The sequence below is a fragment of the Chlorocebus sabaeus genome, chromosome 25 (assembly GCF_047675955.1).
Source record: "Chlorocebus sabaeus isolate Y175 chromosome 25, mChlSab1.0.hap1, whole genome shotgun sequence".
NCBI lineage: Eukaryota > Metazoa > Chordata > Mammalia > Primates > Cercopithecidae > Chlorocebus > Chlorocebus sabaeus.
In genome coordinates, this window is record NC_132928.1 from 83665746 (window position 1) to 84682733 (window position 1016988).

At 42.1% G+C, this 1016988-nt stretch overlaps 4 protein-coding genes, 2 long non-coding RNA genes, 1 other non-coding gene and 1 pseudogene across 19 annotated transcripts; 3 read left to right on the forward strand and 5 right to left on the reverse strand.

Moving 5' to 3' along the window:
* Window positions 1–44545: 44545 nt before the first annotated feature.
* Window positions 44546–796770, reverse strand: SMYD3 (SET and MYND domain containing 3). 5 transcript variants are annotated; one of them, XM_073011909.1, is made up of 12 exons: window positions 796510–796768; window positions 656376–656439; window positions 635889–635996; window positions 629839–629896; window positions 627358–627494; window positions 223082–223149; window positions 221158–221260; window positions 208314–208424; window positions 155601–155688; window positions 150004–150178; window positions 66242–66350; window positions 44546–44863 (listed from the first exon to the last, which is right to left on the reverse strand). In XM_073011909.1, the coding sequence occupies exons 1-12, from the start codon at window positions 796671–796673 to the stop codon at window positions 44762–44764; spliced, it is 1287 nt and encodes a 428-aa protein (XP_072868010.1). In that variant the 5' UTR covers window positions 796674–796768; the 3' UTR covers window positions 44546–44761. The 5 variants fall into 5 exon arrangements, with proteins under 5 accessions (XP_072868010.1, XP_072868014.1, XP_072868011.1 ...); XM_073011913.1 differs by lacking the exon at window positions 796510–796768 and adding an exon at window positions 728970–728988; XM_073011910.1 differs by lacking the exon at window positions 796510–796768 and adding an exon at window positions 726128–726277.
* On the forward strand, window positions 127677–140094 carry LOC140710300 (uncharacterized). Of its 3 annotated transcripts, none has more exons than XR_012091319.1 (3): window positions 127677–128798; window positions 128901–129111; window positions 135285–140094. It is a non-coding gene; the product is annotated as an uncharacterized lncRNA (long non-coding RNA). The 3 variants fall into 3 exon arrangements; XR_012091317.1 differs by lacking the exon at window positions 135285–140094 and adding an exon at window positions 133557–134172; XR_012091318.1 differs by lacking the exon at window positions 135285–140094 and adding an exon at window positions 133557–134172 and having other exon boundaries at window positions 127677–128500.
* LOC103231000 (ferritin heavy chain pseudogene) lies at window positions 316625–332045 on the reverse strand (annotated as a pseudogene).
* LOC119619817 (U6 spliceosomal RNA) lies at window positions 492697–492801 on the reverse strand. Its single transcript, XR_005236271.1, has one exon. It is a non-coding gene; the product is annotated as a U6 spliceosomal RNA (small nuclear RNA).
* A 7880-nt stretch (window positions 796771–804650) lies between the features above and the next one.
* LOC119619751 (uncharacterized) lies at window positions 804651–809961 on the reverse strand. Of its 2 annotated transcripts, XR_012091159.1 has the most exons (4): window positions 809703–809961; window positions 806742–806821; window positions 805763–805885; window positions 804651–804755 (listed from the first exon to the last, which is right to left on the reverse strand). It is a non-coding gene; the product is annotated as an uncharacterized lncRNA (long non-coding RNA). The 2 variants fall into 2 exon arrangements; XR_012091158.1 differs by having other exon boundaries at window positions 804657–805885.
* A 19957-nt stretch (window positions 809962–829918) lies between these two features.
* TFB2M (transcription factor B2, mitochondrial) lies at window positions 829919–857263 on the reverse strand. Of its 3 annotated transcripts, XM_007990033.3 has the most exons (8): window positions 856824–857263; window positions 855368–855456; window positions 847198–847351; window positions 846400–846548; window positions 840537–840626; window positions 837851–837913; window positions 833561–833721; window positions 829919–830553 (listed from the first exon to the last, which is right to left on the reverse strand). In XM_007990033.3, exons 1-8 carry the CDS (start codon window positions 857134–857136, stop codon window positions 830382–830384), a joined length of 1191 nt encoding a protein of 396 aa, XP_007988224.1. In that variant the 5' UTR covers window positions 857137–857263; the 3' UTR covers window positions 829919–830381. The 3 variants fall into 3 exon arrangements, with proteins under 3 accessions (XP_007988224.1, XP_007988225.1, XP_037842034.1); XM_007990034.3 differs by lacking the exon at window positions 840537–840626 and having other exon boundaries at window positions 856824–857261; XM_037986106.2 differs by lacking the exon at window positions 833561–833721 and having other exon boundaries at window positions 830427–830553; window positions 856824–857260.
* A 176-nt stretch (window positions 857264–857439) lies between these two features.
* CNST (consortin, connexin sorting protein) lies at window positions 857440–973464 on the forward strand. Of its 4 annotated transcripts, none has more exons than XM_007990031.3 (11): window positions 857440–857663; window positions 894833–895262; window positions 925091–925296; window positions 935720–935750; window positions 937820–937906; window positions 938665–938779; window positions 946121–946142; window positions 946315–946411; window positions 951313–952184; window positions 964333–964468; window positions 970591–973464. In XM_007990031.3, the coding sequence occupies exons 2-11, from the start codon at window positions 894884–894886 to the stop codon at window positions 970794–970796; spliced, it is 2151 nt and encodes a 716-aa protein (XP_007988222.1). In that variant the 5' UTR covers window positions 857440–857663; window positions 894833–894883; the 3' UTR covers window positions 970797–973464. The 4 variants fall into 4 exon arrangements, with proteins under 4 accessions (XP_007988222.1, XP_007988223.1, XP_072868015.1 ...); XM_073011914.1 differs by lacking the exon at window positions 857440–857663 and adding an exon at window positions 860819–860909; XM_073011915.1 differs by lacking the exon at window positions 857440–857663 and adding an exon at window positions 871656–871789.
* A 24325-nt stretch (window positions 973465–997789) lies between these two features.
* Window positions 997790–998815, forward strand: LOC103230914 (molybdopterin synthase catalytic subunit). The gene is given in 3 exon segments (XM_037986248.2): window positions 997790–997997; window positions 997999–998429; window positions 998432–998815. Coding segments are annotated over 3 exon segments (615 nt in total). The 5' UTR covers window positions 997790–997902; the 3' UTR covers window positions 998521–998815.
* The last annotated feature ends 18173 nt before the right edge of the window (window positions 998816–1016988 follow it).

Consider the following 1016988-nt stretch of genomic DNA (forward strand, 5'->3'; position numbering starts at 1 on the left):
ACAAGAAAGCAAACAACCCTATCAAAAAGTAGGCAAAGGATATGAACAGACACTTCTCAAAAGAAGACATTTATGTGGCCAAGAAACATATGATAAAAAGCTTATCATCACTGGTCATGAGAGAAATGGAAATTAAAACCACAATGAGATACCATCTCACACCAGTAAGAATAGTGATCATTAAAAAGTCTGGAAACAACAGATGCTAGAGAGGATGTGGAGAAATAGGAATGCTTTTACACTGTTGGTGGGAGTGTAAATTAGTTCAACCATTGCAGAAGATACTGTGGTGATACCTCAAGGATCTAGAACCAGAAATACCATTTGATCCAGCAATCCCATTACTGGGTATATAGCCAAAGGATTATAAATCATTCTACTATAAAGACATATACACATGTATGTTTATTGTGGCACTGTTCACAATAACAAAGACTTGGAACCAACCCAAATGCCCATCAATGATAGACTGGATAAAGAAAATATGGCACATATACACCATGGAATACTATGCAGCCATAAAAAAGGATGAGTTCATGTCCTTTGCAGGGACATGAATGAAGCTGGAAACCATCATTCTCAGCAAACTAACACAGGAACAGAAAACCAAACACTGCATGTTCTCACTCATAAGTGGGAGTTGAACAATGAGAACACAAGGACACAGGGAGGGGAATATCACACACCAGGGTCTGTCAGGGGGTGGGGGACCAGAGGAGGGAAAGCATTAGGAGAAATATCTAATATAGATGACGGGTTGATGGGTGCAGTAAACCACCACGGCATGTGTATACCTATGTAACAAACCTGCACGTTCTGCACATGTGCGCCAGAACTTAAAATATAGTAAAAAATAAAAATAAAAAAAATGAGGAGAGTTGATTTCAAACTGGTCTCAAAGAAAGGCAAGAAAGATGGTGACACGCAAATTAGCTTTAGTCATTTTAAATGGTATACGTGTATCAAAACACCACATTGTACCCCATAAATGTAAAACAATTGATTCCTCAGTTAAACTTATATTAATTAAAAAGATAGTGTGGTGTAAGCATGAGGATCAACATACAGAAATAGACTGTAGACTCTCATCTTTAAGGCCAATTGATTTTTGGCAAGGATGCCAAGTCAATTACATGGGGAAAGAAGAGTCATTTTAAAACATGGTGCTGGGACAATTGACTATCCACATGCAAAAGAAGAAGTCTGGACCCAAACATCATTCCATATACAAAAATTAACTCGAAGTTCATCATAAGCCTAAACGTAAGATTTACAGAAGGAAGTATAAATATTCATTTTCATGACATTAGGCAATGGTTTCTTAAATACGACGCCAAAGTGCAAGTGAGGAAGCCAAACCTAAACATTGAGCTTCATCAAAATTTACAACATTTATATCAGAAGATGCTATTCAAAGAGGGGAAGACAATCTGCAGATTGGGAAAATATTGGCAAATCATACATCTGATAAAGAACCAGTATCCAAATACCGAAGGAACCCTTACAGATCCACACAGACAGAATTAAATTAGCAGTAGGAAGCTGTTTTGGTGAGTGGGAGGTAGGAATGGTCCATGCCTGCTAATGGGCCAGGGTTAGTTTTGGGGATGATGGAGATTTTTAAAATTAGATTGTCATGTTGTTTACACAACTCTGTGAATACATTTACAACTACTGAAGTGTTCATGTCAACTAGTTAATTATTAAGGAATCTAAAATTACGGTGGAAAGGGTTTGATCAGCAGGTCTGGTTTCCTCAAACCGGGTATACTCCTGAGACAAAGCTTCTCTGCATGACTGACTTTTGCTTGATCGAGAGTCCTTGAATATTCGGCTTGATGGGAAAGTGTGTCCATTCCCGAGTCTGTGGGCCACTCTGTACCAACTTGATGAGAAAATGTAGGTTAATAATATGATTTATGGTGAACCCCCCTACCCCCGCCGCCCAAAAAAAAAAACCAACTTTGTAAGCCAAGGAGCTCGAAGTGGTCCACAGGCGGTTCCTGTGTGCTGGGTGGAGGCCCCCTCTCCATCCTCAGGCACTCAGAGGAGCATCTGCATGAAGGGCTCTCCGGGACCAGCTCTGGAGGAGCCAGGCCTGCAGCCTGCAGAGGGGACGCCTGGCCGAATGGAGCTCTAGACCTAGGACCAGGTTCCAAAAGGGACAGGTCCCTGGCTTGCTGGATTCTTACACCCACCCATGAAAGGATGGTGGGCTTGTAAGATTTTTGAAGGCAACCACATATCCTTAACTCCACTTCTTTTACCAAAAAGCTCCATTTCTAAATGGCCTATATGTTCATTCCTGAGCCTCCTGGTTAGATTTAGGTAATGATATTTAAAATGCTTACTACAGGGACCTCTGGAGTATCAATTCCTGAAAAGAGACCCTCAGACGCTAACTAACCACTCCTGGATCGTGGATTCCAGATTATTACTGCAGAAGCTGACACACACACACACACACACACACACACACACACACACACACACAGAGTTTATACCAAGTCCTTTACTTTAAAATAAATTACTACCCAAATAATAGACCAGTATTCAGTATTCATTCTACAGCCACCGTACTGGGGAGAGGCACCAGGCCCCATCAGCACACAGCTGTTCCTCACGCCCTGTGCGTCGGTGGGGGGTGGAAAAACCACAGAGGCCATTGCTCAGACCGTCTCCTGCAGCCACCATGTGGGTGTGGACCCAATTTGTCCATTTTCCACGCCAAAATGAAGCAGATAATAATACAGTTTTTGCCTAACACCGTGTCTCTGAGAAATTATGAATTATGGATTTAGGCAGCATTGTGCACTCACACATGCGTATCTGTCGGAAGTCAAGGCAACCCTACCCCGGAGGGAAGTGCGGCTCTCTGGAGAGGAACATGCGCGTTGCACGCATGCCCAGCCTAGCCCTTCCGAGGCTGCCGAGGTGGGTGTCTCACAGGCTTAGCTGTAGATGTTCCTGGGGTGAGTGAAGGTGAAGAGGCAGTGGGAGACATGATGAGAGCTCATGCCCCTGCTAGGAACCACTGCCCTACATCCAAACCAGCCACAAAAGGGGAGCACAGGCAGCCGGGTTACTGGAGCAGGTACACAGCTGTAACGAGCAAGGTGTTCCTAAAGGCAGGCTCAGAATTCTCTGGAATGCCCACCTGCTCCTGACACCAAGGTTAACCAGCTCCTCTGGGAGTGCGGACCCACCCGGGGAGAATCATGGCCAGAGTGGTTTCAATGATGGGCTAAGCAGAAGTCGCCAGCCTAGAGGAGCTGCTGATTTATTTTTTATGTGTATTTTTTTGAGAATGGGTGTTTTAATTCTAGAGGAAAAAGGAAAAGAATATCTAGCTGTAGAAGCTAGACCTGCCTTGAGTGGGCAGTAGGCAAGCTGAGGTCTGGGTTTCTAAGTGGTCGAGAGGAGGCCGGAGGCCAGCAGGGATCAGACGCTGAGAGGAGACAGATTTAACCCTCATCACAATTTTGCTCAAGCCCTGGGGTTCCTGCCCTACAAGTTTCCTTTTCAGAAGCCTGAAAACATAAACCAGGTTTACCAACATCCTCAATTCCCACCGGCCCCTTCTCTCCTGTGTATGTGTTTGGGAAGACAGGCATAGAAAATATTGCCATTCATCTCCTCCTGCTCCTTTCCTTCTCCCGCTTTATTAGCATCACATGAATTTGACGGGTGTGTTGCCAAAGCCAGAACAAGCAGTTTAGACGGTGAGTGCAGCAGCAGCTCAGAGAAGGGAGCAGCTGAAAAACCTCAGAGCTCGTGCACCACCTCTTGAGGCCAGTCAGCCTTGCCCCGTCTCCAGGTAGCTGTGCTCCTCAACCATGACAAATGACTAAGAAGTTTTCTGCTCAGGGGAGTCCTGGGGGAAGGAAGGTGCTCTTTCCCTGCAGGTGCATTTGACACCACTAAGGTGCGGGAGGCGCCTCCCAGCAGCCTCCAGAGCCTGGGTCAGTGATAGCCCGTCTAGTATTCAAGCATGATTCAGCCGCCCTCCCTACTCCCGTGTAAATCTGTGGATATGCACGGAATCCAGCTTCCTCTTTCTACACAACACACATCCTTTTGGCTGTTTCTCTGGAGGACCCTAACACAGACCACTGCCCCTCCATCACTGTGGGCTTCCTTTTTCTCCAGTAAGCACTCCCTTTGGAAGAGTCCAATAAGAAAAAAAGGAAAAAACCTCATTAGGCCCCTCCACGTCAACACTGACTGTGTGAACCCTCATTACTGCACCTGAATTATTCTTTTCTAGTTGCAAAGAAGGAAATCTCTAAGGTCTTTATTAAAACCTACAAAACTTCTAAAGAATGGTAAAATGAGAAGGCTGGAGTCTTTTTTGCATTGGCAGGAGCATAAATAAGTCCTGAAGGCATCTGAACTCAACCAGGTCAGCCCAGCCCAGCTACCCCAACATCCGCCTTGCCAGGGAAGAGGCAGAGAATAGTAACTCAGGTTTACAGACTGTATTGTTGCCTTTGATCTTCAGCACCACCCCACTGAGGTAAGCATTAGCTCATACCTTTGGACAAGGGCGAGTCAGAAAGTGAGAGGGAAAGTGAGACAGGCATTTGGAAAAAAACAGGGAGGAGGACTTGGTTGTTGTTTCATTCGCGTATTCATTGCACAAATATTTACTGGTTACCACAATGTGTCAGGTGTTGTGCTGGAAGTGGAGAGACAACAGCAGATGAGACAGACAAGGTCCAAACCCATACCTTACAGAGCATATAGTCCAGCAAACATTTCTTGAAGGCCTGCACCTAGCAAGGCACTGTTGGCAAAGCCCAAGTGTACAGCAATCCAGCTTAAAGGAAGGTGATCCAACTTTGAAATCTGCCCCTTCTGTGAGCGCCCTCAACCCCTCAAGCTTATTCTGCCTCATTCGTGATTGCTCTCCCTTCCATGGTCTGTTGTATCGTCTTTCTCTCCCTGTTGGCCTGAGAGCTCTTCCAGGGCAGGACCACTCTCCACCCAGCCCAACACAATGTCTGGCGCCTGGTTCTTCAGGCACATTGATCCAAGGATGACCTGCAATGAGCCAAGCATGGTGTCAGCAGCTCAGGCGACAGAGAGGGAAGAAACCCAGGCCCCTTCCTCCAGGGATGTGGAGTCTAGTGGAGGAGAAAGATAAAGAAAGAAGCAATGACTTTGATGTGATAAGTTTCCTGGGGAATGACTAAGTGCCAAGCTGTGCAGAAGAAGAAATGCTGGCTGGGGCTGGTGACTCACACTTGTAATCCCAGCACTTTGGGAAGCCAAGGTGGGAGGACTGATTGAGGCCAGGAGTTTGAGATCAGCCTGAGCAACAGAGCAAGACTCCATCTCTACAAAAAATGTTAAAAATTAGCCAAGTGTGGTGGTGCACAACTGTAGTCCCAGCAACTTGGGAGGCTGATGTGGGAGGATGCGTGAGCCCAGGAGTTCCTGGCTGCAGACTGCGCCACTGCCCTCCAGCCCGGGCGACACAGTGAGACCTTGTCTCAAAAAATAAAAATAAAAAAGCAAAAACGGAGAGAGGAGGGAGGAGGAAGGGGAGGTCGAGGAAGGAGGAGGAGGAACACAGCTGTAATGGGAAAACAGGGAGGAAAAAGGAGGATGGAAGACATGCTCAGATACATCTTCATGGCTAGACAGTAAGTTCCCACTGGGCAGAGACAATGTCTGTTTCCTTAGTACCTAGCAAAGGGTCTTGCATTGGGTAGACATTCAATATATTCTCAGTGGGGAATGAATTCCCATAATGGGGAATCTGAAGTCCTTAAAGAAAACCAGAATAGCAAAGAACCAAATAATGTTTAATGTTTTATATTGATTAGAAATGCATACTCCACATATAGCAAGTACAGACTCCCAGAGTGAAATCCCAGAGAATGGTTTTTACACTTATTTGCAATGTGATCAGTCAATGCTCCTGAAACCTAATATAAATCCAATAACCATTTAATATTAGATGTATGGAGAAGCTACTTAAATCCTAGGGTCATGTTGCTTGTCATTTGAGAGAACACCATTTTCTTGTCCAACTCTTATTTTTATTCACAGTCGTGATCATACATGTATGTGCGGCCACACAAACACCAACATCAATATCTGGTTTCTGGAGTAGATTCTCAAAAGGTAGGAAACCTACCTGCCTTAAGAGCATCTTACAAAACTCAGCACATTACCATGCACAGATGCATTCAAATCATGAAATTTCTCAGAATGAAAAGTATTCTACGGGTGATGCTGTTCCCCCCCCGCCCACCAGGTTTTGCTTATTAATGACCCAGCCAGGCTTTCTCACACTGTCTTGTGCTAGAGGCATTGACTCCTCACATCTGAAAAGTAAAATGCCTAGAAATGCCTAAAGGAGAAATAAAACAATCAAAGTGGTCGATGCTTAGAAAAAAAAGTCGTCCAATTCCCTCACAGTGGGTCACGCTTCTTAACTCAGCCACAAGGAAATCCCAGTTCATGCAAAAATAATTCTGTCTTCATTATTCCACAATCCGGTGGGTGTCTATGATAATTTGAGTACTCCTTTCTTGAAAAGAGAAGATCAGCACATGTGTCTTTAATAATACATTCCTCTTGGTCTTGCTGAAATGCTACATTAGTAACTGCATTTGATTGCGCTGGAACCTGGCTCAGGCCCCCTACTGATGCTCTTACAGGCCATTATTAATGCGTACCCCTTCAGGGGATGTAATTTGGGACTCAATTTGCCATAAAATTGTCCTAAGTGTCACCTTAGTAATCGGAGATCACATGACCCATGAAACACATTGAAATGAAAGATGGCACCTCTTGGAAATGAATGTCAAATTTTCCCCCATAGTAAAAAGGCACTAGCCATTGTATCTGAAGTGGATTTCACTGTGCCTTGAGGTGGGGAGGGGTTACAATGTTCCCTATGCACATTCCTTGAGCGGGGCCTACCAGGCCTCGTAGCCTTCACCTATCACATATCCTGAAGACTCAACACACAGGCTCTGGTAATTCAGCCATCCCTCAGGTGGATTTTGATGGTGCTTATCTTTTTAACCAAAAATCCATATGTGGTCTAGCAGGAGTTTTATCCTAATTCCAGATACAAAAAGGAGGTTAGATGTCAAGTCTGGCAAAACAAAAGGTAGTTTGATTCATCATTATGGAAATGCCAATCAAAACCACAATAAGACACCATTTCACACCTATCAGGATGGCTATTTCCAAAAATGCAGAAAATTACAACGGTTGCCAAGAATGTGGAGAAACTGGAAGCCTTGCACGTTGCTAGTGGGAATGTAAAATGGTGCAGCTGGCATAGAAAACAGTGTGGCGGCTCCTCAAAAAAGCAAACACAGGATCACTATTAGCAGGTGATCCAGCAATTCTACCCCTGAGTACACAACCCAAAGAACTGAAGGCAGGGACTTGAATTGATACCTGTGTATCAGTGTTCATAGCAACATTATTCATCATAGCCAAATGATAGTAAAAATGATCTACGTGTCTACTGGCAGATGAATGGACAAACAAAAGCGGATATAAGACATACGACAGAGTGGTACTGAGTCTTAGAAAGGAATGAAAGTCTGACACAGGCTGCACGTTTGCACATGGATGAACCCTGAAGACATGATGCTCAGTGAAATCAACCAGAGAGAGACAAATAATGTGTGATTCCAGTTATACCAGGTGCGTAGAGGAGTCAGATTCACAGAGACAGAAAGCGGAGCGGGGGTTGCCACAGTGGGGTGGGGTCATTGTTTAACGGTATGTAACCTCAGTTTGGGAAGATGAAAACATCTGGAAAATGGATGGTGGTGACGGCTGGAGAACAACGCGAATGTACCTAATGCCACTGAGCTTTCTATTTTAAAATGGTTAGAATGGTAAAGCGAACATTATGTACATTTTACAACAAAATATTAGAATTTCACATGTAAATGGATGACAGCCAAAATGAATGCAATGTGGGAATACCCTGGAAAACTCTGGGCATTTGGACGGCCACCTTGAAACTGTGCTGTGGATAAGGTAGGTCAAGACCAGGAAGCCCAGGGGAGAAGGTGGCAGGGATATTGAGCCGGAGAGAAGGGGAACTGTCTGCCTCTTTCCTTCAGAAAAGCCTGCAGTGGCAACTTGTTCACCTCCAGCCTCACTGCTCAGACTGCAGAGGACGCTGGCACTAGCACCTCTGTCTATCTCATGGGCTCTGTTGGAAACTGGAGTCAAATCAACTACCTTGCAACCTTATTCTACAGTCGTTATTTTTGTTGTTCCTTCTGTTCCTGGTGAGTCTAGATTCTGAATTCAGTCTAGCAGAATGAGAGGGCCTGCACAGGGGCCCTGCTATAAGTTACCCTCACTCACAAAATGCAGGCATCCCCGCCCCTAGTTACAGCACACAGGGAGCAGCATGTCTTCAAATGTTCTAAAGCAGAGAAAAGAGCCAATGGAACTTACAAGCTATAGCACCTCAAGTACTCTTAGATGATTCTACCATTTTTTAAAAAAATCCCATGATTTATCTGGTCATCTAGAGGGGCCAAAGCGTGATTATGATGCTCTTATGAACTTCAGAGCACTCCCAGAGGCCACTTTTAATGAAGTACAATCCTCCTGACTGGAGATTAAGTCAATATCCTTTATCACACTGTTGAAAGCACTGAATATTTGGGTATCGATTCTCACTACTCTGTCTATTTCAAAAGAGGCTGAAGAAGCCGAAAAGCTGAGCAGCACTTCTCAGTTTCAAGAAACTAGGAAGCAAAAACTGGAGTCTAGGGCTCAACAATGAGTGCCTAATAATTCCCTCTATTTGGAGGCTGAGATCTGAAAGAACTCTACCCTAGGAGTAAGGGTGATGGAAGTCGACTAAAACTCAGCACAAACTATCTCAATTCTTGAAGTGGAATTAAGGTGATCAAGATTGCTAGGCTGGGGGGGGAGGTGGAGCAAAATGGCTGACTAGAAGGCTCCACTGATTGTCCCCTCAGCAGGAACGCCAAATTCAACAACTATCCACATAAAGAAAACATCTTTATGAAACCAACAATCAGGTGAGCAGTCACGGTCCTAGTTTTAACTGTGCATCACTGAAAGAGGCCCCGAAGAAGGTCTCAAGAAGACTTCTGAATTGCCACTGCCGCCCTTCCTCCATCACCCAACAGTGGTCACGTGGCACAGAGCAAGAACCTGCACACTCAGGAGAGAGAACACAGAGATGAGGAGGCTTCACACTGAACTCAGTACCGCCCTGTCACAGTAGGAAGCAAAACCAGACTGAACTCAACTGATGACCACCCAGGGAGGGAGCATTCAGATGAGCCTGGAGCGGAACTGCCATCCCGGGGGTGGGAACCTGAGTTCCTGCAAGCCTCGCCACCAGGGGCTAAAGTGCTCTGGGGACATAAATAAATCTGAAAGGCAGTCTATGCCACAAGGACTGTAACTCTTAGGCAAGTCCTAGTGCTGAGCTGGGCTCGGAGCCAGTGGGCTTGGGGAGCATGTGACCTACTGAGACACCAGCCAATGCAGCTAAGGGAGTGTTTGCACCAGTCCTTCCCCAGCCCCAGGCAGCACAGCTCTTGGCTCCAAAAGAGATCCCTCCATTCTGCTTGAGGAGAGGAGAGGGAAGAGTAAAGAGAACTTTGTCTTGCATCTTGGGTACCAGCTCAGCCAAAGTTGGATAGGGCACTGGTCAGAGTTGTCAAGTCCCCATTTCAGGCCCTTCCTCCTGGATGACATTTCCAGACACACCCAGGGCCAGAAGGGAACCCACTGCTTTGAAAGGAAGGACCCAGTGCTGTCAGGATCCATCACCTGCTGGCTAAAGAGCTCCTGGGTCCTGAATAACCAGCAGTGATATCCAGGTAATATCCAGGTGGTGGTAGCCATGGGCTGCCTGTGGAAAGGGGAGGAGAGAAAGGGAAGAGCTATGACTCGTGGTTTGAGTGCCAGCTTAGCTGCAGTAGAACAGAACACCAGGTATATTTCTAAGGTTTTTGGTTCCAGTACCTGGCTCCTGGACAGCACCTCTGGACCTGCCCAGGGCCTAGGGGAACCCAACGCCCTGAAGAGAAGGACACAAGCCTGGCTGGCTTCACCACCTGCTTACTGTAGAGCCCCAGGGCCTTGACCAGATATAGGCCATAGTCAGGTAGTGGTTATAGCAGGCCTTGGGTGAAACTCACTACTGTGCTGGCTTCAGGTCTGACCAGCGCAGCCCCAGTGACAGCAGTCACAGGGAAGCTTGTGTCACTTTACACCCAGCTCCAAGCAGCTCAGTACAGAGAGAGAGAGAGAGAGAGAGAGAGAGAGAGACTACGTTTGTTTGGGAGAAAGTCAGGGACGAGAACAAGAATCTTTGCCTGGTATCCAGAGAATTCTTGCAGATCTTATCCAAGACCACCAAGGCGGTACCTCTATGAGTCTGCAAGAAGCACAGTGTTACTGGCCTTGGGGTGCCTTGTAATACAAACATGACTTAGATAACACACCCAAGTCCTTTCAAATACCTCATAAGCCTCCCCCAGAAGAACAGGCACAAAAAGCCCGGATTGCAAAGACTGTGACAAGTACCTAACACGTCAATGCCCAGACACCAAAGAACATCCACAAGAACATCCACAAGCATCAAAACCATTCAGGAAAATGCGGCCTCGCCAAATGAACTAAATCGGCCATCGGGGAACGATCCTGGAGAAACACAGATGTGTGACCTTTCAAAGAATTCAAAACAGCCATTTTGAGGAAACTCTGAAAAATTCAAGATAACACAGAAATGGAATTCAGAATTCTATCACATAAATTGAACAAAGAGATTGAAATAATTAAAAAGAATCAAGCGGAAATTCTGGAGCTGAAATTGCAAATGACATACTGAAGGATGCATCCGTTATTGGCCTTAAAGAGGAGGTAGAGAAGGAGATAGGGATAGATTTATTCAAAGGGGTAACAGAGAACACCTCAAACCCAGAAGAAGATATCAATATCTAAGTACAAGACGGCTACAGAACACCATGCAGATTTAACCCAAAGCAGACTACCTCAAAATTTAAAAAATCAAACTCCCAAAGGTCAACAATATAGAAAAGATCCTAAAAGCAGCAAAATAAAAGAAACAAATAACACGTTGGAGTTTCAATATAGCTAGTAGCCGACTTCTCAGTGGAGACCTGATAGTCCAAAAGAGCATATTTAAAGTGCTGAAGGAAAAAAACTTTTACCCTAGAATAGTGTATGTATCGAAAATATCCTTCATACATGAAGGAAGAATACGTTCCCAGATAAACAAAGGCTGAGGGATTTCAACAAAGACTAGACCTGTCCTACAAGGAATGTTAAAGGAAGTATTTCAATCAGAAAGAAAGGGATTTTAATGAGCAATAAGAAATCATCTGAAAACACAAAACTCACTGGTAATAGTTAAGTACACAGAAAAACACAGAATATTAAACATTGTAACTGTGGTGTGTAAACTACTCTTACCTTGAGTAGAAAGACTAAAAGATGAACTAATAATAATAATAAAAAAAACTACAACTATTCAAGAAATGGACAATACAATAATATATACATTTGAAAGTTAAAAATATATACATTTAATATATCAATTTAAAAAGTTGAAAAACAGGGGATGAAATTAAGGTATAGCTAACCTAGCCATTATTAGGATTTTTTGCTTCTTTGTTTATGTGAGCAGTCTTAAAATAATGGGTAATAGATGTTATTTGTAAGCCTAATGGTGACCTCAAATCAAAAAACATACAATGGATATGCAAAAAATAAAAAGCAAGAAATTAAATCCTACCACCAGAGATAATCACCTTCACTAAAAGACAGGAAGGAAGGAAATAAGAAAGAGAAGATCACAAAATAACCATTGCACTGGGACTGCCTGGGTGGTCCGTGTCACCCAAGAGACTGAGGAAAGGCAGGGTGGGGCGACAGCCCACCTGTGAGTGGTGTGGAACCAGGTGAGCCCTCACCCCAGCCAAGAAAGGCAGTGAGTGATCATACGACCCCACCCAGGAAACCATGCTTTTCCCATGGATCTTTGCAACCCGCAGATCAGGAGATCCCCTCATGTGCCCACCAAGGCCTTGGTGCCCAAGCACAGAGGGGTGTGAACTCTTGCAGCCACTTGGCCATGCACAAAGACCAAGGAGTTTCTTGCATACTCCACCCCGGGAATTCCGGTGAGACAGGAGATCTTCTATGCATTCCCCTAGGAAGGGGGCTAAAGCCAGGACACTAAGCAGCTTCATCCTGCAGGCCCCACTCCCACGGCACCTCACAAGTTGAGACCCACTGACTTGGAATTCTAGCCAGCCCATGACAGCAGACTGGAGCTTGCCGGAGACGACCCAGTTCCCAGGTGGAGGGGCAGCTGCCATCTATGTGGCTCAAGTCGGCCACTTTGGCCACCAGCTCCAGGAGTCTGTGAGGTCCAGACCAAAAGGAACTGGGCACCGTGACCCACAGCGAGCTGCCGTGGGAGATCGTGGCCGGGCCGCTCCTTTGAGTGGGACCTCGATCCACCCCTCCTCACTGGGGGCTCCCTATGGGAGTTTTAGAAACTCCAGCCAAGGTTTTACGGACAGAACTCTTATCTCTCCCTGGGATGGAGCCACTGTGGGGAGGGGTGGCCCCTGTATCTGTGGTTCAGCCTTTGCTGGCTCTGGAAAGTGCAGGTGATCTGGGAAAGAGGGGTTCTTCCCAGCACAGCACACCTGCTCTGCCACGGGGTAGCCAGACTGCTTCTTTAAGTGGCTCCGTGATCCCATTCCTCCTGACGGGGCGAGACCTCCCGACAGGGGTCTCCAGATACCTCCTAGAGGAGCATTCAGGCCAGCATCAGGTCGGGGCCCCTGGGATGGAGCTCCCAGAGGAAGGAGCAGGCTGTCATATTTGCTGTTTTGCAGACTTCACCGGTGATATCTCTAGGTGCAGGAGGGTCCAAGACAACTAGGGTCTAGAGAGGACCTCCAGCAAACCACAGTAGCCCTACAAAAAGGGGCCCGTTAAAAGAAAAACAACAACAACACAGACCCCATAAAAACCCCATTCAAAGGTCACTAAACCCAAAGATCAAAGGTAGGTAAGTCCACAAAGATGAGACATAATCAACACAAAGATGTTAAAAACTCAAAAGCCAGAGTGTTTCTTCTCCTTCAAATGATGGCAGCATCTGTCCAGCAAGGACACAGAACTGGGCTGAGATTGAGATGGATAAATTGACAGAAGTAGGCTTCATAAGGTAGGTAATAATGAACTTCTCTGAGCCAAAGGAGTATGTTCTAACCCAATGCAAAAAAGAGAAGAACCATGACAAAACATGACAGGAACTGATAACCAGAATAACCAGTTTAGAGGAGAACATAAATGACCTGATGGAGCTGAAAAACACAGCACAAGAACTTCACGATGCAATCACAAGTATCAACAGCCAAATAGACCATGCAGGGGGAAGAATCTCAGAGCTTGAAAACTATCTTGCTGAATTAAGATAAACAAACAAGAATAGAGGGAAAAAAAAAAAAAAAAAGGAACAAACAAAACCTCCGAGAAATAAGGGATTATGTAAAAAGACTGAACCTATGACTAATTGGGGTACCTGAAAGAGATGAGGAAAATGAAACCAAGTTGGAAAACATACTTCAGGATATCATCCAGGAGAACTTCCCCAACCTAGCAAGACAGGCCAACATTCAAATTCAGTAAATCCAGAGAACCCCAGTAAGATACTCCATGAGAAAATCAACCCTAAGACACATAATCATCAGATTCTCCAAGGCCGAAATGAAAGACAAAATGTTAAGGGCAGCCAGAGAGAAAGGCCAAGTCACCTACAAATGGAAGCCCATCAGACTAATAGCAGACCTCTTAGTGGAAACCCCACAAGCCATAGGAGATTTAGGGCCAATATTCAACTTTCTTAAAGAATTTCCAACCCAGAATTTCATAACTGGCCAAATTAAGCTTCATAACCAAAGGAGAAATAAGATCCTATCCAGATAAGCAAATGCTGAGAGAATTCATCACCACCAGGGTGCCCTGTAAGAGTTCCTGAAGGAAGCACTAAATATGGAAAGAAAGACCATTATCAGCCACTACAAAAATACACTAAAGTACACAGACCAGAGACACTATGAAGCAGATACATACACAAGTCTGCCAAATAACCAGCTAGCATCATGATGACAGGATCAAATTCACACATAACAGTATTAACCTTAAATGTAAATGGGCTAAATGCCCCGATTAAAAGACACAGAATGGCAAGCTGGATAAAGAGTCAAGCCCTATTGGTGTGCTGTATTCAAGAGACCCATCTCACGTGCAAAGACACACACAGGTTCAAAATAAAGGGATGGAGGAAATTTTACCAAGCAAATGGAAAACAGGAAAAAGCAGGAATTGCAATTCTAGTTCTGGCAAAACAGACTTCAAACCAACAAAAAATCAAAAAGGACAAGGCTGGGCACAGTGGCTCACGTCTGTAATCCCAGCACTTTGGGAGGCTGAGGCCAGTGGGTCACTTGAGATCAGGAGCTTGAGACCAGCCTGGACAACATGGCAAATGCCCATCTGTACTAAAAATACAAAAATTAGCTGGGTGTGACAGTGCACACCTGTAATCCCAGCTACTTGGGAGGCTAAGGCACAAGAATCACTTGAACCCAGGAGGTGAAGGTTGCAGTGAGATGAGACTGCACCACTGCCCTGCAGCCTGGGTGACAAAGACTCTGACTCAAAAAACAAAACAAAACAAAACAAAACAAATAAACAAACAAAAAAAGGAAGTAGGGTATTACAGTATGCTAAAGGGCTCAATTCACCAAGAAGAGCTAACTATCCTAAATACATATACATATATATACACACACACACATATAGTGCATATGTATATATATCTATATCTATATATATATCTATATGCAAATATATATAGAGAGAGATATATATATGCACCTAATACAAGAGCACCCAAATTCATAAAGCCAGTTCTTAGAGATCTCCCAAGAGACTTAGACTTCCACACAATAATAGTGGGAGACTTTAACACCCTACTGTCAATATTAGACAGATCAATGAGACAGAAAATTAACAAAGCTATTCAGGACCTGAACTCAGCTCTGGATCAAGTGGACCTGATAGATATCTACAGAACTCTCCACCCAAAAACAACAGAATATACATTCTTCTCATTGCCATGTGGCTCTTGCTCTAAAATCAATCACACAATTGGAAGTAAAACACTCCTTGGCAAATGCAAAATAAATGAAATCATAACAAACGGTCTCTCAGACCACAGCACAATCAAATTAGAACTCAAGATTAAGAAACTCACTCACAACCACACAAAGACATGGAAATTGAACAACTTGCTCTTGAATGGCCCCTGGGTAAACAATGAAATTAAGGCAGAAATCAAGAAGTTCTTTGAAACTAATGAGAACAAAGAGACAACACACCAGAATCTCTGAGAAGCAGCTAAAGCAGTGCTAGCAGGGAAATTTACGGCACTAAATGCCCTCAAAAAGCTAGAAAGATTTCAAATACACAACCTAACATCACAACTAAAAGAACTTGAGAACCAAGAGCAAACAAACCCCAAAGCAGGCAGAAGACAAGAAATAACCAAGATCAGAGAGGAACTGAAGGAAATAGAGACACACACAAAAAAAACTTAAAAAAAAAAAATGAATCTGAGTTGGTTTTTTGAAAAAATAAAATAGACCACTAGCTAGACTAATAAAGAAGAAAACAGAAACGAAGCAAATAGATACAGTCAGAAATGATAAGGGGGATATCACCACTGACCCCACAGAAATAAAAACAACCATCAGAGAATACTATAAATACCTCTATACACATAAACTAGAAAACCTAGAAGAAATGGATAAATTCCTGGACACATATACCCTCCGAAGACTGAACCAGAAAGAAATTGAATCCCTGAATAGACCAACAGTGAGTTCTCAAATTGAGGCAGTAGTAAATAGCCTACCAACCAAAAATAGCCCAGGACCACAGAGATTTACAGCTAAATTCTACCAGAGGTACAAAGAGGAGCTGGTACCATTTCTACTGAAGCTATTCCAAACAATTGAAAAGGAGGGACTCCTCCCTAACTCATCTTATGAGGCCAGCATCACCCTACTACCAAAACCTGGCAGAGGTACAACAAAAAAAAGAAAACTTCCGCCGGGTGCAGTGGCTCATGCCTGTAATCCCAGCACTTTGGGAGGCCAAAGCAGGCAGATCTCGAGGTCAGGAGATTGAGACCATCCTGGCCAACATAGTGAAACCCCATCTCTACTAAAAATAGAAAAAAAAATTAGCCGGGTGTGGTGGCAGGTGTCTGTAGTCCCAGCTACTTGGGAGGCTGAGGCAGGAGAATGGCGTGAATCCAGGAGGCGGAGCTTGCAGTTAGCTGAGATCGCGCCACTGCACTCCAGCCTGGGTGACAGAGCAAGGCTCCATCCCAAAAAAAAAAAAAAAAAGAAAAGAAAATTTCAGGCTGGGCATGGTGGCTCATGCTTGTAATCCCAGCACTTTTGGGAGGCCGAGGTGGGTGGATTGCCTGAGGTCAAGAGCTCGAGATCAGCCTGGCCAACATAGTAAAATCCCATCTCTACTAAAAATACAAAAAATTAGCTGGGTGTGGAGGCAGGTGCCTGTAATCCCAGCTGCTGGGTAGCTGAGGCAAGAGAATCACTTGAACCCAGGAGGCAGAGGTTGCAGTAAGCTGAGATTGTGCCATTGCACTCCAGCCAGCCTGGGCAACAAGCGTGAAACTGTCTCCAAAAAAAAAAAAAAAAAAAGTAAAGAAAAGAAAAGAAAAAAGAAAACTTCAGGCCAATATCCCTGATGAACATCAATGCAAAAATTCTCAATAAAATACTGGCAAACCAAATCCAACAGCACATCAAAAAGTTTATCCACCACAATCAAGTAGGTTTCATCTCTGGGATGCAACGTTGATTCAACACACACAAATCAATAAATGCAATTCATCACACAAACAGAACTAAAAACAAAAACCACATAGTTATCTCAATAGATGCAGACAAGGCCTTTGATAAAAGTAAACATCCCTTCGTGTTAAAAACTCTCAACAAACTAAGTATTGAAGGAACATACTTCAAAATAGTAAGAGCCATATATGACAAAACCACAGCCAATGTCATGCTGAATGGGCAAAAGCTGGAAGCATTCTCCTTGAAAACTGGCACAAGACAAGGATGCCCTCTCTCACTACTCCTATTCAACATAGTATTGAAAGTTCTGGCCAGGGCAATCAGACAAGAGAAAAAAAAAAATGGTACTCAAGTAGGAAGAGAGGAAGTCAAATAGTCTTTGTTTGCAGATGGCATGATCCTATAGCTAGAAAACCCCATTGTCTCAGCCTAAAAGCTTCTTAAGCTGATAAGCAACTTCGGCAAATTCTCAGGATACAAAATCAAGGTGCTTAAATTACTAGCACTCCTATACACCAACAACAGGCATGCAGAGAGCCAAATCGTGAATGAACTTCCATTCACAATTGCTACAAAAAGAATAAAATGCCTAGTAATACAGTTAACAAGGTGAGTGAAGGACCTCTTTAAGGAGAACTACAAACCACTGCTCAGGGAAATCTGAAACTATACAAATGGAAAAACATTCCATGCTCATGGATAGGAAGAATTGATATCATGAAAATGGCCATACTGCCCAAAGTAATTTACAGGTTCAAGGCTATTCCCATTAAACTACCATTGACATTCTTCATAGAAATAGAAAACTATGTTAACATTCATATGGAACTAAAAATGAGCCTGTATAGCCAAGACAATCCTAAGCAAAAAGAACAAAGCTAGAGGCATCACACTACCCAACTTCAAACTATACTACAAGGCTACAGTAATCAAAACAGCATGGTACTAGTACAAAAACAGACACATAGACCAATGAAACAGAACAGAGAATTCAGAAATAAGACCATATACCTACAACCATCTGATCTCTGATAAACCTGACAAAAATTAACTCAAGATGTATCAAAGACCTAAATGTGAAACTCCAAACAATAAAAATCCTAGAATAATATCTAGGCAATATCATTCAGGAGATAGGCACAGGCAAAGATTTCATGACAAAAACAACAAAAGCAATTGCAACAAAAGCAAAAATTGACAAATGGGATCTAATTAAACTAAAGAGCTTCTGCACAGGAAAATAAACTATCATCAGAGTGAATGGACAACTTACAGAATGGGAGAAAATTTTTGCAATCTAGCCATCTGACAAAGATCTACAAGGAACTTAAGAGTCTAAAAGGTCTTAAACAAGTCTTAAGAGTCTACAAGGAACTTAAACAAATTTACAAGAAAAAAACCAAACAACCCCATTAAAAAGTGGGCAAAGGATATGAACAGACAATTCTCAAAAGAAGACATTCATGCAGCCAACAAATATATGAAAAAAAGCTCAGCATCAGTGATCATTGGAGAAATGCAAATCAAAACAACAATAACATACCATTTCATGTCAGTCAGAATGGCAAGTATTAAAAAGTCAAGACACAGCAGATGCTGGCAAGCATGTGAAGAAAAAAGAACACTTTTACACTGTCGGTGGCATTGTGGAAAACAGTGTGGCAACTCCTCAGAGATCTAGAAGCAGAAATACCATTTGACCCAGCAATCCCATTACTGGGTATATGTCCAAAGCAATAGAAATCAGTCTATCATAAAGATATATGCACACATATGTTCACTGCAGCACTATTCACAATAGTAAAGACATGGAATCAATCCAAATGCCCATCAACGATAGAACAGACAAAGAAAATATGGTACATATGTGTCATGGATAAAAAGGAATGAGATCATGTCCTTTGCAGGGCCATGGGTGGAGCTGGAAGCCATTATCCCTCAGCAAACTAACACAGGAATAGAAAAGCAAACATTGCATATTCTCACTTATAAGTGAACACAAGAGAACAAAGAGAACACATGGACACATGGTGGGGGAGAACAACACACACTGGAACCTGTTGGGGGGTATGGGGGAGGGAGAGCATCAGGAAGAATAGCTAATGAATGCTGAGCTTAATACCTAGGTGATGGGTTGATCTGTGCAGCAAACCACCATGGCACACATTTACCTATGTAACAAACCTGCACATACTGTACATGTACCTCAAAACTTAAAATAAAAGTTGATTTAAAAAAAAAGACAGAGTGGCTGAATAGATTTACAAAAAGACCCAATGTTCTGTTGCCTACCAGAAACACACTTCACTGATAAAGACACATACAGACTGAAAATACAGGGATGGATAAAGATATTCTGAGCCAATGGAAACCAAAAAGGGGCACGAATAGCTATACTTACATCAGACAAAACAGATTTCAAGTCAAAAACTATAAAGAGAAATAAAGAAGGTCACTATATAATGATTAAAGGATCAATTTGGCAAGAGAATGATTGTAAATATTACATGCACCCAACACTGGATAACACAGATATATAGAGCAAATATCACTACAGCTACAGGGAGAAAGATAGACCCTAATACAATAATAGATGGAGACTTCAATACCCCACTTTCAGCATTGGACAGATCTTCCTGACAGAAAATCAACAAAGAAATATCAGACTTAATCTGCACTATAGCCAAATGAACCTCATAGATATTTGAAGACTATTTCATCCAATGGCTGCAGGACACACATTCTTTTTCTCAGCACATGGAACATTCTTTTTTTTTTTTTTTTTTTTGAGACGGAGTCTTGCTCTGTAGCCCAGGCTGGAGTGCAGTGGCCAGATCTCAGCTCACTGCAAGCTCTGCCTCCTGGGTTCACGCCATTCTCCGGCCTCAGCCTCCCAAGTAGCTGGGACTACAGGCGCCCGCCACCTCGCCCGGCTAGTTTTTTGTATTTTTAGTAGAGACGGGGTTTCGCCGTATTAGCCAGGATGGTCTCGATCTCCTGACCTCGTGATCCACCCGTCTCGGCCTCCCAAAGTGCTGGGATTACAGGCTTGAGCCACCGCGCCCGGCCTGGAACATTCTTAAAGACAGACCATATGTTAGGTCACCAAGCCAGTCTTAAAACATTCAAAAAAGCTGAAATAATATGAAGTATCTTCTGTGACCACAATAGAATAAACTAGAAATCAATAATAAGAGGAATTTTGGAAACTACATAAACACATGGAAATAAAACGATATGGTCCTGAATGATGAGTGAGTCAATGAAGAAACTAAGAAGGAAATTGAAAAATTTCTTGAAACAAATGAAAATAGAAACACAACATACTAAAACCTATGGGATATAGTGAAAGCAGTACTAAGAGAGAAATTTATAGCTGTAAGTGCTTATGTCAAAAAAGAAGAAAAACTTCAAATAAACAACATAACAATGTATCTTCAATAACTTGAAAAGCAAGAGAAAACCAAAGCCAAAATTAGTAGGAAAAAAAGAAATAAAGATTAGAGCAGAAATAAATGAAACTGAAATAAAGAAAACAATACAAAAGATCAATGAAACAAAAAGCTGGGTTATTTGAAAAGATAAGCAAAATGACAAACCTTTAGCCAGATTAAAGCAAAAAAGAAGACCCAAGTAAATAAAATCAGACATGAAAATAGAGACATTACAACCAATACCACAGAAATTCAAAGGATAATTGGTGGCTACTATAAGCAACTATATGCAAATAAATTGGAAAATCTAGAAGAAATGAATAAATTCCTAGCCACATACAACCCACCAAGATTGAACTATGAAGAAATCCAAAACCTGAACAGACCAATAACAAGTAATGACATTGAAGCTGTAATAAAAAAGTCTCCCGCAGGCTGGGCGCGGTGGCTCACGCCTGTAATCCCAGCACTTTGGGAGGCCGAGGCAGGCGGATCACGAGGTCAGGAGATCGAGACCATCCTGGCTAACCCGGTGAAACTCCGTCTCTACTAAAAAATACAAAAAACTAGAAGGTGAGGTGGCGGCGCCTGTAGTCCCAGCTACTTGGGAGGCTGAGGCAGGAGAAAGGTGGGAACCTGGGAGGCGGAGCTTGCAGTGAGCTGAGATCGCACCACTGCACTCCAGCCTGGGCGATGGGAGCGAGACTCTGTCTCAAAAAAAAAAAAGTCTCCCACAAAGAAAAGCTCAAGACCTAATGGCTGAACTGCTCAATTTTACCAAACATTTCAACAACTAATATCAATCTTACTCAAGCTGATCCAAAAAAAGTGGAGGAGGGAATACTTCCAAATTCATTCTACCAGGCCAATATTATCCTCATACTGAAACCAGACAAAGACACATCAAAAAAAGAAAACTACAGTCCAATATCACTGATGAATATTGATGTAAAAATCCTCAGCAAAATACTAGCAAACCAAATTCAACAATACATTAAAAAGATCATTCATCATTAACAAGTGAGATTTATTCCTGGGATGCAAGGCTGGTTCAACACATGCAAATTAATCAGTGTGACTCATCATATCAACAGAATGAAGCACAAAAACCATATGATTATTTCAATTGATGCTGAAAAAGCATCTGATAAAATTCAACATCCCTTCATGACAAAAACCCTAAAAAATGGCTACAGAAGAAACATACCTTGACATAATAAAAGCCATATATGACAGACCCATAGCAAGTATCTTAACGAATGAGGAAAAACTGAAAGCCTTTCATCTAAGATCTGGAACATGATAAGGATGCCCACTTTCACCACTGTTATTCAACATAGTACTGGAAGTCCTAGCTAGAGCAATCAGACAAGAGAAAGAAATAAATGGCATCCAAATTGGAAAGGAAGAAGTCAATTTATTCTTGTTTGCAGATGACATGATCTTATTATATTTGGAAAAACCTAAAGACTCCACCAAAAAAACCATTAGAACTGATAAATGAATTCAGGGAAGTTTCAGGATACAAAACCAACATACAAAAATTAGTTGGCCGGGTGCAGTGGCTCACGCCTGTAATCCCAGCACTTTGGAAGGCCAAAGCAGGTGGATCACAAGGTCAGGAGATCGAGACCATCCTGGCTAACTCGGTGAAACCCCGTCTCTACTAAAACTACAAAAAATTAGCCGGGCGTGGTGGCGGGCACCTGTAGTTCCAGCTACTCGGGAGGCTGAGACAGGAGAATGGCGTGAACCTGGGAGGCAGAGCTTGCAGTGGGCCGAGATCATGCCACTGCACTCCAGCCTGGGCAACAGAGCAAGACTCCATCTCAAAAAAAAAAAAAAAAAAAAAGGTAGCATTTCTATATGCCAGCAGTGAACAATCTGAAAAAGAAATCAAGAAAACATTCCATTTATAATAGCCATACACAAAATTAAATACCTAGAAATTAACTTAACCAAGGAAGTTGAAGATCTCCGCAATGAAATCTATAAAACGATGATGCAAGAAATTGAAGAGGAAACAAAAGAAGTGGAAAGATATTCCATATTCATGGATTGGAATAATCAATATTGTGAAAATGTCCAGATTTAATGCAATCCCTATCAAAATACCAACGACATTCTTCACAGAAATAGAAGAAACAATACTAAAACTTATAAGGAACTACAGAAGACCTAGAATTGCCAAAGCTATCCTAAGCAAAAAGAACAAAACTGGAGGAATCACATTCACCTGACTTCAAATTATACTACAGAGCTATAGTAACCAAACAGCACAGCACTGGCATAAAAACAGACACACAGAACAGTAGACAAGAACAGAAAATATAGAAATAAATCCATACGTTTGTAGTGAACTCATTTTGACAAAGATGCCAAGAGCACATATTGGGGAAAGGACCATCTCTTCAATAAATAGTGCTGGGAAAACTGGATATCCATATGCAGAACAATGAAACTAGACCTCTTTCTCTTGCCATTTACAAAAATCAAATCAAAATGGATTAAACACTTAAACCTCAGACCTCAAACTATGAATTTCTACCAGAAAACATTGGGGAAACTCTCCAGGACGTTGGACTGGACAAAGATTTCTTGAGGAACACTCTACCAGCATAGGCAACCAAAGCAAAACCGGACAAATGGGATGGCATCAAGTTAAAAGCTTTTGCACAGCAAAAGAAAAAATCAACTAAGTGAAGAGACAATGGGAGAAAATATTTGCAAACGATCCATCTGACAAAGGAATAATAACCAGAATATATAAGAAGCTCAAACAATTCTATAGGAAAAAAATTTAATAATCCAAGTAAAAAACGGGCAAAAAGATCTGAATAGACATTTCTCAAAGGAAGACATACAAATGGCAAATAGGTAAATGAAAAGGCACTCAACATTACTGATCTTCAGAGAAATGCAAATCAAAACCACAATGAGCTATCATTTTACCCCAGTTAAAACAGCTTTTATCCAAAAGACAGACAATAATAAATGCTGACAAGGATGTGGAGAAAAGGGTATTCTCATACAGTTGGTGGAAATATAAATTAACATAACCACTATGGAGAATAGTTTGAAGGTTCCTCAAGAAACTAAAAGTAGAGCTACCATATGATCCACCAATCCCACTGCTGGGTATATATAGCCCCCCAAAATGAAATCACTCTATTGAAGAGATATATACACTCCCATGGTGACTGCAGCACTATTCACAACAGCCAAGCTTTGGAAGCAACCTAAGTGCCATCAACAGGCGAATGGATAAAGAAAATGTGTTAAATACATATACACAATGGAGTATTATTCAGCCATAAAAAAGAATGAGATCCTGTCATTTGCAACAACATAGACAGAGCTAGAGGTCACTATGTTAGGTAAAACAGGCACAGAGAGACAAACTGCCTGTTCTCACTTATTTGTGGGAGCTAAAATTTAAAACAATGGAACTGATAGAGAATAAAATGATGGTTTCCAGAGACCAAGAAGGGCAGTCGGGCAGTGGTAGCGGGGAAGTAGAGATAGCTAATGGGTACAGAAAAAGAGAGAATAAGACCTAGTATTTGCTAGCACAACAGTGTGATTATAGTGAAAAACAATTTATTTTATATTTTAAAATAACTAAAAGAATATACTTGAATCATTTGTAACACAAGGAGAAATGCTTGAGGTGACAGACGCCCCCATTTAACCGGATGTGATTATGATGTATTGCATGCCTGTATCAAAATATCTCATGTAACCCATAACTCTATATACCTACTATGTACCCACAAATTTAAAAATAAAATTTTGTTTAAAGGATTGCTACTTTGACTAGACACATACCAGAAACAAATACAAATCTTATCTGGAAGATGATAACATTTTTCTGTCTTAATTATCTCAGTAATTTTTTATATACAATGTTTAATGCTCAATTAAAACATAATCAAACATACAAAGAGACAAAAATAACATGAAGAAAACTTGAATGAAACACAATGTATGCTTGATACAGTTACACAGAGGCCTAGATAATGAAATTACCAAATAGAGACTTTAAAATAGATATGCTTAATATATCAAAAAGAACAAAGACAAAATTGAGAATTTTCACAGAAACTAGGCTGTTTAAAAAACAAAAATAATTTCCATAAATGAAAAATAAAATAGCTGAAATTAAGAACTAAATGGTTAGGCCTAACAGCAGCTTAGACTCAGCTGAAGATAACACTAATAAACTAGAAGAAAATTCAGAAGAAAATATCTAGAATGAAGTTTTAAAGTCAAAAGAAAAAATAGAAGAGGGTAAGAGACAAGGGGGCAGAGAAAGAAAGTCTAAGGTACATGGAATTGGAATCTTTGAAGAAGCAAGCAAAGGGGGTCAGAAGCATTATTTGAATAAATATTTGCTAAAAATTTTCCATTACAGATGAAATAAATGAAACCACCACTATTCAAGGACCCCTACAAATTCTAAGTAAAATAAATGAAAAGAAGTCTCAAATTAAACATCACAATAAAACTGCTGAAAGAGGAGAAAACAGATTACTATGTGGGGTAACAAAACAGATTACTATCAAAGGAGCAACAAGGCCGGGTGCTGGGGTTCAGGCCTGTAATCCCAGCACTTTGGAAGGCAAAGGCGGGTAGATAGCTTGAGTTGAGGAGTTCAAGACCAGACTGGGCAACATGTGAAATTCTGTCTCTACCAAAAACAACAACAACAACAACAACAACAACAACAAAATATTAGCTGGGTGTGGTGGCACATGCCTCTGGTCCCAGCTACTGGGGAGGCTGAGGCACAAGAATCACTTGAGCCCAGGAGGCAGAGATTGCAGAGAGCTGAGATTGCACCACTGGACTCCAGCCTGGGTGACAGAGTGAGACCCCGTCTCACACACACATACAAAAAAAAAAAAGAAAAAGAAAAAAGCAAAGAAAAAAAGAGGCAATAAAAGAATACCAATTGACTACTCAACCAAAACTATGAAAGTCAAAAAACAAAGGTTATGAGACTAGATTTTTTTTAAAAAGCCATGCTATGCTGTTTACAAGAGACGTATCTGAGTGATAAAAATATCAAAAGTTTAAAAGTAAAAGACTGGAAAATATAACTTTAACTTGACTAGAGATTGACAAACTGCTTGTCAAAGTGGTTGTATAAATTTTACTTCCTTGTATAGGAGATCTTGTTACTCTACATTCTGTTCAACATTTGCACTGTCAGATTTTTTTAACTTCCAGTTTGATGAATGTATAGTAATATCTTATTGTGGTTTAGATTTGCATTTCTCTGATTACTAATGTAGTTGAACACATGCTCATGTTTTTTTGACCGTTTGGATTTCCTCTTTTGCCTGTTTAAATTTTCTGCCATTTGATATATTTACCTTTTTTCATCAAAGTGTAGTTTATTAAACATTCTAAATACTGGTCTTTTGTACCTTGATGGCATGTATTTACATTTTTTAAAGTGTGTTTTTTTCACTATCCTGTCTTCTATGAGAGAATCACATACTGGTCACTGATTCCAAGTCCAAACAATAGCTATGAGAGCGCACAAAACATCCTGGGCTGGTCTCCAAGTTTGTGTTGTAATTGAAACTTAATTAGACCATACCATATTCTGTCAGCCTGGTTACTTCTGCATGATGGGGTGTGCGCATCCATACATATGCATATATATACGACCAGTGAATTCCACGGACTTGGTGGTTCTGGCAGAAACAATGTGGGGATAGAAGACTAATCACACACACACACACACACACAGAGGAATAGAGATATTCTAATCTAGTAGAACAAATAATTTATCCTTCCAGAATGAAAACCATCCAACATAATTCACCTCAACCTGTTTCCAGATGGCAGCCTGGTTCCACTAGGGAATGGTGGACTTTTGGGGTTGGTCTCTGCTGTTGGCAAACTGGGTATTCTGCAGCGACAGCAGGTATATCACCCTTGGTAAGAGGAATCCACATTATCAAATCCACAAATGGTCTCCATTCCTGTCTCCATGGTTACTTTATATATAACTTTATGGTGCTTATATATCATTATTATATATCATGTATGTTAGATAGGAGTCTGTATGTATGTGTAACTTATATAAGTATATGGTACCTATATACTTTGTATATAAGTACATGCCAGGGAGGCTGCCATTCCCAAAATAAATAATCTTGTCCACCTGATGATTGAGAGCCACCTTTATATCTTTTACAGGAAAAATAAATGGGACACAGATATCTGCATATTTTGTCCATTTTAAGAGGCACACCCACATATCTCTTTCCTGTAACTCTTTGTTGAAAATCTTGTAATATTTCTTTCTGGAGATTTTTTCTGAGACAGGGTCTTGCTCTGTCACCCAGGCTGGAGTGCAGTGGCGTGATCTCAGTTGACTGCAACCTCCGCCTCCTGGGTTGAAGTAATTCTGCCTCAGCCTCCCGAGTAGCTGGGACTACAGGCACCCACCACCATGCTCAGCTAATGTTTGTACTTTTAGTAGAGATGGAGTATGTCCATGTTGGCCAGGCTGGTCTCAAACAATCTTATAATATTTATGAAGTATCTGAACATATGGTCTAATCATTAGCCACTCCCATGTGTTAGTGTGGATCTGTACCTCGAGTTTTTTATCCAGATGAGGCAGAAAACTAGATGTACATCTTGACGTTCTGCCCATTGGGAGGATTTACTTTTATGGTCTTTCAGTAACACTCTTGATAGTATAATACAACATCGGTCCACTTCTTGCTGAGGACAGCATATCATAAAGGACAATCTGTAAATGAGCCCATCATTTTTCTTTCTCTGTCAACTTATCATAAAGAATTTTCTATGAGGACAAAAGTGTAAATTAAAGGAGAGACAGCAGTGCAGCAAGAACTGGTGCCAAGAGAACCTGAGTCACCTTCTCATGCAACTTACTCACGTCTTCATGACTGATTCAAACCTGATCTCTATATATACCATTTCCATTTGGTGATGGATTGTTCATATTCCAAATGTTGGGTCTTGATGAATCAGTTAATATCCACTTCATGTTAGACAACTCTGTTGCAAACCAGGTGCTATTTCTCAAAAGAATTATCTGCAGAAGAGGGAGTGCCTTTGCTCCAAAATTCTAGGGATCTTCCTATTGATAAATGCTACTCGGTAGCATGGGTCAGAGTAGCATAGTCAAATGGGGTCTCTAACACCGAAAAATCCAAAGTCCACCAAGTGCTATGTCACTTTCTAATTGGTATAGTCCAAAGGTGCAATAACTCATCTTTCATCCTGAAGGGAATAACCTTAAATTCTCTACAGTATTGTAATTTAGAAACTTTACTTCTGTGATGGGATTTCGGCACACATGGTCTGACTAGATCGGTGAAGGAATTTGCCATTTACTGTTCACCAGGCCAGTTTAGCATAATGTCATCAATGCAGTGAACCAAAGTAATGTTCTGTGGGATGACAAAATGATTCAGATCTGGGAAGACCAGATTTTGGGAACACTGACATAGTCTGAAGGCAAAATTGTGAAGGTGTACTGCTGGTCCTACCACGTAAAAGCAAAGTGCTTCTTTTCGTCCTTGCAAATTGATATAGAAAAAAATAATTGACTGAAGTCAAAAACACTCCGATTTCCACTTTGCCTGTGCTAATTATAATGACTGTTCCCACCTTGTGTTTGGAGGTTAAGTTTGTCCCTCTAAGATCTTATCATTCTCAGTGAAACTAAAGAGCCCATTTCAAGGCTGGCATCTCTCACCATCCTTCCTGGGTTCTGAGGCACCACAGAGTTTTTCAAGGATGAAATGCTCCTCTCATTAAAGCATTTTTTTTTTTTTGAGACGGAGTCTCACTCTATGCCCCAGGCTGGAGTGCAGTGGCGCGACCTCAGCTCACTGCAACCTATGCCTCCTGGGTCCCAGTTCAAGCAATTCTCCTGCCTCAGTCTCCCGAGTGGCTGGGATTACAGGCATGCGCCACCATGTCCAGCTAATTTTTGTATTTTTAGTAAAGACAAGGTTTCACCATGTTAACCAGGCTGGTCTTGAACTCCTGACATCGTGATCCTGCTGCCTTGATCTCCCAAAGTGCTGGGATTACAGGAGTGAGTCATCACACCCACCCACTAAAGTATTTTTTAATGCATTAGTAAATGGAGTGTTCTCTGGGGTATATGATTGAGTGCTACCTTGGAGTTGGGGTGGTTGTGGGGATTTGATAGCCATGATAAAACATTCCAACATTTTAATATCTTTAACTCTTTGTGTTGCCTCCTCTTCAACACACCAGGAAGTTGTGACATCTCAATCTCATTTAATGAGATAAGTTAGTCTAGGTTTCAGTCAAGCAAGCAAGCAAATTGTTAGAGTCAGTCTTAGCTGTCAGGCTACAACATTAAACCCACAATCTTTATTGATAAATTCAGTCTGATCCAGAATTATATTACATCTTCCTGGCTCTAATATCTTTAGACTTATTTCTTACACATATTCCCCAGGATAGACAAGCTATCTCTTCCTGAAGTAGTCTTCATATGGTATGAGAAATATGACTGTAGTTGTTCATCTGGAGGCAATGAAGGGTGGTAGAGGTGGGCCTGGAGAAGAATAAGCATATCCCTTGTGAAGTCAATTGCTTCTGGTGACATTACTACAGAATCTTCAGTCAAGGGAAAGAAAGCAAGTGTCTTCAGATAGGGGAGGTGGAACTGCTTTCTTTTGCAAGGAAGGCTCGAGGATATCTGGGAATTCAAGGTGGTCAGTTTGTCCAATTTCACACAAATATTCCTCTTTTAAACTTGTTCTTTCCCCATCAGTACCATATCGTTTATGTTAGAGACTTGATGGGGCTCTGGATTCAACTTTCATGGAATTCTAGCCACAACTACAAGAAATAATCCTTTTAGGGCTACTTTGGAAGTTTTCTGCTTCCCTGATTGTTTTTCGAGCAGAGAACACTAAGTGTTTAGAACACTAAGTTTGTAATTTTTTTCCTTTGATCTCTCCAGCATAGTCACAAACAGTGATTCCACTCCACAGACTTTAAGTCATCCTGACTACAGTACCAGTGAAATGCAGTGCAACTTCTTTTCCTAAAACCTTTCTTCAGTAGGTACTTTATCCCAGGTGGGCAAAGGGGATAATAAGTATTCATGATGCCACTGCTCTCCATAGATTAACAGTAACTATTTTCACCAGCAATTAGGTCTTCACTACATTCAAGCTCAAAGAAGTCAACAACAGATCCCATAATCACGAGTCTGTTTCCTGGGACCCCCACTCAAGCTATCAGCTATGTATGCTGAAGTACATTTTGGAAAAAAGAGGGGCTTGATACTAGAAATGACTTATAAAAATGTTTGGAAGGTGGTAGTCCAAAATTTAGTAAGAGCAGAAAGCGGGTACCATGCCTAAGCATAGAGGAACAAAATGTAGAAAGTAGTAATTGCCAGATCCCAGGAGCCTCTGCACAGCTTGGAATACTAGTTGTCCATGTTCTTTCTTTTCCATTTCTTCTTGTAACACCAACCTTCTATCTGTGATCATTTCCTTCTGCATGATGTACATACATTCTTAGCATTTTTTTTCCCAGTGCAGGTCTGTTAGTATTCAGCCTTCTCAGGTTTTGTTTTAAAATGTCTTCATTACAACCTCATTCTTGAAAGATACTATTTCAGAGTATACTATTCTATGGTAGAAGTTTTCTTTTTCTTAATTTTTAATTTTGAAGACATGAAAAAAAGTTGCAAAAATAGTACAAAGATTTCCCATATGCCCTTCACCCAGTTTCTCCAAATGTGAACATCTTATATAATCATAGTACAATGATCAAAACCAAGACATTAACACTGATATGCAATACCATTAGCTAAACTACATATTTAGGTGAATTTTACCAATTGGCTCAGGATCCAATCTATAAATTCTCATGACATATAGAGCTCATGTCTCCTTAGTCTTCTCCAGCACAGAGCAGTTCATCAGTCATTATTTTCTTTCACCAACTGAAAACACCATTCCATTGTTTCTGACACCCAGGGAGGCTAATGAGAAATCATCTGTGAATCTAACTGGCATTCTTTTGAAGGTAATCTGGTCTTTTACTCTGGTTGCTTTTTCTTCAGTTTTCTGTAAATTCACAATTGTATTTCTGTTATAGATTTTTTTTTTTTTTATCATGCTTAGGGGGCACTGGACCTTAGAATCTAGGAACTGGTGCTTTTATAAGTTTGGGGAAATTTTCAACAATGATATTCTCAAACTTGACCTCTGCATATTCTTATTTTCTATCCTTATGGGTCTTACTTAGATCAAACGTATGGCAGACCTTATTACTATATCTTCCCTAGTACTTGTTTACAACATTTTTCATATTTTTCTCTCTCTGTGCTGCATGATGGATAATCCCCTCTATCTGGAGTCTACTATTTTCCCTTTCCTATGACTAATCTGCTGCCAAGGATATCCACTGCACTTTTTATTTCTTTTTTTTTTTTTTTTTTTTTTCTGAGGCAGAGTCTCGCTCTGTGGCCCAGGCTGGAGTGCAGTGGCCAGATCTCAGCTCACTGCAAGCTCCGCCTCCCGGATTTTACGCCATTCTCCTGCCTCAGCCTCCCGAATAGCTGGGACTACAGGCGCCCGCCACCTCGCCCGGCTAGTTTTTTGTATTTTTTAGTAGAGACGGGGTTTCACTGTGTTAGCCAGGATGGTCTCGATCTCCTGACCTCGTGATCCGCCCGTCTCGGCCTCCCAAAGTGCTGGGATTACAGGCTTGAGCCACCGCGCCCGGCCACTTTTTATTTCTATTATTGTATTTTTCATGTCTAGAATCTGTATGAGTCTTTTTCTAATGTCACTTTTATTATTATTCTCTGTAGTTCAAAAAGCCTGTCATTTATTTAGTGAACTTAATTTTTTAACATACACATATATTATTTCCAGTTTTTGAAATTTGAGTAAGTTTGTTTCCATTGTCTGTTGCTTTCTTTGTACTCACTCATATTGTTTTTGTTCTTAAGTTTCTAATTATCATTGACCCATCATTTGCTGGTCTGGAAAAACGACTTGCGGGCTTTTCCAGAACCCAAGGTTAGGTATATTCTTCTCCGGTGAGGCTTTTCGTTTGTTTCTTCCAGAGATGTGAAAACTTAACTAGTTGAGAAGCACCTTAAATCAGTTCAGAGATTGAGCTTCCTTGGTCAACCCAGGCTTTGCCCATCTAGATTGCAAATTTACATAAGGTTTGGTCTTTAGGCATTAGTGTTATAGGGTCTTTTTTGGGTCTCTCCTTTTATTAATAACTTATTGTACTTTTCAGCACCAAGATTTCCCTGAGCCATTTCTCCATACAGTGGGCGTTCAGTCATTTTGGGTCCCAGTTCAATATGGACAGGATCTCCTTTAAGTCTGACTACCTTATGGAGCTCATGAGTCTTAACTTCTGACCCTTTTTCCTCTGAAGTTTCTTAAGTTCAAGTACGTAGCACTGACAAACGCCTTTAGTGGACAAGCAGCTTTGGTGCTCTGCCATTGCATAGCTCACTAACCCCTCCGTTACAAGCTTTCATCCAAATATAAGCCTGAAATTTCTCTACTGCCTTTTAATCTCTCCAGTGTTTTACACGTTATTTTGTATTTGTCAGCATTTTTCATCATTTTTGATAGAGAGTTGTACTACAAAACTCAGCATTCTATAATCCGAATCCACAGAGTCTCCAATCAGTTTTATGGAATCTTACTGTAAATTATGAAGAGAGAGCCAATGGTCACCAGATATCTGAGGGAAAAATATATTTTTTTATATATATACACAAGAGATGAAGCCCAATACAAACAAAATAGATGGCAATTTGATAGAAACAAACTATGCAGTGAGGAAAAAAAATCAACCTTTACTCTACTATCATTAGTATCCTTAAAGATATTGAATCCATAAAACAAGAACAAGATGGTAATCTTTTTTTAAAATTGAAAGACAAAATCTCTTGAAAGTTAAAAATAATGCTAGTAAAAGTGAAAAAGTCCTATAAAAAGTTCGAAAGGTAAAATGGAGGGAATCCTTCATAAAGTAAAGAAAAAATACAAACAGAAGAGACAAGAACACTAGAGAACTAAAATTATCAAGTACCTTCGTAAGAAATTATCCAGGGGAAGAAAAATCTGGGAGACTTAGTCTTTATTCTACATTTACTTTCAAAATGCCACGTTGGCATTTATCTTTACAATCCTAGGGTTGTAAATAATTTTCTCTTAGAATTTTAAAGGTTTTTCTCCATTATATTCTAAATTTCATGATTGTTTTTGAGAAATCTGATAGCCTTCTCCTTGATCTTTTGTAAGGAACTCCCCTTCATTTCCTCTGTGGAAACTTGCAAGACTTTTTTGTTTACTGTCTTCTGAAACTTCATGATTATGTGTCTTCATGTGGATTTCATTTTATTCATGGCACTGGACAATCAAGGTCCATTTCAATTTGAAAAAATTACATCCTTTAGTTCTGTGATTTTTGTCTTGCAATTATCTTTATTTCCTTTCCTCCATTTCTCTATTCTCTTTGAAACTCCTATTATTCATAGGATGCTAACAATAGTAGAGTTATATTTTGCTTTGTGAAGATTGTAAGAAAGCATGCTCATGTTTGAGTTCTGAATGGAGGGAAAATAGTAGATATAATCTACTAATTTTTTATTCTTGCATTTAAATTTGTACTAGCATGTGCTGCAAGGATAGAAAGGCAAGAAAGATTAACATATATTCATCTCAGGCTGCTGAGAAAACGAGTCACACAATAGGAGGAAATGAAAAACTCTTGACATGTTTCTCAACCCACGTGACATTTTATACACATGGACACAAACCCAAGCACACTGAAAATAAATTCACAATCAAAATTACAAAGTATGCAAGGAAGCTGTCCACTACAAGCAAAATGCAACAAACACGATAAGCAAGAAGACTACAACACTCCCAAACTTTTTCACAGAAGAAAATTAAAAAAAAATTTAAAGTATACAACTATATGTAAGGAAGAAACCATAAGACCTTATGAAAAGTCAAAAAGAATGTTTAGGAACAAAAATTATAGAGTTGAAGTGAAAGGTTCAGTGAATAGGACAAAAGCAAGTTCAACATATGAAAATCTCACTAGTAAAGTGGAAAACAGAGCTGAAGAAATTAACCATAACGAAAGAGAGGTAGAGATGAAAATTTGAAAGAAACATGAAATGACAATATTTAAAATCGAGTTAATGAATTCTAGAATGAGAGAACAGAAAAAAAGTGAGGCAAGGTATATATTTGAAGAGATGATTTTTGAGAAATGTCTAGAATTGAAGAAAGACTTGAAGCTTCCAATTCAGAAAACTGAAACAAACCCAGAGGAGGTTGTATATTGCTCACAATATAGCTTTGGAGCAAGAAACTAAGTTCACAGCAGAAATGTGGCCACAGAATGCACTGGTCCTGCTGGTATTCCTCCAACCAGAGGCAGCTGACCTGAAAGAATCGTGGAATGATAGGACCCACTTATGTCATTAGCTGGGATTTGCTTATGCTTTGAATCATCAAGTGACATACAAGGCTGTTTCTCTTACAGGCAAAATACACGTTCTAGGAACCAGGAGGGGGAAGGGGCTGAGAGTGGCCTCTCACAGTTACAAATGTATTTGAAGAATTTTTGTTTCCTTTCCCTGTAACCTTTGGGTCTGTTGGTTTAAATGTCTTCGTGCTAAGAGAGGAATGACTCCTCCAAGGAATACAACAATGGTTCCGTTACTATGGAAGTTGAGACTGTCACTTAACTGACACTAGCCACTTTGGGCTCTTCCAGCTTCGGAATCAACAGATAAACAAATTACTGTTCCGGCTGGGTTGATTTTTCCTGCTATTGAATTGCTGCTCTGCAATGGGATGAAGGAGAATCATGCCCGAACCCAGGGGTTCTCAAAAGTACATCTTAGTAATTGTATTAACTAGTTCAATGGAAAATGGAAGCAATCCAAAAAGGTGAGGACGTTAAGGACACAGACAGTTCAGTAAAGAAAACTGAATCGCTTCTCCAGGTAAAAAACCTTAACCAAGCAAGGGGCTAGCTGAAGACTAAAAGGTCAAAGAATTGGTAGTAGAAGAATTTTAAAATGTCAACCCAACTCATGAATATTTAAAAATCAAGGATCGTATGAGGAAAGTTGGTGATGGTTAACTTGACAACTGGATTTTGGTTTATCACACTTTTTTTTGAGACAGGGTCTGGCTCTGTGGCCCAAGTCAGAGTACAGTGGCATGATCTTGGCTCACTGCAACCTCTGCCTCCTGGGCTCAAGTGATCCTCCTGCCTCAGACTCCTGAGTAGCTGAGACTATAGGTGTGTGCCACCACACTTGGTCAATTTTTGTCTATTTTGTAGAGACAGAGTTTTCCCATGCTACCCAAGCTGGTCTTGAACTCCTGTGCTAAAGTGATCCTCCCAACGTGGCCTCCCAAAGGGCTGGGATTACAGGCATGAGGCACCATGCCTGGCCTAGAGTAGAGTTCTTAATGTTTTTGAAAATGCTATTCAAAGGAACTCAGGGCAAAAAATGAAAGCAAAGTCAAAAAATAAATGACAAACTGGGAGCCTAAATACCACAGATAAGGGAAATCTCCCTAATGTACAAGAACTAAAGATCGAGGGGGGAAAAAAGAGCAAAAAACCCGAGAGAAAAATAGACAAAAGACATGTAAAGATTGTTCACAAAAATACAGACACAAGGAAAAGAAACTGTCAACAGCGTAAACAGACAACCTACAGAATGGGAGAAAATACTGGCAAACTATGCATCTGAAAAGGTCTACTATCCAGCATCAGTAAGGAACTTAAAGTTATAAGAAAAAAGAATACCAGTAAAAAGTGGACAAAGGACATGAATAGACACTTTTCTAAAGAAGACATACATGTGGCCAATCATAGGAAAAAAACCCCTCAACATCACTAATCATTAGAGAAATAGAAATCAAAACCACAATGAAATACATCTCTTACTAGTTAGAATGGCTACTACTAAAAAGTAAAAAAATAACAGATCCTGGAGAAGTTGTGGAGAAAAAGGAATACTTATACACTGTTGGTGGGAATGTAAATTAGTTCAACCATTGTGGAAGACAGCATGGTGATTCCTCAAAGACTTAAAAACAGAAATACGATTTGACCCAGCAAATGTACCCAGTATATACTCAAAGGAATATAAATTGTTCTACCATAAAGACACAGGCACGCATATGTTGACCGCAGCACTATTCACAATAGCGAGGACATGGAATCAACCTAACTGCCTATCAGTAGTAGACTGGATAAAGAAAATATGGTACATCTACAACATGGAATACTATGCAGCCATAAAAAAGAACGGGATCATATCCTTTGCAGGAACATGGATGGAGCTGGGGGCTATTATCTTTAGCAAACTCACGCAGGAACAGAAAACCAAATACCATATGTTCTCACTTATAAGTGGGAACTAAATGATGAGAACACACAGACACATAGAGGGGAAAAACACACATTCGGACTTTTCAGAGAGTGGAGGGTGGGAGGAGGGAGAGGATCAGGATAAATAACTAATGGGTATTAGGCTTACTATTAATACCTAAGTGATGACATAATCTGTACAACAATCCCCCATGACGCAAATTTAGCTATATAACAAACCTGCACAAGTACCCCTGAACTTCAAAATTAAATTTTATACAGATAGACAGACAGACACACAGACACACACTCAGCAAAGTATGGTAGCTCATGCCTGTAATCCTAGCACTTTGGGAGGTTGAGGTAGGAGGATAGCTTGAGGCCAGGAGTTCAAGACCAGCCTGGTCAACAGAAGGAGACCCTCCCATCTCTATTTAAAAAATAAAAAAGATTAAAAAGAAAAAGACACTCAACTTCACTAACCATAAAGTGCAAATTAAAATTACATTGAGGGGCCAGACACAGTGGCTCACACTTGTAATCCCAGAACTTTGAGAGTCCAAAGTAGGAGGATTGCTTGAGGCAAGGAGTCTGAGACCAACCTGGGCAACACAGTGAGACACTATTTCTACCAAGAAAAAAAAAAAAATTAGCTGGGCATGGTCACATGCACCTGTAGTCCCAGCTACTCAGGAGGCTGAGGTAGGAGGATAATTTGAGCCCAGGAGTTTGAGGCTGCAGTGAGCTATGATCACACCACTGCACTCCATCCTGGGTGACAGAGCAAGACCCTGTCTCCAAAAACAAACAAACAAAAACCCCCAATAGTGGGCCAGGCATGGTGGCTCATGCCTGTAATCCAAGCACTTTGGGAGGCTGAGGGCAGGTGGATCACTTGAGATCACTAGTTCGAGACCAGCCTGGCCAACATGGTAAAACCCTGTCTCTACTAAAAATACAAAAAAAAAAAAAAAAAAAAAAAAAAAAAGGAAAATTAGCCAGGTGTGGTGGCCCATGCCTGAAATCCCAGCTACTTGGGAGGCTGAGGTACCGGAACTGCTTGAGCCCGGGAGGTGGAGGTTACAATGAGCTGAGATCATAATGCTGCACTCCAGCCTGGGTGACAGAGCAAGACTCTGTCTCAAGAAAACAAACAAAATCAAAAAACTACCTTGAGATCCCATTTCTTACCCATTAGCTTAGCAAAAAATTCAGAAGCTGGACGACTCAATCTGTCGGTAAGGCTGAGAATAAACAGGCATGGTCACACGACTCCTCAGGAGGTGAATTTGACAATACCCTATAAAATGACATATGCATTTACCCTTTGACTCAGCAACTCTACTTGCAGCAAATTATCCTGAAGATGCATTTCCAGCAATGTGAAAAGACAGATGGCCGATATTATTCCTTATGGCATTATGTAAGATAACAAAATATATATCATACCTTTGTATTGACAGATATATGCCAATATAAATCAATAATGGGAAAACCCTAAAACTGAATTCAAAAAGAAACAAACTTAGATATTAAATTGAATATGTAATCATGCAGAAAGTAACAATTCAAGTAACTTTTAAACGTAGTATTCTGATTATAAAAGATTTTTTCTAAGGAAAAAAACACTGGAAAGGAATCTCGAATTTCACTCAGGCTTGTGTTGGTCATGGTTGTAGTATAATAATTTCAAAACTATTTTGTATGTATAAGGTAAGCACAAATATAGAAGGAGAAAGACGAGGAACCATCCCAGGTATTGGATTTTCATTGGTGGATTCATGATCTTAAAAAGGCCCAGGTTACGAGCAACCAGACCAGGGTTTCTAAATACTACTCCTTACCAAAAGAAATGAGATCCGTGAGGAGGTCTTTGCAGTGGCTGAGAAATGAGGTGCTGGGGCTTGCTCAGGGGCTGGGAAACAAGGCTGAAATCCAAAAGAGCACTTTGGGGGATGAACAGATAGAACGTTTCCCTCAGGAAAGGAGAAGAGAGAATCAGTAACTGAGTGTCTGTGATGAAGAGTGGAAGAGCCACGATGGCACTGAGCTACATATGAAAGGCAGAGAACTGGGTTTTAACATGTTTTGAATCAATTTTGAATATGTTGACTTTGAGCCAATAGCTTTCAGATGTCAGATGCTTACGAACCTCCAAAAGTGAAGGGGGTGTCCCAATTTGGGGGTGGTGTTTCTGGTCCTTCTCCTCAACCAGTTTGATCTCTTACTTCAGGGACAGAGAGGGCTCCAGTGGCTTCCTGGTGCGTCTGCCAACGATTGCCTGTCATGGGGGTTACACGATGCTCCACAGACAACGCCCAGAATCTTCTCCCTCCAGGATCCCAGTGGGCTACTCTTGAGTGAGCGAACATCAATTCCCGCTTGAGGCAGAAAAGCATTTTCAAGACCTCACTCAGGGACGGGCCCCCATGCACGGAATTTCTCTTTCATCCCTGCAGCGAAGCCTGACTCGGGGCCGCTGTGGTTTGAGCACCTGGCTTCATCGGGCTCTGGCTGCCTCCCTGCCTGTCCAGCACTCCTGCTTGGCTAGAGCATGTCCTCAGCATCCATTCTGAGCAGGCTTCCCGGGCAGCCTTCCTCCCCCGCACTCCTGGCATTCATGTGGCATGGCTATAAATTATGCCCAGCATGTTCATTTTTAGTTTAAATGTGTTCTCATCCCAGAGGAGCAACTAATGGCATCAAGTTACTGATGTGAAAAAGGACTGCCGCTACAATGACTATGGATTAATGAAACAGCAGTCGTGGAGGCTGGGGTGGCCATAAATTGTTAGCCACTGGTGACACGAATTTTAAATTATGTTCTCCATCCCTTGCCCCCTTCTCCAAAATTATTTTGCGGTAAAGTTGTTTGGTAAATGTTTACCTTTGTGTTAGATGTTTGCTTTCTATTAAAAGTTGCTGCAGACGGGGCCCCTAGCTCTAGAAAACTGGAAGTGGAATGAGAGGGATTTAAAAGCCTATCATGCTTTCTCTAGGAGGCGTGAAGGCAAATCTCTTAATCCAGGATCATCACTGACTGATAAATTTCATTCAGAAAATTTGGCAAACACAAGGTTCTTTCAGTGAACGCTGCTCATCTTGCATGTAAGTTACTATTCCTACCTTCTGTTACGACTTTTTTCCTAATCAGTTTAAAATGAGGAACCAGTACAATTCCCACCAGTGTTTTTGAAAGGTAGCAAGTCTATTTCTCATTTGATGAAGGGCCCCAGGGCATCTACTCATGGGCCATAGGGAGTCTCAGAATCTGACCCTAAAAGCAAATTGTTCATATGTACAGTTGGCCCTCTGTATCTGCAGGTCCCACATCTGTGGATTCAACTAATATCGGATTGAAAATATTCAGAAAAAAACTGCGCTTGTATGGAACAAACTTTTTTCTTGTCATTATTCCTTAAATATAGCATAGCAACTATTTACACAGCATTTACTTTTAGTAAGTATTACAAGCAGTCTACAGATGGTTTAATATACACAAGGATGTGCATGGATTATATGCAAATACTAAGCCATTTTATATCAGGGACTTGAGCACCCATGGATTTTGGTATCCAGGATGTCCTGCGGCCTCTCCCCCATGGATACCAATGGAAAACTGTATGTTCTTCTAGAAGGAAGGTCTGTAGATTCATCAAGTTCACTAAATGTTCTGTAACACCAACAAAAAAAAAAAAAAAAAAAAAAGGAAGGCTAACAATGGTGGAATGCACTGATGGCTCCAGTTTCTTCCCCTCCAAGTGTCCATGCCCTTGCAATGGTGCTCTGCAGCTCCTCTTGAAGAGCTTGTATCCATCCTTTGGTTCTTGGTTCTGGGGTGGCCTTGAGATTGGCTGTGGTCCACGGGATACTAGCAAATGTGATACAAGCAGAGTTGGAAAAGTGTTTGTACACTGGGGCTTGCCTACTTACAGTGCCCAGAACTGCACAGCCACTTGAAATGGGCTGGGCGAACTGATGAGCTACATGGTCCACTCACCTCTGCTTCCCAGACCTACCTTCTAGCAACCACATACGGTGAGTGAGCCCACCAAGACCAGCATGCCTAGGCCAAACCAGAAGGACTGCCCAGTTCAAATTGCTAACTTACAATAACCTAAAAAAAGGTTATTTTAAGTCACTAAGTTCTGGGGTCTTATGCAGTAAAGATAACTGACTTGCTAGGTTGGGGAAGTTCTCCTGGATAATATCCTGCAGAGTGTTGTCCAACTTGGTTCATTCTCCCTGTCACTTTCAGGTACAGCAATCAAACGTAGATCTGGTCTTTTCACATAGTCCCATATTTCTTGGAGGCTTTGTTCATTTCTTTTCATCATTCTTTTTTCTCTAATCTTGTCTTCTTACTTTATTTCATTAAGTTGATCTTCAATCTCTGATATCCTTTCTTCTGCTTAATCGATTTGGCTACTGATACTTGTGTATGCTTCATGAAGTTCTCATGTGTGTTTTTCACCTCTGTCAGATCATTTGTTTTCCTCTAAACTGGTTATCCTAGTTAGCAATTCATCTAACCATTTTTCAATGCTCATAGATTCCTTGCATTGGGTTAGACATGCTCCTTTAGCTTGGAGGAGTTTGTTATTAACCACCTTCTGAAGCCTACTTCTGTCAATTCGTCAAACTCATTCTCCACCCAGTTTAGTTCCCTCGCTGGCAAGGAGTTGTGATCCTTTGGAGAAGAAGAGGCGTTCTGGTTTTTGGAATTTTCAGCCCTTTTTTTTTTTTTTTTCTGGTTTCTCCCCATCTTTGTGGATTTATCTACCTTTGGTCTCTAATGTTGGTGACCTTTGGCTGGGGTCTCTGAGGGGATGTCCTTTTTGTTGATACTGATGGTATTCTTTTCTGTTTGCTTGTTTTCCTTCCAACAGTCAGGCCCCTCTGCTGCAGGTCTGCTGGAGTTTCCTGGAGGTCCACCCCAGACCCTGTTTGCCTGGGTATCACCAGCGGAGGCTGCAGAACAGCAAAGATTGCTACCTGTTCCTTCCTCTGGAAGGTTCATCCCAGAAGGGCACCTGCCAGATGCCACCCAGAGTTCTCCTGTATGAGGTGTCTGTCGACCCCTACCAGGAGGTGTCTCCCAGTTAGGATACACAGGGGTCAGGGGCCCACTTGAGGAGGTAGTCTGACCCTTATCAGAGCTCAAATAGGCAAAAATTTGAAGCATTCCCTTTGAAAACCAGCACAAGACAAGGATGCCCTCTCAGACCACTCCTATTCAACATAGTATTGGAAGTTCTGGCCAGGGCAATTGGGCAAGAGAGAGAAATAAAGCATATTCAAATAGGAAGAGAGGAAGTCAAATTGTCTGTTTGCAGATGACATGATTTTATATTTAGAAAACTCCATCGTCTCAGCTCAAAATCTCCTTAAGCTGATAAGCATCTTCAGCAAAGTCTCAGGATATAAAATCAATGAGCAAAAATCACAAGCATTCCTATACACAAACAGAGAGCCAAATAATGAGTGAACTCCCATTCACAATTGCTACAAGAGAATAAAATACCTAGGAATACAACTTCCAAGAGATGTGAAGGACCTCTTCAAGGAGAACTACAAACCACTGCTCAAGAAAATAAGAGAGGACACACACAAATGGAAAAACATTCCATGCTCATGGATAGGAAGAATCAATATCGTGAAAAGGGCCATACTGCACAAAGTAATCTATAGATTCAGTGCTATCCCCATCAAGCTACCATCGACTTTCTTCACAGAATTGGAAAAAACTACTTTAAATAGCCCACACAGCCAAGACAATCCTAAGCAAAAAGAACAAAGCTGGAGGCATCACGCTACCTGACTTCAAACTATACTATAAGGCTACAGTAACAAAAACAGCATGATACTGGTACCAAAACAGATATACAGACCAACAGAACAGAACAGAGGCCTCAGAAATAACACCACACATCTATAACCATTGTTTTGACAAATCTGGCAAAAACAAGCAATGGGGAAAGGAATACCTATTTAATAAACGGTGTTGGGAAAACTGGCTAGCCATATGCAGAAAACTGAAACTGGACCCCTCCCTTAAACCTTATACAAAAATTAATTCAAGTTGGATTAAAGACTTAAACATAAGACCTAAAATCATAAAAATCCTAGCAGAAAACATAGGCAATACCATTAAGGACATAAGCACGGGCAAAGACTTCATGACTAAAACACCAAAAGCAATGGCAACAAAAGCCAAAATTGACATGTGGAATCTAATTAAACTACAGAGCTTCAGCACAGCAAAAGAAGCTATCATCAGAGTGAACAGGCAACCTACAGAATGAGAGAAAATTTTTGCAATCTATCCATCTGACACAAGGCTAATATCCAGAATCTACAAAGAACTTAAATTTACAAGAAAAAAACAACCCCATCAAAAAGTGGGTGAAGTTTATGAACAGACACTTCTCAAAAGATGACATTTATGTGGCCAACAAACATATGAAAAATTGCTCATCCTCACTGGTCATTAGAGAAATGGAAATCAAAACCACAATGAGATACCATCTCACACCAGTTAGAATAGCCATCATTAAAAAGTCAGGAAACAACAGATGTTGGAGAGGATGTAGAGAAATAGGAATGCTTTTACACTGTTGGTGGGAGTGTAAATTAGTTCAACCATTGTGGAAGACAGTGTGGCAATTCCTCAAGGATCTAGAAGCAGAAATACCATTGGGCCCAGCCATCCCATTACTGGGTATATACCCAAAGTATTATAAATCATGCTACTATGAAGACACATGCACACATATGTTTATTGAGGCACTATTCACAATAGCAAAGACTTGGAACCAATCCAAATGTCCATAAATAATAGACTGGATTAAGAAAATGTGGCACATACATACCATGGAATACTATGCAGCTATAAAAAAGAATGAGTTCATGTTCTTTGCAAGGATATGGATGAAGCTGGAAACTGTCATTCTCAGCAAACTAACACAGGAACACAAAACCCAACACATGTTCTCATTCATAAGTGGGAGTTGAACAACGAGAACACACAGACACAGGGAAGGGAACATCACACAATGGGGCCTGTCGAGGGGGTGGGGGACTAGGGGAAGAATAGCATTACGAGAAATACCTAATGTAGATGACGGGTTGATGGGTGCAGCAAACCACCATGGCATGTGTATACCTATGTAACAAACGTGCATGTTCTGCACACATACCCCAGAACTTAAAGTATAATAATAATAAACTTCGAATGAGAGACAGAAAAAAAAAAGCTAACTGATACAAGTACCAGACCAGACAGTGTCCATTTTGAAGATGGGGATGTGTCTTATTCAGTCTTTGTGTCTCCTTTCCCTAAAAACACTGTAACCATTCAATATGTATATGTTGAACTGGGTAGAAATGGCCCCTTGAAAAGGCTGCAATTAAACCCCTTTTTCTCAAGGCTACTCAGTCAATCAGGAGGGATTCCAGTGCACCCAAGATTCTACTTCCACATTTTTATAAAATGGGCTTCAAAATACCTACCTTGTCATGCTATTGTGGTTGTTAAAGATACTGTGTGCTTTAGAGATATCCCTGATACACAATAGATGGCAGCTCAAGCAGAAACAAGCTTATGGAAAGGCTTTAGAACTCATCAGCATGCAGGAGATTGTGCATTTTGTTTTATATCAAACTGGTCACCATGTGTTCAGCCTAAGAGGACTCCAGTTTCAAGTCATCAGCTTTCTCTGTTGCAGAAGTAAGGCTGGTTCCTTCACGCTCCACCAGACATCCATGTGCCGTTCTAACAGTGCCTGGTCAGAGGACTCGCAGCGCCCTCCATGAAAGATGGGGAGGGCTCCTGAGCAGGACTCAGGAAGGTGGGTTTTGCCGCTCTGGATTCTGCCACCACCCATTTCCTTGCGTGTGAAATAAAGTGTGGATGACTGTATGCTCTGTAAGAATCCTTTCAGCTCTAGGAATCCAAGGGCTTCAGTTACCGCCAGAGTGTCATCTAAGCGTGAGGGACTGCACTGCTCACAGGATCACTGAGCCATAAGAGAATTTACATGTCTAGGAGTGGAGAAAAAAAGGTTTTCTGTATTTGTCTAAAGCAGAAAGGCAGAAAAACAGGCCAAAGAATTAGGAAATAATAAAGAGGAAAAAGAAAGCAAGCAAGTCTGATTTGAGCTGGGATGCGAGAGCCTTGCTTGCTGCAGGATAATGGAGCTTTACGCTCTGCAAACCACACTCACATGCTCACATGCTGAACCACACATTTGGGTAATTACAGAAAAAATTTCAAGGAAAAAAAAGACATACACAAGGAGTTATAAAATGCTGTTGAGAAAGGTTTACACAGGGCTGTGAGACATTCGAAAAACTGGGTTTTGGCATTAAGACTTCCTATCCTTTTCTAATAATATCTAAAATGGCTTCTTCCTTTGTGTTGGAGATGCATTTGGAAGTAAATAACAAACACAAACATCATTTATCACAAAGAAAAAAATACGACATCTCAAAATTCTGCTTCTTGCCAAAATGGACATGAAATTTTTGCTGGGAAGCAAATGTGAAAATAGTGACTTTTATCTAATTATCCCTACATGTATCCAAAAAGAAAGTTAGAACTTATTTTGTCATGCTTGTAATAGGATTTTCTGTCTTGAATGTTGGTATTTTAAACATTAAAATCGCCAATGAGTAAGCAAATAAGACAATTACCAGATGGCATCCTCAACCAAATGTTTTGAATTTATTATAATCGTGCTTCACTACAACTAATGATTCTTGTGGTGTGCAAACAATGTCTGCCTTTATTTACCTACACAAACACAGAAGAGAATTTCCAATAGGAGAGGTTTACACAGCAAACAAAGTATAGAGTGTGTGACCTCAATAAGGCATTCAACGAAGACACACGCCATCCTTCCCTCTGACTGGGTTCCCTTAGGATGCCCTGATGTTGGCGTCGCATTCTTCTAAAAGTAGAATCAAATCTTCAATCAGGCTGTGTTCTCTGCCATGTGTCACTCTCATAATATCAAAAGCCTAAAGAGAAAGGACGGAAGACAGATTAGACCCCAAAATAGGTGAGCTCAGGCCATTCCCCACCTTTACCCCATGATGCCGGGGGCCAGGTGAACCCCATAGGTTTACAGGGTGAACAGTCTTCAATGGGCTCACGGCACTGTGGTTCTCTCAGCTAGAAAGTCACATGACAAGGGTGATTTCTGAATGTGGTATTTGGAAAGTAGACTCACTATTTGAGTCATGCTTGGGCCCAGTGACCATCGATCTTCAAAGACTGTCAGTGCACAGGTTTGGTGGGTAGTTACAAGGGTAAGAAGAGTTACCAAAACGATTGAGTCATATAGAAGACCATGCTGCTACCACCTGAAAATTTTTCTTTATTGCATACTCCATTCAATTCTCATCTATATGCACCGGGATTATTATATACACGTATTCTTGCATTTTTTTTATATTATATTATAGCATTGGCATTTTGACAGTCCTCTCCTTCACTCTCCATATTTAGTCCATTACTAAACCTTGTCAACTCTATCTCCAAAATATTGCTGAAATCTGTGTGGGCCTATAACTACTTCAATAATACAGTACAATAGAAGTAAAGTGACTGACTTGTGAGACTAGGTCAAAAAGGCCTCTGTGTTGTTCACTGGTCAGTATGTTTGCTCCCAGAACCAAGAGACTCCATGCTGTAAGGAAGCCCAAGCCACATAGAGGGAGGCTATGTACAGGCACTCTGGCTGGCAGTCTTAGCCGAGCTCATCTTTCAAGTCATTCTAGACAAGGCACCAGACATGTACACAAATAAACCTTCAGACGATTCCAGCACCCAGCTGAAGACTGCCAGATCTGTCTTCCCAGATGGAATACCAGACATTTTAGAAAAGAAGAAAGCCATTCTTATGCAGTATGCAAATTCCTGACCCACAGAATTTGTGTGATAATTTTGCTGTTGTTCACTCCATTAAGTTTTGGGATGGTTATGGAACAGCAAACAACCAGAGTATCCTCAAAAATACTTTTGTAGGACAGGGTTCCAAGATGGCCGAATAGGAACAGCTCCAGTCTACAGCTCCCCGAGTGAGCAACACAGAAGACGGGTGATTTCTGCATTTTCAACTGAAGTACCGGATTCATTTTGCTGGGGCTTGTCGGACAGTGGGTGCAGTCCACCGAGCATGAGCCAAAGCAGGACGAGGCATTGCCTCACCTGGGAAGTGCAAAGGGTCAGGGAATTCCCTTTCCTAGCCAAGGGAAGATGTGACAGAGGGCACCTGGAAAATCAGGTCACTCTCACCCTAATACTGTGCTTTTCCAACAGTCTTAGCAAATGGCACACCAGGAGATTATATCCCACACCTGGCTTGGAGGGTCCCACGCCCACGGACCCCCGCTCATTGCTAGCACAGCAGTCTGATAGAACTGCAAGGCAGCAGCGAGGCTGGGGGACGGGCGCTTGCCATTGCTGAGGCTTGAGTAGGCAAAAAAAGTGGCCAGGAAGCTCGAACTGGGTGGAGCCCACTGCAGCTCAAGGAAGCCTGCCTGCCTCTGTAGACTCCACCTCTGGGGACAGCGCATAGCTGAACAAAAGGCAGCAGAAACCTCTGCAGACTTAAATGTCCCTGTCTGACAGCTTTGAAGAGAGTAGTGGTTCTCCCAGCATGGAGTTTGAGATCTGAGAACAGCCAGACTGCCTCCTCAAGTGGGTCCCTGACCCCTGAGGAGCCTAACTGGGAGGCACTCCCCAGTAGGGGCAGACTGACACCTCACACGGCCAGGTACCCCTCTGAGACAAAGCTTCCAGAGGAACCATCAGGCAGCAACATTGGCTGTTCAGCAATATTTGCTGTTCTGCAGCCTCCATTGCTGATATCCAGGCAAACAGGGTCTGAAGTGGACCTCCAGCAAACTCCAACAGACCTGCAGCTGATGATCCTGACTGTCAGAAGGAAAACTAACAAACAGAAAGGGTATCCACACCAAAACCCCATCTTTACCATCATCAAAGACCAAAGGTAGATAAAACCACAAAGATAGGGAAAAAACAGAACAGCAAAGCTGAAAATTCTAAAAATCAGAGCGCCTCTCCCCCTCCAAAGGAACGCAGCTCCTCACCAGCAATGGAACAAAGCTGGATGGAGAATGACTGTGACGAGCTGAGAGAAGGCTTCAGACGATCACACTTCTCCAAGCTAAAGGAGGAAGTTCGAACCCATCACAAGAAGCTAAAAACCTTGAAAAAAGATTTGACAAATGGCTAACCAGAATAACCAGTGTAGAGAAGTCCTTAAACGACCTCATGGAGCTGAAAACCACGGCACAAGAGAATGACGTAATGAATGCACAAACTTCAAAGGCCGATTCGATCAACTGGAAGAAAGGGTATCAGTGACTGAAGATCAAATGAATGAAATGAAGCGAGAAGAGAAGTTTAAAGAAAAAAGAGTAAAAAGAAATGAACAAAGCCTCCAAGAAATATGGGACTATGTGCAAAGACCAAATCTATGTCTGATTGGTGTACCTGAAAGTGACAGGGAGAATGGAACCATGCTGGAAAACACTCTGCAGGATGTTATCCAGGAGAACTTCACCAACCTAGCAAGGCAGGCCAACATTCAAATTCAGGAAACAGAGAGAGCCCCACAAAGCTACTCCTTGAGAAGAGCAACTCCAAGACACATAATTGTCAGATTACGAAAGTTGAAATGAAGGAAAAAATGTTAAGGGGACCAGAGAGAAAGGTTGGGTTACTCACAAAGGGAAGCCCATCAGACTAACAGTGGATCTCTCGGCAGAAATTCTACAAGCCAGAAGAAAGTGGGGGCCATTATTCAACATTCTTAAAGGAAAGAATTTTCAACTCCGAATTTCATATCCAGCCAAACTAAGTTTCATAAGTGAAGGAGAAATAAAATCCTTTACAGACAAGCAAATGCTGACAGATTTTGTCACCACCAGGCCTGCCCTACAAGAGCTCCTGAAGGAAGCACTAAACATGGAAAGGATCAACCGGTACTAGCCACGGCAAAAACATGCCAAAACAAAGACCATCAATGCTAGGAATAAGCTACATCAACTAACGAGCAAAATAACTAGCAAACATCATAATGACAGAATCAAATTCACACATAACAATATTAACCTTAAATGTAAATGGACTAAATGCTCCAATTAAAAGACACAGACTGGCAAATTGGATAAAGAGTCAAGACCCATCAGTCTGCTGTATTCAGGAGACCCATCTCACATGCAGAGACACACATAGGCTCAAAATAAAGGGATAGAAGATCTACCAAACAAATGGAAAACAAAAAAAGGCAGGGGTTGCAATCCTAGTCTCTGATAAAACAGACTTTAAACCAACAAACATCAAAAGAGACAAAGGAGGCCATTACATAATGGTAAAGAGATCAATTTAACAAGAAGAGCTAACTATACTAAATATATATGCACCCAATACAGGAGCACCCAGATTCATAAAGCAAATCCTTAGCGATCTATAAAGAGACTCAGATTCTCACACAATAGTAATGGGAGACTTTAACACCCCACGGTCAACATTAGACAGATCGACAAGACAAAGTTAAAAAGGATATCCAGGAATTGAACTCAACTCTGCACCAAGTGGACCTAATAGACATCTACAGAACTCTCCACTCCAAATCCACAGAATATACATTCTTCTCAGCACCACATCACACTTATTCCAAAATTGACCACATAGTTGGAAGTAAAGCACTCCTCAGCAAATGTAAAAGAACAGAAATTATAACAAATTGTCTCTCAGACCACAGTGCAATCAAACCTGAACTCAGGATTAAGAAACTCACTCAAAACTGCTCAACTACATGGAAACTGAACAACCTGCTCCTGAATGACTACTGGGTACATAACGAAATGAAGGCAGAAATAAAGATGTTCTTTGAAACCAATGAGAACAAAGACACAACATACCAGAATCTCTGGGACACATTTAAAGCAGTGTGTAGAGGGAAAAGTAGAGCACTAAATGCCCACAAGAAAAAGCAGAAAAGATCTAAAATTGACACCCTAATATCACAATTAAAATAACTAGAGAAGCAAGAGCAAATACATTCAAAATCTAGCAGAAAGCAAGAAATAACCAAGATCAGAGCAGAACTGAATGAGATAGAGATACAAAAAAACCCTTCAAAAAATCAGTGAATTCAGGAGCTGGTTTTTTGAAAAGATCAACAAAACTGACCAACACTAGCAAGACTAATACAGAAGAAAAGAGAGAAGAATCAAATAGACACAACAAAAAAATGATAAAGGGGATATCACCAGCGACCCCACAGGAAAACAAACTAGAATCAGAGAATACTATAAATACCTCTACGCAAATAAACTAGAAAATCTAGAAGAAATGGGTAAATTCCTGGACACATACACCCTCCCAAGACTAAACCAGGAAGATCCCTGAATAGACCGATAACAGGCTTCAAAATTGAGGCAATAATTAATAGCATACGAGCCAAAAAAAGTCCAGGACCAGACGAATTCACAGCTGAATTCTACCAGAGGTACAAGGTGGAACTGGTACCATCCCTTCTGAAACTATTCCAAACAATAGAAAAAGGGAATCCTCCCTAACTCATTTTATGAGGCCACCATCATCCTGATACCAAAGCCTGGCAGAGACATAACAAAAAAAGAGAATTTTAAACCAATATCCCTGATGAACATTGATGCAAAAATCCTCAATAAAATACTGGCAAACTGAATTCAGCAGCACATCAAAAAGCTTATCCACCATGATCAAGTGGGCTTCATCTCTGGGATGCAAGGCTGGTTCAACATATGCAAATCAATAAACGTAATTCAGCATATAAACAGAACCAAAGACAAAAGCCACATGATTATCTCAATAGATGCAGAAAAGGCCTTTGACAAAATTCAACAGCCCTTCATGCTAAAAACTCTCAATAAATTAGGTGTTGATAGAACATACATCGAAATAATAAGAGCTATTTATGACAAACCCACAGCCAGTATCATACTAAATGGACAAAAACTGGAAGCATTCCCTTCGAAAACTGGCACAAGACAGGGATGCCCTCTCTCACCACTCCTATTCAACATAGTGTTGGAAGTTCTGGCCAGGGCAATCAGGCAGGAGAAAGAAATAAAGGGTATTCAATTAGGAAAAGAGGAAGTCAAATTGTCCCTGTTTGCAGATGACATGATTGTATATTTAGAAAACCCCATTGTCTCAGCCCAAAATCTCCTTAAGTTGATAAGCAACTTCAGCAAAGTCTCAGGATACAAAATCAATGCACAAAATCACAAGCATTCTTATACATCAATAACAGACAGAGAGCCAAATCATGAATGAACTACCATTCACAATTGCTTCAAAGAGAATAAAATACCTAGAAATACAATTTAAAAGGGATGCGAAGGGCCTCTTCAAGGAGAACTACAAACCACTGCTCAATGAAATAAAAGAGGACACAAACAAATGGAAGAACATTCCGTGCTCATGGATAGAAGGATCAACATTGTGAAAATGGCCATGCTGCCCAAGGTAATTTATACATTCAATGCCATTCCCATCAAGCTACTAATGACTTTCTTCACAGAATTGGAAAAAACCACTTTAAAGTTCATATGGAACCAAAAAAGAGCCCACATTGCCAAGACAATCCTAAGTCAAAAGAATAAAGCTGCAGGCATCACTCTAGCTGACTTCAAACTATACTACAAGGCTACAGTAACAAAAACAGCATGGTACTGGTACCAAAACAGAGATATAGACCAATGGAACAGAACAGAGCCCTCAGAAATAATACCACCCATCTACAACCATCAGATCTCTGACAAACCCGACAAAAACAAGCAATGGGGAAAGGATTCCCTATTTAATAAATGGTGCTGGGAAAACTGGCTAGCCATATGTAGAAAGCTGAACCTGGATCCCTTCCTTACACCTTATGCAAAAATTAATTCAAGATAGATTAAAGACTTAAATGTTAGATGTAAAACCATAAAAACCCTAGAAGAAAACCTAGGCAATATCATTCAGGACATAGGCATGGGCAAGGACTTCATGTCTAAAACACCAAAAGCAATGGCAACAAAAGCCAAAACTGACCAATGGCATCTAATTAAACTAAAGAGCTTCTGCACAGCAAAAGAAACTACCATCAGAGTGAACAGGCAACCTACAGAATGGGAGAAAATTTTTGCAACCTACTCATCTGACAAAGGGCTAATATCCAGAACCTACGAAGAACACAAACAAATTTACAAGAAAAAAACAAACAGCCCCATCAAAAAGTGGGCAAAGGATATGAATAGACACTTCTCAAAAGAAGACATTTATGCAGCCAACAGATGCATGAAAAAATGCTCATCATCACTAGCCATCAGAGAAATGCAAAACAAAACCACAGTCAGATACCATCTCACACCAGTTAGAATGGCAATCATTAAAAAGTCAGGAAACAACAGGTGCTGGAGAGGATGTGGAGAAATAGGAACACTTTTACACTGTTGGTGGGACTATAAACTAGTTCAACCATTGTGGAAGACAGTGTGGTGATTCCTCAAGGATTTAGAACAAGAAATACCATATGACCCAGCCATCCCATTACTGGGGATATACCCAAAGGATTATAAATCATGCTGCTATAGACACATACACACGTATGTTTACTGTGGCACTATTCACAATAGCAAAGACTTGGAACCAACCCAAATATCCATCAATGATAGACTGCATTAAGAAAATGTGGCACATATACACCATGGAATACTATGCGGCCATAAAAAAGGATGAGTTCATGTCCTTTGCAGGGACATGGATGCAGCTGGAAACCATCATTCTCAGCAAACTATCACAAGGACCGAAAACCAAACATCACATGTTCTCACTCATAGGTGGGAATTGAACAATGAGATCACTTGGACACAGGAAGGGGAACATCACACACCAGGTCCTATTGTGGGATGGGGGGAAGGGGGATGGGATAGCATTAGGAGATATACCTAATGTAAATGACGAGTTGATGGGTGCAGCACACCAACATGGCACATGTATACATACGTAACAAACCTGCACATTGTGCACATGTACCTTAGAACTTAAAGTATAATATAAAAAAGAAAAAATTTTTTTTGTAACAAGTAAGAGATAAGCAATATGATCCTGCCCTGCCCAAATGGAGGGCGGGGTGGACTTGGGAGAAGGAAGGGACAACAGAACCACTGCATTTGATGTAAACGTGCCCAGGAAACTTGTAAAGATATGACTCTGGTGGCTGTTAACGCACCCAAAGTCCCTGCAAGTGGCACTGAGGCTCTCAGTCTTAGCTACCCAGTAAGATCAGCCAGGGGGCTTCAAAAGAGACACCCAGGCCCAGACCCTACACATTGACAGCTGAAGCCTGCTCTCCAGGAACGAGGCCTGGGCCCCAGGAGATTCCAACATGTCCTCAAAGTTGAAACCAACTGATACAGCAAACTCTCAACAAGTAACAGCAACTACTCATTAATCAATGTTAATTTATAGCCAGCATAATTACCATTTTAATGGTTGTATATAATGAATTCCATCATGTTTATAGACCATTATTTACTAAGCTGCTCCTGGAAATTTAGATCACTTTCAATTGTTTATTATGATATGATGCAGATCTGCCAGAATATATTCTTTGCCTTTCTTGGATATTTGCTAAAGAACAATTCGTAGGAGGTGGAATTCTTGAGCATGAACATCTTGAAAACCACAGAGATTTTAGACCTTGGTGGTGATGTAGTGAGACACCTGCAGTTTACTATTAGGCATGCAGTAAAACTTTCAATTCCATATTGGAAAAAAGCTGAAGCTTCGAGAAACAAAGCATTTCAGGTGGAAGGTACTTTCAACCTCTGTTTCGGGCTGTTTTCACCTCTTTAATCTTCCCTTTAGGCTAGAAGGAAAACAGGCAGACGGGGGGGGCTAGATTTCCTGCAGAGAGAGAGAGAAGAGAGAGAGAGAAGAGAGAGAAAAGAGAGAGAGAGAGAGAAAGAGACAGACACAGAGAGAGAGAAAGAAAGAGACACAGAGAGAGAGAGAGAGAGGAGAGAGAAAAAGAGAGAGAGAGAAAGAGACAGAGAGAGAGAGAGGGAAAGAGACAGAGGGAAAGAGACAGAGAGAGAAAGAGACAGAAAGAGAAAAGTGAGAGAAAGACAGAGAGAAAAGAGAAAGAGAGAGAAAGAGAGAGAGAGAGAGAGAGAGAGAGAGGGAGAGGGAGAGAGAGAGGGAGAGGGGGAGAGAGAGGGGGAGGGGAAGATGGGGGGAAGAGAGAGGGGGAGGGGGAGATGGGGGGGAGAGAGAGGGGGAGGGGGAGATGGGGGGGAGAGGGGGGGGGGACAGGGGGGGAGAGAGGGGGGAGACAGGGAGGGGGGAGAGAGGGAGGGGGGGGAGAGAGAGGGGGAAAGGGGGGAGGGGGGGAAGAGAGGGAGGGGGGAAGAGAGGGAGGGGGGAAGAGAGGGAGGGGGAGAGAGGGAGGGGGGAGAGAGGGAGGGGGGAGAGAGGGAGGGGGGAAGAGAGGGGGGGGGGAGAGAGGGGGAGAGGGGGGAGGGGGGAAGAGAGGGAGGGGGGAGAGAGGGGGGGAGAGGGGGGAGAGAGGGAGGGGGGGAGAGAGAGGGGGGGAGAGAGAGAGAAATTGAGGGGGGGCGGGGAGAGAGAGAGAGAGAGAGAGAGAGAGAGAGAAAGAAAGGGCCAGCACCTCAGACTCTGTCAGCCTGGAAGACAGCTCTGTTCTGAGTCCCTGTGAACCTGCATGGGCAGTCTGACCCCGCCCCCTGTGACACCAGCTGGAAAGCCCAGAAGGTGGCTGGAGCTGAGATGCTGGCGGCGGGAATTCACTTCCTATCTGGGCGAGCAGGTCTGTTCTGTTCGGCGGGTGCAGAGCATCTGCCCGCAAATCCCCAGGCAGGGGGCTGTCCGGGAGTGCAGTGGAGGAGTTGGGACCAGCCCCCACCTTGCAAGCAGCCCAGCTCTAGGAGATTCCTCTGGGCAGATGATTAAAAACAAATGTTTGATGCTATTCATGGAGCACATGCCTCATGTTTTATTCTCTTTTCTCCACACTGCCCTGGATCCTCCGCTGCTCTGGACATCTTAAGGTCTGAGGCAGAGACCTGTGTGACAGCATGATTGAGAAAAGAGAAGGTTTCTCCGATCAGAGAGGCTTCATGGGAAATTCTCTTTCTTGAAAGCACTCTTAGATGTCCTCTTCCCTTTTACTCAACAGAGAGCCAAAACGCTTATGATCTGGCAAAGGAAGATGAATGGGGCAGAATCACTGCCCAGAAAGATCTTTGCAGAGAGGGACATAACTCTCCATGCTGAAAAAGCCCAGGCCTAACCTGCTCAGCTCACCTCCTTCCCTGCCCTCACAGACGCCCTCGGCTGGGTGAGGGCCTGGCCTTGTTGCTCAGAACTTCCAGACCAGCCTCTTTTTTGCCCCCTCCTGGTTACATTCCCCAGGTTGCTCATCTGAAGAATGATCTGTGCTTCTCTCTGACTTGACTCAGAGGCTGAATGACAAAGCCATCTTCTTACCACTTCGACAACGTAAGTTCATCGGCATGCTTCTGAACGTACTACAGACTCCAGTCTTCCTTCCTCGCTCTTTTCTTCCAGTTCCAGTGGTGAGTTTCACTTTCTCCTCTTCTGCAGCTTTAAGAATAAGGTCTACTCCTCAAGGGCCGAAGTTAACTGCCACTGATCCAGTATATTCCTGTTCACGGAAGGGGCAGACCTGCCCATCCCACAGTAGGGTAACTACTTCCAGTTCCTCAGTCATTCTGGAATTAGAGCCACAGCCAGGAAGTGGGAGTTGCCTGGCCTTCCCCCAGCTTCACATCCACTCGTCCCAGTCTGCTTCCTTGAGGAAAGATCAGAACGATCATCCAGTCCAACACCCTCTTGTTATGGAAGGAAGTGCTTCCTGAGGTCACCTGGCCCGAGAGTTAGGAGGAAGATGACCTCCCGGCTCTCAGGACTCAACCCAGTGTGTCCATTCCATGACCACACAGGGGAGCTGTGAGCAGACTGCAGTGACCAGGGAGAGGCGCGGAGGCTGTCCTGGACACAGCTGCTGAAACACCCTGAGGGGACACAGGTGCCTTCCTCGTCAAGATGCTGCTGGTCGTGTTCTGTGTTCTCTTACTTAAAGGTGAATGTATCACCAGTCGCAAAGGGGAGTAGGAGCAACCCTTGGGAATGTGTGTGTAGTCTGAGATACTACGTTTAGAGGATCTTGTCCATAGAGTGGCTAGAAACAGAGTGGAAATGGGTATGGGTAGGGGCAGAGAACTAATCCGAAGCGACTGAAAACAAAAACAAAAACAAACTACTGAATATAGATTTAATTAACAAGCAAACATTGTACTTTGAGTGATGGGCAGATGTAGATGAGAAAGGGAGAGAAAAAAAGAGAAGTAGGATTCAGTAATGAGCAAAATATGTTAGTGACTGTGTGTGCGCATGTGTGCGTGGATGAATGGCGTGACACGGGTCAGCAGGAAGCTGCAATTCAGACCTGGCGATGAGGACATCTGGTCCTTGTCTTGAACATCACCTGGGCCTATGAGTGAGCTGGGGCAGACAGTCCTCAACCATGTACAAAGAGGGCCCTGTGTGGCCCTAGGCACAGCGCTTCAGCACAGCAGGAAGATGAGGAGGGCTTCCCCTCATATTACCATCTCCCAAAAAAGTTACAACAAATTTCTGACAAATCAGAGCAATTGTTGCTAGTAGCTGTGTATGTGTCTCCCTTCTCCTACCGCTCCCATCTGTCACACATGCGCATGTCAGAGAGGACAATTTTGGTTTAATTTCCTGCAGCAGCATATAAAACAGATTAAGGAAATATAAAATTGGAGCAGGCTGCTGTTGGGAAAAGCTTATCTCTTTCCATTAAATTTTATTTTTTTTAATGGTAGCGTTTAAAAAGAGCCTGCACATAATCTTCCACAGAGCACTCACTTGAAGCCTCCAAGGAGGGTGCCTGCTGCACCCACATCCAGACTCTAAACGTCACGAGAAGAGCAGCATAGATGGTCTGCCACATGACAGGCATACAGTTAACTCAGTAATAGAGAAAGAGTCCCCAGACTTGATTTCAATTTCATCACATCTGCTTTTTTTTAAGTAATTTTAGAATTGTGGTCATATATTAAATAAAATGAATTGATTCCAATCATAACATTGGAAACAATATACCTTTCCTATTAATTTTAATATGAATATATTAAGCTCATCAAGGATCTCAAACAGTTTCTACCGTGAGCTTGAGGAATCCAGTAAGTGACTTCCCAAGTATGATTTAAATATGGATATAAAATCAGAGGGAAAAGAAATGTATGCATGATAAGAACCCCTAGAATCAAATCACAACAGGAAAAAATAAAGCAGATTTTCTTATTCTACCCATCTCAGAATGAAAGAAAAGCAGAGATGGCTGGACACGGTGGCTCACGACTGTAATCCCAGCACTTTGGGAGGCCGAGACGGGCGGATCACGAGGTCAGGAGATCGAGACCATCCTGGTTAACACGGTGAAACCCCGTCTCTACTAAAAAAAATACAAAAAACTAGCCAGGCGAGGTGACGGGCACCTGTAGTCCCAGCTACTTGCGAGGCTGAGGCAGGAGAATGGCGTGAACCCGGGAGGCGGAGCTTGCAGTGAGCTGAGATCCGGCCACTGCACGCCAGCCTGGGCGACAGGGCGAGACTCTGTCTCAAAAAATAAAATAAAATAAGATAAAATAATAAAAATAATAATAATAAAAAGAAAAGCAGAGGGTGGGGCACAGGGAGGAGGAAGCTGGTCTGGGGCATTCAAAGGAGGAAATGCAAGAAGCAAGAGGTACAACACGTTAAGCAGCTCTGGAGGCACAAAAAGCCCTTTGCAAGGACAGCAGAGAATCCCAGACTTTGATGACCCACCTCAGCTCAGCAGCACCCCTGGAGACCCCACTCTACACCTAGGATAACCCTCCAAGTGTACATTCTGCTGGAGAAATCTGTCCTCTTGGGAGGCAGAATCTCCTTAGAGATAACATCTACCCATTCATTCACGCAATACTGTCTGAGCAGCTGTAATGAATAAAACGTGGCCCTTGCCCTGGGAGAAGCTCTGGCATAGTCAGAGGGACAGAAAGTAAATACCAGATCATTACAGTGGAACAGTGTGTGTTCAAGAGAGATGCAAAGTGCTGGGGCACCCAGAGGAGGGAGGAACCAGGTGGCCCACGGGACCCTCAGGAGGGCTTACAGATGTGGTGAGCTCAGGTCTGTGCTTTCCAGTGGTAGTAACCATTCCAGAAGTAGCACTACTGTTGTGCCACTGTTCAATCAATCAATTAATCGATCTTTATTAATCCCTGAGAGACCCTGAAGAAGTTATGTTTCCTCAGCTAAATAATAAGACTGGACAAGATAAATTCTAAGAGCAACCCAAGTCCCAATGTGTTGTACAATGTGCTGTGCCAGACACAGAGCTAGAAGGTGTGGATTTGGTTTTGTTTACAAATATTGCTACTGATTTCTAATTTAATTCCATTGTGGTCAGATAACTTACTATGTATTAACTTGAATGTTTTTATGTTTATTGAGATCTGTTTTATGGCACGAAAATGGTCTCTTTTTGTACTATAGTTACTTTAAAAATGTGCGTTCTGTTATTGTTGGATAAAGTGTTTTCTAAACGTCAGATCCCACTGGTTGATGGTGTTACGGAATTATTTTGTATCCTTGCTGAGTTTCTGTCTAGTTGTTCTACCAACTATTGACAGAGGAGGTTTGATGTTCCCAGCTGTGCTTATCTGTCTGTTCATTTCTCCTTTCAGTTCTATCAGTTTTTGTTTCTCATGTTTTGTAACTGTGTTATTTGGTGCATACATATTTAGTACTGCTATGTCTTTTGGTAGACGGGCCTTTTTTCCATTATACAATGTCCCTCTGTCTCTCATAACATTTTCTTTGCTCTGAAGTCTACTTTACTTAATATTGACATAGCTACTCCAGGTTTCTTGTGATTCTGTTTTTATAATATATTTTTTCCATCCTTTTGCTTTCAACCTATTTGTGTAATTCTATTTAAAAAGAATTCTTACAGACAACATATGCTTGGGTCATGTGTTAAAAATCTTTTCTACTAATCTCTGTCTTTTAATTGGTGTATTTAGGCAATTTACACCTTTTACATAGACCACTTACATAATTTACAATGTTATTATTAATATAGTAGGGCTTAAATCTGCCATTTAATTTTTTGTTTTTCATTTGCTCTCTGTTTCTTTTTCCTGCATTCCTGTGGGTTAAACTTTTTTTAGAATTTCATTGCTTTTGAGTGTATTACTTTATATAGTTTTGTGGTTACCCCAGGTCTTATTATTTACATATATTTTATATATATATACACACACACACTATATATATACACATAACTTGTATATAATATACCTATGTATGTATATATGTATATACACACATATATATGCATATACCTTATCATAGTTTACTAGTCTCATTTTACTAGTTGAACTCAAGTGTACAAACCTTACTTTCCTTTACATTTTACCCTCCCCCACTCCCCCATTTGGAATACAATTGCCCTAAATATTTCCACTACATACATTTAGAATCAGATCAGATAGTGTATAATTTTTGCTTCAACTATCAAACAATCTAGAAAATTCAAAGGGAGAAGGAAAGATCATTTTACTTACCCACATTTTTGCTGACCATGTTCTTTCTTCTTTCCTGACGTTCCCAGAACCTTCTTTTATCATTTTCTTTCTGTTTAGAGAATTTCTTTAGCCATTCTTTTACAGTAAGTCTGCTACTGATAAGTTCTTTTAGTTTTCCTTCATCTGAAAATGATTTCTTCTTCATTCCTGAAGGGTATTTTTGCTGGACAAGATAAATTCTAAGGGCAACCCAAGTTTTGGGTTATCAGTTCTTTTCTTTCAGTAGTTGAAAAAAATATGCTACTTTCATCTGGCTTCTGTGGTTTCTGATAAGAAAAATCACTGTCATTCAAATTGTTTTTCCTGTACAGGTAAGTTGTCATTTTTCTTTTGCTTCTTTTAGGACTTATTTTTTGTGTGTGTGTGTTTAGTTTTCAGAAGTTTGAGTATGATCTACAGTCTTGGTGTGAACTGCTTTTGGTTTATACTGTTCGGGGTTCACTTAGCTTCTTGAATCTACAGGTTTATGTCTCCTGCCAAATTTGGAGAGTTTTCCACTATTAATTCTTTTTTTAAAAAACAATGTGGTAAAGTACACAAAACACTAATAGTTACCATTTTAACTATTTTTAACTCTTGAGTAGCATTAAGTACATTCACATTGTTGTGTAACCATTACTACTATCCATAACATTTGCATCATGCTGTACCGAAACTGTGTACCCATTAAACAATAACTTCCCATCCCCTCCTCCCTTCGAACTCTGGTAACCACAGTTCTACTTCGGTCTCGAGGTATTTGACTGTTCTAGGTACCTCATGTAAGTGGAATAGTATGATCTTTGTTCTTCTCTGTCAGGCTCATTTCACTTTGCGTAATGCCTTCAAGGCTCATTTATGGGTAGCGTGTGTCATGATTTTATTCCTTAAGGTTGGACAATATTCCATTGTATGTATATATCCCATTCTATGGGTTGCTTTTTATTCTGTTGATGGTATCCTTTGATGCCCAAAAGTGTTTAATTTTGGTGAAGTCCAATTTGTTTGTATTTTCTTTTGTAGACTGTACCTTTGGTGCCATATCCAAGAAATCATTACTATGTCCAATGTCATGAGGCTTTTTCCTTAATGTGTTCTTCTAAGAGTCTAGTAGAAGCTTTTGATCTTACGTTTAGGTCTTTGATCCTTTATATGGTGTTAGGTAAGGGCCCAACTTTACTCTTTTGCATGTGGATATACAGTTTCCCCAACACTATTTGTTGAAGACACTGTACTTTTTCCATTGAGTGGTCTTGGCATCCATGTTGAAAATCACTTGACCATATATGCGAGGGTTTATTTCTGGGCTCTCTATTCTATTCCATTGGTCTATATGTCCATCTACACCAGTATCACTCTGTTTTGACTACTGTAGCTTTCTCATAAATTTTAAAATCAAGAACTGTGAGTTCTCCATGTTTGTTCTTCTTTTTCAAGACTGCTTTTGGCTATTTGGAATTCCTTGAGGTTCCATATATATTTCAAGATGTATTTTTCTATTTCTTCCCCAAAAAAGCCATTGGGATTTTGATAGAGATTGCATTGAATCTGAAGATCATTCTGGGTAATATTGACATCTTAATAATACTAAGTCTTCCAACTTATGAACATGAGATGTAATTCTCCTTATTTATGCCTTCTTCATGGAGAATAATTGGGTATGTTGCTCAGTTTTGTGTTATTGCAAGTGGCATTATTCTCTTAATTTTGTTTTCGAATTGTTGATTTTTCAACAATTTAGAAATACAACTGATTTTTGTTAGCCAAGATTGCACCACTGCACTCCAGCCTGGGTGACAGAGCAAGATTCCGTCTCAAAAAAAAAAAAAAAGAAAAAGAAATACAACTGATTTTTGTGTGTTGATTTGTATCCTGCTACCTTACTTAATTCACTTATTAGTTGTAACATTTTTTGGGGTGTGTGTGTAATCTATAGAGCTTTCTCCATATGAGATCATATTATCTGTATATAGAGATAATTTTATTTCAACCTTTCCAATTTGGATGCCTCCACCGTTATTTCTTCAAGCACTTTTTCCACCTCGCCCTCTTTTACTTCTCTTTCTGGGACTCCAATGTTAGATCTTTTTGTTATTGATCCTCTGAGGCACCGTTCAATTTTACTTTTTCTTCAGTATTTTTTTCTGTTTTTCAGGTTGGGCAGTTTCAATTGTCTTATCTTCACATTCACCAATTCATTCCTCTGTTTCCTCCATTCTGTTGTGGAGCTCCCTTCTGTTTATTTTGATTATTATATTTATCAGTTCTTAAATTTCTATTTGTGTCTTCTTTATGGCTTCTACTTAACTGAGGTTTTCTACTTTTTCCATTTATTTTGAGGGTGTTTGTAATTCCTTGATGAAGCATTTTTTTCATGGCTGCTTTAAAATCTGTCAGATTATTCTAACATCTCTGTTATCTTGGAATTGGCATCTACTAATTGCTTTGATTTTCATTAAGATTGAGGTATTCCTGGTTCTTGTCACAGTGAGTGATTTTTAACCGAAGCACAGACGTTTTGAGTATTCCGTTATGAGACTCTGAATTTTACCTCACCCTGCTTTAGTGGCTTTCTCTGACATCGCTCTAGCAAGAGAATGAGGTGGTGATACCCTATTACTGCCAGGTGGAGGTACAAGTTCACGTTCCCTAGCTGACTCCTTGTTACTACTGAACTAATACTTCCTGGTAGGTAAATTTCTGCTTATTGCCCATAATACGGCTTAATCACTGTGTTTGCATTTTATCCGTTATTTTCTTTTCTCTTTTTTGGTTCAAAAACACACTCTTGGAACTATTATTCTCTATTTGGAGGTCAGTAGGAACCATTCATAAATATCAGAGCTAGGGGCTTCCAAACAACTCTTTGAAGGTATTAGTGACAACTATGGAACATCGTCTCTGTATGCCTTCTTATTCTATCTCTTTCCCTCCTACCTCCCCACACGGTCAAGTATGATGTTAAGTGTTTAGAGGAGGGCTTTTTAACCTAGACACCACGGACACTTAGTCCATGGAAGGGCTTCAGGGAGCCTCTGAAGCCACCATCCACACCAAATATACAAAAGGTTGTGTATATTTAACCTTTCTCTGGTTAGTCAGTGGCTCTCATTAGATTCCTAAATAGAGACACGACCAAAGAGGTTAAGAATCACTGTAGCAGATTAAGGCATGGGACCAACAGAACTGCATGCTCTAAATCAGCCATTGCTGGGGCTGGAAATCAGGGTGGCTGATGCAGGAATAAAAGAAGCAATCTCTAGGACTTGCGGCCTTGTGCTCTCTATTTAGATGCAGAAAAAGCTTAAAAAATGCTCAAGATATAAAATACTTCAATAAAATTAAAAGAGAAGGGAAAAATTATGATACGAAAAGTTTAAATACAGATTTTAAAAAAATGGATACCGAGGGGAAAGAAGTCTAAGTTTTAGAACCAGACTTTTGCTAAAAAGCAACTCCACTAGGGCCGGGGTGCGGGAGCCTGCAGCATGCAGCGTTCACAGGAAAAAACCAGCTCTGATTAATAAGACAGCCCACATGTGCTATCCTTGAGGTCCAAGAAGTCAAATTAGTAGTAAACAAAAGCCTTCTAAGAAATAAATGGAAAGAAATAAAAGTAGATTAGAGACAGGAGAGGGCAGGAGGGAAGCACTGGGAAGGGACCCGGGGACTGTCCTGTGGCAGCAATCAGAAGAATTTCAGCTGAGCCCAGTGGAAACGGAGACTAAACCAAATCAGAGCTGGGCTAAGTGGATTCCTTTCCTGGAGGAGGCTGGAGCCTAACTGAATCTGTAATAAATTTCTGTTTCTGAAGCTCCTCTGATTTCTGTTCAAACTCAGTCTTCAAAAACCTTATTCAAGTGATTTCATTCCATTATTTCCAGGGTTTCTAAGACAAGAAAGAGCATCCCAGGGGTGCCTGTCTGAAGATGACATCAGTTTCAAAAGGCAAAAGGCCTCCCTTTTCCCTCTCCAGGTTACCCGAGTCCTGAGAAAGCTCAGGAAAGAAAGACTTTCTGCAGGAAGAAACTGACCTGCTTCTAGACTCCCAGGTCATGTGAGTTTTCCTAGGGATGGATACATTCAGGCCATCCCTGTGCTAGCAAATGCTCAGCAAAGGTCATGAGAAGATCTGGTCCATTAACCATAAACAGCTAAACAGCAGGGTCGGGGGAGGCTTTTAAAGTCTTCTATCCATTACCAAAATCCAATCATTCAAGCATGTCTTTAACAGAGCTCGCTGTATTGGGGGCTTGTGTGTCTACGTTAGGTGGCACCAGAAGACACAAAGGGAATGTAAGGTCCATTGAGGAATTCCCACTCACCTTGGGGAGCAGGCATAGAACATAACTGTTCACCAGAGGAACCACCGTGTACCCCAAACTACAAACACAAGTACTGAACAGACCAGCTAGTGGGAGAGTGATCAGAACAAGAGTTCCTGTAACAATACCCATCTTTAATAGTTTCAAAATGCTAGAGATTGGTAAGCACACTCTTGTGCATTGCCTCGCTTACTCCTCAAAACAACTCTGTGGGAGAGCTATCAGCCTCCTTTTACAAATGAAATTATATTCAGAGATTAATGCAAATGGTAGGACTGGAACCTGGACCTAGTGACTCTAAATCCTTGCACTCTTTCTACGACTCTGCCAGGAGTGCATGTTTGCTCCTTGGTTGATCATCAGACCTCGGCAAGAGACCCAATGACTTTTGTAGAGACACACAGCAAGTTTGGGTAAGGCCACCATTTAACCCTAGGCCTCATGACAGATAATCTGATGCTGCTCCCAGAACACCTTTCAACTGGCATCTATCGGGGCGCATGCCTGAGCTCCACCTTGGTACCAAGAACAGAAAAAGCTAACATGATTACCAAGAGAAGCTTCTGAAAGAGGCGATGCAACCTCATCAGAAGGGTATGAGGGCAGCAGAACAGACCTGGGCATGAGGGATGGAAAGGGCAGTAAGAGGGTCATCAGAAGGGCTGGTGATGGTCAGTACCATCAGCCCAGGCCACATTATCCTGATGTGGATAATAGCGAGATGTCTGTCTGGGTTTGTTCAGGCTTGTCCTCATAGCTGGGGGTTTTAGATGTCTCCTTCAAGAGTTCTGTATGCAATGGCAATGAATAAAGCTTCACGGAAAGAAAAGCAGCAATCTAAATCTTCTCTGATTTCTCTCCCTTATTTTCCCCAAGTTGGCAACAGGAGTTCGGCTAGAGCTTAAGGGATTTCTACACACTGATCTTACTAGACAGCCTCATCTATTTAACTGGACCAGTCTAGAGGGAAAGAACAGAGCCTTGGTTTCTGGCCTGGATTTAATGACTTGTACACATGTTTATTTCCTCCATTAAATTGTATACACCATACTGATTTTTTTTTTTTTTTTTTTTTTTTTTTTGAGACGGAGTCTCACACTGTCACCCAGGCTGGAGTGCAATGGTGCAATCTCGGCTCACTGTAACCTCTGCCTCCTGGGTTCAAGCGATTCTCCCACCTCAGCCTCCTGAGCAGCTGGGATTTCAGGCACCTGTTATCATGCTTGGCTAGTTTTTGTATTTTTGTAGAGATGGGGTTTCATCATGTTGGCCAGACTGGTCTTGAACTCCTGACCTCCGGTGATCTGCCTGCCTCGGCCTCCCAAAGTGCTGGGATTATAGATGTGAGCCACTGCACCCAGCCTGGGTCTTATCCAAAGTAGCAGAAGTATCTGATCACCGTGTTGAATTAAACGGAACAAATGCACCTGGCTTTGCCTCGTGTGACTTCAGTGAGCTCTTGCATGTCTCCAAACCTGAGCGCCTTCATTTTCAAATAGGAAGGAATTCCTGTTTGTCCCGCTGACCTCATACAGCTGTCACCTGTCATGAGGACTAAGTATGATCACGTATCATGTATGTACGAGCAGTATTCATAGTTTCTAGTCCCATATAAACACAAAGGTCTAGTTTGATCACTTACAAACATTTGCTTGCAGGTGGCCCTGTGTTGGGTATATCATACATTAGGAAATTTCCTGTACATCGTTTTTCTGCTAAGACTTTCACACAGTAAGCCCTTAATAAGGATCTTCTGCACTTTGCTGATTCGACTGGCTAAGTACCCCCCAAGACCAGAAAAGGAAAGTTCTTCCTGAGGCTGCAACAGACAGTGTGGTGTTCTTCCCCCAGCCTGGGTAAACATGCCAGACATGATAAAAAGAACAGGAAGAGCTGAGTGCCTTCAGGAAATCCAAGTGTTACTCCTGTTGGCCACATGCTGACTTTATTTAAAGATCAAATAAAGGCACTCTGGCTAGCATTCAGCAAAAATGAGCACTGGGGAATCTTATTTTTAAGAATCCCTCAGGCATTTGTCATTTCTCTCAGGTCCATGTGGGCGGCTGCCAATGTTACGGGATCAGCCGGTCCCTGGACACGCCCTGAGCAACCCTGATGCCCAATCCTTGCACCGCCACTCTTCCGCACACAAGGGCATGGCGGCCCAGAGGGTCCTGTTAAAGTGTCAAGTGCTTCCTATGATACCCACACACCAGGTCTCCATATGACCCACCGGTGCCTGGCTAGGTGGGCATGTGAGCTCTCCTTTGGAAGGGTCACGGACTGGAGGAGAGGAAGTTCTGCTGAGGTGGGAAAGCCAGACAGCAGAGAGCCCTGGGCCAGACAGCAGAGAGTCCTGGGCCCCTCTGGGCAGAGGAGACTCCCTAAGCGGGTGAAACTAACCATTGTGTTTTAACAAGGTATTCCAACCCTAAACCAGTTCTCCCGTTTAGTTTCTTGACACTTACTACTAGAACCATATTCACTGACCTCCTTCCCTTCCTCCTTCTCCTTCCCCCAATAATGAATACTTCCTAAGTTCCAGATCCCTTCATGGCACTGAGCTGGTTACCATGATAACCACGAAGCCCTCACGCTCTCCTGGGGGCAGGGGTAGGGGTGGCCATCAGGTATGCCTACTGCGATGTGAAAAGGGCTCTCCTGGCAGGGTGGGCAGAGAGCTGCAGGGGTAGGACGGCAAAGTAACACTGGAGTTAGGCCTTAAAGGATTACAGAGTTCTGTCAAGCCCAGGGGGTTGTGATGGGGAGGGCGTTTAAGGCAGAGGAAATAGCTGTGTGAAGACAGAGGAGTGAGAAGTTCAGGGTCACGGTGGGTCCTGGTGAGCAGCAGTGAGCACTGGGTGGGTGGAAAGGGAGAGAGGAAGGGTGGGGAGAAGAGGCTGCAAAGCTGATCTGCCACAAAGAGGGTCAAGGGCTTGCCATGCAAGGGATATAGACTGTTCTGTGGGCAATGGGGAGGAGGCACAACGAGTTGACCTTGTGGAGAGGGCACGGGAGCGGTGGTGTTCTGAGGCTGGTTTGCACCAGGGTGCAAGAGTAATTGTTAAGATTATTTTTACAAGAAGGTTGATTTTACATTTAAAATCAGCCATGGTTGGCATGCCTGCATCACAGAAATAGGCAAATGTCACAAAGCAGGTTTTTTTTCCAGAGTGGCTGTTAAACATTTACCAGCACACATTGGGCATGCGTGTGTATGCATGCACATACATGTAGAGCTGCTAACCAATAACAAAGGGGTTCAGCAACAGCAGAAAAAAAGGATGCCAGGCAGAACTATGTGAGATCTTGGCACACTCACCAGTCTCAGATTCTTCATTGCTTGGGGAAACATGCCTTGATGTAGCTGCAGTTTGCCAACTTTCATCACTTGAACCCCTCTGACGGGATGGCTTCCTGGGAAAAAAATCCTGGAAGAAACCACACAGCAAACAGTGTCAGCAGCTCTCACCTTTGCAGTCAGCATTTCATCAGGAGACTATGAAAGTAGGAGCAAACACCAGCTGTGAATGTTAATAAGGAAATTAGCTTTACAATCCAGGAGAATGCAGTACTGAGGGGAATTAACACACAATCCACAATCAGTCTCCAGCTCCTCCGCATTTTGTGTTAGGGAAAAAAAATGATAGGACTAGAAGGTCTCCCTCATAAACACTAGAGAAGAGAAACAAAAGTTTGGAGCTCTGCACTGATATTTGGGAGGGATGCGCTGGGGAGAACAGGTGCTAATCTCCTCCAGGCTCTTCCATGAAGCATTAGCACTAGCACTAGCAGAGCCCTAGAACAGAAGATTGCCTCTCAATACATATTTGTTGAATAAATAAAGTTTTCATGATCCCCCAACTAGATACTACCACATCCCCCTTTTAACCGCAAAGCCCTTTGATTGAATCTCAGCTGTGGAGTCCATCATGGAACACCTTTCTTATAAGCACGTGTGTATTTATTTATCATCTCACTGGATTATAATGCTTTTGATTCAGGTACCACATCTGCGTTCTCCATGACGTCTGACGTGCAGGAGGAACTCCATCCATGCTGGATCCCTTCCACATAGAACAGAATAGAATACGGTGTTGTCGTGGACCAAAGAAAGAGGACTGCACACACCTCCAGCCTCGGGGTGTTTCAGACCCTGTGAAGAGCTGTATTACTTCAATTCAACAAGAATTTACCACATTGAATTTAACCAAAAATGAGCAGTTTGGCCTGTTCTGGCACCAATACTCCCTACCCCTACTCTTAGAGAATACTGAGCCCCTGCTGTATATGCACAATTGTCTCTGGGGGAAATGCCTACACACACACACACACACACACACACACACCACAGTTTAAATGAGCTTTTCAGACCAGGTGCGACGGCTCCCACCTGTAATCCCAGCACTTTGGAGGCTGAGGCAGGCGGATTGCTTGAGCTTAGGAGTTTGAGACCAGCCTGGGTAACATGGCAAAACCCTGTCTCTATAAAAAATACCAAAATGAGCCAGGTGTAGTGGAGCATGCCTGTAGTCCCAGCTACCTCGGACGCTGAGGTGGGAGGATCACTCGAGCCCAGGAGGCTGAGGCTGCAGTTTCACACCACTGCACTCCACTCTGAGTGACAGAGTGAGACCCTGTCTCAAAAAAAGAAGTTTTTTCCTTAAGGCTGAATCATCCCATTAGACACAAGACACACATTCCTGCAGAAGTTAAAACAAGGTTACATGATGGAGCATGAGTCAGCGCCCAAGCAAGGCATAACTTAATGTACGCTAGATGTTCAAGTTTGTTGAACTGAACTGAGAAAATGATACAAGTATTGTGAAGACAAAGGGGTGACTGACGGCTGGACCGGGGAAGGCTTCCTGGAGCAGGGAAATTGGACTTACACTGGCTCCCAAGGATTTGGAGAGGCTTGGCTGGGTAGGAGAAGGGAAGTGTATCCCAACTGTCAGAGAGAATGAGCAAGGGCTCACTCTAAATGCGGCTTCTCCAGGGACGGAGGTGCCTGCCCACAGACATCAATAAGATAATCCTAGAATCCATCAGTTTTACAGGGTTTGCCATGTGCCAGGCACTGTTCCAACTGCTTTTCATCCATGAACCCAGAGGACCCCATCTAAGCTCTATTATGTAATAGTGATGAGGCAGATTTACCAGGAGAGACAGGTATGCTCTCTGACAAGTGCACACATATCTGCAAACCATTCCCTCTCGCTGAATCTTAACTCTTCCCCCCACGAACTGTGATATGGAAACATTTGTTTTCATTCATGCTCTTAAAAAAGTAGAAAGCAGTACCTGGGAGGAAAGTATTTAAACCGACAGAAGATTGGGCATTGCATCTTAAAAAGCTGAAAAGGGCCGGGCGCGGTGGCTCACACCTGTAGTCCCAGCACTTTGGGAGGCCGAGGCGGGCAGATCACGAGGTCAGGAGTTTGAGACTAGCCTGGTCAATATGGTGAAACCCCACCTCTACTAAAAATACAAAAATTAGCTGGGCATGGTGGCATGTGCCTGTAGTCCCAGCTACTCGGGAGGCTGAGGCAGAACTGCTTGAACCTGGGAGGTGGAGGTTGCAGTGAGCTGAGATCGCGGCACTGCACTCCAGCCTGGGCAACAAGAGCAAGACTCCATCTTAAAAAAAACAAAAAAAAAAACCAAAAAAAAACAGAAGCTGAAAAGGGAGCAGAAGGGGGAACAACAAAGGAGACACCTGGGTCCTGGATTTTTCTTCATCACTTTACCTCTCACCCCTTACAAAATGAACATCATTATCTATTTGTGTAGAAATAACTGTAAGATTCCCAGACAAAGGGCGTAAGTGCAGGACGCCATTATCAGAGGGTAATTGCCCTGGTCACTTTCCTTGAAAAGCACACCTGGATTTGGGGTGTTATATTATTGCTATGAATGTGGCATCATTAAATTTAAAGGTCAAAAAGTGATTTTACACTAATAATCACTCCACAAAGTGGATGTCTGTCATGTCGGTTAGAAGAAGGAAAGAAAATTTCAGTTCGACGACGGTAGAGAAAGTGGTGCATCATTACGCCATGACAGGTACCTGCCCCGGTCACTCGGATATTTCAAAATGCAGTAGAGCTTACTAAGGAGAGCATGAGGAAGCGCTTGTAACGGGGACTTCCAAATAAATACTTACAGGGCAGTCTCACAGCTCTGTGGGGCTGCCGATTGCGGGCCTGGTTTTGTTTCTGGAGGCCTCCCAGCTGCAATACCGAATAAAAATCATGATTTCTTGCTGGAGTATAGCTCCAAGGAGAACTGGTCAAGCTCACTCCTGCTGGGAGATTCTCCAAGGGTCTGGCCTTCTATCCATTTTCTGGTGTAGAGCAGGGATGGGGAGAGAAGAGGGCCTGGAGGTAGTAGTCTTGACAGGACAAAAAGACAGTCATCTTTTTGATAGGACTGTCAAAAATAAAGACCAGGATTACGGTCCAAAATGAAGCAGCAATCAGGTGTGTCCAAGGACTGTGAGGACTAAAGCAGGAGTCGGAGTGAGAAGGTGAGGGGGTAAGGTGCACCTATGCGATGCTGGATTCTGGGTCCGGCCCCGTAAGCGATCTGCAGAAGTCCGAAGGGAGTCCCTGCCCTCGGTTAGCATGTAGTTTGCAGGTGAAGCAAATGAAATCATGATACAGAAAGGCGTGTGACAGCCACCTGACCAGGGCACAGACAATGTGTGCTCTGGGAGCAGCCAGGACCACAGTGATCAGTGGAGCGGCAGAGTCTCCGCGGGTTTCCACTGGAGATGATGATGGGATCCTGGGATAAGGGAAGGGATGGATGATTGCTCTGGTGATGGGATGGGAGGCTGAATGCCCAGGGGCAGTGAGCATGCTGGTCCGGCCAGCAGAGGAGGGGAGTGTAAAGAATTGTATAGTGGATGGATTAATTTGTTACCACCTGAATCCACTGATCAATCTTAGCCTCACCAAAGTAGGATAACTAGACGCTAAGTGCCATCGGATGCAGAAGGAATTATTTTTGACTACCTATCAACTATCCTTGTGAAACAAAACAAAACCCCACACACTGAAGCTGAATCTAATCAAGCCTGCAAAGTTAAATCCCACTTCATACGGAAAAACAAGGGACAGAGGAACAAGTAAAGCAGTCAGCTGAATCTGGGGTATGGGAAATTCTACAAGCCTGGACCCAGGATCTTCAACAAGTCAATCACAGCAAAAGAAAAAGATGGTAGCAGGAGAAGAATACTATACATTAAAAGAGATGTAGGAGATGTAACAATCACATACGAGGTGTAGACCTCGTGTATCCATACTCAGCCAAGACAACTGTAAAAAGGTATTTCTGAGATAATCCAGGAAATCTGAGCATGAAACAGCATTGTGGATGGAAGAAAAAATGTCCACATATTTCAGAAATACAAAACTGAGGTGCACATGAATTAAATGACCTAAAACCTAATATCTGAGATTTCACTTAAATCTAGTCACTCCTCTGTATGCACAAGATGTTAGTTCCAGGATCCCCACAAATATCAAAGTCTGTGGATGTTTAAGGCTCTTACGGTCAGCCCATGGTATCCCCAGGTGATAAATCCCCGGGTTATAAATCCCCAGGTTCAGCATCTGCAGGTTCAACCAACTGCAGATAAAAAGCACAGTTGGCCCAGCATATCCACATGTTCTGCATCCAGTTCAATCAAGCACAGATCACTCAATGCAGAAGGCATGAATTTGGAGGGCCAACTGTATCTTCAGCAGATTTTCAGCTTCCAACAATGGTGGAGTAGCTTATTTCAGACCAAGCAGCTTATCTGCTGCTGAAAACAGGAAAACAGACCAAAAAGTATTTTTAAGAATCTGTTTGAAGGTATCAAGGAGGCACTGAGGCAGCAAGATCTTGAAAAGTCAGGATCATGGAAAGAATGGAAGGTGAACCTTGTATTCATTGGTGCTTTTCCCTTTGGTGATCTTCTAGTAGACACAGGCTCACCAGCTGAGCAACGTTTCTGGCAATCTCATAGAAAAGGAGACACAGAAACTGGAATTCAGGGATCAACAATGATAACAAGGAGCTCTAGTAAACATCCCTGGCTTTCAATTCTGACCACCAAAGGACTACAATCTATCTAGGCATAGTACAGTAAATTAGAAACAAAGCAGCCACTACAAAGAATGAATCACTTCAAATCCTGATTGGATTACGGTATGGTCTCTTTCTCTCCTGATTCCCAGAAGCAAAAGTAAACATCTCTGAAGGAGACAACATCATCCCCAGCCTCAACTTACCTCACATTTTCTGTATAATGTTCTGCATTTGGTAACATTATAACCCGGCACACGAAAAGACAAGAACTCTCTGAAAACCAAGAGAAACAACACAGACCGCGAGACAGACCTGCAGGTACAGAAACAGCAAGGTTCTCATACACGGCCTTTAACTCAGAAATGTGTTTCAGAACTTAAATAATAGGTAAGAATTTTAGCAGAAAACCAGAAATTATGTAAAAAATAACCAGTGGAAGTTTTAGAACTGAAAAATAGAAAACTAAAATTAAGAATTTAACAGCTTAGCATTAGATTAGTCAGAGCTGAGGAAAGAATTAGTTAACTTCAAGGTAGGTCAAATGAATATCTCCACCAAAAGACACAGAGACAATGGAATGGAAACAAACAGGGGCACAGGTCTCTTATGTGTCAACTGGAATCTCAAATGAGAGAAAGGAGAGAATGGGGCAGAAGCAATATAGATAGATAGACAGATAGCTGTAATGGTGGAACATTTTCAAAACTAAAGACAGCAAGTCACAGATTCCAAAATGCTAAGAACTGCACAAAGACTAAAATAATTCAACAAAGGGAAAAAGAAGAAGGATGACGGATAAGGTAAGTGTGGCAAAATCTTGATAAGAATTACTGAAGCTGGATGATAGACATATGGAAGATCATATTACTCTATTTTTGTGAACATTTGAAAATTTTCATAATCGGGGCATTGGATTTTACTTTTTCACTTTTAGAAATGATGGACTTTGGTAGATAGCCTCAAGTTTCAAAAGATTTGGAATTTTTCTAAATTTTGAGCCTTCTGCAGAAATGATACATTCAATGAACAGTATACGATAGCCTTCCAATGTTGTTTCAAGACATTAGACATAGACTTGATAGCTAGAATAATAGCAGAGGGAGCAACAGCCCACATTCAACATTAAAAGGCTTTGTTTTAGGTCTTAAGTAAACGTAGAAACTCAGTGTCATGTGCCAGGAATAAATGGGTAAAGAGGCAGGAGAGGCACGTGGAGTCAGTCATCTGATGTTCCTTAGGCTCTGTTTAATTTAAAGCAGCAGTTTTATGGAAGTTATTTATGCCTTTGTGGTAGGATAACTTTATTTGTAATATGATACATTTTGTTGCGGGGGCGGGGGGAAGGTCCTAACATGAGGAAACAAAACCAAAGTTGGGGGAGGGGAAAGATGGGCCCTACTGTCAGGAAACTACCTCAGAACAAGGAGAACTATTTTTTACTGTGACCTTAATTAACCCAGGCTGTTACTCTAGAGAGGTGCTGTTTCCCAAGTGGGTGATGATTCATTGCTTCTCCATCACCTCTACTGCTGTGCTCTGCTGGTGACAGGAGATCAGGGCCATGAATTCTTGTTTCCAAAAGAAAAAGAACTTGGGTTCCAGCCCAGATGGAACCCTCGGCTCTTATTTGGTCCATGATATGTGCTATTGGCTCCACCTCATTAAGAAAGATGGATCTGCACTCCCCCATCGCTACGGGAGTAACAGAAAGAAAATCCGCAGTGTCACGCAGAATTTGACAACGTCACAGTGAGATTTTTGTCTCATTGCAATGAAATTTTTATTGCATTTCTTTTACTCCATAAACTGAGATACATTCTACTTCTCTTAAAAACTTTCACCAAATAGGTCCTTCACTCAAAAGGTGGGGTTTAGGCCAGGTGCCATGGCTCACACCCTTAATCCCAGTGCTTTGGGAGGCCAAGGAGAGAAGACTGCTCCAGGCCAGGAGTTCAAGGGCAGCCTGGGTAACACAGTGAGATGCCATCTCTACAAAAGGAAAAAAAAAATTTAATTAGTCAGCCATGCATGGTGTTGCATAGCTGTAGTCCCAGCTACTTGGGAGGCTGAGGTGGGAGGATCACTTGAGCTCAGGAGTTTGAGGCCGTAGTGAGCCATGACAGAGCTACTGCACTTCAGCCTGAGTGACAGACAAGACTATCTCTAAAAATACATAATTTCTTTGAAAGTCGGGTTTTCTTAGTCTTATTAGTTTGACAATTAAGAGTTACTTGCACATGATCCATTATTAGAATCTTTAATCAGATAATAAGAATAAAAGAGACTTTCAATTATCTGAAATGTCCGTGTTATTCACACTTAGGAGCACAGAGGGTAGGAAAGCAGTAGATAAATTAGAATAAAGGGGATAACAAGATTTGGGCTGAAGACAGGGCTCTTCCAATTAGCTGAGTGACTATTCACAATTAATGTGATAAGAGATTGGAGAGCATCTGGAAATGTATACAATTCCATACAAACACAAACTAGTATTAAGTTTCCAGTGTTAATAAATGTATGGTAATTAGTGGAATGCACTGTTACACCCACATGGAGATTACATGCTGGGGGAGGGGGGAATCACTAAAATAAGCATGATAGCATCAAAATGGTTATTTTCCACAGCCAAAAACAAACAAACAAACAAACAAACCACTTGAACTACTTCTACATTTGCCTGTTTCTTTTAAAATACAAGTGGCATGGGCAGCAACACAGAGGAAAGCCTGGAGTAGTTGAGATGATTCTGGATGAGCGTCCTCATTAAGGGAAAGACCTATGTTCTTATGTTGAGATGATACTGGATGAGCGTCCTCATTAAGGGAAAGATTTATGTTGCAGATAGGGCTAAGCATCCAATAATGAACCAAACTTGGGTTTTGGTCTTTCCTTCTAGAAATCACACTGAGAAACTACTGCCTATATTTGTAACTTTTATATTAAGCGTGTTCAATTATTTTCATTTCATGCTGGACTTAAAAGTTTCCTCACTCCCTTGCTCACAAGCAGTCTGGCTGGCAGAAGGGAAAACTCAGGGACTGTGTGGTTGGCCCTCAGTGTGGCACAGGGGTGAGGACTGGCCGGCATCTTCCAGGCAGACAGGACGGTCCTCCACTTCATGTAAACAGTTTCCTCTTGAAGACTCATAATAGTGATAATGCTGCCCTTTTGCCTGTCTCATATATGACAGCACTATTTTTTTAGGGTATGAAACATTTGATGACATCTTGAAGGATTTCAGAAAGACTGGCTACCACGACTGACGTATAAAATAACCATAACTTAGTTTAACACATCCTTGAGAAAAAAAATGGTAATGAGATTTTCCCTATAGAAACTGCATTTATCCTGTAGTCTATCCTTATTATGTGGGCAATAAAAGATAAGGTTCTGAATGTATACACTAAAGCCCTCAAAAGATGGTCATATCATTGAGATCATTCCTCAAGAAGAAACTTACAGCAGAAATTTTACAATTTTCAGAAAAGTTTAAATTTATTTGAATGCTTTAGTTCAAGTTTATAAAAGCTGGTTTACATTCTACTCCTAGAAATGCAGCAGGCATAGTAGCTATACCGATTCAATGGAAACATACTGAAAACAATGTAAAATGCTTGATGAAATATTCTAAAAAGCAGTAAGATGCTGGCAAAATAGTAAGGCACTGTCAGGCCAAAATGTGAGTGAAGAAGGACTCCTGACAAGTAAGCAGAATGGCTAAACTGCGGGTCTGCCTGGAGTCTCTGTCCTCCCCTGCTCTGCAGGGCTTGGGGGACCAAAGAGCAAGTCCACTGTCTCCCCAGCAGGAAGGGGTCTAGCAGGAAATCCTTCCTTTTGGCCAACTTATTTGGAATGGTGAGTAAGACATGACTGCAGATAACAGAAGGAAACAGATTATATTCAAAAGAGTCACAGAGAGCTGACAGGCGGCTGCAAGAGTGGAAGCTGAAAGCCAGTGGAACGACATCTGCCACGCGCCGGAGGAAAACAAACTCCTCCGCTAGAATTCTACGTCCCAGAAGACATCTTTCAAGAATAAGGCTGAAGAGCTGAAGGGTGCAGGCTTCTGATGATGATGAAAATGTTCTAAAATTGACTGTAGTCATAGTTGCACATATATTTAAATATATTGAAAACCACTGAAGTATACACTTTAAACGGAGAAATTGTAAGCTGTATAAATTGGCTCTCAATAAATCTCTTAAAAAGGACAAAGATGAAATAAAAATATCTTTAGATAAAGAAAAATTGAAAATGTGTCACCAGATCTTCACAAAAGGAATTTCTAACATTCTAGGTAGAAGGAAAGTCATCCCAGATGGATGGTGTAAGATACAAGAAAAAACGGACAAAGAGAATGCTTAATATGGGCAAATCTATGAATACGGACAAAATAATTTTTATGGGTTAACAATATGTTAAAAAATTAAAATACACAATAATCGTAGCATATACATCAGTTGGAGAAACAGTCAGACTCAATTGTTCTAAAGCCTCTCCACATCCATAAAGTACCTGAGAAAGTAACATGCTTTCTTTACAATTCTTTAACAGTTCATCTGTGACTTATATATCCTTCACAGTATATGATTTATTTAATAATTTTAAACATCTGAAAAACTGATTTAATGTTCTGTTTTAATTTCTTAGTATAAAGCCACTTTGCAGAGAGCAGTCAGGTTAATAGGTAATCTAGGGATTTAATGATCTCAGAGATTGAGTGTTAAATCAATAAAAAAGGAACACTGTGGTTCAAAAATACCTATATACCCTTTCCTTGCTTGGAAAGAAAAGATGAGAGTTACAAAAATTACACATGAATAAAAATCTGCACAATTTACTTTAAGATAGAAGATGAAATATAGTTTGGCATCAGTGAGCTCACCAAGCTGTATGTATCTGTATCTACAATGTTGTTTAACACTATACTTATGTGTTGTTGTTGACATATATTTTAGTGTTACTGGTACTTTTATTGAAATCAGTCACTACAGATGCCAAGTACTCAGAGCCCACAGACCTTGAAGAAGTCACAGGATGGGTTTTCACAGCACAGGTGTTGGGAGGTTCTGGGAAGCAGAGATGTTCTCTTCTTTGAAGATTTTTGAAGAAAAAATACAGCCTGTTGCGGCAGAGTAGCTAGCACTGCTTAGAGGCAGAATCATGAGAAAGTGCGGCGATAGCAGAGGCTGGTAAACTTCACCTCAAAGCCAAATCCCATGAGCAACATGCTTTTGTAAATAAGGTTTTGTGAGGACACAGCCGTGTCCATTCATTTATATGCTGTCCACAGTTGCTTTCAAGCTACAAGAGCACAATTAAGTAGGTGGATGTATGGCTTGCAAAGCTGAAAATATTTACTACCTGGTTCTTCACAGAATAGTTGCTGACGCTTGCTCTACAACAAAGGAGTTACTAAAAATAAGAGGCGAGGAAGAGGATCCCTTACAAAAATTATCCTGCAATGGACAACCATGGGTATGTCTTGGGACTGGGGCTGCCTAGTTGTCTGTGTCACTAGCAACAATAATGGTAATTATAGTAACAGCAGTTCATGCAGTTAGTGCCTTTGCTTCATGTCAGGCACTGTCCTAAGGACTTTTAGTTCAATTTATTCTTAAAGAAAGAAAAAAAAATCTTATTCAAGCAGACACTGGTAATGATGGTATAAAGTAATTAGTGATTCTTGTCCATAGAAAATGAGTACAAGACTAGTCAAAATTGCCAAAGGCAACCACTTTAGGGCATCAGAAATTGATCTAAGGTAGACAAAAAATTGAGAAGTGTTTGTTTTTTTAAAATAGCTATATTTTAGGGTAAGAAAATCAGGATTCAATGGTCTTCTTGCCTGAGGCTATTTCCATCTACCATTCACCCCCAAGTCAGCCTTAGAAGGAACGAGACCAGCTCTCCACATCACCTGGGTAACTGGGAAATTGCATGTACACAAGGGGGACCCAAAAGAACCTCGTCAAAAGTAAAAACCAGGGGAGATTTGAGGACCTTGGATGTATCTTCTCACGCACAAGTGACCAGCGGAGTGGAAGCCTTATAGGCTCAAGGTATTTCCTAGAGGTCCTCTGTGTCTTCTGCATAGCTTTGTGCTCTGCCCATATCACAAAAAAGAAGAAAAAGAGTAAAACACTAAGCAAAGACGACACGGATGAGCTCCACTGCGCTCTCCACACTCTGCAGCTGAAGTCCAAGTTACAAAACCATACACCACAAAATGCCCACCAACAACGCTCAGAACGAAACAGAATGCAGAGTTATAACACATTATTTCTTTTTTTTTTTTTTTTTTTTTTTTTTGAGGCGGAGTCTTGCTCTGTCGCCAAGGCTGGAGTGCAGTGGCACTATCTCGGCTCACTGCAAGCTCCGCCTCCTGGGTTCACGCCATTCTCCTGCCTCAGCCTCCCAAGTAGCTGGGACTACAGGCGCCTGCCACCACGCCCGGCTAATTTTTTTGTATTTTTAGTAGAGATGGGGTTTCACCGTGTTAGCCAGGATGGTCTCGATCTCCTGACCTCGTGATCCACCCACCTCGGCCTCCCAAAGTGCTGGGATTACAGGCTTGAGCCACCGCGCCCGGCAACACATTATTTCAAATGTTCACTTCCCAACCCCAAACCAGGAGATATACTGTCTCTACACCCTGCCCCCGCCCCGCAAAAAATAAAGACAGAGGGCAGGATAATGATACAAAGTGTCAAAAGAAAGTATCAGCCAAGATACCTCTACCCAGAGAAACTACCATTTAAAAATGAAGAGGAATGTAGTAAAGATGAGCCTTTCTAAATTAACTTAGTGAAAGTGTAATAAAAATCCAAGCTTGATATTTGTAGATATAGACAAACTGGTTCCAAAATTTCTATGGAAACACAAAGGAATTAGAATGTCTGAGCAGTTCTTAAAAAGAATAAAACTGAAAGGCTCACACAATCCAATTTTAAGACTTACTAGAAAGCCACAGCACTCAAGACGGTGTGGCGTTGGCAAAGAGATAGACATGAAATGAATGGAACACAATAGAAATTCAAGAAATTGATTCACACAAATGTCGCCAATTATTATTTCTTCTTCTTTTTTTTTTTTTTTACAAAGGCATAAGAACAACTCAGTGGAGTAACCATGGCATTTTTAACCATCCTCAACAACACCTGTTATCTACCTTTTCTATTATATCCATCCCAGTGGGTGTGCAGTGCTCTCTCACTGTGGTTTTGATTTGCATTTCCCTCATGGCTAATCATGCTGAGCATTTTTCATGTGTTTATCAGCCATTTGGATATCTTCTTTGGAAAATGTATAGTCCAGTCTAGGAAGAAAAACGAACTTCAACCTGAACTTCATAACTTGTATCAAGGTCAACTATAAGGCCATGAACTCAAATAGATCATTGATCTAAATACAAACTTGTAAAAATGTTAGAAGACATGGGAGAAAATCTTCATGACCTTGAGTTAGGCAAGAGTTCTTATATATGACACCAAAAACATGATTCATAAAAGAAAAAAAATGGAAAAATTAGATTTCATCAAAATTAAAAGCATTTACTCTGTAAAAGATACATTTAAAAGATGGAGGCCTGGCTTGGTGGCTCACACCTGTAATCCCAGCACTTTGGGAGGCCGAGGTGGGTGGATCACCTGAGGTCAGGAGTTCGAGACCAGTCTGGCCAACATGGTGAAACCCCGTCTCTACTAAAAATACAAAAATTAGCTGAGCATGGTGGCATGCACCTGTAATCCCAGCTACTCAGAGGCTGAGGTAGGAGAATCACTTGAATCTGGGAGGCAGAGGTTATAGTGAGACAAGATTGTGCCACTGCACTCCAGACTGGGTGACAGAGTGAGACTATGCCTCAAAAAAAATTAATTAATTAAATTTTTTAAAAAAGAAACTATGTCTGATACCTGTGTGTTCAGAGCTTTCTTTGCTCAGGCACCCTCTTCCTCCCACAGTCTCTAAAGGCCAGGTACAAAGGCTAGTTCTTTACCCTCCCTCTAAACCAATTATGTGTCACTCCTTCTAGATTGTGGAAGTGTATATGCATTTCCTATACTTAATTACAGAACCAAATCCCTACTTAGAGGTCAAATCACTGTAGTTCCTTTAATCCTATTCCCAGAGGAGACCCTGCAGCCATGAATAATGTTATTTCGTACTTATCAACTTGTAAGATTTTGACAGTTTTTGCTAATGCACCAACAGCCATAAATACTGCTCAAGCAGTATTTCTCCAAGGGAGGAAGAAAGGGAAAAAGATGAGGGAAGAGTAAACATTCACGAGAAGAAAGATTTCTCCCCTTTGGGAAACTGTTTATTTTGCCATCATCAAAGTGAGTCAGGAATTCAAACACCTGACAGCACAGAAGTGGCAAAACCATTTGGGTTTGACTTGATGGTCCTGAGAAACTGCTGGCCATGCTTTTCAAATTCTGCAAATATAATCAGCGGCTTGTTTGCTATTTTGGCAATTTAAAGCAGGGGGTAGGACTGCCTGTGACAAAATCAGTAACTGAATGATTAAACTAGATGCTCATAGTCAAAGTGGCATCTGACAATGTACCTCTAATACAATATTCCCATTTTTAAAATACCTATTGAGATATAAAAACAGATTTAAATATAAAAAAATTAAATTCAACTTAAAACACTTTAAAACTAGGGCCAATGCCTGAGTCTAGAAAGAGACCACCTAATGCCAGAGTCTAAGAGGTCTTCTGAGCTACAATGTTGCTGAGGGCCATGCTTAGTGAAATGCTATGAGGGTAAGACGGCCTGCTTGGAAAGTGACAAGGACCCTTCACACTGTCTGAATCATGGATCGGAAATCAAGTCTGCACCAAGCGAGAATCTGCACAACTGTCTGTGCACCATGTGGGTCTGGCTCCTACAGCCGACAGACTCACTCACTGTGGTCCCTCTCTCCTCAGCCAATTCACACCTTTATTCCATAGACAGACTTGAACTCCTGGGAAAAAGCACGGTAGAGAGCGGAGAGAAGTGGTAGGAACGGCGTCACACTGAATACTGGCCTCAGCAGATCTCATACATAACATGATAAGAGAAGGCTGAGATACGAGGAGCCTTGACAGAAGTACATTCTATAGTGTTTAGTTTTCAGTGTATTTTGTTTCATGTACCAGAAAAGCAAGATAAGAGAAGATGCCATTTCAGTCAACCAGTTCCCAATAGATAAAAACACCCTGGATTGTGAGAACGGGCTGTAGGCTGAGCATCTCCATCTGCTGTCCAGTTACAGATCTGATGAGGGAATCCAAAGAGCACTGAGTCAAGGGCAACGTGGGTACTATTTCCACCAGCAAACATTAATACTGAATGTTTTCACACTAAAATGGGGGAAAAGGCAAGGATGTCTGCCATCCATACTCATATTCAATGTAATACTAGAGGTACTGGCCAGTGTCATAAGGCAAGAAAAAAAACAACAGGATATAGAACAGAAAGGAAAAAATAAGCTGCCCCTATTTACAGGTAACATGATTGCCTATGTAGAAAATCCCAAGGAATTTTCAAAAACATTTTTGGATCTAATAAGTGAATTAAGTAAAGCAGCAGGACAAACTCAACACATGAAAATTAATCATGCATCTACAGACTAGCAAGACATACATGAAAACCAAAATAAACACAATAATACAAAACTACTTAGGTATGAATTTAAAATTGAATACTTAGGTACACATCTAAAAATACCATGGACAGTATCTGTATACTAAATGTACAAAACACAGATGAAAGATCTAAATAAATAAAGAGCTATACTGTGTTCGTGCATTGGAAGACCCAACATAGTGAAGTTGTCAATTCTCTCCAAATTGATATATAGGCCAATTTCTATCAAAACTCCAGCAAGAGTTTTTGTAGATATAGACAAGAGTATTGTAAAATTAGCATGCAAAGGGAAAGGAACTAGAGAAGCTAACACAATTTTGGAAAAGGAGTAAAACTGGAGATTCGTGTGATGTGATTTCAAGTGTTTCTACAGAAGTACACTACTCATGACCAGAAGTAGCAAGCACTAGTTCTCTTGCTAATTCTGGGATGTTCACTTACCACACTGCTCCCCTGTTCCCAGTTTTCCACTGTACTTTGGAAAAGCTAGTTTGGAAGCATTGCAGGAGAAGTATCTAAGCATCTGTGTATGTCAAATGGTTGTTCTCGTCATCTACTGCTGTGTAAGAAATCCACCCCAAAATGGAGTGGTATAAAATAATAACCATTTTCTTAAGGTCACATATTCTGTGGGTCAGAAACTCAGAAAGGGTACAGCAGGAATATCTCCCATCTGTTCTATTATATCTGGGCCTCAGTTAGGATGACTTAAATAGCCAAGAGTGTCTCAAAACAGCAGCAGCTCGAAGATCTATTTCCAAGATGACTTCTTCATTTCACCTCTGGCACCTGAGCTCAAGTGACCAAAAAATGAACTCAAGTAGGGACTGTCGACAAGAGTACTTAAGTGGCCTCTCCTTTTAGGTTCTCAAAACATGGCAGCTTGGTTCTAAGAGGGAATGTCACAAGAATGACCTTTCTGGAAAGCCGAGTTTTGCCAAGGACCAAGGCAGAAGCTGCAAGGGTTCATCTATCTTAGCCTTGGAAGTCACACTGATTCATTTCTGCTGCATTCTAGCAGTTACAAGAGTATCACTTAGGGAAAACGAGATTCAAGGGGAGAGAATTTAGACTGAATTTTTTTTTTTTTTTTTTTTTGAGATGGAGTCTCACTCTTGTTGCCCGGGCTGGAGTATAGTGGCACAATTTTGGCTCACTGCAACCTCCACCTCCTGGGTTCAAGGGATCCTATGGCCTCAGTTTCCTGAGTAGCTGGGATAACAGGCATGCACCATTGTGCCTGGCTAATTGTTTTGGGTTCTTAGTAAGGATGGAGTTTCACCATGTTGGCCAGGCTGACCTCAAGGTTGGATCAGGTGGACCGCTTGAGGCTCGAACTCCTGACCTCAAGTGATCCATCCTCCTCGGCCTCCCAAAGTGCTGGAATTACAGGCGTGATCCATCATGCCAGGCCAGACTCAATGTTTGATGGGGAAACGGTAATCTTACATTACAGAGAGTGTGGAAGTGGAAGAAGAGATATTGTAGTGGACATCTTTTGAAAATACAAATTGTCACAATGGTTACAGTAAAAAAATACAGAAGCATTTAAAAAAAATCCTCCACTAAAGTAATTTCCACTTTATCCAGGTATTACATTATAACCTCAGAGCCTCTCTAAGTCCTTTCAATCAACAGACTAAGTTTTTATCACTCACATGGAAGGTTCTATTATACTTGCAGACGCAGTACTGTGCCTTTCACACACTCCCTGCTAGGCGGTCCAAAGGCCAAAGTGGTATTAATTTACACTCACTTCCCTACCCCACCTTTTGGGTGGGTGATTCCTCACCATGAGGATCCCTTTGCCCAACCGCTCCCCATCCCCTTGGTGTTTTCTTTCAAAAGACAGGGCACCCCTCCCCCAGAGAGACAGCAAGCAAGTGAGAGAGACAGAGAGCGAGAGAGCGAGCCAGAGAGCGAGCCAGAGAGCGAGCGAGAGAGCGAGCCAGAGAGCGAGCGAGAGAGCGAGTCAGAGAGCGAGCCAGGGAGCGAGAGAGAGGGAGCGAGAGAGGGAGAGAGCAAGGGAGCGAGGGGGGGGGGAGGGAGTGAGAGACAGAGTGAGGGAGTGAGAGAGTATAAGAGCGAGAGAGAGAGAGTGTGAGAGCGAGAGAAACAGAGTGTGAGAGCGAGAGAGAAAGAGAGCGAGGGAGAGAGAGAGTGAGAAAGTGAGAGCGAGAAAGTGAGGGAGAGAGCAAGAGAGCGAGACAGCGAGAGCAAGAGAGAGAGGCAGCGAGAGCAAGAGAGCGAGAGAGAGAGCGAGAGCGAGAGAGAGAGCGAGAGCAAGAGAGCGAGGGCGAGAAAGCGAGTGAGAGCAAGACAGACAGCAAAAGCGAGAGAGCGAGAGCAAGAGAGACAGCGAGAGAGAAAAAGCAAGAGAGAGAAAGTGAGAGCGAGTGAGAGAGAGACAGCGAGAAAGAGAGCGAGAGTGAGAGAGCAAGTGAGAGCGAGTGAGAGACAGGCAGACAAGGTCTTGCTCTGCCACCAGCTGCAGTGCAGTGCTGTGACTATAGCTCGCTGTAACCTCAAAGTTCTTGGCTCAAGAGATCCTCCTGCCTCATCCTCCCAAGTAGCTAGGACTACAGGTGTATGCCACCATGACTGGCTAATTTTATTATTTTTATTTTTTGTAGAAATGGGGTCTCGCTATATTGGCCAGGCTAGTCTCAAATTCCCGGCCTCAAGCAATCCTCCCATCTTGGGATTCCAAAGTACTGAGATTACAGGTATGAGCCATGATGCCCAGCCAGAATTTTCTAAAAGAGCCTTTGAGGATGGCACTATACCACGGTTATATTTATTTTAACTTGTAGAAGTTTTCTTTTTTTTTTTTTTTTTTTTTAAAAATCCCTCTTGGAGACACTAGATACTACATCTATTACCTAAAAACTTACCATGATAACTAGTTGAGAACAAAGCTTTGTAAGAATAAGCACTGAGCTGAGTTGGCGTGTGGACAGAGGGATGATGGCAACAGAATATTAAGAAGAGAAAGAAGGCTACAGAAACCTGGGTATGATATCAAAACAACAAAGATTATACCACCTAATAAATGTAAGTACAGTAAGTATGACACCTTTATACACCACAAGCCAAATTCACATCCACTGCTTCATTAATTAAAGCTGTACAGTGTATTATTATGTTGCTAACGCAATGTAGAACCCAAGTTTCCAAGAGGCTCATTGATTTGGCCAAGGCTGCCACAGCCACAGAAGGGCTGAGATCAGAACTCAGCCTGTGCTTCCTGAACCCAGGCTCTCTCCAGTCCACGTCACTGCCTCCCTGAACCTCACCTAATGGTCATGGACATGTTAACTTCTTATCATACAACTGAAATATTTCCAACCAACGCAAGAGCCCTAACACACTCTGAGACCACTGAGTATGAACATGCCAACGGCCCAGCATCACCCACCCCACAGCGCCCACCAGGTTCACACGTGAAGCCAAATTCATCCCTTCAAACAAACAAACAAACAAACAAAAAAAGTGTTAGAAAAATGTGAAACCAGTGAATCTGCCAGCAAGGTTGTTTCACATAGAAAACCTGGAATCCAACATCCAAATAAACAGCAGAATACTGTTGCTACCAGCTGTGATTCCATTTAAGACACCATTTGTGGAAAATATTTATTACAGTCTTCCATTTTCTCAGCACAAAATCAAAGAAAACTGAGAAATGTGAAATGACGTTGTCTTCAAAACTCCAGTCATAGAGTAACTCAGCTCTGGTGGCTATTCTCCGAAGACGCTATTGATGTTCTACCAGGTCGATGGAATAATCTAATTCGCCAGCAGGAAAAAATGCTGGCAAACGGAATTGTGTTCATTAGAGCAGTATCTTTACAACGCCTTCTTCCCCTTTCATTACTTTTCAAGATCACACATCGTGCCACAGGGCCGACCCACAGCCTTGCTATGCCCTGGATATTTCAGTATTTTTTACAGTTGGAAGCAGATTTTTAATGCTTTTGCAAATTACAGCTCTTTTTGCTAAAATGGGCTCATTGACGCTGCTGCTGGGGCAAGGAGGTCTCTCTGCCTCCCTCTCTCTGAAGGCCTATGAGGCAGCTCTTCACGCGCAGCTCCCATTACTTCAGGCTCATCAGTTCCTGCGGGGGCAGAGTCTCTTCCACAATCAGTTCATCAGACCAGGTGCTGGACCAGTTCACATCAACGTTGTGAAGTAAGCATCATCCGTCTTCACTCCCTTTCCATTCCTCTTAGTTCCTGACAATTTCTCTCTTTCCCTTGGGTTGAAGGACTCACCAACGGCCTTCTTAGTGTGGCCTCACAAACGCTGCCTTCGTCACAGCAGCTTTCCCCAGAAGTTCCCTCTTTACTCAGTCAAAACTGCCAAGCCTCCTTTGGAAAAGTCTAATCTCATCGGGGTATTAAAAAAAAATAAAAACAAAACCACCTTATTAGATGAAATCACAGGTGTTAATGATGAATAATTTCATAGATGAGTTTAGATTTTGAGGGAGAAATTCTTACCAACTCAAAACAATTTTTAATGGGTAAAATTTGAGACAACACAACTATGTGCTGCATTTTCATCTGTGGGAAGGAAAAGGATTCTGGGGCACAAGCGACTCCCAGATTCTTCAAAAGCAAACCACAGAGAGTGGAGATTCATGTGTGTGGTAGAGGCCCAAGCACACTGTGGGGAGTCGACTTTCGAACTGGGCAATGTACTGGTCACACACTCAACCTTGCTGCTGAAGTGTCCTTTAAATCACTTGGTCCTGTGAAGCAAATGCAAGATGCATGGATGGGCTTGAACCACCTGACCAGACTAGACAGGGAGCAGGGCGAGGAGAACGGTGAGCACAGGGAGCAGGGCACAGAGAACGGTGACCAGACTAGCACAGGGAACAGGGCACGGAGAACGGTGAGCAGGGCACCTATGAAGCACTGCTTCTACTTTCTGAGCTGCTGGAATAGACTACAAGCTTTGTGGTCTGCATTCCTCCACTTCTACTCAGCATTCACATGACTCGGCAGGCCAGATGTTATTCCTGCCTCATGCCTACTAGATTAAAGGAGGGGGGATGCTTTACTTCCAACTACTGAAATGAATCACAGATTGTTTAGAGCCAGAAGGAGGTAAAGATCACCTACTTCAACCCTGTTACCTTAAAGATGATGAAATAGCCTAAAACACCAAAAGCAATGGCAACAAAAGCCAAAATTGACAAATGGGACCTAATTAAACTAAAGAGCTTCTGCACAACAAAAGAAACTACCATCAGAGTGAACAGGCAACCTACAGAATGGAACCTACAGATTGCAGAAAATTTTTGCAATCTACTCATCTGACAAAGGGCTAATATCCAGAACCTACAAAGAACTCAAACTAATTTACAAGAAAAAAACAACCCCATCAAAAAGTGGGCAAAAGATATGAACAGACACTTCTCAAAAGAAGTTACAGATACATGAAAAAATGGTCATCATCACTGGCCATCAGAGAAAATGCAAATCAGAACCACAATGAGATACCATCTCACACCAGTTAGAATGGCGATCATTAAAAAGTCAGGAAACAACAGGTGCTGGAGAGGATGTGGAGAAATAGGAACACTTTTACACTATTGGTGAGACTGTAAACTAGTTCAACCATTGTGGAAGACAGGGTGCCTATTCCTCAAGGATCTAGAACTAGAAATACCATTTGACCCAGCCATCCCATTACTGGGTATATACCCAAAGGATTATAAATCATGCTGCTATAAAGACACATGCACACGTATGTTTATTGCGGCACTATTCACAATAGCAAAGACTTGGAATCAACCCAAAGGTCCATCAGTGACAGACTGGATTAAGAAAATGTGGCACATATACACCATGGAATACTATGCAGCCATAAAAAAGGATGAGTTCATGTCCTTTGTAGGGACATGGATGCAGCTGGAAACCATCATTCTCAGCAAACTATCGCAAGAACAGAAAACCAAACACCACATGTTCTCACTCATAGGTGGGAACTGAACAATGAGATCACTTGGACACAGGAAGGGGAACATCACACACCGGGGCCTGTTGTGGGGTGGGGGGAGGGATAGCATTAGGAGATATACCTAATGTAAATGACGAGTTAATGGGTGCAGCACACCAACATGGCACAAGTATACATATGTAACAAACCTGCACATTGTGCACATGTACCCTAGAACTTAAAGTATAATAAAAAATAAATAAATAGCCAAGAAAGTTGCCATAGGCTCATTAAGGCCATGCAGCAAGCTCTAAGCCCCTCAGATCTATCAACTTTGGTACACAAAAGGTGCTTAATAAGTGTTTGCTAACCTAGTGGCTAGATTCCTGACATCTGCTTCCTGGTTTCATGCTCCTTTCACTGTAACTCCCTCCCACGCCCACCATCCCCACTCCCACATTCTTCGTTCCACTCTCTGGTGGAAAATAATCACAGACCATGCCAGAGTCCAGCATAAGACCCCAAAGTGAGTTAGGGGACAGTCCACTTACTCAGTTATTTATGACTCTAATTATGTGCCAAGCAGTGTATCTTTTGTTCCTACCACAGGCTTCAGAAACTGGGCCGATTCTTTCTTCCTTCCAGGAGGAGGTATGGACCTAGGGGACTGAGGAGGTGGCTGTCAGGGAAGCATTCCTGAAGTTTCTCTATCACAGAGTGTCCTTTAAAGGTGAAGTCAAGAACTCCTCTTGAAATACAGCACCAGGAGCTTTGCGAGTCCGGGATGCTTGCGGATGATTCCCCTTAATGAAATGTAGGCATGACAAGGTGTACCGTGGCACTAGATTCAGACCATGATAATGTGCCATCTTCAGGGACCTGAATTGCTATTATGATGTAAGTCCTTTCAGAGATATTTGTATAGGCAGCTCCCTAATGAGGCAAAGGTCTCCACCACCCCTCACGTATACATGTAAAATTGTTGCACAGAGGAACAGGGGCCTTTCTAACCAAACTAGCAGGGGCAGGAATGGCACCAGAACCCAGTACATTTTGGCACAGACTCAGGATTTTTAACAGTCTGCAATATTGCAAGCTATAAGCAAGGAAAGATTCCAATAAAAAAATATAGACCAAGAAGCAAGCCATAGTCAATATTTGATGATAGAATTCCATGAATGATTGGGGTAATTCGAACAGGGACGACCCCAAATTCTTGATGTTGGCCTGAGAGTATTGTTTTTATTTATATTTAAGTACAATTGTGTGGTCTGCATTCTGGAAATTTCCTTGAAAGTAAATATTGGTGTCAGACAAATGAAGTCCAAAGAGAATTTTATAAGCCCTATATTTTACCTATTTCCACTATTTTCCAATTCGACTCAATGCAAATAGCTGACTTCTTTCACTGCTCCCACATTGTTGGCACAAAGATGGTCTATGGGTTAATGGATTTCCCTGCCCAGGGTTTGTACTTTCTAGCCGGCAATTATAACTCCTTACATACTATTGATTAAAGAAAAATCCCATCTCTGGTGTTGTATCCACCTTTGGAAAAGTGACACTAGAAATCATTGACCAGTTTATCCATGTATTTGTTCATTCATTCATTCACGCATTCACATTCCACACTCCACATTTACTGAGCACCCACTATGTGCCAGGCACTGCAGGGATACGCTGGGAAACAAGGGAGACCACAGTTCTTGTCCTCATGGATCTTACATCACTGTGGAAGGGCCAGACTCTGGAAAGTATTAACAAGTCTGGTGAGTACTGGGCAGGCTTCAAAAGGGATCTATAGTAGTCAGAGCTACTCTAAACTAGAGAATCAGGAAAAACTTAGAACAGACATTCTGTTTGGGGGCTGGTAGAAGAGTCAAAATTAGACTGATGAAGAAATAGTAGGTGCAAAAATCCCTGAGGCACAAAAAAGCTACACTGAGAATTCAACCAACTGATGGAAAGTCAAGAGTGTCCCAAGTATAGAAGGAGAGTTGCAGTGAGGAATGAATGAATAAATGATCCACCCTATTTGCCAGATTAGTGGAATCAATCCTGGTGATGAATGGGGCAACATGAGCAGGGCCCACTCTTACCTACCCACTGGGGCACTAGGGCCAAGTGAGGGGGGCCCCACTCTTACCTACCCGCTGGGGCACTAGGGCCAAGTGAGGGGAGAGCCCCCAGAGTCAGGGTCAGCAAAGTTTTCAAGGGCAGCGTCTGCATCTTGAGGGCAATTGTACTTTATACACTTGGCTCCAAACCAGGCACACAGTTAGCACCTAAAAAATGTGGATGCTTTTAGAAAAGACAGAGTCATAAGCACATAATTAGAGAAAGCCTCTTTTGGTCAGAGGGAGAGCCTCATTTCTGAAGGAGGAATTTTTGCCACAGATAAGCCACCATGGGGGATGAGCATACTCTTTGATTCTTTGGCTCAATCACTTACATGGACACTGCTAATTTTGCGAAAGATGACTGAACATCTTTACGGGTCAGTCCATATTTGAGACCTAGCTGTAAAGCCAAATTTGAATCCAAGACTGGATGACTCTGTTCCACCTACTCATCAGACTCATTCATTTCCACTATAAAATGATCTTTTTCTGCTTAGTTTACTCTGCATTCCTGAGCAAACTGTACTTTTAAGTTGCAAAATACCACATCTACCTCAAAGCCCAGGGAGAATAAAGGTAGGCAATACAAATGACCCTTTTTTTGTGATTGTGGGTATGAATTTGTTCTCTCTCCTAAGAAATGACGCGCAGGAATTGGGGAGAAAGGAGGCAGCAATGGTGAAGCTCACCACCCAGGCTGCATGTCTTCAACAAGCCGCACCATGAAAAAGCTACGTCCCTCCCAGACAAGCAGTTCTTCCCCGGTATCCAAGGGCTCAGTGATTTCGTCAAGCTGGCCACTCTCTTCTTCATCCACATGGGATACCTTTACAAAACTACTCTGGGCATCTCGTGGGGAATAAAATCAGTGGGGAAAAACAGAGCCTGTTATGTCACCTCGGAAAAGAGATCTGGCAGGTAGGAGATGCTTTCCAAATTCCTCTCGGGCACGAAAGTACTACTTACGACACTTACTAATGTCACGGATCAGTTTATCCTGCTAACGCCATGAGGATAAATAGCAAAACAGCACATGGAAACGGCAGGAGTCCCAAACTCAGGGCATGGTGACACTATGTCTCTGTCAGTAATCGAGGTTTACGTGCTCACTGTCTGTGTTGTCCTTGAACAGAGCTGTGGAGCAGAGGTGAGCCAGACAGATGATCGTTTTCTGTAGGTAACAAGTTTATCTGTCTCTTAGGAAAGGAATGGGGGGAGAGGACGGGTGAGAGACAGGGAGCCTGTGCATGCTCATGCGTACATCGGCGGGTATTTGTTCAGTAGAAATTCAATTTGTTCAACAAAAATTCTGGTCTCTTTAGCCTTCAGCCAGATTGCTGCTGATACCCAGGGGTCACATGTGTTTGGAAGCCACTGCAAACCGCCTCCTCTTGCCTTCTCCGATTTCTGTCTCTAGGATTATCGCTGCCTTTTTCTCCGAGCCACTCCCTTCCCCATTATCAGCTCTCCTCTCATGCTTTCTGGTAGTTCTCACCGTCAGGCCAGGGACAGACCATCTGATTAGACTGTTTTAAACATTTTAATTTTAAACATCTGTGTGTGCGCGCGTGCACGTAAGCGGCATATGTATTCCCAAAAGGTTGTTCGATGAAATTTGATTATGTCCTCTTTCTGGGCTTATTCTCAAATATATATGAAAGAGTGCTGACTGTGTACCCAGGGGGTTTACAACTGAGCTGACTCCATTCATTCATTCATTCATTCATTCATTCACTCATTCTCTTCAGGGAGTATTTATTGAGAACCCACTATCAGCCTCTTCAAGGACTATTTATTGAGAACCCACCATCAGCCAAGCACTCTTCCAGGTGCTGGGTACTGCTCAAGATGAGTGTTACCTCAATTAATCCTCACAGCAAGGTAAACATTATTACTCCCAACTTACAGATGACAAAATTGCATCTCACAGAACTTAAATATAATAATGGGCCTGAGCCACATTACTAGTACACTGTAAAACTGGTCTGTATCTAACGTGTGATCTTTTTAAGATGCTCTCAACTGCTAGCAGACAGGGATTCTCCTTGTAATCAGATTTTGTAAATTACCATGCCTAATTCTTCATGCCACAGTAGACTCCAAAGACAGACTTATTAATGATGACAGACTATGGGCAAGATCCTGATCACTTTGAGAACAAGTCAAAAAAAAAAAAAAAGAGTTTTATTCCTCAACTTCTCAGTGAGCATGGAATTTTGACATTCTATTTGTCTGTCCACTTTGGAGGTGCCAGGATAATGGGGAACGTTGTCTATCAACATATCTGTAAGCCAGGACTTCATTAATATGTTACATTGAACAGGTAAAATTGTCTATCACTAACATACAGCTTCTTTACAAACAGTAGCTCTAATAACAGGTAAGGGTACAGGCATGATCTGCAGGGTTTGGGTGGAGGTAGGGAGAGGGCATGAGGGAAGAAGTCGAACTTCAAAGACAATGAAGTCTTCTCAGGATTTCATGCTGGCTTAGCGGGGTCATCTCAGTGGCTGCTGCCATCCAGTACCATAATGATGACAAAACATGCTCTCCTAAGTTATAAAACACTGTGCTAAAAGTAAGAATTTCTGATAAAGCCTTGAGTTTCAGAAGAGTTGCCTCCTGTCCCTTACTGCATTTCTAGTTAGAAGTATCTTCCATTTAGGCCGGGCGTGGTGGCTCATGCCTGTAATCCCAGCACTTTTGAGGGGCCGAGGAGGGCGGATCACAAAGTCAGGAGATCAAGACCGTCCTGGCTAACACGGTGAAACCCCGTCTCCACTAAAAATACAAAAAAAGAGCCGGGCATGGTGGTGGGCACCTGTAGTTCCAGCTACTTGGGAGGCCGAGGCAGGAGAATCGCTTGAACCCAGGAAGCAGAAGTTGCGGAGAGCTGAGATCGTGCCATTGTACTCCAACCTGGGCTAGACTCCGTCTCAAAAAAAAAAAAAAGAAAGAAAGAAAAGAAATATCTTCCATTTGAAGTCTCACCTGCATGTTTTCCCCAGTGGCAGACGGTGCAACACTAATGTGACCATGCTTTCTAGAGCATGGCGGGGCAGGAATGAAAACAGTTGTAGGCACTTCCTCCCTACTGCCAAGGCTCCAGCTTGCTTCCTCTCTCAAATCTCCACCCTGTCACTCTGTAATGACCGCCACCCAGAGGTCCACATCTCATTTTGCCCATGGGCAGCACACACTACAGTTTACCATCGCTTTCTTCAAAACAGGCCCCTCTTATCTCTCAATCCCTGTCCTCCCCTGCTCTGCCCAGCGCCCCCAACCTCTCACCTCTGTGCTGCCGGGTACCCGCCACAGCTCTCAAACCCTGTCCTCCCATCCATATAGCTATCTTCTGCAGGGACCGCCCATCTAGCTTAGGCTCATATGCAACCCCCGACCATGGCCCACAGCCCCACACGACCTGGTTCATGCTTTCTTCTCTTTTATAAAGAGTTTTATCTCCATGAAGGCTTTATCTGCCCTAAAGTCGACATTGTTTGATAATGATAGTTAACCCAGCTTTCCTCTGATTAATGTGGTCTTGATGTATCTATTTCCATCTCATTATTTTTAACCCCTTGGTGCAGTTTTCTTCTTAAGCAGCATGTAACAGGGCTAAACAAAACAAAAAAACCCAGAAACCAAAAAGCTGCCTCTTAATATGTAAATTTAATCTTAATCATTTACACGTATGGTGATATATGTGGATTCATACTCTCCTTATCATTTTTACCTAGTATTTTAGTTTCATCTTTCGGTCTCAACACGGGGAAAGTCGTTACTTTCACATTCACTAGTAAATTCTATTTTCTGACATTTCAGCAGTTTGTATACTCAACACTGTTCTACGTATTCTACAACTTCTGTCTGGGTTTACTTTTCTTGTTGTAGTACACATTCTTAAAAAAGTATTTTAACAAGATTCTTTGTACCTCAAAAAAAAGAAAATCTTTATTTCATTTTCACTTTTGAGAGAGAGTTTACAGACAGAATTCTGGACAATTCTTTGCTTCGGCACACTGAAGACATTCCACGTGACCTGAGGCCACTGGCTGTCGAGATGTTCTCTCAATTAAATTGAAATCAGGCTGTAAGATTCTCTGCCAGCGATGTTCTGAAGATTCGCTAGTGTGTGCATATTTACATTTCTTTATGTTCATACTACTCAGTACTTGGGGGTATGGTTTGAATTTGAGGGTTCATGCCTTTTAAAAACTGTCAAATTGAAAACTTGCTGGTCATTTGTTCTATTCTTTCTTAAATAATTTATTAAAAGCTTATTGAAGAGTCTCAAAATATCCTTCCTGCCTCAGCTGCTTTTGCATAATTTTTTTTTTAAATGTCTTTTTCCTCTGAACTGCATTCTGGGTAAATTCCTCACTACCATTTCTTAATCCAATGTATCTTTGTGGGTTTTTTATTTCAATGACTACGTTTTCATTTCTGAGATTTCTGGTTGGTTCTGTTCCTATTCTCCTATTCTTGTTTCATGTATGTTTGTCCCCAATCCCAGTGGATATTATCCATTTTTTTTTCTCTGTAAGGATTTGGAATATATTGAAAACTTTTATTCTACAATTTTATTTCCTTATGGAGTGAATTTCTCTTCTGATTGTGAATCTCACTGGTTCTCTTTTTGATGCTGTATATTTTATGTGTTTTGGAATTTAGGTGTGCATGTTCATTTCAGTGGCAGGTTCTCTCCCATCTGTCTCTGTCCCTGTCTCCATTTGCACCTACCCCCACAAGTGTCTAGGCCCTCATTCTGAACATAATCTTAAATGCTAGCTGAAGGATCCTATCCCCAGTGATAGGGATATTGCAAATCCAGTCACTGAGCCAGCAGGTGGCTTGGCTCAGGCCCTGGTCAGGATCTTGTCTGGGATCTTCTACCTCCATAGACTCATAAGCTTCATGTCAACCATCATTCCAGTCATAGGTCAGCAGTTACTTTTATCAGCTTCCTGTCATAGTGAGGATGTCCTCTCTCATTTATAAACAGTCCTGGTTTTAAGTAGTCAGCCTGACTCCACTTCCCATTTCACAGAGTACATGTCTAGTCCCTGGTTACATTGCAGGAGCCAAATTCCCAGCCATTTTGCCTGCTTTATCCGAGAGCCAGGTAGCCAGTGGCTTTAGCTCCATCACTGCTTTGCATTTCTCTTCTTTTTCAGATTCACTTGCTTTGAGCCTAGCTATATCTTTTTAATTTCCTTTTGTCATATTTTGTCTCTTGTGGCTTAAAGCACGATCTAACCATGCCAGCTCACCAAGAAGTTCCCTGACTTCCTCCATAACCTCATCTCATGCCTCAAGTCCATGCACTCCAGTCACCTCCTTTGCTATCTCTTCAGTTCTCATCAATTGAGATTTCTCCCACCTCAGGACCAGACACATGCCTGAAGAGAAAGAGCCAAGCACTGAACCCTCTTATCCCCCTCTCTCCTTAAATACTATTCTCAGCCTTTTAATTTCAGCTTAAAATACAGTCTCAGAAGGCACTTTTCTGATCATTCTATCTTAGTAACCCTATCTCCTAATTGTTTAATTGGATCCAGTTAATTGTCTTCAGAGCAAAGTTGCAAACAGTCACAAGATCACCCAAACCACAGCTTACAGGCCACACTTCTTTTTGGTAAAATTTACCTACACCACTGACACTGACAGTGGTGCTATCTACAAATATAAAGGTCAAGAACATGGACAGGTATGGCCCAATGTGAAAGACCGCAGACCTCTTGGGCTAGGAAGTCTGATTTTCTTTTCAAGACTCAGATGATGAAATTACCTGGAACTTAAGGTATATGTCCAATAATCAAATAGTCTCATTTCAATATTTTATCAAAAATAAAATATAATAAAACCTTATTGGGATGAATTGGGATGATGAAACATCCAAATTAATGGAGATTTGAAATTCTAGATTTTTAAAAATAAAATGGAGACTGATTTCTTGTAAACCTGTACAATAGCACAGAGTAATGACTTATAAGACACTGCCAAATAGAGACCCTGCCAGGACCTACTTTAATGAACAGTAAAGAACGGTCTATGATTAACTATCTTTTTTGGGGGATAGCATGCTGTAAAGGCAGCATGAATGGGCTAGCATTTCCCCCATAATTTCCTGCATATTTATCATTTTCATAGGAAACAATTTTTTTTCCATCTACAGATGCTGGAAATGTGAATAACAGCTCTCTCTCTACACTACTATAAATTCAAAATCAGTGAGGCCAGATCAGTGAAATTTGATATGCACAAAACTCTTGCATATTTTGACGGGAGTGTGGAAGAGGGCAGAATGTCGTCAAGACTCCACTCCACAGCCATAGTCTCTGTATCTGCAGTTAGCTCTTTTACTACAACTAGATCATTGCTCCATTCTATTATCTCCAAACATGCTGCAACTACCTGTTGAAGCTGGGGAGGCTCCACATTTTTTTCTTTCTCCCACTGGCTCTGCAGAAGGCATCACTATTCCAATTAGTCTGTCAAAAACGAAAGGCCATGACTTAAGGTGCAAAACACCTATGAAATAATGATGAATTTGGAAGGACAGGAGGAGACGTATCTGTACGGGCTAGTGTACTCAAGAATCAGGCGACAGAGGAAATTGCTTCTTTGGTAGTATAAGTACAAAGTTTTCAAAAACAGTTACTACAAGGCACTTTCTATTCAAGTACCAAATTGTGAGATACAGAATATGAGGGGATTTGGTGAATATTTTCCTTTGAACAAGGCTTTACTTCAGGTCCACATAGGAAATGGCCAATTCTAAAGAGGTTTCAGGGCCACTGCAAACGCCCCCTACTGGCCGGTTTTCAAAGCTATGCCAAGACATGTCCTCTCAATTGCTTCCGGGTTCCAAAAAAAGCTGGATCAAGCGACCCGCGAGGCTCACCACTCGTGGTCTGCTTCCCGTGTGTTCGAGGGAATTTTATTTTCAAAAGCTACAAGGCTTTTCACAATATGGGTTTAAGGATGCTCAGTACATGGGCATTTTTGGTTGAGGTACAGAAACCAGATAAAGCCTTGTTCATTTGCTCATTCGGCATCAAAGTCCAGCATGTCCCAATGTAAATGAATCACAGTCTAGAAAGTAGAAACATTCCTTTTTAAAAAAAAAAAAAAAAATATGCAACTCTTGGCTATTACTGGCTATTTCAAATTCCAGGAAACCACAGAGGATTCTGCAGTGAGCTGCTGCAGGCCAGTTCACTCCTATCCAGCCCCTTAGCCTGTCCTGTGACATCACCCAGTAGTGCCTGTGTTGAACTTGTCTGCAGTTCCTGAGACCCCTCTCTACCCTCAATCGAGGAAGTAATTTCCAGTGGGAGCCAGAGCGGCCTCAGCCCATGGGGAAGGGCAGACTGAGAAGCCTTCTGAGTGAAGAATCTTGACCTTTCAACACACGCATGCATGCACGCGCACGCACACACACACACACATACACACAACCTTGAGCCTTCCCCATGCTTAAGAGCCACTCAGCTTCTTAATCTGCCCACCCCAGAGCCAGGAAGAAAGAGGGAAATTTTAAGACCCTTGGACCCTGTTCTTTCTGATGCCCAGATGTGTTTTCTTGGGCTGGGCTTGTACTGGACGTGGCTGGACAGGAGCTGGGCAGTTACCCCAACACTACCACTGTCGTCTTTTCCTGTGCCTCCTGTTGCTCCCTTATTAGATGACCACTCAAAGCCTAATTCCTCTCTTATGTTGTTTGAATCTCTTCAGGTCACCCTTCCGGCCTTCACTACCTGTTTTCTTCTTCCTCCCACTTTCTCTCATTCTTCTTCCCCTAGAACACCATCAGCCCCTCAGCCCAGCCTTGCTCAGGCCCCCAAGACCATGCCTTAGTGTTCCCAGCAGGCCCTGCTTCCAACTGGACTCACTGCAGCCTGATGATGTCCTTGTTACTTTTTCACAAGGCAAATATCCATCCAACAGGTACTCTTCTCTTTTCACCCCTGTCTGCATCCTCGATACTCTTCACAGAACAAGCCCTAGCCCTCTCCATAGCAGAGAACCTGCCTACTCTTCTGAGAGACGATAAATGTTCCCAAAGAGGAATCAGATCTAGACGTGACAGCTCCTTATTCCTATTAGGTACAGAGAGGTTGAAGGGAGAGGGTTGGGCATCCAGCCTGCCCTGGTCCTCCTACACAGCTGTGCAAGGAGCACAGCAACAAAAGCCACGTCACAGAGAGAGAGGGGCAGAGGGGAGGAGTTGCAGCAGCTCAGCAGGAAGATCTGCCAAGTCCCACCATGTCTGATGCACTCAGTTCTCTAAGTTCTGATTCCTACACTCAGTCCTGCTCTCAACTGTGTAGGACCCCAAAAACTGGGTTGTCTAAAGGGTCTGAAAACAGCCAACCCACCACAATCACCAGCAAGTGCTGTTCTAGTCCCTCCTGCCTACCTCCTACTCTAAGAGTCCCTCTCCTCTCCTTTCCAATTAAATGAACACTAAGTGGACTCGATTGCGTGAAGTCTGAGACATTACAACAAGAGGTAAACTTAGTTACTCTGAAGCAAACTAAATGATGAGTGAGTTTATGCAAACATTTTTATGTTTTATTCTAAAGTATAACGAATGTTAACCATTGAGTAAACTGGGCACAGCACATTGTTCTCTTTGTATTTTAGCTGCTGACGCTGGTAGAGGTGGCATCTGTCTGCCCTGGATTAACTTCTCTGTGGTATCTGCTAATGAACCAGTGAGGCAGAGAAGCTTCCTGCAGGATCTCCCGACCTGGGCGGCACCTATCCCCCTGCCCGCCTCATGCCGCAGCGCTGGAATTCACACCAATGTGCAAGCAGTCGACATCACCTTGCAGCCACCCCAAGGTGGCATCTGCACTTAATAACAAACACCCTGCAAAAACTGCTGTGCAGCCGTGGGCCTAAGGTATGTGCCCACTTCATCGGCCTCATTCTGGGCCACTTGTCCCATCCCGCTTCCTTCATCTCCCCATGCCTGTCACCACCCTAGCTGTTGTGCAGGTTCTTGAGTGTGGCATTCTCCCTCCTGCTACAGGGTCAGGGGGGCTCTTCTCGAGGCTGGCCAGCCCCTCCACTAGTTCACTTTACTCTCGGAACTGGGCTTCCTTCCCATCACCACCTGTTTCTACCTAAGAGCAGGCCTTTCCATTGGAAGCTCTTCCAACAGTGTATCTTTCCTTCCTAGCTTTTCATGCAGTTCATAACTATACACTGTATTTTGGTAATGATGTCATTATTGTCTCTCACTAGAGTGTCAGCTGTCTAGTGATAGGGCGTACATATGCTGTTTTTTATTTTGTAAATAATGCTATATCTAATAGTGCTTGGCACATAGGAGGTACTCAATACATATTTAAATATCTGTGACATTAATGAGTGAATGGTAGTAAGGACACAGACCCAGAGACCTCAAGCAGAAAACAGAACACGGCCCTATCACGCAGATGTTGCTATGTAAACAAGCCATTAACTTCTCTAGATCAAACTGGTTGAGAAAAATGACATCTGTGGATAACAAATGATGAAAACTTTGTTCTTAAAGACTGTTTTGTACAAATGCACAAGAAAAGACTAAGATTTCTTTTTTCTAAAGCAAGTAGTGGACATCCCAACACCATCCGTGGGAAAATGAGAGGCATCCGTCACAGGGCCCCAGGAACCTGGGGAAGGATTCGGGCTGGCTGATAGTGACTCTTTTCTTGGCCAGCGTGGCTAAAGGGTAATACCACCTTCCCAATGAGAAAGAAACAGAAACTCCTAGCAGGGCATACTCCTGGTTAGTTGGACATAATTGTGTAGAATGAATTTTATGCAGTTTTCATTACAGAATGTGGGGTGTAGTAATTCTCTACAAATGCTTTGTTCATTACATAAAATCCTGGGTTGAAAAAGCCCTCTAGATATTATGCAGGGATGCCAGAACTGACTGGGTCTTCTCTGACTTTTAAAGTCAAGTTTCTGGTGGACAAGCCAAATAAACAGCCCCACTTAAGATAATTCGATCCTGAAGAAGTTTATTTTTGTCTGGGTGTGCTACATATTATACTAGAGCCAATTACAAATGTTTAAAATAGCTAAACTTTTAAAAATGTGTTTGATGCTTTTATATGTAAAGTGTTTTCAAAAACAATAATAGTGTCAATAAACAGAGTATCAGATTTGACAAGGTGGATTGCTAAGTGGTTGCAAACTGTTCCCACGAGACGCTGATGAGTGCATCCCTCTGGCCTGGAGGGCATGGAATCAAGCCATCATTTCTAGCCAGGGTAACTAAATTTACTTCTTGTCATAAATATCTCAGACTTCAGGCATTCAAGTCCAAGTCCATGATTTAGATGAAGATATTTAAGACATGTTTATCAAACCTGCAGCTGCTACGAAGCTCAGAGGAAGGGATAAGAGCCTTATAATCTTGGCCATGGTAGTTAATCCAGCAGACTCTCCATTTCCTCATCTATAAAGTGTGATAATGATTTCGATTTCATAGGGTTATTGTGAAGAATTAATGAGCCAAAGGTATATAAAGTGAACCAGTATAGTCAGTTAACTTCTTTTACACAAAGAAGAGCAGAATCAGGATTTGAAAAAAAATCACAAAAACTCAAGTTGTAAAAATGGGCTAAAGCTAATAATTCTATCAATAAAAAAGGGAAGTTCAGCATGTAGCTTTAAAACAAGACAAAACAAAACTCTACGGAAAGATCTACAAAAACAATGACACATGAATAAAACAAATAAGTTGTTAAAAAAAAAACAAAAACAAAACACCAAAAAAAAAAAACAAAAAAAACACTTTGAGTAATATCACCAAATCATGTTCTTCCAAAATATAATAATGCCATTTGCAGAATCTTAAGACTTGTTATATATAATCAATCAGTCCAATTGACTAAAGGAAGGTTGCAAGTTTTACAACTTTAGTACAGAGATTCCTGCTGAACTGACTTTAGGAATGTGTAAACAGCATTGTTCCCAATGTATTCCACTGTGTTCTAGTGTATAATTACTTATTCAAAATAATTTGAGTTGCTCTCAGAGTAGACCTGCATTTAAGCAAAAAATTACTGAATACCCACAGAATGGGGAGATTTGACTTGGTAGTGTTCCTGGCACGGAGTTCTAGAAGTTTTCATTGGCCACAAGCTCAGCAGGAGACAACCGCTATGAAGCCATTGAAGTCTTCACCTCAACTAGCACTAGTTCTAGGGCCAGAGAGCCAAACGCTGATCTCCCCTTCTCCCCGAGTCATAAGGCAACTCTTCTTCCTTTACTACAAATTATGAAACTAGCTACTTGATATTAAGGTCACAACTATTTTTATTTACTTAATCTCTTGAAAAATGATTGGTTGTTTAAAAAGATACATTTTGCATCGCATACCTCCCCAAAGCAGGAGTACTGCAGTACTAAAGATGGAATCAACTATGCTTCAGCTACCCCTGCTTAGTGGCTTCAGGCTATAGCCTAGGGCCTGGCTTTGGACTCCAAAGCTTTCTGGCTAACAAGGTGGTTCCAGTTTCCAGTGTTCCCTCATGGTGCCTGTTCGTGGCCTAAAATTCTGTGATTTCTTTTAAAACAACAAAAGTCAAGTATGAAGAGAGTCAGGGATGAATCTGCCAGAAGGCCAGCATTGCTCTTCAAGATAATGGAATAAAAGGAAGACAGAACCAGACTCGGAACCTTGGGCCTTGTCTTAAGCTCTTATCTTAGGCAAATCTCTTAAGTCATTGAGACTTGATATTCTCATCTGTAAACTGAGGAGCTACTGGTTAGATCATCTTTAAAGTCTTCTCTAGTCCTGAAATTCTAGCATCTGTCAACTCTCTTAGCACACAGGCAACACTGGCCCTTATGAATTTGTGGACACCGCCTGCCTCTCAAAACTGCCAGAAATGAGTTAAAAAGCACCAACGTTCAGGGACTCACAGGGCTGGCAGAGAAGCTCGACAGTTTCTAAAAACATTTCCTCTCTTTCTTCATTATCTGATTCACAGGACCTAATTTAATGGTGAGATTCCGGAATGGTGTGCCGAAACCTCTGACTGTGACATGAAAGATGGTCATCTTGCACCTGGGATTCAGTTATGAATGGCTTGCCAGATGCGCAAGCACTCTGTCATTTGCCTCCAGCTGTTTATTCATCATATTGGGGCACAGGAGAGGTGCTAGGAGCAAACCAACAACAAAATAAAAATATTAATTTATGCAAAGCTTTCTAGACACAACTGCTGTTGCCGAGAAACAATGACCACTACAAACCTGGTGTTTTAGGTTGAACCGTATGAACTGGCCAATTTCACAGGTCAAAAATGGTTGACTACCAACAGTTTCATATGGTTAAATACACACAAAGCGCCCCCCAGTGGCTGGGGAATGTGGTACTCTGCAGGTCTTTCTCGGAGCACAACGATGGTCGGAAGAAGATGGACAATAGCTCAAATGCAAAGCCTGGCCACGTGGAAGCTAAAACGTTCTTATATAACAAAAGGACACGATAGAAATGCCTTCTGGAAGTACTAGAATTAGGTGGGAATTCTTAAGGAAAGGAAAATTATTTTTTCTAGAGTTAACAAAGGCTGGAAAGAAAATGACAAACACACAAACCTATCAGCTTAAGAAAATTTCTAAAATTTGATGTGCCTTATTTTGAGGCCCACAGAAGATGGAACAGAGAGACAGAGAGAAACAATGTCCCACTGGATCCTTTGAGCCCTGGATCCAACCATGCTTGAGGCCAGATATCCCTGGACTTTCCAATTACATAAGTATCTTTTTTTTTTTTTTTTTTTTTTGAGATGGAATATCGTTCTGTCGCCAGGCTGGAGTGCAGTGGCACAATCTCGGCTCACTGCAACCTCCGCCTCCCGGGTTCAAGCGATTCTCCTACCTCAGCCTCCCAAGTAGCTGGGACTACAGGTGCCTGCCACCATGCTCGGCTAATTTTTGTATTTTTAGTAGAGACAGGGTTTCGTCATATTGGCCAGGCTGGTCTTGAACTCCTGTCCTTGTGATCTGCCCGTCTCGGCCTCCCAAAGTGCTGGGATTACAGGCGTGAGCCACCATGCCCGGCTAAGTCAGTATCTTTCTTATTAAAGTACATACTCATGCATACACAATAGCACCCACTGCTGTGGTCTGAATGTCCCCCCAAATTAATGTGTTAAAACTTAATTCCCACTGTGGTGATAAGAGTGGGGCCTTTGGGAACTGATGAAGCTGTGAGGGCTCCACTCTTATAAATGAATTAGTACCTTATAAAAGAGCTCGAGGGAACTAACTTAGGCCCCTTTTTTGCCCTTCTGCCCTCTGCCATGTGAGGACACAGAGTTCATCCCCTCTGGAGGCCACAGCAACAAGGAACCATCCTGTAGCTGGAGCGAGCAGCCCTCACCAGGTGCTGAGCCTGCCAGTGCCTCGATCTTGGTATCTCAGCCTCCACAGCTGTGATGAGGAAGTTTCTGCCATTTCTAAATGACCCAGTCTGTGGCATTTTGTTGTGGCGGCACAAAGACACCCACCACATACACACAAGCTTACGATGCTGGACCAAAGCATCTCAAAATGTTGAACTGAATCACAACAAGCAAGACCCATTTCATATCGAAAATTCCAAAAAGCTTTGGCTTCTAGTCTGATTCACAAATACATGGAGTCAAGGCCCAACCAATTAAAACCCTGCACAGATAAATTGTAAGAGCCTGGCTAAAAGAAAAATGAATTTTCTGGTAAGTTAGAATGGAAAAAAAAAAAAAAAAAAAAAGTTTCTCACGTGTAGATTTAACCAGTATGTTACTAATGCAGCGAAGGGAAGAATCAGGCTATTTTATAATCAAATGTTGAGAATGTAAGAGACAGGCAAGTTCATTATGTCCTCATCAGAAGCAAGAAGCTGGATGTCAGGTACACTGTGAAAAACTGCACAAGCCAAGACTTAAGACTGGATTAAAATTATCAAATTGTTATTAGATGAAAATTACTAGAATATCATCATCTTATCCTAACCATAGAGTATTAGAACAGTACTCAGTGTTTCTCATCAGTTTTGTCTATGTTCTGAGCTGGTTAAACATTTGCTGATGTGCAATTTGTGAAGTCACAGCCATCTGTTCATTTGTGTTCTTAAGTCTTCCTACATAAATTCTGCTCTTTTACCTGTTTTGGGCAAATAAAAGTTTATTTTAATTTACTGCCAAAATCTGTGGCATAGGCAAGGGGTAAGTTGAAACCAAAAACTATTTTGCTTTTTTACCATCTATTAGTCATCCTTTGAAAATCAATATTCAATGCTCACCCCATTTGTGGCTCCAGGCAATCAAAAGAAAATTGTATACGGTCCCCATTCGGATGATGATGCATTGTGCCATTATCCTGTGAGCTAATATGAGATTCGGTATCTGCTGTCTTATCTGACAAATAAGCCTTCAGAATCCAGACTTGGGCACATTATTTGAAGAATCTGCAGCTTTAACATAATTTATATTCCCAAGTTCCTTCTACTGTGTCAGTATATGCAGCATATGACTTGAGATAGGAGGATAAAGAAACTAGAATGATTCTCTTCTTTCCTACCCCATCATTTGATTAATTCCAGACATTCCTTTCATCCCTGTGGCCATCTGTTACATGCTGTGTGCCTACTATGTGCCAGAGAACACGTTAGCTGCCGGGAATACAGTTATGAAGAAGACAGGGTCTTCCCGGTTGTTCAACTTTTTTTGCTACTCATAAGGAAGACAAAAGAAAGAGAAAGAAGAGAAAGAATTCCAGTCTGGAGAGCTGTTAGGAAATATTCTAAAATTACTCCAAAGTGGGGGATGCAGAATTAAAATATACCAGGAGAAAAAAAGAGAAACGCTGATGTTCTATTTCACGATCAATAACAAACACAGTAACAGCTTATATTTGTTGAATGCTTATTTTGTGCCATCCATATTGCTAGGATTTGTCTTATTTAATCCTTATTACAATCCTGTGAGGTAGATACTACAAATCAATCCATTTTAGAAATGGGAAAACTGAGGCTCAGGGAAGTTAAATTCCATGTCTACAGTAAAAGATCTCAAAGCAATGGAGATGCCGCAGAAACCTACCTGCCTCCGACACGCGAACCCTTCCTTGCTACGCCGTATTGCAGGAACTTGGGCCTGAACTGACACTTGCCAACTTGGGATATGTGTTATTTCTGAAGATGAACTTTCAAAATGGGTTAAAAGAGGGGGAAAAAAGGGTGAGACATATCTTCCTAACAGTTAGAAATGAACAGAGAAATGAGTCAGGATTGAGGACAGGGCTGAAGGTGTTTTCTGTCGCCAGTCAAGAGTGGGGTGTGGCCAGCCTGCTGCTGCTCACACCTCCTCCCACGCAGCGCCCACGTGCTGCATGCTGCAACTGGGAGGCTTGCTGGAAAATGGCAAGTCCTGCTCCAGGCGATCTGCAGTGGGCAGCCCTTACCTCCACTCCCGGCCAAACTGACCAGGACCACTCTCCTTACACAGAGACCACGCTGCTGACCAGGTCTCTCTGGGGCCACCAGCCTCAGATCAGCAAACGGTCTTACAAAAGTCAAGAAACTGCTTATGATTATAGCTCTGCAATAATCTGCAAACGCGTTTTTACCAACAAAGAAAAAAAAAGTTGGAGAACAAGAAAAAGAGGAAAAAAGACCATCTGGCCAAGGCTAGAAAGGGTCCACCCAAGTCAGCCTCCGAACTTCTGGCCCAATGTTGAAACCTTGTTCACTGGTGACAACTCAGGAATGTACCCCAAATTGCACAATGCTACTTGAGGGAAGCAGGCCTGGCAGCAGAGAAGTAATTACTGGCACACATTAGCGAGAGCAATCACAGCCAACTAAAAACCGCACTCCAAAATGGCCTTGCATTCATGGACTGGTAGTTATTTCCTGGTTTCTAAGAAACCAAATAAAATTAAAACTCACCATTAATAACAAAACAATACTTTACAATCCCCCTTCCCTTTCAGAGACCCATCAGTGACTGCACCTGATCAAAGCCGAATTATTAAATGTCTATAGATTAATCCTGTAACTCTCAAGTGCCCAGAGTTTGTAATTTCCCCGGAAAAAAAAAAAAAAAAAAAAAAACCAGACGCAATCTACACCGTGAAAAATTTAATTGCACTTTAATTACCAGTGAAGCTGAATAGCATGAGATATGGGTGCCTTTAATTTTTAATAGTCATTATGATTCCAAGAGAATTTTGAAATAATTGAATCTCTTGGGAGTATTCTCCTCTTCTGCCAAAATCAAAATGAGAACAGAAAAAAACGTACAGGGTGATTCAAATTCTTCCAGATCATAACCCAGGACGGCCCCCAGCAATAATAAACTGGCCTTTCCCAGGCAGCTGCATTGCACATTTTCATGATATGCTAATGCAGAAATGGGTTTCCTGCAGTTGAGTTCTGGTACATTAAGCAGATAAACGCTCTTGGCTGGGGTGTTTCTTTTTTAAAATCAGATCTAAAGATGGCATACTTGTTTCTTTGTCTCTCAGAGCCTGGCATCAATATGGGCATGTATACCCCCACCTACGAAACACACACACGCACCTGGGCACCCATACACACATACTCTTCCACATGCTGCCATGATGCTTCAAAACATCCTTTCGAAAGGAAAAAGGGAAGAGGATGACACAATCACACAAAGCTCCAACAAAAATGGAAATCAGCAGGTCTAAGAATTCAAAAAGAGGCAAGACACAGAAAACATCCTAGTGCGGGCACAACTGTGCCTGACCAGGACAAAAGGGGACAATGAAAAGAGGATCCGGGCCAGGCCAGCACAGAGGCTGTTCCCAGGGCCACACTGCTCAGGGACAATTCCCTAGTGAGACGGAACTGCAGACTGTAGCCTTCACTTTCACTTCATCTGAGAACCAGCTGAGTCAGGAAGGGGCTGGCCTCTTGAGAGCTGGTGCAGGAGGGAGCCGCCTGGACTGGGTGAAGCTGGCCATGTCCCTTTCTCAAGCGCATGCTGGCCTTCTCAACTTGCTGAGGCTCTTGTGGTTTGCCTCTTGTGCAGGTGTAGGTGTCTCCATTGAGGCTGCAGTGTGCCTCAGCCTCTTCTTGGGGCTGCTGTCCCACCCCAGGACAGTACTTTTTATTTGGAAAGAAATTAGGTTGTGATTTTTTTAATTTTTATTTTAAGACAGAGTCTCATTTTGTTGCCCAGGCTGGAATGCAATGGCACGATCTCAGCTCACTGCACTCCTGGGTTCAAGCGATTCTCATGCCTCAGCCTCCAGAACAGCTGGGATTATAGGCGCGTACCACCACACCTGGCTATGTTTGTATTTTCAGTACAGATGGGGTTTCACTGTGTTGGCCAGGCTGGTCTTGAACTCCTGACCTCCGCCAGCCTCGGCCTCCCAAAGTGTTGGGATTACAGGCGTGAGCCACTGCGCCTGGCCGGTTGTGATTTTAAGAAGTCAGACTGGGCTCAAAAGGCTTTTCATGAGGTCTCCAAATAACTCAGGGCTCTGTACCGCCTCTGGTTCCTGCTGCTCACTACTATCAAACACAAAGCAAGTATGGGCCTTGTTATTAGTGATCATTTGGTAAATCAATTACAATTTCATCTGTCAGGCAAATAAGAGAAGAAAAAACCTGCAGAACCATCTGCCGCTTTTCTCTTCTCCAACTGTGCACCCATTTCCTTTCTCCAACCCTCTGTATGAAACCTGCACTGATAGACAGTGCTATACTGGGTTTTCGGGGATTTGCCTGTGTCTCTCTCAGGGACCAGTAGCACCTGCCTCATTTGGGACCCACAGGGGAAGCAGCAGAAGTGCTTTCCTCCCCAGCCCAGTGAGTTCACAAGGAGGAAGGAGTACAGTTATTCTAACTTTGTGAACCAAAGAGGTCCCCCTCCCTGAGTACCCTGCTGCTGTTCCTGGGGACGGCAGTCTTAGTCGTACAGAGAAAAATACTCAGGTGAGAGAGAACGAAGAGAGCAACATTAGGAAGCCACTGCTTAGATTCCCAAGCAAAGACTGAAAGCTTGGCGTGGTTAGCAGGCAAGATGCAGAAAACATCCTAGTGCGGGCACAACTGTGCCTGACCAGGACAAAAAGGGGACAATGAAAAGAGGATCCAGGCCGCACAGAGGCTGTTCCCAGGGCCACACTGCTCAGGGACAATTCCCTAGTGAGACAGAACTGCAGACTGGTGGCAGAAGTTTCTCTGTATTATCCTTGACAACTTATTGTTGTAAAGATTTGGAATTAGCTGTACTGAGTCTTCATCACAGATGACAGGTTCTCTGACATTGTCATTTTCACAAAGTCCCAAGATAAAGAGATCCCCCAGGTAGCTGAAATGCGGGTACCCAATTTACCACTGGAGCCAAGATTTCGGTTTCAGAGGGGACAAGCAAGGTAAGTAACACTCGCTGGGTACTATCCATTTCACCACCAGAAACCAATCTCACCAAGTCTAACAGTTCTTCCTGCTGCCTGGCAGGAGGCGGCCTTATCTCTTTCCACAATACTCTGGGAGTCCACCACAAGGCAGCAGAGCCTTCGAGTTAGAGCAGCTCTTTGGTACAGACGTCGCCTCTCTTGCTAGGTGAGGCCTCTCACCCAACAGGCTGGGAGAGGCCGTCACAGAACTCAGAGCTGAGAGCCTGCAACTCATCCTGGAGCTCCTCACGTATGAGACAGGCTCGCTGTACAGCAATTTGCACTGGTGACCCCTCCCCTGGGGATGATCCCCAGGACTCTGGTGCCCTGAGGCAGGGCACCTGTTTCAGAATCCCCCGCCAATCCTCCTTACTCCCTTCCCAGAACTCTAAGCATCCTTGTACAGATGGCATTGGTACTGGCAAGACTGTGATCTGTGAGTAGTCAGGAAGCCAGTCAACAGCACCTACTCTGTTATTCACCCAAAGCTTCTGTCTCCACTGCAGCCACTGAGTTGAAGGCTGGTGGGGGCAGGGTTGGGGGAGTGATTCAAGAACAGATCATCCCTCTGAACTGTGCTATGGACCTGAGCAGCAGTTTCAGGTGTGAAGAGCCTGGAAAAGGGAAAGCCTCTTAGAGCTTATGTGTCTAGCCTGGGTAAGTCCCAGGACCAGCATCCGAATTCTATAATTTGAATGAGAGAACTGAGCTGAGAACTGCGGAGAAACACACACTTTTCAAAGCATTTCTCAACAGCAAATTGAAATATGGGAACGATGCTGCAAATAGATGAGGCTGCCAAAGCCACGTGGCCTAGGAGATGGAGGGAGTGCAGTCGCCACATTGAGGCTGACTGAAAACATAAATAACTAGGGAAGATTTTTTCAGTAGCTAGTGAGGTTATCAGATTCTCTGGCCAAAATCCCCAGTGCTCATTACACTTCTGATATGATTTTCTCGCCTCTCTCCAGGCTCACTGGTGCATCTTCCAATTCAACATGGCTTCTTGCCTCTGGAAGGAGAGCTAGTCCCTCCTGGAATTTGTAAGTGTGAAGGCTGCGTTTCAGCTGTCACGTCTGGCATATCACTGATGCCCACTCTTGTGGCCTTTCCAGTTTCCCAGTGTGATGCAAATGAACACTGTGCGGCAGGTAAACAGAGCGCTGAAGTGCAAAGTACAGCTCTTATTTATAGATCAAACACCTGCCATCAATTTAAACAGTAGTTATCTCTAACTTCAAAGTTTAGCTAGATGCTGAATGCCCCCTTGAAGCAAATAATTTTGAAGCAGTTCAGGTATACAGATGTGTTTAGAGCCTACTTAAGAATGCTATAATTATCATCAAAAAGACAGATTCCATTAAGTATCTGTTATGCTTTCTGTATCTGTACTCCCAGTCAGATTTGAAATGTTGAAAGTCTTGGGTTTCTTAGCACTATACTTTTAACATTATTTCTTTAAAGTACTGGGCTTAGGATCTTCTGAATTTGGAAAAACATCTGATCAGAAGCTTTTTGAACAGTTAATGATATAATGTGGCCATTCTTGTCATTTTGCCTTTACAACCACAGACCTATTTCCAGTCTCTCTCTACCAGACACATAAAAATTTCATATTTGGAGAAAGCTATTCTCCTAAACACAGATCAGTGAAGAGCGAACACATCTCTAATCACAAACGGCCAATAACCACTATTTCTTGAAAGTTAAAAATCAGGTGATGTGCTCTACAGGCGCTCTGTGGATACTGTTCCATTAATATTTTTGATGAATTCTTGAAAGGTTATCTTCATTTTACAGATGAAGTAAACTGAGGCTCTGAAAGGCTAAGTATGCTGCCTGAAATCAGCCACCTATAAATGGAAGAGTTTACATTTGAACATGGGTCTGTGTCCATTCCAAAGCCCGCTCCTCCTACTGCATACAACACACTAGCTCAGAAGATGCTCCTCCTCCTTTGCTTAGATTGTTTCAGAACTGATTTTCCGTTTTCAGGGATATGGGATGTCATTCTGGAAGGAGGTGATAATTATTTTCGGTGGCTTGAGATTGGCTTGATCTCTGGGATACGAGTCCCCTGGCCACATCGGCCAGTCACATGTGTGGGCAACTCACTTTACCTCGGTGGACCTTTTTTCTCATCCAGAAAACTGTAAGGATGGATTGGAGGACTAAAGTCCAACAGTTAAAACTGTTAACTAGTTAAAACTGTTAACTAAGGATGGATTGGAGGACTAAAGTCCAACAGTTAAAACTGTTAACTAAGGATGGATTGGAGGACTAAAGTCCAAAGGTTAAAACCGTTCCTTTTAATTATACAATTCTGAGTGTACGAACTGCTTCACCTTCGCATTGAGGACAAGCTTGTGCTCAGGAGGGCCTGTATTATTTCAGATCCCTGAATGTGCTGGCCCTCTTCATGCTGGAGCTGCCCCGGGGTTTGTAAACCTTCCCCCCACTACCAGGTACCACCAGGGCTATCTGCTGGCCGCACAGAGGAATGAGTGGATACGTTCCGGAAGACACTGATCCTGGGCATGCTCAATCACCACCGTCCTCTCAGCTTCCTCCACCGTGACCAACGCCACAACTGCTGCCCAACGCAACCCTAAGAGAAGGAGGGGTATTTCCTGGGAACACACACCTGGATGCAGGTCTAGGAAACCGTCCCCTGGTCAGAGTAGCCCAAGAGAGAACAGGCCCGTGCCCAGTGCCTTGGTATGAATGAGAAACTCTTCCTTCTGGACAACAGTTCCAAAAAAAAGAGAGAGAGAGAAACTGACTCAGTAGCAGGAACTGAGAAGAAGGGGGCACTGGCTCACTCAGAGTGGGCTGGGAGGGAAGGCTTCATCATTTATCAGGATATGGTCATGAATACCTCTTTTTCTTCTTTGGAAAAATACAGACTACTGTGGGTGGGTGAATCTCATCCAGTGGGCAAGCCAGCGTTTGGTTTGAGCAAAGAACGGAGGGGTAGTTGAGGTGAGGAGGAGAGGAAGCCACGGAGGTGTGGTCATGAGACAGCTTCTTTTGTTGTTGTTGTTGAGATGGAGTCTCGCTCTGTCACCCAGGCTGGAGTGCAGTGGCATGATCTCAGCTCACTGTAACCTCCGCCACCCGGGTTCAAGTGATTCTCCTGCTTCAGCCTCCCGAGTAGCTGGGCCTACAGGCGCCCGCCACCACGCCAGCTAATTTTTATATTTTTAGGAGAGACAAGGTTTCACTACGTTGGCCAGGCTGGTCTCAAACTCCTGACCTTGTGATCCACCCGCCTGGGCCTCTCCAAGTGCTGGGATTACAGGCATGAGCCACCATGCCCGACCAAGACAATTCTTTCATTTGAAAATGTTCTCTTAGATAAAACGTGTAAGGGTCAACATGCAACACACAGGCAAACCTCCTTCCCCCAGGTGCAAGCCCAGTAGCTGGCCTGAAGATAAGAGTTAAATGAATCCAGCCCCCTGAAAGGAAGGTTGTCTACGCTACAGAATCAGGACGCTATTCCCTCGCCTAAGGGCATTGGGAAAGGTACATGAATAGTAATTATCTGAAAAGAGATAACCAACAAGGAGTTAGAAGGGCAAGCCCCTGTCTCACTCATCTACTTGACCTTTACAGCAAGGCTAAAGACTAGGTGGGCAACAGCGCTGCCTGTCAACGGGTTTACTGTGATTTCACAAAGCTCCACAGAAGGCCTCCAAATGAAGACTGGCAAGCTGGGAAAGCCTCTGAAACCATGAAGAAAACGGACTAGTGGAGGAGCCGCCCTCAAGAGAAAGGCAAGATGAACTCTAGTTCAGATGGCATCAGGATATTAAGCACCCAAACTGCTCTGTCATTTAGGTGAATTCATGGAGCCCTATCTGTACACAGATGAATCACTGGCATGAAATCAGCTAAAATATTCACTGTAGTTGCCTTTAGGTGATTGTAGATTTCTTCATTGTTTGGCCTTTTCCGTGTATTTTTAAATGACAGCAAAATTTTATAATAAAGTTTTTATAATAAAGTTCTTTTTAGAATAAAGAAAAATAAACAGAAGGCAAATTGGTATCCTCACGTAATGTGGGAGCTACAAAAGGGATCCTCAGTCAAAGTGAGTGCCCTTCCTGTCTAGCCTGAGAGGAAAACGTGACTATTAAATTAACTACTGAACATGATGGGAACTGCAGTTCTGAGGACAAGGACCTGCATTTCCGGTATACTCCTGTTTTGAAGGTAAACAATTTAATAATTTCAGTGTATAGTTACCTCCAATTATCCAAACCACTGTCTTCATAGGAATATAAGAAAATTAAGGCAGATACCTGAAGCAGCAACAGGAATCAGGACAGATACAGCTCAGCTTTTTAAAAGAAGATTCTTTCCTGGTCTTATTTAACTGGGGGCAAAAAAAAAGAAAAAAAAAGAAAAAAAACCCCAGCTATTGTTACACCACACACTTGTTTTAAAGTCTTGCCCTTCTAGTACTGACTACACACGGCCCCAGGGACCTGTGAAATGGATGCTGCTGCAAGATTTTATTTAAACATCTTGATCTTCTGTGCCGTGTGACTGGCATTGCAGAGAAGCTGCTCTTTCGAAAGGATTCAAGGTCGCTTAAGCTTGAGCCAGCTCTGCTACAAGCTCCGATGAGGAATCCACTTTAACATCTTCTACTAGACAGAATTTTGGAATTCCCGGCAGACACGCTTCCCTTGGCTTCCAGATCCTCTGAAATGACTTTATCCCTTATCCTGCCACACACATGTGTGCGTGCACACACACACACACACACACACTCTCTCTCTCTCTCTCTCTATCTTCACTGAAGGCTGCCAAGACATCTTCCTCACAAAACACACAAAACAAAGACAGCAGTCCATTGGCGCTCGAGATAAATGAAGGGTAAACTAAGCTCACAGACATCATGAGGTTAGGTGACATCAGAAAGCCAGAGCAGGACAGCGGTCTTGATCCATACGCTAAGTCTTTAGGTACAACCTCCAAGGAAAATGACTTTCAGTCAAGCCAGGCAACGATTGCTACCAACAATAAAACAGAAGATGCTTTTATATTCATGACCCCAGCACTGTTTCTCACAGCTACAAGAGGCCAAACATCCCAACCAGAAAAAACACCAACACAGGAAGCAACTGTTAACAAATGGGACATGAATGATAGTGGCAGAACCAAGAAGAGCTGGTGGGTAACTAACGTGGAGGATTCCTGGCCTCTCGTTCAGGGGCACACACACAGACATGACCCTGCCATGCTCTCCTTCCACCCCAGTCTCCATGGTCACCTAGTCCAAGCTGTATGCTCTAATTTTTCTCAAAGTGGAGCTTACGGGTAACCTCCATCAGAATAGCTGGGGAGCTAACTACACACGAATCCCAGACCAGCCAAGGGGATTTTTAGAGATATGGGGCCTAGGGATCTGTATTTCTAGTCCCCAAGTGACTCTGATGCATATTAAGACTTGAGCATCACAGGTCAAAAAGTACACAGATCCCAGTTATCAACGGTAGCCAGAGAGGTGGTGTGAGAAGCAACCCTGTCCCTGTAGCACCTCTCTGTGTCCTGCTCAAAAGCATTAAAACATCATTCTTAGATAAGAACAGAGACAAAGGATATGTCTTTAACACTTTACAGTCTACAAAGTTTCCACAGTCACTGTCTCACTGAATCAACCCCTACGAGACAGAAGTGAAAATCCCTATTTTTACAAACTGAGAAATTATGGGCCTTCAGTGTTCCTTCACAGCCTGCTGCTAAGAAGCAGAGATCAGGCCTTGGACCTGGGTCTTGTGATTCCAAAGCCCATGATCCTTCCAATTCATCAAAGTTCCACTCCAAGTGCCCACTGGGACTGCCTCGCACCACTCACCCTCTCTAGGTGAGCAGGTAAGTCGCGGCACGTCATTCCTTCAAAAGAACAGCGCACCTCTGTGAGAGAATATGGGCCAAGGTATCTCAAGGATATTTTGGTCAAAGCCCTGGGGTGTGGGGCAGAAGTTAATGTATTCAATAAAGCGTATACAGAAAAGCATAATAAATAAATTCTTTCCTGTAGTCAGCCTTCCTAAATATCCCAAGAAATCAAGAATTTTCTCCCAATGGATTACAATTGAGCATCTACTCAGAAGAGAAAATCAAGTGCGTTTCAGTTCAGACGGCAGCGGCAAACTCCCCAGAGAGTACTCCTGGGGTGACTGGGGGGTGGACAGCACCCTCACTGTATCAATCAGGCCAAGGCGTGGGGCTCGCACGACCGTTTGCTAGAATGGAGCTCGGCCCTCAAACAGGATTCTCAGACACGTTTCAGAATAGGAAGACTGGAACAATGCACTACTCAGCTAAGCAACTGCAAAAGCCAGGTACAACCCATCTGCTCTGAGAGGTCCTCTTCATCTATGTAAAAAACAACAAAAGCCACCACCAGCATGCCGCCAGCTGCTGCCTCAGTACGAGCTGCTCAGCTGTTTTACCGCTGATACCATCTGGTGGTGTCCTCTGCACGGTGCTCACGGTGCTCACTTCCTCCACTGAGGATGAAGCTTCACTCACCATTCTCTGCAGCGACCCCACTGACCTCCCATCCCGTGACTGTAGTGGGGCCCTTTCACTTGGGCCACGTTGTACTTGGCTCTCTCCATAGTTTCTCTAAACTCTGTGATCAAAAGACATTTTTACACGTGTTATAAGCCTCTTTTTAAAAAATCTTCCTACAAAAGACTCTCTTCAAACCTCTACTAGAACAGGGCTGCATCCAAGTGACTCCTTAATAAATAGAATTGGATCATGGTAAGAAGACATGTCTCCTGCTCATGTTCTTGTCAGTTCAGAATGGGTGAGGCAAAGTGCTCAGACACGGTGCGAGCAAAGGGATTTTCAGTCTCTGCCTCCCTAATTATGACATTCTTTTTCTGCCATCCCACAGGCACAAGGGCCCTGATGAGGGAGTGCTCAGTTCTTTGGTGTGAAATACAGTGTGATAGAGGCCACTGGCTTCAGAGGAATAGAGCTGGACAAAAAAGTACAAAAGGAATGCAACCAGTAAAAGGAATGGCATTTAGGGAACCTGATTCATCCATTCTACCTTGTTCAGGATGATTGCAAAATCCATTTCTCCTTCTCTGTCCCTGCTTCTCTGCCCTTCCCCTAAGCTTTCTTGCTCTCTCTCACAGGTGCGTGCTCACTCTCTCGCTCTCTCTCTCTCTCTCTCTAAGGCTCTAGGCATCTGTCCCTGGAGAAGCACACCTTGGGAAGGCGATGAAACGAAAGAAGAGCACATCCTCCTTTAAACCCCAAACATCTAAAGTCAGTGCCGCACACTACTGCGATTTCCTGGGCCAACTGCTTTGTTCAGGCAAAGCTCCCATTCATGTCAACAGTCTCAGCAGGATTTATCAAATTCAGCCATATGGACAATATTCACAGATACTCATTCAAGAAGCTCTCACAGTTCCAACTTCCACCTTGTTGACTCTCTCTCATCTGTTTTTCCCCCAAGTCGTTCAAATTCAGTTGTTGGGCAACCTTTCAGGGAAGCCTTTAAGATAGAGATTTCTCTTCTCTCATTGGGCAGAAGAGAGGACAGGCAAAATAGTGAGATTGCCAAATGAGGAAAGAAAATTGAAGCACTTCTCTGATTTAGTACCCAACTGATCCAGGATAAAACTGCACTATACCAAAGGCTCTGGCAGGGCACCAGATACTAAGGGGTAGGCAAAGTTCCCAGGTTTTACTTCCAGAGCTGACCGCACCAGGGAGAGCCACGTGCTCCCGAAGGCACCACTAGAATGATAGCAGACGTCAGCTCTGGACTCTTAAGGACCCAAAGGTCCAGGGTCACATTTGTTGATACATACCAGCCTCCTCCCCTACTCACGACTAGAGAGTTGTGGCTTCTGCCCCCTTCAATCACAGCCACTTGGGGGGTCTGAAAGCACGAGGGCCATGCCATCTAGCAATCTTCCCTAAAGTAGGGAAATGGCAGTAACCTGCACAAGCTTGGCATAGAGGTGTTCCCTCAAACTTATCTTTGCACAGAGTTGGAGGATGACCAAAATATAGGTTGCCATTTAGGCAAATGACATGAAAGAATAGATGCTTCGTAGCTACGTATCTTTTCCATACTGGGTCCCCTTAAAGGTTAGCTGTACACACGAACGGATGGATGACTGGATGAAAGGACACATGAAAGGAAGGCACTGTTTTCTCAACCAAGCCAAGCACTAAGTAATCTTTGAAAATGAAAACTCAGCCCGGGCACACTGGCTCACGCCTTTAATCCCAGCACTTTGGGAGGCCGAGGCAGGCGGATCACCTGAGGTCCGGAGTTCGAGACCAGCCTGACCAACATGGAGAAACCCCATCTCTACTAAAAATACAAAAATTAGCCAGGTATGGTGGTGCATGCCTATAATCCCAGCTACTCGGGCAGCTGAGGCAGGAGGACTGCTTGAACCCAAGAGATGGAGGGTGCACTGAGCCTAGATCACACCATTGCACTCTAGCCTGGGCAACAAGAGCAAAACTCCATCTCAAAAAAAAAAAAAGAAAAGAAAAATATTAGCCAGGTGTGGTGGCATGTGCCTGCAATCCCAGCTACTCAGGAGGCTGAGGCAGGAAAGTTGCTTGAACCCGAGAGGCAGAGGTTGCAGTCAGCCAAGATCAGCCTGGGCAACAGAGCAAGACTCTGTCTCAAAAAAAAAAAAAAAAAAAAAAAAAGGAAAATGTAAACTCGCCTTTAATTCAGCTTCACTTGCAGAAGAGCTTTAATACAATGACAGCCACCACTGCCACCTGTTGAGCACCCACACTGTGCTAACTGAGCCTCTCACAAAGTTTTCACACACCCCTTCAGGGTTATTACTGTGATGTGCAGATGAGAAAGTTGAGGCCCAGGGAGATGAAACAGCACGTTCAAGGCCACGCTGCTTCAAAGTGCAGCAATCTGGACCTCTGACCTTCCCCAGCTCCCTCTGACTCTACAGCCTCTACAGCCTGCTGTCAGTCATTAATCTTCACTGCCTTCCAGTGAGCCTTAGAGATGATCAACATAACAGAGAGTGACACTGAGGCCCAGACACGTGAGGTGACACCCGTGGCTGCACTGCCCATTAGCTACAGAGCTGGGGTGAAGCCCTGAACTCATGATGCCTGGCTCAGGGCTCTCTGCTCCATCCCTCTTGCCTCCGGCCCACGTGACCTCTCCCCAATTCCAAATCCCATGGCTTCCTCAGGACCCAGCTCACGGCTCTCTTCTTCTAGACAGTAAAACCCTCCCAAACACATTCCTGGTATTTCGCTCCTCCTTTGCTCTGCTGGCTGAATTCAGCTGGACACATGTTCTCACAGCAGCGTCATGTCCCACTCTGTGATCTTCCAAGGAGGGAAATGTGTTCCCCTTCCCATCCCGCCACCTAAGAGTGCCCTGGAATGTGGCCGGGTGCCTGATAAATGCTTTTTGATTGGCTATGCCATCAATGTATGCAATCTAAGAGCCGGGTGGGGCCTGCCTTATCACTGTTATTTTCCAGGTGAGAAACTGAGACCCAGAGATGTGAGGTCACTCATCTGGTTACAGAGCTAATTAATGAGGAGCTGAGTCCAGAACCCAGTCTTCTAATGGGTCCTCTCCTGCTGCTGAGCCCATCTAACCAGGATTCTTTATCGTTTTGCGGCATTAGAGTTGTGCCCTAAGGCCTGAAGCGGGCAGGCACAAAGAAAGAAAGGTTAAATTCTACATTTAGTAATTGTAAGGAGATATGAAAGTACTACCTTTTTATTTCCATAGGGGAAAAAAGATGAAAAGGAATACCGAACAGAAAGAAAGGAATACAAAGCAGTGCAGATTCCTAGTCTTTATCCACATATTAAATGAAGACTCTCTATCCTTCTCCCTCTGTCCCCTCCCACCTCAATATTGCTTGCTCCTTAAGAAGGGCCAGAGAAAATGCAGTTCTCTCCAGAGTAAAGTGTGGAAGACTGGAGAGGTGCATTAACATTTTATAACCTCAAAATTCTTCAATACATTAACATTATTAAAGGATTTCTGGTTCTTCAATATCTTGAAAATGAAATGACACCTTCTAGAAAATACAGATTCACCTCAATTTGCAGGTTTGCTGTATTGTTACAACCATCTACATATCTCTTTCCAACCAAAACAAAGGAAGTCACACACCTCTGAAACATTTTATAGTTCACAAAACACGTGAACACATTATTTTTTTGATAGGTCATTATGTGCTTATTTTTTGACATTTTAAAAGTTTTATTGTATGTTTAATAGACAAATAATAATTGTACAAATTTATAGGGTGCGGTATAACGTTTGGGTACATGTATACATTTTTATCACAGTAAGATGTGAATCTTTAGAGAAAACCTGATGCAGCTAGAAGAGGCTTCTCATACACATTAGGACATGGATGTTGGTTTTTCTGATTTTTTTTCTTTTTTTTTTTTTGAGACAGGGTCTTGTGTCGCCCAGGCTGGAGTGCAGTGGCACAATCTCAGCTCATTGCAACCTCCCTTCCCGGGTTCACGCAATTTTTGTGCCTCAGCCTCCCAAGTAAGTGGGATTACAACAGGCATGTGCCCCCATGCCCAGCTAATCTTTGTATTCTTAGTAGAGACAGGGTTTCACCATATTGGCCAGGCTGGTCTTGAACTCCTGACCTCAGGTGATCTGCCTGCCTCGGCCTCCCAAAGTGCTGGGATTAGAGGCGTGAGCCACCGCGCCTGGCCAGGTTTTCTGATTCTACTCACTAACTCACACTTACCCAAGAGTTGTCCTCTTCACCTTCTTAGCCTGTTTTTTTTTTTCCTCTGTACTACCCTCCAGAAGGGAGACACTTTTTTTTTTTAAGATAGATTTTAACATGAGATAGTACGAAAAGTTTACTTATATGGTTTCAGAACACATTATAACTAACCTGTAAGAAGCTAACTTAATTCTGGGGATTAAATAATGGAAGTATTGAATATTTAATCAATCAGCAAGTATTTATTGGGAGCCTAGTGTATGCTGGGCACTATTGTAGGCTCCAGGGATATAAGATTAAACACAGCAGGGGGAGTTTCCATTCTCCTGAGGTTTACACCACACTAGGGCCCTTTCACGGATGAGACAACAGGCACAGAGGCAGAGCATAGGTAGGAAAGGTCATGAGAACAGGGACAGTTAACATTTGCGAAGCACCTAGTGTGCCAGGCTCCACTGCACCCTGTACTTTACCTCTACTGTCTCATCTACTCCTCACGACAACCTCCTAAGGTAGACACTGTACTTTTCCTCTACTGTCTCATCTACTCCTCACAACAACCTCCGAAGGTAGACCCTGTACTTTTCCTCTACTGTCTCATCTACTCCTCACAACAACCTCCGAAGGTAGATATCATCATCCCCTTTTGATAAATGAGGAAACAGAGACTCAGAGAAGCTCAGCAGCTTACGAGGGTTCCTATATGCTAGGAAGTGGGAGTTCCAAGACTCACTCCCAGGTTGATCTGACTCCACACTGCCATGTCCTTTATGCCAGACCTGCCTGTGCACACTACATTGTGCTGAGTACTGAAAGATCGGTAGAATTTGGTGGCAAATAACTTGAAGAGGGGGCTGGCATCTCTTGGGGGTCAGCACTCAAACAGACCTGAGAGAATGGTTTGGAAGAATCATCAGTAGTGTACCGCTTAGCCTGACTGCTCAGGTGGGTAGGACAAGAGTATCTATGTTCTCCTAACAGCTGTCCCTCAGTCGTCCCTTTTTAAAGGGAGCCTCTTCAACGCAGTCACTATGGGTGATGTTAGGAACCACCACATAAGGTATAGTTATCCCAATACTTCACTCCACACACACAAATTAACTCAAAGTGAATCAAGAACCTAAACATAAGAGTTAAAACAATAAAACCCTTAGAAGACAGAAGAAAAATCTCCATGGCCTTGTATTAAGACAATGTTTTCTTAGATATAACAACAAAAGCATAAGCAACAATAACAAAATAAGGTGAACATCATTAAAATGAAAAACGTTTGTGCTTCAAAGAAAGTGAAAACATAACCCACAGAAAGGAAGAAAATATTTGCAAATCATACATGTGGTAAGAGACTTGTCATCAGAATATAAAAAGAACTACTACAACCCAATGATGTAAAGACAAGTAACCCAATTAAAATATGGGAAAAGGATCGGAATAGACATTTCTCTAAAGAAATACAAATGGCCAATAGGCACACAGAAAGATGTTTGATATCATTAGCTAGCAGAGAAATTCAAACTGAAACCACAATGAGAAACTCCCGTCCATCCACTAAAATGGCTAAAATCAGAAGATATATAATAACAAGTGGTAGCAAAGATATGGAGAGGTACTCTCCATATTACTCTCATATATTACTGGTGGGAATATAAAATTACACATCCACTTTGGAAAGCAGTTTGGCAGTTCCTCAAAATATTAAATGCACACTTACCATATGATCTGGTAATTCTACTCTAGATATACACTTGAAAAAATTTAAAATATATTTCTATATAAAAACTTGTGCACACATGTTCATCACAGCATAAATTCTTAATAGCTAAAAAGTAGAAAGAGCCCAAATGTCCATCACTTGATATATAAAATAAGTATGTAACATTCATAAAGTATTACTTGGCAAAAAAAGAAAGAAAATACTGATACATGCCACAACATGCATGAACCTTGAGAATATGCTAGATGAAATAAGTCAGCCACAAAAAAACAAATATTTTATTATTCTATTTACATAAACTGTCTAGAATAGGCAAATCTAGATAAATAGCAGATTAATGGTTGTCTAGGGATTGGGGGGCTGGGGAGATGGGGTGTCACTAATGAGTATGGGGTTTCTTTGGGGGTGATAAAAATGTTTTAAAATTGATTGTGGTAATGATTGCAGAACTCTGTAAATATGCTAAAAGTCACTGAGTGGCTTTAAATGAGTAATTATATGTTATATGAATTACATGTCAAAAAAGATTGTATATAACCTAGTATGAAGATACACTGAGAACTAGTGAAAGATGATCTCAGCAGTTTGTTCTCGTGCTGCTAATAAAGACATACCTGAGACTGGGTAATTTTTAAAGGAAAGAATTTTAACGGACTCAGTTCCATATGGCTGGGGAGGCCTCACAATCATGGCAGAAGGCAAAGAAGAAGCAAAGGCACATCCTACGTGGCGGCAGGCAAGAGAGCTTGCTCAGGTGAACTCCCACTTATAAAACCATCAGATCTCTTGAAACTTATTCACTACCAGGAGACCAGTATGGGGGAAACTGCCTCCATGATTCAGTCATCTCCACCTGGCCCTGCCCTTGACAGGTGGGGATTATTATAATTCACGGTGAGATTTGGGTGGGGACACAACCAAACCATATCAGTGAGTGGGTAGGCAACTGGCCTGGCCATCATGTTGCTGTTTTTCTTCTGTAACTCTACAGAGAATACCCCTCTGGGGAAGTTTCTGGGCCAAAAAATTGGTGACAGATAGTAATCAACAGATACTGCCCAGACTACTGTAGAAAGTAGAAAGCTTAGTGATAACAGATTTTCCTGGCAATACCCACCCACTAATAAGGTTAACAGTTTGCCAGAGTGGCACAAGCTGTATGAAGATTCACTAAAATCTCACTTGAGATAGGCAACACCTATCACTAAACCAGAAGAGACAGGTATTTCTTTCTTTCTTCTTCCTCTCCTAATGTCACCTCCTAGCTCCACAGTGCCCATGTTGAGTTTTAGAATTGGCATTTAGAGCAAGGCATAGATTCCTGGTGGGTGGCCTCTTATCAGCTGGTCCTGCCCCTGCTCCTCACTACAGATCACAAGTGTTGGCCTGGTTTCTCTCACCACAAACAGCAGTTTCAACAACCTCATCCGAATTTCATGTTTCTCTTTACCAAACTAGAGCTAACCCCAAGTAAACAGCATTTGGACTTCAGAAATCTGGTTTCATGTTTGTGTGAACGACAGACTCCCCAATATTTTAGCAGGGGCTCACCCTCAGTTATTGTTTTCCATGATGACAGTTCTCTATCTTACTGAGACTAATAAATTACTGTCCTTCACAACAGAGGTACACAAAAGGCCTCAAATGATGAGCTGGCTAAAATGTAGCTGCTCTGTTCACAATGAGGGAATGCTAGCTGTGACATAGACATAGCAAGCAATTTTTCCTCATCTTCACCAGTGGGAAGGAGCTAGCATTTGGCCAAGACCTTTGATAAGTGCTATGGGTCCTCTCATACCCTCGGCCATGAATATTTCAGGGTAAACCAGGTGCCTGGGTAGCTTTCTCATGTGTTATTCTGCCACAGCAGGGGCAACGGCCCTTACAGTCTTGTCCCAGAAGAGCCATCAACAACTTGAAGTTTCCATCAGTGAGAAACGTACCTGCCTCCTAGACCACTTTCTAGCATCACTCACAAAGGTTGTCGACGTTTGGACCAAGTTCGCCAGAGTATTTTTTCATTTGGTTGAAGTTCTTTTCAATGCTTTCCAGTGACTGGAGGTCAAGTCTGGAGCAGGGGCTTGTATTAATAGATCCTTTGTGAGGGGAGCTGCTGAAACGACACTTCAACTCGTCACTGACAAGGGAACAGAAAACACCGCCAGGCCAGGCTTTGTGGCCACCCCTCAAATTGGCCCTGAAAGTGGCACTGATTCTGGAGATGGCCAGATGATTTAAGTGTGCGTGCATGTATGTGAGGGAGAATCTTGGCTCCTAATTCGGGCGTTTTGAATTGGAAACTTTGCCAGACATTGCCCAAACCAATGGTCAAAGAGTACGGTTTGTTTTTTCCCTGAGCAACAGAAATCAGTTTCCTGAAGCTCACTGCCTTTCTTGGAGGGGGAGGGGAGGCCTTTGCCAACTCTGTCTACCTCCCTGATTTTTGGGTTTACTTGCTAATGAATGGGCAGGTCTGGGGCATCTTTTCCCACATTCAGTCCAGGAAGGATCTGTCTGTCTCATCTAACCTAAAGCCTGACTCAATAATGCCCGGTCAAGAGGGTGGGTCTCACCCTTCAGGGCTCGTTTATATAATGAGCACCTCTGGGTTCAGATCGTCTCAATAAAACGCGTCTGCCTAGCACAGTCCTTCTGAAACTTAACGGCTGCAACCCTGACAGCCTTCAGGCTGGGAATTTATCCTACACTGAACGGACAGGCAGCAAACAGGATGCAGCAGTCTTTCCCAAAGCGTGTTCCATGGAACTCCAGGATTCCATGGGCAGCTAAGTTTGGAACAATGAATCTTACTTCTAAGATTCTAAGACATCATCAGTTTTAAGCTCCTCATTGATTTAATGGTTTTTTTGGAGAGTTGGGGAGAAGAAGACACCTGATTATAAGTAGTTTTGTTTTTAACTACACAATGAGAGTCTATATTTATCTAGATGAATACTCGGGCTTTCTTCTTTAGTATCTCAGTTACAGTTTGTATCTAATCACTCTTTGCCTTCTGAGTCTAAGGGCTCACTGAGTCACTTTTGACCATTAGAAGTTATATGGAATCTTAAAGGGACAAGCTGCTTTTCATACACTTATGATCTTGGTCTCTTTTGTATCCTTAGACTAAACAACATAATGTTGAATCCTGTAAAGAAATATTCAAGTTTCATGTTCCTTTTCTTTTTTATAAGCTTATAGTTTCATATTTTCCTTAATTGAGTAACATGACTGAAAGGTACTGACTTTGTAAGCGTCAGCTGGAAGCGCCTGACAGATTCTTGGAGATGGAGTGATAGTTCTTCATAATGGGGGGATCAGCATTCCAAGAACTGTCAAACCACCTTCTTCTCACATTAAGCTTCCACTCGCCATTCCTAGAGATTTGGCAATCTCCGTTGCCTTTAATTACTGCCTGGAGTGTGGCAGAAAAAAAAAAAAACCAACTTGCTTTTATAATGCTGATTCATAACAATGTTTTTAAAATACACACTTTGGAATAACTTTAGATTTACAGAAAAGTTGCAAAGATAGTACAGAGTGTTCCTATACACCTTTTACCCAGTCCTCTGTTGCTAACATCTTACCTTACCAAGGAATATTTGTCAAAACTAAGAAGCAAATGTTGGTAAGTGACTATTAACTAAACCCCAGGCTTTACTTGGATTTCACCCGTGCATCTACCCAGGTCTCCTTTCTGTTCTGTCCTGACAATGCATTCAGCTGTCACGTTGCCTCAGTCTCCTCTGCTCTGTGGCAGTTTCTCAATCTTTCCTTGACAGTCTTGAAGCATCCTGGCCAAATGTACCGTACAATGTACTCTGATCTGGGTTTCTCCCTTGCCTTTCTGAAGACTAAATGGAGGTATTTTTGTAAAAAACGCCACAGAAGTGAAGTACCCTTCTGGTTACATCCCCTCACAGGGGACGTGGCAGCCACACCGCATCATGTGTGGTGCTAACCTGACCCCTTGGTTAAGGTAGTGTTTGCCAGGTTTTTCCATTGCAAGGTGTAGCAAGTGAAGGAATCTAAGGTAAAGTTCGACTCTGGTGGACTCCCTATTTTAAGAACTCACCTGAGGTTCCATCAAATGGGCAAGCATGTACAAAGACAAAGTTAAAATGTCCTTTAACTGCCAGGACTCATCTTGTGCCTGCATCTTGTACAGGCAGGGACAAGCTCAGCATCCTGGCCAGGGCCAGGAGCTCACTGGGGTGAGGAGGTGAAGAGCCAGACACACTCACTCTCGGGGTCTCACCTGCATGAATCCTGCACCCCAGGCATCTCATTTAACTTGCTCTATGCCCATCCCTGCTTCTGACACTGATTCCAAAGTTTACTCTAATTTTAGAAACATCGAAATATAAAACTATGGGCTCTTTATTTTAGAATCAAGTGTACTGTAAAGGCTCCGGGACATCCTGCAGTAACCTCATCTAATCTACAGTTTCCCGAATAATTTGATCACAGAGTCTGCTTTTCACTTAAGGTCCCTTCTTTACCTGAACCTATGAACAGAGGGGAAGGAACAGGGCTGAGCCGGCTGAATCTGCTCTGAGTCCCAGCTGCCTGACTGTGACAAGCTTCCTCATAAAGGAATGCCCTTTGGAGCCTCTGACATCCTCAGTCACAACTCTGATGCATTTAAATGGATTTCTTTGACCTCTCATCCACCCCAGGAAGGCTGCGCCTGCATGTCTGCAAGCTGTGCACCGATACACACAGTCCTATGGAAGTGGCTGACCTTTGTCACGATATCCGGGAGTAAAAATGGCCCAGGGAGGCAGGCAAGCATGCAAACACTGAGGTCCCCCCGTCCCCAAAATCGTATCAGAGCTGCTCACTGCACCACTGTGAATGAGGGTGGGCTCACCACAGCCCCCCACTAACCTTCGTGTCCTTTAACTGCCAGGACTCATACATGACTCTAATAGAATGAACTTCTGTTCTCTGATACTGCATCTTAACGTCCGCTGAGGAACACAGTACTGGCAGGCGGGTAAGCTGAAAATTTAGGAAGCAAATTACGACAGACATCCTAGCCAACCTAATTTCACAGTTCTGAGCAGCCCCAACGGGGCAGTCTTCCTGCTGGGAGGATCACGACAAAACAGGGAGTAATCACCATTTCGGCCCATACGTGGGAGGCCAAAAAGGGAGATCCTAGTGTCATTTAGGCCCGGGCTCCACCTTGGCTATTGACAAGGTCTTTTAGGGTTTGGGGTTACATTTTTTTTCCTACTAAATGACAGCAGCATTTGGTGGGTAACATGCATACATAAGTGCATAGGGCCATCCATCAAATAAACAACTCATATAGTGAGTCTCTTGGGGAAGACAGTCTCACATTATAGGGACATGGGCCTTTTCCATTATATGAGAAAGTGAACTTAGAGATACATAAGGGGAACTATTTCTTTTATTTTCAAAAATTTGTCACCTTTTACCAAAAGAAGAGTGGCACGGTAGAAAAGGCAGGAGACTTGGAGTTGGATATGCTAGGGCTCAAATCCTAGATCCTGGGACAGGTTTTTTTGCTTTTTTGTTTTTGAGAAAGAGTCTTGCTCCGTTGCCAAGCTGGAGTGCAACGGTGCAATCTTGGCTCACTGCAACTTCCACCTCCCAGGTTCAAGTGATTCTCCTGCTTCAGCCTCCCAAGTAGCAGGGATTACAGGCGTGCACCACCATGCCCAGCTCATTTTTGTAATTTTAGTAGAGATGGAGTTTCACCATGTTAGCCAAGATGGTCTGGATCCCTTGACCTTGTGATCCGCCCACCTCAGCCTCCCAAAGTGCTGGGATTATAGGTGTGAGCCACCGCGCCCAGCCCCTGGGGCAGGTTTCTTAATTTCTCTGAGCTTCAGTTTTCTCATGGGTAAAATGGAGATAAAAATACGTACTCGTCAAGGATACGGTAGGGCTCAAATGAGATCATCTGCCTAACTATTTTTAGCCTCACACAGAAAATTAGTAACAAACATGGAATTTCCTTCCACTGCAAGCTCCCTTTACACTAGAGACTGTCTCATGGTTGATAGCAGATGGCCCGGTCTCGATTCTGCATGAGCTTGGTACTCCGACACCCCAGTTTTAGGAAGGCCTTGGGAACAATCCGCAGGGTCAGGGGACCTTTCTAATGATCCCATGCGCGCTCTGGATTGTACGGGATCATCGGGAGAACCAGGTATCAGTGCCCTGAGGCAAGAGTCCTTCTGAACAATCCAGGATGGAGCAGGAGGCCAAGGTGTCCGATCCTCTCTGACATTATCCCTCCCGTCTGTTCTCCGTCCACGTGACTTGTTAGTGCTTACGGTGCCTGTGGGCAGGAATGAAGAGGACAGAGAAAACTTGCTTTGCTAGTTAATGCTCTTTTCTCAGAGAGGGTCGAGAGACAACAAAGGCTCATTCCTGGCAGAACCAAGAACCCCGACCTTAGCTCCCACCTCCCGCCAAACGTGAGCCACCATCTGACCCTCACAGACATCTCCAAGATCGAAAAACATCCTTCGGCAAAAACAGTCATTGGCAATCTGGTCATTTTAACTACTTCTGTGGCCAGGAGAGAAGGATGAGAGTTTCGGCTGGATATAAACAGAAGTAGGAGCTTGAAGAGGATGAGAGAAAACGAAGCCAGTGCGATGATACAGTCCAGGACAGCCTGGTTTAAGTTTAGCTGAGGAGAAACTGAAGCTGATTTCCAATGAGGCTGAAGACCGGCATCCCTGCGCTCCCCTCGCATGGCCACCGGCGTCCCCATCCTCCGTACGGTCCAAAACTGACCACGCACTCACTACAGCACCTTCAGGGCTGGCCACAGGGAACCGTCGGCTTGCAAGACAAGTTCTTGAGAGAGGAGTCTGTGTTTATGAAGGTTAATTCCAGGCTAAGCCAAAGGCCACCTAAGGCGCAAATGCTCCGAGTCGGTTGGGGTTCGTGTGTTCCATCTGCTGCTGGGTGCCTCTCTAGGGTGCGTATTTCTAGTCAGTGGACTGTCCTCAACACGGGAAGCCACTGACAGATGAAAGCTGGCCTTGCTTGTGGCATCCAGTCTTCAGGGCTTGTACATGTCCTTATAAGGAAGTAGAACTCAGAGAGCACTCGCTGGCAGCGGGGGACGGGTCCTACACTCACAGCAATGTCCTCACTTGGTCTCAGGGATGGCTCCAATGTCTCATTTTCTGTCTTTACTGTCACCAGTGTTGATGAAACCTTGACAAGGCAAAGCACGTGTGAGCAGAGCCCCGGGAATTCAACCTTTAAGTGGATAACTTGGCTTCTGGTTTGCCAAGGAACCAGGGCATCAAACAGATGAAACAGCCTATTGTCCATTTCAACAGGCTTTTTTCAGGAGTGGGGATGATCTTTCAAATTATCCACAACTTAATTAATATTTTAATAGTCAATTACCTAAGATATGGCATAGTCACTGACCAATCAGAAGAGATGTCAGCACTTTGGGAGGCTGAGGTGGGCAGATCACCTGAGGTCAGCAGTTTGAGATCAGCCTGGCCAACATGGTTAAACCCCATCTCTACTAAAACTACAAAAATGAGCCAGGCATGGTGGGCACCTGTAATTGCAGCTACTTGACAGGCAGAGGCAGGGGAATCACTTGAACCTAGGAGGCAGAGGTTGCAGTGAGTCGAGATCAAGCCACTGTACGCCAGCCTGGATGACAGAGTGAGCCTCCATCTCAAAAAAAAAAAAAGAAAAAAAAAAGAAGAAGAAGAAGGAAGAAGGAAGAAGGAAGAAGAGATGGCAGCCACAGCTGGGAGAAGGGTCCTAGAAATTCCCTGTAGGGATTCTAGGGCATCCTCCCTGTTTGGTTCTTGGATTCTGGGAAAGTCCTCAGAGGCAAGCCTGAGAGGCTGGGCAAAGGGGCTAGAGCAGTGGCCATTTACCACCAGGGAAGAGGCATTCAACGGCCTGAACAAGCAGCAGTCAGCACCAGGTCTGGGTGGTTCTCCGTTCTGTAGGGGTGGGAGATGAGGGCATGTACACGAGGGAAGCAGAACTGAAAAGCAGCCTCTGTAACCTTTGCATTTTTTATCACACCATGTTAATACCCAAGAGAGTTTAGCCTTCCCAAATCTCACTGGATCAATAACTTCAGGAAAAAGAATTTCCAGGAGCCAATTTCCACATTAGTTTAGGTGCTGGCAGGTCTTTGGAAACAGCCCGAGACACCCGGAGACTTCTAGTCCACCCCCGGGGAGTTCAGTTCAATCCTCCGAAACACTCAGACTATCTCCTCTAGGCACCACCAGCTCAGGTTTCCACTCAGAACACATACATTTGTGTCTGGGGAAAGGCAAGCATGAAATATACTTCACTGAAAGGTTGAAAAGCATGGAGGGTAAGTTAATTTTCAAAGAAGAAAGGAAGTCAACAGCCTAACACAATGGAATGTGTGAGTCACCCCTGCAGGGCAGACATTGATTTTCCCACCAGGGAGGATCATCGAATTAGTTGGCAGTTGAAATATGATCTCTGACTTTTCTTTTTCATTCCCCTTAGGTCCTACATTTTATTTTAAGACCATGAAGCAACGTGAGACGAAAAGTGTCATCCAGAAACAGAAGTGGGAAAGACGCAGTATTTCTTGTGTTCAAAGAAAATACTTTCAAAGTTATTTCGTAACTAAAACTGCAGCGGCAGGTGGGTGGGGCGCACGGGCTTCCCTCGCTTGGTTCATGTTGGACAGAGAGGAAGCCTGTGAGCTTGGGGCACAGACGCCTCCCATGAAGAGTCAGCATCAGGGCTGCTCTGGGTGGAACCCAGGTCCTGCACTGTTTCCAGTGGCTGGTGTCCTGGGAACAGGCATCAGTGGGCAGCCACACCTTCACCCTGCGGGGGATGAGGAGGGCTAACAGTGGGAGAAATCATTCCGGTCAGAAAAGTTCTCCCGCCTCCTAGATGTGTGGCCTTGGGCGAGGCGCTCAACTCTGAGCCACACTTTCAGAGCTCTCAATGGGGGCTGATAATTTCTGCTGTATCTAGAAACATAGGTCTAGGTTTAGGTGTTCTGATGCCTAACATTTTGTAAACCTTAAGAATGCAAAGTCGACAAATGCGGAAATGGGAACAGGGTTTTCAAAGGGGCTCCTGCAAGTAGAAGGCCCACAGTTTAAGCCTCGTCAGTGTCACGGTGAATCTAACTTTGCACACCTGCCTATCTCAAATAAGAGGTACGTCTATAAACGTACATCACAAACTGTAATTCTATAAATACATGATGTTGAATTACTCTATACATATGTAATACTTAACGTGTGCTATGCGAGGTGCAGGAAATAATGCTGTGCCCGAGACAGACAGTCCCACCCGTATGAAACCTACAGTCCAGAGGTGCTGCATTGTCATTCTGGGAGGCAGAGCGTCCCTGAATCCTGAACTTGGAAGTGAAGCCGATCACAGTGGAATGGCTCGACGGCTCGTCTGCAGCACTAGCCCTTCTCAGGGCTCTCTGAGGTCCTGATGCCACACCTGGCTTTCTGGGAGGTGAGCTCTGCTTGACCTGGTTCTCTGCCCTCTCCTTGCCAATCACTGTCTTCTCACTGACTCTCATTTTGAAACCCTCAGAGCACTAGGCCAGCCTTTCTAACCTTTACTTTCAAACAGGAGTGGACAGTGCTTGCCTGGGGAGGCGGGGGTGGTAATAAGAGAATGAGGGGGTGACAGCCAAGGAACACAGAGTTTTCTTGGGGAGGGGGAGGTAATCAAAATGTTCTGAAGTTGATTGTGATGATGGATACACAACTATGTGAACATACTAAAACCCAGTGATTTGTATACTTTCAATGGGTCAATTATGCAGTATATGAATGATAGCTCAATAAAGTTGTTAAAAATATGAATGGACAACCAAAAAGCATCTAAAATTCAGGAAAAGCTTGCAGCAAGAGAAAGCAGAATAAATAAACCAGGGGAAAAATGAAGAACACTCAGGTGATTCAAAAAAAAAAAAATTTTGTAAACGATTAATTATCCTTTGAGAGACTCAAGAAGATGCTGCATCCACAAAATAAGAATAGGGAGCTATGAAAAAGGAACTATCCAAGAAGAAAGAGTTCTTGTGAATTATAAAAACAGTAAGTTTCCTAAGATATAAAATTTTGCTTAAATATCTGCACAATGAAGACAAGGATAATCCCTAGAGCACACAGCAAAAGGCCCAGACACTAGAAAAAGATAAATTTAACATATGACAACCAGCACTTTCAGAATGAAAGAACAGAAAAACAGAGGAAATAAAATTAAAAAGGAAAAAATAGAGAAAACTTTTCCCAGAGCTAAAGGAAGACAAGAATGTTTAAACTAAAAGGGTCTAGTCTGAATGAAAAAGATACCCATGCCTAATACACCAGTGTGAACTCTCAGAACATCAAAGAGCAGAGCCTAAAACTGTACAGAAAAGATCAAACAGGTGACTGACAAAGGATCCAGAAGCCACGTAGCATCAGAAAGAGCAGATCTTACAAGATCGTGTAATAGGCTTTTAAAATTTTCATTGAAAATTATTTTGAATGGAGAATTTTATATTGTAATTCTCCACCAAGAACAAGAGTACTAAATCTCAATCTAATAGTGGGAAATCAAGAGATACTGCCTGAAGTTGATGGAACAAGAAACAGAAATTTCAATATACCGTTTGAGGTGTCACAGGTTGCCAATAAAAGAATTAAAGTACTATTACCTTCATGGAAAACGACATGTAGAATAGAGAAAAGAATATAAGAAAAGCTAGATCTTTATTTTTCATACCTAGGAATGGACCACTTCTTCAGTTGTAAGACAATTAAGTCTAAAAATAGTACAGAGAGGTAACAAATGTAACTCTGAGAAGTACTGAAAACAGATATGGTTTAAAAATAAAAAAGTTGCTGCTAAGGAGCAAGTGTGAAAGGAAAACGGAGGGATCCCAGGGGGAGAAGGAACCCACTGCCTTTCTTTCTTTTTTCTTTTTTTGAGATAGAGTCTTGATCTGTCGCCCAGGCTGGAGTGCAGTGGCATGATCTCAGCTCACTGCAAGCTCCACCTCCCAGGATCACACCATTCTCCTGCCTCAGCCTCCCGAGTAGCTGGGACTACAGGCACCTGCCACCGCGCCCGGCTAATTTTTTGTATTTTTAGTAGAGACTGGGTTTCACCATGTCAGGATAGTCTCCATCTCCTGACCTCATGATCCACCCGCCTCGGCCTCCCAAAGTGCTGGGATAACAGGCGTGAGCCACCGCGCCCGGCCTGCTTTTTATTTTAGAAATGAGATACAAGGCCATACTTCTTTTTTTTTTTTTTTTTTTTTTTTTTTTTTTTAATTAATTAATGGGACTTTTAAATACAGAGCCTAGAAGCACTGCAGAGAGCCAAGCCTTGGCATCTGGGTAGCTGTGCACCTCCAAAGTGTACTGCATCAAAGCGTTTCACAGATCGTGAGTTGTCCAATTACTTAAGTTTGGGAGATACTGTCATTCTTGATGTCACTTTTACAGATTCAAAACATATTTAGGTTATTAAAAGCTCTGAGAAGCTCTGTAGAAAAGAAACCATTTTGACTTCATTTAGATGCAGGTCAATTTGCTGAAAGACCAATTTGATGAACTGTTAATTTGCTGTTAGTAAATTTATCAACTTTTTAAAAATTAAGATTTAATACTTACAGTGGGATTGTTTTCAAAGTTTTGATAGGAATGCGCAAGTTGCAAAAGAAAATTAAATAGCCAAAAAGTGAGTAGAGCACACATTAATATAAACAGATAAGTTTTTACAAATGAGATTCTTTAGACTACTTCTGGTTTCTTTTTGGACGTTTCTGGATATCATTTTTAACTTTGCTTAAAATTTTAAGCATTCTAAGGTTTATTTTCCCTCATTTCCTCCATGACCTACTAGCCTTTATTGCGTATTTCTAACAATTAAACATTTAAGTTAAATATAAATTCAAATGCATCTCAAGGACATCAGGATTTCAAATTAACTTAGATCTAATTCAAATTCTGAACGGACAAAAATACAAAATTAAGGTTCAACTATTTACAAATTGGTGAAAGAACACTAAAAATTCTTTACAAAATAGAATAACATTTTAAAGCATATAAAAGAAATAAAATGTAGTTGAAACAATCCTGTCACATATGAAATGTCAAAACTTCAGGTAGAAAGGTTGTATTTCATATAGGAATTGCTCAAATGATGCCGAATTCTGTTGTCAGCCTTCCAGCATTTTAGAATTTTCTTTTCTAGTGATGCCTCAGACAGGAAGCATCTTAATCCTAGTTAATACACTCATGTGCCACATAACATTTCAATCTACCACGGACTGTGTAAGTGGTAATAGTGGTTCCACCAGATTATAATGGAGCTGCCCTGCACATGTATAATATTTTAAATTTTATGCCATATTTTTGCCCTATCTTTTCTGTTTAGATACACAAATACTTGCCACTATGCTACAACTGGCTACAGCATCCAGTACAATAATGTGCTGTACAGGTGTGTAGGTGAGGAGAACCATACAGTCTAGATGTGTAGGAGGCTTTCGTATCGGGACAAACCCCACCCCCGATATTTATCGTGGGTTCTTTTCTACTTCCTAAGTGTCTTTATTTGAGAAACAAAGGGAAAGAGTACAACAGAGAGAAATTTTAAAGCTGGGTGTCCGGGGAAGACATCACATGTCAGCAGGTTCCGTGATGCTCCCCGAGCCGTAAAACCAGCAAGTTTTTATTAGCAGTTTTCAAAAGGGGAGGGAGTGCACGAATAGGGATGTGGGTCACAGAGATCACATACTTCACAAGGTAATAAAATATCACAAAGCAAATGGAGGCAGGGGAGATCACAGGACCACCGGATGGGGCGAAATTAAAATTGCTAATGAAGTTTCGGGCATGCATTGTCATTGAAAACATCTTATCAAGAGACAGGGTTTGACAGCAGACAACCTGTCTGACCAAACTTTATTAGGCGGGAATTTCCTCATCCTAATAAGCCTGGGAGCGCTACAGGAGACTGGGGCTTATTTCATCCCTTCGACTTCAACCGTAAAAGGCAGCCACCTTAAGGGGGCCATCTACAGACCTAGCCTCAGGGCGCATTCTCTTTCTCAGGGATGTTCCTTGCTGAGAAAAATATTCAGCGATATTTTTCCTATTTGCCTTTGAAAGAAGAGAAATAAGGCTCTGTTCCGTCCAGCTCACTGACAGTCAGAAGTCTTCTCTCTCTTGTTCCCTGAACATGGCTGTTATCATGTTTTTTCAAGGTGCCCAGATTTCATATTGTTCAAACACACATGCTCCACAAACAATTTATGCAGTTAACGCAATCATCACAGGGTTGTGAGGCGACATATATCCTCCTTAGCTTACAAAGATGATGACGGGATTAAGAGATTAAAGACAGACATAGGAAATCACGAGGGTATTGATTGGGGAAGTGATAAGTGTCCATGAAATCTTCACAATTTATGTTCAGAGACTGCAGTAAAGACAGGCGCAAGACATTATAAAAGTATTAATTTGGGGAACAAATAAATGTCCATGAAATCTTCACAATTTATGTTCTTCTGCTGTGGCTTCAGCCGGTCCCTCCGTTCCGGGTCCCTGACTTCCCACAACAGTTTCACAATTTGTGTAAATACATTTCATGACGCTTGCGTGACAACAAAATCACCTAATGACACACTTCTCAGAATGTATCCCCATTATTAAGCAATGCATGACTACATTCAGAAAAGCATCTTTCATTGTCAGCAATACCGGATCAAACACTTAGGAGACAGAGCTACTAAATCGCCATGGATAAATGTGCATATCTGAAAACTGGGCTTTTTGTGGACTTGGTCTACAGTGAACTGGCTTTGGATGAGTTGGCTTTCCATAACTGATTTTCAGCAAACTGACCTGAAGCCATTTTATTTAACCTAGCTTTTCCCAAATTCATTTGACCAGGATTCTCCTCTCATTTCAAGTCAATGGAACAATTATCCTGACAGAACACACTCCGGAAACCACTACTCAAGAGGAAGGAAGTCATATGCGTGTACTACAGGCCCGGGGGAACAGCAAGCCGACTTTGATAATAATAATTAGAAACTGCTAACAGGGACTTAATGAGAAAAGAAACTTAACTTGTAACCAGATGCCATCCTTCTATAAATCGGCAGACCATATAGTCTATTCATTCATCTCCACTGGTGAAAAGTTCCACACTTTATGTGAATTTTCATTTTACTTTTTTAAGAGATGGGGTCTTGTTCTGTTGCCCACGCTGGAGTGCAGTGGTACAATCACAGCTAACTACAACCTTGAACTCCTGGGGTCAAAAGTGATGCTTCTACCTCAGCTTCCCGAGGAGTTGGGACTAAAGGTGTACGCTACCATGCCCAGCTAATTCTGTAACTTTTTTGTAGAGACAGGGTATTCCTATGTTGCCCAGATTGATCTCAAACTTCTTGCCTCAAGGGATCCTCCCACTTTGGCCTCCCAAAGCACTGGGATTACAAGTGTGAGCCACCACACCCAGCTTATATTAATGTCTTTAAAATAAAAACATTTTCATAGAAAACTCATGGGTGGGAATGAAGTGTTTGCTTTTCTTCTCTCTCATCTTCTTTGGGTCTGAGAAGGCCTTACACAGCATGCTCCCATGTGGTAATACTCTCCCACTCATGATGGCTGCTGTGGGAAGTGCCAACAGAGAGGGCTGGTAGGGAAGAAAGCAACATAGGCCAGGGATCACACACTTACAAGCCCACTGGGGTAGACAGGATATGGATGAGTAAAGCTAGCCTGGTGGGGAAGTAGAGGAGACTTCGGCAAACTGACGGAGTATACACCAGGTTTAAGAAGGCAGGTGCCACCCAGCACAGCTACAGCTGCTTTGAGGATATGGAGCCAGTGTACCAATCTTCTGATTCCCCAGGCAAAACTAGAAATTTAGATCAAAAAAAAAAAAAAAAAAATCCTGCTTTTTAGAAGTTAGCAAATGTTTCATTAAAAAATCCACCATGTGGCTAATCAAAAATGTTTTATACATATGAATGTATATATATGTGTGTGTATATATGTGCATATACACATATGTAAAACAAAGTGGTATCACTTACAATACCTTAAACCACCAAGTTACACAAAAAAATTATAAGCAACCAAAGCTATACTCACTCATCAGGATGTTCTCTTGGAACCAGTCAAAGGAAGGAGACGGGTATGTGTTGTCCGTAATTTTATGGACCACGTAACTCACGACAAGAGAGGCAAGAGAATTGGAGCTGAGTTTGTTTTTGTACTTTATTTGTGTCTGAGACTACAGAAGTTTTGGAGGGTTTTGAAACTCAGAATCTCAAAGGTAGAAGGGACATTAAAGCTCATGTGGGCAACCTCCTATTCAATACAGGAATTATTTGGATACAATTCTAACAGGTAGTCAACTAGTTGTTATGTAAACACTTCCAACGATGGGGAATTCAATACTCTTCAAACGCTCCATTATTGGGTACCTGACTTGTTACAAACTGTTCTTCCGAATTTGCTGGCATTAGATGTGTCTTCCCCTAATGCCAAGTAACAGGTCCTAGTTCCTCCTCCTCTGGCCATGAGGAAAACTCCGCTTCCTTCCTACAAGACAGCCTTTTAAAATGTTTGGAAATTTACAGCAGGTATCCCTCTCCTTCACAGTCTTTCAACCTTGTGATGAAATACCTCCAGTTCTCGTCAGCCATTTCTCATCATATGGCTACAGAATTCTCCTCAACATGGTCACCCTCAGCTAGAAGCTGTCTAGACGGACTGATGGATGCATGTACCCAATCCTTTGATGTTGATACTATACTTAAAATAATGCAGCCTAAGGTTGGATTAGCTTTACTGCACTGCACTGTTCTCTCTGGATCCCCCTAGATATATGTTATGATTTTTATGTTGTATGAACCAAGAAATCCAATTCAAATAGGCTGACAAAGTAAAAATAAAGTTCATCAGCCTAAGTGCTTATGCAACTCAACAGTACAAGAGTAAATGTGGTCTCAGGCAATGTTTAAACAATGTCATCAGGATCCCGTTTTTCTCTTTCCATCTCTCACCTCTACTTCCTTGGTTTCTTTTTATTTTTCTTCTGATCTCTCTTAGTCCCAAGAAGCCTAACAGCCTGCAGCCCTAGGGCTCTATGCTTCCTCAGTTATGAGCAGTAGTTAAGGAGAAGTCTTCTTTCTTAATAGCTCAAATGAAAGGCCATGACCATCACTGGCTGCAACATGAAGCCATCTGTCTAACTCGGGTCACATGACCAAGGAAACATGATTTTTCTGGCTTTAGCCAATCACAGACAGACTGCCTCTGGTCAATCACATACACACTACATGGCTAGGACCCATTTGAAGTCATAGTAAGAAAGAATGCAGAAATTAATGTTACTGGAACAACAAAAATATTCTACTGCAAAACACTAGAAAAATTTCTCCAGCCTATTATTGAATTTTATTTCCAAATGAAGACTTTTCCCTGTACTCCTATTCATTCTGTTCCCAAATGTTTCTGAGTAAGGAATTAATTTGAACTTTGGTTCAGCCTCCATAAGAGTCTTCTCTGCTTTGAACTTTGGTTCAGCTCTCTCCATAAGAGTCTTATCTGCTTTGAATCCCTTCTGTATTTGATATCCATGACTTCTACGTATTCTTCTCATGAAGTCTTTGATGAAAATGGTGACTTAGGACCAATAAACAACCTGAGCTTTGAGGCATATATCCCACTGCATATTTCCCCAAAGGGGTCTATCAATCTGTGAATGACTATGGTTCAGAAATAGCTATTTAAAAGGTTTAAATTAACCTCACTAGCTCATATGTTTCCATCTATAGGAAATGTACCAGGAGACACTATCAAATGCCTTGCTGATATCAAGGTGTACTCTTTTTGTAGCATTTCCAAAATAAACACTACATTGTGTAGCATTCTGGCTGTATTACTTAATGCCTGTCGCCAGAAGGAGACAGCACACAGGGGAACTGGAGAACCTCCAGGGAGTATGTCACACACCGCCATCGGGTACCTCAGGTCCTGACATAACTTCTCTGCTCCAGGTAGGACCTCAGCTGCCTTCTAGAGATCCATCTTTTCCTCTTCCAGCTCTCGGACTTCCTCCTAAACGGCTGGTTTGTGGTCTAGTCCAAGTGGGTCCTGGTGTTCCCTTGGAAATTCTAAGAACCTGCTCTTGCAAAGCTCCATCCGCAGTATGTAACATAATGGCAGAGAGCTGCTGCTTCCTTCTTTCTCATGTATTAGAGTCTTTTTACTGGATTCTCTTTACCCTCTTTGAGTCTTTTTCTATCTGAAATTTTTATTAGACTATTTCTGAGTGGAATAGTACAGTGGACATCTATTCTTCTGGTTTGTCCAGAGCTCACCCACCCTTCTGGCTTTTCAAGAACGTCTGACCCATTCCAAACCTGTCTTATTGGCAGGGCTGCCAGCACCTCATCTCCCCCGGTCCAGGCAGGGGTGGGTGTGGGACCCACTAAGGCCAAAGCCATCCATCCCAAATACATAGTCCTTAAATCTGGAGCTGGAGGGAACAGAACTTTTTCTTTTGTTACACGGCTAACAGAACATGAATGGGGTGGGGGGAAGAAGCTGCTGGAAGCCATCTGTCTCACCACACTGTGGACAAGACTGTGAGGAAGAATGAGGACAGCATCTAGGAAGGGAAAGGAGGAGGGAGAGAAAAGACAGAATGCAAGAACAAGAAAGCAGACGAGCCGGACATCAGTCCGATGGCCCAGACTGCATCCCTGAATCCCGTCCCGGCGATCTGTGGCTGGCTGTGCAGCTGTGTAGGCAGCAGATTCTACTCTGCGTGAAGTTACTCTCAGGTGGATTTCTGTTACTTGTATTAAAATTATCATCATAGAGTCACACGGTAGGAAAACAGAAAGGGGTAGTGGAAAGAACACTGGAGCCCTCTGCAGTGTAGTCATAGTTTATACCTTTCTAACAAAGCCAGTCTGGGTTCAGGCTGACTCAAATGCTTTTTAAAAATTACAGCCAAAATAAGATAAACGAATCCATGGCCTGAGTTTGAACCTTGGCTCTGCCATGGAGTGGGCAAGTTACTAAGTCTCAGCCTCAGCCTCTGCCACAGAGGACAAGACAGGTTAACATCCTTCTTACTCTGGCTGTGAGGATTAGAAGGACAAGCAAGTTGATTGGTCCACAGTAGCCTCTTAATAACAGCAATTACTTTTCAGTTTACAAAGTTGAAAGGTAGAGTCCTTAAAGTCCTTTCACCTACTCCCCTGGAAAGATGCTGCTAACCAACAGCTGGCAGATGCTTTTACGATTGTTGAATCCAGTTTATCTTAAATTGGGAGGACATTATGGGGCCATTTCCAATTACAGGTGAGAGCAGCTCTGTTCCTCTTTCATACTGAAGGGCAGCGTTAATGTGATTGGCGTCCTTCATGCGGCAAGAGCAATTTCCATTATCTGCTTCCCTCTTTGCAGAGCAGGGCACTGTCTCCACTCCCCTCACTGCTCCCAAGCCCCTGCTCTCTCCCTGTTCAAAGGCTACGGCTGGCCACTCTTGCTACTTCAGTTCCCCAGAACCCGGCTGGGCCATTTCCCTTAATACATCTAACAATAAGAATAGTACACATTTTTCCATTCTACCTCACGAGTTCAAGAATAGTACACATTTTTCCATTCTACCTCACAAGTTCTACCTCTATACTAACCAGCCCAGAAGAAACTTTCCTTGCTCTAAATAACTATAATTTTGGGGGTCATTTATACCCTACTTCTTATTTCTTTCAAGGACCTCTTACTGCTCATTATAAATGACATCACCATTCTCTACAAGCGATCAAGTATTATGAGGTTTGACAAATTAGTTTTATTTTTGCAACAGAACTGAAGTCTCATCCATCTATCCTTAGGGAATTTCTGAAAACTCCATATGAACTTTACTGAAAATACACAGATAGCATGTAAGTGTGCTGATCATATTTTTAGAACAAATTATGAAGTGTGTCCTTTATATAAAATTAAAATGGGTTTGAATGTGTTTGAGGCATTCAAAGTTTTATCCATCATTACCCATTTTTCAGGCCCAGCTGATTTTCTTTTGGCTGCCTACAGGGGAAATGGGATTTTTTTTTTTTTTTTTCCTACTTTCTCTTCCACGAGGTGAGAAAAAGAAAAGATAGCAGCTTGGTAGCTGCAGGGGCAGCCAAGCAAGAGATTGATTCAACAGGAGAAATTCAATGCATCCCAAAAGATTCCCTAGGATTTGATATCCTGCTGCTTAGAGTACAATTTGTTGTAATAAGAAACTGAAGATTTTCTATCAGGAAAGCCAAAGTGCTCAGTGATGGCTTGTTCAAGTTTTAAAAAAAATTGAACTACAATGGAAAATGTTCTTACTCTGGAAATGCTTTCACAATGTAGGAAGCCTAAAGACAATTTCTCAGATCATACATATTGCTCATACACACTGGTAAACACAAACAAATGTTTTCCTGTTCAGGTGACCGAGCCCCAGGAGTACAGTGTGGCTTCCATCTTGTTCCACAAGGAAGTTGTTTATACTGAAGGTTAGGCAAATGCAACAAAAAGTCTTTCTTTTTTTTTCTTTTTCTTTTTTTTCTGGAGACAGGGTCTCACGCTGTTGCTCAGGCTGGAATACAGTGGTATGAACATGGTTCACTATAGCCTCAACCTCCATGGGCTCAAGCGATCCTTCCACCTCAGCCTCTCAGAGTAGCTGGAACTATAGGCTTGAGCCATCATGCCTGGGTATTTTTTCTGTGTCTGTGTATTTTTTTTTTGGTAGAGATGGGGTTTCATAATGTTGCCCAGGCTGGTCCCAGTCCTGGGCTCAAGTGATCTGCCCACCTTGGCCTCCCAAAGTGCTAAGCCTACAGGCATGAGCCACCGTGACTGGCTTTTTTGTTATTGTTAAGAGACAGGGACTGACTCTTAACCCAAGTTGGAGCATGTGGTGGTTCCCTGCAGCCTTGAACTCCTGGGCTCAAGGGATCCTCCTGCCTCAGCCTCTTAAACAGCTGGGACTATAGGCGCCTACCACCACCATACTCATCTACTTCTTTCATGTTTAGTAGAGATGAAGTCTCGCTGTGTCACCCAGGTCTGTCTTGAACTCCTGGGCTCAAGTTATCCTCCCACCTTAGCCTCCCAAAGTGCTGGGATTACAGGTGTGAGCCAATGTGCCAGGCCCACAAAAGGTATTTCTTATGTCCTGGCCTGGGTTGGTGGCTCAAGAGCCAAGCAAGGTAGACTGGGAATAAGTGGGGTTGGTCCACAGGTGGGGAATTTTGGAGTAAAGGCAAACAGGTATCGTTTTTGCAAGTAGGGAGGAGCAGCAGAGGAGAATGTAGAACGTAGACAGTGAGCAGAGAGAAAGTATGTAAGCCAGAATGAAAGCTCTCCACGGAGGATAGGCCGGACAGAAAAACAAATGGATTCTGAAGACAGACCCTGGAATTAGCACCTAAAACATTAGAGTTCAGGAAGCCTTTTAGGACCATGAGCATCTGTGGGCTGAGTGAAAGCTACAGCTAGGAACTTCTGTTTTCCTTGGATACTGCTACCAAGGAGGCACAGGACTGGGGTCCCTCCAGGTTGGAGAAAAACTTTCACTCGGAAGTTACAAAGTAGATTCTAGTGGTTCCTTCATGGTCTGAACTTCTCCCAGTAGACTAAGTGTAAGCTAGAATGACTCATGCTGTCACAGGAAGTCCAGCAGCTCCCCTTAGCACATGCTTCTTGACTGGGAGCTTGAGAGTTAAAGGAGGGGATTGGATTATCAGAAAGAGCAGGATTTGGTGAAGGTCAAATGGAGGAAAGTGGCATTGGGAGGATATTTTACACAGTGCTTTAAAAGAAAGGTTTGAAGACCTCCAGTTACCTTGAGGGGGTTTGTGGGGGCAGATCTTCCAGCTTCCAGCAGAGATGAGTTCTGTGTTGTATGGACCAAAAGGGGAGTCAGGTGGCACTTGGGAAACTTCTCTAGAACCCAGTGTTGATCATTGTACTTCTTACCAGAACTTGGGCCTCTCTAAGGTGGCAATAGTGCAGGATTATCACTCCTGATTTGAAATTAGGAGCTCTGCTATTTACCCTTTTTTTTTTTGAGACAGGGTGTCACTCAGTCACCCAGGCTAGAGTGCAATGGTGTGATCATGGTTCACTGCAGCCTTGACCTCCCAGACTCAAGCGATCCTTTCACCTTATCCTCCCTGGTGGCTGGGACTACAGGTACACGCCACCACTCCCAGCTAATCTTCACATTTTTAGCAGAGATGGGATTTCACTGTGTTGCCCAGGCTGGTCTTGAACTCCTGGACTCAAGCAATCTGCCTGCCTTGGCCTCCCAAAGTGCTGGGATTACACAGGTGAGCCACTGTGCCCAGCCTATGCGCTGTCTTGATGATGACAGAGAAAAGGTATGGGTTTCCTGGGTCCTGGCATAGCCTGAGGGCTCAAGAGCCAGGGAAGAGTGTAAAAACAGGTGGGAATTATGTATAACCTGGGGTTTGGGGGGAAAAAAGGAACTGATATCGTTGTCCCAGGTAGGGATGGGAGGCAAAGGAGGGGCAGAGATGAGAAATGCGAGTGGAATCATGCTGTCACAGGTCACCCTGGCCAGATGTAAAGCCACCTCATTTCATATTACAGGCTTTCTTGGCACCACCCCAGACAGTCCTGGGGCTCTCAGAAATGCCACTGCACAATTTTTGTTGATACTTAATCACTTGGTCAACTGTAACTGGGTATAAAGAACTCGAGAGTGTTTTAGGCGGATCATCTCTCAGGGCAGAACCTCTATTTTATACATTATTTTACAGGAAAGGTAGGTGAGAGTTTAAGTTTGATTCTAAGGCTATCCCAGGCTGGGTTCAGTGGCTCACACCTATAATCCCAGCACTTTGGGAGGCCAAGGTGGGAGGATCACTTGGGCCCAGGAGTTCAAGACTAGCCTGGGCAACATCACAAGATCCTGCCTCTACAAAAAAAAAAAAATTAAATTAGCTTGGTGTCAGGGTGTGTGCCTGTGGTTCCCCCCTCATCTACTCAAGAGGCTGGGGTGGGAGGAACGCTTGAGCCCAGGAGGTCAACACTGCAGTGAGCAGTGTTTGCACCACTATACTCCAGCCTGGACAACAGAGCAAGACCCTGTGTCTCAAAAAAATAAAATAAAAAGGAAATGAGGCTATCCTAAAATAGTGGCATAAACCAAATGACGATATTCCCCCATCAGTGTCCCCCGGACTGCTGGCTTCTGGGAGAAGGCTTCCTCGGGTGGCCAACTAGCACCCACCAAGCTGGTCATGAGCACAGCTTCCAGCTTTACCCCGGTCACTCCAAAGCCTGAGCATGCTGGCCCTGGCTTCTGGGTACCCTTCCAGCATAGAGGATGACAACGTGGAGCTAAACGGGGGTTACAGCTCTAAGAATGCATTAGGGAGGGCTTCGGGTTATCAGAGGCACCAACTTCTGTATATGAGGCTTTAAAGTAGTAGAATGATGAATGAAATCCTGAAAATCAATCAGGGACCCCCAAGAGAGATAAGTACTTGATCCACTGAAGGGCCTCCTACTCCAGCACTCTAAAAACCTTGTCCATCACTGGCCAGGCCTGAGTTGGTCCAGTAATTCCTCCTCAGGTTCTCAAAGGCCTGGTTTTCTGGAGCTGCTCACAGGTGCCCCTCAGCTGGCTGTTGAAGGCTATCTGTAAGCTCCACCAAACGAGGACTTTGTACTGCCTGTTTTGTTTGCCACAGTGCATACACGTAAGTAGGTCTCCATAAATATTTTTGTTGAAAAAAATGAGTAAGTGCCTGACCCAGGAACGTGAGATGTGCCCATTCAAATCAACCATGATCTATGCATCCAGGAGGCCATGCAGTAAGCTGAGAATCAGGCAGAGAAGATGGGCAGGCTTCTGTAGTCCGAATGATATCTCTTGCTCTGTCTCCTACCGGACAAGGCATATCTAAAGGCCATATTCGACTTCTTGCACACAAATAAGATTGAGGTTCCTACAGATATCTGATTTCCCAAAGCCCTACACCTGCCAGCGTTGATGTGGAAAGACACACACAGACTTGGGGCAGGACGACAGCTGCACACTGGAGCTCGTAATGGGGACAGGGGAAGGAAGAAGCAGCTTCTCAGTTCTCTTGTCTGAAAGTGGATGTGGACTACATCCAGCACGCTTGCTACAGGGAGAGTTACCAGAATAAAGCTCAGGAGTGGATTCTGGCAATGCCATCCAGAGTGAAACAGAAGATGGGGTCCTCTGAAAGATGGTTGAGTAGTGGCCTCTAGTAGCCAGGAGTGACAAACACTACAGAGATGTGTGGCCAGGAGGTGACGGAAAGCACAGGCTGTGTGCATGTTCTGCCATGCGCAGCAGCATGCTGGAAGCAACGAACGGGCCACCTCCCCTTCCCCAGTAGGGGCTCCACATACATCAGCAGCACCCAATCATTTTGTTTCATCCTTAAGACAGATGGGAAATAGGCAAGCTAGACGAAGGCGTGCTATGTGAAGCTGCCAGATCACTTAAGCCTGTCTGCTGTCATCCAAAGCTCTGTCAGCACATGGAACACTTGTTCCAATGCCTGAGGTAACAGCGAGGGTCAGAAGAGCTGCTACATGCAGGAGTAGGAGAAGGCCCAAGGCATCCTGCCTCCTCTTTTCAGAGGTGTTGAAGGGCCAGAGCCGATGCCAGTTCCATGCAGACTGTCCTAGATTTTTCTTCCAGAAGTAAGAGTACAAGGCTGGGCCATTCTCACACAACCAGGAGCCTCAGGGCTGGAACCACTCCACAAAGCTGGGCAATGACGGTCTTTACCCAAATGTACAGGTGGCATCTCAGGCAAGCTGGTTAGGGTTAAAGGAAGTCAAGGTACTTTAGAGGAGTAGATGGTTGAAGCAGAGATGGTCTCATTTCTCTTGTTCCAAGAAAAGAAGAGCCAGAGAAACTGGTCATAATGTTCTCCGTTATCCTCCTACCTAAACCCTCCTATTAGCTCTGGGTTATCCATAAAAGTAAAACACAAGTAATGAGGCCTAAGCGCAAGTCAGTGGTGTAATAAATATCTACTAGTCATTGTCATATTTTTTTTCCTTCTTCTTCGTCTTCCCTCTTTCTCTATTTTCCCCTCCTTCACCTCCTTTCTCATTGTATTATTTTATGCCTAGATTCTGAATTAAGAAAGTCTTTCAGAATTAAATTTAAAAGGCTTATATTTAAAAGTTTTAAAAAATGCTTGGGTCTTGAGGGCTCCTTCCCCCATCACTGTGCAGGTAATCACTGCCCCAGTGTCCCAGTAAGAAATCAGCCTTACAGAATGGACAGCAAACAGAAAGAAGCCCTGATTAGGCATCCCGGATAATTCAGTATTTCACACATATGAACACACACACATACAGAGCTCAAAATCGTGCATAGAGGGTCTTCCACTAAAGGTACTTTAATTGAAAACTAAAGCATGGAAAACACGATTAAGTGGCTAAAAGATCACTGATAACATTAATAAGCAAAGAAGAAAACATTTATTCATTTATCGGGTGAAGTAATTCTCTAAATCTCATCAGAGACAATGAAGGCAAACAACATCCGTGGAAAGAGTGTTGGATGAAGTTCAGATACTTCTTTCCTCTTCCGGGGAGGGAACCGGCTCTGATTTGTTCTCTAGGTCCTACTCCATGAGCATGGTTTAGGAAAGTTCTAAACTAGATACGACAGCCAAGGACTCTGCCTGCGCTCTAGGAATGAGCTTTGTTGTCAGAGACAATGACACAAGCGTCCTCACAGAGCCAGCTAACAACATCTGAGCAACATGGAGAGATACGGGATCCGGAGGGGCAGGCCCAAGCAAGCGCTGTGTATGCCACTGCACCGAACGCGCACTCAGGTTCCCCCCATGGTGACATGCACCTGGGAGGCAGAATTGGGAAGGGCAGGCCCAAGCAAGGGCTGGGCACGTGACTGCACCGAAGGCGCGCTCAGGTCCTCCCACGGTGACACGGACACGCTCGCTCAGGTCCTCCCACGGTAACACGCACACGCTCACTCAGGTCCTCCCACGGTGACACGCACCTGGGATGAGGGATCGCGAAGGGCAGGCCCAAGCAAGGGCTGGGCACATGACTGCACCGAAGGCGCGCTCAGGTCCTCCCCCTGTAACATGTACCCGGTAAGCTCTGCAGGCTTCTGTACCAGAACGTCACACTGACAAAAACCCTTGAAAGAACAACTGGGTTCTTCAGAAAAGCCTGCTTGAAAACAGCAGTATAAGGTACTGTTATGAGGAGATCTTATAGTTTATCCACCTATCTTGCAAAGCTTCTCAAAAAAAGAAAAGAAAAAAAATCCCCCGCAAAATTAAAAACGGATAGGGCTGCTATGTAATTAACTGGCAATTTCTCAGTTGCAAACCCCTGATTTGTAACCATGGCAGGTACACAAACTACCGGCTGCATTATACTTCCACTGTCTCCACCTGCCCCCATTTTTTTCTAACAACAAAGCACAGAAAACTATCTGAGCTGAAATCCCACTCTTATCAGCTTTCTTCTCCTTGGAGATTTCATAGCCCACCCCCCTTGCCTCTTTCTCTGATCACAACTTAAGTCTCTTCATCATTCTTGTTCTTTTGCCTTTTTCCCCAGGTACATCACAAAAATGTCATTCCCACCAGCACAAAAATACAATTTATGGACAACAAAATTAATATCAACAAATCTTACCCTATAATGTGGGCTTTGATGAAGGAATAGATGAAGGCCCTAATAGGTTTTGAAATGGATTTAGAACAGATACACTGGAAATCAGTATCATCCCTTCTCATATTTTCGTGAGGAAAGAGTGACATTTTGGTGTGTGTGGTGGGGGAGGTACAATTTGGAAATGGTTATCCAAATTTAAAATAAATATAACTTTTATTTTAAGTTCAGGGGGACCTAAATTTGATGTAGCAAGTTACCATTTAGGAATTTCTCCTATGGATTTACCCTGTGGATTCAATTAATCATGGCATTGTTTGACATGGTACACATAAATGGAAACAAGAGAGACTGATCTAAACATTATGGTATATCCATGAGATGAAATACTATGTATCTGTTAAAAAGAATAAGGTGGAGCTGATCTAGGGAGGAGAGAAGAGAAGCAGAGAAGAAAACATTTATTCATTTATTGGGTGAAACAATTCTATAAATCTCATCAGAGACAATAAATGGCAAACATACGTGGAAAGAGTGTTGGATGAAGTTCAGATACTTCTTTCTGGAGCTGATCTAGAGCTGATCTAGACAGATGTCTACACTCTTGTAAAGTGAAAAAAGTGACAGAACATGGGCTAGGGAGTCATCCTTTTTTTTTTTTTTCTTCCTTCGTTTTCCCCCCACACTAAGGAGGACCTTTGGCTTGGCTTCCCTTCCCTTTTCTCTTTCTAATCCGCACTCCTCCATACACCACCTTAGCAGGCATATTTAAAAAACCTATTGGAGATGTGTCTTTCCCCAAGCAAGACAAGCAAGAAAAAGGCAGAAGTGCAGGAGAAAGTGGAAGAGCCCACGTGAACAGTTCTGAAGGGAAGAGAGTCAAGAATAACTTGGAAAGTAGAAGAAAAGGAATGGGGTGGGGGGAGCGGGAGCTTTTAGAAAACATTCTGTGTATTATGATGGAGCCACTGTTCATGTTTTCTGAGAGACCCTGGCGAAGGTTAGGATTACTGTTGATTTTCAATCTTCTGACACCACGCTAAGGCTGAGGTCTATGTGGCTCTGGAATATATTCACACTGGCCACTCTCACACAGAACAGTTCCAGAAAGAAACTTTTAGCCGTGCCTGTCTTTAAGGAGTGGGCCAACAGTTTGAAGACGAGGCTGAGTTTTACCTTTCTGTCCTCGTAAATGGTCCTTCCCTACAAGCATATGCTAATCTCGCAAAAGAAATGAACACAACATGTGTGAATGTCCTGAGAGTCCTCTTCAAAGCCGGAAAAACCCTCTGTATCTCCTTATCACTCTCCAGTTCCGACAGAAAACTCAAATTGAATTAGTATTTGACAAACAAAAATTTTAAAACAATGCGTTCAATTTTGTACTTTTCTCTCCTTTTTTGGGGGCTGGGCAGGGGGCGGATTTATGGCCCATACACTGGCACTACCAAAGGCCGAGTAGACTTTCATGGGTTAGTCTGGGGAACTCACCATAATCTGTCACCATCTTTAACAGGAAAATGCATGCCAAGTTCTGAACTGCTAACCGGCTAATTAACATTAGACTAAGTTAAACTTTTCAATAAAATTTATCAAGTATTTTAAAATTATTTTCATTCTACTTAATATTTGCAATGCTAAGGGACAGATGAGTTTGCATATACAGTCACATATATATGCCGATACTATCAGAAGACATATTATGGGCTAATGCTAAATATTATATATTTTGTTGTATGTGATTTCTAACTTGTTTTATGAAACACGAAGGACCTAATGTTGAGCCGCATCATAAAAACTGAGTAAAATCTATTGAGTAAAAATAAATGACAGAGTAGCAAGAAGGGAGCTGAAGGCCATAATTTGGATAAAAATGGAATAGCAGCACTTTCTCCTCTAAGGTCAGCAATTAAAATTTAGCCAAGGTCAGGAGTGACAAAATCATCAAGAAAGACTTGACCTCCATCTAGTTGTTGGAAACAATAGATTAACATTGTAAAACTGTTACAGCAGATGGCAATGCAATCATCCCTTGGTAACTCATGCCTAGCTAACCGTCTGTGACCTTGGCCAAAGGTCAGCAAAAGGCCCACCTCCAGCATCTGCAGGGAGCGGATGCGGAGGCCGAGCACCCAGCGTGAATTCCCTCGTGCACATGTGAGAGGTGAAAACCACTGCCAACGTCTCCATTCCTGCCTTTGTTCTAAAATTGCTAACAGCCTTGCAGGGTACCTGACCTATTTGCATCCATTCCTTATTTTTACCTCTGCCTGAGCTAAAGGGGAAAAAGGCAAAGTATGACAACATCTACCCTGCCCATTTCTCTTAACTTTGTTGGTTCGGGTTTATTTATAGCCTTTTCCTCAACTACAGCTTTAAAAGCAAATGATTCGTACCTCACTCATGTGAAGTGGATCAATGCAGATTGGATTTCTTGAAATACCACCAAAAAGCAGCTCCTCGACACATTCCAGGGAAGAGAAGCCAAGGGAGGCTTGGAAATTTGTCACCCAGTGTAAGAACAGAGCACACATTTACAGAGAGACTGTGACCTGCCAAACACCACGTAAATATAACCAAACGTTTTCCAAACATAATGGACTGTGTTCTGGTGGCGAAGACTTGGCCTTGCTTACAAGAAAAGCCTCTTTGTTTAACTGTAAAGTCAGTCAAACTGCCAGTTACTTAAGGGGTAAGTTAGTGCCTCTAAGAGGCCCTGGTGGATGTGGGGAAGAGAAGGTTGCAAAATACATGCAGAACAGACACCCTTGTAGGTGTGTGGTCTTCTTTATGGATGTGGTGGACCCATTTCAAGTTTCTGTGCTTCAGAGTGGCCTGGGCAGGGCAGTCTGGGTGTCAAAAGGAAAGGGAAGATAAGGCAGAAGAGTCAGCGCAGCGCTAGCAGAGAGCCAGAGGCTGCTGATGGGGGCCTGGAGAAGAAAGGGTGTTTTTCAGTCTGCGTCTTTTGGATGGAGTAGATCCGCTCACCCAGAGGCTGTGGTTTGGCCTTCTCATAGCAAGCTGTGGAGTTCAGGGAGGTAACGCCAACCATCTGACCTGCCTCTTTTTGCAATGCTAAGGCTCAGAGATGAAGCCTTATCTCTTTGAACGCAATCCGTATTTTCTGAGAACCCACAAGATTGATCACACTCAGCAGGCATTTCACTGCTCATGGGAAAGTCTACAGTCTCAGCCCTCAAGCCAATCCCTTATACGTTTGATTAAAGCTGACTCACAGTCTGGATTCCAGAGCCGTTCACCCACAGGCAGTGGAGGAAACCACCTGCAGAAGTCCAGGAAACATGCTCAGGGTCAGGCTGGTGCCACTGGCTGGCCAGGGACCTCTGCCATCCACCTGGCTGGTGGAGCCTCTGCCGTCTTCGGGTTCTGCACCAAGCTCCTGGCTCATGCCTGGCTTCCTGACCAAGCAACTCATTTCTGGTTTCCTACCATTAGTCCGAACAAATATCCTAGACCCTGGACTCACTTCTGTTCTTATGTTGACTCTGGGAACTTCCTCTCCCAGATGTCTCCTGAGAGTCTTCCTCTAGCGGGAACAGGAAGTACCCTGGGCTCTGACTTTTCCACCTGCCCCTCTTCACTTACAGCCTCTCCCTGCCCGTTGTCCTACGTTGCATAGGTCTGGTCCTGGATTCTCCCTCTGCTTCACCCCTTTGGACTGACACGGTATTTGCACAGTCTGCAAAGCTGGGAAATTAAAGATTTGCCCAGGATGGACCCCCTGTTCTCCAGGGACCTTCTCCCTCTGCCATCGCTCCCGGTCACAGGTGCTTTCAAGGTACCTTCCCATCAGCAACCTTGCTCTGTGCTAGAGACTGAGCCATTCCAACCTCAGATTATGGTCCGCTGTCTCTGTGCCCTTCCCCTTGGGCTGCCCTCAGTCTCACCTTCTAGAATTATGTTCTCAGCCTACTGCAAATCAGGGTGCAACATCCACCAGCACCTAACTCTCAGCAGTTCAACACTACCCTCCTCAAAGCTTCTCTGAGTTATAAAAACATCTCAGGGCAAAACGCCTTCTGGTCTCAAGGAGCTGAGATCAGTCAAGAAGCAAAATCACCAATTGTTCCTTCACCTGACTCAAGGATAAGCTGAGGCAGGGCCATCTCCCTGCTGTCCTCCCTGGCTCACAAGGTAATTATGAAGACAAATGATTCCACTGAAAGCATAAATCCTGAGAAAGAGAAGGGACCAGGATTTACTGCCAGCCAGACCAAGGGCCCCGTATGGCCATCCTCACCTGGACCAGCAGAGGCCAATGACACAGCCTCTCAAGCTAGGTCTGAGCCCGTGTTCCTCTCCAGCTCCCCCAGCACCCTGAGCCTGCCTTTGTCATTGCAAGCGCCACATCGTATTGTAATCATCTGCTCCAGATCGAGACAGCATCTAATTAGTTTCTGTACACCCACGGTGCCTGACACGCGGAAGGAACTTTACAAATGATGAATGAATGCATAAGTGAATGAACAAGGGGGAATGAATAAAATAAGACTTGGTTTTACACAACGGTTGAGAAGCAGCTGGAAATCCTCCATGCAAAGCAGTAATCGGAATGACTTCACAATATCGATCTTTGCCCAACGTGAAGACGTCCTAGCTCTTGTGTTACCCCCTCCCTGGGACTCGCCTGTATGGCTCCATGGTCCGAGTACCATAGAACAAGGCTTCCTCCAGCAGGCCGAGGTTGATGCAGGCATCCATGGCGCAGTCGAGCACCTTCAGCTGGTAGATGTTGATATCGGGAAGCCGCTCAGAATTGCTGCTGATGATCGCCTGGCACATGGCCAGAACCTGCTCCCACTCTGTTATTAACCTTAGTTAAGGATTCATTGTCTTCATCGAGAAAAAAAACCAAAGTGAAATTAGATTCTCTAAAAGGCTGAAGAGCTCCCAAGCGCAGGAGGGAGGGAAGCACCCGTTACTTTTCACAGAGGAGCCGCCTGAAAACACACTTGAGAAACAAAAACACAGAAGTGGCATCTCAGTGAAGTAAATTCTGTTTACGTCAACAGACTAGCTTGTAACCAGGCCTGTGCTTTGGAGTTTTAAAACTTTCAGGCCAGGCGCGGTGGCTCACGCCTGCAATCCCAGCATTTTGGGAGGTTGAGGCGGGAGGATCACGAGGTCAGGAGATCGAGACCATCCTGGCTAACATGGTGAAACCCTGTCTGTACTAAAAATACAAAAAATTAGCCGGGCGTGGTGGCGGCGCCTGTAGTCCCAGCTACTCAGGAGGCTGAGGCAGGAGAATGGCGGGAACCAGGGAGGCGAAGCTTGCAGCGAGCCGAGATCACGCCACTGCACTCCAGTCTAGGCGACAGAGCGAGACTCCGTCTCAAAAACAAACAAACAAAAAAACCCGAAAACAAACAAACAAAAACTTCTAAAGACCTGTTCTTTCTTCACACTCCTAGATGTGTTCTCTTTAAATCTAGTCATAAATAAATGCAGTCCTTTATTAAATTGGACTAAAGATTAAGTTAATTTGGTTTTAAATTATTTACTCTGTTAGCTTCTGTTTAAAAACTGATTTGAAATTAAAGATGCTTTAGAGAGATTCTTTTTTCAAAAGGAAGAGCTCATGTTTGCTTCTGTGTTATCTGAGTTCTGGGCATACATGAACCCAAATACACACACAACCCACAGGCACACACTAGGTGGAGCAATGTGAAGAAATATATTTCCACGGGATCTCATCTTTTTTTATTATAAAGCAAAAGTGACCCAAGCCTGTACTTAACCAAATAATTAAAATCTGTGTTATTTTAAACCCCCAAAATAAGAGACAATATTAGGAACGTGGCTTATGCACATAAATTGCTGGCAAGGAAAACGATGCTTTAAAAAGGATGGGGAGAAGACTCAATATCCACTTCTCAGTAACTCTGACTTTCTGATTAACTATGAGTCAATAACAATCTCATGTAGCCTTGGAGTGACTTCACTTTTTAAAACTGATATTCCTTGTCTTAGAGGGGCAGTCAGAGGACTGAGGATATGGTTTATGGAGCATGCTTTGACTCCCTCCCCAGTGAATTCTCTGGGAAACAGAGCGAAGGCGAGAGTGCAGGACCCCGGGACCTCATAGTTTCTTCACTGTGCACTGTTAGGCGAGTCGGAGACCAAGGAGGGTCCTGGGCTGGGACTTGCCCTTCTCTCACTCCTGTCCCACCATCACCTAGTGGAGCTCCAAATTCATCTGCTTCATATGTTGTCATTCCAGTGGGGGAAAAGGTTTTGAAGATCGGAAATGGCAGCCTAGCCTTCGACTGTAGTAAAGCTAGATTCAGATCTAATCTAGTCCTGTCATTTATCAGACTTGAGGTTCTGAGGAAGTCAAAGTGCTTAATGATACACCAGAAATAAAAATGACTAATGTCAATGTAAGAATGAGTAATATACTGTATGTAAAATGACACAATTCGTCATGTGTCCTCTCATGAGCCAGGTGGAGTTCTGGGTGTCAGAGACACAGTGGGGAACATTTCCTGGCATGCACAAGGCACACACTACGCAAGCATTAGTGCCTTCCATCTTCCCTCTGTGACGTGACCTCTGAGCCTGACTGGGCTTAAAGAAAGTGGTTCAGTGGACTGACTTTGACTGAACTTCCCTTCATGCCCCCACACCCCTCCCACTCCCACATGACCTGGTCTCTTTACAATCCATGCTTTCTGTGCCATCCCCGGCCCCTAATTCAAAACCCTCTTCATGGAGGTCCTAACAGAGCATGCCCAGCCCTGAACAGCCAACCCACTGTATATGCTCCCCTCTCTGTCCAGCAAAACCTTCCTCTTTGAGTGTCCATACCCTTCTCAGAACATGGTTTTCCAAAACATTAGCAAATACTTCCAATAAACCAATCAAGCCATTCCTGAAAGTGGAGACAAATACCTTTATGAACTATCACAGGAAATATATTTTCTTTCCAGCAAAGGCTTCCCAGAGGCCCAATATCTTACTCCAAAAGATGAGTTCCTTGACGAGAATTGAAAGCACCACAATGCACAGCTGAGAGCCTTTTCTGTCACACCCACTGCAATTTTAGGATGAGTCCTGTCTTGGAAGAATTGACCCTGATCCTAAAAAAGGTTCCTTCTTCCTGAAGAAAAGTGAGTCCAGGATTTGCTCTGGCATTCATCTGACATGTATGTTCAAAGTTTGCTGAATGTATCCCCTAGAGGTTGGGGGAAGCAGTATCTTAGGCAATGCACTGATTTTGTAACAGATTGCTGGGCTAACCTCCGTGACTCTTCATTCCAGGATTAGATATTTGACGAACTGTCAGGAGGAATGACTGTCTCTTACACAATGCTAGACATTTCTGTGGCAAGACTTGTACCTTATTTTAACATTGTGCTGTTTGACCTCCACAATTATTTGCCTGTTCATTTATGTATGTTCCCACTTATTCTAAAGAGGTTTGAGGTGACAGGCCTTAGAAGTAAAAGCCAGATGTGATGTTCCGCAGCCACTCATAGGAATGCATCTACTTTATCCCCCAGCAAGCTGGAAGGGACTACGTGCCAATTTTCCTTCGCAACACTGGCAACTGTCTCTTGGCAAACAAGGCAAAACCTTTCCTTCATAACACCCCAGTGAGCAAAAAAATGGAATAATTTTAACTAAGAGGCTTTTCCCCCAAGTTACTACTGACATGTATTTGCTCAAAGATTTAGTCCCTGGCATCTGTGTGGTGTTTATTACAAGTGACTCTGTTCCAGTAAGGAGCTGAGCTCTAGACCTAGCAGGGCTGGATAGTCTACCCAAAGAGAATAGATTCTTAACGGACAGAACAGATACCCTTTTTTCCTGAATACTTTTAAATGACCATAAGAGGATCAGGGGAAAAGAGAAAGGGAAGCACAGTAAATTCACTTGGGAATTACTCAACTCATTGAGACTCAAAGACTGTCAGTCCACAGAGCCTGTATCCACTTGATCATATTACTCTACTGCTTAAAAAATCATTGCATGGCCCCCTCTCACCTATGAAGTCTAATCTGTGCATGGCAGTGAAGGCTGTGCCACCTTCCCCTCCCTCCCACACTGCACAGCCGGCAGCTTCTCAGCAGCAGTGCATGTTCTGTGCATCTGAACACGTCATCCCTTGTGTTGGACGCCTCTTCTCTTGGTTGGCCTGGTGAACTCCCACTAATCCTCCCAGACGCAGCTCACTGGTCACCTCCTCTGTGAAACCTTTCAACTTCCCAGAGTTGACTATTGTGTCTTTGACGCCGCTGTAAGTCTAGATCTTTACCAAAATATGTATTAATGGACATTTTACTACCCCGCTATGTAGGAGAGTAGTGAGTGCAGGGCTGTGTTTTCTAACTTCTGTCTGAACCATCAGGTGAATGATGTCCAGCAAGGTACTCAGCGTACAGTCTGTTTTCAGTAAAACCTTGTCCAGTTGAAACTGAACTCTGGCTGGGTTATCCGTGGGCCCCAATACCATGGCCAGGGCCCAAACAGAACAAGTCTACTCCTCTGCGCATAAAAAGCTCTTTGAGCCCATGAACAGGGACCTCCTGTTCCAGAGTGGACTGTTTTCCCAGTATCTTCTATCTCATCATAGACAGGGCTTCAAATCCCTCCTTAATTTCAGTTCCACCCCTCAAAACCAGTTGTTTTAATACTTCCTACCTCAAACTGAATAGAAAATTCTAGAAATAATCGGACCAATACTATCATCTCTATCATTTTCTAATCAATATTAATGCAGCCCAAGATCACAGTAGTAAGATTATATTATACTCTTAAATGTTATTAAATTTTGCTGTTTACTAAAGCCCTAATTTTTTTTCACATGTTCTTATGTGTATTTACATATTTTAACTTTTTGATCCAAATAGAAATTGTATGTATGTTCTTGTTATATTTCATCTCTTTAAAACTTGGACACCATTTAAACATTTAGGGATCTTTTGAAGTCCTTTTTTCTTTTGAGATACAGATTCTATCATCCTCCCTCTATTATCCTCCCCATCTACGTCACTTTGGAGATTTCATAAACCTGTCCTCTGTATCTTTGTTAAAGGTATGGAATTATGAATTAAAGAGGACCGAGATGGAACAACGCTCCAGAATGACACTGAATCATTTAACATCATTTTTTCAGTGTAGCTGTTCAGTTAGTTTTGCTAACATCTAATGTAAGTTTCTTGACTACTTTTCGTCAAATCCCTTTCTGAAGTCTCGATACAAATTTTACCAAAGAAAGCCACGTCTCTGTGCATTCACTCGCTCTTGGAGAACCCCTGCAGCATCATGATGATCACTGCTTCCTTTTCCATTCCTTAGTAACCAGTCCAAGATTCTTTGCCAAGACTGCTAATCAGCTCAGTGGGCTATCAACTCAAAATTATGTCCTTCACCTTTACAACTGGAGACCTCCCTCTACCTCCCTCTCTAGCTCTTTACAACTCTCTAAATAGCATCGTCAGCAAATTGGAAATGTTCTTAGTGCCTGGGATATAATTTACCCCAAAGTCTCTGAATGACCTTTTGCAGTCTTTTCATCCACCTTGATCTCTTCCTTCTTGCCTGCTGTCTCCCTTCATCACAGCTTTGCTCCAGTGAACTCCTCTACCAGGAGCGGCCTCCCTCTCAGCCTCGGCCTATCCAAATCCTGCCCCGACTCAGGTTATCTTTTGCACAGTAAAACATCTGTGGAGCCTTCCCAGATGACCTTCATCCTACGTGATCTCTCCTTACTCTGAACTTTGGCCCACCTGTGGTCATTACTATTCATGCCGAGAAAATGTGTCGTGCAGCAAATCCCTGCTGCCACTGTAGTCATGCCTGGTTTAATACGAAGCTTCTGGGTCTGAGGGTCAATGGCACTGAATGACAAGGATTCTAAGCTATTCTTTCCTGGAGATGTAAGTGGTTATGGGAGAAGATAATTGAGGAATTTGTCACCTTTTACACGTAAAGAGACTAACACTTACTTTCCTACTACTATTGGGCCATGAGTGTTGATTATTACCTAAAGGTAGTGAGTTATTATTCATGCTGATCTTGCCACGATCTTCCTTGTCATTACTCAAACTGCTGGCCGGGATCGGGGGTGTGGCCTGTGACCACGGAACAGAGTGAAAACCACTGGCTCATGGAGAGGTCAAGCCCCGCCTTTGGCCTCATTACCACAGGGCTTCAAGAAAACAAGAAAACAAGAAAACAATCCCAACAGTCCAGCTCAACCCACAGGCGAAAGGATACTCCAGTGTGCCTTCAGTTCTTCAATTTTTTTCAGGGATTCTTGAACTTCCTTCCATACTTGCTCATCACCAGTTAGCATATCAGCATCCTGCTCAGGCCAGAAAAGGAAGACAAATAACCCAATTAGTAATAAGCAAAGGACCCGAATAGACCTTTCTCCCAGATATACAAAAGGCCTGCAAGGCCATGAAAAGATGCTTGACATCATTTATCATCAGGGAAATATAAAGCAAAACCACAGTGAGATATTACTTGATACCCACTACCACGGCTATAGTCAAAAAGACAGGATAACAGCAAAGGCTGGTGAAGACGTGGAGAAACGGATACCCTCACACACTGCTCATGAGAACACAAAATGGTAGCTTTGGAAAACACTCTGGAAGTTCCTCAAAGGGTTCAATGCAGAGTTTTCATATTACCAATTAGAGTTACCATATTAACAATCCTACTCCTGGGTGTCTACCCAAAAGAAATGAACACATATGTTCAACAAAACTTGTTCACAAATATTCATAGCAGCGTTGTTCATAATAGGCAAAAAATGCAAACAACTCACATGTCTATCAATATGGCGTATATCCAGACAATGGAATATGATTCTACAATCAAGTACCGACCACATGCTACAACATGGATGAACCCTGAACACGTTCCGCTAAGCGAGAAGCCAATCACAAAGACCACACGTATGACTCCATGGATATGGCACGTCCAGAAGAGGCAAATCCACAGAGACAGAGTCGATTAGTGGTTGCCTAGGACTAAGAGGACTGGAGGGAACTGGAGAGTCACTGCTAATGGGTAGGGGTTTCTCCGGGGGTGATAATAATGCTCTAAAATGGACACCATGCTAGCTGCACAACACTGTAAAGAGACTGAAAACCACTGAACTGTGCACTTTAACTGGGCGAATTTCATCACAACACCTCAATAAAGCTGATATTTTTAAAAAACAGAAGGGGAATAGGATAAATAGTTATTTGTTAGGAGACCTACAGCTAAAACTTTACTAAGAATAAAATACAACTACACCCATGTGAAGCAATTCTGACTCTTCCACCTAAACTAAACACAAAAAAAATTCAGAAGAACATAAAATTATGAGCTACCACATATGAAATGTCTGCCCTCCTATTTAGTAAGCAGGTCTTCTATTTCCCGTTGGCCAGTGTACCTCTGGTATCTAGCGCAGTGCCTGGCACATAGTTGTTGCTTAATCAGCACTTGTTGAATGAATGACTGAAAACCACATGTGCACACAATGCTGAAGGCTTTACTGATATTGTCTTATCTTCACACAATTCTTTTATGTAAGATCATATCCCATGGGGGTAACACAGGCAGGGAGTGGGAGAAGTCTACCCTGGGTCAGGCAATGACTATTGTCTATAGAATACTGAAAAATAATAATAAAACCAACGAAAAGTACATCTGATGTTTACTACGTGCAACAATTCAGAGGTGAAATATTCTTCTCCCCAGGTCAGAGGGTGCCTAACATCTTTCTCCCTAATATATCACTGATCCTACCCAGTTTATAGATGGCAAAACTGAGACTCAGTTAAGTGACTTTCCTGAAAATCACCAGCTTGGAACCAAAATTTCAACCCAGGTCTGATTCCAAAAGGCTATCTTCTTGGCAAATGTTACTCTGTTTACCACAGATACTGCTATGGTCTTTTCAGCATGCTCAGCAAGTCCTGCTTCTTTAAAGTTTCACTAATAGGTAGCCACCAGGCAGGTGTGGCTATTTCAATTTCAATTAATTAAAACAATAAAAAACAGTTCCTCAGCTGCAGCAGCCACATTCCAAGAAGCTAACAGCCACATGTGGCTTTGGCTACCACACTGAACAACCGAGATACAGAACGGTTCACTATGTCACTGCAGAAAGTCCTGTGGGACGTGCTGCTTTCAGGTGGCTCGTCAGAGGGTAAGCACGCTTACAAGACACTATTCAAAACCAGGTGTTCAACATCCACGAGACTTTCAACGGGTGTCAGGGACAAGAACCATCCTAGGAGGTTATATGAAAGCAGGGCCAGCGTGGGGGTGACATAAGGGTGAGGAAGGAGGGACTTTTTCATACTCTAGACATCTCCCTGGAGACTCTTACGTGCCCGTTGAAGGAGGCTTATACAACGACCCCATGAGAGCCACTGCCAGAGTCAGCCTGTGTTTCTGGGAAGAAGAAACATCACTCAAGTGCACCGGGGCAGGAAAAAAAGGTGGGAGGGCACTACGAGCCACAGAAAACAGATCCTGAGACTCTCCTTCGCAGGCTGGGGCGGCGGGTGTGTGGATGAGGAGAGGGGAGCACTTCTGTCTGTGTAATTCGGCTTTGTGGGCCTCTGTGTGTATGTGCTGTGCATATGTGTGATATAGTAGAATGGTTTTTAAAAGGACACCATAGGTGTACTGTTTTTTTTTTTTTAAAAGGAAATTCTAAATACATCCCTAGCTTTCTGTACACAGAGAACGGAGGAGATAAAATGCTCTTAAGAAGGTAAACAACAGGCTAGGCATGGTGGCTCACGCCTGTAATCCCAGCACTTTGGGAGGCTGAGACAGGAGGATCACCTGAGGTCAGGAGTTCGAGACCAGCCTGGCCAACATGACAAAACCTCGTCTCTACTAAAAATACAAAAACTAGCTGGGTCTGGTGGAACGTGCCTGTAATCCCAGCTACTTCGGAGGCTGAGGCAGGAGAATTGCTCAAACCTGGGAGGTGGAGGTTGCAGTGAGCCGAGACCATGCCACTGCACTCCAGCCTGGACAACAGAGCAAGACTCCACCTCAAGAAAAAAAAAAAAAGAAGAAGGTAAACAACAGTCTCCCTCCGAATGCCTCCTCTAAGTCCGTCGTCATCTCCTAACAATCACCTCACTCTCCTGTTCCAAAGCCTTCAGCGACTTCCCACGGCCTCCCAGATCAAGCTTAGCAGTTAGATCTTGGCTGTCGTGGCCATTCCTGAGTGAATATTCCAGTTTTACATTTCACAGCTGGCAGCTTAAACCCTAGACCTAAGCTTGCTAGTCTCTATGGTAACCAGAATAATGGACCCCCAAAGATGTCCACGTCCTGCTCTCCAAAACCTGTGAATATGTTCGGTCACACCGCAAAGGGGAACTGAGTTGTAGACGGGATTGAGGTTGCTCATCAGCTGACCTTAAAATAGCTGAGGGTACCCCGGACTTTCCAGGTGGGTCCAGTCTAATTACAAGGGTCCTTAGAAGTAGAAGAGGGAGGCAAACGAGGAGGTCGGGGGATGTGCTGTGTAACCAGAGGCCGGCAAAGGCAAGGAATCCAGTGCCCTGGAGCTTCCAGAAAGGACAGCAACCTTGCCCACACCTTGATTTTGGCCCGCTGAGACTTGGGTCAGGCTTCTGGCCTACAGAACCCTAAAATAATCAATCGGAGCTGTTTTAAGATGCTGTATTTATGATCAATTGTTGCAGCAGCTACAGAAAATGTGGTCCCTAACATACCTTCTGCTCTTCTGGCCACAGGGGCTCTTTGTGCCTGGCCCTCTCTGTACCTGAAATTAGTCAGTCAGATCACTCATTTATTCCATTAACACTTACTGAGTACCTAACCAGGCACTGTTGTAGGCAGTGGGGATAGAGCAGTACATAAATCAGATCATCATCATGTTCATACTGAAGAGGCAGGTGGAACACACAGTAAGAGAAGATACACACCTGCACGCACACACACGCGCACACACACACACATTTTGTTGGGGGAAAAACAGGGAAGAGGCATGGGGAATACTGGCACCAGGGAGTTCATTTTAAACAGGACGACTGGGGCAGGTCTCACTAAGATGATATTTGAGTAAAGCTCTAAAGGAGGTGGAGGTGTAGGAGACAGGAGTTCCACGGAGAGGGGAGGGCAAGTGCAGAGGCAGAAGCATGCCTGAATATTCCAGGAACAATAGAGGCCAGTGTGGCCAGAGCTTGTGGACTGCAGTGTGTGTGCGTGTCCTGTCTTCCCCCACTTAATTGTCAGCTCTTTAGAGCTGAATATAGGTCGTCTTCTTCTTTGGTCTGGCCTCTCCCAAATATCCAGCATGGTCTTATATGTAACAAATGCTCTGCTGAATGTCTCTAGAATGGATCTGGAAGAAGTGAACTAACTTGGTAATGATTTGATGTCTCTTGTGTTTATTTCAGTTATTCCTCACTACATCTTTGAAAGGCATCAATACCTGTAATTTACAAATGAGGTGCAAGATAGTCCTGAAGGTTACATAATTGGTCCAAATGTCCTTCTACCCCTGATTACCAGAGGTAGGATTCAAACCCAGGTCTGGCTGGCTCCAGAGCCCATGCTCTTTCTACTACCTTCATGCTTAAATTTGATTCGTTTCTCTCCTGGACTTGCTTAGAAGGTGAAACTCATGTCTGAGTTAATACATTCAAAGTATCTTCACCCATGTTTCCTAAGCTCTTCCTAGTACTAGCACTTTCAAGAGGAGAGTAAAATCCTCCAACACAGAACCCACAGCAGATCTCGTGTTCTTCTATCAAGCAGGGTGAGACGGCAGCCCAGGGCAGAACAATTTCATATGGGAATTATAGTCACAACTAAATTTGCCACCAGTGAACATAATCTGATTAGCTGTTCTTTCAGGTTGACCCTAAGCCTTTATTTAACAGAAGAGCAAGCAAGCTTTGAAACTGCTCCTAAACATTTAGAAACGATACCTCTGAGAGCATTTTACACTGGAGCCAGACAAAGTCACACTCACGAACAGCTATCACCTCCCTGCAGTGTTCCACTAGGGTGACTGCCTCTCAGGTTCCAGCTTCCCCTGACCCTACCCATCTGCTGTGGCTGCTATTCACAATTACGTCTACACTGGGTCTGTCTCATCTCCCCGCTCTCCACACCAGGCCGGAGGAAAACGTTCAGTTGCATAGGTGTATCAATAGGGCGTGTGTACAGAAACAGAAAAACTACTTAGGGAAGTATAATTTAAATCTTCTACTTTTCTGATTTGCAAATAGTAAATTACTATGTTTTTTATCACAGTCCCTGAGGTATAAAATTAGTAAATTTATATCCTTATTTTCATTATTTCATATCCAAACACAAAGACACTTGATATAATTCAGGACAAAGTTATTTAGGAGAACGAAAATCTCTTTGAATTTTATTTGTACCACGTAAAAGGAGCTTGAATGGGTGAGTCCTGAAATTTTTTTTTAGGGGATAGAAATATTCATTTTACATTCATTTAAACATCAAATATACTATTGCTGAATTTTCTACAAATGCTAAAAAGAATTCAGCCTAGAAGCAGAAGGATTCCTAAGAAAGTTGGCTTTCCTGGGAAATGACTGAGAGAATTAAGAACCTGCTGGTTCCAGCACTGGTGGCATCTCTGCCCTGACCCACTGCAAGACCCCGGACAAGCCTTCCTTCTCCCGGCCCTCAGCTTCCTCGCCTGCAGAAGGAGCAGCTGGTCTAGGCGGCCGCTATGGAACCACTCTAGTGACTGCAGTAGTGCAGAGCCAGTCTAGCTCCACCTCCGGTCCTCAGCTTCCTCGCTTGCAGAAGGAGCAGCTGGTCTAGGTGGCCGCTATGGAACCACTCTAGCGATCGCAGCAGTGCAGAGCCAGTCTAGCTCCACCTCCGGTGACCACTCTTTTGCACAGCCCCAGGGAAGTCCTTCAATTTAAACAGTACGATCGTGGAGATAGTTCATTTCAGGCAGAACTGTGCTGCTGTTCTCAGGTAAGAACGAGTCTCATTTCTCCATTCTCTCTCTGACCACACGAGACCCTTGAACACTGCCCTCCCAATTCACTCACCCCATTCTTTCCCCGCACAGCTCCACCCCAAAATCCTACCCACGCCCGTCTCTGACTGCACCGCACCCACTCTTCCAGCTAAAATCGCCGTCCTGTGACTTCTGTCAGGACTGGGAACGTGGTTTCCGCCGTTTCCTCGGCTCACCACTCCATTTAACTCTGGCTTTCTTCCCGTTTGTCCTTTGGGGACACAGCCCCTGAGGTCGTCTATCAGGAAACCTTCTCTGGTTCTGCCTTCTGGGTTAGCCTGGTCCTCCAGGCTAACCTAGCCCTGAGCTGACATGAATGATCTCCTGGGCTGCCTCCTGGGTATCCTGAGAAGGCCCTGAGGGGCCGGGACCTCATCATAGCTATATTCCCAGTGCCCGCAAGGTAAATCACTCAGTAAATATTTGGTGATGCAGTGAATGAGAAGTGGGTCTTCCACAACCCATGGGTGACAGTATCACAAGAATAAAATACCTCAACTCCACCACAACAAAGAGAATCCCAACCAAGACAACAGGTTGTTCTTTTCACAGCACACGTCTACCTTGAGTCTAATATTACCACACTAAGGTCAGATACGTTCCCACTGCAGCTGTGCGTATTTGTCAAATACTACAGCTGGCATTGGTCATCTTTTAGAGGCTAAGTGTGATGCCCTCCCCCAGTGTAGGAAACCCCACGCTGGCTCCGGACCCAGGCTTTCTGACAGTCGTACCAAGGCTTCTTTGGGGGAGTGGGCTCGGTTACCTCTCCTGGCTTCTACCTCAAACACCATCCTGAGTTTCTAACAGTGCTCTTGGCCCAGAGGTCCCTGGCTCCATCTATCCCTGGATGATCAGTGAGGCCACCTACATTCCTTCATCCATAGCTGCTGAATCAATACCCTGGGATCATTTCCTTCACTGTAAAAATAGGTACCAGATGATATGAGATCATCTCACCACCACATAAAAGGGTATCACTCAACACGGTTATATTCAATTGGCCAGATGCTTCCTTTGGGTTTCAGAGTAGGAAGTTTACCTGCCAGATACCAGTAGTCACTGTGAATAACAAAGCTACGTTTCTTCCATAGGGAAAGTTTGAAGTCCAGCCAGGCTAGCTGAGTATAAACTCGGGAAAGTGGCCACTGGCTCTGTCAGGTTAAACATCACACAAATCCGCCCAGACCCACCTTGCAGCTCGAACACTCGAACAGATGTGTTCACTTAGCTTGCAAGCGTTTGATGTTGAAACTCTTACACTGGGCCAATTTCAGATGGTTCTCATTAAAAAGAAGAGGACCAGGAGAAAGGTAATCTGCTTCCCAGTACTTCCTGTTATCCAGGACTCATGCAAACTCTAATTAGCTTGAAAAGAGATGGCGTACAGGATGGAAAATAAAATTAATTAACACTTATAAACTTTTCCAGTAATTCAATAATTCGTGTCTTGAAGAGAGGTTTTCAGTTTTTAAAGCAGAATGAGGTTCAAATACATTGTCTGCACTCAGGAGAGAGATTGGAAAGTCCTGAAATTCAAGATTATGAGGTAATTTGCAGTGTCTTTGACTGAGGTAGTCTGGTTGGGGCAATATACTGGGACTAGATTAATATACAACATCATTCAAAAACCTTTATGATTAACAGAAAACATCTTTGCTGGAACCAATTTCCACCTCCTTTGGCAAAAACAACTGAAAGCAGTTCAGATGTAACTGGAGGGGAAAACTGACTCTTTCATAAAGTGGAAAAATAGTGGCTAAAAATAGAGCAACACTGTATCAACTACAGACCAGGCAGCGGGCATTACGGGCTGGGGAATAAGGAAAAGGAAGGAGTGTTCTCAGGTGGAAGCACGATCAAATTGTAGTATGTTCTAATTAGCAATTAATCAGCAAATGTACACAAAGATTAACAGAACTTAGTGAAAAAGAATGCCGGGCTTGGAACCCTAAGACGTGGAACTGAATCCCTACTGCATATCCCTGCTGCATAGCTGTGCAGTCTTGGCAAGTCCTTCAACTGTCCTGAGGCCGAATTTCTTCAGTGGCAACAATTTTCTAAGGAGATGCACCTTCTCATCCTTTCCTCTGCACCCTCTAGAGTTCCTTATATCCTAAATGTCACAGTGGCCCGAGCTTTCAATCCCCAGCCAACAGGAGGCTGACTCGAGTCAGCTGTGTTTGGTGGGAAGGAAAAAAACGGTGGAGGAGGGAGCACATTATCACGTAATCAAGAACCAACTATGCTGTGGCCCCACATCTCTGCACATCCCAATCCCTTTGCCGGGAAGGCTCTTCTCCTCAACGTAGTCATCCAAGCAAACTTCTCTGATCCAACACAAACCACACTAGACAGCCTCTGACGTCCACAGGCACAATCCTGTGCACCTTCCCCTGGCTTTCCCGATGCGTGCTCTGCTGCCTCGCGGCAGTGAGCGTAACTGTGATGCAGACAAAAAGCATGTCCTCCAGATGCTGTCATCAGCCCACAGATGAAGTAAAATTGGTTTTAAAAGGTTATTTTTTCATCTGTTTCATGAAATTGTGGGATCTCAGTGCCTTTAACAGATGTCCGCAAGCAGGACGTAGCAGGGCTTTGAATTCTGAGTCCAAGCAGCTGCTTGCATCCTCGCAAGAGCCCAAAGTTCCCGCCTCCTGCTGCTTCACCCACCTCCCTGAGCCGGCCGACCCCAGGGTGGATGTCCTCCTCTCAGATGAGACAGCCGTCTCCCGTTGGGCAGCCCTGTCACTCCCTTGGATCCAACTGAGGAGCACTTGGGCAATCAGGGGCTGTGAACCCAGTCCAAACACAAATGCTCGTGGGGAGGAGAGAAATTCATGCAACAGCGGAAGCCACTGGCAGCTCTGTTCCATTCCACTTTACATTCCCACCGTCGCTGCCACCATTTGCCAAATGCCCATTTAGCTTTAGATCTCAGGCAGAAACAGGGCTCTCCTGCAACTACACATTTCTGCAAAGCCACACATTCAAACCAACTGCAGTTTCAAGGTTCAGTCTCCAGCTACACAGAATTGCCAGAAGGAAGGGAATATTCCCTTCATGGCTTCTGGGAAAGGGACCACAGCCTTGAAGGCAGGAAGTCAGAACTTCTAGAACCACAAAAGGCCTTTTCCAGCTACAGCCTCAACACCTCCCCTCCCTCTGTGTGGGGTGTTCCCATCCCAGGGAATAAAACTACTTCTCAGAGAAGTAAGCTCATGTGCTTACATAAAATCAAGTCAACCTGGGGAGAATAAAAACAGCATCTACACCCTGAGGGCAGTTTGAAAGCCTACCTCTGTCAGTGGTGCTTGCTAAAAATGAGACTTTTGTAGAAAAGCCTTTTGTAGAAAACTAGCATGATGGGCTGATCTACAAGGGCAGTTAAACACACATGAATACGTTTAGGAAGGAGACACTTGCTTGCACCCTCTCCCCATACTGGAAAGATACGTTCCTGATATAATAACATATAATGGGGATTAGATGACGCAGAGGGCTATGAGCTCCACTTGCAAGTGTATATTCGGACAAATTCTTTTCACATCTGTAGAGAGAGTACCAAATGGATGGCTTAGGCTGCTGTAAGGCCATACTCACGACTCCTACCAAAGTCCTGCCAATAGTGTTGTGTAAACACTACCAGGTGGGAGGTTTGAGATTCTAGGGAAAATGCAAAGATTTTGTGGGAAAACTGTTCTCCTGACAATAGCCATTAAGATAAAGTACATCTCCAAATTTCTGGGTGAGTTTTGTTGTAATGAAGACCAAAGCTGTAGCCCTCATCTCCTTTAATCTGCCAAATCTCCATCTTTTATATTTTCTTCTTTGGGGACAGATGCTCTCATTCTCCTCTGCAAACAGTTAAAAATGCTTTAAGCTGCAGCAGAACAGATTCAAGTGAGGTTTAAGGGGCAGGGTCCTGATGGCAAAGGTTAGGATAACCTAGATGTGGTCACTCCAGAGACATTCAAACATAGCATGAATGATAGCTTGATTTGGGTTCTGTGCTGCTGGCATGTAAGACTGTGTGACAGGCAGCACTATGAACGTGGAACTAAGGAGGCCAGACCCTGGTCCCAGCTCTGCCACTGGCCAGCTGTGAGGCCTGGAGTCTAAGAGTGCCTCCTGGCTCTGCTTGCCGAGGTGAGAACTTCGTCAGGGTTACCATCGAGATGGAAACGAATCCTTCCACTCCATTAGTTGCCTATGTCTGAAGTATATGTTGTCTATGAAAAGAGACCTGAAATTCTGATAGAGTTACTGGGGTTTGTGATTGTGCAACAAATTGTAAACCCTTTGTTCTGATTTGTACCTCCTTCCTTCTATTTTAAACTGAGTTTTCTCATATATAAACAACCCCAGCCATAGCACTTCGGTCTACAGGACCAAAGACAACACTCGACATGGTGCTACCTTCTGCCAAACCAAGAATTTGACAATGGTTACTTAATTCACATATTCCCTCTAACATTTGTATGTATAATGATTACAGGCAATATTCCAAGCTTGGGTAAACATGGTATTTGCTTATCTGCTAAAGCAAGCACATCAGATTATTTCATCTGTGGTTCTGAATTAAAGGAATAGTTTAGCTGGGGTCCACAATGACAGCTTCACATAACAAGTCCCTGGGACACAAGTCTAGACATAGTTTTTTAGGAGGTAATCTTAGGGGTCATCTAAAGAAATGATTTAATTTGACATTAGAACCTCTCTCTTAACATCAGTTAATGGAGGGTTCCATAGCTTCCCCAAGTCTTCAGAGTTTGGGCTGCAGAAATTACACAGTTTTACAAACACTTCATAAGGCAGCACTGAAATCCTTAGACCACGTGTCAAACAAGTCAAAAGTTCAAAAGAAACATGTCACTGAGGGAAAGAATTACTTGAATCTCTTAAAAAAAAAAAAAAATCTAGAATTGTATTTTGTACCTCAGTGGAAAAAAAGCCAGTGTTCCTTCAATTATTCTAAAACAAACAAAAAATTCCATAGTCTGTGAATTAATCCATACAGAGATCTGTCCCTGGAAGCTGAAGGGGGGGTCACCCCAGAGGGCAATCATTTGGCCTAAAGGCCTGGTGAGGAGAACACTACTTTTGAAAGTTTGGGAGGAGACGGGGGTGACCAGATTCCATGGTACAGCTCTTTTGCGCCCCACGTCACATCCATGAGAGAGACTACACAGAATCACCAGGGCTCAGATGCTCTTGCAAGCAACTTTGCGGCCCGTGGAAGTGAAGTGCTGGCTGACGGCACGGTGAGCCTCTTCCTGGCACGCCACCAACAGAAAGCACATGTCTGCGTTTTCGATTCCAGTAAACTCCAGGCTGGCCCTCAGCCAGAGGACCTCTTTGTAATGTCAAAGATAAAAGTACTGGCCGTGTTTGGCACCCTGCCTCCACCTCCATTCTCTTGTAACCCTCTCATAAACCAAGCATGCATTACTATTAACAGAGTCTTCCAGACAAAGGTCTGATGGAGCTTCATAAACATTACCAGATGGCGATCAGACAGGTCCCTGCTTCACAGGAAGAAAAAGAGGGACAGGGAGGGGCAAGGGATTCCACTCAGGACATGCTGGATATTATGGGGAAAGCTGGACACAGATACTCAAATATACACTCAGAGTACTCCCGCTACCAGAGAACTGCTCACTGAGCCACCCAAGTCGTGCACATCCATTAGAACCTGGCATGTGGACATCAAACCTCAAATCTGTCCCCAACAGTATAGGTATCATCTTTGTATTGTTATCTGATGAAGTTTCTAAATTTTGGATGTTCAAAATGGCTTTTTGGGTATACAAGATGATATAATTCTTTCTTCTCATACCCCTAACAGTCTTCCTCTTGCCCATGGGCATGCGATGATGCCAGTCACAGAAGATTTAGGAAATGATTACCTTTTGATGAGTTTTTCTTTTCATTTTGTGTCACATTCATTGTGGGCCAAAATTACACAGCCCCAGCTATTTGCCTTTACCATTTCTGTTTTACTCTCCATTTAACTTTTCAGACTGCTCTGAAAGTAAGATTTTTAAGGTTTGTAAATGCTTACCAACTCAAGGATTTCTTTTCTGGAGGTAAACAAAATTAAAAATCCCTCTTGCTCTGTGCAAGAACAAGGGGTACCCAGACCTTCATTCAGAGGACTTAACATGTGAAAGTCTCAGTTCTTCATCGCCAGTGGAAGCTGGATTGCTCAGGATGCGCTTTTTAAAATATATTTCAGAGGCTTTAATTCACTCTAGAGGGCTGCAGAGGGCTGACTTCCTCCCCTATGCTACCAAGAGTGCACAAACACACAGATACCCACAGACATGCCCACATACACACACATCCCAGGAATATGCTTTAAGGGATACTGAGGGCTCCGACTTTCCCTCAAACTGCAGACCTGTTGTTCCCCCAGCTTTGGCTCTCCTCTTTGCTGTCAGGGCCTAGTATGGTGGGTATATACTGAGAATCACCTGAAGAGCTGTTAAGAATACAGACCGGGTTCCATCGAGGCAAATGACAACAGCATCTCTTGGGGGCAGGCAGATATCGGTATCTTGTCTAAGCTCCCCAGGTGATTCCAATGCACAGTCTGGGCCAAGGACCATCAGCGTGGCCTTTGCTGCCTCGGCCGTCGCTCGGAATCTCTGCCATCGTGCTGCCGCTTCTCGTGCCGACGTGGGTAAGACTTGCTGCAAGTACTGATGGTTTTGCTTTTCTTTTTTCTTGTCTGCTCAATCTACAGTTCTGTCTCCCCTGTTCTGTGCTTTTGCACAAATAGTTTATTTACAATAGCCACAAAAGTGACCAAGTCCGTGGCACTATGGGGAATAAATCTCGCACCCTTCAGGTGGTCTTTAGCTCAATACATGACAACATCTCCCCAGTGCACCCCGGGCCAGGTATTGGATCTGAGAAGACACAGCTGAGATGTGGCCTCAGCTTACATTCCAGTGGTTGAAACGGCCAGATAAAAGTATCATTTCTAAATACCGCACGTGTTAACAGAGAGGTAAGCCCTGGGCTATGGGAGCAGAGACAGAGCCCTTTGCCCAGCCAGGATTCAGGGAAAATGTCCTGGAGAAGAGGATGAGTGAGTCCAGGCTTGGAGGCTATGGAAGTATTAGATGAGGAAAGAAGAGCAGGAAGGCCAGTCCAGAGAGAGAAAGCAGAGAAAGAGGTCCATGGGGAGGCCACGCTGGTGGGTGCTTCTGGTCCACTCACACACAGCAGGGCGGTGCTGCGGAGACGCGGCAGCACCCTGGCCCTCTGCTGCCTCACTGGGTCTGCAGTTACTTGCTGTTCAGAGGCTGCTTTTCCTGAGTTAGAAGCTCTTTCCCCCCTAAGCTGAAGGCCTTCTTCAGAATAAGCCCACAGACCCAAAAACAGAAAGCTGAATTAAACGGTTCATCGGGGGAAAGGGGTGGAGATCAAGGTTTAGACATAAGGTAGAGAGGTAGGGAATGGGCCAGAGCAAAGAACGAATTTGATCTCGTGTGGGCAACACAGAGACGTGGGGAGATTTTTAAATATAATCACTGTGGTTTTCAAATATTTACGTGGAAAATACCCTGGCAGGTGGGAAGGATTGAAGGCGGAAGGCGTTAGGTAAATGTTTCAACAATCCAGAAAGAGGTGACATGAATCTGAATAAGGCGGTGGCCTTAGCAAGAGAGAGAGGAAGAGAGACTGAAGAGAAGAGGAACAATTCAAGAGAGCATAACAAGATGATAACCTGGGAGTAAGTCTGTGGAGAGTAGAGGAGGATTCCAGGACAACTGCCATGCATCTGGCTTCAGTGACTGAGGGCACGGCGAAGCCTTGCGGTGAGACGGGGAATGTAGAAAGCGTTTAGGAAAGGGACGGTCGCTGTTAGACATGCTAATATAAGATGTCTGCAGAGAATCCAGGTCGAGTTGCCCCACAGGGAACGGGAAATACGAAACTAGACCCAGAAGACAAGCGAAAGTGAGAACTGGTGACTTGGAAGTCAATGCCACGCAGGTGGAATCTGAAGATACAAGATAGAAGAAATCATCCGATTCAACAGGGCCCAAGCATTTCAGGGGCAAAGCGGGAGAAGGAAAGGAGGGCACAGAAACGAAAGGAGAGTCTTCCTAGGAGGAAGAAGGAAGGGACAGGGAGTGTGGAACTCAACAATAGCATCAGTGGGGAACAGACTCGGAGGAGGCCACCGGATTTGAAATCAGGGGCTCACCGAGGACATCAGAGAGAGCGCGATTCAGGGAATGATGGTGAAAGCCCATCCCTGGGAGTTAAGAGAAAACAAACAGGGTCATTCAGTGTGCGGAGGACTCAAGGGGTTTCACAAATTAAAGAGGAAACAATGGTTAGACGCAAGCGCTGAGCTGGGAAAAGAGTTTGTTTCTTCTAACAGGAAAGTGTGGGGAGGTTTATGCCACAGGGAAGGAGTCAGTGGACACGGAGAGGCAGACCCCAACAGATGTGGCAGCGAGGGGGGCGAGGTCCACCAGGAGGCAGGGGGTGGGGTCAAGAGCACAGGTGGTGGAAGCGGGTGGTGGGGACATGGCTTTGGCAAGGAGGTCCCCATTTCCTCTAAGAGGAAGAGAGAGAGTGGGTGCAGATAGAGTTGCGTCTGGAAGTCAGCAGGGTAGGAAGCTGAGATGGGCTTTATGCCTGATGGACCCTACTTTTTCCCTATCTACTGAAATCAAGAGACAACAGAGGCTTAGGAGGATGGAGCAGTGGTGAGGGTCTGGGAGTGCTATAGAGAACGGGTAAAGGGGACAGCTGAGGACAACTTGGCCAGGAGGAAGCCCAGCTGAGGGAAGGCCAGGAGCAGCCCCAGCACCCGTCTGCAGGACCCTGTGATCTTCACAGCACCACTGCATTACAGGGGCCTGAACTGCAGGAACACACTGTTGATGTCATCAGTGGCTGGAGACGGACAAGGCAGGGATGGCAGGAAGAGGGAGTTGAGCTTGTGAGTGGAAACAAACATGGATTCCGACAGAGAAAGAGGGGAAGCTGCCTAGGCTAAGATTTTCAAAAGAGTAATGCCCTTTTTCTCCAACTACACTTTAGCCTGTGAAACCAATTTGCATTTGTTTGTTGTTTGACCTCCAGGAAGAACAGTTTATTTCTGTAATCTAGGTTTCGTGTTAACACATCTGATAACTGCTTGCCCATCTCCCCATTTCCATTTTCAATGTAGCTGTAATATTGATAATGAGGGCACAGTAGTCATTAAACTACTGGAAACTATGAGTCTGTCAAGTGCTTGACAGTTGCTTAGGTTCGCATTTGCTTCATTCATTTCTAGCCTGTACAAGGTTCACGTTCTAGAACAAAATCTGAGCACACTGCTGACAAACAGCTGTTACACATTTCCCAATAGGGCAAGACGACCTACCTCATAGGGTTGGCCTAAGGGCTAAATGAGATAACATGCACAGTGCTGTGCATAGCAACTGGCTCGCAGTAACCGCTCAACTCACATGAGCTGTCCTGTTACAGAAGAGATGGACAGCAGGCAGCAGAACAGTGCCCCGGAGACGAAGAGTGTAAGAGGACAACGCTGAGTAACTGAGGTGATGAAGAATGCTTCAGTGCTCCCTGAGCAAACAAGAAAGCATGGAAGAGACAGAGTGGCTGCTCCGAGCATGCAGGAAACATCCAGAGATCACAGAAAGCTACTCAATTCTTAGGGTTTTTCCTTTCTCCCCAAAGAAACTATTCTTCATCGGGAGAAAGCTGAATAGGAATTTTAGAAAAGTTCACGTGTTTAATGCCAGATGAACTATATTCCAGGATAGTGAAAGAACTTGGTACATATGGTCATGAAACTATTCTTATTCCTCTCTGAAGAACTGAGAGAAAGGGAATGGCAGCAGAAGACCAGAGTGGCAGCAAATATGGTCTCAAGAAAATAAAAATAAAACTCTGTAATGGAAGTCTTCAAGCAGATAAGTCACTGTCTATCTCTGACCAATGCTTACTGAGAATTTTAAAACATGGTATTCCCTAGAGACAGCACAGGTGCGTTGCTGTACACACTGGAGATAGCGCGGTTGCTGTACACACCTCTGCTCTCTCTAGTGAATGCCATTCTTGCACCTGCAGCACCAAGAACAAATCCTGCCAATCTGAACTCATTTAATTCCATGGAGATTATACATGTATATGGGGTGAATATTACCAACACCATATTGTTCAATTTCAACAAGGATTTGTTAATACCTTCATAATATTCCGGGGTTAAGATAATGCGATCTGGTTAGGATAAGAAAGTATATATACTCTTGTTCGGCCTGGCTGGCTGAACAACCAACCATATCTTACGACTGACTGATGTCAGCCTTGAATCACTCCTGGTAGGAATCATTTTCCTTATTTTATAGACATGGGTGAGTTTCAGAGACGGCTAACTGCAGGCCAAATAACAACATCATTTACTGAGGATTTATTGTGCTAATCACTTTAAACGCTGTATCTTATTTAATCATTTCAACAAAGTATCAGGTAAAAACCAGTCCAGTCCTTACAGAAGACAAGACTCCAGCTGAGAAAGACAGGTTAGCCTCCGCAAGTTCAAATAGCTAGAAAGTGGCAGAGAAGGACTTGAACTCCCAATTGTATAATTCGGAAACCTGACTGCTCTCTGCTACTCCACACTGCTCAGTATTCAAGTACTTGGAGACGGGTAGGTGGGATAAGAAACCTATTTGCTCTTTATTGCTCCATGGGGCAGAACTAAGATCCTGATATAAGTGGAAAGAGGTAGCTTTTAGTTCATGAAATTAATTAACTTTACAACCACAGTTGCCCAAGAGCGGAACAATCTGCTTAAAAAGAATGTGGTGCGATCTCCACTAAAAATGTTCACACTGAGAATGGACACCCACCCAGGACAGACGTCACGGAGCATGGAGACCCACCCAGGATAGACGTCACAGAGCACGGAGACCCACCCAGGACAGACATCACGGAGCACGGACACCCACACAGGACAGACATCACGGAGCACGGAGACCCACCCAGGACAGATGGAGTATGGAGACCCACCCAGGACAGACATCACGGAGCACGGAGACCCACCCAGGACAGACATCACGGAGTATGGAGACCCACCCAGGACAGACATCACGGAGCACGGACACCCACCCAGGACGGACGGAGCACGGAGACCCACCCAGGACGGACGTCACGGAGCACGGACACCCACACAGGACAGATGGAGTACGGAGACCCACCCAGGACAGACGTCACGGAGTACGGAGACCCACCCAGGACAGACATCATGGAGTATGGAGACCCACCCAGGACAGACATCATGGAGCACGGAGACCCACCCAGGACGGACGTCACGGAGCACGGACACCCACACAGGACAGATGGAGTACGGAGACCCACCCAGGACAGACGTCACGGAGTACGGAGACCCACCCAGGACAGACATCATGGAGCACGGAGACCCACCCAGGACGGACGGAGCACGGAGACCCACCCAGGACAGACGTCACGGAGTACGGAGACCCACCCAGGACAGACGTCACGGAGTACGGACACCCACCCAGGACGGACGGAGTATGGACACCCACCCAGGACAGACATCACGGAGTATGGAGACCCACCCAGGACAGACGTCACGGAGCACGGACACCCACCCAGGACGGACGTCACGGAGCACGGACACCCACCCAGGACGGACGGAGCACAGAGACCCACCCAGGACGGACATCACGGAGTACGGAGACCCACCCAGGACAGACATCACGGAGTACGGAGACCCACCCAGGACAGACATCACGGAGCACGGAGACCCACCCAGGACAGACATCACGGAGCACGGAGACCCACCCAGGACAGACATCACGGAGCATGGAGACCCACCCAGGACAGACACTGTTGGGGAGATATTTGCCCTGAGTGGGTGGGGCCTCTAAGGGCCCTTCCAATCCTGGGCTTATAGACCCTTATGAAATGATTCTTCTAAGTTTGTTAATTATAAAAATATACAGATCTCCAACAGGATAATGGGGATATTCATGCGTTTGACCAGATTAGAAAACTCACATATCTAAGTATACTACCAAACCAACACTGTGTTACTCAAGTCTGGTTTCATCTGCTCTGGAATGTGTGCGTTCTTGGAGGAGGAAAGAACACTGGGACATGAACTGCATGCAGAAAGGAATCGATCATGATGGTAATTAGAATATATATCCTGTCTTTCCAGTGGGTGGTTTGGTTTCCATGTGAGTTTGTAGGTCTTGGTATGGGGAAATAAGATAGGCCCTGCTCAGTATTACAAAGTGTTGGAGGAATAGAGGGCAAGAATATCCCTTCCTGACAGCCCATTGTTTAAACTACCATGAAACTGGTTTATGAGTAAAAAGTCATTTTGAAGCATCAAGTAATACAGATTTTTGGCATGTCCTATAGAGCTTAACTCAATGCTAGGCAAATAACAGTATTTATTCACATATTCACTCATGCAACACACATTTATTAGGTACTGTATTAGGCACTGAGGACAAAATACAGAACAAGATTGATAGGGTCATTATTCCTTTCCTAACAAGTAAGCAAATACACAGCAAATAAAAAAAGATACGTAACATTTGCTAGTGCAATAATGGAAATAAAGACATTGCAGAAAATAACGAGGAGGGCAGCACCTGATTTTCACAGTGGAGTCAAGGATTTCTCCCCAAGGAGGTAAGGTTGAAGCTGCGAGCTGAAGAACGATGATGAGCCAGGCAAGCACAAAGGTACAGAAGATGATTCTGCACAGAGGGAAGCCAAGTGCAAAGGGCCCAGGACAAGAGAGAGCTCGGCATGTTCCAGCCGTGAGCCTGAGCTGAGACTGGGAAGGTGAACAGGAGCCGGGCCGCACAGGGGCCTGCTGGTCTTGTTAGGGAAGCTGGATCTCCCCTCCCAAGAAAGTGGAAAGTTGCTCAAGAGCTACCTGAAAACATTCTCTGGCTTTTGTGAGAAAACTAAATTCCAAGGTAACAGTGTGGAAACAGGCAGACTGCTTAGGGAGGCTCTTGCCATAGTCCAGACAAGAGAGAACAGTGCTGAAGAAACACTCACAGGATTACACGTTGCTGGAAGGGGAGAGAGGCAAGAAGTGACAACTGACAGCTGTCAATCATGAGGTCTTGACTTAGCCTCATTCTGGCATGCTGCTTGGGAAACACTGGCTGGATTTATTAACCCAACTGTGGTTGCCACAAACAGCAGCTGCTAAACCTTTTTCTTGTTTTCAACAAAAATCCCCCATATATCTTATGTATTCTCAGCTCCCTAAGTCATCAAACCTTCATCTCATCTGAAAAGAGAGCCTATCTGTGGCCTGAATCACTACAATGAGCCAAAAATCCATTTATAACGTCGGGTAACAGTTCTAAATCTATATGTAATCATGTGGGGGTGAGGGGTGTTGAGAGGAAAAAGCAAATGAAGTCTGAGAAACTAGCAATGAAGTCTCTCAGTCAACAATTTAATGACAACAAAAGAAAGAGAGAAATGCACTAGTGGACCCTTGGGCCCCAGTTCTTATTCAGTCACACATCTGTTCTGCAGTAGAATGAGGGAGTTAATTACTTTTCTGTGACATGTATGTATTTTGTGAGACACCACATTGCACCAGTTAATAATGATCTACCTTCTGTTGACACAAAACGTTTAAATTAATAATAATAATAATAAAAAAAAACTAAATGATATATCACATAGCAAAGCACACTTCACTGAAAGCCTGGATGGCAGGAGTAGTAATTTTCCTGGGTAGAAATAATTGAGATGAGCTTATAGTAGCATGAAAAGCTCAATCAATAAAGAGACTTACATGGGCAAACTGTTTTCAAGAGTCACACTTTTTAGAAAGGGTGGGCTGTGCTTCACTAATAGCTAATAGAGCAGCACCGTGATTGTTAGAGAAAGAAACTGAGACCAGTGCCCAGTAATTGCCCATAATTGACAATATTAGTCATTTTCCATTTGAATCTGTCTGTTCAATCTTTAGGGTCAGAAAAGACAAATGTGAAAAGGGTATAAATAATCCCTTGAAGCTCTATTAATACTAAAAACATGCTTGTGTTCTTCACTGAGTGTACCCTTGTCACTAGATACTAAACCAATTGCATTATGGAAACAATTTTTTCCAAACTGTGTAAGCAATATTAGATGACCTTGGAAAAATCAAGACAATATGTAAAGCAGGCTCCCAGCACAAAGATGGAAGACATATTGTAAATCAACTTGACAGGAGTGTCCTGTTCAAGTCTCGAAACCACCCAAAGAAAAGTCAAACCCACAACATCCGGTAATTATTTTGCTATTTTCCACTTATTTTGAGTTAAAGAACCAAAGTCTACCACTTTTCTTTCATTTTTAAATTTGTTCTCACTTTTTTCTTAAAAAACTAGGGGGAAAAAACCCAAAACATCAGGACTGGAGTGAAGAAGTTTATTTCCTGTATAATAATTTGTTTCTTTTGGGGGGTACCAACACTAAAAGACTTTATTACTTCTTTCTGACCATTCAAGCCCCTGCTCTTCACTGTCCTTCAGACTTTAAAGCAGCCTTTACCCACGCAGGCCCGCAGAGCATCATGAAAGGTCCATGGACCTGACACTGTAAGAATTGAAGTAGAACTCTAACAAGATTAATCCTTTTCCAATTCTTGCCTGTTTTTGGCTTTTCAGGGAGCTTCAGATACTAGGGACTTCTTCTAGGTTATTGAGTACATAGTAGATATTTAGTAAATGCTGGTTGATTGTCGTGGGAAGCAACAGATAAAGGTGAAAATGGCCAAAACTTAGAGTAGGTGATTTAAAAAAAAAAAAAAAGGCCAATTTTATAAAGTTTCATTATTTTTTTCCTTTAGTGGTAGGATGTCTAACATTTCTATTTAATCTCAAATATTAAATTTACACAGGGATATCCAGGTCAGAGGATTACAGAACTTGAGGACTAGGGAGCTTTTAAGGAATGCAGAGACCAGATGAAAAAGACTGTTCTTAGAAGACCCATACAAAACAAATGCCACTGTATCTTTTTACAAAAGCCCAGGTCAGTACATCAAATCCAAATACCTACAGCTGAAGTCTATTTCCCCTAATCTTAGTGAAGACTGAAAACTATAGATCTTCCTGACCGTGATCCATCGTGCTTGTCTGGGGTAAACACCCGAAGTTCATTGTCTCATGCCAGGGTAAATGAGGGTGTAGATACACAAAGTGATTTTTAGAACAGAGGTCTAATGGGCAAAAGAAAGAGAAAAGAGAAAAAGGTCTCTCTTCTGCAGGGACAGAGGGGCACTGGAGTGGTCCTTCCGGTTTTGTGGTGAAATGCACCGGGGTTTTTATAGACGACAAGCTTGAGGTGGCGGTGTCTGATTTACATAGGGCCTGAAAGATTGGTTGGACTGGGTGTGATGTTTGCATAGCACCTGAAGAAGCTGGCCATCCCACCGTAATATTTTATTATGCAGGTCTTTATGTAGGAGGTAGCCATATTGTCTGTTTCTTACTGTACACGTGATTGACAAAAGGGCAGATGGTGCCGCCTGAGAGGTGAAGCCAGCACGACTTCCTGGGTTCAGTGGGGACTTGGGAGAACTTTTCTGTCTAGCTAGAGCATTATAAATGCATCAATCAGCAATCTGTAAAAACGCACCAATTAGTGCTCTGTGTCTAGCTAAAGGACTGTAAACACACCAATCAGCACTCTGTAAAAATGCACCAATGAGCACTCTGTGTCTAGCTAAAGGATTGTAAATGCACCAATCAGGACTCTGTAAAATGGAACAATCAGCACTCTGTAAAATGGACCAATCAGCAGGATATGGGTGGGGCCAAATAAGGGAATAAAAGCTGGCTACCTGAGCCAGCAGTGGCAACCCGCTTGAGTCCCCTTCCACACTGTGGAAGCTTTGTTCTTTCGCTTTTCATAATAAATCTTGCTGCTGCTCACTCTTTGGGTCCACACTACCTTTACAAGCTGTAACACTCAATGCGAAGGTCTGTGGCTTCACTCCTGAAATCAGTGCGACCAGGAACCCACTGGGAGGAACAAATAACTCTGGATGTGCCACCTTTAAGAGCTGTAACACTCACCGCAGAGGTCTGCAGCTTAAGTCCTGAAGTCAGCGAGACCACGAACCCACCGGGAGGAACAAACAACTCCAAACACGACACCTTTAAGAGCTGTAACACTCACTGAGAAGGTCTGCGGCTTCACTCCTTAAGTCAGCGAGACCACGAACCCACCAGAAGGAAGAAACTCTGGACACATCTAAACATCTGAAGGAAGAAACTCTGGACACACCATCTTTAAGAACTGTAACATCACTGCGAGCGTCCGTGGCTTCATTCTTGAAGTCAGCAAGATCAAGAACCCACCGGAAGGAACCAATTCCGGACACACTGCCATGTTGAACATACCTGGTCCCCAAGTAGCCTTTTCTTATTGGCATAGCTGCCGGCATTCATCCCTGCAAGCCTCCAGCTTGCTTGTCTAGGTCTGCAGCTCAATTTTACAGGCTGCTGTTTGTTAGAAAAGAAGTGATTTGGGGACTGCTTTTCATTACAGGGAAAACCTTACCGAGGACTTCCTGACCCTCATTATCTGCCCAACTAATTTCTTTTTAACTCCTATATCAACCAGATAAGGCCCTCCGTTTCTCCTGCAGGCTGAAGAGGTTGCACATCCTTTATCTTTCCTTAGAGTCTTATTTTTCTACAGGGTTTCTCTATTGAGGTTCTCTCTGTCCCTTTTTAAGTTATGGGGCCACTATATATTTATGAGGCAGCTGCATAAAAAAGCTCATGGTCTTTTGTTGAGCTGAAAGGCAATGATATAAAATTAAGGAGGTTAGTGTTCACAATTTCTACAGTGATTTTAACTGACCTTATTCATAACATGAAGTAGTTGTAAAAAGTAGATATTCATTTAATATGATGTCAAACTAAGGTAATTTTCCTCATCCTCTGAGGCGGCTTGTTACTCCCATTGGAGTACTCACCCATGCTGAATGCAACCTAATTGTTTAGAAATAATTAACGTGTTTTCATTTCAGTTGTAGAAAACATAATTTATTAATTGGCTGCTACTTTATGTTTTCCATTTTAAAAAGCACAATAAATAAGAAATTAGCATAAGAAGGTATTGAAAAAATGCCAAGATCGACTAAATTCTGAGAAAAGCAAGATGATTCCAAATTAAGGATGAGTAAATCTATTACATAAAGGAGTTTAATGACAAATGTGGAGACAACTGTTTTATGGGCCGTTAGCTACAGCTTTCAAATTTTACATGTTATAGACAGGAAAGCATTATCAATGCTTTGATAATTCCAGGATTCTAATTTACATATCAAAATAAGAGAAAGAGAAAGCCTACATCTCTTCTTACTTGTTAGAGTTCTCAGGGTCTGAAAATGGCTTGTCAACAAAGGCTGAAAGAAGAGGAGGCAGAAGATATGCTGATGGCTGCAACTGAAGCAATACAGTATCCTAATTACCAGGAAGTACAGCTAGCTTAGAGACCATCACACCCTCGCCTCAGCAATTAATACCCAGTACAATTGGTAAACGTTCTAATCTTTAATTGAAGCACCCAGAAACAGCCTGTAAGCAGATGAGTGTTTGAAACAAACCATTTGCCATATCCCCGGGTATTAATCGAACCTAAAAGCATCTCATTCTTTGTGGGGGAGGAAGAACGCTGCCATCACAGATATGCATAAGCAGTTCTCTACAAGCTCTTCTTCTGGGTGTAATGATGTGAGAACCATGCTAATTTCCTGTCCTGACATTTGGATTTTTTTCTTCTTCTTCATGCAATCATTTCTGACTTCTTGGTTCCACACACACTCACGTTTTTCTGGCTACTGCTGGTCGAAAGGCAGCCCTCACTGTTCTAACAATGGCTTCCCATCCCTCCATGATGAAAATACAAACCCTCTGCCCAGCATAGACCATCCCTCGCCCCCCACTGCTGGCCTTTACCAGCCTTTATCCTCCAGCAATACTAAACCATTAGCAGTTCCCTGATGCACTGTATTCTCTCAAGCCTCTGGGACATTTCACAGGGTGTGTCCCTGTCAGAAGCATGTGAACCAGAGCAACTCTGTCTTGAATAGGGGCCGGCTAAAATGAGGCTAAGACCTACTGGCGGCATTCCCAGACGGTTAAGGCATTCTAAGTAATGGGATGAGATAGGAAGTTACCACAAGTAACAGGTCATAAAGACCTTGCTGATAAAACAGCTTACAGAAAAGAAGCCGCCCAAATCTTACCGAAACCAAGATGGCGATGAGAGTGACCTCTGGTCGTCCTCACTGCTATACTCCCATCAGCACCATGACAGTTTACAAATGCCATGGCAACGTCAGGAAGTTACCTTATGTGGTCTAAAAAGGGGAGGCATGAATAATCCACTGCTCGTTTAGCATATCATCAAGAAATAACCATAAAAATGGGCAACCAGCAGCCCTCGGGCGGCTCTGTCTACGGAGTAGCCATTCTTTTATTCCTCTACTTTCCTAATAAATTAGCTTTTCACTTTATGGACTCGCCCTGAATTCTTTTTGTGTGAGATCCAAGAACCTTCTCTTGGGGTCTGGATTGGGACCCCTTTCCAGTAACATCCCCAGACTGAATCTCTTTGAAACTATCTCAATGAAAATTCCTACACGACCTTTACATCTCAAGTCAGTGTCTCCTGTGAAGTCTTTCCAGACTCACCAGGGGTTTTTTCCTCTTTCGTTGCCACTATACTTCAAACAGGCGTCCAGTAAAATTAAACTGTGTGTCAGGGTATGTATCTCCACGTTAGGATGGAGCCACCTACAGGAAGGGGACGTCTTTCAATCTCAGGATTCCCATGGTTGGCCTATGATATGTCTCACGTCATGAAATACTTGAGGAAGGAAGAAAGGGACAAAAGGAGAGAAACAGAGGGAGGGAGAGATTCAAGCAGGTTTGCTGAAAGACTGGAGATGAAAATAATAATTGTGGGTGAGTAACAAGCAACAAAAGGAGACTTAAGTCTATTTAAGCCCTAAGCAATACAAGAAGCATTATTTCCAGAGAGTTAGTTTTCAAGCCATAAGCAGAAAAGGCTTAATCCTAATTCTAGTCCTTGTTGGAGTGAGTCAGGGCTCCCTGGACTCTCCACAGTAGCTAATGCTTCAGTCTCTTCTAACATGATGGACCTGTCACGGAGTCTCACCCAAGTGGGTTGTAAAAGCACTGGCCAATGTCAGTCTAGGGTCTTGAATGGACATTTAAATATAGTAAATTCAGTAGTAAAGCCAACACAAAGTATCTATTTTTTACTGTTTACATTTCTAGAATTCTACCATCTAAAGGGCTTGAGAAATTGGATAAAGATAGTATGTTAATATTTGAAAATGAGTAAATAAATGGAAGTGATTTCTCAAGAAAAATAAATAAGGATAAATAAATAAATTGGTCTAAAAGTTCCCTCTTGACTTTATTTTACCTTTATTTACCTTTTAAACTTGCTTCCACAACCAAGGGCAGTACCCACAGTGCTTCATCAAAAGAGCACGGCCCCAGAATTATGATACTTGGATTTTCTGGGCCGAATTGTCCAGTGTCACTCAATTTGTGAGTGACACAAGTCATTTCTCCTCTCTGCAAAATGATATTGACCTAGATGCCTAATGCTTCTTCTAGCTATTCAAATTTAACCGACTCTTTCTGACAACACTTAGCTTCTGTGATATGTGATGGCTCTAAGCACAAAGTATGCTCTCTCATGTCTACCTTTTAAGCTCTGAAGGTATGCAATCAACAACATGTAGAAAGAGCCCAATCTGAGTGTCATTTCAGCAGGTTTGGAAGAGAGTGAAGAAATGCATGTGTTCTTCATCAACCATGTCTACCTGAAGCCCAACAGCAACTTTTCAGAGCAAAGGAACAGAGAGTGGAACCACATCTGGTCACCTACCATTCCTAATACACGGAGCTGCATTATATACTCCCTGTAACTTACCAATGCCACCAATTTCCCAGCTTCATTCTTCCAAGGATGCAATGTCACTAGGTGGTGCAGTTAATGACTATATAAATAGTAAGCCCCAAGATAGTTATTGTGAAATTCAACCTCTTTCCATATTTCAACAGTGGAACTTTGTATGGCAGAGACCTATCGAATTCCAAAGTTGGGTGATGTCAAGCATGTCATGTTTTTTAAAGGCTTTGAGTATATACTATGGACCAAAAGTAAAAGCCTTCAAGTTCACTGTTGAGCCCTATTAACAGATAAGGGGAAAATGTATTTTCTGAGTAAAATAAATAAGTTATTTTTGCATGGCACCATGTTCTCTTAATTTCTACAGAGAGTGAGATAACAGAAGTGACTAGAATACCTTTTCCTCCTTCTAAGACATCCTTCCCATTGACACTGGAGGGGCCAACTACAGGTTTTAATGAGAGCCCACAGCTGCCCACACCCACTGCAGAGTGAGCTACTCTCCACCAGTCCTGCAGCCCTGAACTTGTTGTGACCATTGAAGACGCCTGTTTTCAGACTTAAGGTCAAAGTGGGGTGACCTCCAACACCTACTGTAATGAAGGAATAAATGGCAATAGAAGCACTGCCTGGTCTCTGGTCCCATGGCATTTTATTCTTTGTTTCATTGTGAGACTCCAAGTATGGTCTCACTCAGCAAATAACAATCATTATTACATGGCAAATTCTGAAAGAGACATCAATGCAATCCCTATCAAAATACCAATGATATTCTTCACAGAAACAGAAAAACTAATTCCCAAATTTATATGGAACCACAAAAGATCCCAAATAGCCAAAGCCATTCTGAGCAAAAAGAACAAAACTGAAGGAATCACATTACCTGACTTCAAATTATACTACAGAGCTATAGTAACCAAAACAGTATGGTACTGGCATAAAAACAGACACACAAACCAATGTAAAGGAATAGGGAATCCAGAATTAAATCCATACATCTGCAGTGAACTCATTTTTGACAAAGGTGCCAAGAACATACACTGGGGAAAGGACAGTCTTCAATAAATGGTGCTGGGAAAACTGGATGTGCAGAAGAATGAAACTAGATCTCTATCTCTCACTATATACAAAATCAACCAAGATGGATTAATGACTTAAATTTAAGACCCTCAAGCTATGAAACTACTAAAAGAAAACACTGGGGAAGCTCTCCATGACACTGGTGTGGGCAAAGATTTCTTGAGTAACATCCCCAAAGCACAGGCAACCAAAACAAAAATGGACAAATGGGATCACATCGAGTTAAAAGCTTTTACACAGCAAAGAAAACAAACAAAGAGACAATCCACAGAATGAGTGAAAATATCTGCAAACTATCCATCTGACAAGGAATTAATAACTAGGATATGTATAAGGACTTCAAATAACTGAATAGGAAAAAAATCTAACAATCTAACAATCCAGGCAAAAGATCTGAATAAACGTTTCTCAAAAGACAACATACAAATGGCGAACAGGTATAAGAACATCCCGCATCATCAGAGAAATGCGAATCAAAACTACAATTAGATATCATCTCACCACAGTTAAAATGGCTTTGATCCAAAAGGTAGGGAGTAACATATGCTGACAAAGATGTGGAGAAAAGGGAACCCTCGTACACTATTGTTGGGAATGTAAATTGTACATCTACATGGGAAACAGTATGAAGGGTCCTCGAAAAACTAAAATAGAACTACCATTGGTCCAGTAATCTCACTGGTAGGAATATACGCAAATGAAAGGAAATCAGTATATCGAAGAGGTATCCGCACTCCCATGTTTATTGCACCACTATCCACAATAGTGAAGATTTGGAAGCAACCCAAGTGTCCATTGATAGATGAATAAAGAAAATATGGTACATATACACAGTGGAGTACTAATCAGCCATAAACAAGAATGAGATCCTATCACTTGCAACAGCAAGGATGGAATGGGAGGACACTGTGTTAAATTAAACTAGCCAGATACAGAAAGACCAACTTCACATGTTCTCACTCATTTGTAGGAGCTAAAAATTAAAACAATTTAACTCATGGAGATAGAGAGTAGAATGATGGTTACTAGAGGCTGGGAAGGTAGTGGGCAAGGGAGGGAATGGGGGATGGTTAAGGAGTACAAAAATATAGTTAGACAGAATGAATAACATCTACTATTTGATACAACAGGGTGATCAAAGTCTACAATAATTTACTGTACATTTAAAAATAACTGAAGAAATATAATTGGAATGTTTGTAACACAAAAGAAACGATAAATGTTTGAGGTAATGGATACCCCATTTATCCTGACGTGATTATTACACGTTGTATGCCAGTATCAAAATACTTATCTCATGTACCCAGAAATATACATGCCTACTATGTAGCCATAAACATTCAAAATTTAAAAATACAAAAATAAATGTTTACAAAAGAGGTATTGGTCTCTTGGGAAATAAACTGCAGAGAGAGCCCAGGATGACATCCACTTTGTCCCGGAATCTGGGGGGAGGGGAGCGATGACCTGGATTGACTCTGTGCAGTGCCACTCATGCTGTCTTCTTACTCAGCCAAACTTCCCTTCCTTCTACTATGCACACCCCCTCAGTGACAGCAATGTCAGGAACTGTAGGGGTGAGGAGGACAGCATGAGTAGTGACGAAGGACAGTGACGTGCCCCCTAAGTCTGGGCAAAGGTCAGCTTACTTCTCCGGAAGGAGAGCCCAGGTTAGGAAGTGCAGGGCAGCAAGCCAAGAAGAACAGAAGAATGAAAAACGAGCTGAGCATGGTGGCTCACACCTGTAATCCCAGCACTCTGGGAGGCTGAGGCAGGAGGACTGCTTGATCCCAGAAGCTGAAGACTAGCCCGAGCAATACAGTGAGACTCCATCTCTACAAAAAAAAAAAATTTAAAAATTAGCAGGGCATGGTGGCACACACCTGTAGCCCCAGCTAGGAGAAGGCTAACATGGGAGGATCGCTTGAGCCCAGGAGTGAGCCATGAACACACCACTGCACTTCAGCCTGGGTGAAAGAGTGACACCCTGTCTCAAAACAGAAAAAAGAAAGAAAAGGACCAACCACCCCAGCACAGTGACCACTGGAACCAAACCAAACCAGAGTCACTAGGCACAAAAAATGGGGGGGAAGAAAGCAGAGACAACTAAAAATTGGAACAGGAGGAGTTAAAAAGCTGTTAAGAAAAGTATATAAATAATTCAGAGACTCTGATCAGCATATGATGGGAACTGAGGATGCTGTGTTTCTTAGAACCTCCCAAATAGACTATTTCCCCCAGACTATTCAGTAATAATAATGGCTACCATTACCAGGCATCTACCAATCTATACATACGTTATCTAATTATCTAACTGAACCCTTAAAGTAGCTTTGCCAGGTTTAGTTGACAAAAGAGAAAATTAAGGCCATCATAGGGAAGGTAACTCGCTGATGTCAAAGGGTTGGTAAACAGCAGAAACCAGAACCATCTATCTGCCAAGCACATGCTGTTTCCACTGTATCAAGCTGTCCTCTCATCCACCATTTGATTTCATCTCTCTGGCCAGCTGCTGATGCTCCAGAACTAGAACCCAGCTTCTGCTAAATCTAACTCTGTACTCTTTGTATAATATCCTATGGCTTTAAATAAGATATTGACTCAGCAAATGGTACTGGAATCACTGGCTATCCATATACAAAAAAGAACATTATGCATACACATAAATTAACTCAAAATGGATCAAATACCTAAATGTAAAACCTAAAACTATAAAATCTAAAATGAAACACAGAAGAAGTATCTTTCTCCTCTTGAATTAGGTAAAGATTTTCAGCTATGACTTCAAAAGACTGATCCATGAAAGAAAAATACTGATAAACTAAACTATTTCAAAATTTAAAACTTCTGCTCATCAAAACTTCTGCTTTTCATTCTGCGAAAATGAAAAGACCAGCTGCAAACTGAGGGAAAAAAAATACGTATAAAACATATGTTCAATAAAAGACCTGTGTACAAGATAAAGAACTCTCAAAACTCAAGAAAACACTCATTTTTAAAAATAGGCAAAAGATTTGAACAGATATATCAACAATTAAGATATACACATGACACACAAACACGTGAATAAATACAGTACTGCAAATTAAAACCACAATGTAATGTCACTACACTAAATTTATTAGAATGATGAAAAACAAAAACAAAATCTGACAAAAACAAGTGCTGGTGAGGATTTGGAGTAACTGGAACTCTGATTCATTGCTGGTGGGAATTCAAAACAGTAGGGGCTACTTTGAAACACAGTGCAGCAATTTCTTATAAAGTTAAACATGTATTTACCATAGAGCCCAGCAATCCCACTCCTAGGTATTTCTCCAAATAAAATGAAAATTTATATTTGCACAATAACCTGTATGTGAATGCTCACAGTGGCTTTGCTGACAACCACTAAAACTAGAAAACAACTCAAATATCCTTCATTCAGAAAAACATACTAGAAAATAGCCACATAATGGAATACTACTTGGCAATAAAAATGAACCAACTAATGAGATTATATATTATAAATGTGTGTACAAATAACATGGCTGAATATCAAATGCTAAGCAAAAGAAGCCACAATGAAATGGCTGGTTAATGTATATGATATTCTGGAAAAGGTAAAATGGTAGTGACAGAAGATTGGGGTTAGCAGGTGCAGGGAGACGGGGATAGAGATGGATACAAAGCAGTATGAAGGAATTTGGGAGTGGTGGTGATAGAACTCTTCTGTATCTTGATGGTGGTGGTGGTGGTTGTGGTCACAGACTATATTTATCCAAGTTCGTAGAACTGTACACTAAGAAGGGTGAATTTTACTGAATGCAAATTGCACTCCAATTCTTTAAAAAGATAGGGAAGGTCTATCTGTTACTCTTATCATTATAGAAACAGCATAGAGAAGACGTTAGGGCTATACCCTTGAAAGCTCCAGTTGCCTCATCTGTAAAATGGCAGTAAGAGTAACCCTAACTTTGATATGGTTGTAGAGATAAATGAGATGAAGCATACAGAGAACTCTGCAGAGCACCTAGTGAGAGCTGAAGCCAGCTGGACTTCCTGGGTCCAGTGGGGACTTGGAGAACTTTTCTGTCTTACAAGGGGATTGTAAAATGCACCAACTGGTGCTCTGTAGCTAGCTAGAGGTTTGTAAAATGCACCAATCAGTGCTCTGTAAAAATGCACCAATCAGCGCTCTGTAGCTAGCTAGAGGTTTGTAAAATGGACCAATCAGCACCCTGTAAAATGGACCAATCAGCACTCTGTAAATTGAACCCATCAGCACTCTGTAAAAGGAACTTATCAGCAGGACATGGGTGGGGACAAATAAGGGAATAAAAGCTGGCCACCCCAGCCAGCAGTGACAACCCCCTCACTCGGGTCCCCTTCCACACTGTGGGAGCTTTGTTTTTTTGCTCTTCACAATAAATCCTGCTGCTGTTCACTGTTTGGGTCTATGCCATCTTTAAGAGCTCTAACACTCATGGCGAAGGTCCGCAGTTCCATTCTTGAAGTCAGCAAGACCACGAACCCACCAGAAGGAGCCAACTCCGGACGCACTAGCACACAGTAAGTGCCCCCGAAGATTTAGCAGGTATTCTAATTTCCAGTAGTAGCTGAAGAAGAGTCACTTCATTGTATAACACTTCCTGAACACTACTGTGTACCTGTGTACCATGTGTTGGGCTAGGGACGATACTTGGTACACAGGAACACATACTCTGTATCACATTAGCTGCCATCCCTCAATCTACCCTTGGAGCTGGAGTCTTATGAAGCCCCAAAGACAGTAGAAAAGAATGTGTGTGCAAGAACTGGAAACGCGAGACAGAATTCACGTCACCACAAACTGTGGAAAGGCCGTCTTTTACCCGAGGTGGACTTCTGGACATAACAGAGCCACATGAGCACAGCTGCCTGTCCTCCGGGCGGAAGGCAGAGACGAAGTGCCACATCCTGTGATGTGGTGAACACCACAGTCCAAGGCAAACACAATAGCTACATTGTTTATTTCTCGGCCAGCTTTACAGCCCACGGTAGCATGCCCAGAAGCCTCTCCCGCTAGGTCAGAGCAACACTGCAGATGGGATTATGTGGTTATGAAGTCAGTAACTCCTTTCCTTGATTAAACATGAACTCAGACAGTCGTTCACTCTGGGGGAAACCCATTTTTCTCCTTGTCTGGAGAAGCAAGACACAGGTAACATGCAGTAATGTTAAGTTTTGACTGTTTAAAAATGGGAATGAACACAGGCGCACACACTTCAATTCCCTGTCAAATCTTCCTGCAGACAACATAGTTTGGTTATGATGAAAACTTCAGAAACAGGAAACATTCTGCTTAGATTGCTAAAACTGAGAACAATGCAGAGCTGGCTGGGCTCATCATCCCACCAGGAGACAGTTCTGCTTACAATTAATCTAGCAAAATAGAGTCAGGCAGCAGCAAAAAAAAAAAAAAAAAAAAAAAAAAATTGATTTACTAGTGACCTTTAAGTAAGAGTTCACATTTCAAATAGACTCAGTCCCATAAAAACCTTCTTGGGCTGAGAACTTTCGTTTCCTTTGAATATAGCTTTAACGCTAATGTTCCTTCATCTCTTCTTCTTCAGACAATCATTGTTTCTTCCTTTCACTCAAACCTGCCTCCGTTCCCCGGTTTTCACGGTTTACCAGGCATAGCCCAGGTGATGTACAGCACACACGGGAACCGAGGCAGTTCCCGCACAGCACCAGCACGAAGTCCTTTCTTTGTAGAAGCTGGGCTACCTCAGGGCTGCCTACCTCACAGGTGTCGTGGAGGGTCTCAGAAGGAAACGAGGGAAGGCAATTCTGTGTTGCAGAATAAGAGTTTTTCTGAAAAGAAGCTGAAATAATTACCAGAGACAATAATTAACATTGCTTTATATTTACAGAAGAAACTAAGAGGAAGTAGGCTTAGAATTGTAGCATCAGGGAATGAGAAGTTTATTAAGGCTTCCCCCCACTACAGAACCATTTATTAAACTGTTTCCAGAATGGATACGTTTTCACAATGATCCTACTCAATCTCTCTTCATAGAAGGCTCACGCTAAAAGAAGATATAGATCCCCTGCTCCACAGAGGCTGACACTGGGTAAAAGATGCACACATACTTGGAAGCCCTCGGGAAAATTAGATCATTATCTTCTCGTTTTCTCTTTGCCTCCAAAGACTTAGATTCTTACCTATGTACTCGTAAAGCCAACTGCAGACTTCCAATCAAGATGTTGTAAGTTCAAACCTTGAAGTGCTCCCTTCTACTCCAAACCCGTAGTAATGACAGGTAAAATATAAAAACAGGAACCGAAAAAAAAGAGGCAATTATCTCCCTGGACCAAAAATAGAACAGAAATGCAAAGCAATAAACAAAGCTGAAGCTCCAGGGCCTGAGGTCTGGAAGTAGGTGGCAGTGGGTAGGAGCTGAGTCCTGGTGGTTAACAGGGAATACAAATGTTTCACATAAAAATGGTGAGTACAGTCAGCCTTAAAGCTTAAAGCCAGAGAATGGGGTGAGGCTACCTTGCTTGAAAAAAGAGGCCAGGAAAAACAAAACCAGGGCTGATGACCTGTTCACCTGTGCTAGATATTCACAGGAAGCTGTGGGCCTGAAGGGCCGAACAGAGCCACGCTCTCATATCTAGGTACAGAGCCATGATACCCACCATCTAGGCAACCACTTCGCACTAGCCCCAGCATCACCGGGGCACGAGAGGTCCAAATGCCATTAAGTTCTGGTTTTGAATTGGAGGCTGAGGGGCTTGGGGGAGGCAAAACTACCAGACAAAAGGGAAGAGCACAGAAGGAGAGAAAAGAACAAAATGAAAAACCTGTCCACTAAAAATGAGCCTGCCATACAAAATTCCAAAACACCGGGTGAAATGCAATGCTAAGGAAGATAACCAGCTGAAAACAATCAGAACATAAATTCCCTCCAGTAAAATAAACTTCATGGAACTAACACTTAAAAGAAGTATGATTAGAATACCCAAAGAGATAAATAATGTAGTAGCATGAAATAAACAAGAAGTTATAAAACCAAAATAGGCAGAAATAAAACACAGAGACATGAAAAAGAACAAATTTGAAATCTTGGAAATAAAAATTGGTCTTTAAGCTGAACCAGTAAGTACAAAGTATCCCTAGCACCTGACTTAAGGGAGTTCTACATTTAGAAACACGGACAAAATGCCAGAAGCTAAAATGGGTTCTCTCTGAGGAGTAGGTCATAGGCAGGAGCAAGAGAGGAAAGGGGTACCACTGTTTTTAACTGTGTTAGAGTACTTTAATTTTCCTATATATTACTATTATATTTTCCTAATGTATTACTATTAATAAAGTAACATATACATGTATTACTTTAATAAAAAACCAAAATAAGAAATGTAAAAGCCCATTTGCAAGAAATAACACTAGTGAAGGATTACCTGAAGGATCTGCAGTCATTGCTTTCCTTCATAGAGACTAAATTTTATTCTTGGAAAGAAACAAACCATCAGAGAAATATGATCTTAGATTACATAATTTTTCACCCTTCTAGTTACCTCTTTTATTAGGAAGTATTAATTTGGCTGGGCACGGTGGCTCACACCTGTAATCCCAGCACTTTGGGAGGCCAGGACGGGCGGATGACTTGAGGTCAGGAGTTCGAGACCAGCCTGGCCACCATGTTGAAACCCTAACTCTACCAAAAAAGTGTAAAAAATTAGCCAGGTGTGGTGGTGTGCACCTATAATCCCAGCTATTCAGGGGGCTGAGGCAGGAGAATCGTTTGAACCTGGGAGGCAGAGGGTGCAGTGAGCCGAGATCGTGCCACTGCACTCCAGCCTAGAAGACACAGTGAGACTGTCTCCAGAAAAAAAAGAAAAAAAAGTATTGAGAGTATGTCAATCAGCTACATTGAAGAATATGATAAAAATCAGTGGTTTCACTCATTGTGGAAGTCCAGTAAGAATGCTCTGCGAGTGCCTCAGGCCTCAGCGCAGGGAAAAACTGCTCTGGCTGTTTTCATTCTTAGGGCTACTGGGAATTTTGGAAGTAGCCTTTCAGGTTTGGCTGCTGATACATTAAGGGTAAATTCATCATTTATTTCTAGCTGTTATACATTGCTTCTTGGCCTTTTGGTTAAGCTCAAGTGTAGTACTTCTAGCTATTACTTAAAGGATCACATGGTATAAATTCTGGATACTAAACTGCTTTCATCTGATTCTTTGTCACTTTTATTTCTCAAGTGAAAATAAAATGTATTGCTGGTGTATTACATATGCAAGTAGATACATATATACATGTGTATGTATTTCTGTGAAGGTGTGTGTGTAAGCTACTTCAAAATCTTTTGGGTGGAGGAAAGGGTATAATTAGATAAAGGAAACTGGTATTTTGCAACAGAAAAAGGCCACAAAAGTAGGTTGAATGTTAGGGCCACAACTTTAGAGAGCAATGAATGGCGACTTATGCGATGAGGTTGACTCTGAGCAGTAAAGATAATGCTAAATGCTTGAAAATTTCTGAGTCAAGTAGAACAGTGGGCATAGTGGCATCTGAGAGAATTTACTTAAAACCGTGCGTGCCGTGGATGAAAAGAAAGACATTGAGAGCCAGGTGAATCATCAGAGGCTATTTCAATAATCTAGCAGTGAGGCAACAGAGCTTTGGATAGACTGATAGACATGGTATTTTAAAAGAATTAACTCTAACAGGACTTAGGAAAGAAAATTTGACATGGCAAGTAATTACAGCTTGTTTGTTTTTTGCAACAAGGCATGTGACATCCAAAGCAACATGCTATGTTCTAGCCACAAACTTATGGAAACAATCAATTCCATTTGGTCTGTTCAGCTTCTATTGCCTTGGATTCTGACCTGGGCAAGCCATGAGAACCCAAATCATTTGAAAACCTCCCTTAGAAGGTAAGGTTTTTTTTTCCCCCCAGAAATTAAGCTGCAGCTGATTACAAATGACAACTCTATATATGCAAATTATACTTGCTATTAAAAGGGTTCCTGCCTTCCTGAAACAAAATACTGTGCAAGTCCAATAATATGCAGATGTTGGCCCATAATTAATATTGCTTGATGCAGAAAACTGGTGAGATGAATTTTCCAGGTTCCAAGAAAAGCAGAAAAATAAGCTTGGAAACTTCAAATCTATGAACTGAAAATTAATTTTGATTGAACTAATATTGAATTTATGATCTTTTGGGAACGCACTAAGCTGAATTTACTTCTGTATTATTTTTTCAAGGCAAATGGACAGTACAGAGATCTCAGAGGAGTGTTTACATCACTATACAGAACAAAATTCTCAGATAAATAGAAACTTAAAAATACAACTGAAAAATGAGTTGCAAATGAAGTTTATATTCTCATCTAAGTACATACTCTACTGTCTTCCACTAGAAAACATTTCATGGAAACATGGGAAAACAGGAGTGAGGAGGGGCCCTAAGGCTGTCTGGTGTAATTCGTTCATGTTACAGAGGATGGAACGAATCCAAAGAGGTTCAATGACTTGCCCAGGACCATTCAGTTTGTTAGATACAGCATGGACTATAACCCAGCAGAGTAATCAAGTACTGTTTTCATGACACCATTTGACCCATCTCAATATTTTCACGGTCAATGTTATACGTTAACTTGAGTGGGCCACAGGGTGCCTAGATATTTGGTCGAACATTATTCGTCGAGTGTCTGTGAGAGTACTTCTGTATGAGCTTGCCACTGGAATCCACAGACTCAGTAAAGGAGACTGCTCTCTCTGATGTGGGTGGCCCTCACCTAACAGCTGAAGGCCTGAGTAGAACCAAAAGGCCAAGGTTCCCTCAAGTAAAAGCAAAAGGGAATTCCCTCCTGGCTTACTGCTTGAGTTGGATTTATCAGTTCTTCTTGGAACGTGGGCCTGCCAGCTTTTGGAATGGAACTGACACCACTGGCTCTCCTGGTTCTCAGGGCTTCAGACTTGTCCTGAAACTATACCATGGCTCTTCTGGGTCTCCAGCTTGCCAGCTGCAGATCTTGAGCCTTCTCAACCTCCATAATCACATGAGACAATTCCTTAGAATACATCTCTGTTTCCCCACCCCATCTTGTTGGTTCTGCCTCTCTGAAAAACCCTAACTTTAATATTAAATGAACCTTTAGCTCAATAAAGAAAATGGTCTCAGTGGGTATGGTAGACATTGTGAACTAGCTACCCAAATCCACTTAACACCCCTCTTTTCTCTTGTCTTCCTCTTGTATAAAGGCTAAAAAGCTAAAATACAGTTCCTAGCCTCTTTTACAACTAAAGGTGGCCATATGACACCATTCTGAACAATAAAGTGAATGACATCATTTTGAGCAATAAAGTGTAGGTAGACATCCTTAGGAGGTGTTCCCTTTGCCTCTTATTACCCCATATTTTTTCTCCAGAGCTTAGACACACTGACTGGGATTTGGAGGCAGCAGTCATCTTCAGACCATAAGGACAAAGCCACACGCTAGGGATGACTAAGGAGGAAGACAGAAGGATTTCAGGTCCATGATGAGATCTATGAGTCACTGCTGTCATCTTGGATTACTTCTCCAAGAATTTGTAGAACATGCACCCCACCTACTAAAGCCCCTTTTAGTTGGGCTATCTGTTATTTATAGCCAAATCCTTTCCCCATATACTATTGCAGCCCAGCTGTCACCTGTTACAATAAAACTAAAATGACTATGACCCCAATTTTAATAAAACAATCATTCATTCATTCAAGAATTTTCTGAAGATCCACCATACTCATGGCACCTACAAGGAACTAAATTCAGGAGCCTTCTCATTTCCAACCAAGGACACTGGTGGAAAGCTAGCTTGCTAACATTCCAGATCACGGTCTGGGAAGAATCCCAGGCAGCTTCCCGTGATTTCTGGCATTCTTGCCTGCGGCAAAAGGCTAACAATAAAGTGGACTGAATCTTCAGGACCTATTAGATTCCACTTTTCCCACTTAATTCCCTTATTTCCAAAAGTTCTTCTTAAGGCAAAACGAATCATGTTCCCTGACTCGTGCAGCATTAGAATGAGCTCAAGGTCCTTTCTCGTGCAGTGAGAGCAGCTACCTCTCTCGATTCATGCTGCCGCTGGGAGTGACAGTGAGTTGTGGTACACTGGCAGGAGCATTAGATTTACTCATGAGATCCGGGCGTCAGGCTTGGTTTTGCCACTTTTTCCTTTAAGTCCCAGGGGTAAGTCTTGGTTAGGTAAGTCCCAGAGGCCCTATCTCTGAACCTTTCTGAGTTTCATTTCCTCATTTACTTATAATTACTGAGACCAAGAAAGATAAGAATTACAAAAGAATTCTAACAATGTAAACATTCTTCAAAACTAAGATTTCTTTAGACAACCCGATTATGTGAAATATTTCATATACTGGACCTAAAAGTAAGTGGGTCCAACATGAAAAAAGTATATGAGTAACAGAAGAAAAGTCCATTCATTATCTTCATGGCATTTATTTTGTCTCTCCTTTCTCAGGGTAAAAGCTGTTAGATAAGTGATCTCAATCTAATAACGTGCTGCAGTGGAAAGCCTTGTGGGGCAAATGTTAAAGAAATAGAGACGTCCTCAAGATGGCTGACTAGAGGCAGCTGGCACTCATCTCCTCCACCAAAAAAAACAGTAACAGTGAGCAGATAACCACAGGTTAAACAGAGCATGTAAGAGGGAACAATGGAATTCAGCACAAAAGGGACAGCGACTCTCCAAGGCACAGAAAACGAGGGAAGGTAACCAGCAGTCTCAGCCAGGATTGGCTCAGAGCCAGGAAAGGCTCCCCCTCCCCATTGTAGGGAAAAGGTAAGCAAGAGTTCTCCAGTTGTCCACATTACCACCACAGATGCCTGCCATCCTAGCCACAGGAGAGCTGCTCATCTTCACAGGCCCTGAGCCTAGTATAGGGAGTTGACTGGAGTCCATCGTGGAATTGTTTCCGAGGGCATTCATGCTGCATTCTAGTCACCCCTCAAGACCCAAGGTGCTATGACATGGTACCATTTTGAGAGCCCAGCAACCACCAGACTACATCCTGCCCTGGACCACAGAAGCCCATTCCACATCCCTGGAATGCCACTGATATTCCCCTACATCCACTCAGAGGGCTGCAGTATCATGAGGCCAGCTGGACCAAGTGGTACGACCAAGTACAGGTACGGTGTCCTATACCCTGGGGACCAGGGGAACCAGTGCACCAGGAGGCTGCCCCCAAGACAAATGGAGCTGAAGCACATATTTCTCAAAGCCTGGGAACTGCCTGTCTGGGGTCACTGCCACCTACAGTGATGCCACCCCTTCCAAGGACAAGGCCACCACACACCTGTGCATGCCTTCAGGGGACCTGAGGACCAGCTCTCTGGGGCACAACGCCCAGAGGTCCCATCTGTACACTATCTGGGGGCTGGAAGATAGGCTAAGCCTGCACATGCCTGCACATGGCATCAAGGAAATTGAAGACAGGACTGGGTCAACCCATCTCCAGTTGTGCTATATGCACCATTACAATGCCTGTTGATAGACTCATGTCGTTTAGACACCTAAGGACCAGAATGCCTGGCCCACTGCCACCATCACCAGTACCCACACGTGCCACCCAGGGGCTCAAGAACCAGCACACCTGGTGTCTCCATACCCAGGAAAGGTTGCCTAAGCCTCCACTAACAACCACAGCCTAAGCCACTACGGAACTTGTGATCACTGCTGACACTGATTATGGATAAAGAAATATGGAGACCACACTACTGTGCCCACCCAGCATCAGAGCAACAGAACTCTACCCAACAAATACCGTAAATATATCTACATGAAAAAGTCATTCTCTATGAAAGCCAATCCAAAAACTTAGAAGCAGCAATTATGACACCAGATATACAGATGTAAGGACACAAGAAATGTGAAAAAGAAAACAAGACACCTACAAAGGAACACAATAATTCTTCAGTAAAAGATATCAAAGAAAAGGAAATCTATGATATGCTTGAAAAGAAATGTGAAATAATGATCTCAAGGAAACTCAGTGATATACAAGAGAACAGACAGACAATATGAAAAACTCAGAAAAGCAGTTAATGATCTGAGTAAATTCAACAAAGAGATATCATAAAAAGAAGCAATAGAGAAATCCTAGAACTGAAGAATTCAATGAACAAAATTAAAAAATATAATCAAGAAGCTTCAACAATAGGCTAGATCACGAAGAAGGAATTTCTGAATTGAAGGCAGATCTTTTGAAATAACGCAGTCAGTCCAAAAAAGGTGAAAATATAACAAGGATGAAGAAAGCCTAAGTGACATATGGGACATCATAAAGTAACAAGTATTCAAATATTGAAATTTCCAACAGGAGAAGAAATTTTAAAAGTCAGAGAAAACAGAGGTGGAGCAAGATGCTGGAATAGAAAGCTCCACCGATTGCCCCCACCCCCACAAGGACACCAAGTTAACAACTATCCACACAGAAAAACCCCTTCATGAGAACCAAACACCAGAGTAGCATTCACGGAACTGGGTTTTCACTTCATACTGCGAAAAGGGGCACTGAAGAGAGAGAACAAGCTGTCCTGAATCGCCAGTGCCACCTCTCCCTGAGCCCCAGCAGTGGTGCGTGGTGATAAGAGTCCCTCTGGGTGCTAGGGAACGGATGATAGAGTTTGGCTTACCCAAATCTCAAATTGTAATTGGGACTTACATCCCCTGAAATAACAGCCTGAGCTGTACCTCGGCCTCTTTTAGTCACAGCTGGAGCAGTGGGGATGCAGGGCCCCAAGTCTGCACACTGCAGGGGGGCTCTGGACCCTGCCCATAAAACCATTTTTTTTTTCCTCCTAGGCCTCTGGGCCTGTGATGGGAGGGGCTGCTGTGAAAGTCTCTGAGATCCTCTAGAGACATTTTCCCCATTGTCTTGGTGATTAACATTAGGTTCCTTGTTACTTGTGCAAATTTCTATAGCCTGAATTTCTCCCCAGAATATGGGTTTTCCTTTTCTATCACATCATCAGGCTGCAAATATGACTCCATGTCTCACATCCAGGTTGAGAATTACATCTTCAGTTGTAATCCCCATAATCCTCACAGGTCAGAGGAGGAACCTGGTGGGAAGTGACTGGATCATGGGGGCTGTTCTCGTGACAGTGAGTGAGTTCTCATGAGATCTGATGGTTTTATAAGGGGCTCTTTCCCTTCTGCTCTTCATTTTCTCTCTCATCGGCCACCATGTAAGACATGCCTCTTCCTCTTCACTATGAATCCCCTTTCTGCTTTTCATTTTCTCTCTCATCTGCCACCATGTAAGACATGCCTCTTCCTCTTCACTATGATTATCAGTTTCCTGAGGCCTCCCCAAGCATGTGGAACTGTGAGTCAATTAAAACTCTTTTCTTTGTAAATTACCCAGTTTCAGGTAACATCTTTATAGCAGTGTGAAAACAGACTCATCTGAGGAAGAATACAGCAATTGTGAGGCATTGAACTCAGTCCTGTCCTGTTAGAGGAGAAAGGAAAATCAAACCAAACTCATCTGATGTTGCCCACAGAGGGAGCATGTAAACTAGCCCTAGCCAGGGGGGAATCTCCAGTCCCAGAGGGTCCGAACTTGAGTGCCCGCAAACCTCACCACCGAGGGCCAAAGTGCTCTTGGTCTCTAAGTAAACTGGAAAGGCAGTCTAGGCCACAACGACTGCAACTCGTAGGCAAGTCCTACAGCTGAACTAGGCCCAGAGACAGTGGACTCAGGGGGCATGCGACATACTGAGGCACCAGCTGGGGCAGCCAAGGGAGTGCTGGCATCACCCCTCCCCTAGCCCAAGGGTGCACAGCACCTGGCTCCAAGAGAGACCCCTTCCTTCTGCTGGAGGAGAGGACGGGGAACAGTGGGGAGGACTTTGTCCTGCCTCCTGGATACCAGCTCAGCCACAGCCGGATAGAGCACCAGCAGAGTGATGAGGCCCCCATTCCAGGCCGTAGCTCCCAGATGACATTTGCAGACATACCCTGGGCTGGAAGGGAAGCTGCTGCCTTGAAGGAAAGGACCCAGTCCTGCCAGCATTCATCACCTGCTAACCGCAGAGCCCTTGGGCCCTGAATAACCAGCAGTGACACCCAGGTATTACATCGAGGGCCTTGGGTGAGTCTCTGGGACTTGCTGGCTTTAGGTGAGACTCAGTACATAACCAGCTGTGGTAACTGCAGGGCAAAACTCCTTCTGTTTGAGAAAAGCAGACAGAAAAGTAAAAGGGACTCAGGTACCAACATCTTAGGTACCAAGAACTCCAAGAGTGGGTTCCTGGGGTCCCTGATTCCAAGACTTGAGTCTTAGCATTTCTGGGCCTGCCTTGGGCCGTAGGGGAGCCCTCTTCCCTGAAGAGAGAGTCCCAAATCCCTGCAGCATTCACCACAAGCTGACTTAAGAGACCTTGGGCCTTAAGGGAATGTTGGTGGTAGTCTGGCCATACTCCACGTGGCCAGGAGTAAAGGTGGCTATGGGGTGAGGTTCCTGTACCTTTGGAAAAAGGAGGGAAGAGTGAGAAAGAGTGAGTCTTACAGTTTTCGTGCCAGCTCAGTCATAATATAAAAGAATATAAGGTAGATGTCTAAGGTTTTTGACTCTAGTCCCTGATTCCCAGACAGCACTTCTGGACCCACCTAGGGCCTGGGGAACCTCATGGCCCTGAAGGGAAGGACATAGGCCTTGCTGGCTTTGCCACCTGCTGATTGTAGAGCCCCAGACCCTTGAGCAAACACAGTCAGTAGCCAGGGAGTGGTTACAGCAGGTCTCGGGCAAGACCCAGCACTGTGCTGGCTTCAGGTCTGCATAAAAGCAGAAACATAGAACAATGGAACAGACTAGAAAACCCAGAAACAAATCTACGCACTATAGTGAACTCATTTTTGATAAAACTGCCAAGAACATAGAAAAGACAGTCTCTTCAATAAATGGTGCTGGGAAAACTGGAGAGCCATGTGCAAAAGAATGAAACTACACCACTATCTCTCGCCATATACAAAAATAAAATCGAACGGATTAAAGACTTAAATCTAAGACCTTGAACTATAAAACTACTACAATAAAATATTAAGAAAAATCTCCAGGACACTGGTCTGGGCAAAGATATTCTGAGCAATACCCTATAAACACAGGCAACCAAAGAAAACATGGACAAATGGGATCACATCAAGTTAAGAAGCTTCTGCATAGCAGAGGAAACAATCAGCAAAGTGAAGAGACAACCGACGGAATGGAGAGAATACTTGCAAGCTACCCATCTGACAAAGGGTTAATCACCAGAACATATAAAGAGCTCAAACAAATCTACAGAAAAAGCAAATCTAACAATCTGTTCAAAAGATGGACAAAAGATTTGAATAGACATTGCTCAATAGACATAAAAATGGCATACAGACATATGAAAAGGTGTTTAACATCACTGTCAGAGAAATGCAAATCAAAACCGTAATGAGGTATCATGGCTTATAATAACAAAGACAAGCAATAACAAAAGCTGGTGAGGATGTGGAGAAAAGGGAACCCTTGTACACTGTTGATGGGAATGTAGATTAATACAACCACTATGGAGAACAGTTTGGAGGTTCCTCAGTAAACTAAAAATAGAACTACCACAGGATCCAGCAATCCTACTGCTGGGTATATACCCAAAACAAAGGAAATCAGTTTATCGAAGAGGTATCTGCACTCCTATGTTTGTTGCAGCACTGTTCACAATAGCTAAGATTTGCAAGCAAACTAAACGTCCATCAACAGATGAATGGATGAAGAAAATGTGGTACATATACACAATGGAGTACTATGCAGCCAGAAAAAAATGAGATCCAGTCATTTGTAACAACATGGATGGAAATGAAGGTTATTACATTAAGTGAGATACCAGTCACAGAAAGACAAACATATGTTCTTACTTGTTTGTGGTATCTAAAAATCAAACCAATTGAACTCATGGACAGAGAGAGTAGAAGGAGGCTTCCCAGAGGCTGGGAATAGTAGATGGTTTACAGGGGAGGTGGGGATGGTTAATGCGTACAACAGAAATAGGAAGAAGGGGTAAGGCCTACTATTTGATAGCACAATAGGGTGACTATAGTCAGTGATAACCTAGTTGTATGTTTTAAGATAACTTAAAAAATGTAATCGGATTGCTTGTAACTCAAAGGATAAATGCTTGAGGGGATGGATACCATATTTTCCTTAACATGCTTATTTCACATTGCATCCCTGTATCAAAACATCTCATGTACCCCATAAATATATGCCCCTACTATGTACCCACCAAATTTTTTTAAGTAAAAGAATTTAAAGTCAGAGAAAACCTATTTAATGAAATAACAGCCAAAACCAAAGGAATTCATCCCCACTAGACTAGCTCTAAAAAAAATTCTTAGGAGAGTCCTATATCCAGCAGCAAAATGACAATATTTGCCATCATGAAAACACAAAAGTAGAGAACTCACTGATAGAACAGATACACAAACGGGAAAAAGAAGGGAATCAAATGTTATCACTACAGAAAACTACCAAACTGTAAAGGCAATCAATACAAGAGGAAGAGGAGAACAAAGCATTTACAAAACAGAAAACAATTTTTTAAATGTCAGGAATAAGTCCTCTCATATAAATAACCATAAAAGTAAATGGTTTAAATTCCCCCAATTAAAAGATTGACTGGATGGGTAGGAACAACAACAAGAATCCAACTATATGCTGCCTGCAAAAAATCTCACTTCAACTGTAAAGACAGATTAAAAGTGAAGGGATGGCCAGGCATGGTGGCTCATGCCTGTAATCCCAGCACTTTGGGAGGCCAAGGCGGGCAGATCATGAGGTCAGGAGATCGAGACCATCCTGGTCAATATGGTGAAACCCTGTCTCTACTAAAAATATAACAATTAGCTGGGCATGGTGGCACGTGCCTATAGTCCCAGCTACTCAGGAAGCTGAGGTCAGAGAATCCCTTGACCCAGGGAGTCGGAGGTTGTGGTGAGCTGAGATTGTGCCACTGCACTCCAGCATGGTGACAGAGTGAGACTCCATCTCAAAAAAGAAGTGAAGGGATGAAAAACAATACTCCATGCAAACAGAAGCCAAAGCTGAGCAGGAGTAGCTGTAGTGTATCACACAAAATAGACATTAAGTCAAAAAATAGAAAGACAAAAAAGGTCATTATATAATGATGAAAATATCAATTCAGCAAGAGGATATAACCATTGTGAACATATGCACCCAAACTGGAGCACCCAGATATACAAGGCAAATATTATTAGGGCCAAATAGAGAGACCCCAGTACAGTAATAGTTGGGGACTTCAGCATTGGACAGATCATCTAGACAGAAAATCTACAGAAAAATATCACAATCTGCACCACAAAACAAAAGAACCCAGCAGATGTTTACAAAAAATATATCCAACAGCTGTAGAATATACTTTTATCTCATCAGTAAATGGAACATTCTCCAAGATAAATGATACATTAGTCCTCTAAACAAAGCTCAACAAATTTTTAGAAATTGAAATCATATCGGGTATCTTTTCAGACTACAATGAAATTATTGGGGGAAACCCCACCCCTGATATTCAACGTGGGTTCTTTTCTATTTCCTTAAGCGTCGGCTGGTCTGAGAAATAAAGGGAAAGAGTACAAAAGAGAGAAATGTTAAAGCTGGGTGTCCGGGGGAGACATCACAAGTCGGCAGGTTCCATGATGCTCTCTGAGCCATAAAACCAACAAGTTTTTATTAGCGATTTTCAAAAGGGGAGGGAGTGTACGAATAGGGTGTGGGTCACAGAGATCACATGCTTCACAAGGTAATAAAATACCACAAAGCAAATGGAGGCAGGGTGAGGTCACAGGATCACAGGACAAAATTAAATTAAAATTAAAATTAAAATTAGTGAAATTAAAATTACTAATGAAGTTTTGGACACGCATTGTCATTGATAACATCTTATCAGGAGACAGGGTTTGAGAGCAGACAACCAGTCTCACCAAAATTTATTAGGCGGGAATTTCCTCGTCCTAATAAGCCTGGGAGCACTACCAGAGACTGGGGCTTATTTCATCCCTTCAGCTTCAACCATAAAAGACAGCCACCCCTAAAGTGGCCATTTCAGAGGCCTACCCTCAGGGCCCATTCTCTTTCTCAGGGATGTTCCTTGCTGAGAAAAAGAATTCAGTGATATTTCTCCTATTTGCTTTTGAAAGAAGAGAAATATGGCTCTGTTCCATCTGGCTCACCGGCAGTCAGAGTTTAAGGTTATCTCCCTTGTTCCCTGAACATCGCTGTTATCCTGTTCTTTTTTCAAGGTGCCCAGATTTCATATTGTTCAAACACACATGCTCTACAATGATCTGTGCAGTTAACACAATCATCACAGGGTCCTGAGGTGACATTTATCCTCCTCAGCTTACAAAGATGACAGGATTAAGAGATTAAAGACAGGCATAGGAAACCACAAGGGTATTGATTGGGGAAGTGATAAGTGTCCATGAAATCTTCACAATTTATGTTCAGAGAATGCAGTAAAGACAGGTGTAAGAAATTATAAAAGTATTAATTTGGGGAACTAATACATGTCCATGAAATCTTCACAATTTATGTTCTTCTGCCGCGGCTTCAGCAGGTCCCTCCGTTCAGGGTCCCTGACTTCATGCAAAAGAAAGAAACTTTGGCTGTACAAATACATGAAAATTAAACACGCTGCTGAATGACTACTGGGTCAATGAAGAAATTAAGAAGATGATCAAAAACTTTCTTCAAACAAATGAAAATGGAAATACAACATATCAAAATGTATGGGTTACCGCAAAAGTAGTGTTAAGATGGAAGTTTATAGCAATAAACACCTACATAAAAGAGGTAGGAAGATTTCAAGTTAAAAAGTCTAACAATGTATCTCAAGGAACTAGAAAAACAAGAATAAACCAAAACCAAAATTAGTAGAAGGTAAGAAATAAAGATCCAAACAGATCTAAACAAAATAGAGATTAAAGAACAATACAAAAGATCAATGAAACAAAAAGTTGGTTTTTTGAAAAGATAAACAAAATTAATAAAGAACTTGCTAGACTAACCAAGAAAGAGAGAAGACTCAAGTAAAATCAGTGAGGAAAAAGGGGACGTTATACCAGATCCCCCAGAAGTTCAAAGCATGATTAGAGACTGTCAGGAACAACTGTATGCCAATAAATTGGAAAACCTAGAAGAAATGGATAAATTTCCAGTCATACACAAACTACCAAGATTAAACCATGAAGAAAACAGAAAACGTTAACAGAACAATAGCAAGTAATGAGATAGAAACAGTAATAAATTCTCCCACCAAAGAAAAGCCTAGGACGTGATGGCTTCACTGCTGAATTCTACCAAACATTTAAAAAAGAATGAATACCAATTCTACTCACACTATTCCAAAACACTTAGGAGGAGGAAATACTCCCAAACTCATTATATAAAGTAGCATTACCCTGATACTAAAACTAGACAAAGCCACAACAACAAAAGACTAAAGCCCAATATCACTGATTAGCATAGATGCACTTTTTTCTTCAACAAAATACTGGCAAATCAAATTCAACATTAAAAAGATCATTCATCATAATCAAGTGGGATTCATCTCAGGGATGGAAGGATGGTTGAACATATGTAAATCAATAAAGGTGATACATCACATTAACAGAACCAATGACAAAACCATATGATCATTTCAATAGATGCTGAAAAAAATCTTTCAATAAAATTCAGTATGCCTTCATGATAAGAAATCTTAACCAACTGGGTATGAGGGAAACATGCTTCAGAAAATAAGGGCCACATATGACAAACCCCAAGCTAGCATCACACTGAATTGGGAAAAACTGAAAGCCCCTCCTTTACCACGTGTAACAAGACAAGGATGTCTACTTTCACCACTCTTACTCAACACAGTACTGGAATTTCTAGCCAGAGCAATTAGACAAGAGAAAAAGTTAAAGGGCATTCAAATTAGAAAGGATGAATTCAAGTTAGCCTTGTTCACAGACAACATGATCTTACATCTAGAACAACCAAAAGACTCCAACAAAAACTGTTAAACTGATAAATTCAGTCAAGTCACAGAATACAAAATCGACAGACAAAAATCAGTAGCACTTCTATACGCCAACAGCAAACATCTGAAAATAAATAAAGCAATCCCATTTGCAACAGCTACAATAAAATAGCATAAACAACTAGGACTAAACTTAATAAAAGTGAGATAGCTACAATAAAAACTATATAGTACTGATAAAAGTGAAGTTAACATAATTGGAAAGATAGCCCATGAGGATTGGAAGAATACTGTTAAAATGACTGTACTATCCAAAGCAATCTACATTTTCAATGTAATCCATATCAAAATATTGATGACATTCTGCACATGAAAAGAAAAAGGCAATCCTGAAATTCGTATGGAACAACAAAAGCAATCCTGAACAAAAGGACTAAAGTTGGAGGCATCACATTATCTGACTTCAAAATGCTCTATAAAATTACAATAACCAAAACAAACATGGTACTAGCATAAAAATGGACACATAGAACAATGGAACACCTGAAAGAACATAGAATCCAATCCACACATTTAGTCAATGGAGTTTCAAGAAAGTCACCAAGAACATACATTGAGAAAGGAAAATCTGGATAGCCCATATGCAAATGAATGAAACTAGACGCCTACCTCTCCCCATATACAAAAGTCATATCAAAACAGCTTAAATATTTGAATATAAGACCTAAAACCATGAAACTACTGTAAGAAAACATTGGGGAAACACTTCAGGACATTGCGCTGGGCAACTATTTATTGAGCAAGACCTCAAAAGCACAGGCAACCAAAGCAAATATAGAAACATGAGATTATATCAAGCTAGAAAGCTTCTGCACAGCAAAGAAAATAATCAATGAAGAAACAACCTATAGAATTGAAAAAAAAATTGCAAAGTATTCATCAGACAAGAGATTAATAACCACAGTATATAGGAACTCAAACTCAATAGCAGGAAACAACCCAATTAAGAACAGGCAAAAGTCTGATGGATTCATACAAATGGCCAGCAGATATATAAAAAAAAGTTCAACAACATTAATGGTCAGGGAAATGCAAATTAAAACCACAATGAGATCATCTGCCCAGTTAAAATGGCTACTATGAAAAAATAAGAAAATAACAAATGCTGGCAAGGATGTGGAGAAAGGGGAAGGCTCACACATTGTTGGAGGAATGTAAATTAGTACAACCACTATGGAGAACAGTAAGGAGGTTCCTCAAGAAACTAAAAACGCAACTACCATATAACCAAACAATCCCAACGTTGGATATAGATCCAAAAGAAAGGAAATCAGAATATCAAAGAGATATCTGCACTCCCATGTTTATTACTGCACTATTCAAAATAGCCAAGGCATGGATCAACCTAAGTGTCCATCAATAAGTAAAAAAAAAAAAATTCAGTATATATACAAACACACAACTGAGTATTTTTCCTCTATGAAAAGTAATAAAATCCTGTCATTTGCAGCAACATGGATGGAACTGAAAGACATTACATTATGTGAAATATGCCAGGCACACAAAGACATATCTCATGTTCTCACTCATACATAGGAACTAAAAATAAGTTGATTTCATAGATAGTGAATCCAATAGTGGTTTTGAGGCTGGAAAGAGTAGTAGGTAGAGGGATGAAGAGGGGTTGGCTAATGCGTAAGAGATTACAGCTCAATAGAAGGAGTAAGATCTAGTGTTCAGCTGCACAACAGGGCAACTATAGTTAACAATAGTTTACTGCACATTTCAAAATAGCTAGGAGAGAAAATTTAGAATGTTCCCAACATAAATTTTTGAGGAGATGGATCTCCCAGTTACCCAGATTTGATCATTACACATTGTATGCTGGTATCAAAATCACATATACCACACAAACATGTACAACTATCATATATCAATAAAAATGTTTAAAAAGCAATAAAGGGCATTTAACTTGGAAGAAATCCCATTGTCCTCCCTTTGCAGACAACATGACCTTATATATAGAGAAACTAAAAGACTCCACCAAAATACTCTTATAACTGATAAGCTGCAAGACACAAAATCAACATGCAAACATCAGCAGTGTTTCTAAACACCAATAATGAACTACCTGAAACAGAAATCAAGAGAGTAATCCCATTTACAATAGCTACCCACCCCCCCCCAAAAAAAGACACCTAGGAATAAATTTAACCAAGGACGTGAAAGGCCTCTGCAATGAGAACCATAAAACATTGATAAAGGAAACTGAAGAGAACACAAATGGAAAGACATACCATGCTCATTAATTGGAAGAGTCAACATTGCTAAATGATACTATCCAAAGCAATCCCTATTAATGCAATGCAATCTCTATTAAAATACCAATGACATTCTTCAAGAAATAGAACAAATGATTCCAAAATTAATATGAAAATAAAAAAGACCCCAAATAGCCAAGGCAATACTGAGCAAAAAGAACAAAGCTGGAGGCATCACACTATCTAACTTCAAAATATCCTACCAGCTTATACTAACAAAAAAAACATGGAATTGGTCTAAAACCAGACACACAGAGCAATGGAACAGAACAGAAAACCCATCATTAAATCCACGTATTTATAGGCAACTGATTGTCGACAAAGGCACCAAGAACATACAGTGGGGAAAGGACACCTCTTTAATTATTTGTCATCACAAAGATGGATATCCACATGCAGAAGAATGAAACTAAACCCTTATCTGTCACCACACAGAAAAATCAACCAAAATTAATTAACTACTGTGAGCCTGGAAACTAGAATACTAAAAGAAAACATAGCAGAAACACTTCAGGACATTGGTCTAGGCAAAGATTTTATAGCTAAGAACACAAAAGCACAGGCAACAAAAACAAAAATAGACAAATGAGACTGTATTAAACCAAAATGCTTCTGCAGAGCAAAGGAAACACTCAACAGAGTGAAGAGAAAAACCTATAAAATGGCAGAAAGTATTTGCAAATTATGCATTCAAAAAGGAACTAATATCCAGAATATGCAAGGAACTCAACAGCAAAAATATCACAAATTTTCCAATTCAAAAGAGGGCAAAGGATCTAAATAGACATGTATCTAACACATATACAAAAAGCCAATAAAAATGCTTATCACCAACCATCAGGAAAATGCAAATCAAAACCAAAATGAGGTGTCATCTCACCCCAATTAGAATGACTATTACCAAAAAGACAAAAAAAAAAATAACAAATGCTGGCAAGGATGTGGAGAAAACGTACTCTCATACTAGGCTGGTGCAAAAGTAGTTATGGTTTTTGCCATTAAAAGTAATAGCTACCCACTCCCCAAAAAAGACACCTAGGAATAAATTTAACCGAGGAAGTGAAAGGCCTCTACAATGAGGCCACTGCCATTACTTTTAATGACAAAAACTGCAATTACTTTTGCACCCACCTAATAGTACAGTCATTATGGAAAACAGCATGAGGGGTTCTCAAAAAAACTAAAAATAGAACTACCATAAAATCTAGTCATTACAGTACTGGGTAGTTATTCAAAGGACAGAAAATCAATACATCAAAGGGATACCGGCAGCCCCATGTTTACTATAGCAGCACTATTCACAAAAACTAAGATAGGAAATCAGCCTATGTGCCCATCAATGGAAAAATGGATAAAGAAAATGTGGCATATATACACAATGGAATATTATTCAGCCATGAAAAAGAATGACATTCTGTCATTCATGGCAACATGGATGGGCCTAGAGGACACTATGTTAAGCAAAATGAGTCAGGAGCAGAAAGATAAAATGCTCCGTGTTCTCACTCCTATGTGGGAACAAAATAAATAGATCTCATGGAAGTAGAGAGCAGAACTGTGGGTACGAGAGGCTAAGAAGGTGGGGAGAGGATGGTTAATGAACACAAACTTAGGAGGAACGAATCTGCTCATCTGCAGCACTGCAGGGGAGATACGGTTCACTTTAATTTATTGTATATTCTCCAAATGCTAAAAGAAGATGTTGAATGTTCACAACACAAAGAAATGATAAATATATGAGGTGACATGCTAATCACCCTGATACGATACTACACATAGTATACACATAATTATCACTGTCTCCCACAAATATGTGCAAGCATTATGTGTCAACTAAAAACAAAAGGAAAAAACTACAGGGATAAAAAACAGATCGGTGGTTATCAGGGGTTGGGGTAGGGGTGGCAGGGTTGACTATAAAGGGACATGGGGGCACTTTTTTGGGAAATGAAACCATTCTGTATCTTGATTTTGATGGCAGTTTCATGACTGCATTTGTTGAAATCATAGAACTGTCTCACTAAGTAGGGTAAATTTTTTGCATGTAAATTGTACCTCAACAAACCATTTTATTTTAAAAAAACATTTTTAAAGAAATAAACTAGGTAAAATTTGGTATATGCTGTTTACTGAGCAGTAACTTGTCAATCATAATGTAATTCAACCTGCTTACTACATATGTTCTACTAGCACTCTGTCCTTCACCCATCCTGTTAATTACATGTTTAATGCCTACATTCCCACGTGACTCTAAACTCCATAGATCCTTGCCTTTGGTTAAATCTCAGCTTGGTGGGTGACAAAAGTTCCAGGAAACAAAATATATGCAGTTTGATGAGTTACCTTATGTATCTGTTTCCTACCATGTACTGAGGGTCATTAATTTTGGGTTTATGAAACCAAGGCAGAGTTCTCTGAAGATCATTGAGATTTTGCCATGGAGGTGTTTCAATCTGGTTCCATACTACGTACCTTGTCCTGGGTTTGGCAGCGGAAACAGTCACATTCAAAGCAGTACTGGTCCCTCAGCTGCTTCCGGCGCTCCTCGCTGGTCATCAGCACATCCAGGTAGCAGATGGTGAGCTGTGCAGGCCAGAGACAGGGAAGCGTTGACACATCTGCTGTGCTCATTTCTTTAACAAATGGTTATTATTATTGCTAATTATTGGAGTAAAACTTGTTTTTTATTATAAACCAGAAATGTAAGAGAGAAGGTACCACTCATAGTTTCTCTACCCAAATAATCACATGTAAATTTTTAATCTACTTCCCTTCAGTCTTTGTTATGTGGTAAGTACATATGGATCATATATTTAAAGAATGGGGCTTATGACCTCTACCCACTTTTGTATGTTACTTTTTTTTTCACTACAGTAAAATATCAAAAGCTGCTGTATGTTTGGTATTACTAAGGTTTGCTAATAAATTCTATAACCATTAGCAATCAGAGAAGTCAAATTAATCCTGGCAACCAAAAGGGTGGCAGATGATACAGCCAGATTGCTCTTAAATTCTAACCAATTCTATAGCTGCCTCATGGAATTTAAGGTCATCCAAATTTGGTATCTTTGAAATGAGAAAACAGTTCTCTTACTTGTAACTAGGTTTTTAAAAAAAGGTAGAATAATTTCCCAATAGGGGAGAGTTTAACTTGAGAGTAGCAGCACTGACGGAAGCATTGAAACTGACTGCCTTACTGCCTTTCAGAGAAACACCCCTGCCTCAGATGGTGGCGGGTTATGAATAAGAGGATTTATTTAAAGGACTCCTCAGACACTCTCTAATGCTGAGTTCCCTTTAAGTCACTGGTCTTTAGGCAACATTATAATGCTTAAAGCATTTTGCACTTGATTAGATCTCTTATGAAAGTCTAATTCAAAATCCAGAAAACAGAATGCTTGATCTTCCTGTCAACCTGTTCCATCTCGGCTGGAACATTCCCACTCTCAGTTGACAGTGACTCATCTTTTGTCTTACCCAAGTTGAAGCCTCAGAGTTATCCTTGACTTCGCTCTTTCCTTTACACCTACCATCCAATCCACCAGGAAATTCTGCGGCCTCTACCTTAAAAATCACCCTGAATCAACCACTTTTTACCTTTTCCAATGCTACCACCCTGGTCTGAGCCATCATTACCTCTTACCTGGAAAAGGTAACAGCCTCACAGCTGGTCTCCCTGATGCTTTCTCTGGGCCCCTGCACTCCACCCCCTAGCCAGAGTGGTTCACTTAAAATATGTCAGATGATATGTTCCGTTTGAAACGTCACAACGCTTCCCCACTCTGCCTGAGTACAGGTCAGGTCCTTCTAACTCCCCAAGTGCAACTCAAAGTAGGCGCCCTGCATTGGTGCTAGTGCACACTGAGGGTTACCAGTCCATGATGAAATGAGTAAAGAAACCAAGTCAATATTGAGAAATGTTTTTTACTAATTTGGTAAGGGTAATTTTAGGTGACTCTAACAACAAAACACTGGGCTTTTTTTCTTTTTTTTTTTATAAGACAGGGTCTCACTCTGCCACCAAGGCGGGTATGCGGTGGCATGATCACAACTCACTGCAGCCTCAACCTCCTGGACTCGGGTGATCCCCCCACTCAGCTTCAGGCGTGCACTACCACACTGGCTAATTTTCTGTCTTTCTTGTAGAGATGGAGGTTTCGCCATGTTACCCAGGATGGTCTTGAACTCCTGGGCTCAAGCAATCCTCCCTCCTTGACTTCCCATGGGATTAGAGGTATGAGCCACTGCACCCCAGCCATTTTATTTTACGTTCTCTAAATTGTATTTTTCTAATATTTTCACTAGATTTTATAAAAACACTGGTTTGTAACAGACTAGGAAGGAAAAGAAACACTGGTCCTTCGTCGTAGGTGGTTAGAAAAGCAATGGCTTCACATAATCCCACCTGTTCCCTCTCATTTCCCACCTCCCTTGTTGCTGCTCCACCAGGCTGGCCTCCTGTCTGGCTCCACACACACTCCTACCGCAAGGCCCGTGCACTGGCTGTTCCCTCTGCCCTTCCACCCTGTCTACTGTGTCAACCTCATCGCCTTTGAGTTTCAGTCAAATCCCACTTTCTCATTCAGGTCTAACCTCAATGCCCTATTAAAGGTAACAACCCAATTCCCTTCCCTTCTCTAGTTTTTTATTTTCCTGTATCATGTATCAGTTTGTACCATACTGTATAAATTACTTCTTTGCTTTGAAAAGTAGAAAGTAATCATAGGGGTATGTGTGGTGGGGGAAGAAGTGAAGACTTTAGGAGAGCAAGAAGGCAGGATTATCCACTGAAGGAGAAGCAAAAAACGCCCCAGAGCAAAAAAACTCCATGTGGTTTTTCTTATACTTAAAGCATCTCAGGTCTACAAAGCATGATCTTACTTGTTTGAAATCATGGTGGGGCAAAGGCGGCCATCCTCTCTGGCAGACAACGAAGCTTTGGGAAGGACTCTCTCAAGCTGTCGGGGTGATGGTGGATGGCTGGGCTGGCCAGCCAGATCTGTGAAATCCACCATGGCCATCACCATCACCATCACCAAGGGGACAGGAGCCACAGCCTGATCTGGCTGGCTGGCTCTCCAGAGATTCTTCACATTAGTCAACCATAACACGCTGCTCCATAAACAGAAACGAGAGTATCTGCCCCGAAGAGATGCAGATGATGATGTTACTGAGTATCTACTGTTTGTGGCGAGGCGGCATTGCACAGTAAAAATTAGCAAAGGTCTTGGGTTCAGGTACTACTGAAGACTGCACCCAGATCTCTTGATTTAAGTCTGATGCCCTTTTTCCTTTAACATGGCTACTTCTCATACTTGGCGGGGAGAGAGGGCTGCAGAAGAAGCTGGCGTCTCTTAAGGCATTTCCGTAGTACCCTCAAACCTAAAATACTAACACCTGTGTTAGGGAATGTTCGGTGGCAACTGAGGTCCTTCAGCTGAGACAACAGCCACTTTTTGATTTTCTCCATGTTTCTCTTGCTTCATGATCTGAAGCCAGGGTTGCCTCTGAGGCACAGAGGGTCACCACGCCAGGCAAGTTCCTCTTGTTTCTAATGAACGCTATGTTCCAAATTCCAAATAACCTATTTCCAAGCACACTTTTTGAAACAGCCTATGAGTTAGTCTGGGACAGTAGATACATTCATCTTATCCTAGCAGGCTCTGTGGGTCCCAGTGTCCTTATAGGAGATGAGGGAGCAAATGAGTCCATCCCTATGTCCCCTCTTGGGTTAACTCTAGGACGCTAATTCTGAACCCAGTCCAATGGCTCTTAGTCATCAACTCCCATTATCCGAGCAGGTAAATGGACAGTAGTTATTGGGTGATTACAGTATGCCCAGTGTGAAGCCACTAACTCCAGGGCCTGTCACACCAGAAAAAAATGTGCTTGACTAACCCAAGACTTTATTACAAGGGCCAAAACTCATTAGTGATCTTTTCAGGCAGTGAATGGGCAACAGGAGACTAGTTATTTCATTTAACCCCAATAAACTGACTCTTAAAGCCTCCCTCGGCATACTGTAACTGCCTGAACGACTACCTGGACTATGAGATGGCTTTCTAACCGGCTTCCCCGCCGCCTTCGGTGTACCTTTCATCTTCTAAACTGCTTTGAGAGGGATCTTCCTAAAACCCCCATGTGTTCACGTCATTTCTCTACATGAAAACTTTCGGCCGGGCGCGGTGGCTCAAGCCTGTAATCCCAGCACTTTGGGAGGCCGAGACGGGCGGATCACGAAGTCAGGAAATCGAGACCATCCTGGCTAACCCGATGAAACCCCGTCTCTACTAAAAATATACAAAAAACTAGCCGGGCGAGGTGGCGGGCGCCTGTAGTCCCAGCTACTTGGGAGGCTGAGGCAGGAGAATGGTGTAAACCCGGGAGGCGGAGCTTGCAGTGAGCTGAGATCCGGCCACTGCACTCCAGCCTGGGCGACAGAGCGAGACTCCGTCTCAAAAAAAAAAAAAAAGAAAACTTTCGACGGTTTCTCACTGCCTATGAATAAAGGCACACAAGGCTTTCCCTCAGCTGATTTTCTGTCTGCCTTTCTAGCCTCCGTGTCTCTCCCTGAACCCCAGCCTGTCACAGTTATGTACATTGCTAGACCTCTGAAACAATGAACACCATGCCAACATGTGTCTGGGCATCACTGCCTAAGCGAGTCTCTCCTCCACACTCAGCTCACTGAGAGCCTCTCATCCTCCAGGCTGGGTTCAAATACACCTCCTTCCTATGGTGACTGCCCCATCACCTCAGAGAAAGTGGCCCACTTTTGTGCTTCTTATATGCCGATAAAGTCTGCAGAGTATCTGGTTATCAATTGTGAAGGACTTAATGGCAAAAATATTTTATTCTTATTTTTGGGAAAAAACAGCCAATTACTAACTGGTAATGACAGCTAAAAGCATGTTATTAGCCAAAGATAAAAACCTTTATTAAAGACTCAATGAGTCACCAGTTGTAACGGAATATCTGCTCAGTAAATGCAGGGCTCATTTAGAGGGAACATATATATGAAACTTGGCCATTGATCAGTAGATACCTGAATGGCACTGAACAAAAGTGTATTAAAATATTAATGCCATTGACCACTGCTTTGCCATTTTCGTGCAGCTCTTATAGAAAATGCAGTAATTCATTTCTAACATTAGAGTAATATAATGAAGGAGATTTTCTAGATCTTGAATACATAGTTTACATTAAAATCTCAAGACAAAATGAACTCCTTTTCCATGAAACCATCTTTTCATTGTCTACAACTGAGTGGATAAGATAAGTAAGTTAAGGCCAGGCGCCAAGCCTCACACCTGTAATCCCAGCACTTTGGGAGGCCAAGGCGGAGGCATCATGAGGTCAGGAGATGGAGACCATCCTGGCTAACACGGTGAAACCCCGTCTCTACTAAAAATACAAAAAATTAGCCAGGCATGGTGGCGGATGCCTGTAGTCCCAGCTACTCGGGAGGCTGGGGCAGGAGAACAGCATGAACCCGGGAGGTGGAGCTTGCAGTGAGCCGAGATTGCGCCACCCACTCCAGCCTGGGCGACAGAGCGAGACTCCATCTCCAAAAAGAAGAAGAAGAAAAAAAGACCAAGTTAAAATTAGACCTTGTTTCATTTCTAGAATTCCGTGATCACAGTTAACAAATGTTTCCGCTAATACTGGCTCTGAACTGGAAACCAGCCTGAAAAATATAACTTCTTTTTAAAGTCAAACCAGAGTATCATTGTGTCTCTTCTTGTTTCACACATCCTGCTAATTTTACCTTCTAAACATTATATTCTTCAGATACCCTATCACAAGCCACCACTGAGCTCCCCCTGCTTCCGGCTACCAATGTTATCTCTTCCCTGGATTATTACATCACCCTGATCCTCATTCTCCCAACCTTGCCTACACATAGAAAAGTGGTCATACAGAAAGAGGCAGTGGGGAAAGGACATCCTATTGAATAAATGGTGCTGGGACAGCTGGTTAGCTATATGCAGAAGACACCTACCTTGCACCATATACAAAAATTCAAAGATCAAAAATTTAAATTTAAGACCACAAACTTTATGAACCCTAGAAGAAAACCTAAGAAACACCATTCTGGACATCAGCTTTCGGAAAGAACGTATGACTAAGTCTTCAACAGCAATTGCAACAAAAACAAAAATTGACAAGTGGGACCTAAAGAGTTTCTGCACAGCAAGAGAAACTGTCAACACAGTAAACAAACAACCTACAGAATGGGAGAAAATACTCACAAACTGTGCATCTGACAAAGGTCTAATACCCAGAATCTATAAGGAACTTAAGCAATTCAACAAGCAAATAACCCGATTAAAAAGTGGGCCAAAGACATGAGCAGACACATTTCAGAAGACGACATACTAGCAGCCAACAAACATGTTTTTTAAATGCTCCGCATCACTAATCAGAGAAATGCAAATCAAAACCACACAATAAGATACCATCTTACACCAGTCAGAACGGCTATTACTAAAAAGTCCAAAAATAACAAGTGTTGGTGAAGCTGCAGAGAAAAGGGAACACTTACACACTACTGGCGGGAATGTAAATTAGTTAAGCCACTGTGGAAAGTAGTTTGGAGAGGAGCTCAGAACTACCATTTGAGCCAACAATCCCATTACTGGGTACATACCCAAAGAAAATAAGTCATTCTACGAAAAATACCCATGCACTCACGTGTTCATCACAGTGCTATTCACAATAACAAAGAAATAGAATCAACCTAAGTGCCCATCAACAGTGCACTAAAAAATGTGGTACATATTCAGCATGGAATAGTATGCAGCCATGAAAAAGAATGACATCATGTCCTTTGTGGCAACATGAATGCAGGTAGAGGCCACTCTCCTAAGCCAATCAAGGCAGAAACAGAAAACCAAACACAGCAATTATAGATTTCTCACAAATTGTGGAAACAAATATTTAGAGAATCTATCAAACCACTCACCCAATGTTCCCACCTATAAGTGGGAACTAAACATTGGGTACTCATGGACATAAAGATGGCAATGACAGACACTGGCACTACTAGAGAGGGCGGTAGGGCAAGGGGTGAAACACTGTTGGGTACTATGCTCACTACGGCGGCGAAGGATCCATCATACCCCAAAGTTCAGGTCGTGCAATACACCCACGCAGCACACCCGCACACGCGGCCATACACCCACGCGGCACACCCGCACGCGCGCCCATACACCCACGCGGCACACCTGCACACGTGCCCCCGAATCTAAAACGGAAGTTGGAATTATTTTTTTAAAACTCACAATTAGGTTACTAAAGCATTCTTTTGGTTTAATTCAAAAGGTAAATGAATAATTATATTTCTTTTACACTTATCCATTCTTAAGAATGGCACAGGGACTTTTATAATGAATTTAATGGTGAAATCACAATTTAGTAATTTATTGAATATAATAAAACCCTGTTAAAAGTAGTTTTATCATCTTAAGCCAAAAACAAAAATCAAACTTTTATGGATTTGTATTCAACAGCCTAAACCTGAAAGTACCTGCTCATTGCAGACTTCAGGGTACCTTTATGTAAAGTGAAACTAGTCATAACACTTCCAGCTTCAATTTCAGAGGAGCTTGTGTTAGAACAAAGACTGCTTATAGAAAATGTGAATTTAAGAATGGAAAGTCATCTGTGTGGACGTCATCATGGACCAACACTTCTACACACAAACCAAATGTTATTCAACAGTTTTAGCGATCTTTCTTGCCAAGTCCAAACATCAGCCAGACCACCTCCGCCAAAGACCAATTCTTCTGCTTTGATACGTGAGATGAGATCTATTTACTATACTTTTGATAGATTCACTAAATATTTGTTTCCACAATTTATGAGAAATCTATATTGTTATATTAATTTTTTTGACACTCACCATCTGAGCTCTACTTTTCCCTTCAGGAAACTCTAATCATAAGTGGAAGAAGAAAATCACTATATATTAAGTGTCATGTGCTGGGCACTGTCCTAGATAAATAATTGTTACTTTGATCCTGAGAATGAAGCTTTACTAACCCCTTGAACACTGCATAGTAGTAAGTGTAGCACTGAACAAGTAATTTCCCAGTTTAAACCTTACATTTTCTTCCATAAAATAAAAAAAAATGAATATGTAACATTATCTGAGTTTTCTAAGATTCCAAAGATGGTACAGACTACTTAGGTCTTATTCAATTTTGTAGTCCTTGGGTTTTGTTTTTTGTTTTTACCTATTAGGCGTCATCTATTGCTTCCTAAATTGAATCGCCCTATAAATGTCCCCTATCATCATAGCCATGGTTGTATATACAAGAAGTGAATGAAAGGCAAAGGAAACATCACATTTCAATCATATAGGTTCAATGACTTGAGACAAACTCACACTACAGCAACAGTGACTGAGGTAAAATTGAATGTACACTGAGTAAAAGGTTTAATTTGTGATATCCCAAATCTAACTCAGCAGTTAGCAGAATTGTGTGGGGTTTTAAAAATTGTTTTCTTTAAATGTTCTATGTATAGTATGTACAATAAAAAAACAGTAACATTTGTAAACATGCAGGAAAAAAAAAAGAATATTTGGCCACACAGTTCCTTTGCTGAAACCCTTCAATAATATCCCATTGCCCATCCTTCTCCCTTCTACAGATATTTACTGGGCGCCTCCTATAAACCAGACAATGTTATGAAACCTTCAGCTAAACCAAGGTCTGTAATAACATCCCCAGGGGGTTTGTCAATCTGATCCCTACATATTCCCTCAACTTCGGGTCACATCTAAATTCTTCAGTCTATTGATGAGAACTGCTTCTTGCTCCTTGAACTTACCATTCTGTCGCTGGCCTCTGTGTCTCTGTCTACAATGCCTTTTCCAGCCTCATCCAACTCTAACACCATGGATCCTTTCAGAGTGTAGGAGTCAGTCCTCTGGAAACATCCCTTAGCCACTCTCCACTCCCTCCCCTTACTAATCACTTGGGTGCCCCAGCTCTGAGCTTCTATAAGCCCTGTGCCCATTTACACCACTGTGCATCTTAATTCTATTATTGTTTGTTGTATCAGTTTCCTCAACTATACCTTGAACTCTAGAAGGCAGGGCTGGGTCTTAATAATCTTTGTATTAGAGAAGGGTTCTAAAACTGCTGCCCAACTCCCGACATCGAGTAAACATGCAGTGAATTTGTTTAATGGTTTAGCAAATAAGGTGACTAAGAGAAGAAACAGACTGTCTTAATCCCAAAAGACATCAGACTAAGACTGACATTAGGGACACTGATGCGTTCACCTTCTTTCAATCACAGTTCTCCCAGTTGATATGGCTCCAGAGAATGCTGGCGCCAATGGCATTATTCATAACAGCTACAAGTTATTTTAACCACAACTCCCATAAGACTGGCTTTGGACTACCCAGCTTTCCTCCGATTCCTGTTTTATAAAACTATCAGACCAAATGAATTTCATATTTAAGATAATTTGAAAAGGTAGCCAACAGCAATCCAGTCAAGTGAGCCATGACTTAAATGATATTCCACATCTCTCTCTAGGAGGTGGCTGAATGGGGAGACAAAAATCCAAACTCAAAAAAAAAAAAAAAAAAAAAAAAAAAAAAAAAAAGGCCCAATAACTCAGCATTACAATGGAGAGCCTTAAACAGCAAAGTATTATAAATGTTGCTGGATGCAAGGAAACTGTACAAAGAGGGTCCAAAGGATGGATTTACATAGAGAGAAACAAGGGGTAAGAAATTTCCATAGCAACTTCTGTTATCATAGACCTTGGGCAATTTTCCAGCTCTCCTTGTGTGAGGTTTGAAATGCTCCCATCTTAAACTGGCAGTAGACTGGCTTTCATATTCCTCTCCTTTCGGGAGCCATGAGACACCCCTGAGGACTGACAGTCATTTACAGATGTCTGAGATTCTATTCCAGCTTTTCTTTTTCTCTGAGATGGAGTTTCACTCTTGTTGCCCAGACTAGAGTACAATGGCGTGATCTTGGCTCACTGCAACCTCCGCTTCCCAGGTTCAAGCGATTCTCCTGCCTCAGCCTCCTGAGTAGCTGGGATTACAGGTGTGCACCACCATGCCTGGATAATTTTTTATATTTTTAGTAGAGTCGGGGTTTCACCATGTTGTCCAGGCTGAATGCAAACTCCTGACCTCAAGTGATCCACCTGCCTTGGCCTCCCAAAGTGCTGGGATTACAGGCATGAGCCACAGTGCCCAGCCCTATTCCAGCTCTTATTTTATCTTTAAGAAGTCTCGTTAATTTACTCAACAAATGTAGACTGAGGAACTTCTGCCTCAGTTGCTGTTGAGTCTTCCATTGTGAAGCCTATATTCTGACACACAGATCCCAAATAGCTCATATTAAAACTGTGGGTGCCCTAATGAACACTAAAACCAAATGCAAAGTTCATGATATGAAATTATCAACATATCTAAATTTTTTCCCAAGGAATTTTAACTTTAAAAAAATTAATACATAATATTTATACATATTTATGGGGTCCAGGTACTATTTTGTTACATGCATAGGATGTGTAATGATCAAGTCATGGTATTTGGGTTATCCATTACCTCACGTATTTACCATTTTTGTGTGTTGGGAACACAAAATGTCTAGACTTATTCCTTCATTAATTTAAAGCTGATATTTGTACAATAAATAGGAATTACCCTCCTTAATCAATGCCTCAAAATGTCTCTTTCATGGCTCTCCCTCCCCTACCTCTGCTCCAAGGGGTCAGTGTGAAAGGCATAGGATATATTTTAGTTGTTGAGGGATGGCTACAGGCATTAGTTAAGCATGTGCCAAGGACACAAGTCTTCTCCAACGATGCAACAATCCCACACAATGAAGAACTGTCCCATTCAAAATGGCAATAGTGTCCCCACAAGAAATACTGCTGGTCATAAGAGTAAGCTCAATATAATAGTCAATTCAACAAAAGGTTATCAAGTACCTCCCGGATATAAGGCAAAGTGCTAAGAGATACAGAAATAAGACACAATTGTCTATCCTCGTAAAGCTCATAAATAGAGAGGTCTCCAAAAGAGCCATAATAACGTGCCAAAGATGTATTAATAACCACTGTAAGTGAGAACTTCCTTCTAACATGGGAAATCAGGGAAAGAGTCATAGACGAGATGGTGATTGAAAGGGTATCTTAGCCCATTTTCTGTTGTTTTAACAGAATACCACAGACTGGGTACTTTATAAATACATTTCTCAGTTCTGGAGGCCGGGAAGCATGATGCCAAGAGCACAGTGCCGGCATCTGGGGAGGGCCTTCCTGCTGCCTGATCACATGAGGAGGTGGCAGGAGTGTCCTCTATCTTATAAAGCCACCAATCCCATCATGGGGTTCCCACCCTGATAACCTTATTTAATCCAAATGACTTCCCAAAGACTGCACACCTCCACAAACCATTAACAAGAATTTGGGGATAAAGTTTTCAACAGATGGAATCTGGGGGACACATTTAAATCATAACAAAGGGTCTCGAAGGGCGCTTAATAAGACAAACAGCCATAATGGACAGAGAGGACGATGAATCAGGGGAAACGCTATTCAGCAAGACCTACAAAATGGAATATAGAAATGTTTATTAACAAGCTGGTATATATGAAGGACTTGTGGGGAGAACCTTCTTTTTGTTGAGAAGATGTCTTGCTAAGTACCACAGGGGAAAATATCTGAGTCTGAAGGGCTTTACACTGAGTGGAAATGTCTCGTATTAGGCAAGATGGAGGATTTGCTTGTTGCTCCAGAGATGGAAAGAGAAAGATGTGAAAACGTGAAAGCAGCACCAAACGACAAAGTGTTTTATTCAACCAAGTGAAAAGCAACCATGGGAGAATGACTGGCAGTCGAGCCTAGGAAAATATAAGAGACTTTCTTTGTTGTTTCTGAAAATTCCAACCAGTTCTAACCACTTTTGTCAAGTTACTTGGTTTTTTAATTTGCAAAAACATCATCATCATCGACAACAGCAGCAGCCACTCTTCAGCTCCAAAATGAATATTGCTGAAAATAGTGGTTTCATCTCTTACCTGCCTTGAAGTCCTTTGTGGCCCCAGAAAAAAAAAAAAAAAAAAAAAGAAAAAAACAAATTCTCCATCTCACTGACATATATTCCAGTATACTTCATTCACTGGTCCTAAAATCTAGAAATTTAGCAAGTAGTTGTGTAAGAAGTGGTTTATTCCACTGAAAATCAGTTTGGGGAGAATCTGGTCAAAGCCAAATCCCTGTCTACATAAAATATGGTACCTCTGAGTTTAAGTTTTATTGGCTGAGTGCTGCATAAATGCAATAAAAGTTTTCGATACTGTTTTCCTTGCAATAAATATCCACTTTAGCAAATTGGAAAGGAGACGGAAACGGGGTTCTGGAACGTGTAAATATCTGTAACTCAGAACTCAGCACGGGTAGTCACTGCAAACCCGTGCAGCCTTAGGTCACAGCCCTGGAGCAGGCCGCTGCAGCTGCCTTGCGAGAAGGTTCTTCACCAGAGGAGCCTGGCTGCGCAGTCTATCCAACTGGAGGGTCAAGGCCAGGCCACTGCTGGAGGCCATCCTCCCTGTCCTCATCCCCTTTGCACCTTTGCTGGAATGATCACCCAGAGATGCCGGTTTGCAAAGTCCCAGTGTCAGCCTGAGACAGTATAAGCTGTTTGCTTGTTAACACAAAGTGAACATGCAGAATTACCTTCAAAGTGTAACCAGTGGCCTTTCGGGTAAAGAAGTCCTGGGGACCCCACTCACAAGCTGGGATGCCCTCCCTGCCTATGGAAGGATATGAGAGGCTGCTCAGCTGTTGCCACTGAGGAGATTTAATGACCTCCCTGTGTGTGCATAAAACACACACCCTCTGTCACACAGACACCTCTCTGTCACACACATAGGACAAGAACTGACTTCCCTGTGTGTGCATAAAACACAAACCCTCTGTCACACACAAACACCTCTGTCACACACAGGACAAGAACTGACTTCCCTGTGTGTGCATAAAACACACACCCTCTGTCACACACAGACACCTCTCTGTCACACACACAGGACAGGAACATTCATCATCCAGAAATACGGTGACCTCTCCCCTAAAAAATTAGCCCATTTGTAATTTGGGAGAAGAAAGGATAGGCTGCTGGGGAGAGCTGACTGTACTCTGAGTACCCTCAGTGGCAGAAGGACAATGAAAAGCTGTCCCCTCAGGCACAATCGGTTTTAGGGACGGGACGGGCCGAGCTGAGAGGGTCTTTGATAGGAAAGAAGACCAGGGTGGGAAGCATGAGTTTCCTTACCTCCTCTCCCGCCTCGATGTCCCGGACGGCTCGCAGTAAGAGGTGGGGCCCATTGAACACAATGGAACAGTTGGGGTCACAGCTGTGATTGAGCAAAGAGATACTGGAAGAAAAAGGGGGAGACTGTCACAGCTCAGCAGGTAGAGTCGAACAACTCAATCTAACAAATGCAATGAGTAAAAGATACCAGGGACTCAGTATTCAGGGTACATTCACAGAAATGTCACTCGCACACTTCCTAGGAAGTGCAATTCTCCCCAAGATGCAGGCTAATTAGGGAATTCTATCATTTAATAATTAAAAATTTTTCTGAGTCCTTTTTGGGGACTGGGGCATAGTTGACTGATTAGATAACAGTCAATAAGGCTGCCAAACATGGTTGGAAAAAACCTGACTCACAAAGAAATACTTAGAGGGCTGGGTGCGGTGGCTCACGTCTGTAATCCCAGCACTTTGGGAAGCTGAGGTGGGTGCATCATTTGAAGTCAGCAGTTTGAGACCAGCCTGATTAAACATGACGAAACCCCGTTCCTACTAAAAATACAAAAAATTAGCCTGGCGTGGTGGCGCATGCCTGTAATCCCAGCTATTCAGGAGGCTGAGGCAGGGGAATCACTTGAACCCAGGAGGTGGAGGTTGCAGTGAGCCGAGATGACACCATTGCACTCCAGCTTGGGTGACAGAGTGAGACTCCATCTCAAAAAAAAAAAAAAAAAAAAAAAAAAAGGAAAAGAAAAAAAATACTCTCAGACATAATGGGATGCGGCAGCCAAGATACCACTGACCTTTCCCATAGGATCTCATTTGTTGAGCTCCTTTGCAGAAATGGTGGCCTTTGCTAGAACATCCACATTGAAGAATAATTAGGAGTATTTGCTCTTACATAGAGAGCTGATGTTATTTTGTCAACTACATCCTGATGCATCCTGGGCCACGGTCCAGTCATTTTGTTACCTTGGAGGTATATTTCTTACCATCTGGGAAACAAACTGGATTTAAGCTGCTATGAGAAATTGACAATAACTAGAATGAGTACTTATATGCAGAAACACTTTCTTGCATTTGAGCATGTTCATCACATTTCATCCTCACAACGATCTTATGAGGATCATTTACCGGTAAAGAGGCTGCTGCACAGAAATTCAATGGCTTGCCCAAGGACATACAACTAGTAAGTGGCGATGGAATTTGGACCGGGGCCGGAACTCAGAGTTCACACTTTGAATTATCCTATGCTACTGCCTTTTGAGAACCACCTACCAGTACACCTGACCTACGGTTAATCACAATGGTGAAAAATAAGAAAAAAGGCTGAATTCTTAAGTTCACAATTATTAGAAAGTTTAAATTTGCATTTGGACTCTTATGGCATAAAAACAAAATGAAACTGGGCGTGACTACAGTGCTTGTGGGAAGACAGTTTCATAGCTCAGTGGGAAGGTTCAGCTCAGCAACGGCTGGAGAGCGCGTTCAGGGGCCAAAGCCTCAGAGTCTTCTCGCCCCCTTGAGTGAAGGGGCTCAGAGCATGCCAACGCGAAAGACAGAATGAACCCAACTGATGCCTACAGCAAATCCGGTGAAACAATCACGTGCTTCAGCTCAGGAAATCGGGGAATAACCAAAAATCAGCCTGATGGTTAATTAGCACCCACCGTCCTCAACTTCTTCACCCAAAGTCCCCCTGAGAATAAGAATTTAGTTCTCAGATATGCCCCTTTGTTAATACCACAGCATATAATGTGGGATTATAAAATTGTTTTCTTTAAAATTAACATTTTCCTTATTTTTTTGTAATTTATTGCTATGTTTTAAGCTTGGCTCTTGAACAAGCCGCTGAAGCTGCCTTTGTAACTGCCTCTAAGGGGCTGGGGATTTGGGTGGGAATGAAAGTGTCTTCCAGTAAATGAAGTACCATACACCATACCTAGGATACAGGCCAACACCAACTTCCTGCATCTCTGCATTACAGATGGTGAAAGAGTTGCAGATCACCTGTAAAAACAAGGGGGAAAACCATCAATATTACCAGAGTCACTTAAGAAACTTCGTAGCCAAGAGAAGGAAACTTTTCAAAATCAAATGTAGGAGCATCTTAGTAGTTGCGTAAGAAAGATCCAAGCCAATCATGGATGCTCTTTGATTTACAACAGAATTTATCTGGGATATACTCCCCCTAACAACATGAGGTGGTTGAGTGCAGAAATACCACCCTCCTGGGGAAAAAAAAGAGACTTAAACCAACACAAAACCACTAATTTCAGTATCATTATCCACTACACCCAAAGTTACAGTTACATGAAATGTTCGAAATTCAGAATACAAATAAGCTATTTATTGAAAACCAGACTCCTACAGTATCATGATTTTTTCACTCAAACTGCATGCAGTTTCCAAACGCCACCGTGTATCTGTTGAGTAATGGCAACTTGTCTCTTACTCCCACAAAAAGCAAAGTATCGGCCGGGCGCGGTGGCTCACACCTGTAATCCCAGCACTTTGGGAGGCCAAGGCAGGCGAATCACGAGGCCAGGAGATCAAGACCATCCTGGGTAACACGGTGAAACCCCGTCTTTATTAAAAATACAAAAAAAATAGCCGGGCGTGGTGGCGGACACCTGTAGTCCCAGCTACTCGGGAGACTGAGGCAGGAGAATGGCGTGAACCCAGGAGGCGGAGCTTGCAGTGAGCCAAGATCATGCCACTGCACTCCAGCCTGGACGACAGAGCGAGACTCCATCTCAAACAAACAAACAAACAAAAAGCCAAGTATCCCAAGTGAGCCTGTAATGTGATACACGTTGATGAAGACCACAGGGAGCACCGGAGGTCATTTAGTCAAGCCATGGCATTTACTAGGAGTGCCATCACTGGGTATACGGCACAGTCCTATGTCTTACGTGGGGACGGAGCAAAAGCAGTAAAAGACACAATCACTGTGCTCAAGGAACTTAAAAACCTCGTTTGTGAAAGAAGGTTGATGTATCAGGTCACAGAGAACCACAGAAAGAGCACTGGACCAGAATCAGGATATCTAGATCCTGGCTATAGTCACCCCTTCAGACAGGTGCGAGGAAAAGAGCAGTGAAGAACAAAACCAAAGTCCCTGGCCCTGTGGAGCTCAAGTTCTAGTTGAATAGACAGATTTTTAAAAAACCAAAAAACAAAAAACCCAACGATAGAAAAATGTCACTTGTAGATAAATGCCAAGGAGAGAAACAAGGTCCTTGCAGAGAACAAAAGTTGTCAAGAAAGCTCTTTAGGATTAGTTGTCATTTAAGCAGTGACCTGAAGGGACTGCTGAATGAACGTGTGTATTTATAGGCGATAAAGGTTCATATCAGGAGAAAGACCAAGCGTAAAGGCCCTAAGCTAGGAATGCCCGTGGTTACAGAGGAACAGCAAAGAGGCTAGTGTGGCCAGGGCAGAGTGGGTAAGTAGAGGGGCAAAATACGAGCTCAAAGAGGGAGTGAGGTCGTTTAGGGCCCTACCGCCACGTTTGGGTTTTGCTCTGAAGGAGACAGAAAGCCACTGGATTTTGAGCCAAGGCGTGAAGGAGTCTGACTTCTGCTTTCAAAGGATCGCTCTGGCTGTTGTGTAGAGAATGGGCCATAAAAAGGTGAATGGAAGAGGAGAAAATGGTTAGGCAGTCACTGCTGGAGCCCAGGTGGTGGACAACGGTGGCTTGGAGGTCAGTGGTGGGAGAAGCGGACGACACAGCCAACACGACTCACTGCAGCACGGCATATGGGTAATGAAAGGAGTCAGGATAATGCTTGAGTTTTTGGCCTGAACAAGTGAAGATCATAGCTACCATTTAATAAGATGAGGAAGAATTTAACAGGAACAAGTTCGGTTACAGGGAATTGAAGGGAAGTCCAACAGTTCTGTTTTGGTTACGTTACATTTGAAATCCAAGCAAAGACTAAGAACGAATAATTGGAGTTCACAAGAGGACTTGCGCCTAGAGATATAAATTTAGGATGAAACATGACAAAGGTCATCAAAAAACAAAAAAAGGAGAAGAGGCTAAACATTTGAGATGAACCAGAGACTACAAATGGATGCTGACTTGTTATAAAATTTCTGTGAAGGAAAAAGTGATGACAAATTTCTCAAATCAGGTTTACATGAAAGAACACGAAGCATGAAAACGCGTTGAGTCCTTTGAGACTCTTCCACTGCTCCAAACAGCTCTTACATGAAATCTGGTGCAACATATCAAGATTTGGCTTTTTTTTTCTCTAAATATGTGGTAAAATTGCAGTTTCAAATCAAGAGAAAAACTGTACATACATATTTGTAAACAAATACTAAATTGCTTTAAGGACATCTATTTTGCATTAAGCAGCAACAGTATATCGTCTATATATACTTATGTATAAAATGGATGGTAAAAATATAGGACAAAAACTCCTATGTTTAATTTTTGAAATTTTAAACATTTTCAAATGTGTATAATTTGGGGAGGGATATATGTTTTAACACATATTTTAAAGTATAATGAGAACTTCAGTCGAAGTAATCCACCAACAACAAAGCCAGGTCAAACACATCTCATCTGTCAACTTCTGAATCAAACCAGCACGGTTTTTTCCTGAACTATGAAGCAAATGAATGGTTTTTTTCAAAATAGGAAAAAATCTATCAGTTTTATTTCATTGGTTTATTCTGATGGATTCTGATGGAATGTTTAAGAAGGAAAAGCTAACAAAGGGAAATGTCAGCTTGCTTGTCTTCCGCTGGGAAACTTTTCCTGATTTCCTAAGATGACTTACCTCGTTAGCAGCATGTATCACACTGGATCATTATTTGCCCGTTTACTTGCCATCATACACAACTAGATCGTAAAATGCTTGCACAGCAGACACAGTGTTTCATTCATCACTCTATCCTGTACCTGGCACAAAGCCTGGCAAACAGAAGACACTAAAGAATGTATTTCTCTTTTTTAGAGACAAGGTCTCACTCTGTCATCCAGGCTGGAGTGCAGTGGTGTGATCATGGCTCACTGCAACCTCGAACTCCTGAGCTCAAGCAATCTGCCCTCATAGCCTCTGGGGTGTAACTGGGACCACAGGCCAGCACCACCAACCCTGACTAATTTTTTAAAACTTTTTGTAGAGAGAGGAGTCTTGCTGTATTGCCCAGGCTGACCTTGAACTCCTGGCCTCAAATGGTCCTCCCGTCTCAGCCTCCATGGTCCTCCCATCTCGGCCTCCCAAAATGCTGGGATTATAGGAGTGAGCCACAGCTCCTGGATTTCATCTATACTAGTCTGAGTGTTATGTGTTAGTCTTTCTGGGCTAGTATACAGAAGGTTTAGTGTTTTGCCTACTCTTACTTTTATTTAAAATGCTGGTTCCATTCAGTACTATCTCAATTAATAACCTGACAGGAAATATTTTTGACACACACAACTGAGAGCAACAGTGGATATGCAGAAGCTCTCAGGCTTTTTTTTTTTTTTAAATGAAAGATTAGGTAGATAATACGTCCATGTGTGCCCAGTAATTTGAAAGGAATTGCTCTTTATATCAATAATTAAAAGAATAGAAATAAAACCTAGAAATAAAAGTTTAAACATTTTCAGAGTATTCTCTTTGTGAAAACAGTTTTCTTAGGGAACTGCACAGGTTAAAACAGGAAATGGATGCATATGTCACAAAAAGATAATATTTAGAAAAGTATATTAATGGTACTATTTCAATAAAAATAAATGCAACTGGGTTAATGAATTCATTCTAAAAATTAAGCTTGAGTATTACTTTATAAATTTTTACTGTTTCTTAAAACTATAACACATATTTAAATTATTTTATTATTGCATGTAAAGTTATATTTACTTTTCATAATTTTTCCTTTAAACTAATTGAAAGCCTTCATATCCAACATTATAGTTTTTCTAGACAACAAAAATCTAGTGAGTTGTCATTGAGCCTCTGTATTTTATAAAAACAACTACAGTGAAATTTAAAATGTTCTGTGAACCAAATTCTTATGTCATTTGGTTCCGAGTCTAGGTCCAGAAACTGACATTTGTGTTCTGAGGTTAACAATTCCCCTGTAGATTCCTTAGACACACATAGCAAAATCAATACCAACACATAAAGTGAATACCTCAGAAACTTGATAAAATAAGTGTATTACCATGTATTCAAATTTCACATTTTTCCTGAAATTCTTAGGACTAAAGGCTTTGTATTATAGCAGCAGTTAAACTGAGATATTTGCAACACAAGAGAAAATCACTACTATGCCATTATCTTGCAATGGTAAAAATCAGAACAGCCATAAGAAAACTCACCACCAGTCAGAGCTGAGTAATTCTACACCATAACTCAAGAACCCAGCCACTTCCCAACCCCGTCCCCCAATTACTGAATTCTACACAGCCTATTTCAAATAATCCTTCCGATTTCCAAATCTACGTATAAATTTTAAAACACATTTAAAAAGAAGGGAATTCAGTTTCTGAACACAACTATACAGTGGTTTCTTCCAAGACAATCTGCATCTCCTTTAAAACTTCTCTGTCTAAAATGTTCAGCACAATGGTTGGCACACAAGACTTTAGGTACATCAAGTTTACTAATTAGAGGGACTAAATGTGAATTTTCAAAACGGAGTTTAATGCACTTAGTTTTATTAAACTCTGTGGACAGAAAGACTGGAAGGAGGAAGAGTTGGCAGGTATGAAAACCAAAAGCAGAGGTTTTTACACTACATAATTGCCTCCGCTCCCCAGCCCTCCCACTCCTAGAACTAATATTTCTCTAACTTTAAAAGCATAATAAGTATTTTAATCAGGGTATATTTTTCTCTACCCATAGAATATGACAGGTTATTAAGTACAGATTTTTTCCAAAATCTTCTCATAAACCTTAAGAGATTAAAAATTTTACCTCCCAGTCCCTCCTATCTGTATGGCAAATATTTATCCATCTTTCAGGACTCAATTCAGGCCTTGCCTGTCCCATTTCCTCTTTTGGTCACATACTTATAATTTTTGCTCCCCCTAAGGCTAAAGGGTTTGAAATCTCCAAACCAGAACAACAGTAGGAGAGAACCAGGCTGGCGAGGGAGGTCAGCTCAGGAGAGAGAACCAGGCTGGCGAGGGAGGTCAGCTCAGGAGAGAGAACCAGGCTGGCGAGGGAGGTCAGCTCAGGAGAGAGAACCAGGCTGGCGAGGGAGGTCAGCTCAGGAGAGAGAACCAGGCTGGCGAGGGAGGTCAGCTCAGGAGAGGAAAGGCTGTACTTCCCAAATGATGATTTGCAAATCCCAGGATCCACAAAAGTGTTTCCAGAAGGTTTACGAGAGTGCAGGTGATTTCAGCAACGGTTCCAATTTCAATTAAAATACAATCGATAATGGAAACGAGGACCACACTTACCAGGAAGTTGCTGGAGAGTCTGCTGTTTTACCAGTGAGCATGCTTTAAAGTTGTTGGGGCAAAGGCCCATGCTCACAACTCAGCCACTAAGCTTCATCGTCACTACACTGCTCGTCTTGTCACAGTTTGACATTATAGAGTTTTCCATTGTTTCTTAGTCACGTTATTTCATTTGCAAACCCAATGGACCCCTGATTAAAGACAGAAGCAAGCAGGAGATATGACCCCAAAAGCACAACGTAGACAAATGGGGTTGCATCAAACTAAAAAGCTTCTGCATAGCACAGGAAATGGTCAAGAAAGAGACAACCCACAGAGTGGAAGAAAATATTTGTAAACCATACAATGGATAAGAGGTTAATATCTAAAATATATAAGGAACTCCAACAACACAGTATCAAGAAAACAAATAACCCAATTTTAAAATGGGCAAAGGATTTGAGTAGACATTTCTCAAAAGACGACATATAAATGGTCAAAAGATTCATGAGAAAATGCTCAATATCACCAAACGCTCAATCATTAGGAAAATATAAAATAAAATCATAATGAGGTATCACCTCATACCTGTTTCATCAAAAAGACAGAAGATAAATGTTGGTGAGGATGTGGTTGGTGAGGATGTGGAGAAAAGGGAACTCCTGCACACTGGTGGAGTCTACGTTAGTCCAGCCATTAGGAAAAACTGTACAGGAGTGACTTGAAAACTTCAAAATAGAACTGCCATATAATCAAGCAACCCCATTTCTGAATATACATCCAAAATAAGTAAAGTAAGAGATATCTGCGCTCCCACTCTCACGTACATTGTGGCATTTTTCACATTAGCCAAGATATGGAATTAACCTAAGTGTCCAACAAATGGATAAAGAAAATGTAGAACAGATACACAAATGGAGTAATCATCAGCCCTAAAAAAGAAGGAAATTCTGTCATTTGCAACAACACGGATGAACCTGGAGGACATTATGTTAAGTGAACTAGGCCAGGTACAAAAAGACAAATAATCCATGATCTCACTTATACGTGGAATATCACAAAGTCAAACTCATAGTAAGAGTATAATGGTGGTTACCAGAGGCATGGGCTGGGGAGAGAAATTGGGAGATGTTGGTCAAAGCGTGCAAAGTTTCACCTTCTTCACAGGAGGAATAAGTTCTTGAGACCAGCACAGCATGGTGACTACAGTTAATAAACTGTATATATATTTCAAAGTTTGAGAAAAAATTTCAAATGCCTCACCATAAAAAATGACATGAAGTAAGGGATATGCTAAATTAGCTTGATGTAATCATTCCACCTTGTATACATTTACCAAAAATTCACTGTACTCTATAAATATATACAATTATTTGTCAATTAAAATTTTAAATAATTTAATAAGACAGAAAGCAAAGATGTTGAAAAACAAGGGAAAATACCTAAAATGATAATTCCATAAATTTGTCTCAAGATGCTTTAACAGCATGACTTATCGGGTTGAAATTCTTATAGAGCATCTCAAGACATCTCCAACATTTGAAAAAATGTTAGAAAAAGAACATACTTTGAATACGTCATCTTACATTTTGCAGATGGCATGAAGACTACGAAAGTCCCCCGTGTGTTGTTTGAAATGGGCTTGCACTTTGCTACCTAAAACCTTTCTTGTCTTATAATCTAGAAAAACAACATAGAAATCATGAAACATAATCTAGCTGATTTATTAAAGAGTAAATTATAAGAATGTTAAGCGGCCGGGCGCGGTGGCTCACGCCTGTAATCCCAGCACCTTGGGAGGCCGAGACAGGCGGATCACGAGGTCAGGAGATCGAGACCATCCTGGCTAACACGGTGAAACCCCGTCTCTACTAAAAATACAAAAAAATAGCCGGGTGAGGTGGCGGGCGCCTGTGGTCCCAGCTACTCGGGAGGCTGAGGCAGGAGAATGGCGGGAACCCAGGAGGCGGAGCTTGCAGTGAGCCAAGATGGCACCACCGCCCTCCAGCCTGGGCGACCCAGCAAGACTCGGTCTCAACAACAACAACAAAAAAAGAATGTTAAGCATCAGTTCATGAAAGCAATATGCAACCTAAGGTCCAAAGCAAAAATACTTCATTTAAAAATTTGTGTTGATGAAGGCCAAGCGCAGTGGCTCACTCCTGTAATTCCAGTACTTTGGGAGGCCAAGGCAAGTGGATTGCTTGAGCCCAGAAGTTTGAGACCAGCTTGGGCAACACGGCAAAACCCCGTCTCTATAAAAAATACAAAAATTAGCTGGGCATGGTGCCATGCACCTGTAGGTCCAGCTACTCAGGAGGCTGAGGCTGCAGTGAGCCATGATCATGCCACTGCACTCCAATGAGACTGTCTCTCCCTGCAGCAAAAAAAAATTGTGTTAATAATGTTTTTACAAAACTAATTTACAGCAAGTTAAACCATGTAATATCACATGATGAGAAAACTAAAAATTTGTCTTTAAATACTATGATTATTATTAAAGATTTTACACATTTACTTTATAATACAAGCCAAGTAAAAAATATTACTTAAGATAAGTTCTTTATCCCATCACCTGTGACAACATACTTGGGAATTTGTCTTTCTAGACTGTGGTACATTCAACTGTTTTTGTCTTCACAACTGCAGTGGTGTCTGTCCCATTTCAGGTGCTAGCCACAAGTAAGTCTGCAGTTCACACGAGACATACAAAACACTCAACAGTCACTTGTCAAGGCGAAAATCAATATCGAGGCCAATATCACAAGGAATGGCAATCATAAAGTTGTGCTATTTTACGTCTCTCCCACAGTCAAACTGCCAAATGTTAGCAAATGAAGCCCCTTTAGACAACATGATTGCTTTCTAAAATCCACACAGATTTTCATTTTCTAAGACCTTTACTCACAACAGAACTTATAAACAACTGTCCTTGATAAGAGAAAACAAAATAGTCACAAATTTGTCCACTGCTCCTTCCCTGAGCTGTTACCTGGCATTTCACCTCCTTAAAGCCATCAGATGAAACAAGCACTTACTACCGATGTCTGTCAAATACATATAGAAGTATAAAGCTCTGCGACATCAATACGTAGAGAAGTACAAAGCTCAGCAACACCATTTTCACTGTTCTGTTTTCCTCCCACATCCTGAGGCTCAGAAATACTATGAAATTCTTATATAATTTATTATAAGACATCGTTATAGATTTCTATAGCTCTGTAGTCACATTCTGTTCTGCTACCGATTTCATTTAGATGTGCTCCACTCCAAAAAGTTTCACAATGAACTGAACTTTCTCCCATGTATCACACTTAAAGATTCTTTTGTTCAGCTTAAATCTTCAAAACATTCTCTTATATGATCCTGTAGTTTCATTATTCTCTTTCCAAGTAAGTGGTGTGGAAATCCACCCCCAGCAGTACCAGGACGCTTCACTGTAATCTTAGTCCCAGTACTCAATTCCTAAATCAAGTATGCTAGGTGCTGTGGAGCACCTGACTGAAGTTGAATTAGATACGGCAGCGTGTGGCTCAAATTATCTGTTTTTCCATCAAATTAATGGAGAAAAGAAAACTACAGAAAAATGTTACACGTGAAAGGTAAGACTGCACACTAATCAACTGCCTAATGTAATCCCCAAATGAAAGATACAGTGTGTGCTGAGGTTCCTTTCACTATGTAGAAATTAAGGTGAATATTCTCTCCAGGTGAACTTTTGGCAGGCAAGGGTTTGTCATACCGGTGATGCCTGACCTCTCAGGGAGTGAAACCCAGAAGCAGGTATTTCACATGACAGCAGGTGAAGTGTGCATGACTTGTGTACAAGCTGTGTGGGCTCACATGGAAGCATTTTGGGGACTAGTGCGTGGCTGTTTCTGGCAGCCAGTGGCAGCCTAGATGGGGAGCACCTCAGTGGGCCAATCCTGCCTTGGTTGCCCAAGCACGCCTGATCCCTGGATACTGCCCAATAACCTAGTGGGCAGGGGCCAGAGAAGAACAAACATGGATCAGATGAGAGAAAGTCACAACTTTAATGATACGGTCCAGAGGCATCAGAAAATACGTCTCTGAGGTCAGACAGCCCCTCTTTTGATCTCTCCAGGTATGCTCCTTTATTTTTGGAAATATAAAAAGACATAAAAGAGGAAATTCATCATGGCTTCGTTCCAACCCCTACACTGTCCCTTTGTCTGGAGGTAGCTCATAATTCTTCCCTCTCCTCTTCCAGACACTTTTATAGATGGCCAGATACACAAATCACACTGGTGGGAGTTCAACGCGAGGACATCATCTGATCATTTGTCTTCTCTCCTGGTACCATGTTCAACTAGTCACTATCATGAATATATCAATAGTACCGTTCCCAGCCTCTTTCCTGACCAGATTCCTGAGCTGGCAAGTAGCTAAAACACCAGCATCCTGCCCCTACACCGCTTCAGTGAGTCCCTGCAGCAATTTGCAAGGAAGGTTCCCCTTTCCTGACTCAAGGGTTCATCAGAATGTGAAGAAAAGAGAGGAGTTCAAGACCATCCTGGCCAACATGGTGAAACCCTGTCTCTACTAAAAATACAAAAATTAGCCAGGTGTGGTGGCCTGAGCCTATAGTCACAGCTATTCAGGAGGGTGAGGCAGAATCACCTGAACCCAGGAGGTGGAGGTTACAGTGAGCCGAGATCACACCACTGCACTCCAGCCTCAGGGACAGCGAGACTCCATCTCCAAAAAAAAAAAAAAAAAAAAAAAAGAATGTGAACAAAAGAGGTAATTTAGAAAAGTAGATTAAACATTTTCTTTCGTGATGGACACTGCTGAAAATACAGTTTGACAAACTCTTCTTAGCTAGTTAGTGGGACCCTCTTGACTAAGAAAGCATTATAGAAGTATCAGTTTAAAAAAGATAAGACAGGCCGGGCATGGTGGCTCACACCTGTAACCCAACACTTTGGGAGGCCAAGGCGGGTGGATCACGAGACCAGCCAGGCCAATATGGTGAAACCTTGTCTCTACTAAAATACAAAAAATTAGCTAGGCGTGGTGGTGGCGGATGTCTGTAGTCCAAGCTACATGGGAAGCTGCGGCAGGGGAATCACCCGAACCCGGGAGGCAGAGGTTGCAGTGAGCCGAGATCGCGCCACTGCACTCCAGCCTGGTGACGGAGCAAGACTCCATCTCAGGAAAAAAAAAAATAGCCAAACACTGGCCTAGAGGAGATGGGCTGACTGTTGGGTCAAGATCTAGTCCCCATCAACTTTTCTAGTCTCTTCTCTAGTGTCTGCCTTTTCATGTTTTCCTCTCAATTTTCCTGTCTTCACATCTTCATGTCTCTGCCAGGTGGAACAGACCCACTGCTTAGAATGTTCTCCCTTCCTTCCTCTAACTACTGAAATACCACTGGTCCCTTAAGACCAGGTTCAAAAGTCTTCTCCTGTGGGAGGCCTTCATGTCACTGAAAAAGGAGAGAGGGACAGCGCAATCACTGTGGCTCTAGCCAGTACCAGGGAGAATAGGTGGTTTGGACTGGGAGGGATTCTCCACAGTGGAGCATAGCAGCTATGGCAATTCATGGGCAGACTCTTTCTTTAGGTGGGTCGCAGATCCGTCCCTCCTCACCTTCCCCTCCAGGAATTTCAGCAATTCTAGCCAGGGGTTTACAGACAGAACTCTGATCTCCCTGGGACAGAGCCCTGGGGGGAGAAGCAGCTATGGTCTCTCTGTTCAGCTGACTTAGTCTTTCCTGCCTGCTGGCTCTGAAGAGTCCATGCAGTCCGGACAAGGGGAATTCCCCCCAGCGCAGTGTACCTGCTCTGCCAAGGGGCAGTCACAGCGTCTTTAAACAGGTCCCTCATCCTGTGCCTCCTGACTGGGTGAGACCTCCGAACTGGGGTCACCAGATACCTCCTACAGGAGCATTCTAGCTGGCATCAGGTCAGTGCCTCTCTGGGAGCAAGCTCCCAGAGGAAGGGGCAGGCAGCAATCTTTGCTATTCCACAGCTTCCACTGGTGATACCTCCAGGTACAGGAAGCACCCAGGTGAATATCATCTGGAGTGGACCCCAGCAAACCACAGCAGCCCTATGGAAGAGGGTCTTGACTGTTAAAAAAACAAAAAACCAGAAAGCACCACTACCACCAACATCATCAACAAAAAAAGACTCCACAAAAACCCCATCTAAAGGTCAGCAGCCTCAAAGACCGAAGGTAGATAAGCCCACAAAGATGAGAAATAATCAATGCAAAAATGCTGAAATCTCAAAAAGCACAAGTGTCTCTTCTCCTTCAAATGACTGCAACATCTCTCCAGCAAGGGCACAAAACTAGGCAGAGTCTGAGTTTTGAAATGACAAAAATAGGTTTCAGAAGGTGGGCAGTAATGAACTTCACTGAGTTAAAGGAGTTTGTTCTAACCCAATGCAAAGAAGCTAAGAACCGTGATAAAACATTACAGGAGCTATTAAGCAGACTAACCAGTTGAGAGAGGAACATAAATGACCTGATGGAGCTGAAAAACATAACATGAGAACTTCACAATGCAACCACATGTAACAACAGCTGAGGAGACCAAGTGGAGGAAAGAATTCAGAGCTTGAAGACTATCTTGCTGAAATAAGGCAGACAAGATTAGAGAAAAAAGAATGAAAAGGAATGAACGAAACCTCCAAGAACTATTGGTTTATATAAAAAGACCAAATCTACAACTAACTGTGGTACCTGAAAGGGCCAGGGAGAACAAAACCAAGTTGGAAAACATACCTCAGGGTATCATCCAGGAGAACTTGCCCAACCTACCAAGACAGGCCAACATTCAAACTCAAAAAATCCAGGGAACCCCAGTAAGATACTCCATGAGAAGAACAACACCAAGACTCATAATCGTCAGATTCTCCAAGGTCAAAATGAAAGAAAAAATGTTAAGGTCAGCCAGAGAAAAAGGCCAGGTCACATACAAAGGGAAGCCCATCAGACTAACAGCAGACCTCTCAGTGGAAACCCTACAAGGCGGAAGAGATTAGTGGTCAATATTCAATGTTTTTGTTTGTTTCTTTGTTTTGAGACAGTCTCACTCTGTCGCCCAGGTTGGAGAGCAGTGGAACAATCTTGGCTCACTGCAACCTCTGCCTCCCAGGTACAAGTGATTCTCCTGCCTCAGCCTCCTGAATAGCTGAGATTATAGGTGCATGCCACCATGCCCAGCTAATTTTTTTGTATTTTTAGTAGAGAGAGGTTTTCGCCATGTTGGCCAGGCTGGTCTCCAACTCCTGATCTCAAGTAATCTGCCTGCCTCAGCCTCCCAAAGTGCTGGGATTACAGGCATGAACCACTGCACCCTGCCTCAATATTCTTAAAGAAAATAATTTCCAACCCAGAATTCCATAACTGGCCATACTAGGCTCCATAAGTGAAGGAGAAATAAAATCCTTTTCACACAAGCTAATGGTGAGGAAATGTGTTACTACCAGGCCTACCTTGCAAGAGCTCCTGAAGGAAGCACTAAATATGGAAAGGAAAAACTGTTACCAGCCACTACAAAACCACACTGAAGTACACAGACCGATGACACTATGAAGCAGCTATACCAACAAGTCTGCAAAATAACCAGCTAGCATCATGATGACAGGATCAAATTCACACAAAACAGTATTATCTTTCAATGTAAATGGGCTAAATGCCCCAATTAAAAGACACGGAATGGCAAGCTGGATAAAGAGTCAAGACCCATCAGTGTGCTGTATTCAAGAGACCCATCTCATGTGCAAAGACACACACAAGCTCAAAACAAACGGATACAGAAAAATTTACCAAGCAAATGGAAAGCAGAAAAAAAGCAGGCATTGCAATCCTAGTTTTTAACAAAACAGACTTTAAACCAGCAAACATCAAAAAAGACAAAGAAGGTATCACATAATGGTAAAGGGTTCAATTAAACAAGAAGAGCTAACTATCCTAACTATATATGCACCCAATACAGGAGCACCCAGATTCATGAAACAAGTTCTTAGAGACCTACAAAGAGATTTAGACTCCCATACAATAATAATGGGAGACTTTAACACCCCACTGTCAGAATTAGCCAGATCATCGAGACAGAAAATTAATGAAGCTATTCAGGATCTGAACTCAGCTCTAGATCAAGTGGACCTGACATATCTATAAAAATCTCTAACCCCCAAAAACAGAATATACATTCTTCTCTGTGCCACATGGCACTTACTCTAAAAATTTATCACTTCTAATTGTTTTACTAATTGGAAGTAAAACACTCCTCAGCAAGTGCAAAATAACTAAAATCATAACCGTCTCTCAGACCACAGCACAATCAAATTAGAACTCAAGATTAAGAAACTCACTCAAAACTACACAACTACATGGAAATTGAACAATGTGCTCCTGAGTGACCCCTGGGTAAATAATGAAATTGAGGGAGAAATGAAGAAGTTCTTTGAAACTAATGAGAACAAAGAAACTATGTACCAGAATCGCTGGGATAGAGCTAAAGCAGTGTTAAAAGGGAAATTTATGGTACTAAAAGTCTATATCGAAAAGCTAGAAAGACCTCAAATTGACATCCTAACATCACAACTAAAAGAACTAGAGAACCACGAGCAAAAAAACCCCAAAGCTAGCAGAAGACAACAAATAACCAAGATCAGAGAGGAACTGAGGACACACACACACACACACACACACTTAAAAAAAAATCAACGAACATAGGGGCTGGGTTTTTTGTTTTTTTGGTTTTTTTTGAAAAAATAAAATAGGCCACTGGCTAGACTTAAAAAGGGAGAAGAATCAAATAGACAATGAAAAATGATAAAGGGGATATCACCACTGACCCCACAGATATATAACCAATCATCAGAGACTACTATAAATACCTCTATGCACATAAACTAGAAAATCTAGAAGAAATGAATAAATTCCTGGACACATACACCCTCCCAAGACTCAAGCAGGAAGAAGTAGAATCCCTGAATAGATCAGTAACATGTTCCAAAGTTGAGGAAGTAATAAATAGCCTACCAACCAAAAGCAGCCTAGGACCAGACATATTGACAGCAGAATTCTACAAGAGGTACAAAGAGGAATTGGTACCATTTCTTCTGAAACTATTCCAAACAATTGAAAAGGAGGGACTCCTCGCTAACTCATTTTATGAGGCCAGCATCATCCTGACACGAAAACTTGGCAGAGATACAACAAAAAAAGAAAACTTCAGGCCAATACTCCTGATGAACATCAATGTGAAAATCCTCAATAAAATACTGGCAAACCAAATCCAGCAGCACATCAAAAAACTTATCCCCCATGATCAAGTAGGCTCCATCCCAGGGATGCAAAGCTGGTTCAATATTTGCACATTGGTAAACATAATTCATCACAGAAACAGAACCAGTGACAAAAACCACAAGATTATCTCAATATATGCAGACGCCTTTGTTAAAATTCAACACCCATCATGTTAAAAACCCTCAGTAGGCCGGGCGCGGTGGCTCAAGCCTGTAATCCCAGCACTTTGTGAGGCCGAGACGGGCAGATCACGAGGTCAGGAGATGGAGACCATCCTGGCTAACCCGGTGAAACTCTGTCTATACTAAAAAATACAAAAAAACTAGCCGAGCGAGGTGGCGGGCGCCTGTAGTCCCAGCTACTTGGGAGGCTGAGGCAGGAGAATGGTGTGAACCCGGGAGGCGGAGCTTGCAGTGAGCTGAGATCCGGCCACTGCACTCCAGCCTGGGTGACAAAGCGAGACTCTGTCTCAAAAAACAACAACAACAACAACAACAACAACAACAAAACTCTCAATAAACTGGATACTGAAGGAACATAACTCAAAATAATTAAGAGCCATATATGACAAACCCACAGCCAATGTCATACTGAATGGACAAAAGCTGGAAGCATTCCTCTTGAAAACCGCAAAAGACAAGGATGCCCTCTCTCACCACTCCTATTCACCACAGTATTGGAAGTTCTGATCAGGGCAATAAGGCAAGAGAAAGAAATAAAGGGTATTCGAATAGGAAGAGAGGAAGTCAAATTGTCTTTATTTGCAGACATGATCCTATACCTAGAAAACCCCATCGTCTAAGACCCAAAGCTTCTTAAGCTGATGAACAACTTCAGCAAAGTCTCAGGATTAAAAAAAAAAATCAATGTGCAAAAATCACAAGCATTTCTATACACCAACAGACATGCAGAAAGCCAAATCATGAATGAACTCCCATTCATAATTGCTACAAAGAGAATAAAATACTTAGGAATACAACTAACAAGGAAAATGAAGAATCTCTTCAAGAAGAATGATAAACCACCATTCAAGGAAATCAGAGGACATAAATAAATGAAAAAATATTCCATGCTCATAGATAGAAGAAATCAATATTATGAAAATAGTCATACTGCCCAAAGTAATTTATAGATTCAATGCTATTCCCATTAAACTACCATTGACATTCTTCACAGAATTAGAAAAAACTTTTAAAATCCATACGGAACCAAAAGAGAGCCTGTAGAGCCAAGACGATCCTAAGCAAAAAGAACAAAGCTGGAGGCATCACGCTACCAAACTTAAAACTACACTACAAGGCTACCATAACTAAAACAGCATGATACCGGTACAAAAACAGACACATAGACTAATGGAACAGAATAGAGAACTCAGAAGTAAGACTGCACATCTACCACCATCTGATCTTCAACGAACCTGACAAAAGCAATGGAGAAAGGATTCCCTATTTAAAAAATGGTGCTCGGGGAACTGGCAGCCATATGCAGAAAACTGAAACTGGACCCCTTCCTTACACCTTATACAAAAATTAACTCAAGATGGATTAAAGACTTAAATGTAAAACCCAAAACTATTAAAAAAAAAAAAAAAAAAAACAGAAGAAAATCTCGGCAATACCATTCAGGACATAGGCATAGGCAAAGATTTCATGAAGAAAACATCAAAAGCAATTACAACAAAAGCAAAAATGGACCCATGGGATCTAATTAAAGAACTTTTGCACAGCAAAAGAAACTGTCATCAGAGCAACAGCCTACAGAATGGAAGAAAATTTTTGCAATCTATCCATCTAACAATGGTCTAATGTCCAGAGTCTACAAGGAACTTAAACAAATTTAAAAGAATAAAACAAAAAGCTCCATTAAAAAATGGGCAAAGGACATGAACAGACACTTCTCAAAAGAAGACATTTATGTGGCCAACAAACATGAAAAAAAGCTCAACATCAGTGATCAGAGAAATGCAAATCAAAGCCACAATGAGCATCTCACCCACTCAGAATGGTGATTAAAAAGTCAAGAAACAACAGATGCTGGCAAGGCTGCAAAGAAATAGGAATGCTTTTATACGGTTGGTGGGAATGTAAATTTCTTCAATCATTGTGCAAGAGTGTGGCAATTCCTCAAAGGCCTAGAACCAGAAATACCATTTGACCCAGCAATCTCATTACTGGGTATATACCCAAAGGAATATAAATTATTATACTATAAAGATATGTGCATGTCTATTTTCATTGCAGCACTATTCACAATAGCAAAGACAAGGAATTAACTCAAATGTCCATCAATAATAGACTGGATTTAAAAATCATGGTACATATACACCATGGAATACTATGCAGTCATAAAAAGGAACAAGAGCATGTTCTTTGCAGGGACATGGATGGAGCGGGAAGTCAATATCCTCAGCAAACTAATGCAGGAACAGAAACCCAAACACCACATGTTCTCACTTATAAGGGGGAGCTGAACACTGAGAACACATGGACACAGGCAGGGGAGCAACACACATTGGGGCCTGTCAGTGGATTGTGGGGTGGAAGAACATCAGCATAAATAGCTAATGCATGCTGGGATTAGATTAATACCTAGGTGATGGGGTGATAGCTGCAGCAAACCACCACAGCACACGTTTACCTACGTAACAAACCTGAACATCCTGCACATGTACCCCAGCAGTTAAATTTAAAAAAGGAAACAGCACAGCAATATTAAAGATAGTACTGCCTAAAATACCACAATTAGGTTTTTTTCTCTGAAGAGCCAGAAAGGAGATACAGGAAGAGCTGAATAGAAGCAACAGAGAATCTGAACAGGAGAGCAGAGATGGTCTCAGAGCTGTTCCAAACCTACTTGTCCTCAAAGCTCTCCTCCACCACATTCCTCCACCCCATGTGGAGGCCACCTGCAAAATCACTCAACACACTGTTTTCTATCAAACACAGGTCTTTACACTAAATCCCACATATGTTGTCCATGAGAGAAACATCTGACATTCCCACGCCACTAACATCTCGAAGCACTTCACCTCACCTCTTCCAGTTCTCCAATCCCCTCACAGAGAAGCTGTGAGTACAGTATCTTCATAAAAGAAAGGATAAGAGAACTCAACGGACTCTTCTAAGGCTACATGGTCCTATGTTCTCACGCATCAACAAAATTTAGTTTGTCAAAATAACCTTCGCAGAAAACTCAGTTATGAAGGAAGTACGTACAGGCAGATTGGGGGAGGGGGTTAAGCTAAACATCAGGTCTGAAACACAGTGTCGGACCCTAGACCCATCAGGACAGATCTGTTCATTCATTAAGGGTCTACTATGTACCAAGCACAGCACTAGGCACTAGGAAGAGGAAAAATTGTCCCTTTTAAATCATGTTGCTATTATTTCACTGCCCAAGTAAAACAAAAATGTAAAAAACTCCCCATTTCCCTCTAATTTTGACAAATTTTAGCCTTCCTCAGCCAAAGATTATTTTCCTGACTATTGGCCATATTTCTTTTTAAGTCACTCTGTCAAAACACAAGTTGCAATAACGCGGGGGTAGCATCGAATCTGTCAGATCAATTTAGAAACGAATGAGTCTGCTGCTCTTCTGTGGCCCTGGGAGGCGGACTGGCCCCCACGTACTCTCAGATCATCCACAGAAAGAATTGCTGGGGATTACTGAAGACCAGCGGGGAAGCGTAAAGTAAAATGGATGGCCTTTGAATTTTCCACTCTCCCACTGTCTAACTACAGCCAGCCGCCATTCCCAAATTAATGCCACAGAGAGAAGGATATTCTCTCCTACTGCAGCCCACAGAGGTAAATCAGCTACAAAAGAGCAAGTAGCTAAAGGAAGAAAGAGAAAATGAAGCCCTGGCAGTCTGTCACTGAACGCCACAGTATTTGCAGGAATTCATACGTGGTGCAACCAGAGACAGAACAGAAAAGGAGGCTTCCCTCCCACCCCGTCCTCCTCCACATCCCCCAAAACGAACTCAATTGTTTCCTGTTTCGTGAATGCCTTCTGCCATCCCATGTCACTGTATCTTAAAACATCAGGGATTCAGTTGCTTTATGTGGGGTAAAATGTGTTAAATGTGCCTGCATTTCTAAACCATTTACTAATGAGAATTTATTAGGAAGAGCCCAGAAATAAAGTGCTAGAATTTACCAGAAAGCTGTAAAATGGAGGGACTGTGAGGATTAAATGAGAAAATATGTATGGGCCTTGGAATGACTCAGGGCATATAGAAAGTTTAGTAAATGGTAGCAAGATCATAATTATTACCACAGTTTGGTTAACTGTAAGACCCACTCAAACAGTCCACACCACTATGTTACGTACCACTAAGAAAAAACACTAACAATTAAACTCTATCAGCCTGTATATTATAAATCAGATATCTTAGAATTAATGAAATGCAGTATCACTACATATACCTCTACGTTTCCGGAAGAATATAAGTCATAGTGTACGTAACCAGTGACAGAGATTCTTGGCTTGGTCAAACTTTATTCATGCTTCTGAATCTCCTACGTCCATCTGTGCAGTTCCTTGAAATTCAGTTTGAGCAAAAGAACCCTGCCTCGCCGGTTTAGCCAGAACCCTCGGTACTCAGCATCTTCAAGTTCCTCATTCTCCACCACCCTCGGCTGATGTCTGATCACCCTGGCCTGTCTTCAGCCAAGAATCCAGTTAGGTAAGAGGGGCCTCAAGATGACTGAGGAGACACATCTGGAACTTGCCTCCTCCACAAAAAAGAACCAAAACAGCAGGACAGAATCATAACTGGAATAGATCATCTAAGAGAGAACAGTGGAATTCAACACAGAAGTGACAGGAGATGTCTAAGGCAAGAAAGGAGAGGGAAGCAAGGCAGCCTCTTTGGCTGGGACCCCGAAGAGGCTCCCGACTGTGTGGAGAGAGTAAGTGAGAGACGCCCAGTCGTCTACATTCCGACATGGACTCCTGCAATCTGAGCCACGGGAGAGTCCCTTGTGGCCCTTGGACTAACAGAGTGTTGCCCGGAGACCACGCCGTGGCGCTGCTCCAGGGAGGGAGCTTGTGCCAGGCCCCACATTCCGCTCAAGTCCTCAGCAGCTACAGCACAGCACCGTTCTGAGGGCCCAGCTTCCACAGGCAGCAGCATCCCGCCCTGGGCCCCAAGAGCCCTTGAATGTCCACGTTCCTGGAGCCCCCTTGATATCCTCCACCAGTCACCGCCGGCTCCTGCTGCTGCGGGGACTGAAGCACAAGCCACTGGCAGTGACCCTGTGGCCCCAGCAGCAAGGCCGCCATGCGTGTACAAGGATCCTAGGACAGGTTAACCCACCTGCAGCCACCACCTAGGACCAAAGCACACACTCCTCAGGACATCTGGCCCAGTTCCACCAACCCCACAACCAAGCCATGCAAAGGCCTGGGGATCACCCTTCCCCATTCATCCACCACTGTGGGCGGCTGAGCAGTTCCCCTGCAAGCCTGAGGATGGGCCTACCCGACCTGCCACTTCCACCACATCCAGCATCCACTGCACGTGCCAACTGCAGGCCTCAGCACTGGCCTGCCCGGCCCGGTGCAGCCAACACCAACACCGGCCACTTGGGAGCCAGAGGATACTCCTGCCATTGTCTATGCCACGCCCACTGCCCAGATGCCCCGGGACCCTCCTACACAGCACACTGATGCCACCACCAGCACCCAAGCAAGCCAACCAGACGCCCAAGAACTGACCTGCCTAGACTTGCTAATGTGGGTGCCAGTCAGTGTACACAGCCTCGAGGCCAAGGACAGGCACATCTGGCCCACCACTGCCACCACGGGGCCCAAGGACTGGTGCGCCCGGGGTCCCTCTCCCCAGCAAAATTTCACTACAGCTTCTGCTAACAACCACATCACCCAGAGCCACTGAGGAAATTATAGACACCACGGATGCCAACACAGCCAAAAAAAAAAAAAAAAAACACATGGAGACTACACTACTGCGTGCACCCAAAACCAAAGCCAAAGTACCCAACCCGGGCTGGGTGTGGTGGCTCACATTTGTAATCCCAGCACTTTGGCAGGCCAAGGCGGTGGATCACTTAAGGTCAGGAGTTCAAGACCAGCCTGGCCAACATGTTGAAATCCTGTCTTCACTAAAAATACCAAAATTAGTCGGGCGTGGTGGTGCATGCCTGTAGTCCCAGATACTTGGGAGGCTGAGGTGGGAGAATCACTTGAACCCGGGAGGCGCAGGTTGCAGTGAGCCAAGATTGTGCCACTGGACTCCAGCCTGGGCAACAGAGTGAGACTCTGTCTCCAAAAACAGACACACACCCACACACCCACACACCCAACCAACCAAGCAACAACAAATGAAAAACCACAGTGCCCAACGCAAACACCACCATAGATCTGTCTTAGGAAAAGTCCTCCCCTATGAATGCAAATTTAAAAAACTGGAAGGAGCACAAGTCACTGTCTGTGGAAGAGAAAATAAAAAATAAGTAAAACAAAAATTAAAAATGAATAATTGGAAGAAGAAATTGTTAGACCAGAAGTGCAGCCATCAATGTAAGGACACGAAACATGACAAAAGCAAGGACGTGTGACTAAGAAATATATTAATTCTCCAGCAACAGATTCCAAAGAAAAAGATACTTAAAACTTTTTTTTTTAATTAAAAAAAGAATCTGGCCGGGCACAGTGGCTCACGCCTGTCATCCCAGCACTTTGGGAGGCCGAGGCGGGAAGATCACGAGGTCAGGAGATCGAGACCATCCTGGCTAACACGGTGATATCCCGTCTATACTAAAAAATACAAAAAAAATAGCCGGGCATGATGGCGGGCGCCTGTAGTCCCAGCTATTTGGGAGGCTGAGGCAGGAGAATGGCATGAACCTGGGAGGCAGAGGTTGTAGTGAGCTGAGATGGCGCCACTGTATTCCAGCTTGGGCAACAGAGTGAGACTCTGTCTCAAAAAAAAAAAAAAGAATCCTGACCTAATCCTGTCAGGTCAGGTTAGCCAGAATCCCCCTTACCCGGATATTTCCTCTTGGTAACTTTCCATCCACCGACCCCCACACTGCCCCTTGGCTGCCGATTCCCACGGGCCCACAATGTATTTGGAGCTGAGTCTAATCTTTCTACCCCAGTGCAAGACCTGGTTGCAGTGGTCCCTATACCTATCGCCATGGTCCTGAATAAAGGCTCCCTTACTGTGCTTTCATAAATATGACTGATTTATTTTTCTTTAACAGTAGGATCTGAGTACAGGTTGTGTGTGTCACCACAGCCACACTAGGCCCTGAACGTCTGACCAACCCCTGTTCTTGGAACCTCGCCCACTACACAGATTGGGGTGCCCTGGCCTTCTTGACTCTTAACATTGCCGGGAAGGATTCACCACCACTTTTAGCGTCATAGTTCTTTGCTTTCACCATTCCAAGTCAGTTGTCATAGAAGAGGCGATCGCAAGTCACTCAAAATCCAAAATATGGCTGATATAAAGTTACATTGCTTCTGCCAAGTCAGTGGACTTGCCAAATGTAGCCATACTCTGGAGGTGACTTCATGCATGTATGTTCCCAGCACCTTCTATCCATGCTCAGTTGAGCAATTTCCGTCGGCACAGAGTTGAGTTATTTTCAAACCTAAACTCCCTTTTTCACCGATCACACCGTTCTCTCTAAATAACAGAGTAAAAACCCTTATGCAGATAGTTTGGGTAGGGAAACGGGATGGATTTCAGTCACTCATTAGCCTGACAAGTCTTTGAGCCAGGGATTGAATGCTCTGGAGTCGTAGTTGGCCGTTTGTTATTGAAAGCACCGGCTCTCAAGATCACTGGACATATAAGGTAAGTGATGAAGGATACATAACGGCATTTAGAGAAACTGCACCAGAACTGAAGAAAAACAAGGAAGCACATTGTTTCTGCATCACTCTTTATTACCTGCAAACCAGGGGGTGGGTAATCTAAAATATCAGCCGAGTCCGGCAGCCAACGGTCTGTTGCATTCCTTACTTACAGAGAGATGTGGGAGTGAATTATCCACTCGACGGTTGCTTCACCATGATGCACATTACACGTCAAATCTCTTTTAAAAACATTTTTCATGATACAGGCAGTTCCTGCCTACTCCAAGTCTGATCGTGCTGCTTGTGATCTCACTGTGAGAACTCTCCACTTTTCCTCTGTGTTGTCCTTTTTCATAGTCACTGCTTAGTAATCACTTCTACCAAGAAACATCTCAACTTTCTGATGTGTGAGGTTCCACCAGTCACCCTACTCTTCATTATTACAAACAAAAAGTTCTCCTTTTCTTGAGTTATATAGAGATTTAATTAGTTATTTTTAATAAAAACTAAAATTCCTAATGATCCTTTCTTTCCCTCTAGCTTTATTTTGCCCAAATGCTCTGTTTCCCCCCTACATCTAAATGCAAAACAGAATATATTCACTAAAGGAATCAGGGTTTGATAATTACAGCAAACACAACTGAATTTGCATATGTGAGGTTTCCAATTTTGAATTCAAAGACAATGAATAGCAAAATAATTTAAATTAGAATTAATCTGCTGTTTCTGGGGAAAAAAAAGTTACCAATGACAGGAAAAGAAATGTTGGTTTCAAAGAAAACAAAACAAAAATACCCTTAAATAAAGATTACTATATATCAATTATACCATGATAAAGCTGGGTGGGAGGGAGGTTATTACTGTAAAACCTATTTGAAGGGGGAAAAATTAATGAAAACATTATCAATAAATGACTAAAAAGCTGAAACGTAAGGATCACTTTGGGAAATGAAGCAAAACGGAACACCAGGAAACACGGCATGAAAAGAAAAGGATTAGGGGAACAAATGAGTTGATGACAAAAAAGTTACAAAGACCAGGAGGAAAAAGAAATATGAGAATTACTGATTGTAATAAAGAAAAAGACTGACAAGTATATAAAAAAAAATGATGTTTTTATGGCTGCTTGATGATAGTTCAGTCCATTGTCAACCTAACTCGAATCAATCAGAAACCGATCCTGGGAAGCAAGTGAATGAAGAGGCCTCTAGGTAAAGGCTGAGAGTACTGGTTGATGGGCATCACTGTTACCATTGTTCTAATCTAACTTGAGAAGACTGTGATACTAGCTCCGCAAATGCTCCTGTTAATGGCATGCACCCTACTCTTAGCAGGTCTCACATTCTGTGCAAAAACACGGAAAGTCAACATAGCATGTTTTATAGAGTAATGGAGACAGATCAGGTTTTTACTAAGCTAAAGGCAGATACAGCACTGGCTACGCACTCCAGCAGAACGCTGCAAAAACGCTTTACTAAAATGATGAGCCTGAACTCCCCAAATGCCCTCAAGTGCACATAGAGTTGTGTCTCCGCAAAAGCCTCTAAACTACCCAGCGAGGTTTCCTTCTGCAGGGCATGGTGTGTATCTAGATGCTGTATCAAGGTGAAGACCAAATATCTTTAGTTTTCGTCAAATACTAGATTCCAAACAGAAAGGTAATTATCAGACAGAGTAGGTGGCAATTAGAGGCTGAGCGGGAGGCTCTAAGAATCTAAAAGGAATTTGTTGAGCATGTAATCATGAAATCCCCAAAACATCCCCGAAAGTGATAAAAACAAACACCTTTGGGTAAAGTGTTATTTTCCCAAAGAAGAATTCAAGCTAGTTAGATCTCTTGGGTCATAATACATACTATCAGTGTATCTGGACAAAGAAACAAAGCAAGACTGCCTTTTCTTCTTCTTCTTCCATAGTTTAGATTTACTACAATGGGAAACTTCACTGCACATTCATATATCAACTCCAACTAGACCAAAATCTTTTAATTAACTAAAAACATTTTTTAGGATGTAACTCTGAAAAAAACAAAAAGGAGGTGAGAAAAAGCAAACACAAAGTAAACTGGCTTAAAAGTAGGGGTCAGTTTTTTTTGTTTTGTTTTTGAGATGGAGTTTCGGTCTGTCGCCCAGGCTGCAGTGCAGTGGTGTGATCTCGGCTCACTGCAACCTCCACCTCCCAGGTTCAAGCAGTTCTCTGCCTCAGCGTCCCGAGTAGCTGGGACTACAGGCGCCGCCACCACACCTGGCTAATTTTTTGTATTTTTAGTACAGACAGGGTTTCACCATCTTGGCCAGGCTGATCTTGAACTCCTGCCCTCATGATCCACCTACCTCGGCCTCCCAGAGTGCTGGGATTACAGGCATGAGTCACCGCGCCCAGCCAAGTAGGGTTCAGTTTTTAAAAATAAACAGCAGCAACAACAAAAACCCCACATGTACTTTCAAAATTATATTCTGTGATGACTCTTGTGCCAGGTTCTTCAAACACAGGACTTCTGACAAATGGAACCCGCATGTTCGACACTGAGTAAGATTAAAATGTGTTTAGTTCATGGCACCTACAAAACACAACAGAACTTCAGCAAGATTTTCAACAGTGATTATTGTAATTTTAAAAAGGATTTTCTGTGTAACTTTGTTTAAATCTCATAATCCTCTTTACTTCAAAAAATTAAAGAAAATGAAAGTAATACTTGTAAGCGAAATGAAACTAACACGAAGTTTATCAGGCGCTTTTACACATTAACTCACTGATGTAATTAAATTACAAATAAATGGTCAGTGTCCTAAGGGATCAACAGTGTAATCAGAACAAGTATATTTCTCCTTAGTCCTTATACCATTTGCCCTGGTATAAATGCTTGTAGTAGTCAAACATTGTTAATCTTTCTCAGACAAGTGTTTTAAAGATGCTAGTTAAAATGTAGTGGGTAGCTCCTTTCCTGAGTCAATATGGCAATTACACAAATCAAAACTGCAGCTCAAGATGAGCCAGAGGAGACAGTGAGGAACAGGCCAAGGAAAAAAAGGAAGAAAAAGGGAAGATAAAGAAAGTAGTAGACCAGGTGCAGTGGCTCACACCAGTAATCTTAGCACTTTGGGAGACTGAGACAGGCAGATTACTTCAGCCCAGATGTTCTAGACCAGCCTGGGCAACATGGTGCAACCCTGTCTCTACGAAAAATGCAAAAACATTAGCGGAGCGTGGTGGCGCCCACCAGCAGTCGCAGCTACTCAGGAAGCTGAGGTGGAAGGCTCGCTTGAGCCCCCAGGAAGCAGGGGTTGCAGTGAGCCAAGACAGCACCACTGCAGTCACTGTCCAGCCTTGGCGACATGCCAAGACTGCTGCAAATTAAATTTTTAAAAAGTGGTAGTTTATTCCAAATTCATTTACTAATCAGATCGTATCTCTGTGTCACTCTCACATTCAGCCCTTTCTTCCCATTTCTGCTGCAGGTATTTGCCTCGTATATTCATCATCTCTTACTTGCAAATTTCCAAGTCAGTCTCTCTGGTCCCTGTCTTTTTCCAAATCATTCTTTGAACTGTCATCAGACAAATCTTTCTTAAAAACAGATTTGATTTTACAAAAGAGAAACAGGAGATCTACCTAGTAGTTGCAGAATAAAGACAAATTCTCTCGTGTGACATCAAAGGCCCTCTACAATCTGCTCCCATCCTACCTTTCCCTGTACCCACATGTATTTTCAGTTATCCCGGCTTCTCTGTCATTCCCGAGTCAGGTTGTGTGTCCATGTGGTGTTTTGTTTTTGTTTTTGTTTTTGTTTTGAGATGGAGTCTCGCTCTGCCGCCCAGGCTGGAGTGCAGTGGCTCCATCTCGGCTCACTGCAAGCTCCACCTCCCGGGTTCACACCATTCTCCTGCCTCAGCCTCCCGAGTAGCTGGATTATAGGTGCCGCCACCGCGCCCCGCTAATTTTTGTTGTATTTTTTAGTAGAGATGGGGTTTCACCGTGTTAGCCAGGACGGTCTCGATCTCCCGACCTCGTGATCCGCCCACCTTGGCCTCCCAAAGTGCTGGGATTACAGGCGTGAGCCACCGCGCCCCGCCACCTGTGTGGTTTTATGTCTTTTTTTTTTTTTTGGCATATAATCGCCACTTTATTAATAGTTTCCTCTTTTAAAAATACCTTTTTCACTACTGCTATCACTCGTAATTTTACTCATCCTTTAGGATCCAGCTTAAATGTCACCTCCTTCAAGAAACTTTCCTACATCCTATTAATTTTACCTGATACCTGAGTATTGGTAGAACAGTACAACATTCTTTGTGCTCCATTCCATCTCATTCCTTTTCCACTTTCCAGAGGTGATCATTACCCTAATTGTACGTTCTGTACTCCTTGCTTTTTTAATAGTCTCACCCATATGTATGTGTGGTTCTTACCCAGTTTCGCTTTCCACAGTTTCAGTCACCTGCAGTCAACCTCAGTCCAAAAATAGGTAAGTATGGTGCAGTAAGATATGTTAAGAGCCACCACAATCACTTAACTTTTATTACAGTGTATTGTTATAATTGTTCTATTTTAGTATTATTGTTGTTAATCTACTGTGCCTAAGTCATAAATTAAACTTTATCATAGGTATGTATACAAAAGAAAAAACAGTATACATGAGGTTCAGTACTATCCACGGTGTCAGGCACCCTCTGGGGTATTGGAATGTATCCCCCATGGGTGAGGGGGGACTAAACAACATATTGTATGTTTAGCTTTGCACATTTTTAGCTGCTTACAGATGGAATCATACTGCATTTATGATTTTACAACTTGTTTCAGGTTTTTTTTGGGGGGGGCTCAACATTATCATCCTAAGACTCATTTACGTTGATGTGTGTTGCTGTATTTCATAGCTGACAGACCTCTTGACAGTGTGCTCCAGGAGGCGCTTGTGAAAAGAATATACATAGTAACACTGTTTGTAAATGCAAAAAATTACAAATGACCCAATGTTCATTACTAGGTTATACACATAAATAACATTATTTTCTATTTTTTCATTTTTCAGAGATGGGGTCTCATTTGTTGCCCAGGCTGGTCTCAAACTCCTGGGATCAAGAATCCTCCCGCCTGAGTCTCCCCAAGTACTGGGATTAGAGGCATGAGCCACCGTATTTAACCTCTTGGTATTTTCTATACTAGCACCTACTAAAGTATAGGGCACGTAGTATACTCTCTACAATAAATGCTTTTTAAGATAAACAAATTTGAGAAGAAAAGTTATGTCTGATTCCTTGTGACTTCCTCACCCACAGAGGCCAGCACACGCTCAGATGCTCAGTTAAGGTCTCAGATATTCAGCCACAAACCACGTTAAGGTTTTGTGGTTTTGTAACTTAAGGCTAGCAGTGGACAGGCAGGAAATAATCTGAGCTGATACAAGTGAGGGAACAAAACAAGAAGTGTGATGTGCTGGGTGCCTACCCCAAGCTAGGCAGGCAGAGCATTATTTTTTATGAGGTTAATTCCACCCGCTTACTTTTGAGTCCTACAAACCACTGTATTCACAAGAATTCCTTTCTTCCCTTGTGACTCACTGTCTCCCTATCCTCAGCTAATTCCCTCCCCTGTCTTCATCTCCCTCCTTCTACTTCTCCTCCTCCTGTACTCCCCTACTCCCCTGGGTATGAGCCTGCTACGGTACTCTGGGAAGGATTTAGTGATGGTGGTAAAAATTGACTTCTTGATTTCCTTCCCTGCCTTCCCATCTAAAGTTCTGACTTCCAGCGAAGTCATCTTCCAGCAACTTCTTCCATTCTATTGGAGCAATGATTTGTCTCTCACTATGCCATCCTTTGGTTTGAATATTGCATGCCCATCTTACAGCAGTTGATCTACCCTGCTTATTGCCTTTTTGGCATATTTGATGCCAGCTCTTCAGCAGAACCAAACCCCTGGAAAACTGATCACCATCTCAACAAGTTATTAAACTAATTCTCATTTTGCTAAACTAGAAACTAACCCTCAGGTTAACACTGCCAGAGAAGATGCAATGTAAGACAAATTACACCAAGCCACCAACAGGCGTGTATTTATCTGCAGCACCAGCCAACTACTCTTAAAATAACTGATACAGAAAATGATGAAAATACATTAAATCCAAAAGAAGACAGATGACTGCCAACTACAGTTTTCCCATGAAATTGAGTATTATTCACAGTTCATCTCACTCTGTTTTATTATAGTTTAGACCTGACTAGCTAAAAAAAGACCATTGCTTTGACACACAACAGATGTAAGAATAAAGCTTTCATGTCACCCTTTCCTTCATTCCTGTTTTCAATATTCAATCTTCCCCCTTTCCCTTTTGCATCACCCACTATACTCACTCCCTCTGTAGCATTTCTCTCTCCTCTCTTAGAAAAGATCCTTGGAGGAAATTAAAGTGTGGCCAGTCCTTACTCTTCAACCTCAACTTCTCTCAGCATGCATTTCTCTGAGCTATCATTTCACTAAAATAACTCACCTCTTTCTGAATCTTTCCTAGCATTGCTGTATTTCTTACACCTGCTTGGATTAATGCCCACTCGCTGCTCAGGATATATTGTGTCTACACTTGAGTAGGCACAAAACCCTTTTTCAAACAAAAGGTATCTGTCATATCAATACTGTTTCCTCCATATATGTCAACGAAATCAAGTAGTGTCCCTGACCTTTTGTCTACTTTCTTTCTCTTCGAGTATCCTCATCATCTAACTCTTAGCCTGGTAAAAGCAGGATATATGAAAAAGTCGTAACTTAACTTCCTCATTATTTTCTCTATCAAGCCTTAATAAGTAATAAGGGAAACCTTTACTTCGGGCTTACCTTCACTCCAAAATGTAGAATTGTGTGGTTAGGTTTAAAAAATGACAGAATTCTCACAAGAAAATGTTAATCTAATGTTAGAACTCATAGCAGACAAGGCAGGGACACTGAATGTAATTATTAGAGTCTTTGAGGGGAAAAAAAAAAAGGAGGGGGTGAAACAAGCAGGTTTTATATTTGCAGTGAGCCAGGCACGTTATGAGGTGCTTGTCTAGATTCTTTTTTTTTTTTTTAACCACAAAAGTTGAGAGAAGTTACTATCACCCTCATTTCGCAAACGAGGCTTCTCAGGCTCAAAGAGGCTTAAGTGGTGCCAGATATTGAATCCAGGTTTTTCTGATCCTCATGTTCCAAAGCAGGACGAGTTAAATCTGAAAGCATCTTAAAGAGGAATGAGCTATAAAACAACATTCTGACAATACAATCATACATGATGCAGACCGCTTCTCAACGAAGGCCCTTCACAATCTGGCTTCTGCATCCTTTCCTCACCCTTCTTCTCATCACTGGCCACGGATCTCCCTTTTTCCAGCCCTACAGAACACCGCACACCATTTTCTGAAGTGCTGTGCTGATGAATGTACTTCCCACAGGCTCTTCCATTCAGGTGACTGCCCCCTCTCTTGCTCCATCGATCTCCTACTCCAGAACTTAGCTCAAGGGCTGCCTCCTTCAGGAAGCTTTTCCTCAATCTCCAGCATGATTTAGGTTCTCCTCTTCCATAGCAAAGTACATACCCCTACAATACCACTTACCCCACTGAACCATCATTGCTGATTTACTTGTCTGTTTCTTTTACTACTAGGGTTACTCCTAGAAACAATGAGCAGTTTAGCCACTTGCATCAAGTCCCAAGGGTGGCGGTTGATTCCACAGCAAAAGACTGATTCACGTGGCTTTGTTATTATTGCCTCTTTGTTATGAAAGTAGACAATTTAGTCAAGCGACAACAATCTATTTTTCTGCCTAAAAATGACCCTGACATGAAAACCGGCGAATAGTTCCAGTGATAGAAATGGACCAGTCTGAAGAATGGGCATAGGGCCGGGCGCAGTGGCTCACACCTGTCATCCCAGCACTTTGGGAGGCCGAGGCAGGCAGGTCACTTGAGCTCGGGAATTTGAGGCCAGCCTGGGCAACATGGGAAAACCCCCATCTCTACAAAAAAAAGACACAAAAAGTAGTCGGGTGTGGTAGTGTGTGCCTATGGTCGCAGCTACTGAGGAGGCTGAGGTGGGAGGATCACTTGACCTGGAAGGTGGAGGTTGCAGTGAGCTGAGACATGCCACTGCGTTCCAGCCTGAGCAACAGAAGCCAGACCCTGTCTCTAAATAAATAAATAAATAAGTTAGCTTTATAAATTACTTTAATCCAGAATTCATAGAATCATTACACATCTAGAGCAACTGCTTAGCTTTTTCAGATAGACTTCACATTTTTCCGAGAGAGAAAGAATTACATAGGCGTTTTCACATCCGGAAGTTCATTACTCCCATGGGACCTATTCCACAGGGCGGCCGAAGGCTAAAGGTCTCTTGTGTATTATCTAGCTCCTTAAAATGGCAGCACTGAAAAAAAATCTAACCTCCTTCTCCCCCAAATCAACTCAGTTTGTTGAAATTCTTCCACAGGCCTTAAAACTACTGAGCGAAGGCAGAGTTAGACAAGGTTTAAACGTTTGTAGGCATCTGAGAAAGAACTGAAAACAATCAGAAAGTAGAGGTGGTGGTCTACTCTGAATCCTCCCTCAGGCACCACCATGAGGGCACTCCTCTGTGCCCATCAGCAGAGCCGCACATGCCCTCCCTTCTCACAGAAACAGGGTCAACCCTCATTTCTAGGAACACAATTTTCAACCACACAGTTCTCTTCCATTTTCTACTTTCCTGACATGGGTCTGCTAAGAGAAGGCACCTGGGTCAGAACTCTGGTTTTAAGGGGAAAGAATCTTTGAAGAATGCACTTCGTCTTGTCAGCACCTTGAATCTATATTTCCTTCTCACCCTTTCACCCTAAAATATCAGCTTGCATCAGACGCAAAGGAAGACGCACAGCTGCACGTGCTCAAGATGACTAAGGAAGGAAAAACAGACAAGTCACTAATCACTCTCCAAACTGGACGCCCAAACAGAAGAACCATCCTTCTCTTCTACCTGTTGTTTCTGGAATAGTTTATGCCAGTAACGGAAAATTTAAACACTGTCATATAATTTCATTTTTTTTTCCACTCTAGTTCTTAAAAACATCCTAGATGTTAAGATGTGTAGCCGAGGACAGTGGTTTTCACACAATGCTCTAAGGGACCTTTGGAGCCAGGGACACAGAGGAGGTGTCAATAGGAGGGGTCTGATGACTCTTCAACACATGTTACTATAATTAACATTTATTTTGAGAATGAGAATGTAAGCTCCATGAAAGCTGGGATTCCTGTTTCCTCACTGCCATCACCCTGTGCTTTCAACAGGGCCCAGAATACAGTCAGCTGCTGGATAAAAGTTTTTTGACTGAATAAATTGCATGTTTATTACAGCTGGGAACTGATTTAGCTGATTTTCACAATAACCCTATGAGGCATGTACAGTAGTTATCCTCACTTTGCAGATGAGGAAACTCAGGCCCAGGGGACCCTGGCAGCCTGGCTTCCGAGTCCCTCTTCCAAACATCATACCACAGGACGCAGTCTCCACCGTGAGCCAGCAGATTTCATCTGTTTTACATATGAGGTTTCCCACCATTTGAAGAAAGGGTTGATGTTGGGGGTCGGGGGGAACCACCAACATTTAAAAATCACCAGCTTTATGGTGAAATCCAAAGTCTGCAAGTAATAAATCTCATTTCTTGCTCTGTTTTTACCGCCACCCTTGGGACTTGATGCAAGTGGCTTAACTGCTCATTGTTCCAGGTTCCTCATCTTATTTTATCACTTATCTTGCAAGATCACTATACATGAAATGATTTGAGGATCCTGATGTTGTCCAAAGTGTAATTTTGCGGATGTTGATCTCAGAATTGTGAAACAAGGACACGGTTGAGATGATCACTAAACTCTGTCTAAAGTTCAACGCCTCTGTCATTGAAGACCTTGCACAGTGCTGTCCACATGATTATTTTATTCCTCAATGTCCCTGCCAACTAAACAAGCCTTATGATTTTAGGTTTGGTGGCCAGACAGCCTGGCTAAGCTCCTAACAACATGTCAGCCAGATGAGGTGAAGAGATGGAGAAACAAACGTGCACGTGGGTTGTGTTGAACAATAATGAGAAAACAGAGACCAAAAATCTTGTGCCAAGGTTTGACCTCAACAACTGCAAAACCAATCATTGCTGTGTTTCACTATGTTTCTAGAAACATCCATAGAGGAAACACCATAGTCGGCCTGAGTACACGATAATAGCTTTCATGGGCTTACTTATGGTATTTTAAATAGAGAAAAAAAAGAAAAACCAAGTTTCGCATCTTGCCAGAAATTGGGGTTTTACTTAACTATAAAACAGTCAAGGGGATTTCATCAGGTAAGATGTGAAGCCTTTCTTTATAAGCTCTCACAAGACTAGAGACCGCTGGATTGCCATGCCGTCACTGCTGCTGGCATTGTGCTCAGAAAAATAATGTTCAAAGTCCTGTTTGTAAAAACAGGATGAGACTTCTGGTTTCTGATCTGGTATGTAAGAAGCTTAGAAGTCACCAATCCATCCTAACAACAAGTAGAAAGCTAAACTAAAAAAAAAAATCAACCATTCTTCTTACACATTTGAGGTGCTAGATATATTAGCTTAATTATTACATATCGTATTAAAAATTCACAATACCACTTGTATCTTACAAATATACATAACTATAATTTGTCAATATACAGTGTTAAAAAAAATTCTTAGTTCTGCCAAAGAAATAAGGTCACAGGGCAAGCTGCTGCCCCCAAGACTAGAGAGACAGAGGGGCACATACAGAGAATTACAACTTACTAGAACAGAAACCTCCATGGTAATCAGTACCCAGTGAAAACCTCAATTGTATTCGACATACTGCTGGGGGTGTAGAATGAACAACTCTTCATGAGTTTGAAACTCCAGAGGTGCCCATGATGGGGAGCAGGGAGGGATATGCTTTCGTGAGTTCTTCTTCCAGGAGCTCTAGCAGGGCCTCACAGTGAGTATCAGAGAAAAATCCCCTTATGCTTCCAACAGAAAAAGGAGGAAAAGAATCATTTTGAAAAGACACCAGAGATCAGCACCATAGGAAAAGGAAAAAATAAAAAGAAAAAAAGGAAAAGAAGGCCGGGTGCGGTGGCTCACGTCTGTCATCCCAGCACTTTGGGAGGCTGAGTAGGGAGGATCACAAGGTCAGGAGATCGAGACCATCCTGTCTAACACGGTGAAACCCCGTCTCTACTAAACATACAAAAAATTAGCCGGGCGTGGTGGCAGCGCCTGTGGTCCCAGTTACTCGGGAGGCTGAGGCAGGAGAATGGCGGGAACCCGGGAGGTGGAGCTTGCAGTGAGCCGAGATTGGGCCACTACATACCAGCCTGGGCGACAGAGCGAGACTCAGTCTCAGGAAAAAACAAAATAAAACAGAATTACGTTCTTAACAAGGTTTGCCCTCCGGAGAAACTAACCAGACCCTAACTTGCTGGGGTTTTAGCAGAGCCTAACGTACCTGGGGAAGGAAAATACCCAACTCCAGCCCACTCCAGTTATCCTGTCCCACAAGAAAACAAAGAGAGAAGCACTGAGTGAGGTTCACAGTCCAGGGCCACGGGCTCTCTAGAAGACTCAGACCCACTCACAGGACTCCAGCAGAACAACTCCGTTCTCTCTGAGCGAGCCCACTTGGCATTACTATAAAGATGTAACCAATGCTGGGTAATTTTCGAAGAAAAGGTTAATTTGGCTCACGGTTCTGCAGGACATACATGAAGCAGAGTGTGGGCATCTGCTTCTGACGAGGGCCTCAGGACGTTTACCATCATGGCAGAAGGCAAAGAGGAGCCAGCACGTCACATGGTGATGGAGGGAGCAAGAAAAGGGAAGGAGGTGCCAGACTCTGAACAACCGGCTCTTGTGTGAACTAACACAGCAAGCACTCACTCATTACCAAGTGGAGGACACCATGCCATGCATGAGGGATCCACCCCCATGACCCAAACCTCCCACCAGGTCCCACCTCCAACACCGGGGGTCCTATTTCAACACGAGCTGTGGAGAGGACAAAACGTCCCAACAGTATCACTCCCCGGCGATTTAGCACGACGTCACTGAAGAGCCATTCACCACAGCTCTGTTCACCCAGGACATCCTGACACCCGTCTTTCAGCAAAAACGTACCAGACACACTAAAAGGCAAAAAACAGTGTGAAAAGATTGAACAAACATCAGAATAAGAGTCAGATATGGCAGAAATATTGGAATTATTCGACAAGAGAATTTTTGAAAATGAATAAGCTAAAGGCTTTAATGAAAAAAGGACATGAAAGAATAAATGTAAGCAGATGAAAATTCTAAGAAAGCAAAAGAAATGCTAGAGATCAAAAACATTATAACAGACTTGAATAATCCTTTTGATCAACTTATTAGGAGAGTGAACACAACTGAGGAAAAATCTCAGCTTGAGGGTATGACAACAGAAACTTCTGAAATGAAAAAGCAAAGAACAAAGATTGAAAAAAAAAAGAATATCCAAGAACTACAGGACAACTATGAAAGGTATAACACACATATAATGGGAATACTAGAAAGAGAATAAAGAGGGAAAGGAACAGAAGAAATGTAGTATTCAAAACAATAATGACTGAGAATTTCCCCAAATTAATGTCAAACACCAAACCACAGATCCATGAAGCTCAGAGAACACTAAGCAGGATGCCAGGAAAACGACCTCTGGGCATATCATATTTACACAATTAAGAAAATCAAAGATAAAGAAAAAAAATCTTTAAAAAAATACCCAGAGAGAGGAAAAAAAAAATACTTAAGCGGAGGTAAAAGAAAAACTTTCGTTTTCTTATTCTTAATTGATCAAACACACAATATCTTCTTCAAAATAATAGCGAACATGTACTCAATTACATATGCATACATATGCTTATGTATAAGTGAAATAAATGAAAGTGTTGATTACAAAGATGGGAGGAAGAATTGGGAATATTTTGTTATCGTAAGATATTTGCACTACTGATAAAGCAGTTTAATGTTATTTGAAAATGGACTTGGATTAGTTGTAAGTGTATATTGCAAACTCTATGGCAACCTTTATTTTATTTTATTTTATTTTATTTTATTTTATTTTATTTTATTTTATTTTATTTATTTTGAGATGGAGTCTCACTCTGTCGCCCAGGCTGGAGTGCAGTGGCGCGGTCTCGGCTCTGCCTCCCGGGTTCACGCCATTCTCCTGTCTCAGCCTTCCGAGTAGCTGGGACTACAGGCGCCGCCACCACACCTGGATGATTTTTTGTGTTTTTAGTAGAGACGGGGTTTCACCGTGTTAGCCAGGAAGGTCTCGATCTCCTGACCTCGTGATCTGCCCTATGGCAACCATTTTGAAAAGTAAAAAGAAGTATAACTGATATGCCGAGAAAGGAGAGAAAATAGTATCATACAAAATCCAGCTTTATTCATAATTTCCAAAACTTGGAAGCAACCAAGACGTCCTTCAGTAGGTGAACAGGTAAACTGTGGTGCATCTAGACAACAAATCATTATCCATCACTAAATAGAAATTAGTTATCGAGCCAAGAAAGGACATGCTGGAACCTTAAATGCATATTACTAAATGTAAGAAGCCAACGTGAAACACTTCATATGGTATGATTTCAACTGTATGACATTATGGAAAAGGTGAAAGTATGAAGACAGTAAAAAGACCAGTGGTGGCCAGGGATTAGAAGGGAGGGGAGATGAACAGGTGGAACACAGATCAATGGTGGCCAGGGATTAGAAGGGAGGGGAGATGAACGGGTGGAACACGGATCAATGGTGGCCAGGGATTAGAAGGGAGGGGAGATGAACGGGTGGAACACGGATCAATGGTGGCCAGGGATTAAAAGGGAGGGGAGATGAACGGGTGGAACACGGATCAATGGTGGCCAGGGATTAGAAGGGAGGGGAGATGAACGGGTGGAACACGGATCAATGGTGGCCAGGGATTAGAAGGGAGGAGAGATGAACGGGTGGAACACGGATCAATGGTGGCCAGGGATTAGAAGGGAGGGGAGATGAACAGGTGGAACACAGATCAATGGTGGCCAGGGATTAGAAGGGAGGGGAGATGAACAGGTGGAACATGGAAGGCTTTTGGGGCAGTGAAAAAAGTCCGTATGACGCTGTCACATTGAAGACATGCCACTCTACATTTGTGCAAACTCGCAGAATGTACAACACCAAGAGCGAACCCTAATGTCAACTTGGGAGTCTGAGAGATAATGTGTTAATGTAGGTTCATCAGCTTTAGCAAATGTACCAGTCTGGTTTGGGATGTTGATAATGGTGGGAGATACGGGTGGGGAGGGGAGTGGCCAAGGGTTATATGGGAAATCTCTATGCTCAACTCTGCTGTGAACATAAAACGGCTCTCAAATAAAAAGTTTATTACTTTTTTAAAAGGATTTTTACACAACTAAGCCTTGACATTTTCCTTCTTTCTTCTTCATAATTATTTTTCCGCATTATTTTGCTATTTTCTTTTTAAATTCATTTGTTTGTTTATTTCAGAGACAGGGTCTCACTCTGTCGCCCAGGCTGAAGTCCAGGGGTGCTATCACAGCCAACCATAACCTTGAACTCCTAGGCTCAAGCAATTCTCCTACCTCAACCTTCCCACTAGCTAGAACCACGGATGCCTGCCACTATGCTTGGCTAATGTTTTGGTTTCTTTGTAGAGTTGCGGTCTCACTATGTTTCCCAGGCTGGTCTTGAACTCCGGGCCTCAAGAAATCCTCCCACCTTGGCCTCACAAAGGGTTGGGATTACAGGCACATGTCACTATGCCGGACTCAATTTTGCTGTTTTCTAGCATAACATAATATGCACACTTTAAACATGAAAAACAAAGGCAAAAAGAAAAATAAATCAACAAAAGTTCTCCAATCATGACTAAAATCATGGACTATTTCCTTCTCATCTTTTTTACAGGCAGATTTTTTAAAATATTACTTAATTAATGGAGACTATCAACCAGAGTGCTCAAGATCTGGCCCTTGGGAAGCTAGGCTTTCAGATCATCTCGAGTCCTTCTTTCCTTCTTACCCCCAACTCTCTGCTGCACCTGGTGCTTAGAGCCTCTCTCCAGAAACTGTCACTCTGAAGATGAGGGGGCCACATTCAAGGCTGTAGGGAGTACAGGGGAGGATCTGATGCAGTCTTTCAAACACTCCTTTTAAGATCCCCATATGAATCTATCCCTCCTCAGGACCTCACTTCATTAATTTCTGAGACTTTCTGAGCAGGAAATATGCTTGCTTCTCATGGATACCCAGCACTGTAAGCACTTAGATCTCACCTAGCTCTCCCCGTTAGTTCAGTCATCAGAACTCCAACTACTTTTTGTCTTCATTATTGGGGATCAATGTGTTATAATGACATTCGGTTCCATCAAAAGTAGGCTTTGTTTTTCCATTCCTCATTCTCCTTGCCATTCTATGGTGATGGATGATTTCTGAGAGAAGAAAGAGACAGACATCTTTGTACTCCATCACAATTCTTATTCTTACATGGTATTGTAATACCATATTAGCTTTATTAATCTGGTTTATAATATATTTCACTGTCTGGTAGGAACATGGTTATTTCCAATTTGACTGAATGTTTCTGAAAAAGTCTTTTCTATTTGTCTTTAAAGTTATGGGCAAGTTACCAGATAAGTTGAAAAGAAGTTCAATATCCTAAACACCAATTTTCACCTGTAGACCTTCCTATCAATTCAGGCAATGCCGGGCACATACCTGATGATCAGGACCTGTGGAGTGATTGTGAACAAGCTGTCCGGGAAAAGCCAAAGGCACAGTGGCGTTTGCGGAAGTGTGGAGTTGGCCCTGAAAAGCTGTTGCACTGTGAACTTGTTTCAGTCTGAGAGGCAAGAAAGGTTGGCCTGTGATCACTTCCGCTGTCTACCCAGTGTGAAATGTGTTGAGAAGCATCTGGAACAGACTTAGTTCAACTGGAAGGTTCATGAGTGGGATGCATCCTGGAGACCTCAGACCAGAGGGCAAACGTAACCCAACAATGCTTCTCAATTAAAGGAACAGAGACAAAAACCTACGCAGGGATAACGGCAGAGCATTAAATCCAAATAATTCCATTTGTGACTAATTTACCCAAATAAAATAGCAGAAAGCAGCTTTCAGGGGAATGGTTAATTTAAGGCAACAGGCAGGAGAGTGGCACGAACTAATATTTTCCTATTTCCATTGCTTACTTATCACTTCCAGTGAATATTTAACTTTTGAGCATCCACTTTGTGGCCTAAGGATGTTCCTGAATTCCCCGAATTTCACATCCTTGACCAGTAGACTACAGTATTTATTCACAACCCTGGGAAGGATCTGTGGGAAAGTGACTGTTCCCTGAACCAAACACATGAAAATCCAGATTTCTTTACTCCCTGACAGTGTATACAGATAATGCCACTATCCCCTCAATTTATCTCTACTCTGTTTCCATCTCCATGCTGCTGTCCGAACAGTATTAGACCACAGCTCCGAGCACTTTAAGCCCCCCCGAAAAATGCCCCCCTCTGCTCACCAGCTCCATGCTGAGGCTTTCGCATCCTTCTCATGATATAACCCCCATCTACTGAGACACTCAGTTACCCTCACATGAATCTACTCTCCACTCCATGACTCAGCTGCGGCGTTCTCACCTCAGTGCCTTTGCCTGGGCTGTGTCTTCCATCTGAGAGGCCCTTTACCAGACTACGGCGTTCTCACCTCAGTGCCTTTGCCTGGGCTGTGTCTTCCATCTGAGAGGCCCTTTACCAGACTACCAGAATGAGAACTCTCCTTCAAGGCCCAAGCGCCCCCCATTTTAAAACAATAACGGTTAGAACTTTTCATTTCAACAAAACGATGCAGAATTCACATTACATTGAAAAAGGTAGGTAGTGAAGGAAATTCAATTTACAATGAACAATGCATTTCATCTAAACCACTGTGAGGTAAAGAAAAGTAAGGACTTTAAAGTCAGATATTCATGGATTTAACTCCCTTGTCTGGCATCTTTTAATCTTATGACTCTGGACAAGTTATTCAAACCTTCTGGAACTGAGTTTTCTCCTCCATAAAATGGACATCATGGTACCTGTGTTACAAGTGTAGACTGTAGACAAACCACACGTTTCCCATATTCCATTTAATAATCCTGTGTTGCCCTCGTCTTTCCTGCGTTGTAAATTTGAGCCTTCTCAGGCCTGTGTCTTTCTCCTGTGCTGTTCATCAGTGGAGGCTTAGCTCCCAGCGCTGGCGGACGATGCCTCCGTACACTGTTGAGGAGGCAAGGCTTTCTCTTCCTATCACCGATAATATTCTGCATCACAGGAATATGAGACCTGCAGGCTTCAGAGATTACCACTGTGTCCTGTGAAGGCAGCCTCTGAAAAGTATGTCATCCTGATTTTCTTAGTTAATAATGTGTCACTCTGGTAACACTGTTAAATGGGTCTCTATTTTCTCAACACATAAGTACTTGTGAGTTCTCTGTTAAGCCAGAAGGGGAGGCAAAAAAAAAAAAAACTGCTAGCTTTCTCATTTAAATTGAGAGCCTAGGATCAATTAAAATTAACATAGGTTCGCTGTGAGAATTAACCACAATAATTAATGACTATTCAGTGGCCAGAACATGCAAGATAGCCAGTGTTAATGAGAGCATCGACAATAATACAACTGCACAATTTCTAACAATAATGACGTGGATACTGCTCTGCCAGACCTTCCAGTCCACAGGACTTTGAGGCTATAGCCAAGACTTCTCTCTACTGGAGGGGTAAAAACCACTAAGCAAAGCCTCGCCTGTCTGAGTCAGCTGAGTCTCATAGCCAGGGTATTTGTCTGACCCTGTTTTCAGTGCTGAATTTGCCGTCCTGTTGTAAATCAGTCAGCACAAACTCAGAAACATACCCGTTCGTTTACTTAACAGCTCACAATCCTTCAAAGGGCAAAGTGGTTTGAGGAAATCCAAACTAATCAAGGGGGAAAAAGGCCAGGAATACGGATTCCTCTGCTGAACATAAATGGTATCTATCAAATCTGCACACAAATCCCTGAATAAATACCAACAGCATTCCTTCATGTTGTTTTGAAATTCAAACTACTTTAAGAAAAGAGCAAGGTGTCTTACTTTTTGACACACCAGTAAGTCTTCACTCCATAAGAATGCTATTAGCATTAGTGGGAGATTTTATTACCTCTAAGTGTGTGTAAAAACCGAATGTCTCTAAAAAGTATTATTTTTGTTGACATTTATCATAAAGACTATTAAAACAACATATAAAAATGTCAATGTTGACTTTCTTCACAGAAATAGAAAAAACTACTTTAAATTTCATATGGAACCCAAAAAAAGCCTATATAGCCAAGACAATCCTAAGCAAAAAGAACAAAGCTGGAGGCATCATGCTACCTGACTTCAAACTATGCTACAAGGCTACACTAACCAAAACAGCATGGTACTGGTACTAAAACAGAGATATAGACCAATGGAACAGAACAGAGCCCTCAGAAATAATACCACACATCTACAGCCATCTGATCTTTGACAAACCTGAGAGAAACAAGAAATGGGGAAAGGATTCCCTATTTAATAAATGGTGCTGGGAAAACTGGCTAGCCATATGTAGAAAGCTGAAACTGGATCCCTCACTTACACTTTATACAAAAATTAATTCAAGATGGATTAAAGACTTAAACATAAGACCTAAAACCATAAAAACCCTAGAAGAAACCCTAGGCAATACCATTCAGGACACAGGCATGGGCAAAGACTTCATGACTAAAGCACCAAAAGCAGTAGCAACAAAAGCCAAAATGGACAAATGGGATCTAATTAAACTAAAGGGCTCTGCACAGCAAAAGAAAAGTATCAGAGTAAACAGGCAACCTATGGAATGGGAGAAAAAATTTGCCATCTATCCATCTGACAAAGGGCTAATATCCAGAATCTACAAGGAACTTAAATTTACAATAAAAAACCACCCTATCAGAAAGTGGGTGAAGGATATGAACACACACTTCTCAAAAGATGACATTGATGTGCTCAAAAAAATATGAAAAAAGCTCATCATCACTGGTCAAAGGAATGCAAATCAAAACCACAATGAGATACCATCTTACACCAGTTAGAATGGCGATCATCAAAAAGTCAGGAAACAACAGATGCTGGAGAGGATGTGGAGAAATAGGAACGCTTTTACACTGTTGGTGGGATTGTAAACTAGTTCAACCATTGTGGAAGGCAGTGTGGTGATTCCTCAAGGATCTAGAACTAGAATTACCATTTGACCCAGCCATCCCATTACTGGGTATATAACCAAAGGATTATAAATCATTCTACTATAAAGACACATACACATGTATGTTTATTGTGGCACTGTTCACAATAGCAAAGACTTGCAACCAACCCAAATGCCCATTAGTAATAGACTGGATACAGAAAATGTGGCACATATACACCACGGAACACTATGCAGTCATAAAAAAGGATGAGTTCATGTCCTTTGCAGGGACATGGATGAAGCTGGAAACCATCATTCTCAGCAAACTAACACAGCAACAGAAAACCAAACACCACATGTTCTCACTCATAAGTGGGAGGTGAACACTGAGAACACACGGACACAGGAAGGGAACCAAGGCCTGTTGGGAGGTGGGGCAAGGGGAGGGATAGCATTAGAAGAAATACCTAATGTAGATGACAGGTTGTTGGGTGCAGCAAACCACCATCACACGTGTATACCTATGTAACAAACCTGCACGTTCTGCACACGTATCCCAGAACGTAAAGTATATTAAAAAAAGTCAACGTGTCATTTGAATAGCTCATTGCACCCAAACTGGCTATTGTAAAATTTTAGTTTATATGATCTATTAACAGAACACACACTCTGTAGTCTGATTAGAATGCATTAATCTTCCTGAGGGAAAAACTGAGCCTAGGTTGTTCTTCTCTCTGGGACATCCCCATTAGATGTCCCTTGAAGGCCAGCAGGGACTCCACCTTTTACCTCTAAATCTCTGGTGCCTACCTTGGTGCCTGGTGCATAGCAGTCCCTCAATTCATGGTTGCTGGGTTTACTTTTTTTTAAAATAGCAGCTATTATTTAACAGCACACTGGTTTGTGGGAGCCCCTTTGCTTACATGATCACTAATACTTAAAACAACTCTGTGAAGATTAATCCTGCCTTACAGATGAGGTATCTCAGATTTAGGAAGATTCAGAAACTTGTCCACAGCTACGTACCTGGTGAGTAAAAGATTCAAACTCCACGAACACTACGCTGTACAGAGTCTAGTCACCTGTAGTCACTGTTGATCTGGCCATTTCTTGGGCACCACTGGCGCCTCACTACAACTGTACCAAGTATGAAGCAGGCACTGATCTGAATGTATGCTGACCACACACCATGCCCTAGAATGTGAGTCCCTGGTACAAGACTGTTGTCATTTTTCTCACTCCTGTCTCCTAACAGCAGGCAAGAAAACCAGTTTTTGATTGATTAGAACTACACCCTATTTTCATTCTGATACCACGTCCTGAGACACCTTAGCGGGCTAGTAAGTCTGGTGGTGGGAGGCCTGCTCCTGAAGCCGTAAGTTAACATGCGTGAATTTCCTCTGTGAACCCCACACAGCTCTATGACAACACTGTTCAGTGGTATCACGCTGGTAGTTAACATATGTGAATTTCCTCTGTGAACCCCACACGGCTCTAGGACAACACTGTTCAGTGGTATCACGCTGGTAGTTAACATATGTGAATTTCCTCTGTGAACCCCACGGGGCTCTAGGACAACAGTGTTCGGTGGTATCACCCTGGTAGTTAACATATGTGAATTTCCTCTGTGAACCCCACACGGCTCTAGGACAACAGTATTCAGTGGTATCACGCTGGTGAAAAGAGCACAGACTTTTTAATCAGATACAACAGAATTAGAATCTGCACCTCCCCCTTACAACCTGACCATCTAGGGCACGTTGAGTTCATTAACCTCCCAAACTTCTAATTCCTCATCTGGAAAGTGTACAGAATAATCCCCACATTGCGGGATCTGGTGAATGTTACTAGGTGTTCACCAGCAACTGTTCTCCCTTGCTCGCAGGGCACAGGCCTGAACTACGTTTCCAGGTTCCTCCCTCAACCCCTGGAATCAGGCACAGCTGCATGACTAAGTTCTCTCCAACTGAGTGGAAGTCACAGTGTTGGGAACTGCTTCTGGAGCTAAGCTTTGAGACTGGGCGGGCCCTGCTGGGCTTTTTCCACTTCTTGTGAAGGCCTGAGGGGCGGTGGAGCAACACCATGGAAGGAATCCGGGCTGTGAATAACAGCATGGAGTGGAGTCACCCACCCAGCTGGTACACACATTACACTATCAGTGAAAAAGAAAGAAATGTCTATCTCCTTTGAAGCTACTCAATTATCATACGTCTCTTTGTTATGAGAACCTGGCCTTACCTTTGCCAACAGTGTATTTCCACTTATTATAATGCCTGGCACAAATGAGGTACTCAGTAAATAAGTGATATCATTGCTGCTGCCGTTCCACTACTGCCACACCTACCATACAAAGCAGTTCCTTTCTCACACACAGTGAAGACTCCCTGGCCACAGACACCAACTGCTGCCCTTAGCTACAGAAAGGAAAGTTAATGAAATGAGGATGGCTCTGGAGGAAAACAAAATCAAAACTTTCAACTCTAGAAAAACTAGCTTAAAGCACATGCCCTATTGAAGGACACATCACTTAGCTAAAGCAGCCATAATCGTTGTTGCTTTTGTTAGGTATTATGTTTCTGAGGTTATAGCAGGAAAGCTTATAGACACAGCATGAGAAGGGATTTTAGGAAGTCATATAATCAGGGTGTCCATGTTATACACAGGGCGTTCACCCAATCTGCAAATATTTATTAAACTATGCACCAAATAGTTATGAAACCAACAAGGTACCAGGTATTTGCTAAATGATGGAGGTACAGAGGTACAAAGCCTCTCCCTCAGCTTTCACAGGAGTTTTATCCCCCAAAAAATGAAATAAAAATAAGTAGCTCATTGCGTACATGTGAAAAGGGAAAAAGCAGAGGAACAGAAACTATCCATGCTGTGAGGGGGCGGTGAGAGAGACAGCAAACATACCAAAGAATCTTGCTTTATTTCTCAGTGAAAAGAGTTCTAGTCCACCCGTCGGTTGCTCATGCAACCAGACGCTGTCCAAGGAGCATGGGACCGTCCCAACGCAAGGACAAATGTCCCAACTAGCCACGGCTGAAGAACGCTTCCCTTAATAATGTCCTTTGATTGGCACAAGGAAATCTACTTATGTGAGTACTTTTGCGGGGGGTTCAGTGAGTCACTCACAGACCTATCTCTCACCAAGTCATTCAGAAACGTAAATGTCCGGAAAAAATAAATTTTAAATATGATAGGACTTTCTGGATGTTAAATTAACTCAATTTCAGAATATTTTCCCACATGAGAGTAATTCTGTAAAGTAGCCTTTTGCGTCTTCACAAAATCATCATCAGTACCTGTGCTTATAGGTGTAAACTGTTCAGTCAAGTCACAAACTAAATCAGGGCCATCCTCCAGACGCTGACTTTTGCTAACCGGCGCCACTGTCTGTTCAGGCAGCCTCCTCTCCTCTTCCTACGTCTCTCAAAGCCGCTCCCGCTGTGAGTGTCCCCACTCTGACACTCGTGTACTGGAAGACTATGTTTCAATGAGCAATAAAGCTCTCTTTAAATAACATTTTTCAAATTTAATATGACTAACTTCTGCCCCCAAACCTACTTGTTAGATGGGAAGATTCATTCGCATCTAATCAAACCCAATGCTCCGGCCAGAAACATGAGATTTTAAAACCTTCCCCCTTTTCTCTCTAATCCACGTCATCCAATCTATCAGTCATGACAATTCTGACCCCAGAATGTATCTTGAATCTATTTCATTCTTCCCATTTCCTATGCCAACGGCCTAGGGGAGGCCTGCCGTCCCCGGCCCAGGGAAGGCCCATTGTCCCTATCCTATATTATTGTGACACTCTTAACCTCATCTCATGCTTGACCCCTCGAATCCATTCTCTATATACTTCTCTAGAAAGAATGAGAATCATCTTTTCACAAACATGAGGATTCAGTCACACCCACATTTCACACATTTCAGTGGTTTTCCACTGCTACGGAATAAAATTAAAACTTTTTCAAATGGTCTAAGAAGGCTCTGCTTGATCCAGCCTCTACTACACAACAGCCATCCCCACTCTTATAGCTTTGCTCCCTCATGGCATGGCTTTAAATGCCACCGCTGGATGAAACCCATCCTTGATTACAAAACCGAAAGTAGGGGCTGGGTGTGGCGGCTCACGCCTGTAATCCCAGCACTTTGGGAGGCCGAGGCAGGTGGATCACTTGAGGAGCTTGAGACCAGCCTGGGCAACATGGCAAAACCTCGTCTCTACTAGAAATACAAAAATTAGCCAGGTGTGGTGGTACGTGCCTGTAACGCCAGCTACTCTGGAGGCTGAGGCGGGAGAATTGCTTGAACCCAGGAGGTGGAAGTTGCAGTGAGCCGAGATCGTGCCACTGCATTCCAGCCTGGGCGACAGAGTTAGACTCTGTCTCAGAAAACAAAACAAAACAAAAAACCGCAAAACTTAAAGATTCTCCCTTGCATGAGAATCTTACTTGCCCTCCACTTACCACCATTTGTAATAATTCCTCTGTTTCCTTCCTGCCCTGTTATGAACACCTCTGAAGGTAAGCCCCAGGCAGGGAACATACTACTATTATAGCGCACTCAGCTGGCAAGCACTCCTTCTCCCTTTCTCTGTTTGTGTATATATATACACAGCGTATCTGTGAGGGAGATACTAGTATTATTCCCATTTTACAGATAAAGGAGATGGAAGCATATGTGAAGCTCTTCCCTCCCTCAGGTCACAGAGGCAGGTGCAAGCCCAGGCAGTCTCAGCCCAGCATCCTGGCTCCTGTCACCTGTCACTCACCATCACCACCCACCAGCACGCCCGTCACTCACCATCACCACCCACCAGCGCGCCCGTCACTCACCATCACCACCCACCAGCGCGCCCGTCACTCACCATCACCACCCACCAGCGCGCCCGTCACTCACCATCACCACCCACCAGCGCGCCCGTCACTCACCATCACCACCCACCAGCGCGCCTGTCACTCACCATCACCACCCACCAGCGCGCCCGTCACTCACCATCATTATCCACCAGCACGCCTGTCACTCACCATCACCACCCACCAGCACGCCCGTCACTCACCATCACTACCCACCTGCACGCCTGTCACTCACCATCACTACACACCAGCACGCCTGTCACTCACCATCACTATCCACCAGCACGCCTGTCACTCACCATCACTATCCACCAGCGCGCCTGTCACTCACCATCACTACACACCAGCACGCCTGTCACTCACCATCACTACACACCAGCACGCCTGTCACTCACCATCACCACACACCAGCACGCCTGTCACTCACCATCATTATCCACCAGCACGCCTGTCACTCACCATCACTATCCACCAGCGCGCCCGTCACTCACCATCACCATCCACCAGCACGCCCGTCACTCACCATCACCATCCACCAGCACGCCCGTCACTCACCATCACCATCCACCAGCACGCCCGTCACTCACCATCACCATCCACCAGCGCGCCCGTCACTCACCATCACCATCCACCAGCACGCCCGTCACTCACCATCACCATCCACCAGCACGCCTGTCACTCACCATCACCATCCACCAGCACGCCTGTCACTCACCATCACCACACACCAGCACGCCTGTCACTCACCATCACCATCCACCAGCACGCCTGTCACTCACCATCACTACACACCAGCACGCCTGTCACTCACCATCACCACACACCAGCACGCCTGTCACTCATCATCACTACACACCAGCACGCCTGTCACTCACCATCACCACACACCAGCACGCCTGTCACTCACCATCACTACACACCAGCACGCCTGTCACTCACCATCACCACACACCAGCACGCCTGTCACTCACCATCATCATCCACCAGCACGCCTGTCACTCACCATCACTACACACCAGCACGCCTGGCTGTTTGTAGGAGCTCAATGAACACTGGCAGAAGGAATCATGAAGTAAACTCTTCCAAGTCACAACATCCAGAGACATTTGGTTCCCCTCTAGGTGCTCTTACCCATTCCTGGCTCTACTATTTATGCTGGGATGTATCTTCTGCCCCTACTAACTGTTAAGTTCGTCTACAGCAAGAATCATGATTTATCCATCTTCACGCCTCTCATGATACCCAATAGCAGGCACTCAAAAAACTTTTCCGAGTGTGTGCAGGTATTGAAAACGCAGTAGAAATTAACCACAACGGCAATAAAGTAAAATTCAACTAAGAGTTCCCATAAAAAATAAGCACAAGTCACCATTCCAGTCATTTCTAGAGCTGATCTGAATCCAGAGGTACTCTGTGTCTCTAGAATTAAAGAGTTGCTTTACAGATTGTGTCTTTCTACTTCATGAGTGGGTAGAAATCATCTTTATTAGAAAAAAAATAAGTGAGGCAGGGCAAGAGGTAGAGAGAACTATTTCAAAAGCTTTTTCCATTTGTCCTAAATGCTCCAGAGCAGGCAGGTACGCGTCGAGTCCAGCGTTTCAGAGTCTGGCCAGTCCATCACAGGCCTTTGCGATGAAAGGCAGAGTGGCCTCATGCAAGCCTTGTCTCCTGTCAGCAATGCTACCTGTGCGGCCTCTCCCCCTTACTTCCCAAACTCCTCTCCCATTTCTCATTTCTGCTCCCATTTCCCCTTGTTCCTTCCAACACTACGAAGGCAAACTGTGGGGCTCAGTACTGAGAAGTCCTTTCCAGCTTATTGATAATGAATTTCTTTCCTGGGAAACACCTGGGCTTTTCCCAGACCACAAATTCAGGACAGTACAGCCTAATTTGAGGCGTCCGTCCACTCTTGACAGGCATGCACTGTTAGAAGCACGTGACCACTGCCACACCTTGGAGAGCCCTCCTATGGAATGTGGCTCTCTGCCCCGTGAGTGGGAGGAAATCATGTTTAGTGAAAAGAAGAGTCTCAGCATCTTCATGAAAGAAACCTAGATAGGAGATGAGTCATTGAAGCCCTCTCTCTCTCTCTCACATCACCACACAGAAATATCTTGAAGAAAGGAGGAGTCAACTCAAATGCCCAAGGAGGGCAATGGCAACAGAGATTTGGGAATATCTTCCAGGGTAAAAACAACTAGGATGGGCTGGGGGTGAATAAGGAAGTTCCATCCTGTCTAGAGGTGTCTGTTACCGGGTGAATTATGTTCCCTCCAATAAGATTACGCCGAAGTCCTAACCCCCAGTACCCTAAAATGTGCCTTATTCAGAAGTAAGGTCACTGTAGATAGAATGGGTTAGGAAGAGATCACACTAGAGAGTAAGTAGGCCCCAAATTCAGCATGACTAGCATCCCAATAAGGCGGCGGCCATGTGCAGACAGACACAAGGAGAGTTCCACACGAAGGCGGGGACAGAGACTGGGGTGACGCAGGTACAAGCAGGGAACACCAAGGACAGCCTGCTGCCACCAGGAGCTATGGGAGAGGAGCGGAACAGACTCTGCCTCAGAAGGAACTCACCCTGACAACAGGCCCTGATTTCAGACCTCCAGCCTCTAGAATTATGAAAAAAAAAATTGTTTTAAGCCACCCTGTTTGTGGTATGTCACCATGGCAGTTGTAAGAAACAAATACAGCAGCCCAATTCAGACTTTAAAAACGCAAGACGACCAAACCCAGCCCCTGGCAGCCAGATGGTCTCTAATCCCAACGCTCACTCTTCGGTGGGCAGTCACATTTCTGTCAAAAGCTAAAATGCAGTTACAAAACATTTTCTGGTTAAACGATGCGTTCTCCTGGATCTCACACATCAGCAGAATTATCTTCCAGATCCCAGGGGTGAGGAGCGCGGCTTCTGCAGTCAGACACCAGTCTACTGGGCATCGCATGCCAGCCCTGCCACTCGCCAGCTGTGGGGCTTTGGGAGCTCTGTGCCTCAGTTCCCTCCACCTGTAAGGGGGGCTGATGGTGAAGTCTGCCTCGCAGGTGAGGATGCAGGGCACACTGGGAAGCCTGCTGAATTACAACGAGGGGGAGAACTCAGCAACCCATGCAGCGTGATCTGTATCACAGGCTGCAGCACTGGATTTTGCTTTATTGTGCGTGATTTCTCATTTGCTTTAGTGTGAACTCCTCTAGGACGGGGTCCAGGCCTTGGTCACTTTTGCTTTCCGTGCACATGTGTGGCATGCAGTCAGACACGCCTCAGGAATGAAGGCAGGAATGGACTTCATCGATTCCACTCCTGTGATTGTGAGATCCCTGAGGGCAGGACCCAAGTCCTACATCAACCCTAGAGCCCAGCACCAGGTAAGACGCCACGCAGAGGGCAACGGAAGTCACTGTGTTGGAAGGACGTCTGTAGATGTATTGCTCAACTCCACCAAGCTAGGATGGGAGCAGGAATTAAATGCTTCATTCCAATTTCAAGGTCTGAGTTTGTCTGCTTCCTTTCTGCTTATCACACACATGACATGTAGAACAAATTAGGGTGATGCTTCCTCACTGAGGACTTTTGGGAAACCTATTAAACCCAAGGTAGAAAAAATAATTCAAGAGCATGACAAGTGCAGCTGTCAGGAATTCTGTAACAGGCAGCAAACGCTGAGAAATTCGCTTATTCTCTTTAGCTGCTGATGTTGACGGGAGAGCTGCTTTGCAGTCTGGGAAACAAATCCCTACTCCAAACTGTATGATATGGATTCTGTCCCACTGTATTGGCATTGTCTAACTAGCAGTCAACACAGTCCATGGTACCACGGCCACTGTTTTTGTAAATAAAGTTTTGCTGGTACTCGTCCCTGCCTTTCCAGTTATGTATTGCTTATGGCTGCTTTTGAGCTACAAGACAGAGTAAAGTAGTTTAAAGTGGTATCACCCAGAAAGCCTAAATCATTCACTATCTGACCCTTTCTAGAAAGGTCTGTTGATCCTAACTTGGAGCATCCCACTATGATTACACTTACAATTAAGCTTGAAGAGGACAGAAACCTTGTTGATCTGGGTCAGACCTAGCTAGACGACGACCTACCTGATTTACAGTAGGTGCTCAATACATCTGCAAAGAATAAACATGAGGCCAAATAAACATTGAGGTTTTATGACAGGTAGTGGCAATAGCACACAGTGCTAAAGGGATGCCCCCTGGGCTAGACCAGGGTCCTGAAGCTCTGCCCTTTTTGAGAGGACGAGGATGTGCCACTGCTGGGTGTCCCTTGGTTAACTAGCTACCCGAGAGCCCTCTGGGAGCAGCGGGCTGCACAGACAACCAGGACATCTTCATTCTAAGAATTCAATAGCATTGAGCTTCAGGACAGATTAAACCTAACTCAGAAGAACCTTTCAGAATCCTTTTTCTATGTATATACGTTTACATTAGAAATGTTTTAAGGGAATAAACACTTTGCAAAGCGGTTTAAATGTAAAGGTTCCCTTATACAGCTGAACCCAAAACAGCTGTCAGAAACCAAACATTTATCAATACAAATGCTCAAGGTACCGAGTAAAAAAACAGATTTTTAGATCTAAAAGAAAAAGTCCAATCTATCCTGCCATAACAAAAGCAGAGGAGGAGACAGAAAAGCCAGACGTTTGTGAGGATGATGCTTTCGTGTTAATACGGAAAGCATGTGTAAGTTCTGGCTCTGACCAAGTTGTTAACGGTTAGAGTTAAGTAAGAAGAGGTCCTTTAACTTGGGAAACGATCACACAGACCTGGTTGCAGAAAGAAAGAATTCCATACTATTTCTCTTTTTCTGTTTTGTCCTCTCACAGAATTGTTGCTTCCATGCATCAGATCTTCAAACCAGGCTTGGGCAGGAGAGTCTCCCAGCCCTCCCTCCATTCTGGCTCTGGGTGCAGACCCATGGTCACGGGGACCTTGAGCATGTGGGGTTTTCTTTTTGGAGGGTTTGTAGAACTGTAGCTCTTCACAGGATCCAGAGATAACCTCCCTTTAAATTTTTTGGGTAATGCTGAATTCCATCTTTAAAGAGGTGGAAGTTTTAATAACACAGTTGTAATATAGTAACATTTCGATTTCTTGAGACAAGATCTTGTTCTGTCACCCAGGCTGGAGTGTGGTAGCACAACCACAGCTCATTGCAGCCTCCACTTCCTGGGCTTAAGTGATCCTCTGGTCTCAGCCTCTGGAGTAACTGGGACCAGAAGCATGCGCCACTGCAGCTGGCTAATCTTTTTTTGTAGAGATGCGGTCTCACTATGTTGCCCAGGCTGGTCTCAAACTCCTGGGTTCAAACAATTGTTCTACCTGGGCTTCCCAAAGTGCTGGGAATACAGATGTCAGTCACTACATCTGCCCCACATTTATATTTAAATAGAAGTAGCATCCTATAGTCTGAATTTCTGATCAAATGTGAAACAATCAAAATGTCAGTCTGAGAGCTGATCTAATGTAATAGTAAAGACTCATTTACAGGTTAAATACTTCCATCAAAGAAATCTTTAACATTTTCTAATTCAGTTTTTTTTTTTTAACCAATCCCCTTCTAAACCCACTTAATTTGTATTTAATTCATATTCCCAATACTAAAATCAAGGTACTACAGAAACATTGCATATTCCACTAAACTGTGTTTACAATATTAACAAAATCTATTTACTCCATAGAATCAGCAAAAATTCAGACAAGAATTGACTCACTGGATTTGCTTTGAGAACTGTTATATTCCATTGATAAGTAGGATTTCCTTATTTCTTTTGTAGTCACACCTTTGGAGATGTGGTCAAGCATTCTTTACATGAAACAAGAAGCACTTGCAAAGTGGTTCAAATTTAAAGGTTCCTGTATACAGTTGAAGCCAAGACTGGTGTCCGAAACCAAACATTTATCTACACAAATGCTCAAGGTGCTGAGTGAAAAAAAGATTCTTGGATCTAAAAAGTCCAATCTACTCTTCCATAGCAAGGAGCCGGGGCTCTGCATGATGGTAGATGACTTCCAGCAAGATCCTTCCTCCCACGCTCCCAGCTGAGAACACCTCACACTGAAGGTCTCGCAGAGACAACATGCCTCGTCTCCCTGGCCTTCTTTTGTGGCAGCTTTCGGGACACTGTTTCCAGTTATAACTTTTCAGACTTTCACCCCTCGGGGGTTGCGTTCCCATGTCAGAATATAAATGCATTTTCATCAAAAGGAAAGAAAATAGAAAATGACTAGTTACAGCAAATTCATTATTTCCCCTAAAAACTAGACACATCAAAATGCTGCTGCTTTATCCAAATTCTTCACTATATTGAAATCATGAAATGAAACGACAACCAGCTTTCATGACCAGCTAAGAAACGCATCTGATGAGATCAAAAGTCCAGCACATGGTCCCCTGGGACCCATGACCAGATGCCCACGGCAGATTTTTAAATTGTTTTACTTTTCTTCTTAAAAATCTACGTCCTGCTTTTTCTCTTGTTCATTTCAAACCTCCTGTGTGGGAGTGTTAATAAAATCTAACATCTGCAAATTCTCATATTGGTTTGACGAATCCTTGCTCAAATATTCTCCTTTACTCTGGCTCTAAATGATGTGATCTCAGCAATCTCCTGAAAGTATCCAACGATTAAGACAAAGATTTAAAAGCCCCGTTAGTCCACAAACAAACAAAAAGCCCCGGGACACCTCAAGACTGAGTATCCCAACACAGGCTATGATGGAATCATTTCAGTTTTAAGGAATCAGTAGCAAGAACAGTTAGCTCCTGCTAAGAAAGGGTCAAGAGAAAGAGTGGAATGAGGGAGAATAAAGGTATGTTTCAGCTTAAAACTAATCATACTCTAGCTCAATTAGAATGCAACATGTCCAAAACCTTAAATGGGTATTTCATTTGAGTAAACTCAATGAAGTCTACTTTTTTTTTTTTTTTTTTTTTAAAGATGGAGTTCCGTTCTTGTTGCCCAAGCTGGAGGGCAATGGCACAGTCTTGGCTCACTCTAACCTCTGCCTCCTGGGTTCAAGCGATTCTCCTGCCTCAGCCTCCTAACTGGGATTACAGGCACCCACCACCACACCCGGGTGATTTTTGTATTTTTAGAAATGGGGTTTCACTATGTTGCCCAGGCTGGTCTCAAACTCCTGACGTCAAGTGATCCATCCACCTTGGCCTGCCCATGTGCTGTGATTACAGGCGTGAGCTACTGCACCTGGCCCAACCCCAACTCTTTATCTCAGGATTCAGTGGACAAAATTGCTTCCTAGTTCAAAAAGAAAAATTATGTCATCAGGAGCAAACTCCATCAACTTCACACCATGCACCACAAATCTATTTGTACCTGCGCCTGCAGAAGCACCTCCCTGCCGTGCAAGAGCGTGTGCACTCACCTGGGCCCTGGATCCCACCTCTCCTCTTCATCTAGGACAGGAGCTCTCCCCCTTGAGTGTTCGTGAGAATCACCTGGAAGACTCATTAAAACACAGGCTGCTGAGCTACAAACCCAGAGTTTGTAACTGAGTAATCTGAAGTAAGGACTGGTAATTTACTTTTCTAACAATTTCCAGGTGATGTTTATACGATCCCAGAGCACACCGAGAACTAATCTAAGACCTGCTACACCGATCATCCTCTCCTCATCCCAGATTTTTGAGTCTCTCCTTTCATATTGCTTCTTTCCTTAAGCACATAAACATGTTCAAATTTGTCATTTTAAAACATAAACAAAAGTCTCCCTGACCTCACTGGGAATGTAGTGTATTTCTCCTTCCTTCTGTACACATGTAGGTTCTTGAGAATGTTCTCCATACACCACTTCCAACTCCTCCTTGCTCTGTCATCTATTTGCCCTCTCAACTCTGCTGAATGTGCACATCTCACGACCCCACATGAACTTAACAGTTTCCAGGCCAATGGATCCTTCTGAAGTCCCCGCCTTACCCTCTGCCCTATCTGCCATCGCTCACCTGCCCACACAGCATTCCCTCCTCCCTTGGATTTTATAACCTCTCCCTATCCTGGATCTCCTACCACCTCCTTCACTGCCTCCCTTTCGGTCTCCTTTCCTGGAGTATCTGCTTTTCACCATCCCCATAAGTGCTGGGGATCCCTTGGGACCTGTCCTTGGCTCTCATCTTCTCATGCCATACATTTCGCCAGAGTTCTCATCCACGCCTGTCTTTCACCTATGATCTATATCCTAATGGCTCTCAAATCTAGACTTCTCTCCTAAACTTCAACTACATAGAATGATCACCAATTAGACAATTCTATGTGTTCAACAGGCCTCTCAAAGTTATCAATGCTTAAAAGTGAACCCATTAATTTCTACCTCATTCCTGTTCCCCTTCCTTTATTTTTTTACCCAACAGAATGGCTCCTCCAACTACTCAGTCACACAAACCACCTTTACGTCATTAAAGAAAAACACGTCCTTATGTCTCAAGCACAATCATATCCCAAGTGCCATCCAATCCACCTCTTAATTCTATCTCAAATCTGCTCCCTTATCCCCATCTCCAAGACTGTTGCTCCAATTTGGGTCAACATCATCTCACCCGGACCAATGTAATGTACACCATTCAGGCCTCTGAAGTTCTCTACCCTGCTGATATCATCTTTCAGTCTTACAGGATAATCCTCTCTGCAGAATTCTTCAATGGCTCCCCATGGCCACTGAAATAGTGTCAACTCTTCGGCATGCCATTCAGCTTTTAATACTTGGTTCTTCCCTTTCTTAACTGCATTTCTAGTCACCTCCTTCTCATATTTTAAGCTCCAATAATATAAAAAACTAGTTAATGATATCTTTGAATGTGGCATGCTCTCTTACAATGGAAAACTTCTATATATTTTATTCCCTCTGGTTGGAAAACTATTGATAAAAATCCCTGCACCAACTGCTCTTCTTTCCAAAACCTTCCCCAATGTTCTTGACTTTGGACTCCTTTCTGGCTCTTATTCCACTTGAAACTCCATCTGTTTCCAAGCCTAACACTGCGCCATTCAAAGGTAAATCCTTGAATCCTTAGTGCTGATAATACCTGGCTCAAAATAGGAGCCCTACTAAAAAGTACTTTTATATAACGTATCAGTGATTCTGAATAAGGAAACGCACTCCCTGGCCGTGCAGTAAGCGAGTCTACCAAACGGTTTAGGATCATTTTTAGTGTTTCATTCTCCTCCTACAGAATTTTAGATAACCAACATCACATTCATTTCATCTCAACTTTAACATGTTTAATCTCTTGTTTACTTCATTTCTCCCAGGAAGTGAGAGAGGACCCACTGAAATTCAGTTTGGGGATGTGAGGAATCTGTTGAAAGATTTTCTGGAGTTTTCTCATTACAACAGTGTTTCTTTTCTAGACATTAGAAGAATGAAGGGAGCTGAGGGAAGCTGATACTTGGGAGTTTTACATTTTCTGTACCTCAGTTTGTTTTCTGCCATTTCAATAAAAGACAGCTACTCCCAAATATATTTTTGCTATATGCAACTCTGCTGTTATTCCTGTAGCTGGTCCAAGTTTTTTAGATTACTCACATAGCCCCCTCGTGAGCCCAGCTGCTTTTATACTATTATGATACCATAAACAAAATTACATAAAATTTTAAGGCCAGTAGTAAATGCCTCAATTAGCTGACTGGAACATGTAGCATTTGGGCATTTTCATGGTCTTCAGTGAAGGTTTTACTGCCCTGAAAAGCCCACCCTGTACATTATCTAAGAACAGAAAGTCTCCACATCTCCACTTTCGGTTGTTCCAGCATAAAGGTGACCCACCCACGCCCACATGCAAGGCTGGCAAGAACGGGTCATCGTCAAAGAGAATATGCTAAGTGCATTCAAACAGGCTGTGTACGACCTTCATCAAGCTTCAGGTAGTTAAAGCCGCGCCTTACAAGTATTTTTAAAGAGAACTGGTATGGGTAGATACAGCAAATGAACCTGTATTTCAGAATCAAGAGACAAATGTAAGTAGAACTTGATGAACATATTTGCATTTTATGTAAATGTCAAGGTACACATTGTGGAACAACGGGGCTCTCTGCTGGAGAGCTTACCTCGTTTCACATGAGTCATCACCTGTGGGTGAACAGAAAAACGCTGACAGATCTACACGAGATAAAACGGATCATAGCAGTCTTGGAACCAACACACTTTTATGATGAAACCAACTCATATTCATGCCTCCAGATACAGCTTCGGCTTGAAACCAAGTTGAAGAACGTCCAAATATTCTTGAAGAATCCAGATGTTCCCGTAATCAGCCACTGATCAATTTCCCAAGAGAAAAGAACTTAAACAAGGATGGGAAATTCCAAGATGTTTAATATCCAGAGGATATGTGCATCCAGATAAACGTCACACTCAGACCACAGGAAGCTATAGCTCTACTGTTCACTGATGCAGTCAGATGTCTAGAACTTTATGCCAGTATCTACCCCCCACATACCATTACTGTTTTAGAGATAAATTAGCAAACACCAAAAATTAGAGGGAAAAAAGATCTAGAAAACAAACAATTGAAAAGAACTAAAGCAGCCAGAGCCAGGGAAGTTTAACAATCATTAGTAACAGGTGATAGCCATTGAAACTTTTCTACGTTCTTTTGGCTTCACGCTAAAACTTCGTTTTCTTAACTTATTCCTCACGATGATTTTTAATTTAAATTGATTATTCCCACTTTATAAATATGAAAACTAAGGCTTAGCAATATTAAGAGATTTACCCAAGGCATACGACTTGTTAACAATGGAGACGGCATTTGAACTCAGCCTTTCTGATTCCAAAGCCCCATCATTTAAGCACCACACGAGAGCCTGGAGCAAAGGCTCATGGGTGACCCCAGTCTTCAACATCTGAGGGTTTGTAACATGGAAGGCAGAAGAGATTGGCTGTATTCTAAAGCAGGAGTTCTCCAAACCTGTTTGTACTGGAGAATCATCTCTGACACTCAAAAAGAAAAGAGAAAATCACAGCTTCTAAGGTCCTACTCTCAGATTCTGCTTCAGTTGATCTGGCACAGAGGCCAGAAAACTGTATTTTTATAATGCTCTGCTGGGTTTGAGAATCACTGCTCTATACCTCAGAACTAGAATAAATGCAGAGGAATTATTAGGGGGCAGGTTTGGCTTTACATTATTAAACAGACAGACAAACCCAACCAAACACACCCCGCCGCCCACACACCAGTCCTAACCACAGGGCTACACAGGTCTCCCCCGCCCAGTCATAACCTACAGAGCGTCCCAAATGGAGCTGTAGCTGCCTCCTCACGCGCCACGATGTAATGGAGAGAACCACAGGGCTACACAGGCCTCCCCCGCCCAGTCACAACCAACAGAGCTTCCCAAATGGAGCTGTAGCTGCCTCCTCACGCGCCACGATGTAATGGAGAGAACCCAGTCTCTGGAAACAGAGGCTGCCGCTTGCAGTTCCGGTTCAGCCATTCTTAGAGCTTTGGTCAAGTTATTTTCTCTGAGTCTCGGTTTGCTCAACTGGAAATTATTGGAAAACACTTACCTCAAATAACCGTTAAGAATTAGAAACAATTAGGTAAAATTCAAAGAACCATGTCTGATGTGGCACCTGCCCACTTGAAATGTAACCATCTTCTTCTGTAGCTTCCGTAGCAAGCCTCTGTATGCGGACAGCGTGGGCCGCCTCTGCAGCATCCCTTCCCCTTATTCCCACCATTGTCCCACCCACTGACGGGGCCATGTCCTATTGGCTTCAAGCCCAGGTTTTAGCAATGGGCTCTGATTGGCCTAATCCAAACAGCCCACACCTGGCCCCCTTGCCCCAGCCACAGGTTGTGACCAGAGCCCAGGCCAATCAGCAAATTGTGTTCCCCTGGCAGAGACCAGCTTGGGAGGAGGCTGAGAACGTGTCCAAAACCAGAATGAACTCAAAGACTTGTTTGACAGTAGGAGGAAAGGGAGTATGTCCCCTTCCAGAACGTAGGACATGTCAGCCTGAGGGCTGACACTCAGCAGCCATTCTGCCACCAAGAGCCTTTATCAAACTATGTCTGAAGCCCGGGCTAGCTCCATATTTTTGAGATCTGTGAACCAATAAATTCCCCTTATCATATTATTTAAGCCTTGTGGTTGTTTTCCTATGGCCAAGGTTGAACACACTGTAACTTATCCAGAATCCCTTGGCTGGGAGTGGTGAGATGTAACCACTTAGATCATTTCTAACTTTATGATTCCATGACTTCTTAGACTTTATACAATTAATACCTGTCTTCACATTTACAACGCTTCTGATGACTGGTTTCTGCAGCCTGGAACATCCTGTTCCCCTTTCTCTTCCTAGGAAATCCTGCTCACCTTTTAGGGCCCAGCTGAAATGGCTCCACTGCTGCAAGATCCTTGAAGAGGAATCAGTTAATCCATCTTGCTGGGCACTCCCCCAGCACTTGACTGTTTCCTCTCTTAGCCTTAATTTCACTGTGTACTTTTTTCACTCCTATCTTCACCTACATTTAGGCTGTGTGCACCCTGAAGACAACATCCCCATCCCCAGGCATTACTTGCTAGCAGGTCAACTATGCAGCAAAGTGGCACAAATCCAGCTTGCTGCACATGTCCAACGCCTAAGACGAGGCTGGGCCTGCAGCAGGCTTGCAAGAAACAACCACTCATTCATTTAGTGTCACACGAGCTGGATACAAAGGGGAAACACAGCGAAGGCTTCTGCCTTAGCCTTCCAGGTGTCCGACCTGGCACCTTGAAGGGATTAGACAGTAATACGTTCTCCATCTTGCACTGCTGATTTCCAATGACAAGTGGGGTCCCCCCCACCCATAGAGGATTACAGGTCAACTTAGGTATGGTAGGGTTTGGGGACTGCAGGTGGTTTAGAGTTTTTTCCAACCTTATTAAACTTACTCAGAGCTTAGCACCTATTAATGAAATTACATTTTCTATAATAAAAGTAGAGAACTCAAATCCTATAGATGCCCTGACCTTAAGAAATAAAAATTCAATTTTAAAAAATATTACACATACCAAATACAATATATCTATTCTGTGACCTCTTCTCTAACACCAACAACTGTAATTTAATATCATCCTGTGTTACCTGAGGTAGTTGAAAGGTGTTTCTTCTACGTTTGTTGTATTTAGCTTTTTCCTCTTTAAATTTTATTATTTATTTTTGAGACAGGGCCTCAGTCTGTGGCCCAAGCTGCAGTGCAGTGGTGAGATCATGGCTCAATGCAACCTTGACCTCCTGGGCTAAAGGGATCCTCCCGCCTCATCCCTCCGAGTAGCTGGGACCACAGGGATGTGCTGGGACCTACAGGCATGCACCACCACACCTGGACAATTTTTTTATTTTTTGTAAAGACAGGGTCTCGCTATGTTGCTCAGGTTAGTCTCAAACTCCTGGGCTCAAGCAATCCTCCCACCTGGGTATCCCCAAGTGCTGCGATTATAGGCACGAGCCACCATGCCTGGGCAGCTTTTCCTTTAAATGAGAAAAATGGTGAGAGAACTGTCTCCTAGTCCTACTTCCATTTGGTCACACAGCTATCTAGACCTTGAATAAAATGTCTGCATCTGACATGGTTTCAGTGGCTGCAATGAGAAAGGAAATATACAGAACAAACTAGGAGTAGATTTGTTATTCACACTCCAACACCTGATTACTTTCTCAAAAACTCGGATATTTCCTGCAACCCAGATTCCTCACTGACAGGAATCATCTCCGTCTGAAGGAAGGGATCAGGAGCCAAGAAGCAAGAGTGGCCTCTAGAAGCTGGAAAAGGTGAGGAAGCAGATTCTCCCTAGGGCGTCCCGAAGGAACCAGCCCTGCCAACAGTCTTGAATTTCAGTCCGGTAGGACTCATGTTGGACTTTTGACCTACAGCACTGTAAGATAACACAAGTGTGGTTTTTAAAGCCACTGAGTTTGTGGTAATTTGTTATGACAGAAACAGAAAGGGAGTGCACTAAGTTTCCTGCACCAGTGACCACTAACTGGCATCTACACTAGTCCCTTTTCAAACAGGAGGGCTGTTTAAAAAACTTGTTATGTTTATCAGACATGAAGCATAATAAGAAGTCACAATCATAAGTTGAAGTCAATTAGAAAAAAGAAAATATTAAAATTTACCAGAGATCCAAATGAGAAAAATTCAGTATCAAACATTCCTCTTATATTCACAAAACAGACCTGAATATATACATACTTTAACTAAAATGATTTCTTTTCTATATGTGGAAAAAATGCACTTATTCATTAATTCAACACATAATTTACAGAGCCTCTCCCACCTGCCAGGCACTGTGAAGAACCCTGAGTGTTTCCTGCCTTCAAGATGCTCGCCATCTATCTGAGCCAGGGCAGGTGTGGAAAAAATTTTCACATTAGTTCATTAATGCTAAAATAGGAAATAGGAAGAGAGTCACAGCTTAAAAGTTATGTCATTATAGACAGAGATACCAGCAGAGAACTAAGCCATGTGCATTTGTTACTGTTTCTGAGCAGCTGAAAGCAACCAGCTAAATTACTTCACACAGTTCTGAGGGTCAGGAATCCGGGAGTGTCTTAGCTGCATGGTTCTGTCTCAGGGTGTTTCAGGAGGTTGCAGTCAAACTGTCAGCTGAAGCCACAGTCAACTCAAAGACGGACAAAGGCTGGGGCATCTAAGCTCACTCCTGTGGTTGCTGGCAAACCTCAGTCACTGCCCGGCTGTTTGCCAGGGGCTTGGGTTACTTGCCAGGAGGGCTGCCCCTTAGAGCTGCTACAAGAAGGCGGGTGACTTCTCCCCTAGTGACCTGAGAGAGAGATTCTGACCAAAACAGAAGCCAATGTGTTTTATAACTGAATCTCAGAAATGGCCTGCCATCATTTCTATCACGTTCTATTGGCCACACACACCAACTGTGATACAATGTGGGAGGGGAGTACCCAAGGGTGTGAACCTCGGGAGGCAGGAATCACTGGGATCAGGTTGAAGCCTGACTACCACGCCATGTTATTCCAAAACATTTCAACAAAGGAGCCATGTAGTAAACCAAGCATGGTTCTAGAATGGCGGTCATGGGCCTGGAGCGGTCATGGATCGGCTACTCTCCAATGTATCAAGGCCTCAGTTTCCACAGCTGCAAAACGACAACGGAGTCCCAACTATTAGTAAAACATTGGGAGGCAGGAGGGCCGCTGCTTCCACACTCAACCTTTACTGGGTGGTCATCATGTTCCAGACACTGTTTGAAGGTTACACCCTTATTAACTCACTTCCTTCTCATTATAACCCTCTGAGGTGCTTACAATGTTCACCGCTGTGTAAGAGCTGAGAAGACTGAAGCAAAGAGGGTTCATCCATTTGCCAAAGCTTCACCATTAATAAGAGGAAGTCAGGATTTGAACCTAAATGGTTTGGCATCTAAATCCCCATTATAACCCACTGTACTCTCTAACAGAGGGTATGGAAATAATGCAAGTCAGTAAACTATTTATAAAATCAGCAGCAATACTAAACTTTAAAAGAAGAAACCACATTTAAAAATTTGGTTAAAAAATAGGAGCCAAGCATGGCGGTGCTCACCTATAACTGCAGCTACTAGAGAGGCTGAGGTGGGAGGATCACTTGAGCCCACGAGTTCAAGACCAGGCTGGGCAACATAGCAAGACCTTGTCTCAAAAAAAAAAAAGATAGATACATAGATAGATAGATAGATAGATAGATGATAGATAGATAGATAGACAGATAGATAGACAGACAGACAGACAGATAGATAGACAGACAGATAGACAGATATAGACAGATAGATAGACAGATAGATAGACAGACAGACATAGATAGATAGATAGATAGATAGATAGATAGATAGACAGACAGATAGACAGATAGATAGACAGATATAGATAGATAGATAGACAGATAGATAGACAGACAGATATAGATAGATAGATAGATAGATAGACAGACAGATAGACAGACAGATAGACAGATATAGATAGATAGATAGATAGATAGATAGACAGACAGACAGATAGATAGACAGATATAGATAGATAGATAGACAGATATAGATAGACAGATAGATAGACAGATAGATAGATAGATAGATAGATAGATAGATAGATAGATAGACAGATAGACAGACAGACAGATAGATAGACAGATAGATAGACAGATATAGATTCCATTTACATGAGGGACCTAGAGTGGTCAAACTTATAAAGACAGAGGGATGGATGCTCGGGCCGGGGAATAGGGAATGGGGAGCTAATATTTAATGGGGACAGAATTGTAGTTTGAGAGACTCAGAAAGTTCCGGGGACGGACGGTGCTGATGGTTTCACAACAACGTGAATGTATTTAATATCACTGAACTATATACTTATTTAATTGGCTACATCATTTGATTTAAAAGGTCAATTTTATGTTATGTATGTTTTACCACCATAAGAAGAAGACATTAAACTACAATATCTGATATTCCATCCAGGGGCTTCCTCAAAGTGGAAAATCCCCATGGCTAATGATTTCAGATGCTTAGAAAATCGTTTCGTTCTAAGGTGCAGAAAGGAATCCAAAAGGACTTGTCTTTTCGGATTGGTCCATCATCTTTCTCTCAACTTCTTTTCATTACAAAAATAAAATAAAATATCAGAAGAACTTCCGTTACTCTTCTCTCTCCCAAGTCACATAAGTAGCAATTTTTAAGTGCATTCCATTCCTAAAGCCAGAAAAATCTGCCTACATGGGGTGCTTCACAGCATAAACATTAGGAACTACTCTGTGGTTCTCATTATTTCTACCCTTCTCTGATGTGCCCTGTGTGTTTCAAGAGTCAACAAAATGAAAGTGAAGGCATCAGCCGAGAGGGACTGAGCTTTCAGCAAAGGGACACACGATGAGGTTACTGCTGTCCGTGTGTCGGACGGCTAGAGACACGGTGGGAGTTACTCTCTCTGGAGGTCAGCACCTTGGATCTACGTCCTGGTCTGTCCGTGTGTCGGACGGCTGGAGACACGGTGGGAGTTACTCTCTCTGGAGGTCAGCACCTTGGATCTACGTCCTGGTCTGTCCGTGTGTCGGACGGCTAGAGACACGGTGGGAGTTACTCTCTCTGGAGGTCAGCACTTTGGATCGTCCTGGTCCTGCCCTCACCCTCTGAAATAAGCATTTTCTCCCAGGACATCAAGGAGCTGTGGAGCTCCAAGCATTTTCCTCACCACCCTGGCCATCTCCCACGTTTAGGAGGAAACTTACACTTCCATGGGGCCTTTGCTTGCCTCATTTCAGAACTGCGGGAGGGCCTACTCATAAAATGACATTTTATGCCCTTAATTCAGAGCATATGTTGAATTTACCACTCTTATTATCCATCTCTATGCAGATCACAGTACTAGGTGGTATGAAGTGAGACTGAGAAAGTAAGAGATGAAGAAACTTAAAAAAAAAAAAAAAGAAAGCAAGCCGTAAAAAGGACACAGGTAAAATCTAACCTTCGGCTGGGCACCGTGGCTCACGCCTGTAATCCCAGCACTTTCAGAAGCCGAGGCAGGCAGATCACAAGGTCAAGAGATTGAGACCATCCTGGCCAGCATGGTAAAACCCTGTCTCTACTAAAAACACAAAAATTAGCTGGGGGTGGTAGCACATGCCTGTAGTCCAAGCTACTCGGGAGGTGGAGGTTGCAGTGAGCCGAGATTGCGCCACTGTACTCCAGCCTGGTGACAGAGCAAGACTCCGTCTCAAAAAAAAGAAAAAGAAAAAGAAAATCTAACCTTTGAAAAACTGAATGATTAAGACATGTGAATAAATAAAACACCACTCGCCTAGATGTTTCTAATGTCCACTAAACAAGTTGTCATGCTTGTTAAAGCTACAGACCACAGGTGGCTTCACAAACCTCAGGACAACCTGAGAAGCAGCCCGGTGCTACACGGAAGTCACCGGACTGGAGTAGAAACAAGAGGTCCAAACCCTGAATTTCGCATTAATTCATTTATTGTTTATGATGACGTCCCCCCATAGGACAAGTATTTAGCCTACGTCTGTTTATACACCTGAGAAATGGAGAACAGTAACAAGTGCCTGAGGTTGCTCTGAGGATGAAACAGGTAATTTATGCCAACATGTTTGGTAAATATTTACAGATGATACAATTATGAACTGTAGGGCTGGATGATATTTCAAGATATCAATTTGCGCTCTTCTCTTTGCATCGCCTCTTTCTTTTTCTCCCACAGATCAGACTCTGCTTGGCGCCTTGGGGGAGGCGTGTGGTGGTAGAGAAAGCAGAAACCATCTGCAAAATCTGGGATGCAGCAGCGGGTGGGGGCGAGACTAAAGCAGCCCGAAGGTCTGACGGAGCAGGGGCCTAGGCCCCAGTTCTAAGCAGGGCTGCCACCCAGGAGGGGGATTTGGATAGACAGAGACACAAGCAACTCCTGAGTCCTGTGTGTGGTAAGGATGCATCCGAGAGCCCCCAGACCTGCACGGGGGGTGGGCTAAGAGAGCCATGCCCCTAACAGCTTGGTCCTGGGGATGAGCCCAGAACGCTGAGAGGGGAGATTAAGTTTTCCACTACACCAGTGGAAAGAGAATCAGCGCCAGAAACTGGGCAGATTTATACAAAAAGAAACGAAACGTTATTTTTGGCACATTAGAGTGTGGGGACTGAGTTTTATACCCATTATAATATTTAACTTCCCAACACCTAAAATCTTTCTGGCAGTTAACAATGAATTCCCAATGTAAGAAATGGTTCTTGTTTAACTTTATAAATACATATATGTAAGCCATCTTCTCTGACTAAAAAGACCACAGATTGTGCTTCTCTAATGAAATTGTGAAATGATTTTCTATATGTCGCTAGCCACATAGAGGACACTAAATGAAAAGCTGTTGGCCGATGGGTGACAAATTGTCCAGGGCAGCTCATAACTTCCCTAGACTCTTGCGATCAATGGCACACACCCGCCAACCAGTGGGCTGGGGTTAGGGGTATAGTGTGCTGTGATGAATGGACCTTTTCTCCATGCAATGCTAATGGGTTTATATAGAACAGAATTCATAACACAGGTGTTATTTTAAACATTGTGCTCTAATAACCACTTGACAATTGAACAAATACATACATACTCGTTAGGCCAGGACCTTATCTATCAAGTTACCGACTGCATTCCCAGAGCCGAGCAGAGTACTAGGCACAGAGTACAAACTCAGTAACTATCTGGTGAGTGTTAACTCACAGAGGACACAACACTGCCTCTCCCTTCACCTCTGAAATGCAAAGTAGAGGTGTAACTCCAACAAACAAAGCCAAGCCCAGTATTTAAAAGCCCAAAACAAATCAAGTGCGACACACAGAACAAGAGCTGGCTAGCTTTCCAGTGTCTCTGTCCAAACCAGGGACACCTACGGAAACCCAGAAAGTTCAAAGCCTATGGGAGGGGAATGTGGGAGAGAGAGAGGGACTGATGGATCAGCCCCGGCTTTATGCTTCCTCTAGCTCCTCCTCTTCTTTAGCAAGGTGCCTCTGTGCTTTCCGTGAAGAAGTTGGCCCCAGAACATGACCTGCCTCTCAGGGAAGTTCTGATTTATGAATTGGCACCGAGGCGACGTCGCTGGTGTGGAACACCATGGCGTCTGTGTCTAGGGTACGTGCATATGCTGCATTTTTCCGCAGGTGCCTCGCGGTCTGCTCTGGCTCTTAGGGCTTCCGAACTCAGTTCAGGGCATGGATTTTAATTAATGAAATGAAACACTGGCCCTACACAATGAGACACTTAATGAATGTATTTAACGATGCCAAATATGGGGAGCCCCTTTAAGGAGAGAAGCAAAAGGAACAGGAGAAAAAGATTGATTTGTTAAAAGACACTCAAAGCGACTGCATGTTAATCTAAGACAGTGGGGACGTCATCTGGGGGGTGGTCTCCGGAAAATCAACTTCGCTGTGAAATGAGAGGTACGAGCATCTTTCTTTCTACTGAAATCCATTGAGCGTCTGTCGAGCTGCTACTTTAGCACTTGCTGCTGGGAGACACAGAAGATCTCCTTTCTCCTCAACGAGCTGCCACTTTAGCACGCTTGCTGCTGGGAGACACAGAAGACCTCCTTTCTCCTCAAGACGCATTTGATAGACATGATTTGATAGACCTTACTAAGAAAAGCTAGTTTTGTGGCTAGCAATGCACTTTCACCTCACATGATTTCACTTCATCTGAGCTGTGAATCCGCAGTGGCAGGGATTCTCTCCCCTGAGGAAAACCAAGATGCGGGCTGGCTGGCTGGGGTGGGGTGGTGGGAGGCAGCGCTGTGCAGGAAAGGACTTTCTCCAGGCCAGCAGGCTATGCAGGAGCACACAGGAGCAAGCTCTGCACCCACCGTCGCGATTCCCAACCCTTCCCAGACCTCAGCACCTCCACCACCACCAGGGAAACAAGGCACAGTCACGGCAGCTGAGAGCACTTCAGGACAAAGGGGAAGGACAAAGGCGGGAGGTGAGGATGGTCAGGGAGTGATCAGAACTGCTGGGAGAAAGACCAGCCATTGCCAAGTGTGTCTTCAAGCCCTAAACTTCCCTGGAGAGATCACAGCTCCCTCTGTTAGATGCTCAGGCAAGAGGTCACAGATAGGCACTATCCTGGCAATGCCCAGACAAACCAACCTCCCTCTGATTCCACTGAGAAGTCTGACAATAACACAGTCTGTAGACAAGGAAACTCAATGCGTGGCGTTCCTCCAGGGAAATTGCTGTGCTGGACCAGGGCCAGGGCCTGCCAACACCTGCGAGCAGACGAATTCCAAAATGTACAGTCACAGGCTGGCTCCTCTGAGGCTGGGCTCGCAGCGTTTCATCAAAAGAAATAAAGATAAGGAAGTATCTTCCTGCTAAGTAGCTTCCTTCTTCGGTGGCACCCCACTCGTCTCTCACCCACCCTTGGGAAGGGAATGGAGATCATTAACTCTGGGTAAAAAGTACAATGAGACTTCATTTTCTGAGCTCCCAGAGGTTTTGGAACCTACAGAGACATGATTCTTGCTGAATAAATAATTCTAAGTCAGTGACCTGACTAGGGACTCATGTCTGAAACACAGCTTGATCCTTCAATTTTCAAGTGTTCCTCCTTTTATTTACGAGCCAATATTTCCATGTGACAACCACATGCCCATCCCATTAGGAGGGCTATTACAAAAGAAATGAACAGTAAATACTGGTGAGGATGCAGAGAAACTGCAATCCCCGGGCATTGCTGGTGGGGATGAAACTCCTGCAGCTGCTGTGGAAAGCAGTCTGGAGGCTCCTGAAAAAGTTAAACTCCCAAACGATCCAGCAATTCCGCTTCTAGGTATATGCCCAAAGGAAACGCAAGCAGCGGCTCAGCAGATACTCGCGCACCCATGTTCACAGAATGTTACTCAATTTCCAAAACATGGAAATGACCCAAGCGTCCACCATTGGATGAACAGAAAAAACGTGGTGTAGACACAAAACCTTATTTTGCCATAAAAAGGAAAGGAATTCTAATAATGCTACGGCATGGAGGAACCTTGAAGAGATTATGTTAAGAGAAAGGAGTCGGACACAAAAGGACAAATACTGTATGATTCCACTTACACGAGGTTCCTCGAGTAGCCAAATTCACAGAGACACAAAACAGATCGGTGGTGTCAAGGGTTGAGGTGAAAGGGGAGTGGATGAGGATTGCTTAATGGGGTAGGAATTTCTCTGAGGTGATGAAAAACTTAGAAATAGATATGGTGCACAACCCTGTGAATGTAATTAATAGAATGTAATTAATATCACTGAATCATAGACTTAGAGATCATTCAAATCACAAGTTTTATGTTAAATATATTTTACCACCAAAAAAAGCCCACAGAAACAACCAAACATGAAACCAAACTGTAGAGAAGAAAGCGAGGTGGAAATTTAAAAAAGAAAAAAAAAAAAGAACTTAAGAAACAAAAGGGGAAGATTGCAAAAAGCACACAGAATAATAACATTAGCAATGCTGCTATAGTAACTACATGTATGTAGCATTTACTCTGTGCCAGCAATTGTTTGGGGTGCTATATATATAACAACTTGTATAACCTTCAATGGGAACCCCTCGATGTAGGTTTTTATTATTATCCTCATTTTAAAGTTAATAATTCTGAAAAACAGCAAGGTTAAGTATCTTGCCCAAGATCACAGAGCAAGACAGTGGCGAAGCCTAGATTTAAACCCAGAAAATCTTGACCCAGAATCTATGTTTTTAAACAACTAAGCTGGTTGCCAGCATAAAAGACCTAAGAGTGAGTCAAAAAAAGAAAAAAAGAAAGAAAGAAAGAAAAAGGAGTTTAAGGATAGGGATGTATCAACAATTACGTGTTACCTAAAGCAAGAGACAGAGAAAGAGAGATAAAGACTAATGAAACGAACATACTGCATTCTTATTTCAAAAGTCAAATATTACTTGCTCAATAAATAGTACAGGGTACTACTGATCTTTTAGGCTCACCCAAGTCTCTCCCAGAAAACAAACAATAAAGCAGAAAGAGCACACAACTTGAGGTTATAAAATCTGGTTTTAAATCCTGGCTCAATGACTTACTTTGCTTACTTCTTCATTTAGCAAGTATGTAACAAGTACCAGCTAGGTACCAGGGAACATGCTGGCTAGTTCACTCAAGGTTTTGAATCCTAGTTCCTCTTTTATAAAATTGGAATAATATGTCTACCTTACAGGGTTGTTAAGAAAGCTAAACGAGATAGGATATGACTGTTTTGTCTCTTGGTTTACACTTGGTAATGGTTGACTGAAGATGTTTTCTCTTGCATAATTTCTCAGAACAAAAATTTGTGATGATGATAAGATACATAAATCATGCGGCTTGGGTTTTCAATGGAGGCATTGTGACTGCCAGGCTGTAGACAAATATACACAGCTACTTGGCTCCTTGTGCCCCACCCTCTTTCTTACCCTTAAGCTGGCGAGATGATGACACATGGCAGGACACCGATAAGTGTCAGTTTTTTTCTGTTCTTCCCAGAAGGGGTGGGAAGAGACAACACAAAGGAGAAAGGAAAGGGAGAGAGGAGAAAAAAGGAACATGGAAGAAAAAAAAACCAGAATGTGAAGATGGAGATAGGATACTACTTCCTTCCCTTCTCTCTCAGTGGGGTAGAAAGGGCTGTGGTCTGTAGGGGGCTCCCACCTTCCATTTCTCTCTAGAATGTCCCATAGCATCAACCATGTCCCTAAACCAAAAATGACACAAACCTTCACCAGACTCTAAAAAGCCCCTTTGGACCCACAGGACTTGTCTCTGCCTCCCCCTCCCCTGGACACCACCATTCACAGAGTTCAAGGACGACCTTTTATCTGGCATCATGGCCAAAACAGTTATTAAGGAGTTTCATTTCTAGTGTGCTCAGTAATCAAGATAACAGAGACTAAAATACAAGGCCTACAAGCCTCACAGTCATCACTGGTGATTCGCTGACTTCATCTTGTCAAGTAAACTGTAAGATGCTGGAAGACACAGAACATATCTAACAGAACATATCTATCAGTGAGCACTTGCTAAAGCCACATCTTGACTGACGACACATACGGTGTTTGGAAACAGTAAGATCACATTTCTACATTCCACATAGATCGAAAGTCTAGCTAACTTAGAGACTGCTTTACTTCATGCGAATAAGGTTTTACTTATTTTATAAAGTTCTGTGATGATAAGAAAAAGCTCAGGCCGGGCGTGGTGGCTCACGCCTGTAATCTCAGCACTTTGGGAGGCCGAGGCGGGCGGATCACGAGGTCAGGAGATGGAGACTATCCTGGCTAACAGGGTGAAACCCTGTCTCTACTAAAAATACAAAAATTAGCTGGGCGAGGTGGCGGGCGCCTGTAGTCCCAGCTACTCGGGAGGCTGAGGCAGGAGAATGGCATGAACCCAGGAGGCGGAGCTTGCAGTGAGCCGAGATCGCACCACTGTACTCCAGCCTGGGCGACAGAGCCAGACTCCGTCTCAAAAAAAAAAGAAAAAAAGAAAAAGCTCACCAATAAACAGCCCATTTACACCACTTCACTCAAGTCTGAGGAAATAAGGCCGGGGTCCTGCACCCCTGGCGAGGAGGGAAACTAGACTGATGCAAATGATACTCTAAGGTCAACAGACAGAACCATATTTAGGATCCCATCAGGCTACTTCCAAATGCTGCCTTCCCACCTATTCACCTGAAGTTCCTTGTAATTTGTTAGTGTGAATTAAGTGACATCTCGGAAAGTGTTGCTTCTGACTAGTGAGAAAGTTTTATGTCAAGAGAAGATGAATTGCTCCAAGGAGAAAAATATGCCAGGCAAGTCCAAACACGTCTGCCTACCTACAAGTACGACTGCCACAGGCACTTCCTCCTCTTGCCAACCCATCTTCAACCTTCCAGGGTGCAGATGTTTGCAAAAGTTTCTCCCTGCGCCAGCTACTAGGGAATAGACAGTGTCTGGCTTCATCCGGGAACCATGGGATATGTGGCCCCCACCATGTTTCGGAGATGGGTCGTTGTTACACTAGCCACCCTTGCCAAAATCTAAGAAGCATGGCTGCTTCTCATCATGTGGTCACTGGCTCTGCAAGCTGTGGTTTGAAGACGGGAACAATAATAATCCTATACATAAATGACTAACATTTTACAGGGAAGACAGAAAATAGTTTAAATGTTTTCCATGATCCTCTTTTTGAACTTCAAACGATAGTCAAACAGGGGTCATTTCCCTGGCTGATAATTTTCAGGACTGCAGACCCTACACTAAATAACATTCACAGATGGTTCCTGTCTTTGAATGTCAGTGCTCTCCCTCTTGGGAGCTGGCAGCTACTCAGAAGAAAGCATTAAACTGGCCAGAAAGAGATCCCGGGATCCTCTGGATCTCTCTTTCCTTTGTTCAAAATAAGAGATTCTGACAGATGATCTGGCCGCCGTCTTCCAGCGCTGGTTTCCAGCTCTGGTTCTAGGCGATCCCCATGAGATCACAGATACTTTGTACACTTTCCACATCCACCACTGTAATTGCAGAGTCCCTATCTTCCTTATGATTTTATTTACTAGAACCAAACCCATCATTGTTGAGACATCACCAAATTCACTGTAGGAACAAGTCATGAGTCTACTGAGAAGCGCATGCCAGCTGTGAGGAGACTCCAGCCTGACGGGCAAGATGACCACCTCCTTTTTTTTTTTTTTCCTTTTTTTTGAGACGGAGTCTCGCTCTGTCACCCGGGCTGGAGTGCAGTGGTGCGATCTCTGCTCACTGCAACCTCCGCCTCCTGGGTTCACGCCATTCTCCTGCCTCAGCCTCCTGAGTAGCTGGGACTACAGGCGCCCGCCACTATACCCAGCTAATTTTTTTTTATTTTTAGTAGAGACGGGGTTTCACCATGTTGGCCAGGATGGTCGTGATCTCCTGACCTCGTGATCTGCCCGCCTCAGCCTCCCAAAGTGCTGGGATGACAGGCGTGAGCCACCGCGCCCGGCCTATTATTATTTTTTAGAGGCAGGGTCCTGCTCTGTCACCCAGCCTGGAGTGCAGTGGTGCAACCATGGCTCACTGCAGCCTCAACCTCCTGGGCTCAGTGATCCTTCCTCCTCCATCTCCCAGAGTGCTGGGATGACAGGTGTGAGCCACCGCGCCCGGCCGATGACCACCTCCTTTTGAAGTAGTTCCCAACCCATCATTCGGCCTCGCTGCATGGCTCACATGGAAACATCTCAGTTTACCACCGCACGATGTAAGTGCGTCCTACGCTCATCAAATAGAAAAGAAGGCTGAAGGATAAGGCAGAGAAAGGTTATAGGTAGGAGGACTGGTGGGCAGGTAAGAATAGGATGGAAGAGGTAGAGGGAAAGGGGCAAGAAAAGCCAAGTGAAGATGTGCAGGCACACAGAAGAACTGAACCCAGAAGGAGAAAGGTGAAAAACTCTATTATTCCATGGCGCTCCAATTCACACTTCATGAGGCTTTGGAGGATGCCAGCAGAAGGTTCTCATCTGCTGCTCAAAACCTCTGGCGGGGCAGCAGGTGTATCTACGCGACCGCAGCGCCATCTAGTGGAGAGGGGGGACTTACCATGACCTAAGCGAACTCTCTTAGGACTAATTCCATATTGCAACAATTCCAGGTAATAAATACAGGTGACAGAATAAACTGAGGAATACGTACAACTGAAGTTCGCACATTTTTATGTCCTACGGATTATCTCCTCTCAGAACAAGTGTAGAGTAGCTTTACAGTCCACATACTGAAAGATTCCCTCCCCATTCCATTTTTTACTTCTTCCCACCCTATTTTGAACAGCTCAGCTATCAACCAAATTTTCAATAAGAACTACGTTGCCTTTAGGTGTACCTTTTTCAGCAATGAAAAACTACCTTACTTATTATTCTAATGATATCTATTTTCAGCATCTCTTTAAATTACATATAGATCAACGTCATGAAGCATTAAATTTATTATAATATGTAAGATAAATATCTCACACATCTAGTCATTAAACACTAATATGTATTTTTGTTGCCTTTCTTTCTCCATGGTTTTCCTATGTAATTCTCTTAAGAACAAATATAATACAGTCGTGTAAATCTCAGTGATTTATTACACAAGTGATTATCCTAGGAAATACTGGGACCCATGACCCATGTTACATAAGCTCAGGTATGAGTTCCGGGAAGTCACAGAGTGTGGGAGCAAAACCATGTGCTTTGGCTCAGACCTCGACCGGAATTCGGGCACCACCACTTACTAAGTGACCTTCTCCAGTCTGTCTCCTATCTGTAAAACGGGAATGAGCCTACCGACTTCACAGGATTGCTGTGAGGATTAAATGGAAATAGGTATGCAAAATGGCCAGCGCAGTGCTAACATTTAGAAGGTGCTCAGTATGTATTAACTATCTTTCTACTGCCCAGTCCCTAAGAGATCTACCAGAGAAATAATTCTCATTTTTAGTCAAGCTACCAAATAAGACTCCTCATTTCTGATTTATTTTATAAAAATGCAAAAAAGAGAGAGAAGAAAAGCCTTCCAAGATTCTGATACCACTCACCCCAGTTTTCACTTGAAAGTCAACCCATTAATGAGCACCGGGTGAAGATGGAATTCTGCCAGCCACAGTACCTGCGAGAGCCCACAACACACTTGACTTCCATTCATGTACACTACAATCCTGTGGGTTAAAGGGCCATAAAAGTTGTCCTGGTTTTTCTTATACTTCAAAGGAAGCAATTTAATGGCCATGAATTACAGCCTCCCGATTACACTGTAACTATGAAACACGACTGTTCTGGTATGATTTCCAGTCTGGCTCCCTCACCAAAGGAACTTCAAGGTAAGAATTTAAACAAAATAACCTTTCCAGGCTTTCATCCAGCTTCCTCATGCAAGAGACTCTATCCTTGGGAACCTAGAGAACGTATGAGCACACAAAGGGTTACGTCGGGTTGAGGCCAGAAAGAGGGTGGTCTGGAGCGTTGTGTTGGGGCAGGGCAACCCAGAAAATGCAGGGCACTGTTCCCTGGGGAGGCCGATAAGCTACAGACACCATAAGAAATACAAGAATGGGGATAATTTTTTTTTTTTTTTTTTTGGAGACAGGATCTCACTCTGTCACCCAGGTTGGAGAGCAGTGGTGCGATCATGACTCACTGCAGCCTCGACCTCCTCGGACTCAGGTATCCTCCCACCTCAGCCTCCTGAGTAGCTGGGACTACAGGCATGCACCAACATGCCGGGCTAAATTTTTTGTATTTTTTTCTAGAGGTGGGGTTTCTCCATGTTTTCCAGGCTGGTCTCAAACTCCTGTGCTCAGACCATCTGCCCATCTCGGCCTCCGAAAGTGCTGGTATTATAGGCATGAGCCACTGGGACTGGCCTAATTTTAACATTTTAAGGGGGAAACATCACATTAAGAATGTTGGTTAAAAAGAAAAACCTCAAAAATGTGGGTTCTGCCTCTCTGACTGCCATTGCTTAATTAGCCAAATACAGCAGCCAAAACTATTTCCATTGCCCTATGACTCAGTAGACAAGTGTAAATCTTTCTCACAGCAGCAAAGCAAATGCTTACAGCCGGGAGGCAACCACGTATGGTGGAGCCAACACTGTACTCGGAACTGGATTTGACTTTCAATCCTGGTTTCTCAATTAACTAGCTCTCTGACCTTGGGCAACTTCCCTGGACACTGGTTTGCTCATCTAAAATGGGGATAGTCACCTGTCTCTATAAAGGGCTACCATTAACTTAGACGATGTGAGGATAAGCAAATCAAAACTTCCTTGGTATATTCTATTCCTCACCTCAGCTGGAATACAGCAGGACCTGGGACACAGGTCCGGTTTTCTGCAAAGAGCCATATGGGCATAGTGTAAGCATGTACAGGGGCATCCTTACAGTGATGTTATAAAAGCAAAACACAAGCGCCTGCTTCCTGCAGAATCCTCTCACAATAGAGAAGCCTATGAAAACTGCAAAGGAGATAAAGAATGAAAACTGCAAAGGGAAGCCAGGTCCTTCAAACCTCCCGTCAGTAGTCACTCTCAATCATGACCAGACGTCGTCACTGAATGCAGGGCCCCCGTCAGAACCAGCACACACATGGAGCCGCGGTTAGAGGCCAGAACACATCTCTTGACATTTAAAGATGTTCATCTTCAGCTGGCCTCCATATGAGATGTGGAGTTTGAGAACCTAATTGTTCCCAAGCTCTGTGAATGGGTTTTATAGACTCCAAAGACAGCTAGATATTGAAAGGGTGAAAGGAAGGAGAAAAGGCAGGATCTTGACTTTTGGGAATCAATTCTACTATGCTGTTTTAAGATTGGTTTTAAAAATTAAAGACGGTGATTTGATGTTTGTGTTAAAACCACAACCATGTCCTGATGGCTAAAAGAAATCTGACCTATATGTCATGGTCCCCCAAAGCCCCAAAGTGGATTTTAAAGTTGTTAAAGTAAAAATCTACTTTGTAGGAAGAGTCCGTCTTTCTAGTCTACCTTAAAACTGATGAGCGAGTTGGAGGGGCTGGGATGATGGAGGGGCTGGGGTGTTGGAGGGGCTGGGATGATGGAGGGGCTAGGATGATGGAGGGGCTGGGGTGTTGGAGGGGCCGGGGTGTTGGAGGGGCTGGGATGATGGAGGGGCTGGGGTGTCGGAGGGGGGCTGGGGTGTTGGAGGGGCTGGGATGATGAAGGGGCTGGGGTGTCGGAGGGGCTGGGATGATGGAGGGGCTGGGGTGTTAGAGGGGCTGGGGTGTTGGAGGGGCTGGGGTGTCAGAGGGGCTGGGGTGTTGGAGGAACTGGGGTGTTGGAGGAACTGGGGTGTTAGAGGGGCTGGGGTGTTGGAGGAACTGGGGTGTTGGAGGGGCTGGGGTGTTGGAGAAGCTGGGGTGTTGGACGAACTGGGGTGTTGGAGGGGCTGGGGTGTTGGAGGGGATGGGATGATGGAGTGGCTGGGGTGTTGGAATGTCCAGGGCAGAACAGGGCAGAGAGGGGTGATGAGGAACAGTCCAGGGATGTTCAGGCTGTATCCACCAAGGTTCCTCTTCCTACCAAAGGGGAACTGGGATGTGCTCCCCGTTTCCCAGATGGAACTCCTGGGTGATAATGTGAGAAGCCCTTACCGCACATCTGTCTTTCCTCACATATTTACAAAGTTTGGGGGAAAACTGGAAAGTGATACACAGCCCCTGTATAATTCCAACTTACTCTCAAAATATTTTTTAAAAAAACTAAAAAATAAAAGGAAATCAGCTGCAGCCTTCCCGATGTGTGAACAAAGAGACAATTTAAAAGCCATCAAGTGCCAAATACTGACCTGTCTCACATAACAAAATGCCCTGTCTCTCAGCCCACTGAGAACAGAGGGACACACCACAGGGAGGAGAGCTGTCTTGGAAGGAGCCCTCCACGCAGACCCCACAGCTATATTAACTGTACTTAACGGAATCATGAACACATAATCGCAGGGCTATTGAAGACTCCATAACACACAAGATCAAGGAGCCCGGAGCCTCTAAAACATGAAAAACAATTAGCACTATGAAATCTAAGAGCAGACACATCCAGAGCTTAAGAAAAGGCGTGGACAGGAGCTGGACTGCTCATTCCTGCTCATTCTCCCTTCCTTCCTGTTACACGGTTATGTTCTGAGGTGCTGCTGAGAGGGGCTTCCTCTCCTGGGCCAGAACTGAGGCTGAGGCCTGAAGCTGAGGACAGAAAGTGATCAACTCCCCACATTCTAAAGAGGCTGTTGGAGAAGCGGCCACAACTGGGGCCTGACATCCTCCTCCAGGGATTATCAGGCAGCACTCTGCTGCCAATCCCACAGGACCATAACTTGTCCTTCCCAGTCCGTAGAAAGCAAGACTCTGAAGCAGATGAGTTTGTCCTTGGCCTTGTGGGAGGTTTCCATTCAAGAGGAAAACTGATGCCATGCAGGACGGGATGAGGTGCTTTCTCTTCCCAGAAGGGAAAGATCTGGGTGCCTCACGAGAGGGAGTCTGGTGTCAGCTCCCTGGTCGATGGTCTACTTGCAGAGCCAAATCTCTAATCTCACCTTAATAAATGAGATTCATTCATCTGGCGCTCTGGGTTTCATGTAGGTGGAGAGGTGGAAGAGTTAGGGGAATAAAAGGAGATGAAAGAACTGAAGAAAAGGCAGAAGGAGGCCAGGCACGGCGGCTCACATCGGTAATCCCAGTATTTCGGGAGGTCTAGGTGGGCGGATCACTTGAGTCCAGGAGTTTGAGACCAACCTGGGCAACACGGTGAAACCCCATTCTACCAAAAATACAAAAGAACAAAATTAGCCAGGCATGGTGGCATATGTCTGTAGTCCCAGCTACTCCGGAGGCTGAGTTGGGAGGATCACGTGAGCCTGGGAGGCTGAGGCTTCAGTAAGCCCTGATCACACCCCTGCACTCCAGCCTGGGAAACAGAGCCAGACCCTGACCGAAAAAGAAAAGGTAGAAGGACACGACAAAAAATATACTGTGGGGCAACCTGTACTCAGACATGGGACGCAGGATTAAATGCAATATACTGTGGGGCAATCTGTACTCAGATGTGGGACACAGGATTCAATGCAATATACTGTGGGGCAACCTGTACTCAGACGTGGGACGCAGGATTAAATGCAATATACTGTGGGGCAATCTGTACTCAGACGTGGGAAACAGGATTAAATGCATTAGAAAAGAACCAGCCCGAAATACATAAAAATGACAGTAATCAGTCAGTTAACAATCCATTCCCCATGGATAATAAGGCTGTGATTTTTACACGAAAAAAAAAAGTGTTTAAGTCATAGTCCCTACGACAGGAGCAACAGCGTGATGCCAAAGAAAGACTACCGTCCGAGGATGACGGCCATTTGGAGGAGGTCCTAATGGTATCACAAGCTATGTGACAAAAATGAAGTCCCTTCATTTCTCTCAGCCTTTCCTTACCTGTAAACAGGGCAAGAATGGAAGGCTGAAATAGTCAGAGGTTCCAAACCTCAACGGTAATGAAGAAACATGACCTGTGCATAGTATTCAGAAAGTCCTTAGAGAAATCGTGCCCTTATCCACAAACGCTCAGAGCCTGTGTTGGAGAAACATCAGTTACCACTTGCCTATGATGTCTAAGGGCTCTCGACACATCCTATAACTCTATGTAAATAAGAAATAAAGGTGGGCCTCACTGAAAGCAGTCCTCTCAGCAGAGGACTGGCTTAGCCTGAGTTTCTGGGAGGGGAGCCGCCCTCTGGGCTTCCCCTCCCTCAGCCCATTAACATTTCTGTACTTAGAAGTCAGCTGGGATACTGGAGGGCATAAGGGCTGTAAGAATGCCATGACTATTTTTAAAATTTTGAAAAACAAATACTAGAGGCTCTGGCAGCAACAGTGCTTGGGGAGTAGCCGTACCTCTGAAGTTTTCCTTGCCTTTCTCGAGCAACCCTGGGAGGGAGCTGTTTAATGAGGAGCCGCAACACCGGGGAACAAAGCAGTAGTGTTTGCACACAAAGTGTGGTGCTGGCAATTTTCTCGGTTTCGTTTTTTCATGCTGCCAAAGTCATTTGTTTTGAAAATAAGAGCCTCTCCTTTGCCCTCAGCATTCCTGTTGAGACACTAAACCACAAGATTAACTCTGTTTAGGCCTGCAGAGTACGGTAAATCCTGAGACACCTCAGCACCTTCCTCAGGTGAGACATTAGAGTTCGGGGATGAAGAATTGGGCTCCGGAGTGAGAGACTCAAGTTCAAGTGGCAGCCATACCACGTGCTAGCAGTGTGGCCTTGGGTAAGTCACTTGGCTTCAGTTTCCTCCCCTTAGCTGCAAAATATGAAAAACAGGCCTGCTGCAAAATGCCTGGCCCATAGTCAACACTCAGTACGTGATAACTATATAAAATAATGGTGGTAAAACCAGCAAACAATCAACAGGTGTGCATCGTTGGGCCATAATGTGAAACCACACTCAAAGCACGTGAACGTAGCATCCTTCAGGGTGCTCACAATGCCGCAGACTGTAGGAGCGAAGTTAGCAATACAGGTTGGAATTCATGTATTGGGGGCTAGACGAACATATACAAAGCAGAGGTGATTTGTCTAGGTTGTTTTTGATGTAAAATAGCCTGAAGCTAGAGGACGTCACCTACTCTTATTTAAAGTGTCCCTTCTATTTCTAGGAAGAGTCTGCAATCCTGACTGTAATGTATTTTTGTCTAAATTAAGAGTCTTCACATTTTTTGAAGTCACAGAAATATTTGTGAATATATATTTTTAACTGGAATATCATTACTCTGTAACATATATGTATGTATATACACATACACACATGTACATAAGAGGGTAACAAAGCAAAAGATAATACTGGTTTGTGTATATATCATAGAGTGGAAAGAATATTAGATTCCAAGTTAGATTACCTACTTCCAATACTGAAGATGGCCAGAGCCTTAAGGCAAGCCTCTCTAATTAGGTCTTAGTATTCTCATTATTTAAAAAAGGAGAAAGACACTAAAATACCTTCAAAATTATTGTTGTGACCACAGGCAGAATAACTGGAATGAAGTAGAAGAAGCTATCGGAATATGATGTCTCAGGTAAGATCTTTTTTTTTTTTTTTTTGAGATGGAGTCTTGCTCTGTTGCCCAGGATGAAGTGCATTGGTGCGATCTTGACTCACTGCAACCTCCGCCTCATGGGTTCAAGCAATTCTCCTGCCTCAGCCTCCTGAGTAGCTAGGATTACAGGTATGTGCTACCATGCCCAGTTAATTTTTGTATGTTTAGTAGAGACGGGGTTTCACCATGTTGGCCAGGCTGGTCTTGAACTCCTGACCTCATGATCCACCCACCTCGGACTCCCAAAGTGCTGGGATTACAGGCGTGAGCCACTGTGCCCTGCCAAGATCATGTTTATTATAAAGTCTGTTATAAAGCTCTCCTGGTATTATCCCCAATAACAAAAACTTTAAAACATAAAAATAAAAAACAGTATTTTTGGCTGGGCACAGTGGCTCATGCCTATAATCCCAGCACTTCGGGAGGCCAAGGCGGGTGGATCATTTGAACTTAGGAGATCAAGACCAGCCTAGGCAATGTGGTGAAATCCATCTCTACTAAAAATACAAAAATTAGCTGGGCATGGTAGCACATGGCTGTAATCCCAGCTACTAGGGAGGCTGAGGCAGGAGAATCACTTGAACCCAGGGGGTGGAGGTTGCAGAGAGCCGAGATCACGCCACTGCACTCCAGCCTGTGAAACAGAGCAAGACTCCATCTCAAAAAACAAACAAACAAAACAAAAACAAAAAAACCCAATATTTTTAAAACTAACAGTGGAAATCGTGTTTGTGAATGTCATAAGAAGTTTCTTTCCTTCTTATAGTTCTCTGTTGAGAAACAATACAGAATCATATGTTCTGTCTATTGGGGCAACAATTCAATCACAGCAGGATAAAAATGGACTTTTAAAAAGTGACCCCTGCTCTTGTTTTCTTCTCCCCTTCATCAGTTCACTACCAGCCCTCAGAGCGGAGACAGAGCTTCTCCATGCAGAGAAAGACCTAAAGCTCCAGCATGATGTACTCATCGATAAGAGCTGATCAACACATATCCAGAGCCCAATGATGCCAGGAAGAAAGCCTAAACACAATGTAATCAACTCCCTCTCTCTTTTCTTCACTTCCTACAACTTTTGTTTACTCAAAAATGAGTGTTTGCAGGAGAAATCTGAGTGCATTTTTGGCAAGCAGCTCACTGAATTATCTTTGCTTATTCATCAAATGAACAGTGTGATGGAGAAAGTCCAAATAGGAAAGACAAGGGGAAGTGGGAAAAAGTTAATTTCCCATCCCAAAATACTTCTTGGATTAAAAGGCAAACTCATCCAATCTTAAGGTTTAGAGGGCTAAAATAATTGTTCCATGATGTAGCTGTTACAAGGCATTAGATTTTAACTATGGCATGGTGTCTGTGGATATCTGTGTCATCTATTTAGATATTATGTGCTGAATATCAAAAACATTAAGCTAAAGAAGGTTAAGGAAAGATGGTGTTTCCTCAAGGAAAGCTGTGTTTATCCTAGTTTGTCTCTCCCAGGAAAATTTGGATACTTTCTTTCATAGGAAGGACATATAACACGCTTCCAGAGTCACGAGGCTTGAAGACGGCCGAAGATGTCATCTTGTCCCCACACGCGGCCCAGGAAGAGTAAATTCTAGCACCACGTTGGGACTAGAAATCTACATTGTACATCGTATTACAAATTTAGAGATCTAACGGCGTATCAGCAAGACACGTTTCAAACGCATCGACAAAATAACAGGCAGGAGGAGCCTCAAAACTTTTCCGATCTGAATTCCTCATTTCACAGGCGGGGAAATCAAGGCCCTGAGAGCTGAAGAACTTGCCAAAGGTTGAAAAACACTCCTCAAACACCACCTTCCTCCTCTCTGGGACTTCATATTATTTCATTTTCTTTTACTATTCTGCCTGAGCTTTGACTTTCTTGAATTTTAAATACCAATATAGAAATCAACAGCTGGTGTCAATCCTCAATAAGATGACTGAAAGTTTATTCCTAATGGTTTAGCATGGGCAGAAAGTGAACACTACAGGTTTGGTCTATGTGCCTGTGAAATTTAGAAAAAGGATGTAAAAAGGAGGGAGAATTTAAAAACCACCTAGACCACTGCCGACGCTATGAGTGGAAATTCCTCCTCACAAAGGGCCCGGTGCAAGCTCCCTCTTAGTTAGCTGCCTTCTGACCCTAGTTTTCAACAGAGTTCATTAACTCTGTTACAACCACTAAATTGTGCCATGGTAATTCACATAGGAGAATGGCATAACTAATTAATATGGGTGAGGGGGGCACTGGTTCTAGCATTAAAGTGGATTGATAACTCACTGAAATCCGCATGATCACACACAAACCCCTTATCTTGCTAAGTTTATGCTTGTTCCACTACACAAACTGAATACCAGCTCTTAGTACCCTCAACAGCTACCCTTTCCTCACTGCAGAAGAACTAAGCTTCTCATCCAACACCCAAATGAAACTGGTATTGGCTGTCAGTATCATTATCCACTGATATTGGCTACCAATTGCTTGCTCGATGACTGACCATAAGCCACCGACACTAGCCCCAAGAACTTTCCTACCTTTTCATCCATCATTAGCACAAAGAAGAGAAATTCCTTTTTTGTCTTTTTGAAGGAAAAACTATACAAAATAGAAAGCCTTGGGCTCCATTATATAAAGCGTTGGAAACCACACACAATGACAATAAAGACCCAAGCACGTTTTCAATAAGTTATTTTCCTCTTATTTCACACTGTGAAAACCCACATTGGATAGACTATTTTATAGCAAATGTACCGGGCTATATCAATAAATAAGGAGTTAGAGTTTCCATGTGAGGAGAGAGGAGAAATCTACTCCCAGCACTTGCCCCCTTCATGGGTGCAACAGAACTTGGAGCAGTTCTCCGGTTTAAACAACAGGTGGCAGTGTCATTTCTACATTTTCCCTGGCAAGAAACCTTTGCAGTTTGTGATTTCACCTTCCAGGAGGCATTAACAGTTTTGTAACCGCCTCTATGGATAGCGTGTGCATATGTTCCTATGTAGTAAATGCAAATGCATGCAGGAAAACATTGAGATTTGTGTAAATGCAGTTTTACCAAGTGCCACTCTCCCCATCCCCACGCCCCTCCCCACACAATAGTCGATGCACAGGCATCATTTCCCTTAAGGAAACAGCACAGCAGGGAAGAGGCAGAAGGAAAGTCGACTCCACCACATATGTTCTGATCCTCGATTATCATACACTTGTCTGTCACCCACCCGTTTCTGCCACACACACAAGAGAAAGGATACATTACAAGGTCCTGGGGCACACTTCAGGCAACTGACTGAGAAAGCGAAGTTCTGAGAAATCTTAATTCACATCAGGAAAAAGCACTTTACTGACTATTTTTGGTAGGCGCTGCTTTCACTCTTCTGCTACAAAAGAGCCATGCTTAATATGTGAAAGGAACCAACGGAAACAGGAATTACATTTCCACAAGGAAAACACAGAATTCAGGACCATTCTCACATGTGCTGAGAAAACAAGACCGCATTTCCTAGGGTTTTTGTGTGAGCTTTAAATAGGAGAAAAGTGCCATGTCAAGAATCCCTCATTCAATACCTATAGCTCAGGTTTTAATTCACATGCATTATTTTATTTTAATATTATTTTTGAGATAGAGTCTCACTCTGTCACACCAGCTAGAGTGAAGTAGCACGATTTTGGCTCACTGCAACCTTCACCTCCTGGGTTCAAGTGATTCTAGTACCTCAGCCTCCCGAGTACCTGGGATTACAGGCACGCGCAACCATGTCCAGCTAATTTTTGTATTTTTAGTAGAGACCAGGCTTCACCATATTGTCCAGGCTGGTCTCAACCTCCCAACATCAAGTGATCCATCTGCCTCGGCCTCCCGAAGTGCTGGGGCTACAGGCATGAGCCACCGCGCCTGGCCACATAATTTTATTAGGTAGCAGCAGGTACTCTGTGATTTCTAGCCTATAATGCAACAGTTATTGGCTTGATATGTTACATTTATTTAATTTTGAATCTGTGGAGTTTTTTTTTTAAAGCAATTTAATGATGAAAATCTTGTCAATGCAGCAGGGATGAGATCAAACCGACTGATGGGTAAATCACCAGCCTAAAGGGACATGCCAGGTATTGGATGGTCTGGCATGTGTAGCTGGAGAAGTACTCAACAATGTATTTTGTGTAAAAGACGATGAGCAGATACAGAGAGAATTACACAGAAAATAATAAGCTGCACTAGAAAGAGATGATGTGCGTTTTTTTTGTACTGTCCCTGTCACATAGCATCAAATGTTCACATTCCTGCTTTCTGAGAAGAGAGGGCTGGAAAAGTACCCTCAAGAAGCTTTCTGGTACACGGTACACAGAATCTTATTGTTTTATAAATAGAAAAAGGAGATTACAGAGGAAAAGCTTAAAACACATCACCTAGAGTTCGGAGGCATTGGAGGGATTTGGCTTTCAGCAGCAATTCTGCATTAAAAGCAAGTATCTGTCAGCCGGGCGCGGTGGCTCACGCCTGTAATCCCAACACTTTGGGAGGCCAAGGCGGATGGATCACGAGGTCAAGAGATTGAGACCATCCTGGCCAACACGGTGAAACCCCGTCTCTACTAAAAATACAAAACTTAGCCGGGCATGGTGGCGCATGCCTGTAGTCCCAGCTACTCGGGAGGCTGAGACAGGAGAATCACTTGAGCCCAGGAGGTGGAGGTTGCAGTGAGCTGAGATCGTGCTCAAAAAAAAAAAAAAAAAAAAAAGGCAAGTACCTGTCGTAAGCAACACATGGTCAAGTGCAGCCCACATGATTTCCCGGTGACCAGATAATGCTGCATTTGTGCTTTCTGTAGGAAGTGGGGTTTCATGAAATAGCATGAACTATGAACTATGAACCAAGAGTCATGGACTTACCGCTGACTCTAGGACTTAGTAGTGTGGTTAATTAGAGTCGCAATATTAATCTCTCCAGGTCTCCGCAACATGGTGAATGATACCATAACAGATCTTTCTAAAGCTATTGTGGATATTTTTAAAGGATTATTTATTCATAGTAGGTGTCTGATAAGAGCTACTTTTAGACTTTTGGACTTACAGATAACTTCTTTTAATTTCCTATTAAAATACCCAGGAAAGTACAGAATCCAGTGTTGGGGCTCAGAAACCAATACCCTAAAATATGGCGCTTTGACATCCTGAACTGAAGAAGCCTCCAGGTCTGTCTGACCTTCCCCTTTACCCACCGTCTCTCAATCTTCTCTGTCTCCCAAAGCAAAGGATGAACTTGTTGACTGGAGTTCCCTTATCTGCCCAAACTCCCAGACCTGCCACAGAAGAAAACAGTCACCTCTGGCTCTTTCCCTGAGTTTTCAGTAACTGAACTCCTATCGCAGGAACACAATGAAACCTGTCAACACACCTGAACCGACTCCTGTCTGCTTTGCGGGCCCAATAGATGGTCCCAGGCCATGGTATGTTCTTCAAGCCCATTGAATTCCCTAAAAATCAGTTCCTACCCCGTTAAAATCATCCACCCATCCCCATCTCCCTTTCCCCTAAGAAGAAGGGTATACACACCCGTCCCCCAGGGCGTGGTGTGACTCCTCACTGTGACTCTCCCTCACGCACATTAACAAACCCGTATGCTTTTTTATGCCTTTAGCAGCTGATTTTCAGCAAAACTTCAGAGGAAAAAGGGGACATTTTCCCTTGGCCACTCCACTAGCCACAGTCCTATAAGCTAAAGATAACAGAAGATCCCCTATCCAACAGTCTCAGGAAAATTTCCTTTCAGTTCAGTATTAATCACCGAATGTTCTACCGTCTAACAACTGTATGGCATATTTAAAAATGTTTAACTGAGGTTAAGTATACATAACGTAAAACTGACCATTTTAAGTATTTACTTTAGTGGTTACAAAGTACACTTATATTGTTGCACAACCACCACGACCATCCCTCTCCAGAACGTTTTTCATCTTCCAAACCTGAAACTCTCGCCCATTAACAATAACTCTCCATTCTCGACCCCTCCCCCTCAGGCCCCGGTGCCCACCATTCTGTCTCGATGAATGACACAACATTAGGTACCCCACAGACGTGGAATCATGCAGTATTTACCCTTTTGTAACTAACGTATTCCACTTAGCATGCCTTCAAGGTTCACCCATGTTATAGCATGTGTCAAAATTTCCTTTTTAAGGCTGAATTCCATTTTATATGTGTCACACATTTCGTACATCCGTACATCTGTTGACAGACATGTGGGTTGCTCCCACCAATTGTTTGAGTACCTGCTTCCAACTTTTTTTGTGTGGGGGGGCGGGGGGGCAGGTATATACCTAGAAAGAGAACTGCTGGATCATATAATTTATTTCTAACTTTCTAAGGAACTAGAGAGCATTTTGAAGTCTGAGATCGAGGCCTACATGGTCTTTCTTGCTAATGGAATGCTGGAGTCCTGAGCTGGTCATGGCTAGGGTGATCCTGTCAGTGACGGATACAGACCAAAAACAGAAAAGCATTGACGTGAGGTCTATAAAAAATACGTATAAGCCGGGCACTCTAGCTCACACCTGTAGTCCCAGCTACGTGGGAGGCTGAGGTGGGAGGATTGCTTGAGCCCAGGAGTTCAAGGCCAGCCTGGGTCACACAGTGAAACCCCATCTCTTTAAAAAAAAAAAAAAATAGAATAGTAAAAGGGAAAGGAAACATCATGCTAAAGAAACAGAACTGGCCAGGCACAGTGGCTCATACTTGTAATCCCAGTACTTTGGGAGGCCGAGGCAGGTGGACCACCTGAGGTCAGGAGTTCGGGACCAGCCTGGTCAACGTGATGAAACCCCATCTCTATTAAAAATACAAAAATCAGCCTGGCATGGTGGTGGGTACCTGTAATCCCAGCAACTCGGGAGGCTGAAGCAGGAGAATCGCTTGAAGCTGGGAGTAGAAGTTGCAGTGAGCCGAGATCATGCCACTGCACTCCAGCCTGGGCAACAAGAGCAAAACTCAGTTTCAAAAGAGTAAAAGAAAAAAAAAGGAAAGAAAAAGAAACAGAACAACAGCATACCTGTGAAAATCTTTCAACAAAGCAAACGCAAGAAATCTTGCCCTCAGTAGGACAAAGGAAGGCAGAAGTGCTGTGGAAGAGGGGCCAGGATGGGCTGAGATGAGGGCAGAATGAGGGAGCACAGCAAGCTAACTAAGGTCAAAGAAAAAGAAAACAAGGAAGCTGGAATTATGTTATTGAGAATAAAATAGGTACTAGAAAGAAATAATGGAAAAACAGTTCAGCCAATGTGTGGCCATTCAGAACCATCCTGCCTCGTGGGTCTAACGCTAAGATGATGGGAGAAGGGGCTTCCAATCTTTTTTCTATGATTTTTTTTTTTTTTACCTAGTTAAGAACCCATTGCATTTACAGTTATCAATAAAACTGCTCTGCTTAATACCATAATACAAGTGTCTTTCCAATGTTTTTTGTTCCCTGAGGACAGAATAACAAATGTCAGAACATGAACATTTTTAAGGCTTCTGATACATATTGTTGCAGAGTATCAGCAAGGTATGAGGCCATCAGCACTGCCACCATTAATTTCTATTCTTTTTTTTTTATTTTGAAAGAATCTTAAACTGAGAGAACAGTGCAAGAATAGAATAGTACAACTTATTTTTTCTTAGCTATTTGAAAGTTAGTTGCCAACATAACGGCCCATCACTTCCAAATTGTGTATTTGTTATACACAATGACATTGTCGTACACCTATGAAAATCAGGAAGTTAACATGGATACATTACTACCATCCAGTCCTAGGTTCACCAGTCATTCCACCATGATCCTTTTTCACAGCAAAAGGTTCCAGTTCAGAATCAAGGCTTCTGTTTGCTTGACTTTCATGAGCTTGACACTTTTGAAGATTAGAGGCCAGTTATTTTGTTGTATAATGCGTCTCAGTTTGGGTTTGCTTGATGTTTTTTTGTGAATAGATTCAGGTTCTGCATCTTTGGCAGGAACGTCACAGTCATGATGCTGAGTTCTCATATCCTATCATGTGGTACATAACTTCGGTCTGATTACTGATGCTATTAATCTTGATCACTTGGTTCATGTGTTATCTGCCAGACTTCTCCACTGTCAAGTTTCTCATTTTCCCTTTGTAATTCATAAAAATTTGGGAGTGGGGAGAGTTACTCTGAGACAATGTACATATGACATTCCTCATCAAACTTAGGACTTTAAGCACTGATTTATTCAGATCAATATGAACTCACAAATACCTATTTTATTCAGTGACTTATAACCTATTACTATCATTATTTTGTTACTCAAATTGCCACAGATTTGGCTAGCAGAACCCTCTTCAAGCTGACTCCTATGTCCTTCTGCTATATCCTCATCTTTGAGCACTGCCTTACTTTACGAAACAAGAAGATATTCCAGACTTATCTTCCACTTCTCTCTGTCGCAGCCCTGGAATCAGCCATTCTTCCAAAGAGCACATTTAAGTAGAGAACAGTATTTAGAAGCCAAAGTCTCAGACTAGGTGTACACTAGGTGTGACAGCTCTCAGCCCTCTCAGTGGACAGAGCCGGGAAATATATGTATATGGAACACAGAGACACAAACATCTGCATCTGTGTTTATTTTTACGTAGCTCGTGATCTCTGTGGAACACCAAGAGTTCACACCAATCTCGCTAATGAACAGAGTTTTATCCCAGTTCCTTCCCTTTCCAGAACAACAAGCCGTGTCTCTGCTGCCCTCTCCCGCCAGGCGCCAACGTTACCATGTGATGCTCTCACTTCCCAAGTTCAGACACTCAGTTTCCGGCCAGTGTGGCTTCCCTCTCTTCCAGGACCCCACGCTCCACAATCAAGGCGCTTAACTTGCTCTGCCTCATCTCATGACTTTTGAACTGTGCTTTAGAGAAATAGTAAGAACAAGGCATTATCAATTGTATAGATGTGTCTGAATATTGTAAATGTTTGCCATCATATTTCTGTGTAAAAATTGTGCTTCATGTGCTTTGTCTATTTACCTATATAGACCTTACTGGTTTCGTTTTTCTTTAAACGTTTTTTCTTTGTTTAGAGATAGGGTCTTGCTCTGTAATCTAGGCTGGACTACAGTGGCAAAATCGCAGCCAGCTGCAGCCTCAAATCCCGGGGCTCATGCAATCTTCCTGCCACAGCCTCCCAAGTAGCTAGGACTACAGGTGTGCACCACCACGCTGGCTTTTTTCTTTTTTTTTTTTCCTGTAGAGACGGATTTTGCTATTTTTCTCAGACTGGTCTCAAACTGCTAGGCTCAAGCAATCTTCCTGCCTTGGCCTCCCAAAGCACTGAGATTAAAGGTGTGAGCCACCATGCCCAGCAGATTTCTTCTTGATTAGTTTATGCTCTGTGTGTGTTAAAGGTAGCAATACTTTGGCTTAAATGTTGCAGATGATTTCTTGATATCTTCTTGGGTTCTTAACTTCTTTTTTCTTAACAGAAAATTGTATGTTGTTGATTTAGAAAGCCTGAACCCCTTGCTACTTTTCTATTTTCTCTGAGCCCCATTTTTCTCTGAGCTTTTTGCATTCCTGAATTTCTCCATTCCTCTACTCCAGTGGTTCTCAGTCAGGGGTGATTTTGCTCCTCCCCCCAGAAGTCTGGCAATGTCTGGAGACATTTCTGATTCTGCAGACTGGGTAGGAAAGTATGATTAGCATCTGGTGGGCAGAGGCCTGGGACACTGCTACACACCCTGCAATGCACAAGATGGCCCCGCGACAAAAGGTTATCCAGCCCAAAGTGTCGCTAGTGCCAAACCCTGCTCTGGAGTCTCTCAAATGCTTCACAGTTATTCTTTTGATTTCTTCCAAAACAAGACATTAGAAAAGAAAGGCTAAAAGAGGAATATTTTTAACGTAGGCAATGACTTTCTCTAAATCCTAGGTCTGAGTTACAAATATTGGTCATAGAACCTTTTAGAATCCAAAAACGTTGTCAAAAAGACCAACCAAGAAAACCCTGTCTTTGTTATTTCCACAAAAGAAAGTCATAGCTGTGTTCTTGACATAAAGAGACTCACCTAATCCATAAAGTTTTAAATCTGTGTTGCCATACGGTCAAGAATTCATATCTAGATGACCTAGGTCCATCTGTGCTATCTTAAATGCCAATGAAAGAAAAACGCAATTAATAATTTAATTTTTTCAAATCCTATAAGGCCAGTACCAAGGTACTAAATGTAAATATATACATACATATATATAAATGTACATATATAAAATACATCGTTTTAAAAATAAAGAATGGTATTAAAAATAAAATCATTGCTTTCTTGGAATTCAGGCCTTTGAAAGAAAATACATATATAGCAGCATGACATGAAGCAACTTAACAAGATATGTAAGATAGAAAGAAAGGAGAGTTTTCTCTTCACAAACACAATATATATTTTCTTGGTTACAGATGTGCTACTTGCCTGCCAGAAGAGTCTACTATCATTTTCACAAGTATTCAATTCTCAGAACCAAGGGACTTCACAGCCTCCTCTGCCCAATCGACGCGGTGTCTCACGGTGTCCGTCTGAACGTAATCCTATCCCACTGATGGATTTGACATCTATTTCTGCCACCATTGCACAAGAACACAGCAGACTGCTGAATGCAGTAAGACTTATCTAGACGCTAACGGCCAAGCAAAATCTATACTGACTTCCTTTTCTTCCGCACAATACCTTTTAAAAAGTACCATAAGTAAAACAGTGTTCTCTTGGACACAGGAAGGGGAACATCACACACTGGGGCCTGTCGTGGGGAGGGGGGAGGGGGTAGGGGGGAGGGATGGCATTAGGAGATATACCTAATGTAAATGACGAGTTAATGGGTGCAGCACGCCAACATGGCACATGTATACATCTGTAACAAACCTGCACATTGTGCACATGTGCCCTAGAATGTAAAGTATAAAAAATAAATAAATTAATTAAATAAATAAATAAATAAATAAATAAATCAGTGTTCTCAAGACCTGTGATTTTCAATGAGAAATTGCTGAACACATTAGGGAGGCTTCTTGCGGTCTTGATTTCCTAATGAGCTATGGGAACTTACATAATGAAGAGAATTCTTCTTGCCTACTTAGGTTTCAAAAGCCTACGAAGTCTGTAAATTGTTTCCTTTCCAACAAACACTAAACCTAACTTGGTATTCGAGACTTTAACCTCTCCATTTCAAATGCTTTAGTTTCAGTCCTGACTCATTACAAGAAAGGAGCCTGTTAGAACCGCAAAATAATAATGATGATGAAATTGTAGCAATAATGATAACAGCAGCTAACACTTACTGAACTGAGGCTTACTGTGTCTCAGATACTATTCTAAATGCTCTATCGGTGTAAACTCACATAATTCTATGATAAGCTACAAAGCAGATCATCATCATCATAATCAATCCCATTTTATAGACAAGAAAACTGAAGCCCAGGAGTGTGAACAGTTTTTTCTAGGTTAGAAGCAGAATTGAAATCAGAAAGCCTGATTGTAAAACTCACGGTCTTAACCACTTTTCTGCCTCTCTGATTACCACGCTCTCAGCTTTTAACGTGACTGAATCTGACACTCATCCTTCATTACACCATCAGACCTACAGCTCCCTCTTCTTAAGGCCTATCTGCACGAGCATGTACCTGTTCAAACAGCTCCCAGTACCAATGCGCAGAGGTTTGTCTAAGTAAACAGCAAATTTGGTTGTAAAAATAAAAACGAAAGAGAATATCATTTGCTTTGTAAAGGTAACGATTAATTATTCTCAACGCAATACCAGAAACGTGACAATCACAAGGTAGTCACCAATTTATCAGAGAGAAAGAAAGCACGAAGTGTATCTCTCCGTCTCTGACAGAAGTTCCTTTCTTCACCTCGGGTAAAGATCGGGAGTCCCCCTTCTACTGCCCTTGCTGCCACCAAACAGCAAAGTGCAAGGAAGACAGAGGAGCTTTGAAGCCTGGTGACGTGGGTGCAGAATTCTACTACGTCTTTTTGTTTCAGTACAAAATACAACTCTACCCTGAAGAAAGACTTAGAGTGAATCTTCGCATGGTACAGACAGTATGTTCTGATTCCTGATCACCCACACTGCCCCACAGAGCCCCTGAAACAGACTGTCTGTAGTCAGGTAATGGGAGGTGACGAAGTGGCCTCACAGAAGGACTAATGTCCATACGCTCAGGTTCGTACAGCCACAAAAATACCTGCCTGGCCAACTAGTCGCCCAGTCTAGTATAAAGATTGGTCGTGCAGATGTGTGGAAAGACAGAAGTCCAGGAAATGCTTCTTGGAAGGCGGGATATTTATTTATTCATCATTATATTCTTGGTCAGCCTCCATATACCCTGATGTAATTATCACTCCATTGATGAAAAGCTATCTCAATTCAATTCTATTGCTTTCTCAGCAATACAGGCAAAAATTTTACATATCAAGATTTTTGTTTGTATATTTTTATTCATTTTTCAGCAAATCAAAACCCATTCAAATGGAAAATGGAAAGATGGAAAAACGAAACTGCGCATTTCAATGTGATATCGAGCATAGGATATCAGCAGCTCACTTTGTGAGCTCTATGTTGCTTCGACATTCTGTCTGTGACCTCTTGGAAGGTTTGACTGGTAGGAGCACAGCACTTCAAATTGTGACATAATCAGGGTTTCCTCTCCTGGGTTTAGAGGGACACTGATAGCTGGAAACATGAACATCCGCAGCAACGAAGAGTAAGCACTGCTGAACACAGCCATAGACTGTGGTCCTTGGTTAAATAAATGGAAGTCTAAATCAAACGACAAGAGAATTCAAATTCATGATCATTATGAAGCAAACGCATTGCTGTACTTAAGACATTAGTCCCTCCACAGAGAGGCTGTCACCTCTTTGCACAAGTCAATATGGGCAAAAATTGTTTTCAAAAGCCAGGTTGGTTCTCAAACATAAAAATGCATCTATCAGAGAAAAATGCTTTCTCAAGCATCGCTACACAAAGATGTTCATTACAGAAATATTTGTTATGGTGGAGAATGAGGACCAATGTCTATCCATAGGAGATGGAGTATGAGAATTACAGTGCACAGTGAGGGGTAAGAACGTGGGTTCTGGAGCCACGCAGCCTTGCTTTAAATCCTGACTTTGACACACACTAACAGTGTGACCTGAGGCAACTGACATAACCTCATAAATCTTGGTTTCCTCGTCTGTATATAAAGAGTTCAGTAAAACGCCTGACATATACGAGCTCAATAAATGTTAGCAATTATTATTATGCTACGTTATTATGCTATGTATATGGGCATTTGAAAAAGATAGGGCTGTATCTACTAGCATAGAAAGATGACCTGAGTCATTGTTGAGTAGGAAAATGTTACCAGCAAATTGTAGATGGGTATAACTGATACAACTCTACATTTGCACATGTTGTGTGGATACACATGGAAAGTATTTGGGGATACACACCAAATGGTTACAATAAATCCCCTTCAAAAATTAGGAGTGGCTGGGGAGCGGAAGGCTTTCACTTCTGCACTTTCCAGGGTGCCAGGGTAATACCACCTCGCAATAGTAAATAGCAAAAATAACAGCCTTAACTCTAGATTTTCTTATCTAAATTTTAATTCTGTGAAGAATTTTCCATTTCCCCTTTTCACATCAGGATACAGAATGCAATTTAGAAAGAGTGAGATCACTTGTTAGACTGTACAATTTTTTTTTTGGGGGGGGGTACCAAATTTCTTTATTTGAAGGAATGGTACAAATCAAAGAACTTAAGTGGATGTTTTGGTACAACTTATAGAAAAGGTAAAGGAAACCCCAACATGCATGCACTGCCTTGGTGACCAGGGAAGTCACCCCATGGCTATGGGGAAATTAGCCTGAGGCTTAGCTTCCATTATCACTGTCTCCCAGGGTGTGCTTGTCAAAGAGATACTCTGCCAAGCCAGATTCGGGTGCTCCCATCGTGCGCAAGTTGGTCATGTGGTCACCCAATTCTTTGATGGCTTTCACCTGCTCATTCAGGTAATGTGTCTCAATGAAGTCACACCAATGGGGGTCATTTTTGTCAGTGGCCAGTTTGTGCAGTTCCAGTAGTGAATGATTCACATTTTTTTCCAAATGTAAAGCACACTCCATCGCATTCAGCCCGCTCTCCCAGTCGTCATAGTCTGGTTTCTTCACATCCTGAAGGAAGATTCGGCCACCTCATTGGTTCTGCAGCTTCATCAGTTTCTCGGCATGTTCCCTTTCCTCATGAGATTGGTGAAGAAAGTATTTGGCAAAGTTCTTCAAAGCCACATCATCGCGGTCAAAGTAGTAAGCCATGGACAGGTAGACGTAGGAAGCGGAGAGCTCCAGGCTGATCTGGCGTTGGCGGCGGCCTCTGAGTCTGGTGCACCTGCCAGGTGGACGCGGCCCTCACGGCGGAGGCAGGGGCCTGGGCGGTCCGAGGACGCGGTGAAGAGGTGACAGAGGCCTGGCTGTGGGCGGCCGGCCGGGATGGGGGGCGAGCGCGGGTTCCGTCCAAGCACTGTTGAAGCAGGAAACCCCGAGACTCTCGGTGAAGAACGTTTTCGACTGTACAATTTTTAAGCATCAATAAAGTATATCACGGAACTTCTCTACCAATCCATTCTGTAAACTTCCCAACCAGCCGTGCCTCTCCATCTAGGACACAGGCAGGTTTTTGTTCCAACTCACAGTGTGACTGCCCTGGTTTCAGTATCCACGGTGAATGAGAACCGCTGAGACACAAGTGCTGGGAATTAAAGCAGCATCTACTTAAAAAGCAGGCTCTTCTAATCAGTGAGAAGAGTCTCCAGAGATGACACGCGGAAGGCACTGGGGGAGAGCGGTGCTGAAATGTCTGCATAACTGTGGTCCTTCAACACCAGCAAGGAGAAAACAGATGAGATAATATCGCTAGCTCTAGCAGATGAATCAACTGTGTCTTGTTACTAGATTCGAGAATTCAAAGATATGACGGAGAATATTAAATGTCTGAAAAGGACCAAGTGAAGCTGCTTGAATCATTTTCCCTTCACAGTTTGCACTAGAAACGAGTTTTCTTTCCCGTTTTCCAAAATCATTACAATTTTAGCACTGTCAAGAAAAAAAAAAAAACGGACTTATGTTTTGTACTTTTCACAGTGTAGAGGATGATGCCGAGAATAAATCGTTTCACTGTGGGAGTTACATTTACTAGAAAAATGAAGCTATGGCTTTCCACTTTAAGACAAAGAGAGGGACATACAGAAAAAAGGGCAGCATGCTCAGGGGCTATAGGGGTGTGAGTTCAAATCCTGGATTTCCACTTCCTAGCCAGGTATCTTTGGTGAGTCATTTAACCTCAGAACCCACTTCACAGGACTATTACAAAGCTGTGTGTGTGTGTGTGTGTGTGTTGCTCAAAAATATTAGCCAGTACTTAGTACACACCTAGTAGTTGTTAACTACTACTTCAGAGAGTTCTGTGGATGGCATATACTAATGATTTGGTTAAAAAAATAAAGAATAAAGACAGTTAATTACTTCAAAATTATTATATGACTATCACTGTTAGGTGGGAGGGGATAAAATGAGGAACTACAGAGATGACTAAATTTAGAGCAAATGTCCTGGCCAGGTAACCTAGAGGGTCAAATTTAGAGGAAAACCAGGTTGCCTCTATCATAGTCCAATATTTTTTCATACTCCATCAGATTCCGCTTTTTGCAATATACTATGGAAGCGAGAAAATAAGAAATATTCCAGGATACAGTCACAGATGTACAATACAGCTTATATTTTATCTTTTTCCCAAAAAAGAAGAACCTCATTCTGCCTGAACAACAAAAGGTTAAAGATATATTGGTGGACAGCATCTAGAAAGGAAAACACAGCCAATCTAATTCAGAAGAAACAGATTGCCCTGAACATGACAGCGTCCATCAGAAAGGGAGCTGTACCCTCCACCCAAATGTGTGCCAAACACAGACATCTCACATCCCTCTAAAAACCGAAAAGGGGTACCAGTACTGTGAGGGTCATTTTCTGGAATTCATTAATTGAATCATGAAGGGAATTAGGTCAAAATACTCATACCTCAGAAAAGGCTGGGTCCGATACACTAGGCTAGCCCACAGCAACCACAAAGAAAGCACGACAGACATTTCCAGGACTTGGTGTCTTTGGAAAGAGAGAGACTCCAGCCACAAGCTTAGCAATGTACCATCCGGATGAAGGAAGTGAGCATGGTCTCTCCCTTTGTCATCTGAGTGATGTGTGATTAAGCTGAATAGAGACACAGAGTCAGTGATGTTACTGGGAGGAAGCAACGGAATGTCCAGTGACCTAAGGTGCTATACGTGAGAGTCCCAAGTGTTCCAAAGAAAAACCTGGCCCAGGACAGTGGCTCACACCTGTAATCCCAGCACTTTGGGAGGCTGAGGCAGGTGGATCACCTGAGGTCAGGAGTTTAAGACCAGGCTGGCCAATATGGTAAAACACTGCCTCTACTAAAAATACAAAAATTCACCACACGTGGTGGCGGGAAGTCCCAGCTACTTGGGAGGCTGAGGCAAGAGAATTGCTTGAACCCGGGAGGCAGGCTGCAGTGAAGGCTGAGGGTGCAGTGAGCCAAGATGGTGCCACTGCACTCCAGCCCGTGCGACAGAGTGAGACTTCATCTCAAAAAAGAAAGAAAAGAAAAGAAAATGAAAACCCACAACAGAAAAAAAGTTTCTCTTTCTTCAAAACAGTCCCTCTTCTGACCTTCCCTAGGTCTTACAGAAGAGAGCATAAAGAAGTCTTAGATCAAATACTCATTTATATCAGAGACTTCTAAGTAATTACCTGCATCTATAGGATATACAGAGTTTAATCACATACCCTTGAAAGACACACTCCACTAAACAAAATTATAAGCACACCTCATTGTATGTGCTGGGTTTCACTCTGCTGATTTTGCATTTACTACAAGTTGAAGGTTTGTGAATCCTTTGTTGAGCAAGTCCATTAGCACCATTTGTCCAATAGCGTGTGTTCACTTCATGTGTCTGTTGTCGCATTTTGGTAATTCTCACAATAATTCAAACTTTTTCACTGTTCTGTGTGGGATGGTTACCAGTGCTCTTTGATGTTACTACTGTAATTGTTTGGGGGCACCATGAACGGTGTGCATATGAGACAGTTAACTTCATCAATACATGTGTGCATTCTGACAGCTTCACCAATTTCATTCCCGTCTCTCTCCCTCTCCTCAGGCCTCCATATCCCTGAGACACAGCAGTATTGAAATTAGCCCAGTTAGTAACCTCACAATGGCCCCTGAGTGTTCACGTGAAAGGAAGAGTTGCACGTCTCTCGCTGGGATTCAAGAGCTAGAAATGATGAAGCTCAGTAAGGAAGGCATGTCAAACACTAAGATCAACTGAAAGACACGTGTCCTGCACAAAACAGTCAGCCAAGTTGTGAATGTGAAAGAAACGTTCTTGAGGGAAATTAAAAGTGCTACTCCAGTGAACACACAAATAATAAGAAAGTGAGACAGCCTTATCGCTGATACGGAGAAAGTTTGAGTGATCTGGACACAAGATCAAATAAGCCACAACATTCCCTTAAGCCAAAGCCTAATCCAGAGGAAAGCCCTAACTTGCTTCAATTCTATGAAGGCTGAGAGAGGTGAGAAAATGACAGAAGAAAAGGTGGAGAGTAGCAGAGGTTGGGTCATGAGGCTGAAGGAAAGAAGCCGTCTCTGTAACATAAAACTGCAAGGTGAGGTTGCAGCAAGTTATCGGGAAGATCTAGCTAAGACGATTGATGAGGGTGGCGACCCTGAAAAGCAGACTTTCAACGTAGATGAAACTGCCTTATACTAGGAAGAGATACCATCGAAGACTTCCATAACTAGAGAAGAGGTCAATGCTTAGTTTCAAAACTTCAAAAGACAGAATTACTCTCTCGTCAGGGGCTAATGCCAGCTGGTGACTTTTAAGTAGAAGCGAATGTTCATTTACCATTTAAAAAATCCTACAGCCCTTAAGAACTGTGGTAAATCTGTACTGCCGATGCTTGACCATGGTAATAACAAAGCTTGGGTGACAGCGTATCTGTTTATAAGCATAGCTCACTGAATAGCTGAAGCCCACTCTTGTGACCTACTGCTCAGGAAAAAGATTCCTTTGAGAACATTACTGTTGATTGACAATGCACCTGGTCATCCAAGAGCTCTGATGGAGACGTATAAGAAGACGAATGCTGTTTTCTTGCCAACTAACACAAAATCCAGTCTGCAGCCCACGGGCCAAGGAGTCATTCAACTTTCAAGTCTTATTATTTAAGAAATACATTTTGTAAGGCTATAGCTGCCATCAATATTGATTCTTCTGATGGATCTGGGGACAGTAAATTGAAACCCTTTTGGAAAGGATTCACTATTCCAGACACCATTAGGAACATTCATGCTTCATGGAAGGAAACCAAAATATCAACATTAACAAGAGTTTGGAAGGTCGATTCCAATGCTCATGGATGACTTTGAGGGGGTCAAGTCTTCAGTGAAGAAAGTAATCAGAAACAAAAAACAAGACATTACAACTGATACCACAGAAATACAAAGGATAATTAGAGACTGTTATGAACAACAATATTGACAATGCTGACAAACTGAAAAACCTAAAGGAAATAAATTCCTGGACACACATAACCTACCAAAATTGAATTAGGAAGAAGGAGAAAACCTGAAAAAATCAACAATGAGTACTGGAAGTCTTAGCCAGAGCAACTAGGCAAGAGAAAGAAATAAAGGGCATCCAAATTGGAAAAAAGGAAGTCAAATTGTCCCTCTTTGTGAATGACATGATCTTATATACAGAAAAACCTAAAGACTCCACCAAAAAACTCTTTGAACTGATAAATGAATTCAGTAAAGTTGCAAGATAAAAAATCAATATACAAAACTATACACCAATAATGAAGTAGTGAAAAAAGAAATTAAAAAAGCAATTCCACTTACAACAGCTACAAAAACCTAAATAAAATACCTAAGAATAAATTCATTGAAGGAGGAGCGAGAACTCTAGAAGGACAACTATGAAACACTGATGGTGGAAACTGAAGAGGATACAAATGGAGATGTCCTATGCTCATAAATTGGAAGAATTAATTTTGTTAAGATGACCATGCTACCCAAAAGCAATCTACAGATTTAATATAATACCTGTCAAAATACCAAATCACACTCTTCACAGAAGTATTTTTTTAAATCCTAAAATTTGTACGGAATCACAAAAGACCCTGAATAGCCAAAGCAATAAGAGCAAAAATAACGAAGCTGGAAGTATCACACTACACCTGACTTACAAATTTGCTACAAAGCTATAGTGGCCAAAACCACGTGGCACTGGTATAAAAACAAACACAGAGACCATTAGCACAGAACAGAGAACCTAGAAATAAATACACATATTCACAGCCAACCAATTGTAAAACATGTCAAGAAACCAGACTGAGGGAAAGAAACCCTGCTCAATAAATGGTATTGGGAAGATTGTACATCCAAAGCAGAAGAATGAAAGGAAACCATTATCACTATATACAAAATTAAACTCAAAATGAATTAAAGATTTGAACATAAGACCCAAAACTATAAAACCACTAGAAGAAAACACTTCAAGACATTGGTCTAGGCAAATATTTTATGGCTAAGCCCTCAAAAGTACAGCCAACAAAAATAGACAAATGGCACTATATTAAACTAAAAGGCTTTCATACAGCAAAGAAAGCAATCAAGAGACTGAAGAGACAACCTGTAGAAGGAAATATTTGCAAATTATAAGTTCAGCAAGGAAATAATATCTGAAATATAATCCAATTAAAAAGTGGGCAAATGATATGAACAGAAATGTCTCGAAAGAAAATATACAGGCCGGGCACAGGGGCTCACGCCTGTAACCCCAGCACTTTGGGAGGCCAAGGCGGGTGAGGTCAGGTCAGGAGTTTGAGACCAACCTGGCCAACATGGTGAAACCCCATCTCTACTAAAAATACAAAAAATTAGCCAGGCGTGGTGACACACGCCTGTAATCCCAGCTACTTGGGAGGTTGAGGCAGGAGAATTGCTTGAGCCTGGGAGACGGAGGTTGCAGTGAGCTGAGATCACACCACTGCACTCCAGCCTGGCTGACAGAGTGAGACGCTGTCTCAAAAACACAAACAAAAAAACAAAAACAAAAAAAAAGAAAGAAAAAGAAAATATGCAAACGGCCAGCAAAAATATGAAAAAATGGGGTTCCAAGATGGCCAAATAGGAACAGCTCCAGACTACAGCTCCCAGCGTGAGCGACACAGAAGATGAGTGATTTCTGCATTTCCAACTGAGGTACCGGATTCTTCTCACTGGGGTATGTCGGACGGTGGGTGCAGCCCAGCAAGCGAAGGCCGAAGCAGGGTGAGGCATTGCCTCACCCAGGAAGTGCAAGGGGTCAGGGAATACCCTTTTCTAGCCAAGGGAAACTGTGACACACAGCACCTGGAAAATCGGGTCACTCCCACCCTAATACTGCACTTTTCCAAGCGTCTTAGCAAACGGCACACCAGGAGATTATATTCCGCGCCTGGCTCGGAGGGTCCCACGCCCACGAGGCCTCCCTCATTGCTAGCACAGCAGTCTGAGATCTAACTGCAAGGTGGCAGCGAGGTTGGGGGAGGGGCATCCACCATTGCTGAGACTTAAGTAGGTAAACAAAGCTGCTGGGAAGCTCGAACTGGGTGGAGCCCACCACAGCTCATGGAGGCCTGTCCGCCTCTGCAGACTCTACCTCTGGGGACAGGGCATAGCCAAACAAAAGGAAGCAGAAACCTCTGCAGATTTAAATGTCCCTGTCTGACAGCTTTGAAGAGAGCAGTGGTTCTCTCAGCATGGAATTTGAGATCTGAGAATGGACAGACTGCCTCCTCAAGTAGGTCCCTGACCCCTGAATAGCCTAACTGGGAGGCACCCCCCAGTAAGGGTAGACTGATACTTCACACAGCTGGGTATCCTCTGAGACAAAGCTTCCAGAGGAACAATCAGACAGCAACATTTGCTGTTCAGCAATATTCACTCCTCTGCAGCCTCCGCTGCTGATACCCAGGCAAATAGCGTCTGGAGTGGATCTCCAGCAAAAACTCCAACAGACCTTCCGCTGAGGGTCCTGACTGTTAGAAGGAAAACTAACAAACAGAAAGGACATCCACACCAAAACCCCATCTGTACATCACCATCATCAAAGACCAAAGGTAGATAAAACCAAAAAGATGGTGAAAAAACAGAGCAGAAAAGCTGAAAATTCTAAAATCAGACCACCTCTCCCCTTCCAAAGGAACACAGCTCCTCACCAGCAACGGAACAAAGCTGGATGGAGAATGACTTTGATGAGTTGAGAGAAGAAAGTTTCAGATGATCAGACTTCTCTGAACTAAAGGAGGAAGTTCGAACCCATCGCAAGAAGCTAAACATCTTGAAAACAGAGTAGACAAATGGCTAACTAGAATAATCAGTGTAGAGAAGTCCTTAAATGACCTGATAGAACTGAAAAACATGGCACGAGAACTACGTGACAAATGCACAAGCTTCAGTAACCAATTTGATCAATTGGAAGAAAGGGTATCAGTGATTGAAGATCAAATGAATGAAATGAAGTGAGAAGAGAAGTTTAGAGAAAGAAGAGTAAAAAGAAATGAACAAAGTCTCCAAGAAATATGGGACTATGTGAAAAGACCAAATCTACGTCTGATTGGTGCACCTGAAAGTGACGAGGAGAATGGAACCATGCTGGAAAACACTCTGCAGGATATTATCCAGGAGAATTTCCCCAACCTAGTAAGGCAGGCCAACATTCAAATTTAGGAAATACAGAGAACACCACAAAGATACTCCTCGAGAAGAGCAACTCCAAGACACATAATTGTCAGAATCACCAAAGCTGAAATGAAGAACGAAATGTTAAGGGCGGCCAGAGAGAAAGGTCGGGCTACCCACAAAGGGAAGCCCATCAGACTAACAGCAGATCTCTCAGCAGAAACTCTACAAGCCAGAAGAGAGTGGGGGCCAATATTCAACATTCTTAAACAAAAGAATTTTCAATCCAGAATTTCATATCCAGCCAAACTAAGTTTCACAAGTGAAGGAGAAATAAAATCCTTTACAGACAAGCAAATGCTGACAGATTTTGTTACCACCAGGCCTGTCCTATGAGAGCTCCTGAAGGAAGCACTGAACATGGAAAGGAACAACCTGTACCAGCCACTGCAAAAACATGCCAAAATGTAAAGACCATCGATGCTAGGAAGAAACCGCATCAACTAATGAGCAAAATTACCAGCTTACATCATAATGACAGGATCAAATTCACACATAACAATATTAACCTTAAATGTCAATGGCTAAATGCTCCAGTTAAAAGACAAAGACTGGCAAATTTATCCTTAAAGAGTCAAGACCCATCAGTGTGCTATATTCAGGAGACCCATCTCACGTGCAGAGACACATAGGCTCAAAATAAAGGGATGGAGGAAGATCTACCAAGCAAATGGAAAACAAAAAAAGGCAGGGGTTGCAATCCTAGTCTCTGATAAAACAGACTTTAAACCAACAAACATCAAAAGAGACAAACAAGGCCATTACATAATGGTAAAGGGATCAATTCAACAAGAAGAGCTAACTATACTAAATATATATGCACCCAATACAGGAGCCCAATACAGGAGCACCCAGATTCATAAAGCAAGTCCTTAGAGACTTACAAATAGATTTAGACTCCCATACAATAATAATGGGCGAATTTAACACCCCACTGTCAACACTGATCAACGAGACAGAAAGTTAAGAAGGATATATAGGAATTGAACTCAGCTCTGCACCAAGCAGACCTAATAGACATCTACAGAAATCTCCACCCCAAATCAACAGAATATACATTCTTCTCAGCACCACGTCACACTTATTCCAAAATTGACCACATAGTTGGAAGTAAAGCACTCCTCAGCAAATGTAAAAGAACAGAAATTATAACAAACTGTCTCTCAGATCACAGTGCAATCAAACTAGAACTCAGGGCTAAGAAACTCACTCAACACCGCCCCATTACATGGAAACTGAACAACCTGCTCCTGAATGACTACTGGCTACATAATGAAATGAAGGCAGAAATAAAGATGTTCTTTGAAACCAATGAGAACAAAGACACAACATACCAGAATCTCTGGGACACATTTAAAGCAGTGTGTAGAGGGAAATGTATAGCATTAAATGCCCACAAGAGAAAGCAGGAAAGATCTAAAATTGACACCCTAACATCACAATGAAAAGAACTAGAGAAGCAAGAGCAAACACATTCAAAAGCTAGCAGAAGGCAAGAAATAACTAAGATCAGAGCAGAACTGAAGGAGATAGAGGCACAAAAACCCTTCAAAAAATCAATGAATCCAGGAGCTGGTGATTTGAAAAGATAAACAAAATTGATAGACCGCTAGCAAGACTAATAAAGAAGAAAAGAGAGAAGAATCAAATAGACGCAATAAAAAATGATAAAGGGGATATCACCACCAACCCCACAGAAATACAAACTACCATCAGACAATACTATAAACACGTCTACACAAATAAACTAGAAAACTCAGAAGAAATGGATAAATTCCTGGACACATACATCCTCCCAAGACTAAACCAGGATGAAGTTGAATCCCTGAATAGACCAATAACAGGCTCTACATTGAGGCAATAATTAATAGCCCACTAACCAAAAAAAGTCCAGGACCAGACAGATTCACAGCCGAATTCTACCAGAGGTACAAGGAGGAGCTGGTACCATTCCTTCTGAAACTATTCCCATCAACAGAAAAAGAGGGAATGCTCCCTAACTTATTCTAGGAGGCCAGCATCATCCTGATACCAAAGCCTGGCACAGACACAACAAAAAACGAGAATTTTAGACCAATATCCCTGATGAACATTGATGCAAAAATCCTCAATAAAATACCGGTAACCTGAATCTAGCAGCACATCAAAAAGCTTATCCACCATGATCAAGTGGGCTTCATCCCTGGGATGCAAGGCTGGTTCAACATATGCAAATCAATAAACAGAATGTAATCCAGCATATAAACAGAACCAAAGACAAAAACCACATGATTATCTCAATAGATGCAGAAATGTCCTTCAATAAAATTCAACAGTGCTTCATGCTAAAAACTCTCAATAAATTCAGTATTGATGAGTATCTCAAAATAGTAAGAGCTATTTATGACAAACCCACAGCCAATATCATACTGAATGGACAAAAACTAGAAGCATTCCCTTTGAAAACCGGCACAAGACAGGGATGCCCTCTCTCACCATTCCTATTCAACGTAGTGTGGGAAGTTCTGGCCAGGGCAATCAGGCAGGAGAAAGAAATAAAGGGTTTTGAATTAGGAAAAGAGGAAGTCAAAGTGTCCCTATTTGCAGATGACATGATCGTATATTTAGAAAACCCCATCGTCTCAGCCCAAAATCTCCTTAAGCTGATAAGCAACTTCAGCAAAGTCTCAGGATACAAAATCAATGTGCAAAAATCACAAGCATTCTTATACACCAATAACAGACAAAAGGAGAGCCAAATGATGAGTGAACTCCCATTCACAATTGCTTCAAAGACAGTAAAATACCTAGGAATCCAACTTACAACGGATGTGAAGGACCTCTACAAGGAGAACTACAAACCACTGCTCAACGAAATAAAAGAGGACATAAACAAATGGAGGAATATTCCATGCTCATGGATAGGAAGAATCAATATCATGAAAATGGCCATACTGCCCAAGGTAATTTATAGATTCAATGTCATCCCGATCAAGCTACCAATGACTTTTTTCACAGAATTGGAAAAAACTATTTTAAAGTTCATATGGAACCAAACAATCCTAAGTCAAAAGAACAAAGCTGAAGGCATCATGCTACCTGACTTCAAACTATACTACAAGGCTACAGTAACCAAAACAGCATGGTACTGCTACCAAAACAGATATATAGACCAATGGAACAGAACAGAGCCCTCAGAAATAATGCCACACATCTACAACTATCTGATCTTTGACAAACCTGACAAAAACAAGAAATGGGGAAAGGATTCCCTATTTAATAAATGGTGCTGGGAAAACTGGCTAGCCATATGTAGAAAGCTGAAACTGGATCCCTCACTTACACTTTATACAAAAATTAATTCAAGATGGATTAGAGACTTAAATGTGAGACCTAAAACCATAAAAACCCTAGAAGAAAACCTAGGCAATACCATTCAGGACATAGGCATGGGCAAGGGCTTCATGTCTAAAACACCAAAAGCAATGGCAACAAAAACCAAAATTGACAAATGTATCTAATTAAACTAAAGAGCTTCTGCACAGCAAAAGAAACTACCATCAGAGTGAACAGGCAACCTACAGAACAAAACCTACAGATTGCAGAAAATTTTTGCAATCTACTCATCTGACAAAGGGCTAATATCCAGAATCTACAAAGAACTCAAACACATTTACAAGAAAAAAACAACCCATGAAAAAGTGGGCAAAAGATATGAACAGACACTTCTCAAAAGAAGACATTTATGCAGCCAACAGACACATGAAAAAATGCTCATCATCACCGGCCATCAGAGAAATACAAATCAAAACCACAATGAGATACCATCTCACACCAGTTAGAATGGCGATCATTAAAAAGTCAGGAAACCACAGGTGCTGGAGAGGATGTGGAGAAATAGGAACACTTTTACACTGTTGGTGGGATTGTAAACTAGTTCAATCATTATGGAAAACAGTATGGTGATTCCTCAAGGATCTAGAACTAGAAATACCATTTGACCCAGCCATCCCATTACTGGGTATGTACCCAAAGGATTATAAATCATGCTGCTATGAAGACACATGCACATATATGTTTATTGCAGCACTATTCACAATAGCAAAGACTTCGAACCAACCCAAATGTCCATCAATGACAGACTGGATTAAGAAAATGTGGCACATATATACCATGGAATACTATGCAGCCATAAAAAAACAATGAGTTCATGTCCTTTGTAGGGACATGGATGCAGCTGGAAACCATCATTCTCAGCAAACTAACACAGGAACAGAAAACCAAACACCGCATGTTCTCACTCGTAGGTGGGAATTGAACAATGAGATCACTTGGACACAGGAAGGGGAACATCACACACCGGGGCCTGTTGTGGGGTGGAGGGAGAGGGGAGGGATAGTATTAGGAGATATACCTAATGTAAATGATGAGTTAATGGGTGCAGCACACCAACATGGCACATGTATACATATGTAACAAACCTGCACGTTGTGCACATGTACCCTAGAACTTAAAGTATAATTTAAAAATATGAAAGAATGTTGAACATCACTAATCACCGGGGAAATACGAATCAAAACCACAATGAAATATCATCTTACCCAGTTCGGATGACTATTATCAAAAAAAGAAAACATGCTGGTGAAAATGCAGAGAAAAGGTGGGAACACTGTTGGTGGGAATGCAAACAGGTACAGCCACTATAGAAAACAGTACGGCATTTCCATAAAAAAACTAAAACAGAGCTACCACAGGATCCAGCAATCCCAGCACTGGGGGTTTTTTTTCCCCCCAAAAGAAAAGAAATCAAAGGGATACGTACACCCCAGTGTGTATTGCAGCACTATTCACAATAGCTACGATACAGAATCAACCTAAATATCCATCAGTGGGTATTTAACTCCATGAAACACACACAAGCAACACCACCCTACTTTCAGGCATGAAATATTAACGGATAGAGCAAACACAGTATACAGACACGATGACACGACGGAATACTATTCAGCCACAGAAAAGAATGGATCCTGCCATTTGCAGCAACAGGAATGAGCCCGAAGGACATTATGTTAAATGAAATATGTCAAGCACAGAAAAACAAATATCACATGCTCTGGCTCTTATGTGGGAGCAAAAAAGATGTTTTGTGTGCTCATCAGCGTAGAGCTTGTGGGTATTGGAGGCTGGGAAGTGGAAGAATGGGAGGGAGGTTGTTTGATGGATATAAAATTACAGTTACATAGAGAGGACTGAGTTTGCCTGTTCTGTGGCATCCTATGGTGAATATGCTCAACTGTATTACATTTTCCAAAAAGTTAGAGGAGAGTATTTTTTCATGTTCACAACACAAATAAACGATAAATATTTGAGATGATGGATATAGTAATCACTCTGATTTGATCATTACACATTATATACACATAGGAAAATATCACTCTGTTTCCCATAAATGTGTACAATTATTAGGTGTCAACTAAAAAGGAAAAGAGGAGTTGCACCATTGCCACACCTGTCACGGAGAAGATCATAAATACACACCTGCACACAAACTATGGAATTTACCATGTATCATTGATGTCAGAGCCCTAAAAAGCCTCATTATGCCTCTTGACTATAGTTTTCAAACGTTTTTTGCAGTGGAACACTTACATCAAACAATGTTACTTAAATCCCAAAATAGAATCCCCCAATAATAGTGATCTCATGAAATCAAGGCCAGGCATATGGACGCGTTTAGTGGGGGTGCACGAGCATGCCTGAGCTTGTAGGCAGAGGACAGGGCTCCTTCCCCAAAACATTGTTTGAAAAATCACCTATATACTACAAGCTTCTTTTTCCCAGACAAACTTAATATGGAATCACCTGGCAGGCAAGGAAGTTGCTTATACATAAAGTGAGGACTACAGACTAGACCTTTTATGTGTATGTTTCTAGCTATGTCTTATGACACCACTATATAGGTTTTCATAGAAATCACATAAAGAAAGGCCCATTGACACGATAATCATTATAATACATAATACTAAATGATCTTGGTAGCAAACTAGCTGTCAAGCAAAGAGGGATTATGGGCTTAACCAAACCAATTTCTGGAATCTTATTTACATCTTAAATATATATTAAATATCAAGATCAGAAACCAAATGAAGTATTAACTGGCAAATTCCATTATTACAATAGAAGTAACATTGATCCCTGGAATTAAAAATTATTTCAGATTAAAAAGAAGTTATGGGGCCGGGCACGGTGGCTCATGCCTGTAATCCTAGCACTTTGGGAGGCCGAGGCAGGCGGATCATGAGGTCAGGAGAGGAGACCATCCTGGCTAACACAGTGAAACCCCATCTCTACTAAAAATACAAAAATTAGCCGGGCATGGTGGCAGGCGCCTGTAGTCCCAGCTACTTGGGAGGTGGAGGCAGGAGAATCACTTGAACCAGGGAGGTGGAGGATGCAGTGAGCAGAGATGGCACCACTGCACTGCAGCCTGGGCGACAGAGCAAGACTCTATTTAAAAAAAAAAAAGAAGTTACAGAAGAAGCTGACTTCAAAGGGTTTTACTGCTATGAAGATAAAATTAGATTGGTTTCATTCTAGCTTTATTGTAGTCTACAGAGACTAAATTGAAATCAGCCATTTTAATTGAGAAATAATATTTAGGCTATAGAAAGCAGAGTGATAACCACCCTGCCTTTGTTTAAAATCTCTGAAACAGAAGGGATATTTCCTGTAGCAGCATAAATTACACAGACTCTAAAGTTACGTTGAAAAAACCCTTACACCTTTGCAGCAATGTGCAATTTTGTGGTTGTAATTTTCTCAAACTGCTTAATAAAACCTTCTCCTTTTTTATTAGAAAAAAAAGATACACAAAATACCAATAACTCCATAAAAGACAGACAAGTAAAGTCACTCCACTTTCAGGTATGGAGTATTAATAATTAACTGTTGGTCAGGCAAACTGAGTTAGCACTCTTTTCCCACAGGACATCTTCCTGTCAAAATGTCACCCAGAAATAACCCTGCAGGTTACAGAAGGGGCTGCAATTCCCCACAGTGCATCTAATAACCATAAATGGCCTCAGAGTTTCAGTACCTGTCATGATCAGATCATCCAACACCTGGGAATCACTCTCCCCCACCTCCATCCACATATTTGCCACTAACACACCAATAATTGATAGTATCTGCATTTCTGAGGATCGCCAGCCATGAGCTGCCGGCCCTAGCACTGAAGGACACACAGATGGCAACCAGACAGAACGGGATGGAGAGCTCATATCGGAGTCCTGGATCTGCCCTTGATTCACTGCGCAACAACCTCCCATCAAAGATGGGATCATAAAGCTCAATGCCTTTGCATTCAAAGGCAAGGAATCCTAATTTGATCATATCCACCATGAACTCCGGTGTCTCCTGTACTCATATTTTCTTTCTGCTCTTTTGAGGAAGAAAAATCATACACAATATTGTTACTATGAAATCATCTTCTCAGTTTTAGTGATTCAAGGTCAGGTGAAAACAGAACCTTCAGTTTCCATTCCAAACACTGTTACACATAAAAGGTTATATACTTTAGCAGAGTCCTGATGGGAAAAGATGTAGATTTGGAGAGTTCAGGCAGACAGGGGATCAAGTGCTAGCTCCACTACTTAACTAGTTATGTAATTTTGGGCATGTGAACTACTCAGGGCTTTAATTTCCTCAAACGTACATAAAAAGAAAGAATGATAAGCATGTATGCATTAGGGATCGCTGCAAGTTGCAGGCTAAACATGCTAAATACGCAACTACCACACAACCGGGTAATATTTGCCTTCCTGAGCATTTATCTCAAAGACATGAAAAACGTATGTTCCCATAAAACCTGTGCATGGATGTTTACAGCAACTTTATTTATGATAACAAAAAACACAGATGTCCTTTCAGAGGGTGAAAAGTTAAACTCTGGTCCATCCACACCATGGAATACTACGTGGCAATTAAAAAACTAACTAGGGATGGGGCCGGGCGCGGGGGCTCACGCCTGTAATCCCAGCACTTTGGGAGGCCGAGACGGGCGGATCACGAGATCGGGAGATGGAGACCATCCTGGCTAACCCGGTGAAACCCCGTCTCTACTAAAAAATACAAAAAACTAGCCGGGCGAGGTGGCGGCGCCTGTAGTCCCAGCTACTCGGGAGGCTGAGGCCGGAGAATGGCGGGAACCCGGGGGGTGGAGCTTGCAGTGAGCTGAGATCCGGCCACTGCACTCCAGCCTGGGCGGCAGAGCAAGACTCCGTCTCAAAAAAAAAAAAAAAAAACAACTAACTAGGGATAAGGGCAACGACCTGGATAAATCTCTAAGTGAAAAACAAAAATCAAAAAAAAAAAAAAAAAAACCAGAAAACACTGCATTTTCTATGTATATAACTTTCTTGAGATGGCAACATTAGAGAAAGGGAGTAGAGATCAGTGGCTCTACAGGTTAAAGAGCAGTTGGGATGGAAGGAAAGTGAGTGCATCTGGATAGAAGGAAAGGGAATGTATCTGGATGGGAGGAAAGTGAATGTATCTGGATGTGAGGAAAGGGAATGTATCTGGATGGAAGGAAAGGGAATGTATCTGGATGGGAGGAAAGGGAATGTATCTGGATGGAAGGAAAGTGAGTGTATCTGGATGTGAGGAAAGGGAGTGTATCTGGATGGAAGGAAAGTGAGTGTATCTGGATGGGAGGAAAGGGAATGTATCTGGATAGAAGGAAAGTGAGTGTATCTGGATGGGAGGAAAGGGAGTGTATCTGGAAGAAGGAAAGTGAGTGTATCTGGATGTGAGGAAAGTGAGTGTATCCGGATGGGAGGAAAGGGAATGTATCCGGATGGAAGGAAAGTGAATGTATCTGGATGTGAGGAAAGGGAGTGTATCTGGATGGAAGGAAAGGGAGTGTATCTGGATAGAAGGAAAGGGAATGTATCTGGATGGGAGGAAAGGGAGTGTATCTGGATGGAAGGAAAGGGAGTGTATCTGGATGGAAGGAAAGGGAGTGTATCTGGATAGAAGGAAAGGGAATGTATCTGGATGGGAGGAAAGTGAGTGTATCTGGATGGGAGGAAAGTGAGTGTATCTGGATGGAAGGAAAGTGAGTGTATCTGGTTGGGAGGAAAGGGAATGTATCTGGATGGAAGGAAAGTGAGTGTATCTGGATGTGAGGAAAGGGAGTGTATCTGGATGGAAGGAAAGGGAGTGTATCTGGATGTGAGGAAAGGGAGTGTATCTGGATGGAAGGAAAGTGAATGTATCTGGATGGGAGGAAAGGGAATGTATCTGGATGGAAGGAAAGTGAGTGTATCTGGATGGAAGGAAAGTGAGTGTATCTGGATGGGAGGAAAGGGAATGTATCTGGATAGAAGGAAAGGGAATGTTTCTGGATAGAAGGAAAGGGAATGTATCTGGATGGAAGGAAAGGGAATGTATCTGGATGGAAGGAAAGTGAGTGTATCTGGATGTGAGGAAAGTGAGTGTATCTGGATGGAAGGAAAGTGAGTGTATCTGGATGGAAGGAAAGTGAGTGTATCTGGATGGGAGGAAAGGGAATGTATCTGGATAGAAGGAAAGGGAGTGTATCTGGATGGAAGGAAAGTGAGTGTATCTGGATGTGAGGAAAGGGAATGTATCTGGATGGAAGGAAAGTGAGTGTATCTGGATGGGAGGAAAGGGAATATATCTGGATGGGAGGAAAGGGAGTGTATCTGGATGGAAGGAAAGTGAGTGTATCTGGATAGAAGGAAAGGGAATGTTTCTGGATGGAAGGAAAGTGAGTGTATCTGGATGGAAGGAAAGGGAGTGTATCTGGATGTGAGGAAAGGGAGTGTATCTGGATGGAAGGAAAGTGAGTGTATCTGGATGGAAGGAAAGTGAGTGTATCTGGATGGAAGGAAAGTGAGTGTATCTGGATGTGAGGAAAGGGAATGTATCTGGATAGAAGGAAAGGGAATGTATCTGGATGTGAGGAAAGGGAGTGTATCTGGATGGATGGAAAGTGAGTGTATCTGGATGGAAGGAAAGTGAGTGTATCTGGATGGGAGGAAAGGGAATGTATCTGGATAGAAGGAAAGGGAATGTTTCTGGATAGAAGGAAAGGGAATGTATCTGGATGGAAGGAAAGGGAATGTATCTGGATGGAAGGAAAGTGAGTGTATCTGGATGTGAGGAAAGGGAGTGTATCTGGATGGAAGGAAAGTGAGTGTATCTGGATGGAAGGAAAGTGAGTGTATCTGGATGGGAGGAAAGGGAATGTATCTGGATAGAAGGAAAGGGAATGTTTCTGGATGGAAGGAAAGGGAGTGTATCTGGATGGAAGGAAAGGGAATGTATCTGGATGGAAGGAAAGTGAGTGTATCTGGATGGGAGGAAAGAGAATATATCTGGATGGGAGGAAAGGGAGTGTATCTGGATGGAAGGAAAGTGAGTGTATCTGGATAGAAGGAAAGGGAATGTTTCTGGATGGAAGGAAAGTGAGTGTATCTGGATGGAAGGAAAGTGAGTGTATCTGGATGTGAGGAAAGGGAGTGTATCTGGATGGAAGGAAAGTGAGTGTATCTGGATGTGAGGAAAGGGAGTGTATCTGGATGGAAGGAAAGTGAGTGTATCTGGATGGGAGGAAAGGGAATGTATCTGGATAGAAGGAAAGTGAGTGTATCTGGATGGGAGGAAAGGGAGTGTATCTGGAAGAAGGAAAGTGAGTGTATCTGGATGTGAGGAAAGTGAGTGTATCCGGATGGGAGGAAAGGGAATGTATCCGGATGGAAGGAAAGTGAATGTATCTGGATGTGAGGAAAGGGAGTGTATCTGGATGGAAGGAAAGGGAGTGTATCTGGATAGAAGGAAAGGGAATGTATCTGGATGGGAGGAAAGGGAGTGTATCTGGATGGAAGGAAAGGGAGTGTATCTGGATGGAAGGAAAGGGAGTGTATCTGGATAGAAGGAAAGGGAATGTATCTGGATGGGAGGAAAGTGAGTGTATCTGGATGGGAGGAAAGTGAGTGTATCTGGATGGAAGGAAAGTGAGTGTATCTGGTTGGGAGGAAAGGGAATGTATCTGGATGGAAGGAAAGTGAGTGTATCTGGATGTGAGGAAAGGGAGTGTATCTGGATGGAAGGAAAGGGAGTGTATCTGGATGTGAGGAAAGGGAGTGTATCTGGATGGAAGGAAAGTGAATGTATCTGGATGGGAGGAAAGGGAATGTATCTGGATGGAAGGAAAGTGAGTGTATCTGGATGGAAGGAAAGTGAGTATATCTGGATGGGAGGAAAGGGAATGTATCTGGATAGAAGGAAAGGGAATGTTTCTGGATAGAAGGAAAGGGAATGTATCTGGATGGAAGGAAAGGGAATGTATCTGGATGGAAGGAAAGTGAGTGTATCTGGATGTGAGGAAAGTGAGTGTATCTGGATGGAAGGAAAGTGAGTGTATCTGGATGGAAGGAAAGTGAGTGTATCTGGATGGGAGGAAAGGGAATGTATCTGGATAGAAGGAAAGGGAGTGTATCTGGATGGAAGGAAAGTGAGTGTATCTGGATGTGAGGAAAGGGAATGTATCTGGATGGAAGGAAAGTGAGTGTATCTGGATGGAAGGAAAGGGAATATATCTGGATGGGAGGAAAGGGAGTGTATCTGGATGGAAGGAAAGTGAGTGTATCTGGATAGAAGGAAAGGGAATGTTTCTGGATGGAAGGAAAGTGAGTGTATCTGGATGGAAGGAAAGGGAGTGTATCTGGATGTGAGGAAAGGGAGTGTATCTGGATGGAAGGAAAGTGAGTGTATCTGGATGGAAGGAAAGTGAGTGTATCTGGATGGAAGGAAAGTGAGTGTACCTGGATGTGAGGAAAGGGAATGTATCTGGATAGAAGGAAAGGGAATGTATCTGGATGTGAGGAAAGGGAGTGTATCCGGATGGATGGAAAGTGAGTGTATCTGGATGGAAGGAAAGTGAGTGTATCTGGATGGGAGGAAAGGGAATGTATCTGGATAGAAGGAAAGGGAATGTTTCTGGATAGAAGGAAAGGGAATGTATCTGGATGGAAGGAAAGGGAATGTATCTGGATGGAAGGAAAGTGAGTGTATCTGGATGTGAGGAAAGGGAGTGTATCTGGATGGAAGGAAAGTGAGTGTATCTGGATGGAAGGAAAGTGAGTGTATCTGGATGGGAGGAAAGGGAATGTATCTGGATAGAAGGAAAGGGAATGTTTCTGGATGGAAGGAAAGGGAGTGTATCTGGATGGAAGGAAAGGGAATGTATCTGGATGGAAGGAAAGTGAGTGTATCTGGATGGGAGGAAAGAGAATATATCTGGATGGGAGGAAAGGGAGTGTATCTGGATGGAAGGAAAGTGAGTGTATCTGGATAGAAGGAAAGGGAATGTTTCTGGATGGAAGGAAAGTGAGTGTATCTGGATGGAAGGAAAGGGAGTGTATCTGGATGTGAGGAAAGGGAGTGTATCTGGATGGAAGGAAAGTGAGTGTATCTGGATGTGAGGAAAGGGAGTGTATCTGGATGGAAGGAAAGTGAGTGTATCTGGATGGGAGGAAAGGGAATGTATCTGGATAGAAGGAAAGTGAGTGTATCTGGATGGGAGGAAAGGGAGTGTATCTGGAAGAAGGAAAGTGAGTGTATCTGGATGTGAGGAAAGTGAGTGTATCCGGATGGGAGGAAAGGGAATGTATCCGGATGGAAGGAAAGTGAATGTATCTGGATGTGAGGAAAGGGAGTGTATCTGGATGGAAGGAAAGGGAGTGTATCTGGATAGAAGGAAAGGGAATGTATCTGGATGGGAGGAAAGGGAGTGTATCTGGATGGAAGGAAAGGGAGTGTATCTGGATGGAAGGAAAGGGAGTGTATCTGGATAGAAGGAAAGGGAATGTATCTGGATGGGAGGAAAGTGAGTGTATCTGGATGGGAGGAAAGTGAGTGTATCTGGATGGAAGGAAAGTGAGTGTATCTGGTTGGGAGGAAAGGGAATGTATCTGGATGGAAGGAAAGTGAGTGTATCTGGATGTGAGGAAAGGGAGTGTATCTGGATGGAAGGAAAGGGAGTGTATCTGGATGTGAGGAAAGGGAGTGTATCTGGATGGAAGGAAAGTGAATGTATCTGGATGGGAGGAAAGGGAATGTATCTGGATGGAAGGAAAGTGAGTGTATCTGGATGGAAGGAAAGTGAGTATATCTGGATGGGAGGAAAGGGAATGTATCTGGATAGAAGGAAAGGGAATGTTTCTGGATAGAAGGAAAGGGAATGTATCTGGATGGAAGGAAAGGGAATGTATCTGGATGGAAGGAAAGTGAGTGTATCTGGATGTGAGGAAAGTGAGTGTATCTGGATGGAAGGAAAGTGAGTGTATCTGGATGGAAGGAAAGTGAGTGTATCTGGATGGGAGGAAAGGGAATGTATCTGGATAGAAGGAAAGGGAGTGTATCTGGATGGAAGGAAAGTGAGTGTATCTGGATGTGAGGAAAGGGAATGTATCTGGATGGAAGGAAAGTGAGTGTATCTGGATGGGAGGAAAGGGAATATATCTGGATGGGAGGAAAGGGAGTGTATCTGGATGGAAGGAAAGTGAGTGTATCTGGATAGAAGGAAAGGGAATGTTTCTGGATGGAAGGAAAGTGAGTGTATCTGGATGTGAGGAAAGGGAGTGTATCTGGATGTGAGGAAAGGGAGTGTATCTGGATGTGAGGAAAGTGAGTGTATCTGGATGGAAGGAAAGTGAGTGTATCTGGATGGAAGGAAAGTGAGTGTATCTGGATGTGAGGAAAGGGAATGTATCTGGATAGAAGGAAAGGGAATGTATCTGGATGTGAGGAAAGGGAGTGTATCTGGATGGATGGAAAGTGAGTGTATCTGGATGGAAGGAAAGTGAGTGTATCTGGATGGGAGGAAAGGGAATGTATCTGGATAGAAGGAAAGGGAATGTATCTGGATAGAAGGAAAGGGAATGTATCTGGATGGAAGGAAAGGGAATGTATCTGGATGCAAGGAAAGTGAGTGTATCTGGATGTGAGGAAAGGGAGTGTATCTGGATGTGAGGAAAGTGAGTGTATCTGGATGGAAGGAAAGTGAGTGTATCTGGATGGGAGGAAAGGGAATGTATCTGGATAGAAGGAAAGGGAATGTTTCTGGATGGAAGGAAAGGGAGTGTATCTGGATGGAAGGAAAGGGAATGTATCTGGATGGAAGGAAAGTGAGTGTATCTGGATGGGAGGAAAGAGAATATATCTGGATGGGAGGAAAGGGAGTGTATCTGGATGGAAGGAAAGTGAGTGTATCTGGATAGAAGGAAAGGGAATGTTTCTGGATGGAAGGAAAGTGAGTGTATCTGGATGGAAGGAAAGGGAGTGTATCTGGATGTGAGGAAAGGGAGTGTATCTGGATGGAAGGAAAGTGAGTGTATCTGGATGGAAGGAAAGTGAGTGTATCTGGATGGAAGGAAAGTGAGTGTATCTGGATGTGAGGAAAGGGAATGTATCTGGATAGAAGGAAAGGGAATGTATCTGGATGTGAGGAAAGGGAGTGTATCTGGATGGATGGAAAGTGAGTGTATCTGGATGGAAGGAAAGTGAGTGCATCTGGATGGGAGGAAAGGGAGTGTATCTGGATAGAAGGAAAGTGAATGTATCTGGATGTGAGGAAAGGGAGTGTATCTGGATGGATGGAAAGTGAGTGTATCTGGATGTGAGGAAAGGGAATGTATCTGGATAGAAGGAAAGGTAATGTATCTGGATGTGAGGAAAGGGAGTGTATCTGGATGGATGGAAAGTGAGTGTATCTGGATGGAAGGAAAGGGAGTGTATCTGGATGTGAGGAAAGGGAATGTATCTGGATGGAAGGAAAGGGAGTGTATCTGGATGGAAGGAAAGTGAGTGTATCTGGATGGAAGGAAAGGGAGTGTATCTGGATGTGAGGAAAGGGAGTGTATCTGGATGGAAGGAAAGGGAGTGTATCTGGATGGAAGGAAAGTGAGTGTATCTGGATGGAAGGAAAGGGAGTGTATCTGGATGGAAGGAAAGTGAGTGTATCTGGATGGAAGGAAAGGGAGTGTATCTGGATGTGAGGAAAGGGAATGTATCTGGATGGAAGGAAAGTGAGTGTATCTGGATGTGAGGAAAGGGAATGTATCTGGATGGAAGGAAAGAGAATGTATCTATAAAAGGGCAACAGGAGGAATTCTTGTGATGATGGAAATGCCCCGTTTCTTGACCATATCAATTGTCACAATGTCAATGTTCTGGCCAGGCGCAGGGGCTCACACCTGTAATCCCAGCACTTTGGGAGGCTGAGGCAGGCAGATCACTTGAGGTCAGGAGTTGAAGACCAGCCTGGCCAACCATGGTAAAACCCCATCTCTATTAAAAATACAAAAATTAGCCAGGCATGGTGGCGGGCGCCTGTAATCCCAGCTACTCATGAGGCTGAGGCAGGAGAATCGCTTGAACTCGGGAGGCGGAGCTTGCCTTGAGCCAAGATCACACTACTGCCCTCCAGTCTGGGTGACAGAGCAAGACTCTGCCTCAAAAGAAAATAATTAATTAACTAATTAAAAAATAAATTAAAATTTTTTTTTAAATGTCAATGTTCTGGTTGTGATAATTTTACAGTTTTGCAAGATGTTGCTATCTGAGGAAACTAGATAAAGGTTGCAAAGTTCTCTCTGTATTCTATCTTACAACTGCATATGAATCTATATCTCAAAAATAAAAGGTTTACATCAAAGAAATTAAAATAATCATATTTCAGAATATCACTGCAAAGATTAAATACATGGAATTGAGCAATAATTTAAAAAATATTACATATATGAAAAATTGCCTAGCACAGACAGTTCTTGGCAATAACAGAAACTCAATAGATGTTCATTTCTTTCCTCTAAGAAGTTGTACACAGACAAAATGTGTCCTAGTAGATTTTTATTCGTGGATCAAATGAAAACGTAGCTCCATGGAAAGGGTCTGATTGTAATACACACACTTTTTAGTACATTTGGCCTTTTTTCTCCCATGAATCTGAACTTTGGAGAAGTATTATTTCACACTAAATAACATCCACATTCCTACAGCAAAACTGTACAACTCAGATACCAACTAATTTCTTCCACCAAAAAATCTGAGTAGTTGAGCAGGTAGTAGGGGATTATGATTCAGCTGGTTAAGAGTCACAGTCAGAAGAGATGAATCAAGGCCAAAAATTAATTGGCATATGCTCTTTTACAGACAATGAAGAGAGACATGAAAAGCATAAAGCTTGGTTTCATGCGCTGAAGAGTTCACACCTAGTTAAGACAGGAAAAGTCTCATATATGAAGACTCAGAGAACAAGTGGAGAACAGACCATCAGTGCAAAAAGTCTGCAGAAGAGGGAGGTGGGCAAGGCGGGGGCAAATGAGTGCAGAAGAGGGAGGTGGGCAAGGCGGGGGGAAATGAACGCAGAAGAGGGAGGTGGGCATGGCTGGGGCAAATGAGTGCAGAAGAGGGAGGTGGGCATGGCTGGGGCAAATGAGTGCAGAAGAGGGAGGTGGGCAAGGCTGCGGGAAGTGAGTGCAGAAGAGGGAGGTGGGCAAGGCTGCGGGAAGTGAGTGCAGAAGAGGGAGGTGGGCAAGGCGGGGGGAAATGAATGCAGAAGAGGGAGGTGGGCAAGGCGGGGGGAAATGAATGCAGAAGAGGGAGGTGGGCAAGGCTGCGGGAAGTGAGTGCAGAAGAGGGAGGTGGGCAAGGCTGCGGGAAGTGAGTGCAGAAGAGGGAGGTGGGCATGGCTGGGGCAAATGAGTGCAGAAGAGGGAGGTGGGCAAGGCTGCGGGAAGTGAGTGCAGAAGAGGGAGGTGGGCATGGCTGGGGCAAATGAGTGCAGAAGAGGGAGGTGGGCAAGGCTGCGGGAAGTGAGTGCAGAAGAGGGAGGTGGGCAAGGCTGCGGGAAGTGAGTGCAGAAGAGGGAGGTGGGCAAGGCTGCGGGAAGTGAGTGCAGAAGAGGGAGGTGGGCAAGGCTGCGGGAAGTGAGTGCAGAAGAGGGAGGTGGGCAAGGCTGCGGGAAGTGAGTGCAGAAGAGGGAGGTGGGCAAGGCTGCGGGAAGTGAGTGCAGAAGAGGGAGGTGGGCAAGGCTGCGGGAAGTGAGTGCAGAAGAGGGAGGTGGGCAAGGCTGCGGGAAGTGAGTGCAGAAGAGGGAGGTGGGCAAGGCGGGGGGAAATGAATGCAGAAGAGGGAGGTGGGCAAGGCTGCGGGAAGTGAGTGCAGAAGAGGGAGGTGGGCAAGGCGGGGGAAATGCGGGGACTGGGGGCTGCTGGCTCCATACAGCACCATCAGACTGTGTGAAGAACTGTTGGCAGATGCATGACCTTGGCCTTCTGAAGGGTTACGGCAATCCTTAGCACTTTGCCAGGGTTGCAATGTAATCCCACCTTTCCCAACCATCCCCTGCTGCCAGATCCCTGCTGCACAGATTTGCTTGTATCAAGCTCCTGGTTACTTTATAAGTGAGGGAAGAGAAAACACAGACGCACAGACACCTCCCTCCCCCAATACATGCACACGGCATGAGGCATCACAGTGCTCTGGCCTCAAAAATAAAATCAGGAGCAAAGTCTGTGGCAGAACAAACGTCCCCCCAGCCTCCCACCCACCACGCTACCCTTCCAGGTCACTGCCCCAGGAGACATAATCACCCGGGAGGCCCTGTTTAAATTCAATTCTAAGTTAAGGCCTGAAAGGATCCACACACTGTCCAACTCTTTTTCATGCCAAAATGAATACAGTAAACATTTCTTTGTTTCAGCAATCAAAACCTGGCAATTTGCTATGTCAACCCCCATCCCACAGCCACGTGTATGAAGAACATATGCTTTCAGAATGGCGTTTGTGATCTAAATGCCATCTTGTTACAAGCCTTCCAGCTAGGAGTGCTCCCTGTAAGCCGCTGTTTCTGCGTTGAAGTAAATGGAAAGGAAGGAGGGTCACAGCCCCACAGCACATGTCCCAGGATGACTGCTGTGCCACTCCCGAAATGAGCCTTTTGACGGACTCCCACAGCAGGACGGGACTGTAGTTTCACGAGGTGAGCTACCGGCAGACAGATGTATCCGAATGGCATTAATTGGAATGTCTTGTCACAGGAGAGCAGAATTTCAATTTCTCTGTGGATACCTGCGCGCTACACATGGTATCTGGCAGGTGTAAGAACCTCATCTCTGATTGCCTATATTCCCAGTCTCTTTTCTTTGCCTATTTTCATGCTGCAAAGCAATTACGGCTGAAAATCAGTCTGCAACATGCGCTCATCCATATTCAATTCTTTCCACTTCAGGCAAATCTTGCCCAAAAAAAAAATAATAATAATAAAAGAGACAGACTTAGAAATCCAGATTTGTCTTATATTTTGATCCTCTGATTGTCCAAATGTTTACTTGCTGACAATCCACAATTTTCTGCACATCAAAATAAATATTCAAAAGATGCAGCTCTAAACAACTAAAGCATGTACCTGTCTTAAGTGAAAAGGAAGGATGACACACCTACAAAACTTTCAATAAATCAAACCAACAGATGGGAGCAGCCAGAATTAGTTGAAAGTGCAAATGACAGAGCATTTTAAAAATATACAGTATCATTGATTTTAAGTATGTTGAAGAAAAAAATTTAAGAAACAGTACCTGGGACTTATACCAACAGGCCAAGGTTAAAACCGGGTTGAAGAGGAGACAGGGCTTCCTCATGGAAGCCATTCGAGTTACCATTTCACATTGGATTTGCCAATCAGCTTTTCAGATCTTATTTGATAGTTATTGAAAGCCACAGGCAGGGACTAGAATTTTGACTGTTTCTCAAATTTTCAGATGAAAGCTGTTTACCTGGCCCATAAGATTATTTTAAACTTATTTTAATCAGTATTCAAAAGACACAACAGGATGACCACTCCGCCATTCACCCCGGCAGTCTCCTTCTCCAGAAGCATCTGATTTCATCATTTCTTGGGATTTTATTTTACACATATACAAAAAAATGTTTTCTGTCTTCCTTTTCTTCATTTTTACACAAATAACCATATACTATACATCCTATTTTATTTTCTCTGTACTCTTTTTTTTTTTTCTTTATCATCATTTAGTTATAAAAGTCAAAAAGGAGACAAATTCTCTGTACTCTTAATGGCGTAACTTAGTGCTGATTTCCTGAGGGGACACAAAGAGCTTCCTCATCCTTTTTTATGGCTTCAGAGTATTCCCTTGAATGGATGGAGCATAATTTATATAACCAGTTCCCTACAGATGGACATTTAGGTTCTCTCCATTCTATTCCTATTACAAATAAGGTTGCAATAAATAACCTTACACATAGGTCATTTCATGTATTAGCTAAAGTATCTGTGGGATAAATTTCTATAAATGTAATTGCTGAGTCAGAGAGATATGCATTTATAATTTTGAAAGATATTACCTCCATATATACATATCTGTATCTTTATAGTACCTGTTTCCCTATACCCTTGCCAATACAAGGTGTTCACATTCTGCTGTTTGCCAATCTGATAGGTTAAAAGTGACATTTCAGTATCATATTCATTTGCGCTGCTCTGATTATGAATGAGTTGAGGAGCTTTTCATCTGTGTCCTAGGAAGCTGACCCCTGAGGACAGCATCACCTGGACTTCTTCCTCTGATAACTTCTGGGAGGCACTAGCAGGAGGTTAGCAAGTGGAAGGAGAGAGATCTTTCCCATGTCCATCCTGCTTCAAGGACGTATTTCTCACAGCGGCCACATCCTCCATGACGACAGCCTTCTTCGGATGACCCATCTGTCCCGCTCCGGCAAGGCCGTTCTCTCTCTTTGTGCCTGCCTTCAGTCCCAGGGATAGTAATAGCTTTCTGCATCTGCTGGTCTCTGAGTGTCACACCATTCCTTGCTTGTCCCCAGAATCCTGCCCTCACCTCTGTAAGTTGCCCCATTTGTGGAGAAATCTGTTTGTTATTGCTTTGTTTTCCTGAGACACTAACAAGCATACCTCCTGCCATTTTTCTACTGGTTTGTTGGTCTTTTCATATTGATTTGTCATTGTAGCAACTCATTATTCACCAGAGCAAGAGTTGGCAAATTTTTCTGTGAAGTGCCAAATAATAAATATTGTTGGTTTTGTGGACCATAAGGTCCCTGTTGCAGCTACTCAGTTCTGCCACCATAGGGTGAAAGCAGCCACAAACAATATGCAAACATGAGTGTGGCTGTGTTCTAATAAAACTTGATTCATAAAAACAGGCAGCAGGCCAGATATGGGCCTTGGGCTGTAGTTTCCAACCCCAGCATTAGGGAAATTATCTTTTCTCTGAGATATAAGCTGCAACTATTTTTCTCCCAGTTTAGTTTTTTACTTGTCTCATAGTGGCTTTGCTATGCAGAGTCTTAAAGATCTTTTATTTCACATGGTGGAATTTATTTGTAATTTATGGCTTCCAGTTTTTATGTCAGATGGAAATCAAAGAGTTAGTAAAACCACAAGAAAGTCAAAGAAGAAAGACTGTCCCTTAAGCTAGTCAGCCCATGCTACCACCAAGAGTCTTCTCAATGAGACAACTACTCACCCTTCTAAGACAGAATTATCAAACACTCTTTCTTAAAAAGCAAATAAACAAATGAAAAGTTTCGACGGAAGGCTGAGACACAAAAAGGAGCGAGCATCCTGGTAGAAGCCAGGAAGTACCTATCCACGAGGTGCCTCGGGTACCTCTCAGGCCACTGTATTCTAGACGTTAAAAAACACTTCTCTACACAAATATGAATACTATCCAAAGAAAATTAGAAAAGTGTTTTCTAGGTGATCGCCGTATAAAAATTCAGCGAATCGTCCATTCTATCAGGCTTTGCCTAGCTCCAACATCTCTCCTATATCGGTGACACGGTGGCATCTGTTAGGGTTCTGATCACTGGGGCATCTCTCGGGTTTCCACTTCATACCCATACTTCTGTTCCTACATGGGTGTGCTCCAGGGTCTAAAGGCTCTTAGCCTTCGTTTGTAATGAATTTAGGTTTTACATTCTATAAATTAAAAAGAAATATCTTTATGGAAATTTTTCAGTAGAAACAGGGAAAGGAAAATGTTGCCAATTAAAACACACGTTATTTGCAAAAACTAGGCAAGACTTTTAGGAAAAAACCACTGGGGAAAGGATGCAAAAAAGAACAAACAATAAACAAGAACTGGCCCTTCCAGTCTCTACCAGAGTTTAATATTTTAAAGTCACAATTGCCTTTCCTTGCTTTCTCCTACCATAGAGAAGCAGACACAGTTATAAGTGAAGCAACAAAACACAGACTGTGGCAATTTTGAGGTTTCAGCATGGATTTGCATCCTAAAAAATACAAACAGCCATGTGTAGTAACAATTTAAAATCTCTCTTGTTGAATTATAAAAATTATCCTGGCAATTGTAGTTGGTTGATCTGTCCTGACCACAACAAAGTTATTCATCTGTATATGCCCTCATCCCCGTATACGTGCATATTGAGACGTGTATTTTATTTATATGTTCATCCAGATGTAAACACAGGTATATGCAGATATACACCCACCACACTTCACTATACTGTCTACAACATGCATATTAGAAAATGTGTATTTACCGAAACCAACATATAAAACCAAAGTGGCAAAGGCTTTGGGGAATAAGAAAGATACAGCGCGGTAATAAGTCTAACATCTATGAGTGATCTGTAGCAGCCTTTGAAATGTGGGATTGCCGTATCCCTCAAACTGATACTGCAAACTGAGATTTCATGTCTCCATTTACACGAATTGATTCAATAAATTCTACTAAGCACCAATGTGTAAGACTTATAGCATGTGAGATTAAAAGAGTAGGAGTAATTGACAACAGTTTAGTTGAGCCACAAGATGACAAACATGAGTTACATGGTAGTAAGGAGGGGAGAACCATCCAGAGAAAAGCTGTGGAGAGGAGTTTTCTCGATTGATTAGGTCATGCTGTAATGGAGGCAAGGTGGCAGGTTCAGTCCTCTCTTTGCCAATTACCTTCATTGTATTTCAAAGACACAGACCAGGCCCAACAGTTCTCAACATCTTGCCACTAGATGGAAAGGGATATGAGAAGAAGAGCGGCTGAGCCCAAGTTTATTTCAAGTACAGCATGGATTAGTACCATTGTCCTAGCATAAGTTACGGTTTACGTCCAACATGATCTTTAATCATAATTTGTATTCCTAAATGAAACTACCAATAAAAATTGCTACTTGCCTATTTCCTGGGCCCTCATGAGGTAGTCTGAAACACTTTTTCTAACACTCTCCACCACCAAATTGGTTTTATTGCGTTCATTTCATAGTTGAGAAAATGACGGATTCAAAAAGATTCAGCAATTTCTCCACGGTCTTACGACTGAAAAGTCACACGTTGAGGATGGGACGCCAAGTCTACTTGATTTGAATGCCTCAAATCCTCTAACTGCGGAAAGCTTCAAGTTATCTGTGTGTTCCGGAATGCAGAGCTACAAAGAAAAGCTAATATTTCCCTCTAAATTCTATCTTTAAATAGCTCATCATTTGAATGTGGAACACTCTCCAGCAGTAACAAACACTTCTACGATGTTTCTCTGGATTCACAGATATACACTAAATATTTTAAGAATGGAGAAAAACTTAGATTGGAAACAAATTAATAATGACAAGAAAAAACCTGTGGAGGAAAATCCACGGGAACGTATCAGAATAGAACTGTAAGTCAAAAGCCACATACTCGGGATTTGTAAAAATTCCTAACTGCAGATTAAGCAATGAGGAGCTCAGTACTTTCAACAGGTTCACACTCCACGCTACGGAGCAGTCCGTGGCAGTGTCTGCTCTTCGCCAATACCATTCAATTATCTACCTGCATGTAAGGGCTTCACATTATTCGTGAACCGATTCTAACACAGGAACCTCGTATGATGTCTTAAATTCGGAATATTTCTCCCCGATCACCCCACAAGAAATCAGAGCTGCATTCATCCATCATTCTCTTATATGGTTTTCTTTGTATAGAACCACTTTGCACCCTTTTTGGTAAGTTACCTCCTTCTTAATCTTCAAGACTAAACCCAACACACACTTCAAAGGCTTCCTGAACCCATTCTAGTATGGCTGCCCTGTTTTGTCTTCCCCCAACCCCAGGAACCCTGTATTTACCTTCAACAAAGCTTTGACCGCACATTCTCTGCTATGTTTTTTACTGGAGATTAATTTTTTTACTAATTTTGTTGAGGCTATTTCCAGGGACTCTGAATAGTGCCTACTCTTAGTAAATACTTAATATACAGTTAGGCATAAATGAAAACTGGAATGGTCCAAGTGGCCTAACACGATTTCCAGAACACACTGGGAAATGTTTCTATCTCTTTTCTTCAGCCATTGTCACTACTTCTTTATCCCCACCTCCATCTACACATAAATAAACACAGGCCAACACCTGCACATAAGTATGCACATGTACACATATACATATCGTCGATTATTCCATGGATTAACTCTGCTTCATCTACTACCTTTCGTGTAAAAAAAAGACAAAGGAAGAAGATTAAGAATTTGTGATATTCACAAAAAAATCACATAATCTACCAAAGTCTCATCATGCATTGCTTTTATTCAAACTAATATTTATTGAGCACATACCACTGTGTAAAGCACTAGAAGCAAATCACTTCAAACGCTCATATATTCTGAACACAAAATGCTTGAACACCCACTACAGACGTTCAGAAAGATCCAAAACAGCAAAATTAAGCACTGCCCATATTTAAAATAGATCTTGAGATAGAACCAACACTACCAAAACAAGACGATTATTTTAAGATGAGGAAAGGTTGGGAACACAGGAAATAGCCCCGTGGGACATGAGTGTGGCTCTCAGCCTTTGGACAGATCATGGGACAAAAACAAATACACGTGTTCTCCTGCAGGGCACAGGTTTGTGGTGAAGAATCAGCGGTGACTTCGAGAGAGATACCAGATGATAATTTGATAAATGCAGTTTACCTTTAAAATCTGATTAAACAGCACTTATGATGAACATGCTTAATCAATGATGAATAATACGTGCAGTAAAGCACAATAGAAAGTAATTGTCTGAGGAGGTAGTTTTGCCCTGGCAGCTTCCCAAAGCTCTCACAGGGTGCCCTCCCCCTCCTCCCAAACACTGGAGTTAGAGGCAGAGCTCTGCCAGAGGCGAAAGCCTGGCTACAGAGAGTGGACCGGAAAATGATTCCCACCAACACTTTCTGGGATCTCCAGGTAAAGGGAAGCCTGTGCGTACAATCGCCTTTAGGAATATTCAGGACTAGCTCGAACTGCCGCAGAGTCCGCACGTGGTTCCTGGGGCAGTTTATTTTTCTCTCACACCTCGGTGAGGTTATTTCACAGCCTCTGTAGTCTAAGATTTCAATTTTTAAAATGGGGAGAAATCATTCCACAAAATATTATATATTCCAGTTTTCCTCTAATTCAACAGTTCTATAAATAAAGACCTAACCTGAACTGATGTACAGTGTATTTTTCTAAATTTAGAGGAGATTTTTGTACAAAAGAAAAAAAAATTCATTACCTTGATTTAGTTCTCAGTGCAAATTACAGTGATGCCTGGTTCAGTTTATAGAAAATACTTTAAACAAGTCCATGTCCATACACACCAAAATAACATGTTCTGGGTAAGATACACAGGTGTTCATACAGTAAACGTGAGAATTCTTGTAAAATGGAGACATTGTATATGATGTCTATTTTACCTTCAGAGAAATGTGCACAGTGGTTAATAGTGATGCCAGTATAAGAAATTGCACATAAATGGGTTGTTTGGGGAAGAAATTTTGTAGGTACATAAAACCAGAACTCACATACATCAGTCAGGCTCTGTCTCATGCTTGGCAGAGATCCTAGAGGTCAGTGGTCACTGAGAAAAAAATACTTACAGACTGATTTCCAGCCCAGTTCGCAGTTTTACCAGAACTCTTTATTCTGATCAAGGCTGCAGAAGAGAGGTAATGAGGTCCCATATGTATAGGTGTACAACAAATTAGGTCAATAAATAAGTCTATTAAAAATACTTAAATAGGAAAGGTAAAAATTACTTAAACATGATAAGAACAATTCAGCAAAATTCAATAGCAAACTTAATGCTAAGTGGTGAAATATTAAAGCCATTTTTATTAAAATGACAAACTGGACTAGGATAACTATTATTGACTCTTTTTAAAATATTGCTTTAAGAGAATAAAACACCAGGAATCAAACTTACAAGGGATGTGAAGGACCTCTTCAAGGAGAACTACAAACTACTGCTCAGTGAAATAAAAGAGGACACGAACAAATGAAAGATCATTCCAGTTCATGGATAGGAAGAATCAATATCGTGAAAATGGCCATACTGCCCAAGGTAAGTCATAGATTCAATGCCACACCCATTAAGCTACCAATGACTTTCTTCACAGAATTGGAAAAAACTACTTTAAAGTTCATATGAAACCAAAAAAGAGCCCGCATTGCCAAGACAATCCTAAGCCAAAAGAACAAAGCTGGAGGCATCACGCTACCTGACTTCAAACTATACTACAAGGCTACAGTAACCAAAACAGCATGGTACTGCTACCAAAACAGAGATACAGACCAATGGAACAAAACAGAGCCCTCAGAAATAATACCACACATCTACAACCATCTGATCTTTGACAAACCTGACAAAAACAAGAAATGGGGAAAGGATTTCCTATTTAATAAATGATGCTGGGAAAACTGGCTAGCCATATGTAGAAAGCTGAAACTGGATCCCTTCCTTATACCTTATACAAAAATTAATTCAAGAAGGATTAAAGACTTAAATGTTAGACCTAAAACCATAAAAACCGTAGAGGAAAACCTAGGCAATACTCTTCAGGATATAGGCATGGGCAAGGACTTCATGTCTAAAACACCAAAAGCAATGGCAACAAAAACCAAAGTTGACAAATGGGATATAACTAAACTAAAAAGCTTCTGAACAGCAAAAGAAACTACCATCAGAGTGAACAGGCAACCTACAGAATGGGAGAAAATTTTTGCAATCTACCCATCTGACAAAGGGCTAATGTCCAGAATCTACAAGGAACTTAAACAAATTTACAAGAAAAAATCAAACAACCCCATCAAAAAGTGGGCAAAGGATATGAACAGACACTTCTCAAAAGAAGACACTTATGCAGCCAGTAGACACATGAAAAAATGCTCATCATCACTGGTCATCAGAGATATGCAAATCAAAACCACAATGAGATACCATCTCACACCAGTTAGAATGGCGATCATTAAAAAGTCAGGAAACAACAGGTGCTGGAGAGGATGTGGAGAAATAGGAACACGTTCACACTGTTGGTGGGACTGTAAATTAGTTCAACCATTGTGGAAAACAGTGTGGCAATTCCTCAAGGATCCAGAACTAGAAATACCATTTGACCCAGCCATCCCATTACTAGGTATATACCCAAAGGATTATAAATCATGCTGCTATAAAGACACAGGCACATGTATGTTTATTGCAGCACTATTCACAATAGCAAAGACTTCGAACCAACCCAAATGTCCATCGGTGACAGACTGGATTAAGAAAATGTGGCACATGTACACCATGGAATACTATGCAGCCATAAAAAAGGATGAGTTCATGTCCTTTGGAGGCACACGGATGAAGCTGGAAACCATCATTCTGAGCAAACTATCGCAAGGATGGAAAACCAAACACCGCATGTTCTCACTCATAGGTGGGAACTGAACAATGAGAACACCTGGACACAGGGTGGGGAATGTCACACATGGGGGCCTGTCGTGGGGTGGGAGGAGAGTGTAGCAATAGCATTTACCTAATGTAAATGATGAGTTAGTGGGTGCAGCATATGTAACAAACTTGCACGTTGTGCACATGTACCCTAGAACTTAAAGTATAATAAAAAATATATATCTATATATTGCTTTCAATGTTTTGGCTGATGTAAGAAGAAATTTGTTATACATATATGTAGCAAGTCATCTTTACTTACAGATAAGATTACAGAGTTTGAAAATCCAACTTTAATAAAACATCCAACTCTAATAAGAGAATGTACTTAGATACAAAGCTGTAAGACAAATATACAAAGAAATCATTAGTTTTATCTGTACCAGAGATTAAGTAGCTAGAAAATCAAATGAAAAATATTTTATAAAAAGTAGCAACTTATATCAAATGCAACATATGATAAATTTAACAAAATATATATAAACTCTATATAACAAATAGAAAATATTACTGAAAGATATAAAATAGCATATGAACAGAAAGATAAACATATGTTCCTGAAGAGGAGGCTACTCTCTTAAAATGCCATGCTTTCTAAACTTTATACATACATTTAATTCCATATATTCCAATTAGAAGCCAGTGGTATCTTTTCTTCTTAAACTTGGTAAAGTAAGTTTAAAATTAATTTGCAATAACGTCCACAGAACAGTAAAGAAAAGTCTGCAAAAGAACAGTGGGAGTGGAATTGTCTTGCCAGATACCAAACTTACTACACACTATAGGGAAAAAGAAAAGAGAATGATTCTAGAACAGGGACAGAAAAGTTGAACAACTAACCAGACAGCGCAGAAAAAACCCAAGTGTATGACAACTTTAAGCCAAGTGTTAAGTCATTCAATTGTGACTTTTCAATTGAGTGGGGAAAAGCATCATTTCTATAATAAAAAGGCATTGGCATAAGTGCATCTCCACCTGTGGAAAAAAGAAAGCTGGATTGTATTACTTCAAACCATACACAAAATAATTTCTAGATAGACTAAATGTTTCGATCTTAAAACTTATTCAACAGCCTGGGCACGGTGGCCTGTAATCCCAGCACTTTGGGAGGCTGAGGTGAGTGGATCATTTGAGCCTATGAGTTCAAGATCAGCCTGGGTAACATGACAAAACTCCATCTCTACAAAAAACACAAAAAAATTAGCCAGGAATGGCAGTTTGTGCCTATAATTCTAACTACTCAGGAGCCTGAAATAGGAGGATTGCCTGAGTCTATGGAGGTCAAGGCTGCCGTAATCCATGGTCCTGCCACTGTAGTCCAGCATGGCAACAGAGTGAGAGCCTGTCTCGGAAGGAAAAAAAATGTGAAAATAATGTACAGCTTTGATACAAGCAAAGATACCCAAGCCAGGAAACCCACATGGCATTTTTTTCAAAAGAACCTACAGAGTCATACTCCAGTGTAAAAAATGTAAAATGTGTTAGTAACTAAAGTCAAGAGACAAGTGACATCCTAGCGAAAATCCATAAAATGTAGAACAAAGTGTTGATGTCACAAAGAACACCTATAAATCGATAAGGAAAAGACCAAAAATTCAATATGAAAATGAAAAAATGAGTAGTACACATGAATCACAAAAAAGGAATTGCAAATAACCAGTCAGTGTATAAAATGGTCTTCAATCTCAAGAAAATGCAAACTCATATTAGTTAACACTATTTACCCAGTAGACTGGAAAAATATTTCATTTCAAGCATTTCATTGATAGGATACATTGCGGGTGAAATTATAATCCATTACAAACAATATTTCTTGGGGAAATCTGGCAACACCTTCTAGAATATAAAATTCACATGGCCCTGAAGAAAAGAAAATTCTACTTTGAAGAGTCTTTTCAAGCAAAATAAAAGGGCCATTGTGCAAAGCTGTATACACTAGAATGTCTACTGCAGCCATATTTTAGTGACAAAAAAGTAAAAATACTGGGTCCATTAAAGGGGGCATGATTGAATATATCACATTACAGCCATTCTACAGAACATAATGTATACATTATGCAAAACAAACTGCATTTTCCCGCAATGAGATGTAATATAGTATACAGTACTAAGGGCTCTACAGGCTGGGAGCCAGACAGCCCATTCCAAGTGTGGGCTTCACCACTTCCCAACCTTGTGAGCTTCGGCAGCCTCCTTAAGTTCTGTGGACCCCAGTTTCCTCAACAGCAAACAGGGATAATGATATCGACTTCACAAAGTTATTGTAAGGCTCAAATGAGATGAAGTATTTAAAGCAAAAAAAAAAAAAAATGTGTTCTTAAAATCAATTTCAAGAAAATTAGGTCACGAAGTAATGTCTGTTTTGGGATTCCTTTTTTGTCAGGATAACAGATCTTATCTCACTTACTATTGCCTGAACAAACCAAGACATGGCCCATCTGGGATGATTTTTGTCCAAACGGGAGGCGATAGTTATTAATTAAGGAAGCGAGATTGGGTTCGGACTGTGGCGAACGATGAGGGGATTTGGCTAGTTCTTAGTAAAAACAGACCATAGCAGGCATGCAGCATCAGGTACAGATGCCCTAAGAGACTGAGAAACAAGGAAAACAGGGTTGGAGGTATTTTGAGGGGAGGAGCAAGTGTGAGCATGAGCCCAACCCTGAGATCCTTCAAGAGCCCAGTTCTAGGTGCAGGCCACAAGTATCCTGACAACAAGCGACTCTGTGCTTCTTAGACTCTGCAAGCGGAAGATTTATTGAAGCCACCTCACAAAAAACAGAGTCGTTAAATACATACTATGTGTTTTAAACACAAAAAACATAGTATGTATTTAACTCATGTCAACTGAGCTGTGCCAGTTCAGCTAGGCTAGGCTTCCGCCTGTAACTGAAAAACAAACTAGCATTTCAAGTAAAATGAGTGGAAAATATAAAAACACATTGTAAATTATCATTTTCTAATACTTCAGTCAGCTTATGAGATTCCTCCCACACCTACTCAGTGGTTCACAAGCCCTGGAAGGGAGTGCGCACTGCATAAGCCATCTGAATGTCTCAATCATTACTTACCACTTAAACAGCCCACTAAGAAACAGTGGTTTCCACCAAGATAAAATATACACATTTTTCGATAGAAGTAGTAAATACTGAACAAAGGCAAACAGAAGTTGACTATAATATCAAAAAGTAGTACCATTTAGTATTAGTCTGAAAGCAAGTAGTGAATGCATTAATGTAACCAACGAACAGCCTTTCACACAATGCATAGAGATTAGGGCCACAGACTACAAGCTAATGTTCTTTTCACTTTGAAATGAAAGATCAGAGGTTCCATATAGACTTCCATTAGATTCACAGTCTAGAATTTTTCTTTCTTTCTCTAATTAGGAGGATCATGCAAAAACCCTGAAGTAGTAGTCCCAAGATGATTCCAGCCAGGTAGCCCAGTGCAATACACACAAAAATAGTTCACAGAGATAATTTTACCCAATTATGAATTCAGAGAGATTCAATGTACAACATATTTCTTAAGACACAGCTACAAGACAGAGTAGGCCATCATCCATGAAAGGATGAGCAAAAAAAAAACTCTGGCCTCAAAGTTAGGCCAAACTGGGTAGTTTTTCACCTAGAATAACATAAGGTAGTTTACTTAGAGGAACAGTCGCAATCACTGTTGCAGAAGAAAGCAAAGGTATATAAATGAAGAAGAGGTTCTAAGTATCAGGTCCAACATAAATGGTGAGGCCATAAAAAGTAAAAGGAATTTCTAGGCCAGACATGATGAAGATGAGAAACTAAGGGGTATGAAGATAACAAATTGGGTCTTTGTAAGCAGGTTAGAACTAAAACGGTGAACACTGGGACTGCCGGAAGATTTCTGTTGTGTTGCACCAGTTGTAGAGTGTGTTTGTCTGATTATGCAGGTGCACACAAGTATGTAAACAAGCTGGGAGGTGGTGAAAGAGGTGTCCGTTTCATGGCTTAAGAAGTCAGGCAAAACCAATGTTCCAAGTAAATATTAACGATCAGATTACATTTTAATATTGTCCCTTACTGAGTAACAATTCAGGATTGCTTGGGACCAATATTAAACTGATTGAAAACATTATCCAAGTGGGGATAAGCTGTGAATGTTATTAGGATCATATGATGAGAGGGAAAAGGATGGGCAAATTCAAGGCTACAGACACAACTTGATTCAGAAAATATGAACTTATGAAGAGGAAGACACACCAAGTACTATTCTTTGGAAAGATGAGATGTTTGTTAAGCAGAGCTTAATATTAATTTCTTTTTTTTCTTTTTCCTTTTTGAGACAAGCTCTCACTCCGCCACCCAGGCTGGAGTACAATGGTGCAGTCACAGTTCACTGCAGCCTCGACCTCCCAGGCTCATCACCTCAACCTCCCGAGTAGCTGGGACCACAGGTGTCTACCACTATACCCAGTTAATTTTTGTATGTTTTGCAGAGACAGGGTTTCACCACATTGCACAGGATGGTCTCGAACTCCTGGGCTCAAGCAATCCACCAGCCTCGGCTTCTGAAAATGCTGGGATTATAGACATGAGCCACCTCACTCTGCCAATATTAACTGATTTTTTAATATAACAGACTAGGGAGTAACACAGAAGTTGGTCCTCATATCTAAAACAGAGTAAAAATACTCTTGGATATTTACATTCAAATAATGTAACTAAGACTAACATGAGCCACTTTTCCTTTTCCGATCAATTTCTAGCTTAAATGCTTATCCCTGACACCAGAAAAAATTAGCAATTAAACTGCAGGCCATAAAATTAATTTCTTCTGCAGTACAAAAAAAAAACCCCAAAAAAAACAAGAAAAATATAATTTCATTTCTTTTTGACCTAGATTATGCCAATTGCATTAGATGTTTTATTTCCCATATGCATCAGAATGTTCAAATACTATCTAGGCTACTGAAAAGACTATGAATCATTCCCAAATGGTGCTCTCCCCAAACAACAAACTTCTCTTATTAATCATTCTGAAACTGTAGCTCACACACACAAAAAAGTGAGCAAAATTGGAAGCAAGAGCCTTCCAAAATTAAACGACCAACTAAATCAGATGGGCAGATTTGAATATTTTTTTCATCAGGCACTGCTGGCATGATCACAACATTTAAAATACCCAAATGATTCTGCATAAATCTAACTCATCATCTTTCTTACAAAAAGTCCAGCTCTAATGAAGTCCATAAAGATCTGGATAAAATACACTTAATTAGATTATAAACTGCAACATAAAACAGCTGCATCATCCCTTTTAACATTTTTCTCTCTGAAGATCAGAGGATTGAAAGGGGGTTATAAAACAGCCCATTCATGTTTCTCATCTTTTAAAGGAAGGAAAAAACCATTAGGCAGAATTAAAGTTCCAGACAACTTTTAACAAGTGACATCCCAGTAGGCCACATTCTTAGACCTCCTCAGAGATGCAGGGAACGATGGTGGAGTCAGGTGACCAACACATCAGTGGGATGGCATGCAATCAGACAACTCTGGGGAATGCTAACGATTTCCTGCATGACGCTGATAGTACAAGATGTACGTTATGCTTGATGGTAGGTATCTAGATGAGACAGACAAGAGAGAAAAAAAAAACCAAGGCTAATTAAAATGCATTTCAAAGATAATCCTAACATGATTTTCTAACAGTAAGCAAGTCTGCTGTGAGTTTGAGATGGTGAATTAAAGACGAATCCATTCATCCATAGATACAGCTATCCACTCATATAATTTATATGTTTATTTTTGGTTGAGGGAGACAGGAGGTGAGAAACAGGCATGCAAAAATTGCTAAAAAATGTCTTCAAATATTTATCTACAGAATTCCCAAATGTGTTATCCTGACTACTAGAGACTAAGAGCATGGCCTTTGGATTGAGCAGATCTCCTTTGAATCCCAGCTCTGTAACTCTCAGGTGCGGTTATGACATCCGAACACAGTGAGAACAATCCCTGTTCAGGAAGGAATTATGGGGGATTAAGTGTAAGGCACTTTGTACCTTGCCTGTCCTAGAATAGGTGTTCCATACATTAAATCACAATCAAAACAGACAAGCACATTCGGGATAAACTAAATAAGATCTCTAAATAAATGAAAGGGCCGGGCTCAGTGGCTCACACCTACAATCTCAGTACTTTGTGAGACTGAGGCAGGAGGATCGCTCGAGCCCAGGAGTTGAAGACCAGTCTGGGCAACATGGCAAGACCCCATCTCTAAATAATAAAAATAATAATAATTAGCCGGGCACGGCGGTATGCACCTATAGTCCCAGCTACTGGGGAGGCTGAGATGGGAGGATTGCTTGAGTCCTAGAGGTCAAAGGGAGACTTCGTCTTAAAAACAAAAATTAAAAAAAAATAAAGGAATATGCCATGTTCACGACTCAATATTAAGATGTCAAATCTCCCATGAGTGATCTACATTTCATACCATTTCAATCAAAATAGCAGGCTTTTTAAAAAGCTAACAAGCTGATTATAAAATGTTTATGAAAAGGCAAGTGAAAATAGCCAAATCAATTTTAAAAAGAGGAAAAAAAAGTTAGAGGGCATATACTACCTGATTTCAAGATTTACTAAAAAGCTATACTGATGAGAATGGTGTGGTACTGATGCAAGGATAGAATAGTGAGGCCAGAAACAGGCCTATACAAATATGGACAGTTGATCTCCAACAAAGATGAAAAGGCAATTTGATGGAGAAAGGAAAGTCTCTTCAAAAAAATGATGCAGGATCAACTGTACATTTGTGTGGAAAATCAAGTCAACTCTTATCTCCTAGCATATTCAAAAGTTAAATAAAAATGGATTATAGTTGGGCATGGGGGCATATGCCTGTGTTCCTGCTACTCGAGAGGCTGAGACAAGAGGATTGCTTTAGCCTGGGCATTTGAATCCAGCCTGCATAATGTAGTGAGACCCTATCTCTATGGAAAAAAAAAAAAAAAAAGATTATAAATTGAAATGTAAATGCTAAACTAGAAAACTCCTAGAGGAAAATGTTTGTGACTTTCCATAAGAAAAGATTTCTTAAATAAAAGAAGAAAACACAAACTATAAAAGTAAAACTTGATCAAATGAACTTTATTAAAATTAAAAACTTTGGCTCTTCAAAAGACGCCACTAAGAAAACAAAAAGACAAGTCACAAGTCAGGAGATAATATTTGCAATGCATATCTGACCAAGGACTTGTATCCATGTCATATAAAGAACTCTGACAACTCAACAACATGAAAACAACCCAAAATAATATAGGCAAAAGATTGAACAAATACTTTTCAAAAGAAAATATACAAATAGCAGAAAAGCACATAAAAAGAGGAGCAGTAGCATTAACTAATTAGAAATGGGAGTTAAAAATACAGTGAACTGCCACTGAGCACATATTAGAATGGCTGAAATTAAAAAGACTGACAATACTAGGTTTTGGTGATGATGCCGAGCTACTGGAAGTCTCATATACATGGGAACATGAAATGTTACGACTACTTCAGAAAGCAGTCTTGTAGTTTCTTATACAGTTAGACATAATACTAACCGTGTAAGCTAGCCACTGTGACCATAGATATTTTCCTAACAAAAACGTATGTCATACCAAGATTTGTATGTGAATGTTCACAGTAAATGTCCATCAGGAGGTTAATGGATAAATAAAATGCGGTATGTCTATACAACATAACACTATTCACCAACAAAAAGGAATGAGTTACTGATAGGTCCAGTGATATGAATACATCTCAACACCATTATGTGAAGCAAAACAGTTGGATGTAAGGGTACATATCGATTTCACTTTATGTAAAATGCAAGTTGATGTACAGTGACAAAAAGGAGATCACTAATCAGCTGGGGCTCGAGGGTGAGGGATAGACTGAAAAAGGGTCCAGGTACAAAGAAGATATATAGATGGCCATTTTTATGCACATAAAAAGATGCTTAACATTAGTAATCATTAGGAAAATGCAAATTCAAAACCATGACAAAATACCACTTTAACACTCATTAGGATGGGTATTATTAAAAAAAAAATAACAGGCCGGGTGCGGTGGCTCACGCCTGTAATCCCAGCACTCTGGGAGGCTGAGGCGGGCGGATCACGAGGTCAGGAGATCGAGACCATCCTGGCTAACACAGTGAAACCCTGTCTCTACTAAAAATACAAAAAATTAGCCGGGCGTGGTGGCAGTGCCTGTAGTCCCAGCTACTTGGGAGGCTGAGGCAGGAGAATGGCGTGAACCCAGGAGGTGGAGTTTGCAGTGAGCCGAGATCGCGCCACTGCCCTCCAGCCTGGGAGACAGAGCGAGACTCCGTCCCAAGGAAAAAAAAAAAAAAAAAAGTGTTGGCAAGGAGGTAGAGAAATTGGAAGCCTTGTGCATTACTGGTAGGAATGTAAAATGGTGCAGCTATTGTGGAAAACAGTCTGGCAGCTCCTTAAAAAACTAAATATAAGCTGGGTGCAGTGGCACATCTACAGTCCCAGCTACTCCTACTCTGCAGGCTGAGGTAGGAGAATCATTTGAGCCCAGGAGTTCAAAGCCAGCCTAGGCAACATAGCAAGACCTAGTCTTTAAAAATAAAAGACGACAAGAAGAAATTTTATAAGATAATTACTATATGATCCAGCAATTCCACGTCTGGGTATATAACCTGAAGAACTGAAAGCACAGATCCAAATAGGTATTGGCACACCTTTGCTTGCTACAGCACTGTTCGCAATAGCCAGAAGGTGGAAATAACCCAAATTCCCATCAACAGATGAATGGATAAATCAAATGTGGTATATACATACAATGCAGTATTATTCAGCCTTAAAAAGGAAGGGAATTCTGATCAATACTATAATACTGATGAACTGTGAAGACATTATGCTAAATTAAAGAAGTTAGACACGAAAGGGCAAATATTGTAAGATTCAACCCATAGAAGTGCCTAGAACTGTCAAAATCAGAGAGACTGGAAGTAGAATGGTGGTTGCCAGAGGCTGGCGCAAAAGGGGAATGGGGAGTTATCATTCAATGGGTTCAAAGTTTCGGTTTAGGATGAAAAGAAAGTTCTGGAGATGGACAGTGGTAATGGTGGCAGAACAACGTAATGCACTTAATGCCACTGGATTGTACACCTAAAAGCAGTCATAATGGAAAATGTCATGATATATATATTTTACTACAATAAGAAAATAGTAAAGAAAAAAGTGGCACAGAAATATTTTGGAAGTAATGGAAATGTTCTATATCTTGATTGTGACTGTGGTTTCATGGGTGTATAAAACTGTCACAATTCATCCAATTAAATAGATTCATTTAACTGCATTAAATTATTGCTCAATAAAGTTGATGAGGGGAAAAAAAGACACTAGCAAATTAGCAAGAATATATTTTACGTCTCTCCTCCCTGCCTTTCCTCATTTCATCCTGCAATGCTACCCGTTTTCTATTTCATAGGAAGCAGGAGAAAAACAAAAAGACGGGGGCGGGGAAAAAGTTCATTCAACAAATACTTAGATAACATCTGTTTCATATGTTACTCCAATAAGCCTGAGTATTACAGGTTTATGGATGAGGAAACTAGGTTTGGTATGAAGCCGTTTATCTAGGTCACACAGAGATTAAGTGGCAAAGCTCAGTTTGTAACCCCTGTGTTTCTAAGCCTTCACAGATGTGCACTGTAAAAATGTTCTCCCTACGTGTGATTTCGCCAGACCTACATACATGAGGGGAAACAACAAGAGGCGAAGCCATGAAAATTGTGCACTATCAACAAGATAAAATGTGTGGCAAAAATGATAAATGTTCAAGGTTATGGATATGCTTATTACCCTGATGTGATCATTATGCATTATATACACATATCGAAATATCCCTCTGTAGCCCATAAATATATGTAAACTAAAAAGAAAAAAGGACATAACATATATGGAAAATAGGTACTTCTGTTCACATTTAAGGACTGGTTGCAAAGAGTTCCTGAAACCTTTGTCTTTTGTAATTTCTCCTTACTTAACTCAACAATTGAGCATACAGATTAAGAACACACACTCCACAGTCACACGTCCCAGGTCCTGTCCTACTGCTGTGACCTGACGTGATCTCCCTTGGCCTCAGTTTTCTCAACTGCAAAATGCAGATTATAATTGTAACTATCCTGGGCACAGTAGCACCTGCCTGTGGTCCCAGCTACTCTGGAAGCTGTGGTAGAAAGATCATTTGGCCCCGAGTTCAAGTCCATCCTGGGCAACACAGTGAGACACTGTCTATAAAACTAACAATAATAATAATTGCATCTACCTCAAAGGGCTTTTGTGATGATTAAACAATGGATGTGAAGGACTTAACATAACGTTAGAGGCACACGAAATTCTCAACAAATATTAGCCTCCTTCTTCCATATAGTCAACCTGTAACAGCTATGGTCTACCTGGAATAGCTAAGTACAGATAGAGTTACATGCAGAAATGAAAAAGAAAAAGCTAGTTTTACAGGTAGTGGTTTGAATTCATTAATGTCCTTCCTTCCTTTTTTCCTTCCTCCCACTCTCTCTCCCTTAAAATGCATTGCTGTTCCTCAAAGATAGTTTTTGCATTAAGAATGTATGATGGACACAGATGGCAAATATGTGTATGAAAAGATGCTCCACATCGTACGTCATCAGGGAAATGCGAATGAAAATAACAAGAAGATACCACTACACACATATTAGAATGGCCAGATCTGGAACTCTGATAACACCGAATGCTGGCAAAGGTGTGGAATAACGGGAGCTCTCAGGCACCGCTGACGGGAATGCAAAATGGTGCTGCCGCTTCGGAAGACCATTGGGCAATTTCTTACAGAACTAAACACACTCCTCACACAATCCAGAAATCTTGCTCCTTGTTATTTACCCAAAGGAGTTAAAAACTTACGTCCACACAAAAATCTGCATGTGGATACTGACAGCAGCTTTCCTCACAACTCCCCAAACTTGGAAGTAACCCAGATGGCCTTCAGAAGGTGAATGGATAATCAAATTGTCGCACATCCAGAATGGAATATTATTTAGCACTAAAAATAAGTGATGCTATCAAGCCATGAAAAGGCACGAGGAATCTTAAATGCATACTACTAAGTGAAAGAAGTCAGTGTGAAAAGGCTGTATGATCCCAATTACACAGCATCTGGAAAAGATAAAAACTATGGAAACAGTAAAAAGATCAGTGGTTGCCAGGGATCAGAGGAGAGAGAGAGAGATGAACAGGTGGGGCACAGAGCACCTCTGTATAATACCATAACGGTAAATGCATATCAATATACATCTGTCCAAACACGAATGTACACCACCAAGAGTGAACGCTGACATAAACTGAACTTCGGTGACAATGAAGAGTCCACGGAGGTTAATCAGCTGTCACAAATGTCCCACTCTGGTGGAGGATGCTGAGAATAAGGGAGGCTGTGTGTTGGAGGTGGGGGAGGAGGGCAGGAGGGATATGAGAAATCTCTGTACCTTCCTCTCAATTTTGCTGTGAACCTAAATTTGCTCTTTGAAAGTTATCTTTATAAAAAACATGTATGGTAGAAACCATGAATGATGAAAGAAAACCCCATTCAGTAACCTGAAGCAGCACATTATCTTATGAAATAATAAATGATTCATTTATCTTTGGCAGAATTGGGTCATTTTCCTGCCTTTCCCTTTCTAGGGAAATAAAATTTTTACACTTTCTCAAACATTTGGAAGATTGTCTTTCAAAAGCCGGTACAAGGAAGCTTGAAGAAAGCTTTTTACGGTCAGGTATAACAGCTGGCAGTCTAAAAGCCATTTAAACATTTTGCTGTTCTACAGAAATTATAGCAGCTCACAAAAGCAAAACCATTTTTATTGAGGAAACAATAAAAATTGTTGGAAATTTTCAAAATTAAATAGTATAGAAGGACTTTTATTGTAATAAATCTATAATGTTTCTCATAGTTAACAAAGGCGCCCATTTACCTCCTCAAATCCACATTTCTAATGGACTGCAAATTCACTAGCGGTAAAAGTAAATGAGGAAGGCAATAGATCCTTTGGGTTTGATATTATAGCCAAGTCAAGTGGCAGGCCTTTGCTAGATTTTCTAAGCCAGCAGAGGCAGGGATAATAAAACACATTTACCGAGAGAAAAAAATAATCAAATTAAGATGACTGTCTGTATTCTATACTAACAGAAGAACTATTAAATGTAAAGTAGTTAAATCCATTGTTCCGAAAAACTGAACAGAGATTTGACCAGCTGGAGGTGTTTTTGTCTCCCGCGACTCCACTGACATTAGGACCTTTTTCTCATATTTTATCACCAAGCGTGTTGCACCAGCCGTTGCCATGCCAGAGTGTGCATATCTTGTGAGTCTAAACTGAAAACAATGTATCTCAGATGTTATCTTAGACTGGAGGCTGAGGAGTAGATGGATTTCAGAAAATAAACTACTCCTTTCCTTTCAAAGGGTCTTAAAAACTTTCGAGAAGCTTCAGGAAAAACGCAAATAAGATACGATTATTTTGTGGCATAATAAGATTTCATTTTCTGAAACTCAATTAGGAGGACTAATGAAGAAGATATGTGCTCCTTGCTTGCGGAAGCCAGCTTAAACTGGTAAGAGCCTAATTACTCACAATATTTGTTAAGCGAAATCCATTTATGTTGGAACAGAAGGCATTTAAGCATTAATATAAAAGCTAAAATAGAGAAGACAGTACAGAATACTTAAGTTACAATTTCAAATTTGACAGTGTGGACAGAGTTACTTCAGAGACCACTAAATATATTGCTTGAAAAAAAACAGGTTGCTGGGGCATAATGGCTCACACCTGTAATAATCCCAGCATATTGGGAGGCCGAGGTGGAAGGATCACTTGAGCTCAGGCTCAGGATAGACCAGCCTGGGCAACACTGCAAGACCTTGTCTCTACTAGCATAACACAACACAACACAACACAACACAACACAACACAACACAACACAACATAACATAACATAACATAACATAACATAACATAACATAAATAAAATAAAATAACACTTAGACAGGCATGGTGGCACACATCTGTAGTCCCAGCGACTCGGGAGGCTGAGACAGCAGGATGGCTTGAGCTCAAGAAGTTGAGGCTCCAATGAGCCACAACTGTGCCACTGCACTCCAGCCTGGGCAACAGAGCGAGACTGTCTCCAAAAATAAAAATAAAGGTTGCCTTTAAAAAGAAAATTACATATCTGACAAGATCTCCATATATAAATATTTCACTTTAAACATCTAATTGAAAAGTTCTATACATTTACATGTGAGAACATTTCATAAGGTTTTACCTTATCCTAATCATAACTCTAAATATTCCATTTAACGACAAAAATGGCATAACATTCCCAAAGCAGCAAAATGCCTTTCTTGATTTCTGAAGATAACAAAGGAAAAAAACAGAAAAAGTAGAAAAGCAATAAACTGTTATTCACTTTAATAAATTTTTTATGATCCCTCAGTCATTACTAAATTGGAGCATATGATAATTTCTCCTTCGGTTATCATTTTTATTGACAAGTTTTTAGCTCTTTTTTATTCATTTGCAAAATGAGTCCTAGATCTTAAGTCTGGAGTAATCACTCAGCTCCCATAAAGACAGACATCCAGGACCCACTTTATCTTCATGTTACTTTTCTAAGCCAGCCCATCAAAAGTCTGAGGAGACAATCACTCTTACTGCTACTGAGAATACCAACTGGTTTAGTGTACACTACTAGCTGACTACACAGCATGTATTCCTTCTTTTTCATTCCTAACAGAATCCTCACTTTATTCACATATTCATTCTCGTTAGAAATAAATGTTTTAGGCCGGGCACGGTGGCTCACATCTCTAATCCCAGCACTTTGGGAGGCCGAGGCGGGCGGATCACAAGGTCAGGAGTTCGAGACCAGCCAGGCCAACATGGTGAAATCCCATCTCTACTAAAAGTACTAAAACTAGCCGGACGTGGTGGCGGGCACCTGTAGTCCCAGCTACTCAGGAGGCTGAGGCAGGAGAATGGCGTGAACCCGGGAGGCGGAGCTTGCAGTGAGCTGAGATCATGCCACTGCACTCCAGCCTGGGTGACAGAGCCAGATTCCATCTCAAAAAAAAAAAAAAAAGAAAAGAAAAAAATGAAAGAAAAAAAAGTTTCAAGCACTTAAATTCTTGATGGTAAGAATGGGTAAAAAATAACTGCAAAAAGATATATTAGTAAGGATTGGTAGTTACCATATGACTATTTCAGCAAACACAAATCAAATGGAAAAAATGTGCTGATACAGGTTCTTTAGGATCAAATGCGTGGTAGGGAAATCCACATCAAGTCCAATAAAATGGTAAAAGAAAAAAAGAAAAAGCCAGGCACAGAGGCTCATGCCTATAATCTCAGCACTTGGGAGGTTGAGGTAGGAGAATCACTTGAACACAATTCAAGACCAGCCTGGGCAACACAGCAAAACCCCCTCTCTACAAAAAAAAAAAAAAAAAAAAAGAAAGAAAGAAAGAAAAGAAAAATTAGCTCGGCATGGTAGTGCATGCCTGTAGTCCCAGCTACTCAGGAGGCTGAACTGGGAGAATCGCTTGAGCTAGGCTGAGGCTGCCCTGAGCCATGATCGCATTATTGCACCCAGCCTGGGCGACAGAGTGAGACCCTGTCTCAAAAATAATACTTTAGAAAGTTAAAGCTAATAAAACAGAAACAAAAAGAACAAAACCCCAGAAAGGGTGATGTGAAAGAACCTTCTGATTCCTTTGTGATGAAAGGAGAGCTGACTTGAGAGACCCGTGCTGTTACAAAGACCTGCACTGCCTGAGCAAGACGTCGTGCTTCTCAGGGTTTTTAAGCCCAAGACTGAATCCTAATTTTTCGTCATGGAGGGAAAAAAGGCCACAACGTTACAATATAAAAATCTGAAAAAAGGGAAGTGAATTGATTTTTCATCTACTTAATAAAATGACTTATTTGGCTCATATTTCCTTAGGATCAACCTCAAGCCAAACTCTTCATAGATTTTCAGGGCAGCACAAATGAATCCCACAGGTTAAGTGAAGAGCTGCTCATGAGGACTGAGAATCAGGAAAGAGCCTTAGTTCATCCACACGTGATTCACATCCCTGACTTAGTGCAACATAAAGATCGTCACTATTCATTGTTCCTAAGTAGGGAGAAAAAATCCATAGAACATTTCCCTGAGATCATAAAGAGGTTAGTCACTGATTTGGGGATCTTTATAGTCTACCATTTGAGAATGACTTGGCCTTTCTGCAAGAAAAAATATCCATCCGAAAATGTGCTGAATTTAAGGCACCTCTCCAAAGTGACTGCAATTACACAACTCCTAAATCACTGAAAACACTCTGAATCTTGGTTTTAAACATCTTGTGACACCAGAAGAGGACAAAAATTGCCCTAGTGATGATGAACCTAATAAGTGGTGTGTCTGTTTTGAATTACAATTTTCCCAATTACAAATGCTAGTCATTTTGACCACTAACCCAAGAATGCCTTGGTTAATTTCTCAAGGACAAAATGTTTACATATTGATATATTTCAAACATTTCATTTTTGAAATGAATGCTGTTTTATTTTTCAAAGGCAGATGTCTTCCCTACCCAGTGTATTTATAACCTCTTTGAACACTTGACCCATATTCCTAAGCATCGTTGGGGCATTTAAAATGCCTAACCAGTTCCAAGTGTTAAATAAGGTTTCAGCAAATGCTTGCTGAATGAATTAATTAATGAGTGAAGAAGGTATGTTGGAAAAAACTAGATTTTCCTTGTACTTTTGAAATAGAAAACATACAATAATAAATGCTAGCTCAAAATAACCCTAGTAAAGCAACGTAAGTGACTACCTTGGAAAACTTACAGTAGAATGCATCACTGCTTCCACCCCCAAACCTGCTACCAGTTTTGCATTCTTTATCCAATGCGAGGTACCACTATATCAACAGTTGACTGCATCAGGAAGAACCCAAGACTGCCTTCAATTTCAGTTATCTGCCAGGCGGACTGTCAGGGCTCGGCACACAGTCGCACTCACAGCTGCAATTGATTATGGGGAAACAACACCAAGCGAACTCAGCAAGCGGAAGGCCACGTGGGGAGAAGTCTGGGGAAACAGAGTGTGAGCTTCCAAAAGCCTTTCCCTAGTGAGTCACTGAGGGACTGAAGGGGCTGCTGTAGGTAGCCTCTAATTTTGGACTCCTGGAAGGAGAGCAGGTGATCAGCATAAACCATTATGTTTACACAAACAGTTTAGGCACTGTGGGCCACTCTTATCAGATCATGGGGAAACTCCTCCTGAAATCTTAGTTGCTAGATGTCAGCCAAGGGCCAAACTTGTGGGCCTTCCTTCCTTCCTTCCCTCTCTCCCTCCCTCCCTCCCTCCTTCCTTCCTTCCTTCCTTCCTTCCTTTCCTTCCTTTCCTTCCTTCCCTCCCTCCACCACATCCCCTCCCCTCCCCTCCCCTCCTTTCCCTTCCTCTTCCCTCCCCTTCTCTCTCTCTCTCTCTCTCTCTCTCTCTCTCTCTCTCTCTCTCTATTTTTCAACACTGTCTTCCTCTGTTTCCCAGGCTGGAGTGCAGTGGTGCGGTATCAGCTCACCGCAACCTCCACCTCCCAGGTTCAAGCGATTCTCCTGCCTCAGCCTCCTGAGCAGTCGGGACTACAGGCACATGCCACCATGCCTGGCTAATTTTTGTATTTTTAGTAGAGATGGAGTTTTGCCATATTCCCTAGGCCAGTCTCAAACTCCTGACTTCAAGCGATCCACCCGCCTCAACCTCCCAAAGTGGTGGGATTAGAGGCATGAGCCACCACACCCAGCCCAGATCTTTTCAAGGATAAGCAGTTTAGGCCTGCTACATTGACTCTTCTCTGCATAATGACTAGGCAAGAAACCAACGAATAATCCCAATTCCTACTTCTTCTTCACTGTCCCTCATCTCTTCTAGGCCAAATCCTGTCAATTTTGCCCCCGAGTAACTTCCCTGTATTCCCTTCTTCCCGTCCTCACTATCAGGCTTTAATTGAGGCCTCCGTTCTCTCTTGCTCGAATCATTGGAGTTCTGTCTTATCTCCTGCCTGTCCTTCCATCTATTCTCCACAGGCTCTTGGCTGGGAAGGCTTCCCACTGCCCTCAACCTCCTGAGCATTGTGGAACAGGGCCTCTTTCTGATGTGCCCAAGTTTTCTCTCTAATTTCTCAACACTTTCCCCCTTCTGTACTCTCCATTCTAGTCAAACTGAACTATTAAATGCAGTTCTCAGAAAGCATGACACTTTCTTGCTTTTGCCATTTTGTTCAGGCTACTTGTCCTCTACCTAGAATGCATTTCCACTTTTGCCTGGGTTAAGAAGTGTGTAGCCTTTAGAAGTCAGCTGAGGCATCAACTCAGACCTTCCTCAAATATCCCCCTTTCCCAGTCTCATACCTCATGCCTACTCCCCTCCATGGAATTTATCCCACTGCACTGCAATTTTCAGTCTATTTTATTGATCTATCCCCTATACTAACAGTGTGTCCTTAAAGGTGGGGTCTGTGTATCCCCAGTGTCTGGCATGGTCACTGACAAATTGTTCATGTTCAATAAATATTTCTTGACTGAATAAATGTCACAATTTCAGCAGAGTTCCCCTGAAGTCAGCTCCATTCCCTGGCCTTCTAGACCGGGCTGAACTTAACACGATTTTGGCCCAGACACTGGGAATGGTGCATTGTTCACGTTATCCTCTTTGCATTGGCTTTGTTCAAAAGCTAACAGCCAAATACGTGGTGGTATCCTGTGACTGTGTAGGTCCACAGAGCCTGTCATTTGTATACTAATTACACTTTTGATTTCAACTTACCTTCCCCAACCTCTTACTCTGATTACTTAACTTATACTTTATTTGTATCTTTGTGTGTGTGCATGGTTTTTTCCAAAGCTTAAATTCCTTCTGGACTAAAGCAGGATATAAATAAATATGTATATAGTCCCAAAGAAATGAAAACACTATCCCATTGTTTAGAGGAGGTGAAACCTCAGTTTTTCTCAATATCCCATTCCTGGCTAAATCCAAACTCTCCTAAAGCACAACTTACAAAAAGAGCTATTTTCCTCCTAGTTCTTCAGCTAAACTTCATGCAATTCAGTTACTCTAAATAAAGGAATGCACACGTGCACTCGTATCTTCTTCACAGGACTTAGGAGCAAGACTCAAAGAAGTGAGGCCAGATGTGCACCTTACTTTATCCAGTCAATGTGCTACTGAAAAACTGTGTAAAATGAGTTGTTTAAATAGAATCAAAATGTCAATTTCCTAGAGATGCTCACTATTTAAAGAAACACCATGGCAAATCCATGAATTATGGGGTGGAGGAAGTAATCACCCTAAAACTTATCTGCCTTCTAATCCCAGATTGACATGCTGAGGCAATTTTCAAGTATGATTATTGGAAAACCCTCCTCAAGTTCTACTGGGTATAAACATGCTGTTCTCTTCATTTGTTTCTTCACCTATAAATGTAACTCAAGTTAATAACCAGCCAGAAAATTCAAATTAATATTAACTACTGAAACACTGTTATCACCAAATTCACACCAGAAATTATTAGCACTTCAAACATGAGAATGTTCTCAAAGCCCTATGAATCCTCCTTTCCACCCCCACTTGACAAACATGCCTTGACAACCTCCTAAGTAAAACATTCCTTCCCTACCTGTCAATAGATTCCACATAAGTAAGGCAAAGTCTTTGCGGTCAAAGAACTTACAGCCACTTAGAGTTTACTCTTTTTGTTCCTTTTCCTGTTTTTCATTGTTATATCTGTTACTAACATTAGACTTTTCTCTTCTTTAATCCAAATTTTCATTTTGTTTTTTTCTCCTTTACATCTGTTTTTGTTTTACAAACTGTCACTCAGGAGATAACTTTCATTAAATTTGCCTTATAAAATTTCTACCAAAACCAACTAAAAGGACAAGAGAACATAGAAGGACAGTATATGCAGCGTTTAAAAAACCTTAAGGAAGATTAAAAGCTCGTCACCATATAAATGCCTAGAGTTATGATTAGGCCCTACTAATTTGAACTTTGGGATGAAAACTCCTTATGAATTCATTTCAGATTTGAATTTTTAAGGCAACTCAGTTCAATTCATCTCAAGTATAAACACAGTCATTCAAACTGAGCTAATAACAGGCAGCTAAGTGGACATCCTAAAAGGTTTAATGCTAATGAATGAACAGATTGGCAACTAGCTTCTCAACAGTTCAGATGTAAACAAGACATTTACAAAGCTGCTGAAAACTGTTCCTTCATGTAGGTTAAGAACGAGTCTTCCAATATTTTTTACATTACTATTCTTATTTTTCAAATAATTTTTTTACAAACAGTGAAAAGGAGTGTCTAAAATTCTCAACACTGCTGAATAAGTACAGATTGAAACGATCTTAACAATGAATTTGACAATGACCCGTGACCTAGAGGCAAAAGCAGACAGCCCTGTTTAAGCTGCTCAATAAAATTTGAGCTAAACTCGAAATGTAGAAGCAAATACTTTCTAGACCATCTGATAGATCAGTGTTTTAAAATCCTTGCTAATTGCTTAAAGTTTTCATCCTTTTGTAATCTGCTCCTCTTGTGTACTTAACCTACTCACAGGTATTGATGTTAATTCATTAGTTCCCTCGGGGTGGGCAGGGCAGACTAGTATCTGAAAGCATTGATGCGTAGCTTCCTGGGTCAGGGACACATAAATCTTTTCATATAATTGCATGTTGTTTTATGTGTTGCTGTCTTCCTGCTGGGAAAGATGTTAAAATATTTAAGGCTTACTATCTGGTGTGATTGTGATTATATAATTAAAGTCTGGGATAGGAGGAGAGAGCGGCAGAATTCAGTACTTTATCTCAGTAGGAACAGTCTTTCTTTGAAGTGGTAAACTTTTAGAGAGTCAATAAAAGCAAAAATTCTGGTGAATAAGAGCTGGTAGAGTCCTTTCGAAGTCGTGTGGCACCGTTTGATGACAATCTAGTGTACTGAAGACAGAGTTGAAAGAACAAGAAGGGCTGCATGTGCCACAAAGAGCATGAGTGTCTTCAGAAGGGCTGCATGTGCCACAAAGTGCATGAGTGTCTTCAGTGATAAAATCAAGTAAACATTCTCATCAAGCTAAAATATACCCAGCTCTAATACAGCAACTGTTTACCCATTTCCATATTTGTCTACATACCAGACAGTCAGTGGGGGAGAATGGTTTTATTTTGTTCTTAATTAGAATAGTATTTGGAGCTGGAACTATCTAATGGGCAAGTAAGCCAAACATTCTCTCATCCACTCACTCCCTTCAGCATTCTTCTCTTACCCCTATCTTCTGGACCAAAAAATAAAAAATCTCGTCGGTGGGGAGTGGGGAGTTGCAGGACAAGGTATGTGTTGGGGAGAGCATCTGGGTTTTATCACCGGGTGTGTCAGGATTTGCAGTTTCTTGAAATTCTAAATCTTCATGTTGCTGTGCAGACTTGTGCCTCCTGGTACAAATAATAGATGTGCCCCCACACACGAATGCCCTCCCACAGCCCACAGCCTTGGGACGCTCCAAGGAGAGTGAGTTCAATACCATAAGTAAGGGCGACTCGCTCCTGGACGTGAATCTAGCATGCAAGATCATTTTCAATAAACACATAATTGCACAGTGACTTGATTTAAATCTACTCTATTATTTTCTTTGAATGAGAAGCAGATGTGTAACAGCAACCTGGAACAGAAAGTGGAGCTTTCAGATGCATGCTGTTATACGTGCACCAAGCCCGAGAGGCTGACCTCCGTCAGCACCACGCTGTCCAGCACGGACTGAGCAGCTGCTGAGGGAAGCGGGGCAAATGGTCCTCAGCAAGGCCCTCCTCAGAAGGAACAAGAGACCGTGTGGAGGGTCCGTGAGAATGAATTTGTGGTTTGCAACTGGTTCGTCACGTCTCGCTCGAAATAAGGAAATCCAGTATGTGTGACTGTTTAGAAAAGCAATTAAGGACAGTTAAGTCTTTCTTGGTTAATTAAGTGATTTTCATCTGGAGGTATGTTTGCAAGAAGAAGCCTCCTGGAAAGTAGGATCAGAAAGAAGTGTTTAGTGTGAAAAAATCAGTTCCAGATGATTTTGTGTATACGCCTTGTGTTTAAACTCAGACTGTTAAGTCTAGACACTGGACATCAAACTACAGGTCAGCAAAAAAAGAACACCCAAGCAGCAAAAAGCTGTCATTTCACTGCCACCTTTATTAAAAGGGTACAAATATGCTTGCTTCAAATCTATGTTTTATAATTCTCTTCTTTATAACAAAAAGTCTTCTGACAACACAATCAAAAATGAACAGTCAGAAGTGATGATGATCTAAACCTAAACGGTTAAAGTCTTTGCTGATGGATACAACTCGGGAGGAGGAGATGACCGGGAGGGAGCGGAACGGCTGAGGGAAGAACAAGAACATAGAGACGAGCACAGGGTGCCCGCAACTTGCTTCCAAACCCCTACCACAGATTCCTCATCTCTAGAAAAAGTATAAACACATACATGAGTTTATTGCTCATAATAATGAACTACAGGAGCATTTGTTATTGTTACACTAATGAAAACCACAATAAAAAATACTACTCTTATTAGTAACAAATCAAAGAATCTCCTTAATATGAAGTCAGTGTAAACGGCTCCTGGAGGGGGGCCAGTTCCGCAGGCTTAACAGCCATCCATTTGCAAAGTCATCAATCTGGAATTACCAGTCATACCTCCAACTTACGCCTTCCTTTATGCCTTATGTCTTACCTCACGCCTCTGCTGAAAAAGCGAATGAAAAGATGGTCTCCCTTTTCAAAAATGAAACCATCAAAAACCAACACAGGAAGAAGAATCACTGACTAGGATATGTCTGCTCAGAAAACAAGGTGGCTCTCATCTGAAAACATAACATAATAAAGCCGGCCAACGACACAGAACATCATTCAGATTCTCTCCGACAGGCCGCAGCCGAAGCACAGACCGTAACTCCCCCCCGGCCAGGCAGCTCATCTGCGTCTAGACTCTGTATTCTTAGTCATGACCTTGTAGCTGCCTCATCATGTTCTACCATGAAAATGAAAATTGTGAAACAGAAAAATCTTGATCAAAGTGTTTTAATTTGTAATAAAAGAAAACAAACTGAGAATTTGCAAAAGGTGTGAAAATTTTCTTCTGTGTGAGGAAAGCTTCATGCCAGATATCTTAAACTCAACACTCATATCCAACACATTCCACATAAAACAAAACAAGACTGCCATGGGAATTATGCTCCTCAGTTAGATAAAAACCTCAAGAGCAGGCCTGTCTGCAGATGTTCATCACTAACCTACAGTGTACCGTGTATTTGTTTTTGCCAATAAACTATGCTGTTGCCAGAGATTAAACATAAGTTCCTAAATGCATGTATGATTGTAATTACTTAATATTAATAAGCTGAACTGATAAACACAATCCCAAATGAAGAAACCAAGTCAATATAAAACAGAAAGATGGCATTGTTAAATCCCAGAAGACATCGCCTCAAGCTTTTCATCATGCCATTTGCGAGTTCATCCCTATCCAAACCCTTTGTGGCTTCCTCTGAAGAATCCCGAGGCCGAGGCCGCAGTCCGCTCACTCCTCCAGCTGCCTGCGAAGGCTGAATTTCATCTGGGGTTGGCAGTGGGCAGGACGAATGAGACTGTTCTCATCTTCCCAGCAATGCTTAGATGGGCAGTGAGCTATTGTACCACCTCAGATACCATCATCCCCCCAACATTCTCCCATGTGGAGCCTTAGTTTGAGGGGAAAGTGAATCTCAATTCCCCCTCCCCTCTCCCCATCAATGAGTCAGGCCTGTGGAGTGGTGGCCACTTCTTAGGCCTAAATCTGTGTTCAGAGAGTGGATCCATGCTTTCAGAGATGGTTGCCCCACCCTTCCGAGACTATCTTTAAGGGGCGCAGGAACTTAGAGAGTCAAAGACTACCAAGAGACACACTGAAAACCAGTGAGGTGGGAGCTGGCGATTTCCAACCCTATGGCGACAGCACTCCCTGGTGCCCCTTCTTTTCATTTCCCAGGACCGCCATCCTGAGGGCTGAACTGATAACATTCATCTCACCTTTACGGATAATCAGGAAAATGCCACAAGTGAGTTTAATTCTCAAAGGAGAAAGAGAAAGTAGCATCTGATATTGATTAGGTCCAAATATACTCCCTAGGTGTTTCAGCCAGAAATACATCTGGGCATTTCGGTGGCAATCTGTCAGAGACTTTATCCATGTATCCATTTCAAAATAATGGGCTTTTAGGTATTAGTTTTTATTCATTTCCATTTTGTCTTTTTAAAGTGACATCCAAAATGACGAAAAGCTTCAGGGCACTACAACATCATAAGACAATCTTCCTATATTCCCTTCCCCAAAGTACCCGGAGATCAGTCCTCCTCACGAAGAGGTGAAGCACTGACCCGAGGATCTGTCACAACCCTAATGAAAAAGCAATAGAACAAAGTGAATGGCAAGATAAAGTGGAGAGGGAGCCATTGTGTCTACATTCACATAAGCAAAGTCGTAATTAGTGACAAATCCGATTGGAGGATGGTTTTAATGGGATGCACCTTTTATGGCTTTCGAATGCTTAGAGTCAGCAGAACAAACCACTACTTTGTTAGATAAAGAAACACAGATGAAAATGTATGTGTAATTGGTATGTTTTAAACTGGTACTTAAAAGCTATTTACCTCTTAGTTGGGACAAATATTCTTTTCACTCATTAATTGGTAACCATAAATTTTCATTCTATTCTTGGCCTAATTATCACAGATTTCAACTAAGTAGGCTCCGAAACAATGAGGCTTTACTGGTTCAATCAGGAATACTTGTTGAAGGGTTTCCTAAGAAGATTACAATAGGATAAATCAACTCTATCAGTAGAAGCACTGGAATGTAGAATATCAAATAGAGTAAATCCATATGTAATAAACATAGATATCTAAGACATGTAAGTAAAAATAAGAATGTTGCAGATATATATACAATATGGTGCTGCTTATCAAAACTACACAAAACAATTTTGTGTCTGTGTGTAAAAACAAAATTGTGGGAGTGGGTATGTGTAAGGCTAAAGGTGACGTGCCAAAATGCTAGCCACGGCTACTTATGGGAAGGAGGGTAGGACAGGTGGGAGAAAACAGAGATTAAGGACAATGATCAAGGGGATTTTTGCCTTTGTTATAAAATGTTTTAAATTACTTAAAATAAAGTTATTGTGTTTATACATTATTTGTGCAATTAAAATGTTTTAAAATTTCAGATTTCTTTATCCCCACTATAATCACAGTAGTGATTTCTGAGTATGGAAGAAGCCCAGTAGCTAGGGGTGGTGCCAGTTCTAATCCCAAAGGACACAATCCTGAATGCTATCATCCCTGAAAATATTGGTATACAGGTCTTTAAAACCAAAAAAAAGTCCTGAAAGTGAAAATTAGCCTAAAGTCTAAATCTCTGAAATCGAAAATTCTGAAAATCATAATCCCCAAAAACTAAAACCCCAAGTGCTGCAATCCTGAAAGCCAGGTTCTGGGGAGGGGATTCGAGGGTTTTCATCGTGCTCACTGTCGTTGCATCTGGGGAGGGGATTCGAGGGCTTCCATTGTGCTCCCTGTCCTTGCATCGTGTTAGTTCTATCATGTTAGACAGGACTATTATCTTCTTGTTGTTGTCATCTGGAAATTAGGTATGGTTCACGGTGTGTACAGGTGCCAGATTCACAAGGGGTAGACTTGTAGACTTAATTTTCAGTGTCAGCTTGACTGGATTAAAGAGTATCTAGTAACTTGGTAAAGCATTATTCTGGATGTGTCTGTAAGTGTGTTTCCAGAGAAGATTTGTACATGACTCTGAACGGAGTAGGTGGAGATCTGCGCTAAATGTTGGTGGGCACCATCCAATCAGCCTTGGGCCCAGAGGAACAAACACAGATGGTAAACTGCTTTCCCTCCGAGAGATGAGACAGACTCTTCTTCTGCCTTGGACGTAAGAAACATAATTCCAAGTACCCACATTATCACAATGTTGCTTTGTGTGTAAGCATGGTGCTTGTACATAAAAACACCGAAACTTCTTCAATAAATGAAGAAATGTCTTTTTTCCATGCCTCCATTTGTGAAAGATAAAATTTCTTGAGACTTTGGCTCTTTGAGTGACTGTATTTGTGGCAGTGACTGGAGGTTTTTTGACCCATCTTAGCAAAACCTGTATGTCAGGATATTTTTGATGACTGCAGTTACAACGAGGGATGCATACAGTTTCCAACCACAGTAATAAGCTTTCACACATTTCACTTTTTGACCTATTTCTTTTTGAATACAGTTTGTCTGTTCATAACTGTAATAACTGAGTGGCTTCCATTAGTATATCTGCGTTTATGGATGGTATTGCTGCCTGTTTTACTGTGTAAAGTGGCCTATAATGTGTTCAGTCATGTATTTATATCTCTCTAAAATCTTCTTTTAACATTGTAATAAATGTATTTTAAGTATTTTTAAAACTTTATTCCACAATTATACTTTTGAAATTTTGGTCTCCGAGGATTATGATTTGGGTATTTTAGAATTTAGGGATTTTAGGCTGGAGCCAGTGAATCACACCTATAACCTCAGCACTTTGGGAGGCCGAGGTGGGCGGATCGCCTGAGCCCAGGAGTTCAAGACCAGCCTGGGCAACATGGTCAAACTCGAACTCTACAAAAAATACAAAAATTAGCCAGGCATGGTGGCTCATGCCTGTAGTCCCAGCTACTTGGGAGGCTGAGGTGGAAAGATTGCTGGAGACTGGGAGGCAGAGGTTGCAACGAGCCAAGATCACGCCACAGCACTCCAGCCTGGGTGACAGGGCAAGACTCTGTCTCAAACTAAATAAATACAAAAAAAAAAAAAAAAACTAGACTTTAGGGATTGTAATCTTTCGAAATTTCAACATTTGGAATTATGGCCTTCAAGACAGCGTCTCTCAAGATTATGGTCCAAACCTCCCTAGAGGTACTGGAAAGTACCTTGCCAGATACTACAGAAGTGCCATGATTCCATTCTGGTGCAACCATATGTCCATGTGTCAAGCACAATTTCCTAAGAAGAAATCAAGCGTAAGAGACGGCAAATTGATCCTGGTCTAGGTCAAACTCGTCCAACCTGTGGCCCAGCATGGCTTTGAATGTGGCCAAACACAAATTTGCAAACTTCTTTTAGCTCCTCAGCTATCATTCATGTTTGTGTACTTTATGTGTGGCTCAAGACAGTTTGTCTCCTTCCTGTGTGGCCCAGGGAAGCCAAAAGATTAGACACCCCTGGCCTAGGTCAGTAGCACCAGAAGGATATCTAGATAAGATCAAACTAGATTAATAAGTGGTCTGCAGCTCCAAAGCATTGACTTTGACCAGTACTTTTGAGATCCTTAGACTAATTCCTAATAAAGCAAGTCTTGCAAATAAAAAAAATTATCTCCCTTTTTTATTGGGTTACCAAAAAAAATAAAAATAAATTAAAAAAAAAAAAAACTGTGAACATACACACTAGAAGCAGCAGCCATAATAAAGCTTCCGGTAATAACGAGGCAGCTCCTCCCATATGTAACGTACCAAATACAACAACTATAAACTCTGGATTAGACGTTTAAAAAAACTAACTCAAGGTACCAGACAGCAGCCAAAAGCAGACAGAAACTGGAAGGGAGTTAACACTTGAAAATAAATGAAAAACACTAGATGAGTTTCTTGTTTATAAAGCTTTTTTAATTGAAGCCAGAGCTTTTCTGCCTGTGCCAGCTGGGGCAACCACAAGTTGGACAGAAATCTGCAGCTTCTTAAAGAAACAGAAGGAAAGTGACAGGAAAAAAAAATCCCAGTGAGGGCCACAGAGTCTAGTGCACAAATTGCCTGAATCTCTGGGTGACCCCTAATATCCACATGCATTGAGGAGAGGCCGAGCAGTCCAGAAAACGCTAAAAGAACTGAAAAGTGATTTCAGCTGCTGCCCTTCACAGGGGTAACAAAGTTGGAGCATATGTCTGCCAACATAACAGCATGCTAAAGCTATATATATAGTTACACACACACACACACACACACACACACACACTCTTCAGAGGAATATTACAGAATCCAGAAATCTGTAACATACTTAAAATGTTCTGAATAAAACCCAAAATTACTAGACATATGAGGAAACAGGACAGGGTGACCCATTCTCAAGAAAAAAAAAATTCAATCAATAAAAACCAACCCAAAATGACCCTACTGCCTCAACAACCAGGTAAGAATGTTTACAGTCAGCTTTCATCACTATGCCCAAGGAAGGACAGGAAGATATCCTTGTAAGGAAAAAACAAGAAGCATCAACAGAGAATCTTAAAATAGTGATATGAATAAAATGTGAAATGAAAAATAATCCAATAAAAACGGAAGAGGAAGAGAGAGATGCAAACAAAAGAACCAGAGAGATGGCAGTGATAAGAATTCAGTCTTACATGATAAAAACTCAGTGTGACATTGTGGGCTGTGAAGACAGAAGGATGGAGCCATGAGTTACAAAATGCAGGCAGCTTCTCTCCCAGATCCTCCACAAGGAACACAAGGACGCCTTGATTTTAGCCTAGTGGGACGAATTTTGGACTTCTGACTTCCAAAAATTACGATTAAAATTTTCTATTTTCTTACACCACTAAGTTTGTGGTACTTTCTTACAACAGCAATATGAAACAGCAATGTGCTGACAGAGAAGGAGAAAAGAAACTGCCAATCTAGAATCCTCTACCCAACAAAAAATAGTCTGCAAGAATAAAGGCAAAATAAAGACACTTTCATATAAAAGAAAATTAAAATAACTTATTGCCAGCAGACCTGTGCTACCAGAGGTGCTAAACGAAGTCCTTCAGGCTGCAGGACAATGAGACTAGACGGAAGCCTGAAATTTCATGGAAGAATGAAGGGTGCTGGAAATGGTAAACACGTAAGGAAGTATAAAATAAGACTCTTTCTCTGAATTTCTTCAAAATATATATGGCTACTTAAACAAAGAAGTAAAATGTTGTATTGAGGGAGCTTTAAAATATGCAAACATATATGACATCTGTAAGATTGAGGAGTTCATATTTTACATGAAATGGGACACTGTTAACTTTAGACTGTGAAAATTGAATTATCTGTTTTATAATCCTAGAGAAACCATTGAAAAAGAACACAGGGACATATAGCAAGAAAAAAAAAGCCTAGCCAAAAGAACTTTGGCAAAATAACCAAAAGATAATATATAATAAATTTTTTTCATGGAAAATAGTTTTGGAAATGTTACTATGAAATCTCAGCCAGCAAACTCCATTTCTTGTCAATATATTCATCTGCATAAGAAATGGTATGGGATACATCTGTAGATTTAAACACGCACATAAACACACAAGTTCACAAAAATGGTCGGATTTTCTACTCCTCATTCAATTAAAAGAGAAACTATATGAAGAAAACACCAAAAGACAAAATAACAAATCCGTCTCTAGTTCAGTTCTCCGCTCCATTCACAATTCTCACCAAGGAAAGAAAAATTCAAAGAAAAGACAGAGCTGGCACTTCATTTCCTATATATAGTTAGCCAGCAATTCTTCAGTGTTATCTGCACATTTGCCCACATCCAAATGTACTGCCAATGGACCAACGCAGAGAAGTGCTGAGTCAGCTTCCAGTGTGTTTCTAATATATCCCATTTTATTCAAGACAGAATCAAATTTTGTTTCAATGTGACTCTTCTGGGTTTAAAAAAAAGTTCAAAATCTTAGACTTAACTATATAGTCGATTAACCAGTATATAAACAAATGACTTCGGTACACTAATGCTGATAGCCAAAACAGTAAAAAATAAGTCAAAGGCATGTCACTTCCTTGCTCTTTCTGGCTCATTTATTTTAACTGCTCCCACTAGCATTCTGTCTGTTTTGTTTTATGTTTTTGTTGGTGGTGGTGGTGGGTTTTTTTTTGTTTCTGTTTTTTTGCCATAGTCAAGCTAGATTAATATAATTCTCTTCCCTTTGGGAGAGACAGAAAACAGAACAAAAAAAGAAAAAAATGCTTTGCTTCACAGTGAGTCAGTATTTGTTGAATACATTTATTGCAACACAGTGTTTATTGAAATACTATCATTTGCCAGGCACAGAAGAAAAGATAAATAAGATGGCCCCGATCCTCTAACACTTAAGTAAAATACATAGGATATATATACATAATAGATATAAAACAAAGCTGACTGTTCCGTGAAAGCAGAAAGGAGAGAGACAATCTTTTCAGTTGGAGAATCAGAAAGAGTTTGTCCTTGCAGGATGAGCTTTTCAGGAGTAAGCTGGAGGTGGGGAACCAGAAGCAGAAATCGGAGGCCAGGGGAGTGTAGGACAATTCAGGGAAAGGTGATTGGCTCAGTGTGGCTGGAGCATACAGGCTAAGCTGGTGGAAGCTGTGAGCGAAAACACGGCGTGTGTAATTGTGGTGGCTCTTGAAGTCAAGCTAAAGGTCTTGAGCCTTGGTTGACAGGCAGTGAGGTTCACAGAAGATTTTTTTAAATTGTGGAGTAACATTTTTCATCATTTACCAATAAATAGCCTTTGGAGGCATTATGTGCCAAAACTATGCAAACAAGCAAGAGTACATCAATGCATCCCGCAAAGCCCCACGTCAAGCAGACTGCAGTAGAGTAGGGAGTTAACTATGTAAAGAGAACAACAAGTTTCAAAGCCTTAGTGAGGATTATGTTATAGTTCTGTCTAAGCAAACAGGGCAGGCCTGGGATTGCCTTACCAAATTCAAGCTCCCAGCCTACATATGACACATAGATGAAAGAATAATTTAAAATTTTTAAAAAAGAGAGAAGAGGAATCTTTTCTTTTTCTGTAATCAGAATACCTGTCCTCCAGGAAAAGGTCATAAAACAGTGCAAAAGAACACCACAGGACTAAAAAAAGATTTTTTTAATGTGGCAATACAGGATTTCCTTTGCAAATTCTCCAGGCCACGACTCTATGTGCCTGTAATGTCCTGATTCTTCCTCTCTGTAATGACAGTTCTCATCCCACGGATTCAAGTTGCCTGTTTATGTATCTGACACCTCTGCTATTTTATCAACTCTCTAAGGGAAGGAACTGTGTTTTATGAATGACATTCTCATTTTTAAAAAGAAAACAGCAGTTTGTCAAATAAAAACAAAATCTACTATCTTCCTTTCTTTAAATTTTCAAAATTTAGCTCAAATAAAAATATATTATTGTTGACATTCAGTAAAGTACATGTTGGAAGCCTCTTTCAAAGTGACTTTCATAAAACAAGCAGAAGATATACACACAGATACACACATAACACCTTTTAAAATTTGAAATAATATAAGTGTTCTTACTGTAAAACGTGGGACAACTTTTATCTGAAGCACTCAAAAGTTTCTCCCCTGCCCCAAACACTCCTTATTGGGCTACTGTTATCCCAGCTTCACTCTTAGAAGACTTAAGGAGAAAAAGCATTAAATAAAATGTAGGCAAGGTCATTGATTTGGACTAAGCTCCTACACTAGGCCCCAAGACACGAAGGCAAAATGGAGTTACTCAGACTCAAGTTCCAAACTGAAACCAACTTGTTTAACCTGAGAAAGTGGGGGAGAGAAAATAGTCGAATTCTCAACCAGGCCACTTTTAGGCACCATGATACGGAAGGGTTCTGTTTTAATCTTCTATGAAAAAGTAACTTTGAAATGATCAATGTTTTTGTTCCACTTCTGCTTCTTCAGCCGTTTTCTGCCTACATAGACCATCTCCTCCCGCGAGGATGTGAAGTCCATCCATCTTTCAAGGTCAAGAAGTTCAGACTTTATTAGGAGGCAACGGAGAGTCAAAGGAGAGTAGTTCAATTCACTTGCTAGAGAAGTGACTGAAGGCACTTCCACGACTGCAAGCACAGCAGCCGTTAACAGGTTGATTCAGCGACCCATATAATGGAGGCCTGAATTAAGGAACTGGCAGTGGGGCTGAAGAAAAATGCCTAGTTAAAAGAGAATAGGAAGCGGAACTAACCAGATGTACTGACTGACTGAATGTCAAGATAAGGGAGAGGGAAAAGTCAACAATGATCTATAGGTTTCCTCTAAATAGTCATTAAACGATTATTTACTGAGCACCAAATATCTACCATGGTTCTAGGTACCAGAGATGCATCAAGGGACAAAAGAATGTCTTGTTCTTATGAAGGTTATACTTTAGCAGAAGATAGACAGTAAACAAATAAGACCTCTACAAAACCTTCTCTGATCTTTTTTTTTTTTTAAGTGAAAGCAACTTTATTAAGAAAGTAAAGGAATAAATGGCTTCGCCACAGGCAGAGCAGCCAATCTGATCATTCTGGCCGATACTGGCTTCTTTCGTCTTAGGTGTGCCAGACTACACCACACATTTTGGAACTGATGGCACAGAGTAGATTCACATCATATACACAGCTTCCCTGGGAGTCCTTCATCCTCATGAAGCTGATAAAGTCTGAAATAGGACATCCATGTTAAAAGAATGTCTGAATGATTCTAAGGATTTTTCTGGCTTCTAGCAAAAAGGAAAAATATTGTTTGTACTTCTGAACAATTTAAAGAATTTTGAAAAGAACTCTGACTACTTTTTTCACATCATGTAATGAAGCTTGATGTATTTATTACTTGGTGGTATGATTTAGAAATGTGATAAATTTAAAGTCTAACTTATTTCCCATCCAAACTTCCCAAGCAGACTGCACTGTATTTTTTGTTATTTTTCTCTGATTGTTGTACATGGGTAAGTAAAACTCGTTGTGTAAGTTTCCACAGAGTTCCCACTCATGGGAAACAAAACCTGTGCCTTGCATATCACCATCCCCCAACCGTCTGTCTGTCACTGGCAGAGTTCAAGGCACATATGAAGTGCTCAATAAACAAGAGCTGACTGCAGATCAATGAGGCTTAGTGCACAGCCTTATTGCAAACTGTGGTCTCCAATGCAAAAACAAAATAAAACAAAAATCCCACAACTGAAAACAAAGTAGGGAATGTTAACAATAGAACAAGGATATGAAATCTGTCTCGTGAAAGAATAAACATTTCACACAGAAATCATAAATGTTGGTATTAATTTTAAATGACATTTGTCAGCCATAAAAAGTAATCTCTAATGACTCACGATAGAGCCGTTTAACGCCCAAATAATTTAAAAAAGAACTGGAGAGGTAACCTAAGGGCAGGTAAGATTAAGTAAGGAAAATTTCAATCTGTGTGAAAGAAGAAGGCTTTAACTTTTGAACCCTTTGGGACAATTTGGAACATCAGTACTCCACACCAAAATTCAACTTTATTTATCCTACATATATCCTTTATTTAGGATTCCTAAATTTAGTTCTTACTTTCTTCATGAACTCTTAAGTCAATGTCCTAGGGCAGGGGTGCCCAGGGCTGCGGACTGGTACTAGTCCATGGCCTGTTAGGAACTGGGTCACACAGCAGGAGGCGAGTAGCGGGTGAGCAGGCATTACCACTGGAGCTCCGATCAGTGGCAGCATTCGATTCTCATGGCAGGTGAGCAGACATGACCACTGGAGCTCAGAGCAGTGGCAGCATTCGATTCTCATGGCAGGTGAGCAGACATGACCACCAGAGCTCCGAGCAGTGGCAGCATTCGATTCTCATGGCAGGTGAGCAGACATGACCACTGGAGCTCAGAGCATTGGCAGCATTAGATTCTCATGGCAGGTGAGCAGACATGACCACCAGAGCTCCGAGCAGTGGCAGCATTCGATTCTTACGGGTGCGTGAACCCTATTGTGAACTGGGCATGTGAGGGATCTAGGTTGTGTGCTCCTTATGAGAATCTAACTAACGCCTGATGATCTGAGGTGGAACAGTTTCATCCTAAAACCATCCATCCCCCTCTCATCACCCCATCCATGAAAAACTGTCTTCCACGAAACTGGTTCCTGGTGCCAGAAAGGTTGGGGACCACTGTCCTAGGGCAACCTTGCTTGTGTGGGTAAGTTCTTTAAGAAAACGGGAGAATCTAGGAGAAAAAAGAACTATTATCATTGTAAAGAGAAAGACTACCAAGGACTCCTCTCTTACCGTACAAAGGAGGAAATCCTTACTACACCTTAAACTTAAGTGTCCAAGTTCAGTATACTTTTTGATATAAAATATACAGAAAAGCTTAATATTTTATTTATCTTAGTGTATTATCTATATTCCCCTCTAGAATGTGAACTCTATAAAGGCAGAAATTTTTTATCTGTGTTGTTAACTGCTGTTTCCCCAATATCTACAATGGTTAATATTTTATTTATCTTCGTGTATTATCTATCTCCCCCCTCTAGAATGTGAACTCTATAAAGGCAGAAATTTTTTATCTGTGTTGTTAACTGCTGTTTCCCCAATATCTACAACAACGGTTAACAACACTAGGTGGCCAACAGTAACTAAGAATGGACGAAAGAATCAAGGCTTGGATAACTAAACAGCTTGCTTATGGAATGCATGAATCCTTTCATAAGGATAATTAGTGTGTGTAATCAAAAGCAAAACCCTTCTGGAAGAAGTCCATCACCAACATAGGTAAGTTACCACTTTGTCTGATTAGTATAAACTATCAAACAATGCAACCCACTGAAAGGAAAATGTGGGACAAATTAAACTCCTATGACCTTAGCTTTGATGAAGGAAAGATTTACAGAGCATCCATTGATTTCTCTCTGGGAGGAGTGTGGTTACCTTCAAACTCTAAATCCCTAAGTCAAAACCTAAAACCTAAGAGTTGAAAGACTTCTCTGTATTTAAGCAGGCATCCTGTTTTCACTCTGTGGGTATCTAAATAGAAGCTTCAAAAGGAGACTCTGTGCATGTGTTTACAAACTATAAGAATGCTCAAATATAGAAATAGAAGACATTTTGTTGTTGTTTGTTTCTAGCTTTTTTTTTTTTTTTTTTTGAGACAGAGTCTCACTCTGTCACCCACACTGGAATACAGTGGTGTGATCTCAGCTCACCACAACCCCTGCCTCCCAAGCTCAAGCGATTCTCACGCCTCAGCCTCCTGAGCAGCTGACACTACAGGCGTGCACCATGTCACCTGGCTGATTTGTTGCATTTTTAGTAGAGACAAGGTTTCGCCATGTTGGCCAGGCTGGTCTCGAACTCCTGTCCTCAAGTGACCTGCCTGCCTTGGCCTCTGAAAGTGCTGGGATTATAGGCATGAGCCACTGCACCCAGCCCCTAGCTTCTATTTTCTTTTAATTACTAGTGTACCAGCTCAGGATTGAATACATTTCTCCTCCTGCTAGAAAAAATTTAAAATAACCTGAGCATAGTAGCTCATACCTGTAATCCTGGCACTTTGGGATGCCAAAGGAGAATGATTGCTTGAGGCCAGGATTAACACAGCAAGACCTTATCTCTATATAAAAAAAATTTTTTAAAGAAAGAATTTAAAGTAGAAGTATTTATTTATTTCAAGTTAGCCTAAAGGCCAAACTGACCTCCTGGATATTTGAGGAGTTCTGAAACCACCTTTGCCAAGATCATGACGGTGAGAGAAATCTGGCATGGCTAACTTTATCTTGCTTCTAGTCTCACAGGCTGGCTGCCCTTGCTCATTCCTAGGCACAGGCCAAGCTAACCATGGCAGGCAGCAAGGATGGTCATAGTCCCTCCCTAAAACTAAACCTCTCTTTGCTCAGGGACCAGAATCGATTTGTAAAACTAACGAAAGGCCGTAAGATTAGGGTTATGGGAGGGACCTGAAATTTGTTAAAATGTAGGCATAGTTTCTATAATCCCTTACTGCTCAGGAGTCATGTGGCCAGAGGTCAGAAGACTTGTGTCTTCCTCAATTGCTCCTACAGATAACATTACTATTGCAGAACCTAAGACTGGTCTTTTGAGATGTTTCTCAGACATTAGCAAGCTGACAACCAAGTGACCCGACCTGGACCTGTGACTTACGACTCAGGTGGTCCTGCGGCCCCCACCCAGAGGCACACTCAGCATAGCAGGACCGTTTCCTACCCTCCTATGATTTTATCCGCAACCAGTCAGCAGCACACATTCCCTAGCCCCTTGCCTGCCAAACTGTCCATAAAAACCCTAGCCTCCAAGTCCTTGGTGAGACTGGTTTGAGTAATAACTCCAGTCTTTCCACATGGCTAGCTCTGCATTAATTAAACTCTTTCTTTACTGCAATATCATGGGCTTGGTGAATTGGTTTTGTCTGTGCAGCAGACAGGAAGAGTCAGTTGGGTGATTACAGTTCCCTTCACACAGGATAAAAGTTCCTAAACAATAACACAGCTAATCTCACTTACATTTCAGGTAAGTTAAAACTATGAGGCCGTTCCCTTATTGAGTCCCAAGTCCCACTCTCTGGTCCAAACAAATAAACAAAAAACCCACACAATACACATATAAAGGTCACAATTTGTATTTTCTCAAGAATCATATAACTCACTATAAACCAAAGCCAAACGAAACCAACCAAATGAAAGCCTTTATTAGTAAAAATTATGGAAAATTTGAAAATACGTCAAAAGATTACCTTTATATTCTTTTAACATCATATTGGACCACAGTCTAAATAGGCCCACACAAGGATTTTTTTTTTTAATACTGTAGTATTGTTTGACTTGCTACTTACTATCAATCAGGATAAGGACTGCTAAATAACATATTAACTTGCAGATTTTTGTCCAAAAGGATGTAAATAATTTTTGTGTGATAGAAAGCTCCAAAGATAACAGTTGTATTGCCCTGGAAGACATTAACCAACTTACAATTCCTTTTCTCTTTTTTCTTTTCTGGAGACAGGATCTCACTCTGTCACCCAGTCTGAGGCTGGAGTACAGTGGCATAATCACAGCCCACTGCAGCCTCAACATTCCAGGCTCAAATGGTCCTTCCACCTCAGCCTCCCAAGTAGCTGGGACTACAGGCATGCACCATCATGCCCAGCTATTTTTTGTATTTTTTGTAGAGATGGGGTTTTGACATGTTGCCCAGGCTGGTCTTGAACTCCTGGGCTCAAGTGATCCTCTTGCCTTGGCCTCTCAAACTGCTAGGGTTACAGGCATGAGCCACTGCACCCAGCCCAGTTTACTAATCTTACAATCTTATTCTAGCATTCTGTCAGTGCCTGTATATAATTTATCTGTGGAATTTTCTGGGAATCAGCATCACCATTATGTTGATTCCCTCATTCATCAGGCAAATAAATTTATGACATGCACTTACTATGTATTTATGAGGATCACTGTTTTACCTCTTTGAAAAATGTATTTTGATATCTTAAAGTTTTGGTATATTTTCTTCTTAGATGCCTACAGAATATAGGAAAGGTGAGCTGTTATTGGTCTATCATTGGCAACAAAAGAATGTAAATTGATTGCATTATTCATTCTTCAGCAGGCTGATTACTGATCCTATAGTAATACCATTGAATTATTTAGTAACAAAAAAAATTTAGCAAATAATTACAAATTATCAGTGACTCCATATTCTTTAGAGCACATTATTTCACCCCTAAAGATGCACATTAATATTTTATGATTAGAGTACCCAGAAGACTACATAAAAGAGCACAAATGATCACTAAATGCTGCCTCTACCTGTGGTTTACTTTTTTTTTTTTTTTCCGAGACAGAGTCTCGCTCTGTCGCCCAGGCTGGAGTGCAGTGGCCGGATCTCAGCTCACTGCAAGCTCCGCCTCCCGGGTTCACGCCATTCTCCTGCCTCAGCCTCCCAAGTAGCTGGGACTACAGGCGCCGCCACCTTGCCCGGCTAATTTTTCTATTTTTAGTGGAGACGGGGTTTCACCGTGTTAGCCAGGATGGTCTGGATCTCCTGACCTCGTGATCCACCCGCCTCGGCCTCCCAAAGTGCTGGGATTACAGGTGTGAGCCACCGCGCCTGGCCCTGTGTTTTACTCTTAATGCAGCTTTAAACCTGTACATCCTAAAGAATATCGCATTTTCTCTTTTAACAATGTTAAATTTTATCTCCAGCAAAGAACGTGTTACACTATGTATAGTAAATTTTAAATACTTCAATATAGAAGTATTTACAGTGTGATTTATGTGTATTTGGGTTAGTTTACATTCACACCCTAATGGTATTAGTTAATATCTGAAGTACCCTAATGAGGAATTAATCCAGGGGTGGATCCTCTGACACACTGCAACCATCTGCCACAATTGTAGAGGTAGCTACTGATGGAGTCCAAGACATCCTACCCCAAAATGTGGTACTTTGGCATATTTGATATGTTAAGCGGAAGGATTTGAGAAAACAGACCTTCCCCCCGCCTTCTCCCCTGAAAAAGGTTATAAAATCTTTCCTAGGTTTTATGACCTTCCCCTGAAGCAGGTCAGAGGACCTTAATGTGTGAGGTGCCCTCCCTATACCCAGAAGAAAGGGGCGTCCTTATCTCCAAACACACAGTGACATAGAGACCTGAACAAATAGGTCTTGCTGAGCGTCCTCCAGTTTATAACATTCAGCTCATCCCCCTGCTTTGTCCTATCATATTTCCCCAAGACTCTCCAGTCTTCATCAAACCTGCTATGAAACAAGCTCACGTTTAACTGCTTCTTCCCGTCTTCATTTCCTTATGAGGTCTCCCGTGTCACATAAAACTTAAATAAATGTATAGGCTTTTCTCTTGTTGGTCTTTTATTATAGGGGGTCTCAGCTACCCAAAATGAGTAGCAGGAAAGATATTTTTCCTCCCCTTTGCTACAAAAAATTTTCAAATATCCTTGTTTCTGATCAACCTTAAAGGGTTTGATAATTTGCATTATAGATAAAAATTTTTTTCCTTGGTGAAACAAGGGGTGTTTAAGATATGTGGATAAAAATAGTAGAAAAAAAAAAATTAGTTCATTTCCTTTGGCCTTTGCTTGAACAATGTACAAGAATCTAGCATGCCCAATGGCTAGAATAGCCATAGGTTGCAATTTGCCTGTTACAGTCCCAGTTACATTTCTTATCCCAACATAATTATTAAGAATGTCCTCTTTGGTTCTCAAAGCATTCTGCTTTGCACCACAAATAACACGAACACTCCACCACAGCATGGATGGAGCCGGAAGTCATCATCCTCAGCATACCTTTCTTAAAGGCCCCCTAGGTTTAACACTAGGATAGAACCTGTATGGATGTTTGTCAGAGAACTGCTACTAGGTTAGCTGTATTCTGAAGCTAACGTACTGTTTCCCCTGCTTCACGTGAATCTTTCTGTGATAAATTTACAGAACAAGTGGTGTGACAGTTTTTGCGCCTGCCCAGTAAATGTTTGTATCTGTGCATGAGTCAGTCTGAGACTTGCTTTTATTATAACACACTGCCTGGGACTGTGTGTGCAGGCGAGAAGACCTTCAGTTTTCATTTGCTCCTATCTACTAGAGGCTACAGATACATTTTCTATTTTTTTTTTTTTTACACATCACTCATTAGATTTATTTCTAAGTACTTGATGCCTTTTATTTTTATTTTTAGATTTCACTAAAATAGTTTAATCAAGTCACCAAACAAGCAAATAACAGAAAAAAAAAAAAAAAAAAAAAAAAGCATCGGAGAGAGAGAAGGGAAATCAATATCTAGTTGCTACAATATGTTACCTAAAATGCCCAATTTTCTTTTTTTTTTTTAATTTTTTAAATTTTTATTTTAAGTTCTGGGACACATGTGTGAGATGCGCAGGTTTGTTATACAGGTAAACGTGTGCCGTGGCGGCTTGCTGTCCCTATCAATCCATCACCTGGGTATTAAGTCCAACACACATTAGCAATTTTTCCTGATGCTCTCCCTCCCCTCGCCCTGCCGACAGGCCCAGTGTGCGTTGTTCCCTTCCTTGTGTCCATGTGTTCTCACTGTTCAGCTCCCACTTATAAGTGAGAACATGTGGTGTTTGGATTTCTGTTTCTGCGTTAGTTTACTGAGGATGATGACTTCTGGCTCCATCCATGTCCCTGCAAAGGGCATGATCCCATTCCTTTTTATGGCTGCATAGTATTCCATGGTGTATATGTGCCACCAAAGCTCCTCTATCTTGCACTTCCTTGCAGATGAAAGCCCTCCCATGATTCAGAACAATTACAGTTTTTGGCCAGAAGAGACCTCAAATTCTTGCCCTTATATCTACAAACCCATGAGCCTATTTCTAGATCCTTCCTGTTATTCTTATTATAGAGGGAATAAGCATCTCTTGCTACTTTTTATCACTAGATCAACATCTTTCTTCCCTACTAGCTTATAAATTTCATGAAGCCAAGACCGTTGACTTCCTTAATCATCTCTAGAACCCTGGGTTCTAGCACATTTGGTACTCATCAGTTAGTCAATATCTGCTGAATGAGTAAATTTTAAAAAGTGTTCTTGATTTCTCCTCCAGACTTCATTAGTTGCTCTTCTCCTGTTCAAATAGTGGGAAAGCAAACGCAAGGAAAAAAAATCTCAGAGGCTCGCACAAAAACAGCTACAAGGAAACAAAAGTTCAGTTAGTTGTTTTCCATGGTATCTATGACACTTTTTTCTAAACAAAAAACATGTTCTGTCCAAAACACTTTAGTCTACCAACACAGCAACTCTTTGTGCAATAATGGCAGGACTGCACCTGATTCTGCATCTTGATTTTAACTTTCAACAAGTAAAACAAATGCAATTTGCAAAGCAGAATTCCAACACTGCTGTCATTATGGCTTTAGATAAAGTACCATTGACAAGGCTCACTCTAGATTCTACATGAAGACTTCAGTGGACTGAAACCCATTGCTCAGTACTCCAACTGTTAATCAAACCACCTCCCAATTCTAACCAACTACATTTATAGCAAGCAAATCTTTAAATGTAAACATAGAAAATTATTATTTTTATTTAGTCCCACAATGACTTTCTAACTAAGCTTTTACTGAAAAAACGTACATCTCACCAATAGGGAAAAAAAAGAACCATCACTGGTTTAGAATAAATGAGATGCTCTACTTCCTCTATGAGCCACTTTGACCCATGAATTCGTCTAATTTCTGAAACCTCCAGTGCAGACTGTCCCTATCTACAGCGAGCGCCCATGCACTTATGAGCAAGAAATACTCATCCGACAAAGCTCAGAATTGCCACGGAAAGGTAACCCAGGTAAAGCACATCAAAACACGGAAAGGTAACCCAGGTAAAGCACATCAAAACACGGAAAGGTAACCCAGGTAAAGCACATCAAAACAGGGACACACACACACTCTCTCTCTCTCTTCCCCCCCCCCCCCCCATTCAGAAGTTCCCAGGTAAAGTACATCAAAACAGGGAAACACACACACACACACACACACTCACTCTCTCTCTCTGTCTCTCTTTTTCTTTCTTTCTCTCTCTCTCTCTGTCTATTCAGGAGTTCCCAGGTAAAGGCACATCAAAACAGGGACACACACACACATACACACTCTCTCTCTCTCTCTCTCTCTCTCTCTCTCTCCCCCCCCCTCCACCCCCCCTTCTTTCTCTCTCTCTCTATTCAGGAGTTCTCAATTTCCCATTTCTCCTGGCTTAAAATTTAAGAGTAATGAGGGAAATTCCATGAAGTAGTCCAACTAAAATTTTATTTTATCCTAGAGTTAAGTCTGAGGACACTATTGCTTATTTCTGTTTTCAGTACAATATCCCCAAAGTTTGAAACACTGGCTTTGTATAAGTCACAATATACTTCCTATATTACATCCCCTTCTGATAATTTCAGAAAGCTTATAATTTGTATGGGAAGATGGCAAATGTTTTTATTTTTGTGAAATTTATGTGTGCACACACACAGATATATTTTATATCCAGAAAAGTTTTAGCTACATTTTTAGTTGCAGAGGCTTTGAATTCATTGATTATTGTGAGGTAATGACTTGAAATTATGTTTATTTGATTGATCTTTATTTTTTGAGACAGGATATTGCACTGTCACTCAGGCTGGAGTGCAGTGGCATAAACACGGCTCACTGCGGCCTCCTGGGTTCAAGAGATCCTCCTACCTCAGCCTCCCAAATACCTGGGACCACAGGCATGCACTACCATGCCCAGCTAATTTTTGTACTTTTTTGTAGAGATGGGGTCTCACCATGTTGCCCAGGCTGGTCTCAAACTCCTGGGCTCAAGTAATCCTCCCGCCTCAGCCTCCCAAAGTGCTGGGATTACATGTGTGCGCCATCAAGCCAGCCACTTGACCCTACTTTTAGAAAATTCAACACATAAAGATTACATTTCCCTGGAACGTTCTTTCTCCTATAACCAAAACATTAGGCATCAGTTACATTTCCCATGCCCATGAGTAGCACTTTACGTTATTATATTTCCTAATAACTATTTTAATTATAAACTTTAGATCTAGTGAATTATTTTGGAAAAGATGCATATCCAACCTCTCCCTATTTCTAGCCAGAATAGTTTAGATTCCTGAAATCCCTTTAACTGTGCCTTTAAGACGGTGAGAAAGGGACATTTGAATCTTCACAAACCTTCACAGAAGCTTGTTGAAGATTTTGGTTTCTAAAAATATTTCTATTTCACTTGATCCTGATTTTCATGTTATATTTCTTTTGCACACCCAAGAAAACAAGTTTTCAACTACTCAACCAAAAGCCTCGGGTAGAAAACCGTCCCTTTATCTCATGGTGGGATGAACAGGAGATGAGCAGACAAACTTTTAGACCTTTACCGGCTGCTCCTACCCCAAATGCCAGCCACTCACGTATGAAAGTTTCCTCACCCTCCAAATTACTCAGTTTCCATGATGCTGCTTTTAAAACCTATGTCTGAAATTGGTGTTTTGCTCTTTTTTTTTTTTTTTTTTTGCTGGGGGAGGGGTGTTTTTACAAGGGAGATTTGGGGGAAATGTGGTTATGGAGAGATTTTCTTTCCATTTTCCACTGGCTGACACTGGAAGAATGCAGTCAGTTTTCCTCTGTTCTTTTTCTCCCTCTGTCCTCTTGGTACCAAAGCAGTCACCATCACAAATTCCATTTTTCATTCTATTAGTGGATATGGAATTATCTAGCATTATTAAGAATAAGGTGCGCCGGGCACGGTGTCTCACGCCTGTCATCCCAGCACTTTGGGAGGCCGAGGCAGGCAGATCACGAGGTCAGGAGATCAAGATCATCCTGGCTAACACGGTGAAACCCTGTCTGTACTAAAAATACAAAAATTAGCCGGGTGTGGTGGCGGGCGCCTGTAGTCCCAGCTACTCAGAAGGCTGAGGCAGGAGAATGGTGTGAACCTGGGAGGTGGAGCCTGCAGTGAGCCGAGATCTTGCCACTGCACTCCAGCCTGGGTGACAGAGCCAGACTCCGTCTCAAAAAAAAAAAAAAAAAAAAAAAAAAAAGAATAAGGTGAAACTGTCTCAAATGCAGGTTTAAATTGCAAAATGACAAAATATATTAAAATACTAAAGTACAAAAGATACAGAAAACTTCTACAAAGGTGTATATGAACAAACTGTCCAACATACATAATTCTTGCATAAGCCCTATGTCCTAACCATGCTGAGAAAGAAACCAGTTCCAGAAAAATTAAATCAAAATAATCACAGATAAAAGCTTCTCTCCTGTAGCACTTCAGTGACAGCTGAAAGTTGGTCATCAAATGGGCATGGAAGAAACAGAGAATGCCATCTTCTTTTTGAACAAAATCCTGATATCCACCAAGAACTGAAATTGGGTCTTTTCCACTTGGAAGACCCCTCTCTCTATAGAGAAAGAGACAGCTGTTTTTCTTTCTCTTTTCTTTTTCTTTTTTTTTAGACGGAGTCTCGCTCTATCACCCAGGCTGGAGTGCAGTGGCTTGCTCTCCGTCCATCTCCTGTGCTGCAACCTCCATCTCCCAAATTCAAGTGATTCTCCTGCCTCAGCCTCCTGAGTAGCTGGGATTACAGGTGTGCACCACCACACCCGGCTAATTTTTGTATTTTTAGTAGAGACGGGGTTCGCTATGTTGGCCAGGCTGGTCTTGAACTCCTGACCTCGGGATGTGCCCGCCTCGGCCTCCCAAAGTGCTGGGATTACAGGCGTGAGCCACCGCGCCCAGCTCTTTCTCTTTTCTTTTGCCTCTTAACCCCGCTCCTAAACTCCTCATGTGTGTTCATGTCCTAAATATTCCTGACGTGAGATGACAAACCCTGGGCATGTACCCCAGACAACGCAGCCACTTCATACTGGGAACCTCGTCCAGGAAACCAAGGTACAGCATTCATCGAAACGGTGAGCAGAGGAACAGACTCTAACTCTGCCGTTTCATTTCAAGGCTCTTGGCCTCCGTGTTAGAACCAAATCAAGTCAATAATGGGCATCCGTCAGCCAATTAGAAACGCAGTTAGCACAGCTGCTGTTCAAAGACTGGGATGCCAGGCGCACTGGGGAAAACATGCAGACTCTCCCAGCACCCACGGGTTGCTGGGCATGATGGCCATGTGTGAACAAGCTTCCTTTCAGGAAGGACTTAGCCGTCGCGTGAAGCTGGAAGAGGTTCTGGAGCAACTGAGGATTTCTGACTGGGGCTACAGCCCGGTATTATCCAAATCCTCCTGGACTGACCCCAGCCCTCGCACCGCTGGATGGGGTGTAGGCAACAGGATCCCAACTTTCCTATGTAGTTTCCTCCTTTCCTGTCTGTGGCCACCACATCTCCTATCTTTTCCACTCAGAAGACCCCTCTCTCTATAGAGAGAGCTGATTTTCTTTATTCTTCTGCCTATTAAACCTCAGCACAAAAGAAAAAAGAAAAAAAAAAAAAAAAAGAACCGAAGTCGGTTCTGGACTCATCCACGGAAAATGTGCTTTAAATTTGGCTGTGGTGTTCTCCAATGGTCAAGGAGAATATGCTATTGATTTGTGCTCTGGCATTACCACTGCACACTGACGGGCAGTTCTTTTAAACACATACTTGAGTGGTTTAGACAATGTCTGTGTACAACTGAAGCTTCGCTTGAAATCCTAGTTCTTGGAAAAATATGAGCTCAATGAGCTAAATATAGCGCCGACAGGCATGAGTGATTAGCATGGTGCTAACTCTGCATCAGGAATATTAACTTTGTGTTTCAAATGCTACTTTCATCTTAAAACTCAAAGGTTTTTTATATAAACGTTTAACAATACCTGTAGCCTTTCTATTGGGCATGAATTCAAAACAGACAAGAAAACGGGTGTCTTAACCGCGTTGTCGCTGCTTATCACCAGCAAAACCGTTAATAATCACAGACACAGAGATCTGGATACGTCCTCTAGTCATTTAACACAATTTTTTTTCATTTAAAGTATATGTAGCTTTTACTCATAAATATTATATAAGATTCTGTTATCCATTTGAATCTTACTTTAAGAAAAAAGTCAATTTAGACTAAAGGCCATGTATGTGGTATTATACATCGCTTTTGATAAAATCTGATTAATTATAAGGCGTAATCTTACTGTTTCAGGCTGGGGGTCATTTTAAGTGCTTATTTTTTCCAAAGAAGTGAAGAAAAAATGCTGAAATTATTTCAAAATTCTTACATGCACATTTAAACTGCTGTTCGAAATTCCCCAAGACCTATCGGAAAAGAGAAAACCACAGGAGAACTAGAAATAAGCCTATTTCCATTCTTGGAAAAACCACCTCGTACATTAAACAATTTCATGCTTCTCATAAAAGCAGGCAAATAGGCCAGTGGAATAGAATAGAGAACCCAAAAACAAATCTGCATATTTACAGTCAATCCATTGTTGAAAAGGCACCAACAACATACACTGGGGTAAGGACACCCTCTTCAATAAATGGTGCTGAGAAAACTGGATATCCATATGTAGAAGAATGCAAGCAGACCTCACCTCTCACCATATACAAAAATCCAATCAAAATGGGTCAAGGACGAATGTACAACCCAAAGCTATGAAGCTACTAGAAGAAAATACTGGAGAAATGCTTCAGGACATTGGCCCGGCAAAGATGTCTTTTGGTAAGACCACAAAATCACAGGTGACAAAAACAAAAATAATTATATAAAGCTAAAACGCTTCTGCATAGCAGACAAAACAATCAACCGAGTAAAGAGACAGAATGGGAGAAAATATTTGCAAACTCTCCATCTGCCAAGTGGTTAATAATGGGACTATATAAGGAACTCAACTCAATAGCAAAAAAAACCACCAAAAGCAGGAAAAAAAATGGGCAAATTAACTGAATACACCGAACAGACATTTTTCAGAAGAAGACAAACGCCAAACACATACATGAAAAGATTCTCAACATCATTAATCATTATGAAATGCAAATCAAAACCATAATGAGGTATCATCTCACCCCAGTTAAAACGGCCATTTTTAAAAAGACAAAAAAGAACGGATGCTTGCAAGGATGTAGAGAAAGGGGAACGCTCATATACTGTTGGTGAGAATGTAAATTAGTACAGCTGTTATGCAAAAGAAAACATTATGACTGTTCAGTGAAAAACTAAAAATAGAACTACCATGTGACCCAGCAATCTCACAGGGGGGTGTGCATCCAAAACATCCAAAAGAAAGGAAATGAGTGCATCAAAGAGACACCTGCACTGTCATGTTTATCACAGCACTATTCACAACAGTCAAGATACATAACCAACCTGTGCCCGTCAATAGATAAATGCATAAAGAAAATACAATGTGTGTGTGTGTGTGTGTGTGTGTGTGTGTATATATATATATGATGGAATATTACTCAGCCGTAAAAAAGAACGAAGTCCTGTCATTTGCAGCAACATGGGTAAGCCTGGAGGACATTATGTTAAGTGAAATAATCCAGGCACAGAAAGGCAAATGTCATATGCTCACTCACATGTGGGAGCTAAAACAATTTGAGGTAGAGGAAAGTGGTGGTTAGCAGCAGCTGGGAAGAGTAGGCGGGATGAAGAGAACTTACTTAATGGGTACAAAAATACAATCATTACTTACAATTATTATGTATCAATAAAACTAATAAATTGAAAATGATTTAAGTTCCTAAAACTTGATAACAACACCTCACAGTAATAATTTTTCAGTTTATTTTTTAAACATTCCAACAGAAATTCTATTAGCATGAAGATAAAATTCTAAAATGATATCAAAGGGTTCTGTGCATATTTGGATACATTTAATATACAAAAACAATCCCATTCATTGGCAGTCCCCTTCTTACCCACCAAATACTTTTTTAAAAACAGAACCACACAGTCTATACAAATTCCTGGTTTACTAAAATGGGTGTGGTGTGTGTGTCACTACCCGGCATGTGTCCCCTATGCGGACAGGGGCAGAACTGTGTCAAACTCCCAAGACCCACTTGGCCATAAGGGAGGTGGGCCCAACACGTCCCAGGGGCAGAGCTGTATTCTCACCACAAGAACTACTCCAGCCGCTCTCATGGGGGCAGCTGCCTGGGGGAGACCACCAAGATGATGCTGTGTTTGTGATATTCATGTGACTTCCAATCAAAGGAAAAAACGCTACCATAAGGGCTGGTGATAATGTTATGCTGAAACTAACAAAGACAGGGGAAGGTACCTTATGTGCCAGGTCCTGTGCCAGGGACTTTCCACACACCAACTCCGTGTGGGAAACGCAGCAGTCTACCCAGCAGCCTACCATCCTAGGTGGGCTCTGATAGGTTAAGCTCTGCGTGGGAAACACAGCAGTCTACCCTCGGTGGGCTTTGACAGGCTAAGTAACTTTCTGAAACTTACAAGGTGAGAAACAACACGGTCAGGACTGAACCATAAGCCCAGTCCTTGTACTTCCCTGCTGGGCCAGACTACAGCATTAACATTTGGCATCATTACGACTTAGTGTATCTGGACACTCGGGGCTCTCTCAGACTGATCTTCTAGAGACACGTCCCCCGCCTCGCCACCACCACCAACCGTCCACAACCTTGCAGGCGTTTAAAGCCCTCTGGGATGTAATAAGGTCAAAGAATCGCCATTCAATGCCCAGGCAGATAAACAAAGGTCCAAAGTCATTGCTTTTTCTACAACACAACTTACAGGATTGTATCTGGCTATCCCTCAGGACTTTAAAGTCACATATCACGCGAGCCATACTTCATTTCTTCAAGTCTAAATATCCCTCCAGAAATACCAGAAATCGGTATCATAACAAACCTAACACACATCACAGTTTCCATTTTTCATATCTAATCTGCATCTACACCTGCTGAGCATATCTCAGAGCCTCTCTCCAGTTTCCCTCCTCGCCATTCACCTCCCGGCCGTGGTGGACTTTCCTCTCCCGTGGCTCTGAGTGTTTCGGCAAGTCCCACGTTGGTATCTCTATTAGACTCTCTGCCCCTCCCAGTGCCGTCTTGATCCTCTTCTGCTCAGGCACCATCTTCTTCAAACAGGCTTCTCTGGTCCCCTCAGCCAAACTGCACACTCCTCTTCTGGGCTTCCAGATGCCTGCACATATCATCACATCCGTGACACCCAGCATTGGAATGTGTTTGTCTCTCCCCATACCATGGGCGTGCGGGTGGCCAGCACAAATACAACTCCATACATCTTTCCTTAACAGGAAGCGAAACAATTCGAAACAGGAGTTAGACTGTCCAGGAGAAACGGGAAGGAGCCCACAGCCATTTAGCATCTCTTTATAGCTACTCAATCATCAATTTCACAAATACTTACTGAACTTAGACTATATGCCAGGTAATCTGCCGGGCGCTCCAAGTGCAGAAGTGAGTGGACACAGGGGCAAACGACACAGCAGAGGGGTCAGCATGCAAACATAACTAGGCAGTGACAAGGTGCATACAAGGTTCTTTGGGAGCACGGATTAGGAAGACAAAGCACGTCTAAAGGATTCAAAGAAGACCGCACAAAACCTGGACGCCTGAGCTTGGGACTGATGCACCAGTGGGAGTTAACCAGTAAAAGACACAAGGAAAAGGCGGACTACGACAGCAAAAACACCAGTCAAATCAATCAAGTCATAACAGGCCTTAAACCCAGCTGCTTTCTTTTAAAGGAGAAAAGCAGCCTGAGCAACACAGTGAGACCCTGCTTGTACAACAAATCAAAACTAAGCCTAACATGGTGGCACATGCCATGGTCCCAGCTACTCAGGAAGCCAAGGCAGGAGAATCGCCTGAGCTCAGGAGCCTGAGGCTGCAGTGAGCCATGATTATGTCACTTCACCCCAGCCTAGGCAACAGGCAAGACCCTGTGTCAAAAAAATAAAAGTAAATAAATAAAGGAGAAATGGCCTGAAACATCAACTTTGATCCCATTTTTCATAGAGCAGGACCATTATTAAAACTCCCTTGAAATAGTCATACAAAGACACTTTCCATCAAGCCATGATTATAGTATTTTCTTCAATATTTATTGGAAATTATATAAAATATTTCCCCCATGAACAGTAGACATGCAATTCTGTCAGGATTGAGTAAATAAAACCAATATATATCAAACAGTACCTGCAGTTGAGAGGTAAGCAAAAGCATCCTCTGTTTAATAAACAAGAAAAAAAATGTTAAGGAAGAATGTAGAATAGGTTGCCACCAAGTATGCAAATGCATTCATGCTTAATACCTATTCTTAGCTCAAGTTTCTAGAGCTTGCTTTGTGTCTCGGGCATGACATCTCAGAGCATGCAGAATTATGATCTGAAATATTAAATCCTAAACAGCTCTTGCCAGTGGGCAAGTGTGGGCTCAGCAGAACCTCTGTGTAGACAGTCTGATTACCTAGTTGTTCAGGCCTCTTTGCTGGCAGAAAGTATAACTGAATAAACAGAAAGATCTGCAATGCCTCAGCACTCAGAGAATTATGACAGTGGGAAGAATGAAGCTCTGAGGTCAAAATCTTTTAAACAGCAATAATCCTTGCACTACATCAGACACCTGGCAATCTCAGTCCATTGTACTCATGGGAATGCTTTTTAGATGCTCTGATTCATACAGGTACTTGGGAGCCTGATCAAAAAGACCTAACTAGAATACACTGCAATTCTGAGTCTCAGACAATGCATATGAAAAAGATACCAGAAGTAACTTTTGTTGAACAAAAGGATTCATGGCTCTCGCAAATGTTTATCATTGTAACTCTATTTCCAGATATGTTTATCATGTAACTCCGTTTCCAGTTACATGACAACAAGTACAGTTTATGGGAAGAGACACGTGCAACAACCGCCAAATGACCTGTCCATCTTATCAAAGACAACGAAATGATGATTCCCTGCTAGTGTCTAGATATTATTTATCCAAGTCGTTGATTTGTAGGTGTTCATTCCATTTTCTCATACACAATCCAGTAATCCATAATCCAGTAAAAGACTCACAACATAGACATTCAATTTACAGTTGTTGCACAGGGTCTATTAAAAATTCTTTCATTACAAAGTATTTATTTCCTGGATTCTTAAATATTTGGAAAATGCATAAAACACATGAAAAATATAGTTGTTCAAACAAAGAAACATCATTCTGAGCTCATGTTTTCTTCCCAGGAACAGAATTCACAGCAATCCATTCCCTTTAAGTTTATTGTTTTCTAAATTTGTGCCAAGCACTGAGGAGCTCAATGCTTGGCACCAATTAAGAAAACAATAAATAGGGAGTGGGTTATAAACTATGTTGATTCCCTGTTCTATGCCTCACTCTGGGTGAATTCAACTGTCTGAAGGGATAGCAAAGTCAGAAGTACGTGGCAAGCAGCAGGCTGCCTAGAGGGTTGCAGCTCAGACAAGGTTCCAGGGGAGAGAGCCTCCCCATCTTTCCCAGGCCAAAATGTTTTCCATGTAATGAAGGTCACCAGTGGTTGCCAATATGCATATACAGACTATATTGGCTTGGTCACAGTTAGCTGGAAAAGCTAAAGCTCTGTAGTACTCCAGAGTTCTCAAACAGACCTGTCCAAAACCTCTCATTCCTTTGTTCCAACCTGTAATTCCAACCCCAAATCCCACTCCAGTTTCCAACCAGTACTTCCACCGAGAGGGCTGTTCCACTCCCTGTGAAGTCACACAATACCTTCTGCTTCATGCCGAACTCAGACTCGGATATCTGCCTCCTACCTATCATATCAATATGATGTAGAGGAATGTCTGGGGCCCTAGACCTAAATCACCTTGTCTGGCACCTGCATCAACCTTCCTTAGTGACAATCTCAAATCTAGTTGGTTTTCTTTGAGAGTTTATTTCCTTCCCAAATATACTTCTGTGATTAAAATTATGTGGTGTCAGAAGTTTAGTTTCGATTATATTTTATAGGCACCCATCTACATTAAATTTACCTTCTTGCTTTTCCACCATCCTTAGTTTTGTTGTAGTGTTTTTGTTGCAACTCTGTTTTTCCTTCCTGTGTCTAGTTATTTATGAATTACCATTAAACTGATTTTGATATTTTATTTCCATCAAGATAAACAAGATATAAATATGTGCCCTCAAAAAAGTTAATGATCAATCAGGGAAAGCCGCACCCAAAAAGACACCATAATCCAATGCACACATGCAAATCAAGAACAAGAAAGATGTTGGAATTAGCTCCAAAACTGCTAACCTTCACATTAATCTGTCTCTTGCATGTCAATAGTTTATTTCAAATATTCAGTCACTGTCAGTCTAAGAAAGTTCTAAATCCAAAGCCCTGTGGGAATGACATGAGTTTCCTGGTGTCCCGCACACGTTCGAAATCCTGCTGTGTTAAAATGATGTGAGCTTCCTGGTGTCCCACACGTTCGAAATCCTGCTGTGTTAAGAGGGTTCAGAGAGGCCAAAAGGCACCATCCATAGACTTTAGGAGAAAATATTTTGTATTTTGTGCATTTAGAAAAAGCCCACAATTTGATCGTTTCAGTATTTAAAGCCAATAAACAAGGAGCTATTATTTAATTTAAAAAATCTTTTTTCAAATTTCCCTGGAATATTTTATTTCATTTACAAAATAAATGTATGAAGATGACAAAATCTTAGAACTTTTTTAGGTTGAGTGACTTACTTTATACTGTTCTAAATTTTACATTAACAAAATTACGTTCATCACTTAGAATGTGACATTGTATTTAGAAAGTCAGCTTCCCTTGTCCTATTAAAATGGCATTTAGATTATAAGTATTATATTATACTCAACTTTTCTTTTCTTTTCTTTTTTTTTTGAGAGGGAGTCTCGCTCTGTCGCCCAGGCTGGAGTGCAGTGGCTGGATCTCAGCTCACTGCAAGCTCCGCCTCCTGGGTTCCCGCCATTCTCCTGCCTCAGCCTCCGGAGTAGCTGGGACTACAGGCGCCCGCCACCTCGCCCGGCTAGTTTTTTGTATTTTTTTAGTAGAGACGGGGTTTCACCGTGTTAGCCAGGATGGTCTCCATCTCCTGACCTCGTGATCCGCCCGCCTCGGCCTCCCAAAGTGCTGGGATTACAGGCTTGAGCCACCGTGCCCGGCCTCAACTTTTCAAAAACATAATTGTTATATAAAGATATAACATATATATACACTCACACACACATTTGTAATCCTTTCAGGCTTATGCATAAATACATGTTAAAATATTGAAAAGCAGTTCCAAAAATAACTAAAATGTCATTTGCCAAACTACCTTTAGGCTATCTCTGGGAATAGTAGAATTTGTGGTCATTAAAGGAACAAAATGTTTCCTATTTTGCTTTTCTCCCACCCTTTTGCAGCCAACCTCTTCTAACCAGTCTCCATCTTTAAATAATGCTAGAGACCTACAATAGTTTCCAACTATCAGATTTAATCTCTTTGGTTGTATCAGACTGGTAAGTTGAAAATAAATGGTAATAGCCAGTTTGTGTTGGGCCTATCAGGCAAGTTGTTTCTTCAGAATAAGATTCAATTTGATACGCATTTTGAAACAATTACTTTGTTTCAAGGCTTGCCGTGAATAAACAGTTCTCTAAGTTATTAGTGAAGGGACAGCAACAGTGGACCATTTTATCTACCCATCTGCTTCTCTGCGGCAACAAACTGATTTCCATGGGACACTTGAATAAAGCAAGGTTGTCTGTCCAAAAGAAGTACAACTATGTCCTCAACAGGCAATGGAACAATGACTGACACTGAGTCCTAGTGCTGTCACCAATATCCCGAACAATCCGGCTTTAATCCCAAAAAAGGTGCAAATACAATTTAAGACTAGTTTGGGTTTGGTCCCAATGGGGCTAAGAGAAACGACTGATTGTTGAACACTGGATTCCCTGACAACTGGAGAGAAAAAATTAAAATTCCAACATGATGATGTTAATAATAATTTCATCTACAGCACCATTCAGGAAGCTGATTAGATGATCCTAACGGGTGATTTAAAGTGAAAGAGAAAAACACCCTTGGCATAATTTAATAAGATCTTCAGACTGAAGCATATTCAAGGGTTTCACGAAAGACCTTCTCATGGCCTTTTAATAGCTCTTTCCAATTGCAATTAACTTGTTAAATGCCAATTCTCATTACCTCCTCAGAAATCCAAAGGCAGTCCTTTCTGATTAAATCATTAAATAACTGTTAACAGCACAATGACTAGTAGGTATTTATGGATAGCCCGGCACTGATATGCAGCTTTCAGTTCTCCATGCCAAGAGAAAAACTGGAGTGGGTGATTTAAAATCAGAGTAAATTCTATTCATCTTCGGAATGTGCTAGGTTATATTTACCTAACATATTCACCCTTCTTAATTGTTTTACTGGCACTAGTATTTAGATTAGGAAGACAGGCATGGTGGCTCATACCGCTAGTCCCAGCTACTTTAGAGGCTGAGGTAAGAGGATCCCTTGAGCCCAGGAGTTCAAGGCTGCAGTGAGCTATGGCGGCACCATTGCACTCTAGCCTGGTGACACAGCAAGACCTCAACTCATTTTTAAAAAAAAAAAAAAATTATTTTAGATTAGTATAACCTTTTCATACTCTCAATAGACTGCAGAAATGACAATTAAAAGGGAGTTCCTTTTTTTGGAAAAGCCAGGTAGGTACTGGAGAAATGGGAACACATGTCAACTGTGACCTGCCACTGCCTGGCAGCATGACGAGTCCGATGGCCCCACTCAGGAGTCACTCAAAGGCCTGTGGACGTCTCCACCGGGCCATTACCACACTGACAGGCAATGGCTACATCAACCCATACCAAAGCTCACTTTTTCCACAGATCTACCCACAACCTTTGCTTCCCCTCCTCCCTGACTGCTTGCCGACCCCCAGGACTGGACAAACCTGGCTCAAGAGACCAGGGTTCTGGTTCAAAGTTCAAGCTTGTCACCATCCTCCCAAGACAGAAGACGTTCACCAAAGAGTTGGAAAAGCTCAGCTCTGCCACGTCCTCTTTCCTGTTGCACTTTTATTTCTTGTATTCCTGAGCATCCTGGGACAGTGCTCCGCTGAGAAAATGAATACAACTCTCGGAGGACGATCCACAGCAAACCTAAAGCCTCCTTTGCTTACAAGTTATAGAAAGATCCCATGAATACTCTATTCTCTATGCAACTTCTTGTCCATGCAGTCTTACCATGGAGGAGGGTATTATCATGGAGAAAAACAGACTTTGACTATTAAAAAACAAAAACAAAATAAAGCATAATCAACTAAAACTACCATTTAACTTATGCTGTTGGTCACTACAGCAAAGAAATGATCAAGTTTCAGTATCTTCCAGAAACTAGATAAATTGTTATAGCTTGTTTAAATGAATATATCACTAATAATATGTATTTGAGGTTTTTTTTTTTTTAACAGATTAAGAAGCTTGTAATATGTGAAGTTCCGTCCACAGTTACCTGAGATGTTAGGGTTGATTGAGCTTAAAATACTTACTTCCAATTAGAAGCAGCCAAATACAATTTTTTATGTGAGAAAATAATTGCAATGCTAGCATGACCCTTTATTTTCCTAGGGCTAAAGTCAGAAAACAGAAACAAATATAACAGTATCACACTCATATCAATGGCTTAGTGAAGACAGGACATTATTCTTTAAATGCTGCTTAAAATGCATCCAGACTATGCCCATTTATCTGCACCTCTTTCAGTAGAGTGTCTGGCACAAAATGGGTGTTCCTTTAATCTCTGCCAATCCCCATCCACATCTTTCAACTGGCAGGAATTTCCCTAACTAAATGCTACCTGCAGTATTTTTACTATACTCTCAATCATCATGGTACTTAAAAGCTTAGTTCATAACTGTCTTTTCATACCTTAAAAAATATGGCTTATGTAAATTTTAGAAAAATCATTTAATTGTACACTGAAAATGGTATTTTATGGCATGTAAATTATGTTCATATGTGGTTAGGTTCTTGTTCTCAAGTTATTTCATTTTGCTTCTTTTTCCTTAAAATTTATTCAACACAAGAGTTCAAGGATGAAAAGATTCCCTCTTTTTCTTTAACATCTTTTCACTCTTCCCGCTAGGGAAGCACAAGATAAACATTAAGTGACACAGAAATGCCTTATTCTGTCTTTTGAGCTCAACGCCCTGAAAACAGCCCAACCTTCCATCTTTTATGTGTGTTGGTAAATTTTAACTGAGGAATTAAACAGGCTGCAGGTGTCTGAAATTCTCTTTGTTCGGCCTATGTAAATACCTCCATTATCCGTTTTAACAATCTATTCCGAAATGATGACTCCCAAAGTTCCATCCGGCTTTGATTTCGCCACAGACCTTTGCGTCTGAGTACATAACTGCCGGCTGAAGACCTCCAGGCACCTCGTATGGTTTCTAGAGCTGAACTCATCCTTCTTCCCCTCGTATGGTTTCTAGAGCAGAACCCATCCTTCTTCCCCTCGTATGGTTTCTAGAGCAGAACCCATCCTTCTTCCCCTCGTATGGTTTCTAGAGCTGAACTCCATCCTTCTTCCCCTCGTGTGGTTTCTAGAGCTGAACTCATCCTTCTTCCCCTCGTATGGTTTCTAGAGCTGAACTCATCCTTCTTCCCCTCGTATGGTTTTTAGAGCTGAACTCATCATCCTTCTTCCCCTCGTATGGTTTCTAGAGCTGAACTCATCATCCTTCTTCCCAGCATGCACAGGCTCTCAGCGATGCTTCCACTATGTACGTAGCTCAAGCTTGAATCTGCGTCACCTCGAACTCCTTGCCTCTCTCCTACTTTCTGGCTTGAATCCACCTCGATGTCCTACCAATCTTACCTTCTAACTATTTATTAACTCTTTAGTCTGTCCCCACTATTACTGCTCTAGTTCAGATTCCAAATACTTCTCAACCGAACCACTGCACTGCCTCTCAGGTGTCTCCCTCATTCTCTACATCGCAGATCCCCTTCTTCATAATGGCCAGTACAATCCCACTAAGCCTCCATTTGGTCGGTTAACTCCTGCACTTAAACCCTTCAGTGGTTCTGCCTCTCTTTCTCACTCAACCACAAATTCTCACATGTCATATAGAACCCAGCCTCTGGGAATCTGGCCCCACCCATCTCTTCCTCTAAACCCTACAATCCCTTCTTGGAATGTCTCTCGTTTTCACCGGCTAGCGTGTTCTCATCTCTTAACAGTATTCTAGGCCAGGCATGGTGACTCACACCTGTAATCCCAGTGCTTTGGGAGGCTGAGGCGGGAGGATTGCTTGAGGCCACGAGTTGCAGACTGGCTTGGCCAACAAAGTGAGACCTCATCTCTCAAAAAAAAAAAATAATAATAATCCTACTTCAGAGCCTGAGGTGGTATTAAACCCAAGTGTTTAAAGCTGCAGTGAGCTATGATCATACAAGTACACCCCAGCCTGGGTAACAGAAGGGGACCCTGGGTAACAGAACAAAACTATTCTCCTCCAGTGGCTTTCATGGCCTCACACTCTTAGCAAGATTTGCTAATTTTGCTACAGCTCCTGTAAGCCTACCTACCCTGACCACATTTCTGTATTTAAGTGCCCGGCCTCCACTTTAGCACGTGAGCTACCTGATGGCAGGATTTTCTATCCGCAGCTGATAATACAATGATTCGCACACGATAAGCTGTCAATAAATACTGAAGAATGAACAAATGAATATAGGGAGTTCAAACATGAGGACTAAAGGTCTATATCAGAAAACTGTATCAAGATTCTAGCTGTTAAAATATAGAAGACTCCATCACATTCCCCAAGACCAATTTATATTTTTCCACTGTCCTTAACTGTAATTCTTACTCTCTCATTCCTGACATCATGTTGATTATTTTGAGAATATTAAGGCTATCGAGAGTGATGCTTCTCTCTCCTCTTGAATGCAAAAATTATCTGTATCTTCATCCACAAGAAAACATGTCCCTCCCTGTGATTCAGTTTGTCCATGTAAAAAAAAAAAAAAGCTCAAGCTCGTCACCTGGCCTCTCTCTTCCCAAACCCCACTCATTTACTTTCACCTCTGAGACAGCCCTTAGATTTATTCCCTCCTCTAAATTCCCAGAGCCACTGCTATAGTTGAGGCCGTTAACATCTCTCATTTAGACTATTTTGACAACCTCTTAACTAACCTCTCCTCCTCTAGTCTCTCCCTTTAAGTAACCCACTTTTTATGCGCCTGGGCTCTAACCAACACTGATCATGCCTTAAAATCTTCTCACGTGAGTAAGAAAAAGCTCAAAATTATTAGTGTGAAAATCAAAGCCTTATACTGTCTTGCTTCATTCTACCTTTCTAACCTCACCTCCCTGGGTACATTCTAGAACCTGCCACTCTGCTGATCGCCTCTCAGCAGGCCGCCGTGTGCCATCTCTCTTCACGTGTGCTCATGCTTTTTTCCTTTGACTTCATCCCTCTTTCACCCTGAAAACTCCCTACTCATCCTTCAAGAAAACCTCGTTCAAGGCCGGGCGCGGTGGGTCACACCTGTAATCCCAGCATTTTGGGAGGCCAAGGCGGGCGGATCACGAGGTCAGGAGATCGAGACCATGGTGAAACCCTGTCTCTACTAAAAATACAAAAAATTAGCCAGGTGCGGTAGTCCCAGCTACTCAGGAAGCTGAGGCAGGAGAATGGCGTGAACCCCGGAGACAGAGCTTGCAGCGTGCCGAGATCGCGCCACTGCACTCCAGCCTGGGTGACAGAGCGAGGACTCTGTCTCAAAAAAAAAAAAAAAAAAAAAAAAAAAGCAAAGCGAGTAAAATAAGAAACTCCAGTGTACCAGAACCAATTTCCTCCTATCTACCTTTCATATTTGCTTGAGACCTTTCCTCTCCATGATAAAAAAAAAAAAAAAAGAAAAATTATAGATTCAGTTGAAACCACCTCTATGTCCTTCCCCAACCCTTGTGTTCCCCCTCCCGCTCCTGTATCATTTTTAAAAGAGGCTACTGTCAAAGGAAAAGCACAGCTGGATAGTAAAGCGATAAAAATAGTTTTTAATCAGGACTTCAGCAACAGGGGGAAAGAGCTCTCCATCAAGACCCCAGGCTGAAATCCAAATCCAGCATGGGCAGGTGGGAATTTATAACCGAAGGGCAGGGTGGCAGTCGGTGCATAAAAAATTATTAAGAGGCCAAATCACAGGTAAGGGGAGATTCTGGCTACACCAACCTAACAGGATTCTTGCGAAGACAGGCCAAGATGACCAGACATCTCCCGAGGGAGGATGAGGAACCCGACCAGACGCTGAGAGTGATCAGATATGAAGGACTGGGGTCCTGGCTGAACTGACTTAGCAGGGTTCTTGCTGAAATGAGATTCTCCAAGGAAGCACACAGATGGGCCCTGGTGGAGACAGAGTTCAGGAACCTGACTAAAGTTTAGAAAAGTGGAGAATCTTCATCAGCACCAAATCCTGTTTAGGAGTATGAAATTTTCCTGTGGAGGATTAGGGTAATGTTTTCTTTCCCCAAAAAACACTAAAACTGAACAATGATCAATGCCATTGTGCAGGCTCTAGGCTGCTAAATACTATGTGAAAAGGTGCTGTGCCCGCTTGTCTTCGACCCTTTCAGCCATAAGTCATACAACTCAACCCCGAGCTCCAAGTGAAAGGCCCTCTGCTGCCCCACGCTGTGGAGGGAGAAACACCTTTACTGAAACGTCTGCAAGTTGGAAAGAAAGGCTAAAGAGCATGCGGCATGGCTGTAGAAAGAATAACACAGACAACGGATCTATTACTGATAAAACAGACTAAGAACAATGGGCTGATAAGACTTAACTAAAAAGATGCTTATTCCAATGTTAGAGGTTACCTCGGCGAAGACACACAGAGAAAAGAAATGCCCGAAATGCCAGGTGGCAAGCAATGGGCTTTCCATGGTTAACCAAATGGGCCCTGCAATGCCAACATGCCTCCTGAAACTCAAACCCTCGATGTTTGCATTGCTGCCAACTCGTTTCCAAAACATCCACTGCTGATCAAACTCGTTTGGCTGCCTCCTTATCGAAACTTTACAAAACTTTAATTTCAGCCTCATGAGCCCTGCAGCTGTAAATTAATTGAATAAAATTTACAAACATTACGCAGTGAGATAAAGCACTTTCAAAGTCTTCGCCCTGTTCAGTTGACTTAGCTGCCTCGCACGCCAGTTTTGCTTGACATGAGTTCAGAGTCCCTGGAAACCTTCCTAATCCTTCTCTCCAGGCCTTGTGCCTATTCATGGAACCATGTTAACCCATAGCCGGAAAATTAATAAACCTCAGATGGGTTTAAGCACTCAAAATACTCCTGATACTTCTTGCCATTCATCATATTGCAGATATCCTTTGCCAGAGGAGAATCCTCCTCAAAAGACCACAACAGCAGCAGATAAAATCCCTGAGGTTATAGGCATACAACAAAATGTCTCATTTAAGATTACTGCAGTCGAAAGCCAGGAATTAAATTTGCTGAAGGTGCAATCGCTTATGCCTTAGTTTATTTTTTTAGTTTTTAATTTTATTTATTTACTTATTTATTTATTTATTCATTTATTTTTGAGACGGAGTCTCGCTCTGTCGCCCAGGCTGGAGTGCGGTGGCGCGATCTCGGCTCACTGCAAGCTCCGCCTCCCGGGTTCACACCATTCTCCTGCCTCAGCCTCCCGAGGAGCTGGGACTACAGGCACCTGCCACCTCACCCGGCTAATTTTTTGTATTTTTAGTAGAGATGCGGTTTCACCGTGTTAGCCAGGATGGTCTCGATCTCCTGACCTCATGATCCGCCTGCCTCAGCCTCAAAACTGATTTCTGAACTTACCTATTTCTCAAAGACGGTGCAAAATTATCACGATTTTTAAACAGCAAGGTAAGTAAAACTGATTGCCTCTGTATCTGCCAACTGTACAGATGAGTCAGCTAATCAGTGGTTACATACACTGACAGAGAAGAGAGAGAAGACCATTCACTTTCCGAAATGAGCAGTCCTAATATACCGAGGTGCATTACGTCACTTAGGATTTCCGTGGTTATGAAAGAAGAATTGAAACGTCTTCCCTCTGGTGGGTTTTCACAGCACAACTGCCACCGCTTCCAGCTGAGGTCTAGTCTCTTACCTTCCCTTCGCATCCATTTTATCAGCATCTGGAAGCCCTCTGGCCTCTGTGGAGCCATGGGGGCAAGGGAGGCAGTTTCAAAGCTTCTGTCTTATGTCAGAAAACCTGGGTCTAAAACAACCTCTGATATAAACTACTAAGGGACTTGTACAGATTCCTTAAACTCTGCCAAACACTGTTCTCAACAGCAAAGTGAGGGGAAAAACAGTTCTCAAGTGGGGTTGGTATGAATTGAAATAAGAGAAAGTAATACAAGGGTTGGGCACACAACAGGGTCTGAAAAAGAACTGTGAAATGGAAATGTATCTATTTTTCCTTTCTTTAGAAAACAAACAGAAAATGGAACCAACATATCTCACTGCAGATTGCTCCTTAAATATGTGACCTTATACCAAAAGCATACAAGTTCACAAAGAGATTATTTTTATAATTTAATCACAGAAAAGACTAGAATATCAGGTAGTTGGTGGCTTCAGAAGGGACTGCTCCCCACTCAAGCCAGGAATGTACAGAATAAGTCCTTGAAATAAATGCTCAGGTCTTCCCTTAGTAATTCTGGACAGTGGGGAAATTAGCTCATTCAAACAAAGTTTATTAAATAAATAAAATCCCAGCACTTGCCTCTTTAGACAAACACCAGATGGAAACAATACAAAAGATTGCTAATGCTTTGGCAAATGAATCACTCTTCCAAATACCATTTACAAAAGCCCACCAGACCTCCAGCCATGATGATGCCATCGGAACCCCTATGGTAATTATTAGTGTATTTAACTCAAGACCAGAAACATGAGAGTAATTTTTAAAGACCCCAAAACTTCCATATAAATAAATCTAGAAAGGAATGACTGTTTACACCACAGAGCCACAGGTTCAAATAGCCAAACTTAAAGAAGAAAAAACATACATGTATGTATCTACTTCATCGTGTAATCTCTGAACAATAAGAACTTCACTGAGTTGTCACCAAGGAAAGAACAAAATCTAAGATGGGTAGTTTCTGGAAAATGAGAGCCCAGAGAAACTTGACCATAAAATGAAAATTATAATGGACTTACAGAGCTGGTCTTCTTTGGGTTAAGAAACTAATGTCTTCTTGTGCAAAGGAAGAATTCAAAAGAGGAATTCTTATGTAGATGACGGATGTATCCATGTCTAAACATCTAACATCTACCAAGCACCTACTACATAACCAAGCCCCGTGTCAGGTGCTGTGGAATAAGAAGAACCATTAAAAGTTATCTCCGACCTCAAGAAGTTTCTAGTTCAGGGAAGTGACTGACAATCATCATACCGAGGCATGAGTGCTATGCCAAAGAGGGTCACGGGTTACGCTAAGAATACAGGTATCACATCAGAAAATTACCGTACTTAAAATCTCAGCAAAGAGATTATACCCTCGTACAGTTAATGTTATCAACACCCATCCAGTCTCTCAAGCTCACCCTCTTCAACAATCTTCGCTTTACTGAGTTCTGGGTGGGCCACTTACGTATCACACCAGTGGATTCTGACATCACAATCACTGCCTGCTCCCTAAAACTTGCCCCCCACCGTCTATTCTAAATGCTTCCCAATCAGTGTCCCCATTCTTCATTCCACTCACCGCTTAGTTACTAGAAAATTTTTCTCAACCATGAATCTGACTTTACTCCCTTTCTTGAAAACCTCCTGCAGTTCCTGTTGGGTACAGGATAAAGATCAGACAACTTAGTATAGCCCAGCTCAGTCCAGCTAGCAAAGCAAATGCCAGCTTTATTCCCTGCAAGCAACCTAAGACAAAGACAACCACACTAAACTCAGTATTAGCAGACCACCGTCCTCCCTGAGGCCTCTACTGCTTTGCACACACTCTTTCTCAGAAGGTCCTTTCCCCTCCCCCTGTTGGTGCAGCCAATTCTTTCTATTCCTTCCAATGCACCATCTTCTGTGTAGTCTTCTTTGACTCTAGGTAGGGTTACATCTTTGCGCAAGCAAGCTGAGCTGTGTCCTGGCTCCCCGCTGCAAGACAGATCTGGTGCTCTCTCTCTCTTTCTTTGGGCACAAGCATGCCTGTACAGTGTCACCAGGGCAATTATACCTTTTATAGACAATAGTGGCAAAGAGCCAAGTGATGGCACTCGCACGTTATGGCTACATAGCTGGTGTTCACTTTGTCCATGGAGTTGTGCACCTGCGCTACAGACTCGCTGAGTCACCCGGGATGTTCACCGCAGCCTATCCTGTCTGGCTGCAGTGCAACCATGTTCCTTACACCTACTAATTCAAAAGTACTGTAATTCCATTTTAAGGGTTCTAAACCATGAACATTAATATAATTTAGGATTTTAGATATTTCTCATTTAAACTTAGGAGCAAACTCTGCCTTAGGACATTTCTCCTTTCATTGTCCATAAGATAAATCACCAAATCCTTGCACAAAGAGAAACAAATATAAACTACGTCAGAAATAACAGGTGAGCCTTACTAAGGACACTGACCCATGCCTAACATCTTAGTATAGCATATACATATATATCAGAAACATGCCGTGGGCTTTCATACCCTTATGATAGCTCACTGTAAGTTTCATCCCCCAAAGAAGGCAACTTACATACTTACGTTTTTCTAAATAGAATCCAGGTGTTTTCACCAGTGATGCTTTCCAAGGGATGCCATCATAGTAATCAGTCTTGCCAGTGCCAACTTCAGTTCTACTAAATTTAATGCCCTCTTATTTTGACTCAGGAATAAATTATCTCAATGGCTACTTACGTGGTCCACTATAGCAGAAAAAAAGCCACATTGAGCAAGCAGTGGTCCTTTCCATGCAATACAAGCAAGAAATGCCTATGAAGACAGACTTGAGCGCAGTCTAAAGAATCTTTTGCTTTGCCTTAACACTCTACTTTGGAATATCCTTGCTCAAAAAGAAGTCTACCCAAGTCCAGAGCGACAGCTCTCTGGAGTGGAACAGTGAGAGCGCTTTCTCCCAGACTACTCCACCTGTGAGGTGAACGGTATCAGCAGCACTAGGTCCTTTCCTTTTTATAAGCCCTTTGGCCTCAGGAGGACTGGTTTCATTCATGTGGTCACGTTTTTGCACAGCTTAAGACTCAACTGTATGATCCTTCCTTCTGGGCTCCCACAAGGGCATGCCAAAGTCCCCTCAAATCACCAGAACAGTGCACATCCTCAAATCACCAGAACAGTGCACACCCCCTTTGCATCCCACAGCGTTCTGCTAGTGTGTGTCACACCACAGTGACAGCTCTCCGGAGTGGAACAGTGAGAGTGCTTTCTCCCAGGTTACTCCACCTGTGAGGTGAACGGTATCAGCAGCACTAGGTCCGCTCAGTCTATGGCTCATACAAGACCTTGCTTATGACAGACTTCAAGAGCTGCTTATTAGCCAGCTCTTACTTCAAACAAAGTGCACGGAAATTCTTTCTGGAGCAATATTATTTGTTTTACATTATACTTAACCTTGAAAAGGTTAGTTTTTCAATGGGGGATGATTATCCTGGATAGACGCACACCCCCTACAAATGTGAAACTGGCAAATTCACTAAATATTTCTCAAGAGCCACCAAGCTAGCAAAAGTAGCAACTAAATAATATTATATACTCTGCCCTTCAAGGCAACCTTCTTAATGCTGAAGTGTTTAATTCACAGAATAACTGACTTATTTTCAATAGAGTAAGGCTGTATTGCATATTATAACTCTCTCCAAATCTATACTTATCAGCTAATTCTTCAAAAGGTAAGATCAATTACCACACAGAAGGAGAAGCATCCATTTTTCTTGAAGCTATCAAAATTTGAGCTGTCTCCCCTAGGATTTCCACTGACAGTTATGAAAAAATTCAGTATCTGTCAATTTTGGAAGAAATTTAAAAGTAGTAAAATGTTCTTATAAATCTATGTTAAAATTTCAGTATAATTATTGTATATTTGGATTACTTTATTTGCTTTCCTCCAAATCATTTATTTACTAAATTCTCCTAAATTAGCTTAATAATTAGGTTTTCTTCAGGAGAAATCTGTTGGTTATACACATAAATTGCTAACAAAGGGATCAGAGCTAAATGGATCCACTTTTTCCTCCTTCATATACTATAATACAAGGCTACTGAAGAATTTACAGTGTGAATAATGTGTATTTTGAAACCCAGGCTTAGAATAGTAGTATTTTGTTTCACTATCAAAAGACAAAGCAAAAAAATAAAAAATAAAAAATAGGTTACACTAATATACTTTTAAAAATATATCTGGAAAAGAAACGAAACCATTTCATTTCATGCTGTCTTACAGAACAGAAATGCCAATGTATTTTTACAGAAATAATTCAGCATCTTGAAGTATAAGTAAAAACACTAATGAAGACCAGACTTTGTAGAGTTATTTTATACAAATAGAATAAATTTAGGTGGGGCACAGTGGCTCACGCCTGTAATCCCAGCACTTTGGGAGGCCATGGCAGGCGGATCATGAGGCCAGGAGTTCGAGACCAGTCTGACCAACATGGTGAAACCCCATCTCTACTAAAAATACAAAAAAATTAGCCGGGTGTGGTGGCATGAGCCTGTAATCCCAGCTACTAAGGAGGCTGAGGCAGGAGAATCACTTGAACCCAGGAGGCGGAGGTTGCAGTGAGCCGAGATGGTGCCATGTACTCCAGCCTGGACAACAGAGTGAGACTCCATCTCAAAAAAAAAAAGAATAAATTTAATAAAAACAGACTACCCCATTGTTTCCGCTAAAATTGCTGCCAAGGGAAATATACATTTTAAGGATCAAGGCTTAGAATTGCTTTTCACCTATTGGAATAAAATCTATCAGCAATCTGAAGAAACACACAAACAATCAGCGAATTCTAGTTTAGACGGCCACAAACTAGGTAAATCACTAAAACGTGTCACATGAGGATAAAGTCAGTCTTGGTAAGAAGAAATATTTAAAATAATTTTTTCTCTTAGATGTTTGCTGACAGGTAAAATGGAGAACTTCATTTTCACCAACTAATCCAAAGTATAAAAAGGCATCAGTATAGTGCTGTATTGCTTTTGTTAAAATGGTACAGGGAGGAAAAGAGAATATCTTCTAAAAGTCCTCAAATGGGAAAGCCATAGTTTATCACAACGCAACGTATTATCACTTTCTAGTTACATAGTACTTGTTTCTCCCACAGACAATGAGGTTCCTGTGGACAGAAAGGTCTGCTTCCTGCTTATCCTGTATCTCAGCATCTGAACCATCATGACTGGACCACAGGCCGACTCTACAAGCATGGCAATTTACAATCTCACACTCGAATCTTTTAGAGAAAGAGTCTGGGTAACAATAAAAGTATCTGCTGAGAAATGACCACCTCACTCTACTCTTCCGCAGGCTTCCCATTCTGTGCTGAGTCACCCTCAGTAGGCCTAAGTGTGGCCATCCTCTTAGCACTCCCTGTAAACCTATTGAAGAATCCACAAAAGAAGGAGAAGACCACCACGCAGATTGGTGATGATATTTCTTGGGGAGGCTGTGCAGTTTTTCATAGTGAAGCCTACAACTTAGATTTTCAGCACTAACAGAACGCCATTATCAGGAGGAGAGAAAAGTACTAATTTCAGATGGGGTCTGACAGGGGACAGTTGGAAGAATCTATACAGAGACATTTCAGTGACCAGCCAGGATGTAATAATGGAAATTGGATTTACCCCTCCATGTGTTAACACCAACAACCAGTTCATGATACTGACCAAGAAGAGCAATCACTAAGAGACTGGGAAATCAACACAAGGACCGCTCCAATTTATTAAGAAAGTTTCCAGAACACAGTGAAGGTAGGTAGTGTGGAGTCCTGACAAGGTCTGTTAGCAACAACAAGGAAGAGGCTGGCCCCAGATCGGGGAGAACAACTGTTCTGAGAGACAGCTAATCACAAACAACCTGCCTGTATAACACCCTGTTCCCAAATACCTTGCTCTGCATATACCCCAGCAGTATCACCCTCTCTGCACATAACCCCTCCACATGGCCCTAGAAAACTTCCTTTCAGTCCCTGCCTCTGGGCAGACAGCCTCTTCTCTGCTGTGCTGGCCATTGCTTCCTTGCAACCTACTTTCCCGCTAATAAACTTGTTTTTGTTTTTGTTTTTGTTGTCGTTGTTATTGAGATGGAGTCTCACACTGTCGCCAGGCTGGAGTGCAGTGGTGTGATCTCGGCTCACTGCAACCTCGGCCTACCAGGTTCAAGTGACTCTTGTGCCTCAGCTTCCCGAGTAGCTGAGATTACAGGCGTGTGCTACCATGCCTGGCTACCTTTTGTATTTCTAGTAGAGACAGGGTTTCACCATGTTGGCCAGGCTGGTCTGGAACTCCTGACCTCGTGATCCGCCCACCTCGGCCTCCCAAAGTGCTGGGATTACAGGCGTGAGCCACCGCACCAGGCCTAAACTTGGTTTTCACTCACATCTGTTTCAGTACATCATTTTACTACCCGTGAAGCCAGCCTTAGCCAGTCACACTCACAACAGGCCGAAGCCAGGTGGAGCCTGAAGGAGTCCTTGAGTTAAGGTGACAAAGTTGGGAGTACAGGGAGACCAAAAAAGGCAGAGTTTACAGGTCAGAATACCAGAGAGGAAAGAACTGCACAGGGAGAGAAATCAACAAATCTGCAGAAGGTCAACCTTCAATATTCCACGGAGTACTCATCAGCACATGCACAGGAAGACACTGCCTGAAGCTGGGACAGGACCAACTGAAACAGTGAGAGGTAACAGTAGCAGGTGCCCAGGTATGGCCAAGAATAGTGCCCGCTCCTATCAACCAGAGTAGAAAACCTCAAGGTTCAAGGGGTATTGAATAGAAGACCCAAAGAGCCCTGCCTCAGTGACTTGCCCTACATTAAATACTGCTCCGGTCCCACCTAAGAAAGGTTAAAAGCACGATCCCTTCCCCTACAAACACTAAATAAAACTGTTTCCAAGTAACTTCACTGTGTTACGGGGAAAAAAAAAGCTCAAGAATAGTTGCAGGGATACAAAAATAGCGAGTACCTAAAAAGATAAAATAACAACATCTGGCATTCAGTCAAAAGTTACAGCTTCAAGAGGGCAAATACATGTGCAGGGAAAGAGCAGTATGGTTTCACCAGGCAGCAGTGCATTTTCACTGAACAGTTGTCCCTAGTATCATAGATGAGGTCACAGATGACAGGAAAAAAAAATGTTTCTTGAAGAAATCAGACCTGTTACTTTTATAAAACTGGCACTCATCCAATAACAACCACCATGCAGAGAGAGAATGAGATGACTAGTATTGGAAAGACATAAGAATAGATAAGCCATTAAGTAATTTCAGTAAGAATTAATTGTAATCCTGGCCACGTGTGGTGGCTCACACCTGTAATCCCAGCACTTTGGGAGGCCGAGGCAGGCAGATCACCTGAGGTCAGGAGTTCGAGACCAGCCTGGCCAACATGGTGAAATCCTGTCCCTACTAAAAATACAAAAATTAGCTGGGTGTGGTGGGCCTGTAATCCTAGCTACTCGGGAGGCTGAGGTACAAGAATCACTTGAACCTGGGAGGCAGAGGTTGCAGTGAGCCGAGATCACGCCACTGCACTCCAGCCTGGGCGACAAGAGCGAAACTCTGTCTAAAAAAGAAAAAAGAAAAAAAGAATTAAGTGTAATGCTATACCTCAAGCACCCTGAGATGGACACACGCACACACATACACACACACACACACACACACACACATTTTCCGCTAATACTATGCCATGCTATAAATCCTTACCAGTAGAGTTAACGCTTCCCTTCTCACTTTGTAAATCACATTGAGGAGGTTTCTTCCACAGCTCATCTTATAAAATGGGGCTATACCAAGTCAAAAGATTAAATTTATCAAAACATAAAACCCACATAATGGATTTGGAACAGAACTGCAGCTGTATCTTCACTGGCTGTCCTGCAGAGGAAGATTCCATATAACTCAATGACTCCTTTTTTTACTTGTAAGTCAGTGAAAAGAGGCACTAGTTTCCTGTTAACCAGTAAACATTGTCCATTATCTTAAACATAGAATACATCCAAATACCAGATGGGCTTTCAGTGAGAAGCCCTCAGTTATGCTATCTTACTGTCCTTAATCACAGAAAAAGAAATACAGCATATTAACAAGAAGTAGAACAGCTTTCATACATAGCAAATATAACTAGCTAGCCAGGCCCATCAACATGACTTGGGCATCATTTACAGAAAAATAGTACTGCTTTAATTAATCACCACATTTTCAAAGGTTAAGGGCATGAAACCAGTCAGTCAGCTTAGACCTTGTTCCTTTCAACAAATGGGAAAATAGTCGCAGGCAATACTTTAAAAATAAAACAAACTAAAAAATTAGACCAGTAACTAACTCCAAAACCAAAATTCAGTAAAAAGGCATTAACTTCCCTTAATTCTAACAAGAAATGAAATGGTTTTCCTTCAAAACTCTTACTCCAGTGGATAAACATATTAGAATGAACTGCAAAAACCCACTAGAGCATCTGCTTTTCTATTAACACATAGAATGTCTACTGGAAAACAAGCCCCACCGAAAGCTGTAGTGAATTACGCATAATCCACTCTACACTTGCTTGTCAGATCTTAGAACAAAACATACAAATACATCCACTTCGCAATATCTGTATAAGTGGACAAGCAGAAATCCGAATCGTGTTATCCGACAATGTTTTACAATCATTTTTAGAATTTAATAAATAAAAGATATGACTTTCCACTTTCATTTCCCTGTAGTATATTACATTGCACAGCACCTTCCATGAGAAGGAACCAACACGGATCTGGGCCTTCTGTTGGATTCTCTGCTGCCCCCTTCTGCTTCAACAAAACACAGCAGGCAGGCTACCAGGTGCCAAAACCACCCCTCAGAGCCAGGTTTCACAGCAGAAACACAACCAGGATGACTGACGATCTCATTTTTTAAAAGCATTTTCATATTACAATTGAAATTATTTCATGTGCTTTCTGAAATCTGATCCACGTGTCTAGTTATGCAAACTCAGTAATGACAAGGCAAGGCTTCCCTCCCACTCCTGATCCCCAGTGCTTGCATTCTCTCTCTCTCTCTCTCTCTCTCTCTCTCTCTCACACACACACACACACACACACACACACACACACACACACACAAACTCTTAAACTTAGAAACCCACTATGTCTTGCAGGTAGTCAGAAACTTCAAGAATCTTTTAAGTTCCGGGGTACATGTGCAGATGTGCAGGTTTGTCACACAGGAAAACGTGTACCTAAAAATTTGGTTCTTTCATTTCTAAAATACAGTAGAATAACATTATTTCTTTGCACTGGTCAAATTACATATTCCATCTGTGACATAATTTCTATCTGCTAGGAACACAAGAGCTAATAGTTACAATATCATGATCATCACACATAGTACAAACAGTATAGGTCCTAGGAGGCGAAGACGAATAACTGTGTAGTGCTGACAGTGAACTTTTAAAGGTAAGGGACTACACAAACAATAGTGATTCTGAAAATGCTCAGAATATATTCTGAGCAAAATTCTCAGCAACGAGGTATATAAACCTGAAATGCTAAATAATTTCACAAATAATTATTTTAAATACACAACAAAGGATAAATTCAAGGTAAAAATAGTAGCTTTTAGTTTATTTTTCCAGAACTCAAATGTGAGGCCAAAAAAAGTCAAAGCAGAAACCATCATAAATGATAACTTTAAGGTTATTCAAAGGGTGGGAAATATTTTTAAAGCAGGTGAGATTTTTCCAAGCAGAAAGTGTACCAAATACTGAAATCACAGAAGATAGAACTCAACTCCATTCCTCATCTCAAATGCACTGAAGACCCGTAGAGACTCCCGAGAAGCCTACATTAAATCGCATCAGGAAGTTACATGTGCAGGTACCATGTGCAGTATGGGGCACCTGCACCCCAATGATCCAAATGAATCAAGCTAGAACCATCGCTTACGCTTACTCAACAATGTCAGCGATGGGAAACACTAAGCACACAAACTGTGAAGTGCTCGTTTCTGCTGGTTTCATACCCTTTCCAACCAATCCTCCATCCTCTGCCAGGGAAATCTTCATAAATCAACATCGATGAGACACCTCCATGCGATGGAAAATGCCAGCTAGTCTGAAATACCCCTTCTCCCTTCTTCCTTCAGACTCTCCATTTTTTTTAATGTGTGCTAAAGAGAAGTGTTGTGTGAAACTTCATCGGAACTTAAAAGGTATGAGGCATGTGCTCTTTTTGGCTCTTCTGCCTTTCTCAGTGCAGGGGTAATGGCTGGTGCTCCAGCAGCCACTTTGAACCACGCGGGACCTTAAGGATGAAAGTCAGGTGCAGCACAAGCGAAAGCATGATTGACATCTGAGGACCTTTTAAAGATGCTACTCCAGACCTGGAATACTTTCCTCTAGATGTCATTTCTTTTTATTTTTTATTTTATTATTTTATTTTTCTAGAGACAAGGTCTCGCTCTGTTGCCCAGGCTGGAGTGCAGTAGCACAATCATAGCTCACTGCAGCCTCATAATCCTGGGCCAAAGCCATCCTCTCACCTCAGCTTTCCAAGGAGCTAAGACTACAAACGCATGCCACCATGCTTGGCTGAATTTTTTTTTTAATTTTTGGTAGAGACACGGTCTCGCCATGTTGCTCAAGTTGGTCTCAAACTCCTGGCCTCAAGCTCTCCTTCCACCTTCACCTCCTAAAGTGCTGTGATTACAAGCGTGACATACCCAGCCTAGACATCTCTTGTATAAGAGCATAAACCGTTGTATCTTTCCGCCCCTGTAGTTGGGTCTCTGTCTTACAGCTAAGTCCAAGCTGTAACTAAAACACAATTTTTTTTTTTTTTTTTTTTTGGAGATGGAATCTCACTCTGTCACCCAGGCTGGAGTGTAGCAGCATGATCTCGGCTCACTGCAACCTCCACCTCCCAGGTTCAAGCGATTCTCCTGCCTCAGCCCCCTGAGTAGCTGGGATTACAGGCATGCGCCATCACGCCTGGCTAATTTTTGTATTTTTAGTAGAAACAGGGTTTCACCATGTTGGGCAGGCTGATCTCAAACTCCTGTCCTCAGGTGGTCCATCCACCTCGGCCTCCCAAAGTGCTGGCATTACAGGCGTGAGTCACCACAGCTGGCCTAAAACACTCACTCTTGAACAACTCTCTATCACCCATCAGAAGTTCTAAGCCCTGCTGCCTTGCCAGTTTCATCTCCTGCCATGTACAACATACACTATTTTTCTTAAGAATTCTATTCTCTGTGTAGGGCAGGAAAATGTTTCTTTTCTTACTCATCAGTTCATGGCTGAGATCCCTATAACAAAAGACAGACTGACAAGAGAAAAGCATATAAATTTATTGTAATGTAGGTTTTAAGTGATCCAGGAGCCTTTAGAAATGAAGACCCAGAGAAGCAGGGAAACTGGTGTATTTTTATGCTCAGGTTTCATGAAGACCAGACAGTTATGCGGAAGTGTGATTGGACAATGGGAATATGATCTAACAGTAATAAATTGGGGGAAACTTAGCAACGCCTGTTTGTTCACATTCTTCTTGGTATCCCTCTGTCTTTGAGGATAAGGATGTTCCCTTCTCCAGGTATAGAAAGTGCCTCTGGAATGAAAGATTTACAACTTGCTTCAGGAGATAAGGAGGAGGAGAAGACAAGAGCGACCTTCTTGCTTCTGCTGTTTGTTCTAATGCCATATTTTGGGGTAGCATGTCCTGAACCCCATCACTTATCATGCTCCAAATTTTCATATGAGGCGTTTCACTGCCTGAGACCAGACCTTAATCCACCCTCTGCTGACCTACTAAATTCCTAGTCCCCCTTCCTCAACTCAGGGGTCCCTTCCTGTATAGTCTTTGCCAGGCCTCCCTCCCCAGCCCTCCTGTGGCTCTCCTCTTCAGTCTTCCTCCTCCCTTCACAGCATCGCATTCACAGCTTCTACCTGTTGGATTCCTAAACATCTGTATATGTGTCTGTCTTCTACAAATCAATGGGCTCTTAAGTTTAGGGAGTATGCTGTGTCCAGTTCTAGATCATCAGCCCTTGGCATACTGCGAGGCTCATAACGACACTGGCTACATAGCCAATATTTTGATTTACAAATAATGGGCCACAGGCCAGCCAAACTTGAATGTGATTTATTCTGTGAAATCATCTCCAACCCAACCATCCCTCCTGTGTGCCTCAGACACTCTGTACAGACCACCGAATAATGTATTTGGGGTTAATTATGTACACATCTGTCTCTCCTGCTAGGCTGTGAGATCCAGAAGGGCAGGGACCACCTATCACACGAGCTGGTACCCTCACCTCTGAGCACCGTGCCCAGCTTACACCACCTGCTCAGTCAGTATTTTCTCGGTGTTGACAAAAATGACTACATGAAGGATGGCTTTCTTTAATCTCATGTTCATTCCACATTGCTACAGTGGGGATACAAAAATGAATAAAACACAGTTCTTGCTTTGAGAAAGATACATTCTAAGTATATTAGAAAACATGAATACAGCTTTTAAGACAGAACATCATGTAGTGTCTGCAATCTCTAGCCCCTTTTATACACTACACTTTAAATATTTTGTGATATAAAGACAAAACAAAAGTAATATTTTACTAGGACATTATCCTAATACATAATTTCTCTTGCTCTATGAGTATTTTTTAAAGCCACCTAGTAAATGTGCTGCAACAAAGAACCATTTGGAAGTTATTCACGCTCTAGAAAACTGAGTCAGATCATGGCTAACTGATGGTCCTCTCTCACGTTTCTTGTTTTGTTTTGCGTTTAGGGTTTTTTCTTTTTCTTTACTTTTCACCATTACTATGAATTTTGAAATTACTTCCATTTTGGGAAAAAAAAAAAAAAAAAGCTTTCCTAATTATTGTTCATTATAACTGTAATCTTTTAAAAATGAAAGAGTCCAAAATTCAAATAAATGTCTGTTAAAATGAACAGAAGTTGACTTAAGATACAGTGTAGTTTTTAGTCTACATATTTAATTTTCAGTGTATTCTCAAAGAAGTAACAGTGTTGATTATCTCTCTTTCATGTCCTAAACTTAATAGCAGCTCATACCGAACCCATCTAATGGAAGGATAAAGACTTGCCCTTCAGGACAGTAACTACAAAATGACTGTTGCAGGAAGTAGGAAGAACACATGCTGGAAACTGGTTCTAAAATGAGTAATCAGTGATGTCATTACAGGGAAGAGAGTACGGTGTTAATGCCAGAGGCTGGGAATGTCATCCATGACAGCAGCACCACAATACAGCAAAGAGATTACTACAGAGTTCTCATCACATAAAACATCACACGATAATTAAACTTTCCATGTTCAGAATGAAGCTTCAGTGAATACCACACCTACATCCTCTTTGATGATAACATATTCCACCTCCCAAGACCTGGAGTGGTGTTCAAAAATAGTTCAGTTTTAAAGGAAAAACTCTCATTCTCCAAAATCTCAAAAATATATACCCCTTGCAGAATGAATGGGAAGAAAAGACTAATTTAAAAAAAAAGAATTTCTAATATTCTCTTGAGATAAGTAGACACACTTATAAAGAATGTAGGGCCAGGAATGGTACCTCCTGCCTGTAATCCCAGCACTTTGGGAGGCAGAGACAGGAGGATCTCTTGAGACCAGGAGTTCGAGACCAGCCTGAGCAACATGGCAGGATCCCATCTCTACGAAAAATTTAAAAAATTAGCCAGGAATGGTGATGAACACTTGCAGTCCCAGCTATTCGGGAGGCGGAGGCAGGAGGATCACCTGAGCCCAGGTGTTTGAGGCTGCAGTGTGCCAAGAGCCAAGGTCACACCACTGCACTCCAGCCTAAGCAACAAAGTGAGTGCTGTTTCTCAAACACAGAGTCACACACCCTTATGAAGGTGTGTTCCTATATGACAAAACTAAGAACTCTGAAAACTACTGCCTGCTACCATATGACAAATTACCAAGACTCCGAACATCTGTCATGTATTTCAAAAATGATTCACTAAATATTAATCCTATTACATGTTAATGAAATATCCCTAGTTGCCAAGTAATTTTCAAAAGTGCACCAACTAATTAAAGACCAAATCACATACTTGACTAAAGGCCACGTTTCATTTAACTCTTAGCTGAACCCTTTCATTGAACTCTGGATTGCTCAGTAACCAAACATAAGACGGCACTGTGTATGGTGACCGGGCCAGACTCAGCTGACGTTCTAACCAAGAACACCAAACAAACGTGCCCCTGCTCTCCAGGACTAAGTTCGCATCTGCACTGAAAGACACAGTGGCAGGTACAGCCATTATTAACTTCAGGCAAATCGCATGGCTCCCAAAAGAGGTCCATTTTAAATCAATGGTCACACAACTTCTTCATAGGAAGTTTCTGTCAAGGGAAAACATACTTTGAGGTTTTTGGTTTTGCTTTGATTTCCATGAAACACTATCTCTATAATACCCCGTGGAGTGCAGTTAAAGAGAAAAATTAAGAGGAGATAACAGACTGTCCTTTACAATGAATTATCCTCTTTTACCCTGTTCTCTCACTGAAAATTGAATAACAATTACAAAGTTCAAAATCACAGAAATCTGAAATTTTGAAGTACAAGAACACCTTTCAGATAACTGGAGCTGAGTATGTTCAAAACAATCCAAAATTAAAGAGAACTTCAAGGTGCAAGTAGTTGATCATCTAAACACAAGAGCCATCTGATGCAACAGCCTACATCATTCTGCATTGGCCCTGCGTGGTGGCTCACGCCTGTAATGCCAGCACTCTGGGAGGCCGAGGCAGGAAGATCATGAGGTCAAGAGATTGAGACCATCCTGACCAACATGGTGAAACTCCATCTCTACTAAAAATACAAAAATTAGCCAGGCAACATGGCCTGCGCCTGTAATCCCAGCTACTCAGGAGACTGAGGCAGGAGAACTGCTTGAACCTGGGAGGCAGAGGTTGCAGTGAGCTGAGATCACGCCACTGCACTCCAGCCTGGGCAACAGAGTGAGACTCCATCTCAAAAACAAACAAACAAACAAAATACACACAAATCATTCTGCATTGACTTTCCTAATGGTGGCAGTCCTTGGGCTGCATCTTTATATTTTTGTCCCTAATAAAACTGAAGCTATTAAAATTGTATTACATGCTTGTATTGTTTTACATAAGGTAGTATGCTAAGTCCAAAATACCTAATTAAGACATTACAAAGGGATGCACACTGTCCATTTTTCTTATTTTGTTTTGTTTTTTTCCCTGAGAAATGCGCAGTTTTACAAAGGAACTATCAACCAAATGGCAGCCCTAGCACCAAAAGATGGGACTAGTCCTGCATCTGCTGCCATCAGCCTCTCTTCCTGTCAGTGCCTCCTACAGGTCATTTCTGTCATCCTTGTCACTGTATCTACGAATATACCACATTTTCTTTATTTTAAAATCTCTCCATTTAAGGTTCTTTCCACAAAAAAAAAAAAAAAAAGTTGTCTTTGTATTTACCTCACTGCCAATGCTTAAACCATATTTTGTGTATAACAAAGTCAGTAAGTGTTGAATTAATGATGAATTATCCTATCACTATTATTGCAAAAGCAACAGTTTTAATAAGTGATAAACAGTCTCTTTAAAAAGTACCTTTAGCCTGTGTTCTAGTCTCAATATTGTCACTAATTGGCTGTGGATTTAAGGCAAGTCACTTAACCTCTCTAGTTTGTTTCCCCGTCTGTAAAATGTGGAGTTGGTCAAAGTGACTATTTAAAAAGTTCCAAATGAATGAATGAATGAATGAATGAATGAATGAATGAATGCATAAATAAATAAATAAAAGGAAAGAAAAAAAGAAAAGTTACTTCCAGCAATAAAGACTACAGTTCTATGAGGTTTTTTAAAGGTTTTATCAATCAAATCACTAAGTCTTTGAAGGTAATTAAATTGCATAAAATCCAAAGATGCTGTCCACAAATAAGGTGAAGTTTGAATAGAGCCAATTTCCTGACATGTATCCATCACCTATTAAGTGCAAAACACTGAGCCAGGCAATGTAAGTGCAAAAAAATGCATTAGACTATCCCTTGGTTTTTCCAACCTAATGAGGTAGATGAATGAGTAAAAGAGTAATTACAATGAAAGGCAGATGACATAAGGCTGGAGAGGGACACAAGCAACATAATTTAAGACAGAAGACAACCGGTGTGATGTCTTCAGCTAGAATATATCTTGGTTGAGACTGTATCTGATGATCACACACAGAGACCTGGACAGGCCTCAGCCCAGGCCACCCATGACACTGTAACAGAGTGATCTACTTAAAACAAAATCTGGAATTTCCCTTCTGGATTTATGATGTCTCAGTGATTATGGAACTTTACTATAGTTAGTAAAGATGTTGATGGCAGCATATTTAAAACTTTGAATAATCTCCCTTTAGTACTTCAGTAGAATCTGCATCCAATGCTCTTCAAAAACCCCTGCATAATGAATACTATTTAAGTCAGTAGACTATAACTCTCATCATTTTAATTTTATCTGAAGAATATGCACTGGCTCTTTGTTGCCTGTTATGCCAAATTCAAATTCCTCAGACAAAATCCCACTGTAGCTATGTGGTAAATGGGGTAACCATACTATGTATGACAAGTTTCTATGACAAAAAAACTTGAGATTTCTAGAAACCAGGTCTTTCAGATACCTCTTCACTTTGATGTAGATAGACCAAAGAGGAATGAACAAATAAAATTTAATTTTTTTAACCTATTTAATATTTTTTAAGTAATCTACTGAGTATAGAACAATTTTTAAAGTTCAGCCGAGGACCATGATTTGTGAGCTTGAAGGAAAGACATACTTTGATGGAGTGGTAACATATAATAAAAGCCACTTTGGTAAAGCTAAGAAGAATAAAAGAAAGCATGGCAATGGCAAAAACAATAGTGATGTGATCAGGATCAGAAGTGGTGACAGGCATCCTGAATAACAGACAAATGTAGGTAATAGGGCTATGAACCTTAGATGATGACAGAAAGGAAAACAGCCAATCAAGCAATCAGCCCATCAACAAAATACCACCACCAACAAAACATAATCTGTAATTAGAGGAGTAGTAAAAAGGAGTGGCAACTACCTATCCACTGGATCCGCTTTATACACAATAACCTTTGAGGAATTGTAAGATTTATTGGAAGGAAGAGACTGGGGGGTTAGAAACCATCGGAACAGCATTTCAGTATCCCCAGAAGCTATCAGCCAGCCATCTGGAAAGTGCTTCAAGCAGAATAATTCCAGAGCACTAAGAACATTACTTATACATGGCGCAGAGCCGTGCCAAGCTAAATCATGGAGCGCCAGGGCACTGCAGCTTGGATGGGATCCCCATTTGGGCATGAGCACTGCAAAGGAGCTTTAGATCAGTGGTTCTCAGTGGGGGTACTAGGGCCATTTTCATTATTTTTAACCATCACAATGGCATGTGGCACACTATAGCCAGGCCTCCTAGACAGGACAGTCTTGGGTAACAAATAATTACCCAGTATCCCGCAAGTCTTTCAAATGTTCCACCAGATTTGCTGGTAGGTGAGAAAACCCTGTTAATTCTTTGAATATAGAGCCTAACTGCATTTTACTTCCAGACACCGGTGTTTCTTGCACTGTTTAATAGTCACTGAATTATCAAGGAGTGCAACATCCTTAAATGTAAATTGAAGAGGAATTATACTTTGTGCTGTTTGCAATTGTACTAAGAGTTGTTCATCATTATGAAAAATCATGTCAACAATTCATGGCATTTAAATTACCAACACAATACCCAGGCATCAATCTACATACACAGATGTTACATTTGTAGGACTCTATGTATGCTTATGTGTATACTTATTTAGTTCTTATTTCAAAGCTTCCAACAGAAAGAAAAGGTTTTGCCAATACTCAGTTGAATGTTGTTTTACTCCTCTTTAATCCAAATATATTTATTGCAAGTAGGTCCAAATACCTGATGACATCATTTTATCTCAAGGAATAGTCAACAAGTAAGCATTTACATAATAAAATGCACTGAAAGCTTTCTCTTTTCTTTATATTAAAATTGTAACGCTATTTTAATACTTACATTTATGTGCAGAGGTGGTTATATTATTAATACATTTCATTTCAGAAATAAAGGGGATATTCCAAAACATCTTACAAAGATGCAGCATTGAATGTAACAGGGTTAGTAACCACTGCTTTGGATGCACAGAGAAACCCTAGAGAGTGGATTCCAATGAATCTACACAGGAAGGTAAAGCACAAAAGTACCAAAAGGTGATGCTAGCTCTGAAAAGGAAAATATCATTTGCTCATGATTAGAACAGAGAAATACAGATTAATGCCATCTAGAACTCTGAAAGGGCAGCTTTTCCTGTTCTTTGAGGATGCTTGGTTATTGTAAGAGGTAACAGGACACCAATTCCCATGCCACCCTGGGTCAACTACAGCATCAAACCACAGACTGCACAAGCACCTCAATGTCTCTCATTCACAGAAAAGGCGGGAGCTTTTTTTGTCAATAACTTCAACAAAGGGGAGCCCAAGTATTTTCAGAAATACTGGTGTTTCAGTGTGGAGATACTACATTGGAAAGTTGGATAAAGTTGACAAGATAGTTGAGAAGTCCTGAATCTGTAGAAGAATTCTGTATTTTGCTTTAGTATTTTCTTTTTAAGGAGCTAATTTCTAGATTGTTTTCTTCAATTTCTGTTGTCCGTAAACAAAAAGAACTAATTTCCTTACTGGTCTAATCCCTAAACTCAGTGCAGTGGAATTGAGTGAAATATGGAAAGGAGGCCGGGTGTGGTGACTCACGCCTGTAATCCCAGCACTTTTGGGGGCTGAGGTGGGCGGATCACCTGAAGTCAGGAGTTCAAGACCAGCCTGGCCAACATGGCGAAACCCCATCTCTACTAAAAATACAAAAAATAGCTGGGCGTGATAGTGCGAGCCTGTAATCTCAGCTACTCAGGAAGCTGAGGCAGGAGAATCACTTGAACCTGGGAGGCGGGGGTTGCAGTGAGCCAAGATCGCACCAGTGCATTCTAGCCTGGGCAACAGAGCAAGACTCTGTCTCAAAAAAAAAAAAAAAGAAATATGAAAAGGAGATGAGATTATATAGCTAAAATGAGTGTAAACATAGATTATACTTTCTAGTATTAGTATTTTAATTATTAGTATTAAGTATGCATTTATTTTTATTGTCAAGTTTTACAACATGTAGTAAGGGTGGAAATGTAGGCATAAAGCAAAGTCCTATTTGGTAGAACAAAGTCCTGTTTGGTAGTAACAATAACAATCAAATACCTCCAAGTCACTGTTGAAATGTTGTCTTCTCCATGAGGCCTAATGTGACTTTCTATGTAAAACTGCAAGTTGCCCCAATTCCTGCACTCCTCCTCCCAATCTCTATTATGACGTTCAGTTTTATTTCACAGCTGTTACCAATTTCTAGCATACAATGTAATTGGCTCCTTTATTAGGGTTATTGTTGTCTCCTACCTCTAGAATATATTTCTATGAGGGGAGGAACTATTCATTATATAGTCCAGCATGCTGAAAACTGTCCGGAACAGGGTAAGTTAACCAGCATGCGTTTGTGGAAAGAATGAACAATAGCAGATACCATTTACTGAGTGCTTTCTATGGGCCAGGCACACTGATAAGTGCTTTACATAGAAATCTTACTTAATTTTTATTATAAAAGCCTGCAAGGTAAATATTATTAATCCCCACTGTATAGATGAACAAACTGGGATTTAGAGAGCGTGCAGCAGTCGTTCCACATGGTACAGCTAGTGAGCAGTGGCGCTGGCCCTCGAGCCCGGGCAGTCTGACTTGAAAGCGCACTCCAGATTCGCCACAACAGAAACTCAGTACAGCTGAGATACTCTTTTTCTCCCTTTAGTGGGTGAAAGGGGTATCTGGATTAGTCAGCTCCATTGTGCGCGTGTGTGTGTGTGTGTGTGTGTGTGTGTGTGTGTGTGTGTTCTGTTTTCTTGGTTTTGTTTCGATTTGTTTTGTTTTGAGATGGGGTCTCACTCTGCTGCCCAGGCTGGAGTGCAATGCTGCGATCACAGCTCACGGCAGCCTCACCCTTCCCCGGCTCAGGGGATCCTCCTACCTCAGCCTCCCAAGTAGCTGGAACTACAGGCGCACGCCACCACACCCTGCTGATTTTTTTTGTATTTTTCAGGGTTTTGCCACGTTGCTCAGGCTAGCCTCGAGCTCCAGGGCTCCAGCAATCTGCGCCCCTCGGCCTCCCAGTGTGCTGGGATTACAAGTGTGTGACCCACCCCACTGCTGATCCCATTCTTGTTCATTGCGATCCTTCAAAAACCATGCAAGATGGAAGTCAATGTGCAGGCAGGGGATGGTGGGAAATCTTTGTGTTTTCAAAATCTCTCAATTTTGCTATGAAACTAAAACTGCTCTAACAAAATTAAGCCTTTAAAAATAATATCTTCATGCACCTGTATTTCTGAATAGTTCAATTTTGGGGTCATGAAAGCTTTAACAGGTAATTGTTGACTTCACACCTTTACACATATGAAAGATTTACACCTAAACATTACATGAGGTAAAAGGGAATTTATTCATCAAATACAGTAAAAGTAAAAAAAAAAAAAAGTGGAAATTAAGGATAGAGCAAAGCATGGTTGACCTCAGCTTTTTTGTGAGAGTTTCTATTTTCTTATTTGGTGAAACTATCTTTGAGGGACTGACTTTTCAACATTCAGCGCCGTTTCCTTTCGACTCCCGGCATCTTTGCTGCACGTTCACTATCCAAAGTAGCCCAAAGGGAACCAAGACAGTCCACAGCTATTGTTCTGCCATTTAATCAAACCTGAATAAAGAGCCTGTACACATAAGGAAAGTAAAATATGTCAAGGGACTCACTAGAGGTTACATGAAAGAGGCTGCCATGGAGAGGACTCATCTGTTCACGTAACATGAATCATTTCCCCATCAAGTTGAGAAAGTTCTGAACACATTTCTTTCTCTTTTTTTTAAAGATTGAAAAATGGACATAAGCCCATAGTACTTGTTAGCTAGTCAAGCAAAGAGTGTACGCACTAAATTTGTGCATAGAAACAATCATGATCCCACAGCAAAAAATACTTCCTTACCATGCCCTTCAGAGCAGGCATTTTGAAAACTGAAAATTCTGGCAAGTCAAATATATAACTGTAGCTATGTCTACTTCTATTTAAAGGCAGAGAGAAGATGAAACTAAGAACACTGATTCCATAATTTCAGAATGAGTTGTAAGTGCAATATTGGAAAGAACATCCTCAGAAAACAGGTTCCCCAGAGGCAGGTGACCACAGCAAGTCATCAGGAGAAAAACTTATATGTTCAATTTTTCTATCATCATAGAATTCATCCCATCATAAGTGGAGGGAACTCTTCACCTTGAGAGGCTGCAACTTAGGATGAAAGCTTTAATGTATAATATGTAGAGAAAATTATCACTAAAAACATTTAGGCTTGTCCAACTTTTCATGAAGTTCCCAGGCCTCCATATTTTCAGTGTTATAAACAGTGTTATGAGTATTTTCTTAATTGAGCTCCCACTTACAAGCACTGAATCCATTTTATGTCTCCTGAAAACCAAAATATTTACATTAAAATACAGGTAGCTCAGATTGACTGCCTCCCACAGGAAGACCATTTATGCTAAAAAGTGCTGATTCTTATAGAGTGACTACCCTTTTAAAATTAAAAACTGCATCAGTGAAAGAAAATGACAACCCATATTTATTATGCAAAAAGAAGCTAGAAACCTTAAGTAAAAACAGGGCATTTTTGTTTTCAAAAATCCAATTTTTATTCTCGTTATATAACAAAGAACTTTAATGTCTCCCTAATCACAAAAAGGAAATGCTGTTTGGATGAAAAGCAGCAGTTACATGCCACCCATTGCACTCCAGATAGTTCTGACCTTTCTGTAAGAGACCAGTTTTGTATTTTTCCGTTTCTCCTGCCTGAACTATCGCACTGGCTTGGGAGTTGGGCTCCTTCCTTCCAGTCTTGACTCTCTAATCTATATCTCACGCCATTAACAAGAATTATCTTTCTAAATCGTCATAATCATTTCATTCTCCTGCTTGGAAACTTTAAACGGCTCTTTACTTAACAGAGAATAAGGACCAACCTTCATACTAGAGCACTGAAGAAACCCCATAATCAAACCTCATCTTTTTTTTTTGAGACGGAGTCTCGCTCTGTCGCCCAGGCTGGAGTGCAGTGGCTGGATCTCAGCTCACTGCAAGCTCCGCCTCCCGGGTTTACGCCATTCTCCTGCCTCAGCCTCCCGAGTAGCTGGGACTACAGGTGCCCGCCACCTCGCCTGGCTAGTTGTTTGTATTTTTTAGTAGAGACGGGGTTTCACCGGGTTAGCCAGGATGGTCTCGATCTCCTGACCTCGTGATCCGCCCGTCTCGGCCTCCAAAAGTGCTGGGATTACAGGCTTGAGCCACCGCGCCTGGCCTCAAACCTCATCTTAACACTGCTAGTCCTGTACACTACACACGCTCTATGCTCCAAGGACTAGAAGCAGATAAAGTCCTTTCCATGGGCTCAGGAACCTTCCTTGTATGGCTTCCTCATTCCCTCCACTTGGCTGCCACTGAAATTTGAAATCAGCACATGTTCTACTTTTCCCATGAAGACATTTCCAGTCCTCACAGTCATAATGACTTATGTCTTCCTTTGCATTCCCAACACACATACATTTTATCTTTAAAATGATGTTTATTTTATCATAATTAGTATCATAGGGTTTGCCTCCATTGCCCTATTTCCCTCTGTTGTATGAGATCAAAGTCTTAGCGTGTTTAATTCCAGATTATTATAACAAAACACTATGTACATGATGGTGGCTCAGGAAATGTTTGCTAAATGAAAGAATGAATGAATCATGTAAACATCCAATCAATCAATCAGTAAGAAGGAATAAGGGTGAAACACCGAGTCAGACAGGACTTTGAGTGCCTGCAGTTTCACTTAGAAGGACCTTAGGTTCTTATTCATAAGGCTGACCACGCCTGCTCTACCATGAGAATAACGATGAAAGTGAAGGGGTGGCGTGCCCCTCCACACCTGTGGGTATTTCTCGTCAGGTGGGACGAGAGACTGAGAAAAGACATAAGACACAGAGACAAAGTACAGAGAAAGAACAGTGGGCCCAGGGGACCGGCATTCAGCATATGGAGGACCTGCACCGGCACTGTCTCTGAGTTCCCTCAGTATTTGTTAAGTACTATTTTCACTATCTCAGCAAGAGGAACGCGGCAGGAGAGCAGGGTGGTAGCGGGGAGAAGGTCAGCAAGAAAACATGTGAGCAAAGGAATCTGTGTCGCAAATAAGTTCAAGGGAAGGTGCTACGCCTGGATGTGCACGTGGGCCAGATTTCTGCTTCTCTCCACCCAAACATCTCAGTGGAGTAAAGAATAACAAAGCAGCATTGCTGCCAACATGTCTCGCCTCCCGCCATAGGGCGGTTTTTCTCCTATCTCAGAAGTGAACAAATGTACAATCGGGTTTTATACGGAGACATTCAGTTCCCAGGGGCAGGCAGGAGACAGTGGCCTTCTTCTATCTCAACTGCAAGAGGCCTTCCTCTTTTACTAATCCTCCTCAGCACACCCTTCACAGGTGTCGGGCTGGGGGACAGTCAGGTGTTTCCCATCCCATGAGGCCATATTTCAGACTATCACATGGGGAGAAACCTTGGACAATACCCGGCTTTCCGGGGCAGAGGTCCCTGTGGCTTTCCGCAGTGCATTGTGCCCCTGGTTTATCGAGACTGGAGAATGGCGATGACTTTTACCAAGTATACTGCTTGTAAACATTTTGTTAACAAGTCACATCCTGCACAGCACTAGATCCCTTAAACCTTGATTCCACACAACACATGTTTTTGTGAGCTCAAGGTTGGGGCAAAGTTACATTAATTAACAGCATCTCAAGGCAAAGCAATTGTTCAGGGTACAGGTGAAAATGGAATTTCTTATGTCTTCCCTTTCTACATAGACACAGTAACAGTCTGATCTCTCTTTCTTTTCCCTGCATGAAAGAATATATACTTCCGTTATTTCATAGTCAACCCAAAATGATCTGAGATGTATCATATATTCCCAACCCTGTGCTAAGCACTTTGAGAGACAGAACATAAATTTCAGCTATAACTCTTACTGATTGTTTTTTATCTATTGAAATATTCCCTTCCTGACTACACAAATTATTTCTTTAAAAAGGTAAGTTTGAACTACAATTTTATGATTTATGCAAGGATAATGATTAAGTCTAATATAAATTTCCCCAGAAGTCTAGAACTGGTTATTAAACAATGATGAACACATGTGAAGACAATGACCAATTAAAGACAGAACATTTTCATTAAAACATTTTATATGAAACTAAATATTTTCCCTTTTTTAATATGGTTGTAAGGCTGAAGGTCAGAAAAAGACTATAATGTTTAAAGGAGAAATTCTTCATGTCCTTCTGAGCACAGTGAAGAGCCACAGGGGCGCGACATCAGTTACATTCCAACATACCCAAAGAGTATAGACTGAAAAATGAATGTTGGAATTCAATTTTTAGCACTGTCTCTAACGGTTTGTTATTAAGTCCTGGAGTTGGGACAATCCTACTGAACATGCCCATCAGCAACTTGGCTGAGATCAGGAAAGGTATGCCTACCACATTTAGAGATGACATAAAATTGGGAGACATAGTGAATATATTCAATGTATATATTTTAAAAAGCTGTACAAGAAACTCATCAGATTAGAAGACAGGCCTAAACAAACAAGATTACATTCCCGCAGATTAAATTCCAGGTTCTGAATTTATGTTTTTAAAAAATTAATTGGGTTATGAAAAAACAATCCATGTACATGGATTAGAAAACTATATGGTTAAATAATTTTTAACAAGAGTCCTAAGACCATTCAGTGGAGGAAAGGACAGTCTTTTTAACAAACGGTGTTGTTAAAACTGGATATCTACACGCAAAAGAATGAAGTTGGACGCTTCCCTTACACCATATACAAAAATTAAAACACTTAAACAAAAGACCTAAAACTATAAAACTCTCAGGAGAAACATAAAGGAAGGCTTCATGGCATTAGCTTGGGCAATGATTCCTCAGGTATGATACAAAACACAGGCAACAAAAGTAAAAGCAGATAAAGTGGGCTACATCAAACTTAAAACTTCCGTGTATCAAAGAATACAATCAACATTGTGAAAAAGCAGTCCACAAAATGGGAGAAAATACTGGCAAATCATTTATCTGGTCAGGGTATAATATCCAGAATATATGGAAAGCTCCACAACTCAACAACAAAAAAGGAAAAAGCCAATTTTTAAAATGGGGAAAGGACTCAAACAGATATTTCCCCAAAGAAGAATTACAAATTGCCAACAATCACATGAAATGATGTTCACCATCATTAGTCATTAGGGAAATGCATACTGAAACCATAATGAGGTTGCCACTTCACATTCACTAGGATGGCTACTATCGAACAAACAGAAAGGAAGAAATGGCGGCAAGGATGCAGAGATACTGAACCCCTTGGGTACTGTTGGTGGAGATATGAGGGTGCTGTAAGAACTACAAAAAACAGTACGGCATTTCTTTAAAAAAAAAACTAAAAATAATTACTGTATTATCCTGTAATCCCATTTATGGGTATACATCCAAAAGAATGGAATAGTATCCAGTATAGTACCTAGAATATATAAAGAACTCTCAAAACTCAAGTTCGAACAACTGAACATTTGATTTAATGCAGAAAAGATGACTTTCCCAGAGCTTGTCATTTAAATCAACCCATGGCATGACTGAGGGAAAAGCAGAAATTTTTATGAGCATGTTATAGTTTTAAATAACGTGATTTTCTTGAACTGTAATATTGACATAATTCTAAGTGACAGGAGCTGTTTTGAATTTCCAGCTCTTACTGCCTACTTCAGCACTAACCAAGGTACCAAACAGCAGCCCCTGCAGCATACATGCTAAGTTTATACATGCTAATCTTAGGCATCACAAGATTCCATTCCCAGGCTCTTGGAGTTACTGAAAACATCTGTTGGTCCAGTTCCCACCAAGTGGGGAAAGGATGAGAATGGTTCCCATAAACAAATCTCCATACTTTACTAAATGAAAAACCTGAAAAAGTAAATGAATACTTCTAAAGACCTGAGCGTTGTTAAACTTACTATCTAATGATAATATCTCATTGTTCCTTCAGTTTTTAATGTAGTCTTCCTTAGTTGAGAATTTACATGAAAAGAAGGGCCAAAGGGGACTGTTACAACCGCTTACCTCACCAGCAACTATCTTCTTGATCCATGTCATCACGACTGGCTGATAGTAATGGAAGGAGGGTGTGGCTTTATTAAAGGGCATCAGGAGAAACATCTTCTTAAGGAAATTTCAGCTTTTACATGATTTTATAAAAAGAAGGAGAAAGAGGGAGAGCACATGTGTGAGCAAGCTGAATGAACACGCTCAATGAACTCAACTACTATTTAAAAAAAAGCTTGAAAACATTTCACTATTTTATAATAGCCACAGCTGAGCCAGCAAATGACACTGCTGTAGCTATTATTTATATAATTAAAATTATACCCTAACATTTCATTTTAAAACTCCATATTAAACCATTGCCATATTTACACTAAAAGCACTTCAAAAGAAGTGTATTCTTGTTATGGTCAACTAATTAAAAGTGCATTATATTTGGACCAGAAGAACATATTTCCATGCACAGGCTAAAGACAGCCCAGGGAAACGACTAGTGAACCTTCAGATAAGATGACATTTTAATTTTCCTTTATATATCACATCTCCTACACCTAGCTTCATAAGCATGTCAGCTCACTTTGTCACCTGCTGTATTACATTAAGAAAATGTTTTTATTTTCCCACCTTTTCTTCTAGAAGTGGCATATGACTGACATTTCAGGAGGAATAGCCTTTACCTGGAAATATTCTCTTTTAGAAATAGTACTCCAAAAGTATACTCCAACCTAAGCTCCACTTAAACATAATTTAAAATGCAGCTTTTTATATAAGGCATTTATACATGTTTATTAAATGCCTTATAATAAACACTTATGTATTCAATTCAGCTAGATCATGTAGACAATTCGTAATCTAGATAATTTATAAATTTTATACACAAAATTTAAATTATATACCTATGATTTTCATAACATAAATTAACACATACTATTTATATGCCCATAGCAGGTCCACTAATATGCTTCAGAACCCAGGAATCCATTGAGATAATACGCAAAATTTTTATCTGTACATATATGTGCACAGTTTCGCAAAAGAATCTGTGAATCGAAAGAAGTTAAGAACCACTGGTTTATTCCCCAATGGCCATGATATTATTTAAATATAAGCAGCATCTCTGAACAGGAGACATAGGACCCTCTGACTTATAGAGGGTTCAATAACCATGCAGCTTTCCATTTGCATCTACACCCATATGCAACTGAAATCCATGGACCACATTTTTAATGACCCATTTTTAATTTCCACTTAAATGCTAAAAAATAGCTACTTTTAAAGGGTGCTTGTTTGCACATCACACCAACCTAAAAATTACGCTTCCAAGAAAACGTTCCCAGTCAAGCTAAAAAAAAAAAAAAACTTCGCATATATGCTGCAGGGGCTGCTGTTTGGTACCTTGGTTAGTGCTGAAGTAGGCAGCAAGAACTGGAAATGCAAAACAGCTTCTCTCACTCAGAATTACATCAATATTACAGTTCAAGAAAATCACATTATTTAAAACTATAACATGCTCATAAAAATTCAAAAACTGACTCTTTTTTCTGTCATAATATACTGAAGAGCTACAATGATTCAGTCATCTACCTGAAAGCTTTTGTTTCACATCTTTTTTAATGGGTCTCACTGCTCCTCTGTAAATGGTTTAGAGTAGGAACTTTGGCCTCATTCATCCTTCTATATGGAGCATCAGACCCATTACCTGCGAACACAAATGGCAATTCAAAAAGTTTTTTATTAATTAATATTGTATGACCTAATTAAATCCTAAAAATTTAAACTTTCGGAAGCCATCCCAATGTGCACAGCTTCAGTATGTTCTAAAATGACACAGGGTCAAAAGTTATTCCACACAACTATCGCTTCCAGTAACATTCCTTGAGTCATCTCAAGACAAGTCCATGCTAGCAAATATGGAAGTCATCAGGCAAAGAACGTATATTTGCTTAAGATGCAGAGGCAAAAGTGATCCCAGTATCAATCAGTTTAAAGTTTCATGATTAAAATGGGTTTGGCGATTGTCTCAGGCACACACATACACACACACACGTATATATATAATGTATACATATTATATATGTATAATGTATACATATTATATAAGAACAAAGACATATACAGCTAAAATTATTTTCATATACAAACCAAAACGAAATTTTAAATAAAAGAGAAGCATATAAGATCATACAAATAGAAGGAACTGCTAAGAGTCATCTAGTTCAAACTCTAATCTGGCCCATTACCTTTCAAGCATTCAAGTAAGTTTTCTGTGTTTTTTAAAGGCCTCTAGGATTATATAATGTATATCAAGTATAAGGCTTTCCAAAATCATTCTTTATTCACTTATGCAAAATAAGAAAGAAAACAATGTGAGAAAAGCTGAGTATTCTCAAATCTGGCAGTGCCTGCTGATAACGTCTCACTGTTAGATCAGAGTTATTGGTACTGTTTGTCATTCATGTCCTGAAATCTTCAAGTACACCAGGAACTGCACATGTTTCCAAACCAGCATTTCAACTTAGCACCAACAGACTGGAGTCAACAGGATATATAACACCTTCTGCAGAATGTAAAGCTCTCAGGCCAGCTCGAATAAAAAGGTAGCTGTGCCTTGATTTGTGGTGATCATCCTACAGTAACATAAAAATGAGCTATCCAGGTGAAGAGTAGCTCTCCAATTTTTAGTTGGCTACCCAGCCCCAGTTCCAAAAGCACAGGTCCGTCACAGTCAGATTTTAAAGTTGAAAGAAAGGCAGACACCTCAGACACCTCATGGAGGAGCCCGGAGACAGTCCTGAATAACGCTGCCCAACTGAGATGGAACCTTCTTTTGTCATGTAATGGGCACTTAAAGGAAAAAACGACTAATTCTGCAACGGCAAAAGAACGGTGCAAAAATAATGCAGGATAGAAGCAGGGCCTTGAGAATATATCCAGGAGTTGGAAGAAGAAGGTGGGAAGAAGGTTGAGATAATGTACAGCACAAGCTCTGCAGACTGGGCAGGGAGAACGTAACAACTAGTAGGCAACTTTAAGATAAGGAATACAGTTAAATGAATGAATGAGTGAGTAAATGAATGAACGAACCAACATAGGAACCAAAGAACATACAAATAAAATGAATGAATGAATAAGTGAAGGAGTGGGTATATAAATGAATGAAGTTGATGAAAGGTAGGGTGGAACTAAGATGCAGACAGTCCTAAATGTCAGGTAATGAGTCTGAATTCATCTGAACAAGCAGGATGAGAAAGACATTTCTTAGACTTCCACAGAGCACAGTCTGCCCAACGGTATGCACAGACCTAACTAAAAGCAATGAGAGTTCACGGAAAGTTTTTACCTCTATGAAATAAGTCACTGTGGAAGATCATTCAGGGAACAGTAGGCAAAGTATAAGAAACAGAAGTCTTAAAACAGGTACAAGGACTGCAAGCTAAGCCACTGGGTTGTTGATTTTCTGATCACGCACATACTGAAATTTTGGATTTGGGTTTTTTTAATTGATATATGTCATGTGCTGTAATATTCATGCTTTTAAAGTATACAATTCAGTTGTTTCTCATATATTTGCAAAATTGTACACTCATCACCACTATGTAATTCCAGAATATTTCATCAGCTAATAGGAAACTCTGGACCTATTAGCGGTCACTCCCCATTTCTCCTCCCCTGAGCCCACGGGATTAACATGTTTTAATCTTAATATGAATGTCTCCTTTCTATATCTCCCCAAAGCGCATATAAGGACAATATAAGGATATTTGCACAAAGCAGACTCTCAGTAAAAGATACATGAGTATCTGCCAAAGAAATACTGTCAGAATTCAGGAAGCATCAAGACAATTTTCTTTGCTACCCACCTGATGTGGCATTTTTACTCTCACAAGGTGAGTGGCAATTTTCAAGGTTCATTAAGTTTTTTAAAGTATCACTTGGTTTCCCAATTGCAAAAGTTTACATTGTTTTTCTCCCCATTGGATACCATAACAACCTAAATATAGTGGCCAGATCAAAAGACGGTAAAAGTAGATGGTGCACAACAAAGAGCCCAGTTCAGCAACCACAGCCTTAGATCATGATCGATTTTTTTCCTCCAACCTGGAGAGTGAAACAAGTTCTAAGAATGCACAGGTATTTCTCTGCAAGTCCCTAGGTGGATGTAGTGGGTTATAGGCTTAGCTGATTTTTTTTTTTTTTCAATTTTAAAGTCATTTAAGAAAGTATGTCCATTACATTTTGTATAGAATTCTATTGAATTTTGGAATGGCTCTTTGGTTTGGCAGCACATTTAAAGAAAAGGAAATCTCCAAATTCCTCTCAGAGATTATTACCCTGAATTTTAGAAGAAATCTCATTTAGGCTTTGTATGTCATCCCCCATTACACACATAAACACATACTTTTTTTTTCTTATTTCTGTTACAAATGTAAAATACCTTTAACTATAAAAAGATATTCCTTAAGATAACTAAATCCAGCTGAATACAAATACAATATGTATGTCTTACTCGTTTTCCTCATTCTGTGAATAGGGCCAAGGGACTAAATTTACACACAGCACTGATGTTGCACACAGTCCTCCTCTGTCCCATCCTCACTCCGCCCCGAGTGCAGCACTATGAGAACAATACATTCTCTTCATACATATTCGCTCGCTACTTATGAAAGATATTTGCATTAAAACAACTGTTTTCATAATACTAAGCTTCTAGGATTAAAAAAAAAAAATAAAGTTCCCCCCGCAAAAAAAAAACAAAAACAAAAACAAAAAACAAACCTGACTGCATTTTGGTCAGTTCACCTCTTCCTATAAAGTATTTCAAAACTTTATTTACCTTTCTTTTTTTTTTTGAGACGGAGTCTTGCTCTGTGGCCCGGGCTGGAGTGCAGTGGCCAGATCTCAGCTCACTGCAAGCTCCGCCTCCCGGGTTCACACCATTCTCCTGCCTCAGCCTCCCGAGTAGCTGGGACTACAGGCGCCCGCCACCACGCCCAGCTAGTTTTTTTGTATTTATTTTAGTAGAGACGGGGTTTCACCGTGTTAGCCAGGATGGTCTCGATCTGCTGACCTCGTGATGCGCCCGCCTTGGCCTCCCAAAGTGCTGGGATGACAGGCGTGAGCCACTGCGCCTGGCCAACAATTTATTTTTAAAAAGAGTTTAAATACTTTGTACAGTACCTAAATGTCTTTGTACTGCTCTCTACAGACAAATCATGTGGAAAATATTTTCTAAATGCTCAGGTGTGTCAAGTTTGCTAGACACAATCTAATCCCTTTCGTATCTTCTCTCAGTAACTGAAGACTCTGTAAAGCTGCGGACAGTTAAGACAACAGGGACCCAAGGGACGCAGCCTTCGCCATCAGTCACAGCAGCCACCAAACCCCTGGCCTGAGCTATACAGAGGAAGGGGTTTTTATCTTCTTCCTTCAGAATGCCTGAATACGCTCAAGGGATCCTCCATAAATAATTTATTAGCAGCAAAAAGAATATGGTCTAATCAATAAGGAGTAACAGCGAAACTCACAGCAGGTTCAGGGGACTGGTTGGGTGTTACATTAATGTCTGATTAAGCTTCCTGGGAAATTTTAATTGTTCATAGACCAAAGACCTAAAATTAACCTTTTAACCTTCTGTTACAAAGGGTCTTTTTCAATGGATTAAAAAATGTTTATAAAATACATCTAATGAAAACAGGAGGCTAACATGAGTATTTCAACACATAGATTTTCTCAAGATCACACAGGAAAACAGTTAGAACTTAGTTGACTTCATTCTACCCAAAATCTTCCTAATTCAATCATATTGTCTAATAGTTAATGATTATTTTCCGGTGGGTGTTATAAGGGCTTTATAACACACTTTCATTTCTCGATGATCAATTCCCTATTTTCCAGGAAAGGAATTTGGAAAACTGTACTCTTTGTCTCTTTTTCTAGTAATTCCCTTCATCAGTTCATAGCAGAACAAACTGTATGCCATAAGCATTCAAGAAGCTGAGTTTGAAACACATGTCTTCAACAAAAATGATAAATTCTGATTTTATAATTACACATGCAGAATTTTAAATTAAAAATTGTTGATATGTGCTAATATTACACAGAAAATCCAAGATGGTTAACAATGGTGGGTTACAGAAGTCCTTAATTATAGACTTATTTCTCTAATTGTGCTTTGTTCAAGCTAATGTTAAAAGAAATGAATATTTCATCACACTCTGAGAAGACAGCAAAGAATCCTGCTGGAAAGTAAAGAGTAGCTGGCCTAAGCTTTTCAATATGCCATGGACAATACTCACAAAGAGAGGAGTTACGTGTATTTCACTCTGCAGTGATGTAGCTCTCCCTTTCATTAAGATACTCTTTTCATCATGTATTGGTTGATCGAAGACAAAACATAAGAAAGGACAAATCATTCTTTAGTTACATAAGAATCTTATCTAGGGCCAAGATCTCTCTCAAAAGGATGAATGAAGAATGCACATATGTACAAAATGAGAAGACTTGCCAGTAATGGCCAACGAGGTACAAATGCCAGGTTTCTGCTGAAATGCTTGGTGAAACAGGTAAAAGGATGATGGGTTCTGGGCCTCAGGACCTTTTGCTTCAAATTCCAGCTCCACTGCTTTGGATGTGTATTATTTTGGCCCAGAAACTTTTCTCTAAGCCTATTTGCCCCTCTGGAAAATTATTAATGGTATTCATCTTGTACAATATTCTTTGGGACTAAGAAAAAATAAAAGACTTACATTTTCTAGCAAACAATATAAGCTCAACAAATGTTAGCTTTATTACTAGAACTAGTACCAGTAGTATCAGTACTACTAGCAGTTATTGCAACTGTGCAACAGAGAACTGAGAAGTGGTAACAGTAATGCTTCATGTATCCACCATCTTCATAGAATGAACTGCTCCACAGTGGATTATTTTCCTATTAAAGTTCATACTTTAAAGCATCAAACCTTTTTATCCCATGCATTTGGAAGGAAATGCTATTTATTTATTTATTTATTATTTTTTAGAGATGGGGGTCTCACTCTGTCACCCTAGCTGGGGTGCAGTGGCACAATCACAGCTTACTGCAGCCTCAAACTCTTGTGTTAAAGTGATTCTCCTGCCTCAGCCTCCCAAGTAGTTGGGACTACAAGCACATGGCCATCATGCCCCGTTAGAGATGGAGTCTCACTATGTTGCCCAGGCTGCTCTTGAACTCCTGGCCTTAAGCCATCCTCCCCTCTCAGCCTCCTGAGTCGTTGGGATCATAGAATTGAGTCACCAGGCCCCGCCGGAAGGAAATGTATTTTAAATGCATATCATGGTCACTAGCTTAGCAGAGAGGAGTGTATCTTCCTTGGTAATTCAGGACCACCTTTAGGATCAATACTTACTGTCTTATGTAACTTATGACAGTAGAGGTATTGTCAGGGGCTACCCAAGTGGGCAGGCTTCATTCAGGTGACCTATCCATTCAACTGTTATGTTTTTCTTGAAGCTGGTGACTCTGTCAGGAAAACTCACAACAATTCTCAGAAAGGTTCATAGGACACTAAATGCCTTAGGGTCACATGGAGCTAATACATAAGGGAGCAGTCACTTGAACCCAAAAGTATCTGGCCTGGAAATCAACTCTCTCTAGCAACCCACACTGAACTCAGCAGTCACTGTACACACGCAGCAGACCCGGAAACTCCGCAAAAGGTCTAGCAGGATTCGAATTCCACATGAGATGAGCAAATGTCGAACAGGGTGACAGGATACAGCTATCAAAAAGCCTAATGGTAAAACAAAGACAAACAATTATTTCTCAAATTTCATAGTTTCTGCGGATATTCAAAGGAATTTTAACGTCTTAAGCACACCTTGACAGAGTGGCGCATTCCTATGATTACTTACTTTCATTTCACTGTCCTAAATCCTCTCCTTCACGGTTATGGTGGCTATAACAAAAGCAACAGTAGCATAATGTCTATTAAACACGCACAGTGTGCTGGAAACTGGTAAGTCCTCTACAGAACCACAGCCTCCTGAATGTACTCAGAATTCTGAAGTAAATGACTAACATGCCAACGTAAACACATTTTTTGAAAAGTCTTCATTTAAATTTATCAAACAGTCCAGAATCCACAAACCAATCTAAAAACATTCAAGATTTTCACTTAGTAAATACATCTCCTGGAATACAGCACTAGTTCCTGGTTAAACCCTGGTGATTGAGTTCTGTGTTCAGTGGCAGCAGAGTCGAGCTGGAAGCAATGAAAGACTTATTTTGAAACAAAGTTACGTTTCCGATAAAGAAGAAAAATTATGCTTAGGTTCATTCTTTCTCTTTTTCAAAGTTTTCCTCTTCCTTATGCTCGCATTTAAGAAATTACCTTTCAGCAAAAAGAACTTGCTCAGAAGATAGTCACTAACAACCAGGCGTCCCCAGCCTCGAACCTAAGTATACCACATTCTTTTTCCTTTCCTTCAGTACCAGAAGAATAGCTCTCTTCTCGATTCAGTAGTCCCCCTTATCCTGAGGAGACGCGTTTCAAGACCCTCAGTGGGTGCCTGAAACCACAGCTAGTACTGCACCCTCTATACTCTATGCTTTTTCTTATATATAGCCTGAAACCACAGACAGTACTGCACCCTCTACACTCTGCTTTTTCTTATATACACATAGTTATCATAAAGCTTGCTTTATAAATCAGGCACACAGAGTAACAAAAATAACTAATAATAAAACAATTATAACAACAGACTCTTTACAACCTCACAGACAGACTCTTTCTTATGGTAGATCTTAGCAACCTCAGCATGTGCTTTTTTTCTTTCCTTATTAAATCGGGAACTTTCACCTTTTCACTTAAGGAAGCGCTTTACAGCTTCTCTTTGGCATAGCCACATTGACAATTGACAGCACTAGCCTTGCACTTTCCCTTACTACGTCAAATAAGGGTTCCTTGAGCACAAGCACTGTGGGCTGTGAGACTGCAATACTCCATCTGATAACTGAGGGTGGCTGCTAGGTGGCTAATGGGTAGGTCGTGTGTACGCATGGAGATGCTTGATAACAGAATGATTCACGTCCCGGGGGATACGGGATTCCACCATGCTTCTCTGAACAGTGCATGACTGTAAACCTATGAACTGTTTATTTCTGGAATTTTCCATTTAATATTTTTAGACTGTAGTTGACCACAGGTAACTAAAAGCACAGAAAAAGTGAAACCTCAGATAAGGAGGGGACTGCTATACTTTCAGTAGAGAGTTCTTGTAAGTATATCGCTCTTTTCTGGGCACCTACAAACACAAATTGCCCAGAATACCATGAAGAATGTTTAGTGTGAAGACAAGTAAGAAGGGCTTGGTGATCTTAGTTCCAACCTTTGGCAGTTTCTTCATGGAGATAAACACAAGGGTAGGAAGTTCTGTGCAAGTCTGGTTGTGCAACTGGCCTCTCTTAATTGTGTAAGATCCACATGGAATGGTAAGAAATAACTGCTACCACAATGGACAACAAAATTTCACTAATGTGAATTAACAGGCAAAAAAGCTAACCTGGATTACATTACCCTTTTTAATGGAAATACAGTTGTAGTATATTTAATACACACACACACACGCATCCTCCAATTAGACTAACAGTGTAGAGGGTCTTGGGAACTGCTTAAAGGATAGTGACTCTTAGTGAATCATGCATTACTGCATGAAACACATTCTTCACAAAGGCTTTATAACAGGTGCCTTTCTTTGTAAGTTCAAACAGTTTCCTTGCAGTCTTGGGTATACAATAGGATTCTAAGTCAGTTCTCTCCATAACACATTTTGAAAGAAAAAAAGTCAAAGCAGGACAGGCATGGTGGCTCACACCTGTAATCCCAGCACTTTGGGAGGCCAAGGTAGGTGGATAGCTTGTTGAAGACCATCCTGGGCAACGTGGCAAAACCCCATCTTTACCAAAAATACAAAATAATCGGCTCGCTGTAGAGGCATGTGGCCGTGGTCCCAGCTACTTAGGAGGCTGAGGTGGGAAGACCACTGGAGCCCAGGAAGTCAAGGCTGCAGTGATCCACAATTGTGCCACTGCATTCCAGCTGGGGCTACAAAGCAAGACCCTGTCTCCAATCAATCAATCAACCAACCAATTAATCAAACTATCAAAGCAGCACTATGTGAATCATCATAAATGTCAAATTAGTAAGGTCTAAATTCTAGATTCTGCTTATTCATGCTTTGGGACCCCATAAGACATTCTCCCAGCCTCTATGCTTCTGGACCCTCCCATCTGTCAACACCATTTATCTACATGTCTAGACGAACGCTCTACTACATCACCCCACAGAAGGGCACAGGATCAAGATATTGAACATTTGATTTAATGCAGAAAAAGTAACTTTCCCAAAGCCTTGTGCTTTCCAGTCAGGCATTCGTTTCCTCACAGAACAGCAGCATGGTTAACAAACAGCTTCTAGAAGCGCCTGTAAAGACTGATAACTTTAGCTGGAGGAAAAGCTGGAGATTTTCTTCTCCATTCCCTGACTGTACTTATAAGCTACTTACTGCAGCCCGGCAAGGCCCTCCTCGCCTGGATGGCCAGCCTCCCGGTAGAGCTGACAAAAGCTGACGGATCCACCTGCCAGAGGACTGCTAAAGATCGGGATGCTGCTACCACCATGTCCCTGGCACTCTTCAGGGCAAGCCCGGGTACCAATGTCTTCTCTTATTCATGGCAAACTCTGATGTGGAACCAGCCTAAAAATTTTAACACAGCCCCTTCTCAATTAAATTTATTGAATGTGTTTTTGGTATTCGAAGCTCATTTTTATGTTTGCAATAATGTCAGTATGACTGATCCATTATTATTAAACTACAGTTTTTAATGAAACTCCATTTCACCATAACATCTAAAATACTGCAGCCGAATTTGATTAATTATACCCTAGAAGAAAGTAATAACAGATTTCCCTATTTCAAATACAAAATGAGAAGCTCCTGTTTCATTCTTCTAATTATATGAGAATGGGCAAAGTAATATACCCTCCCTGTCAACAAATTTCAGAAACTTGCTTTTATCTTTTTATTTTTCCTCCAGTCAGAGTCCTTGTTAATGACAGGAGCATATCATAATTTAATTAGCTGACACTGACTGGCAGTCTACCCACTTCTTTTTAATTGGAATCATTTCATAGAACTATCCATAAAGGCCCATTTTGCATAACTAATAACCTTCATAAACAAGACCTCTGGAAAACTGCTGACTTTAATGGAAAGAGATAAAACATTTGGACACAGGCACATGTCCCCACTTCACGGAAGACTAGGGACACAGAATTTACTCTGCAATGCATATAACAGAGCTAATTCAGGAAGTGTGAATCAGGTTTCCCGGACCTGGATAGCAAAAAAATTTCAGAGAGTCAACTTCCCCATCGCCTCACAAAAGCATCCTAATAGTTGTGTACAGTGGAAAGAACACAGGCTTGAAAATCTGAGTTTTTCTTTCTTTTTTCTTTAGACAGGGTCTCACTGTGTTGCTCAGGCTGCAGTACAGTGGCTATTCACAGACTCAATCATAGTGAACTATAGCCTTGACCTCCGGGGTTCATGGGATCCTTCTGCTCTAGCCTCCTGAGTTGCTGAGACTACACATGCCTGGCTCAGATCCAGATTTTAATCTGAGCTACAATGTGACCTTGATCAAGTTCAGAAACTTCTCTGAGCTTCTGGTTCTTATTTGCAAAATGAAAGTGATATAACATCTAACTCAAAAGGCTGTCAGGAATATTAGTTAATAATGTATGTAGTGTCAGCAGTGAGTAGTTCAATAAATAGCAGCTTTTATTCTCACAATTATTACGTATTAAATTTGGCTAATAATACTGAATTGCTGGGATCATTCTAGATAATTTTGTGCAAGTTCTTAGACAATTAAAAGGCAATATAGGCATCTGAGTTTCACTGGATTAAAGACAAGTTTTAAAGTGCGGTTCTTACGTTTTACTTGTTTTGACTCTTCATTAACTGCTATATACTCACCAAATGTTGCTGCCTTCAAGGAACCTGAGATCTTAAGAGCACAGGCTTGGGAATCAGGTGACCGAGTGTGAACTGAGCCCACTTTCTAGCTGTGTAACATTCAGTCAGTAGGTAAGCTGCTTAAATTGACTTTCTGACCTGAGAAAAGCAGCTAATGAAAACAGCATTCATCTCACAGACATCCTGAAGGTTAAACGAAACCATCCATGTAGACTGCTAAGCACAACACCTGGCACAAACTAAGTGGTCAGTATATGTTAGTAATTATTATTGAATTAGTGACAATTCAAGGTCAAATCTGATACAGATATGATTGTAAGATCCACATGGAATGGTAAGAAATAACTGCTACCACAATGGACAACAAAATTTCACTAATGTGAATTAACAGGCAAAAAAGCTAGCCTGGATTAATTACCCTTTTTAATGGAAATACAGTTGTAGTATATTTAATACACACACACACACACACACACACTCACGCCTCCTCCAATTAGACTAACAGTGTAGAGGGTCTTGGGACCTGCTTAAAGGATAGGGACTCTTAGTGAATCATGCATTACTGCATGAAACATATTCTTCACAAAGGCTTTATAACAGGTGCCTTTCTTTGTAAGTTCAGTTTCCTTGCAGTCTTGGGTATACAATAGGATTCTAAGTCAGTCCTCTCCATAACACATTTTGAAAGAAAAAAAGTCAAAGCAGGACAGGCATGGTGGCTCACACCTGTAATCCCAGCACTTTGGGAGGCCAAGGTAGGTGGATAGCTTGTTGAAGACCAGCCTGGGCAATGTGGCAAAACCCCATCTCTACCAAAAATACAAAAAAATCAGCCGGGTGTAGAGGATACAGATGAGGAAGTGAGACTTAGAAAGGTCAAAGAGCCCTACCAATATTAAGGAGTAGAGGAAGGAATTTTATTCCAGGTCTGTCTGACTTCAAAACTCATATTCAACTCTAATGCTTTTAAATCACTCTTAAACCAGGCTCAGTCATTATTTTCTAATATACAGTTAATGAGTATTTACATGCTGATCAAAGTGCCAGTTGTTGAGGATATAATCGCAAGAAGGTAGACGGTATCCCTGCCCTCAGGGAGCTTACCTATCTGGGAGAAATAGATAAAGGGCAAGACAAGAAAGCATGCCATGTTCTCTGATAAGGACAATACACCAGCCTAAAGGTGCACCATGCAGGAAGAACAGGGAAGTGTATAAACATGAGCAGTTTGGAAGAATCCAGGTAATAAAACAGCTTATGTTACTTTACACTTTGACCTTTTCTTGAAACTAAAATTTCTAGGGATTCCCAGCAACCCAGGACATTTGTATATCAAAGAATCAAGCTAAAGAACTGTAAATGGACCAAAAAGAAGAAAATGCTTATGGCCTGACCTCAGTAGAGCACGTAACTGCACACGTGAGTTAATGGCAAGAGTCTGGGAAAGAGACCTCTGTCCAAACAAACCTCCTTCTCCGCCAAGTGCCAACACCCATCCTTTCTGCAGCAGTTAAAGAAGAGACAGTGAACACAAATAAATGGCTTTCTCAGAATGGACGGCATGCAGACCCGGTGCGTGGTAAGGCATAAAAGACTAACAGAAGACCGTCCTGGGGGTGAGTTTTGAGGAAGACAGAACAAACTAGAAGTGAAGCGGAGTGTGGAGAACCAGTCTGGGAAGCAGAGAATAGAAAGGAGGCAAACTGCCCAAGAATCTAAATAATGGGGCCCACACACCCATGCTAGCCAGAGCCACAAACTCTAATTCACCTAGAATTGGCACAACAGCACCAATTCTGAGGAGGAAGGGGATGGATGGGGGAAGAGAAGAAAGAAAGCAGCAGCTGAAAATTTCAAGAATTCTCCAAGCTGTTCCTCCCTTGGTGAAGGTGGACGGTGTTGTCCGTCTAATCACTGCAGCAAACTGACACAGGGGCCTGCAGACGGCTCCGTGTGGCTTTTGGAGTTGGAGACAGGCCGTTTTCTTGTTAATCGGCAGGCAGGCGTGACAGTGCTTGGCTGAGGACAATCTGCTCGACAATAATTAGATTCCCCCTCACTTCTTGCGTCGCTGGCGGAAGCACCCGGAGTATTTACAATACACCATTTTGCTTCCATCGGAGTCCGTATGTTCGCAGGTCAGGTTAAAACTGAGGCTGCACAGCACGTTTTTCACTGTACACAAACGCTGCCTCGGCAAACCCTAAGGGAAGGGAGGGGATCTGGCTCTCTCAATTTCCCAGTCCGAGGAAAGGCTCGCCTTCAGGAACAGCAGCCAATTCCATGATTTATTGCCGGAGAAAGGCCACACCTCTGAGGATTCACGTCAGGAGCCACCGGTACAGCCAACGGAGCAGCCCTCATTGGGTGTGAGACAGGGACAGAAGCTAGAAAACAGCCTCCATGAAGAATATGCCTTTATAACATGTTGAAAGTCACGTGAATCAGGACGTGCTCTGTGGTCATAATTCCATCTACCGATGGCAGCTGCTGCTGCTGCAACAGGGAGGCCGGCCAGGGCTGCACACTCCAGGGAGGCGGTGGGAGCCTCGCCCCTTGGGTGCCACTGCAGCTGCCCAACCGTGGCTGCAGACCAGGCCTCCCGCTCTGTGGAGCAGGCAGGAGTCCTGCCCTCCTGGGTGGGGCTACAGCTGCCCAAACTGCGGCTGGAAATCCGAGCTTCCCTGAGCTCTCGGTGGGGGCCGGGAGCAGACAGGACCTGCCGTCCTGGGTGGAGCTGCAGCCTCCCTGCTGCGACTGCAGACCTGGGCTTCAGGCTCGGTGGGGCAGGCAGGAGCCAGGGACAAGCGGGAGCCCCGCCCTTTATGAGCTGGTGGAGCATGAACTCCCCAGGTGCAGACCAGACATCTCTGCAGCCTGTACCCTGGAGGGCCGGGGAAGACCCACCCCCCCCGCCCCCACTTCATCCCTGCAGGCTCGGGGGTGTCTGCTCCCGCTGCCCGGTCCCTCTCCTCTCCAGGTGCCTGCTCTGATCTCCGACCCGGGTTGGGGCCGAGCCTGGGGCAGCCGGAGGCAGACAGATTCTGGGTGGAAGGGGTTAGTCCCCGTAGGCCCCTCCTTCAGACCAGGGAGGGCCTGAAGGCTGCGGGCCAGGTGGCCAGTCCAGGACCGGAGTGGGGACTTGTGGTGCCTCCTCTGGGCGCCCATGGAGGACCACGGACCAATCGGCAGGAATTGCCTCCCCTCTGAGGTCCATAAAAGCCTCTGGTCCGGCCAGAGCAGGGCACCTAGAGACAATGGGCGAACCACCTACATGAGAGGAGCCACCCTCTCTGCTGAGAGCCTCAGAGCCCTGCAGAGATGTCTGAACGACCTGCTTGTGGGGAGGAGCCACCATCTCCAGGGCCTCCTCTCTGCTGAGAGCTCACCACTCCACTAGATGACCTGCCTACAGAGAGGAACTACCCACTGTGGGCTTCCTCTGAGCTGTTCTAACACTCAGTAAAGCTCCTCTTCATCTTGTTCACCTTCCACTTCTCTGAGTACCTCATTCTTCCTGGACACAGGACAAAAACTCAGGCAAAGGTGCCACCAGCCACAGAGGTTTCCAGCCAGAAAAGCAACACCCAGAAGATAACATAACACTACGATTTGGCAGCAAAGAATGGAGGAAAATGGAGGAAGGAAGAAAAGATGGAGAAAAATCTCTTATGCATACATGCCTGCTGTTCAACAAGCACTGTGCTAGGCAAAGTACACAGGCCATCCCCAAGAAAAGGTGACAAAGTGACTTGTGAAATGAAAAGCACAACTGCCATCCTAACCCCCTGCCCCACATTTTCCAGGAAGCAGCCCTTTACTTGTTAATAAGCAAGGAGACAATGCATCTGTTACAACTGTGCCATCAGAGGACACCAGGGCAGAGTTCCTGCAGCACTTAACTAGCCTAGGGCACTTGAGGGCTTAGCCTGGTGTTCTCAGGTGAGTGGTAAGAAAACCCCACAACTCAGGGCGGGTCCCAGGACAAATGCAGCTGATGTCAGAAGACTGTGTTTGGCAGTGCAATTAGAGACAAGGAGTAGATGCCTCATTTGAGAATCATTTCTCTAAAGAAAATTCTAGAAATCTGAGAGCAGCTGGAGGAAGATGTGGGGTCAGTAGAGGCGAAAAATACTCAAGGCCTGATTTTGAAAATACCTGTTGTAGCATTAGATTAAATGATTAAAAATTAGCACTAAAAAGAACCATGGAGATCTATATCAAAGCCCTTCTTTTCTCTCTGAAGAAACTGAGATGCAGAAATGTTGAGTGACTTCTTGTCTGAGACACCCAGCTAATGAAGAGCTGGGCTGGGCTTAGAATTTAGGATTCATGTCCCCATCACGGGCCTCTGCTCCATCTACCACAATGCCATGCCGTGTTTCTCGCTCTGCTGTCACTGATCTTCAATTTTAGTTTTAGTTTTGTCTTTACTAATACGTTTCAAAATACCCTAAAGAGAAAGGTATCAGATTAACTAGAAGAAGTGATAATTTTTTTTTCCTTTCAAAAGGAAAATTTTAACCACCTTCACCAACAAAGGGATTAAGTCTGCTCTGTGATGGAATTGCATTAAAAATAATGAGGCAGATAAAAAAAAAAGCTTTTATTATTTTAATGAATTCAAAAGCTGGAAGCATCATTGAGATGAGCAGTGTGTTCACTGCCCTAATCCAATGTTACCAGGTTTTAAAAATTATTCTGGGTAGAAACTTTTCTGCTACATCAGACAAAAACCCCAAAATATGCCAAGTAGACAGAATATTAAATTAACATCAAATCCTCATCCCTTTCAAAATAGAGATAACTGTTCTAAGGACCATTCTGGAAAGCCCTACCGATAAGACACAAAACTTGCACATATGCAAAGATCATCCCTCTCTCTACAATGTAACCCAAAGACTCCTCTGCCTACCATTTAACCCATGTCCTAAGACATTTATGATTCTATACATTCTTTATCTGAATCAACCATTTACTTCTACAGGTATAAGCAAGTTCATTTAATCTCTCTGTTCTTTTGCATCCACAGCTATAGAAAAAGAAATTCCATTTTCTAACTCACCTTACTGGGAGTGATTCCATAGAAGAAAACATCACAGTAACATTTAGCATAAACACAAATTTGACACTTTAATGTGATACTTTCTTAAGTCTCAGAAGAAAATAACAGAATCTTCTTTCCCAATTTCAATTCAATGTTCATAGAAATGTTACTCAAAGAAAGTATACTACAAACTACAATATTCCATTCCTTTTTTTTTTTTTTTTTTTTTTTTTGAGAGAGTCTCGCTCTGTCACCCAGGTTGGAGTGCAGTGGTGCAATCTCGGCTCACTGCAACCTCTGCCTCCCAGGTTCAAGTGATTCTCCTGCCTCAGCCTCCCGAGTAGCTGGGACTACAGGTGCCCACCTCCACGCTCAGCTAATTTTTGTATTTTTAGTAGAGACGGGGTTTCACCGTGTTGGTCAGGATGGTCTCGATCTCCTGACCTCGTGATCCACCCACCTCGACCTCCCAAAGTGCTGGGATTACAGGCTGAAACAAGTAACTTTAATTTCTTTGACCTTCAGTTTTCACATTTGTGAAATAAGGATAACAAACCTATATTGAAAGACTACTGTAAGAAAGAAAAAATAAAATACTACTTGAAAAGGACCTAACCTATAGTCTCACATTCAGTATCTACTCAACAAACAGTCCTCACTCCACCAGTAGACAGATTCAAACATCACTTGATTAGATGAACAAATAATTTTCCTTAACTACCCAAGTATCGTGAAGGCCTGTTTCAACCCCAGAAGTAGACTCAACACCACACAGAGGTATTTTCAGAGCCTGGTTGTGCATTCCCAAGGACTGAGGAGTATTTAGGCCTGAGTGGCATTCTAGTAGGCTTGCTCTCCAGTGACCTTCCTGTGGCAGAAGCCAAGATCTTCTGGAGAAAGTAATGGGAAGAAGTAAGTGCTTACAGACTTGGTCAAAAGAAAATGGAGAAATAGAAGAAGGAAATTTCAAGTGGACAACTCCAACCCCCGGGTCAGAGGTCAGCACTGTGGGATGTAGGGGCCAAAACAACAATAAATGAAAAACTGATTCACTGAGAACGCTGTTTCTGGGAGTTCGAGGCGGAACTACTTCCTCTGGAGTCTGTGAAGCAAAATGGGCTCCCTGGAAGTGAAGGGTTCAGCCCAACGGCTGCTGGAACAGAACACAAACAGGAAAGTGCCTGGGTGACAAAATCAGAGAGGATCCTGGCAGGCGGCCCCCATCCTGAAGAGAGAAAAGGTGCCTGGGACACCTGGCATCTGGAGGGCAGGGATGACGACGCAGAGAAGTGGAGGGAGGAGAGTGTTTGTCAACACATCCTGGGGACAAAGGTGTAGTCCACAGATGGGCCGCAAGGACCCTCGGAACTGCCTTGGAGGAGTTGCCATTGGCTGTGTGAAGACAGAGCATGGAAGTACCGTGTTGGTGCTATTTTCATCCTAAACTATTATAAGTTGGTAAAGCACGCTATGTGCCTTGAGACTGATGCCACCTCAGTCTAGCTGCTCATTCGGAACAACGTGGAGAGGAAAGCAAGGGAACCAATATTCTCCACGCACTTACTATGTTTTAGGCACTGAGTGAAGATTTTTCTCATTGAATTCCGTAGTATTTCATTCTAAAGAGCAGACGAACAATTTCATTTGATTAGATACACTTCCTCAATAAAGGCTTTTGAACAAAAGCAAATTTCATCTTCCTGATCAGGCTATACTATGTGAGTGTGTCCTTATAGAAATCAATTAACCTGGAATTAACATTACGTATTTTTGTTGTTGTTTTCAAAGACAGAGTCTCATCTTGTCACCCAGATTTAACCTTTCTCAGTCACATCTGCAAAATGGGGATGGTAAAAATAGGCAATGACAGGAGCTATTTCACACTGTTTTGAGGACTGTGTTACTACACGGTAAGGTGCCTGGCACAAAGTAAGCACTCAATAAATGTTAGCTGTGTTTACGTTTTATAACACGAGGCTGCTAAGCTCTGATGGAGGAAATCATGAAACAAATTCTGGGGAGTGTTTCGTCTACATATCTGATGTCCAATTTTCTCTCGTAGCTGCATGGGGCCCTCGAACCGTATCACATGGTCCGGAAGTTCTCTCAAACTTCCAATTCTACTCAAGCACCAAGCCTCTGCATGTGGGCATCCCCCTCAGATGATCTTGCTTCCAAATTCACAGAGAAAACAGAAGCCACAGCCCTGCTACCAACTTCCTACCCAACCCCCACAAACAGCATTATCCTTCTCCTTTAAACTCTCCCCACTTTTGAGAGGAACAGTCCACCTACACAGACCATCCACTCTCCTGTGTTCCACATCCTCTCTGTCTCCTACAATCATAACCTGGACTTCCTTATCTGCAGTCTCATTTACTTCCCACTCACCACTTCCTCTCAGCCTAAAACCCTGCCGGAGATAGGGAGGGAGGGAGAGAGGGAGGGAGGGAAATATATTTCATTTATTTTATTTTATTTTTTATTATTATACTTTAAGTTCTAGGGTACATGTGCACAATGTGCAGGTTTGTTACATATGTATACTTGTGCCATGTTGGTGTGCTGCACCCATCAACTCGTCAGCACCCATCAACTTGTCATTTACATCAGGTATAACTCCCAATGCCATCCCTCCCCCCTCCCCCCTCCCTGTGATAGGCCCTGGTGTGTGATGTTCCCCTTCCCCAGTCCAAGTGATCTCATTGTTCAGTTCCCACCTATGGGTGAGAACATGCGGTGTTTGGTTTTCTGTTCTTGTGATAGTTTGCTGAGAATGATGGTTTCCAGCTGCATCCATGTCCCTACAAAGGACACTAACTCCTCCTTTTTTATGGCTGCATAGTATTCCATGGTGTATATGTGCCACATTTTCTTAATCCAGTCTGTCACTGATGGACATTTGGGTTGATTCCAAGTCTTTGCTTGATTGACTGACTGACTTTCAGGGTTTCGCTCTGTCTCTCAGGCTGGAGTGCAGTGGTATGATCATAGCTCTCTACAGCCTTGAACTCCTGGGTTCAACAAATCCTCCTGCCTTAGCCTCCCCAGAAGCTACGCCACCATGCCTGGCTAATTTCTTTTTTGTTTTGTTTTGTTTGTTTTTTAATAGAGACAGGGTCTCAATATGTTTCCCAAGCTGGTCTCAAACTCCTAGCCTCAAGCAATCCTCCTGCCTTGGGCTCCCAAAGCCTGGGATTACAAGTGTGAGCCACCTCTCCTGGCCTAAGTCTTATATTTTAAACAATCCCTCCTTTAGCCTCATTCACCTCTAGCTACAACACTTTATTTATCCCTTAATAGCCAGGTTGCTAGAAAAAAACCCTTTATACTTGCTATCATCTCCATTTCCCCAAATTTCCAACCTCTCATAATATGTACTGTGACACCATTAAGCACTGAATCTACCCTTGCTTTGGGTTCCAATGACCTCTTAAATACAAAGTGCACAAGACTTTAATCCTTTCTGCTTACTGCCCCATACATGAATGACTCCCTCTTCTACATTACCGTGGCTTCATTACACTGCAGGTTTACTGAAGGCAATCCATCCATCAATCTGGCACAGCTCTGACTATATTCAAGCATACGGTATTGCACCCAGCCTACATTCACTGAATGAATCAATGGAAATAATGAGGGCCTTGAAGACTCCAACGGCTTCAGTGTGCTATCCACTCTGGTTCTACCTCTACTAACTATGGAAAAAGTTAACATTTCTCTTACTAAGTGAATGATACCTTTGGCAACGTAAGATATAAAAGGTGTAAGGTTCTAGCTGATCCTACTCCATACAGCTCCAGGTAAGTAATCTGCCCCAGTGACAAATCTGTTTATACCAGCAAAGTGCTTCAGGGCTTAAGTCTTCAGAGTTTGACCCCTGCTCACGGCACAGAAGGAGGATGCCCAGGAAACACTATAAGGCTATTCGAAATTGAAACCAATAGCCCTCCCAGTTTCTTTTAACAGACTTTCAGATGCAGTGTTTTCTGCTTTCCTTTAAAAACAGTCGAAGAGTAATTAACATTTTGTAATTTTCAAAGCAGTTGTGTAAGAAGATTTCCTGATCTACGAAAGCCTACAAATTTGACAACAAGAAGCATCACAATAGAGAAATAGATCTTGGTTTATTGTTCCCCACACTTAATTAATGTATTACAATGACAATGTAGGAATAAATGAAGTTACCATGAAAACGAACAGTGTGTGTGTGTGTGTGTGTGTGTGTGTGTGTGTGTGTATATACATTTTTTTTTTTTTGAGGCGGAGTATTGCTCTGTCGCCCAGGCTGGAGTGCAGTGGCGCGATCTTGGTTCACTGCAAGCTCTGCCTCCCGGGTTCATGCAATTCTCCTGCCTCAGTCTCATAAGCAGCTGGGATTACAGGCGCCCCCCACCAGGCCTGGCTAATTTTTTGTATTTTTAGTGGAGGTGGGGTTTCACCATGTTATCCAGGATGGTCTCGATCTCCTGACCTCGTGATCCACCCGCCTCAGCCTCCCAAAGTGCTGGGATTACAGGCGTGAGCCACCATGCCGGGCATAAAACAAACAGTATATTAAACAAGAAAAATGAATTTAGGAATTGGCTTTCTTCCCTCCCAAACTCCCTTACTCTATACAAGTCATTTCTGATGAAGAGATTGAAAGAAAATAAGAAATTTAATAATGAATAACAGTAGTACTACTAATAACAATTCCAGCAATTATTCCGGTATTATTTTGAAAAGAAAAAAAGTATTGCTTAATCTTTAGCTTTTGTTTCACAGTAAATTCCAATCCTTTCAGGACACAACCAATAGTAAGCAGATAATGTTCGTCCCTTATTTCCAGACATTTCTTGTTTCAAAATAACAACCCAAAAGGAAGACTCCACTGATTGATTGTAAATATTCTGATTGAAGAAAAATATAAAATTTCAAGCCCATCATCCCGTTCTGCTCTATAATGATCAAAAACTGGCTTTACAATAAAAGGTTATCAAACCAAATAGTCTGATCATCACATAATTTCTCATGAAAGCTGAAAAGGAAATACAATCATTCTCTTACTGGTTCATCTTTCACCAAACACTTATTGTACTAAATGCTGGCTATACAGAAGTGAAGATTACTTCATGCCCTACAGATGCTCACAGTCATCACCAAAAACTACACATCTGATCAGGTACGGTGGCTCATGCCTGTAATCCCCGCACTCTGGGAGGCCAAGGCAGGTGGATCACCTGAGATCAGGAGTTCGAGACCAGCCCGGCCAATATGGGAAAACCCCATCGCTACTAAAAATAAAAAATAAAAAAAATTAGCCTAGTGTGGTGGCACGCACCTGTAGTCCTGGCTACTCAGAGGCTGAGGCAGGAGAATCATTTGAACCCTGGAAGCTGAGGTTGCAGTGAGCCAAGATCGTGCCACTGTACTCCAGCCTGGGTGACAGAGCCAGACTATGTCTTCAAAAAAAAAAAAAAAATCCACTTCTAAGAATTAGGTTTATCTTGAGCTATGGAATTCGAAGGACAGAATTTTTTTCAATTAATGTTAAGGTCTGGAAGTTTTACTTTGTCTCTTAACCTTTGGCTCACATACCTAATTTGGTTACTATGTGTTTACTACATGCAAAAAGACTTTCTTGGGCCTATGAATCATTTCTAGTAAATGGAGCTAATAATAACTTTTCATCAGAAGGCTCTTTGTCCCATTTTTGCATGAGAAACGGGCAAGAAAAAAGTGAAACAAAATAAAACAACGTGATTTTTAAAAATCCTGCCCCTAGGATGTTGATGAGGGCAGAGACAAGCAATTTACCCGCATGCAAAATTAAGTTTTTTAAATAATTTAGATTCTAAAGAAAGGAACTTTTAGAATGACATCTGCTGATACTCTAAAGCTCATAACTCTGAGTTATTGGGAAGGTAAGAACATATTTTCCCCATAAAAATAAGTTCTGTATCATGGTTATGATCCAAGATGAACTCACAAAAACCTACATTTTGGGTTCCTTCGATAAACATTAAAAGCCTGCTATTTGTGAGGCACCAACTGTTAGGGATATAAAACCACATAAGACCCAATCTCTGCCCACAGGAGCTTAAGAGTCGAGTGGAGGAAACTAAATCAATGTTTGCAAGAAATGCTGTGTTTCCTAAAATATCCACAAGGTGTTTTGGGGAGCAAAGAAAAGGCGCACCTTGATCAGACTATGAAAGGGACAGTCACAGAATGCTTTCTCTTAAGAGGTCATGTTTGAGCTGAATTTGGAGGCTGATTAGGAATTACCTGCACTAAAAAGGAAATCACAGGTAAAAAGGTCCAACAAACCGTATTTAGTGATTTGCTGAATCATGGAGGTGGGTGACACAAAGAGGTCTAGAATGAGTCTCGAATGACTCAGGTGTCTGGTTTGGATGAACAGTTCAACGTAGTCACCATTCACAAAGAAAGGGATGCTAGGAGATACAAGGGCGAAGAAGAAAAGGTCACATGCAGACCGCAAAGCTTAAACCTTCACCTCACATCTGTTTGAAGAGCAGGGGCTTTTTACTTAGTGCTTACCTCAGCGAACCCAATGAGTAGCGAAGCCTGGGGCGAGGACAAGAGCTGCCCCTGGCATCACTGCCTGGTACCTGTCCCTTCGGGCGCCCCCTGCCTCTGCCGTTTGGCCTCTGTCTGTTTGTAGCTCGTGTTTTGGCCTTGCCAGCAAGTGTCCTTCAGGGAGGTCTGGCTACTCACAGTTTATAGACGAGAACGCTGAGGCAGAGCAATCACTAACTCGACAAGGGAAAACGACCAGCAAATGGCCCTCTTGTCCCAGAGCCCACGTTCTTCACCAGAACGCTGCCTGGTTTCAGAAACAGCAGCAATTCTCTTTCTTATGAACTCATGAGCTTCCCAAAGACAGACTCTCCTCTGGTCAGCATTGTGGGTGGATCATCAAGCAAACGGATGCCAGCAGACATGCCCTCTCAAGCTATTCCTTTTAATTCTGCTCTTTGTCAGATGCAAAAGGCCTAATTCAATACTAGAATTCCTCTATATCCAGTATCAGGTCACCTGGATCGCTTGTCCTAAAGGAATAAAGTCCCTCCTCGCCACAACAATAAGCTTTGTAGTCCCCCCGCCATTGGTCAGCTTCCTTCCTTTACATTCTGCTACAATCTGTTGTTGTGGTTAATTACACAAGAGTCTAGCACAGTCGTATCAATCCCTAGTGGAAGTGCTTTGAGAATCTGCAAACCAGACCATATATTATGGGGCTTCCACATTTTCAAGTGTCACAGAATCGCGACTGATCACTGCATTAAGGATCCAGACCTGTGGTTCACATGAAAGATGAGCTTCATAAAGAAATATGTTGCCAGCGAGACCCCAATAGGTTGAAGATTGCAGGAAGCTGAGATGCTTAAATTATTCTAGTTAATGGGCTTATTCCCCACTGGGTGTGCACAGCAGACCGAATGGACAGCTGCAGGTGCAAACGAAGAGGTAGACAGACCTTTAAATAAGTAAAGAGCCAGGGAGCACGAGCTGTGGAAGCACAGGTTTCAGAATGAATTATTAAAGCCTGCACAGCTCCACAGTCGAGGGTGTGACTGGTTTCTAAGTGAAGACATCTTATCCTGAATGCGGCTACTTTCAGGCAAAAACAGACTCATTCTTCCCCGGACTCTCTTTCTCCATCATTGGTGAAAAATGAAACAGCTCTGTTGATTTGTAATTGATGTGTCTGACACCAAAATTTCATTCTATGTACTTCCATCCTCTGAAATACACAGTACAGGAAGAAGATCATCTTGACAGGTAGAATAGCAGGTTTTGACACAAAGTCATTGAGATATATGTGATGGAGAATTTTCTACTGAGACAAAACGCAGTTCTATTTGAAAGTTTACCACACATTTCAACTTTCACTTTGAAGAAACACTTTAAGATAAATAAATAAATAAATAAATACACAATGGTTAAAAGAGGAAATTGACTTTGTTTTTTTAAGAACTACCCAGTAGAGTAGAGCATGCCTTTTTATATTTACTCTTTTTATAAAGCTATCTATTGAAAAATATGAAAAGGTAGAAGGTGCTTAGACTGTCTAGCATATAATAAGTGCTCAATTTATTGATGTGAATTATATTTACACATAAATATACAGACAAACCAGAATATGTAAATATGAAGGGATATAATCACCCCAACACCATGAATTCCACCTTAATTTTCCTCTCCCTGACAAACTACTGATTAAATTGTAAAAGTTGTTCTTTAATCTAGATAGCATGTTTCGTTTGCATTTAAGAAACATTTACTGAGCTCCTGCTTTCTATCAGCCTAGTTCTCAGTACAGGTAGAGCAATGAACAAGATACATGAGGTCCTTATTCCAATGGAGCTTAATTCTGCCCAGAGGAGATATGCAGTACCGAGAAGTAAATAAATAGGAAGATATTTTCAGATAATATTCATGATGTGGTGATAACAAAACAGAATACCACAAGCGTGTGGAAGGCAGAACTACTTCAGAGGGAATGACCAAGGAATGCGTCTTTGAGGCAGTCACATTCAATGGAGTCCTGAAGACGGAGAGAGCCAAGCATTAAAAAAGGTTTTCTAAAGTGCTGGGGGGAAAGAATGTGTATTAGCCGGAATTAAATTCACTGCTTTCAACAGAACACCAAATAAAATGATTTACCCACAGAAAGGGTTCTTTTTCTCACTGGAGTCCCACGATGCCATTAGGCAGCCAAGCTCCTTATACCTTTGTCTTTGTCACCCCTGGTGTGCAGCTCACCAGAGGGCCGCTGTACTGAGCAGTGACTCAGCCTTCCAGTGATGAAGAATGGGGAGGGCTGAAGGGCAGGTACCCAGCCAGCCTGGTCAGTCCCTTCCTATCAGCGAACAGTAGCTTCCCCAGAAGCCCAGCCCATAAATGTTCACTTACATCGCTCTAAACTGTCCCACAGATACAGTAAAGCTAAGTAAGTGTCTTGCTTTCAACTGGCATGGATGGGCCTACGGATGGGCCTTTTGTAACTCAGAAAAAACAACAACAACAACAAAAAAAAATTGAAACTCTGTTAGTAGGAAGAAAGCAAGAATGGGCACTGGCCTGCGATAAGCCATGTCTGCTGAAGCATCCTAGGCAGGGCCATGGCAAGTGCAAAGTCCACTGTAGGATAATAGGTCCAGCTTGTAAAACAGGAGACCAGGGTGTAGGAGTGTAGGGAACACGACTGGAGCACAGCCCAGGAAGACTGTGAGTGACACGGGAGCCACGGGCACTGACGGCTTGCCAGGTCCTGGAGCGGGGGGAGTACGTTTTTTTCTCCGCGGCCCCTCCCCGCCCCGCCTCGCCTCCCAGATGTGGTCTTGCTATGTTGCCCAGGCTGGTCTCAAACTACTAAGCCAAGAGATCTTCCTGCTTCAGCCTCCTGAGGAGCTGGGATGGCAGGAATACACCACTTTACCTCGTGGTGTTACCTTTATTTTACAAATAATGAAGTAAACTCAGTAGGTTAAGTTGACTCAGCTAAATTCACAGATTAGGAACGAGAGGAGACACAATTATAACCCAGCGTGATCCGACTCCTCAATTCATGCCTGTAACCCCTGTACTCTGCCACTGTCTTCATGTCCCTGCTTTAACAATATGCCTCTGAGTATGAGCTGACAGAATTCTTTCTTCCAAATCCATTCCGGTTATTACCTACTGTCCTATTCACTCACATTTATGAGAAGTGTTTATTTGTTCTAATATTTTCATTTATTTCAAAGTTTTAGACAGAGAGAACTCTATGTTTTTCTTCCCCTACCTAATATGCATAGAAGAAAAAAATATTAAAACGGAAAATGACTACCTTCATCTGATGCTGAGGATTGGGGGTGAAAATTCTTATTAGTGGGAAAGGAAATCTCTATACTGCTCCTTCTCACTCTGAGATACCTGGGGAGGGAGAGAAGACAAGACTGAACTTTCAAAGCTCCTGCCAATTCTTCAGTGCTGAAACATTAATGAGCCTCCGAATGCGCAAAGGTGGGCCCAGAGCCGAAGGATGTTTGAGAGTTAAATTGCTCTGCATAATGAAGGAAAGGTAATTGAGTTTCCTGAGGAATCAGAGAATCAAGAGGTCAAGGAGAAGTGAGAAAGGCAGGGAGCTATGAAGGTGGCCGCTCTCTGACCTCACAGGAAGTCTCTCACGATTTCCACATTACCAGCAACACTATTCCCAAATTCCTGCTACAGAACTGATACCAGCTCTCCCATGGGGGACAGCACTGAGTGAGGATTCTGTGGGTGACTCCTGTCGGTAAGCATTGGGGAAATACTTTCAGATCACATCCAGGATAAACCATTACTTTCAAATCTGGGACAATTAAATAGAGATGGTGAATGTAAAAGAACCCCGTGAGGCCTGGCAGAGCTCCTCTGATATTCTCCAGAGCAGTAGCAGACAGAAGCCGGGGCTGCTTGCGTACTCCTCTCCCCCTGAACATTATTACTAGCATGTGTGCTGGGACTGCGAGACGATGCCATCGGACAAGCGAGACGATGCCATCAGACAAGCGAGACAATGCCATCGGACAAGTCAGGTGTCCCAGCGACCGCTCTAGGTTGCCATCGGACAAGCCAGGTGTCCCAGCGACCGCTCTAGGTTGCCATCGGACAAGCCAGGTGTCCCAGCGACCGCTCTAGGTAAGCCTCATTCTCTTTGTTCACTGGCAGCTCCACCCTGCGCCTCAAAGCAGAGTCCTCTAGCAATGAACATGCAGCTTGCCTGGCACACCTGGCATAGCCCACCTGCATGCCGCCAAGCATGACAGACAGTCTTCACTGTGGTTACAAAGGCCTATTGTCCCAAGAGGTTTCTTCTCTGGGGCCCTGTGGCTTTCAGCGTGAATTTCAAACTCACCGAAGACTGAGTGACTTACAGTTTTTTCTGTGTGGAGGCTGTTAGATTGTTTCCATGTCTACACAGGCTGCCCTCCATTTCAGGTGTCCTCTCTTCCAGGCTGAATCCGTTTTCACCAGACTATCTTTCATGAGTTCTTCAGAAATTCAGGCGTCATTTCTCCAGGAAGCTTTCTCTGGCCTCCACTTTTGATTTCGATGGCCTCCTTCATGTTCCCCAGTCCCCTGTCTATGCCTCCACCTTGGTATACCGTGCTCTAATGTAATCATTGATTTACTTTTCTATCTCCGCGAATAGATGGACCCACAGAGCCTAGCAGTAAACCTGCAACAAAGTGGTTGTTTGATCATTCTTATCAAATGTATGGCTTAAAAGTATTTTACTTCTAAAATGCAAAAAGAGAATCAAATACAGGTCTGGCCAATGAGAGCATATTTCAAATCACAGGCAGGAATACGTCTTCCCAAATCCTGATTTTTCCTTTAATGCATAGCTCTGACTTACCTGGCCTCTATCCAGACCTTCATATTACTCTTCTCTACTTAAGCCAATAGCAGTCTTCAAGCCAAAACCTCCTAGAAGTAGGAGTTTGCCAGACAGTAGTGCATGTGTGTTGGTTGCAGGAGGGTGAAAAAAGTATTACAAAGATAACAGCCTGGGTGCAAGCTTGGAGAGTTTCAGGAACAGAAGAGGACAATGTGGCAGAGCTGTGGGTAGAGTAAGTGAGGTCAAAGCATGTTGATGTGTACCTGGCTGGCTAAGCGACGGTCGTTTCTTGGCGACTCTATCAGAGAAGGACTACTATACAACCTGAATCGCTGGGAGCAAGGTATCTAACGTGAGAAAGAGTGAAGTAATGCTACAACGCAATGACCACTAACTGAAATGCCAACAACTCCAAGTTGGCTAAGTGAAGAGAGAGTCTTACCTCAATTACCCTAAAAGAACATTCTAGAACTAGGTTAAGCTAACAAAAATGATCATATGTGGGGGGTCTTTCTGGGAAAAGAAGTCTGTCAGAGACAGGCAGAAGTGTCAAATGGAATGTGTCTCAGAGACAACCTAAGTTGACACCATATAAAGTATTTCTGAAGATTGCAGCCAACTGATCTGAACTTTACGGCCACATAAGGCATATTAATTATTTTTAAACTAACAGAATTGGTATGCATGTTCTTGAATCACTTAAAATTCTTATCTCCTCTTTTTAAGAATCTGGAATTTCACAATGCTGAGGAGTCCATGGTTTTCAGGCATCATTACAAAATAACCAGCACTTCCTAACAGCTGGTGGCAGCAAAATCTGAAGCTTATGATCGTATTTCTCAGTTACAATGCCTACTTAAGTATCACCGCAAACCTTTCAGCACAAAACAATGTAAGGGTTATTCAGAGGTACAGAGATGAGTGGTAGGGTCAGGATTTCAACCATACCATATACCTGTATAATGAACAACTCAGACTTACCTTGTTACTAAATACTTGCTTTATGGAAGGGAAAAGTACTTTCAGCTGAAATGGTAGAGCACAACCAGCTTAATATATATCCTAAGTGGCTTAGAGGTTAAGTACATATCCCTTCAGCAGTAGCCTCAACTACATTTCTCTTATTGTAGCTAGCTCTTGCACATTTAATCACCTTCATCTGTGTTGTTAACTTGAAGTTTTAAATATGCATATTCCCAGAACGCATCAACTAATTTTCATAATTCTTTCATTTGAAAATATCCTTGGAACATTAATGGTTGAAGAGATAAAGGATGCCATGTTCCTAACAGAATGTATTGTGACTCTTAAACTCAGTGACTGGTTGTAACTGGGAAACTCAAAACCACAACTATCTATGACCATAAAATGACAATGAAAACAGTTCATTCTATACTTGTAGGCTGCTTGACATTTTCCAGCTTGCCTTGATTTTATAAAAAGAAATGACCTTGAAAATAATTAAGCATATCAAAGGGTAAGGCTGTAGCTCACTGAAACACGGCAATATGTTCATGTCTTTATAACACTGCTAAGCATTCATGAAACAGAAAGAAGTTTTATTGCTCTTTAGCCAATTTCTACTTTAATTTTATAGGCTTATGCATATTCACTACGAGGCCATTCGAATGTCCATCTACCTGCATTCTTCTGAACGTGGAAACAAAGGCAATCAGGAATCTGCCTGCTAGACTCGGAACACATCCGATTTTGCAAGAGGCATCAGGGTCTGGTTGATTCTTTTTCTTTCCAGCCTGTGTTTAGTGAGAGTGCTCTCAATAAAAACACAAATTCAGATTAGATTTCTGCACTCAATGTTTATTAATTTAGATGCTCTTTAAAAGAGAGCATGTAAGCATCTTGATAAATAAATTTAGCTGCTGTCACTTTCTAAAAGGAACAAGTGCAATTAAAAAAGAGACAGGAAATCGGACATGAGATGGGAGGAAAATGCTTCTAAGACCTGAATGCTATCAGCCCCACTGCATACAACTGAGTGTGCTCCCTGCAGTATTGCAGAGGGCTCAGAGAAGTCACAACTGGCCACACGTTAGGACCTTGGGCAGAGGAATGCTGATAGAGGAAAGTCAGAACGTCCAAGAATGGAAGACCAAATGCTCGGAGATCTGGAGACATCCTAATAAAAGGCATATTCAGGAGGGAAGGCGCCATTTTGAGTTAGTTCAAGTTCTCTGCTGGGTTTCCTCCTCTACCCCCACCCTAGCAGAGTCAACTCGGGCCACAACATTTAAATTAAAACACAAAATGTTTAGCTGGTTTCTCCCCACTTGAAAAAGGGCTGACCTGTGATCCAAGGTGAGAGAAAAAGAGGTGTATAAAAATAAGGCTTCTCAGGAGGCCAAGGCAGGTGGATTGCCGGAGGCCAGGAGTTCGAGGCCACCCTGGCCAATATGGTGAAACCCTGTCTCTACTAAAAATACAAAAAAATTAGCCAGGCATGCTGGCGGGTGCCTGTAATCCCAGCTACTTGGGAGGCTGAGGCAGGAGAATCACTTGAACCCGGGAGGCGGAGGTTGCAACAAGCTGAGATCATGCCTCTGCACTCCAGCCTGGGCAACAGAGTGAGACTCCATCTCAAAAAAAAAAAAAAACATAAATAGATAAAAATAAAAAATAAGGCTTCTCTCATGAGGTAATGGAATGTCTTAGAGATCTGCTATTTCCAAACCACCAGGACCAGCTCCAGTGAGCCAGATCCTTAACGTTTAAATCTTTCCTCTTCCTACAACACATGGACAGTGGGAATGTAAGTAACCAAGGAAGCCAGGACCAAAGAGAAACTTTCTGGTGCCAGGATCTTTTGGGTAAGCCATTCGTTTTTTGCTCGTACTGGATATGTGTGCCATGTGCCAGGCACACAGTCCTGAACAAGACTGATAATGTGTCTGCTCTCATAGAGTTTATATTCTTGTGATGGGTGACAAGTAGTAATAATAAAGGATTTGGGGAAGAGTATCAGTCCTCGAAAACATCTATTTATCAGTCCATTCCTTTACTTAACATAGGCTACTGTTGTGCAACAGGTTCCATGCTGGCTGCTAGAAGTACACAAAGGTCATTAAAATACAAGCTAACTTTGGGAGTCAGCCACACAGAGATGGCGAATGAAGCTACAGGAATCAGTAAGGTAACCCACAGAGAGTGTGTAGAGAACAAAGAAGGTGGGGAAAGAACTCCACTGACAGGGAAGACAGTAGTGCAGGAAGAAAACTAGGAGAGTATGGAGTCACTGAAGGCCAGGGAAACGTGCTTCCGAACGGGAGTGGTCCACAGGACACATGCAGTTAGAGTCTCCAGACGCCTGAGCAACATGGAGATTGCTGCTGATCGCAACTACAGCAGTTTCAGTTGAGTTAAGGACCTGAACGCCAGACTACAGTGGAGGCGACAAGAAGTAAAAAAGGGAAGACTAAAAATGGAAATAATTTCAGCAGTGATTGTGAAAGGAGAGATGATTCAAAGTAGAGACAGAGGTGGAGCAAAGGCATTATTTCCTTTTTTCCCCTCCCTCCCTTTCATCCTTCCTGAGACAGAAGACATTTAGCCACATTTAAAGGCTAAAAAACGTGAAAATAATTGAGACTAGATGACTAGTAGAGTGAGGTCCATCAAATAATAAAAGAGTGAGCTCTAGAAAACAGGAAGAGACATCCTTTCCTTTGGGGATTTCGGCCAGAAAAAGAGAGGTTTGCTGATGCTTTGAGGGGTGAGGAGAGGTGAACGGTTAAAAGTTGAACGAATCTTCCACCTTATAGCCTTAGGCCAGGAAAATTCCCAGGCAAGATCGTGTGCAATTGAAGAGGCCACCATGTGTCAGTCACAGGTTTCCAAGGTGAGCTTAGTTGATGAATGGTAAAAGTGAATACAGGTCGGGGAGTGGAGAAGGTGGCTTGATTATTAAAGTTACTTACAGATACACATATATATATATATGAAATTTTTACAATGAGACAATAAAGTAATATTTGAGTAACCATAATTCAGACATTTTTAAGTAAAAATGTCCACTTCTCACTGTAAGGTGGGGGAGAGGAGGCCCTGGCAATGCAGACACTGCTGAATCAATCACTTCAATAACCTAAGAGGGCTGTCTAGAAGTAAATGCATCTACGTGTGCACATCTGAATGGGAGAGATCAGGAATGTAGGTCAACAAGGGTCATCCGCAGTAACCCACACCCCCATCACCTACACCAGGCAAACTGCTATGCAGCACTGTGGCCTATGTTCCCCCCCAATCCCCGCTTTTTTTCTTTCTTTTTTTTTTTTTTTTAAGAAAAGTACTATCTGTTTTCTTGCAACTCCTCAAAGATTGAGTGCTGTGTATACGTAATGCTTCTGGGCATCTTGGAAAATAACCTGAGAACATCAAAGGTCTATACTGAACGTGAAAAATTCTTTGAGCGCAGGCTGCACAAGGTCACACACTGCCACGTTCCCTTCACAGTCCTAAAGAAAAAACAGGTACATATTTGTATAGGGTTCTTTCGGATGCATTTCTCTCACCGGAATCACTTCTCCAGTGTGCGTGACTGAAACCTACCCTAATGAGGAGGATAAGATCACATGTAAGTCTGAAAACACCCTACTCACCATGTGAAAAAGCATTTTATCTGTTGGTGTCACCAAAATGTAAGCCCTGTATTTGCTGAGTATCTTAAATCAACATACAGCTTTCCTATTTTGTCTGTTTCTCCTCTTAATTCTTAAAGGTTGTTGGTTCCTGGAGTCTGGGAACCAAGTCAGTCATTGTGCTTTGCACACATGTAAAGTGCTCAAGATAATGTTTGCCTCTGACGGTGTCTGTTTAACTTGCAGTTGGCCCAATAACATGCAAATATGTGCTCCATAAAAGCTGCAAATGACGGTAATACCTGAGAGCTAGAGGCCGCGGGATAACTTCATCATTATAGTTTTTTTTTGAGGTGAAACATAAAATTAACTATTTTAAAAAGAACAATTCAGTAACATTTAGTGATTCACAGTGATAAACGACCACCAACCTATCCAGCTCCAAAACATCTGGATCACTCCAGAGAAAAACTCGGTACCCACTGAAGGCAGCTGCTCTCGGGTGCCCCTTCCCACAAGCCTTGGCAACCACCCATCTGCACTCCGTCTCTATGGCTTTGTCTACTCTGAACGTGTCATACACATGGGATCATGGAGCATGTGACCTCTTGTGTCTGGCTGTCTTCATTAAGCATCATGTGTGCTGGGTCCATCCACGCTGGGGCACGTATGGGTACTTCGTTCATTTGACGGCTGAATGATATTCGACTGTGTGGATAGATCGAACTGGTTTATTCAGTCACCCAGCAACGAACATCTTGGCTGTTGCTACCTTTTCACTATTGTCAATACTAACACTATGTACAATATGTATATGTGAATTTGTTGAAGTACCAGTTTTCCATTCTTTTGCGTGTGTACACGGCAGTGGAATTCCTGGGTCATCATCAACTTTTTAAGGAAGTGGATTCCACAGTGGCTACAACACTGTACATTCCTATCAGCAATGCACAGGGTTCCAGTGTCTTCACATCCTTACCATTTTCCATTTTACTGATCATGGCCATCTACTACATTTCATCCTATCACATTTAACAGTAAATGTGAAGTGACACCTCATTGGGTTTTTTCCTAATTGTTTTTGGAGACGGAGTTTCACTCTGTTGCCCAGGCTAGAGTGTGATGGCATGATCTCAGCTCACTGCAACCTCCGCCTCCCGGGTACAAGTGATTCTCCTGCCTCAATCTCCTGAGTAGCTGGGATTACAAGTGCACCCTACCACGCCCAGTTAATTTTTGTATTTTTAGTAGTGACAGGGTTTCACCATGTTGGCCAGACTGGTCTCAAACTCCTGACCTCAGGTGATCCTCTCACCTCAGCCTCCCAAAGTGCCCGGCCTCATTGTGGTTTTGATTTGCATTTCCTTAGTGACTAATGATGTGGAACATTTTTTCATGTGCTTCTTGGCCATTCGTGTGTCTTCTTTAGAGAAATGTCTATTCAACTCCTTTGCTCTTTCAGAAACTGGGTTATCTGTCCTTTGGTCATTTTTAAGCAAGCCGCTCCAATATTCTTCTCTAAGCATACTCCTTTAAGCAGACAAAATGCAAAACAGTGCAGTCGTTATGAAGCTATGCTATGAAACCAGACTGCTTGGGTTTGTCCTGCAACTTAGTCACTGTGGGGCCCTGACAAAATTATCTCTCTGAGCCAAAAAATCTTAAGAGTAAACCTCATGGATGTGTGGTGAATATTAATCAATGTAACACACATACCATGGCATGTGACACATACAAAAGCTATAAAATGTTTCAAAAGCCAATAAAAGTATGTGCAGATACCACCTTCCTGTAATTACCTGTGTACTTCCATAAGGATGGGAAAAATGCAAGAACCTCTACCAGATTCAGTCATGTAAGGGGAGAAGGAACTTCAGGGAGGAAGTCACAGTTTTTTGCCTCCGTGTTAAGACAAAAACAGCTCCCAAATAATGAAAAGCACTGTGCAAAATATTAACTTTTAAATATATTTTTAACAACATACGAAAGGCATTCTTCCACTTTTGCAAAGGAGGCAGAACCAAAATCTATGATGAAAATTTGGCTGCACAGACACTCAACGGGAACCAAACCTTCTGCCATGTCACACATTCCTGGGAATTAAAAAGAATGGAGAATGTTTACAAGCTGCTGTACTTTATAACTGTTATTTCTTTGGAATGATTCTTACACTGTGAGAGGAAAATAAGCCACAGTATATTGCTGAGAAGTATTAAGACCCATTCCTTTCTGTACACACAAAACAATTCATTGCACCCGGAGGAACCACGCCAAGTAGTCCACCCGCCTGGGTCTAAAAGTCCTGTGTATTGCTCTGACAAGTCTACCTTGCTGCCATTACGCTTCTGCCGTCTTTAGAAAGGAGTGTTCAGTAAAACAAATGACGCCTATACAATGTCAATGTACAAAGGCCCCTGTGTTCCAATTCTATCCTACCCTTGACAAACAAAGGCTCTTTCAGGGTAGAGGGTTCAATATCACCTGCCATATACTCTGGTCCAGTTAAATTTCCAATTTGTAATATACAATTTTAGACCTATAATTCTTTCTGTCATTTTACATTGCTTTAATACGAAAAGAAGTCTCCGCTTCACTTGAATTCCTTAGAGAACTTGGCTTTTCTAAAAGCTTGTGTGTCTGTCCCTATATCCCTTCTATCTACACCAGATTTAAACCTCGACAGACTAATTACATCGGAGAGCAATCCAAGCACTCTGCAAAAGACAGATGCCAAGGCCCAGGAGTCACGGATAAGTTCATGTTTATTTTCCACAGTGCAAGGAACAGATAGGACGGAAGAGGTGGACAGAAATTAGTAAACCAAGACGAAAAACGCCAAAGTTAATTTAACAAATAAGGAGAAGGAAAATTAGCAAAAGTCAGTTACAGGGCAAAAGACTTTCTTTCAAAAAAAAAAAAACAAAAAAAAAAAAAAACCTCTAACAATATTGTGAAAAGGGCAAGCTTAACAGCTGGACTATCTAAAAAACCAAATAACGTTCCTGGAGCAGCAAACAGAAGTCCTAGATTTGTCACTAAAATGCTCTTGCTTGTCCCAGATCACAGGTAAAAAAAAAAAAAAAAAAAAGATACTTCAGGGGCAGAATAACAATGGACAGCACTGCGAGTCTCAAGTCTGAGTTCCAGCTCTAAAGATACAGCAAGGCCGGGGGTGGTGGCTCAGGTCCGTAATCCCAGCACTTGGCCAAGGCAGGCTGATCACCTGTGGTCAGGACTTTGAGACCAGCCTGGCCAACATGGTGAAATCCCATCTCTACCAAAACTACAAAAATTAGCAGGCATTGTGGCACAAGCCTATAATCCCAGCTACTCGAGAAGCTGAGGCAGGGAATCACTTGAACCCAGGAGGTGAAGGTTGCAGAGAGCCAAGATTGTGCCACTGCACTCCAGCCTAGGCAACAGAGCAAGACTGCCCAAAAAAAAAAAAAAGATACAGCAAGAAATCTTTGGTCTAAAATGTACCTATAAACTAATTTTTCACAGATTATGGAAATATTTTTGATTTTCAAGTTTTGATAACAAAACTAGAATATGTTACAGTTTAATTCTGAGTCTGCATTGTTCTTGGTTTTTGATCATTATAGAAAATATAGAAACCACAGAATAAAAGAAAAGAGAATGTGATATAGTACAACTTAAGAAAAAATAATTTGGATGTTTGTCCTCACTATCAAAAACAATAACTAAATAATATATTTTTCATTAACCTAAAATGAAAAAAACATCAGGATAGTGTGATATATTATGTATGTTATACAATCCAACTACTACTACAGCATGGTTAGTTTCCATATTACTAAATATGCCACATGGTTGCGTGTAAGTTCTCTTTACATTTATTTATAATTCATTTAACCACTCCCACACTGATTTTTTTTTTTTTTTTTTTGGCTATTAAAAAAAGTACAATTACTAGTTTCAGCAAACAAGGATCACTATGGATAATTTTTTCTTAATTTTAACTTTTCTTTTTTTATTGGCCGACTTAGGAATTATACTATGAGTAATTTTTGACTCGATAAATATTTCTAAATTTGCTTGTCTCAAAATATAAATCAATTTACACAAAAACGGAAGTAATACGAGACTGCCTGTTTTAAACTCTCCCTGAGATTTGGGCATTAACATTTCTTGTTAATTTTTGTCAAACAGCATTTCACTATTTACCTTTCGTTCTTCCAAAGGAACACTAAAAAATTACCTGGAAAAGTGCTTTCGAAAAACGTAGTTGAGAAAGACTGACATGTTATAATGCTCAGTCTTATCATCTACAAACATACTGTGTCTTTCCAAGTAATCTTCTACATTTCCCAAATTTCTTCAAGTTCGTAGACTTCTTTGTAGTTTCCTGCGGTCCTTGTGGCCTCTAAACACTGCAAAACTTCTCAGTTTTTTTATGTGCAAAATTCATGTTATTTTCCAAACGACCCTCTGATCTTTTTTTAAAAAAAACCAGAAGATTATTTTCTATGGTTTCATAGCCTACGAATTACTATTTTCAGATTATCAATTTCTGAGTATACTTTGTTTCTTTCTGTACATGTTATGGTTCTCTGTTCTAGTTTTTTAAGTGGTTTTGATCTCTACTTTGGTCTCCTAAAGTTTCTTTGTTCCCAAGCATTGAGTGAGGTAGAACCAATGTTGTCTGTATACAATCAAGAATCAATTTTGGTAAACGTTTCAAAGATAATTGAAAAAAAGGTATATTTCTTTTATAAAAGATGTCAAGTTTACCCTATCAATTGTTTTTTATTTTACATTATTGTTATATGACATTAATATAAACCCTCCTTTCTTTTCATTTTAATTTCTCTGACTCACGTTGGCATATCCTTTTGCTTTAAATCATAACATTTTAGACCACTCTTTTTTTCAGGGGGATGGAGGTAGGGAGTGCGGGTGTCATCACCAGTAAAGAGCTTACACCTGAGAGTACTGGAGTCACGTGTTGTTAACAACAGCGACACCACCTGAGAGTACCGGAGTCACGTGTTGTTAACAACAGAGACACCACCTGAGAGTACTGGAGTCACGTGTTGTTAACAACAGAGACATCTGCCAAGAAATTCATTGTTAGGTGCTTTTGTCCTTGTGTCAGCATCACAGAGCACACTAACGCAAACCTAGATGTATGGACTACCACACACCTGGGCGATACGATATGGCCTGTTGCTGCTAGGCTACAAACCTGAACAGTATGTTCTTGTACTGAAGACTGTAGGCAGCTGTAACACAATGGTAGGTATTTATGTATCTAAATGTATCTAAACATAGAAGAGGTACAATAAAAATGCAGTGTAAGGTTGGGCATGGTGGCTCACGCCTGTAATTCCAATGCTTTGGGAGGCCAAGGTGGGGGAGTCTCTTGAGGCCGGGAGTTTGAGACCAGACTGGACAACATACCAAGACTCCGACTCTAGAAAAACTTTAAAAATTATCCCAGCATGTTGGCACACATCTGTAATCATAGCTACTCGGCAGGCTGAGGCAAGAGAATTGTTTGAGCCCACAAGTTCGAAGCTGCAGTGAGCCATGATCACATCACTGCATTCCAGCCTGGGTGACAGAGTATGACCTTATCTCTTGAAGAAAAAAAAGGTATAAAAGATAAAAATGGTACACCTATGTAGGGCACTGACCATGAATGGAGCTTGCAGGACTGGAAGTTGCTCTCGGTGAATGAGCGAGTGGCAGGTAAATGTGAAGGCCTAGAACACTCGCTATTCTCTACTGTAGACATTGTCAGCGCTGTACACTCAGGCTACACAGGCCTAGAACACTCACTGTACTCACTGGAGACTTTATAAACACCATACGCTTAGGCTATGCAGGCCTAGAGCACACACTGTACTCTACTGTAGACTTTATCTACACTGTACACTTAGGCTACACAGGCCTAGAACACTCACTGTACTCACTGGAGACTTTATCAACACCACACACTCAGGCTACACAGGCCTAGAACACTCACTGTACTCACTGGAGACTTTATCTACACCACACACTCAGGCTACGCAGGCCTAGAACACTCACTGTACTGTACTATAGACTTTATCAACACTGTACACTTAGGCTACACTACATTTATTAAAAATCATTTTCTTTCTTCAGTAATAAATTAATCTTAGCTTACTGTAACTTTTTACTTTATAAAAGTTTTTTAACTTTTTGATTCTTGTAATAATACTTACCTTAAAACACTAACACATTACACACATTGTTCAGCTGTACAAAAACACTTCCTTTTTTTATAACCTTATTCTATAAACTTTGAACTATTTTTAAATTTTACTTTTTAAATTTATTGTTAAAAACGACGACACAAACACACACATGTCGATGCCTACACAGGGTGGGGATCACGAATAGCACTGTCTTTCACCCCCTATCTGATCTCACTGGAAAGTATTCAGGTGAATGAAGGCATGGGGCCGTCAGCTCTTATGACAACAACGCCTTCTCCGGAATACCTCATAAAGGACCTACCTGAGGCTGTTTACAGTTAATTTTTTAATTTTTTTTTTCTTTTTTTTTTTGAGACAGGGTCTTGCTTTGTTGCCCTGACTGAAGTGCAGTAGAGGGATCATAGCTCATATAAGCCTCAAACTCCTGGGTTCAAGCTATCCTCCCACCTCGGCCTCCTGAGTGGCCAGGACTACAGGTGCGTATCGCCACACCCGACTATTTTTTGTCTTTATTTTTTGCAGGGACAGGGTCTCATTATGCGACTCAGATTGGTCTCGAACTCCGTGTGCCAAGTAATCCTCCCATCTCAGGCTCCCAAACTGCTGGGGCTCCAGGCATGAGCCCTGCACCTGGCCAACTTTGTTTATTTAGTAAGTAGAAGGAGTGTGCTCTAAGGATAAAAGTATAATATAACCTAATAAATACATAAATGAGCAACACAGTCACTTCTTATCACTATCAAGTATTACATACGGCACAGAATGACATGGGCTACACTTTTATAGACCTGACAGTGCCGTGGGGATTTTTAATACCAGCTTCACCACAAACACATGAGGAACGTGCGTTCGTGTTGTGCTGCGAAGTTATGACAGGTGGTGGAAATTTTTCCGCTCCACTATAATACTATGGGACCACCACTGTACACACAGTCCATCTTTAACCAAAACATCATTATGCTACCATGACAACATTTGTTTGGTTTCCTTGTTTGTTTTTAAGACAGGGTCTGGCCCTGTCGCCCAGGTTGGAGTGCAGTGGCGCAATTACAGCCCACAGCAGCCTCTGCCTCCCCAGCTCAAGAAATTCTCCTGCCTCAGCCTCTCAGGTAGTTAGGACTGCGGGCACGTGTCACCACGCCTGACTACTTTTTGTATTTTTAGTAGAGATGGGGTTTCACCATGTTGGCCAGGCTGGTCTCAAACTCCTGAGTTCAGGTGATCCTCCCGCCTTGGCCTCCCAAAGTGCTGGGATTACAGGTGTGAACCACTGCACGCCTACATTTGTTTCTTAACAGTGGATCTATTCCAGGAGAGTGGAGTCTCAACAATTACTAATTATTAGTTATAATATCTATGCCTTTCTTCTTCACACTTTCGTCTGGTAAGCACCTGATAAATTGAAATAAGGTTTTCTCTGATCACCAGTCGATGAATCTCTGCTACTTTTAGAATTAGAAATACCTAAAATATTAAAATACTTTCTAAGGTCATGAAAATCTGTTAGGTATTAATGAGAGTGTGGGTTACATGAATATGTATTTATCTATACTCAAATATAAAATTATATCCTTAAAAATACACATTTTATCATTTATACAATATACCTCAAAGTTCAGAAAGTATTGGGGGGAAAACTAAGTATAGCTCAAGAAGTAACTGTGCCCGTGCCCTGTGCAGACAGCACACTGGTGATACAGACAAACATTAATTCACTTATAAAATCATATTTGAGCACAAAATATTGTGTCATCATATTTTGTAACATGGTAAATATCCCTTTATATTGCACCAAAAATTAGAGTTAAGCTTCAAGATTTTTACATACCTCATTATAATAAACTTAGTATTATCCAACTGATAGGAGATAAAACAAAAAGCACCCCGGGAGAAGTTTACCATTCACGTAAAATAAATGCTTTGTTTTTTGAGATCTAGAGTAATAATTGTCTGCTTATTAAACAAAAAGGTTATCTTTTCCTATAACCTTTACAGTATAGAAGTACTCCAGACTTGAAAATCCCTCTACCAGCTGAGGATTAGAACACTTTAAATATTCAAATCTAACTACTTAAGTTTGAACTATACTTTCCATCGCAGATCTGGAAGCAGTCTATGAACTATCAAGGAAGATGGGTATTCACAGGGTGGTCATTCACTCAATTTGTGGAAACAGAATCTCTTCTAATCTCTTACAATTTTGCTGAATGACATTTGCTAGGGGAAAGTTTCAAACATTTATTGGAGATACTCCAGGAAAATAGAGGGCAATTTACTGGTATGTGTGATTGTCAAGTGGGAGACTATGTCAATCATCTAATTACCATTATTCATTAAGGAGGGCTTTGAAATACATTGTAAATGAAATGTGCCTAAAGTAGCCATGAATTTCAAGTATATTATACTGTGCAGAACACAGAATAAAAACTTTTTTCAAAATAGGTAATTTACTTAAAGGAGTTTCCTTTTGAAACGCAATTTGTACTGACCCAAGTTACCACATCTTCCATGGACCTTTGAGAAGAGATATTTATTCAAAAGCAGCACGATAATGGAAACCAAGTGTTTTACTCTAAGCTAATGTTACACAAAATCACTAAGATAATTTTTTATTTCGTTCCAGTACTCTCCTTTCCATTGAGTCCTCCAGGCCTCAACCCAAACCCCCTCATCAGTAACCACAAAATAATAATTCTTTTTAATGTGATACTTAGTCTCAGAAACAAACTATGGAATCCCAAAATCAGAGGTCAGCTGACAAAATTAGCCTTCCTCAACTACGCCCATAAGTACCAGTGGATCCAGGCCATTCCCACATCCATTCACCACTGTCCAGTTCTCAAGAAGGACTATAGTTGGCTCTTCAGAGCCCATGGCAGAAAGGGATAAACATTAAAACGCAAAACACTATTTTGAACTGAACTGATACTGTAACAAAAAAGTAACATTTGATGCTTGAAAACATTGGAAAACACATACATGGTCTGACCCTCAGCAACAGGAAAACATATTCAAAGCAATGAGATGAGTGCTGATACAGGCTTTTGTTTGTTGGTTTTGAGACAAAGTCTTGCTGTCACCCAGACTGGAACAGAGTGGCATAAGACCACAAATCACTGCAGCCTTGACCTCCCGGGCTCAGGCAAGTCTCCTACCACAGCCTCCTGAGCAGCTGGGCCTACAGGCGCGTGCCACCATGCCTGGCAAATTACTGTATTTTTTGCAGAGACAGGCTTTTGCCATGTTGTCCAGGCTGGTCTGAAACTCCTGAGCTCAAGCAACCTGCTCACCTTGGCCTCCCAAAGTGTATGGATTACAGCTGTGAGCCACCAACCACACCAGCCTGTATTGGCCTTTTGTTAATGGCACTGGTAATATTGGCTCTTCCCCTTAGAGGGTGAGGTTAGCCACTCCCGAGCTAAAAGAATGCATACATAACATACAACATAATGTATGAATCCCCAAACTATAGACTTTAACCCAAATGGGTGAAATATAAAGCAAAAGGAAAAGAAACTTTAAATTTTTTTTAGGCCTGCTATTTGGATATTACAGGAACCACTGTGATTTATATTTGGCCTGAGGGTATAAAGATCTATGATTTTATTCACGACTTGGTTAAATCTTTTCAAAACACAAGAGTCATCTATTCATAATATTAAGAAATGAGGTGATTTAAACCTTAATACACTCTGCTAATATACTGTTCTCTTCAGTAGAAACATGTAGGAGTATGTTAGGGACAATCTCTCGATTATGAGCAAATTTACAACTTCAAGGCTGTCTTCTTAAATTACATGTCATCAATTACAATCCAAACATCATTTAAGAATGTGTAAGTTTAAAAGGAGAAAAAAACTGGCTGGGCGCGGTGGCTCATGCCTGTAATCCCAGCACTTTGGGAGGCCGAGGCGGGCGCATCACGAGGTCAGGAGATCGAGACCATCCTGGCTAACATGGCAAAACCCCGTTTCTACTAAAAATACAAATAATTAGCCGGGTGTGGTGGCGGCGCCTGTAGTCCCAGCTACTCGGGAGGCTGAGGCAGGAGAATGGCATGAACCTGGGAGGCGGAGCTTGCAGTGAGCTGAGATCGCACCACTGCACTCCAGCCTGGGGGACACAGCGAGATTCCATCTCAAAGGAAAAAAAAAAAAAAGGAGAACAAAACAAAACCCCCAACAACTCATTATTATTTAAGCCAGAGTTGCACAGAGTTACCCTTTCAATTGTCTGAATAAATTCTAGACATGGCAGAGTCTACTGAATAAATAAAAGCTATTGATAATCCCACTCCACTCTACAGAAAAGCAAAAAAGCACAAACATGAAATCAAGAGACCACACCGAAGTAACATCATGGAGAATAATAAACATTTTCAGGACAGAAAATGTTTAAGAAGAAGAGCAAAGAAGAACAAAGGTAGGTACATTGAATGAGCAAGGAATGAGCATGGAACTGTTGAAACGTGGGGTCTAAAAAGGCTGTGAGCTGCTTTCTAAGTAAAGCCTAGTTCAAAAATGTACGTCTTGTGACCAGATCAATTTCCATTCCTTCTAGAAAGATGGAAAAGATAAGCAAAATACGTAGAGCTACGAGGACAGAATGGTTAATGATTAGTACATGGAAAAGTTACTACTTCGAAGGATTTAGGTATTAAGTAGAGCAATTAAAGAATTTCTTCAATGACATCAATCTCAACCAGACAGACGTTCTCAACATTTCGCCCAGCAACTCTCGCAGACCATCCTCACAGCAGGCTTAAGGAGGGGTACTCTCCTGCTTCCTGCTTTCAAAAAGGGTGCGGCCTCCATTTAGTGATGTTTATAAAAATGGCAGCGGTTTCCTATTTGAATGTTAATTATTGTTGTGACACACAAGTTAATTTAACTTGCTTCGGTAATTTATTCATCCTTCTAATTAGATGTAGTTATTGGAAAATCTTCCAGAGTGTAACAACAGTTCCAAAGGTGAAATGGCAGGAGGAGGGAGCTTTCCCACAGGATCGCAGCTGTAAACCTGGGCTGGGTGTTCCATTGCCAGTCACTTGAATGAACAATGCCAGGGATCAGAGACGGTCCTTCTGGAATCAAGCAGGTGGCACCCGTCACCTTCAAGAATTGGACGATTCAAGAGGAAGGTAAAGTCCCAAAAGATGGTTGGAGCTACTCTGAAAAGAAGATGAAAGACTGAACTTGAATGAACTGAGGAACAATACCACACAACACCATTGTAAATCTCCTAGATCGGGAGTCATTTACATACAGTTGAGAAATGCTGTAGACAGAGTATAAGCCAAAAATACCACTGAAGTGGGAGAGGCTCCACTGGAGTTACTTGCTTTGTGGAAGTATTTTCGTGCTTGCCACATCATACCTGCTCAATCAATGTTTACTGAAATAAGCAAATGAATGAACGGACAAGTGCATGCATGGCTACAGAATACTAATAGGCAGATCCACTCCATCTCTCTCATTACAGCCTCCTCAGCAAGCAGACCTTTTTTTCTTAATTTGAAGATCCCAAAAGTGAGCGAGTTTCAATAAACAGAAATTTCTTTGTCTTTAATAAAACTGAGCTGCCACTGCTGCTTCTGTGAGGTCTAAGTGCCAGTCTGCAACCATGTTCTACTGCTAGCCAGAAGGGAAAGATTGAATCATATTTGTAACCACAAAAAAAAACCCATTAGACTCCAATCAATGCAGAGCTGGTGGCTGATGACTGCAGGATCCCTGTGAGGAGCACGGATTGATACTGCCAAATGGAGGCCGGGTGCGGTGGCTCACGCCTGTAATCCCAGCACTTTGGGAGGCCGAGACGGGCGGATCACGAGGTCAGGAGATCGAGACCATCCTGTCTAACATGGTGAAACCCCGTCTCTACTAAAAATACAAAAAACTAGCCAGGCGTAGTGGCGGGCGCCTGTAGTCCCAGCTACTCGGGAGGCTGAGGCAGGAGAATGGCGTGAACCCGGGAGGCGGAGCTTGCAGTGAGCTGAGATCGCGCCACCGCACTCCAGCCTGGGCGACTGAGCAAGACTCCGTCTCAAAAAAAAAAAAAAAAAAAAAAGATACTGCCAAATGGATACATTAACTGAAACGACTCAGGCCTTAGGGGAATGGCCAGAGGCCCCTGTAGGAAACAGTTCAAGTCAACCTTTTCCTGCTTCCATTGTAGGATGGAGGATTCAAGGGCTTAGACTATATAAACCAGTTGAAGGCCATGCAGGAACGTATGCAGAAACACTCAAACCTGTATTCCCAAGAGGAAGAGGAGGAGGAGAAGCAGCCAGCAGAACAAGTAGAAGAAACAGCTTCCAGTGAGGTCACTGCACCCAAAGAAGAGGAGAGGTCAAGTGAAGGAAAGCCACAAGGCACTAGGCTCCAGCCCTTCCACTCCAGAGTGAGATGAACCTTCGCAAAAGGCCTTTCAATTGCCCCCCAAGAAAGCGTCTTTCCTTCTGTTGTCGTCTTCACTGTAATGCACAAAATAACTTATTTTGGTGATGAAGGGTCTTGATCTCTTGACAAATACACTGAAAAAATGGGGGTTGTATGTATGTGTGTCCTACATATAAATCTGTCAGCAAATGTTGCCACCACTGAATTCTATATTCTCAGATTGCCCTCAATTTTGCCCCTCGGAAATCATGTGCTGAATAATCTCAGCAACCAAAAATCATTATCCAGGAATGTTTCTTATGAGACAGCTGATTTATTCTGATTCATCAGATCTCTTTTAGTAGCTTTAATATCCCTTTGGGAAATGCAATAGAAAGAAAAACATCTTTTAAAAGTGCTGGAGTGAGGCCACTTCTCCTAGAAGATGGTCAGATACGCATCTCTCAAAACACATCTTAACCTTGAGAATATGAGGGGTTATACTACCTTTCATTCCTAATAAATTTTGGTTTCCATGTTGGCATTGAGCTCCGTGCTTTCTGTGTGTGGAGAGTGGAGATCTGGACCCTCCCATCCACAGTCTCTTTCTAAGTGAAGGGAAATATTAGTTTTTGCTGTTCCTTGTTATTCCAAAAGCTTTGGTCTGGGGCCCATGTTCACACTGGCCCTCAGTCTGGTCAGATGCAATGTTCTTCAAAGGTGGGGACCTACTTGTTATCAGAGTAGCAGCCAAAAGAGGAAAAGGCGTGAATTAAGTACTCAGTTAAAAGGAAACATGAGGCCAGGCATGGTGGCTCATGCCAATAACCCCAGTATTTTGGGAGGTCAAGGCGGGAGGATCACTTGAGCCAAAGAGTTCAAGACCAGCCTGGGCAACATAGCAAGATCCCATCTCCAAAAAAAAAAAAATTAGCTGAGTGTGGTGGTGCATGCCTGTAGTCCTAGGTAGTCTGGAGGCTGAGGTGGGAGACCTCATCTCTACTAAAAATACAAAAAAAAAAATTAGCCGGGTATGGTGGTGGGCACCTGTAGTCCCAGCTACTCGAGAGGCTAAGGCAGCAGAATTGCTTGAACCTGGTAGGCAGAGCTTGCAGTGAGCCAAGATCATGCCACCACACTCCAGCCTGGGCCACAGAGCGAGACTCCATCTCAAAAAAAAAAAAACAAAAAAAAACACAAAAACTCAGGAGGGCAGAAGAGAATGGGTAATCACTATAACTAGTTTCCAGCAAGAGATGCCTCCCTTTATAAACACTCCCCAGAACTGACATAAACAGAGAATGAGACGTAACAAGCCATAAAGAGATGTGATGTGCTTTAAAAGCAACAAAATATCAGGCAAGGAATCTATTCTGCTATAATATGTACATCATATGGGTTCTATTTGTTTCCTAGAGATAAAGTGATCACTTAACTACGAAAATTACTATCATTCGTCTCTCCACATGCATTCCCATCCTTGAGAAGCGGTAGGAACCACGGGCCTCCGTGATGTCTAAACAAGTGCTCTCGTGAACAGAGGTTTCATTCCACTGAGAGAAATGGCTATGCAAAGCAGTGTCTCAAGAGAGCAAGGCAAATCAATGTCTCACCTAGAGTATATTTTAAAAATCTGTAATACAAATGATTGCACTGAGGGACAAAGGTTTTCCTGTACTCTCCCTCCATCCGACCTTCAAACAGATGCGCTAGTGTCAGCTCCAGTAGAAATAAGAGGTACCTGTGACATTATCCTCGGCTGTGATGTAAGGAATCTGTGTACTTACAAAATTAATGCCAAGTACTTCAGGCTGTCAGCTGACATCCTCTCCACTCCCCAGAGCTGAGACTATTCAGTAATGGCAGTACCTCTGACATCCTGTCTGACATCTACAGGACTCGAGAAATTCAAAGAAAATATTATAAATTCTATCATTTCATGATTCACACTTTGTGCAATTGAAGATCTCCTCTACACAAAAACACAGGACATGTCAGAATACCCCATAGGTATGTGATTTTTCTTAACTTGTATGGTTTTATTTATAAGAAAATTCAGTTACTGAATTATGAAACAGACACATGGGGTCTGCTTTGGGGATCTAGTCCTTAAGATGAGTTCAAGAGGATGAATGATGTCCATCTCTGAGATATATTAGTGCTTCTACAATCCGTGTGCCAAGCACCAGTGGCCTAACAGATCCTCCAGATACACAGACACAACTTAAAGCAGAGAAGCCAAGTAGAGAGATCTGAAAAATGAATTCTAACACCAGCATACTAGATTCCCAAATAAATTGTTTAATCACATTGTACCTTCATTTCCCCAATGATGAGGTAGAGATAATTACCTTTGCTTATTTCACAGGGGGGCATTTTTAATAATAAAAAGAATTATTTGAAATCTTCAAAGAAAGAGCACTATTTTAACCTACTTATATAAGAAACAGAAAGAGAAAATTGAGTTAACCATCTCAAATTCTGCCAAATTAATTTTTAAAAAGAGAGACTGAGTGAAAACTTATCGCTGTTGTTCTCATCACAACTGAAATCCAACACATTAAAGAGAGAGTGAAAGAGATCAACTTTTAAAACTTTTAAAACTCCATTCCTGGTAGCCACAAACACTCTTATCAATTCCCCACCAAAAAACCCTCCTCACCATCTCCTTTCCTTCCCCTTTCTCCTATTACCTCGGCCTTCACTCCACTTATTCTTCACATCTCTCAGCTTGTCTATCACCTCTTCCTCCCCGATAATTATAACCTCACTCCCACTGTCACACATAGAACTGATCAAGAGGGGACCTGAGAATTATTCTGACCAATCTCCCACACAGTAAAAAGGGAGAACTGAAGACTGAAGTGATACCGTAATAGGCTCAGGGACAGGTAGCCACTTACATGCAAAGCTGGGTTCTCACCTAGACACATGACTCCCAGTCCAGTGCTCTTTCCAGTACCCCACATGACAGTCTACCTGGGCCTGTTCACCAGCCTGAGTCAAGAAATACATTCATGAAACAGTTACATGCACTTTGTTGTTATCCCACCATATAAAGCGTGTTGAGTCACAATTAGAAAAATAAAACTGATGACAGCAATCAGAGGAGAATCCCGTATCTGGAAGATACCTTAAAACTTTCACCTTCATTACCCATAATCCATCTTATCTAGGAAGTGAGACTCAAGAGGTCATTCCCACAATGCCTTTCCTCCCCAGACACTCATTCCAGGGTTCAACATCTCTTCCATTGGTCAAGCCTAAATCCTTCCTAACGATGATACTGAAGCAAAATCACAACACCAGGTTTTCCAGATCTGGCTGAGAAGACACTAGTGAGCCCCTAAGTACAAATGAGTACATACTTAATACAGAGAAGACACAGTTAGCACATTGCTAAATTTCTCTACACCCTTATGTTTAGCAGATTAAATAATTGTAGCCCCTTTAACTTTATCTTCTAAATATATTTTTGGCTTTTATCTAAGGCCCCTTTAAATTGTCCCTGTTGCTTTTTGAAAGTTAGAGTCCAGAACCAAGGACAGGTAGCTAAAGTGTTTCATACAAGAGAAACTCCATCAACAAAAGGATTGCAAAGTCTGTACAAGCCCAGGGCAATCAATGAAATCTGCATGTAAACAAGGCAGTTTTCCAGACAATACTTTTCAATTAGACTAACTTACAAACTTGAGGAATAACTTGAGAAAACATCAACCGAGTCTTCAAAGCATTTTCAAGCACAAGCCCTAATACAGTTTACTGGATGCCATTTGATTAGGCAGCTCTAACCATGTAGCTAAATATAAGAAAGCTGGCATAAGAGATACAAAAACCCAACAATGTCCAAGCTAAATCCCTTAAACATTGTCAGAACGAGGCTAAGAAGAAGCAAGGTGAGAAATCGGGGAAAATGCAAATAGGAATTCCATTTCCTACAAGATGAAGAAAGATAATTAAATAAAAATCCTGACTAGCTAGGGAAGTATGTCCAGCAGCCAAAAAACAAAAAAAGTAATTATTTCATGTGTGCTCCTGGTATAAAGTCTTGAAAATAATAAGGCTGCTAAATTGTATACACCAGGGAAGTGAAGTAGTAGCTCAAAAGATTATGAAAATTGAGATTTCCAAACTGAATTTGAAAAGGAAACAGGTAAAAGGAGGTCAGGACATCACAGATGAGAAAGAAGCTTCTACTATGTGGCTGGCTGTTTTAAATTAATAACCTAGAACATTAGCAGGTTTAAAGTCCCATAAAAATGACACGGAGGGAGAAGTACATGCGGTAGAAACAGCAGTGTTTACACCTTCATCATAGAAAGGTATTACTAAAAGGATTTACAAGGTGCTAACGTGATACATATCAAAGTCAAAGCGCTTTAATAAATGATGAGAAAAGGCATTAGGCATGGAAGTAAAGCCAAAGGACTTAAAATAACTCCACCTTTCCACGTACTAGATTATATTAAACCAAGTAAGCCACTCTGAGATCCACAAAAGATCAGGTTTTATTTTTCCCTAAGAGGCAGTATTCCCAAGAGCACCAAACCAGTAAAGGCGGTTAGGCAGAAAAACCAAGAGTTAAAAGAACATAAAACACTAGTCCTTTCTGGGATATTGTTACACACGCTGACAGAATCTTAAAAAAAAAAAAAAATATATATATATATATATATATATCATGACCCAAAGAGGTCCCAGGCTTAAAATCCAAAAAGAAAGAAAAGCAAGTATATTGCCCTTTTTTCCTATTGGGAAAACCTTGTAACCACTGAAAGATTAGAACAGATAAATAGTAATGGGTCAGTATAATTAGTATCTTCCAATTATAGAAGCACCCAGATTGGCATCAAACTCACCAACTCTTGGCTGTCTTCAACAACGACCAGGCCTCCTCTGGGGAGACTACCCCTTGCCATCCTCAATCTGTACCTGAGATATGTGGCTTCTTGCTTCTAACAGTATCACAGATTATGGACTACATGTTTGTGTCCTCCCAAAATTCTTACGTTGCAGCCCTAACCCTCCGGATCTGTTTGGAGAAGGGGCTTTTCAGACAGTAATTAAGGTTAAATGAGGCCATAAGGGTGGGGACCTGATACAATAGGATTAGTGTCCTGAGAGGTAGAGACCAGAGAGCCCACTGACTTGCTCCCTTCCTCCCTGTGTGCTTGCATGAGGAAGGGCCATGTGAGGACTCAGCAAGGAGGCACCATCTGCAGGCCGGGAAGAAAGTCCTCACCAGAAACCCAGTGGGCCAGAACCTTGTCTTAGGTTTCTAGTCTCAAGAACTGTGAGAAAATAAATTTCTGTTTTTTAAGCCACCCAGTCTGCAGTGTTTTCTTATGGTAGCCTGGGGTCACTCAGACATACTACCATATTAATGCTTACTAGTGACTACCCAAACAACAGGGATAAAAGTTTCCATTTGTTTCTTACATTTCCTAATGCAATGCTCCGTAAGGCTGGATGTTTTAGAAATGCTTTTTGAACTTAAAAATAGTTTTAAAAAGTCACAGACTTCAATAACAGCCATCATTTTCTATAAGCACTAATGGTGTTACATGCCAAGAATTTTTAAAGGCAAATAAATTTTTCTTCTTATTTAAAAAGTTGCCTGGAGAATGCTCACCCTTCTTTTTCCTCACTACTGAAAACTGTCAATAGCAATTCAAGCAATATAATTCCTTTTTTTTTTTTTGGAGACAGAGTCTCGCTCTATCCCCCAGGCTGGAGTGCAATGGCGCAGTCTCGGCTCACTGCAACCTCCGCCTCCCGGGTTTAAGCGATGCTCCTGCCTCATCCTCCTGAGTAGCTGGGATTATGGGCGCCAATTTTTGTACTTTCAGTAGAGACAGGGTTTTGCCAGGTTGGTAATTCCTTTTTAAGAATTACAAACACCAAAGTATCTTGTATAATAATAATTTATGTGCACATGTGTGCTACAAATACCAAAAAGAACTTATGCAATTTTTACATACATAAGATACTGTAGTTCCTTGATTTTATGCCATTTCACCTAAATATTAACAAACATAGGACCGTGGACCTTGGGCTTAGAGAATATTAAATTGTAGAATCATAGAATCATAAAACCATAGAATCACAGACTAGAGGTTTGTCTTGGTCAAACCTCACTATTTTTTATTTTATTATTATTATTTTTTTTCCTGAGACAGAGTCTCACTCTGTCACCCAGGCTGGAGTGCAGTGGCGCAATCTCAGCTCACTGCAACCTCCGCCTCCCGGGTTCAAGCGATTCCCCTGCCTCAGCCTCCTGAGTAGCTAGGATTACAGGTGTGTGCCACCACGCCCAGCTTATTTTTATATATATATTTTTTTAGTAGAGACGGGGTTTCACCATGTTGGCCAGGATGGTCTCGATCTCTTGAACTCATGATCCACCCACCTTGGCCTCCCAAAGTGCTGGGATTACCGGCATGAGCCACTGTGCCCAGCCAAACCTCACTATTTTTTTTAAATGAGGAAAACCAGAGCTCAGTACTTTGCTCAAAATAACACAAATCATTCCCAGAATTCCCAGAATTGTGGGGGTTTCTTTTACTGTATTGTTAAGAAATAATTTTCTGTAAAGTAAAATAATGATTCTCAAAATTAATAAACATATATGAAAGATTTAACTCACTAATTAGGGAACCAGTAAGATGCTAAGTCTGATTTTGAAAAGAATTCAGAGAAGAAACAAATAGATAAGCTTCAGAAATGCCAGCAAGATGTAAAATTTGCAAAACTAGTCAATACGCATAGGACCATAATCTATTGCATTCTCCAAACACAACTGGCATTGTATGGACCAGAATCCGGTGCCTTACGGTCTATTTTTTATAGCATGCACAATTCTAGTACAGCTCAGAGACAGTGAGAGGCAGAGCTAATGTGATCGTTGAGCTAGACAGACAGAGTTTTTGTTTTGTGGTTTTTTTTGTTTTTTTTTTTATCATTTCAAAGTCTCTCACAACCTGTCCTCACAGTCTCTTGCCACGTACAAGTACTCTGAAACTAGAGAACAGCATGGCGGGTGAGTTTAAAAAACAGAATTTAAAATTCTTGTTTAATTGCTAACTTTCTGAAAGGCCTCAGAAGACGACCCAAGTTCATTTCATACCAGCCCCAAAACCAAGAGACAACGAAAACTCGGCCTGTGAGAGTCCAGCACCGTCCTTGTCGACAGTGCTTCTCCTCTCCAAACGACCCCTCTGAATACGTACCATAATGCCACCAGGGCAGGAGGTTCGCAACAGCGGCTCCTCAGCCGAGTAGTAGGAAAGGCCGTATGAAATTCCGGTCTTCTGCTTCCCAGTCTCACACTCTCTCCACATCACAGGCATGGTTACCTCACAGGAGAACGTTTCTAAAGCCTCTTAGAGTCATTATGCAAGAGGTCTCACGGAACTTCTCATTGTGACCGAAGAGATGAAATGTAAAATGAGGAAACACAGGAGAAGAAACGTCTGCTACACAAACATACAAAGTAGGTGTGACGTGCTAAATAGGTAGGTGATCGAGCTCAACTCCGACCCCAGTTCCACAGCTCCGGTCAAAATCTGCGTTGAAGAAAGGAGAAACAAGGTGGCTCAAGCCTGTCATCCCAGCACTTTGGGAGGCCGAGGCGGGCGGATCACGAGGTCAAGAGATCGAGACCATCCTGGCTAACATGGTGAAACCCCGTCTCTACCAAAAATACAAAAAATTAGCCAGGCCTGGTGGTGGGCACCTGTAGTCCCAGCTACTCAGGAGGTTGAGGCAGGAGAATGACATGAACTGGGGAGGTGGAGCTTGTAGTGAGCTGAGATCGCGCCACTGCACTCCCGCCTGGGCAACAGAGCGAGACTCCATCTCGAACAAAAAAAAGAAAGGAGAAACAAATAGAAACAAAGAGTGGAAAAGGTATCAAATGAGGACTCAAAAGCACTCTGAGAAAACTGTGAGGTTCATATGTACTGTGTTCAGGCAGAGAAACACAAGACATAGACATGAAGAGAACAGAAAGCAAGGAATAATTTTTAAAACTAATTTGGACCAATTTTTTTTTCTTTTAAAATGCTCGAGAGGATCACTGCAGAAAATACAATGGTAAAACAAGTAGCTGAGGGATTTTTCAGTAGCTCCACTGTGAAAAAACAAGCACATCTTAAAACTACAAGCTTTGAAACTTTTACATTTCTTAATTAAAATATTTCCAGATTCAGTTTATTTCTAAGCAAGACTGCAGCCCTCAAGAGACCAGTAAATTTTTATTCATCTTTTTTGAAACAAATGTGATTGACAAGTCATTGTTTGAATAGGAAACTATGAATTAAACAAACAAGCAAACAACCAGCCCCCACAGTAATGGAACCCATTCCTTGGAGATAATGACGACGCGAAGTACAAGAACCCCACTTTGAAGCACTCGTTTCACGTGAGCACTTGTTGATGGAAATATTACTAGCAAGTCCCCCTGAGAACAGCTCTCTTCATTGTGGTCTCAGGAGCCTTGGTGGTTCACATTCCTCACATGCACTGAGGGCGGTCTTGATAAAAAGTCTCTAGTAGACCTCTTGGTGTCAAGTTGTAAAGCTTGAACTTGTTTGGGGATTTTTAAGAATGTATAATAAATATTGATTTATTAGTTTACAATAAAAAAACGAATGGGTGAAAGGACCGGACACTGAGCCTCTGACCTTCATGTTTTCTCCCTGCATAGGAAGTCAAATTATAATCAGAATATTGTTGTGTCTGGCACCACAGCAAGAGCAACAAGTTGCATAAACCGTGAAGCACAACAGACTATTCATCCATCCAGCACGTCCTGGCCTAGAGCTAGACACACAGCAGCGAATGTGAGCAATCAGAATCCAGACTGGACTCTGAAAAGAGGATCTCCTTGCCACAGGATCTGTGCAGCATGGTCCTAGTTCTAGCTTTCTCTGGCCTAAATAACGCCTAATGGAGCCCTGCGAATATTCACTTTACTGACTTTAAAAAAAAAAAAAATTCATATAACATAAAATTTTCACTTTAACCATTCTAAGTGTACACTTCAATGGCATGAAATTCAAAACGTTGTGTAACCACTACCACTATTTCCAAAAGATTTTTGTCATCCCAAACAGAAGCTTTGTAATAAGTTTGCTTTTTAAAAGTGCTACAAGTTATTAACATTTGTGGTTGACATTTTTTTTTTTCAAATATCTATGTTAAGTGCTCGATGATAAGCCTGCCCATAATGTGTTTCTTTAAGAGGTCTGTGGCCAGGCGTGGTGGCTCACGCTTGTAATCCCAACACTTTGGGAGGCCGAGGTGGGTGGATGGCTTGAACTCAGGAGTTTGAGACCAGCCTGGGCAACATGGCGAGACCCCATCTCTACTAAAAACACAGAAAAGAGCCAGGCATGGTCGTGCACATTTGTGGTCCCAGCTACTCAGGAGGCTAGTGAGCAGGATCACTGAAGCCTGTGGGGCAGAAGCTGCAGTGAGCCAAGATCGCGCCACTGCACTCCAGCCTGGGTGACAGAGCGCGACCCTGTCTCAAAAAAAAAAAAAAAAGGTCTGTATGCTTCTTTAGCCACTGGGCTTATTTATGTTAAAAATATGAAGTGTTTCGCAAATTTGCATGTCACCTTTGTACAGGAGCCACACTAATCTTCTCTGACTCATTCTAATTTTTTAGTATATGTGCTGCTGAAGCACGAACTGGCCATGGGGTTTCGATTTCATAACCCCATGTTTTCCAGAAGGCAAACTTCTAAGTTCTTAAAGAGAAAGGCACCTCTCACTGCCATGTCCTCCCTCCCACCCCACAATGGTGTGGTTTCTTCTACAATGCACACTATATCACCCAATTCGTACAAATATCTAAAGAGACGCTATCATCAGCTTTTTAGAGATAAGGAAGCTGAGACTCACAGGAATGACATTTCTCAAAGCTACTCGGGGAGCAAGGGAATAACGCAAGCGTGGGTAACGGCTGTTCCATATAGGAGCGTGACTGACTGGATGAGCGTATATGTGTTTTTGCTATATAGCTAACATGAACTGGTTGTAAGACTGAATACTGTATTAAATTTGTTATTAAAATACATACTCCTCTAACAAGAAGGGACATGTAAGACAAAATAGGAAAGATGAAACGCTTTTAAAGACACAGGAGAGGCTAAAGAAGTGATTTTTAATGGATATACTCTGGGAGAAATTCTCAACTATCTCCCTCCAAATGGGTGACATTAGTCACTTAGGTGGCTGCCTTTTTTTCTGAAAGCTGCCAGACATCTCCATGGGCAAAATAAAGAAAGAGACACTCTACAGTTTATTGATGTACGTATCATGGTAGCACTCTGTGGTTTTAAGACAAATTGAAACTCCATCATATGCTGCTTTTAAAGCCCAAATAACTAAAATAAAAACTTCCAAGCACAGCAAAGGCAAAATACTGTCAGTTGTATGTGCTTAGGACACACATGCGTCTCTAAAAGCAGCGTGTAAATTTCTCTTTTCAAGCACATGTTTAAGGGAACTGGCACAGTAACAAACAAGGGGAAATACGGAGCCCAGTTTTAAAGTCAGGATTCTGTTTTTGTGGAGTCTATTTCAAGAAATCCAAATTATTAAATTCACCTCCTATCTGAGGAAGGATCTCAAAGGAAAGGTAATACAGGCTAGTCATTCCTAAATGCCAAAGTCCAAAAGACTAGTATTTAAGACCCAAGTCTACCACGTACTAAGTGTCAGACCTTGGCCATGTTACATAATCGCTCTCAATCTGTTTCCTCAAAATAATACCGCTTAACAAAAGATTAAGTAAAATAGTGCATATAAAGCACCACACACAGACTGTAGCGCATACTGAGAGTTTTATTTCAGCATTAGAAAGCATAGGAGGCCAGGCGCAGTGGCTCACACCTGTAATCCCAACACTCTGGGAGTCCAAGGAGGGCGGACCACAAGGTGAGGAGTTCAAGACCAGTCTGGCCAATATGGTGAAACCCCATCTCTATTAAGAATACAAAAATTAGCCAGGCGTGGTGGCAGGCACCTGTAGTCCCAGCTACGCGGGAGGCTGAGGCAGGAGAATCACTTGAACCCGGTAGGCGGAGGTTGCAGTGGGCTGAGATAATACCACTGTACTCCAGCCTGGTGACAGAGTGAGACTCTCTCTCAAAAAAAAAAAAAAAGAAAGAAAGGAAGCATAGGAAGTGGGGGAGTCGCTGAAGCACACTGATTTAAATTACTACTCAATTAGACTAAATTTTTTAAAAATCATGATTTTCTTTGTCCCCCCTCCCCAGCTCACACACAAAAAGCCAACACTACTAAATAAGAGAAGATAGTCGAGGTCAAGACTTTTAACTTGTTCTCCAGCTATTATTTTTCCCTCCCTATTTCTATTTTGGATTAAGGTATTTTAGGAGCCCCAAAATCAAAGTAGAACAGAAGAAGGAAAGCAAGAGAAAATGAGAAGCAGGAACTAGAAAAGCCAGTATCAGAAAAGCATACAGCACTTCCTCACTATACTAGCAAAGCTTACCACGCAATATTCAACAGGTAAATCCTGATGGCTGGTTGACACTGGGTTCAAGACACTAGTCCACACGCTCCACATACTGAATACCCGAAGGTAATTCAGAGAGAAACTGAGGGGGGAGACGGAGAAAACGAACCTCACGGTTCATTCTGTATGTCACTGTCTTACACGCAGGAGTTTCAATGCTTTGGGACCAACTCAAAACCAACTATCAGTTCTCCATGGAAGCAGCAAAATATAAAAACATCCTTGAAATCAGTACAGGGCCCTTCTGCTAGGGTCTGGTGACGTGGTTTTGAGATTCTTTGTCTTGGATCATTCCTCATTTGTTGGACCCACAAATAATGGTCCTGCCTAGAACCATCACCACAAGCTAGAGTGAAAAAATGCCAGAAGACTAGGCTAGTGGGTAAAAAACTCAACATGTTTCCTCATGATTAACCTTGGGTGGCCTTAACAAGTTATGTAAGGTTTTGTTTCTACAGAAAGACACTGCATTTTTAGAACATCTCAGTTAAATTAGTCACATAACTGAAAGACAAGAAAATTTTAAGCATATATTATAAATAAATGTGAATATTAGGGGTGTGTATCCAAACATATGAATAGCTCTGAAAAGAATAAGACAAAAAGCTCAAACATACTTGAAATCAGAGAGATGTCGTTTGGGAACTGACCTCTCGCCATGAGCAGGAGAAAACCAGAAAGGTCTTCATGAGTTCTGCTATCTCTTCAACCATTCATTCATGATGTGTTGCTGGAAAAAAATCACGAATGTCTTCAAGCCTCATTTTCCTTATCTGTATCTGCCCAAGATCTCACTGGGTTCTTGTAAGAATCAAATATGACAACACAGTCATTCCTGAAGTGCGACTGCAGACCAGTAGCATCAGAAAGCCGGGAACTCGTTCAAATGCAGCTGAGTCCCACCCAGCCGTAATAAATGAGTTATTCTGATGCACCCTGAAGTTTGAGAACCACTGCACAAAAACAGATACAGTCTGAAACATCTTAAAACACTGGAGTGTTGTTACTATGGAAAAAATTACAAATAATACATTGAAGATTTTAAGAACTTTCACTTACAATTGGATACAGAAGAGGCTATGTGTGGCTTTTGTTGTTGTTTTTGTTGTTGTTGTTGAAACAAGGTGTCACTCTGTCACCCAGGCTGGAGTGCAGTGGTATTAGTATAGCGCACTGTAGCCTTGAATTCCTGAGCTCAAACGATCCTCCTTCCTCAGCCTCCCAAGCAGGTGGAACCACAGGCATGTGCTATCATGTTCAGCTAATTTTTATTTTATTTATTTACTTTATTAATTTATAAGAAAAGAGGTTTAATTGAAGAAATTGGCAAAAAGAAAGGGGCTACAGAACTCATGCAACTTCGGAACCCAGCAGGGCAGCCATTAAATCTGACAGCTCCAGAATAACCTGGCTCATTTTTATCTTTCTTCTGTAATGATGACGTCTTGCTATGTTGCCCAGGCTGGTGTTGAACTCCTGGGCCGAAGCGATCTTCCTACCTCGGCCTCCCAAAGTGCTGGAATTACAGGCATGAGCCTAACCTATGTGTGGCTTTTTTTAAAGCTAAGATTTGCAGTTAATGTAAATGCTACAATAAAATAAAATCCAAAATTATGGTATCTATCAATGTTAAAATGCACTATTATTTCCTTGTAACTTTAAAAGGATTGAGGGAAAATAAACAAAATTAGTAATGATTGTAATGATTACATATTCTTTAAAAGAGTAAATATGAGACTAAATGTATTTCAATCCAATTATTAATAAACGAAGAGTAAACTTGAGATTAGCTCTCTCTAGGGAAAAAAGAGAGCAATAAGTCCTCCTGGGATCTTCCCATTTTCTTGGCAAGAGTAATGCATTCGTTGCTTTTAGAAAGGTAAAAGGTAAAATCAAAAAATAATAATAAATGTAGTTACAAAAGATGCATTTCAATTGATAAACGAGGTTTTTAATGTAATGATTATGGGAAATCTTGGAGGAGTTCTAATAAGTAGAGCCAAATTAAGAACAAAATATGCTAAGAAAACTGAGAAGTCACATTAAGATTGTTTTTCATTCTCTATTCTATTTAAACCCAATAAAACAGGTTAAGACAAACAAAAGTATTCCTCATGAGAAATATCCTTAGGTCCCATTTATCGTCATATCTCGTTTATTACATCCAGTTAAGAAAATACAGTACTACAGCCTCTGACACATTAGAGACAACCTGAGAGCCACACTGGTAGAAATATACATATCTGAAAACATTCTGGGGTGAAGTAAGGAAGAAGAGATTTGAAGAATAAATTAACATTTAAAACACAGTAATAGAAATAGAAATCGTTCAATGAAAAGACTTGTCCATAAAAAGCAAAATTACCAGCTCTCTGGAGATTTAAATTAGATTGTACTGACGAATACATTCTTCAGAACATGTTTATTTGTGTGATTTTTTAATGCACCCTTCAATAAAACTCTGGACTACGCAGGATACTAGACTGAGTACCTGTGACAAAAGAGGCAGCCCCAGCCGTGGCCTTGTGGTTTGGCCTGATGTACAGAGACAGCAAGCGCCACTCACTCAGCCACCACTGTCACACTGGCACCCCACGTTTCTCTCCAGGCTTCTTCCCCACAGTACAAATCCGATCCAAATTAGCTGCTAGTCATAATCAGCAGAAGGGACGGAGAGGCCTTAGGGTTACATTAGACACAGCCCTAGCGGTCTTCTCTTACTTCCTCAGAGACGGCCTCCACCAGCAGCACGTTTCCTGCAAATCTACAATCAGGTCTTCCAAGCTGCAATCGGCTACTACGGTACTTGCAGCTCTCCAGGTACTCACGCTTCTTTTCCTCCCTCTTTAATTCTAGGCCTTCTTTTCTTTCTTCCCTGACTTTGTGTCCCCTTTCAAACTTTCCCTTTTATTCAAACATACACTGAAATGGCAAAAGCAGCAAAACATCCTAAATCATGCTCACTTAAGCCACCGCTGGGGAACAAAATGGACACAAATTGATCATTATGTTCTCTCACGTGGGGGTGGCACACAATTAAGAGCGGTATGCTGTTTTTATGTACCTCTCTATAACTGCGGCTCTAAAGGTTCCTCATTCCATTATGAAACGTAAGAGGTACATGAGCAATGGCACTATATTGGGAAAGTTAAAACAAAAGATTTATTAACCTCTGGGTGGTTGTTTTAAAAACGTATCATGCGGGTCTACACACTTCCTCAAGGGAAAAGTAAACATTTTTTTGAGCATTTTATATGTTACAGTTTTTGTGGGTTTTTGTTTGTTTGTTTTTTGAGATGGAGTCTCGCCCAGTCACCCAGGCTGGAATGCAGTGGTGTGATCTCAGCTCATCACAACCTCCACCTCCCGGGTTCAAGTGATTCTCCTGCCTCAGCCTCCCGAGTAGCTGGGACTACGGGCACACGCCATCATGCCTGGCTAATTTTTGTATTTTTAGTAGAGACAAGAGTTTCATTATGTTGGCCAGGCTGGTCTCGAACTCCTGACCTCGTGATCCGCTCGCTTCGGCCTCCCCAAGTGCTGGGATTACAGGCGTGAGCCACAGCGCCCGGTCGCATGCCACAGTTTTTCACAGACGTTATCTCACAAGTAGACATGCCAAACATAGCCATGCACAGCTGTGCTATCCAAAAGGTCGTCACTAACCACATGTAGCTATTTAAATTTAAAACATAATTAAAATTAAATTTGAAATCCAATTCCTCAGTCACATTCAACGCATTTCAAGTCTCTGATACGTGAAAACGGCTACTGACTGCCACGCTGCACAACAAAGAGAGAACATTTCCACTGTCACTGAAATTCTATGGCACAACGATCTATGTCTTTCTCCTGCAGGAAGAGTTTCCACAGAAGTATCTGAAGAATTACACTGGGTCCCTCGGGTACAATGGAGATTAATTCTCTCACACTAACACCGTAACTACAGTCTTGTGCTCTCTTGTACCTGCAGGCAGGTTTTCACCACTGCCAGTTGCTACGCTACACGTGGCCTACTGAGAGCTCCAGTCTTTCACAAACTCTCACTACATCCTAACCTCTCTTGAATGTCTGGCAAAGGTTTGGATCAGAAAAGACATCACATTTTTGCACATGTGACATAATACTTATAGTTTCCTGGAAATTTATTGGCCCATATGAAGTGTGATCCCTGGGACAGTGACAAAACTAAGTTTATGCTACTGAGGTTTTGCTTGCCTGGGAAATATAAAAAACTTTTGTGACTGTGAAGTCACTAAATAACCTAACAGTTTTAATAATGAGGGCAAAAAATATTTTAATGGGTATAACGTCATGATGAAACCACAGAAAAAGCTATACCCGAAATAGAGTTCAATTTTGGTTAGATTTCCTTTACAGTCGCACAGGATTCATGTGGCACGGGGCCTCTGTGACAATCGGTAAATTCTCATAAATGCTTACGCACATCTGGACTCTATTCCAGTGACCTACAAGGTAAATACATCATTCTGTCAGTTTCAGAGGTACGTTCACATCCTCTTCTCCCAAACCAGAAATCGCCCAGGAATTCCTAGACCATATGACATGTTGCTGGAGGAAACTATATATACAGACACACAAATGCGCACACACACACATACACACACACACACATGCACTGAAATAATATTATAACCATTCACTTTTCTTCTAAATTTTATCTTCTGTGGTAAGTTTCCCTGTGTTGACGACGAATGCCTCTCACTAGACCGTGCAGGTCACTGTAACACAACATCACATACCTGGATTATTATAATGGGTGAAGGGCTCCTACATATACCTCAACAGGAGGTTAGGAAGCCCTATGAAAACTCAGATTTTTGCTTCATTTTTCACCAAAAGCGTTCAGAGCCTCTGTCGATACCAGCTTTACAGTGGTTGGCTGCCGTGATAACAGGCTACCTCTCCCCTGAAAGGATGAAGGGGTGTTTCTCAGAGTAATATCTTACCATACAGAGGATGATACTGTCTTTAAAGATAGTGAAAATCAATTTTACTGTCATTTCTTTATTAAAAAACACCTCCCTTTGCAGAAATATCACTGAGATGTCATGTTTAAATTTTTTTCTACTTCATATTATTTATAAGCCAATATTTTAAAGATCTTTGGCAGTTCTTTAGGCCGAGGCAGGGGTGATATCTGCTCAGAATACATCTGATATAGTCTCCTGGTTGTTTCTAAATATCCTGTTTTGACTGATCAATGCTTGTACAGTGCTTGTTATTAACTACTAGACAATAACTCCTGGGTACAGACACTGTTGCTTCTCTTTTCCCTTTGTGTAATTAAGATAGTAAGTGTCTAGCAAAAAGCAAGATTCCTAGGGGTAAATTCAATTACTGACCCATTTGTATTTCTAATTCTAATCCAAATTAAATAAATGAAATATCCACTGTAAAAGAGAAGCACAAAAGGCAAAATCTTCACAATCATTACCCAGGGAATCACTGCTTTGTATAAAATCATTAAAAATTATTTTGAAAAAATAATAAAAGCAAGTTGACTGAGACAATTATACAATTCTAAGAAATGTTTTTAGAAATGTTCTTCTAAGTATTGTTCTTTTTAAATTTTATTTTTGGCAATTCTCGACTGTGACTACAATACAACATTCTTTCCCCAAAGAAAAACAAATTTAAAACAATTTATTTAACACTTTTGGTCACCAACATTTAACAGAAATAGTTGCTTAGTAGCAGCTCAAGCAGCTTAAAAAATTTAAAAGGTAAAACTTTTACATAGGGCCTAGAAGCAAAGAAGACTCATTAGCAATAAGCATAAGTAGTGCCCAAATCTTGTTTTCTAAAACTGTTCTCCATTAAAAGAAAACAGGGCACATTGAAGAAATAGTTGCTTCTAGGATATGAGCAGGAAACATAAAAAATAAGCCTGAAGCATCTTGTGGTGCCAGAAAGTGAGAAGGTGCTAAAGGAAAAAAAAAAAAAAAAAAAAACTCCACAATGATAAGGATATGTCAAATGCACAAAGAAATCAACTGAGAAAGTTCCCTGTAGCCAAAAGTTGGAACATTTTGGGCAAGAACATAAAGTAGTGTTGGCTTATAACTAGGGGTATAAAATAAATTTCGTATGAATACATACTGATATAAATAAAACACAAACCTCCCGTTCAGAGGAATTCCAAACAATTTCCATATTAAATACTCCTCCCTCAAGGAGGTGGAACGTGGCTCCCCACACCTTAAGTGTGGGCGGAGCACGGTGACTTCCCTGTGAAGGGGACAGCGTGGAGGGAAAAGGAGCAGCTGTGCGGTGGCGAAGCCTGACAAACGCGAGCTCAGCCAGGTGATCGAGACCAAAATCAACAAGTCAGGTTGATAGAGCATATTCCAGGTAGGATGTAAGGGAAATGACACTTTATCTCTGTGGTCTTCCTTCCCAAAATCCAGAACTCCACTCTAACCATGAAAAAAATTTCAGACAGAGATTACCTGCTTTCCACGTGAGGTACGTTCTACAAAATACCTGACCAATATTCCTCAAAACGGTCAAGGATCATCAAAAACAAAGAAAGCATGAAAAATGGTAACAGCCAAGAGAAGCCTAAAGCAACATGAGGAACAAAAATCATGTGGTATCCTGTGTGGTATACAGGTACAGACGCTGGGGAAAAACCAAGGGAATCTGAATAAAGTATGGACTTCAGTTAGTAACAGTATATCAGTATTGGTTCATTAATTGTAAAAATGCACCATACTAATATGAGGTGTCAATAGGGAAAACTGGGTACAGGATATATAGGGGAACACTCTGTACTATTTGCAATTTTGCTGTAAATCTATACTTTCTAAAATTTAAAGCCTATTTAAAAATTTAAACAATCTTTCCAACACTAAATCATACTGCATACACTTAAAAATATTTGTTTGTTTGCCATTGTAATTGTGGCTAAGAGTGTGGGCTAGGATGGAACTGCTTGGATCTGAATCCAGTTCCCGTGTCTAAGTTGATTTTTACTAGTAAGAGTTATGTGCTTGACCTGTACATAGTATATAGCTAACACGGGCCCATTCTGACATCAGTTACGTTCAGCAGTCTTTGCTTTCCCAGGAAGAGAAAACACGACAAATAAGGCCCAATCAGCTGAAAGCGTCTTATCACAGGGTAGCCATATTTAGTAAAGAATCAGGCAACATTTGCTGAGTATCACAGGCACTAAACTTGGGGCAAACTGGACCCCCATTCACAGTCAATGCAGGTTCTCTTTCCCAAGAACAGATGGAACCAGCAATGTGATTAATGCCTCCGGGCAAAGTGCAGGACTGATTTTAAGAGCTGTCAGCAATTTCACGATATGAACTCTGTTTATTTCTAATATTCAAATGAGCTCAACTAATGAAATACTATTTTATTTTTACAAGCAAAAAGAGCAGTAAAATGAATTTGATGAAAATATCTGAAGACACATTGAATAAGAATGACCAGGGTATATAGTATGTTATTCATCTTTTTGGAAGTTTACATGTTAAAAGATTTACTTCTTTCCTACCAATGAATGCTTCTTAAATGAATATTCATACAGCAATTGCAGTGGCTTTTTTACTGTCTAAGATAGTCATTAAAGGCTTGTCATCCTGGCCCAAAAATGCCTCTGGTGCTTCTAAATTATTAGATCTTAGTCTACTGCTTTGAATGTTGTAATTGCAACATAAAAATGAGAAATAAATTACCAGTATGAACAATCAAAGGTCACGGTTTTCAGCAAAAGCTTAGAATTTTATAGTGGCACCTACTTTTTAATACAAACTGTTAAGACTATTTTTCTTGACCAGACTGAGTCAATAAAAAGATGCAATTAATGAAACAAATGAAAAGTCTGAGAGCAACCGGCTATTCTTTAAACAGACTGTAAGTAACTAATGGGCACTGAAGGGTTTTTTAATTTAAATTTGTGCTTATTATTCGACGTTTATTTTAGATTCAGGGGGTACATATACAGGCTCAAACACGGGTATATAGTGTGACGCTGAGGTTTGAGGTAGACATGACTCCATCATCCAGTGGGTGAGCCTAGCACCCAATAGGCAGTTTTTCAGCCCTTGCCCCCGTCCCCTCTTCCCCCTCTAGCAGTCCCAGTACCTACTGTTCCCATCTTTACATCCATAATTAACACTTTTAGAGTTAGATTAACCATCACTATACCTAATACCAAATTTAATCTGGGATTGTGTCTCAGGCTATGCTCCACGTCTGCTACTACGCTCCGATCACATGCACTCTGAAGTCACTGAGCTGAGCACACCCCGAGATCAGGGAACCTGATATTTCTCTTCCACGAATGCACTCCAGCACCTCGCACTGGATATACAAAGAATAAAGGAATCACTAAACAGTTCCTGTCTTAAACAAAAGAATGACTCTGCTTGTGGAATTATTTCCAATTCAGTGTACCAAACAGGGAACTTTGGTATACAGCCAACCAGGTATTTTAAGTTTTGTTTTGTTTTGTTTTGAAAACAGTATTTACTGCGAGGGATTAGAGCAGTTACAGGCCTCTAAACAGAGATTACTGGATACTCCCTCCCTTCAGGACAATGTTTGACACATTTGCAGTATCTTGTCAGATACAAAATTGAGAAGAGCACACCCGACTTGCTGGCTTGGGGGGGGGTGGATGATCAGCAGGAGATCTTGACTGACAACGACACCAAGTCTTTATCCAAAGGTGGACGTTACACACAGCAAACACAGAGATGCTGTTCCCAGAGGAGAACCGCATAGACACTGGCAAGAATGTACACAGACGCCCGCTGTGATAGAGTAGAGAACAGCCTAGACACTACGAATGTACACAGATGCCCACTTTAATACAGAAGATAGAGGAGAACAGCGTAGACACTGAGCAGGAATGTGCACAGACGCCCGCTGTGATAGAGAAGATAGAGGAGAACAGCGTAGACACTGAGTCAGAATGTGCACAGACGCCCGCTGTGATAGAGAAGATAGAGGAGAACAGTGTAGACACTGAGCAGGAATGTGCACAGACGCCCGCTGTGATAGAGAAGATAGAGGAGAACAGCGTAGACACTGAGTCAGAATGTGCACAGACGCCCGCTGTGATAGAGAAGATAGAGGAGAACAGCGTAGACACTGAGTCAGAATGTGCACAGACGCCCGCTGTGATAGAGAAGATAGAGGAGAACAGCGTAGACACTGAGCAGGAATGTGCACAGACGCCCGCTGTGATAGAGAAGATAGAGGAGAACAGCGTAGACACTGAGCAGGAATGTGCACAGACGCCCGCTGTGATAGAGAAGATAGAGGAGAACAGCGTAGACACTGAGCAGGAATGTGCACAGACGCCCGCTGTGATAGAGAAGATAGAGGAGAACAGCGTAGACACTGAGTCAGAATGTGCACAGACGCCCGCTGTGATAGAGAAGATAGAGGAGAACAGCGTAGACACTGAGCAGGAATGTGCACAGACGCCCGCTGTGATAGAGAAGATAGAGGAGAACAGCGTAGACACTGAGCAGGAATGTGCACAGACGCCCGCTGTGATAGAGAAGATAGAGGAGAACAGTGTAGACACTGAGTCAGAATGTGCACAGACGCCCGCTGTGATAGAGAAGATAGAGGAGAACAGCGTAGACGCTGAGCAGGAATGTGCACAGACACCCACTGTGATAGAGAAGATAGAGGAGAACAGCGTAGACGCTGAGCAGGAATGTGCACAGACGCCCGCTGTGATAGAGAAGATAGAGGAGAACAGCGTAGACGCTGAGCAGGAATGTGCACAGACGCCCGCTGTGATAGAGAAGATAGAGGAGAACAGTGTAGACGCTGAGCAGGAATGTGCACAGACGCCCACTGTGATAGAGAAGATAGAGGAGAACAGTGTAGACACTGAGCAGGAATGTGCACAGACGCCCGCTGTGATAGAGAAGATAGAGGAGAACAGTGTAGACGCTGAGCAGGAATGTGCACAGACGCCCGCTGTGATAGAGAAGATAGAGGAGAACAGCGTAGACACTGAGTCAGAATGTGCACAGACGCCCGCTGTGATAGAGAAGATAGAGGAGAACAGCGTAGACACTGAGTCAGAATGTGCACAGACGCCCGCTGTGATAGAGAAGATAGAGGAGAACAGCGTAGACACTGAGTCAGAATGTGCACAGACGCCCGCTGTGATAGAGAAGATAGAGGAGAACAGCGTAGACACTGAGCAGGAATGTGCACAGACGCCCGCTGTGATAGAGAAGATAGAGGAGAACAGTGTAGACGCTGAGCAGGAATGTGCACAGACGCCCACTGTGATAGAGAAGATAGAGGAGAACAGTGTAGACACTGAGCAGGAATGTGCACAGACGCCCGCTGTGATAGAGAAGATAGAGGAGAACAGCGTAGACACTGAGCAGGAATGTGCACAGACGCCCGCTGTGATAGAGAAGATAGAGGAGAACAGCGTAGACACTGAGTCAGAATGTGCACAGATGCCCGCTGTGATAGAGAAGATAGAGGAGAACAGCGTAGACACTGAGCAGCAATGTGCACAGACGCCCGCTGTGATAGAGAAGATAGAGGAGAACAGTGTAGACACTGAGCAGGAATGTGCACAGACACCCACTGTGATAGAGAAGATAGAGGAGAACAGCGTAGACACTGAGCAGGAATGTGCACAGACGCCCGCTGTGATAGAGAAGATAGAGGAGAACAGTGTAGACGCTGAGCAGGAATGTGCACAGACGCCCGCTGTGATAGAGAAGATAGAGGAGAACAGTGTAGACACTGAGCAGGAATGTGCACAGACGCCCGCTGTGATAGAGAAGATAGAGGAGAACAGTGTAGACGCTGAGCAGGAATGTGCACAGACACCCACTGTGATAGAGAAGATAGAGGAGAACAGCGTAGACACTGAGCAGGAATGTGCACAGACGCCCGCTGTGATAGAGAAGATAGAGGAGAACAGCGTAGACACTGAGTCAGAATGTGCACAGACGCCCGCTGTGATAGAGAAGATAGAGGAGAACAGTGTAGACACTGAGTCAGAATGTGCACAGACGCCCGCTGTGATAGAGAAGATAGAGGAGAACAGCGTAGACACTGAGTCAGGAATGTGCACAGACGCCCACTGTGATAGAGAAGATAGAGGAGAACAGTGTAGACACTGAGCAGGAATGTGCACAGACGCCCGCTGTGATAGAGAAGATAGAGGAGAACAGCGTAGACACTGAGCAGGAATGTGCACAGACGCCCGCTGTGATAGAGAAGATAGAGGAGAACAGCGTAGACACTGAGTCAGAATGTGCACAGACGCCCGCTGTGATAGAGAAGATAGAGGAGAACAGTGTAGACACTGAGCAGGAATGTGCACAGACGCCCGCTGTGATAGAGAAGATAGAGGAGAACAGTGTAGACGCTGAGCAGGAATGTGCACAGACACCCACTGTGATAGAGAAGATAGAGGAGAACAGCGTAGACACTGAGCAGGAATGTGCACAGACGCCCGCTGTGATAGAGAAGATAGAGGAGAACAGCGTAGACACTGAGTCAGAATGTGCACAGACGCCCGCTGTGATAGAGAAGATAGAGGAGAACAGTGTAGACACTGAGTCAGAATGTGCACAGACGCCCGCTGTGATAGAGAAGATAGAGGAGAACAGCGTAGACACTGAGTCAGGAATGTGCACAGACGCCCACTGTGATAGAGAAGATAGAGGAGAACAGTGTAGACACTGAGCAGGAATGTGCACAGACGCCCGCTGTGATAGAGAAGATAGAGGAGAACAGCGTAGACACTGAGCAGGAATGTGCACAGACGCCCGCTGTGATAGAGAAGATAGAGGAGAACAGCGTAGACACTGAGTCAGAATGTGCACAGACGCCCGCTGTGATAGAGAAGATAGAGGAGAACAGTGTAGACACTGAGCAGGAATGTGCACAGACGCCCGCTGTGATAGAGAAGATAGAGGAGAACAGCGTAGACACTGAGTCAGAATGTGCACAGACGCCCGCTGTGATAGAGAAGATAGAGGAGAACAGTGTAGACACTGAGTCAGAATGTGCACAGACGCCCGCTGTGATAGAGAAGATAGAGGAGAACAGCGTAGACACTGAGCAGGAATGTGCACAGACGCCCACTGTGATAGAGAAGATAGAGGAGAACAGTGTAGACACTGAGCAGGAATGTGCACAGACGCCCGCTGTGATAGAGAAGATAGAGGAGAACAGCATAGACACTGAGCAGGAATGTGCACAGATGCCCACTGTGATAGAGAAGATAGAGGAGAACAGCGTAGACACTGAGCAGGAATGTGCACAGACGCCCGCTGTGATAGAGAAGATAGAGGAGAACAGCGTAGACACTGAGCAGGAATGTGCACAGACGCCCGCTGTGATAGAGAAGATAGAGGAGAACAGCGTAGACACTGAGCAGGAATGTGCACAGACGCCCGCTGTGATAGAGAAGATAGAGGAGAACAGCGTAGACACTGAGCAGGAATGTGCACAGACGCCCGCTGTGATAGAGAAGATAGAGGAGAACAGTGTAGACACTGAGCAGGAATGTGCACAGACGCCCGCTGTGATAGAGAAGATAGAGGAGAACAGCGTAGACACTGAGCAGGAATGTGCACAGACGCCCGCTGTGATAGAGAAGATAGAGGAGAACAGCGTAGACACTGAGTCAGAATGTGCACAGACGCCCGCTGTGATAGAGAAGATAGAGGAGAACAGTGTAGACACTGAGCAGGAATGTGCACAGACGCCCGCTGTGATAGAGAAGATAGAGGAGAACAGCATAGACACTGAGCAGGAATGTGCACAGATGCCCGCTGTGATAGAGAAGATAGAGGAGAACAGTGTAGACACTGAATAGGAATGTGCACAAACGTTCACTGTGATAGAGAAGATAGAGAACAGCGTAGACGCTGAGCAGGAATGTGCACAGACGCCTGCTGTGATAGAAAAGATGCACGGGATGGGAATAACCAATGACTCCCCAGGAACTGCAGTAGGCATTCTGCTTTTCATATATATGATTTGATTCTCCAAACAACCTTATGAGGTGGGTATTATCAACCCCATCTTACTAGAGCTGAAAATGAAGTTCACCAAATTTAAGTTACTTAGCTGAAGTCATGAAATCAAACCGAGGTCTTTCTATTCTCTTCTACCTCCCAACCGAAAAAAAAGTTCCAAGTTTCGTATCAAAGCATCACGTGAAACGTTACATCCACGAAGTCTCAGAAATGCAAGCATCTTTGAAAGGAATGCTTCTGACAACAAGGACTTCTTGTCCTCATATGATCAAGGTTTTCTCACCACATATATAGCAAATCTTCTTCGTTCAAGCAAAACATGTTGTTTGCTTTTATATAAACCTCAGTTTCCATGGCTATGGACAGAAAATGGTGATACCAACGTGACAAGTACAATTCTTACAGACAAATTAATAAATCTGTTCATCCCTACAAGCTCAAGAATCCCCTCTAAGAAAGTCTATCAGTCCTTATATATGGCAGTGGTAACAAGAGATACCAGGTGAGAACACGGACGCGTACACAAAAATCGCCAATCTCTAACGGCAGTCAACCTTATTAATGGGGGTTAAAGTAGGAGCATTTTTTTATACCAATGCACGCCCAGCTCTTTTCTACCATGCAGAAAATGTGTGTTCATCTCTCTAGATCAGCTTAAGCACACGAATGCTATTTTGTTTATTATTTGGGTCACTATATCTATAACCTAAGCAGATGGTATATGCATTTTATATGAATTATTTAATTAGGCCATCAAAAATGTGGCAGTACCAGCTGTTACTGCCTGCTGACCTTGGTAAAGGAGGAAAAAGAGGATGACAGTATTCAGACAAAACCCAGAAATGAAATGTTTATGAAAATCTCAGTTGGTCTAACTTACCACACTTCAAACCAAGAAATGTCAGCTGAAGCCTAGTAATCCAGCTCACATCAATCTCCTACAGGACCACTGGCTTTATTAAAAACTATTTTTAGGCCAGGCGCAGTGGCTCACGCCGGTAATCTCAGCACTTTGGGAGGTCGAGGCAAGTGGATCACTTGAAGTCAGGAGTTTCAGACCAGCCTGGGCAATTTGGAGAAACCCTGTCTCTACTAAAAATATAAAAAATAGCTGGGTGTGGTGACTTGTGCCTATAGTCCCAGCCACGCAGGAGACTGAGGCAGGAGAATCACTTGAACCCAGGAGGTGGAGGTTGCAGTGAGCTGAGATCACGCCACTGCACTCCAGCCTGGGTGACAGAGTGAGACTCTGTCTCAATTAAAAAACAAAACAAAACTATTTTTAAATGATTTATACCGATATATACAAAGAAAAACTGGAAATATGTACTGCAAAATAGTAATTGTTATCTCTAGATCGTAAACTAGTGGGTGATTTTTATTTAATACTTTTACTTAAAGATATTTTCTATAATGTACTTTTATGATTGGAAATATTTTTAATTTTAAAAAAAGTGACATATACGTATCAGTCCTTTCATTTAGTACTGTAGTTCCTGAAACACTGTCTTAAAAACCCATTTTCCTCATAAACTTGATTCTTTCTCATTTATATATGACCACTTTTTCATTTTTCATATCTCACCTCCCTATCATTGGCCTATGAAGCTTTCTAATCTTTCAGTGCCTAGTGGTTTTTCCAGCCCAGTCAGAGGACTCCTGCTACTGCAAACTCCAGGCTGGGCCTTGACCCTGCCTGCAAGAGTTCAGCTGGAACCGAGTCACCTCCTTCCCCCTTTCCTCAGAGGCTTTTCCAGAGATTTCTTCCTTTCCTCCGTTCCCCTAACCCACCACCATCTCCCTCAAATCATCAAAATGTGATGTATTAAATCCACGCACAGTCTCAGAAATGCAATTCTTCCTTGAAAACAACAGTTCTCGACAACAAGGACTTCCTGGTATCACGCTAGCTAACAAAATATACTCCAAATCCTTTTCCATTCAATACATGCATGATACTTGCTATGCACAAACCTAAAGCCTCCATGGCCAGTGAGAGAATATGGTGATACCACAGTAACAAACCCAACCCAATCACTCCTCAACCGCTTCACACAGAAAATAAAGGCTGGAGGCTGGGTGCAGTGGCTCACACTTGTAATCCCACCACTTTCGGAGGCCAAAGCAGGTGGATTACCTGAGGTCAGGAGTTCGAGACCAGCCTGGCCAAGATGGCGAAACCCACCTCTACTAAAAATACAAAAATTAGCCGGGCATGGTGGTGGCGCATGCCTATAATCCCAGCTACTCGGGAGGCTGAGACGAGAGAATCACTTGAACCTGGGAGGGAGAGGTTGCACTGAGCTGAGATTGCTGAGATCGCACCACTGCACTCCAGCCTGGGCGACAGAGCAAGACTCCGTCTCAAAAAAAAAAGAAAAGAAAAAGAAAAGAAAGACTGGAGACTTAAGAACTTTCTCCAGTTTGCTTCCCTGGTCCACAGCAAATACCTCTGACCCCAGGCCTTTGTTTCCCTCTCACTGGTCCTTCAGTGAAACTAACTCAATAAATATCCATAGAGCTTTAATCCAGATGTGTGCAAGATACTGGGGGTTTGTTCAGCCACCATCAGACACAGTCTCTGCTCCATCAGTTCTCTCCCCGTTGTGGCCTCCAGCAGCTCCACACGTTTGTTTGCTAGAGCTGCCATAACAGAATACTACGGACTGGTGGCTAAAACAACAGCAATTGATCTTCACAGTTCCGGAGGCTGGAAGTTCAAGATCAAAGTATCTGTAGGTCTGGTTTCCTCCGAGGCCTCTCTGTCTGGAGGGGCCACTCTCCTGCTGCCTCCTGACATGGCAGTCCCTCTGCGCACATGTGCCGCTGGTGTCTCTTCCTCTTCCTACAAGGACACCAGTCATACTGGACGAGGGTTGACCCTAAAGGCCTCATGTTAAATCACCTCTTCAAAGACCTTCTCTCCAAACATGGTCCCATTCTGAAGGACCAGTGGTTAGAACATAACATAGGAATTTGCGGGGACACAGTTCGGCCCAGAACACACTCTCCTTCTCCTGGGTTTCTCACTGGCTCCTGGCTCTTCTATCTCAGTCAATAACATCCTCAAATCTTTTTCATATTTAACACACCAACAACCCACTCCTACTCCCGATCTTCCCCCTGTTCTATCTGGCAGCTTCCCATCACTGCCAGGATGTGAAAATACCCTAAACTAGAAGTCTCAAACTCAAATAGAGAGGAGCCAGGAGAATCCTAAACGGACGGGATGGAGAACGAGAGAGTGCTCGTGCCTGCTAAAGGTGGAGGTCACTGTCCACTGCCAGCTAACTGCAGTCAGCTGTGAAAACAGAGCCCACGGTACCTACTGTGTTTTGTAAGAGAACCCAGCAATATATTTATATGTAATTTTCCAAGTTTTATATGCTGATAACAAAAACAGAAACTCCCCCCAAAAACTGTAGGTGGGCCAAATAAAATAGGTTTATAATCTATTTTCCCCTATTTTTTCCCTATAATCTCTTAAATTCACTTTCACCATTTCCTGACCTGTCACTCATCCTCACATTAATGAAAACAGGCTTCTTTGTACCAATTCTTTTTCCCAGACCCCACTTAAACAGCGACTGCTGAAGCCGCCGTATCTTACCTGCCATGCTTCCCATCTCAAGTGTGAGCTCCTTGAAAGCACATCCTATGCCTCTGTGCTTCCAGTGCTGAGCACGGTGTCCAGCACAGAATGTGGGCTCAGTGAACGATTACTAAATAAACTGGCTTATCTCTTTCTCTAGAACAACCCAGGGCAATGGAGGAACGATAAATCAAAGAATCTTACCTTCAATAATTTTGTCAAAGCTCACCACTTAATTTACCCATTTGCTTCACTGGTTTAGCAAGATTCTGGACCATCATGTCATATATATACTCTTACATGGCACGACAGCTTAAAATCCCCACTTGTCCTTCAAATGGCAAAATACGGCTTCCAAAGAGACAAATGCTGATATTCTCTCGTTTACCCAAAAGGTCCATTTATCTGCGTGCTTAACATTTTAGAACACAGTCAATCATCAGAAGGTAAGAAAAAAATTCTATGAATTGTCAGAATAGGTGATTAATGTTCATTCATTAATTTCACTCATAAGCAAACTCTTCAGGCCTTGACTCAGAATCTCCTGGCTTTTAATTTTTAAACTATTCTAACATAACTTCATTTCCAGGAGAAATATATCAGGGCAGAACTATCTCTTCAATCTGTTAGCCTGACAGCCAGACCTAATTCCTGAGATACCAGTTTGCTGCTTTGCGGAGGGGGTTCTTTTGAACCCACTGTGAACGACACTGAATTTGGCCTGTTCTCATCTATCACTTTATTCATGAATGGTCAAAATTACTCCAGAAGGGTGGAGTCTATGAAGATGACGATAAAATAAGTTTTTGGACTTAAAAGGAGGCAGTGATTAAAATCATGGAATGTAGGCCGGGCGCGGTGGCTCAAGCCTGTAATCCCAGCACTTTGGGAGGCCGAGACGGGTGGATCACGAGGTCAGGAGATCGAGACCATCCTGGCTAACCCGGTGAAACCCCGTCTCTACTAAAAAAAATACAAAAAACTAGCCGGGCGAGATGGCGGGCGCCTGTAGTCCCAGCTACTCGGGAGGCTGAGGCAGGAGAATGGCGTAAACCCGGGAGGCGGAGCTTGCAGTGAGCTGAGATCCGGCCACTGCACTCCAGCCTGGGTGACAGAGCGAGACTCCGTCTCAAAAAAAAAAAAAAAAAAAAAAAAAAAAAAAAAAAAAAAAAAAAAAAAAAAAAATCATGGAATGTAGACGTAAGAAGACAGAAACCTCGAGTGGTCCTTACAAGGAGATATAGTTCAGCTATCACAATTAGCTCAAAAAAATACTTGGGTGTCGTCTTTCTAACAAGGTTATTTTCTTGACCAGGAACCTTCCAGTGTTCCAATGAAGTGCTCCAGACCCTCTTTTCTTTCACTATAAATGTGGGCATGGTCTCCCTCCTGGAGTCCTTTCCCATGACATATCCAGTACAGTCACGCCCAGCATAGCCACATCTCTCCAGAGGAAAAGCAGAATGTGAGGGATGCTATTCACTCTCATACCTCGCTGTGTTTGTTCAATCCAGGCATAACAGGAATTAGACAGGACTTAGATTAAAAGTTCCCAGTTCTGGCCGGGCGCGGTGGCTCATGCCAGCACTTTGGGAGGCCGAGGCGGGTGGGTCACGAGGTCAGGAGTTCGAGACCGGCCTGGCCAAGATGGTGAAACTCCGTCTCTACTAAAAATACAAAAATTAGCTGGGCGTGCTGGTGAGCGTCTGTAATCCCAGCTACTCGGGAGGCTAAGGCAGGAGAATTGCTTGAACCCAGGAGGCGGAGGGTGCATTGAGCCGAGATCGTGCCACTGCACTCCAGCCTGGGTGACAGAGCGAGATGTCATCTCAAAAAAATAAAAATAAAAAATAAAAAAAATAAAAAACTTCCCAGTTCTACTACAGTGTTAAGGCAAGTTACTAAACTTTTCTAAATCTTCATTTCCTCATCTGTAAAGTGGGGATCACAATATTAAAACCTACAAAAGGTTGAAAACATACTAAATTCAGTGGTATGATGAATTACCCATCATGCTATCTTCAGTTTCCACGTCTCAGCTGAGGTTTTCCCTGATGTTGCACATGTGGCAAGGATCAGGCTTTCTATAGAAAATCTTGAATGAAGTAATATTCCTCTGCTATTTTTAGGACAACTTCAATTAGATGTGGAAATACTAGGGAAAAAAGAGTAGTCTTAAAATGTATTTCATAAAAATCTAGATACAATTTAAGCCTAAAATAAATTTTAAAAAAAAGAAAAACAAATTAGGGAGGCTGAGGCAGGAGAATGGTGTGAACCCAGGAGGCGGAGCTTGCAGTGAGCCGAGATCACACCACTGCACTGCAGCCTGGGCAACAGAGCAAAATTCCATCTCAAAAAAGAAAAAAAAAGAAAAATTAATCCAGATGATATATAACTAAACATCAAAATGGGGAAGGAAAGAAGGAAGGAAGGGAAACCTACATTGAAATCTATTCTACCATAAACTAACATGAGCATTTCTTAGAAGCGCCTAGGAGTAGTTCTGGGCTCTCTCTTAAGTAAAAGCAACACGAATCCCATGGGTAAAGAAACCTGTAGTAAAGAGGCATTTAGACTCAGTGAATCTCACAGAGATACGAGAAATATAGTTAGGGTCATATGGAATGTTCTAGTGGTACCAAAAGCCACACAAAAATGACAGAAAAATTCTGTACAGAACTTGTATGCTTGAAAAAAAAAAGTTACAATATTATTCTTCTCTTGCAACCAATGCAAAACAAACAAAATCAATAACCAATTCTATTTCTAGATTTTTATCCACTGTGCTGCATAAAGGCAATTTGGGGACTGTCTGAACAGAACTCCTAACTCAGCATCTTCTCAGACAAGTAAATCTGTCATTCTAACCAATACATAACTAGTCATACTATGGCTAAGAGAGCACTTTATATTTAATGCTTTAATCAAACTCTGAAAAGGTTGGGGAAACTTTAAAACCTTAGCCACTTTAGAGTAATTACATGAAATTTTAATATAGTTCTATAAACTGCATAACAGCTAAGCTGATTAACAACTATAAAAAGTTAAATTCACAGAAAAATAATTGATATTAATTATTGAATTCACTTTTCAGAAGCAGTGATTCGCCAAAAGTGCTGGCAGATGCAGAAGCTTTCAGAAGGAACACAGTTGAGTTCCCTCAACATTTCATTACTGGGCATTAGCAGGGGACGCAATTCCATGCCAAACATGTAAGGCAGGTTCTAGGACTTCACCTTAAATGCACATAATAATGAGTAGTCACTTCTCTAAAGACACTGGATATTGGATATAAAAATTAAATATGTGTTATTTGACACACCTAGTCTCTATGAATAGGCTGTACCACATACAAAACATCTGAATTCTTGTGTGCAGGTCATTCACGGTTACTCCTCTCTTTTAAATTCGTCTTTATCACCATGAGATCCTCATGACTTATCGTCTGGATGCCTGTTGCTCTTTTATTTACACTGGCTCTTCTTCCGTGTTCTCATCGTTATCAGCGGCGCATGTTAGCAGGTTAATCTCTTCAGGCTTTGTGAGCCTGAAGATCTCTCAGCGCTCCAAGATGGAACTAGTCAGTATGTGTCTTCTTATTTCCATCTACATACAGCATAAGCAGTGAAAAAGGTCAATGGACTGGGAGTTACTAAATAAAGGCGACGTGGAAAACAAATCATAACACAGGAGTATAAGCTAAAGGAAAGGGTCATGACGGTAATATCTATCAAGGACACTTACAAACAGGAAAACACAAAACGACATACAAAGAAACGTTGTAGAACTTAGCTAAAGCAGAAAAGAAAAAAGGAAAGCTCCAAAGTCTACAAAATTATAACAGCAATGGGATATGAATCATGTTTTTTCAATTCAAAGTGGAAGGAAGAACAATAAATCACATGGGCCTGCTAGGGGAAAATTTGCTTGAGAAAGTTTTCTCATTTTAGATGCACTTTTGGGGTAGATGAGACTTTTTCCCTATATCTATTCCTCAATCTCCAGTCTTCACAGGAATCACATTAGGAAGAGACAGGGGCTGGACAATAAAGAACCTGGGGAGCAGTAAATTTGGGGGTTATTCTTTTGCATTAATTGGTCTAGTTAACCAAGATGTGCAAACTGCCAGAGCAGAAGTAAATCTACATTCTCAAAGTTTTTTAAAAAATGAAGAGTGACAGGGAAGTATATGCCTCATTCTAGCAAAGTCATATCTGAAGAGAGAGTTGGGAAAAAGGGTGAGATATGACATTTGTGTCTATATGATGTAAGATAATTTTAGAATGATGGTTATTATCTCATAGGCTAAATGAAAGCACAGCTGTCTCTCTGCAGGCACATTTTGATTCTGCAACAGAGCTCCTACAAGAGCCATCATAATGCCAGCAAATTAAACAAGGAGACTTTGAAAGGCCCAGTCGCTGTGAACAAGACTGAGGCTATTTCACTCACTTCACATGGTGAAGTGCATTACTAAGAGCCGATATGACTGTAAAATGTACCAAGACACTATTAAGCGGAAATGAATCTGAACATGTGGATAGTTCCCTCCTCACTAATACTTCATTGATAATAGAGTTAAATATTCTGAATAGTTCATTTCTAAGGGATTACTACACTTCCCTAGTACTCAAAATCATTTATGCCTTTCAACTTATTTGAAAGGTTCAGTAATAACGCCTCATATATTCATGGCTTGTCATATTCTAAATACTGAATTCTTAGAGGCAAATACCCAGCCCCTATTACGGCTAATGGAAGCGACATGTTTGTACCAAGGGAAAAACATACCCATCTAGAAACCCGTTCTCTGCTGCTCATAGGCAATCACGTTGCATTTCCTCCCGTGGACGATATAAAAATGCATTACTATTTATGCAGAACCATTCAGGTGTTACAGGCACTTCTATAGCATCCAAGAATGCATTAGCCAAAACCAACTGAAGTCGTTTTTTGGCTCATGATCATTCAAGCTGAATCAATAATATTAAACAGCATGTGGGATGAGGGAAAACCAAGTGTACAGCAACATTAAAACCCCTTTCCACTCAAGCATAATTCATTTTGATCTTTACTACTGGATTCAGCTAAAGGTCAAACCACATATGATGGTTTAGATTCAGAAAATATATTATTTCGCTGTTGAGTATCATCTGAAATGAGGGCAACTAATTTAAAAATGGAAGCAATTTTAAAAATTTAAATGGAATAAAAATGTCTCCATCACAGAATATACAAATTAAGTCCCACTATTGATTACTGCCAACATTTTAAGCCTCCCTACTCATATTGGTAATGTCTTTAGTGCAACTTAATTTTCTTTATATTGTGTCATATACATTCAGTGAACATCATTCCAGTGAGGGACCAAGAACGAGGTCAGAAATGGTTGTGATGATAAATTACAGACCTTAATAACTTCTGAACAATTTTAAATCTAAAAGCCATCTATAAGTCATTTAGCTTGATAGATGGATGGTTAATGAATTATACAGACTAATAAGAACCATTAATTATTAATCTGTACTACAATATGGCATAAGGCCAAGATCTTGAACATGGTCTGTATTAAGACCAAAACTCGGATTCAGAGTATATATAACAAGAGGGGGGGGAAAAAGAGCTCTACTAGAAGACTGTATAAGCAAAAATCACTTAAGCTTTATAAGCATAGAAGGTTTTATTAAAGGATTGGTCAGATTCGTAACGGACAGGCCACTGAAATATTATCAGCATTGGGGTGAAAAAAAAAAGGTAACTGATTGATTTGGATGTTTACTTGTTCTTTTGTTTTTTGTTTTCAAGGAAAGGCAGTTTGAAATTTCAGTCTTAGTGGTTTGTACTGCAGAATACTGAGATCAGGACTTGGGTACTTTTGTATACTTGTATTTCTTGCTCTTGTGTGAGTCCCAAGCAGTGATGGGGGGCTACGCTTCCCCACTAAGGAATAATCACAGCCCAGTTTCTGGAAAGAACCCAAACTAGTCTAACTCCAGTGAATCAAGAGCAAGTCCAAAATGGAAACACAGGAGAACCAACCTGGGAGGGAACACACTGAACCGGTAAAACCACAGTCAATGGTCTCCCTGTTCATTAATTAAAACTGACGAATGACATCTAACCTGATAACTCTGTCAAAATCTTCACTAATCCTTCAACTTCAGTATTTCTCAAGAATGACTCTTCTACTACCAATATCAGAATCACCTAGTGAGCTTGCTTAAAATGCATATTCCTAAGTTACTTTTCAGACCTCTAGTAACAGGACATATTCCAGAGGTCTGGAAATAGGTAACAGACCTCACCAAGTGTGGGGCTGAGAAATCTTTGAACAATCTGCCCAGGATATTCCAATGTGCCCTAAAGTTTGAGAGTCACAATCCTAAGAGGATGCTCTTCATTACACCACACTGCAGCAATGGTTCCTACCATCACACCTACAGTGCACATGTCAGCCACGTAAGAGATGCCAAACTCTTAAGTGTAACAGGGTGCCTTGAATATTCCCTAAATATGTGAGGACATAGGCATGACTGGATGGATAAATGCATGAAAGAGAAAACTAATAGTACTTCTGATATAAAATAGGAATTCTGATTCCTTTAGAATTGGCTCTGCAGCACTTTGGGAGGCCGAGGGGGGTGGTTCACCTGAGGTCAGGAGTTCAAGACCGGCGTGGCCAACATGGTGAAACCCCATCTCTACTAAAAATGCAAAAATTAGTTGGGCATGGTTACGGGCACCTGTAATCCCAGCTACTCGGGAGGCTGAGGCAGGAGAATCGCTTGAACCCGGGAAGTGGAGGTTGCAGTGAGCCGACATTGTGCCACTGCACTCCAGCCTGGTTGACAAGGGTGAAACTGAAAAAAAAAAAAAAAAAAAAAAAAAAAAAAAAGGATTGGCTCTACAAATCCATTCGCAGCTCTCCAAAAATCCCCAAAGAGATCCAAATTTCTCACAGTCTACATATCTGACCGTGTGATCTTAACTTCTTAGGTCTTGACCAGAGAAAATTGAGAGGAAGGAGGAAGTGCAGGGCTTCAATTCTGATTTCCAGAAACATAAGTGCAGCACTGCTTTCTACCCCGCATGGTGCGCTGGCAGACACCACCACTGTCCCAGGCTCATCTGCTGTGAAAACCGTTGCCTAGCAACAGCAATCAATGCTGTATTTCCTCTTCACCATTTTCCTGAAGATTGAGACACTGCTCCAAGGTATTATTTTCAAATACCTTCTGTTTCACGGACCAAACATGTTTGTTAATTTTTCTATTATAGGAAAAAAAAAATCATGAACCAAATGGGTCTAAGAATCCAGGAAAGAGGAGTGAGGGAAGGTCAGTATAACACCAGTGCTTTGGGACTTGTGTGATGAAGAAAAATTCTTTGACAGCTCATTGACTTTATTTGCTATACCCTTTCACTCTGCCATTTTAGAACTTATTTCTGCTACCTCATGGGATATGAAAGTCATTAGCATGAATTATCATTCTAAATGCAGATCCACAAGGTACTGCCATAAAACACAAAAAGCAAATGATTTTCAGAGACTGGTTGAATACACATCTCACATCTCTGTTAAAGCTCTTGTCTTGGTCGTATTCTTATTAACCAATAACAAAAAAATGTTACAAATTTTAACATCTCTACACTGGTACCACAATATATAATTCTTTCAGATGGGCAATGTTCCTGCTAAATTAATTGGTACCTGTGATGAAAGCATACAGACAATACCAATATTTACTTTAGGAAAAAGGTAGAAAAAGTACAGAAGAGGGAGTCGAAAGGGGGAAGAGGTAGTAATTTTTATCAATATGTCTTACCAAAAATGAGACTTAGGAACTTTACATGACATTTTCCAATAAAGAAACTTGATATTTGCTTGAAGTATATATGTGCAGATGTGTTAGTAAGTGGTGGAATCCAACAAGGTGGATACTGTGTAATATTTATTTTTCATGTTTATTGAATATCTACCATGTAAAAATTCTATGGGTAGCATAAAGATGAGTAAAATGTAATCCCTGTACAATCTTGTGGTAGAAAAAGTCACATAAATACAGAAGAATAGACATTACTTCAGAAAACCACTCAAGTATTTAGTAACAACAAATGTTCCACTTAAGGTGGATTATATCTACCACAGACAAAATGAGTAAATTAGAATCAAAAGCTTTTATTTTTTTAAAACATTCAATACTGGTAAGGATGTAGTGACATAAAAATGTCATCATCTGCTACAGAAGACACTGGGCTGGTAAATTAAATCAACTTTTTTGAAGACAGCTAGTGATATGCAACAAAACTTTTAAATATGCAAATTTAAAATGCTGACACTGTAACTGTATATCTAGTAAATTATTTTAAGGAAATAAAAGTGCTAACAAAAGATATTTATTTCTGCTACATTTAGATAATAAATACTAAAATGCTCAATACGAGAAGAATGATTAAATGCATAATGGTAATAATTATATGATAAATGAGTACCATTAGGGTATTCAAGAATATTTTATGAAAGGAAAGAATTCCTATAATGTTAACAGGGAAAACAAAAAAGCAGCCAATACATAAATGCATAGAAAAAATAGTGGAATAAATGAAAATGCTAATGATTGTTGGTGATTTTCACTTTCCTCTCTTTATTTTTTTCTATGCCTTTCTAGGTTTTTTGTATTGACTATCTATTGCATATTTGGTCACCAGAAAAATGTCTCAATAAATAAAATCTATGAGTCTCATTTGACTTCCTATTAACCGATCTGTTTTATTTCAACTCAGAACTTCAACTCTCACTGGTATCAAGTACTGCCAAGTTGAATAATAGTACTCCTAAGTTTCCCAAGCATTTTCAGACCAGCAGTTTTTCATTTCCATAAAGATCTAATAAATTTGGTTAATATTTTCCACAGAGAACAACTGTAATAAAAGCATAAAATTTAAGTTAATCTAAAAAACAAGTATGTACCAAGCACAAGGCATACGAATACAGATAGGACGTTCTTGGGTTATGAGGAATGGATTTCAGTAACTTGCTCTCCCTTCAGTGTCCTTCCAGAAGATACAGGGCCTCCAGGTACAGCATTTCTCTGGTGTCAGAATGTACAATCTGTCTACAAAAGGAGCTCTAGTATCATCCAGGGCAGGGGATGACACTGTCTACAACTGCTAACCATCTACCATCAGATAAACATCAGATAAAGAGTGAAGGATGCAGAGAAATGAATCAAATTAAAAGAATTCTGTCAAGGGAAATTAGTATTCTTTCAATCTTCCTCTAAATCTCATATGATGTAGACACAGATACACATGACATTACACGCTCTTTTTCTCAGTTACCTGTGACTATGGATGCTGACAGAAGCACTTTTCTAAACCCAAGCACCGAGGGCCAGACTTCTCAATGCTTACACAGCAGCATATATGTTAATACCTGCGTTATCAAAGGAGGAAACTGAAGATTCGGAATGGTGAAGTACGTTGGCTAGGGTCACCCAGCTCATCCGCAAGAAGACAAAACTCAAGTGAGTTTTGAGTCAGTTTATCTCCTAAGTCCATGTTTCTACCATTATAGCACATGTGACATTTGAGGAAATGGATAAGAGAACGGCACCCACTGCAAAGGAATCACATGAGCAAAACAGGGAAGCAGAAATCAACAGGAAATTATCAGGTCCAGCACTCCCAAGTCTGCTAGAACAAGGGCAGGGGAACACTCAGCTGCCTGGTTTGTTCACCCAACCTGCCCTGTCTACTGCACTTCCATGCCAGGATAGTGGCCCTGCTGGAAGGTCAAAACCAGTCCCACTCTGACGCTCCCCTCCCTAGCTCCACTCACTCCAGCATGATGATCTTCTCATGATCCCTGAGAAGATCTTAGCATCTGTAATGGCCATTGGCCACTGAGTAAACCCCAGATTTAAACCTGCCTACAAATAAAGAACTTAGTGTGCTTTTCTGCTGCTTTCTCTCATTGAATACAGTTCTTTCTCTTCCTTCAAGAAGAACTTTTCTGGAGCACCCTGAATTTCCTAGTTCATAATCTCTGTGAACTCCGGCTATCAAGAGCTCTGCAGAGCTGGTTTCCATAAACTGTCCTGTTTGGTGACTCTCTTATAACACCAAAAGCTCCCTTCTAACACCAAGAGGCAAAAGATGGTCATGGTTTAATCTTTTAGATACTGTTCCAGAATTAGCCAAACTTTGGTTCTTAATGTTTGTGTTTGTTTGTTTATAGAAATGGTGGTATTGGTGTAATGGAACACTAGAACTTGGTCTTTACAAAACATGGCAAGTTGTGGATGATAAGGTTGAAAAAAAACAAGAGAGGAGTCTAGAAATCCAGTCACAGATTAGATTTCACATCCTAGGTCACAAAACGGTTGGGAGATACTATATTTGTAAAAGCTTTATCTGGTAAAAGAATGCAAGATAACCAAAGAGGAGAGGAGACAAATGTCATAGCAATCTAGCTATGAGTTGTGTACTCTGTGCGAGAATGGTAAACCAAGCATGGCAAGATATCTCAAAGGAAAAATGAACAGAACTGTCAATTAACTGTATATGAGGAAAAACAAAGGAAAAAAAACAGAGATGAGTTTTGAAACCAATATATTGAAGTTCATAATATCAGCTCATTTACTTAAGTGAAATATATGAAGGAATTGTTTAAAATAAAAAGTAAGGAATTTTAAAATTAGCATGCCAAAGTAAGTAAATATGTAATCAATATGCCCCCAAGAAGTAAGGCTAAGAGAGAAACTGCTTTAGATCTCTTAGCCTTACTAAGAGTGGCTTCTTTCAGGAAGAGAGAAGGTTCTGCCCTATCCAACATTTTCTATAAGGACAAGAGAAAACACTTTTTCAATCTTCCAAAGACAGCCACCAGAATATTTAGGAACAGTCCTAAAAATCAAGAAACAGAATCTTCTGAATATGGAGGAATGATCATTAAAACAAAGAGGAATGGAGAATAGTGAAGCCATTTTGCAGCTAAACTTGCTGAGCCCCCAAATTATCCGCTCATGTGTATGTTAGCAGTACCAGAAAAGCATATATATATATATATATATATATATATATATGTTCTATTATCAAATACATTTTTCCACTTTCTAGTAAGTAAAATTCATGGAAAGACTTACTTTTCTTTATTGATACAGATTTTTACCTCTCTAGAAAATGCTGTCGCTGAGCTTTCTATTTTTGTTCATTCCAATTAAAATGCAATGATTCATCAGTTATTATCACAATAGCCATACACATGTTGAAGAGAAGCTCATGACAATAATCTGCACAATCACTGACTGCTAGATAGTACGCCTAAAGAGTGTTTGAAAGAGCAGCTTCATTTCCGACGGAGATCGGGACAGTAATAAAACAGTTTCACAATCTTTTCACTAAATACATCTTTGTTTGCATGGTCTATATATATTGTCAGGGGGCAGGTGCAGGAAAATATAAAATATAAATATTTAAAATCCTACTGAGCTGCTGTGAAGTCAGTGACAAAGAAAAAAAACACACACACAGGGACCTTATACATGTAGTTAAATACATAAATAACTTTGAGATCATCAAAAAGAGTCAGCACACCCATGTTTCTTACTTGGCGCTCATTATTATTCAAAGACACCATATTTTTTTTTTACTGCTGAGCCATCTTAAAACTTTATCAGGCAACATTAAATTCATCAAGTCTTAAGCCCTAAAGAAAGTTACCAGGAATGAGCAGTAGCATTAAGTTAGCTTTGCATTTAAGAAAAAATATTTATCCATCTGTCTTCTCCCACAAAGTCATTTGGATCACTCTTAATCACCATCATTCTCTGTCCTATCTTTATGCAGCTGGGTTGAGCAGCAGCAGACCACAAAAAGGGTTAGCGGAATTCAACTGTCCAAAGAAATGTCCAAACTGATTCTGTTATGTAAAGTCAATGTCACTTTCTTTTTTTAAAGCAAGTCCTGGGGTGTAATCCTGCCTGAGATGAGTCCATTGACATGACAAAAATCTAAAATGTGTAACTATTTGGATGAAAGTCAGTGTGTATCTTCCACTTGAGAGGTACGATTCCTTAAAACAGACATAAAAATATTTTTTCTATTGTATACCCTAACGGTCAATAACTCACAAGGAAACCGAAGAGAGAGCAAAAGATGGAGCACTCTGGACCAATATGAAAAACAAACTCAAGGCCGGGCACGGTGGCTCACACTTGTAATCCCAGCACTTTGGGAGGCCAACAGGGGCAGATCATGAGGTCAGGAGTTCAAGACCAGCCCAGCCAACATGGTGAAACCCCCATGTCTACTAAAAATACAAAAATTAACCAGGTGTGGTGGTGGGCACCTGCAATCCCAGCTACTCAGGAGGCTGAGGCAGGAGAATCACTTGAACCCAGGAGGCACAGGTTGCAGTGAGCCGAGATCGCACCATGGCACTCCTGCCTGGACAATAGAGTGAGACTCCATCTCAAAATTAAAAAAAAAGTCAAAAGTAGACTTTAGAAAACACCAAACAATAAAGTACATTTCCATATTGAACAATATGGTGACCCAAACGACCCAAATAGACACACTGACAAATATCCTTTAAATGCATCACTACATTGTTTGTATCCTCATTAAAGTCAAGTAACGAGATGCCAGGCCGGAAAGTAAACCCTGAAGCTAGCGTTCTAACTGGAAACATTGAGCTAACCTGAGGATCCTGAAGTTTACTCTTCACAGAGACATGGGCACAAAGCACTTGAGGCTGTGTGTGGGCCTCACCCAGACTGGAAAGTCTAAACCTAAACTGGTGAATAGACCCAGGATTTTCAAAGGACTATATTCTGTGAGTTAGAATAATTGTAAAGTAGAATAAATCTATTCCATAGAAGGGAGAGCAAGGAAGTTGTCAATCTAGACCCTAAACACTGGATAGAGGGGGATAATTATTTTCCAGAGTCATAAACAGAAGTTGGCATCTAATCAAGCTTGTAGCCTAAATTTATATTATCTTTCTGGGAAAAGAAACCTCAAGCTCAGAAATTAACCTCAGAAGGATCCAAGGTTGTTAAGGCCTTAGTTATCCATCAGAACAAAAGGCAAATTCACTCAGGGTGAATATACCTTCAATCCAGGCCTCAAAGAATTTCTAAAGAGCACGAACTTACAGCTTAAAAAAATAAAAAAAAATCACAAGCCAGGGTAACATAGGGAGACCCCGTCTCTATGAAAAATTAACTGGGCGTGGTGACGTGTGCCTATGCTCCCAGCTACTTGGGAGGCTGAGATGGGAGGATTGCTTGAACACGGGAGGCAGAGGTTGCAGTGAGCCAAGATTGTATCACTGCACTCCAGCCTGGGCAACAGAGCAAGACCCTGCCTCAAAATATAAATAAATAAACTAACAAATACTCACAAAGAAAACAAAGAAACAAAGACCACTGAACGAGACTCAGCAGAAGTATTACATTGCTGAATCAACTCACAAAGAGCTTATAATTTGGCATTATCAGAATTTAAAGTAAATATGTTTCAGATGTTTAAAGGAATAAGAGATTGAAAGTATGAGGAAGGATAAAGAAATTTTTTTAATGTCGAGCTAGGAAAAAAAATACCATCTAGAAATGATAAATATAATTGTCATTAAAAGTGCTAATATAAAAATTGGCAATAGTTTTTAAATCCCACAACGTCAAATGCTGGTGAAGATTTGGAACAATGGGAACTCTGATCACAGACGGTTCAGTACAAATAAAGTCAACTTTCAAAAACAATTTGACATTATCTAGTGAATACTGCAATAAGCATACTCATGGCCCAAAAATTCCATTACAAGTTATATAGCCGAGAAAAACTCCTGTACATGTTCAACAGAAGATAAATACATGAATGCTCATGGCAATGATGTGTGTAACAGTTAAAAACAGAAAATAAATAAACTATGGTCCATTTATAAAATAGATAATGATACAGTGATGAAGCTGAATGAGCTGCAGTTGCAAGCACCATCACGAATAAATCTCAGAACACTGGGTCAAAAAAAGGAAGTAGACAAGAATACGCACACTCCGCATGAGTAAAATTAAAAACATATCCAATTATAACACATAAAAAATTGATTTCAATACATACAAGAAAACTTGTAAAGAAAAACCAGTGAAAGAAACATAAGATTCAAGACAGTGATTATTTCGTGGGGTGGAGAAGGAGACAAGAGAGAGGAGGAGTTGTGCAGCTTTAAAAGTAGTGGCAACAGGCCGGGCGCAGGGGCTCACGCCTGTCATCCCAGCACTTCGGGAGGCCGAGGCGGGCGCATCACGAGGTCAGGAGATCGAGACCATCCTGGCTAACACGGTGAAACCCCATCTCTACTAAAAATACAAAAATTAGCCGGGCGTGGTGGCGGGCGCCTGTAGTCCCAGCTACTCAGGAGGCTGAGGCAGGAGAATGGCATGAACCTGGGAGGCAGAGGTTGCAGTGGGCCCAGATCACGCCACTGCACTCCAGCCTGGGCAACAGAGCGAGACTCCTCCGTCTCCAAAAAAAAAAGTAGTGGAAACATTGTCTTTCTCAGACTGGTTGACTGCTATGCAAGTTGTTTGTTTACTGTTACTTGTACCTTATATTTAAGATACTTTGTGTGCGTTCAATAAAAATTATTTAACAAAACAAAAAAGCAATAATACTCATGGGTATCTTAGCCAAAAGCCTGAAGCTATACTAGTTCTGCACACAACAAACATGCTTTAGAAAAAGAGGAAACTAGTAACATTCAGGAAGATCAGAGCAAAACAATCACATGCTTCTGGAAAATACAGGATACTGCAGTAAGGAAATGACCAACGTTCTCAATTCTACCCCATTTCCAGGGATGTAGATCGCCATTTCACAGAGCACCAATAGCCTTATCCGTATGCCTAGGAGTTGTCAAGCCTCTCTTTTATATAGGTTGGGCTGAAGTTAACTAAAACTCCTGATTTTTCCCTCCAACTATTGATAGGAGCAGGGGGCGGAGAAATTCTAGGCAGAAAATGGTGGTCCCCAACAAAACCCCACCTTCAAGCCTGAAACCACGGCCCAAAGTAGAACTTACAACCCTGTTTCCCTGCTTGAATGTTACCTTTTCCAAAACCACCCATGGGCACATCCCACCCACCCCTGTGCCTATAAAAACCCCAGAACCAGCCAACAAAGAGAGGAGAAGCACCTGGACATCAAAGACTGAAGCTGGATGTCGGAGAGCAGCAGCTTGACTTCAGAGGGAGCCTAACGGGGTAACTCTGGAGAAGAATCTGGCCAGAGATGACCGGACTTCAGGGGCAGATTACCCTCCTGCCCCATCCCCTTTCCAGCTCACCCTGCCCCTGAGAGCCACCTCCACCGGCAATAAACCTCCCCGCATTTACCATCCTTTACTTCATTCATGTGACTTCATTTCTCCCAGATGCCAGACAAGAGTTCAGGAGCCACGAGTGTGAACACAAAAAAAGCTGTCACAGTGACCCTTTGCCCTCGTTAGCGGAAGGCCTCACACGAAGAGGCAGAGGGTCCCCTGAGCTGTGAACGCACAAGCCGCCCACGGAGGGCAGAGCCGTAACGCTCCCTGTGGGGCTTCCGGGGGCGCAGGCACTCCCAGTCCCCAGATGTAGCTGTGGGGCCAGCACAGAGTTGGCTCCTGCCAGCGCCCAAAAACCACTCACGGAGGCTCCTACACTCGCTCACCTGCACGCCCCGTTTCGTGAGGGGTGGGAGGCAGCAGACTGGAGCGAGTGGGGGTCACTGCCGGTGCCGGAGCGGCGGGCTGACTCCACTTCCCACCTGGTTCACTCACGCACTCCCTCCTGCGAGGAGCTGAGAGCTGCGGGTCAGGAAACAGAACCCCCTGTGGCAGGTCCCACGCGGGTGTGAGCGAAATATACTGCTTCACCGTTGCTGTTCATTCGATTCCAAACATAATGACATCTAAATGCAATGTTTTGGCATTTATGTTCCTCTAAGCCCAGCCTTAAATTTAGATGATGAAAATCTTAAATTGTCCCAAACGGATGCTACCTCCTTCCACATCTGTTGACCAGGATACTGATGGCAGTGGCCATTCCAGACGACCCACTGCTACCATCACACCAGCTTCAGCGAGGAGGACTAGCTGGGCCTCTACACTCCACAGAGCAGGGAGAAGACCCGCCCCTCGCACCGACCCACCTCCCCGACCCACCGTGCACCTGCCAAGCCACCCATGCAGACCCGGGCACCTGCAGCCTCCCAAACCACCCATGCAGACCCAGGCACCTGCAGCCTCCCAAACCACCGCTGCAGACCCGGGCACCTGCAGCCTCCCAAACCACCGCTGCAGACCCGGGCACCTGCAGCCTCCCAAACCACCGCTGCAGACCCAGGCACCTGCAGCCTCCCAAACCACCGCTGCAGACCCGGGCACCTGCAGCCTCCCAAACCACCGCTGCAGACCTGGGCCTCCCACTCCACCAAGCGGGTGGGAGCCCCACCTGCCCGGGCACAGCTGCGGCTGACCAAACCACAACTGTGGCCCCAGACATCCCTGCACTTTGGGACACCCAGGAAGGCCCCCACTGCCCTCGCAGTCTCAGAAATGCCTGCTCCCACTGCCTGGCTTCTCTCTGCTGTCGGTGCCCACTCCAACCTCAGAGCAAAGTCAGGGCTGAGTCCGGGCACCACAAACAGCAGCAGGAGGCAGACGGCTTCCCGGGCAGACAGGGCCATGGTGAGGGGGCAGACGGGTTCCCGGGGCGGACGGGGCCGGGCCACCAGTGAGGCCCCACTGTCAGGTCAGGAAGGGCCTGAAGGCTGGGGGCCGGGCTGCCAGTTCTGGGGAATGGAGTGGGAACCTGTGGTGCCTTTTCTGAGCTCGCCCATGGCCGCCCATGGACCAATCACTGTGAACTTCCTCCCCTCTGAGGCCCGTAAAGGCCCCAGGCTCAGTCAGAGCTGAGCAGACGTTGGGATGACCAGCTGCAGCGAGAACCTACCGGCTGCAGAAAGGATCTACCCACTCCAGAGTCTCCTCTCTAGACTGAGAGCTGCGGAGATGGGACTCCCGGCTGCAGAGGGGGGCACTCCAGAGTCTCCTCTCTAGACTGAGAGCTGCGGAGATGGGACTCCCGGCTGCAGAGGGGGGCACTCCAGAGTCTCCTCTCTAGACTGAGAGCTGCGGAGATGGGACTCCCGGCTGCAGAGGGGGGCACTCCAGGGCCTCCTCTCTAGACTGAGAGCTGCGGAGATGGGACTCCCGGCTGCAGAGGGGGGCAATCCACTCCAGGGCCTCCTCTGCTGAGAGGACAGAGAGAGGATGGGATGACCAGCTGCAGAGAGGAGCTATCCTCTCCGCCTAGAACTGCAGATGATGGGACAACCTGCCTGCAGAGAACAGCGTCTTACTCTAGGGCCTCCTCTCCGCCGAGGGCTGCAGACAAGGGAACAACTGGCCAAAGAGACAAGCTACCCTCTCTGCTGAGAACTGAACAGTTGTTGGGATGACCTACCAGCAGAGGAGGGCAACTCTGTCTGCCAAGGAGCTGAACACTCGTCGGGACATCCTGGCTATGGAGAGGAGCTGCCCACTGCAGGTTTTCTCTGAGCTGTTCTATTGCTCAATAAAGCTCCTCTTCATCTTACTCACCCTCCACATTGCAAACCTCATTCTTCCTGGTCACAGGACAAGAACTCAGGACTCACCAAATGGTGAGGCTAAAAGAGCTGCTGTAACACAAACAGGGCTAAAGCATGCCCCTTGCTGGCCACATTGCAGGTGAAGAGAAGGAGAGAAGAGCTGTAACCCTTCAGGTAGCCCAGACCTGGGCGCTCCCTGAGCCGGGCTCTGAGCCCCTCTTTGGGGCCCTGTGGTTCTTGACATCTCCAAGTTTCCGGGATGTCACCACATTCCCCGGTGCCAGACAGGAAAGCTGCTTGCTGTGCACCTGGTCCAGCCACAGAGAGCTGGTGCTCATGAAGCACCTGGAGCTGCCCACACCACAGCAGCAGCTGGTGTGTCTGACTGCACAATGGGCAGACCCCACATTGGCTCACACACACCCCTCACCACTCCGTGCCTGACTTCAGACTCCCTCAGAAGCATGGGACCCAGGCTGGTAGCATGAGCTGAGCGCAGCCTGCCAGGGCGAGTAGGTGGAACAAGCCCAGCAGGTCCCAGCCAAATTCAGGCAAGGGCATCGCCAGCCCCAGGTTTCCGACCAGAAAAGTGGCACCCCGAAGACCCCATGATAACATGACTTATATCCTGTTATATTGTCTCATCACAATTCACATAGGGTTGAATCTGCTATTTTGACTGTTTGTGATGTTTTGGCTAGCAGCTGAACAGATGGGCAGTTTTTCTTCAGTATGAATATTTGCCAACAATTGGAAGGGTGTAAAACTCATTCTCAAAGAAACCCAAACATAACGACAAGGAGTCTATCAAACAAAATATCCACCCACTGCTGTATTCAGAAATCCTGTATAAAGTGACAGCGATTTAAAAGAACACTTTGGTAATGTGGTCAAATTAATGCTACTAATAATCATAAAAGAACTTGAAATTTGTATAGGTATTGTGTTCATATTCATCTGATTCTCATAGCTCTAAGAATTAGATATGATAGGCATCATTACTGACTTTATTACAGATAACGAATAAAGAGCACAGAGAGATCCTTATTACAGAAAATAGACTGAATTCAGAAATGAGAACAGGATTTCAGCCAATCTGTGCCTCATTAGCTGTGTAATCTAAACAAGTAACTTAATTTCTCACAGCCTCCATCTCCTCATTTGAATACAAGCACAATAAGACCTAATTCACAAGGTCCTTCTGAGACTTATATAAAATATATAAAAGTTACCAGCAAGAGCACCTGTCATAGAGTAAGTTCTTAATGAATATATCCTTCCTTAATTTATGAAATCCCCCTTGACAAGAAGAAGTCAAAACTTTTATCATTACTCCTTTCACAAAGGAGTCAAAGGTGACTTCAATTTAGGGAAAAAGAAAAGTTTAGACCTAAAACATTAATATAAACTGAAGGATGCAAAGAACTCAATGTTCTGCAATCACACTTCAGTGGCCTCTCATTGTCTCCTGAAGAAATATACAGAATATAATGAGTGGGTCACCAGGCAGTTTAGAAGGGGCAGAGTTGTCCTACAGTAATAACCATGTCCTACAGTACATTTGATGCTAAATCGTATATGCGCTAATATTGTAATTTCACATCTAATACATGGATATCTTTCCAATGAAGTTAGTTTATTCCCTATAGCATGAAGAGAGACGAAGTTAGTTTCCTATAGCATAAAGATAGCCCTTGACGTTCATTGTTTTCCTGTTTCTGATATCAGTAATTTGTAGATTCCTTTCTGAAGCTTCCAGCAAAGAGCTTTTACCCATCTGCCCAACTCCTTTCATTCACGGCAGGGAGGGGAACAGAGGTCTCTTCAGGAAAGAGAGTCTCCTGTACCCAGGGGTGAGGAGAAAAGTGGTCATAAGGAAGACATGGGGCTCCAGGTGTATTACCACTCACAACTGTTTCCGTGAGCCAAGAAGACAGCAGTGTTGCCAGATAGTGAGGGTGTTTCTCAGAATGCTAACAGGACTTGCTGATGAAGGGGATGGTGGTGGGGGATGACAGAAAGAATTAATCAAGGGTGATGCCTTGATTTTGGTCCTGAGCACCTGACTGGGGGTAACTATTGAACTGGAAGAGACAGAGGCAGCCTGAGTCTCCTGTAAAATTCAGACACCTTCCAATCTCCATAATTTTAGCTTCTTGTTCCTGGATCTCTTGCTTTGGGGAGGCATATAGCACCTTACAAAGTATTTACTCATTTTGTCATCTTATGTATAGACTGAAAATGGAGTCAGTGTCACCACAAAGGTGACACTCCTTGCTTTTCTTATGGACCTACGACTACACTGTAGGTATTGAAGGTACATAAAGATTTGACCTAACCTTGGAGTCACTTTGTAGGACTATTACCCCTTCTCTGTTTTCCTCCTTCTGCATTAATTTTTCCCTAACCTGACAAGCACAGCTGACTGGAATTGTGTACACTAAATGGTCCTTTCCAATATGGAATACTTCAGTAATTACAATATGCTGGAATCGCTAAATTCTATCATTTCATTTGGATGAACTTAATCACATTATAACACTCAGTCTGGCTTATTTTCAAAATCAGCTTCGATTATAAACTAAAAAGAACTGAAGGATTCTTTTCATTTTAAAGACTTCTCATCTGTAAGAGGATTTAGATTCTTTTATTTACAAGCATGCTTCCGAGCATCTTTCATTCTACACGTGGGTTTCTCTGGGGGTTCTGTTTTTTCTTTCTTTGTACACTGCCTACCAGAGGGAACAAGACTGGCAAAAGGACCCTCTCCTCATAAAGCTGAGAGACAATGAACAGGTAAACAAATAAGTGAACAAAAATACTTCAGATAATGCTAAATCCTCCAAGGAGAATATGATCTAGTAGATGTAAGGGGAAGCTCCTTTAGATTGAGTGGTCAAAGAGGACCTTTCTGGGGTGGGGGTGACATTTGAACTGTGACCTGCAGACCGAAGCAGTACAAGCACAGGAACTGGCAACTGCATGGGTCCTGTCTGAAAATGAACTTGATAGGTTAAAGGGACAGAAAGAAGGCCAGTGTGGCTGAGGTGTGGTGAAGGGGATGTATCCAAAGTATAACAATACATCAGAGAGGAAACCCAGGGGCAGATACATTAGTACTGAAATAGCATAAGGGATTCACACGGTATTCTAGGTGTAATGGAAGTCGATGGAAGGTTTTAAGGGAAGGTGCAGGGATTATCTAATTTATCTAATTTATATTTTAAAAGGTCATTGTGGGCACTACTGAGAAAGATGATAAGCAGGAAAGATGACAAGCAGGAAAGGAAGAAGAAAGAGGAAGGACAGAAAGAAGTCCACTATGATTGCTCAGGCAAGACATGATGTTACGTTAGACTATACTGGTGGCAAAGAAAGCAGGGGAAACAGACTTTAGACACATTTTAAAGAAAATGTTAATAGGACTTGCTAATGAATTCAGTGGTGATGGGGGTGACAGAAAAAAAATTAATCAAGAATAATGACTACATTTTTGTACTGAGCACTTGACTGGGGGTAATTATTGAGGTGGGAAAAATAGAAGCAGGAAATGAAGATGGCAGAGGGAGCTGAGGAATCAAGAGTTCTGCTCTGACTATGTTGAGTTTGAGATGCTTTTCAAATATCCAAGTGAGGATGGCCAGTAGATAGCTGGACATACAAATTGGAGCTCACTATAGCAATCAGGGCAGGAGATACAATTTTTTTTTAGTATATTGGCATCAAAGAGGGTATTTAAAGTCATAGAAATAAATTAGAATCCTTTAAGGAGAGGGTTTATTTAATGAGAAAGAAAGGAGAAGAAAGCTCAGGACTGAGCCTTTCATAATTCCAGTATTTAAAGGTTAAACAGAGCATCAACAGCCATCAAAAGATGTTGAAAAGAAATGGCTAAACAGAGGGAAAAACGAGAAGAGTGTGGAGTAGCAGGAGCCACGATAGGGGTCAGTTATGTGGAAGACTGCTGAAAAGTAAAAAAAAAAAAACAGAAACAAACCCAGAGGTTTTGGGGAGGGATTCGTATCAACTATATTCTTCATTTTTACAAATGTGTGCAAAATAGTAGCATTCGATAAATATTACAAGATTCCAAGGCCAGACGTATCTCAAGGGACACAATACAGAAGATGTAAGATGCTCCGCTACCCGGAAATGGTAGAAACTTCATTATGAATTCGATTTCCAAACTATTTCCCATAATGAAGGCCAATGTAAGATCTAGTCAGCTTTGACAAGATCGGTTTCCATAACATGTTTATCTGCTCTTTTTCACACTGTCTCCCAAACTGTTCTCGGAAGTTTCTTCTTGCCTAAAATAAACTTCCATATACCTGCTCTATAAACCCGAACTGAAAGTGTAGCATTTTTATCTTCTTAAATGTTTTGGACACTATGCTGACAGAAAAAGAAGAGGAAGTAAATGACCTGTGAAAGCACCTGTTAGTTGCTTCATACTGATACTGAATTTCTAAATGTATTATAAATGCATTTCACAGCATTCCATTAACTTGTCAGAGGACTTTCTTTTCCACTAAGCACACTTAGCATGAATTAAATATCATTCTTTTAAATTTACATAAAGACAAGTTAAAGACAAGGCTATGTACTACAGACTTATTTAATCTACATGAGACCTAAGATATATTTTCATCAATGAATGGCTGTGATAGAATAATTATAAATTACAGAAAATAAAATATTCAGTTAGTGGTATAGTTTGCCTAGAATTGATTTTTTGATGCTGATTATATAACTCATTAACCTACTAAAACTTTTTCACTCAAGTCACTGTAGCATCTGCCACCCTTTGTGTTAATGTTTACACATAAAGATCACACATTTTTGATGTGTCCACTTTCCTTCAAATATGGGTTAGAGTGGAACTGGGAAATAGAATCATTTCCAGTCTTTTTACACCTTCGTTATTTTGATTTTTAAATCTACATTTGGAATAAAGAGCAACTCTGCTCTAAGAATATCATACTAACCTCTGAATAAAGTGGAGATGTGCAAGTACTCCAAAAAGGCAACAGAATTAAATGTATTTTCTATGAAATATATTAAAACCAAAAGTATTTAATAATTTTCATTATGAACTTTAAAGCTCAAGAAGACCTTATAAATCATCTAGTTCATCTTCCTTGGTTTCAAAATCTGCTCTTGAACTTATTTAGCATTATTAGATTATTAGATGAGGTTATTTACTCTCCCTAATTTTAATATTGATAATTAATCTTTAGTAAATGCTTGTGATTTTTGACATATTAAATTCTATACCTCAACAATTCAAACAGTCTTCGATCATGAAGCATATTAACCTAGTCCAACTTCCCATATATTTCATAGTCAAATGGTAGACCCTGAGGTGAAGCGGGGAATAACTTCACGAGAACACATCACAATACATGGTTGGATGTACTTTTCACTTTTTCTTCTACTAGAAAACTAAGTTTCTGTTTTGGGAACTGCTGGCTATGTGTTCTACCTGTTTATGATTTAATTTCAGCTCATGAACTGGGGGGCCCTCAGGAGGATTAAAGAAGACAACTTTGGCCGGGCACAGTGGCTCATGCCTGTAATCCCAGCACTTTGGGAGGCTGAGGCAGGTGAATCAAGAGGTCAAGAGATCAAGACCATCCTGGAAAACATGGTGAAAACCCTGTCTCTATTAAAAATACAAAAAATTAGCTGGGTGTAGTGGCGGGTGCCTGTAGTCCCAGCTACTCAGCAGGCTGAGGCAGGAGAATCACTTGAACCTGAGAGGCGGAGCTTGCAGTGAGCTGAGATTGCACCACTGCACTCCAGCCTGGGCGACAGAGCGAGACTCCGTCTCAAAAAAAAAAAAAAAAAAAGAAAAAAGAAAAGAAGAAGAAGACAGCTTTGAGTGGTGGATGAAACTCTGTCCTAAGATTCTGGGCTGGAGAACTGGGTCCCATTAGCATCTTATTAACAGTTTGAACTTGATCAGATCACTTAACCTCTCCAGCCACTCATACCTATATGCATAACATGAAAATAATACTAGTTTCTACATAATTATTCAAATAATTTCCTAAGGTCTCATTGATCTCTAAAAATCTGTGATAAATATTTTCATAAACTAGATTTGGCATCACAAGCTATGTTATTTACATGTACCTAACACCACATTTCCCTATTTTATTTTTATTCTTTTTTTTTTTTTTTTTTTTTTTTTTTTTGAGACAAAGTCTCACTCCGTCACCCAGGCTGGAGTACAGTGGCAGATCTCGGCTCACTGCAAGCTCTATCTCCCGGGTTCAGGCAATTCTCCAGCCTCAGCCTCCCAAGTACCTGGGATTACAGACACAAGCCACCATGCCTGGTTAATTTTTTTATTTTTAGTAGAAATGGGGTTTCACCATGTTGACCAGGCTGGTCTCAAACTCCTGACCTTGAGTGATCCGCCCGCCTCAGCCTCCCAAAGTGCTGGGATTGCAGGCATGAGTCACCACACCCGGCCTCACATTTCCTTATTTTAACGTTTACTTCAGAAGGCTCTAATGCAGGGCAATTTAACTGGCTTCCATGTTTAATTATCATTAAAAGTTTATCTTGTAGGACTCTTGGGATTGTATCCTTTTTAAGACAACACAAGTTTATAGAATAATGGACTGTGTGGTACTCCTACCCGAGGCTCTAACATTTTGAGGCGTAAGAAAATCAAGTAACTGGTTCTGATTTCCACTCTCCTTTGTTGCCTTTTTTAGCAATAGTTGGTGGCACTGGCCCTGATCTCTTTCCTGGTCCATTGCCTATAGACCAAGCTCACAGCAGCATAAAACCCGAAACAGCCATAACTTTTTAATATCTATTAATAGATACATTTCATGGTAGCTGAAGTGACAATCTAGGATCCTTTGATTAAGAAGTTCAAACTCTTTATTCTACTGCTATTCCTTTCTGTAGGAGTTTCTCAGAGAAAACAAGCTGCTGCCAGCAGCACCATCACTTTATTACAAAAAAATCAAACCTCCATCATCTAAATACAATGTTTTTTCTTAAAAAAAAAGTTTTTTTTTTTAGTAGGTATATTATTTTTAGATACTTCCATTGCTTTAAGAAGTTCCCATCATCCTTGGGACAAAAATCAGAACATCTTTGGGATGACAAAACTAAAAATGAATAAATAGATAAAGTGGAATTTTTGAGCCAACTTTTTTTACATTTTCATATAAATTTTGAAGCTACACTTCACTTCATTTAGACCATGAATAACAATGTAATGGGCTGTAACAATTTCTACAAATAAAGCTACACTACTTGTTTCACCATTCACTAAGGATGACTATTACTCTAAATGTTCGATTAGTTCTTCATTTATTTTAAAATTAAATTCATTATAAAAACAATGTTAGAATATCACCTAATAAATTTTCTTTGCTCACCTTCAAAAATTCTACACTATCATTCTCTTGAGAAACTCTCCATTTGGTTTTTGTTCCTCATCTTATCATCCTGCAGTAATTCTTTGAAATCCACTTGTCTTACTAATTTAAAAAAAAAAGGGGATTACTGTCTATTTAAATCAAGTAATTAGTAATAACCTGTAGAATAAGTTTGTGATAGAAGGTGTTACATTGTTTCAGTCTACCTGCCACTGAACAAAATAATACCAGTAATTTACTTAATCCTATTGAAATTAAAATTTTGAAACTCTCTTTATAGAAGGATAATGTTTACAATTGTCCCTTATCCATCTCATAGAGAAGATGCAAAGTTAAATAATGCACTATCATAGTCTGTTTTTGCTGTTATAATAAAATACCTCAGACTGGGTAATTTATGATAAACAAATTGGCTCACAGTTCTGGAGGCTGGGAAGGTGCTGGTATCCAGCAAAGGGCTTCTGACTGTGTCATCTCGTGACAGAAGACAAGGGTCGAGATACAACAAGGGGGGCTGAACTCACCTTTTATATTGACACCAATCCCACCCATGAGGATGGAACTCTCACAGCCTCATCACTTCTTAAAGGTTCCACCTGTTAATGCTGATACAGTGGCAATTACATTTCAACATGCATTTTGGAGGGGCAAACATTCAAATCACAGCACATGCCTTTCAAGTATTTTCAGGTGTTCAGAAAATGGCAACATACTAGAAGTATTTTAACATCTTCCTAAAACATTAAACCTAAAAGAGACTTATATCAACCTTCAGCTCTAAAAATCTGGGCCTTAAAGATTTTTCCAAGTGTTAATTAAGCAGGTGGACCCCAAAAGTGAGGCACAAACTTCACATTATCCAAACGCATGACAACTTTTAATATCACAGTATTTAAACGCTAATCTGATAAATGTGTGAAGATTTTCTACTCTGGTAATTCACCAAGCTTTTAGGGACCATGACTTTTCCTAAAGCCATGACCTGGTTTTCTTCTGAACTATGTGCTATTCTGTATATAATGCTCAACATTTTTACAATTGCTCCAAGTGATCAATTCATTAATTCTCAAACTACATCAATCTTTTTTTCACATGTAGGGACACAAAGGCAGAAAGAGAAAGAATAGGCCATTTCCCTTTAATCCGCACTTGCCTGCCCGAAAGATTTAGTTTGCATAAACACATTCAAGAAAATAAGTGAACATACATTTTAAAAGAAGTACATAGGAAATGACAACCTAAGGAAAATGGAAAAGGGAAGAGAGAACCAGGAGTTAGGCTAGAATGCTGCCCTATCTTGTGCACTGCTAAATTTGGAGAGATCCAGTAGTCAGTTCAAAGTACCACACAGGCTAGACTCGAACTCCTGGGCTCAAGCTATCCTCCTGCCTAAGCCTCCAAGTAACTAGGACTACAGTCGCACACCGTCAGAACCTGCTTGTTGGACTTATTTTTATCAAAGAATAGTATCATAATCCTTGTGCCTCTCTTGATTGAGAAGAAATTCTCCCAGAACAGAACTGTCCTATAGAACTTTCTGCAATGATAGAATCTTTCTTATCAGCACCATTTAATATGGTAGCCACTGGCCACACATGGCTGTTGAGCAGTTGAAATGTGTTTAGTGCAAGAGAAAGACTTAATTTTTAATTTGATTTTAATTATTTAAGCAGTCAAATGTGGCTACAGGTTACCGTATTTGATAGTGCAGTTCTAATACATACGTAGAGCAAATCACAGCAAATCAATTTCTCTCACGGTAGTATCTGTCTCAGTTACTCAGCTTCCTAACTTTGACAGAACTATTTATCATATGATGTACATTTTCAACTAAATACTTCCATTTAGATAAGTCTCTAATATATTCTATCCCAGAGAATTTTTCCAATTACAGACTTAGTATACTCTTGGCCAGTGAGTTCTGTGGGTTGCTGCTAAGCATGGTATTTGATGTGCTCAGATTCTTGTCTTCATTTATTCCTGAGAGCAGTCTTTTATTCTCTAAAACTATCAATCATTCTTACTCTTCTCTCTCATCCCAGCCGACATGCCACTTTCAAAGAGGTACATTTTCTCTTGTTTCCTGCTTTTTTGATTTAGCTGTGGATACATGGAGAGTGTAATAAACAGGTTGTCCAGAAAGGAGCTTCTGTAGTCACTGGGCAGTAGATATCAGCATCAGCAATACATCCATATAATAAAATAAGTAAATAGATATCCCTACTATATGGAAGAGTGTAATACATAAAAGCATGTAATATAACAGATTTTATGCACCAATAATTTTTTACAGTATTCAGACAAGTTTCTACATAGTAACTATAAACAACATGTTAAAAATTATTTTCTGGTCATTGCTATAATGTACACACACATTCCAATGGATACACAGAAAAAAGAAATTTCTTTAAACTGCAAGGGAAAAATCAAAATAACATCACGAAACACTTCATAATATCCTAGAGATAACATCTCTTACATTTCAAAACTGCCTTAAGTCATCTGGGGCTCCAGTTGTTCATCAGAAACAGCACTTGACACAAAAAGCCATGGCGTGAATGATAATCACTGCTTTGGGTACTAATCTGTACAGATTACATGCATGATCCAATATGAGCCAACTTCTCACAGCAAATCAATGTTTCAAAAGGAAGGGCACAACCAGTGTTGATTTTATGTTAAGGAGAGGAAATCAAATGAAAGGGGGAAAAGTGACATGAAAATCCTTATGCTCCAGTTTAGTTTTTCCTTGGGAACACTGAAGAGATTTTAGGAAATGTAGCCTAATTTTGCTATGGTGACAGTTGGAACACTTGAGATCACAGTTCAGGAGAAGCACAGCATTCATTCTCTCATTGCAGCACTTTGATCCTTTCAGAGTCTAACTTAAAAGCCATAGTTTTTAATGCAAATGAGACTACATACATTGAGATTCGGGAATAATTAGAACATCTATATTTATAATAAATCCAATGCCTGATTCTTCCTTTGGAAGCTCTTTTGTGACATGAAGCTTACTCAGTGGTTAGGGGGTTAATGAATGAAATGGCTCACTGGACTGAAAATAAAAATCACTATTTAAAAAGAAGGCGACACCAGGAGAATTAGGCACTACATAATACTGCAACCACTGAGAATTCTCAACAGTAAAACAAAGCCCTGTAGTCCCAGCATTTTCATTAGTTTTCCAGTAGTGCTGGATGCAGTGTGAATTTCAATGAGGTGGGAAGCAGTGGCTGCTCCCTTTAAAGAACATATACCACACACAGGAAAGAACATATACCATATACCACACCAAGGAAATAACATATACCATATACCACACCAAGGAAATAACATATACCATATACCACACCCAGGAAAGAACATATATCATATGCCATACCAAGGAAATAACATATACCGTATACCACACCAAGGAAATAACATATACCATATACCACGTAGAGGAAAGAACATATACCATATACCACACACAGGAAAGAACATATACCATATACCACACAGAGGAAAGAACATATACCATATACCACACCCAGGAAAGAACATATACCATATACCTCACACAGGAAATAACATATACCATATACCATGCAGAGGAAAGAACATATACCATATACCTCACAGAGGAAAGAACAAATACCGTATACCTCACAAAGGAAAGAACATATACCATATACCACACACAGGAAAGAACATATACCATATACCACACAGAGGAAAGAATATATACCGTATACCACACAGAGGAAAGAACAAATACCGTATACCTCACAGAGGAAAGAACAAATACCGTATACCTCACAGAGGAAAGAACATATACCATATACCTCACAGAGGAAAGAATATATACCGTATACCACGTAGAGGAAAGAACATATACCGTATACCACACACAGGAAAGAACAAATACCGTATACCTCACAGAGGAAAGAACATATACCGTATACCACGCAGAGGAAAGAACATATACCATATACCTCACAGAGGAAATAACATATACCATATACCACGTAGAGGAAAGAACATATACCGTATACCACGCAGAGGAAAGAACATATACCATATACCTCACAGAGGAAAGAACATATACCATATACCACGCAGAGGAAAGAACATATACCATATACCATGCAGAGGAAAGAACATATACCATATACCACACACAGGAAATAACATATACCATGTACCACACCCAGGAAAGAACATATATCATATGCCATACCAAGGAAATAACATATACCGTATACCACACCAAGGAAATAACATATACCATATACCACGTAGAGGAAAGAACATATACCATATACCACACACAGGAAAGAACATATACCATATACCTCACACAGGAAATAACATATACCATATACCATGCAGAGGAAAGAACATATACCATATACCTCACAGAGGAAATAACATATACCATATACCATGCAGAGGAAAGAACATATACCATATACCTCACAGAGGAAAGAACAAATACCGTATACCTCACAAAGGAAAGAACATATACCATATACCACACACAGGAAAGAACATATACCATATACCACACAGAGGAAAGAACATATACCGTATACCACACAGAGGAAAGAACAAATACCGTATACCTCACAGAGGAAAGAACAAATACCGTATACCTCACAGAGGAAAGAACAAATACCGTATACCTCACAGAGGAAAGAACATATACCATATACCTCACAGAGGAAAGAATATATACCGTATACCACGTAGAGGAAAGAACATATACCGTATACCACACACAGGAAAGAACAAATACCGTATACCTCACAGAGGAAAGAACATATACCGTATACCACGCAGAGGAAAGAACATATACCATATACCTCACAGAGGAAATAACATATACCATATACCACGTAGAGGAAAGAACATATACCGTATACCACGCAGAGGAAAGAACATATACCATATACCTCACAGAGGAAAGAACATATACCATATACCTCACAGAGGAAAGAACATATACCATATACCACGTAGAGGAAAGAACATATACCATATACCTCACAGAGGAAAGAACATATACCATATACCACGCAGAGGAGAAGCACTCCTTCAGTTTACACTGTGATGGCTATTGGCCTATCCATGCCATTATGTATTTTACATTTGAGTATCTTAAAATATTTCATATAATAGAATATTGCATTTTACTTGCAAGAAACGCTAATCACCTAGCATAATAAACCATGCTACACTGTAAAAGTGAATTTTAAAACAATATATGCAAATCAGTTAAAGCTAGACAATAAACCTCTGTAACTACACAATTTGGAGCTAGAATTATATATTGTATTTAAATATATCTATTTAAACCAATTCAAAACCAACATAAGGAGTGACTAAAACCTGTACAAAGGAAGGAAAATCAGGTTATTACCCATGAGATTGCTTCAGTTCAAAAGGAGAAAGCAGGAGTGGGTGTGAAAATGCACAGATTACTGAAAAGTGGAATGTGGCGTTAAACCAAATCTTACAAAATGGACTCACGTTTTACTTTGCACTAGGTTCCTATTCTCCTAGTATCAAAACTAGTAGGTCTTTTGAGCTACTAACTTAGTAAAACTAAAAGTCAAACATTTCACTAATAGACCTGCCTCTAAGTATAAGGTTGAGGCAGAAGGTATACAATCATAGAAGAAAAAACATGAGTTAACAGAGCTTTCCCCATTGTAATTGGAAAGTGTCATAAATCCTATATTAGTTTCTGACCTAACCACCCTATATTTAGTCACTCCAGTTCCCCAAAATTGAAGAATTATTCTCAATTTCTACTGGACTATAAATAATACATCACCTTCTAGCCAGATAACTATATCCTTTCTAAATACGTTGCAAAAGTATTTTGGAGAATGTAGAATTATAAAATACAACCCCACTCTCAAGTTACTTATAATCCGGTTAGGAATACACAACTATAAAGATAAACACAGTTGTGGGTCTCAGCTGGGCAACAGTAAGGCTCTGCAGGATGACTAGACAGACAGGTAGGCAGACAGACAGAAAGACATCCGGGTGAGCCATCTTCAGCTCGCAGGCAGTCTCAGACTCACAGCAGTACCACTTCAAAACAGAGCTTCCCTCCCCAGCATTCCGGACGCCCCACGTTATGCTAGAACCTCTGTTTGAATTTTTCTTCTAGAGCAAATTCCTAACCTCTCCTCTAGGAAGGGGAGGGCTGGGGAAACAGCCCGTGGGGTCTTTTCAAGGGATTCACAGACCCTTACAAGCTCTCAGCTCTCTCTACAGCTGTGCTGTCCGTGGAAATCATGAGCCACTGAGTGGCTACTGGGCACGTGAAATATGGCTAGTGCAACTGAGAAACTGAATTTTTTATTTAATTTAATGAACTTAAACAGCCACATATGGCTAATGACTACAATACTAGAAACAAGATATAAAACATTTCCATCATCACAGAAAGCACTACTCCACAGAGGAAAGACTTATTATAATTGGATATACACATCCCTGAAAAACATGGTATATAAAATTTTAGAACATGAGGGCTCATAATGCAGAACACTGAAACCCCATACAATATTATAACCAAATCCCTAAAACAGTAATAATTTTTAAAACACCATTTTTAAAAGACATTTAATTCTTAATAAATATTACGATAAATAACTATACATTTAATTATTTATTTATGGATAAATGAATGAATGAATGAATGAATGACAGGGTCTCACACTATTGTCCAGGCTGGCATGCCCTGGGGCAGTAATAGCTCACTGCAGCCTCAACCTCCTGGGCTCAGGCAATCCTCCTGCCTCAGCCTCCCAGTAGCTGGGATTATAGGCACATCCCACCACACCTGGCTAATTTTTTAATGTTTTTATAGAGACGGCGTCTCCCTATGTGACCCAGGCTGGTCTCGAATTCCGGGGCTAAAGCAATCCACCCACCTCAGCCTCCTAAAGTGCTGGGATTACAGGTATGAGTCGCTATGCCCAGCCAACTATACGTTTAAAAGTTAAAGTAGCTTGAAAGAAGGCTGTAAGAAAGGCATCTAAATTCTGAAAATGCACAAAGACTGGGAATAACTATGACCAAACCAAATGAGAGATAAGGGGTCTCAGGCTCACTGTGTTCCTCCATGCCTCCACCTTGCTGGGCTGTGCTGGTGTTGACAGCACTTTGGATTTAGCTGCTACTACTTGATAAAGAAAACCATTAATACATCAAGAAAAATCACTCAATAAACCAAAGAGATGGTCACCTTAATAGCATTCCCCTCTTTGTCAATTCTATATGAATTAATTCTTGTGACAGGAACATGAGTAGGAGCAGAAAAAACTTCATTTGGCATACATGTTCTCTATGTGTGTTCCCTCATACTCCCTGATATAGCTGGTCACAGCTCCACTCCCATCTCAGTCTATCAAAAAACTATGCCTGTTGCTCAAGGCTTTTCTCAGTAGATACCTTCCCCTTATTAAGCCTTTCTGGATCATCGCCCCCAACCAAGATATGAGGAAGACAGACTTTTTTCCCCTAAAGATATTTTTACTCACACTTCACATTAAATTTAACACATACTTATCATTACTGTTTTATTAGTTATTATTAGAGGTGGCTTAGGAAGGCTGCTGGAAATCCAAGGGGGAAAACTAAAACTTCCCACGGCTTTGTAACATCTCTTCCAGCTGGATTTTAGTCCTAACTCTGCCATGAGCTTCCTGGTTAATCTCAGGTAAGTCACTCCCTCCCCGATTCTGGGCTTCAGTCTCATTTTTCAAAACATATTTATTATTGTAACTTTTAAAAGACTTTTTAAAAGCCCCTGGAAACCTCCAGTACGTATAGAACTTTAAAAAGTTGAAGTGAGAATAGACTTCTAGACTTTTTGCCACATAAATATATACAAAAGCATTTTAAACTGAATTAGATCATGCCATCCATACCATACTGTGACTTAGTTTACTGTATTCACTTAAAACTTGATTTCAGTACACAAAGAAATCTCCTGCAGTTGTTTTACCTGCTGCAGTATTAGAAAAAAAAGTAATTTAACAATCCCCTACTGATTAAAGTATTATTTAAATGTTTAAGCTTTTCTTAAAACTGGGAAAGTAATACATGCATTTTTTTTAAGTATTGAAAATTTTCCTTTTCCTAATACACTCTTTCCTGGGTGACAAAATTTTCTAAAGAGTATCTTCTGTTTTTTCATTCTTCTGATAGATACCACTGGGGTTTCTTTCTCTGTTTTTAAGACAAGGTCTTGCTCTGTTGACCAGGATGAAGTGCAGTGGCACGATCTTGGCTCACTGCAGCCTCAACCTCCCAGGCTCAAGCAATCCTCACACCTCAGCCTCCTCAGTAGTTGTTTTTGTTGTTGTTGTTGAGATGGGTATCGTCGTGTTACCCAGGCTGGACTCAAACTCCTGAGCTCAAGCAATCTGCCCGCCTCAGCCTCCAAAAGTGCTGCAATTACAGGAGTGTGCCACCACACCTGGCCAGGTTTCAACGATGCATTCCTATATTTATTTCTTGATTTTTGTTATAGCATTATTTTATACTGTCAGTGTTTATTTTTAAGCCATTAAATTCTATTCCATAACTAGATCCCAGTCCTCTGTGCTTTCTCAGCTGATTTTTGGAGACTGAGAATCAACAGGCAGCATTTACAATATTATAATTATGTATCTATTACTCACTGCAGAACTAAGTATTGTGGAACAGCTCCACAGAGGAGGAAATGCAATCCTATGCCATTCAACTTCTCCCGTTTGAAAGAAAATATCCCAAGAGTCAAAGTCAAGTAGATTTCATTTTAATTTTTTTGCTTTTCTTCACTTTACCTGCAATTCTTACACCTCAGATTATCTTCTTTCTTGGATTCCTCTACCATTTCATTGGAGAAACTCCTCATATATATTTTTTCATATAAGAAGCCTAGATAATTATATAATAGCTTATATTCATGCATATTTGAGTATCATTGCCTTCTTACTTAGCAAATAGCTTTTGCTACATGAGATTTTTGGTTCAAAGTTATTTTCTTTCAGAACTTTAAAAGTACTGTTCCATGATCTTCTGGAATTAAATGCTGCTTATGAGAAATTTGATTTTAGTCCAGTTCCTGTATGTTTTGTCACTTATTTTTTTTCCCTCTAGGGGAATATGGAGGCATATATATTTTTTTATTCCGTGAAGTTCTAAAATTTTACTAGGAATAATTGAGTTTTTTACTTTGTTAAATCATGTGATCCAATACATAGCAAGCCCTTTCAATCTGAAAAACTACAAGGTTTTTTTCAGCTTTGTGAAGAACGCTTTTATCATTTCACTGATTATTTCCACCCCTCTATCTTCACTATCACCTGCCTCTGGAAACCCTGTTAGAAAGACGTTGGTCTTCACAGACCTTAATCCCCAAATCTCTTATTTCCCAATATCCATTAATCAGTTATACTGTATATTCTACATATGAATATTCTGGGAGGTTTCCTGAACTTTCCTTTCAAAAATCAGTCTTTGGCTAAATCTATTTTATTTCTTGGCCCATACACCAAATGTTTTATTATGCAATTATTGTAATTCTTGGGAAAAGTTTTAATGATTTCAATATTGTTTTGAATCTTACTTTGAAAGGTTGGTGTAGAAAGAATTCTTACTTGATGGACAAAGAACACAAGAGATTGAGAGTTAAAATCAGAACGAAATTACATTCTAGAGGTTTTGTAAAAGCTGGGGGTTTTTTTCTTATTTTTAAAAAAATGAATAAAAGCCAACCAATCTTTGTTGGGCATGGTGGCAAATGTCTATAGTTCCAGCTACTTGGGAGGCTGAAGCAGGAGGATCGCCTGAGGCCAGGTGATTAAATACACACACACACACACACACACACACACACGAGTCCCATGTAAAAAATATTTTATTTCATGAATATCTCTTGCACATGGGAAACTGTCACAAAGCACTTTCTTCACCTTTTACTGCACTCTAAAAATAGACTACACATAAAAGAGGTTAGTTACAGTTCCCGAGTCCGCTACTCATCACTCATTTCCTGTACCTAAAGGAATCCAAGGACAGTTAAATGCAAATTCATTGTACTTTTCACCTTTTTGAGGGACCCCATTTTATAAGTATCTTGGGTCTATTTGCATATCAGAATTTTCCATTCTGAAATGCTGACTCATCTCACTAGAGAGAAGGATTCTACTTGTGAATGGGAAAAAAAAAAATCCTGACTTTTTAGATCATTTTCCCTATCCACTCTGGATAATACCACTGTATAAATAGAATTTGATGCGTGCAAAGCAGCAATCTGAAAGGATTGGTAGTATACACTAGAAGTACTTATTATAGTACTTGTAAATGCCTTCTTAACGGCAAAATAGCACTGAAACCATCATGGTATGTACCTCAGCTAACTCAATTTGACAGCGAAAGATGCTATGTCAGTCTGTTATGGCAGATATAAAACACATACCATAAGAGTAGATCCTTGGCATATGTAATCAAAATTACTTTTGCTTTACATTTTCTAGTTGTATGAAAAGGGGACAAGAAGCACTCCTAACACTGTTTTCACTGGACTTTTTCACAGTGCCTTCTGCTGCCTACTATAAACAGTTAAATATATCTTCTTTCACTATCTAGCTACAACAGTCTTCTGTATATAAAAATGTTTCCACTCGATCATGAATTGGGTTTATATGGACTCCATCTAAACATTATTCATGAACTATTCTGAACACATACAAAATGATAGCCCAATGATCTTCAAAATGCTGAAGTTTCAATTTTCCTTAATTCTGCTATCAGGCCAGGCAAAGCATTCATCTCAGTGAGGCAGCCTGCCTCTTAGGCATCATTAATGTTTTAGACTTTCATAAATTCCGCTATGGCTAAATAGACCAGGAACCTGAACTCCATAGAGTTCCTAAAAGAATTCAGCAGCTACTGCCTTTTTTTTTTTTTAAGTTTTATTTCCAAGATGAAGTTTAAAAATAAGAATAAAAACTGGAAACAGGCCAGGCCTGGTGGCTGAGGCCAGCTGGTCACTTGAGCCCAGGAGTTGCAGACCAGCCTGGACCACATGGCAAAACCCTGTCTCTACTAAAACTACAAACATTAGCTGGGTATGGTGGCACATGCCTGTAATCCCAGTTACTCGGGAGGCTGAGGTACGAGAATCTCCTGAACCTGAGAGGGAGAGGCTGCAGTCAGCCAAGATCGCACCACTGCACTCCAGCCTGGGTGACAGAACGAGACTCTGTCTCCAAAAACAAAAAATAAAACAAAACAGAAATACTGGGAATAAAAGTATTTTTGAAATATACAGATCCTCTTTTATTAAGAGGCAGATATCTCACACTTACAAAATCTCAACCCTAAAAGAGAGAAATGAAATAGAAATTTTACACATCAAAACAAAAGTTAAAATACTTCAAAAATAAGAGATTTTTATCTAAGAAATTAAAATTTCAGATTTAACGTGGAAAATATCTGGAAAATGTTGCGATTATGAATAACCCTTATGACATTTCTGCATCACTCCTGACTTACAGACCTATTTCCCTAAATTAATATTCATTCTACACCAATGAACCACTAAAGGCCTTGTTCATCAAGATTCCAGAGGTGATTTCTATTCATATTTTGCTATGAATACACCGAACTGTATGAAAAGTTAGTTTTTTCCATTTCTATAAATACAAGTTTAATAAAACACAACCACAGATAACACATGAGGCCAATGTCTCAGTCAATTACCAACTTAGCCATGCTTTCCTATCCAAGAAATTAATTTGGTTTTGGTGACAGTCGTGATGAAATAATTTATTTACTTATTTTTCAATTGGTTTTCATGAAATATTTGCTCCAGCTTGTTCCATGTAATCTTGAAAAAGATTACAGTATTTTGTTGTTCTTATAAACTAAGACATTGAGTTCTATCAGACAACGCTCTGACTTTTATTCTAGCTGCCAGAAAAGTCACAGCTAAAGTTGACATTCAATTATGGTGGCTTTCTTTAGTTAAAAAAATTAATAAAACTTTCTTCTCTTCCCCTTTACTACCTAACTTTTGCCTTTGTTCTAACGGTATGATCCTTGCTCTTACTGTATCTGTAGTTTTATTTTAAGTAAGAAGTGAGGACTCTGGACATTGCTCTAGTTATTCAAATGAGATTCTATGTGGAGTATAAAAATATTTTTGTACTGGAAAGTGAGTCTATTTGAATAGTTAGGGCTTCTGTTGTAACAGAAAGGGTACCAGTCCCAAGTAATGAATTTCTGAAATGAAGTCATTATCAGAAGTGGAGTATATTATTTCCAGTGAGTAAAACGTATGACGAGTGAATTGTTCATATTCTGCATTATGTAGGTATCTGTTATGGTCAAGGAAGCTTGAAGCTTCAAATTCACAAATAAATTACATCAAATGCAATAGGACCACCACCTACTGGACACTTTACAATATGCGTTAATAGTATATTTATGATTTTATGTAATTTCTAAAACGGCCCTATGAAGTCATTCTTAGCATTTTCATTTTACCTGTGTGGAAACTGAGCCACAGAGAAGATGCCCAAATAACAGTATTTCTGCAAAAATCAAAACCCAATTTGCCTGACTCCAACATGTACACTGTTTAATGTAATTCTAGTCTCACAAAGGGATGAATTCAATTATTCAGATAATTAAAATGTTTTTTAAAAGAAAATAATATTTAGCACATTTCTTGGTTAGGTATATGTTAAAATACCAAGATACACATCAAACTACTAAATCAACTAAGACTCAATGCTCGTTTGTAAACAACTCCCTTATCAGATCTGAATGTTACAGAATTGGAAACTTCCTTTGGCACCTGATCTGAACCCAGGTCGCTGCTCTGTAGTCAGCTGTGTTGGATGACTTTGCGCTGAGCCCCATAGGAACCACAGTGAAAAATTAGCTGCTCAGTATAACAAATTGCCAGGTGCTGGACTCGAGTAGGTAATGACATTTCAAAGTATGTGTGCAAGCATAGAAGGAAATTCTGAGGTCCCAGATCTCAAACTTCATGTGTTATAAGCAAAATGCTAAAATCTCAAGTTCCCTTTTTAAAAATTAATTAAATATATAACTTTTTGTTTGGCAAAATGCTTCCTAAAGTAAATAGAAACGACAGTTAACACTTTTTATTTTCTAGCTAAGAGTCACCTATTGCCTTCAAAAAAATAAATTCTCCTAGTAGATTACAAAATTTGCTTCGAAAAATTTTGGAAGACTTCTATCCTTAAAGAATCCAGGTGGTAAGAGAACCTGGATAAGTATTGCCTGGATTAGCGAGCTGTCATGAGAAAACACTATCTCAGCAGTAAGTTTTCATGAGTGACGAGAACATACCCTTTCCTGCTTCACTCTCCCCTACCACCAGAATCCCTCTTATCACCTTACTGAAGCCAGCGGTTGCAGAGATTCATTCTGTTGATGCAAGGTTGGGTCTCAACTGAAATAGTTAACAGGGAGAGAGCATACCTCTTTTGAAATTGTATTTAGAGTAAAAGGTTCAGATACTGAGTCACTGATGAAGTGTTTGGGGGAAATTGTTTCTTAAAACTGAAAAACAACCATAAGAAAATAAGGTTGGCGCCAATATGACAAGAACTGATGATTTAACGATTCTGCCCAGACTGCTCTGACCACATAATCAAATCAGGCCCTCTAACCAACACAAGACACACAAGGAAAGTCTGGTCACAAAACAGATGCTGGCCTCTAACACACTCATTTTTGAATTTTGAAGGGATTTCACAAGATTTCCAATCTGCCCAGATCATCTCAACATTGTTTACTTCTAAACTTGAAATGTCTCCAAACAGAGACTTTTTGGAAAGTAATTTGGGCAGGTCGTTTGTTCCCATTATCAATTACTGGTCAGTATTTACGTAGTTCTCTTCCAATGTCAGCGCTGCCCCTGGCCTTCCTCTTGCTCATGCTCTAATTGTGTTATTAGTCAGGCTCCAAAGCCTGAGTGCAGCTCCATCTACCACATCCTCTGGGCCAGTTATGCAAGCTCTCTTTTTTATTCATTCATTTATTTATTTATTTTATTTTTTTATTTACTGAGATGGAGTCTCGCTCTGTCGCCCAGGCTAGAGTGCAGTGGCCGGATCTCCACTCAATGCAAGCTCTGCCTCCTGGGTTCACGCCATTCTCCTGCCTCAGCCTCCCGAGTAGCTGGGACTACAGGCGCCTGCCACCACGCCCGGCTAATTTTTTGCATTTTTAGTAGAGATGGGGTTTCACCGTGTTAGCCAGGCTGGTCTTGATCTTCTGACCTTGTGATCCACCCACCTCGGCCTCCCAAAGTGCTGGGATGACAGGCGTGAGCCACCACTCCTGGCCGCTCTGACTTCTTTTACACAATTCACAGTGTTTCTCGGATGGGTCAAATAAGATCAAGAACAAGATGAGAAAACTACAAAGTGCATTAAAAAATAGGTGACTATTGGGATTTTTTTTAGTATTTGATTTTTTTTTTTTTTTTTTTTTTTTTTTTTTTTTTTTTGAGACGGAGTCTAGCTCTGTCGCCCAGGCTGGAGTACAGTGGCCGGATCTCAGCTCACTGCAAGCTCCGCCTCCCGGGTTTACGCCATTCTCCTGCCTCAGCCTCCCGAGTAGCTGGGACTACAGGCGCCGCCACCACGCCCGGCTAGTTTTTTGTATTTTTTTTTAGTAGAGACGGGGTTTCACCGTGTTAGCCAGGATGGTCTCGATCTCCTGACCTCGTGATCCGCCCGTCTCGGCCTCCCAAAGTGCTGGGATTACAGGCTTAGTATTTGATTTTTTTATAGTATGATAATTGCTTTTTGTTCGTTCGTTTTTGAGACACAGTCTCACTGTCACACAGGCTGGAGTAAAGTGGTGTGATCTCAGCTCCTCGCCTCCCATGTTTAAGCGATTCTCCTGCCTCAGCCTTCCAAGTAGCTGGGATTACAGGCACGCTAATTACACGCCCAGCTAATTTTTGTATTTTTAGTAGAGACAAGGTTTCACTATGTTGGCCAGGCTGGTCTTGAACTCCTGACCTTAAGTGATCTGCCCGCCTCAGCCTCCCAAAGTGCTGGGATTACAGACATGAGCCACCACACCCAGCCTGATTATTGTTTGATACCCCACATAAAACACCGAAAATACAACATAAATATGGAAACTATTAAACAATTATTTCAGGTTTTAATTCACAAAAAAGTGCCCAGTATGGATCCTAGGTTTTTTTTTGTTTTGTTTTGTTTTGTTTTTGTAATTTCCTAAATGTACTGGAATAACATATTTCTGAAAAAAAACTCTATAAAAATTTTCAATTTAGGTCATATTTGATCATCATAGTAGTACAGCCAGACAAAACACTTTTACCTAAAGTAACATGAAAAATATAATTTCTCTTTCACCCTTAAAAAATGTGTGTTTGTATTTATGTACTTCCAAAACTTGTTTCTTATCAGCTAATAAGATCAGGTCATATTAAGTCTATTGAGCTCAACTTTCACTGTAATATCTGCTTTGGCAACTGTTCCTTAGGTACAATGTTCTCCGAACTCAAAAGTTATTTCCCCATTGGATAAGTAATTTTGTACTGTTTATATTAAACTTTATCTCTTTGCTTCTAAGAGCAGTTCCCCCAGGTAGTCAAGTCTGATCCATGTTAGCTTACTTTCAAATTAAGTCACCTTCTGGCCTGACACAATTACAGAGCACATTAATAACTGCAGGCACCTGCAGAATACATTCAAACGTATTCCTTTCCCTCCCTCTCTCGATATATACCTGCAAGACTGTCTAAAAATCCTATAAAATCTAAAATTCAAAAATGGTCTTCTCTATATTCCTACGTTCCTCCTTACTGATACCAGGTTCTAACACTCCGTCTTCTAAAATCTGGCAACACTATCTAAGCCCTTCTCACCCTGTGATTACTGTGACTCTGCTGAAACCTCATTTTCATAGCCCAACATTCAAGTCTTCAACTGTTGCTTGACAAACTCAGTTGTCATGGGCTATCTACCTAAAGCAAACAACTAAATTCAGTACACTATTTTCAGTGACTGCAAAACTGTAATACACAATACAGACATTTTTCACATAAACTAGGTGTAAAGATACAATGCTCACACTTCATATGAGAATATTTTATTTCTAGAAATAAATCTTCACCAGTCCAAACACGTAAGTTTACAGAAAGCCAGTAAGACATCATTACATTTATATAGCACCTTGAACACTACAAAAGCTGCTCACTGGTAACATGAGAAATAATCAATAGGCTTATAACACTGCCAAAATGGTAGCAGAGTATTGTGTGTCTATTGAGTCTGAAATTAAATTGCAATTTAAGGTCCATCTCTTAAAGCTATACTCATGTATTTAGAACTCTATCAAACAAAACCAGAAAAAAATTACTTTGACGTACAGCTTTTAAAGATGACTATGAAACTTTGGACAATAAATACAACTCTCCCGAATCAAACTTGTAAAGGGCAACCATCTTTTAATGATAGTTAATTGCTTTAAGAGAGCAATAAACTAAAATGTAAACCGAAAGCCCACTACCCTACGTTCTTTTAAAAATTACATACACCAGCAACATTTTGAGACTCCAAATTAATTTATTTCACTCAATCTTAGGTATAAGTTTGGCAATTTGTTTCAGATGCTATTTTTTCCTTTAATTTTTTGGGGTACATAGTAGGTGTATATATTTATGGGCTATAAAAGATGTTTTGATGCAGGCATGCAATGTGAAATAAGGATATCAACAAGAATGGGGTATCCATCCCCTAAAACATTTGTCCTTTGTGCTAAATGTCATTTCTTAATGTCAAGAAAATGGACAGACAGAACCAACATCGATTTGATGAATTAAGTGAAAAAAGTCCATCTGAGTTGGGAGCAGGGGTTGTGCTCCTGGATTTGGGTTGTTGGAGCAGCATCAAAAGGCTTCACAGGGGAACATTCTTTTCTGATCAAGGAAAGTAGCGGGGGTGACTTCAAATGGCAGTGACTTTACTTGGAGTATTTACAAGTAAGTTGCAAATATAAAACATCTTCCACAGAGTGTTACTTTGTAATCGGGGCTCATCTCAAGTGCAAGAACCTCCAGCCTACAGCTTCGGTAGGTGCCTCAAACACGGTGCCCAGCCACTCTGAATGGCTTATATACAATGATAATAAAAGAGAACGTAGTGTTTGTTAAGTGCCAGGCACAACGACAGGCATAGTACCAGATAGAAACTATTATTATAACCATTTGACAGATAAAAATACTAAAGCATGGGGAGATTAGTAAATGTGCCCAAGGTCACATAGACAGTAAGCAGTATGAAGAAAACATATGTATAATTGCATTGACTCTAAAATATTATAAATGTATTCTGTTAAAGGTTTCTGCTTAAAAAAAAATCCATGCATTTATTAAAAATAGCTTTTTTCTCAGATTCACTTACAGCAAGACTTTATTACACATTAACTTATCACTGGGTACAAACCACCTGGTTCTCAGGAGGTCTGTCCTGATTACTGTAAGGACTGTTGTATATGAGGTAGAGGCATCTTTTCATTGTTATTATTTCCCAGAACTTATAGGATTTGTGTATAGCAGTTGTAGACTCTGCCTGAAATAGTTAAATTCACATAACACTTAATAATGACATTTAAGTATTCACTAACAGAACAAAGCCTGTTACTATGGTAAATAAATACACACTGTTCTGTTACAGAGCATAGAAGTCATCAAGTGGATAATGACACTAAACTTGTGACCTGCCAACAGCATAAAATAATGTTTAATATTTAATGCCATGTGATGACAATATTCAACCAAACACGTATTTCAAATTATATGTTATTTGACATTTCAATTTCAGCACAAAAGTACTTTTAAAAAGGCTGAAAATATGTGCCTGAAAGTGGTGGTTTAAATTTAATAAAATTTTCTGGGATTGTTTTGTTTTGAACTTTAATTTTAGAATCAAGGGAGTACATGCACAGGTTTGTTACTGGGGTATACTGCATGATGCCATGGTTTGGGGTGCAAACGAGCCCGTCACCCAGGTAGTGAACACAGTACCCACCAGTTAGGTTTTCAACCCTTGCTCCCTCCCTCCAACCTCTAGTAGTCCCCAGTTTCTGCTGTTACCATCTTTATGTCCATGAGTACCCAATGTTTAGCTCCCACTTCTAAGTGAGAACATGCGGTATTGGTTTTTTGTTCCTGTGTTAATTCACTTAGAATAATGACCTCCAGCTGCATCCATGTTGCTGCAAAGGACATGATTTTGTCCTTTCTTAAGGCCACATTGTATCCTGCGGTGTATATGTACCACGTTTTCTTTATCCAGTCTACTGTTGCTAGGCACCTAGGATGATTCCACGTGTCTGCTATTGTGAATAGCGCAGTGATGATTCTTCCAATTCATGAGCACGGCATGTCTTTCCACTTGTTTGTGTCGTTTCTCATTCCTTTCAGCAGTGTTTTCTAGTTCTTGTAAAAATGTTTTACTTCCTTGGCTGGATGTATTCCTAGGTGTTGTAGGTGTGTATCTCTACTGCAAATGAGACTGGATTCATTATTTGGCTCTCAGTTTGAACGTTATTGGTGTATAGAAACGCTACTGATTTCTGCACACAGCGATGAACATGCGAGTATTTGTCTTTTTGGCAAAATTATTTGTTTTTTATCTTTTGGTTTTTTTTTTTTTGAGATGGAGTCTTGCTCTGTCGCCCAGGCTGGAGCACAGTGGCATGATCTCAGCTCACTGCAAGCTCCGCCTCCCGGGTTCACGCCATTCTCCTGCCTCAGCCTCCCAAGTAGCTGGGACTACAGGTGCCCGCCACCATGCCTGGCTAGTTTTTTTGGGTTTTTGTGTTTTTTTGTTTTTTAGTAGAGACGGGGTTTCACCGCGTTAGCCAGGATGGTCTCAATCTCCTGACCTCGTGATCTGCCCACCTCGGTCTCCCAATAATTATTTGTTTCCTTTGGGATATGTATCCATTAATGGGATTGCTGGATCGAATGGTAGTTCTGCTTTAAGCTCTTTGAGAAACCTCCAACGACTTTCCACAGTGGCTGAACGAGGTTACATTCCCACCCACAACGTATAAGTATTCCCTTTTCTCTTTTTCTCTGCTGCCTCACCAAAATCTGTTGTTTTTTACTTCTTAATAATAGCCATTCTATTAAAAAAAAACTTTGTCAGATGTGTAGTTTGCCAATATTTTCTCTCATTCTGTAGATTGTACACTCTGTTGATAGTTTCTTTTGATGTGCAGAAGTTCTTTCATTTAATTAGGTCCCACTAGTCAATTTTTATTTTTGTTGCAACTGCTTTTGAGGACTTAGCCATAAATTTCCCAAAGTCAATGTCCAGAATGGTGTTTCCTAGCTTCTTATAGTTTCAGGTCTTAAATTTAAATCTTTTACCCATCTTGAGTTAATTTTTCTATAAGATGAAAGGTAAGGGTCCAGTTCCATTCTTCTGCCTATGGCTGACAAGCTGTCCCAGCACCATTCATTGAACAGAGAGTCCTTTCCTCATTGCTTATTTTTGTCTGCTTTGTCAAAGATCAGATGGCTGTAGGTGTATGGCTTTATTTGGGGGTTCTCCACACTGTTCCACTGGTCAACGTGTCTGATTTTGTACCAGTACCATGCTGTTTTGGTTACTGTACCCTTATAGTATAGTTTGAAGTCAGGCAATGTGATGCCTCTGACTTTGGTCTTTTTGCTTAGGATTGCTTTGGCTACTTGGACTCTTGTTTGGTTCTATGTTAATTTTAGCATACTTCCAATTCTGTGAAAAATGACAGTGGTAGTTTCATAGGAATAGTGTTGGATCTCTAGACTGCTATGGGCAGTGTGGCCATTTTAGTGATACTGATTCTTCCAAACCATGAGCATGGAATGTCTTTCCACTTGTGTCATTTCTGATTTCTTTCAGCATTGTTTACTAATTCTTGTAAAAACGTTTTACTTCCTTGATTAGATGTATTCCTAGGTGTTGTAGGTGTGTATCTCTACTGCAAATGAGACTGGATTCATTATTTGGCTCTCAGTTTGAACGTTATTGGTGTATAAAAACGCTACTGATTTCTGCACACTTATTTTGCATCTGAAACTTTATTGAAGTCATTGATCAGTTTCAGGAGCCTTTTGGCGGAGTCTTTGGGACTTTATAGGTATATAATCATATCATCTGCAAAGAGAAATACCTTCACTTCTTCTTTTCCTAACTGGATGCCTTTTCTTTTTTTCTCTTGACTGACTGCTCTGGCTAGCGCTTCCAGGACTATGTTGAATAGGAGTGGTAAGAGTGGGCTTCCTTGCCTTGTTCCAGTTCTCAAGCAGAATCCTTCCACTTTTTGTCCATTCAGGATGATGTTGGCTATGGGTTTGTCATAGATGGATCGTATTATTTTGAGATATGTTCCTTCAATGCCTCGTTTCTTGAAGGTTTTTACCATGAGGGGATTTGGAGTTTTGTCAAAAGCTTTCTCCGCATCCACCGGGGATGATCATATGATCTTTATTTTTAATACTGTTTATGTGGTGAATCACACTTTTTGATGGGCATATATTGAACCAACTTTCATCCCAGGAACGAAGCCTACTTGATCATGGTGAATAAAGTTTTTGATGTGCTGTTGTATTTGGTTTACTAGTGTGTTGTTATAGATTTTTATGTTTATGTTCATCAGGGATATCGGCTTGTCATTATCCTTTTTTTGTTGTGTCTTTGCCAGGTTTGGTATGATGGTAACACTGGCTTGGTAGAGTGTCAAAATTGGTAGCAGCTCCTATTTGTATAATACATCTGGCAGAATCTGGCAGGGAATCCATTTGTCTGGGGCATTTTTTTATTTTATTTTATTTTTTTTTTTGGTTGGTAGGTTTTAAATTACTGATTCAATGTCAGAACTCAATACTGTTCTCTTCAGGGTTTCAATTTCTTCCTGACGCAATCTTAGGAGATGGTGTGTGTATTAGTCAGGGTTCTCTTAGAGGGACAAAACTAATAGGATGGATGGATGGAGAGACGAGAGACGAGAGAGACGAGAGACGAGAGAGAGAGAGAGAGACAGAGAGAGAGAGAGAGAGAAAGAGATAGAGGAGTTTATTAAGTATTAAGTTACATGATTACAAGGTCCCACAATAGGCTGCAAGCTGAGGAGCAAGGAAAGCCAGTCCAAGTTCCAAAACTGAAGAACTTGGAGTCTGATGTTTGAGGTCAGGAAGCATCCAGCACAGGAGAAAGATGTAGGCTGGGAGGCTAGGCCAGTCTCTCTTTTTCACGTTTTTCTGCCTGTTTTATATTCCCTGACAGCTGAATAGATGGTGCCCACCAGATTGAGGGTGGGTCTGCCTTCCCCAGCCCACTAATTCAAATGTTAATCTCTTTTGGCAACACCCTCACATACACACCCAGTATCAATACTTTGTATCCTTCAATCCAATCAAGTTCACACTTGTATTAACTATCACAGTGTATTTCCAGGAATTCATCCATTTCCTCTAGATTTTCTAGTTTGTGTGCCTAGAGGTGTTCATAATAGTCTCTGAGGATCTTTTATATTTCTGTGGGATTGGTTGTAATGTCACTTTTGTCACTTCTAATTGTGCTTATTTGAACTTCTTTTTTATTAAGCTAGCTAATGGTCTATCAATCTTGTGTATCCTTTCAAATAACCAACTTTTAGTTTTGTTGATTCTATTAATTTCTGGGTCTCGATTCCATTCAGCTCTGCTCTGATTTTAGTTATTTCTTTTTTTCTGCTAGCTTTGAAATGTTTGTTCTTGTTTTTCTAGTTTCATTAGGTGTGGTATTAGATCATTACATTGAGATCTTTCTAACTTTCTGCGGTAGGTATTTAGCACTATAAAATTTCCTCTTAACGTTACTTTTGCTGCATCCCAGAGATTTTGGTACCTGTGCCTCTGTTTTCATTCATTTAAATTTATTTCTGCCTTAATTTCATTGTTTACACAAAAGTCATTGAGGAGCAAGTTGTATAATTTCCATGTAACTGTGGTTTTGAGAGGCCTTTATGGTACTGATTTCTATTTTTATTCCACTGTGGTCTAAGAATATGGTTGGTATGATTTAGATTTTTTCAAATTTATTGAAACTTGCTTTATGGCTGAGCATGTGGTCAATCCTGGAGTACGTTCCAGGTGCAGATGAGAAGAATGTATGTTCTGTGGTTGATGAGTGAAGTGTTCTGTAGATGTCTATTAAGTCCAATTGGTCAAGTGTTGGTTAAGTCTAGAATTTCTTTGTTAGTTTTCTGCCTCAGTGATCTAATACTGACAGTGAGGTGTTGAATTTCCCCACTATTACTGTGTGGCTGTCTAAGACTTTTCCTAGGTCTTGTTTTATGAATGTGGATACTCCAATATTGGGTACATATATATTTAGGACAATTAAATCTTCTTGTTGAATTGAATCCTTTATCATTATGTAATGTGCTTCTTTTTTCTTTTTTACTATTGTTGATTTAAAGTTTGTTTTATCTGATGTAAGAATAGCAAGCCCTGCTCTTTCTTATTATTCATTACTTCGAGCATATAGGTGTTGTTACCTGTGAGATGGGTAACTTGAAGACAGCAGATGACTGGGTCTTGTTGTTTTATCAAACTTACCACTCCGTGCCCTTTAAGGAGACTGTTTAGACCATTTACAATCGTATGTAAGGTTTTGACCCTATCATGAAATGGTTAGCTGGTGGCTTTGTAGTTTCTATTATGCGGTGGCTTTATAGGGTCTGTGGGCTATGTGCTTAAGGGTGCTTTTGTGGCAGCAGCTGTTTCCATATTTAGAACTTGATATGGTTTGAATCTGTGTCCCCACAAAATCTCATTCTTGTTTTTCTACTTTCTTTAGGTGTGGTATTAGATCATTAAATTGAGATCTTTCTAACTTTCTGCGGTAAGTATTTAACACTATAAAATTTCCTCTTAACTTTTGCTGCATCCCAGAGATTTTGGTACCTGACCTCATGTTAAATTGTAATCTCCCGTGTTAGAGGTAGGACTGGGTGGGAGGGAGATGTCACACCACTCCTCCCTCTCCTGCTTCTGCCTTGTAAGACGGCTGCCCCTCCTTTACCTCCTGCCATAAGTAAAAGTTCCTTGAGGCCTCCCCAAAAGTAGATGCTGCCATGCTTCCTGTACAGCTTGCAGAACCATGAGCCAACTGAACTTTTCTTATACATTACCCATTTTTTCTTTTCTTTTTTTGAGACAGAGTCTCACTGTGTCACCCAGGCTAGAGTGCAGTGGCATGATCTTGGCTCACTGCAACCTCCACCTCCTGGGTTCAAGCGATTCTCCTGCCTCAGCCTCCTTAGTAGCTGGGATTATAGGTGTGTGCCACCACGCCCAGTTAATTTTTGTATTTTTAGTAGAGATGGGGTTTCACCATGTTGGTCAGACTGGTCTCAAACTCTTGACCTCATGCTCTGCCCACCTCAGCCTCCCAAAGTGCTGGGATTACAGGCGTGAGACACCATGCCTAGCCTCAGGTATTTCTTTACAGCAACCTAAGAACACACTAATACAGAACGCCTTTAAGGAACTCATGTGAGGCTGGTCTAGCGGTAACAAATTCCCTTAGTGCTTGCTTGTCTGGAAAAAAGGTTTTATTTCTTCTTCTTTTATGAAGTTTCATTTGACAGGACATGAAACTTTTGGTCACAATTTCTTTTCTTTAAAAATGCTGAAAATAGGCCCCTCGACTCTCTTTGCTTGTAAAGTTTCTGCTGAGAAGTCTGCTGTTGGCCTGATAGAGCTCCCGTTGTATAAAATCTGACCCTCTTCTCTAGCTGCCTTTAAGATATTTTTCTTTAACACTGACCTTAAAACGTTTGATGATGATATGACTAAGTGATGTTCATTTTGCATACTATCTCACAGGTGTTCTCTGGATTTCTTGTAACTGGATGTCTACCTCTCTAGCAAGCTTAGGGATATTTTCTTGAATTCCTCAAATTAGTTTTCCAGGTTGCTTATTTTTTTTCCTTCTCTCTCAGTAATGCCAATAATTTGTAGTTTTGGTCACTTTATATAATCCCATATTTCTCAAAGACTGTTTATTTTATTAAATTATTTTTTCTTCCTTTTTGTCTGACTGATCTTCAAGTTCTGAAATTCTTCCTTCTACTTGGTCCAAACCATTAATAAAGCTATTAATTGCATTTTTAATTTAATAAATTTTTAATTTTTTAATTTAATAAATTTAATAAATTTTTTTAATTTAATAAATTTAATAAATTTTAATAAAGATTTAATTGTATTTTAAAGCTTTCAATTTTATTTTTAAACTTCTTAAGTGAGTTTTTCAATTCCAGAACTGGTTGATTCCTTTTTAAGATATTTATCTCTTCTTTCATTCCCTGGATAGCTTTAGAAGCTTCTTTGTGATGATTTTCAATCTTGTGTTGGATCTCATTGAGCTTCCTTGCAATTCATGCTTTGAATTCTTTATCTGTCATGTCTGAGTTTCCATTTTGGTTAGGAACCATTTCTGGAAAGCTTGTACAATCCTCTGGTGATGTTACTACATTCAGATTTTCAATGGTGCCAGTAATCTTGCGTTGGTTCCTTCTCAGCTGAAGGTGCTAGCACTTCTAATTTTTGTAATTATTTTCATGTAGATAGGATTTTTCTTTCTCCTTTCTTTGTCTATAATATTACTGGGTTTTTTTTTTCTTTCTCTTTCCCTTTCCTCCGCTTCCTATGGGTATGACTATAGATTATTTTGGATAGGATCTTTTAGTTTTACTTCTATCTTTGCTCTGTCTTTGGTTTTATTTCTACCACTTCTTTTGGTAGGTTTTGTATCAGTCTGTGCAGTTCAAATCTACATGCCAGTAGATGATGCTTATAGGTAAGAGCCAGTTGCAGTCAATGTAGCTGAATATACACTTGATCCTTGTTTACTGGCAGAAGTTCTCTGTTGCCTCAGACAATGGGCTGATTCATGGAATGCATAGTGGTCTGACTCCCTGCTCAGCCCCAAGGGCATAGGGCCAGACTGGTCAGGTCCAGCTAAAGGTCCCTGATACAGGCACAAGCACCAGGACTCACAGAGAATCCACTGGGTGGCTACCAAGCACCCAGAGGTATGCCTAGGGATGGAGCTCCTCAGTACCTGCACAGGGATGGGAAACCTCTTCAGCATCAACTTCTCTGCACAGGAATGGGGGATACCCTAAACTCCAAATTCAGAAGAGCTCTGCCTGGGTATGGAGTATAGTGGGCTCCCCCTAAACCAAGATCTCTGCATAGAAGGGGTAGGGTGACTCGAGCTGCTGAACCAGGCAAGCAGGTGTTCTGAATACCTGGAGATCTGTCTGGGCATGAAGCAGAGACAGTCCCCCTACATGAGGATCTCTGCACAGGAAGGATGGAGCAGCTTGGGCTGCTGATCCAAGTAAGCTTGTGCTCCAAATGCCTGAAGACCTGCCTGGGCATACAGCAGAGAGGGTCCCACTGTACCACAGGAAGAGTTGCGTGGCTCAGGCTGCTGAACCAGATAAGCAGATGCTCCAAACGCCTGGAGATCTGCCTAGGTGTAAAGCAGAAAGGGCCTCCCTACACCAGAATCTTTTTTTTATCAACCAGACACTGTCACAGAGGCTGTTTGCCAGTGTTCTGCTCACCAGGATCTGGGTGTCCTTCATGATTCCAGTGGATTCCCATTTTCCTTCTTTTTTTTGTTTTTTGTTTTTTATTATTTGTTTGTTTGTTTTGTTTGTTTGTTGAGACACAGTCTTGCTCTGTCGCCAGGCTGGAGTGCAATGGCACGATCTTGGCTCACTGCAACCTCTGCCTCCCGGGTTCAAGCAATTATCCTGCCTCAGCCTCCTGAGTAGCTGGGACTACAGAGCAAATTTTTGTATTTTTAGTAGAGATGGGGTTTCACTTGGTTGGCCAGGATGGTCTCAATCTTTTGACCTCATGATCCACCTGCCTCAGCTTCCCAAAGTGCTGGGATTACAGGCGTGAGCCACCGCGCCCAGCCCCATTTTCCTTCTTGAAAAAAGCTCATACAGTTTATCTTTATGCACTGTTTAGCTATTTCCAAGTGGCTGAGGCATGCTACAAGCCTCTTATCTGCCATCTTAGAGAAACAACCTGCACTTTATAAACGGACAGGTAAATCTTCCTTGAGAGAGAAAAATAAAGGAAACAGCTTGTAGAGTGACCCAAGAACAGTCCTGAAGTTGCTCTCAAGGAAAGTAAGAAAAGTAGCAGCCCAAACTCTCCCCTTAGAAAGAAGGCTTTTCCCACAGAGTCTTGCCTTCTGGCTGGAAGTCGTCTCTTTCTGGTTTTTTTAATGTTACCTTATAGTCACAGCATTTAATGCTTTAATGATAATTCACATTTAATTTTAGAAAACTTTTATTTTCTTAAAGATATAATCGTTTATTATATTTACATATTGAATGTCTTCAATGACAATAAATATAGGAAGGTCATCAACATGACCCATAGAATTTAAACAATTACACATAAAATAATTGGTGTAGAAGTCAAAATTTTTTAAATGGTTAGCTCAGAAAATACAGAAAGTTCAAGACACATGAACTGACCTTAACAAAGAAAAACACTGCTTTGCTTCTATTATACTTCAAAAAAAAAAAAAAACAGTAATAAGAACCAAAAAAAAAAAAATCAGTTCTCTGTTGCATGGAAGGAAAAATAGATCATTTTCTCTTTCTGTGAGGAAAAGAGGAAAATCATATTTAAAGTGAATGACATTCTGTACAGATGGGCATAAACAGTACCCTCTGTCTCATGTACACCACATCCTTTTCTTATCACTCAGCTTTATTTCTGGCAATTCTCAAATAGGAGAAAAAAGTTACAATAAATCTGTTTGTAAGACCCATATTGTGTATAGGATTAAGTGAAAAATAAGCTGTTGAAATTCCAATACCTACTGATCTCTTTCTGTGGCCAAAGTTTCTCTAACAACATTCCGCTGCTTTTGTTTATTCTTCTACGTTCTCTTATTGTTAGAGAGGGCAACTAATTTTAAAAAGTATTTGATAGTATTAAAGCAATAACTTTATGCCGATTTTCTTTGTCACAGAACAGAATTAAATTTGAGGGCAGACGTGAGTAGATATAGAAGAGTGTATGATTTTTTTTATGTGTGTTTTCTTTGTAGAGTCCAAAAGCCCTGTGGATTGTTAGTGAAGTTCAGGCAGAATAAAGCAAATATAGGAACAACGACATGGTGGATAAGAATCCGACTTTAAATCTTGACATTGCTGGCGAATGAGAATAATGTGTTACTTATTTTTCACTCTATGACTAACAATGATTAAATATCTAGTATATACCAACCACAGTTCTGGACATATTCCCGTATTCTAACTCGTTTAGTCTTGACAACAATCCTTCTGAGGTAGGGTTTATTCCCCTTCATTTCAGACGACGAAATAAACTCGCAGACATTACTAATTTGGCTGATTTAGACAGACACAGTTTCAATTTTGTTCTTCCTTTCAATTAACATATATTTCTTATGCACTTTCTGCTTGTTCCAGGCACTACGCTTGGCACAGCGTTTACCATTTCTCTTTCTACTAAACCATATAACCAGTCTCTGACACCCAGCATGGTACCTAGGTCACAATAGGTTCTCAATGAAGGTTCACTGAATTATTTGGTTAATTTACTTCTCTCTATAAAATAAACATTTACATAGACATTTCAGTCCAGGTTTATATTATCTTAAAACATCTTGTAATTCAACACTAAAACATATATTTTAAAAATATATGTTTTTAAAAAAAAAAACATATATATTTTTTTAAAACATATATTTAAAAAAAAAAAAAAAAGAGAAAATATTTCATTGATTATAGACATCTAGGAAACCCAAGTCAGGTGGCAAATACTGGCACTGAAAACTAACAGAACCATGGAAAGGAAGTGTGGCACAGCATGATGCACGCTCTCTCAACTTAGTATGTAAATAAATCATACATTCTTTAATTGTTTCAAGAATGTGTGATTTGAATACCTAATTCTATTACAAACACCACATGGGCATGGTCTTCCAATGTTTGTGCATGTACTCAAGGCACAGTGCATAGGGTTGACCAAAAAGCAAAACTTAACATAAAAAAGGTAAGTAATGCATGGATTACTTTATAGTCAAACATGGAAAAGGGTGAATGTCAGCTCTGCCATTTACTGGCTACCTTATTTTGAGGGAAGTTATTTCACTTTTCTGAGCCTGTTTCTGTACTATAAAATACAGATAATTCTAACAGCATCTACTGTGCACTCAGAGATCACAGTGACGACTAAATGACAGGACGTATGTGAAATATTTGGCACATACCCAGGTCAGAGTTAGGGCTCATTAACAGTTAGCTGTATATTAAAACAGAAAAGTTAGGGAGGCTGGGAAATAAATTTTCTGGTAGGCATGAGGTGGAGCAGACTACATAATGATCACCTTTGTTTTACTCTCTAACCTTTAAAGCTCCTTAGTATGCAGGAAAATGCCTGCTTCTGAGTGAGCTGATCTTCATACCATCTTATTTATCTTACATAATTCAAAAATACCCTCCTTAAAACACAAACCTACTTTTTCATACTGTCATTCAAAATAACTGCTTACGATATAACTTAATTGTAAAAATGGAAAAAGTATTGATTTCTTTTTGTATAATTCTATATACCTTCAACAAATTATGCCTTTTCATTTTCAAAGGATAATACCAATTCCTTCCAAAGGCACGATCAGACCTAAATAGTGGTTACTTTGAACATTTCTTTTAAGTCCCAGAAGAAGAAATTGTGTTAACCACTTCTTCATGTCTTAAGTGAAAAATGTGTAAGACAGTAACTGTCTTAAATAATTACATTTCTGCTTATTAGGTATAATTAATATTTTATCCCCAAAATACTTTAAGCCAAAATAATTCCTTAGATATAAGATGCCTACACAACCAACAAATCAAGCTTTTAATTTCTGAGTTCTAGCCAAAAGACCATATTGCCTAAGAAGAGCAGAAATAAATGTTTTTTGTTGCCTTTTTTAAAACTGTATATAACCTATATACAGACAGAAGGAAACGCAGATTTTGAATACAGGCTTCTAAGGGAAATCAAATGAATACAAAATTTATTGTATGCTAAGCAGTAACTCTTGTTTATTCTACCACTTGGGACTGTATATTCTTTTTAAATTCATATATCCATTGTTCGGAATATAATCATTCAATACAGTCATCTTCCTAGGGGTGCAGTTTAAGCAGCATTCGAAGCAAGTAGTAGTAGAAAGGAACAAAGCATAAGCCACAGCAGTGCTAAAAATGTCGCAACTGATTTAAAAATAAAAAAAAAAATCAATTAGTTGGGTGCAATGGCTCATACCTATAATCCCAGCATTTTGGGAAGCCAAGGTAGGAGTATGGCTTCAGCCCAGAAGTTCAAGACCAGCCTGGGCAAGATGGTGAGACCCTGCATCTTAGAGCTGATGAAAGATGGTAACTTTTCTATATTTTTTCAAAATGATTTTATTCTCACATATCAACAACATTCTAAGATGTCTTACAAAGAATAGCTTTCGTAATCCCATGGCCTCTAAAGCAATACAGTGCTTTATAAACATTCTATGGGAATTGCAGGTACTGTCTCCATAGCCCAAGAGTATGCAGTCAGAACTAAATCCTTTTCTGTCCACATCTTGAAGTGCTTCTTAAATTCCTAAGATCTAACTAGTTGCTTCTCTATTACCTGTTAGTGGCTCTGCTATAAAAGAAAAAGTGAAAGTAAATATCTACAAAGAAAGACAGTGGGGATAGGGACAACAATAATAATCACTATTTACTAAGTGCTATGTTCTAAACACTTTACATGGACTTTGTTACTTAGTTTTTTTTTTTTTTTTTTTTTTTTTTTTTTTTTTTTTGAGACGGAGTCTCGCTCTGTCGCCCAGGCTGGAGTGTAGTGGCCGGATCTCAGCTCACTGCAAGCTCCGCCTCCTGGGTTTACGCCATTCTCCTGCCTCAGCCTCCCGAGTAGCTGGGACTACAGGCGCCCGCCACCTCGCCCGGCTAGTTTTTTGTATTTTTTAGTAGAGACGGGGTTTCACTGTGTTAGCCAGGATGGTTTCGATCTCCTGACCTCGTGATCCGCCTGTCTCGGCCTCCCAAAGTGCTGGGATTACAGGCTTGAGCCACCGCGCCCGGCCTGTTACTTAGTTTTTGCAATTCTCTGATGCGTACAGAATCAGTCTTATTATGAGATGAACAAATTTAGTTTCCAACTGATAATTGTGAAGAAATAAAAAACTACAGGACAATTATTTTTAAATCAAAGGTGCATATGAAGAGAAGTATGTTAATGAAATAAGCCTGCTAGTCTTTCTTTTTTGATTTTGTAAAATATTAATTGCTCTTGCACTGTTCTTTATTGACAATGGATCAGACTGAAGCTTCTGGTCAGTGTATCTTTATTATTTTTTGAGACAGGGTCTTTCTCTGTTGACCAAGCTGGAGTACCAGGGTGCAAGCATAGTTCACTGTAACCTTGAACACCTGGGTTCAATTGATGCCACCTCAGCCTCCCAAGTAGCTAGGATGTGGGAGTATGCCAACACACCTAGCTAATTTTTGTATTTTTTGTAATAGACAGGGGTCTCACTTTGTTGCCCAGGCTGGTCTTGAACTCCTGAACTCAAGCAAACCTCCTTCCTTGGCCTCTCAAAGTGCTAGGATTACAGGCATGAGCCACTATAGCCAGTTCTGTTTTGGTTTTTGGTTTCTTTTTAAAGAAAAAATTCTCATTTTGTGAAGTGTGAGCCAGCAGAGAGAGACAAGAGGCTGACTCCAGAGAATCTGCAGTCTTCATTCTTGAAAAGCACATCTTTCAGGGATGATAGCTATTGGGATATTCACATGTCAGCAGCTCTCAATATAAATATAAAACAACAATAAAAAGTCAGCAAATCAGCAAGAGGAATAAACATGTCAGAAATATTGTGGGATCCAGTGACCAGCACATATCTTAATAATGAGCTCATCATCCAGCCTGTATGAGCCTTCTCCTGTGGGAGCATCTTGATGAACCAAAGGATCAAGAGAAAATATTCCCGCAGTGCTTGCTTTTTAAAGTAGGATTATATGAAAGTAACTGAGAATTACTCCCATCCCCTTACATTGACAATCTTCCAGTTAATGAGAAGATGGATTTTCTCCCCAAGCTATTGGGTTTGGGAATCTTCTGTTCTGTGTTAGCTAATCTCTCATGAATGTTTGTAACACTGAAGGTCCTTGTATTTGCTATTACAAAAAAGCAGGTGCAACTGACTTACTTCCTTAGAATTCTGAGCTTGCAATAATCTGTTCAAGATTCCACTAATCTTTTTAGTTCTTGTTTGCTGAACACCTGATTTTAAAAAGGAATCACACAAATCCCCTTTAACCACTCTTCCATTTGAGTCCATTCTTCATAGTCATCTACTAAACTTTTTGTTTACAATGTATCAAAGGTTATGATTCCTAGGAAGTTCAGCTTTCTTTTTTTTTTGGAAAAAACAGGGAAAGAACTCTATTTGGAATGTCATGCCCTGTCCATCCATCCCATCTTTTTTTAATCGGGCAAGTTTATATTCCTCCTACCAGGACCTACTCTAATGTCCAAACCACCTAACAGAATTAACAGTTTCTTCCTCTGTATTCCTATTTTGTTCACATTACTATTACAGTATTAATATATTTAGTATGGAAATGTTTTTGTATGCAGATAATGAAGTCTTATTCATCTTTATATGTTCAAACTGTACCTAGTACTCAGTAAAAGTTTGTTGAATTATTTTATTAATGTGATTCCAACTCCCTAAGTGATAATCTTATTTAAGGAAAATACTATAACACTGAATAGTCTTTGAAACGGTAATGAGAAATACTAAAATTAGCTGGGCATGGTGGTGCACGCCTGTAATCCCAGCTACTAGGGAGGCTGAGGCAGGAGAATTGCTTTAACTGGGACCCAGGAGGTGGAGGCTGCAGTGAGTTGAGATTGCATCAGTGCACTCCAGCCGAAAGAAAGAGAGAAAGAGAGAGAAGGAGAGAAAGAGAGAGAAAGAAAGACAGTAATGACAGAGAAAATACTTTTTCGAGTAAAACCTCAGAAGACAGTATGATCCCAAATTTAAAAAAAAAAAGTAAACTGTAGAAAATAATATTTTTTTCCTTTTCTTATTCATTTTCCACAGCTTCTTAATTCTCTTCCATTAAATCTTATTGAGGCAATTTTATTTATGGATAGTTATATCTAGTTTTATGAGCCTAATAAATACCTTGCCCCAAAGTTACAGAATATTTATCTAGTACTGGATAATGCAAAATTCACTTTGAAACTTTTTATTAGAATATTTGCTTGCCTGATTAAAGATGGAATAGAGCAATATTGTAATAAATTTGCATAGCCTGAATACAAAGGAGCTAAGAGATAACTGAATACATATATACTTGGCTAAAGACGACAGACCACAATTATAAACATAGCCTAGATATACACAAAGCAAATAGTCATGTGTTAACATATTGATTGAAGGTGATGAACTAAAGTTTTATCAATTAACAAAACACTGGGCCGGGCGCGGTGGCTCACGCCTGTAATCCCAGCACTTTGGGAGGCCGAAGCGGGCGGATCACAAGGTCAGGAGATCGAGACCATGGTGAAACCCCGTCTCTACTAAAAAATAGAAAAAAATTAGCCGGGCGCAGTGGCGGGCGCCAGTAGTCCCAGCTATTCGGGAGGCTGAGGTAGGAGAATGGCGGGAACCCGGGAGGCGGAGCTTGCAGTGAGCCGAGATTGCGCCACTGCACTCCAGCCTGGGCGACAGAGCGAGACTCCGTCTCAAAAAAAAAAACAAAAAATAAACAAAAAAAAACAAAACACTGTAAGCTATATTCTGGGCCCAAGTCTAAAAATAGAAAAAAGGTATTATTTTATGGTTTATGTTATTTACGTTTATTTTATGTTATTTGATTATTCCCAGTCCATAGGCACATCCTTAAAATTTCATATGAACACTTTGGGGAAACATTTTTAAATTTTCATTTGAACTTACTCCTTGCCCTCAAATGCCAGCAAACTGTTCCTGGTATATGGAAAACAGATCTTGCCAAAGAATTCACCGTTTACATGTGAAAGCCTTTGCTTGGAATTCCTCCCCCTGTCCTGTCTCCCTGCTGAAATCCTGTCATTCCTTAAGGGTCGGACATTGTGTTTATATATTGTCGACCGCATCTTCTGAGTCTGTCTTGCAGCCCCTCCCTGGATATAACTCGAAGGCAGAGACTGCACCTTAGGTACCTGAGCGTACTGTCGCACGCTCAACTATATTTGATGAACTGAAAGTAGGCTTTTATCAATTCATAAACATAATCAATTATTTTATCAATTCCAGCTCATTTCAACAGATTCTATGCCCAAAGTCTAGGGTCCTTTGTCTTTGTTCTGTCAGTCCCTAAAGAAGCAAGATAATTTCTGCCTTTTTCTATGAGCCTGAGAGAGGACAGGCCTCACATAGTCACCATTCCCCGGTATGCAGTAGTGTAAAATAACACACACTCAGTCCAAGGTATCACTTATCACCTGGGGATTGTATTGTCAGAGGCGTGTGAACCAGAACAGCTCCATCTTGAATGGGGCCGGGTAAAATGAGGCTGAGGCCTACTGGGCTGCATTCCCAGACAACTAAGGCATTCTAAGTCACAGGATGAGATAGGAGGTCGGCACACGATACAGGTCATAAAGATCTTACTGATAAAACAAGTTGCAGTCAAGAAGCCGGACAAATCAGACCAAAAGCAAGATGGCCACGAGAGTGACCTCTGGTCGTCCTCACTGCTACACTCCCGCCAGCGCCATGACAGTTTACAAATGCCATGGCAACATCAGGAAGTTACCCTATATGGTCTAAAAAGGGAGGCATGAATAATCCACCCCTTGTTAAGCATATTATCAAGAAATAACCGGCCAGGCGCAGTGGCTGTAATCCCAGCACTTTGGGAGGCCGAGGCAGGCAGATCACGAGTTCAGGAGATCAAGACCATCCTGGCCAACATGGTGAAACCCCGTCTCTACTAAAATACAAAACAAAATTAGCTGGGCATGATGGCGCGCACCTGTAGTCCCAGCTACTTGGGAGGCTGAGGCAGGGGAATAGCTTGAACCCGGGAGGCAGAAGTTGCAGTCAGCCAAGACTATTGCACTCTAGCCTGGTGACAGAGTGGGATACCAGAAAGAAAAACAAGGAAGACGAAGGAAGGAAGGAAGGAAGGAAGGAAGGAAGGGAGGGAGGGAGGGAGGGAGGGAGGAGAAAGAAAGAACCAAAAAAAATGGGCAACCAGCAGCCCCTAGGGCTACTCTGTCTATGGAGTAGCCAATTCTTTTATTCCCTTACTTTCATAATAAACTTGCTTTCACTTTGCGCTCTGGACTCGCCCTGAATTCTGTCTTGTGTCAGATTCAAGAACCCTCTCTTGGGGTCTGGATTGGGATCCCTTTCCTGTAACATATTTCTCTGTCCTATAACAATATCACTGTTAATAAAATGATCCAAACTTCATCACCATGAACCCGATTAACCTGAAGTAGCTGAAGAGTAAAAAGTTACAGGTTCTCATTACTAAATTAGAATCAGTAAAGAATAATAAGCATGTAACTAAATCTAATTAATAAAATCTCCCCCTTTTCCATCCCACTAAATGCCAGTAATCCCACTGTAATCCCACCATACCATCTAAAATATATGCTTCAAGGCCCAGGGTTAAGGCCCAACTTCATGACGCCTCCCAGTTTCCTTTGTTTTCTCTGAAACTGACTGATACCACCCTTTCCAGATCTCCCACTTTAGTCAGTAGATCTACTAACAACATAGCAAGAGCCTGTGTTAGTAACTCAATAAATACTGAATTGAATGACTTCTATGTTATCACTTTATAAGAATGAATATAAAGATTAGCTGCTGGTGACAGAATCACAATTAGAATCCTTATCTGTCCAATTTATACTTTCAGACTCTTTCCCCCATATTCCAGTATGACCCTGGAATTTATTCCGTCAAATATTATTGTTTTCTGTTTCTTTTTTTTTTTTTTTTTCTTTTTCTTCTTGTTTTAAGACAAGGTCTTGCTCTGTTGCCCAGGGTAGAGTACAGTGGTGCAATCACAGCTCACTGCAACCTCAGCCTCTCGAGCCTGAGCCATCCTCCCACCTCAGCCATAAGTAGCCAGGACTACAGGCACATGCCATCATGCCTAGCTAATTTTTTTTTTAATCTATTTTGTAGAGAAGGTGTCTTCCTATGCTGCCCAGGCTGGTCTCAAACTCTGGACTCAAGTGATATTCCTGCCTCAGCCTCCCCAAGTGCTGGGATTCCAGGCGTGACCACCACGCGCAGCTGTCAAGTATTATTCTTTTTTTTTTTTTTTTTTTTTTTTGAGACGGAGTCTGGCTCTGTCGCCCAGGCTGGAGTGCAGTGGCCGGATCTCAGCTCACTGCAAGCTCCGCCTCCCGGGTTTACGCCATTCTCCTGCCTCAGCCTCCGGAGTAGCTGGGACTACAGGCGCCCGCCACCTCCCCCGGCTAGGTTTTTGTATTTTTAGTAGAGACGGGGTTTCACCGTGTTCGCCAGGATGGTCTCGATCTCCTGACCTCGTGATCCGCCCGTCTCGGCCTCCCAAAGTGCTGGAATTACAGGCTTGAGCCACCGCGCCCGGCCAAGTATTATTCTTGAGTGACTTTGTACATGAGGTTTACCTTCCCAAGAACCATGCAGATTCCTGGAGAATGACCTCCAACACCAGAGACAGATTTTTCAAACTGAAATGGTACTCAAGTTGGTTAATTTCAGCAGATTATCTCTTTTGCTAGGTCATTCTCAATAAATCTTGGTTGAATACATTAATAACATTATGACAAACAAAGATTAACTTCAGACCCTGCCCTCTTAATCCCTGAAAGAACTGGACATTAGCCCTACCCACTGGAAGACAGTGATAGAATTTTCTTTAAAAATATATACAGCATATTATATGAATTAACATAATTATTTATTCTTGATGCCATGCATTTATATCAAACCATTCCTTTCTCAAGGCCTAGATGCATCCAAAATCCTCCTACATTGAAACTCTGTTTTCATTTTTTATTGCAATAAAATATGCATTAAAAACTTACTATCTTAACTATAGTTAAGTGTACACTTTAGTGTTACTGAATCCATTCATAATGTTGTACACCATCACCACCAGCCATCTCTATAACTCTCTTCAACTTGCAAAACTGAAACTCGAAATCATCATGCAGTAACTCCAGTTCCCTCCTTTCTAGCCTTTGGCAATCACCATTCTACTTTCTGACTCTAAGATTTTGACTACTCTAAGTATCTCATGTAGGTGGAATCATACAGTATTTGTCTTTAATGTGGCTGGTCTATTTCACTTAGCTCAATGTCCTCAAGGTTCAACCACGTTTTAGCGTATGTCTTAATTCCCCTCCCTCTTCATGCTGAATGATATTTTATGATATGTATGTATGTACCACATTTTGTTTTTAGATAAATGACATGAGGGTCGTGTCTACATTTCAGTCACTGTGAATAATCCTGCTATGAACACTGGCATACAAACATCTCTTTGAGATCATGCTTTTATTATTTTGGATACATACACATAAATGGAATTGCTGGATCATATGGTAATTCTATTGTTAAATTTTTGAGTTCCCGCCATACTGTTTGCCACAGCAGCTATACAGTTTTACATGCCCACACAGTGCACAAGGCTTCCAATTTCTCCACATCCTCTCCAACACTTATTTTCTGGGGTTTTTTAAGTAGCAGTCATCCTGATTTGCGTGAAGTGGTATCTCACTGCAGTTTTGATTTGCATTTCCATCTTGATTGGTGATGCTGAGCATATTTTCATGCGCTTATTGGTGTATCTTCTTTGGAAAAATATCTACTCAAGTCCTTTGCCCATTTTTGAATCGAGTTGCTTTTCCATTGTTGAGTTCTTAATTATATATTTTGATATTGATCCATTATCAGATATAAGGTTTGCAAATATCTTCTCCCATACTGTGGGTTACCTTTTAACTGCTGACATTGCCTTTTGACGCACCAAATTTTTTAAATTTTCATAAAGAACAATTTGTGTATTTTTTTCTTTAGTTGCCTGTTCCTTTGGTGTCATTCCCAAGATACCACTGACAAAACCAATGTCATAAAGCTTCTGCTCTATGTTTCCTAAGAGTTTTATAGTTTGGGGTCTTACATTTAGGTCTTTGATCCATTTTGAGTTGATTTTTGTTTAAAAAGTGACATAAAGGTCCAACTTCATTTTTTTGCATACGGATGCTGGGTTGTCCCAGCACCATTTGTTGAAATGACTGTGTTTTCTCCATTGAAAGGTCTTGGCACCCCCATCGAAAATCATCCGACCATATAGGTGAGGTTTTACTTCTGGACTCTCCAGTCAATTCCATTGGTCTCTATGTCTGTCTTTATGCCAGTAACACACTGTTTTGGTCACAGGAGCTTCGTAAATTTTGAAATCAGCACATTGAGTCATCCATCTTTGTTCTTTTTCAAGATAACTTTAGTTATTTGGAGTCCCTCAAGATTCCATATAAATTTTAGATTTTTTTTTCTTTTTCTGCAAAAAAAAAAATCATTGAGATTTTGATAGGGAATGCATTGAATCTGTAGATGCCTTTGGGTAGGTAATGACATCTTAACAATATTAAATCTTCCGATTCATGAACATGGGATATGTTTCCACTTATTTATGTTGTCTTTAATTTCTTTCAGCAATGTTTTTCTGATTCTCATTGTATAACTTTTTAACCTCTTTGTTAAAAATTCCTAAGTATTTTATTCTTTTGGATGGAATTGTTTTTGTAATTTCCTTTTCAGATTGTTCACTGTTTGAGTACAAAAATGCAACTGATTTTTGGGTATTGACTTTGTATCCCGCTACTTCGTTTAATTCAATTATTAGCATTGATAGTTTTTTGTGGAATCTTTAGGATTTTCTATGTACAAGATCACACCATCTACGAACAGAGATAATTTTACCTCTTTCTTTCTAATTTGTATGCCTTTTATTTCTTTTTCTTGCCTAATTGGTCTAGCTAGAACTTCAGTAGTATGTTGAATAGAAGTGGCGAAAAGCAGGCATCCTTATCTCATCCTCAATCTTAAAGGAAAAGCTTTCAGTCTTTCGCCACTAAGATGTTAGCCATGGGTTTTTCATATATGGCTTTTATTATGCTGAAGTAGTTTCTTTTTATTCCTTATGTGTTCAGTGATTTTATCATGAAAGGGTATTGAATTTTGTCAAATGATTTTTCTGCATCAATTCAGATGATCATGTGGGTTTCTTTCTCCCTACAATCTGCTTATATGATATATTATACTGATTGATTTTCACATTTTGAACCATTCTTGCAGTCTGAGAATAAATGCCATTTGGTCATGGGGTATAATCCTTTTAATATGCTGCTAAATTTGGTTTGCTAGTATTCTGTTGAAAATTTTTACATCAGTGTTCATAAGGGATACTGGTTTATAGTTTTCTTTTCTCATACTATCTTTGTCTGGCTTTGGTAACAGGGTAATGTTGGCCTCGTAATAAAAGCATTAGGAAGTATTTCTTCCTCTTCAATACTTTGGAAAAGTTTGAGAAAGTTAGTATCAGCTTTTCTATAAATGTTTGGTAGAATTTACCTGTGAAGCCCTCCGACTCAGGGCCTTTTCTCTGTTGGGAGATTACTGATTACTGATTCAATCTCCTAACTAGGTATAGGTCTATTCAGATTTTCATAATTTTGTCTTTGATGATTTTTTTATTTCCAGATATGTGTCCCTTTCATCCAGGGTGTTCAATTTGTTGTCACACAACTGTTCCTAGTGCCCTCCTATAATCCTTTTTCTTTCTGTATAATTGATAATAATGTCTCTGTTTTCTTTTTTTTTTTTTTTTTTTTTGAGACAGAGTCTTGCTTCATCTCCCAGGCTGGCATGCAGAGGCACAATCTCAGCTCACTGCAGCCTCCGCCTCCTGGGTTCAAGTGATTTTCCTGCCTCAGCCTCCCGAGCAGCTGGGATGTGCCACTACGCCCAGCTAATTTTTGTATTTTTAGTAGAGATGGGGTTTCACCATCTTGGTTGGCCAGGATGGTCTCGATCTCTTTACCTCGTGATCCGCCTGCCTCGGCCTTCCCAAGTGCCGGGATTACACACATGAGCCACTGCACCTGGCCTTTTTTTTTTTTTTTTTTTTTTTGAGACAGTGTCTTGCCCTTGTCGCCCAGGCTGGAGTGCAATGGTGCGATCTCAGCTCACTGCAACCTCCGCCTCCTGGGTTCAAGCAGTTCTCCTGCCTCAGTCTCCCGAGTAGCTGGAATTAACAGCAACCACTACCACACCCAGCTAATTTTTGTATTTTTAGTAGAGACAGGGTTTCACCATGTTGGCCAGACTGGTCTCGAACTCCTGGCCTCGTGATGCACCTGCCTCCTTAAGTGCTGGGATTACAGGCGTGAGCCACTGCGCCTGGCCACTAATCTTTCCTATTGTTTTTCTATTCTCTATTTCAGTTAGCTCTGTTCTAATGTTTACTATTTACTTCCTTCTGCTAGCTTTGCATTTAGTTCTTCTTTATCTAGTTCTTTCACTTTAAAGTTAGGAAACTCACTACTTTTGGCATTAACTTCTTTATCAGATGTTTTAGAATTAGACCTATCAATCATGTCATACTTTCCTCAGATTCATAATTGCATGATGTAATAATCCTGTGTATTCAAGTCAAAAGACACAGGGAGTCTAAAGCAACTTCTTCATGCTCAGAAAGCATATTATTCTTTCCTTTTGTCTCTATGTATCCTATAAGTCATTAGATACAAAACAGGGAGTTTCAAGGTTACTGTTAGAGAGCATATCGTGAGTCTAATGGTTAATTACTTCCATATTATCTACGTTTTACAAACCTCTGATGTAGTCTTCCTTTGGTTTTATTGTTCTAAGCTTCACATCTGGGCTTCTTACAATGCCTGATTTTTATAGAAAGAACGCAGTCATATAATAAAAAACACTGATGTGAGCACACAGACATTCAACCCAGTGTTTTATCTGGGGCTCTGCTCCAGGCCACTACTGCTGAATGCTGTGGACTCCGTTCTCCAAGTGTGCATATTTGTTTTGTGCGTTAAAATAGCTAAATTATTACATATAATTAAAACACAGAACTTTTAAAAATTCTGTAACTCAGGATTTTCACTAATTCAGGTTGAGTCCCTCTATCCAGTCCAAACTGATCCAAATTTTCCTGACTAGCCCTTAAGAACCTGTGAAATAAAATGCCTCCTAACAGACACAGGCCATCTGAAGGTCAATCAAATCCCATGGGAATATGACATAAAGCATCTTTCTCGGACAACAGAGAGCCAGTAGCTAAGGTCTCAGCCTTGTTCTCCTCATCTCTGCTTGGATCAGAATTCGGTTTTTCAAATAATGTGAATGTTAAGCCAAAAACACAGGCAACACTCTACGGGGTCAGTACTGGGACAAAGAATACCACATTTTATGGACTCTGTCTTGACAATCGTATTTGTACGCAAAAACTCAACGACTGCTGTGGCTGGGACACCTCAGAGTTGTTCCTGCTACATTCCTGTTCATCCTTTTGATTTTTGCATGAAGATTTGTTTGAGAATTTTTAAAACTGTATATAAAGACATTTTTAGGAAATGTGAGCTGGTGTCCTCCTTTCATTCCTTAGAACCAGACAAGAAGGTAGCAACAGTGAAGACAAAACACAAAGGGCAAGAGCAGGGATGGGCAATTGTTTTCTACAAAGGGCAGGATTCACAGGCCAAACCATCTTTACCACAACTACCCAGCTCTGCTGCTGTAACGAGAGACAAGACGTGATACATACATGAATGGCATGGCTCATTCTGGCACCCAGGCTTGTCGTTTGCCTGCTCCTGGCCAACAACAAAGATACTGAGTCTGATGCCCAAGTCTGAATACTAACTCTGTTTTTTACTAGCTGTGTTAACATCGGCAAGTTATTTAATGTCTCTAGTGGAGTCTGATGCCCATGTTTGAATACTAAGTCTGTTTTTTCACTAGCCGTATTAACATTGGCAAGTTATTTAATGTCTCTAGGTCTCAGTTTCCCAGCAAAATGGGGGTAATGAAAGTACTAATCTCATATGTCTAATATGGAGATTTGCATATAAGCCAATGTGTGTAAAGTGATTGGCACATGGTAAATATGTTTACTACATTAATATGTGAGCAAATATACATTAAACACGTGTCATTTTGTGAACTTGTAAACAGTTGAAATAACACATTCAGCTCAGGCAACTTTGTTTCAAAAAACAAAGTGCAAGGTTTCAGAAAAGAAGATATACAAATGACCGATAAGCCTATATATAAAACACTCAACATCATTTATCAAGGAAATGCCAACGAAACCACAGTACAATGTCCATGCACAGGATTACAATGGCTAAAGTTAAAAAGAGACCACATCCAATGTTGGTGAAGATGTGGAACAACTGTTGACTGGAATGCATAATCATTTTGGAAAATAGTTTGGCTGTATCTTATTTTAACATGGAAAAACAAACAAACATCACCAACAACAACAACGACAACAAAAACGCTCTTACATGACCCAGCAATTTCACTCCTGGTATTTATCCATGGGAAATCAACCATATGTCCGCCCAAAGACTCACACGTGAATATTCACAGCAGCTTTATTCATCATACCTCATCAGTGGAGACAACACAGATGTTCATCAGCAGGTGAATGAATAAACAAGCTGTGTTATCCCAATACAGACTACTTCTCAGTAATAAAGAGCAGCAAACTGCCGACACAAACGACATGGATGGACCTCAGAATCATTATGCTAAGTGAAAAAAGTCAGACCAGAGTCTATAATGTACAGTTCCGTTTCTACGAAATTCAGAAACAGACAAAAGTCATCTATGATACAAAGCAGACCAGTGGTTGCTGCGGTCAGAAGTGTAGGAGGATTGACACCAAAGGGACATATGGCAACTTTTGGGGTGATGGAAAGTTCTGCATCTTGACTGCCATGATAATCATCGTATATTATATTCACGGTATACACATTTGTTAATACCCAAAGTATATACTTAAAGTTTATTTAAATAAAAAGGTACAAGGAAAACAGAAATGAGAAATGGAGTACAACTGCAAGCAGCCAACTTTAAATGTGAGTAAGGAGCTCAGCACAGACCAAACCAACAACTGGGATTTTCAAGGCCTCAGGTCGGCCTGGAGGCCCACAAATGCTGTGAATGTGAAACCCAGGAACAAATCTCCTGGGCTACTCTCATGTATGTTAACTTCCCTTTCCATCTCACCTCTGTGTAAGGAAAAAAAAAAAAAAAGCTGGGAAGATAAACTTTAAGTTGGCCCCTCCCCAAGACACCCAGCTACCCCCTTGGGCTGTTAATGCTTTTGTACAATCTCCTCCCCTCACCCCTTCTGTATGGGCAGGATCTGTGATTTGCTTCTTTCTAACAGAATACGGCAAAGGTGTATGTCACTCCTGCCAATCACATTTTATAAAACTCCATCTTGCCAGCAGATCTGCACTAGAATCTCTTCTTGCTGACTTAATAAAGTACAAGGTCATGTGGGGAAAGCCTACATGGCAAGGAACTGTGGGTGGTCTCTAGGACCGTGGGTGGTCTCTAGGAACTGTGGGTAGACTTCAGCCAAAAGCAAGCAAGAAGCCAGGGCCCTGAGTTCTACTGATGCAAGGAGATAAATTCTTTCAATGGCCCAAGTGAGCTGGGAAGTGGCTTCTTCCCCAGATTTCCATATGAGAACACAGCCAAGATGAAACCTTGACTAGAGTTTTATGAGACCCTACATGGAGGACCCAGCTGTGTGTGGACACTTGACCCACAGAAATCATAAGATTAAAAATTATATGCTGCTTGAGGTTACAACGTATGTGATAATTCATTATACAAAATAAAAAATATAGACAGAGGAGAAGATACCTAAATACAGCAAATACCGAAAAAACAATACAGCCAATAAAGTCGGCATTTTCAGAACACAACTGCTAGGCAGAGCTGCCCGACTGTTGTCAGGATCATGCAGCAACTTCTTTAACAAGTAATGCTGCCCTCTGCTCCTTCCTGACACGGTGACAGGAGCAGCCACTCCAGTCCAGCATCCTCTAGGCCCAGACGTGCTACTACCCATGAATCACAGACTTCACCACAGTTCTAAGAGCACCGGAGAACAGCACCTACGGTTCTTTAAAGCCAGTGCCTTATTCCCTTCTGTGGAGACACACCCCCCTTGGCTCTAAGTGGCCCCAGTGGACATGACACAACAATCCCAAAGAGCCACGTAAGCTACAATGTAAGACTGTTGAGACCAGCTGGGCACGATGGCTCACACCTGTAATCCCAGCACTCTGGGAGGCTGAGGCGAGTGGATCACCTGAGGTCAGGAGTTCAAGACCAGCCTGGTCAACATAGCGAAATCCCAACTCTACTAAAAATATAAAAATTAGCCAGGTGTGGTGGCGTGTGCCTGTAATTCCAGCTACTTGGGAGGCTGAGGCAGGAGAGTCACTTGAACCCAGGAGGCAGAGGTTGCAGTGGGTTGAGATGGCATCACCTCACTCCAGCCTGGTTGACAGAGCGAGACTCCATTTGAATAAAAAAATTAAAAATTCAGCTGGGCGCGGTGGCTCACACCTGTAATCCCAGTACTTTGGGAAGCCAAGGGGGAGGGGTGGATCACCTGAGGTCAGGAGTTCAAGACCAGCTTGGTCAATATGGCAAAACCCCATCTCTACTAAAAGTACAAAAAATAGCTGGGCGTGGTAGCGCACTCCTGTAAGCTACTCAGGAGGCTGAGGCAGGAGAATGGCTTAAACCCGGGAGGCGGAGGTTGCAGTGAGCCGAGATCATGTTATCGTCATTGCACTCTAGCCTGGCGACAGAGTGAGACTCCTTCTTAAAAAAAAAAAAAGAGAGAGAGAGAGAGAGATTGTTCAGACCAACGCTTACGTGCATGGGGTTCTACTCTGCAGCTAAAGAGGAAGTGGGATGCAAGACAAAGGCAGTTATTTAACCTCTATAACATATTTAGCAGGAAGCCCAAATATGCAGGGAATGTTGAACAGGGAAGCACAGAGTAGGGAGAGAAAGGATGACAGTGTAGTACCATGGGGAAGAACAATCCAAGAAGTGTGAATTGCTCTGCCAAGGACAGCCCTGCCTGTGATGCATCACACAACTTCTCTATAAAACCAGGGTTTATGATCCTTAAGGCGTCTTCCGGGTCTAACAGTCTATCATGCCACATTATATAAAAATCTTTAGTTGAACAATTATAGTACCTTGGGGGGAAAAGTGTACTAAGGCACCAAGAAAACGATTTTATCTGCTAAGAGTACTTATTGGTGGTAAGAAAGATTAGCATGCAGAATTCTGAGTTTAGCACACAATATATTCTTAGGATTTGGGAGCCTAGTCTTATAAATGTGAACGCCATACATTAGATTGCAAAGAAAAAGCCATTCATATCCACTAAGATAACAAAGGAATATATATAGTAGCATGAGGTGATTTAACTTGAAGTTTAATGTCTGCAAGTAATCATTTCATGTTGTTTCTTATACCTACAACTTGGAAAAATTGACATTTCATATGCAAGCTATAACTAAAACTAACTTTTCTTTATAACCAGCTAGGAAAAACATAGGCACAAAGCGTTATTTTATAAAGCCTACCAAGTAACTAAGATCAAAGAAATGCACATGATGCAGTCAGGCTTTTTCTAGCGCTTGTCAGTACAAACCAGTTAGTGGAGTAAATCAGTTTGGCTGAAAGTCCTATGCTGCCATGTGCCAGACAAGAGAGCTAAACTATCCACATTCCATAGTTTATCTTGTCACTAATAATCTTCATCATCTACTTAAAAATCTTAGAGAAGCTGGGCACAGTAGCTACTTGGGAAGCTGAAGCCGGAGGATTGCTTGAGCCCAGCAGTTCAAGTCCAGCCAGTGCAACACAGTGAAACCTCCACCTCTTTAAAAGAATGTTAAAGATACCTACCTAAATTTTTGGCAATCTCCTACTGTAGCTTGAAATTTTAAAGCTTACATTTAGACTGTACATTTCAGTTTCTATTATCATTCCACTTTACAGAGAATTAAAAAAATACTGTGCTTGCAACTTAAACTGGTATTAAACTGACCCCTGCTGGCCTCATCTTTTCTGTTTCTGCATTTATCAGATGCTGCAAGACCTAACTGCATTCTACAGTTAAACCTGTATTTGATCAGGCTGCCACCTCAAAAACAAAACGTGGGACAAAGATGGATAGTTGCACCAAATTCCAAATGGAAGGATGCCTTCCTCAGACCTTCGTCTATTTGCAAACACCTAGCAATTAAAATCACACTAACATTTCCAAACAAGTATCTCCTACAGCCTATGAATTTATTCTAAAACCGAATGCACTCAATAGACATATACAGATTTCTCAAAGACTGCGGGTAAGCAAAGATTCTTCTAATCACAGCACCTGCCCTCCAGGTACTTACAGGCATTTACGAGTCATTGAAAAGATACATTTGAGAATTCAATTCTAGCATAAGTTTGGACACCACACAGGTGAGAAGGAAGTGGGGTCCCCATTCAGTCCGTGGTAGAGCCTGCCTCGCTGGCACCAGGTCACTTGAGATTCATTATGAAATGGCCCAGGAAAATGTGTTCTCTTCCGTCTTTGTGAACTCACTGTGCTGTATGAATTATAATGGCTGCCATTTACTGGCAACCTACTATGTGCCAGAGACTATGGTTAGGTGCTTTCCATACACTGTCACATTTACCCTACTCAGGAATTCTGTGAGATAGCTGCTTTTATGCTCAAGCTTGTTTCATGGGTGAGAAAAGCTCTGTTAGAGCTTTTTCTTTTAAAGAGATGTTTCTCCTCTAAAAACCAGCAAACACCTTGAGCACAGGAAATTATGTTATTGTCATCTCTGTATCCTCAGAACCTTGTATAGCTCAGTAAAGGCACATAGTAGGTACTCAAAACACGTCTGCAAAACATACGAATGAAAATATTATTGAATGAATACAGCTACTAAATTCATACTGTGGGCATCATCTATGCTTAGGCACTGAGAAAACAGTGGAGGAAAAGAAAGAAGAGGGAAAAGCTTTGATTCCTGAACACAAACACCCTTACGTGATTATGGAAAGAAAAGAAGAAGCTCCAAGACGTAAGTAAACAGAATGCTATGTAAATACAGCTCACACTACTAGTCAATTCAAAATCAAACAGAAAAAGGACTTCTAAATCAGAGGACAATGACACACTGGTGCTGGGCTATTGGAAATGAGACCTATTAAAGAGGAAGAGAGAGAGAGGAGGTAGAATGTCGTTAAATTCCATTCTGTTTTCATAACGTACCTACAAAACCAAATGATGTGAAAAATACTTCTGCAAGACGGGGACTATGTGAATCCAGTTTTAAAGGTCCAGATATGTATACTTTATTTATGTAGATCATGGCACAGTAGGAAAGACAGATGATAAAAACAAATATAATGTAGAGGTCTAAAAATTCTGTTTCCTGGTCAGGTGCAGTGGTTCATGCCTGTAATCCTAGCACTCTGGGAGGCCAAGGTAGCAGGACTATTTGAACCCAGGAGTTTGAGACCAGCCTGGGCAACATGGCAAGACCCTCATCTCTACATAAAAAAGAAAAGAAATAAAATTAGCTGGGCGTGGTGGTGCCCACCTGTAGTCCCAGGTACTGGAAAGGCTGAGATGGGAGGATCGCTTCATCGCAGGAGGTCAAGACTGTGGTGACCTACGGACCAAGGTGGCATGGCTGTGCTCCAGCCTGGGCAATAGGGCAAGACCCCGTCTCAAAAAAACAAATTTTCAAAAAATAAAAGCTGCATGCATTTTTCTTTTGTTTTGCTTACCTATCATTATTTTTCAACATCTCTTTTCTTGGTACTTCAGACAGATGAAGATAAATAAGTACAGTAGTTAACTTCTTTGTTTGGATACAAAAAATCTTTTGTATCAACAATATTGTTATGTAAGCACTTTAAACGTTGCTTCTAGCAGATGAGACTTCTGCTTCAACATATGTTATGGGGAAAAATGATAAAAATTTATTCATGACTAGAATAACTGAACAGTCAACAAAATCTGGCTAGAAAATGTAATAAATCAACCTGGTTTGTTGCAGTTGTTAATTATCTAAAGTAAACCGAAGATCCAATCTCACACTCCAAACAAGAATAAATAATCCCAGATTCTCAGCATTGTCAATACTTTCTATATCATCCTACCACTGCTACAAACTTATTCCTTAATTGTGATCAGAATTTAACTTCCTCTGCCTGCACCTTCCCTGAGACAGTAAAAGCTACATAAGAAATAAGGAGCTCTAAAGGCTCTTCTGCTCAACAATGGCACCTCAAAAATCTAAAATTTACTGAAGGAGCATGTAACCCCCATAGGAAATAAAACAGTCGTCAAGCTTTTGGGATCTGGATTCAGGATTGCTTGGGTTCACACCACAGTTCTACAAATATAATCTTGGGCAAGTCATCTACTTTCCTAAACCAGAGATAATAAGATTACCAAGAGTGTAAAAGTGAGTGATCATATGTATAGAGCTTAGCATTTTACCTGGAACCTAAGTGTTTGATAAGCATGAGCTGTTACCGTTACTACATCCCCTATGCTACATCCCTCCCAAAGTCCTACCATCTACTCGCAATCTGAACAAAGAGAAAGGACCTCGAAATCCTTACTCTAGCTAAACTGGGCTTTAAACGTGTTAGATGTGTCCATCTTACTTTCCTTCTTCACCACGGCTGCCTGCCAATAATCACAGCCATGGGAAAGCTTCCCTTGCTCGTGCATAAATAAAGTTCTCATTCATATATACCTGTGTATGTTTAATTACGGTAACTAGAGGTCTCAGATTAACTGATATAGTTCTAATTCCAAGTATTCGAAACTCTTAATGACACTTGCTTCTGTGAGACTAGAAAAAATATAATTGCCACAGTGATAACATCTAAAGCCCAAGATCATTTCTACCAGAACTTACAGCACTCACAGAAATCGACCAGGATCTGCTTGCAGTATCTTTTAGAATTTATATCTCCCACTGACACAGCCCAGTCATAAACAAAAACTGCAGCACATTTCAGGTTTCACACCCCATGACAACTGTGACTTACACACAACCTTCAGGTACACCATTCATCCCAATCATTGATTTCAAAATAACAAAAGGAAGTCAAGCATTTAAATGTAGCACATTAATATTTGACTAAAACAGCAAATCAACCAGTAGAAAAATCAAACAAGAGTAAATTACTCATGAAAAAACAACTACATGAATTTCTCAGAAATTAAATCTTGCTGGAGAGGTACATGCTGTCACTTGCAACCGTAAGTACTTCCTCAGAGCCAGTATGAAAAGCACTGGTGAATGTGCTGCAAAACAGCATAGCAGCCTGTCAGATGCTGCATTTCAGCTACTTGAGCAGTTAGATTAAGCTTTCCCAACAGGCAAGTGCTGCAGTACTTCTGCATCTAGCATCTGGTAACGGTGCAAACGCGGAACAAAGAAAGCAGCAGGCTCCGAAATCTTTCAGCTGTCCTTTGACCATCTGCAGCACTTAAACATTTCAGGGTCACCAGCTCGGCAACGTGAATTCTCTCAATACCACGAAACAAGCAAAATCTCCATTCTCTGCGGTTTCTAAATCTTTTTTTTTTTTTTTTTTTTTTCTGATTGTATTGAGATAATCAGATGATTTTTCTCCTTAAGGGAATATGGTAAATTGTATTAATAGGTTTCTAATGTGAAACCAACCTGACATTATTGGGAGAAAACACACTCTGGTCATGTTGTGCTGGCTTTTAAATTTAGTTGCTGGATTCAGGTTGCTAATATTTTATTTAGGATTTTAAAAATTCATTTTTACTAGTGATATTGACTAGTCACTGCCTTTCCTTTTTTTTTTTTTTTACACAGGTTTTGGGGGAATGGGTGGTATTTGGTTACATGAGTAAGTTCTTTAGTGGTGATTTGGGAGATTTTGGTGCACCCATCACCCGAGCAGTATACACTGAACCGAATTTGTAGTCTTTTATCCCTCACCCGCCTCCCACCCTGTCCCCCAGGTCCCCAAAGTCCATGGTATCATTCTTCCGCCTTTGCATCCTCATAGCTTAGCTCTCACCTATGTGTGAGAACATACAATGTTTGGTTTTCCATTCCTCAGTTACTTCACTTAGAACAACAGTCTCCAGTTCCATCCAGATTGCTGCGAATGACATTAATTCATTCCTTTTTATGGCTGAGTAATAGTCCATCGTGTATACATACCACAATTTATCCACTGGTTGACTGATGGGCATTTGGGCTAGTTCTATATCTTTGCAATTGCAAACTGTGCTGGTACAAACATGCGATTGCAAGCCACGTGGAGGACAATGAACTGGATCTTCATCTCTCACCTTATACAAAAATCAACTCAAGATGGATTAAGGACTTAAATCTAAGACCTGAAACTATAAACATGCTAGAAAAAATAAATAAATAAAACATTGGAAAAACTCTTCTAGACACTGACTTAGGCAAAGACTTCATGACCAAGAACCCAAAAGTAAATGCAATAAAAACAAAGATAAACAGATGGCACTTAATTAAACTAAAGAGTTTTGGAGCGGCAAAAGGAACAGTCAGCAGAGTAAACAGACAACCCACAGAATGGGAGAAAATCTTCACAATCCATACATCCGACAAAGGACTAATATCCAGAATCTACAAGAAACTCAAACAAATTAGCAAGAAAAAAACAATCTCACTAAACATTGGGCTAAAGATACAAATAGACAATTCTCGAAAGAAGATACAAATGGCCAGCAAACATATGAAAAAAATGCACAACCTCACTAATGATCAGAGAAATGAAAATGAAAAGCACAACGCAATACCACCTTTCTCCCACAAGAATGGCCATAATCAAAAAAAATTTTTTTAACTAGAAGTTGGCGTGGATGCTGTGAAAAGGGAACCCTTCTGCGCTGCAGGTGGGAATGTAAACTAGCACAACAACTATGGAAAACAGTGTGGAGACTCCTTAAAGAACTAAAAGTAGAACTACCATCCAGCAATCCCACTACTGGGTATCTACCCAGAGGAAAAGAAGTCATTATATGAAAAATACACTTAAGGTTTCTGATTCTAAAGTAAAGCCTCCATCCCACAAAAAGCTTAATAAAGGATAATAACAAAACCTTGCTTTGGCAGCACTTTTGTTTAAATTTTTGTTTTTAAGTTCCAGGATACAGGTGCAGGATGTACAGATTTGTTACACAGGCAAACACAACACTTTTTTTTTTAATCTGACAATCACAAATCACCACACAGCTCCCATCAATGCCTCTTAAAAACAAATATTTTCCACTGTCTTAGGGAACTCCAAATTTCTTTAAAATTCATCATACAAATTATTCCCTCAAGTTTTCACTCAATGAAAACTCCTGAGTGTAACACAAGACTGACATTAATTCTGTACTCAAACCCTCAGAAAACTAGTGCTTGTTTTCTACAGACTCCCTGAAGGTCTTTTAAAAATTTTTAGAAATGTGTATGTGGTAATGACTTGCCAATATAAATGTGAATACAGAGACACTGATTTTGTTCATCTCTGTATATCCACCTAGTATAGGGCATGGCACATACCAGACACTCAATGTTTATTAACGAAAGAGTAGGTAGATCTGCTGCCTCTCAAACGTTTGATAATCAGACTTTTGAATTCCAAATTTCAAGTGGAGAAATTTTCTCCATTGACCATCATTATAAAACTGTAGTGGTATATCTTGGGAAAATATATGACCTCAAGACATAATAAAATCTTTTTTTTCTTTTTTAAGACAGAGTCTTGCCGGAGTGCAGTGATGGAATCTCAGCTACTGCAACCTCCGTCTCCCAGGTTCAAGCAATTCTCATGCCTGAGCCTCCCGAATAGCTGGGATTACGGGTGTGCGCCACCATGACTGGCTAATTTTTTGTATTTTTAGTAAAGAACAGAGTTTCACCATGTTGGTCAGGCTGGTCTTGATCCCCTGGTGTCAAATGATCCACCTGCTTCAGCCTGTCAAAGTGCAAGGATTATAGGTGTGAGCCACTGTGCCCGGCCAAAAATAACATTTTAAAAAGCAACAATCGTTTTAGAATTTCATGAATATCAATTGATGAGAAAACACTAGTGAAAGTCCAAAGTTGTTTTTAACTTAGAAAATATTTTCTAATATATACAGTTTTTGGAATAATAATTAGGTCGATGAGCTAAAGATATCCTTTTACAGTTTCATTACAAGTTTAAAAAGTTTTTGTAGTAAAAACCCATGAATATAATCACTATTTAATAGTTTATATTTTTTAAAAATGTGTTTGCCATTCCATCTGTTAAGTTACGACTCCAGAAGAACTGACCGCTATGTCCAAACAGGGGTGGAGAGAGACAAGCTGGGTTTAAATTGTGTTTCTTTCACTTGCTAGGTGACCTTGGGCAAGTCATACTAAACCACTCTTTGCCTATTACCACATCTCTAAGATGGAGATAAAAATACTAAGTTTTGGGAATACCATTCTTGAAGTATATTAATTAGATTTGGGGGGTTTTTGTGTGGTTCCTTACACCTGACCCTGTCTCTATTTGGCCAGGGGCATCCATCTGCCTATGGGATATTCAGGTTTATGGAAACAGGAATACAAAGAGAAAGACTCAATGTCCAATTATAACACCTATAAATCAATATTTTCAGTCAACAAGCAGAATTGTTGACAGCCAAGCCTTGTCAAGAAAAAATGTGCTTCCTAAATTCCTAAAACACTACGTTTTAAAATTAGGGCTGAAAAGGGCATGAGAAGCTCACCTTGCTTCCATGAGCACAGCTGCAGGGTAGAACCACCTAGGAAGGCCTTTGAACATCACAAGGCCTGCGCCCCCTGCTCGCCAGACATTTAGATTGGTCTGGGCTCAGGAACTCAAGCATTGGTAAGTTTTTGAAATGCCATCAGGTAATTCTTTTTTTTTTTTTTTTTTTTGAGACGGAGTCTCACTCTGTCACCCAGGCTGGAGTGCAGTGGTGCAATCTCGGCTCACTGCAACCTCCACCTCCCGAGTTCAAGTGATTCTCCTGCCTCCGCCTCCTAAGAGTTAGAATTACAGGTGTGCACCACCACGCCCGGCTAATTTTTGTATTTTCAGTAGAGATGGGGTTTCACCATGTTGGTCAGGCTGGTCTCGAACTCCACCATCAGGTCATTCAAATGTGCAGCCTGGATTTAGAACTGCAGCTCCACAGAGAAGCTTCCAGTTTGGTTCAAAACTACGATCCATACACAACAGGAGGGAAAACCCAGACTAAGACTCCCCAGAGTGCAGAGACAGGAAGAATACAGGCTAAGGCTAGTGCAGGCACAAGACTAGATAAACCAACCACCAGGGCAGAAGTGAACCAGGACCATCTGCAGCCTTGCTCCCATTGTCATGGAAGGACAAGGAGGGGAAAAGGCAGAGTTGAGCATTTACCTGAAAAAAGACAAGCTACCCAAGAACTTTAAACTAGAAGAAGCAGAAGCACCATTAAGGGATAAGTCTGTCCTGGTCATGTACATTCCTTATGTAACCACTTTCCCAGTTGGGCTGAGGTAGAGAAAATGTACTTCAATTATAAAATATTAAAAAGCCTGGCCAGGAGCGGTAGCTCACGCCTGTAATCCCAGCACTTTGGCAGGCTGAGGCGTGTGGATTACCTGAAGGTCAGGAGCTTGAGACCAGCTTGGCCAACAAGGTGAAACTCTGTTTCTACTAAAAATATAAAAAATTAGCCGGGTGTGGTGGCGCATGCCTGTCATCCCAGCTACTAGGGAGGCTGAGGCAGGAGAATCGCTTGAACCCAGGAGGCAGAGGTTGCAGCAAGCCAAGATTGCGCCATTGCACTCCAGCCCGGGCAACAAAAGCAAAACTTCATCTCAAAAGAAAATAATAATCTTAAAAAGCAATTGTTAATTACAATTATCCAAAACATGAAAAAAGAAAAAGACGAGGGAGCTGCGTGCCCTTCTCGTATTACTCTGGAGCACTCTTTAACAGCTTCACCCGAGGATTATTTAATTCCCCAGAAGAATGCCAAAGCATTTGACTTTGTTACTTGCTGTCAGAGCACAGACACTGTGAAACTACAATGTTAGCTTATAGATTTCTGTCCAGGAGAAAGGGAAACTCTAAAAACTGTGGTTTTACTGCATGCAGAACATCACCAGTTCTGTCTCCAATCTAGCAATCCTATTCTAATGCCTAAAGATCAGTTCCTTCAATACTCTGGACCTGCATTAACTCTGCCTGGTTTCCTCATTAATAAGTTAATAAATCTTTGGCATTTCGTTTTGTATTTCTATGAGAGTCAGGTTTTAACTTTCCAAAAAATGCACTTTGATACTATATTTTCTTCGCATGACTGGTAGTGTATGTAAATCTAGCGCTCGCTGACTCTGACCTCAGGGGACATTTTATCAGATAACTCCAGGGCTTGCTGCAGTACACGGCACTTGGTAAACGCTCAGTAAACGTTACTGTTGCTAGTGGCTAGAGGAGATTTTACCTGCCTCTAACAGTCACCATGAACTCACCAACAGAGGTCCACAACCATAACCCAGGGCAGCCCCAGGTAAGTGGACACACAGACTTCCTCAGTAGGAACCATTCCCATATGTCACAAATATAGGGAGCCACTCTGTTCAAAATAATTCCCAAACTATCAACACAGATAGTAAGACTCACTTGTATATATTTATCACAATGAGTGTGTGGGCCTATGAGGAAAGAACTGTCATAACTTAGCAAAATCTAAAAGTACACAGATCTAAAAGAAGCCATCTCCTTGGTGACCAAAAGTATGCTCCTCCATACTTAAAGGAATATTCGAACGATGTTAAATTATATGATGACAGGAGAAACAGCAACACAGCAAAATAACTACATTAGCATATGAAGAGAGGAAATTGGACGGGGGAAGACCTGAGAATTTTCCAGCAAAAGCTGGAGAAAAGGGAACTAAACCATCTACTTTCCATAGTTCATCTTCTATCACTAATAGTCATTATTATCCATTAAACGATCTAAACTTCTGGCAAATTTCTACTGTCGCTTGAAATTTTAAAAGCTTCTTTTTGGACTGTGCATTTCAGTGACCGTTCTCATTTCACTGGACAAGAGAAGATCTGAAAACCCTAGTAAAGTTATCAGGGAAGAGATATATGGTTAATTTCTTAAATTATGAACTCCTTAAGTATGACTTTTGTACAAAAAGTTTCTTCATCAATGAAGTGCACCTGTAAAAACAATTACTTGTCTAACCTTGGAATTGGCCTCTAGCTTCAAGGCTTAACTTTAGGGCGTGAGAGTTTCAGACACGTCAATGCACTTTCGAGGCCATAAACACTGGGTAATTTTTCATGACGCTGCTTTTCTTCCAAGTGTCTGGAGTTTCGTTTTCCTAATATCAATAAGCAATATCACAACTAGCAAGGCAAAAGGAATAAAAGCACCTCAGCCTCACACAATGAACGAAAAACCTTATATTCTCTTTTTTTTTTTTTTTTTTTTTTTTTGCCTTCACACCGCATCTCTTTTACCTTGCCCAGCTGGGGGGAAAAAAATCTAGCTTCCTTCTGAACTAAACACATATAATTAGATACACACAATCTTAATTTACCACCCTGAGGTCTTCATCATCAACTACCCTAGCACCATTTTCAAAGCAGCTGAAAGAAAAGTAATGATTCATAAGCCAGCTCCTGAGGTTATATATCTATTTTAAAACACGCCAGTTTCAACAATATAAAATGCTTTCCCATGTTTAAAAAACAAGACTATTTGTTACCTTGTGACGGGACAATTAAACAAGCTTTTAAGCATGATAAAAAAAAAAAGTAGGTTAATAAAGTAGTCTTAACAAAAACAAAACCAAGATTTGAAAACATTGGTATTTCCATATCCTACAGAATACTGATGACTAGATGGGCAGGATGAGCATCAGTTACAAATTATGTATACAGCTTGCTAACAAATGAGGGAAATGTTTCCCTTTGGTTTCTTTCCCGACTACTTGTAAAATAATATTCACATACAAATTTGCAATTCAAATTTGATGTCTTATGAGTACATTTTGCAGATCATGCTCTGAGAGGAAGACAGTGAGCTAAGAGTTGCATGGAAAGTGTAATTTGCTGCTGGCTTTTAGCCAGAAACACTAGACCAAATGTTTAGAGACCACGAGGCACCTAAGCAAGCCCAGTACATCTGGACTTCTCAATACTAGTTATTGCTGTTTATTTATATGTTAACCTCCAAATAAAGGACCAAATAGAGTAATATCTACATTACACATTCATACATCTTAAAATGTATTTATTTTATTTACAGAATACAGAAAAGGAAGTGATTTGCCGTCACTCTGAGAATACTTGCAATAGTAACAACAAGAAAAACCAGTAATTTAAGCAACACTAATAACTGTGTGTCTGGACCTATGTTCAACTGCCATTGACACATTAAGTATAAGCTTTTATTTTCATACTTGAGAAAACATGCCAAGTATTCAGTATTTATAATCATACTTAACTTGCAGAATGAGGAAGCTAATTACAGTAGAAAGAAGAAAATATTAGCCTTGGGAAAAAAACGAATGTGATTATCACACAGGTAGGTAGTAAAGGAGCCATTTCTACCTCCCATGACCAATCCAATACACCTGTATCTTAAACTCACTATAACTGTCACGTATAAAAGCAGATATGATCACTGTATGGATAACTATATTGCTAATAAAAATCCACTCCAACACACCCGTCACTCCAGCACAGCACAACATAAATTTTGTAGGGGTATGCTGCAGTAAACCCTGTGGCACAGTAAAAGGAATGACATGTTACAAGCTTCCCTTAAACAAAAGACCACGAACACGTATTGCCAACCTATTACTTGAGAGCATTCGGGGGCAAAAGAGTCATGCTGAAATAGGAGTCTCTACACAAGAAAGGAACACAAAGGGCTGAGCAAACAACAGGAGGCTTAGGCAGGGAGCATGGGAGACACTGAAAAAACATAAGGAAAGGGTCAACATATAGCCATGTTCAAGAACGTAATTTTAGTTAATGCTAAGTATTACGACTGAAAACTGAAACATGGGCTGGGAAAATCTGCGGATGAAATCCAGGAAGATCACAAAGAGCCATTCCAAACCACCGTATTTGGTGGGTAAATGTATCTCTACTGTATAAACACGGTACCATAAAAAACAACAACTAGATCATGTATGATGCTATTCCATACATGCTGGTAATTATGGGGCCAATTTGCATCTCCTCACCAAGAAAGCACTGTGAATCCCCAAACTACATCATATCACCCCCTAAAATAAGGTACGGGTCCTTGACCTAGTGGATGATCTCTCCATGAGGCCCCAGCACTGATAGATATCTGCTGAACTGTGTTTGGTCATGTAGTCCAAACAACAAATCATTCACTTCTGTTACCTCACCTACATGTATTATGTACTTGAATGTTTTGCTGGCACCCTAGAGATCTGGAGCTTTTAGAAAGCTGCTTTACCATAGGGGTGGTAAGTGTGCTCAACATACACCTTTGATTAAACTGTAACTTATTTTAAGCCAGTATCAGAAGGCAAGCTAAAAAATTAGAGGACTGTAACTTCTAAGTAGTATAACACACACATTAGCATTCACCCATGTGCTTCCACTTTGGCAGACATGGAGCAAAAGCAGCCTTCCTACTAGTGAGACTACTCCAAGAAACCCCCACCCCACACAGTGGAAAAACCCACCACAGTCTCCGAGGAAGAGTGTCTACCCAGGATTCAAGGTTAATTCCTTTGCTCTCACCTTCTCAGAAATATCACTTCATCATTAATAACCTTTTGCCCACTTACCTTTAAATCTTCATCTTTGCTGGCTCACACCTTCAAATCTCTGCAAAACAAGCAGAACCAAAAACTCCACACTCCTATTCAGTGCCCTATTCTTTTCTTCTATTCGTCGTCAGTGTCTCAAAACGATCAAGCACTCATTACTCTAAGGTTCTCTAGCAAAGCTCACCGACAGATTCCCCATTATTGAGTTCAATGAACCTTTTCAGTCCTCACGTTAACTGACGTCTCTGCAGCACGGGAAACTGTTGACCTCCATGAAGTGCTTTTTCTACCTTGGTTTCTACGATATCTTTTTCTCCAGGTTTTCCTCCCACTTTACTCCCTCTCAATCGCCTTTGCTGGCTTCTCCTTTCCAGCTTGCTTCTTAAATGTTCCTGTTCCAAAGTGTTTCATCCACACTGCTGCTATCTTCTTTACTACCTACCCTCTTCCTACATTCCTTCTACCTCCACAGCATTAGCCATCATCTACATACTCTAGAGAATGTCTTCCTCATTGCTAAATACCAGTGTCCCCAGCACAGAGCACTCACTCAGTAAGGTCAGATGAAAGCCTGATGAATGATAGACAATTACAGAAGCAACCAGGGCCTACCGTGTTTCAGAGTTAGCTTTAGCGATTTCTAATTCCATGACCAGATTAAATCTATTTACAAAAGGTCAGTCTTAATGAGGGCCGACTGCCATTGCCTGTAACTGTTCAGCTAACTGTTCAATTAGTCAACAAACATGCAGTGCCTACTATGTGCCGGCTACATGATAGGCAAAAGAATTCATAGAGAAAGCCCTGAAAATAGAAACAGACAACTCTTTCTGAGTCCATGTATACATCTGTGTGTGATCTGGGCAAACCAATCAAGCTTTTTTTTTTTTTTAAGACAGAGTCTCACTCTGTCGTCCACGCCGAAGTGCAGAGATGCGATCTCGGCTCACTGCAACCACCACCTCCCAGGTTCACATGACTCTCCTGCCTCAGCCTCCCAAGTAGCTGGAATTACAGGCACCCACCACCACGCCCGGCTAATTTTTGTATTTTTAGTAGAGACAGGGTTTCGCCTTGTTGGCCAAGTTGTCCTGGAACTCCCGACCTCAAGTGATCCGCCCACCTCAGCCTCCCAAAGTGTTGGGATTACAGGCGTGAGCCATCGTGCCCGGCCCAATTAGCCTTTCTGCCTGCAAATGTCTTCATACATAAGGTGAGAATAATATATCTATTTTACAGGGTTACTGTGGAGATTAAATGAGATAATACATAAATCCAATATGTTGCATATTACTTATTTCTGTTATTCACTGTGAATAATATGCAATAATAAATATTTTATATACTACTTTGTTAAAACAAGCTTATCAGACAAGTTAAGACAGGAAATTAGTATTCCTACTTAGAATATGCATTCTATTAGTATTCCAATAGCAGCACCGGAACCTAAGCAATCTCCCCAACACCACTCACGCAGTCCATAGGTGGTAACGCTCTTTGGTGTCAGCTGGGATTCTCTTTACTGAGTATCTCTTACAGATCTCACTGCTGCCCAGCAGCGTAAAAGATCCTGCCCCGATAGAGCGAGACTCCGTCTCAAAAAAAAAAAAAAAAAAAAAAAAAAAAGATCCTGCCCAGAAAAGGGTCTACAGTTGAGAAACCAAAGGTCCTAAGATAGTAGCTGAGGAGTTGATGAGCAAACCAAGTGTTTATTTTCTTAATAAAGAATAACAGTTTTCCGCTTGGACACAGTCTAATTCCAACTATAAGAGACAGCATAATGTTTTCAGTCAGGGAAAGGTCTCCAATGTCATAAGTTTTGCTTTAACAAGAAAATTCTAATATTAAAAACTGTCAGGTTGCCATGGTAACAATCTATTTGCAATCAAGATGCTGGTGGTATTCTGTTATATTTCTCTCAGGGAAAAAGTAAACTAGATGTAGCCAAGGAATTTAATAAAAGTATCTGTTGGACCAAAACCAAGATATGACTGTTTTTAGGCAATATGACAGGATTTAAATATACAGCAGGAGACCCTCAGGTTACAATACCAGTTCCATCAATAAAATTAAAAGATTTTGACCTTGACACCAGTACAAGGTATAGCCATATGATCTGGAAAACTCAATCCTCTGAGCAAGAAAAATAAATCGTTAAACAACCGAGATGACAGGCATGGAACAAGAAAGTCAAAATTCATCAAAAGGAGAACAAAATCAATCCTCAAAGGAGGTATGAATTATAAAGACTAAATTTCTCACAGAAAACTCAAAGGTTTGGTTTGGGTGTTTTGTTCTGCTGTTGTATGCATGCACGTATGCATGGAGAGGTAGGTTTTGCACTCTAGGACATTCTTGGATGTTTTTCACCTTCTACTTTCATCTAGAAAATGTTAGAAGGATATATTCAAAATGAACTGATTCTAAACAAGAGAGGAAGGAAGTTACCATTATTAATTAGGCCGTTCTGAAGTCTGGACATGCAGGCTATTTATGCAAACAGAGAAATTTTCTACACAACCACCAAAGCCTCAGTCACGCCTATGAAAATCACACGGATTTTCTCTCCAGTTAGACTTTTCAAGCACTTGTTTCTACAACTATTCAAGAAATGGTCACATTTGCCCCCACAACTTTAGCCATGAACAACTCATTTTGATTTGTTAATAATTTTACAGAACAGTATATGTATGCTGAATGTCTAGAATGACAACCAGAATAAAAATTGCAACTCCTCTGGCTTCAACAATAAATTGGCTTTATAAGAAAATACCTACATTCATGACAGAAGAAACTGGCTAACTCTTTCCTTAACCTATACAGTTAATGCAGATTTATATATAAATAACATTATATGCTTTTTATAACCTATATTTTTATAAATGTATATTTATATGTAAAATAACTAAATGATTTTCTGAAACACCTTGAACATTGTGTGTAAGCTCATTTTCTCTAAGTCATTTTCCTTCTACTTTCTCTATAAAATCGGAGCACTGTCCTCCAGCCCTCTGAAAAGACATCTGGTAAAATCACGGTGAAGATTCAGCATACCTTATTTTAAATTTTATGAAGTTCAGATAAAATTTTAATACAATATATTCCTATTTATTTAAATAAATTCCTATTTAAGTGGTTAATAAACCATTATGTATTATGTATCTGTACTGTACATAGTACAGATAACATATTTTTGTCAAGATATTATTCTTAAGGATCACAGAGACGCTGGAAATGTTTCTAGGTTGAGGAACTTAGGTAGAGGAAGATAACATCAGATAAATACAATAAAAGAAACTCATGAGTGATACAGATTTGAGGAAAAGTGCTAGATAATCATCCAGACTTTAAATAGTTTGGGTAATGATTCAGGGACATAAATGGCCAGCAGTCAGAAATGGAGTTGGAACTCAGGAGGGTGGTCTGACACTCAGGAGGGTGGTCTGATGCAGAGACAAAAATTCACTCATTCACAATTAAGTAACAGGTGAATCTATTTAGGAAAACAATGTGAAAAAGAAAGTAAGAAAGAGAAACGAGGACTATCTTTGAGGGACGCCAACATTTCAAGATCCATGGAGACGAAACAAACCAGGTGACAGAGGTATCTTCAAAGTCATAAAAGAGGAGTTTAATAAAGGAAACAGCCAACAATGCATGCCTCAGAGAAGTCAAATAGGACCCAGGAAGAGAACAAAATACCGTATTCAACATTTAGGATGTAACTAGTTACCTGAGTGAACTCACTTCAACACAGTAGTAGAGACGGCAGCTAACCTTCAAAAGGTTAATGAGTTAGCAGGGAAGCAATGAATTTGTCTTACGTTCTAAAATCAAGAACCCTCAACAAACAAAGGTAAGTGATTCAGGCTTACATAATAACCCTTCCTAAGTTAAAAGGACAACAGTATTTGTTCGATAAGGCCAGAACTTGAAAGTACTGGCTTGTAATGAAAATGTTTTTAACCCTAAACAAGAATAAATTTATTGACTAGAATATTTTCTGATGCATCAAATGTCAAATATTCAATTATTCTGATGTATAAATACCAGAGATTCACTGTATTGACCGGAGAATGCTGTGAATCTACCCAAGATTCACAATGCTTTTTAATTAAATTAAGCAATTTTTCCTTCTAAGACTTCCATCTCAGTTCTAAATATGTGTTATCTCCATTCATCCTTGTCTCATAGGACAATGATCACCATATTTTAGAGGTAGACAGCTTTACTTTTTGGTTCCTGTTAACAGGACATCTTGGATTTAATTGCCAATGTTATTTATGAATTATAACTGTACGAGTGCTTTTCAGGATGATGAATATTCCGTCATCTTTAATTTTTACAAGATGCTGAAAGTGAAGGGGGATGGGACGGTCTAGCTGCTCTTTTCCTCTCTTGCTACACCCTCTTCTGGAAAGACAACAAACAACATAAGCTTTTTCCTTTGTCTACATAAACCTGCAGGTTCAGACAGTGCCACCTGCCAATGGCTAAAGAGACATAAGAAAAGAACTTTAGAGGGGGAAACCTTCATAAAGAGCAAGAACACACTTACTGAGGTAAAAAAAATAATAATAAACAGAAGCTATTACAGCAGGAAAAAAAGAATAAAACATAAGTGCACACTAATATCAAGAACTACAAAGGTGGCAAATTGAAACAATGTAAATACTGAATATTAATTTTGTTTCTATGAACAAAGTCATATTGAAGCTTACAAACTCAACCTAATGCCTAATGAATTCATTTAAGTTCAAAGTACGTGAATGTAAAATAAAGCCGTATATAAGAGGCTACCTTGTGTTTTTAATACAATTTAAATGTCCTTTAAGGAGGTGCCACATCTGTTCCCAAGTATTCCTTCATAAAATACCAGACACAAGATGGAGGTTTTGTACTAATAAAGTAAAAGGTATACTTCCACCAGGTAACAACTTTCTAGACCTAATGGCTTTAAAAATAAGATTGTACCAAAAGCTATCTTTATATAATGATGATGACTGGACCACCGAGAATATGTAACATTCCCTGTATATTATACTCCATCATATAAAAAGGAACACCTCTACTTTTAAAAGCCAGAGAAAATGTCTATGTCTGCCTAGAACTGTCATGGCCTTAAAAATTTCACAGGAAAAAAAAAAAAGAGTCAAAGTCTCATGGTTTTATTATGCAAAACTTCATGATTTAAAACCCACCAGAATCAAATAACTAAAAAATGAAAATGAAAATTACAAAGAGTCATTACTTACATCACTTTTAAGATTGGCAAGGATAAAAAAGAGGAACAGTATCCCACACTAGCAAAGTTGTGAGCAAGCAGTGCTCTTGTACAGGGTTGGTGGAGTGTACATACAATATATATTAGAGCACAATTTGGCAACATATATAAAAATGTAAAATCTGTTCCTATAACTTCATTTCTACTAATTTATCCTATGTAAAAAGTTTCATATGCAAAGATATATGTATACTGATGTTCCCTACAGTGGAAAAAAATGGAAATACTTCAGTAGCATACTGGTTAATTAAATTTTAACATGTTACATGCAGCCAACAAGTGTATGAAGAAAAGCTCAACATCACTGATCATTAGAGAAATGCAAAGCAAAACCACAAAGACATACCATCTCACACCAGTCAGAATGGCTACTGTTAAAAACTCAAAAAATAACAGAGGTTGGCGAGGTTGCAGAGAAAAAGGAACAGTTATACACTGTTGGTTGGTTAGTTCAACCATTGGGGAAAACAGTGTGGCGATTCGTCAAAGACCTACAAACAACCACTATTTGACCCAGCAATCCCATTACTGACACATACCCAAAGGGATATAAATCATTTAGTATGAGGACACATGCACATCTATGTTCATCGCAGCACTATTCACAATAGAAAAAGCATGGACACCCTGAATGCCCATCAACGGTAGACTGGATTTTTAAAGTGTGGTACATATGCACCAGGGAATACTATGTAGCCATAAAAAAGAAGGAGATTGTGTCCTTTGCAAGAACATGGATGGAACTGGAGGCCATCATCCTTGGCAAACTAACATAGGGCAGAAAACCAAATACCGCATGTTCTCACGTGTAAGGGAGAGCTAAATAATGAGAACATGTGGACACAGAGAGAGAAACAACAGACACTAGGGCCTACTTGAGGGTGGAGGGTGGGAGGAGGGAGAGGATCAGGAAAAATGACTACTGGGTACTAGGCTGAAAAATGACTACTAGGGACTAGGCTTAATACCTGGTGACAAGATAATCTGTACAACAAACCCTCATGATACAGGTTTACCTATAAAACAATCCTGCACATGTACCCCTGAACTTAAAGTTTTAAAAAAACAAAAGTTAAAAAAAACTTAACATGTTCATACAGTGGAATAGTATACAACCATTAAAAAATTACATGTGGTACGATTGTAGCTGTGTATATACTAAACAAAGACATAAATCCAGACCCAACTGCTAACAGTGCTGCTCTCTGAGAAGTAAGGTTTCTAGGGTACTTGGATTTCTGATGTGTGCTTTTACTTACTTTAACTTTTCACAATGCACATAGCTTTTTTAGAGACCTCAATAAACATTTCAAATAAGGGATAAAATGTATTAGCACAGTTGAAAATGCACATGTGCATGTATTGTAGATAGTGGCTTTTGTTTGTGTTGAAGGATCAAGGGGATTTAGATGTATTAAAGGTAATGTGATGGCTGTTTATAGTCTGCTGTTGTTATTGCCAAAGAGATTTCCAGAATACCCAAAATTGCCTTCTCAGGTGTATGGGTAAGGAGAGCGGCCAGCAGTGTTTAAAGTGGTACCTGAACGAGAATGCTATCGAGCTTTGTGGTAGTGTGGGATGCCAAGGTATGAATCTGGAATTTTCAAATGCCTCTGTGCTTTCCACATACTAAAAGCAGGAACTCTAAAATTACAGACACCTAGGTTAAGGATCAGTTCTACCACTGACTAGCTATGTGGCTCTGGGCCACTTCCTTCATCTTCCTGAGCCTCAGTCCTGTCTCCTGGAATCGAGGGATAATAATAGTACATACCCCCATAGAACTGCTGTGAAGATTTAAAATATAATATATGCAAGCCACAGTGCCTGGAATACAGCCAGTATTCAATGTTGGCTCTTATCCTTCTCAAAGCACATCAAGTTTGCTTTTTCATTACTGATTACAAAGACCTCAGGAAATCAAAGTCTGGATTTTATTGCAAACAAAATAGAAACAAGGGATATTAACTTCAGATTGGATAATAGAAAACACCCGGCCTGTCAGTGAAGTTCATTTTCTTTCTAGAATAATGATACTCATCCTAAGGGTAGTTCAGCTTTGTAGAGATGGAAGTCCTCACTGATTATCAATACCAACCCTGACTGTGTGACAAGTATTAAAATACTACCAGTACCAAATGTGCACATGGAAGACTAATGAAGAGCAAAACCCAAATCGGCCTGTTAAGCATCAAGGAGAACTTAACGGAAAATCTGAACAAAGTCTTATGAACCAGTAAAATATAAATAGACAATGAAAAAAAAATTGAAACTACTCCCTAGGATCAAAACACTAACACTTCCACCATTCGACAGATTCAAATCAGCAAACATTTATTAAGCATTTCACAGCTCTCAAGAATGTTCAAGTCTCGTGCAGGAGCCAAGATGAACCAACAAGTAACTGTGACAGAAGACAGGATGAGATGGGGGCTGGAAAAATTCCACAGGTGCCTGAAAGGGAGGTAGGACACTTCCTGCAGGGACAAGGGAAGACAACAGAGCTACAGTGGGAATGGTTTTCAGGTATGAGTACAAACGAGATGGCCACAAATTGAGATTCATTCCCCTAGCAAGTCTGAAGTAATGAGAAGATGTTTGAATAAGCTGCACGCACACATTTTATACTGCCTATTGAGAGTCTGTATTATGAGAAATACTACGTCAGGTGCTATAAGGGAACACAGGAACACTTCTGACATCTCCTACGCTTTACAATCCAGCAGGGAGCGAATTGTGCGTATTGTATTGCGAATTCCCCAAGGCAACTGATGTGTCTTTTTACCTTTCTATTCCCATCCTCTTGCACAGTTCCTGCAACATCACTGGCACTAAATAAATGTCTGGCAAATGAGTAAATAAATAAGTGACTATAATACAAAGCGGAGCATTATATGTGTCCCTGATAATCCGTATTAGAGAAGTTTAAGAGAGGGACAGAAAGTAAGCAAGGAAGCTGCACGATTTCTGTCACCTCGCACTCACTCCCCATATTCCTCTGAAAATCATCCCTTCCTCATTATCTGTCTCTGTGTTCCCTGGGAATGAACTCCCAGGGAGGGCATGCGAGCTAAGGCAAGCACATAGACATTCTCCTGGTTACAGCAATTGGTTCAAGAGAGCATACCCGACCCAAGCCCCGCCAGTGAAATACAATCACTGCCAATCTTGGGGATTATGCTTAAGCAACAAAAAAATAAGATACTTTTCCTGTTGAATTTGGAGCTGAGAGGATGAAAACCTACAACTTTGGGCCACTGTCTTGCCACCATAAGAAGAAAGGCTGTCAGAGAATTGAGGCAACTCACAGAACGAAAGCCTAGCAATGGGGGAGACCAGACCCTAATAACATCGTCTGAGCCCCTAGGCTTAGCAACGCTGAAAGGAGGCATTTTTCAGTCATAGCCAACAAACTCCTTTTGTGCTTCATTCAATGTGGGCTGGGTTTTTCTGTCTTGTGAAACTGTTTTCATGAAAAGACTGAATTAGATTTCATCACTGAAAACCATGGTGGGTTTTTAAATAGAGAAGGAATTCAGGTGAAAAAAACTGTATAAACAATAAGTGAAGAAAGAAAACAGAAGACTACTTCTGTTACAATGTTATAATGATATATATAATATATATTATATATTATATCTGTACTATATATAATATACGTAATATATTATATATAATATACATTATACATATACAAATATATGTAATACATATTACATATAATATATATTTGATATATGATATATATATTACATATATGTTATATATTACATATATGATATATTACATGTATAATATGTTATATATTATATATCTCAATTTTAAGTTCAGATTAAGACTGAATAGAACGGCTTAGGGTTGGCGAAGTAGGCTGAGTATAGCAATTGGACTGTTCATGCCTCACTAAAAGGAGTGGATGCTACCTAGCTCAAGCAAATTATTGCGATGTGGAAACTGACCCAGTACAGCCACAACTCCCAGTTTTCCAACAAGTGGAAACGGACCCAGTATAGCCACAACTCCCAGTTTTCCAACAAAAAGCTAAATCCAGACTTTACAAGTACTGGCAGGAGTTAACAGCAAAAGAATGAATTTATAGCAACATACAGAACAAATAAGCAAGTCTATGAGGCAGGATCCAGCAGTTAGGTTTGTGACTCAGAGGTTACTTAAACGGCCAAGAAAGTAAAATCAAATCCATATAAAAGGTACGTGGACCCAAGTAAAGGTTTCCTAAACAACACAAACATGTGGGTCTTCTAAGGAACACTATATGACAAGAGAAAGAAAAGAGAATGACAGATATACAGAAAAAGCGATGGAATGAGTAGCTACAATGCTGAGCTCCTAACACAAAAATAGCTGAAGAGTACACAGAGTCTATGCTCTCAAGTCAGGCTGCCTGAGTTCCTATCCACGCTCTCCTACTTTGTTGTTCTGCGACTCCTTTGACCACGTGTCCTCAAGTATAAAATTCTGCTAACAATAGTGTCTGCTTCATAGAGTTGCTGTGAGGAGCCCGTGAGCTGATACTTACTGTGGCTGGCAGAATTTTAAGATGGCCCCAAGATTCCTGTACCCCTGGAGTAGACACTCTGTATAATAAATGAGTGCTGTTTCAAGCCACTAAGATCATACATTCACCCCTCAGTATTGACTCGAGCACCCCTGTGGAGACCAAAATCCACAGGTGCTCAAGTCCCTTAGATTACGTGACATACTATGTGCATATAGCCTGTGCCTAACCTCCTGTATACTTTATAGATTTATAATACCTAATATAATGTAAACACCATATCAATTAGTTATGTTCTTTTTTAAATTTTCTATTATTTTTATTGTACTGTTATTTTTATTTCAAACATATTTTATCTGTGGTGATTGAATCTATGAAGAACCCAAAGATACAGATGGCCAACTATAGTAATTTATTGTGCGGCAATAGAAAAATGTGTACAGTGATAAAGTACTTAGAACACAGCTTGACACACAGGAAGACCTCAATTAATATCAGCTCTTATTATTGGATTCCATTTAAGTCTATATTCTTGTACATTTAAGATAGCATTCTAATTACAAAAATTCAGTTTGTCCATATCATGTTTGCTGGCACAGAAGATGCACAGGCAGACAGACGCATCCCAATGATACAAAGAACTAGGGCAAGCAATTCACTAAAAAATACTTTCTATAACATGTGTATTGAGAGTGATTTTAAAGTGATTTTGTAGAAAGAAACTAATTATTGTGTTCTTCTACTTTAGACTGGAATCCAGTTGGAAATAAGTTCAGGATATTCAATGATATTCTATTAACCTAAAAACAAAATATAACATCACAAAGTTATTTGTAATGCATACATTGTCAACAAATACTTAGCTGAGAACAAAGCATAATAATTTCACTGGTAAATGAAATTATAGTTTTATGTATGTGATAGTATTAAATAAAGGTACTATGCATTTCAGATGCTAGTAACTAAGAAAACAAGTCATAATACAAAATACATTTGGATGAACTCCTAAATAGCACATGCACAAAACAAATAGTAGAAATCTATATAAAGCAGGCAGCAAAATACAATGAATTTGAAGATATTCCTATGGACATAGCCATAATACATATAGAAATTTATTTCAGTTCAAAAAACTAGTTCAAAGCACATAGCAAAAATAACAAACGTGAAAGACTTTCAGTATAATGTGTACATAGGCCATAAAAGTACATATTTCTCTGAACATTAGTAAATGACCAACAACAGAAAATATGATAAAAAATAGACTTCAATGAATACATAAGCACGAAAAAAAAAATAGAGAGGAAAAAAATATCATAAAGATTTTTATGTTTACCCTCAAAGCCAAGTAAAGCACAGCCCAGAGCCTGAAAACCCACCTACCAGCACTGCTAGAGTTGAGAGTTTTCTCTTTCTCCCAAGCATTTATCCCATTAGCCACACAGTCACCATTATCTTTAAAACCCCCTCCTGCAGCCTAATCGCTGTAGAAACCTTGACATTAAGTTTGAACTTAATGTTCTGTCACTGTCTCTGCTGCTTTTTGAGCCACGGGCTACAAATTAATAATTTTATATGTAAAGAGGAAAAGCCCCGGGATAAATCTCTGTGGGCTGTGGCTTGTTTTTAAAAACTACCAATGAGACATGAGCCTTTCATCTTTGTTGAGTTTTACGTTCCTGGACTCCATCGTTAAGTGCAGCCTTGATTGCTACAGTCCAGCAGGAACAACTGACACACACCCGCGTGTCTTACCTCCTACAACTGACATACACCCGCGTGTCTTACCTCCTACAACAGGCACAGAAGACGGAAGCTAAATTCTCAAACCTTACTTGGAATAAGGAGCATGTGTTACTGTACAAAAACAGTATCCATTGCCTAACGTAAGTCCCTTTTCCTGAGGTTGCCATAAGCTTCCGTGAGAAGGTGTCCTAAATCTCTCACAGTCATTGCTGAATCCAGAAGGGTTCAGAGCACTCGTTTTGATGGGCACAGACCTCATTCACTGAAACAATGATTAACGATTCTGTTACACATTTTATTCTAAAATCTTACAAGACGATACAGAATCGCCTCCAGAAAAATGTTGAACTCCAACAACAATTTAATAGAATTATAGAAAATCTCATTTCAACACAAGCCTCAGCAGAAGAGCTTCCTTGTTATCTTCAATGTAACACAAATCATCTTTTTAACATAAAATATTAGGACTCATGCTAATTTCACAGCTTTGTTACATTAGAAAGAAATGTTAATGGTCAATTCAGGCTGCATCCATTTTATAATATACAGATAAGGGATATTTTCTCGTAAGTATGCTTAAAAATGAATATTGAAGAGGGATAATGTGAGACCGTGTCAAATAAATAAATAAATAAGGATGATAAAGGAAATAGAGCTATTTGAAGAAGATTATTTGAAATAACACATGGGCTTCCATAGTCATATTTAAAGAAACATTCTAACTAAAGTCAGACTTTGTATTAATCACCACAGAATTCTTAATTACAAAATCTAACATGAAGGAATAAAAAACATTTTAAGGTTCTTTTCTTTAAAAAGTATACAAAGTTAGCTTGTCCTACAATTTTCAGTCGTTATCTTATCTTCATAAGTGAGTATATTTAACAGCCCAACTCTCCTGTTTAATTTGCTCTTGATGTCTCATGGCAGCGTTTAACCATGACAATGCGAAATTACTGAAGTTCTCACCTGGAAGCTTAGGAAGAGCTACTGTTGGTAGGTGAGCCAGGTACTCACACAACTTACAGCTGATGTGCTGAAGTCTCTTGGTGGCACCACAAAATATATTTCTGCTCCTGTCTTCATTACAAATTAAAACTGAAGGCTGATACAAATTTAAGCTAAATTAAAAATATTCAATAGGATTCCAGCACTTTGGGAGGTGGATCACTCGAGGTCAGGAGTTCAAGACCAGCCAGGACAACATGGAAAACTCTTGTCTCTACTGAAAATACAAAAATTAGCTGGGCGTGGTGGCGCCTGCCTGTAGTCCCAGCTACTTGGGAGGCTGAGGCAAGAGAATCATTGGAACCCAGGAGGCGGAGGTTGCGTGGGGCCAAGATTGCGCCACCGCACTCCAGCATGGGTGACAGAGCAAGACTCCGTCTCAAAAAAAATTCAGCAGGGTATATCTTCAAACTTTGTGCCATTTTTTTCCCTTGAAATTAAAAAAAATTAGAAACTGGGACAGATACATTTTTCCTATTTGAGTGCTCATGAATAAAACTACATTTTATACTCTAAAATTAAAATACTTTAACAGCATGGTGGAACCACTAACAGATATGGCTTTCCAATAGACAGTCACTTTAGTGCTTTAGTGTAATACTTAAGAGATCACACAACATTCATAAAAATAAACCTATATCTCCAATTTATTATGGTATAAGTATTACCATACTTATTAAATCTATACACCACTTTTAAGGTGTAATATTGTAAAACTCTGCACTACAAAGGATTAACTGAAGCAAACTCACTCAGATGAGATCATTTTGACCACTGTTCTTCTTCACGCTAGACATTTTCATTACAGAACAAAACAGTCACAAGTTTGCTAATCCTAAATGACTTGGCAAAGCCAATCCTAATGACAAGGATTTTGCCAAGTCATTTAGGATTTAAGTGACTTTGTGGTTCCTTGTGAGATACAATATTTCAAAACATACTGGCGGATCCTCAGACTGATGACCTGACACCAATTCAGATGGAAGGATCTTTGAGATTCAAACATAGGGGAGATGAGTTTTTCTTAAGAATGAAAAAAATAATAATAACTACTCAGCTTTTCATTCAGAGCAACACATTCTGAGAAACAACTTATCATTTTGGTAAAAACAGCAAAAGCCTAATCACTCAACTTCTATTCTGGAGTATAAAATAGTTTTCACACTTTTAGTCCACATGAAAAATAGCTCCACTGAATTTCTAACTGCTAAATTTAGTGCTGAATTTGTCCTTTTATATACTGGCCACCTCCTTTCTGAAACTCTCTTCTTTCATGGATCTCAAACCACCAGAGACCCCAACTCCTGAGTCACCTCAGGCGGCTCCTTCTCTTCATGTCTTTCTAAAAATCCCTCTCGGTTTATTTTGAAACACAGAAAACAAAAAGCAAAATGAACAAAGGCCTACAGCCGCGTTTCCCACGTGAAGAAGACTGCTCTCATACATTCGGGGACTCGTATCAGGGAGAGAAAGCGGCATGAGGAGGGCTCACAGGGGGAAGTGAGCCTCACTAGAACAGCCCCAGGCGAAAACTGCGGGGGAAACCTGAAATCAACTGCTTCTAACCCAAAATAGATGCATCCATCAAGCATGAACCAGCAGCAAGAAGCTCTTGGCATCCAGAGTCGCAGTGATCTCATCCTCAGCTCTAGGTACCCGCGTTAGCCTATTTGCAATGGTGGCTGTTAAATTCTAGGAAGTCAGCACTGACTCTTCCACCTAGAATATCTGCCATTAAAGGCCAAAATCAAATGCTCTGCCCACCCCGAACCACCACCTTAGGTCTACCTACCACCATTATTGCAGTCTGCTGGTGAATACTGTGAGCACCTCCAGCGTACAGAACACGGCAAGCAAGATTTACAAAACGAAGGCAACACAGTTTTGCTTTCAAAGAACCTTCAATGTAACTATTTATATATTTCTTTCATTTCTCCTACCAGACAGGGTGAAAATGAAGTCTTCATTATCCTTATTTTTCCAAGTGGTGCTGTGAATAGAATCAAAACAAACTTGTTGAACTGAAATTTATTAAGCTGGTTCTTTGTGACCTAAAAGAGCCAAGGAAGAATCCCACTGCTTTGTTTTGGCCTTATTTGTCCACTTTTTCAATATGCCACAGAAATAAAAGGAATGACAAGTCAAACCAATTTTCCTCCACTTCTTTACTGAGAACAAATAATACTAAATATTATAATAATATAATACTAAGTATCACAGTGATATAAAGAACGAGAGGGAGTTTCGTCCCAGAAGAAGGCCCTCCTAGCCGACTGCAACAGCAATCTCTAGAAAACCCCCTACCAAACTGACAAATTCAAAACAGCAATACCATATGATACTTAAGAGGAAGAATGGTTCACATTTAAAATTTATGATAGCACAAAGGCACTCCAGAATTTTATGTTCAGTGTACTGAATAGAAAGCAGCTGTTAGGCAAAGAATGATTAAATGACTTCAATATGGGAGAATTAATCACATTTTCTTACACTCGGGATTCTGCTGTCACTTAAAAACAAAGATGGAAAGGACTGTAATGTCAGTATTTTTAAAAACAACATCTAAGTTAGCATCTAAACTAGTATCCATCTAAAAAATGTAAAATTACTTACGTGCCTAAAATAATAAGATTTTATTATCCATCTAAAAAATATATAATTACTTATGTGCCTAAGATAAGATTTTAAAAGCTTATTTACACTAAAAATTTTTAAGAAGCATCCATTCTGTATTAATATAATTAGAAGAACATCAAAGGTGCCTCCAAAACCAATATGTATTTTTTAATTGTTAAAAAAAGTTTAATACTAGCAAGCATAAAGTCTTCTCATGGGCTTTTCATTTCACAGAATAGGCTAAAATTCTAGCAAAACAATGCATTTATCAAAATGCATTATCACATTATGCCACGGATGGGAAAACAGAAATATAAAATACATGCAGACAAGAAAATAAAAGCAGACACTTGGATTATTATACTCCTCCAGCCAAATGAAGGTATAGTGAACTGGAGAGTTTGCCACAAATGGGAATAGAATAAGCAAAAACTCCAATACGTCAAACACATCAGAAGTGAATAGCTGCCTGAAAATGAATGACCCTGAAAATACTATCCTTACTTCCTCTGTTTACCAGGTAGAAAGTTTCAGGATTCTATTTTGTTTCTCATACTCTGTGACTACTGTGGTCAATCAAAAAAATCTACTGAAGTTAGTGGGCTTTGAAATGACATTCAGAAAAAAGCAAGCTGGACTGTGGGATAGGTACTTATCAATGAAATGCTCCCAAGGACACTAACAAGGTTTTGGAAAAGAGGAAGCCACTTGCTGAGACATTGCCTTCATGGCCAAGAGTCTTTAACAGCCAATTCCATAGCACTCTTTCTGTGGATTATAATTTAGAAAGGCAGACCCCACCCCATTCTAGAAGTGTAAGTGCAAAAAGGCCCTAAGAAGCTGGTGAAAGCCATTAAAGAAGTGATTTGTCTCTGCAAAAGAAAAAAGAAAAAGACTGAACTGACTACGAATGTGCCTTACTTTATGGAATACCAGACACTACGTGAGGAAATCTAGGTTTTTAAGACAGAGCAATGAGCTTGCCAAAATAAATCTTCTTCCACAAAAACATTCATCATAGAACCCTATTAAACTCTGAATTTTCCCAGTTCATATAACCTGGTATATTATTTATAAACATTATAAGCAATGTTTTCAGGAAAAAAAATCTGCTGTACAATACCACACTTAATTCTATGTTTATCACTGTGCTATAAAGATAATTAGAAGTAATTAGTAACTTGGCAGCTCCGATGCACAAGATCTGCTTTTTTCAGAAACCATTAATCCTTTGATTCTTCATAGAGGACAAGAGCAATCAGAGGCAAGTCCACCCGAAAAGAGAGAATGACATGAATGGACTGGAAGAAAAGAGCTCCAAAATGTCTGGACGTGAGACACTGACATTCATTTTCAGCAGCCATTCAACCCTGATGGACTGGAGCTTTTAGCTATTCCCATTAGTGATGAAACGGCCGGCTTAAGGTACTAGCACCTAACTGGAGGAGCAAAATAATGGAAATTCCTGCCCTTTCTCTTACCCACTTATATTTGACACTTCTGCTTTCCCATTCCCGTCATCATGGGGCATGTCTAAGAGAGCTGTGAAAGGTTTCCTAGAAAAGGCATCATGTTTAAATGAAATTTGCCAGGCAGAACTGAAGAAACTGTACGAGCAAAGCTTGGAAGAAGAAAAGGAATCCTGAGTTTTAGGAGAAAGGACAAAGAGTAAGGTTCTGTTTGTTTTGTTTTGTTTTATTTTTTGTTTCTGAGAGGGAGTCTCCCTCTGTCACCCAGGCTGGAGTGCAGTGGTGTGATCTCGGATCACTGCAACCTCCGCCTCCAAGGTTCAAGCAATTCTCCTGCCTCGGTCTCCTGAGTAGCTGGGATTACAGGCGTGTGCCACCACGCCTGGCTGACTTTTGTATTTTTAGTAGAGACAGGGTTTCACCATGTTGGCCAGGTTAGTCTCGAACTCCTGACCTCGTGATCTGCCTGCCTCGGCCTCCCAAAGTGCTGGGATTACAGGCGTGAGCCACCGCACCTGGTCTAACTGTGAGGCTTTAAAGAGTCTACTCAACAGATACTGAAGACTGTGAGTAAATATGTGACCTACAGAATGATCACACTCACTGAGAGCTCTATATTATTTTGTAATTGAAAACACAAGCTGTTTTCAAAAGAACTTTTAAATACCAAGATGATGGAAGTTAAACATTCCTTGTCATGGAGAAAATACCCTTCCACTCCAATAAACTAAAACATAACTGTTAACTACACAGAACATAATGTCTTGTTTCCACAAAATGCTAAATACTTTGCAAGATTCTCCTTGCTGACTCTGAGGTGGCAGAAAGTGACAAATATCATCCCAACCTTACCGATATGAGGAAAATATTTTCAGCACAAAAAAAATCTTTGTAGCATCGTCATTGCTCTAAAGAAAAGCTAGAAGCCTGCCATAATGATTAGCAAACTCATATACGTATCTAAAGGAAAGGATTTCCAAAATGTGATCACATCCTTGTAATCATCTAATTATCAAACTCAGCAGTGTTGACAAAGCAGAAGCCCACTCAGCTACCGCTAATGATTATTCTTCAAAGCTACATTTCTACCAAATCAGAATAACTTACAGGTAGAAAGAAGCTCATTAGCCTTAGGAACCAAAGGAACACAATGATTTCCACCCTTCTTTGCACACACACACACACACACACACACACATGCACACACACATTCCAGCCATAAGTAGGCCTTACTGAATCGTCATTAGCTTTCATGGCCTCTCCTTCATGTATGTAAGCAGCTTTACGAATTGATTCAAAAATACCCAGCCTTTCAAACATAATTCCCTATCTAGAGAAACACCCTACCGACATCTATATCTAGAGAAATACCCTGCGGACATTTATTTGCTAATGTCATAGCAACAATGCCGCAGATATTGTCAAGCTCTGGTGGCTTGAAGAAACACACTGACAGTGCAGCAAAGGGAAGGAGCTAAAGCACAATGTCAGTGACAATGCAACGTGAAGGAATGGGGGCATAAAGGCAATGTAACAACGGGAGGACTAAAAGCATAACGCAAGCCATGGGGGGAAAGCAAACACTGACTGAATCTCTGCAATCTACTGGTCACTACGCCAGGTGCTAGGGAAACGGTGAAGACCCTCAAGCTGCTTACAGTCTATACAAGCAGTCAGCCAGCTCCAGGAATGCGGCAGGAGATGAAGGTTGCAGGGTCCTCAAAGAATCAACAGACATCTTTTCACAAGAGATTAAATGATCAAATCTGGGGTTTTTTTTTAATTATCTCTAATGGCAGAATATAAAAATGAATTGAGATTCAGGGAAAGAGTGACAGGCAAGGACATGACTTAGAGGCCATTTAGGTGAGATCAGAAGGATCTTATTAATAACTGGGACAGTGACAAAACAATATAAAAATAAAATAATAGAGTCAGGAGATATTTAAAAGCAGCATAAGCAGAGCGTACAGAAGGAGGGCAGGGAAGAATCAGAGGCTCCTGGCATGGCTGGCTCAGGAGATTGCAATGTTGAGAGAAGACGGAAAAGGTGGAGAAGCAGTATGCTGTGCTGAAGCAAAGGCAGAGTTAGGCATTGTACACGATGAATCTAAAGTTAAAACAGGTCACGTAGATGAAGATTTTTATTAATATACAGAAAATATGGAATGAGCTCAGAAACACAGGCAGGCAAGTAAAGCCAAGGCAGCAGAATATCGTCATTCAACAGGTAACAAGAGACAAACCAGCAAATAACTTTTAAAACAAATTGGTGAGACAGGCAGAAGGAGAATGATGAGCAGGTTAAAAGATTTCCAAAGGTTAAGCAATATCACACCTCAAATCTGCATACCTTGAGATTTAAGTGGGTATTGTGGGTTTTGGTTTGTTTTTTGTTTTTCTGAGACTGAATCTCGCTATTATTACCCAGGCTGCAGCGCAATGGCACGATCTCGGCTCACTGCAACCTCCACCTCCCAGGCTCAAGCGATCCTCCCACCTCAGCCTCCCAAGTAGCTGGAACTACAGGCATGAGCCCACACAGTTTTTGTATTTTTTGTAGACATGGGTTTTGTCATGTTGCCCAGGCTGGTCTCCAACTCCTGAGCTCAAGCGATCCGCCCACCTCAGCCTCCCAAAGGGCTGGGATTACATGCGTGAGCCACTGCACCTGAGCAAAGTGGGCACTGTTCTATAAAATCTTGGCCAAATGGGAAACAAGAAAACCCAAAGTATAGTCACCTCTTATTACAAAAGACTTCTGAGGCCCCCAAACAATTTACCTTACCAACTTCTGCTCTAATCTGAAAGACCGACAGCCACTGAATGGATGTGAAGGAAGGAAAACAGACCCTAGGACACGAACCAGCAAGTCACACCCGCCTCTGCAGATGCTGTATTGGCTGAAGAAAACGCTGCCACCCATCGGGGGAGGAAACAAAATTCTATGAAGGACATTTTTAATTCTGATCCTAATTCAGGTGATCCTAATTAAACAGCTCTGCATAAACAGTGTCTTGATAAATTTTTCCTATAAGCATCAAAACGTAAACCAAATGTCAATTCAAAGTTGAAATAGCACCCATGACTGCCAAGTCTGGTCACATATGCAGCTCCAATGCTTTTCTTTTACTTGACAAGTATTTATTCCAAAATAACATTTTTAAATTATTTGCCTCTGTCATTAATATCAAGTGTAAATGTTAAGTCAAATAAATATCCCTAAAAGAAAAAGAGGCATTAATAAGGCCGAAGAGTATTTTCTTATATACTGCATATATAGTTTATTGCATAGAAAATGTTTAAATCTATAAATACATGTATCTATAGAATCATAGGGAAAAACACACCCAATAATGGCTTGAAAACGATACAGACTCAAGCTGGAGGGCTCCTGAATAATTAATGTTTTAATATGCAGTACTACAAGATTGTAGAATGCAGATTTCAAAAGGTACCTTAACCCCATGCAAACTCCATGTCAATTATCTTTATTTTCACATCCAGTTGTGGCAACATCAGCACAGACTCATTTGATATGAATAATCCACCCTCCTCCCACTCAAACTACCAGCATTTATTTAGATTTTATTATATGAAGGACAGTGGTATGTAAGACATGATGTACTACCTGTATAAAAATAGCAGAAATCCTGATTAAATAATTTACAGCTTTGCCTAGAACAATACTTTAGTATAAGAGAATATTATCAAATATTATTTCTGTCACTCTGGGTTTTGCTAAGGCTTGTAATAGTCCATAATGAGGGCTCTAACAGAGAATTAATACAACACAGAATGCAGCATGGCGGAATGCAGAAAATAAGAAATCTGAAATAAAGAGAGCCATGTTAAACATGTTAAAGCTCTGTCTCTTTTACTTAAAAATAGTGTGACCTTACACACCTTCTCATCTGGAAAGGCACAATACCCGTAACTCAGAGGGCTGTTACAGGAGATAACATGAATATATACATTAAAGTACTTGGTAGAATAAAAAATTAAAACAAAGGAGTGCAGCACTAGGAAACCTGTGATCAATCCGTCAATCATCCCTTGATCTGTTGATGTAAGACGTGTACCAGTGTCTAATACTCATTTGCTTCCTGGCAAGTATGGGCCAAAAAATGGGAAATACAAGACAAACCCACATACTCAAATATGTAATACAGCAGTTCTGTTTATAACTGAGTTACCTGAAGGGAAGGCAGACAGCTGGTTTGGGAAGCCACCATCATTTAAACATGGACATACAGAATCTCTGAGTTGAAACTCATCATTAGACAAGCTAATCTAGTTTCAAATGTCGAATAACACTATTCTGTAACTTATTTTTAATTTTCTGCCTTTACACAGATAGGCTTCCATATAAGAAACAGAAATTGCTGAAAGGTTGTCTGTAATTTAACTTGTTTGCTGCATCACATTTTCACTTCAATTTAGCAGCTAAGTTCTTGAGCACTTGCGCATCAACTGACAGAAACGGCATGAGACTGAAGGCAGAAGGCCTCAGCTCCAGCTTTCTTCCTGTGGCTGGGTGACTACTTACCCTTCTCTAAGTCACAACTGATGTATTCTGTCCTGTGACTGGGTGACTACTTACCATAACTTCTCGAAGTCACAACTGATGTATTCTGGAGAAAGGGAGAGGAGAAAACGTGGGAAGGCTATGGAGTCAGAGAGATTCTGTGATCTCTTCAGCCCTAAGGTTGTATGATTTTATTTAGCTTAAGGAAGAAAATGGGGACATGTGACCTATTTTCATGAAATGTATAATCTAAGTGGGAACCTAGGAAAAAAAGACAGACAACTTAAAAAGTAGAGGATATTCACAGTTGCCAAATGGTTGGCATAGAAAATAACAGTGACGACCAATTCTACAAAAGGGAAAGCTCAATCCGAGCCAAACAGATTTCACCAAAGATCGGAGTGGAAACCTTAAGAATAAGCAGGACCTCAACAGAGAGGGTGAGGGAAGGTAAACTACAGCCTTCCAGGATGCACCAGAAGTATCACAAACTCACAAATTCAAAGAGCGCTTTCCATATCATCTAGGCCTACCTTCTAGAGACAACCCATCCTGATACGTAATTCAGTCCTCAGTGACACACCTCCGGGAAGAAGGAGCTTCCAACTGTACCACCGGGGCACCTTGATACCTTGTCGGAGCACTCTGATTAGAAAGCTCTTCTGGGTAATTAAACACTATTTCTGTCCTTTCTTCATCATGCTGTGTATACAAACATTTATTTGAATATGTCTCTTTAAACATGTAACATTAGGTACTAAACACAGAAACTGTAATGAAAGTCAACTTTTGAAGATAGAAGGAAGACTCTTTTCACCTTTGATTAAGATGCTTTGAAAAAATCTGGTCTGGCGAAGCCATCCCCAAAGTCACCTGCTTACCCTTATAATATACCAAGTCACCTTATTTTCCACACCAAATGGCAATGTCTGATTTCGGCCCCTAAAAAAATCACTGTTTCTGCCTATTACAAAATTTAATAGAGTAGTTTATCACACTTTTTCATCACTATTAGTATCATATCTCTAACATGTTTGTTTTTTCCTCCCATGAAAGGTCCTTCTTATTTGTAATAGAAACGACCAAATCACAATTTAAAGTTTGAGGGCAATAATCCATAATCTAAGAAAAATCAAACAAAAACTTTGAACCTGAGTTACATAACCAAAATATTTCTATTAGCAAATTTTATCTTTATGTTTCATTTCAAAACAAAAGAACAAAATATAACACCTTTAATTAAAAACCAAAAACAAGTTGGGCATGATAGCACATGCCTGCAGTCTAGGCTACTCAGGAGACTGAGGCAGGAAGATTGCTTGAGCACAGGAGTTTAAGGTCAGCCTGGGCAACATAGCAAGACCCTGTCTTCCTTTTTTTTTTTTTTTTTTTTTTTGAGCTGGAGATTCACTCTTGTTGCCCAGGCTGGATTGCAGTGGTGCCATCTCAGCTCGCTGCAACCTCCCCATCCCAGGTTCAAGAGATTCTTCTGCCTCAGCCTCCCAAGTAGCTGGGATTACAGGCGCCACCACCACACCAGGCTAATTTGTTTTTTGTATTTTTAGTAGAGACAGGGTTTCACCATGTTAGTCAGGCTGGTCTTGAACTCCTGACCTCAGATGATCCACCCACCTTGGCCTCCCAAAGTGCTGGGATTACAGGCGTGAGCGACCGCATCTGTCCAAGACCTGGTCTTTTAAAAAATTTAAAATTGAAAAAAAAAAAAAAGAAACAGCCAAGAATGACAGTTTAAAGTATTAAGACAATAAAGTCCCCACAAAACAACTGGAGTGTCCTTACTGTACCATTGAGTTGAAACATTTTTAAAGTTATTGAATTAAATTGGCTTAGAATAAAACAAAAATTAACTCAAAAAACAATTATTGTATACGTACTGTGCTCAGAAATGTGACTGGCAATGTAAACTGACAGAACCAATGGCTTTTTAGAAAATAACAAAGTATTTCCGAACCTTTGTTAACTAGAGAATTTTCTCCCAGCACATCCTATTTCGGAGTGTGTGCGGAAAAATCTTCTGGCTTACAAATGGTAATTCAGGGGTTAGCAAATAAAGGCCCAGAGGCCAAAACGGGCCCACCACCTGCTTAGTCTGCAAGCTAAGGATGTTTTCTTAAATTTTTAATTGGTTGGAGGGAAATAGAATATTTTTGAATACGTGAAAATTACATGAAAATCAAAGTTCAGTGTCAATGTTTCTTTGGTATACAGCACACCCATTCATTTACGTATTGTACATGGGGCCTTTCAGGCTACAGTGGCAGAGCTGTTACCACGATAAGCACGTGAGGTAATGCATCTGTTAATTTGCTCCGTTTAGCCACTCCACAATATATATGTATTTCAAAACATCACAGTGTACATGATAAATATATAATTTTTATTTGCCAATTTAAAATAATTTTTTTAAAGAAGCAGCTACCACAGAAACCATAAGTAGCATTCTCTTTACACACTACGAATTGTCATGAGGCCGTTGTAACTCACTTTTGTCTCCTGTCTGGAAAGCCTAAATATTCATCATGTGAGTTTTTAAAGAAAAATTTTCTTAAAACCTGGAATAATTCATATAGCTATTCATCATTCCTTGAAGAACTTGAAGAACTTAGTATAATGGCAGTCGCTATGAGTCAGAGCTATCAAGTAACTTACTAGATTTCTTGAATTCTATCATGATATTAGTGTTTCTTTTTGTCAAGTCTCATATATTTATATAATGTATTAATTTTAAAAAATATATATCTGGGCCAGCTGTAGTGGCTTTAGTCTGTCATCCTAGCCCTCTAGGAGGCCAAGGTAGGATCACTTGAGCCCAGGACTTCAAGACCAGCCTGGGCAACACAGCAAGACCCTGTCTCTACAAAAGTAAAACAAAATATTAGCAAGGCATGGTGGCATGTACTTGTAGTCCCAGCTGGGCAGGAGAATCACTTAAGCCTAGGAGTTCAAGGCTACAGTGAGCTATGATCACACGACTGCACTCTAGCCTGGGTGACAGAGCAAGATCCTGTCTTTAAAAATAATTTTTTAATGAAATGAAATAAATAAAACATAAAAACATTTATCAAAGTGTGCTCCACAAAATGGAAAAGGGATACTGTTTTCTCACATTCCTTCAATCAATCAAAAATCAGAGACCTACTGCATACGATGAAGGTTAAGAGGAATTCAAAATAAATAAGATGTAACTCCTGGCTCCACGTAATCGTATTCTAGTAGAGAGACACAGTACTCTAGTAGAGATTGTTGCCACTAAAGGAAAAGCCAAAGCAATGATGGTAACCTTTGCCATTTCATAATGTCATACAGACACTTAAAAATATCACCTCTGTCTGCATTAATGGCAAGTTATACACTCAAATACATAAAGCAACAAGGCTTGACAAACACATTTATCCATCAATACTTTCAAGCAAAGCATCAGCCTTACATAGGCAATTAACCTCCATCAACACAGGTATAAATAAAAATGCTGATTAAGAACTTACTAATTATCCTTCCCAACGGCAGAAGTTTAGCTGGCATCTGGTTTTTAACTATGATAAATAAACACCAACTCATCATAGGTTATTAACATATAAGTGAAAAGAAATATTTAACCAAATGGCTATAAATGAAGAATACGATAAATAAATATCATCATTAAAAATCCAAACAATGAGTTGCTTTGTTTGAAAGCCCGAGTGTCCTACAAACATCACTTTCTTTGAAGGTAAAGAAATATTTCTGAGAATAATTGTCTCCTTAATCAACTTTGAGATCAATCTGTTGTAATAAAGACAAAATATATAAATCATAGATGCATGACACCATTTCATAATTAGAATGCCAGGATCTGCCTGCAGTTAAGCATCTTAGCTGTTTGCCTGCTTTACTTAACACCAGAAGAGAAGTATAATCCCAACAGCTAAGTATTCTAGCAGCTGTTGTGAGCAAAGCGGAGAGACGAGGCAGGTAGCAGTTACTGCCACACGTATAGACACGAGCACCCCGGTGATTGGAGGTTAGCAATTCTGGTGTCTCTGCTCGCTTTTAGTGTTAAATATTTAATGGCATATTTTTCCTTAATGGAACCCAGGCACATCTGATCAGTCACTGGGATCATTTAGTAATGCAGTCAAAGTCATCATACCGCCATTTCACATCAACTTTGTAATTAGATAATCCATCACTTTATTAATTCAAAAGATTGCTTTCTTTACTACTTTATAGCAGGCTACAGTAGTGAAACCCAACAGAGCTCATCCACAAAAAAGGCTCTAAAATCGGGTCCTACGTGAACTTGAAACCCTCCAGTGACAAACATACACACACTCCTGACCTTTCAAAACAACAGAGGTGATACGCTTCCCACAAATTAGCCCACCAGCAACAGTGAAGTAATAGAGCACCAGTGTATCCAGAATGGGATGGTTAACAGGACTGAAAATTTAAGATTAAAAACTGAATATAATATGATCAACTTTGTTCTCGCTTTTTATTGAGGTACACTGTTCACCAGAGGATGAAAAAGATACATGAAAAAGTTATTTAGTAATTTTTCCTCCATGCTGATTTATATACTTCACTAAAATTATGAGGGAGGTTACAGCAGAATATCACATCCATTATTTATGATCACTCTAAATGTAAAGGCACATACCGGCCAAACGCAAGCATGTAATCTGGAATATAACATCATGATTTTCTCTTGCCTTATTTCTAACATACCACAAAATATTAAATCACGATTTCTTATCATATTATGAATTAGTAAGATTCTTGTTTTAACACCTTCTCCACTGCTTCCCCAATTAAAAAAAAGATTCTCCAGTGAAAAAGAATTTACTCAGAATGAAACTGTAAAATTTAAATACCATAGTACCAAAAATACCCTCTAAAATACTCACTTTCCAATCTATGCAACCAGTGCATATTGCAAAACCAGCTACAGCTAATATAATTAAAAATTAGATTTTGGAAAAGCAAGCTCTGGAGGTCACATACGTGCCCTAAAGAACAAAAATAACATGCTACCAGGAGAATTATTAATTTGTTTGAAAAGAAAGACGGAGGGAACCTCTTCTCAAACAGATGTGGAATTTCTAATAAAAAAATTCTGTGGCCGTTGCACAACATTATAAAGTTCAACAGTACTTTGCAGAGCTCCAGAAACACTAACAATGACATATGTTTTGTGGTCAGGAAGGTCACTTTTATTCTTGTTGCTGCCAATCTAATGTCTGTTTTTGAAACATTCTATGCAACTAGTCTATTTTCTATGTACCACATTTCTAATCAGCCTGTCAAATACATTTTTAGAAAAGAAAGTTATAAACCCAGAAAAAAAAATTATATATTTTTTAGAACCCGGTACAGTAATCCCTAAAGTCTTTTATGTGCATAAAAAATAATCTCAAAACAAATTCTACTGAAATTGAGACTATCAATAACCATTGCCAATAATTATCAATGGACATTTTAAGGGATAGAGAAATAAAATACATTCCATGTCATTTCAATTAATTAAAACATGACAACTAAAGCACCCTTAACTCCATCCTTTTAAGACGCATGTGTGAGAAAGATTTTGGTCATCAAAGGAAGCCTACATTTACCTTTCCTACATGAAATCCCAAGAAACTACTTCGATATTATGGAGTTGCTATGAACGTTGGCAACAGTAAACGATTTCTGTCCACAATAGCTATGACTGAAACCAAGCCAGTTACTCGGGAAAAGACATCACTGCCTGTTTGCAAAATTTCTTCTCAACAAAACAGGTAATTCTCAGTATCTCAAGAGACACCAGCACTGGGCACAACTGTGTACAACCATCTGAGACTCTGGTTTACAATCAGTTGCAGACTGCACTCTTGGCTAGATGACAGCACAGGGAGACATAAAACACTGAAGTTCTATAATCCAATAAACATAAAGCCGGGAGGTGGGAGCAACAGTAGTAGAAATGAATAATATGTGTCAGACACTACTAAGTACCTTATAGTTGATCCTCATTGAGATCTATGAAGTAGATATTAGTATTTCCATTTACAGAAAAGAAAATTGAGATGGAGAGAATTTCATTTACTTGACTGAGGAAAACGACCTAACCATCATATTATTCAGCCTCCCATTTAAATTTGGCCTCTCTCTAACTGTAATTTTTGTTTGTTTTGAGTTGGGGTCTCACTCTGTCACCCAGGCTGGAGTGCAGTAGAGCAATCATGGTTCTCTGCAGTCTCAAACTCCTGGGCTCAAGCAATCCTCCCATCTCAGCACACCAAGCAGCTGTCTAATTGTAATTTTCTGACTTTTAAAGCATATTATTTATGCTTAAGAGCATATACATTTTCTATATTCATAGCAAATGTTTAGGACCCAATCAGTACACTGAATCACAGCATTTGTCAGGCCATGATAAATCTTTTTGAGACAGGGTCTCACTTCGTAGTCCAGGCTGGAGTGCAGTGGTGAGATCACAGCTCACCGCAGCCTCGACTTCCTAAGCTCAAGCAATCCTCCCACCTCAGCCTCCCAAGTAGCAGGAACTACGGGTGTGTACCACCATGCGCTCAGCCAATTTGATGGCATCTCGCTATGTTGCCCAGGCTGGTCTCGAACTCCTGGGCTCAAATGATCCTCCCGCCTCAGCATACCAAAGTGCTAGGATTATAGGAATGAGCCACTGCGCCTGAACAATAAATCCATTTCAAAACCTAACAGGTGCTGGGTGGGGTGGCTCACGCCAGTAATCCCAGCACTTTCAGAGGCCGAGGTGGGCAGATCACTTGAGGTCAGGAGTTTGAGATCAGCCTGGCCAACATGGCAAAATCCCCATCTCTGCTAAAAATACAAAAATTAGCCAGGCATGGTGGTGCGCGCCTGTGATCCCAACTACTCAGGAGGCTGAGGCACAAGAATCACTTGACAGCCAGGAGGCAGAGGTGCAGTGAGCCGAGATCACGCCACTACACTCCAGCCCAAGCAACAGGGTGAGACCCTATTCCCAAAAGGGGGGGGAAAAAAAAAAAACTCAAAGGAAATTTTGTTTGAAAATGGAAGTGGGGATTAAAAAAAAAAACGTGTGCAGTAGAGAGGAGAAACGGCTCATAGACATGGAGACATACATCTTCTCATCTCTAAACAATGTGAAAAAGAGTCAGCAGAAATGAAATTGGTCTTTATTTTTTATGAGCATATAAATAATCACATCTCCTGTGTTCATCTGTATAGCCCCAGTGCAATTCCTACCCTTTGAACACCTTCATTTACTGTGTGTGGAAATTATCACCACCGTTCAGTCACACACCCCCCAGCCACACCCCCCCAACACCCCCCAGCCACACACCCCCCCAGCCACACCCCCAACCACATACCCCAGCCACACCCCCAACCACACAATCCCTGGCCACACCCCCAGCCACACACCCCCAGCCACACCCCCCTCCCCCCACCACACACCCCCCAGGGAATATACAATCTAAGTTTAAAAAAAAAACACTATGCAAATAAAGCTGCAAGTAATTTGCTCTAGCCTCTCCATCCACCAGATTATCACTCAGCATCCCCTCCTCTAGAGAAACTCTGGGAGTATCCCTACCCTCATTTTCTATGACATTTAGTACAAAACAAACATTTTAAACATCAAGCTCTTATTCTAACTCTACTATAATTACTAAATATAACCGAAATCTGTATTCCACAGGTAACAACTTCCTTTGAAAACCTTCTCCAGAGGAGGTTGATATATTTCCCTCAGGAGGTTGAAGGAATCAACACCCCTCACTCCCCAGTAGCATCTCTAGCATGTCACTGTTTCCCAACACCATCCTCGCTTTTGAAATGTATGTCAGTTTCTACTTCTGATAGGAAGTTCCCCTTGATACCCACCCCTAGAAAAATTCCTCCTTCCTATGGCTCATGTGACTCAGTTTTTACAGCCAGGCAACGAATTCATAAGTGGACAGGATATATTTATACAGAAAACTCCACAATCAAACCCCAATTGCTATTAGGGTGCGTGTGTATTAATGCTGGTGCTAAGAGTCAGAGTCAGACTAACACTGGTGCTAAGAAGTGGGGTGAAAAGGAGGAGTATCCGGGAAATGACCGGGAAAATGACTACAAAAGGTCTCAAGTAACAGAACAAATTTTCCAAGTAAAATTCAGGCTTACGCAGCAGATGCAGGTTCAGCATTGAGAACCTGGTCCCACAGGAAAGACACACCATTTTTCCGCCAGAAACTCCAGTGTTCAAAATGCAAGCTGCCAACTTTTCAGGCATTAATCACGAGTTTCCATTAGAAAAAGCCATCAGCTCACCAGACAATGAAATACGCTTTCAGGATTAAGAACGGTCTCATCCTCCCCGACTCCTTACCTTTCGGGGAAAGTGCAAGTTTGATAAAGATATGCATGTTCTTCAAGTAAGACTTTTGACCTGATGAAGTTTTCTGCCTTGATAGACAATTTTGAGATTTAGAATTAGCCACATACTTCTACAACCCTGTATCAAGAAGACTTTGTACACGCTAGACCTGCAAATAAACAAATAAAAGTCTGCTGAGCTTGCTAAGCAAATTCAAATCCAACTAACAAACACCTCTCAGCGGGGCAAGAGACTTGATAAGAAAAGACTAATTCTAATGAAGGTGTAAAACTCCAAACAAAGAGAAAGAACATCTGTGTGAACTCTAAGTATTTAAAATGACACATATAAAATGAGTCTGAAAATTAGGGAAACCAGCTGATAGAAACATGAAGATTCATTCCACTAGTCCTTCTATTTGTGTGTGTGTTTGAAAACGTCCGTAATTTAAAAGTCAAAAAAATTAAGACATAAGCCAGTTTAGAAAAGCTCTCAGAATTCCATATGCCTTCAATGACAATCAGAAGGGCTAAAACTGGCCGGGCGCAGTGGCTCATGCCTGTAAACCCAGCACATTGGGAGGCTGAGTCAGGCAGATCATCTGAGGTCAGGAGATAAATTCTGTATTTTGTAAAAATACAAAAAAAAAATTTTTTTTTTAAATACAAAAATTAGCCGGCGTGGTAGCAGGCGCCTGTAATCCCAGCTCCTTGGGAGGCTGAGGCAGGAGAATCACTTGAGCCCAGGAGGTGGAGGTTGCAGTGAGCCGATGTTGTGCCACTGCACTCCAGCCTGGGCAACAAGAGTGAAAACTCCGACTCAAAAAAAAAAAAGATGGGCTAAAACATAAGCTTAGTACGTCTATTATCTGCACAGAACCTGAATGAATGTAAATGAGAGGAACCAAAAGAAAACCATAAAACAAGATCTTGTTTATTGAGGCCAGGTAAAGCCAGGCTTGTTGAAAGCATAAATTCGGAAGTCAGCAGCTTCCTCTGTATGTACTAACTGCCAGTCAGGGATAGCTGCATGTTGACCCGCTTTCCACAGCCTAATGAACTGACTTTTGAATTTACGCTGTGAAGACGGCTGACTTTACCTGGCCTCAATAAAGAAAACCCTGTTTGATCTTGTTTTTCTGTGGTGCCCATTTCTTCTCTTTGATTAATTAATTTTATATCAAAGTAAAATGAGGAGAGGAGCAGTAGACTGGGATAAAAATCTCTGCCCAGGGATCTTGACCCAGTTCCCATGTGCTTGATGTGATTTGTACCATCACACACCCTCAACATTCTGATCTCAGTGACTCATCCCTGAAAGCTGCAGGATCCATTTAGGTTAATTTAGGATCTTTCATGAACAAGGAAGGAGAAGGAGTCAGGGGGCGGGAAGGAGGGAGAAGGAGTTGCGGGGCGAGAAGGAAGGAGAAGGAGTCGGGGTGCGGGAAGGAGGGAGAAGGAGTCGGGGGGGGCGAGCAGGAGGGAGAAGGAGTCGGGGGGCGGGCAGGAGGGAGAAGGAGTGGGGGGGCGAGCAGGAGGGAGAAGGAGTGGGGGGGCCAGCAGGAGGGAGAAGGAGTGGGGGGCGGGAAGGAAGGAGAAGGAGTCGGGGGGCGAGCAGGAGGGAGAAGGAGTCGGGGGGCGGGAAGGAGGGAGAAGGAGTCGGGGGGCAGGCAGGAGGGAGAAGGAGTCGGGGGGCCAGCAGGAGGGAGAAGGAGTGGGGGGCGGGAAGGAAGGAGAAGGAGTGGGGGGCGGGAAGGAAGGAGAAGGAGTCGGGGGGCGGGCAGGAGGGAGAAGGAGTCGGGGGGCCAGCAGGAGGGAGAAGGAGTCGGGGGGGCGGGCAGGAGGGAGAAGGAGTGGGGGGCGGGAAGGAAGGAGAAGGAGTGGGGGGCGGGAAGGAGGGAAAAGGAGTCGGGGGGCGGGCAGGAGGGAGAAGGAGTCGGGGGGCGGGAAGGAGGGAGAAGGAGTGGGGGGGGCGAGCAGGAGGGAGAAGGAGTCGGGGGGGGCCAGCAGGAGGGAGAAGGAGTGGGGGGCGGGAAGGAGGGAGAAGGAGTTGGGGGGGGGGGGCGGGAAGGAGGGAGAAGGAGTCGGGGGGCGGGAAGGAGGGAGAAGGAGTGGGGGGGCCAGCAGGAGGGAGAAGGAGTCGGGGGGGCCACCAGGAGGGAGAAGGAGTCGGGGGGGCCAGCAGGAGGGAGAAGGAGTGGGGGGCGGGAAGGAGGGAGAAGGAGTTGGGGGGGGGGCGGGAAGGAGGGAGAAGGAGTCGGGGGGCGGGAAGGAGGGAGAAGGAGTGGGGGGGCGAGCAGGAGGGAGAAGGAGTCGGGGGGGGGCCAGCAGGAGGGAGAAGGAGTGGGGGGCGGGAAGGAGGGAGAAGGAGTCGGGGGGGCCAGCAGGAGGGAGAAGGAGTGGGGGGCGGGCAGGAGGGAGAAGGAGTCGGGGGGCGGGAAGGAGGGGAGTGATTTCTTCTAAGGACAAATTTATAAGCAGAAAAATACAAATTAAAACCATTAACAAAACTTTCACCAGGAAGTACAGAAGCCATAGGCTATTGGTTGCTTTTCTCTGATTACTAACCCATATTTTAATGCAGAAATCACACATCTAAGGCCAATGATGCCCCAAAATCTCAAAACTGCATATGTTCTACTTTTCTAGCAACAACAAATACTATGTGAGAAGGGTAAGCACAGTATTAAAAACTGGTCCACTTAATCACAGCAACAGAATTTCCCCCCATACAACATGGAGAGAATTTCATTATAAAATACATGAGACTAAAATCTTTAGAAAGAAGAACTGGGATAGTAATTCACATTTTATATGTAGCAATAGAAAGTATTTTAAAATATTTTTCATGGATATTAATAACATCAGTAATTATCACTAGAACATTTTCCAACAATAGAAATAATTACCACAGAATAGCCACAAACTTAACACTAGCAATGAGGTAATAATCATCACAAGGTATATTTTTGTCTTTCAGTAGGTGATCATGTTTGTAGTGTTTAACAAGAAAAGAGCCTTGTGCACTGTACATGATACTTCTATAGGTTATAATTTTCAGAAGCATATGAAATACATGAGGAAGTTTTCAGATGCACTGTAAGTAACCAATAAATTTTGAAATCAATTTTAAATTATAGATAAACCAGAATATAATGCTAAGATGACATTAATCAGAAAATCATAAAAATGTACCATACAGAATAAAAATACGTTTGAGAAAACCTAGAATCAATCTCCAGCAATCAAACCAATTACATTTAATTTTTCAGAAAACAGTAAATTTTAAAACATGCCTTAAAATATTAATGGCATAAATCTATCTTTAAATGTGTGCTTACAAATTACAAAATAAGTGACAAAATTGTCAAAAGTAAAGTTTTACTTGTTATTAAATTGTGATCAACATTAAAACAAATGCAAACACACGATATGAGAAAGGAGGACAGCAGATCCATAGCAGTGAGGGGAGTGTTTCTGTCATCCCTATCCCAGGGTAAACATCAAGAATCAATCATTTCATACCTATGGGCTCGTGAAGAAAAGAAAAAAAAAAGAATCAATCATCGCACTCTTCCTCCGTAGGCCAAGATAAACCCTCGGAATCATTTTTTTAAAAAAACTTCAGGAGGCTGGGCGTGATAGTTCACCCTTCTAATCCCAGGACTTTGGGAGACCAAGGTGGGTGGCTCACCTGAGGTCAGGAGTTCAAGACCAGCCTAAGCAACATGGTGAAACCTCATCTCTACAAACAGAAAAAAAAAATTAGCTGGGTGTGGTGGCTCATGCCTGTAATCCTGGCTACTCAGAATGCTGAGGCATGAGACTTGCTTGATTCTGGGAAGCGGAGATTGCAGTGAGCCGAGATCGTGCCACTATACTCAAGCCTGGGCGACAGAGCAAGACTCTGTCTTAAAACAAAAAAGAAAAGAAAAGAAATGGATTTCAACAAATTTTTCTTTTCAAAGACAGGCTCTATGCTTAAACCACCACCGTAAAGCTCAATGAATGCAATGCAATGGCAAACAAGTCCATTCACAAAAAATAATGGGATATGCTCTTCTTAGTAAATAAAGCATACTCTTTCCTCCAAGGGTACACTTTGAGAACTGACAATGAACATACCCAGGCAATAACAAGAATATTAATAAAACAGAAAAATTCATACCCTTTTCAATGCACACAATACATTTTCTCATTCTCTATTCACTATAATAAGGGAGTAATATAAGGCATTAAGGGTCTTGAATTTCCTGTCAAGATTCTCGACATTTTTGTAACCAACGACAAAATAAGGAGCGAATGGTTGATGTATGGAATTAGAAAAGAGAGCAAACTTAACACTTACTTTTGCAAAGGCTTCAAAAAGGTCAAAGGCAGGAGGCAGCTGAGAGGCATCCTGTATTTCTTCTCTCATGAAATGTTGAAATGTCATTACAAGTTGCCTGAGGCCCTCTTTCTTATCTTCAGTCAGTTTGTTAATATCTTTTTTAAAGAGAAAATAAATAGCACAATCTCAAAGTAAACTTTTAAAGGATAATTTTCAAGTGTTCAATGCTGGCTGTTAAGCCAGGTATTTCCTACCTTACATTGTATTCTGACAAAGAGCAAATACATATTGTTTTATCTTTTGCCAACTAAAAATGATGCATATGTTATCAATTAAATTCTGCCAAATTTTGTCTGCAACATAAGATCAAACACCTATCAAAACATAAGTGTGCATATATATGAAAAAGCATTAAAACCAAAATCAGTAAGGTTGTGTGTTACCAGATTTTCTATATCATTCTGTACACACATACAAACAATTATAAGTTCATATTAAGTCAGTAAAGTTAAGCAGACTTTTCCATGAAATAATTTACAACTAGGTCATGACTAAACTAATAAATAGCATCACCTCTAAGGTAAAAAGACAGAAAATGAGAACTAAAAAGTTCAGATAAAGTTCAAAGAGGTTAAATTTGTCATGTGGTTAGTACAGCATGAATAGAACAGGGATCAAGCAAAGCAATTTCAATTTCAAGTTATCTGAGCTGAATAAACAAGATAAAGGAGCCCGGCGCAGTGGCTCATGCCTGTAACCCCAGCACTTTGGGAGGCTGAGGCAGGCAGATCACTTGAGATCAGGAGTTCAAGACCAGTCCGGCCAACGTGGTGAAACCCCATGTCTACCAAAAATACAAAAATTAGCTGGGCGTGGTGGTACGTGCCTATAATCCCAGCTACTCGGGAGGCTGAGGCAGGAGAATCACTTGAACCCAGGAGGTGGAGGTTGCAGTGAGCCAACATCACACCACTGCACTCCAGCCTGGACAAAAAGAGAGACTCCATGTCAAAAAAAAAAAAAAACAAAGACAAAAAACAAGATATGATGTGGCATCACCCCAAACAGAAGGAGATGGTTCTAAAACAAAAGAAGAAAAAAAAAGTTCTAAAGCCAATACTACTCCCTTTAAATATCATTTTCAATTATACCACAAATGGGGTGTTAAGGCTAAAAGTATATAACAGGTCAATCACTAACGTTTGAGAGTATTTCACTTAAGGTCACATGTATGACACTATTACTGAGAAGGGCTAATGTGAAGAGTAAAACCCATGGTAACAGATGTTAATTATCTAGCAGTAAAATATAACAAGAAAATGTGAATACTTTGCTGTCTTTTAAAACTTGAAAAGATACATCAAGTTGAACGATAGCATAACTCTGTTGCTTATGTCTATGCATATTCTTTACTTATTTGACAGAATAATTAACCCAATGATTTCTTAAATAATAATTTATTATCATGGGAACTTAGGATCCCACAACCTTATATAAGTCTGTACTAGTTCATCTTCTTGTCTCCATCCAGAAGTATTGAACTGTGCAGCAAAGTTACTCTATGTGCCCTGGCTAGTTTTGAGCTGAAATCACTTACAACCTCAATGAAAAGGATCTGTGCCAATATAAAAGCAAAATGAAGCCTACCTTTGCTTAACACTCAGATATGGGAAACTTTTTAAGTCATCCCAAGAAGGTGGCTACCTACATGGTAGTTTTGGAGAAGAACGATGCTCAACACTGCCATGGAGACTGCGTCATCTGTACCTTTTACCTTCCTTAATATCTAAAAGATCAGTAACCCTAAAAGCTCTGAGGAACCCCCCTGTTCACTAAATCACTCTTCCTGACATCAAAAAGAAACCAGAACAGGAAATTAAGAGAGAGAAGAAGGGAAAAAGGAAGGAAAAAAAACAAGAAAAATGATTTCGTTGACTGGGCGTGGTGGCTCACGCCTATAATCCCAGCACTTTGGGAGGCCGAGACAGGCGGATCACGAGGTCAGGAGATCGAGACCATCCTGGCTAACACGGTGAAACCCCATCTCTACTAAAAATACAAAAAAATTAGCCGGGTGTGGTGGCGACGCCTATAGTCCCAGCTACTCAGGAGGCTGAGGCAGGAGAATGGCGTGAACCCGGGAGGCAGAGCTTGCAGTGAGCTGAGATCACACCACCACACTCCAGCCTGGGTGACAGAGCAAGACTGTCTCAAAAAAAAAAAAAAAAAAAAAAAAAGATTTCGCCAACTGGACTTATGGTTACACTACCCCATCTAACCTGAACATCTTTATGGCACTTTACTAACCCCTATCAGGACAGAGCTACTCCGTGATAAGTGGAATAAACCAGCATGACAGTTGTATATAAAAATAAATCTTATTAGGTTTGCATCACATTATAAAGAAACAGAAAAACAAAGTTAAAAATAAATCCGTCCACCAACTCAGCAAACAAATCATAGAAATTTTTTTCAAGATGCTGACAGACAATCACTTACTTGACTCCAGATCATAAAATGAGTAAAGCTTCTCTGATTCTGAAGGTTTTCCATCCATCTGTGAAGGAAAGGGGAAAAACGCCAATAACAATTTCAACTGTTCCAATATATAAACAAATATGTTTGAGTACCTTTATATATTTAAATGGAAGTCTATCAGAAAGAACATTTTCTATATATTCTTTCTATTCTTCATTCTTATGAGACCGAATTAATCAACCACTTCAAAATAAAAATCTAACTTCTATCTTCACTCAACAGTTTAATCTCCAAATGCAAAACTGTTGTACAAGAAGTTCCCATATTTTTATATTCATAAAACTCTCTATAAAATTGTATACTGGCCAAGAGTCGGTAAACAATAGGAAAAGGTGGGGTATGGGAGTTCACACCTATAATTCTTTGGGAGGCTAAGCAGGCAGACTGCTTTAACCCAGAAGTCCAAGGCCAGCCTGGGCAACATGGCAAAACCCTATGCCTACAAAACATACAGAAATTAGCCAGGCATGGTGGCATGCACCTGTAGTCCCAGCTACTCAGCAGGCTGAGGAGGGAGAATCACTTGAGCCCAGCAGTTCAAGCTTGCAATGAGCTGTGATCATGCTACTATACTCCAGTCCGGGTAACAGACCAAGTCCCTGTCTCAAAAAAGAAAAAAAGGGAAGAACAAATTGGGAGCCTACAATAATTTGAGAAAGATATTCACGCTAAAGACGGATGGAAAAATCTGAAAGGCTTCACCACAGCAGGATTTCGCAGAGTTTACTATTTTGCCACTTATGAAAAAGGGCCGAAGAAATCACTTCAATGAATTCTAGGAAAAAAAAGATAAATACTCTTCCAGTTAATACTAATTATCTATGCATATCTTCCTTGAAGAGGCAAGTAGAAAATGACATACTTGCCCTGTGCATTAGTTCACAATAGCCAAGTTATAAAGGCAATGTAACAGAGATTACTGCCATCTCATATCGCAAATACAGAACCTCCTCCATCTTTATTCCCACAAGAAGACAGCAGGGCCTTCAGAGAGGCTGTGCATTTCTTCACTGCTATGGATTCCGTTATTAACAGGAAAAGAACAAATTTTTTTGTCTTAAGACATTCCCTGGAATAATCTACCTTCTACATTAACATGGGGTTAATTTCAGACTTAAATAGGAATAACACAGGCATACCGTGCTTTTCAGACATTACACTGAAGGTTTACATCATTGAGCAAGTCTATCAATGCCATTTTTCTAACAACATGTGCACACTTTGTGTCTATGTGTGACATTTTGGAATTCTCACAGTATTTCAAATTTTTCTTATTATTATATCTGTTACTGTGACCTGTGATCAGAGATCTTTAATGTTACTACTGTAATTGTTTTGGGGTACCACAAACCATCCCCATATAAGACCACAAACTTAATCAGTAAACGTTGTATGTGTTCTCACTGCTCTGCCGACCGGCTCTTCCCACTGTCTGGCTATTCCCCTATCTCTTCCCTCTCCTCAGGCCTCTGTATTCTCTGACACAACAATATTGAAATTAGGCCAATTAATAACTTTACAATGACCTGTAAGTGAAAGGACGAGTCGCACATTTCTCATTTGAAACCAAAAGCTAGAAATGAGTAAGCTTAGTGAGAAAGAAATACTGAAAGCTGATAATAGACGGTAAGTCAGGCCTCTTGCACCAAGCAGCCAAGTTGTCAATACAAGGGAGAGTTCTGAAAGAAAATGAAAAGAGCTACTCCCATGAACACATGAGTGATAAGAACGCACGACAGTCGTATTGCTGATCTAGAGAAAGTCTGAGTGGCCTGGATGGAAGATCAAAACAGCCACAATATTCCCGTGAGCCAAAGCCTAATCCAAGGGAAAGCCCTAACTTGCTTCAATTCTAGGAAGGCTCAGAGAGGGGAGAAAACTGCAGAAGAAATGCTGGAAGTTAGCAGAGGTTGGTTCACAAGGTTTAAGGAAAGAAGCCATCTCCATAACATAAAAGCACAAGGTGGCCAGGTGCGGTGGCTCACGCCCATAATCTCAGCACCTTGGGAGGCCAAGGCGGGCAGATCACCTGAGGTCAGGAGCTCAAGACCAGCCTGGCCAACAGGGTAAAACCCTGTCTCTACTAAAAGTACAAAAAAATTAGCCAGACGTGGTAGTGGGCGCCTTTAGTCCCAGCTACTCAGGAGGCTGAGGCAGGAGAATCACTTGAGCCTAAGAGGCAGAGGTTGCAGTGAGCCAAGATCACGCCACTGCACCCCAGCCTGGGTGACAGAGCAAGACTCCATCTCAAAACATACATACATACATACATGCATACATGCATAATCTAAAAAAGTGCAAGGTGAAGCAGCAAGTGCTATACAGAAGCTGCAGCAAATGATCCAGGAGACCTGACAAAAATAACTGAATTTGGCTACACTAAACAACAGATTTTTAATGTAGATGAAACAGTCTTATATTGGAGGATGTCATTTAGGACTTTCATAGCTAGAGAGAATTCGATACCTGGCTTCAAAAAACAAGTGGACTTTTTTTTTTTATTGTTATTATACTTTAAGTTCTAGGGTACATGTGCACAACTTACAGGTTTGCTACATATGTATACATGGGCCATGCTGGTGTGCTGCACCCATTAACTCATCATTTACATTAGGTATATCTCCTAATGCTATTCGTCCCCCTTCCCCCGACCCCACGACAGGCCCTGGTGTGTGATGTTCCCCTTCCTGTGTCCAAGTGTTCTCATTGTTCAATTCCCACCTATGAGTGAGAAGAGCTTCATCCATGTCCCTACAAAGGACATGAACTCATCCTTTTTATGGTTGTGTAGTATTCCATGGTATATATGTGCCACATTTTCTTCATCCAGTCTGTCATTGATGGACATTTGGGTTGGTTCCAAGTTTTTGCTATTGTGGATAGTGCCGCAATAAACATACGTGTGCATGTGTTTTTATAGCAGCATGATTTATAATCCTTTGGGTATACACCCAGTAACGGCAAGGGGACTTTTTTTAGGGACTAATGCAGCTAGGGACTTTAGGTTGAAGCCAGGGCTCATTTACCATTCCTAAAATGCTAGGGCCCTTACTATTTGTGGTAAATCTGCTTCGCCTGTGCTCTACCAATGGAACGACAAAGCGTAGATGACAGCACATCTGTTACAGCATGGTTTACTGAATATTTTAAGTCCACGGTTGAGACTTACTGCTCAGTAAAAAAGATTCCCTTTAAAATGTTACTGCTCATTGACAATGTATCTGGTCACCCAATAGCTCTAATAGAGATATTTAAAAACTCAAATGTTGTTTTCATGCCTGCTAACACGACCGTCATGCTGCAGCCCATGAATCAAGGAATCATTTTGACTTTCAAGTTTTATTTTAAAACTATATTCCATTAGGCTACAGCTGCCACAAATATTGATTCCTCTCATGGATCTGGACAAAGTAAATTTTAAAACCTTCTGTAAATGATTCACAAATCTAAATGCCATTAAGAATATTTGTAAATCATGGGAAGTCAAAACATCAACATGAACCGGAGTTCAGAAGAACTTGATTCCAAACTTCGTGGATAACACTGAGGGGTCAAGACTTCAGTAGAGGAAGTAATTGTAGATGTGATGGAAAGAAAAAAGGAACTGAAATAGAGAAAGAAACTGTGGATGTGATGGAAAGAACAAAGGAACTGGAATCAAGACGAAAATCTAGGAAATACCTTTCTACACATGAGTCCTGGGAAAGAATTTATGACTTAAGTCCTCAAAAGCAATTGCAACAAAAACAAAATTGACAAGTCGGACCTAATTAAACTAAAGAGCTCCCACACAGCAAAAGAAACTTGCAACAGATAGACAACTTACAGAATCAAAGAAAATATTCACAAACTATGCAGCCAACAGAGGTCTAATATCCAGAATGTATAAGGAACTTAAGCAATTCACCGAGTAAAACACAAACAACCTCATTAAAAAGTGGACAAAGGGCCACGACAGTGGCTCACATCTATATAATCCCAGCACTTTGGGAGGCCAAGGTGGGAGAATTTCTTGAGCCCAGGAGTTTAAGACTGGTCTGGGAAACATGATGAAATTTCGTCTTTCCAAAAAAAAAAAAGGAAAAAGCACAAAAACTAGTTGGGCGTGGTGGCGGGCACCTGTGGTCCCAGCTACTCGGAAAGCTGAGGTAGGAGGATTGCTTGAGCCCCAGAGGTTGAGGCTGCAGTGAGCCATGATCACGCCACTGCACTCCAGCCTGGGGCAACAGAGTGAGACCCTGTCTCAAAAAGTAAAAATAAAAAGTGGGCAAAGGACAAGAACAGACACTTCTCGAAAGACGACATATGAGTGGCCAAAAAACATAGGAAATGTGCTCTCCGTTACTAATCATCAGAGAAGTGTAAATGAAAACCACAACAAGACACCATCTCATACCAGTCAGAGTGGCTATTATTGAATCAAAAAATAACACAGGGACGGGCGCGGTGGCTCACGCCTGTAATCCCAGCACTTTGGGAGGCCGAGACGGGCGGATCACGAGGTCAGGAGATCGAGACCATCCTGGCTCACACTGTGAAACTCCATCTCTACTAAAAATACAAAACACTAGCCAGGCGAGGTGGCGGGCGCCTGTAGTCCCAGCTACACGGGAGGCTGAGGCAGGAGAATGGTGTGAACCCGGGAGGCGGAGCTTGCAGTGAGTGGAAATCGTGCCACTGCACTCCAGCCTGGGTGACAGAGCGAGACTCTGTCTCAAAAAATAAATAAATAAATAAATAACACAGGCTGGCGAGGCTGCAGAGAAAAGGGAACACTTATCAACTGTCCGTGGGAATGTAATGTAATTCAGCTGCTGTGGAAAGCAGTTCGGAGATTTCTCAGAGTTGCCATTCAACTCAGCAATCCCATTATTGGGTATATATCCAAAGGAAAATACGTCACTACCAAAAAGATGCATGTACTCATACATTCATCACAGTGCTTTTCACAATAGCAAAAGCATGGAATCAATCTAGGTGCCCATTAACAGTAAAATGGATAAAGAAAATGTGATACATAAACACTATGAAATATTACGCAACCATTAAAAAGAGTGAAGTCATGTCTTTTGGAGCAACATAAATGCAGTTGGAGGGCATTATCCTAAGTGAATTAACATAGAAACAGAAAACCAAATACCACAGGTTTTCACTTACAACTGAGAGCTAAATATTGGGTGGACATGGACACAAAGATGGGAATAACAGACACTGGGGGATGCAAGGGGCAGGTAAGGAGCAGGAAGTGGGCAAGGGATGAAAAGCTAGCTACTGGGTACCATGTTCACTACCTCGGTGATGGCATCCATCATACCCCAAACCTCAGCATCATGCAATACACCCATGCAACAAATCTGCACATGTACCCCTGAATCTAAAATAGAAGGTAAAACTCTTTTTAAAACAGAGAGAAGTAGAACCTGAAGAAGTAACTGATTTTCTGCAATCTCATGATAAAACTTGAAAAGATGAGGAGTTGCTTCTTATGAATGAACAAAGAAAGTGGTTTCTTGAGATGGAACCTACTCCGGGTGATGATGCTGTGAGGCATCATATGTTACAGCGAAATCATTTGCAAAAGGAAGAGGCAATCAAGGCGGCAAATTCGACCGTTGTCTGATTTTAAGAAATTGCCACAGCCACCCCAAACTTCAGCAACCACCACCTGATCAGTCAGCAGTCATCAACATCCACCAGCGAAAAGATGATGATGCACTGAAGGCTTTAACGATCCTTGGCACTTTTAGAAATGTATTTTTTAATTAAGGTATATATATTGCTTCTGTTGGCATAATGCTATTGCACACTTAATAGACTACAGTGTAATGTCCACATAACTTTTATATTAACTGGGAAGCTAAAAAGTTTGTGAGACTCATTTTATTGCAATATTTGCGTTATTGTGGTGGTCTGAAACTGAACCTGCAACATCTCTGAGGTATACCTGACAATGCAACTGCATATGCTCATTTAATCAAAACCCAGCTATATTTCATGAGTTTTATACTCACAAGTTTGAAGACAACTCTGCCAAGAAGTCGAACGGAGTCTGGAGGGTATCTGGGTTTGCAGCTTTTAAGGCATTTGCATTCCCGTTTGTGGTCCGGCCAAGCTTTTTTCTATTAAGACAAGAGTGGGGAGAACATAGGTGACCTAAAATTTAACTTTCATTTATACTGCTTTTGAACATCGAGAGTCATGAACATTAAATTTTAATAGTCAAAATGTAACTGCACAATAGAAAATAAAAGCAATATTCTAAATCTGAAAATAATCCAGGATGAGTCTTTGCCAAGTATGCAATTACTATGCAAGGACATTAAAAGCTTCAGCTTCACCTCTGTGCTTTCATTTGTCCCCTGGTTATTACCTGGCTAGTGGAGCCCAAAGAAAGAGCCATTCTAGCTTACTTAATAATGTATAAGATGGTCTTTGAACTGATTAAATAGGATTCAACAATAATCATTTTGAATACAAAAAGAAAATGTCACTCCAAATTAGAAAATAAAACACATGGTTCAGAAGACTTAAAACAGGGATGACAGCCTTCTGAATTTCTGTGCTGCTACAGAAATATCAGGAGGACTAACATACCCCCAAATATAAAACCTCTTTGTTTTAAAAGCAACATAAAAAGAGCTGTTAGCTAAAATCATTACATGTCCAGTTTGTCCTGGATGTGTCTAGGTTTGTATCTATGTCCTGGCTTAAATATTAATAGTGCCCCTTTTCACTCTGAAAAGTTCTAGTTTTGATGACAAATGATACGGTCACCTAAGCCATGGTCCTAGCTGTGTGCTGGTCTGGCTAAAGAGACCACTGAGTCAGTTGCCAGTGTATGGATGAACGGACTGAAGGGAAGGACACTATCCCTGAGCCTTGGATCAGAAAGGCCATGGCTGTTTTCACACAGAATCACTTTCATATGGAAATAAAATCCAGGTCCTCTAATGTGTAGCCCTGGTGAGAAGCAGCAGCCTCAATCAAATGTCTCTCCCGTTATATTCTGAAAACTGGAATTTCCATTACTGAAATGCCTGATACCCCTACTCATTCTTATTTCAAAAATTAGAAATCTGCTCCCCAATTTCTGGGTCTATAAAACCCTCCTTAAAGGGACTGCTGTCACTTCCACCTGCAGTAGAAACATACAGCACAACCAAAAGTTTCAAAAGAGCTGCGGCTACTTCAAAACTGTGACTCAGGTTCAATGTCAAGCCAGTATTTTGCTCAGAACGACTATCCATGTCAACTTGTTGAGTGACAGCTTGGTCTGTCTTCTATTTCTTAGTAACCCAAATGGTGGAGACATTGTTTCTGACAGGCGTGTCACTCCTTCCATCAATGCTACTCACGGTTGCCTCACTTCCTCTGTGACAAGCCTCTCAATGTGCTGTTCGTAACTTTTGTTTTGGTATTTACACTTCACTCACTTCTAAGCAAGACTGAGCTGATTCAAAGTAAAGATGTGTATGAACTAAGACTGCAAAACCAGAAACAGAAAATATTAAAATTATGGAAGGGGGAAAAAGGAAAGCATGCTAACATCTACTTAGCATTCTGCAAGGTACTAGACACATGACTAAGCAAATAACAAGGCACGTTTCATTTGATTTTTATAATAATCTAAATGGTAGGTATTATCCCTCTATTAAAGATAAAGAAAGGCTCAAAAGCTGATCTCTAACTATCAGACTGCCTAAATATAAAAAGAGAGTAAAAATTCTTAGCACGCTAAACATGAGAGCTGAATAATTTGTGCATTACATTTGAGTGTCTGTACATTTATTTGAGTTGCCTCACAAGCAAGGCAAAAAAGAAGGCATGATGATTTATGTAATTCTCAACTGACAGAAAGTAAAAACAAATAGTTTCACCAAGGTTCAATCACAGGAGGATTTATTCCAAGAATGGGAATCAACACACTGAACAATGTCCTTAACAACAGTTCACAACTATAACGGCCTTTCATATGACTTTTAATATCAGTACTCACTGAAACAACAAGCTTCTGTTGATCAGGGAGCTAGTCCTGGACTAGCAATTAGCAACTACCAATGTGTGTAAAAGGCCTAAAATATATATGGTACAATTGTCAAGTAAGTTTTAAAAACACAATATCATGTTGACCCTACTTAGAGATTCAAAATATACTTAGCATCCTAAAAGTTCTAAATGCACTAAAGAAATGTGTATAAATTATTTAACACAGCTTCCCATGCTTGTTATTGTCACCCTTTAGGAAATTAGGTTGGTATTCACTGATTCAGATATACCTATATATATTTTTTTTCACCCAGTCTTTGCATGTGAGTGGGTTAAGCTAACAAATTTACACTCATTTGCACTCACAAGAAACAAGAGTGTGGACTTTTTTGGTTTTTTACTGATAGAACAGAGAACCGTAAGTTTGGCGGAAGTTTTCCTTTGATTCTAGAAGCTGAGAAACCTGTCAGATGCTCTCCTGGACACAGTGTGCAGGCAGGAACAGATAACACAATACCAATGGGTCTATCAGAAAGTACCTGAGGCTCTGTTCAAATGCCTGTGTCCAGCTGAACAGGGCTCGCACTCAGCAAAACAAGGCAGAGATAATTTGAGGCAAAAGAGCTTAAGAGCAGATTTTAATCAATGCTCATTTTAGCTACAAGAGATTAGCCATAACCCCTCTGTTAAAACCTAATTGAGCAGCTCAGCCTCCTGACAGCTTACCAGGGTGAAATAACTACAAAATGTACACCAGATAATGAACAACTCATCAGTTAGATGACAACATTTGGAATTAAACATCCAAATTTTGGGAAATTCCTGTTAAAACAACTTTAGGTCCTTAACATAATTGATATTGAGCTCTTATTTCTCAACAATAACTAGAAACTAGACAAAATGTTTCTTAAACTTATTCCTAGATCATTGCCTGAAAACATACTTATTTTCTCATTTGCTTCAGCAAAAATATGTTCATTTTTCCATCTAAAAGCCAAATCTGATCATTTAGGCATAAATAGAGAAAGCAATCAAATCACTTAAAATTGGTCTGTAATATGGTACCACATATCAGCCCATTCCTTTTCTTTTTAAAATATTAACTGCCAAAATTTATCATTCAATTTCACCTATCACATCTTACCATAAGGGTTACGAACACAAGCATACCACAGAAAAGGCATACAAAGAAATCTTTTTATGCAGCCCCTTTTGACTTTGAAGCAAAACGTGACAATCATACAAAAATAAAAGGCATTATCTTCACTCAACAAACTAACCTTGGTCAAGACCCCAATGACACATTTGTCATATATATTTGCCAATTTCTCAAAAGACAACCTTCGTGATTTACATTTTTTCCTATTTTCTTACATTACTTCCAATACAGGATATAATTAAGATTTTGCTGATAACACTGGCTGTTGTATTTTCTGTTATCATAGCTGAAAATTAACAATGATGTACAATAAGCATATATTGGCTTGAGAGACAAAGGAAATTAAAATATTGCATTAAGAAGCAAAAACAAAAGGAGACAAGAGTTTTATGCTGGGAAAAAAAAGGAAATGACATCTATAACGCAATTCCTTCAGTGCATACATGACTCAAAAAACAACTTCAGAATCTATACATTTTCATAATGTATTTTATAGTATTTATAACAGTTCACAACATAAACTAATTAACCACACCAATAGTTCTCAATGGGAGTGACGCCTATGTTGAGGGTTGTTTGAGAAATTTATGGGGGTATTTTTATTTGTCACATTTTTTACGGAAAATTACAGGCACTTAATGAGCAGGAACCAAAGGAGTCAGGAGTTCTGTGTAGGACAGTCCTACAAAATGAAGAATTCTCCAAATTCAATGCAACTTTTTTTTTTTTTTTTTTTTTTTGAGACGGAGTCTCGCTCTGTGGCCCGGGCTGGAGTGCAGTGGCCGGATCTCAGCTCACTGCAAGCTCCGCCTCCCGGGTTTACGCCATTCTCCTGCCTCAGCCTCCCGAGTAGCTGGGACTACAGGCACCCGCCACCTCGCCCGGCTAGTTTTTTGTATTTTTAGTAGAGACGGGGTTTCACCGTGTTAGCCAGGATGGTCTCGATCTCCTGACCTCGTGATCCGCCCGTCTCGGCCTCCCACAGTGCTGGGATTACAGGCTTGAGCCTCCGCGCCCGGCTCCAGTGCAACTTTTAAGTGTCCTACCAAACTCTATGAAGGTGGAAAACTTGTTTATAATTGTCTTAGCCTAGAACTAAATCTCCTTTCACATTTAAAAACAAAGAGCTTGTTTTTACACAATCCTAACAGCACTGAATTTTCTAGGTAAATCAAAGGAAGACTGTTTTTTTAAGAATTTTACCTAAATTACTCAATTAAAGTTATATCACTGAAAGCACCACCACTTAGAGTATGTGAATTACTAATACAGCACGCCTTCTGACCCGCATCTCTGCTTCCCTTCTCACAGTGACTCTATGTATAGGTGCAAATATGTGACTAATGATGTCTTCCAGTCTAATCATACCTCAGCATTTACATACTAAAATACATATTATTTTATCATAGGTTTTAATTTTCTTTTTCCTTGTATTCCAATTATGGCATTATATTATGTTTTGAAAATATGTGACTAGATATATTGTATTACCTGTATAATTTCAAGACAGTAGAGAGGGCAATAAAAATATTTCTCATACAAACGGGAGTTGGGTCTGAAAAGTGCCGAGAAGCCCAGATCTGGAACAATGCTACAGTTATACGTGCCACACACATACACAAGAACGTATTTTTAAATACAGAGCCTAAGACCCACCCTAGGGATTCTGACAGTACCCATGAGATAGAATCAAGCGTCCCACTGCAGGGCTGCTGTGGTTTCAACGTGTACCTCAAAGTTCATGTGCTGGAAATGTAATTCCCAGTGCAACATGTTGAGAGGTGGGGTCTTTCAGTACCTCAGTGCTCATGAACAGATTTAATGTCACTATTGCAACAATGGGTTTGTTATAAAAGCCAGTCCGGCCCTTTCTTGTTCCCTCTCAGGAGCCTGCTCCTGTCACGTGATACCTTCCGCCATGTTAGGATGCAGCGAGAAGGTCCTTACAGATGTAATCCTTCAATCTTGGACTTCCCAGCCTCCAGAAACACTAGCCAAATGAACTTCTATTGCTTATAAATTACCCAGTCTTTGGGACTCTGTTAATAGCAGCACAAAAACAGATCAAGACAAGGGCATTCCATGAGTAGCTAAAGTTGAAAAACCACTGAGCTAAACTAAATCACAAAGGAGGTCATTATATATACTAAATAGATGAAACAAAATACAATTCTGTAATTATCATGAACTATTGCTCTATAGAAATAAATATTTTATAATATTAAGGTGGAAAAAGTGTTTCTAAACAGAACACAAAATGTAAAAACCATAAAGGAAAAGAAATATATATTAAATTATATAACAACAAAGAATTTTTGTATATCAGGGGAAGAAAATCAGAAACAAGGTTTAAAGGTAATAAACCATGAAAAAAATCTAAAAAATATGTATATAGGCATAGTGTTAAATGTCTCCAATATACAAAAAGGTCTTACAAATAACTTTTGAATATTTCAAAAAATATAAATGAAGGTAAAGGAAATGAATAGGAAATTCATGACTAAAAAAAAAAAAAATAGACAAGTAATACAAACCACACCAGTGCTCAAAGAAGTGATAACAAAAATTAGATAACATAGGTGTCCCAGTAACTGGGCAAAAATCAATATAACTGGCAGTATTTAGAAACATCTAGGATTTGGGGAAACAGGCATTTTCCAGCCTTGTTAGTAGAGTTGTAGGTTGCTCTGATCTTTCTGATGGGTATTTGGTAATGAATATCAAAATTTTAATGTGCATATTGTTGACACAGAAATATTATTCATAAAGTAATTTATTTTAAAAAATTTAAATAGTATAAAAAAAAAATTTAAGAATGTTCCAGCCGAAGCAACACAGGGAAATCCAGTCTCTACAAAAAAAAAATTTTTTTTTAGTTGGCCAGACATGATGGCATGCACCTGTATTACTGGCTACACCAGAGGCTAAGATGGGAGGATCACTCCCAGCTCTGCTGGAGGCTAAGATGGGAGGTCAAGACTAGAGTGAGCCATGGTCACACCATTGCATTCCAGTCTGTGTGACAGAGCGAGACCCCAGGTCTCAGGGGGAAAAAAAGAATGCTCACAATAGAAGATGATTAAAATACTGAAAGTTAATTTTTCCAGCTTTTCCTAGAAGAAATTGCTATTTTTGTCTTTCTCTTTATAGTTTTCCATTACTATTTAAATTTTCTCCAAAGACCATGGAGTTTATGAATAAAAACAAATATAATTCTATGTCTAGTAACTGAGAATCAGGAAGAAGTACTTTTATATAAAAGGGACGGCAAAATTATGGTTTAATAGCTTAACTTTTTAATGTGTATTTTGGAAATCTGGTTGCAACTCAAAGCATGATTGAATGGGTTAATTTTTAAATGTTTAAAAAAAGCTTCAATGAATTGTTCTGCAATGCTAACGCAATCTTTTTTAATTCAGAGACTCAGTAAATTGTTTTATCAGTTTAGCTATATTCATGTCTGTTTTTCTTTTTTTTTTTTCTTTTTTTTTTTTTTTTTTTTTTTTTTTTTTTTGAGACGGAGTCTTGCTCTGTCGCCCGGGCTGGAGTGCAGTGACCGGATCTCGGCTCACTGCAAGCTCCGCCTCCCGGGTTCACGCCATTCTCCTGCCTCAGCCTCCCGAGTAGCTGGGACTACAGGCGCCCGCCACCTCGCCCGGCTAGTTTTTTGTATTTTTTAGTAGAGACGGGGTTTCACCGTGTTAGCCAGGATGGTCTCGATCTCCTGACCTCGTGATCCACCTGTCTCGGCCTCCCAAAGTGCTGGGATTACAGGCTTGAGCCACCGCTTAAATGAGTATAGTACCAATTAAGTACACCTTACATGAAACAGGTGTTCAATACATATTTTATGATTTATTCTAAAGCCAGTACCATTAAGGAGGTAACATTTACTATATATTATCATTATTTGAAATTAAGGCCATACAAAAAGAAGAAATGAAAGCAGACTCTCACAATTCTTTCTTTGACCAGTAAGAGATGGTCTTGATTACATGATTACGAAAGGAGTGTATGGATGAGATGCTACACTAATAAGAGAAAATCAATTTATTTCTTCTTTCTTACGCAAAATAACATTTGCACTATTATCATAATATTTCCTTCTCCTCTTTAGATACAAAGTCCCTGTTGCTCACTCAAGAACCCATTTAAATGCTGTTAAACACTGAGCTTTGGTTGGAGTGGATATCCATTTCAGGGTAGGTCATTAGTGTTTGGGATAGAATGTAAGAAGGGTCATCCTGTATTGAACCTTGGATTGGGTAAAATATATCCAATTCATGATATCAGCTCACCAGGTATTTATTCTATAAGAAGATTAGATTCAAAGATTTGTAAGGCAGTCTTCCAATGATAAAATTCTATGGGTCTGTAATATGCATTCCTAACAAACATCTGAATTATGTCAAAATAGGTTTGAAACCTCCTCGAGTTAGGCTTACAATCAAAATCTGCAACAGTATTTTCCTCAGATATTTGGTCATTAAGGATGAAGAAGCTGTCTTTAAAAATATAAAAAAGAAAAAGAATTTTTTGCGCCCACTTATTCAACAGTTTCAGATAACATTAACTAAACATCTTCTATGTGAAATATCACAATGATTTTTTTCTTGCATATTCAGGACTCCCTCCACTCACAATCATCTACAGAGGTTTCCTATGAGCAAAACTTAGGACAGCTGAGCTGCCATGCAACTTGCAGGAAATAAAAGATACTCAACAGTTTTCCATTCACATCCAGTTTGCTTGATAGCAAATAAAAAATGCCTCCTCCTTTTCCTTGCAATGTAATCCAGTATTGAATTACAGAGTGTCAGATGCACGCAGATCTGAAAAGCTAGAATCTGGGAAAAGAAAACTGGAAAGCTAAGCAGGTTGTCTCACAGCTACAGTTGACTGACAGGTATTGATGAAGATCTTGCAAAAAATCTCCTTAGAGCACACTAGAGATTAGTGATAGATATGAGACTTATCACTTTGAAAGCTTACTGAATGCTGTATCAAATGTAGAGCAAGAGCATCTTCTCACTAGTCTTAATGAAATTAGATAAACAGGGCCAAATATAAAGAAGGAATGTGGCATGAAAAAGGTCTTAGGGCATAAGATTGACAAGAGGAAAAAAAAGAACAAGAATCAATGATTATTTCTTAGGCAAATGGGAATTACGGTCAATCATCATTTAGAGCAGGGTTCCAAAAATACATGGCCCACAGGTAAAATTCATTCTACATTCTCACATTTATGTAAAATTCAAATTCATGTACATTCTAATTCGTGCTACATTTTTAATAAAAACAGGGATATAGCCACACTCATTAGTTACATTCATTCATTCGTATGACAGAAATCATATGGCCACAAAGCCTAAAATATTTACTATATAGTTCTTTACAGACAAAGTTAGCCAATGCTTGATCTAATGAGAGATCATATGAAGATGAAATGACTTAATGGATAGTTTGGCTAGAGAGCAAAATAAATCATGCACTTCCACAGACTTCCAATCTTATTTGGAAAAAATATCTATCCAAGATTAATCGAAATATCAACACCAGCTTCTAGCTGAATACAGTAGGTGGCGCACATATATTTTACTTTCTCAATACAAGTAATTATCAAATTTTTTACTCCCAAAGTGAACTGAAACAGCCATCAATGGATGAGTGGCGGGGAGGGATGTGGTTAGCCTCATCTGAGAGTGAAAAAATGGTGGTAAGAGGACAGGCTGCAGAAGCAGGGTCAAAGAGGCCACCTGTAGGGACAGTCCCATCTGAGAGGGAAGGTCAGCCTGACAAGCAGATTCTAGAAAGAATCTAGAATCAAAGACTATACACTGGGAGAATGGAATTGAAAAATAGATGAGAAAGAGAAAATTAACCACAAGTCTGTATACCAAAGAGTCTCAAAACACCTCTTCTCTACTTTTGGCTTGATTGAGTAAGCAACGGAAGGTTAATGTACAGAATCTTGCTGAATGTGATGCTAAGATTATCTCTGATCCAGATTATTGCTATAGCCTCCTATTTGGTCTTCCTGCCCTGACTCTTACCCTACTAGAACGGTTTCTTCAAACAATAGTCTAATTCTTTGAGTGGCTTAAAAATTGTGATCACTGTATTACAGAAAAATAAATAAAATCAATGCACATTTAATGGCTCTGTGATGACCAATATGTTTCAAACTACTTACTTGAAATACAATTTACATTATTAAATTATATTTAGGTTGGTGCAAAAGTAATTACTTTTAATGGCAAAAACCATGATTATGTACAATAAAATGTATCCATTTTAACAGTATAGTTTGATAAGTTTTTGTTTTTTTGAGATGGGGTCTTGCTATATTGTCCAGGCTGGTCTCTAACTCATGAGTTCAAACAATTGAACTTAGCCTCCCAAAGTGCTGGGATTACATGCACATGCCACTACACCCAGCTTGGATAAGTTATGACATATATATATATATCTCCATATAACCAACACCAAAATTAAGCTATAGATGTTAGTCCTCCCCAAAAGTTCCCTGTGCCCCTTACCTTCAAGTCCTCCATCCCAGGCAACTCAGTGGTTTCGTCTCTATAATTATAAGACTAGTTTTGTCTCGTCTAGAACAGTATTACTTCTTTTCATCTGGCTCCATTCCCTCAATACAATGTTTTCAGAATCACTAATGTTGTGGCATCAGTAGTTTGTTCCTCTTAATGGACAAGTAATAGTATAGTATGCATCTCTTTATTCATTTACCTGTGGATGAATATTTCACTTGTTTCCAGGTTTGGAACATTGAACAATTATGTACAAGTTGTTTTTGTAGACATAAGTTTTCATAACTCTTAGGTAAATAACTAGGAGTAGAACTGCTGGGTCACATGGTAAGTACATCTTTAACATTACTACAAACCACTAAACTTTCCCAAAACGATGATAACGCTTTACATTCCCACCACCAGTGAACAAGAGTTCCAGTTGCTCCATCACCTTGCCAACACTTGACAAGGTCAGTCCTTTTAATTTTAGTCTTTCTAGTGGATGTGTAGTAATATGTCATTACGGTTTTAATTTTCATTTATCTGATGACCAGTGACAATGATTATCTTTTAATGTATATCTTCTTAAAGTGTCTCTTCAAATCTTTTACCTGTTTTACTGGGTTTTCTTACTACCAAATTATAAGTATTCTTTATACATTCTAGATACAACTTCTTGGTTGGAGGGAGAGAGAGAGAAGAAGGGATAGAAAGAGAAAAGGAGGGAAAGAGGGGGAGAGAGATGTCTCAAATATTTTCTCCAAGTCTATAGTTTGTCTTTTCATTTTCTTAATGAAGTCAAGGAGCTGAAGGGTTTAATTTTTATGAAAATCAATTTATCAATTTTTCTTGGAGGCTCAGTGCTTTCTGTATTCTGCATAGGAAATTTTATGTACCCCATATCCAAAGAGTTTCTCCTATGTTTTCTTGATTTTATAGTTTTAGCCGTTAAGTTTAACCTTACTAAACCTAAATCTTATTCAATCTAGTGAAGAATTGTTTTTACTTTTATCATTTATTTTCCATGTGCACATCAGCACAATTTGCTGAAAAGATCATCCTTTCATTATTGAATTATGTTGGCACCTTTGTTGAAAATCAACTGTGTGTAGGGCTATATTCTTTATATTTTTATTTCTGAATACAGGTTAAGTATCCCTTCTTTGAAATCCTTGGGACCAGAAGGGCTTCAGATTTTGGATTTCCTTGGATTTTGAAATGTTTGCATTATACTTACTGGCTGAACCATCCCAAATCTAAAAATCCAAAATCCAAAATACTCCCATGAGCATTTCCTTTGGGTGTCATGCTGGTGCTTAAAATATTTGGGATGCTGGAGCACTGCAGATTTTTTTACTTGGGATGCTCTACTTGTATTATGATGTGTTGACATTTTAAACACCTTTCTGACTACAGAGAAGACTGCTCCTGCTCCTCCCAGGGACAGCCAATTCTAAGAAATAACAAAGAGTGAGCCAAGGCGGGCGGATCACGAGGTCAGGAGATCCAGACCATCCTGGCTAACACGGTGAAACCCCGTCTCTACTAAAAATACAAAAAATTAGCCGGGCGTGGTGGTGGCGCCTGTAGTCCCAGCTACTTGGGAGACTGAGGCAGGAGAATGGCGTGAACCTGGGAGGCAGAGCTTGCAGTGAGCCGAGATCACGCCACTGCACTCCAGCCTGGGCGACAGAGCAAGACTCTGTCTCAAAAAAAAAAAAAAAAAAAAGGAACTATAGAATAAGTCCTCTCCTCCTACATCTTGCCATCACACTACTAAAGGCCTATTTACATTGGTTCCTTTTACATCATGTGTAGCTATAAAGAAAAAATTATAAGACACACTGTATTAGTACATTCTCATGCTGCTATGAAAAAATACTCGAGACTGGGTAATTTATAAAGGAAAGACGTTTAATTGACTCTCAGTTCCACAGGGCTGTGGAGGAAACTTATAACCGTAGTGGAAGGGGAAGCAAACTCATCCTTCTTCATATGGCAGCAGGAAGGAGAAGTGCCCAGCAAAGCAGGAAGCCCCTTACAAAACCATCCCATCTCGTGAGAACTCACTCACTATCAAGAGAACAGGATGGGGGATACGGTCCCCATGGTCCTGGTCCCTACCGGGACACATGGGGATTATGGGAACTACAATTCAAGAGGAGATCTGTGGGGACACAATCAAACTACGTCACATACTAAAGGGCAAAAAACATAGTCTGAAGAGACAGAGCAAGCATTAGTGCCAGACTCAGATATGGCAAGGATGTTGGAATTATCAGACTAGGAATTTTAGAAAACTATAATTAATATGCAAAGGATTCCAATGGAAAAGGAGACAGCATGCAGGAACAGACAGGAAATACAGGCATAGAAACAGAAATTCTAAGAACCAAGAAGAACTGCTAAATCAAAAACACCAACAGAAATAGAGAATGCCTTTTATTGGTACACTGGACAGAGCTGGAGAGAAAAACCTCTGAGCTGAAACTATCTCAGTACAGTAACCACCAACATTAAGAAGCAAAGAGAAGAAAGACTTTATTTAAAAAAAAAAAAAAAAAAAAAAAACAGAATATCCAAGAACTGTGGAATGATTACAAAAAGGTATAAGATATGTGTAATCGGATATGTCAGAAGAAGAATAAAGAGAGAATGGAACAGAAGAAATACTTGAAGTAACAATGACTGAGAAGTTCTCCCAGATTAATGCCAGGCACCAAACCACAGATCCAGGAAACTCACAGAAGACCAAGCAGGATAAAAGCCCAAAAACCTATACCGAGGCATGTCATTTTCAAACTACAGAAAATCAAAGGTTTTTTAATTCTTTTTTTTTTTTTTTTTTTTTGAGACGGAGTCTCGCTCTGTCACCCAGGCTGGAGTGCAGTGGCCGGATCTCGGCTCACAGCAAGCTCCGCCTCCCAGGTTCACGCCATTCTCCTGCCTTCGCCTCCCGAGTAGCTGGGACTACAGGCACCCGCCACCTCAGCCGGCTAGTTTTTTGTATTTTTAGTAGAGACGGGGTTTCACCGTGTTAGCCAGGATGGTCTCGATCTCCTGACCTCGTGATCCGCCCGTCTCGGCCTCCCAAAGTGCTGGGATTACAGGCTTGAGCCACCGCGCCCGGCCAAGGTTTTTTAAAATACTGAGAAGCCAGATTTTAGCTAAAGATAAGTATATGTCTGTTTTAGATATTCATAGATACTGAAATGGTTTCAGTAACATGTCATTTTCTGAAAATATCAAAATACTTGAAAGGTGTGTGCTATGGTTTGAAGGTCTGTACCCTCCAAAACTCATGTTGAAATTTAACTACCATTGTATCAGTGTTAAGAGATGGGACCATTAAGAGGTGATTTGGCCATGAAGGCTCTGTCCTCATGGGCAGGATTAATTCCATTATTTGATGCCCTCTTGTCTCTTGGCCCTTCCACCTTGGGATGCCTTCCACCATGTGTTGTCACAGCAAGAAGGCCCTCGCCATATGTAGCCATCTTAATATAGAACTTCCAAGCCTCCAGAAATGTGAGTCAACAAATTTCTGCTCTTCACTTACACGCTGACGGTGGGAATGTAAATTAGTTCAGCCACTGTGGAGACAGTCCGGAGACATCCCAAAGAACTGAGACTTGAACTACCACGTGACCCAGCAATTCCATTACTGGGTATATACCCAAAGGAAGATAAGTCATTCTACCAGAAAGACACGTGTACCCGTATGTCTATCCCTGCACTGTTCACAATAGCAAAGACAGGGAATCAATCTAGGTGCCCATCATTGGTGGACTGAATAAAGAAATGTAATATATACACACCATGGAATACTATGAAGCCATAAAAAAGAATAAAATCATGTCCTTGGGCCGGGCACAGTGGCTCATGCCTGTAATCCCAGCACTTTGGGAGGCTGAGGCAGGTGGATTGCCTGAAGGTCAGGAGTTCAAGACCAACCTGGCCAACATGGTGAAACCCTGTATCTACTAAAAATACAAAAATTAGCCAGACATGGTGGCAGGCGCCTTAATCCCAGCTACTCAGGAGGCTGAGGCACGAGAATTACTTGAGCATGGGAGGCAGAGGTTGTAGTGAGCCTAGATCGCACCACTGCATTCCAGCCTGGGTGCTAGAGTGAGACTCTGTCTCAGGAAAAAAAAAAAAAAAAAATTATGTCTTTTGCAACAACATGGATGCAGCTGGAGGCCATTATCCTAAGCAAAGTAGCACAGAAACAGAAAATCAAATACAGTATGTTCTCACTTATAAGTGGGAGCTAAAACTGGATATACAAGTATATAAATACGAGAACAATATACATTGGAGAATATAAGGAAGGGGAAGGAGGGGGTGGTGCAAGGGTTGAAAAACTACCTTCTGAGTACTCTGCTCACTTCTTGGGTGACAGGTTCAACATACTCCAAACCTCAGCATCACACAGTAGACCTCTGTAGAAAACCCACACATATACCCCCAGAATCTAAAATAAATGTTGAAAACAAATTAAATAAATTTGAAGAAATAAAAAGAAATTTGTGTTCTTTATAGATTACCCACTTTCAGTTATTCTGTTATAGCAGCACAAAGTAGACTAAAATAAACACCTTACATATAGAGGAACAAAGAATCACAGCCAACTTCTCAGAAGCCATGTACAAGAGAGTGGAATGAAATAAAGTACTGAGAAGAAAAAAAAACCTACTAATCTGGAATTCTGTACCCTGTGAAATTACCCTTCAAAAGTGAAGAAAAAATAAAGACTTTTTCAGGAAAACAAAAATTGAGGAAATGTATTGCCAGTAGACCTGCCCACATGAAATGTTAAAAGAAATTCTGTAGAGAGAAGGAAATGATAAAGGTTAGAAACTTAGATCTACATAAAGAAAGAATGAAAATCAAAGAAGGAATAGATGAAGGTAAAATAAAAACTTTCATGTTTCTTATTCTTAATTGATCTAACAGATAATAGTTTGTTCAAAAGACTACTAATAGTATCAATATATTTAATTATGTATGTTTATGTATAAGCTAAATAAATGACATAAGAGAGGGAGCAGGGGCCGGGCACAGTGGCTCAGGCCTGTAATGCCAGCACTTTGGGAGGCCGAGGCAGGTGGACTGCCTGAGCTTAGGAGTTCAAGACCAGCCAGGGCAACATAGCAAAATCCCATCTCCGCACAAAATACAAAAAGTAGCCAGGCATGGTGGTGCATGCCTGTAGTCCCAGCTATTTGAGGGGGTGCTGAGGAAGGAGGATGACTTGAGCCGAGGAAGTCGAGGCTGCAGTGAGGGGTGTTCAGGCCACTGCACTTCAGCCTGGGTGACAAAGCGAGATCTCATTTCTAAAACAATTTTTTTTTTAAAGAGAGGGAGCAGGAACTAAAAGTATTTTGTTATTCTAAGTTACTTACTCTACCTGTAAAGCAGCAAAGTGTTGAGAGTAAACTTGGATTCATTTTAAATGTATATTGCAAACTCTGGGGCAATCTCTAAAAAAGGAGATATATATATGTCATATATATATCTGATATGCTAATGAAGAGAAATGAAATCATACAAAATGCTCAATTAAAACCACAAAAGGCAGAAAAATAGTGAAAGACAACAATCGGAACAAAGAACAAGGGCAACAAATAGAAAACAGATATGATAAATATTAACCCAAATGTATCAATTATCACTCTGGATGTCAGTGATCTAAATGCATCAATTAAAAGACAGAGATGGTCACAGTGCATCAAGACACAAAACCCAACCATATGTCATCTATAAGAAACCCATTTTACATAGAAATAGATTAAATGAACATGCATAGAGAAAGATATACCGTGCTAACATTAATTAAAAGAAGAGCAGAAAGAGCTACATTAATTCTAGATTTCAGGTTAAATGTCACCTCTACAGGAAACCCTTCTGTATCCACCTACACACAAGTAAGTCTGTGCTCAACCCAATCACAGTCAATCATAAAATCATGGGCATCTGTCACTGTCTCTCTACTCCACAACAGAAGCTTTACCAAAGTCAGGATCTTATTTACTTACTCGCTGCCTATTACTTATCACACCAACCCCCAGGACTTAGAGCATAATAATCACTCTAACTCCTGTGTAGAAACTAAATTAGAAGTGGGAAAGAATCGTAGTAACCATGAAGCTAATCCAGAAAAGAGACCATGGTAACAGGTAGTACTAGAGAAGCTGGCGAGAAGGGAACCAATTCAGATCTTTAGGTAGTGAGATAGTAAAATCAGCACAACATGATGATTAAACGGATGTGTGGCCAGGAAAGGATGAGAATCGGAGATGACACCTGGCAACTCAGACTGCTGGGTGGCTGGTGAAACTGTTCACTGAGGCTGGAAAACATGAAGGGAAGCGGGTCTGGGGGAAGATAATGTACTCAGATTTAGACATGTTACACCAGAGACACCTGTGCAACAGCCAAGTGGAAATCAGGAGAAAGGAGGCTGGAGACGGAGTACCGAGAAGGAATAATATACAGATGCCCCTTGAAGTCATGGGAGTAGATAAGATCATGCAGCAGGCAAAGGTAAAGGGAGAAAAGAAAAACTTCCGGCTCCAGACACCTGTGGAGTCAAACACTGAAATACGACCAAATCGACCAAATCGTTTTAAACTTTATGTAGCATTCCCTTTGTGTTTACAGGTAGATACAAAGCTGACTTATCTACAGTACATTCCATGCAAAGCCTATCAGTTTGAGGCCGAGCACAGAACATTTATGAAGTAAACAAAGCTTGACTTCCTTCCTTATCACGGCCTTGGGTATGGCAGTCTAGAAACGAACTTATTAAATCACTCTGCTAAGTGCTTACTAATGCGGGATTAATTTTCTACCCATCAAATAGGAATCAAATCGGTCTACAACTAAGCGTAAAATGTAAACCCAAAAATACGATTCACATTTTTAAAGAGGTCTGTAATTATCCATATAAAATAGAGCTTGTATCTGCTAAAACAGTGCTTTTGAAAAGTATATAAATTACCACTTCATGTAGTGCCTAACTGCTTATTTTGCTCAGCAATTAATTCATTCAACTAGAAATGTATATATTATAAATCAAATTAAATCTTGAAAAGGTAAAATAATACTTGGTGAATTACTTGAAATTGACTTACTTGCTATCACCATTGCTGCCATTTTTTGTTTGGAAAATGCTTTTTTATAAGAAAATTTAGCCTGCTCCTCCTCTCTGATCTTGGAATCATGTGTGATGTTCTGTTTATGCCAATAGAGAAAAAAGACTGGACCTCCTTCTATTAAATTATATGATAGACACCTCATAACAAGGTAGAGACAGGAATATAAAGCCACTGATGACAAAAATATTTTGACCAGTAACAGAAACAGTACTGTACACAGGAGTAAATACATATGTTGATATGTACACTATATATGATGCACAGACCAATAGTTTGGTATATATCCTCCATCCATAAAATAGACACATTTGGATTATCTCTGAAAAACAGAAGTAGAAGTGTGGGAAGGAAGCTGGAGAAAGACTTTTATGTTTTACTCTGTATGATTCTATATGATGTTTTTATAGGAAAACATATCCTTGTATTGCTTATGTTTGAAAATGAAATGTGCACCGGATGTGGTGGGCTCATGCCTCTAACCCCAGCACTTTGGGAGGCCAAGGCTGGTAGATTGCCTGAGCTGAGGAGCTCGAGACCAGCCTGGTCAACATGGTGAAATCCCATCTCTACTAAAATACAAAAAAAATTAGCTGGGCGTGGTGGCACACGCCTGTAGTCCCAGCTACTTGGGGAGGCTGAAGCACCAGAATTGCCTGAACCTGGGAGGTGGAGGTTGCAGGGAGTTGAGACGGCGCCACTGCACTCCAGCCTGGGCAACAGAGTAAGACTCCGTCTCAAAAAAAAGAAAAAAGAAAAACGAAAAAGAAAAAGAGAAAAGAAAGAAATGTGAATACCAATAGCACTGACACCATCCTGTGGGCACAAGGCACATGTTACACCCTGCAGTACCCCAATAGCCTCTCTCAGACAACTTGATGGCATGGTCCCACACATCAAATGCTAAGCTAGTGAACCAAAATCATGTCCCCCTGGGGAATACATATTATGGATTTTATACTACAGATTTACATCCTCTGTATCAATTTCCATTCCAAGTGCTTTTGCATTCTGTTCATTACTGTTCACAGTTCAGTCTGTCATTTAATTTTGTGCAGCTTTGTGGGTATCCACAATAATTACAATGTTTAATGCTGTATTTTGAGGTTGGGATAAACACAGCAGTTTAAATGCATATGTTCTGTCCAATCTTTAACTCCCCCTCCACACACATACAAATACATACTCTAGCTGTTATTATATATATCCTTCATCTTGCTAGCTGTTTTCCCGTTACCTTCCACAGTATATCTGACAGTGACATTATTATTGATGCTCCAATAAACAGCCAATATATGTAGTAAAAACACATGCACTACAATACATCAAAATGACATACCCACCCACCAAACTCCTGCTACTCATTCTAATCAGATAATGGCTTTTCTCCTCCTTGAGTGTACTACAAAAGGATGAAGTGGCACTAGAGGAAAAATACTCATAAAACAGGGGAAAAAAAAGTTTTATTAAGTAAACTGTTTATTAAATGTTTTATTAATAAACTGTTTAGGTCATTGAGATTAGAAAGCAAGTTTGCCTAGATTTGTGTCAAATAATAGGATAATTTGTCGCTTCTCTATGTACTCTGTTTAATCTGAAGTTCCTAGAAACAAACAGCTGAGCTTCACACGAATAAAACAACCAGAACATCACCATAAAACAACTTTTCTGGAACGAACACTGTATAAAAAGCAGTATTAATGTTTCACTTTTTGCTTTTAGTTACTTCTTGTTGGTAACAATCTTACATAAATCAGGGATCTTTCTAGCTTCGACAAAACTTTTGTATAAAAAATGAGGTGGAAATGATACAGTCATTTTGAAATTTCTTATCCTATTTTAATTAGAAAGTATTATACTGGCTGGGCACGGTGGCCGACACCTGTAATCCCAGCACTGTGGGAGGCCAAAGCAGGAGGATCACTAGAGCTCAGGAGTTTAACATCAGCCTGGGCAAACAGTGAGATCTCGTCCCCATTAAAAAACATTTTTTAATTAGCTGGCCATGGTGGCATGTACCTGTAGTCCCAGTTGCTCAGGAGACAGAGGCAGGGAGATCGCTTGAACCCAGGATTTCAAGACTGCAGTGAACTTGATAACACCACTGCACTCCAGTCCAAGAGACAAAGCAAGACTGTCTCCAAAAAAAAAAAAAAAAAAAAAAAAAACCCAAAAGCCAAGAAACAAAAGAATAATACAATATATAATGGAAAACTAGACCTAATCATAATGTTGCAGCAAGAACAGAATTTAGGTTTAAAAGAGCAGTTAAAAGTCTGAATACCTGAGTTTCATTTCTGAAACTTCAGAGCCTACCAGTTATAGAATATTTGGCAAGTTGGCTGCCTCTTTGTCCTCATTTTCCTTATTAATAAAATGAGCATAATAATAGTACCTAATTCTCACAAGAGTCTTAGAAAACCAAATGGAATAATACAGTGCCTGGCACACAGTAGATGCCTAATAAATATTAACTGTTATTGTCAGTACAGATTCAGAAACTGAGGCCTACACAGTTTGTATTTTCCCTGAGATAATTTAACCAGCAAATGCCAGAATTAACATGAGAACCTGGAACCCCTGATATTTTTGTACATTTGATTTCTTTTCCATTAAGACCACTTTTTGTGTAGTCTCAAGAAATTACTTTCAAAGGAGAAAATGAGAGAGAAGAAAATCCCTGAGACAAGCATGGCCTCAATTTAAAAGAAGGAAAGAAGAAATTCTGGAGGTGTGCATATACAAAACACAAGAAACAAAAAGGATGAGTGGAGGGTGGCGGGGAGGAGGCAAGTGACACAGACACAAAACCTCTAATTAGACTTTTTAATAAGATGTAACTCATTAGGACATAATTACATTTCTTATTAAATGATTAATCATAAGGTTAGAAGAAAAGGTCATGTTGAATGTTAATTATACATCCTTTCAAGAATTTCAAAGATGTTAACAATAGTACTCGTGAATTAACTCAAACTCTTGGCAGGAAATTTGGCATTATCTCTAAAAATTCAAAAGGCATATATCCTTTCAATAATCGATACAATAAGAAGAATTTATCCTACTGTTAATTTGGGGAAGTGTGCAAAAATGTGCAAGACAGGATGTGAAGTGCATTAGTAGCAATACCAAATATTATAAAAGTTCTAAGTATTCATCAACAAAGAAATTGTTATTATGGTCAATTCATACAATGAAACATATGGGATACAAAATGTTCCTCAAAGTAGATTGTTAAATGAAAAAAAAAAATCAAAGTACACAAGAATACGTGTACTTTATATATACAAACGTATATTTGTTTTTTTAAACATAGGATATAGATATACAAACGTGTCTGCACAAGCAAATGCTACAAAGACACATAAGAAACTTAACAGTGGAAATGAGAATTGAAGTCGGGGGCAATAAGATGGGGAGGAATAGACATTTACTTTCACATAGTAGACATATACACACACACCCAATTTTTCATCATATATATTTAATATTAGTTTTAACATTTTAATGTCCCTGGCGACCTGTGTGACTCAGCAGGTGAATAACAAGTAAAAGTAAGTTAAAGGCTGTAAAGAAGTAGACACAGGCAACAGGTATAGTGAAGGACAAATTTAAGAGTAAATAATTTGAAAGCTTCACTTACATATGGCTGAAAAGTCTTACCTGACACTTAGCACTACAGTATTTGGCGACGCGGCACTGAGAGCATCGCATCAGCTTTTCCTTCCTGTGGGGAAAAGAAAAATTCTGCGTTAAGAAATGAGTGGGAAACATACTACCTAGTTGAAGAAAGAAAACATAAGCCAACATACGGACACCAGTATGTTCTGTTTACTCCATTATGTTCAGTCCCTTAAGATTTGGATTTTCACACTGATGAGCCAGCCTCCTCTTGAACCTTCCATGTGAGACACTGACAGAAAACTAAGTCCTTTGGTCTGACAGAAGATGGCAGGGAAGAGGCAGGACTAGCTTGCAGCTTCCGATTACAGACTGAGCAGCGTGTGGGGACTCACACTGTGAATTTTTGATCCAAGAACCACCACAGCAACATACCAGGTAAACTAAGAGAATCCACAGACCCTTTGACGGAACTGTATCGCCACTGCAGGCTCCCTGAGACTCTGAAAAGATGTGAGCCGCTTGCTTGCTCAGCAGGGAGGCTGGTGGTCTGGGGCAAGTTCCCAGTCACAGTCAGCAGCTGCCTGGACACAGACTCCGTGCTGCCGTGGGGACACGGTGGGAGTGAGACCAGCCTTCAGGACTGCGGGCTGCATGGGAGCGGGATGAGGCCTGTGACTGCTGGCTTTCCCCCACTTTCCTGGTGGCCTGTGTGACCCAGCAGAAGCAGCCATAATCCCCCTGGGAACATAACTCCATTAGACTGAAAACCACATCGCCGTCCCAACAGCAGCCACAGCAATCCCCGCCCAAGGAGAATCTGAGCTCAGACACACCTATCCCTGCCCCCCTGTGGTCTTTCTCTACCAGCCCTGGCTGCCAAAGACAAAGGCCATAATCTCTTGGGAGCTCTATGGCCCTGCCCACCACCTAAGAAACCTGAATACGTAACCGGGCAACCTTAGGGCAAGTTTGCTTCCTCCCTACAGGACCACAGCTGATGTGTTCCTGAAGGCACCAACCCCCGGCTGGAGGCCAACCAACACAAAACCAGCACACTGAACAAAAACACAACCAAGGACCCTGTAGGGTCCACTTCACGCCCCTGCGACCTCCATTAGATCCCAGGACTCTCAGCAGTCACTTCACGCCTCTGCACCCTCCATTAGATCCCAGGACCCTTAGCAGTCACTCCCCAGTACCAGCCCAGAGCCCAGTAGCTCTGCTGGGTGGCTAGACCCAGAAGAACAAAAACAATCACTGCAGTTTGGCTCTCGGGAAGCTCCATCCCTGGGGGAGGAAGGAGAACACCACATCAAGGGAGAACCCCTTGAAACAAAGGTATCTGAACAGCAGCCCTTGAGTCCCAGATCTCCCCTCCGACATAGCCCACCCAAATGAAAAGGAACCAGAAAAACAATCCCGGTAAGCTCTTTAACACCCCCCAAAATATCACACCAGCTCACCAGCAACAGATCCAAACCAAGATAAAATATCTGGATTGCCAGAAAAAGAATTCAGAAGGTTATTTACTAAGCTAATAACGGAGGCACCAGAGAAAGGTGAACTCCAACTTAAAGAAATCAAAAACCCGATACAGAATATGAAAGGAAAATTCTTCAGTGAAACAGCATAAATAAAAAACGATCACAACTTCTATAAACCAAAGAAACACTTAGAGAAATGCAAAATGCCCTGGAAAGTCTCAGCAATAGAATCGAAAAAGCAGAAGAAAGAACTTCAGAGCTTGAAGACAAGGCTTTCGAGTTAACCCAATCCATCAAAGACAAAGAAAAAAGAATTTTTAAAAATGAGCAAAGCAAGAAGTTTGGGATGATGTTATGCACGCAAATCTAAGAATAATGGGTGTTCCCAAGGAAAAAAAAGAAACCTAAAAGTTTGGAAACACTATTTGAGGAAATAATCAAGGAAAACTTGTCTGGCCTTGCTAGAGATCTAGACATCCAAATACAAGAAGCTCAAATACCTGGGAAACTCATCACTTAGGCACACAGTCAAGAGGTTATCCAAAGCAAAGACAAAGGAAAGAATCTTAAGAGCTGTGAGGCAAAAGCATCAGGTAACCTATAACAGAAAATCTATCAGAGCAACAGCAGATTTCTGAGCAGAAACGGTCAGAGGCGTGTGAACCAGGACAACTCCATCTTGAACAGGGGCTGAGTAAAATGAGGCTGAGACTTACTAGGCTGCATTCCCAGACAGTTAAGGCATCCTAAGTCACAGGATGAGACTCAAGTCGGCACACGATACAGGTCATAAACACCTTGCTGATAAAACATGTTGCAGTAAAGAAGCCGGCTAAAACTCAGCAAAACCCAAAGTGACCAGAGGTCACTGGTCGTCCTCACTGCTATACTCCCATCAGTGCCACGACAGTTTACAAATGCCATGGCAACATCAGGAAGTTACCCTAGATGGTCTAAAAAGGGGAGACATGAATAATACACCCCTTGTTTAGCATATAATCAAGAAATAACCATAAAAATGGGCAACCAGCAGCCCTCGGGGCTGCTCTAAGGAGTAGCCATTCTTTTGTTCCTTTACTTTCCTAATAAACTTGCTTTCACTTTACTCTGTGGACTCACCCAGAATTATTTCTTGTGTGAGGTCTATGAACCCCCTCTGTAACTGAACCCTGTAAGCTAGAAGGGATTGGGGTCCTATTTTTCACCTCCGTAAACAAAACAATTATCAGCCAAGAATTTTGTGTCCAGCCAAACTAAGCTTCATAAACGAAGCAAGATACAGTCTTTCAAGACAAACAAATACTGAGAGAATTCGCCCCTACCAAGCCAGCACTACAAGAACTGTCAAAAGGAGCTCTAAATCTTGAAACCAGTCCTCAACATACACCAAAATAGAACCTCCTTAAAGCAGAAATTTCACAGGACCTATATAACAATAACACAATAAAAAAAACACACAAGGTAGTCAGACAACAGACAGAACAATGAATAGAATAGTACCTCACATCTCAGTACTAAGAACAGCACAATGAATAGAATAGTACCTCACATCTCAGTACTAACGAACAGCACAATGAATAGAATAGTACCTCATGTCTCAGTACTAACGCTGAATGTAAATGACCTAAATACTCCACTTAAAAGATACGGAATGGTACAATGGATAAGAATTCACGAACTAAATTTCTGCTATCTTCAGGAGACTCACCTAACACATAAAGACTCACATAAACTTAAAGTAAAGGGGTGGAAAATGACATTCCATGCAAATGGACACCAAAAGTGAGCAGGAGTAGCTATTCTTACCGACAAAACAGACTTTAAAGAAAGAGCAGATTAAACAAAACAAAGAGGGACATTATATAACAATAAAAGGACTAGTCCAACAGTAAAATATCACAATCTAAAATATATATGCACCTAACACTGGAGCTCCCAAATTTATAAAACAATCACTAATAGTCCTAAGAAATGAGATACATGGCAACACAATAATAGTGGGGAACTTCAATACACACTGACAGCACTAGACAGGTCATCAAGACAGAAAGTCAACAAAGAAACAACGGACTTAAACTACACCCTACAACAAATGGACTTCACAGATATTTACAGAACATTCTACTCAACAACTGCAGAATATACATTCTATTCATCAGCACATGGAAAATTCTCCAAGATAGAACATATGATAGGGCACAAAACAAGTCTCAGTAAATTTAAGAAAATCAAAATTATATCAAGTACTCTCTCAGACCACAGTGGAATAAAATTTGAAATTAACTCCAAAAGGAACCCTCAAAATCATGCAAATATATGGAAATTAAATAACCTGCTCCTGGGTGATTGTTGGGTCAACAATTAAATCAAGATGGAAATTTAAAAAGTCTTTGAACTGAACAATAACAGTGACACAACTTATCAAAACCTCTGGGATACAGCAAAAGCGGTGCTAAGAGGAAAGTTCAGAGCATTAAATGCCTATATCGAAAAGTCTGAAAAAGCACAAACAGACAATCTAAGGCCACACCTCACAAAACTGGAGAAACAAGAACAATCCAAACCCAAATGCAGCAGAAGAAAAGAAATAACAAAGATTAGAGCAGAACTAAATGAAATTGAAACAGACAAAAAAAATGCAAAAGATAAACGAAACAAAAGGCTGGTTTTGAAAAGATAAATAAAACTGATGGACCATTAGCAAGATTAACCAAGAAAAGAAGAGAGAAGATCCAAATAAGCTCAATTAGAAATGAAATGGGAAATATTACTACTGATACCATAGAAATACAAAAGTTTATTGAAGGCTACTATGAACACCTTTACACGCCTAAACTAGAAAACCTAGAGGGGATGGATAAATTCCTGGAAATATACAACCCTCCTAAATTAAACCAGGAAGATATAGAAACTCCGAACAGACCAATAACAAGCAGCAAGACTGAAATGGTAATTATTTTTAAATTGCCAGTAAGTAAAAGTCTAGGACCATAAGGATTCACAGCTGAATTCTGTCAGACATTCAAACAGGAACCAGCACCAATCCTATTGACACTATTCCAGAGGACAGAGAAAAAGGGAATCCTCCTTAAATCATTCTATGACACCAGTATCACCCTAGTACAAAAACCAGGAAAGGACCTCACAAAAAATTAAAACTACAGACCAACATTCCTGATGACACAGATGCAAAATTCCTCAACAAAATACTAGCTAACTGAATCCAGCATCACATCAAAAAGATAATTCATCATGATCAAGTGGGTTTCATACCAGGGATGCATGGATGGTTTAACATCCACAACTCAATAAATGTGATACGCCACATAAACAGAATTAAAACCAAGAATCACGTGATCATCTCAACAGATGCAGAAAAAGCATTTGACAAAATCCAGCATTGCTTTATGGTTAAAACCCTCAGCAAAATGGGCATAGAAGGGACACACCTTAAGGTAATGAAAGCTATCTATGACAAACCCACAGCCAACATTATACTGAACAGGGAAAAGCTGAAATCATTCCCCCTGAGAAAAGAAATCAGACAGGGATGTCCACTTTCACCACTTCTATTCAACACAGTACTGGAAGTCCTAGCTAGAGCAATCAGACAAGAGAAAGTAATCAGAGGTATCAAAATCGGTAGAGGAAGTCAAACTGTGGCTGTTTGCTGATGATATGACTGTATACCTAGAAAACCCTAAAGACTCATCCAAAAAGCTCCTCGAACTGGCACATGAATTCAGCAAAGTTTCAGGATACAAAATTAACGTACACAAATCAGTAGCTCTGCTATACAGCAACAGCAACCAAGTTGAGAATCAAATCAAGAACTCAACCCCTTTTACAATAGCTGCAAAAAATAAAATAAAATAAAATACTTAGGAATACACCTAACTAGGGAGGCGAAGACCTCTACAAGGAAAACTACAAAACACAGATGACACAAACAAATGGAAACATGTCCCATGCTCATGGATGGGAAGAATCGATATTGTGAAAATGACCATATTGCCAAAAGCAATCTACAAATTCAATACAATTCCCATCTAAACACCACCATCATTCTTCACAAAACTAGAAAAAAAAAAAATCCTAAAATTCATATGCAACAAAAAAAGAGACCACATAGCCAAAGCAAGACTATGCAAAAAGAACAAATCTGGAGGCATCACATTATGCAACTCCAAACTATACTACAAGGCCACAGACACCAAAACAGCATAGTACTGGTATAAAAATAGGCACAGTGAAACAGAATAGAGAACCCAGAAATAAACCCAAATACTTAGAGCCAACTGATCTTCAACAAAGCAAACAAAAACATGAAGTGGGGAAAGGATACCCTATTCAACAAATAATGCTGGGACAACTGGCAAGCCACATACAGAAGAATGAAACTGGATCCTCATCTCTCACCTTACACAAAAATCAACTCAAGATGAATCAAAAACTTAAATCTAAGACCTGAAACCATAAAAATTCTAGAACATCGGAAAAACCCTTCTAGACATTGGCTTAGGCAAAGACTTCATGACCAAGAACCCAAAAGCAAATGCAACAAAAGCAAAGATAAATCGATGGGGCTTAACTAAACTAAAAAGTTTCTGCACAGCAAAAGAAATAATCAGCAGAGTAAACAGACAAACCACAGAGTGAGAGAAAATCTTCACAATCTATACATCCAACAAAGGACTGATACCCAGAATCTACAAAGAACTCAAATCGGCAAGAACAAAACAATTCCATCAAAAAGTGGGCTAAAGACACGGACAGACAATTCTCAAAAGAAGATATACAAATGGCCAACAAGCATACGGTAAAATGCTCAACATCACTAATTATCAGGGAAATGCAAATCAAAACCACAATGTGATACCACCTCACTCCTGCAAGAATGGCCATAATCAAAAAATCAAAAACATCGATTATTGGTATAGATGTAGTGAAAAGGGAACACTTTTACACTGTTGGTGGGAACATAAACCAGTACAACCACTATGGAAAACAGTGTGGAGATTCCTTAAAGAGCTAAAAGTAAATCTATCATTTGGTTCAGCAATCCCACTACTGGGTATCTACCAAGAGGAAAAGAAGTCATTATACCAAAAAGATACTTATACTTGCACGCATTTATAGCAGCACAATCTGCAATTGCAAAAATATGGAACTAGCCCAAATGCCCATCAACCAACAAATAAAGAAAATGTGGTATACATATACCATGGAATACCACTCAGCCATAAAAAGGAACAAAATAATGGCATTTGCAGTCACCTAGATGGAACTGGAGACCATCAATCTAAGTAAAGTAACTCAGGAATGGAAAACCAAACATCGTATGTTCTCACTCAGATGTGGGAGCTAAGCTATGAGGACGCAAAGGCATAGGAATGATACACTGGACTTTGGAGACTCAGGAGAAAGGCTGGGACGGGGGTGAGGGATAAAAGACTACACAGTGGGTACAGTGTACACTGCGTGGGAGATGGATGCACCAAAATCTCAAAAATCACCACTAAAGAACTTATTCATGAACCAAACACCACCTGTCCCCCCAAAAACCTATTGAAATTTAAAAAGAAAAAGAATCTCAGAGAAAAAATAATAAGGCATGGCCCTGGACCCATAGATCTCCATGTACTAAAGGAGAATGATATTGTACACACCCCCAGCCCCCCACAAAAACAAAAAAAAAAAGTCCTTTTTTAAAACTTTGGTAGAATATACATAACATAAAATTCACTATTTTAACCATTTTAAGTGCACAGTTCAGTAGCACTAACCATATTCAGATTGTTGTGCAACTATCACCACCATTAATGTTCTTTTTAACATAAATTTAATTAAAATTTAGAGACATTTCCAATTAGATTAAAACACTTCATGAAGATACTGATCTCTCCATATCAAATTCAAATCCAGTCCATAAACTGGTGAAAAGTATTCTATATCCTTCCAATATAAAAAATTTGTCTTAAATTATCATACAGTTTAATTATGAATATACTCCTCCTGAGAAATGGTTTTAAAATTCCATTTAATTCAATTACTACTTTAGACATACTGAATTGAGATGCTTTAACGTTATCTCGCCCAAATCACCTGGGTAACAAAAAAGCAGATATTTTTAAAAACCTGAATTATAAAATAAAAATAATAAATCAGATGGTAAAATTAAGTGACAAGGATCAGACAGAACTGTGTCTAGTTTCAAGGTGGTCAAGGGCACTAAAAGTCAACCTGTAATACTAACATCAATGACAAAACATAACAGCTCTTTCTAAGCACTTCTGATATGACAGGCATAGTATGAAGCTCTTTATATCTATTAACTCACACTAAATTTGAAATAGTTCTGTATAAGGTAAGCAGTCTTATTATGCCAACTTTAGAGATATTTCAATACATTTTCAAAAGATAAAAAGTAGATGGAGTAGTACACACTGCTAAGGCATCATACCATAAAGTGAAAGTGGCAGATGATACTGAAAGGCTAAAAACAGAATCCTGCAGAGAAGCAGAACTTGAATACATCAGGTCCCTCACCCCTGAAAGAACAGAAGTGAGCTATGGGGCATAAAACAAGGGAAGTGGTTAAAAGTCTAAATAAAGCAACGTCAAAAAATTCCATCGACCCCCAAGTGCAGAACTCTAGCTTCTAGATATCAATACTCCAGGCAACAAACCAAACCCAAGTGATGGGCCCTAAAGTTCTTGCTTGTAACCACACACTATACTACCATTCTTAAATAAAACTGGATCAAATCACATCAACACTTAGCTGTTCATGAGACACACTTCAAATCAAAGGACATGCAGTGGTGGAATGAAAAGGATATGTCAGGCAAATATTAACTCGAAAAAAGCCTGTGTAGCTACATAAGGTTCGGAAAAAAAGAGACTTGAAGGTTAAATGCATTAATAGAGATAAAGCCAACACACGATGACAAAAGACTTCCATCACCAACTGTTACATACAAAGTAACCAATCTACCCAGTCTCAAAATGTATACAGTATATGTCACAGATCTCCAAGGAAAAACTGACCAATACACAGTAAGTTAAAGCAGGGCCTGGAATATAGCAGGTACCATGTAAGAGACTATGGAGAGAAGCCGCTCCCGATGTTTAACATGGGTTCTCTTCTGTTTCCTAGGTGTCTCGGATGGTTTGAGAAATAAAGGGAAAGAGTACAAGAGAGAGAAATTTAAAGCTGGGTGTCCAGGGGAGACATCACATGTGGGCAGGAGCCGTAAAACCAGCAAGTTTTTATTAACGATTTTCAAAAGTGGAGGGAGTGCACGAATAGGGTGTGGGTCACAGAGATCACATACTTCACGAGGTAATAAAGTATCACAAGGCAAATGGAGGCAGGGCGGGATCACAGGACCACTGGACGAGGAGAAATTAAAATTGCTAATGAAGTTTTGGGCACACACTGTCATTGATAACACCTTATCAGGAAACAGGTTTTGAGAGCAGACAACCTGTCTGACCAAAATTTATTAGGTGGGAATTTCCTTGTCCTAATAAGCCTGGGAGCGCTACAGGAGACCGGGGCTCATTTCATCCCTTCGGCTTTGACCATAAAAGACTGTACGTCTTAAAGGGGCCGCCTATAGGCCTACCTTCAGGGAGCATTCTCTTTCTCAGGGATGTTCCTTGCTGAGAAAAAGAATTCAGCGATGTTTCTCCTATTTGCTTTTGAAAGAGGAAAAAAATAACTCTGTTCCATCTGGCTCACCGGCGGCCAGTTCAAAGTTACCTCTCTTGTTCCCTGCACATCGCTGTTAATCCTGTTCTTTTTTAAGATGCCCAGATTTCATATTGTTCATACACACATGCTCTACAAACAATTTGTGCAGTTGACACAATCATCACAGGGTCCTGAGGCGACATTCATCCTCCTCAGCTTACGAAGAAGATGATGGGATTAAGAGATTAAAGACAGGCATAGGAAATCACAAGGATATTGACTGGGGAAGTGATAAGTGTCCATGAAATCTTCACAATTTATGTTCAGAGATTGCACTAAAGACAGGCGCAAGACATTATAAAAGTATTAATTTGGGGAACTAATAAATGTCCATGAAATCTTCACAATTTATGTTCTTCTGCCGCGGCTTCAGCCAGTCCCTCCATTTGGGGTCCCTGACTTCCTGCAATATTAGATATTATAAATTCTCTTTCAGAAATTCATAGATCAAGAAGATAAAGAATAAGTAAAGAAGATAAAGAATAACACCAGTCTGGGCAACATAGTGAGCCCTCATTTCTCCCAAAAAAAAAAAAAAAAAAATTAAAACATTAGCCGGGCATGGTGGCACAAGCCCGTGGTCCCAGCTGCTTGAGAGGCTGAGGTGGGAGGATCGCTTGAGCCCGAGAGATTGAGGCTACAGTGAACTGTGATCATACCACTGTACTCCAGCCTGAGCAACAGAGTGAGACCCTGTCTCAAAAAAATATATATATATTAGGAATATAAGAATATTACTCAAGATTCAGTCGAGATTTGAAAACAAGAGAATTCTGGGGAAATGATGGCAGTGATGTAATTTTTTAATCTCCTTGACTCTCCCCATAAAAAAAAAAAAAAAACAGAACAAATAGGACAGCAAAACCTAATCACTACTCCCCAACCTGGAAAATATCAATAACAAACCTCAAAATATGAGTGGGTGGAAAAAACTATGAGTGGTTCTGAGAGCAGAATTAAATCAGTATCTTTATTGTAGGAAACAAGGCAACTTAGCTTCCAACAGACCTGTAAACAAGAGGCCCCAGATTGCCAAAAGATGTCCAGCACAGAATGCCAAGCCAATCGGAGAACTGCAGCCAAAACCAGGAGTGGGTTTTCTTTAGGAAACTTCTTTAAGAAGAAATCCCCCGGGCTGCCCTGAACCCTGCCGTTCTTAGACCTGGCTCCTCAGATTTTTTCACTTCCCTCTCTCTTGCTAAGTTAATCAGAGGCTATGTCTGTTGGCTAAAAATAACAATCCACAAATACATACAAAATGTTTGTTCCTGGTTTTAAAAAATAATGAGCAGAATCAAGATACCTGAGAGGCTCAGGTGATGAACAGCTAGCAAATATCAATCCTTCATTTCCTCCTCCCTCCCATAGCTACCAAACAAAGGCTTTAATAAATGTTGACATAGAAGTTTGGTAAACTAACAAGATAATTCAGAGTACTTGAATAATTTATCTGTCATTTAATGTGTGATGGCAATTCCTTAACATGAGTTATTTAAATGTTTGGGATTGTTTTTACATATTAAATGACTAAACAAACAAATCTAAATTTAGTTTCAAAAAAAAAAGGCAAGTTGAGTCCAAGAAAAAAGTTATGCGTACTTGATTAAACCAACTACTGAAACTTTGATGCGTTACTGCTTTTCTCTTTGGGGCATGGTTCAGAGCAACAGCACCCTGGCAAGGCCCCCTGCAGAGAAAAAACTTGGGCAGCAGTGAGAAGGAACAGGAAGTTGGCAGAAACACAGCCACCAGATCATAAAAGAAAACCTTCTTTTTCTCTTTTAAAAAAAAAAAAAAAAAAGCAAGAGGATCATATATGTAATTTCAACCTCAGTGACACGCCTGGGGAATACAGAATTGTCTCAAAAACAAAACAAAACAAAAAATCAGCCAGGCACGGTAGCTCATGTCTATAATTCCAGCACTTTGGGAGGCGGGCAGATCACGAGGTCAGGAGTTTGAGACCAGCCTAACCAACATGGTGAAACCCCGTCTCTACTAAAAATACAAAAATTAGCAAGGCGTGGTGGTGTGTGACTATTATCCCAGCTACTCAGGAGGCTGGGGCAGGAGAATCACTTGAACCCAGGAAGTGGAGGTTGCAGTGAGCCAAGATCGTGCCATTGCACTCCAGCCTGGGTGATAGAGTGAGACTCCATCTCAAAAAAATTAAAATAAAATAAAATCACCAGACGTCATTTCAAATTGAACAACAAAGCCGTACTTTGCAGGGGAAAATGAGAAATGCACATGTCAAATCAAAAACATAATTAATTAGCAGTTTATAGAAAAAGGACCACTTATTTTAGGGAGCTTCAGAGGCTAAAACAAGAAATAGTGAATGGAAGTTAGAGGAGGGCAGATTTTACCTAAATTATAACGATTTTTCTGGCGACAGCAGCTGTTCAGAAGTCTAATGCAATGCCTTGAGAAGCGTGGGGTGCCCAGTGACTTGACATGCTTAAGGAGAATCTAGTAGTAAGTATATTTGCTAGACATGAGGTGAGGGAATTTCCAATACTGCAAGAGAGAAGGAGTTAGAGAAGTTCTGTTTTGTTTTGTTGTTTTGTTTTCTTCCAGGTTCAAAATTATTTGGTTCTGTTTCTCTTGTGCAACCAATAAATATAAACCAAATTTCAAGATGACAGAAGTTGTGCGTATTTTAAGGCAAAGTTTGGTAGCCTCAGAAGAGTTGAGAACATGCTGTTTGCAAAGTGTTTGTCTAAAAAGTCCATCCAGAACTGGAGTTTCTGAATGAAAAACTGCAACGTCTGCCTCCCGGGTTGAAGCAATTCTTATGCCTCAGCCTCCTGAGTAGCTGGGATTACAGTCGAGCACAACCACGCCCAGCTAATCTTTGTACTTTTAGTAGAGATGGGATTTCACCATGATGCAGGCTGTTCTCGAACTCCTAACCTCAAGTGATCTGCCCGCCTCAGCCTCCCAAAGTGCTGAGATTACAGGCATGAGCCACCATGCCCGGCCAAAAAATAATCTTAGAAAAATAAGTTAGGAATGTATCAGTCACAGAAAAGTGATTTTTACCTTTTTCCCCTTCATTTCAAATATGAACATTAGTATTGTACCTCCAAATAAGAGAAGATATTTATATTACTTTTTACCAAAATAAATGGGATCGTTAGCAACCCACCCTCTTCAAAAAAAGCAAAAAGGAATCCACTATCACTTGATCATATAAACCCTGACTCTAGAGAACAGAGTGTCATATCAAAGACAATTCTTAGGTTACTCAGTGCCTCAGACACAGTGCTTCATGGAGCACAAGTTAAGTCCTCTCTTCTGGGTATAGGCTGGGCCATAATTAGTTTCTCCAACAGCTTAAGCTACTGAAACATAAAAACAAAATAAAAACTGGGCAAAATTAATTGTTCTTCTAGTCTTCCAGTATACAAATTAAAAACTTAGATATGGATATAGCAGGAACAATCATCTCTAAGAAATTTTTTTAAAGTGGGGAGGGAAATTAATTGGGTCCTTAAATCTCAACTATGGAGGTACTATTTTAGGGACCGTCTCTCTATCCTTCTTGGGTGTCAGAGGGAAAGAGTCTGTCCGTGTTTAGAAACTCTGCCCTAAAACAATAAAACCAGTGACCAGACAGAAGGAAGGAAGTTTCCTGGAATGGATATAGAAAACAGGAAAATCCTAGTGACTCCCAAATTCCCCCCAGCCCTGGGACGTGCAGAATCCACTTTAAACTTCCTATGGAGAAAAAAATTCATCAACAACACATTCCCATATAATAAACGCATTATTCAGCGCTCCTTCCTAGTAACATGTCTTAGTTCCCTAAAAGTCTCTGGGATGGTTAATTACTGTCAACTTGATTGGATTGAAGGATGCAACATACTGTTCCTGGGTATGTCTGTGAATGTGTTGCCAAAGGAGATAAACGCTTGAGTCAGTGGGCGGGGAAAGGCTGACCCACCCTCAACCTGCGTGGGCACCACCTAATCCACTGCCAGCATGGCTAGAATAAATGCAGGCAGAAGATCATGAAAAGGCTAGACTGGGTTAGTCGCCCCACCTACACCTTTCTCCTGTGCTGGATGCTTCCTGCCCTCAAACACTGGACTCCAAGTTCTTCAGTTTTGGGACTCGGACTGGCTTCCTTGCTCCTCAGCCAGCAGACGGCCTATTGTGGGACCTTGTGATCATGTGAGTTAATACTTAATAAACTCATATATATAGATAGATAGATATTCCATTAGTTCTGTCCCTCTACAGAACCCTGACCAATACAACCACTTAGCAGTTGTGTAATACTAAGCAGTTTAACCTCTGGAAACCATTGAACTAAAACAAGAATCAATAATAATAACATTACATGGGTGTAATAAGATTTAAATAAAACTTAAAAACTTAATATCATGCTTGGTTCACAGAAGTGCAGTAACTATTACTCATTATCATCACAGTTTTATTATCATTTTAAGGTTTTTAAATCACCAACTTTCAAGATGTTTCTAGATATCACCTGAAATATCTTAGTACTAACAGATTAAACAATATTAATATATTAACTAGTTTAGCCACTGTACAGATTCAGAATTTTATAAACCTTTGAATGTTTATAATCCTTGGAATATTTTTCCTAGTTATTTTTAGGAAAATTTCAGAATTTTTAAAAATTAAAGTGATTACACCCACCATCCACCTATCAAATGGCTGTTAATACACACCGGTAGATATGGTCAAAATTGTACAGACTCATAGGAAAACAGAAGTGATTTGGATTCATTTTTCTTTCTTTTTTATTTTTGAGACACGGTCTCGCTCTGTTACCCAGGCTGGAGCACAGGGGCGCACACACAGCTCACGGAACCCTCTACCTCCCAGGCTCAGGAGATCCTCCCGGGTACCTGGGACCACAGGCGCATGTCACTACACTTGGCTAATTTTTAAATTATTTGTAAAGACAGGGTCTCCCTATGTTGCCCAGTCTAGTCTCAAACTTTTGGACTCAAGCAATCCTCCCACCTCCTACCTTAGAGTGCTAAGATTAGAGGAGTGATTAGATTAGAGTCACTGCACCCAGCCTTGGATTCCTTTTTCTACATTCCATTTCATTTCACGTTTCTAACACAAAGTATAAAATTAAAAAATGTAATGGTGAGTATTTCTAGGAAAATTAATCTATACTTCACTGGCACCATATACCTTCCTAGGAGACACACAAGCACCTTAAATCCAGCACTTTGGGAAAAGCACAGCAAAAGATGTGGACCCAATTAGAATCAGAGAGGCACACCAGCTACTTGAGTACTCCCCTTCCACTGTCGTCAACCCTCTAAATTAAAGCTAATATCCTCGTGGAGCCTGTGCCATCTGATAAACACAAACCCCAGGTATGAATTCAACAAGTGCTCAGCGACCGGCCACCGTGGGCATCACCGCCTAACGTCCCGGGTGGATGACAGCGGAGAGGGAAATGCAGTCACTGCTGCTTGGAGATGGCAATCAAGAAAGACAGATCAACACACATCACAAGCAGAATGAACCATAATACAAAACCACATCTTGAGAAATGACACAGACTATACAGGACCCCAGTTGAGGTGAAGGAAAAGTCACTTTCTGATGAATAAAGAGTGAGCGGCAGAGAATGGTGGGACTATTTTGCGGGACAAGGAAAGAAAATGTTTTAGCAGTTTCGGGTTCAAAACATGCAGTACTTACTAAGGGCGTACCCTTGTAACGTCTCGTAGCCTCAATTTCCTTCTCTGCAAAGTGGGAATAAGTGATTTACTGGACTGCAAGGCAAACTATGAGAAGATCTACATGGAGCGCCCGCTAACACAGCACCGAGCAAAGCATTTAGTGCAGAGTTAAAACGGAGGCTGCTGGGTGTATTCTGAAATTGCTCAGGATAATTTTTCCATCTCTATGCCCTATCAGAAAAGCTTCTTCTCTATCTCTTCCACGGTTGCCAAAAACCAAAGAAAGCTACATCTACCTGTGCCACAAATGTAGTTATCTCCACCCAGGTACACAGACCATTTATTAATACCACTTTTTGAAACCCACATGTACCCAGACTACTTGACTCTAATTTCAAATTTTGACGAGTATCCTAAGTATTTGATAACTCAATCTACATTCACTGAAGTCATAATTTTTAATGTGATCAGAATAACTGACTTCAAAGTGGTCTAATTCAAGAAGCTCTAACTTTAAAGTTGTAAAAATGCTTTTTGAAGGTGGCATTTATAGAAAAAAATCTGAGAAGACTGTTAAATGTTCAATAATATTAAAAGGCAATTGCGACTCCTAACGTTCTGTTTGCTCTAGGCAAGGAAATGTCTGTAACAAGGAGCAAATTAAAACACCAGGGTCCTTGTGTTTTAAAACAACACGGTTTTAAACTCTCCTCATCATACTAACAGTATGTAAAAGATTATACACTGCACGTTGTAAGTCACTTGGACAGCTAGTAATTGGAAATAAGTGAATTAAGAATCAGTATTAAAGTACACTGGCTTGTTTTTCAGGTAGAGCACACCAAGTAGACTGGAGAAAGCTGTGACCAAGATGAACTGCAGAAAAGGAATTTTTTTCCTAGTAACAACACCCATCCCTACATAGGCAACCTCTTCAGTCTAGTTTAGTAACACAACCCTGATCATCTAAGAGATGTGTTCAATTTCCCTAAGTCTTCTGGAAATCTAAAATAATGTTTTTTAAAAATGAGGAAGAAAAAAAATCTGATTTTTCCCAAAGATTGAAAATAAACACCCTTTAAGTATATAACTATTGCTACTACAAATACCACAGTAAATACATTTTTTAAAAGTACCATGGATAAAATTTCAAATAAGTTATAAGAACATTTGATCAATACTTTCATAAATATACTATGACCTAAGCCTTCAAAATGGCAAAAGATGCCCACCTTGAGTTCAGTTCCAGAAAACATTTTGTCACTCTAGAAAAATTATCTCTCCTACTTCCTCCAATCAGAAAACAACACATCAGCACCATTCTTCTCCTTCAGCTTTAGTGGTGGGAAAATTAAAAACCAAATTCACTAATTAGAGTTATTTGTTCATTTCAGAGGCCTGAAGGCATCTTCTCCTTCTGCCAGCTTTAAATATTTGCTCTTCTATTTTACAATTAAGTATAATACTTTGTTTAACTTTTAACTATAAATTGCCTCAAGTCTCCTTGGAAGTAAGCAATGACAAAAATCTCAATTAATTCTCTCTTTTGGAAAATAAAATGATACTTTAAGTTTATAAAGAAAGACTAGCATGCTGCCTAGTTCCGAAGTAAAGAAACCTTCAAAGAAGAGGCCTTAAGAGACATGGAATTAAATGTTACAGCTGCAAGTGCACTATAATTACAAATTCTCATCGATTTTTATTAAGAGTCAATCATCTGCTGATAGCCATGGAATGAGAGTTAACAGGGGTTGGTGCAAGGGTTTTGAGGCCTGCTGGTCCTCCGCTATGAGCATGTTGTATGCCCAAGAGAAGGCTCTCCATGGCCCTAAAATACCACTCAGATATTTTTCTTATCAAACACCCATCTGAGTTTGAGAATATCTTTTTATTCTATTTTTTTGGCACACATCGGTAGCAGCCAGAGAGTTTAAGAATACCTTGAGATGAAGTGCAGACATCCCTCTAAAAGGCTATGACTCCACGTCATTTGCAGCTTAGTATGAATCACTTTATTCACATAATCTTATGTCCTTTTTCCACTTAGCTGAGATTTTAGGAATAGAAATTTTGCATAGAGTAGGTAGAGAAAGGGGAGTTAACAGTGATGAACATTTTAAAAGCCTAGAAAGAAGAGAGGAGAAAATGCAGTATAACAGAAAGGGAGTTAGAATGTATGAGAACATTTCATTCCATAAAGTTTTGAGTCAGGCCCAACACGCTCTCAAGCATGAAATACAGAAAGTACAACGAGGAGGAAAATCTCCAAGAGAACTGAAGAGAACTGCACCTTAAGCCTGGCTGCTTCATTGATTGCTCCCCATCTACAGGCAAAGAGTAAATGTATCCACCCCTAAAGGTATTCTAATCGTAATAATAAGAGCTACCTAGAATGCTGATTTTTCATATTACATATACATTATAAAATTAAGTTTCTCCAATGTATAAAAAAGACTGAAAAGAAATAGACCAAAATATTGCATTTTTTCTTTCATTGATATGAATTGGGGTGATTTCCCCCTCCTTTTATTTTTTCCCTTTTTCAGTTTTATATAACAAGATTATTTTACCTCCACGATCAAATAAACATAAACATTAATGAAAAGGAAATATATATTATTTAACAGCCTTAAATTGTGTCTGGTCTAACCCAGGGCATAGAGAAAAAGACAGACAGACAGACAGACAGACAGATAGGCATGTCAACTTTAATTACAATTTATTCCAATGTTTAGAATAGTAAACAGAAATATATACTTTATTCAAACATAATTTAAATTAAATATTCTCTATTACTTGAATTTATTTCTAACTGGCATTAGCTACAAAGGATGTTATTAAATGAAATATTTCTTAGTTTTTGATAACATGAGAAGCTGACAACTTTCAATAATAAAATCAGTATCATATGTTAAATACAAAAATCTAATAGTTCTGGATTTAATATATTCCATAATATAAAAAGCAATCATTTCAGAAAAGAAACTGTTATTAAAAAGAAGAAAAGCTTTTGCCATATGGAACTTGGGTTACTCTGCCTTTTTCTGAAAAGATGTCTCAGCCTCATCTGATGGTTCATATTTTATCATTTTCTTTGACTTATATGAACTTGAAGGTCACCCAGATAAAGTAAAACTTTATTCTTTTATATTAACTTTTATTTGATTTGGAGTTAGTCAATCAAAACATTACTTGTTTGAAAATACAGACATGGAGAAATCTTTAACAAGTGAGATATGACAGAAGTCAAAGGCTATTCCACAAAACATCCCTGTCGTTCATTCGCTGATTCATTCTTTCAACAAAAATATACTGACCGCCTTCCAAATGCCAAGCACTTAATTAGAAACACGGCGGGCGCGGTCCACGGTTTACCCAAAAACCACCCCGCTCTTTCCTACCATGAGGAAATACTGTGATTTGCTGTGGTAGCAAACACAGAGCTCTCGATTTCAGGGAGAGGAGATTGCCAGAGCCAGGAGAATAAATCATGATTAATCTAAACTTTAAAAAAAAAAGTATGCCTCATGGCCACTGGCCACTCTAAGAATAAGCCATGTGGCCCGGTTTTGGCTAATGACCTGTAAACAGGTACACTCACTTTTCTCATTATTCATACATTCCATATTTGCAAATTCACTTATTCACTCATATTTATCTGTAACCCCGAAATCAACAGTCACAGCACGTCTGCAGTCAGTTGTGGACAGGAGAGGGAAGGCCAAAAATTGTATGTTCCCAGCTGAAGTCAAACAAGACACGACACTGCCTTCCCGGCTCTCACAGTGTAAGCGTCCTTTTTGCAGTCACTTAGTGCTCTGTTTTTCTCAATTTTCTCGATTTGACTGTCTAATACGGCCCCTAAGCACAGTGCCACATGCTGTCTCGGGTCCCTAAGCACAAGAAGGCTGTGACATGCCTTAGAGAGAAAATGCATGTGTCACATAAGCTTCACTGAGGCGTAAGTTACGGTGCTGCTGGCCCTGAGTTCAATGCTAATGAATCCACAATATATATTACCTAAGGTGGCCGGGCATAATGGCTCACGCCTGTAATCCCAGCAGGAATGGGAGGCCAAGGTTGGTGGATCACTAGAGGTCAGGAGTTCGAGAGTAGCCTGGCCAACATGGCGAAACCCCATCTCTACTGGCCGGGCGCAGTGGCTCAGGCTCATGTCTGTTATCCCAGCAGTTTGGGGGGCCGAGGCGGGCGGATCACCTGAGGTCAGGAGTTCGATACCAGCCTGGCCAACATGGTGAACCTCATCTCTACTAAAAATACAAAAATCAGCTGGGCGTGGTGCCTCATGCCTGTAATTTCAGCTACTCGGGAGGCTGAGGCAGAAGAATTACTTGAACCTAGAGGTGGAGCTTGCGGTGAGCCGAGATCACGCCGTTGCACTCCAGCCTAGGTGACAGAGCAAGACTCCGTCTCAAAAATTAAAAAAAATAAAATAAGGTGTCTTTTAAAAGAAACACATAATAAAACAAGGTTATGTACTGATGAGGTGACAAATATGTTGTGACTAGAGGCGTTCAGGAACCTAATCCTGTATATCTGCTAGGAGCAAAGAATGGCTCAGTATTGGCTAAGTCAGTTTTCACAGTGACTTTATAAAACATAACTACTGGAAATAATAAAAATGAACTGCACTTCTAATGAGAGACTTTTCACCAATTCTCAACCTTCTCAGCACAAGACACACCATGAGAATAAATGCCACCACTCTGTTACATCAAATAGCCAACTTTCAATTTTTGGATGAGAAAAATAAGTTAACTATTTGCTTAAGCCACCACAGCGGAAGTGTATTCACAAAGATATAGCAAAATGGTGCTTCCTCCTTTTCAATAAACAGTACAGTGGTCCTGAAATAACACAGCAAAGACGTTCTACATTCTAGAATATCAAGTCTTACATATGCTGCTTATTTTCTAGTCAAATAGAATAGCGCCTGTTAACACTTATATTTCTGCCCTTGAAGATTAAGGTCAAAAGACCGGCAATAATGTGAACTAAAATCTAATTTTATTTTCTTTTTTTTTGGAGACAGAGTCTTGCTCTGTCACTCAGGCTGGAGTGCAGTAGCATGATCTCGGCTCACTGCAACCTCCGCCCCCCGAGTTCACGCAACTCTCCTGTCTCAGTGTCCTGAGTAGCTGGGATTATAGGCGCATGCCACCACGTCTGGCTAATTTTTGTATTTTTAGTGGAGACGGGGTTTCACCATGTTGGCCAGGCTGGTCTCAAGCCCCTGACCTCAAGTGATCCACCAGCCTCAGCCTCCCAAAGTGCTGGGATTACAGGCGTCAGCCATCACACTTGGCCTTAAAATCTAATTCTTAATAAAGTTTTGCACTTTATTATTAACTTAGAAATATGCCTAGCTTCTCAAAAAATTCTATTTTATTTGACACATGATAAAGGAATGTCTGGAAAATAGATACGGTCTGATTAAGATATAAATATGATGGTATAAATATTACAATATTACATATATACACACACACAGAGCTCACAATGTGTCTTACCATTCCATATTGATAGAACTGATCTTATATTCATATTAATGGACATTAGTGTTGATAACAATATTTTAAGCTATTATAAACAGATAGGGTGCAGTAGCTTTGGGAGGCCAAATTCCAGCACTTTGGGAGGCCGAGGTGAACAGATCACTTGAGGTCACGAGTTCGAGACCAGCCTGGCCGACGTGGTGAAACCCCATCTGTACTAAAAATACAAAAATTAGCCAGGCGTGGTGACACGCGCCTGTAATCCCAACTACTTGGGAGGCTGAGGCATGAAAATCACTTGAACCAAGGAGGCGGAGGTTGCAGTGAGCCAAGATCACGCCACTACGCTCCAGCCTGGGTGACAATGCGAGACTCTGTCTCAAAAAAAAAAAAACTAAAAATAAATAAACTATTATAAACAACATTACAATGAACACATACTTGAACTGTGCACTTACATAATTCTTTCCAAAACTTTTTGGTCTCAGTCCTGACTTAAAAATTACTTAAGGATCTTAAAGAGGCTTTACTTAGTTCGACTGTTTCGATCGATATTTAATGTATTACAGATTAAAATTAAGATGTTAAAAAAAAATAATGTATTGGCTTGGAGTGGTGGCTTACGCCTGTAATCCCAGCACTTTGGGAGGCTGAGGCTGGTGGATCACCTGAGGTCAGGAGTTCGAGGCCAGCCTGGTCAACATGGTGAAACCCCATCTCTACTAAAAATACAAAAATTAGCCAGGCGTGGTGGCATGCATCTGCAATCCCAGCTACTCAGGAGGTTGAGGCAGGAGAATCACTTGAATCCGAGAGGTGGAGGTTGCAGTTAGCCGAGATCGTGCCATTGCACTCCAGCCTGGGCAACAGAGGCTTGATCTCAAAATAATAATAATAATAATGTATTAATTCACTTAAAAATAAGAATCCTATTACATATCAACATATTTTAATAAAAAATAACTATATTTTTCAAAACAAAAATAAGTGAGGAGAGTGGTAATGTTTTACTTTTTTGATAATCCTTTTAATGTCTGGCTTAATAGAAAGTAGCTAGTTTTTTTCATGTTTCTTCATTCAATCTACTGCAATGTAGCTTCTGGAAAATCCACAGTACACTCATGAGATAATGAGAATTAAAAAGGGAAATAATTCTTTTTTTTTTTTTTTTTTTTTTGAGATGGAGTTTCACTCTTGTTGCCCAGGCTGGAGTGCAGTGGCAGGATCTCAGCTCACCACAAACTCCACCTCCCGGGGTCAAGCGACTCTCCTGCCTCAGTCTCCTGAGTAGCTGGGAGTACAGGCACCCGCCACCACACCTGGCTAATTTTGTATTTTTAGTGGAGATGGGGTTTCTCCATGTTGGTCAGGCTAGTCTTGAACTCCCGACCTCAGGTGATCCACCTGCCTTGGCCTCCCAAAGTGCTGAGATTATAGGCATGAGCCACCCCGCCCGGCCATAATTCTGAATTATCATGAAAGCAGTTTTCACATAAATCCCTGAAAGGCCCACAGCTACTCCCAGAGGTCTCTGGACTCCACTCCCATTCCATTTCTTTAAAATATGTTTTCCTAGAAGTAAAACTGCTGAGTTGTAAGAAAGCACAACTTGAACAGTTTTGCATATTGACAAACAGGCCTCCAAGGCAGTTGGAGGAACTGACACTCCCACAGCAGCATAATGAGAGCTCCCTTAAATCTGTATCTTATCACCTCTTGACATTCTGCCGGTCTGATGGGTGTAAAATGTTATCTCAATGTGCTTTCCCTTGACTAACAGTCAGGGTTTGAGCATCTTTTCAAGTCTATTCACCATCCATGATTTCTCTTTTATCAACTGCCTGTTCATAGCATTTGCACACTTTTTACTGAGTTTTCTTAGTGAATTTAATCCTTTGCTGAGTGCATGTTTTACAAACTCATTTCTCACAGACTGTGTCTGTATTTCACAACTAGGCACTATGAAAGAATATAATACTGTAATTAAATAACTTACACTAGTGCCACATGGCCCGGAATTAAAATTTAGTTGACCATTATGATAGTTAATAGTGAATGTCAACTTGATTGGATTGAAGGACTGATCCTGGGTGTGTCTGTGAGGGTGTTGCCAAAGGAGATGAGCATTTGAGTCAGCGGGCTGGGAAAGGCAGACCCCCCTCAATCTGGGTGGGCACCATCTAATCAGCTGCCAGCGCAGCTACAATATAAGCAGGCAGAAAAATGGAAAAAGAGAGACTGGCCGAGCCTCCAGCCTACATCTTTCTCCCATGCAATGTGTCCTGCCCTTGAACATCAGACTCCAAGTTCTTCAGTTTTGCCACTCAGACTGGCTTCCTTGTTCCTCAGCCGGCAGACGGCCTATTGTGGGACCTTGTGATTGTGAGTTAATACTTAATAGACTCCCCTTTATATATATATATATATATAAAATATATAATATATACACTTAACAAACTCCCCTTTATATATTATATATATATACTTAAACTCTCCTTTATATATATTATATATACACTTAAACTCCCCTTTATATATATTGTATATAATATATAATATATATACTTAATAAACTCCCCTTTTTATTTATTTATATATATATATATTCCATTACTTCTGTCCCTCTAGAGAACCCTGACTAATACAACCATTTAGCAACTGTGTAATACTAAGCAATTTAATCTCTTGAAATCACTGAACTAAAATGATAATAAATAATAATACTAACATTACATGTGCGTAATAAGAACAAAACTTTTAAAAGCTTAGTATCGTTCTTGGCTCAAAGGAGTGCTCAGTAACTATTAGTCATTATCACAGTTTTTTTATTAAGATTTTTACACTGCAAACTTTGAAAAGATGTTTCTAGATATCATTTGAAATATCTTAGTACTAACAGATTAAACAATATTAATAGGTTAAACAGTTTAGCCATTCTAGAAATTCAGAATTTTATAAAGCTTTGAATGTTTATAACCACTGGGATATTTTTCCTAGTTATTTTCAGGTCCTTCATATATCTAACAATGAAAAATTACTGAATCAAAGTAAAGTAACAGTTGAAGTAAAAGTTATTCACTGAAATAATCATGGGTATAGCTAAATGGTAACTACTTCTTAGCCTGAAAGTAACCAAATATGAATATAACAACAATGAACCTAATGTTTCTGGAAAAATCATTAATCAACCTGACTTTTAAAAGTTTTGAAAAGGCCGGGTGTGGTGGCTCACGCCTGTAATCCCAGCACTGTGGGCGGCCAAGGCAGGCGGAACACTTAAGGCCAGGGGTTCAAGACCAGCCTGGACGACATGGTGAAACCTCATCTCTACTGAAAACACAAAAATCAGTCAGGCGTGGTGACACACACCTGTGATCCCAGCTACTCAAGAGGCTGAGGCAGGAGAATCGCTTGAACCTGGGAGGTAGAGGTTGCAGTGAGTCAAGACCACACGACTGCACTCCAGCCTGCGCAACGGAGCAAGATTCTGTCTCAAAAAAAAAGAAAGAAAAAAGAAAATGAAAAGTTCTGAAAAGTCAACATCCATACCCAAATAGATGGAAAACTTCTATACATTTTTCTCTTATCTCAGAAAAAGATTCAGAGATAAAACAGTGTATTAAATACTTTTATTTTTCTATCTGGATGGTAAGGAAGGCTGAGAAAATCTTACTGCATCAACTTCCTCCTCTCCTATACACATTAGGCTAATATTAAGAGTTTTCAATACAGGAGAAAAAAGATAATTAACTCTTTTCAGGTAAAGTAACCCATTTCACTAAAAAGCAATCTCCCTGTTTATAGCTCATTTATAATAATACTCAGACATGGAAATTTGTAACTGATCAACCTCGACTAAACTAAAATATTACCAATGGCAATAAACTATAACATCTATTTCCCCCTAGAGAAAATGAGAACAAAAACAATTTTTGAAATGTCATTACTTGAATGCTTTTTAAAAATTATGTGATATTTTAAATGGAAAATGTTAATTATCTTTTAAAGACCTTCTTTTGAATGCCATATCCTTCCTATTGTTGCTGTTCTTTCATTACTGGTCCCATAAACACACTAAGAGTCTTCTTGTATCATGGCTCTGGTAGGTTCTGGATATACAAGGATCAATAAGACAGTTCCTGTTTTCAAGGACTGTTGGTGCTACAACAGAAGCGGAATAGCAGGAACAGCAATAATGCTGACCTAGCACCTATGATGTGATGTCAGGTTCTGTGTAGATACTTGTAACATGGTAGTTGTTGAGAAGTAGGAATCTTGAAATTGAGAAATCTGAAGTAACAGTTATTGTCCTGGGGGACGGCTATGGGTCTAGCCATGGGTTCTTGTCCTAGGCTATGGCCGTGAGAAGAGGTAGCTAGGGTAAGGTAAAAGCAAAGAGAATTGGAAGTGAGGACAAGGAAGTGGGGACAGGTGTCAGGTGGATGCTCAATTCACTAAGAATGATGCTGTCACTAACGATAAAGAAAGAAAAAGTGAGCCATGAATGTTACAGAATAACTGGAAGGTGAGGTAATGGGAAGTAGAATGGCAAATGCTTCAGAGGAGCTGGCAATTTTGAGGAAGAGGAAAAATGGTGTAAAAGGATGAAGAGGAGTAAAACAGACACTCTCAGACTCTCCAGGCCTCTAGTGTTAAAGGACTTACATCTCACTGGCCAGAACTCAGTCACATGGCCCCGTCTAGAAAGTTGGAACATTCAATTCTTTAGCTGGGCTTACTGCCACCTCAAATAAAACTGAAGTTCTTTTATTAAAGAAGTGCCCAGCAAATACTTGCTAGATAACCAGCAGTTTCCCCATAAAAAAAGAAAACAGAACCTATTATTATACCTGACATTATTTTAAAAGGTATAAATGATAACCTTGGGACGGCACTGAAGTGATTAAAGACACTACCTGGTGAGAAACACAGGGGAACACAGACCAAGTTTATTAATGCTTTTGTGTAAAGTTGCATACATAACCTGCAATCAAGTCAAAACAGAAGACTGAAGATGTTCTCATACCATGAAGGAAGACCAATGAACTCAGACTGACTGGTAAATGTACTGGAGGCAACAAGGACTTCCTCAGAGGAGTGAGTACCTCCAGTACCTCTTTACACCCCCATCCATGTCTCCCACAGTGCCCTGCATGTTTTATACAGTGAATAAATATTTGCAAAAGGAACAAATGTGTTTACATATGGACGTACTTTCAACCAGGCCTTCAAGACCAACAATTGTTGACACCTTTAGAAGAAAATCAAAGCAGCCCCTGCATCCTCAGACCCCTCCAGCTGTCACCTATGGGATCTAGCCTCCAGGCCAACCACAGGTTCAAGGCCAGCTCCTATAGCCCCAGACCCCTCCAGCTGGCACCTACTGGATCCAGCCTCTAGGCCCACCGTGGGCTCCAAGCCAGCTCCTGTAGCCCCAGACCCCTCCAGCTGGCACCTATGGGATCCAGCCTCCAGGCCCACCGCAGGTTCCAGGCCAGCTCCTGTAGCCCTAAGATTCAGATTGGAACCCACAGACTCTGCCTCCAGGCCCAGTCTAGCACCATGTCAGCCCCTACAACTCCAGGTTCCAGGCTCACTAGAATGCCAGGTCAGCCCTCACAGCCCTAGACTCCAGGCCAGCACCCATGGACCCATGCTCCAGCAAACCCAGGACGCATGCCCACTCCACAGACTCAGAGTCCAGGCCCGCCTCAGTAAACTCAGTAAACCTACAGGCTTAGGCACCAGGCTAGCATCTGTGACCCCAGGCTCCAGACCAAGCCCCGTGGACCCAGGCTCACCCCAGCACCAGGCCAATCCTAGGCTCCAGGCTGGTCCCTGTGACCCCAGACTCTAAAAGACCCAGGATCCAAGCCCGTTCCAGCAGACCCAGGGTCCCAGTCCACCCTGGTCAACCCTAGTGCCAGGCTGCCCCACAGATCCAGGCTCTAGGATTGCCCCTATGGACCCAAGATCCAGACAGGTCCCCACAGGTCCAAGGCCCAGGTCTCTTCCTGCATACTCAAGCTCCAGGCTCACCCCAGCACCAGGCTAACCCCCAAGGACTCAAACTCAAGGCCCATCCACATGGACCCAGGCACCCAGACAATCCTAGTGCCAGGCTGGCCCCCACAGACTCAGGCTCAAGGCCCACTCCAGGGCCAGGCTGGCCAGACTTCAGGCCAGCCCCTACGGACACCTGCTCCAGGCTCGCGCCCATGAGCTCAGTCAACAGACTCACCCAGTGGACCTCACCACCAGGCTTCCCCCATGGACCTAGAGTCTAGTCCTTCCCCAGCAAACCCAAGATCCAGACCTGTCCCATTGGGCCCAGGATCCAGACCCACCCCCATGGACCCAGGTCCCAGGCCTGCCCACCTATTCACCCAGGCAAAGGCTAGCCTGCCCAAGAAGGTGAGTTGGTCCTCCTCCCCTCAGGAGGCAGAAAGAAGGCAAATTACCTTACAGGCATGAGAGACACCAAAGGAATCATCAACTTGGCCTGTTTACACAGCAGGATCTACCAGCTGGGAGAGCATCTGAATGAGTGTTGGGGATGGGTAGATCAGGGATCTCAATATTCACTAAAAAGAATCTTTCTGAGAACATTCTCCTCCCAAAAGGGCAGAAGGCCACAACTACTGAAACAAGAAGCCTGACTTCATTTGAGAGACTGACTCCACCCCAGACCAATGAATCAGAATCTACATCTTAATCAAATGTCTAGGTGATTCATAGTGCACTAAAGGTAGAAAAGCACTGGTCTAATACACAACAACAACAACAAAAAGCCATATCTGAAATGGAAGTATAGACAATTATTTTGGATAGGAAACCTCTTTGGTTTAAAAATATATTATCCTTTAAACTGTAGGCAGCAAGAGGTAATACATAAAAGCTATTATGATGCTTTTTGGAAGATGATGAAAATATCAAGATGGGGCCAGGCACAGCGGCTCACGCCTGGAATCCCAGCACTTTGGGAGGCCAAGGTGGGTTGATCACTTGAGGTCAGGAGTTCGAGACCAGCCTGGCCAATATCGCAAAATCCCATCTCTACTAAAAATACAAAAATTAGCCAGGTATGGTGGTTTGAGCCTGTAGTCCCAGTTACTTGGGAGGCTGAGGCAGGAGAATCACTTGAACCCACAAGGCGGAGATTGCAGTGAGCCGAGATCGCGCCACCACACTCCAGCCTGGGTGACAGAGTGAGACTCTGTCTCAAAAAAAAAAAAAAAAATCAAGATGGTTTACCCCTGCTCTATACACTCAGACACACACTCAGAATACACTCAGACACACACACACACACATATAAAAAATATTATGTTTCATCAAACTGGGACAAAGAGAAACTAATCAAGAGAAGTACAGCATTGTAATCAGTCTAATTACTTAACAAGTTGAAAATTAAACATTGGTACTCATTTTTTTACATAAATTTTTTAAACCTGGAAAAAGAATGTCTAATTTATGTCATCAACATGAAGCTTCAAATGTGAAATATATAAGGTTTTAGTAAATCATGCAATATAGAGTAATAATTATCGGTAAAGGGTAGGAATATAGCCAAAGAATAGTAGGGATTAAAAATACTCAGACTAAAAGAGAAGTATGAATGTACTACCAGGTACACAAGAAAGATACATGATTAGGGGAAAAGCAGGCAAGAATAAAGGCCAAAGTGGGTTACCAAGTTCTGAAAGTAGTACACAGTGCTCCCAGGACCACAGATAGCATATGCCAAATGCTTATTATTTTCCTAATAATCTGTTACTCCTAAAAACTTTAAACTGCTTTTTAAAGTCACGTTTCCCCTCAGTGGAGCAATTTTGAAAGAAAGTGAGAAGTAAAAATAGTAAATGCTTTTAAAACATGTTTCATAGCGGATTTTCCAAAACACATCTGTCTTTCCCAAAAGACAGCTGCCAATACAGTCTGGCATCCCTGAATGTTTAAACTTACAGATAAACTATGTAAGTCACAATGGAGTCCTCCACTCACTAGGTGACTATTTCACTGTTCTATTTAGCGGCTTCCTCATGTGTTCTTTATGTAGCCCCCTTCAACTAAGGATGGATCCGTGTCTCTATCAGTACCTGGTACAGGAGCAAGCACGTAACAGGTGCTCTACAAGTACTTAGTGAATGAATGAGTGATTCAGATATCTCAATTTAATGGCAAGATTTGTAAGAAAGACCACATAGGTTCATACAAAAACTGCCATCCCCACAGCCAACCCTCATTTCACACTGAGTACTTTGCAAATGTTTTATCACTGATCATAGGAGAAAACGACTAAGAATAGTAGCAAAAAATTGAAGCTTAATATTATCACCTGAATATACAAAACAGCACCACCAAAAGGCATTTCGGGCTCATCAAAGGACAAACCATTCAACCGAATGGGTACAAAACAGATGACCTTTCAGTACAACCCCAGAAGGATCTCTGGACACATACCCCAGCTGCTGGTCCACAACTGCCAAGTGTAAGCATCTTGTTGTGCTTATCTTTCCTCTTGCCCTTTAGCCCATGCATTTGCTTGGTTAATCTACCAAAGTTAACAAATACCTACTTTCAGCAAAACCCTGCACCTTTTTCTTAGGCCAGAATAAATGCCAACATGTTTGTTTCTCCTGCCATGTTACATACATTACAAGCTTGCTAGCTTTCACTCTATTATTGACAGCTTCAATACATGAAGAGGAAGTGCAAGATAAAGCAGAAACATTTATAGTCAAGGGAAACACAAAGGCATTACATCAAATTAAAAGAGATGGAATGGTGAGTCTGATTAGAGTCAGAGAGTAGACACCTGTGGGGGCTACAGACATTTAATAGGATAACCTGATAAAGTGGTGTCAAAGATACAGGTTGTCTTAGACAAGACAAACATTTAAAAAAAAAAAAAAGAGGCTGGAAAATGGAATGACTCACTTTCACTATATATGTATCTCAAATGAAGTATTTTCTTCTCGGTAAACTAGAAAATAAAATGCATCTATTTTGGAGCAATATTATAATATGGAGGCTGAGAGATCATTATCCTTCAGATATCTTTTTCTGTCAGGCTAAATAATAATGTGTTTCTTCATCTTTCCCTAAAATCAGGTCTCATAAACCTTCAAAGTTTCCATTTCATGTATAGGTTGAGACTAAATTTAGAAAAATCAGGTCCCATAATGTTCTAAACAGAGACGGACACACACAAAAAAAGAAAATGTAACCACTGAACAAAATAAGATTATATTTAGAAACAGAATTTTTTTTTTTTTTTTTTTTTGAGACAGAGTCTCACTCTGTCGCCCAGGCTGGAGTGCAGTAGTGCGATCTCGGCTCACTGCAAGCTCCGCCTCCTGGGTTCAGCGATTTTCCTGCCTCAGCCTCCCGAGAAGCTGGGATTACAGGTGCGTGCCACTATGCCCAACTAATTTTTGTATTCTTAGTAGAGACAAGGTTTCACCATGTTGGACAGGCTGGTGTCAAACTCCATACCTCAAGTGATCTGCCCACCTCGGCCACCCAAAGTGCTGAGATTACAGGCGAAAGTCACTGCACCTGGCCTAAAAATAGAAATTTTACGTATATATATCAATAAAAGTATCACAATTACTGTCCTTAAAAAGCCTAGGTTTGGAATAGAAATTATAATGGAAAACATACTGTAACAGCTCAGTACAAGACAACTAAGGTAGTTCATTGATTCTCCTATTTACTATCTGTCAAAAGACATTATTTGCAGTAGCTGAATTGAGCTGACTTTTTCATACCTCAGAAATATTTCACCCATGGGACATTACATAATATTCTCTAGGACTTACACAGTGATAAATACCTCACCAAATTTATAATAAAGAAATCTTTCATTCATACATTAATAAAAAATGAAACAAATTAAAATCATGCAGGATAAAACTTAGGTATTTTCTGCCTGAGAATTTTACGGATAAAATCTTATAAAACTAGGATTTTCCTATGTTCTCAAATATTGAAAATTTATCTTTTGTCTCCAGGATGTCTTTCACACTGAATTTAATTGGTAAATTATTAAAACTATGTGCATAACACAATACTTGAAAACTGATCTGAGTGAATGACAAGCAGGTAACATTTGAGACAGAACTACATGTGAATTTTAAGTATTAGGAATAAATTGAAATACTTAGGATATGCCCATTTCCTAAGTATTTCAATTTATTCCTAATACTTAAAATTCACATGGCACTAGGGGCTTTTAAAGTATTTTATAAATATTAAGAACTTAAAGACTTACTGCATTTCTGCTTCCACCTCAAATCTCTGTATATTGCATTAAGTCATATTCCTAGGAGAGAAAGGACCCACCTTCTGTAACTTAAAATTAACACTAGAAACGTTTCCAGTAAAGGAAATAAAAAGAATCATCTGAGTGAAAGAATTCAGTGAAGAACCCTGTATAAATAGTACTGCCCTCCAAACTGTGCATTATATTGTCTATGAACAAGAAATAAAATGGACATGGACCATCAAAAGTGGGAATTGTGTACAGCAGTGCTTTTCAAACAAATCACTTTGTGTAAAACAGACACAATCACTAAAAGTGCAGATTCTCACTCAGTAGGTCTGAAAGTGGGGTTTTTCTGCACTTTAACAAGCTTCCAGGTGGTGCTGATGCCTCCTGCCCATGGGCCGTACTTTGAGTAGGAAGGCAGTAGAATACATCCATCTGTTTTCTTTTTTTTCCTCCACTCTGTTGCCCAGGCTGGAGTGCAGTGGCGCAATCTCGGCTCACTGCAAACTACACCTCCCGGGTTCACGCCATTCTCCTGCCTCAGCCTCCCGAGTAGCTGGGACTACAGGCGCCGCCACCACGCCTGGCTAATTTTTTGTATTTTTAGTAGAGATGGGGTTTCACCGTGTTAGCCAGGATGGTCTCAATCTCCCGACCTTGTGATCCACCCGTCTCGGCCTCCCAAAGTGCTGGGACTACAGGCGCCCGCCACCACGCCCGGCTAATCTTTTGTATTTTTAGTAGAGATGGGGTTTCACCATGTTAGCCAGGATGGTCTCGATCTCCTGACCTTGTGATCCACCTGCCTCGACCTCCCTACGTTCTAGGATTACAGGCGTGAGCCACCGCACCCGGCCTAGAATACATACATCTTATCTGGAGGTGCGACAGCCCAGTGCCAAAAGACCACTAGTTATGTTTATTGGCTTGCTACAGCAACAGGAGAATGCGTACTCTAGGAAACTGGACATTTTTGAAAAGGGGAGTTAAAATGAACTTGCTACAGAGTTTGTGTTTTCTGCTAGGTGATATGGGAGAAGGTAAAGAAAACAGAAGCCTCTTCTGAATTCAATGTTGTCAGAGACCAAAGATTACTGTAGACTAAACATTTTAATAATTTTTATCCAGGGAGCAGGAGGAACAAAGAGAGGCTAGAGTTGATAAAAAAAAGTAATTGTTAGTCAGGTGCAGTGGCTCATGCCTGTTTTGGGAGGCTGTGGCAGGAAGATTGCTTGAGGCCAGATGTTCCAGACCATCCTGGCCAATATAGTGAGATTTCACCTCTGTTATTTTTCAATTGTTAAAAAAAAAAAAAAAAGCAATTGTCAGTCACCCATGTTACTGAGGAGCCTATATAAGAACTGAGACTGACCCAGGAACAAGAGACTCTGTTTTACCTCTTGCTCTGTACGGGCAGTATGACGATGAAAGAAAGGGTGGGAGAAGCGGACCACTCATTACGTAGTTTGCCCCTCCCGCCGTGTATGATGTGAATCCGTGTATGATGTGAATCCTATGTTATACATTATAGGATTGTTATACAATCCTATGTTATACAATGTTATACTTTCTGATATCAAAAAAAAAAAACCTTTTTGTGCACAAAGTATGAAAAAGGGACTACACAATAAACAAGAGTCTTCGAGGTATAGGCCAGTACATTAATATACTTTGGGGAACTACCTATGTTATATGACTCATCAAAAACCCACAAGAAAAGCAGATAGAATACAGCAAGCAGACTGCTTTGCACATGGGTAAAGGGCAGCACTCAGAAATACTACTAAGAAATAATATTACCATTTAGAAGCTTCCTTTAAATGAAAACAACTGTGAATAAATATCCCTTCTAACCACTGCATGAGGCAACGTACTTAGCATATGGTATACAGTATGGGCTTTAGACATGGACTGAGAATCCTGGCTTCACACTTAATATTTATAGGGCTGAGGACAACTTAGTTAACTTTTCTTCAGACTTCTCATCTATAACATGGAGGCAGAGTAAATAAAATAAAATATGCAAAGCATTCAATGTATTAAGTACCTCACAGTTGGCCCTCAATAGCATTTAAAGGGAACACGGTACCAAACCAGATTCAAAATGCCAGTTTAACATTTATTCGTTCCACAGATATTTGTTACCATGTGCCAGGCATTGTGTTTAGAAAGAAATGTAATATTTTAAAAGCACCTGGCTTCCTGGAGTTTACAGTGTAGCATAAAGACAATTAATCTGACAATCGAAAGCACAGGATGTTACCAGAACACAGAGCAGAGAGACCTAAAGCAAAGCAGCAGTGTGAGGCAGGGAAGGCTCCTTGGAGGAAGAGAACCTGAAGGAAAAGTAAGAGTTCTGAAGGACTTCTAGTTACAGCTATGTGGAGAAGTCAGTAATTCGTTGCTATATAAAACAACTATAAAATTGGGAAAAAAATTATATTAAAAATAACATTTCAGAGCACTGAAAATAGACCAAAGCGAGAACAAATTAAAAAGCATTCATTCTTGAAAATCACCTAGAGGCTGAAGTTAGTTTCTAGGGGACCTTCTTGCCTCAGGCTGCTTCTACCCTACACTCAGCTGCGGTGGTGAAAACTAGTTTGACAAACTTGGGGCTGTCTGCAAAAGCCAGTATCTTTGCTACCAGAAGAGGCAGATCTGATGTAGGATGGGGGGCAAACTCCAGGTATTTACCAGCTAAAGTAGCAAATGTGGTGGGAGACAAAAAGGGAAAACCATACCTTTGCTCCCTAATGTGATAGTCCAAGCTGGGGGCAAGCGGCAGGAGGAGCCCTTGAGCCCAGGAGTTCACAGCTTCAGTGAGCTATGATCATGTCACTGCACTCCAGTGTGGGTGACAGAGCAAGATTCTGTCTCCAAAAAAAAAAAAAACCAAGCGAACTCCATAAGAAGGAATACTGGAAATTGTTGATATGTAGGTAAATATAAAAGCCTGTATACTATATACTGTATTTTTAATTTCCTTACAAATCCTAAGATTGGCCTAAGATAAAAACCATTGTTCAGTGTATAACATATATAGATGGACAGTACATGACAAAAATAGCACAATGTGGGGTGCGGGGGACAATGAAGCTATATGGGAACAAAGTTCCCATACTTCACTAGATCAAGTAACTGTAAAACTTTCAGATTATGATATGTGCAAGATTCATCCTATAATCCTTAAATCAATGTTATCCAACAGAAATACGAGAACCACAAATATAAGTCACATATATAATTTTTAATTTTCTAGTAATATTTTATAGGTTTTTTAAACATGAAACTTTAATAATATATTTTATTTAATCCAATATATCCAAAGTATTATGACAACATATAATCAATATGAAGATTATGAATTTTTTACATTCCCTATTAAGTCATTGAAATCTGATTTGTATTTCACTTTAGTACACATAAATTCAGACTAGCCACATTTCAAGTGCACAACAGCCACATGTAGCTAGTGGCTACTGCAGTGGGCAGCACAGCACTACAGCAAACACTAAAAAAAAAAAAAAGAAATAAAGATGACTTTTTTAAAAATCAGCAGATGAATTAAAATGGTACACTCCAAAAATATTTAACACAAATGTAATAGACGAACAGAGGAAAACAAAAAAGACATGAAATCTATAGAAAGCAAAAATCAAAATGGCAGACATAAATCCAACCATATCAAAAATTATATTAAACATGAATGTACCAAACATTCACATCAAAAGGAAGAGACCATCAGACTGGAGTTTTAAAAGCAAGATTCAGCTGGGTGCAATGGCTCATGTCTATAATTTCAACACTTTGGGAGGTCAAAGTGAGAGGATCACTTGAGGCCAGGAGTTCAAGACCAGCCTGGGCAACTAAGCAAGACTCTATCTCTGAGGAAAAAAAAAAAAGGGCACAGTGGCATGCACCTGGAGTCCTAGTTACACAGGCAGCTTAAGTAGGAGAACTGCTTGAGTCCAGGAGATAGGGGTTACAGTGAGCTTTGATTGCACCACTGCACTCCAGCCTAAGAAACAAAGCAAGACCTTATATTGAAGGAAGGAAAGGGAAGGGGAAGGGAGGGGAGGGGAGGAGAGGGGGAGAGAGAGAGAGAAGGAAGGAAGGAAGGAAGGAAGGAAGGAAGGAAGGAAGGAAGGAAGGAAGGAAGGAAGGAGGGAGGGAGGGAGGGAGGGAGGGAGGGAGGGAGGGAGGAAGGAAGGAAGGAAGGAAGGAAGGAAGGAAGGAAGGAAGGAAGGAAGGAAGGAGAAAGAAAGAAGAAAAAAGAGCAAGAGAGCGAGAAAGAAGGAGAGGAGAGTAAGAAAGGAGAGACAGAGGCAGGGAGAGAGGGAGAGAGGAGGGGGAAGGAAAAGAGAACAAAAAATGCAAGACTCAACTATATTCTGTCTATAGGAGATATACACTAAATTCAAAGATACAAACAAGTTCAAAACAAAACAAACCAGTAACCATAAGAATGCTGCAGTGACTATATTAATATCAAACAAAAAACGCTTTAAGACACAAATATTACTAGAGACAAGGAGAGACATTTGATAATGGAAAGTAACACATTTCATAGTGAAAAGCTAAATATGTAAAAAAGAGAAGAATTTTCTGAGCATTAAAGGCCCAGAAGCGAGAGAGGTGCTTTCCTAATTGGTACCCCCCTCTCCAGCTGTTCATATCATATTCCCAGCTCCTATCAGCACTAGCCATGGCAGCAGTCCTATAATTCTCATCTTACCCTGAACATTCAATGTCTTCAAATTCCCATGCCTTTGAACATACCCTTGCACTATCCATAACACTGACCTCAATATTTGCATCGGAAACTCCCACTCATCCTTCAGGTTTCAGCTTATCAACCAACCCTTCTCTGAATACTTCACCAAAGCCTGCAAATACTTACAATAAAGCACTCATTGCTCTCCAACTATCACTTGAATTTCCCTCCAGACTTTCATCTCTTTTTTTTTTCCAGTTTGCAGTATCAGGTTCTATCACAAAACATGACAAATAGGCATTCAGTAGATGCTTGCTAAATGAAGGATAAATGAACAAATGAACAACTGAACACATGTAGGATGGACCAAGGTTAGTGAAAATGGGAGCTGAAGATTTTTTTCACAACTCACATCAGAGGAATTAAAATACAGTGACCAGGAAGCACTAAACACATGAAAGAATTACTTTAAGCAGTAATAACAATAATAATAACCAACATTAGAGGAGTATTTACTGTGTGTCAGGTACTGTGCTAAGCTAAATATTTCACATATATTAATTATTTCAACCCTCATAATAACTCCATTATGAAGAGACTACTTTTGAGGGGTTTTTTAGACACAAGGTCTCACTCTCTTGCTCAGGCTGGAGTGTGGCAGCTCACTGCAGTCTCAATCTCCTATGCTCAAGCCATCCTCCCGGCTTCACCTCTTGAGCAGCTGGGACTACAAGAACACAACACCACATCCAGCTAATTTTTTACTTTCTGTAGAGATGCGGTCTCACTGTGTTGCCCAGGTTGGCCTCGAACTCCAGGCCTCAAGTCATCCTCCCACCTTCACCTTCAAAAGCGCTGGGATTATAGGTGTGAGCCCACCACGTCTGGCCTTAAAGGCACTAGTATTTAGAGATGAGTCAACAGCAAAAAAAAAAAAAAAAAAAAAAAGGCAATTAGAATAAAGAAAGATTTCACTCAAAGAAGATATACAAATAGTCAATAAGCATATAAAATGATGTTCAATATCGTTAATCATTATGGAAATACAAATCAAAACCACAAAGATAGGCGACTTCAGACACACTAGAAAGCTATAGTTAAAAAAACAGAAAAACGAGTATTGGCAAAAATGAGAAGAAGAACCCTTACACTTGCTGGTGGGAATGTAAGATGGTGTAGGAAACATTTTACATGGTTGTCCTACTAGTATCATTACTAGATGATGTAGTATCCTACATCATCATGTAGGAAACATTTCACATAGGAAACAATTTGGTAGTCCCTTAAATACTGAGTAATTATATAATCCATATAATGAGAACATGTTTTCTTTTAGGAAGAAGGAAAATGTTCTAAAATAGGTGATGGCTAAACAACTCTGAGACTATGTTAAAAAAAAACACAGAGCTATACAATTTAAATGAGTGAAGTATGAGATGTGAATTATATCTCAATGAAGTTCTTTTTTAAAAAAGCTAACTTACAAAATTTTAAGCTTGACCATTATAACATAGTTGCTCAGTGGCAAAACCAGAATTTGAACCGAGGCTGCCTGCTCCTGTGCTCAGGATTCCTACATACATCACAAAATCACTAAGAGAAGCATCATAATTAGCTCATCTTCAAAAGAGACTTCATCTATTTATCTCAACCAAAGCAATACATTTTAATATAAGCATTTTGTCTACTGATATAATATTTTCCAAAAAGTTAAACAGCATGAGAAATTTATAATATTAACTAAAATTACAGGCTAGGCATAGAATTGCCTAGTGGCTCATACCTATAATCTTGGCACTCTGAGAGGCCAAAGTAGGAGGTCTGTTTGAACCCAGGAGTTTGGGACCAGCCTGAGCAACATAGTGTGACCCCCATCTCTAAAAAAAAAAAAAAAAATTTAATTAGCTAGGCATGGTGGCAGGCACCTGTTATCCCAGGCACTTGGGAGGCTGAGGTAGGAGGATTGCTTGACCCTAGGAGGTGAGGCTGCAGTGTGCCGAGATTGCACCACTGCACTCCAGCCTGTGCAAGAGAGCAAGACCCTGCCTTTAGAAAAAAATCTAAAAACAATTGTCTTATTTCTAGTTCTGAACTACTTTCTATGCTTTGGTGACATCTATGGTTAAAATTGAAAACTAGTATTAATGGCTAGAAAGAAGCAAAGGATTTTTCCATATGGATTCCATCTTTCTTAGCTTTGCTTTTATTTCACAGAAACAGAAAGTAAGGAAAATCTAATCAGTTAAATTACTCCTCTCTGGTGTCACATCCTAATAAATAGCTGTTAACCTTATGTCCTTCAAGGAGGAAATGATACTAGTAGGACAACCATGTATGTTTTTTGATTACTGTTATCAGTAAGTACTTAAAATATTAGGCAAACTAACTCATATATAGCACAGCTATGTAGTATGTATAACTGATAAAACCCAAGATCTCTAACATGTTTGAATGTAAGTATCAATTTCCTTTAAGAACAGAATTCAAACAGCTGTCTCTGACGAATATACACTGTGAGAGAACTCCTATGTACCTCCCTGCCATAATGAAAGGAAGTTTAACCCCACAGTACACAAACCTCACGGCACAGACAAGATCCTGATGTCAGAACACCAATACTGAGGGGCGTACAATGTAAACACACAGCAGTAATCTACGGCAGAGGCCGAACTTTAATCATTTCCACCAACCTTTGGAATTCTGCTCTGGATTTCACTGGAACACAGGCTTTTGACAGAGAAACCAGAATATTCCAAAACAAGAAGTTACCAATATCAGGCTCTTAAGAGTAATTCCTATTGTTGTAAAGAGACTGAACAATGAACATAGCAGCAATCTACTCCCAAACTTAGCTACGCTTTATTATATAAGACAGGCTCCCGAACTCAGCTATGCTTTATCATGTAAGAGACGCTCCCCCCGGGCGCGGTGGCTCAAGCCTGTAATCCCAGCACTTTGGGAGGCCGAGACGGGCGGATCACGAGGTCAGGAGATCGAGACCATCCTGGCTAACACGATGAAACCGCATCTCTACTAAAAATACAAAAAAACTAGCCGGGCGAGGTGGCGGCGCCTGTAGTCCCAGCTACTCGGGAGGCTGAGGCAGGAGAATGGTGTGAACCCGGGAGGCGGAGCTTGCAGTGAGCTGAGATCCGGCCACTGCACTCCAGCCTGGGCGACAGAGCCAGACTCCGTCTCAAAAAACAAACAAAAAAAAAGAGGCTCCCGAACTTAACTACGCTTTACTATATAAGAGAGGCTCCCGAACTTAGCTATGCTTTATGATATAAGAGAGGCAATTCGGTCACTTGTTGGGCAGAACCTCCTGGGACAAGCAGTCAACACCAAGAAAGCAGTTCCTGCTCCCTCCATTTTAAAACAGAAGGCTATATTTTTACCACTATCCCCAAGCAACCAATCCAGAACCAAATAGCATGGATCTTTTGGAATGAAGAAAGCTCTAAATATATTAATAATCAAATCCATGAATATAGCCAAAGTCCAAGAGTAGAAATACATCTTATCATTTTGCTCCATCCTTCAGATGTTTCCATGAAATGTTTCAATGCTGTCTGAAGAGCAACCTCAATATACCAACATCACTCATGCAGTCCAAGTGGAAATGTTCTGTTTCTTCTATTTTCCTTCAGCCTGAGACAAACTGATGCTTTTCAAAGAGTCATTTCAATCATCCTCAGGGGTTCTCTTAAAGTAGACAAGGCAAAACCACTGGCTGTCATAGGAACCCACCACGGCTGGACAAGGGAGAGGAACCCACCACGGCTGGACAGGGGGAGAGGAACCCCCCGCGGTGGGAGAGGGGGAGGAACCCCCCGCTGCCGGACAGGGGAGAGGAACCCCCCGCGGCCGGACAGGGGAGAGGAACCCCCCGCGGTGGGACAGGGGGAGGAACCCCCCGCTGCCGGACAGGGGAGAGGAACCCAATCACTGCCTCTATGCTCTGCCACCACCTGGTGAATAAGAGCAAGAAAATCACATGGCAAGAGCCTGCAGACGTCATGACACCTATGTTAGGCACCTAAGAGGATAGGGTGGCTTTTAAAACCTGATTTTAAAATTACAAGGTTAAATATCTGAAGTAGTCGACCAGGAAAAAGAAAAATGTTTAGAGGAAGAACTCGGTCAAAAGCCTTTATGAGAGTGAGGGTTACTATATGTCATCATGTAAGGGGCCTTAGGAACACACCCCAAATTATTGGGCAGTCTAGAAAAATACTATTTACTTTAAGATTGGGATGGAAGTATGAGTTGCTCATATATAAATGATAGAAATAAATTAGCTTTTGCAAATAGGGCTTTATAGGTATACTTACATCAATATCTTACTAGTACATGTCTCTATTTTTCTTGATCTTATACTGTTTGGGAATTTTAGTGTTAACTTCTTAGCTAGCTGGTTATTCATTATTCAAAGTTTTTTTGTTCCCAGTGGCTCATTTACTAATTATATATCAAACCACAAAGCTCTCGAAGTTTCTGCTCCCTCCTTAGCACCCTATCTGGACCATCAGATAGCTTCTGGATCAGAACTGGATATACATCATCAACCCACACTACACTAATTCAGGATAAGTTTGATAAGACCAAAGAACAAACTATCATGCAACATCGATTTATTTTGATACCTAAGACAACCAGTGCTTTCATATACTCAATCATATGGTTTGGCTCTGCGTCCACACCCAAATTTCAAGTTGAATTATAATCCCCAGTGTTGAAGGAGGGGCCTGGTGGGGCATGACTGAATCACGGGGTACACTTCCCCCCTTGCTGTTTTTGTGACAGTAAGTTCTCATAAGATCTGGTTGTTCTCCTGCCAGTCATGTGGAGATGTGCTTACTTTCCCTTTGCCTTTCACTATGATTGTATGTTTCCCGAGGAAGCAGCAGCCTGTACGGCCTACAGAACTATTAGCTGATGAAACCTCTTTTCTTTATAAATTACCCAGTCTCCCAGGTGTCTTTATAGCAGTGTGAGAACTAATATACTCAACAAGTACAAAAACTAGGGCTTAACCACAGCAACAATATTTCTTTACCAAGTCTGGTTGAAGATACTAAAGGAGTGTGTCACTGTGATCTAAAATTTCTAGAGATTAGGAATCCTTAGAATGGATATGCTCTTTGGAAAACTGTACCATCTATTTGCCTGTTCATGGATCACTACCAGTCTGTGGCCCATTAGAAACCTGGCTGCATGACAGGTGAGTAGCGGGCAAACAAGCATTAGTACCTGAGCTCCACCTCCTGCCTCCCAGGTTCAAGTGATTCTCCTGCCTCAGCCTCACAAGGGGCTGGGGCTACAGGCATGTGCCACCATGCCCAGCTAATTTTTTTGCATTTTTAGTAGAGACAGGGTTTCACCATGTTGGCCAGGCTGGTCTTGAACTCCTGGCCTCAAATGATCCACCTGCCTCGGCCTCCCAAAGTGCTGGGATTACAGGTGTGAGTCACCATGTCCAGCCCCATATTTTATTTTTATTTATTTATTTTTGAGGCACAATCTCACTCTGTCACCTGGGCTGGAGTGCAGTGGCATGATCACTGTTCACTGCAGCCTCCACCTCCTGGGCTCAAGCAATTCTCCCACCTCAGCCTCCCAAGTAGCTGGGACTACAGACGTGTGCCACCATACCTAGCTAATTTTTGTATTTTTTTTTATTTCTTTGTACTTTTGGGTTTTTCCACGTTGCCCAAACTGGTCTCAAACTCCTGGGCTCAAGCGATCTGACCGCCTCAGTTTTCCAAAAGTCCTGGGACTACAGGCGTGAGCTACCACACCCAGCCTCTCATTTTTAATAGATACTATTGAAAAAAAGTACTGTGAAAAAGAAACAAAACTGAAGACACACGCCTATCCTTAAGGACCTTATGTCCTACCAAACTATAAAGTAAGCCATACCATCTATGGATTTGTAGCAACGTGTCATCCTGTCACCTTTATTACTGAGGCGATGAGATGTATTAACATTGGCTTTGAAATTATTTGTATGAACAAACATAAAATTCAAGCATAGAAATTGAGTCTGATCTAAAAATCAGCAAATTATAATTATGAATTTGTTACATTCTCACTGTATCCACATCCTGAAAACTCTGACATTAGCAAGCCATTAAGCAAGACCACTAAGATTACATTAATCTTATACTAAAGTTTTGTGCTAAACTTTTCATCTTTCTGTTTCATCTTTCTCTTTGTTTTCCCAAAAGAAAAAAAGTTAAAGATCAAAAGTTATATATTTCAGATATATAATCCTAAAAACTGCTCCATTGCTAGATGACTAATTTTAAGACACTGTCATCAGTTTAAGAGGTCACTCGTTCATTTATTTATTCATCTAACGTTTATTTACCCACATACTGTGATAGGCAGTGAGGAATAAGCACAGAACAGAAACAGTGCCTGCCTTCACAAAGCTTAGTCTAGCTGGATAGTAATTTAAGAAACTGAAACAGTATATTAAGTGCCTTTTACAAATATTCTTTGCAGCTACACCAGCTACCACTTGCATTTCAACATTTTATTTCAAAGCCATTATTTATTTGTTTGTTTATTTTTTTGATATGGTATCTTGGTAGGTTGCCCAGGCTGGTCTCAAACTCCTGGGCTCAAGCAGTCCTCCTGCCCCAGCCTCCCACGTAACTGCGATTACCAGCACATGCCACTGTGTCTGGCTCCAAAACCATTTTCTAAAATTACTTCAGTGTTCAGACAACTTTAAGAAACAATATCATGGTTGGTATCAGTCATTAATTGTGCTATTTTATGACTTCAATCTTTTGATGCAGTATAGTTTCCTTGCCATTTCCAATAGAAAAATCCTTGCCCCTTTCAGGCTACTGCAGTTGAGATACAAGACTTGAGATATTTTTTTTTTTTTTTCTTTTTTTGAGACGGAGTCTTTGCTCTGTCGCCCAGGCTGGAGTGCAGTGGCACGAACTCGGCTCACTACAAGCTCCGCCTCCTGGGTTTAGGCCATTCTCCTGCCTCAGCCTCCCGAGTAGCTGGGACTACAGGCCCCCGCCACCTCGCCCGGCTAGTTTTTTGTATTTTTTAGTAGAGACGGGGTTTCACCGGGTTAGCCAGGATGGTCTCGATCTCCTGACCTCGTGATCCGCCCGTCTCTGCCTCCCAAAGTGCTGGGATTACAGGCTTGAGCCACCGCGCCCGGCCGAGATATTTTTCTAAGAGAAAACAAAACAAACAAAGCAGCCGAGAGAAACAGTATTAGCCATGTAATAAAACACCCAATGTACTTTATTCCATTGTCCCAGGCAAACAAACAAATAAAAGCTATGAATTATACCGCATACAAATGTGTTTTCTTTGGAAAACACTGAAAAATAGAAAGATTCATGTGGGAAGAAATTACTTTATTCCTACCACTGTCTTTTTCAGACACACTGAAAATTCATAAAATTCACAAAATCTAAAGCTTCTAAATCAAAAGAAACTGGTCACACATCATGAACACAATATTAACTTTTTGAAAAGTATTTGAGGCAGCTGAACATCATCACAATATCTGAAGGCTCATTTCCTTAGATTAATTCAGTGATCATTTTCAAAGCTTTTTATGAAAGCTAAAATAAAATGTCTAGGTAACCAAGGAGAGTCTTTCAAATGGAAAAAAGTTGACGGTATTAAACTCTAACAAATAAGGTATGTAGGCGCAGGCATGGTGGCTCACACCTATAAATCTCAGCACTTTTGGGAGGCCAAGGCAGGAGTATCTCTTGAGCCCACGAGTTCAAGACCAGCCTGGGCAACATAGTAAGACCCCATCTCTATTTAAACTTTTTTTTTTAAAAAAAAAAAAAAAAAAAAAAAAAAAAGAACAGAGTCTTGCTCTGTGGCCCAGCCTGGAGTGCAGTGGTGCAATCTCGGCTCACTGCAACCTCCGCCTCCCAGATTTAAGATATTCTCCAGCCTCAGCTTCCCAAGTAGCTGGATTGCAGGCATGTTGCACCACGCCTGGCTGATTTGTGTGCTGTTAGTAGAGATGGGGTTTCACCATGTTGCCAAGGCTAGTGTTGAACTCCTGACCTCATGTGATCTGCCTACCTCAGCCTCCCAAAATGCTAGGATTACAGGCATGAGCCACTGCACCCAGCCTTAAATTTTAAAAAATAAAAAATAGGGTATGTAATAATCATATAAAGTTCTAAAACATCCAGTAGCAATGTTTTTAAATCCCAGTAATTCAGGAATTTTTTTTTTTTTTTTTTTTTTTTTTTGAGACAGTTTCACTCTTGTCGCCCAGGCTGGAGTGCCGTGGCACGATCTCAGCTCACCACAACCTCCACCTCCCGGGTTCAAGTGATTCTCCTGCCTCAGCCTCCCGAGTAGCTGGGATTACAGGCATGTGCCACTATGCCCAGCTAATTTTGTATTTTTAGTAGACACGGGGTTTCTCTATGTTGGTCAGGCTGGTCTCGAACTCCTGACCTCAGGTGATCCGCCCATCCCAGCCTCCAAAGTGCTGGGATTACAGGCGTGAGCCACCGTGCCTGGCCTCAAATACTATTTTAAGATTATTCATTCATAATACATTGTAGTCTGAAATAAGAATAACCTCTCTAACAGTCCATATGACCTTCATCCTCTCTTTTTCCAATATAATGGCAAAAGACAGAGTTGTGATATTTTTACTGTAATCACAGAAACATCAGTTCAACATATATAGGATTAGCATATCAAACACTTCAGCAAATATCAAAATACAGATGTTTCTTCATCCTGATGAACAAATTCGTTATTAAACTTGCCAACTAGTTTCCAAATTTATAAAAAACCATAATAAAATGTGAGGCAAAACTGCTGAAACCAGTTAAAATGAGTCTCGATCGGCTAAAATGACTAACAACGTCATCTTAAAGATGATCCCATATCTGAGCACGGGATACCTCTGTGATTTCGGGGCACAAATCCCTCTATCCATCAAACTAAACAGAAGGGTTAGAGAGGTTAATAGAGATAGTGTCTGTAATAGACTTCTGCATTTCATTCTCCACTCAATATACTCCAATCATCATTGAACTATTTGTTATGTTCTTATGAATCAATGCTCCCTTCACAGTCAAGATAGAGGCTAGAAGCCACTGTGTGAAGTAATAAAGCTTCCCTTTGCAAATCCTCATCAAGCTGATCTGATGATTAAGTCTATGTGAGGCTTCATAAACAACTGAAGTGCAATCACAACTTTAATTAGAAGCTCAAATGGCACTGCTAAACACCTCAATAAAACGTGAGCAAGGACAACAGCCACCTGCAACGAGCAATGCCAACTTCCAGCCTCCATTTACTATAAAGAGATTTTTCTCTATTCAGCTGCACAATCACTTGGGCTATATGAGCTCTGGCTTAGCAACAGCAGTCAAAAATTTAAAATCATGAAAATAAATTTTAAATCTATACTTGTTATATTATGCACTGGTGGCAGTCAAAAAGGTCACAGACTGAATAAAAATGAAGCTCGCTCATTTGCTAGGCTGGTGCCCATTCTACCCTAATTCTCCATTAAGATTCACCATTAAGGCCGGGCGCGGTGGCTCAAGCCTGTAATCCCAGCACTTTGGGAGGCCGAGACGGGTGGATCACGAGGTCAGGAGATCGAGATCATCCTGGCCAACACGATGAAACTCCGTCTCTACTAAAAAATACAAAAAACTAGCCGGGCGAGGTGGCGGGCGCCTGTAGTCCCAGCTACTCGGGAGGCTGAGGCAGGAGAATGGCGGGAACCCGGGAGGCGGAGCTTGCAGTGAGCTGAGATCCGGCCACAGCACTCCAGCCTGGGCGACAGAGCGAGACTCCCTCTCAAAAAAAAAAAAAAGAGTAAGGACTACACAGAGCTAGTTGCATAAATTACAGTTGGCCAGGTGCAGTGGCTCAGCCTGTTATCCCAGCACTTCGGGAGGCTTTGGTAGGAGGACTGCTTTAGGCCAGGAGTTTGAGACCAGCCTGGGCAACATAGCAAGGTCCTGTGTCTTTAAAAAAAATAAAAATTTGTAATTAGCCAGGCATGATGGCACATGCCTGTAGCCCCAAGCACTCGGGAAGCTGAGGCAGGAGGATTGCTTGAGCCCCGGAATTAAATGAGATGGCATTAGTGATGGTTGCACGTACCAAGAAAAATATATCCCAGTTTCCTTCTTTACTCCCTCTTTTAAACATATATCCTGTCTTCCTAGTTCATCTCCTCTGGTCTCTCCTTCTATGAGACATGGATAATTTATTCCCTATCCTCGCTGCCTTCTAACAGTAATACAAGAGAAGGTATAATCAGTGGTAAGAACATTTAACCAGGAAATAATCCAGAAGTCCACTGACAGAAAAACTGATAAAGTGTGGTCCTATGCTATACCGTAGAATATCATAAAGTGGTGAAAATTAATAACCAATGCTATGTGCAATAACACAGATACAAGCTGAAAATGTAATGCTGAGGATTTTTAAATTTCCTAAGACTACATTCGGCAATGACACCATGTATAGGGCTCAAAAAACAAGAAATATATATCTGTGTTCAAGCACGCATACATGTGTGACAAGCATAGAAAACATACACAAAGCATAGAAAACATCTCAGATACCCTGAATCGAAGTCAAGGGTCTCACAGAAATTTATGCAGGTTTGGATGCACACCTGACTTGGAATGTATGCTGCTCTGCACATGGACACATCCAACATAACCAACCTAGTGTCGCTCTAATGCTGTTAACTTTTAAAATGAAGCCAGCCAGCCAATGTGTCACCCTTCTTTTACCTATCTGAAATTCGAGTCACGATGATAGCTGTAAGTGGTCATTTTTTGCTTTTTGTTATAAAAGCTCTACCCATACCCTGGTGGCCACCGCTGCTGAGGCCAGCAGGACCACGTGGGGCAGCTGTGAGAGGCCAGCAGTTTCGTTTTCGTGTGTCGAGGCCTTGGCTCAGGATCCCATCTGTGCTGACTTCAGACTGAAGGGAATACATTTCCTCCAGCCTGAAAACTGAAACATATGCTGCAATAATGAGAGGTTCCTTGAGTCAGTTCAGCTGCACCCAGGATGGTGAGACTGTGCTGTGAGGACACTAGACGACTTCACATGTGGCACCCACTTGCTAGACAAAGACAGACACGAAGACATGGCCACAAGGCCTCTATATCCAAAAAGACAGAAGTCGGTCCCATCATCTGTATGTATTATGTCTATATCTGCTTGCAGACTGTTGCTCCTGCTAAAAAGTAGAGTGAGGAGTTTGCGAGTTAAAGAGACAGAACTAAGTCGACAAAACTGCAGCATTTAGAAAGCCCCTGCAAGCATCTGGCTTCTGCGTCCCCTTTCCTCGACGTAGACTCGGACTCTCCAGTGCTGGCCACATTTGGCTATTTAATGTAAATTCAATAGAGTTGAAAACCAACGTCCTCGGTCACACTAGCCACATTTCCAGTGATCGATAACCACATATGACTACTGGCCGATTACCATTTCGGACAGAGCAAGTGTAAAACCTTTCTATCATTCCAGAAAGTGCTTTGGGCAGTCCTGACTTACACACGAATCCACTTTTTTACTTTTATTATTCTGATTGACATATAATAATTGTAAACATTTATGAGGTACAGATTTTTTTCTTCCAGACAGGGTCTTACTCTGTCACTCAGGCTGAAGTGCAATATTGCAATCGTGGCTCACTACAACCTCCCACCTCCGCCTCCCAAGTAGCTGGGACTACAGCCTCCCAAGTAGCTGCACCACCACACCTGGCTAATTTTTATATTTTTTGCAGAGATGAGGTGTCAACATGTTGCCCAGGCTGGTCTCAAACTCCTGGACTCAAGTGATCTGCTCATTTGGCCTCCCAAAGTTCTGGGATTACAGGCATGAGCCACCATGCCTGGCCATACGGTATGATGTTTTTATACATATACACAATATGTAATGATCAAATCAGAGTAAATTAGCATATCCACCATCTCAAACATTTATCATTTATTTGTGTTGGTAACACTCAAAATCTGCCTTTCTAGCTACTAGAAAATACACAATAAGCTGTGGTTAATAGACACGAATCCACTTTTAAAACAAAACCAAAACCTCCACCAGCATGCTGAACATCAAAATCCCAGAGTTAGCCAGAAAATGTCAAGGATTAGTCACCCAGCACAATTAATCTGAGATGGTTCACAGGCTTGGATGGTTGAGGCTTCTCGTCTTTATTTTATTTCATTGTTTACTGTCGCACAGTCATTAAAAGAATGGACTCTGAGGCCGGGCGCGGTGGCTCAGGCCTGTAATCCCAGCACTTTGGGAGGCCGAGGCAGGTGGATCACGAGGTCAGGAGATCGAGACAATCCTGGCTAACATGATGAAATCCCATCTCTACTAAAAATACAACCGGGCGTGGTGGCGGGCGCCTGTGGTCCCAGCTACTTGGGAGGTTGAGGCAGGAGAATGGCAGGAACCCGGGGGGCAGAGCTTGCAGGGAGCCGAGATCTGGCCACTGCACTCCAGCCTGGGCGACAGAGCAAGACTCCATCTCAAAAAAGAAAAAAGAAAAAAGAATGGACTCTGAAATCAAACGGTTTGAGCCCGAATCTCTGCAATAGTCTGTTATTCAAACTCTCTCATTCTCTTATGTTAAAATGGGAATTTTTTTTTAATAGAGACAGGGTTTTGCCATGTTTCACAGGAGGTCAAACTCCCAGGCTCAAGCAATCCACCTGCCTCAGCTTCCCAAAGCACTAGGACTACAGGTGTGAGCCACTGTGCCCAGCCAAAATGGGGATACTAATAGTATCTACCTCATAGATTTGTTTAAAAGTTAAATGATACAATGTTTGTAAATCTATTAGTACCACGCTTGGCATAGAGTAAGAGCTCTATAATTGTTAGCTATTAACTATTATTATCCTTGCCAAAAGGAAGGAGAAGGAACGCATGAGGCTGAATTCCTGAATTTTGCCCATTAAAAAATTTTGGGGCTCTGGTAACAATGTACTATGAGAGAAAATCAACACACATGATCTTTTTCATCTTCAGTCTTGTAGTTTAATAATTTCCTTTCTCACCTTTAAAAAGCCTGTCCTTGCCTTTTCGCTCGTCTTGTAAGTCTCCCTCCAGTGCACCATGTCCACAGTGCTGCGTGGCAGACGCTATTCGAAGCACATGACGGATACCAGCTTAATAAATTCTCACAACAATCCTACGACATACATACTCAACGTGCCTATTTATTTTCAAATGAAAAAACGGAGACACTTAGAGGGTAGGTAACTCGTGCAGGATCACATAGCTAGTAAGTGGCAGTGTCACTGGATCCAAATGCAGGCAGTCTGGATGGAGAATCTCTGCTCCATCGCAGCCATCGTGCAAAATTGCTTCCATACGCAGCAGTCCTTCCTTCAAAACAAACAAGCAAAACCTTTCCCAAGCTATCGACCTGGTAATGTTATTATAGTTTATTCAATTAGATTGGCATGACAGGCAAGGAGAAGTCTCTTGGGATTTGGATGTGACAGCAGCTTTCACTGTCCTGTCTTCTGACTAAATCCCCTGGGGGATGTGGATGGAATAAAATTCTGCTATTCGGAAGGGTTGGCATTGCCCCCTGGGAGGTCTGGAAATTGGTGAGGATAGTTTGGTTTTCACAATAATTGCAGGGCACCATCAGGATTCACTCTGAAGGAGACAAAGGTGCTTATGTCCCACAATATCTATCACAATTACATACAACTTCCAAACGTCCAGTTCAGACATTTAGGTCGAGAATCTAACTGCTGATTACATATAAGAAGGAATTCTTGTATTGTTTTGGTGTATTTCATATATGCTGAATTTTTCTAAGATTGCAACCATCAGGTAAAATGAAAGAAACTGGTACTTTTGTCTTCAAAACCTTACCAGGAGTTGTTCATCATTTGAGACTATAAGGTCATGCTATTTGAATCCCAAAGACAACAAAGCTGTATCAGTCTCCAATTAGAGCCGCACATTCACAGCAATGCTGTGCCCCCTAGTGCCTAAACATTTATGTATAACAATGTCCTAGGCAGCAGAGGTTGCTATAACAGAATACCACAAATTGGGTGGCTTATATGCAACAAAAATCTATTTTTCGGCTGGACATGGTGGCTCGTGCCTATAATCCCAGCACTTTGGGAGACCGAGGCAGGTGGATCACCTGAGGTCGGAAGTTCAAGACCAGCCTGGCCAACATGGTGAAACCTCGTCTCTACTAAAAATACAAAAATTAGCCAGGCGTGGTGGTGAGTGCCTGTAATCCCAACTACTCGGGAGGCTGAGGCAGGAGAATCACTTGAACCTGGGAGGCAGAGGTTGCAGTGCGCCAAGATCATGCCACTGCACTCCAGCCTGGGCGACTGAGTAAGACTTGGTCTCAAATATATACACACACACACATATATATATTTGAGAATATATATAATATATATTCACTATATATTACATATTCACTATATATTATATATTATATATCCACTGTATAATATATATTATATATCCACTATATAATATATATTCACTATATATGTATATTTGAGAATACATATATATATTCACTGTTGTGGAGGCTGGGAAATCCAAAAATCGAGGTGTCTGCATATTCAGTGTCTGGCGAGGGCAGGTTTCCTCATTTATAGATGGTGTTGCTGTGTCCTCACATGGCAGAAGGGGAAGTCAGCTCCCTTGGGCCTCTTTTATAAGGGCACTAATCCCACTCATGAGGACTCTGCCTTCCTGAGCTAATTACCTCCCCGAAGCACCACCTCTTAATATTATCACCTTAGGGGTTAAGAACACACAGCAGGAGAATAGCGTGAACCCAGGAGGCAGAGCTTGCAGTGAGCCGAGATCGCGCCACTGCACTCCAGCCTGGGCGACAGAGCGAGACTCCCTCTCCAAAAAAAAAAAAAACACACAGCATACAAATTTTGGAAGGACACAAACATTCTGACCATAACAGGTAACAGACACCATTTCATGATAAATAACTTTCCATTTATTTATTCTTTATAACAGGTAACAGACACCATTTCATGATAAATAACTTTCCATTTATTTATTCTTTATATTTCCATTAGGGCATTATATTGCTATTTTGAAATTGTGTATATAAGTAGTTATATATTGTCTAAGATTCTCTCTTCAGGATAGCATGTGTGTGTGTGTGTGTGTGTGTGTGTGTTTTAAAATACACATTTATAAAAGGGGTTTTGTGCTTAATAGGGGTGATGTACTGTGCTCGGCATCTCTGGGAAAAAATTGGTCGTCTGCAGAATAAGCTGTTGCTGTTTCCTATCAATACTTTACTATACAGGAAAATCAGAGCTACGTGTCCTTAACACCAGCTTTCTGACTGCCCAGAAGTACTGATAAACAGAGAGAAAAATGAAACGTATGAGTTCTCCATAAAGTTCTGGCCTCTCCCCATCCTAATCCCTATCTCAGAAGCAAGTCTTTTTTTTTTAAATTTTTATTTTTTTGAGATGGAGTCTCGCTCTCTCACCCAGGCTGGAGCATAGTGGTGCTATCTCAGCTCACTGCAAACTCTGCCTCCCGGGTTCATGCGATTCTCCTGTCTCAGCCTCCTGAGTAGCTGGGATTACAAGTGCCTGCCACCATGCCTGGCTAATTTTTGTATTTTTAGTAGAGACGGGGTTTCACCATGTTGGCCAGGTCGGTCTTGAACTCTGGACCTCAAATGATCCACCCGCTTCGGTCTCCCAAAGTGTTGGGATTACAGGTGTGAGCCACCGCGCCCAGCCAAGTCTTTAAAGTATAAAACCTTAAGGTACAGAAGCCACTATCCTGTCTCTCCCCGCTTATCACCTCTCCCTGACTGAGCCAACTTGCTTTGTATTAACTACCTTTCTCACACATCCCCAAGAGCCTACAGAAAAGGTCTATGATCTTGGCTTGTTACCATCAAATCATCTCAAACCTTTCAGTATCTTTACCTACTCAGTAAGTAAGGAAACTCACAATTCCTTGAGTAGTTCCTGTAGCCCTCTCCCAGCCTGAATGGCTCTTCCTAGTGTTGCTGATGCTAATCAAAGACTAAACACAGGACTGCTGTCTCTCTCATTTCTCTGACCTAGCTGGCCTATGTTTACTTTCTTCCCTCTTGGCTTCTAATGAAGACAAAACTGCATTGCCTAATTATCCTTTAGAAACAAAACCTTAACATTCTTTAATACTCGATCTCTTTTCAATGCCTTCTATTTGTTTCCTGTAATTCAGCTAAAAATAGTTCAGCCATTGAAAAAAATTGATTCCAATAAAACATATTGAATGACAACTACTTAATGTGTTAAAAAGAATACTACCTGATTTTTTTAAAATAAAAGGTTTCTTGAATTCTTAAATTGAATTAAGAAGTGTAAAGACACTTTGGGAGGCCAAGGCAGGTGGATCACCTGAGGTCAGGAGTTCAAGACCATCCTGGCCAACATGGTGAAACTCCATCTCTACTAAAAATACAAAAAATTTGCTGGGTGTAGTGGCCAGCACCTGTAATCCCAGCTACTCAGGAGGCCGAGGCAGGAGAATCGCTTGAACCCGGGAGGCGGAGGTTGCAGTGAGCCGAGATCGCACCATTGCACTCCAGCCTGAGCAACAAGAGTGAGGCGCCTTCTCAAAAAAAAAAAAAAAGAAGAAGAAGAAGTAGGAAGAAAGGGTGAAACCCCGTCTCTACTAAAAATACAAAAAACTAGCCGGGCGAGGTGGTGGGCGCCTGTAGTCCCAGCTACTTGGGAGGCTGAGGCAGGAGAATGGCGTAAACCCGGGAGGCGGAACTTGCAGTGAGCTGAGATCCGGCCACTGCAGTCCAGCCCGGGCTACAGAGCAAGACTCCGTCTCAAAAAAAAAAAAAAAAAAAAAAAAGAAGAGATTAATATAGTAGCCATTTAAAAATTTTGGTATGTACCAGATCTTCCTAATTACCTGATAAGGAAGGTTACCCATAATTTATAGGTTGAAGAAATCAATGCAGAGAGGTTAAACAGTTTGCTCAAGGTCGTATACAGACACCTCCACCCTCACCCTCAACCAGTGCTAGGATTACAACCCACATTTGTCTAATTCTATTACATCATGCTACCACTCTACAGTAATTACGATTAGTGCTAACTTCGTACCAAGAACTTTGCTAAGTATCTCATTTAGTCTTTATAATAACCCTATGACATAGTTACCAAATTTAGCTTCATGTTACAAATGAGAAAATTGGGTATGGAAAGAAAGTTAGGTTGCCCAGAGTCACATAGTAAATAGTCTAACTTATATTCAAATCCAGGTACCTGACTCCAGAACCTATGCCTTTAATCATTAGGCTACACTCGCTGATAGAATTAAAATTCACTAGGCAAAAAAATGAGTAAATAGCTAATTTTTATCTGTAAAGATTACTGAGGAAATTACAACAGCTCTATTGCCAACAGAATGATTTAACAATAGCTATCTTCATGAGGATGCATGATATAGTTTGAACATACGCTCCCACCAAATCTCATGTTGAATTGTAATCCCCAGTGTTGGAGGTGGGGCCTGGAGGGAGGTGTCTGGGTCGTGGGGGAGGATCTCTCATGGCCCAGTGCTGTGCTCATGATAAGATATGCTCATTTCAAAGTGTGTGATGTTCTACCCCCACACACTAGCTCCCGCTTCCTCCATGTGACATGCCAGCTCCGCTTTGCCTTCTACCATGATTGTAAGTTTCCTGAGGCCTCATCAGAAGCCATGCAGATGCCAGGTGCCATGCATGCTTCTTATACAGGCTGCAGAACTGTAAGCCAAAGAAATCTCTTATCTGTATAAATTGCCCAGCCTCAAGTCCTTCTTTATAGCAACACAACCACAGCCTAATACAATGCACTAGCAAATCAAAGTGGGATTTTTGTTTAGTCCACAAGTCCATAAGTGATTAAAACTCTTAAAAAGCAAAACCATTAACCTTACAAATTAAATATCTTCTTTTGATGTGCTAATGTAATATTCAACATGAAGTGATTAGAAAGTAATTCCCCAAACTTTCTGTCTGTGGGTGGAAAGAGGGGTGGTATATAACAGCACCACACAGAAATACATCCCTACATGTGCCTGGTTGAAAATTCATTTTCTCTTTGGAATCCAGGCTCCTCCTACCCCTAGAGCAGTCAGAGAAACAGCTACCAAATGCAAAACAGAATGCAGTCTTTAGAGAGAGACCACCAGTACATGGTTACTTACAAATAAAGCCAGCAGTGAGAAATGGGACAGACATATTAGAGGAAATCAAGAGTCATTTTTCAATGTTAAAGATTTTTCTTGGAAAATATGAAAGGAAAAACTAAGAGCATTATCTGGTAAGTAAGCAAAGCCCTGAAGCCAGCATCAGACATCCCAAATCAGCGAGGTGGCACACAGAGGAAGGTCACATAGAACCAAAGCCTTTCTCTTCTCAAGGTTAGGGTTTGAGTTTCCTAGAGGAAGAAACAAAAGATTTAGAATGCATGGTGTCATGGAAATAGCTCTCATTGTCATTATTTTTAAGGCTTTTATGTATATATTTTAACTGCATACTATACGTGTAAAATATATATTCATATACAAATAAACGTGCACATACAAATATATGTAAAAATAAATGTACAAGTGATTCAGGTAAATCATACCAGGAAACTGAAGCCAGTTTTGTTTTTCTTGTTGGTTGTGTTTTTTGAGATGGAGTCTTGCTCTGTCACCCACGCTAGAGTGCAGTGGCGTGCTATTGGCTCACAGCAACCTCTGCCTCCTGGGTTCAAGCGATTCTCCTGCCTCAGCCTCTAAGTAGCTAGAATTACAGGCACACACCACCAGGCCCCGCTAAGTTTTGCACTTTTAGTAGAGACGAAGTTTCACCATGTTGGCCAGGCTGGTCTCGAATCCCCGACCTCAGGTGACCGCCCGCCTCGGCTCACGAAGTCCCGGATTACAGGTGTGAGCCGCCGCGCCCGGCTGGAGCCAGGTTTTCGACGTCCGCATTGGCTAAATCCTGGTCAGCAGAACAGCGCCCACCACAAAATGCTGCCTTAATTTAAAGCGATTTCAGCTTAGGTCTGTTTCATATGACTGTAATGAAGATAATAGCCAAGAGATGATAATAAAACTAACAAACCCCTGGGACTGTTAACACAGATACACTGTCAATAATTTTTCTACAAAAACTGCCATGTCAGCTTCAGTGACTTCTGCCCGGAACTGGGATAGCATTTACCTTCTCCAGGCTTAGGACCTGCAGATGTAACGGGAAAGGAAAGTGTTGTGGGCTCACCCCCACTTCTAATATAACAGCAATAATAACAGATACAATGTATACAGTACTTACCATGTCCCAGACTGTTTTCAAAGGCTTCAACTACTCCATTATTTCTAAACCTCACAACAATCCCATTATTAGTCCATGTACTAATAAGGAAATTGACCCAGAGTTGAGGTAAATAGCCCCAGGTCATAAAGAACTAGATCTAGAACCCTGGCCTCTGGCACTAAAAATTAAATAAATAAATAAATAAATAAATAAATAATTTTTTTCTCACTTCTTTTTTTAAAGATAGGAATCTCATTATGTTCAGCCCAGGCTAGACTCGAACTATTGGGCTCAAGTGATCCTCCTGCCTCAGCCTCCCAAGTAGCCAGGACTACAGGCACACACCATCACGCCCGGCTTTCACCAGTTTTTCATACTTTGGGTTCAGTTTAAGATTTCATTTAGAGAAAAAAGGTTTTATACCTTTTAAAATAAAAACATTGCGCACCACTAGTCTATATAGTTTATTTATCTACTATCACTCAAACTCTTATATAATTTTTATGGTGTTCTGGTGCACTGTGTAATTCTGTTTGTTAACCTTCTGTATATTACGTCAAGCTGCATACATGTACATATAAAGTCCCAAAGACAAGCACACTAGACTGGAAGTTCTTAGAGAACTTATATTTCTTTGTATTAGGTTGGTGCAAAAGGAACTGTGGGTTTTGCCTTTAAAAGTAACTAATATCTCCTATGTTGTATATAGTACAATGCATTCACATACAAATTTTTTGAGAAATAAACTTGATTTAACTGCTCAAATACATTTTTATCCTGGGGAAAATAATTTTAGTTTAGTTTAAACTATGCTACTGATAATAGTAAACAATCCTTAGGAACATCATATAGAAAGCAGTTCTGCCCAACCCACTCCCAATTTCTTATCCATGCGGTGTCACTAATCAATTTATAGGTTGGAACAAGAAAAAAGTTTTACGTTACAGAACTAATGAAGCATACTTTCCCTGCAGAGGGACCACCACTGTGACTTACAGGTTCTAATTAAGTTTTTTTCTTTGAAGCTTAGTATTCAAATCTGCATTCTTACTTGATTAGTATTCACCATCATTATTTTTATGCAGATCACATAAAAAACGAACCCTATGTGCCAGAATAACTTGCAAGAAATTACTATTCATCAGCATAAATCAACAAGCCCACAATTATAACAGTGTCCACTGGGAAAATTTAAAAAAATAAATAAATTTTAAAAAACCTTTTACTAAGGTCATATAAAACGAAAGTAAACGAGGAAGATGAAGAATTCATTTTTGCATTGAAAATCATACAAATGTTTTCCGCAGAAAATTACTATGACCATTATTGGGGCTCAGAAAATGATACCCCAAAGTATGGTGCTTTCATATGCTGGGCACTTTTGAATTTTAGAAAAACAGAAGAACTTAGAAGCTGCCTCAGAACCAAGGACTCTGTAACCTTCTCTTGTTTCTCTCCAACCCCCAAAGCCCAGAGAGGGGCTCTCTCTAGAATTTCCTTATCAGACTAAGGAAACTTTTTCCTTAAGAAATGCAATTCTCTTAAACCTCCTCCCTAGAAATCTCATTAAATTACCAGGAAAGATCAACCTGAGAAGAAACTATAATAAGTCACTGCCAGGACCAGACAGACTTTTCATCTATTCTTTAGAGGGCGGCTTTGAGACATTACCCACGAGACTTTAACTGCATAATAGAACCTCCGTTCACCTGCAGTTCCTCCCTCAAATTTCCATAACCTATGGGCCCCATTCAATCTCCAAAGAGAACCATTTACAAACTACTGTCTGCTCCTTGGATCCATTAAACTCTCCTAAAAGTCACTATCCCCCAAAACTGCCTACATTCCCCCGCTCCTTGTCCCCTAGAAACAGGGTACCATTTACGCTGTGGCTATCTGTCCTTTCTGTTACAGCCTGACAGGTTCTTCTTACCCGCTGCCCAGAAAAGCCAATACATGGAGAACAGTAGAGGTGTTGCGGCAGAGAAGGAGTTTAATTACTGCAAGGCAGCTGAGCGGAAGGAGGGGAGGTATCTCTCCAATCCACCTCCTCGATAGCTTGGAGCCAGGGTTTTTAAGGATAATTTGGCAAGCTGAGGGCTAGGGAATGTATGCTACTGATTGGTTGGAGATGAAATCACTGGAATGTTGGAACTGTCTTCACGTGCTGAGTCAGTTTCTAGGTGGCGGTCACAGGACCAGTTGAGTCAGTTCCTTGGGATGAGCCGTGGTCCAGATGGCATCAATTTAACCAGAATGCAAAGGTCTGAAAAATATCTCAAAAAGCAATCTTAGGGTTTACAATGGTGATGTTATCTACAGGAACAACTAGGGAAGTTACAAATCTTGTGACCTCAAGCAGCAACCAAGCTGGGGAACAACGGCTGGTTCTCTCTTCTTCACTGTGCTTCTAGCTTAGCAGAATTCAGGCCTTATCATAATTCCAATCTTGTTGGCTTTCATTAGTTTTACAAAGGCAGTTTCAGTTTCCAAGCAAGAGGGGACCAGTTTCAGGAAGGGACTATTATTCTTGCTTTAAAGTTAAACTGTGAACTAAACTCCTTTTTAGTTAGCTTGACCTACACCCAGGAATGAGCAGACAGTTAGTTTGTGGGGTCAGAACCAAGATAAGGTCAGTTGTGCTGGATTTCTCTTACCGTCATAACCTTTGCAAGGTGGCTTCAGTTCTCTGAGTCTCACATATTGTACGGCTCCTGTGCTTATGCACATGAATACATTTATATGCCTTTTCCCCTGTTCATCAGTCTAATGTCAGGTCATTTCAGCACATTCAAATCTTTAGAGGCAGAGGGGGAGGAAAAATTATCTTCACCCCTATACTCTCCAAGACCAAAAACCAACAGACGGTCTGCCATATGCTACAAGAGGGATAAACCGACAAGTATTACATGGTTCCACTGATATGAAATATAGAGAAAGGAGATTAAAGGTTCCCTTGTCCCCCTCTGCAACAGGGGGAGTGGCTCGCTTCAGTGCCCCGCGCTGAAACCTCTAGGGGGAGCACACAGATGGGCAGGTTGTGGGGCTCGGACCCCATGGCAGTGTCTAGAGGTAAATGCTTACAGCTCCTGAAGCCCCAGTGGGTGTGAGTTACTGGGTGCTCTTTTAATTTAGCAGTCTGTAGGCAGCTTGTGTTAGTCAGCTCAATTAGACCCCCTTCCTTATCAAAGGACAAGGGATGTCTGTATCCTGGGGTTTCTTGCCTTGGTGTACTAGAAGAATCAGATCACACGTGGGCCTGGAGAATAAGTGCAAGGTTTTATTGAGTAAAGTAGCTCTCGGCAGATGGGGGAGCCAGAAAGGATAGGGTTTTCTCCTGGAGTTGGGCACTCAGTGACCCGGGCTGTCCTTCGACCGTCCCAGCCAAACTCTGTGTCGTTCTGCTGGTCGATGGCCTTCCAGCATGCTGGCGTCGGCTGGTGTGCTCTTCTGCCTGTGTGCTCCCCTCTGTCAGGCCTCCGAGCCCAAGCTAAGCCATCATATCCCCTGTGACCTGCACATATACATCCCGATGGCCTGAAGCAACTGAAGAACCACAAAAGAAGTGAAAATAGCCAGTTCCTGCCTTAACGGATGACATTCCACCATTGTGACTCGTTCCTGCCCCACCCTAACTGATCAACTGACCTAAGACAATACACCCTTCCCGCCCTCATGATTATGGACTTTGTGATATTCCCCTGCCCTTGATAATGTACTTTGTAATATCCTCCCCACACCTGAGAATGTACTTTGTAAGATCCACCCCCTGCCCATGAAAATTGCTCCTAACTCCATCACCTATCCCAAACCTATAACAACTAATGATAATCCCACCACCCTTTGCTGACTCCTTTTTGGACTCAGCCCACCTGCACCCAGGTGATTAAAAAGCTTTACTGCTCACACAAAGCCTGTTTGGTGGTCTCTTCACACGGACGCGCATGACCCTCCACGTCCTCTCGATGTCCAGTCACTTGTCTTCTTCCACCAGTGTGTTCCTCTCACCCTCCAGCTGCTTCTGTCTATGCCTTGCTAGGGTCTCAGGTTTTTATAGACCCAGGATGGGGACGTGGCAGACCAGGGAGGTCTTGGAAAATGCAACATTTGGGCACAAAGGCAGAAGTGCCTGTACTCACCTAGGTCCGTGGGGGTAGCACCTTAGCCAGGGAACATGGCCTCCTCTACCCAGCACTTCCCTTACCCACTTTCTTATCATTCAAAGGGACCACACTCTCCCCTTCCCAGCACTCCCATATCACAGTCAGTGGTAGCAGTGGATTCCCATAGGAGCACTAACCCTATTGTGAATTGCACATGGCAGGGATCTAAGCTGCATGCTCCTTATGAGAATCTAATGCCTGATGATCCAAGGTGGAATAGTTTCATCCAGAAACCATCCACCCCCCTCACGCTACTTCCCTGGAAAAACTATCTTCCGCAAAACCAGTCCCTGGTGCCAAAAAGGTTGGGGACCACTGTTTTAAGCCAGAAAGTCTGTCATGACTTGAGGGGTGGCTCACGCCTGTAATCCCAGAATTTTAGGAGGCTGAGGCAGGAGGATCACAAGGTCAGGATATCAAGACTTCTCTATCCTGGCTAACACGGTGAAACCCCATCTCTACTAAAAATACAAAAATTAGCCGGGTGTGGTCGCACATGCCTGTAGTCCCAGCTACTCGGGAGGGTGAGGCAGGAGAATCATTTGAACCCAGGAGGTGGAGGTTGCAGTGAGCTGAGATGGTGCCACTGCACCCCAGCCTGGGCGACAGAGCAAGACTCTGTCTCAAAAAAAATTAAAATTAAAATTAAAAAGTAAAAAGTCTGTCATGACTTGATACAGCATCAATAAGAAGCTAATACATAAACAACTTGATAAGAAGTTTAGAAGATGAAGTTGAACTGAAAGTACAGCAAAAAGAAACTGACTCCATCATGCAAGAGACTGCTCCTACAGCTTGGGGTTGGAAGTAAATAAAATCATTAAAGGCATAGTGACTTCACAGCCATGCAATAAACATGTAAGAAGCACCTACTTCCTAAAGCCCACTGCAGTCAATGATAATTCAGTCAACCTGAAATCATCATCATCCAAGGTTCACGTGTAAACAATTTAACAGGCTGGAGAGAATATGTGAAGAACAATAGTTTTATTTCCAAGAATTCCTGACCTTATCTAGATATGAATGGACAGAGAAGATGGTCTCATACTTGGCGTGATTTCCCATGCAGGTGAAAGATTTGGCTGCCCAAAAATATCTGATCTTTGGCTTCTTCTAATATAGCAAATGCCCACTAACAAAAAGCTTTCAGGATAAATATTCAAAAAAGTATTAAAATGGAAATGTTAACAAGAAAGGTAGTGCCCACTAAAATTACAGCATAGGTTAGGGAAGAGAATTTGCCGTGGAGCAGGGCAAAACATCATTAGCTGGAAAGACAACCAACCCCGTTTGGGGGGATTGATGCAGTAATTGATGAACTTTACCATTTTCTTTGCCTGGGTTCTGAAGTATGACTATTTTTATAAGACATCTTTCCAGGCAGTCCTGTTACTATATGTCAACACATAGCCTCATAAAAGTATGATATCCTACAAAGAAATAAACTCCAAACTCCTCAAATAGCCATTCTTCTCCAATGTTTACACTGCATATTTATATCTGATAGGTAAGGGTCAACACTGTTTGCATCATTAACTGGCAAGGAATAATCTAAATTACTAATTACATTTAGCATGTCTCATATTGATGAAACAACAGATGTTTAAGGAAGAAGCTTCTTTAATATCTACTAACATTATATTATGTTTCACTGTGTTACACAAAACCACCAATAAGGCTAAAGCAGGTGTACCACTTTTATTTACCTTACAACAAAGAATAAATGGCTTGACAAGTTCCATTAAAATAATAATAATAATAAAGTGCCATTACTAATTCTGTAAACCAGTAAAAGTTACCAAAATAATTTTAATAGAAAGATCTCAAGACCCCCCATTGTATTTTTTAAAATACTAAAGGCAGTAAAATGCAACAAAATAATAAAATAGAAGAGGTGACCTTCAAATCCATGAAAGAAATAAGGGAAAAAACAAGATGACCTTAAAAATGAAAGTTCTAATGTAATTTCATTAATTTATTGTAAGTCAGAGAGCCCCAGGGTCTATATTAAAGGCAATATATTAAAGGCAATATTATAAGATTTAAAATACTAAAAAAAAGAAAAAGAAAAAGACTAAAAACCATCTAAAATAATTTAGAGGTATTTGAAAATAATACAAGGCAATTAAAAACAGTAAAATAGAAGAGATTTTTAAGTCTAAAACGAGCTCAGAAAAGCCTACAGCTGAGCTGCTGTGCAGGGAGAGGGAAGCTGAGTGCAAAGCCCCAAACATCAAGGGCAGTGTGAGAACAGAACATACCCGAAAGCTGGGAGACTGCACCTGAGTCAGAAAGCCCTGAACCAAGAACACCAAGAGCAGAAGATGGACGTGCCAGCTCAAAAGGGAGAGAGCAAATTCACCTTTCCTCTGCCTTTTTGGTTTATTCGCACCCTCAATAGACTGATGAGGGTGATCTTTACTAGTTTGCAGATTCAAATGCTCATCTCTTCCCGGACCACTCTCACATATACATCCAGAAGTAATATTTTCCCAGCTATCTAGACATCCCTTAGCCCAGTTAACCATCACAAGTAAGGAATGGTGACATGGAATATCGGAGACAGAATGGCATGACACTGTGAAGGCCTTTCGATAAGCCACAGATCAAAGAATACCAGGGCAAAGATTTTAGCATAGGAAAATGACATAATCTCTCTACTACATATTTAACCTGATTAAAATGGACTTTTGCACAGACAACTAAGGAAGAGGCCTTGTTAGGACCTTGTTTAGAATAAATAGATAAATGTATGTATTATAGTTGGATAGGACTTTAAACATTGCCTGATCCCATTCCTTCATTTATCAGACTCAGAAAGTATAATCTCCTCATGGTCAGCTGGAAAATTAGTAACAAAGGCTACAATGTTTGCCTTTTTTTTTCTTTTCTTTTTTTTTTTGAGACAGACTCTTATTCTATCACCCAGGCTGGAGTGCGGTGGCACGATCTCAGTTCACTGCAACTTCCGCCTCCCAGGTTCAAGGGATTCTCCCGCCTCAGCCTCCTGGTAGCTGGGACTACCGGCACCCACCACGTCTGGCTAATTTTTGTATTTTTAGTAGAGATGGGGTTTCGCCACATTAGCCAGGCTGGTCTCGAACTCCTGACCTCAAGTGATCCGCTCGCCTGAGCCTCCCAAAGTGCTGGGATTACAGGCGTGAGCCACCGCATCTGGTTTACAATGTTTTCAAACAATGAACTTGTAAGTACTCATATTTATTATGATTTTTTTTTTAAGATAGCTCTTTCTGTCTCCCAGAATTTCTACAACCACCTCCTTAATGAACTGAAGTCTTTCTTTCTTTCTTTCTTTCTGGTCACAAATATTTACTGAACCCCTACTATGTGCCAGGCACTGTTCTAGAGGATAATAACAAAATTAATTCCCTCTCTAGTTGGATCTAAAATTCAAAAGAAGAAAAAAAAACAATAAACAGATAAACACATACATCACACAGTGGTAAGTGTTAGGAAGAAAAATAGAGTCAGACGGCCCAGCATGGTGGCTCAGGCTTGTAATCCCAATCACTTTGGGAGGTCGAGGCAGGCAGATCACGAGGTCAGGAGTTCGAGACCACTCTGACCAACATGGTCAAACCCTGTCTCTTCTAAAAATACAAAAATTAGCCGGGCGTGGTGGTACATGCCTATAATCCTAGCTACTCAGGAGGCTGAGGCAGGAGAATCGCTTGAACCCGGGAAGCAGAGGTTGCAGTGAGCCGAGATCATGCCACTGCACTCCAGCCTGGGCAATAGAGTGAGACTCCAACTCAAAAAAAGAAAAGAAAAGAAAAATAGAGTCCGAATGAAAACAAATGCAGAACAGAAGGTATTAGAAGTACACAGAGAGTAGCCACAGAATGTTTTCTCATAAGATGGTCTGCAATGAATCAGGAGCAGTGACTTGTGCCTGTAATCCCACCTCCTAGAAGGGATGAGGTGGTGGGATCACTTGAGTCCAGGAGTTCAAGACAAGCCTGGGAAGCATAACAAGACCCTAGCTCTAAAAAAAATGTTTTAAAGTAGTCAGATGTGGAGGCGCATACCTGTAGCCCCCGCTACCCAGGAGCCTGAGGCAGGAGGACTGCTGGAGGCCAGGAGTTTAAAACTAAGCTGTGCAATATATTTTATCTCAAAAAAAAAAAAAAAATAGCCTGAACTATAAGAAATCCAGTAGAAGAGTGGTCCCCAAAGACTAGACAATAAATGAGAAAATAGGGAGCATTTCTTGAGCAGAGAAATGACATCATCAGAGAGGTTGGAGAAGAATCCCTAATGAGTTGTTTGCAGACACTGGGCTTACGGGGCTTGTGGGACATCTAGGGAGTTTTCACTGAAACTGCCAAGAAGCCACCCAGATATAAGTATGGAATCCACAGAAAGATCTAAGCTAAGAGTTTTTATATGGGGGTCATCAAGATTAGATGATCACTGAAGTTATGAAATAAATGACATTTTCCTGGGAGGATCTGACATGCCAGAAAAACAAAGGAGCCCAGAGAAATTACCTGAGGAACATCAACAGTAGTGGAATGAGCAGAAGAGAAGGAGCTTACAAAGAAAGAAAAAGCAGCAGAAACTACACAACAAGAGGAAGGAAAACCAGGAAAGTGGGGAAAGAGTATGTAAGAGATAAGTTAATACTGACCAGTTTCACAGCAAGATAGAATAAGAACTGAAACATAACCCCTGAGATTTAGATTACTGATGAGCTGGCTGAAAGCAGTACACATGGAATAGCAAGGATGGGGCAGTACACACAGGGAGGTCAGAAAAGGATGCTTAGAAAAGATTGCTTTTGAGCTAAGAAGTTAACCAGATAAACAGGAAAAATCACCAAGTGTAAGGAAAAAAAAAAAGGTATCTACAAAGAATAGGCTGGATCCAATACAAAGATATGTATCCTAAACAACAACAACAAAAAACTATAAACACGCACATAAGATTTTTAAATTCAACAAGCAAAACTAATTTGTCGCCTCACACAAATTGATCTTTTGCTTTGATTACAACGCTAACTTTTTAAGAAAAAGAACCTGGTTAAAAATCTGGCAAATACACTGCTCAGCAAAATTTGATGAAAAGGCAAATAAGTCACACCTTTTGTGTGACGTCTTGCTAAAAGGAGCAACTTTAGCCCAGGTGCAGTGGCTCACACCTGTAGTCCCAGCACTTTGGGAGGCCAAGGAGGGCGGATGGCTTGAAGCCAGGAGTTCGAGACCAGCCTGACCAACATGGCGAAACCCTCTCTCTACTAAAAATACAAAAACCAGCCAGGCATGGTGGTGTGTGCCTGTAGTCCCAGGTATCAGGAGAGGCTGAGGCAGGAGAATCGCTTGAACCCGGAAGGCAGAAGTTGCAGTGAGCCGAGATGCCACCAATGCACTCCAGCCTGGGCAACAGAGTGAGATCCCATCTCAAAAAACAAATAAATAAATAAAAGGAGCAACTTTAATATATCTGTTACATAAATTACTCTCCATTTCTGCAACAATCTGTTTAACTCTAGGCAACAAGTCCAATCTCAAATTTCATTTTGACTCAATTCTTTTCTTAAAAAGGATTCCACATTTTATAACAGAAAGAGCCATGAAAAAACTCAAAATTTTATTTATCTTAGGAATTGGGAAAATCATTCCATTCCTAAAATCCCACATCTCTAACTATATTCTGGGAGAAAGTATATAGTCTGGCAGCTCAACAGACATGCATTTTTTAAAAATCTCACTGAATAATTGCAGATAAGACAAACGAGTAATCTAACAATGATGCCAAGCTTAGACTGGACTATGTGTGTGAAAGTACTACCTCCTCTAGCACTTTCTCCAAGGAAACTATCAGAACCATTTATTTTCAACTGCATAACAGCAGAACTATGAGTTATGTGACATCCTATAAAAAGACAGACACAATTTCTAATTATATCCATTCTTTCACTTTAATTACTCTAGAGAGTGATTATGTATTTAACTTGGCTATCTCTAAAACATTAAGTTGCTTTAATGAAAGTATCTTAGATAGCTATACCACCATACATCAATCAGAAAGTTAATCATTCTGCTTGTTCTCACAAAAAGATTTTAAAGGTGGAGAGGTGGTGGTTGGTGCTTTATAAAAAGTTAATTCGAGGGCACCCAGAAAGAGAGATCATCCAGGAAATAAAGTTTATCAAAAATCCAAAATATGTAATCTGCGCAGTGTCAAGAAACAGCAGGAGATTCTCTTGAATGAGTTTACTCATGTTCACTTTAAAAGAAAATCTTCAGTTCACTACGTGAGGCTGTTTCAAATATACTGTAAGACTTCACCGTGTAACAGACTGTAAGACTCCACTCACTCACTTGGTCCTGACTGCCTAACTGATGGCAGACTATTATCTAAATCATATTCCTACTCTAAAGGCAGCCTTCTATTTTAGAAGTGATCTTGCTGTATACTTCACAGTCACACTTATCATTACAAAACATTCTGAAATCTTCTAAGTTTTCAGTGTTTGAATTATCATGATCACACCCCAAATTAACTACTAACATGATAAGAAATAATCAAGCAAGGTTAAGTTGATACTTAATTTTTGGCCAAAACAGATTCAATGGATCTATCCTAGATCAATAGATAAGCTTAAGAATGCATTTCTGGAAGTCCTAGCCAGAGCAATCAGGCAAGAGGAAGAAATAAAAGGTATCCAAATAGGAAAAAAAGTCAAACTCTCTCTCTTTGCCAACAATATGATTCTATACCTATAAAACCCTAAATACTCTGCCAAAAGACTCCTGGAACTGATAAATGACTTCAGTAAAGTTTCAGGATACAAAATCAGTATATAAAAATCAGCAGCATTTATATTCCCCTATAATGTTCAAGCTGAGGGTCAAATTAAGATCACAATCTCACTTATAATAGACACATACCAATATTTAGGAATACATCTAATCAAAGAGGTGAAAGATCTCTACAAGGAAAACTACAAACACTGCTGAAAGAAATCAGAGACGTCACAAACAAGTGGAAAAACATTCCATGCTCATGAATTGGAAGAATCAATATCACTAAAATGGCCACACTCGTGGTGGCTCACAAATGCAATCCCAGCACTTTGGGAGGCCAACGTGGACGGATCACTTGAGGTCAGGAGTTTGAGACCAGCCTGGCCAACATGGTAAAACCCCATCTCTACTAAAAATACAAAAAGTAGCCAGGTATGCTGGCTCGTGCCTGTAATCCCAGCTACTCAGGAGGTGGAGGCGGGAGAATTGCTTGAATTCAGGAGGCAGAGACGGCAGTGAGCCAAGATCGTGCCACTGCACTCCAGCCTGGGTGACAGAGCAAGACTCTGTTTCAAAAATAAAATAAAATAAATTGCCCAAAGCAATCTAGATTCAACACTATGCCTATCAAACTACCAATGTCATTTTTCACAGAATTAGAAAAAAACTATTCTAAAATATGGAACCCCAAAAGAGCCGAAAGGATTGCCAAAGCAAAAGGAACAAAGCCAGAGGCATCACATTGCCCAACTTCAAAGTATACTATAAGGCCAAACAGTAACCAAAATAGCACAGTACTGGTACAAAACCAAACACGTATACCAACGGAGTACAGAGAACCCAGAACGAAAGCTGCACACCTACAGGCATCTGATCTTTAACAAAGTCACCAAAAATAAGCAAGGGGGAAAGGACCCCTTTACTCAATAAACAGTGCTGGGATAGGCTACCTATAATGCAGAAGAATAAATAAGCCTCTACCTTTCATCATGTACAAAAATCAAGTCAAGATGGAAGATTTAAATGTAAGACCACATTCTGTAAGAATCCCAGAAGAAAACCACTCTTCTAAAGGATTGGTTGAGGAAACACCGTGCTGGACATCAGCTTTGGAAAAGAATGTGTGACTAAGTCTTCAAAAGCCACTGCAACAAAAACAAAAATTGACAAGTGGGACCTAATTAAACTAAAGAGCATCTGCACAGCAAAAGAAACTATCAACAGAGTAAACAGACAACCTACAAAATGGGAGAAAATATTCACAAATTGTGAATTTGTCTATTTGTCATCTGACAAAGGTCTAATATCCAAAATCTATAATGAACTTAATTCAACAAGCAAAAAACAAATGACCCCAAGAAAAAGTGGGCAAATATATGAACCAGACACTTCTCAAACGAAGACACACTAGCGGTAGACAAACATATGAAAAAATGTTCCACATCGCTAATCATCAGAGAAATGCAAATCAAACCACAATGAGATACCATCTCACACCGGTCAGAAAGGCTTTTATTAAAAAGTCAAAAAAGAACAGATGCCAGCGAGGCTGCAGAGAAAAGGGAACGTTTACCCAGTTAGTGGGAATGTAACCTAGCTCGGCCACTGTGGAAAGCAGTTTGGAGATTTCTCAAAGAACTTGAAACAGAGCTACCATCTGACCCAGCAACGCCAGTAGTAGGTATAGATCCAAAAGAAAAGAAATTGTTCCACCAAAGAGACGCATGCACCTGTATGTTTGTTGCAGCACTAGTCACAATAGCAAAAAACATGGAACTAACCTATGTGTCCATCAACGGTAGACTGGATAAAGAAAACATGGGGTGTGTGTGGAATAGTATTCTGCTCCCCATGGAATAGTTAGCCATAAAAAAAGAACAAAATCATGTCCTTTGCGGCAACATAGAAACATCTGGAGGCTATTCCCCTAAGCAAATTAACGCAAAAAAATAAAATCAAATAACATGTAGTTCACACTTATAAGTGGCAGCTAAACACTGGGTACCCCTGGACATAAAGAAGGCAACAAGAGACACTGGTGACTATAAAAGGAGGGGAGGACAGGAGGGGGCAAGGATTGAAAAATTATTGGGTACTATGCTCACTGCCTGGGTGACAGGATCATCCCTATCTGAAATGTCAGCATTGCACAATATACCCACACCACAAACTTGCACATGTATTCCTTGAATCTAAAATAAAAGTTGAAATTTTTGTAAAAAGAAAGTATTTCTGATTATCTGAAATTATTGCAAAATGTGTGTGTATGTTTTTTTCCAAACAGGTTTCATGAATTTCATAAGTTAACGGTTTTATTCTATGAAGAGACCATGGCAATAAACAAAACAAAGCAGCAAAATTTTACGTGAAAACTTTATATTCAGACTCCAAAGCTTCTTTGGTAAGGGTAGTGTGTTGAGCTAAGAGGTATTCTGAGTAACTGTAATACTAGATAAGGAACAGTCAGGACAAAGCCACTGCTTTTCTCTGTGTTAGGAAAACATCAGGAACTACTGAGAATTCCAAAACAGCTTGAATGAGGAAGGCGGAATAAGGGAAGAGTAGTAGCACTGAGGTTCTAAATGATAGAAGAATTCCAAGCAGAAGATACAAGGAAACTGGACAAAACACGCTCAATGAAGCTACATTAATTAGAATGTCCCACATGACATTGAACTTCCCTCTATTACAATTTTTGCTACACTGCCCTGCAAGTTTATCAAGGGCAGACACTGACCTTAATAGTCTTTGTATCACAGGTTCTAGCACAGTACTTGTCACACAGTTGTTACTCAACATTTCCTGGGTTAATAATGAAAACATGGGTTGGAAATAGGTGGCAGAAGGTTTTTTAAATTATTAAACCAGAAACTTTCAGTGGGTAGTAGTTACGTGTTCAAATTTCCTTCACCCACTTGAGAGAGAAAACATAAAGGCCCTGAAATGTTTCAGGAGAAAAACTATTTATGAACGATTCTTCCTTATTTAAAAAACAAAAAAACAAAAAAAAAACTATATAACAATAGAAGAAAGTTTAAAAAGAACCGAATCTTCCTTCATGGAAACATGGACTTAAAAACAAAAAAAGAACCTAATTTTCCTAAAGTGAACTAAACGTTACGAATTTCAATCCCCAATAATTGAAGGCAAGAACTTTGTTCCTACAGACTATCTCAGGCAGCAGTTTAAAAGGGGGGACTACAATGTCTTCCCTTTTAACTTTTGATTTTAAAATAATTTTACACTTTCATAAAAGTTGCAGTTATAGAGGATTCCCATCTACCCTTCACTCAGCTTCCCTTAATAATGACATGACCACAGTACTACATAGAAAGCATCTGGGTTCCTGCCTCCCTAGTCTCCTCTGATCTGTGATAATTCCTAAGTCTTTCCTTGTCCTTGACACTTGATACTTTCGAAGAGTAATGATCAGTTATTTAGGCAGGTGTCTTGCCTAATAATGTTCTTTTTCTGTTCCACAAAGTAAAGAATGTATTTAAGATGTACTGCTTCCTTAGTCTCCTCCAATCTGACCCAACACGCCCCCGCCCCCAAGGGCTGGTTTACGTCGATCCCTTTCCCCAGGTGTAAAGAGTTTTCACCAGAGCCCTAAAGGTAGTGGTCCTTGTTTTGTCCTTTCCCTGCTTTCATTCAGTAGAAGGGAAAAGGACGATAGGGCAGAAAGGTCCTGCCAGAGTTTCTTGTTTTGGTGTGTGTGTGTGTTTGTGTTTTTCATTTGTTTTTGTTTTTTTTGAGACAGAGTTTTTGCTGTTGTTACCCAGACTGGAGTGCAGTGGCATAGTCTCAGCTCACTGCAACCTCCACCTCCCGGGTTCAAGTGATTCTCCTGCCTCAGCTTCCCAAGCAGCTGGGATTACAGGCGCCTGCCACCACACCCGGCTAAGTTTTTGTATTTAGTAGAGACAGGGTTTCACCACGTTGGTCAGATTGGTCTCGAACTCCTGACCTCGGGTGATCCACTCGCCTCAGCCTCCCAAAGTACTGGGATTACAGAGTTTCTTACTGTATCTGCAGCTCTTCTCCTAGAGACAAAGAATGCTTTCTCAGGAGTCTCACCTGTCTTTTTGGGGAGCACCTGGTAGAGTTTTTGGCGAAAAAGCCTGCAGGTGGGTATGAACTCCCCTCATCCACAGTTCCCAGGGTCTTCACACTTTCTTGCCAGCCCACACGCAGCATCCATCAATTCGGCTAACGATTCTAGCTGAAGGCTTACCAGTGTCCAGCTGTGGTGCCCCAGGTAAGCAAGTCTCATGTTTTTCCCTGCATCTGTCTCTTCTTAGACGTCAAGCTAGCTGGTTGCCCTATATAACCTCAGCAATCTGACGGGTTGAAAAACAAAAGTCGTGAACTTGCTGTTGTCCAGATGTTTCTGTTTGTGTAGTCTTGCTTTTAAGATTAGAAGCCATGCTCTTTCTGTACATAATTTTGTTTTTATTAATGCCTGAATTTGTTTGCTAAAAGATAACACTATTAAACAAATTTAAAGTTTATTGAAAAATCAACTTAAAAGCAGCATTCCAAATTCCAAATTAAAATATTCTAATACAATTTTTAATCTTAAAACCTAATTAGAGTTTTGACTGGTGATCAATGTGACTTTTTCCAACTGTTGATATCATCAGGAAAACTCTCGTTATTTCCATAACAATAAAATTCAAAACTGAAATGCAATAATGCATGTGGACATAAATTATACTGAGAATTCAACCTAATAAAAAACACATAACAGCTGACAATGATTTCTTAAAAGCATTTGCTTCAAGTTTGTCAGAATGCTGGGAGAATACCAATAATGTATTCATAGTCCTCGTAATTTTGTTTTACAAAATATTTTCTCAAATCTCTTGGGAGATTACTATAGGGTTAAAAGCTGTTTTAAGATCAAAGATCAAATAGAGGGGATAAAAACCCTGCAATGCTCTACAGCAGCTCACTGATCTTTCCCATCCGCTATGCAAAAAAGGAGATGTATGTTAAGTTTGAAAAAACAAAATCTTTTTAACTAGGAATGACAGCATACTGATTTTGGCAAACATTCAGAGGGAATTTTTATATATGAGATCCAACTCTCTTTTGCCAAAACATAAATGATGTCAACAATAGGAAAATAAAATCTAGTCAGTAGTCTCTTATTTATATATTTCTTCTTGCAAAAATATCATATGATCAGATTTCTAATATAAAACACATAGTTAAATAAATTTTCAATCATCAAGAGGACTCTATAAGCACAGGCTTAGGGGTGAATGATAAGAGATAACTGGAGTAAGATACTGAAAAATGAAGTCAACTCAGGCCCGGGGAACTACTTTCCTGGTACTCATCCCTCCCTTGTATCCTCAAGGGACTGATTCCAGGACACCAACCCCCTCCCTGGACCCAAGTATGGACACCAAAATCCGTGGATGCTCAAGTCCCTTTTATAAAATGGCACAGTATTTGCACATAACCAATGAATATCCTCTTGCATACTTTATATCATCCCTAGAACACGTATAACAGCCGTCCCCAACCTTTTTAGCACCAGGGACCAGTTTGGTGGAAGACAACTTTTCCACAGATGCCGGGGCGGGGACCAGAGCGGGGATGGTTTGGGGATGAAACCATCAGATCATCCGATCATCAGGCATTACTTTGATTCTCATACTGTGAGATCTAGTGTGCAACCTAGATCCCTTACAGGCGCAGTTCACAACAGGGTTCGCGCTCCTGTGGGAATCTAACGCCGCCGTTGATCTCACAGGAGACGGGGCTCAGGCAATAATGCTCGTTCGCCGGCCACTCACTTCCTGCTGTGCGGCCTGGTTCCTAACAGGCCACTGAGTGGTACTGGCCCTCGGCTCGGGCACTGGGGACCCCGACTATGCTATGTAAATAGTTGTTATAATGTATTGGTTTTATTTGTATTATTTTTCTTGCCACATTGTTATTTTCAGGGGCTTTTTCCCCGAATTTTTATTATAATTTATTTTTTTTAGAGACAAGGTCTTGCTATGTTGCCCTGGCTAGCCCCAAACTCCTAGGCTCAAGCAATCCTCCCATTTGAGCCTCCCTAGGAGCTGGGACTACAGGCGAACACCACCATACCCAGTCAGCCCAAGCCTGGCTGCATCCAGACGTGAAACCATGGATTCAAAGGACTGAGGGTGGAGTCCAACAGTTGAAGTTTCCGTGGACTTTATGGAAAAGCCTAGAAGACTTCTCATGTATCTTCACCTTGGAAACAATAAAAAAGCTTCCCAGGAGGCAAATGACATGCCCTATTTTTCAGAACAGAAGCAGCACATTTTGTCCCCTGAGCCAAATGCTCACAGGCACACCAACAAGTATCATCTTGGGTAACCCTCAAAGTATTTGAGCATGGGGCCTGTTTCTTCCTTAGTGTGCCTTTAGCTTCTCTCTCCTCTCATAATCACTGAATTGCACACTTAAAATGGGTGAGACTGACTCTTAAGAAAAAAAAGATGGTTGTATATTCTCACACTAGAAGCATAACAAATGTGCTAGAAGTACTAAGTACTTTGGTAGGCGGAGGTGGGCGGATCACTTGAGCCCAGGAGTTCAAGACCAGCCTGTGCAACATGGCGAGACCACATCTCTACTAAAAATAGAAAAATTAGCTGGGAGCGGTGGCGTGCCCCTACAGTCCCAGCTACCAGGGAGGATGAGATGGGAGGATCACTTGGCTTGGGAGGTCAAGGCCGCAGTGAGCCATGATCACACCACTGCAGTCCAGCCTGGGTAACAGAGTGAGACCTTATCTCGAAAAAAAAAAAGTGTTTTACTTCTTTATAAGTTTGATATTTCTGTGATCAGAAATATGTCATAGGAACCTAACTCTTGTTTATATCCTTTGGCCTACAGTAAAATTGGTTTCATTAGAAGTCATTTTGCTTACAGTTGAAGTCTTCAACAATCATTGATGATGGAAGTAAGGACTTAACGCTACCTGAGAAATAAGAAGAAAATAATCCCATCACCTAGAAAAACAACCACTATTAAACCAATAGACACACAAAATATATAGATATAGACAATTTTATTTTTCAAGACCTCAGACGCCATTTTGGAATCATTTTTACCAATGTGATTATTTGCCCCATGTCACTGAATATCATAAAAAATTAACATTAGCAAAAGATACCTCCCACAAATGGAGAACTTATTATTTGCCAAGCACTACATCAGCCCTTTGCAGAAGTTACTTCATCCTCACAAAAAGCCTGTGAGGAAGATACCATCACGTCCATTATACTGATAAGCAAACTACGTATCAATATCTCATGATATTTAGGATCACAAACTAAATAATCATGATAGTATATATTCTTTAAATTATGAAGTCAAATTTACAGAAGTCTTTTCAGGCAGAAACTAGTGATGTAGGAACTCTCTCTCCAAATCTATAGGTATATATCTATGAAAAAAATATTTGGGGACACAAAAACTAAGTTAAAATAAATGTAACAACATGCTGAAGATCTTTGATATGACTAAAAAGGACAGCCTCATTTTTGACTATTAAATGGGAGTAGAAAAGGGTAATTAAAACACCAGCAGCAGCACTGTGAGCTTTCACAGAAAGATAAAGTTCACAAAATCCCTTTCATAATGACCAAGCGCCCAGGACTGGGGCCTTCTCATCTGTGACCATCTTTCTGAATGTGCTGGTGTGCCCCGTCTTTTGTATTTTCCTAACAGGAAGAAATCCCTTCGTGAATGGAACAATCACCTCAGTGCCGTGTGTAAGACTATCTGCCTGCTGCTTGGTTTAAGGCCACAGGGAACTATACACACCTGTTAGTGGGGAGAAGCATGGTCCTCCAATCTGGTCACACTATGCAGAAGTAAATTATAGGTGACCCTCAATCTCGGTTTTGTGCCTCTCCACTTGCCCTGCCATTCGTTAAGTACACACACATTCCAGACACACGAAGAGGAGCTTTTTATCCAAGACTTTGAAAGAACTGACTAGGAGGTTTACAGGAAGATCTCTAATGAGTAATACTGGCAGGTAAAATTCACTCCGAGCCAGTTCTTTCTTGGTCGTCATTTGTGTAAGTTTCCTTACTAAAGTACCAAAATACCTTTGTTTCAAAGTCATTTCACCTATGGAATAAATGCGTAATTTGTAACAACGTTGCAAAATTTGTGCTTACACTGGCTCCAAGTTGTCTTATTTCATACTGAAAAGAACCCTGAAAGGAAAGTGCCATCATTCACTATATTGAGGAGGTAAATTTAAAACCAGGAAACTGATATTACCTACTACTGCCAGGTGACTCCTTTTCGGATTATCACTCGAGCTTTCAAATCTTCAAGAAACCAGAAAGCATTTTAGTGGCTCAACAAAGGCACTGAAACAAGGACAAAAAAAAAAATGCCTCCCTGACATTTTAGGGGCTAATGCCCGTATTTCTTTTTCTTTTTCTTGAGATGGAGTCTCACTCTGTCGTCCAGCCTGGAGTGCAGGGGCGCCATCTCAGCTCACTGCAACCTCCGCCTCCTGGGTTCAGGCGGTTCTCCTGCCTCAGCCTCCCAAGTAGCTGGGACTACAGGCATGTGCCAGCAAGTCCGGCTAATTTTTGTATTTTTAGTAGAGACGAGGTGTCGCCTTGTTGGCCAGGCTGGTCTGCAACTCCTGGCCTCAAGTGATCCTCCCGGCTCGGGCCCCCAGGGTGCTGGGACTACAGGTGTGAGCTTCCACTATCTTTAATGTTCACGTCTCTGTTCATCCAGTCAACAAGCATGAAATGCCCACCGTGTGCAGGGCACTAGGGAAGGCTCTGAAGAACCACACATAATAGAGACACTCTCAAGGCTTTTATAACTTAGCCGAGGAACCCAATTTATTCACCACCTTGAACTATATCATATAATAAGTGCTACAATGTGTAAGTACTATGGGAGCACCATGGAGATAACTTAGCTGAGGAACCCAATTTATTCACCACCTTGAACTATATCATATAATAAGTGCTACAATGTGTAAGCACTATGGGAGCACCATGGAGGTGTTACTTGAGTCATCCCATGAAGTACCTTTTCTTCCGGGAAGTAAGGGATGATGTGATAATCCATTAGAGGTATAGCACAGGCACAAAAATAATAAGCCATTATGGAAAAGTCTTCACTAAAAGACTATTGAGGCCAGGCATGGTGGCTCATACCTGTAATCCCAGCACTTTGGGAGGCCGAGGCAGGCTGAGGTCAGGACCAGCCTGGCCAACCTGGTGAAACCCCGTCTTTACTAAAAATACAAAAATTAGCTGGGCGTGGTGACACACACCTGTAATCCCAGCTACTTGGGAGGCTGAGGCAGGAGAACTGCTTGAACCCGGGAGGCAGAGGTGGCAGTGAGCCAAGATCCCACCCCACTACACTCCAGCCTGGGCTACAAGAGCGAAACTCCTTCTCAAAAAAAAAAAGACTACTGAAAAGAGAAAACAAAGTAAAAGGAGTCACACAGAAAATAAGAACATGAAAGAATCTAATGATAAAGAAATACACTGATGTGAAATTGGAGACCAGTTGGAGGTTAAGTTTAAATATATATATATATGAACAGGGTATTGAAATAGGCCAGAGGTTTATGAATAAGGGAAGCAGACCCATTAAGGCAACCACTGGCACTACTTCCCCAAAGCTTTTGTGAAATGAAGGAACGCAAAAAGGGAATGGATGGATGATCTTGGGAGCCAGACTCTGGTAGGAATCCATGCCCTGGGAAGGATGGTTAGTTTTCCCACACTGTGCACTAAACCTCAGGGTATCCTATGTACCTTCCAGAATTCTTGCCCACCAACTTCCCATACAATGCACCAGGCTCCCAACATCAGATTTTAAGCTCTACTGTATTTAAATTCTTCTTATTTAAATTTTAAAATGTATAGTAGCTCTTCCTATTTTGGCCTTTGTATATTCCTTCCAGTTGTTTTTGTTTTGTTTTTCTCTCATGTATTTCCATTAAGTAACATTTTGGTTCATATATATACATGCCTAAGAAATTCTGCTCAGCCAGGCGCGGTGGCTCAAGCCTGTAATCCCAGCACTTTGGGAGGCCGAGACGGGTGGATCACGAGGTCAGGAGATCGAGACCATCCTGGCTAACACGATGAAACCGCATCTCTACTAAAAATACAAAAAACTAGCCGGGCGAGGTGGCGGGTGCCTGTAGTCCCAGCTACTCGGGAGGCTGAGGCAGGAGAATGGCGTGAACCCGGGAGGCGGAGCTTGCAGTGAGCTGAGACCCGGCCACTGCACTCCAGCCTGGGCGACAGACAGAGCGAGACTCCGCCTCAAAAAAAAAAAAAAAAGAAAGAAATTCTGCTCAGCCTCCTCTTAGCAATCAGTGACACTGTGGTTTCACCAAGGAGTAAGATTCTAATGTGTTAAACCCTCTTTAATAGCTTTCAGTTTGATCCTCAAACTGTACATTTCTCCATCTCCAAGTACAGCTTTACATTCACCAACTTACCTAATGGAATGTGATACATAGTTGGACATTAATGTAAATTAGCTGGATCTCAATTTATTTAAGAAGCGCTCTGGCCGGGCGCGGTGGCTCAAGCCTGTAATCCCAGCACTTTGGGAGGCCGAGACGGGTGGATCACGAGGTCAGGAGATCGAGACCATCCTGGCTAACACGGTGAAACCCCGTCTCTACTAAAAATACAAAAAACTAGCCGGGCGAGGTGGCGGGCGCCTGTAGTCCCAGCTACTCCGGAGGCTGAGGCAGGAGAATGGCGTGAACCCGGGAGGCGGAGCTTGCAGTGAGCTGAGATCCGGCCACTGCAGTCCAGCCCGGGCTACAGAGCAAGACTCCGTCTCAAAAAAAAAAAAAAAAAAAGAAGCGCTCCAATGTAACTCCTCAAAAGGCAAGAGTCTCCTATGGAATCAGTACACATGTAACACCATTAAGAGGCAGCCTCTCAGAAAAGCGATTCAGCAATTGAGATTAACGTAATTACAGTCATTCAGGTAGATAACAATCTAATTTTAAAACACCTGAAAGAAGTAAATCCTAACTTCTTTCCCATACAAACAGAGATGCTAGCCAGTCTGGGACAAGGGAGGGTTGGGCTGGTGTGGTGACAGGGAAGATGGACACAGAACCTAACACCAATTTTTTCACTTGCACACTTCCTAAAACAATTTTGAAAAACCTTGTGCTCTTCTGACATTTTAAGTTGACATGTTAATTTAATGATGGCATGGCTACAGTTTCCAGTATGTATATACAACCTTAAACATTATTGTTGCAACCCTGGCAGCTGTAGATTTCATTCTTTTACTTAATGAAAAATGTCCACCAAACAAGCTAATTGTTAAGCCTGTTCTTACTGTCAAATCAATAAATCAAATAAAACTTACTTTCTGTCAAAAAAATTCATATTTCAATTCAAATAAAAGTGCTAATCTGCCTTCCCTATAAATCCTCCCTCACCACCCATCACCACCACAGAGAGACAACAATCAACTTGATTCTAAAAGAAAGAAACAAGGTATGGAGTCCTGCCATGGGTTCGTTACCTGGAGGAAACATCTATGATTTTGACCAAAGCAGTCACCACTTTGCTATCTTCAAATTCACACCCGGAACCTGAGAATTCTATTTATTTATTTATTTTTTTGAGACAGAGTCTCGTTCTGTCACCCAGGCTAAAGTGCAGTGGCGTGATCTCAGCTCACTGAAACCTCCGCCTCCCAGGTTCAAGCAATGTTCTGCCTCAGCCTCCCAAGTACTTGGGATTACAGGCCTGCGCCACCACGCCTGGCTAATTTTTGTATTTTTAGTAGAGACAGGGTTTCACCATGTAGGCCAGACTGGCGAACTCCTGACCTCGTGATCCACCTGCCTCGGCCTCCCAAAGTGCTGGGATTACAGGCGTGAGCCACCGTGCCTGGATCCAGAACTTAGAAATTCTTTTTTTTTTTTTTTTTTTTTTTTAAGACGGAGTCTCGCTCTGCCGCCCAGGCTGGAGTGCAGTGGCCGGATCTCGGCTCACTGCAAGCTCCGCCTCCCGGGTTCACGCCATTCTCCTGCCTCAGCCTCCCGAGTAGCTGGGACTACAGGCGCCGCCACCTCGCCCGGCTAGTTTTTTTGTATTTTTAGTAGAGATGCGGTTTCATCGTGTTAACCAGGATGGTCTCGATCTCCTGACCTCGTGATCCGCCCGTCTCGGCCTCCCAAAGTGCTGGGATTACAGGCTTGAGCCACCGCGCCCGGCCAGAACCTAAGAATTCTTAAATGGTCCCTTTAGTGGGTGAACCAGAGGATTTATACTCCCTGAAGCAATCAAATATTGTAAGGCTCGTGCTGGGTCAGAAGCATGAGTGACTGCCTTTGTCAAGTGGGAAAAAAGCAATTTGTGGATGGAGAGGTAGGAAGGAAGATTCACTGTGCCACAGGTGCTCTCAGGCAACCATATTAGAAATAGCAAATGCAGACATTGAGCATCTAAATACCATTAAAACTGTCTTTGCATGCAAAATTCCTGAAAAGCCTCTATGAATCCCCCTATATATATATACACACACACACCCACTTTAAAGACAACTAATCTAAAAAACAACTCCAGAGTGCATAACTCAACACTGAAAGCCAGGCACACAAAACGCAAAAGCTGTCAGGCATAATGTTCTAAGAATAGAAGCAGAATAAAGATAACAAGGCAATGTGGCAAAAGCTTTAGGATATGCAAATTCGACACAGGGGTGCAGAGCTTGGATTCTGGAATCAGAAAGTCTGGGGGTTGGATTCCAGCTCTACTACTTACTAGCCATGTGACTTTAAATACATTTCTTTATCTCCTTGGGGCTTATTCCCTCCTCTTTAAGACAGAAGCACTACTGATGTTAATGATGGCCGTGATAATGTTTTAGGTATATCTGTACTTCACTGAATTGTTGTGAGGATTAGATGAAATAACACAAGGCACTTAGCACAAAACATAGCATGTAGTAAACATTCAATAAATGCTAATACAACATTAGGAGGGAGAGTTTCTTTTACTTAATGAAATATGTCCACCAAACAATCTAATTGCTAAGCCTGTCCTTACTGTCAAATTAATAAATCAAATAAAACAAATACAATTCTCTCCTCAGGGTAAATCACTGCCCATTTTTTGCCAGCAGTTTAGACTATGAGTGAAAAGAAGGTTTTTATGAACACCAAACCAACTCAGACAAAATGGAGACATATTTTCAACTACAGGCCTGTCCTATGTCCCTAAAATTGCCTTCCATGAATGTAACCCCAATCAGAGTATAGTTTAAGGTAGAACATAAGAATTTGTCCTTCTTACTATTGACCCAAGGGATAAACAGCACTAATAAAATCCTGCTTTTTTATAGCTACTCTCAAATCTGTATGTGAATTTCTAAATGCATTTAAGATGCCCAGAGTCTAAAAACATACAACACAGCTACCAACAAGAAAACAAAGTTACGAGGGCTGAGTTAGAACACCCCTACGGCTGTTAAGACATAGTCTTTTGCAAACCAAGAGATTAGGAATTTAATTTGTGCAAGTATGGAGGGGACTTCCAGCCACTTGTCTGGGAGAGCTTAGTACAGATAAGAAATTAATGTGCCTGAATGACCTAGACTTAATTCTTATAAACACTCTCACTTCTGAAATGGGCCTGGAGCTTTGCCTTTGAGTGGACATCCAAAAAAAAAAAAAAAAAAAAAAACCACCTGGGAATAAGAGAATTAACTTAAAAACTCATAAAAAGCAAGGCATTACTATACATCTGATAAGACTGAAAACCATATGAATGCATAACTAATGAATTTCCCACACATCAAGTTCATGCAAAATTGCACAGTTAATTCCATTTCATACTTTTAAAACTTCACTAGAAATGGTTGTTTTTTAAATCTTTACTTTCCCATCTACTAAGGTAAGTCAGAAAACCCCGGATGTAAACATATCAATGCCTCTAAAATAAAGACCAAGCACTGAAATAGTGAAGAGGATACTGCATTGTCTCCTAGTGCTTTTGAGGGAGCAGAGCCTAAAATCATGGCTCATTTTACTACTGGCCAAACTATGAGGCAGAATATGTCACTACATATAGCAAATAACAAGTGAGCAGACAATCGAAGACATCACAATGATACATCCATAAAAAGTGTTACCATATTTGTTCTAAACACAACTCTAGAAGTAACTCTATTTATCTAGTAAGAAGAGGCATGACCACTGACTATATATACACAACATAATCTTTCAAGTAATGTCAAAAATGAAAACACTTCATTATCCAATAAATTCTGTGACCTGGGAGAGAAAACCTACTAATCTCTAATAAATGGAACCTCCACATGAGAGACATTAGAGGTGCTGTTGCTCTAAACCCATTTAATGGAGCTCTGTGAGCTTGCAACAGGATCTCCGTGAGAGGTTTCATTTCTAAAATTCAATTAAAACTTGTCTACGATGAAGACAGGTACTATATGGGGATCAATGTTAGGAACCTCTGTAACTTGAGGCATCTGATGACACTGTTAAAAGGAGTTGTCTCTTAGTACAGGAACATGGTAATGTAGAAATGGCATCCTAGGCCTGGTGCAGTGGCTCACACCTATAATCCCAGCACTTTGGGAGGCCGAGGGGGGCAGATCACAAGGTCAGGAGATTGAGACCATCCTGGCTAACACGGTGAAACCCCGTCTCTACTAAAGATACAAACATTAGCCGGTTGTGCTGGCACATGCCTGTAATCCCAGCTACTCGGGAGGCTGAGGCAGGAGAATGGCTTGAACCTGGGAGGCAGAGGTTGCAGTGAGCTGAGATCGCGCCACTGCACTCCAGCCTGGGCGACAGAGCAAGTCTCCATCTCAAAAAAAAAAAAAAAAAGAATGTCATCCTATCTAATTTCATCACACCGTAACTTAGAGCAAGTTTTATATTTTAAACTATAGAGCTTTCAAGTAGCAATCCCAAATCCTATAAATGAAGACTGTACTAAAATGTTAAATATATTATTATAACATTTCCTTTGGAAACCAGATTTAATTATAGGATCATCTATAATGTCTTGCCTTTATCAGAGAAATTGGGGAGGTAATTAAGTAAGTAGAGTGTGTCACTTTACATTTCTGGTCTCATTAACTTTCTTAACATTGAGTAACAAAATGCACTATGAGGAAAGAATACTTGTAAAATTATTACCGTAATACAAATAATCAACTTCTTCAAGACAGAAAAATTCTTGGCTATAAAATTCAGAGGAAAATTCCAAACTTATGATAGGATGAAAATACTGAAATATATTTGACATTTGAAAACAAAATTTCCAGAAGTTTCTCTCACAAATACACAAGACAGAAACTGTGTGACTCAGAGACCACCACCTGAAGTTGCCTCACCAGGTCTTAAAAGATTATCTCAATACAAGAAATGATTGTCTTTCCAATATTTCTTTTTCAATCTTACAGTCTACAGAAGTATCCACATAAGGAGAGCTAGCAGGACACACACACCATAAATCACAGTGGACAGGTCAGCTCCACGCTTAGTCAGTTCTTCATTCTCCACCTTCTTCCAGTTAGAAGCATTCCCATCTCCTCTGGGGAGTTAATTGCCACGTATCATCACTTAGATTACTGAGCTCTACTGTTTCACTTTCAGCTTTTTAAGAGAACTGTTTTCGTCCCAGTTTTTTCGAACAGAAGAGGTGAGAAGAAAAACATACAACAAGCACTAATATACCCTTTCCCAGATTCAACATTTGTTAACAATTTTCCATGTCTGCTTCCTCTCTACATACATAGATCTGTACGTTCTTTTGCTCATCCATTTGAAAATAAGTTGCCTACATTTTAACTCATCCCTAAGAACTTTGGCATGTGATTCCTAATAAGAATAACATAATCAAATTAGCCAGGCGTGGTGGCGTGCACCTGTAATGCCAACTACTCCGGAGGCTGAGGCAGGAGAATTGCTTGAACCCGGAAGGCAGAGGTGGCACTCAGCCAAGATCGCACCACTGCACTCCGGCCTGGGCAACAGAGCGAGACTCCGTCTCAGAAAAAATAATAACCTAATCTCTTACATGATCACAATACATAATATTATCTAATAAGCCGTCTATACTCAAATTTTCCAAGCTAAGGGACTCACACTACCTCATATCAAGACTTGCAATAAAGCTAATCAAGATAGTGTAATAATGGCATAAAGAAAGACATATGTAGTAGATTAATGGTACAGAATAGGGTGTCCAGAAACAGACTCTTATATATTGCCAACTGATTTTCTACAAAGGTGCTGCAGTGGACTGATACTGTCCCTGAAAATTCATGTCCACCTGGAACCTCAGAATGTAACTCTTCAGAGAGTGCCTGTAGATGTAATTAGTTACCATAAGGTCATACTGGACGAAGGTGGACCCTAAATCCAATGACTAATGATCTTTTTAGAAGAGGAGAGGGCACACAGAAAGTCACGTGACAACCGAGGCCGAGATCGCAGTCATGTAGATCATGTAGCTACAAGGCAAGGAACTCCAAGGACTGCTAGGAGCCACCTGAAGCTTAGGACAGGCAAGGAAGGATTCTCCTCTAGATCCGGTAGACGGAGTGCAACCAACACCTTGATTTCAAACTTTTGGCCTACAGAATTATGAGTGAATACATTTCTGTTGCTTTAAGCCACCACACTTGTGAAGCCAGCACTAGGAAACTAACGGCATTTTTTGTGTTGTTTGGTTGCTTGGTTTTTATTGAGGTAAAATTCACGTAACAGAAAATTCACCTGAGCATGGGTTTGTAGTCAGACTAGCCTGGATTCCAACACCGCATCTATCCCTTCCTGCACCTACCAGAGCAAAACGCCAAACCGAACCTCACTTTTCTTACCTATAAAATGGGGATATAGTCTAGCCTGAGTTGTGGTTATTAGGATTCCTCGATATAATGCAATGGCTGTCTACTTTTGCATGCACCGGAGTCACCTGCAAAGACTTCTTACAACATTAATTGCCAAGTCCCACTTACAGAGTTTCTGATTCAGTGGTTCTGGGCTCAGGCCTGACAGTTTGCATTGGTAACAAGTTCCACATGATGCTGAAGCTGCTATTCTGGAGACCACGCTTTGAGAACCAATGCACGGAGACTAAGATAAAACTACTGTTCAATAAATGCTCTTCTCCCCATCCTCTACTCTTCCCTTTCCAAAAGTCAACTGTCATCATCCTATGAAAATAGAACTTTAAATATATGTTATACAATCCATTTGTTGGCAGAGAATACCCATCCCCAACATATCTACTGAGAGACTGAATAAACAAATTGTCAAAGGCCAGATCATAGGTAACCACAACCCACAGCCTGCAGCTACAAGCCCAGGCAACCAACATATTATCTACAATAACCAGTCTAGGAAGTCAGACTAGTTACTGTCTAGCAACTAGCCCAGGAAGCCAAACAATAATGCCCTTAAGAATCTGTACAAAGCCACACTATCTGTGATCGTGCCTGGGGAACACAGCAAGATCCCATCTCTTTAAAAGAAAAAAAAAAAAATCAGCACAAAATGGCCAGGAAATGATTAGTAAGTAACAGCTTCCCTAAATTCTGCTCCTGCTTCCAATGTAGGACCAACCAGAGAAAGCCAACAATGCACCCTTAACTAATCACACAGGTTGCTATGCTCTTAGTTGGCTCACCTACAGCTTCCCCACAGGAACAGCCTCCAATCAGGGCATACCTGAAGCCTTCCCTTTTTCCCACTCTAAAGTTTACCCTGCTGGGCACGGTGGCTCACACCTGGAATCCCAACACTTTGGGAGGACGAAGCAGATCACTTGAGGCCAAGACTTCGAGATGAACCTGGGCAACACAGTGAGACCCAGTGTCTACAAAAAATGAAATTAAATTAGCTGGACATGGTAGCACATGCCTGTGGTCCCAGCTACTCAGGGGGGACTGAGATGGGAGAGTCACTTGAGCCTGGCAGGTTAAGACTGCAATGAGCCATGATCATGCCCCTGCACTCCACGTGGGCCACAGAGCAAGATCCTATCTCCAGGAAAAAAATAAAATTAAAAAAAGTGTTCCCATTCCTCTGTCTTCCGTGAATCTCCACCAAATCCAAGTGATGGTGGCAGATTCCCTTACTATATAAAGCAAGCTCTGAAGAAGTAGCCATTGGTTGTACTCATTTGGGTAGTCATCATTTATTTCCACAACCAGAATAAAATCAATTAGTTATTTTTGTGATGTGTTTGCTCTTTAACGTAGAATTCCTTCTTCTGAGACAGCATGGTATGGGGCAGGAGGGACCCGCTTTGGAGCCAGAAAGACCTGGGTTTCAAAATCTGACTTCCCCAGCTATTACATTAAGCAAGTTCTATAATCTCTTCGAACGTCCATTTCCTCATTGATGCTCTCCATGAAGGGAACAATAGGCACCTACTGCTTAGGGCTGCCCTAAGAAGAGAAAATAAACACAAAGGGACACGGTGCCTGACACGGAGCAAGCGTCAGTGCAATCAGGTGCTCTGACTGGGCTATGTTTTTCCACTCTGAAACATTTCACCCTGTGAATAGGAACCTGTTGCTGTTAGGTTTGGAAGGGTTTGTTTTGTTTTGTTTGTTTGTAAGTAATGTTATTGGGAGTACAGAGCCAAGTTCCACACTTTGGAAAGTGAGAGATGAGTGCTGCAGCTTCAGCATATTCTGTTTTGACAACTGTGACAGAAAATGACCCAAACCAGTTCATGTAAAATCTCATCAACAGGCCAGGCATGGTGGCTCACACCTGTTATTGCAGCACTTTGGGAGGCCGAGGCGGGTGGATCACCTGAGGTCGGGAGTTCAAGACCAGCCTGACCAACATGGAGAAATCCTGTCTCTACTAAAAATATAAAATTGGCCAGGCGTGGTTGCGCATGCCTGTAATCTCAGCTACTCAGGAGGCTGAGGCAGGAGAATCACTTGAACCCGGGAGGCGGAGGTTGCGGTGAGCCGAGATCGTGCCATTGCACTCCAGCCTAGGCAACAAAAGCGAAACTCCATCTCAAAAAAAAATAAAAAAAATCTCATCAACAGAACTAAAGGACAATTAAGACTCCCAAAGGCTGACTTTCAACTAATAACTCAACAAATCAGGGTGCACTCTCAGAAAATGCTTGATTTGATTACCTCCGTTCTCTCAACCTGCTTCTTTTGCTTACTTAGCCTGTACATGGCCCTTAAAAATGCCCACCCCAAGATGGTAGTGATCTATACCTTCATAAGGATGTGGGTTACACAGGTGTATGCATTTGCTGGAATTCATCGAATGGCACACTTAAGACACAGGCATTCCACTGCACTTAATGGATCTGTTCTCATTTCCATCTCCCTCAATAAACTGTGACATCTCAAGGACAAAAAGGGAATCATATTTGACACTGAACCCTCCACACTAGCACAATGCCTAGCATGGAGCTGAATCTCAGCAAATGTGTGATTATTAAACAAAGGAAGGAAACTGAAGAATTTGAGAAAGTCTACTGATTGGGATTTATTCTGAAAGATGTACTAAAAGTTCACATTTTAATTAATGATTACGTTCCAGTGAATTAATATAAACATATTTAAATTTTAATCATTATAAACTGAACTATATTTATAACCAAACAATTAGTGACTTAATTAAGGTGCCAACTGTTCAGTGTACATGACTCTACCACCACCTAGTGTAAATAAATGCATATTACCACATTTGGAAAGTCCCCAAAGACAAAGAATCTCCCAATGGGTTGGTGGGTCACAGGCTAACATGCTTCAACCACATTCAGCAGGTGCCTGCCGGTCCTGGAAATTATGCCAGGCTCCAGAAGGACAGACATAGCTCTTGTCTGTGTTGATCACTGCTGTCTCCTCAGGGTTTAGGAGAGTGGCAAAGCACTTGGCTGGCCTGCAATAAATATTTGTTAGCTGACTGACAAGATTCTGGGATTAAAAGGTGACTAAGTTATCTTCAGGAAAGACATTCAGTCATTCAAAACCAACAGCATTTTATAGACAATGAAATATTATTCCGCACTAAAAATAAATGAGCTATCAAGCTCTGAGAAGACATGGAGGAAACTGAAGTGAATATCACTAAGTGAAAGAATCCAACGGGAAAAGGCTCCACACACTGTATGATTCCAACTGCATGACATTTAGGAAAAGGCAAAACCATAGAGACAGTAAAAGGATCAGTGATGACCAGGAGCTGGGGAGGGAAAGGATGAATATGTAGGGCACAGAGGATTCGGGGAGCAGGGAAATTACTCTGTATGACACAATGATGGTGGATCCATGTCCTTATACATATGTTCAAACCCATAGGATTTACAACACCAAGGGTGAACGCTAATGTAAACTATTCACTTTGGGTGATAATGACGTTAGTGGAAGCTGATCAGTTGCAACAAATGTGCCACTCTGGTGGGGGATGTCCATTGCAGAGGAGGCTGTGCATGTGTACACGAAGAGGGTCAATGGGAACTCTGTACTTTGCACTCAACTTTGCTATGTAGTGAAAACTACTCTAAAAAGTAGGTTTTTTTAAGTCAATAAAACTGTTTTACTCTAACTTTAGATATCAAACAGGCAAAACCCAAATCTAATAAGTACATCAAAAATATGATACTGTTTTTTAAATGCCTACATTAATGCTCAACAAATGTTATTTCCTCACCTCCGTAGCACAACCGCAACTCCTTACCCCTAAGTAGCTGATGTGAAGTGGCTGTAAAGAAACCACTGTTTCTTCATCCGTGAATTAGGACAGCATGACTAAACCTCTCTTCCTTTTCTAATTTAATCTAAACTTTTCTAAAACATAGAACAAGGAGGGAAACTGTCAAATATTTACAGCATCACAGTGACACCAAAACCTGACAACAAACACATTAAAAATTATTGTCAAATCTCACTTGTGGGCCAGGGGCGGTGGCTCACACCTGTAATCCCAGCACTTTGGGAGGCCAAGGTGGGTGGATCACTTGAGGCTAGGAGTTCGAGACCAGCTTGGTCAACATGGCAGAACCTTGTCTCTACTAGAAATACAAAACTTATGGGTGGTGTTGTGCACCTGTAATTCCAGCTACCAGGGAGGCTGAGGCACAAGAATCGTTGGAACTCGTTTGGGAGGTGGAAGTTTCAGTGGACAGAGATCGCACCTCCAGCCTAGGACACAAACCAAGACTCTGTTTCAAAAAAGAAAAGGAAAAAAAAAACTCATTTATAAATATTAGTGCAAAAACTTTAAAAGTAATAGCAATGAGAACTCATAAATGCGCTAAATGAAGGACAGGCTACAGGCACAACTGTTTACTTCAGTGATTCCAGGATAGTTCAACCTTAGGAGCTCTACTCATTCAAGCAACCATATAAATAGGTCAAAAAAGAAAAGTTATATGACCATCTAAGTAGATGCCAAATAGACATGATGAAATTTTTAAGCCATTCCTGATTTTAACGCTTAGCAAAACAGCAATAGACGACTCTTTCCTTAACACAATGGAAAAATACATTTCATATCAGTCTATAACTTTCTACTGTTTTACTGGAAACATTACTGAAACACTAAAACAATGAACACAAAGAAGCATTTCTGTTGAAGTCTGGGAGTGATAAAGAAAGCCCACCATTGGGCTTCTAGATTAATATTCATCTAAAAGTACCATACTAGCCAATGCAAGGGAAAAAAATCTTATGTGAGTTTTATGTATTTATCACACATTTTTACAGTACTTACTATGTATCAGATACTGTCCTGAACACTTTACAAATACCAAATCATTTAATTCATATAATCCTCATAATAATACTATAAGGCAATAACTATTATTATCTCATTTTACAGAGGGAGAGAGCGAGGCACAGAGAACATCAATAGCTTGCCCAAAGTCACACAGCTAGCAAGTTAGTTGAAACGGGTTTAACACACAAGCAGTCACAGTTCCAGAGCCCAGGCTTCTCACCACTATGCTATACTAAACATGATATTGGACTGAAGGAGGCTGAGGCATCCACATATGCAGATGATATGACTACATTTGCAAAACTCAAGGAAAAAAAAGTTGAAACGTTGTTATAAGTGAGAATTTAGTACAGTGGTGGATTACAAAATCATGTAAAACTACAGTGTTTCGGCTGGGCGCCGTGGCTCACGCCTGTAATCCCAGCACTTTGGGAGGCCAAGGCGGGTGGATCATGAGGTCAGGAGATCGAGACCATCCTGGCTAACACGGTGAAACCCCGTCTCTACTAAAAATACAAAAAACTAGCCAGGCGAGGTGGCGGGCGCCTGTAGTCCCAGCTACTCGGGAGACTGAGGCAGGAGAATGGCGGGAACCCAGGAGGCGGAGCTTGCAGTGAGCTGAGATCCGGCCACTGCACTCCCGCCTGGGCGACAGAGCGAGACTCCGTCTCAAAAAAAAAAAAAAAAAAAACTACAGTGTTTCTATATGTAAACAATAAAAACATAGAAAATATACCATGAAAAGATGCTATTTATACTACTGATCAAAAAAAGGTAAAATAATTAGAAATAAAAATAAGTAGACAGTTTCTATTTGAATAAAAAATTACAACTCTGCTAGTTTATCTGTGAACATAAACTCCAAATTTACAAAAGCGAGGTCTTCAAAAGGTATGAACTGACTTAAAACACTCCTCAGGCACCTAAATAAAAGCCACAGGGCTGAAAGCAAACCAACCTTAAAACGGCCCACCGTTTCGCCACCTACCTGGATCGGTGAACGCAATACACTTGAGCTCTGTCAGCTAACCCAATTATGCCCAATCTTTTAGGCCAACCCTTAACCAATTTAATACCTTGTGTTACCAGCCCAAGAGCACTGTCATGATACAGAATCACTTTCCTGCAAACTCTTAGTAAATCTCTACTACACCTTACAACAGTCCGCATTTTAACTACTAATAAACCACTGAAGTTGGGTGAGGATCTGATGAAACAAGTGGATCTTCTAGTGGGCTCCTATTCCACTTTAAGGGCTACGGTTGAGCAGTTAATGCCCAGTCAAATCAGATTAGGTAACACATGAAGAAATTGTTCACAATGCAAAAGAAGAGAAATCCTGAATAAACATTCAGAGAAAGGTCCCCTAAAAAGTAAGGATCATTCAACTATAAAATGAGTTAACATGGGAAACCGAGATTCTCTGTAGAAAATACTTTTATGGGATAGATGTGCATCCATAAAGAAACTGCTATGCATTGAGATGGGGAAAAATGCTTTAACCATCACCATTAGCACCATAATCAGTCAGTCAGTCAAGCAACCAGGCAACCATTATTTATGGAGTTGCTACTATGGGCACAACTCTGCAGCAGCTAAAATAAAATGCAAGGTATGATTCCATCAAGAGAAATATTTATTATACGCTTGGAGAAACAAACATGAAGAGAATACAAAGCAATACATGAAAAGAAATACATAAGGCAAACTAATAAGGGATGAATTTCTCTCTGAGTTCCTGTATTACAGGAATAAAAATCTAAGGGGCAATCAATCAGGATAGAATTTTATTTCTTTCAACTTTTAGAAGCTGAAAAGATTTGGAGGCCTGTAAAATGTACACAGGTAAATAATCCACGGCAGTGGTAATAACTGATCAGAGATTATTCAAAACACACTAAAGCCTCAGATCTCAGCAATGTGTATCATCCTATTTCATTAAAACATATTCACTAATTAATTTCATTAACCACAGTTAATTTAACAAGTCACTGTGCTAGGCTCTTACTGAATGAGTCAAAAGGAAACACATAAAAATACTCAAAGAATTCTTACATAAAGCAACAGGACTGGATGCAAGCTCTGAAGGCAGCTCTTTAACAATGAAAGAACTGGGACTGAAATCAAGTTTGTGACTGAAAATAGGCACATTGAGCTCTGTAGTCACCTCTATTTATAGTACTGTAATAAAAGCCACATATTGGGTTAAATCAATGTCCTCCCATCCCTTAGATAACCCACTTTACAATACAACAAATTTATAACTGAAGATGTGGGGTGATAATTCACCTTAATTCAACAAGTATTTACTGAGTTATGATACTGTGCTCCGTGCCTGAAATGCTAAATTTAATAAAACATAGACCCAGAGCGTTTTTTTGTTTGTTTTTTAAATAAAGACACAGTCAAGTCCAAGTCCCTGATCTGAAAGAGCTCATGTTATAGAGAATTTCTCACTTTTTAGGGAGCGAAAAAGTATTCCTTTAAAAATAAGATTCCTTGAAACAATCCTGTTTTCCAATCATTAACTACCTAACCAAGAGGATAGAGAACTGGAAAACCACCACATTTGCTTGTAAGAACTGAATGAAATATGAATTGGAAATAAAAATTAAATATCTCTAAAACTATCATGCTATACTGGGTTGAAGGTACATCAAGAAATTAAACTACCAGTCCTACATTGAGAAATTTTATTTACACAAAATCTATTACACAAAGCAAGATATAACCAGCTAATATTTCATTGAGCTATTACCAAATGTTAAGAGGTTTCCTAGAAAGAAATGAGTTCTATTAAAAGCTTTAGGGACACTGAGCCTCCAAATGCTATAGAAAAGCCAGATACTACAGAAAAGCCAGATACTGCCTTGAGGCGAAAATCCTAGAGAGTGATAGAATGCTTTCTTTACAATTTGCAGCTAGGTTATTACCCATGATGAATTGATAACCATTCATTAACTTTGAGAGCAATAGACAACTGGCAGGCTATTTCATGCCTCAAAGAATTTATGGCAAAAATGACAGGTGACTTTGAATTCTGAAAAGGAGTCTTGGAAATTGTTGCTTTCATGCCTTCTTTTAAATAAATTTGGAGGCAGATATAGGTATTTGCCGCTGATATGAGTTAAAGGTCATGATTTTCTACATCTATGATAAAAGGATTAATGCTTATCATTGCATCAGTCTGTCAATCAACAACAGGTATGTGAATCAGGCCCTTAAAGTCTATCCCAATAGCTGATGTCCACTCTGAGTCACAGAAGGGAAAAACTATGCAAAAATACATCAATAACCTATACTAAACCACTACAATTAAGAGTTAGGAATTATGTTTGCAGGTTCTTTGCTGGCCACCTCCTTGGTACCTACCACAATGTTGGTAATCCCAAAGGAATTTGTCTCTGGCCCAATTTTCTTCTCATTCTCCCTGTTTCTAAGCTGATATATATCTAAGCCTTCAGCTATCACCGATCTCTACCTTCTCCAGGAATATCTCTCTTGAGTTACACCGACTGTCAACCCTGGCTTCACATTAGCATTACCTCAGTCGATTTTAAGACATACCAAACTGTGTCTCTGTGTCACATAAATTAAGTCAGTATCTCTGTAAATAGGACCAAGGCATGAATTTGTTGTTTAGTTTCCCTAATAGGCACACAAGGTCGAGACCCACTGCTTTTCAGGATTCATCACGCCAGCCACCTCCTGGTCTGGTCAGCTCCACCTGAGTATCTCACAGGCACCTCAAATTTCCCATGTAACATACCTACTCATCCACCAACACCAAGCTAAAGCATTTCTCCTCTGCCCTAACTGACCCCAGGAGCATGAGGCAGTCCTTCCACCTACCTTCCATAGTATTCTATGTCTCTGTTGAAACATTTAGCACCATTTACTAGAACTTATATTTTCCCCATACGACTGTTTCTTTGTCCTGCTTTGAGTATGCAAAGAAACCACAAATGAGTGGGACCAGAAGGTGAGTGATAGCCAAAATTCAAAAAGAGAAATCAAATATCTATAATCAGGTCTAAGGAGTCACTGCAAGGTTGGAAAACTGGAGACATGGCTAAAGTATCATTAAGCAGGCAAACACAAGATCAGAGTTATGAAGGAGGACACAAGGGGATGGGAATGGTGTACCCAGGGCTTAGCTTTATTAACTTCCAGCTAGTACACTGGATGGACCAGACTAATCCAAATCTGGCTCTAGGTTAAAGCAAATGGTCCTGTGAAGTCTACTTCCCCAAAGAATATCAAATTTAAGTTCTCCTTTGAGCTCTCACTTCTACAGCCTCATATGGAGCCTTCCACCTCTTGCGTAGACTTTTTTTTTCCTTCTCTTGCACGGACTTTTTTTTTTTTTTTCATTTTTTTAATTATACTTTAAGTTCCAGGGTACGTGTGCACAATGCACAGGTTTGTTACATATGTATACATGTGCCATGTTGGTGTGCTGCACCCATTAACTCGTCATTTCCATTAGGTATATCTCCTAATGCTATCCCTCCCCACTCCTGTCACCCTACGACAGGCCCCAGTGTGGGATGTTCCTCACCCTGTGTCCAAGTGTTCTCATTGTTCAATTCCCACCTGTGAGTGAGAATATGCACTGTTTGGTTTTTTTGTCCTTGGGATAGTTTGCTGAGAATGATGGTTTCCAGTTTCATCCATGTCCCTACAAAGGGCATGAACTCACCCTTTTTTATGGCTGCATAGTATTCCATGGTGTATATGTGCCACATTTTCTTTATCCAGTCTATCACTGATGGACATTTGGGTTGGTTCCAAGTCTTTGCTATTGTAAATAGTGCCACAATAAACATACATGTGCATGTGTCTTTGTAGCAGCATGATTTATAATCCTTTGGGTATATCCCCAGTAATGGGATGGCTGGGTCAAATGGTATTTCTAGTTCTAGATCCTTGAGGAATCACCACACTGTCTTCCACAATGGTTGAACTAGTTTACAGTCCCACCAACAGAGTAAAAGTGTTCCTATTTCTCCACATCCTCTTCAGCACCTGTTGTTTCCTGACTTTTTAATGATCGTCATTCTAACTGGTGTGAGATGGTATCTCATTGTGGTTTTGATTTGCATTTCTCTGATGGCCAGTGATGATGAGCATATTTTCATGTGTCTGCTGGCTGCATAAATGTATTCTTTTGAGAAGTGTCTGTTCATATCCTTCACCCACTTTTTCATGGGGTTGTTTTTTTCTTGTAAATTTGTTTAAGTTCTTTGTAGATTCTGGATATTAGCCCTTTGTCAGATGAGTAGATTGCAAAAATTTTCTCCCATTCTGTAGGTTGCCTGTTCACTCTGATGGTAGTTTCTTTTGCTGTGCAGAAGCTCTTTAGTTTAGTTAGATTCCATTTGTCAATTTTGGCTTTTGTTGCCATTGCTTTTGGGGTTTCAGACATGAAGTCCTTGCCCATGCCTATGTCCTGAATGCTAATGCCTAGGTTTTCTTCTAGGGTTTTTATGGTTTTAGGTCTCACATTGAAGTCTTTAATCCATCTTGAATTAATTTTTGTATAAGGTGTAAGGAAGGGATCCAGTTTCAGCTTTCTACATACGGCTACCCAGTTTTCCCAGCACCATTTGTTAACAGGGAATCCTTTCCCCATTTCTTGTTTTTGTCAGGTTTGTCAAAGATCAGATAGTTGTAGATGTGTGGTATTATTTCTGAGGGCTCTGTTCTGTTCCATTGGTCTATATCTGTTTTGGTAGCAGTACCATGCTGTTTTGGTTACTGTAGCCTTGTAGTATAGTTTGAAGTCAGGTAGCGTGAGGCCTCCAGCTTTGCTCTTTTGGCTTAGGATTGTCTTGGCAATGCGGCTGTTTTTTGGTTCCATATGAACTGTAAAGTAGTTTTTTACAATTCTGTGAAGAAAGTCATTGGTAGCTTGATGGGGATGGCATTGAATCTATAAATTACCTTGGGCAGCATGGCCATTTTCACAATACTGATTCTTCCTATCCATGAGCATGGAATGTTCCTCCATTTGTTTGTGTCCTCTTTTATTTCATTGAGCAGTGATTTGTAGTTCTCCTTGAAGAGGTCCTTCACATCTCTTGTAAGTTGGATTCCTAGGTATTTTATTCTCTTTGAAGCAATTGTGAATGAGAGTTCACTCATCATTTGGCTCTCTGTCTGTTATCGCTGTGTAAGAATGCTTGTGATTTTTGCACATTTATTTTGTATCCTGAGACTTTGCTGAAGTTGCTTATCAGCTTAAGGAGATTTGTGGCTGAGACAATGGGGTTTTCTAAATATACAATCATGTCATCTACAAACAGGGACAATTTGACTTCCCCTTTTCCTAACTGAATATCTTTTATTTCTTTCTCCTGCCTGATTGCCCTGGCCAGAACTTTCAACACTATGTTGAATAGCAGTAGCGAGAGAGGGCATCCCTGACTTGTGCCAGTTTTCAAGGGGAATGTTTCCAGTTTTTGCCCATTCCATATGATACTGGCTGTGGGTTTGTCATAAATAGCTCTTATTATTTTGAGATACATCCCATCAATACCTAATTTATTGAGAGTTTTTAGCATGAAGGGATGCTGAATTTTGTCAAAGGCCTTTTCTGCATCTATTGAGATTATCATGTGGTTTTTGTCTTTGGTTCTGTTTATACACTGGATTACATTTATTAATTTAAATTTGTTGAACCAGCCTTCTATCCCAGGGATGAAGCCCACTTGATTATGGTGGATAAGCATTTTGATGTGCTGCTGGATTCAGTTTGCCAGTATTTTATTGAGGATTTTTGCATCGATGTTCATCAGGGATATTGGTCTAAAATTCTCTTTTCTTGTTGTGTCTCTGCCACGCTTTGGTATCAAGATGATACTGGTCTCATAAAATGAGTAAGGGAGGATTCCCTCTTTTTCTATTGACTGGAATAGTTTCAGAAGGAATGGTACCAGCTCCTCCTCGTACCTCTGGTAGAATTCGGCTGTGAATCTGGTCCTGGACTTGTTTACAGTTTTCTCTGACGGTAGTTCGGATCTCTTGGCAGAAACTCTACAAGCCAGAAGAGAGGGGGGGCCAATATTCCTGAGACCTCCCAGCCATGCTTCCTGTACAGCCTGCGGAACTGTGAGTCAATTAAATTTCTTTTCTTCATAAATTACCCAGTCTCGGGTAGTTTTTTACAGCAGTATGAGAACAGACTAATACAGATATCTCATCTAAAACCAGTGACTTGGAACTACTAACTCATGGCATACAGTAAATATCGAAAGACTAATTTATTCTCCCACCTATAAGTCACATACAGTATTAAAGCCTGGAACCAAAATGTAAAACAATCAGAAGCTTTGGAAATAAACTGTCACGTGGACTGAAGATTCTTCTGTCATTTGGCTGCAGAGGAAACCATTCTGCAGCCAAAAAAAAAAAAAAAAGGCCACAAAGAGAGAAGCAGGGAAGAAAAAACACAACACGTTTAGGCTTCTGAAAGCGTTCCAGTTTCTAGTTTCATTCCCTTCCCAAATCAGAAGACACACCCCTACCCTTGATTTCTGTGAGATACCCTGAATCCTTTTAATATATTCTTCTTTGCTTCAGCTAACACTGGTTTCTATTTCCTGCAAACAAAAAAATTTCATACCAAGCATAAGTACCAGAGTGCTTTACCTCCACTGCCTTTATTATATCCAAGAACTTCATTGTCAAAAACATCTATTCCTTTTACAACTCTGATTTCACTTCTTACTCCTCTTCTTAATTACCAATTTATTCAATTAATATCTACTGAGCATCTGCTCTAGCACTGAGTAACAGAAAGATGAATATGTCATGGTCTCTGCACTCAAGCACAGTCTAGTGCAGTTTTTTCAAACTATGGATCTTGATCGATGAGTAAAATCAATTTAGTGGTCCTGAGAGGAACTTTTTAATATTTGAAATATAAGAAAATTAAAATACTGCATCACAAGAAATTAAACATTATTTTCTACAGCTTTTGTTTCAGTTACATGTGTGTTTTTACTGAATAGCAATATAGTATGTATATCTCACTGTGGGTCATGAAGAAATAATTTGAAAAATACCAATAGGTCCCTATTTCCTAATAATGTGAACAAATGCCAAGGAAGAAATCAATCAAAAGCTGTGCCTTAGAAAATCTTTTAGTGCTTTAATAAAAAATAATTTAAACTGGTGTATTCCTAGTTTATGGTGATTTTATAAGTACTTGAAAACAGTTGTTGGTTTGCCTCAAGTAGATTAAACATTCCATCTTGTTTATAGTTTTAATTAGCAAAACAAATCCTTTTCTCTCTGCTTTGAACATTACAAAGAAACTTCAAATCAGCATGTCAGAATTCTTATAAACTCCTAATTAGCTAAGTACAAATTTATTGCATTCCTACCACACTTACAATGAATGCTGTCTGGGCTAAAATAAACCCCAATCATCATAAGAGTATCTATCAGCTACAAGGCTACAAGCTATGACAAGTTAGCCTGAAGAAAAGACCATGAGGCAGAAGACAGCTGTGCTCAAATATTATTAAAGGCATACAATGACTCTAAATTGTTTAAGGTAACTTCTGAAAAAGATAAGTTAAACAGAATGTAGGAATACATCAAATAAGCATTGGGCATCTTCTAGGGTTTCTTGTATTAAGAATCTGATTTTGTTTCAAGGAAAATTAATTCAAGCATGTTTATTTTCTAGTTTAAAGGCTGTCCATCTTTATCAGATAGTGGAAATTATCTGAAATTAGTGGGGAAAAAAGTGGAAATTAGTCAACAAGAATATTTCCTAAACACCTAGTACATGTAGCTCCAGGTATTATACAGAACACTACATATAATATGGAAAGCCATAAAATACTTCCAAATTATATACATGTTAAATATATTAAAATCCATATTAAAAACTTGGAACAATTTTAGTGCCAAAAAAAATCACATCATAAACATGTTTCTGTAGAAAAAAAGAAATCATATAAAGCACAGCAATCTATTTCCATGTGTTTTCAAAAGCATATACTTGCTACTTAACTATTTGTTCTGCTAGAGAGAATTAGGTAACTAAAGGCTAAGAAAAAATATGAAATAAAATTAAAATTGAGGGGGCTGAGGCAGAAGAATGGCATGAACCCGGGAGGCAGATCTTGCAGTGAGCTGAGATCGCGCCACTGCACTCCAGCCTGGGCAACAGAATGAGACTCCGTCTCAAAAAAAAAAAAAAAAAAAAAAAAAAAATTGAAATTGAGAAAATGTATTCGCAAACTTTTTTTTCTCAGACACAGGAAAAGTACCACTATTAGTTGGTTTTTGCAGCGCCACGCACTTCTGGCATACCTGTGTTCACGTATTCATTCTCATTTATTCTAAATTAATTGATTGTCTGCCTAATTCTAGAGACATAAAGATGAAGGCACTCACAGTTTAGAAAAGGAACAAACATATAAACCTAAATGTAATTTAATTTTCAAAGTGCAACACAGAGTAGGGTACCTAATCCAGTCTGGTGTGGTAGGGACGGCAAGGAAGGCTTCCACAAAAGAGGTGAAATCTAAAACAAAGGGTAGGAGACATCCAGGTAAAGGTTTGGTTTCTGAACACCTTTACCTGGGTGGAGATGTGGAAAGCCTAGCATTGTGAGTACAGGTATGGTAGGAAGAATTCGCCTGCCGGGTACAGCGCCTCCTCCCGCGGGGCCTGCCGGGTACAGCGCCTCCTCCCGCGGGGCCTGCCGGGTACAGCGCCTCCTCCCGCGGGGCCTGGTGGGTATAGTGAATTCTCCCGCAGATGCTGCAGGACCCCATGCCTAGAGGCCTAGAGAACTGTGCTCCACAGTGATGAGTGGTACCCCCCATCCTTGGACCTGCGTCTCCCACAACCCCATGGGGGCCTGGCCTCAAGTCATAGGACCCGTCTGTGCTACTGTGTCCACTGGGAATTGTACACCTGAGCAATGGAAGCAATGGGAATTGTACACAGACCCCACCACCCACAAAACTGCATCTCAGACCACACCATCTTTGGGCGCGTCCCTTGACCCAGAGGCTTGGAGGGCAGGAGAATCACCTTCAGGCCATCTGGTATAGCTGAAACAAACTCAGCCTGGAGCTGAGAGAAGGGTCAGAACTGGAGAGCTACACAAACACACTAAGGATTTTGGATTTTATGTTGCAAGAAATCCAGGTTCAGAGAAATCTTCGGTAGCTCACTCTATGAGCTAACAAAAAACAGAGTAGTAAATAAGAAATGAGCATTAAGAAACATTTTAGGTCAAAATGAGATACATGCTATACAATTTGCTGGTAAACAAAGCAACAAAATACATTTTAATTGAGTAGAAAAAAGAAAAAAACGGTAGGGGATAGCAAAATCACATTTAAGAGGCTGTGGCAGGGATGACATCCAAGTGAGAAACGGGGGGCCTGAACTGTGTAGTAGGCATGGAAAGAAGAATGGAAGAAAAACTTGGTAATATAGGAAGGAAAATGAAATGAACTTGCTGAATGACTGCAATGAGAGTTGAGAAAAGGAAAAAGTCAAGGAGTGGTTCAAGATGAGGCAGGGAGGGACATGTAGGCACGGTAACAATCTGAAGCCCTGACCGAGAACAGTAGCTAGGAGGGTAGGAGGGGAACAAGAACGAATATCAGGTGATGATGAATCAGGAGACTAAGATAGAAATTGAGGCAAGAGATTATGATATGATGGTTTCAACTCGGACGATGACAGCAGAGATACAGGGATATACGTATATTTGAGAAACATTCTGCTGCTGAAATCAACGGGATTGCAATTATCTCCCTAACAGGTCAGGGAGAGGGAGAGAGGATGTCACAAGGACAAAACAGTGGTACCAATTACTGAAATAAGGAAGGTGGGAGAGAAGCAAATTTAAGAATGAAGATTGAGAATACTGTTTTAAACATGTTGAATTTCCAGCTCCTTTGAGATATCCAAATTGAAATATCAACTAGACAGTTAAATACAAGAGTGTGGGGCCGGGCGCGGTGGCTCACGCCTATAATCCCAGTACTTTGGGAGGCCAAGGCTGGCAGATCACAAGGTCAGGAGATCGACACCATCCTGGCTAACACAGTGAAACCCTGTCTCTACTAAAAATAAAAATTTGCCAGTTGTTGTGGCAGGCGCCTGTAGACCCAGCTACTTGGGAGGCTGACGCAGGAGAATGGCATGAACCCGGGAGGCATAGTTGGCAGTGAGCCGAGATTGCGGCCACTGCACTCCAGCCTGGGAGATAGAGCGAGACCCCATCTCAAAAAAAAAGGAAAAAAATAAAAATAAAAAGAGTGTAGAATTAAAGGTCTGTTTAGACTGAAATATAACTTCAAGAATAACAATTACATAAGTAACTGCAACTCTGTATGACAATAGAGAAGGCATATGGACCGAAAAGATGGCCCACAAACAGGCCTAAAATCTAAACTTTAGATGCCAGGAGAGGACGAGCCTGCAAAGGAAGCTGGAGTCTTTGATTATAAACAAAGCTTTTGAGAAAGTTGGTTATGAAGAAGAGATGGTACAGTAGCCTTAAGTGTAAGGAAAACAGAGAGAGTGCTCTTCGTTTTCTTTTCGAGGAAAGACAATATAGCATGTTTAAGAGCTGATGGGAATGTGTCCGAAGAGGGAGAAAAAGGTTTAAAGATACACAAGAAAAGGCCTGGTGCAGTGGCTCACTCCTGTAGACCCAGCACTTTGGGAGGCCAAGCTGGGCGAATCACTTGATCTCAGGAGTTCAAGACCAACCTAGGGAACATGGCAAAACCACATCTCTACTAAAAATTTAAAAAATTAGCCAGGAGTGGTGGCATGTGCCTGTGATCTCAGCTACTCAGGAGGCTGAGGTGGGAGGTTCACTTCAGTCCAGGAGGCAGAGGTTGCAGTGAGCCATGACCGCTCCACTGCACTCCAGCCTGGGTGACAGAGACAGACCCTGTCTCCAAAAAAAGGTATACAAGAAAGAGAGAAAATATTCAATAGCGTAAGTTTCCAAGAAGGCCAAAATATACGGGATACAGGACCCATGTGAAGGGTTTAGCCCCTCCTCTCCAAGATGACGTCTACGTAAACTTGTGTGTCTGTAGGACAGTGGTTGAGGAAGCAGTCTTGGAGCCACACAGCATCCTCGAAATTCTCAGTTTTCTGGCTCACCGTGTTAAGATTAGTCTGGACTTATCATTAAATTGTTAGCCACTAAAGTACAACTGGTCCTGTGTAGTCTTTTCCCCTCCCCACCCATGGATCTGTTAATGTTTATTTATTAGTACTAGCATCTTCCTTTGTTCTCTATGTTAAAGCAAAGAAAGAAGAGGGTTTTGTCATATAATCTGATTTTAACTTAACTTGGGAAACTTGAGATTGTCATGTAATATAACTTCCTGCTTTAAGAAATAAATTCCTTGTGTTTACAATTAATTGATCACAACCAGCTATGGATTTATTTGTTTCTTCGCCACTCCCACTGCTTCACTTGACAAGAAAAAAAGAAACAAAGAAATTCCTTGAAAATGAGGAATACAAACTGCAGGGATAAAATATAAATCAAACAAAAGCATCTCAGCTAAACCTCTTTTTTTGTTTTCCAGATGCTACTATCCTTCAAGATGGTAATTAAGAAAAGACAGAAAAATGCCTAAACACTAACTGATGTTTTGTCAAAATCTGTTTCATCAGACCCAATGGATATGGCAGGAGATAGTATTCTACAAAATAATTCGGATTCTCTTTCAAAAGACTTGAATTGTTTCAGGAAAAATAAACCAATTCACAAATCAGTAATAATGCACTTGTAGGAGTAACTATGAGCCGCCATCACTCTGTAAATGAACAAAACATAGCAGCATCTACTTCTAAAACTGTGCCAAATACACCACTAATAACTCCTCGATGATGCAGGAATCAATGCTGGTAATTAACATAAATTAATAAAGGAAGTTCAGAAGTTCAGAAGAAGTATTAAAGAACACCTATCAGGGCCGGGCACGATGGCTCATGCCTGTAATCCCAACGCTTTGGGAGGCTGAGGCAGGAACTGCTTGTGCCCGGGAATACCAGACCAGCACCAGCCTGGGGAACATAGTGAGACCATATGTCTACAAAAAAATTAAAAATCATCTGGATTATTAAAAAGATAAAAAATAAAAAACAGATGCTGGCAAGGTTGTGGAGAAAAGAGAAGACTGAAACACTTGTTTTTTGTTTTTCATTTTTTTGAGACAGAGTCTCACTCTGTTGCCCAAGCTGGAGTGCAGTGGCACGATCTCAGCTCACTGCAACCTTGCCTCCTGGATTCAGGCAATTCTCATGCCTCTGCCTACTGAGTAGCTGGGATTACAGGCGAGCACCACAACACCCAGCTAATTTTTGTATTTTTAGTAGAGATGGGGTTTTGCCACGTTAGCCAGGTTGGTCTCAAATTCCTGGCCTCATGTGATCCACCTGCCTTGGCTTCCCAAAGTGCTGGGATTAAAGGCGTGAGCCACTGCTCCCAGCCACTTATACACTGTTGGTGGGAATGTTCAACTATTGTGGAAAACAGTGTGGTGATTCCTCAAAGACCTAAAAACATAACTACCATTCGACCCAGCAATCCCATTACTTGGTATATGCCCAAGAGAATATAAATCATTCTAACCTAAAGATGCACGTGTATGTTCACTGCAGCACTATTCACAATAGCAAAGACCTAAATGCCCATCAATGGTAGAATGCACAAAGAAAATGTGGGACATATACACCATGGAATACTATGCAGACATAAAAAGAACAAAATCATGTCCTCTGCAGGAACATGGATGGAGCTGGAGGCCATCCTTAGCAAACTAACACAGGAACAGAAAACCAAATACTGCAGGTTCTTGCTTAAAAGGGGAAAAAAATGATGAGAATACATGGACACAAAGAGGAACAAGAGACACTGGGGCCTCCTTGAGGGTGGAAGTTGGGAGAAGGGAGAGGATCAGAAAAAATAACTATTGGATACTAGACTTAATATGTGGGTGACAAAATAATCTATACAACAAACCCACATGACATGAGTTTAGCTATATAAAAAACCTGCACACGTACCCCTGAACCTAAAATAAAAATTTTTTAAATAAAAATTAGCTGGGCATGGTGGCACATGCCTATAGCCCCAGCTACTCAGGAGGCTGATAGGGGAGGATCACTTGAGCCCAGGAAATCAAGGCTCCAATGAGCCATGATCATGCCACTGCACTCCAGCCTGGGCAACAGAGTGAGGCCCTGTCTCAAAAATAATAATCATTTTTTTAAAATGAAAAAAAAAGGCTGGGCGCAGTGGCTCACACCTGTAATCCCAGCACTTTGGGAAGCCGAGGCGGGTGGATCACTTGAGGTCAGGAGTTCGAGATCAGTCTGACCATCATGGCAAAACCTCATCTCTAGCAAAAATACAAAAAATTAGCCAGGTATGGGGGCATGTGCCTGTAATCCCAGCTACTTAGGAGGCTGAGGTAGGAGAATCACTTGAACCTAGGAGGTGGAGGTTGGAGTGAGCTGAGATCACATCACTGCACTCCAGCCTTGGCAACAGAGTGAGACTCCATCTCAAAATAAATAAATAAATAAAATTTAAAAATAAAATAAAGACACTTATCAGTAAAACAATGGCAAGTTGCTGTCACTCTATTACTTAGGACAGGAGAGACACGTCATTTGACAGAATTAGATTTCACATACTTTAGGATGCTACCTGTTTTGCTTGAACTACCCAACATAAATATAAGGGAAATAATAAAAATATAAGAGCAGAAATAAATGAAATGGAGGCTAGGAAAAAAAAAAAGAATACAAAAGATCAATGAAACAGAGCTGGTTTTTTAAAAAATATAAAACTGACAAACCTTTAGCTAGACTAAGAAAAAAAGAGGGAAGACTTGAATAAATAAAATCAGAGATGAAAAAGGAGATATTACAATGGAAATACAAAGGATTGTAATATTATGAACAACTATAGGTCAACGAACTCAATAACCTAGAAAAACAAGATAAATTCCTAGCACATACAATCCAATATAAAAGTCTCCCCCTCAAAGCAAAGCCCAGGACCTGACAGCTTCACTGCTGAACTCTAAAAAACAATTAAAGAACTAGTACTAATTCTTGTCGAACTATTCCAAAAAATGGAAGAGGAAGGAATACTTCCAAACTCATTCAACAAAGCCAGCATCACTCTGATAGCAAAACCAGACAGACACAACAAAAGAAGAAAACTACAGACCAATATCCCTGGTAACATAGGGAGTAACATAGACGCAAAAATCCTCAACAGAATATTTGTAAACCAAATTCAACAGTGCATCAAAAAGATCATTCACCAGTATTTGCAGAGGCTAAGGTGGGCAGATCGCTTGAGTTCACGACCAGCCTGGGCAACATGGTGAAACCCCGTCTCTACTAAAATTACAAAAATTAGGCGGGCGTGGTGGCACATGCCTGTGGTCCCAACTACTCAGCAGGCTGGGTTGGGAGGATCACTTCAGCCCAGAAGGTGGAAGTTGCAGTGAGCCATGATTCCACCACTGCACTCTAGCCTGGGCAACAGAGCAAGACTCTGTCTAAAAAAAAAAGAAAAACAAGAAAAAAAGAAAAAAGATCATTCACCATGATGGAGTAGGATTCATCTCAGGGATGCAAAGATGATTTAACATAAGTAAATCAATAAACATGATACATCACATTAACAGAAAGAAAGACAAAAAATATATGATAATTTCTATAGATGCAGAAAAAGGCATTTGACAAAATTCAATATGCCTTTTTAAAACAATTTACAGTTCAGACACAGTGGCTCACGTCTATAATCCCAGCACTTTGGGAGATTGAGGCGGGCAAATCACTTGGGCCCAGGAGTTCAAGACCAGCCTGGGCAACATGGTGAAACCCCATCTCTACAAAATATACAAAAATTAGCCAGGCATGGTGGCACATGCCTGTAATCCCAGCTACTCGAGAGGCTGAGGCAGGAGAATCACTTGAACCCAGGAGAGAGAGGTTGCAGTGAGCCAAGATCACACCACTACACTCCAGCCTGGGTGACACAGTAAGACTCTGTCTCCAAAAAAAGGAAAAAAATTAATAACAATAATAATAATTTTTAAAAATTAACAGGGCTGGGTGTGGTGGCCATGTCTGTAAATCAATATTTTGGGAGGCTGAGGTGGAAGGGTTGCTTGGGGTCGGGAGTTTGAGACCAGACTGGACAACAGAGTAAGACATTACCTCTGGAAAAACTTTAAAAATTAGCCGGGCATGGTGGTACATGCTGGGAGTCTTAGCCACTTGGGAGGCTAAGGCAGAAGGATCACCTAAGTTGAGGAGTTGGAGGCTGCAGCCTGGCCAGCAAGGCTGTCTCTTCAGTCATTGAGCCTCTGTACACGGTAGGATGTTCACACTAACCCCAGGCTACTGCCTACCCACTGGCCCATTCAGTACCTCCACATTCCATCACTAGAGCAAAAGAGAACTTCTGGATCCCCAGCATGACACGCACATGTCATGAACAACTAAGAGTTGCCATATTTGGCCAATCTCCTTGGCCACTCACTGGAGAGGCCTCTCTGCTGTTAGCAACCTGCTTTCCACGATCACTCTCATCTATCTAACACACCTCCCAAACAGGGGAGGTCTCACCAACTACTTCTTCAATCTAAGTCTTCTTCCATTCCACAATTTGCCTTGGCCGAAAAAGGCCCAAAATTGTTATAAATCTTACTACCTAGTAGTAAGGCATGGTGTTAATATGTCAACAGAAGCTAAAGGGATTTTTTAAATGGCTGAAACCAGGCTGAGAAGGCAAAGTACAACATAAGCCTGGAACGTTTTTGTCGGACTGGAACATTTTGTCATTCCAGAGAGTAAGAAAGTGTTCCAAAAAATTATGGAGGTAGATCAAATACAGGAGCCAGCTTACAGGGGCTCCCATGAGTCAAAGCAGTGACAATTTCAGCATCAAAAATGTAGAGGACTACGTGCTTGCAAAACGAGACGTTCCTGCTCCTGCAAATGAAGCAGGGTGTTAGGGGCTTGTTTATGTGTAAACATCTTGAAAATCCAGAAAGTCAGGGAAAGGTCAGAAAAACAACAAGGTGTCTTGTGACTTGGCAACATTCCACAAATGACTGTATAAAATAAAGCAGAGCGCGCCATTCAAGGCGGCCGCCATGTTTGTCTTGTCTTGTGTTGTCCTGTGTGTTCATTCCTTTGTTTAGGAAACATGCGAACCCCAACAAAACTAAATAAGAACTATAATAAATTGTAACCAATGGAACAAATAGGAACCCATTAGTCCATACTAACAATAAATAGATACCTAAATAAATAGAGGAGAAGGTAAGGCTCCTCCTTAGAAGAAAATAAAGACATAAATGTGGAGGGAACCATAAATAATGATTCAGGTGAGAACCAATCAAGAATAGATGTTAACTCTATAAAGGAAAAACAATGAGGAGGAATAGACATTTTCATGGTCTCAAAGTGCCTCCCCACAGACTGGCTCATTAGTTACAAGGGGAAAAATAGTAACTACCCACCCCCCAGGCTGTGTCTTAACCAGGTGATTAAAACTTCACCAACCAGGAGCAGATGGACATTGTATGCTTCCTAGTGTGATATCCTGAGAACGACACAATATCACACCTACACTACAGAAATAATGTCTTACGTAATACTCTCACTGGGGTTGAAAAATTCAAGTCTAATCATGAGGAAACATCAGACAAACCTAATTTTGGGTTTTTTATTCTATAAAATAACTGGCTTGCATTCTTCAAAAATATTAATATCATAAAAGATGAGAAAAGACTGAGGAACTACTCCAGATTAATAGAGACTAAAGAGACATGACAACTACATGTATTAACAATATATAATCCAGCCGGGCATGGTGGCTCACACCTGTAATCCTGGCACTTTGGGAGGTCGAGAAGTGAGGATCACCTGAGGTCAGGAGTTCGAGACTAGCCTGGCCATCATGACAAAACCCTGTCTCTACTAAAAATACAAAAAATAATTAGCTAGGCATGGTGGCACACACGTATAATCCCAGCTACTCAGAAGACAGAGGCAGGAGAATCGCTTGAACATGGAAGGTGGAGGGTGCAGTGAGCTGAGATCACATCACTGCATTCCAGCCTAGGAGACAGAGCAAGAATCAGTCTCAAAAAAAAAAAAAATTTTTATATATATATACTGTGTATGTGTACACATACAGTGCATATGTGTATATATACATAGTGCATATGTATGTGCACATATATACATACACACACACACAATATCCTACACTGGACCTTAGGCTAAAGTAAAAAAATGCAACAAAGGACATTATTGCAACATCGACAAAATTGGAAAAATTGAACTAGAGATCAAAAGTATTATGTGAATGTTAAATATTTTGGATTTGACTAAGTGTAGAACGGTTATAGAAGAGAATATCCTTGTTCTTAGGAAATGGACACTAAAATGGTAAAGAGACATTAGGTATACGGCCTACTCTCAAACAGTCGAGAAAAATAAATAATACTTATGTACGTGTGCTGTGTGTCGGGGGGGTGTGTATAGAGAGGAAATAAATAATACTTATGTACGTGTGCTGTGTGTCGGGGGAGGTGGTGTACAGAGAGGAAATAAATAATACTTATGTATGTGTGCTGTGTGTCGGGGGGGTGTGTACAGAGAGGAAATAAATAATACTTATGTACATGTGCTGTGTGTCGGGGGTGGTGTACAGAGAGGAAATAAATAATACTTATGTACGTGTGCTGTGTGTCGGGGGGGTGGTGTGTATAGAGTGGAAATAAATAATACTTATGTACGTGTGCTGTGTGTCGGGGGGGCGTGGTGTGTATAGAGTGAAAATAAATAATACTTATGTACGTGTGCTGTGTGTCGGGGGGGCGTGGTGTGTATAGAGAGGAAATAAATAATACTTATGTACGTGTGCTGTGTGTCGGGGGGTGGTGTGTACAGAGAGGAAATAAATAATACTTATGTACGTGTGCTGTGTGTCGGGGGTGGTGTGTACAGAGAGGAAATACATAATACTTATGTACGTGTGCTGTGTGTCGGGGGGGGTGTGTACAGAGAGGAAATAAATAAATGTGATAAAGCCAATAGAGCAAATGTTAAAATCCGTTGTACTTAGATAAAAGGTACGTAAGAGTTCTCTGTACTATTCTTCCAACTTTTCTGTAATTTTAAAATTATTCCAAAATAAAGCTTTTTAAAAGCAGTTTGACCAATTTTAAAAGACGTGTTAATTTTTTTAATTTTAATTTTCTTTTTTTTTTTTAGAGATGGGGTCCTGCTGTCCCCCAGGCTGAAGTGCGGTTGTGTGATCACGGTTCACTGCAGCCTCAAACTCCTGGGCTCAAGTGATCCTCCTGCCTAAGCCTCCTAAGTAGCTGGGACTACAGGCACATGCCACTACTCCCAGCTATTTCTGTTTTTTTGTAGAAACAGGGTCTTGCCATGTTGCCCAGCCTGGTCTCAAAATCCTGGCCTCAACTGATTCCCCATCCTTGGCCTCCCAAAGTGCTGTGATTACAGGCGTGAGCCACCATGTCTGACCCCATATTTTAAAATAAGGCTGCATGTACCTGTCATCTTTTATTTCAACCACGTAAGCAAGGTAACAAAATAAACTTTCCAATGAAGAAGCTCGAAAAATTAATGTGATATAAAGCATAGATAAATATTTTATGAGAGGATTAAAACTTCAACTAGCATAGCAATTATGCACTGGTGCTCTGCTTACTGTTCCACTTGGATTTCATTTGGGCTCATCAGGGATCCCCTGAGTAAGATTAAAACACTTTATATCTTATCTATAAATAGACCATTACATTTGCATAGAAAGAAGTTTTATAAAAATGTAGAAAGACTACTTCTTAAGTTAACTAGGCTAAAAACTATGCAGGTACCAAATCTGGCTCCTAATCTCAGTGGCTTTTAAAAGCTAATTAGCAGGAAGCACAACTCAAATATAGAAAGTGAAGGACAATCAGTCCAATCTTGGGGAACACAAACCTAAAGCAGGTGTTACTTTGATGTATTATGCTCTGAATGTCTATTAAAAGCATGTAAGCATTCAACCAAAATATTTTTTTTAATTTTTCAATGATTCCAGATGCTCTTTAAGTTGAAAAAAAACAAAAAGGAAGAATAAAAACCGAAGGTTAAATAGGCAACACTCTAGCACAAGCCACAAGGGGCCTCAGAAAAACATCCACACCACACTCGTACAAATCCACCTACCTAGTCCCCATACAGAAAGTGTCCTATGTAATTATGATAATCAGAGGCTTCTGATCTTGTGAGAGGAAAAAAAACAGAAAAGTGACAGGCAGCCCTTTTTGCAATTTAATGAGTGGAATATGCCTCTACAATAGCTGGAAGCACCTTTTACTATGTTGTTTTTTGTTGTCATTGTTTTTCGCTATACCTGCTAGATTAGAATTTTATTTTGTTTTTAAATTTTTTTTTTTTTTTGAGACGGAGTCTCGCTCTGTCGCCCAGGCTGGAGTGCAGAGGCCGGATCTCAGCTCACTACAAGCTCCGCTTCCCAGGTTTACGCCATTCTCCTGCCTCAGCCTCCCGAGTAGCTGGTACTACAGGCGTCCGCCACATCGCCCGGCTAGTTTTTTTTGGTATTTTTTAGTAGAGACAGGGTTTCACCGTGCTAGCCAGGATGGTCTCGATCTCCTGACCTCGTGATCCGCCCATCTCGGCCTCCCAAAGTGCTGAGATTACAGGCTTGAGCCACCGCGCCCGGCCTGTTTTTAAATTTTTAATAAAAGCAATATATACCATATGGTTAAAATGTCAAATAGGCTGGGCATAGTGGCTCATGACTGTAGTCCCAGCACTTTGGGAGGCCAAGACGGGCAGATCACTTGGGCCCAGGAGTTTGAGACCAGCCCAGGTAACAGAGTGAGGCTCTGTCTCTACAGAAAACAGAAAAACTTAGCTGGGCATGCTAGCATGCCCCTGTAGTCCCAGCTACTGGGGAGGCTGATATGAGAGGATCGCTTAAGCTCGGGAGGTCAAGGCTACAGCGAGTCGTGATCACACTACTGCACTCCAGCCTGGATGACAGAGCAAGGCAATCACAACCATTTCATTTCAGGGAGTCTCTCTGGCAGTTACTCTCAAATTTTTTTTTTTTTTTTTTTTTTTTTTTGAGACAGAGTCTCACTCTGTCACCAAGGCTGGACTGCAGTGGGGCATTCTCGGCTCACTGAAACCTCTGCCTCCTGGGTTCAAGTGATTCTCCTGCCTCAGCCTCCTAAGTAGCTGGGATTACAGGCACGTGCCACCACACCCAGTTGATTTTTGTATTTTTAGTAGAGACTGGGTTTCACCATGTTGGCCAGGCTAGTCTTGAACTCCCGACCTCACATGATCCACCTGCCTCAATCTCCCAAAGTGCTGGGATTACAGGCGTGAGTCACTGCGCCCGGCCTGATGAATCTTTTTCATTCCCTCATTTGGTAAGTATTTTAATGTTTTAGTTTATCTTTTTACATGTTTTAGGTTCTGGCAATACGAGAAACTATTAAACTAAGTTAACTGGTTCTACATCTTGAAGATAAACAGTACTTCAGCAGTTTGAGTTCAGAATATATTTAGAGTAAACCTGATTTATTATGTTATTATTTATTTTATATTATATATTTTAAAATTCAAAAAAATGCCTCGGTTCCTTATTTTGCTAAGTATTCTGCTCATCTCAGAGAAGAAATTCTTTTTGGACTAGCTCTGTAAATTACCACTCTAGGCTTGTTTCAGAACCATTTTTCTAAAAACATTATTTTATAAGGTCAGTTGCTTCTAGCTAGGAATATTACTGATTTTCTAATAGGCCTTGCTGGATTTCAAAAATACTTTCTAATGTGCTAAACTTGCCCCCCACCACCATAGCAGACAGACAACTGTCCCAACTATGCACTGGTGATCTAAAAGATTGTTATTATTATGACTTACTGTTACTAGAGTATAAGAGAAGAGGCGGAACACATATGCCTCAATCCCTTCAGAGTTCTTTTTGAGGGGGAGGGGGTACAACTCCTCCATGACTTAAGTTTTAAAGAGGTACACTCTGCCCCTCAGGGGAAAGCCTGCAGCCGTACTTGTCCAGCATTCCCACGAGACTGATGGGGTTTGTATTTGTTGCCAAATTCTGCAGCAGCCGATTGTTGCCATACACCCAAGCCACTTTTCAAATGCTCCATCACTAATAAAGCTGAAATTGTAATTTTCAAAAGATAATAAAAAAATCTGTTGGGCCATTTAAATTCACAATACATAATACCTACCAAAAGTTATTAACAATTTATTTTTAATCTAATCCTATAACATGCTTACTAATAGTTAACATCTAAATAAATTAATTGGAACAGAATTCAAAATGTTCTAATTCTACATCAGAGTGTTTTCAGCTTTTACCTAAACTTTGAAGTCTGTAGTCCTATCCCTTACAGATAAGACACGCATTCAGTTTTCAACAGTTCTTATAGAAATTCAGAAGTGGGCCGGGCGCAGTGGCTCACGCCTGTAGTCCCAGCACTTTGGGAGGCCGAGGCAGGTGGATCACGAGGTCAGGAGATGGAGACCATCCTGGCAAACACAGTGAAACCCTGTCTCTACTAAAAATACAAAAAACTAGCCGGGCGAGGTGGCGGTGCCTGTAGTCCCAGCAACTCGGGAGGCTGAGGCAGGAGAATGGCGTGAACCCGGGAGGCGGAGCTTGCAGTGAGCCGAGATCGCACCACTGCGCTCCAGCCTGGGCGACAGAGCAAGACTCCATCTCAAAAAAAAAAAAAAAAAAAATACAAAAATTAGGTGGGCGTAGTGGCGCATGCCTGTAGTCCCAGCTACTCGGGAGGCTGAGGCAGGAGAATCGCTTGAACCCGGGAGGCAGAGGTTGCAGTGAGCTGAGATCACGCCACTGCACTCCAGCCTGGTGACAGGGCAAGACTCTCTCTCAAAAAAAAAAAAAAGAAAGAAAGAAAGAAAGAAATTCAGGAGTAATGAGGTTTGATTACTTGTTTTTAAGCTGACACTAAACAATTATTCTTTCAAATAAATTACACGTATAGAAATACAAAATATAAGGATTGAGTTTTTAATCTCTACTATATATAAAGACTCTAACAATTACTGCATATAAAGACTGTAACAATTACTGCAGAGGTCAGCAACTCCAAGGTTTATGGAAGGAAAAGGGGAGACAGGAGACAGAGGACGTGGTATTGTCTGCAGGTCATTCTCCAGCTTTCTTTCCAGTATCTCCCTTTCCCCTTTCCTCCCACTTTCTAAGAAGCTGCTGCTGTATGAGGAAATTCTGTCAAGTAGCAGGAAGGGGAAGGCTTTGAGCCTTTCAGCCAGGACTGGTAAGAACTAAGAAAATTGGTCCTATCTGTGCTATCAGATTAATGACGGTGTCGCCTCTGGTACTTCTGGCAAAGATGGTCAAATCCCCAACTAGAACTTCACGGTGATTTGTGGTGCATTAAAAAGTCTGTGCTTGATCGGGCTCAGTGGTTCACATCTGTAATCCCAGCACTTTGAGACGCTGAGGCAGATGGATCACCTGTGGCCGGGAGTTTGCGAACACCCTGACCAACATGACAAAACCCCGTCTCTATTAAACCCCCGTCTCTACTAAAATACAAAAAATTAGCCAGGCATGGTGGCAGGCGCCTATAATCCCAGCTACTTGGGAGGCTGAGGGAGAACCGCTTGAACGCAGAAGGGGAGGTTGCAGTGAGCCGAGATCCCGCCATTGCATTCCAGCCTGGGCGACACAGCGAGACTCTGTCTCCAAAAAAAAAAAAAAAAAAAAAAAAAAAAGGTTTGTACTTTTTGGCCCGCAACTGTGGTTCACACCTGTAATCCCAGCACTTTGGGAGGCTGAGGTCGGTGGATCATTTGAGGTCAGGAGTTCGAGACCAGCCTGGCCAACATGGTGAAACCCTGTCTGTACCAAACATACAAAAATTAGCCGGGCGTGGTGGCGGGTGTCTGTAGTCCCAGCTACCCAGGAAACTGAGGCAGGAGGATCGCTTGAACCAGGAAGGCAGAGGTTGCATTGAGTTGAGATCACACCACTGCACTCCAGCCTGAGTGACAGAGCAAGACTCATCCATTGTACTGCCCAGAGTGGAGACCAATGGCACGATCTCGGCCCATTGCAACCTCCGCCTCCTAGGCTCAAGCAGTCCTCCCGCCTCAGCCTCTTGAGTAGCTGAGACTACAGGCATGCGCCAGCACGCCAGGCTAATTCTTCATATTTTTGGTAGAGACAGAGTTTCACCGTTAGCTCAGGCTGATCTCAAACTCCTGAGTTCAAGCAATTCGCCCACCCTGGCCACCAAAAGTGTTGGTATTACAGGCGTGAGCCACCACACCCAGCCAAGTTTTTACTTTGAAGCAATAGCTAAAATAGATTTTATTTACACTCAAAACAAAGGTTATAAGCCATCTAGGTTTTGTTATTCTATGACAGGTAATACAGAAATACGGTTCAGAAAGATAATGGCAGTATATGATCCTAAAGCTATTTTTCTTTCATTTTACCAACAAATTGTAATATTCATTCTAATGAATATGGACATTTTATTCTATAATTACACATCAAAGTATACAGCGTACCCTGTATTTTAAAAATATCTCGGCAATTCTAATGGAGTACTTCCTACGAACTCCTCTGAACATGGCAAATGTACCATCATCATCCGTGTTTTACAGTTAAGGAAACTGAGATGCGGAGGTTAAATTACTTGCCCAATGTCACAAAGTTAGTAAGTCTCAGATTCAGGATTTAAACTGGCTCCACAGGCCATGTCTAATCCATGCCTCTCGGACTTTAATATGCAGGCAAACCACCTGGAGACCTTGTTAAAATGTAGATTCTGAATCAGTTGGTCTAAGACTGGGCCTGAGATTTTACATTTCCAAAATCATTTAGTTACACTGACGCTGCTCGTCCACAGACTGTATTTTAAGTAATAAGACTGTAAACCACTTTGTTCTGCTACCCAACTAAGCATCAAGAAAGGGGTGATATTTAACTCAGATCCTAATAACGTAAGCAAAGAGGCAATTATATCTGCAATTCAAGTACTGAACCAAGGGGCTGCTTTCAACCTACATGAAGACTTTCAATTTACAATAAAATCCAAGACCCACCTAAAAAGAACTTGATTTGTTCAATGTCCTTATTTTTCTAGTCTAAGGACAAAAGCCTGTTTCTTCCTGTCTCCGTACAAATACACAGAAGAAAACAACTTTTTCTTTTTTGCAGACAAGCTTTTCAAGTTGGCATTTGACTAAAAATTACATGTAAAAACAAATACATCAAGACAGACACAAAACTCTTGACAATTCAATTATCAAATACGCCACAAAAACCTGTAAAAGACAGCTTGTCTCTGGAACACACTAGCTCAGCAACTTTTTAAAGGAGGGATTACAGAAAGAAAATGTTCCAACTAGTCATGCTTCTCTATTGAAAACAACATGATTCAGATCTTATATTTAAAGACATTTCTGACGTGAATTGAAACCAATTTTCTTCTTTGAATCTAGACCAAATTAAAGTATGTTTAATTCCTATTAAACTTAAACCTCATTTCTCTTTCCCAAATTCAAGCTATTTCTAAAAATTTTCTTGCACACTCCCTTTTAAGGACTATTCAGAGTTTTCTTTGGGTATGCATCCTATTTTCCAACCTTATATGATACTTAGATGAATATAATCAAGGAATTGGTTAGGTTTTTAAATTAACATTTAGTCTTATTGATACCTAATTACCATAATAGCTTTCTCCAACAGGTACCATGATGTTAGAAAAAAACACACATACATACTAAAAATCATCTCTTAACACGACTATATTCTAACACTGTTTTTGAAAACCTAGAGAAACTACCTGAAGACAAGTTTAGAAGGTAAACATCATTTATGGCACACCTACCCGAAAGTAGGCGCAGGCTTTGCAGTTAGACAGACCTGGGTTTACATTCACCTTTAGTGACTGTGTGACCTATGGGGAGATTTATCTAAACTTACTATGTCATAGTCCTTTGTTTTACATGTAGTAAACTCAATTACATAGTTACAGTGATAGATATTATAGAACCATTTTTATAAAGGGGAAAATTAAAGCTCATGGAATGTATACAACTTATTGAAGATCACCTAGTAACTGGAAAAATCAGAATGTGATTCCAGCCCTATCAGACTCCAATGCCCAGGACTCCTCCTGGGGGCCACATGCGGCCTGTGGAGTTACTGACAGCTTAACTGAGGTAACAAGTATTTCCCACACTCTCAGAATGAATCTGTAACTTAAAGAAGCCCATAACTCTACCACAGCACAAAAGCCACCTGCATCTACACTGCTGGTACTAAGACAACCAACTATTAATATCAACCAGCTAGGAAGTAAACACAAAAGTCAGTCTCAGCTAACCCAAGAAATACTAATACACATGTAGATAAGGACAAAGATGACTGAGAAAATCTGCTTCTCAGGTCCTCCCAGTTTTCATACTAACAAACATCTGTTGAAGACCTACTGCGAACATATGTGGCTAGGTACCCAGTTATATTTTACCAAACATTATGACACGATCAAGACTAAAGACCAGAACAATTTTTAAAAATTAATTAAACTAACCTAAACCACAATAAGGGTTTCTACAACTGATGCTTTAAATGATAGCAGATTTCACTGCATCTTTGGACAGTCACCTAAAAGTAGAAGTAAATACTAAGGATACTCTGTGTAACAGAGTCAGGAGGTAAGAAAGTACTGGTCTATGCATACGTAAGTGCTCATATATGCACACCTGTCCTCTGTCCTGGAGCTGGTATAAGATCATGGTTCATACTCTAGGAATGAGGGCTGGAAGACCTGGTTCCAGATCCAGCTCTGTCACTCACAGTTGTGTAACCTGGGTCAAGTAACCTCTTTAAGCCTCTGTCATCTTAATTGTCAAATGAATATAAAAATAGCACTTAATTTACGAGGTTGTTCATTTAATACACTTTTGTTGAGATTACATCTTACCACTGGCATCATGCTAGGCATTGTGGATTAGGTGTTAAAATGCACGTGATGTGCTTGGCATGTGTCACAAAGAGGGGATTTTTTTTTTTTTTTTTTTTTTGCGACAGGGTCTCGCTCTGCCACCCAGGCTGGAGTGCAGTGGTGCAATCTCAGCTCATTGCAACCTCTGCCTCCCAGACTCAAGTGATCCTCCCACCTCAGCCTCCTGAGTAGCTAGAACTACAGGTGTGTGCCTCCACACTCAGGTAGTTTTTAAAATTTTTGTAGAGCCAAGGTCTCAGTATATTGCCCAGGCTGGTCGTGAACTCGTGGGCTCAAGCAATCCTCCCACCTCAGCCTCCCAAAGTGCTAGGATTACAGGCTTGAGTCATAGCACCCAGCCCAGAGCAGGGATTTTTGTCTGTTCTGGTTCTCTGCTGTATCTTCCGTACCAACAACAGTGGCTGGCATGTGAAGTCTCACATTAAATATCACAACAAATATTGAAAAAAATGGTTTAGCATCAGGTGGGTCAGAAACTACTTCCCTTGACCCTTGTTTGGATTCAGCCTGTGTATTTTTAGGTATACACAGAAGTATATCTAAAAAAAAGTTCAAGGATCTTTTTTTAATGTCTTTTTAGTTTTTATAGCAGTTTCATAGAGCTATAATTTGCAAACAATAAAAGTAACCCACTTAAAGTGTACAATGCAACGATTTTACATTCACAGAGTTGTGTCTGCCTTTTTTGTAAAGACAGGGTCTTGCCATGTTGACCATGCTGGCCTCAAGTGATCCTCCTGCCTTGGCCTCCCAAAGTGTTGGGATTACAGGAGTGAGCCATCACGCCCAGGCTCTTTCATTTTAAAAGGAGAAGTCGGGCTCCTGAGAATCCATGCATGAGTTTCTGTCACACGTATTTTAAGTACTTTTAATTGAACATTTTCTATAACAAAACACTGAAACATACAAAGAAGTAAAGCATAATGCACTCTCATGTACTCATTAACCAATTTCCATAATTATCAACACTTTTTTTACTATATTAAAATGTTTCAAATACCTTAGAAGGTGAGACTAACAAACAGCTCTCTATTCAGACACATCTAGTTCCTATTCCAAGAGAAACGGAAGAGATAAAACTACATTATCTGATAGAACTGTGGCTCCTACATCCACTCCCTTACAAGATGTCACTGCACAGCAAAAATAATTTTTACCAGCAGTGAGTATCCATAGAAAACATCAACCCCCCATTCCCTTCCACTATGCTGTTTTGGGTCCTTCTGACAAAATGAAAGTAAATCTCAACGCAATTATCCAAGTTACCTTTTTTCAAAAGATCTTTTTTTTTTTTTTTTTTTTGAGACAGAGTCTTGCTCTGTCGCCCAGGCTGAATGGAATACAGTGGTGCAATCTCAGCTCACTGCAATCTCAGCCTCCCAAGTTCAAGTGATTCTCCTGCCTCAGCCTCTCAAGTAGCTGGGATTGCAGGTATACGCCACCCTGCCCAGCTAATTTTTTGTATGTTTAGTAGAGACAGGGTTCCACAATATTGGCCAGGCTGATCTCAAACTCCTGGCCTCAAGTGATCCATCCACCTTGGCCTCCCAAAGTGCTGAAATTACAGCCACTGTGCCTGGCCAAAAGATCACTGTAGATCTCAAGTTTTAAAATAACTAACAGAGAAAGAGCAATACACAGAGATTACAGATGTAATTAACCTGTTCCAAATACCTTCAAAATGCCATCTTCCTTCTGCAGATCTGTAATGGTTAATTTTACATGTAAGCATGACTGGACCACAAGATGCGCAGATATGTAGTTAAATATTATTTTTTGGCGTGTCTATGAGGGTTTTACTGGAAAAAAACAGCATTTGAATTGGTGAACTGAGGAAAGGAGATTGCCCTTTTAAATGTTAGCAGATATCATCCAACCTGTGAGGGCCCAATTAGAACAAAAGAATGGAGAAAGGGTGAATTCTCTCTCTCTCTGATTACCTGAGCTGAGACATCAGTCTTCTCTTGCTCTTGGACTGAGACTGAAACCATCGATCCTCCTGGTTCTCAGGCCATTGGAATCTACTTTCCTGGGTCTCTAACTTGCAGAGAACAGATCACAGGGCTTCTCAGGCTCCATGTAGATACACATAATCATACATGATCATATATATAATTATATACATAAACTAATATATATGAGTATATATGAGATCATATATGATTATGTGTATCTATCTGATACATCTACATAGAAGATACATAGAGAGAGAGAGAGAGATTGATCGATCAATCGATCAATACTCTACTGGTTTCTCTGGAGAACCTTAATACAGAAGTTCAAAAAAAATTCCATAACTTCTGGCTGGGTGTAATGCCTCACATTTGTAATCCCAGCACTTTGGGAGGCCGAGGCAGGAGGATCACTTGAGTCCGGGAGTTCAAGACCAGCCTGAGCAACATAATGAGACCCTTTCTCTACTAAAAATAAACAAAAGTAGCCAGGAAGGTGCTGTACATCTGTAGTCCCAGCTACCTGGAAGGCTAAAGTAGGAGGATCATTTGAGCCCAGGAGGTCGAGGCTGCAATGAGCCATGATCATGCCACTGTACACCAGCCTGGGTGACAGAGCAAGACCCTGTCTCAAAAGAAAAAAAAAAATTCCATAACTTCTAACATCAAAGTGATCCTCAGTGTGCCATGAGAGGTAAAATGGTGGGTCAGCCCAAGGCATATAATCTTCATACTAACGGTTATCACCTAAGGGCAACATGCAGAAAGCCACAGCCATGCTCCTTAGTGATAGGATCCTCAATGTTACAGACGGTGGGTACTTCTTACCCCACCCCCCGCCCCGCATAAACTGATTTATCATGTGTCTGTATCTATTACTTACATAAGCATCATGTGGTACAAAGTGGTATTACCCCAGATTTCTTTTTTTTTTTTACAGTTACAATGGTTGACAAAAGCCACTCTGTCCCCTTTCCTGGCCTACATCAAGGCCAAGTTCAAACCCTCTCCCTAACTGCAGATTAGAAGTCATGGTGGGCTCTCGACAGCTCTCACTCAGAGGTGCCAGTACACACCCCTGCACATACAGAGGGATAAACAGCTATACAATCTCAGTAACGTGCTTTCTTCCAAAGAAGGGCCAGCCCCTGAACTAACTGACATACAATTTTGGTCAATAAAATTAAGGTAACAAGTTCTGTAAGTTTTATAAACATAAGACACAATGAAAAACACAAAATGCTCCAGTTTCAGATACAGGGAAATCAAGGCCATATACTTCTCAGTAGGGGAAACATCCAGCAAGTTCCTGGGAAAACCAGCAGTCAGGGATAGAAATGGGAACAGTGCTCCACAGACAAGGGCAGACCAAGGAGCCTCTGATTCCCCAGAGTCTATAGTTATACGCAGATCTCTCAAGGGGATGAAACTAGTTAACCCAAATGTCAGGTTTCTTCTGACTTAGACCGTATGGCCTTACAGCACCAGGTTGAGCTCACTGCCCCTCTCTTGAACCTAAACAAAGCCCAGCTGCAGACTTAGAAAGGATTTACTGTTCACAACAACAAAACTAATTTTCTACTGCACCCAATCTTCTCTAAAAATGTTCCTTAAGTGACCAAGTTAAAGGTAATCAAAGGATGATTTCCCCCTTGATGATATGTATATTTCAATTGATGTGCCTGAACATTAAACTAAGAGTTAAGCTGTTGATAAGTCCTTGAAATCAGGCATTTTCATAAAACATTCACATCAATTCAAGCAAAACATTAAAGAGCATTACATAATGAGTCATACTAAAATGGCAATGAAAAGAACAACCATTAAGACACCCAGAGTATCAGTTTATCTCCAGTTATCATTTATAGCACGAAAACATGTCTTGAGACTAACATCAAAACATTTACCTCAGCCCCCAGAAGTATCCTGTTCTTCCCCTTAAGTACACAACATTTACCAAAAGCACTCTTTTATGCAAATACAAAAGGCTTCTCTAAAAATGAAACTAAAAAAAAACTTATTCGAAAGAACATCCACTAACCTATATCTATTGCTGATGTAAAGGCTTAAGGGACTATTTCAGGGAAAGGGAAGGCTGTGTAATTGTGTGCTAACGTTCTCTGATACAGCTGTGGCTCTCACAGCAGCTTTCTTACAAGAGAAGAGCTAGGAACAATTAAGACGGCATAGCACGGAAAAAAAATGACCAGCAAAGAACATTCACATTCCCTCTCCTCTCATCCTCTCTGCTTTTTGGGACCTTTCCGATAAAAGGAAACCAAATCTAAATACAATCCAAATCATTTTGTGGTTAATTCCCAATAAGTTTCCATATTTTAATAAATCTACCACTACTTTTTCAGTTTTAACAGAGGCCACTCCCAACAACTCCTTAGATGTGAACACATAAAAACACACCTGCAACCAAAAATCTAAATTATTGTACTATTCACCCATTACCAGAGAGTGTCATCGATAAAATCTTGTCTGTACATTTTTCCAATTTCCAAGATAAATATCATTTTATTATGAACGTACAGCATCACAGAATGTATAATTACTGTTGACATCTGACAAGCTTCCAACAGGAATGAAAAGCTTAATTAATAATAAAGATTGAGCCAGATGCGGTGGCTCACGCTTATAGTCCCAACACTTTGGGAGGCTGATGCAAGAGGATCACTTGAGGCCAGGTGTTCAAGCCCAGCCTAGACAATACAGTGAGACCCCCATTTCTACAAAAAAAAAATTTAAAAATAACTAGGTGTGGTGGCTTGTGCCTGTAGTCCCAGCTACTTGGGCTGAGGTGGGAAGATTGCTTGAGCCCAGGAGTCCAAGGCTGTAGTGAGCTAGGATCACACCACTGCACTCCAGCCTGGGCAACAGGGCAAGACTCTGTCCCAAAATAATAATAATAATAATAATAAAGATCATGGGCTCTGAGTTTAGACAGAATTAGCTACATAATTTGAACAAGTTACAACTTCTCTGAACTTTGCTTTTCTTATCTATAAAAAAGGAATAATATATAGAGAGACCTCAGAAGATTTTGCAACACTAAATGAGATAATGCACACCAAAGCCCATGGAATAATTCCTGACACAAAGCAAGTATTCCTTAAGTGTTGACTATCATCATCCTCTATACTGAGTAAAATGTATCATTACTGCTTACTTATCAATCACATATAATATCCCAGGCTTTATGCTGGACACTGAACACTTTATCATAGATAATCTCATTTGTTCTTTTCACTAATCTGATAAGGTTGTTTTGATTATTGTTGTTAACCCCATTTTACCAATGAGAAAACTAAGGTTCGGCTAGTCAGTTTGCAGGTTCATGAAATTAGTCAATGGCATAATCAGAAACTGGACCAGAATCTGACAACAAAGCTCCCTAACAGATATGATATAAGTATTAGCAGGTTCAAATTCCCCTAGAATGGGTAATAATAGAAGATTCCATTCCCGATTATAGGTGATACTCATCTAATAACCACAGGAACTTCTGACCTTTTAGGCCAAAAGTGAAAAGTCAAAACCCCACTCCAATTCTTGAATTAATTAAGTGATCTTTAATCTCTAAAATCTTTATTTCAGGGATAAGTGTGAAGATGATAATACCTCACATTTATATAATGCTCTGGATTAAGTCATTTGCTCTTCACTAAAATCCTATGAGACAGATAGGAATTATAACCCTCATTTTGTAGATGAAGAAAATGAAAATCAAAGAGATTAAGTGATTTGCCCAAGGTCGCAAATCTAGCAAATGGAAGCAGCGCTCAAACCGAAGACTTACTTCTCCAAGTACAGTCCTATTTTTTCAGTATACCATGTAGACAAACAGATGAATAATACTAATTAAAAAGTGATCTTCAAAAAAAGTAATCTCACCACCCCCAAAAAAACTAATTCACTCATCTAACTCATTCTCATTGATGATCAAAGCAATGGTATAGTTCTCTAAAATACAACATTTTAAGAAAGGAGCTAAGACATTGTTCAAACAGGTAACATTGTTCAAAAAGGTAGGCCCATGGACATATAAGGAAAGCAAAAGATCCACTGGTCTCCAAGACAACAAAATAAATAAAATTACCCACCTATACTAATAGAAAATACAGTCTAGAACTATACTGAAGAATTTAGTTTAAATAAAAACAGTCAGAGTGGGTAGATATTGATGGCACAAGACACAATACTTGCATCCAAGAGCTTCCAGAGGAGGTTAAAAAAAGTATTTAACAATTATTGGTTCAAATAGTTAAAATATGATTGGGCACAGTAGCTCACACCTGTAATCCCAGCACGCTGGGAGGCCAAGGCAGGTGGATCACTTGAAGCCAGGAGTTTGAAACCAGCCTGGCCAATATAGCAAAATCCCATCTCCACTTAAAATACAAAAATTAGCCAGGCGTGGTGGTGCGCACCTGTAAACCCAGCTACTCGTCCCAGCTAGACAGGAAGCTAAGGCATGAGAATCACTTGAACCTAGGAGGCAGTGGTTGCAGTGAGCCGAGATCGCACCACTGCACTCCAGTCTGGGCAACAGAGCAAGACTCTGTCTGGGGGGAAAAAAAAAAAAAAGTTAAAATACAAGGTGGTAAATGTGATAAAAGATACAATGCTCTGAATACATGAAAGAGTGAGCACCACCCTAAACAACCAGGAGATAATCAAAGAATCTGTTCATCTATAGAAAGAAAATGGAAAAAAGAAAACAACAGAAGTCTCAAAATACAAGAAAAATAGCTACAAGTGACGTCACCCTACTGCAGAAAACCATGCCCAGCGTCTAACTTAGGCTCCACTTACCTCTTTTTTTTTTTTTTTTTTTTTTTGAGATGGAGTTTCGCTCTTGTTGCCCAGGCTAGAGTGCAATGGCGCGATCTCGGCTCACCACAACCTCTGCCTCCCGGGTTCAAGTGATTCTCCTGCCTCAGTCTCCTGAATAGCTGGGATTACAGGCATGCGCCACCACACCAGGCTAATTTTGTATTTATAGTAGAGACGGGGTTTCTCCACATTTGTCAGGCTGGTCTGGAACTCTCGACCTCAGGTGATCCGCATGCCTTGGCCTCCCAAAGTATTGGGATTACAGGTGTGAGCCACCATGCCCAGCCCTCTCTTTTAGCATTTCCTATGCATAGTGGCCACATGAATCATTTGACCTCATAATAAATCGATCTTCCACAGTGCCTCATTCATTAAATCTGCTCATTACAAGTTGGGCTCCAAGCTACAATTAAATCCATGTATTTGATCTGTGACCGACAAATCATTATATTAAAGGTAGTTATTACGTAGGTAATTTCATTTAAAAGAAGCCCGGGCATTTTAAAATAGACTTCTAGAATCATCTGCCAGCTTGACTTGTATATCTTGACTGAAACTAACAGAAAAAAGATATTACTATAGACCTCTGATATAGAAAGGTCAAGTTTAAGAAATTCAGTTAAAAAGCAAAAACAGAAGAAAGTGAAGGGTGCTCAGAAAAAGTCCAAGCTAAGCACAGAAAAAAATAACAGAGATTTAGGCTGGGCATGGCGGCTTATGCCTGTAATCCCACTTTGGGAGGCCGAGGCAGGCAGATCACCTGAGGTCAGGAGTTCAAGACCAGCCTGGACAACCTGGTGAAACCCCATCTCCACTAAAAATACAAAATTAGCCGGGCATGGTGGCGCATGCCTGTAGTCTCAGGTACTCGGGAGACTGAGGCAGGAGAATCACTTGAACCCAGGAGGCAGAGGTTACAGTGCGCTGAGATCACACCACTGCACTGCAGCTTGAGTGACACAGTGAGACTCCGTCTCAAAAGAAAAAAAAAATACAGATTTTAAGCAGGCTGTTACTTACAACTGCTGCAAATATTCATATAAAACTACTATTGATTTAGCCCTAGTGTTCTCAAACTTTAGTGCCAATAAGACCAATAAAGTAGACAGAAGACAGATTGCAAAAGGAATGCATCTCTGTCCTGTAGGTAAACAGGTATCAAAATTTTATGAGTACCAGCATCACCCAGGGAGCTTGGCAAGAATGTAGATTCTGTGCCTTAAAATACTAGATATTCTCAGGAGAGGCACTGGGAGCCAGATTTTTAATAAGTCCCCTCTCTCCTTCTCTACCTCCCACTCCCCAGTAATTCTGAGGGAGGTGAATGGTAGATCACACTTTAAGAAGCAATGCAGGCCGGGCGCAGCGGCTCACGCCTGTCATCCCAGCAGTTTGGGAGGCAGAGGCAGGCAGATCACGAGGTCAGGAGATCGAGACCATCCTGGCTAACACAGTGAAAACCCGTCTCTACTAAAAATACAGAAAATTAGCCGGGTGTGGTGGCAGCGCCTGTGGTCCCAGCTACTGGGGAGCCTGAGGAGAATAGTGAGAACCTGGGAGGCAGAAGCGGAGGTTGCAGTGAGCCAAGATTGCACCACTGCACTCCAGCCTGGGTGACAGGGCAAGACTCCATCTCAAAAAATAATAATAAAAGAAAAAGAAACAATGCAATATTTCAGGTACTATCCTAGTACTCTTGTGTGTGTTGTCTCATTTACTCCTCATGAAGATCACATGAGGTAGATATTTCCCTATTTTATGAATGAGAAAACAGAAGCCCAGGGTTTAAGAGGCAGAAGGTTAAACAACTAAGGAGAAAGAAAAAGGACACAAAGGAAATTTGCTCTATTGGACAGCGATTTCAAAGTATTGTAAATAAAGAAGCTGACATTCTAAAAAATCATTAAAAACAAAAGTATCAATAGATCAGAGAGTTTCAATATCTTGTGTCATTCAGAGATGTGGAAGGCCAATATTGAAAGTTATAAATAACTGTCCAAATACTTAAAATGCAACTCATCTCTGTTTGTAGTAGGCTGTACATAAGCCAAGGTAGAGGCCAAAAGTACACTGTATGAAGTTATTTATGCTTAAAATTTGCATTATTTGAGCTTTAAGTCTTTTTTTTTTTTTGAGACAGTCTCGCTCTGTCACCCAGTGGAGTGACAAAATCACAGCTCACAGCAGCCTCAACCCCCGAGGCTCAAGTGATCCTCCTGCCTCAGCCTCCCAACTACCTGGGACTAGAAGCACGCACCACTGCACCTTGCTAATTTTTTCCTTTTTTTTTTGTTTTTGTCAGGACAGGGTCTTGCTGTGTTGCCTGAGCTGGTCTGGAGCTTCTGGGCTCAAGTGATCTTCTCACCTTGGCCTCCCAAACTGCTGGGAGGAAAGGCGTGAGCCACTGTGCCTGACTTAATCCATTTTCATAGGTGAATTAAATAATCACCTGTAAACATTCACTTTGATATACCATTTCTGGTGACTATACAGAATTATAGATTTGATACTAATAATTCAGCCGGTGATCCTAATCTTACTAGCTTCCCTAAACAGTAGTACCAACTGACTAAGAGTGGTAACAATAATGAAGAGAAGGAGACAGTTTCAAAAAATATTCAAAAAATGTCTCAGATGTTATCTGCAGACAGAGCGCTCTGATAATCCTGCAAATTTCAGTTATTGAGACATTTATTGAACATCCTTGTGTACTTAGCAATGAATTAGGCTCTTGGGATACACAGAAAAATAAGACAAGGTCTCTGTCCTCAAGAAGGCGAAGACCACAGGGCAAATAACTAATAAAACCTAATAATAACCAAATTAAGACTTAAATTATAATAATACCTAAATTCCACCAATCACTGAGGACTGGAGGCAATGGCTCACACCTGTAATCCCAGCACTTTGGGAGGCCAAGGGGAGAGGACTGCTTGAGCCCAGGAGATCAGCCTGGGCAACACAGTGAGACTCTGTTTCTACAAATAATTTAAAAATTAGCCAGGTATAGTGGCAGGCACCTGTGGTCCCAGCTATTCCGGAGGCTGAGGTGGGAGGATTGCTTGAGTCTGGGAAGTGAAGGCTGCAGTGAGTCATGATCATGCCACTGCACCCCAGCCTCAACAGAGTGAGACCCTGTCTCAAATTAAATAAATAAATGGCTTTTTAAAAAGATCAATCAATGAAAACTAAGTAGAGCAAGGAAAGAACACGTATTCAGTATGAGGACCTAATATACACAAAATACTTCCACATGTTTTATCTCTTTTAATTCTGAGAATAATCTGAAGAGGCAGGGTTCGAGATTAAGAAAACAAAGTTCAGAGCTGTTAAGTAGTTTGCCCCAACTCACATAACTCATAAAGAGGATAAGACAAGGGAAAGCACCAAAGTGAGAGGAAGTATGACTGGTTCACAAGGCACTGACCACTCTGCAATCGTGTCTGAATGCAACTCTGTTCAACTACAGATGTGCTCCTTGGCTGGAAGGTAGGAACCAAAACTGCAGCCTATTCTAGGATGGTGGCAGTGGGAATAGAAGAAAGAAAGCAATATAAGTGACATTTCCAAGAAAGAATAAAAAGAGCTGTTAATAGGCAATTCAAGAGAAAAAGTTGAGACTCGTACATCGCTTGAGAGAGTGGATAGCATCCAACTGATATATTATAAATTTAAATTTTATCTATAATATTTAAAATCCATATTTTTTTTTAATCTAGTTAAACTAGTCCATGTTTCTTAGATTGGATAAAAGATGATGACGGAAAAATATTTAGTAGGTAATTAGAGATTAAAAAATAATGGCCGGGCGCGGTGGCTCACGCCTGTAATCCCAGCACTTTGGGAGGCTGAGGTGGGTGGATCACGAGGTCAGGAGATTGAGATCATCCTGGCTAACATGGTGAAACCCCGTCTCTACTGAAAATACGAAAAAAAAAAAAAATAGCCAGGCGTGGTGGCGGCGCCTGTAGTACCAGCTACTCGGGAGGCTGAGGCAGGAGAACGGCGTGAACCCGGGAGGCGGAGCTTGCAAAGTGAGCTGAGATCGCGCCACTGCACTCTAGCCTGGGCGACAAAGCAAGACTCTGTCTCAAAAAATAATAATAATAATAATAATGATGATGATGCCGGCGTCCCACCTCCAAAGGCTCTGATTTGATGAGTATTGAGTGTAGCCCAGGCATCAGGATTTTTCAAAGCTCCCCAGGTGATTCGATTCCAGTGTGCAGCCAAGATAAGAACCGGTATCTTGGAGAATGCCGAAGGCTCCTGACTAGGAGGAAAAAGGACAAACAATGGATAGGGTAGAAAGGGACCCAAGAAAGTACTGGGGCAAAAAGGTAAATAGAAAAAAATGGCTGAAAGACTAGACAGACGATTCCCAGATACAGCAAGAGTCATTTAAATGATGAAAGAGTCACTATGTAACAAAAGATAGAAACCAGACAAGAAGGTTAACGTAGGTTTAGACGACTAGGAAACATGACCAACAAGTAAGGACAATACTGTGCATTAGCAAAATCTTCAGCTGGGAGACTTTCAATCTATGATCCTCTGAGGATGCCTGGATAACAGCTACATGTGCTACTACAAACAGATGTAACTGTACGGCCTGTTTCTAAATACAGGGGGGATTCCTCCAGCCCCCTTCCTTCCTAGTGTTCCCACACTGCCACCTCGTGGGTCAGCACGGCAAGGAGCCGGTTTGAAGTGGAAGGGAGTTCTAACTGGCCCTGCAAATTCACAAGGCAGGTACGTAGTAGAGCCTCCATTCAAGGGTTTAATCCTAATGTTTTCCTCTGTTTAATTACAGGGGAAGACAGCCTTAAGGTACATTGTTTCTTTTGTAGGTGATAAGAATTTTCTAAAGTTGATTATGGTGATGTTAGTATGTACTTAATGCCACTGAATGGTACACTTAAATACACAAAAGGGTAAAGTTAATGTTACTTTATATCACTTTAAATAGGTGAATGGTATGGCATATGAGTTATATCTCAATAAAGCTGTTACAAAAAAAGTAGGAGGTGGCCAGGCACGTTGGCCTGTAGTCCCAGCTACTGCCGGGGAGGAGAGGGGGGCTGAGGCAGGAGGATCACTTGAGGCCAGGAGTTTGAGGCCAGCCTGGGCAACATAGTGAGACCTTGTCTCTTTGAAAAAACAAATAAATAAAAAGAAAGAGGAGTAGGAGGCAGCTGTAGCAAATACATAAATGGTTTCCTAAAACTGCAGAAAACTTTAAAAGGATGTCAGAAATCACTCAATACCTTCATTTCAAAAAGGTAAAACTGAGACTCAGATTAAATTGCTTACCCTACTTACCCAGGTAGTAAAAACTAGGCCAAAAAGGGGCACTATTAACCCATTTACGGAGGTCTTCCACCTCCCAGTCCTGAGAAGCTTTTCTCTTAAGCTTGATCCTCAGCAATGCTATCTTTTGCTGCCTAACTTATTACCGGGAGATCACCCTCACACCAATGACTTTACATAGCAGTAGTATCACCACTATTCCAACAGTTCTAGCTCAAAACCCAGCACTCACCCTTCGCTTATGCCCTGCCCTTTAATCGGTCAACAAAGTGGGTCAACTCCTCAACATGTTTGGTTCCAGGCCCTCTACCACTTCCCTAGCTCAGGTCCTCATCACTTCCCACCGAGAAAAATGCACATTTTCTCCTAACTGGAGTCCTTATCTCCAGTCTTTCCACTTCTCTCCTTCATCACACAATTCACCCAAATCAAGATTCCCACACAAATCTTCCATGTGCACTTCACACCGCAGCCCAAAAATCTTTATGGGCTCCTCAACAGTCGTACCTAGAAAATAAAGTTCAAAATCTCTTAGCCTCACCAAGGCCTTCTGTGTTACAGACTCTATCCCAACCTATAATCTATAATCTATACAAACGGCACGTCACTGCAGTCATAATGGTCTACTATGCAATGTCTATGCATTTCCCAACTGGTTATTCCTCCAGAGTTGTTTGTATCATGACTTTTTTTTTTTTTTTTTTTTTCCTTTCTCAAAGGTTCTCACCTCCGGCTATGCGTTACCATTACCTGTGAAGCTTTACACAATTACGGGATCCTTAAGGATGTTGCTCAGACATCTGGATATTTTTTAAATCCCACAGGCAAATTTGTAAAATACCAATGATTCATAGATTTTAAGTAAGTCTTTTTGTAAGATGCTTAAGTTGTCACCACCAAAACCGAACATCCAATATTAGAGTCAAAAACTCAAACATTAAACTGCCCAGAGAAACGCATACCTCATATCCAAGGTTTCTAGATCACTGGTACCACATAAATCTTTCCAATTAACTCTACTTTCTAACAAGAGGTAAACACAGCAGCTAAAAAATGCTAACAAGGATGAAATTTTTATACACTCAAATTCATTTGTGAGAAACATCAACCACAACCATGCCAATTAAAAACTCAACAGAATTCCTGTTTGTCCTACCTATGACAATTATTTACGTGGAAACAGAACATGCTAATGTCAATGTCCAGTTTAAAAGTGAACATGCCGAATTATTTATAGATATTATAAGCAGTTGGACTAATCCCAGCTGTGGCAACTTCACCTTAGCCCTCGAATATAAAGACACAGAGAAGCGGGGAGTCAGTGAAGATGGAAAAGAAAGATGGCAGCTGTCAACCCAGACTGCTCCACAGTAACCTGGGGAGTATTAAAGATGTCGATGCTCAAGGCACACTCTAGACAAATTATATCAGAATCTCTGAGGGCAGGACCCATGCATCGGCATTTTTTAAAGCTCCCCGGGTGCTTTCAACGTGTAGCCAGTGTTGAGAACCAACGAGTCACAAGGGAATTTCTCAAAGGAAATCTGAAGATTAGAGCTATTCAAAGACAGACACAAAGAGGGAAAAAAGTCCCAAGAATCAGTTAGTACAGTTCAGAAGTAAGTTGCTTTCTCATATCAATTTATGAACAATTTTTATATATTACGAATATACACCTTTTGGCCATGCCAGCACTTTGGGAGGCCGAGGCAGGTGGATCACTTGAGCTCAGGAGTTCGAGACCAGCCTGGGTACATGGCAAAACCCCATCTCTACCAAAAATACCAAAAAAAAAAAAAAAAAAATAGCCGGGGGTGGTGGCACGCATCTGTAGTCCCAGCTACTCAGGGGGCTGAGGTAGGCGGCTTAGGTGGGAGAATTGCTTGAACCCAGGAGGCGGAGGCTGCAGTGAGTTCAGATCATGCCACCGCACTCCAGCCTGGGTGACAGAGGGAGACTACACCTCAAAAAAAAAAAAAAAAAGAATAATATTCCTTTTTATTTTGAAATATTTTCCTCGATTTCTTGATTTATTGTTTACTGTTATTGTTTTGAGACGGAGTCTTGCTCTGTTGCCAGGCTGGAGTGCAGTGGCGCGATCTCAGCTCCCTGCAACCTCCACCTCCCAGGTTCACATGATTCTCCTGCCTCAGCCTCCCAGGTAGCGGGGACTACAGGCATGCACCACCATGCCCAGCTTAGTTTTTGTACTTTTAGTAGAGATGGGATTTCACCATGTTGGCCAGGATGGTCTTGAGCTCTTGACCTCGTGATCTGCCCGCCTCAGCCTCCCAAAGTGCTGGGATTACAGGCGTGAGTCACCGTGACCGGCCAATTTCCTGATTTTTTTCATTATAAGATGGTTCTTTAACATAAAGATGTTTTTAACTTATATATATTCAAGTCTGCCCAGTCTATCAATCTATCTTATCCCCTTGAGGTAGGTCTTATTTATTTTTGCTGCAAAGGCAATAAGAACAACAATAAAAAGAGGACTTCCTTACATTATAATTCTCAACCCAAGTAATGAATTTCAAAAATCAATATTGGCCAGATGCAGGTATCTCACACCTGCAGTCCCAGCACTTTGGGAGGCCGATGCAGGTGAACTGCTGGAGCCCAGTAGTTCAAGACCAGGCTGGGCAACCTGGTGAAACCCCATCTGTACAAAAAATATAAAAATTAGCCAGGCATGGTGGTGCATGCCTGTGGTCCCAGCTACTCAAGGCTGAGGTAGGAGGATGACTTCAGCCCAGGAGGTTGAGGCTGCAGTGAGCCGGGATCACACCACTGCACTCCAGCCTGGGTGACACAGTGAGACTCTGTCTCAAACAAACAAAAAGATCAATATTAGCCTACTGTTATAAATGCTTTTAAATGTTTAAAACTAAACATGAATAGGCCATGTGTAAAACAGGAAACTGACAACAAGTAAACTTTAAAAAGGAAACATTCTTGATTGTACTGTATTTAAACAACTAGTAATGGCTCTGTCTATTTTCACTTTTCAAATACTAGAATGAGATATAAAACTCAAGGTTATCCCATAAGTGGCCTTTATTTTTTCTACTAACAAGTAATTATTATGTCAAAAACTAGGGGAAAAACTCATTTACAGAGAATCTTCTTGCAGTAATAAACTGTAAGGAGATCAGCAAGCACAATTTTCCCTGCAGATTATACCAACTCCAAGTAAAACTACTAGTTTCAAACACAGGTTTCAACTCTTATTGTGAAAAACATAGTCATCATTAATAAGCCACTACACCATGTAAATCTGACCAGTGCTATTTCGTTAGTGAGTTTTATATAGATATTTATGACAAAATTTAACTTGTTTGCCCTTTTTTGGCCTAATTCAAAATAAGAGTTAATGGCAAATGTTAGAGGCTAAGAACAGTTTGGAAGGGGGGTTCATGAAGGAGACCACTCAGAGATAGTGTTTTAGTGGCTAAAAAATAAGTTGCCTTATTGAAAAATGTTTGTATGCTTTTTACTCCATTGTCCACCAGAGGGAGCATCACATCTGATTAAGAGATAATGGGGAACTCCCAGATAGAAATGGAAAATCATCTGCAACCTGATCTACAAGGTGCTACAGATGGTAGCATATACAGAGTTAAATGTAAAATCAAATCAGACAATCCCCAAAAGAATCTCAAAGTAGGCCGGGCGCGGTGGCTCAAGCCTGTAATCCCAGCACTTTGGGAGGCCGAGACGGGCGGATCACGAGGTCAGGAGATCGAGACCATCCTGGCTAACACGGTGAAACCCCGTCTCTACTAAAAAATACAAAAAAACTAGCCGGGCGAGATGGCGGGCGCCTGTAGTCCCAGCTACTCGGGAGGCTGAGGCAGGAGAATGGCGTAAACCCGGGAGGCGGAGCTTGCAGTGAGCTGAGATCCGGCCACTGCACTCCAGCCTGGGCGACAGAGCCAGACTCCGTCTCAAAAAAAAAAAAAAAAAAAAAGAATCTCAAAGTAAGTGGGAGGACAGCCTCCTAGGGAGATCTCATCTCTAAAAAAAAAAAATTTTTTTTTTAATTAGCTTGGCATGATGTTGCACACCTGTGATCTCAGCTGCTCAGAAAATTCTGGAGGTGGAGGAGGGAGGATCACTTGAGCCCAGGAATTCGAGGCTGCAGTGAGCTATGATCATACCACTGCATTACGGCCTGGGTAACACAGGGAGACCCCAGTAGCTAGAGAAAAAAAGAAAAAAAGAAAAAGGAAAAAACAAGAAAAATGAGCAAAAGATAAATGCAGACAAATCCCAAAAAGATATAAATATGGCCTTTAAACACATGAAAAGATGTTTAGCTTCATCCATAATGCAATTTAAATGCAAATTAAAACTGTACTAAGATCCCACTTCTCACCCATGAGCTTAGCAAAACTTCAAAAGCTCAGGCTGCAAAGCTAAGGGAAACAAGAACTCACATACATCATTAATGGGAATGCAAAATGGTACAAACCCACATAGGTTTTACACCTTGACCCAGAAATCCCACTTTGAGGAATCTACCCTGAGGATACACCAGCAACAATACAAAAACACACACATGCAAGATTATTCATTAGAGCAATATGCACAACTGCAAAATACTGGAGATTGCCTAAATATCCACACACAGGAAATTAGAAAGAAGTGGCTACATAAAATTGAGTATTATGGAGCTATAAAGAATAAGAAAGATCTCCATGAACTGATAATAGAGTGATTTCCAATAGACTCTAAGTTAAAAAAGCAAGTGCAAAAATAAGAATGGAAAATAAGAACACACATATATACTTGCTTATCTTAAAAAGAAAAAAAAAATAAGATGAACCAGATGCTATGGTCTGAATGTGTATGCCCCCCAGGCTGGAGTCCAGTGGCATGATCATGGCTTATTGCAGCCTTGACCTCCTAGGCTCAAGTGATCCTCCCACCTCAGCCTCCTAAGTAACTACGATTACAAGGATGCACACCATCCCACCCAGATAATTTTTGTGTTTTTTTTTTTTTTACAAGATGAAGTTTCCCTGTGTTACCCAAGCTGGTCATGAACTCCTGGCCTCAAAAGATCCTCCCACCTTGTCCTAACAAAGCACTGGGATTACAGGTGTAAGCCACCACACCCAGACCTAAGGGTCTTTGATTAAGCCAGACTTTAGAGAGACATGAAAAAAATGCAAAGCAATGCAATCCTCATTAAATTTTCGTTGTTTTAAAAAATACACACGGGCCTATAGTCCCAGCTACTCGGGGGGCTGAGGCAGGAGAATCGCTTGAACCTGGGAGGCAGAGGTTGCAGTGAGCTGAGATTGCACCATTGCCCTCCAGCCTGGGCAACAAAGCGAGACTCTATCTCAGTAAAAGAAAATATAGTTTGATTTCTTTAAAAATTGTTACAATGTAAAAATTTACATATATGTAACAATTTTTTAAGGAATCAAACAATCAAATGTATACACACACACACATATATATTTTGTCATTGTTGTTGTTGTTGTTGGGTTTTTATTGGAGACAGGGTCTCACTGTGTTGCCCAGGCTGCAGCGCAGTGGCACAATCTCAGCTCACTGCAACCTCCACCTCCCAGATGCAAGCCATTCTCCTGCCTCAGCCTCCGAAGTAGCTGGATTACAGGCATGCACCACCACATCTGGCTAATTTTTGTATTTCTAGTAGAGACAGGGTTTTGCTCTGTTGGCCAGGCTGGTCTCAAACGCCCGGGCTCATGTGATCTGCCTGCCTCAGCCTACCAAAGTGCTGGAATTACAGGCGTGAGCCACCACGCCCAGCCTTAGATTTATGTTTAAATAGGTATTTTCAAAACTTAGTTTTAATTTTTGTGCAGTAAATAGATAAAACCCGCATAAACAAAACATCATCAGCACTCTCAATAATGTTTTTTAAATCCCTATCAAATCCATTTTGATAATTTGGAAAAGCATAAAGGGGTCCTGAGACTAAAAGATCTGAGAACCACTGGTCTGTAACACCAGCTGCCTGAAATGCCAGAGTATTAAGAGCAGGGGCTGGGGCTGGGGACTGTATCACTTCTGTTGCCTGATAATGCTGGATTCTGCAGTACGTACCACCAGCACCACAGACACTGGGCCCTGCTGCTGCTGCTGCTCCTTGGGAAACTGGTTGTTGCTGGAGAGTTATTCTCTCAACCATTCTTCTTTGTGATACTTTTGTGAGGCTTTTATTCAAAGTCCTCAGAGAGCGTCTTAGATTGAACGAACTTAGGTCACTGCTGCACCCTAGCTGCAAGGGAAGTTGAGAAGGTATTTAGCCTTTTTGGCTTTTTTGATAGAAGGCAGACTTGCTCTACATCCCACCACTTAGTCATCCAATGAGGAAATCGGCAAACATAAACAGTCAACACCACAAGCATTAGAGCCCATTGCTCCAATTCTTTCTGTGAAGGTCAGAGGCAACCTGTGGGGAATATTACAGCTCTATCGAAGATTCTCAGTGGATCTTAGAGATGGTATTACATGCAGGGAAGACAAATCCAAGTGCAGGAAAAAAACTGATATTCCAACTGACCCCCCCATGACAAAAAGTTCTACCATAAAATCCTGACCCAAAGTGGCTGGCTGGTCCTGAAGACCATTTGGGGACCAGTGTTGCCATTTGGGGAATCAGGACCAGTTAGTACTGGCAGCAAACTGGGCACTCTGTACCAGCAGAAGCCACATGGCTATCATGAGGGGAAGTCTGCATTGCTGAGTTCCAGGCACCAGCCTCTATCCCTGTCCCCATGGCTGCTCTGTTCCTGAGCCCTTCGAGCAAGCACCAGGCTGTCTGAAGAACAACTTACTGCTATCCACAAAGCAGGTCATCCTGGCTGATGAAGAACGCCCTCTGCTGTGGCATTCACATGGACCAAATGTTTTCACCAGGGCTCTGTCATAAAGCCCTTTCCCAAACCTCCTTGCAGAAGAAAAGGAAGCAGCAGAAGCAGCAGGAATTATGACTCCCACTTAAAAAGAAAAACGTAGTCACATCCATAAAGTCCTTTCCCAAACCACATTATTATCAATTCTTCCACCTTATTTTATTCCAAGTCCTAGACCCATTAGCCACTGCCCAGGAAGTTGCAAATCCTACTTCAAGCCATTGTTCAAGGTTCTGCTCTTTGAAATGATTTTGCTGGTCGCGTGACCTTCAGGGCCTCCAAGGAAGAGTCTGTAACACTGCAGCAATTCACTTACGCCTGGTGCTAACTGTATTTCACAAAATCAGCCGTAAACCCAGTAATGTCTTTTTACATTATTTTCACAGAGGTAAGCGCTTCCCTGTCTCCACTAGCCTCTTCTGCTCTACTGACCCTTAAACCTTGGGTTACTGTAGCCAATGTGAGAATTGTGCCTTTGCTGAAACTATTCATTCCAATGTCTAACACTCTTAGTAACTTCACGTATTTAGATAATTCAACTAACACCTCCGCCTTTGGGATTCCTGACCAAAAATCTTCTTACTCCCTACCTTGGCCATGTTCTGCCACACCCCGAACCTTGTTGTATCAAGACGCACACTACTTCTAAGCATGGATATATCAAGTCAACCCATTATCTGATCACTCACCATTTCTCTGACCACATGAGGACCTCTAATCCATTGATTCAGCCACATTTCACTGGCCATCACCTTCCTTATGACCCCATTCCCTACCTGAGAAACCATGACCCACAATTACACCCTCCCTTGCCTACAACTTCAACTTCCTGTCCCTTCTCTCCGTCCATCATACTAACCTAGTAATCCTGGGTAAATCCAGTTCTTGTAGCCAAGCAGCTGGCAATTGGGAGAGGAAGGAAACATGACCCAACTAACTGTTCCCACTTTAAATAAATGAACACAAGTTTTAAGTAGACCCTCAGCACTTTTCAACAATCCTACATTTCACGAGGCAATTTATGCTTCTCTCCTAGAAGACTATTTCCAATCTCTCCTAAGGCTGAGTCACTTAGCAACCACTTCCCTAGGTGTCCTTAAACTTTTCAATCACCACTGCTGTTGCCTTTTCTGGCACCTCTTCTTCTTACCCTCATATATGAAGACGCTCCCTCCCGTCTGCACCCCAGGTTCAGTCCTTGGCCAAGAGAGATTCCATCATCTCACCAAACGCAGTGAGTTACTACCCTTTATTGCCTGGTCACATTTACTCACACTGCAACTCAAATGCAGCTGCCTTTTTTTTTTTCTTTTTTGAGACAGGGTCTCACTCTGTCACCCAGGCTGGAGTGCAGTGGCGTGATCTCCACTCACGGCAACCTCCACCTCCTGGGCTCAACTGATTCTCCCACCTCAGCCTTCTCAGTAGCTGGGACTACAGGCATGCACCTGGGGAATTATTTGTATTTTTAGTAGAGACAGGGTTTTGCCATGTTGCACAGGCTCATCTTGAACTTACGGGCTCAAGAGATTCACCTGCCTCAATCTCCCAAAGTGCTGGGACTACAGGCATGAGCCACCATGCCCAGCCTGCTTTATTTTCTATAACTGATCTAATCTGTCTCCTGAACATGTGCTGTTTTTTCTATAATTAATCTAATATTACTCATGAATATCTACTCTAATAAATATCCAGGAAATTTAAAACTTGTCAAACAGTATCTCAATCTCTTCCAGTTAATACTCAGACTTGGTTGAACTCCTTACCTGGGCTGGTTTAAAACGGTATCTCAATCTCTTCCAGTTCATGCTCAGGCTGTGTTGAACTCCTTACCCGGGCTGGTTTAAAACAGTGTCTCAATCTCTTCCAGTTAATACTCAGACTGTGTTGAACTCCTTACCCAGGCTGGTTTAAAACAGTATCTCAATCTCTTCCAGTTCATGCTCAGGCTGTGTTGAACTCCTTACCCGGGCTGGTTTAAAACAGTGTCTCAATCTCTTCCAGTTCATGCTCCAGCTGTGTTGAACTCCTTACCGGGGCTGGTTTAAAACACTATCTCAATCTCTTCCAGTTAATACTCAGGCTGTGTTGAACTCCTTACCCGGGCTGGTTTAAATGGTTGCTTTTGGGTAGGTTTCCCTCCAAGGTCTTATAGGACATCCTAGAAGAAATAGTGGCAAGAAGACCCTGGATCTGGGTTGTTTCTCTGGATCCTCACTGGTCTCTGCTGCAAGGAGGTAATCAGGTCCTATGGCTGAACTGGTCCCATCTCATCTTTTAGGATGTCATGCTGGCTCTCATCCCTGGAGTCTGTGATCCTGACCTCCAGTCTATAGTCACACAGTCTTTTGTCATGATGCCAGCAGTTCCACCAGGCCAATAAGCTCCTCCACCTCCTTCAAAGTGGTATGAGAGCATTTCAGAATCCCCTGCTACTACAAACTCAACTATCTAGCCACTTCCTTCCACCACTGCTGTGCTATAGGCCCGTGTTGGCCTATCACTAACCTACATAACATCTCCTCTCAAGATTCCACATAAGGAGCAGAGCAAAAGGCCTTCCACTGTTGACTGTCCCCTCAACCCACTTAACATCCCCACCCTAACCCTAGAACTTTAGCCAGCCAAGAAAGATCAGAACACATATTTCTCACAATCTGTTTTCTCTACCTCTGTCCCCCCGCTTCCCACAAACCACCAGGACTGAAAGGGATGACACATCTACTTCCAAGTCCTCCTCCTTCCTCCTGGGAGGCACTAAGCTTCATCTCAGCCTTAATGCAGGATGAGCTATTCTCTTTACGCTATCGGAGAAACTGTCATTAGAGTTTGCCAGAAGTAACTCTTGATATGGAAGCTGCAGGCAACTTGGAACTTGAGAAAAACAAAAACAAACATACAGCTACTTAAAGTTCCCCAAAATATTAACCTTTGAATGATTAGCATCTCCCATGTGCTAGACCCTGGGGATATAAAGAAGATTAGACTTAGAGTACTACACTAGGGAGTGAGAAGGTTTACAAATAAAATCATAACAATGGAATTTTATGTGCTACACTGAGCAAAGCAAACAGGAAATACACATAACCCATACCCAATTGTCAATCAACCTCTTCTATCTCCGTCAAATTAAAAATGCATGCAATGGCAGAAGGACAATATAAGTGATTTCAGGCCAGGGACAGCGGCTCACGCCTGTAATTCCAGCACTTTGGGTGGCTGAGGCGGGTGGATCACTTGAGGTCAGGAGTTTGAGACCAGCTTGACTAACATGGTGAAACCCCATCTCTACTAAAAATACAAAAACTTAGCCTGGCGTGGTGACACACGCCTGTAATCCCAGCTATTCTGGAGGCTGAGGCCGGAGAATTGCTTGAACCCGGGAAGTGGAGGTTGCAGTGAGCCAAGATCGCACCACTGCACTCCAGTCAGGGCAACAAGAGCAAAACTCCATCTTAAAAAAGAAAAAAAAAGTGATTTCAGGTTATCATTTCATTGCCATTTACTCTTTCTACAACTTACATACTTCGTTTTCTTTTCCAGGCACAACATGAAAAACCAGAAGCCATTCCTTAATGAGAGGAAAAAGGTAAGGTAAGCCTTGAAGCAGGTTCACCTGTCTCCATAACAAAAACAAGTATACAGAACTAAAGCCACTAATCAAAACAGCTCTAGACCAAAGGAACTCATGTAAAACTTGGTAACCATTATTTCTGGAGCCTAAGGAAGTAGAGTTGTACATCCCTTAAGGACGTCATTAGGTGATTTCATTGTTGTGGGAACATCATGGCATATCCTCGCATAAACCCAGAGTGTACAGCCTGCTACACACCTAGGCTAGCAGGTACTGTCTGTGCTGCCTACTGCACAGAGGCTACAAACCTGTACCACATGTTACTGTACTGAATACTGTGGGTAACTGGAAGATAATGGTAAGTATTTGTGTATGTAAACGTATCCAAACACAGAAAAGGTACAGTTAAAAAATGATATAATCATACAGGGCCGCTGTCATGTATGTGGTATTTCGTTGACCAAAATGTCGTTATGCAGTGCATGACTGTAGTTATCATCAATATCTGTCTTTTTAATTCTATTTTGATTTTTCCTTTCCCATGTAACTGTTAACTGCTACAAACTAACATTTTCATTCCATACTTAATTCAGATGGAAGGCAGCAAAAGGACAGGGATAGTTAGGAGGAAAATTCTGCCACACATTCATACTAAAACTAAGGGCTTACTATGTTAGACACGGGGGCTACACAAATTGAAAGATGCCCTATTCTCAAAGACTTCACAATGGACAGTGAATAAAGAGAAACAAATTTTACTTACAAGATGATAAGTATACGGAAACTTATCCCTTAAGGACAGGCATTCAACAGTGGCAGAAAACTACATCAAACAATGCACCAACATTTCCCTAACACTATTTTCAGGTTGTAGTGATTCCCAACCAGGCTCTTTGGAACACTATAACCACTAAAATGGGAGTGTTCAAACAGACCAACTAACTACCACAACATAAGTGAACTGCGTGTCCTGGCAATCCAAAATAAGTGCAAATATTTTGTGTCTGTGTAAAATACTAGTAAGTATTTGTTAGTCATTATGAAGAATCTGTTCAGCTTGTTTTGTTTCGATGCTTAGCATTTACTTATATCCCTTTTTCTATGTTTATGTGTGCTGATTTCCCCACTGGATAACTATCGGTGGGAAGTAGAGCGAGCCTGCCTTCTATCTCAAAAGCCAAAAAGGCTAAATACCTTCTCAACCTCCCTTGCAGCTAAGGTGCAGGCAGTGACCTAAGTTTAGCCAATCCAAAACACTCACTGAGGATTCTGAATAAAAGCTAGTATCACAAAGAAGAATGGTTGAGAGAATAACTCTCCAGCAACAGCCAGATTCCCAAGGAGCAGCAGCAGCAGCAGCAGTACCAGGGTTCAGTGTCCATGATGTTCATGGTGCATACTGCAGAATCCAGTATTATCAGGCGACAGAAGTGATATACTTCCCAGACCCCAGTCCCAACTACTTTTGCAGTGCAATGCTGACTTGGTTCCGGCCCATGTCCAGTCAAGTCTCGGCAGACTTTAAAGCAACACTGAGAACTCCCCCAGTACTTTTTCATGAAATTCCTTTTTTGCTTAAATCCCCACAGTTACTGCAAACAGGAAAAATGAATGAGACTAATGAAACAGTATAGTAAATTAACAAGCATCCCGCCCACAAAGGGTTTGTGTAGTTTATTTTGGAAATGCACAATTCCGTGTGTCACAGGACTCAAGTGCAGCTCTAATGATTGAATTGCCAATTTGTCACCATTTATTCATTCCAAAACTTTTCTGTTCCAAGAACTATCTTGAAAGGAATGAATTGTTTTCAACCACGCAGTTTACAAAAACTTCAAGGTGTTGCTCTCTCTCCCGAACAGATGTTTTCGCTGTTACCATTACTTCAGAAAGCAACAGATAAAATTATTATTTGGTAGCTTTAAAATGCAAAGTCATATTCCTGAATTATGAATCAAATGAGAACAAAGTAAGAACAATGGTCAAATTACAGATACGAGTTTTGCACTTACCGTCCCACCTCCACCCACCTAAATCTCAGACTGGCAGGTCTGAAAAGCGGCCATGCACAAAATCATTGTATTCGTCTCAAAACAGAACTCTTCTTCCTCGCACACAGAAGCTCAACAGTATTTGCTGACTGAATGCAATTCCCATAACTATGTATGTATGTTACACATTTCCATAAATTGCTTTCACATAGGCACAGTGCGTCCAGGCTTCCAAAACACTTTCACGTGAATCCCTGCATCTAGAAAGGTGGTTAAGAGTTAGACACGCCTGCACAGCCATTAAACGGCACAGCACACGGGGGACCGTGTCTGATGCTCCCACCGCACATTAATTGCCCCTCTATTTCAGCCCTTCTGGTACACTGCAATTATCTCTCTCACTTCATCGGCTCCTTAAGGAGGTCTCGTTCATCTTCGTATCCCCAGGCCTCCCAGAACCCAGACCCCAGAGGTGCACGGTAAACATCAAGATTCTTCCACCTCCTGCAAGCCTGACGCTTCACCGGCGGGGCCTCTGCAGGGGAGCCTGATTTATACACATCCCGGCTCCCACCCACCCCACGCCCGCCACTTGCGATTTCCACAGCCGCACCAAGGACGCTTGTCGCACAGGACACCGACTTTTGGTTTCCCAGCAAAATTACGCGGCACAACGCTTCCCCCTTAAGTCTGCCCAACGGCTTTCCCATTTCCACCGCAGCCCAGGTTGCGGGGCAGTGGCTGAGCCCGGGCCCCCTCCCCAGCCCCGCTGCGGCAACCGAGGGGGGTGTCAGGGCGGCCTGTCAGCCGCGACCCGCCCCCGGGCACACGCGCGTCAGGGGCAGCCCCGCCAAGCTGCCCGTGCAGCCCCATCCAGCAGGAGTCCCGCGGCCGCCGCCCGCCCGACGCCCCCAGCAGCCCACACAGCTCGCGACTCAGGTGGGCGAGGGCGCCCCATACGCACCCGAGGAGGCAGCGGTCGCAGACAACGCCACGACTCCCCTTGCACACCGTGTACGCCAAGGGATCCGAGCGGAAGAGCAGCTCTCCGGGGCGCAGCGCGGTCACGGCGCGCAGCCCGTTTCCCCTGTTGGCGGTGGCGAACTTTTCCACCTTCAGCGGCTCCATCCTCCCGCAGCTCCGGCACCTCAGACGGCTGCCCGCGTCCAGCAGCTGGCGTCTCACGGGCTGCCGGGACCCGCGCGCCTGCGCCCTGCGCGCTCACGTACGCCCGAGGGGCGGGGCGGGCGCGATGGGGCATGAGCATGCGCAGATGGAGTCTGGAGGGACTGCTGGCGCGGCGCGTGTGGGACCGCAAGGGAGTCGTAAGGCTCTGCGTGCGGCTCGTGCCCACGGCGCCTGCGCAGAAGAAAGGCGGGGGTTTTTCCCTCTAACATTGTATTACGATAATTTTAACGCATACGGAACAGTTGAAAACAGTGCAATGAACACCTGTATACCTCCGCCTCAATCAGACAACCCAGCACTTTGCCATTTCTGCTGGTTGCTCTCTCCCCACCTGTAGCTATGTATGCATGTGTTGTCGTTAAACTATTTCTAAGTTGCAGGCATCGTGACATCACAACTAGTACTTTACATCGTAACTTTTTTTGGTTCTGGGACGGAGCCTTGCTCTGTCGCTCAGGCTGGAGTGCAGTGGCGAGATCTCGACTCACTGCAACCTCCGACCTCCGGGTTCAAGCGATTCTCCTGCCTCAGCCTCCCTAGTAGCTGGGACGACAGGCATGTGTGTGCAATCCTCCCGCCTCGGCCTCCTGACTAGACGGGACTATAGGCACACGCCACCATGCCTGGCTAATTTTTTTTACTTTCCTCCAGAGACAGGGTCTACCTATGTTGCCCAGGCGAATCACAGTCTCCTGGCCTTAAGTGAACCTGAACCTCCTGCCTCGACCTCTCGAATTGCTGGGATTACAGGTGTGAGCCACCACACCCAGCCTGAATTTCTTTTTTGTTTTTTGGGTTGTGTTTTGTTTTGTTTTGTTTTTTGAGACGGAGTCTCTGTCACCCAGGCTGGAGTGCAGTGGCATAATCTTGGCTCACTGCAACCTCTGCCTCCCGGGTTCAAGTGATTCTCCTGCCTCAGCCTCCCGAGTAGCCGGGACTACAGGCGCCTGCCACCACACCGGCTAATTTTTGTATTTTTAGTAGAGACGAGGTTTCACCGTGTTAACCAGGATGGTCTCGATCTACTCTCGTGATCCGCCCGCCTCGGCCTCCCAAAGTGCTGGGATTACAGGTGTGAGCCACCGCGTGTGGCCCACCCAACCTAAATTTCTTAGTTTGGACAAATGTGCCATGGTAATGCAAAATGTCGTTATTAAGGGCAGCTGGATGGAAAGTGTAGGAGTAACTATAGTACCTTTCAATTTTTCTGTGTATCTAAAATTATTTCAAAAGTAAACATTTATTTTAAAACATGAAGGTGGTTATGCTTCCATGAGTGTAAAGTACAAAAGGAAGATTCATGGTGCCCTCAGAAGTCAGAACACTGGTTTCAGGGCTGGGGGTGCTGGGAGGGGCTGGGCGTGGTTGGCTTTGTGATCTAGGGGCTGGTGTGTGAATATCTTTTGAGCAGTGTACTTACCAGGGATGTAAGTCACATCTTAATAAATTTTCATAAGTTTGACAAAAAGTAAAATGAGGATGGGAAGCTTGTTTGGGTTGTGGGGCCTCGGGTGCTTATCCAACCATGAGCTCTGGCCCAGATGCTTCTAGAAGCCTGGAGGGAACTGAGAACATTCCAAGTAGAGGTGGCAGAGTTAAGGCCCCGAGGTGGGAACGCAGTACTGCACATCCCCAGCTGGGAATGGGGTGTCCATGGCAAGTCCGTGTCCACGTTGTGGCTCAGTGGAGTGAAAGCCAATCTCAGCCCCCTCCGCAGTGTGATTAACCTGCCAGCAGGTGGCCAGCTGGTCCTCCTGGGAAATGGTGCCAACCCAGGGATTGGCACGAGACCAAGTGTCTCGTCCACAGATGAGCGATGGTGTCAGCCCAGTGAGCCTCGGTAAGGGCACGTGCAGGATGCTGAGCCTCTTCCATTCCCATGCCTGTCTCAAGGCCACTTGCTCCGTGGGCCCATCCAGCAAGCATGGTGGCTGGGAAAGATGCCAGCTCCATCCACACGGCGTGCTGTTTTGCTCACCTCAGGACAAGAGCATCCTTCATAGTAATTCTCTTTGGTGGGAGCACTGGAAACATGAACCACGGATACCTTCAGCGTTTGAGCCACCGAGGAGAGGGCTGCAGGGCACCCTGCTGTCAGGAAACCCTGCACTGGCAGCTGGAAGGCACATGGTGGTGGCGCCTGCTGTGGCTGCCACAGTTGCTGCGAGGCTTCGGGATCTCGCCGGCCTCTGCAAGGTGAATTGTGACAGTGCAGAGCTCCGCAGTGCCAGGGTCCCCTGCATGGCCATGCCGACTGCAGCTGGGAGCCCACCACATCCCTGGTTCCCCGCTCTTTCCAGGGCTGGGATCTAGGCCAGGCCCCTCTTGGCCTAGGAATTGTGCCCTGGGAGGGGGACACTGTCCCACAGGTTGGGATCGAGGACCCAGGGCATGGCGCTCGCTGGCTGGGCTGCGGGGATGCCATGCTCACCTTTTTCTCTCGTGGCCTTGACGGGACCAGCTTCCTCACTGAACAGCGTTTTCCAAGGTGTCTGGAGCTGCAGGGCAGCTGGTGCGGTGCCACCCTGGTTCCTTCTAGGCAAGCCAGTCACTCGCCCCCAAGGGGGCCAGATGCAGGTGCCCATGCTGCAGTGGGGGCATCTCCCAACTTCCCTCTTAGTCCTGATGGGCCTGGGCAGGGCCTGATATCGGGGTCCCCATGAGCTTCCTGGGCTAAGCCTGCCCCATGGTCCCGGGGCTGTCCAGGACACATTCAGAAAGGACATGAGCCCAGCAGCTCGGTTTGAAATTATAAAGGAACCAAGGGCTCCCCACATCCAAGTCCACTGGGAGTCGGAGCATGGAGTTCTGCTGCAGGTACCTCCAGGAACCCCGAGGTCCTCCCTGAGCCGAGGCCAGGCTGGGCACACCATAAATCCTGGGTGCCCCCAGAGAGTAGCCTGCTGCCCTGGGCTCCCCAGAAGCCCCCTCATGCCCCTGGGCCACATGGAAGCCCCACCAGGACAGGGTGTGACAGGACGAGGAACCCATGGCGGGAAAGTGGACCAAATGGGCCGCTGGAACCAGGCTGGTGGGCAGGGAGGGGCCTGCCCATCCCCCTTGCACAGGGCTTTCCTCTCATATGAAACCAGCACAAACCTGGGTGCTGAGAACCCTTGCTTGGGTTTGGCTGAAAGAAAAACATGTGGTCAGATAGCACCTCCTGTGGGCCCAAAGAGTCCTTTCTGGGCCGGGCCCCACCTGCCTGGGTCTCTGGAGTCCTCAGGGTCTCTGTGCGGCCCCTGGGGTCTGACACTGAGGACACACCTGCAGGCTGCTGATTCCGGAGGGAGGGGTGTGTGTCGCCTGCGGTGGGGAAGCTGTTGGGACACAGCAGGTGGCTCCTGGGACTGCCCCCCAGGCTTCAGGCTGGCTGGGGGCTTCCTGCCCGATGCCCTCATCCCAGGGCTGTTGGGCCTGGGATACGATCCCCAGTCAGAACTCAGGTGGGAGGGGCCTTGGCTGTCACCCAGCCCCCTTGACACCTCACATGGGGACCTGTCTCCACAGTGGGTAAGAGGGCCCAGATCCGGGGCCCACTCTGCCCTCCTGGGCTGCCTGGTCCATGCCAGGACAGACCATTGCCACACCTGGCTGAACTCTTGGCTCTGGCTCTGGCCAGGGGTCCCACCTGTGCCCTTGCCCTGAATGCTCTGGGGGTCAGGGACACTGATTCCCTTGTCTCCCTGGCTCAAGGCTTGTTGTCCTGGCACCCTGGGAGGGGTGTTCAGGAGTGAGGGACCTATGCTGCTCTCTGAGGCTGTCAGTGATTGCAGGGAGGGGCAGGGGGGTCCCACAAATGGGTCTGGCTCCTCCACTGCCATTAAGGGCCCCATGGGGGGTAGCGTGGGACACCGTGAAAAGTGGGAGGGGGCTTGTTGGAGAGGTCTTGCCCACATCCCCCTCCTGCCTGCACAGCATGTCCAGTGCACATGCACTGAGCTCCTGCCCTGAGGACCGGGGGGCCTATTGTACATCCTTAGAGTCCAGGAGGAAGAGGAGGAAGAAAAGGCGCAAGAGGAAGACCCAGGTAGTGGGCTTGGGGGTCCGGGGCACTCCCCCACTATTGACTCCCCAGAGGGTGACTCAGGAGGGGACCTGGTATGGAAGCCCACCTGGGGGTGGCAGGTCCCCATGCTTCCTTGTTAGTTTCCTCATAGAGCCCCGATGGTGCCCGAGAACTGCATCTTCACCCAGTGCCTAGGTATGGGAGAACCGGCCCCGAAAATGTGCCCATGGGCCAAACCTGGATGTTTTCATGAGGCCCTCTAGGGACAGGGTGGGCACCAGGCCAGGACAGTTCCCTGGGAGGGATCAGAGCCCATACCTCATTGCCACCTCAACCATCTCCCACTGGGCAGTGCCGGATCCTTTTATGGCCACCCTAGGGGTCCGGATGTGCATAGGAGGCTGTGGCTGGGGTTTGGCCTGGGCAGGGAAGTGCTCACCACACTCCCAACTTTCATCTGGAACATGTAGGAGGTGGGGTTGGTGTCACTGTGCCCTGCCCAGCCCACCTGGCCAGACGTCCCCCTGGGCCAGAGCAGAGGATCATGGGGACAGTGTGAGGAAGCTGCCCTCAGGCCAGTCAGAGTCTGAACGCAGCGCTCCCCAGGTCCCACTGGACACACATGGACTTACTCCTCTGAACCTTAAAGGCAGTGCATGCCATCGGCGTCAACACCTGATCCCCTTCTAGCAAATACACATCCCACAGGTGCAGGTTGAGAGAGATCTATGGGGACAGCAGGCACGGAAGGACCTGGCCCTTCAAGGCTGGGGGCTGGTGGCTCGAGCTGGGCCCACCGGGACTTCAATCCCCAGAGTCAGTGACGCTTCCCATGAGGGTCATCTGACCCCTCCAGGAGGTTTGGTCAGACAAGGTCTTGCAGCTCCTCATGGGAGGCACTCATTTCAGTGGGATGTGGCTTCTGGAGACAGGGGCCTCCCCAGGGCTTGAGGCTTCCAAGCTCTTCCAAGCTGGTTGCTGCCCCAGCCTTCCCATGAGGCGGGGCCTGGCCCCAGCCTCTGCCTTGGGATGACCCCTCTTGGGCAGGGGGCCTTGCTTGTGTGTCCTACAGGGCCCCGTCTGTGCCCCCTGTGGGCTGGGGGTAAGCTGGACCCCTGGGCTCGGGGAATAGGGCACTGCAGGGCAAGGAAGTCCCCTGAACCAGGGTCTCCCTGGGCCTCCTTACCCCATCCATCAAGCTCTGGAGAAGCCAGCCTAATGAGGAACCCTGCGGACATGGCCATTCCTTGTCGCGATGGGAGGAACAGAAGTGCTCAGGGCCCCCTGGGCTAACCTAAAAACCAAACCTCCCTCTTCCAGGGTCCTCTGAAGACCCTTCCCCAAGTGCAGAACACAGGATGGTGTCCAGGGCTCCCCACAACACCTTCCCCTTCCCACACTGCTGGTGGACATACTGCCCTTGGCCTTGCTCTGCAGGAGCTGGGCCCCAGTGCCTGTGCCTCTGTGTCCTCCAGGGCAGGGGAGGAAACCCAACTCCAAACGCATGGAGAACCCCCACGTCCCAGGTCAGGGCCTGGCTGGGACTCAGCCTCTCATCAGCCCCACAGGAGTCTCCAGGCCCCCACTCTGCCAGCCCTACAGAATACAGGGCCTCTGGGAAAGAGCCGAGGGGACCATAAACTCACAGGGTGCCTCGTGGTCTTGGGGTATGACTAGGGCACCACATGTTCCTGGTGGTCTTGGAGCCCCTGGGCCCTCGTGCTATTTGGGCTGTAGAATCTGAGAAGACCCCAGCCCATCATGAAATCAGAGCCTGCTCCCAAGATGTGGAGCTGTCGGCTGGAAGAACTGGGCAGCTGCAGAGGCCCCTGAGCCCCAAAGCCTCCCACCCTCCCATCTGGTGACCCCACCATGTGGCCTTGGCCCTGGGGAGGAGGGGTGGGAACATCCCCTGGAGCCTGGCTGGAGGTGCTCTAGGAGGCCTCCTGGGCCAGGATGCCGGGAGGGCAAGCCTGACTTTGAGGGCATGACAGAGAGCAGAAAGAAAGAACAGGGTGGGTGCTGGGCTTCCTGGTTGTCTCCTGGAAGTGGGGTCAGACCAGGGGACACGGGATGGGGAGATGCTGCCATCTGGGCTTTGTCAGCCCACCCGTGGAGACCAAGGGCAGCTGGAGCCCGGCCAGCTGGAGGGCAGGAGGACTCTCAGGGAGGGGAGAGTCAGCTGCATGGAATTAGAGCTGGAGAGTGTGGCTCCAGGACACAGAGATCAGCCACGGTGAAGATGAGATGCCCTCTGCTGATGGGGATGAAAGGCATCTGACTCGGGGTCTGGGGGTCCCCGTTCATCCCTGGGCTCCTGTGGGACCCTCAGCAGAGACATCCTAAAGGCTCCCAACAAGCTGGCGACACAAGGAAGTTACCTTTGCTGAAAGTCGAGATAATCTGGCTAGGGTGGCCGTCCCCGGGTCTGGCTGCATGTTCGGGGGGCAGCTGTTCACCTACCCTGCGGGGAGTGCCTCTCACCAGCCAACAGCTGGGCCGGTGCCCAGAATGCATCCTCCTCAGGCCGATAAAGGAGAAACAAGGCAGCAGTGTGGCTCAGGTCCCTGCAGTAGCCCACCTTCTGCAAGATCCAGAGTCACCATGGAAGGACATCTCCTGGAGGGCTGAAGTCACCTGGGAGGACTCATGTCATTGGAGAGGACAGAGGTGACTGGAGAGGCTTCCTCTGAAGAAGAGGCTTCCTCCAGATGCAAATTTATTTCCTGACAAGAGCCATGTCCGCACTTCCGCAACTTGTCCAGAATGTTTCCTGAGAGCACCGTCCTGCATGTGACACTGCCAAGCTCCTGGGCTTCAGGACAACCCCAGGAGGAGGGTGTCATTTCTTGTTACGAGAAGTGGTGGTCAGGCCCAGGTGACACTAGTAGTTGGGGCCCTGACTCCTCTGTCTCAGTTTGATCCCTTGAGACCACCTCCCTTGCTTGGAGATTTAAGCCAGCAGTGAGCTAGAGTCCTATCTACTATATCTTGGTGGGTCACAAATACTGACTTTGAAAGAAGCAACGATGCCCTTACCAGACACCCATGCCCATGAATATGGGAATATGGCCCAGAAATGTCACTGCCTGGGAATACTCATAGGGTTATATGCCAAATATGCCAGGAGGATGTAGAATAATTCCTGTTGCCTAGGAAAGAGATAAAAGGGGCTTTCATTTGTTTTGTGCAGATGCTTTTAGTTTCACTTTGTCTACAAACCCTAACAACAAATCCAATTTCAGGTTCAGATGATTCACCAGATAGGCTGTAAGCTCTTCAGGGCCTTGGTTGTTTAAGAAATGTTTCAGTAAAATCCATATCTGTGATATGCAAATATCCCAGTTGTACAGTGAGTTGACTGATCACTCTCTGATTTTTATTTTTTCAGTTTGCACACCCTCCAGTTCAGTCTTTGGGGTGTATAGTTCCTCCATGGTTCTAAATCAATGTGCAGAGTCTCCTGGCCACCACTCCAGCCCCTCCTGGAGCAATTCCTTCATCCTCCAAGTCTCCAGGGTGTCCCCTATGTCGCCAACCTCTTCCCAGTCCATCAGCCTTTGGCCATCCCAACCTGTTCTCTGTCCCTGTGATTTGGCCTTTTCCAGAATGGCCTATGAATTGGAACCCTACAGCAGTAGCTTGTTGGGTCTGGTTTCTTTCCCTTAGCAAAATGCAACTAAGATCCACTGACGTTCATGTGGGCATCACTGGCTTGTTCACTTTTCTCACTGAGTCTTTTTCCCTTTGAAGGGAGGGCCACCCATCCTCTCCCCATCCCCATGTTGAAGGTTGTCCCCATAGCCTCTCTGTGTGAGTGATGAATCAAGCAGTGAATGTGGCATGCAGGTTTCATGTATGTTATAAGCAAAATGTTTATTTAAAAACAGAATGCTTGTTCCTCGGTACCAGAAGGAAACATCAGCATTTAGACAAAAAGTTTTCTCAACAAGGCAATTTTACCTTCTGCAGAAAGGGCACTCCTCGCAGATGGAACAACGGCAAAAGCACACCTGAATAAAGGAGGGAAGCAATTTTTATCCTTTATGCAGCTTGTCTCCATTGGCTGGAGCCGGACCACACAATCTAAACTAAAGCTGACTGACTAATAATTTAAAATGTTTCTAAATAGGCAAAAGCAATGGAGAACAAAGAAAAAGAGGAAGTTGCTTATGAAAAGACTTAGAAAAGTAATCACATTCCCAAATAAGGAAGGGGCGTAGGCTTTGAGCTGGGACCTGCCTGTGAGCATGTCCAGCACAGATAATCTTGATTAAAGCACAAGGACATATAATGTACTTATTCCTTTATATCTAACAGCTACATAGGATAGGGCTTTACAAAGAGTTATTAGCACAAAGCAAGGAGGCTTGAAGGAAGTTAGTCTCTAAAGAAAACTGTTATTTCTAACACTTATGATTTATTCTTTAACAAGAAGGGAAACTTTGAAGGGGAACTTTTTACTTTCTACAATGTGGATGTCAGTTTTCAAATCAATTGGTTCAATGTCTGTGACACTTTGGGGACGTGTGGTTTGAGTCCACTGAGCTTTGCGAGTGACTGCCCAACTGGCTTCCAAAGTGGCTGTGTCATGTCACATTTCCACCAGCTGTGGATGAGAGTTTCTGGGGCCCGGAATCCCCCTGCCCCCAGCATTTGGTACTGTCAGTGTTGCCAGGGGAGGCTCAGCAGCCCTCCATCCTGCTGTCCCCCACCATGGGTCCCTACCATGGCTCCCCGTGGGTCAGGAAGAGCACTTTTCACCATTGTGCATGATTTTGTTTGCTGCCTTCTGTCTCCTCAGGATCCTCCTGGGTTCTGGCCCCACATATTTTAGCCTGGCCCAGGGCTTGGAACCTGGGAGGTGCTCAGTGCCTGGTGCCGGCTGCTCCTTGGGCCAGGAGAGCCCTTGGCAGCTCTGTCTTCCCTCCTGGGTGAACCTGGGTTTTGCTCTGGAGAGGTCTCCATCCGCCTGGTTCACTTCATCTCCACTGGGACCCTGTGGCCCCCATAGGCTTACCTGATGCCATATCATTTCCTAAATATTATGTGATTCCTCAGTATCTGGCTCACGTCCAGGTCGATCTGGTGGATGTGTTCAGAGGACCTCTTGCCTTTTTCCTTCATGACCTGTAGGACAGGGCTAGGAGGAGGAAGCAGTCTCAGAACAGACAGAAGGCCCCCTGCCCTAGATGGCAGTCAGCCCATAGTCAGCAATTCTGGAAGGAGGGAAAGAAGAAAGGTTTCCTTCTGCAGAAAGCTGCTTTTGGGCTTCTTTCTGAAGCCAGAGAGGGTCACCAGAGCTGAGCTCGTCTGTGGTGCCTGTGTCACCGTCTGTGCTCAGGATGTGCCTCTGACCACCCCAGCCCTCCCCATAAGCTGTGCTCGATGTTCCCTCCAGCTGGAGACCTGGGCTCCTGACAGAGCCTGGCCGGTTTGTCGTTCTCTGGCTGAGTATACGTCGTATTTCCCAGGTTCTCAGGCTTGGCTTCCTCAATGTTTAGCAGGACTGACCACACCCAGCCCCAAACCTTCGGGAGAATTCCTTTGTACACTCTGGCAGAGAACTGATCTGGTGACACAGGCCAAGGGGTGACCCCAGCAAGGACCAGGGCCCAAGGATTCTGGAAGTCTCTGGTTTTGGCCCCATGATTCCTCGATAAAGGTGAGGTGAAGCTGGGACAGGGCCCCTCCTCCCAGGGCTGAAAGAGTGGGTGAGCACTCAGAGTCTGAACTCTGATCTGCACCTGTTCCTTCACCAGGAGGCTTCCCTAGCCCTGATCTAGGGTGGCCCCAGCCCTGGCATCAGATTCCCTCCCAGCAAGGTGACGCTTGCACAAATGGGCAGCAAAGCTGGCGACCAGGCCTGCTGTCCTCTGAGTGAGGAGAGGGTGCTGCCCGCTCTCTGAGAGGCAGATGGTGCCAGGCCACAGCCATGGGTGCCCATCCCCCTGACTCTGCAGACAGTGGTTCTGGAGGCCTCTTCCTCCCCACGTTACCTTCTTGCTCTTCCTGTATTTCTGCCATTCTCCCAGCATCTTCAGCCACTTTTCCATGTGTCACTGTCCTGCCACGTTTGCTGTCAAATGAGGAATGTTGGAGTTAGTGGACCGCCACACTTCCCAGAGTGGCCCATGGATGCTGGGTCCTGGGCTCTGGAGCCCTAGTGGGACCCAGCTGGAAGGAACCAGGGAAGGGCAGACCCTGGGGGCTGAGACCCTCTGAGCAAATGAGCACCAGTGGTCTGGCCTTGTGACCCTGGGACGTGCCATCCTCAGGCCACAGACACACCAGTCTTAGGTTGGGTCCCAGGCTCTAGCTTGGGTCCCGACACGAGCAGGCAGCCGCCCCCAAGCCACAACTGTTGTTCTCACTTTGAAATTTCAGCAAATTGCCAGAGAAACAGAGACTTGGGGTCAGGTCCAGCAGGGACAGCTGCCTCTCCCAGTGACAGCACACTGCTCCCACCCACCACCCAGGCCCGCTGCCTTCCTCTGCCTCACAGACCACCCGCTGAGTCCCCCGGCCCTGGACCAGCTCCCCAAGCATCAGGGACAGGCTCTTACCTTCACCTCCAGGGCATTGACAGGGGGCAGCTCTGTCTCACTATAAGGCACCCCAGACAGAGCTGAGGACCTGCACAGGGCCTAGAGCCACCGGTCCGGGAGTCCACCCCCAGAAAGGACTGACTGTCCCCATCCACCCCAGGTCTCAGCTCGGGAGAAGCCACAAGGAAGGGAGGACAAGGGCCTTGTGGGACTGACTCCCAGGAGGGTCCATGACCTGGGAGAAGACGGAGTTCAGGGCCAGCCTGGCCAGGGCCACTAGGGGCCCTGGTGTGGGGGATGGTCAGGCTGCACAATGCGGCTGTCCCTCCTGGACTGGAGATGGTGCTTTCTGCTGGAGCTGAGAAATGTCAGCTCTGAGATGGGACGGTTTCTGCCCAGGGTGGGTGGCCGCACCCGGACAGGAGTCCCTCAGGGAGTGACCACATCACCCTGCCAGGGTCTAGGGTGCCTGGCCTGAGACCTGCCCGGTGCACCTGGGCCCATCCCACCCAGCACTCCCAAGGTTCTCACAGGGTCTGACATCCTGGCGTCCACCTGCCTCTCCCTGCACCTGAGCCGCACACCCTGCTTGTTCCCCGATTTCCGTCACCCTGTCCAACCCGAAGACTGTGAACGTCTCTCCAGCCGCCCAGGGCCTGCTTTGACCCCAGTCCTGTCAGAACCCCTGAGCGAGACTCCCCAGATCTATTATCGTGCCTGCCTTGCCTGCTCTCTCACTGGGCTGCCGACAGCTGCTCGAGAGACGCCAGGGGCGGTGTGGGTGACTGAGGGCTCCACGGGCTGCCAGGACGGCCTCCTGGACCCACCTCCAGCCTCACTTGGCTATCGGAGCCGTTGGCTGTCAGCCCTCAGCCTCCTCCCAGACACGGCAGCAGCTGGAACTCGGACACCTGGCTGTCCTCCCCCACTGTCTTGCCTGCCCCAGGTCAGTCCCCCGATCACCCTCTGCCCACTGTGCTGTCCAAGCCAACTGGACGCAGAGTCTCCGGAAAGCCACGTAGAGCCGTGGGGACAGCCTGACTCCCTCTGCTGAGCAGTCCCGGGTGAGCTGGTGTTTTCAGCCCCACCCCATTTCTTGTCCTCCCCAGACCATCAGCTCCACTGGGGTGCATTTCCGAGGTGGCACAGCCCATGGGCTTACTCCCGCCCCACCTCCCCCAGAGCCCATCCTGTGACCCAGGAGGGATTGGCTCCAGGCTGGGCTCCTCTTATCTGGCCCCAGATGCCATCCCAGCACCAGAACCAGGGCCTTTAGTCACAGGCTCTGCTGCCCCCCGGCCAGAATGCCTAGAATGGGGGACGCTGCCCATCCTCTCCCCCATTCCCCTAGGCCCACAGCCCTCACTGTCCCCATGGGAAGGACATGGTCCATGAGGGAACTATGGCATGGCCCATGGGGAAGGGCATGGGGACAGTGAGGGCTGTGGCACTATGGGAATGGGGAGAAGAAGGGCACGTGGCCCCTCAGCGATCTGCTGGACAGCTGCCCCAAGGCTGGACCAGGTGCCCCCTGACCCTGTGGCCACAACCCTTGGATCTCACTAGGATAGTGTACAAGTGGACAGGGCCAGACCCTCAAGCTGTCCACCTCCTCTTGTGCTGACTTGGAGACAGAACTGCTGAGAGCCCAGGGCCCTGACCTAGCCCCCTCTCTATTGCCACCCGCTCCCTAGATGCACTCCCTAGATGGCCGCACTCCCTAGATGGCCACACCCCCTAGATGGTCGCACTCCCCACATGGGCCGCCCTCCCTAGACGGGCCGCCCTCCCTAGACGGGCCGCCCTCCCCAGATGGCCGCACTCCCTAGATGGTCGCACCCCCTAGATGGCCGCACCCCCTAGTTGGCCGCACCCCCTAGATGGCCGCACCCCCTAGTTGGCTGCACCCCCTAGATGGCCGCACCCCCCAGACGGGCCGCCCTCCCCAGACGGGCCGCCCTCCCTAGACGGGCCGCCCTCCCCAGATGGCCACACTCCCTAGATGGGCCGCACTCCCTAGATGGCCGCACTCCCCAGATGGGCCACACTCCCTAGATGGGCCGCACCCCCTAGATGGGCCGCACCCCCTAGATGGGCCGCACTCCCTAGATGGGCCACACTCCCTAGATGGGCCACACTCCCTAGATGGGCCGCACCCCCTAGATGGGCCACACTCTCTAGATGGGCCACACTCCCTAGATGGGAGGCCCATGACCTAATGCCAGGCACCTCTGACCTAACAACAATCACGGGCTGACCTGCAGGGGAGCCCGGGAGGAGTTCTACCCTGGAAAAGAGGTAGGCCCAAGCCAAGGAGACACATCCTGCCTCAGAAAGACCTTTCTAAAAGCAAAACCCATCCCTGAGCTGAGATTTGTACTTTAGTGGGTGAGGGGAGCACAGGGGACTCACTGCAGAATCCTGAGGCCATCCGTGATCTTGTAGATGTTACCGTGCCCAGGCTCTATGTCCGCTGGCAGCCCAGTTCCACATCCCTGAAACCCAGAGGGAGCCAGGGTGAGGCATCCAAGGTAAAAGGTGCAAGGGCCTGGGGGTGTTGTCAACGTGTCGCCACCCTGTGCTCCTGGGAAGCCCAGGACGCTTTGACCAGGGAGCACTGGGAGGGGCCTCCGTCCAGGGAGCAGAGACCGGCTGTGCCTGCTTAAGCTTGGTTATGACGTCCCCTCGCTCCCGTGCCAGCAGGTGTCGCGTTCTCTCCACCGGGAGGGGCCTCCGTCCAGGGAGACCGGCTGTGCCTGCTCATGCTTGGTAATGACGCGCCCTCGCTCCTGTACCAGCAGGTGTCGCATTCTCTCCCACATCCATCCTGCGAGACAAAATCGTCCAAAGGTTACACTGTACCCGAGAGCTTCGGAGAACACCTGAGCCATTCCTGCTGGGCTCCCAGATGCTGGCAGCGCATGGCCCCCATTCCACACCGCCCCCAGGTGAAAAGGAGCCAGACCCAGTGGCCCACACCTGCACGGGTCTCCGGAGTCTCAGGCCCAAGCAGGAGTGGGCTCGTCCTTCCCAATGACTTGAGAACAGTGGGACCTGGTCAGAGAATCCCGCTGTCCCCAAATGCCATGAAATGGAAACATATCCGCCCCAACAGGCTGAAAGGTGTCCACCTGCCAAGGGCAAAGGGCCTGTGATTCCAGGGATGTGGAGGCAGACTGGGGTCCAGGACCAGAGGTCTCTGTATGATCAGCCTCCTGGCATCGCCCAGAAACCACAAATTTGCCCAATTTTCTATGCAGTACAAGGTATCTCCTGAGTTCTCCACTCTACTCCACTCACCACTTGGGCTGCCATGGCCCTTCAGTCTGACCAGTGAAGCCGCTTTAGGAATAATGCCAGTTGAGCAGGAGGGTGTTTGGTTTAGGGGAAGAAAATGATCTATTGTCTCCAAAGCAGCCTCTGTGCTGCTGGAAACCATGACTCTGGGGGAGGGACGGTGGACTCCACAATTCTGAGCTATCCATGCGGGGTGTGGGGGCTTCATTTTCCCAGGTCACTGAGAAAGAACAGGAGAACTCTGGGTCCTTGGTCCTGGAGAACACCTGGATGAACAATTCCTCCTGGGACCACCTGGGGCAAAAGGGAGGCAAGGCCTCCAGAGGACCAGACCGAGAAAGAAATACTTGGAGAGAACCCCAGTGCCTGTACCCCTCTGAACAGGAGGGAAGATCGTCTCCATCCAGGCAGTCCTTCAGGGCTCCCTCATTTTCGACAAGTGCCCAAAGGCAGAAGGCTCCCCATCCTCTCCCGGACAGGGAACTGTGTGTGTCCAGTGGGTCCCAGCTTAGGGCACAGACGTATTCTGAGGACCCTCCCCTCCACCCCGCCCACAGTGGATCCATCCCAGGGGCTCTGCCAGGGCCAGGCTCTGCCCCATTGGGATCTGGAGCCCTGGATACATTTGGGATCTAGGGCAGGGAGGCCACAGGACTCAGGCCTTAAGTCCAGCATGGCACAGGGCAGCAGTGAGAGCGCAACCCAGGGTCACATCTGGATTCTTGGGGTTGCCCAGTCACTGCCTCTCTGACCCCAGATGTCTCACCTGTCGAATGGGCACATTTGGGAACAGCACTCACCCTATGGAACCACCACAGGACCAAGGAGATGATCGTCTGCCTGGGCAGCACAGAACGGGCACCTGGTGAGTGCTCAGGGTTGACCCTCCTTGGCAGCTGTCCAGAGGCCAGCACTGCCCACCCCATAGCCACTGTCCCCAAGTCACCATGAAGGGAAGAGAGAATGTCACACTCCCCTGATTCTGATGAACCAGGGTTATACCTCTCCCATAGCAAACCCTCATGAACACAGAACTGCTCGCAGATAGCACTGTGTGTGTGCGGTTGCTGTGGAACACAGAAGCAGGCTGGAGGGCCAGCAGGTACTCAGCACCAGTGACATTCTGAGGTCATGGCACGCATCACAGTGGGGCTTTGCCCGGGTCATCAGGGCCCAGAGTCAGCGTCCTCCACTGCCTGAGGCGTCAACAAGCCTACATGCAATGTGTGCACGTGTACGCACATGTGTATGTTGGTAAACGTGTCTGTGCACCTGTGTGTTGCTTCTCTGGCCAGGCCAGGCTGCCCCACTCTTGTCTGCACCCAGTTCCTCTTCACTGTTACCCCCGAGGCCCAGGGCCAGCATCAGAGCATCCATGGGTGCTCCCTAACCTCAGCCCTCCCCAGCCGGGGTGGTCTTGGGATACACATAGGGGTGGAGGGAAGTGACTGCTGCTGTTGAATATCAGAATAAAAATATTAATACTATTACCTAATGACCTTTTCAGTATCTGTAGGAACTCTTAACGGTATCCCTTTTTGTATTTCTGATATTTTAATGATATGTTTCTCTCCATGACCCTGGGTTATTCTAGCTAGAGGGTCCTGTGGGGAAAGTGCCTGGCACACTGTAGGGAATCACTCTTCCAGACATGTTATCTGAAATCGGGCTCACCTGTCCTTCCCAGAGCCTAGGGTATGCTGAGCTCCAGGGACCAGAAAGAGCTTGGGATAAAAAGAAGGTTCAAGGGTAGGGCTTTGACCTGGGCTGAATCTGCCTGCGCCATCCAAACCTGCAGGCTGGAGTCCTGAGACACAGGCGGTCCAGATGCCCCAGTGCAGGGCCCTCCTGATTAACACCTGCTCCCCTGTACTCATTAGTAACCTCACCCATCCTACTCTCAAAGCACAGCTGGCCCTGGTATCTGTGGGCTCTGCATGTGTGGATTCAACCAACAGTGGGTAGAAAATATTCAGAAAAGGGAGTGGATGGCTATGTCTCTGCTGAACATGTACAGAGTTTTTTCCTGTCACCATTCTGTAAACAATACAGTATGACAACCATTTACATAGCATCTGCATTGTATTACATTTCATAAATCATCTAGAGATGGTCTAAGGTGTACGGGGGATGTGCATCGGTTCTATGTGGGCCTATACTAGGCCATTTTATATCAGAGACTTGAGCATCCATGGATTTTGGTATCCACAGTGGGGTGGGGCCCTAGAACGAATCTTCCATGGATACCAGGGAATGACTGGATATACTCACTTGGGAAGGCTTCTCCTTGGAGAAAGGCCCCAGTTCAGGACAGACAGGGACATCTTCTTTGGACTACTATCCATTCATCCATCCATTCACCCATTGGCCCACCTGTAGTACTGTCCCAATGACAGTCCTAGTAAGTGGAGACAATGAAAAAGACTGGCTCACGTTGTCCAGCTTTGAAACCTTGGAAGAAGTTGCCACCAGTATAGGGGTAGGGGGTCAATCTCCTCCAGGATCCAGAGAGCATATCGGCTGGCCTCAGGGTTGGGAAAGGAGCCCTGCTTCTCTACCAGCCACATGGGTCTGCAGTAGGATGGGCTGGGGCTGGCCACGCAGATCACTTGGGCCTAATGAGGGGAAAAGAAAGACTGTGGGGCAGAGGGAGCATGGGGGCGGCTGGTGGCCTAAGCAGAAGGAACTTCAGAGAAGGGGCTGGGGAGAGCTGTGTTAGTTCATTTTCACACCGCTGTAAAGACATGCCAGAGACTGGGTAATGTATAAAGGAAAGTGGTTGAATTGACTCGAAGTTCAGGAAACTTATAATCATGGCAAAGGTGAAGGGGAAGCAGGCACTTTCTTCACAAGGCGGCAGGAGGGATTGAGTGGAGAACGACGAAGCGCCACACTTTAAAACCATCAGCTCTCCTGAGAACTCACTATCAGGAGAATAGCATGCGAGAAACTGCCCCCAAATCCAATCCCCTCCCACCAGGTTCCTCCCTTGACACATGAGGATTACACCTCAGGATGAGATTTGGGTGGGGACACAGAGTCAAACCCATCAGAGGCTCACTCGGTCTTGCGGCTCCCCCAGGGCTCGGGCTGAGTGCAGATCTGACCTGCGGGCCGCTCTCCAGCACGCTGGGGCTCCCTCCGCCTGTGTATCCCCATCTGCTGCCTCCTGGCCTGGTTCCTCAAAAGGAGGGTGGATCTGCTCTCCTGGCCACGCCCTCCCAGGGTGAGGGCATGAAACTGGGCTCTTTGTCCTTCTTGCTGTTGGGTGACAAGCCTTGGTCATCACTAGGTCCTGTCACTGTCACTGCTTCTAAATGGAGAGCATTTTGCCAAATCTTCCTGGGAGAGGCCGGGGGTCCGTCCTTGTTATTTGTTGTATCTTGGTTACAACAAATTAAGGTTAAGTTATCTGGGCAAGCAGACAATAGAGTGGCACCGAGGAAGGGTGGGCGTGGGGTGCTGGCCTTTGGGCTTGCCTGGACCGTGCTGGGAGGGGTGAAGGTTACCGGGAAGCAGGGCTGTCAGGGCTAAAGTCAGGAGGCGGTGGTTATGCTGAGCGGGGAGGTGTGTGGCTGGCTTGGAGCAGGACGTAAGAGCGAGCCAAGGTCTGTCAGCTCGCAGAGGGGGCTGCTGGCACCTGGTCCCTAGGCTGCGGAGCCCAGGGGTTGCCCTTAGTTCCTGGATCCAGGGAGACTTCTGGAGCCTGTGCCTGTGACTTTCTAGGGGTGGAGCTGGTGAGGGCAGGGGGAAGGGTGAGAGAGGAGGCTTTGCATGGCAGGGTGCAGGACAGGAAGCTGGCCAGGGACCGGTTTGCAGTGGTTGCTCCCGTCCCCACCCCACCCCCAGGCACACCCCTACCCCCACCCTGGTGCAGGGCTGGGCCTAGGCACGCGTCCTCTGCTTTGGTCTCAGCAGATCACAAGATGGAAGCTGGCAGCCCAGCGGGCGTGCCACTCAAGCCAGTGGTGACCTGTGGCTTCTTCTTCCTGGATTGTGGGGTGCCCACCCAGGAGAGCACAGGCATGCCCCACACCCCTGACCTTGAGGGCGCTGGGAGGTGGGGGACCGAGGTGCTCTAGCCCCGTGTGTATGCCCTGAAAGGTGCCCTAGGAGTCCTGTGTGAGCCCTCCACGTGAGGTCCCAGGAGCTTCCACAGTGGCAGGGAGGGAGATGAGGAGGGAGAAAGAAGTACAGAAGGAGAGAGAAAGAGAGTTGGGGAGAAGAGAGTGAGACAGAAAGAGAGGAAGAGAGATGGGGGAAGAAACAGAGAAAGAGAGATGGGGAGAGAGACAGAGGAGGCTGAGCGGAAGAGGAGGGAGAGAGATAGGGAGACAGACATAAAAAGCAAAGAGAGAGACAGGGAGAGAGGCGCATGAGCAGGAGGTAGGGTCATTCTTGATCCCAGTTCCAGGGCAAACTGTAGGTTGCCATCACCTAACCACACATGCAGTGAAGCCTTCTGCTTGCTGCTGATACGCTCAAGGACTCCTTCTCCTGGAGCCTGAAACCTCTGACTGCTGCCCTTCCGCACCGGATGTTCACTCTCCCGCACCGGATGTTCACTCTCCCGCACCGGATGTTCACTCTTCCGCACCGGATGTTCACTGTGTCTTCTGACGAACCGCGATGTCTCTTTGCAGGAGTGGTATCAACAAAGAGCCCGATTTGAGGAGGAGAGTAGCGTAAGGCGTTCCAAACCATTTTCAACTGAAAGGTCTTTAATTAAGGTTTCAAACTCTTTAGTAGGTGGATTGCTGGCATCATCAGTGCTGGTGCCCCCTTTTCTTTCTTTGATTCATTGTTTGAATCTGTTGAGGATTGAACAAGTGCGAAGTTGACCTAAATGGCACCTTCACTCCTGACAGTCACATTCTTGGTAACTGGATTATACCTATCATAAAGGAGGCAGATCAGAACCACAGTCCTTCAGCTGGAGTAGCCCAGCCCTGGGAAAACAGGTGTGCAGAGAATGTGTGAATCCTTGGGATAAATGTGGTGCATCTTCCTCAAGAGACAACATTTTCATGTTGAGTAATTTATTATTTTTAATACATTAATTAACAAATAAAACTCAAGGGACAGGCTTGCCTGAGAGGACTTAGCGAGTCTCACAGTGTCCTCAGGGTGCCGGGAATGTTTGCTTTGTTTCAAACCTGTTTGCTCTCACAGAGAACCTATAGCCATCACTTGGGGCTGGAAGAGGTCCTGGGGTAACTGAGGGTTCCTGGCCAGGGCCACACCCTGGTGTTATCTGAAAGCTTCTGAACTAACCCCAGCCTCCAACAGCCCGATGGGTGATGGCAACCGGGCCTCCAAGCTTTTTCTATCGCAATTTTCCTCCTCTCCTGTCCGTGACCACCACGTCTCCTATCCACTCTCTGTATGCAATGCTGCGGGAATTTTTACATTTCGGGGAAGTAATTCTGTCGGGCGAGGTCAGGAAAACGGATTGCTGTTTTCTTGATTTTCTAGAAACAGAGGGCCTCCCCAAGTGCCCCCAAAGCCCCACCCCACTGCAGTGAGCATCTCCCTTTTTACCCTTGGTCTGGAGAGCACATGGTATTTCCAGGTCAAAATCACCACCTGGTGGAGTGGGAATCCTCTCCATGAGGCACATTGTCGGCCCTTTGCAGAAACTCTCTAGCTTCCCAATTCTCCCTTTTTGCACCCCTCTACTAGACACCAGGCTTTCTGCCTCTTCTGTAAATGGGAAAACTCAGTGATGAGAAGGAAAATGTCCTCCGAAACCAAATTTTAGTCTTGATACTGTCCCATCAGCAGGAAAAATACCATTCAGTCCCATGTTGTTTTAAGGTACCTATTCGGCCTCCAATTAAAATGGTGCTTAAACTGGGCGCAGTGGCTCACGCCTGGAATCCCGGAACTTCGGGAGGCCAAAGCAGGCAGATCACCTGAGGTCAGGAGTTCAAGATCAGCCTGGCCAACGTCGTGGAACCCCATCTCTACTAAAACTACGAAAAATTAGCCGGGCATGGTGGTGTGTGCCTGTGCTCAGGAAGTTGAGACAGGAATTTTTTTTTTTTTTTTTGAGACGGAGTCTCACTGCATTGCCCAGGTTGGAGTGCAGTGGTGCGATATTGGCTCCCTACAACCTCTGACTCCCTAGTTCAAGCGATTCTCCTGCCTCAGTCTCCAGAGTAGCTGGGATTACAGGCATGCACCACCATGTCCAGCTATTTTTATTTTTTTAATTTTTTTGGTATTTTTAGTAGAGACAGGATTTTACCATGTTGCCCAGAATGGTCTTGAACTCCCGACCTCATGGTCCACCCACCTCAGCTTCCCAAAGTGCTGAGATTACAGGCATGAGCCACTGCACCCAGTGAGGCAGGAAAATTTCTTGAGCCTGGGAGGCAGAGGTTGCAGTGAGCCAAGATGGCACCACTGCACTCCAGCCTGGGCAACAGAGTGAGACTCTATCTCAAAAAAAAATTAATTAATAAGGAGATTTTATGCCCAGAAGTTAACTAGAGCCACTACCTAAGAATAAACACTTTAGTACAGGCCATAATAACAAACTCAAACCAGCACACTCCCTCCACTAAGGGGCCTGCCCAAATGCAACAAATGCAACCGTTACATAGTCCTCCCCAAGATCTATCTATTGGAGAACCACACAGATCACACAAGTCTAAGAAGCCGAAGGGAAATCACCAGTGGAGGACTAGAGTCACAGGGATGAATGTGACTAATCCCAATGGCTTAGTTCCTCTAGTTCCGTGGCTGAAGGTCACATCTGCATTCCTGGGCAGCACCTTTAACAGATGCCAGGGCTCAGGGAACCAAGGAGGAAAAACAGCTGGGGGGATGACCCCACTGTCTTCCTCTCCACCCTGGGCCATGAAAGGAGACTGAAGAGATGCATTTTTCTAGCTTCTCTTTCTAGATGGGCAAAGACCAACTTCAGCCTGTACTCCTCTGGAATGCATTGTGAATCACTGGGACTCCTTTGACCTCAAGACTTTGAAGGAAAAGCAGCTCGTTTTCTTTTGCACAAGGGCATGGTCTTCTTATCGTCTTGAACCAGCCTGGCCTGTGGAGGGGAGTCTTGGTTTTAATACTGTCCAACAATTAGATCTTTTCTGCAGACAGGAAGGCAAATGGTCCAAGGTCCCCTACGTACACGCTTTCTTTGCTCTGCAAGACAATCCAGACCTTTGCAATTGTTGCACAATTGACTCAGCTTTTTTAGCAGTCATATCAGACGGTCCCAAAGGGAATGATTCCCCAAAACTAGAGAAGCAACCTCCAGGGGAACAATCTGAGGCAGTTATTGAATGTCCAGGCCCTTGTTGTCCCCCTTATCTGGGGCCCCCTCCAACCATGCCATCAGCTCCTTCAGCCCCACCACCTCTGAAACTCCCCACTTCGCCCTACAGGAAATGCCCAATGGAGGTGATGCCACTAGGGTTCCAGTGCCCTTCTAATTGCAGAACCTTAGGCAAATAAAGGGAGACTTAGGTCAATTTTCTGACGACCCTTATAGGTACACAGAAGCGTCCCACAATTTAACTCAGGTGTTTAGCATCTCATGGGGGGATGTTATGCTGCTCCTAAACCAAACACTAACTACAGCTGAAAAACAGGCAGCTCTGAAGGCAGCAGAGAAATTCAGAGATAAGCAATATGTCTCCTATAGTAGGCCGAAAAAGAAAAGAGAAAATAGGGAAAGTGAAGAAAGGAAGAATGGAGAACCATCATTCCCAATAGGAAGAGAGGCAGTCCCCCGTGACAACCCTGATTGGAACCCCAATGACGCCACAGATTAATGGAAAAGGAAAACTTTTTAATGTGCATATTGGAGGGCCTACAAAGAACTAGGGCCAAACACCTTAATTACTCTAAACTGTCTATGATGGGCCAAAAGCCAGATGAGAATCCTGCAGCCTTTACGGAAAGGCTGAGAGAGGCACTAATAAAACATACCTCCTTATCCCCCGATTCAGTCAAGGGACAGCTCATCCTAAAGGAGAAGTTTATTACACAAGCAGCTCCTGATATTAGAAGGAAATTGCAGAAGAAGGCTATAGGACCAGATAGCACCTTGGAGAACCTGTTGAGGGTGGCCACCTTAGTTTTTTATAATAGGGGTCAGGAGGAGGCACAAGAGAAAGGGAGGAAGCACAAGAGAAGGACAGAGGCTCTCGTAGCTTCTTTGCAGGCTTGCAAAGTCCAGGATCCCCGAGGTGCATATGCTAGTTGCTACTGATGTGACAAGTCGGGGCACTTTAAGAAGGAGCACCCAGGCAGCTAGAAAAAACCATCTTGTCCCTGTCCAGCCTGTGGCAGGGACCACTGAAGAATGGACTGCCCCCAGAGACAGAGGTCACCAGGTTCAGAACCAGTCTCATAGATGGTCCAACAGGACTGATGGGTCTTGGGGTTCAAACCCCCAGATCCAGTGGCTCAAATTGCCATTACAGCACAGGAACCCTGAGTGATTCTGGAAATTGAAGGAAGGAAGGAAGGTGGACCTCCTTCTGGACACTGGAACCAGCGTCTCTCTTCTCCTCTCTGATCCAGGCTTTCCCTCTTCCCATAGCATAACTGTGAGGGAAGTCTCAGGAAAGGTTCTGACCTGATATTTTTCTCAACCCCTTGGTTGTAGTTGGGGGGATCTATTATTTATGTATGCCTTCTTAATCATACCTGAAAGTCCCACTTCTTTACTAGGCGGAGGCATTTTAGCTCACATGAGGACCAGCATCCTTATAGCCCCGGGACAAACTCTTTGTCTCCCCCTGGTGGAGGGTAATATTAATCCAGAATTGTGGGCAACTCAAGGAAGAATGGGTTGAGCTGTAACTGCTAGGCCAGTTCAGTTCCACCTTAAGGATCCCACTTCTTTTCCTAACCAGAGACAATATCCCCTGAAGCCAGAGTCTGGGAAAGGGCTAGAAGCCATTGTTAATAACCTGAAGATGAAGGGCTTCCTGAAGCCCTCTAACAGCCCTTGTTATAGAATACCCCAATATTAGGATTGCAAAAACCCAATGGGGAATGGAGACTGGTTCTAGACCTCTGCTAATGAGGCCATAGTCCCAATTCAGCTAGTGGTCCCTAATCCCTATATCCTGCTGACTCAAATACCTGAAGGAACTAAATGGTTCTCAGTCCCAGATTTAAAGGATGCCTTTTTCTGTATACCATTACATCCTGACTCACGATACCGGTTTACCTTCAAAGATCCCTCCAGCCAAACTGCCCAGTTAACATGGATGGTGCTTCCTCAGGGATTTCGAGACAGTCCTCACTTGTTTGGACAGGCATTGTCAAAGGACCTTTCTGAGTTTTCCCATTCTCAGGTTAGGGTCTTGCAATATGTAGATGACATATTGCTCTGTATCTCAATTGAGGAAGCTTCTCAGGAAGGTACTGAAGCTCTTCTGAATTTCGTAACCAAGAGAGGGTATAAGGTTTCAAAATCCAAGGCCCAGCTTTGCCAAACCTCAGTGAAGTACCTGGGTTTGGTGTTGTCTGAAGGGACCAGAGCATTAGGGGAAGAAAGGATTAATCCCATTTCCTCCTCCCCAACCATCAGGCAACTAAGAGGATTTGGGGGCATTAGAGTATTTTGCAGACTACGGATACCTGGGTACAGTGAGATAGCTCGCCCTTTATTTCACCTCATAAAAGAAACTCAAGTGGCTAAAGCTCATCTCCTAACCTGGGAACCTGCAGCTCAAAAGGCCTTTAGCCAGCTAAATCAAGCCTTACTTAAGGCACCTGCCCTCAGCCTTTCCGCAGGGAGGGCCTTCAATCTTTATGTATCAGAAAGGAGGGGAATGGCGCTGGGAGTTTTAACGCAAGCCTAAGGACCAGCTCAATAGCTAGTGGACTACCTGAGTAAGGAACTTGATATCATGGCTAAAGGATGGCCAGCATGCCTCTGAGTAGTTGCTGCCATGGCCCTACTAGTAGTACCAGATGCCACCAAATTAACCCTGGGAAATGACTTCTGTTTATACCCCCACATAATGTAGCAGGATTGCTGTCTTCTAGGGAAAGCCTTTGACTGACTGACAGCTGGCTCCTTAAATTTCGGGCTCTGCTGTTAGAAGGGTCTACAGTCCAATTGAACACTTGTCCTCGCCTAAACCCAACCACTTTCCTCCCCGAGGAAACTGGGGAACCTGAACATGACTGAGAGCAGTCATGTTGTTCAGAGTTGTGGTGCAGACCCGTGCAGCCAAGGAGGATCTCAGGGACACTCCTCTACGAAATCCAGGCTGGACCCTTTTCATGGATGGAAGTTCCTTTGCAGAGCAAGGAGTCCGTAAGGCAGGATATGCAGCCATCACTCGGAATGCTGTTATTAAAGTGCATCCCTCTCTCCAGGCACAAGCACTCAACTAGCTGAAGTAATAGCTTTTACAAGAGCAATTGAATTAAGGAAGGGAATGGCAGCTAATCTTTACACTGCCTCCGAGAATGCTTTCTTAGTTCTCCATGCTTATGCTGCCATTTGGAAGGAAAAACACTTTCTTACTGGTAATGGGTCTCCTATAAAATACCATCAGGAAATTAACAGGTTATTATCATCAGTTTTCCTTCCACCAGGGGTAGCAGGGATGCATTGTAAGGGACATCAGAAGGGAACAGATGAAGTAGCTGAAGGAAACATGTTAGCTGATCAGGCAGCCAAGTCAGTGGCGAGGATGCCTCAGGGCACAACACACTTGAAGCCCCTCGAATCTGGGAAGGCTCCATAAGAGAAATTAAGCCTCAGTACTCCCCTGCAGAGCTAGAATGGGCCGCCTCTTGAGGGTGCAATTTCCAGCCCTCAGAATGGTTGAAGTCAGAGGATGGTAAACTCCACTTACCAGCCTTCAGCCAGTAGAAAGTCCTTAAAATCCCTCACCAAGCTGTTCACGTGGGAAAGGAAAGGATATAACTGCTCAGTGCGCCCAGAGATTGTTTTCAGGAGCGAGCTTACTAAAAACAGTCACACAGCTTGTTAATGCTTGTGAAGTCCGTCTTAAAAATAATCTCCTCGGCTGGGCGCGGTGGCTCACGCCTGTCATCCCAGCACTTTGGGAGGCCGAGACGGGCGGATCACAAGGTCAGGAGATCGAGACCATCCTGGCTAACACTGTGAAACCCCGTCTCTACTAAAAATACAAAATAATAAGCCGGGTGTGGTGGCAGCACCTGTAGTCCCAGCTACTCAGGAGGCTGAGGCAGGAGAATGGCGTGAACCCGGGGGCAGAGCTTGCAGTGAGCTGCGATTGCGCCACTGCACTCCAGCCCGGGTGACAGAGTGAGACTCCGTCTCAAAAAAAGAAAATAATCTCCTCAACAGGCAGCTCCTTCCTTCTCAAACCCAAAGGATGGGAAGCTATTAAGGCGAGGACTGGCAGATAGACTTCACCCATACACCAAAGATGAAGGGCATCCAATGTCTCCTAGTATGGGGAGAAACTTTCACTAACTGGGTAGAGGCATTTCCATGCCACACAGAAAAGGCTTCTGAGGTAATAAAAGTGTGAGTTAACGAAATGACTCCTCACGCTGGTGTACTTGAGCACCTCTAAAGCGACAACGGCCCCTCATTGAAGGCAGTCATCACACAGGGGTTCTCAAAGGCACTAGGCAGACGGTATCATCTCCATTGTGCTTGGAGACCCCCGTCCTCAGGAAAGGTAGAGATGACCAACCATGTATCGAGACACCTCAGAAAACTGTCCCAAGAAACTCAGCTTCCTTGGGTCACTCTTCTTCCCATGGCTTTACCGCGGGTAGGAAATACCCCTTCAGAATTAGGTCTGAGCCCTTTTGAAATGCTGTGTGGATGGCCTTTCCTTACCAGTGATTTCTTATTAGACCTGGAGACTTCTGAATTGGTTAAGGATGTAACCTCTCTAGCTCACTTTCAACAGCAATGAATACAACTAGCAGAAGCCCAACCCTCAAACACAGGACCACCTTTATTTCACCCAGGGGATTTGGTATTGGTGAAAGCTCTCTCTTCGCTCTCTCCTCCCCAAGCCCAAGCTGGGAAGGGCCCCACACTGTTCTTCTTATTTTTATTTTTATTTTTGAGATGGAGTTTCTCTTTTACTGCCCAGGCTGGAGTGCAATGGCGCAATCTCGGCTCACCACAACCTCCGCCTCCCGGGGTCGGGCGATTCTCCTGCCTCAGTCTCTTGAGTAGCTGGGATTACAGGCATGTACTACCACACTTGGCAAATTTTTGTGTTTTTAATAGAGACAGGGTTTCTCCATGTTGATCAGGCCGGTCTCGAACTCCTGACCTCAGGTGATCCGCCTGCCTTAGCCTCCCAAAGTTCTGGGATTATAGGCATGAGCCACCGCACTTGGCCTCTACACTGTTCTTCTTTTAACCCCCTCAGCGGTAAAAGTTACAGGTATCGACTCCTGGATACATCACACTCAAGTTAAAGCCTGGAAAGCTAAGAGGGCAACCCCTGACAGCCCAGAGGAACGTCCTGAATATAAATGTGAAGAAATAGAAGATGTTAAGCTGAAAATCATAAAAGATAAGTAAATGAGTGATGGTTTCTCTTCCTACTCAGTCACACCCCTAACTTACCATATACCTTCAGTCATTTCTACTTTTCCTCTCGAGATTTGCCATCAAATATTGAAACTTCTTTTTGACGTGTACTTTCAGAGAGATTTTGATTATCCACGGGATTACATTTGTAACTTCATAGACCCCCCAAAGGGAAATTCTGTATCTTGGTGAGTAAAATTTTAGATGGAAATTATCTACTACACCACCCTTGCGGGAATTGTTATACTCACTCTATTTTCAGTAGGACTGTATGCTGTCACACCCCCAGAATGGAGTATCGGATGAAGAATCTCAATCACTGTCGTGTTTTGCTTAATTATTCTCCTTATAGCAGGGATAACAGTTACTGACAACAGGTAAACATGAAGGTTTTACTATCACTGAGTCAGCTAGGACTTTTTCTTTTTCTTTCTTTCTTTTTTTTTTTTTTTTGAGATGGAGTCGCGCTCTGTCACCAGGCTGGAGTGCAGTGGCATGATCTCAGCTCGCTGCAACCTCTACCTCCCGGGTTCAAGCAATTCTCCTGCCTCAGCCTCCCAAGTAGCTGGGACTACAGGCATGCACCACCACACCTGGCTAATTTTTGTATTTTTAGTAGAGACGGGGTTTCACCACGTTGGCCAGGATGAGTCTCGATCTCTTGACCTCGTGATCTGCCCACCTTGGCCTCTCAAACTGCTGGGATTATGGGTGTGAGCCACCACGCCTGGCCCCAGCTAGGACTTTTATTGGATTTAGTAATACGTCACACCTTCTTGCTTCTACAATATCAGCCATGGGCCCATTTGTACAACAAGACTAATTGCTGGGTCTGTCCTGAGTGGTGTGTTGAGTTCAGCAACATGGAGGAATCTCTCAGTGACCCAGAACTTACAGTCTTAGGATTCCGTTTGTTAGCTTTATCTTTAACCCTTGAAGACTTAGCAGGCATAAATGCACATGGTATGGGAGCACTTTCAACTGTGTAACTAACTCTTCCCAGGAAAACACTCCCCCCAGCGCAGTGCCAGGAAACACTCCCCACAAAGATAGGCTTCACACCCTCAATTAGGAAAAGATGACTGGGTAATAGCAAATGCCTCCCTCTGCTTTAAAAGCAGGGGAAGGGGCCGTATCTGGGAGATGTCAAACATTGTAACACCACACTTGTGACTGCCGAAAGCTCAGAGGTTTGGAAAAGAAAGAACTACAGAGATGATCTAAGAAAACTAGCAGCCCTATGCAGGGGTGGCTTTTAGAATCTGGCCTCTCCCTCTGGTTGGAAGTTCTGATGGGAACGGCAGGCTCTAGGTAACCACCTTGCCACACGGTACTATGATGTGAAAAACAACAGGGGGCCTTCCCAGAAATGCCTCCTCGTGGAATCCCAGACCCCTGTGTGAGGCTGGCTAACGGGTGGCTTGCAAATCTGTGGGTGAACAGGGGTTGTCTGGACCGACAGCCCCTGCCGTAAGGATTGTCTAAGATATTGGCCAGGACATACTGTGTCCCTGATCTTTTGAAACTCCATTTGCCAGGTGGACCCTTCTCATTTAGCACGTAAAATTCCAAACGGCCTTGTGAATGACTATCCTGAGCATGAACATCCCTATCCCAAAGATGCCCCTATTATAGGTAAAAAGGGAAAGCTTCTAAGATATGAGAAAGATCTTCCTGTGTCTCTCTCACAAGCGACAACTTAGAAGCATCCCTTCGAGGGACAGGACTATATTTCCTTGGTGGCTCCTGGACACAGGTAATCCTCCCTAGGCATCGGAAGGCATCCGGCACTATAGCAGCGATGGTCCCTGACCTGTTATTTTAAAATTTCCCTGACACGGCAGCATCATCTGTGGACATCCCTAACCTAGGCTCTTTTCTAGAGAGTGCACTATCTCAGATACGCCGAACGAAGAGATCTATCATTTCCATGCCCTCCTATGGAGATTTTACCAAAAGAGAAGATTGGGGAGGACATGCACATGACAAGCCCATCTTAGAAACTCCATGGATGGGGGATTCTACAGTCAGAGGCATATTCTGGTTTGTGGGTATTCCTCTTCTTGAAAGATCAGTGTTTAATATTTCCATTATGATGCAATGAGGATGGAAGGCAACAGTAGGGGCCATAGAGGCACAACAACAATCCATAGAGTCTTTAGCCCCAGGAATAGCACAAAATCGACAGGACTTAGATGTCCTTATGGCTGAAGTAGGGGGTACCTGTGCACTTTTTTTTTTTTTTTTTTTTGAGTTGGAGTCTTGCTTTGTCGCCAGGCTGGAGTGCAGTGGCACAATCTTGGCTCACTGCAAGCTCTGCCTCCCAGATTCAAGTGATTCTCGTAGCTCAGCCTCCTGAGTAGCTGGGACTACATGTGCCCGCCACCACGGCCGGCTAATTTTTGTATTTTTAGTAGAGATGGGGTTTCACTGTGTTAGCCAGGCTGGCCTCAAACTCCTGACCTCGTGATCTGCCCGCTTCCCAAAGTGCTGGGATTACAGGCGTGAGCCACCGCGCCCGGCCTACCCGTGCACTTTTAAATGAAACATGCTGCTTCTGGATCGGCATCTCTAGTCAAGTGGAGGCGAACCTACAGGTGCTTAAAGATCAAGTGAGAGTCGTTGACGAGTTCAGAGAAAACATGGATTCCAGTCTTCTTTCTGGAATCGATTAGTTCCTTTTTTAAGCACCCTCTTGCTCGTGGGTTTTGTACTAATATTTGGACCTTGTATATGCAATATGGTAACTTGAATTATTTCCTCTCCCCTAGAAGCTATTAAACTCCAAATGGCGCTGCAGATGGAACCTCGCGTGGACACGCCACTCTTCCGAGGACTCTTAGATCGACTCCAGGAGGAGCTCTAGCTGCTGTGCCCCACTCAATGCCCTGCTCTTCGGCAGGAAGTAACCAGAAAGGGTCATCGCCCAATGCCCCTCAGCAGCAGTGAGGGTTACCACTCCCGAGAGGGGAAATGTGCTACAGGAGCTAGAAGACTTATTTGGCACATAATGAGGGTGAAGGAGTCCTCAGCAAGGCTTCCCTTTTAAGAAAAAGCAGCCCCCAAATCATTTCTTTTCTAACAAAGAGCAGCTTGAAAAATTGAGCTGCAGACATAGGTAAGCCAGTTGGAAGCTTGCACGGGGGTGCTGGCACCTGCACCAACAGAAAAAAGCTACTGAGGGCCAGATATGTTCAACATGGAGCCTCCATCTTCCCTTTTGTCACCACGTGTACAGTAAAAAAGCAGGCAACACGGCACTGGCCAGGTAGAGAATCCATCTGCATCATAAAAGATTAGGGTGGGGCGGCCAGCTGCTTTGTGCACGATGGGAACAGCACACCAAGTCCTAACCAGTTCTTTGCATGCTATGCAAATAGCACACCTGGTCCAACCAATCTTTCGCTCCCTATGCAAATCAGACAACACCTCCTCAAGCTCATCTATCAAACCTCCTGCACTCCACTGCAGACCAGAAGACCCGCTCGGGACCTCCTCTCTCTTCAGGAGAGAGCTTTTTCTTTCACCTAGAAAACCTCCATTTTTAACCTCACTCCTTGGGTGTCTCTGTCCTTGATTTCCTTGGCATGGGACAAGGAACCTTGGGTTTTACCCCCAGTGGACGGTGCCACTTCACCACTATGTTGCCCAGGCTGGTCTTCAACTCCTGAGCTCAAGCAATGCTCCCACCTCGGCCTCCTCAAGTGTTGGGATTACAGACGTGAACCACTGTACCCAGTCTGAAAACTTTTCTTCGGAGATAACAGGCTTTGTCCGTGGTCTACTTGAACAGTACACTAAATTCCTTAGGTTTGGGGATTCAAAGGAACTCTCCATTATCCTCAGCCATCAGTAAAAAAAAAAACACCTTTTGGTAAATTATTTTTGTGCCCTTAGGTAAATTATTTTGTAAGTGCTTAATCCTCAGTTAGTTGTTCCTGGGCCTTGTAATCACCAGGAATCATTCTGCGCCTGGTGTCCTTAATGCCAGCATTCACGATTTAAAACTTAGCTTTCTAGCACTTGCTTCATTGTTTCAACCACTCTCTTCCTGGGACTTTCAAATTCTTTGACCCCTGTTTTAGTTCAAGTCTACAAAGAAGCAGATGTCAAGGGCTGCATGTGAAAGAGGTTTATTAGAGAAGGGAACAGAAGGCAGGACAAACCTTCAGACTGAATGCAGGTCTGACTATGGAAGGAGAGAGGGAAGGAAGGAGGATTGGGTAGGACTGGACTATAGCAAAATGCAGCCAGGCCACAGGGAGTCTTTGAGCCAAAATTGCCTGTTGGAGGTCTGTATGTCAACACAATGGGCCTGCGTTAGTGCCTCTGCCATGCTGAGTCGCTGGCTCAGGTCACCATGCAGGAAGGAGAGCCTTTCCAGAAGTGTGGTGGTGGATTCAGAGGGGCAGTAGCTGCGGACATCTGTCACCGATGCTCCTCAAAACTGGAGATCTGGCAACACCTCCACTGTTCTTAGGCTGTGTCTATCCCCTGTGAAGGACACCGAATGTCAGATGAACTTCTCACTCTACTGTCTATCCCCTGTGAAAGACACCGAACGTCAGATTAACTTCTCAGTCTACAATTAGTGGAGATCATTCAAATGCAGGCAAAGGCATCCCTTTAACACACTGCTTTATTAGTCTAATCATCCGTGGCCCACATTGTTCTAGTCCTACTGTTGAAAATCACACGATAGTAGAGAAGAAGCCACCGTTAAAAGGCCCTCCATAGTATCCCTTCTTAATTTCCTGATTGCCCACAGCAGTTACTACAACTCTTTGTCCTTCTCAGCTTCTCTTCTGTCTGAAGTAACACAGCTTGCGTTTGCTCAGAGACTATGGCACCTGTAGGTCATTTTTTATTTTTTTTATTTTTTATTTTTTATTTTTTTTGAGACGGAGTCTGGCTCTGTCGCCCAGGATGGAGTGCAGTGGCCGGATCTCAGCTCACTGCAAGCTCCGCCTCCCGGGTTTACGCCATTCTCCTGCCTCAGCCTCCCGAGTAGCTGGGACTACAGGTGCCGCCACCTCGCCCGGCTAGTTTTTTTTGTTTTTAGTAGAGACGGGGTTTCACCGTGTTAGCCAGGATGGTCTCGATCTCCTGACCTCGTGATCCACCCGTCTTGGCCTCCCAAAGTGCTGGGATGACAGGCTTGAGCCACCGCGCCCGGCCAAGAACACTTGTAGTCAATTTCTTTTATCTAAGCTAAGAGCAAAATGTGCTTTACCAGTCTTAGGACCCCATCCCTTTTCCTAAAACCATGTTGATCCCTCTGAGCTTTATTTAAAATACTCCTCAGCTTACTTCATTCTTACGCTCTAGTTTTTTTTTTTTTTTTTTTTTTTTTTTTGAGACAGTTTCACTCTGTTGCCCAGGCTGGAGTGCAGTGGCACGATCACTGCTCACTGCAACCTCCAGCTCCTGGCTTCAAGAGACCCTCCTGCCTCAACCTTCCAAGTAGCTGGAATTACAGGCATGCACCACTGTGCCTGGGTACTTTTTTGTATTTTTAGTTGAGATGGGGTTTAGCCATGTTGGCCAGGCTGGTCTCGAACTTCTGACCTCAGGTGATCTGCCTGTCTCGGCCTCCCAGAATGCTGGGGTTACAGGTGTGAGCCACCATGCCTGGCCCACCCTATTGTTTTTTGTTTAAGTGATGAGTCTCGCTACGTTACCCAGGCTGCAATGCAGGGGTCCTTCACAGGTACAATAAATAATAGCTCACTGCAGCCTCAAACTCTTGGGCTGAAGTGATCCTCTCACCTCAGCCTCCCAAGTTGCTGGGACTACAGGAACCTGCCACCATGCCCAGCTGTTTTATATTTTTAGAAATGGGGGTTTCACCATGTTGCCCCCAGACTAGACCCGTGGGCTCAGATGTCCTCCCTCCTCCACCTCCTGAGTAGCTGGGACTATTAGGTGCACACCACCATTCCTGGCAAGAAAACAATTTTTTTTTTTTTTCACCCGAGAGAGTCATGCTCTGTCACCCAGGCTAGAGAGTGCAGTGGTACAATCTTGGCTGACTGCAACCTCTGCCTCCCAGGTCCAAGTGATTCTCCTGCCTCAGCCTCCCGAGTAGCTGGGATTACAGGCGCCCACCACCATGCTGGGCTAATTTTTGTACTTTTAGTAGAGACAGGGTTTCACCATGTTGGCCAGGCTGGTCTTGAACTCCTGACCTCGTGATCCGCCCACCTTGGCCTCCCAGTGCTGGGATTACAGGCGTGAGCCTCTGTGCCCGGCCAAGAAAACATTCTTTTTTTTTTTTTTTTTTTTTTTTTTTTGAGACGGAGTCTCGTGCTGTCGCCCAGGCTGGAGTGCAGTGGCGCGATCTCGGCTCACTGCAAGCTCCGCCTCCCGGGTTCACGCCATTCTCCTGCCTCAGCCTCCCGAGTAGCTGGGACTACAGGCGCTCACCACCGCGCCCGGCTAATTTTTTGTATTTTTAGTAGAGACGGGGTTTCACCATGGTCTCGATCTCCTGACCTTGTGATCCGCCCGCCTCGGCCTCCCAAAGTGCTGGGATTACAGGCGTGAGCCACCGCGCCCGGCCCAAGAAAACATTCTTAATTCCATTTAGGTTCACATAAATTCCATTTAGGTTCACATCTAACTTCAGATGAATTTTCTTGATAGAACAAATGTGCGGAAGACTTTTTTTAATACACACTGAATTATTCACCAAAACTATAGACTCTACATGACAGAACTAAAATGCAGTAAATTAGGGTCAGTTTAACGTTTCATTAAGTATTTAGAGACCAAAAGAAACCACAAAATCTTATTATTTAAAACATTTTAATTTCTAAAAAAGTTTAAATCATATTACAATTTAGACAATTTCATGGTACAGTATTTGACAATACATTTCAACAAACAAAGGCAAATCAGTGTATCAGTTTTGTTTGCTTTCTAAGCTTAATAATGTACAGACTCTTGCTCTTCAAGAAGATGCAAACATCAGCAACAGTAAAAGTGAAATATTTAAAGAGGAATCTGAAAGAAAATGAATTCAATCTGATCAAATCCACAATTAATTGAAGTTTTCATTTTATTCAATTGTGAATAAAATAGCCACTGTTTCATCCAATATGCCAATGATAACTTAGGAGAAATGATCTGCCTGGCTTGTGCAAAACAAGAACAGTTATCTTCTGCTGAAAGCATGGGAGTTTTCAAGTTTGGTTTTTATGTCATAGTTTCCAAGTAAATAAACTGCTCCACCAAAAACGACAGTCCAGGTGCTATATATCTTCCAGGGTGTCATCATACAGCCATTTATAAGTACAATCTTCGGAACACTCTATAGTTTCAAAAAGTCTTTTGAAGTCTTGAGGGTACATGTTAACTACTTTCTCATCTTCCTTTTTTCCTATTTGCATCAATATATCCCCTGCATCAAGTGGAGTCAATGAACTGCAAAAGAAATACAAAGTAAATGTGCTTAATTCTTTTTCATGCATCTATCCCTTAATGGTGACAGAAATGGCTTCTAAGTCGAAATTAAAAAGTCAAACTTAGGCATACAGAGTGCTGTAATGGACACGGGAGAATCAGCAGGGAAGAGGAGAGGAGGAGGGTGAGGGATAAAGCACAACCTACTGCATACAATGTACACCATTTGGGTGACAGGTACACTAAAAGCCCAGACTTCAACAATCTATCCATGAAACAAAAAAATCACTTGTATTCCTAAGGCTATTGAAAGAAGAAGAAGAAAAAAAAGAAGCATAACTTATATATAAGCAATCTTATTTAGTTTAAGAACTTCCAATAACTTTATGTTTATTTCTAAAGTTTCATAGCTAACCTATAATGAAAATAGCAGGTTTAGGCTTTCATACTCTAATTAATTTTTACACAAAATTCTAGTTTAATCACTGCCCTTTCAAAAATTATTATGCCTACCTCTTTCATCCTTTTCCTTTCTGCAAAAAATATTCTTAACTTCTTTTGGTTCATGTCAAAGCTCAGTAACTACAAACAGCAGAAGTTGCTGTTTGGCAGTTTACCAAGAGGGAGTCATTTTTCACATTTTGATGTAACCATCACTGGTAAATAAATTATAAAGCAGCGAACTTCCTTATACAGTCATGCATTGCTTAATGATGGAGGAATGTCCTGAGAAACGCCCTGTTAGGTGACTTCTTTGTTGCTTGAACATCTTACAGAGTACTTAACCCAAACCTATGTGATACAGCCCATTGCATACTTAGGATATATGGCATAGCCTAGTTGCTCCAAGGTTACAAACCTGCACAGCATGTTACTGTACTGAACACTGTAGGCAACTGTAACACAATGATGAGTGATAGAAAAGATACAGTAAAAGATACAGCATCATTATAACCTTATGGGACCACTATTGTACATTTGGTCTGCCACTGACTGAAATCAGGTGTGAGTAATCTACCTCATTACGAGGTATTATATACATGAGGTATATTATATAATATATACACAATATAGAATCAATGAGGTGTATCATATACCATAATATGAAGTATATAACTGTATATCAGCTTAGCAAGAGACCATCGATAAGCCTCTGACAACAACTGGAAAAAAATATTTTGGGCTGGGTGTGTGGCTCATACCTGTTATTCCAGCACTTTGGGAGGCTAAGTGGGAGGATCATTTGAGCCCAAGAGTTCAAGACTATCCTGAGCAACATAGTGAGACCCCATCTCTACAAAAAACGTAGAAAGTTAGCTGGGCATAGTGGTGGGCATAACAGGCCCAGCTACTCAGGGAAGAGGCTGAGGCAGGATCACTTGAGCCCAGAGGTTTGTGGTTGCAGTGAGCTATGATTGTGCCATTGTACTCCAGACTGGGCAACAGAGTGAGCCTGTCTGTCTGTTCAATTCCAATCCTTTTTGATATTGAATAGAATCTCGGTAACACGTTTCTAGTCCATTGAGATTACCAGGAGCATTTTTAATACTTTGCACCATGATTTACAACATTTATTCCTTATTTCCCTATTTTCTTGGTATTTTCATTGAAAATAGCCACCACAAGGTGGCAAGATGAAAAAATAAGAGATTGCCTTTTATTAGTCTATTGCCTTTTACGAGTCTATTACCTCCTCCCTTTTTTTTTTTTTTAAGAGATAGAGTCTTGTTCTGTCACCCAGGCTCGTCTCAAACTCTTGTTGGCGTTCTCTGCCTCCAATTTTCTTTCCTTTTTTTTTTTTTTTAAGAGACAAGGTCAACTTCCTCTGTGTCCCACACTGGAGTTCAGTGGTGAGTTTATGGCTCACTACAGCCTCCAACTACCGGCCTCCTCAAGTGATCCTTCCACCTTGGCCTCACAGAAAGTGCTCGGATTACAGGCATGAGCCACTGCACCCAGTCTATTGCCACTTTTAACATTTTTTTTTTAGATAAATATTGTCTGGCCAACAGCTCAAGAGTTATATGTTAAATGACTAAATTAGTTAAAATAATTATTTTAACATTTTACCCATCCTCTGGCAAGACTCTGAATGACTATGGGCTGCTGATGACAAGGCACAGTGCACAACTTACAGGGACGTATGCATCAGCCCTACATACAAATTACATGGATCTACATACAAATTACACAGATGGCTGGGCATGGTGGCCCCGCCTGTAACCCCAGCACTACTGACAGAGGTGTGTGCGTCAGCCCTACATACAAATTACACGGATGGCCAGGCGCGGTGGCTCATGCCTGTGACCCCAGCACTTTGGGAGGCCAAGCCAGGTGGATTGCTTGAGGCCAGGATTTTGAGACCAGCCTAGGCAACATGGCAAAACCCGCAGCTCTACAAAAAAATGGCATACAATTTATAAACACAAAATATAAAAATTTTATATTTTTACAAATATAAAAATTAGCCAGGCGTGGTGGTGCATGCTTATAGTCCCAGCTACTCAGGAGTCTGAGGTGGGAGGATCACTTGAGCCTGGGAAGACAAGGCCGCAGTGAGCTGAGACTGTGCCACTGCACTTCGGCCTGGACAACACAGCGAGACCCTGTCTCTAACAACAACAAACGTGTTTTTCACTTTTACACCACTGAAGACAGGCAATGAGAGATGACCGTGGGCATGCCTCCAGCAACGCTGATTTTTCTCCACCCCACTAGTGGTAAGCTGCTAGTGCTTCCTGTAAGATAAAGCTAGGCCTATACTCTCCAAAAGACAAAACAACCTGTAGGCATCCCTGGGCATTTTTTCAAAGAAGGAAAAATAAATGAAACTCACCGAGAGATTATGGGAAAAATATATTTTCCTCAAAATGTACACTAGGGAGAACAAATTATCTTGAAGAAATATGAGGGAAAACATGGTACCTCACTCTGTCAATCAAGATATAAAAAATAGACCTCTAAGATGAAAGAAGAATACGTACATCAAATTACTACTTTCATACTTGCTTTTATTCTTTTCACTTACCGTAAGTGGTCTATGACAGTAGCACTGCGCCTCCCAAAACAGTGCTTTAACAAGTGAAAAAATATATTATAGTTCATAGGTGTTAAGCTATTGGCAAATAAATTTTGACGAGGAGTCATTTGAACAAGATACAGATTTTGTTGTAATAGTTCTAATACTTCCTGGAGAGAAGAAAAAATGAATTGCATTAGTCACAAAATATTGCCAGAGTAAGACATCGCTCGCTTCTTCCTTCAAGCTACCTGCTGAAAGACACAATCACCACAGGCCCTGAGTGTCTTCACATTCTCTTTTTTTTTTTCTTTTTTTTTTTTGAGATGAAGTCTCGCTCTGTCGCCCAGGCTGCAGTGCAGTGGTGCAATCTCAGTTCACTGCAAGCTCCGCCTCCTGGGTTTACACCATCCTCCTGCCTCAGCCTCCCGAGTAGCTGGGACTACAGGCGCCCGCCACCACGCCCGGCTAGTATTTTGTACTATTTTTTAGTAGAGACTGGGTTTTCACCGTGTTAGTCAGGATGGTCTCGATCTCCTGACCTCGTGATCTGCCCATCTAGGCCTCCCAAAGTGCTCGGATTACAGGCTTGAGCCACCGTGCCCAGCCTTTTTTTTTTCTTTTTTTGAGACGGAGTCTTGCTCTGTCACCCAGGCTGGAGTGCAGTGGCATGATCTCAGCTCACTGAAAGCTCTGCGTCCCGGGTTCACACCATTCTCCTGCCTCAACCTCCCGAGTAGCTGGAACTACAGGCGCCCGCCACCCTGCCTGGCTAAGTTTTTTTTTTTTGTATTTTTTAGTAGAGATGGGGTTTCACCGTGTTAGCCAGGATGGTCTTGATCTCCTAACCTCATGATCTACCCACCTCAGCCTCCCAAAGTGCTGGGATTACAGGCGTGAGCCACCGCACCTGGCCCACATTTTCTAACTGTGTACACCAAGCACACAAAGCCCTAATTGGTCTTTACCTGGGCCATTTCTCAGAGTTGTTTGCAATGAGTAACCTTGAGGGAGGAGATAGTGTCTCTCTCCAGGACAAAGAGCAGGCTTGTGGCTGGGCGCAGGGCTCATGCCCATAATCCTGGCACTTTGGGAGTCCAAGGCATGGATCACTTCAGGTCAGGAGTTCAAGATCAGCCTGGGCAACATGGCAAAACCCCATCTCTATAAAAAATAAAAAATTAGCTGGGTGTGGCAGTGTGTGCCTGTAGTCCCAGCTACTTGGAAGGCTGAGGTGGGAGGATGGCTTGAACCCAGGAGGTGGAGGCTGAGAGCATGCCACTGCACTCAAGGCTGGTCGACAGAGCCAGGCTCTATCTTAAAAAAACAAAAGGGCAGGTTTGCTTAATGTTTGCTATGAAAGATGGATTCATTGGGAGGCTAAGGCAGGCAGAAAACTTGAGCCCAGGAGTTCAAGACCAGCCTGGGCAACATGGTAAAACCCTGTCTCTACAAACAGTACAAAAATTGGCATGGCATGGTGTTGCATGCCCGTAGCCCCAGCTACTTAGGAGGCTCAGAGGGGAGGATGCTTGAGACCGCCAAGTGGAGTTTACAGTGAGCCGAGATTACACCACTGCACTCCAGCCTAGGTGACAGAGCCAGACCCTAACTCAAAAAAAAAAAAAGACCTGGATCCCCCAGCTCTGTACTTCTCAGCTGTAAAGCAAATCCACTAAAAGCAAGTCATCCAACTGAGCCATATGAAATCACTCCACAGGAAGAGAACATCCTTTGTCTGATCCAGAAGTCTTAGGCCAACGTCCGAGAAACAGTAACATTTACTAACGTCTAAGTAGAGTAAAATCAAATCCCAGACATGAGGCCGGGTTGCTCACGCCTGCAATCCAACACTTTGGGAGGCTGAGGCAGGAGGATTGTTGGAGCCCAAGAGTTAGCGACCAGCCTGGGCAACACAGGGAGACACCTTCTTTACAAACAAACAAACTAGCTGGGCGAGGTGGCGCACGCCTGTGGTCCCAGCTAACTGGGAGGCTGAAGTGGGAGGATCACTTGAGTGCCGGGAGTTTGAGGCTGCAGTAAGCCATGATCGCGACACTGCACTCCAGTCTGGGAGAAGAGTGAGTCACTGTCTTTAACAACAACAAAAGGCTAGGTGTGGTGGCTCATGCCTGTAATCCCAGCACTTTGGGAGGCCGAGGCAGGCGGATCACCTGAGGTCAGGAGTTCGAAACCAGCCTGGCCAACATGGTTGAAACCCCATCTTTACTAAAAATACAAAAATTAGCCCCACGTGGTGAAGCATGCCTGTAATCCCAGCATTCGGGAGGGTGAGGCAGGAGAAACTCTTGAACTCAGGAGGTGGAGGTGCAGTGAGCCAAGATTGTGCCATCACACTCCAACCTGGGCAACAGAATGAGACTTTGCCTCGAAAAAATTTAAAAAATTAAAAAAAAGAAAAATTAATAGTAAAAAAAAAAAATCCCAAACACGGCATTAACATATATTGAGTCCTTGTAATATTCGAGATAAAACATCACCATCGGATGCAAAGTATAAAAAAAGTTATTGACTAAAATTTTTAATTGGATATTTAAAAAGTAGAAGTCTCAAACAAAACTTGGATAGAAATGATAGGCTCTAAAAACCTGTTAAATGTCTCAAACTGCTTTTATAACAATATGAGCACCATGATAGATGTGAAATATCTAAAATAAATTCCGTCATAAAATATGACATTTGCTTATTTCATCTTCAACCCTAAAAGTTTATATATGTATATACACACACAAACACATTTTTTTTTTTTTTTTTTGAGACAGAGTCTCACTCTGTCACCCAGGCTGGAGTGCGATGGCATGGTCTCAGCTCACTGCAAACTCTGCCTCCCAGGTTCAAGTGATTCTCCCACCTCAGCCTCTTGAGTAGCTGGGACTACAGGTGCACGCCACCACACCCAGCTAATTTTTGAATTTTCGGTAGAGACAGCGTTTCAGTATGTTGGCCAGGCTGGTCTCAAACTCTTGACCTTGTGATCCACCTGCCTTGGCCTCCCAAAGTGCTGGGATTACAGGAGTGGGACACCACGCCAGGCCAAGTTTATATTTTTAAGCTTGGCCAAAAAACTTAAGCTTTTCATCTTCTTGAAAAACTGAGAAACTTTGTTATACACAGGATTGCTCATTTGTGGAATATTTGGATAAGTCCCCAATAGCATCCAAATGTACTGTATTAGACAAAAATGTATTATTCCTATTGTGTTTTTTGAGACCACATAAATATGCTGTATAAATAGTCAAACAGAACTAAAAGCACAATGATGACTGATCACTCTAAAATCACATCAATGAAAGAAAACTGATAACTTTCTTTTTCCTTTAGTGGCAAGTGTGAGAAAAAAACATAAGCAAGCAAGCAAACAGGGTCTTCAGACTAAGCTGTTATGCTGAGATTAGGCCATCGTTAGCATTTAATTCTTTTTTTTTTTTAAGCTCCAAACCTTAAAGACAGGTATCTAATTCTAAAGTAAAACTTCTGAATTGAGTCAAAAAATTTTGTGAAATTTTAACTATTTTATTAGAATTTCAAAACTAGCCCTGAGATAAACTAAATGGAGAACTACAACGTTGTCCCTTTGGTTCTTACATACAAAGATTAAAAAATGAACAAAAATAAAGGCCTAACTCCTGGGTAAAAATCAAGAAGTACCTATCAGTGAATTCAACCATGTAATAAAAGTAGTAATATCACAATTTTTTTTTAAGAGGGAGTCTCACTCTGTCGTCAGGCTAGAGTGCAGTGGCACGATCTTGGCTCACTGCAACCTCTGTCTGCCAGGTTCAAGTGATTCTCCTGCTTCAGCCGCCTGAGTAGCTGGGACTACAGGCGTGCGCCACCACACCGGGCTAATATTTGTATTTTTAATAGAGGTGGGGTTTCACTATGTTGGCGAGGATGGTCTCGATCTCTTGACCTCGAATATCACAAATTTCTAATCGATTAATAAGTCATAAAATTTTGATTCTAATTAATCAAATTAGATGAATATTAAAATGATTTTATTTGCCAAATTTGAGATGTATCTTCATTTCAAAAGAGATAAGAGAACTTAAATTCTGTTTTTAAGCCTACTACTATGCTAGCATCCATTGTATACCAGCTGATAAAACTCCTCTAAAACACTTCCGATTCATTAAAAGTAGTAAGATATGTTTAAAGAACGTTTCTAGATATTTCAAAATTAGAAAGTTAAATACAGACTACCAAATAGTCCTAAAAAATAAAATAAAAAATATGTGGCATAGGGAGAAAAAGGAAAAGGTATTATTTTCTTCTTACCTTACGCTTTGTGTTTTCCAGCCGCCCACTTCGGGTGTATACGTCAAATGATGACCAAGGCTCCTAGGGAAGAAAACCAAAGCAAAACAACATCTTTTATTTCTCCTTGGTCAAAGTGCCCCAAATTATTACTTCCTTAAAAAACACCTTGCCTAAATAAGAGAATGGTCAGTTTAATTGGATTTAAGAAAAACATGTTACAGTTAAATAATACACATGTTTTTTCTTAATTTTTTGAAAGAGGAGGAGGATCAAAAGTCTACCCAATTACTAGTACTTCTTTTCCTTATTAAACATGACTTGCCCTTTATACAATTATGCAAATAAGTATTTGTTACAATTTTTACCAGTGAATATTTCCATATCATAGTCAGAATCAGCAGTTTAAGGCATATTAGATTAATGCTGAGGATTTCTTTTTGCCCTATTTTAGTGGAAAAGCCTATTAATCAAACTATTTGAATATGTTAGGACATACATGGAAATACGCAGATAAAGATGCTAGTGTTGACCGGGTGCTACGGTTCATGCCTATAATCCCAGCGCTTTGGGAGGCCAAAGTGCTTGAGCCTGGGAGCTCGAGTTTGCAGTAAGCCAAGACTGCGCCACTGTACTCCAGCCTGGCAACAGAGTGAGACCCTATGCAAAAACAACAACAACAAAAACCTAGTGTCAGTTTTAAAATGGATCACTATTTTTCGGTGTCTATCTTTCGTAATAGAATGTTGTGCATAAGGCAATTAATTTTAAAAGATGATCTGGTTAGGCACAGTGGCTCGTGCCTATAATCCCAGCACTTTAGGAGGCTGAGGTAGGAGAACTGCTTGAGCTCGGGAGTTTGAGACCAGCCTGGGCAACAAGGTGAAACCCCGTCTCTTCAAAAAATACAAAAATTAGCCGGGTGTGGTGGCGCATGCCTGTAGTTCCAGCCATTTGGGAGGCTGAGGCGGGAGGATTGCTTAAGCCTGGGAGGCAGAGGTTGCCGTGAGCTGGGATTGTGCCGGTGCACTCCAGCCTGGGTTGACAGAATGAGATCATGTCTCAAAATAAAAAACCGATCCACCCGAAAAAGTATTCTCTGTTAAAAAAAACTATACATACCCATACCCATATTAAATTCCAAATAAGAGTGGGTTAAAATAGATCTGACATAGGCTTAAAAAACTAAACAATATTGAACACAAGGTCTGAAAGGCTACTGTTGAAATAGTAATTTATTATTAACTACAGGGGCAATGAGAGTGGAATAAAACATATAATTGGGGCCAAACTATGAAATTCCTAGCAGTTCCGGGAATGTCACTTTAAGTGGGGGAAGAAAAGCACCATCAGCCGTGCACAATGGGTATGGCCACTTCCCACACGCCGGGTCGAGCCTCAGCAGCTTTCCCCTCGTCCAGGACAGTGGAGGAAAACCCGCAAGACACTGGGAATGGACTTCAACGACCTCCTCTACAGCTGCAGATATGCAGTGGAGCAAGCGCTGAGGAACGTTAGGGCCAGAAAGACCTTTCCTCGCTGGAGTTTAGCAAATGGCGAAACCTAACACAGGACCTTTGAAAACAAATATTAAGGGAACAAGAAGACAAAAACATTATTCTGCAAGCTGAAGTCCTCAGAGGGCCTCTCTGAAGAAACCAGCTGAAAGCTACCAGGACAGAAGGCTTGAGATGAAAGTCAACAGAATGAGACAAGATCAGTGGGTGAGGAAGAATTTTAGAGAAACCAAGAACTATAGTACTGAGAGTACAATATACAGTGCGGGCAGAAAGCCGAATCAGTGACGTGAAGACTAAGTGTGAAGAGATTCTGGGAATGGAGAAAAATGATGACAGCATGACAGACACTAAAGACAAGGATCAGAGATCCAACCTAAGAACCTCCAATGTTTTTGAGGGGAAAAAAAAAGAATTGGAACAAAAGCTAAAATCAAATGAGATAACATTCCTGAGCTTAAAAAAAAACAGCAAGGAGCACGGACTGAAGACCTCGGAATATTCTCAGGCAAAAGCAGTGAAGAGAATACACTAAGATCCACACTGCAACAATTTAAAAATTAGAGCCAGGGCCAGACACGGTGGCTCATGCCTGTAATCCCAGCGCTTTAGGAGGTCAAGGTGGGTAGAGCACCTGAGGTCAGGAGTTCAAGGCCAGCCTGGCCAATGTGGTGAAACCCGTCTCAACTAAAAATACAAAAAATTAGGCAGGTGTGGTGGCACACGCCTGTAGTCTCAGCTACTCGGGAGGCCGAGGCAGGGGAACTGCTTAAACACAGGATGTAGAGGTTGCAGTGAGCCGAGATCGAACCACTGCACCCCAGCCTGGGTGACTGAGTGAGACTCCATCTCAAAAAAATAAAAAACTATAAAAAAATAAAAATTAGAGCTAGGTGCGGTGGGTCATGCTATAATCCCAGTGATCTGGGAGGCTAAGGCAGAAGGATCACTTGAGGCCAGGAGTTCAAGACCAGGCTGGGCAATATTTTAAAAAATTTTAAAACTTAGCCAGGCATGGTGGTGCATGGATGTAGTCCCAGCTACTCCAGAGGCTAAGGTGAGAGGATCACTTGGGCCAGTAGTTCAAGGCTGCAGCAAGCTATGATTGCACCACTGCACTCCAATCTGAGCAACAGAATGAGACCCTGTCTCTAAAGAAAAACGTTTTTAAATAGAAAGATTTTACTCACCATGTGCAGAACTTTAATCTCACAAGCTACCTGCCAGATAACACTTAATACATGATACAAGCCTGGATTTTGGGGATCTGCCATTAGTTTCTAGTAAAAGGAAAATAAAAATTACATGTTATATACATCTTTAATCAATCAAAAACAAATGCTGAATCTTAATAGGACTATCTTGGCCGGGCGAGGTGGCTCACGCCTGTTATCCCAGCACTTTGGGAGGCTGAGGTGGGCGGATCATGAGGTCAAGAGATGGAGACCATCCTGGTTAACACGGTGAAACCCAGTCTCTACTAAAAAATACAAAAAACTAGCCGGGCGCGGTGGCAGGCGCCTGTAGTCCTAGCTACTTGGGAGACTGAGGCAGGAGAATGGCGTGAACCCAGGAGGTGGAGCTTGCAGTGAGCCGAGATCGCACCACTGCACTCCAGCCTGGATGACACAGAGAGACTCTGTCTCAAAAAAAAGAAAAAAAAGAGGACTATCTTAATGGCATCTAGACATTTAAGAAAATAAAACTAGAATTAGATGCAAAAAACCGGGTACAGCTACTGGAAAGGCTGAGGCAAGGGGACTGGTTGAGCCCAGGAGTTTGGGCATTCGGTGTGCGGTGACTGTGCCTGTGAGAGCCACAGCACACCAGCAGGGGCAACAGTAGGGCATAAGGGGTCTCACTCGTAATTCCAGCACTTTGGGAGGCCAAGGCAGGAGGCCTGCTTGAGCCTAGAAGTTCAAGACCAGCCTGGGCAACACAGTGAGACCCCATCTCTTAAAAAACAACACGAGTGTTAAGGCTGACCCGAAAGGACGAGGTCACCTCAATGAACAGGAAGGCACTCCAGAGAGAAGCAGCCACGTGGTGAAAAGGTCCGTGGCCGAAGAGGCATGGGCCACTGGAATGTAATCCTAGCAGCAGGAATCTAACAAAGTAGTTCCCATTTTTCTCCTTGCCATTCCTTTGTTTAATATTGTATGCTATGCACAGCCTCAAGGTCCTAAGGCCCCCGCTGTCTTTTCATGGCTAGTAAATATGTATTTACTAAATGGGTCTGGGGGAGCCAATCGTCCCTTCATCTTCTGCCCCACTATCTTTATCCATAGCAATACAAATATGCATTATACAAATCTTAATCTTATCAGATCTTAATAGTACTATCTTAATAGCATCTAGAAATTTAAGAAATTAAGCATTATACAAATCTTAATCTTATCAGAGTCTTAATAGTACTATCTTAATAGCATCTAGAAATTTAAGCAGAGAAAACTAGAATTAGATACAAAAAACTGGGTGCAGTGGCGTGCACCTGTAGTCCCAGCTACTCAAAAGGCCGAGGCAAGGGGACTGCTTGAGTCTAGGAGTTCGGGGGTTCAGTGTGAGCAGACTGTGCCTGTGAAAAGCCATAGCACTCCAGCATGGGCAACACAGAGAGACAAATAAGCATTTCCGTTAAACTGGATTAACAGATTAATAACATGAAACATTCTGGGCAGAAAAGAAGGATGACACTCAGCAGTATCAAGGTTGTCAGGAAGACCTTCCATGACAGAGAATTAAAACCAGAGTCTCAAATCTGAGGCTTAGTGTGATGGCTCACGACTGGAATCCCAGCACTTGCCTCTCCTCGGCAGGCGAATCACTTAAGACCGGAGTTCAAGGCCACTCTGAACAACACAGCATGACCCTATCACTACCAGAACCAACAACGATCTGGGGGTGGTGGTGCGCACAGGTGCTCCCAGCTACAGGGGAGGCTGAGGCTGAGGCAGGAGGATCACTTGAGCCCAGAAGTTTGAGGCTGCAGTGAGCTATGAACATACCGCTACATTCAAGCCTAGGCAACAGAGCAAGACCCTGTCTCTAAAAAAATTTTTTTTTAATGTTTTAAAGTTAAAAAAATTAAGTAAAAAAACCCTTAAATATTAAAAAAAATCCTGTTAAAACTAATAAATTCAGCTGAGTGTGATAGCTCACACCTGCAATCCCAGCATTTTGGGAAGCCGAGGCAGGAGGATCACTTGAGCCCAGGAGTTCGAGATCAGCCTGGGCAACAAAGTGAGACACTGTCTCTTTAAAAATAAAGGGAAAAAAAAACCTGGCCGGGCGCTGTGGCTCACACCTGTAATCCCAGCACTTTGGGAGGCCACAGCAGGCGGATCATGAGGTCAGGAGTTTGAGACCAGCCTGACCAACATGGTGAAACCCCATCTCTACTAAAAATACAAAAAAAGTAGCTGGGCGTGGTGGTGCGTGCCTGTAATCCCAGCTACTCAGGAGGCTGAGGCAGGAGAATCACTTAAACTGGGAGGCAGAGGTTGCAGTGAGCCAGGATTGTGCCACTGCACTCCAGCCTGGGCCACAGAGCGAGACTCAGTCTAAAACAAACAAACAAAAAAGCCTAACAGATTCAGCAAACCTGCAGGATACAAAAACACACAAAAATCAGTTGCATTTTTATGCACTAGCAACGGACAATTAGAAAAACACTTCCATTTACAATAGCACCAAAAGTAACTTAAAAGTTAGTAGTTAAAAACACAAATAAATGGAGGCCAGGCACTATGGCTCACACCTGCAATCCCAGCACCTGGGGAAACCGAGGCTGAAGGACTACTTGAATCCATAAGTTCAAGACCAGCCTGAGCAACGCGGTAAAACCATCTCTACAAAAAACACAATAATCAGGCAGGCACGGGGGTCCATGCCTGCAGTCCCACCTGCTGGGGAGGTTGAGGTGGGAGCATCACCTGAGCCTGGGAGGTCAAGACTCAGTGAGCTGTGATCCTACCACTGCACTCCAGCCCAGGCGACAGAGTGAGACCCTGTGTCAAACAAAAACGAAAACAACAACTAAAGCCACAAATAAATGGAAAGACATTTCATGTTTGTGGATTGGAAGATTTAATATTGAATACTGTGCCATCCTGGCTAACACGGTGAAACCCCGTCTCTACTAAAAAATGCAAAAAAACTAGCCGGGCGAGGTGGCGGGCGCCTGTAGTCCCAGCTACTCGGGAGGCTGAGGCAGGAGAATGGCGGGAACCCGGGGGGCGGAGCTTGCAGTGAGCTGAGATCCGGCCACTGCACTCCAGCCTGGGCGACAGAGCGAGACTCCGTCTCAAAAAAAACAAACAAACAAACAAAAATAATAATAATAATAATAATAAATTTGGATGAATCACCCTCTGATTTCAAAACTTACCAAGGCAACAGTGGTAAGACAGTGCTGTACTGGCCTAAGGACAAATATTGAGATCAATGGAATACAATAGAGCCCAGAAATAAACTCTTACACATATGGTCAAATCATTTCTGACACCAATGCCAAAACCATTTGATGCGGGTAAAGAACAGTCTTTTCAACAAATGGCACTACGAAAACTAGATCAAAGAATGAAGTTGGACGCTGAAACCATAAACAAAATTAACTCAAAATGGATCAAAGACCTAAACAAGAGCCAAATCTATAAAACTCTTAGAAGGAAGCGCAAGGAAACCTTCACCAAACAGGATTTGGCAATGATCTATTAGCTATGACACAGGTCCCCATTCCCGGGCCACGAACTGACACCATGTCCTGTTAGAGACTGGGCCACACAGCAGGAAGTGAGCGGCAGGTGACCAGGTGAGGCGTCATCTGTGTTTACAGCCGCTCCCCACTGTTCACACCACCGCCTGAGCTCCACCTCCTGTCAGATTAGCAGCCGCCTTAGATTCTCATAGGAACGCAATCCCTTCTGCGCATGTGAGGGATCTGGGTTGCGAAGGCCTTATGAGAATCTAATGCCTGATGATCTGTCACTATCTCCTATCAGCCCCAAGAAGCACCATCTAGTTTCAGGAAAACTAGCCCAGTGTTCCCACTGATTCTATATTATAGTGTGTTGTACAATTATTTCATTACATATTATAATGTAATAATAATAGAAATAAAGTGCACAATAAATGTGATGCACTTGAATCATCCCGAAACCATCCCCACCACCATCCGTGCAAAAACCGTCTTCCACAAAACCGGTCCCTGGTGCCAAAGATGTTGGGGACCGCTGAGCTACGTATGACACCAAAGGCATAGGCAACAAAAGAAGAAAGAGACAAAGTTGACTTCATCAAAACTAAAAACTTTCGGCATCAAAGGACACAATTAACAGGGTTAAAAGGCAACCCAGAGAACGGGAGAAAATATTTACAAATCAGGTATGATAAGAGATAAATATCCAAAATATATAAAGGACTCTTAAAACTCAGCAACAAATAAAATAACCCATTAAAAATGGGCAAACGTCTTGAACAGACATTTCTTAAAAGATATACAGTCAGTAAGTACATAAAAATACATTCAACATGACTAATCATTAGGAAAATGCAAATCAAAAGCACAATGAAATACCACTTCACACCATTAGGAGAGGTACTACCAAGGACCCAGAAAATGACTCTCAGTAATGTTGTGGAGAAATCGGAACCCTTGCACACTGCTGGTAGCAATGTCAAATGGTGCATCCACGATGGATAACAAACAGTATGGTAGTTCCTCAAAAAACTAAAAACAGACTGGGCACAGTAGCTCATGCCTGTAGTCCCAACACTTTGGAAGGCTGAGGCAGGAGGACTGCTTGAGTCCCTGAGTTGGAGGCCAGCCTGGGCAACACGGCAAGACCCTACTGCTACAAAAAGCCAGGCCTGGTGGTGTGTGGCTGCAGTCACAGCTCAGGGGCTGAGGTGGGAAGATCGCTTGAACCCAGAAGGTCCAGGCTGCAGAGAGCTGTGATCATGTCACTGCACTCCAGCCTGGGCAACAGGGCAAGACCCTATCTCAAAAAAAAAAAAAAAAAAAAAAAGAAACCACAAAAAACTAAAAATAGAATTACTATATGATCCAGCAATTCTACTTCTAGCTGTACACTCAAAGGACCTGAAGAGATATTTGTAAACTCATGTTCATTGCAGCATTATTCCCAACAGCCAAAAGGTAAAAGCAACTAAATGTCATTGACACATGAACACACAAACTGTGGTACACACATACATGAACAAACTGTGGTATACACATACATGAACACACAAACTGTGGTATACACATACAATGGATTTTTTTTTTTTTTTTGAGACAAAGTCTTGCTCTGTTGCCCAGGCTGGAGTGCAGCGGCATGATCTCGGCTTATTGCAACCTCGTCCTCCCAGGTTCAAGCAATTCTCTTGCTTTAGCCTCCCAAGTAGCTGGGATTACAGGCATGCACCACCACGCCTGGCTAATTTTTGTATTTTTAGTAGAGACGGGGTTTTGCCATGTTGGCCAAGCTGGTCTCAAACTCCTGACCTCAAGTGATCAGCACGCCTTGGCCTCCAAAGTGCTGGGATTACAGGAGTGAGCCACCGCGCCCGGCCAGAATGGAATATTATTCAGCCTTAAAGAAGAATGAAACTCTGACACATGCTATAACATGGATGAATCTTGAAAACATTATGCTAAGTGAAATATGCCAGACACAAAGAAATATTGTAAACTTACATGAGGTGAAGAGAACAGTCAAATTCATGGAGACAGAAAGTAGAGTATCGATAACTAGTGGATGCAGGAACAGGGAAGCAGTTTGTGTTTAATGAGCACAGAGTTTTGGTATGGGATGCCGAAAAGTTTTGGAGATGGATGATGGTAATGGTTGTACAATGGCAATGTACTTAAAACCACTCAACTGTACACTGAAAAAGCACCCTGAGTCTAAAGACTACTCTGCAGAATTTGAAAACAATCTTAGACCCTCAAATGTCATGATCCCTCAATTAAAATTGCACTGATTAAGAATACTCAGAGAAAAATCACAGAACTCTTTCAAAAGAAAAAATAGGTGTTTGTTAATAACATACCTGGAATTCTTTTTCACCAATAAACATATTTATTTCTATTCGTCCAAATTCATAGATAGAACTACAGGAATACAAGTCATATGCGAGTTTCCAAAGTGCCTTTTTTTCACCTCTACTTGGGAACATTCCAAATACTTTTAAAGGGACGCCTGTTAGGAATATAAGCAAAAAGATCTGAATAAAGTTCTTAGCATTTTGTCCTATGCCCATATTTTATTGAGACAAACTAAGTTAACAAACTATATCAATTTCAAGTTTATTTCAATTAAAACTAAGCCTCAATATCTTTCCTTGGCATGGAACTTGACTTTTGGAGAAATAAACTGGTTGTCTGTGTCCAGGTGAGGTAATGCCATATTCAGAGTTAGAGCATCTGCTCATAAATTGTATTAATACAATATAAATTATACACAAATTTGGCCAGGCACAGTGGCTCACACCTGTAATCCCAGCACTTCGGGAAGTCGAGGCGGGGAGATCACTTGAGGGCAGGAGTTGACCAGCCTGGCCAACATGGTGAAACCCCATCTCTACCAAAAATACAAAAAGTAACAAGGTGTGGTGACACACACTTGTAATCCCAGCTACTCGGGAGGCTGAGGCAGGAGAATCGCATGAACCTGGAGGCAGAGGGTCAGTGAACCAGGATCACACCAATGCACTCCAGCCTGGGTGACAGAGCGAGACTCCATCTCAGAAAATAAGTAAGTAATACACAAATTTCATCAACAAATCAGCTATACTGCACAGAAACATGGCAAGTCCCAGGTATTTGCTTTAGTAGATTCCAAAAATGACCTGCTGTCCAAGGAACTTCTTCTACTCCCAAATTCTTAAAGAGCCCTTCAGAAGACATAGCGGGTGGCTTTATTGCTCCACCACTTCTAGGATCTATTCTAAAGAAGTCACAGTGAATCACTCGTAGTTTTCCATCCAGATTTTTTCCTAAGGACTAAAGAGAGACAAAGATAACATGTTAAAAAATTTCAGCATTAAGCATACTTTGCAACAACTCAAAAAACCAATAATAAAATGTAAAGATAAAAATAATTCAATTACCTTTTTTTTTTTTTTTTTTTTTTTTTTTTGAGAGACAGAGTCTTGCTCTGTTGCCAGGCTGGAGTGCTGCGGCACCATCTCGGCTCTCTGCAACCTCTGCCTCCTGGGTTCAAGTGATCCCGCACCAGCCTCCTGAGCAGCTGGGACTACAGGTGCACACCACCACACCCAGCCAATTTTTTGTATTTTTAGTAGAGACAGGTTTCACCATGTTGGCCAGGATGGTCTCGATCTCTTGACCTCATGACATGCCCGCCTTGGCCCCCCAAAGTGCTGGGATTACAGCCACCATACCCAGCTGAATTATCTTTTTACACAAAAAATATTTCTACCTCCATGAAGATGTAAAGAAAATATTACTAACACACCCAAAATTTAACAGAGGAAGTAAAAATCAATTAATACCTGAAAAGTGGCAAAAGTACAATAATATTACCAAGAAAAAGCCCCCCAAACAGAAATAACCTATCACAAATTTTTATTTATCCATCACTTTTTTTTTTTTTTTGAGACGGAGTCTGGCTCTGCCGCCCAGGCTGGAGTGCAGTGGCCAGATCTCAGCTCACTGCAAGCTCCGCCTCCCGGGTTCACGCCATTCTCCGGCCTCAGCCTTCCGAGTAGCTGGGACTACAGGCGCCCGCCACCTCGCCCGGCTAGTTTTTTGTATTTTTTAGTAGAGACGAGGTTTCACCGGGTTAGCCAGGATGGTCTCGATCTCCTGACCTTGTGATCCGCCCGTCTCGGCCTCCCAAAGTGCTGGGATTACAGGCTTGAGCCACCGCGCCCCGCCTTTTTTTTTTTTTTTTTGAGACAAGCTGTCAACCAGGCAGGAGTGCAGTGGTGCAATCTCAGCTGACTGCAGCCTTGATCTCCTGGGCTTAAGTGATCCTTCCACCTCAGTTCCATAGGTAGCTAGGACTACAGGTGTATACCATCACGCCCCACCAATTTTTGGATTTTTGGTAGCAACAGGGTTTCGCCATGTTGCCCAGGTTGGTCTCAAACTCCTGAGCTCGAGAGATCTGCCCACCTTGACCTCCCAAAGTGCTGGGATTACAGGTGTGAGCCACTGCACCTGGCCCCACTTACTTTCTTTATCATAATGGCTTCAGCTATTCAAAAGCTTTTCATGCCACTCTCTGACTGCTTAGTAGTGACTACCTGAAGCACTGGGCAAAGATTCTGACAGCATGATTGGCCTCATATAGAGAACTGTGAGCCATCTGCTTTGGTCATGGGAAGGAAAAATGAAAGATGTCTCACAGTAAAGAAAAACAATTAAAATATGAAAGTGAAAGGCAGATGGATTCAAGAGAATATCTTTCTTCTAAGGGAATCTAGTCAGCTATCCACCAAACAAATGAACTTAGCTCATCTCCATAATATTCATTTACTTTTTCTAAAGACAGAAGCAACTATACACCTTGTTTGCTAGAAGAGGTCTAATATACCTCAGTCTTCTCACTGCTCTGATTTCTCACCTTGCAGTAGTACTAGAGACCTTCGTAGTCAGGGCAAGAATCAGTTACAGACTCCATAAACTTAAATTGAAGTTACAAAAAAAAAAAAAAAACAAAAAACCAATAAGGCATTATGTTTTTAATGCGTACATTGATGTTTCTGTGCACAGAAAATTCTATTAATATTTATTAAGGTTGAAAATGATGTAACTTAAAGTTATTAATTCAAACACCTAGTTTTTCTTAAGCATTTACATTCAACCTATGAATATTATACTATTTCTAAATCTAGTAAAATATTTTTTCTTCTTATTTTTTTATTGGGATGAGACTCACTATGTCCCCAGGCTGGTCTCAAACTCCTGGCCTTAAGTGATCCTCCTGTCTCAGCCTCCTAAGTGTCTGGGATTACAGGCGTGTGATACCATGCCCAGCTCAAAATCTGGTAAATTTTGGCCAGATGCGGTGGCTCACACCTGTAATCCCAGCACTTTGGGAGGCCAAAGAGGGCGGATCACCCAAGGTCAGGAGTTTGAGATAAGCATGACCAACATGGTGAAACCCTGTCTCTACTAAAAATACAAAAGTAAGCCGGGGTGGTAGCACACCCCTGTAATTTCAGCTACTGGGGAGGCTGAAGTGGGAGAAATCGCTTGAACCCAGGAGGCAGAGGTTGCAGTGAGCTGAGATTGCACCACTGCACTCTAGCCAGGGTGACAGAGTGAGACTCCATCTCCAAAGTAAATAAACAAATAAAATAAAAAAATTTTTAAAAATCTAGTACATTTTAACAATCCCTTTCAACAGGAAGTTTTAAAAAGACTAGAGGAAGGGAAAGACTAGGGGTGGAAATCATATATATTTGGTCCCAATAATTTCGAGATGCCTACTACGTGATCCAGGCAGAGGTGTCAGGTAGGCAGCTGCAGCCCTGAATAAGGTGTCAGTGGAGTGGTCCAGGCTGACGATATAAATGTGTGGGAATTTGGCTTGTTGAAGGTAATTTAAGTCAGGGGTCCACACTAGGGAGAAACAGAGGACCAGTCCTGAAGGTAGACTATGTCCAAAGTCTAATGACAAGACACTGAGAATACGAGTAAGGAGGAAACCCAGAAGAGGGTGGTGTCATGGAAGCTAAAAGAGTACCCATCCAATGCATATGATTATCAGTCGACATGCACAGCAAGGCTGTCCAACCTGTGGCCTGCGGGCCGCGTACAGCCCATGACAGCTTTGAATGCACCCAACACAAATTCATCATCTTTCTTAAAACATTATGAGAGGTATGCATGGACCTTTTTTTTTTTTAAAGCTCATCAGCTATCGTTCTTATTACCTTATTTTATGTATGGCCCGGACAGTCCATGTTCCAATGTGGCCTAGGGAAACCAAAAGATTGGACACCCCGATACAGCATTAACATAATGTTACAAGTTATCAAAAAGGCAGTTTAATCTTTGTAATTAAGGAAAGCTAAACAGCACAGGTGTGGTGGCTCATGTGTGGGGAAAAGAAAGAGATCAGCCTGTTACTGTGTCTGAATAGAAAGAAGTAGACATAAGAGACTCCATTTTGTTCTGTATTTGAGATGCTGTTAATCTGTGACCCTACTCCCAACCTTGTCCTTGCAAGAGACATGTGCTGTGGTAACTCAAGGTTTAATGGATTTTGGGCGTGCAGGGTGTGTCTTTGTTCTCAGAAAAGCTAGGTATTGTCCAAGGTTTATCTCCATGTGACAGGATGAAACAATGCCGCTAAAAGGTTTATCTCAAGGCACAGGATTTTCCTTTAAACTTATTCATGTCACAGAGATCCTTGTTCTTATGTCTTACTGCTGATTTCCTCCCTAAAAACGATCCTATTTTCCTGCCACTCCCTTATCTTTAAGATGGTAAAGAGAATTATCTATAAATACTAAGGGAACTCAGAGACCGGTGCCGGCGTGGGTCCTCTGTAAGCTGAGCGCCGGTCCCCTGGGTCTCCGCTTTTCTTTCTCTATACTTTGTCTCTGTGTCTTATTTCTTTTCTCAAGTCTCTCGTTCCACCTTACGAGAAACACCCACAGGTGTGGAGGGGCAGGCCACCCCTTCATCATGCTTGTAGTCCTGGGAGTTTGAGACCAGCCTGGGCAACATGTCGAAACCCCGTCTCTACTAAAAATACAAAAATTAGCCGGGTGTGGGGGCGTGTGCCTGTCATCCCAGTTGGTTGGAGGCTGAGGTGGGAGAATCACCTGAGCCAGGGAAGTTGAGACTGTAGTGAGCGGTGATTGCAGCACTGCACTCCAGCCTGGGTGATAGGAGGGAGACCCTGTCTCAAAAAAGAAAACGAAAATGTATAAACGATGAACACTTTATGGCTTCAACACACTTGTATGTTCTGAGAGGGCACCACACATTCTTGCTTTAGCACCTGTCAGTTAACACTCAACAGTTCAAACATGGTAATAATCAAAGCTCCAGGATAAATAATTCAATTCATACAACAGAAAGATCACATTTGAAAATTCAACTGGATTGCACTAGGTTTCAAAAACAGGACCGGAAAATAACAGAAAAGGCAAGTAACCCTTGAGTTTCTACTAGTCATTAAGTTAGGTACGTCCCATTAGGTTTGTCTCATTTACCAGGCGTGGTGGGTCAAGCCTGTAATCCTAGCACTTTGGAGGCTGAGGCAGGCGGATCACCTGAGGTCAGGAGTTGCAGACTAGTCTGGCCAACATGGTGAAACCGCGTCTCTACTAAAAATACAAAAAATTAGTCGGTTGTGGTGGCGGGTGCCTGTAATCCCAGCTATCACACTGAAACTCCTTTCAGTTTTCAGGAACAAACTTTAGGTGGCCAGAAGCATTATCCTACCCGCTAAGAGCACGACTTTAAGCCCCTGCCTTAGAGTCACAAGAGTTCCGCTTACCTATCGTTACTTCTCTTTTCATTCTGGCAAACAGATTCATTCCACAACATTTTATTTGAATGGCTCTTCAATTTATCATAACAATGGTTACTAAAAAGTGAGAGAATATGTACTAAGGGTTGAGTACAAGTTAGTGCTAGTAGAAAATAAGAGCCTTAAAAGAGAAAAAACCAGTTCTAATCAAAGACTGGATTTAGTCAATGATGTTTATATTTTGAGCTTACATTTATAGCTTCAGAAACATTTTGTTATTGATATTCCTACCACAATTATTGTTTCAAAAATTCTCTAGTCCCTAACCTTCCTTTTTTCAGTAAAACAATTGTTTTAAAATTAAACTCTTATCTTGAAGACATTTTTTTCTTTTGAGACTGAGTTTTGTTCTTGTAGCTCAGACTGGAGTGCAATGGCACGATCTCAGCTCACTGCAACCTCCACCTCCCGGGTTCAAGTGATTCTCCTGCCTCAGCCTCCCAAGTAACTAGGATTACAGGCATGAACCACCACGCCCAGCTAATTTTTTGTATTTTGAGTAGAGGTGGGGTATCACCACATTGACCAGGCTGGTCTCGAACTCCTGACCTCAAGTGATCTGACCACCTCAGCCTCCCAAAATGCTGGGATTACAGGCATCAGCCTCGGTTGCTCAGCCTTGAATATCTTACAGAAAAAAGCATCTACTGTGTTATAGAATAACAAACTTTAAATAGAAACAAAGACATTTTAATACAATCTTAATTACTTTGTGAACATGTAGATTAACCTTTAAATATAGGCTTCTTTTTTTTTTTCCCTCAAAACAGGATAAAAGTTATCTTCTTGTTTTTAATTTCCAAGTTGAAACTACAGATGACTATGTTTACTGAATCACATTTCAGGACGTTAAATCTTCGGACAATTATGTGTTCTTTTTCTCTTCACATTTCTGGAACTCCCTCAGATTTAAATCAATTAAATAACGTAGCTAAAACCTTGAACTCTTTTCAAAACAGTAAGTTGTAGAATAACAATAATACTCTTAGTTTTAAAAGAATTAAACAACTGGATCTGACAGACATGTTCACAATTTTTTGTTGTCATGCAATTTTGGATACAGGCATTCTGCATGGTTTCACAAAGTTGGCATAGAGAAGTATAAGTTTCGTAAATTGAAACTGAAGATTATAAAAGAGGGAAGGAGAATGAGAATAAGAGGCTGGCTAAAGATGCAAAGGATTTCCACTTCTTCATTGTTATGTAAATGTATCTGCTTTTTAAGAAGCACAATCACTGAAAAATCTATTTGGAAAATGCCTTCACTCTATGCAACTACATCTGACTACACGCTGAGCATCCCTAATCCAAAAATTCTGAAATACTCCAAGTTTCCAAAATGTGAAACTTTCTGAGTGCCAACATGATGCCAAAAGTGGAAAATTCCGGCCGGGCGCGGTGGCTCAAGCCTGTAATCCCAGCACTTTGGGAGGCCGAGACGGGTGGATCACGAGGTCAGGAGATCGAGACCATCCTGGCTAACACGGTGAAACCCCGTCTCTACTAAAAATACAAAAAACTAGCCGGGCGAGGTGGCGGGCGCCTGTAGTCCCAGCTACTCCGGAGGCTGAGGCAGGAGAATGGCGTGAACCCGGGAGGCGGAGCTTGCAGTGAGCTGAGATCCGGCCACTGCAGTCCAGCCCGGGCTACAGAGCAAGACTCCGTCTCAAAAAAAAAAAAAAAAAAGTGGAAAATTCCACACCCGACCTTCTGTGACAGGTTTGCGGTGAAAATGCAGGTGTACAACACGAAGGTGAGGTCAGTTCATAAACATCGGAGGGAGTTATCTAAGACAAAAACCACTGTTAATAAGGCAGATGCCTCTATAGGGAACTTTTTTTTTTGAGACAAAGAGTGTAGCTCAGTAGCCCAGGCTGGAGTGCAGTGGTATGACCTCAGCTCACTGCAACCTCTGAGTCCTGGGTTTAAGCGATTACCAGCGAGTAGCTGGGATGACAGGCATGTGCCACCAGGCCCGGCTAATTTTTGTATTTTTAGTAGAGACGGGGTTTCACCATGTTGGCCAGGATGGTCTCGATCTCTTAACCTAGTAATCCGCCCGCCTCTGCCTCCCAAAGTGCTGGGATGACAGGCGTGAGCCACCGCGCCAGGCCCATTAAAAGCCAGCCAGCAGAATGTCTCCTTATCCTTAATGGACCCACTTCTTGGTCCCTCAGCTGCTTCTGGTATTTCTTCTCGCCTAAGAAAAAAAGGGGTGTACGGTAACCTTTTCATCAAAACACAACATCCCAGAAGGAGACTGAAAGCCTGCCACTGGGTGTTTCCATGGTTAACAGCGGACGGAGGTATTCTGATGCTGCTGCTGTGCTGCCTAGTTTCCAGGAACACATTTTTTTTTTTTTTTTTTTTTTTACTGTACTAATGGTATGTCACATTTTCTACTGTTAAGTACTTATGTGTGAATAAGTGTAAGAAAATGATGGCTTATGAGGAGCACATAAATTCAGATTAAGGGGCTAGGCATGGTGGCTCATGCCTGTAACCCCAGCACTTTGGGAGGCAGAGGTGGGTGGATCACCTGAGGTCAGGAGTTCAAGACCAGCCTGGCCAACATGGTGAAACCCCATCTCTACTAAAAATACAAAAATCAGCTAGGCATAGTGGCAGGCGCCTGTAATCCCAGCTACTTGGGAGGCTGAGGCAGGAGAATCGCTTAAACCTGGAAGTCAGTGGTTGCAGTGAGCGCCAAGATCGCACCATTGCACTCCAGCCCTGGGTGACAAGAGGGAAACTCTATCTTAAAAAGAAAAAAAAGTTAGGGATGATGACGATGTCAAACAACCAGATTGTTCACATGGGTGGCTGACATAGTGACACCTTTGCTTTCTGACGGCCCAATGTATACAAATTTTGTTTAATGCACAAAATTATTTAAAATATTATACAGAATTGACTTTAGGCCTTATGAATAAGATGTGTATGAAACAAAAAAGGAATTTTTAGACTCAGGTCCCATCCCCAAGATATCTCATTAGGTATATGCAAATATTGCAAAATATGAAAAAATTTGAAATCCAAAACACTTGTGTTCCCGAGCATTTCAGATAAAAGATACTTAATTTGCATGCCAACCTTTCTGGCCTTTGAAACCCTAAATCTAGAGGTTACATAGACCCATTAACCTAACATTAGCACTTACTTCAGTTAGATTCCAAGCTCACAGAAGAAAGGAGCACAGCGCAGCTTAGCAGAAATGGGGAAACAAGCCTAGGGATGCCAGTTATACACTTTGTTCAAAGTCAGCCAACTAGGCTGTAGCTGACCTAGAACTAGCAAACAAGTCTCAGAACTCCTCATGTTTCAGCCATTCAACAGCACCGAATATTAACTGTGTTCTAGTCACTGGGAATAAACAAGATATTTCAGAGATGGCTCCCTAAAACATATTCTACTTCAAAACCTGTGTGCTTAATTTTATTTCCTTAAACCACTTACAGGTAGTTAACCAGACAATAACATATGTTTAGAAACTAAAAATATACCTCCAAATGTGGAATAAAAGTTTTGTCACTTTCGAGGGCAACCACTGTGGCACCAGTTTCAAGTAATGCCTCAGTCAGGATTCCAGGACCTGGCGCATTAACAGAATGAAAAGTTTATTTGCACAAGAAACAACATAATCTCTTTCAATACCCAACTTTAGATGTTCCACATGTTGTTATCTGATTTTAAATCTGACAGCATCCCCCAAGTAGATGTCACCCTCCTTTTTACATTTCAGGAAACAGGAGATTATATACAGTTATTTGACTCCAGCATCAAAAGCGCTGCAGCTTGGCTTCGACATCATTGTCAGTGACTGCAAAACTTTTTTTTTTGAGACGAAGTCTCACTCTGTCGTCGTCAGGCTGGAGTGCAGTGGGACTATCTCAGCTCACTGCAACCTCTGCCTCCTGGGTTCAAGCGATTCTCTTGTCTCAGCCTCCCGAGTAGCTGAGATTACAGGCGCCCGCCACCATGCCCGCCTATTTTTGTATTTTAAGCAGAGACGGGCTTTCACCATGTTGGCAAGGCTGGTCTGGAACTCCTGACCTCAAGAGGTCCACTCGCCTCGGCCTCTGAAAGTGCTGGATTACAGGCGTGAGCCACCGCACCCGGCCAAAACTTGCACACTTCATCACATGATTCACTACCTCTTAGAAGAAACATACCACAATAAAATAGATTGCCTCTAGCCTCTCACTCATGGACAACACGGATGCTTTAACTATCAAAGAGACTGTCAAGCCTAAACAGAACTGACTGCCTGTGATACGAAATGGTGCTTTAAAATATTATTATTTAAAAAGCCTATAAATCTTGTGTTCTTAGCATCCTGCTACGGTCTATAGGGAATGCGCGGAAGAATAAGATAACATCATTTTTTCAGCTGGCAGAGGTTTGCAACTCTTTTGGAGAGATGATAAGATCTAAGAGCATGTTTTATCAAAACGTTGTGTAAAGTACAAACTGCTACAGAAATATTTTGTGGTGTCATTAATGATATAGACTCTACGCTTATGTTGTGGGCAATCTCTCCAACTAAGGAGCTTCAAAAAAAAGACCCGTATCTGGCCGGGCGCGGTGGCTCACGCCTGTAATCCCAGCACTTTGGGAGGCCGAGGTGGGCGGACCACGAGGTCAAGAGATCGAGACCATCCTGGCCAACACGGCGAAACCCCGTCTCAAATAAAAATAAGAAAATTAGCTGCGCGTGGTGGCGGCGCCTGTACTTCTTGCTACTCGGGAGGCTGAGGCAGGAGAATCGCTTGAACCCACGACGCAGAAGTTGCAGTGAGCCGAGATCGCCCCATTGCACTCCAGCCTGGCGACAGAGCGAGACTTCGTCTCAAAACAAAACAACAAAAAAACCTAGTATCTTAAATAGCACCCCGACGAGGGTCAATACGTTTGAATAAATGATGAACATCCAAGAAAATGCAATCCAGCTGGACTCACCTGGATTGCACTCCAGCAGTAAGTGTGGAGGTCTATTTGGTTTTCCGCATACGATTTGCGCCAGGGTCTCAGCCAATCTCCGATCGGTTACGTAACGCTTAAAGTCTAAGCTGGACCTAGGCGCCTTCTTTGGCGGATTCCTGAAATCCGGTTCGGGCAACAGCTGCGGAGAGGAGTCAGCCAGGCCACGGCGGTTCCTCGCCGGCAAGTGCTTTCGCGTCGCCGCTCCAAACCCTAAAATGCAAAAGCGACCAGCGCCCGCCAAGGCGGAGAGCCTCAGCCGCAGAGGAAGCCCGGCTACTGGGATCCACATGTCCTTGTCTGTCTCTCAGGCCCGCTCCAAAGACTACCAGTGTCGCTACTTCAGTGAACCCCAGGCACGGTATCCCACGTGGAACATTTCCTGGCGTCCGGGCCAGGTCAAGCGGAAGTAAACACTATAGCCTGCGCATGCGAACAGCGGAGCCTTCGACTTTTCTCCCTCACTTCCGCTTCCGCCTCGGCTCAGCCGCCCAAGGATTGTGAGTGGACCGTTGAGGAGAGCGACAGACCATCCGGTTGGTGTCCGGACTCGCACTCTATGGTTGTCCGCGCTCTGCGCTTCCTCTCTAGCCGCCAGTGCTCTATGCTCCGCGGTCGCGGGCGGCCAGCCTCCAGCCGGCCAGCCGCGAGGGGTGCGCAGAGGGAGGCGGGGCGGAAAGGCGAGAGGTGTCTCCTCCACCGGAGCCACGGGAGACCCGAGCAAGCTCCGTGACAGCACGTCGGCCGCCATGTCGCCGAGTGGGGCTGGAAACAGACCCGGCGCCCAGCGGTAGCCCTCCTTGCGCCTCCGATTCCCAGGTGAGGAGAGGAGGAGCGGGATGCAGGGGCACCCGCCGGCTCCTGGCCGGGATGGAGAGGCTTTCGGAAGCCCCTCGCTCCTCCCCCTGCGCTGTCCTCCTCCAGCCGCGCTGCCTCTGCCCTCCCGGTGAGGTGTAGCCCGGTCCCCTCACCTCCTCCGCCTCTCAGGTCGCCTGTTTTCCTCTCCTTTCTCAGCTGCTGTGGGTCTCCTGTTGCTGCGCGTCGCGCCAATTTCTCTCTCCCTGGGGGACTAGCGCCAGAAGTCGTTCCTCGCCCAGCTCCTGGAGGAGCCTGCGGCTTCCACGGTCTCCATTCCTGTCTGTTCCGTGGCCCACAGCCCGCTCTCCCCACCCTGGTGGATGGTTTTCATTCCCTCCCCACACCTGGTCCCCCCCATCACCACCACTTTGGTTGTCAAGAACCGCCTGGTGTCTCCTTTCCTTTCCTCTTTCTGGGCCAATATTTTCCTTAATTTTTTCAGTTTGTGTGTTTGAAAGACTTAAGATTAAAAATGAAGAATTAAAAGCTTACAGTTCCTTTCTCAGCTTAACAAGATTAACACTTTAGGATGCTTATTTTATTCCTTATGTAAACTTAGTCAGACACATCCTACTGTGGAATGCGATTTAAAGACCCAATTTTGAAGACTAAAAATAGCATGCTGTAATGGAAATTTTGGCAGTCTTTTTTTTTTTTTTTTTTTTTAACCTATTGGGCAATGTTAGAAGACATGGTTCTTTGAGAGTGTTTTCGGTGTTTCAGGATCAAACTTAGAAAGAGCTTTTACCCATTATCCTTACTACCAAGGCAAGAAACGGCAGCCAATGAACTCCGTGTCTCAAAATACGTACAATCCTTTCTGCTTACTCTACTGAGAGCGTAATTGAGTTTGGCATTTAACTGCACAAGGGAAAGGTTCCTAAGGAATGTATCACCTAGCAAATAGTCTGAGGATTATACTCATGAAGCTCAAACGGATAAGGAATTGACAACCAAGTATGACCTTTTGTGGATTATAAATTCGTTAGGACATCGTAGAAAATATCTCATCAACTGTTTGTTGTACAAACTCTGGGGACTCACTCATTGGTTTTAATTTCCTTACATTCTTTTTTCGTATAGTTTTCTCACTGACAATTTTCTAGAAATGACTTTGCATCCCCTGAACCTGTCCCCATTACTGAGCTGCCTCCCCCTCTCCCCTTAAAAAACATTTTCATAGATTCAGAAATACACTTTTTTCCCCCCCTCCAGAACCTGGAGTCCTAAATATTTTTAAATCAGATGAAATAGAGTTATGTCTGTATGGTTCACTCATGGAAATGTGTCGTTGAATTTCTTACTTTTTAAATATACTTTTAAAAAAACATTGTGGTGGTTGGGTATGGTAGTTCATGCCTGTAATACCAGCATTTTGGGAGGCCAAGGTGGGAGGATCACTTGCAGCTGGGAGTTCGAAGCCAGACTGGGCAACATAGACTCTGTCTCTTTAAAAAAAAAAAGAAAAGAAAGAAAAAAGAGAGAAAAAGAAAAATAAACACATTGTGGTTTTTTTAAAAAAACCGTATTTTAAAATGCACTGTCTTATTTCATAATGTTTGTGAACCAAAGTTAGCCTACTGAGTCCTAGAAAAACTGATGTCATTTTTACTTTTGCTTTTGGGTGTTATTCTTTTGGTTTTGGGAAGGAGAATTACATTGTAATATTCCCTTTTTACAGTGTTGGTGGTTCACTTGTTTGTAATTGAAGGTACTTAAATAATAAAAAGACAGATTTTTGTACATCTTATTTTTTTCTGAGGTCCCAGGTGCTAAGAATGTTGATTTCACCTTAAAGATGAACTTTACGATCAGGGTTTAGACATACTTTACTAGAAACACTCGATTGGTGTGCAGTATTTCCCATCTTTTTTCTTAAGAAGTGTGGTTTTCTATCCCGTGCTGTTTGTACCTTTTTGAAGTAATTTTTTTTTTTTTTTTTTTTTGAGATAGAGTCTACTCTCTCACCCAGGCTGGAGTGTAGTGGTGCAATCTTGGCTCACTATATAACCTCCACCTTTCAGGTTCAAGCAGTTTCTCCGGCCTCAGCCTCCGGAGTAGCTGGGATTACAGGCACCTGCCACTATGCCCAGCTAATTTTTGTGTTTTTAGTAGAGACGGGGTTTCACCATGTTGGCCAGGCTGGCCTTGAGCTACCGACCTCAGGTGATCCCCCGACCTCGGCCTCCCAAAGTGCTGGGATTACAGGCATGAGCCATCACACCCAGCCTCTTTTGGCTTTTAAATGACAGCCGAAATTGGGAAATGCCAAGCAATAGTCCTTGCTTGCTGTCAGAATTGAGGTTGTAGGTCTGTAGCAGCAGTGTTCCATAGAAATACAATGCAAGCTGTATAAGTAATTTAAAATTTTCTAGTAGTGATATTAAGAAAGTAAAAAGAAACGGTAAAATTTTAGTAGTATATTTTGTTCAATCTTATTTATGTTATTTTAGCATGAAATCAATTTTAAAAGTTAATGAGCTATTTTACATTGTTTCATACTGAATCTATAAACTCTGGTGTGTATTTTATACTTAGAGCACATCTGAATTTGAAGAAGCCACATTTCAAGTGCTCAATAGTCACATGTAGCTAAATGTTACCTTTCTGAGCAGCGCATATGATAGATCCTCACATGGTTTTTAAGCTGTCTTCCTACACGGAGAGTCTGATTCTGTGGGGTAAATGAAAAACTCCTCTTCCTGAAGTGCTGTGGTATTCAATTTGAGAAGTTTCTATGCAGGAAGAGAGTTCTAAGTCTCTTCCTCTTAGTGTTTTTGTTTTGTTTTGTTTTGTTTTGATGGTTTTGAGACCGATTCTCACTCTGTTGCCCAGGCTGGAGTGCAGTGGCAGTCCCTGAGCCCTAAACTCCTGGGCTCAAATGATCCTTCCACCTCAGCCTCCCAAAGTGTTGAGATTATAGGCATAGCCACCATGCCCAGCCTCTTTCTCTTAGTGTTGACTGTGTTAATGCTGAGCCCCATGCTTGTTTCGTGAGGCTCCTAAGATGAATAGTGTTCAGTCATTTCCTGGTGTGTCATTGTTAGTAGTTATTTACATCTACACGTCAACAGTATGTGGAGGCACAGTGTGAGTTTCTGTCTACTAAATTGTAGGGAGAACTTGAGGACCTACAACAAGATTGAACTTTATTGTGAACAGATAGAGTACCTGTTGTTGCTGAGTTATTTTCTGAATCAGTTTCAGGTAAGGCTAAGAGTTTTATAAATGTGCTTCTTTATATCCTGGTGTTTCTTATCAAGGGAAAGATCAAATCTTTGAGCGACATTTAGAAAGGAAGAGAGTAAGTTTTATGGCTGTAGAATGCTGGGAGCCTGAGTAAAGTAAAAGATTAACTTGCTTATGGTGGTTTAGGGAAATTTAAAAGAAAAGATGGCAGTTTTTATATAAAGCAACTGACATACTGTCTTCATACGTGCCTTAAGTTGTTTTTGCAACAAGCTTGGTGATTTACATAGAACCTTCTCTGGTTCAGAGCTGCTGTAACAAAGGTAGCTCTAAAGCCAGTTAACCTCCTTGGGGATCAGTCAGACCCATGGTTGTTCCTGTCTTGACCTCTGTGCTCTGATAAACTTCCCTAAATACTACTTTAGCTGCAGTGTGTTACGTCGACATCAATAGCAAAATTAGCCTGAAGGCCTAATTAATATTTCATGTAGTTTAATACAGGAAACATGCCCTCTTCTCAACCTTTATGGTATGAAGAAATTTTAAATTACCTGGTCACTGAACAAACTCCCTCTGTCAAATATAGTCATGATAGACCTGGCACAATGTAGGGACTATGGGGAGTGTTAGAGGATCAAAGACAGAACTGGGGAAGGGGTATAGTTATTGGATGTTGCTTGTTTTGTGAACGATGTGAGGATGTTCTATAAGAAAATAATGTTTGCATTTAAATTTAAAACTAGATAGCCATTTATTGACACCCTTTTAGTTGGATAAGAGAGAAAATACATTGCTTGGTTTCTACAAGTGAGTCTTAGCAAATTTATTGCAGTTATTTTAGGAAGAGTAATTGGTAGTGCAGTAATCTTCAGTTTTTAAAAAACCCTGATAAGGTTTAAATGGGCTTTAAAAGCATTATATGCTTATTGAGAAATTGTAACAATGTATGTGTGTCTTGATACTGTTATGTAACCTTTCCAGTTTAGGGCCTTCAAGATTCATGTGAATACAGGCTTTCCTTTATGTAGGACTCATTCTCATGGGGGAAATTATATATCCTTTCAGGGAATAATTTTGTTTTTTAAGCATTTGAGATAATTGTAATATTCTTTAAAGAACACATCTTTAGCAGAATTCTGAAGTCTTATAATAGCTTGAGATTTCTTAAATTGTTTTTATCGTTTTTGAGACAGTGTCTGTCCTTTTTGAGACAGTGTCTTGCTCCATCGCCCAGGCTGGAGTGCAGTGGTGCCAGATCTTGACTCACTGCAACCTCCAGCTCCCGGGTTTATGTGATTCTCCTGCCTCAGCCTCCCAAGTAGCTGGGATTACAGGCGTGTGCCACCATACCCAGCTAATTTTTTGTATTTTTAGTAGAGGCAGAGTTTCACCATGTTGGCCAGGCTGGTTTCAAACTCTTGACCTCAAGTGATCCACCCATCTCGGCCTCCCAAAGTGCTGGGATTAAAGGCATGAGTGAACAAACTCCTTCTGTCAAATATAGTCATGATAGACCTGGCACAATGTAGGGACTATGGGGAGTGTTAGAGGATCAAAGACAGAACTGGGGAAGGGGTATAGTTACTGGATGTTGCTTGTTTTGTGAGCGATGTGTGGATGTTCTATAAGAAAATAATAATGTTTTCATTTAAATTTAAAAACTAGATAGCCGTTTATGGATAAACGGCTATCTAGTTTTTATTTTAGTTTTGAGATCCTGCTCTTTAACATTTTGGAGATGGAAACTTTTTGCCATATACCCTCCACCCGTCCATCTCTTAGGACTTCCTGTTTTTCATCGTCATTAGCCATGTGGAAAGGAAAGACAGTTTGTGCCTATCGAAATACTGACAAATCAGTATCTTGTCAGTATTTTGTCAAATCTCAAACTAAAATTCCTTTTAGACTGAGAAAAATTCTGAAACAGTAAATGGTAAATTTTGTCACATTTATTTACTTATTTTAGAGATGAGGTCTCACTATGTTGCCCAGATTAGCCTTGAACTCCTGGGCTCAAGTGATCCTCCTGCTGTAGCCTCCTGAGCTGGGACTACAGGCATGTGCCACACTGTCTGGTTAGTCACCCTTCATCGACATTTCGGCATTTGATATTTAAACTGACAGTATCTAGGCAATTATAGAAATTAACATTATTTTGCAATTGACATATGTATTAAATTTTCTTATGAGAATAGTTGCCCTGTTTTTTTCCTGGAGAGCCACTACCTGATTAAATAATTACATATTTTTTTCTATCTTAGCTGCATTTTGAAAACTCAGTGAGGCCGGGCGCCGGTGGCTCACGCCTGTAATCCCTGCACTTTGGGAGGCCGAGGCGGGCGGATCACGAGGTCAGGAGATCGAGACCATCCTGGCTAACACGGTGAAACCCCGTCTCTACTAAAATACAAAAAATTAGCCGGGCACGGTGGCGGGCGCCTGTAGTCCCAGCTACTCGGGAGGCTGAGGCAGGAGAATGGCACGAACCCGGGAGCGGAGCTTGCAGTGAGCCGAGATGGTGCCACTGCACTCCAGCCTGGGCGACAGAGTGAAGACTCTGCCTCAAAAAAAAAAAAAAAGAAAAAAGAAAACTCAGTGAATTAGGTTACTGTGGTTTTCTAATTTGAATGAAGGTAAAGTAACCTTTAAAAATACTTTTTGGCCAGTCTCAGCCATGCCTGGGACTCGTGCCTGTAGTCCTAGCTACTCTAGAGGCTGAGGTGGGAGGATCACCTAAGCACAGGAGGTCGAGGCCGCAGTGAAGCATGACTGCTCCACTGTGCTCTGCACTCCAGCCTGGGTGACAGAGTAAGACCCTGTCTCAAAAATGCACAAATACATGAATTAAATAAAGTACTGTTTATGTTACAGAGTTTGAAATAAGTTATTAAAAAATTTGGGAATTTTATAAGATCAAATGCTGCTCTTGAGTATTGGGTAACATACTGCTTATATTTTGATTTTTTGTATGCATTATCTTTGTTCATTATTTTTCTCTTTTGCAGCTGTTAGTATACAACTGAATCTTAAAAATAATTTTTAGATGAACTGAAAAACGTTACCTAAGATTTTTCAGTGAGGATTTATTTTTGTGAAAATTTGTGTGGTTTATTATTTAAATAGAGATGAGATCTCACTATCTTGCCCAGGCTAGTCCTGAACTCCTGAGCTCAAGTGATCCTCCTGCCTTGGCCTCCCAAGGTACTGGGATTATAGACATGAGCCATCGCTCCCAGCCAAAAATGTGTTTTATTTGTTGAATAATAAATAGGGGAGTTATTTATTTTTGTGTCAGGTATGTGGTTTTTCTAATTATTAATTTTTTAGAAAAACAGAAGCAGGGTTTCGCCATGTTGCCCAGGCTGGTCTTGAACAGGCTGGTCTTGAACTCCTGAGCTCAAGCAGACTGCCTACTTCAGCCTCTCAAAGTGTTGGGATTACAGGTGTGAGTCACCGCACCAGGCCTGAGTTAATTGTTTTTACCTCATGAAGCAACAAAGAACATTTTAGATTTTTTTTTTCCACTTGTGAAGCATGAAAAAGTTTACTTAGATTGGGTCTTTTAAGAATTCATGTAAACAACATGATTTCCTCCCTCAGAGTCAACTCAGATGAAAAGAGGGGTGGACATTTGTGCAAATTATTCTGGTTATAATTATTGTGAAATTTAGTTTCCTGGAAAAGTCATTATTGATACCCATTTGTGGCATCTTAATTCAAATTCAGCCATCAGGCTTTATTTTAAATAATTTACACAGTAATCTCTAGATTATTTTTGCTACAAGTATTTTAAAAACTTTGTTGTTGAGTTCTTTGCCATGCCAATTAGAGTTATATCTGTAGCATTGGATAAGCACTGTAAAGAGCCAAAATTAGAAGTAATGCCCTTTGTCTTCCCTATTTTAATCAGGTGATATATGTTTTGTGACTCGGAAGAGAGAAGATAGTCTGTCTTATTAGTATTACATTTGAACTCTCTCTCTTTTTTTTATTATACTTTAAGTTCTAGGGTACATGTGCACAACGTGCAGGTTTGTTACATATGTATACATGTGCCATGTTGGTGTGCAGGACCCGTTAACTCGTCATTTACATTAAGTCTATCTCCTAATGCTATCCCCCCCCGAACTCTTGTTTTAAAATTAATATAATAGATCATATATTCACCAAAGCTCATCTTTTCTCTAGCCAGAGAAAGATGTATTTCAAAATAACCTAAAGTAAAATAGTATTTAATTCAAGAAGTGAGTTTTTATTATCTCAGGTGACCTCTCGGTTGGTTATAGTTTCATGCACTCTGAGGCCTATGGGCTTTTTATCCTTCCTTTCTCACTGTATAGCTGGGGAAAACCTAGGGATTGCCCAGTTTCAAATGCCAACAGAGCTTTAACCTATGTGTCCTTGGCTTGCCTTCCCTGAAGCCTCAAAGAGTATAGCTGTGAGTGCAAAAACCTTATGAGCAGAAATTCTGCTCCAGGAACACGTATCTAGGCTGAGGAAACATATTCTAAGAATATCTGTTTTGTAACTGAAGCTTCCATGTACTTGTGTAATGCTTTGTGTAAAACCACGTACTTTGTATAGCCTTTGCCGGAGAGTTTCCATTTTCCTCCAACTCTTCAGTGTAAGTGAAAAACTGGGCCCAGAATGTCTCTATAGATTCTTCGGCCTTCCCTCACCTTTTAGTTTTTTCCGTGTAAAGCTGACAGGTCCGAATAGGTCATATTTTATTAGAAACTTGAAAGTGGTGGGGGATAGAAGTGCAAATCTTATTCTTTGCCTCTTTTTTCCTTCTTGATTACAAAGTAATGATGCTCGGCCGGGCGCGGTGGCTCAAGCCTGTAATCCCAGCACTTTGGGAGGCCGAGACGGGCGGATCACGAGGTCAGGAGATCAAGACCATCCTGGCTAACCTGGTGAAACCCCGTCTCTAGTAAAAAATACAAAAAAATAGCCGGGCGAGGTGGCGGGCGCCTGTAGTCCCAGCTACTCGGGAGGCTGAGGCAGGAGAATGGCGTGAACCCGGGAGGCGGAGCTTGCAGTGAGCCGAGATCCGGCCACTGCACTCCAGCCTGGGCGACAGAGCGAGACTCCGTCTCAACAACAACAACAAAAAAAGTAATGATGCTCCAAATATTTTTTTAAAAGGTCAGTACATTTTAACTTGAGGAAAACATGGTTATTCAAAAATTAGTGTTTTTTCTTTTCCTTTAAAAAAATTTTTTTTAGAGACAGTGTGTTGCACTGTCGCCCAGGTTGCTATCCAGTGGCATGATTATAGCTCCGTGCAGCCTCAGACTCCCGGACTCAAGCAGTCCTCTCACTTCAACCTCCCTAGTAGCTGGGACTGCAGGTGTGCACCACCATGCCCAGCTAACTTTTATTTTTTAAGCTTTTTGTAGAGATAGGTCCTCCCTGTGTTGCCTCAGCTGGTCTAGAACTCATGGCCTCTTCCAGGAGCGATCCTCCTGCCTTGGCCTCCCAAAGCACAATACGTGTATTTTTCCGAGGGAACTCTCAGGTCTCATCAGATTTTTCAAGGAGTCTGTTACTCAGTAAAAAGACAAGAGCCACAGCAGCAATTCGACTTAGTTGGTTACTGTGTGTCTTTCTAAATTTATCTTATGAGCCGCTATGGTTTTATAAGGATTCCTGTGTAAAAGCATCGTTTTTAGTAGTATTTTATTTAAAACAAAAATAATTTAATAGATTATGGGCCAGACCTGGTGGCTCACGCCTGTAATCCCAGCACTTTGGGAGGCCAAGGCGGGCGGATCACGAGGTCAGGAGATGGAGACCATCCTGGCTAACACGGTGAAAGCCCGTCTCTACTAAAAATACAAAAAAATTAGCCGGGCGAGGTGGCGGCGCCTGTGGTCCCAGCTACTTGGGAGGCTGAGGCAGGAGAATGGTGTGAACCCGGGAGGCGGAGCTTGCAGTGAGCCGGGATCGCACCACTGCACTCGAGCCTGGGCAACAGAGGGAGACTCCATCTCAAAAAAAAAAAAAAGATTATGAAGAAAAGTCATGGTGAGTCAAAGAACAAATCTGAACAAATCTTCCTCAAGTATTTTATTTATTTATCTATCTATTTATTTATTTTTGAGATGGAGTCTTGCTCTGTTGCCCAGGCTGGAGTGCAATGGCATGATCTTGGCTCACTGCAGCCTCCGCCTCCCGGGTTCAAGTGATTCTCACCTCAGCCTCCCAAGTAGCTGGGATTACAGGTGCCCGCCACCAAGCCAGGCTAATTTTTGTACTTTCAGTAGAGATGGGGTTTCAGCATGTTGGCCAGTCTGGTCTTGAACTGCTGACCTCAAGTGATCCCCCTGGCTCGGCCTCCGAAAGTGCTGGGATTACAGGTGTGAGCCACTGCGTCTGGCTCCTCAAGTATTTTTTGCCTTGTATCTTTTATACCTTTAGGAATTACTCTTTATATTTTTCTAGTACCTTGTGGGGTATTTTTTTTTTAAATCATTTGTTTGTCCTCTGTACATTTTCTAGAAAAGTGAATAATTATTGTGGTTGAGTTTTTGCTGCAAGTCCAAAGACTTATTCACAGACCTGGAATTAGGGTAAAGGCAACTGCTGTTTTGTGATGATGAGAAGAATAGGTCCATAGAGGGCTTGATTGTACAGACATGTTCCCTGATGAATAAGGAATGGGTGAGAAACTGGGTACAGGTAGAAAAATTATCCTTGAAGAGTGGATAGAAACATTCTTCTGCTGAGATGGAGGTGGAGCTTCTATTTACTTGTCCAGCTGAGACTCTGCTGAGGCGGGAATGGGCAGGCAGGGGACTGGAGACTGGTGATGAAGGCTGAGAATAGCTCTGGAGGAAGGGCATCTGGCCAGCATTAAGGTTCCAGCTGAGGTTTCATGGATACCGCTTGGAGAGAGTTATTCATTTGTGTAGTTGTGATGCTCTTTAGCAATAGATTGCAGATTGGCGATAGGAGCAGAAAACATAGTTAGATTGATCGGGGCTGGTGGTTTATAGGGTGAGTGCAGTAGAAGTATAAGAAGACTAACGAGTAGCAAGAGATGATACGTGGATTCGATACTAGATAGGAAAGGAAGTCGTGCCAGGATGAGGCTGACTAACGTGACCAAAACATTGGCAGGAGTTCGGCACTCTTGTGTTGAACAGCTGGGGTGATGGCTTGAGAGCAATCAAGGAATAGGAGTTTAGAGCCAGATAAAAGGATATGGATAGTGGGATGTTGTTGAGACTCATCTGAATTGAACAGATTTGTTCTGTTTATTTTGCTATTCAGTAACAACATAAGACTGGAGTAACGCTGGCTAAGTGACCAGACCATAGGATATTATTATAGATTTTTGAGACACAAAAAATTATTCATTCCACAAGTATGTGAGGTCATTGCTTTTATTATGCAAAACAGAAAGATAATATTTTCTGAAGGTTAATCTGCCTCTGATATGCAGGATGGATTGAAAGGGATATGTGAGAAAATGAAAGCCTTAATTAAAAGTAAACATCAGCCTAAACTCTTTGAAATTATAACCTCTGAAATGATAGAATTAATGAGTTTTTGCTTTGTGTTCACAAGAAGAGAAGAAATAAGCTAGTGAACTCCTGGCTTAGGTTTTGTAATTTTTAAAATTGTGTTTGCCATATAGATTTTATGTTCTTTATCCTACTCAAATTCATAAATTAATTTTAATTTATTGATAATCCATTTAACCTATACACTATGATATACATATGCAAGAAAATATGTCATGTTAGTGTATAATTTTGAAATATGGTAGATTTTGAATGACTGTTGAAACCCAACATTCCTATTAGCTTCATGGCTAATGTCATGAATGACTTTATATAGATTTGTTTTAATTTTTTTAAGAAAGAAACAGGAAATATATATGAAGAGTCTTTTGGTTAGTATAATTTATAATTCATTTGGTATATATTGTATAGAATTTTATTTCTTCATTTTACTAGAATTTTAAATGCCACCTCTTTTGACTTAGGGTTCAGTAAACCTATTGTGAAAAGTTGTGAAACAGTTTGGATGAGTTACTTTTTAAGATCTACATAGTTCCACTATAGAGGTCTCCACTTTGTGCCCTGGAAAACTGGTTTTGTAGGAATTCCTGTTTCTGTAGGTTATTGGCAATTACAGCAAGAGTCTCGGTGGTGCTCTAAAATAGGGTCCTAAGCAGTGGATATCTACTAAAATGGTTGATAAATACACTTTCTAAAAGAAAAAAACCCACACAGTTATTACATAAGATAACACATGTCAAAGTGACTGTCCACAGTGTGTGGCACACAGACAGCACTTAGTAAATGGGTGTTTTGTTTTTAATTTGCTAAACTTTTGTTATTACTTTATATTTATTTGGGTTATTTTCTTTCTAAAGAGGGGAATAATATTAATATTTAAATGACCTGCATAACATTCTTAGTGATTAAAAATAAACTTTTATGTCCTTGGTTCAATGATTTAAAAAATGTGTTTGAGTATAAAATCTTACATTTAAATGTGCAAAATACAGAAAAGTACAAAAATAAAAACTCGTGAGACCTGATTGTTTAAACGTGTGTAGCACATATTGAATTCCCATCAACTAAGAGGAAAAAGTGTTAACATTTTGGTATATTTATTTTCAGTCTCTTTGGAGTGTGTGTTTTTACATAGTTGAGGTCATATTTACAATTTGTTTTAGATTCTTCTTCTCTTATTATGGACACATAATGTATATTTTTTGTACTTTTATAACATGATAAACATTTCCCTATTATTGAACATTTGTTTTCAGTTTTTTCCTCACTGCCACAGTGGTCTTATGTGTTCTCGTGTTGCTATTTAATAATAAAGAAATACCTGAGACTGGGCAATTTTAAAGGAAAGAGGTTTATTTGGCTCACACTTCTGCAGGCTGTATGGGCATGACATCACTCAGCTTCCGAGGAGGCCTGAGGGAGCTTTTACTCATGGTGGATGCTGAAATGAGAGCGGGCACATCACATGGTGAGAGCAGGAGCAGGCCCAAGCAGGATGTGCTACACACGTTTAAACAGTCAGGTCTCAGGAGAACTCACTATCGCGAGGACAACAGCCAAAGAGATGGTGCTAAACCATTCATGAGAAATCCACCCCTACTGTTCAGTCAACAATCAGGTCTCACGAGAACTCACTCACTATCACGAGAACTCACTCACTATCACGAGAACTCACTCACTATCGCGAGGACAGTGGCCAAAGGGATGGTGTTAAACCATTCATGAGAAATCCACCCCTACTGTCCAGTCAACAATCAGGTCTCACGAGAACGCACTCACTATCATGAGAACTCACTCACTATCACGAGCACTCACTCACTATCACGAGAACTCACGCACTATTGCGAGGACAGTGGCCAAAGGGATGGTGTTAAGCCATTCATGAGAAATCCACCCCTACGGTCCAGTCACCTGCCACCAGGCCCCACCTCCAATACTGAGGATTACAATTCCACATGAGATTTGTGGGGGGAAATATATAAACTATATCACTTCGGATAAGCTATTTAGCTTCCTTTCCCCTTAGTTTTCACATTTATAAATGTGGGAAATAATACTTCCTAAGAGTTATGAGGATTAACTGACATAATGTATATAGCACATGTAGAGCAGTCCTTGAAATAAGCCTGTAAAATATTGCCGCTGTGTTCATCTTTGTGCACAGAGGATCTCCTCTTTTTTCCTTTTCATGGCTACTGAAAAATTTTTTAGCATAAATCCCGCAATAATAAAAGGACTTAATTGTTTTAATCTTACTGCATATTGCAAAATCATTTTCTGATAAGTTATGGCAGTTTACATTCCTCTTGAGCAGCATGAGACTGTGAATATTTAATCGAACCCTCACCAGTATTACATATTCTCATTTATTAATTCATTTATTGTAGAATTAGGGTCTTGCTTTGTTATATAGACTAGAGTATAGTGATGTGATCATAGCTCATTGTAGTCTCAAACTCCTGGGCTTAAGCAATCCTCTAGCCTCATCTTACAGAGTAGCTGGGACTATAGGTATACACCACCACAACCAGCTAATTTTTTTTTTTTTTTTGTGACAGAGCCTTGCTCTGTCGCCCTGGCTGGGGTATAGAGACCACTGCTCACTGCAGCCTCGACCTCTTGGGCTCAAGTGATCATCTTACTTCAGCCTCACAAGTAGCTGGATCACATGCATGTGCCACGAACGTCTGGTTAATTTTTTATTTTTTTGTAGAGACAGGGTCTCACCTTGTTGCTCAGGCTGGTCTCAAACTCCTGGGCTCAAGTGATCCTGCCACTTCAGCCCCCAAAGTGCAGGTATTACAGGTATGAGCCACTGTGCCTGGCTCATGTTCTCATTTTTTAAAATCCTTGTTTGAGAGGCAAATAAATTGCCCATTTTAGTTAGAGAAGGAGATTTATGGAAGACTAGTAGAGGATAAAGTTAGAGAGCTGGTTTGTTGAGATACTGGAGGTACTTAAGAGTTGGGACTGTGTTGGGTGTCGTGACCCTCACAGTTCTCCATAAGGACTTGAACTGGATTAAGGGCACCATGAGTCTAAAGGCAGGTCCAGTAGGCTCCACCTTCCCCATCCAGCCAAACCTGGTGACCTCAGTTTCCTGTAAAAATTTCTTGTCTTTGTATCTGAAATACTGTTACATCCCACTTCTTCTTTTTCATCTATCTAATCTTTCTTATCGTGATTCACTTTCATTTCCTCTATGTCTTCCTTCACAGAAGGCTGGCCAGCTAACATGGCATGGCATAGTAGTGTGTCCTCTGCTGATAGACTCCCTCTAGGGAGAAAGAAGGTGGCCGAGCCAGCAAAGCTTAGGCATTACCAAATTTGCCAATAAGAGAAATCATTCTACCTTCCCAGAAGTGGGTGAGTAAAGGAGTGTGGGAAAGTTTCTACACTAACACAGCCTTCAATATTTGTATTAATTTTACTTTTAAACCATATTAGCATATGTCCACTGTTTTTTAAAAAGTCGGTTTCCTGAGTTTAAAAATCTGCAACTTACAACTCAGTAGGTTGTGCATAGACATTTTGCCACAGAAGATATACAAATGGCCAAAAACACGTGAAAAGGTGCCCAGCATCATTAGCCATCAGGGAAATACAAATCAAAACCACAGTGAAATATACCACTTCACACCTGGAGATAGAGAAATCCAAGCCCTCCCTTGTACATCTGATGGAAAGCAGCGTGGCAGTTCGTCGTCAGTGAAACATCATATTAGCATGTGACCCAGCAGTTCCACTCCTAGGTATACACTGAAAAGAATTAAAAACAAGTGTTCACACAAACACGTGCACAGATGTTTAGAACAGCATTATTCACAATAGCCAAAAAGTAGAAACAGCCCAAATGTCCATCAACTGATGAATGGCTAAATAAAAGGTGGCTAAATATAAATAAAATATAAATAAATAAATGACTAAATAAAATATCTGTATATCTGTACAGTGGAAGATTCTTTGGCAATAAAAAGAAAGGAAGTGTCAGTTTATAGTACAACATGGATACACCTTGAAAACATGCTGAGTGAAAGAAGCTAATCGCAATAGACTGCATATTGTATAATTCTATTTATGTGAAATGTCCAGAATATGTAAATCTATAGAGACAGAAAGTACATTAGTGGTTTGAGTGGTTGCCTAGGGCTGTGGTGGGGGTACAGGAGAATAGGAAGTCTCTGCTAGTGGGTATAGGGGGCAGGGAGGATCTTTTGGGGGTGATAAGATGTTCTAGAATTGATTGTACAATTTTGTGAATGTGCAAAAAGCTATTGAATTGTACATTTTAAATAGGTGAATTGTATGGCATATGAATTATATCTCAATAAAGCTGTCATGAAACGCAGCTAGAAAAAATACAAGTTTGTCATAGAAAATATGTAAAATACAGAGAAGTGGGAAAGGAAAAAAGTAATTAGCATTTTAAAAAATTCTCTATTTTTATTTCAATGATAAAAAAATAATATAAGCTTATTCAAGAACAATACTGACACTTTAAAACAACATTCTCATACGAGATTTCAGAGCTTGCTGGGCGCGATGGCTCACGCCTGTAATGCCTGTAATCCCAGCACTTTGGGAGGCCAAGGCGAGCGGATCACTTGAGGTTAGGAATTCGAGACCATCTTGGCCAACATGGTGAAACCCTGTCTCTACTAAAAATGCAAAACTTAGCCAGGCATGGTGACAGGCACTTGTAATCCCAGATACTCAGGAGGCTGAGGCAGGAGAATTGTTTGAACCCGGGAGGTAGAACTTGCAGTGAGCCGAGATGGCACCATTGCACTCCAGCCTGGGCAACAAGAGCGAGACTCCATCTCAAAAAAAGAGATTTCAGTGCTCAGGGTTGTATTTCTGTTTACAACTGTGGGGGGTAAAATTAATAAATTTTGCCTTTGGGACAACATCACATCATGTTTTAGAAACAAAGATTTCTCTGTAGTCGATGGTGGGAGAGTTGGATCCTCATGTGCGTATGATAAATAAGAGTGTGAACTTGAAAGAACTGGTGCCGTCACAGTTTATACCGTATTCCATCAGTGAACAAAACTTTAATTTTTACAGAGCAGCATTCTGTTAAATGACTATTATTTTAACTTTATTAATGTTTTTTGCATGTACTAATTTGTAAATTTGTTTTGGCTTAATTGTGTTAGAGTTAGAAGCACATAAAAATTATGTTTTTACATCTTTTTTTTTTGAGATGGAGCCTCACTCTATCACCCAGGCTGGAGTGCAGTGATGTGATCTCGGCTCACTGCAATCTCTGCCTCCCAGGTTCAAGTGATTTCTCTTGCCTCAGCCCGTTTAGTAGCTGGAACTGCAGGCATGCACCACCACGCCCGGCTAATTTTTTTATTTTTATAGAGACAGGATTTTTCCATGTTGACCGGGTTGGTCTCTAACTTCTGACCTCAGGTGATCCACCCACCTCAACCTTCCAAAGTGCTGGGAATATAGGCGTGAGCCACTGCACCCAGCCACAAATTATATTTCTTAATTCTTTTTATCCTATTACCCCTTCCCCTGGCTACCATCCCCTACCCTCCACCCACATCCACAGTGAAAGATAAAGGAGATTAATTTTGCCTGTAGGAATCCATGGAAACTTGGCCTTCAAACTTCAGGCAAGCACCAGAGTGGAAATGTTTGGAAGTCTTGTTCTAACATGTTTTTACTTTAAAATGTTTTAAACATTGAATTAGGTTTTTATGTTTTTAGAACCATCTTGCCCTGCCTTTTCTAGCTTTTGATGGAACATTGCCAAATGTTCTGAAGATTACTAAGATGGACAGTTTTCATTTCAGTAAAGAAAAGAACCTGTACTAAAGGAATTATTCAGGTGAAAATGCTTTTGTGATTAAAAATGATCTTCAGAAACTGATACTTCTCATGAAGTAAATTTCAACAGTACAAGCAAACCCTGTTTTCCTGTAGTTGTGACTTTGTTGTTCTCACCTCTCCTCCACACCTTCCCACCACAGAGTCACTCCCTTTACAGCCTCTTCCTACTGGTACCTCCTTATTCCAGTTCTCTTTCTAGACCCTCTGCTGTCCTCTGCGTTTGTTTTTGAACTGAACTTTGGATTAAAGTACTACCTTTTTGTGGCTGTTACTCAAAGTCTGTCTTCACCTTTGCTTGGAATTTGAGGTTACTCTACTGTTGTTCAGACTTTACCTTTCCAGGAACATCCTATTAGTAAAACAATGAGTTTTTAAATTTTCGGTAAAGATGGTCATAATTCTTACAGGAACCAGTTTTATTCCATTTCATTCATAGATTTTCATTTTACCTTTTTAATGGGCATAGAATTATCTTTCATGTTTTTCTGTAGTGGAGAAACCTAGTTGTGAGAAGGTGAACCTTTCAAATAAAATCGTAGTTGAAGAAACAAAAGTGGAAAGACTAGGTTAAAATAAATTTGACCCTGGCCTAATTCCATTTATCTCATATCCGCTTTAGAAAAGAACTAAAACAGGCTGTGCATGGTGGCTGACACCTATCATTTCTTTGTGTTTTTACTAATTCATGCTTCTTGTTTGGACTTTGCTGACTTGTCTCTATATTAACTCTGTCACTGGCAAAAATATCCTCTGTTCTCAAGTTTCCCTCTTCTGTTTCCTACCAGATAATACTTGTGGGTTTTTTTTGTTGTTAAGTACATTTTAAACATCATCTTTAGAGATTTTTTTTCTAAATCTGTTTCCTTGGGTAAGAGGTAGTGTGAGACTTTAGTGTTGTAGTTCAATTGAACAAACATTAATTAAACACCGTTTATATGCCTGGGCTGTGTTTTGGTAAGGATTGTAAAAGAAGTAATGGGTACATTCTCATGCTGCAAACATTCAAGCACTTGAATTCCAGGTGGGAAATAATATATATGCATGAAATAACTTGAGAAAAATTCTGAAGCAATAAATAAGCAAATTCAAGACAGTGTCTAGTAAATACCAAAAAAGTTACAGTGTTTTTAAATAAGCTCTAAAATTATTGTGCTTTAAAAAATGGGTCTCTGAAAATGTTTCAGTATGGATTCTGTATTAGCCATTGCCTTCGGCTGGGCGCGGTGGCTCACGCTTGTAATCCCAGCACTTTGGAAGGCTGAGGCGGGCGGATCACGAGGTCAGGAGATCAAGACCATCCTGGCTAACACGGTGAAACCCCCGTCTCTACTAAACATACAAAAAATTAGCTGGGCATGGTGGCGGGCGCCTGTAGTCCCAGTGGGAGACTGAGGCAGGAGAATTGCTTGAACCCAGGAGGCAGAGGTTGCAGTGAGCCGATATTGTGCCACTGCACTCCAGCCTAGGGACAGAGAGAGACTCCGTTTCAAAAAAAAAACAAAAACTATAGCCTTACAGCCTCAAATTATAATTGGCCTTTTCTAAGGCTAAATAGTATTATTACAATTTCTCTTCTTCCTCCTCCTCCTCCTCCTAACTTATCAAACTCTTCAACCCCTAGCTCAAATTCCATCTTACTTATGGAATCTGCCCTGTGTACCGCAAGCAGCACAGCATCTGGAGCCAGTCTGCCTAGGTTGAATCCTAGTTCTAAGAACTGTTTGACTTTGGATGAGTTGCTTTACCTATTAGTGCCTCAATTTGCTTGTCTATAAAATGGTAGTGCTAATAATAACTACCTCATAGGACTGTTGTGAGGAATTGTTACTATATGTGTGGCAAAGAGTAAGCACTATATAAATGTGTCTTGTTATTCTCATACTCTGTTATTATGGTCACTTCTCACAATACACTTAAACATTTCTATAAAGTGATTTATCTGAGCTTAAATATTTTTTGAAATTATATATTTTGTATATTCTGCTCTATAATAGCTGTTTGTGTTAACATAAAATTAGCATCTCTCTTCCATCCTCACCTTTAAAAGTGAATTGATGTTACCAGAGAATGTGCATTTATCATCCTGTGGTTTTGCAGATCCCTGGTCGGCTTTTTCTCTTTCCTGTTTCTGTTCAGTATTTATTCATTCGCCTTGTTGCCTATTAGGTTCTGCATATGTGCTTTTCACTAGCTTATTATAAGTTCTTCTTCCCAAGGAGCAATTCTGTTTCAGGGATGACAACAAACATGACTATTGAACTCTTAGTGCCATGCATCTTGTTATCACTAGAAAATTCATGATTCACAAATAGCCAATAGCTGGGCTTGGTGGCTCACACCTATAATCCGAACACTTTGAGAGGCCAAAACAGGCGGATCACTTGAGCCCAGGAGTTCAAGACCAGCCCAGGTGACATGGTAAAACCCCATCTCTACTAAAAATGCAAAAATGATGAGTGCCTGTAATTCCAGCTACTTGGGAGACTGAGGCAGGAGAATCACTAGAACCTGGGAGGCAGAGGTTGCAGTGAGCTGAGATTGCCCCTCTGCAGTCCAGCCTGGACGACAGAGTGAGACTCTGTCTCAAATAAATAAAAAAAAATAAAAATCACACAGAGTCCTCAGCAGAGTAAATAAAACAAAATTTCTGGCGATTGACATCTAGAGACTATGTACAAGCATGTTCTTAATGTACCTTCATGGATGACTTTAGCTGTTTCCCATGAATTATCTCATTTTATTCTTACAGCAAAGAAACAAAGGCTCATAAAGTTGAACTAATTTGACTAAGATTACACAGCTGGCAAGTATCAGAAAACTATATTTGCACTGAGAAGGGAATGACTCCAAAATTAGAGCTTCCTTTCTTACTGCTCTGTCTTATCTCTAGTCTTAGTTCTTGTTTGGAAAGGGAACTTCTGGTGCTTACGAATGGTGGGGCTTATCTTCTTGAAAGTGGTAATCAACTGTACTGAATTTCTAAGGTTAAAAAATTAAGACGTACAGGGCCTATTATGGGGAGGGGGTAGGGGGGAGGGATTAGGGATTGCATTGGGAGTTATACCTGATGTAAATGACGAGTTAATGGGTGCAGCACACCAACATGGCACAAGTATACCTATGTAACAAACCTGCACGTTATGCACATGTACCCTAGAACTTAAAGTATTAAAAAAAAAAAATTAATGTGTAACATTACCAGTTTTCTCTTTTATTGATGCTTTCCTTAGATTTTTTTTAAAATAAATAATCTGTGTTACCTTTTTTTGAGAACTGTATGTAGATTTCATTCTGGACATATAAATATTAAGGCTTAGGTAGCATTTAAAGTATTTGTGATCAGAAATTAAATGAATGCATGAAATACTGTACTCTTTTTTGAGTAAATTCTAAAAATAATCCCTAATCATTTCATTACAATCCGTTGTAGATTACTTTGCCACTTACCAATATACTTTTTTTAATATACGTTAAAGACCAGAGAGAAAGGTAGGAACAGTTACGAAGTTGCTCTTCTCTGATTATGAAGACTTATTCAGGAGGACTGGAAGCAGAATTTTCAGACATGTTTCTGTCTTTCTAAATGGATTCTGTTGACTTCCATAGTACTTTGTTCACAGCAGACTTTCAAATGTTTGGTTGGCTTCATGCAAAAAGGAGCTGTCTCTTTACTCCCTTCTGTATTGCTGATGCTAATTGAATTATCTTTTAAAGATTCAGCATATTTTATGGGGATTTAATTTTGAGAACATTGGTGTCTTTGTGAAGGTTTCTTATTTTTCTTTGAGACAAAGTCTCACTCCATTCGTTGCCCAGGCTAGAGTGCAGTACCGTGATCTTAGCTCACTGCAACCTCTGCCCACAGGGTTCAAGCGATTGTCCCGCCTCAGCCTCCTGAGTAGCTGGGATTACAGGTGCGTGCCACCACACCTGGCTAATTTTTGTATTTTCAGTAGAGACGGGGTTTCACCATGTTGGCCAGGCTGGTCTTGAACTCCTGACCTCAAGTGATCCCCCCACCTCGGCCTCCCAAAGTGCTGGGATTACAGGCATGAGCCACCGCGCCCAGCCTGAAGGTTTCTTTTGTAGCATGTAAAAAAGATTTAATTCATCAAAATATCCACTCACATTCTGATACTTCCTAGAGTAATAATCTTCTGTCTTTAGCTGCTATTTCTGTCCTGTATTTTCATTGCAATTGTATGCTTTTCTTCTTGAACCATTCCCATACATGGATATGGTAACAGCCACATTGGGTGAAGCTTCATTAGTGTCTCCACGCTGTATTTTTTCTACCCATCCCAATATATTTTTTTTTTTTTTGTGATGGAGTTTTGCTTTTGTTGCCCAGGCTGGAGTGCAATGGCACAATCTTGGCTCACCGCAACCTCTGTCTCCTGGGTTAAAGCAATTCTCCTGCCTCAGCCTCCTGAGTAGCTGGGATTACAGGCATGTGCCTCCACGCCGGGCTAATTTTGTATTTTTAGTAGAGACGGGGTTTCTCCATGTTGGTCTGGCTGGTCTCAAACTCCTGAGCTCAGGTGATCTGCCCCCCTTGGCCTCCCAAAGTGCTGGGATTCCAGGCGTGAGCCACCGCGCCCGGCCCATCCCAATCTTTTAGAAACGTAGTCTGGGTCCTCCTAAAGCACATGGTTGCTTAAAAACATTCCATTACAGCTGCAAACTCCTAATGTGTTCAAGAGGACATTGCATTTTACGTTTTCAATTTCTTACAAACTTTCACAAAAACAATAGAAGTAAATAGCTGATCAAGTGTTCTTTGTGGCTTTGAAGAGACATTAGCACCTTAGGAGATACCCTTTACCAGCAGCCCATTAATACTTGGTTTATTTTATTTTTATTCATACGTCTGAGCTGGATTCTATAGGGAGAAATGAAAAATGTTTTATAGGCAAAATGTTATGAGATACCTGCTAATATCATAGGCAAAAGTATTTTTGCAATATGTATTATATATCATTAATTTAATGGTATCCAGTAGAATATAATATCCTTTTACTGGAGGGTTTTTAATAGAAGTGTCTTTTCATTACAGTTTAAAAGATGATTATAAAGTTTCATATAAGTCAAGCACGCAGTTGTTAATATCTTATATGTATGTACTCCTTATGTTTAGCAAGATGAAACTTTTCAGACCCACATGCTGAGAGTGACCAGATTTACTGACCCTTCACACAAATCAAACAGCGAAGTTAAACACGACTTTGCTGTTGCTGTTTTTCTTTCCTCTGCCTTCTCCCGCTGTATTCTATCTCTCACCATCTGTTACTGTGAAGGGGTGGCCTGCCCCTCCACACCTGTGGGCGTTTCTCATTAGGTGGAACGAGGGACTTGAGAAAAGAAATGAGACACAGAGACAAAGTATAGAGAAAGAAAAGTGGGCCCAGGGGACCGGTGCTCAGCTTACAGAGGACCAATGCCGGCACCGGTCTCTCTGAGTTCCCTCAGTATTTATTGATAATTATCTTTACCATCTTAAAGATAAGGGAGTGGCAGGACAATAGGATCATTTTAGGGAGAAAATCAGCAGTAAGACATGGATAAAGATCTCTGTGACATGGATGAGTTCAAAGGAAAAGGCTGTGCCTTGATATGCATATACAAACATCTCCATAAACCTCTTAGCAACATTGCGCCAGCCAGCAAGTCCCGCCTTATGCCTTAAGGCAGTTTTCTCCTATATCAGTAAACAGAGCATACAATCGAGTCTGACACCGAGATGTTCCATTGACATTGAGATGTTCCATTGCCCAGGGACGGGCAGGATTTTTAACCAGCAAGCTGCCTTCAGGCACTTGTTTAACAAAGACACATCCTGCACAGCCCAAAATCCATTAAACCTTGAGTCACCAGGGCACATGTCTCTTGCAGGGACAAGGTTGGGGGTAGGGTCACAGATTAACAGCATCTCAAATACAGAACAAAATGGAGTCTCTTATGTCTACTTCTTTCTATATAGACACAGTAAGAGGCTGATCTTTCTTTTCCCCACATACTGACAGTTATAAGCATAGAGGAGCCAGTACCTGGAGGTGGATTCATAACTGTCCTTTACCTTCCACATCTATTCTGTCCTGCAAACCGCAAGCTCCACCTCCATGCTCTTTTTTTTTTTTTTTTTTCTGAGACGGAGTCCCTGTGTCCCAGCCTGGAATGCAGTGGCTTGATCTTGGCTCACTGCAACCTCCTCCTCCCAGGTTTAAGTGATTTTCCTGCCTCAGCCTCCCTAGTAGCTAGAATTACAGGCATGAGCCACTTATGTTTTGTATCCTCCTCCCCTTTACCCACTAGTAATTGGTTCATGGCCCACTAGGGGAAAAAAAGATGGTCTTCACAACAGATAGTCTGAAAAGCGCTGGTCTGAATTCCTGTATTAGGCTCTGGCCCCGCCTCCATTTATCAGGCTCGTCACTCAGTACTTTCCTTCAGCACTCTTATTCCAAAGTCTACTCGCTCATCATTCCGTACTTCCTCACCTTTTTATTTGGTCCTGTTTCTTTCTTCTCTTGAGATTGCCGCTCCATGCACCTCAGGTGTGGGTAGAATGGAGGGAACACACCGTCTCAGAGCTGGGTTACAGTGTTCTCTTTTCCAGGGTTCTCTGCTATAGCAACATTTCCTCCAGATCATGGCTGAAGAGGAACACGGCAGCTCAGCAGAGTGAAGATGCCTGAGGCCAGCACTCATTCACCCTATCCGAGAAACAAGGGACCTGCCGGACCCTATTGTCCGCCCGCCCGTTAGTGTGATGAGCAGCTGTGGATTTCATCTGTGTTTCCTGGGCAGGGGGCATGTAGGTGTGGAAATGGATACTACCAATTGGATTGGCTGATTTAATACCTCATGAATATCAGTACCTTCATGAGTATTTTGTGTCTCCTCTGGTCTCGTGAATATTTGGTGGTTCTAAGTGCTTTCATTCGTTCCTGTGTTTACCACACAGATGCCCTGTTTACTTTCTCTGTGTCTAACTTCTCAAGCTGTTTGCTCTGTACTTATTTTCATCTCTCTTATTTGTATCTTTGATTTTTTGTAATGGAATTGGATATTCTTAAATATTCATGCATTACACCTCTCCACAATAAAAGTAACCTTCATTCCTCTGACTCTCAAAGAAATTGCCTATCACTGATCACATTCTTCTTTGTAGCAAAGTTTTTCTGAGAGAAGAGAAATGTTAGTTAGGGTAGGGTTTATAGACACGTCGTATAATTCATTACCTGCTAGAGTATCAGCTCTTGTATTTTTATTTTCCACTTTTAGAATACGTAGTCCTTAGGGCATGTTGTGTCTCATCTGTCTCTCTCTTGCCCCATTGTATTTAGTATATGGATCTTTGTTGTAGACACTCAAAGTTGATTACCCTGAAGGCTGGTTAGGTTTAGTTAAAGTGCTCAACCTCTGAGGTCAGAGTTCAGTGTCATGTGGAGACTTATTTGCTTTGTTTCACGTCCTCATGGTAACCTTGAATGCTGGCCAAATGGCTCTTGGTTACAAAGAGCGCGGTAAGGCAGAGCATTAGCACTTGTATCGCATGAGCAGTTTGAAACCAGCGTTCCTCTGAATGTGGGGCAGGAGCATCTTGTTCCCATTCAGAGGGCAACGTTATATCATAATTTTTCAAGATAAGAAAAAGTAGACAGTGAGGATGGCAGAAGAAAATATATGTGAATTTGCCTGTAACTATACTTTTTTCTTTTTTTTTTTGAGACGGAGTCTTGCTCTGTCTCCCGAGCTGGAGTGCAGTGGCCGGATCTCAGCTCACTGCAAGCTCCGCCTCCCGGGTTCACGCCATTCTCCTGCCTCAGCCTCCCGAGTAGCTGGGACTACAGGCGCCCGCCACCTCGCCCGGCTAGTTTTTTGTATTTTTTAGTAGAGACGGGGTTTCGCCATGTTCACCAGGATGGTCTCCATCTCCTGACCTCGTGATCCGCCCGTCTCGGCCTCCCAAAGTGCTGGGATTACAGGCTTGAGCCACCGCGCCTGGCCAACTTTTTTCTTCTTTTTAAGAGGCAAGGTGTTGCTCTGTTTCCCAGACTGGAATGAAGGGAGGGTCATAGCTCACTGCTGCCTTGAACTCCTGGCCTCAAGCAGTCCTCCCACTGCAGCTTCCAGAGTAGCTAGGACCGCGGGCACACGCCACCAGAGTAGCTAGGACCACAGGCACACGCCACCATGCTCAGCTAATATTTTAGATTGTCTGTAGAGATGGGGTCTCGCTTTAAGGCCCAGGCTGGTCTTAAATCCCTGGTCTCAAGTGATCCTCGCAGAGTGCTGAGCCACCATGCCCAGCCACATACGTTGGCTTTCTTGTATAGGTATAAGAATTCAGTCATGTATCTATGTTAGAAGAATCTGAAATTGCTAAGAAATAATGTGAAATTTCAAATTAACTTATATAAGTCAACTTTTTTTTTTTTTTTTTGAGCCAGAGTCTTGCTCTGGCGCCCAGGCTGGAGTGCAGTGGCATGATCTCAGCTCACTGCAATCTCCGTCTCCCGGGTTCACACTATTCTCCTGCCTCAGCCTCCTGAGTAGCTGGGACTACAGGTGCCCGCCACCACGCGTGGCTAATTTTTTGTATTTTTAGTAGAGACGGGGTTTCACCATGTTAGCCAGGATGGTCTCGATCTTCTGACCTCGTGATCCACCCGTCTCGGCCTCCCAAAGTGCTGGGATTACAGGCGTGAGCCACCATGCCCAGCCAAGTCAACATTTTAAGAATTAATTTTCTTTAAGTGAAGTAAACCAGAGGCAAGGGTTTTAAAAACTGCTTTCACTTGTCTACATAAAGTGGGAAGAAGAATGGTGGTGCAGTCAAGAATAAAGAAGGAGCACAAATGGAAATTGGTGTTGAGTCTTTCCATTATGATGAAAGAAATTCCAGCATAGGTATCAGTCTTAATGATATTTTGTACTCAAGTAGAAGATTAAGGTGTAGGATTCTTTTAGCTGGATTGTGGATGATTTTCATGATGAGATTGATTTGAAGACAGTGTATGAAACCAAGTCGAATGGAGTGGAATATGTAGTGGAACTCATCTCAGTAGACCTTCCCGGCAGCCCTGCCGTCCTCCACAGTTGCCAGGTCAGTTACTGTTTCAGTTTCCCACACTGACTATTTTAAACCTTCTATATGCTCCCAACTCCTTGCTCCGGACATACCACTCCCTCCCTGCCTCCAGTATGTGGCTCTCCTATGCATCTGTTTCTGCTGTTTTTTCCCCTAGTTTTCTTTTTTAAATCAAGGTGTGATCTCTTGCGTGCCTGGTTGTTTTGGATTCTATACTGAATATTACATATGAAAGGTTGTGGAAATAATTTGAACCTTTGTTGGATTTTTTTGCAGCGAGGATTGACTTTAGTTTCTGGCAGGCAACCAGGTTAGAACAGATCACCTTAAATCAACCAGAGATGAGATGGTGGATTCTTCTGGGTTAGTCCCTGCGAGCACTGATCTGTTCCAGCCTTGCCTTTTCTTCTGGGGAGTATCGCTTGTAGGTCCCACCAGAAGGCCTGTGGTCCCCTCTTCTTGGAAGACCTCGAACTCTGGTTTTTCCTCCAGCTCTGTGAACCTACTCAGCACTCTGCTCAGCTTTTTCGGCTTCCCAGCTGAAGCTTTCTGCCGGCTTTTCTGGTTATCAGCAGGAGTCTGCCCTTGCCAGAAGTACATTCTTTCTTCATGTTTGTTTTTGCATTTGTTTAAAATGACCGGGCCGGGTGCTGGCTCAAGTCTGTAATCCCAGCACTTTGGGAGGCCGAGGCCGGTAGATCACTTGAGGTCAGGAGTTCGAGATAAGCCTGGCCGACGTGGCGAAACCCTACCTCTACTAAAAATACAAAACTTAGCTGGGCATGGTGGTGCGTGCCTGTAATCCCAGCTACTCAGGTGGCTGAAGTGGGAGAATCACTTGAACCGAGAGGCAGAGGTTGCAGTGAGCCAAGATCACACCACTGCATTCCAGCCTGGGCAACAGAGACTCTGTCTCAAAAAAACCCACAAAGAATATATACATATATATGTATACAGCATATGTACATATGGTTTATGAACAGATATACCTACAGTGGGTATACGCATGATCAGTTTCGTTGCCTAGGCTGGGTGTGGCGGCTCACATCTGTAATCGTGGCACTTTGGGAGGCTGAGGTGGCAGGATCACTTGCGGCCAAGAGTTTGAGACCAGAGTGGACAGCATAGTGAGACTCTGTTTCTACAAAAAATTTAAAAATTAGCTGGATGTGATGGCACACACCTGTAGCCCCAGCTATTTGGGAGGCTAAGGTGGAAGAATTGCTCGAGCCCAGGAGTTCAAGGCTGCTGTGAGCTATGACCTTGCCACTGCACTCCAGCCTGGGGGACAAAGTTAGACCATGTATCTGGGGGGGGGAAGTATATGTGTGTGTGTGTGTGTGTGTGTATGTATATGTATATATATTACTGATTATAATAAGCAAAGATATATGGTATATCTTTGATATGTATCTTCATTATATAGTATATATTTGATTTTTATTATATATAAAGCTATATATCTTTGACATATCTGTATATGATACATATATAAGCTCTATCGTATGTATCTCGTCTATATCAACCATATATGAGATATATAAAGATATATAGATATATAAATGATATATCAAATATATAACATATCTTTTATCTGTATCTATGTATGATATATATGCAAGCTATATCTTATGTATCTCACATATATCTTAGCTATATCTGAGATATATAGATGATATATAAATATTATAAGTACACCACCAAAGTTTGGAGACTCTTGCATGTTAGTCCCTCTTCTTTAACGTGATATTGGTTTGGTAAGTACCTGTGGCCTGCCTGGTAGAAATTTTTCTAAATGCACAAAGATGAATGTCAGGTATCTTATGAATGTCAGATAATTTCTAATGGGGTGGTTATATAGCCCAACATATAAACCTGAAGAAATGAACTCAGAATATTAAAGGAATGCAGCAAATCAAGAGCCTTATTGGTGGGTTTTATGTATTTGCCGTGTAACCTATTTTTCTACATTTGACATATTTGAAAAACATCTCAAGATATTGGAAATGTTCATTTTGTGGCCTCCTTAAAGTAGCGATTTGGTATTTACAACATATATATGTGAAAACAGCTGGTTTTTAAAAGTAATATAAAAATGATTATAGTGGTTAAGGATACAGGCTCTGGAATCAGATTCTAAATTGAATCCTGACTTTGCCACGTAATAGCAGTGTGACCGAGGCCTATGTGTTTCATCTTTCTATTGTTGTTTACTTCTGTAAAAAATGGAAATAATTTTAGAACTACTTTATAGGACTTACAAGGATTAAATTATATATATGTAACAAACTTTAAACACTGACACTTACTAAATCTTCAATAATTGTTAAAGAGATGGAGTCTTGATGTGTTGCCCAGGCTGGTCTCAAACTCCCCGGCTGGAGCAAGCTTCTCACCCCAGTCTCTTGAGTAGCTGACACTACAGGCACACCACTGTTCCCGACTAGTCTCAGCATTTTATTCAGATAATGCAAGCGATTTTGTCAGACATCTTAAAAGAAAGTTCTAATAATTTGCTTTTGCCATTGTATTTTCAAAAATTGACATTTTAAAACAATGTATAGTTTTATGTGTCTATTTAATAAGTCAAGTGTAAGACAGTTTCCATGAGGATATATAGTTGATACAGGCAGTAAACATGATTTTTGTTTTAAAAGAGTTGGCTATAATCTGAACCAAAGTATTTTCAAGTCTTAGATTCTGTTGGTTGCGGCTTAAAAGTATGATTGCAGTACATTTTTACAACAAAGAGGTATTTAAAACCGAATAAGCACAATTTGGATGTGTTTACTTCTCTTTTGTTTACTTAAGTAGAACTTGTATATATCTGTGCATAAGAGAGGGACAAGGGAAGAGAGATGACTCTTTATGCTTGTACTGCTTGGGTATACCCACAGTGAGGCTTTTGACCTGTCATTCCCATTTATGTAATGGATTTTGAACTCAAAAGCCCTGTAAATACATAAGCTATCTTGAACCAAGCCCCATTGTGAAAGGCAGGATTGAGGAATATGAAACAAATTATGCTTCCTTTCATTCACTTTATCTGCCCCAAGGTTTTTTGGGGAATATGAGTCACATAGTTTCATTTAATTTCTTCATATTTTTAACAGTGCTCTCTCTTCATAACTGAAAATCTGTATTTGATGTTGTTTTTCCCTTAGAATCATTACCTTCACGTTTATTCTTGTTTTTCCTTTTGTATCTTGTACCTTTGTCACATTTTTATCCTTCCTGCATACCTCATAGCATACATTTTCTCTTCTATGGCCTTTCTTTTTGCTAAATGAAGAACTAAATCTTTATGAAATTATATTTTTTATTCTTATTAAAGAAATATTAAAACAATATGATTTACTTTTATACTGTACTATTAGGTAGAAATTTAGGTATTTAGAGTGATTACTGAAAGACTGTTTTACTAATTTTAATTACAATACTATTTAACTTTTATGAAGTGCCAGGGATATTTTGAATATGGGGAAGTACGAAAAAAGGAACAGCATGATCTAGTGATTTACATTGTGAATATGGGAAATGAGGAGGTAAAAATTAATTTTAAATAGTATCTATTTCCTTCAACAAGTATTTGCATTTGTTTAATTACAGTAATAATAATATCTATATCCAGGAAATACCTGTAGCACAACTTGTGTTAGCAAAGGAAGAATCTAAAGCGGAGTGATTCACCATGAGCCATATTTGGCTGCTGTGGCACTGCCAAGGCAATGTCATAGACAGCAGCGTTGTCCAATAGAAATATGTGAGACATATATAAAATTTAGAAATATGTGAGACATATATATAATTTAGAAATATGTGAGACATATATATAATTTTGTTGTCTAGTAACCACATTAAAAATTTTCAAAGGGAGAAATTAATTTTAGTAATAGTTTATTCAGTATATCTAAAGTATTATTTCAACATGTAATCAATATGTAGAATTAATGAATTCTTTTATATTGATTTTATTCATACTAAGTCATTGAAATATGGTATGTATTTTATAAATATAGCACATCTTAATTTGGACACAATTTTCATTGGAAATGCTTGAACTACATTTCAATTTCATAAAGTGTACAGGTGAAAAACATTCACATACCCAAGTTATTCCAAACATACTTAAGTTTTTCAGTAACTGAATTGATGTCCATTTAAAAATTTAAATTTGGCTGGGCACAGTGACTCACGCCTGTAATCCCAGCACTTTGGGAGGCCGAGGTGGGCGGATCATGAGGTCAGGAGATCGAGACCATCTTGGCTAACACGGTGAAACCCCATCTCTACTAAAAATACAAAAAACTAGCCGGGCGAGGTGGTGGTACCTGTAGTCCCAGCTACTCGGGAGGCTGAGGCAGTAGAATGGCGTGAACCCGGGAGGTGGAGCTTGCAGTGAGCCGAGATTGCGCCACTGCACTCCAGCCTGGGCGACAGAGCCAGACTCCGTCTCAAAAAAAAAAATAAATAAATAAATAAATGTATTAAAATTTATAAAAATGAAAAATTGAGTCCCTCAGTGTGTGTTCATGTTTCAGATACTCAGTAGCCGTGTGTGGTTGGTGGCTACCATTTTGAATAGCATAGGTGTAGAATAGAGCTAACAGTTGAAGATGTCAGCTAAGGAGCCCTGAGTCATTATTACTCTATTTTGAGACACAGTCTTGCTCTGTTGCCCAGGTTAGAGTGCAGTGGTGAGATCACAGCTTGCTACATCCCAGGCTCAAGTGATCTTCCCCCTTCAGCCACGTAGCCGGGACTGTAGGCATGCACCACCACACCTGGCTAATTTTTTTTTTTAGTGGAGACGTGGGGGTCTCACTGTGTTGCCCAGGCTGGTCTTGAACAACTGAGCTCAGACGATCCACCTGCCTCAGCCTCCCAAAGTGCTAGAATTACAGATGAGCCACCGTGCCTGGCCTAGCATACGTTATTACATTGAAATTATGAGAACGACATTTTAAATGAAGTTTGTATCTAAATTCCAAATGATCTGCATTATTTTCAGAAAACAGTTTGGAGATCATCGCTACCCTCTGTGGTCCTCACTCGGGGGTCCTCAGGCTGAGATACTGTTAATTCCTAGAAACTGCCTTCTGGCGTACTGTTGTGGTCGACACTCATCAGTGGGATATGAAATCAACCTAGTGGATCTTGAACAGCATTTTTTAAATATATGAAATCGTATTGAATGGAATAAAGAACATATCAGAGTGATTCACCTGTGTTAAGTTTTAGCTGCATAAATGTATATATTTTGTGGGTTCAGGAGCTCAGTGAAAAATGAATTTTTTATTGTGTGTCACAACGTTTTTCACCACCATCCCTCTGAGGCATACTTTTGATTGCTGTTGTACTGAATATTGTCTCAGGGTATGTTTGTTTAAACAAAGTGTTAATCAGAGAAGAAAACTATACATTTAGCAATGAGATGTAAGTGGTATTGGAACCTATCTAATGAGTAAAGAGGTAAAAATAAATGTAAAGTGGTATGGAATGTCAGTGATAAAGAGAATCATATGGATGTGGTCACTTTCTTTTTTGAGACAGGGTCTTGCTGTGTCACCCAGGCTGGAGTGCAGTGGTGAGATCTTGGCTCATTGCAACCTCTGCCTCCCAGGTTCAAGCTAGTTTCCTGCCTCAGCCTCCCAAGTACCCAGGATTACAGATGCCCACCACCATGCCTAGCTAATTTTTGTATTTTTTTTTAAGTAGAGACGAGGTTTCACCATGTTGGCCAGGCTGGTCTCGAACTCCTGACCTCAAGCAATGCGCTTGCCTCGGCCTCCCAAATCACCAGGATTACAGGCATGAGCCATCACACATGGCCTTGGACGTGGTCACTTTCTTCCTCAGTTCTGAATTGGCTGGGAATAGACAAATTTGAACTTGGTGTTAATAAACCGCGTTATTAGTTTGGTGACTATATTCCTCTAAATGTTGGTTTGGCTATAAATCAAATTTAAATTTGGGCTTGAATCTTTATTCTTCAGAAGGATCTTGGCTTCAAAAGTAAAAGTATAGTATTTATCTGATTTGTATGAAATACAGAAAAATGGCACCCATAGTCTTAAAGCATTTCAATGAAATAGTACATATTTCACTGTGTATTCCCATAAATTATTTTTTAAAATTTTAGTAACACCTAATGTTTAATCTCTTTGGACATCCATTAAGATGTGTAAAAAATGAAGTCAAATCCAATCCAGAATTGAGATATGCTTTTGGTAAAATGGAGATTTTTTTTTTTCTTAGCCTGTTACTTTAAATTGTTCATTTATTTAATGTTCTTCCTTAAAGTTTGGGAGTTCTCGTGTTTTGTATAAGCCTCACTTTAATATGGTTGTTTGAAATTCTTAAGCTGTAGAGAGGCAATGCATCAAATGATTTTTATACAGTGTACATGTTTGGAATGCTTTCTTGCCACAAGAGTCTGGAATCTTGGACAGCACTCGCTGTTTTGCTTTTAAAAGACAAAATACGCCACAATCAGTGCTGTAGCAGTGATTGTAGCATGTCCCTGTTTCTTTTGTGAGAATTTGTATAGACTTAGGGATTACTACAAAATAGCTTTACTGTTTAGATACAGCAAATAAGTTTGAATGCAGTCTCAACTAATAATCCTCAGGTCCCACGCACTATTAGCACACATTTTAAAATACTGTGTATTAACTGGGCGTCTTTCTCCTTGTGAATTTTCTCTTGCCCAAGTGCTTTGTAGTGAGATACTAGGTATACCAGAAGATCAGCCTGTTGAAATGCTATTCCTGTAGCATTAAGGGAGAGGAAAGAGGAAGAGACAAAAATAAACGTTTAATTTATAACTGTTTCTAAAACCAGTAAGACTATACGGATTATAAACCCCATTAGGAAGTTTACCCTATTGCTTAAGTTAAGGCATTTGTATTGAAATGTGTTAGGGATGCAGACAGAAGCCAAATATTGTGCAGTAGGTCCCATTGCCTCTCAGAATAGGGGCAGGGATGCAGATGGGATTCCATGTGTCTGACTTACCCCCGTTCAGAGAGAAACAGTAGAAAATTGTTTCCTTACTCTTTCATGAATCTAGTAAGTACAAGGCCCAGGGCTAAACATTGCAAAGAATGAAAATTATCTATGCCTGGGTTCTGAGTATTCAAATGGCTTAACTCTAGTATGACATATATGCAAAAATACAAAGTGCAGAGCTGTATTTGGGAAGGACTGAATGACAGCAGTGCTGTTGTACATTACGTGTTGGTCTTTGTGATGGAGAAATCAGGGAAGGCAAACTAGGGTAAGTGACTTTTGAGCCAGACCTTGATGCATTGTTAGGAATCCCTTTCCTTTCCCTTTCCCTTCCCTTCCCTTCCCTTCCCTTTCCTCCTCTCCCCTTCCCTCCCCCTCCCCCTCACCCCTTCCTTCCTTCCTTCCTTCCTTTTCCTTTCATTTCCTTTCCTCTCCTTTCCCTTTCTCTCTCTCCTTCCTTTCCTTTCCTCTTCTCTTTCTTCCTTTCTTTTCTTCTTTTCTTTTCTTTCACAAAGTCTCCCTCTGTCACCCAGGCTGGCATGCAATGGTGCAGTCTCAGCTCACTGCAACCTCCACCCCTCAGGTTCAAGCGATTCTTCTGATTCAGCCTCCCTAGTAGCTGGGACTACAGGCATGCGCCACCACGCCTGGCTAATTTTTGTATTTTTAGTAGAAATGGAGTTTCATCATGTTGGCCAGGGCTGGTCTCGAACTCCTGACCCTCAAGTGATCCACCTGCCTCATATCTCAAAGTGCTCGGGTTACAGGCATGAGCCACTGTGCCTGGCCAGGTATCTTTATTTCTTAAACTACAGCATATTCACACCTTGGAAAGAGCATGAAAGTCAATATTAGAAAATATTTTATAAAATTATCTTATGAGTTAAATTATGTCATCACAAGAGTTGCAGGCAAAATGTCTTGAGGCCCACAGAAATGGATATGTACTGTACTGGTAATAGCGACTTTACTTAAATAGTATATCCTCCCTGCACCCTCCCACTTAAGAAAGTTTCCGACGGAAGTTGAGCTACATAGGAAGTGAGGTACTGTGTGGATCTAGTACTTCGCAGGGAAAGAGAGAAGTCCTTCCAGGAACTTGAACTTGTTGGTCATTAGATTTGGGTCCTCTACTGTAGGGTAGATCCCTAATTGGGGCATACCATAGCTGGAATGAAATATAAGTTATTGTCTCCCTATTGTCCATATCAGGATTATAACTGGTCTAAATTCCATTTCTAAACTTACTAGCTGAGGGACTTGATGAGATACAAGTCTTGGCTTCTTATCAGTAAAATGGCACTAAAATTACCTATCTGCTAGGGTCATTGCAAGAATTGAATAGGAGTATTAGGCTAAATAGTTTAAGTCAGGGCTTGGCACATGACACTCAACAAAGCTGTAAATATGATCTGTAACTTCATACTTACCAAAGAGTCTTTCGATTTTTTGGTTTTTAGTTTTCCTTAAAGAGACAGGGTCTTGCTATATTACACAGGCTGATCTTGAAATCCTGGCCTCAGGCAATCCTCTGGCTTCAGTCTTCCAAAGTGCTGGAATAACAGACATGAGCCACCAAGTCCAGCCACAGCAAGAAGTCTTAATGACTAATTTCTAAGTTTCTTAGTCGTCTGAAACAGAGTGCTCAGAATGGATATTAAACACTCCAGGAACTGAATGAGATATCGCTATCATAAATTCATCCTTCAGCCTTCTGGTGATGCTGCTTAGCATCGGTCTGTTTTTAGGAACCTCATCATTTCTGGGATGTCTGGAAAAGCTGTTACTGAACCTGCGGTAAGGCTAAGGCCTCAGTCGAGTAAACCTATCAGTGCTTTATATCAACCTGTGAGATTTGGGAAGTAATAACTTTTATTGAGCTTTTACTGTGGGCCAAATACTCCACTAGGTGCTTTACCAGCAGCGTTGACTAAGCTTCAAAAATGACTCCTTGAGGTAGGTGTTACAGTTCTTCAGTTTTACAGATGAGAAAATTGAGGCTTGTGGATGCTAATTAACTTTACTAAAGTTGCAAAAACAGCTTGTTAAATGGCAGAGTCAAACTTGACCCCAGGTCTGCCTGCACTCTTACCCATGATGCTGTACCTCCTGGGATCCGACGTCAGGAGGAACTAGTTTCAGGTCCAGTTCCACTTCTTGCCGGGAATATGATCTTAAGTTATTTTGCCTCTTTGAGTTTCAGATTTTTCATCTAAAACCCTGTGAATACCCATGATGTAGGCTTGCTTTGAGTACTAGAAAGAAGGTATAAGGTATGAGGTTCCTGGCACAGTTTCTGTTTTGTTTTGTCTTTTGAGACAGGGTCTGGCTCTGTTGTCCAGGCTGGAGTGCAGTGGCACGATCATGGCTCACTGCACCCTCTACCTCCTGAGCTCAATTGATCCTGCCACCTCAGCCTTCTGAGTAGCTGGGACTGTGGGTGCACACTACCACATCCGACTAATTTATAAAAATGTATATATAGAGAGACAGGGTCTCACACTGTTGCCCAGGCTGGTCCCAAACTTCTGGACTCAAATTATCGTCCAGCCTTGGCCTCCCAAAGTGTTGGAGTTATAGGTGTAAGCCACTGTACCTTCAAATTATCCTCCAACCTTGGCCTCCCAAAGTGTTGGAATTATAGGTGTAAGCCCTGTACCTAGTTCCTGGCACAGTTTCTGTTTCATGATGGAGCCTCAGCAAGACGTGACTGTTACCGTTTTGGGCTCTCTATACAATGCTTTCTAGTTCCACCCTCCCCCGTGCCTGTGACCTCCATGTCTCTTGAAGGTAAAAGTAAAAGCTTATGCTTTCAATTGCAGATATGTGTTAGAATACCTCTTAATTACACAAATGGGAAAACAGCTGAGGATGTTACCAGTTTCACAGATCAGTAGAGATATGTAGTATATATTTTAAGGAAAATAATACCAGCCAGATTTAGATATTTTAGTATCCGAGTTGCAAAATATGCTGAAAATATATGATGGTGTCACAGGACGAGCTGCAGACAAAACTCTTCCGACACCAGATTAAAGAAGGGAGAGGCTTCATTTGGCCGGGAGCGTCAGCAGACTCGTGTCTTAAGAGCCGAGCTCCCTGAAAAAGAAATTCTTGACCCATTTAAGGGCTTATAGCTCTAAGGGGTCCATGTGAAAGGGTCGTGATGGATCGAGCAAGCGTGGGGAACGTGACTCGGGGGCTACATGCATCAGCTAACAGAACAGAAAGTTTTGCAGTGCTTCCTCATACAATGTCTGGAATTTACAGATAACACAAGTAGTTTAGGTCAGGGGTTAATATTATTTTTTTAGCCACCAGGGTCGGGTGGGGGTGCCAGGGCCGTCTGGCTATTTATCTTCTGTTTCTTTCTAACTTTTTGCTTTCTCCCTTTTCTCTTGTCTTATAAACTAGGCAAAAGTGGGGGAGAGGAGGGTAGCAGGAGAAGCGGTAGTCTCCTTCCTTAATGGTATAGGGAGAATATTTTATTTTGTACTTCTGATGTTTTTAAAGACTGTACTTTATATACATGTTTCTAAAGATTAAGCGTTTCTACTCATTAAGTTGAAGAATCTTTAGAGGTCCTCTCACTGAGGTTTTTTTCCAGAATTACTGGAGTATTTCTTTCATACCTATCATTTTTCTTAAAATGTAATATACTTTTAGATAATAAGAGGAGATAAAAGATGACTGATAAAGGGCTTGCAGTCTGTTTTGTTAATTTTACAAATATTAGTGGTATTCCTCAAGCAGATTTAGCTTTTCTTCCAGTTCTACACTAAGACTAGCCTAGAGTTAACCATGGCTTTTTTTTTTTTTTGTAAGTGTTCAAAAGGATTTTGATGACAACTCTAAGGTACCTTCCAGGGCTTATTTTTAGGAAATAAAAGAGATAACGATAGTATAAATATATGCTACCCAAACTTCCCCTCACATACTTTTTTCTAGGTTTTTTTAGAAAAAAATCTGTGAACATTTTCATTTCCAAATATTGCTGCTGTTTAGCCAGGGAAGAGCTTATACAACTAGCTTTCAGTTGTCTGCTAAGTGTCCAGAGATCAACATAAGAGACCAATTTCAGCACGTAACCTATTTAACTAGTCATTTCATTAAGGCAGCGGTCCCAACCTGATGCACATTAGACTCACCTAGAGGACTTCAAAAATAGCAGTGCCTAGGTTCCATCCTCAGAGATTCCAATGGAATGGTCTAGAACAGAATTTGGGCAGCCTCTCAGGTGATTATCTTGAGGAGCCAGGGTTGACTCCTATGGTATTCACGTGAGAACCAGCTGAGTTCGGGGTTGGGTTGCATATGCTGAAAGGGAATGAACTTAAGTCGTTTCCTTCTCTTCCCTATTTACAGTGAAACAACCTAAGAGGAGGGGAAAATCAGAGATCACTGAGAATCTGCAAAGGTTAGAAAATGAAGTAGCTCTTTTCTTTTTGTCATTGTAGACATGGAAGGTCTTTAATATAACTTTAAATGGTTCAGCAAAGGATGCTCTAATGGATGACAGCGATACTCCTACATATAATCTGCAAATAGAACCACAAGATGGATGTCATCCTGGTGACAGCGTGGAAAGGAGTGTGACCTGCCTGCCTTCTGCATCAGATGAAAATGAAAATCAGCTTGATGGGGACGGGCCTGAGCATCTGACCAGCAGTGACAGTGCAATGGGAAAGCCCCAAGTGTCTGAGCAGGACAGTCTCAATAATAATGAAAGCTGCATATTGAGCTGCGAGGTGGCCGCAGGTGAGAACTCAGAAAACACCCTTTGTGAAGGCTCCAGAGATGAACAGGCCTTCTTGGGAAAGGACAAAAAAATACCTGGAAAAAGAAGTCCAAGAAGCAAAAAAGGGACTGCTAAGAAGATACCACCAGGTATTTTTTAAAATAGTATTTATTCTCTTCTTTAATTAATTAAAAATGAACCTCCTTCCCCTCCCATACTGTCTTTACTGTCCTGCATCTTGCTTCTTTCTTAAGCTGTTCTGGAGCTGGTTCCACCGTAGCACAAGTAGATCCAGCTGAGTGATACTCCGTGCGTGTGATAGTCTGCACACTGTTCCACTGTATGGGTGTAACACAATTTTTTAAATCACTTCCTTATGGCCCTTCCCAATCTTTTACTATCATAAACAGTGCTAAGGCCAGGTGCGGTGGCTCACACCTGTAATTAGCACTTTGGGAGGCTGAGGTGGGCGGATTACCTGAGGTTGGGGGTTCAAGACTAGCCTGGCCAACATGGTGAAACCCCATCTCTACTAAAAATACAAAAAATTAGCTGGATGCAGTGGCGTGTGCCTGTAATCCCAGCTACTCTGGAGGCTGAGGCAGGAGAATCGCTTGAACCCGGGAGGCAGAGGTTGCGGTGAGCCGAGATCGTGCCACTGCACTCCAGCCTGGCTACAGAGTGAGACTTCGTCTCAAAAAACAAACAAAAAAAAGGTGCTGAAATTGACATCCTTTGTATATGTTTTCACATTAGGTACTTTAAATATATGCAGTCTCCCTCCTTTATAAGTTAGACCATTTTCTACCAATATCAACTTTAAAAATTGCCTTCTATCATTCCTGTGGCTTTGACCTCTAACCTGTGAGTTTAGATGCTAGTATGACCTCTTCATAGATCTTTCCATCTCATTCAGCAGGTAAATAAAGTACATGAACATATATTAATATACAATTTAATATGTAGTGTTGAATAAGACATCTGGTTCTAATTATCTGTATCACTTTGGTTAAAAAGTAATTCAGAGTATTTCTCATTTGTGTATGCAGTTTGGCAGTTGAAGTTTAGAGCTATGGAATTTTTGGCCTGAATCACAGGGCCCCCTTGGGAAAAGGCAGCCTCTGGTTATTTTTGATCAGAAACACGTGAGCCTAGAAAGTTTTGGTATGCCCTAGACTGGATTCCTTAGCGTAGTATCACTTCACACAAGCCAACAGATTTTACATCAGGCTCTAGTGAACTAAGTGGAATGTCTCTTCATCTTCCGTTCTCTTCTTTGGTTAATTAGAAATATATCTGTCTATATCGTATTTTTTATTTGTACTTTTAAAATTTGAAGTAAAATACAAAACTTTTCAGTTGCTACAGATTAATCCATATTTATTCTATAAGGTAATTTGAAAACTTTTTAATATAATTCATAATCTGGCTTTCTGGTTGATGTAACTCATAATTTGGCTTTTCATGTCCCTGTATCCTTTTCATAGGAGACTTAAAATAATTTGTAACCAGGGATATGAAAGCTTTTTTTTTTTTTTTGAGGTGAGCCACGCTCTGTCACCCAGTATGGAGTGCAGTGGCGTGATCTCGGCTCACTGCAACCTCCGCCTCCCGGATTCAAGCAATTATCCTGCCTCAGATGATTATCCTGCCTCAACCTCTTGAGTAGCTGGGATTGCAGGCGTGCACCACCACACCCCGCTTATTTTTTTTGTATTTTTAATAGAGACAGGGTTTCACCATGTTGGCCAGGCTGGTCTCAAACTCCTGACCTGGTGATCCGCCCGCCTCTGCCTCCTAAAGTGCTGGGATTAAAGGCGTGAGCCACCACGCCCCGCAAAAGCATTTCTTAAAAGATCTAATAAGCAGAGGATATTTATAGTATTATGTATATATAAATCATTCTATAACTATCATTCAAGGGCAAATTCACCAGGCCTCTCAATCTGATTTTGTGATTTTATTTTCAAGACAGCGTTTCACTCTCACCCAAGCTGAAGTGCAGTGGCATGACCGTGGCTTTCTGCAGCCGTGACCTCCCAGGCACAAGAGATTCTCCCACTGCAGCCTCTGGAGTAGCTGGGACAACAGGCGTGTGCTACCATGCCTGACTAATTTTTCTTTTATTTTTCTTTTTGTAGATAAAGGATCTCTCACTGTTGCCCAAGCTGATTTTAAATTCCTGGCCTCAAGCAATCCTCCTGCCTAGGCCTCCCAAAGTGTTGGGATTATAGGCATCTTATGATGTAAGAACTGATACTTAGTTACATATCTATGCGTCAGTCATAGCTTTAAGATTATGAGTCCTTTTACTCCTCCCTTCCATGACCTTTATTCCACTTTCCTTAGGTGTGATTATATTATTATTATTTTTATTTTAGAGATAGGATCATGCTACCTTGCCCAGGTTAGATTCAAACTCCTGGGCTCAAGTGATCCTTTAATCTCAGCTTCTTGAATACCTGGGACTACAGGTGTACACCACTGGGCCTAGCTTATAATTTAAAGTTATTTAGTATTTATAATACTGTGACTCACTATCTGCTAATGCATTTGAAACATACGATTTATAAAATCTAGGGATAGTCTTTATACAGCTTGCTTTAAACATCATTTTCTATATCTTATATAAAGTGAGTTTAAGAGAGTGAGAAAGGCCAGACCTGGTGGCTCACACCTGTAATCCCAGCACTTTAGGAGGCTGACAGGGCGGATCACTTGCAGGAGTGACCAGCCTGGCCAACATGGCGAAACCCCATCTCTAAAAAAATACAAAAATTAGCTGGGCCTGGTGGCATGCACCTGTAGTCCCAGCTACTCAGCAGGCTGAGGTGAGAGAATGGTTTGAGCCTGAGAGGCGGAGGTTGCAGTGAGCCAAGATCCTGCCACTGCACTCCAGTCTAGGCGACAGCACCAGACCTTGTCTCAAAAGAGTAAGAAGACAGAATCAGGAGTTATAAAACCCACGTACAAATCTTATGATTTTAGGTCACTTGGTGAGACTGAAGCAGTCTCTACTTCGTTGTTTTCATCTGTATAATGATGATGTTCATCTACCTAAATCTATGAAATTCCTTTTTAAGCTGTGAGTTTCTTAGATTTCATAGTAGAGTTGGTATACTCTATACTTGAATAAAATTTGGTGATTCGCCTCTAGTGCATCTATAGGGTTTTTATGTTTTAGAGATACATTTTTGTTTGTCTTTTAAGTTTTGTTGATAAATTAAAAGAAAGAAGCCGGGCGCGGTGGCTCAAGCCTGTAATCCCAGCACTTTGGGAGGCCGAGACGGGTGGATCACGAGGTCAGGAGATCGAGACCATCCTGGCTAACACGGTGAAACCCCGTCTTCACTAAAAAATACAAAAAACTAGCCGGGCGAGGTGGCGGGCGCCTGTAGTCCCAGCTAGTCGGGAGGCTGAGGCAGGAGAATGGCGTGAACCCGGGAGGCGGAGCTTGCAGTGAGCTAAGATCCGGCCACTGCACTCCAGCCTGGGCGACACAGTGAGACTCTGTCTCAAAAAAAAAAAAAAAAAAAAAAAAAAAAAAAAGAAAAGAGACTCCTGTCTGCCCAGGCTGGCCGTGGATGAGGCAGGACTGAGTGTCCTGGGGTGAGTTAACAGGGCATGGGTGTTTGAGATGGGGGGCCTTTAATTTGAAACTGAATAGGATTATTTTGGGTGTGGAATTAATCCTTTCTAGATGTGGAAGAGACCTAGAATGAGAAGAAGCTTTAGTATTGCCTGGAAAGCTTCCCTCAGAGTTTAGTTGCTAAGACCCCATCCTAAGAACTCGCTTCAGCCTGTCCTCTCTCAGTACGTATCCGTCACCCGGTCTAAGTAATGTTGTCTCCCTGTGATTTCTCTAGTCAGTCTATTTCTCTCCATCTTCACTGCCGCAGTTCAGCATAATCTTCAGCTAGAGTACTGCAAAAGCCCCTAAATTTGTTTCCCATCTTGCTTCCATCCTCCATGTCAAAAATAATGCAAAGAGTTTACACATAGGTGTTTAGACAAGGACGTGTTTACTCTGTTTTTTCGGTTAAATTCTTAGATCCTAAGTAAATAAAGTTTCAAAATTTTCAGACGAGTACTTTTCTAATAATTGAATAGCTTCTCAAATGTGAAATGACATGTAAAACAAGACATTCAATTGCAAACCGGAAATGCAGTTTTTTGTAGGTAGGTGCTCTTGTAATACTTTTTAGAAAATATATAAAAATAAAGAAAAGACAAAAAAATAGAAAATGTAAAATAAAGTAAATTTATTCACTCTTATGCTCCCTTACCTAGTTTAATTTGTAGTAATTTTTCAGTTACTACTGTCCAAAGGCTAGTACTGGAAAAAAAATGATAGTGCAGGAGTCTTGTTACTGAAAGTCCTGTCACTATTAGGAGACATGTCACTATTTATGGGTTTGCTGGAGGCAGTATTTGTGTCAGTGGCGAAAACCTTGATCTTAGCCTCGGGGAAGTCCACTTGTCATTATATAATGAGCTTTTTTTTTTCCTTAAGAGAATTGAATCCCCTTGATATGGTTAATGAAGCACGATTTCAAGCTGCGTTACAACAAGTTTTCACCGTCGGGCGGTCGCGTTGGCTCATGCCTGTAATTGTAGCACTTTCAGAAGCCACTGTTGGGCGGGCGCGCTGGCTCGTGCCTGTAATCGTAGCACTTCCAGAATCCACTGCAGGAGGACTGCTTGAGCCAAGGAGTTTGCGACCAGCCTGGGCAACACAGGAAGCCCTCATCTCTACAAAAAGTAAAATAATTAGCTGGGCATGGAGGCACGCACCTGTAGTCCCAGCTACTTGAAGGAGGCTGAGGTGGGAGGATCACAGCAACACTGCACCCCAGCTTGGGAGACAGAGGGAGATCCTGTCTCAAAATAGAAAAAGAAAAAGAAAAAAATTTTCACTGTAGTTAAAATGGCAAAGCTTTAGGTAAATATTATCCTAAAAACTAATGGCCATTATTTATTTATTACTATTTTTCACATTACTTCTTACCTGGGGGAGAAAAACAATGGAAATTAATGTGTTTTTTTTTTAACAGCTTTATTAAGATGTAATTCATTTACATACAATTCAGCTACTTAAAATATACAATTCACTGATTTTTTGTATACTCACAGGGATGTGTAACCATCAGTAGTCAATTTTGGTATGTGTTTTTCATCACACAAAGGAGCCCTTACATGTTAGCACCCACTTCTTACTTCCACTTAGACATCCCAACCCGAGGCAACCATTAATCTACTTCCTTTTTCTATAGATTTGTCTACTCTGAACATTGCATATTGGTGGAATCATGCAATAGATGGCCTTTGACTGGCTTCTTTCACTTAACATGTTTTCATGGTTGACCCATTTTGTAGCATGTATCAGTACTTTGTTCCTTCTTGTGGTCAAGGAACATGCTGTTGCATGGACAGACTGTATTTCATTTAGACGTCAGCTGAGGGATGTTTGGGTTGTTTCCATTTTTGACTATTCTTCTATGAACGCTGGCCTACGAGTTTTCGTAGAGACATATGTTTCCATTTCCCTTCGTTATATATTCTAGGAGTAGAATTGCTGGATCATATGGTCACTTTATGCCAAACAGTTTTCCAAAGCAACTGCACCATTTTACAGTCCTGCCAGCACTGTATGAGGGTTACAGTTTCTCTACATCTTCACCAACACTTGTTAATATCTGACTATTTGATTGTCTCCATGTAGTTTTAAAAAAATTGTAATTCATATACATAAACTTCACCTTTTTAAAGGGTAAATGTAGTGGTTTTAGTATATTCACACAGTTGTACAATCTAATTCCAGAACATGTCATCCTCCAGGAAGAAATCATGTACCCATTACCAGTCACTCCTCATTCTTCCCTTTCCCAACCCCTGGTAACCACTGTCCCGTAAATTTTATATATTTGCATGAGACAAGTTTAGATTGTGTGTTTTATGGTTGTCATAACAACGTCAGATATTTACTCAGTACCAGTCACCATAGTATCGAAGCAGTTGACAAAACAGTTCAGCAAATGGCGGGAAGCCAGAAATAGGCAGCACATGGAAACTGGGAAGGGAAGACCTTTCTCAGTTGACCTGACACTGTCAGTGCCCTGACTTGTTTCTCTGGAGGCCTTCACAGTGTGGCCAGCTGAAGGATGACAAGGAGGCTAGAACCTTAGGAAGGATCTTAGAGCCTTAGAAAGTCTGCAGTCAGGCTGGTGTAGTGAGAACAAAGACTTTGGATTTGCATCTTGGTTATTTGAGTCTTGGTTCTGCCTGTTTTTACCTGTATGATCTTAGAAAAGGAACTCATTTCCCTGAACCTCTTTTTCTCATCTGTAAGGAAGGCTGATCCTACATATCTTGCAGGATTGTCCTTAGAATGAACCACTCTGTATATAAACCTCTTTGTAAAGTACCCAGCATAAAATAGGTTCTTCTAAGTGGTACTTGTTGTGTTTATGTGTGTCACAAGATGATATTTATTTATTTATTTATTTATTTATTTATTTATTTATTTAAGACAGGGTTTTATTCTGTCACCTAGACTGGAGTACAGTGGTGTAATCGTGGCTCAAAAACATCCTCGAGTTCCCAGGTTCAGGTGATTCTCGCACCTCAGCCTCCCCGGTAGCTGGGACTACAAGCGCATACCACTATGCTCAACTAATTTTTTTTTTTTCTCTTTTCTTTTCGGTGTTTTTTTTTTTTTTTTTAAGAGACTGGCTTTCGCCATGTTGCCCAGGCTGGTCCTGAATTCCTGGGCTCAAGCCACCCACCAGCTGTGGCCTCCTAAAGTGCTAGGATTAGAGGCATGAGCCACTACACCAGCCACACAAGATGATTTCTGAGTGGCATGAGTGGGAGCACCATTAACCAAAATTAAGAAATTAATTTGATTTGACTTTAAGTCCATTTTGCCTCTTTTGTCAGTACTTTTTTTATTTCCTAGGAGCTTTTTAATACTGTCTCTTCAGGCGTACCTATCCCTGCCCCACTCCGCTAATGTACATTCCTAAAAATATATTTTCAGTTCCATACTGGTTTAATGTCAGATGCAACAGGCTTTTTGGGATGTTAACTGATATCTAAAGTAATAACTAGTAATGCCATAAAATATGAATCCCCAAAGGCCTATTTGTATTTTTATGTATTGACTTCAGCTATAGTAGAACATTGATAGCTGGCCTGTAAGTCAGCTTTATGGAGTCAGTTGGGTAATATCTGTACTGGCCAGAGTTGAGATCCCTGGGATTGGTGGGGACTGTGGTGAACAGGAGTCTACATCATGCCCTACCTAAGTGCATTCAAATTTTTAAAATGTAAGTGCCTGACTAAGCCCCTGTAAGAGGAACCATAGGGGCTGGGGTTGCTGTTTTGTGATTGTAACCCATTCTACTCAGTAGGTAGATAAATGGACAGTTTAACTCCCTTACAGACTACACACCATACTTTCAGAATTCAGGAGTCCTGGTTCACCTTATTTCTGCTCCCAGTAGATGTTCCACCTCTTTTAAATTAACGTTTCTTTGGACAGTGACATGCGGAAACAGCCTCTCATTTTACTCTCCCTTCATTAAGGGACTGATCGATGAAGGCAGGTCCTGTCTTTTCTGAAGCTCAGCGAGTAAGAATAGAATAAAGAGTTCCTGATGTATAGAGAGTCAGATAATTTCACAATCAGGAGAGACTTCAAGGTCACTAGCCAAAACTGTCTTAGGAAAAAAAAAAGGCCCAATATTAAAAGCGTATTCGTTTTCTATTGCTACCGGACCAAGTTACCACAAACTTAGTGGCTTTAAACACACACGACACAAATGTATTATCTTACAGTTCTGTAGATCAAGAATCTGACATGGTTCTTACTGGGCCCACATCAAGTTGTTAGCAGAGCTGCGTGTCCCTTTTGGGACGCTCCCTGGGAGAGTCTGTTTCCTTGCCTTTTCCGGATTCTAGAGGCTTCCCACATTCCCCAGCTTCTGTTACCCTTCCTCCGTCTTCAAGGCCAGCAGTGGCTTTGAAGTGAGCCCAAGTCCTCACATTGCATCACTTTGACCAGGTGACGCTTCAGCCTCTCTCTTCCACATTTAAGGTCCCTTGGATTACACCAGGTCCTCCCAGATATTGCAGGATAATCTCCCCTTTTCAAGATCAGCTAGGCTGGGCGCAGTGGCTCACACCTTTGACCTTTAGGAGGTCAAAGCGGGGAATATATTTATAAGTTCTGGGTATGGGGACAGGGACATCTTTGGGAGCTGTTATTCTGCCTACCACAAAAAGATTTTAATTAATATAGACTAGGTGATAACATTACATAACAGAATAATTCTTCACTTTATAAAAGTTTTTCTGACATCGTTTTGTAGACCCGTATAGGATTACTTAGTCAGCAGATATTTCTTGAGCATTATATGCTGGGCACTATAAAACTGCGGGTACACCTCCCCTTCAGTTTTGTGTGCTCAAGTGAGGGAGCCACGTAACTAACATGCGCAGTCTAGCAAGATGGGAGTCATAAGTAAGCACATGGCCGTGGAGGTAACCTGTCCTGGAGAGTTAGAGAAGGTTGTCAGGAGGAGTTGGTATCTAAGCTGAGTTAGGACAAATAGGTGCTAGTGAAGTAAAAGCAATGGGGACGAAGAGGAGAGGAAGGACGTCAGAGATGGCAGGCGCACCGTGGACTAGAGCTCACAAGACAAGAAGAGAGCATCCTACGTTTCAGCACCTGCCAATATTCCTGCTTGAGCAGAATAAAAGGAAAGAGTGGATCAAGGGGAAATAGTAGAGAGTAGAGCGATAAAGAGATGGAGGCTTAGAAGATTAGCAAAGTCCAGCTTATAAATGGTTTTTAACATTACCAGTTGGGGCCTTAACAACAGGTTTGAATAAGGGAATGACATGCTATGAATTGCATTTTTTAGAAGATTCCTCGGTCTGCAGTGTGGAGAATTGGTTGGAGCAGTGCGAGATTAGAAACAATACACAGTTAAGGGGCTTTTACAATAATCTCTGCAAGAGATGCTGGTGATCTCTAATGAGAGAGTAGCTGTACAGCTGGAGAGAAGTCAGTGAATTCAGAGTTACTAAGGAGGTGGAATTAACAGGACTGGATCATTAATTAGATATGAAAAAAAGAGTCCAGGATAATCTAATTCCCAGTTATCTGGTTTAAGCACCAGGATGCTTGATGATGCCATTTATTGATTTATTGAGCATAGGAATACAGGGAGAGAAAGAGCAAGTTTGGAGAGAAGAGAGTACAAGACAGTGTGGTGCTTTTGGATCAGGTGTCTGGGGTCTCCTCGATGTCTAAGTAGACATGTTAAACAAGCTTCTGGCCTAGAGTCAGGCCCGTGTTGTTGGCTAGAGATGCAGACTTGGGAGAGCTGCTAGAGAGGGCCTTAAAAGTGACCTACTCTAACCTCTTAGATTCTACGTATGAGGAAGTTAAAGGTTTAACTGAGAGAATACATTGTTCATTTTTGCAGGAGAGAGAATACGAATTAGGATGTGAATCTCGGGCTCCTAATGAGCTAGAACGTGTTTGTGTGTGTGTGCGTGTGTGTGTGTGTGTGTGTGTGTGTGTGCGTGTGTGTAGGACTCTGTGTTTTCATCAGAGTCCTACTTCTCCCACTAAACAATGAGACGCCAGCCATGGTGGCTCACACCTGTAATCCCAGCACTTTGGGAGGCCGAGGCAGGAGGACTGCTTGAGTCAAGGAGTTCAAGACCAGCCCGGGCAACACAGTGGGACCTGGTCTTTACAAAAAATAAAAAAATTAGCCGGCATGGTGGCATACATCTGTACTCCCAGCTACTCAGGAGACTGAGGCAGGAAGATCACTTGAGCCTGGGAGGTCAAGGCCATAGTGAGCCGTGATCACGCCACTACACTCCACCCTGTGGCAGAATGAGACTCTATCTCAAAAAATTAAAAAAACATACAAAACAATGAGGTTCTGTTGGTGGGGTAAAAATGATAATGAGCCACCAACTGTTACTGATTTTTTCTATTGTGGAAATATTTGCCAAGCATTAGGAATACAGTAAGGACAAAGCAGATCTGCACTTCCCCTCCCAGACCCCTGGTGGAGTCCAGTGGGAAGGCAGGTATTAAATTAATGACCTGGCACAGTGGCTCACGCCTGGAATCCCAGCACTTTGGGAGGCTGAGGTGGGTAAATCACCTGAGGTCAGGAGTTCGAGACCAGCCTGACCAACATGGAGAAACCCCGTCTCTACTAAAAATACAAAATTAGCCGGGTGTGGTGGTGCATGCCTGTAATCCCAGCTACTCAGGAGGCTGAGGCGGGAGAATCGCTTCAACCTGGGAGACGGAGGTTGCGGTGAGCCGAGATCATGCCATTGCACTCCAGCCTGAGCAAGAGCGAAACTCCATCTCAAAAACAAAATAAAATAATAAATTTAATAAAATGATTGCAAGGGTGCATAGTCTGCTTGCTTCTAGAACTGACGCATGCTCACTGTGTGGAATGGAATGGAGAGAGCAGTTTGGAAGATGGTAGGAGATGAGCTTTAAAGTATTACCTCTTGGGTATTCTGAATGCTAATGAGAGAAAACCCTTTAGTGGAAAGCCTAGTTAAGGGTTGAGAGTTGGGAGGAACATACCACCTACTTATAAGAGGACCCTAAACTGATGGTTAGAAGGATAGAAATGCATTCCCTGCTGTTATCTAGCTCTTTCCGATAGACTGCACCATTTCCAGGAGTGTTGGGAAAGGTGTTTGTTACAATCGACAGTACAAACGTCAGAGAAGAGAACAACAGAATATAATAAAAAAGCAGAAAATCAAAGAATTATGCATGGTCTGCCTATTAGCTTTCTCATGCAGCATAACAAAACTCAGCAGCTGAAAGCAGCAAACATGTATCATCTCATGGTTTTTATAGGTCAGAATCTGTGTGGCTTAGCTTGGCGCTTCTCACTTAAGTCGCTTATGAGGTTGCAGTCAAGGGTTGGCCAGGGCTATAGTCATCTCAAGGTTTGATAGAGGTTGGATCATCTGCTTCCAAGGTCACATGGTTCTTGGCAGGCCTCAGACCCCTGCCACGTGGCCTACTCCACAGGGCTGCTTTACACCATGACAGCTGGCTTCCTCCAGGGCTAGTAGTCAGAGAGAGAGAGAGCACTCAACCTGGGAGTCATACCTTTTTAATGACCTAATTTTGGAAGTGATATTCCATCACTTCTGCATATTCCTTTCATTAAAAGCAGGTTACTGGGTCCAACTTGTGCTTATGGTAGGGGGTTGTACAAGGGCACAAATACCAAGAGGCAGGGATCACGGGGGCCCATCTTAAAGGAGGTCTGCTGCAGTCTGCCAGGAGAAAGTCGATGCATCAGATTGTGGCAAGGGCCCCGTGAGAATGTAATGGCAATTCTATTCACAGTTCCTTTTTTCCTCTGAACATCTTTCCTGAGATTGCAGGTGGAACCCAGGGATATATGATGGTACAGACAGCCCAGTTAGATAGTTTTCTTTTTGTCTATTTTTTTTTAAATCATTTTAGTCATGCTGTTAAAATGCAATATCTATGCAGAGAAAAGGTGAAAAAGAAGAGAATTACAATCAATCAGACCTTTCAAATTCTGTGCAAAAAAAAAACAGCATTCTGCAAGTCTCAGTAATGAGTTAGGTGTTTTTTAAGTAATATGATATTTTATGTGCAGAAAAATTAAGAAATTAAGAATTTACCTCCAGATGCATGTATTTATGCAGTGGCATATATATTAACCTAGACAAATGAAGACTTTGTAAAAGTTTTTAGATATAAGAATATTTTATAGGCTATATTTTAAAATATGGTTTTTTTTTTTTTTTTGAGACAGAGTTTCGCTCTGTTGCCCAGGCTGGAGTGCAGTGGCCGGATCTCAGCTCACTGCAAGCTCCGCCTCCCGGGTTCACGCCATTCTCCTGCCTCAGCCTCCTGAGCAGCTGGGACTACAGGCGCCTGCCACCTTGCCCGGACAATTTTTATGTATTTTTTAGTAGAGACGGGGTTTCACTGTGTTAGCCAGGATGGTCTCGATCTCCTGACCTCGTGATCCGCCCGTCTCGGCCTCCCAAAGTGCTGGGATTACAGGCTTGAGCCACCGCGCCCGGCCTTAAAATATGGTTTTTTAAATTGATTTTATAGGACTCAGATTAGTGGAAGCTTAATGGAAACGTAACCTTAGGTGGGAGTTTAGTGACTCTTGGCTTCTCAGTTCTTTACTGTGAAAGTCAAACTTTCCAGTGTTTAATAGTTTTTTAAATAGTCACCTTTTGTTTTTTTATTTACTCCTTTTGTTTTTAGTGGATCACGATCCCTACAAAGAGTGACTGTTTTATCTTCATTTGTTTAAAATAATAGTTTCTAGGCATCACTGATAGGGTCAGAACTACAATCGATTAAGAGATTTTTTGTTGTCTTCTTTTTTTAAACGAAGTTGTATGCACCTGCCTCTTAATTTGTAAAAGGCACACAAGTGAACATTTGAAAATGTCACACAAGTGAAAAGCAGGTAGAGGTTATATGCATGCAATAGAGCACTATTTGGCAATGAAAATGAATGAAATCCTAACACATGCTATAATACGGATGAATGTTGAAAAGGTGCTATGTGAAAGAAGCTGTACATGTGAAATGTCCAGAACTGGCAAATCTACACGGACAGGAAGTAGATTAGTTGGCTGCATAGAGCTAGGGAGGTAGTAGGGGGCGGGGTGACAGCTGAAGAATGTGAGATTTCTCTTTCGGGTAATAAATGTTCCAAAATGTAACATGGTGATGGTCGCGCGACACAACATACTAAAGTAAAGCCCCTGAATTATGTATTATGATGATTATATCTCAATAAAGCTGTTAAAAGAAAAAAAGGCCGGGCGCGGTGGCTCACACTGTAATCCCAGCACTTTGGGAGGCCTAGGCAGGTGGATCACTTGAGGTCAGGAGTTCAAGACCAGCCTGGCCAACGTGGTGAAACCCCATGTCTACTGAAAACACAAAAATTAGCTGGGGATGGTGGTGCGTACCTGTACCATTATAGGCGCGAGCCACCCTGCCCCGCTACTGGAGAGGCTGAGGCAGGAGAATTGCTTGAACCTGGGAGGCAGAGGTTGCAGTGAGCTGAGATCACGCCACTGCACTCCAGCCTGGGCAAAGAAGCAAGACTCCATCTCAAAAAAAAAAAACAAAAGGCAGGGCTTGGTGGTAGTTGGTTTGGTGATATGTAGAAATGGCATAGTTATTTGTCTCCACAAAATTTAAAAATTACTAGTGTAATGGAAATTGATGTAACAATTTTCTATAAACTATAGTAAAATGCCATTAAATGTGTTTCTCTGTGCCTTTCTTTTGACCTGTTGAAAGTTCAGAGTTAACCCCTGGGCTTCTAATGCTTTCGTTCTTATATGATTTTATTAATTGCAAAGAGAATCTCTGATGTCAGTAGCTTTTAGAGAATTACAGAATATTAAAGGAGGGGGGCTTTTAAGGAAAATTTCACTCTTTGGTTTGCTTTGGCTCTTAGGCTTTCCCCCTTCTCCCACAAATATATATTTTTATTATTATTATTATTATTTTGAGATGGACTCTTGCTCTGTTGCCCATGCTGGAGTGCAATGGCGCGATCTGCGCTCACTGCAACCTCCGCCTTCTGGGTTCAAGTGATTCTCTTGCCTCAGCCTCCTGCATAGCTGGAATTACGGGCATGCACCACCATGCCTGGCTAATTTTTTGTATTTTTAGTAGAGACTGGGTTGTGCCATATTGGCCAGGCTGGTCTCGGACTCCTGACCTCGTGCTCCGCCCGCCTAGGCCTTCCAAAGTGCTGGGATTACAGGCCTCAGCCACCGCGCCCGGACCATTATTTTTGTTTTGAATTTAAATACATGCCTTTATGTTTGTTAGAGAAACAAAATATGTTTATTTTCAGGCATACAGGAAAATCATATACTTCTAGTAAGAAAATCATGTGCTCTCTTATAAAGTCATATAAATTTTGAGAATTTTTTTATTATAGAGAACCAAGGAGTATTTTCTATTTGATAGTTGATGAATTCAGTGTGCTTGGAATGAACAGGGAAAATACGGTAAAATTTAACCATGTTAGCAAAAGTCAGTGTACTTCCAATGGATAAACAATGTATTTAATCGGATTTGAAAAATCCAAATATGGTGCTTGAGTTGTTTGTGGACCTGGATAAGTAGTTTTAAGGATTTGGCTAGGCATGGTGACTCACACCAGCATTTTGGGAGACCAAAACAAAGAGTGGCTTCAGTCCATGAGTTAAACAACAGCCTGGGGCCGGGCGCTGTGGCTCAAGCGTGTAATCCCAGCACTTTGGGAGGCCGAGACGGGCAGATCACGAGGTCAGGAGATCGAGACCATCCTGGCTAACACGGTGAAACCCCGTCTCTACTAAAAATGCAAAAAACTAGCCGGGCGAGGTGGCGGGCGCCTGTAGTCCCAGCTACTCGGGAGGCTGAGGCAGGAGAATGGCGTGAACCCGGGGGGCGGAGCTTGCAGTGATCTGAGATCCGGCCACTGCACTCCAGCCCGGGCCACACAGCAAGACTCCGTCTCAAAAAAAAAAAAAAAAAAGAACAGCCTGGGCCGGGTGCGGTGGCTCAGGCCTGCAAGGCTCCAACATGGGCTGGAACCCCGGAGCGCACTAGAAGACGGCCCAAGGCCGCGTGGAGCAACACGCTGTTTTAATGAGCACCTGGGTGCAGACCGGCTGAGGCCTAAAATGGCGTCAGCCCCACGTGAGGACGCGCCGGGGTTTTACGGTCTCCTGTAAACAGGAAGTGTCCGTGTCTGATGTAACTGCTACGTGGTACCCGGATGGCCTCTCTCCGTCCTCAGGGGTAGGTGTCTTCCGGCCAGCGGTCTTCCTGCTTCCGCTGTCTCAGTGACGCACGCTGCTGGCACAAGTGGCCTTGCCCCTTGGGACGGGGCCTGAGAAGGGAGGAGTTACTCATCCCCCAAGCTTTCAGGCCCTGGGGAGGATCTTTCATTCCTGTCTGTCTGCCTTCTATAGAAGAGGGAAGAGGGACGACTTTCTCAATAACTACTTCAGGCATGACATAGGGGTGGCGTGGGCACCTAGGAAACAAAAGAGAAAACTTAATTTTGGGGATTCTTGAGAGATGAGTTGGCATCCACCGTGCCCTTGTAGCAGGAGCATCGTCTGGATCGTCTGGTGGTTTACTGTGGTTTCAACAAGAGTTTTAATGGCTTTATCACTGGGATAACACAGGGGAGAAACAGGAGGACCCCAGTGGTGAAGATGTCCGTCCCTACCAGCGTTTTACATCCTCCTAAATTAGAGAACCACCCCCAGAAGGTTTTCCAGGTCCTATCTCTTCCAGGGTTGGACTGGTCCATGGGCTACTTTTCCGGTGTTTGAGGCGATTTCTAGAACCACTTTTCCGTTATCGTCTATGTTAAGACAGCAATTGGAGATATTAAACTCACCACAGACCCCACCATCTTCTGCTAGTGTCTAGTGCCAGCCTGTGTTGATAAATTGCCGTGCACATTTGGTTTTGTTGTTGCGCGAGCATTTCCAGGGCTGAGGCGGTTTGGTTGGTGATGGTCTCTAGAGCAGCCTGTGGTCTGATTATTCTAGTTAGCGTGTATATGGGATGACCCTGTGAACCATCCTCCACCCAGGTGGCAGGACTATAATATTCGATGATCCGTTGCGGAGGCCACTCGTCCTCTTGCCATCTTTGGCTTCCTCCTACCTTTAAGGACTGTTTTTCTCTGGTTATCATACACAGGGACTCTGAGGGTGTTGCCCACCTGCTTTGGAAGTAAAAGGAATCCGGGTTTAATTGTGCCTAGGCAGCAAGTACCTTGCCAGTGATAAGGTAGCCATGAGTAAGCCTGGGTTCCACATATCCAAAGAATCCATCGGGGCGGTCCATCGTAGGCTGGTGTTCATGGGATTATCGCATAGTGCACTTAGGCGGGGGTGTGCGGCCGAAGGGTTAGTGGTGTTTGTACAGTTTCAGGCCTTTGTTAACAAGACACAATTGAGGTAGCTTAAGTTAGAAGGAGACCAGGCTCCAGGGGGTAACCTTGGCCACCACTCAGCTGTGGAGGTGTTGACTGTTAGGGTTTGGTGACAGGGGTTTCGCCTAGGGCGCGGTGGGTTTTATCAGTCCACTTGTGGGATGTTCTCGCCGTCCCTCTTACTGGGTTGGTAGGTGTCCAGGACTGTGGGCGTTCCTGAGCAGTGAAAGTGAGGCTGGGGTTTTGAAATGCTAGTAATTAAGGGGGATGTCTGTGCTGTGCCACGGCCACTGTTCACTGGTACGAGTTCCCCCTCACACCCAGCGATTGGACACATTCGTGGTGAGCCAGATGTGCTTTCCTAGATCTACAGACAGGTTTTTTCCTGGCTTGGGAAGGGATACGTCTGCTTGTAGTTTTTATATAGAGGGATGGAAGTACCACGGGTGATTTTCTGATTTTCAGGGGAGTTAACCCCAGGAGGGCGCCAACAGACAACACAAGGCCGTGTGGAGCAACACGCTGTTTTAATGAGCCCCTGGGTGCAGACCGGCTGAGGCCTAAAATGGCATCAGCCCCATGTGAGGACGGGGCAGGGGTTTTACAGTCTCCTGTAAACAGGAAGTGTCCCTGTGTGATGTAACTGCTACGTGGTACCTGGATGGCCTCTCTCTCCATCCTCAGGGGTGGGTGTCTTCCGGCCAGCCCTCCTCCTGCTTCTGCTGTCTCACTGTCGCACGCTGCTGGTGCAAGTGGCCTTGTACCTTGGGACTGGGCCTGAAAAGGGAGGAGTTATTCATCCCCCCCATGCTTTCAGGCCCCGGGGAGAATCTTTCAAAGCTCATAATCCCAGCACTATGGGAGGCAGAGGAGGGGGATCATGAGGTCAAGAGATTGAGACCATCCTGGCCAAGATGGTGAAACCCCGTCTCTACTAAAAATACAAAACTTAGCTGGGTGTGGTGGCACACGCCTGTAATCCCAGCTACCCAGGAGGCTGAGGCAGGAGAATCCCCTGAACCAGGGAGGCAGAGGTTGCAGTGAGCTGAGATTGCGCCACTGCACTCCAGCCTGGCAACAGAGCAAGACTCCGTCTCAGAAAACAAAACAACCACAAACAGAACAGAACAAAACAAAACAAATAAAACCCAGCCTGGACAACATGGAGAACCTGTCTCTACAGAAAAAGAAATTTTTTTTTTTTATTAGGTGGGCATGGTGGAGGTCCCAGTTACTCCAGAGGCTGAGGTAGCAGCATCATCACTAGACCCAAGGAGTTGGAGTTTGTATGATCCTGCCACTCGGCTGTAACTTGGGCAACAGAGACTCTGTCTTTAACATTTTTTAAGAAAAGAAGAGGTTTAAGAATTAGCATAACAAATTGCATGCTTGGGCTAATGTCTTACATATTTTTCGTTTTTCATAAAAATATAAAAAAATGTCTAATCAAACTTCTGAGAGGAAAAATAGAGAATCCAAACATTGGTGCTAATTGACATGTTCTACATAATTTAGATTCTAAATCCCAGAAATATTTATGTGTACTAATTGTGCCTTGATTAGAAAGCCTGAAGCAAGCTCTAGGAAGTGGTGGAATCACTGTAAGTGCTGTGATAAACAGAGCCCATGGGTTACCTGCTGTTACAACCTAAGCACCAAGGAATGGGGAGCCTTGGGCCGTAACAGCCTCTTGTTGGCATGCATGTGTCCAGTTCCACTGGAGTTTCTTGAAGTTCATTTTAAGACTCTGCCACCTGAAGTCAAGTCCAGTGGCTGTTCCTGTCTTCCCATCCCTGTATTGACATTGAAACCACTTACTCAACAGTCAGGTGCGAGAATAGTGCTGCCACGTTGTGTGCCTAGTAAATTCTGGCTGTACTTTGTATGTCACCTTATTGAATCCTTTGCCATTAGTTTACGAGAAGACGGGTTGAGTGAGTCAGGTCGTCACTTACTTTAGGTTAACAGGGCGACTGGACTCCAGCCTAAGCTCTTAACTGAAGTCCTGCCTCACTCCCTCTGAAAGCAGAGGATGCAGCCCAGGGGCGTGGGAGGGAACGTGGCACATGGAGCACGTGGTAATTATGTCATAAGTACATAATACATTCTTTTGGCCCGAGGTCAGGTCAGAAGGAAGTTGACTAATTCCAGACTTATTGCAGTCATAATACCTGTGTCTAGTGTTGAGAAAAAGGAAGGGATGTTTCCTGTTTGCTGCTTCTGTATGGTTAGCCAGTGAGTGGAAGTATTTAAAAGGTGAGCACTGGCCGGGAATAGTGGCTCACGCCTTTAATGCCAGCACTTTGGGATGCCGAGGCAGGCGGATCACCTGAGGCCGGGAGTTTGAGACCAGCCTGACCAACATGGCGAAACCCCGTCTCTACTAAAACTACAAAAAATTATATGGGCATGGTGGCGGGCACCTGTAATCCCAGCTACTTGGTAGGCTGAAGCAGGAGAATCACTTGAACCTGGGAGGCAGAGGCTGCAGTGAGCCGAGATCATGCCATTGCACTCCAGCCTGGGCAACAAAAACGAAACTCTGTCCCCCACCCTACCAAAAAAAAGGTGAGCATTGTCCTTCACTCTCCTTTCCATTTTCATGGCATTGATCCGAACCTTAGAGGATGAAACATGTCAGAAAAAGGGAGCGGGGCAGAGAGATTCTCGCACAGGAACTACATCAACCGTGTGTTAAAATTTATTTCTGGGCCGGGCGCGGTGGCTCAAGCCTGTAATCCCAGCACTTTGGGAGGCCGAGACGGGTGGATCACAAGGTCAGGAGATCGAGACCATCCTGGCTAACCCCGTGAAACCCCGTCTCTACTAAAAAATACAAAAAACTAGCCAGGCGAGGTGGCGGGTGCCTGTAGTCCCAGCCACTCGGGAGGCTGAGGCAGGAGAATGGCGTGAACCCGGGAGGCGGAGCTTGCAGTGAGCTGAGATCCAGCCACTGCACTCCAGCCTGGGCGACAGAGCGAGACTCCATCTCAAAAAAAAAAATTTACTTCTGATCTGCCTTCCAAAATTATGCCCAAGATATGCATCAGCATTAATGGGTAAGGCGGTTTGGGGAATTCGGTTGTACAATGACTCAAAGACTTAAAACATGAAATCACAACTGAAGGCATTTTTTTTTGTACATAAATTTGCCATTTTAACCATTTCACTCTATAGTTCAGTGGCATTAATTACATTCATAATGTTATACAACCATGATTTGTATCTATTTCTAAAACTTTTATCTCCCCATACAGAATCTCTGTGCCGTTAAACAATAACTCCCAGCCGGGTGCAGTGGCTCAGGCCTGTAAGCCCAGCACTTTGTGAGGCCGAGGCGGGTGGATCATGAGGTCAGGAGTTCAAGACTGGCCTGGTCAAGGTGGTAAAACCCTGTCTCTACTAAAAATACAAAAAATTAGGCAGGCGTGGTAGCAAGCACCCATAATCCCAGCTACTTGGGAGGCTGAGGCAAAGAATTGCTTGAACCCGGGAGGTGGAGGTTGCAGTGAGCTGAGATCATGCCACTGCACTCTAGCCTGGGCGACAGAGTGAGATTCCATCTCAAAAAAAAAAAAAAAAAACTCCCCATTCTTTTTTTTTATTTTCTGTCTCTTTATTAATATTCTCATTTTTTCCTACATTGTCTTCCTCATTTCCTTTAGTTCTTCATCTATGGTTTCTTTTAAGACAGTTACTTTAAATCCTTTGCCCAGGAAATTCAATGTCTATGCTTATTCCGGAATGTTTTCTGTCTGTGTATTGCTAAACCGGACATTGATGTATTATAATGTGGTAACTCTGGAAATCAGGGTCTCCCCTTTGCTCAGAGTTGGCAGTTCTTGATTGCTGAAGCCTTAGCTTGTGTTTCTTTTCCATTCTCTCAGATCGGCTCTGTGCTCGGGTACTCCTTTAACACCTCACCAGGTCGTTTATAACTCTGCCCCAGCCCTCACTTCTGCTTGCACAAAGTTTATGGGTCTTCTCTGGCTCTTTCTAAGCACGTGTCATGTCCTGAGCTGTCGCGTGTAGCTTTCTGAATTCTACAGTATACACAAACATTTTTGAATGCCCTGATTTCCCAAGGAAGCAATCTTCCTGACTTTTGTCCCCTGGTTTTAGATTGTCTAGTTTATGTCTCAGCCATAATTTTTTTGCCCCCACCTTGGCTGTGGGTTTTTGATCACCTGACAGTATTTTCCAGCAACACCTGCTGCTTTTGTGCTCTGAATGTGTTCTGAGTTTTGCAACAGAGAGGTGAGTGCCTTGTTTCAGTCTTTAGGTAGCCCCAGGCAGATTAGAGCAAACACAGTGATTTGCAAGGAAGATCTACTCTGCTCCCTTCAAAAGCAAGTACGGGAGTTCCACACTGGGAAGGAGGGCTGCTGTTGAGCTGGGGAAAGGGGTGAGGTAAGGGCAAGTAAAAACACCCAAAGCTTTGCTACTCTTTTGACGTTGCCTTTCTCTTGATTCGGTGGTCACTGTCTTGTTCAGGTATACCTTTGTTTTCCAGAGTTCTAAGAAAGTTACTTCTTACAGTTCTGGATGTCGTTGTTGGTTTTTTTTTATTTAATATTTCTGTGAAGGCCTCAGAGTTTGAAACTGCCCGTTCTGCCGTTTTACTTATGACACTCAAGCCCTTTTCATTTTAGGGCTTCCAGTAGCAAGAACTATGTCCAGAGGGATGGAATTAGATCAGACTGCTCTGAAAGAGTACTATTATTTCATATTTTTATACAAAAGCATATTTTAGATAAGGATGTCATTGTTTTAGAAACTTGAACCAGTTAATCTTTGGGAAGTAATATTATCTCTGTTTTAGAGATGGAAAAAAACAGCACAGATATTGAAGTCTCAAGACAGTGGTTGAGATAGAGTTAAAATAATAGAGCTGTAGGAAAACAGTTAAACATAGAATTACCATTTAATCCAGCCATTAACTTCTAGGTATGTACCCAGAAGAATAGACAGCAGGCAGCAAGGACTCAAGCAGATACTTGTACACTAAGGTTCATAGCAGCGTTATTCACAGTAGCAAAAAAGGTAGAAACAATCCAGGTGTTCGTCAACTGATGAATGGATAAACAAGATGTAGTATATACATATTAATAAATTTCAAATTTTAGAAGGAATGCTAATCTGATACATGCTACATATGGATGGATGGCTGCCACAGCACAGATAAACCTGGAAGACACTGTGCTAAGTGAAAGAAACCAGACACAAAAGGACAAATATTTTATGATTCCACTTATATCAGGTACGTAGACTAGGCAAATTCATAGAGACAGGAGGTAGAATAGAGGTTTCCAGAGCTGGAGTGAAGGGCAATGAAGAATTAGTATTTTATGGGCACTGACTTTCTCTTTGGGATGAGGAAAAGTTTTGGAAATGGACAGTGGTGATGATTGAACAACGTAGTGAATGTATTTTATTTATTTGAGACAGAGTTTTGCCCTTGTTGCCCAGGCTAGAGTGCAGTGGCACGATCTCGACTCACTGCAACCTCCGCCTCCCGGGTTCAAGCGATTCTTCTGCCTCAGCCTCCCAAGTAGCTGGGATTACAGGTGCACACCACCATGCCCAGCTAATTTTTTGTATTTTTAGTAGAGACAGGGTTTCGCCACATTAAGCAGGCTGGTCTTGAACTCCTGACCTCAGGTGATCCACCCGTCTCAGCCTCTCAAAGTGCTGGGATTACAGGCATGAGCCACCGCGGCTGGCCGTGAATGTGTTTAATGCCACTGAATTGTATACCTTAAAATGATTAAAATGTTAAATTTTGTTAGGTTTTAAAAAAAAAATAGCCCCCCAAATCATAACAGGTCAGGCACAGTGGTTCAAGCCAATAACCCTAGCACTTTGGGAGGCCAAGGCGGGCGGATTGCTTAAGCCCAGGAATTGGACACCAGCCTGAGCAACATGGCGAAACCCCATCTCTACAAAAAATACATAGAAAAATTAGCCAGGGGGTGTGCACTTGTCCCAGCTACTTCATAGGCTCAGGGGGAGGATCACTTGAACTGGGGAGGTCGAGGCTGCAGTGAGCCATGATTGCACCACTGTACTCCAGCCTGGGTGACAGAACGAGACCCTGTCTCCAAAAATATATATGTAACACTCCAAACTCAGTGTTAGGGACATACAGAGCTTAACTGATTGAAATTTGCTGAGTTTTAAAACATAGGTCCCGAGCATTTTTTATTTAGTGTATGCCAGCCACTGTGTGGGACATGCTTTATGTGGAGTATCTCATTTACTCCGTACCACAATCTTATTAAGCATAATACAGTTAGCTCCAATTTATGGATGAGGGATCTGAAGCACAGAGAGATTAAGTAACTTGCCCAATGTCATTGCTAAAAAGTATATCACTGGGATAAAGTACATCCCAGGCCTTCATTCCAGGTAGTCTGACTTCAGACTTCGTGTCTAATGGTTAAACTGTACTATCTCACTTTTGCTGAACTTTAAAAGTGTACTTAAAGCAATACATGACTTTCCACAATTTGCCACAGAACAATTATTGCACATTCCTTTCCTCTGGGTGTGTTGGTGGCCGTGATTCCTGCCTACCAGCCTCAGCAAGACAAAACGTGATCAGAGAAAAGGTGGATGGTTCACTCTTGGGGAAGTCGTGGATTTGGGTTTGTTTCAGTAATTGTCTCTGAATAATGGCATAACCTTCTCTCAGAGTTTTAATTTGATCTAGTTTCATTGCAGTGAAAGGAAGCTTTAACATTTGGATCAAAGAAAGTATTTTTATAAAAGCAGCAAAGGTAATTTTGAATGATAGGGTACTTGTACTCTGAATAGTAGTATACAGTATTTGATCTGTATGAGGCATTTTTTTTTTTATTCTTTCTTTCTTTCTTTCTCTCCCTCTCCCTCTCCCCCTCCTCCTCCCCCTGTCCCTCTCCTCCTCTCCCTCTCTCCCTCTCCCCTGTCTGTCCTTCTTCTCCCCTCCCCCTCTCCCCTTCTCCCTCTGCTGAGTCTAGCTTTGTCTCCCAGGCTGGAGTGCAGTGGCCTGATCTCGGCTCCCTGCAACCTCCACCTCCCAGGTTCAAGCAATTCTCCTGCCTCAGCCTCCCAAGTAGCTGGAACTACAGGTGTGCACCACCATGCCCAGCTAATTTTTTGTATTTTTAGTACAAATAGGTTTTACCATGTTGGCCAGGCTGGTCTCGAACTCCTGACCTCAGGTGATCCACCCACCTCGGCCTCCCAAAGTGCTGGGCTTACAGACATGAGCCACCGTACCTGGCCGGTATGAGGCCTTTAAATAACCCTTCCCTATCCTCAAAAATGCCCGTCAGCTTAGTTTATGTCATCAGTAACACTGCAGGTTGAATATCCCTTATCCAAAATGCTTGAGATTGGAAGTGTTTCAGATTGCAGAATTTTTCTTTGGATTATGGAGTATTTGCATGTATATAATGAGATATTTTGAGGATGGGACCCAAGTCTAAACACAGCTTTATTTATGTTTCATATACCCACCCTGTATATAGAGACTGAAGGTAATTTTATACAATATTTTAAAATAATTTTATGCATGAAATCAAGCCTTGACTGTAACCTCTCATGTGAAGTTAGGTATAGAATTTTCTCCACATGACATCTTGTCAGCACTAAAGAAGTTTTAGGTTTTGGAGCATGTCAGATTTCAGATTTACAGATCAGGGATGCTTAATCTGTATCATTATAAATATAATAATTGCCACTCTTTACCTAGGCCTTGGTGTTTTCTGTGTGACATCTTTCCAGTCCCTGTTTTGATTGCAATAATTTTTGCAGTCAAATTAAATAAGACCTAATTTAAGACCTGTCAACTTCATTAAGCTCTAAAATGGAGATGACAGTTTCTGTGTACCTACTGAGGTTTTCAGAGGTGGGGTTTCTTTTTTTTTTTTTTTTTTGAGACAGAGTTTCTGCTCTTGTTGCCCAGTCTGTAGTGCAATGGCACGATCTCGGCTCACCGCAACCTCCACCTCCCGGATTCAAGCTATTCTCCTGCCTAGCCTCCCGAGTAGCTGGGATTACAGGCATGGGCCACCATGACAGGCTAATTTTGTATTTTTAATAGAGACGGGAGTCTATCTCTCTGCAACCTCCACTTCCTGGATTCTAGCGATTCTCCTGCCTAGCCTCCCGAGTAGCTGGGATTACAGGCATGGGCCACCATGACAGGCTAATTTTGTATTTTTAGTAGAGATGGGAGTCTATCTCTCTGCAACCTCCACTTCCTGGATTCTAGCGATTCTCCTGCCTCAGCCTTCCGAGTAGCTGGGATTACAGGCGTGCGCCACCACACCCAGCTAATTTTTGTATTTTTAGTAGAGACGGGATTTCACCATGTTGGTCACACTGGTCTTGAACTCCTGACCTCGTGATCCGCCCACCTTGGCCTCCTGAAGTGCTGGCATTGCAGGTGTGAGCCACCATGCCCAGCTGACTGCAATAATTTTTTATTCTCTTAATTACTTACTAACTAGAGTACCAGCTGTGAGATTTTGCCCTTCAACATCCAGTCACATCATTTTCCCTGTAATGCAGAGAAATGGTTATATCCCTTAGTTATGTTCACAGATGGCAGATCAGTGCTAGATTATTAAAAGGAACATGAATGTCAAGGTGCACTCCTAGTGTTTTAAGGTAAAAGTCATTAAAGGATACTACTATATTGTTTCACAAAATGCCTCTTGACCACTATCAGAGATAGATTCTAAGCTAAGTGGAGCAGTTACATGTTAGAACTGACACAGAATTCGGGTGGTGTGATCAATTGAATAAAATTTCTCAAGGTAATTTCCCCAGTCTTTGGCCCATGGTTATTACAAATAATTTTTAAAAACAAATAAAACCTCTTCACAGCTACTCGGGAGGCTAGGCAGGAGAACAGCTTGAACCCGGGAGGTGGAGGTTGCGGTGACCCGAGATGGTGCCATTGCACTACAGACTGGGCAACAAGAGCAGAAACTCTTGTCTCAAAAAAAAAGAAACCCCACCTCTGAAAACCTCAGTAGGTACACGTAAACTGTCATCTCATTTTAGAGCTTAATGAAGTCGACAGGTCTTAAATTAGGTCTTATAAATGTGCCTGTTACTGTCTGTAAATGTTTATAAAATAGCATCATCAAGTTATTTAATGGGTAGTTTTACCTATAAGTCACTTGGCTTCCGCAGATGACAATAAATAGAATTTTTTTTCTTGTTAGCCATATGGATTCATATGTGGCAACAGAAAGCTTCATTTATATTGAGTGAGATTTTGTAGGGAATTACATGGAGGCGGTATGTTTTCATTTGGTTTTTCTCCTTAACTGTAAATGTATCTTGAAAACTTTTTGTGTATTAGAAGGAATTTTAGGTCAGACATGGTGGCTGGCGCCTGTAATCCCAGCATTTTGGGAAGCTAAGATGGGAGGACCGATTGAGGCCAGAAGTTGAAGACAAGCGTGGGCAACATAGCAAGACACCACCCCCACTGCCCCCCAGAAAATTTAAAAATCATCCAGGCTTGGTGTTGTGTGCCTGAGGCTCCAGCTACTCAGGAGGCTGAGGTGGGAGGGTCGCTTGAGCCAGGGAGGTTGAGGCTTCAGTGAGTCATGATTGTGCCACTGCACTCCAGCCTGAGCAACAGGATGAGACTTACTTTTTTCTTTTTTCTTTTTTGAGACGGAGTCTCACTCTGTCGCCAGACTGGAGTGCAGTGGCCCAGTCTTGTCTCACTGCAACTTTTGTCTCCCAGGTTCGAGCAGTTCTCCTGCCTCACCCTCCTGAGTGGCTGAGACTACATGCATACGCCACCACGCCCGGCTAATTTTTGTATTTGTAGTGGAGACGGGGTTTTACCATGTCAGCCAGGAAGGTCTCAGTCTCTTGACCTCTTGATCTGCTGACTTCGGCCTCCCAAAGTGCTGGGATTAGAGCCATCGCGCCCGGCCGAGACTCATTTTTTTCAAGCAAAACTTTGTAACATTCATGTGACATCTAATGTAATAACAAAATTGTTTTGAAATTCACATGGAAAAATACTAAAATTTCCATGTTACATCATGAATGCTTTATTAATATTGTTTTTAAATCTTAGTATATTATAAAGATACACAATTCACAATTGTCAACTCACAGCACATCAGTCTAAGTACTCCTGATTATGCTAATGTTTATTTTCTTTATTATTGCTTTTATTAAAAATAAGCTCATAGAATATTATCCCATACTAAAAATAAATAAACTATCAAGCATTAAAAGAGGAAAATTTAATGCATGTTACTAAGTGAAAGAAAGGCTGAATTTAGGTCAGACATGGTGGCTGGCGCCTGTAATCCCAGCATTTTGGGAGACCAAGATGGGAGGACCAATTGAGGCCAGAAGTTGAAGACAAGCGTGGGCAACATAGCAAGACACGGCCCCCCCGCCCCCCAGAAAATTTGAAAATCATCCGGGCTTGGTGTTGTGTGCCTGAGGCTCCAGCTACTCAGGAGGCTGAGGTGGGAGGGTCAATCTGAAAAGACCACATATTGTATGATAAAGTGTGAAAAAATATATACAAGCTCAATGATGTTCAAACCTACAGTATTGGTGAATAATAACCTAAGCAACTTAATACTCCAACCTAGTTCTTATAACTCAATTATTCACTGTGACATGAGTAATATAAACTTTATTTGCTTTAACTACCCTTTCCTCTGAATCTTTGTCCTCAAATTGGACGGACTTGTCTCAGAACTGCTTTACCCATCTTGTGACCTTTTTCATTTAAGTGACAATAAAGCTGTTTTTCAGGCTGAGACTTAGGAGCGCTCCTGCTTTTTGCATGCACTGTCTCATTTAATTCTCACAATACTATTATAAGGTAGATGCAATAGCCCCCATGTTACAGAGGGAAAAATAGAGGATCAAAGAGATTAACTTGCCAAAAGTACAGCTAATAAGTAGGTGGAGCAAGCTGGGAACTTAGGGCTGCCTTAATATCCATGTCCTTCTTCCAACTCTGGGCAACAGTTTTCTAATATGAGTTCTTTACCCCATTAATGTTGTGAAACTAAAAACACCATAATTTAAGTGGCTTAAAATTGCAAGTAACCAGAATATGGCTAAATGTTACTTTCCTATTTTGTATGTGCCTAAAGTATATCCTTGGTCATTTCATAACATGTATAACAATTCGTGTGATTATTTGAGTCACGATAGAATTCTAAAAGCTTGGCAGAACTAGAAACAAAAACCTACTCGTTGGTAGGGAGTATTGCAGCATGCTCCTTGCAAGGACGTTCAGTTTTCTTGCCTGAAAAGCAAACACGCCACTATTATATAGTCTACAGTCTAGGCACGGGAGGAACAGTGGTGTTAAAAATATATCGAGAAAGGAATTAGAGGATACTTGTATTAGGTGGGTAACCTTACCTTCCATTGTCGTAAATAGTTGCTCAAGCTTCTTCACAGTAATGGTCTGCATTTCTCATATAGCAACATCTCTGGAGATTTTGAATGTTTTTGATGGTCAGAACTAGGAGGGATGGACCCGAGAACTTCTCTATGCAATCTCTTTGTTTTAGATAAGGAAACTATATAGGTCAGCGAGTAAAATGTCTAATCCAAGGTCTCTTGGAAAAATAATAGCAGAAAAGAGCTAGTCTGTTGCTCCTTTTCCAGTGCTCTCTGATTTTATATTACTCTGTCCCAGCAAGGAATGTCATCTCGAGGTAAGATGGTTTTGTATAGTAACAGTTATCTCTGAAGCTCATGTTGTTTAAGGCCTGACAGATAATCCTTTTGTAGTATGAGTCTTGTAAGTTTTGCTAATGTCTTCAGTGATTTAGTGTGACCCATCTGAGCCTAGATCATATTTTCCTTCCCCTCCCTACACTTGGTGATTAAAGGATGATATTCTTTCTAATTGCCCATTAGTCCCCTGCTGCTCTTGGAATCCTTAGACTTCTGTGGGCTTTTGGAACTTCTGCTGATATGTTTCATGAATAATAGTCCCGCTTCTGTTGAAGTTTCTCCGGTTACATCATTTTATTTACCAATGTATTGCTTTTTAATAAACTGTACATATCGGTAACATTGAATATTAAAGTAAGTGATCAAACGGATCAAGCAGGAAACTTGACCATTACAAATGGATGCTAACTAAATAACTGAGATAATCACAATGCAAGTTACCATTGTCATTATCCAGGACCCTTTTTTGATCTCCTTTAGAAAAGGGAGTCCTCAATTCTGTCCTTTTTCCTTACCTTTGAAAGTTCATCCTTCTTTGGCAATAGTCCTCAAGGGTTTTATTTAGCTCCCTTTTACTAAAAATGAGCATTACAATATCTCATCTGTTTTTTACAAAGAAGCCTGGAGTAATACCCTGATAACTATAGGGGAATAATGTCATCAACAAAATAATAGAATTTGGGAAGCTGACCTTATCACAGTCCGTATGAGATTAAATGTCTTGGGCATAGTAGTGTGGCTGGAAAAAAGGGAAAGAAAACACTAATTCTCTTATTTTCTTTGTAATTCTCCGTGGAAAACTCCTTTACCCACATTGGCACCCTTTTGGTCTTGCTACTATGGTGGTTAGAAAATCAGAAAGCAGAAGAATCACCTATGTTTTTAGAAATACCCTAAAAAATGGCAGGTCATCACTGGGCCTTGTACTTCTAATGGCCAAAATGTATAGCGACATAAAGTGTCTAGAAGAGAATTCTCTAAAATCCAAGTAATCACTGTAGGTGATTTTTTAAAGAAGCACAGCACGTGGAATTGTAGTGTTGAAGACACCATGCTGGATGTCACTGGAATAACCCCTGTACTGCCAGAGTTGATCTGAAGTAGAAGATGACATCTTACACCAATTACTGTCCTGCAACCTAGCATAATACGAGACCGAATATCAGGTTCAGAGGAAAGTAACTTGACTTCAAGCTCATATTATAGGGAAAGATACGGATTTTATTAGAGTAGGATGGGCTCTGGGCACGCTCTACGGGGAGGACGGCTTCAGTCGTGGTATATAGACATGACGGGCTCTGGGCATGCTCTACGGGGAGGACGGCTTCAGTCGTGGTATATAGACATGATGGGCTCTGGGCACGCTCTACGGGGAGGACGGCTTCAGTCGTGGTGTATACACACGATGGGCTCTGGGCACACTCTGCAGGGACGACAGCTTCAGTCGTGGTGTATACACACGATGGGCTCTGGGCACACTCTGCAGGGAGGACAGCTTCAGTCGTGGTGTATACACACGATGGGCTCTGGGCACACTACAGGGAAGACAGCTTCAGTCGTGGTGTATACACATGATGGGCTCTGGGCACACTCTGCAGGGAGGACGGCTTCAGTCGTGGTGTATACACACAATGGGCTCTGGACACTACTCTACAGGGATGACGGCTTCAGTCACGGTCATACACATGGTATTTCTGAAGAAGATCCTTTCCAAGGCAAACTAGCTAAAGGTATGCACATAGGCAGATAGTCTGTTAAATTTGAACATGAAGATTAAAACTGCCACTGAGATTTCAGTGAAGGGTGAGGTTATAGTTTATAACAATGTTTAAGATTTGGTGTATTTCAGTAGCTGTTAGTTAAGTATTTATTACTGATTTTTGAGAAGTTTGTGTTACTTCTTTTTATTAGGAAAAACATTTCACTAGCCATTAAGTCTGGCATCTGAATTCCTGCTACTCTCCTAGTACTCTCCTAGCATCTAGAAGTATTTCTGATGTTATCAGAGTTTAATCAGAAAGGCTCAACTTCTTTAGCAGTTCCATGTGATTAACACATTTACCTTCCTGTTCAGGTCTGTTTTAGTTTGGGCAAGCCAGGGCATCAAACTATATGTAATCGTTTTAATGTGTTACACCATCATGGGAATTAATGTGTTACACCATCATGGGAATTGATCCTAACGTAGGCATTTTCTTTACTTCTTAAAGGACTGTTTTCAGGAAATATTGCACCTTTAATGCAAGAAAAAATACTAAGTGCAGTCACACATGCTGTTGGTGATGAAGAAGCTGCTGAAGTCAATGCTAATGAGCAGCCAGAGGCTCCGAAGCTTGTTCTGCAGTCTCTGTTTTCACTTATACGAGGTGAAGTTGAGCAGTTGGATTCAAGAGCACTTCCCCTTTGCCTTCATCAGGTACTCTGGTAAAGCCTTCACTTTCAGCCTCACGAAAATTCTCCTAGCAGCGTTTGGAATGATCTAAAATGCTGTCTTGGCTGGGCACGGTGGCTCACGCCTGTAATCCCGAGGTGGGTGGATGGCTTGAGCTCGGGAGTTCAAGACTAGCCTGAGCAACGTGATGAAACCCCGTCTCTACAAAATATGCAAAAATTAGCCGGACATGGTGGTGCACACCTCTAGTCCCAGCTACTTGGGAGGCCGAGGTGGGTGGATGGCTTGAGCTCGGGAGTTTGAGACCAGCCTGAGCAACATGGCGAAACCCTATCTCTACAAAATATACAAAAATTAGCCGGACATGGTGGTGTGCACCTGTAGTCCTAGCTACCTGGGAGGCCGAGGTGGGATGATCGCTCAAGCCTGGGAGACAGAGGTTGCATTGAGCTGACATTGCACCACTCTTCTCAGCCTGGGAGACAGAATGAGAGAACCTGTCTCTAAATAAATAAATAAATATAGAAATAAAAAATAAAATGCAATCTCTGTAATTGATTGTGTCCCACTCATCACTGGTGAGCCCAGGGGAAGGTGACCCTAGTGGGATATTTGGCAATTAGTAAATTGATGGCCATCCCTTGGCCTTAGATAATCCATAGTTTAAACAATGGCTCACTTTTTAAATCAGTGATTAAGCTGTGTACAGATAAATGTCAACATAGCAGGAGTTTGATAAGCATCTACCAGGTGCCAAAGACCCTGCTAGACACTGGGTGGACAAAGATTACTTAGCAGAATATGCCCCTTCAGAGAGCCCCTGCGGAACAGGAGCGACAGTTATATAGATAAGTAGCTGGGGAATTTTGTATTCAGTGTTAGAGTAAACATACGTTAAAGATTCAGCAGCACAAAATGAGTGATTAATTCTGCCCTGTGGACACTTGGGAACAGAAGGGGACTCTTGAGCTGGGTTTTCCAGGCTTATTAGGCGCTCAGTGGATTAACAGAATGAGCTGGTCCAGGAAGAGATCAGCCTGTGAGAACCGTAGCTGGGATATTATTGGAGATGAAGATGGAAAACGAGGAGGTGAGATTGAAGAGCTGGTTTGACATTAAGGCTTTATTTTTAGGGACTGGGAACTTTTAATTATAAGAGTGCCTGAATCAAATTTGAATTTTAGAAAAAGAAGTCTTTTGAGGATTAGGAGGGTACATATGTTAGAGGATGGAGAGCCTGGAGACTGGGCAACCTTTAGGCTAGTGATGAGGAAACTTTTTTTTTACGTAAGAGCTAATTCTGAAGAAATTAAGATATTTGAGCTGCATTTTATTTTATTTTTTATTGTATTTATTTATTTATTTTTGAGACAGAGTCTCGCTCTGTTGCCCAGGCTGGAGTGCAGTGGCATGATCTCAGCTCACTGCAGTCTCCACCTCCCGGGTTCAAGCCATTCTCCTGCCTCAGCCTCCTGAGTAGCTGGGATTACAGGTGCCCACCACCATGCGTGGCTAATTTTTGTATTTTAATAGAGATGGGATTTCACCACGTTGGCCAGGCTGGTCTCAAACTCCTGACCTCAGGTGATCCACCCGCCTCGGCCTTCCAAAGTGCTAGGATTACAGGCACAAGCCACTGCACCCAGCCTGCATTTTATTTTTACATAAAATGAAAATAACTGGTACATGGGAATGGCGAAAGTGATTGACTTTTGTAATGAGAAATGAATACTTTTTAATTTTTAACCCATTTCCCATTTAGAAAAACAAAAGTGCAGCTGGCTGCAAGTGCCCAGTTTCACATAAACATGCTCTTCCAGGCTGAAGCAAATCTGACTCATTGTCAATGTGAAAGTAAAATAGAAAGACTGTTATTGGAGTTATTTCTAAACAGAATTTGTGTCTAATCCTAATGTAACAAAAATGGATATGATGTTACATTAGGATTGGAGACAAGAGTATTCTCAGGGCAAACAGAAAATGGGATAAAAAGTAAAGTAGGCTGGGCACGGTGGCTCATGCCTATAATCCCAGCACTTTGGGAGGCCGAGGTGGGTGGATCACGTGAGATCAGGAGTTCGAGACCAGCCTGGCCAACGCAGTGAAACCTCATCTCTTCTAAAAATACACACACACACACACACAGACACACACACACACACACACACACAAATTAGCCAGTCATGGTGGCACGTGCCTGTAGTCCCAGCTACTCGAGAGGCTGAGGCAGGAGAATCACTTGAACCCAGGAGGTGGAGGTTGGAGTGAGCCGAGATCGCACCACTGCACTCCAGCCTCGGTGACACTGTCTCAAAAAAATAAAAAGGAAAATAGGACCAGGCACAGTGGCTCATACCTGTAATGCAGCACTCTGGGAGGCCAAGGCAGGCAGATTGCTTGAGCCCAGGAGTTCAAGACTAGCCTAGGCAACATGGAAACCTTGTCTCTACAAAAAAATACAAAAAATTTAGCCAGGCACGGTGGTATGCGCCTGTAATCCCAGCTACTGAGGAGGCTAAGGTGGGAGGATTGCATGAGCCCAGGAGTTTGAGGCTGCAATGAGCCGTGATTCCACCACTGCATTCCAGCCTGGGTAACAGAGTAAGACCCTGTCTAAAAACAAACAACAACAACAACAAAGTAAACTAGGTTTTGTCCCAATTCAGGAAAATGTATACTCTTACAAATTTGCATTACCTCCTTTATGAACGTGAAGAATGCCTTTGAGGAAATGTATACTCCTTCTGGCCTCTAAGCTGTCACGAACTCACCATTGTTGAGTAGCACCAACAGCAAGGCAGCTTTCTAATCACTCAGCTTTCATTGCATTTGAACAGTGGATTGCATGGCGATCTTTTCTCTCCTGAGAAAGATGAGAGAATACAGTGGTGGTTTAAAAGTATGGGCTTTGGCCCTACCACAAGCTAAGTGGCTTTTGGTTTCCTCTGTTGTAAAGTAATAAAGGATTAAATGAGATAATGCATGTAAAAGTACTTAACATATGTTTGACATACAGTAAAAGCCAAAGAAATATTAAACATTTAAACTCCTTACTAATTCAGAGATTGCTCATTGGAAATCAAGGCTGGGGATCAGCAAAGAAATACTGATGCCATTAGAAAGCTGAGACATCAGGGTGACAGGATTCGGTTGATGGTTGCCTCCTCAGCCCAAGAAGACAGAATACCCTGTCACCTCCCAAGGGACACACACGTCAGGGAGGGACGGAGGCATACTTCATTCATTTTAGTAATTCCCAGCACATCACACGATAGATTTCACCTAGATTTGCCAGTTGTTAACATTTTTTTCAAATTTTTGCTGTTTTTTTCAGCTGAGACTATAGGCACTCACCACTGTGCCCAGGTAATTTTTGTATTTTTGGTAGAGATGGGGTTTCACCATATTGCCCTGGCTGGTCTTGAACTCCTGACCTCAGGTGATCCACCTGCCTCGGCCTCCCGAAGTGCTGGGATTACAGGCGTGAGCCACCGCGCCCAGCCTTTTTGCTCTTGCCCTTTCTCTTGTGCACTTACACGTATTTTTTCCATTGAAACACTTGAAAGTAATTTGCATTATGACATTTTGCCCCTAAATATTTGTACATAAATCTCCCAAGAAGAAGGATACTCTCCTATGTAATATACAAGGCCATTATCAACCCCAAGAAATGAGTCACTGATGCAGTAAAATTATTTAATATACAATCCCCAAGTAGTTCCACAAATGTTCTGTGTAACTGTTTTCCCCCAATGCAGGATTCAGTGTGGGATGACATACTGCATTCAACTGTCAGTATTCATTAGTCTCCTGTAATCCAGAATGCTCCCTGCTTTTCTATCTGTATCAGTCTTTCTTTCACAATGCCATTTATGAACAGTCTTAAGAATTCATGTAGAATGTCCCATAATCAGGATTTGTCTAATTATTTCTTTTTTTTTTTTTTTTGAGATGGAGTCTTGCTCTGTCCGCAGGCTGGAGTGCAGTGGCGTGATCTTGGCCCACTGCAACCTCCACCTCCTGGGTTCAAGCAATTCTTCTGCCTCAGCCTCCTGAGTAGCTGGGACTACAGGCCTGCGCCACCACGCCCAGCTGATTTTTGTATTTTTAGTAGAGATGGGGTTTCACCATGGTAGCCAGGATGGTCTCAATCTCTTGACCTCATGATCCACCAGCCTCGGCCTCCCAAAGTGCTGGGATTACAGGTGTGAGCCACGACACCCAGCCTAATTATTTCTTTAAGATTTGATTCAGGTTAAACATTCTGGGCAATAATTTACTTAGGTAACATTCCATACCCAATTCTCTCTTGAAGTGATTCTAATCTGGCTTTTGTTCCCACCACTCCCCCAAAATTGCACTGTAAAAGTCACCAGTGATCTCCATGTTGTTAAATCCAGTGGTCAGACCTCAGTTTTCATCTTACTGGAGCTGTTGGAAACATCAAGTTGATCACATACTCTGTTTTGAAGCGTTTTGCTTATTTGCCTTTTGGGAGCTCTTTTCTTGGCTTTTACCTGTTACATCACTGGCCATGCCTTCTGTGGCTCATTTGCTGAGTTCCCATATTTTCCTTTTTCTTTTTCCCACTCTGTCACGGCTCACTGCAGCCTCCATCTCACGGGTTCAAGCAGTCTTCCTGCCTCCGCTTCCCAAGTGGCTGGGACTGCAGGCGCATGCCACCATGCCCAGCTAATTTTTTTGTAGAGACGGGAGACAGGGTTTCACCGTGTTGCCCAGGCTGGTCTCGAATTTCTGGCCTCATGTGATCCTTCCACCTTGGCCTCCCAAAGTGCTGGAATTTCAGGCATGAGCCACTGCGCCCAGCCCTAATTTTTAAACACTGGGATGCATCAGAGTTCAGTTCTTGACTCTCTTCTCATTCTGAGTTTACTTGCTGGGTGTTTTCATCCAACCCTGTAGGTTTGTCTTTTTTTTTTTTTTTTTTTTTTTAGACGGTGTCTCACTGTGTCGCCCAGGCTGGAGTGCAGTGGCACAATTTTGGCTCCCTACAACCTCCGCCTCCCGAGTTCAAGTGATTCTCCTGTCTCAGTTCCCCAGCTAGCTGGGATTACAGGCACGTGCCACCACACCTGGCTAATTTTTGTATTTTTAGCAGAGACGGGGTTTCACAATGTTGGCCAGGCTGGTCTCAAACTCCTGACCTCAGGTGATCTGCCCGCCTCGGCCTCCCAAAGTGCTGGGATTACAGGTGTGAGCCACTGTGCCCGACCTGTCCTATTTCTTTTCTGAACTCCAGACTTAACTATCCAGCTGTCCAAGATGTCGCATGGGCATTTCAAACTTAAGATTTACAAAATCAAACTTTGATTTTCTCCCATATCTACTGCTTTCCTGGTCTTACCTCTCTTGTTAAATGCCAACTTCATCCCTCTAGTTGCAGAGACCAAATGCCTTGAAGTCGTACTTTATTTACTTTTCCCCGCATCCAAATCCAATCCAACAGCAAATCCTGCAGATCTACTTCAAAATATATCCAGAACTTCTTCTTCCCTCTTTCACTGCTACCATTTCAGTACAGGACACCATTAAATCTCATCCAGATTCTTGCAGTAAATTTCTCACTATAGAGACCTTTCTGCCTTCGCTCTCCCTTCCACTTAGTGCTTTCTCTCTCCATGACAGTCACTGTGATGCAGATGAAACATAAGTCAGAGCTTGTCACTCCACTGTTGAAAGCCCTCCAATGGCTTCCCTTCTCATTTAGAATAAAAACCAAAATCCTTACCATGGCCTACAAGGCCCTACATGATCTGGTCCTGTTAGCCTCCTAGATCTTCATTACTAAGATTCTCCTTAACTCACTCCTTCCCGGGTTCACTGGCCTTCTGACAGCTCCTCAGATATACCAAGGATTTCCTACGTCAGGTCCTCTGGTATCTCCTATCTACTCTTTCTCAGGAAGCCACTAGATGATGTGCTCCAGCAAAACAAGGGAGTAAACCAAGAAACAGGAAGGTGTGAGATACAGGAAACTGGGAATCCTACTCAGGAAGGAGGTGAAGGGAATCTAAGTGAAGGGAGATTTTAAGATGACAGCTGTATGCCAGGAAGGAGAGGGTCACCGGTCCTGTTTAGAGTGGATATGCCAGGAAGGAGAGGGTCACCAGTCCTGTTTAGAGTGGATCACAAGAGTCTGGGGAGAGGCTTTTCTGTCATTTTCCTGTTTGTAGAACTGTTTGACTCCTTAAAGCATAGACATGTAAAATTTGGATGAAAATAAGAACTAAAAGAAGACATAATTCCGGCATAAGGTAATAAAAGCATCTAGGCTAAAGTGGTGACAGTGGAAATGGAGAGGGATGGATTTGAGATCTTTGGAAGGAAGGATAACTAGGACTTGGTGTAGATTGATGTATTAGTCAGGGTTCTCTTAGAGGGACAGAGCTCATAGGATATTTATATATATTCTATATATATTTATATATATAAAGGGGAGTTTATTAAGTAGTAACTGGCATGATCACAAAGTCCCACAATAGGCCGTCTGCAAGCTGAGGAGGACAGAGAGAGCCGGTCTGAGTCCCAGAACGGAAGAACCTGGAGTCCAATGGTCAAGGGCAGGAAGCATCCAGCACGGGAGAAAGATGGAGGCTGGGAGGCCAGGCCCGTCTCTCTTTTTCACGTTTTTCTGCCTGCTTTATATTCCCTGGCAGCTGATTAGATTGTACCCACCAGATCAAGGGGGATCTGCTTTTCCCAGCCCACTGACTCAAATGTTCTTCTCTTTTGGCAGCACACTCACAGACACACCCAGGATCGATACTTTGTATCCTTCAATCCAATCACGTTGACACTCAGTATTAACCATCACAATTGTAAAACAGGAATAAAGGAGAAATCAGAGATGACTGTAGGATATCCAGTTTGGGGAGAATAGTAGTACCATTAACAGAAATAAGATATTCGAGTGTGAGAACTAATTTTAGGAAAATTGTGGTTTAAAAAGTGGTATATAATATATAGAATAATATGTGCTAAAGGCCAATGGAAATACAATGACATATATTTTGAGCTCGTGGAACTCTTAAAAATTCTGTTTTAAAGTTCTTGTTCTTAGGTATGAGTGGTCTTTTTTACACTGACTTAGTTAATATGACTACAGATTAGCTTTAAATGTTTAACTGAAGTCATATGCTTGGGAGATGTTCCTATAGAAATGCAGGCCCTCCCTTGAGCCTCTTTTGTAAGTGAACATGGGCAGAGCCTCCGTGACCTAATCACCTCCCGGAGACCCTCTTCTTCACACTATCCCCTGGGAACTTGGTTTCAAAATATGAATTTGTGAGGGGGACACAAACATTGAGGCTATGGCCCTTCACAGTGTCTTTTTTTAGAGGGTTCCTGATGGGTAAAAGAAGGATAACCAGGATCACCTTACAACTGTTGCCTTCCCAGCAGTTTTCAACTTTGTCACATGATTCTACTCTGCACCTTGCAATTCATTCCGAATCAGACTTAAAAACCATTTTAAGCACTTACTGCAGTGTGCTGGGCATTATGCTAGATATACATTCTCTCTTTCTTTCTTTTTTAATTTGTATTTAGTTATTTATTTTAATTTGCTTCCTGTACCTGGTCAGCAAACACAATCTCTCTTTCAGTCCTTATGGCAGCCTTGTTTTATACACCTCTGCAGCTGTATAAAACTGCATTACTGTCCCTGTTTTAAGATAAGAAAGTTGAGGCTTTAGATGTAAAATGACATGTCCGGGGTCACACAGCTGGTAAGTGACAGGGCTTGGACTAAAACACAGGCCATTCACCTCCAACCCCATGTTCTTTCTGCTCTACTAGGCTAGCTTTCAGATTTAGAAATATGCTTCAAAAAAAGTACATCTTCTCTTCCTGCTGGACTTGCAAGGGGGAGATTTTTAAGGGGGAAATACTTTGTGTATTTATTTCTCAGGATGACTTTTTACCTGGAAATGTCTTTTACTTTTACTTTTTCACTTTTGAGGCACTGGGTTTCATAACCATCTCTGCATAGTTACTTTATGGTATTAGAACTGCTACAGAAGCCTGCAAGCTAATTGAACATTGTATTTCTGTAGTGCCAAGAAATCTGGTTACATAATAGTTATGGACCCCATCAAAACTCCTTAAATAAGAGCTATTTATAAATAACCATGTGCCAATTGTGTGCAGATGCAAAAAGGCAAGAAAAATGGCTTTGAAGGGCCAGACATTTTATTTTAATGGGCAACCTGAAACTATATCTCATACCATGTATAGAAAGGAAACTGTGTAATATCATAGATGTTTTCATTGGAAGTTTGTACTTCAAATGTTTTTTTCTTTGTTTTTTTGAGACAGGGTTTCACACTGTCACCCAGGCTGGAGTGCAGTGGTGCAATTTTGCCTCACTGCAACCTCTACCTCCCAGGTTCAAGTGATTCTTCTGCCTCAACCTCCCAAGTAGCTGGGAATACAGGTGCACGCCACCACACCCAGCTAATTTTCATGTTTTTAGAAGAGACAGGGTTTCACTGTGTCGGCCAAGTTGATGTCAGACTTCTGACCTCAAGTGATCTGCCTGCTTCAGCCTCAAAGTGCTGGGATTATAGGCATGAGCCGCCATGCCCGGCTCTGTAATTGCAGTGTCATCATTGATTTCAGTTAGCTGTAACGCACTAGTATGCTGGAACCTGCTAGTACTGACATACGAGAACCATGTTTAGTGACGCCCATCACATTGGTAGCTTGACATCGGCCATGGCGGGAGTATTGACACCGCTGAGATGAGCAAACACTGCAAGCCGGGGCTCTCCCCAACGCTCTGGAGACTGTTAAACATTAGCACACTGCTGCTTACACCATATATGAAATTCTCATTTTGTAAGCTAAAGGAATGATTGAAGATTGGCAGTTTGACTTGGTTCATACTACTTTTAAAACGTATTATTAAAAAAATAAGCTGATAAAAGATAACCAGGTTCTTAAAAATCAGTTTGTCCCTTGCAAAATCCTTAATATAACATAAATATGGAATCAAACTTTATATTAACTGAAAACTAAACATTTATAGAGATGATTGAGTCAGTCATCTACATTGCTGATGGAAAAAATGTCACATTTGTAGGATTTAAACTAGGCAAATATTTTCCTTTAAAAGTGTGCTGTTTCCCCTGGGGGATTTGGGAAAAACCATTCCTTTTTATTGCTAGCTTATAGCTTTGACAAGTACTTTATTACTCTTTGCCTTGGCAGTTTACCTGGAAAATGGAGATAATGATGTATAAAGGTTATACCTTTTTTTTTTTTTTACTAGAGACAATCTGTGGAAACTGTTTTTTGGTTTTTTGTTTTGTTTTGTTTTGTTTTGTTTTTGAGATGGAGTTTTGCTCTTGTTGCTCAGGCTGGAGTGTAATGGCACGATATCAGCTCACTGCAACCTCCGCCTCCCGGGTTCAAGCAATTCTTCCGCCTCAGCATCCAGACTAACTGAGATTATAGGCATGAGCCACCACTCCTGGCTAATTTTTGTATTTTTAGTAGAGGTGGGGTTTTACTGTGTTGGTCAGGCTGGTCTTTTGAACCCTTGACCTCAGATGATCCATCCGCCTCGGCCTCCCAAAGTGCTGGGATTACAGGCATGAGCCACCACCGTGCCCGGCTAGAAACTGTTTTAAAAATACAGAGTTTATGCAATATTTCAGTGAATATTTTTAGTTTTAGTGATCTGTTCATAAATGTCATATCTAAATAAAGATCTAAAAATATCCCGAAGTTTTTAGAATCAAAGAATCTTTAAGTGTAAAGATATCTTAGAATGAATCTGGTAACTGACAAGCCTGAACTGAGACCAGCTCCTGAGTCTCGGAACTCTTTATCTAGTGTTCTTTACCGTGTGCAGCACTGTTAGCACTTGGCCTGGCCTTTTCTTAAATATCAGACCAGACCAAAAAGTCAGTGTCTTGTGGCGTCCTCAGCCAGTAGTTTGTGAAATAGGAATGAAATAAATAGGATGTTGAGGTCTCACGTGACTTGACATATTTCTACTTTTTATTTATTTATTTGCTTCACAGCATTTGAAAGGAATATTTCTACTTTTGATTTACAATAAACAATCGTTTTTTCATTTATGTTATATTTTTGTAAGTCTCTAACATTTTTCTCATTCTTTAGAGTTCTAAACACTAATGAATCAGGGAAATTTGCTTTGACTTGAAGTAGAGTAGGAAGAATGATATGTAAACACCAAAGAAACCGAAGTCTCTGCTTTGCTTGAGATGAGTAACTTAAGAATTGCATCCTGTGCCTACAGTCAGTTTTCTTCTGAACTGGTGAATGTCATTTAAAAAAAGAGTTTTCTTAGTTTGATATCAAAAACATTTAGAATTTCAAGATCTTAATTTGTTTCAAATTTGTCTTCTCATCCAAGTGTTAATTTAATTTTCTCTGTTTTTTTCTTTGTTTTTAACAGATAGCAGAGTCCTATTTCCAGGAGGAGGACTGTATCCTTTTCTTAATTACATGAAGAAATTTTTAGAACTCTCAGAAAACCATTCATTTTTTTCATTGAAGTATATTTTACATGTAATAGAATATACAGATCATATGGTTTCAGTGGTTTTGACGGTTGTATGTGCCCATGTAACCACCTCAGAAAGCAACGTGTAGGAAATTTCTGTCATTCCACAAAATTTCCTAGAACCATCCAAAGTTTACCTTCATAAATGGGCCTTAATTTTACTAAAGTATTTGTATTTATTTTTTGAAAGAAAAGTTGTATTATTTTAATTATTTTTATATACAGAACACTCAACAGTGTACATTTAACCCAGTTTAGTGGCAAGTTCTTTAGCCTTTGCCTTTTCGAGCTTGGCGACGCAAGCCACAGACTTGGGACCCGGGACATTGCCACCCCAGTGACGGCGGATCTCATCGTATCTGTCGTTGTCATTGGTTCTGATAGCTTCCACCAGCTCAGCCACAGCGCCTTTGCCTTTCAAGTTCACCTGTGTGACGGCGACAGTGGTACAGGTCTTCCTGTGGCCTAGACGGCCCAGTCTTGCCTTCTCCCTGATAGTGCAGTAAGGGACCCCCATTTTACGACACAGGGCAGGCAAGAAGACAACCAGCTGGAAGAAGGCATTAGCTGAAGAGTATATTTTGACCAAAAGCAGTAGATTTCAAAGCTAGCTTGGTAGCAAGCGAGAGAGAGAGGACTTCTGAGTGATCATGAAGACAAAAAGTGAAACAGTGAGTTTTTCTCTTCCTTTTTTCTGGGTCGGCATTTAGAGCATTGCCCAGGGGAAGGTAGGCAGTTGGACAGTGTATCCTGACCTGACAAGATGCAGATCTGTGTGACACAGATGCGAAGGCGAAAGCTCACAGGATCATTTACAAAGAAGTAGAATCACATGATGATGAGGGAAATCACTGTGACAAGTTAATTCAGTGTTTACAAAAGACCATGTAAGTTTTTGCTCTGTCATTGTTTAGGCCTGTGATCCTTTGGTCTTGCGGGAGAAAAGCATTCAGTGGGAAATAATAAGGATCAAGGTGACTTGAAACAGAAACACGGGACCAGAGAGTCACATAGGTGCTTGACAGAAAGTAAGGAGAGAAATTAAAAAGGAAACATGCAGATTCCAGGATTCCATGTGGTCCTGTTTCCTTAAATTACTTTTGGTTGACTCTGCAAGCAGACATTCCTTGGACATTAAAACTTTCTTTTAGTTTCTGTTTGCTGATAGTGTGGAATCCAAGTAGCTATTGCATAATATGCCACATTAAAATTTACCTACTTCAAAACCGAGAAACATTACTAGGCTGGGCGAGGTGGCTCACACCTGTAATCCCAGCACTTTGGGAGGCTGAGGCAGGCGGATCGCTTGAGGTCAGGAGTTTGAGACCAGCCTGACCAGCATGGTGAAACCCCATCTTGACTAAAAATACAAAAATCAGCTGGGCATAATGGTGCACACCTGTAATCCCAGCTATTCTGGAGGCTGAGGCAGGAGAATCACTTGAATCCAGGAGGGGGAGGTTGCAGTACGCCGAGATCACACCACTGCACTCCAGCCTGGGTGACAGAGGGAGACTCTGTCTCAAAAAAAAAAAAAAAAAGCTGGACGCAGTGGCTCATGCTGTAATCCCAGCACTTTGGGAGGCTGAGGCAGGCAGATCAGGAGGTCAGGAGTTCGAGACTAGCCTGGCGAACATGGTGAAACCCTGTCTCTACTAAAAATACAAACAAATTAACCAGGTGCAGTGGTGAGCACCTGTAGTTTCAGTTACCCAGGAGGCTGAGGCAGGAGAATCACTTGAACCCGGGAGGTGGAGGTTGTAGTGAGCTGAGATTGCGCCACTGCACTCTAGCCTGGGCAACAGAGCAAGACTCCATCTTGAGAAAAAAAAGAGAAACATTATTTTAGACATGTTTAAATTTAAAAATATTTAGAGTCCTCTCATGTTTTAGTAAGCTGCAAATTTCTCAACATCTATAGGACATTGTTGTTCAAATATGGGAATAATGTAAATAGTCTGGATTTCTCTTTTCCTTAAATGTTCTATTCAGATGAGAAAGCAATGAAATTCATTCAGCTAGAACGATTGTATCATGAGCAATTGCTTGCAAATCTTTCTGCCATTCAAGAACAGTGGGGTAAGTACAGACCAACATGGCATGTGGAATTAGCAGTAATCCAACAAGTCACTGTCTACAGAATTAACATATTTGACCTGGTTTTATAAATCAGAAAATAGATATTTCCATAGACAAGTTAATGTTGCAAACAAAATAGCTTTTTTTTTTTTTTTTTTTTTTTTGAGACGGAGTCTTGCTCTGTCCCACAGGCTGGAGTACGGTGGCGCAATCTCGGCTCACTGCCTCCTGGGTTCACGCCATTCTCCTGCCTCAGCCTCCTGAGTAGCTGGGACTTGTACAGGCGCCTGCCACCGCGCCTGGCTAATTTTTTGTATTTTTAGTAGAGACGGGGTTTCACCGTAGTCTCGATCTCCTGACCTTGTGATCCGCCCGCCTTGGCCTCCCAAAGTCCTGGGATTACAGGCATGAGCCACCGCGCCCGGCCAAGAAAATAGCATTTTTACCACAAGTCTGTTCTGTTGTGAGAAGACTTTTTTCTTTGTATTTTGCACTTCATATCAATGCCAAGAAAAGAATACTTTCAACTATTTGCATTTTTCCTAATCACATTTCATGCCCTACTGGCTCATTTCGTCTCTAGGATGATATTTACTTATACTGAAAAGTAATAAATTAGCTATTTCTAACTGTTGGGTTGTTAGAGAAGATAATTTTGCATGCAAATCTTTATGAGTGGTGCTAGTTAACTGTTTTTGTTTTTTTGCTCCTAAATATGTTTTTTAAGAGCCAGTGACTAACAAATACTTTAAATTTAGAAACAAAATGGAAAACTGTGCAACCACAGACAGTCACGCCTCTAAGGAATTCAGAAAAGGGATTTAATGGTGAAGATTTTGAACGGCTTACTAAAATTTGTGCAACACATCAAGAGTAAGTATATCAGAATTTCGTTAGAATGAGTTGGAGTAGAATATTGAAGAAGCATTATAGCATTGAGTATCCATTTCTTTGTTTAATGTTTTCAACTGGAGACATTAAGATGGGCATAATATAATTATTGCAAGGCTCTGGTATTGGTTCAAACCCGGGGAACACATCAACAGATGACACAAGGCCGTGTGGAGCAACACGCTGTTTTAATGAGTGCCTGGGTGCACATGGCCTGAGGCCTAAAATGGCGTCAGCACCACGTGAGGACGGGCAGGGGTTTTACGGTCTCCTGCAAACAGGAAGTGTCCGTGTCTGGTGTAACTGCTACGTGGTACCCGGATGGCCTCTCTCCCGATCCTCAGGGATACCTGTCTTCCGGCCAGCCCTCCTCCTGCTTCTGCTCTCACTGACCCACACTGCTGGCGCAAGTGGCCTTGAGCCTTGGGACTGGGCCTAACTACTTCAGGCATGACATAGGGGTGGCGTGGGCACCTCAGAAACAAAAGAGAAAACTTAATTTTGGGGATTCTTGAGAGACGGGTTGGCATCCACCCTGCCATTGTAGCAGGAGCATCATCTGGATCATCTGGCGGTTTACTGTGGTTTCAATAAGAGTTTTAATGGCTTTCATTATCACTGGGATAACACAGGGGAGAAACAGGAGGACCCCAGTGGTGAAGATGTCCGTCCCTACCAGTGTTTTACATCCTCCTAAATTAGAGAACCACCCCCAGAAGGTTTTCCAGGTCCTATCTCTTCCAGGGTTGGACTGGTCCTTGGGCTACTTTTCCAGTGTTTGAGGTGATTTCTAGAACCGCTTTTCCATTATCGTCTATGTTAAGACAGCAATTGGAGATATTAAACTCACCACAAACCCCACCCTCTTCTGCTAATAAGTGTCTAGTGCCAGCCTGTGTTGATAAATTGCCGTGCACATTTGGTTTTGTTGTTGCGCGAGCATTTCCAGGGCTGAGGCAGTTTGGTTGGTGATGGTCTCTAGAGCAGCCTGTGGTCTGATTATTCTAGTTAGCGTGTATATGGGATGACCCTGTGAACCATCCTCTGCCCAGGTGGCAGGTCTGTAATATTCGATGATCCGTTGCGGAGGCCACTCGTCCTCTTGCCATCTTTGGCTTCCTCCTACCTTTAAGGACTGTTTTTCTCTGGTTATCATACACAGGGACTCTGAGGGTGTTGCCCGCCTGCTTTGGAAGTAAAAGGCATCCGGGTTTAATTGTGCCTAGGCAGCAAGTACCTTGCCAGTGATAAGGTAGCCATGAGTAAGCCTGGGTTCCACATATCCAAAGAATCCATCGGGGCGGTCCATCGTAGGCTGGTGTTCATGGGATTATCGCATAGTGCACTTAGGCGGGGGTGTGCGGCCGAAGGGTTAGTGGTGTTTGTACAGTTTCAGGCCTTTGTTAACAAGACACAATCGAGGTAGCTTAAGTTAGACCAGGCTCCGGGGGGTAACCTTGGCCACCACTCAGCTGTGGAGGTGTTGACTGTTAGGGTTTGGTGACAGGGGTTTCGCCTAGGGCGCGGTGGGTTTTATCAGTGCACTTGTGGGATGTTCTCGCCGTCCCTCTTTTTTTTTTTTTTTTTTGATACGGAGTCTCACTCTGTTGCCCGGGCTGGAGTGCAGTGTCGTGATCTCGGCTCACTGCAAGCTCCACCCCCGGGTTCACGCCATTCTCCTGCCTCAGTCTCCCAAGTAGCTGGGACTACAGGCACCCACCACCACGCCCGGCTAATTTTTTTTTGTATTTTTTAGTAGAGACGGGGTTTCATCGTGTTAGCCAGGATGGTCTCGATCTCCTGACCTCGTGATCCGCCCGTCTCGGCCTCCCAAAGTGCTGGGATTACAGGCATGAGCCACCGTGCCCAGCCCTCACGGTCCCTCTTACTGGGTTGGTAGGTGTCCAGGACTGCGGGCGTTCCTGAGGAGTGAAAGTGAGGCTGGGGTTTTGAAATGCTGGTAATTAAGGGGGAATGTCTGTGCCTTGCCACAGCCACTGTTCATTGTACGAGCTCCCCCACACACCCAGCGATTGGACACATTCGTGGTGAGCCAGATGCGCTTTCCTAGATCTACAGACAGGTTTTTTCCTGGCTTGGGAAGGGATACGTCTGCTTGTAGTTTTTATATAGAGGGATGGAAGTACCACGGGTGATTTTCAGGGTAGTTGTTGGTTTTGAGGCTTTTGCTTTGGCTATAGTCTGTTCTCTCTTTATGTCCTCGAGCACTTGAGTGTTTATTCCCCATTGTCCAATTTTGGTGAAACAAAGCCAGTGCTTCCCTTTTGGACATATAGCCCCATTACAACTGCCAGATACTCCTGGATTTTTTACTTTATAATAACTCTTTCCTGATTCAACACATTCCTCGACTAAGGCTCCCCAACAGGATCCTTCTGTATGAGTGTGGTGGTGAAGGACTGTTGACGTGAGTATGCTGAGTGAAGGATTGTCGCATCTTTCCTCCGTGGTGGAAAGACTGATAGCACTCACAGCAGCTCTGCAGGGCTGTTGTGGACAGCAGGGCGGCTGCTGATGGTGTAAGGATCGTGGTGAGGGATATTCCTGAATGAAGACTTCTGGTTGGAAGTGAAGCACAGCATCCGGTGGGTAGATATAGGCCATATCTGGAAGCAGGTGTTTAGTCTTCCTTGTGTTTTGGTTTTAAGAAGAAGAAAATGTTTTGGTTAATTTCAGCTTGGTAGGAGAAATTGGCCTGGAGAACCACTTCTCTGTTAATGTTTTGGAGGAAGAAGTGGCCTTGGGGGTGAATTTGACCCTGGTACAATGGACCCAGTCGGGGAGTCCTTGGACTCTCACTGCTGTTGGCGTGCTGAGTATCACCGTGGGGCCCGTCCACTTCGGTTGTAGCTTTTTGTGAGGGTCGGGTTGGCTGATAAACACGTCGGTGCCTGCAAGACAGTTATGTTGAGAGGACAAGGAGGTGTCGGCAGGGAGAGGCGTGGCCTCGTTGGCTGCTTCACGAATGAAAGTCTTTGTCTGGATTAAGGAGGGGAGGTAATTCCCGAGTGGCTCGGAGTCTGGTAAGGGTGGAGGCCCTGAGACAAAGCTGGTCCATACATGATTCCAAAGGAACTGTAAAAAGAGGCTGCCTTTGGTGTTGCACGAAGTCTCATGAGGGCGAAAGGGAGATTTCTCGGCCACGACTGGCGGGTTTCTAGAGCCAGCTCGGTGAGTTGGGCTTTAAGGACAGAGTTGACCTTTTCAACTTTGCCTGAAGATTGAGGCCTGTAAGGGGTATGGAGAACCCGTTTTATTCCTAAGGATGTAGAGACGCCTTGGGTAATTTGGCTGATGAAGGCAGGCCCATCATCCGACTCAATGGATATTGGGAGTCCGAAACAGGGAATTATATGCACCATGAGAGTTTGTATGACGACATTTGCACCTTCTGAAGTTGTTGGGAATATGCTTCTACCCACCCGGAGAAAGTACACAGACTAGAAGGTAGCGGAGCCGTTTATCAGGCGGCATGTGAGTGAAGTCTACCTGCCAGTCTTGCCCAGGTACCTCACCCTGGGCTTGGTGGTTAGAGAAAGGCGGCGGCCAGAGGGAGCCCTGGGGTGACACTGAGTGGCAGATAGAGCAGGACTGGGTGATCTCTCGAACACGGCTGGAAAGGTGAGGACAAGTGAGAATAGGGCGGAGATGTTGCAAGAGAGATTTGTAGCTGACCTGGAAAGAGTTGTGGAGGCTTTGGAGGATCGGCGTTGTTGGAGCGTGAGGAAGAATGAAGCGCCCCTCCTTGATGTACCACGGTCCTTGCTGTTGGAGGTTCTGGGCCGGGAAGTACTCCTTTTCTTCTGAGGAGTAAGAGGAAAGAACAAGGACAGGCACAGAAACTGGCCTTGCACGGTTGTGGGGCTCCTTGTTTGGCCACCGGATCTGCTAACGCATTTCCAGCCGATACAGGATCGCCTGGGGTTTGGGGGCCCCTGCAGCGAATGATGGCAGCTTTCTGCGGGCACTGGCAGCCCGAAGGAGCTTGCTGATGGGAGAGCCGTGTATGGCAGGAGTGTTGTTTGCAGTTAGGAAACCTCTTTCTTTCCAGATGGACCAGTGTGAGTGCGCTGTGTGGAACGCAGAACGAGAATCTGAATATATATTGATCTGTTGCCCGGCTGCTAGAGTGAGAGCTCGAGTGAGGACGATGAGTTCAGCCTTTTGGGAGGTGGTGCCTAGGGGAGCGGATTGGCTTCACTAGTGTGGGCGGGTGACACTATAGCATAGCCGGCATGTCGGCGTCCTTGGTGTAGGAAGGAGCTGCCATCTGCAAACCAAGTAAAGGAGGCGTCTGGAAGGGGTTGATCTGTGAGGTTTGGAAAAGGTGTAAGAAAGGTTTGAACAGTGTCCACAGAAGTGTGCAGGGTCTTGGGAGGTAGTGGCTTCAGGTAAGAGTGTGGCCGGGTTTAGATGGGAGCTGGTTAGCCCGATGATTTGGGAGTTTCTATGAATAGAGCGTACAGTCGGAGGAGCCATGGGGCAGCCATGAGACTTAGTACACTGCGGTGAGCTAGCACATCTTTGATGTTATGGGTTGAATAAACTGTTAGGTTGGCATGAAGGGTAGTTTCAGACTTTCACGGGTGAGGACAGCAGCTGCCACCAGTGCTTGGAGACAGGCAGGCCGTCCGAGAACTGTGGTTTCGAGCTGTTTAGAGAGGTAGGCAACAATCTGAAGGGCGAGTCCCTTAGACTGGGTTAGAACACGTAGTGCAACTCCACGCCGTTCGTTGAGATAGAGGGAGAAAGGTTTGGTGAGGTCTGGGAGAGAGGATGGGGCTGAGGTGAGAGTCTTCTGGAGTAGACGGAAGGGCTGGGTAATAGGCTGTGCAGGGTTTAAAGGCTCATGGAGAGGGATTTAGCAGCTTGGTGTAACGGTTCGGCAAGTAGAGCGAAGGAGGGAACCCAGAGCCTAAAATAGCCCACTAGTCCTAGAAAAGAGAGAATTTCTTGCTTAGTTTGCGGAGGTAGGAGGGACTGGAGGAGGGATATGCGGTCGGTGTGAGCCCTCAGGTTTGCAGGGTAAGAGCTAGGCCAAGGGAGGTGACTGAGGGGTGCATATTTGTGCTTTCTTAGGGGAGACCCAATACCCCCACTCTGCCAGGAAATTGAAAAGAGATAGTGTGGACGTTGCAGTCTTTTTGAGAGAGGCTACACAGGAGCGTATCATCAACATGTTGAAGGAGAGTGGACAGTTCTAGGAATAAGGTACAGAGGTTACCAGCAAGGGCCCGGGTTTCAGCATCAGGTGCAAGGCTCTAGTATTGGTTCGAATCCCGAGACTGCACCAACAAACGGTACAAGGCCGTGTGGAGCAACACGCTGTTTTGATGAGCCCCTGGGTGCAGACGGGCTGAGGCCTAAGATGGCATCAGCGCCACGTGAGGACGGGCCGGGGTTTTACGGTCTCCTGTAAACAGGAAGTGTCCGTGTCTGATGTAACTGCTACGTGGTACCCGGATGGCCTCTCTCTGTCCTCAGGGGTAGGTGTCTTCCAACCAGCCCTCTCCCTGCTTCTGTTATCTCGCTGATGCGCACTTGTCACACAAGTGGCCTTGGGACTGGGCCTGAGAAGGGAGGAGTTATTCATCCCCCCGCCGGCTTTCAGGCCCCGGGGAGAATCTTTCATTTATAGGTTCCTTTCTCAGTTTTTGTTGAGTTTCTTACCCTGAACTCAATAAAAGGTCAACTTTATGTAGGTTCAAAAGATTCCTCTGATTAGCTATTTTAAAATATAACTTCTGATTTTGATCTCTTTTTGATTAAGAGATGAGCAGTTCAGATGGACAGAACTGTGTATTAGGGCTTTTGATTCTACTCGCCAGTGTTTCTGTGTTGCAGTAAAACATGACATTTTTAAGAGTAGTCTGATGCTGGAAAGCTAATAGAATATAGTATCTAACCAAAATCTTGTGAAAGAAAAACTGCGTTTACCAGGTAATTTTCAGTTGCTTGAAATGTATCAAGGAGCTGGATTTTTTAAACTAAAGAATAATAATAATAATAATAATAATAATAATAAGGCACTTACTTTTTTAAAAAACATCCTTATTCGGAGATCCAGATTTCTGAGGACAAAGGGACACAGTAGTGTTTAAACTAGTGCACATTTCTGGAATTTAGAACATGAATTCTCCATACAAAGGCTAAAAGACTTTCCATTCTATGGATAACTTTTTCTCCTTTTCTCTCAGAATCAATGAGAGTAAACTAAAGCTCTGTTTGTTAATAGTGAGGCAGTGCCAGGTAATTGTCGTGTAGTTCGTGCAGCAGGTAAAGAACTCACTCACAAATATTTATTGAACATGACATCAGCATGGTGTCTTTATGCTTCAAAATTTAGATAATTCCCCCCATATCATTACTCTTAAATTTTTGAATATTTAAAAATATTTTCAAGTTATACATAAAGTGTACAAGCTTGATGAGTTTTTGCATAAACATATGTCTATGTGACTACCAGTCTGAGCAAGGTACAAGATACGGAACATTCCAGCCCCACAGAAGGCTCCCTCATGCACCTGCCAACTTCGTACCCACCCCCAATAGTAACCACTGTCTGGACTCTATTAACAATGTATTTGCCTGTCCTGTAATTGTATATAAATGGGATCATGCAGAATATAGATTTTTATGTCTAGATTCCTGCACCCATCAGTATGTCTTATTCCATGTTGTTGCATGTAACAGTGGTTTGCTCTGTTTTATTGCAGTACAGATTTCTTGGATGACTATGCAGCAATTTATTCATTCTATCATTAGTAGACGTTTGGGATGTTTCTTGTTTTGTGAATGTTATGAATAAAGTGACGATGAGCATTTTTGTGTGTGCCTTTAATGGATATGTACATTCTGTTATCTTGGGTATTCCCTAACGTTTAATATTTATACTTTTTATCTGTTTCCATGGAGAGTTCCAACAAAATTCTCTTCAACCATAATCTATTTTAGACTAAAATGACATAAACTGAAATTTTTTAAATATGTGTATGTGAAATCGTCTTTATTTATTAACAAAAGGTTAGCATTCTTTTTTTTTTTTCTTTTGGAGTACAGCATTGGTAGCTTCTTTGGGGATTTCCAGTTTAATTGGCCATCTAAGGAGATTAACACATGATATAGCTGCACTTTGAACTATGTGAGCCAGTGGTAATGTTTCAGCCGTGGAAATGTTCTGTGCTAATATTAGAATCCAGAGAAGCTGTATTTTTTTATATCCATTTCAGTGACATTTGTTTGGAAGTGTATTGCTGCTGTAATTTTTTTTTTTAATTCTTTTTTCTTTCTTTTTTTCTACAGTCCTCTTTTATCCAAACATAAGGTAAGAAATTGTTTCTTTTGAAAATATTTCTAGGAAAAATGTTTGTGTCATATGTCTGTTGTATGGACTATTTTGGAAAATAAAGAAACCTTTCCCAAGTTATTTTCAGCTTCCTAGTTTAATGCAACAGTTTTCCCAAAGGTTGGGTTTTCTCGTTTTAAACTTTATTTAGATAGCAGCTGCGGAGAAGTCCCAGGAACGGAAATGCTCTACGCAGTTACGAGTGTCTGAAGATCCAAAGGAAAGAGGAGCTGCCACCAAAGAGTCAGGTATGTTTTAACTTAAGCTAGGGAGCAACGGGAAAGATACCTGCCTCCTCTGATATTTTACAAGTGTTACCTCTGATTTGCTGTGAAGGATCTTTTCTTTTTTTTTTGCACTTACATTTTTGTACCTATACCTCTCCTAGAAAAATAGCAAAACAAGAATTTTTATATTGTTTAGCTCCACATTTTAGACTTCTGGTAGTAGATACCATAAAATCTAAGTTCTTATAAAAACATAAAATTCTTATGTTTTCAGTAGGTGGTTGTATATATATCTAACAGAATAAGCAAAGATGGTACAAAATGCTCTGAAATAGAACTGGCGTTGGTACATTCATACATTGTTTTCTGTTTAAAAACCAACAGTTATTGTATGCACTTTACCAGAAATTTGTTCTGTCAATTTAGATATTTAAAACTCTGTATCTTGATAATTCATAGCAATTTAATTTCTCCCCTTTTCTGTTTACTAACATATGATAATACTTTAGTTTGTGTATGTATTTCTAAAGCATTGATGATGATTTCCTACCACCTTGTGCCCTTATATCAGAAGATTTTAAGAGGCTTTCTTCTAAATGTTTGGCATGTTGCTCATTATAAAAGCTTTAGAAAATAAAAATAAATGAATATGTTTTAGGGTTTTTTCCCCTTGACATCTAATTTTACTATTAATGTATATTTCCAGGTTTTATGTTACTGGGCCTGAGAGCCCTGATACTGAAGAGGAAGTGTCAGGTGTTTTGGATGAGTTGCCCTGAAGTGATGTGATGATGATGATGATGTCATGATTAGCCTTTTGCCCTCCCCCCGCTTTTTTTTGAGACAGGGTCTCACACTGTTGCCCAGGCTGGAGTGCAGTGGCACCATCACGGCTCACTGCAGCGAGCTCCTGGGCTCAAGTAATCCTCCCGCCTCAGCCTCCCCAGTACCTGAGATTATAGGCACACACCACGGCATCCAGTTAATTTTTAAATATTTTTGTGGGTATGGAGGTCTCACTGTGTTGCTCAGGCTTGTCTGGAAGTCCTGAGCTCAAGCGGTCCTCTCATCTCGGTCCCACAAAGTCCTGGAATTACAGGCATGAGCCACCATGCCCGGCCAGCCTTTTACTCTTTACAAAGTATATTTTTATTCCTTCAAATCTTCCTTTATCTCCTTTTCACTTCTGAGACAAGCTAGGGATGTTGCCTTGGGTCAGTCCTGCTAGACTCTGTTCTTCCTGTCTTTCCTTTTCCAGTCATTTTTATATCAGAAATCACCGTAAAATGAGCTTCATAACAATCTTAAAGGAGGAAAAATATCACAAAGCTGCCCAGTGTGGGTGTGAACGTGTCTCCGTGTTGAGCACATTGAGAAAAGTGCTATTACAGGCTGTGCATTTGAGTTTGAGAGTTACTTAGCATGGTTGCTGCCCAGCACCTCCTTCAACTTGGCCTCTGCTTTGATTCATGTGGTACAGATGGGGAAACTGAGGTACCAAGTTTAGTCACTTGCTTGGTGCTTTGATTCACAGCTAGAACCTGGGTCTTCCCATTTCTTTTTTTTTTTTTTTTTTTTTTTTTTTTTTTTTTTTTTTTTTGAGACTGAGTCTTGCTCTGTCGCCCAGGCTGGAGTGCAGTGGGGCAAGCTCCGCCTCCCGGGTTCACGCCATTCTCCTGCCTCAGCCTCCCGAGTAGCTGGGACTACAGGTGCCGCCACCTCGCCCGGCTAATTTTTTGTATTTTTAGTAGAGATGGGGTTTCACCGTGTTAGCCAGGATGGTCTCGATCTCCTGACCTCGTGATCCACCCGCCTCAGCCTCCCAAAGTGCTGGGATTACAGGCGTGAGCCACCACACCTGGCCGGGTCTTCCCATTTCTTTTTTTTTTTTTTTTTTTTATCTTTTAATTTATTTATTATTATTAAACTTCAAGTTGTAGGGTACATGTGCACAACGTGCAGGTTTGCTACATATGTATACTTGTGCCATGTTGGTGTGCTGCACCCATCAACTCGTCATTTACATCAGGTATAACTCCCAATGCAATCCCTCCCCCCTCCCCCGGGTCTTCCCATTTCTAATTGAATGCAGCCTGCTTCTGCTAAGTGCATTGTATGGCTTATCAAAGGCTTCAACAATCCAGATGTCCCAGGAATAACCCTGTGAGGGAGTATCGACTAAATTCTCGGGAAAGAAATGTTGCCCAAGTTTCACCAAACAGTGTTTTAAAGAGAAATGTCGACAATGTGGGTGACTCTCCGAATGTAGTTTGGAAATCTTGGCTTTTCCAAAATTATGGTGGAGTTTTTTTCCCCATATTTTCTGTAGTATTTCTAAATAATGGGATGAAGCAACCATTTTCAGGCTATTTTGTAAATAATACATTGTACCCATAGATTGTCTTTATTGCTTATCACTTAAGTGATATCTCAGTTCATTAGATACGATGCTTTAAGCGGTTGCACTTCGTGACATAGCGGCCGTCCACCACCCCACCTCCAACTCATAGAATGGCACCTCAGACTGATTCTGTACCTTTTCAGTCACTTACTAATAAGCTATTAAATAGTCTCATTTTGATTATTTAGAGCTTAGCCCTGTTCAATCCTGAACTTGATTTTCACACTTAAATCTCATTGTACTCAAAGCTCTTCCCCACCCTCCAGTTGCCAGGGCTGGGAACACAGGCTGCTCCTGGTTGGAGTTCGCTGGATTGGTGCTTATGACTGAACCCGGGTCGTGTGGTGGCTCCAGCAGGAGCAGCTACGGAGGATGTTACCCGCAAGCTGCTCCCCTAGATATTTGCAGCCTTTAGGGTAACTGACCCTCAGCTGGAAGCAACGCACCCCATTCCTCTGATGTGGGGGTTCTCTCTGCCCTGTGCTTTCACAGTGCCTGTGGGACTGTGGTTCCCAGTCTTATTTAGTCTCTGAATCCTGTGGACATGTTTAGAGGGACATCTTCTGAACCTTTGGGTACCTGGAATTCATGGAGGAGTTGCTTGGCCCCCTTTCCCCTTGACTGTGGCCCTCACTGCTCTAACCTTCCCCCATTTTAACAGAGGGAGGGGCAGACCAGCAAGCCCAGTGGCAAAGCAGACAACCAAAGTGAAATGTGCCTGTGTTTTCTTGCAGCCTCACAAACTTAGAGTGATTCTTTGGGGTAGGGAGAGAGAAGGAAGGCTGTGTTCTCCCAAAGGTGACCACTTCTTCCTTCTCCTGATCCACATCTGATAATTTGAGTCAGGGTGTCAGGGGAGGTGCTATGAACTCTACTGAATAGCTACCTCTCAGCAGCGCAGAGTTGAGGTGGCAGCCTCAGCACCAGATGCTCTGAAATCTGAAGCCGACGTTTCAGGAATGCCTTTTGCCTGATGTGGTGTGGGCCTCAATTGTCAGTTGGTAATTAGTAGTAAAGTATCAATATGTTTTTGGAGTCCAGGGTGAAAAGGAAAGAAAAAAAGAAAAGAAAAAGTATCAGTAAATAAAGAAACAAATGGAATAAAATTATCATCATGTTTTCTCTTTTATTTTCACCTTTGGCTCATTATTTATTTAAGTTAAACAGCATATTAGTATAAAAAGGTTAAAACTTCTAAAATAATTACAAATGCTAAGTGTACCAATAAAGGGAGAATGAGCAAGCTTCTCTGTTCATCCATGCACTTCTCCTTCATTATTCACATGGAGGTTTTTAACTGTTTCATTTTAAAGTGAAAGAAAAATAAGTTGGTTTTACTTAAAGTAGAAATTGAAAGAGATGTCAAAATTCAAACCCATTTCTACTTGTTGCAAAAACGTATCCTTTTTATTGCTACCCTTTGCTACCTCCCTTTAAGAAGTTGCAAGTAGGCCGGGCATGCGGTGGCTCACGCCTGTAATCCCAGCACTTTGGGAGGCCGAGGCGGGTGGATCAGGAGGTCAGGAGGTTGAAACCATCCTGGCCAACACGGTGAAACCCCATCTCTACTAAAAATACCAAAAATTAGCCAGGCGTAGTGGCAGGCGCCTGTGGTCCCAGCTACTGGGGAGGCTGAGGCAGGAGAATGGCGTGAACCCGGGAGGCGGAGCTTGCAGTGAGCCGAGATCGCATCACTGCACTCCAGCCTGGGAGACAGAGTGAGACTCCGTCTCAAAAAAAAAAAAAAAGTTACAAGTAATTTGCAAACACATTTATTAGTGGTATTATGGTCAAATTGTAAATTTTAACAGAACTGAGTTTTGTTCCTTTAATCTTAGTAAACCAGACCAATACTACTTTTCTTTGTTTGGTTGTTTTTTAAGACAGAGTTTTGCTCTTGTTGCCCAGGCTGGAGTGCAATGGCGCGATCTCTGCTCACCGCAACCTCCACCTCCCGGGTTCAAGCAATTTTCCTGCCTCAGCCTCCTGAGTAGCTGGGATTACAGGCATGTGCCACCACGCCCAGCTAATTTTGTATTTTTAGTAGAGACGGGGTTTCTCCATGTTGGTCAGGCTGGTTTCGAACTCTCGACCTCAGGTGATCCGCCCACCTCAGCCTCCCAAAGTGCTGGGATTACAGGCGTGAACCACAGCGCCCGGCCCAATACACCATGTCTTAAATGTGCTGAAAATAATTTTTCTAACTTCATTTTAATGTAAAAGGCTAATAAAGTTCAGAATATCTTTTAAACCTTTGAAAATGACTTTTTTGATTATAATGAGGACTAAATGATTTAGTCATATTCACATGCTTTTGAATAATCCCTGTTCTGTATAAGGTTTATTTACTAAATATTTTAGGTATTTCCTCTACCTAAAGACACTATAATGCAACAGATAGAATTTCTATTTGAAAGGGTTAGAATATTGTTGTATTACACATATTCATAAGTCCCTTCTTTTCCTTCCCATACAAAGTGTTGTTTTGAATTTTTAACAATTTATTTTTCTTCATCTTTAGAGAGTCAAACTTGTCTTGGCACAGAGCCAGATAAAGACAGCCAACGTAAAGAGGAGCCCGTGGGGAGCAGTCCCTGCTGTCATCAGATGGACCGGCAGGCGGATGCCCCAAGCCTTTCGGTAACTGCAGGAAAGGACCACACGGAGGAGCTGCTCTGCCGCACTGAAGCCACGTTACCGCTCCACACCCAGTCCTCCGAGACAGCAGGGAGCCCGTCTGGGCCAGACAGTCGCTTGCAGCTGGCTCAGACAGAGGCCTGCCAGGATGTGGCCAGAATAGAGGGCATTGCTGAAGACCCCAAAGTGTTCCCTTCCAGCGAGTCAGCGACAGAGACACTGATTTTACCAGGCTGTGACCGTATACCTCCTGCATTGATTTCTGAGGGTAAATATTCACAGGCTCAGAGAAAAGAACTCCGTTTGCCACTTCGGGATGCTTCTGAGGCGTTGCCCACAGACCAACTTGTGAACAATGAATTAAATGAGCTGCAGCAGCCTGATCTTACGGACAGTGATGGAAAATCACCACAGGCGCTGGCTGACTCAGACGGCTCTGAGAATGTGCTCTGTGGAAATAATCAAATATCTGACCTAGGCACACTGCTTCCAGAGGTGTGTATGGCCCCAGAGGAAAAGGGAGAGAAAGATGAGCAACTCAACAGAGAAACAGAAGACTATTTGAACAGCCTTTTAGAAGGATGTTTAAAAGATACTGAAGATTCCCTTTCCTACGAAGATAACCAAGACGACGACTCTGATCTCCTTCAAGATCTCTCTCCTGAAGAAGCATCCTATAGTCTGCAGGAGAATCTGCCTTCTGATGAGAGCTGTCTTTCTCTTGATGATCTTGCCAAAAGGATAGAGATTGCCGAGGTAAATCAGAGATGAAGTACAATTAAAAGTAAAATGGCATTTAAAAAACATACATATGTATTAAATATTGCCTTGTTTTTGTAAGTTTTCTCTTGTCTCAAACATGAGGGAAAATTCTGGTTCACATAGGCTTTTAATTATTAGTAGTTTTTACATTTGTGTGTATTGAATAAAATGACTTTTAATCATTATAGTGTTCATACTACAAGATGTTCTATTGCATGCCTCCAGCTAGAGTGAGCCTTACCGTATATATCCATTTTCTATAGTCCTGACTGTTATATGGCAGTTCCAGAAATTGGAATCAAGACAAGAATAGGCACATTTTAATAAAGAAGTCTCATTTTTCTTCTCATACATCTAGCAGATAAAATATGATACGTACTTACTGTTTCCTCCTCTTGTTAATATATTTTTAAAATCTTTTAAAACAGTCTAAAGAATGGACGGAACGTTTTAAAATGTAAGAGATACTGGATTAATTTTTAACCTTATATTAAGTTGAAAAAAAAGATTAAGGAAAAATGACCATTTTTCATTGTTTGATAATACGAAAAAAAAGTTTGGAAAAAGAAAAGATAAAAGCCATATCCAAACTACAGCAGCCTCACCAAGGCGGCCTGGATGGTAGAGCAGAATTTGATTGCCTTAGTTCCAGTACAATCCCACCAGTTAGTTAACAGCTTCTTGGAGTTACTTTTTACCTCTGTAAGCCTGTTTTCTTCTCTGAAAATTTGGATACGAGCTGCCTTTCCTTTTCTTCACCATTTTTCCCCCCAAGTTCACTTTTAAGTCCCATTTCTACTCATTGTATTCTGTATCAGCATTATTGAAAAAAAAAATAAGGGGGAAAATGAAAAAGTAACAAAGCCAAAGTAGACAATAAAATATGTGTGAAAATAGAAGACTGTGAAAAGCTTTCTAAGGTAATTATAACTGTTATATTACTAGCTCCCTTTATTGCCATTTATAGTCAATTCTCTATAAACAATGACTTTTCTTTTTAATTTTTTTCTTGCCAAAATTAGATAGAATAGTAAAGCACTTGGCTTACTGTTCATTCTCTTATTTTAACCAGACAGCTTGGTTGCCATTTGCGGTTAATTCTCTACAGACTATTGTTTTTTTTTCTTACTTTTTGCTTAACAAAATTATTTAATATTGCTTAATGGGCACAGAGTTTCCATTTGGGGCGATGAAAAATGTTGGCAGTAGATGGTGGTGATGGTGCACATTTTGATTGTAATGAATGCTGCTGAATTGTATACTTACCAAGAGTTAAGGGCAGTTTCATGTGATATATATTTTTCCACAATGTTAAAAATAGTTTTTTAAAAAATTAGGGCTAATGGTAAAGCACTTAATCCGGTGTTCATTCTCCTATATATTTTAACTAAATCTCTGGTACAGGAAGTTAACAACACAAAGCTTATACCCATATTCAAATCTTAGCTGTAATGCCAAAAAAGTTACGATTATCTGCCTTTTTTCATGCCAGTAATCAAGTCGATCGTAAAGGGAGAACCCCTGTGGTCTAATTTTACCTTTTTAGGTATAAATTGTGAAGAAGGAGCAGAGTGCTCCTGTTGTCTTGCCCACCTTATAAAACGTTTTCCTCCATTTCAACATTTGACTAGTTACACACTGATAATCATATGGCCTTTTTAGAACTGTCTTTCCCCAGTAACTCGTATTTGAGGGGATACTAGGAACTTTTGGAATTTCCGTTTTTGCTTCTGCCTGAAAGCTGTTCGGCTGGATCAATTTCTGTTATCTAGTTTGCCAGATGGCTCCTCCAGAGCAGTTCTTTGGGTTGTGGTGACCTTTGTCTTCAGCCCCTCCCTCCTCAGCTGTGTTGAAGATGCGCAGGGGTCTCGCAGGGATGTGCCAAAGGTCTGCAGCGATCCTCCTGTGTGTTTCAATCATCTATTGACAAGTATTTCCAAACAATTGATCAACGCCTTTTCCCAAATTATTTTTCCCCACATCACTAAATTTAAAATTGTACTCGACTGAGTCATCCTATTTGTAAGAAATAAAAGAATTGTTTATTATTGGGGAAAAAATATTTTAAGGTGGCAGATTGTTAAATTAATGTTGTATATTACAACTAAATGGAATATTCTCTGCTCAGACTCAAAACACAATGTCACTTCTGCTGCTAACAGTGGAAATTATATGTGTTTAACGTTGTATTTTCTATTAAGTTAATACATAATGGTCTCCTTTCCTAAGATTATATTGATCTATTAAGTTAAGCTATTTTAAGAACCCCAAAAGCTACATATGCATGACTTACAAAGCTAATTTACTTTCCTATGACAATGCTAAGCAGATTGTTAAACATTTGCTTTCCGAATACTTACTACCCTCTCTATTCTGAGAAGCAGAGTTTAACAAAGTCTGCCTAATTCCTTAAGAATGAGGTTTTGGACTAAGTAAAATATCCAGGCAATTGTGGGTTTGCTTATAAGTGCAAACTTAGGATTTTTATTTTAAAATTTTCTTTTAATTTTAAATTTGAACATACAACATTTTAATTCAAACTTTTTTTTTTTTTTTTTTTTTTTTTTTTTTTTTTTTTTTTTTTTTTTTTTTTTGATACAAAGTCTCACTCTGTGGCCCAGGCTGGAGTGCAGCAGCATGATCTCAGCTCACTGCAACCTCCATCTCCCAGGTTCAAGCAATTCTCGTGTCTCAGTCTGTCGAGTAGCTGGGACTACAGGCGTGCACCACCACGCCCCGCTAATTTTTGTATTTTTAGTAGAGATGGGGTTTCACCATGTTGGCCAGGTTGGTCTTCAACTCCTGGCCTCCAGTAATCCACCTGCCTCGGCCTCCCAAAGTGCTGGGATTACAGGCGTCAGCTACCACCCCTGGCCTTCAAATACTTTTTCTGTTTGTGCTTTCAGTAAAATTTTATTAAGAGTCTTCCCTGTGTTTGGTGCTGAGGATACAATGAAAAATCAGATGATGTTCTTGGCCTTTTGGGGGCTCTCCGCTGTCACAGGTGGCTAATTTTACTGGAATTGTTTTTGAAATTTTTTTTATGCTTCCTTCCTTTTGTGATTAGGGGATATAGAACATGATCTTGCCGGGCGCGGTGGCTCACGCCTGTAATCCCAGCACTTTGGGAGGCCGAGACGGGCGGATCACGAGGTCAGCAGATCGAGACCATCCTCGCTAACACGGTGAAACCCCGTCTCTACTAAAAATACGAAAAACTAGCCGGGCGTAGTGGCGGGCGCCTGTAGTCCCAGCTACTTGGGAGGCTGAGGCAGGAGAATGGCGAGAACCCGGGAGGCGGAGCTTGCAGTGAGCCGAAATCGCGCCACCGCACTCCAGCCTGGGAGACTGAGCAAGACTCCGTCTCAAAAAAAAAAAAAAAAAAGAACATGATCTGTTAATAACCAAGTAATTTTGAACAGCATTTTTCATGCACTTAGGAACCCCGAGGCAATGAGCCTGTCCCCTCCGCCCCCCACGCGGCTGTGCAGGTGGTCCTAGGTGGTCCTTCTCTGTTCGCCTTCCCGGATCTCCCTGTGATCTCCCCGCTCAGGTTCTCTTACTTCCCTCTTTCTACCATTGTGTTTGTGGTAGAACATGCTGGTTTGTTCTTTCTTTGCCGGCTTTCCCCTTTTCTCTTGTCTGCCTGCTTTCATTTTCTTGCCACTTTTGCGTTGCCCAGCCTTGGCTCCAGTGGACCTTGGTTTTGATCATCATTGCCAGCCCAGTGCAAGCACTTGTTTTGCTCCGTTGCTTTGAACAACTGGATTCGTCACATCAAATGAAATAATTTATAGAGAACTAAAATGTCTATGCTATTTATATAGTGACATGTATAAAGGGAACTTGTCTAGGTTTGGAAAGCTTTTTCAAACCCAGTAATTTGCTATGTAAAGTGATAGCTTAATATCTGAAGTATTGCTATTCTTTCTTACGTAAAAAATAGCATGACACATTGTCATCAAAAGTATAGTTTATACTGTATACTGTTTTTAAAAAGCATCAAAAATTTTATCCTCCTTTCATAGATTTTTAAGAAAAAAAAGTATCACGTGTGCAGTGTCAGACAACACATTGGAAAGATTTACTTGTTTATTCTCTCATTCAGTAATTTTTATTGAGTGACTTCTCTGTGAGGGCCGCATTACAGATGCAGTGACTAAAATACAGGTGAAGATTTTTATGCAGATGAAGCCTGCAACCTAACAGTCATCTGGCACCAAGTGTGTTGTCTTTTTGCTGCATTTGAATATCCCACAGTTTTTGGCAAGGGGTGAAATTGCATTGTGATGCCCATAATACACCAACGTGGTGGTTTTAATGTCAGAACCCAAACCCCTCTACTCCGGAGCCTGATCCTGCAAATAAATCATGTGTTTGCTTGGTTCTGGAACCTGGAAGAGTGGCATTATCTTCTCTTCAAACTCTTCAGCTGTTCCTCCCGTAGCCTGAGACTCAGAGGGAGCTCCTAGCATCAAAACTTGAACGAAATGTGCCATATGAACTCAAAGTGGCGAGATGACCCACTGGGTGCACTTTACCAACTCAAAGTGGTGGGATGACCCACCCGGCGCACTCAGCCTCTGTAGACTGTTAGACGCGTAGAGATGAGGTAGCTGTTTTCTGAACAAGTGAGGTTGAAATTAAAGTTAACCTATTTTTGAACATAATGAAACCTATTTTTGAACATAATGAAAGTTAACCTATTTTTGAACATTGAAAATAATCTTAGTATGTAATTCAGAGGTCCCCTTGTGAGCAGATTTTAGCAACATAATATGCCGTGTGGAGATTAACCATTCCTTTTTCTTCATTAACATCTACATTTATAATCTGCTTGCAGAGATGTCATATGTTCAGAAAACTATATTAAGTGTTTCAGATTCCAGTGATTTTTGTTTTTAGAAATAATTTCATTATTTTTAAAATCTGAGGAAGAGGCCCTGTGTTATTGCTTGGGTCTTTAGAAAGCTTTTACCCTGGGAGAGAGCAACTCATGTTCCTTTTCCTCTGTCTAGATTAGCAACATTCCCTTCAATGTTTTCAGACCTGCTTGTATCACACGAAGCAAAACACAGGGGAGGACATAAGGTCACACTGTCTAGTGGGGAGAAAAATGACAACCCCAGATGGCTCCTGGGTTTGCCTTTAGAGAAGCTGTCTAATCGAAGCTGTGAGTTTTCTTCCCCGTTGCCTGTTAAGGGAGGTAGTTACTTCTTGGCTAGATCACTGGGATCAGGGAAGTTTCTTTACGACTAGCTGCTGTGGGATTCTCTTGCCAAGTGAAAATGGGAGGCTATAGCACTAAGCAGTAGTTGTTTATGAAATCACATTGGTGGCTGCTCTATGGATCCAGAGCAAAAGAGGGTCTTAGAAACAGCAGCCGTGGTGGTTCTGCCCAGAATGGCTCTTTTGAGAGGAGCAGGGGAAGTCCAGCCTCCTTACAACAGAAAAAATGCAGTCTTCCAATAATGTAAGAGGTTTTAGGAACAATGGTTGGCCCAGAATTTATGTAGATATCTAAAGAGCCCCCAAAGGAAAACCCAGGAATTACCTGTTTTCCAAATGGTCTCGTCCTTGCCTTTTGTTTTTATCATGACCTCTACATTTTCTAATTAATTAATGCTTCTCTTGATTGCCATGTCTCTTGCACAAAGCTCTTTTTCTTTTCCATTTTAATCACTCTTTTAATTTATATTTGTACGGCCTCTTCCTGGATTTTTGCAGTAGTTACTTAATAAGTTTCCCTGTTCCTTGTTTCATCTTCTCCCCTCCAAGTGGCTCTTACGTTAGCCCTGTGTAAACTTGGGGTCTCAAACTGGTACCCAAGGAGCCAGTCAGGTATTAGAGTCAATGAAATGACTTAGCTGTAGTGATAGGAAGAAGGTTTCCACGCCTTTTCCAGAAGCATTCAGCTTTTTTAAACTCTACAGATTAAAACCAACCTCAGCTGAGGGTTCTTGATGGAACACCCAGACTATGAGTTTAAACTCCTCCTGCTGTGAAACCCTTTCTACACCGTCATTCCTTTCCCACAGCTCTCTGTAGCTGCAGAATAAAGGCTGTACTACTCGACATTCAGGACTCCTGTCATCTGGCCCACCTGGCTCTCCAACATCATCTTCTGTCCTGGGGTCTCAGACGGTGCTGTAGTCAGACTGGCCGCCTCACCACCTCCCAGCTACACCCTGCACGTTGTCACCTTTGCTCTTTTCCCTCTGCGTATGTCAGCTCCACCCTGAGGCGAGCAACCTTCTTTCCACATAACCTTTTCTTCCCAGCCCTCAACATCTAGGTCATGGCTTTTTAGCATGGAGAGTACCAAGCAGTGCCTAGCTCATGGCCAGTACTCAGTAAGTGCTAGCTGATGCCATGATTCCCTGATCACTGGAGTCCAGAATTTTGTTTCTTTCAAACAATTCCTCAGAACTTCAAATGAGGGCAAGGCTGGAACATCACTCTTCCCAAAGTCCGGCCTAGCTGTAATCTCCCTCTGTTATCATAAGATGCACACATACTGTCTTCTACACCAAACTGCAAACTCCTTAAAGATAGGGATTCTGTTAAATATATCTTTATATTCTCTGCAAAGCTAATACAGGCTGTTGTAAATAACAGCCACTATACACAGTAAGGCTTTTTTTTTCTTAGTTCACTTATAAAAATAAATATCCTTTAATAATAGATTTGGTTTTGATTATTTTCAATGAAAAAGCTACATTATGTTTATTTCCTAGGTGCTATCTATGTATAAATTGCTTATCCGTATATTTTTTCTTCTTTGGCATATTTAGTGAGCACCTACTTTATTATGGAAACTAGGAAGACAGCGCTGAACACAGATCAAGTCCCTGCTCTCATAAAGCTTACTTTCTAGAGGGAGAGACACATAATAAATTAACATAAAAACAAAAATATAGTTTTAGATACTGGAAGAACTATTAAAGAATTTCAACCAGGTGAGGGGATTTAAAGTAACTGAACTGGCAGCTATTTAAACAATTTTCTGGGACTTAAAAATGGGATCATATCTTGACATTCTCTTTTCTTTTTCTATTTTGTACTTATTAAATTGTCCCTTTAAGCAAGCAAAACAAATTACAAAAACATGAGGTAATGCCTAACCTAGAAACTTAGACACGTGATAAAACTGCTGTTATTTTTTAAAGCCTTTTTCCTTTTTAAGTAAATCTTTTAAAGATTCGACGTTGGTGTCCTTCATCATAGTCCGTTTTTTCCCTTGTTTGCCTTCTCCCCGTATTGCAGTGTTGTAAGAAGCAGTGCTGTGGGTCTGAGGTGACCGCCGTGTTCTTTCTGGAAAATGGCTGTGCTTACAGCTGGCACTCCCTGGCCCAACTGTGACGTGTTTTTATCAATTGGCCATAGAAGGAGCCATGACATTAGTCTACTTCCAGATTAATCAAATGACACAAAGATCTTTCATCTAATCTCCTCTTCCCTTATGTCTCTAGATGGACAAATTTGGCCATTAGTTTAAGTATCTCATAAATGAGGTGATGTGTAAGATAAGAATTTTTGCTTGAGTCTTATTTGAAAGTTCTATTAATCTCGTTTTAATTATAATATATAGTATAGCATATGGCATAAAGCAACATTTTAATAGTCATAGAAAATAAGATATTTCACATTAAGGAACTGGCAAGAGGTTTGGTATCGAGTTTGTTTTCAAACTCAACAAGCTTCGGGCACTGCGAGCTTAAGCAAGTTACTCGGGCTCTTGAAGCTTGGCTTCTTCATCTGCAAAGTGAGGCTAAGGCTTCTAAAAGAGAGTTGTGAAAATTAAATATTATGTATTATGTAAATGTCTTTACATAAAATGTACACATTTACTAACTTATAGTTGTTATTATGGAACCCAACACTGAAGAAGCAGGCAGAGAATATCACTTGTTTGTGTCATTAGGAATAGTAGTGGTAAATTTGACATGTGCCACTATAGTGAAATTGGTGGCATTTAAGGTATTTATGATATACTCTAATAGTATGATTTATGAATGTTAATTCTCAAATCAGTTGGAAGCCAACTGTGTGTTCTTCTTCAGAACTGACCAGCCTAGAGCTTCTGAATGGAGTAAAACCTGTATCATTAAAAGAATGTGACTTGGCATCTATTTTCTTCTTTAATTTAGTGAGGAGGCACTTCCAACAGCAGCGTGTCCCTGAATGTTTTCCTTGTCACATCAGGATTTACTATTCCAGAAGAGTTGCAGAATAATTTTGTTTTCACAACTAGTTCATTCTGAAAATACTATTTAAGGTGGTCACTGATCTCTGAGGCGAAGTGTGGGAAGAACTATTTATTTGCAAATACAGAAGCCTGGCCAGATGGAATTTTTTTTAATTCTACATTTATTCATAGAGCACCACCAGTAGCAATTACATTAATTATAGCTCAGACATTCTTTTTGGTCTCAATAGAAGAGCTTGGCATATTTGTTTGGGTAACAATTTGGCAATGGAAGTGGGAAACTAAATTTAGTTTTAAGGCTTTATTTTTTGAGATTTAAAAATTCTTCACCTTTTAATACTGACACTATAGTTACAAAAAAAAAAAAAAAACCTTGGAAATATTTTTAAGAATAGTTTGGGGCCGGGCACAGTGGCACATACCTGTAATCCTGGCACTTTGGGAGGCCAGGCACTTTGGATTGCTTGAGCCCAGGAGTCCGAGACCAGCCTGGGCAACATAGCAAAACCCTGTCTCCACAAAAGAATGCCCAAAAAATTAGCCAGGCATGGTGGCGTGTGACTGTCGCCCCACCTACAGGAGGCTAAGGTGGGAGGATTGCTTGAGTCTAGGAGGTTGAGGCTACAGCAAGCTGTCAGCATGCCACTGCGCTCCAGCCTGGGCAACAGAGTGCAACCCTTTCTCAAAAAAAACAGACAAAAGCAAAACAAAATAATGGTTTGGAGGGAACACATTGCTCTCTGCCCTAAGTCGGCAGCCCGATCTGTTTTAGAAACACTTGCCAGTCTTTTGAGTGAGGCCCCGAACCAAGACCATGACTTTGTTTTGTCTTACTTGCCCTTCAAGCATGAAATTAAGGCAAACGCCACCAAACTTGTTTCTTAAGATATTTTAGTTGGACTGCCCTGATGTGGTAAGAAAAACTTCCGTTACAGGTAGGACTGAATGTACCCAAAACTTGCAAAAATAGAAAGGCTAGATGCTGTCTGCCGCTCCCACCTGAGAGTTCCTCCTTGGCCTGCATCTCTTACGCCTAAGCTTGGCCCACCATCCCTTGTTCTCCATCTGTAGGCTGTAGAACCAGAAGACAGTCACAACAGAAAGACCTAGAGAAGATCACTGAGCAAGCCTGAAAGGAAATAATGGAAAAGAGCAGACTCCTTCACTTCAGACTCTGGGGTAGGCCCTGCTGAAACAAAAGGGTTTTGGTGGCAGAAAAAAAAGGCGTGGTTCGAGTTTTAGCAAGAATTAAGGTATTGTGAGGGAGGGGGTGTTAAAATGTTAGCCCATCCCACACAATTGTAATTTCTCTTACTCTGTTTCTCCCATCTTTGGAAAGAGTTTGGAAAAGGTTGCCAGAGTTCATTGCCACCCATAGTAAATAAGGTGGGGCCACCTGACAAGGCGTGTATCCCTTAGCAGTGTGACTTCAGAGCCAAACACCACCCTGGATGAGGCTGAGCGGGAGCTGAGGTGGGGACCTCACAGCCGCTGCATGAGGACCAGCTCTAGGTTCAGTTGGCACATTCTGTGCCTTTCCAGATGATTTCAGGAGCTTCTCTTCCTCTGTCAACATGTGTGTTCATATTTGCAGTGTCTTCTGATTTATGGCTTATATCCGTTTCTTGAATTTATAGATGGAGAATTTATATCATAAAGATACACAATAAACAGTAACACAACTCTGGGGCTCACCTTTAAAACTATTCTGAATAGGATTGTTTTTTCTAAGTAGTTAAAATGGCACCTTGAAAATCCCCATGGCAGGTGAATTCACCATTGGTAAGTGTATGACAGTATTTTACGGAGAAAATAGATAGTGAAGGAATCAATAAACTTCCTCCCCCTTTTTAAAATTTTTGAAAACATTTTAGAACAGCCAGATTCAAGATCCTTTCCTTTGTTTACATGTACTAAAAATTAAAAGAATATCAGTGATACATCCTTAGTAGTAATGTATTCATGAAAATTAATTTTTGTTTTCCATCTTTTGCTCTTTACAAACTTGTTAAGACTGTTTCCCTCTCAGTTTCAGCAAGGTGCTTGTAAAACCTATTTTCTTTGTTGTTTGAAGGAGTTCTTTAATGGTGATGTTGCTTTCTTTACATATTTGTACTTACCATTTCAAGGCTGCTAAAATACTTTTGTTTTCTCAGAACACGGACTTCTGAAATACATATTTCCTATAAAAAGAAAAGAATGTATTGTTGGCTTATTGATTTTTTTTTTTTTTTTTTTGAGATAATGGTTTCTATAGACCCACATTCAGGGAAGCATAGTCAAAGACCATCTTGAGCTATTTGGCCCTAAAAGCCCTAAGATATAAAAAGAACTAATCGAATCTGTAATATTTATGCATAGCGCATTAACAAAGATTGCTGGCTGGACCTGCAAGTCATACTTAGTGTTTTATGCTATTGATTAGATAAATGACATTACAGGCAGTCCTCAGCTTAGAGTTACCTGATGCCAGCAAGTCACTGACATCTTCAGGGTTAGGCCCACGATGCCTGCCTGTGTCATCACCTACAGCTTGTAGCAATCAGGCAACTAACAAGTTAACTTCTGTGACTGGCCCTGCTGTTCAGGGGCCTTTGGTAAGGCCTCCTGCTTCCCAGCCTGGCTCTTCCACCTGATCCTGTTCCTTCTCCCTGCACCTTGGAGTCTTTTAGCTTCTAAATGGCAAGAGTTTTTGGTTTTATTTCTAAGTAGGGGGTGGAACATAGGCAGGAGAGAGGCAGCCCAAGTGAAAGCTAGAAGGCAGCATATAAAGGGGTAGGAGTGGGTGTCTGAAGAGATATTAGACAGCAGACTTTTTCTAGGAAAGGCCAAATTATTAATATTTTAGGCTTTATGATCTCTTTGAACCACACAGTGCCATTGTAACCCAAAAGCAGCCATGTACAATATTTAAATGAATCGGCTTGGCTGTGTTCCAATTAAATGATATTCACAAAATTAGGCAGCACAGGCCTTTGGCCTGCGGGCCATAATTTGCCAACCTCTGCATACTAGAAAGTAATTATGTCCCAGGCCGAGTGCAGTGGCTCATGCCTGTAATCCCAGCACTTTGGGAGGCCAAGGCGGGTAGATCACGAGGTCAGGAGATCAAGACCATCCTGGCTAACTTGGTGAAACCCCATCTCTACTAAAAATACAAAAAAAATTAGCCGGGCTTGCTGGCGGTGCCTGTAGTCCCAGCTGAGGGACTGAGGCTGAGGCAGGAGAATGGCGTGAACCCGGGAGGCGGAGCTTGCAGTGAGCCGAGATCGCGCCACTGCACTCCAGCTGGGCAACAGAGCAAGACTCTGTCCCAAAAAAAAAAAAAAAAAAAAAAAATGCCCCTAGTATATTGGCTCTGAGAGAAATTCTAGAAGTCCTTAAACTATTTTGAGCAGTAGAGCATTATTTAGTAAATGCACAGTTTCTCAGAGAAACTGAGGACAACACTTTGATGTTAAAAGCTTGGTATCCAAATATATTTTAAGTTCCATATGTTCATTTGTTTAAAATTGCTGTTGAATGAAAAAAGCAGTGGAGGCTTATAAGCTTCCATTATAAAGCAAAACCCAGTGCTAATGACGAAGCAAAGAGGGGACTGTGAGTGATCATTTTACCGGTAACAGGGAAGTCAAGCTGCAAAGCAAGGTGCTCTGATTCCCAGTCGACTGAACACTTCACACTGCCTGTCCCTGGAATCAGTTCAAGGGCTAACAAAGGAAACCAGGGTTTTAGACTTTTGTGTTTCTCAGTCATCTGCAGAGAAGTGAAAGTTTTATTCTGTTAGACTTTGATGATTGATACTTTTTTCTGTAGGAATTGGATACCCCTGTAATAAAAATTCAAATATCTGTTGAATTAGCCTTTTTATAGATACATGTAGAGATGTCCCGCCTTAATAAAACAATGATAGGTTCTTATAATTTCTGACAGGTTGTTCCTACTGAAGGACTGGTCTCAATATTAAAGAAGAGGAATGATACTGTAGGAGATCATCCTGCCCAAATGCAACACAAACCATCTAAGCGAAGAGTGAGATTCCAAGAAATAGACGATAACTTGGATCAAGGTAAACTGCTTGGCACTGTGGCTAGCAGCATAGATGGTCAGTGTTTGCTGAAAGAATGAGTTCATGTAGGATGTGATGTTTATTAACAGGGTTTGTAAAAGACTGTCCACTGGGCACGGTGGCTCACCGCTGTAATCCCAGCACTTTAGGAGGCTCCGGCGGGCAGATCACTTGAAGTCAGGAGTTGGAGACAAGCCTGACCAACATGACAAAACCCCGTCTCCACTAAAAACAGAAAAATCAGCGAGTGTGGGGGTGCGTGGCTATAAGCCCAGCTGCTCGGGAGACTGAAGCGGGAGAATCGCTTGAACCCGGGAGACAGAGGTTACAGTGAGCCGAGATCGCGCCACTGCACTCCAGCCTAAGCAACAGAGTGAGACTCCATCTCAAAAAATAAATATAAATAAATAAATAAAAGAATACGTCAATTTAGTTGCTTTATCTTCTAAGGGAAAAACATAGAAAATCAAACTATCATCTTAAATCATTTCTAAATCTTTACTTGCTTAAATAAGTGAGCAAGTTGCAAATGCAACCTCTGTCCTTCCTGTTCCATAGTCAATGTTGAGAGCTTATTTCAGTTCCCTTCTTTAGCACTTTTTGTGTGAGTCTGCTGTGTTTGTCTTTTTTGTTTTTTTTTTTAAGACAGTCTTGCTCTGTCACCCAGGCTGGAGTGCAGTGGCACAATCTTGGCTCAGTGAAACCTCTGCCTCCCAGGTTCAAGCAATTCTAGTACCTTAGCCTCCTGAGTAGCTGGGATTACAGGTGAGCACCACTATGCCCAGCTAGTTTTTTGTTTTTGTTTTTGTTTGTGTTTGTGTTTTTTTTTAGACGGAGTGTCGCTCTGTCACCCAGGCTGGAGTGCAATGGTGCAAATCACTGCAACCTCAACCTCCACCTCCCAGGTTCAAGCACTTCTCCTGCCTCAGCCTCCTGAATAGCTGGGCTTACAGGCGCACGCCACCACGCCCAGCTAATTTTTATATTTTTAGTAGAGACGGGGTTTCACTGTGTTGGTCAGGCTGGTCTCAAACTCCTAACCTCATGATCTGCCTGCCTCAGCCTCCCAGAGTGCTGGGATTACAGGCGTGAGCCACTGCACCCGGCCCCAGCTAGTTTTTTGTATTTTTATTAAGATGAGGTTTTGCCATGGTGGCCAGGCTAGTCTCGAACTCCTGGCTTCAAGTGATCCACCCACCTTGGCCTCCCAAAGTACTGGAATTGCAGGCATGAGCCACCATGCCTGGCTTGTCTTCTTTTCAGTGGACAATTAAATTACTCCTCCTTTATTGTGGAAAATATTTATGAATATTCTCTCCAGTGATTTCCTCTTCATTGATAGAAAAGAGTGTCTCTCAAGAGCAACAATTTAATACCATTGCTGTTGTTTGGCTTTTTCTCCTGGGCCTGTTATACTTAAGGCCCTGACTTGGTCTAACATGAGGTGGTGAGTTTTGTAGCAAACAGTGCTGCCTTTTGTGGTTGCAGATATATTTATCTAAGGTGTAAGTAAATAAGAGTAAATGGAAAGGTAACCCAGAACCTGTCAGTAGGCTTCTCATGTTTATAAAACAACTGCGTTGTTAAAATAACAGTGTAAGTATTTAGGTGTGCTTTCTAGGTGTGACGTGAGTGATAACAGTAGAAGTTTCTGCATTTTTACAATTATAAAGCTGCTTAGGGGGCCTTAGAAATAATGTCCTAACCCCTGATTTTACTTCTGCACCCTGCTTGAAACTCTCACAGTCTTCTCCAGATAAGGTGCTCACTTCCATTTGCACTAATTTGACCAAATCATTGCTTAATAGGAGGAACCCGGATTTGGAACTCACAGTCTGCGTTTCACTTTGTAGCCACCTCATCTTAAACTGAGTCACTTACTTGGAGGAGACTCAGTTCCATCATCTTTAAAATAAGGAGAATAACATCTGCCTGTCTGTCCCTATTGAAAAGCATGTCAGATAATGCGTATAAATTGATTTTGAGAATTATAAAACGAAATGTAAATGTTGATTGTGTTGGTTGGTTCCTAAGCTCTGTGACTTACACAGTGTTTTCATACACCTCACCTTCTGCCAAAATCTTCCTAAAAGGGCCGATTCTTCCTCCTCTAAACGAAGGCTATCCACTGGAAATATAATGTGAGGCATATATATGATTTTAAATTTTGTAGTAGCCATGTCAAAGTGAAAAGAAACAGGTGAGGTGAATTTTATTTTTCATTTGATTTCTTTTTTTTTTTTTTTTTTTGAGACGGAGTCTCGCTCTGTGGCCCAGGCTAGAGTGCGGTGGCGCGATCTCTGCTCACTGCAAGCTCCGCCTCCCGGGTTCACACCATTCTCCTGCCTCAGCCTCCCGAGTAGCTGGGACTACAGGTGCTGCCACCTCGCCCGGCTAGTTTTTTGTATTTTTAGTAGGGATAGGATTTCACCATGTTAGCCGGGATGGTCTCGATCTCCTGACCTCGTGATCCGCCCATCTCAGCCTCCCAAAGTGCTGGGATTACAGGCGTGAGCCACCGCGCCCAGCTGATTTCTTTTCTTTTTTTTTTTTTTTTTTTTTGAGATGGAGTCTCACTCCCTCACCCAGGCTGGAGTGCAGTGGTGTGATCTCGCTGCAACCTCTGCCTCCCGGGTTAAAATGGCAAATTTTATGTTACCTATATTTTAACACACACAGACTGACACTACCAAGTGTTGGTGAGGATATGAAATAATCAAATTTTCATAGACAGCTAGTGGGAATATGAAATGATTCGCCCACTTTGGAAAACAGTTGGGCAGTTTCTTTTCTGCGGGGTGAGGGGTTGGGGGTGGCAGAGTCTCACTCTCTTGCCAGGCTGTGATCTCAGCTCACTGCAACCTCTGCCTCCCAGGTTCAAGTGATTCTTGTGCCTTAGCCTCCCAAGTAGCTGGGATTACAGGCATGCGCCACTATACCCAGCTAATTTTTGTACTTTTAGTAGACACGGCGGTGGGGGGGTTCACCATGTTGGCCAGGCTGGTCTCGAACTCCTGACCTCAGGTGATCTGCCTGCCTCGGCCTCCCAAAGTGCTGGGATTACAGGTGTGAGCCACCGCGCCTGGCCAGAATTTTAAGAATGTATTTTATTTAACCCAGTACATCAAAAATATCATTTCAAAATGTGATCTATGTGAAAAAATTACTAGTGAGATATTTTACATCCTTTTTTTCACACTAAGTATTCAAAGTCTGTGTTTATCGCCACTCAGTTTGGACCAGCTGCATGTCAAGTGCCCAACAGCCACCCGTGACTCACGTCGGACCGTGGAGCTCCAACGGTTCTGGGACATACAAATAAAACACACAGCATATGTATTTTTACATATTTAAGCTACATTTAAATGCTTGGATTTGAATATATGATAATGAAGAAAAATATTTTAGGTTGTTAACATAGATAAGGTGAGGGAAGGAATCATGTTAAGAAAAGCAGGTAAGGCTGGGGGCAGCGGCTCACACCTGTAATCCCAGCACTTGGGGGAGCCTCCTCCCAGGTCTTCCTCCTGGATCACTTGAGGCCAGGAGTTGGAGACCAGCCTGGGCAACATGGCAAGACCCCATCTCTACAAAAAATAGAGAAATTAGCGGGGCGTAGTGGTGTGTGCACCTGTGGTCCCAGCTACTTGGGAGGCTGAGATGGGAGGATTGCTTGAGCCTGGGAGGTTGAGGCTGCAGTGAGTGTGGCCTGGTGACAGAGCACAACCCTATCTTTGAAAAAAAAATGAAAAGGAGGTGAAAAGACTGAACTGTCCAAAAACAACAAATACAGCGTGATTAGTATGATCCTATTTCTTCATTTATATAAAAGACACATTTTCATACATAGATATAAACTATATACTATTTTATATGCTATTATAAAATAGTATAAACTATTTTAGACTGGGCATGGTGGCTCACACCTGTAATCCCAGCACTTTGGGAAGCCAAGGCGGGCAGATCACCTGAGTTCAGGAGTTCAGGACCAGCCTGGCCAATATGGTGAAACCCCATCTCTACGCCAATACAAAAATTAGCTGGGCATGACAGCAGGTGACTGTAATCTCAGCTACTCAGGAGGCTGAGGCAGGAGAATTGCTTGAACCCAGGAGGTAGAGGCTGCAGTGAGCCAAGATCACACCATTGCACTCCAGCCTGGGCAACAAGAGCAAGACTCTGTCTCAAAAAAAAAAAAAGCTATTTTAAAATGTAAATTTCAGAGCAAACGATTGTTTAATCCTATTTTCATGTAAGTCCTGAAATCTACATGTTTGATCTGAAAGGACACACACCAAATTGAACAGCGTTTACCTCTGAGATGGGAAGGGAATGTGATTGGGCAGGAGAAAAATGGATAGTCCCTTAGACTGTAAGATGCTTTTGGGTTTGCATTTTTACAGGGAGAATATATTCATATATTACTGTACAGTGTTCTAAATAAAGTCTATTTGGTATGCATTAGGTTTTATAAAATTTGTTTCTTGTAAAAATATATGGTAATTATGAAAAAATCACAGTTTAATAAAGTAAAAATTAAATCATGAGTCTTAGACATCCTTCAATGAAAGAATATATTAAATTTACTTCATCGTATTAAATACTTACATCCTGTTTCATTATATAAATGTCTCATAATGGTTTAACTGTTCCATTGTAACCAGAACAACTAAGTTACTCCCAACCTTTTGTTATAACAAACCCTGCGGCAGCGAACAAGCTTGTATGTATGATGTTTGTTGTGCACATCTGTGGCCAAATTCTTAAAGGTGGATTTGCTGGGATATGTTGAAACTCTGTGTCCCAGGTGGCCTGAGGCTGTCCTGGTTTACACCTGTTGTCCTAGAATTGCATTCAGTTAACACTGTCTTTTTTTGTTTTTTATTTTTGAGACGGAGTCTCGCTCTGTCGCCCAGGCTGGAGTGCAGTGGTGCGATCTCGGCTCACTGCAAGCTCCGCCTCCCGGGTTCACACCATTCTCCTGCCTCAGCCTCCCTAGTAGCTGGAACTACAGGTACCTGCCACCACGCCCGGCTAGTTTTTAGTAGAGATGGGGTTTCACCGTGTTAAACCAGGATGGTCTCGATCTCCTGACCTCGTGATCCGCCCGCCTCAGCCTCCCAAAGTGCTGGGATGACAGGCGTGAGCCACCGCGCCCGGCCTTAATGCTGTCTTTTACTCTCAAAATTGTCCAGTCTGGAGGATAAATTAATTTTAAATTTTAATAGATACTGCTAATTACCTTCCAGAAAGGCATCCCTGCACCTTAATCATGCTGCACATCAGAAGACTTTTTGGTCTTTTTGAAATTTTTTTTTTAAATTTTTAATTATGAATAATTAAGGTTTTTTCAACCAAAGAATAATCGTTTTCTTCAATATAGAAAGATGCAAAAGAGATCCCACCCAAAGACATTTTTGTTGTTTAATGTGAAGTCGACTTTGCTCTCAGGTAGTCCCGTAGTGTGAACTCCAAAGGTATCGAACAGCAAGGCTGTCACGTGTACCGTCAAATGCTGCTGTTAGGGCGGGCATGCTGGTTCACACCTGTAAACCCAGGACTTGGAGAGGCTGTGACACGAAGATTACTTGAGGCCTGGAGTTCCAGATCAGCCTCTGCAGCATGGTGAGACTCCATCTCTACCACAAAATAAAAAATAGCCAGGCATGGTGGCACAGGCCCGTCGTCCTAGCTGCGCAGGAGGCTGAAGCAGGAGGACTACTTGAGCCCGGTGTCGAGGCGGCTGCAGTGAGCCAAGATTTTGCCGCTGCACTTCAGCCAGGGTGACAAAGTGAGACCCTGTCTCTAGAAAACAAACAAAATTTAATCCTTGCTATGAGCACAGCAGCTGTTTTTCTTCTTCTCATGGAGTGATTCTATCCATTGTATAAATGAGCACGTTTTAATTTTAGCATGTATAAGCTCCACAAGTCTGAATCTTCTTGGTAATTAACAGGTAGGTCTTTGTAGAGTCATTAGGAGCATAAGTTTTCTGTCAATACTTCCTGTCCATAGAGGACCAACAGTAGAAATGTCCAGTTACCTTAATTAATGAAAAGACAGCAGATGCTAAGATTTCCATTTTGATGACAATGTAACCTCACTCTTTCTCATGTTTGCAGATGAAGTTGGAGGTGGCTCCTGTATTTTGCTGATCTTGCTGTGCATAGCAACGGTTTTCCTTAGTGTTGGAGGAACTGCATTATACTGCACTTTTGGTGACATGGAGTCACCTGTTTGTACAGACTTTGCAGACAACATGGACTTCTATTACACTAAGTTACTGCAGGGAATGGCAGAACTGAAGCACTGGATCTACCTCTCCTAGCAGCATTCCAGAGACAGACATGCTGGCAGTGAGAATGAACGGCGTGAAACTTTCTAAACAGTGTTTATTTCAGGAATTGTGTAACATTCCCCTTTCCCCTCTGTTAGGAACCAAGGACATCAGAAATAGCAACTTCAAGTGGCAATCCGGAGGAACTCTGTTAGAATAACCCACGCAGTGAGGCAAATACCGATCTAAGCATTGTGGATGGAAGGAGTGGTCTTTGAGGAACACACCCATCTCCTCCTCACTGCCTCCTAATGCAGTGAGTTACACTGAGCAGAGTCAAACAGGGTAGTCTTGGAACCACACTCTTTTTAGCTACTTCTCAAGCTAACGGTTAAAGAACACTTTTGGCTTACACTTGTTGGTTCATAGAAATTGCTTTCAGCCATCATGCAATAAGTTTGTGTGTAATCAAAAGGAGTTACCTTATGGTTTCAGTGTCGTTTTTTAGTTAACCTTGGGAGCTGTGTAATTTAGGCTTTGCGCATTATTTTCTGTTCTGTTCTCCACTTACGAAACGATTGGGTGTGTGTTCGCGTGTGTGCGTGCGTGTGCATGTGCTTCCGGCAGTTACCATAAGCAAATACCCAGCACCGCAAAGATGATCTTTCTTCTTTTCACTTGATGAGGTGCAGGCACAGATCTTTGGAGAAGGCTTCACTGTGGAATAGGTGAATTTGAGACCTCTTGACCCTGAAAGGAGAAACTGTGACAGATCTGTGTCAATTAACTTGATTAGCCAGAAATTCATCACAGGCCTAGAGACAAAAGGAAAAGCTCCCCTGAGTCTCAGTCAACAGTTCTGTCACGGATGCAAAGCTTCCTGAAATCACGAATGCTGGACTCAGTTCGGCAAACGCTTACACCTATTGTGTTCTGAGATTCTGAGAACGAGAATGCAAACTTAAGTAAGATACAGTTCCTGCTGTAGATGTTTTAATCCTGGTCGTATGTAAAATAAACCAGTACTTGGGTGAGTGAAATCACCACATAGAATTCAGTACTAACAGATCATGCGTTCAGATGCTTGAATGTGCATTCTTCTTGTGGGCTTGATTTAGATCCTACTATGGGGTCATTACGCGAAAATTCAATCATACCTTCCATAGACAGATGTCTGATTTTTGTTTAAATCTGTCCGTTAGGTGGCCTTTCCTTACCTAAGTATAGTGGTCTAACATTTAGGAAGCCTTGCTTTGACTTTATCAGGCAGCATTTAAGAAAAAAACAAAAAACAGAAAAAAACCAAACCAAACATGAATTATAGTTTTTTAGCAAGTGATCATTATTTCCTGTTTTCTGTTAGGATCATTGGAAAGAAAAAGGGAGAACTTACTTTCTAGTTGTCACTGGCTGGCACAGTACCTCCCTTTGTGTTTCTGCTTGTTTATTTAGATTATGTGAATCTTAAAGGGCTTTTTATGTAAGTTGAAAGTGTATTACTGCGCATGCATTTGGTTATTCCAATGCTAGATATTTAATTACTGTGTACTTAGTGTTTTGATTTTCTATAATTTCAGTTCAGCGTGTTTTTACACTTGTATTTTAAATTGATGTTTCATTTTCACTTATAATACTGTTTGACTTGTCTCTATCATGTCACCATAAGCTGTAATATTTTCAAGGGTTATAGATCAAAGCTATTTATTTAGAAATGTACAAGATAATGAAATTTAGATTCCTTATACTTAAGGCTGATTTTATTAGAAGATTATTTTAATGTTCTATTATAAATTTTAAGAATTTGTATTCAAATTGTATGTAAAATATGTAAAATGTTGACGGTACTATATTAAGTGGTTCTATAAAAGCTGTTCACAAGTTCTACTGTGACGGACATCCTCATCATAGACAAAGCTCTTCTGTTTTATCCTCAATTTCTAGTTACAGAAATTTAGTGATGCTTATTTTTGCCAATTTTATGTCAAAATAAGTTAAAACTTCCCTCCTGTTCACCTCTTAGGTCGCTGTCCTCTGTGACCTCTGGTGTAATATTTGCCCATAGGCAGCCAGAGCCACTTCCTCCGAAACCCAAGATCTCCTGGGGACCTTCACACCAAGAGGAAAGCATTGAGACAGTACCTTGTCAGTCAGGGAGCCAGGGGTGTCTCAGAGAAACCATGGGTGTCTTCACACCTTCCCAGGGAGAGTGAGGTGAGCTCAGGAGCATAGCGATGTTTTGACTTAAAATAGGCATGAAATCGCAACTAGAAAAATTAGGGCACTTTTTACAAATGTGATAGTCAAAGTATTGCATGACCTGGAGTAGCTCCACCTGGTGGTGAAAGGATTGTTATTTCACATAAGAAACATTCATCCAGTTTTACTAAAATGTAATTTTTTCTGTCATTTGAAAGTACTGGCAACTATTTGTAACTTATCTTCCTTAAGAACTGTATTTGAGGGTATCAAATCAAGCTTGTAATTTAAAATCTATACCCGCAAAGTGTCTCAGAGAGTTTATTGGAACCCTTGGGTGCTGAGAAAAAACTGCTTTAAGGTGAAAGTATGATTTCAGAAGTCGGTCTGGCCCTACAGGTGGTCCTTCAGTACAGGCTCTTCTGCTTTCAAATACCTCCCCCATCTGCCTGACGGTAACTGAAAATTGTTCCAAAAATTCATTCTTTTAGATTTAAAAATAAAAATCATCTGGAGGATTTAAGATTTGAAGGGGGCCTTATTTTGTTTTTTGTTTTGTTTTTTGTTTTTTTGCCCTGTCGCCCAGGCTGGAGTGCAGTCTCTGCCAGCTGCGACGTCCGCCTCGCAGGTTCAAGCGACTCTCGTGCCTCAACCTCCCAAGTAGCCAGGATGACAGACATGCGCCGCCACCACGCCCGGCTAATTTTTGTATTTTTAGTAGAGACGGGGGTTTCACCGTGTTGGCCAGGCTGGTCTCGACTCCCAACCTCGGGTGATCCGATCGCCTCAGCCTCCCAAAGTGCTGGGATTGCAGGCGTGAGCCACCGCGCCGGCCCAGAGGCCTTATTTTGAAGGACTTCTGTGAATTGGGTTTTGCGGGAGTGCCGGGAGGACATGGGGTAGGAGTGGCAGGGATGGAGACAGGTGGGAAAGGACATCCTTTAGCTCTTCACCTGCTTTGCTGAAGGTGGCCTTGTGGCGTTTACTCCCAATCCAAGGAGAGGCTGCATTTTTCCCTTTCTGCTGACATGACCTGCATAACGATCCGTTTCTTCGGGCTCGCTGTTGTGGACAATTTTGTGTGGTGTGTGTAGTGTTTTCACAGTTTTTTCATTTGATGCTGAGATTAGTAAATATACATTCCTCAAATCCAGATCTTAAACTCCCAAATCCATTTTAGTTTCTATGCTGCCATGTTGCCTCTGTCTTCAAAAAGAGGAAGAGTGATTGGAGGATTTATGGCACAAATTCTAGTGCCATCTGCTGTTTTAACAACCCCGAAGATAAACATTCATTGAGCCTCATGTCCTAACTCTATACAGCTACAATTAGTTAAAATGTTCCTTAAGGAATTTTTGTACTATTTAAATCTCCCTGGGTTTAGGCTTCTGAGAGAAAAGCTACAGTAACCTACAGGCACCTCTTCTCTTCTCCCTGGTGAAAGAAGAGTTGCTCCCAAACTCACCTTTTTGTCTGTTACCCTGAGATCAGTGCAGAACCACGAGCAACAGTGTTTATCACTGTCTGTACCTTGGCGAACATCTGAATGCCTGCAGCGTGCACTGAGCTGCCTGCCGGGGCTCCAGGACAAGAAATGATACCAGCCTCAGCCTCAGGAATTAGCATCTGCTGAGGGAGACATTTGTGCAGAGGGAATAAAAGTGGTGAACCTGGGAATATGCCGCTCGCGGGGGTGGAAACCAGAGCTTCCCTAGTGTGTCACACACTATTAGATGTTACTCTTGGGGGTGGGGACCAGAGCTTCCCTAGTGTGTCACACACTATTAGATGTTACTCATGGGGGTGGGGACCAGAGCTTCCCTAGTGTGTCACACACTATTAGATGTTACTCATGGGGGTGGGGACCAGAGCTTCCCTAGTGTGTCACACACTATTAGATGTTACTCTTGGGGGTGGGGACCAGAGCTTCCCTAGTGTGTCACACACTATTAGATGTTACTCTTGGGGGTGGGGACCAGAGCTTCCCTAGTGTGTCACACACTATTAGATGTTACTCTTGGGGGTGGGGACCAGAGCTTCCCTAGTGTGTCACACACTATTAGATGTTACTCTTGGGGGTGGGGACCAGAGCTTCCCTAGTGTGTCACACACTATTAGATGTTACTCTTGGGGGTGGGGACCAGAGCTTCCCTAGTGTGTCACACACTATTAGATGTTACTCTTGGGGGTGGGGACCAGAGCTTCCCTAGTGTGTCACACACTATTAGATGTTACTCTTGGGGGTGGGGACCAGAGCTTCCCTAGTGTGTCACACACTATTAGATGTTACTCTTGGGGGTGGGGACCAGAGCTTCCCTAGTGTGTCACACACTATTAGATGTTACTCTTGGGGGTGGGGACCAGAGCTTCCCTAGTGTGTCACACACTATTAGATGTTACTCATGGGGGTGGAAACCAGAGCTTCCCTAGTGTGTCACACGCTATTAAATGTTACTCTTGGGGGTGGGGACCAGAGCTTCCCTAGTGTGTCACACACTATTAGATGTTACTCTTGGGGGTGGGGACCAGAGCTTCCCTAGTGTGTCACACACTATTAGATGTTACTCATGGGGGTGGAAACCAGAGCTTCCCTAGTGTGTCACACGCTATTAAATGTTACTCTTGGGGGTGGGGACCAGAGCTTCCCTAGTGTGTCACACACTATTAGATGTTACTCATGGGGGTGGGGACCAGAGGTTCCCTAGTGTGTCACACGCTATTAGATGTTACTCTTGGGGGTGGGGACCAGAGCTTCCCTAGTGTGTCACACGCTATTAGAAATCCAAGTAAAATTCGATCTGGGCCACCTGCATTGCAACTTGATAGGAATCTTGATGGATCTTTTCTCACAGCCAAGGTCAAGTAATTATTATCTAGTAATGATTGCTTTTCATGTCTAGTTAACACACGTGACATGAATGGCTGGCAGGTTTTCCAACAGTGGAAAGCTTCTCTGCAAGAGACTTCCTCAAAATTGAAAAGCTGAATTTCCCTGAATTGAAAACTTTCTCGCAAAGAAAACTCCGGTCCCAGATGGCATCACCAGTAAATTCTGTCCGTCATTTAAGCAAGAAATAATACCCATCCTACAAAATACTCTTTTAGAAAGAGAGAGAGAATATTTGCAAATTCACTTTGTGAGGCCAGAATTACCCTGATACCAAAATCAGATGAAGACAGTAAGAAAAAAACCTAACACCAGTGTGACTCATGAATTTAAACACAAAAGTCCTTACCAAAATAGTCCATCATATCTAAAGGTATATAAAAAGGGTAATGCACTGTCATGGCCAAGTGAGATTTAACCCAGGAATACGGTGTTGGTTTAATATTCAAAAATCACCCTATGTCATTCATTCACCATTTTAACCACCTAAAAAAAAAACCATATGATCATATCAAAAAGCACATTAAATCCATACACCATCTATGATGAAAAACTCAGCAAACTAGAACTCTACGTGAACTTCCTCCACTTGATGAAGTGTATTTAGAAAACTCACAGCTAATACGAAATATTTAATGGAGAAAGACCAAACACTTTTCTTCCCATGATCAGGAACAAGGAAAGGGCACTTTTTTTTTTTTTTTTTTTTTTTTGAGATTCAATCTCACTCTGTCGCGCAGGCTGGAGTGCAGTGGTGCGATCTCGGCTCACTGCAAGCTCCGCCTCCCAGGTTCAAGCAATTCTCCTGCCTCAGCCTCCCGAGTAACTGGGACCACGTCCGGCTAATTTTTGTGTTTTTAGTAGAGATGGGGTTTCACCGTGTTGGCCAAGCTGGTCTCGAAGTCCTCACCTTGTGATCTACCTGCCTCGGCCTCCCAAAGTGAGCCACTGCGCCCAGCCAGAACGGGCACTATATTCACCTTTGTACTGGAGGTCCTATAGCAAGAAAAAGAAATAAAAGTCATTCCAATTAGGAAAAAAAAAAAAAAAGTTTTGCAAATTGACTTGTTTATAAATAAAGAGAATCTGAAGGAATCTACCAAATGCTACTAGAACTAGTGAGTTTAGCAAGGTCACAGGATACAAGGTCAGTATACAAAAAACAGCATTTGTGAATACTAGCAATGGATAATTGGAAAATGAAATTTCAAATTCATGAATAAATGAAATTTATTTCACTTACAATAGCTTATAAATTGGAATGCTTATACATTTAACAAAATATGTGCAAACCTGTACACTGAAATCTATAACATATTACTGAAATAATGGAGAACTAAATAACTGAGAGATATAGTCTGTTCATGGATCGGAAGACGGAATATTGTTAAGATGTTAGTTCTCCCCAAATTGATCCATAGATCTAACACAATTCCAATTGTAATTTTAGTACTTTTTTAAAGAAGTTAACAGGTTCTGTTCCCAGCTACTCTGGAGGCTAAGGCAAGAGGATCCCTTGAGCCCAGGAGTTCAAGGCTGGCCTATACTACATAGCAAGATCCTGTCTAAGAAACGCAGAGATAAATAAATTAACAGGTTAAAAATTTTAAATTTGTGGCTGGGTGCGGTGGCTCACGCCTGTCATCCCAGCACTTTGGGAGGCCAAGGAAGGCGGATCATGAGGTCAGGAGACCAAGACCATCCTGGCTAACATGGTGAAACCCCGTCTCTACTAAAAAACAAAAAATTAGCCGGTCGTGGTGGCAGCACGCACCTGTAGTCCCAGCTACTCGGGAGGCTGAGGCAGGAGAATGGCATGAACCTGGGAGGTGGAGCTTGCAGTGAGCCGAGATCACGCCACTGCACTCCAGCCTGGGTGACAGAGTGAGACTCTGTCTCAAAAAAAAAATTAAATTAAAATTTAAAATGTAAAATTTGTATGGAGATGCAAGTGACCGAGAAGAAAGCCAATGAAATTGTTAGAAAGAACAAAACTGGAGGACTTACGCTTCCTGATTTTAAGACTGAATTAATGCCACAGGCCAAGTATGGTGGATTATGCCTATAATCCAAGCACTTCGGGAGGCTGTGGCAGGAGGATCACTGGAGCCCAGGAGTACAAGGTTATAGTGAGCTATGATTGTGCCACTGCACTCCAGCCCGGGTGACAGAAAGAGACCCTGTCTCAAAAGAAACAAAAAGAGAGATATTGAATTACCAATAATTAGTTGAGACACTGCAATTTTTCTAAATTTTCAATGATAAAAAACAAATTTGAGTCAACCATGTTAGGGGAATTATCTTTTCATTATCCCAATAGAAAGTGATGTTGTATAATCATTGTCTTATGAAACAGTGATCAAAGTATGCAGCTGAAACAATGTATCATTGAGCTCTCAGTATGGATACTAATAAGTAATTTTTCTGGATTTTGGGATATTTATGGGTTTTATTTTTCAGCTTTTAAAAAATTGTAATTTGAGGCTGGGTGCGATGGCTCACGCTTGTAATTCCAGCACTTTGGGGGGTTGAGGCAGAAGGATCACTTGAACTCGCGAGTTCCAGACTGCCGTGAGCTATGATCACACCCCTACACTCCAGCCTGTGTAACAGCGAGGCCCTGTCTCAAAGAAAAAGGAAAGAAAAAAGGGAAGAAACAACATGATTATCTCAATAAATACAGAAAAGGCCTTTAGCATTCTTTCATGGTTAAAAGCAAAACTCTCAGTAAACTAGGAATAGAAGAGCTTCCTCCACATAATAAAAGGCATTTATGACAAAGCTGCAGCTAACATCATAGTGGTAAAAAGACTAAAAGCTTCACCCTTAAATCAGCAACAAGACGAGGATGCTTACCTTCCCACTGCTATTCAACACAGTACTGGAAGTTCTAACCAGAGAAATTAGACAAGAAAAACATAAAAGGCATCTGCTGTCGTTTTAATGTGTCCCCCAAAAAGCTTGTGTTAGAAATTTCATCTCCAATGTGGTCGTGTTGGGAGATGTTTAGGTCTTAAGGGCCCCAACTCCATGAATGAATTCAGGCCAATTATAAAAGGTCTTGAGTCTGCAAATCGAACTCGCTCTTGCTCACCTTTTCTTTGCCCTTCCACTGTGGGATGATGCAGCAAGAAGCCAGACGCCAGCCCCCAAGTCGTGGACTCACCAGGCTCCAAAACTATGAGCCAATAAATTTCTGTTCATTATAAAACACCCAGTTTGTGGTATACATTACAGCAGCACAAAACAGACTAAGACGGCATCCAAACTGGAGAGAAAGAAGTAACACGATTCACAGATGACATGTTCCTATGTATAGAAAGACCCAAAAGTTCACAAGAAAGCTACTCTAGCTGGTAAATGAATTCAGCAAAGTTGCAGGGTACAAGGTACAAGATAAATACACAAAAAAAAACAGTTGTTTCTATATAACAGCAATTAACAATCCGAAAAGGATATTAAGAAGTCAATTCCAATTACCATCATATCTAAAGTAATAAAATACCTAGGAATAGATGTAGCCAAGGAGGTGAAAGACTTGTACGTTAAAAACTACAAGGCCGAGTGTGGTGGCTCACACGTGTAATCCCAGCACTTTGTGAGGCCAAGGTGGGCGGATCACGTGAGGTTGGGAGTTGAAGACCAGCCTGGCCAACATGGAGAAACCCCATGTCTACTAAAAAAAAAAAGAATACAAAATTAGCTGGGTGTGGTGGTGCACGCCTGTAATCCCAGCTTCTCAGGTGACTGAGGCAGGAGAATCGCTTGAACCTGGGAGGCAGAGGTTGCAGTGAGCCAAGATCGTGCTACTGCACTCCAGCCTGGACAACGAGCAAAACTCTGTTTCAAAACAAAAACAAAACTACAAAACTTTTGTTGACGACTGCTGTGATAGCTTGGTTCTTGTCTTCTTGGTTTAAAAGAATTTAAACAGACACACAACAAAAGAGGTGCAGTGTAATGTATTGCAAAAAATAAAAAAGAATATTTTGGAAGTTAGTTGCAGAATAGACAGTACACCCTGAAAGAGAGAGAAAATTCAGGGCGGGCTGCTCCTAAGGGCGAGATAGCAAAGACTGGCACTAGGGAGACTCCTTGATGGGAGTCTTCCTTGATTATTCATAAGGAGATGGGAAGAGGTGTTGCTAGGAAGCGTGTTCTGAGTGGTCTTCTGGGTGCACAGCAGCTGCACATGCTTGTCCGTACATCGCATGTCTCATTAGCATCTCAATCTCCACTCAGGAGTGTGTGTTTTACTATTATAATGGGCAAAGGGTCGGTTTGAGGACAGGTAAAATCAAAACGCACCTGCCCTCTAGAAGGGAAAGCCCCACTGAAGAGAGCTTTGCTCGAATGAGCTCAATTGCAGCGCAAATGCTGAGGCTTATTGGATTGACTGTGTGGTCACCAGGGCTGCTGCGTCCGAAGAATGTGGCCACTTCCTTGACTACCTGCCTCTCCTGCCTCACTTAGATGGAAGGAGACTTGAATCAGTGGAAAGCTAACCCACGTTTATGCACAAAATGACAGTAGTGTTAAGATGTCAGTACCATCCAAGTTACAGGTTCAATGTGATCCCTATCAAAATTTCAACAGCCTTTCAGCGCAAGAATGGAAAAGTCAGTTTTCAAATTTATATGGCATTACAAGAGGACCCGAATAGCCAAAACCACCTTGAAAAAGTTGGAGGACTCACACTTCCCAATTTCAAAACTTTCTGCAGAGATGCAGTAGCCAAATCAGTGTGGTACCGTTATAAGGATAGACATATAGACCAGTGGAATAGAATTAACACTCCAGAAATAAACCCACACATCTTTGGCTAGTTTATTTTTTGCGGGTATGTCAAGTCTGATGAATGACCTAAATACAGGCTAAATCCATAAAACTCTGAAGAAAACATAAAAATAAATCTCCATAAATGTGGATTTAGCAATGGATTCTTAGATATGACATCAAAAGCATAAATAATAATACATAGGTAAATTACATGTCATCCAGGTTTTTTTAACTGTGCATTAAAGAACATTATCAAGAAAATGAAAAAACCCAAAGAATGTGAAGGAGTATTTGCAAATTTCATAATAATAAGGGTTGTGAAGAGCTTACTCAACAAAAAGGTAGACATATACAGAGTCATGAAGAGTATATGAAGAGCTTACTCAACAAAAAGGTAAACATATAACAGTCATGAAGAGTATATGAAGAGCTTACTCAACAAAAAGACAAACAATGGGCAAAGGACTTAAATACATGTTTATTCCAAGAAGATACACAAACGGCCAATAACTCATGAAAAGATGCTCTCACCATCATTGGTCATTAGGAAAATACAAACCCAAACCACAATGAGAATAATGGCATGATACATGCCACTCTGCATGAGTGAATCTTGAAACGATGTTATGCCAACTGAAACAAGCCGGATACAGATATTGTATGATTTCACTTACAGGAAATATCTATAATAGGCAAAATCAAAGAAACAAAATGTAAATTAGAAGTTACCAGAGGCTGGAGGAACAAGGAAATGGGGAGTTACCACGCGTTAGAGTGTTTCTGTTTGGGATGATAAAAAATTTTAGAAAACAGATGGTGGTGATGGAGAGTTGCATGACGTTGAATGTACTTAATGCCACTGAGTTGTACACTTAAAAATGGTTAAAATGGCAAATTTTATGTTACCTATATTTTAACACACACACAGACTGGCACTACCAAGTGTTGGTGAGGATATGAAACAATCAAATTATCATAGACAACTAGTGGGAATATGAAATGATTTGCTCACTTTGTTTTTTTTTTTTTTTTTTTTTTTTGAGACGGAGTCTCGCTCTGTCGCCCAGGCTGGAGTGCAGTGGCCGGATCTCAGCTCACTGCAAGCTCCGCCTCCCGGGTTCACGCCATTCTCCGGCCTCAGCCTCCCGAGTAGCTGGGACTACAGGCGCCCACCACCTCGCCCGGCTAGTTTTTTTTTGTATTTCTTAATAGAGACGGGGTTTCACCGTGTTAGCCAGGATAGTCTCGATCTCCTGACCTTGTGATCCGCCCGTCTCGGCCTCCCAAAGTGCTGGGATTACAGGCTTGAGCCACCGCGCCCGGCCTGATTTGCTCACTTTGGAAAACAGTTGGGCAGTTTCTTTTTTGGGGTGGGGAGATGGGAGTGGCGGAGTCTCACTCTGTTGCCAGGCTGGAGTGAGTGGCATGATCTCAGCTCACTGCAACCTCTACCTCCCGGGTTCAAGCGATTCTCGTGCCTCAGACTCCCGAGTAGCTGGGATTATAGGCACCCACCACGACGCCCAGCTAATTTTTTGTATTTTTAGTAGAGACAGGGTTTCACCATGTTGGTCAGGCTGGTCTCGAACTCCTGACCTCAGATGATTCGCCCGCCTCAGCCTCCCAGAGTGCTGGGATTACAAGCATGAGCCACCGTGCCCAGATGACTGTTTGTTTCTTTCTTTCTTTCCTTTCCTTCCTTCCTTCCTTCCTTCCTTCCTTCCTTCTTTCTTTCTTTGTTTCTTTTTTGAGACAGAGTCTTGCTCTGTTGCCCAGGCTGGAGTGCAATGGCGTGATCTCAGCTCACTGCAAGCTCCGCCTCCCAGGTTCACGCCATTCTCCTGCCTCAGCCTCCCGAGTAGCTGGGACTACAGGCGCCGCCACCACGCCCAGCTAATTGTTTTGTATTTTTAGTAGAGACGGGATTTCACCATGTTAGCCAGGATGGTCTCGATCTCCTGACCTCGCGATCCGCCCGTCTTGGCCTCCTAAAGTGCTGGGATTACAGACACGAGCCACCGCGCCCAGCCAGTTTCTTTCTTTTCTTTTCTTTTCTTTTTTTTTTTTTTTTTTGAGACAGAGTCCTGCTCTGTCGCCCAGGCTGGAGTTCAGTGGTGCAATCTTGGTTCACTGCAACCTCCGTCTCCCGGGTTCAAGTGATTCTCCTGCCTCAACCTCCTAAGTAGCTGGGACCACAGGCGCACACCACCACGCCCGGCTAATTTTTGTATTTTTAGTAGAGACGGGGTTTCACCATGTTGGTCAGGCTGATTTCGAACTCCTGACCTTGTGATCTGCCCGCCTCGGCCTCCCAAAGTGCTGGGATTACAGGCTTGAGCCACCGCGCCCAGCTGACAGTTTCTTATAAAGCTAAATATGCATCTATTGCATGACCCAGCAATTCCACAGCTGGGTTTTTACCTAAGAGAGACGACAACGTGTCCACACAAATGTTCATAGCAGCTTTATCCATAACAGCCAAAAACTGGAAACACTCCAACATCCATCACCGATACAAGAGACTACTTACTATCCAGCAATCAAAAAGAACCATCTATGGATACATGAGTGACACAGATGGACCTCGAAGTAATTATTCTGGGTGAAAGAAGCCAGAAGCAACAGAGGACACATCACCATCACGTGTTTCCGTTTATCTAAAGTTTTAGGAAATGCAAGATAATCCGTAGCAACAGAAACAGATCGGAGTTTCTCTGAGAGGCGAAGGATGGAAGGAGGATGAATATACATCGTTCAAAACTCATTGAGTTACATACTTTATTTTTTATTTTTCTTTCTTTCAGAGTCACTTGGAGAGTTGCATACTTTAAATGAATGCAGTTATGTACATAAGTCATACCTCAATAAAGTTGTTAAAAATATGTTCAGGCCAGGCGCAGTGGCTCATGCCTGTAATCCCAGCACTTTGGGAGGCTGAGCCAGGTGGCTTATCTGAGGTCAGGAGTTCCAGACCAGCCTGACCAACATAATGAAGCCCCGTCTCTACTAAAAATACAAAGAAAATTAGCCAGGTGTGGTGGTGCATGCCGGTAATCCCAGCTACTCGGGAGGCTGAGGCAGGAGAACCCAGAAGCGGGAGGTTGCAGTGAGTCGAGATCGCACCATTGCACTCCAGCCTGGGCTACAAGAGCAAAACTCAGTCTCAAAAAAAAAAAGAAATATATATATATATATATACACACACACACACACACACTTGAAATATATACATATATACTTGGAATATATGTATATTTGGAATTTTATAAATGTGGAATATATATATGTTCAGTTTGTAGCCTTATGGGATCTCAAAATAATATGATGGCCAAGGGAACCCCTACTATATGACAGAATACCTTATTTCCTTTCACTGTTTTTGCTTAATTGGGTTAGAAAAAAATTCTGGCGACCTCCAAGTACGAGCCCTCATTTGTGGAAGACCTAACTCCTCAACTAGCTACTTACACAGTGTTGCAATCATCTTATTTTTCTTTATTTCAGTCTGAATTCTCTCCACTGCTTTCAGAACCCTCTAGTTTCTTCCGAAATGTTGAGATGGCGATTTAAAACCAGGCTTGTTTTCTACTTGATGTGGCAGGCCAAATTCCAAATCCAATCCACTTATAGATATTCTGTAAGGACAACCTGATCTCCTTCTGGCCGGAATGCATTGATCGAAAGTGAGGCTTCATGATTTTATTGCTTTTCTTAATTGCCTTGGACCAAGGGCCAGGAAGAAGAAAGGCACTGAGGGAGTGGAGGCGGCCGGCAGCATCCATCAGAATGACGACAGCCCATAAACGGCTGGTTCTTATTTTCCAAGTACAAGGTTGGGGGTTGGCAAAGTCTCTACTAGACAAAGAGGAAGCAAACCTTGGCCTGAGCTTCCAGTCCGCACAGGGGCTTGGTCCTAAAGGGACTGTAAATGTAAACAACCTTTTCCCCGCCTCTCCTCCCACCCCACCCCCAACCATTTCTTTCTCTTTTTTTCTTTCTCTTAAGTGGGAAAACCTACATTACGGGGATAGGAATAGTAGTTGAGTCAACTCTGGAGGGCAGCCTTTGTTGTAGAGGATGGGTTTGTGGTACGTAAGGGCCGGACGGGGAAGCAGTCCTAGAGCTGGAATCTTCATGATTCCACATTAACTAGGTGTGCAGCCTCCACTCTGGACTTCAGTCTCCTCATCTGTGCAATTTCTTTTTTTCTTTTTTTTGAGACGGAGTCTCACTCTGTTGCCCAGGCTGGCATGCAGTGGTGCGATCTCGGCTCACTGCAACCTCCACCTCCCGGGTTCAAGCAATTCTCCTGCCTCAGCCTCCTGAGTAGCTGGGATTACGGGCACGTGCCACCACGCCCTGCTAATTTTTGTATTTTTAGTAGAGACGGGGTTTCACCATCTTGGTCAGGCTGGTCTCGAACTCCTGATCTTGTGATCTACTCGCCTCGGCCTCCCAAAGTGCTGGGATTACAGGCATGAGCCACTGCGCCTGGCCCCTCAACTGTACAATTTCCAAGGTAACTCCAAACTTTCAAATCCTGTTATTCTTTGACTATGCAGCAGTGTGTGACTTTCCACCATTGAGAAAAGACAGCTTGGATGTCTGTACTTGGTGGGTGAGTGTAATCACTGGGTTGGGTAGGATGGGAGTCTTTGAAGCTGTACGTGGAGGTCAGAGGTGGAATAAATGAAACGATCTGTAGTGTTTGAAGCACTCACTGTGCCCGTAGCCCCCTTGTAAAGAAGAGCCTGCCACAGATCGCTCCTTCTCAAGAAGGTTTGATGCTTTTCATTACATTATCCTGCAAAGCTGGTCATAGCTGATTAGATTGGGGCACTAGTGCCTTAGCCTGACGCACGCCTTGAAGCTTGAACCTGAAGAAGACTAGTGACTTGGATGAGAATGGGTTCTCTGGGGGCAGTTTTTGTGTCCGGAACAACACAGAATCAGGGACTTGGTGGAGAGTATCTGCCCAGGCAGGTCATGTCTCAGATATTTCGGTTTGGAGCACAGAGTGTGTATCCAGCCCCGGCAGTCAGAGGGAGCAGACACTGGGGCCGCTGTCAGGGAAACAGCATGAGGCTGGAGTCCAGAAGCAGCAGAAACACTCGACAGGCAGAAAGGCTTGCCCTTGAGAGTCGCCAAGAGCTAGAATCCAAACAACGTTCCAGTTCTGGAAGACCTGGGCCTGGGAGAATAATACCCCTTATTATATGTGCTCCTTACACAAGGGACCTGGGAAAGAGTCTGTTCCCTGCACACTGAGGCCGGCTGCACACAGATGTTGTATGCAGGCCTTGTCTGCCTCTTTAAAGTTGTGTTATTTGGGAGTTACTAGGCAGTGTTAATTTGCTCTGTTGTATCAGAGATGAAGCTGGGCTTCGAGGAGTTTCAGTGACTTACTTGAGACCAAGAGCAGCACAGCTAATGGAGGATCTTCCACTTCTAATTTGAGAAGTTGAAAATACCTATAGGGCATTTCTCCTGGGATTACCACTGCATCCTTCTCCTCCTGCTCTTCTGTGACCTAGAACTTTGTGCCTTTGATCACTGTTACTCTGGGTCTTACACATGGAAAAGACAACAGAGGCGGTTACTCCGTATCTGCAGGCCACGAGCAGTGAGGCAGTTGGCATGCAGCTGTCCTGTCTTTGTGTGAGTTTCTCTTGGGGGGTCCTAGTAAGAAGGCAGAGGGTCTCCCTGGCAGACCTGTGTCTGTTCTGTGCCTAGGGCCGCCAGATGAAATACGGGATGCTCAGTGATTGCACGAGACATTCTTGGACTAAAAATCATGTATTCATCTTAAATTCAAACTTAATTGAGCATCCTATATTTTTTGTCTGCTAAATTTAACCTGTTTTTAATCTTTCACAAAAGTGGCAATATAATCATAGCTTAGAATATGATGGGAAAAAAAATGAGTACTCTACCTGAAGTGAAAAACCTTCCGAATGTGGCTGTGTGCGCTGTTTGTCCTACGGTGGCCCAAATTCACAGAACTGTGTGTGTCACTCCTGGTCTGCAGATAGCACCAGCTAAAGACACGGTTGTGAGACATGGCCTATCATTGCCATTTTGTTTTGGCTCTTAGGTCATCTTATTTTTATTCTGGGCTTGTTCCAGAGATGAGATTGCTGGCTTCGCCTAGCTGACAGTCCATGATTCGCTGTGAAAAAAGATGGCATTTTCACTTGCCCTGTTCCTAGGCTTAGCTTCCATTGCCTCTGCTTTTCACCAACAGCTGCTGGCCCCTCTGCCCTTGTGGGACCAGCTCCTCTGGATGAGTGCTTCCGTCTTCGTCCAACCCTCTTTCAGGACAGCAGCTCCCACTTGGTGTTAAACATCATTATTCATAAATAGAAGAGCATTCGGATTAGCTGTGGCCAAGGTCCATCTGGTCTCTTTCCTTCTGCATAGAGTGATGAATTGGCTAAAGGACAAGAAGGGAAGGGCAGGGCAGCTGGCCAGGCGGTCACTGCAGAACCACAGCCTTGTGTGTGTGCGATGCATGGTTCCTTGTGCAGAATGAGCTTGAGTGACCTGGGAAGCACCCTCCCCTACAGCCCCTTGGCCATTGTGGGAAGGAAAAGCAGATTCTAATACAGGACACAGCAAACATCATGTTTGCCTTCATGTCTCCAAAGCACACTGGATTTATCCAAGGAAAAAGCAAGTAAGAATAGAGAAAAAGAAAATGAGGACTCATTTCAGAAATAATTTTTTTTTTTTTCTCTGTTGCTAAGGTCTGACCGCAGTAGTGTGACCACGGCTCACTGCTGTCTCCACCTCCCACTGCACCCAGCGAGACAATGGCTTTTTTGTTTTTTGTTTTTTGTTTTTTTTGAGACGGTCTCACTCTGTCGCTCAGGCTGGAGTGCACTGGCGTGATCTTGGCTCATTGCAACCTCCGCCTCCTGGGTTCAAGCGATTCTCCTGCCTCAGCCTCCCGAGTAACTGGGATTACAGGCATGTGCCACCACGCCCAGCTAATATTTGTATTTTTAGTAAAGACGGGGTTTCGCCATGTTGGCCAGGCTGGTCTCAAACTCCTGGCCTCAGGTGATCTGCCCGCCTGGACTTCCCAAAGTGCTGGGATTCCAGGTGTGAGACGCTGCGCCCGGCCGAGATAATGCATATTGATGAGTATGTACGCGTGTGCATTTTTTCTTCTAGCTAGTGACTAGTCTGGCAGGCCATAAACACTTAAGGGATCAATAATTTAATAATAAACACAAATGGAAATGTTGCAAGCATAAAAGAACAAAAATCCGCAAATGGAGGCCTGGGAGAGGGCGGGGTCTGGGGGAGATGGGAGCTAGCTGTCAGTAAAAGCCTTCACCAACAGGCCTTTGCTCTGTGGCTGCAGTTTCCCTCCCCAGCAGCCCGAGGCGGATCTCCAGGAACCCTCCACAGCAGCCCTTCTGCGACCTCATGCGCTGGTCGGCGTCTCAGCTGCAGGAGTGGAAGGCACAGCCAGCAGCCGCGGGGATTTCTGCGATGCCTATGGGCTGGGGTCCCTCCTGTCCTTCTCTCCTACACGGTCCCCGGTCTGATTTCTAACGGTGTGGTATTTTCTCCCTAAATGATTTTTCAATAGTATTTTTTATTCTTCTGTGGGATACAGAAGAATTTTTTTTCTTATTCCAATAAGGACAAGTAAACAAGTCAGAAGCCAGAAGCCCAGAAGACCTCAAGAGAGAAACCTCAGCCTTCGATTCCGGGTCCCTTTCTGAGACCTCAGCTCTTGATTTACTAAAGTTCAAGGAAGATTGTTTTATGACTACACCAAGCTGACCCGAAGACCCCTGGGAAGCACGGGGCCTGCCGGGGGAAGGGCTGGGCCCTGGGGCTGGAAAGGGCGCAGAGCCTGTTTTCAACAATTACCTCTACGTCTACGTTTTCCAAGAGATTAAACCGATTGGAAGCCAGGCATTGCAGAAGAGAGCTTTTGTCTTCCTTGGCAACATTTCTGAAATCTACAGATAGTGCTGAGGAAGTGAGTTTCATCTGTTTCAACAAATTGCCAATGGAATGGCTGACGTGCCATTTTAGTGTATGTCATCTCTCCTGTGTTCCCTGAGTTGCCTGGGGAGGGCTGCAGCTAATCACTGAGGGTCAGCTGGGCCCTGTCCCCAAATAGGGCACAGGGCTGGTGTCATGGAGCCGGCCTTCCTTACGCTAATGAACCCCAGGAGCCTCCCCTTGTCCCTTGCATGAGGGGATCTAATGGCATTGCAGGCAAAGGCTCAGCAGGGACCCTGTAGACAGAGGATAGATTGGCACCCAGGCATCTTACAGGGTGGACCCCATGCTGCGAGGTGGCGGCAGCCAGAGAAAAGAGGCTTGGAAGAAGCAAAGGGAACCCTCAAGGGGGTGCAGAGATGAACCTGGCTTGCACCTGGAAAACTCCCAGCCAATCTGAGCTCGACTCCCCTCTCCTGTCCACCAATCAGATTGCACTACCATCTCCTTCTAATTCCCTACCAATCAGAACCAGGTTCCCTTACCCTATCCACCAATCAGGGCTGTGGACAAAGAATAATCTTATGAAATCCCCCATGGATTCGCACACATCTGGTAGCTTGGTGGTTGGTAAGTCTCTGCGTGGCAAGCTGGGTATCCAAGTCTTTATTGTTATGCTTCTATTGTTTGCAGGCAGAAGGGGAGATGGGAGAGCTAAAAGCCCAGGCTCCTTTCTTCCCTGAAAACCCTGAAAAAAGTTTCTGCATATGTGAAAAAGAAGGGGTTTAGCGGACAGTCATCACAAACCAATGGTGATATGTGGCCGACATGCCAATGACATGGCTTAGGCTGCACTGATACCCATTTATCGAACCAGTACATTGCCAACGGAATGGCTGACATGCCGTTTTAATGTGTGTCATCTCTGTATTCGGTGAGCACAGTGATGCCCTTCGAGGAAGGCCTTGTTGCCTCGGCTGCTGGGATGCCAGGGGCGCTGCTCTGACTGTAGTGAGATTAGCTGGTGACCTAGCACCAGCTGGACCAGTTGGGCTGTAATGATTGCCAGAGATAATCGCTCTGTGTATTTGTTCCACAAATAAACTCCGTGGCAAATTCTCATTTTCTTCCCCAAATAAGCAATTCCGAAGGCTGGGCCTTCACTGAGAGCTTGCATCTCTGCATAAACTGCCTCTAGGCTTTGGGAACTGCTTTAGCTTCCAGGAGCGGCTCTTCAAGACCACATTCCTCCCCAGAGCAGCCCTGTCAACATCCAGGGACAGATGAAAGCTGGGGTATGAAGACCTGGCCATCTCGGCCCAAACCAGGAAACTCTGAAGAGCACTCTAGCTCCAAAGACTCCTGTGGATTGGTTGGGGCTGTCCCTGGGCCTGTAGCACAGCCCAGCTCCTCCCACTGCCCGCACCCCCTCCTGCCTCCTCTCTCACACAGGTGTCGGTCTGAGGGCACTCCTGTACACTAAACTCCATCGGAGTCTGCTTCCCAGGAAAACCAGCCTACAGGGAAACCATGCCAGCTCTCTGTGGTACCTGTATCTCCCTTGCAGCGCTGCCTTCAGAATCTGGACAAAGACTTGGGTCAGTTTAGAAAGTTTACTTTATTTATTTATGTATTTTTTGAAATGGAATCTCACTCTGTCGCCCAGGCTGGAGTACCGTGACGCGATCTTGGCTTTCTGTAGCCTGCGCCTCCCTCCCGAGTTCAGGTGATTCTCATGCCTCAGCCTCCCCAGTAGCTGGGACTACAGGCATGTGCCACCACACCCAGCTAATTTTTTTTCTTTTTGTGTTTTTAGTAGGGATGGGGTTTCACTATGTTGGCCAGGCTGGTCTCTAATTCCTGACCTGAAGTGACCCGCCCACTTTGGTCTCCCAAAGTGCTGGGATTACAGGCGTGAGCCATGGCGCCCGGCCTGATTTATAAAGCTTTTGTTTGTGAAAGCCGGCTGAAATGTGATAGACATCCTCTGGAGGTGAGGTCATCTTCTAAGGAAGATGTTCAGAGGAAAACTGACTATTGGAAAGATAAGGGATGGGTGAAGGGGTGAAATCAGGAATCGTATGGGCAGATGGACCGCATGCCCTCTGTCAGGCCTCTGAGCCCAGGCTAAGCCGTCACATCCCCTGGGAGCCTCACTATCCATCCAGATGGCCTGAAGCAACTGAAGATCCACCAAAGAAGTGTAAATAGCCAATTCCTGCCTTAATTGATGACGTCCCACCATTGTGATTTGTTCCTGCCCCACACTAACTGATCCATTGACCTTGTGACATTCCTTTTCCTGGACAATGAATCTCAGGAGCTCCCCACCCAGCACCTGTGACCCCCGCCCCTGCCCGAAAGAGAAAACCCCCTTTAACTGTAATTTTCCACCACCTTCCCGAATCCTATAAAACTGCCTCACCCCCATCTCCCTTTGCTGACTCCTTTTACGGATTCAGTCCGCCTGTACCCAGGTGATTAAAAAGCTTTATTGCTCACACAAAGCCTGTTTGGTGGTCTCTTCTCAAGGAAGCGCATGACACTCTCCAGGGTCCAATCCTACATCAACATCTTAATATCCCAAGATTAACTGTACCCCAGATATCTACTACCCTTCGGCATACATCCAGCCAAATGTTCTAAAATACCACATTTATAATTTAACTACATAAGACAGGGTTGGCCAAGGTTTTTTTGTTTTTGTTTTTTGTTTTATTTTTTTTTTTTGAGACAGGGCCTCACTCTGTCACCCAGGCTGGAGTTCGGTGGTGCCATCATGGCTCACTGCAGCCTCAACCTCCTGGGTTCCAGCAATCCTCCCACCTCAGCCTCCTGAGTAGCTGTTATTACACGCGTGCAACACCATGCCTGGTTAATTTTTATATTTTTTGTAGAGACAGAGTTTCACCATGTTGCCCAGGCTAGTCTCAAATGCCTGGGCTCAAGTGATCCAGCCACCTCAGCCTCCCAAAATAAATAAATAAATAAATAAGAAGAAAAAGAAAAGAAACAATCATACAATTATAGAATTGTAACTGCTAAAGGGGCAAGCTAGTCGCCTGTTAAAATAACACTGCCTTCCTAAATCTAGCAGCTATGAATATATCCATTCTATTGTATCCACTCTACTTAATCTAGGTAACCTTAACATTGGCCAGAAGTAGACAGAGCACACACATGTGTATATTCACACATAATGTATATTCACATACCCAAGAGACACGGAGAGTTACTAGAATTAATAGGATAACTGTATTTTCTGGGGATAGTGTCAGGCCTCTGAGCCCAAGCCAAGCCATCGCATCCCCTGTGACTTGCACGTATAGGCCCAGATGGCCTGAAGTAATTGAAGAATCACAAAAGAAGTGCAAATGCCCTGCTTTGCCTTAACCGATGACATTCCACCACAAAAAAAGTGAAAATGGCCGGTCCTTGCCTTAAGTGATGATATTATCTTGTGAAATTCCTTTTCCTGGCTCATCCTGGCTCAAAAAGCTCCCCCACTGGGCACCTTGTGACCACCCCTCCCCCACCCCCCCACCCCCCGACTCCCCCCCCGCCCCCGCCCCCCACCCCGCACCAGAGAACACTCCTCTTTGACTGTAATGCTCCATTACCTTCCCAAATCCTATAAAACGGCCCCACCCTTCTCTCCCTTCCTGACTCTCTTTTCAGACTCAGCCCGCCTGCACCCAGGTGATTAAAAAGCTTTATCGCTCACACAAAGCCTGTTTGGTGGTCTCTTCACACGGACGCGCATGACAGATAGTATTTATCCCCAGAAAATACATTTTTTTTTTTAAGACTACTGTGATGGCTTTGCCTCTTTTATTTACTTGATGTTCATTTATTCATCCATTCAAACAATATTCACTGGTTTCCAATTATATGAGAAGTGTTAAGTGTTGCGCTCCTTGGTCTGGGAAGAGTGTGTCCTTGTCCAAGTCACAGCCCCACCTCCTAAAGAGGAAGCATTCTGGGAAGACATGTAAGCTGTTCTGCAGCAATGCTGATGCCGCAAAGCACAGGCTCCGTCATCCCAAGGACTAAGCTCATGCCCAGCTCCATCTTGGGCCAGCTGTGTGACCTTGGACAAGTCACTCAACCTCTCTAAGCTCCATTTCCTCATGTATTGTCAGGCCTCTGAGCCCAAGCTAAGCCATCGTATCCCCTGTGACCTGCACGTATTCATCCAGATGGCCTAAAGCAACTGAAGATCCACAAAAGAAGCGAAAATAGCCTTAACTGTTGACATTCCACCATTGTGATTTGTTCCCGCCCCACCCGAACTAATACGATATATTCTCCCCCGCCCTTGAGAAAGCACTTTGTATGCCTGTCCCAAACCTATAAGAACTAATGATAACCCCACCATCCTTTCCTGACTCCTTTTTCGGACTCAGCCTGCCTGCACCCAGGTGAAATAAACAGCCTTGTTGCTCACACAAAGCATGTTTGGTGGTACGAAATGCGGAAGATAGTCATGACATTTACCTTATTTGGTTGGTATCACCACGTACTGGCTTGTGGAAGCTTTTGCCCCTATCTTTATAACTGTTACCGGCACTCTCCAAAGCCGCCTGGAATAAATATGCCATCTAAGTAAAAGCACCGTGTTTTCCTGGCACTTGCATCAACCCCGTCCAATTCGACTGCAGCCCTTGAGCCCCCTGTGTACAGAACCCTGACTGCTGAGTCCTCAGAGCGAGGCTGAGGCTCTGCACACGTGCGCTCCAGAGGCCTCACCGCCCCAATGGACAGTTCCCTGCAGGAAACGAACCCTCGCGGTGGGAAGTACCATTGCCTCTCAGAGTCCCTGACACTTCCCGCCAGTGGGATCGCGGCTCAGTGTTTGCAGCCTGACCTCTCACTCACGGGAGTAGAAGACCCCTTAGAAGCAGAGTGAGCGGTCCCGTAATTCCAGCACTTTGGGAAGCCGAGGCGGGCGGATCCCGAGGTCAGGAGTTCAAGACCAGCCTGGCCAATATGGTGAAACCCCATCTTTAGTAAAAATACAAAAATTAGCCGAGCGTGGTGGCAGGCGCCTGTAACCCCAGCTGCTGGGGAAGTTGAGCCAGAAGAATCGCTTGAACCCGGGAGGTGGAGGCTACAGTGAGCCCAGATCGCGCCACCGCACTCCATCCTGGGAGACAGAGCAGGATCCATCTCAAAAAAAGAGAAAAAAGTAGAGTGAGCCCATTGAGGGCTGTGTGGTGAGGGAACAACTTTGGCCTACTACAAAAAAGTAGGACAGAGACTGCAGAATCAAACTTTTAACTGAAAACTTTAGATTTAAACAACTTTGGAAGAGTACATAAGCAACACATCTCCCTCCTTTACCACGGAAATGTTTTACACATCCCTGAGGCCTCGTGTAGTCTTTTTTTTTTTACATTTGAGATGTAATTCATATACCATAAAATTCAAAAACCTAGTGTACAATTCTGTGGTTTTTAGTATATTCATGTAACCTGTGTATAAAGTTTCTTCCCCATAGTTATAATCATAGTATGTAAACTTTCCTTTTTTTTTTTTTCATGCTATTTTCTTCACTTTGCCTAATTTCATCCTCATATTCCTTTTTTCTTTTTTTAAGAGAGCGCTCACTCTGTGGCCCGGGCTGAAGAGCAGTGATGATTTCACGGCTCACTGCAGCCTCGACCTCCTGGGCTGAGGCCATCCCCCCACCTCAGCCTCTTGAGTAGCTGGGACTGTAGGCGCCTGCCACTATGCCTGGCTCATTTTTGTAGTGTTTGTAAAGACAGGGTTTCTCCCTGTTTCCCAGACTGGTCTCAAACTCCTGGGCTCAAGCCATTCGCCCGCCTCGGCCTCCCAAAGCGCTGGGATCACAGATGTGAGCCACTGAGCCTGGCTATAACCTTTCTTTATTCTTTAGACATTTGGGTTTTCTACCGTTCTTTCTATAATAAACTAATACTACTATAAATATTATTGTACAGATAGACCTTTATTTTGAACTAGTATTATCATTTTAGACACAGAGTCTTGTTCTGTTGCCCAGGTTGGAGGGCAGTGGTGTGATCATAGCTCACCGCAGCCTCAAACCCCACTGAAGTGATTCTCCCACCTCAGCCTACCAAGTAGCTGGGACCTTAGCTGCACACCCCCACACCTGGCTAATTTTTTAAAATTATTGTAGAGACAGGATCTCCCTATGTTGCTCAGGCTGATCTCAAACTCCTGGGCTCAAGTGACCCTTCCACCTTCGCCTCCCAAAGTGCTGGGATTACAGGCATGAGTCACTGCACCTGGCCTTGAACTTTTAACTTAGAAATACATTCAGAGGGCCGGGCGTGGTGGCTCACGCCTGTAATTGAAAGGAATAAAAATTAGAAACTTAATAAAAATTAGAAACTTAAGTTAGGCCATTTTGAAACTTAGAAAAACAACCCACTCAGACCCACCCAACACCAGATGGCCCCTTAGTAAACACCCAATATCCCCGGAATGCAAACAGAAAAATAATTCCAGGAAAAACCCCTCATACGAGCCCACCCCAACCAATCAGAGAACTAGCCTACCCCAACCAATCAGAAAAGACACACCCTGCTCGCACCATAGCTGGCTCCAATCATTTTGAACCTTAAGCCTTGTTTGAATCTCGCGCCTTAAGCTTTGTTTGAATTTCGCGCCTTGTTTGAACCGGTGGTGTTTGCCTATATAAACTACCTGTAACAAGCAATCGGGGTCCTTTGCCACCTTTGTGCAGAGGACCCTAGCGCGCTAGTAATAAATCTCTCTGCTGTGACTCCCGTGTTGAGTGGTCTCTCGAGACGACCCCCTATCCCAGGAAGGAATCTAAACCTAGGTTCCAACATAATCCCAGCACTTTGGGAGGCGGAGGCAGGCGGATCATGAGGTCAGGAGATCAAGCCCATCCTGGCTAATGCGGTAAAACCCCGTCTCTACTAAAAATACAAAAAAATTAGCCGGGCATGGTGGCAGGCACCTGTAGTCCCAGCTACTCGGGAGGCTGAGACAGGAGAATGGTGTGAACCCTGGGAGTCGGCACTTGCAGTGAGCCGAGATCGCACCACTGCACTCCAGCCTGGACGACAGAGTGAGACTCTGTCTCAAAAAACAAAAAAAAAGCAATACATTCAGAGGTTTTTGATTACTGAGTAAGAGTAATATTATTTTAAGGCTCCTGCTTTATTATTTTCCTTCAAAAAGACTGAACCCCTGTAATAAACTGGTGACACCAGTGATGTTTACACATGTCTATATCCAGTACTTGACCAGCATTGCGTTCATTATAATCTTTATTTATGCCAGTAGGTATAAAATGATACATTGATATAATTTTAAATTTAATTTCTTTAGTAACTGGAGAGGAAGCAAGCCTTCCCACCCTGTGATTTGAAGTATCCAAAAGGAGGCTTCATGTGGTAGACTCGCTCTCATCATATCAGGCTGCTAAACAATGATCTATAGTGCCTAATTTCTGTTAGATTCAAATTTAAATGGAGCACATAGTTGATGCTAAATATCTACTTCATTGCTTTAGGGCTTCTAAAATCTGGATATTTCCCCGACAGAGAGTAATTATCTTCGGTATTATGCATTATATATATATATAATTGTTTTGCAACAGGGTCTTGCTCTGTTGCCCAGATGCTGGCATGCAATGGTCCTATCACAGCTCACTGCAGCCCCCAACTCCTAGGCCGAAGCTATTCTCTTGCCTCAGCCTCTCAGGTAGCTGAGACTACAGGCATGTACCACCAGGACTGGCAATTTTCTTAATTTTTATTTTTTGTAGAGACATCTCACTATGTTGTCCAGGCTGGTCTCTAACTCTGGGTGCAAGTGATTCTCCTGCCTTGGCCTCCCAAAGTGCTAGGATTACAGGCATGAGCCACCACGCCCAGCCCAGTTTATCCATTTTGGACTCTCAGCTCCAAATTCCCCCTTTTGGACTACTCTGTGAAATGGATCTGGATCTTTAACTATTTTTTCCTGGGCTAGCTAGCACTGAAATCCTGCCAGCAGAGGGCGTTAGACACTGGAGAAGGAAAAGAGGTTGACTTGCCTCTGGGTTCCAGGGTGCTCACTGGGTGGTTCCTCCAGTGCCCAGCTCCTACAGTGACTGCAGCCAGCAGCACGCAGGAGACCGAACCTCCCCGCCCAGCCCGGCGCCCGCCAGCCCTGGCGCCATTTTAGAGCAGCATGCCTCTAGCAATCAAGACACCTGGCACCTCAGAGGGCAGACTTCCAGAAGGATTTGCCACAGGGCACCACAACAACTTCTCTGCCATTCAGAGTAACAGCTCCACAGGTCTGGATCTCCACCTGGGGTGCGGGTGGAGGCTCTCTCAGTCCTGGGGCTGGTTCACTAGAGTTTCCTTTCTTTGTTACTAGCCAACCCCTCATTGCTGTAATCCCTCGCTATGTAAATAATTCTTTATATTGAATTTTCTCTGTTCAAATTACTATGTGATTTCTCTCTCCGGACTGGACTCAGACTGATACAAGTGTGGACTCCCTAGAAGGAACAACAAATGTAGCTGACATCTGCATACACACGTGAGACGGAATTCGTGTTTTACAGCCTTTCCAACACCTGGCTATCTCAGAGGGCACGGCCCTTCCCCAGTCCCCGCGCGTGACTGCTGTGGGCTGCTGGCTCCCACCTCAGGACTCCGGTCCCACCTCACACGTGGCACCTGTTCCCAGCTGAGGCCATCAGAACTCACCTGGGATTTTTTTCATCCTCGAAGCCAACTTCTCTCCCTTAAATTAAAGCGGAAAGAGCATGAGGATGTGACTTCAGAGCTGCCTGCTCCATCCCTTGCCAAGGGGGAGCCCTAGAGTCTGATGGGGCTGGGCACCGTGGCTCATGCCTGTACTCCTAGCACTTTGGGAGGCTGAGGCAGGCAGATTGTTTGAGCCCAGGTGTTTGGGACCACCCTGGGCAACATGGTGAAGTCCTATCTCTACAAAATACATGAAAAATTAGCCAAGCATCGTAGTGCGCGCCTGTAGTCCCAGCTACTCAGGAGGTTGAGGTGGACCGATGGCTTGAGCCCGAGAGGCGGAGGTTGCAGTGAGCATGGCACGGCACTCCAGCCTGGGCGACAGAGCAAGAGTGTGATGGACTCAAAGATGAGAGATGGCAAAACAGAGAGAGACGATTCGGTCCTGCTGTCCCAGGCGGGATGGTGCCACCGTGCCAGGCTAAAGTATTGTATTTAGCAAAAAGTGCTGAAATAACAGGAGTTCGTTCAGAGACCATTTCTGTGCCACAAGAAATAAAAGCATTGCAGCTGTGGAAGGAGATAGAAACTCGACATCCTGGATTGGCTGATGTTAGAAATCAAATACTATTTGCTGTTCATCAAGAATATGACAAGCTTGGAGATCAGCTCCTCCTGCTTCAACCAGGAGACGAAATTGCTGTTATCCCCCATTAGTGGAGGATAGTGCTTTTGAGCCATCTAGGAAAGACATGGATGAAGTTGAAGAGAAATCTAAAGAGGTTATAAATGTTACTACCGAGAAACTTCCAGTAGATGAAGTCTTACAGTTGGTGATTTCTCTGCTCTGTGGTACAGTATCCCTATTTGTAGGGACTACAAGAAATAACTTTGAAGGGAAAAAAGTCATTAGCTTAGAATATGAAGCGTATCTACTCATGGTGGAAAATGAAGTCAAAAAGATTTGTAGTGACATCAGGCAGAAATGGCCGGTCAAACACATAGCAGTGTTCCATGGCCTTGGCCTGGTTCCAGGGTCAGAAGCAAGCATAATCAGTGCTGTGTCCTCAGCCCACAGAGCTGCTTCTCTTGCAGCTGTGAGCTCTGCCACTGATACTTTAAAAGCCAAGGTGCCCATATGCCAAAGGAAACATACGAAGAGTCATCATCTTGGAAAGGAAACAAAGAGTGCTTTGGGGCATCCAACAATGAATCACTTAGTTTTTAGAGCCTGCAATCTTAACTTTGTTCAACTATTATCATTGATCACATTTTGATTTTTTTCTCCCCACATGAGGATAGTTTACTGAAGCATAATCTCTTACGTTATACTAGTGGGACAAAAGGGAGAAAAAGGAAGCAAGATAAATGGGTATGTAGGATGAAGCGTTATTTAAAATGGAACTAAAGATAGAAGGAGGATTGCAGGAAAGAAATGGAATAATTTAAATGTGAGGAAAGATGTCCGTGGTAGACATGTCCTTCCATGACTAATTTCCAAATGTAACTCAAACTCACATTGAGGTATGGACCCTCCTCAGTGACTTTCACTGACTCAGAAAGATACTCCGTCACCAACCCCACCTCACCACCCCCGTCCCGGTTCAGGGATAGCATTGTTCTCAAGGATGCATGACAGCAATGTTGGCGGAACTGGGAAGTATTAAAAAATCATTGTCAGACAGTCTTGATATTATATATTTTCAGAAATATGTTATAAATAATAAACTAAAACCTATGATTTCAAAAGTTTTAAAAAAAAAGATAGAGAGAGAGACTCCTAATGTCATCTCCCACCCTTTTATTGAGACAGATTCTGCCTTTGTCACCCAGGCTGGCGTGCAGTGGCACAATCACAGCTCACTGCAGCCTCGACCTCCTGGGCCGAGTGATCCTCCTGCCTCAGCCTCCCAAGTAGCTGGGACTACAGGCAAATGCCACCATGCCCAGCTAATTTTAAAAATTTTTTAGAGATGGGTCTCACTCTGTCACTCAGACTGGAGTGTCGTGGTGTGATCATAGTTTACTGCAACCTCAACTTCCTGGACTCAAGTGATCCTCCCACCTCAGCCTCCTGAGTAGCTGGGACTATAGGTGTGAGCCATGGCACTTGGCTTATTTTTTAATTTTTGGTGGAGAAGGAGTCTCCCTTTGTTACCCAGGCTGGTGTCCAACTCCTGGGCTCAAGTGATGCTCCTGCCTCAGCCTCCTAAAGTGCTGGGATTACAGGCATGAGCCACCACGCCCAGCCCAAGGCCATCTTTGAGTTTCCAAATATTTTAAGGCCAGTTTCGGTCATTCCACCTACATTGTGGGAAAAAATAAATAAATAAAATGAAAAAATAAATTTTAAAATTAGAATTAAATAAAAAATTTAAAAAGTAAAAAAAAGGTATTCAATATCACTTTGATAATTTACTCAATAATGAATCTTTTTTTTTTTCTCACCTAACCTAGGTCGATTTAGGTCTCCGTCTGTGGTAACTGAAAAGAGACCCAACAAAACGTCTTACAGAGCACCAGGGCCAATTCTTGATGCGACGTTAGATTCTGTGTAGCCAGAAAACGGAAACAGAAACATATCCAAGCTAGGCGGAGGAAAAACTTTGGGGCCTGTTTATCCAGGTTCAAGACAGTTTCTATTTTTAAAAAAAAAAAAAAAAAAAAAAAAGTTCATAACAGAATAAGTTCAGATTCTCCTGTGACTGTCAGAGCTAAGATCTGACGCCTCTGCTGGTTTCCATGACAACTACCAGCAGCTACAATCGCGCCGAACCCAGAACCAGAGGATTCGGTGACTTTACCTTGATTCTGTGGCCGGATTATTGCCGATTTTAAAAGGAAATGCATAGTGAGCCCCTGTCTCTGTTGTGTCTTCAGCTGTCCTTTGAAACGCGGATGTCTTGACAAGAGGCCAGGGCAGGGCTCCTCTCTCCTCTCCCTGCGCTGGTGGCCTTCCCAGATGAATTTCTTCTGGTGCTGGTGAGATGACTTGGTGACCTAGTTCCAGCTGCACAAGTTATGCTGTTGTGATTGCTGGAGGTGATTGCTCAAAATAGCTCTTTGATTTGTTTCAAAAACAGGCTCTGTGGCAGGTTCATGTCATTTTGTCCCCAAAGAAGGGATTCCAGAGACCAGGACTTCACAGAGAGCTTGCTCCTCTACCTCTGGGTCAAAGGCTGTGGGTTTCAGGGCTGGGATGGGGGACCAGAGAATCTGTCTCTCTGTCTCTCGAGAATGCCAAGTCGAGATCCAAGACTGGCTAGGGACTCTTGCATTCCCCTTGCCAAGCTGTAGCCTCCCCTGGAAACAGATCTTCCAGGAGTGTCGCACTGAGTGATGACACCTTTGCCTGAGGCTCTGCAGTGCTTGGACACGGAACTGCACTGCAGCCTTCCAGATGCTCAGCTGGAAAACCCCTGAGAACCTGAGGCTTTTCTACAGCACATTGGAGCCTATGACTAGAGAGTGTCTACCGCCTGAGGGCAGGGATGAGGTTTTTACCTACCCTATTCACCTGTTTAGGTGCCCACTTCATCCTAGACTCCCTTCTTTTCCCTTCCTTCCTTCCTTCCTTCCTTCCTTCCTTCCTTCCTTCCTTCCTTCCTTCCTTCTTTCCTTCCTTTTCTTTCTTGCTTGTCTGTTTGCTTGCTTGCTCACTTGCTTGCTTCGGGGTCTCACTCTGTCACTCAGGCTGGAGTACAGTGGTGCAAACACAGCTCACTGCAACCTCCGCCTCCTGGGCTCAGGTGATCCTCCTACCTCAGCCTCCCAAGTAGCTAGGACTACAGGTGTGTGCCACCAACACTTGGCTAATTTTTTCTATGTTTTGTAGAGATGGCATCTCACTATATGGCCCAGCTGTTTTCAGACTCCTGGGCTCAAACAATCCTTCCTCCTTGGCCTTCCAAACTGTTAGGATTACAGGTGTGAGCCACCATACCCAGCCTTTGATACACTTCTTGATTGAAGGAAGAGAGCCAACTTTTACTGAGTACCTATTATGTGCCTGGTGCTTGCATGCATGCCATTATTTTGGAGGCAGTATAGCAGAGTGTTCATGGGCAAGAACTCCAGTATCAGAAAGACCTGGACTTAAATCTCAGTTCTCCCACTTACAGTACTAGCTGTGGAAAGTTCACTTGTTACTTAACTTTCCTGAGCCTCAGTTTTCTCATCTGTAAAGTGGAAATAATAATAAATCACCTCATCAGGTTGTTATGAAGATTAAATGAGGTGATGTAGATAAAGCACACAGTAAACATTCAATAAAGTTAGCTATTATTATTCTAGTTATTAGTAGCCACAAGATACAGGACATTGTTATACAGGAAGTTTAAATCATGAAAAGGAAAAATTCCAGAACATATAAGCCTGAATATAGCACCTCCTCAAATAGTGTTTAAATCATTGAAAGTGCTATTGCCCATGGTGGCTCACACCTGTAATCCCAGCACTTTGGGAGGCCGAGGTGAAAGGATCACTTGAGGCCAGGAATTGGAGACTAGTCTGGGCAATATAGTGAGACCCTGCCTCTACCAAAAATTAAAAAGTTAGCCAGGTGCCATGGTGCACATCTGTAGTCCTAGCTACTTGAGAGGTTGAGGTGGAAAGATCGCTTGAGCCTGGGAAGCCAGGGCTTCAGGGAGCCATGATCATACCACTGCACTCCAGCCTGAGAGACAGAGCAAGACCCTGTCTCTAAAAGAAAACTAGGAAGTGCCACAGTCTGAGTTGTTGCAGGAAGTCAGGGACCCTGAATGGAGGGACTGGCTGGAGCCACAGCAGAGGAACATGAATTGTGAAGATTTCATGGACATTTATCAGTTCCCAAATAATACTTTTATAATTTCTTATGCCTGTCTTTACTTTAATCTCTTAATCCTGTTATCTTCGTAAGCTGAGGATGTATGTCACCTCTGGACCACTGTGATCATTGTGTTAACTGTACAAATTGATTGTAAAACGTGTGTTTGAACGACATGAAATCAGTGCACCTTGAGAAAGAACAGAATAACAGCGATTTTTAGGGAACAAGGGAAGACAACCATAAGGTCTGACTGCCTGCAGGGCTGGGAAAAAGAGCCATATTTTTCTTCTTGCAGAGCCTATAAATGGACTTGCAAGTAGGAGAGATATCGCTAAATTCTTTTCCTAGTAAGGAATATTAGTATTAATACCCTGGGAAAGGAATGCATTCCTGGGGAGAGGTCTATAAACGACCGCTCTGGGAATGTCTGTCTTGTGTGGTTGAGATAAGGACTAAGATACGCCCTGGTCTACTGCAGAACCCTCAGGCTTACTAGGGTGGGGGAAACTCTGCCCTGGTACATTTGTGGTCAGACTGGTTCTCTGCTCTGGAACCCCGTTTTCTGTTGTTTAAGAAGTTTATCAAGACAATACATGCACCACTGAACATAGACCCTTATCAGCAGTTCTGCTTTTGCCCTTTGCCTTGGGATCTTTGTTGGACCCTTAACAGTAGTTCTGCTTTGCCTTTTGTCCTGTGTCCTCAGAAGCATGTGACCTTTGTTCTGCTTTTTGCCCTTCGAAGCATGTGATCTTTGTACCTGCTCTCTGTTCTTACACCCCTTCCCCTTTTGAAGCCCTTAATTTAAAACCTGCTGGTTTGAGGCTCAGGTGGGCATCACAGTCCTACCAACATGTGATGTCACCCCCAGCGGCCCAGCCGTAAATTTCCTCTCTTTGTACTCTTTCTCTTTATTTCTCAGCCGGCCGACACTTATGGAAAACAGAACCTACATTGAAATATTGGGGGTGGGTTCCCCTGATATCAGTGAATCACCCTTGGTGCTTTCATGGAGACTGTATTCCATGCTTACCGTGTGTGGGGCACGGTGCGCAGCCTGGAGACTGTTTACTCTGTGCTTACCGTGTGCGAGGCATGGTGCTCGGCAACATGGTCCATGATCTTATGAAGTCTAAAATCTTGCTGTGGAGACACGGCCAACAAACATAACATTAATCAGCAAATCAAGGCAGGACGCGTTGCTGAACTCTACTTCTGGTAGCAAGTGCTACATGAGTTAAGAGGGAAAAGTAGTAACTCAGCACCCATTATGCTCTAGCTCCTGGATTGAAAACACCACCTTATTTAAGCTTTCATTAATTCTATAAGGTAAGCTGGGGGTACTCATGTAAGGCATGAAGAAACTCTGACTCAGCGAGATTCGGTGACTTCCCAAGGACACACAATTACTAAGTGGCTGAACCGGAACTTGAGTACAGCCTCCTGGCTCTGAAACTCTGCCAGAATACATTCTCCCAAATCAAGCAAGTCTCATCAATTCTGTTTTATTTTCTTTCTTGTTTTTTTTTTGTTTGTTTGTTTTGTTTTGTTTTTTGTTTTTTTGAGACAGGGTCTCTCTCTGTTGCCCAGACTGGAGTGCAGTGGTGCAATCATAGCTCACTGCAGCCTTGAACTCCTGGGCTTAAGGGATCCTCCCACCTCAGCCTCCTGAGTACTTGGGAACCACAGGTGTGCACCACCACACCTGGCTATTTTTCAAAATTTTTTCGTAGAGATGAGGTCTCACTGTGTTGCCCTAGCTGGTCTCAGACTCCTGGCATCCAGGGATTCTCCTGCCTCAGTGTCTCAAAGTGCTAGGATGACAGGCAAAAGCCACCACACCCATCCCATCAATCTCATTTTCTACAAGAGGAAGCAGGAGGTCAGTGAGGTAAGGGACTTGTCCGAGGCATGGAAATAGCAGCGGGCGGAACTGGGGTTGGGTGCAGGCCTGTCCATCTCGTGATCTCATGATCGAGGATGCCTCTTAGAGCCTGTCATGGGTACCTTTCCTTCTACCAGGCGAGGGACCTGGCGGAGCTGCATTGGGCCTCTGGAGCTCATTTGACAAATAAAGAAACTGAGGCCTCCAGAGAGGCTTTTTCTAGTCCAGCCTCCTCATTGTCAGTCACACCCATTTGCCTTGGCTTGGCCGCCCCACACCTGGCAGGCTACCGCTGCATCCCCGCCCCCTATTTTCAAGCTCACCTACAAGACCCACCTGTTCCTCAAGACCTGGGCTGTGGGAGCCTCTCCAGATCCACTTGGAGGCCTGGGAGCTACTGAGAGCGTGTTTTCTTGGTTTAGTTTTTGTCTTACTTTGTTTGCTTTGAGACGGAGTCTCGCTCTGTCGCCCTGGCTGGAGTGCGGTGGCGCGATCTCGGCTCACTGCAGCCTCCACCCCCGGGTTCAAGCGATTCTCCTGCCTCAGCCTCCGGAGTCGCTGGGACTACAGGCGCCTGCACCACGCCTGGGAGTGTGTTTTTAAGTGTTCAGGTACTATAGCAATGAACATGGATCATTTTCCATTTCTCGGCTCCTGGTAGCACTCAGTCAGTGTTTGCTGAAGCGATGGGAAAATCAATGAAGAAGCCACAACGCCGGCCGCCAGAACAGGATCCAGCCGAGGACTCAGACTGGGGCGTCCTCTGTCGCTCACAGCGTGGGGAACCAGCCTCGCCTTTGGCCTTGGCTCGCCAGCGCCACCTTGTGGCTTCCACGAGGAATAGCATCATGCGGGGCGCAGGGGCCCGACCCCGGGGTGACTGACAGGCGTGTGTGTGATGGCCAGGGCCCTGCACCTTGCCTGTCAGCTTTATGGAGGTGCGCAAGCTGGCTGGAGGAAAAGGATGCTGACCCGTGGCCCGAAAGGATTTTCCCGCATCCACTGGAAATGGGAAGGATCCTGTCAAAAATCCAAAGGGAAATGATACAACCAGGAAGCCTTGGTGCCCTTCCAGAAACATGAGTCCCTTTCCCACGCTGTCATCTGGCACGAGGACACTCTGACAACCACGGTCACACACCCGGAGCCCTGCCTGGCCTCACCTGCCCCACATCCCTCGGGAGTCAGAGCAGAGGCGCAGGGGAGGGCTCTGGCCTCCAGAACGTGGCGCTGCAGCCGCAGGGGAAGGAACAGAAATCGGCCACCTTCTCTGCAGAAGGCTGAGCAGCCCAGGAAGCCTCCCGGGAAAGCAGCTTCCGATCCAGCCCCGAAGTCAGTGCCTTCTTCTGCCCTTGCTGAGTCACGGTTTTCTCAGCCGCACCCTCATCCAATCGGTATTCACAATCCAACTATCACATGTTTATTAGTGGTTTTTTGTTGTTGGTTTTAAGGTTTCTTTCTTGTTGTTGTTGTTGTTGTTGTTTAAGAGATGAGGTCGGCTGGGCGCGGTGGCTCACGCCTGTAATCCCAGCACTTTGGGAGGCTGAGGCGGGCAGATCACGAGGTCAGAAGTTGGAGACCAGCCTGGCCAACATGGTTTTGAAACCCCATTCCTACTAAAAATTCAAATATTAGCCTGGCGTGGTGGCAGGCGCCTGTAGTCCCAGCTACTTGGGAGGCTGGGGCAGAATTGCTTGAACCCAGGAGGCAGAGGTTGCAGTGAGTCGAGATCGTGCCACTGCACTCCAGACTGGGGGACAAAGAGACTCCATCTAAAAAACAAAACAAAACAAAACAATAAAAGAGAGAGATGAGGTCTCGCTCTGTCCCCCAGGCTGCAGTGCAGTGGTACAATCAATTACAAGCGTGTGCCACCATGCCCAGCTAAGTTTTGTATTTTTGGTAGAGATGGGGTTTCACCATGTTGGCCAGGCTGGTCTTGAAAGGACACAAAGATAGATGTGTACCCGCCCCCCCGCTACACCCTTTTGTTCTGCTCTCTAATCTTTGCACATACCAGAGATTTCGTAAGTTCTGTGAGTACCTGTTTTTCTGCACGTACCAGAGATTTTGTTTTGCACATACCAGAGATTTTGTTTTGCACATACCAGAGATTTCGTGAGTACCTGTTTTTCTGCACGTACCAGAAATTTTGTAAGTTCTGAGGCAAGGTCACAAGATGTGTTTTAAGCAAGATAAACTATTGCTGCCATAAACCTGCTCTCCCGCCTCAAAGGTTGAAACGAAATATCAGAAATGGCGGGAACCAATCATAGTTAGCCAAATCGCCTTGTTCAAACACTAGCCAATCATATATCTGATTTGTATAATAATTCTATGCCCACTTTTTTTAGACTATATAACACTGCTCGGAGCTCAGTGGGGGAGCTCTCCTGCCCGTCTCGTGTCACGAGCGAGGGAGAGTTCCAGGTTCGAACCTGTAATAAAGATCCTTGCTGCTTAGCTTTGACTCTGGACTCTGGTGGTCTTCTTCGGGGAATAAACGGTCTGGGCATTACAGTCTCAAACTCCTTGCCTCAAGTGATCCCCCCACCTCGGCCTCCCAATATGCTGCTATTACAGGCATGAACCACCATGTCGGCCACAAATATTTCTTTACTGATTTCTTAGGTAACCCTTCATCTGTGCTTAGACCACCAAGGGTGGGCACCAAGAAGCCCCATCTTCCTTTCCTACTAATTCAGCCTCCACTCTCCCAGCTTCCCTCCCACAGCCTTCTGCGTTCCATTTGCCTTGGACCCACAGAGACCTCAGGGAGGAGCACCACGAAGGCAAACCCACCTCTTTCATATCAACGTCCATTGCTGCCTGCCAGTAAGTGTCACACGGTGTTCTGCATGCTGGAGACCCCTTCCCACGGGGTGTCTGTGCACCTCCTGCTATAGCACACAAAATTCTGTATGGTCCATCCAGGGAGAAGCAACTGAAGCAAAAACAGCAACTGTGGTTCTCCGAGCCACACTGGGCCACAATATGGGAACTACTGGATTAGGTCTCATAGATGTTCCTTACGGTTTCTAATGAGGGAATGGTTAGTGGGGCTCATATTTGCTAAACGTTTCTGCTGAGCTAAAAACTGCTTAGGTGCCCAGGGGCTGTGGCTCACGCCTGTAATCTCAGCACTTTGGGAGCCGAAGTGGGAGGATTACTTGAGTCTAGGAGTTTGAGACCAGCCTGGGCAACACAGTGAGACCCCATCTCTATAAAATAAATAAGTAGAGTTTAAATTAAAAAAAGAAAAAGAAACATGCTTAGTCTACTTCTGAGAATGATCTCAGGAAGAGAGTGAAACAGATGGGCTCGGTCTCCTGAGGGAGACAAGCAGGGCTTCAAGCAGGGCTTAGGCTGGGGACGCTGTGTGGAGCAGAATCACTGGCTATTCATAGCCCAAACAGTAGAAAGAGTTATTATGAAAATGCCCAGAGGTGCTTTGATCTGGGAAGTACACAAGCCAATCAAAATACGCCGCCTTCGGGCAAGAGGAACCGAAGAGTGCTGTCTAGTGACCCCACAAGTTCTCTTCCTGAAGGAAGTGTTCAGTCGGGAGAAACCAAGAGCCACCTCACAGTGAGGACCAGAAAAACACCTCAGGAAGAGGCCCTGGAAATGAAATCCAAAGCGAGGAAGGAGAGTGCACGGGCCTCAGATGCGAGAAACAGGGGTCGGAGTGCCCATCCCATAGGTCGTTTGATGATTAAATGAGATATTTCCTTTTTATATGAAATGTTTTATGTTCATAAACAAAGATGACAACTAAATATCTTCATTAACTTAGGAATCCAGCCGTTATTATGTGACACAGTGTGTGCCAATATATTTATCACTTTGTTTTATAAGTTGTGTTTTTGTTTTTTTTTTTTTTTTGAGACAGGGTCTCACTTTGTCCCCCAGGCTGGAGTGCAGTGACGCGATCTCGGCTCACTGCAACCTCTACTTCCCAGGCTCAAGTGATTCTTCTGCCTCAGCCTCCTGAGTAGCTGGGACTACAAGCGCATGCCACCATGCCCAGTTGATTTCTTGTATTTGTTTTGTTTTAGTAGATATGGGGTTTCGCCATGTTGGCCAGGCTGGTCTCAAACTCCTAAGCTCAGGTGATCTGCCTGCCTCAGCCTCCCAAAGTGCTGGGATTACAGGTGTGAGCCACCGTGCCTGGCCAACTTGTATCATTTTTGTTATTATAGAATATTTATTTGGAATGTTCTAGTTTGCAGTAATTTGTGGGAGTTTTGTTCTTGCTAGCATTTAGGAAAGATATTGTATAAACCACTGCTATTGGGTTCACAGAAATATAGGAAAAAAAGACTAAGAACTACTTTGGGGTTTTTTTGGTGGTGGGTGGTTTGAGACAGGGTCTCACCATCACCCAGGCTGGAGTGCCGTGGCGCCATCACGGCACTCAAACTCCTGGGCTCAATCAATCTTCCCACCTCAGCCTCCCAAGTAGCTGAGAACCACAGGTTCATGCCACCACGTCCAGCTAATTTATTTATTTTTGTAGAGATAGGGTTTCACCATGTTGCCCAGGCTGGTCTCAAACTCCTGGGCTCAAGTAATTCTCCCACCTTGGCCTCTCAAAGTGCTGGGATTACAGGCGTAAGCCACTGCACCTGAATCAATAAGAACTATTTTGGAAATGATGTTTACATTTGTGTATGTGCAAGATGTGTATGAAATAGGATGAAGAAAGGCCCAAACCCAGGATAACGCACCATTTCCTGGAATATTAATACACGCTAGGCAGCCTAAAGGTATGTCTCATGGCAAGCCTGGGTCTGGGTGAAACCGAACCCGGATTCCTCACAGCTCTGCATAGATTGTTGGAAGGCAGAGATGAGAGTCAGCATCGGGCAACCAAAATATCATTTTCTCTTATGACTTTGAGTCACCTCACATACGAAATTTGGAAACTTACATATGCAGGCGACAGTTGGCAACAGCGGAGTGTGCCTCACAGCTGGATGTGGGTGTGCAATTAGCTGGAGGCAATACATCATTAAATCAGTATGTTTCATTAGATGCCACGTATTAATCCCCCTTACTCGTCTTGAGAATATTTTAATTTTCATAACGAAATTATTCAGATTATAATTAGGTTGGTGCAAAAATAATTGCAGTTTTCACCATTGAAAATAATTGTGAAAGCCGTAATTACTTTTGCACCAACATATAGAAATGTTATATTTGTAATGCAAAGAAATTTTAATTTTTTGAAGTTATGTTGAAGTAATCTTAGACATTATATCATTTCATCTTTTTAAAAATTCACTACATATCTCTAAAAGAAAATAATTTTAAAAATTTAACCTAATAAAATTACCACACCTAAAAAAATAACATTAATACTTTAATAGCATCAATATTCAGTGTTCAAATTTTTCTATTTGGCCCATCAATTTTTTTCAGATGTCACATTTTTATAAATTAAAAAAGATCTATTTGTTTCAATAAATGGTATTAGAATAATTGAATATTTGTATGGGGAAAATGAATCTTGACACCCTACCTCACACCATAAAAAAATTGCAAGATGAATCATGGACCTAAATTTTGGAAGATAAATCAATAAACTTTTTAGAAGAACACAGATTTGTGTTCTTCCAAACTCAGCTACTTGGGAGGTTGATGTGGGAGGTCGAGTAAGCCCAGGAGTTTGAGGCTGCAGTGAACTATGTTGGTGCCATGGCACTCACTCCAGCCTGGGTGACAGTGAGACCCTGTCTCAAACCACCACCCCCCAAAAAAAAAACCCAAAATAGTTTTTATTATTTTTTCCTATATTTTATCTGAACCCAACAGCAGTTTAACAGATTTGGGTAGGCAAATGTTAAGCAGAAAACAAAAAGCACAAACCTTAAAAATAAAATAAGTTGAGCTTCATTAATTAAGAAAGTTGTTTCAATAAAAGATAGCATTAAGCTATTAATACTTAAAACAGGGCCAGACATGGTAACTTATGCCTGTATTCCCAGCACTTTGGGAGACTGAGGCAGGTGGATCCCTTGAGCCCAGGAGTCTGAGACCAACTTGGGCAAAGTGGTAAGACCCCCATCTCTACGAAAAATATAAAAATTAGCCAGGTGTATTCATGCATACCTGTGGTCCCAGCTACTCAGGAGGCCGAGATGGGAGGATCACCTCAGCCCGGGAGGTTGAGGCTGCAGTGAACAAGATTGTGCCATGGTACTCCAGCCTGAGTGACAGCAGGACCCTGTCTCAAAAAAAAAAAAAAAAAAAAAAAGAAAAGAAAAGAAAAGAAAAAGGAAGAAAAAAAAATAGTGAAAATGGAAGTCACAGACCAGAAGACTTTTGGTGTCCGTATCTCTGACAAACGACTCAATGACTCATATCAAGAATATATGAAGAACTACAGCAAGTCACTAAGAAAAAAACACACAACTCAATTAAAAATTGGCAAAAATGGGGTCAGGATGGTGGCTCATGCCTGTAATCCGAGCACTTTGGAAGGACAAGGCAGGAAGATGGCTTGAGCCCAGGAGTTTGAGACCAGCCTGGGCAACATAGGGAGACCCTGTCTCTACAAAAAAATAAGAGAAAAAAAGTTAGCCAGGTGTGGTGGCATGTACCTGTGTCCCAGCTACTCAAGGAGGCTGATTGGTTTGGCTGTGCCCCAACCCAAATCTCATCTTGAATTCCCACATGTTTGAGAGGAACCTGGTGGGAGGTCATTGAATCCTGGGGGTAGGTCTTTCCCTGCTGTTCTTTTTTTTTTTTTGAGGCGGAGTCTTGCTCTGTCGCCCAGGCTGGAGTGCAGTGGCACTATCTCGGCTCACTGCAAGCTCCGCCTCCCGGGTTCCCGCCATTCTCCTGCCTCAGCCTCCTGAGTAGCTGGGACTACAGGTGCTTGCCACCATGCCCAGCTAATTTTTTTGTATTTTTGGTAGAGATGGGGTTTCACCGTGTTAGCCAGGATGGTCTCGATCTCCTGACCTCATGATCCACCCACCTCGGCCTCCCAAAGTGCTGGGATTACAGGCTTGAGCCACCGCGCCCGGCATCGCTGCTGTTCTTGTGACAGTGAATGAGTCTCATGATTTCTGATGGCTTTAAAAAGGGGAGTTTCCCTGCACAAGCTCCCTTCTCTTGTCTGCCACCATGGATGACATGCCTTTCACCTTCTGCCATGATTGTAAGGCCTCGTCAACCATGTGGACTGTAAGTCCATTAAACCTCTTTATTTTGTAAATTGCCCAGTGTTGGGCATGTCTTTATCAGCAGCATGCAAACACACTAATGCAGTAAATTGGTACCAGTAGAGTGGGTCACTGCTGAAAAGATACCCCAAAATGTGGAAGCAACTTTGAAACTGGGTAACAGGCAGACGTTGGAACAGTTTGGCGGGCTCAGAAGAAGACAGGAAAATGTGGGAAAGTTTGGAACTCCCTAGACACTTGTTGAACAGCTTTGACCAAAATGCTGAGAGTGATATGGACAATGAAATCCAGGCTGAGGTGGTCTCAGATAAAGATGAGGAACTGGCTGGGAACTGGAGCAAAGGTGACTCTTGTTATGTTTTAACAGAGACTGGTGGCATTTTGCCTCTGCCCTAGAGATTTGTGGAACTTTGAACTTGAGAGAGATGATTTAAGGTATCTGGTGGAAGAAATTTCTGAGCAGCAAAGCATTCAAGAGGTGACTTGGGTGCTGTTAAAGACATTCAGTTTTAAAAGGGAAACAGAGCATAGAAGTTGGGAAAACTTGCAGCCTGACAATGCAATAGAAAAGAAAATCCAATTTTCTGAGGAGAAATTCAAGCTGGCTGCAGAAATTTGCATAAGTAAGGAGAAACTGAATGTTAATCACCAAGACAATGGGGAAAATGTCTCCAGGGCATATCAGAGACCTTTGTGGCAGCCCCTCCCATCACCGGCCTGGAGGTTTAGAAGGAAAAGATGGTTTCATGGACCAGGCCCAGGGCTCCTCTGCTGTGTGCAATCTAGGGACTTGGTGCCCTGCATCCCAGCTGCTCCAGCCATGACTAAAATGGGCCAAAGTACAGTTTGGGCTGTTGCTTGAGAGGGTGAAAACCCCAAGCCTTGGTAGCTGCCACATGGTATTGAGCCTGTGGGTACGCAGAAGTCAAGAATTGGGGTTTGGGAACCTCTGTCTATAGATTTCTGAAGATGTATGGAAACGCCTGGATGCCCAGACAGAAGTTTGCTGCAGGGGTGAGGCCCTCATGAAGAACCTCTACTAGGATAAGGCAGAAAAGAAATGTGGGGTTGGAGCCCCCACACAGAGTCCCTAATGGGGGCACCGCCTAATGGAGCTGTGAAAAGAGGGCCATTGTCCTTCAGACCCCGCATGGTAGATCCACCAACAGCTTACACCATGTGCCTGGAAAAGCCTCAGACACTCAGTGGCAGCCCGTGAAAGCAGCTGGGAGGGAGGCTGTACCCCGCAAAGCTACAGGGGCAGAGCTGCCCAAGACCATGGGAGCCCACCTCTTGCATCAGAATGACCTGAATGTGAGACATGGAGTCAAAGGAGATTATTTTGGAGCTTTAAAATTTGACTGCCCTGGGCCGGGCGCGGTGGCTCAAGCCTGTAATCCCAGCACTTTGGGAGGCTGAGATGGGTGGATCACGAGGTCAGGAGATCAAGACCATCCTGGCTAACAAAGTGAAACACCGTCTCTACTAAAAAATACAAAAAACTAGCCGGGCGAGGTGGCAGGCATCTGTAGTCCCAGCTACTCGGGAGGCTGAGGCAGGAGAATGGCATAAACCCAGGAGGCGAAGCTTGCAGTGAGCTGAGATCCGGCCACTAGACTCCAGCCTAGGCGACAGAGCGAGACTCCATCTCAAAAAAAAAAAAAAAAAAAAAAAATTTTTGACTGCCCTGCTGGATTTTGGACTCGCATGGGGCCTGTAGCTTCTTTGTATGGGCCAATTTCTCCCATTTAGAATGGCTGTATTTACCCAACATCTGTATTTACCCAGTGCCTGCACCCCCATTGTGTCTAGGAAGTAACTAACTTGCTTTTGATTTTACAGGCTCATAGGCAGAAGGGACTTGCCTTGTCTCAGATGAGACTTTGGACTGTGGACTTTTGGGTTAATGCTGAAATGAGTTAAGACTTTGGGGGACTGTTGGGAAGGCATGACTGGTTTTGAAATGTAAGGACATGAGATTTGGGAGGGGCCAGGGGATAAATGATATGGTTTGGCTGCGTCCGCACCCAAATCTCTCCTTGAATCCCCACATATTGTGGGAGAGACCTGGTGGGAGATAACTGAATCGTGGGGACAGGCCTTTCCCTGTCATTCTTGTGATAGTGAATGAGTCTCATGAGATCTGATGGGTTTAAAAAGGGGAGTTTCCCTGCACAAGCTCTCTTCTCTTGTCTGCCACCATGTGAGATGTGCCTTTCACCTTCCACCATGATTGTGAGGCCTCCTTAGCCATGTGGACTGTAAGTCCATTAAACCTTTTTTTTTTTTTTTTTTGTAAACTGCCCAGTCTCAGGTATGTCTTTATTGGCAGTGTGAAAACAGACTAATACAGAGGCTGAGGTAGGAGATCACTTGAGTGCAGGAAGTTGAGGCTGTAGTGAGCTATGATTGCACCACTACACTCCAGCCTGGGTGACAGACTGAGACCTCATCTCAAAAAAAAAAAAAAAAAAAAGGCAAAACCACTAAAATTACTTGGAGGCCTTTAAAAGATATTGATGCCCATTGGACAGCCACTGTTATAATTTGTCTAGGCAAAGATCATCAATGGATGCTAAAACCATTGAACCAGATATTCAAACAGCCTCCAAGTATCTCCCCACAGATCACTTATCCATTACAAAGGAAAAAAGAGCCTTTGAGGTGGGTAAATATGGCAGACATCACCTTAATCAAATGATTACATTTAACATCACCAATAAAACCAAAAAAGCTAAGGGGAAAGAGAAGACTTGAACAGGTACCTCACAAAAGAGGATACCCAGGCTGGGCGTGGTGGCTCACGCCTGTAATCCCAGCACTTTGGGAGGCCAAGGCAGGTGGATCACGAGGTCAGGAGATGGAGACCATCCTGGTTAACATGGTGAAACACTACCTCTACTAAAAATACAAAAAATAAGCTGGGTGTGGTGGCAGGCACCTGTAGTCCCAGCTACTTGGGAGGCTGAGGCAGGAGAATGGCGTGAACCCGGGAGGTGGAGTTTGCAGTGAGCCAAGATCACACCACTGCACTCCAGCCTGGGAGACAGAGCGAGACTCCATCTCAAAAAAAAACAGGATATCCAAATGACCAAAAGACTTAAGAAAATGCCATCTGTATCATTAATTACCAGGTAAACACAAATTAAAAGTGCAATGAAATATCATTACATAACAACCTAGAATAACTCAAAAATTAAAAGGATGGGGAATACGAAGGGTTGCTGATGTTAGGGAGCAACTGGAACTTTCTCTCATCAGTTACTAGTTGAAGTGTTAACTGAAGTAGCCACTTTTGAAAACTGCTTAGCAGGATCTACCAGAGCTAAACATACACCTACCCTTTACTCTGGCAATTTCACTCCTAGGTGTAAATCCAAGAGAAATGAGTACACTCGAGTAGGAAGCCTTGTATGTGAGAAAGCTGAGAGCAGCCTTATTCATAAGAGTAAAACTAGAAGTGTCCCAGTTAGTTATCAGCAGCATAATAAAAACTAAACTGCTCACGCCTGTCATCCCAGCACTTTGGGAGACCGAGGTGGGCGCATCAGAGGTCAGGAGATCGAGACCAACCTGACTAACATGGTGGAACCCCGTCTCTACTAAAAATACAAAAAATTAGCCAGGCATGGCAGTGTGCACCTGTAATCCCAGCTACATGGGAGGCTGAGGCAGGAGGATGGCATGAACCCAGGAGGCGGAGCTCGCAGTGAGCCGAGATTGTGCCACTGCGCTCCAGCCTGGGTGACAGAGCGAGACTCTCTCTCAAAAAAAAAAAAAAAAAAAAACTAAACTGGCCAGGCACAGTGGCTCACGCCTATAATCCCAGCACTTTGGGATACCAGAGTGGGTTGATCACTTGAGGTCAGGAGTTCGAGACCCACCTGGCCAACATGGTGAAACCCCATCCCTACCAAAAATACAAAAATTAGTTGGGTGTGGTGGTGCATGCCTGTAATCCCAGCTACTCAGGAGGCTGAGGCAGGAAAATCCCTTGAACCCGGGAGGCGGAGGTTGCAGTGAGCTAAGATTGTGCCATTGCACTCCAGCCTGGGAGACAGAGTAAGACTCCATCTCACAAAGAAAAAAAGAATAAAAATTAAACTAAAAACTATAGTTTATTCATATGGCATAGTGTTATACAGCAATAAAAATAAGGAATTACTGATATATGCGCAATATGGATGAATCTTACAGACATTATGCCGAATGAAAGAAACCAGATACAAAAGAGTGCATACTGAATGATTCCTTTCTTTTTCTGAGACAGAGTCTCACTCTGTCGCCCAGGATGGAGTGCAGTGGCATGATCTTGGCTCACTGCAATCTCCACCTCCTAGGTTCAAGTGATTCTCCTGCCTCAGTCTCCCGAGTAGCTGGGATTACAGGAATGTGCCACCTCACCTGGCTAATTTTTGTATATTTAGTAAAGACGGGGTTTCACCACATTGGCCAGGCTAAGCTCAAACTCCCGACTTTAGGTGATCCACCCACGTTGACCACCCAAAGTGCTGGTATTACAGGTGTGAGCCTCTGCACCTGGCTGAATAATTCCTTTTATATGAACTTCAGTAAATCAGAACAGTGGTTACCCCTGGAGAGGATGGTGCTGAATGAAAAGGAGTACAGGGAAATCCTCTGGGATGCTAACATCCTGTATCTTGATCTGAGTGGTGGTTACAGGGTGCATATATATATTAAAATTAAATAATCTCTACATTTCAGAGTAATGTATTTTAAAATTTTATTACATTTATTTTACACCTCAATAAAGAAGAAAAAAACAATACAGATGGTAACTTGAAGGGAATACTAGTGGCCAAAGATGGGACAATTTGAATATCAAGAAAAATTTTGACTGTGATGTATTGAAACATATTAAACAAATAAAAGCCCATTAGTTTGTAATAATTCTAAAGATAATACTTTATCTGTTATTATCTTGAAAATTGGTAAAAAGAAAAAAATCAGATATTTTTCCTGTTTTTCCTTAGCGATAATATTTCAGAGTAAACAAATAGTTGATGAGGAAATTATTTTCCCTGTATGAAACTTCCAGCTGATAAATACAGAAGGAGCAATAGAATTAGAAAACTGCTGGCCAGGTGCGGTGGCTCACACCTATAATCCCAGCACTTTGGGAGGCTGAGGCGGGTGGATCACCTGAGGTCAGGCATTCGAGACCAGCCTGGCCAACATGGTGAAACCCCATCTCTACTGAAAATACGAAAATTAGCCCGGCATGGTGGCGTGTGCCTGTAATCCCAGCTACTCGGGAGGCTGAGGCAGAAGAATCATTTGAACCCGGGAGGCATAAGTTGTAGTGAGCTGAGATCATGCCACTGCACTCCAGCCTGGGCGACAGAGCAAGACTCCTTCTCTAAATAAGTAAATAAAAAGGAAGCCTGGCACAGCATGTCTGGGCTGAAATCAAGGTGCAGACCCTGAGTTCCCATCTGGAGAGTCTGGGCAAAATCTGCTTTAAAACTCACTCTTGTCATTGGCAGAATTCAGTTCCTTGTGGTTGCAGGACCCAGGTTTCCTGGTTTCCTCGCTGGCTGTCAGCCAGGAGCTGCTTTCAGCTCCTAGAGACTCCCTGTCCTCCCGGCCCTGGGTTCCTGTATCTTTAAGCCATCAAAGACACACTGAGCCCTTCTTCAAATTCAAATTTCCAGCTTCCTCCATCTTGACCTCTAGACCAGGATTTAAATGCCTAGGCCCATTTAAGTAATCTCTGAAATTTAAGATAAATTTATTTGAGACCTTAACTACATCTGTGAAATTCCTCTTGTCATTGAAGGTCACGTA

What these genes read in the sequence shown, in the direction of transcription:
- SMYD3 (XM_073011909.1), bottom strand. Translation starts at nt 796,673, where the DNA reads ATGGAGCCGCTGAAGGTGGAAAAGTTCGCCACCGCCAACAGGGGAAAC. An exon ending in ATTTTATGATCTGGAGTCAA is followed by an intron (nt 627,495 to 629,838) that starts GTAAGTGATTGT and finishes TCTTTAAAAAAG; the next exon opens with ATATTAACAAACTGACTGAA. An exon ending in CAATGAAGAATCTGAGACTG is followed by an intron (nt 44,864 to 66,241) that starts GTGAGTGTGCCA and finishes CTTTCTCTTTAG; the next exon opens with GCTTTTGATATTATGAGAGT.
- TFB2M (XM_007990033.3), bottom strand. Translation starts at nt 857,136, where the DNA reads ATGTGGATCCCAGTAGCCGGGCTTCCTCTGCGGCTGAGGCTCTCCGCC. An exon ending in AGATTAAAGTTCTGCACATG is followed by an intron (nt 837,914 to 840,536) that starts GTGAGTAAAATC and finishes TTTCTTCCCTAG; the next exon opens with GAGCCTTGGTCATCATTTGA. An exon ending in TGGAAAACACAAAGCGTAAG is followed by an intron (nt 833,722 to 837,850) that starts GTAAGAAGAAAA and finishes TCTTCTCTCCAG; the next exon opens with GAAGTATTAGAACTATTACA.
- CNST (XM_007990031.3), top strand. Translation starts at nt 894,884, where the DNA reads ATGGATGACAGCGATACTCCTACATATAATCTGCAAATAGAACCACAA. An exon ending in AGCTGCCACCAAAGAGTCAG is followed by an intron (nt 946,412 to 951,312) that starts GTATGTTTTAAC and finishes CTTCATCTTTAG; the next exon opens with AGAGTCAAACTTGTCTTGGC. An exon ending in AGACGATAACTTGGATCAAG is followed by an intron (nt 964,469 to 970,590) that starts GTAAACTGCTTG and finishes TCATGTTTGCAG; the next exon opens with ATGAAGTTGGAGGTGGCTCC.